The following is a 1153433-nucleotide window of genomic DNA, read 5'->3' on the forward strand; positions in this document are numbered from 1 at the left end:
AACTTCATTTATGGACACAAAAAACTTGAATTTCTTATAATTTTCTTGCATCACAAAATATTATTCTTATTTATATTTCTTTCAAACACTCAAAAATGTAGAAACCATTCTTAGCCCACTAGCCATAAAAAACAAGTGGCAGGTAGAATTGCCAGCAATGCCATAGTTGCCCTGCCTTGATTTAGACTATCTAATGTGTTTTCAGACTCTTATTATATAATGATATTTTTAGATTTATGACTTGATTTAAACATAATTAAAGTTGGTTCAAGTTGTGTGCAACGGGTACCAGATCGACATTACTGAATTTCAAGCGAAATTTACCTTTTCTAATATGCTGTAATTCTCTGTATTTGGTACATCAGAACTTCTTGCCCACCAAAAAAAATAATAATACAATGCAGACGAATCTGAAAGTCTCAAATAATTTGACTACCCATCAACTGCAATTTTTTGATGCTGAAATACTATGTACTGTCATGAAACCCTGAGATTTGTTTTCTAGCAGACAGAAACTATTTCAGAATTATTTGGTGATTTTATTGTGTGCAATAACACAATTACATTTGACCTGTATGAAATACCTACCCTGCCCTTGGTCCTCTGATATCCGTGATGGTATTAAATGAATAAATCCAAAGAGTTGAGGTTGACTGTAATTGCCGTTCCTGGGAATTGCTCTAGTGGGAGTTTTAATGTAGCTATTGCTATTATCCACACAGTATGCTTTACAGTTCATGGTAATACTAACCATGATTGGAACAGCACTATTTGCATGCGTGTAAGTTGTACAAGGGATATGATTGCATATTCTTCATGTTAACACAAATCAAGGCGATTACCATAGAGCTGTCTAACCCAGTTCAACCCTATCAATTAATTAATCAACATGTATTTGCCAACTATGTGATTTATCTGAAGCTTCATAAAATTCTCTTTATGTCTGCTTTCCCTTACTACACCATTACAAGCTATCTCTTACCAACTGTTTGATCTGGCAATTACTTTTCCCAAAATTGTCAATTTTCACTTACAGCATTATTGATGTAAGTTTTAGGCATCTAATTAGGCTTTAGTATCAATAGGACACGATTCAAGTGTTTCAAAAAGAAGACAAACCCCAGCTCTTTAAAGCCCACCCACTCTCAGTAGGACCATGCACCTTGGCGACAGAGTGCAAGTGCATCGTCTTTTACCTTTTAATTTTTATTTCTGCTTTATTCCTCTCATTCTTGTTCACTCTCATTTCTTTTCATCCCTCCTTTTGTGTTTCCCAGTCTTTCTTTCCCTTCTACTTTCTCAATCTTCCTTCTTCCTACAAACACTGATTGACTACCAGGTCCTGTGCTGAGCACCAGAGACCTTAAGATGAATATGAGGCAGTTATAGGAGGAGATAGATGGTGACAGATGAATGCACATAGAATACAATGAGACATTAAGCTCAAAGTCTACTCCTCTCCACCTGTGCCATATGTCCCATGATGCTTCATTTTCAACAGGCCCATGCTTTAACCCAATACCTCAAGAGTCTTAAAATTATTCCTCTTTCATGGCATCTTACCTCCTAACTTCACATATAAATAAGCCTCTCAAGTTGGGAAAAAAAAAAAAAAACTTACCTTAATTTTCACATTTCACTAAAATATATCCTTTATAAAAATGCAGTAAAATAAAACAAATCACTTACCTATCACTCTAACAAATGTTAATATTTTATTCAGACATTTTTTATAACAAGACAAAAAAAATTGCAAGTACAGCTGTCGTTCTTATAGCTCTCCTCAGTCCCATCCCAGTCTAACATCTCTGCCAACCCTTTTCCTCATCAAGCGACCACTAACCTGAGTCTTTCCCATTCAGTGTTTTGTACCCTTACCACATAGGTATGGGTCTATGTAGTTTTACTCTATGTATATGTGTCTTTAAAATGCAGAGTATTCTTGTAGGTGCTTTTAAAAGCACATAATATCATACTCATATTTCATTCTGAAACTTGACTTTTTAATCTATTTTCTATAGTATTTATATATTTCAGATTTATCCACGTTGGTGCATATAGCTTTAATTCATTCATTTTATCTGCTGAGTACTATTTATCATATGAACCAAACACAACTATCATTTCCTTCCTGGAGGACATAGACTTTGCTTTCAATGTTTCACTCACAAAAATAGTCTAACAAAAATAACATCAAAAAGAACATTTTAATATACGTCTGTTTCTGGACATAGGTAAAGGTTTCTCTAAGGTATATAGCCAGAAGTGGAATTGCTAGGCCATCGGCCATGTGTATTTTCAACCTTACTATATACTATAGGGATTGCCAATTGTTCTCCAAAGTAGTGGTTCCAAAGTGCTCTCCCACTATTGGTGTATGAGGTTTACCCACAGCCTTAAAACCTTGCTACTGTCAGACTTTTACATTTTTGTCCATCTGATTGGTTTAAAACATATCACTGCTTTCCAGTCTGGTTTCCATCCTCATTTAGCTATAAAAACTGTCCACTCCATGTACATATAATAATCACCTTCTTGCCAAATCCCAAAGGCTTTTCTTATACTCATCATTCTGCTTGACCTCAACTGAATTTGGCATGCTGGTAACCACTGAGTCCAAACTCTATTTGCTCTGTGCTTCCATGTAACAACACTCTGGAGCATAGTGGGGAGAAAGCAAGATGCCCCTTTAGAAGATCAGATATGAATCTGGTAGATAAGGCAGGGAAGGCCTCTTCAAGGAATACATATTTAAAAATGGTACTGCACACTTGGAAAATATTTAAAACTACAAATATCTTTTATAGTATAAAATACATAAAGTTAATGTCAAAACAAATACTTCCAGGTTTTAGGGGTATGCAACACAAAAAACAGCATGAGAATACATGCATAATAAGCTCTACATTTATCCCAGCATATGATATGTACCTCTTGTCAATGTCTGATGTCATTTATGTATATGATTCATTTTATGTTGATAAACCTATTGCTTACCATAATAATAAATATTTTCTCTTTTTAAAGAATATATACCATTCGAATTTACTAGAATGTACAGAAAGGGGGCTAGGGGCCTCACAAAAGCTTTTTATAATGCATCTTCCATTCCCTTCACCATGAGCTATAGGTCATTCTGACTATGCAAGCTAAACAAAGATTTAGAAAAATAAGATCATTTGGGCCTGGCTGAGACACCTTTAAATGGATATAAATGGTAGCTGAGTATGGAAAATGATCCAAAATATTGCTTATTGGAGATCGCACATATCTGGAAGAGCCAGGCCTGCCACCCATTGTTCACTGATTATGTCACTAATGACATTAAATAAGTATTTATTTAAGAAATTTACTCAACAGATACTTACTAGAGCATCGACTCTTTATGTGAGAGGACTGATCAATGAATAAGAAAGTCCCTTCCTAGAAACAGCTTAGATCGTAGGGCTCTATAAAAGAAACTTCAGCCTCCAATCAGTACCTCCTGTTTTATAAGTTATTTGGGGAGTGGAGTATTGGGTATCTTTTATTATGGGGGACGAGTAGGGTAACTACCAATATTGGAGAAATCAAAACTATAAAATGTGATGAAGATGGTAACAAATAAAAGGCCACAAACATTGTAAAAAGGGGAGATCTAGATTTTTCAGTGAAGTCTAAATCTAAAAATACAGAATAATGATACCACCGGATCTCCTTTTATTTATTTATATTTATTTTGCTTTAAGTAAAAGTTTACAAATCAAGTCAGTCTCTCATACAAAAACTTATACACACCTTGCTATGTACTCCTAGCTGCTCTTCCCCTAATGAGACAGCAGTCCTCCTCTCCATCTTGTATTGCCTGTGTCCATTCAGCCAGCTCCTGTCCCCCTCTGCCTTCTCATCTCACCTCCAGACAGGAGCTACCCACATAGTCTCATGTGTCTACTTGAGCCAAGAAGCTCACTCCTCACCAGTGTCATTTACTATCTTATAGTCCAGTCCAATCTCTGTCTGAAGAATTGGCTTCGGGAATGGTTCCAGTCTTGGGCCAACAGAGGGTCCGGCGACCATGATCTCCAGGGTCCCTCTAGTCTCAGTCAGACCATTAAGCCTGGTCTTTTTACAAGAATTTGAAGTCTGCATCCCACTGTTCTCCTGCTCCATCAGGGATTTTCTGCTGTGTTCTCTGTCAGGGCAGCCAACTGACCTTTTTGAATGATGTTTTAATTTTTTAAAAAATCACACAAACCTTCTTTTAAAAAGATAATTTCATTCTGTACCCCACACAAGAAGTTGGCATTACTAAAGCCTATTATCCAGAATCCTCAAAGGCTAGCTATGAAAATTTTATGTGGAATAACACTTTACAAACTAAAAATCTTACTTCTTTGGTGACTATCATTAAACCTTGCATTCTGAATGTTTCCAAAATTTTAATAAACACTAAGGCATTTCTTTGTGTAATTTCTGTAGTCCAGCTTCAAACTGGCTGCTCAACAGAGGATATCATAATTCAGGTTTAGCAAAAGATCAAATTATAACCTTTTATTTTCTTTGGTCTGACTTGTGATGGTTCTACCAATGGGTGAGTCTATTCAGCTATTAGTTTATGTTGAATATTTGGCTAAATGTTCTTTGAAACAGATGTGCTGTTTGCTCAAGCCTTAGGGACTACCACAAAGATGATTTATCTTTATGGTTCTGACAAGGTTCTTCTAAACAAAGGAGCAGAACTGAGGGTAAGGAGGATTGTATCATACGCTCTTGCTGTTCTAGATATATTAGGGTGATGATCTGGATTTCCGCGGAAAAAAATGGAGAGAAAGAAAAATCATCAGATTTAAAAGATGCTGTATGCCATGCTCCCAAGTTCTCTAAAGACAAGACCTCAACCTCAGTGTCAAGAGAGCCACTTATGAGAAAAACAGTGCATGAAATACCAGATTTTTTCTTTGCTTTGTGAAGATAGGTATGTGAATCAAAAAATCCTTGTGTTCCGTATTGAGGTTCTTTGATTCTCAAAAGGAAATGTGCTTGGCTAAATTTATGAGCTGAAAGACCAAGTGGCCTATTTTTGGAACACTAGAGAAAAGACCAACTGTGTCAAACTTGAAAAAAATTATAACTGTCAGTGGATCTTGGCTGTTTGGGCAATCTACTTTAAGCACTGAATATACTGTATCTGAAATTTCAAGAGAAAATTTCCAACCTCATTTCTCATTATCATAAATTTCAAGCATCTATCGCCAAAACCCAGATATGGATACAGCATATTAATGCTTAAAAATATCTAATTAGTGTCTCAACTTGGTGAAGATTTCAAGGACAAAGTTCTTGAAAATGCTTTAAAGGGGGAGAAAATCAAGTCTGACCTACCCCTACAACAAGGAACATGTGGATGGTATTCTCTTGATGCTCTGGCTAAAAATCCCTTTTGAAAATTCGCACAAAGTTATTTTCTAGCATCAGGCTCTGCATGAGTAGCGCCAAAAAGAGATTTAAAAAATTGTGCCTAATTTGGCTTCCAAAATTAATTTTTAAGTAATCATAGTGGAGTAAAATATCACCCTGTTTATTCCAGAGCAAGTGAACAGGATCGTGTCTCACTATTCGATTTTCATTAACCTACACACGTGGCACACATTTTCTTCACTTTTGGCCAATATGAAAAAGTTCAATTTCATATTTAAATGTACTATTGTGTCCTTCAATTTTAACACAACCTAATATGGGAGAGTTTGTAGCAACCAAGCATATTCAATTCCCACATAATCAAAGTAAAAAAATAAGATTATCATACAGTATTAAAGAAACATTTTTCTTCTAAAACTACCACTGAACCTTTTCTTTCCAGCTACCATTTTAAAATTATAGAAACTTTATATATCAAAGTTACTATCTTTCTGACTTATCTTCATGTTTTTTAGTGGGCTCTGGCCTTACTTCTCACTGGGGACTTTCCCAAGAGTTGACTCCCAGTAATTTTCTTCTTTACTTGTGACATTTCTACTCAGAAGACTTGGCATTTATCACAATTTGAATTACAATATGTGTGCAGAGGAGTTGCAAGTCTGTTTTTTAAACTTTAACCAAATCTCCATTATTATGCATTTCTTTTAAATCATTCAATTAGTATATATTGGGCATTTATTGTTTACCAGGGATACAACAAAGCACAAAGCTGCCAACCTCTATGTTCTCCTTAAATACCTGTTCATCAAGACACCTCATTGCATTCAACATTCCTTGTTTAAAACACACCATTCTCCATTTTTTCCTACTCTCTTTCTCGATTAATATTATTTTTTGTCAATGCTGCAAACACTCTCCTAGTCATATAGTCATGTAGTTGTGGAGTTAACTTGAATATTGGGGTGAAGGACAAGAGCATACTTTTTGGTCTCCACTCCATATCCTAACTGTTCTTTATTTCATGTCTTTTCTTCCATCATTTTCTAATTGATACCGTAGCATTCAGGGTTTTTTTCCTTGCAGTCCATTCTGTATACAGTTGGCAAGTTAATTTGACAATATTATCTGCATAGCATCACATTCCTGTTCAAAACCTTTAATGGTTCATCACTACCTATGAAATAAAAGCTAAATCTGTTATCTCCATAGCTCGCCAATCTACATTTTCTGCTCCAGCCAGATTACTCCCTTCACTGTCCACAGAACTTTCTGTGTATTTTTCCACCTCTATAGAGTGGCTGTGAGTCGGAATTGACTTGAGAGCAATGGGTTTCTATATCCAGCACAGAAACCCTGGTGGCATAGTGGTTAAGAGCTAGAGCTGCTAACCAAAGTCAGCAGTTCAAATCCACCAGGAGCTCCTTGGAAACCCTGTGGGGCAGTTCTACTCTGTCTTATAGGGTCGCTATGAGTTGGAATCGACTTGATGGCAACAGGTTTGTTTTTTGTGGTTATATTCAGCACATTCTACAATGCCTCCCCCATCTTCTTCACTAGCTGGCCATTTCATCCACTTTAAGATATATTTTTAATCCTAGTACTTAAAATTATTCCTTAATTCCTCTAATCAATATTGAAGTCTCTCAGGATGTATAGACTATTTTGCTTATCTTGGTATCCATCCGATATTGACTTAGCTAAAATAACCAGTACCATCCGCTGTCGAGTTGATTCCAACTTGTTGCAAGCCCATGTGTGTCCAAGTGGAACTGTGCTTCACAAGGTTTTCAATGGTTGACTTTTTGTAAGTAAATTGCCAGTCCTTTCTTCTGAGGTGCCTCTGGGTGGACTCAAATCTCCAACCTATCAATTAGCAGGTGAGCACATTAACTATTTCCACCACCCGGGGACTTAATAAAGATGAATATATGTTATCTCCAAGCCAAATTCCGTTTCCTTAAGGTTGGAGCCTTGATTTTTTTTTACTTACTTTCCTTACCTTAAAACTCCTAATGTTATACTTCTGCTTGTCTAAAGGTTTCCATTATAGAATGGCTTGACCTTTTACAGATTTAGATGCGCCACAATCTAATCACAGCCCCTAAAAGCTGTACACAAGAATCATATCACATGTTTGGCTTTATACAAAGGTCACACTTGTGTCCCCTACAGCAGTATTTTGATGGGACTATGACAATAGTGTTTGTTTTAGTTTTCAAATCAAAGAATCACTCAGTGCCTCCCTACATACTATCCATGATGACCCAATCATTACGGCTTTCTCAGTTATAGAAAGTCTGACACTATTTTCCAACTTTTAGGTCATGGCAGAACCAGTGGCAAGATCTGCATTCTGATTTTATGTTCTCTTTGTGAACTACACTTAGGCATTGGATTCTATTAACTGAGTTAGTATGTGGAAAACTCTGTGAAAGATTGGCTATCCAGACACGTTTATAAACATCATTTGCTCTTTGCACAAGGGGTAATGGTGAGAGTTATAGTTTAAGGAGAAAATATCAGATGCATTTACTGTGACTAATAGGACTAACATGGCCCCGTTCTTGCTCCATTGCTGTTTATTATCTGCTTTTCCACAGTGCTCTGCATTTTCTCCGATTCTGGTTTAGGGATGAGCAGAGTGTTCCTCAAACAAGAACATGCTCAATCTGCAGCTCGTTGAGAACAAAGTGCTGATGGACATTCTTCAAGAATCTCGGTATGTCAGGAACTGAGCCCATGTGGCTCATCACGGGAATGAAGCACAGCGATGTGACTGACTTGCCAAGGCCACACTTCACTTTAGCCTGACAGCGCCAGAAAAGACAGGGGTCCTTGCCGAGTGTCTCCCAATTAGTGTGTTTACAAGTCCTGTCATTCTGCTAAGCAGTTTGTGCCTGAAAGTCACAGATAATTCTGTGGTCTGAGTAGCCTCATCTCCCCCTAAGCCATCTTTCCAAGGAAAATAGATGTCCCGTTGGCCAGCGATGCTTTTGAATGGACTCCAAGGGATTTGTGAAAAGATTCTGGTGTTAAGATCAGCATAATCTAAAAGAAGAGAAATCTAAGCTGGGCCAGAACAAAGGTGATTTCTAGGATATGGGCTTTCATCAGTTTTTCATTAAGAAAGAACAGGAAGCCTTATAAGAGCTTCAATGCTCCTGTAAAACAGCTTTCTAGAGGTCTAATTCACATAGCATAAAATTCACCCACTGTAAGTGTACAATTCAATGAATTTTAGCCAATTTATGGAGTTCTGCATCTATCACAGCAATCTAGTTTTAGAATATTTCCATCACCCTCAAAAGTCCTTTTGTGTCCCCCAGTTGCGGTTTACCTCCATTCCCACTCCAGCCCCTGACAAACATTGATCTTTTTTCTGGGTTTGCCTTTTCTGAATATTTTTAATAAATGACATTACACAATACTTAGTCTTTTTCTTTGGGCTTCTTTCACTAAGAAAATTGTTTTTGAGGTCCAATTATGTTGCAGCATGTATCCAGTATTTCACTCCTGTTGTTGACTAGTATTCCATTAAAGGAGCCCTGGTGGCATGTGGCTAAGCACTGGGCTGCTAACCAAAAGGTCAGTGGTTCAAACCCATCAGCTGCTCTGCAGGAGGAAGATATGGCAGTCTGTTTCCATAAAAATTTACAGCCTTGGAAACTCTATGGGGCAGTTCTACTCTGTCCTATAGGGTCGCTATGAGTCAGAATCGACTGAAAGGCAATGTGTTTGGTTTCATATTCCATTGTATGTATATCCATTCACTAGTTGGTAGTCATTTGAATTATTTCTAGTGTTTTTGGTTCTCATGAACAATGTTGCTACGAACATTCACGTACACGTCTTTGAGTGTACATGTTTTCACCAAAAATCAAAGTAATCTCCTCCCACTCCCAGAATAGTTTTTTTCCTAAATTCCAGCATCTTAAATTCTATTGGAATGGCAAAAAAAACAGAAAATGGAACACCAGCAAGATTTTAAAGGAATTTGCAAAGCCTGACCTAATTCTTTTTAGTCTGCTCTGTTCTTTACCTGACTTTTCCTCAAATTTATTCTATGTCCAGGTAACTGTATACAGAGAAATGACATAGGGTCAAATCGAAAAGCTAGAAAGGTAGCCTTTATCAAAGGTTAGGTACTTTTTCCTCCAGGTATACAATAGTCTAAAGAATATAATAAAAACTGCTTCTGCCTCTACTCACTCAAGGCCACAGATTTTCTTGAGACAAAACAAATCCCCGAGACTTGTTTCTGAGTTTAAATAGTTGATTCTAAGAAAGAATGCTTGATTGGCTTTATACTCTTTATTTCAAGATAGGAAAACCTTGCTTCTGACTTAAAGATGTAGGGAATAGTTTCATGGCAGACAGAACATCCCTTGCAATGGCCTTTACCCCATTTTCAAAGAACCTCTTTCTTTTCTCAAACAAAGCAAAAAAAAAAAAAAACTATGAAAATTAAAATGAATAATTTGTTTTAAATGTAACTTTGTGTCTTGAAATTTTATGAAATAAAAAATGTCCCTGTAAGGTATTTCATTTATTTTTGGTGTCTTGAACAATTTCTCAGAGCCTCTTAAGTATGTTACTGTACAGTTTTTCACATTAGAAAATTATTTTAATTCTCCTTAGACCTAATATTTTTAAGAAGGGGACCAAAACCCATAAACTTGTTGCCACTGAGTTGATTCCAACTCATAGCAACCCTATAGGACAGAGCAGAACTACCCCCACAGGCTTTCCAAGGAGCAGTAGGTGGATTCAAACTTCTGACCTTTTGTTAGCAGCCAACAGCTGAACCATGGCACCACCAGGGCTCCAAGAAGGAGATACAGCCCTAAAATTACAATGTAAAACACTGGGAAATGTCACATTATTTACAAAAATACAGAACGATTTTTGAGACGCATAAAACTTGGTAAATTGCAATGCCCCCCACAATGTGCATAAGCACTCTAGCGTTTGTAGCCTTAGCAGAGGTTTCTGATGTGTCCCTTGTTCAGATGGCAAAAGATGCACTTGGGAGGAATAAAATATCACCATGTGCCTCTCGGGGAACTCTGCCTCATGCCCAAACCGTGGCAAGCATTGATAACATAGTAAGCATGGCAACCACTCAGTGTGTAACAAGCACCACCAAAAATGCATGTAGAATATCATCAAAGGATATGTCTCTGGGCGATCAGTAAACAAGTTGAGACTGTGGAAATACCTCTTATGAAGCAATACAGTCGGAATAAAGGGTATTGCCCAACTTTGGCCAAAGCCAGGATATTTAATTTTCAAAAACAAATAATTATAATTACAAAAGACTAATGTCTGTCTGTATTCAGAAAATATTTTTCTAAGAAATAATAGTAAAAAAAAAAAAAAGAGTTAAATCTTGTTTCCTTTACCATCTCCTTGGTTGTCAGGTGAAAAAAGGCAGTCTTTATGGTCTACTGCTATAGGGCCAACAAGTATTTAGGCCACATTAAGTGTGATGTGGCTCTAGGATAGCAATTAAACATACCCTGTATATGGCACTGGGTATTTGCAAATATCAGTGTGGTGCTCAGAAGAAAGATCTGCATGGAGATATGCAATTCTAGGTGATTGACTTATGGATGTTAGTTGAAGCCCTAACAATGCACAAACCAGTAAAAGGACAATCTGCAGACTGAGAAGAGAGCTAGGAGACAATCCTCATAAGCATCCATATAGAAATAACATGCAGAAGATAAGGAGTCTGCGAAGGCTGGTATGCTGTCTCAAGAGCCAAACGAATGAGTGTATAGATGAGGAGAGGTACACCAGCAGTGCCAAATGCTACAGAGAGGTCATGTCCACTAAATAGCCAAGAGATTGTTGGTAATCTTAACCAGACCACAGTGGACCAAGACGTGAATGTGGGGAGAACAAGGAGAAACAGTTAGTGCAGACTATTCTTTCAAGATGGTTGGCTCTCAGCAGAAGGAAAGGTGTGTGTCAATAGTGGGAACAATAGAGGATACAAGGTTAAACCGTAGTTATTTATTTAGGTATCTCTGTAGGCTAAAAGGAAGCCCTGGTGGCGCAGTGGTTAAGAGGTATGGCTGCTAACCAAAAGGTCAGCAGTTTGAATCCACTAGCTGTCCTTGGAAACCCTACAGAGCAGTTCTACTCTGTCCTACAGGGTTGCTATGAGTCAGAATAGACTCAACAGCAGTGTTCTACTCTTCTCTTCCTAGGCTAAAAGAGGTTAAGGTACCAATGAGAAAAATGTAAAGAGGGAAAGATGGAGGACCCAGGCAGGAGAGGGAGTCTAATTGATGAATTTTAGGCAATGGTTTTAGCCCATTACAATTTTAAGAACTAGTGATCCAGTCAATTATCTCTCCATTTTAGATGCGAGAATCATAGAATTCATAGAGTTTAGTTGATTTGTCCAGTCATGCTGCTAATAAGTGGCAGAAACAAGAGTACATCACAAGTCTACCATTTTGCAGTCCAGAGCTTTTCCCACTGAACCACTTCATGGTTTGTTTTATTCTATGGACCTGTCAGGATATGTTCCATGTGGTGAGTTGCTGGGTTAGGCAATGATAGATCTGAGTAGGACGTATTCTAGAAAGCTAGTTTCTAATTCTTATTACAACCAGAAGATCTAAAAGCTATGCCCTATACAGATTTCCTCTTATTTTCAAGGTCCTCTTAACCCAATCCACTGTGTCTGTTTCTGTTTGCCACTCAATTTGCCTACCTTGGACGCACGACTCTGCCTTAACATCTGACTTGGTCATACTTCCAGGGTACAGTTGCTAGATAAGATACTGGAGGCCCAGTTAAATTGAATTTCAGATATAACAATGAGTTTTATTTAGTATAGATATGTCCCATTCAATATTTGGAATGTATTTACGTTAAAAAAAAAAGTTGTTAGTTGTTTATCTGATACTCAAATTTAATCGGGCATCCTATGTTTTTATTTGCTAAATCTGACAACCCCATCCCAGGATCTGGGTAACCTGGTTTACTTTCTTCTTCCCAGCATTCCTACTCCTTACTTTGCAGTACTTTAGTTTATAACCTGACTTCCCAGTCACCACTACCCGAGGCAGAGATTAAGGAATATTAATATACATAGTTCCCAAATATCTAATAAACCCTAAATCATATATATTTGTCTTTGCAATGTATTCTAGGATTTTTTTTTCTAGAAGATTTGCTTTCTTAATCATGTGTCCTTTGGGTAAGTATCAATCTTTCCTAGTATTCTATGAGCACATACTAACTAATGTCAGATAAAGTCAATAGACACAGGATGCAAGAAAAGAAGCAGCCTCAAATTTCTATTTTTCTGCAGATAATCCACAAAGCCGAGACAGGAGGGGTGACCACACTTAATCCCACTGGCGGCTGATATATAAGGGGCAGTTTAAGCAAGAAATTCTGGGTTTGTGTGCTCATCTCAGAGGACCGATGAGATCAGCAACTTCTGGCTGACCCAACGTGATAGCTACAATAATAAATACAATGAAACAGGACTCAGTTAATTTATGTAATCCTGCTCTGATCTAGTAACCCAAGTCTATACCAAGTGCCTATGGGAAAGAATAGAAGTTCATTTTGTGTAGTCTTTAAAAAAAAAAAAACCAAAAATGTGTTTTGCCCCAAGCCTTTTCCCCTCCATTTAAAAGTTAAATTGTGTATTTCAGAGATAAATCTAAGCCATGTGTCTCACTTCTTCCCTCTCACAGCAAACTCTTCTGAAAGAGCGCACTGTTGCATCAAGGACTTCCAGAATGTCATTTTTATTCCAAATGAGACAACTATTACTTTTCCGAAGGACACAACAGTCAAAAAGATGTACATATGGTTTGAACTCACACCTCATGGAACATAATCATCTATTTCCAGTTGATTAATTGATACCATTTCTGGTTATACTCAGCATCCTGATCAACACCATCAGCGGCTTTGACATTTCCTGAAACCCTATTATGTGCCAGGCATTAGGCTATGGACTTGACGTTAGTTCTCATCTTCTCAATCACCCCGCTAGTAGAGATTATTAACCCAACTAATAGATAAAGATATTAAAGTTCCCAAAAGTTTAGTAACGTGTGAAACAAATAAAAGGCTAACACAAGCCTGCCTAAACGGAAGCTCACCCTCTGTTTTCCCAGATGCTATCAAGTTTCCTTTTGCTAGGGAAAAGAAAGCTAAGCCATCCCTATTTCTTAGGAATTTATAGTCATAATAAAACACATAGACAAAAGCACATTAAAACAGTGACGCATTTATATTTAACTCAGTGGAGAACTACGTACTAAGATGGTACATTCATGAATCTAAAAGGTCAGTCTTTTACAAGAAATTAGATCCTAAAATTAAAAAATAATCCTAAATTACCCAGGTCTTCTTCATCAAGATGATATATAACAAATCCAACCTCCAGCACCTACAGCATTTTTGGAGGGGTAGAGATTATATAGGGATCACATTTTATTGTATCATAAGTGAATATGAAAGGGAAAAGGACATTTTTAAAGTGTATGCATTGCAAGGTGCAAACTGGAAGGAATGGATAAGAACACATGTTCTAGATTTAGGGACTACTTGGTTCTAAACCAGGTTCTGCCATTTACTCGACAATTGCTCAATAACAGGCTCATTACATAACAACTTTGCACCTTGGTCTCTTCATTTGCAAAATAGACATAATAATACCTGTCTTATAGAAATGTCATGCCAATTAAGTGAGGTTATACTTAGAAAGTAGTTAGTTTAGTGTTGTGCTTATAGCTGAATCAAGTAGAAAATCTGACAGTCATAGTAGAATTGCAGAGGCCAGTGAGGAGACATTTTCAAATGCTTATAGCCCATGGATAGAAAAAGGAGAAACTTAGCTAAATGCTTGGCAACACTGGGAAGAATGGAAGAAAAAAAAAAGGAATGTCAGAATTGACATGCATGAAGATACAAAAGGCTTGGCAACAAATTACTATGTATAACAAAGACAGACCATGAAGGATTGTTGGCCGTGAATGATCTTTTGTCTAAATATTGCATCCAGGAAAAATAAAGCATCAAGAATATATTTTCTTTTGATTGTGGGAAATACAAAAGAGATTTAGAATTTATGTATCTTAGCCATGGAAGTACACATTAGCCCTTGTACCTCTGGCCTAAAAACCAAAAAAAAAGCCAAACCCACTGCTGTCAAGTTGATTCCGGCTCATAGAGACCCTATAGGACAGAGTAGAACTGCCCCACAGAGTTTCCAGGAAGCACCTGGTGGATTTGAACTGCCAACCTTTTGGTTAGCAGCTGTAACTCTTAACAACTACACCACCAGGGTTTCCCTGGCCTAAAAGTAACCATAATATTATAAAGAGAATCACATATAGGAACTTTAAAAAAATGGAAAAGACAATTGTCTTTTTTTTTTTTTAATTTGTTTAGTAATAATGGAAATCTGCCCTTGAGAAGAAACCCTGAGGATATTTCTTTAAGTTATTTTTGGGTTCTCTTACAGGAGATACCAGTAAACTATGACCTGTGTCCAAATATGACCCGCTTTCTGTTTTGGCAAATAAAGTTTTATTGGAACACATCTTTGTTCATTCATTTAGGTATTGTCTGTAGCTGCTTTCCTGTTACAATGGCAGAGTTAAGTACAGGCAGTCTCTGGGTCCAAAGGTCTGACTTACAGACTGCCCTTTAATGCTATGTAAATTTGCCCTCCCTTTGAAACAACTGAACCAACCCTGCTCAGCAACAAATTCTGCATCACGTTTGCCTTCACTTCCTGCATGTGCACTTTTTAAATCACTGAGAAGTCTTCCAGCCCTTCTTGTACTACAGTTAAGGCTGAATAAGAACCGTATGCACCTGCTCGGACTTACCTACAGATTCAACTTAAAGACACAGTTAGGAATGGCTCTTGTTCTTAACACGGGGACTCCCTATGGTTGCAACAGAGACTGTGTGGCCCACAAAGCCTAAAATATTTACTAGAGGATCTTTTACAATTAAAGTTTGCCAACCTCTTTCTTAAAGCTATGAGATAATGATTTCAAACCTACAAGGTCTGATTTGGTCTGAAATAGCCACGATCTGTCATTCTCAATGTATCTTCCAGTGTGCCTTTCTAAACATATCTGGAAAAAAAGTTGAAAACGAAGTATAGTGGAAACCTTCCTTCCTTTCTGTGAATAAAGAAAATATCCAGAATCCTTACCCCAAATGTTACCCAGAACAAAGCATTTGAGCTTGGAGAAAAATAAAGATGAAATGATTTCTGGAGGGCAGGATAAATTCCTCCATTGTGAGACTGAAGGGCACCCATTAATCCACCCCAATGGTAGTTTCCATCACGTGCATACCCTTTTATCTTACTGACGAAAATAGCGGTGGAAGCACTTGGAGACAATCTGTAATCAAGTAGGGTTAAAAAACTCAAGTAAGCATTGAAGGGTCAGAGTCAAGTTGTGGGCCTCATCATTCTTGCGCTATTTGCAAAGAGGATATAACTCTATTTCTCCAACAACCACAGAGTATTTTAAGAGACAGTACCTCATTCATCTTCTGATGCTTTTGGAAGTAAAGTGTCCCACATTTTATTTCTATGTTATAAATGGAAAAACTAGGCCAGAGAGCAGTTTTGTGCCTCTCCCAAGAGTGAATCAATCACAAGGAGAACTAAAGATGGAATGATTTTAAGTCCCTTGTTATCTATGCATTCGACCATGAATTAATGTATTAAATAAAGTCCTTTCCATAAATTAAAAGAAAAAAAGTTCTTTGCTCATTGAATGAATCATTACTCACGCTATTATATGTTTACTGCCATGCCAACATGATGGACGACTCCTTCACTTCGGTGCTTGTAAGGACTCCTTTCTCAGTTATAAGTAGGGAAACATGAGTAACAATGGGAAAGAAATTTTAAACCGAAATAGTTTATGATCAAAACACCAGAAGTAGAACCGGATTGATAGCCCATTACCTTGTTGCCTCATGACACAGAAATAGGCTTTAGCGCCATCTAGTGGAAGAAAAGAGTAACTCATGAGTTATTAAGACAGTTGCCATCCTTAGCGGTTCTTTTGTCAAGAGATTTAGAGTTATTTCCAGACTGAAGCTTCCTTGGATTTCATTCTACTCCCAAATATGCAAGTATATATTTTATTGAAGTCATCATAGAAGTACGTCAAAGATTGGGTAGGAGTTACCTGTTGTAGCTTCTTTTCCATTGACACAAGGGCAAGGACTAGAAGTTGAAGACATGTAAGTTCAAATCTATTCCACCACTCACTCTTTGGTTTTAGATAAGTTATCCAATCTCTCCAAGTGTTCATTTCTTCATCAAAATACTGAAGTTAATACCTATTTCCTGGGTAGCTATAATGGCTAAAGGAGGTCTTTGGTATATATTTAATTTCATTACCATTGGCATAGACGGTATGCCAGCCACTTTTTTATGCCTCTAGACCTCAGGGATAAGGTGTTATTTTTGTCCTAAGGCATTTGGTGTCAAGGTGGGTCCATTTCGAAAGGTGTGAAGCTCAGCAGACAGGACTTGGAGCCTTATTGCTGTGTAGGTTGAGCATTCCATTAGGAGATGCTTCCTGGATATTACTTTTGAAAACTTTTGCTTTTTTTTAAATTCCTTTATTACTGCCACATAAGGCTTGCAAAGCATAATTATGACTTTTCTGTGTGATAGTTAGTTTCCTGTGTGATGGGTTTATTTTGGCTTTTCTCTGCCATATTTGGAAAACCAGAGGTTCCCCCATGTAATCTAACACAAAGGCACCAGCAATACATTATCTACCTAGTTCTCTGTGGCATACTGTCACGCTACAGATCGGTGGCACCAAAGTGCCACTCGCTTCATTGACGGACTGTATTGCCAGGGTACATTTCTCAAAATTCGTATTACCAACCAAAAATTTAAACACAATTAGTAAGCATGTGTTCCAACAGTGAAAACACATTCCATCAAAATAAATAAGAAAAAAATGTAGTAACAAAAGAGTTAAATTTCTTGATACAGTGGCTCTTAATAAATAGTGTGGTTTTTCCCTTTCCCCCAAAAAAATCCTGTATTTCCATATAGCACAACGAGCAGAAAGCCATACAGCACATAAATAGTAGAGGCAGGATAAGCCCAGCCCTAGCCTAGCTATGATGCCTCCAGAGAGAGGTCAGTGGGAAAATAAAGTTTTATACGTCAAATGGAAAATCCCATTTACTTTTATTTAAGCCAAAATATGAGATAGTTTTCCTCTAGGATCTTGGGTTTCGGAGATGAAAGGGAACCCATAAGTACAACAATGTATTGTTAACTTCAGCAGGCCTTCGGATACCCTGGGCAAATAGGAGGCTGGAATCAAAACATTTGTTCTATTCCCAAAACTGCACCAACTATTTCTGAGTTATTACGTGACCCACTAGTGCTAAACCAACTTTGGGAAACCTCATTTCACTATTTAGCTGACTCAGGAAGGGCTCTTTTTTACTTCTAGCTGATCTATAGCACAACTCAAAATCTTCAGCTGATAAAAAAAACTGAATTCTCTAGTTTTTATTATAAAAAAAAAATGTATCTGCCAGCACTTTCAAAAATGTATATTGTGAGGTACACATATGTTAATATAAGTATAGCAAAGATTGTCGCTCTCCTATTAAGCAGATTTCCCTTTACAATCTCCCACATAGCCAGCCTCTGCATTTCAAGTTTAGAGAGAACAGAATTGCAATGCTTTTCCTGCCTGCTGTACCATGACTTTAACACTGTTCTCTGCTTCCCATCTCTCCACCACAGCTATTCACATGCCTGGTATCCAGTCTTTCTCTACCTGGGACCAAATAAAAGAAGCATAATAATAAAACATAAACAGGAGCTTCAAGATGTCAAGCAATTGTACTCTGTAGTTATTATTACGTCCATTTATATTTTAAGTGTCTATTTGATTTTATTTCATAAAAGGACAGAAAACCGAGTTCAAAGAGATAGTATTCAGTTTTGAAAATCCAAATGAAGGTGGATCTGAAAGGTCAGGTGTAAGTTTTTTTTTTTTTTTTTAGTAGAAATACATATTATATTCAGTTTCAAAGGGAGTTTCTTATACATTTACCTTAGCATATTATCATCAATTTTAAATGCAGTGTTGAGTTGCCATGGACATTTATGTACAGTGTTTCATATAGGTAACAGTAGACACGTATGTTTTATCTTCAGCTTGTACATATCACTCAATCCTCAGCTATGATCTAACTCAACTCCTTTTCTACTCCTAGACAGCTGATCCTTTCCTTTCCTTCAAGTTGATACATCCTCGCTATACAAAAATTGCTGCTTTAACACCCACCCAGTGCCCAGATCTTAGTTTCTAAAACTATTCTCCACTAAATACAACTGGGACTCCTTGGGAAACCCTGGTGGCACAGTGATTGAGAGCGACGGCTGCTAACCAACAGGTCAGCAGTTCGAATCCACCAAGCGCTCCTTGGAAACCCTATGGGGCAGTTCTACTCTGTCCCATAGGGTGAGTCAGAATCGACTTGCTGGCAAAGGGTTTGGTTTTTGGGTTTGGGGCTCCTTGGAGAAATGGCTGATTCTAGAGTTGAGGCAGGCAATATAAGAGATAAGCCTGGAAAAGCTTGTAATGCCAAGAGTAAAGAAGTGCTTTAAAAAAATTTAAAAAAAGAATGTGTGTGTGTCAGAAGGAGCCAACTTGGAAGAGTTCCCAATGGCCAAGGCTGGAATAATTTGAGCAACAAAATAAATAATATAGAACTGGATTACAATCCAAAGCATAAAATAAATATACGTGAGTCCACGCTGATATAAATTAATGACTTAATATATAAGTAGAGAAGATATAAGATATGAATATTCCATAGAGAAGAATCTAAACAATTCCTGTAGACACTCCCCCCTCCAGAAGGTAGAGCCTAACCTCCTCCCTCATGCTTTGAGTATAAGCTGAGTATAAGCTCGCTTCCAAAGAATAGAGTATGGAAAGGGAAAAACAGTAACCTTACAGTGGAGAAACTTGGAAAACACCAATTTAACCAAATGGTCAGTGCTGACATCACCAGTGATAAGTCATTTGGATAGCATGTCCTCCCTAACGTAATGTGATAAGAAGGGCATATCGCCTCTAGGTCTTCCACAAAAAACATTAACTACAGTCTAATCATGAGAAAAACATCAGACAACCCAAAATGAGGGATATTCTACAAAATAGCTGGACAATTTTCTTCAGCGACCTCTTGTTTAGCAGCCATAGCACTTAACCACTATGCTACAAGGGTTTCCTCAAAACTATCAAGTTCAGGAAAAATAAGAAAAGACTAAAAAACAGTCATAGAACAAGGAAGACAAAGGAGACAGGATGACTAAATGCAAAGTGGTATACTGGATTGGATAGTGGCACAGAAAAGGGACATCAGTGGAAAACTGGTAAATCTGAGTAAATTCTGGAGTCTATTTAACAGCCATGTATCAATGTTAATTTCTTAGTTTTGACAAATGGGCGATGGTTCTGGAAGATGCTGACATTAGGAAAAGCTTGATGAAGGACATATAGGAACTCTGTACTATTTTTGCAACATTTCTATAAATCTAAAATTACTTCAAAATGAAAAGGTTAGTAAAAAAAATTAGACAGCAAAAATGATGATTGCTTTTAGAATTTGAAGCCATTTTGTTTATCTAAGACTTTAGTTTGCCACTTTAGAACTTCCTTTTTCAAAAAGGGGATGGGGTAAAAAGGTAGAAACAGAAAGAAAATAACTAAAATGAAAATAGTGGGTGGAGTACAGGATATCTTTAGGACTGTAAATGTATTCTCTCTGATATTGTAATGGTAGACACATGAGGTTATGCATTTGTTAAAATCCGTACAACTGAACAACATAAACAGTGAACCCTAATGTAAACTATGGACATTAATTGATAATAATGACCCATACTGGTACATTAATTGTAACAAATTATGTACGTATTTTTCTATGGAAACATAATTCACATACCACAAAAATGACATTTTTTAAATGTACAATTCATCGGTTTTTTAGTATCTTCACAAAGTTGTACAACCATCAGCGCTATCCAATTACAGAACATTTTCATGTCTGTTCCATCATTTACTAGTGGTAAGGTGTTTCTCCTTTCTGGCTTTCCATTTTTCTTTTCTCTGAAGCCTGTTTCAATTCTACTTTGGATTTCACACTGCAAAAGTTTCAAAATAAAATTAAGAGAATGAATCCTTACTTTTTAGAGCTAAAGGATGAAATATTTAAGGATACAATTATATGATTGGTTTGCTAAAATAATAATAATAATCCAGGGGAATACACAGATGATTTAGGATTGGTTATGAGTTGCTAATTTAGCTAAATACATATGGGCTCATTATCATACTCTCTGCTTTTTCAAAATGCTTGAAAGTTTTAAAGAAAGTAGAAGAAATTTTCCAAGTAAAAGCATTTTTAAACCTACCATTTATAAAGCCAGAGACTGTATCAGCCTGAGACCAGAAGAGCTACATGGTGCATGGCTACAACCGATGACTACCCTGACAGGAACACAACAGAGAACCCCTGAGGGAGCAGGAGAACAGTGGGATGCAGACCCCAAATTCTCATAAGAACACCAGGCTTAATGGTCTGACTGAGACTAGAAGGACCTCAGTAGTCATGGCCCCCAGACCTTCTGTTGGCCCAGGACAGGAACCGTTCCCGAAGCCAACTCTTCAGACATGGATTGGACTGGACAATGGGTTGGAGAGAGATGCTGGTGAGAGTGAGCTTCTTGGATCAGGTGGACACTTAAGACTATGTTGGCATCTCCTCCCTGGAGGGGAGATGAGAGGGTAGGGGGGTTAGAAGCTGGCGAAATGGACACAAAAAGAGAGAGTGGAGGGAGGGAGCGGGCTATCTCATCAGGGGGAGAGCAATTGGGAGTATGTAGCAAGATGTATATAAGTTTTTGTGTGAGATACTGACTTGATCTGTAAACTTTCACTTAAAGCACAATAACAAAATTTTTTTAAAAAACTACCTTTTAGTATCATTTCATAAAACAATCATCTACACCTAATAATAGAAGAAATACCATCTTTAAATCAAGGAAATTTTTTCCATTTGAAACAAAAAAAAGCTTCATGAAAACATCATTGCCTGATTCTTATATTTTTCCCTTGGCCATGGACCAGGACTGATCCTTATCTTGGTATTTGGGAAGCATTGAATCAGATTACATTCTGAGGAACTAGACCATATAGGCTCAGGTGTATGATTCAGTCTACTTTAAGATAAACACAAAGAACAATAGCAAGAGCAGGTGAAACTAGTCGTCAGATGGAATCCTGTTGATGCCAGGCACTAAGGAAAGCTCTGGCCGTATTCAAAAACAGTAAAATGAAAACATAAAGTACCTATGGAAAAAAAAAAAAAAAAAAACCTATGATTACAGACTAAATCAAGTGAACTATGAGGCATGAGAGGAACAAGAAGGAGAAATTCATGTCCTTTTTTTAAGTTTATGTTAGTTTTTATTTTCCACTGAAATTATGTATGGGCTCAGATGAATTATAATAAGTTTCAATCCCATGTCTTTATTTAGAAATTGATTTTTTAAATTCTAGTAATATACAAAAGATAAACTCTATCAGTAGAGGTCATTTATTTATAAGATCCAATGTACTGGAACAATTTGCTAGAAACCTGCAAGGTGTGATAGGGTTGATTTCATAAATGTTTTTAGGAAAACAAACAACTATAATTACCAAAGCAAAGAAGAAAAACACTGTATTATCCTTCTCTTTTCTTTGGCCTCTTAATGATCTCTGGAGTGAAGATGAAAGTTTCCTGCTATAGATCATTTTGTGTTCAAGATTTAAATGAGCATTAATCCAGTACAATTTTTAACTTATCCTAATTTTTTCTTTTCATATCACTTGTGTTTAGGGTCACTTAAACATTTTCTGGATGGTCCTCTGAGCTTTCCTAACATGTCCTCCAATATTATCTTTTTTGGAACATCAAGGCTAATGATCTTTACTCAGGAATTTTGAGTTTACAAGGTACTTAATTTTGCATGAGTGATTCTCAACATAATGGTACAAAATAGATCAGTCCTAATGTACGTATTTTACAGCTGAGAACTTTGAGTTACCGAGAATTTAAATGTTCCGCTCTCCTCAAATTCCTGCCCCTTTTTCTACTCCTACCTGTCACCACCAGCCACTTTTTCTCTACTGGAGTTTGGGGCTCTTTCTATCAATCACTAACAGATATTTATTGGGTACCCACCAAATGCTAGGCATTGTTTATGTTACATGGATAGAGCAATGAACAACAGCAAACAAAACAACAAAGGCATCTCCACTCATGGAGATTATATCAAAAGAAGACAGACAGTAAACAAAGAAATAAGATAAATGCAGATATGTGCTATGAAATGTATGAGAAGTGATATGTGCTATTTGGAAAATAAGAGCAGTATGATATGATGGAGACTAACTGGGAGAGAGATATAACGTTAGAATGGGAAGTCAAAGAGGGCCTCTTTGAGAAAAAGGCATTTGAGATAAGACTTGAACGTCATGAAAGGGAGAGTCAAGGAAGATCTGGAAAAGCAGAAAGACCAGCAAGTGGAAAGGCCTTTAGAGTGGAAAGAGCATGCTATATTCAAGAAAAAGGGAAAAAGCCAGCGTAGCTGAGGAAAATGGAAGAGGATGAGGTCAGAGGGGAGTTAGAGCCAGATCATGAAAAGCCTAGTCTGCCATGGTAAAGAATTTGCGGTGGGAAGCAACTGGAGAGCTTTGAGTCTAGAGAAGAGGACCGATGTATTCTTAGAGAAATATAAGGAATTTTAATTCAGCAACTCACATGACTCATCACTGATTTAGTGAGCCCTATTCTGACCTTATGTCCCATGTTGGGTTCATTGGCTTTTCTCTTGACATATTTTATACCTGGTAACTAGTTTGTCTTTACTTGACACAGTACTACTTTCATATCTGATAGTCAATACTTTCAAGTTTGGGATAGAGAAAGATAGATGCCATGAAGTTTACTCCTTCCGTATAACAGAACTAAATGTTGCCTGATCCTGCATCTTTTTCACATCACTGGCATGTTCAATCATCACTGCAGCTTCTATGTTAATCCTTCTTACCAAGATTCCCCCTTAACCTCCTTGGCCATGTACATCACTAAATGCGATGTCCTCCTCCAGTGATTAATCCCTCCTGATGATGTGTCCAAAGAAAGTTGAGTTGGACGATGTTCTGTCGTGATCCTTAGAATTTTCAATGGCTAATTTTCAGAAGTAGATCACCAAACCCCAGGATCCTCAAGATCAGCTTAGTTCCTAATTCACTTGCCTTTCTATAATACTCTGCCTTGTAAATTTAGCATTATATAAGTAAACAGTTACATAGATTTGCTGCACCAAAAAGAATTGGTCAACGTTCAACCATTCCAGGAGGTAGCAAGTGATCAAGAACTGATGGTACAGAAGGAAGAGGTCCAAGCTACACTGAAACGCATTGACGAAAAACAAGACTCCAGGAATTGATGGAATACCAATTTAGACGTTCCAACAAATGGCTGCAACACTGGAAGCACTCACTTGTCTATTCCAAGAAAAAGCTATCTGGTCAACCAACTTGAGGAGCTTGATATAGCAGAATGCAGAAATTATTTAACAATATCATTAAAATCACATACAAGTAAAATTTTGCTGAAGATCATCCAAAAGTGGTTGTAGCAGTATATCGACAGGGAACTGCCAGAAATTTAAGCCAGATTCAGAAAAGGACATGGAACAACGGATATCATTGCTGATGTCAGATGGCTCATGGCTGAAAGCAGAGAATACCAAAAATGTGTATACTTGTGTTTTATTGATTATGTTATGGCATTTGACTATGTGGAACATACAAATTATAGATAACATCGTAAAGAAAGGGAATTCCAGAACACTTAATTGTGTTCTTGAGGAACCTGTACATAGATCAAGAGGCAGTCATTCAAACAGGAAAAGTGGATACTTTGTGGTTTAAAATCAAGAAAGGTGTACATCAGGATTGTCTCCTTTCACCATATTAATTCAATCTGTATGCTGAGTAAATAATCTGAGAAGCTGGACTATATGAAGAATAAGAAGCATCAGGATTGGAGGAAGACTCATTAATGATCTACAATATGCAAATGACACAAATTTATTGCTTAAAGTGAAGAGGACTTGAAGCACTTACTGATGAAGATAAAAGACTATAGCCTTCAGTATGGATTACACCTCAACATAAAGAAAACAAAAATCCTTACAACTGCACTAATAAGCAACACCATGATAAATAGGGAAAAGATTGAAGTTGTCAAGGATTTCATTTTACTTGGATCCACAATCAATGCTCATGGAAGCAGCAGTCAAGAAGTCAAATGACACATTGCATTCAGCATGTGTCTTTAAAGTGTTAAAAACCAAAGATGTCACTTTAAGGACTAAAGTTTGCCTGACCCAAGCCATGGTCTTTTCAGTCGCCTCATATGCATGTGAAAGCTGGAGAATGAATAAAGAAGATCAAAAAAAGAATTGACGCCTTTGAATTATGGTGCTGGCGAAGAATATTGAACATACCATGGACTGCCAAAAGAATGAACAAATCTGTCTTGGAAGTACAGCCAGAGTATTCATTAGAAGCAAGGATGCCGAGACTTTGTCTCACATCTTTTGAACATGCCATCAGGAGGAACTAGTCCCTGGAGAAGGATATCATGCTTGGTAGAGGGTCACCAAAATAGAGAAAGGCCCTCAACGAGATGGATTGACACCGTAGCTGCAGCAATGGGCTCAAGCATAACAACATAGGGTCACTATGAGACAGAACCTACTCAATGGCACCTAGCAACAAGCCAACAGGAGAATCGTTGGGTGGTACAAATGGTTAACATACTCATCTGCTAACCGAAAGGCTAGAGGTTTGAGTTTACCTAGAGACATCTTGGAAGAAAGCCGAAGATCTACTTCTGAAAAATCAGCCGTTGAAAACCCTGTGGAGCACAGCTCTACTCTGACACTCATGGGTCACCATGAGTCAGAATTGACTCAGTGGCAACTGTCTTCTTAAACAGCTATTAGAGCTGTCCACCATTGTAATGAAGAAGAAATTGCTATATTTGTATTATTTCATAGGATTAAATTTGACAATTAAACATTCAAAATAACACTCAATAAATTTTACAGAATTCAAAAGAGAAGTTATTTCTAAAATCAGGAGGCTAAGGACAAAAATTCAGCAGCAGTGTCCTCATCAATCAGGAACAGGGGTCTCTGAGGTCAGGTTTGAGGGTTTTGGCAGTGAATGACATGCACATGGGTTCACAGATCACAACCTCCCTGACCACACTAGAGTCATCTGGAAAAGCTATTAAGGGGATGTGGGGGTGGGGACAGGTATCTAATCATGACTCTAAAATAAGCTAATCGGCTCCAACTTATCAGCATTGTGTCTTTTTAATAAGAATGAACAGTTCACATGTAACCGGTAAGGTGGGAAACTCTTCCAGAATCCAAAGGTGTGTTATAAAATAAAAGTATTTTTCTTTTGGTTACCCTACCATATCTACCCTCACCTTCATCTTCATGGTTTTGCTGAAGCTGCGACAAAAAGTGTCCCTTGACCCATACCAAGGTAACAAATGAGGCATCGCCACAGAGAGATGCAAACAGAAACCAGCAGAGTAACTGGACCGGTGTTTGTTAAAATGTTACCATGTGCTTCATAATCACGTTTGTGAAATGATTCCCAAATGCCATTTGAGACCAAATGAGTCAATCAGAATTTCTGGGGACAACATCGGAAAGCTATGGTGGCGGGGGAGAGGTGGGGGTTGGTTCACAAAGCCAATCTTGCTGATTCTAACCATAAACCATAAAGTTTAAGTATTAAAATTTTTTTTTTTTCAGCAAAAATTGAAAGCAGCCCCAGAGGTACAGCTTGTATTGGTAGAAGGTAACTCTTTTTGGCAGAGAAAAAGGATTCAGGAGAAAATTGATGTTTGAACTGAGACAAAAAAGAATAATAGGCATATATCATGTCTTTTCAATTGTCTTATATGCGTGTGAAAGCCAGATAGTGAAAAAGGAAGACAAAAGAAGAATTGAAGCATTTGAATTTGGTGTTGACAAATAATATTGAATATACCATAGACTTTCAGAAGAATGAGCACATCAGCTTTAGAAGAAATACAGTTACAATGCTCTCTAGAAGCAAGGATGGTGAGATTTCAGCTTGCTTACTTTGGGTACTTCATCAGAAAAGACCAATCACTAGAAAAGAACACATTTGGTAAAGTAGAGGTTGAGCGAAATGAGGGGGACTGTCAATGAGATAGACTGACACAACAGACACAGCAAGGGACTCAAACATTCCAGCGATCATGGAGGACCAAGCACAGGATCAGGCACCATCTTGTTCTCTTACATGTAAGGTCACTATGAGTCTGAGCCAACTCAACACCAACTAACAACAACAACATCTTCTTCAGTCATTATAAGGATTTTTTCCACACGTTTCAGGACCTGAAGGAGTAATATGTGAGTTGCTAGAGACATTGCCCTTGACTCAGCAAGGCTCCTCAAAGTCAAAATAGCTGGAAGAGGCAGAGGCTGAGATGGGCATGAGTGGTCACAAGGGAAGAAGTAAGGGAAAGTGGAATAGTCTAATAGCAAATGAAATGCATTTCCTTTGTAACCATAGTCAATAGCTAAGGATTTGACATGATTGAGGTTAAGTCATACCCACACAAAAAGTTACACTAAAGAATTCTGCGATAGGGACAGCAAGCGCAGAAAAGATACTCTACTCTCTTTTTATTATTAGGTGCCTTGAAGTCAGTTCCAACTCATAGTGAACCTACACCCAACAGAATAAAACACTGCCCAGTTCTGTACCACCTTTCATAATCATTGCTATGTTTGAGCCCATCGTTGCAGCCAGAATGCTCCTTAGAAGGGAGGATAGTGAGACTTTGTTTTACGTACTTTGGGTATGTTATCAGGAGGGACCTGTCCCTGGAGAAGGACATCACACTTGGTAAGGCAGAGGGCCGGCAAAAAAGAGGAAGACCCACAACAACATGTATTGACACAGTGGCTGCAACTGTATTCTAGGTGAGGCAAAACCAGATAGAGTGACTGTATTCCAAGTAGTCCCAGGTAAAATTAAGGACCACCTGCTTTTTTCAGAAGTAGAAATTATTAAAAAAAAAAAAAAAAAGCACATGTTCCACAACACTGATAGTGCCTATCACATAGAGAAGGCAAAGGAATATGAGGCATTTAATTTTTCAATGTGTGTTAAAAATTCACCTGCTTGTTAGGATTATTAGACAGGATTAGCCCCTAATTGGAGCAGAGAAACCTCAAGGCAAATTATTAAAATAACCAATAGAACTTTCTTCCTTGACATTAATAGATGAAATTTGGCAGCTCCAGATATTTAAATGTCTAGTATGGGAAAAGAATGAAGCCTTTTGGTCTTGAAGAACTAGAAAGTGTGACTGCTTTGATGTATTCCAGCAAAGACTGGATTCTTTGAGCTCCAAAAACAAAAAAAAACCAAACCCACTGCCGTTGAGTCGATTCCGATTCTTAGTGACACTATGGGACAGAGTAGAACTGCCCCATAGAGTTTCCAAGGAGTGCTGACCTTTTGGTTAGCAGCCGTAGCACTTAACCACTATGCCACCAGGGTTTCCTTGAGAAGCAATAAAAAAAAAAAAAAAAAAAGAACCAAAGTAGGGTTTAATTCAGACACTGTGAAGAAAGAATATTTTAAAAAATAGATCTGGTATTATGTATTGACATAACAAGTCCTCTACTTGGCACTTGAGGTTGCCACATTGCTGGTCACTACTGTTCATGCCACATTTGGTAAGAAATTCACATCAGTGCATGTGTGTTGGTATATATCTATGCAAATTACCTTTTTGAAACTTATGCGTGACAGGGCTTTGGTCTCGAGGTCTTACAGATTTAGTAAATAAATGATGCTCTCTTTCAAAAATCCATACTTAATTTTTCATAGTAGAAAGTCCAGGAAAAATAAAATTTACAAATGTAAAAATAAGTGATATTAAAGGTGACTGTATTTAATATTTTATCTTCTTCTTTCTACCCCCACCTTACACATTACCAAATACTTTGGGAGCAGTATGAACTATGGCCCAGCTCCTTTCAGATTCTGACATATCTTTGCTGATTTATGCCCTGGAATATTACAAATAATAAAAATAAATAAATAAGCAAAATAACTCTTTGAAAAACGCCTAGCTCCATTGATTTTGTGGAGAAGCTCTTGCTTGGCTGAATTTAATTTAAATGTAGTTCTTTGTTATTGCTTCAAGAAGACGACAGTCATTTCTAACAAGCACAAATTATTCAGAGCATGACCCCAAATGCTGTATTTCAAACAGCAAAAGAAAACAAGCTATTCTCTAACCTACTTCACATCGCAGGAAGAGAAACTGTGTGAAAAGAGAGCTGCGAAAGGACAACCTGACCCAGAGAGATTCGCCCTCACCGGGGCCCTCCTCCCAGCTTTCGTGGGTCTCTGGATGGGCCAGTTGCACAAATACAAGAAGATCAGGCCAGCATCCTGGAAGGGGGGAGGGGGCTTGGTATCACCCTCCTTGGACGGTTGTTTGCCAAGTTCTAGTTAACCCAGTTACAGTAAAGCCATTGTGGGCTCTTTAGTGGAGCAAGCCTCAAATCTACATGGCATTCACGATTTTTTGATGGCCATGGCCACAGCCAGTAGCTGCAATTTAGTGGCTCACACATTACCATGAAAGGGGGCGGGCAGAAGCTCAAGAGCAATGGGTTTTATGGCAATAGGAAATAGAGCACATTTTGTGCAGTTGCCAACTCCTTTGCATTTCTGAGGATGAAATGCCCCCTAGATCAAAGTGACAAAGTGGTTAGGATATTCACGGGACAGAAGACAAAAGGAGTTCATTCACTGCCAAAAAACAAGCTTTCTGTTAAGTATTTAGAAGTTTAATAACAGTACTTACATGAGAAGCAGAATGTAGGAGGGTAACTTGAAAGTGCGCAGTTTAGCAGGAACTGATCATTCTCTATGTGGGCAGCCAGTCGGGCTGGGATGTGAGGCTTACCCTCATTCATTCATTCACTCTTCACACATATATTGAGCACCTACCACAGGGGACACTGTGCTAGGTATTTAAGGAATAGAAAATGCATGATAAAAACCTCTACTCTTAAGGAGCTTTTAGGCTTTCAGAGAAGATAATACATACGTACAAAGAGGGAGATGTCAGACCACTTACACAGCATTAACAACGGAAGTGGACAAAAGCTGATTTTAAAATCCTTAGCCTAACACTCTCCCCAGGGGAGAAAAGGACTGAGGCTAGAGAGGCCTGGAGAGAGACAATTTGTTGGAATTCTATGTATTTCCGTCTCCACTCACCTCCAACCTCCCAATGGAGAAGATGAGGGAATACTCTCTCCTTTATGTTAAGTGAAAGGCATTTCAGGAGAACCACTTGGAGAGCTAAACATGTGTCCCCTTAACAGTATGTGAGAGTACAAAGTCTAATGCCAGACTCATCCTCAAAAAAAATCTTTAAGCGAGAAGTTGGTGGAAGCTGCCCGTAGCACCCAACTAAAGGGCTGTATGCAAAGCAAACTGTGCCTCCACTGATGACAGAGACAAAGATAGAGAATTGTTACCCAGGTGCTATGTGTGGTCCACAGATAACGAGAAACAGCTGTCCCAGAGCCGTTTAAAGGGTACTTTTCCAAGAGAGCTGCCTAGTGAGACAGTAGGTTTAAAAGGAAGGGAGAAGGATTAAAAAAAAAAAAAAAATCCGTTGCCATAGAGTTGATTCCAACTCACAGCAATCCTACAGGACAGAGTAGAACTGCCCCACAGAGTTTCCAAGGAGCACCTGGTGGATTCAAACTGCCGACCTTTTGGTTAGCTGCTGTAGCAGTTAACCACTACACCACCAGGGTTTCCAGGGGAGGATTAGGAAGTCGAAAATAAAGATGCCTCCTGCTTGCATCCTATAGCGATCAGCTGCTTCACTTCTGAGTTATAGTATATTAAGATAGAATGAGCTAAATCTCATCAAGACACTTGAAGATAAAGCGTTATAGGGAAAATACATTTTTAAAGTCACTTAAGATGTTATACACTACTACTGTGGCAAGGTCTAATAGTGTATAAATAAAGGCTAGGTCTAAAAAGGTAGGTCCATAAACCCAAATCATTGAAGAAAAAGTGATCATCCAGATATTTGGCTTGTAGGACTCCAAAGTTTTCGATATTCAGAAATTTACAGATTTTGGAAGTTTGGCAACCTACAATATTTCTATACATGTCTCACATATTAAGACATTGCCTGAACAAAAAAAAAAATGCATGCTCAGGCTCAGTTCAAATGCATTTGATCCATTAGCTATAAACTATCCTTAAAGTGATGCCCTTTAACAGTGAGTCATATAGGGAATTACAGAAGTTCCATGTAGATGCTGATATGGGGAAGAGGTGATGAGAATAAGCCAGCTTCTCCAGCCTCATCCCTACTTCTTACAGTTAGGAGATGAGGACATTCAGAGAGCAAAGGACAAACCCTGCCTCCATACTCCAGAGTACCCCTTCTTCTTTGATGTTGTTAGGTGCAATCAAGTCAGTTCCAACTCATAGCGACCCTGTGTACAACAGAATGAAACACTGTCCTGACCTGAGCCATCATCACAATCGTTGTTATTTATGCTCCATTGTTGCCTTTGAATTATGGTGTTGGTGAAGAGTACTAAATATACCATGGACTGCCAAAAGAATGAACAAATCTGTCTTAGAAGAAGTACATCCAGAATGCTCCTGAGAAGCAAGTATGGCCAAGAGTTCTCCTCACATACTTCGGACCTGTTACCAGGAGGGTCCAGTCCCTGGAGAAAGGACATCACGCTTGATGAATTAGAGGGTCAGTGAAAAGAGGAAGACCTTCAGTGAGATAGACTGACTCCTTCTTCTTTAAACCCTTCTTCTTTAGACCTTTAGAAATCCTCTCCCACCACCACCTTGCTTCTCTACTCCCCTTGACTGCTTAGGCAACCAGGCAATGGTGCTAGTAGTCCTCTCAATGCTGAGATCAGGTTTGTTGCAGGCCACAGATAACTAAAGTGTAAGCCAAATGTCACATAGTCCATGCTTCTCAGTTCTGAGGCCCAGAGAAATTATGTAGCTCACCCACCATAGCATATTAAATATTAATTATATTAATATAAAAAATATAGCTAGTAATAATGACCAAAGGACAATCTCGATCTGCTTCTCCAGCGGAGTTCTTTTGAGTACATTAAATGGAAGGTGTACAGGAAGGAGTGTGGGGTCCTGTAAACACACACATGAACACAGAAGAGGCAAATATTGCCCTGCCCCATTCTACATAGTATTTGGGGGTACCTGTTTCAAGCAATTTTATTTGGTATTAGGCAGCATCCAACATAAAAGAGATCCATTTGGAATCTTCAAAGAAAACTATGGAACCATTTCATGATCTTCCCAATTTATTCAATAAATTATGTTATGAATCAAACAATTTATGAAATAAATGGGGAATGTCATGAAATTCCCATTAATGTTCATGCCATCTATTCCTAGAAAAATTCTTGAATCAAGTGAATTCTGGTAACAGCATTTCTATAATCACCAATCACCTGCAATTCTTACCTTACAAACATAAATCCTACAGGGATGTTACCCAGTTCACACAGACGTGTGAGAGCAATGGACAAACCTGCTTCCATATCCCAGCATATCCCTTCTTTACCTCACTAGAAAAATCCCTTCACAAATGCCTAGCATCTCTATCTCCCTTGACTATTCAGCCAAACAGGCATTGGTGCTAGTAGCCCTTTCAGGGATGGCTGTAGAGATAAATTAAATCTTCATCAGAGTTAATTTTGTTTTTGTGGGGCTCTTATTACATGATGGCATATGGGTCCAGGTCTTTCTAGGAATCATTCCTGATAAGAGTTGTGATTGGCAAAGTCCTCACTCTGCAATGTCCCAGCCTCGCATCAATACCAACAGGACTTCAAAGATGGCCCTTGCTCTACAAGCAAAGGGCTGAACAGAGCAGGCTGCTGAGGCAATCTCTTACACTTGTGGGTGCCTTCCTTAAGTTAATCACAGAGATTAAACCAAATCGCTCAAACAATGCACCTGGGTCTCCCTCACCAACTTCTTTTTCAATGGCAAAAAATCGACTTTTTCCATAACATGAATAGTTAAAAAATATATACTAACGAGATTTATGCAACACTGGAAAGAAGGATTATGAATAGGTAACTACGCTTTTAGGAGATTTACAGATTTCAACCAATTAAGCCCCAGGGGACAATTATCTCCTTAGTCCTGTGCACTCAATAAATATAGAATAAGATGGGTGTGACCGTGAACACCACGTTTTGCCAAAAACATATAAAGAACAAGCTGTGGATTCAAAAGAGTATGTACCAAATGTTGCCTAAGTGGATTTCATGCTTATGAGAAATAAGCAGCACCTGGCAGAGCAACCTCCCAAGTTCAGAGCCCTCCCTATGTCTACCACATTGCCAGGCTCCCCATACCAGATCTCCACTTCGTGTTCTTTCTAAACCACCGTGAAACTACTGACCAACCTCTTCCTTAGGCCTGCTCTGTGACTTGTTTCTCCAGGAGACCCTAGTAAAAGGATGTATACTCATTGACTCTTACCCCTGGAAGCCACAGGAGGAAGTGAGTCTAAGTGGACCCTGCAGGATTAAACCCAATGTCTTGGCTTCAGTTGGGACCCACTCCAGTAGCATTCTAGAGAAGAAAGAGAGAGAGCTAGGAAGGGCACAGGAGTTCTGCTTAAGAGACACATTTGTTGAGCAAGAAGAGAGAAAAAAAGAAGTAGGAACTGATCAGAAAAAAACTCCTTCATGATAACTGACATTGAATGCATCTCTGCTATGTGCCAGGCACTACTCTAAGAAATTTTTTTGCAGCAACTCACCTAATTCTCTCAGCAACTCCATGAGATAGGTACTACTAAAACCAACCAGTTCCCATAAAGTTGATTCTGACACATGGTGACCCCATGTGTTTCAGAATATAACTGTGTTCCGTAGGGTTTTCAGTGGCTGTGATCTTTCAGAGTTAGATTGCCAGGCTTTCTCCAAGAAGCCTCTGAGTGAATTCAAACCAACAGTTTTACAGAGGGGAGGCAATGGAAGGACAGAGAAATAAAGTCAATCGTTTAAGTTTAGAATATTGGAGCCAGGATTGAAATACAGATAGTCTTGCCTAATAACAAACTAATTTTTTTTTTATTTGAACACTTGCTTCAAAAAGCAAGTGTTCCATGTTGTTGTTGTTGTTGTTGTTAGATGCCGTCGAGTTGGTTCTGACTCATAGCGACCCTATGCACAACAGAATGAAACACTGCCCAGTCCTGCACCATCTTTACAATCATTGTTATGCTTGAGCTCGTTGTTGCAGCCACCATGTCAGTCCACCTCGTTGAGGGTCTTCCTCTTTTCCACTGACCCTGTACTCTGCCAACCATCATGTCCTTCTCCAGGGACTCATCCCTCCTGACAACATGTCCAAAGTATGTAAGATACAGTTTCGCCATCCTTGCCTCTAAGGAGCATTCTGGCCGCACTTCTTCCAAGACAGATTTGTTCGTTCTTTTGGCAGTCCATGGTATATTCAATATTCTTCGCCAACACCACAATTCAAAAGTGTCAACTCTTTTTCGGTCTTCCTTATTCATTGTCCAGCTTTCACATGCATATGATGTGATTGAAAATACCATGGCTTGGGTCAGGCACACCTTAGTCTTCAGGGTGACATCTTTGCTCTTCAACACCTTGAAGAGGTCCTTTGTAGCAGATTTGCCCAATGCAATGTGTCTTTTGATTTCTTGACTGCTGCTTCCATGGCTGTTGATTGTGGATCCAAGTAAAATGAAATCCTTGACAACTTCAATCTTTTCTCCATTTATCATGATGTTGCTCACTGCTCCAGGTGTGAGGATTTTTGTTTTCTTTATGTTGAGGTGTAATCCATACTGAAGGCTGTGGTCTTTGATCTTCATTAGGAAGTGCTTCAGGTCCTCTTCACTTTCAGCAACCAAGGTTGTGTCATCTGCATAACGCAGGTTGTTAATGAGTCTTCCTCCAATCCTGATGACCTGTTCTTCTTCATATAGTCCAGCTTCTTGGATTATTTGTTCAGCATAAAGATTAAATAGGTATGGTGAAAGAATACAACCCTGACACACAGCATTCCTGACTTTAAACCAATCAGTATCCCCTTGTTCTGTCTGAACAACTGCCTCTTGATCTATGTAAAGGTTCCTCATGAGCACAATTAAGTGTTCTGGAATTCCCATTCTTCTCAGTGTTATCCATAGTTTGTTATGATCCACACAGTCGAATGCCTTTGCATAGTCAATAAAACACAGGTAAACAGCCTTCTGGTATTCTCTGCTTTCAGCCAGGATCCATCTGACATCAGCAATGATATCCCTGGTTCCACGTCCTCTTCTGAAACTGGCTTGAATTTCTGGCAGTTCCCTGTCGATATACTGCTGCAGCCATTTTTGAATGATCTTCAGCAGAATTTTGCTCGAGTGTAATATTAATGATATTGTTCTATAATTTCCACGTTCGGTTGGATCACCTTTCTTGGGAATAGGGATAAATATGGATCTCTTCCAGTCAGTTGGCCAGGAAGCTGTCTTCCATATTTCTTGGCATAGACAAGTGAGCACCTCCAGCACTGCATCTGTTTGTTGAAACATCTCGATTGATATTCCATCAATTCCTGGAGCCTTGTTTTTTGCCAATGCCTTCAGAGCAGGTTGGACTTCTTCCTTCAGTACCATTGGTTCCTGATCATATGCCACCTCTTGAAATGGTTGCTGTGATGCTGGAAGCTATGCCACCGGTATTCAGATACCAGCAGGGTCACCCATGGAGGACAGGTTTCAGCTGAGCTTCCAGACTAAGACAGAGTAGGAAGAAGGACCCAGCAGTCTACTTCTGAAAAGCATTAGCCAGTGAAAACCTTATGAATAGCAGCGGAACATTGTCTGATATAGTGCTGGAAGATGAGCCCCCCAGGTTGGAAGGCACTCAAAAGATGACTGGGGAAGACCTGCCTCCTCAAAGTACAGTTGACCTTAATGACGTGGATGAAGTAAAGCTTTCAGGACCTTCATCTGTTGATGTGGCATGACTCAAAATGAGAAGAAACAGCCACAAACATCCATTAATAATTGGAACCTGGAATGTATGAAGTATGAATCTAGGAAAATTGGATATTGTCAAAAATGAAATGGAACACATAAACATTGATATCCTAGGCATTAGTGAGCTGAAATGGACTGGTATTGGCCATGTTGAATCAGACAATCATATAGTCTACTATGCTGGGAATGACAGCTTGAAGAGGAATGGTGTTACATTCATCGTCAAAAAGAAAGTTTCGAGATCTATCCTGAAGTACAACACTGTCAGTGATAGGATAATATCCATACACCTACAAGGAAGACCAGTTAATACCACTATTATTCAAATTTACACACCAACCACTAGGGCCAAAGATGAAGAAATAGAAGATTTTTATCAGCTGCTACAGTCTGAAATTGATCGAACATGCAATCAAGATGCATTGATAATTACTGGTCATTGGAATGCGAAAGTTGGAAACAAAGAAGAAGGATCAGCAGTTGGAAAACATGGCCTTAGTGATAGAAACAATGCCAGAGAGCGAATGATAGAATTTTGGAAGACCAACGACTTCTTCTTCATTGCAAATACCTTCTTTCACCAACGTAAACGGCGACTATACACATGGACCTCGCCAGATGGAACACACAGAAATCAAATTGACTACATCTGTGGAAAGAGACAATGGAAAAGCTGAATATCATCAGTCAGAACAAGGCCAGGGGTCGACTGTGGAACAGACCATCAATTGCTCATATGCAAGTTCAAGCTGAAACTGAAGAAAATCAGAGCAAGTCCATGAAAGCCAAAATATGACCATTAGTATATCCCACCTGAATTTAGAGACCATCTGAAGAACAGATTTGACGCATTGAACACTAGTGACCGAAGACCAGACAAGTTGTGGAATGACATCAAGGACATCATCCATGAAGAAAGCAAGAGGTCACTGAAAAGACAGGAAAGAAAGAAAAGGCCAAGATGGATGTCAGAGGAGATTCTGAAACTTGCTTTCAAGCGTTGAGCAGCTAAAGCAAAAGGAAGAATTGATGAAGTAAAAGAACTGAACAGATTTCAAAGGGCCTCTCAAGAAGACAAATTAACATATTATAATGACATGTGCAAAGAGCTGGAGATGGAAAACCAAAAGGGAAGAACACCCTCGGTGTTTCTCAAGCTGAAAGAACTGAAGAAAAAATTCAAGCCTCGAGTTGCCATAGTGAAGGATTCCATGGGGAAAATATTAAACGACACAGGAAACATCAAAAGAAGATGGAAGGAATACACAGAGTCATTATACCAAAAAAGAATTAGTCAATATTCAACCATTTCAAGAGGTGGCATATGATCAGGAACCGATGGTACTGAAGAAAGAAGTCCAAGCTGCTCTGAAGGCATTGGCGAAAAACAAGGCTCCAGGAGTTGATGGAATATCAATTGAGATGTTAAGTGTTCCATACTTGTTAGTTATATGCCAGGCATTCTGTTATATGGGCGATTATAAAAAAAAAACAGGATTTTTTGTGTTTGTCTGCTGCTGTTGTTGTTGGTAACTGACATCAAGTTCACTTCAACCCATAGCCACCTTATATACATAACAGAGAAAAACACTGCCGAGTCCTGCATCATCCTCACTATCATTGCTATGTTTGAGCCGATTGTTGTAGCCACTGTGTCAGTCCATCTCATTGAGGGTGTCCCTCTTTTCTTCTGACCATCTGTCAGTTTGTCACATTGTGGTGGCTTGCATATTGCTACGATCCTAGAAGCTATGCCACCAGTATCTCAAATACCGTCAGGGTCACCCATGGTGGACAGGTTTCAGCAGAGCTTCCAGACTAAGACAGACCAGGAAAAGGGCCTGGTAATCTGCTTCCAAAAATTTGCCAGTGAAAACCTTATGGATATGATATATATATATAAACAATTATTATTATTGTTAGGTACCACTGAGTCAGCTCTGACTCACAGCAGCCCTATGTACAACAGAATGGCCCTACACCACTCTCACAACCATTGTTATGTTTGAGCCCATCATTGCAGCCACTGTGTCAATCTGTCTTGAGGGTCTTCCTCTTTTTTTTCCTGATGCTCTACTTTACCAAGCATGGTATCCTTCTCCAAGGAGTGGTCCTCCTGATAAAATGTCCAAAGTACGTGAGACGAAGTCTCATCCTCCATTCTAAGAAACATTTTGGCTGTACTTCTTCCAAGACAGATTTGTTTGTTCTTCTGGCAGTTCATAATACATTCAATATTCTTTGGCAACACTATAATTCAAATGCATCAATTCTTCTTCAGTCTTTCTTATTCATTGTCTAGCTTTCACATGCATACGAGGCAGTTGAAAATATCATGGCTTGGGTCAGGTGCACCTTAGTCCTCAAAGTGATATCTTTGCTTTCTAAACCTTTAAGAGGCCTTTTGCAGCAGATTTGTCCAATGCAATACATCATTTGATTTCTTGACTGCTGCTTCCATGGGCTACTGCAGCAACTCCAAGAGGTAGGTATTATGATGATGTCCACTTATTTTACATCTGAAGTTCAGAAATACGAAGTCATAGAGCTAGGATTTAAGCCAAGGTTACAATAAAGATCTTTTTTTTTTTTTTTCTCTTCACTATTGCCTCTATGAAGCTATGTCTGGCTAGTCCCTAGAGTGGGTGGGCTGCTTCAGAAGACATGGACTGTTGAAGGTGGTCAAGGAACGCCAACATGTTCTCGAAAGTCATTTTTGTCCTCAAAATCTAGGGATATATGCTTGTATTTATTCACATTTTGTTTTTATATCTTTGGTGTGTCTTTTTCCTACCAGGCTTTTATTTTCTGTCTCCCCGAGGTTGCAAACCACCTTTCCTTTTTTATTTTCTCACAATATCTAGGTACCATGTTCAATAACTATTGTTGCTGCTGCTGCAGCTGAGAAGCCTGGGATTATGGAATATCCTGAAAAACAAGCCTGAATTGTCTTCTTACAAAACAGAAACTTCCTTGCTTAGTGTTTTCTGCCCAGGGCAAGGATCACATTGTTCAGACTTGAAATGAACTGGGTGCTCCCAAGACAACAGGGCTACCACACCCATGCGTTACATCAGGGATATTTTCTTTCTCCTCAGTTCTGGTCTATAGGGTAATGTGAGGTTCTGGTATATTTGGAACTCTGTGATCATCCACAGATTAATTGTGTTCCACGTTGATGGAAAAGTCATCAGATTCTGATTTCTTTATTACTGTGGAGTCAGTTTCTCCAGAAGGGAGGGCATTATAGCAAGAATAATAACAATTATTACCTACTCTTTTATTGAGTATTTATTATGTGCCACTCTGCTAAGCGCTTAACATTTATCATCTCATTTAATACACACACCCACACACATTGAAATATGTACACAGATCCATCGCCAGTTTACAAGTCAGGAAACTGAGACATAGAAAGGTTAAATAACTTGTCCAAGGTCACACAGTTGTGAGAGGCAAAACCAGTATTTCAAAACAGCCATTGGGGAGCCTGCCCTCTTAACCACTGTCCAACTTAGTCTCCTACCATTCTAATATAATCTATCAGCACAGCATCACAAAGTATTTATGGACACTGCCTGCTAGAGCTTTTATGAGGGTCTTCCGAGTGGAGGTAAGTTCTCACCTGAGAACTTATCAACTGCTAATTCAATATGACATCCACTCAACTAGCCGCTTACTGAGTGGGCTCCTACCGTACCTCCAAATGTCATTAGGAACTTGAATCCACAGTATATGGTTTGAGGCCCATCTTGCATAGGAACTTCCTCTCTTCTAATATGCTTAAATATTTATATCTAATTATTCTTAGAATTATGCTTTGAAGGGCTGGAGGTAGGATCTTTGTGTGTGTGTATTTGTGTGTGTATATATTTAGAACACACTGATCTATTTGTTGTTGGTTATTTTGTATGCTTGTCTAATCATTTGAAGGTTATGTTGTTTTGTGCCATTGAGACTTATCTTTTTAAGGTTTTTAGCTTCGAAAACAGGACAAATAAATCATTTTAAAAGTTTTGGCTACTTGCTCTTTGTATAAAACAGTTTCAGGTATATTTTATGGCACTGACATTTAAAATTTTATATGTAAAATGACAAAAATCAATTAGATGGAAGCTTAAATACAGAAAAATTAAGACTCTGGAGACAGATCCAGCTAACTAAAGATTTAGGGAATCCTGACTCTAGATTGGCTTGAAATGAAAATATTATGGAAATTTTATCCTAAAACTTTCTTAGAAACAAGTTATCCCATTACCCTCATTTCCACATAAGAAAAATAAGGCCCAAGGTGCTGAAGCAACTCATTTGGGATTATGTATGTAGTGAAGAACGGAAATAGGGCCATGTTTTGTAATCCATCCACAGGCTTTACCTATTCTCACCACTTGCATTTTGTTTCCATTAGTTTTGTCCCCAACCCACTTTCTTCACCAAATTAAAGTTTTCATTAAAGAGAGCTCTGGCCCATTCAGCAAGAGAGCCACATTCAAGTTCCCCTCCGCTCCTAACTCACTGTAGGAAAAAGCATTTCCCCTGATGCTGGCCTATATCCTTGATGTGACTTTGCTCAATTGCCCCACTCTTGTTGATCCCAAAACAAGGGCAAGGACTGCACTGCTGATGGATGTACCCTGGAGATAGGTCGCATGAACAAGGAACAACTTACTCAGAAATTTACACTTTGGGGAGACCTTTTATCTCAGCCAGTTACCTTATTAAGCACCTGGAAGCTGTAAGCAAGTGATGTAACATGTTTTCTTGATAAGAAGCCAGAGATAAAATTAAATATTGGTCTTTCTCAAGGGCATTCAGCCAGAAGTCAAACATCACTTTCCCCCTTTACTGTGATAAAGTAAAATGTTTGTGTCGGGTGGCTCCATTTTATTTCATTGTCCTAGTTTCATCTTTGCATAGGAGCTCCTCTATCGAGATAGTTCAGTGGTGTTCATCAACTGATGTCAAGGTTCTGAATAGCCAATGGCATATACTATCCTAGAAGCTTCTCTTGCCTTCTTAATACGTTGGGGAGCAAGGGGACTGCTTTGCAAGTACCAGTAGAGATTTGTACTTTGCCCAAACATATTGTTTCAGGCAGTGCCTGTACATCATGTCCCTAACTGCCACTTGGGATGGTACAGATAGGCGTGGCAGCTGGCAACTCACCTGCTGGACTCCTGTGTGAAACAGGTTCAACTAGCAAAATCAGAGTTAATTTCCAAGCCCAGATTATGCTGACCCCACTGCTTCCAGCAGAAAAAGGTAGAAGCTCTGCCCCTGTAAAAATGTGGCAGGAGGGCAAAGAGGCACTTCTGGGCGTAGAAATTCTGGCAGGTGAGTCTTTTGTTCAATATTATATGTTATTGGCCCATACTTTCAAAGCTTTGAGAGACTTAATAGAAAGCTCTAGTAATCTGTATATTTCAGTAATAAGTCGATGGAATAGAAGAAGGTTTTGTAGACTTCATAATCATTAATATTTCTCCTTATTTGGTGATATGTTGTTGTTCCCCACCGCCCCCCCCCCCCCACCACCAGACAAATACCATCAGCTGAATGCCTCAAAATAAACTAAGACAAAAAACTCATAAATAAAACTTAGGTCTTTCTGTACAACCTTTCCCAAAACAGAGTATCATTTCCAAAGTTCAGTAAAGACCAACTAAGGACTTCCCAAGATTCAATTGGTACACGTGAGATGCATATTCTTTCCTTCCCACAACAAGTATTATTGTGTATCTAGTGTATACCAGGTACTCTGATGGGCATTAGGGACACAATAACTGGCAAAATAGCCATTGTCTTCACAGGGCCTTATGTTCAGTGAGACAGACAACTATTGATCAATCACTTAAAGATATACTACTATCAGCTCTGACAAGTGCAGCAAAAGGAAAGTATCACTGCACAAAAAGAGACAGCGACTTTCCCAACGGACCTGTTGGCAGGGAGCTAGGCTCACTCAGTATTCTATGTGAAGGCTGCAATGCTATGAGCTTTTTCCTATCAAAAGAAAACACTGAATGTTATATTCAGGTATCCAAATCACCTGCCAAAAATAATCATATTAATAAAACATAAGCCCCAAAAGAAAGAGAGGGTAGGAGCTAAAAAGGGCTGAAGAAGAGAGGCAAAGAGATTAATGTAACATGGAGAGAGTCAAAGAAATAGGAAACACAGGACAAGATGCTGGCATCAAGTTCCATTGCTCTGGAGTCAGAGAATAAGAGAATGAGGACATATGCCCAGGTGCTGTGAGCATGGCAGTGGTGAATGGCATGTGGTCAAGCACGAAGTTTTGTGCAGTCAAAAGAATCTTGCCCAAAATAAAAGCCTCCCTTTGTTTGCAGTTCTGTCCTTTGAAAACTGGAACATCACTATTCAGCACGCTCTTTGCTCTACGCAATTGCGAGCACTTTAGCCTGTTGCCAAGTGACGTAGCTGGTCTCCAAAGAAGCTGCCGAATGCTGCTAAAGAGGGTGAAGAATATCCATTGAATTAGTCCTAAACATTGTGAAAAAGGCTGCCTCTCTCAATTACTTTGTCAAGTCAGATTATAAGTGTATCTCTAGTCATATGCAAGATTTTCCCACAGATGAGGCTAGAGCCAGGATCTTTAAAGTACAGACAAGTACTTCCCAGGACACTATGGACAGGTTGGCAGCTACTGAGTAGCCTGCCCTCAATGAAATTTAGCAGGACAAACTGCTGCTTTGGCCTTTATTTTTATATTTAGCATGGGTTGTATTTACACTTCTTTTCTGTTGGTGGTGACCAACTTGGATGATCTACTTAGGCATACTGATTTGAAAATGACAAATGCATCACTGTATGAAAACAATAACACCTTCATTTTCCAAAACAAGTACTCAAGGAACATCCCTAATGATAGCTGGAGGTTGGGTTGATGAGTAAATAACATCATTTGGAGGAATTGCTCCATTATGAAATAGAGATAAGCTTACACCTCAGCACAGAACTCTACTATGACCTTTGATTCAGCCTTTTCTGTTTGAGTTCACATGATTAGGGAGCTTGGGTCTGACAGTTGGAGCTGTCAAGCCATCCTCGGGTAACTAGTTACATAAGTACAATATCCCGATAAATAATCTGAGAAGACAGCTGTTTATTTTTAATGCTATTATGTTAGATGGTATACTGGGCTAGAAAGTTGTTATTGGTGTCTTCTAGTCAGTTCTGACTCATAGCAACCCTATGTGTAACAGAATAAAACATTGCCCAGTCTGGCATCATCCTCACAGTCATTGCTATGTTTGAGCCTATTGTGGCCACTGTGCCAATCCATCTCATTGACAGTCTTTCTCTTTCTCATTCACCCTCTACTTTACCAAGCATAATATCCTTCTCCAGGGATTGGTCCCTCCTGATAATATGTCCAAAGTAAATGAGATGAAGTCTCACAATCTTGCTTCTAGCTGGCTGTGCTTCCTCCAAGACAGATTTGTTCATTCTTCCGGCAGGCCACGGTATATTCAATGTTCTTCAGCAACAATGTAATTCAAACGAATCAATTCTTTTTCCATCTTCCTTATTCATTGTTCAGCTTTCACATGCTTATGAGGTGATTGAAAACACCACGGCTTGAGTCAGGTGCACTTTAGTCCTCAAGTGACATCTTTGCTTCCTCACACTTAAAAGAGATCTTTTGCAATAGACTTGCCCAACGTTATACATCATTTGATTTATTGATTGCTGCTTCTATAGACACTGATTGTAGATCCACATAAAATGAAATCTTTGACAACTTCAATATTTTCTCCTTTTATAATGATGTTGCTTATTGGTTCAGTTGTAAGGATTTTTGTTTCCTTTACGTTGAGGTATAATCCATACTTAAGTCTGTAGTTTTAATCTTCATCAATGAGTGCTTCAAGCCCTCTTCACTTTCAGCAACCAAGGTTGTGTCATCTGCGTAACATAGTTTGTTACTGAGTCTTCCTCCAATCCTGATGCCAAATTCTTCCACGTATAGTTCAGCTTCTCGAATTATTTGCTCGGCATAAAGTTTAAGTATGGTGAAAGATTACAACTCTGACACACACTCTTCTGATTTTAAATGACGTGGCATCACCTTCTTCTGGTCGAAAAACTGCCTCTTGGTCTATGTATAGGTTCTGCCTAAGCACAATTAAGTTTTCTGGAATTCCCATTCTTCACACTGTTATCAATAATTTTTTATGATCCACACAGTCAGATGGCTTTGCATAGTCAATAAAACACAGGCAAACATCTTTCTGGTATCCTCTGCTTTCAGCCAAGATCCATCTGACATCAGCAGTGATATCTCTTGTTCCATGTTCTCTTCTGAATCTGGCTTGAATTTCTGGCAGTTCCCGGTCTGTGTACTGCTGCAACTGTTTTTGAATTATCTTCAGCAAAATTTTACTTGTGTGTGATATTAATTATAATTTTCAATAATTTTCACATTCCATTGGATAACTTTCTTTGGAATGGGCACAAATATTGATCTCTTAGCCAGGTAGATGTCTTCCATATTTTTTGACATAGTCGAGTGAGCACTTCCAGTGTTGCATCCATTTGTTGAAGCGCCTCAATTGTTTCTTCTCATTTTGAGTCATGCCACATCAGCAAATGAAGGTCCTGAAAGACTTACTCCATCCATGTCATTAAAGTTAACTCTATTTCTAGTAGGCAGTTCTTCCCCAACAGTATTTTTAGTGCCTTCCAACCTGTGGGACTCATCTGCTAGCTCTATATCAGACAATGTTTTGCTGTTATCTATAAGATTTTCACTGGCTAATTTTTTTTTTTCAGAAGTAAATTGCCAGGGCCTTATTCCTAGTCTGTTTTAGTCTGGAAGCTCCTCTGAAACCTGTCCACCATGGGTGAACCTGCTGGTATTTGAAATACTGGTAGCAAAGTTTCCAGCAACACATCAACACGCAAATCACCACAGTAAGACAAACTAACAGACAAGTGTTGGAGGTTAGAAAGTATCTCCTCAAACTCTGAGAGTATGGCCCCCAGACACTCTTTCAGCTCAGTAACGAAGTCATTCGGGAGTTTCCCTTTTAGCCTAAGATTAGACAGACCCATAGGACAAAATGAGACTAAAGGGGTGCACCAACACAGGGGCAAGGACTAGAAGGTAAGAGGGGACAGGAAAGCTGGTAATAGGGAACTCAAGTTCGAGAAGGGAGACTACTGACATGTCATGGGGTTATTAACCAATGTCATAAAACAATATATTTAATAACTGTTTAATAAGAAGATAGTTTGTTCTGTAAACCTTCATCTAAAGTACAATAAAAAAGAAAGAATCTCCTCAAAATTTGTGTTCTTAATAAAACCTCAGAATGAGACCTTATTTGGAAATAGGGTCATTCCAGATATAATAAAGTTAATATGAGGTCATATTGGAGGAGGGTGGGCCCTAAATTTAACATGACTGATGTCTTTACAAGAAGAGACACAGATATAGGGTAATGCTATTCAGCTATATGCATCCCCTCCTAATGGAAGCAGCTTTGCTCTTCCCCAAAGCACACTGGGAACGAGCCCGGGATAGACTTGGGCTAAGGTACAAGGCCAGGAGTGGTGTGACTGGGTCAGTGGCCAAGGCCAAGGAATGACTTAGCAACAAAAAGAAAAACATTTGGGCCTGGACATGAAGTCCCTGGGAACACTGGCTGCCCAAGGACTTGGGAGAAAAAAAACAATAAGCTTTAGCCCCAGCTGGAACGGTATATGAGCTTGTGTCCCCTTCTAGGCATTGTGGAGCACTGAACAGGTCTAGCCACCACCCTGGGCCATCCCTTAAGTAGAAAAACCAAACCAAACCCATTGCCATTGAGTCAACTCCGACTCATAGCACTCCTACAGGACAGAGTAGAACTGCCCTATAGAGATTCCAAGGAGTGCCTGGTGGATTTGAACCGCCAAAGAAAGCTCCCCTAATAAACCATATGTCATGATTGCTGGTTCTAGAGTCTTTCTTTGATCTCTTGGAGATGTGGCTGACCTTGGGTCCAGATGCTGCTGGGTCGTTACTCAACAACAGAGACATACAGAGAGAATGCCACTTGATTTTGGAGACGGAGATTGGAGTGATACGTTTACAAGCCAAGTACTACCAAGGATTGCTGACAACATCAGAAGGTAAGAAAAAGGCATGGAACATATTCTTCTTTAGAGCCTTCAGAGGGACCAGGGCTCTGCCAATACCTTAATTTCAGACTTCTAGCCTCCAGAACATTGAGAAACTAAACCTCTGTTGCTTTAGCCACCCAGTTTGTGATATTTCGTTGCAGCACGCCTAGGAACTAATACAGATAGTAAGGCTCAAGTATTTTTAGCATATTTAGCATCATGTTAAAAAAATGAATAAAAAAAATGATCGCAAAAGAGAAAAAGGGGAGGCAGAGCCAAGATAGCGGAATAGACAAACGCTTCCGTCGAGCCCTCTTTACAACAAAGACCCGAAAAAACAAGTGAAACAAGTATATTTGTGACAAGCTGGGAACCCTAAGCATCAAAGGCAAGCTTAGACAACGAACTGAGAGGTAGGGGAAGGAAGAGACCTTTCAGAAGTGGTGAGGAGTTACCGGACCTGAATCACGGGGAGCCCTCAGGCACCATTCCTGTAGTGGCGGTGGCAGCAGCAGCAGCGGTGGTGGCAGGCTGGTCCTAGCGTTTGATGGCAGTTTCCTCAGGAAGAAGCAGCCAGCCACACTGCCCACTCACACCTCAGGAACCTGAGGAGAAGGGTGCTCTCAGCAAAAGCTAAGTACTTGCGAATATTTTACCTCGCCCCCCCAACCCCCAAGCCAGCTTCAGCAGCTGAATCCCCAGGCCTGAGATAGACCCTTGTGAGCTCCTGGAGCCATCCTCCCAATCTTGGGGAAGGAAAAAGTTTGCAACTGGGGGAAAAGATAATTTGCTAGCTCCATTAACTGGGGGAGCTCAGGACAGAAGCGGCTCCTGTCCAGGCATAAACCATCCATGGACCTTGAGCACCTTTCCCTGCTGCATGGACCTGTGGGGGTCTATTTCAGGAGAATGGGCTCTTGTTGGCAAACTCTGACCGTTTCAGCTGTGCGGTGGAGAGGTGGGTGTTTGACATTTGACATTGCTTTGCCTATTAGACAAGGTCCTTACCTACCCACAATAGGGACCTAAGGACTGGTGGCTCCACTTGAGTGGCCCAGCCACCCGCGGCAGGGGTCCAAGGATAACTGGTACCTCCCAGTCCTTACAACAAAAACTTTGGGTGCCCATGGTCCCTCTTCAGAACCCACCCACCAGCATGCTTTAGGGAATAGAGATGCATTTTCCTCAGAGACACTTGGGGGTCGGTTCTCAGCCCCCTGCCTTGTTCAGAGCATGACCCTCTGCTGTAATCAGATACGGGTATATAGCCAATCACCCCTGCCCCTCTAAGACTGTAGGGCAGAGCCTGTACCACACACTTGATATCAGCTACCTGAAAACCTGAGCTGAATTCATACAAGAAAACTGAATGGACTCCTAGACCCATACACCTGACAACAGCTCTAGCCAGCTGGGAACAGGACACCAGAGCTCCAAAGGCAAAAATAATCAAGCTAGCTCACTCAAGCAACCCATAGGGGTATACCAAAACAAAACAAAGCAAGCAGCTATGACACAGTAAGCAAGCATAAACTAATACAATAACTTATAGATGGCTCGGAGACAACAGTCAATATCAGGTCATATAAAGAAACAGGCCATGCTCAACTCAACAGGCTCTCAAAACAAAGAATCCAGGGATCTTTTAGATGAAAGTGCATTCCTGGAATTACCAGATGCAGAATACAAAAGTTTAATATACAGAACCCTTCAAGACATCAGGAAGGAAATGAGGCAATATGCAGAACAAGTCAAGGAATACACAGATAAAGCAAATGAAGAAATCAGAAAGATTATCCAGGAACATAATGAAAAGTTTAATAACCTGGAAAAATCCATAGACAGACAGCAGTCAGAAATTCAGAAGATTAACAATAAAATTACAGAATTAGATAACTCAGTAGAAAGTCAGAGGAGCAGAATTGAGCAAGTAGAAGCTAGAATTTCTGAACTCGAAGATAAGTCACTTGGCACTAATATATTTTGAAGAAAAATCGGATAAAAGAATTTTAAAAAATGAAGAAACCTCAAGAATCATGTGGGACTCTATCACGAGAAATAACCTATGACTGATTGGAGTACCAGAACAGGGAAGGATAACAGAAAATGCAGAGAAAATTGTTGAGGATTTGTTGGCAGAAAACTTCCCTGATATTGTGAAAGATGACAAGATATCTCTCCAAGATGCTCATCAAACTCCACATAAGGTAGATCTTAAAAGAAAGTCACCAAGACATATTATAATCAAGCTTGCCAAGACCAAAGATAAAAAGAGACAATTATAACAGCAGCGAGAGATAAAAGAAAAGTCACCTGCAAGGGAGAGCCAATAAGAATAAGCTCAGACTACTCGGCAGAAACCATGCAAGAAGGCAATGGGATGACATATTTAAAAAATTGAAGGAAAAAAATTGCCTACCAAGAATCATATATCTATCAAAACTGTCTCTTAAATATGAAGGTGAAATTGAGACATTTCCAGATAAACACAAGTTGAGGGAATTCATAAAAACCAAATCAAAAGTACAAGAAATACTAAAGGGAGTTCTTTGGTTAGAAAATCAATAATATCAGGTATCGACCCAAGACTACAACACTGGGCAGAGCAACCAGAAGTCAACCCACACAGGGAAATCCAAAAAAAAAAAAAAAAAAGGCAAGATTAAAAAAAAAAAAGCCCAACACAGGGTAATAGCGATGTTATTATATAAAAGAAGACAACATTAAAATAATAAACAGGGACTAAGAAATGTAATCATACACCTTCCATATGGAGAGGAAGAAACAGCAATACAAAGAAATAAAAGTTAGTTATAAATTTAGAAAAATAGGGTTAAGTAATAAGGTAACCACAAAGGAGACAAGCGATCCTACTCATCAAAATAAAATACAAAGGAAAAATACCGACACAGCAGAAACAAAATCAACAACAACAAATATGAGGAAAGGACAATATATAAAGAAAATCTACTCAGCACATAAAATCAAGTGGGAAAAAGAAGCTGTCAACACCCGAAAAAAGACATCAGAATGATAGCACTAAATTCATACCTATCCATAATTACCCTAAACGTAAATGGACTAAATGCACCAAAAAAGAGAGAGTGGCAGAATGGATTAAAAAACAAGATCTGTCTATATGCTGCCTAGAAGAGACACACCTTAGACTTAGAGACACAAACAAACTAAAACTCAAAGGATGGAAAAAAATATATTAAGCAAACAACAATCAAAAAAGAACAGGAATGGCAGTATTAATTTCTGACAAAATAGACTTTAAAGTTAAATCCATCAGAAAGGATAAGAAAGGACACTATATAATGATTAAAGGGACAATACACCAAAAAGATATAACCATATTAAATATTTATGCACCCAATGACAGGGCTGCAAGATGCATAAAACAAACTCTAGCAGCATTGAAAAGTGAGATAGACAGCTCCACAATAATAGTAGGAAACTTCAACACACCACTTTTGGTGAAGGAGAGGACATCCAGAAAGAAGCTCAATAAAGACACGGAAGATCTAAATGCCACAATCAACCAACTTGACCTCATAGACATATACAGAACACTCCACCCAACAGCAACCAACTGTAACTTCCTTTCTAGTGCACATGGAACATTCTATAGAATAGACCACATATTAGGTCATAAAGCAAGCCTTAGCAGAATCCAAAACATTGAAATATTACAAAGCATCTTCTCTGACCATAAGGCCATAAAAGTGGAAATCAATAACAGGAAAAGCAGGGAAAAGAAATCAAACACTTGGAACCTGAACAATACCCTGCTCAAAAAAGACTGGGTTATAGAAGACATTAAGGATGGAATAAAGAAATTCAGAGAATCCAATGAGAATGAAAACACTTGCTATCAGAACCTGTGGGATACAGCAAAAGCAGTGCTCAGAGGCCAATTTATATCAATAAATGCACACATTCAAAAAGAAGGGCCAAAATCAAAGAACTATCCCTATAACTTGGACAAATACCAAGAGAGCAACAAAAGAAACCCACAGGCACCAGAATAAAACAAATAATAAAAATTAGAGCTGAACTAAATGAAATCGAAAACAGAAAAACAATTGAAAGAATTAACAAGACCAAAAGCTCGTTTTTTGAAAAACTCAACAAAATTAATAAACCATTGGCCAAACTGACAAAAGAAAAATAGGAGAGCAAGCAAATAACCCAAATAAGAGATGAGATGGGCGATATTACAACAGATCCAACTGAAATTAAAAGAATCATATCAGATTACTATGAAAAACTATACTCAAACAAATTTGAAAACCTAGAAGAAATGGATGAATTTCTAGAAACACACTACCTACCTAAACTAACACAAACAGAGGTAGAACAACTAAATAGATGCATAACAAAAGAAGAGATCGAAAAGGTAATCAAAAAACTCCCCCCCAAAAAAAAAAAAACCCTGGTCCGGACGGCTTCACTGCAGAGTTCTACCAAACGTTCAGAGAAGAGTTAACACCACTACTACTAAAGGTATTTCAGAGCATAGAAAAGGATGGAATACTACCAAACTCATTCTCTGAAGCCACCATATCCCTGATACCAAAACCAGGTAAAGACACCACAAGAAAGAAAATTATAGACCTATATCCCTCATGAACATAGATGCAAAAATCCTCAACAAAATTCTAGCCAATAGAATCCAACAACATATCAAAAAAATAATTCACCATGACCAAGTGGGATTTGTACCAGGTATACAGGGATGGTTCAACATTAGAAAAACAATTAATGTAATACACCACACAAATAAAACAAGACAAGAATCACATGATTTTATCAATTGACGCAGAAAAGGCATTTGACAAAGTTCAACACTCATTCATCATAAAAACTCTCAGCAAAATAGGAATAGAAGGAAAACTTCCAACATAATAAAGGGCATTTATCCAAAGCCAACAACCAACATCACCCTAAATGAAGAGAGCCTGAAAACATTCCTGTTGAGATCGGGAACCAGACAAGGATGCCCTTTATTACCACTCTTATTCAACATTGTGCTGGAAGTCCCAGCCAGAGCAATTAGGCTAGATAAAGAAATAAAGGGTATCCAGACTGGGAAGGAAGAAGTCAAATTATCTCTGTTTGCAGATGACATGATCTTATACACAGAAAACCCTAAGGAATCCTCCAGAACACTACTGAAACTAATAGAAGAGTTCAGCAGAGTATCGATATACAAGATAATCATACAAAAATCAGTTGGCTTCCTCTACACCAACAAAAAGAACATCAAAGAAGAAATCACCAAATCAATGCCATTTACAGTAGCCCCCAAGAAGATAAAATACTTAGGAATAAATCTTACCAGAGATGTAAAAGACTTATACAAAGGAAACTACAGTACACTTCTGCAAGAAACCAAAAGAGACTTACATAAGTAGAAGAACATACCTTGCTCATGGATAGGAAGACTTGTAAAAATGTCTATTCTACCAAAAGTGATCTATACATTTAATGCAATTCCAATCCAAATCCCAAGGACATTCTTTAATGAGATGGAGAAACAAATCACCAATTTCATATGGAAGGGAAAGAGGCCCCGGATAAATAAGGTATTACTGAAAAAGAAGAACAAAATGCGAGGCCTTACTTTACCTGATTTTGGAACCTATTATACCGCCACAGTAGTCAAAACAGCCTGGTACTGGTACAACAACAGATACATGGACCAATGGAACAGAATTGAGAATCCAGACATAAATCCATCCACATACGAGCAGTTGATATTTGACAAAGGCCCCAAAACAGTTAAATGGGGAAAAGACAGTCTTTTTAACAAATGGTACTGGCATAGCTGGATATCTATCTGCAAAAAAATGAAACAAGACCCATACCTCGCTCCATGCACAAAAACTAGCTCAAAATGGATCAAAGACCTAAATATAAAATCTAAAACGATAAAGATCATGGAAGAAAAAATAGGGACAACATTACCCAAAAAACCCAAACATTAGGAGCCCTAATACACGGCATAAACAGTATAGAAAATATTATACAGAACATAGAAGAAAACCTAGGTAACTGGGAGCTCCTAAAAATCAAATACTTATGCTCATCCAAAGACTTCACCAAAAGAGTAAAAAGACTTCCTACAGACTGGGAATAAGTTTTTAGCTATGACATTTCTGAGCAGCGCCTGATCTCTAAAATCTACATGATACTGCAAAAAGACAAATAACCCAATTAAAAAATGGGCAAAAGATATGAATAGACACTTCACTAAAGAAGACATTCAGGTAGCTAATAGATATATGTTCACGATCATTAGCCATTAGAGAAATGCAGATCAAAACTACAATGAGATTTCATCTCACTCCAACAAGGCTGGCATTAATCCAAAAAACACAAAATAATAAATGTCGGAGAGGCTGAGGAGAGATTGGAACACTTCTGCACTGCTGGTGGGAATGTCAAATGTTACAACCACTTGGGAAATCAATTTGGTGCTTCCTTAAAAAGTTAGAAATAGAACTACCATGTGATCCAGCAATCCCAGTCCTTGGAATATATCCTAGAAAAATAAGAGCCTTTACATGAATAGACATACGTACAGCCATGTTTATTGCAGCACTGTTTACAATAGCAAAAAGATGGGAGCAACCAAGGTGCCCATCAACAGATAAATGGATAAATAAATTATGCTATATTCACACGATGGAATACTACACATTGATAAAGAACAGTGAGGAATCTGTGAAACATTTCATAACGTGGAGGAACCTGGAAGGCATTGTGCTGAGTGAAATTAGTCAGTTGCAAAAGGACAAATATTGTATAACACCACTATCATAAGAACTTGAGAAATAGTTTAAACTGAGAAGAAAACATTCTTTTGTGGTTACAAGAGGGGGGAGGGAGGGAAGGTGCGAGAGGAGTATTCACTAATTAGATAGTAGATAAGAACTACTTTAGGTGAAGGGAAAGACAGCACACAATACAGGGGAGGTCAGCACAACTGGACTAAACCAAAAGCAAAGAAGTTTCCTGAATAAACTGAATGCTTCGAAGGCCAGCATAGCAGGTGCAGGGGTCTGGGAACCATGGTTTCAGGGGACATCTAAGTCAATTGGCATAATAAAATCTATTAAGAAAACATTCTGCATCCCACTTTGAAGAGTGGCATCTGGGGTCTTAAATGCTAGCAAGCAGCCATCTAAGATGCATCAATTGGTCTCAACCCACCTGGATCAAAGGAGAATGAAGAACACCAAGGACACAAGGTGATTGCGAGCCCAAGAGACAGAAAGGGCCACAGGAACCAGTGACTACCTCATCCTGAGACCAGAAGAACTAGATGGTGCCCGGCTGCAACCGATGACTGCCCTGACAGGGAACACAACAGAGAACCCCTGAGCGAGCAGGAAAGCAGTGGGATGCAGACCCCAGATTCTCATAAGACCAGACTTAATGGTCTGACTGAGACTGGAAGGACCCTGGTGGTCATGGCCCTCAGACCTTCTGCTGGCCCAGGACAGCAACCATTCCGAAAGCCAACTCTTCAGACATGGTTGGGACTGGACAATGGGTTGGAGAGGGATGCTGGTGAGGAGTGAGCTTCTTGGATCAGGTGGACACTTGAGACTATGTTGGCATCTCCTGCCTGGAGGGGAGATGAGAGGGTGGAGGGGGTTAGAAGCTGGTGAAAATGGACACAAAAAGAGAGAGTGTAGGGAGACAGCGGGCTAGGGGGAGAGTAATTGGGAGTGTGTAGCAAGGTGTATATGGGTTTTTGCGTGAGAAACTGACTTGATTTGTAAACTTTCACTTAAAGCACAATAAAAAATATTAAAAAGAAAAAGGGTAATTACCTGTGAACAAAAGAAAATGGAATGTTCTGGGCATGATGGTTGGTGGTTGGTAGTAAGTTAAAGCAATAATACTCAAGGTGTGGGCCCAGGACAAGTAGCATTAGACACACTTGGGAACTAATTAGAATACAAATTCTCAAGCTCCAACCAAGACCTACTGAATCAGAAATGCTGTAGAGGGGAGCCCAGCTGTGACCTAACAAGCTTTCCAGGTGATTTTGATGCACTAAAATTTGGGAGCCACTGAGCTAAATCATGAAAACGCAAGCACAGGGGAAAAAAAAAACAAGACAGATCAAACCATATTTCCCTAAGCAGGGCAGATCAATTTCTCCAGCAAAACGAACTCTGATCCTTGAGTCTGTAAATCGTGAGAAGACCTAACAATCTAGTCAATATTGTTGTTGTGGTTAGTTGCCATTGAGTTGCCTCTGATTCATGTACAACAGAACGAAACCTTACCTGGTTCTGCACCATCTTCACGGTCATTAGTATGCTCATGTCCATTGTTGCAGCCTCTGTGTAATTTGAGTGTCTTCCAACATAGGGGGCGCATCTTTCTTCACTTTATCAGACAGTATTCTGTGCTGATCCGCAGGGTTTTCATTGGCTAATTTTTGAAAGTAGATCTCCAGGCCTTTCCTCCTAGTCTGTCTTAGACTGGAAAACAGACTGGAAGGTCCATTGAAATCTGTCCACTATGGGTGACCCTACTGGGGTTTGAAATACCAGTGGCATAGTTTCTACCATCATAGCAACACATAAGCCACCACAGTATGGCAAACAGACAGATGGGTGGTAGAAACAATGATAACAAAGAAATGAAAAGGGTCACTAAGTTAGACTGTTAAATGGTTCTTCAATTGCGTCTACCCTAAATGTAGTCAACAAATGTATGCAACAGATATTTACCTAGCACTTTCTATGTTCCGGGCACAGACCCTAGAAATACAACTGTAAACAAGACAGCCATGATCCCTATCCTTATGACATTTACAGGGTTTCTAAAGTTCTCTATAAGCAGTGTTTTCATCCCTAAATTCTTAAGTGACTGAAATCAACCTTAAACCCAGGCAGTTGGAGTATTTGCGGTCTGGCAAGTATTTGGTATGACTCCCTTCACCTGAATCTGAGCATTTTCCTCCTGAATCATTCACTGACTGTGAAGAATTTGAAAAGAAATTAATACAACACATTCTTTGAGGTTGGAAAAATACAATCGCCCTTGATCATAGACTGGCTAGGCACAAGCAAACAAGAACCAGATAAGACATCCAGCAATATTCTACATTGTACAGTCTTCTTAAATATTGTATAGACCTAGAGAAATTTTTAGCAGAGGTTCCTGGTCAAATGGAATGTTGAAGTGTTGAAAATTCAGGAAAGGAAAAATGTACTATAATAAAGGTGTATAGTTAATGTGGTTTGTCCAACTGAAAGCCAAATGCCAGAGCTATTGCCCCAAGCTTCTTGCCTCCCCAAACGTTACAAGCAACTTTTAGCTCTCGGATATTAACAAGATAGAATTTTATGCGGATGGAAGATTCTTTTTCTCCTAAGCTTTTTCTTCTAGCATAGACCAAAAAGGCACTTGTGCATTTATAAAAATGGCATCCATTTGCTAGTTCAGTTCCTCCAGGAAAGAAATGCAAACCGATATTCTGGCAAAAAGTCCTGACTAACTCTCAGCTTTGGGTATATCAGCCATGCTTGAGGAACATTTGATTTATTTAGTAATAAAAGATGAAGCAAGATTAAATTTTGAGAACACCAAAAATATTGTAATTAAATTTCTCATTTTGATATGCCTAACTTGTTTTCAAATAGCATCGTGAACCTCATATCTAGACCACAAATAGACATTTCAAAAGACCCTTAAAAAAGGACAACCAAAGGTGTTATCTTCAGAGCCATCAAATCAATTTAATTCTACCTGTACAAATTATTTCACTGAAAAACTAACATTTGCTCAGCCAGCCCAGATTCTAAGGGTCCAGCTTCTGAATTCAATTTTCTCTCCTAAATGGTTTTTTTTTTTTTTTTATTACAGCAAGAATGGCAGTCTATAGTCACACCTATGTCAGCACTTTTGAGGTCATTAGAAAAAAAAGTGCAAAACAGTAATTTAATGTTTTCCTCCTGTAGCTCTAGCACTCTTGTAGTACAGGATTCATCTTGGCAAGGTACATAAAATACATTTGACATGCCTGAATTTTGTAACTTTTCCTACCAATCTTTTACTCACCACCAAAAATAGACTAAGTTATTAGTCTTGTTTTAAGACAGTGAAATTTTAGTGTGAGATGCCACACATATTCTACAGATAATCAGCCCAAGCTCTAGTTAAGCTCATTCCTCAATGGCCTTCAAAGCTAAGATGGAAAGACACTCCAGATCTCATGACTGTTACCAATGGGAAGAATCAGTCTAAGAAGCACCAGCCCAGAGTATCATTCAAAGAAACTCAAAAGGTTTGGCTAAGGCTAGATTTCCCTTGGGACTTAAAAATTGACCGGTTATTTGAGCCAATATATAGCCAGCTTCACTGTGATAAAGGAGCCCTCGTGGCACAGTGGTTAAGTGCTCTGCTGCTAGCCAAAAGGTCAGCAGGTTGAACCCACCAGCCCCTCTGTGAGAGAAAGATGTGGCAATCTGCTTTCCTAAAAATTTACAGCCATGGGAACCCTTTGGGGCAGTCACTGTGAGTCAACAGCAATGGGTTTGGTGTGTTGTTTTGTTTTTGGTCGTGATGATCTGTTTCCTAGGCTCCCTAAGTAAATAGCTTTGCATAAGGTTAAAGAAGACAAATATTTCCAACAGAAAGAACTCAGGATTCCAATGAACCAATAGTACATCTCTCTCTCTCACACACACACACACAGACACACAGACACACACACACACTTGTGTGCACACAAAGCCTAGGAATCCCAAATAATGTAGTGGGGTGTTTATCAACCTCAGAGGCACAGTGACCTTTTTGCCTTGTTTCCCTTCCTGCCATCATCAATTACATGGGGTTTGTCAGTGATTGGAGTCATTTGGGTGGTTGTGCTTCAGGTTTTACCGTTTGTATAAAACCAACTCTCCAGTCTTCACTTCCCTCTAAATTTCATTTTTCACCATTATGCATGGTATCTGTCAAGCCTCAGTATAATGGAAACCTTTGAAAGACAGATGATTCCAAACTCTCGACCATGATTACCCTTTTTTTCAGGCAACACACAGTGCAACTTTATAGCAAAGTTATCTGGACAGTCCTTTGGAGTTATTAGTTTGAAAGAAAATGATAATAAAAAGTAAACACAAATTATTTAAGAAGAAACCAAGCTTTTTCACTGACAAAACTCTCATTTTCTCAATCTCATTCCATAAATTCTTCTTATCATTTACGTATTGACTTGGAGATACAATACACAGGGAATGTTTCATGTGTACTGATTTTGTCCTCTATACCCTCTCTTGGTTCCACTGCGAATTTAAACCATTATTCAGTCTCCTTGGTGTAAAATGAGGTAGTTGGCCTACATGGTCTCTAACTTTCTTTCTCAATCCTGAAAGTCTCTGATTCTTCTCTAAAAGACTCAAATATTCACATTCTTGAGGGTATTTCATGGATTTTTCCCTACCAGGCTCAAACTACTCCACTTAATTAAACTCAAGTCAATTTGTTCATTCAACTAATTCAACACGTATAATGTGAGCATCTACTATGTTCCAGGCATTCTGCTAGGCAATGTCATTAAGAAGGTCATAGTCTAGAATTTTATATATTTTATACCTGAATATCTACTTATTTTAAATATTTTAGATATTTAAGTAGGTATTCAAGTATATCTACATATACTCCTATGTAGCATGTCATCTATTTTGTTTCTGTGAGTCAGTGTAGACATGTCCAGCTCGTTCTAACACTCTTGAGATATCTTCAAGTGCAGAGGAATGTTTTATAAGTTTTGGCCCCATTAGACAAAGAGGTTAAGAGATTATTTATTTAGTATAACAAAACAATAATAAGAAACAGCTTATTCAAGTAAGTAAAGGGGGTACTATAAATTTTTTTCTTTCATTTTCCAGGAAAGGTAATGCTCAAGAACTCAAATCTCTGATTGTGAAGGTGATTGGAATGAAGTTCAGCTGACATTTGAAGAGTATATTTGCCTGCAAGTACTTTCTCACTATCCTTAACTATATTTGCTTACAAGTATGTTCTCACTAATTCTTAACCATTGCCAATTTAAGAATTACTTAAATCTATACACAAATCCAGTATAAGTTTAGACTGACTAGGTAAATACATTCAGATTTCATTTCTGATAACATTTCAATTCAATTCTAGTAGGCCTGCAAGTAAATTAGGTAGATTTAGAATTTCACTCCAAGTTCTGTGAAACCCTATAAAGTGAGCCTATGAGTTAATGTCCCAGGATTTCTAAGTACGTCAGAATATTGCATTTTCATGGTTTTCCAGGATATATTTTAAGAAAACATACAGCTGTTTATAGGTATAGGCATTTTAACCACACCAGATTTAAGAAACCCTAGACAAATCACCACATCCCTGTGTATTTCCCCAATTGCCAGAATCATCTGAATTTCCTCCAATAAAGTTGCCTTATTTTGGGTTCAGACACTGAGTCATCAAGAATGCCCTGATTATAATAACAATGACGATTCATCAAGTGTCTAGTCTGTTCTAGACACTGTGATAAGTGTTTTTACATACTTGTCTCCCAAAACATATCTGTGAAGTAAACATCATCTCCTCTCTTCCATGAAGAAAGTGAAGTTTGGATAGTTACCCAGGTAATAAGCAATGTAGCCAGCATCCAGACCCTTTGCTCTTCCAGTAGGTCACTAAGACTTACTATATGTGCATCTTTTGTCCTAAGTGTGCACATATCTCAACTAATTTGTACCCCGAAGATCAGAGAAGTATCTTGAATTTGGAAAAATCTCAGAGAAACCTGGTGGCAAGAAAAATAGAAACCTGCCAAAGGAGCTCTGCCTACTTCAGGGACATCCCTTTGTATAGGCAGACACTTTGAAAACCTGCTATAAATTAAATACATGGTATCTGGACTTGTCGCCGTTTTCTAATCTAGGACCTTACAACCTTAAATAATGTACTTATATAAAGAGCAGGGACAAATCCAGTCTTGTAGAGCCTGAAGGTTATGCAGTTTGGAAGTCACTGTTTAGGAAAAAGAATATGAAATCATGAATACAGATTTTGTTATGAAGGTACACAATAGTTGTAATCGATAGTTGCTGGATCATCTGATATTTGCAAATTTCACAAAAGCTTGGATCGTATGAATGCATCGTAGGAGCTCTTGCCAGAGCCTTCGAAGGAGACCACGGAAACAAGGGCTCTAACACTTGGGTTTCATTTGCTTTATGGTATATTTGCCTCTGACAATGAGCAAGAGTGAAGACATTTTGTAGGATGTTGACAAAGAAGTAGTCGATGAAGTTGTAAGTGGAGGATATCTTCCAAATTAACCACCAACAGCCCAACTATTTAACTAAAGAAACTTTATAACTGCTGGATCTCAGGAATGGAGACACATGTTGCAACTATCACCAAAATGGAGACCAGGGCTCACGTAATCAGATTCAAAAGAGAGACCAAAAGTACTTGCTCGGCAGAATGACAGAGTGGCATATTGTTTCACTCCTTAAACCCCTTCTGGAAAGCAACAACCACCTCTTCCTCCTAAATGTGTCAAAACACATCGGAGCATTAGACAAACAACTCAGACATCTACCACATTTCCGTTCTTGTATATTGACCCAAGGGATAGAGCAGGGCAAGGCACTGTGAGGCAGACAGCATCCTGTTACACATAATCTGCCCAAAAGTATAGGATTCCTTTCCTGAATTGCTATCACACCCTGGGCCCCTTTGTTTCTTAACAATAGATGGAATCATTTTCCCTTCCATCTTATAAAAACCCACTTAGAAGGATTTTAATGCAGTCAGGGAACGTTAAAAAATTCTCTAACGGGGCCACCAATTAACAACTTTACCCCCGTAGAGATAAAGAAAAAGGAGGTACAGATACAAAAATCAAAGGGATCAGGTGAGCAAGATGCTAACAGCTTTCCTAGAGAACGATCTATTGAAACGAACTGGTGTGGTTTTTCTTTGAAAAGATCTCGTGAGATGAAAGAAAAAGTCTTTTGCAGGATAAAACGTACATTTTTTGATGATGGGCACAGACAGACTTCCTCATTTGCACCCACAGATTTTTCTGAAGGCCAGAAAGATTGAACCCTTCCCCACTGTTTGGTCTGAGTTGAAGCCAAGAGATGTGGTGACGGAAGTTTGGAAAAACAATTAGAAAGAAATGTGTTCGGTGGTTTTTCTGGGATCCTAATTAACTGACCCATTTCTAGGTAACATTAGGGAAGTTGTGGGCAGTGATTATTATCTCTTTAAAGTCCTAATTAAAATGTCAAACTGTAAGGTAGAACGTCTTCAAAGCTGCATATAATTTGATTGTGTTGGCTTATTGCAAAAATGGCCTTGGAAATACAAATAAACCAGCCACTAAAAAGATCCCAGAAGTCCAGGCTTTTTTCCAGAAGTATAATCTGTCGAACCAATAGCATTTCAAAACTAACCACTCACCAAGTGGTAGACATCCAATGTCAAAGCCAGTTTCATAACATGGTAACACATAACATGCTGCACGGCAATGCCTCGCCATGGTATATTCAGGTTAAAGGGGTGTTTGGGGTGAGTCCACCTACAAATACTTATCACCCCAACTCAAATGTTCTTCTTTGATAAGCTTCAGAAATGGCCAGCACCCTACCCTCTCTCTCAATTAGTCTGCTAAAGTTTTGGAGCTTTAAAAGAATTCCTGTGTGCTGTGGCAGGTTCCTTTTACTCTCATATATCAAGATTTCAGGAAGAATGAAATTCCTATCACATGTGTGCAGGGTATTAGTAAAGCTGTCCTTTATTTATGAAGGTGATGCACTTACCACACTTTGGATTACAAGTAACCTAAAAACCAATCAAAATTTGCCTTGAACAATAAAGACTTTTTTTATTGTATAAGAAGAATCAGTAACCAGTCACCATTAAGCCGGTTCTGACTCATGGTAATCCCACGTGTGTCAGAGTAGAACTGTGCTCCATAAGAGTTTTCAAGACTGTGACCTTTTGGAAACAGACTGCCAGGCCTTTCTTCCAAGCTGGGTGGGTTCAAACTGCCAACCTTTATGGTTGGTAGTCAAGAACTTAGCCACGTGCACCACCCATACCTGTTGCCATCAAGTTGATTCTGACTCATAACGATCCTATAGGACAGAGTAGAACTGCCCCCATAGAGTTTCCAAGGAGAGGCTGGTAGATTCAAACTGCTAACCTTTTGGTTAGCAGCCGAGCTCTTAACCACTGAGCCACCAGGGCTCACAAGTATAGCAATTGATTAATACAGCATCTCAATGACACAACAATGCAATTTTCTTCCACATTACCACTCTCTGTGTGCCAGCTGCTTCCCTTATTATCACACCAATGTTACATGGGCTCTAGGAATTACCTCCTCATATAACCACATTCAAAAGAGGAAAAACAGAAATGTTGCTTTCAATGAGTTGTCCTTTATCCTTTCCTAGAATCCCCTCACCAGACTTGCCATCACATTTTATTGCCCATAATTGCATCACATGCCCATGTCTACACCAACTACTGTCAAAGGGAATTACTATGACTAGTATAGCTTATTCAAGACTGACCTCCCACCTCTATAGCTGAGGAGAGACCCAGTCTTCCCTGATATACATGGCATCCTGGTAATATAAAGCAAATCATGATTTTATTTGTAAGGCAAGAAATAGGGCAATGGTTGCTGGGTAGGCAACCAACAGTATCTAATCCAAAAGGTGACATGTCTACTGCAGTAGGGTCTGAACACTAAATGGCCTTCCCAATGGTTGGCAGATTTGTACTGATACGTTCATTAACATTCTCGCTTCTATCTCCACTCATGGCGACATTTTTATGAAGTACCTAGCCAAGGCCTGTGGCCATGAATAAGAGAAAAGCCATTTTCACCTTGGAAAGCATTTATTCATTCATTTGTTTATTCACAAGTAGAGATCGAGCAGCTACTACCTGGCAGACTCTGTGCCAGAGATATAATAACAAGTCAGACATGGTACCTGATCTCAGGGAGCTTACAGTCTAGTGGGGAGAATATATAAAGATGAATAGGCAACATAGCATCATAGTGCTTTCATAAGGAAAGAGTTATTACTTTAATAGCACAGCATGATGACCGCTTTGATAGGGAAGTCCTGGGCACTACATAATAGCACATAGAAGATGGACCTCACCCAGTCTCCTGGAGGAAGAGACTCCTGAAATAAGAAATCAAGGGTGAAACAAGGATAGGTTGTAAGTAGAAAGAGAAGAAAGAAGGCTAGGTGAACCCTACAACCACATTCTTTAATTAATTTTGACTATCTCAGATAACTTCTTAAGGATACGTATACCACTAAAACAGAGTTCTTAATTTGCGATACGTAGATGGATCAGAAGTTGGTAAACTCGGAGTGGAAAAAAAAAATTACATCTTTTTATTTTCACTTACTCCTAACTGAAATGGAGCATTTCCTTCAACTATAAATGTAGGCAACAAATCACAGCTGTATTATCATTACCCATGACTTTGTCACCAGTAGAAATCACAGGCATTTCACATTACATTACAGTTCATGCAGATATTGCAAAAAGCCGTTCAAAATTACTGTACTCAGAAGGTCTGCTGCTAGATTTTGTTCTTTAAAGTATTAATTTTAAAAAACATTTTTAACAGATTATTTTGTTGTTGTTGTTAGGTGCCCTGGAGTTGGTCCCAACTCACAGTGACCCAATGTACAACAGAACAAAACACTGCCCGGTCCTGCACCATCCTCCCGATCATTACTATGTTTGAGCTCATTGTTTGCACACACCGTGTCATTCTATCTCATTGTGTGCCTTCTTCTTTTCTACGGACCTTCTACTTCACCAAGCATGATATCTTTCATCAGGGATTGGCTCCTTCTGATAACATGTCCAAATTAAGTGAGACAAAGCCTCACCATCCTTTCTTCTAAGGAGTATTCTGGCCGTACTTCCTCCAAGACAGATTTGTTCATTCTTCTGGCAGTCCGTGGTATATTCAATATTCTTTGCCAAAACCATAATTCAAGGGCATCAATTTTTCTTTGGTCTTCCTTATTCCTTGTCCAGATTTGGCATGAGGTAATCGAAAATACCATGGCTTGGGCCAGGTACACCTTAGTCCTCAAGGTGGTGTCTTTGCTCTCAAATACCAGCAGAGTTTCAGCAGAGCTTCCACATGGGCTGGGAAGAAGGACCTGGTGATCTACTGAAAAAATTGGCCAGTGAAAGCCTTATGGATAGCAGCAGAACACTGATTACTTTATCTCCATACAATTGGTTTCCTTTTTTGAGTCTATATGCCTTATTTTATGCATCTAAAAAGCAACATTCTGAGACACTGCCATGGATTTCAGCAGACTAATAGGAATGCATTTCTTCCGAGGCTGGACTCAGCACTTGCACGTGTGAGGTTTGACGAAGCTATGCATTTAACTTATGTTGTAATTTTTCATCTGCCCAATTACATTTTATATTTTATTTTAGTAGTGTTAGCCCTGTGGCTACAAAAAAAAAAAAAACATTCTTTTAGAGCTGCTTTAGAAGCTCTCTGGGTCTCTGAGTAAGATATTTTCTTTCTATACAAGTTCCAATATAATCAGAAAATCCACCCCATACTATACAGTCTTTGTAGTCATCAATATTGTCATAATGGTCTAGTTCAGCAGCTTGTTAGGCACTTGCTTTAGTAAGTACCTGGTCACAATCAGTAATAGGTAGTAATTTGATTAAACAAGATGTTACTGTGTGCCATAGATTACCAGTATCTAATTTCAGGATAATGTTCAAGAACATGACTAAACCCCACCTTGGGTATCTGTTTCCTGGGACCGCTTTTGGTACCAATTTCTGTATCAGTCAGGGTCAAAGCAAGAGACAAAATCACACCAGTTATTTGAGTAGAGTGATTTTAATATTAAAAAATATTAGTTTGGTATAAAGTTAATAACTATAAAGGCAAGAATAAAACACTGAGGCAGGGTTCAGTAAGTTTTTTGTACAAGATGCCAGACAGCAAATGTTTCCGGGTTGCAGGTCATACAGCTATAGACAATATGTACCTGAATTTGCCCACCACTGCATTAAGATCTCATGGAGGTAGCAATTTCACAAGGCAGCCACACACTTTGGCGTGGGGGAACAAAACGAAGAGGTTGGAAGTTTTAGAACTTAGAGTTCTAGAGGAGGGAGCCTATGGAGCTAGAACTCAGGCTTCTGAGGAAGGAACACCAACTAGACCTGATGTGGCTGAGGTGGTGCCATATACCAACTCCGCAAGTGCTAAAAAACCTGCCAAATGAATTCATCTGTTGCTATGAAAAGGCAATTCTGGTTGTAAGGTGAAGAAGTATAACATGGGTGAAATAGGCATGCTAGAAGAAGAAGAAAGCCCCTTTCCCCCATTCCAGTCTTGCTTATTCTCTCTAGTGCCTCCTATAGGCAGATCCTAACAGGGGTCCAATTGGCCTGCCAAAACGTGGTTTACAAAGTCCCAGCCCCAGCATTACAAAGTGGAGTACAGAAGGGTGGACTTGGAGATGAGATATAATAGCTTAATAATTAGTACAGAAGTGGTTTATAAGCCTCACCAAAGAATGCACAGTACATAAAAAACAAATTAAGGATGAACCAGCTCAACTTTTTCATGAACTCTGATTAGCCTATTAAGTAGTCTGGATGAACTGTTTACTACAGTATAGTTCATTGTTGACACACCTATGTTCTAAAACAGTATTGAGAAGTATTTTATCTCTTATTACCAGTTTGAAAGAAGATATGGGAGACTTATTTCATAAAGATAGTAAAGGCAATAACCCCATTCAGGTCAGTTTTAAAAGAGAAAGGGCCAGCAAGGCTGCGGCAGGTTGTCCTGCTATTATTATTACCACTTCTGGGCATACACAGATGGTTCCATAATCTCTTAGAAGTCTACTGGGAAATTAAAAAGAATGGCAAATCAATTTGGCATTTTAAATAAAATAGTCATGTTTTTTAATGGAGTCCTTCATTGCTGTGGGTAGAAGAAGTAGACTGGAGAGAGAAGAAATGATAATTACTAAGCTATTTTATTTATGGAACACAGTCTCTGGTCAAAGGACCACACATTCTTTGCCCTTGGATGATCTCCACTATTAATAATCACAGGGATTCTGAGCAATAAAAGAAAATACAGCACACTCCAGGTTGACGTGCCATATTTGCCATAAAATATTCCAGGTTCCAGTTTCCCTAGGATGTTTGCACCAAACAACACAGTGAACCATATAATATTTGGAATTTTTTCTTTCCTGTCCCTACCAATTCTAAGCCTTTGAAGAAAGAAGAAACAAAAACCCTTGCAAAATTCTATCACCTTCTTTGGAAACTGTCTCTGACTAGTGTCATTCAACTCTTGATCACTTCACCAAACTTTGCATCCTCGTAACATTTTATCTTATCCAATATGGCTTCCTCAGTCAACTGGCATGTACTGTGTGTTAACTGCTCGGCATCCAGCACTGTCTGCTTTACTATGGAATTCTTGAAATGGCTTCCATTTTCACAATGTTTATGATCTGGTTAGAAAGCAGAACGGAAATATATGAAACTATCGGATTTGACGGAATGTTAAATGCGGTCCTTTCTTTTCCAGCATCTTAGTTAAAATATTCATCTTAAGCAAAGAGAAAAGAAAATGCACATTTGTGAGCTGAAGTACATAACCTTAAGTTTCAAGTTAAAAATGGGATTTAGACTGAGCCTTAAGGGATGAGTACCATCTCTACTGAGAAAACAGGGTAGTGGAGATAGCTGAATAAACCCACAGAAGCAAAAATTAAAAGTCTGACTTGAGTGAGGCAAGGCCTAAAGATTTGAGGAAAGAACTGTGAAGTAAGATCCATAACAATTTGTGGAGGAGCTTAAAAAAATTAGTAGAGAAGTATGGAAGTGAAGCAGGAACTACTGCCAGTTCTTCGGCAAAGTCAGACATGCTTAAGTGGAGTTTTGGAAAGATGGGTCATCTATATGAAGAGTGGTTTGGCAAGAGGGGGGCAGACCTTGTAAGGAACGGCCCAGGTATAGGTGAGTAATAGTCCTACTAGAGAAATGGCTGCAAGAACAAAGAAAAATGTTCTAAAAACCCAGAAATAGAGATCACAGTGGAAGCTACACACTAGAGGCAGTGACTTTGATGGGATCTTTCTCAGAACCCTGGCTCCCTATCTAATTCTTCCACATTTGATGTGTCCCTTCCCAACCCCTTTTATGTGGATTGCTCCAGGATCCAAACAAAGACAGTAGCATATCCCTGGGGGATATTGCTGATCTTTTTAAGTGTCATAATGACATGCTGATCCACGGTACTTTCTTCCATTACTTCCTATTATCCACCACCTCCTGGAGCCCTAGTGGCACATTGGTTAAGAGCTCAGTGACTCACCAAAAGGTCAGCAGTTTGAATCCACCAGCTGCTCCTTGGAGGCCCTATGGGGCAGTTTTACTGTCCTATAGGATTGCTGTGAGTCGGAAGTGACTTGACAGCGATAGGTTTGTTTTTGGTTTTACTATCTCCTAGAAGTAGCCCTGGTGGTGCAGTAGTTAGGCACTCAGCTGCTAACTGAAAAGTGAGCAGTTTGAACCCACCAGAGGCTCCACAGGAGAATAATATGGCAGTCTGCTTCCATAAAGATTACAACCTTGGAAACCCATTGGGGCAGTTGTACTCTGTCCTATAGAGTCGCTATGAATCAGAGTAGAATCGACAGCAATGGTTTTGGTTTGGGGGTTTTACTATCTCCTAAAGCCCTCCTTTCTTTCCTCTAAACTGAGAGAATGATGTGTTTCATGCTTTATGGTTTGATGATGAAAATGAGAAGCATCTGAGATCATATCTGGCTACTTCATACTTCCTTCTCAAGCTTCCATCTCATCCAGAACATATAGCTCTTTGCACAGTAGAATTTCTTCTTATTTAATTTGACTTCTCTAGCCACTATCCTCGTAACACCAGTTGCCATAGAGTTGATTCTGACTCATGGTGACCCCATGGGTTTCAGAGTAAGCTGTGTTCCATCAAGTTTTCAGTGACTGTGATATTTTGGAAGTAGATTGTCAGGCCTTTCTTCCAAGGTGAACCTGGGTGGATTCAAATCGCCAACCTTTTGGTTAGTAGTCAAGTGCTCAATCATTTACATCACCCAGGGACTCCAGTAACCCCACAGCTGCTCTAAAACATCTTCACATATTACATATAGATATTCGATAATATGATTTGGTCTTAGTCTTAAACAGTTCAGATATATAGAGCTACACAATCAAATTTTATACTACATCATTACGAATTTGCTTTGTTATAGGCTTACCTCACTACCTGGAATCTAAGCTCACCAATCACAAGGACCTCATGCTGCTTAGATTCAAGACAGAACTGTGATGGTTAAGGTTGTGTGTCAACTTGGCTGGGCCATGATTCTCAGTGGTTTGGCAGTTGAATGATGCTGTGATAGCCTCCATGATTAGATCTGTTGTGAGTAGCCAATAGGTTGAAAGGGAGTTTCCTTGGGCATGTGGCCTGCATTGAATATAAGTGGACATTCTGGCAAGGCTCGTGGGCTTTTCTTCATGCTGGATCCTGCAGCTTGCTCCCATTCATCCGACCTCTGGTTCCTGGGACTTGAGCTAGCAGCTTACCTGCAGTTTTGCCTCCCAATCTTGGGACTCATCGATCTTTGCAGCCTGTGAGCAAGAGCCCTGCTCTCTGACCTGCCAAATCTGGGTTTACCAGCCCCTGCGACTACATGAATCAGGAGAAGCCTCCATCTTGACCCACAGGCTTGGGATGTTCCAGTGTCTACAACCACATGAGCCATTTCCTTGATATAAATCTCTCTTTATATTGGCTGGATATATATTTTCACACTTTACTGGTTTTACTTCTCTAGAGAACCCAGCCTAAGAGAAGGACTACCATCATATTCAATAAATATTAAAAAAAAAAAAAAAAATGGGCCAATCTTTGGTATGTTTATATTCCTTGCTAAAGAGCTAGGAATACAGATATAGATATCTTGATAAGAAACTCTAGAATTCCTAAACATTAAACAAATGGACTTTACTATCAGGTGAGTGAAATTCATAAAAGAGGTTTTCTCAGTAATATATAAAAAATGGATAAATTAAATATAAGCATGAAAACCCAGGCTTTGAAGTGTCACATATTAAAAAAGGCCTTTATGAGTTTCCTTGGAAAACTAAACTTTAAAGTCAAACAGGGCCCCGTATGGGGAGCATCTCTTTCTCTTTTTAAGCAAAATGTCATTTGTTGCAAAGCACTGGAATCCCAAAACAGCAATTTATAACATAGTAAACTCTAACAGAGAAGCCCTGGTGGCACAATGGTTAAGAGCTTGGCTGCTAACCAAAAGGTCAGTGGTTCAAATCTACCAGCCACTCCACAGAAGAAAGATGTGGCAGTCTGCCTCCATAAAGATTACAGCCTTGGAAACCCTATGGGACAGTTCTACTGTGTCCCACAGGGTCACTATGAGTTGGAATCCACTCGATGGCAGCAGGTAAACTCTAATAGGACAAAAGCTCTGACTGTTTACAGTTGATAACCACCCTGGTGGCATAGTGGTTAAGTGCTACAGCTACTAACCAAAAGGTTGGCAGTTTGAATCCACCAGGCACTCCTTGGAAACTATATGGGGCAGTTCTACTCTGTGTTATAGGGTCGCTATGCGTCGAAATAGACTCAACAGCAATGGGTTAACTTTTCCTGTTGGTTTCACCAGGCACAGATTTTCATTAATTTTCTTTGGGCTCCTTTCTTGTTCTTTCAGATGGCTCCTCCCCTCCCATTCTTTAATTCATTTGTTCCTGTTTGTCTCCTCCCTCTGCAAACTGTCTTCTAAACACACCTAGCTTCTCAGTCAACTCTGGTTATCTAGTTGCAAGCCTTTATTGTTATTACCTGTGATGATTGTTTAGACAAGTTAAAAATATTCATTCAATCCAGCTATTAAAAGAAACTAAGATTATTACTACATTTACTGACCAAAATCCTGCACTATTTAGACAATGCATTCTTAAGGGCCAAGTTCCTGATACTCCCTTCTCTGTTTGGAATAAGAAAAAAATAAAAAGGTTTTGAAACATTTTGGTAACCATACACCGGAGAAGTTGAAAGTTTAAAACAAAGCTGGATAAAAAGAATGTACAAAAAACCCAAAAGAAATACCATTGAGTGTATATGTAGTATTTTTTTGCTATAAAAACTTAAAAAAAAAAAAACCTAATTCAAACATCTTAGATACATTGATGAAGCTTAAGAATAAATAAGCAGCCATTTAAATATTTTTCCTAAATACCTCCTATGTAAACGACCCTATGGTGGGTACCAAGGAATAAAAGTCAGGCTCTGCCCTCAGGAAGCTGAATATCCAGCTGGAGTGAAAATACAAAGAGAACAAATATGTCTAAAACATACTTTAAAAAAACATATCACATAGTATATGACTTTTGACTCAGATGTGCTGCTTCTCAGATTTTAGCCTAAGTAAATAATCATGGATATAACTACATGGATTTACTAGAATAATTAACTTTAGGGTGCAACAGTTAATTTTAGAAGATGACTACATACAACCAAAAAAAAAAAAAAAAAAAACCCAGTGCCATCGAGTGGATTCCAACTCATAGCGACCCTATAGGACAGAGTAGAACTGCTCCATAGAGCTTCCAAGGAGCTCCTGACGGATTCGAGCTGCCAACCTTTTGGTTAGCAGCCGTAGCACTTAACCACTACGCGACCACGGTTTCCCTACATACAACAGATGCCATAAACCATTAAAATGATTTTGTAAAAGACTTTAATGACATGGAGAAATGTTTGGTATATTGGGGGGAAATAAGGCTAAAAATTATTAAGTCTGGTATAACCCTCTTGGTGTAAAAAGATAAATACAAAAGGATATCTACATAAGAACAACAGCTAATGATACTTAACAGTGAAACTCAGGAACAAGACAAATATGTCTACTTTGCCACTTCTATTCAACATAGTCTCGGAGGTTCTAGCCCAGCCAGTTAGGCTAAATAAATAAAAGGAAACTGGACTGTAGAGGAAGTAAAACTATCACTGTTTACAGATGATATAATCATGTATCTAGAAGATCCTCCAGGAATCCATTAAAAAACTACTAGAACTAATGAATAAGTTCATCTGGGTTACAGAATGCAACACCAACATACAAATATCAATTGTATTTCTATACAGTAAAAATGAAAAAAATCAAAAATAAAATGAGGAAAATAATTTACTTAAAATAGCATCAAAAAGAATAAAATACTTACGAATCAGTTAAACAAAAGAAGTACAAAACTTATTCTCTGAAAACTACAAAACATGGTTGAAAGAAATGAAATACCTAAACCAATGGAAAGACATTCCATATTTATGTATCAGAAGGTTCGATATTGTTAAGATGGTGTGGCGTGATCGATTACATTTGTGTGGCCTTTCTAGCCATGGTCTTGTAACTCCCACCCAGGTGATTGGGCGGGACTGTGTGATAGAGTAATTGTGGTCCACCAAGGGGATTGGTCAGTTTTGCCTTTAAAAAGGCCAATTCCAGAGCGGAGGGAAAGAGCCCACCACCACCAAGGGAGGAGAGACCCATCAGCAGGAGATGGTGAAGTGGCTTTCCCAGCCCACAGAGAGAAAAAGCTGAGTGCCTTTGGGCAGAGACCGAGGGCCAGGAAGAGATATATCTGCCAGCATGGCTGGAAACAGGCTATCCTGATGGAAAAACTGTATCTTGTGTGTTCCTGAGCCTGAATTTTAACTGTAACTTCCCTAGTAAACCCCATAATTGTGAGTATGATCTGTGAGTTCTGTGTGGCCAATGCAATGAATTATTAAATCTAGTAGGCAATGCTGTGCGAGGGATGGTTGGTGTCAGAATTAGTAAGGATGGCAGAGAGAGGAGGCTTGTCTGGCCTCCACCTCATTGGAGTCAGCCTTGTGCTGTTGATCTTGGTTCTCCTTCCCCCTTGTGCAGCTGCCCTCAAGCCATTTTTACAGAGAGCAATACTCTCCAAACTGATCTACAGATTCAATGTAATCACTACCAAATACTAGCTGACTTCTTTGCAGAAATGGACAAGCTGATGCTAAAATTCACATGGAAAAGTAAAGAATGCCAAATAACCTAAACAATCTTGAAAAAGAACAAAATTGGAGAACTCAGGCTGCCTGATTTCAAGACTTAGTACAAAGCTACGGTAATCGAGAGAGCATGATACTGATTTAAGAATAAAGACATCTAGAAAAAAGGAATAGAATTAAGAATCCTAAAATAAATCCTTACACTTGTGGTCAATTGATTTTCAACAAGATTTCCAAGGGTTAGACTTCTAGCTCACACCATATATAAGGTCCTAGTTGGTCTGCCATCTTCTCTCCATCTTCTAGAATCTTCTTCCATTTTTTTTTAATATAGAATGTTCAGGGTGTTTGGTTATACTTAGTGGTAGGAATAGAGAAAATTTCAGCTACTCCATAGTCCCAGAAACAGAGGTCCTGTGTACAAGTTTTATTGGGAAACATGTCATCTCTAAAAACTGCCTGACAGGGTTCTTCCTAAGTTTTCTGAGGCTCTACTGGAAACGAGAAATCCTTCCTTGCCTTTAGCTGTCACTGCATATTTTTTGTGCTTCCTTTTGGGAAGAGGGACACTTCTCACTTAGAATGGTTCAGTAGGGACCCTCATGTTCCCCTATAGGTCTTAGAGCTCTGGTTCTTCTTCACATCTGAAGAATGTGACAGACTCCTAAAAGTAACAGGATCTTGTTACCAATGACTCTCAAAGGTGGAGAGAGGTATACTACAAATAGTGCTTTTTCTAGCAAGTGCCTCTATAGTTGGATAAAGCCCCCTGTGTGGTTGTAATACTTTCTGCAAGCTTAGTATGGCACCTGGTTGGGGTGAACTACGACGTTTCCACTCCCTGGAGAACCTGGTGGTTCATGTCTATTACCATGAACTCATTCCCACCCACTCCTTTGGGCATTGCCTTGGGCCAGGTTATATCACAGTACTTAAAGCAGACATTTGAATTTGGTGTGTGGAGGATGGGAAGCTGGGAATGGCTTCATGAAGGATAACTTGAAGCTAGTCTTGGCTCAAAGACATCCAACCGCATTAAACCTAGGCTTTGAGAGTTGCATAGGAAAGAGAAAACACCACCTCTAGATTTAAAGGATCATGGACTTCTCAGCAGTAACCAGAATGATGACCACATCTCTGAAATCCTGCTCAATTTGAGCTCCTGAAACCCCTTGCCTGACACTTGAAAAAAGGGAAGGAGCCACAATAATGATAACTTAGAGTGAATTAACCATCATTCCTAGGGTATTGGAGCTTGGGGTTAAGTTTAATTTAAAAGAACAAAACAATAGCATATATCTTATACACGTAGATTTATAAAATACGGTTTAAATCCCTTATTATAGTTAAAAAAAATTTTTTTTTCTAATTCTGGTAGGGAAACGTGAACTCCTATTCCCAGAATAATTATATATATACACTTCTTCCTTGTTTTTTTTTTTATTTCTTCAATTTCTAATTTTAGTTTGTAGATCACTGTAGCACGCTATGAGAGCATGCTCTTAGTTTTACAAATTTAAGAAAGCTAAAATAACTGTCAGCTTTTCTTCAGAGGTAGCATTACGCATTGTGGGACTACTTTAGCCTAGGCCTCCATTGTTCAAAGAAAATTTATCAAAGGGCCATGAGTTGCAAGCGTGATATCTCTCTCACTTTGCGCTAGAATGTCATCTATGACTTTAGAGGTAAAAATCCCTTCTTTTATATCTCTGTTCTCTCTGTGGTCTGGGAAATGCAGACATCACCTAGACAACAGAAATCTACTTTCGTAGTTTTACAGAAATGGTGGGTCTTCTTGCTTCTACCTAAGGTTTCTGGTGTATCGTGTACTCTTCATAAGGCTATATTTTCCATTGTTTTTGCCAGGGCCTCCTGAGAGCTCCTTCCTATACCTTGGCTTAAAACCCTTTTATGAGCTATTTTTTTAATCTCAGTTTTTCCAATTATTTTCTCAATTACTAGTTTAAAAAAATGCTGTAAATAGATGCTAAGTTGTAAATACACTCTTGACTGTTGAATCTTTATCCCCTGGCTAAATCTGTCTCCTTGATATCGGAGCTGTATAGACTCTCCTATGACATACAGTACATCTCCCCTGGATGCAGCAAATATATCTCAAACTCAATATATACAAAACCAAACTCCTTCCACTTTTTTCACTAATAGCAGCCCTTGTTTTGAGATCTCTACCTCAGGAAGTGGTACCATAGCCAGTCTATCTAGTCAGGTGCCCTAACCCGCATCTCTTCATCCCCTTCTAAATCAAACTGTTACTAAGACTGCCACCTAACTATCGGTCTCAGTTTCTGTAAAAAATGGTGTGGGGGCAGTGTCTGACCTCCTCAAGCCCCACAAAGGGGAAGGAGAACTAAGATAGACAGTGCAAGGCTGACTCCTGTGAGGCGGAGGCCAGGCAAGAGGCTTCTCTCCACCATCTCTACTAATTCTGACACCATCTGTCCCTCACAGAGCACTCTACTCATCTCTTGGGTTCAATACTTCATTGCAATGGCCACACAGAACTCAGACCATACTCACGATTATAGGGTTTATTACAAGGGAAGTAACGGTTACAATTCAGGCTCAGGAGCACTCAGAATACTGTTCTTCCATCAGGACGGGCTTTCCCCAGCTGTGCTCGCAGGCACACCTCTCCCTGGCCCTCAGCCTCCACCCAAACACAGTCAGCTTTCTCTCTCCGTGGGCTGGGAAGCCCACCACACCATCTCCTGCTGCTGGGCCACTCCCGCTTGTCTCTCCTTCCTTGGTGGTAGGCTCCTGCCCTCTGCTCTGGAATTGGCTGTCTTTTAAGGCAAAACTGGCAATCCCCTTGGTGAGCCACAATTACCTTATCTCACAGTCCCCCCTAGTCACCTGGGTGGGAGTTACAAGACCATGGCTAGAAAGGCCACGCACAAAAGTAATTGCACTGCAGTTTCTTAGTGCTGCTGTTACAGAAATGCCACAAGTGGGTGGTTTTAAAGAACAGAAATTTATTTTCTCACAGTTTAGGAACCTAGGGGAAATTTCTCTCTCTATGCACTCTGCGGGACATCCTTATCTCAGCTTCTCTAGCCCCAGAGTCCTCAGCTCCTTGGCAATCTCCAGCTGGCACCTATCTTTCCCCCATTTGTCCCTCCTTGCTTCTGTGCCTAATCTGCTCTTTGTATATCTCAAAAGTGATTATATTTAAGACACACCCTACATCAATATGACCTAACTAACGTAACAAAAAAACCCTATTCCCAAATGTGATTACATTCACGGGTATGGGGGTTAGGATCGCAACAGATATTTTGGGGGGACATAATTCAATCTATAACACTATCATACAAAAATGTTCCCCTACTCTATCCCCTTAACTTATCCTTCAAATATTTGTCACCTAAACATTGCTACCATTATTCTTCCTCTACTGCTATTACTACTAATGACAAAAACAATAATAATAGTAGCCAACATTTACTAAGTACTTTCTATCGCCAGGCACTGTTCTAAACACTTAACATGAATTGATTCATTTAATCCTTCTTTCACAACCCTAAGGAATAAATCCCATTTTTTTTTTCTTATTGTACAGAGAAGGAAACTGAGGGTACATAGAAATTATATAATTTACCCAATGTACTACAACTAGCAAGAGGAAGATCAGGAATAATTCAGACCCAGGAAATCAAGCTCCAGAGCCAGAGCAGTTAGCCACGAACTCCTTGCCGCCAAACTTGCCTTTATTCTCACAGTCCTATCTTCCCGCAGGCCACTGCCACAGTAATGATTGTGAAATGCAAATCTGGTCACATCACTACCCATTTAAAATCTGTGGAGCTTGACACTCAATAAATACTGCTGGACTAAATGAAATAATCTGCGTGGACTGAATTCCTGAAATCAAGAGTTGATTAAGATTATTTAAAATGAAATTCTACTAGCTAGTATATATCAAATCTGTCTTGGAAGAAGTACAGCCAGAATGTTCCTTAAAAGTGAGGATGGAGCAATTTTGTCTCACATACTTTGGACATGTTATCAGGAGGGACCAATCCCTTGAGAAGGATATCCTGCTTGGTAAAGGAGATGGCCATTGAAAAAGAGGAAGACCCTCAATGAGATGGATTGACACAGTGGCTGCAACAATGGGCTTAAATGTAACAATGATTGTGAAGATGGTATAGGACCAGGCAATGTATTGTTCCATTGTACATGGGGTCACTATGAGTCAGAACCAACTCAAGGGCACCTAACAATAACAGTATATATCAGAAGTCAACAAATTTTAAAACAGTAGTTCTCAAGGTGAAGTAGGTCCCTGGGCCAGCAGGGTAAGCACCACTTGGGAACTTGTTAGAAATGCAAATTCTCTCATGCCACCCCAGATCTAAAGAGTCAGAAATCCTGAGCTGTGCCCATCAATCTGTTTTTTAACAAATTTTCCAGGTAAAATTCTGTTGCATATTAAACCTTGAGAACAACTGTTCTGAAACAATGGTTAAACCCAGCTACACACTGGAATCACCTGAAACACTTAAAATATGTGTGTGTGTGTCTATATACACCTGCACACACAGAGATACACAGACACATATAGACACACATGTATGTATACACATATATGTACGTGCGTATGTATATAAATATATACATGTACATGTGTGTATGTGTGTGTGTATCAGTCCTCAGGGAGTATGATTTGATTTCTAGTGCACAAATACTGGCTGTTCCTGGTACTCAGAAGGCTTGGGGCTAAGTTTTAGAACGCCTAGGTTTTCTCAGGAGCCCCTGAGCAGCATGATGGTTAAGTGCTCTACTACTAGTGATTGGAACCCACCCAGAGGCACCTTGGAAGACAGACCTGCCTGTGTCCAATGGCAACTGACAGGTGCAAAGGTTTTTCTTAGGTTGAGCAGCAGGTCTGTGCCTGACTCACGGATTTGTAGCGTCCCCCAGAGCAGTACATCACCGTTGATCTCTCCTCCGCACCCTTTACTTATTTTAGAACCACTACGTCCTGGGATATAAAGAACAGGGACTTCAAAGCCAGAGGTCCAGCTCCTGTTTATATTCTAGTTCTACCACTTACTGGCTTTTCTGGCTTTGTGAGCTTCAGTCAGCCACTTGGCCTTTCTTAGCCTCAGTTTCTCATTTAAAAAAATGGGATAATCTCTGCTCCCTGGTTAGTGGGAGGAGTAAATTAAGAAGATGTGTACAAAATTCTAGTGTGGCAAATGAAGTTAAGCAAATGCCAGCTATAATTTAAAATAAATAAAGATGATGTTGTAAAGGTAAAAACCCATTGCCATCAAGTAGATTCTGACTCATAGGAACCCTATAGGACAGAGTAGAACTGCCCCCATAGGGTTTCTAAGGCTGTAAAACTTTTTGGAAGCAGACTGCCACATCTTTCTTCCATGGAGCATTCGGTGGGTTTAAATTGTCAGTCTTTTGGTTAGCAGCTGAGTGCTTTAACCACTGTACCACCAGGGATCCCTTGTAAATATAAAGACTTTCTCAAACTTCATAATCAGGACAGCAAATTAAAACAAGGTCAATTTTGTTGCTGGTCTGACAGAGACTGGAGAAACCCAGAAAGTATGGCCCCTGGACACCCTTTTAACCCAGTACTGAAGTCACTCCTGAGATTCACCCTTCAGCCAAAGATTAGACAGGTCCATAAAACAAAACAAACCCAAATGGGCACACCAGACCAGGGGCAAGGACAAGAAGCCAGGAAGGGACAGGAAAGTTGGTAATGGGGACCAAGGTCAAGAAGGGGAGAGTGTTGACATGTTATGGGATTGGCAACCAATGTCACAAAACATTATGTGTGTTAATTGTTTAAAGAGAAACTAATTTGCTCTGTAAACCTTCATCTAAAGAACAATAAAAAATAAGGTGTATTTTGGTCATTTCTGACATGTACATATTAAAGCAATAAATTAGAGCGTTTATTCTTTTGGAGACTATGCTCTCTACAGTTGCACAACAGACAAAATACAGGTAGTGCCCGATTTACAAAGTATTTGAGTTACAATGAACCGCACTTAAGACTGTCTTTTTTTTAAAAAAATATCTTATTAGTAGTAATATATACTACATACAATGTTGCAGCATGTAATTTGTTGGTGTTATTATTCTCAGATGTTCACTTGTAAATGTTCAAAGATCAAATTTATAAAGGTATAGATAATAAAAGGCAGTAATAAGAAAAAATAGTCAACTTGTATCAGAACTTAAGTCAGAGTTGTAGGAACAGGTTGTAAATCAGGAACTACCTGTATATGCATATTCATTAATGAATAATATTAAGCTTGACACTCCAATCAGAAAATATCAAGTAAAAACCAAGCCTAAAATTATATTTTTAATAAAGTGTTTTAATAAAGACCTGAGACATGTTCCAAAAGCACTTTAAAATCACGCTGTAAGGTAGACTTGCTCCCTTGGTGAATGATAACAAAAAAAAGAAAAAATTACATATTATGGTTATGTTCCCTGGAGCTAAGGAGCTAAGGGAAACTTAGAGTTTCATTCTCTTTCATTTTGTCTTTTTGCTTCCTCAGAAAGTGGCCAGAGGCATTCAATTGTATTTTTGGTGAAAGTGTACTCTCACTTTTATGAAAGAACATTTCATTTTCTTTCATAAATTTTTAAAATCAGTTTTTTTAAGATATAATTTATATACAGTAACATTCACCAATTTTAAATGAGCAATTTGATAAGTTTGGAGAAATGTACATAGTTGTATAAACACCATACAATGATGATTTAGAATATTTCCATCACCTCGAAAAGCTCTCTTTTCTTTTTTAAAGTTAATCATCTATGTAAACTCCAGGTCCAAAATCCCATGGATCACCTTTCTATCACTTTCGTTTTGCCTTTTCTAGATTATCACGTAAATGGAACTATGCAGACTTTTCCATTTGGCTTCCTTCCTTTAGCATAATGTTTCGGAGGATTTTCCACCTTGTTGGTAAATTGTAGGCTCCTTTTTATTGCTGAATAGTATTCCATCTTACGGATATACCACTATTTGTTTATTCATTAATCGACTGATAGGTATTTGGTTTATTTCAGTTTTGGGCTATTATGGACAAAGTTGTTATGAATATTCTTTATTATTTATTGTGTGGACGACTGTTTTCATTTCTTTGGGTACTTAGGAGTGGAAACTGTGGAGCGTGTGGTGGATATATGTTTGACTTTATAAATTATAACTTATAAGAAACTGTTTGCCAAAGTGGCTGTACCATTTTGCACTCCCACCAGCAATGATAAGAGCTCTGGTTACTTTATATCCTCACCACCACTTGGTATTTTCAGCATTTTTATTTTGGCCCTTTTACTAGGTGTGAAATTGTATCTAGTTGTGGTTTTATTTTACAACCCTTTGATGACTAGTAATTTTTTTCATGAGATATGCTAACTCTCCCTTTATTTCCAAACAAAACCAAGCCCACTGCCATTGAGTTGATTCCAATTCATAGTGACCCTATAGGACAGATTAGAATTGTCCCACAGGGCTTCCAAGGAACAGCTGGTGGATTCAATCTGCCAAACTCTTGGTTGGCAGCCAAATGCTTAACCACTGCGCCACCAGCTCCCGCCCCACCCCCACTTTATTTAAGAGCTCTTTAATATCTTTCAGCAATGTTTAACAGGTTAAAGTATACAGATTTTGTACATAATTTTGTAAACTAATTCCTGAGTATTTCATACTTTTATTGCTATTATAAATGATAAATATTTTACGCTTCAATTTCCAAATATTTGTTGCTTATATATAGAAATACAATTGATTTTTGTTAATTGACCTGAAACTTTGCTAAGTCCATAATTGTCAGCAATTTTATAGGATTTTATTTAAGAATTTCTACATAAACAACTATGTGGTCTGCAAATAAAGGCAGTATTACTTCTTCCTTTCCAAGAGCCACATGAATCTCAATAAAGGCTCCCCTCATGTCTTAAATACCCATTTTGCAACTCTTCCCCAAAATGGCCCTCTGAAAAGTTGTACCACATTCTAGACAACTCCTTTTTTGTTCAGAATAACATATTTTTCACCTAAAAACACACTAAATATATGAACAATAAAAGTGATATTTTGACATTATATATCACTAATTTCCTTGACACTTAGTCAAGGAATATCATATGGAAACAAATTTAAAATTGTGTGCTCTCATGGATAAACTCAAAATGTTTGGCTTTTCATACATGTGCATACATACAGATGTTTTTCTTTTACATATTACACGAAGTGAGAGGGATGAAGACATACCATCTTCTACTCTTCAGACCATAATTTACATGTGTTATTTTCATTTGTCTTTAAATATTTGGTCTTTATTTTGCCCTAACAATGATTTGGCTTGTTATGACCTTTTAAGATGTAGTTTGAGTGCAAGATGAGTATTAGACCCAAAATAATGCAAGTCATTTGCTATAGGGTTCCTTTTTGCTTCCTACCTGTTTCCTATTCCTGTGAGCATCACTCTAGTAATGCTTTTTTTCGTTTGGTATGAGTAGTTCCTTCCTGTAATAGCAAGTGAACCCAGTTTTTAGCTTTTCTAATACTGTTAGTACCCACTTCATCACCCTCTCCCCACCACCACCACCAAAGATATCAGCATGAGCTAAGAAGTGTCCTCTTGTCAGAAGGCTGAGTTTCAGCATCATAGGACCACTCCTCCTCCCAGCTTCTAAGTTTTTAAATTTCCAATCTCTTCCCCTTGCTTCCCCAATCCTAAGGGTGTTGGCTGTTTCCTGCAATTGCTGCCTCCATAACATTTAATGTTCTGTCTCTCTTTTTTCTTTTTCCCTTACATAGATAAATTCAGACATCATTAATAATTCTTTAAATTGAATCATTTCAGTTCAAGAGATTCAATCATTCTGACTTGGTTTCTGTTTTTTGATTGACCTGGGCTGATGAAGACATTGGCGCTAGATGTGGTCCTAGAAACAGAACATCAAGCATAGTACTTGAGGGTTAATTTGGTCATTCTGGGGTTTGCATGAGTGTCAAGCTACTTGCCGACGGGGAATGGATTCCCATGACATACAGTGGCATATGCTTAATCAGTGTATCATTTGTGATTGATTGTGGTGAAATGCCAACTGAAGCAGGTACCTTGGCAGACCAAGTTGCTGCTGCCCTTCAGCATTGTGGCAGTAAAAATTATGACAAGGACTGTGGTGTGGGACAATTTCTCTGAGGGCATTGGAACACTTACAGAAAAAAGATGAAGAATGCTGGGGGACTGGAATCTATAGTTATTCAACCAAGGAGAAGGAAACAGAACTTTGTAAAGGGCCAAATTTACTGATGTCAATGCACTTAACGTGTTAACTTGATGTGATTCTGACAGTTTACTTTGGTAAATGATACTTGGTCTCTGGTAGCCTATGTTTGATTAGGTTGAGATGACAGAACATCCCTGGCAAAATTTAGAAGAGAGAATCCAAAGGCTTAAGGACATAAGAATGTTAGAGGACATTTATCATATGTGACCTGCATACACACCCCACTTCCAAACCATCAATCCACACTACATTTACTGAAAGAGCTCAAAGGACACTCTCTTTACATTGATGAGGAGAGAACCAGAATCTTGGTAAAACTCTCTAGTTGTCAATCTTTCTACACTAGGTACGCTGCAGTTTAGATGAGATTTCTTCAATGTTCAATGGGACCCTACAGTTGCAGAGACAATGTGGACATATTTATCATAATAGACAATACATAAATAAATAAATAATAGCAGGAATAAATTGGTAATCAGAATGTTCTGACCTACAGGAATCTTTGGCAGTGTACTATGAGAACAACTGGGGGATTGCTTTGAACCGATTCTGACTTCTGTGAGTCTTAAATGCCACTTGGTCCACCAGTCCTACAGGGGGTATACAGTTATGTAATAAATGCAGTTTACTGTGTGCTGGGGAAAGATGTAAGAGGGAGGTATAATTTTGGAGTCATCAGAATATAGGTGGTATTTAGACTATGAGACTGGATGAGATCACCAAAGAAGTGGTATAAATAGACAAGAGTGACTCAAAGAGTCTGTTGCTAAATATCTTTTTCCCTTTTCACAGTCTTTGACTATTTAGCTGAATAGAGTATGCTATTACAAAATTGTAGTTACAAATGTTCTTTCCCAATGGGTCATTCAACCAATTGCCATTGAGTTGATTCTGACTCACGGAGACCCCATGTGTGTCAGAGTAAATCTGTGCTCCACAGCTTTTTCAATGGCTAGTTTTTCGGAAATAGAACTCTAGGCCTTTCTTCTGAGGTACCTCCAAGTGGGCTCGAATCTCTGGCCTTTTGGTGAGTAGTCAAGTGCATTAACTGTTTGCACCAGCCAGTGACTCCTATGGGCTATTTAGGCTTTAATTTATTCAATTTTTATATACTGTACCCCTGTGTACCAGCTAGCTGATATGAGCTTTTGATCACAAGAAAGAATTTGTGGATAAGTCAGCCCTTGTTCAAGCTACTGCAAGAAAAACAGTTCAAAGAGCAACTCAAATGATTATCAAGAGAGAGAACTCAAGCAGCAAAACTTCTCATATACACATAATTCATGTTAGTGAACTAAGAAATAATGATAGCAACTAACATTCACTTGAGTGTTTTTTATGTACCAGGCATTGTTCTCAATGTTTTATACATACTGTCTCAAATAATCCTTACATCCTAATGAAATTGATGCTATTAGTTATTCTCATTTTATACAGAGGAAATTGCGGCACAGAGACAATGAGTTTGCAGAATTGATGGCAGAAAAGGGGCAGAGCATTTATGAAGATAGATACATCCTGGTGTGAATTTTAGCTCTGCCACTTACTAATGCCCAGTTTCCTTGTTGGTAAAATATCGTAAGCTGCCAACAAGTTGACCTCTGACTCATGGCGACCCCATGCACAATGGAACAAAACACTGCCTAGTTCTATACCATCTCCATGATCAGTTGCAGAGCAGACTGTTGTGATTCATAGGATTTTCAATGGCCGATTTTTGGGAGTAGATGGCCTGGCCTTTCTTCCAAGGTGCCTCTGGGTGGGTTTTCTTCCTAGTCCATCTTAGTCTGGATTGTCCACTGAAATCCTTTCAGCATCCATGTAAACCTCCACTGACAGACAGGTGGTAGCCGTGCATGAGCTGCATTGGTTGGAATTGAACCCAGGTCTCCTACATGGAAGGCAGGAATTCTACCACTGAACCGCCACTGCCCCTCTGCTGGTGAAATAGGCACCTGTAAAATAATAGTCCCTGCTCATGAGGTCATTGTATGTCTTAGATGATACAATGTATGCAAAATGTTTAGCACAGTGACTGGCATCAACTAAATGGACAATAAATTATAGCTATAATAATTATAATACTTGTAATACTTTCAAGCCATTATTACCCTGAGTCAATTACTTGCAAGTAAAATGTTTCCAAACCTCATAAGCAAAACGGTTTACATCACTTCTAAATATTGGACATTTAAGAATCATGGGAACTTAATATTTATTAAAATGCATTCTGATTTTCCACCAAAAGTGTTGATTTATACCCTGTCACTAAGTGTATTTCCTTACAACATATTAAGACAACTCCTAATTTTCCTTAAAACACATACAGAGAGAAACATGCCTAATATTTTAATCCAGTGACAAATGTGTTCACCACATGGGTATTATTTGAGTGTTGGCATTTGAGTCCTTGGTCAACAGCTCCTGCTTTACTTTGCTCAGTTCAGCCAACTCCAATTTCTTTTACTTCTCTCAGTACATAATGTGATAAATGTCCCCACTGCAATGTACTTCACAGGGTAACTGTGAGGTTGCCAAGGCACACACATATAAAGTCTCACCAGGCAGAGATGAGGAGGAGGGTCGTACAGCAAGGCTGCCTATGACGTTCTGGAATTCTTTATTACTAAGGAAAGCTTAAAGGCTTGCTCTTGAATACACAGTTAACCCAATGGCAACTTTTAGTGTAAGTGGTTCCCTCCTCAGACACCTCATCACAACCAAAGATTATAGGCTATGAGTTTAGATAAGGTGGGGTCCATTGGCTTGCCACATGCCCTTGCATGCCACATGACAAAATTAGCCTTGCTGTCTGCCAATTGCATCTCTGCCCACCTCCATCCCAGCTAAGGATTAGTGCGGTGACCTTCTCTAATTAAATGGTACAAATTCCTGTCTGGAGGCTTATTCTGAATTGTAGACACCAATCATATGACTGTAAGAAGATACTCCAAGCTGTTAGCACCAGGCAGCTGGAGAAGGAAACCAAGATAGGAATCCTTGTTCTATAAAGTCATCCTTGGCTCTATCTTTGTAGCAGTACAGAACTGGAAACACTGTCTAGACTTGTGGGAAAATAGTGTGTGGCTATTGCCACTTGTCTTAGGCTGGGTTCTCCAAGACAATTTGGTGCCGAGAAGTAAGGATGCTGCTTTAACAAGTACCTAAAGTGTGGAAGTGGTTTTGGAAACGGGTAATGGGTGGAGGTTGGAAGAGTTTTGAAGCCTCTAATAGTAAAAGCTTATATTGCCTTAAAGAGACTGTTGATAGAATTATGTACCTCAAAGGCAATTCTGGTGAAGGTTCATAAGGAAGTGAGAAGAGCTGAAGAGAAAGTCTCTATGGTCTTAGAGAATACACACAGCACAAGCAACACAATGTTGCTGGAAATTAAATGTGCCTCTGGGGAGGCTTTAAAAGAAAATGATGAACTTGTGATTGGACAATGGAGGAAGGGTGATCCTTTTTATGCAGAGGCAAAGAACTTATCTGAATTATGTTCAAATGCTTGATGGAAGGTAGAACTTGTAAGTGATGAACTTGGATAGCTGGCTGAGGAGATTTCTAAGTTTAAAGGGGCCGCACAGTTTCTCCTTGCTGCTTATAGTAAAATGCGAGAGGAAAAATGGACTTAAAAATGAGCTGTACAAAATGAAAACAAAACTTAAAGATCTGGAGAATTCTGTTGTGCAAACTAAGGGCGTGTGTCCTAGAATATTCACCAAGGACATGGCTATACAATATTTTGTTAAAGAAATTAAGCCTGTAACTGGTGGACCTAACCAACTACCACAGCAGAAAACCCACCAGCTCAGACTGAAGGGGACAGAGAAATGACAAAAGGAAAGAGCACTGTCTGCCTCTTGGAATTCTACAGGCAGGGAACAGACCAAAGGAGCTGCATCTGTTGTCCTCCAAGAAATGAAAAGGGCCATCCCTGGAGCAACTCTCAGATCAGCAGAACTGTTGGAGGGAGCACAGGAAGCAGGGTTGCATTGGTTTCAAAGGGTAAAGTCACAGCCTCGTAGGTTTAAGAATTAGATCCTCGCTAACTTGGTTCCAAAGTGTGGGGCTACCATTCGTAAGTGCCAAGGGGATGGGGCTGCTGCCTAAAGCTGAGGGGACAGGGTTGACATGCCCAAGGGGCAGAAGAACTGGGCCTGCCAGGGCCAAAGTGGTGGGGTCACCACTCAGAGGGACTAGGAAAATGGGGTCACCCAAAGCAGAGGCAGCAGAGTTGCCATCCCAGTGGACCTGAAAGGCGGAGCTGAAGCACAGGGCAAGGGTCCTCTATTCAAAATTTAGAGAGTATGGCCAACACCCAGAGTCTGGAGGGCAGGGCCATTGCCCACATGGTCCCAAAGAAAGGATTATTTTCAAGTCTTAAGAGCTAACGTAAATTGTTCTGCTGGGTTTTGGACTTCTTTTCCTCCACTTTCTCCCATTTGTAATGAAGATGTCTACTTTGCACCTCTTCTACCATTGTACTCTGGAGACAGATAACTTGTATTCTAGGTTTCACAGGTTCACAGATGAAAAGAAATTTTGCCCCAAAGTGGAATATGCCTAAAGTCTCACCCATATTTGATCTAGATGATTCAGAAGATAAGATTTTTAACTTGGAGTTGATTTAAGATTTTTGAGATGTTGTGATGGGGTGAATGTGTTTTCCACGTGGAAAGGACATGAATTTCATGGGTTCAAACAATGGCATGTTATAAATTGAATTGTGTCCCCCCCAAAATATGTGTTGAAAATCCTAACCTCTATCCAACCCCATTTGGGAATGAGTCATCTTTATTATGTTAATTAGACAGGATTAGTATAAAGGCATGTTTTGAGTCAATCTCTTTTGAGATAGAAAAGATATTAAGCAAGTGAGAGAAAGCAGAGATGGAGGAATAGAGATACCAAGCCACATGAAGATTGCCCAGGAGCAGAAGCTCAAAAGAGACAAGGACCTTCCCCTAGAGCCAACACCCAGGATTCAGTCTTCTCGTCTCCTAAACTGTGAGAAAATAAATTTCTGTTCCTTAAAGCCACCTACTTGTTGTATTTCTGTTATAGCAGCACTAGATAACTAAGATGCCACCCATACGCATCAATAAATTCTTAAGTACCTACATGGAACATAATTTTACCAAATTTAATCTCTTCTTGGAAACAACTTAGAATCAGAGTTGGAAAGGCACTTAGTGACCTTCTATTCTAGAACCAACTCAATGACACCTAACAACGACATTCTAGAACCACCACCTTTTTGCACTAAGTTTATTGCACGATCATCTGCATTTAGGATCAACCCTTCACTTGCCTGTTTCTCCAATAATGCCCCCTCCCACTCACACAAGCATAGAGCCCTCCATACCAGCCAGCAATACTGTTATGCCTCTCTTATTGACTCTTCCATTCATCATAAGGAGTACGTACAACTCTCTGCACTCCTTAAATCTCCTTCCTCTCTCACTTGCTTACTCCTTTTTAGTTGGTGACCTCATCCCCTACATCACAGAGAAAATTGAAGCCATCTGTTTCACGCTACCTCACCTTCCCAAGAGCAAACCTACGAAAGTATGGAATTGGCACATATTGCATCCTTCTACATAAGGGATGGCTGGTCTCTCTATTTGTCTCCCCAAAATATGTGCTGGATCCTAACCCATATATCTGTGGATGTAATCCTGTTTGGAAATAGATTTTTCTTTGTTATGTTAATTGGATCATAACCAATTAGGGTGGGTTCTAAACCTAATCACTTCTGAGTTATAAATAGAGAAGATTATACATGGAGATACACACAAAGGAAGACAGATGACATGTGAAGATCATTCACCCTATGAATTTCATCATCTGATTTCCTATTCAAATTTTTCATCTCTGTGGCCTCCTTGCCATCAACATTTAAGTATTCTCAAGTTTCTCTTCTCTTGAAAAAAAAAAAAATTCCTTCAACTCTATTTTCAACTTAAGCTATCTCTCTTTAATTATTTATTTTTTGTTCATAGTCAAACTCTCATAAGGTCCATATGCAGTCTCTGTCTCCAATTTATTAGCTCCTCATAACCTTGTCCTCCAGTCCAACACCAAATCCCCTGAAACAGCTCTTGCCAAGGTCACCAATGACCTCTATGTCACCCAATTTAATTGGTTTATCTCCACTTACTTGACTTCTCTGTGGTACTCAGGACATCCCTTCCTGATTGGGCCATTCAATGACCGATCATATTTGTTCCTCCTGATATTCTAGTGGCATGAAGAGAAACAGTCCATTATTTTCTTAATGATTAAAATAATAGAGTTGGAAAAGTTTTCATTAATTTTTTAAAATTAATTTATAAGAAAATATATAAAGAGGCAGTGCAGATAGTGAAAAAGTCTTTAAATTCTGAGTCATTCACTATGCCAGTTACTAGCTGTGTCACCGCAGGTAAATTATTCAACCTCTCTTAGCCTCCATTTCTTACTCTGTAAAAAAGAGATGATAATACCTAACTCACATGGTTGTGAAGAGTAAAGTAAATGATAGCATTTATAAAGCAACTGCATAGTAATCAGCAAATATTGGTAACCGTCTAGCACAGTAATTCCTGTTACTGTTACTGTTAGGTGCCATCAAGTCAGTTTCTACTCACAGTGACCTTCCGTATCATGGAACAAAACATTACCTGGCCCTATGCCATCCTCAGAATCATTGCTATGTTGGAGCCCATTGTTGCAGCCACTGTGCCGATCCATGTCATTGAGGGTCTTCCTCTTTTTGGTTGACCCTCTGCTTTACCAAGCATGATGTCCTTCTTCACGGACTGGACCTTCCTCATAATATGTCCGAAGTATATGAGACAAAGTCTCACCATCCTCACTTCTAAGGAGCATCCTGGCTGTACTTCTTCCAAGACAGATTTGTTCATTCTTCTGGTAAAAAAAAAAAAAAACCCAGTGCCGTCGACCATGGTATACTCAATATTCTTCACCAACAACATAATTCAAATGCTTCAATTCTTCTTAGGTCTTTCTTATTCATTGTCCAGCTTTCCCATGCATATGAGGCGATTAAAAATACCATGGCTTGGGCCAGGCACACCTTAGTGTGCAAGGTGACATCTTTGCTTTTTAACACTTTAAAGAGGTCTTTCGCAGTAGATTTTCCCAGTGCAATACATCATTTGATTTCTTAACTGCTGCTTCCATGGGCTTTGATTGTGGATTGTTAATTCAAGTAAAATTAAACCCTTGACAACTTTAATATTTTCTCCGTTTATCATGATTTTGCTTATTGGTCATTATGAGGATGCTTTCTTTATGTTGAAGTATAATCCATACTTAAGGCAGTAGTCTTTGACCTTCATCAGCACATACTTCAAGTCCTCTTCATTTTCAGCAAGCAAGGATATCTTCATACCACAGGTTGTTAATGAGTTTTCCTCCAATCTTGATGCCCCATTCTTCCTCATATAGCCCGGTTTCTCAGATTCTTTGTTCATCGTACAGATTGTGTAAGTATGGTGAAAGGATACAATCCTGATGCATACCTTTCCTGATTTTAATCCCCTTATTCTGTTTGAACAGTGGCCTCTTGATCTATGTACAGGTTCCACATGAGCACAATGAATTGTTCTGGAATTTCGATTCTTTGCAACATTATCCATAATTTGTTATGATCCACACAGTCAAATGCATTTGCATTGCCAATAAAACAGAGGTAAACATCTTTCTGGTATTCTCTGCTTTCACCCAAGGTCCCCCTGACATCAGCAAGGATATCCCTGGTTCCACGTGCTTTTCTGAAACCAGCTTGAATTTCTGGCAGTTCCCTGTCGATGTGCTGCTGCATGATCTTCAGCATAATTTTACTTGCATGTGATATTAACAATATTGTTTGATAATTTCCACATTTGCTTGGATCACCTTTCTTTGGAATGGGCATAAATATGGATCTATTCTAGTCTGTTGGCCAGATAGCTGTCTTCCAAATTTCTAGGTATAGATAAGGGAGAGCTTTCAACGTTGTATCTGTTTGTTGAAACACCTCAATTGGTATTCCATCAATTCTGTTGCCCTATTTTTCGCCAATCCCTTTAGTGCACCTTGGACTTCTTCCTTCAGTACCATTGGTTCTTGATCACATGCTATCTCCTGAAATGTTTGATTGTCGATCAATTCTTTTTGGTACCAAACCAAAAACCAAACCCATTGCCGGTTGGGTTGCTTCCAACTCATATGTGTATTTCCTCCATCTTCTTTTGATGCTTCCTGTGTCAATCAATTTTTTGCCCACAGAATCTGTCACCATTGCAACTTGAGGCTTCAATTTTTTTCTTCAGTTCTTTTAGCTAGAGAAACGTCAAGCATTGTCTTCTCTTTTGGGTTTCTAACTCCAGGTCTTTATTTTCATTATAATATTTTACTTTGTCTTCTCAAGCCATCCTCTGAAATCTTCTGTTCAGCTCTTTTACTTCATCATTACTTCCTTTCACTTTAGCTGCTGTACATACAAAAGCAAGTTTCAGAATCTCTTCTGATATCCATTTTGGTCTTTATTTTCGTACCCTTATGGATTTCATGAAAGTTTTATATAGTACATATATGCATAAATACATATGTATAAACACATATACACTTGAATATTGTCTTAGTTATCTAGTGATGCTATAACAGAAATACTGGAAATGGGTGGCTTTAACAAAGAGAAATTTATTTTCCTCACAGTGAAGTAGGCTGGAAGTCCAAATTCAGGGCGTTGGCTCCAGGGGCAGGTTTTCTCTGTCAGCTCTGGAGGAAGGTCCTTCTCATCAATCTTCCCCTGGAGTAGGAGCTTCTCTGCACAGAAACCCTGGGTCCAAAGGATGTGCTCTGCTCCTAGCACTGCTTTCTTGGTGGTATGAGATCCCCCATCTCTCCGCTTACTTCTTTCCTTTATATCCCAAAAGAAACTGGCTCAAGACATAATCCAACCATATAGATTAAGTCTGCCCTCATTAACGTAACTGTAGCCTATCCTCCCTCATTAACACCCTAGAGGCAGGATTTACAACATGTAGGAAAATCACATCAGATGACAAGATGGTAGACAATCACACAATACTGGGAATAATGGCCTAGCCAAATTGATACACATATTTTTGGAGGACATAATTCAACCCATGACATTCCACCCTTTGGCCCTCCAAAATTCATGACCTTGCCTCATGTAAAACGTATTCACCCCATCGTAACATAACAAAAGCCTTAACTCCAAGTCCAAAATCCAAAAATTTCTCTTCATCTGTGAAATCTAGAACACAGGTTATCTGCTTCCAAAGACACAGTGGCAGAATGGGCACAAGCTAGACATTTCCATTACAAATGGGAGAAACTGGAGGGAAAGAAGAGATAATAGGCACCAAGAATGTCAGCAGAGCACATTACATTAGCCCTCAAGGCTTTAAAAATAATCCTTTGTTCTCTGAGGTAATTTACACAATGGCCCTGTTCTCCAGACTCTAGGCATTGGCCACACTCTCTGGATTCTGAGTGGAGGCCCCTCAGCCCTGGACTTCAGCTCTGCCTTCCAGGCCCACCTGGACAGCAACTCTGCTCTTTGGCTTTAGGCGCACCATTCTGCTAGTCCGTCTGAGTGGCGACTCTACCCTTAGAAATACCAGAGGCCATGGCTTCACCCTTTGGAACCCCATGAGGTCATGGCCATACCCTTTGAGACTGATGCAGCTCAGCTTCCTATGTTTCTTGTCTCTTCAGCTTCTGCTTCCTGGTTTCTTGGCCTCTTGGCCCTTGGGCCTCATTGCCCAAATCTGCCCTGATAGGGCATATGTTCCAAAGTTCTGTAGCTCTACTAATAAGTGCCTGGAGGCACCCCACTTAACCAGTAAACTTCAGCCAGAAGGCTTTCAGCTCCCTCCCTCTGTGGATTGGCAAGCTTAGCTCCACTGATAAGTGCCTGTAGGCACCCTAGTCTGCCACGAAGCCTCCTGCACACAGGCACCCAGTTCTCTTACTCCATGGGACGGCTCCAGCACTGAGTAGCACTTAGTCTCCTGGTTCTGCTGCTGCTGGTGCTCTGCTGCTGTTTCTCACCATGTGCACTGTCTCCAGTGTTAACAATTCTCCTCACTTCATTCTGAGTCTTCTAGCCATACACAGTTTTGAAACTGCTTCCACATTTTAGGTATCTGTTAGAGTAGCACCCCACTCTCAGTATCAAATTCTTAGTTATCTAGGGCTGCTATAGCAGAAATACCAAAAGTGGATGGCTTTAACAAAGAGAAATGTATTTTCCTCACAATAAAGTAAGGGTCAGCTCTAGGGAAAGGCCTTCCCTGTCAGCTCTGGAGAAAAAATCCTCATCAATCTTGCCCTGGACTAGGAGCTTCTCTTCACAGGAACCTTGGGTCCAAAGGATGAGCTTTGCTCCCAGCTCTGCTTTCTTGGTGGTATGATATCCCCCTGTCTCTCTGCTCATTTCTCTCTTTTATATTCTAAAAAAAATGGCTCAAGACACCATCCAACCATGTAGATTGACTCCTGCCTTATTAACGTAACTGTTGCTTATCCCACCTCATTAATATCATAGAGGCAGGATGAACAACACATAAGAAAATCACATCAGATGGCAAAATGGTTGACAATCATACAATACTGGGAATCATGGCCTAGCTAAATTGATATACATATTTTTGGGGGGTATAATTCAATCCATGACAAATATATATATTCATATATATATATAAACATATTATATGTATGTGTGTATATATTTTAATAGATAAGATCCATAGTGTTGTTACTTGCCAAATATCATGAAAAAAATTATCTATAAAGCACAATATTTTATAAAATATACTTTAACAACAAAAGAGCAAATCTTTTAATTTAAATTGAGCATACTTATCTTTATGTTATGTACTTCTCCAAAGTAGTACTAGTTTACAGACTGAATATGGGGACCTACGGTTACAGTAGATATAAGATAAATATTATTTGAACCTAAACTCAGGCCCTGATCTCAAGGAAACTGAATGTCTAAACCATTCAAGACCAATTTTTATCTGAGCTCTTCTTTAAGTTCTTGAGACACTCCTCTGACTCATGGCATATATATATGTCAAAAAATTTCAACCTTTCAATGCATTTTCAAGTAAAATCATTTTTTTCTAGTAAAATCTTATTTTTTTTTTCCTCCGGTGGCAGAAAGATATTATTCCTAGCAGGAGTTTTATAGTTTAATAAATAATATTTGCCCACTTTTCAGTTGTTCGGAAAGTTCCAGGTAGGATATTTTATTCTACCTGTCTTTAAAAGTTAGTGTGAAGGACTTTTTTGAATATGGGATTAAGATCCTTAGTAATGAAGAAGCAGAGCAACTTACATAGATGAATTCCAAGAAACTTGAAAAAGACTACCTAGTGCTGTTGTAGAATATAGCTTGCACAATGTTTTGGAAAGCAAACTAGCAATAATGTATCAATAGTCTTAAAATATTTACACCTTCCAACCTGCATAATAATCCATAATAAAGGAAAAGCCTTTATGAATAAAGATACTCATTTTAATTTTTAATGACTAAAACATGGAGAAATTGTAAAAATCTAAAAATAAGGAAAACCATCATACACACAATACACACACTCACAAATGATAGAATATTATAGAATTACTAAATTATTCATTAAGTTTTTAGCTGCATTATAAGCATTTTCTCATTTCCTATGTGCTAGTCAAAAAATCCAAAACCAAAACCATTGCCGCCAAGTCAATTCCAACTTATAGCGAGCCTATAGAACATAGTAAAACTGTCTCTTAGGGTTTCCAAGGCTGTAATCTTTATGGAAGCAGACTGTCACATCTTTGTCCCTCAGAGCAGCTGGTGGGTTGAAAGATCTTTCTGTTTGCAGTCGAGCACTTTAACCACTGTGCCACCAGGGCTGTACAGCTCATTGGCCAAAAACATTTCTCCCTTCATTTTTTTTTTTTACAGCCTACAAGCTAAGAATAGGTTTTCCATTTTTTAATGACTGAAAAAATACCAAAGAATATTTTGTGATATATGAAAATTATACGAAATTCATATTTTAGTATCCATAAAGTTTTATGGGAACACAGCCATACCCATTCATTTACATATTGTCTCTGGCTGCTTTGTTGTTACAGCTACAGAGCTGACTTGTTGTGACACAGAACATGTGGGCGATAAAGTCTAAAATATTTTTTATATGGCTGTAGTGGTTAATTTTATGTGTCAACTTGGCTAGACTATGGTGCTCAGCAGTTTGGTCAAACACTTGTCTAGTTGTTGGTATGAAGGTAATTACATGTGATTAACATTTAAATCAGCTGACCTTAAATAAAGCAGATTACCCTCCATATCGTGAACAGGCCTCATCTAATCAATTTATCAGTTGAAGTCCTTAAGAAAAACTCAGGCTTTTGGAGGGAGAAGGATTCAGCCTCAAGACTATAAATAGACACCTGGCTAGAATTTCTGGCCTGCCACCTGAACTACGGATTTTGGGCTTGCCAGCCCTCACAATTAAATTGAGTAAACCAATTCACTTTAAATAATTCTCTCTCTCTCGCTCTCTATGTTTGTGTGTGTGTGTGTCTACATATGTGTATGTATGTATGCTGTTGGTTAAGGACCCCTGGTGGTGCCACAGTCGAGCACTCAACTGTTAACTAAAAGATTTGAAGTTCGAACCCACCAGCTGCTCCATGGAAGAAAGATGTGGCAGTCGGCTTCAGTAAAGATTACAGCCTTGGAAATCCTATGGGACATTTTGACTCTGTCCTATAGGCTGGCTGTCGGTTGGAATCAACTCAGCAGCAATGGGTTTATGTTGCTGTCAAGTCTATTCCGACTTATGGTGAAACCGTGTGTGCAGAGTAGAGCTGCTTCACTGGGTTTTCAAGGCTGTGACATTTCAGAAGCAAATCTCCAGGCCTTACTTCTGAGGCACCCTCAACCTTTCCACTAGTAGTCCAGTGCTTAACCGTTTGCACAACCCAGTCTCTCTACACATATACATATATATATATACACATATACTATATGCACACACATATATATAGATATATTTGTTATTGTCAGGTGCCATCAAGTAGGCTCTGACTCATAGCGACTGTATGTACAACAGAACAAAACACTGCCCAGTACTGTGCCATCCTCACAATCGTTGTTATACTTGAGCCCATTGTTGCAACTACTGTGTCAATCCATCTTGTTGAGGGCCTTCCTCTTTTTCCAAGACCCACTACTTTACCAAGCATGATGTCCTTCTCCAGGGACTGGTCCTTCCTGATAATATGTCCAAAGTATGGGAGACAAAGTCTTGCCATCCTTGCTTCTAAGGAACATTCTGGCTGTACTTCTTTCAAGACAGATTTGGTCATTCTTCTGGCTGTCCATGGTATGTATATTCAATATTCTTCACCAACACTATAATTCAAAGGTATCAGTTCTTCAGTCTTCCTTACTCATTGTCCAGCTTTTGCGTGCATATAAGGCAACCGAAAATACCACGGCTCGGGTCAGGCACGTGTTAGTCTTCAAGGTAACATCTTTGCTTTCTAACACTTTAAAAAGGCCTTTTGCAGTTGATTTATCCAATGCAATGAGTCTGATTTCTTGACTGCTGCTTCCATAGGTGTTGATTTTGGATCCAAGTAAAACAAAATCTTTGACAGCTTCAATCTTTCCATTTATCATGATGTTGCTTATTGGTCCAGTTGTGAGGATTTTTGTTTTCTTTATTTCGAGATGTAATCCATACTGAAGGCTGTGGCTTTTGATCTTCATCAGTAAGTGCTTCAAGTTCTCTTCACTTTCAGCAAGCAGGATTGTTTCATCTGCACAACACAGTTTGCCAATGAGCCTTTCTCTAATCCTGATGCCCCATTCTTCTTCATATAGTCCAGCTTCTTGGATTATTTGCTCAGCATACAGGTTGAATACTAAAACCAAATTCACTGCCATTGAGTTGATTCTGACTCATAGCGACCCTATAGGACAGAGTAGAACTGCCCTATAGAGTTTCCAAGCAGCGCATGCAGATTCGAACTGCCCACCTTTTGCTTAGCAGCCATAGCACTTAACCTCTACGCCACCAGGGTTTCCACAGATTGAATAGGTATGGTAAAATGATATACTTTTCCTGACTTTAAACCAGGCAGTATCTTCCTGTTCTATTTGAATGACTACCTCTTGATCTACGTACATGTTCCTCACGAGCACAATTAAGTGTTCTGGAATTTCCATTCATAATTTGTTATGATCCACACAGTCGAATGCTTTTGCATTGTCCATAAAACACAGGTAAATATCTTTCTGATAGTCTCTGCTCTCAGTCAGGATATATCTGACATCAATGATGATGTCCCTGGTTCCACATCCTTTTCTGAATCCAGCTTGAATTTCTGTCAGTTTCCTGTCAATGTACTGCTGAAGCCGCTTTTCAATGATCTTCAGCAAAATTTTACTTGCATGTGATATTAATGATACTGTTGAATAATTTCCATATTCTGTTGGATCATTTTTCTTTAGAATAGGCATAAATATGGATCTCTTCCTGTAGGTTGGCCAGGTAGCCACCTTCCAAATTTCTTGGCATAGATGACTGAGCACTTCCAGTGCTGCATCCATTTGTTGAAACATCTCAATCGGTATTCCATCAATTCCTGGAGCCTTGTTTTTCACTAATGACTTCAGTGCAGCTTGAACTTCTTCCTTCAGTACTATCAGTTCCTGATCATATGCTACCTCCTAAAATGGTTGAATGTTGACCAATTATTTTTGGTATAGTGACTTTGTATATTCCTTCCATCGGTTTTTGACGGTGCTCCCTGAGTAATTTAATATTTTTTCCATAGAATCCTTCAATATTGCAACTCTGGGTTTGAATATTTTCTTCAATTCTTTCAGCTCGAGAAATGCCAAGCATGTTCTTCTCTTTTGGTTTTCTAACTTCAGGTCTTTGCACATATCATTATAATACTTTGTCTTCTTGAGCCACCCTTTGAAATCTTCTGTTCAGCTCTTTTACTTCATCATTTCTTCCTTTTGCTTCAGCTATTCAACGTTCAAGAGTAAGTTTCAGAGTCTCTTCTGAGATCTGTTTTGATCTTTTCTTTCATTCTTTTTAATGACCTCTGGCTTTCTTCACGTATTATGTCCTTGATTTCATTCCACAACTAGTCTGGTATTTGGTCATTATTGTTCAAAGTGTCAAATCTATTCTCGAGATGGTCTCTAAATTCAGGTGGGATGGACTTAAGGTTATATGTTGGCTCTCTTGGACTTGTTCTAATTTTCTTCAGTTTCAACTTGAACTTGCATATGAACAATTAATGGTCTTTTCCACAGTCGGACCCTGGCCTTGTTCTGACCGATGATTATTGACCTTTTCCATCATCTCTTTCCACAGATGTAGTCGATTTGATTCTTGTGTACTCCATCTGGCAATGTCCATGTGTATATATACATAGAGAGAGAGAGTCTCTAGGTGAAACAAACAGTTTGCACTAGAGTACTAACTTAAAGGCTGGCAATTCAGTTTGAACCTACCTAGAAGTAGAACAGAAGAAAAGGCCTGGCAATCTGCTGCCAGATTACAGCCAATAAAACCATATGGAGCAGTTTTACTCTTAACATATGATGTTGCCATAAGCAGAATCAACTCGATGGCGACTAATAACGATATATATGTATACCCATATGTATCTCCTGTTACCACTGCCATGCAGTCAATTTCAAGTCATGACAACTCCATGTGTTTCAGAGTAGAACTACGCTCCATAGGGTTTTCAATGGCTGTGATCTTTCAGAAGTAGCTCACCAGGCTTTTATTTCAAGGCACATCTGGGTGCCAACCTTTTGGTTAGTAGCTGAGCATTTAACCATTTGCACCAACCAGAGATATATAAATACACACACACACACATATATGTATCTTATTCATTCTGTTTCTTGGGAAAACGTTAAGACAAAAGTTTGCCAAGACTTGTTCTAGAAAACAGCAACATGTCAGGTTGATATGACTCCAAAGCTCCATGCCATGTGGCTCTGGTGCAGATGGGGTGAGGGTGAAAGGCAATACATCAACATGTTAATAGTGGGAAATTATCTTTGAGAGGACAGTGCCTGGTCCATGGCAAATACTCAATATTTCCTCAGTAAATAAATGCATAAAGAAATATTTATAGACAAAGAGGGACTCTTTGAAACCAGTGTTCTTAAAAGGTAGTATGCTAGGGGAACTTCATACCACCAAGAAAGCAGTACCAGGAGCAAAGTGCATCCTTTGGATTTGGGATTCCTGAACCAAGAAGCTCCTAGTCCAAGGGAAGATTGATGAGAAGGCTGACAGAGAGACAAAGTGTTCCCCTGGAGCTGACATCCTGAATTTGGACTTTAACCCTACTTTACTGTGAAGAAATAAATTTCTCTTTTTTAAAGCCATCCACTTGTGGTATTTCCATTATAGCAGCACTAGATGACTAGAACAGAATTTGGTACCAGGAGTATGGTGCTGCTTTAACCCAAAGCTGCTCTAACAGATACCTAAAATGTGGAAGCAGTTTTGAAACTGTGAATGGATAGAGGAGCCACAGGGGCAGAGGACTGGTGCAGCAGAGAAACTACAGTGGCAGAGAAGTGGCAGCAGCAGAGAACCAACAGGAGCAGAACCAGGAGACCAGTGGGAGAAGGTGCTGGAGTCAACCCACAGAGCAAAAGAGCTGAGTGCCTGTGCACAGGAGGCTTCCTGGAGAGTGGGGTGCCTCCAGGCACTTATCGGAGGAGCTAGGCTTGCGGACCCAAGGAGTCAGAGAGCTGAGTGCCTGTGTGCAGGAAGCTTCCTGGAGTTGTGGGGTGCCTCCAAGCACTTATCGGTGGAGTAAAGGTCTTTGGAACACTTGCCCCAGCAGAGCAGATGCGGGTGTGAGTCCCGAGGAGCCGAGAGGCCAAGAAACCAGGAAACCGAAGCTGAAGAGACAAGGAACACAAGAAGCTGAGCTGCCTCAGTCTCAAAAGATATGGCCATGACATCAGGGATTTCCAAGGGTGGAGCCATGGTCTCTGGTGTTTCTAAGGGTGGAGTTGCCACTCAGATGGACTAGGAGAATTGTGAGCCTAAGCCGAGGAAACAGAGTAGCTGTCCCAGTGGGCCTAGAAGGTGAAGCTGAAGCCCAGGGCCAAGGGGCCTCCACTCAGAATCCAGAGAGTGTGGCCAATGCCTAGAAGCTGGAGGGCAGGGTTATTGTGTAAATTGTCTCAGAGGACAGATTATTTTCAAAGCTTTGAGGGCTAATGTAATGTGTACTGCTGATTTGCTTGGTACCTGTTATCCCTTCTTTTCCTCCAGTTTCTCCCATTTTTAATGGACATGTCTAGCTTGTGCCTGTTCTGCCTTTGTACCTTTGGAAGCAGATAACTTGTATTCTAGATTTTACAGACGAAGAGGAATTTTTGGATTTTGGACTTGGAGTTAAGACTTTAGCTTTGATATGATGGGGTAAATATGTTTTGCATGTTGCAAGGATGTAATTTTGGGGGTGCCGAAGGGTGGAATGTCATAGATTGAATTATGCTCCTGAAAAAACGTGTTTATCAACTTCGTTAGGCCATGATTCCAGTATTCTGTGGTTTTCCTCCATTTTATGATTGTACTTTTATGTTAAGAAGATTAGGGTGGGATTGGATCATCTCCCTGATCCTATGTAAAGGGAGTTTCCCTGGGTTGTGGCCTGCACCACCTCCTATCTCTCAAGAGATAAAAGGAAAGGGAAGCAAGCAGAGAGTTGGGAATCTCATACCACCAAGAAAGCAGTGCCAGGAGCAGAGTGCATCCTTTGGATCTGGGGTTCCTGCGCAAAGAAGCTCCTAGTCCAAGGTAAGATTGATGAGAAGGCCAACAGAGAGAGAAAGCATTCCCCTGGAGCTGACACCCTGAATTTGGACTTTTAGCCTACTTTACTGTGAAACAATAAATTTCTCTTTGTTAAAGCTGAAAAAAAAAAGTAATATGCCAATCTGTGTCTTGGCATTATCTACAGATAAACAGCCACTCAGTGAGGGAGCCAACGAAGCCTGAAGGGGGCCTTTGATTTCCTAATTGCACAAGAATTCTCTCGCTTACCAACTCCTGAAGTCATGGAACGTTGGGAAAAGAGAATCTTCATCCAATGAAGTCTAGTTTCTGAGAGAGCTCTCCTGACCCTGCTAAGTTTGACAAGCCAGCACAGCTGCTGAAATTAACCATGCTCAGGCCAGGGGCAATGCATTTATAATTTTTGGTGTGTTAACCTACCTCTAGTCCTGTGCTATTCAATATGGAAATCATTTGTTGTTGTTGTTGTTAGGTGCCATCGAGTCGGTTCCAACTCATAGCAACCCTATGCACAACAGGACGAAACACTGCCCGGTCCTGCTCCATCCTTACAATCGTTGTTATGCTTGAGCCCCTTGTTGCAGCCACTGTGTCAATCCACCTCGTTGAGGGTCTTACTCTTTTCCGCTGACCCTGTATTCTGCCAAGCATGAAGTCCTTCTCCAGGGACTGATCCTTCCTGACAACATGTCCAAAGTATGTAAGACACAGTCTCATCATCCTTGCTTCTAAGGAGCATTCTGGTTGTACTTCTGCCAAGACAGATTTGTTCATTCTTTTGGCAGTCCATGGTATATTCAATATTCTTCACCAACCCACAATTCAAAGGCGTCAACTCTTCTTCAGTCTTCCTTATTCATTGTCCAGCTTTCAGATGCATATGATGTGATTGAAAATACAATGGCTTGGGTCAGGCACATCTTAGTCTTCAGGGTGACAGTCACTAGCCATGTGTAACTATTTAAATTTAAATTTAAACTAATTAAAATTAATTTTTTAGCTCCTCAGTCACACTATCCACATTTCAAGTACTCTATAGCCATTTAAAAAAATTTTTTTTTATAGCCATATTGGGAGAAAAATGTGGCAGCCTGCTTTCGTTAAGAATTTACAGCCTTGGAGACCCTATAGGGTCGCTATGAGTCGAAATCAACTTGACAGCAGTGGGTTTGGTTTGGTTTTTATTATAGCCGTATGTAAGGAGCCCTTGTGGCACAGCGGTTAAGCGCTCAGCTGCTACCCAAAAGTCAGTGGTTCGGTTCCAACCCATCGCCTGTTTCACAGAAAAAAGATAGGACAATCTGCTTCAGTAAAGATTACAGCCTTGGAAACCCTATGGGGTAGTTCTACTCTGTCCTCTAGGGTCACTACGAGTCAGAATCAACTTGATGACAGTAGGTAGATAGCCATATGTGGCGAGTGGCTTCTGTTTTGGATAGCACAGAGTAGAACATTTCCGTCATGAAAGAAGGTTCTATTCAACACAGCTGCTCTAGACAGAAGGACAGCTCTAATGAAATCAACAGCATGGCACAGGGGTTGTGTTTTTGCCCTAAACCATATGTAAGATTTGTCAAACTATGTTTCTGGCCCCAGTATTTTCCATGAAAACACATTTCTGAAATTAGAAATCTTTGAGAAAGTACATTTGCTTTCCAAAAAATTTTTTTTTCCCAAAATTCAAGAACCTATGTGTACCTCTCTTACCTTATATCTGAGACCCAAAGATTGGATGTGGCTGTCTCTCTCACATTAAAAAAGCACGGACTAGTTTTTTGCAAAGTAAAATTCTGATCGTGCAATTACAATATATCAAGATCTGGATGCACACTGGCAGTTATTCATTCTCTGCTTCTTGTGGGCTATAAATCAAGTAATTGTTAAATGTGTCCTGGCTCGTATGTAACTTACAACACTTTACTCCCAGGCCCTTTTATCCAAGGCTCTGAGAGTACTTTACATCTCTTTACTCATTAGAACATCTCATTCTTCTGGTTGGGTGACAGGGATTAAATCTGCTCACAGATGGTGAGACATAGGGAAAGAGAATTACAAGGTCACTGTGTGACATTGACCATTCTAAGAACCAAATTCACTACACCAACAAGAGTTGATCTAGTGCTAATAGCAATGATTTGGCATTTGAAGAACATTCTTCATCCAAAGCTTCTTTACAGACTTTTTTGTTTGTTTCTGGAAACATTGTCAGCATCTGTGGAAAAGAGCTATCCTTTTTTTTTTTCCTTTCTCCTCCTTTTAGTAATTACTGTGTTTATATGCACATAACGCATGCCTTCTATGTTTGTTTGCTAACCCCGCCCTTCCCACCCCAAGGGACTTTCATAAGTGTTGCTATGCTGATTTTTTTTTTTTTTTTACATGTTGCTATAAAAAAAATCAGCATAGCATGCTTACAAAAACACCTCATGGGGGTAGGGCACAGTTGGCAAACAAATGTAGAAATCATGTGTTATTTGCATAAAAACATGGTACAAAGTAGTGAATGCTCATTGTAGAAAACTTAAAAAGTAAAGAATAAAGGATTAAAAAAAAATCCAGAAACCAGTTGCTTATTATTTCATTTTTTTTATTCAGGAAAGTTTATTAAATGCTTACTATATGCCAGCATTGTTCTTCTTAAAGACAACTTTCTACTCTTTACCTCTTGGTACTTACTTTTTTTACCTTTATGTAAATCTGGGAGGCAGCATATTATAACGGAAAGAACATAATCTTCTGCACAAGACCCAACCTGGGTTCAAAGCCTGGTTCTAACATTTATCTCCTGTGTGACCTCATATAAATCATTTAAACTGTGAGTTCCATATCCTTATATGTACAATCAGTGTATTAACAACAGCTCTGAAGGTTTTCTAAGGATTAGAATACTCTAATCTGTCGGGAAGTATCTAGACTATTTAGGACACAAGGTCATGGGTCCTAGGTCTTTGCCCTACACCAATCTGGAACAACACAAATGAACAGGAATTTTTTTTATTATTATTATTATGCTTTAAGTAAAAGTTTACAAATCAAGTCAGTCTCTCATACAAAAATTTATATACACCTTGCTATGTACTCCTAGTTGCTCTCCCCCAAAGAGACAGCACACTCCTTCTCCCCACCCTGTACTCCCCGTGTCCATTCCACCAGCTCCTGTCCCCCTGTGCCTTCTCATCTCTCCTCCAGACAGGAGCTGCCCACATAGTCTTATGTGTCTACTTGATCTAAGATGCTCACTCCTCACCAGTATCGTTTTCTATCTTATAGTCCAGTCTAGCCCTGTCTGAAGAGTTGGCTTTAGGAATGGTGTGCAGGAATGTTTTTATTATTTAAAAAAAAAAAAAAAAAGGAGGAGCGACTCAAAGGATATGGGCCAGTAGACTAGGAGCCAAGTTTTTCTGAGATCGAGAGACGGCAGATAGATTTTTTTTCCCCTGGGCCAAGCTTACAAATTCCCAAGTATGTCACCAACTATAAAGCATTCCACGTTAACACACCATTCAGAGCAATTATTGTTAGGTTCTCAAGCAAAGTTGTAGACTCAACACAGAAGAGGATGTATGCAGAGCAAGTAGAGCTGTGTAATCTTAAATTATAGTGAGTTAAATGGGAGCCTTTGAGAAATGATTATGTTTATCCATAGTATTTGCAGGTTCCTCTTGCCAGCTCACATACTGCTGCCACAATGGGAATGAAGGAATCATGGAACCTTCCATACAGCCTTGCCAATTCTCTTTTCTAGTAGGAAGCTGATTATTCAGTTTGGAAATTAACCCAGATTCCTTGTTTCTCTTTCTGCCTACTTTCCTTCACTATTTTCTGATCACTTCACTTATTAGAAGCTTTGCCAGAGGGTAGAAAAGAACATGTTCAGGAAGTATTGAGTCAATGTTTCATTGTTTTCTGCTAACACAGATAAAAGTTATTTGGAAGAATAACTCTAAGACTACCCTTTACTCCTGATTACGCAAATGCAGATCAATCAATGCCCTGGTGGAATTATCTTGTTTTCTACACCAACACTCCATTCTTTGGAAGTAGACATGCAATGGCTAACCATCCCCTTTTTTCCTCATTACCGTGGATAAATTAAAATCTGGATGTACCAAAATGCTCCCAGAGTTTTTATATTTATTTTTAGCTCCACACATTGATTCAAAACTAGTTTGGGGCGGAGGGGAAACTGAAAGTGAACTTATTCTTTGAACTGGTGAGAACAATTTACACGCAGCATAGCTTTGAGATTTTCCATTGCATAATAAGTCAACAGTTGATATAATTTAGCTCCCCTCCTATGACCAGATTTTATAAAAATCATAGTTGTTTGGAAAAATATTTAAGTACCTTATTCTCTAATCACCTTGCAACTATGCAATATTTATTGTTACTGCTGAGATTTTCTTCCCCTTTAGCTCTAGCTTGAGCTCATTTTATGCCCCAAAGCTTATCACAGGATATGCCCTGGAGCATATCTTGGAAATCAGAAGTAATCTTTAAATCACCTAATTTCACATCTCAGCAGCTATGGTTTGGTCCGTATCAGTGCAAAGTGCACACTGAGGCAGAGGCTAAAAACACAAAGACAAAACTCCAAACGTAGTGGAATAAATAACTTACCTCTAGGAGGAACCCAAACTCATTGCCGTTGAGTCGATTCCAATTCATAGGAGAGAGTAGAACTACCCTACAGGGGTTCCGAGGCTGTATATATTCACAGAAGCAGACGGTCACATCTTTTTCCCAAGGAGGGGCTGGTGGATTCGAACCAACTACCTTTCAGTTAGCAGCTGAGCGCTTAACCACTATGCCACCAGGGCTCCTTTCTGGGAGGAAAGGTTCTGTATTTACCTGGATTTTTTCTTTCATCATACCTTTGTCAAGAGAGATTAACACTTACACATCAGCAAAACAGCACCCTCCTCCAACCAAAGGATTTTTTTTTAATAATTAGGCATTGTCTTTATTATATGTGAGTTGTCAAATAGAAGAGACATTCTCTCAGGAGCCTGCTTCTCGGTTATGCATCCCTTCTCATCTTTATTTGTTCAATTTGAAGATTATTGCTTTTCATATTGCCTGTGTTCCCCTGGAAGCTGAAAATGCGATCCAGTTATCAAGATCTAGGAAAGCTATCCATCCGTACAGATTCTTAAAAAAAAAAAAAAAAAAAAGGCTCAAGTATGCAGGTCAAACTATGGCCAGAAAGAGATTTTAATTTTATTCTTAAAATTCTAGAAGCATATTCATGGACTTTGGATAATAGGAAAAATTGCTGTGTGTCCTTCATCAGTTTAATTAGGCCTAGTTTTCTGTTCCAAAAAATGGACTTAGAAATGCTTATTTCAGAGGAAGTCTAAATCAGTTCTCATTTGTAAACTGCCCAGCACATTGCCTGTCATATAAAAGACACTCAAATATTCACTGTCTTTATAAGTGACCTTGGAAAGTTTAATATTTCTACATTACATTACTGGGATACAACCCTGTTTGTAATGCCACAGGAAAAATAGTTTGTTGTGGCTTTGGTTTTTTTTTTTTTTTTTTAAGCCCCAGAAAGGAGGTTGTTTTGCTTGTTTTTATTTTGGTTTGCTTTGGTTTGAGACTCTGCCACACATCACACATTAGGCTAGGTATTAGGTATTTATCTCTCTCTATTAAAAAAAAAATTTTTTTTTTTAATACTATGGCAGTAGGGGCTGACTCCCCATTATCCACTCCATCTCCAAATCATTGTTCCAAGCAAATCATAACAATTCTATAGCTTCTGCCGGTGATGGGTTCAGGAGTGACCAGTCTAGTCACTGAGCTCTGAGGAAAATTTAGAAGAAAGGACAGGTTCTAAAAGATTGCCATGTAATGCAATGATTTTTCTCCTACCTTTGGACTGGATGTTAGGCTTAGAGCTACAGCAGCTAACTTGCTACCAGCACAAGGATGAAACAAAACCTACAACTGGTCCCTTGGTGGTCTGTTCTCAAAAGAGTGGCCAAAATGACTGTCATGGATTGAATTATGTCCCCCCAAAAATGTGTGTATCAACTTGGTTAGGCCATGATTCCCACTATTGTGTGGTTGTCCTCCATTTTGTGATTGTAATTTTATGTTAAGAGGATTAGGGTGGGACTGTAACACCACCCTCACTCAGGTCACCTCCCGAACCAAGGTAAAGAGAGTTTCCCTGGGGTATGGCCTGCACCAACTTTTATCTCTCAAGAGATAAAAGGCAAGGGAAGCAAGCAGAGAGAGGGGGACCTCATACCACTAAGAAAGAAGCATGAGGAGTAGAGCATGTCCTTTGGACCCAGGGCCACTGCATCTGAGAAGCTCCTCAACCAGGGGAAGATTGAGGACAAGGACCTTCCTCCAGAACTGACAGAGAGAGAAAGCCTTCTCTGGAGCTGATGCCCTGAATTTAGACTTGTAACCTACTAGACTGTGAGAGACTAAATTTCTCTTTGTTAAAGCCATCCACTTGTATTTCTGTTATAGCAGCACTAGGTAACTATAGGTAACCTTTCAAAATCATACCTTATTCCTGAACTCAGAACCATCTGGTGGCCTCCTATCACCCTTAGAACAAAATTCAAAATTATTACCAATTCTTACAATGTTCTATATGACATTGCCCCGTGCACTTCTCCAATGTCACCTCCTACCAATCCCACCCTCTCCAGCTCTGCTTCAGCTACAAAGCCTTCTGCTCCTCATGGAGCTATTTTCCATCTCAAGGTCATTAACATTATTGCTCCCTCTGTCTGGAAGGCTCTTCTCTCAATTCTTATTCCATTCTGTTTTTAGCTCAAAGTCACCTTATCAGAGTGGCCTTTATTGTATCAGAATAATTGTTTGCATGCTAACCCCAACCCAGTTTTTCATCCCATTATACTGTTTTATTTTTTTTCATAGCATATATCATTATCTGTAATTGTACTATTCATTTATTTGTCTACTTGGTTTTGTCTCTTTTATATTAAAAGAAAAACTCCATGAGAGCAGAGACCCTGCCTGCCTTGTTCTCTATTGCATCTTCATGTCCCTGTACCAAAAAAAAAAAATAGGCATAAAGTTGATTCTGACTCATGCAGCCGCATGTGCGCCAAAGTAGAATTGTGCTCCATAGGGTTTTCAATGGCTGATTTCCCAGAAGTAGCAGATTGTAAGAACTTTCTTCCGTGGTCCCTCTGGGTGGACTTGAACCAACAACCTTTCAGTTAGCAGCCAAGTGCGTTAACTATTTGCACCATCCAGGGAATCCAGTGCCTGGCATATAGTGGCACTCAATAAATAAATATTTGTTGGATGAATGGAAGATAGAACTACAGAATGGATGGGAATAACTCAAAGCCTGGAGTAAATAGATGAGGCAGAAAGAGGCATCAAAGGAGATGGGAAAAGAAAACATTCAAAAGAAGCCATAACAGAGTAATTAAAATGGGAAAAGTACAAATAGGAACATATAATGCAAAAAAAAAGACTGTGCCAATTTTTAGAGGTCTAACTCAGAGGAGAAAAACAAATGGATATTGCCTTAGTACAACAAATCTGAATACAAAGATGAAGACAAGGCAACTAGGAAGCTACTCTTCATGTTGATCCAGATGGAAGGTCATCCCACTGGCCCAGGAAGACTGAACAGAAATATAGCCTAGTTTTAAAAGACCAGACTTAACTGGTTTGACAAGGCTGGAGAAACTCCAAGAGTATGACCCCTGGACACCCTTTTAACTCAGTACTGAAATCACTCCTGAGGTTCACCTTTCAGCCAAAGATTAGACAGGCCCATAAAACAAACCATACTACACATAGCTCAACCATGTACAGAGACAAAATTGGCATACCAGCCCAGGGGCAAGGATGAGAAGGCAGGAGGGGACAGGAAAGTTGGATGAATGGAAATGGGGAACACGAGGTCTAGAGGGGGAAAGTGCTGACACATTGTGAGGTTGGCAACTAACGTAACAAAACAATATACATATTAATTGTTTAATGAGAAACTAATTTGCTCTGTAAACCTTCACCTAAAGCACAATAATAATAATAAGAAAGAAAGAAATACAGCCTAGTTTGTGCATGCTTATTGCAGAAGAAATGTCATCATTCTTAGCTAGGACTTTGCTCTAATGAAGCAACTCTTCACAGCTGAGGACAGTGTTTAGAGAAAAATAATCCATTTCGTATGTTTAAGCCAAGTTAGTTGAAACCGTCCAATAAACCAATTTTCAAATCCTGGTTCCTCCACTTCTAGCTATTGACCTTAGGCAAGTTACTTAACCTCCTTGTACCTTACCTGTGAAATGAGGATTTGTGAGTTAAGATGTGTAAAGCACTTGGAGCAGTGCTGGAGCTTGTAATAAGTGTTCAATTCATACCATCTATTATCATCATTATAATTTACACACCTCATATTTACCTTTAAATCGACAAGTGTTAGTTTGAGTTTATATCAGGGAACGTAAACTCAAATGCATTCAATGATATGGAGGATAAAGAAGGAGAGGTAAAGAAAATAGAGAACTAGAAAGTATATGACCTACCTAATGTACTGAAATTGAATTAAAAAAAATTTTAAATACAAAACGCTGTACTAGCCAAACAAAACTATTGTGCAGGCTAATTCCATCTTGGAGATTGCAATCACAAGAGGACTCCAAGATCTCGTTCAGCTTTAATGTTCCATGGTTATTAAACCAGTCCTATCTTGACTTCAATATTACAGCCAATGGTACCAGCATTCAACCTGGAGTTGACCACTCAGTCAGCTTTTGTCCCTTCTTCCTTATTGCTTCTTTATCCAATTCATGCCACCACTGAATGAATCTTTAGCCTCCTGTCCAACATGACTTCTGAATGGTCTCTGCCTTTGCCCATTTCCACACCTATATTAGTCATCATTTGGCAGAATTGACTCAAGGGCAACTAGTTTACTAGTAAGCTATTGCTACAAACTTAGGGTCTTACAACTTTAAGGGTAAAATTTTCTTGATCGTTGGTTTGAGGGTCAGCAGGGTGGCTCTGTTTTAGCTGTAGTTAGCAGGGCTCCAAACTTTGGATTAGGATTAATTTTATGTCACATGTCTCTCATCCTTCTTGAATTAGGACCTATTTAGGCCATGTTCTTCTTGTGAAAAAGGATAAGAACACCAGAGCATGGAAAAAAAAAAAAAAAAAACGCAATGCCTCTTGAGGCCTCAGTCCCAAACTGGAAAAGCGTGACTTCTGCCCACTTTCCATTGACCAACGCAAACTAAATGGCCAATCCCAACATCAGTGAGGCTGGGAATATGCACCACTCTCATTCCAGTGGGAGATATTATGGATCATATGGCAAAGGGTGTGAATAAAGGGAGGTCATGGAAAATAATAAGCAATGAATGAGTCAGTATACCACCATTTATCTCTTGGTCACAATTATTCACTTACCTCCCCCACCCAAAATGCCCTTAACGTCTCCTAAGACACCCTAAGAAAGAAGGCTAGTGGAGCAGACCTGAGCCCAACCAAAATCAAGAGCCAACCCCAACTCAGATGACCTGCAACATGAAACAGATCTACTCGGCTAAATCAGCCTAAATCAGCAGACCTCCAAATGTGGCAATAAATATCTGCTGTTTTAAAACTCTTAGTTTTTGAGTGGTTAATTACACAGCTTTTATGTGGTACTAGCTAATAAAATGCATTTTCTCATATTTGTTTCTACATCTACATCCTTGCTGTGCTTTCCTCACATTCTTAATCTTCTTAAATCTTTCCTGTGCCTTAGATTAAGACCCAAAACATCTTTCAGTCTGTGTCTTCATCTTGTCTCTAATAGTATCTATAGAGGCTTCCCGTTTTAAATATAATCACTCTGTGTGTTTTTGAAAACTTGTTATTCAATCACCTTTTAACAAAGATTTTTGAACATCTACTATTTTTACTATGTGCCAGGAAGGATGATAGGAGCTGAGAATACAGTGATAAAAACATAATTAATCTTCAAAAAGTTTAAAACAGTCTAATAGGAACAAAACAGCAACAATTAAAAAGGGACATGAAAAAAAAAAAAAGAAGGGACATGGATGCAGCCTTAGCTGTTTAATTAAATTTAAAGCTAGGGCAATGTAATGGTTAATTTTATGTGTTAACTTGGCTAGGCTATGATTCTCAGTGGTTTGGCAGACACTGGACTGGTTGCTGTTCCATAATGTAAATTGATGTATGTAATGTAATGTAATCACCTTTCATGATGTGATCTGATGTGATCAACCAATTAGTTTAAAGAGGAGTTTACTTGGGATGTGGTCTGCCACCAGAATATAAATGGATGTTCTGACAGAGCTCTCTCTCTCAACCCTGCACACTTCTAGTTTCCTGACCCCTGTATCCTGGGATATAAATCTGCAGATGTCTCTGGCCTGCCGCCTGACCTATATATTTTGAATTTGCCAGGCCCTATGATCCCATGAGCCAGCAGAGGTCTCCAGCATGTCATCTGACCTACAGATTCGGGCCTGCCAGCTGCCACAATTGCACGAGCTATTTCCTTGAAGTAAATCTCTCTATATATATTTACTTTATATATATATTATCAATTTTTCTCCTGTAGAGCACCCAATGAAGATAGGCAAGGAGTTAAGGTCAAAGATTATCTTATCCTTTATTGATCCCCTATAGTATAAGCACAGTGGCTTGTCTATAGTAACTGTTCAATAAACAGTTGTTCTCCATGTAAACCCTTAATCATGATAGTAATAATACACCAGTTGCCTTCAAGGCAATTCCGAGTCATGGCGACCCCATGTGTGTCAGATTACAACCCTATTTGTGTCAGGGTTTTCAGTGGCTGATTTTCTGAAAGTAGATTGCCAGGCCCTTCTTCCAAGGAGCTTCTAGGCGGACTGGAAACTCCAGCCTGTTGGTTAACAGCTGAGCACGTTAACTGTTAAGCATCACCCAGAGATGATTACAATAGTACATACTACAATATATTAAGATACATGAGAGTACTATGGGAGCAAAGAAGAGTGACTTATTTCATTTGGAGAAACAACTTTATAATTTTATAATTATAATTGAATCTTTAAAATATATATGTTTTCCAGGCAGAAAAAGAAAGGGTGGCAGGCTATTCCAGGTCACAAGAACATTATATACAAAAGTACAGAGACATGAAAAAGCTGAGGGATTTGGATATTAGCAAAGCATTAAGTTTGGATAGAATTTAAGTTGGGTGGGAACTGTGTGATGAGAGATGAGGCTGGAGCTGAATTGAGAAGATCCTTGTATACCAAAGTAATGAACTGAGATGTTACTCTGTGGAGACCTAAGAAAAAACATGAGGTTTTAAACATAAGAAACCTGTAATTGGATGTTTTTATTTATTTTTCAGTGATCATCTCTTAACACCGTAAAGGTTGGAATAAGGAAGGGTAATTTGATTATAGAAAGACCTGTTAGAAAACTGTTGCAGTGGTCCAGGCCCAAAATGATAAAGGCCTGAGTTGACTGGAGGTAGGGACGGACAGGAAGGGTGAATTAGAAAGATTCTTCTGCAAGAGAGTTGACAGTATGTGGAAGTCAGAACATGGGAAATGTAGAAGAGAGGGAGGTTAACCAAATCTGCATTGTGTCTAAGTTGGGAGCACAATGGAAGTGGTAACTTCATAAAATAGGAGGAAAGGTAGGCTCCAAGTGGAAAGAGCACTGTTCTGCACTTGAATTCTATCTGTTCAACTCACTGCTCTGCAATCTTGTGTGAGTTGCTTCACCATTTCAAATCACAGTTGAACTGTATAAAATGTAGAAATGATACCTACTTCATCAGATTGCTGTGCATATAAATAGGGGTAAAATATATAAAAACATTTAGCTTACTGCTTGACCTATAGAAGTTGTTTGATGAATATGCATTGAATGAAAAAAACAGAAGCAGAATGAATAGCAGAGACTGGTATTTAAATCTAGGTTGGTTACCTAAACTCCTGGACACCCAAGTTTCCCCTTCTGTGAAAATGGGAAAAGTTGACCTTCTCCACTGGGTTGTTAGGAAGATTAAATGTGAGACCATAAACAAATAGTTTAATATAGTCACTGGCACATAATAGAAGCTTAATAAGGAAAACTACCCACATATCTGTCAGTTTGTCATACTGTGGGGGCTTACGTGTTGCTGCGATGCTGAAAGCTATGCCACCAGTACTCAGACACCAGCAGGGTCACCCATGGAGGATAGATTTCAGCTGAGCTTCCAGACTAACGCAGACTAGGAAGAAGGACCTGGCAGCCTACTTCTGAAAAGAATTAGCCAGTGAAAGAATTAGCAGCAGAGCATTGTCTGATATAGTGCCAGAAGATGAGCCCCAAGGTTGGAAGGCACTCAAAAGATGACTGGGGGAGAACTGCCCCCTCAGAGTAGAGTCGACCTTAATGGTGTGGATAAAGTCAAGCTTTCGGGACCTTCATTTACTGATGTGGCATGACTCAAAATGAGAAGAAATAGCTGCAAACATCCTTTAATAATCGGGATGTGGAATGTACAAAGCACGAGTTTAGGAAAATTGGAAATCATCAGAAATGAAATGGAACACATAAACATTGATATCCTAGGCATTAGACTGCTGAAATGGACTGCTATTGGCCATTTTGAATCAGCTAATCATATGGTCTACTATGCCGGGGACGACAACTTGAAGAGGAATGGCGTTGCGTTCATCATCAAAAAGAACATTTCAAGATCCATCCTGTCAGTGACAGGATAATATCTATACGCCTACAAGGAAGACTAGCTAATATGACTATTATTCAAATTTACGCACCAACCACTAAGGCGAAAGACAAATTGAAGATTTTTACCAACTTCAGCAGTCTGAAATTGATCAAACATGCAATCGTGATTCATTGGTAATTACTAGTGACTGGAATGCGAAAGTTGGAAAATACTGCCTTGGTGATATAAGTGATGCTAGAGATTGCATGATAGAATTTTGCAAGACCAACAACTTCATTGCAAATACCTTTTTTCACCAACATAAACAGTGAGTATACACATGGGCCTTGCCAGATAAAATATACAGGGATCAAACTGACTACATCTGTGGAAAGAGACAATGGAAAAGCTCAGTCAGAACAAGGCCAGGGGCTGACTGCAGCACAGACCATCAATTGCTCATATGAAAGTTCAAGTTGAAACTGAAGAAAATTAGAACAAGTCCACAAGAGCCGAAGTATGACCTTTAGCATATCCCATCTGAATTTAGAGACCATCTCAAGAATAGATTTGACAAGTTGAACATTACTGACCAAAGACCAGACAAGTTGTGGAATGACATCAAGGACATCATATGTGAAGAAAGCAAGAGGTCATTAAAAAGACAGGAAAGAAAGACCAAAATGGATGTCAGAAGAGACTCTGTAACTTGCTCTTGAATATCTAGTAGCTAAAATAAAAGGAAGAAATGATGACCAATTCAACAGGAGATTTCAAAGGGCGGCTCAAGACAACAAAGTGAAGTATTATAATGACATGTGCAAAGAGCTGGAGATAGAAAACCAAAAAGGAAGAACACACTCAGCATTTCTCAAGCTGAAAGAACTGAAGAAAAAAATTCAAGCCTTGAGTTGCAATCACGAAGGATTTTATGGGGAAAATATTAAACGATGAAGGAAGCATCAAAAGAAGATGGAAGGAATACACAGAGTCACTGTACCAAAAAGAGTTGGTCGATGTTCAGCCATTTCAAGAGGTAGCACATGATCAGGAATTGATGATACTGAAGGAAGAAATTCAAGCTGCATTGAAGGCATTGGTGAAAAGCAAGGCTCCAGGAATTGATGGGATATCAGTTGAGATGTTTCAACAAACGGATGCAGTGCTGGAAGTGCTCACTTGTCTATGCCAAGAAATTTGGGAGACAGCTACCTGGCCAAGCAACTGGAAGAGATCCATATTTATGCCTATTCCCAAGAAGGTAATCCAACTGAATGTGGAAATTATCGAACAATATCGTTAATATCACATGCAAGTAAAATTTTGCTGAAGATCATTCAAAAGCGGCTGTCTCAGTATATCAACAGGGAACTTCCAGAAATTCAGGCCAGATTCAGAAGAGGACGTGCAACCAGGGCTATCACTGTTGATGTCAGATGGATCTTGGCTGACAGCAGACAATACCAGAAAGATGTTTACCTGTGTTTTAATGACTATGCAAAGGCGTTCAACTGTGTGGATCACAGCAAATTATGGATAACGTTGCGAAGAATAGGAATTTCAGAACTCTTAATTGTGCTCATGAGGAACCTGTACATAGATCAAGAGACAGTTGTTTGGATAGAACAAGGGGACACTGTGTGGCTTAAAGTCAGGAAAGGTGTGAATCAGGGTTGTATCCTTCACCATACCTATTCAATCTGTATGCTTAGCAAATAATCCAAGAAGTTGGACTGTATGAAGGAGAATGAGGCATCAGGATTGGTGAAAGACTAATTAACAACCTGCCTTATGCAGATGACACAACCTTGCTTGCTGCAAGTGACGAAGACTTGAAGCACTTTCTGATGAAGATCAAAGACCACAGCCTTCAGTATGGATTGCACCTCAACATAAACAAATAAAAAGCCTCACAAGTGGACCAACAAGCAATATGATGATAAACAGAACAGAGCTTGAAGCTGTCAAGGATTTCAATTTCTTTGGATCCACAATCAACACCCATGGAAGCAGCAGTCAGGAAATCAAAAGACTCATTGCATTGGGCAAATCTGCTTCAAAAGACCTCTTTAAAATGTTGAAAAGCAAAGATTTTACCTTGAAGACTAAGGTGCACCTGACCCAAGCCCAAGCCATGGTATTTTCAATCGCATCATATGCACGCAAAAGCTAGACAATGAATAAGGAAGACAGCAGAATTGACACCTTTGAATTGTGGTGTTGGCAAAGAATATGAATATACTGTGGACTGCCAAAAGGATGAACAAATCTGTCTTGGAAGAACTACAACCAGAATGTTCCTTAGAGGCAATGATGGTGAGACTAAGTCTTACATATTTTGGTCATATTATCAGGAGAGATCAGTCCCTGGAGAAGGACATGATGCATGGTAAAGTACAGGGTCAACAAAAAAGAGGAAGACCCTCAACCAGATGGATTGGCACAGTGGCTGCAACAATGGGTTCAAGCATAACAATTGTGGGCATAGCACAGGACCAGGCAGTGTTTCATTCTGTTGTACATAGGGTCGCTATGAGTCAGAACTGACTTGATGGCACCTAACAAACAACAACAATAAATAAAGCCACTGATTATACAGCATGCCATGGTATCATAGAAAAATACAATATGTGAAGTTCATCATGATTTGAGTCACCAATGAAAGGCCCTACTCTAGAGGCAAGTTCCATGATTATGTGATTTTTAGTCCATCTTGTTTACCATCTCTAGTATTTACCACAGTGGTGGCACATAGTAGGCACTCAAGAAATGTACATTAAATGAAAGTATGAATTAATACAACTGTGCTCATTATATCCTATTTAAGGAGACAGAAAACTATGTAACTCAGCTTAGAAAATCTTACATCCACACAAAAGGTGATACAAAATCTGTTTTGGACTGGAATTTAAAGCGGTCAGCTTCTATTATTTGAAAAGTTAACGTACTTAGATTCATTCTTTAATACGTCAAATAAATGGCATGCTGCTCTAATCCACATGTATTGCATAAAAACCAGATACTACCTTCATATCTTCTCAGTGAAAACAAAGTCAGATGCATACCTAAATCTTTGTGCAGCATGTAAGTAACCTGTATCAATTTTACCCCCAAAGTGGTACATAGACTAAGAAGACTTGAAAACCATGATTTTTAAATAACCCAGATGCTACCAGCATTAATATTGTAGGATTATTTGAAAGTCTTTGAATGACTCATTGTTGATATCATTCCTGCTTGAATAAATGCATTTTACTTTGTATATTGTAGCGGTTGTAGATACTGCTAGCTGTCCCTCAGTATTCATTTTCTTCTACTTGCTTTTAATCATTGAACCTATCCCTTCCACCCTCAAGTCTTCTCCCTTCACCACCAGCCCCCCACCATTTTTAGGAATATGGCCTCCCATCTGCAGACTACATTCCCCAGCATTCTTTGAAGCTAGGAATGTTCACGTGATGAAGTTCTAGGCAATGGGAGAGAAGTGGAATTGACACCTGTATTTCTGGGTCATCTCCTTAAAGACACTTGCCCTGGACTCTCTCCTATCCGTTTTTTATAGGCTGTAACACAGACGTGGTAGTGACCCAGCTTCGGCAATGCTGACAAGCACAACACCCAGGGAATGGCAATGTGGAAATAAGGAAGCAACCTGTGTCATTTAATGACCTAGAGGAGTCCAGTCACTCTGCTACCTGGACCTGCCGGACTGCAATGTGAGAGAGAAATAAATTTCCATATTATGTAAGCCACTACAAATGGGGGTTTCTTTGTTATAGCATCTCAGCCTGTACCCCACGAAATACAAGGTTTTCCTTGTTTTCAAGATTAAAAATGTTTCAATTGTGAGAACTGCCTTTAGGATTTATAGGACAAAGAGATTTTAAATACAAAAGTCTGGTGTGTCAACCTAAACTTTCTGAATACTCATTATCAGACTGAGGTTACTATGGAAGGCCTTTGAGTTGTTACTTATCTGGTAACAGTATTTTGATTCTGCACGAAGAACTCTTAATTGTCAACTTGGTTGGTTTTGACTGCGATTATACTATTATTTGTAATCAAGTAGAAGTTTTTCCATTTCTTTTACTAACCGTGCCAGTAAATGCTGGTTGAGTAATCCAAAGACAGGCCTTTCACATTGCCCTATCTCTGTTATTGGAACTAATTATGAATTAGATAAAGAAATGAGGGTCAAAATAAAGAAATGGCCCACCAAGCTTTAACCTTGAAATAACAGTGTCAATTTTGTAGACCGTAATTATCAAAATCCATCTAAAAATCTGTTGACTGAAAGGTGGTCTTGGAAACAGAATTTTATTATATTGCTTTGCCACTCTTTTGGTGATAAACAAAAAATATTATTCAAAATTCTAGTTCTGCATGCCTTCAGTGATAGACTAACTTGCATCTGTATTTTTACTTCCAGTGTAATGAATAGCTCTGAAATTGTTTATATGTCAAAAGTAAACAGTCAATAGAAAAAGATAGAATATAAAAGAACTAGAGTATTTTTTTTTTTTAGGTGATCTTGGAAAATAGTCTAATATAGATAAAACATATCAAAGTTATCATATGTGGCCACTTATACAATTTATCTCAGTCACAGATAGGACCGCCCTGAATCAACTGACCTGGAAAATAACTGCATTGCTGATACTTCAGTCACTCTCTATAATTCTCAACTTCAGAGAAGCCAAATCAGTTTCATCCTTCTTGCCTCCCCAATAGCTACTGACAGCTGTTGCAGTGGAAAGAACTTTTGGCTAGGAATCAGGAAACTTCATTGCTAGTCCTGGCTTTACCATTTACTATGTGTGAATTTGGGCAGGTCATTTAATCTCTCTGCAGAGTGATTATGAAGTTCAGAGTAAGATATTCTATGTGGAAGTATCTTGGAAATTAAAGCTTTATACAAATATACAATATTGTTTATGTGTGTGTGTGTAAGAAAAACTAACATTATGACCCTGTAGGACAGAGTGGAACTGCCTCAAAGGATTTCCAAGGAGTGGCTGGTGGATTTGAACTGCCGACCTTTTGGTTAGCAGCCGATCTCTTAACCACTGCACCACCAGGGCTCCATTATTAATATAAACTCACCTATATTTGTATTTGTTTATACATATGAATGCAGGTGTGTACTTCTCTGTGTGTGTACGTGAGCGTGTCTGCCTGTCTATCTTAACAGATACACATTACTTAAATTAAAATTTTTTACTATTTGAGATTTATACCCTGGCTAGTTAATCACATAAATTACTCAAAGCAGTTAAAGATTAACACACAAATGCAAAGGTGCAATGGGAAGTTTTAAAACAAAACTGAGTCCTTGTAGAAGGCATTTAAAGAGTAAGTACTTTTTAGTGGAGCCCTGCTGCTCTTCACTGATGGCCGAAAGCAAAGCAGGGACAAGGACATTGTACTAATAATAACAGGTTACTGCTAATAATATATTGAACACCTGTGAACTCCCTTCCGAGACCCCAAATAAAAGCCAGAGCCTTGACAATGACCTGCATCTATCCATATAGCTTCACCCATACCCCATTCCTCTGTGATAAGGTTAATTTCTCAAGAAGTAACATCTGGGAGGCATCAAATTCCCATAGTGGAATACAAGACCCACATTCTGCTTGCACTCTGAAGTCAACAGGACTGTTATAAGCAACAGTCTTTTTGTACTTCTTTCTTAACGGTCATCTTTAATCACGAGATTAAGGAACAAGATGACAATAATAACTATTCTTTACTTAGTCCCATACCACTTTATGGGAGCCCTGGTGGCCCAGTGGTTAAGAGCTATGGCTACTAGCCAAAAGGTCGGCAGTTCAAATCCACCCAGACACTCCTTGGAAATCCTATGGGGGCAGTTCTACTCTGTCCTATTGTCCTGTAGGGTCGCAATGAGTTGGAATTGATTTGACAGCAAGGGGTTTGGTATACCACTTCATAGTTATTGAAGTTCCAATTATCTTCCCTCCTAAAATAATTTTAAGTTATATTTAATATATATAGACACACACATACACACACACACACACACACACATATTCATTAGAAATTAATTCCTAATTTTTATATATATGAGCCCTAGTGGTACGTTGGTTAAAGCACCCAGCTGCTAACCAAAAGTTTTGCAGTTCGAACCTACCAGCTACTCCACAGGAGAAAGATGTGGCAGTCTGCTTCTATAAAGATTTATAGCCTTGGAAACCCTATGGGGCAATTTTACTCTGTCCTATAGGGTCACTATGAGTCGAAATTGACTCCACGGCAGTGGGTTCGTTTTGGTATATAAATATATACATGTATATATCTGTAAGTAAATTAGGAATTTCATTGTGGTGTGGAGGGTAACACATACACACCTTTGACTCATCAACTCAGACAATACCACACTATTCTGAAGCATCTATCAATCCCCTTCGATATTTATTTTAAAACAACCAAAAGCAAGGCATTGCATTTTATTACCTCAGCCCTCAACCTGAGCACCAAATATAGCAAATTGTATTTTTACTGGACAGTTTAGTAGTGTGACCCTCCAAACTAAAATTCCCAGAGTAATCGTTAGATTAACATTGACACTAGCAAAGAATGGCATTTAAAGAGATTTGCCACCCTCCCTGCAGCCTTTATTTACAAAGCAATACCATGTGAAATGGGTTAGAAATCTCCGTGCAAATGGCCTGAAGACCTCAAGAGAGCCAATCATTGAACACCGTTTCCATTCTATGTTCTAACGTTCTGGTTGGACTTATCACTCAGCCAAAAAATCACTCCAGTAGCCAAGGTGTTTCCAGGTATTAGAAAGCTTCAAAACTGAGACATAGGTTTTTCAGAAGGTGGGATTTCTTCTTCTCCAGACTAACATTTCTATTGTATTATCCTCACAAGAAAACAGTTCCTAGAGAAGAATACTACAACAGTGTGTTCAAAATATGCCACCTTTGAGCCATAATGTGCTTTTCTTCCAAAGGAAACTTCAGAAAGCAGTGTTTCCTTTATTATCACAGTGTACTTGCCAAATAGGCTGCAGAGAGCGCAAGCCCTATTTTACAAATGGAGGCCTGAGTGTCAGAGTCCCACCCTCTCCCCAAGCAGAGAAGAGAGGAGGCAGTGGGCACGTATTGGCTGTCCACATTCCACTCAGTTTTTAAATGTGCATTGTGAGCTCACATGTCAGTGGCCAACTCCTTCAGCAAGTGCAGAGTAAACAAGCAGAATATGTTGGGAACGCTGGTTACTGTAATTAGAATTTAACCTGTCTCACAGAGCAACTGCAAAGGGACAAAATGTATACAAGTAAATACCATCTAATTGACCCCGGGCTTACCTGATCCCTTTTATCCTCTTGGAGTTGCAAATACCTACCCAGTAGTCCACCAGCAGAAAGAGTGGAGAGAATCCCCAAACCTTTAATCTTTATATGCCCCCTCTCCTTCAGTTCAAACATCCCCCTTCACTCTGATTGGCTTCTGGTTCTCTCACTGCCCTTTGCCTTTGAAGTATTCTCCACTCAGCAGCACTCAGGGTTAACAACTCCAACGTCCCCAAAGCATCTACGCACGTCCTAGGCAACGTATGCGTATTTCCAATGACCCAAAGTAAGAGTCAGTGAGTGGTAGATTCTTCCAACTCCTTTTCCTGGAGACTTTTTTTCTCACTTTCACAGCTCTTAGCTCTTCAAAAAGGCTGAGGGAGGCTACCTATTTTCTTCACCTGTGGGATTTAGATCATGATGTGGTTCGGTTTTAGAGGGGTGGTCTGAGTGATTGGTATATCACCACCAGAACAAATCTCAGGTTCCATATTTGAATCTCTGGCTTGTCTTCCAAATCAAGCACCTCCAAAATTTTATAAATTTCATTATTACCTTATTTCTTTGTCACCTTCCTACCAGGATTAACAATATTTTCCTTTGTTAATTTGATTTTTTTTTTCCTTTTGTGTGTCTGATGGGAAGTTTCTTATGATACAGTTCAACTATTGGTTGTTTTTCTGAAAAAAGAAAAAAAATACTTTATTCTTAGCTTCCCTCACCATATTATAGAATGAACCCATATGATTTACAAGGAGTAATAACTAGAATAATTTTGCTTGTCATTTCATCTTCACTTCTTGACTGCTCAAATGAATGTTCAGTTCAGATTCTGTCATAATAGAACAAGGGAGTTTCTAACTTCCTTTCTCGGGGGTAAAATTTTATTACACTCACTACTGAGTGAAAGGAAAAGTGAAACTTAAGAATCATTTAGCTAAACATAGACTTCACTATTATAATGATAATTGCTGAAATGGCAGATAGCCAACACACCATATTTTAATTACGCCATGACCGCTCCTGATAACCAGGGTGTGATACCATTATTGTTGTTATTAGGTGCCATCCAGTTGGTTCTAAATCACAGTGGCCCTATGTACACAAGAATGAAGCACTGCCTAGTCCTGTGCCATCTTCACAATCATTTCTATGTTTGAGCCCATTGTTGCTGCCACTGTGCCAATCCATCTCGTTGAGGGTCTTCCTCTTTTTCCATGACTGTCTACTTTACTAAGCATGATGCCCTTCTCCAGGGACAGGTCTCTCCTTATAACATGTCAAAAGAATGTGAGACAAAGTCTCGCCATTCTTGTTTCTGAGGAGCATTCTGGCTGTACTTCTTCCAAGGTAGATTTGTTGATCCTTTTGGCAGTCCATGGTATATTCAACATTATTCGCCAACATGATAATTGAAAGGCAGCAGTTCTTCTGTCTTATCTAGCTTTCACATGCATGTGAGGTGATTGAAAACACCATGGCTTGGGTCAGGTGCACCTTGGTCTTCAAGGTGACATCTTTGCTTTTTAACACTTTAAAGAGGTCTTTTGCAGAAACCCTGGCAGAGTAGTGGTTAAGAGCTATGGCTGCTAACCAAAAGGACAGCAGTTAAATCCACCAGGCACTCCTTGGAAACTCTATGGGGCAGTTCTACTCTGTCCTATAGGGTCACTATGAGTCGGAATTGACTCGACCACAACATGGGTTTGTTTTTGGTGTTTTTTGCAGCAGATTTGCCCAAGGCAGTACGTGGTTTGATATCTTGACTGATGCTTCTATGAACATTGATTGTGGACCCAAGTAAATGAAATCCTTGATAATTTCAATTATTTTTTCCATTTATCATGATGTTGCTTATTGCTCCAGTTGTGAGGATTTTTCCTTTCTTTATGTTGAAGTATAATTTATACCGAAGGCTATAGCTGGTCTTCATCAGTAAGTGCTTCAATTCCTCTTCACTTTCAGCAAGCAAGGTTGTGTCATCTGCATATTGCAGGTTGTTAATGAGTCTCCCTCCTATCCTGATACCCTATTCTCCTTTATATAGTCCAGCTTCTCAGATTATTTGCTCAACACAGATTGAATACGTGTGGTGAAAGGATACAACCCTAACACACACCTTTCCTGATTTTAAACCATGAAGTATACACTTATTCTGTTTGAAGGACTGCCTCTTGGTCTATGTACAGGTTCCACGTGAACACAATTAAGTGTTCTGGAATTCCCATTCATCTCAATGTTATCAATAATTTTGTTATGATACACACAGTCAAATGCCTTTGCATAGTTAATAAAACACAGGTAAATATCTTTCTGGTGTTCTATGCTTTCAGCCAAGATCCATCTGACATCAGCAAGGATATCCCTCCTTCTGTGTCCTCATCTGAATCTGGCTTGAATTTCTGGCAGCTCCCTGTTGATGTAGTGTTGCAATCATTTTTTATTTTCAGCAAAATTTTACCTGCATATGATACTAATGATATTGTTTGATAATTTCTGCATTTTACTGGATCACCTTTTTTTTGGAATGAGTAGTAATACGCATCTCTTTCTGTCAGTTGGTCAGGTAGCTATCTTTCAAAATTCTTGGCATAGATGAGTGAGTTCTTCCAGCTTTGTATCCATTTGTTCAAACATCCCAATTGGTATTCCATCAATTCCTGGAACCTTGTTTTTAGCCACTGCCTTCAGTGCAGCTTGGACTTCTTCCTTCAATACCAGTGGTTTTTGATCATATACTACCTCCTGAAATGGTTGAACGTTGACCAATTCTTTTTGGTACAGTGACTTTATGTGTTCTTTCCATCTTCTTTTGATGTTTCCTAAGTCATTCAAAATTTGCCCATAGAATCCTTCGCTATTGCAACTCAAGGCTTGAATTTTTTCTTCCATTCTTTCAGCTGAAGAAATGGCAGGCACATTCTTTCTTTTTGGTTTTCTAACTACAGGTCTTTGAACATTTCATTATAATATTTTGTTTTCTTGAGCTGCCGTTTGAAATTTTCTGTTCAGCTCTTTTACTTCATCATTTCTTCCATTCACTTTAGCTACTCTACATTCAAAAGCAAGTTTCAGAATCTTTTCTGACATCCCTTTTGGTCTTTTTTAATTTTCTGTCTTTTTAATGACCTTTAGCTTTCTTTATGACTGATGTCCTTGATGTCATCCCACAACTCACCTGGTCTTCAGTCATCAGTGTTCAATGCATCAAATCTATTCTTGAGATGGTCTCTAAATTCAGGTGGGATATACTCTAGGTCATACTTTGGCTCTCATGGACTTGTTTTAACTTTCTTCAGCTTCAACTTGAACTCCCATCTCAGCAATTGATGGTCTGTTCTGCAATATTCCCTTGGCCTTGGTCTGACTGATAATGAACTTCTCCATCGTCTTTTTCCACAGATGTAGTCGATTTGATTTCTGTCTATTCCATCTGATGAAGTCCACGTGTATAGTCACCATTTATGTTGTTGAAAAACAGTATTTCCTATGAATAGGTCGTTGGTTTTGCAAAGTTCTATCATGTGATCTTCAGTCTCATTTCTATCACTAAGGCCATGTTTTCCAACTACTGATCTTTCCTGTTTGTTTCCAACTTTCACATTCCAACCGCCAGTAATTATCAATGCGTCTTGCTTGCATGTTTGATCAATTCCAGACTGCAGAAATTGGTAAAAATCTTCAATTTCTTCATCTTTGGTGAAATTCCACTAGTAATGATATTTAGTCTTTTCAACAATAAATTCATAACACTAAATTTAATTTCTTGAAATCTTAAAACTGACTAACTCATTCTTCCTTCCCAATTTCTCTGGATGGATATGTACTGAATGTCCTCTCACGATTCTCAAACATTGAGTTATTTTTGATTCAGAACATTTCTACTGGTTGCCCTTGAGTAGACATGTGGTATTATCACATTACCATTGGAATCTCTTTAGACTGTGACCCACATTCTCAGCAAAGCAGCTAGATATGAACACCTTCTTCTCTATCCTCTTTTCTTTCTTTCTCCCTTTTTTTTTAAAAATGTTGTTTCCCTTGAGAAACTGGTCACCTTATAAAGTCTCAATTCATTGACTTGAGTACATATGATACATGTTCCTATGAATGGATGGAAATTTTTTATTCAATTTAGAAGACCTTTATTAATATCTCCATATATATTTGAGCTGTGAAGTTTACAATACTGTCCTACAGAATTATATTCCTCAATCTTTCTTGTATTTTCACTTCTTCTACCCTGCACCCTTATTATCTACATACACATATGCACATACATACATAACTCCTGGTTGATGCAAACAGTTAATGTGTTTGGCTGTTAATAGAAAGGTTGGAAGTTCAAGTCCACCCAGATATACCTTGGAAGAAAGCCCTGGTGATCTACTTAGAAAAAATCAGCCATTGAAAACCCTACGGAGCACACTTCTATTCTGACATACATGAGGTCACCATGAGTTGGAATTAAGTTGACACTAATTGGTGGTATATATGAATTCAAAGCCCACCAATCTAATTTTAATTTGGTCTTTGATAAAAGGAATTTTTCTTTTGAAAACAAGTTGTTAGTGTTAAATTTTTCTCTTTGTGGATACATTACAGGCTACGCTAGCTTTCAAAATAAGCCTTTTCATGTGGGCTGTTTGAACAAAATTGTTTGGAGTCATTGTCTCTTTGTCTTCACCTCCCCTCTCCAGGTATCCATGCCAGTCTCCAGAAGGGCATTTAGCTAAAGGAGACTTCAAATATTCTGTCTATCCTGAAGGTATCTTCATTTTAATTAAGAATGTAACTTAATGAATTTCTAATGGCAAGTTTCGAGATACTCTTAATTGGACTAGGGGGCATGGAGTAGAAACATTGCTGGTGCTTTGAAAGGAAGGGGACTAGAAGAAATGTGGCAAAATACTTGTTATACAAAATTGGAAAATATTTAGCTTACAATTTTAATAACTATAATTTCCACTAGTTAATAATAGTAATAAGACGCCAGGCACTTTCATACATTATTTCTAATATTTACCCTCCATGGTGTATATTATTAACCCTGTATTTACAAAAAAAGTAAGCTGAAGTTCCCAGTTGTTATGTGACTTGCACAGGGTCAGACAACAACTTTCACCATAACTATAAGGAATAAATATGTGAGATGAGCCCCAGCATCCTTAAAGTGCTCTGTGGCCACTCTTCTTTGTGCTGTAACTCAGAAATTACAGAGAGAACTACTCTCACTGAACTAAGATTCTTAAATGCAAACCTTTGGTCCTACTTTCACACCTTAGCACTCAGTGGTTTGTGCTTGTCCTTCTTCAATCCTTGGCAGGGAGTTACTGTTCAAACACAGAAAGTATGAGTGTTCAAGTTAACAGAAGACATATGAAGAGATATGACTTTTTTCTCCAGCTTGCAGGCGAGATTCACCAAAGATGTTCATATATGCAGCATTGTTAGTTGTTAGGTGCCATCAAGCTGGTTCTGGCTCATAGCAACCCTATGTGCAACAGAACAAAACACTGCCCAGTCCTGCACCATCTTCACAGTCTTTGCTACGTTTGAGACCATTGTTGCAGCCACTGTGTCAATCTATCTCATTGAAGGTCTTCCTCTTTTTTGCTGACTTGCTACTTCGCCAAGCATGATGTCCTTCTCCAGGGACTGGTCTCCTGATAACATGTCCAAAGTATGTGAGGTAAGTCTAGCCATCCTGAATTTTAAGGAGCACTATATGGCTGTACTTCTTCCAAGACAGATTTGTTCATTCTTCTGGCACTCCATGGTATATTCAATATTCTTTGCCAATTTAAAGACATCAATTCTTCTTCAGTCTTCCTTATTCATTGTCCAGCTTTTGCATGCATATGAGGCGAATGAAAGTAGTATGACATGGATCAGGCGCACTTTAGTCCTCAAAGTGACATTTTTGCTTTTTAATGCTTTAAAGAGGTCTTTTGCAACGGATTTTCCCAAGGCAGAACGCCATTTGATGTACTGACTGCTGCTTCCATGGGGATTGATTATGGACCCAAGTAAAATGAAATCCTTGACAACTTCCATATTTTCTCCATTTATCGTGGTGTTGCCTATTGGTCCAGTTGTGAGGATTTTCCGTTTCTTCATGTTGAGGTGCAACTCTTACTGAAGGCTATATATAATCTTTGATCTTCATCAGTAAGTGCTTCATCATTAAGTGCATAGGATGTGATTAATGCTGTCTGCCCTAGGTCAAAGGAGGACCATCACACTACTTATACCAATCTGTGGTGGGCCGAATAAAGGCCCCCAAAGAGATCGTTATCTCTGGAACCTATAAACACTGCCTTATTTGTAGAAAGCATTTTTGGGGATGTGATTGAGGTAAAAATCTTGAGATGGATAGATTATCTTGGATTATCTGGGAAGGCCCTAAATGCAATCACAAGTGTCATTATAAGAGAGGGGGAGGGGGAGATTTGACAGAGACAGGAGAGGAGAAGGTAATGTGATCATGGAGGCAGAGATTGGAGTGATGCAGCCACAAGCTAAAATATACATATATGTATGCCAGCAGCCACCAGAAGCTGAAGAGGTAAGGAATGGATTTTCCCCTTGAACCTCTGGAGGGAGCACAGCCTTTTAACATCTTGATTTTGGTCCAGTAAAACTGATTTCAGACATCTGGCCTAGAGAACTGTGAGAGAATAAATTTCTTTTGTTTTAAGCCACACAGTTTGTGGTAATTTCTTACAGCAGCCAAAGAAAACATATCCTGATCAGGAATGTGGATTCTCTTCTCAAAGGCCTACATTAGTGTTAGAAATGGATTACGCAATAAGCAAGGTACACACGGGCTTACTTACTAATATCTGATGTGGTGAAACCCATGTGAAATTGTGCACTACAGATTAGTAAGTAAACACAAGTAAGCTGGTGCATACCTTGCTTACTGGTTAATCTGCCCCTAATCAGTCTAACCCAAGAGTGAGAGATGGAATGGAAGAAGAAATGGAGGAAGAAGAAGAGAATAAAGAAACAGAAAGCAAGTAAGAGATAAAAAATAGAAAAAGACAAGAAGGAAGAGAAAGCAGGAAAAAATGGAGGAGATTCATTGAATGACGGGTCATGTGTACTGACCTACAGAATTGTATTGAGCAAAAAGTGCACGTAACCCCTAAATTCTACCTACATGATGGACTCTAAGGCTATGCCTAGGCCTGAGTTATAAGTGGAATTTGTCTTTAAAACATCTTCCTAATTTACCTAGTGGTTTTAATGTAACCTACTGAAATCATTCTCCTCAAAGTTACCAGTGATCTCCTTTTGGTCAAATATAGTGAACCCCTAGTCATCAAGCTCTTTAGCTTGTTTGACTTGCCAACCCTAAACATCCTTCAAGATCCTGTCCAAACCCACTTCCTCTAAGAAGTTTCCTTTAACCCCTGTTGTTTCCATTTTCTGAATCCCTATTACATTTACAGGAAGTATGTTATTTCTGCACTACCGAAAAAAGCCAGGGATGCTACTATATATCTTAAAATACATAGTAGAGCCCCTTGCAACAAAGAATTATCATATTTTTATATCACCTCCAGTAATTTGTACAGGGCTGGCCTGTAATAGACCCTCACAGTAACTGATTGACTAACTGTCCACCATTCTGGTACCAAAAATACAGATGGTCTCATCTGCTTCACCTTCTACCTCTTTATTATATTGTACAATGATGACTGATATTGAGAATGATGTCCCTGAGGCATGCCAGATCTAAATCGTTAAAAAAAAAAAAAAAAATTGATAAAATTCATTGTGTTGCTAGTTAAGAAAACCTACTCATACATTTTAGAAAGATTGCAACTGGAAAAATTGAGGCCGGAATGCATTTCTCATTCATCAAAATTTGACCCCCAAATGTAATTAACTATAACCCCTCAAGTCCCAAATACTCAAAGCATTTGAAGACAAACTTTATTACCAGGAAAGTTATAGGCTTCTCCTATGAATTTACCTGAAGTTACCTGTTTTCTGGTACTTATTTCCCAATATATGGCAAGTCTTAGTATAAAAGTAAGCTTGTTTTTTTAATTGATTATATGCTACTGGCTTAAAACTGCCCAAAAGGAATTCTGCATTCTTGGACCCAGGGACGAATTACCCAATAAGCAAGGTACTCACAGGCTTACTTGTGCTTATTTACTAATCTGTAGTGCACAATTTCACACGGGTTTCACCACGTCAGAGAGTAAACACAAGGAAGCCCATGTGTACCTTGCTTACTGGTTAATCTACCTCTGCTTGGACCGGTTAACATTTTTATCATATTGCTCATTTATCTACAAGGTAAGTGAACTTGAAGTCCAGCTCAGTAAACTATCCCACAGTAAGTTATCACATAACTTCCCACATGCAAGCTATTATGTACCCACATGGCTAAAGAATCTAGTCAAGGGCATGCAACTCTTTGTGAGCATCCCTCATAGCTTCACCTTTTAATGTTTATTTTTTTAAGCATAAAAAGACCAAAGGAACATTGTTGGCATTCGCATCATGAAAAAACAGTGAATATGAACCACATCATACAATTAAGAATCACAAAAACCCAGAGACTGGAAATAAATTAAGTAAAACAAGTGAACAAATCAATACAATTCCAAAACAGAACACTGGGACTTAAAATATTGTAAACCATAGTGAAATAACAGCCGATCTTCTTCAAAATCATACATTACAATAGTACGAGATTTTGTAATTTATTGCCTCTTCCACCTTGGAAAAATTATGTTGCAGTTATATGCCCCATATTAACTTTTTCCTGGCCTTTTATAAGTAATAGCTTTTGAAACTGGACATTTAGCTATCCATTAAGTGAAGTTGCTTGAGAAGAGCTTTCATTTTTTTTCTCCCTCTTTTAGGATGCTCCAAAAGGATGATTCAAAGAAATCATAAAAGGATTGATTTATAATGATGAAATGGTGAAATGCATAAAATGTAAATACTGCCTCCATGTAGTGTGTTATCTATGTATCTAATGCACGATACAGTCACTGCAGCCACATATATTATAGATTTTTCTTTTGATGGTTTTAACTAGACCAGAAGACTGACTAGGACCAAAAGGCCCCCACACCGTGGACAGCTTGGAGGGTAAAAAGCCTTTGACCGGGCTGATTTTACCAGTTCCTTTTTTCCACTTTCCAAAAGGAATGCTGTAGATTGTAGCCTATTTTCCTGTTTGTGTATGTTAAAATGTTTAATATTCTACTACCACTTTCTGCAACTCTTTAACTTCACTATTGTCCTGACAGAACTCTGCCCCTAAAAAGAAAAATAATTTTTCTTCACCCAGGGCCATTTTCCTTGTATTAATATTAATATCCCATGAGAATATTAGCTCTGGAGGAAAGAATTTGGTGGCAAAATTCCTTATTTACTCATAAAATCCACCCCAAATTCCACTCACACATTTTAATAGGACAGTCTAAAGAAAAGCTACCTCTTCCCCTGGCTTTTCTCTACACTTCCCCTCAGCTTCTTCTGACACACACACACATACATATATTTTTCCTTCTCAAATCAAAAGCCACTTTTACTAGGCTTCTTTAGGTCATGCATGCTTTATATTTGTTATGGCAGAAAAGTGTTTAAATTAAAAAGCAAAAACAAAACTGCTTGGCACTGGCTGGACTATGAAGAGAGGGAATAGAGTCCGTGCTCAATCCCCTGGGCTCTAAACCCACCCGGCTGCTTTTTTTCCCCTCTCCCTTGGTTTTCAGGAAGAGTAGGAATATCAAAACCTAATGCACCATCAAGCCTCAACAACCTTTAATCAGCGCAGTGGGGTTAACAGCAGCTGCCTCTTTCCTTTCTTAGATGGGTTGCCCTTCTGAAAAAAAAAAGAAAAAACTTCATAGTGCCATTAATGCTTGCAAATGATTTTTAAGTGGCTGTTTGCATATGTGGCCTAATGACAAAGCCCTTGGACTCTGAACCCATACTCTCTGCTTTCAAATTTAGGCTCCAAACTTACTAAGATACCATCTTGGATAAGTTACCCAACCCCTCTGTACTTTAGTTTTCTCATCCTCTCATATATCTTTGAGATATAGTCTCATATGAAATAATAATACCAACCTCAGGGGTTGTTGTGAGAATTAAATTAGTGAATATATGCAAAACATTTCAGAAGAGTGTTGGCACATAGCATACAATATGCGGATGTTAGGTATAAAGTATCTACATCTCTTCTCCAGACGGATATGAATATTTGAAGACAAGTTTAAAGTGTTTTATATTATATATATAAGTACTTTAAACATGTATTCAAATGTATATGAATGCATTAAGGAATTGACACTCAGTTTTTTTTTTTTAAATATTTGGTAAAAGAAGGCAATTAATAGAATAAATAGGCTACTTCTAGATTCCAATTAGCTTTGCCATTGACTGCTCTATAGTTTGGTGATCCATTACTCTTTAGTAAGTGGAGACAAGAATCTCAGAGCCAAGTGCAGGTTTTTATAGATAAAGTGGATCAGGCCTAGATGGTAAAGAAAAATAAGAAACATGTATAGAGAACCACCATGTGCCAGATTCTAAGCTTGACACTTTTCACGAGCCATGACATACAAGTCTCCTACCAGTTCTTTTGATGTAGATACTATTAGCTCCATTTTACTGATGAATAAAATGAGGCTCAAATATGTTAAGCAATTTACCCTGTATCATATACCTGGTCAATTAGGGGTGGTAATAGGATTCTAATCCTGTACCATTGTAAGCAAAAAATAACATAGAAAAAGCAGGAGGAGGGTGGGTTATACAAGTGAGTTTTTTTTAAAAAAAAAAGGTCTTTTTTTTAATAGATCATTGACAGGTGAAATTTATAAACATGGTTTGGTCTCTCTTAGAATTAGCTTTGAGGTAGAGATTCAGACTACACACCATTAAGTTTTAATCCAGTGAAGAATTCTATTGTCTTACACTTCAACAGCGGTAGTCTTGAAGAGCACGGAAGATAGAAAGTGACCCGGAACCGTCTGGTCCAACTTCCTCAGTTAACTCCATCAGTTAAGAGACACTAGACGCAGAGTGGTGAGATGGCAGGCTAAAGAACATGCAGGCCACTAGTGGCAGAATCAGCCAGGATTCCTCCAGACCCAACATTCTTCCGCTTAGGATATGAAGGATAGGCTATGGCCAACTGGGACACCTGGGTTTTAAATCCAGTCATTTAGGTGCATGTAGATTCTATTTCATTTAACATATCCCAATTCTTACTTTAGTATCTAAACTAAAAAAAAAAAATTAGGATGATTCTTAAAGTCCTCTTGTAAGATATAATATTCTCTAGTAGTGAAAGTATGTACAGTTTATATCTAGGAGCTTCTATTTTTAAAACCTGACCAAAACCTTCTTTTGCTATTGCTGTATTCTGACAAACAAGAAAAAAACAAAACAAAAACAAGAGCAAGAGTTAAATATAGTCTGGGTGGGAGAACAGCTTTAAAGGAAAAGTACTGTTGTTCTCTATGCAGCGAGGAGGATTTCAAAGGATCTTTAATATTAAAATTTTTTTTTTCTGGTACATTGCATTCACTCAGCAAATCTTTATTAAGTTCCTGGTTTGTATTGAATTGTGTCTCCAAATAATATGTGCTGAAATTCTAACTCTAAGTGTAAATATGGAATTTTCTTTTTTAATGATAATGAGGTCATACCAGTACAGGGTGGAACCTAAACCTAATCACTTCTGAGTTATAAAAACATCAGATTGGATATACAGACAGATGGAGGACAGAAGCTCTCTGATGATGGAGGAAGCCAAGGAACTCCAAGAATTACTGCTACCCGGAGCTGAAATAGATGAAGGACCTTCCTACCCACCTACAGCCACGCCATGAATTCACACTTGTAGCCTCCTGAGCTGTGATAAAATAAATTTCTATTTTTTAAACCTACACACTTGCATTTATTTCTGTTAACAGCAGCACTAGGTGCCATTGATTGTAACTAAAATAGTACCAAGCAACTATTACTAGCAACAGTCACTCCTACTTTCCTTGCATATTTCATAGCACTTATTACTCCGGGTGGTAATGATGGGGTCTTGGTAGATGCTCCATATTAGTCATTGACTGGTTGGGTTGCCTTTTCCAATATTCAATATAAGAGAAACTTTAGGATAGAAGTCACTGAGGTTATGTTGGCTACTATTAATGACCTGTCACATAGGCAGGGGCAGATGGCTCTTGGCTATCCCAATGCCTGTATTGTCCGGAAGCATGCAGTACGGGATGCAATTTCTTGTTCTAATATTATCAGTAATGTAGAGTCAAAAGGCTGTGACTGCTTTCATTGTGCATGTACCAAAGCTTGCAATCAATACCACTATCTCTTATTGGGGGATAAACATCAGGTTGTGTGATCGTACTCATACTAAAAAAAATTGCACATTCTATCTATATCATAGTTTAAAGCTATATCGTAGGGCTTAGGAAACTTTGCTAACTTGAGTCCTAAAAAGCACCATGAAAAAAGCGCATTATCCACTGCATCAGCCAGGCTGCACCATTACAAACCTAACAAAGCAGTTGAAAAAGCGGGACTCTGGGAAGCTCAAATTTTAAGGCCTAAATTTCAAAATGTGCCAGATATCACTTTGGTAGGAAGGATGGGAGGTTGCAACAGCAATGTGGAGAAAGAAAGTCCTAAAGGTAGATACAAAGAGGGATGGAATCACACAATTCAAAATGATTTTTACAGTAGACATCCTAGGTCCACAAATAAATAGCTAAATGACAAGAAATTGGCATAAGAGTTAAGTGAGTTTCTCAAGCCAAACATCCTGGAATGAAGAAACACTGGCAACCAAACCACAATCAATTGCAGATTAAGTGGACACTGACAATTCTATAAGACACACTGGCAAGTATCCACCTGCCACATTGGTGTGTTGGGGGGCGGGGGAGGGGAGTACAAATTCCTGAAGATGATATCGAAAAGTCAATAATCATGGAGCGATTGATGTTAACTCGTCATGATGTTTGGGTCTCTTGCTCTCCCTAAAAGCCCCTATTACAAAATAAATTGGGACTTCAGGGACCATAGTCACAATCTCAAGAATTTTTTTTTTTTTTAATGAACAGTCCTGTGGACTACCTGTGAATGATGGAATCTCTAAAACAAAATCCACAAATATGATAGCCAACACAAACTTAAGGCCTTCACCTGTATGGTTTTAAAAATACAAAGCAGATGGTGCATGCGGTGATAACAGCCATTTTACTGATATTCATTATGAGAATATTAGCACATTTTGTTCAGTAACTTGTCACTTATGTTTGTTTTCTGATGGGTGTGGTTTTCATGTCATTCATGGCACTGAAAGCATAGTTTTTATATTTAGGCAGAGCTTCCAAGAACAACAATATGACCTAAATTTTCATGGATATAATCAGGCAACTTGCAAAAGACTTTGCAAATTTGGCTAGCAAGACCAGTTAATAAACACCCTTTTCTCTCTGTTAATAAAAGATGGTTGAGAGTGTAGGTATAGTTCAGTTAGCAACCGTATTTTGAACACTAACAATATGCCAGCCACTGTGCAAGACAAAATACAACGCTTTTCTTCAGAGCTTATTGTCTAGTGAAGCATCTTGCAATTTAGAAATACAATAATTGTATTTATATCATCACCAAATAAAGTTGATTTGTAGATATCATTGGTTGTATGCAATAATTTTCCATGTAGCTTTCAAGGATGCTGATTTTGGATACAATATTAATTGAATGAGTTAAGATGTTTAATCTTTGATGCTATCAAAACAACTATAAAAAAATTTCAAGTCTTTGTTTCTATTACACAATTTTTTCTATATGCTAGACCTTTGGCTAACAATTACAAAAATGCACCACAGATATTAAATTGGTAATGACTTACTTTGGAGTGATCTCCCTAAATCCTGCCTAGATTACAAATCTTACCAAATGGCTCCTCACACAAGTTGTATGGGTAACTTGTTAAGTAATTACTCCATTGGTAAAAGACAGTGTTGGTTCTTGTAAAATTGATCAAACATTTGTGTGAAGTCATGTTGTTGGGATCAGCACCAAAGGACACATGAGTCTCACTCCAGTGCTCACCACTTGGAAAGGCAGGTTATCACATTAGGAAACTCGACAGGTTTCAAGTCAAATCTATTGTCTGCACATGTGGAAGGCCAAAAAAGAAAAGATTCCTTATACAACCATGCTTTTGAAATGTAACATCAGGATTACAGACCCTATACGATTTCAGCTTATTCTGCTTTAGATGCCTACTCTGTTTTCAGTTCAGTTGTAATCACTGAGAAGAGCAATAAACACCAAGTATTTGGGGGTAACGAAAGTTTAGCTACTTGCAAGAACACTGCATGGGAAACTTCTCTGTAGCTGCTCTTTGGTACCGGTGTCTGTGAATGTACATCCCACTGAGAGATACAAAGAGTCCCTAAGGGCAAAACTAAGGGTAGAGAACATCTGATCTCAATCATGGACATCAACATAAGAAATGCATAACACATGGTCCACAGTTCACAAGCAGTGATCTTGAGGTAAACGGCAGATGGAAGATGGCAGCTGTTCAGTTGGACATCTGGATTTCAGTGGCTCCAGAAGCAGATTATTCTCACATGAGATCTGTATATGAGAAGCTCCCGTGTTCAGTAATGGTTCTGAGGATTTGAATCTAATCTTTATTTAGAACCCAACGAATGATAAATTCTCACATATAAAAGATTCCTGTTTCTGGGCCCAAAAGTAAACATTAAAACAGGAAGCATCATTTTTGGGTTGCATGGCTGTGACCTTATTATTTACCCTCAAAAGGGGTCAGGGATAATGGGAGTAAGGGTCTAGGTTGTCTTTCAGTATTTGATATCATCTAAATACATACAGTATTTGATATCATCTAAATATATACAGTATTTGATATCATCTAAATATATACAGATTTTTTTTTCAAAGTTCGGTTTCATTCTCTGAAGAGCAAAATGTTGATGGGTAATGAAAGCTTAGCATATGCAAGTATAGTTGTGTCAATTTCAAATTGTGGCTCATCTAACTATTATAAATGGTAACTAGGAATGATGACATAGATGCATAGATTACTGGCTAATCAACTTTATTAGTGCACCAAGTGAAGGAATTATATTTAAATTCTTAAAATCACAAGATTAAGATTGGTATTATACACAGAAGGCTTTCTTTCTGACTTTTGTTTTTAGTCAGTTAAATAAAGTTGGGCACATAATAGGTGCTTAATAACTGATTATTGAATGAATAGATAAACCACTGAATTAGTGGAATAATCCTTTCTTGGGAAGAAGGCTGCTATTGCTGAGGAAACATGAATGTAAGTACAGAATGGTTGGTATAAATCCTTATTCAACAGTGGGAAGATTTTTCAAAACAGATAGCAGTAGTAAAATGCATTTGTACATTCATATAGGCTGCTTTTTTTTTTTATCTACATAGCAACTTGGTACAAATTGCAAACCTTAAAATAATTGTCTTAGGCTGAGTTCTCTGGAGAAGCAAAATCAGTGAAGCATCTCTCTCTTTATATAGAGAGAGAAATTTATATCAAGGAAATGGCTCGCACTGTGTGGGATACCATGACAGTGGATAAGGCATTCTGTAAGTCCACGGATGGTAGTTTTGGCAGAAGTATTGCATTCAGGGAAGGCAAATCCATATCCAGAGTAAGTGTTTATTCCAGTAAGAACAAAACGCTATCCTTTTCATAATGGAAGTGGTCCAGTGTAATCAACCTACCACCAGGTTGCTGGCTGATCACTTCAAGGAATGGTGCCATACTGGGGATTTAGTATTGGTCTCTGCTGCTGGCAGATTGGGCACTCAGCAGAGGCTGTAGCCAAGTCAGCATTGGTGAGTGGAAGTACATGTTGCTGAGCCCACGCATAACCTCCATCCCTGCCAGCATGGCCACTGTCTTCATGAGACCATTGGGCAATGATGGGAGGGGCTGGGGAAAGAGGGTGACTGGTTTCCACAGAACATGTTATCCTATTGACTTGATTATTAAAATCATCCTCTGCTGAGGTCAAACTTTGGTAAGCATTCACAAATATCTTCACTTCTTTGGCCCATTCAGAGAGATATATCCATATACCTCTTCCCCATAGCCCCTTGACTCCAATTTTCCAATCATGTTCCTTCCATGTTCCTGATCATTCAGCCAAACCATTGGCCACAGCCCATGAATCAGTATACAATTGCACATGCTGCCACTTCTCCTTCCAAGCAAAGTAAACAATCAGGTGCACTGCTCTAAGTTCTGTCCATTGGGAGGATTTCCCTTCACTACTGTCCTTCAGGGAGGTCCCAGAAAGGGGCTGTAGTGCTGCCGGTGTCCACTTTTGAGTGGTGCCTGTGTATTGCACAGAATCATCTGTAAACCAGGCATGAGTTTTCTCTTCCTCAGTCAACTGATCATAAGGAACTCCCCATGAGGCCATAGGTGCAGACTGGGAGATAGAAGGTAATGTGACAGGAGTGGGGACCATGGGCATTTTGCCACTTCCTCATGCAACTTGCTCTTGCCTTCAGGTTCTGCTCAGGCCTGATCTCATATATATCATTTTCGTTTAATGATGGAATGTCCAACTTTATGACTCTGTGGGTCAGACAACACCCAGTTTATGATAGGCAGCTCAGGCTGCATGGTGACTTGGTGGTCCATGGTTAAGTGTTCAGTCTCTACTAAGGCCCAGTAACAAGACAAAAGCTATTTCTCAAAAGGAAAGTAGTTATCTGGAGAGGATGCTAGGGCTTTCTTCCAAAATCCTAAGGGTCTGTGCTGTGATTCACAAATAGGGCCTGCCAAAGACTCCAAACATCATCTCTATCAGCCACTGACACTTCAAGCACCATTGGACCAGTCAGATCATATGGCCCAAGTGGCAGAGCCACTTGCACGGCAGCCTGAACCTGTTGCAGAGGCTTCTCTTGGTCTGAGCCACACTCAAAATTAGCAGCTTTTTGAATCACCTGATAAATAAGCCTGAGAAGCACACCCAAATGAGGGATATGTTGCCTCTGAAAATCCAAAGAGGCCCACTAGGTGCTGTCCCTCCTCTTTTTTGTGGGAGGGGCTAGATGCAATAACTTCTCCTTCACCATTGTGGTAAAAGTTATGTGCTCTGGGCATTCCATGTGTGGGTCTGTGGGTCTAACCTGATAAATCCACTCTAACATGTCAATTCCCCTAAGCCTTTGGATAACTTCTTCTACAGTATACCAAAGCAGGTCTGATACTTCAACTTGATTTAGGGTGGACCACTGCATGATCCTTGCTTCAGCAACCCAACCAAATAAACTATGAAATCCTTTCCTAACCTTTTGAGCTGAAACATTGAATGAAAAATCCATGCTTAGCGGGCTCATATCAATAAACTCACACTGATCTATCTTCATGTGCCTTGTACCATTATCCTAATAGCCATTCCCATACATATTCCCCGGGTTTCTGCTTGTACATATTAGAAAAGTCAAGCAGTTCTTTTGGAGTGTAGCATATCTCCTTCTGTGTCACACTTTGTATTTCACATTTTGGGGCTCCCCGGGACTTAAGACAATTTATAGGTCTAGAAGCCAAAATGGGTGATAGGGGTGTTTTTAGAACATTCAGCATTGTCTTGTAAGACATCTGCCTCAGGCAATTCCCCAGGCAATGACTCAGACAAAAGCTCTTCAAACACAGCTGGGTTAATCTCATCAGATGGGGGTGGAGGGGCTGACGGTTTTACTGGGGAGGCTGGCGTAGCAGACAAAGATAGAGTCATCTCTTCAGATGGGAGTGAGAGGGCTGGTTCTCTTGGCAGGAGTGATTCAAAGGAATTTAGGAGCTCAATGTTCCCAGCTTCCTGATTATTTGCTCGTATGTCCCCATCCCAAGTTTCAGGATCCCTTTTCTTCCCAGTTAATACCCTCGCTTTAACTTCGGACACCATTCAAGGGTGGGAATTCAGTTGGTGTTGTAATTCAGCCACTCTTATGAAAAGATTCTGGGTTTGGTTTTCAGCAACATCAGCTCTGTTACTACAAGAAATAAGGCTTTCTTTCCAGGCACAAGTGGAAACTTTAAGTTCATTTATATGGCACTTAAGCTTTGACTCTGAAGCCATGAGCTCATCTCTTTATTTCACCACTTTGTCTGGCAAAAGTAGGACCGACCAACCAACCTGCTTCCTAGTACTTCACATTACGAAAAAATTGTAGAAAGGTATCAAACATGTGATCATCCAGAGCCTCGCCTCTCACCAATACCTGATCTATTGGTCGGGCTATTTTGTGTATTTGTATCGCCACCTCACGCCATGGATTAGCAGTGCCCTCTTTACTACTGGAAGCAGAGTCATCAACATCTTTAAGACTAACCAGGATTTAGAATCAATTTAGAAAATTCATCCTTACAATTCGGTTTCTCTAGAGCCACTCCTGGCACCAAATGTCTTAGGCTGGGTTCTTTAGAGAAGCAAAACCAGTGAAGTGTATGGAGAGAGAGAGATCAAGGAAATGGCTCATGTGGTTGTAGAGGCTGGGAAGTTCCAAGTCAGGCTGGAGGCTTCTCCTGACTCATGTAGCTGCAGGGCCTGGTGAACCCAAGATTTGCAGGTCAGACAATAGGCCTCTGACTCAGAAGCCACAGAGGTCAACAAATTCCAAGATTGGTAGATAAGCTGGCAGGCTGCTGGCTCACAGACTGTGGAGGCTGACAAATCCCAAGATGAGCAGGTAAGGTGCTAGCTCAAGTCTCAAGAACTGCAGGTCAGATGAACAGAAGCCAGCTGTAGGATCCAGAGTGAGCAAAAGCTCACCAGAGAAGTTCACCTATGTTGGATGCAGGCCACAGCCCCAAGAGAAACTCCCTTTCAACTGATTGGCTACTCACAGTAGATCCCATTGTGAAGGTGATCACATTATGTCAGATCTCATAATGGAAGTGATTACATCGTTGTAAGACTGCCAAACTATATCATAATCAAACCACTGAGACTCATGGCCCAGCCAAGTTGACATAGAACCTCAATGGTCACGATAATTAGAGATGTTTTAAACACACGTTGGGGTTATGCTGTTTGCTCAGTTTTACTTGGTTTTGTTATTTATGCAAAAGATCTGTAACATTTCAGTATTTTTATTGCTTTAATTTGTTACTTAGCAAAGATTTTGAATGGGGCCTATCACATTGTAGTTACTCAGAAAATAAATACTCTTTGGGGAAAAATACATTCTATGACACCTAATATAGTGTAATACTTAAATTGATTGTCAGAAATTTAAAGAAGTGCTTGAGTAGATTTAGTAAAGATATTTTAGAATTGGAGAACTTGCATAGATTTGTATTTAGTCCATTCTTAAGCAAATAAGGGAGTGGGAGGAGACAACTTAATTTGAAATTAATATTTCATGTTGTCAATTATGTTTAAAGGGGATCTAAAACGTAAAATAAAAGGCCAAGACAAATTATATATGGCTATTAATTATCAGTTTTCAGGTACAAAGAGACAGCAAGATATAATAAGTTATCATCTCAGTTGTAGAGGGTGAGGAAAAGCTGGATTGGACTTAAATATTTATGAGTCATCTAATCAAAATCTTTCTGAAGATGACAATGTCGAAGCCTGGAAATATTACTCTGAAACACAGTGGATACCTTGAACCACTAGTATAAAAAAAAGAATATTATAGAAAGAGAAAAATGAAATTGAGTGTAAGCTGATAACGCAGAACCAATGCCCCAAATCAGGTTGTATTCTAGTTCCTGGGAGGGTGGGATAAACAAGATCAGAATGTGGCCTTAAAGAAGTCCAGACCCTTTAGATAATCAAATACTAGTCTTGCCTTTCAAACCCAAGAAGAGCTATACCCGAAAGTCCTGATTTAATTAGGTTGCCCAATGAGTGGGTAGAGAGTTCTAGTTAATAGAAGTCTGTTAGGAGGAGCAGGTGTGGAAGTGACCTTTAGTAGTAAATCAAGCATCTTTGGAATCTGCTTAAAGGCCTTTGCTTGAGTAAGCCTCAGAATTGGAGTCACTTAGGAAACCAAATTTTAAAAGGGTACCCTTGCACACCTGGAAAAGAAACCATTCTCTTGTTTCTGCTTTGGAATGGAGACTAAAACTCAGAGAATGCTGTAATCAAACAAACCTTTAAGGCAGCGGTGCTTGAACATAAGCATGCATTTGGGATCCCATAGAAGGCCCATTACAACATAGATTGCTGGCCTCACCCCCACAGCTCCTGCATCAGTAGGTCTTTGAACAGCCAGAGAATTTGTAGTTTAACAAGGTTCCAGGTGCTGCTGCTGCTGCTGCTGGTGGTCTACAGACCACATTTTGACAATCAGTCCTTTAAGGAATACTGAACAAAAGGATATGCATCTTCCTCACAAAAACTATGATTCGTCTTCAATGGAATCTAATCAGTTGGTTTACATGCAGTTAAAATTAAAAAATGAGCAATGACAACCAGTTAATTTGGAACATTCAAACTAACCTCACAAAAGACGTCTCCAATGGGGGAAAAAAAAAAAAAGGGAAACTCATTCCACAGTACACACTGGCTTTATTGGCTGTGGTCTTAGTCAAAGCACAGAATGAACCTTGGCCAGCCAGCAGCATGAGGTCTCTCAAGCCTGCAGCTGTTGGGAGGAGGCTGCTCTGCCAGTGACTCTGGGCAGGAAGTGCCTCGTTAGAACTGATGCATCTATTTTACTTAGCCCAGAAAAGAAAAAAAAAAAAAAAGGAAGGCAAAAATGCCTAGTTTTCTCCAATCTAGTTTTCTCCAATCTTCTCTTAACCAACTGCACCTCCATCCTGCTCCCAAGCCACCGTCTTAGATGGCTTTGCTACCAGGGCTCTTTGACTTCTGGTAACTGACAGCTTGAGGCTCCTGGTGATGGGAAGTTTTTAAAATGCTACATCATAAATCAAACCTGTATCTTCACTCAGGGTGGACTTGATCATAGTGTGAATAAAATAAAAATTCAAAGCAACAGGTAAGCACAGGGTACCCAGACTGAAGAATATATGAAAGGTGGCAGCTCTGCGTGCAGATCTGAACTGCCAGCAAGCACCCCATAAGGTGCATTTAGGATTAGTGCAACTCTCACCAGAAACACGACTTTACAGTGCACGTCGAGTTCAGCAAGCCTTCTCACTACGCTCCTTTCCAGGGCCCTGCATCAGATAAAGGATTGAGTGCTACCGCAGTTTTTTTCTTTCAAGTAAACAATTGAAAATGTGTGTTGTTGAAGGCAACCCGGTTTCCTCTGTGTTCGTATCATTTTACAGAACTCCTGCCATCCTTCATTTCCTTATCCAGCTATGTGCTCAGCAACAATGGACAAACAAAATCTAAACTAGCATTACCTCTACTCTAGGGATAACATTGAATAAGAGTTACACAGTATAATCTAATAATAGTTGGCTTCAGAAGCTGAAAAAAGAAAAAAAAGAACTTCTAAAAAGGATATTAGACATTTAGATTTTAAGTCCTAATGTGCAAGTGGACACACATTTTGGGAATTGCTTTTATGGCTTTACGATAAGAAGGTGATATAAATAGGCTCTCCTGATATATGAAGTACATATAAACACTATATTAAAAAATAGCTGTGTATCCTCAGGATTCCCTGATAAAGAATAATGATGTTTTACCAAGTGAAATCTTTTACACCTGATTAACAACCAGCCCACATCATAAGAAAAATAACATAAACATCTCATGTATTAATCTCACTAACTCTGCAGGGTTGCCACTGCCCTGATGCAAAGGACAGATAAGCCTGACTCCAGTCCACCAAACCAAAAAACCAAGCCTGGTGCCGTAAAGTCGATTCCGACTCATAGAGTCCACAGGCTCGCTCAAATAAAGGACTTGGAGCTGCCTTCAAAACTGCTTGATGACTGCAGGCCCCAGAGAAGGGAATGAAAGAGAGATGCTGGTTCTAAGGAAATGCTTCCAACATAATATTTCCAAGACAAAGAGAGATGCACTTTGCAGACCAAGTGTTTGGGGCTTTCAAAAGCCATCTGAGCCCTTGGTGGCTTCATATGACTCACAAGTACACCTGACTCTTCACTGAAAAATTTTAAGAGGGGGGCAAAAAAAAAAAAAAAAAACTAGTTTGATGGAAAATCTGATGCTATAAAACTCAGATTTGCCTTTTTTTTTTTTTTAAACAAGCATGATTTTACAAAAATATCAAATCAGAACTTAGAGACTGTCAATTAGTGAAAAGGAGCCCTAGTGGTGCAGTGGGTAACCACTTGGCTGCTGAGAAGGCTCAAACCCACCAGTTGCTCCACGGGAGAAGGATGTGGCAGTCTACTTCCGTAAAATTTACAGCCTTGGAAACACTATGGGGCAGTTCTTCTCCATGCTATAGGGTTGCTATGAGTTGGAATTGACTCGAAGGCAACAGGTTTGGTTTATTTTTTTTGGTTAATTAGTGTAATTAACCCACACCAAACGCAAGGAGTGGCAGGTGATGGACCCGTAGATTATAGCCTTGGAAACTCTATGGGGCAGTTCTACTGTGTCCTATAGGGTCACTAGAAGTTGGAATGGACCCGACGGCAACGGGTTTTTTTTTTTTTTTTCCTGTATATAACGAAAACGACAGAGTTCCAACATTTGAGGATACATTTTCACTTTTGTTTTTATTTAAATAATGCTAGTCAAAATGCTTTACTGACAGAATGAAATATGAGAGGGTGTCAGGCCATGGAGCTCTGTGGAGATGATGGGCATGCCTTCGCTTCTCAATAACCTCTTGCTACTTCTGACAGTCCAGTATCTGCCAGATTGAGGAAAACAGAGCATTCGTTCTAGGGAATGAATAAGGGATGGCAATTCTGCAACTTCAACTTTTTAAACCATAGCAAGTTATTGTTAGATGCATAGGTGATAAATGTTGGGTGCCTCTATCTGGGCTACAGTAGCAGTTTCATTTCTCATTTTCACTACTATATGCTCAAAGGCATAAAGTTCCACATTTTGAAAGGCAGAAGTCATCTGATTACATGTAGTTTTGACTACCTTCCTGAAAGGGTACTAACATGTTGCTATGTTTAGAATTCCGTTTATTCTTGCAGAGAACAAGGCGGCAAGTCCACATCCACAACTGTCACCTGACTTGGCAACCAAATGGGAGTCAAGCTGTGCCAGGGAAGGAAAGAAACCCAGCCACAAAAGTATTCCCAGGGTTTTAATAATGAGAGTACGCAAACACATGACACTGAAATTCTGCAAGAAATGCAGGTGTGACAGACCCTAGAGAGTTTGGTTCCTCAGTGTGGGTTGTATAGGTAGTGGACTTCAGGGGTCAACAGTAGGGGCTGACCTATTAGAATCCTGAGTGACTTGGGTTGGCCTTGGCGTCAGATAGGACATAAGCATAGGTGTAGGTATGGCAGGAGAGCCTAAAGTAGGGGCAGATGAGGTTAGAACTTAACGGTCAGGCTGGTTGTCCCTGAGCAGATTGGTGTATTTTGTTACTAATCAAAAGCAAGGGAGACGTCTCTGAAATTTGTTTGGAATCTAAAACTCTGTTTCTAGATGAAAGCATCTCTTCTAGCCTTCAATTAGATGTGTCGTTTTGTGCAGAAATGAAACTAAATGGAATCTTTTCTTGGTTTAAATTTCTGTTTCTCAAATAGGGATATGTTTTTATTGCTAAACATTAGAGAATTTAAAAGTTAAAATATGTAACTATTTTTATATCATATGTTGGTGCGTGAAATGCCTTTATATACAAACTTTCCCAACTTTATTTTCATGGTTTAGGTTTGATCCAAGAAAACCAGATGCCTTTGTGAGGACAGCTTCCTCGGTTGAAGGTCATGAATATCACAGATTTTCTGTTTTGTGTTGTTTTAAATTGAAGAAAAATACTAGGACAGTTTGTTTGGGGAGGGGGTGTAAGAATCTTGGAAAAGGAATCACTTATTCAATGACCATTCAACATTCTTGCTGCTGAATCATGTGCAGTTGGGTTTATAGCACAAATTTTAAGTAGACGAATCGGAGGTATTTACTCTTTCCTTAAAAAAAAAAAAAGGTTTTCTAAGTAAATTTACCATTTCATTATATGTAAGAATTTGATCCCATTTAAAACAATAAATGTTATTTAACTCTAAGAGCCAATACAGATAAAAACCTCTGAGTCCATTCTGACTCTGAGTGACCGTACACGGTAGAGCAGAACTGTCCGTCGGGTTTCACAGGCTATAATCTTCACGGGAGCAGACTGCCACATCTTTCTCCGGCAGTGGGTTGATGGGTTCAAACTGCTGACCTTTCGGTTAGCAGCCAAGCCCTTAACCACTATACCACCAGGGCTCCTTCAGTACAGATTAGATAGGGAAAATGTACCAAGATTATTGAGAATCTTTGGATAACACTGAACTGAGGCTCAAAATAAAAAATGCATTTACCATAGTTTAAAGGAGAGAAAAGAAAAACAGACCTAATTGTTTTCTTAGGTAGGTAGGTAGGCAATTTTATCCACGTGACCTTTAAATCAAAATGTCATAAGAACACTGTTTTATTATGCTATTGATTTGATATATTTTTTTTTTTTTTTGGTAAAGATACATAGTTAAACTGTAACAATAAAATGAGAAGTTGGTGGTTCTGGGAGACTGATTCGTAAGATTATATACTGTTTCAACTATCTTCCCTGAAAGGGTACTAACATGTTGCTAGGTTCAGAATCCAGTTATATAACCAACTGGTTTCCAACTTTCAAGTCAGACACCAGTCAAGGGAATAATATGACTTTCGCTAATGGGAAAAACATCCAGCCAGATTTCTCCCAGCTGTTTCTCCCCTCTGTGGCCTTCAATAATTTCAATGGAAGTTTGGTGTGTGTAGGGAGAAAGATGGCCAGAAAATCAAAACTACTAAACCAAAAAGGTCAATCTTCAAATTAAGTCTTGGAGCAGACTCAGTGCAGAATAATGTTTCTTCCTTATAATGTCCCAGTGCTACAAGCAATATGGCTGACCAGCCACAGCTCAAATGGGGCCGATAACACACATAACTGAGGTTTTTCTGCCAAAGGGGTGAAGCAAAGGAAAAACAGTTTCTAGCTTTGAAACATGTAAATCAAGCTATTAGTGTTTCCTTAACATTCCCTTGGATTTCCAATTCAAGTGTATGGTGACTGCAAGAGATAGGAAAAATCCTCAGAGGAGACAGGTCCTTGGATTTAATTCCATATAAACAGAGGTCCAAGGGATTTGGACAAAATTGTTACTCAGAAAAGTCTGACTTTGCCTTTGAAGTTCTTGTGTGTTCTATATTTAAAGTCAAACACCTTCATTCATCCAACAGTAGCATAGGACATTGAATAGCATGATTTAATGGTTTTATTTATTTATTTCAGATTTAAAATGATCTTTCATAAGATTCCTCCCTATTCAGTCATAAAATCATCAGCTGCTATGTTTTCAAGGATTTTCCAAGTACATCCTTTGAGTTACTTTAAACTTTCAGGTCTAACTGGCCTTGATGTACTTTTTTTTTTTTTTAAATGACCACAGATGCTGTAATAGCGGCTTAGACCAGTTCCTGCTAAACAGAATGGACTGTATGACATTCCTACTAATACATAAAGGAAAATCTATTTAACTAGCTTGTATCCTTAGGATTTAAGTAAAACTGGTTATCTTTCTCCCTTATTTTCTTCTCCATTAGTCATTTATTCAAGGAGATAAAATGCTATGCTGTTGGTCAACATATCAGTGGAAATGCTGAAGTAATTTCTCAATGTCCCAGATATTTCTCTAGAGCATTACAGATCATGTGAAACACTGGGACTGTGAGCCGCTCCTTCAAAAGGTGCTCCACTTGCTAAAACCCAATACTGCTAGAACACTCACAGCCCTGGGACAGCCTAAGTGTCATATACTACCTAACAGCAAACAAGCTTTGGGATACTGCTCCTGTTCTTGTGCCTCCCCCTACCCCCTGCCAGCCCTAGCACAATGTCTGGCATATAGTAGGAATGAATAAATGAGAACACGCACAACTATACTCTAGAAGTCAAGCAGATTGTGCACAAACTCACTACACTTGTGATTTTTTGATACAAAACATCTCCATCTTTGGTAGTAACCATTGTATTCAAGTTCATGGAAAGACAGTCATTTTCTGTTCTGCAATTAAATATGCTAAGTCAGAAAAAAAAACATATCTTGAGTGGGAATAGAAGCATCTTTACGAAACGTGAGAAATCTAACAAGCAATTATACTTTAGCAAACACAAAATGTAGTGCACAGTTACAAAGGTATTGCTTTATTGTCCTTGTCTCTGTGCAGAATCTTGCCACTGTGACCCAGTGGGATTCAATTCCTGGATGCTTATTTTCTTCTTATCATTATTTAGCATTTAATATAAAGCTTTCTCCACTGGTAGATCAATAAGTAAATGGTATAAGTTCTGAAAAACACTTTGATATTGAGAACAACTGGGATGCTGAAAGCAGAGAGTATCAAATTATAGAAGAATTTCTGCAGAGTGAATCTTGAGGATACAGGAGTTTGGGACTGATTTTCGGCAGAGTAAACCAAAGATGGTCCAGGATATGAATGAAATAACCACAGTAGGGTGGTTGGTCACAAAAAGACAAATAAATTGTGCTATGAGTTCTTTATAGTCCATTACAATTCAGGGGACATTGATAAATTCTTTATTGATATTAAAAATGAATGACTGGAAATAATTTTAAGATACTGTACTTAGTAACAGACTTCTGAGATGATGGATGTAACAATCCTGAGCATTTGTAGACTGTCTAATATTATATATGCATATCTCCATGACATGTTATAACACATGATAAGTTATTAGATACAAGGCATTTTTTTTTTTTAATCAAGTTTATGTAAATGCTCCCTGAATCTAAAGCACTGGCAACTTTTGCCTCAAGGGAAACTCATTTTCCTTCTCTTTACCCAGTAATTTTTGAAAGACCTCAATTATAAATTTAAATTTTGGTCAGGGAAAATGTGATCTGACCACACCTTAAAAAGGGAAATGCACAGTGAAACATATTATTCTTTCTCTGCTGGCGTAAGTTGCCAACAAGTCATTCAGCCAATAGTATTTGGATTGGTTTAACATATAGCATTCACAAAGACCAACTTTTTGGTCATTCTAGTCAATGTTTGGCAACTCTGAAGCTGCAGGTATGTTTCCTAGATAATCTGGGCCACGCTGTAGCAAGGAAAGATATGCTATTTTTAAAACCTCATGTAAGGCAACTGATTACATTTTGCTTTTTTTGTTCTCAGATTCCTCCTTTTTGGATTGTAGGCTTTTCCCATTCATTGTTAAACTCGTGGGATCTTCCTTGATTGAAGCTGAATCCACGGAAGCCGCTCTTTTTGTAAATGCTAGCGAGGTAAGAGGAAAGACAAAAGCAAACATATGTAACTATACACCCTGGGCTGAAAAAAACTAATTCTGCATAAGATAATTAGTTAATTATGGCATTTGATCTAGTTTTCTGTAATTAAACTTTACTTGGACTGGCAGACCTTCAGCGTAGGAATAAACATAACCAGTGTATTATATTGTCAAAAACACATATTCATGTGATTAAAAGAATTTTTGTGAAGCGTCTCGAGAGTTGAAGATGTGTGGTTGGTCAGTACAAAATGATAGAAACTACACACATGCACGCATGCAGGATTTTGGAGGGAGAGATCTTACAGGCTTCGTGTCTACAGAATGATCTCTGTTATACAAAAGGAAACTAGGACTAGATCTGGAATTTAGGTCTACTGTTTTTTCTACTACCTTTTACCTCTCTTCTATGAGTCGGAATCCACTCGATGGCAGTGAGTTACGGGTCTGGGTCCAGATGCCTATATTCAACTGCCTACGTGAAATCTTCCCTCCTGATTTTTACTCTTTGAAGTTTGCCCATCCCTTAGGCTTCTCCAACTGCCCAGTTTCTCAAACCTTGCTTCTTCTCTTCTTTTACCCTGCCTGCTCCACCCATCCAATTTAAGAGTAAGTTCTGATGATTCCACCTCCCAAACTCACCCGAGGCCTCTGCTACTCACCATGTCCATTACCCTCATCCCAGCCCAAGCCACCATTTTTCTCTTCCTGTTTTCGTTCTTGCTCCCTTATGATCCCTTCTCCACATTACTGCCAGAATTCTCTTTCTAAAGGTAAATTAGATTATGTCACACTTTACCCCTAGAATTATGCCTACCCCTGTCCCCCATTGCTTCCCAGTGAACTTAGAATAACTCTAAGCATGTTCTGTGGCTGAAAAGGCTCCACTCAGATCTCACCTCCCACCACTCACCCCTCACTCACTCACTAGGTGTTTGTGCAGCAGATCAAGCTCTTTTCCTCTCTGGGGCCTATGTACTTACTGCTCCCTCTAACTTAACAGGGAGACTCTTCCCACCCAGTTTTAACTTGGCAGGTTCTCCTTGCCATTCAGGTTTCAGCTCAACTGTAACCTCTCCTGATGACCAATTTAACGTAGCAGTCCTGTTCCAGGCAAACCTCTATCATTTCACCTTTACAGCACCTATCACCAATTTATTTTATTTAGTGGTTTACTTTTTTACTACCCATTTCCTCCATGAGTCGAGGTGATGTTGTTTGTCTTGTTCACTACTGCAACCCCAGAACTGAAACCAGAGCCTTGTATACAGACTCTTAATAAATATTGGTTGAACAAATGAATATATTTAAGAGACTTTTAAGAGGCAGCAACTGGGATTTTTCTAGCTGCTTTCTAGAGAGTATCTAGAAAGAGTTATCTCGTCAAATTGCAATAACTAGAACTCGATTATTTTTTTTTTTAGCACTTAACTGGCTAGTTAAAAATTCCTAAAACATTGTAACATAAAATGAGCCTATAAAATGAGAGAGACAGAAGGACTGTGCTTTCACGGAATAAATAAATCCTTTAATGGACAAGAAGTAAGTTTCTTGCCGTATCGATACTGCAATGTTTTAAATGCCATAAATCTTTTGCATTTTACTCTACAAGTTTGACGATAGACTACATATGAGTGTCTATTCACAGTTAGCTGGGTGGACCTTGAAGTATGACAGAGAACTGAAAATACTGTGCTATTCTTGCTACGGACAAATTATTTTTCATCTGAGGGACTTAAACTCTCACTAAACTCACCTCGAAAAGCAAATTGAGAATACTAACTTTTCCTTTCATAGCAATGTAAACTGAGGTAAGGAAGTGAAATCAAATTGTTTAGCAACTTTACATTGATTTGTTTTTCTGAAACAATTGAGTTACATTAATATGTAAGATTCACTCGCCAAACTCCTATAGCAATCCTCATATAACATTTTTCTCACATGAAAAACCACAGTCCCTTCTTTTCAGGATAACTAAAAAAAAAAAAAATTTTTTTTTTTTTAAATTAACTTCAGTTTTTAGAACAGTTTTAAATTTTCAGAAAAAACTGTAATTTGTGTTTATTTCAAAATTCAGAGATACTGACTTCACAAGCATTAAGCATTCTAGTCTCAAAGGACTCAAGCTTTCGAGGAGTCACCAGATTACACAGCTTTCACTCAAGTCCAGGGTGGTAGAGGCCCATGAGTGAAGGCCCTGTCCCGGAGTCGTGTTCCTTTAGCCTAAAAGAAGCTATACAGGGAGACCAGTGGTCAGTCACTACTTATAAAAAGTAAAAATGACAGTTTCAAAAGCTGACATTATGAGTCTCTCTTACTAAGCCCCCACTGTCTACAGGCCGAGGGTAATGGAATCCAAGTGTTCTAAAAGAGTGTCCTGAATCGCGGCCATCATTTCCAGCCAGCCAGGATAAATTTGGTACTGATCATGGCTCTAAATAATGGATTTTTGTGTTCCTATTTCCAATGGTAATATAAACTTACAATTTATACATTTCTTCCCTCCTTCCTGGCAGAAGGAATCTACCTTTTCTTGAATTGACCTGAACTACACAAACCTGACATAAATTACTACTTAAAACAAACTTTCATTAATGCTGGATCATTTCAGAGACCACAAATTATGCAGTATTTTCCCATTTCCTTTGTTTTTTCCATGGTCAGTGATTCTACATTTTAGTTTGGTCACAGTTTAACAGGGCATCTAAGTCAGCAGAATGAAGGCCTTAGCGTCTACAGCTTGGACAAAAGGGCCTCGTACAGTTCATATCAAGACTTGAGTAGGAAGTTGCTTGTTCTGTGGGCTCAGAAACTTATGTCTGACTAAGGACCTATGGATTCTCTCCTCTCTAAGTCACATGAACCATATAGGTCTAAACCTCTCTAAACTCTAAACCCCAACTTTCCTGTCCCAGTAACATGCTAACAAGAAAACTGAAAATTTGCTTGTCAGACATAAAAGCTGGGTTTTATTAGTAGAACTTATCTTTTAAAAGAATAATTTTTAGCCAAAGTATACCAAAAGTCAGAAAAACAGGGGTTTCTTGCCCCATCCCTTCCAATCCCACAGTCTTACTCCCCTGAGTCAATAATGATCAACTCCTTTAGCTATGTGTTCTGTATTTACTCCAATGTTTCTTAAAAAAAAAAAAAAAGCTTATATTGCTATTTCTCTGATTTATCATTTTTAGACATTATATACATCCATTCATTTTTCTTCAGCCCATACTCTCAGTATATATAGTTACATCTGACATTTTTGTTATGTCAACAGAGTGTTTATATTATTACCCAGTGCCATCAAGTCGATTCCAACTCACAGCGACCCTATAGGACAGGGTAGAACTGCCCCATAGAGTTTCCAAGGAGCACCTGGTGGATTCGAACTGCTGACCCTTTGGTTAGCAGCCATAGCACTTAACCACTACACCACCGGGGTAGTGGTTTATATTACTAGGACTATGTAAATAAATAAATATTATTATATTATATTATATTAGATTAGATTAGATTAGATTAGATTACATTACATTACATTACATTATTATATGGCTCACATAAACCTAATAAGTATACTACGGCAATGCTTCCTCTCTTATTTTTCATTCTCCCCTTGGGTTTTTAATCAATCCTTTTTTTTTTTTTTTTCTGTGACCATCCTTAATTGTTTCTTATTGCTCAATCAGATCTGCCATATATCTATGGTAGTTTTTTTCTGAGTACTCAAATGTATTAGATAATCTATCAGTGTTCTGTCCTCCTCTCTCCCCCAAAAGATTGACTGGAAAATTTAGCCGAATTTCCTGATGGAATCTTTCCTTTCTACCTTCAATATGGGAGAACTGAAGCATAAGTGTGTACAGATTAAAAGGGTTCAACCAACATGCAGCAAGAAAAATCATCTAAAGCTGATCATTACAAAAATCACTGGGGTTAAAGAAAAGATCCTAAAAGTTTCCAGAGAGAAGGGAAGGGGCCAGAATCACTTTAAAGGAGTCGAAACCAAAAATGACATAAAGCTTTTCAACAGCAACAATGCATTTTGGAAGACAACTCTAAAGTAGCCTCAGAAGGAAAACCATTTTTAGCCTAAACTTTTGTAGCCAACCTCTCAATCACACGTGGGTAGAAGAAATCCGTTTCCAGAAATACAAAAGCTGAAAACATTTACCTCCCTTTCTTTGATTTGTTCTCACAAAAGAAAGGAATAAAACAGGAAAGAGGAAGCTTGAAATCTGGGAAACAAGGAAACCAACTGTTCTGTATTCTTTGTTCTCTCATGCCAAGGCTCTAGTTAATCAGGTACTGTCCCTTATGAATTGATCTTCTAAATATCTTATTTTTTCTCTTACTGTTCAATTGTTGTTTTTTTTTTTTTTTCTACTGCTTTCATGGTGATTCCCTCAACTTTGTTTCCCATCTATTTTTTCTTATGACGATTATATTTTAAATTTCTGAAACCTTTTATTCTGTTCCTTTTTCACAGCACCTTGCCCTTATTTAATGAAGGTAATATTTTCTCTTATCTCTCTAAGGGCATTAATGGCAGTTTTTTTTGTTTTCTTTTGTTCCTTGTATTTAGGGCACATTTAATATAATTCCATTTTTCTTTTGCTGGTCTTGTCATCTCTCTTTTTTTTCAATCTTGAAGGTTTAAAGAAAAAACTAAAAAGAAATTATAGAACAATTTCTACAACTAAGCTGAAATTCCTTGTACTGAAAAAATGGAGACGTATTTATGGTGATCCTAACTTTTCCTACTTCTGATATAACACATTATGAAAAAGGTACAGAAAATTCAAGGTTTGCCAGAAAAGAACATCGGAATAAATATGATTTCAAGAAAGAGTTTAATTAAATCACTTAAAAATGATTAGTGATAAGGTGCCTATGAGAATAAATTTAAAAAATTATCCTTGTAAACGGGAGTACAGGTGAGAGGAAAATCATAAAGCAAATTTGTAAAAGAAGAATAGTAAGTCATAAGGCTTTGAATAAGACTGCTTCCTTGAATTAATAAAGCATTATAAATTTATGTTAAATTTTCCAGTCAGATTTTACAATATAAACTGTAATAAGTATTTTCTTACCTAAATTGTGTTCTCACATATTTTTTCCTATTCTTATTTAACTTTATTTCCTTTTGAACAGTGAATTTACATAGGAAACTTAGAGAAATGACCACAGCTGGTCAAAAAGTGCTACTGAATGAAAAGCTGGATACAGTTTCTTTCACTGCCTACCACAATATTAAATAAAATTTTAAAAAATCTTAACATTTTCTTCCTCATGTCTTCTAAGCACTTCCTTCTAGGTGCCTTTCTAGGGAGCCATATGAAAGTCATATTGGCAACATTAAATGGTCATAGACCTCCATGCTCAGATCCTGGTGCAATTTGTCTCCAGGGTCTCCAAACACTCTGATGTTTGGTAGTTCTAAGTTCTCTCCTGCCCAACCCTCATGTTTAAATGGATCCTCGTGTGTACACAGACCTGGGGATATTTTTTCATTGCTTAATATGAAAGATAAAAATGTGGCCTGTGTATATATCAGATTCTAAGGTCCCATAAGCAACTTGAGATACGATTCATATTGAAGAGCAGCTGCCAGATGAGAATAGCAGAGGGTTTATGCAAATGCAAAATCACCAGGAAAATGATTAGGACAGGAAAGAGAAAATGCTTAGCTTTTGGAATAAAATAATCATGATAAAATAAAAATCAAATCATTTATCAAAAAGTGATAAATATTTATTGAATGAATCCATGAATATAAATCAGCAAAAGTGAAAGTTATCATTTTTGGATTTGACCTACTTCTTGTGGCTTATTTTAGTATTTTATTTAATAGCAATTTAGCTATTTCAAATGGCAAAATTATCAAATTTAATGTACAACCCTCCAGGCCCATGAAAAATGGAAGAGATGATAATCTAAATAAGAATTCATTTGAGCCTTACAGGTTTGGATAAAACTAGACTTTGAAAGAAAGAAAGGAAAAAAAAAAATTCATACGTACATTCATCTAATATTAACTGAGTAATTACTACGTGCCAAGCAGTGTCAGCATACTGAAGAAGCACTGGTGAACAACCTAAACATTGTTCCTATCATCATAGAGTTTGGTCTTCGGTGGAGAAAAGAATCAAAATCATTCCGATATCAAATAACTCCATAATTATAATAAGAAGCTCACAACAGAGGCTCCACGTAAAACAGGAAGTTCAGAAGGTTTCCTAGAGAATGCTACGGATGAGCTGGAACTTGAAGACCGAGTACGACAAGAGAGCAGAAGGGGTGCTGGGGGAGGGCGTGACGGTAGGAGATGGCATCCTGCAGCAGTGGACTCATGCCTTGTGGATGATTCTGAAGATGTTTTATCAACATTCACTGAGTGCTCATGGAGTGAAATCTAGCAAATAATAGTATCAGTATCCTTATTCTTTGCACAAGATTCCTGAAGAGTTCTGTGCAAATATTTTCCACTTTTTGATGATTTGGATTTTGTCATAATACCTAACTTTTTTTTATCCACTCATCCAGAGTTATCAGTGATTGTCAAAAGAAACAAACAAAAAATGCTTAATTAAGATTTTTGTTTGGGGTGATTTATTTTAAGCTCTCCTGAGAAGTTAAGGTCTGCAAAGAAAGAGTTCCATGCATTTTTTAGTAAACTGTACATTATTATAAAGGCATGTGGAGTTATTATTTGTATGATACATTTTCACAAACTCACAATGTGAATATTACTATCATGTATTGACCTTATATATAATTGTTTCCATGAGTTGTTTTTTCTTAAATTCAATTAAAAAAAAAAAAACTGGTATAGGGCTTTATTACTTACAGTTCAAGTGTGAAAATCGTGGACTTGACAGGAAGCTACTGTGGTCCTGCCAAGAGGATGAGTGATCTAGCCCATGAACATGGGAACCGTCATCCTAAGCGAGAGAACGCAGCATTTCAGTTCAATAGTTATAAAATGTAAGGACTAGGATTCATTTAAATGTACTGAAACTGAAAGTTAACATACAAGCTATGCTGTACATGAACAACTTAATACAAATATAACTCTTGTAAAAATAAAATATGTGCATGTTAAAGAAAACATGCAAAAAGAAAGAAAAAGGAAATCACTCATGGCCATAGCAGCATGACATGTTTCTTTCCAGCCTTTCTTTTCTATGACTAGGATATTAAAACACAGTTACAAAACGTTGTGTTCTTTATTTATTTATTTATATTAACAATATAAGTATTTTAAACGTCATTTTATTATCCTAACCTTTAGCTTCAGCATTACACATATAATATCTAGCAGATATACTATGTTTACTCAGTTACCACCTTACCAGACATAGAGGTGGTTTCTGGTATTTTATTGCTGTAAATAACACAGAAAGAAATATCTTTAAAAATAAAACCTTTTCCATATTTAGGACTACTCCTTATGACAAATCTCTATAAGTGGATACACTGGGTCAGTAAAAACAATATGATGTCTTATAACACTTTTAGCTAGACTGCTTTCCGTAATGATTATGCTAATCCTCTTACTCATTCAACAAATATTTAATGCATAAACAAAAATGAACGTGGAAAAAGTCCTTCTCCTCACAGACTGTATGAACTGTCCTTTTCTCCAAGTCTTAGCTGAAAATGAGAACTAAAACTTTAAATACTAATTAGATTAAAAATAGGTACTTTAATAAACAGTAAAATTGTGATTTTTTTCCCTAATGATTATTTTCTAATTATGTGCTGTATGTCTTTCTTCTTTCTTTCACTCATTAAATCATTCATTCAACAATAATTTGTTGGGCATCTATTATGTGCCAGGCAAAGAACAAACAAGATACTCGGGTAATGGTGGTGAACACAGCCCTGCCTTCATGAAACCTTCAGGACTGTGGGAGAGAAAGGCAATAAATAAACTACACAAAACACAATTAAAAACTATGATAAGTGCTATAAAAGAGAACAGGATATAATAGGAAAAATCAAATTTAGATTTGGGGTCCAAAGAAGACCTCTCTGTTAGGTGATATTTAAGCCAAGCTTTGGATGCTGAGTGTGAGTCAGTAAATTAGTCAGCCAAAAACTTATGAAGGGTGGAGTTTTAAGGAGAAGGGTAGGGTCAGCGAATGATGTTCCAAACTCATACGAAGGTACCGAGGTGAGAGAGAATTTGCTGTGTTTGAAGAACTGAAGGAAGGTTCCAGGACTTAGGCACACTAACGCTGGGGGAAGCGGGTACAATGAGGTCAACAGGTGGGCAGACACCATGTTTAGAAGTAAACCAGAAAGTAACCAAGAGTTTTAAGAGGAATGACATGCTTTAATTTATATTTTTGAAAGATCACTTTGGAAAACAGATTGGAATGGAACAAGTGTCGAGGTGGATATAACAGTTAAAAGACTACAATTGACGCTAAATTTTGGGGTTGCTGTCTTGGGAGAGGAAGAGATCAAGAATGTCCAAAGATTCTAGATGAAATAACTGTAAGTGAGGTGGCCCAAAACAGATTCCTCAAAACACAGCGCCACATACAATACAACCTCATATAACATGGCTATCTGATGAATTAGTTGTTATTCTCTGTAAGCACCAAGTTTATATTTTATTTCTTTGTCATGTATCAGTGTATACAAATGCAAAAGAAAGGCCAAAAATAGTTTTTTATATTTCTAGAAGGCTGATTTATTGAGCTAAACATGTGAACATAACCTTCAGATGATTCAAGATAATTAGCCTTTATGTACCAAAAGGGAGTTATGGTCTATATAAACGACAGCCCTGAAGTTTTTAACCAAGTGATTTTTAGTTCTCACTATCAAGATTTCATAAGAAACTAGAAGTCATTTACTGTAGGATTGCTGGAAAGGACAGGATATACATTGTGTCCTAGGTATACTTAAGGACCAGTCTTAGATGAGTTGACATGGAGCAGCTAGAGGCAAGAGAGCCAGCTATTGTAGTTCAGAAGTGAAATACTGAAAGTCTGGGTGGAGTGAGATGTACAGATGCAAAGGGAGGCTAAGATCTAAACCAATGCTAGTAACCTCCATTTAATCACGGTTTTAATGCGAAGCATGAAAGAAAAAAAAGTGTAAGGAGAGGTTTTGATCCGAATGATGCTTTGATGATCGTGAAAAAGAAAAAAAATAGGGGAAAGCAAACATACTCAGATTTTGTTCACTGATTCCTAGACAGAGAGAGACGATGAGAGGACAGGTGTAGGGATATAGGTTTGGACATCTTGCTGGAACAGATGTGTAATGACAGCCACAAAATGTGCCTAACTAGAAGGATGAAAGATATTCAAATCCTACTCATTCTTCCTAAAAGGCATGGTTTTAAATTCCTAAAACAAAATTGATTCTTTCATTCCAAGTATTGGCCAGCTGTATCTTCTTCTTTTTTTTTTCCTGATCGGTCTAGCTATAAGTTTTTAATTTTCATTGTTCATTTCAAAGTACCCAGTTTGGGTTTCATTGGTTTTCTCTATTTTTCTGCTTTCTCTTTCATTGATTTCTACTCTTTATTATTTCCTTCTTTTTGCTTAATGTGGTTTTAATGTGCTCTTCATTTTCTAGTTTCTTAAAGGTGGAAGCTTGGCTTATCAATTTGAGAACTTCCTTTTGTAAAATAAGCATTTATTATAAATTTTCCTCCAAGTACTGTTTTAGCTGAATCCAACAAATTTTGATAAGTATGCTTTCATTTTCATGTAGTTAAAAAATACTTTCTAATTTTCCTTTTGATTTCTTCTTTGACCCATGGGTTATTTAAAAATGTTGTTTAATTTCCAAATACTTGGGAATTTTCCAGCTGTCTTTCTATTAATGATTTCTAGTTTAATTTCGTTGTGGTTAGACAACAGGCTTTGTGTAATTTCAACCCTTCTAAATTTATTGATATCTGTTTTATGGCCCAGAATATGGTCTATTTTGGTGAATGTTAATGTGTACTAGAAAAAGTAGTTTAATCTAATGTTGTTGGTTAGAAAAAGCCAAAACCAAACACCCACTGCCATCTAGTCAATTCTGACTCATAGCAACTCTATAGGAGAGAGAAATGCCCCCATAGGGTTTCCAAGGAGTGGCCTGTGGATTTGAACTGCTAACATTTTAGTTAGCAGCTGAGCTAGTTAGTTGATTGTGTTGTTCAAGTCTTCTATATCCCTACTGATTTTAAGCCCACTATTTATCTATTACTGAGAAATGAACGAAGTATCAAACCATAATTAAGGATTTGCCTATTCTTAAACTTACATCACTTTTTGCTTCATGCATTTTGATACTCTATTAATAGGTGTTCCTTCCATCTCCTTGAGGCAATCTCTTGAGATATAAAACAGAGAAGTGAGCAGAGAGACAGGACCTCATATCACCAGGAATAATATGGAAGAAGAGGGAAGGAATACAGAATCACTATTCCAAAAAGAATTGGTCGACATTGAACCATTTCAGGAGGTAACATACGATGAAGAACTGATGGTGCTGAAGGAAGAAGTCCAAGTTGCACTGAAGGCATTGGCAAAAACAAGTCTCCGGGAATTGACAGAACACCAATTGAGATGTTTCAAAAAATGGATGAAGCACTGAAAGTGTGCACTTATCTATACTGAGAAATTTGGAAGATAGCTACCTGCTCAACTGACTGGAAGAGATTCATATTTATGCCTATTCCAAAGAAAGGTGATCCAACAGAATGCAGAAACCAACAATATCATTAATACCACATGCAAGCAAAATTTTGCTGAAGATCATTCAAAAGTAGCTGCAGCAGTATATTAACGGTAAACTGCCAGAAATTCAAGCTTGATTTAGAAAAAGACATGGAAACCAGGGATATCATTGCTGATGTCAGATGGATCCTGGCTGAAAGCAGAGAATACCAGAAAGATGTTTACCTGTGTTTTATTGACTATGCTAAGGCATTCGACCGTGTGGATCATAACAAATTATGAATAACATTGCTGAGAATGGGAATTCCAGAACACTTAATTGTGCTCATGAGGAATCTGTACATGGATCAAGAGGCAGTCATTCCAACAGAATAAGGGGATACTGCATGGTTTAAAGTCAGGAAAGGTGTGTGTCAGGGTTATATCTTTTCACCATACCTATTCAATCTGTACGCTGAGAAAATAATCTGCGAAGCTGGACTATATGAAGAAGAATGGGGCATCAGGATTGGAGGAAGACTCATTAACAACCTGTGTTATGCAGATGACACAACCTTGCTTGCTGAAAGTGAAGAGGACTTGAAGCACTAACTGATGAAGATCAAAGACCACAGCCTTCAGTATGGATTACACCTCAACATAAACAAAACAAAAATCCACACAACTAGACCAATAATCAACATCATGATAAATGGAGAAAAGATTGAGGTTGTCAAAGATTTCATTTTACATGGATCCACAATCGACATCCATGGAAGCAGCAGTCAAGAAATCAAATGATGCATTGCATTGGGCAAATCTGCTGCAAAAGATCTCTTTAAAGTGTTGAAAACCAAAGATGTTGCTTTGAGGACTAAGGTGCGCCTGGCCCAAGCCATGGAGTTTTCAATCGCCTCATACACATGCGAAAGCTGGACAATGAGTAAGGAAGACAGAAGAAGAATTGATGCCTGTGAATTGTGGTACTGGCGAAGAATACCGAATATACAATGGACTGCCAAAAGAACAAACAAATCTGTGTTGGAAGCAGTACCACCAGAATACTCCTTGGAAGGATGGTGAGACTGTGTCTCACATACTTTGGATGTGTTGTTAAGAGGGATCATTCCCTGGAGGATATCATACTTGGTAGAGGGTCAGCGAAAAAGAGTAAGACCCTCAACCAGATGGATTGACACAGTGGTTGTAACTATGTGCTCAAGCACAGCAACAATTGTGAGGATGGTGCAGGACTGGGCAGTGTTTCGTCCTGTTGTGCTCAGGGTCGCCATGAGTCAGAACCCACTCGATGGCACCTAACAACAACAACAACATTAACAGGTACATACACATTCAGGGGGGTTACTCCTTTACAATTGTTGATTTATTCATCATTAAACCACTCACATTTCTTTTTTTCATTATGGAAAATGAACAGGTTTAACTCTAATACGTCATGGAGTTCTAACATCTTGTCTTCAAAAGACTTATAATCTACCACATTTAAGTTGAAGTGTAACTAGTGAAATGAGCCCAGAAAGAACACCCTGAAAGAAAATTATTTTACATTCCCTTTGAATATTCAACATACTTAGCAGAATATGAAAAAAAAATACCTTCATGTCCTCCAATTAAATATTGATATTTAATTTGTGGACTTTTTATATAAGTAAATTCACAAGTTGACTATAAGATGAATGTTTCTGCCTAAGTTCTACCTTCCTTTTAATAAAATACGTAAGTTTTAAAAAGGAAGTGCTTGTTAAAAACCAAGATTCTTTGCAATTTTAATAATCCCAACTCCTGCTTTTTACCAATTCTTATATCCTTAGCACAAGGAACTATTTTTATTGCTGTCATAAGTTTCAATAAGCTAACCCAGTCCAAAAAAAAAAAAACAGTGTCGTCTAGTTAGCCAGAATTCCCTGCAAAAATTCCACTGGGTGAAGGGACTTGCATTTTCTAATATTTTCCCTGGGCTTCTTCCACTTCTCTTTCATAACCCATATTGTAATTGGTTTCTTAAAAGCTGTTCCAACCTGACTAAATCTTTTTGCTAAACTGATCTCTAATGATTAATATTTAAAGACGCCCACCAAGTATTTTTCTCTCAGGAATATTATAAGTTCAAAGTTTATATGACAAATGATACATTTGATTTTTTTTTTTTTTAATTCATCCAACGCTTCCCCTGGAGAGAAGGAAAAAACACATGTATTTCTGAATCTGTGGCAGAAAGGTTTTCTTGAATTTGTCTCTAGCCTAACAATTCTAACAATTCACCGTCCCTCCATCTTTGTCTTCTTAATTCTCAGTCCTCCACTAGTGCTCAAGAAAGCTGAACCTCTTCCTTAGGTAACTTTATTCCTATTTAAAAGATCAATCTGGGCAGACAGAGTACTTAACCTCTGCCCTCCACATTTCAATCTGTAGGATGCTATTTTAGATTTTAACATCCATGTGGGTGGGGGTTTGATCATCTCTGTCTCTCTATCCTTCCATTTAGCCATCCAAATATTCTACTATTTAGCACAGTGCCACCTGGAGTAAGGAACTCAATAATGGTCATGCATGATTATTTCTTGACCGAAATACAGATAGTCCTCTATGGTGGAAGTCAGGAGATAGGAGAATGCCACTCTCACATTCTCAATTTTTTCATGTAAAAAAAATGAGAGCCGAACCAGATCACATCTTAGCCCTTTCAGTACCAACATTTTATGATTCTGATCTACCTCAACGGAATCATTGAGCAAATAGTATGTGTAAATATGCAAAGTATCTTTACCACAGGAAATCCAAATTTACACAATAATATAAACCCAAAACAACACTCATCTGCCAGATGGGTCAAACTCGTGAAAATACTCTGCTAGATCAGGCTGTTTGAGTCTCTTTGAGTAGTTTTTCTAATAGTACTGATAGATTCACCCTTATCCAATTGATATTTTATTGTATAAAGTTTTATAGTCCAAGAAAATCCCTGATGAAAAACATTTTACTCAGCATTTTTTTTTTTTTTTTACCAAACTCAGTCTTGGCCTGACACAACTTTCATCCATTTTCAGAAACTAAACCTACTCATACTGGATAAAAAAACTGCCATCCATAGGGATATTCAAAAGAATGTACTACTGACAAATAAAGAACCAAAGACAGAGTGCAAAGATGTTTTAATGATGGTAGCCTCATTGAAATCAGTACTTATTCTCTTAAAGTGACTATTTTAAAGAAAACAATAAGTATTTGGATGAATATGCTATGACATGTATATTAAGAATTAATAACAAATTTAATTCGGTTTTCTTATGGTTTTAGTACCTAGAATTTTGAATCTTAGATGATTATTCATGGTATGTTCATAGGCAAAATTCTTTATAATCTTGCCATTAAGGCTTGTCTTGATTATATTATCTGGAGAGGTGAAAGCATGTAGCTTGTGAAGGGCTTAGGTTTGGTAGAGTGGGGCCCTGTCGTTGTTGTTAAGTGCTGTCTAGTCAGTTCCAACTCACAGTGACCCTATGGACAACAGAAAAAACACTACCTGGCCCTGTGCCATCCTCACAATTGTTATACTTGCACCAACTGTTGCTGCCACTGCGTCAATCCATCTCATTGAGGGTCTTTACCTTTTTTACTGACCCTTTACTAAGCATGATGTTCTTCTCCAGCAACAGGTCCTTTCTAGTAACACGTCCAAAGTATGGGAGACAAAGTCTTGCCATCTTTGCTTCTAATGAGCATTCTGGTTGTACTTCTTCCAAGACAGATTTGTTCATTCTCCTGGCAATCCATGGTATATACAATATTCTTCATGAACACCATAATTCAAAGACGTCAATTCTTCTTCAGTCTTCCCTATTCATTGTCCAGCTTTCCCGTGCTATGAGGTGACTGAAAACACCCTGGCTTGGATCAGGCACACCTTAGTCCGTAAAGTGATACCTTTGCTTTTTAACACTTTAAAGAGATCTTTTGCAGCAGATTTGCCCGATGCACTGCGTCGTTTGATTTCTTCACCACTGCTTCCATGGGTGTTGATTGTGAATCCAAGTAAAATAAAATCCTTTATAACTTCAATATTTTCTCCATTCATCATGATGTTGTTTACTGGTCCAGTTGTGAGGATTTTTGTTTTCTTTAACTTGAGGTGTAATTCATACTGAAGGCTGGGGTCTTTGATCTTCATCAGTAAGTGCTTCAAGTCCTCTTCACTTTCAGCAAGCAAGGTTGTGTTGTCTGCATATCGCAAGCTGTTAATGAGTCTTCCTTCAATCCTGATGCCATGCTCTTGTTCATATACTCCAGCGCCTCAGATTATTTAGTCAGCATATGGACTGAATAAGTATGGTCAAAGGATGCAACCTTGACATACACCTTTCCTGATTTTAAACCATGAAGTTCTCATTGTTCTGTTTGAATGACTGCCTCTTGGTCTATGTACAGGTTTCTCAAGAGCACAGTTAAGTGTTCTGGAATTCTCATTCTTTGCAATGTTACCATAATTTGTTGTTATCCACACAGTTGAATGCCTTTTTGTAGACAATAAAAATACAGGTAATCCTCTTCCAGGTATTCTCCACTTTCAGGCAAGATACATCTGATATCAGCAATGATATCCTTCATTCTATGTACTCTTCTGAATCTGGGTTGAATTTCTGGCAGTTCCTTGTCTATGCGCTCTTGCAACCACTTTTGAATGATCTTCAGCAAAATTTTACTTGCATGTGATACTGATATTGTTCGATAATTTCTGCATTCCTTTGGATCACCTTTGGAATGGGCACAAATATGGATCTCTTCCAGTTGGTTGGTCAGGTAGCTGTCTTCCAAATTTCTTGGCATACAAAAGCGAACACTTTCAGTGCCCCATCCGTTTGTTGAAACATCTCAATTGGTATTCCATCAATGCCTGGAGCCTTATTTTTTCCAATGCCTTCAGGGCAGCTTGGACTTCTTCCTTCAATACCATCATTGCTACTACTGAAATGGTTGAACATCGACCAATTCTTTTTGGTACAGTGCTCTGTGTATTCCTTCCATCTTCTTTTGATGCTTCCTGCATCATTTAATATTTTGCCCATAGAATCCTTCAAAATTGCAACTCAAGGCTTGAATTTTTTCTTCAGTTCTTTCAGCTGGAGAAATGGTGAGTGTGTTCTTCCCTTTTGGTTTTCTACCTGCATGACTTTGTACATTTCATTATAATATTTTACTTTGTCTTCTTGACACATCCTTTGAAATCTTCTGTTTATCTCTTTTATTTCATAATTTCTTCCCTTTGCTTTAGCTACTTTATGTTCAAGAGCAAATTTCAGAGTCTCTTCTGATATCCATTTTAGTCTTTTCTTTCTTTCCTGTCTTTTTAATGACTGTCATGGATTGAATTCTGTCCCCCCAAAATGTGTTCTGCAACTTGGCTAGGTCATGATTGCCAATATTGTATGATTGTCTACCATTTTGTCGTCTGATGTGATTTCCCTATGTGTTGTGAATCCTGTCACTATAATGAGGTGGATTAGTGGCAGTTATATTGATGAGATTCACATGATCAGAGAGTTTCTTAAGCCAACCTCTTTTGAGATATAAAAGAGAGAAGTGAGCAGAGAGACACAGAGACCTCATACCACCAAGAAAACAGTGCTGGGAGCAGTACATGTCCTTTGGACCTGAAGTTCCTGTGCTGAAATACTCCCAGACCAATGTAAGACTGATGACAATGACCTTCCTCCAGAGCTGACAGACAGAGAAAGCCTTCCCCTGGAGCCGGTGCCCTGAATTCAGACTTCTAGCCTACTGGACTGTGAAAGAATAAACTTCTCTTTGTTAAAGCCATCCACTTGTGGTATTTCTGTTATAGCAGTACTAGATGACTAAGACAATGACCTCTTGCTTTCTTCATGTATGATGTCCTTGGTGTTATTCCCCAACTTGTCTGGTCTTCGGTCATTGGTGTCAACGCAGCACGTCTATTCTTGGGATGGTCTCTAAATTCAGGTGGGATATACTCAAGGTTGTACTTTGGCTCTCATGGATTTAGGCCTCAAGCATGGCTAAAAAATTAATGTGCTATCTATCTACGGATCCATACTGTTTGCTACATAAGCACTTTCGATCCATTGTCACTTTCAGATTTTGTAACAAACGAAAATCCCAACTCAATTGGCAATATTTATTCAATTTTTAATCAGCAAGATAAAATTAGTCAAATGTCATGGCTGGCAGATTAGTCTTGATCATTTCAAAAGAATCTCAAATGAATCTCCATATTTCAGCATGACTTGATTGCCTACAAAATTTTGGATGTGTCATGTAAGCATTTCTGGGAAAACAGTAAGTAAATTATTGTTAGAATTCCAGAAAAGGCTTAACCTAGGAAAAAAATTATTTTAATTATTTTAAATCACTAGTTTAACATATATTGTTACACTCATTGTGTATGCTGGAGTACAAAAAAATGAGGCAGAGTGTCTGCCCTCAAAGGTCATGCAATCCAGTAGTACAATTCTCAAACTTCTTTTTTTTTTTATACTTTTACTATTTGATTTTACATTAACTTAAAAAAAAAACCTTGCCCCCTAAAATTAATTTTCCTTCCTTCCTCCCTCCCCCCCACTTCCCTTCCTTCCTCTCTCTCTGTCTATCTATCGAAAAACAAAAAAACAAAGGAAATAAAACAAACTCATTGCCATCGAGTTGATTCTGATTCAGGGTGACCCCAGGCGTTACAGAGTAGAACTGCTCTATGGGGTTTTCTTGGCTAGGAAGCAGATTTCTAGACCTTTCTTTCATGGCACTACTGGGTGTGCCTGAATTGCCAACCTCTAAGTTGGAAGCCAATTGCAAACTGCTTATGTTCCCTCAGGGGTTGCACAGTACATGCAGCTGTGTTTGCATGGTAGTTTACATACAATTTCTTATCAAAGCATGGAGGGGGTGGTTATAAATGAGATAATGGGGGTATTTTGGAGTCAAAGCTTCCCCAAATGTCCCTATGGCTGCCACCATTGGTCCGAAGCAGCATCTGTAAAATTACATGAATAATGCACTAGTGATATATTTTAATAGTCATTAAAATAAAAATGCTTATGTATCAACTAAAATCTTGAGTTGTACCAGGATTTATACATAGCATGTTTTAGAAACTACTGCTGTAGGAGATTTAAGATATATACAGAAAAAGCTGAGTTAAGGAGAAAGGGCTAACGGCCATTAATTGCTATGAGCCAGGTAGAAACAAAGCACAGACAGGTTCAGTGAGGGAGAAACGGTTTCCACGACCAAAGCATGTACTTATACCACACACATGCTTACACAGAACAAATATGACAAAGGGCTTTAGCAAACTCTCCCTTCATAAACTCTGTTGAAAGCCATTATCAACATTTGCTCACTTATTTCATCTTATTCTGTTAAACATCTCTTTCTTTAAAAAGAAGCTGCATACTAACTCTCCAAAGAGAAAATGAATTTCTTTTCAGGTAGAGGAAGGGTAGGAGAAAAACGTGTCTTCTGTGATTTTACTAAAAAAAAAAAAAAAGAAAAATCCAGTGCTAATTAAAACCACATATTTAGTATGGGTAGGGAGCAAAAAGGGCAGGTAACAAATGGAGATTTCTTGGACAAAACCACGCTCTTCCGTGAATTCAGGTGAGCAATGCTGTGTTACTGGCTGACTCTTTAACGTTCTGTTCTATTGGAAACAGCTGGGACAGCAAGGAGGCCTGTCGGTCCTACAGAAACCCAATTAAGCCTGATGAAAACAGAGGCCATGAAATGCTCCTGTTGTCTACAGAGAGACAGGGACAATGTTGTGTTAGATTCAGTTTTGAATTGAATTCTAAACATAAACTTTCAGATCAGCCTTTGTCCTGTTTCTCAGTCAGCTTAGTACAACTTTACATTACGCTCTCAGCGATTGCAGACCTTGGTCCTACTCAAAATCTAAACAAGTTTCTAGAAATTTGATCACTTTTGTCTTGGTGATTGCCATGGGAGTAAACAGCAGGAGGTCAGCTCTAGCCTTGGACTGAAAAAGAAGAGCTTGACGTGCACTCTTCCTGCTAACCCTTCCCTCTACCAGCAGTCTGGACCTGCTGGATGTTTCGCCGCCTTCCTAAAACAGCAACAATATGAGAGAAGCCAATTGCCAAGATGGTTCTGTTATTCTAACAGTTATTTCTCTGTCAACAACAATACAGTCAGGGTACTACAGCTATAATGCTAACAGAGGTTTACTTTCAAATTGAGCTGCAGATAAAACACTTCCCCATAACCTGTCATCAAAAACATCTTTTCAAAAGATTCGTCAGCATCTTCCATTCTTTAAACTTTCACAGCATTTCACTGAGGTCTCTTTTATAGCATTTATCCCTTTTTCCTTTGCAGTACAGTTGTTTTGGGGAAGGCTTTGAATTCCTAAGGGTTGGTAACTGTTTTTCTTTTCATGTCATTCTCTTGAGCCCTTGTACACCACAGAAATTCAATAAGTGCTTGCTGAATGTTGAGGTAAAAACAACAACAAACATGAATATCTGTCTACTAGAACAGAAGCTCAAAAAAGGAAGGGATTTCTGTTTTGTTTACTGATGTGAATCTCATGTGCCTAGAACATTCCTGGCACATAGCTCGTCCTTGATAAAAATGAATGGATAAGTACTGATTTTCCAAAGAGCTTGGGCAGTATTTATTTGGTCAACGAAGGAGAGAAAATGTTTTACATAATATGTGATGGAAGAAAGAGTAGATTGGTGATTTATTTTTCTATATCAGGGATCAGCACATTTTTTTTCTATAAATGGGCAGGCAGTAAATATTTCAGCCTCTGTGAGCCGTACGGTCTCTGTTACAACTACTCAACTCTGACATCTAGTGTGAAAGCAGCCATAGATGATGTGAATGAATAAGTGTGGCTGTGTTCCAACAAACTATATTTGCAAAAAAAAAAAAAAAAGTCGCAGGCAGGAGTTGGCCCATTGGGCTGTAGTTTGCTGACACCTGCTCTAGAACAACCATGTGAGGATTATCTATTAGGATTAAGACAGCCAGATAACAATTCTTTCTTTGAAGATCATGTGTTTTAGATCTTTATATGCACCCCCCCACCTCCCACCGACCCAACAGGCAGTACAGCGCTTTGTAGTATTGTAGTTGCTCAGTATGTGTTTGCTGAATTAAACTGAGTTCTATACTAGCTGATATCCCAGAACAGCAGTTTTCGGAAGAGCCAGTGAACTCAAGTCCTTGCAGTGTGCTTTTCTTTAATTTCTTGTCCTAGCAAAATGTGGGAGAAGTTAGTAGCTGCTGAGATGATGCCTTCCATAACTAATTGAGCTAATGGGGTGCTCTCTCTCTTTGATAGAAATAGTTCTAATGCCTCTTATTTGAAGCATTTTCTTCAGGAAGTGAATGATCAACTGAGCTAGCTCTTCCAATTATCCAAGAAGCCACGCAATTATTAACATAAGTTTCTCACTACCAATCCGGACTCATTCTTCTTTTGAAGATGCATCTCTTTCAGTCTTCTTAACAACTTGTTTTCATAAAAGTCATAGGAGCCTAAGACCATTGGTATCTATATTTGCCAAAATGTGCTCTCATATTTTCCTCTCCAATGACTTTAAAAAAATGTGATTACATCCATCAGTTTTGTGTAGATTACTGTATTATTTCATGTCAGATGTCTTCTACACATGATGGTAAGTCTATATATTCACCACTAAAGTGCTTAGGTAGTATTAATATGTAACAATGTCGTCATAAAATATGCTTGTGGCCCCTTCCTCTACTTGCACTACCTATTTTCAAAAACTTCAAACTTATATCTCATATTGCCAAGGCTTGGTGTTCCTTTCAAACCAGACCTGATTTCCTCTTCAGCTGCAAATGAAATTTGTAAGAGAATTCTGTTGAGATTACTTACTAAACATGTTGCTAAACACTCATAGCTTTGCCATATGCTATTATGGAAATTCCATTGATTTACACCAATTTGGTATCACCAGATAGCACTGATTCACCTGATGCCCAATCTAACTTTATGGAAAAATAATGTTTTAAATATTTCATTTGCATCTAGTTGTTGTTGTTGTTAGGTGCCATCCAGTTGATTTTGACTCACAGCAACACTATGTATAACAGAACTAAACATCGCCCCATCCTGCGCCATCCTCACAATAATTGCTATGCTTGAGTCCATCGTTGTAGTCATTGTGTCAATCCATCTCACTGAGGGTCTTCCTCTTTTTCACTGACCCTTTACTTTACCAAGCATGATGTCTTTCTTCGGGGACTGATCCCTTCTGATATCATGTCCAAAGCAAATGAGATGAAGTCTGGCCATGCTCACATCTAAGGGATATTCTGGCTATCCTTCTGGTAATTCATGGTATGGGCAATATTGTTTGCCAATGCCATAATTCAAATGTATCAATTCTTCTTTGATTTTCCTTATTCATTGTCCAGCTTTCTCATGCATATGAGGCGAATGAAAATACCACAGATTGGGTCAGGCGTGCCTTAGTCCTCAAGGTGACATCTTTGCTTTAAGGAGGTGTTTTGCAGCCAATTTGCCCAATGCAATACATCCGTTTGATTTGCATCTAGACTCCTGCTGAAGTAAGAGGCAAGTGTTGTCTTTATGTATTTTTAGAGAAAACTGACTTTTACATGTTAAAAATATAGTCCTACATTTGGCAATTTCTAGAAAAATTAAAGTATATGAGGTCATAACTCACACTACAATGACATTGTTAAGGACATGGATTACTGAATACAGGCAGATAGAGGTCTTAATCCTGATCCAACCATTTCATTGCTCTATAACCTTAGTTTCTTCACTAGTAAAAGAGGAAAAATAATGTGCCAGTTTCAGGTAGTTCATTTTAATATATGCTCAATAACTGGTAGTTATTATTATTATCTATTGTTGCCCAAGCCTTACACTTCTGTTTAAGGTTAGTGGCACTCCTTTAAATGATGGAGAAATAAGGCTAGAGTATACGAGACCTGATGGGAATGTTAGAACACTATTGTTTGTCAGCTGCCATCAAGTCAGCACCGACTCGTGGCGGCCCCATGCACAAGAGAACAAAACACTGTCCAGTCCTGTGCCATCTGCTGTGGATTAGACTGTTGTGATCCATAAGATTTACAGGGGCTAATTTTTTAATTTAGTAAATCTCCAAACTTTCTTCCTGTTCATCTTAGTCAGGAAAATAAACTGAAACCCATCCAGCAACACAGCAACATGCAAGCCTCGACTGACAAATGGGTGGTTGTTGCGCATGGGTTTTAGAACATTCTTAGGGAACTTAAACAGCCATGTGAGATAATGAACTCACTACTATAACCAATAATGCCAATCTATAAACAACAAAGATGACAAGGTACAAAGTCACAGGGTGCTCTCTTCACAGTAAGGGTATTGATAACTTGGCCTAATTGTGCTAAGTTTTTGTTTGGGCTGGCGACGTGGAGTGCTCAATTTAAGCATGCTACGAAGCACTTTTGGAAATGAGCACTGACTTTATATCCAATGAGCATTCTATCCAATTACATTCAGAGGAGCAAAGATGCTTCTTAGAAATAATTATATTTGGATGTAATAAGTGAATATATACAGTGTATGCAATATTCATGCATATTGAAGTTTATAAGAATATAAAAAAGCCAGAAGCTTATGTTTTTAAATTAACTTGGGGTATACATTCAAATATAGATGGATTCTCTCTAGGCCAGTGTTCTCAACCAGGGGTGATTTCTGCCTTTCAGAGAACATTTCGAAATGTCTAGAGACATTTTTGAATGTTATAATACAGGGGTAGGGAGGCTACTGGCATCCAGTGTTTAGATAATACAGACACTGCTAAACATCCTACTATGCACAGGACAGCCCCCACAACAAAGAATATCTGGCTCAAAATGACAATAATGCCAAGATTGAGAAACTTTGCTCTAGGCTAAGCACTATTCAGGGTCAAATGGGTTTAAAATCAACTACGCCATAGGTGGATATTGGGTAGCCTCTAGGAGAAGGTAGGCTTTTTGTCAATATGGTTCAATCTTCCCAGTCTCCTGTGTTAGTTCAGTGTTAATGGGCCATAACTGCCGTGTTAGCATGGAGTTCATATCCTGAAAAAAAGAATGACCAAAGATGCCAGGGCTAAAGTTTACCAAAGACTATAAGTGGTTCGGAGTCCCTGGGTGGTGCAAACGGCTAGCATGGTCGGCTGCTAAACAAAAGGCAAAAGGTTCAAGTTCACCCACAGGTGCTCTGGAAGAAAGGTCTGGTGATGTACTTGCAAAAAAATTGCCATTGAAAACCCTACGGAGCACAGTTCTATACTGACACACAAGGGGTCTCCATGAGTCAGAACTGACTCAATGGCAACAGTTTTTTTTTTTTTTTCTTTTTTATGTTGCTGTTTATTTTTTAATATGTGGCTTGATCTATTGGGGACTTCATTGTATAGCACCTCGACTTGTGCATAGAGAAAGGCAAATATTCACACTACAGTTTTTACCAACCAAGTGACCTGGGATTTCCTTGCTCAGGATTTCTTAAGCAATATCAATGCCAATAGACAAACATACTAAGCAACAATGCATAAACTTAAAGCTCAGTTCCCAAGAAAAAAGTTATAAACACAGTCGTCAGAGTTTCCTTCTCCACTCCCACAAAATGGAAAATCTATTTCATACATTACGAAAAAACTTATCTTTTACATGTGCCCTTGCATGAACACCAAAGAAGCTGCTTAGGAGGAGGCTGTAGCTGTAAATGTAGATAATATTCCGAGACTAAAAAGGCATATAAAGGACATTACTTGGAAGCTTTTGATTCTGTACTTGGCATCATCTCGGTGCAGCCGAGGAGAATCTCTCTGCATTTTGTATTTAGAATAGCTCCCGTCAGGTCTCTCGGATAAGCCACAGGACTCCTGCAAAAACAACAAAAGGTCTGAACTGGTGGGTGAAAGAAAAATCAGGGCTTGAAGTTAGACTGAAAAAAGTATCGATATGCAGATAATTATTATAGACATTTAGAGAGATATATGGGGGAATCGCAGTACCCCAAGAAAAAGAAAATGGTCTTTTTAGATGCTACTATAAAAATAAAAATGAGGTCCCACATATCTGCATTCTTTTCAAGCCTAGTCCCCAGCCAGGCTGAAATGAATGACACCTTTAGTTAAAGGGAATAAGGTTCCCATAACAATGAGCTGTCCAAAGGCATTATGCCATGATTGGATGCTGTGCATGGTCCCTTGGAGAATACAAAATATTCTCCTTGTTGCCTCTAAAATGGGAGTCCTTTTTGCTTCACTAACCACCAAGTAACATTCTAACTTTTAACTACTACATCACATACATTTTTAAGCTTAAGAAAATCTCATCTTCCCTCATAAGCATAAAACGATTTGATTCAGATAGTCAAATTGATGTAATAGCTTTAAGAAGGCAAAACTTTGAAGAGCGTTTCTTTTTTTTTTTCTTGCCTTTTTTTTGGTGAAGGTGGAACACAGAAATCAGTCACTACGGCCAATTTTGACATTTCTTTATAATGAACTAGGGAAAAGTTAGAATAAAATCAGGATGACTGACTTTCGTATATGAGAAGAATGACCCACGGGATTTAGCACCGCCCCCCCACCCCCCACCCAAATAATCCCAAGAAAGTTTAAACTTAAGTTCAAGCTGGAAGGGGTACTAGAATTCCAAAGTGCTCATTTTCAATAAGAAAACTGAAGCCCATGGACGTTGAAAATGATTTGCCCAAGACTAGGCAATTTGTGGCAGTTTGGGCTTGGAACTCAGTACCATTTCCTTTCTATCTTACCAAATATGTAAATTTATATGTGGGATTGTAGAGCTGAATCAGTCCTAATAAAACGAGGCAGAAAAAACCATAAAAACCAGAATATGGCCACATTTAACCAAGAAAAAAATCAAGCCTATCTAATTAGGATGAGGTTTGCACTCACATATAGAGGCTATAGTCCTATCAAAAAATCTGTGAAATATATTTTTAATATGTATGCTATTGATCCCAGTAAGAAAGAACCAGAGAAATAATACTGTTCAAATCACTCATTTTATGCATGAGGAAATAGCCCCTGAGATATTAAGTGATTTGTTTGGTACACGAGCTTGGACTAGAACTTAGGACTTTGGACTGTCACTATTTCTTTTACTATAGCACACTGAGTTTTAGAAACTTTCAGGGGTTTGAAAAAGATAGCCTACATCTACTAATCTAAAGGCTTTATGTATTTTCATTTAAGGCTATGTGTGGTTGTTTTCACTAACTTGATTTAAGTGAGCTCTTTTTAATCATATAGATAACTTTAGACAGCAGGTAGAGAGGATTCAAGCTAGAGGCAGCAGGGAAGAGCACATGGGATTTGTTGTTAGGCCTATAATTAGATCAGTTTTAACTGTTTCCTCGTGTACAAAATGGGGGAAATACTCATCTATAGATAGGTCTTACTCTGAAGATTAATAAAGTACTTAGCTACAGCCTGCCACACACTACGTACATGTTGTTAGGTGCTATCGAGTCGATTCTGACTCATAGTGACCCTGTGTACCAAAGAACGAAACACTGCCCGGTCCTATGCCATCCTCACAATTGTGACTACGTTTGAGCCCATTGTTGCAGCTACTGTGTCAATCCATCTCACCAAGGGTCCTCCTCTTTTTCGGTGACCCTCTACTCTACCAAGGACTGGTCCCTCCTGATGACATGTTCAAAGTATGTGAGGCGAAGTCTCACCATCTTGGCTATACTTTTAAGACAGATCTGTTCACTCTTCTGGCAGTCCCTGGTATGTATATTCAGTATTCTTCACCAACACCATAATTCAAATGTATCAATTCTTCTTCCATCTTCCTTATTCATTGCCCAGCTTTTGCATGCATAGGAGGCAACCGAAAATACCGTGGCTTGGATCAGGCGCACCTTACTCCTCAAAGTGACACCTTTGATTTTTTAACACTTTAAGGAGGTCTTTTGCATCAGATTTGCCCAATGCAATGTGTCGTTTTATCTCTTGACTGCTGCTTCTATGGGCATTGATTGTAGATCCAAGTAAAATGAAATCCTAGACAACTTCAATATTTACTCCATTTATCATTATGTTGCTTATTAGTCCAATTGTGAAGATTTTTGTTTTGTTTATGTTGAAGTGTAATCCATACTGAAGGCTGTGGTCTTTGATCTTCATCAGTAAGTGCTTCAAGTCCTCTTCGCTTTCAGCAAGCATACTGCAGGTTGTTAATGAGCCTTCCTCTTATTGATGCCACATTCTTCTTTATATAGTCCAGCTTCTCTGATTATTTGCTCAGCATACAGATTGAATAAGTATGGTGAAAGGATACACTTCTAAAGCACACCTTTCCTGATTTTAAACCACACAGTATCCTCCTGTTCTCTTTAAATGGCTGCTCTTGTACTATGTACAGGTTCCTCATGAGCACAATTAAGTGTTCTGGAATTCCCATTCTTCTCTACGTTATCCATAATTTGTTATGATCCACACAGTCAAATGTCTTTGCAAGTCAATAAAGCAAAAGTAAACATCTTTCTGGTATTCTCTACTTTCAGCCAAGATCCATCTGACATCAGCAGTGAGACCCCTTGTTCCACATCCTCTTCTGAATCCAGCCTGAATTTCTGGCAGTTCCCTGTCGATGTACTGCTGCAGCCGCTTTTGAATGATATTCAGCAAAATTTTACTTGTGTACTATATTAATGATACGATTGGATAATCGCTTCATTCTGTTAGATCACCTTTCTTTGGAATGGGCATCAAATGGATCTCTTCCAGTTGGCTCCCCAGCTGTATTCCAAATTTCTTGGCATAGACAAGCATGTGTTTCCGGCATTGCATCTGTTCGTTGAAACATCTCAATTGGCATTATCTCAATTCCTGGAGCCTTGTTTTTCACTGATGCCTTCAATGCAGCTTGTAAGTCTTCATTCAATACCATCATTTCTTGGTATTGCTACCTCCTGAAATGGTTGAATGTCAACCAATTCTTCTTGGTGTAGCCACTGCCATCAAGTCAACTCTGACTCATAAAACTCATTTCTTCCATCTTCTTTCTTTTTTTATTTTATTGAGTATGAGATAAAAGTTTACAGTGCAAAAATTTTTTTTTAATGATATTGCTTTTGAGTACTGAAGATTCAAAATAACAATAACTGGACCTATCATACAATCAATTCCAATCAGCTACGTAGATTAATGGTTTCTAAGCTACCAACCGATTTGAAGAGCTGATGAAAGCTTTACCAACTTTATTGAAAAATGCACATATGTACAATTTTTTTTTAACTTTACCAAGTTACTTTTTTCTTTAGATTTTATTTTGCTTTAGGTGAAAGTTTATAGCATAAATTACCCACCCAGTGCCGTCGAGTCGATTCTGACTCATAGCGACTCTATAGGACAGAGTAGAACTGCCCCATAGAATTTCCAAAATTAGTTTCTTATTAAAAAACTTATACAAAATTGTTTTCTGACACTGGTTGCGATCCCCGCAATGTGTCAGCACTCTCCCCCTTTCCCTTTACACTCCGGGTTCCCCATGTCCATTAGTCCAGTTTTCCTGTCCCTCCTTGCCTTCCTGTCTTTGCTTTTGGGCAGGAGTTGCCAATTTGGTCTCATGTATTTGTTCAAACTAAGAATAAAAAGCACGCACCTCACATGTTATCGTTTGTTTTATAGGCCTGTCTAGTCTTTGGCTGAAAGGTGGATTTCAGGAGCGGCTTCAGTTGTGAGTTAGCAGGGTGTCCAGGGGCCATAGTTTCAGGTGTTTATCCAATCTCTGTTAGACCAGCAAGTCTGGTCTTTTTTTGTGAATTTGAATTTTTTTCAACATTTTTCTCCTGCTCTGTCCTGAACCCTCTATTGTAATTTCTGTCAGAGTGGTCACTTGTTGAAGTCAGGCACCATCTAGTTCTTCTGGGTGCAGGGTGGTAGGGGCTGTGGTTGGTGTGGTCCATTAGTCCTTTGAACTAGTATTTTCTTTGTGTCTTTGGTTTTCTTCATTCTCCTTTGCTCTGAATGTAATGAGACCAATAGGTGTATCTTAGATGGCCACTTGCAAGCTTTTAAGACCCCAGATGCTCTTCACCAAAGTCGTATGTAGAGCATTTTCTTTATGAACTATGTTATGCCAGTTGACCTAGATGTTCCTCTAAGACCATGGTCCCCAGTACTCAGCCCCAGTAACTCAGTCCCTCAAGATGTTTGGATGTGTCTAGGAAGCTTCTACGACTTTGTCTTGGTCAAGTTGTGCTGCTTTCCCATATATTGTGTGTCTTTCCCTTCACCAAAATTACTATTTAGTTAGTATTTCCCCTTTCTACCCATTCCCTCCTTTGTAAACACCAAAGACTCTTCTTCCTGGGTGTAAACTTTTTCTTGAGTTTTTTATAACAGCGGTCTCATATGATATTTGTCCTTTTGTGATTGACTTATGTCATTCAGTATAGTGCCCTCCATATTCATCCATGTTGTAAGATTCATCATTATTCCTTATTGTTGCATAGTATTCTACTGTGTGTACGTACTATAATTTGTTTATCCAATCATCTGTTAATGGGCACTTAGGTTGTTCCATCTTTTGCTACTGTGAATAATGCTGCAATGAACATGGGTGCCCATATGTTTATTCATGTGACAGCTCTTATTTCTCTAGGATATATTCCTAGCAGTGGAACTGCTGGATCATATGGTATCTCTATTCTAGCTTTTTAAGGAGGTGTCGTATCATTTTCCACAGTGGTTGTAACAGTTTACACTCCCACAATCAGCGCATAAGAGTTTTGATCTCCCTGCAACCTCTCTAACATTTGTTATTGTCTGTTTTTTTGATCAGTGCCAGTAATGTCAGGGTGATAGCTCACTGTAGTTTTGAGTTGCATTTTTTTAATGACTAACAATCGCGAGCATTTCCTCAAGTGTCTGTTAGCACCCTGAATGTCTTCTTCGGTGAAGTGTCTGTTCATATCCTTTCGTCTATTTTTAAATTGGATTATTTGCCTTTTTGTTGTTCAAGTATTGAAGTATTCTATAGATTTTTAGAGTTTATACCCTTGTCAGATATGTCATAGCCAAAATTTTTTTTCCCAGTCTATAGGTACTCTTTTTACTCTTTTGGTGAAGTCTTTTGATGAACTTAAGTGTTTAACTTTGAGGAGATCCCAGTTTTCTAGTTTATCTTCTGGTATTTGTGCATTGTTAGTTAGGGTTTGTATATAACTTATGCCACGTATTAGTGCCCCTAGCATTGTCTGTATTTTTTCTTCCTTGATTTTTATCATTTTAGGTTTTTGATCCATTTTGAGTTAGGGTTTGTGTATGGTGTAAGGTATGGGTCCTGTTTCATTTTTCTACAGATGGACGTTCATTTTTGCCAGCACCATTTGTTAAAAAGACTGTCTTTTCCAAAATTAATGGACTTTGGGCCTTCGTCAATGATAAGCTGATCATAGGTGGATGGATTAACATTTGGGTTCTCGATTCTGTTCTGTTGGCCTATGTGTCTGTCATTGTACCAGTAGCAGGCTGTTTTGACCAGTGTAGCTCTATAGTAGGTTCTGAGATCAGGTAGCATGAGGCCTCCTACTTTGTTCTTTTTTTTCAGTATCGCTTTGCTTATCTGGAGCCTCTTTCCTTTCCATATAAAGTTGGTGATCAGTTTCTCCATCTTGTTAAAGAATGCTATTGGTATTTAGATCGGGATTGCATTATATATGAAGATCGCTTTGGGTAGGATTGAAATTTTCACAATGTTGAGTCTTCCTATCCATGAGCATAGTGTGTTTTTCCATTTATGTAGGTCTCTTATAGTTTATTGCAATAGTGTTTTGTAGTTTTCTTTGTATTTATTCTTAAGGATTTTATCTTTTTAGGGCCTATTATAAATGGTATTTTTTTTTTTGAAGTTCTCTTTGTTGGTGTATAGGAATCCAACTGATTTTTGTATGTAGATCTTGTATCCTGCTACTCCGCTGAGTCTTCCTATTAGTTCCCAGTAGTTTTCTTGTGGAATCTTTGATGTTCTCTCTATATAGGATCATATCATCTGCAAATAGGAATAGTTTTACTTCTTGCCTTCTAATTTGGGTCCCCTTGATTTCTTTTTCTTGGCTCACTGCTCTAGCTAGAACTTCCAGTACAATGTTAAATAGGAGCTTCCATCTTCTTTTGAGGTTTCCTGAGTCATTCAATATTTTGCCCGTAGAACCTTCAATACTGCAACTCAAGGCCTGAGTTTTTTCCTCAGTTCTTTTGGCTTGAGAAATGTGAGCATGTTCTTCCTTTTTGGTTTTCTAACTCCAGGTCTTTGTATATTTCATCATAATACCTTGTCTTCTCGAGCCACCATTTGAAATCTTCTGCTCAGCTCTTTTTACTTCATCGTTTTTTCCATTCACTTTAGCTACTCTATGTTCAAGAGGGAAACCCTGGTGGCCTAGTGGTTAAGTGCTATGGCTGCTAACCAAGAGGTCAGCAGTTCAAATCTGCCAGGTGCTCCTTGGAAACTCTACCGGGCAGTTCTACTTTGTCCTATAGGGTTGCTATGAGTCGGAATCGACTCGATGGCAGTGGGTTTGGTATGATCAAGAGCAAGTTTCAGAGTCTCTTCTGACATCCATTCTGGTCTTTTCTTTCTTTCCTGTCTTTTTTTGACCTTTTGCTTTCTTCATGTATGGTGTCCTTGATGTCATCCCACAACTCGTCTGGTCTTAGGTCATTAACGTTCAATGCGTCAAATCTATTCTTGAGATGGTTTCCAAATTCAGGTGGAATATGCTCAGGGTTGTTCTTCGGCTCTTGTTGACTTTTAATTTTCTTCAGTTTCAACTTCAACTTGCATATGAGCAATTGATGGTCTGTTCTACTGTTGGCCTATGGCCAATGATATTGAGCTTCTCCATCACCTCTTTCCACAGATGTAGTCAATTTGATTCCTGTGCATTCTGTCTGATGAGGTCTATGTATATAGACACTGTTTATGTTGTTGAAAGAAAGATATTTGCAATGGATAAGTCCCTGGACTTGCAAAACTCTATCATGCGATCGCTGGTGTCATTTCTATTACCAAGGTCATATTTTCCAACTACCAATCCTTCTTTGTTTCCAACTTTCACATTCCAATCACCAGTAATTATCAATGCAACTTGACTGCATGTTTGATCAATTTCAGACTGCAGAAGTTGGTAAAAATCTTGAATTTTTTCATCTTTGGCATTAGTGAGTGGTGCGTAAATTTCAATAACAGTCATGTTAACTGGTCTTCCTTGTTGGTGTATGAATATTATCCTATCACTAATAGCGTTGTACTTTAGATAGATTTTGAAATGTTCTTCTTGATGACGATTGTGACATCATTCCTCTTCAATTTGTCTTTCCTGGGATAGCAGACCATATGATTATCTGACTCAGAATGACCAAAGCAGTCCATTTCAGCCACTAATGCCTAAGATATTGATCTTTATGCCTTCCATTTCATTTTGGACAACTTCCAATTTTCCGAGATTCATACTTTGTATATTCCACATCCCAATTATTAATGAATGTTTGCAGCCGTTTCTTCTCGTTTTGAGTCATGCCACATCAGTAAATCAAGGTTCTGAAAGCTTTACCCCACCCACGTCAGTAAGGTCGACTCTACTGTGAGAAGGTAGCTCTCCCCCAGTCGTATTTTGAGTGTCTTCCAACTGGAGGGGCTCGTCGTCTGCCACTATATCAGACAATATTCTGTTGCTATTCCTAAGGTTTTCACTGGCCAATATTGTTAGAAGTAGCTCGCCAGCTCCTTCTTCCTAGTCTGCCTTAGTCTGGAATCTCTGTTGAAACCTATCCACCATAGTATCTGAAATACTGGTAGCATAGCTTCCAGCATGATAGCAAACAGTATGTACATAAACCAAAAAAAGAAACCATTGCCATTGAGTTGATTCCAACTCATACTGACCCTACAGAAGAGAACAGAACTTCCCCCTAGAGTTTCCAAGGAGCACCTGGTGGATTCAAACTGCTGACCTTTTGGTTAGCAGCTGTAGCACTTAACCACTACACCACCAGGGTTTCCACAGTATGTACATAATACTTGCTAATTGCCTTCTTTCCCTTTTCAAGATAAATAAAGCTTTCCATTTTAATGACTAATATTGAAAACACAATTCTGAAGCTGGAAAAATACTCTCCCTAGAAATTTCATTATGTAGGGCATCTCTGTGTATGAATGTGTGTATATATAAACCAGGGTTGTAGATAATCACTTGTCCACAGAATGAAAAAATAAACAAAAATAATTTCATAGCAGGAGAGAAAACAACTTTTAAATTGCACATATGAATATTTTGCTCCATGTAAAACACTAGTAAAAAGTGAGCTGTCACTGAAAGTTAAACTTTATATTTTTCTGCTGGTACGACAGGCATCTGTTCGTCAGTGCCAAGTGCCACCTGTTTCCAGTACCTTCTCTCGCCTGCCCTTCATTCACTTATATGACTTCTATTAGCTACAGAGAAAAAAGGGGAAGAATATGTGCACAACATATTGCCTCTGTGCACATCGGGTCAAATAAGTATCAGTGGAAATTACATCTACTCAGACTCTGGTTTCGTAATCTCTTGGTAAGGATTTAGACTGCAAATATATAATCAAATCATGATAAATAATTAAAAGTTTAGTAAAATATACTAGGAACACGTGGTTTTGTTCTATTTGTGCTAGTCTAGATTTCTAGAAGTGTCTACTTATGCTTGGATTTCACTCAAATATGTTCAGTAACCAAACTAACGAAACATGCTTAGTGAAAGGTAATTTTAAGATAGTGTAGACCTTTAGGGCCACATCATGTCAGTGCTTTAAATAAATCAATATAACATGATCTAGCTATAGTTCTTCTCTATTATATCTTTAAGTAACATGTTAGATTTAAATAGAACTTAAATATAATCTAATTATATTTCAAAGCCAATGTGAAATAAGAGATTAAATGGTTTCCAAAAAGAAAACTTCACCATTGTTAGCTTCAGCTATACAGGGTCAATACATTATAAATCACAAAAACTATACATTACAAATGCAGCCCTAAGGGGATAGATCTGTGGCGACATCCTTGGAGGAAGGTCTTGTCTGGCAGGACTGGACAGCAGGGTTATTTGCTTTGCATCTTTCCTCTATGAGGAACTTTAAAAATTACATGGGTACATAAAAAATACACACGTAATTAATTGCCTTGATAATGAAATGCTTTGTGGTTAGAGTTCTATCGATAAATGGCATGGGGTCTGATAACTCATGCCCTATGTGGATTTGAATTCACATATCATACTATAGCGACAGCCTGTGAACTATCATATCTCTAAAACAAATAGTATCCTGGCAATTTGTCATTAAAATAAGATAGGTCATAAATTAAAATCGCTTCGCTAATCAAAAAAGTTATTGTCAATAGAATGTACAACTCTCTTTAATTCCTAGGTCTTTCTGAATTATAGTTAAGACTTTAGGTGGCCAAATGAGCTTCTAGTAGTAAGCATAAAAGTCTCTATTTACCTATACTGTGCTGATACATTAATTCCATTGATTCCAATCCTGACTTCACAAATGTAGTAAACTCTGATAAGATGGAGTGTAAAAGTCCCCCATGTTTTTTGGTCCTTCCTCCCTCCCCACAATTTTCTTTGTGCATCAGGAAGGTGTCAAGAGTTTTCACTCAGAAAACAATACTGAAAGAGACAAGCCAATTCCTTCTCACTCTAAAGTCTTTGAAATCTTCCAGTAGGCTCAGTTTCTCAGGCACAGACTCCAGATGGTCCAAGGCCACTCGGGTACTCTGAAAACAAAAACATAAGGAAACTAAACATCATAAAAAATTGATTAATACTCTCAGAATCCAAATACTAAAAATCAGGTGTACCGCTAGCATTAGCACTTCAAGCTGTAGATTTAGAGTAAATAAGAACAGATATAATAGCGTCTCTAAGATAAATGTACCTTTTTAAATCGAAGAATTATTTCCTTTCCAGAAGTGTATGTGATTTATTTGCAAGACTTACTCAGATAAAAAAAAGCTCCCTGGATAATTGCTTTTATCCGATATGGTATGAAACATTTTATAGAGCCTTTCATATTTAATATTAATTTACAAACCTGCTTCAGTGAACATGAGAAATAAACCACAAGTAGTACTGAGGAAAAGATGAATTTGCAATTACTTATCTATAAGGGATATTTTTTAAGAAAAGAGTTCTTAACATTTATTTTAGTTAAAAAGAAAAAGAACAGTTCTCAAAAGACTTGGGAAAAATACCTGAAGTTAAACATTTGCGACGTGGATACAAGATCCTGTTGATTATAAATCAGTACGTTAGAGTCTTTTATTAGCCTGGTCATTGTCAATAAAAACATTAAAAGGGAATGATCTGAAAATTATTTCATAGGCAATGTGAAATAAAAAGTCAAATGGTAGAATAAACTTGAGACCAGAGACTGTATTACATATATCTCTGTAATACAGACTGCCACTATGTCAGAGTGCCAGCACATAGTAGGCAGGCAATGTTGCTGTTGTTAGTTGCCATTGAATCAGTTCCGACTCATAGCGACTCTGACTCTATGTACAACAGAACAAAACATTTCCTGGTCCTGCACCATCCTCACGATTGTTGCTATGTTCGAGCCCATTATTGCAGCCGCTGTGTCAATCCGTCTCATCAAGGGTCTTCCTCTTTTCACTACACTCTAGTTTACCAATCATGATGTCCTTCTCTAGGGACTGATCCCTCCTGATAACATGTCCAAAGTACGTGAGATAAAGTCTCACCATCCTTGCTTCTAAGGAGCATTCCTTAGAAGATTTGTTCGTTTTTCGGGCAGATTTGTTCATTTTTCTGGCAGTCCGTGGTATATTCCGCAGGGTGAAATGTATTTGTTTCTATTGCTGTCTCCTTTGGCGGGCACTTGGGTTTCACTTTCCTCTGTTTTGAGTCATTTTTAACATTTTTCTTTCATTGCTCTGTGATTTGGAGTCATAGATGCTCTTCTTTTTCTCATCCCATGTAAATCAGTGTTTCTGTTTCTTCATATTCTTATTTTTTTTTATGTCATTTTTGAGAGACGACATAAATACTCTTTGTCTTAGTTATCTAGTGCTGCTATAACAGAAATACCACTAGTGGATTGCTTTAATAAACGGAAATCTATTTTCTCACAGTTTAGGACAGTAGAAGTCTGAATTCAGGGTCCTGGCTCTGGGGGAAGGCTTTTTCTGACAGCTCTGGAAGAAGGTCCTAATCTCTTCTGAGCTTCTGGTCCTGGGCAACCTTCATGTGGTTTGGCATCTCTCTTCCCCTGTCTCTCCTTGATAGTTTGTGTTTAATCTCTTTTACCTCTTAAAAGAGACTGACCTATAGGGTCGCTATGAGTCAGAATTGACATGACGGCAATGGGTTTGTTTTCTCAATGGAAACCCTGGTGGCGTGGTGGTTAAGTTTGCTACAGCTGCTAACCAAAAGGTCGGCAGTTCAAATCCACCAAGTGTTCCTTGGAAACTCTGGGGCAGTTCAACTCTGTCCTATAGGGTAAGTATGAGTTCAAATCTGCCCAACAGCACTGGGTTTGGAATCCTGCCTCATTAACATAACAAAGACAACCCATTCCCAAATGGAAATATAACCACAGGCATACAGGTAAGGATCTGCCACACATATTTTGGGGGGACACAACTCAATCCATAATATTTGAATCTTTGGTCTCCAAAATTTGATGTCCTTGGCACATGCAAAATATATTCAACCCATCACAACATCTCAAAAGTCTTAAATCAACTCCAAGTCAAAAATCTCATCTTCTGGAGGCGGGGCCAAGATGACGGACTAGGTAGACGCTACCTCGGATCCCTCTTGCAACAAAGACTCGGAAAAACAAGTGAATCGATCACATACATAACAATCTACGAACTCTGAACAACAAACACAGATTTAGAGACGGAAAATGAACAAACACGGGGAAGCAGCGACTGTTTTCGGAGCCTGGAGCCAGCGTCCCAGTCAGCGGAATTTCTGGAAAAACAAGTTTCCCAGTGATGGCTCGGAGACAGCAGTCGATATCAAACCACATAAAGAAGCAGACCATGACAGCTTCTACAACCCCCCAAACAAAAGAATCAAAATCTTTCCCAAATGAAGATACAATCCTGGACTTATCAGATACAGAATATAAAAAACTAATTTACAGAATGCTTCAAGACATCAGAAACAAAATAAGGCAAACTGCAGAAAAAGGCCAAGGAACACAGTGATAAAACAGTTGAAGAACTCAAAAAGATTATTCAAGAACATAGTGGAAAAATTAATAAGTTGCAAGAATCCATAGAGAGACAGCATGTAGAAATCCAAAAGATTAACAATAAAATTACAGAATTAGACAACGCAATAGGAAGTCAGAGGAGCAGACTTGAGCAATTAGAATGCAGACTGGGAAATCTGGAGGACCAGGGAATTAACACCAACATAGTTGAAAAAAAAAAAAAAACAGATAAAAGAATTAAAAAAAATGAAGAAACCCTAAGAATCATGTGGGACTCTATCAAGAAGGATAACTTGCGAGTGATTGGAGTCCCAGAACGGGGAGGGAGGACAGAAAACACAGAGGAAATAGTTGAAGATCTCCTGACAGAAAACTTCCCTGATATCATGAAAGACGAAAGGATATCTATCCAAGATGCTCATTGAACCCCATTTAAGATTGATCCAAAAAGAAAAACACCAAGACATATTATCATCAAACTTGCCAAAACCAAAGATAAAGAGAAAATTTTAAAAGCAGCCAGGGAGAAAAGAAAGGTCACCTTCAAGGGAGACTCAATAAGAATAAGTTCAGACTACTCAGCAGAAACCATGCAGGCAAGAAGGGAATGGGACGACATATACAGAGCACTGAAGGAGAAAAACTGCCAGCCAAGGATCATATATCCAGCAAAACTCTCTCTGAAATATGAAGGCAAAATTAAGATATTTACAGATAAACACAAGTTTAGAGAATTTGCAAAAACCAAACCAAAGCTATAAGAAATACTAAAGGATATTGTTTGGTCAGAAAACCAATAATATCAAATACCAGCACAACACGAAGTCACAAAACAGAACATCCTGATATCAACTCAAATAGGGAAATCACAAAAACAAATTAAGATTAATTAAAAAAAAAATGCTCATAAACAGGGAATCACTGAAGTCAAAATGTAAAAGATCACAATAATCAAAAAGAGGGACTAAATACAGATGGCATAGAACTGCCTTATGGAGAGTGATACAAGGTGATATAGAACATTACAAGTTAGGCTTTTACTTAGAAAAATAGGGGTAAATATTAAGGTAACCACAAAGAAGTATAACAACTCCATAACTCAAGATAAAAGCCAAGAAAAATGTTACAACTCCACAAACATAAAGTCAAACACTACGAAAATGAGGATCTCACAATTTACTAAGAAAAACATCTCAGCACAAAAAAGTATGTGGAAAAGTGAAATTGTCAACAACACACATAAAAAGGCATCAAAATGACAACACTAAACACTTATTTATCTATAATTACGCTGAATGTAAATGGACTAAATGCACCAATAAAGAGACAGAGAGTCTCGGACTGGATAAAGAAACACGATACATCTATATGCTGCCTACAAGAGACACACCTTAGACGTAGAGACACAAACAAACTAAAACTCAAAGGATGAAAAAAAATATATCAAGCAAACAACAATCAAAAAAGAGCAGGAGTGGCAATATTAATTTCTGACAAAATAGACTTTAGACTTAAATCCACCACAAAGGATAAAGAAGGACACTACATAATGATAAAAGGGAAAATTGATCAGGAAGACATAACCATATTAAATATTTATGCACCCAATGACAGGGCTGCAAGATACATAAATCAAATTTTAATAGAACTGAAAAGCGAGACAGACACCTCCACAATTATAGTAGGAGACTTCAACACACCACTTTCGGAGAAGGACAGGACATCCAGTAAGAAGCTCAATAGAGACACGGAAGACCTAATTACAACAATCAACCAACTTGACCTCATTGACTTATACAGAACTCTCCACCCAACTGCTGCAAAGTATACTTTTTTTTCTAGCGCACATGGAACATTCTCTAGAATACACCACATATTAGGTCATAAAACAAACCTTTGCAGAATCCAAAACATCGAAATATTACAAAGCATCTTCTCAGACCACAAGGCAATAAAACTAGAAATCAATAAGAGAAAAACTAGGGAAAAGAAATCAAATACTTGGAAACTGAACAATACCCTCCTGAAAAAAGACTGGGTTATAGAAGACATCAAGGAGGGAATAAGGAAATTCATAGAATGCAACGAGAATGAAAATACTTCCTATCAAAACCTCTGGGACACAGCAAAAGCAGTGCTCAGAGGCCAATTTATATCGATAAATGCACACATCCAAAAAGAAGAAAGAGCCAAAATCAGAGAACTGTCCCGACAACTTGAACAAATAGAAACTGAGCAACGAAAGAATCCATCAGACACCAGAAGAAAACAAATAATAAAAATTAGAGCTGAACTAAATGAATTAGAGAACAGAAAAACAATTGAAAGAATTAACAAAGCCAAAAGCTGGTTCTTTGAAAAAATTAACAAAATTGATAAACCATTGGCTAGACTGACTAAAGAAATACAGGAAAGGAAACAAATAACCCGAATAAGAAACGAGAAGGACCACATCACAACAGGCCAAACTGAAATTAAAAGAATCATATCAGATTATTATGAAAAATTGTACTCTAACAAATTTGCAAACCTAGAAGAAATGGATGAATTCCTGGAAAAACACTACCTACCTGAACTAACACATTCACAAGTAGAACAACTAAATAGACCCATAACAAAAAAAGAGATTGAAACGGTAATCAAAAAACTCCCCCCCCAAAAAAGGCCTGGCCCGGACGGCTTCACTGCAGAGTTCTATCGAACTTTCAAAGAAGAGTTAACACCACGACTACTAAAGGTATTTCAAAGCATAGAAAATGACGGAATACTACCCAACTCATTCTATGAAGCCACCATCTCCCTGATACCAAAACCAGGTAAAGACATTAGAAAAAAAGAAAATTACAGACCTATATCCCTCATGAACATAGATGCAAAAATCCTCAACAAAATTCTAGCCAATAGAATTCAACAACACATCAAAAAAATAATTCACCAAAATCAAGTGGGATTTATACCAGGTATGCAAAGATGGTTTAATATCAGAAAAACCATTAATGTAATCCATATAAATAAAACAAAAGACAAAAACCACATGACCTTATCGATTGATGCAGAAAAGGCATTTGACAAAGTCCAACACCCTTTTATGATAAAAACTCTCACCAAAATAGGAATTGAAGGAAAATTCCTCAACATAATAAAGGGCATCTATGCAAAGCCAACAGCCAACATCATTCTAAATGGAGAGAACCTGAAAGCATTTCCCTTGAGAACGGGAACCAGACAAGGATGCCCTTTATCACCGCTCTTATTCAACATTGTGCTAGAAGTCCTAGCCAGGGCAATTAGGCTAGACAAAGAAATAAAGGGCATCCGGATTGGCAAGGAGGAAGTAAAATTATCTCTATTTGCAGATGACATGATCTTATACACAGAAAACCCTAAGGAATCCTCCAGAAAACTACTGAAACTAATAGAAGAGTTTGGCAGAGTCTCAGGTTATAAGATAAACATACAAAAATCACTTGGATTCCTATACATCAACAAAAAGAACATCGAAGAGGAAATAACCAAATCAATACCATTCACAGTAGCCCCCAAGAAGATAAGATACTTAGGAATAAATCTTACGAAGGATGTAAAAGACCTATACAAAGAAAACTACAAAGCTCTACTACAAGAAATTCAAAAGGACCTATTTAAGTGGAAAAACATACCTTGCTCATGGATAGGAAGACTTAACATAGTAAAAATGTCTTCTACCAAAAGCCATCTATACATACAATGCACTTCTGCTCCAAATTCCAATGTCATTTTTTAAGGTGATAGAGAAACAAATCACCAACTTCATATGGAAGGGAAAGAAGCCTCGGATAAGCAAAGCATTACTGAAAAAGAAGAAGAAAGTGGGAGGCCTCACTCTACCTGATTTCAGAACCTATTATACAGCCACAGTAGTCAAAACAGCCTGGTATTGGTACAACAACAGGCACATAGACCAGTGGAACAGAATTGAGAACCCAGATATGAATCCAACCACATATGAGCACCTGATATTTGACAAAGGCCCAGTGTCAGTTAATTGGGGAAAAGATAGTCTTTTTAACAAATGGTGCTGGCATAACTGGATATCCATTTGCAAAAAAATGAAACAGGACCCATACCTCACACCATTCACAAAAACTAACTCCAAGTGGATCAAAGACCTAAAGATAAAGACTAAAACGATAAAGATCATGGAAGAAAAAATAGGGACAACCCTAGGAGCCCTAATACAAGGCATAAACAGAATACAAAACATTACCAAAAATGACGAAGAGAAACCAGATAACTGGGAGCTCCTAAAAATCAAACACCTATGCTCATCTAAAGACTTCACCAAAAGAGTAAAAAGACCACCTACAGACTGGGAAAAAATTTTCAGCTATGACATCTCCGACCAGCACCTGATCTCTAAAATCTATATGATTCTGTCGAAACTCAACCACAAAAAGACAAACAACCCAATCAAGAAGTGGGCAAAGGAAATGAACACACACTTCACTAAAGAAGATATTCAGGCAGCTAACAGACACATGAGAAAATGTTTCGATCATTAGCCATTAGAGAAATGCAAATTAAAACTACGATGAGATTCCATCTCACTCCAACAAGGCTGGCATTAATCCAAAAAACACAAAATAATAAATGTTGGAGAGGCTGTGGAGAGATTGGAACTCTCATACACTGCTGGTGGGAATGTAAAATGGTACAACCACTTTGGAAAGCTATCTGGCGTTATCTTAAACAGTTAGAAATAGAACTACCATACAACCCAGAAATCCCACGCCTCGGAATATACCCTAGAGATACAAGAGCCTTCACACAAACAGATATATGTATACCCATGCTTATCGCAGCACTGTTTACAATAGCAAAAAGCTGGAAGCAACCAAGGTGTCCATCAATGGATGAATGGGTAAATAAATTGTGGTATATTCACACAATGGAATACTACGCATCGATAAAGAATAGTGACGAATCTGTGAAACATTTCATAACATGGAGGAACCTGGAAGGCATTATGCTGAGCGAAATCAGTCAGAGGCAAAAGGACAAATATTGTATAAGACCGCTATTATAAGATCTTGAGAAATAGTATAAACTGAGAAGAACACATACTTTTGTGGTTACGAGGGGGGGAGGGAGGGAGGGAGGGAGAGGGTTTTTTACTGATTAATTAGTAGATAAGAACTGCTTTAGGTGAAGGGAAGGACAACACTCAATACACGGAAGGTCAGCCCAATTGGACTGGACCAAAAGCAAAGAAGTTTCTGGGATAAAATGAATGCTTCGAAGGTCAGCGGAGCAAGGGCGGGGGTTTGGGAACCATGGTTTAAGGGGACTTCTACGTCAATTGGCAAAATAATTCTGTTATGAAAACATTGTGCATCCCACTTTGAAATGTGGCGTCTGGGGTCTTAAATGCTAACAAGCGGCCATCTAAGATGCATCAATTGGTCTCAACCCACCTGGAGCAAAGGAGAATGAAGAACACCAAGGTCACATGACAACTAAGAGCCCAAGAGACAGAAAGGGCCACATGAACCAGAGACCTACAGTATCCTGAGAACAGAAGAACTAGTTGGTGCCCGGCCACAATCGATGACTGCCCTGACAGGGAGCACAATAGAAAACCCCTGAGGGAGCAGGAGATCAGTGGGATGCAGACCCCAAATTCTCATAAAAAGACCATACTTAATGGTCTGGATGTGACTAGAGGAATCCCGGCGGGCATGGTCTCCAAACCTTCTGTTGGCACAGGACAGGAACCATTCCCGAAGACAAATCATCAGACATGAAAGGGACTGGACAGTGGGTAGGAGAGAGATGCTGAAGAAGAGGGAGCTAATTATATCAGGTGGACACTTGAGACTGTGTTGGCATCTCCTGTCTGGAAAGGGGATGGGAGGATAGAGAGAGTTGGAAGCTGGCAAGAAAGGAGAGACTGGAAGGGCTGACTCATTAGGGGGAGAACAAGTGGGAGTAAGGAGTCAGATGTATATAAACTTATATGTGACAGACTGACTTGATTTGTAAACGTTCACTTGAAGCTCAATAAAAGTTAATAAAAAAAAAAAAATTTCATCTTCTGCATCATCTAAATCAAATATGGGAGACCAAACTCTCCAGATTCTGAGTGGAGGCCCCTTGGCCCTGGGTTTCAGCTCTGCTTTCCAGGTCCACTGGAGAGGCAACTTTGCTCCCTCGAATTTGGGTAACCCCATTCTCTTAGTCCATCTGAGTGGTGACCCCAACCCCTTGGCACTGCCAGGCACCATTCTTCTGCCCCTTGAGCATATCAGCCCTGCCCCTTCAGCTTTGGGCAGCAGACCCATCCCCCTGGCACATCTTAACTGCAGCACACGCTCCGGAACCGCTGGTAAAGATCTGACCTTTTTAAACCTAGGAGGCTGTGGCCCCACCCTTTGACACTGAGAAAGCACTGCTTCCTGTGTTCCTCCCAGCAGTTCTGCTGATCTTGGAGCTGCTTCAGAGATGGTTCTTTCCTTTTCTTGGAGGACAACAGATGTAGCTCCTTTGGCCAGTTTCCTGCCTGTAGAGTTCCAAGAGGGAGACAGCATTCTTTCCTTTCTTCCTTTCTCTGTTCCCTTCAGTCTAAGCTGATGGGTTTTCTGTTTTGGTAGTTGGTTAGATTCTCAGTCACGTCCTTAATCTCTTTATCAAAAGCCTGTGTAGCCACGTTCTCGGTGAACATCCTAGGACACGTGTCCTTTGTTTGTAGAACAGAATTTTTCAAATCTTTAAATTTTGTTTTCATTTTGCACAGCTTATTGTTAAGTCCTTCTCTTTCCTCTTGCATTTTACTATAAGTGACAAAGAGAAACCATGTGGACCCTTTAAGATCTTGCTTAGAAATCTCCTTAGCCAGATATCCAAGTTCGTCATGTACAAATTCTACCTTCCACCAAACACTGGAATATAATTCAAACAGGTTCTTTGCCGCTGCATAACCAGCATCACCGTCCCTCCACTGTCCAATCACATGTGCACCATTTTCTTTTATGACCTCACCGGAAGCACATTGAACACCCCCATTTCTAGCGATATTCTGTTGCCAGCATCATATATGTTCTCTAAGATGATAACAGAGACTTTCTCTATAGCTCTCCTCACTTCCTCCTGAGCCCTCACCAGAGTTGCCTTTGATGTATATAACTCTACCAACAGTCTCTTCAAGGCAATCTAGGCTTTTACTATTAGGCACCTTAAAGATCTTCCAGCCTCTACCCATTACCCAATTCCCAAACCATCCCACATTTTAGGTATCTGTTAGAGCAGCACTCCCACTTCTCGGTACCAAATTCTGTCTTAGTTATCTAGTGCTGCTACAATAGAAATACCACAAGTGGGTGGCTTTAACCAACAAGTTTATTTTCTCACAGCTTAGGAGGCTAGAAGCCCAAATTCAGAGTGTTGGCTCTAAAGGAAACCTTTCTTTCTTTGTCAGCTCTGGAGGAAGGTCCTTGTCTTTTCTTAGCTTCCACAACTGGGCAGTCTTCATGTGGCTTGGCATCTCTCTTACACTGTCTCTCCATGTTATCTTGCATTTAATCTCTTTTATATCTCAAAAGAGATTAACTCAAGATAAACACTATACTAATCCTGCCTCATTAACATAACAAAGTCAACTCATTCGCAAATGGGATTATAACCACAGGTTTAGAGGTTAGGATTTACAACACAAATTTTTGAGGGACACAATTCAATCCGTAATACCCTTATTTTGCTAATTTGAAATTAGAAGTTATATGTACTGTCTTCAAGTTCATAAACTCTTATTTTTTCAAGGTCCATTTAAAGGAGCTAGTATTTTGTTCCTTCTGCTTTACATTTATATTATTGTTAGTCTTCTTTCCACATGTGCTCCTATGCTAACTTCAACTGCCATATATTTTAAATGGCTACATTTAAATTTCTTTCATATGTAGGAAAGATGCATCAAAATAAATGTTTCTTAACATAGGCCACAACCTGTAGGTTTAGGAGAAAACAAACAAAAAAAAAACCATGCCTTCAAGTCGATTCTGACTCATAGCGACCCCATAGGACAAAGTAGAACGCCCCATAGGGTTTCCAAGATGTGGCTGGTGGATTCAAACTGCCAACCTTTTCGATTCGCGGCCAAGCTCTTAACCACTTCACCACCAGGGCTCCGGGTTTAGGAGAACAGATGGATTTATCAACCATATACGCTATAATCATTTAAATAATAAAAGTATAGATTTTCTCAAGAATCGTATTGGCCCTTGAACAATAAAATACATAGCAACGCCCCAATAATTTTAAACCAAAATTTTATGCATTGAATACAACCCTCTTCAAAAATACAGGTGCTAATAGGCTTATAGTTTTAAAACTTTATTTCTCTTTTTTCATCCCATTAATTTTTCTCATTCAGCAGTGGTCCTCTGAACCTAGGTTAAGCATGTTAAATTAATTTTATTCTTAGAATAAGCAAACGATCTTTCCCTACTCTAAAACTGGCATGCTATGCAAATATTTTTGCTTAAAATTTTCGATCAGCCAGGTGACTGCATGAAAACATTTTTTTCTTGAATGTTCTCAAATACCAGTTTATTTTGCCTCTTTTATTATGTTTGGGGATACATATTCAAGCAGCTACTTTTTTGTGTGAGTAAACCTTGAAAAATTCCTTGGCTTCTTCTTTTATGACCTTTGGGATATACAGTTGTCTATCCACTTTTTCCACCTTTCGGGTTCACCGGGAAGCTGCTTTCCCACTGATAGCGCATGCTGCCGCAAGGCAGGGGTCTTTATGACTGTTTGGAACTGAAAAACCGACCGTGTGCCACAAGCTACAGCTTCTACAGGGTGTTGTATGAGGTGTGTGGATTTTTGGTAGGAAATAAAGAAATTTTGAAAAATTTTCTTTGGGAGACTATATGGTCCCTCTGAACTCTAGGGGATGCCTGCAGGGTAGAATTAGGGGAACCACCTATGTCCCTTCGAACTTGGAGAGTAGGATTGTTGGTGGGGGGAAAATCCATACTACATACCAAATATTCAACAACACTCAATGATTCAGCATGCTTCTGTTAATGAAAACATGTAGTATCAACAAAAACTTCAAAGCAGAAAATAATTGGTTCTCGAAAGGGTTAAGTGCAGTGATTAACAGATCTTCACACTTTCTCATTACCTATCTCATTTCTGACTTATTTTATATTCCATTTATGTGTTACCTCTAAATATATTCCTATCAGAAATACTTTCTAGTACACATGATTTTCCTCTTCATCCTTATATTCTAGTCAATCAATTAACAACAAATGTGTATCTAGATGTCATAGAGAGATCCACAGGACAGAGAACACACATTTTCTGTTTTTGAGGAGTCTTTAACTTACTGGTGGGAGAAAAATGCATCTGCAAAAGATGTAAGAAATATACAAGGAAAAAAAATTATTGCTACTTATTTTAAGGAAATAACATATAGAAATGTTAAGATTTCTAGGGAATCTGCAATAACAGTGAAGGTAATGAGTCCAGGCTTGTCGGCATCTCAGATCTCGTAAAAATGATCCCGTGATATTTTTTGGAGTATACTTATTTTCTGACTCTTCTCTCCTTATTTCTTTCTCCTTCTCTTCCTCCTTCTTTTCTCTCTCATTCTCTCTCAGTGTTAAGTTTGCTTGCTTAAAACCACCACTTTGGCCTATAGACTTGAGAATATGTACATGTATGTTTAAACTCCAGTTTTTGTTTTTCTTAATGTGAGATTGGCTGGGGTTCTGTGATTACAGCCTTGTCACATTATATGTGATTTCAAATTCGCTGTTCCCCAAAAGCTAACAGTGCTAGAGAGACAAGATCAGTTTGCAGATAAATAGCCTAAAATAGCTTGTTGGACATCCGAGATGCCAAGAGGACTTATACATGTTAGTTCCTGGGGGCACGATTCCTAGTACAGAATTAGGGAAACTGTTAATTTTTTAAGTTGGTTAAATTTTCCTGCCTTACGTTATTTAATGTTTTAAATGGGAAAATAAGTCCCTGCTGTTAGAAGTACGAGAGCAAGTTTTCAAGTTTAATTCAATAATGGCACCAGCAAATGACAGTTAATTACTTAACTTGTCTTTAATTTTCTTAATTCAATTTTCTAGAAGAATTAAGTAACAAAACAAAACAAAAACCCACTGCCGTCGAGTCAGTTCTGACTCATAGCAACCATTTCTCCCTCAGAGCCACTGGTGGTTTCCAATCACCAATATTTCGGTTAGCAGTTGATTGCTTTAACCATTGTACCACCAGGACTCCTTAATTAAAATGCTCTTAAAAAGTTTAAAGATGGCTTCTCTTCGGAAAATGTTACAAGATACTAAGTTTCATAGAGGGAAATTTGAAAACAAAGGAAATTTATTATCAAGATTTTATCTCACAAAGCACCAATATGTCTGCGTGCAATACTGTGCTATCTCAGAGCATTGAAGAGCTGGACTTCCTTTCACTGTTAAAGCAAATGATCAGTTAATTCAAATCCTGTTTAGTAGCACAACAAAAGTCTAAACCATAAAAATGTAATTCAATTTTGAATACACATACTAATTCTCACACTACTGTCTGAGGTAGATACTATTGGTATCTCCATTACACAGATGAGGCAACTGAGAACCGGAGCATAAGTAACCTTCTTAAAGTCATGTGCTGGCAAATCTGAGATGCAAAACCAGGCGGTCTGAATGCAGAAACGGTAATGTTCTTATTAATTTTTTTTTTCATGGCAAATCACCATCTAAGAAGGACTAGATATCAACCAGAAGCTGTAACAGCTTTTGTAAAATCTGAAATTCTTAACCCCTCTCTAGCTATCAACTTTTAGCAACTAGAGTTTTAAAGATATGCCTTTGACAGATTTATTTCTGGAAAAGTGTTAGGATGAACCTAGAAAGAATTCCACCTTCTGTGCTGAAGAGTCCTTGCTCAGGACCACCAATTTAAGCGTGAATATGCAGAAAAGGGGTTTGGATAGTCTTTCTGTTACTAGAGGACATTAAGTATGAGTTTTATGATCCTCAGTAACACTTTTTTAAAAAATATGCTCATAACTTTCGTAACTAGTGTAGCACACTATCTGGCCCATGTGAAGGGCTTCAATAAATATTAGCTGAATGACGACAAAGCCGAACTACCATGTTCTAACCAACCCATTGAATCAATATCGACTTCTTTATTAAAAACCCGGAATTAAAAATTCGCTATTTCATTTACGTATTTTCTCTAGGGTAAAGGCAAGATCAAGTGGTAGAAACAACAATGAAATTCAGAAGTCCTGTCTATCAGGCCCTGTGTTGCACCTACAGGTATGTTCAGATCTCTGTGGACAATGCAAAGAACAACTGCCAATTTTACCATTCCAAAATCCTCATCACAAACCTAACCACTGTAGGGTTGAGCAGTTTGTAATGCTCCATAGTACATTTTTTGCTCAGTCATTCCTGTGTTTCAGACTACAGGGCAGCTGAATAACACAGAATGACAATATAATTAGCAGTAATTAAGAATTAGAAAGAGGCATGGGTTGCAATTTTTAGATTCTTGTCTTCGGTACAGAAAGCTTAAAGAATAGATTTAACCATGGGTATATTTTTAATATACTTTTCTTTGACTGTAAAAATGCATAATTTATTTCCTTATCAACATATTACAATTACCACATTCTTATAGTACTATGAAATCATATGTGTTTTGGGGTTGAAATGGCACATAAATTAAAAGGGATGCTATCTTCTTATTTAAAAAAAAAATGTGTATTTTTGGCACCACACAGACTTTAAATAAACAAGGTTATGAAGCACTTTATTTGGGTTCAAAAATGCATTTCTATTTCATTTGGAAAGAGATCCGCTGCAAACCTTTCCTGACAAATGGCTGAAAGTTGGTAAAAGGACTTAAGTAAACACATTTTCAGGAGGCGAAGGGTGAGATCATAAAAGGGTAGACTGTGTGCCTTTTCACTTGTGCTGACTCTCTCCAGCACAGCTGTATCAGCTTCATAGGACCTGTTTTCATCCAGACTGTATAAGGCACTCACCAGAACCAAACTAGTAGCAGAGAATAAGCAGGCAAAGTAATGTTGTTGATGTACATTCTTGAAAGAGCCCCGGTGCTCAAAGTTGTGTGGCTTTCTTGGAGTAGCAAAAGAATGCTCTATTTCCAGACTGTGTACTTTAAGAGATGTCTGAAACTCAGAGACCCACTTAGAAGAGTTCATGTATGTCTTGGGTAAGAGAGTACATAAGCCTTGTTAAATACAAACACCTAACTACATTTGGACTGCTTTTAGAATTTTTGTCAACAACGAATTCTATTTGCCTTCATATAACACCATTTTCATACAAAATAGTAGAAGATCTTCTTTAAGAAGTGCGAATTTATAAAATATGAGAATAAGTGGCATATCTTCTCTGGAAAACCTGGAGAGAGGAGACTTTCTGATTCTCATTCAGTTACTCTTTTAAGGGAAGCATTAAATAAAACAGACAGAATCTGCCATTCCAGGTTGTTGCTTTCTTATCTCTAGACATTACCAAATTATGTTATGGTTGACCTATGATCTTATTATTAGCTTAAACAGACGCAGTATTTTCTCCAAATGAGTTTAACTAATTTCGGGATTTTTTTTTTTATATAAGAAAATACCAAGAATGTGTTGAAGAAGAAAGGAAGACAGAAGAAATAAAAGTCTTTCCCTACTGATTCTTTGTTGTTGGGTGCCGTCAAGTTGGTTTCGACTCACAGCAACCTCACATGACAAAGTAGATCTGCCCCATAGGGTTTCCTAGGCTGTAATCTTTATGGGGGCAGATGTCCAGGTCTTTGTTCCATGGAGCCACAGGGTGGGTTTGAACAGCCAACCTTTCTGCTAGGAGCCAAGCACTTAACCATTTGTGCCATCAGTGCTCTTTAAAGATTCTTTACTCTCATTAAATATCATTTTTGTCACTTCCTGATATAACAAAACAACAATATACAAAGACACATAAGGACTACCTTAGTGTTCTGTGTGCTGACTACTGAATTAAGCCCTGGGATTGCTCTACAAGAAGGGTCTCCAGTTCCACAACCTATTTAATCTCTGTGAAATCACTTATTTCTCAAAATTAAATGTATAATAAAAATTAAAAAAAAATTAAATGTAAATAAACTTAAAAAAATGTACTCACAAAGGAAAGAAATTTAAGAGCATTTGCCAATATACATACCTACATACATATATATATAATCCAAAAAAACTCATTGTCATCAAGTTGATTAAAAAAAAGTGACCCTATATATATGTGTATATATATATGTATACATATACACGTATATATATGTACATATGTATATATATGATTACATATTAATATTAGGGAACCAGTATAAGCAAGGCCTTCCTGGAAAAGATTGAGTCTAACAGTTTCTTCCAATGTGACAGGTAAAGAAGCTATGCTTCTAGATGTGCTGGTCCCAGATAGGTGTTTCAACCTGGCTCATGAAGAACAATGGTGAGCAGTGGAAGGTACGCTGAACTGGAGATTATAAGGTCTGGCTTCTAGTTCTTGTAATGTTACTTACTAGTATTTTTTGTTTTGAGGAATGTCATGTTGCCTTGCTCTTCTAAACTGAAGACTTTTACTTGCAAAATGAGGATAAATTATGCTGGGTTTTATTATCCTACACTCACAGGGTAGCTGTGATTATCAAGAAAGATAAGCCAAAAAAAACCCCAAACCTGTTGCTGTCCAGTCGATTCTGACTCATAGCGACCCTACAGGACAGAGCAGAACTGCCCCACAGGGTTTAAAAGGAGCGGCTGGTGGATTCAAACTGCCAGACTTTTGGTTAGCAGCCAAGCTCTTAACCACTGGGCCACCAGGGCTCTTACCAAGTAAGATACTGAATGTGAAAGTACATTGAAAATTGTCAAGTACTTTCCAAATATCAGGTGTTAAAAAAATACTGAAGCTGCGAGGCACTCCCAACTCTGGTAATTCTCAAATAGGGAATAGGTCAGTGACAATCTAAATTACTGCTAAAAAAAACTAGTCAAGAGTACGAAGCAGATGCAAAGCAAACTTAATTAAAACAATGTCCACTATTTAGAAATGCATTTACTATTCTCTAGCTATCATCCAAAACATAAATGTTAATAGAAACACAATGACACATAAATTATTTCTGCACATGCTGTGCCCTCGGTGGAAATGTTTCCTCTCCAATCTCCTCATCTGGTTAACGCTTCTCCCACCCCCACACATTCTGAACATTTTCGAGCATACATACAATTTAATCACAGATGCACCCACCACCTACATTCTACTAGTAACGTTTTGCTGTATTTGTTTATCCATCTATCTACCCCTCAGTATATCCATTAATCTAATTACTGATGGGATAACTTTTATTATTCACCATATCCTTAGCACCCAGCCCAGGCCTGCCATAGAAGAAGTATTCATTAAATGTTTCTTTAACAAATGAATACCATTCAATAAAGTAAAAGGTTTTCATTCATTTATTCAATCTGCAAATATTCACTGAATGCCTACTATATATCCAGCACTGTTCTAGGGGTGAACAAAAAGGCAGACATAATCTTTGCCCTCACAGAGCTTACATTTTAATTGGAAGAAACAAATACATAATATTTCAAGTTGTCATACATGCTTTGAAGAAGGGGGCAGGGAATGACAGGTTGTTAATTTGAATAGCATGGTCAGTGACAGCTGCTCCTGATAACACGGCCTTGGAGCAGAAGAAGGTGAGGGAGTATGTCACGAGAATCCCTGGCACAAAGCATTTGGAACAGAATAAACTAAGGACAAAGGCCCGAAGGAGGGGTCTGTGCGAGCCAGGTGTGGTTGGGTAGGAGTGAACTGAGGGAGAGCACTACAAGACGAGGTCAAAGATGCCCTTTACCCACAGTAAGGTGCTCGGATTATATCTGAATCAGATGGAAGGTCTTCAGAAGGTTCTCACAGTGACACGTTCTCATTTACACTCAAAAGGATCATTCTGGAAGTAGTGAAAGAACAGACTGTCAGCCCCTCATCCCTAACGCTGTCAGAGGACTCCCAAGAGAAGAACTTAGGAAGCTTGGGAGGCTGTGAGAAGGTCTTGCTAAGAAGCAGAAACTCCGAGATCCACCTCAGGGAGGCCGTTTGGATGAGACATTTATTGGGAGAAGGAGCTGAATCCCCAAAAAGCCAAGGGTGGACCCCAAAAGTTTCTGGCTTTACTCTACAACACAAGAACATACATTTGACCATAAACTTCTGAAAATGCCCTAAAGACCACAAAATGGTCTCTCTAATCACATAAAAAAAAATTTTTTTTGGTAGCCTATGTTTTTTTTATTGCTAGAGGATAGGCAAGGTGATATTGTGGAAAAGATCAGTGACTAGAAATTAAGAGATCAAAGTTATGGCTTTGCCACAACCAGTTGTATGAACTTGGAGAAATCATTTAACCCATTGGCCTTAGTTTCCAAATCAGGAAAATGGGAAAGTGGTATTTGAAAATCTCTATGAGCCCTTTTGGCTCTAGCTTTAGTTCACTATAACTTTAATTTCTTCCCATAGTAGGTTGAGATCTGACTTTAGGCTTGAAAGTTTGAGAAGAGTATGAAAAATGTTTTTATAAAGAGAAAGTAAAACCAGAAAATCTGATATAGGATTCTAGGGATTAGTATTTACCCAAAAGCACCTGTTGGGTAGAAAAACCTTCACTCTTCTATGGCAGAAAGCAAAGCTAGTGATTGTGTAAGAAAAACAGGAAGGAAAGACATTTTTGACTTTTTGGGTGTTTGCCTCATCAAATGCCCAACTCTAAATATCATTTTGTATTTTCAGGACAGAAACTTCCAAAAGCAGGAAAAGAACTTGCTTTTTCATTTTGCACTTTATAGCTGGCCTAACAAAATGACTTTGCAAGTTCCCGTCTTCAAAATACTGCCATCTCCAGGTGGCGCAAATGGTTAGTGCTCGACTACTAACCTAAAGGATGGTGGCTCAAAACCACCCAGAGGTACTATGCAAGAAAAGGCCTGATATTCTGCTTCTGTTAAGATTACAGTCCAGAAAACCCTACAGAGCAGTTCTATGCTGTAACACATGGGGCTGTCATGAGTTGGAGTCCACTTAGTGGCAACTAAGATCAACAACAACAACAAATACTGCTAACTAGCTTCTGGTTCTATTGCCACAAAGGTTATTCCAGACTTTTGTTGCTCTCCTTAAAGCTTCATGCCATATGCACATGAAGGTCCATCTGTCTAGAATGTTCTCTACATACTTTTTAAAAAAATTTTATCATGCTTTAAGTGAAAGTTTACAAATCAAGTCAGTCTCTCATACAAAAATTTATATACACCTTGCTATATACTCCTAGTTGCTCTCCCCTTAATGAGACAGCACACTCCTTCTTTCCACTGTCTGTATTTTCATGTCCATTTTGCCAGCTTCTGACCCCTCTGCCCTCTCCTCTCCCATCCAGACAGGAGCTGCCCACATCGTCTCATGTGTCTACTTGATCCAAGAAGCTCACTCCTCACCAGTATCATCTTCTATCCTATAGTCCAGTCCAATCCCCGTCTGAAAAGTTGGCTTTGGGAATGGTTCCTGTCTTGGGCCAACAGAAACTCTGGGGATCATGACCTCTGGGCTCATTCCAGTCTCAGTCAGACCATTAAGTCTGGTGTTTTTATGAGAATTTGAGGTCTGCATCCCACTGCTCTCCTGCTCCTTCAGGGATGTTCTGTTGTGTTCCCTGTCAGTGCCGTTATCGGTTGTAGCTGGGCACCATCTAGCTCTTCTGGTCTCAGGCTGATGTAGTCTCTAGTTTATGTGGCCCTTTCTGTTTCTTGGGCTCATAATTACCTTGTGTCTTTTGTGTTCTTCATTCTCCTTTTCTCAAGGTAGGTTGAGACCAATTGATGCATCTTAGATGGCCACGTGCTAGCATTTAAGACCCCAGGTGCCACTCTCCAAAGTGGGATGCACAATGTTTTCTTAATAGATTTTATTATGCCAATTGATCTAGATGTCCCCTGAAACCATGGTCCCCAAACCCCCACCCCTGCTATGCTGGCCTTCAAAGCATTCAGTTTATTCAGGAAATTTCTTTGCTTTTGGTTTAGTCCAGTTGTGCTGACCTCTCCTGTATTGTGTCTTGTCTTTCCCTTCACCTAAAATAGTCCTTATCTACTATCCAATTAGTGAATACCCATCTCCCTCCCTCCCTCCCCACTCTCACAGGCATCAAATAATATATTCTTCTCTGTTTAAACTATTTCTTGAGTTCTTATAATAGTGGTCTCATACAATATCTCTATACACTTCTTAACCTAGCTCACCAATTCTGCAAAATTTAGTTTAGCCACCATCTTCTCTAAGTTGGTTAAAATCATGGGTTCTTAAGGCAATCTGTCTGAGTTCAAATCCTGGATTAGTCATCTACTGGCTGCTTGCCCTTAGGAAAATTCCTGGATCCCTCTGCACTGGGACTAAGTTTCCTCATCTATAAATAGATACGATAATAATACCCATCACATAGAGACAGCATGAGGATCAAACATATTAACATGTGTAAAGGACTTAGAGCAGGGCCTGGCAGCAAGTAAGCACTCAAACACTAGCTATTATTAAGATGATAATAATAGTTATTATTCAATAAACCTCTTCCCTAAAGCCTGGGCTAAATGCCTATCCTTAGCACTTCCTGTCTCCTATCAAGTATCTAATCATCTCATAACTGTGTTTACTTGTCTCTCAGTAGACTGCAACTTCCTTAAAGGCAGGATTATCTTTGATTCATATATTTCCAGCACTGAGCACATGGTATCGCACACAATGAATTTTAGCTTTATGAAAAAATCTTCTCATCACAAAGATAAAGACACATTTATTGAACACGATGAACATAGCTAATATCATTGAATTGTACATGTAAAAAAATGCTGAAATGACAATGGTTTTGCTACATATTTACCACAGTTAAAAAAAAAAAAAGACAAGTTTAGAGCTTAGGAATATTGTAGAAAGGAAAATAAGGCAAAAATTATTTTTTAAAGATAGAGTTTTAAAACCGAGCATTTTTGAGGGACAAAATACTTCTAATTAGCCTCAAATTTAAGGAATTAATTAAATAAAACATAACTGGAAGAAAAACGAGGAGACAGTAAAGCTGAATTAAACAGTCTAGACCGAGTTAGAGCAGCGATGAGAACAAAATTGTTTTGTGAGCCTGATGAGGTGGGGCAGGAAGTGAATGACCTGAAGAGCAAGCTGCTTCCCGTGGATCAGTTGACAGGGGCTTAGTCAAGCTACGTAATGATGGGGACAGATGACACAGGCAGTTACTGAGGAATGCTAATCATTTTCTCAAATCCTGCAATCCTCCTGCCAAAACGCCTCAAGACATGCTAGAAGAGGCCATCACATCAGTCTGTTCCATATTTAACACTGAACACAGGGTCCTGATACAGAACACTGAGAAGGTATGATAATTGTTCTGGGTGAGGCAGGGTCCGGGCTAATTTAGCTAAAGTACCTTAGTGTGGTAAACACAATTAATCTTCTATTTTCTCAGAATAAAGGGCTATTTTCTTTTTAAGAGATGTCCTGTGTTCTCAAAGAGGATGACAGAACAAATGAATCATTTTCCATTACTCCACACATAGCACTTGGATGTTGAAAGAGCATGTGAACAGTTAATCCCCCTATATGGATGAGCTTCTGGTGACAGGAAGATCAGATCTAAATAGAAATCAAGCAAGGTATTTTATTTTTATCATTGTGGCTTTGAGACTTCATTTAAAAATAACTGAGATCAACTCTGTCTATACTTTTAAAGTCTGCTTTCATTATTAATCCTTTTTTGAATATTTAGAAATACTCTTTTGGCTCTTGTACAAAACACTTTCCTGACTAACTGCTGCTAAAACAGACAGAGCCTGAGACCTTCAGGTGTATTTTAAAATCATGGAAAATTCAACTCAACTATCTCTTAAGGAATCCCTGTGGACAGGCCATTCTTAGTTAAATGTACTAATAATTTGAAGTTATAGCAGTACATTTTGCCAGGCACCTCATCTAAAGAAGTAATGCTAAAGGTGAACTATGTTTGAGGTGCTCTGTTAAACTATGTCCTGAATGACCAAACAGGAAGGGCAAGAGGGGACATATGGGGCCTATGTGAGGGCAAATATGTATTTTTAAATAAAGTCAGCCAGTTTCTGCACTGTCAGCCATTGGCTGAGAAAGATGGACCCTGAAAGCTAGTGAGTATGATACACTGACAATGTTATTTGGTGAGCAAAGATCATCTGACATTAGCCACAACCAATTGTTTTCCTGAAACTTCACTTGCTAGAAAGTTTTTTGTTTGTTTGTTTTGCCCTTTCCTCCAAATGAAAGCCATGCATTCATGCAACTGGACATCAGTGAAGCTTTGTAGCCTGGCAGTTAGAATGATAATGGCCTGGTCTTGCCAAAAAGTTGAAATTTTGAAGCTAGGCCCCTCTTCCTCCACTTCATTTTAATATATTTAACTAAAACGAACAAGTTCTGCAGCCTTTACTAGACACATTAAAAACAAAACAATAAAAAAACACCAAGAAATAGCCAAAACACACGATACCCTAAAAATTAAGCAGGATTTCACAGAATTTTATCTCACAGACACTGGATAGGACATTCTGTCTTTCCTTCAGTCAACAAGCAATTATTAAGCACCCGTGACTCCACAGCAACGGGTTATGTGTAAATTCGAGTCCCTGGGTGGTGCAAATGGCTAATGTGTTCAGCTGCTACGGTTCACCTGAAAGGTTGGAGATTTGAATCCACTTAGAGGCGCCTCGGAAGAAAGCCTGGTGATCTCTATTTCCAAAAAAAACGAGCCCTTGAGAATGCCATGGAGCACAGTTCTTCTACTCAGACATACACGGGGTCGCCATGAATGAGAATCAACTCAACGGCACTGGTCTTATGTGTAAACTGCATCTATAACATCACTCCATCAGACTTCATTGTGCTGAAGCTGATCAGATTTAGTTCAAGGCTAGTCTTTGAGTTTCTTAGTGAAATTAAATTATTAGGGCAATAGAGAGAACTCTGTACATTATAATGTAATTCTAATTTAACCAGCTTTTTCCCCATTAAATTGAGAACTCGTAAGTTTAGGAACTATGTCTCACTTACATTCTCCATATCTGCAGTGTTAACACACAATAGCTACTAAATAAATATTTATTGAATTTGGTGCTACCACTACTGCTCAGCTATCCGGTAACTTGGTGCAATATTTTATATATATATATACACACACACATGCACACATCTACACGTATATATATACATAGATACATATACACATGCATATATACAGTGTGACAAAGCAGATGATTTATATTTGATCAAGAATGATCCTATGTGCTGTCAAGTGAATATGGGTATGTAAAGAGTTCTAGGAGTAAACTCCAAATGAAATAGTAAATTTATAACAAAAAGATCATATTAAGTTAGAATGGTATTCTACTTTTTCCTTGAGGACTCCCACTCTCCATGTTTTCTTGGGGTACATTCTAAGACAGCACTCATGGAACATATTAGGTAGAAAGACCAAATTTGGAATATTTTATGTTGCTTCATCTGCTTTACCCACTCCCTCTGACATCAGTTGTAAGCCAATGGTGAGAACTTTGCTCTATATTATTTCAAAGAAGGTGGAGACACAGGTACATCTCTTAAAGTCATGCAGAGCGGTGCTTTAAATACATGTGCTCTCTCCCTCTTAAAATTATAAGAAATGGAAGTTCCTAGAAATACCAAGTAACTACTGATCAGTGAGAACTGAATCTATCAGATGTACCGTTATATCATTTGAGAAAGTTAGATGCAATTTGCACACTCTGGGAACCACAGGAAATTCATTTATAAAAACCAACCAAACAAAGCTAATGATGGGAATACAGAATGGCAGTTTGCTCCCAGAACCTGGAACACAACAATGTACTTTTGCTTAACCTGTGGTCTGTCAGTAAAATATGTCATCACCACCCATTTACTACGTGGAACCAGTGGGCATTTAAAAAAATATTAGTTATTTTATGAATAATTTAGAGAAAAATAAATGTATAGCAAAGAAGAGCTTCATTCAAAAAGTTAATAATAATTTAAACATATTCCCATATTGAAGATATATGGTTTTGAAGATATAAATGCAACAAACTGCTAACCTGGTATTCCCCAATTTGAAAAATACCCATCTTGTAAATACTGATTCTAGATTTCAAATATATTTCTAATGAATTCTAGCTTATTATTACTTTTGTTTTTCTTGCACTTGCATCTTTAAAACACAACACTTTTGAAAACCTTAACAGCTCCTAATTTAGTTTGAGAAGACCTTCTTCTTTACTTCTTTGCAAGATTTTTCATTTTTAGATTTATAAACGTGAATTAGAATAATGAATCCAATGAAAAATTTTCATTTCTGTATCATCTTTTTTCTTCTAATCCCTTTTGTATACACACTTGTTTTCAACATTTGCCCACTTATGAACCACATGAAGTAAATTTTAAAAGAATACTATGACACATCTCTTAGCAAAATGGGCTGGTCCAGGTTCTTGTTGCAAAATATTGGCTGTTGAAGTCCTGTTGAATGACTAACTGCATGAGAGTACCTTATTTCCTTTGTCGTCCTCAGAAATAATTCTTGAGTTCGTGAAAATTCATCTAGGATATCACCATGTGAAGGCTCATAATCTGATATTTTACTTATACAATCAATTTCACCATCATCATTAGAGCTGAGAGTGCCACTGTCTCTTTATAATCAACTTCTGATAACTGTGAAATGCCTTCCTCTGACAGTCTCCTTTCTTTGTTATTATGGGAAAAAATTTTTAAAAATTCTGAATTCTCAATAAAAGTTAAAAAAAAAAAAAAAAGACTATACCTTCTTGAAAGATGATTCACTACATTGTTGGAAGACACTTCTCCATGGCATTGCTCACATCTTGTGATAGCTTTGGTCCTGACTACCTCCTCAATGATGCTTGTACAGCAAACAGCCTTGGAAGATGAGAGATAGTATCTCCTTCTGGGTTAAAGGTTGGGTAGGTTTGCTTGTTGCTCTCTTTATAAAATCAGGAGTTTCCTCAGCCGTCACACAGTTTCACTATGTGTGCAACATTCACCTGGGCCTGCCTTCGCATTGCCTCTATGAGAGTAGAGGGGGTGGGGAGGGAGGAGACACAGAGAACCAATGCAGATATGAAGCTCATGTTGCCTGCTGCGCTGTGTCTTGTGCCTTCTGCCAGCAGCATCGAAACTGTGGCAGGCTAACTTGCTAGCTGGCATATAGGGTCAGATCCCAGATCCCACACTGTTCCTGATATACTTGAAATACTTTAACACAGTAAGAAAACTGAAGGATTATGTAATATGGTGATTTAGGTTTATTTTACTATTATAACATCTTCTTATGTGATTCCATTATTCTATCATCATATAATTTTAATCTTTTCACAATTGTTGGGAACAATTGATAAGTAATGATAAAATAATTCCTAGGATGATGAAAAAGCAACATGTTTCAATAAAATTAGATCACCAACAACTCCTTATGGATCTTAGGTTTATAACAGGGTGCAATATACCCATACGGTATTTTACAAGACAGAATGAATTTTGGTCTGCTTAAAAAATAAGGAAACCTTTTTTCTTTGGAAAACCTTGAAAAAAGAGTAAAAGTAAACAAAACAAAAGAAAATCAATCTTACTAAAAGAAATCGACAAACCCACATTGGATCCAATGAACCTGATGGTAAACTAAGGGTTAAACTACCCCTGGAAAGCTCTCTACCTTTTACATCACCTCTCAGAATCCATTCATCCTTTTAGTTGCAAATTTCTCCTCCCTGTGAGCCTCCCCAAACCACTTTTGTAGAGTCCCATATGAAGTTTGATAGGGCTTCATGAGGTATCTGGCTTTTGCTGCCTTGAACGGACCATGCTTCATACTGTCCTTTGCACAGAGTAGTTGGCTGTCACACGTTAGATGGAGAAATAAAAGGTAATGGAACAGAAGGGATTAATGCAAAAGTCGTAAGTGGAAAAATGAGAAAGAGGTATAAGAGAGGCAGTTTACATAATTTTAGTCAATATGTCAAAAGCTAATTGACTAAATGGCCAATTTGCCCAATATACTAATTTACAAAAAAAGAAAAAAAGGTATTTTTTAAAGTTATACATATAGTTTGCAAAGATACTATATTCGTGAATTGGCCAATTTGTTAGAATTTGTTAAAATCAGGTTGGTCATTTGGTGGACTCATGACTGGCCAAACTGGCCCTTGAAGTCAGGTCTGACAAATTAAAATTTTAGGAAGAGACTAAAATTAAGCTGTTCAAGATTCTCGGAAAATTAAGGAAAACAAAACTTGAGAAAGAATCTTACCGTTTTGTTGGGTAGATTAGAAATAGGAAATATTGGTGAAAGAAGACATGATGGCATCAGTAGAAAAGACATGAAATTAAATCAGTGGAAATGAATAGGACTGAATCTAATAGACATGAAGGCAGAGCAATGCAAGCTCTGGAGATGGACTGTAAAGGCACATTCTCTAAGGGCACATCAAAAACGACCTAAATCAGTGACTCAAAACCATGGCTACACATCAGTATCATCTAGAGAACTTTAAGAAATACTGGGTCCTAACTCTAGCCTGAACAAATCTGGGGTAGGCTTGTTGAACTGAAATGATTAAGACTATCAAATAAGGGCTCTATATCTAAATTTCTCAGAACTTAAACTTAAAACAATTTAAATTACTCTTGGATGTAAAATTTATATAACATAGAGTGCCAAGGCACACAACAGTATGGCAAAACTAGGGCTAGAATTTAAATATCCTGATTAAAGAGTCAAACCTTTCCATTCCATATACTGCTTTTGTGGCTGGCCAGACATAAGGGAGGAACATTTTTAAAACTTAGTAAAGGGCTTTCCCATCGATTATCCCATTTGATCTTCTCAGCTACTTGTGACGAAATTAGGCCCGTTACATAGGTAATAAAAATTAGGCTCAGAGAGGCTAAGTGAAAGAGCCAAGACTCATAACTAGATCTTCTAATTCCCAGTCCAACAAACCCTAATCCTTCTCTAATACATTTGGAGATTCCCTGGCTTTTGCCTTGCCTTATCACTCAGCTCCTACACTTCTAGAACAAACAGAGCCTTCTTCATGAAAAAAACTAATGTCAATTAGGAGCTTTAAGGAATTACAGAGCAAAACAAAGTCTTAGTTAGAAATAATAGTAAAAAAAGATAAAAGCAGGAATTCCTCTGAAAAGAAGATATAAAAGAAGTTCTTCATAGAATCCAAGTGTTCCAAGCTGGTGAGTTTATCTACGATTAATGTGCTTTAGACTATAAGGTTAATGCCTGATGGCAATGAAATAAACAAGCCACTGGCCTTTGCAGTGGATATAGACAGACAGTAAGGTGCTAGTAGAAAACACACACACACATACACACACACTGAAGGGGCTCCAGGAAATCATTTATGGAAGACCAGCTATGCAAAATAATTAAGAACAGAGCCTAAAGAGAATAATGAGGGAACAGCTATTTTGCTGGTTTGGCCTTTCACTGTTTGATGTTCAAATATAATGTAACTGGGGGCAATGATAGGTTGAAATCATTCACTAATATTAAATAATTAACATGAGACTACTTTGGGTATTTATCGTAATAGTGCTAGTAGTGACAATTTTATACTCTCTCCAAGTCTTTCATCTAAGATCAAAGTTTATTAAAAGCCCTAAACAAACTTTATTAACACTGTATGTGAGTGGTATTAGAGCTGTTATGCAGATATATAAAATGTAAAAGATCAACTGAGGTGTTTAATATTACTGAGCAAGCTCAAGATAGAACTAGTATTACAACCTAAGGGCATGCCAACTCTTCTTCAGCATTCAAGAGGAAGAAAATAAGATCAAAGTTGCTTTATAAAACTCCATTTATCAATAAGTTTAGGGCATATTTTACCAATTCTAAATATGGTACAAAAAAATCAGTGCTGTATTTCTGAGTCTTCTAATTGTTCTAAAAACCAAAAACCAAACTCCTTGCCATCTAGTTGATTCCGACTCACAGAAACCCTGTAGGACAGAGTAAAACTGCCCCATGAAGTTTCCAAGGAGTGGCTGGTGGATTTGAACTGCCGACCTTTTGGTTAGCAGCCAAACTTTTAACCACGGTGCCACCAGTGCCCTAGTCAAAGTAAATATGGGATCTAGTTGTTAATTGTCTTCCTTTTCCCTTTGTATCATTTACTAGATACTTGGGATGTGTTCCTTATTCCTGTCCTCATTACCCTCACCAGTCACAAGTAGAGGTTGTGGAATGGAAAGAACACTATGTTACTAATCAGGAGGTTTGAATTCCAGCCCTATTTTGCCACACTTGGCAATTGATAAACTACTCTGGGCTCCAGACTTACCATCTATAGAGCGAGAGTTTTTTTGTTACAAAGATCTTTAAGACTCCTTCCACCTCTAACATTATCCAAAACATGAGATCCATGGCAGTAGGGACGTAGTCTGGTGCATGTTTCAGAACAGTGTTGAAACATGGCAAAATCTCAATAAATATCTGTTACATATTCTATGATTCTATGAACGTAAATTGTTTGATGACAACTATTAACCAAAAAAAAAAAAAAAATGTTGCCAGGGAGTCAGTTCCGACTCATGGCGACCGTATAGGACGGAGTAGAATTGCCCCAAAGGGTTTCCAAGGAGTGGCTGATGGATTCAAACCACTGACCATTTGGCTAGCATCGGATTCCTTAACCACTGTACCACCAGGGGTCCAAGAACTACTGGCAAGGTGGAAATTCTGTAATGATCATATTTTTAATTCCTCCTGGATTAGGCTAGAGCCTGTTAGAGGAGCTTTGAAATATCATCTAGTCTACTTCGCTCATAGGAAAACAAGAAAACTGAAATACAGACAGACTATACAACTTGCCCAAGATGCCTGGCCATGGTGAAGAACCTAGCTTTTCTGACTCTTAATCAGATACTATTTTTCTTTTTTTTTAACCATCTCACCTTCCATCATTTTAACTAGGTATATAATTATTTTCAGCTGAGCTTTATATATATTTTTAATTAGACCCACAAAATGAAAATTCTCCAGATCAGCTTTTTATTTAAAGTCTACTTCAGAAATACGTATACATATACTACTCTCACCTATGGTATGTTAAGGGTGTAAGACCATTGGTCTATAGATCTATAGAAAACTAATACACCATCATTCTGAAATTTCATTCAGATATGCTCTCTTAAGATAGTAGAAAGCATTTGTTACATGTATTATATTTTGCAGAAAGGTAAGTTCACTATGTTTTGTAATATACACTCATGTTATCTTCACGATATAAAGCATGGGCTTTTCACCCAGAGAATGCACTATTTTACTGATAGCATTTAGAACTAAAAAAAAGAACAAGCCTACAAAACACATTATCAAGCCAGGCAGTTTAGGCCAGGAAGTATGACTACTTATGAGCATCAAAAATGAAGCTGTCAGTCTGACGTCCAAACGCTAAGCAATTCAATAATATGAATTTCATCCCCTGGTGAAGCTCCATTCATTATGTAATTTCTCAATGATACTTTCCTGATGTCACCACTTTGATGAAAAATTTGACAGTGCTATTTTTTTTTTTTATAAGGAACCATTTCTGCAGGCTGAAAGGAAGTCTTATATTTTTAAAATGGTCATCACCTTCTGCAACAAGGTTGCAACCCCACATAAACAGCCCACTTGCTGTAGCAGTATATTCTCCATTTGACTATAAACACACAGTCATGTTTCAAAAGCTTAACCCTTTGAAGATAACCCCAATATTGAAAATCATACATATTTTAATACTAACACAGAATACAGGCTCTGTGTTTTAGGACAAGGTGGCAAAAGGAGAATGTCTAGATTGTTTCAACCAAGATCCCTCATGAGAGATTCATGAGGATATTTCCGTTTGCCCTCGATGCAAATACACAGAAGGTAGACTAACCTTAGAGCAGTGGGAAACTTGGCAGAACTGGCGCGGACTGGGTTTGTGCAAAACCTTTTTCCGCTTTCAGTTTGAATGGGTTCCCAGGAAGTGTCAAGTTTGAACAAATCCAAAATTTTACAGTGTAGCTCAGCCAAAACTGCTGAGATTCACCTGATTCTGGGTCAAAACCGTACAGAGCACACTGCGTTTCATTTGGTGGAAAGCCAGTCTGACTGAACCTTTCAGGCAACTTCAATGAGAGGCTCATAGCCTTGGCAAAACCAAAAATGAATCTAGCCCAATCTCTGGTTTTGAAACAGCAAGCTCTGGCTTTATAAAGAAATAAACACAAGTTTTACTTAGCTCCAAGATTATTACAAACACTTAAAAGAGGTATCACAAATAATTAAGCTATTTGGCCAGATTTATATACTGAAGTCAGTTATTTCCTGAACTTAACAAAGGCACTTTAGCAGATACATTAACTCATTTAGGGCCACATAGTCCTAAGTGTACTACAGCCCAATTCAGCGTCATAACGAAGAATAATGGTGCTTCCCCAACAACTTACGCACCTATACACTGCTTTGAATACACAGAAGGGTGACATATAATTAGTGTAAGATCCAGGATAAAAAGAAAATTAAAAATAAAAACAGCAATTGTCCACTTTGACACAGACGAGTGAAGTAAGTGCACACAGCGTTACTTAGCCTGTAATTTCTGTAGAGATATATTGGCATACTCCTGTACTCTTGGACACCAAGATCTTGTAGCTAAACCAATGTGCATAGTTCAAATCTGGTACTGTTAATGTGAGGTGAAGGGACCCTAAACAGATGGGCTGAAAGCTATAGCAGTTTCTTTAAAAATAAAAATCGTATTCCTAAATTTCCAATGTTTTGTCTTTTTTCCCACATAGGCAAATGTGCACGGATTTTTCTCCATGTAGCTACAGGTTGGGATTTAGTCTAGAAATTATATTAGCACTATAAATTTACATTGAAAATAAGGGAAATTAGGTTGTTTGGTAATTTTGATCTGAGAAGCTGATTAAATGCTGACAAATTGCAACAACATAATTGCACATCTGCTCTTAAAAGGGGTTTTCAAAATTTTGATTAGATACTAAGATTTTTTTTTTAACTATGTAACTCTTCCTACAACACACACACACACTTTTTAAGTTGTCTAAACTTTTTCATCATAAGGTAGTTACAAAGCATAAAGATTCTAGAATATTGTAAATATTGACTTCTTCAAATAAAACTTATATTACTTACTTACATTTACATTGTGAAATTGAAACTTAATAATTTGGTCTCACCATTTATCTTTTTACAAAATGACTAAGAAAAACCCTCTTTAAAAGACAGACGTTCTCTATTGTTCCTTTTCTCTTTGCATTTATATCTGTTTTTCTCACAGACTTTTATCCTAATATAAAATATATTTGTGCTTGCAATATTTTTCATTGGTTACTCAATTATACTTCATACTTTTCTGTAAGACAAATGTGTGTGTGTGTGTATATATATACGGTGTGTGTGTCTATATATATCTACCTATGTAAGTATATAAGTTGATTTAAAAGTTTTTTCTGTGACCGTAATAATCAACTTTTACATTTTTTAATGGGTTATCATTAGAACTAATATTAAGTAGATTATACATTTTCAGAAAAAATATTAAACGTGAAATATTAAGAAAAAAAAAAAACTTCCAAAATACATCTCTTAATGGGATAGACATGGCTTCCCCTCCTCCCAACACTCAATTAGTTCATGCGTCCATGGGTAAACACTAACTTTTGTGTGAATAAGACAGGGCTCTGTATTATTTTTATTCCTGTTTATGTTTCCATAGATTTAATCACTGAGAAATCTTGTTCACATAAAAAAGTACATGAGAATGAAAAAGTTTTGTTGTAACAATGTCACTCAACTTCTTGAATGCTTTCCTAGCTGTATAACAAATATTACATAGTGCTATGTCATCAAAAAATAATTTTAATGATCTATCAGCTCAACTAGGTCCTCTTGCAACTTTGTTGAAGGCAAAATTGGAAACCACCTGACTTGCCAAAGGATTGTAATGTAGTTATTAGAGTCATTCACCTTCTGTGTTTCTCGAAGGTATACCAAAAAGGTATTTACCAGAAAAACAAACAAACCCAAACCCGTTGCCGTCGAGTCAATTCCGACTCAAGACTTACCAAATTACTGTATTTGCTCTTCTTTTACTTAGAGACATGCTTTGTTTAACCCAAAATATGCAGAAAGAGTTGAGGAAAAAAGAAATCTTAATTTCAATATTGTTCTAACAGTCTATTTTGATACATTTATTGTAGAATTAAATATATTTTCATTAAAACCAAAGAGCTACAGATTGGCAAAGCCAGTCCTCAATGCCAAACCAATCAGCCAAATCAGGCTTCCTCTCAGGCAGGAAAAAAGTCTGACCTCATTTTTCGGTTCAATGAAGCATGCTAATATGTGCCCCTTTGACAACTGTCTCACTTTTAAGTTATAAATCTAAAGCAAATAAATAAAGCATGAAGTCGGGCCAAAGTTTGTCACCTGAAATAAGACACTGCTGCCTTCAATTATTTTTTTATGAACATTCTCTGCTTTATTCTCTAGACTTACAAATTCTTTGATTATAGTAGAGTGGTGGAAGAGATGAAGTCATTACATACAATTATCATCACTCCCCCCATCCCAATCAATATATCTCTAATTCAGAACACCCCTATCTGGCTAAAATACCACAAATATCTGATACAACTGTTTGTCCTTAAGAAGACTACACATGCTCCAAGAATGACAAGAAGCCTTACTTCGGTGTCTTGATTAAAGGAGGCTTTGTTGTTGTTAGTTGCCGTCAAGTCAAATCCAACTCGTGGTGACTCCCGTGTGTGCAGAGTAGAACTGAAGGCTGTGAACTTTTCAAAGCAAATCAGCAAGCCTGTCTTTTGAGGTGCCTCTGGGTGGGTTAGAACCACCAACCTTTCAGCTAGTAGTCAAGTGCTTAACCATTTGTGCCACCCAAGGAGGCTTTGCAGGCACCAAAATCTTAAATGATCCCTTTGTTTGTACAATGAAATACCTGGGGGAAGTTCTGGCCGTGGGATTGTGGATGGGTGAAATAGGCCTTACTTTTGAAAAGTGAGAGGACATGGACTTTGAAAGGCAAGATGGCCTCTTGAAGCAGAACCATTTTAGGAAAAAAAGTACATGTAAAGTTGAGGATATAAAAATTGATTCCCTAAAACTACCGTTTGCCTGAATATCCGTTGGGAGACTTTTGCAGAGTCTCAGGGGTGTGTTACCCCAGTGTGAAGACCATGCTCTAATTCATCAGTTATAGAATACTGATAATAATTATCACCGACTACTTATCAGCATTAATCATTTCACAGTAAAATAACATGTTTCAATTCCATTTCATTTTATTTTTTTCTGGTAAAACATGTCATAGATATAAAAGAGTACATAAAATATATAATACATTTTAAATAATTCTTTGTGGTTATAATGAGCATTTCTCTGATTACTAATGAAGCTGACCATCTTTTCACAGGTGTTTCTTTTTCAGTTGAAAGGCTTGCTCATGTCCCTTCCCCCCTTTTTTTGTAAATCTGTATTGTCTTTTTCTTATTGCCTGTAGGCAATATATTTGGATACAAATCAGTGGTCAATTACATGTTTTACAAATATATGCTAGTTGTAGATTTTCTTTCAGCTGTCTTTATGTTGTCAACTTAAGAAGTTCTCATTTTTGTTTCAATAGGCTATTTTTTTTAGAGCACAGTTTCTCCTATTATTAACATCTTGTATTCCTGTGGTATATTTGTTACAATTGATAAATCAACACTGATACACTATTGTTAACTAAAGTGGATGTTTTACATTGGGTTCACTCTATGTTGTATAGTCCCACCGGTTCTGACAAATGTAATGCCACGTGTCCACCATTACAGTACTGTAAAGAATAGTTTCAACCATCCTAAGAATTCACTTTACCTATTCATCCCTCTCCCGTTTCCCCCCAAACTCTGGCAACCACTCATCTTTTTACTATCTCTACAGTTTTGCCTTTTCCATAATGTCCTATATTTGGAATCATAGGGTTTATAGCTTTTTCAGCTTGGCTTCTTTCACTCGTTGTTGTTAGCTGCCTTCAAGTCAGCCACTGACTCACGGTGACCCCATGTGTTACAGAGCAGAACTGCTCCACAGGGTTTTCTTGGCTGTAATCTTTATGGAAACAGTTCACCAGGCCTTTCTTCTGTGCAGCTGGTGGATGTGTTTGAATAACCAGCCTTTAGCTTAGCAGACAATTGCAAACCACTTGCGCCACCAAGTCTGCTTTTCTTAACTTAGCAGTATGCATTTAATGTTCTTCCATTATGTTTTTTCTTAGCTTAATAGATCATTTCTTTTTATCACTGAGTAATACGCCATTGCTTAGATGTACCACAGTGTGTGTGTCCATTCATCTATTGATGGGCTGGGCATCTCTGTTGCTTCTAATTATTGACAATTATGAATAAAGCTGCTATAAACATTCGTGCACAGGTTTTTGTGTAGACATATATTTTCAACTCATTCGAGTAAATAACTAGGAGCGTGACTGCTGGATCATATGGTAAACCTATGCTTAGCTTTTTAAGAAACTCCCACACTGTCTTCCAAATTGGCTGTAGCATTTTGCATTCCTATCAGTAATCAATAAATGTTACCATTATTCCATAGCCTCACCAGCAGCTGGTTGTGTCAGTGTTTTGGATTTTAGCCATTCTAATAGGTGTGCAATGGTATCTTGTTGTTTGGACTTTTAATTCCCTAATGGCATGTGGGAGCCTTGGTGGCGCAGTGGTTAAGAACTATGGCTGCTAAGCAAAAGGTCGGCAGTTCCAATCTACCAGCTGCTCCTTGGAAACCCTGTGGGGCCGTTCTATTCTGTCCTATAGGGTAGCTATGAGTCAGAATCCATTCGATGGCAACGGGTTTGGGTTGTTTTTGGAATAACGTATGATGTTGAGTATCTTTTCATATGCTTATCTTCTTCGGTAAGGTGACTTCAGGCTTTTTGCCCATTTTGTAACCGGTTGTTCGTTTTCTTATTGTTGAGTTTTAATAGTTCTTTGTATATTTTGGAGCTGCAGTGGCGCAGTGGTTAAGAGCTCTGCTGCTAACCAAAAGGTCAGCAGTTTGAATCCACCAGCTGCTCCTTGGAAACCCTATAGAGCAGTTCTGCCCTGTCCTGTAGGGTTGCTGTGAGTCAGAATCAACTTGGCAGCAATGCATTGCATATTTTGGATATAAGTCATTTATTAGATATGTGTTTTGCAAATATTTTCTCCCAGTCTGTGGCTTACTTCATTCTCTTCACAGTGTGTTTTGCAGAGCAGAGATTTTTAATTTTAATGAAGTTCAGTTTATAACAAATGAAATAGGTGTAACTATAAAAATATATGTACAAGATCCACATGAAGAAAGCTACTAAATTCTGATGAAATAAGTCAAAGAAGATGTAAAAAAAGGATATCCAACAATTACAGATAGGAATACTTATATTATTATTACAATGTCAATTCCTTCCAAATTGATCTATAAAGAAAAAAGTTTTTTTTTATAGATTCAACATAATCTGGATCAAAATTCCAGCAGTTATTTTGTGGGTATCAACAAGCTCATTCTGAAAATTATGTGGAAAGGTAAAATATTCAGAACAGCCAACAAAATACTAAAGAATAGAGTTGGAGGACTGACACTACCCAACTTTAGGACTTTCTAGAAAGCTACAGTGACCCAGACAGTGTGGTATTGATGAAGCAATAGAGAAAGAGATCACTCACGCAAATATGGTCAACTGACCTTTGACAGAGGAGCAAAGGCAATTCAAATGGAGGGATAGTTTTTTCAACAAATGATGCTGGACAACCACATACAAAAAAAGAATCTAGACACAGAGCTTACATGTTTCAAAAACATTAACTCAAAATGGATCATAGACCTAAATGTAAGACACAAAACTAAACAACTTCTAGAAGATAACACAGAAGAAAATCTAAGTGACCTTCTGCTTAGAAGAACCACCAATTAAAAACAGAAGTTCTCAATTTTAATGTTACTTTTATCAGTCATTTCCTTTATGACCTGTTTTCAATGCCTTTTTTATTTTTTCAAAATCCTCCCAAATCCCAAGGTTATAAAGATGCTCTATTATACTGCATTCTAAAAGCTTTTAGTTCATTTTTTGCATCTGATATGAGATAGGTATCCAATTTCATCTTTTTTTCCATACCAGTTTTTCCAATGCTATCTATTCAAAAGTCCATCTTTGCGTCCCTGATGATGTGTTGCAGTTCTGTTTCTGGGCTCTCTAATTGGTTCTATTTACCTATTGATATATTCCTGTGCTGAGTAAACACCGTCATAATTTTCATAGCTTTAATAAACTTTTATATATGTTAGGACAACTCCCTCTACCTTGTTTTTCTTCAGAAGAGTCTTGGCTCTTCCAGCATATTTTCTCTATGAAGGACTTGCACTTTTTGTTGCTGTTGTTAGAGTCATTCCTAGGTACTTTGTATTTTTTGTTAATAAAAAAAAAAAAAAAACAATGCTTTTAATTATGTTTTCTCAGTGATGCTGGTGTTAGAAAAATTAAATTGTCTTTCATATACTGTTTTTTATGAAGTCAACCTGCTAAACTCTTTTTTTGTCTCATAATTTAGCTATGAATACACCTTGTTGCTTTTTAATATAAACAATCACATTATTAGTAGATAATGACAATTTACAGCACTGGAGGAATCTTGGTTGTGCAGTGGTTAAGAACTTGACTGCTAACCAAAAGGTCTGCAGTTCTAATCCACCTGCTGCTCCTTGGAAACTGTATGAGGCAGTTCTACTCTGTCCTGTGGGGTCGCTATGAGTTGGAATTGACTGGACAGCAACAGGTTTAGTTTGGTTTGGTTTACAGCACTGGATAGGCCTGCCTGCCTGCCTGCCTGCACAGTGTCTAATACGAACTGTGGAATGGGACATCCTGTGCTTGTTTCTGGTCTTAAAGAAGGACTTCCAACAGCTCAACATTAAAGGTGATGTTCACTATAGATATTTTCATATGACCTTTATCAGATTAAGGATTCCCTTCTATTCTTAGTTTGCTAAAAAAAGGTTGTTGATGATGAGAATGGTGAGAATAAATGCTCTTTATTGATCTATTGTGATAATTTTTTTCTCCTTTATTTGCCTTTATGGTAAGTCACTTCAATTCTTTTCTAATATTTAACCAGTCCTGAATTCCGAGGATAAGTTCAATTTGTTTATGATGAGTTATCTCTTTTGCACAATCTTGAATTTATTTTGCTAATATTTGTGTATAATATTTTTTGCATCTATGTTCATGAGTGAGAAGTGTCTGTAATTGCCCTTGTTTACACTTTCTGTATCTAAGTTTTACACAAAGGTTATGCCAACTCATAAAATGAGTTGGGCAGGTTTCCTTTTTCTCTAGTCCCTAGGGAAAAAAAAGTATAAACTTGAAATGATATGTTCTTAGAACACTGGGTAGAACTTATCTATTAAATTATTTGGGCTTGGTGGCTCTTTCTGGAAAAATTTTTAATTGTTAATTTTATTATTATTATTGAATTATAGGGTTATTCATGCTATTTCTTCTCAGTTTTGGCAATTCATATCTTTCTAGGCATTTCGTTATTTCTCCTAATTTTTCAACTTAAAAATGCATAATCATTCACAACGCGATTACACACTTAATACCATTCTATATATATACCAGTTACCATCAAGTTGATTCCAACTTACAGGGACCCCATGAGTTGTAGAGTAGGCCCATAGGATTTTCAAGGCTGTGACCTTTTGAAAGCAGATCTCCAGGCCTTTTTTCTGAGACACCTCTGGGTAAGTTCAAAGCACCAATCGTTTGTTTAGTAGTTGGGCATTTAACAGAGTCCTCCAAGACCTTCTTACTAGCTGTAGTTATAACCTCTTTTTAAATTGGTAATATTGTTCTTTTTTTTTTTTTTTTCTTAATCAGTCATGCTAGACATTGGTCTTTTTTATTATTCTTTTCAAACAACCAGCTTTGCTATGTTGGTTTTGTCTATTTTATTATACTTGTTTTCTATTTCATTAATTTCTAATCTTTTTTCTATTTTCTGTTTGTTTTGTATTCTTTTGGATTATTCTGCCATCTTTTCAATTTCTTACATTGGTTGATAAGATCATTAATTTTTTATCCCTTCTGTTCTATGTAATCATTTAAGCCTTTAAATTTCCTTGTAAGTGCTACTTTCATTATATCCCAAGCAATTTAATATTATCATTCAGTTCTATATATTATACAGCTTCTTCATTGACCTATGAATTGTTCAGAATTTTGCTTTGAAAGTTCCAAACGTCTATGGCTTAGCTGGCTCTCCTTTTGAAACTCAGAACTAGATATGACCACATAACTATGTTCTGGCCGATGGCATGTGAACATAAATGATGTGTGCAACTTCTAGTTTCCCTTGAAGACAAACTGCATGCCTTTTCTTTCTTTTTCTTCTGGTTACAGTGCAAATATAAGGCTTGAAGTGGAACAGGTATCTTGAATCACGAGGAGAAAGCAGTGTATTGAGGATGGTGGAATAAAAAGACAAAAGGATCCTAGGTTTCTGACACTGTAGTACCACCATATCTGCCCTGGACAGCTTATGTTTATTTAGATGGCTACATGACAGTTAATTTCTATCTTATTTAACCCATTACTATTTTTGGGTTTCTCTGAACTACCATACTTAACTCTAACTAATACAAAGGTATGAGAATCTAAAATATCATGGTATTAATGGAAATGAAAATAAGGCAGATTTGAGAGGGGAAATGGAAAATTTATATTTCCAAGCTCAATCACCTTCTATTCCCTTCGCTTCCTAAAACAGCTCTTACTGTGCTGCCTATATACACTCTTCTCCCTTAACCTCTCACTTACTGACTGCACTAGTTCTCTTCTCTAATCAAGGGCATCCACTCTAACCTTGCTTTTTCTGTCACCAAATTGCCCCAGCCCTTAAGTTGCCAAGCAAATTCTTCTGGTTCAATTACCTCAAAGGTGCACTTTCTTACCACTTCAATCTATTATGCATATTGCTACTGCATTTGTATTCCTATACACCAGACGTATCATGTTGCAACTAAACCCTGATTAAAAACTATTGGTGGTTCCCTGTTAGCTAAATAGTTGTGCTACCACCTCATACCTCCTGAACTTGCAATGATCATGACAGAGAATGCACCGTGATCACAGCACTGTTTCTAAAAAGGCAGCCAAAGGATCCTCAAAAGAACGTTTCAGTGGCCAGAACCAACCATTAGGAACTGGCACTCAGGAAGAAATCCATCTTTATTCCTGAATCTAAAAGATCAAGTAAACCCCTTGGTTTGTATTTTAAGACCCCAGACTGTCTACCATTTCTTTCCCAAACTGTAATGCTTATTATCTCCTATGAACGTATAGAGAAAAAACATGAAAGACTTTGAAATAAAACAAAAGCTTGCTGGGTGTCATCAATGGAAAACTCATTTTTGGTGTAGCACACTGTTCTCGATTTTCTGATTCTATAGAATCTCTGTAGCTGTCACTGTCTTTCAGTTCTTTATAACTCTGTGAGTTGTAGGCAACTGAGAGCAATGCAAATGATTCTTGTCCATAGACAAGCAAATAAATTTTATCTGGTGGAGGTTCAATCAATTTCTCACAGATGTGGAAGAAGCCAGTTTTACATCTATTTTAAATTCATTTCAGTACTTGTTAGTACCTAAATATGTATGATTTTTGAATGCTCCTTTAAGTTAGTTGTAACATCTTGTTCGTTTGCTAATTAATGAGTTAAATAAAATCTTTGACATGAGTCATTTTGTATTTGTAGGAGTCATAATTTTATCTTTTTAAAATATATACATATCCTTTTAAAAGACCACAATGTTCATTACTATCTTCATTTTTGTTATATCCCCAGTATGGAATGCCTTCTCTGCCTCTATCTACTTGACACTACTAATTCTTCACATTTCAGAGACAAATTTCACCTCCTCCATTATTCCTGCAAACTACAAAATCCATGGCTTTCCATGATAAAACTAGAACATAGTGAGGTCTTAAATTGTTTTTGCAGTTATCTTTTCTTCATAATATCTCCTACCAAATGCACTGACTATGCCATTCATGTGTGGTAGACGATATATTTCTATCTTACATAATTACTTATACATAAGTATTTTCTCTCCTCAGAGTACAAATTCCTTGCAGGCACAGGTCATAACTCATTTTTCCTTTTTTCCTCTTCAGTGTCAACATAGTGCCCAATAAATACCCACTGGCTGAGTCTCATCAGGGGCCAAAACTGGGGCTCCCAATCAAGACTCTTTTTTAGGTAATCACTTAGCTTTATTTGGAGAATCCACTTGCTACGTTTTGGCTGCAAGTAGCTCCTTCCCAGGAGAATTCACACTGACCTTTGGTGAAGACAGAACTTCTGCAGAACATCAAATACATTATTGACCAGAAAAACCAGAGAATAAAGAATAAATTGATGTGATTCTGGGGGAATTTTGTTCCCTTAACTATTGTACTGGTACTGTTTATATCTATATTCCTAAGTACAGTGCTATGCGAGGGTCAGATACATTCATTCTACAAATGATTACTGATTGTCCACTTGTCTCAGTCATTTTTCAGGGCCTTGGAGATGCACTTGCAAATAAATGAAATTTCTGAACCAAGGTACTTACTTGCTAGTGAAGGAGAGAGAAAAGTTGAGGAAAAGAGGGGAAAATGGACACGTGATTATGACCTAAACACACAGACAATTGCTGACAAGCCAAACCAAGCTTCTCATTATTATAAGAAGACTATCTTATTTTTTCAACTATTACAGCTACTGGAACTTTAAAATCAGTCTACTATAAATACTTCTAATGGAATGATAACATTTCAAATATTTGCAGATTTGTCTCACCATAATGTATACTCTAGGAGCCCTGGTGGAGCAGTGGTTAAACTGCTTGACTGCTAAACAAAAGGTTGGTGGTTTGAAACCACCAGCAGCTCTGTGGGACAAAGACGTGGCAGTCTGCTTCCATAGAGATTTACAGCCTTGAAAACCCTATGGGACTGCTATGAGTTGGAACTGACTCCACAGCAGTAGGGTTGGTTTGGTTTAATACATACTCTAAGTGTAATACCTTATGGATCCTAAATACCAACCCAACCAAATGCAGACCATCACTTTTCTATGGTTTAAGTGATGAGTTGTGAGATAATAACAAATGATCTTGAGATCACTTTCGGCATATTTGATTTTATGAGCTATAAAATACTTCACCAGCTGAAGAGTCTACTAAGTGTATTAAATCAACTCCTTATAATGCCATCCAAAACCAAAAGACTTCATAATATTTGAGCACTAATATTATTACTGAACATTTTAATTTTTATGGTTTTACTTAGGATAATTACTTCAAATTAAAGCCATCTTGAGAAAACTGCCACTGTAAAAAATCTAGTCCATTTAATCAATTTTATTTTTCTTATGATGACTTTTTCATCTTTGTTCCTAGAGGGACCCTTAGAATAAGGCACTTAAGATTCTATTTCAAAGTAGTTTGTTAGTAAAGAGATTCAGTTTTTAATAAGGACTAATAAATAGAAATAACAGTTATACACTTTTTTTTGTTTGTTGGTATGATTTTCAATTTCATGTGGCATATTATTAAAATTCAGATTAAATAAGAAATAACAAGAAACCACGTAATGGTAATGATAACCTAACATTTGTGTGGTCCTAAATATTTTTACATGTATTTTCTCTATTTTTACGACAAACTGATAAACTAGATAACTACAGCCGTTTTGGGACCCCTGGTGGTACAGTAGTAAAGAGCTTGGCTGCTAACCAAAGGTCAGCAGTTCGAATCTATTGGCCACTCCTTGGAAACCCTATGGGACAGTCCTACTCTGTCCTATAGGGTTGCTATGAGTCAGAATCGACTCATGGCAATAGGTTTTTTTGTTGTTCTTGTTTTTTATAGCCATTTTAAAGAGCTCTTGTGGCACAGGAGCCCTGGTAGTTTAGTGGTTAAGAGCTTGGCCGCTAACCAGAAGATTGGCCGTTTGAATCCACCAGATGCTCCTTGGAAACTCTATGAGGCAGTTCTACTCTGTTCTATAGGGTCACTATGAGTCAGAATCAACTCAGTGGCAACGGGTTTTGGGTTCTGGTGGTGCAGTGCTTAAGCACTTGGCTGCTAACCAAAAGGTCAGCAGTTCGAACCCACCAGTTCTGCAGGAGAAATATGTGACAGTCTGCTTCATTTAAGATTTACAGCCTTGGAAACCCTACAGGACAGTTCTACCCTGTCCTATAGGGTCGCTGTGAGTTGGAATCAACTTGATGGCAATACAGTTGGATAGCCATTTTTACTGAAGAAGGAAACAAATTAATGATCTGCTAAATGTTGTCAAAGTGGCATTTTGTACACTGAACCCTGATCCTTGAAGTCAAAAATTTAGTTTTTAGGCATAATTTTAGAAAGACCATTCAATTTATGTGCCAAATCCCGTATACAAGATACTTCTTAAGGGCAAGTAAAATATATGTGAAGGAAACTAAACATTTCATTCACCTACAATCTCATCATACTTTCACTGAGACAGTCAGAGTACTCTCCAAATGACCCAGTTAAATTTAAGAGCTTATTTACTTGCTAGGGACTAGACGCTATCAATCAAAACCACTTGCTTACATAGCACTAAATATACTCTGTTAAGGTATTTTTCCTCATAGTCACAAAATAAAGACTTTATTCTTTATTAACCCTATTGTTTAAAGGTTTCTTATTTTGTTCTTAACAATAAAACAATAAAAAGAGAAAATAAAAACACTAATACTCCAAAATAGCCATTCTCACTATTTTATGTATTTTCTTAGTCTTTTTCCTGTGTAAAAATATGCATATTCAAAACTTGCATTATAGTCTCTATATATTTCTAAATAATACTTTTTTTCTTTTTACATAACAGCATGGAAATTTTTTTTTGAAAACATGACTTTTTGTGGCCGAATAATACTCTATCATATGGTGGTACCATGGTTTATTTTACTATTCCTCCAGTTTACATCATTTTTATTATTTAAAAATGATTATTTATAAAAGTTATATGACAGAGTGAGGAATAAAGCAGAGTAAGCAACAAAAACAGAGAAAAGAATAAAATCGCAACCCATAATTCTTGCCTAACAAGCTACTATTATTAGTTTTCCCATTCTGTCCTATTCTTTTTTCATCTGCCTATGATTACATTATAATTAAAGTACACATAATTTTCTATCTTGAGTTTGTTTCTATTTAACATTATGTTGTAAGCATTTTGCATCCACTGTGGCATGTTGGGTGGAAACTCCATACTTTACCTAACCATTACTTAATCCCAAACAATAAGTTGCCCCTCCCTTCTGCTTTTCTTTTAAAAATAAGCACTTTTCAATAAAATCGCAGTCATCTAGTTTTTACACCCGTACATTAAAAATATTATGTTCATGAGAGCAGATTCTGCAAGGAAGATTACTGAAAAAAGATTAGATGGCTTTTATCATTTTTCTGGACATTAGTAAAAAGTATCTAAAAAATATGGATGTTGAAAACTTGTACCTCAAAGTATAAATAGCATCCTGTGTCAGTTTCTTATGAGCCTGTCATTTTAGTAACTATGAAATATAAAAAATATATACAAGGTATTGATTACAGCTTCCCATAAATAAGTACATCTTGGCATCAGCAGTTCTGGGATAGCAGTGACCACTTAAATATGTCCACATTTTTGTTATTTTGTGTGTGTGGTTTTTTTTTTGGGGGGGGGAGGTTATCAAAGATTGTATCCACATACCTTTTTGGTATAGGTTAGCTGATTTTCCCCTTTCAATCCTAGGTGCAGTTATAGAAATGCTTTCTGGAACTGCTTCCTTTGTGGAGTGCTCTGAAATCCACAACAGGAGACAGAAATAATTCTGATACAAGGATAAAGAAAATGCCCCAACTTACCGTTTCTAATGCAATGACACGGTCCTGCAAAGAAAGCATAATATATAGTTATAAAACCAAAACTATTAAAACCACATTTCCAGTTTATTTAATTTTCAAGTTTTCTATTTATCCGGTTTAATAATAATTTATTAAAAATGTGAAAAATGAAAATTCCAACTCAGAGTTATCTCTATAATAAAAATATCACGAAAGGATCACTGTACCTTATCTCAGCTAGTGTTAGGACCACAAGATTTAATTTTGAGGTTTTATATATGGTTACTGAAAGGACCAGATCTTACCACTTCTGCACTGGGAAAATTATTTATCTACATAAGGACATATAAATATTAGATTTAAATATATGAACCACAATAAGACAATAGTACTAACATACAAAAGGAAGTTTCCAAAATCTAAGTTTAACCAGGGGAAAAGAACATGTGGCTAAGATTAGAGCCTCAAAAGCCAATCGTCAGAATTCAGCACATGTACCAGCTCTCAGTTTGGTCTGCAGCGCAAAATGTGGTCTCACAGGGAGCTAAAAGTTCAGACATAAGAATAACTTCATCTAAAAAAAATTACTAAGTAAACCATTATTGAAAACAAGGCAAGGAAAAAAAAGAAAAAGAAAAGGCTAGGCCACATGCAGCCAATCCTGAACCCAGATGGGCCCTCACTACCTACAACACCTGAGAAGGTTTTACAGAAATGCTGGTTTTAAAAGGGGTCATTAATAATATTGCTTAATTTTTTTTTTAAAGGTAAGAAAATGCATTCTAAATAGTTATATTCTCAACTCTTTCCAGAGGTGGTGGTTACAACAGGAAGCCGTAACTAAATAAGAAAGGCTGTATTGGGGAGAGAAGAGAGTGAAGTTTCAAGAAAATGGAAAGCTATCATATTTCAGAGAGCCAAGGCCACATTTCTCCTCTATTCTTGTTTTAAGAAGCTGGAGAAGTCTGAAATCGCAATTTCTTTTTTCCTCATTCAAATTTGTTAATCACTTGTCCTAACAGGGATGATGAGAAAAATGGTGCAGAGAGCTACCCAGCTCAGATCTCTTGTGGCCCTGCAGGGACTCCCAAAGACTCAAGACACTTAGGGGCAGAATGAAATCAGCCCTCACCTACATTCTCTCAGCCTTATCTACATCACTGAGGGTTCACATCTGCCTCTGGGGCTTCTGAAACCGGACCTCCAGCCCTTAGACCTGGTGACTGAGTCGAGCATTTCTACCTTTTAAACATTTGGCTATGTGGGCACGAATTAAAATGAGTATGTTAATGAAAAATCAGCCCAAAGCAGACTGCTTTTAGCAATATAATCTGTTCAACTGCATTCTGTTGGCATACTTGAGAGGACTTTGTCCTCGCCCCCATGATTTTCATAAAGTAACTGCTATTTTTTTGGCGACTTATGTATTATCTCATTTGAGCACTTCATAATAAATGCACATGGTGCCTCAAGGGGGCTTTGAGCTGTGGCTACTCAGCATTTTATTCACCATTCAGTTGTGCTTTATCATTCTTTGCAGACTGAACAGAACCACTCATTAGATGCCTTGTACAAGCAGAGACAGCCCTTGGGCAGTCTCACATTTATAGGAACCAGATTAGAAGGTTGAAAATATTTATAGCCCCTATTTGCACACAAAGTCTTCCCCATACTATTGGTTTATGTGCTGGTATTATTTAAGATAAAAAAGAAACAAAACAAAAAAACAAACAAACCCAATGCCATCCAGTTTATCCTGACTCATACTGACCTACAGGACAGGGTGGAACTGCCCTCTAGGGTTTCCTAAACTGTAATCTTGTAGGGAAGCAGACTGCCACAAATTTCTCCCATGAAGAAGCTGGTGGATACGAATCACTAACCTTTTGGTTAGCAGCCAAGTGCTTAACCACTGTACCACCAGGGTGCCTTTTATTTAAGATTAGCATATTTTAAGAACACACACAGAGCTGGTTCAAAATAAGTGGCTGCATTAAATTCTGTTTGCCTTAATTCGTATCTTTGTGTTTGGCAATGATAAAATAATTTAACTATATGTTTTAGTGTTTTCAGTTTATTTAAATATGTGTTCCATGGTTTTTTGAGCCCTGGTGGTGCAGCAGTTAAGAGCTGGGCTTCTAACCAAAAGGTTTGGCAGTCTGAATCTACCAGCTGTTCCTTAGAAACCTTATGGGGCAGTTTTACTGTCCTATAGGGTCACTATGGAAACCCTGGTGGCATCGTAGTTAAGAGTTCAGCTGCTAACCAAAAGGTAGGCAGTTCAAATCCACCAGGCGCTCCTTCAAATTCTATAGGGCAGTTCTACTCTGTCCTGTAGGGTCGCTATGAGTCAGAATCGACTGGCGGCAACTGGTTTGGTTTATTTATTTTTCCATGATTTTATAAGATCCTAGACTATAAAATTATGGACCCAAATGATCAAAACAACTCCATTTTGTTCAAATAAAAAAAAAAAAATTTTTTTTTTTAGATGTCAATAAACAATGCACTTGGATGCAATTTAAGTTTTTATTTATGTATAATCTACTTCATTCCAAAACAGTACTGAGGCTTTCAATGTAAAAAAAAAATTTTAAGGAAATTAGGGGAATAAGAAATTCAGTTTACTAACCTGAATTTCAGTAACTGAATCTGCCTATCTACAATACCTGATAACAGATACCAGGAATTATTGCCAATTAGTGAGCTTTCTCGAAACTATAGAGGTTTTTTTTTTTTTTCCTCCAAATCTTAATTGTAGGCTATAAATAAAAATAAACTACTCTCAATCCTTCTGAACTTTTTACTTGCTTTTAAAACTTAAAAAGTTTACTTTGAAAAATTTAAATGGTTGCAGTTTTTGCTTTTGGCACACAATATTGTAATACTGTATAAAAAAGAATTAAGCTAGTGTAACTTTTTTTTTTCTCAAACAAATATTTACATACTTCCTATCATGCTCTTGTCATTAAAACAGAGCTAAGTTAAGCTAGTATTGTGGCACAGATGCAGTCCATGGGAAAAAGGCCAGTATATGTTCCACAATGCACATAAAATTACAGCGAAATAAACTGCATTTTTCTTCAGCTCTCCCATTCTCCCTAGGGCTGCAGTTGTTTTTTTTTTTTTTTTCTTTTTAATCTCCAATTTTCATTTCAACAGTTCATCTTCAAGCTCAGCCTGAAGGCTCAACACCTCCCCACCCCCAACTCCGGTACCTGAAAAGAAAAGCAATGTTAGGAAATTGAAGGGGTGAAGGGGGTCAGGAGGTGGGAAGAGTGGAGAGGGAAGATAGCCATCAGAAGTAATGAAGAAACGGTCCCTACAATCATGCTACTTCAGGTGGTTGTAATAAATCAGTGGTTTGTATTTTTTATTTATGGACTTTGAAAGTATGATGATGAAAACTTGATCTTCTCCCTAGGAAAATGTACACTGCACACGACGCACACACACATACATACATAATTTTGCATATACTAGCAAATTAAGAGGATCACAGACTCTCAAAAACCCACCCATGGGCCTCTAAGTCTTTTTACTCCAAATAAGAACACCTGGAATAAGATGTAAAGAATATTATACAACCAAATTAGTCTATGAAACTAAATCTATTTCTTTTATGAAATATTTCTAGATAATTTACACCAATTACAAAGAAAGAAACAATTATGAATATAAGGGCCCAAGGCGCAGGTAAAAAATATAAAACTCTAAGCAGGCATGGAGGGTAAAATATAAATCTAAGGAGGAATTTTCTTCAAGTATTTTGTAAAGAGAAAGCTTACAGGGAAAAAATATTTTTGGTTGCTTTTTTTTTTTTGTAATCGAATAGTCCCTCTTCCACTGTACTTTCATTCTATCTAAGGTGGAGGGGAGGAGTCCAAGAAACAACTAAAATGTCAACAAATAATCATTTTGATGTTTACTCTTAAAGGTTATACATGTAGTCCACTGCATAGTAATTGAGTTACAATGGAGAGTACTGGTGCCCGTTCCTATCAATAACTAAATATTACACAAATTTCCATGTGAAAATTATGCTGCTTTAATTTATTCTGAACTTGACGGGTCAAGTTGGGAGAGACATATTTTGGAGAAGGTCTCTAGTGTATACACTATAAAAAGATGTATTTTAGCTTTTATGATAAAGTTAGTAACCTGCCTTCAGTTGTATACATTCATTTGCTACTTGGTCACAGTGGGATCTACATTAGAATTCATGAATGGACCAAGGCATATTCATTAGCATCACTAAAGACGGGCAAATATTTGAAGGCCAAGTAAGGATATGAGTGCTAAATGGATTGTTGGTATCTGAATCCCTGATCACTAACAGTTTATTTGATTCAACTGAGCCAATCAATTAGCTACATTGATCCATCCATCCTATCTAATAGATGAACTGAAAGGCTTATAGGTCTAAATAATCAGGCTCTTTTGCCTCTGGTAAGTACAGTTGAATAGTTCTAGTGATTTAATTCATCACAATAATGTGGCATTTTCCAAGAATGCTTTAAATATGTCCATCAGCATATGATAAAGAACAGTGCTGGCATAAAAATATAACAAGAGTCTCTATCCCTTCCAAGTCTAAGAAGCTTGAAGAGTATAGAACAATTCTGGTAACTTGTCTGGGACTGAAGGGCTATGATGGACATGTATTTTTCAAAAAGACAAATCAACACTGAGGACTCCTATCAGTGTTGGAAAAGCACAAAACCTCTCTTCTGGAGAAAAATCCACTTTGCTTCACCCAAAGAGAATACTGCCTGCCATTCTTCCTGTCAGCATTAACTGTTTAATCAGAACCCATTTCACTTGTTACCTCCTATATGAAGGCTGTAGAAGGAAATGCAAATATGTACTATTTTTTCTCTAGTCATTTTCCACATGCCAATCCGTTGCATTTAACAAATTGTCAATTGTTAAATAATTAAATGATATAGCAATAATATCAAGTGTATTATTTTCCAAGCTTCAAGATATTAAAAAGAAAAAGAAATGGCCTTTATTAACCATGACACATACACACACAAAAATCGGCATTACATATCATGATTTAAAATAAGTTAAAACAATATAAAGAGAAATGAAATTGCAAACAACCTCAACATTGCAATGCCCTCTCCCCCTCCAAAAAAACCTTTAAAATATAGTATAAATTGGCTTTGAAGGTATCAAATACATCAATGGTCTATACATAAAATTGCACGTTATCTCCTAAAAGTCAAAGTTTTTCTGTATTTCAGAAAAAACTTTTGGATTGATGGTATAAAAGCAGCTTGCAGTGGTTTCCAAATCATCAGTGTTTAATTTAGCCATCATTTAGAGGCCTGTATTCAAGCTTCAGGAGACTGGTGGCACAGTGGTTAAGCACTCGGCTGCTAACTAAAAGGTCAGTGGTTTGAAGTCACCAACCACTCCAGGGGAGGAAGATATGGCAGTCTACCTCCGTAAAGATTTACAGCCTTGGAAACCTTATGGGGCACTTCTACTGTCCTATAGGGTTGCTATGAGTCAGAATAGACTCAATGGCAATGAGTTTGCTTTTCAATTATTCAACTTTGTTAACTCATCTCATAGCTGCTTACATGACCTTTTCAAATCATCTACTTCAGCGTCCAAATAACACAATGGGAACATTGAAAAGAAAACCATGGCAAGCTATCATGATTTTGCCTAAAAAGCTACCAGTTAAAAAAAAATTTTTTTTACTTATTAAGAAAAACCAGTTTAAAGGGATGTATCGTGTCCTAGAAAAAGACACCATTTTTGTAAAGTACAGGGTCATCAAAAGCAGAGAAACCTTCAATGAGCTGGATTAACATAACAGCCACAACAATGGACTCAAACATACCAACCATCATGAAGATGGGCACAATGTTGAAGAACTGGGCAACGTTTTTTTCTGTTACACATAAGGTCACCATGGGTCAGAACTTACTCAATGGCAACTAACAACAACAAAAACATCATGTCCCAGCCTAGGGGGAGTACTCAGTAATGTTCTATGTTACCAGCTTTTCACTCCGGGTGGAGCACATTTCTAATAGAACCAGAAGCAGAAATGATCACAGGATTTACGAACAATGTAAGAGTATGTGCTCTTCATTTCTGATCTCTTCTCTCATCCACGGCCATTGTCACAATAGAGACTCAAGGCAGCCAGCTATTCTTCTGTAACTTTGGTCTGTTATAGTCTCATGTTGGTGTTTTTGTTTGTTATGAGGCCATTACTGATCACTACACTTCACAGTCTGACACTGTGCGGGAAAGGCTGAGGTTGCACTTACACTGAAGTGGGATCTGCATGGGTTTGTGGGGTGGGGAGTGCATGTGGCTTGGAGGAGGAAGATGAAGTGAAAGAAACGGAAGTGGACCTCTGTTGGTTTGTTTCAACAGATTTCACAGTGGAAAATGCAGCCTGAGAAGTGAGATAGGGGTTTTCCTTAAAGTTCCCATGAACACTTCCAGACAGCTGAATGAATCTACTAACAAAAAATCTCAGATTTACCCTTTATATATCAGATCATAAAGCAAAGCAGCGGGGTTTCTTTTTCCCCCTCTTTAAAATGAAGAGTCACTTTAACGTTCCTTCTTCAAAGCACAAATGTAATTTGGTGTGTAGGTGTGTGCCTACAGGATACAACTACAAACAAGCAGAATGGTCTTTGTCCTGGAACTACTCAGTTCCAATGACACTGCTGGTAACAGGTAACAAAGGTGCTTGTTTGGTGAATGACATCTGAACTGGGGGACAACTAAAAATTATTTGCAGATACAATAAAAGAAATGGCGGTGGTTGGGGCAACGCAAATGACAACCCGTATAATTTCCAAGATTGACTGTCCCCAAAAAGAGATGCTTAGAGAACAGCAGGAAGAAAAGTTGAGCAGTAGGGGGAAAAACCAACAACCCAGAAACCAACACACCATATTTTTTCCCCCGAGGATTTACATTTAAAAAAATAAAGTACATGTCTCCAGTTGTGAGGTTAGTCATGTATCAGCTGAATATGCTCTGAACTCGTAGGCAAATCATGGTGCAACGGTGACTATGGCATAACTCATGAGCAGGTTTGTGTCATACAGAGTTTGTGGAAAACAACAGGGTATGTTTTCACTTTCAGGCATACAAAGGGGTGTGTATCTGTCACCAAACTTAGCTAGTCTAATGAAGCTCCCTAAGGCTGACATCTCCATGGTTTCCCTGAAGGGCGCATGTCTCCTGGGCTTCCAGGTGAAGAATGTTCAAAAGTAAACGCATATAATCATTGAACCCATCTTCCCAAGTTCCTTCCTCCTGAATATTTGAATTACAGAACTTGATTGTGACTATCATGCATGTCATATGGTTGAGTCATGAACTGGCACAAGCGAATTGTCCACCTTGGGAATTAACCTGCTTACCTTTGAGCAGTTCCAGTCATCCACGTCCTAATTTACATGTAGAGTATTTTACTCAATATTCCTCAGGACCTAAAGCACAGGCACGCTACCTTGGAGTCTCTCTCAGCCTTCATTCCCACATGCCTTCTCTGTACAGTTACCTCTTACCACTTTATATTGAAGAGAGAGGCTGCTGATAAGGATAATCAAAACATGAGCTGATAGTTTTAAAATAAAATATTTGACTGAAATGAGTTAGGTTTTTCCTACTTCTTAATTTGGTTTGACTTAATTTAAAACTATTATTAATCTCTATTTTCCAATACAGACGCGCAGGAAAGAAGGGAAAGGTGGCTGAAGGATTTAAAACTAACCTCAGATAATCTGCATGCTATTAATCAATGGTGCACTGTTATTACACTCTAAGATAATTTAAGATAAAAACCCAACGACTTAGTTTTAACTCCTGGGATGCATAGCTGAAGGCTGACTTATCTTGAATGCCCTAAAATAAAGCCGATGTATTTTGCCTATTAAGTTCAATATCCTAAATATTCCTACCTATGAAATACTTAACTGCTTTTTCTTCAAATTGAGCTTCACTCTGATTTTTCACTGCAGTATGACTAGCATCCTCCCAAGGTGGAATTTTAAACAGTAGCTTCGGCTGTTCAAGAGAGATGTGAGTAAAGAAAAAAAAAGTTGGAAAGCTCTTTTTTATCTTAAAGAAATGGGAAAGCACTATAATACTAATAGCTCTACAAAATAACACCAATAGGGCTATAATTTCAAACAAAATTTTAAATTTCTATATATAGAGAAAATAGTATCATCATAGTACTTTTAAAATGTTCTCCTAACCCCCCCGCAAATAATTTCAGACCCAATTTAAAGTCACAATTTCAGGGAAATGATTACTTGAAAGTTAAAACATTTATTTTACTCTGCAGGACCGTGAAGAGTAGTGATTTAATTCACTGTATCTTCAATTGTGTTTCTTTCAAAATCATCACTGAAAGTCACTAATCCTAAATTCCACAATAAGTGGTTGTTGACAGACACACCTGGCAATTTTAGTTGTTAACGAAAGTTACTCTTCCTACTCACATCCTTACCTGCGGGTAACAAAAAGCTGATACTGTGTGATTTTTTAGGAGCGCAGGAAGCCTGACTGCTCAAAACTATACTTTCATTTGCCAAAGTATTTAAAATTCTACCAACAGTGACTTATTCTTTGAGGGAGAACTCAGAAATTTATTCTTTGACTCATACCACGCAGTTCACCTTTCAAAATGCAAATATTCCTGAGATAGACATTCATTAAACTAATTCATTCTTAGATAAGGGTCAGCAAAATAGGGCAGTGGTACATATCGGCCTCCTGCCTGTTTTTACATACCACAAGCTAAGAATGGCTTTTACATTTTTAATTGGTTGAAAAAAAATCAAAGTAAGAATAATATTTCATGGTATGTAAAAATGATTCAAATTTCAGTGTTTATAAAGTTTTATTGGAATGCAGCTTCACTCATCAGTTTATGTATTGTCTATGCTGTCCTAAAATAGCAGAATTGAGTAATTGCAAGATAGCATGTGGCCTGCAAAACCAAAGTATTTAGAATCTAGCCCTTTACAGGAAGTTTGGCAATCCTTGGTCTAAGGTGTTGGTATCATATAATAATTGCTTCCTGCCTCACAGAGGTGACCCTGTAGCAAACCCTGTAAGTTTCTGGAAGGAGAGGTTAAGGTGAAACACACAGACCAAAGACACAAAAAACAGAATAGAAATTGTACAATATTTACCCAACTTTAAAGCAAAATTTTACAGTTGTATACATATACATAGAAATACTCAGAATATAAACTATTCCTCAGGCCATGTAAGTTTCTTCTTTTGTCTATTTCTTTTATCCATCCTTTCTTCTTTCTTTCAATGTTTTTCCTTGCTTCTTTATTTCTCCTGCCTTCCTCATTCCTACTCATTTACTCATTTAATTAAATCATCAATTTATTTATTCACATTTATTGGGCCAGGCACTGGCCCAAGATGTTGGATATTGGGCACACAGCATTTTTTCTGCCTTCATGGAGCTTACATTCCAAAGGAGAAGATAAAGGGGGAAATGAAGAAGATACTCAAGGACTGTGATTGGGGTGAAGGTGGGGGTTTACTTTAGACAGACGGGTCAGTTTAAGTCCCTACGAAGAGGTGATATTTGAGCTGAAACTTGAGTGTAAAGGATCTAGCAATTGAAAGAGCCATAGGAAAAACATTACAGAGGGAGGGAGTAGCAACTGCAAAGGCCCTGGGGCAGGAAAGGGTTTGCTGAATATCAGGAACAAGGGGGACAATGGTATGGCTATAAATTTAAACATTACTTTAAATTACCAGTATCAATAATAACAAACATTATTTACTGAAAGCTTATTAGCACCAAAACTGTACTGAGTACTTTTCACATATGTTCTCATTTTATGTTCAGAAAAATTCCCAAAAGGTGGATATTATTAATTTCATTCAGGTAAAGTCAAAGGAACAGCCCCAAAGAAATGATGTGTATTGAAGTCCACACTGATTAAATGGTGGGACTTGAACTGTTTTTGAAGGTCAGGTCTACCCTGACCTTCAAAAATAAATTAAAGGTTACATTAAAAAAAAATGTATATATATATATATATATATATATATATCTCCTTTAATAGCTCTGCAAAATGGAACTAATGGAAACACCTAGCCTGACATTGCAGCTTTATGAGCAAATAATAAATGCCTTTTCATTACGATCATGGCTATTTTGTGTATGTGCATGGTGGGGGCTGGTGGAATCCACTGGAAGATTGTTCTGGAGCCTCTTCCTCAAAATTACACATGCTAGGACAGCATTCTCATTTTTAACAGCTGTCAGGTACAGGTGTAACAAAACTGTAGCCCAATAAAATTTAATATTCAAACAAAAGTTGTTATTTGTACACATTTTCACATTTATTTCACTAGATGATAAAAATGATTATCATTTTGCCATACGCTTTTCTTAAGTTGCAACTCCTTTCTACTTCTTCTGGGCCTGACATCAGGCCAGCTGAAGCACACACAATCAATACCACTGGGGAAATATCAGAGGAGAGGATAATAGAAAGAAAAACCTAAACTTTAATTAGTTTGTGATATTGTGCAGCTCAATGGCAACTCTTTTGTGCTGGTCCCCCAATTCTTTTGGCTCTGGGCTGCAGGGGTTTAGATCCATTCCTGTGTCTGTAAATGGTCTTTCTCTCCCATTCTGTTTCATCGGTGACATATTTATTAGCTCTTTTTTTAAACAATGAGATGAGAACTAGAGACATCAATTATAACCAGAATATAGTAAAGGCCCAAAGTCTCTTACAGGTAGTTAATACTTCTCTACTTCATTTTAAGAGGAAATACAGAAATAGTGGTAAGAAACTAACAGACATTCCAAAAAAAAAAAAAAAAAATCTGTTGCTGTCTAGTCAATTCTGACTCATAATGACCCTACAGGACAGAGTAGAACTGCCGCATAAGGGTTTCCAAGGAGCAGATGGTGGATTTGAACTGCTGACCTTTTGGTTAAGAGCACAGCTCTTAACCACTGTGCCACTAGGGCTCCTTAATACACATTAAATGTTATTTATTAACAAGGTAATACGCCTTCACACTTTAAAAAATAAACATTAACAAATTAAATTTATAATAGTGAGTGTAATGCAGAGATACTCTGGAAAAGGACTGAACTTTAGAACCAATGTTTTAAAATAATCACTGATTATGATGAAAAGACAAAGATACACGAATAGATGCTTATTAGCCATTTTCCCAGCTCATTTTAGTTTTATCACTTTTTATACAATTTAAAATTTATGGAAACTTTTTCAATGTTGTCTTTAGTTTTGCCAGAATATTTTGAACTTGGTTTAAAACTGAAATGGAAGAAGCCCGGGGAGGGCTTTAATAACAACTTTCTTCAGTCTGTTTATTTAAAACATGATGAATAAGCAAAACGAAAAGGTGCAGAATGGAAAAAGAAAAATGATACCTTTGCCTTCCTAGAAATTTTTGAGATTTCTGGATTGCACATCATCTTCCACTAAGAATTAAAATATTCCTTACATGTGTGTAGCCAAATATATACACATAAACTCACTGTCCCAGCTGCCATGTGTATGTAAGCTTAATGTTTATGGGTTCATGAGTAGTTCTAGTTATTGAAAGGGAGTAAGAAGCTTAACTATTATTAAGTCCCCACTGTTGCCTGGCTGAAAATCCTGGTGGCGTAGTGGCTAAGAGCTACAGCTGCTAATCAAAAGGTCAGCAGTTTGAATCCACCAGGTGCTCCCTGGAAACTCAACGAGGCAGTTCTGTTCTGTCCTATAAGGTCACTATGAGTCAGAATAGACTCGATGGTAACAGGTTTGGTTTTTGGTTATTTATTCCCTGGTTTATTTAATGTATTCTCTAAAAATCACATAGTTTCCTATAGTCTTTTTTTTTTTTTTTTAAGGAGATAGGGGTTAGTATTTTACCACACTTAAGAGCAATAAGGGTTAGGGTTGTTAAGAGTAATAGGGAGCCTTGATGACGCGGAGGTTAAAAGCTCAGCTGGTATCAAAAGGTTGGCAGTTTGAATCCACCAGTCCCTCTTTGGAAACCCTATGCAGCAGTTCTACTCTGTCCTAAAGGGTTGCTATGGGTCGGAATTGACTCGATGGCAACAAGTTTGAGTAATATGTTTGCTAATGCATCATTTTCATAGAAAAAAAATGGAAGAAATTAAAGAAAAAATATATTAAGGACAAGAACCCCCCCACCCCCCAACAAAGTGTATGAATTCCATTCTCGGTAGGCTCATGAAGTATTTAAGTACAGTGGTAAGGAAACTAGGCAGATGTGAATTCAAGTACTAGCCCTGCCACTTACTGACTGAACAAACCATGAGCCTTAGCTCCTTTATATGTAAAATAAGATTTGCAGTATCTGCCTTCAGAGGGTTGTTGTAACGCATAAACCCCAAAACCCATTACCATCCAGTGGATTCCAACTCATAGTAACCCTGTAGGACAGAGCAGAACTGCCCCATATGGTTTCCAAGGACTGCCTGGTGGATTCGAACTACCGACCTTTTGGTTAGCAGCTGTAGCTCTTAATCACCACACCACCCAGGTTTCCATTGTAAGGAATAAATGTGGTTATATATTTGGAGATCTTAGCACAGTGTGTGACACAAAAAAATTAGTAGATATCAGTATCATCATCAGGTCACAGTGTAATTTCTTTTTCCCTTTTTGATGCATAGGTCGTCGTTACCCACTGGTGCTGATTTAGCACAATCATGACAGGAGTTAACAAGTGCTAAATATGTATTTGTTAATATCTTCAAAGACAGTATTAGTGAGTTTTCAAGATCCCAGGTTGGGGAAATCGTCTGTAGTGTTTCTGTATATTGTGGGAAAAAAACATCCAGATCCAGAGACTGGGGAGAGATAGCCCTAGAAGGAGAACTACAGTTTCTTCATTACCATCCTATTAATATTTAGAACCTCAGAGATTTGCTTTATGAGTCAATGGAAATTTGTTTCAGCCAAAAATGTATTAATGCTGAGAACTGGTTTCCAAATCTGTTGCACACTTTAATCATTACTTAGAATACTGCTTTTCACAGCTGTCATTATTATCAGGAGATGGAGGAGAAAATGGAGAAATAAGATTATTTGCCCAAAGTTTGGGACATATCTAGGGCTGTGGCCTGAGAATAAGCAGACACACATTTTGGACAATGGTCTTGAAGTGATCACTTAAACTCTGCAACTCATATGAAATGTCCCCAAATTCTAAGCTGACAGCTGACTCAAGACATGGCAAAAAAGTCCAGACAGTCTCCACACTGTGAAACATCATATTGTGCTATGATAGTTTTTCATTTTTCACAAGAAAACATAAGCTGTTATTTCTATCAGACCCAATGCCCGTGGGGCAAGAGCTTGGGCTTCCACATGGGCGCCACAGGATGTTTTCTGGAAGAGTTGCTTGTCAACTGAAAAGGAAATGTGGGGTATGAAGATACATAAAATAGTCCTTCCCCTCCTCCCTTCCCAATTTGCAAAATCTGTAAAACAACCTGGTTCTTTTCCACGACCAAGTTTTTGGTAAATTTTCTGCAACAGGATAAAATTTGGGCTTTTGAAAGCTCACGTTAGAAAGGCTGCATTTTTTTAAACATTTCCAAACAATAAATGGCGTTTCTGTTTCTTAGAAGCATGTCAGGACTCAAGGAAATTGCTGAGTCCTGAAGACTTGTGCTTTTCATCCTGCTGGATAAACAGAAACAGTCATGATTTTATATTTCTTTTATTCTCAAAAGAAAATGACCTAGTCAATCAACTACCATACTTTCAGACACAAGAATATTTCACTCTCATGGTGTTCTATTTTCAAGTTTTATTCTGTCATAAATTTGGAACTAAAATTAAGTTGCAAACTTTAGGTAAAGCAGGGTGGTAAAATTTAACGGTCACTAAAATTTCAAGTGGAATCCATTTTACTAAGCTTGGTTCCTTGCTCTCCTGAGGCCTTTTGACATAGTAAATTGAACTGTGCAAATCTAATTGGCTGAGACCCTGTTTGACCCTAATACAGACTGCTAGTGTTTCATCTCTGTTGAGACGTCACACTAAATTTAAGGTTTGATAAGCCTCTTCACCTTTTGAGAAAATAGAGATTTTAATGAGTCATTACCAGTAAGTCACCCAGTCCTGAAGTGCCAAAGTGTTGCCTTTGCCCAACTCCTACCTGTCTCCCATACTTACCTATGTTTTGTTTTATTTATGTCATTGGTTAGAATATCTCTATCATGTATCAGAAGAAGAGATGGAGGTACATAGTGATTTGCCTAAGATCTGAGGAATACAACCAGGGAAGAACAAGTAGGTGTACAATATATTTTGGTTTCCAAAATTAAAGAAGCTCCATTATCACTCACATGAGTCATTCTAGGCATGAAGAAGATACTGCATTACTTTCTAGTTAAATAAAGCCTTAAATAGTCAATCCTAATTTATCACTTTATTAAAATTGAGACTGCCAAAAACGTACCTTAGTATCTTCAAAGGCAAATTAGAATTTGTGGGAAGATTTAAGAATTGCTTTAACCAACCCTTCAGTTCATTTGGAAAGCCAGGGTTGGAGAAGAGCATCCCATTTCACCCTAATGCCCCCTACTATGTAACCTGGGACTCTTAGCTGCCCTACCCCTGCATTTTTACCTACAATCTCTAAGATCGCCAAAATATTCTGTGGTTTGAAAGGACAGATTATGGGCATTCTACAGTATGGCAGACATGATTGACCGCAAAACCAATGACATTGACTGTTCAATTCGTCTGTCACTAGCTCAATTTCCTGGTTGTTTATCAGGAGAGCTGGTCATTGACTGGGATCAAGGAGATGTTAACTTACTATCTTGTCAGCCTCTGCCAGCACAATTTATTTGGCCATGTCATTCAAATTTTTGCCCAGTTAATCTTCAACAATGTGTCTACCCACTCTAACACTGGGATTTTTCTCTAAATTGTGATACCCCTATCGTAGTATTTAAGGAGCCTTGGTAGTGCAATGGTTCAGTGCTCAGCTGCTAACCAAAAGGATGGTGGATTGAATCCACCAAGTGGCTCCAAGGGAAAAAAGGCCTGGCGATCTGCTCCCATAAAGATTATGGCCTAGGAAACGCTATGGGGCGGTTCTACTCTGTCCTCCAGGGTCACTATGAGTTGGAATAGACTCAGTAGAACAGAACAGCAACAACACATTAATATTTACTAGGATTGTTCCAAAAGAACCTCCAAATTCAATAGTTCTGCCTTTTTTTTTTTCCTCCATAACACTTTGCTGCTATAGGGACTTTATTCCATAAATAGCTCAAATAAAACAATGGTTGGGGAAAAATATTTTCTTCTCCTTTACCTAAACAGTATTCAGATGACTAAACAAAATCACACACTTTTCTTGCCCAAAACATTTCTTAAAAAATAAATATCAAACTTTTCAAATGAAATGTTCCAGAGCATTTTTAAAAGCCAATATTGGAGAAATTAAATGTAGTATGGGTTTTCTGAAAAACAGCATGACAATAATGCCACCAAATATTAATGCTTGGAAAGTGGAATGTTTGAAGTATAAATCAAGGAAACTTGGAAGTTGTTAAAAATGAAACTCAAAGCTTGCAGACTGATATCCTAGGAATTAGTGAGCTGAAACGGACTGGCATTGGCCATTCTGAATCTGACAATCATACAGTCTACTATGCCAGGAATGACAAATTGAAGAACAGCATCACAGTCATTGTCAAAATTAACATTTCAAGATCTATTCCAAAATACAACGTTGTCAGTGACAGGATAATATACATACCCCTCAAGGAAGACCAGTTAATACTACTGTTATTCAAATTTACACCAAAACCAGAAACCAAACCCATTGCCATCTAGTCAATTCCGACTCATAGCAACTCTATAGGACAGAGTAGAACTGCCCCACAGGGTTTCCAAGGAGCGCCTGGCGGATTTGAACTGCTGACCTTTGGGTTAGCAACCAAAGCACTTAACTACTATGCCACCAGGGTTTCCCAACATCAACCAATAAAACCAAAGATTAAGAAACTGAAGATTCTATGAACTTCTGCAGCCTAAAACTGATCAAACATGCATTCAAGATGCACTGATAATTACTGGTGACTGGAAATGAAAGTTGGAAACAAAGAGGAAGGATCCATAGTCAAAAGATATGGCCTTGGTGATAGAAATGTTGGTGGAGATAGCATGACAGAATTTTGCAAGACCAATGACTTATTCATTGGAAATATCTTTCTTCAACAACATAAATGGTAACATACATGTTGACCTCACAAGATGAAATACACAGGAATCAAATGGACTACATCTGTCAAAAGAGACGATGGAAAAGCACAGTATTATCAGTCAGAACAAGGCCTGGGGTCAACTACGGAACAAACCATCAATTGCTTATGTGCAAGTTCGTGTTGAAGCTGAAGAAAATTAAAACAAGTCCACAAGAGTCAAAATACGATCTTGAGTACGTCCCACCTGAATTTTTAGCGATCATCTCTAGATTTGATGCGTTGAACACTAGTGACCAAAGACCAGATGAGTTGTAGGATGACATTGAGGACGTGATAATGAGGAAAGCAAAAACTCATTAAAAAGACAGGTAAGAAATAAAAGATCAAAATGGATGTCAGAAGAGATTCTGAAACTTGCTTTTGAATGTAGAATAGCTAAAGTGAATGGAAGAAATGACCATGTTTAGCTAATCAGAAAATTTCAAGGGGCAGCTCGAGAAGACAAAGTAAAATATTACAATGACACATGCAAAGACCTGGAATTAGAAAACCAAAAAGGAAGAACACATTTCTCAAGTTGAAAGAACCAAAGAAGAAATTCAATCCTTAAGTTGCAATACTGAAGGATCCTCTGGGCAAAATATTGAACAATACAGGAAATATCAAAAGAAGATGAAAGGAATACATAAAGTCACTCTAACAAAAAGAATTGGTCGACATTCAGCCATTTCAGGAGGTAGCATATGATCAAGAATCAATGGTACCGAAGGAAGAGGTTCAAGCTGCACTGAAGGCATTGGCAAAAAACAAGGCTCCAGGAATTGATGGAAAACCAACTGAAATGTTTCAACAAATGGATGCAGTGTTGGAAGTGCTCACTCATCTGCCAAGAAATTTGGAACACATCTACCTGGCCAGCTGAATGGAAGAGATAGATATTTCTGCCTATTCCAAAGAAAGGTGATCCAGCAGAATGTGGAAATTATAGAACAATATCATTAATATTGCACATAAGTAAAATTTTGCTGAAAAGTATTTAAAAGCGGATACAGCAGTACATCAACAGGGAACTGCCAGAAATTCAAGCTGGATTCACAAGAGGATGGGGAAATAGGGATATCCTTGCTGATGCTGGATGGATCTTGGCTGAAAGCAGAGAATACCATAAAAATGTTAACTGTGTTTCATTGACTATGCAAAGGCATTCAACTGTGTGGATCATAACAAACTATGGATAACATTGGGAAGAACGGGAATCCCAGAACACTTAATTGTGCTCATGAGAAACTTGTACATAGATCAAGAGGCAGTTGTTTAAACAGAACAAGGGAATATTGAGTGGTTTAAAATCAGGAAAGGTGTGGGGCAGGATTGAATCCTTGCACCATACTTACTCAATCTGTTTGCTGAGCAAATAATCCCAGAAGCTGTACTATATGAAGAACACCATATCAGGATTGGAGGAAGACTCATAACCTGTGATACGCAGATGACATAACCTTACTTGCTGAAAGTGAAGAGGACTTGAAGCACTTACTGATGAAGATCAAAGCCTAACGTCTTCAGTATGGATTACATTTTATCATAAAGAAAACAGAAATCCTCACAACTGGACCAATAAGCAACATCATGATAAACAGAGAAAATACTGAAGTTGTCAAGGATTTTATTTTACTTGGATCCTCAATCAACAGCCATTGAAGCAGCAGTCAAGAAATCAGAAGACAGTTTTTACACTGGGAACATCTGCTGCAAAAGACCCTCTTTAAAGTGGTAAAAACAAAGGTGTCACTTTGAGGACTAAGGTGTGCCTGGCCCAAGCCCTGGTGTTTTCAATTGCCTCATATGCATGTGAAAGCTGGACAATGAATAAGGAAGACTAAAGAATTGATGCATTTGAATTATGGTGTTGGTGAAGAATATTGAGTGTACCATTGACTGCCAGAAGAACAAACAGGTCTGTCTTGGAAGCAGTACAGCCAGAATACTCCTTACCAGTGAGCATGAGGAGACTTCATCTCACAGACTTCAGGACATCATGCTTGGTAAGGAAGAAGGCTAGCAAAAAAGAGGAAGACCCTCAACAAGATAGATTGACACAGTGGCTGCAACAATGGGCTCAAGCATAGCAATGATTGTGAGGATGGCGCACGACAGGGTAGTGTTTTGTTCTGTTGTACACAGGGTCGCTATGAATCAGAACCGATTTGATGATACCTAACAACAACAACAATATCTTTTAATGATATCTTTTAGAGCATAGTCTCTGGAATGTCTCTGGAAAAATATATTACTCTTTTTAAAAACATAAACCTATTTTTACTCAAATAAGTGAAGGACTCAGTTCATCTCTAATCAAAGAACGTATTTGGAAATGCTTATGAAAACTTTTAAATTATCAGCCCGGCACCTAAAATGTTCTCTTTTCCCTCATGAAAATGAGATTGATATTTATATGGATCCATGTAATCAGTTTCATTACTGCTACATTGTGCATTTTTTCACTTCTTTATTATATTTCATACTTATCCAAAAACCTTTCCACATAATCTGACCAAAATCTGAATTTAAGTTTCACCGTTACCCGAGAAAGTGAGGACGGAAGGAGAGATGAGCTCCGTGAGGGCAGGGATATTGTTTGGTTTACTGCTTTATCCCCAGCATGCAGCATAGTGCCTGGCACACAGTAGGTACAAATAAATGTTCTGTGTGTGTAGAATTACTATTTATTGAGTACCTGCCAAACACCAAGATTTTCATATTTCTTATCTTAGTGAATCCTCCCAACAGTCCTATGAAGTATTATTCTGTTCCCCAATAGCTGTGTTTGCTCCTTCAAAATGACCTACAGATGGCCTACGAGAAGAAGAAATAGGAATAGGAAAAATCATGTTCAAAATCATCTAGTTTTTATCTCATTTCAAATAATAACAAAAAGAGAGAGACATAAAAAAAAAAAAAAAAAAAACACATAAGAGGCGGGGCAAATGACTTTTCCAGAAACTCTCTTTGGTAATTTCCAGAGTTTTCATAACTAAGCATGATAGTGATCCTTTTGGTGTAGTTTGTACTCTGGGGCTCACAGAGCACCAGGCGGAAGGCAGATAGCCAATAAAAGGTGGATCAGGTAGTTTGGTATTTAAAGAAATGAAAACAAACTCCAGCAGCAGCAACTGCCACCATCAGCTATCAGAAGCAAGCTGTCAGAGGCACTGAATGCTTTTCAGCTAAATTGAGGAAAAATGGATTTCCTTTTGTGTCTATTTTAAATGTTTCAGCTGATCTTGAGGGGATTAAAGCAAGGATTTTCTTGTTTCAATGTACATCAGCCCCATATACAAACAGAACTCTGATACTGCATCATACATTTATAGTCAAAGACAATACTTGGTTTTTAAGAAGAGCAGCACAATGTAACTGCAAATGGATGTCAGGAAAAATAAGCCAGACAATGGTAAGCTCCAGTGAAGAATTTAGGTAATTACAAGCTGCACTGTAAAAATCACTGTCAAACAAGTTTGTCTCTATTGTTTGTGATTCCTCAGAAGATTGAAAACACTCTTCTCCCTGCTGCCCCCTTGCTATTTTATCCTTTTCCTTTCCCGCCAATTCCTACCATTCAGGTCCTGCTCACTAACCTTCTGTTTCACTACCACATTTAAAGAAGGGAGAGCAGAGCAGGAGGGAGAGGCAGGGTGTGTGTGTGCGCGCGTGCGTGTGTGTGTGCACGCGCACACACGCATGCACGCACGTACAGGAATGATAGAATTTGGAAGCTCCCTACCTCCCACCACTGGGGGGAAAAATTAGGGCTGCTTGTTATTTTTTAATTGGTGAGTCTTGGGAAGATCCAGGTACAGGTGCTATACGAGCAAGAGACAAAGTAGGATGGCATTCATTTGTTAATTTAGTCAATATTTATTTATTGAGTAGCTATTATGGTAAGGCACTGTACTAAATACTGGATATTTGGGAAGGTAAATGAGAGGAGAGTTGATTCAAACAGGTATAATAGGAAATTATAAGTCATTGAACAGTAAATTTTATTTTGAAACCTAAGCCCCACAGCCCTGGTGACGCAGTGGTTAAGTGCTTGGCTGCTAACTGAAAGGTTGGTAGTTCGAACCCACCAGCACTTCCGCAGGAGACAGATGTGGCAGTCTGGTTCCATAAAGATTACAGCCTTGGAAATGGGGCAGTTCTACCCTGTCCTATAGGGTCACTATGAGGGGGAATCGACTTGACAGCAACGAGTTTGGTGTTTTTGTTTTGTTTTGGTTGAAACCCTACTGCTAAATGGGTCCAAAAATTTAACAAATATTTTTTTCAATTCTGTTATTTTCCCCTTGGAGTACTCTCTGCTAAGCTTCATGCCACTATGCTAGCTCTTTTTTTTTTTTTTTTTACATCTTAGACCCCCTTTGCAGTATTTTCATCATTAGCCTGTTATTTAAGTGTTAGTGTCCCTGAGGATTCTACCCTTGACTTTCATCTCTTCTCATTCTACACACTTCCTTGGGAGTCCTCATTTACTCTCATAACTTTCAGTATCATGGCATATGATATAGATACCAGATGTGATAATACCAAATTCTACATGTTCAGTTCAAAGCCCTTCCAAGCTCTGGACTCATATACGAAACTCCCTCTTGTCATCACCACATGGATGTTTCAAAGCACCCACACTGAAAATATAAAAAATTGAGCTAACATCTTCCTTACTCTCAATGATGAAGTTCCCAATCAAGAAACCCAGGAGTCATTTTTGACTTCTTCCTTTTTACTCCCTAACAACCAATCTCAAAATTCTATGGATTTTTATATCATAAAAATACATACTAAACTACCCACTCCTCATGCTCTCCGCTACCACCTAATCTGGTCTCTATCACCTCTTGCCAAGATTATTACAAATAATTGCTGCTTAAATGGTCCCCCTGGTTTCAATCTTGCTTACCCCCAGCTACTTTAAACTTTGCAGCTAGTTACCTATTAAAAGTACAAATTTGATCATGTTACTTTCTCTGAAAACCCTTAACTGGTTTCCTAAATACTGAAGGTAAAATCCAAACTCCTTTATGAGGTTATTTAGACCTCTGCTTGCCTTACAAACGCCTATCTTGCATCTTTCTCCTTTCTCAGATGTTACACTCCATTTTACTCTCTTAAACATGGACTAAAAGGCTTCTTTCAGTTCCTTAAATATGTAATTGTTGCTCTCTTTACTTCAGTCTGTCCTATGGCCTTTCTTCTTCCCAAAACTTTTATCTTCATCCCAAAGTTGCCTGGCTAACTCCTGTTATTTAAATATCAGCTTCCTTTCGGAGGCCTTCTGGGATCATCACCCCATCCCAGCTGACCCTAAAAAAAAAAAAACCCACCTTTAATTCCACTCAACCTCAACCTACCCTTCCCCCCAACAAACAGGGACAAGTGCTCTTGCTATATGTTTCCACAGTAACTTATACATTCCCTCTAATATCACTTAAAAGATATTTTATTACAAATACTCATTAAAAGTCTAGATTCTGTCTAGAAGGCAAGAAGGTGTCCAGCATACGCAGGTTGCCTTTCTAGCTCTAGCACCTAAATGAGTGCTGCTATAACAGAAATACCATAAATGGTGGCTTTAACAAACAGAAATTAATTTTCTCACAGTTTAGGAGGTGGGAAGTCCAAATTCAGGGTGCTGGCTCTGGGGGAAGGCTTTCTTTCTCTTTTGGCTCTAGAAGAAAGTCCTTGTCTCTTTGAGATTCTGCTTCTGGGAGATTTTCATGTGGCTTGGCATCTCTCTTCCCCCATCTCTGCTTGCTGGCTTGCTTATTTTTAATCTCTTTTATACGTCAAAAGAGATTGACTCAAAATAAACCCTACACTAATCCTGCATCATTAGCATAACAAAAATAACGCATTCCCAAATGGGATTATAACCACAGGCATAGGGGTTAAAAATTACAACACATATTTTGGAGGGACACAATTCAACCCATAACAAGTGCCTTGCACAGAATGGCGCTCATAAATATTTGTTCAATGAGGAAATATGGGAGGCTGAGAAGGGCTTAGAGATAAATAAAACGGGACCCTTAAGGATAACATTAAATGCAGAATGACTGTTATACATAGTTACATGATGATAATGAGAAAATAAAATTGACTCCAATTTGGATACACAGGGATTTGCTAACAGTGTAAATTGGAATTAAATATTTAGCTCTCTCTTCTGGGATAATCTAATCCACACTAAACACTTCTGGAAGACAGTTATGATTTTATATTACAGATGAGACAACAGGCACAGCAAAGTTAATTGAGTTGCCCAAGGTTACCCAGTAAATCAGAGTCAGAGCCAACCTTCAATCTTTAGTGCTATTGTTATTATTTTACAAATGACTATGTCTTTTCCCCCAAAGTTTTATTGTGTGACTGTCAGACTTCCACATATATATTTTAATACTCTTCTCCAAACTATCACTTCTCCAAAATTTATATTTGAATATAATACAGGAATTTTTTTCCATGGATTTTCCTCTAGTCTCTGTAATTAAAGGCTTTCTGTAGCATGTCTCTGCACTAGGCACTTCTCTCGTGCTTAATTCATCTTCAACTATTGTCCTCTGGGAAGTGTCAGCTCCCTCTTTGTTCTTCATAGAGTATTAGCATCAGACACTAATTGTCACTACAAAGTGCCAACAATTAACTCTTCTGCCGTTGGATATCATATTGGGTACTCTACATCTATAAATGTCCACAGCTAGTCGGCTGGCACATTCTATTGCGTTGGATGGGTGTTTTGGTAAAAAATGCTGCCAGTACTTAATAGGCATTTGAGAAGCAACAGAGACTATTAAATTTAATGGGATTACTAGTCCCAACATTTATATATCGAGAAAAATAAACTCAAAAAGATCCGTGCTGCCATTTCAAAAGGCTAGCTATGTACTCAATAAATGTTTATACGTGGTATCCTGTGGCCAATGACAAACACAAAACATAACCAAAATGCCTGAAAAAGCATTTATTACCGCCTTGATAAACACATTTAACATACATTGAGCTTTGCTTTGTATAAGAACAGGTACTGCTGATATTAATTTCTCAGAGTTAGGTCTTTCCTAGCCCCAGACTGGAGTAACCGGAGCTTTTTTTTTTTTTAATGCCTAAATATGGCTCAAGATGTTATAAGAATTTAATCTGCATAAAACTGTGGCTAACAAGTCCCAGTTTTATTAGGTATATAAAACTATATGCTTTCTCAGCATTTTTTTTTTTTTCTGCTTTTAACGGATACATCATCAAAAGAATTCCTAGCCATAGAACATTCCTCTTGCTCTTTGGGCTTTACCAGGCCCATCCTTTATTTGCAACATCTTTACCAGAAGCAATCATCTTTACCATTTACAGCACTCAAGCCAGCTCATTATATCACTCTCTAGTTCTGCAGCTCCAAGCCTACGAAGAACTCTAAATGTCCAAAGTATTTACTGTTCTTAATCCCCAATGTGACATTAAGTGAATTGGTTCTATCATGGGAGTATAACTGATTATGTTTCTCCTAATAAAAATGGACACTAGAATTATCCATTTATAAGATAGCTCAATGTAAAAGGAAGAGTGAACTTCTGCCAGATGCCAGCTTAACATCAAGAGCTCACACCATGGACATGTCAATTAAAATTCCAGTAGAATCTTTCAAACACAATTTTTCAGTTCAAGAAATGCGCATAAACCCATGGTGAATTGAGAGGCTATAGAAGGTAATTCTTATGTTCCACGTATGTGCTCAGATTCTTGATTGGTCACTGGTAGACAACATTCATGGTATCAGAATAATTTTGATTTTCACTTGAAAATGTAAATTTCAGGAATTCACCCTCATTCATCACTTCTGTTTTTTAGGAAATGACTTTCAGGGGATGTTGCTGTCATTTCCTAATGCTGTAGTTCCTATTAAGCTACACCAAGGGATAGAGGTTCATTTCAAAACTCAGCATAAAGTCTGAGCTGGCTTCCTTCTTTAGGGAGACTACAAGTGCTCTCAAAGACTATAAAAGATAGAAGATTCCAATTTGAGTTCTGACATTGTAATTTTCACCCCATTTGCTACCGTGGTTTGAATGTGAGAATAATAAAATAAAGGATAGCAAAGTAAAAACACAAATGTTTTTATCCTAAAGATACTTGTCCTATTTAAGAATTTACCTGCAGAGATTCCACTTCTGCATCTTTTCTGTGGTTTTCATCCAGCAGATCTACAAGAAAGTAAAATACCCATCTAAGTACAATGTTAAAATGAGTTGCTTCTTATTATCAAACCCAATTCAGTCAGTAGCTTGATAAACTGTTGCCTGGAAAGAGAATTTTATGTGTAAGTGAGAGAAAACCAAAAACCCAAACCTGTTGCCATCGAGTCGATCCTGACTCACAGTGACCCTACAGGACAGAGTAGAACTGCCCCATAGGGTTTCCAAGGAACAGCTCATGGATTCAAACTGTCAGCCTTTTAGTTAGCAGCCGAACTCTGAACCACTGTGCCACCATGGCTCCAAGCTATGCAAACTAAATGCTTGATGATCCCAGTTGCTTAAGATATGGCAGAGCTCTAGACCTTGGCAAACCAAAACTAGCTGAGAAGCCCTGGGAGGTCCCAGCTTTACCCGAGATACCAGAAAATGAACACAACTCAATTACAAATACCAAATCATACCTATATTTTAGGAATTGGTCCAATATTTATATAACTGAAAAGGAACACAATTTTTTTCTTTAAATTTGTTTTGAAAGAAAAATTAGAAACAAACCACTTGCTCTTAAAATAAGCTCACAAGCCAAGTTCCACCCCCAGAGTCAATTTTTATAACCAAATTAAAACACCTTGGAATAATGAATGTTGTTAATGGAAGTAGAAAATCACCTTAACTGTAAAGGCATATTAATTATCGTTTCACACTGAGAGGGTGGGGAACCATTGAAGCTACACCTGACCAAGAATTTGGCACCATCTCAGAGAAATTAGGGGTTGAAGGGAAGGCAGTCAAGTGAAGAGAGTTCTGAATTAATGCATGTGTACAGCCTTGGTGTCTCAGTGCCCTACGTTAATTTATAACTTGCTATAAAGCAAAATATATTTGGCAAGCAGAATTTTCTGCCTGCAGTTATACCACCTTCTGCTATGATCTTATTAGATCTCACAAACCTAAAAAGGGCTGGGCTGAGTCAGAACTTGGATGAAAACTGGCAAGGAACACCTACAGCAGCACATGTTAATATTAGTATTTGCTATACTTTGTGATTGATGCTGCTTCCTAAGATGCTGTGCTGCATAAAAGGGAAATATAACTTACAGAAATTCAATACATATCCCAGAAAGGCAAATGCAAACATTTTTAGCAAGTGTTCACTAGATACAGCAGGAAGTGGTAAGACAGTGGGTAGCCATGGCATGCTGATATATGTCATAATTGGGCAGGCAATACAGTGAAACTTTAGGAGACCAGGCAGATGATATAATTGTCTGGTGATGGCCCTTCAAGACTGCATGGCTAAGAGGGCTACCAAGGAATGGCAAGCAATTCCCTCAAGATACAATTTAGTAGGATTAAGAGTAAGAGGTAGCTCTTACTCTGTATCCTGTAGAGGAGCAGACTTTGGCTTCCTAAACCTCCTATAATCAGTGTTATATCAATTAAAGTTAAGGTGTATGCCACTGTTTTAGGTTATGCTTTTAAAGGGGTTTTTGGTTGGTGTATCCCGTTCTTATAAAAGAGAAACTAACTTGGGGTATGACAATTAGTTTAAGTATCCTCAGTTATTCTTCTTCCTGTATCCTTACTCCTTTGCAATGTGACTTTGCAGCTACTTCCATCAAGAGGTCTTGTCTATTTTTCCACCTCCTGCATCTGGCCTGGCCTCCGTACTCAATTTGACGAATAGAATACAACAGAAACAATGCTGTGTCAGTGCTGAGCTGAGACTTCAAGAGGTCTTGCAGACTTTTACTTTTGCCCTTGGAACCACCATGTGAACAAGCCCAGGCTAGCCTACTAGATGACAAGAGACACATGGTCCAGGACACTTCCTGTCCCCTCTACCCTGTAAGTTCCCACGGCTAGCAGTCAGCAAGTCCCTAGAAACAGAGCTACCCAGGTATCCTAAAGATGAATACAGATGCATGGGGAGTCCAGTTGCGACTAGATAAACTGTCTAGCTCAAGTGCAAGCTTCAACTCACAAAATCGTATAGTAAATAAATGAGATTTTGGGATGGTTTGCTAACTGATACCAGCTATTTAGAAATACCAGTGTTCAGAAATTATTAGAAGGATACAGAAGTAACTAACAGACACAATGGAAAAGAGAATCCAGATTCTGAAGAGCTAGGGTAGGTCTGGGTGGTAGCCCTAACTAATGGGCATTTTATTCTGGGTGTTCCAATCTTGGTTTTACTCCACTCAAGTTGAAATTACATAAAGAGAATAGCTAATGGGCCCAACTTAGATCTCTTGCCTACTACTTGGCTAGAGAAAAGTATGGGGCACTTTCATTGATAATCCTAAAAGGACTAGACTAACACCAAAAAGGATAGTTTCCAAATGCAAAACCAGGGTATTGTTTATAGAAGAAGGAGGGATGGATAACAGAAAGCCAAAACAATAGTTGTCCACCCTAGTTGGTTTTAGTAAATTGTTTTCAACCCAACTTTCAGGAGATAAAAGATCACTGTTGAGTCCCAATGTGATCTTTCAGTACTGGGAGTGGCCATTTTCCTCCACTACTTCTAATAGTGTGCCCCTTGCAATGAATTACATTGTTTACAGTGCAGTGAAGCTGGTGTAATGGATAGTGGGGTCAATCAGCCATAAAGGAAAATCAGTATCATACGTCTAGAGTCACCTTGGTACGGCAAACACCCTAGGTAAAGTTCACTAGATCACGTGTATTGGATCTCTTATTTATCCAAACTCAACCCACTCATCTGATAAAATGTAGGTGTAAAAATTTCAATCTGTCCCCAGAACTTCATAGTAGAATTACTGTAATAAAAATTATGTTCTGTCTGTTCCAAATACATAAAGGTAATGAGTCACACTGCTCTGCCAAAAAGCTGACACCAACGACAATGCTTGATTTGGGATAATTGAATTAAAAAAAAACTATAAAAGAGCTCCTACAACTGGCATTTAAAACACAGAAATCCTCTTCTGTTCTCCCCCGTCGACCCTCTGCTCAGCCTACATCAGAGTATAAGTGGACACCTGGTTTTGTTTTTGTTTTTGTCTGTGTACATCCCTTCTCTTTGAGAACTTCCTGTTCCCCCTCTCCAGGTGATTTCCATGACACTTTCAGCCAAGGAGTCTAATCTCTTGTGCCACAAAAGTGGGTTATGACCTAGGCTGGCAAGTCAGAGTACCTTACTCCCTGAGCATATGAGCTGAGCTAAGAAGTATCAGCAGGAATCCTTTTTTTTTAAGGAACAATAAGGATACCAGGAGAGATTCAATCTCCTTCTGAGGCTGCAAGCTTATATTAGCCTGGTGCTTCAAGGCTATATTTTCCACTATATAGAAGGAATCTGCCTAAGAATGAAGCCAGCAAAGAAGAAAGAGCTAAGGGACAGAGAGAGAGACAGCTGGTTGAGGACTGGACACACCCTTGCCCGAAGTCCACATAAGTCCTGATCCCAATACCTCCCTTTTTTTTATTTTTGCTTAAATTATCTTTAGTTAGATTTCTGTTTTTTTCAAAAGTTTCCAGGGACATAGATGCATTGAACCTTCCTATCTCTGTTCAGAAACCTGAAGAACTTAGAGTCGGAAAGAACTTTCCAGTCCACATTAGAACATTTCATGCTACAATAAATAGTTGAAGACACAAGGCTTAAAAAGAATGGTTTGCATGGGATTACCTAGTTAGTGCTAGAGCCGCAGCTGGAGCTTTGTTCTCCTATCTTCCTGCCCTCTCTACATACCATGCTCTCACTTGTACCTCAGTACTTAATTGTCAAAAAAAAAAAAAGAACAAGTATGCATGTTTTATCCTCCTAACTTGCTCTGGGAGTTCTCTGATGTCAACAACCAAGCTACAATGTTTTATATCCATATTCTCCCTAGCTATGTACTTAACTTAGACCTCAAAAATTGTCTTCTCTATTTATATCACGGTTCTAAGCAATTGCTCTTTTGTTAGGTGCATTGTCCAGGTACATGCATTTGGAATGATTAAGGGTGTCATTGACTTATGCTGATGAAATATGGCTACTGAGTATCTCTGAAAAGCACCTCTCTACTGCAAACAGACAAGAGGAGAGAATGTAGGTATGACCCCTGAAAAGTTGAAGTGATACAATGCTGTGACAACAGAGTGTGATTAGTGTTCCGTGTCATAATGAGCAACCTTGTTATTTGTTCTCACCAGCTTTAGATCAAATGATAAGCGTGGAACAAGGTGAAGGGCCGCTATGCTCCCTTACTCACCACTGGCACGTTCTTGTTCTCCTTTATTATTCTCTGGTTTGCTATTCAATACAAACGGCAATTCAACTGCCATGCAAATTGCTGTAGCTAAATGGGCTTCCATCAACATTAGTTAATGAAGGATTTTTTGGTGAAAAGGGCAGTAGCCTTGTATATTTTCCTTGGATTGGCTCCAGCTTTTTAAATGAGCTGGTACTAACTCATTGTGACATACAGTCATTAGAGGGGAAAATAATCCCATGTAAAAAAGCAAGGCATCAGGGATGAGAAGCAGAGAATCTAGTTTTTTTTTTTTTCTTTTTTTTCTCTCTTCCAATGTGCATTTCTTTGGCACACCCAGGGCAATATATCATGGCTATGCTTTTGGCTAAGACAGTCTTGTGCCACTTTCTTTACAGCTTTTGCAGCCAGTAGTTTAGCCTGGCTGTTAGAGGAAGTTTGACACTTTTTATGTTGATTATGTTTCCTAGCAGCCAAGGAAGCAGGTAGGTTGATTGTTAATTTGTTTTTAAAAGGAGAATCACATCCAGGAGTGCCTATGCAACATAACCATCTAATACCTTGACCCTTCATAGGAAGGCTGAAGATCAAGTTTAGAAATCAGTAGTTTTTTTCTTTCCTTTAACTAATATAAAGTCTCTCATCCATTATAGCACCATCCAGCTGTGTTGGAGAAACAGTTATGGAAACAGGGGCTTCAGACCCAGCAACATTTATGACAATAGCACTGAACCAAGTAGCACTGGCAGGAGAATACAGGAATTAATGGCTGCAGTTTAGGAAAATCACTTAGTTTCTGGCTTGTGTACCTCACTTAGTAATTCAGTGGTAAGAGCTATGGCGAGCTATGGCTGCTACACAAAAGGTTGGCAGTTTGAATCTACCAGCCACTCCTTGGAAACCCTATGGGGCAGTTCTACTCTGTCCTATAGGGTCGCTATGACTGGGAATCAACTCAACAGCAACTGGTTTGTTTTTTATTTAACAGGTTCAGTGTTACCCTGTGTATCATGACATCTAAAAAAATATATATAATGTATATAACGTAAATTCTCTAAATAATCCAATATTTAAGAAAGTAAATATGTGCCATTCCTCTATTGTTGGCAGGTGATATAATGAAATTAATCAAATAAAACGATGCACTACAACCCTGAAAAGGCCATAAATAGCAAACCAAAATTGCCACCGCCACACACTAGATATTGAAGACACTAGCTCCACACTGAAGACGACAGTCTATTCCTCTTTTTCCTCCTTGGCTACCCAGTTACCACAATCACTGACTTTGGGCTGAAAGACACCATAGAAACAATCTAATCCCAAGGTTTCCATATTTTGTTTCTTAAAAAGTGGAATTCTGTCTTATAAAGGAAACCCTGGTGGTGTAGTGGTTAGGTGCTATGGCTGCTAACCCAAGGGTCGGCAGTTTGAATCCACCAGGCTCTCCTTGGAAACTATGGGGCAGTTCTACCCTGTCCTATATGGTCATTATGAGTCGGAATCGACTTGACGGCACTGGGTTTGGTTTTTGGTTTTTGTCTCATAAATGAAACTATATACTCTTCTAAAGGACCTTAGAAATAAAGCACTGTTACGCTGAAGTGGGCATTGCTTTGGTGGAAGCAGAAGTGGAGGGCCTGGAGGTCAGCCTCCTGGGCTTCCATCCTATCCTGGGGTAGACCCCGCTGCATCCAGGGTAAAGTTGTAAGGCTCCAAACTATACGGATTGAAAATCGCTGATCTAATTCAACATCCTCACATTGTACAAATGAGGACCGAGTTCCAAGAGATCAAGTGCCTCTGCCAATGTTGCACAGCTAGGAAGTGCATGAACTTAAACACAAGGCTTCTCAACTGGGTCAGGGTCCAGTACTTTTTTCCATGAAACAGTTACCACCCTCCTTTTGCCTTTAAGATTTATATTGAAATGACATCATACTCCAAGCAGTACCATAAATGCCTACACATTCTAATGCCTCCCTAAACAAAAAGAAAACTTTGTTAAAGCACTTGTGTCAACATCAAAATAAAAAAAAGAGGGGAGGGGATAGACCGACAGTTACTGACTGTCTTCATAAAATTCCCCCAAATATGAGAGAGAACATCAAAAGAAGTGGTTTCTGGTGGAATGCAAATGCCTAGACACTTGAGAAGGCAGTTGTTTTCAGCAAAGTATGTGTGTTCAAGATACAAAATTCAGAGCTTGTCATAAAATAAAACAAACCAAAAGGTATGTAAATGATTGGATGACAGTTGAATAGTTTCTCAGCTTCATATTTAACACTTGTCAGGTATGTTTTTCCTATTTTATTACACCAGTAAAAGTATAACAATATGACTCTATATTAGCCCAAATATCTCAAAAGTGTTTGGCTTCAAATTAATATAGGTACAACACTTAAAATAGTGTCTAGCACATAGTAAGAATTATACATGTGTTAGCTCTTATTATTTTTAAAACTTACCCTTCAATACCACTGTTAAAATCAAGAAAATGTGTCAAAAAATAATCAGGTGTATTTTAAAAGAAGCAAAAAAGGCCTTCCGGTATATTGCTTTTAGCCTCCATTTATTGTTAGTAGCTCAGCGATTTAGAACTTTGCCATATCTACTGCCACCCACTGGTAAATATCTGGATATACCACAATGAATTAAGAGTTTTCACATAGGTTAAAATAAAGAACAACCTTCAAAAGTATGGCTATTCTTTGTGGCTTGTCTCAGACATTGAACCAACATACTGGTCTGCAGATGGAGCCCAGATGGTCCAATAAATGAAAGGTTTATAGTCCACTGTCTGTCTTGGGTATGTGGTAAAACATCCAAAGGCAGATACTCATGTTTTTATTTTATATTAATTCATTTCTGGTGAAATCTTTCATTTTGACAACCTTACAGATTTAAAACCTCTTACCCACAAAACCCTGGTGGTGTAGTGATTAAGTACTACAGCTGCTAACCAAAGGGTCGGCAGTTCGAATCCACCAGGCGCTCCTTGGAAACTCTATGGGGGCAGTTCTTCTCTGTCTTATGGGGTCGCTATGAGTCGGAATCGACTCAACGGCACTGGGTTTGGCTTTTTTGGTTTACCCACAAAACTGTTACATTACAGAAAACAGCCATAACCCACCTCATTCTTGGCTATGGCATGGAGAAACACCAATACGTAGGATAAGAAAGTTCTGGTCAGTCAAGTATTAAGGTTTTTTTTGTTGTTGTTATTTCTGTTGCCCACGAAAGCAAAGAAAGTAAGAAAACATTCATTAAAAAACAAGTATCTGTCTTAAATTGGTCTAAGGGATGTCCTGGTCAAAAAGATCTCAAGTGGGAATTAGCAAAATGAGCAAGAGAAGTTTATAAACTATTGTAAATACTATTTCAATTCCTGGGGACCTGTTTTTTGTCAATGAGTTCAGAGCAGCTTGGAATGCTTCCTTCAGTACCATCGGTTCCTGATCATGTACCACCTCTTGAAATAGTAGAATATCGACTAATGCTTTTTGGTATAATGACTCTGTGTATTCCTTCCATCTTCTTTTGATGCTTCCTGTGTCATTTAATATTTTCCCCATAGAATCCTTCATTATCGCAACTTGAGGCTTGAATTTTTTCTTCAGTTTTTTCAGCTTGAGAAACACCGAGCGTGTTCTTCCCTTTTGGTTTTCCATCTTCAGCTCTTTGCACACGTCATTATAATACTTTACCTTGTCTTCTCGAGACACCTTTCGAAATCTTCTGTTCAGTTCTTTGACTTCATCAATTCTTCCTTTTGCTTTAGCTGCTGGACATTCGAGAGCAAGTTTCAGAGTCTCCTCTGACATTCATCATGGTCTTTTCTTTCTTTCCTGTCTTTTCAATGACCTCTTGCTTTCTTCATGGGTGATGTTCTTGCTGTCATTCCACAACCCGTCTGGTCTTTGGTCACTAGTGTTCAATGCGTCGAATCTATTCTTCAGATGGTCTCGAAATTCAGGTGGGATATACTCAAGGTCATATTTTGGCTCTCATGGACTTGCTCTGATTTTCTTCATTTTCAGCTTGAATTTGCATATGAGCAATTGATGCTCTATTCCACAGTCGGACCCTGGCCTTGTTCTGACTGATGATATTGAGCTTTTCCTTCATTTCTTTCCACAGATGTAGTCAATTTGATTTCTATGTGTTCCATCTGGCAAGGTCCATGTGTATAGTCACTGTTTATGTTTGGTGAAAGAAGGTATTTGCAATGAAGAAGTCGTTGTACTTGCCAAATTCTAGCATTCCATCTCTGGCACTGTTTCTGTCACCAAGGCCTATTTTCCAACTACTGATCCTTCTTTATTTCCAAGTCTTGCATTCCAATCGCCAGTAATTATCAGTGCATCTTGATTGCATGCTTGATCAATATTAGACTGCAGCAGCTGATAAAAATCTTCTATTTCTTCGTCCTTGACACTGATGGTTGGTGCATAAATTTGAATAACAGTCGTATTAACTGGTCTTCCTTGTAGGCGTATGGATATTATCTTATCATCGACAGCATTGTACTTCAGGATAGATCTTGAAATGTTCTTTTTGATGATGAATGCAACACCATTCCTCTTCGAGTTGTCATTCCCAGCGTAGTTGACTACATGATTGTCTGATTCAAAATGGCCAATACCAGTCCATTTCAGCTCACTAATGCCTAGGATATTGATGTTTATGTGTTCCATTCCATTTTTGATGATTTCCAATTTTCCTAGATTCATACTTTGTACATTCCAGGTTCTGATTATTAATGGAAGTTCGCTGCTGTGTCTTCTCATTTTGAGTTGTGCCACATCAGAAAATGAAGGTCCCAAAAGCTTTACTCCATCCATGTCATTAAGGCCTACTCTACTTTGAGGAGGCAGCTCTTCCCCAGTCATCCTTTGAGTGCCTTCTAACCTGGGGGGCTCATCTTCCAGCACTATATCAGACAATGTTCTGCCGGTATTCATAAGGTCTTCACTCGCTAATGCTTTTCAGAAGTAGACTGCCGGGTCCTTCTTCCTAATCTGTCTTAGTCTGGAAGCTCAGCTGAAACCTGTCCTCCACGGGTGACCCTGCTGGTACCTGAATACCAGTGGCATTGCTTCCAGCTCCACAGCAACACACAAGCCCCCACAGTACAACAAACTGACAGATGCAGCGCTGGAGGTGCTCACTCGTCTATGCCAAGAAATATGGATGACAGCTTCCTGGCCAACTGACTGGAAGAGATCCATATTTATGCCTATTCCCAAGAAAGGTGATCCAACCGAATGTTGAAATTATAGAACAATATCATTAATTTCACATGCAAGTAAAATTTTGCTGAAGATCATTCAAAAACGGCTGCAGTATATCGACAGGGAACTGCCAGAAATTCAGGCCGGTTTCAGAAGAGGACGTGGAACCAGGGATATCATTGCTGATATCAGATGGATCCTGGCTAAAAGCAGAGAATACCAGAAGGATGTTTACCTGTGTTTTATTGAGTATGCAAAGGCATTCGACTGTGTGGGTCATAACAAATTATGGGTAACATTGCAAAGAATGGGAATTCCAGAACACTTAATTGTGCTCATGAGGAACCTTTAGATAGATCAAAAGGCAGTTATTCGGACAGAACAAGGGGATACTGAGTGGTTTAAAGTCAGGAAAAGTGTGTGTCAGGGTTGTATTCTCTCACCATACCTGTTCAATCTGTATTCTAACCAAATAATACGAGAAGCTGGACTATATGAAGAACGGGGCATCAGGATTGGAGGAAGACTCATTAACAACCTGCGTTACGCAGATGACATAACCTTGCTTGCTGAAAATGAAGAGGACTTGAAGCACTTACTAATGAAGATCAAAGACCATAGCCTTCAGTATGGATTGCACCTCAACATAAAGAAAACAAAAATCCTCACAACTGGACCAATGAGCAACATCACGATAAACAGAGAAAAGATTGAAGTTGTCATGGATTTCATTTTACTTGGATCCACAATCAACAGCCATGGAAGCAGCAGTCAAGAAATCAAAAGACGCATTGCATTGGATAAATCTGCGGCAAAGGACCTCTTTAAAGTGTTGAAGAGCAAAGATGTCACCTTGAAGACTAAGGTGCGCCTGACCAAAGCCATGGTATTTTCAGTCACATCATATGCATGTGAAAGCTGGACAATGAACAAGGAAGACTGAAGAAGAATTGACGCCTTTGAATTGTGGTGTTGGTGAAGAATATCGAATATACCATGGACTGCCAAAGAACGAACAAATCTGTCTTTGAAGAAGTACAACCAGAATGCTACTTAGAAGGAAGGATGGCAAGACAGTGTCTTACGTACTTTGGACATGTTGTCAGGAGAGATCAGTCCCTGGAGAAGGACATCATGCTTGGCAGGGTACAGGGTCAGTGGAAAGAGGAAGACACTCAACAAGGTGGACTGACACGGCGGCTGCAACGATGAGCTCAAGCATAACGATTGTAAGATTGGCTCAGGACTGGACAGTGTTTCATTCTGTTGTGCATAGGGTCACTATGAATTGGAACCAACTCGACGGCACCTAACAACAACAACAACAAACAGTATTTCAAGAACAAGTTTCTTATGTTCAAATCCAGGCATAAAATCATGTTTCTTCCAACATGTACTCTGTGTAAACTATGCTTCCCTCATGGAAAGTTGACTTTTATTTATGCTTTTTAGGTCAGAAGGCAGTTTATCCTATATTCTCCTCTGATTCTAGACTCATAAGGTCCAGCTGGGCAGTGGTGGTTCAGTGGTAGAATTCTCACCTTCCTTATTCAGGAGACTTAGGTTCAATTCCTGGCCAATGGGCCTCAAGTGCAGCCACCACTTATCTGTCACTGGAGGCTTGTGTGTTGCTGTGATACTGAACAGGTTTCCATGGAGCTTTCAGATGCAGACAAACTAAGAAGAAAGACCTGGCACTCTACTTCCAAAAAAAAAATTGGTCAATGAAAACTCTATGGATCACAATGGTCCAATCCATACGAGTTGGGGCCAACTTGATGGCAGCGAACCAAAACAAGAAGTCTTGGATATTTGACTTGTTCTTTGGTCATCCGCTTATAAAAGCTACAAGAGTCTGCACTGGGTCTTGACGTACCAATAGTATTGAACCATATCTAAGCTTCTGAGACCTTCCAGACCCCTGGGTCTACTCTAGATCAAAAAATCTGAATGTTTTCAGAATGTCTACTCTAGATCAGATTCCTGGGTGGCACAAACTGTTAAGTGCTAGTTACTAACTGAAAGACTGGCAGTTCAAACCTACCCAAAGGTACCTCAGAAGAAAGGCCAGACAATCTGCTTCTGAAAGGTCACAGCCATGAAAACTCTACGGAAAACAGTTCTACTCTGACACACAGAGGGCTGCCATGAGTTGGAATCAACTTGATGGGAACTTGTTTTTTTTTTTGGCTTACTCTAGATTAAAACTAAAAGCTAATTTTTAGACAAATTTCTTTCCAGTTTTTACAATTTTTATGATCTGAGGGTAATACAAACCATAGAAATAGAATAACAGCATGATGTACAGTGTGCTTGTTTCCAGAGTAGAGCTCAATGTCAAATACCAGCTGTGTCTCCTCTGACAATTCACACAGAGACAGTACGTACTCATGTGTTCATATTTGGTACATCACACTGTTAATACTTCCCATGCTGAAGTAGAGGCAATTTCTTTCAAGGTCATCATAAATACCAGTGCTTCTTACCCCCTTTGTCGTAGTATATTGATAAATTATACTAGAGACATAAATGCTTCGAGATATTTTTAGTGTATGTATGATGTATTAGATAGCAACGGAGATGCAACAGAAAATTCAGAAAATTTTTGAAGTCAAAGTCTTCAGTTTTAAAATCTGATTGATCACTCCAAGTTCAGGCATATTTTGTTCAATTGTTTACCCAGCCCTCCCCACAATTTGAGGCCATCTTAGAGATCAACTATCATAGCTCTGTTCAACTTAAAGTTTCTTTAAAGATTTAATGAAAAAAATCTTTAAATAAAACAAGATTATCTTTTCATCCAGTGGACTGTCCAAAAAACATGAAATTTGTATTGAATTTTAGAAATGTCATGACCATCTACCCCATGTCGGAAAATCTTCGATCCTCTTTGTCTTGTTTCCTATTCCATAAAGCATTGAACCACATTACGTCTTAATTCACAAAGTAGCTATGAGGAATAAAATGGGATAAAGAAGAAAGGGCGATGACAGAATTAAGTTTCATATAAATCAAGGCACATAGATGCATGCATTTATATATTTTCCTCTATACATATTCAATTAGGTGCATGGAGTCTATGGTGTAGGTAGACTAATGTTTCCATTACATTTGTTTGTCCTCAGCTCCACCTAAGGCTTAAGGTAGCCCAAGAACATATCACATAAATTCATACCGCTCCTACAGTTTAAATTTAAAAGTGTTCTCCATTCCTTAAATTTTATGGGAGACTACACAAAAGGCAGAAACAAAAATAATCAGTATAAAAAATTTGACCTCATTAGTAATAAAAGACATTCAAGTTTTAAAAGCAAATAAGATTTTTAATCTATCAAATTGGCAGTTGTACTGTATGTCATTTGTTCCATATATATTCTTTTAGGGGAGTAAACAATTAGAAACTTTTAAAAGTGTTTTTATGATATATGCACCCAAATAAAACATTTGAAAGGCATGGAGATGCAATAGAGCACTCTGGAACATAGTGAAATATTTATAAGAATACAACGAAATACACAATGAAACACCCTAAATTGGTAAGAATCTAACTTGGGAAGACTCTAAATTGATGCAACTGGAGGGCAATTTAGCTATAAATATAAAAAACCTTAAAAAACAAACAAAAAAATAAAAACAATATTATACTGCTTCACTCAGTCATTCCACACACAGGAGTAAGAAAATCAGAGATAGGTACAAAGATTTAGCCACAGGGATGGCCACAAAAACACTACTTATCGTGAGCAAGAAAAAAAAGAAATTAGGTATATGTTCAATAAACAGCATAGACTAAATACATTTGCAATATTTATGTTAGGAAACACAATGAATGCCTTAAAGTGGTTTTATAAAAAACATTGACAAAATAGATGAACAGGTTTATAAAGAAGTGTAAGGGGGTGTGTGTGTGCGCACCTGTGCACGTGCAAAGGCTGTACAAATCAACACTCCAGAATGTTCACAGTAGTCATCTCTAAGTGATGGGATTATAGGTGATTTTTAATTAATTCCTAAGATTCTCATTATTTTCTAAAATAACACATTATTTTTAGGAAAATTCAAAATACTATTTAAATACTAATTCTACGTTACTCTTCTCCTATTTATAACAGTGTTGTTGTCGTTAGGTGCCATCAAGTCAGTTCCGACTCATAACAATGCTGTGCACAAAAGAACAAAACACTGCCTGGTCCTGCACCATCCTCACAATCGTTGCTATTTTTTAGCCCATTATTGCAGCCACTGTGTCAAACTGTCTCATTGAGGGTATTCCTCTTTTTCACTAAGACACTCTTCTTTACCAAGCATGATACCCCTCTCCAGGGACTGGTCCCTTCTGATGACATGTCCAAAGGACGCAAAATGAAGTATCACCATTCTTGCTTCTAAGGGGCATTCTTGCTGTATTTCTAAGATGGATGTGTTCATTCTTCTGGCAGTCATGGTATATTCAATATTCTTCACCAACACCATTATTCAAAGGTATCACTTCTTCTTTGGTCTTCCTTATTCCTTGTCCAGGTTGTGCATACATATGAGACAACTGAAAATATCACAGCTTGGGTCAGGCGTACCTTAGTCCTCAAAGTGACATCTTTACTTTTTCACACTTTAAAGAGGTTCTTTGTATCAGATTTGCCCAATGTAGTACATCATTTGATTTCTTGACTGCTGCTTCCAGAGGCATTGATTGTGGATCCAAGTAAAATGAAATTCTTGACAACTTCCATTATTTTCTCCATTTACCATGATGTTGCTTATTGATCCAATTATGAGGATTTTTGTTTTCTTTGTGTTAGGTGTAATCCATATTGAAGCCTGTGGTCTTTGATCTTCATTGGTAACTTTTTAAAGTCCTCTTCACTTTCAGCAAGCAAGACTGTGTCATCTGCATATCGCAGGTCGTTAATGAGTTTTCCTCCAATCCTGATGCCATGTTCTTTTCCATATAGTCCAGTTTCTCAGATTATTTGCTCAGCATACAGATGGAATAGATATGGTGAAACGAAACCCCTGACCAACACTTTTCCTGATTTTAAATTCCACAGCATCCCTTTATTCTGTCTGAACCATTGTCTTTTGGTCTATGTACAAGTTCCCCATGAGTACAATATTACATATAATTCATTATGAGCCACACAGTCGAATGCCTTTGTATAGTCAATAAAAACACAGGTAAATATCTTTCTGGTACTCCTTGCTTTCAGCCAAGATCCATCTGACATCAGCAAAGATATCCCTAGGTCCGTGTTCTCTTCTAAATCTGACTTGAATTTCTGGCAGTTCCCTGTTGATGTACTGCTGCAACTGCTTTTGAATTGTCTTCAGAATATTACTTTCGTGTGATATTAATAATATTGTTCAATAATTTCTGCATTCTGTTGGATCACTTATCTTCGGAACAGGCACGAACATGGGTCTCTTCCAGTTGGTTGGCCAGGTAGCTGTCTTCCAAATTTCCTGGCACAGGTGAATGAGCCCTTCCAGCACAGCATCTGTTTGTTGAAACATCTCAGTTGATATTCCGTCAATTCCTGGAGCCTTGTTTTTCCGCAGTGCCTTCAGTGTAGCTTGAACGTCTTCCTTCAGAATCATTGGTTCTTGATCATACTCTACTTCGTGAAATGGTTGCGCATCAACCAATTCTTTCTGGTACAGTGTCTCTGTGTGTTTTTGTGTAGGTTCAAGAAAAACAAAACTATTTATGCAGAGGAATTCCACGGATGTTAAATTCTACAGAAATCAGGAAACAAAGGAATATGATTTGTTGTTGTTGTTAGGTACCATCGACTCAGTTCCAAATCATAGCGACCCTATGTACAACAAAACAAAACACTGCCCAATCCTGCAACATCCTCAAAATTGTTATGCTTCAGCACATTGTTGCACCAAAGTGTTAATCCATCTTATTGAGTGTCTTCCATTTTTTTGCTGACCCTCTACTTTACCAAGCATGATGTCCTTCTCAAGGGACTGATGACATGTCCAATGTATGTGAGACACTGTCTCGTCATCCTTGCTTCTAAGGAGAATTCTGGCTGTATTTCTTCTATGACGGATTTGTTCATTCTTTTCACAGTCTGTGGTATATTCAGTATTCTTTGCCAACACCATAATTCAAAAGCATCAATTCTTCTTTGGTGTTCCTTATTCATTGTCCAGCTTTCCCATGCATATGAAAAAAAAGGGGATTGAAAAGACCATGGCTTGGGTCAGGCACACCTTAGTCTTCAAGGTGACATCTTTGCTTTTCAACACTTTAAAGGGGGCTTTTGCAGCAGACTTGCCCAATGCAATGCGTCATTTGATTTCTTGACTGCTGCTTCCATGGGTATTGATTTTGAATCCAAGTAAAATGAAATCCTAGACAATTTCAATCTTTTCTCCACTTATCGTGATGCTGCCTATTGGTCCAGTTGTGAGGATTTTTGTTTTCTTTTGTTGAGGTGTAATCCATACTGAAGGCTGTGGTCTTTGATCTTCATTAGTAAGTGCTTCAAGTCCTCTTCACCTTCAGCAAGCAAGGTTGAGACATCTGCACCACACAGGCTATTAATGAGTCTTCCTCCAGTCTTGATGCTGTGTTCTTCTTCACATAGTACAGCTTCTTGGATTATTTGTTTAGCACACAGAATGAATAGGTATGGTGAAAGGAGACATTTCTGATGCACAGCTCTCTTAACTTTAAACCACTCAGTATCCCCTGTTCTATTCGAATGACTGCCTCTTGATCCACATACAGGTTCCTCATGAGCACAATTAAGTGTTCTGGAATTCCCATTCTTCCCAATGTTATCCATAATTTGCTGTGATCCACACAGTTGAATGTCTTTGCATAATCAATAAAACACAGGTAAACATCTTTCTCATATTCTCTGCTTTCAGCCAGGATCCATCTGACATTAGCAATGATATCCCTGGTTCTACATCCATTTCTGAATTGGCTTGAATTTCTGGCAGTTCCCAGTCAATATACTGTTGAAGCTGTTTTTGAATGAAAATCAACAAAATTTTACTTGCATGTGACATTAATGATATTGTTTGAGAATTTCCACATTTGACTGAATCACCTTTCTTGGGAATACCCACAAACACGAATCTCTTCCAGTCAGTTTGCCAGGAAGCTGTCTTCAAAATTTGTTGACACAAATGAATGAGCACTTCCCGTGCTGTATCTGTTTGTTGAAACATCTCAGTTGGTATTCCATCAATTCCTGGAGTCCTGTTCTTTTCCAGTGCCTTCAGTACAGCTTGGACTTCTTCCTTCAGTATCATCAATTCCTGATCATATGCTATTTCCTGAAATCGGGAATATGATACCAAAAAAAAAAAAAAATTTAAACCAGTTGCCATTGAGTCAATTCTGAGTCATAGAGACCCACCAGGACAGAATAGAACTGCCGAACACAGTTTCCAAGAAGTGCCTGGTAGATTCAAACTGCTGACCTTTTGGTTAGCAGCTGTATCTTTTAACCACTATGCCACCAGGGTTTCCCAGGAATATGATAAGGCAAATTGGCCCAATCTTCCTTACACAGTCTGTCTGATTTGCATTAATCAATATTCATTTCTATAAATCCTGGAAACACAGACATATGCTTATTTTGATTTATTGGTGATTTTAGAAATAAATTGCCTCTTATGACCCAACTTAAATTTAAGTCTAATCATTTGGTGTATAAGAAGAAAATCTAAGTGGCATATTATTATAGGAAAGCATTAGAAAAATATAATGGCATAAACCAAATAGGAAATAGACTGAAAGCAAGACTGAGTCACTTCTGGCAAAAACATTCTAGTTAAGAAAAGAACTAATAGCAGTAATTTGGGGAGATTCTGAAATTATCTAGTATATGTAGTATATTTATGTCTGTGCTTTATGTGAGAGGCAGAATAATGACCCTTTAAAAATGCTCCTGTTCTGAGCGATAACAGAAAATACAAAGAGAATAGTTGAAGATCTGTTGGCAGAAAACTTCCCTGGCATCATGAAAGACGAAAGGATATCTATCCAATATGGTCATCGAACCCCATTCAAGACTGATCCAAAAAGAAAATCACCAAGGCATATTATCATCAAACTTGCCAAAACCAAAGATAAAGAGAAAATTTTAACACCAGCCAGGGATAAAAGAAAAGTCTCCTGCATAGGAGAATCAATAAGTTCAGACTACTCAGCAGAAACCATGCGGGCAAGAAGGCAATGGGATGACATATATCGAACACTGAAGGAGAAAAACTGCCAGCTAAGAATCATATATCCAGCAAAACTCTCTCTCAAATATGAAGGTTGAAATTAAAACATTTACGGATAAACACAAGCTTAGAGAATTTGCAAAAACCAAACCAAAGCTACAAGAATTACTAAAGGAAATTGGTCAGAAAATCAATAATATCAGATACCAACACAACAAAAGGTCACTCACAGAACTGAAAGAACATCCTGATATCAACTCAAATAGGGAAATCAAAAAAACAAAATAAGATTAATTTTAAAAAGAAAAAAATGCTCAAAACAGGGAATCATTGAAGTCATTATGTAAAAGATCACAGTAATCAAAAAGAGGGGCTAAATACAGGAGGCACAGATCTTCCATATGGAGACGAAAACAACGCTATCGATATAGGATGATACAAGTTAGGTTTTTACTTAGAAAAATAGGAGTAAATATTAAGGTAACCACAAAAAGGTCTAACAATTCCACAGTACAAAAAAAAAGAAAAACATGATGACTCAGCAAACATAAATTCAACTATTATGAAAATGAGGAAGACACAATTTACAAAGAAAAACTTCTCAGCACAAAAAGTAAGTGGAAAAATGAAATTGTGAAAAACACACACAAAAAGGCATCAAAATGACAGCACTAAAAATATACTTATCTATAATTACACTGAACATAAATGGACTAAATGCACCAATAAAGAGACAGAGAGTCACGGACTGGATAAAGAAACACGATCCGCCTATATGCTGCCTATAAGAGACACAACTTAGAGACACAAACAAACTAAAACTCAAAGGATGAAAAAAAATATATCAAGCAAACAACAATCAAAAAAGAGCAGAAGTGGCAATATTAATTTCTGACAAAATAGACTTTAAAGTTAAATCTACCACAAAGGATAAAGAAGGACACTACATAATGATTAAAGGGACAATTGACCAGGAAAATATAACCATATTAAATATTTTTGCACTCAATGACAGAGCTGCAAGATACATAAAACAAACTTTAACGGAATTGAAAAGTGAGACAGACACCTCCACAATTATAGTAGGAGACTTCAACACACCACTTTCGGAGAGGGATAGGACTTCCAGTAAGAAGCTCAATAGAGACACGGAAGATCTAATTGCTATAATCAACCAACGTGACCTCACAGACTTATACAGAACACTCCACCCAACAGCTGCAAAGTATACTTTTTTTTCTAGCGCACATGGAACATTCCCTAGAATAGAACACTTATTAGGTCATAAAACAAACCTTTGCAGAATCCAAAACATCGAAATATTACAAAGCATCTTCTCAGACCATAAGGCCATAAAAGTAGAAATCAATAACAGAAAAAACAGGCAAAAGAAATCAAATACTTGGAAACTGAACAATACCCTGCTCAAAAAGACTGGGTTATAGAAGACATTTAGGGGGAATAAAGAAATTCATACAATGCAACAAGAATGAAAACACTACCTATCAAAACCTCTGGGACACAACAAAAGCAGTGCTCAGAGGTCAATTTATATCGATAAATGCACACATACAAAAAGAAGAAAGAGCCAAAAGCAGAGAACTGTCCCTACAACTTGAACAAATAGAAAGCGAGCAACAAAAGAATCCATCAGTCACCAGAAGAAAACAAATAACAAAAATTAGAGCTGAACTAAATGAATTAGAGAACAGAAAAACAACTGAAAGAATTAACAAAGCCAAAAGCTGGTTCTTTGAAAAAATTAACAAAATTGATAAACCATTGGCCAGACTGACTGAAGAAATACAGGAAAGGAAACAAATAACCTGAATAAGAAATGAGATGGGCCATACCACTACAGACCCAACTGAAATTAAAAGAATCATACCAGATTATTACAAAAAATTGCACTCTAACAAATTTGAAAACCCAGAAGAAATGGATGAATTCCTAGAAAAACACTACCTACCTAAACTAACACAATCAGAAGCAGAACAACTAAATAGACCCATAACAAAAAAAAAAGATTGGAAAGGTAATCAAAAAACTCCCCAAAAGAAAAAGCCCTGGCCCGGACAGCTTCACTGCAGAGTTCTACCAAACTTTCAGAGAAGAGTTAACACCACTACTACTAAAGGTATTTCAAAGCATAGAAAAGGATGGAATACTACCTAACTCATTCTATGAAGCCAGCATATCCCTGATACCAAAACCAGGTAAAGATACCACAAAAAAAGAAAATTATAGACCTATATCCCTCATGAACATAGATGCAAAAATACTCAACAAAATTCCAGGCAATAGAATTGAACAACATATCAAAAATATAATCCACCACAACCAACTGGGATTTATACCAGATATGCAAGGTTGGTTCAATATTAGAAAAATCATTAGTGTAATCCACCATATAAATAAAACAAAAGACAAAAACCACATGATCTTATCAATTGATGAAGAAAAGGCATTTGACAAAGTCCAACACCCATTCATGATAAAAACTCTCAGCAAAATAGGAATTGAAGGAAAATTCCTCAACAAAATAAAGGGCTATTATACAAAGCCAACAGCCAACATCATTCTAAATGGAGAGAACTTAAGAGCATTTCCCTTGAGAACGGGAACCAAACAAGGATGCCCTTTATCACCACTCTTATTCAACATTGTGCTGGAGGTCCTAGCCAGAGCAATTAGGCTAGAGAAAGAAATAAAGGGCATCCGGATTGGGAAGGAAGAAGTCAAATTATCTCTATTTGGAGATGACATGATCTTATACACAAAAAACCCTAAGGAATCCTCCAGAAAACTACTGAAACTAAGAGTTTGGCAGAGTTTCAGGTTACAAGATAAACATACAAAAATCATTTGGATTCCTCTACATCAACAAAAAGAACATCGAAGAGGAAATCACCAAATCAATGCTATTTACAGTAGACCCCAAGAAGATAAAATACTTAGGAATAAATCTTACCGAAGATGTAAAAGACCTATACAAAGAAAACTACAAAGTACTAGTGTAAGAAACTAAAAGGGACGTACATAAGTGGAAAAACATACCTTGTTCATGGAGAAGAAGACTTAACATAGTAAAAATGTCTATTCTACCAAAAGCCATCTATATATATACACACACTTCCGATCCAAATTCCAAAGACATTTTTTATTGTGATGGAGAAACAAATCACCAACTTCATATGGAAGGGAAAGAAGCCCCAGATAAGTAAAGCATTACTGAAAAAGAAGAAGAAAGTGGGAGGCCTCACTCTACCTGGTTTTAGAACATATTATACACCCACAGTAGTCAAAACAGCCTGGTACTGGTACAACAACAGGCACCCAGACCAATGGAGCAGAATTGAGAACCCAGATATAAATCCATCCACATATGAGCAGCTGATATTTGACAAAGGCCCAGTGTCAGTTAATTGGGAAAAAGAGAGTCTTTTTAACAAATGGTGCTGGCATAACTGGATATCCATTTGCAAAAAACTGAAACAGGACCCATACCTCACACCATGCACAAAAACTAACTCCAAATGGATCAAAGACCTAAACATAAAGACTAAAACGATAAAGATCATGGAAGAAAAAATAGGGACAACATTAGGAGCCCTAATACAACTCATAAACAGAATATAAAACATTATTAAAAATGACGGAGAGAAACCAGATAACTGGGAGCTCCTAAAAATCAAACACCTATGCTCATCTAAAGACTTCACCAAAAGAGCAAAAAGACCTCCTACACATTGGGAAAAAATTTTCAGCTATGACATCTCCGACCAGCGCCTGATCTCTAAAATCTATACGATTCTGTTAAAGCTCAACCACAATAAGACAAACAACCCAATTAAAAAGTGGGCAAAGGATATGAACACCCACTTCACTAAAGAAGATATTCAGGCAGCTAACAGATACATGAGAAAATGCTCTCGATCGTTAGCCATTAGAGAAATGCAAATTAAAACTACGATGAGATTCCATCTCACTCCAACAAAAAAAAAAGAACAAGGCTGGCATTAATCCAAAAAACACAAAATAATAAATGTTGGAGAGGCTTTGGAGAGATTGGAACTCTTATACACTGCTGGTGGGAATGTCAAATGGTACAACCACTTTGGAAATCGATCTGGCGTTTCCTTAAAAAGTTAGAAATACAACTACCATACAACCCAGAAATCCCACTCCTCGGAATATATCCTAGAGAAATAAGAGCCTTTACACAAACAGACATATGCATACCCACATTTATTGTAACACTGTTTACAACACCGAAAAGATGCAAGCAACCAAGGTGTCCATCAACGGATGAATGGATAAATAAATTAGGTATATTCACACAATGGAATACTAAGCATCGATAAAGAACAATGATAAATCTGTGAAACATTTCATAACATGGAGGAACCTGGAAGGCATTATGCTGAGCGAAATGAGTCAGAGGCAAAAGGACAAATATTGTATAAGACCACTATTATAAGATCTTGAGAAATAGTATAAACTGAGAAGAACACATACTTTTGTGGTTACGAGGGGGGGAGGGAGAGACGGTGGGTGGGAGAGGGTTTTTTACTGATTAATTGATAGATAAGAACTGCTTTAGGTGAAGGGAAGGACAATACTCAATACATGGAAGGTCAGCTCAACTGGACTGGACCAAAAGCAAAGAAGTTTCCAGGATAAACTGAATGCTTCAAAGGTCAGTGGAGCAAGGGCGGGGGTTTGGGAACCATGGGTTAAGGGGACTTCTACGTCAATTGGCAAAATAATTCTGTTATGAAAACATTCTGCATCCCAGTTTGAAATGTGGCGTCTGGGGTCTTAAATGCTAACAAGCGGCCATCTAAGATGCATCAATTGGTCTCAACCCACCTGGAGCAAAGGAGAATGAACAACACCAAGGTCACACGACAACTAGGAGCTTAAGAGACAGAAAGGGCCACATGAACCAGAGACCTACATCATCCCGAGACCAGAAGAACTAGTTGGTGCCCGGCCACAATCGATGACTGCCCTGACAGGGAGCACAACAGAGAACCCCTGAGGGAGCAGGAGATCAGTGGGATGCAGACCCCAAATTCACACAAAAAGACCATACTTAATGGTCTGCCTGAGACTAGAGGAATCCTGGCGGTCATGGTCCCCAAACCTTCTGTTGGCCCAGGACAGGAACCATTCCCGAAGACAACTCATCAGACATGAAAGGGACTGGACAGTGGGTAGGAGAGAGATGCTGATGAAGAGTGAGCTAATTATATCAGGTGGACACTTGAGACTGTGTTGGCATCTCCTGTCTGGAGGGGGGATGGGAGGATAGAGAGAGTTGGAAGCTGGCAAAATTGTCACGAAAGGAGAGACTGGAAGGGCTGACTCATTAGGGGGAGAGCAAGTGGGAGTACGGAGTAAGGTGTATATAAACTTATATGTGACAAAAAAAAAAAAAAGCTAGCAGCCTGGCAAACATCAGAGGGAGTAGAATTGGGCTAGAGCTCATTCAATACCTCATTCCCAGATAATTATCATTATTTGATCTGTTTGGTGGTTCCCTGGAAGACCATACTTATGCATTTAACCTGACTCAGAGCTCACCCAGTACAAAAGCCTTTTCCTCAGGGATATTGCTGAATTCAAATAAAGTCAATTGTGTAATTCTGCAGTTGCCTGAGGTGGTGGGAAGTAGGTGAGGGATACAATACACTGACTAAATGCTTCAAAGAAAAAGCTGGGGGGAAAGATATCTATAGGGGCTTTGAAAACTGTGACACAACCCCGACAATATAGAAAGCTATGTACATGTGTAGGACAGTATGCTTGCTCAGGACTACACACATGCTCAGGAAAGTCCTGAGAAGACCTAAGCTTTTACCTCTGACTGAACTTAAGACTCTGAAAAACTGATGGCTAAGGCAGAGCTGTCAAGTGCCTGGCTTAGTATTAAAGTTGTACCCTAACATGCACACAGATCTCTTTGGCAAACACTAGAAGATTTACTGGTTCCAGGTAGTTAAGAAAAATCTCTATCCAATCATTAGCTTACCAGTAAACTAAACAAGTACAGGTTTCAGGTGCCACACATTTAAAAGAAAAAAAAAAAAAAAACAGTCTTTACAGATTTAGTTTAAAAAAGTAAACAAACAACTACTACAGTAAACAGCAACAAAAACAAACCTCTGGGGAGCAGAAGAATATGATTTCCAGAGTTCCATATTATATTATTTAAAATGTTCAGTTTTCAACAAAAAATTGCAAGGCTTGTAAAGAAGTAGAAAAGTATGGTTCATACACATGCACACACCTAAACATACACCCAATCAACAGAAAGTCTCTGAGGAAGTTCAGATATTGGACTTACGATCTAAAGATGTTAAATAATTTATTTAAAAGGTATCCAAAGAACGAAGGGAAATCATGAGTAAAGAATTAAATGCAAGCATTAAAAAGATGTCTCGTCAAATACAGTAAAACCTGTGAAAGTCAGAAACTGTGTAGGGTGGAAACCTGTCAGAGAAGGAAAATTAAAATATTTTTCACTAAAATTAGCAAAGAGAAGAAAAGTGGCAAGACTATACCCTGTCAGAGGTGGAAAACTTGTCAGACCTGGAAAAACAAGAGAGTCCCGTCAGGTTCTGACTCTCACAGATTTCAATACAATGTCAATAAAAAGATACACACACATATAAGTATATATTAATATTTCAGCCTGAAGACTTTAGCGTTCCTTTTAGGGCAGGTGTCCTAGAAATGAATTTTCTACTTTTGTTTTTTTTGGAATATCTTAATATCTGCTTCACTTTTGAAAGATAGCTTTGCTGAATATAAAATTCTTGATTAATTTTTTTTTTCTTTTTGATAATTATATGTTATCCCACTGCCTTCTGGCTCTATTGTTTTTAATGAGAATCAGCTATTAATCTCATTCAGGACTCCTCGTATGTCATGAGTTGCTTTACATGGAGTTGAAGAATACAATAAATGAAATGAAAAAAAGTCACTAGAGGGGCTCAACAGCAGATTTGAGTAGGTAGAAGAAGCAATCAGTGAACTTGAAGGCAAGACAACTGAGATTATACAGTCAGAGGAATGAAAAGAGAATAAGGAGAAATGAACAGAGACTTGGAGGCCACTGAACACCTTAAATCATACCAAGATACACATAATGGGAATGCCAGAAGGAAAGGAGAAATGGGGCAAAAAAAATAGCTGGAGAATTAATGCCTCAAAACTTCTCACATCTAATTAAAAAACAATCTACACAACTATGAAGATCAGCAAACTATGGAAGGATTAACTCAAGAAAATTCACACCAAGAAACATCAAAATTAAACTCTTAAAGAACAAAGAGAAAATCCTGAAGGCAGCAAGAGAGAAGTAACTCCTCACATGCAAGGGATCTTCAATGAGATGAATGGGTGATATCTCATCAGAAACAATAGAGCCAGAAGGCAGTGGGATAACGTATTCAAAGTGTAAAAAGGAAGAAAAAAAAAAGTTAGCCAGGAATTCTATATTCAGCAAATCTGTCTTTCAAAACTAAAGCAGATATTAAGATACTAAGATATTTCCCCCCAAAATAAAAACAGAAAATTCATCACAAGGACCCTGTCCTAGAAGAAATGCTAAATGTTTCAGGCTGAAATACTAAATTCCTTCAAGCTGAAATGATAGGACTCTAGGCAGTAACCTAAATCCACAGGAAGAAATAAAGAGTATTGGTCAAAGTAACTCATTGGTGTTAGTTGCCACTGAGTTCGCTCCAACTCAAGGTGACCTCATGTACAAGAGAACAAAACACTGCCTGGTCCTACACCATCTTCATGATTGTTGGTATGCTCAAGTCCACTGTTGTAGCCACTACGTATTATGAGTGTCTTCCAACCTAGGGTGTTCATTTTCTAGCACTACATCAGACAATATTCTGTTTTGATACACAGGGTTTTCACTGGCTAATTTTTTAAATGTATTTCACCAGGATTTTCTTCCTTAGTCGGTCTTAGTCTGCAAACTCCACTGAAACCTGTACGCTATGGGTGACCCTGCTGAAGTTTGAAATACCAGTGGCATAGATTCCAACATCATAGCAATATGCAAGTTACCACAATACAATAGATAGATAGGTGGTAGTGGTAACTACATTAAGTAAACATAAAAGACGGTATTTTTTGTTTTTTTGCCCCTTCTCCTCTCTTATTTAAAATACAATTGCATACAGCAATAATTATAAATTGTGTTGAAGGGCACACAGGTATAAAGATTTAATTTGTATGCCAACAACAGCACAAGGGGATGGGGAATATAGGTTATATATATTACTATTTATATATCAAAGAAAGCAGGAATCATCAAAAGGAGATGGAAGGAACACACACAGTTACTGTACCAAAAAGAATTGGTTGACGTTCTACCATTTCAGGAGGTACCATATGATCAAGAACTGATGGTACTCAAGGAAGGAGTCCAACTTGCATGGAAGGCAATGGCAAATAACAAGTCTCTAGGAATTGATGGAAAATTAATTGAGATGTTTCAACAAATAGATGCAGTGCTGAAGTGCTCACTTATCTACGATAAGAAATTTAGAAGACATCTACCTGGCCAAACAACTGGAAGAGATTCTTGTTTTTGCCCATTCCAAAGAAAGATGATCGAACAGAATACAGAAATTATCAAACAATATCATTAATATTTCACACAAGCAAAATTTTTCTGAAGATCTTTCAAAAGCAGTTGCAGCAATACAATGACAGGCAACTGCCAGAAATTCAAGTTGGATGCAGAAGAGGACATGGAATGAGGGATATCATTACTGATGTCAGATGGATATTGGGCTGAAAGCAGAAAATACCAGAAAGATACTTACCTGTGTTTTATTGACAATGCAAAGGCATTCGACTATGTAGATCACAGAAAATTATGGATAACATTGGGAAAAATGGGAATTCCAGAATACTTAATTGTGCTCATGTGGAACCTGTACAAAGACCAGGAGGCAGTTGTTTGAACAGAACGAGGAAATACTGCGTTTAAAGTCAGGAAAAGTATGTGTCAAGGTTGTCTCCTTTCACCACACTTATTTAATCTGTATATTGAGCAAATAATCCATGTAGGTAGACTATATGAAGAAGAACTCAGCACCAAAACTGAAGGAACTCTCATCAACAACCTGTGAAATGCAGATAACACAATCTTGTTTGCTGAAAGTGAAGAGGATTTGAAGCACTTACTGATGAAGATCAAAGACTACAGCCTTCAGTATGGATTACACCTCAACATAAAGAAAACAAAAATCCTCACAACTAGACCAATAAGCAACATCATGATAAGTGGAGAAAATATGAAATTTGTCAAGGATTTCATTTTACTTAGATCTACACTCAATGCCCATGAAAGAAGCAGTCAAGAAATCAATTGCTTTGGGGACATCTGCTGCAAAAGACCTCTTTCAAGTGTTAAAAAGCAAAGGTGTCACTTTGAGGACTAAAGTGCACCTGACCCAAGCCATGGTATTTTCAATTGCCTCATATGCATATGAAAGCTGGACAATGAGCATGGAAGACTAAAAAAGAATTGATGCTTTTCAATTATGATGTTGGTGAAGAATATTGAATATACCATGGACTGCAAAAGAATGAACAAATCTGTCTTGGAAGTACAGCCAGAATGCTCCTTAGAAACAAGGATGGTGAGACTTTGTCTCGCATACTTTGGACATATTATCAGGAGGACCAGTCCTGAAGAACATCACGCTTGGTAAAGTAGAACGTCAGTGAAAATGACCCTCAGCGAGATGGACTGACACAGTGGCTGCAACAATGGACTCAAGCATAACAACAATTGTGAAGATGGTGTAAGACTGGGCATCATTTTTTCTGTTATACATAGGGTCACTATGAGTCAGAATCAACTCAATGGCACCTAACAACAACATATTACTAAAATTAATTTGGCATTAATCCAAATTAGATTGTTATGAATTAAGATGGTAATTGCAATCCCCAGGGCAACCACTAAAAAAAACTAAAAAATACATAGTAAAAGGAACAAGACAATTAAAATGGCACACTACAAAATACCTACTTAACACAAAAGAAGGCAGTAATAGGGAAATAGCATAAAATCCCATTGCTGTCGTGTCAGTTCCATAGCGACCCTATAAGACAGAGTAGAACTGCCCCATAGAGTTTCCAAGGAGCATCTGGTGGATTTGAACTGCTGGCCTTTTGGTTAGCAGTCGTGGCACTTAACCACTAGAACACCAAAAAAAAGACATATAAAAAACAATGTCAAAATGGCAGAAATAATTTTTTCCTTATCAGTAATTACACTAGATGTAAATGGATTAAACGCCACAATTAAAATATATGTATATAGGTTGGCACAATGGATAACTGTTATCCCTATTATCATGATTCAGCTATATGCTTTCTACATAAGACACACTGCAGATTCAAAGACACAAGTATATTAAAAGAAAAAGGATGGAAATGATATACCATGCAAAGAGTAACCAAAAGATAGTGAGGATGGCTTAATAATATTAAACAAAACAGACTTTAAGATAAAAGTTGCTACAAGAGACAAAAAGGAAAGTATATACTGATAAAAGGATCATAAAAGGGTCACTGTATCAAGAATGTATAATAATTAAAAACATATACGCACCAAACAATAGAGCCCCAAGATCCATCAAACAAAAACTGACAAACTTGAGGGTAAAACAAACAATTCAACAATAACTGTTGGAGATTTCAATAACGTCTCATTTTAAAAAATGATGGCAAATTAGACAGAAAAGCAACAAGGAAATAAAAGACTTAGACAACACTATAAATTAAGTAGACCTAAGTTTGTTTTTTTTTTAAGAGACACGTACACAAAGCGTCATCCAGCAACAGTAGAATACATACTTTTTGCAAATGTACACAGAATAGTCACCAGGATAAGCCATAAAACATGTCTCAATAAACTTAGTAAATTATACAAAGCATATTCTCTAACCACAATGGAATGGAATCCGTAACAGGAGTAAATTTTGAAAATTCACAAATATGTGGAAATTAAACAGTACTTTCCTAAAATAGCCAATGAATCAAAGAAGAAATCGAAAAGGACTAGAAAATACTTTGAGAAGCAAGAAAACACCAAAACATATGGGATGCTGTGTTTAGCAAGGAGGCTCAGAAAGCTTACTTTCCAAAGCGTTCTTAACCTTACAGGGAGGTAGTGGTTCCACCCTTCCCGAATAAGGCATTCTGTGTGTGTCCTGACTCAGGAGCATAGTTTTGGCAAAAGAGACTGTCATGGATTGAATTGTGCCCCCCCTCCCCCCAAAAATGTGTGTATCAACTTGATTAGGCCATGATTCCCAGTATTGTGTGGTTGTCCTCCATTTTGTGATTGTAATTTTACGTTCAGAGGATGAGGGTAGGAATGTAACACCACCCTTACTCAGGTTACTTCCCTGATCCAAGGTAGAGGGAGTTTCCCTGGGGTTTGGCCTGCTCCACCTTTTATCTCTCAAGAGATAAATGGAAAGGGAAGCAAGCAGAGAATGGGGGACCTCATATCATCAAGTAAGATGCACCGGGAGTAGAGCGTGTCCCTTAGACCAGGGGTTCCCACACAGAGAAGCTCCTACTTTAGGGGAAGATTGACGAGAAAGGATTTCCTCCAGAGCTGACAGAGAAAGAAGGCCGTCCGCTGGAGCTGACGACCTGAATTTGGACTTTTAGCCTACATTACCGTGAGAAAACAAACTTCTCTTTGTTAAAGCCATCCACTTGTGGTATTTCTGTTATGCAGCACTAGATTACTAAGGCAGACTGGGAAGTAGTGATTCCACCTTTCCTGAATAAAGCCTTCTGTGTGTGTCCTGACTCAGGAGCACAGTTTTGGCATAAGAGACAATGGTCTTTTGGGCTAAAAGCATTATTCACAATAGCCAAAAGGTGCGGAGAAAAAAAAAAAAACTGTCCATCAACTGATGAAGGAATAAACAAAATGTTGTACATATATACAATAAATTATTATTCAATCAAAAAAATGTTGCACTGATACATGCTACGACATGGGTGAGCCTTGGAAACATTATACTAAGTGAAAGAAGTCATATGTAAAAGGTCACATGCTATACGATTTCTCTTAATGTGACAAGGACAGAACAGGCAAATCAATAAAGTAGACTGGTGGTTGCCAAGGGTGGCAGGAAGAGAAAGTGGAGTGATTACTGATAATTATGGAATTCCTTCGAAGATGAAAATGTTATGGAATTAGTGGTGATGGTTGCGCAATCTTTCGAATATATGAAAATGTACACTTAAAGAGATTAAATTTTATTTTATGTGAATCATAACCCAATTAAAAAAAAGACACATGGAAAGTACTACTACTCCTTTTCTGAAAGGAATATAGAGCATGAGCTGTGGAGCCAGTCACCTGGATATACAATCTTATCCATTTACTCTTTCCGCCACTCTAAAATGGGGACAAAAATACCAACATTATAGGATTGTTATAACGATAAAATGAGATAATGTACTTGTTTCTCAATAGTAATTATCATCATCATTATTATTCCACCACACCTGTCCAAAGATATCAGGATAATCATGGTTGTTATCGATTATGAATATAAATTGTGTTTATTACTAGAGAGCCCTGCTTTGGCAGCAAAGAAAATAATTGGGTAAAATCCCATTGTACCAAGATAAGGACCATCAATACTGTCTTGGATATTAAATTCTGCTCTGAAAAGTGAGACTGTACAATATTATTGCCTTCCCTTCCCCGTATCTTGTAAACTAGAAATTAAGTCCTTTCTTTCGGATTTGAACCAGTAGGAATCAATAGAGTATAGTTTTTATTACATCCAAAAGAGATGTTTTGGATTAATTAAAAAAAAATAGTATTTAATGAAACTTTTAGAAGTGCAATGATATCTTCTAAAACATCTCCTGGAATTCTCACTCAAATCACAATAGTGTCCTTCCCGTTTTCCATGCCCCTTGTTTCTTAACACTCCAATCTTTTCCCCATGCTGCTGAGTTATGAATTGAAAACAGGTCTACTTACTTCACTCTTTGTTCAAAGACATTCTCTGGCTTTGAGCTGCTTCTAGTATTAGATTCTATCTACGCTGCCATAGGACATTGAATGATTATGGCTTCCTGGAACATACACAGTCAAAGATTCTAGGTTTATGCCTAAGCACACTGGAAAGAAATTCAATTTTGATTCTCGGCTTGATATGGGGGCAGGGCACAATAGTGCAATGTGGCTAGTATTTCCTATCCCTGGAGACAAAGTCCAAACTCCTTAGTATATCATTTATAAAGTATCTATCCACAAATTAGAGCTCTGGCGGCACAGTGGTTAATCACTTGGCTGCTAACCAAAAGGTTGGTGGTACAAACCTACTAGTGGTTCTGCAGAAGAAAGATGTGGCGGTCTGTTTCTGTAAAGATTACAGCCTTGGTACCCTGTGGGGCAGTTCTACTCTGTCCTATAGGGTTGCTATGATTCTGAATCTACTTGATGGCAAAAGGTTTAGATTTTTCTTGGTTTTATCCACAAATTTACTTCTAAGAACATCATATTCTGTCATTACTGCAACATCTCACGTTATCTGTAATGCACTTCCTGGTCTTCACTACAGTGAAAATGTCTAATCATTTTTCAAATCCCAGCTCAAAACAAATATTCTTTATTAGCTTTCACAAAACACTCCATGTCTAAACCCTATTCATCTCCTGGAGACATTGCTTCTTCGCCTGTGTTCCAAAGCACTTTGTTGCTACCATTCTATTACAGTTAATTGTAATGCATTTAGATCTGTCACTAGATTCAAATCCTTTGATCATATACAGAGGATTTGGCTCAGAAATATTTTTTTAATTGAATAAATGAATTTAAGAAAACATGAAAAGCCAAATTTCACAAAATGGCTAGAGAGTTAAGGGAGAAGAAAGTGAAGGAGAAATCTTCACTCCTGTTTTGCTTATCTTTTTATCTTCACCATGATGTCTAGAAAGTTGGGAAGGTCAAGAGCTTGTCAGCCTGGCTAATATAGAAACTTCACAGGCTTAGTGTCTCCCCCTCAAGGTAGGACAATTAAATAATTAGCCAGATGACACAAAAATACCAACATTTCAAAGTACTAATTATTCTGAAGCTATAACCACAATTCACTTCATGGCACTTTATCTTCCTCTCTCTGTTTTTTCTCTCCCTCGTCTTCCTAAAATGGTTGGGACTTCCTGCTCCAAAAGTAGTTAACCACTGGCAAAAATCAGAAAAATCTAGCCAGATCTGAAATCAGGATAACTTGACAATTACGATAATAACGGCAAATCTTACTTGGCCAGAACGATCGTATCAACAAAATAGTGGAAGAAGACTAGATTATTGCAAAGTCTCCACCAGCGGTTACATTTTAAGCGCTGTATTTTGGTATGTTGCTCCCTGGTCTCTGTTAGCTGTTGTCTCTTAGTTCAGTGGTTTAATCAGTACGAATAATAATTATTCAGAATTAATACGAATAACAATCATTCCCCAAAAACTTTTTAAAAACCTTAACAGATTCTTCACTGAGTTTAAGTAATTGTTCTCTTTGTTAAGATTGCTTATAGACAATAAAGACGTGACAAATTCAGTCCCATTCACCTCTAATATCTGTTTTCTTTTACACCCAGAGTAAACACACTTCAGATAATTACAAATCTTCCCTTTTTGTTCCTCAGATCCTAACAATTACAGTAATTCTTCTATATCTTACCCAGAGATCTTTCAAATTCCAATAAACAAATTAAATCAACTGTTTCCTCTGGAAGTAGAAAAAGATCACGAAATGGAGTTTTACACAGATGGATTACATAACAGGCCTATTTTTATTTGTCAGATCAGTTTATTTTTGTGTCAACGTCAAGGCAAAAAAGAATGTCTTCAAACAAGAACTTTCGTCCAAACCAGCATCAGACAGGCTTTCTAAGGAGCAGTCAAGCATATCAAACCCAGCTCATGAATAGGGAAGATTGGGATTTTAGTGGTTTTAGAACTTTACTATTAACAAGAATTAAGAATGTGAGTCTCATTTACACAGAGAGAATAAAAATAAACCACTGGTAATAGAAAAAGAAAAGTAAACCGAAACCAGTCTCCAATGTAAGATTACAGCATAAAAAGAAAAGTTGAAAATGACTGTTTTCTTTGGTGTTATGTTCAGATGGCAAATGGTTTTCATGGATAATCTCACAGGTTGTTGCTTTCTTTAATTAGTAGCTTTTGCTACACAAAAAAAAGCCTAAAGTAGTTTTCAATACTGATTACAATTGCCTAGTCCATTAACAAACTGTCATATTAACACTGGCCACATTGTACGGCCTGTTTTCAAAGGTTACTCATTTCATTTTCATAGATTTTAATCAACTTTTCCTTTCCCACTAAGGCTGATCACTAAACAGCAACAGACGCAGTTTGCTTCTTTTGCTTCTGAATCTGCATCATTTTGACAGGAGGAAAGAGAAAAAAAAAGGTCCAGAAAACACACACAAAAAAAATTAGACACCAAATTGGATGGTGGTGATGACTTGTAGATACATTCAAAGACACCAGGCTCTGCGAACTCCACCAACACGCTGACTGAAATCAATTTTATGTTGCCACAATAATTCTGGTAATCTCTTTAAAATTCCCCTTTCCATCAGCAGCTTCTCTGATTTGCACTAGCTGGAAACAGTACACATAATCATAACTGACAGGCTAGAAAGAGTTTCAGGCTTATAAAACAGGAAAGGAAAATGCACATTGTTTAGATTCCCTAAAGTAGAAACTGTTATCTTTGGGAAACTGAATGTACTGTACTTGCAACATAATCCCTAAGGTTTAGTTTAGGTAGGTTGACTAGTTTATAACAGACCTCAAAGGTTCTATTCTCAAATAATGATCTTTTTCCCGCATTTTCATATATAAACATATGTAAAGAGCAAGAGCGCCTGGCTCCATGAGCACTCTGCAATTTTTATATACATACATATATACATACATGGGTGTGTGTATAATGCATTTGCCATCCCAGTGGCACAGTGGTTAAGCATTTGGCTGCTAACCAAAAGATCGGCAGTTCAAATCCACCAGCTGTTACTTGGAAACCCTCTGGGGCAGTTCTACTCTGTCCTACAGGGTTACTATGAGTCAGAATCGACTCGACAACAATGGATGTAACGAATTTGTCAACAATATCAAAGGCTAAAGCTAAGACATTTAACTCATTTTCAAAATAAACATGTATTCTAAAGAAAATAAGCATATACTAAGAAAAGATTGAAGTTGCATAATAAATATCAATAGTTAGGTAACTATGATAACTCAGGAAACCCTGGTGGCATAGCAGTTAAGAGCTATGGCTGCTAATCAAAAACTAGGCAGTTTGAATCTATCAGGTGCTCCTTGGGAACCCTATGGGGCAGTTCTACTCCATCCTATAGGGTCATTATAAGTCAGAAGCGACGGGACGGCAACGGGTTTGGGTTTTTTTGTTGTTGCTGTTATGATAACCCAAATTTAGAGAAAGAGGGGGAGAAATGATATAGATTGAGACAAAAACGAATGAGGAATTATTATGATGAATTCCAAAGGAAATGTAGGCTGAATTTCAGTGAAATATCTCCTTTGGACACAATTTATAAGACCACCCCAATCTTTCAATGAAAGAGTTCAAAGTATCCACATGCACAAAACTGGACTAACCATCTACCACAGGTGTGTTACAATGAATCCAAAGTCCTAAAAAGTTCTTTACCAAATTCTGCTTGGAAAAAATATTGTTGATGTTTCAAAGAGCCATTTTGCAATTTAATCATCGTAGGCATAATTTCAAAAAGCTTTCAGGAGTTTACGATCAAGAGCACACACATCCAGCATCGCAGGTACAGACAAGCTGCAGCAAAGGGAAGACGCCTCTACAATTCTCTTCAACTCTACTGGAAGGAAGGGCTCTGTAAAATCAACTAATTCCTTTAACAAATGGAATTTCAACACCATTACTTTTTACAGATTACAAAATAGCTTTCTTCCTTTCTCCACAGATCTCGTTTTTAAGTTCTACATTCACATATCCGATAGTTCTTTCAACACCTCCACTAGTTCTGTGTTCTTATTTACTACACTCCCCTTGCAGTCTCTGCTCCAGAGCCATGCTGACCTCCTTGCTCTTCCTGAACATGCCATTAACACTGCCTCTGAGTGTTTGTCATGACTGGTCATTCTGCCTGAAACACACTTTTCATTTGCTCTTTAGCTTCACTCCATCAACTGTCACCTTATTAGAAAGGACTCACCTGATCCAAAAGAGTACACACACCCTCCCTCTCCACCATTACTCTCTATATACACTTATCCTGTATTGATTTACTTCATAGCACTTTTTTATACCTGGATTAGTATCCATATATTTATTTAACTATCTGCTGTCTTTTCCTCTCCTCTAGAATATAGTGCTTACTGATGAAGATCAAAGACTAGAGCCTGCAATATGAATTACAGGTCAACGTAAAGAAAACAAAAACCCTCACAACTGGACCAATAAGCAACATCATAATAAATGGAGAAAATATTGAAGTTGTCAAGGATTTCATTCTACTTGGATCCACAATCTACACCCAGGCAAGCAACAGCCAAGAAATCAGACGACGCCTTGCATTGGGCAAATCTACTGCAAAAGACCTCTTTAAAGTGTTAAAAAGCAAAGATGTCACTTCGAGAACGAAGGTGTGCCTGACCCAAGCCATGGTATATGAAATTGCCTAATACACATGCGAAAGCGAGACAATGAGTAAGGAAGTCTGAAGAAGAATTGATGCCTTTGAATTATGGTGTTGGTGAAGAATAGTGAATATACCATGGACTGTCAGAAGAATGAACAAATCTGTCTTGGAGGAAGTACGGCCAGAATGCTCCTTAGAAGCAAGGATGGTGAGACTTTGTCTCACATATTTTGGACGAGTTATCAGGAGGGACTAGTCCCTGGAGAAGAACATCATGCTTGGTAAACCAGAGGATTAGCAAAAAAAAGGAGAAGACCCTTAATGAGATGGATTGACACAGTGGCTCCAACAATGGGCTCAAGCATAATGACTGTGAGGATTGCACAGGACTGGGCAGTGTTTCGTTCTATTGTACATAGGATCACTACGAGTCAAAATCAACTCGAAGGCACCTACAGTAACAACAATAACAAAACGTAAGAGCCACGAGGACGCTGATTTTGTTTGTTTTTTGTTACTAATATACCTCAGGCACCTAGAACAGTGCCTGGCACATTATCGATGCTCAGTAAATATTTGTTGAATAAATGACTCCAATCTATTCTTTCATCTATGATAAATAAAATTTAACTTTATATAATCTAAACCACATCTCATTTCACATCATTACTTTTCTACAACACCAATCTAACCATGCTTAAAATACCTTAATCGCTTCTAACTACTATCAGAATGTGATCCGCATTTCCTGGCAGGATTTCAAAAGTTCTTTATGGATTGGATTAAGTTTAATTTTCCAGTCTTATCTTTCACCATCTCTTTCCATATCCTAAATTCTAGTCATACTAAATTATCTGCACTTCCTAAATAGATAATGTTATCTGTAATCTCTAAATCCAAGTCTGTTTCTTCTACCTGGAGTGCTCTACCGACACCATTAACCCCGGCTGAATCTTACTGTCCTTCAGGATCCAGCAAAGTTTTCCCATTTGGGGTTAGATACACTTAGTAATTGCTCACATAGTAGTACCCTGTGCTTTAACACAGCACTTCCACACTATTTTTAAAAATAATGGTCTGTTTATTTATCTGTCCTCTTCCCACCCTATTACATTGGGACTCTTGGGAGCTACAAGAGGTCCTACCTGCATTTTTTCAACATAGTTCCTGGAAACCAGTAAACAATGTATATTGACTATATGGATGTATGTTACACATTTATATTAAAATGAAAGCATTCTCATTTTAAAGATTTCTGAAACCATCACCACTGGAGATTACTGGAGCTACTCTATACTTTAAGACTTAACTCATAAATTTCTACATTAGAATGTTCATTTTCAATAAAATACATAATCAAATATTTGTTACATGTAATTTCAAACATAAGGTTGAGATATTTTAAACTCGGTAAGGCACTGGGATAAGTAAATATTATGTAATTGGGATGGGCTATGCATGACTCATTATTTTTTCAAAAAGTAACCTTGGTTAATATTTCAAGATTTGCCTATAACCTGAACCTTCTTGCCTGTAACTAACTTTGAACTTCTTAAAACCAAGACATTAAATCACATGTTTTGAACTTTATAAAATAAATAGTAGGAATTTTATATATATTAACGTGTGAATTTAGGGTCTACATGATGGCCCTCCTCTGTTCTTTCCCACCATCAGCTGGGTGAGCATTTGGGGTCCATTCTCCCACATAGTGATGGATTTGCACTTTGCTTCATCAGGTCTCCCTTGGGCCAACACCACATTTTAGACATAATTATGCAAGCAGTCTGTGGCACTGGAAAACCAAAGTTACTGAACCACATGGAAATAAAACCCATGTCATTGGTGTCATTACCAGTACACTCTAACCAACAGAGTTAACCTCAATGTAAACAGCAGGCAAAAATAGCAGAACACTCCATCTTTTGAAGAAATCAACCTCACTGGAAAGAATGTAGTAAGAAGGAAGCACCTGGTCTCATATTTTTTGGACCAAAAGAGGACACAAGTATTGATTTTTTTTTTTTTTTTAATTATACACACATGTGGTTTAAAAAATTCGAACAGTTAAAAAAAAAAAAAAAAGATTTACAATGAAAATTAAGCCTCATTCTCAAATACTGGTTCTCCATCCTCGAGGTCCCCTCAAGAGTCAGCCTCTATTTCTACTTTCTAAATTTTATTTCCAGCTCAGTGTATTTGTACAGGCATATGTGGTATGTATGTGTGTATCTGCATGCATAGGTATGCATGTGTACAGCTCTATCCTTTTCCTTTAACAAATGGTTTTTTAATGTGTAAATCTTTGACCCATCTGGAGTTTATTTTGTTGAAAGCTACCAGATATGGATCACACTTAATCTTTTCTCTCAAGATAGATGGCTAGTTGCCTCAAAACCATTACAGTATTACTAATCTTAATTCCACTGATTTGAAATGATACCTTATTAGAAATGAACTCTACGTATTTACCTACGGATACTACTACTTGTCTTGTCATTGCTACCATCACTGACGTAACATTGTTTTATAATATGTTTTGATAATTCAGGAGAGCTATACAAATTTAAATATGGTATTATCTGATAATGCTGGAAACTATAAATCATGAGATGCTCTCCTCAATCTTGAATCTTAATTTTTCACACAAAAAATAGGGAGAAAACCTTTCATTTCACAGCTCAGGAAGTATGAACACCGTATCAGTGTACACATGAGGAAACAGATTTTAATTCATTACCAGTGGGAGTGTAAATCAGGAAGACCTTATGGAACGAAATTATGCAAACGCTACCAAAATTTTCAACCCATATACTCTTTGATTTACCAATTCTACCTCTAGGAATTTATTCTACAGCAAATCTTGTACTTGGGCAAAATGATACATGTATATCGTCATTCAATGCAATGTTACAGTAAAAGCTGAGAGCATCTTAAATTCATATCAGTAGGGAAACTTGTTAAATAAATTATAGTATATTCACACCACGGAATTTTTACACAGTTGCATGAAGGAAGTTCATTATGCAGTAATATGGAATGATCTCCAAGATGTTGAAAAGTGTATAGTGTGCTATCATCTGGTAAAAATTAACAGAAAAAGAATGTGTATTTTCATTTGCTTGTATACGCATAAGTTATTTCAGGCAGGATACATGAGAAAATAAAAGTGCGCAACTGTGCAGCAGAAGAACAGGGCTGAGAGACAGAGTTTTCAACAAATCCTCTAATGTATCATTTTAGTTTTAAACCTTAGAATCAACGGTAAAACAAAGTATTTATTAAGAACCTATTATGGTCCAAGAATTATAGATTAGTAATTTTCACTTTTGTTGCCAAATTATTCGATTCATGTTTAGTAAACATTAAAAGGCAAAAGAGAAAAAAGTTGAGAATCTTATAGTACTATGAACTAAAAAAAAACAAACCAAACCCACTGCCGTCGAGTTGATTCTGACTCGGGGCAGCCCTATGAAACAGGGTAGAACTGTCCCATAGAGTTTCCAAGGAGCACCTGGTGGATTCAAACTGCTGACCTTTTGGTTAGCAGCTGTAGCACTTAACCACTATGCCATGAGGGTTTCCAATCCCATGAATTACTGAGCAATAAAAAAACAAACTAGATACCAGCATCAAATAACCAAAAACAGTGTCTCCCCCCCCCCCTTTTTTTTAATCTAAGGAAAATTTTAACTTGGAATGAGAAAGAAAATTAATTACACATTATGGATCACGGCCAAGTAAATCTGCAGTGAAATCTAGTGAAAAGGACCACAATGAAACATAGGGATAATTCAATTTAATGCTAACTTCATAGCATTTTAGATAATGGTTCTTTTAAAATAAAAACATCTTGAAAAAATTATAGCTTCATTTCAAGTACCCTTCAAAGTTAAATGATAAAAGAATATTAAATATTTTAAATATCAAAGAAAGGAGTAAACATCATTCTTAAAAGCTCAGAAATGAAAGTGTCTGCTAGAGTAATAATGGCTATGATCTTGCCGTTACATGTAGTACAAACTGTAAAAGTGTAGTCTGCCTTTTAACTGATCTGAAACAATTGCAAGTATTTTTTGTCAAATATTCTTGATAGATTTCAGAATTCTTTTATCGTCTCTGACAAAATTATACTAAACACATCTCAGAAATCTCAAAATGATTTGGTAAAATGGTAGGAGAAGGAAAATCTAGATAGATGATGCTATGGATTGAATTGTGTCCCACCGAAAGAAGAAAAAAAAAAAAAAAAAGGATATGCTGAAGTCCCAGTCTCTGCTACCTGTCCATACTAACTTTTTTGGAAATAGGGTCTTCGAAGATGTTATCAATTAAAATCAGGTCATACCAGAATAGGATGTGTCCTAATCCCATTTGAGTGGTGTCTATATGAAAGAGGAGAAGAGTCACAGAGAGACAATGATGAAGTATGACCTGGGATTCTGCACTGCACCTGCAAGCCAAGGACCACCTAGAACTACTAGAAACTAGGAAAGAGGCATGGAACAGATTTTCCCTCAAAGCTTCAGAAGAAATTAGTATAGCTGACACCATGATCTCCAATTCTCAGCCTCCAGAACAGTGAGACAATAAACTTCTGTTGTTTAAAGCCACACATTTTGTGGCATTTTGGTAAGGCAGTGCTGGGAAACTTCATATATATATATATATATATATATGAAAAAACCAAACCCTTTGCCATCGAATCAAGTCCAAATCAGAGGGACCCTATAGGACAGAGTAGAACTGTCCCATAGGGCTCCCAATGAGTGCCTGGTGGATTTGAACTGCTGACATTTTTGGTTAGTAGTCAAGCTCTTAGCCACTGTGCCACCAGGGCTCCTATATATACGCAAGTATATGCATACATATATACACGTATATACATGTGTGTGTATATATATATATATACACACACACACACACACACACGCAACCCTGGTGGCATAGTGGTTAACAGTTCGGCTGCTTACCAAAAGGTCTGCAGTTCAAATCCACCAGGTGCTCCTTGGAAACCCTATGGGGCATTTCTACTCTGTTGTATAGGGTCGCTATGAGTCAGAACTGACTCGACGGCAATGGGCTTGGTTTTTGGTTTTATATTTACATAAATATACATATATATATGAGAGCAAGAGAGTAAACACAAACAAAATCAAAGAATAAAAATAATATTATAGTCTAAAATTAGAAAAATAATTGACAAATACAATTATCATATTAAACTGATTAACATATTTCTCGTCTTATGTATAGGGCCCTTGGTCATTACCACCTTAGGTCTTACTAGATCAGGACATTATGATTTTTATTCACTTAATAAGAAAGTACCAATGCTTTTCATTTGAGACTTAACCAGAGTTTCAATTCAAAGAAATCAAAGGATAATCATATTCTTGGAAAGTCCATGAATTACTTAATAATACTACATTTTGGTAATTGAAAGCAAAATAATCTAATCAAAACTAACCTGAACAGAAAAAAGGGATCCAGTAAAATTTAGATACCTTAGTAATATCAGTGAAAATCAAAACAGTGCATTCCAAGTTATAGTTGGCGATATTGAATTCAATTAAGTCCTCCAGGAAGGCTCCAATTTGATTCATTTACATTTGGAAAGTAATTTACAAAATCATTAAAGATCGGAGAAACCCAGAAACATTCCTCTGAAAAGATCAGAAATAAAAGTATCTGGTAGCGTAATGATGGCTATGATCTGTTATGTATGGCACAAACTATAGCTGCAGTCTGTCTCAAAACTATTCTGAAAAAATGGGAATCATTTTTAAAAAAGTTTTTTTCCTGTATCGTTTGGATAAACGATCTTTTACGAGAGATGGTACATACGTGTGTGTATGGGTGGGTGGGTGTGTATGTGTACACTATGTTTGAAAATACTAATTATAAGTGGCTTCATTACAGTCTTAAAAAAAGTCCTTATAAATTATGGTAGCAAGCTACCAAGCAACAGGACTAGACTGGAACACAGAGCAGACGATAGTAAAAAGTGCTTTTCAGGAAATAAATTTCTAGATGATTGGCAAGTTGAGATATGCACATATACAAATATGCCTATTTATTACCATCAAAAGGAAACTTCAAGGAAAGCCACTTAATTGTTTATATAAAAGCTAGTCCCACTGAATAAAGATGTTTACAGATAATATTTTACACATCATTATTCATAATAAAATTATCTATTTCACATTTGACAAGACTAGATTTTTTAAATAATAGGGAAGAAAATGTGGATAAAGGCTAAGAGAGCTATAAGAATTAAAGAGAAAGACACAAAATACAAATGGTAAGGAAAAAAAATTGAGGTAGCTAAAAAAGAAATGATGAAAAGGAAGACAATGACTCCCAAATGAAAAAATGACATTCAGAAATAATGAAGTTCATTTTGTTTTATAGAATTAAATAATCATTACCATTAATAACCTCTATATTGTTGAAGCCAATGGATACTTTTTGTTCCTATCTTATTTGGAATGTCTAAAATATTTGACACTGCTGGCAACATTTATATACTGAAAACACCCTTTCCTTGGTTCTGTGACAGCATTTTCACTAGGTCCCTCTTACTCTTCTGTCATTTCTCCTCTGTATCTCCCAAGAATTTCCCTTCCCATAGCTAAACCTTATACATACTATTTCCTGGGTTCTGCCTTAATCCTCTCCTCTATTCATTCTGTACACTTTTCCTGGGTGATCTCTCATCCACATAATCACAGTTTTAATTACCCCTATTATGGTGAACACTTCAAGATCCACCCTTAAGTACAACACTGATGACTTCTTCATTAAAAATACCTTTTTTCAACAATATAAACGGCAACTATACATGTAGACATTATTGGACAGAAAACACAGGAATCAAATTGACTACATCTGTGGAAAGAGACGATGGAAAAGTTCAGTGCTATCAGTCCGAACAAGGCCAGGGGCCAAATGTGGAACAGACTATCAACTGCTCATATGCAAGTTCAAGTTGAAGCTGAAGAAAATTAAACAAGTAACAGGAGCCAAAATATGACCTGGAATATATCCCACTAGAATTTGGAGACCATCTCAAGAATAGATTTGACACACTGAATGGTAATGACCGAAGACCAGACAAGTTATGGGAAGACATCAAGGACATCACACATGCAGAAAGCAAAAAAGAAAGGAAAGAAAGAAAAGACCAAAATAGATGTCAGAAAAGACCCTGAAACTTGCTCTTGAAAGTAGAGTAGCTAAAGCAAAGGGAAGAAATGATGAAATAAAAGAGTTGAACAGATTCAAAGGGTAACTCGAAAAGACAAAATAAAGTACTATAATGAAATGTGCAAAGATCTGGAGTTAGAAAGCCAAAAAGGAAATACACGCTCAGCATTTCTCAAGCTAAAAGAACTGAAGAAAACATTCAAGCCTCGAGTTGCAACAGTGAAGGATCCTATGGTCAAAATATTGAATGACACAGGAAGCAGCAAAAGCAGATGTAAGGAATATAGAGAGTCACTGTACCAAAAAGAATTGGTTGACATTCAATCATTTCAGGAGGTAGCATGTGATCAAGAACCAATGGTATTAAAGGAAGAAGTCCAAGCTGCGCTGAAGGCATTGGGGAAAAACAAGACTCCAGGAATTCACAGAATACCAATTGAGATGTTTCAACAAATGGATGCATTGCTGGAAGCATTAACTCATCTATGCCAAGAAATTTGGAAGACAGCTACCTGACCAACTGACAGAGAGAGATCCATAATTATGCCCATTCCAAAGAAAGGTGATCCAACAGAATATGGAAATTATCAAACATTATTAACATCACACGCAAGTATAATTTTGAGAAGATCATTCAAAAGCAGCTATAGCAGTACATTGATAGGAAACTGCCAGAAATTCAAGCCAGATTCAGAAGAGGACATGAAACAAGGGATTTATCACTGATGATGTCGGATGAATCTTGGCTGAAAGCAGAGAATACCAGAAAGATGTTCCCCTGTGTTTTATTGGTTGTGCAAAGGCATTTGACTGTTTGGACCACAACAAATTATGGAATAACATTGCGAAGAATGTGAATTCCAAAACACTTAATTATGTTCACTTGGAACCTGCACATAGACCAAGAGGCAGTCGTTCAAACAGAGCAAGGAGATACTGTGCGGTTTACAATCGAGAAGGGTATGTCAGGGTTGCATTCTTTCAGCATACTTATTCAATCTGTATGCTGAGCAAATAATCCAAGCAGCTATATGAACTATATCAGGAAGCATGTGGCATCAGGATTGGTGGAAGACTCATTAACAACCTGCTATATACCGATGAAGCACTTACTGATAAAGATCAATGACTACGGCCTTCAACATAAAGAAAACAAAAATCCTCAAAAATGGACCAATAGGCAACACCATGATAAATGGAGAAAAGACTGACATTTCTAGGATTTCATTTTACTTGGATCCACAATCAACAGCCACAGAAGCAGCAGTCAAGAAATCAAGGCTAATTGCATTGGGCAAATCTGCTGCAAAAGACCTCTTTAAGGTGTTAAAAAGCAAACATGTCACTTTGAGGACTAAAGTATACCTGACTCAAACCATCATATTCTCACAGCCTCATATGCATGCAAAAGCTGGACAATGAATAAGGAAGACTGAAGAGGAATTGATGCCTTTGAGTTATGGTGTTGGCGAAGAATATTGAATATATCATGGACCACCAGAACAAGTCTGTCTTGGAAGAAATACAGCCAGAGTGCTCCTTTGAAGGGAGGATGGTAAGCCTTTGTTTCACATACTTTAGACATATTATCAGTAGGGACCAGGCCCTGGAGGAGGCCATCATGCTTGGTAAAGTAGAGGGTCAATGAAAAAGAGGAAGACCCTAGACGAGATGGATTGACACAGTGGTTGCAACAATGGGCTCAAACATAACAACGATTGTAAGGATGGTGCAGGATCGGGCAGTGTTTCATTCTGTTGTACACAGGGTTGCTGTGAGTTGAAACTGCCTCCACGGAACCTAACAACATTATGCTGATGACTGTCTGCCATTAGGCCCAAATGTTGTTCCAAGCTCCTGAAACATTTATTTGTCCACAGTCCTTTCTAATACAACCAATCTTTTATCTCCCTCACCAGTCGATTCTACTTCTCTTATATTTCTGATGATAGCAAATAAGTTATTTTTATCTATTATGAAGTCTCCAGTGCCTAGTACAGTACATGGGACATAGTAAGTGCTCAAAAATATTTGCTGAATATTGGAATCCCACCTTTTTGTTCAAGTCAAAAATTAAGAGTGATCCCAGAAAACTCCATTTCATTTACTCTCAACATACAGTTAATCCCTCATTTATGTTGATTCTACTCCCTTTCTTATCTTTCCATTTGTTTTGATTCCTATTTGAAGCCCTGGTGGTGCAGTGGTTAAACTGATCAACTGCTGACCAGCTCCGCAGGAGAAAGATGTAGCAGTCTGGTTCCATAGGGATTTACAGCCTTGAAAACCCTGTGGGGTCGCTATGAGTTGGAATCAACTTGATGGCAATGGGTTTGTTTGTTTGTTTGTTTGTTTTAGGGGGCTTTGATTCCTACTCCCATGACACTAGTTCGGCTTGCACTTCCTGCATCCTCCTACACTAATCTTAATACTCGTCAGCTTAACATCCTGGGCCTTTGCAAATCTGGTTCCAGAATACCACCTGCCTAAAAAAAATAAAAAAAAAAAAGTCTTTGTTTTTTAAATTTCAGTCCCAAGCTCCCACCTCCAATAATATAGAACCCTTGTTCCATCCACGTAGGCTACTTCTTGTGACCTTGTGTTCCTAATGCTGCTCCTTCTCTTCTAAATGCCCTTCTTTGTCTGGATAACTTCTACTCAATCTTTTAAACTCAGGTACAGTTTTATCTCCTCTAAGAATTTTCTTAAGTCTCTACTATAAGATGTCTTTACTGTGTGCTTACATAAAATCTGCTCAGGTGATCGTATTCATCACCCTGCTGTGAAATAACCAATTTGCATGTTTGCTTCCATACTTAGATTATAAACAACTTGAGGGCAGACCGCAACTTTTTTAAAAACTTTTTTTACTAAGAAGTATAAAATGCATATATAAAAGGTTATCAAATGTACAGCTCAATGAAATATCACCAATTGCTCACCTGTGTAACCACTCCCAGGAAGATCCTATCTTATTTGTACTTGCATCCTCAGTGTCTAGTATATAATAAGTAGTTAATAAATATATGATAAATGCATAGTAACGAATGACATTTATCAGGTTTGGAGAATATTAATCATTACAAGAAATCAGTTCAGTCTAAGATCCAAGAAATCAGATTTTAGATGCCAATATCAAATATCATTTATAATGGGGAAATTCTATTGTCAAGTAAACTATCAACAGCAAAGAATTGAAATTTGCAATTCAACAAATATGATGTTAAACAACAATCTTGCCAGGGAACAAAAGATACGGAGAGCTTGGCATCAAAACCCATGGAAAGATCAGGGTTCATCAAATGATATTCCTTTTGTCAACACATGATCTTCTGGGCTAGCCAGTTACAAAAAATAGCCATAGAAGATCTCTAACAGCAAAACCCAGAGATAAACAATTGAGTAGCAGCTAAGTAACTCTGCTTCTCAGCAGTGAATAAAAATCCAGTGTCAAAAGGATTGATGAAAATGTAACAGCTACCCATCAGCCCCACGGTGAGTGGAAGTGGGAGACCATAAACCAGGTGGATGGGGAAACGCTACAGGGACATGGAGAACGCAGCTCCAAGAGTCAATTGCTAAAACGTGGCAGCAGTAAACAGGCCCACTGGTGTACAGGAATGAGAGACAGATTGTTTCAATTTATGTATCAACAGTAGGTGGCCTGGAGGCTAAAAAGTAAAATCCTGAATACAGAAAGGCTATATAAGCATTAGCAGCAGCTGTTAACCAACGGAACAAACTACTTATGTACTTCACTTGGAAAGTGTAAAAGTCTCCTGTGGCCTGCTCAGTTTCACTCTTGTCAGTGGGGAACAGCATCCCAATGGGACTCAAATAATTATTTAACAAAACTTGAAAATCTGCATTCAGTTTCAGGATTACATTTTTACAGCCCTGGTAGTTCATTCAGTGAGAGCTATAATACAAAGGAAAGATACTTAAAAGATATCATCATAGGGACAATGACAGTCATAATAGCTAAAATTTATGAGGGTTTACTCCGCTCCAGACACTGTGCTAAGGGTATTCATGCATTTTCTCATTTAATCCTCACCCAGTTATGTAGGAACTATTATTTTCCCCACTTCACAGGGGAAGAAGCAGTCTGAGAGAGAAGCCAGGAATTGGCAAAGCTGGACATCTAATCCTGGTCAGACTTCCGAACCTGCACTTTTCTATGTTATGCTAAATTACTCAAATCCATATGTTTTTTTTTTCCATGATACAAGTGTTTTAAAAACCAAGTGCTCATATTTCTAGTCATGTTGAAGGATGATAATGGGATTCTTAAGAAGAAAACAGTAGGAGGATCATGTAAGATGTCAAAATTTACCTTGGTTCTGCCATCATCCATTATGAAGGTTTTAAATTCACACTGCCATACATCACAGAGTACTACATGGAGTCTCACTGAGGGAAAAGTGGCAAATTTGGATTGAATCAGGAAGACCCAGCTGTTTATATTTAAAAAAAAAAAAAAAAACTAAACTATTAAATGACTACCATCGTTGACTTAGTAATGTCAGAGGTACAAGCACATTTAGAAGTGATATAGTCTTAAAACAAACAAAAAAAAAGAAAAAGAAAAAAGAGAGAGAGGAGAAAAAACTGAAACCCAGAGAGAATAAGTGACAAAGAATAGCCCCATCAGCCAGTCAGTCACAGAACAAAGCCTACAGACTTCTTAGACCATAATCCAGTAACTCTTTCTGTGATATCAGATGGCTCCAGTGGAAATTACTCAGTCCTCTAATCAAAAAACTCCAATAATTGGGATGGCAATTTTACAATCATTAAACTACATTATAACCACAGAGGAACACGTTTCACACTAAGTAAACCAACCCATTTGCCACACGGAGAGTGCTTTGGCAGCAAACAGACCTAGGTTCAAATTCAACTCTCTGATTTACTAAGGCAAATCATTTAATCTATGTGAGCATCATCTCAAAAAAAAAAAAATTAAATAAAAGGGTAGGGCAGACTGGTAATAACTACTCACTGGATTGTTTTAAGGATTAAACAGAAAATACGTGAAAGCACCTAGAATGACACACAGAACCTGTTTGTTCAAAACACTTGTTTTCCTTTCCCAAAAGGAAGTATGGTGTATCTGTTAAAGCACCAGCTCTGTGGTCAGACTCGTTGTCGTTGTTGTTAGCTGCTATCAAGCTAGCCCCCGTGTCAGGGAGACCCCATGCACAATGGAATTGTACCATTGCGATTAATAGGGTTTTCATTGGCTGATTTTTTCAGACATAGATTACCAGGCCTTTCTTCTCAGTCTAAGTTTGGAAAATACACTGAAACCTATTCAGTATCACAACAATGCACAAGCCTCCGCTGACAGGTGGGTGGTAGCTGCACTTTGAGGTGTACTGGCTGGGAATCAAACCCATTCTCTCATATGGAAGGTGAGAATTCTATCACTGAACCACCACTGCCCCTGACAGTCAGGCTATACGTGTTCAAATAACACTTCACTTACTAGCCATATGACTTGGGCAACTTGCTTACCCTCTTTGTGCTTTAGCTTTATCATCTGGAAAGTGGGAATGGGCTGTTTCTAAGGATTTAATTAGATAATGCAATGGGAAGCACTTAGCTTAGATCCTAAAAAAAAAAAGATCCTGAGACATGGTAAATATTCAATAACTAAGAGGAATTGTCTTGCTCCCATTCTGTAACATGCAAGAACAATAAGTATTCAATATTTTCATTATTTTTATTCTATATAAGTACCGTCTCAATATCTTTGCTTCAATTTTTATTTCTATATCATTTTTAATGAAGATTTAAAGAACCTGCTGCCATCAAATAATTAGAGTAGATATTACAAAAAATCTATCATAATATAAAGAAAATTGAAGCTCACATATCTATTATTCATATCCCATTTTCAAATTTAAAACAAATCACGATTTGCATTCATTATTCAAGATGATGTCAACATACAGTATGGACAACTTAGCTAAGGCCTTCTGGCAATGAGGTGGCACTAGCTAAGCTAGGAGCTCTCCTATTGTATATCTAAAAATGCTGAATAAAACAAACATATAGGCGAATTCATAAGGAAGAAAGGAAAGTCTCCAGATGCATGAAGAGTCAAGTGAAAACCCAAGTGGTACAAACAAGTTGTTCCTGCAGCAGGCCCTGAGGTGGGGGAGGATGGGAGGGGTCACATCCATCAAACCTTTAATGGGCCCTAATGGGCTAGAGTTTTAATTTTAATGCTCATTAAGTGACAGGAGATAAGGACCATTCTGAATGTGGAAGGAAGCTAGAACTGAGGCTCCTTCGTAAAGCTGAGATTTCTCTCCAAGGCAGTGCTTCTCAAACATCAGCATCCATTAGAATCACCTAGAGGCCTTGTTAAACCCCCACATTCCTGGCCCCACCCTCAGAGATGTAGAATCAGCATTTCTGGGAATTTGCTTCTCTATAGAGGGGCTATGAGTCAGAACCCACTTGATGGCAGTGGGTTTGGTTTTGGGGTTTTAACAAGCATTATGGCGTTAGTGAAGAATGTTGAATACACTATGGATTGCCAAAAGAACAAACATCTGTCTTGGAAGAAGTACAGCCAGAATGCTCCTTAGAAGCAAGAATGGTTAGACGTCATCTCATACACTTTGGCCATGTTATCATGAGTGACTAGTCCCTGGAGAAGGATATCTTGCTTGGTAAAACAGAGGATCAGTGAAAAAGAGGAAGACTGGCAAGGAGATGGATTGACACTGTGGCTGCAACAATGGGCCACTGAGCTGATTCGAACTCATGGTGACCCTATGTGTGTGTCAGAGTAGAACTGATTTTATTTTATTAAGCTGATTTTTCAGAAACAGTTCAACAGGCCTTTCTTTTGAGGTGCCACTGCGTGGACTCAAACTGCCATCCTGTCAGTTAGCAGCAAATGCTTAACTGTTTGCATCACCCAGGGACTCCAAACTTTAAATCTCATGATACTAAAAAAAATGCATCATTAGTGGGGCCCTAAAAAATTATCTTACCTGGCCCAGGGAAATGATAAGAAAGCGTATTTCTGACTGGGGCTCCTGTGCTGTATAACGGTTTGGAGTAAAAACGTGCACTGCCTGCATGGCCTGTGAGCGCCGTACCTGAGAATTACCACTGAACATTTCATTCTGGGTTTGAGATTCCCCTGCGGCAAATGAAAGAAGTAAACAACACTACTCTGTAGGGAAACTTTCACAACCCAGATCATGTGAAACTTCCATTTAGCTTAATTCACAGCCAGTAATTACAAAACATGCAAAGAAAGGCTTACTATGAGCAAGAGTCTACAAAAATAATACACAGGAAGATTGGCATTCCCAAAACTTCAGGTAGGAGAATAATCTGAAAGAGCCTATAAAATACATTTTAAATTATTTAAGGACACACACATGAAGTAATAGAAAACATAAGAAAAGAACTTCAAGAAATAAAAAGTATTGTCATTCCTACCAGAGTTTAATAGACAGGATTTAGGTTAGACACAGGCGAAGAAAGAACTAGTGAACTGGAAGAGCAGTCTAAGTAAGTTACACAGAATGCAGCATAGGAGGACAAAAAGATAAATGATACTAAAGAGCAACAAAGGCATACTAAGGACACGATGAGAACTTCCAACATGTGACTATGGGAGTTCCAGTAGAGAACAGAGAAGAAGCAATTTTAGATTATATAATGGCTAAGAATCTTCTAGAACAGAATGGAACCCTTGGACTGAAAAATTACAAAGAGAACCAAGCAGAAAACAAATAAAATTCTAAACCTAGACACATTAAAAAAAAAATTGCAGAATACCACTGGCAAAAGATCTTAAGAGGATAAAGATAATTTACCTGTAAAGAAATCACAGTTTTGCTGACAGAAGATAACAGTGACAAAAATAGAGGCCAGATGATAATAAAGCATCTTTCAAAAGTCGAGAAAACATAACTGTCAACCTAGAATTCTTTACCCAGGTAAAAAAACTATTTAATAATAAAGGCAAAATAAAGACACTTCTAGGAAAAAAAAAAGAGATTTTACAATTCAGTGAGAGAAATACTAAACGATGCTTTTCAGTAAGAAGGATACTGAGCCCCGAAGGAAGGACTGAGACACAAATACAATGATGAACAACAACAAAAAAAAAGGTAAATATATGGATAAACCTAAATAAGGAGCGGCTGGTGGATTCAAACTACCTACCTTTTGATAGTAGTCGAGCGCTTAATCCCTGAGCCACCAGGGGTCCAGGAAACTGTCACCATCTGCTAAATCTGGGTGTGAATACACGAACTTCTATCATACTGATTTCTGCATATTACTATAGTTGGAAATATTTCATTATTAACTTATTTTTAAAAGTTAAGAAGGCAAATGAGTTTAACTAAGCCAACATAGTAAGAAAGACTTAGTACTGCTGGAAAATAAACAACCATCCGTGCATTTATTAAAAAAAAAAATCAGAATGGGCTAATCAGATAGCAGTCCTAGCGAAAACAAGTTAAAACATGTCTAATATCTAATCTCTATCCTCTTGGACCCCTTTTTATATGGTTTGTCTAAGATTCTTCATGAAAGTACATTAGTGGTCAGAAATGGAGATGAATGAATAAGAAATAATATTAGGTGGGATTTAAAGCAAATACTACAAATCAAACACAGTCTGGTACAGCTCTCTGCGAGGCTATGGTGATACATAAAACAGTTCAAAACATACACATAAGAAAATCAGAAAGACTGAAAAGGGATTGCAGTCTATATTAGTCTTTAAAATTCACTCACTTTCTTATTTCTCAAATGTCAAGCTCTAGATCTGCTGTGACGTATTTTTGCTTTGGCTTCAAAGAATTTCTAACCTCGGCATTTTTCACTGTTAACTCAAGCCCGTTGCTATTTGTAAGGAGTTTCTTTTTCCACTCAACATCATATGAAAATCATGCTTCTTATTTTTTTTTATGACTCATACCTTACAATATGTTGTTTGTTAATTCCAAAACCATTCCTGTTAGTGACTGTTATGATATCCCCAGGAGAATGAAGGCTAAAATTAGACCTTTTGGCTTTCAGCTCCTTCCTGGGCAGGTATGTGCGTGCTGTGACCTCTCCCCTCTCCAGCCGCTCATTGCTTATAAGGCAGCAACATGAGGGCGGAAGTCAGAGCAATGGAGTTGCCTGCCTAACTTTTAAAATTGCAGCAGACAGGTACAATAAGGCAAAACAAAAACATGCGCCCACAGATGTGGTGACAGGCTTGAGAAATCTACTTGGGGCATTATTTGTGCAGCTAAGAATAGGTAGGTGTATGGGAGTGGATTTTTGTTTGGTTGTTTTGTTGTTTGTTTCTGCCTCTACAAATGATCTATGTTTCACTGAAATGGACCTCCAAGTTGACCTATCCTGGAGAACCTCGTTGATTTAGGGTTTAAAACATCGTCTGGTTCAAGTTCATCTGTTCCAGTCAGAAATATAAAATGTTATAACTTATATTAATATTTTATATAACAAAAATAAATAAATTCTTGATGATTTGCCAGTGCCACGAAGCAGACGAACAGGAACCGGAATCTTACATGACTTATCACAAGGGAAGGCCTCAATACACATTTGGTGAATTGAATGATGAACTAGAGCAGAGGTCAGCACACGTTTTCTGTAAATTGCCAGATACATATTTTATGTTTTGTGGGCCATATACCCGTTGCCATCTAGTTGATCTTGACTCTTAGTGACCCTATAGGACAGAGTGGAACTGCTCAGTAGGGTTTTCAAGGCTGTTATCATCTGTATGAAACCAGGCTGCCACAACTTGCTCCTGCTGAGCAGCTGGTGGGTTCGAACTGCCAACGTTTTGGTTAGCAGCAGAGCGCTTACAGTCTGTTCCAACTATTCAAATCTGTTGTAATACTGGGAAAGCAGCTTTAGATAATACATAGACAAATGAGTGTGGCTATGGCCCAACAAAATTTTATTTATAGACACTGAAATTTAAGGTTCATATAATTTCAGATGCCACAAAGAATTATTCTTCTTTTGACTTTTTTCAACCTTCCAATATAAAACTCTTCTTAGCTCATGGGCCACACAAAAACAGGCAGCAAGCCAGAATCGTTCGCCGACCCCAAATAGAGTTTTGTGATTTTGTAAGGCATCTGGACTTTATTTTTCAAAATTACATATGGAATAAAAAGGATAAAATCAAAGAACATAGTAAGAAATATGGATAACAATCCAAAGCATGAGCAAAGTAGTTAGGTTGTTAATCAATTTAAAAAATTGTATACAGAATTATACGTGTATAATGTAGGTCAAAGACTAGCATTCTGAACTCACCCAGAGGCACCTTGGAAGACAGGCCTGGTGATCTGCTTCCAAAAGGTCAGAACTTTGAAAACGCTATAGAGTACAGTTCTCTGCAACACATGGGGCTGCCATGAGTCAGAAATGACTCAATGGCAACTGTTTCTTGTTTGTTTGTTTTTATGCAGATCACGTATTTTTTCTTTCAGAGTAGATTCACAAAAGATTAGTAATCTGTAGCTCCATGCATCCACTGACTGAAAGCAACACACATCTTGCAAATACAGATACACTGATTTGAGTTTAATGTTATAATAATCTAAGTAAATATCTAAAGCAGGGATTCTTCATACGGGGCCATATACCTATACTTAGAATCAATGGTTACTCTTCAGGAATTTCTTCAATTCTTGGTTTTTTAAATAACAAATATTTGGATATATATGCATTTTTCTGTAGAGTTGGTAAAGCTTTCATCAGACCTTCAAAGGGGTTGATAGCTCAGAAACCATTAATCTAGGTAGCTGATTGGAACTGACTGTATAATAGGTCAAATTGCTATTCTTTCGAATCTTCGATACACAAAAGCAGTATCATTAAAAAGAAAAAAGGAACAGCAAATAACATAAAAACTGGAACTCTATTAGTATTAAATGAAACACATATTAAAAAACAAAAATTTCCCTCCAGAAGTGATTTTTAAGGTATCAGATTAGGTCTCTTATTCACTCCAATACCAAGTGGGCCTATGTTACTCTTAAAAGCCACAAAATACTAAATAGGAACAATGGAAGGCTGAATAATGGCCCCCAAAGATAACCAGGTCCTGATCCCAGGACCTTATCAAAGTGTTACTTTACATGACAAAAGGGATTTTGCAAGAGTGATTGAATTAAGGATTTTGAGAAGAGGAGAATATTCTGGACTATCTGGGTCAGCCCTGTATGTAACCATAATTAGCTTTATGAAAGAAAGGCTGAGGGAGATTTGACAACAGAAGAGGAAAACGGCATGTGGTGATGGAAGCAGGTACCGGAGTGATGCACTCTGAAGATGGAGGAAGAGGGCACAAGCCAAGGAATAGAGACAGCAACTAGAAGCTGAAAAAGCACTGAAAAGGATTCCCTCCTCAGAGCTCCCAGAAGGAATTAACTCTGCCAACCCCTTAGCTTCAGCCCAGTGAAGCTGATTTCAGACTTGTGGCCTCTAGAACTGTAAGAGAATGCATCTGTGATGTTTTAAGCCACCAAGTTGTGGTAGTTTATTACAGTGGCAACAGAACACACATACAGGTAGTTCCCACTTCCATCAGGAGGTACTAATTGGTCCTTGACCTTTGCACCCCAGTTTTGCTTGCGTTTAGTCCCTGGTCCCTAGGAATCAAGATCTGTCAAGGAATTTGATTTTGAATTTTATGTTTATGTGTTTCAAAGGAGAGAAATACACAAATACAACCAAAACAACAGGATAGTCAGGGTACAAGTCCCACCAACTTCTCTCTCCCTAATGTGATTCCTATAGATGCATTTGTCGAATCTTATTTAAATCATGTCCTCAAATTTCATATTGAGAATTCCCATTTAAAAAACAAAATTAAAAAAAAAGAAGAAGAAATACTACATATCCAGTGTGAGTCCAGCAGTCTCAATTTTGTGAAGTGTGGTAATGCAATCTCCTCCTTCCAAAGACACTCACTTTCCCTTTCCCCCATCCCACATATGTACGAATGTTTGAGGGACGGGGGGAACGACATAAGTAAGTATTCAAAACAAATGCTCCAAAGTCTATGTATCCTAAAAACTGTACATTTTATTCATAGGTGAAATCCTCAGGAATTTCTTGGTATTTAATGACTTTTATATTCTATACAATCCTCACAAGGTATTTGCTAAAAAACAAAGCAAAACAAAAAACAAACCCATTGCTGTCGAGCAGATTTCGAGTCATAGTGACACCATGTGACAGAGTAGAACTGTCCCACAGGGTTTCCAAGGCTGTAATCGTTAAGAAAGCGGACTGTCACATCTTTCTCACCTGGAGCACCTGGTTGGTTCAGGGCAGTTGGTGGGTTCAGAGTAGCTAGTGAGTTCGGAGCAGATGGTAGGTTCGAACTGCCAACCTTTCGGATAACAGCCAAGCACTTAACCACTGCACTGCCAGGGCTTCTTAGACCACAGCATATAATTGAAAGAAGCAAATCAGACTTGATTACATGGAGATTCTGGGAAACTTCTAATAGAAAACACCGTGATTGCTGAAAGAAGCAATGCCTCACAATCAAGAAGGGAAGTGACATAGGAAACCTTAGAGCATGGTAGTCTAAGTGGTAAAAAGGAAATAATGCTATATTCTCATTTGATATATTCCCAGTTGATTCTGAGGCAAATTATTGGGCTAAAACACAATCATCAGTTCTGAGAACAACTGCCCAAAGTCATTAAATCTTAAGGGAAATCTTAATCTCAGCATATTCTGCTTAATAAGAATATAAGGAAATAGAAGGAAAAGTTATTTTTAGCTGCTGTCAAGTCAAACCTATCTCGTGTGCAGAACAGAACTGCTTCATAGTGTTTTCAAGGTTGTGACCTTTTGAAAGCATATCACCAGGCCTGTCATCCAAGGTCCCTCTGGGTGGGTTTGAATCGACAACCTTTTGTCTAGTAGTCAAGCGCTTAATCATTTGCACCACCTAGGGATGAGTCTGAATCGACTCAATTGCAGTGGGTACAACTGGTAGGGACTCCTAAGGAAAAGTAGAGAACTTATTAAAAGACCTTCTGATGTGGTTAAAACAAATATCCTTGCTTAAGGAAGAAAACACCAATCACCCGAAACATTAACTTATATACAGCACCTCACTGGTAATACTGCTGGCAGGACACTGCACAGCCCATTGCTGGTGTTCGACTGACATTCGATCAGCTAACTCATGAATGAATAGTACATCTGCTCACTCAGATTTTTGGTGTTAGACGTAGTAGAACTAGAGCAAGAATCCCACTAGGCTGTAAAATGAAAGTCCCATACCAGAGATTCCATTCGATTTCCCTTGAGAGTTTTTCAAGTAACCTAATGCATTTACCTCGCTCATCTGTTTGTGTGTTTAAACCATGTTCAAAGTCTCCTCAGCACAGCTCTACTGAGGGCAGTTTAGTTCTCAGGAGTAAGCATACTAGCAAAAAAAGCTAAAAATGCCAGGGCAGGAAATCCAGGGAACTTTACAATGTAAAAGACTCCTATGGTGGTTTGACAGTTCAAGCTAAGCTCCAAAGGGGAAATTTCTATTTGAATAGTAAGTAAATGATTTTGGACATCTGTTTGAGGTTTTATTTAGAAACACTGATGGAGCTGTTATCCTAAATAGTGAATACCTGTAATAAATATTTTCCTTTCCAATACTTGGAAGCATTATAGATATCTATGTGTTTGTTGGTATCCTCTTGTATTTTCAACATAATGTACATTTTATTCAGCATCATTATCATGTTATTTAGAAATTGCATCAAGTATCAAATGAGGAAAAGCACTTTGCAAAAGTGGTTACACGCAGTAAAAGCTAAAAAGAACAAAATGTCTTCTACCATATTGCAACAAGTGTTACCATTTGAACTAGCATGGCTTTGTTTAAGAGGCTCAATTGCCAACATAAATTACAGCTATAATGGACATCTTTTTTTTTTTTTTTGTCTGTCCAGCATCCATTTTCCCCTTTTCTTTAAAGAGAATGACCAGATTTTCCCTGGGTAAACACCCTTCTTCCACTGAGCCTGTGAAGTTCTTGTGGCAACACAACTCTGAATTTAGCTTTGGGTGAGTGACTGAAACCTGGTCAACGAGAAGACCGCATCTTTCTGGGAACAGGAAATGGTTTAAGGGCAAGCATTCAAGATCGGATATATCAAAGTCAAGGAGTATCAGCCCCAGGACTTTTACCGGAACTACCTGGAAGTAAGCACTTGCTTATAACACGGCAGGATGTGAGTCTACTGCTACTGGGGCCATTTTGCCACTACTTAGAGAAAGACTGGCTGAGAAGGAAGTGGACATAAAAGAAAGCTTTAAATATAAAAGGGCTGATAGATGCAGGGAGTAAGATTTTGGATGCCAGAAACGAACCTACTTGTGCCATACTTTAGCTATTTTTACCTTTAGTATGTAAGTAAATACATAGCCCCTCCTATTTCTTTCTCTATCACTTCATTCGTTCTTTTTTTCCCCTTAAGCCAGTTTTTACTAGGTTTAGTGTCTCTTCAACTGAGATTCCCGACTAAATAGAATTGCTCCTAAAATTCATTATTTTCCAAATGACTTTGACATTTTATTATTTTGTAACAATTGAAAGCATTGCATTTTGACTTCTTGAAAAGACCTGAGTTCTAATTCTGACTCAGCAATGCAAACTGTGTGGCCTTTGACAAGCTATCTAAGTCTTCTGAGGCTGGTTTCTTTATCCATAAAAATACACTTAAAAATATGTATCTTTCAGGGTAGTGGAGAAAAGTAAATGCATAGTATATCAAATGCCTATGCAGTGGACACATTGGTATATTGCATTTCCTTTGCCTTCTTAGAGACAGAAAGAGTTTTACGTTTTTGCATATATTTGATGGGTAGAATGGGAAAAAAGTTCCTCTCAGAAGGGGTTCTCAAATACAAACAACAAAGGAACTCCTTCATACACCAATAAGAAACTTTTTATTTTTAAAAGACATAGGGGCACCTTGTCTTTGAGAACTGGAAAAAAGAATTTTAGAAATGGGTCACTAGTAAAGGGTCTGAGTAAAATTCTTTCAAACTAGCAAAGGCCTTATTACTGTACATCTACATGAGTACAGTCTAGGTTGGCCCGAGGTTTATGCAGAAGTTTTTCTATGTGGTTTTTCTTGTTTATTGATTTTAATTGGCTTAAGGTTTTCTAGCTTATTTTTCTCTTCTTTCCCATCAGTGACTTATTCAACATGAGTGTCTGAAACTTTGAGTCACATATTTCTGGGGTACTATAATTCTAGGAAAAAACATGACAATTAGGTATCTGAGTAAATATCATGAGTTCATTTTAGTCAGAAAAATCTACTTAAGACTGAATTTAGTATATTTTAATCATGTGGTTTGGTATTCATTAACCCATTCAAGACACTCTAGGATGAATTTGGCAAAATTGTAAATTCCTAAACACACGTCAACAAGCATAAAAAACTTATGAAATTTCATTTTTCATTTTCCCTTTGAAATTCAATCTACATGATATTTCATATAATTATTGCCTACCCTACAAAGGAAAAATGATCTGTACTATGTGGGGTAGAACAATCCCTTCTGCTTTGTTTAATTTTGCAATAGCAGTGGCTAATATAGATATATTAGTTACACAGGTGGTTTAAAAGCTGAAAAAATTATTAAATATACTATGAAATATTCACCTATTTTTAAAAACTAAGATGGACACCTTTCTTACATGGCATTGGATTACAAATAAGATTGTTATGTTAGTTGTTAGGTGCTGTCAAGTCAGTTCCTACCCATAGAAACCCCTATGTACAATAGAACGAAACAATGCCCAGTCCTGCCCATTCTCACAATTATTGTTATGTTTGAGTCCACTGATGCAGCCACTGTGTCAATCTATCTCATTGAGGGTCTTCCTCTTTTTCACTGACCCTCTGCTTTATCAAGCATGATGCCCTTCTCCAGAGACTAGTCCCTCCTAATAACGTGTCCAAGGTATGTAAGATGAAGTCTTGCCATCCTTGTTTCTAAGGAGCATTCTGGCTGTACTTCTTCCAAGACAGATTTAGATTTGTTCATTCTTCTGGCAGTCCATGGTATATTCAATATTCTTTGCAAACATCATAATTCAAAGGCATCAATTCTTCTTTGGTCTTCTTTATTCATTGTCCAGCTTGTGCAGGCATATAAGGCGATTGAAAAGACCATGGCTTGGGTCAGACCCACCTTAGTCCTTAAAGTGACATCTTTGCTTTTTAACACTTCAAAAAGGTATTTTGCTGCAGATTTTCCCAATACAATATGTCATTTAATTTCTCGACTGCTGCTTCCATGATTGTGGATTCAAGTAAAATAAATGCTTGACAACTTCAGTCTTTTTTCCATTTATCATGTTCATGCTTATTGGGTCAGTTGTGAGGATTTTTGTTTTCTTTATGTTTAGGTGTAAACCATATTGAAGGTTAGAGTTTTTGATCTTCATCGATAAGGGCTTCAAGTCCTCTTTACTTTCAGCTTGTATCATCTGCATATTGAAGGTTGTTAATGAGGCTTCCTCCAATCCTGATGATACATTCTTCTTCATATAGTACATCTTCTCAGATTATTTGCTCAGCTTTCAGATCGAATAAGTATGGTGAAAGGATACAAACCTGACACACACCTTTCCTGATTTTAAACCACACAGCATGTCTTTGTTCTATTTGAACGACTGCCTCTTAGTCTATGTACAGGTTCCTCATGAGTACAATTAAGTGTTCTGGAATTCCCATTCTTTGTAATGTCATCCATAATTTGTTATGATCCACACAGTCAGACGCTTTTGCATAGTCAATAAAACACAGGTAAAAATCTTTCTGGTATTCTCTGCTTTCAGCCATGATCCATCTGACATCAGCCATGATATCCCTTGTTCCACATCCTCTCCTGAACCCGGCTTGAATTTCTGGCAGTTCCCTGTCAATGTACTTTTGCAACCACTTTAGAATAATCTTCAGCAAAATTTTACTTGTGTGTGATACTAATGACAGTGTTTGATAATTTTTGCATTTGCCCTTTTTGGAACGGGCACAAATATAGATCTCTTCCAATGGGTTGGCCATGTAGCTGTCTTCCAAACTTCTCGGCATAGACGAGTGAGCGCTTCCAGTACTGCATCAGTTTGTTGAAGCATCTCAATTGATATTCGGCTAATTCCTGGAACCTTGTTTTTCACCAGTGCCTTCAATGCAGCTTGGACTTCTTCCTTCAGTACCATCGGTTCTTGATCATATGCTACCTCCTGAAATTGTTGAATGTCAACCAATTCTTTTTGGTACAGTGACTCTGTATATTCTTTTCATCTTCTTTTGATTATTCCCACATAGTTTAATATTCTCCCCCCTCAAAAAAAAAATTCCCACATAGTTTAATATTCTCCCCATAGAATCCTTAAATATTGCAACTTGAGGCTTGAATTTTCTTTTCAATTCTTTCAGCTTGAGAAATGCTGAACATGTTCTGCCCTTTTGGTTTTCTAATTCTAGGTCTTTGCACATTTCATTATAATGCTTTACTTTGTTTTCTTGAACTGCCCTTTGAAATGTTCTGTTCAGTTTTTTTACTTCAAACAAAATTAGATTCTATAAACTTGAAGCAATTCCTTATAAATTATATAACAGATGATTTTGGAAAAATCATAGAATTTGGCAAGTAGCTAGAATCGAATACTTATTGTTATGAAGATTAAAGTGACATAATATTTAAAATTTATATAGTCTTTAAGCTTTATACTTAGATATGAGGCAAATTCACTAGCATAGTATTTTATGGGTAGTTAATGTAATGTTTTAAGATACTAAAAAGAAACTCTTAAGAAACAGCCTAAAACCTGTGTCAGTTAGAAATTGAGTCAGAGGGCAAAAATCACAAGTTACAATAGTTGCTGACCTGTTTCCATGATATATACATTACTGCTGAATTATACAATTAAAAACTCCAGTTCCCTGAGTCAATAAATAATTATTTCTGATAAAATCCCATAATTTGTTCTCATGGCAGAATCTATGCAAATTTTTATGGTGTAAGGAATAATCAATATAGTGCAAATAAGTTATCCCATCTAGATGCAATGAGAAAAACAAGAAAATAACTCCAGTAATCTAGAATTACAAAGAGTCACTATCAGGGCAGGATCTAACTTGATACTAACAGAAGGCAATATAAGATTACAAGAGTCATAATCCCACAAACGTTGTCAAACAATTTCCCATTAGATGTTTTAATTGGATTTCTATTTGTTACTTATGGGCAAATGTAAAAGGACATCTGCAGTGTCATCTTTCTGGAGGATAATTTTTATCTTTCTGTCAAGAAACTTAAAAATATTCTTACTTTTTTAAACAATTCCACTGCCAAGAATGTAATCAGAAATGTGCAGAATTATGTGTGCAAATGGTTACATGTTCTTGGCAGCTAACTTAAAGGCTGGAAGTTTGAGTCCACCTAGAGGCAACTCAGAAGAAAAGTCTGGTGATTTACTTCTGAAAAATCAGCTACAGATGCCCTATGGAGCACAGTTCTACTCTGACACACATGGGACCACCATGAATCGGTGTCGACTCAATGGCAACTCAAGGATTGTCATTTTATTGTTACTTATAATAGCCCCATATTTTAAAGAACCTAATGACCAACAATAGAGGATTAATTATCAACTCCCTTTAAGAATCTAATGAACACTAAGGATTCTGCACCCCAGGAAAATCCATGTATGCTTTACTTCTGTAATGCACACATGTGTGTACGTGCACACACCCTCCGACACACACACAATGAACATGTTGGAAAACTACATTGCCATCTAACTTTGAAAACTATTAGTCAATATCATTTCATAATACATAGGAATAATTTTTAGGATAATGGGAAGAAAACAATGCAAAGGTTTCAGCAAAATGCAAAATGTAGTATACTTATTGCTGAAATGAAAATGATTGACCTAAACAACTTAAAAAAAATTTTTTTTAGAGAGATATAATTCAAAAATTAAAACCTACCGTCCATGTATTGTTAACAATGTTTATTCACTTCGAGTCTTCACATTCAAAGACAACATTATTAATATCAGTGTCTATATATGATTCTGTTGCTGCTCAGATCAATGAGTAAAGTTCAGTTGAGGCTGTAACAGTGATTGACGAAGCCTAGGGCAATTTGTATAGACTTTTTTCCAAAAAAGTACAGCATTCGCTAATTAATAAAACTCAATTCCATTCCATAAACAGTCTCATTAACTCAATTCCATAAACATACCTACTAAAACCCAGACCAATCCCACTGCCGTTGAGTGGATTCCGACTCATATCGACTCTATAGGGTTTTCAAGGCTGTAAATCTCTATGGAAGCAGACTACCACATCTTTCTTCCGCAGAGTTGCTGGTTGTTTTGAATGGCCGACTTTTTGTTTAGCAGTCATTTGCTTTAGCCACTGCGCCACCATGGCTATGTGCCAGATTTAGGTGCCTGGTATACAAAGATGCACACAGATCCTATGTTCCAGGGAGCCTATCATGTTAAGGAAAATTCATAACCTGAATGAGAATAGGGATTTTTGCCAATTTTTCTCAGTGCTGTATCACAAGGGCCTAGAAAAATCTCACAATTACTAACAGAGAGAGACAAATTGGAACCCAGGTTTGTCTAACTCTAACGTCCAGATTCTTACTCAGTATGCTATTCTGCTTTCCTGTATCCTGACTCCTCACGAAATGATCTTCTGATTAAAAACTGGCTTCCTTTATTACTTTTCTCCTGAGGGATAGTGCTTAATGACATGAGAGGGCTGCTATGTTAATAGCAATACTTTTCACTATAAAATTTTCTTTGTAAAATTTTCGATTAGCATTAAGATACAAATCTAATCATATCACTGTTCTGCTTAAAGTATAAAAAGTACCGTAACGGCCTTATGATTCAAGTCAACACCTCCTTGAGTGGCTACCTTCTCCTGGGTCTGTTACTAGCCCCTGACTGCTTCTTCAGCTTCTTCTCAAACCATTTTCTACCGCTTTTATATGCTGGCCAAACTGAATTTCTTTCAGTTCCATAAATGAAACTTCCAAGCTTAACTAAGCTTGATTATCAGTCAGTCCTCTGCCCTTTGCACCTCTACTCCCACACCTAGGATAAGCAGGACTTCCCAGTACATGCTCCCATCGACCGGTTGGGCTGTAGGTTTCGTGAAGCTGGGAATCAGTTCTGTTGCATTCAACCTAAGATCTATTAATGAATCTTCTTTGCCCAGCTCATTGCCTGGTTCAAATGAAAATTTCAGTATATATTTATTTAAACATCTGCATGTTTCTAATTAAAGTAAATCTGCTCCTTATAAAAATCAAAACCTAACCCACTGCCGTCAAGTTGATTCCAACTCATAACAACCCCACAGGCCAGAGTAGAACTGCCCCATAGGATTTCCAAGGTGGATTCAAACTGCCAATCTTTTGGTCAGCAGCTGAACACTTAACCACTGTGCACCAGGGCTCCAAATCTGCTCCTTATGGACGGTACCAATTCGTGGTGTGGGGGAAAAAAAAAAAAAACGAATCTGTAAGTTTAAGTATGAGACCTTGGACCATGATGAATTTGCCAAGGTAAAGGACTACCTACAGAGCCCTCCTGACCAAGTAATCTTTTCTTGTCTCAGATAGGAAATGCCTATGCTACTTGTATTTCTTAATATCTGAAGTAACAATTTCCTGTGCTGAAGAACTGGAGATGAAAGGGACAGGAGACGAGGTAGAATTTTGGGGATGTTTATCAGATCACTAAAGACCCTGCATAGTGCATTACTGAGATTATTTATCCTACAGGACCTGGGGAGCTGTGGAAAGGTTTAAATGCAGGCAGGTCATAACTAATAATGATGTTTCAGATGAACTTCTTAGGTTGCTTCATGGAAGACAAACTGTTGAGGAATAAGGCTTCCTCACAGAAACCCAACTTTTGCTCTACATTGACTGTATTCTCATGTATCAGTGAGTCTTTAAGGTTTTCCTCCTGTGAATACTTCTTGGATTTTGATACCAGAGATTCCTAAAGGGCATTTCTGAATAGAAATTTTTAAAATAATGAAAACATTCTGCAAGGACATATATGACTGTTTCTAAAGATTTGAAAGTAGCAATAATATCAATATAGAAAAAAAGGCAAAATAGTGTTTTGATTATGTACCTATTTCAATATTTTAAATTTTCACAATGGGCAGGTTAAAATTGGTAGGTATTTTTTTCCAGAGGTATAACTGAGAAAATGAACCTAAGGTTGTTATTCTCTCTTTACCCTGGCAATCACTTCTTTCTACTTTCTGGTTCAGACAAGCTAGCCTCACAATCTTGATTATCGTTTATTTCTCTCTCTTTGACTCCTACCTTTCCACCTTCTCTTAGGAAGTCACTTACGTGTCTTTTTTCTATTTCCACAGCTACCATCTTGGTCCATTCTTCTCATTCTTGGATTACAGCAAAAGCCTTCAAACAGACAAACTCCCTTATCTGCATTTTCTCTCCACTCCTGTCTTCCCAAAGCAGATACCATAATAATCTCCCTTATTCAATTTTCATAATATTTTTCCTCATAAATAAGAACCACCAGTGGCTTCCCACTGCCTGCTTTATCAGTCTGCCCTCACCATAATATTTTTGCTATGCCATTAAACTATGACGCTGCTCCCAAGCCACCAGTCCTCCTAATTCCTAACTTAGTATTTTCTAAAATATCTCTTTTCATAATTGCTAGTTCCCTCTGATCAATCCCTTTATTTGGTTTGCTCATTCTAGTTAGCTTTAATGCCTATATTCCAAGAGACTTAAAGAAATATTCCTGGCTTTATCTCATACATCTCTGATCACTCCCTCAGTCTGTCAATGAAAATTCATTACAGTGTTCTCCTTGGAGCACATACTCAATTATAAATGAGACACCTGTTAATTGAATTTCCCTTTGATTTGAATCTAGAATAGACATGAAACATTGAATCCAATGCAGAGTGTATTACAGGGGACTTGACATAATCACTGTTTCTATGTATCCCATCTTCCCCAGAATTCCAAGACCACTGATTAAAGTAAAAAAAAAAAAAAAAGGCTCTTCACTGTCATCCCACAACACCTAAACATGACTTTGTTACTTTACTTATTAAATTACCATATAGTCTCTAAGACTAAAATTTAAGTTTTTGAAGCTAGAAGAGTGCCTGAGCATTGTATTTAGAGAATACAATGCAACACAGGTTTTCTATAATTAGGTTTTCTATAAACCCCCATATGTCTGTCAGTTTGTTGTACTGTGGAGGTTTCTGTGTTGCTGTGATGCTGGAAGCTATGTTACCAGTATTCAGATACAAAGAGGGTCACCCATGGAAAACAGCTTTCAGCTGAGCTTCCAGGCTAAGACAGACTAGGAAGAAGGACCTGGCAGTCTACTACAGAAAAGCATTAGCCAATGAAAACCTTATGAATAGCAGCAGAACATTGCCTGATATAGTGCTGGAAGACGGGCCCCCTAGGTTAGAAGGCACTCAAAAGAGTGACTGGGAAAGAGCTGCCTCCTCAAAGTAGAGTTGGCCTTAATGATGTGGATGGAGTAAAGCTTTCAGGACCTTCATTTTCTGATGTGGCATGACTCAAAATGAGAAGATACAGCTGCAAACTTCCATTAATAATTGGAACCTGGAATGTACGAAGTATGAATCCAGAAAAATTGGAAATCGTCAAAAATGAAATGAAGCACATAAACATCAAAATCCTAGGCATTAGTAAGCTGAAATGGACTGTAATTGGCCATTTTGAATCAAAAAATTACATAGTCTACTATGCTGGGAATGACAACTTGAAGAGGAATGCTGTTGCATTCATCATCAAAAAGAACATTTCAAGATCTATCCTGAAGTACAACGCTGTCAGTGATAGGATAATATCCGTATGCCTACAAGGAAGATCAGTTAATACAACTATTATTCAAATTTACACACCAACCACTAGGGCCAAAGATGAAGAAATAGAAGATTTTTATCAGCTGATGCAGTCTGAAATTGATTGAACATGCAATCAGGATGCATTGATAGTTACTGGTGATTGGAATGTGAAAGTTGGAAACAAAGAAGGATCGGTAGTTGGAAAATATGGCCTTGGTGACAGAAAAAATGCCAAAGATTGAATGATAGAATTTTTGCAAGGCCAACAACTTCTTCATTGCAAATACCTTCTTTCACCAACATAAACAGCAACTATACACATGGACCTCACCAGATGCAACACACAGGAATCAAAATGACTACATCCGTGGACAGAGACGATGGAAAAGCTTAATATCATCAGTCAGAACAAGGCCAGGGGCTGACCGTGGAACAGATCATCAATTGCTCATATGCAAGTTCAAGCTGAAACTGAAGAAAATCAGAGCAAGTCCACAAGAGCCAAAATATGACCTTGAGTATATCCCACCTGAATTTAGAGACCATTTCAAGAACAGATTTGACGCACTGAACACTAGTGACTGAAGACCAGACAAGTTGTGGAATGACATCAAGGACATCATAGATGAAGGAAGCAAGAAGTCATTGAAAAGACAGGAAAGAAAGAAAAGACCAAGAAGAATGTCAGAGGAGACTCTGAAACTTGCTTACGAACATCAAACAGCTAAAGCAAAAGGAAGAAATGAAGTAAAAGAACTGAACAGAAGATTTCAAACAGTGACTTGAGAAGACAAAGTAAAATATCATAATGACGTGCAATTGGCTGGAGATAGAAAACCAAAAGGGAAGAACATGCTTGCCATTTCTCAAGCTGAAAGAACTGAGGAAAAAACTCAAGCCTCAAGTTGCAGTAGTGAAGGATTCTGTGGGGGAAAATATTAAATGACGCAGGAAGCATTAAAAGAAGATGGAAGAAATACACAGAGTCATTATACCAAAAAGAATTAGTCGATGTTCAACCATTTCAAGAGGTAGCATATGATCAGGAACCGATGGTACTGAAGGAAGGACTCCAAGTTGCACTGAAGGCATTGGCAAAAAACAAGGCTCCAGGAACTGATGGAATATCAGTTGAGATATTTCAACAAATGGATGCAGCACTGGAGGTGGTCACTCATCTATACCAAGAAATATGGAACATAGGTTTCTGGCCAACTGACTGGGAGAGATCCATATTTATGCCTATTCCCAAGAAAGGTGATCCAATGGAATGAGGAAACTATAGAACTATATCATTAATATCACATGCAAGCAAAATTTTGCTGAAGATCATTCAAAAATGGCTGCACCAATATATCGACAGGGAACTGCCAGAAATGCAGGGTGCTTCTGGAAGAGGATGTGGAACCAGGGATATCACTGCTGATGTCAGATGGATCCTGGCTGAAAGCAGAGAATACCAGAAGGATGTTTACCTGTGTTTTATTGACTATGCAAAAGCATTCGACTGTGTGGATCATAACAAATTATGGATAACTGTGAAGAATGGTAATTCCAGAACACTTAATTGTGCTCATGAGGAACCTTTACATAGATCAAGAGGCAGTTGTTCAGACAGAACAAAGGGATACTGAGTGGTTTAAAGTCAGGAAAGGTGTGCGTTAAGGTTGTAACCTTTCACTATACCTATTCAATCTGTATGCTGAGCAAATAATCCAAGAAGCTGGACTATGTGAAGAAGAACGGGGCATCAGGATTGGAGGAAGACTCATTAACAACCTGCATTATGCAGATGACACAACCTTGCTTGCTGAAAGTGAAAAGGCCCTGAAGCATTTACTAATGAAGATCAGAGACCACAGCCTTCAGTGTGGATTGCAACTCAAAGAAAACAAAAATCCTTACAACTGGACCAATAAGCAACATCATGATAAATGGAGAAAAGATTGAAGTTGTCAAGGATTTCATTTTACTTGGATCTACAATCAACAGCTATGGAAGCAGCACTCAAGCAATCAAAAGACACACTGCACTGAGTAAACCTGCTGCAAAAGACCTCTTTAAAGCGTTGAAAAGCAAAGATGTCACCTTGAAGACTAAGGTGTGCCTGACCCAAGCCATAGTATTTTCAATTGCATCATATGTACGTGAAAGCTGGACAATGAATAAGGAAGAATGAAGAAGAACTGATGCCTTTGAATTGTAGTGTTGGCGAAGAATATTGAATATACCATGGACTGCCAAAAGAACGAACAAATCTGTCTTGCAAGAAGTGCAGCTATAATGCTCCTTAGAAGTAAGGATGGCAAGACTGCATCTTACATACTTTGGACATGTTGTCAGGAGGGATCAGTCCCTGGAGAAGGACATCATGCTTGGCAAAGTACAGGGTCAGCGGAAAAGAGGAAGACTCTCAACGAGGTGGATTGACACAGTGGCTGCAACAATGGGCTCAAGCCTAACAACGATTGCAGAACCGGGCAGTGTTTCGTTCTGTTGTGCATAGGGTCGCTATGAGTTGGAACCGACTCGACAGCACCTAACAACAACAATAATAAGTAGGTTTTCTGTAATTAATCCATCATCAATCATTGTTTTAAGTAACACAGATTTATCAGTGAGCAAGGGAATTTTAATTCTAGGGCTTCCTGAAAAATTAAAAGTGCATTATCGGGTTCCTGCTATTTATTGCTTTATAATATGTCCTTTTGTTTCCTGAAATAATCTCTGGCTGTAACTATATTGTATACCTCTTTGATGTTACTCCACAGAATGGGAGCCACAGTGTATGGTAGTCAATGACTGCTTGCTAGATGGTTGCATGGAACCTGAAAAATAATGGCTCGTTAATATTTCATAAATACTTAAGAACGCTACGGCCAAGCCTAGCATCCACCCCATCCCATGCCACATGTACACTTCCCAACATCACAGTTCTCTAGGATCAGAGGTTATATTTTGTAAGCATAAAGATACAGAGCCCTCCTTCCTCCATTTCTCATATGCAGTCAGTTACCGACTCTTGTCAATCCTTCCTCCAAAATGTCTCTTATTTTCAGGTTTTTTTTTTTTTTTTCTTCCTGCTATCAATGTCTCTCGGAGCCCTGGTGGTACAGTGGTTAAGAGCTCGGCTGTTAACCAAAACATTGGCAGTTCGAATCCACCAGTTGCTCCTTGGAAACTCTATAGGGCAATTCTAGTCTGTCCTATAGGTTCGCTCTGAGTTGGAAATGACTAGACGGCCAATGGGTTTGGTTTTGGTTTGGTATCAGTGTCTCTAGGCTCTGCACAAACACAACATGACACTCTCCCCCAGAAGCAGTTTTTCTTCTAGTGTTCTCTCCCAGTAAATAGCACCACAGTGTCTTAATTTTATATGTTGTTATGGGTTAAACTGTGCCCCCCCCCAAAAAATATGTTGAAATCTTAACCCCAATACCAGAGAACATGACCTTTTAAGGTCATCACAGGAGTAATTAGTTAAGATAAGGTCATTAGAGTGGACCCTAATCTCTTTACGACTGGTATCCTTACGAGAAGAGGAGACATAAAGTAAAGATAACCACGTGAAAACTGAGGTAGAGATTGGAGTTACACTACCACAAGCCAAGTGTTATAGATTCAATTGTGTCCCCAAAATGTATGTCAACTTGGCTAGGCCATGATTTCCAGTGTTGTGTGATAGTCCACAACTTTGTGATCTAATGTGATTATACTGTGCGTTGTAAATCCTTACCTCTGTTATGTTAATAAGGCAGGATTAGAGGCAGTTATATTAATAAGGCAGGACTCAATCTTCAGGATTAGAGTCAATCTCTTTTGAGATATGAAAGAGAGAAGCGAGCAGACAGGAGAAGCACTGCTTACCACCAAGAAAGAAGAGCCAAGAGTGAAGTGGGTCCTTTGGACCTGTGGTCCCTGCACTGAGAAACTCCTATACCCAGGAGAAGACTAATGACAAGGACCTTCCCCTAGAGCAGAGAGAGAAAGCCCTCCCCTGGAGCTGGTGCCTTGAATTTGGACTTCTAGCCTCCCAAATTGTGAGAGGATAAATGTCTGTTTGTTAAAGCTATCTACTTGGGATATTTCTGTTACAGCTGCACTAGATAACTAAGACACCAAGAACACCTGGGGCTACCAGAAGCTGGGAGAGACAGGAAAGTATGTTCTCCTAGAGCCTTTGGAGAGAGCTTGGCCCTGCCAACACCCTGAATTCTGACTTCTAGTATCCAGTACTATTGTGTAAAGTATACTGTCTGTGGTAATTTGCTACAGTAGTCCTAGGAAACTAATAAGCATACCAAAAATGAACCTCTCATCAATGACCAATCACCAGGTCCCTCGGATTTAAACTCTCAAATCCATCTGTGTCTCACCATTTCCATTAACACTACTCTATTTTTTCATAAGACTAAAATAATTTCCAATGTGGCCTCCCCAAATTCATTTTTGCCCCCAACTCTTCATGACAGCGGAGTCAGAATCATTTTTTCAAAATGCAAATCTGACCATATACCATCAGTCTGCTTAAAACCCTGCAATGGAATAACAGTCCTCTTAGAATAAATAAAAATTCTTAACATGGCCTATCATAGCAATGGTAGACAGAATAATAGCCCCCCAAAGATGTCCATATCCTAAACTCAGGAACCTGTGAATATGTAGGTTACATTACGAGCAGGAATTAACGTTGCAGATGGATTTAAGGCTGTTACTCAGTCGATTTTAAAATAGGGAGATAATCCTGGATTTTCTGGGTAGGCCCGATATAATCAGTAAAAAGAATAATAAAGTTGTCAGCAAGTTGACTCTGACTCCCGGCTACTCCACATGTGTCAAAGTAGAACTGTGCTCCATATGGTTTTCAGTGGTTGATTCTTTGGAGGCAGATCACCCGGCCTTTATTCTGAGTTTTCCCAGGTGCCTCTGGGTGAGCTTGAACCTCCAACCCTTCAGTTAACAGCCAAGCACATTAACTGGGTGCACCACCCAGGGACTCCTAATTCTTTTAGAAGACCTTATTTTCTAATATTAATTCTTTTAGGAAATGAGAGTAACCTCACTGAAACAATTAGGACACATTTTAAGTCTACAAATTTGAGACACAGACTACTGCTGTAATCAGAAAAGTCTTCAAAAGCGGAAGAGGGAGTCAGAAGGGTCAAGAGTTAGAGAAGGAAATGTGAGGATGGAAGCAGACACAGACCCAAGCCATGGTCTTTCCGGTCATCTTATATGCATGTGAGAGGTGGATAATAAAAAAGAAAGAAGAAAAAGTGATGCATTCAAACTATGGCGTGGCAAAGAATAAACCATAGACTACGAAAAGAGTGAATAAGTCAGTTTAAGAAGAAATGCAGCAGAATGTGCCTTAGAAGTGAGAATGGCAAGACTTTGGCTCGCTTACTTTGGACATATCATCAGGAATGACAATGACTAGAAAAGAGCATCATGTTTGGTAGAGGATCAGTGAAAATAAATCAGTGATATGGATTGACTCAAACACAGCAATAGATTCAAACTTAACAATAATCATGAAGATGGCATAGGATCAGATAACATTTCCTTCTGTTATACATACGGTCCCTATGAGTCAGAGCCAAGTCAATGGCAACAACGACAACAATTTGCATAATCTTTGGATTAATATCACATCCCCAACCAGATGGCAAACTCCACGAATGTAGAGACAGTGTCTCATTTTTGCTTAGTATTCTGTTACAAGCTCTCAACCCAGAGCCTGACAGAGAGTAGGCGAAATAAATATTTGTTGAATGAATGCAGGTACTGTCAAATCCTTGACTACTGTCCTCTAGGGTATGATTGTTCCAGTATTTCTCTCCTCTAATACATTCTGCATACCAATTCTAGATGCATTTTCCTAAACTACCAAACACATGCCTCTTCAACTTAAGAGTTCACCGCACCTCAGTAGATGTTCATTTGGTGAAGCAGATTGCAGTTCCCCTTTTCTCCACTTCTTTCCTGAGTTAAGTGGCTTTAGATAATTCAGTTATCCCCTCTGGCCTTCACTCTTAAGTGTCAATAATCTCACTTAGGATAGGAATCTGGAACTTTTATACCCATTGATTTATTTCTCTAAATATCCCACAGAAGTAATTTGGTGTTTAATATTTCTTGGTGTCCCTCAAACTGTGCACCAAGCTCAAGGTTGGCACAAAAGACCTGGAACACTCTCCATCCAGCTGTCCACAGGGCTGTGCCCTTTCCTCCTGATGTTTGCTCCACTGTCACATTATCACAGAGGCCTTACTTGACCACCCAATCTAAAATTTGCACCCTCCTAGATAACCTCTACTTCTCTACACTGCTTTTTCTCCATATCACTTATCATACCATCTGAAATTTTTATGATGTCTCTTGCCCCTTCCACAGTGAGATAGTAAGCCCCAAGAGGGCAGAGACAATAACTAGCATCATAATAGGAACTTAATAAATAATTGATGAATGAATTATTGAATGTAAGTAAATAAGTACCTAATATTATCTTGCTTACTAGCTTTATGAGATTAAGTAGTCTGAACATAGGTGAATGAAAACGGTGGTTCCCAACATTTGAAATACTATCTTTGAATTCATCCAAGACTCAGTATTTCAACTCCAATAGTCCCTTTATTTCAGCATCTTCTGAAGTCAATGCCTATTTCAAATCTACTTACAGGGTGAAAAACAAAGTCTTACTTTTCATTTCATTTCATTATAGGGTAGCTCTGAACATTGAGATGAGAGGGAAAATTATGGGATGTAGCCCTCTAACTCTAATCCATGTATGGCTATGCTCCCTGTGGTGTTCTGCAGCTCAATTTGTCAGTGGAGTGGACTTAGTAAGACTATGGTATCCAACCAAAGAATCAAATCTATGTTAAAATTATCCTTTTTTATCTACTTCTGTGAATGATATTTGAACTCATTTTACCTTCAGATAACTGAATTTTTTTTGATTATGAAGTTACTGTACAGAAATAATTCAAATAGTCCTCATTCTGGCAGACACATACAAGATATGGTTCAGGAGCTGAGTTCAGACAAAACAATTTTATGCAAAGGCTAACAAACATATGGGATAAGTTACCAAAAGAGAACTGCTGAAGCAAGAAACACCAATATGTTCCACTGACAGCAAAATGGGTATTTACATACAATTCAAATAAAGAATGGGGGAGAAGAGAGTAAAATACATGTTTAAGACAACTGGCATTCTCCCCAGCAATGCGTGTTTGAAGGAAACTCATTGTCTCTATTATAATTAAAAGATAATACGGTATTCTATGTTCTTCTCAAATATACTTATTGTTGAAATTTGCTAGATCCTTATAATAAAATCTAGAGACCACCCAAGTTCTTTTATTCTAATACAATTTGTCTAAAATTAACACACTACTGGAAATCATATTCTTAGTTTGAATGTCTTAGAAAAAACTGAGTACCATCTTTCTATAGTGACTAATCTTTAACTTGTAGGGTAAAGAAGGCAAGCTGGGGACAGAATGCAAATTTTCTCATTCCTTTGACTAGGATTATAATTTTATAAGGAGCAATAGTGTGTTTTGATGGAGGGTTATGCTCTAAAATTGGAATAGGTGAGAAGAGCTGACCCGTGATTATTAGGCACTGTTAGGACTAAAGAACAAAGAACTAAGTGTAACTCAGTCTCTCCAACTACAAAAGCAAACAACACATAATCAAGTTCTTTCTTATAGAAAGTGACTTTTCCATGGACTGAGACCAAAGAAAGCACTCACTGCATGAAATTTATAGCAACCTCAATAACAAAGCATTGTTTCTAACCATGGTCTTTTGGAATATGGAAACACTGCTGTTTTTACTTTGAAAGGATATTTACAGTAACAGAATTTATTCCAAATGTGATCTCTCTGTGATTAGTTAGTTCAACTGGCTAGATCACAGAGCAAATAAGGCCAAATTTACTTCAGTTATATAAGAAGTACCCTTCTCTTTCTTCTCTAAGATATAAAGTACGTCATTTTTTAAATCCATCATCATTATTGGTTAAAAGAAATTCATAGACTATTACTAGTGGGTGAAGACTATTACATTCACATATGGAGGGCAGTATATTCATTATTTTCACTACTTCATCTTCTATTAATTCTTCAAGCTACTGTACAGGGGCTCCCCCTTCTTCTTAAAAGCACTACCAATTCTCTTCCAACTTATGAGTCCAATGGACATTTTAAATGACTTACCTAACCTAATGTGACTTTTCAGTTGTGAAATAATTTTCACAGTATTCCCCCTTCTTTTATCTTTCTGACCTTTCACTTCTCTGCATACTTTCCTGGTTCTGCTTTTTTATTTAATTTACATTGTTTTGAAATATATGTATTTAAATGTTTTGAAATATATATTACAAAACACTTGCCATTTCAGTGATTTTTATGTGTAAAATACAGTGATACTAATTCACCATGTTGTGCATCAGTCGCCACTATCCATTTCCAAATTTTTTCATCACCCTTAACAAAAACTTTGTATCCCTTAAGCAATACTCCCCCCGCCCTTCATGTCTTCCTTCCACCTTCCCCTAAAACTACTAATAAACTGATTTCTATGCATTTGCCTACTCTGGATATTTCATATAAGTAGAACTATACAATAATTGTCCTTAAGTGTTTGAAATTTCATTCACCATGTTTTCAAGGCATAGCATCAGGACTTCATTTCTCTTTCATTTCTCTGTTATGTATCTATACATATATAACATTTTGTACATTTCGTTTATCCAAATGGCTACTTTGGCTATTGTGAATAACGCGACAATGAACATTGGTATACAAATATCTGTTTTAAGTCCTAGCTTTCATGCTTCTACTTCTTTTTCCATCCCCTTAAATGTTGATGGGAACCCTGGTGGCGTAGTGGTTAAGAGCTACGGCTGCTAACCAAAAGGTCAGCAGTTTGAATCTACCAGGCGCTCCCTGGAAACCTTATGGGGCAGTTATACTCTCTCCTATAGGCTTGCTGAGTCAGAATCAACTTGACAGCAATGGGTTTGGGTTTTTGGTAAATGTTGATGCTCCCCAGGGTTCCATCTAAGGCCCTCTTCTTTTCTCACTCCATACTCAGCCTCTGGAGAATTACAAATATGAATCTGGTTTTAACAAGTGCCCATATGTAAACAACTCTCAAATTGGCCCTAACAAAAGAGCCCATCCCTTTTCTGAGCTTAAATTACAAATTCCAATTGCCAATTATAAGTCTTGACCTAGATATCATAAGTTAACCTCAAACAAAACATCTAAAGTCTGAATTTGGTATCTCTCTTCCCCTCCCGTCCCCCTCCCCCCAAAAAATATCTAAAAGCATGAGTTTTGGTGCTAGAGAAAATACCTAGCTCTGTCACTGACTAGTTAGAGAACCTCAATTATTTACGTTCTTTGAGAACTGATTCCTAGCTATTATGAAGGGCTGTTATTATAAAAATTAAACTGCATTATACAATGGCTCTCCATAAACATAAATTTGAAAGTTCAGTTCTCTTTTTTTTGTAGTCTGTATCTAAGTTAATGGTACCATCACCCACCCAGAGAGCCAAGGTAGCAACCTGTGAGTCATTCTGCACGTTTCCCCCACTCCCTGCACCCAGAACCAATTATTAACAGTCCCCGGGCCATCTACCATCTGCATAACTCCAGCGTTTGCCCCTTTTGTATAACTACCCTAATTTTACCTTAGCTCCTCATCATTTCTCTTCTCTATTGTGGCTGTGCATTTAGATTTGTGCTTTTAATTGAATTTTTATATGACTCCCCTAAATGTAAAAAAATACCCGTAGTTTCCTGTTGCTCAAAGGCTAATGTTATATGTTCTTACCATGGGGCCCAAGTGCTTTTTCTACTTGGCCCATACCTGTTTTTTCAGCTTTATCAAATGCCATCTTCCGCAGTACCCCATGCTTCAGGCAGAAACCGTTGATGGTATATTGTCATTATTTGATTCTATTTCTCTGCTTTAGACTGTGTGCCCTGTCAAGGGTAGAAAGCCTGTCTTTCCACCTTCTTCCTCAAGTCTGGTACAATACTTGGTGCTAAGTATGCATAGAATAAGTATCTGTTGAGTTAAAATTCTTTATAATTTAAAACAAATATTTAAAGTATTTACGGCTGCTAAAAAGAGTACTTTCTGGGTCTAATACAAATATACTATTAAAAGGTCAAAAAATGATATTTTCTTCCTACTCAACAGGAAACCCTGATGGCATAGTGGTTAAGTGCTACAGCTGCTAACAAAAAGTTCAGCAGTTTGAATCCATCAGGTGCTCCTTGGAAATTCTATGGGGGGCAGTTCTACTCTGTCCTATAGGATCGCTATCAGAATCGACTCAATGACAATGGGTTTGGGTTTGGTTTTCAACAGCATTTATCTCAACAGTGAAAGAAAGCTCTACTGTAAATATTTAACACAGCCACATAGCAACATAATTTAATTCTATTTACATGTTTCTGGTGGTAGAAATATAAAGAGATAGAAAGCTGACCCCAACTTGAAATTAAGCTGCAAACTGCTAGGATTCATATCAGCCCATGGATTTGGGCAGTAGGTAGAGAGGAGCCTGCCTAGAACCAGCTTGCTGGAAAGAAGGAGGTGCTTCCTAGAAAAAAACCCATCCTATGAAAAGAGGGGTCAAACTTTGCCCAGCAGTAAGACCTTAGCATTAAAGAAAATGAGTAATTCTTAGTACAATGCGGAATATGTAACTAGGATTTATTGCCAGTACAAAAATCAAGCAGAGAGATCAATTTCCTTAGGACATAGAGAGATTGATTGATTGATTTAAATAAAACTTAAAAGAAACAGTTCACTAAAATCATTAAAATCTCTTAAAGTCAAATGGAATAGGGCAAGCGGTCAAGCGATACTGCTTTAGATCCTATTTAAGCGGATAAACTAAAAACGAATGTTGTTTAATACCACGCATTTCCAGTGCATCCACAGTGGTGCCATTAGGGAAGACAGGGCCCTGTGGGAGATGGCAGCTGTACCATCAGTAACAGCAGCTGGCAGGCACTATAGTAGTCATCAGAAAAGTTGGGAGGCTTCAGTAAATGTGGGGCACACCCCAGTTTAGCAATTGGGGTTAACAATTTGTGGCAGTATGTGAAAGGCAACAATATGCAGCCAAAGGGGCAATGGCCTTCAACAGAGGCAGCAAAGCCTGGTAGGAGCAGCAACACATCGCAAAAATTAACACAGTTCCAGTAAAGGAGCACAGTGTCTGGCTCACACTATACGCAGTGGGTCAAACCGTATCCCTCAAAAATTCATGTCCATCCAGAACCTCAGAATGTGACCTTATTTAGAAATAGGGTTAGGTAAGGATCTATAGGTAAAATGTATGGTGAGTCCTAAATCCAAGGACTGGTGATTTTATAAAAGAAAGGACAGAGAGATTTGGACACACACACAAAGACACACAGGGAGAAGACCATGTGAAGACAGTGGCAGAGAACGGAGTGATGCAGTTACAAGCCAAGGTAACACCAAGCACTGCTGGCAACCGACAGAAGTTGAAGACAGGCTAGGAATGGATTATTTCTCAGAGCCTCTGGAAGGAACCAATTCTCTTGATACCTTGATTTCAGACTTTTGACCTCCAGAACTCTGAGAAAATAAATTTCTGTTGTTTTAAGCCATTCAGTTTATGGTACTTTGTGACACCAGCTCTAGGAAACTAATATACCAAGTGTTATTGATTAAAAAAAAAAAAAAAAACCAAACGCATTGCCACTGAGTCAATCCCAACTGATAGCAACCCTATAGGACAGAGTAGAACTGCCCCATAGAGTTTCCAAGGAGCGCCTGATGGATTCAAACTGCTGACCTTTTGGTTGGCAGCAGTAGCACTTAACCACTACGCCACCAGGATTTACATGTTACTGCCTAGACAGGGGTATATGCAGAGAAGCAGTGGGGACTCCACAAAATACTTATGGTGAAAGGAAAAAGAGTTTTAATGACAGGGTGGGACCTACAAAAGCAAGTTATGGCAAAAGAAGTAAAACAAACAGGTGTGTCATACTGTGAAGGAAGATATATGTAGTCCACTTTGTTTTGTCTGCATATTTCCTGCATTATTTGTTCCTGATGTTCAAAAAAAAAAAAAAGATACTGTTGAATTTCTTAGAAATCTCACTGATACAAAATAGTGAGAAAGCAAAGTTCAAATATCAAGGAAGTGATTAGTGATAATCACTATTAATATTATACTCTTTTGTTAGTATTTAAATTCAGTGCAACAGTACAAATATAAAACCCTGCTTTAAGGTAATTAACTGTTATATGTTTCTATAAAATTAAAGTCATTGGAAAGGAAAAGGATTTGAGTCATAACAACTGCCCTTTAGTTAAAGTTTCATGTGAATTAATTAGATAATAAAGATTTTTTAAAAAAGGCACAATAGCATATATATAGCTCCCACTGTAGGACTTGATGGCAATGGGTTATAGGGGTTATTTTAACAAAATGGAACATTTTCAATAATATATTCTTAAAATATCAATTTTCATTTTCTAAGCAATAATTCATTTTCTGGGAGAAAATCAAATCCTATTCCACTCAGTAAAAGTGCGAGAGCAATAATATAGTGTTGAAGAAAGAATACAAAAGCTGAAAAATAAGACATACTACAACTCTACCTTTGTGATGTGGCCCAGATGATGGAAACACTCCACATTTCTGATTCCTCAACAATAAATTAAAAAATTAACTAAGTTCCTGGGGGGCGGGGCCAAGATGGCAGACTAGGTGGACGCTACTGCGGATCCCTCTTGCAACAAAGACTCGGAAAAACAAGTGAATCTATCACATACATAACAATCTACGAACTCTGAACAACAAACACAGATTTAGAGACGGAGAACAAACAAATACGGGGAGACAGCGATTGTCTTCAGAGCCAGGAGCCAGCGTACCAGCGGATTTTCTGGAAAAACTAGTTTCCCAGTGATGGCTCGGAGACAGCAGTCCATATCAAACCACATAAAGAAGAATACCATGACAGATTCTCCAACCCCCCAAACAAAAGAATCAAAATCTTTCCCAAATGAAGATACAATCCTGGAATTATCAGATACAGAATATAAAAAACTAATTTACAGAATGCTTAAAGACATCACAAATGAAATTAGGCTAACTGCAGAAAAAGCCAAGGAACACACTGATAAAACTGTTGAAGAACTCAAAAAGATTATTCAAGAACGTAGTGGAAAAATTAATAAGTTGCAAGAATCCCTAGAGAGACAGCATGTAGAAATCCAAAAGATTAACAATAAAATTACAGAATTAGACAACGCAATAGGAAGTCAGAGGAGCAGACTCGAGCAATTAGAATGTAGACTGGGACATCTGGAGGACCAGGGAATTAACATCAACATAGCTGAAAAAAAATCAGATAAAAGAATTAAAAAAAATAAAGAAACCCTAAGAATCATGTGGGAATCTATCAAGAAGGATAACTTGCGAGTGATTGGAGTCCCAGAACAGGGAAGGGGGACAGAAAACACAGAGAAAATAGTTGAAGAACTCCTGACACAAAACTTCCCTGACATCATGAAAGACGAAAGGATATCTATCCAAGATGCTCATCGAACCCCATTTAAGATTGATCCAAAAAGAAAAACACCAAGACATATTATCATCAAACTTGCCAAAACCAAAGACAAACAGAAAATTTTAAAAGCAGCCAGGGAGAAAAGAAAGGTTTCCTTCAAGGAAGAATCAATAAGAATAAGTTCAGACTACTCAGCAGAAACCATGCAGGCAAGAAGGGAATGGGACGACGTATACAGAGCACTGAAGGAGAAAAACTGCCAACCAAGGATCATATATCCAGCAAAACTCTCTCTGAAATATGAAGGAGAAATTAAGATATTTACAGATAAACACAAGTTTAGAGAATTTGCAAAAACTAAACCAAGACTACAAGAAATGCTAAAGGAGATTGTTTGGCCTGATGACCATTAATATCAGGTACCAGCACAATACAGGGTCACAAAACAGAACGTCCTGATATCAACGCAACTAAAATAGGGAAAGCACAAAAACAAACAAATTAAGATTCATTCTAAAAAATAAATAAATAAACAAAATAATACACATAACAGGAAATCATGGAAATCAATAGATAAATGAGCATAATAATCAAAAAGAGGGACTAAATATAGCAGGCATTGAACTGCCAGATGGAGAGTGATACAAGGCGATATAGAACGATACAAGTTAGGTTTTTACTTAGAAAAATAGGGGTAAATAATAAGGTAACCACAAAAAGGAATATCAATTCCATAACTCAAGAAAAAAGCCAAGAAAAACGTAACGACTCAACAAACATAAAGTTAAACATTATGAAAATGAGGATCTCACAATCTACTAAGAAAAACGTCTCAGCACAAAAAAGTATGTGGAAAAATGAAATGGCCAACAACACACATGAAAAGGCATCAAAATGACAGCACTAAAAACTTATTTATCTATAATTATGCTGAATGTAAATGGACTAAATGCACCAATAAAGAGACAGAGAGTCATGGACTGGATAAAGAAACACGATCCATCTATATGCTGCCTACAAGAGACACACCTTAGACTTAGAGACACAAACAAACTAAAACTCAAAGGATGGAAAAAAATATATCAAGCAAATAATAAGCAAAAAAGAAGAGGAGTAGCAATATTAATTTCTGACAAAATAGACTTTAGACTTAAATCCGCAGCAAAGGATAAAGAAGGACACTATATAATGATAAAAGGGACAATTGATGAGGAAGACATAACCATATTAAATATTTATGCACCCAATGACAGGGCTCCAAGATACATAAATCAAATTTTAACAGAACTGACAACTGAGATAGACACCTCCACATTTATACTAGGAGACTTCAACACACCACTTTCGGAGAAGGACAGGACATCCAGTAAGAAGCTCAATAGAGACATGGAACACCTACTTACTACTTCCAACAATCAACCAACTTGACCTCATTGACTTATACAGAACTCTCCACCCAACTGCTACAAAATATACTTTTTTTTCTAGTGCACATGGAACATTCTCTAGAATAGACCACATATTAGGTCATAAAACAAATCTTTGCAGGGTCCAAAACATCGAAATATTACAAAGCATCTTCTCAGACCACAACGCAATGAAACTAGAAATCAATAAGAGAAAAACTAGGGAAAAGAAATCAAATACTTGGAAAATGAACAATACCCTTCTGAAAAAAGACTGGGTTATAGAAGACATCAAGGAGGGAATAAGGAAATTCTTAGAAAGCAACGAGAATGAAAATACTTCCTATCAAAACCTCTGGGACACAGCAAAAGCAGTGCTCAGAGGCCAATTTATATCGATAAATGCACACATACAAAAAGAAGAAAGAGCCAAAATCAGAGAACTGTCCCGAAAACTTGAACAAATAGAAAGTGAGCAACAAAAGAACCCATCAGGCACCAGAAGAAAACAAATAATAAAAATTAGAGCTGAACTAAATGAATTAGAGAACAGAAAAACAATTGAAAGAATTAACAAAAGCTGGTTCTTTGAAAAAATTAACAAAATTGATAAACCATTGGCTAGACTGACTAAAGAAAAACAGGAAAGGAAACAAATAACCCGAATAAGAAACGAGAAGGACCACATCACAACAGAGCCAAATGAAATTAAAAGAATCATTTCAGATTACTATGAAAAATTGTACTCTAACCAATTTGAAAACCTAGAAGAAATGGATAAATTCTTGGAAAAACACTACCTACCTAAACTAACACATTCAGAAGTAGAACAACTAAATAGACCCATAACAAAAAAAGAGATTGAAACGGTAATCAAAAAACTTCCAACAAAAAAAAGTCCTAGCCCGGACGGCTTCACTGCAGAGTTCTACCAAACCTTCAGAGAAGACTTAACACCACTACTACTGAAGGTATTTCAAAGCATAGAAAAAGACGGAATACTACCCAACTCATTCTATGAAGCCACCATCTCCCTGATACCAAAACCAGGTAAAGACATTACAAAAAAAGAAAATTATAGACCTATATCCCTCATGAACATAGATGCAAAAATCCTCAACAAAATTCTAGCCAATAGAATCCAACAACACATCAAAAAAATAATTCACCCTGATCAAGTGGGATTTATACCAGGTATGCAAGGCTGGTTTAATATCAGAAAAACCATTAATGTAATCCATCACATAAATAAAACAAAAGATAAAAACCACATGACCTTATCAATAGATGCAGAAAAGGCATTTGACAAAGTTCAACACCCATTTATGATAAAAACTCTTACCAAAATAGGAATTGAAGGAAAATTCCTCAACATAATAAAGGGCATCTATGCAAAGCCAACAGCCAATATCACTCTAAATGGAGAGAACCTGAAAGCATTTCCCTTGAGAACGGGAACCAGACAAGGATGCCCTTTATCACCACTCTTATTCAACATCGTACTTGAAGTCCTAGCCAGGGCAATTAGGCTAGACAAAGAAATAAAGGGTATCCGGATTGGCAAGGAAGAAGTAAAGCTATCACTATTTGCAGATGACATGATCGTATACACAGAAAACCCTAAGGAATCCTCCAGAAAACTACTGAAACTAATAGAAGAGTTTGGCAGAGTCTCAGGTTATAAAATAAACATACAAAAGTCACTTGGATTCCTCTACATCAAAAAAAGAACACCGAAGAGGAAATAACCAAATCAATACCATTCACAGCAGCCCCCAAGAAGATAAAATACTTAGGAATAAATCTTACCAAGGATGTAAAAGACCTATACAAAGAAAACTACAAAGCTCTACTACAAGAAATTCAAAAGGACATACTTAAGTGGAAAAACATACCCTGCTCATGGATAGGAAGACTTAACATAGTAAAAATGTCAATTCCAAAAGCCATCTATACATTTAACGCACTTCCGATCCAAATTCCAATGTCATATTTTAAGGGGAGAGAGAAACAAATCACCAATTTCATATGGAAGGGAAAGAACCCCCGGATAAGCAAAGCATTACTGAAAAAGAAGAAGAAAGTGGGAGGCCTCACTCTACCTGATTTCAGAAGCTATTATACAGCTACAGTGGTCAAAACAGCCTGGTACTGGTACAACAACAGGCACATAGACCAATGGAACAGAATTGAGAACCTAGATATAAATCCATCCATGTATGAGCAGCTGATATTTGACAAAGGACCAGTGTCAGTTAATTGGGAAAAAGAGAGTCTTTTTAACAAATGGTGCTGGCATAACTGGATATCCATTTGCAAAAGAATGAAACAGGACCCATACCTCACACCATGCACAAAAACTAACTCCAAGTGGATCAAAGACCTAAACATAAAGACTAAAACCATAAAGATCATGGAAGAAAAAATAGGGACAACCCTAGGAGCCCTAATACAGGGCATAAACAGAATACAAAACATTACCAAAAATGATGAAGAGAAACCAGATAACTGGGAGCTCCTAAAAATCAAACACCTATGCTCATCTAAAGACTTCACCAAAAGAGTAAAAAGACCACCTACAGACTGGGAAAGAATATTCAGCTATGACATCTCAGACCAGCACCTGATCTCTAAAATCTACATGATTCTGTCAAAACTCAACCACAAAAAGACAAACAACCCAATCAAGAAGTGGGCAAAGGATACGAACACACACTTCACTAAAGAAGATATTCAGGCAGCCAACAGATACATGAGAAAATGCTCCCGATCATTAGCCATTAGAGAAATGCAAATTAAAACTACGATGAGATTCCATCTCACACCAACTAGACTGGCATTAATCCAAAAAACACAAAATAATAAATGTTGGAGAGGCTGCGGAGAGATTGGAACTCTCATACACTGCTGGTGGGAATGTAAAATGGTACAACCACTTTGGAAATCCATCTGGCGTTATCTTAAACAGTTAGAAATAGAACTACCATACAACCCAGAAATCCCACTCCTCGGAATATACCCTAGAGATACAAGAGCCTTCACACAAACAGATATATGCACACCCATGTTTATTGCAGCTCTGTTTACAATAGCAAAAAGCTGGAAGCAACCAAGGCGTCCGTCAACAGATGAATGGGTAAATAAATTGTGGTATATTCACACAATGGAATACTACGCATCGATAAAGAACAGTGACGAATCTCTGAAACATTTCATAACATGGAGGAATCTGGAAGGCATTATGCTGAGCGAAATGAGTCAGAGGCAAAAGGACAAATATTGTATAAGACCACTATTATAAGATCTTGAGAAATAGTAAAAACTGAGAAGAACACACACTTTTGTGGTTACAAAGGGGGGAGGGAGGGAGGGAGGGAGAGGGTTTTTTATTGATCAATCAGTAGATAAGAACTGCTTTGGGTGAAGGGAAAGACAACACTCAATACAAGGAAGGTCAGCCCAATTGGACTGGACTAAAAGCAAAGAGGTTTCCGGGATAAAATGAATGCTTCAAAGGTCAGCAGAGCAGGGGCTGAGGTCTGGGGAACATGGTTTGAGGGAACTTCTAAGTCAATTGGCAAAATAATTCTATTATGAAAACATTCTGCATCCCACTTTGAAAGGTGGCGTCTGGGGTCCTAAATGCTAACAAGCGGCCATCTAAGATGCATCAATTGGTCTCAACCCACCTGGAGCAAAGGAAAATGAAGAACACCAAGGTCACACAACAACTAAGAACCCAAGAGACAGAAAGGGCCACTTGAACCAGAGACTTACATCATCCTGAGACCAGAAGAACTAGTTGGTGCCCGGCCACAATCGATGACTGTCCTGTCAGGGAGCACAACAGAGAACTCCTGAGGGAGCAGATCAGTGGGATACAGACCCCAAATTCTCATAAAAAGACCATACTTAATGGTCTGACTGTGACTAGAGGAATCCCGGCGGCAATGCTCCCCAGACCTTCTGTTGGCACAGGACAGGAACCATTCCCGAAGACAACTCATCAGACATGAAAGGAAGGGACTGGTCAGCTGGGGGGGGGGGGGGGAGATGCTGATGAAGAGTGAGCTAATTAAATCAGGTAGACACTGGAGAGTGTGTTGGCAACTCTTGACTGGAGGGGGGATGGGAAGATAGAGAGAGAGGGAAGATGGCAAAATTGGCACGAAACGAGAGACTGAAAGGACTGACTCAATAGGGGGAGAGCAAGTGGGAGAAGGGAGTAAGATGTATGTAAACTTACATGTGACAGACTGATTGGAATTGTAAATGTTCACTTGAAGCTTAATAAAAGTTAATTAAAAAAAAAATTAACTAAGTTCCTTTTGACTCTAATGAGCTATGACTTCATGAACTAAATATATATAAATATAAAACTGCTTTACCCAGTTTACAATAAATATGGAAGTGGCGGAGATAGGATATGGGTACATTTCCAAATGGATTTACTTTTAAAAATGGGTTTCATCCCCAAACTAAAACCCCAATACTTCAATAAATGTTAACTAGTATTTATATTTTACAGAAACATATTCAAGTATCGTAGATTGTTTAAAAATGACTTTTGCCATCAAGGAACTAATAATCTAATAGAAGAAATGAGACAAGAAATTGGCAGCATACAGTAATTCTAAATGAGTAGTAAAAATGGCAATAATTACAGTATTTAGGAGGTATTATTATTTCATGGGTTGATTAAGGCAATATTATATAGAAGGAAGCCTTTGAATTGGGCACTTAATGTAGAAAGAAATTAAAATAGCAATGACTGGGGAAATGAGTTGAGAGAAAATGTATTCCAGGAAAACATAAAAATGTAAACAAAAGCATGGAATTAGCAGTGCACAGTGGCTATTAAAGATTCAGGTGATGTCCAGACTGATCAAAACACACAAGTCTTTTAAATCAGCAGTGGAATCTATTTTTAATTAATAGTATGATGTATATTTTTCCTCAATCTCTTATGTATATATATATTATAGTTTTACCAAAATGGGATTATACTATACTTCCAGTGTAACCTGCTGTTTTCAAATGTGAATATTCACTTTTATCATTAAATAGTCCTCAGCATTATCACTGGAAATTGATGCATATTATTCCATTAAATTCATTCATAAATGTATTCGCCAAGTATTACCGAGTGCCTACTACTTCCAGGCATGACTTACATGGACCATAATTTATTCGACATTCTCTATTCTGGCCATTTATATTGATTTCACTTTTTTATTATCATAAATAGCACTGAGATTAATGCCAATTTATATAAATCTTTGCACACATTTTAAATTTTTTCTATGAGCAATTTCTTAGAAGTAGAATGCTGAGCCAAAGGGTGCTTTCATTTATAAAGCTTTTCATGTATACAGGAAATTTGTATTATAGAAAGATTATATGGTAGGTTTAAGAATGCATGTGTTAATACCCCTACCCCTAACCAACACTATGTGTCATCAGCTTCAAAAAAATATGCAAAACTTTCCTTAAAATATGCTTCTTTCTGACGTTTTCATTCCAATTTGCTATTGTGATTCTCAGCCAGTTCTTTCTGTATAATTTACTAATCCTGTTCTTCCTCCCACTCTCAATTCCCCTCTCCTCATTTGAGGGCCTTGCATTCTGTTGAGTACATCAAATAGCCTAATTTTTTTTTTTTCCTAGAACTTGAAGTACATCATTTTCAAAGATGTGCTTTTCCTCTGAGTCTTCAGGTAGTACTTCCTTTCCTTTGAGCTACAGTATTTTAAAGATAGGCCCTATATTGATTTTCTTCCCCTTTACCAATCCTTAAATAAGGCAATAGCTATCAAGACTCAAATACTCCCCTTTTGAGACCTAGCATTGCGATGGTTCTCAACTGGGGGCAGTTTTATCCCTGGGAGTGGGGGGACATTTGGCAATATCTAAAGACATTTTTGAATGTCACAACTAGGGGTGGTGGTGATATAGGGAGTGTGTTATTGGCACCTACTGGGTAGAGGCCAAGATGCATAAGACATCCTCCCCAAACAAAGAATTATACAGTCCAAAATTTCAGTGATGCTGAGAAACCCTGTGTTAAAGGATCAGTTGATGTTCTCTGCTCCAGGGCTAACTGATAACGTTTTGCAGGCATTCAATAACATAATGTAGTTTGTCTGAGGTGGATATTGCTCCTAATCCCACTGCTTGGTTCTCAGATCCACTAAACAGACAGAGTATACAGAAAATGATAATTTCCAACTTTAATTAATTCCAGTATTCTTCCAGGCTGTGCTGTTGAGAAAAGGTCAGAATATGCAAATTGTCACAACCAATTCACCCCTATGCCCTGATGAATTATTTTCTGGAACCCACTGCTTCCAAATGGATACAGAAATACAGTCACCTCAAAACTTAGCGGCAACTTTGCGGAGTAAGAGATGGCCAGTTTAGAGGTTGCTGAAGAACTTGGGTCTCTTGAGCCTGGAGCAAAGCTGGGGGGTAAGCACAAGAGTCTATCTACCTCTTTCAGGGGATCTCTGTTTATGAAATGAAGCCTGATTAGATTTTCCCCAATCCAGTTTCCAAACCAAAAAACCAAACCCATTGCCATCGAGTTGATTCCAACTCATAGTGACCCTAAAGGACATAGAAGAACTGCCCCATAGGGTTTCCAAGGCTGTAATATTTACAGAAGCAGACTGCTACATCTTTCTCCTGAAAGGAGCTGGTAGGTTCAAACTGTCAACCTTTCAGTTAGCAGCCAAGTGCTTTAACCATGGTGCCACCACGGCTCCTTTAAAAACCCGAAAACCAAACCTGTTACCACTGAGTCAATTCCAACTCATAGTGAGCCTATAGGATAGAGCAGAAGTGCCACATAGCATTTCCAAGGAGTGCCTGGTATATTTGAACTGTCGATCTTTTGGTTAGTAGCCAAGCTTTAAACATTAAGCCACCAGGGCTCCTTTAACCAAACGAAACTCAAACCCACTGCCATTGAATCAATTCTGACTCATAGCAACCCTATAGGACAGGGGAGAACTGCCCCATAGGTTTCCAAAGAGCAGCTGGTGGATTCAAACTGCTGACCTTTTGGTTAGCCGCCAAACGCTTAACCATTGCGCCACCAGGGCTCCATTAGTGGAGTATAATTGTAGATTCTGGCATTAGATTGCCTTTTCGTCTTGGTTTTTAACACTTGTGCTAATTATTTTTGTTTTGGTAAGTGGCTTGATAGAAATTTTGGTGGAATGTTGAAAGAGACTTCATTATAGGTTGCAACTAATATACCATTATAAGTCAAAGTCTAAATTATGATTTTAAGTTATCAACAATAATGGATGCACTAAACTAATATTCCTAATCCTCCTTTGCCTCAGTTCACTTACTTTATTAAACTTCTATTTCAACTTTTTCCTAAGAGATCATAAGATATATAGACAAAAATAAAAAGTATGCTGATATATTAATTAATAAAATCTGTAGAATATCTACAGATGTGTACACTTTTAAAAAAGTGAATGACATCACAGTGATAGAAGTTCATCTGTTCATTTATTAAATATTAGTTTATGTGTGAAATTATATGAAGTATTAATGGTTTAAAGAGAAATAGACAACAGACTACTTGTTTTTAGGACCTTATGATTTTTGTGGGGATGAAAGGGAAAATCTAATTTCAGCTAGTAGGGAACAAAAATATAAGCAAGTTTACTGTAAATAGTGCCATGTGGGTTTCCATCATGGCTTAGAATTTCCAGGAAAGAGTTTTAAAGGAGTTTGGATCAATGGAGCATGGGTGAATCCAACAGATATAAGGAAGTAGAAAATACTGACATTAAACACCTTAGCAGCAAAAGTAAGGAGAAGAAAAGCTTTAATTATAAAGTTTCTAAGTACTTGTGGAAGAAGAGGCCTGGCAAGCAGGAAGAATGTTGTAGTTGCTTCCTGAAAATGTATGGAAACTGGGGAGAAAAATAAGGCGGACGAGTGAGGCAAGTGGACTCCAAAGGCAAACATAAAGGACTGTGGGTCTCACTTTCCCCAACCTACAGATACAGAAAGAGCCAGCAGGCATTACATTTGTCTCGGAGGTCATCTAAAATCTCTCGTTTTACCTGATATCTGATCTCTCTGGTAGAGGTAAATCCATTGCCATCGGGTCCATTCTGACTCATAGCTACCCTACAGGACAGAGTAGAACTGTCCCATAGGGTTTCCAAAGAGCAGCTGGTGAATTTGAACTGTTGACCTTTCAGTTAGCAGCGAGCTCTTCACCACTACGCGACCAGAGCGAGGGTTGGCTGCTAACCAAAAGGTCAGCAGTTCAAATTCACCAGCCACTCCTTGGAAACCCTGTGGGGCAGTCCTACTTTGCCCTGTAGGGTCGCTATTAGCAGGAATTGACTAGACAGCAACAGGTGATAAAGGTAAAAAGTGGAGGGGAAAAAATATTAAGTCCCTAATTTCTGGCTTATAACAAAGGACACCATATCCAGAGAGCATGAAAGATTAAATCAGCTGAAAAATTAAGCCTGAAAGAAATAAAGATGTTACTACAATATGAGAAAACTCAAGCCTGGTGAAAAAAACGAGAAGTAAATGAATGAGACAAAGCGATAAAGAAGGAGAAGAAGCAGGAGCTCTGAATCTCTGCAGCATAAAGAAAATGCAACCCCTTCCTTAAGTATGGTCCCCAGGCCAAGTCCACTGGGAATGCCTGGGTGGCTTCAACAGTGGACTCCAGAGTTCCATCCTGGAACAACACAATGGGCATCTATTAGGGATGAGGTTAAAAATATGCATTTTAAAAGAACTGCTTTAGGTGAAGGGAAGGACAACACTCAATACATGGAAGGTCAGCTCAAATGGACTGGACTGGACCAAAAGCAAAGAAGTTTCCGGGATAAACTGAATACTTCAAAGGTCAGCGGAGCACGGGCGGGGGTTTGGGAACCATGGTTTAAGGGGACTTCTAAGTCAATTGACAAAATAATTCTATTATGAAAACATTGTGCATCCCACTTTGAAATGTGGCATCTGGGGTCTTAAAAGCTAACAAGCGGCCATCTAAGATGCATGAATTGGTCTCAACCCACCTGGAGCAAAGGAGAATGAAGAACACCAAGGTCACATGACAACTAAGAGCCCAAGAGACAGAAAGGGCCACAGGAACCAGAGACCTACATTATCCTGAGACCAGAAGAACTAGCTGGTGCCCGGCCACAATCGATGACTGCCCTCACAGGGAGCACAATAGAGAAGCCCTGAGGGAACAGGAGATCAGTGGGATGCAGACCCCAAATTCTCATAAAAAGACCATACTTAATGGTCTGGATGTGACTAGAGGAATCCCGGCGGTCATGGTCCCCAAACCTTCTGTTGTCACAGGACGGGAACCATCCCTGAAGACAATTCATCAGACATGAAAGGGACTGGACAGTGGGTGGGAGAGAGATGCTGATGAAGAGTGAGCTAATTATATCAGGTGGACACTTGAGACTGTGTTGGCATCTCCTGTCTGGAGGGGGGATGGGAGGATAGAGAGAGTTGGAGGCTGCCAAAGTTTTCACGAAAGGAGAGACTGGAAGGGCTGACTCATTAGGGGGAGAGCAAGTGAGAGTAAGGAGTAAGATGTATATTAACTTATATGTGACAGACTGACTTGATTTGTAAACATTCACTTGAAGCTCAATAAAAGTTTAAAAAAAAATATGCACTTTAAAAGCCCCCATTATTTATGCACATTGAATTTTGTGAACTACTAGAATAAAGGGCAAATCTAGTTCTTTTGCTTAAAAGGCAATTTTCTAAACCTCTGAAGTGTTTTTCAAATTGTAAGGATGTGACCCGCTAGTGGATTTATATTAATTTAGTGTGCTTGGTAGGCTTCTTCATTTTTGTAATGACACAGCATAGCAAAGCAAAGAATTAAAAAAAAAAAATCACATTCTGATATAAGGAAAGTATTGTTTTATGAAATTTTTGTTTCAGTCATAAATATGTGTTGGTTGCATGTGTGATGTGTATGTTTGTGTTTGTGTTCACTGCTATACGTGAATGACTGGTAGCGACAAAAAGCATTTCTTATGGAGGGTTATGGTCAAAAAAGTGTGATAACCATGCCTTACAGAATAGCAGAAGCAGGTTTGAGGAATTCAGTTCTTGATCTAAAGAGGATGAGATGGGCATTTGTCATTGGTAATGTCCTGCTGTGTGCTATATAGGCGTGGCATGACAAATCAGAAAGTGTGCAATTTTCCTGTAGCAAATATCAGATATGTGACCTGACAAGGCTTATAAAATCTACTGGCTGACATTTATTATTTCAGATTCACTTGGGCATGAATAACACAGTCAGGAAAAAAGTGGAACACATTCATAGTGACTCTTAAGTCCAAGATAGGAAGCTGAAGGGCTTGGGAGATACAGATTTCCTTTCTTCTTTTAGTTGCTCAGGGCATTTAAACAGAAAGGGGGATATAGGGAGTGAAGAACTAGTTAACGTATGATATAGAACAAAAAGGATTTGGTTTTCTGAACCAAAGATATGAAACCAAAATGGGCTCCTGGCAGGGAAAGGAATTTTATTAACAGGAAGAAAAAATCTGGTGGGATTTCTATTGCCAAAGAGGTTTTGATCTGAAGTGTAGATAAGTGGAAGAAAAGTTGAAAATCAGGTATTATATAAAAGACTATTCAAAGCAAGCCAAATATTTGTCAGGATAAAATAACCCAAGCAAGGGTAAAGAACTATACAAATGGTTGTGGACATCTGGATAGCATGCTGGAGAGTATGGATGATACTCATTGTGAACTTTAGAGTTTGAACATAAAGAGGTAAGTACAATGTCATAAGTTTCATCAATGGGGCTCACTTTCTCAACAGATACTCACTGAGTCTCTTACTGAGATACGAAAAAAAAACAAACCAACTAGAACTGGCTCTACCCCAAGGAAATTCTACTTTGGAAAAAGAGGTAGGACATATAGCACGTCATTACACTAATCGAACGTGATTGGTATTAAAATACAGGCAGATGAACTGCAGTGGGAGTTAGAGCAAGGAGAAATGACTTAAAAAGGAAATTAAGTAAAGCTTCATGTAAGAGACAGCTTTTGAAATAAGTCCTGTTAGGAGGAGTTAGACTCAAAACTCATGTCTGGAACAGCATAACGGAAGCATATAACTTGTTATAAACACCCAATCCCATGAAGTGGTCAGGGATTAGCAATACCCTCCAATACATTTATATGCTCATTTGTATATTTGTGCATTATAAATCCATATATAAATACGTGAATCAAAATTAGAAAGAGTGAATAGTTATTACATGAATAAAGAAAAAACACAGTGACATTTCTGAGGAGGATGCTATATCCTGCCCTGTTAAACAGATAATATGGTAGATGCCTTAAGCCTTCTCAATATTTATTGTAAAATTGGATCAGAGAGCAAGAGCTAGTATTCAAGGAAGAATGGAAATAGTAATAAAAGTTCTCATCTTGTCAGTGATTGTGTCTTCTTTATTTTTACATTTCCTATACATCACCCAAACACTTACTCCTTTTCCCTTACGTGAATAAAACCCAAACCCACTGTCTTCAAGTTGATTCTGACTCATAGTGACTCTATACCTTGAATAGTAAACAGTAAACAAGTATTTGCTGAGTGAATGACTGAAAGAATAAAAAAAGAATGAATACAGGTTGCCAAACACAGAGCACTTGATACGTTCCAGACTAGACGGAGTGGAGAGCATAGGACAGGATCAGGGCACAGCATGAAGCTCAATTTGGCTGTAATACAGGCAGCATGTAGAAGAATATAATGTTCATCCCAGGGATTGGTGAGAGGTTAACCCTCAAAAGTTAGGCTGGCTCTGAATGGATGATTTGAATCCAGGCCTTCCAGCTTAGCCTTCAAACATTTAGTAATGGGAAGCCACTGGGAATTCCAGAGAAAGAAATGACAAGAACTAAAAGAACTCTAGGAAAATTAACTTGGCGGTAGGTAATAGGCCAGATTTGGGGAGACTTCTGGGCTAGAGAAAAGATTTGGAAGTCATCATAGTAGTTGAAACCATGAGGGTGGATAAGGCTCCTCAGGAGAGTGATTAAAGTAAGTAAAGCAGCAGCTCCAAGACAGAGCCTTGGAGAATTTATCTTCCTTTCACAAGAAAACTTCCTGATATCTCCACTTTCCTAACACCTATTCAACTCCTGCAATTTAGCTTGAAATGGTCTCTCAAATATCAATAGTGACCTCACTGCCAAATGCCATGGCTTTTCCTTTTCTCAATCTTCACCTCTAACTTTTTTGAGGTACTTTATACATTCACCCTTTCTTTAATTTTTTTTGAGGTATCTTATACAATCACCCTCTCATTCTTAAAACTCTTTCTTTGGATTTTTTACTCTCCTGGTTCACCTACCTCTCTATCTTTTTCTATCTTGTTTTCTTCTTACTCTCTATTCTCTAAATGTTGGTACTTCTTAAATTCTTATTCTTGACGCTTTTCTTTTTGTAGCCAATTTTTAATAATTTTTCTTTCAACAACTCCCACTAAGTAAACTAAATTTCTATGGACAATCTAAATCTCTGAAGGCTTTAACACACTCTTTATAGGCTGCAGCTCTTCCAAACTTCAGTTTCAGAGTTTTAGCAATTGTCCTGTCTGAGAACACAATTTATATAAATAATCATTTAACTGTCAGCAAAATCATTTTTTCTCTAAACGTCACCAACATTCTCGCAGTTATACAGGCAAAATATTCCTTCTCTCTCACTTTCTTAAGCCGGCAATTCCTGTTGATTCTTTGTTCATATTTGCTCGTAATCAATCCTTTAATTTATTTGTACTGTTTCTACCCCTGCTGAAGTCCTTATTCTTTTATATCTAAAAAAAAAAAAAATCTAGACACTGCCAAACTCAGGCAGAGGAGTAGGGGTAAAAGGGTACAAGATTATATACTGGAATTCAGGAATAAAATATTAAACTTCTACCGTCTATCTATCTGTCTATCTATCATCTGTCTGTCTATCATCTATCTATCTATCATCTATCATCTGTCTTTCTATCATCTATCTATCAATCAATTATCTATCATCTGTCTGCCATCTAACTATGTACCTATATGTCTGTGTCTATCAATCTACCAGTCTATCTACCTCTCTCTCTATATATATCTATCCTCTTCATGCTGCTATGAGAGTGATCTTACTAAATTATTAATCTGGTAATATTATTATACCCCTTATAAATCTATCCCTGGTGGCATAGTGGTTAAGTGCTTTGGCCGCTAACCAAAAAGGTCAACAGTTCGAGTCCAACAGGTGCTGCTTGGAAACTCTATGAGGCAGTGCTATTCTGTCCCATAGGGTCACTATAAGTTGGAATTGACTCAACGGCAATGGGTTTGGTTTTATAAATCTATTATATCACTTAAAACCTGTTATAATAATGTGCAAAATCACTAGATAACATGAAAGACTGTTCATAATCTGGGTACTATTTCCACTTCTACTCTAGCCACTTACCACATGCCCTTCCCTATGATCAAAGTATTTCTTTGTGATTCTCCTATTGTCTTCTCCCACCCGCAATTTTGGTCTGTCTGACATTCTCCTTAAAGGCTCCAGGGTCCAGTACATGACCCTGGCCTGACCAAATAAAGAATAACCTCCTCCTGGCCAAGGTATGCTATGTCCAGTGTCTTCGCAGAAGCTGATTGAACCTGAGTTAATGAAGAGTCTCCAGGGAACTTTTGTTATAACTGTCAGGAAAGAAGCACCTTACCATCAGGGTTGTTTGGCCAGTAGAAAGAAAGATTGTTGGTGGTTATTTTTGTCACCACTTGGGAGGTGTTTGCCTGAGAAACAGAAAAGATATGAAGACAGATTCCTGACAAAAACTTATTGTGGTCTTTTGAGTTTCATGAGCCAATGAAAGTCCATTTTTTGTTTAAGCCAATTTGAGTTTGTCTTATTTCTGTTGCAACTTAAAGAGTTCTACTGATAAGACCTACTCTAGGAAGGCTTTGCTGATCTTCCAAGCTTGATTTACTTATCCTTTTCTGGGTTCCATATAGCTGTTTCTCTACTCCAAATATCAGCATCTGGTCACACAGAGCTAGATAGAAACTGGTCTCTATCAATAAGGCCAGGAGAAATCTTTGGCAAAGTCCAACGTTAGTTTTCCATAATAAAGCTCTTCATTGAGACTTAATGAGTGAGGAAAACAGATCAATATGAATGTGAAGGAGCCATAGCACTTCTTGGTTAAGTTCAAGTTTATGAAAGAAAACTCATTCAACCCACAGATCTTCTGCTTTCAACATTCTTCTTCCTACAGCTTGAATTATAGGCTACATCTACTCAACTTCACTGAAAGTAAGGACATGGCACTACAATGGAATATTAAAGCCCTGGGTGAAACAAATAGGCCTCAAAAGATGGGACTCTTTGTCTTTCCTCCAGCTGAAAAGTTCTTACTCTACTGAACCATTTAATTATTCAGAAACTAAAAGCAGCAAGTCCTAAATTGCCTCTGGAGAATATTAAATTTAGCTATATTCTACCTGAATTTAACGGGAAAATTTTGAATAAGCATTCTTAAAACCAAATCCAAATTTAACTTTTTCTGACCAAGAGAGAAACCAGAATTAATATTTATAGTACATTACTAAATTTTCCTCAATTCTCCTCATCTGGCCATCACCTAAGTCTAGGTTCCCACTTCTTTTTTACTGGCCCTTGGTCCACCAAAGCTCACTCATACAGGCCTTTCCTGTTCCGAGCTGTCCTTGCCTAACCCTAAAAAAAAATACAGTGTAAATAAAAATTAACCAGATATGCTAATAGAACATTCAGCCAGGTATGACTAGTTAGAAAACTATGTGTTTTCTAAGAATAAACTGACCTATTAAAAAAGGGAGGGTGGGCGTGAGTGGCATCTGTCTTCACAATCGGCAGAAATCTATTTGGCCTTAGATTGAGTGGTCCTTGAAAATGGAGATTAAGATTCTTTCAGGGAATGACATAAAGAAGTAGCTACACTTAGTGTGTGATTTATACATGTAATTCTCATTAATATTAGAAAACAAACATTTAAAAAGCTTTAAGGAAGGAACGGAGGGGGAAAAGGGAAATTTGAAACTCTTTTCAGTAAGGCAGCCAAGGGTCAGTTTTGAACAAGAACAAGAAGTCTTTGTAATCAAAAACTAGCAGGTGACATGCATGATGTTCAGCAGGACAATAAAAGGTACCTTTAAAGCTTTTTTTAAAGACAAGGCCTCTGAGTAACCCAAATGTAATTTGAAAGTCCCACTGAACATCCTGTATCCTGTTACTGCTCGTACTTGAAATTTTTGAAAGCTACCACCAAACCACAGTACTTTAGATTGATAATTTAGATCATCCAAGAACATGAAGAAAAAATTAAAAGTTAATTGGTTTTTAATTCTCCTAGTACAAGTTTAAAAAAGGTAATTTGTCATTTTTGATCTGACATTGCTTAGGGGCATGGCAACTCTAGAAGAATTATGGCAGGGGATATAGAAAACGATAGAGTCAGGAAATTGGTTTTGAGTCTTCTTAGGTTTTGCCTCAACACTCTTTTGTTGTTGTTTGCAAGCTTTATTGCCCTACTCATATTTATGCCTGTCAGCAAATTTCCCTTGGCTACATTCAAAAGACAGCTGTTCATCCACACTCCTCAATGAATAAAGAATATATCAAAGCCAGTTCTTGGCCCAGTGACATTATCTGATTTCTAGAAGAGTTGCCAGCTTCCTCCTTTTAAGAGACTCACAGCATGTCACTTGGGCCCAGGCAGTTTACATATTTATTTATTTTTTAATTAATTATTACTATATTCCAGTCACCACAGTACAAAAGCAAGATAATCTCTATTGAGATTTAAAAGCAACTAGTAATGCTACTGTAGCATTACTGTGGATATAGTGTCTATATCTTTCCAAACCAAGAAGATGGAAATTCTTGCTTAAAAGTTTATTATAAGTACAATAAATGTGATACCCGTGTGAGTAGAACGTACTTCTGGTGTCTCAGTGGTTAAGAGCTCCATTGTATCAAAAGGTCGGCAGTTTGAATCCACCAGCTGCTCCTGGAAACCCTACGGGACAGTTCTATTCTGTCTTTTAGGGTCGTTATGAGTCAGAATTGACTCGATGGCAACGTGTTTGGTTTTTGGTTTGGTGTGAGTAGAAGAGGTAAGGTTAATCAAGAATTTGAAAAAGGAACAGGCAACCAACAGAACCTGGCTCTCGTGGTCTATGAAGAGTTATTTTGATATGATTGGACCATGGGCAAAGTCATATGCTCTACAAAGGTTTTCTACTTATCTTTTACTTTTTTTTTTTTCTTATCTAGATGAGGATTCCACTCCCAAAGGAGTACTTAAAGTCACAAATTAGGCTGCTGACAGGAGAAAAGGACAACCAGACTATACAACAAAACTTTTGTTTCAATGTTAAACTGGCCCACATGAACAGAAGCTGCAAACATGGCCTGTGAATAATTGAGAGAATAAATTTAGAAGCATATTTAGAAAAACACTAGAAAGAGTACTGTGACAAGTTAATAAATAATTTCAAAGGACAAAGTTATTGAAGAATTTAATTCCCTGGACATGCTCACTTGTCTATGCCAAGAAAATTGGACAACAGCTACTTGGCTAACCAACTAGATGAGATTCATATTTGTGCCCATTACAAAGAAAGGTGATCCAACAGAATGTAGAAATTATCGAACAATATCATTAATATCATACACAAGTAAAATTTTGCTGAGGATGACTCAAAAGTGGTTGCTGCAGTACATCAACAGGAAACTGCCAGAAGTTCCACCTGGATTCAAAAGAGGATGTGGAATGAGAGAATCATTGCTGAAGTCAGATGGATCTTGACTGAAAGAAGAGAATACTAGGAAGATGTTTACCTGTGTTTTACTGACTATGCAAAGGCATTCAACTGTGCAGATCGTAAGAAATTATGGATAACGTTTTGAAGAATAGGAATTCCAGAACACTTAATTGTGCTCATGAGGAACCTGTACATAAACCAAGAGGCAGTCATTCAAACAGAACGAAGGGACGCTGTGTGGTTTAAAGTCAGGAAAGGTGTGCGTCAGGGGTGTATCCTTTCACCATACTTACTCAGTCTGTAAACTGAGCAAATATTATCCGAGAAGCTGGACTATATGAAGAAGACTGCAGTATCAGGATCAGAGAAAGACCCATTAACAACCTGTGCTATGCAAATGATACAACCTTACTTGTTGAAATTGAAGAGGACATGAAGCACTTACTGATGAAGATCCTAAACTACAGCCTTCAGCATGGATTACACCTTAGCACAAAGAAAACAATTATCTTCACAACTGGACCAATAAGCGACATCATCAAAAATGGAGAAAAGATCAAAGTTTTCAAGGATTTGATTGTACTTGGATCCATAATCAACACCCATGGAAGCAACAGTCAAAGAATCAAACGATGTACTACCTTGGGCAACTCTACTGCAAAAGATCTCTTTAAACTGTTAAAGAGCAACGACGTCACCTTGAGGACAAATGTGCACCTGACTCAAGCCTGGGTATTTTCAACCGCCTCATATGCATGTGAAAGCTGGACAATGAATAAGGAAAACTGAAGAAGAATTGACACCTTTGAATTATGGTGTTGCAAGGAATATTGAATATACCATGGATTGCCAGAAGAAAGACCAAATCCATCTTGGAAGAAGTACAGCTAGAATACTCCTTAGAAGGGAGTATGGTGAGACTTCATTTCATACACTTTGGACATGTTATCGGGAGAGACCAGTCCCTGGAGAAGGACATCATGCTTGGTATAATAGAGGGTCAGCGAAAGAGAGGAAGACCCTCAATGAGACTGACTAACACAGGGCTCAAACATAGCAACAATCGCGAATATGAAAGAGGACCTGGCAGTGTTTTGTTCTGTTTTATATTGCTGTATATTGGGTCGCTATTGAGTCTGAACCGACCCAACAGCACCTGACAACAACAATCTTGAGTGGGTTCTGTGCCATTTTTTACATAAGACATACTTGCCAAGTATAGAGAATGTAAAACTAGTTCTACCAAATCTTATGATTACTGTGGTAAATGTAGAAGAGTCTGTAGCTAACACAAGTTTAGCCTACATCAAGCTTAGGCATACACAGATACAAGGTAAAACGCAACTTAGAAACATTAACGGATCATTGTCATGTTAACTAGAATGCTTCAATAACCACATTTAGTGAATGTGCAATTTTTAGTTTTTTTTATGCTAAATACGGAAACCCTGGTGGCGTAGTGGTTAAGTGCTATGGCTGCTAACCAAAAGGTCGGCAGTTGGAATCCGCCAGGCGCTCCTTGGAAACTCTATGGAGCGGTTCTACTCTGTCCTATAGGGTCGCTATGAATCGGAATTGACTCGACGGCAGTGAGTTTGGTTTTGCTTTATGCTAAATACAGTTAATCCTCATCAGAACCTTATGATGTATATAGTATTACTATTATCCCCGTTTTATGTATGTGAAGTAACTGGGCCCCAGTATACGTATGTTATGTAACATCCCCAAAGTCACATATGAAATAGTTAAGTTGGGTCTGTCAGCCTTCAGAGCTGTTTTCTTAGTCCTTTGGCTGTTCTGTGTCCCTAGCACATTTTCCTTTAACATGTACCCTTGTCACATATACCAGGTGCCATCAAGTTGATTCTGACTCTTGGTGACTCCATGCGTTACAGAGTAGAACTGAGCTCCACATGTTTTATTGGCTGTAATCTTTACAGAAGCATATTGCCAGGACTTTACTCTGCAGCGCTGGCGAGTGGGTTCAAACAGTCAACTTTTAGGTAAGCAGTCAAGCGCAAACCATTTGTGTCACCCAGGGACCTTTGTGACATATAGAAATATCTTTTATTTAAATTATCAACTTAAGCCCTGGGGGGAGGGTTCTACCAAATATCTTTAGCTTAGTTATTTCTCAGCTTCAGAAAAAAAAAAAAAAAAAAAAACTCTAGATTCTTATCCATTAATTCACTCATTATGCCTTTCTACAGAGACTTTAACACATGTACCAGAAGAACCCATGAAAACCAGGACAATACTAACTAAACATTAATCAAAGTTCAATGAAGACTTGATTGATGAATGAAAGTTCATTTGCCTGAACTTGGGCTTGGCCACCCAATGAAACAGAAATATGAGGTTAAGAAATGGAACTAGTAAGTATTATAAAAGGAGTATTAAATGAAAAGTGCTCCCCTGCCAGAAAAAGCAATAGCTACAGTTTTTCTTCCTCTGCTGCTCAACGTTTAACAGCGCTATAGTGTTATTTCCATCTGTTTAAAAATAAAGATTCTGCTGGTTTGTTGTGCTATTAATGTCATTGCTAGGGCCACCTCTAGATCTGAGAGCCATCATCAATACACTTCAAGCACTCTTCAAAGCTCAGGGAGGCCCTGGGAAACCACAGTAGAAGCAGATAGTGGTTTTGCCTAGTGGTTCAAAGTCATGAACCTTTTTAATTGGAGATATTTTTCTGCTTGTGACAGACGCTAAAGTTTAACAAGATTAGCAACAACAAAAATAGTGCAAACGTTTTCAAAGAGAATGTTTAAAAAAACTGAGAGACCACTGTTTGCAAGCACGTTAGAAGCACCTGTAACCGAGATACAATATAAATAAACTATGCCTATAAGCCAACATTGTCCTTTAACTTCAGTGACCCAATTATTTTCTGTTTTGAGATTTTTGTTGATACCACATATTTTGATCAATGGAAGCACACTGAATCATTGAATGTGTCTGAATTTTGGTAGGTAGTATGGATTTTTTTTTTTTCCTTGCCCTCTCCCACAGGCCTACCCTAAGTGTTTAGTGGTGCATATGAAGTACCACTAATTATGCCCCAGAGTCCCCACCAGTGTCTATTGGTACACATGTGTAACAAATAAAATTTTTTTTAATTTCTATTTTTCCTACCAAATATTCAGACATCTCATACAATACCTTGTAAAAACTGTAATTTGTGGCACATGTTCATTTCTCTGGTTTCAAACAGTCATAAAGGCCCCTGCCTTGTGGCAGCACATCCTCTCACTGGTACAGTAGCTTCCCTGTAAACTCCAGAGGCTGAAAAAGTTCATGGTTGCTATATGTACTGCGGGCATGAAAGGGTTAAAAAGATAATGTGAAATTATAATTCTTTTCATTAAAACAGGTTTTTGCTGAGTGGTTTGACTTCAAATAACTGCATGCATTAAGCAAAATAAGTGCTTTATCTCTGGAATGCCTTATGCTTTACAATTCCAACTTTTCAGTAATGTTGCCTCTCAACTCCAATTAATGAGATTTTTAAAAATGATCAGAATAACCAACAAAATATGAATGCAAAGCAGTGTTTGGGAGGGTAGATAAAATTGCTTAATGGACCAAAGAACATCAATTGCTTAATTATACACTGGGCTGAAACAATATCACTCAGTTTCTATCAAATCTTCCATTCACAGAGATAGACGCTTTTGGCCGCTTAGACAAACGCTCTCCCCAGATCCGGTAACACTACAAGATTTTAGATATGAGCAACTGAGCTGAATGCATGAGAAACATAGCAGAGACATTTCAAATGACCGAGGGCATTATCAGAGGAAATTTGTTGAAACTTTCAATAGCTAACTGAGGAAAAATGGTGGTGTGTATTGGTTTATCATTTGAGGGCACTAAAATATTTAGGAAAATTAGTCTAAAGAGTTTTATGCTATAAAAGGGACCCAACTATATGTTTCACAGTAGTAAATGTGATTGTTTCTGTGTCAAAATATTAAGCATACTTTCAAACATTAAGCTTTAAAGTCTAAAATTATAGTCTCTAGATATGGGCATTTTACTACTTATTTAATTAATGGATAGTTATCAGAATTTTAAAAAAATCAACTATCTCTGAAGAATTATTACTCATTGTCACCTTAACCTTGACAAGAATCCAAATGGACATGAAGGCCAATATCTATCTTGTCTACTCAAAAATATAAAGACATGCTTCCAGGCTTTAGTCTGACAGTTTAGATTTAAACAGAGACTTTGCAACAATGCAAAATAAATAATTAAAATAAAAGGATAAGGTATGTAATTATATTCTGTAACAAGAGTATACCTATTATGACTCCAAAAATCAAACCCGTTGCCATCGAGTCAATTCCTACTCCTAGCAACCCTACAGGACAGAGTAGAACTCCCCCTATGGTTTGCTAGGAGTGCTGGTGTATACAAACTTTAGGTTAGCAGCTGAGCTCTTAACCACTGCATCACCAGGGCTCCATTATTTCTCTACATATATTAGTTATATGATAGGTGATGGGATAATAACAAAACGTTAGACATGTCCTTTGAGCTAAAATTAATCTTAGGTAGGTCTTAGAGAACACACTGATATTTTATACCAGCATTGTCCAATAGAACTTTCTGTGATGATGGAAATGTTCTATATCTGAGTTGTTCAGTTTGGAAGCCACCAACTACATGTGCCTATTGGGCAGTTGAAATGTGGCCAGTGTTACTGAGGTACTGAATTTTTAATTTTATATAATTTCATAAGGAGCACGGTGGCACCGTGGTTAAGTGCTTGGTTGCTAACCAACAAATCGGTGGTTTGAACCCACCAGCCGCTCCACAGGAGAAAGATGTGGTAGTTTGCTTCCATAAAGATTAAAAAAAAAAAAATTTTTTTTTTGTTTCAGGCTTGGAAAACCTATGGGGCAGTTCCATCTGTCCTATAGGGTTGCTATATTCTTACTGTGAGTCAAAAGCGACTTGACCAGCACACAACAACAACAATTTCATTTCATATAGCTATATGTAAGTGGCTTCTGTATTAGACAGTACAGTTCTATACTTTTCTACCATTTTGACACTGGTACTCTTAAGTGCCTGAAATACAAAAATATGAGAATTCCATCAAAATGCTAGACTGTGTTGTACTATTAAACCACCCCAAACAATAAGTGACTAAAGATTATTTTGACCATGCTCCATCCCCAAATGGCTCTGCTCCATGCCCCAGGCTGGGGATGGGGGTGGTGGTGGAAGGACTATGGACTGCCATCTGGCTTTTAAAATTTCTGTTGGAAAGTAATCCAGGCTACTTTCACATACAATTTATTATTCAAAACCAGCATGGCCACTCTTGAGTTCAACAGGATGGAGTCTGATGTTACATGCTCAAGCTGATGTCAATGGGGCCAGGCTGTAGAATCCTCTCCAGAGAGGAGTCGCAAAAATTTTCACCAGCAATACCCTCTACCACAAGAATGACATTTTGCCTTCAGTCAGTGAACATATATAAGCTGTAGAATTCGGCTCTTAACCAAAAGGTCTGCAGTTTGAACCCACCAGCTACTCCATGGAAGAAAGATGTGGCAGTTTGCTTTCATAAATATTATGGCCCAGGAAACCCCATGAGGAAGTTCTATTCTGTCCTACAGTGTTGCTATGAATCAGAATCTACTTGATGCAAAGGGTTTGGTTTTTGGTTTAGCACACTTTACATAAAACCAACTGTTAGCCAGACAGGGTATAAAATGCCCCCAGATCTGATAAACAGTTCTTTCTCAGACACCTTCCAATATATGATAGTAAAAATAACAACAATATCAACAGTAGCAACAATGATAAGAACAGCAACACCACCTACTAAGCCCTTCTTTTGTGCTAGGCACTGTCAGTGGTGTTTTACACACATGATTATACCGAATTCTCACAGTGACCCCAGGAGGTTGGTACTATTTTCCTTGGCCCCATCACAAATGACGAAGCTTAGGCTCAGCTTTCACAGAATTATGAAACCGCAGAAACTGCAGTGCTCGTTTACAACGGCAGATGTCTCAGACAGGACCGACCTCAAATCTTGTTCTTGTTCCACAACACAGCACCGCTACCCCAGTGCCTGGTGTCAGGTTTGTTCTTCCCTAACTGTAATGTTAGTACTTAGAGGCAGCTCCAGTGCCAACTTTATCGGGTGCCACCCTTCTCCATGCTCTCTGACACTCGCCCCCACCCTTCCACACTTCCAATATTCTTAGTAAAAAAGTAGCCCCTACAAAGTAACCATCATCCATTTCTGCCCCTGGCAGGAAGGTACTAAATCATTATTCTTTCCATCTTTCTTGGAAAATGTACACTTCTGGCCTTATTTACCACTTTTCAGACAGCTTGGAAGGAGCACTGGTGGCACAATGGTTAAGTACTCAGCTGCTAACTGAAAGGTCGAGGTTCAAACATACTGGCAGCTCCATGGGAGAAAAGACCTGGTGATCTGCCTTTATAAAGATTACATCTCAGAAAACCCTATGGAGCAGTTTTACTCTGTCCTATGAGTCAGAATCAACTTGAGGGCACACAATAACAAACAATAACAAAGTCAGTCTGGAATATGGGCTGATTTCAAATATGAACAGGGATCTAGGTAGTACTTAACTATGAGAAAGAGGAGATGGCCAACAGTCTAGGTGCTCTCAAAGATGGCGAGGGGATGATCCCAGGCCTTCTGGCAGGAGGCATCAGCAAGGACACAAAAGAGTTCAAGTCGAAACTGACTTTTAGTAGGCCTTGAAAATAACTGAACTATCAGAAGGAAATAAGAGTGTCAGGAGTTTTCCAACTGTCTTAGTTATCTAGATAAATTTATTTTCTCACAGTTCAGGAGGCTGGAAGTCAAAACTCAAGGTACCAGCTCTAGGGGAATGCTTTCTCTCTCTCTCTCTCTCTCTTTCTCTATCTCTCTCTCTCTTAGCTCTGGAAGGAAGGTCCTTGTCTGTCCTGTTTCTGTTTCACAGCACTTTGATGATCTCCATGGGGCCTGACATCTCTCTTTCCCCATCTCTGCTTCTCTTACCTGCTTGTTTAATCTCTTTCATATCTCAAAAGAGATTGATTTAAGACACTCACTGGATTAATCCTGTCTCATTAGCATAACAAAGACAACTCATTCTCAAATGGGATTATAACCACAGATATAGGGGTTAGGGTTTACAACACGTATTCTGAGACCATTTTAAGAATAGATTTGACACATTGAACACTAATGACTGAAGATCAGATGAGTTGTGGAATGACATCAAGGACATCACAATGAACAAAGCAAGAGGTCATTTAAAAAGCAGGAAAAAAAAAGAAAAGACCAAAACGGATGTCAGAAGAGACTCTGAAACTTGCTCTTGACGCAGAGTAGCTAAAGTAAAAGGAAGAAATAATGAAGTAGAAGAGCTGAACACAAGTTTCAAAAGGCGGCTCAAGAAGACAAAATACAGAAAACCAAAAGGAAACACACTTAGAGTTTCTCAAGCTGAAAGAAATGAAGAAAAAATTCAAGCCTCAAGTTGCAATAGTGAAGAATTCTATGGGGAAAACATTAAATGACACAGGACGCATCAAAAGAAGATGGAAGGAATACACAGGTCACCATACCAAAAAGAATTGGTCGGCATTCAACCATTTCAGGAGGTAGCATATGATTAAGGTATTGAAGGAAGAAGTCCAAGCTGTAATGAAGGCACTGGCAACAATCAAGGATCCAGGTATTGACAGAATACCAATTCAGATATTTCAACAAATGAATGCAGCACTGGAAGTACTCACTTGTCTATTCCAAGAAATTTGGAAGACAGCTACCTGGCCAACCAACTGGAAGAGATCCATATTTCGGCCCATTCCAAAGAAAAGTGATCTAACAGAATGTAGAAATTATCAAACAATCTCATTAATAATATACAAGTAAAATTTTGCTGAAGATAATTCAAAAGTGGTTGCAGCAGTACATGGACAGGGAACTACTAGAAGTTCAAATCAGATTCAGGAGAAAACATGGAACAAGGGATAGCACTGCTCAATGTCAGATGGACCATGACTAAAAGCAGAGAACACCAGAGAGATGTTTACCTGTGTTTTATTGACTACGCAAAGGCATTCAACTATGTGGATCATAACAAATTATGGATAACACTGCAAAGAATGGGAATTCCAGAACACTTAATTGTGCTCATCAGGAACCTGTACATAGATGAAGAGGCAGTTGTTTGAACAGAACAAGGGGACACTGCATGGCTTAAAGTCAGAAAAGGTGTGTGTCAGGATAGTATCCTTTCACCATACTTCCTCAATCTGTATGCTGAGCAAATAATCTGAGAAGCTAGACTATATGAAGAACAACGTGGCATCAGGATCTGAGGAAGACTCATTAACCACCAAAGATATACAGATGACAAACCTGGTTTGCTGAAAATGAAGAGGCTTGAAGCACTTACTGATGGAGATCAAAGACCACAGCCTTCAGTATGGATTACATCTCAACATAAAGAAAACAAAAATCCTCACAACTGGGCCAATAATCAACATCATGATAAATGGAGAAAATACTGAAGTTTAAAGGATTTCATTTTACTTGGGTCCATAATCAATGCCCATGGAAGCAGTAGCCAAGAAATCAAATGATGCATTGCATTGGGCAAATCTGCTGCAAAAGATCTCTTTAAAGTATTAAAAAGCAAAGATGTCACTTTAAGGACTAAGGTGTGCCTGACCCAAGCCACGGTCTTTTCAATTGCCTCATGTGCATGTGAAAGCTGGACAATGAATAAAGAAGAGCAAAGAAGAATTGATGCCTTTTAATTATGGTGTTGGTGAGGAATACTGAATACACCACGGACTGCGAGAAGAACAAACAAATCCGTCCTGGAAGAAGTACAGCCAGAATGCTCATTAGAAGCAAGAATAGGTGAGACTTTGTCTCACATACTTTGGACATGTTACGAGGAGGAACATGTCCCTGGAGAGAGACATCATGCTCGGTAAAGTAGAGGGTCAGCAAAAAAGAGGAAGATCCCCAATGAGATACATAGAGACAGTGGCTACAACAATAGGCTCAAGCATAACAATTGTGAGGGTGACACAGGACCAGGCAGTGTTTTGTTCTGTTGTACACAGGGTCGCTATGAGTAGCAACTGACTTGAGGACACCTAACAACAAAAACATTTTGGGGTGACACAATTAAATCTACAACACCAACTTAGCTAATTAACTAGTAAACGAGTTGAGAAAGAGCTATCAGAGGGGTGTAGCCAGCAAGCTGAGGTTCTCACAAAATTAAGTCACAAAACAGAGAGAGGAAATAGGGTTAATGGAGATAATATTACATTAATTATTGACCATTTTAGACCTTGTGCTAAACAGCTACTTAGGACAGCTCTAGGAGGTAGACATTGTGTGTCTTCCTTGAGGAAAATGAGGCCATGAGAGAATCAGTTCATTGTCCAAGTCACAAAGTAGAAGACACAGGATTCAAACCTAGGTCTACCTGGCTTCAGGGATGGATTGTTAACCTTTACTGTTCAGAACAAATTTTTTAAAAAGAGAGGAAAAAAAAAAAGTTTTGCCAGCTGAGATGAAAAAAAAAAAAAAAAAAGAAGGCATGTCTAAAATCAGGACCATACAGCTTATCACGTGATTTGGTGCTAAGAAACTTTTCTATAGCAGATTTTGCATCCAAGATTTTGGGACTGATTCTGCAAAGATAAACACATGATTCTGCATTCTCAACCTTCCCTCTGTGAGCATGGGTGATGGAGACTTGACTCCACCTTGATTTCAGTGTATTTCATTAATGTAATCAGTGACTTGTCATGACAGTAGGCTTACTAAAAACCAATGAGCAAACACCTCTGCCAGCAATAAAAGTTTTAAACCATAAAACTTAGTGTCTACAATCCTAAAATGAATCTGCTGTAATAGCACACACACAAAGTCAACTCAAAGTAAACTTTAAGTCAATTTAGAGACACAGTCTGCCTCAACTGGATTTTCCACTGTGCTTTGCGAGTGTTTGTGTTGAAGTATTTAGTTTTATTGATTAAAAGCTCCATGTGGAAACACAGGAACTTTGAATTCCTGAATCCAAACGTTCACTCCAAGAATTTTTTAGGTCCCAAGTGCTTGAAGAAGTCTTCCCCCCTTTTAAGTGTCACATGAAATATACTATACTGTATAGGTAGATCTGGGGGCAGGATGGCTTTACTGAGCTGGAGGTCAGCTTTGAAGTAACTTCTGGCACGTGGTACAACACTGAAATCTGAGCATATTTTAAAACAAATAAGAGAGCTTTTCCTGAAAGCAACAACAGCCAAAACCAATACAAGACCCCTTAGGCTAAAGAAAAAGAAGATTCAATCAACTGGTTACAGCCAGGAGATACGGAAGTTGATTAACTTGGGAGAAGAGGCAGAAGGCAGGCTGAAAGGGGACTCCAGATTTAATTGACTCACCTGGCTTCAGCCCTCACTCCTTTATTGTCAGGTATTGTGGCCTGCGATAGAAGTACAATCAAACTCATGCTACCACATATATATTTTGAGCCTTATATAGCACATGGCAAAAGTAAAAGCTTCAAACTCTATAATAATAAAAAAGGGATAACTCATAGTGTAAGCATGAAGAAAATATGCTAAAATATAAACAATTCCCATCTTCTAAATGACCAGAATCACTATATCGATGATTGTTCTTTGTCCCCTAACCTTTCCCAGAGATACCTTACATTATGTGGATGTAGAAAGATCCTTTTTCAAACAAATGGAAAAAAAATTATATGGAAGAACTGAATCAAGATGGGTAACCGGGCAAAAGCACCTCCCTCCCACCTGGGTTCAAACTCAATAAAATGACAGCTATGAAAATAAAGTAAAGAAAGAAGATACACCTACACCAGCTCTGGAAACCAGGAAGTATGCCAGAGCACGGTCAATTCTTCCAGCATTTAAAGCACATGGAACCAGAATAATGGAGAAAGAAAAGAGAAGCAACTGTTATACAAAAGAAGGACAGAAGACAATTACCGTGGAGGTATGAACAGTTCCAGGGCTCTTCAAACAGCAGAGTAAAGCAATTATAAAAAAATCAGGAGAGGACAACTCCCTGGATAGTTCATTTTACAACTATTAGGCGAACTCAATCAAGTTTGCTTTTAATGAGCAGCAGAGAGGAGGGATGTGTGTCCCCAGGACAAGCCTTTAATCCTTTCAAATAAAACAATAGTATGACAAGGGAGAAGAAGGACAAGCACAGATTAAATCTCCAAGTTCTGCTGACACTAGTGGAAGAAACAAAGTAATGGAAGTACCCAGTTCCAGTATCTGGGCCCCAAACTAAGCCTTGTGTTCTCTCTGAACTGGAGTTCTGATACCAGAGGCATACAGACATGGTTCTGGGACAGGAAAAATACAGCAAGTCTTGGTCATTTATGAACCCCCCCCCCCCCCGCCGAGGCACCTTGCAAGGCAGGCCTGGCAATCTGCTTTCAAAAGATCACAGCCCTGAAAACCCTACGGAGCAGTTCTACTCTGCACACATGGTGTTGCCATGAGTCAGAGCTGATAGCAACCACCACCAACAGGAAGTAGGAAAATACTTCATTTCCTGAAAAAACAGCTAAGCTCACAACTATCTGGTCACGTGGCCTGTCTTGAACATACATTATACAGAAAGCCAGTAATTATGAAATGTTTGAGGACAAAAACACCACACTATTCATTCACTGATACTACAAATGTTTATAGAGTACCTTTTCGAAAGTAACAGAAGCTTTTTAAGACGTTAGGAATATAACCAAAACCAAACCCGCTGCTGTCAAGTCAATTCTGACCCATGGCAACCCCATGTGTTACAGAGTAGAACTGCTCCATAGGGTTTCTTGGCTGTAATCTTTATGGAAGCAGACTACCAGGCCTTTCTTCCACAGTGCCACTGGGTGAGTTCAAACCGCAAACCTTCAGGTTAGTAAAAAAAAACCACGTGCAAATGGCTTGCACCACCCAGGGATGTGCTGTTAGGGATACAGCAGTAGATAAAACAAAGTACCGTCCCCAACAAATGTATACTCTAGTGAAAAGGGAGAGACAAAAAATATCTCAATAAATATGTAAATATAATATGCCATGAGTCCAAGGACAAAACTAAGCAGGGTAAGAGGGATAGGGAGTAAGTGACTAAGAACAAAACCAACCACACAAAAAAGTAGAAGGGAAGAGAGAATAAAGATAAAAGTAGGCACTAAGAAATTTCCAGTCAAGATGACACAGAACACCCAGGCTTTGATTGACTCCTTTTACTTCAAAATTACAGCAATGATAAGTAATTCATAAAAATAGGAAACCAAAAGCCATTTTCAGGACCCAAAAGAAGGCAAACACCTCCAGGAACACGCAGTTTCACAGCCCTCCAAGGATGGCCATAGCTGAAGCCAAAGGCCTAGTTGGTTCTGGATCACGAAGCAGACAGTGGACAGGAAGTTTAGCTCCTATGGGATAATGGGGATCGAAAGTCTTCACCCTAGATAAGCAAATGGGCCCGGGATGGATCGCTCCTTGAATCCAGGAGCTTAGAGTAGTGTTACAGACTTTCAAAAGGAATGTGATGAAAAACGTTGCCTAATTCTGCCTGAGACTCTGAAGCTTACTGAGGTTGAAGGAAACAGGTGTGTGTGTACCTTACAAACGGAAATAACAGAGTGGCCAAGTGATTCAATAACTGGCTCTGGAGCTACACAATATCTTCCCGTGGCAGGAACCCGGAACCAATTATAAGACATGGTTCAGGAATGTGGGCTAATATCAAACTCATAGTGGTTACTTCTGAAGAGGAACAGAAATAATAGAATTGAGAATTGGTAAAAACAGGGGCTTCAACAGACTTCTTTAGGAATACTCATACAGTTGATCAATAAAACGCAATGTTGTTTTCTTTAAAGATCATCAAAATGGAAAATTATTTGGCAAACGTTTATTTCGCAAAGCACACACGCAAGAGAAATACACATCAAAATGTGAGACGCAAAACTCAAAACTTTTATTAGGAGAAACTTTACCCCAGAACAAAACAAACAAAAACAGTCTGTTAAATAACTGAGACAATATACAAAATTAAAAGGCAAGTCATAGAATAACAGATTTGCAAAGCATAAAACAAAAATAAAGTTAATAGTGTGTGTGTATTCCAACATGTCAAACAGAAAAAGCCAAATGATCTGATTTTAAAAATAGACAGCAGATATTGTCAGTCAATTCACAGATTCACAGAGGTGAAAAGAAAAATGGCCAATAAATATGAAAATGCTGCTTGACTAATAATCAGTAAAATATAAATTAAAGAACAATGAGATACCATTACCCAGCCAACTGATTTTCTCAAAGTAAAAATTCTGAAAAAGCCAAGTATGAGAGGAAAATGTAAACAAAGAGAACAATGGAAGTGCAAATCAAACAACCACTTTGGAGACAGCAATTTGGCAATAAGTTGGCTTGTGTGTAAGGCTAGGCTATGACCCAAGGATTTCACTCCTGGGTATCTAGAAGAAATTATCTCACAAGATACCGTAGTGCAGAAAGTCTTTTAAAAACAAAAACTGGAAATAACCCAAATGTTCATTAACCAAAAATGGAAAAATAAATTGTAGTACAGTTGCAATTAAAGTGAATGCAATAGAACTACACTATACGGTCAACAAATAAGTCTTAAGAATAATGGAAATGGGAAAGAATAGCAAGTAATAGAGGTTTGAATTTAATTCTTTAAAAATACCCAAAATTAACTTTTTTAAAAGGCCAATACAACGAAAAATCAGTTGTCAAGTCTGATTAAGAGAAAAAAATAATAAAGGTGATGAATTTAAAGTTGGGAGATAGGTACCTAAATGCTTGCCTAAGCCTCATACCTTTTATACATTCATCTACTTTTATTTCAATGAGACAAAACAATGATGACGGATCTGAGTTTCTTTTAAAAATTATGTTCACTTTAAGCTAACTAAATTAGCAAGTTATACAACATAACTAGGAAAATTCCCATTCAAAGTAAGTTCTACTTCTAAAGTCTTAGGCTCCAACTATTTTAAGTATTAGACTCAAAGGACTAAACACAATTATCGAGAAAATTCACCTATTCTACTCACATAGGTAATTTTCTTAGGATGCAAAATAAATGGATATTAAATAGTCTTGCATAAAATAAAATTTTGTGAAAGTAAAACTGCTTTATGATTGTCTTGAGCTTTTCTGCTGACCCTATTGCCACATTACAGATATAGCTCTATAAATATACAACAGACTTACGTGCAGAATATATACCCAGTGTTATTGTAAGAATTCTTTTTTTCTTTTAGCAAAATTAATTTTTTTTTTTTTTTAATGAAACTAATCACCTCCACAGAGGTTGGTTCAGGCGTGGATTTGTGACCTAAGCCACTCCAAGCAAAGCCTATCTCAGGACTTTGCTGGAAATGCTGGTTCTCCAATTTTCCCCTGGTGTAGTCTGGGAAGGGCATCAGGATGGCAAGAGCAAGGGCCTTGTGTAACTATGAGGAAAGTAGTGAGCTGTGGACACCAAAGAATGGAGTCCAAGGAGGAAGTTACCACCACAAAGGCAGAAGAGAAAGAGAATACAGTGACTTTATTGTGTCATTCTCTAGACTTCATACCTTTAGATTTCTCAGTCACATAGGCAAAGGAAGTCCTCTTATTGATGAAGCCAATTTGAGTTATCTTTTCTGTGGCTTTGTAACACTCATGCATCCTAACAGGTTCGGTCATTTTATTTTGGCCGGCCTTTCTTTTAATGTCCTTAAAGGGCATTTGCACATTTAATTTACCATAAACACATTTTAAATTATTTTCAAAATAAATAATACATGAGAAAGGTGCTAAAATAACTTTCTTAGAGGCTCAAGTATTTCATATTTGAATAAAATGCAAGAGGTGCAGATAAGCTAATTTCAAACATCTCCTTCCCTAAAACATTCCAACACTGGTTGGACTGACATCTTTGGTGGGATGACATTTATTGATAATTTAAATATTTAATTTGTTTGGAATTTACTTGATGGAGTCAGAGATGATCAATTCAATTTAATAACTGTTATTGATTTTTCCCAATTTTCTTATAATACTAACATAGAAATTAAAAAGCTTTACCAACTTAGCACATAATTCATTAATTCCAGAAAAAGAAAACTATTTGGCTCCTCACTGTACTGTAAGCATAATAAAAACAAATTTTCACAACAAATTGGTACCATTTCTAAGAATCCCAAACTGCAAACAATTTAACCAAAACCAAACTTGTTGCCGTAGAGTCTATTTCGACTCATAGTGACCCTATAGGCCAGAGTAGAACTGCTCCACAGGGTTCCCAAGAAGCAGCTGGTGGATTCAAACTGCCAACGTTTTGGTTAGCAGCCAAGCTCACAGACACTCTGCCACCAGAGCTCCACAAGCAATTTAGAAGGGGGAAAAACCTATCTGCAAAATGGCAACTAGATCACAGTTAAAACTAGAGGGACTCAGAAATACTAAAAAGACAAGATTTTGGAAAGAAATCAACTGAAAATAAACATTTACCTAGTGAATGTAGCCAATGCTATTATATTTGTATTACTTCAGCAAAATTGGAAACTGCTACATTGTTTTTTGTTGTGTTGCTTGGGAAGCATTGTTTTTGAGGAGAAAAAAATCACCTTGATGCAGCTCTTAAAGATAAAGAACATAACTCTTTCCTCTCCCAAGGTTCTTCCTGCCGATTGCTTCCTGGTACTCAGGTTTCTACCAACAAAAAGTACTTTAAAATAGACAGAAAATTTGAAAGAACACGGCTACGGAACACGATTATCCAATTTCACTGTGAGGTTAATAAAACGGCACAGGACTAAATGCTTCACGGTGTGTCCAACCTAGAAACATGAAAATGAACCACAATTCCAGGTACTCAGTGGTATTTTAATAGATCAATATTTCTGATATCGAAAGTACTCACACTTCATTTATTAGCTACTGATGCATATACTCACCACCGTCTTTTGGTTTACTTTTATAAAGATCCATTACCATTTAAAGCTATAATATAAACCTTAAAATTATTATTTAAAAATATTTTTATCAGTAAGATCCTATACTTTGTAATCTTTATATAAATTTGACTCAATGATAGTTATCTTTTTTTATTTTTATTGTGCTTTAAGTGAAAGTTCACAAATCAAGTCAGTCTGTCATACAAAAACTTATATACACCTTGCTATATACTCCTAAGTGCTCTCCCCCAATGAGACAGCACACTCCTTCCCTCCGCTCTGTATTTTCGTGTCCATTCGGCCAGCTTCTTTCTGACCCTCTCTGCTCTCTCATCTGCCCTCCAGACAGGAGATGCCAACATAGTCTCATGTGTCTACTTGATCCAAGAAGCTCGTTCTTCACCAATGTCATTGTCTATCCCATAGTCCAGTCCAATCTCTGTCTGAAGAGTTGGCGCCAGGAATGGTTCCTGTCTTGGGCTAACAGAAGGTCTGGGGACCATGACCTCCCAGGTAATTCTAGTCTCAGTCAAACCATTAAGTCTGGTCTTTTTATGAGAATTTGGGGTCTGCATCCCACTGCTCTCTTGCTCCCTCAGGGGTTCTCTGTTGTGTTGTTCCCTGTTAGGGCAGTCATCGGTTATAGCCAGGCACCATCTAGTTTTTTGGTCTCAGGCTGATGTAGTCTCTGGTTTATGTGGTCCTTTCTGTCTCTTGGGCTCATAATTGCCTTGTGTCTTTGGTGTTCTTCATTCTCCTTTACTCCAGGTGGGTTGAGACCCACTGATTCATCTTAGATGGCTGCTTGCTAGCATTTAAGACCCCAGATGCCACTCTCCAAAGTGGGATGCAGAATGTTTTCTTAATATATTTTATTATGCCAATTGACTTAGATGTCCCCTGAAACCATGGTCCCCAAACCCCCACCCCTGCTAAACTGGCCTGCAAAGTGTTCAGTTTATTCAGGAAACTTCTTTGCTTTTAGTTTAGTTCAGTTGTGCTGACCTCTCCTGTATTGTGTGTTGTCTTTCCTTCACCTAAAATAATTCTTATCTACTATCTAATTTTTTTTTTATCTACTTAGTGGAAACCCCTCTCCTTCCCTCCCTCCCCACCCATAACCATCAAAGAATATTTTCTTCTCTGTTTAAACTATTTCTTGAGTTCTTATAATAGTGGTTTTATACGATATTTGTCCTTTTGCAACTGACTAATTTCACTCAGCATAATGCCTTCCAGATTCCTCCATGTTATATGTTTCACAGATTCATCATTGCTCTTTATCGATGCATAGTATTCTATTGTGTGAATATACCATAGTTTATTTATCCATTCATCTGTTGATGGGCACCTTGGTTGCTTCCATCTTTTTGCTATTGTAAACAGTGCTGCAATGAACATGGGTGTGCATATATCTGTTCACGTAAAGGCTCTGAATTCTCTAGGATATATTCCAAGGAGTGGGATTGCTGGATCGTATGGTAGTTCTATTTCTAGTTTTTTAAGGAAGCGCCAAATCAATTTCCAAAGTGGTTGTACCATTTCACATTCCCACCAGCAGCGTATACGTGTTCCAGTCTCTCCACAACCTCTCCAACATTTATTATTTTGTGTTTTTTGGATTAATTCCAGCCTTGTTGGAGTGAGATGGAATCTCATTGTAGTTTTGATCTGCATTTCTCTAATGGCTAATGATCGTGAACATTTCCTCATGTATCTGTTAGCTACCTGAATGTCCTCTTTAGTGAAGTGTCTGTTCATATCCTTTACCCATTTTTTAACTGCGCTGTCTTTTTGTAGTTGAGTTTTTGCAGTATCATGTAGGTTTTAGAGATCAGGTGCTGATCTAAAATGTCATAGCTAAAAACTTTTTCCCAGTCTGTAGGTAATCTTTTTACTCTTTTGGTGAAGTCTTTGGATGAGCATAGGTGTTTGACTTTTAGGAGCTCCCAGTTACCTAGTTTCTCTTTTGCATTGTTAATGATAGTTACCTTGAGCTGTAAGAGAAGTATCACTTCTGTTGCTTTTTTCTTTCTTTTAAATTCTATGAAACCAGAGAATCTTTACTTAAACCTATAGGTTACCAGGGTTGAGTACCATCATTTGGTGGTTCTCTAGGAAGTGGAAATTCAGATCAAAGATAGATCCAGAAAGCATGAAGGGGTTTGTTACAGACAAACATCAGAGCGTAAGCTATCAAACATAATTCATTGAAAAGTTAGAAGACTAAGTATTTCTATAAGGGAGGTAAAAGTATATAGAATTATGAAAGTTTATTAAACTGATTAAATATTTTTGAAGTTAAAATAAGGACTGAGGACCCTCAATCACTTCTCATTTAACTTAAATGGATTTGAGTTGCAGGTGAGGCACCAGAAGTGTCAAACAATCCTTAACAAATGCTGAGCTCTCCCCATCAGTTTTACACGGCTCGTCATTAATAAAAATATTGCAGGGAGGCACCTGGGGAAGAGTATCAAACCTAAGATCGATTCAGTCATTCTCAAATCTTGTGTAATGTCAAACCCGCCATGACAAAACCACCATTCCCCTCTACGATTAATGTGAAACCCAGAGACCCCCTACAGACATTATACATAATTCAAAGATAAAATTCCCATTCTGTGCTAAAGTCAAGATGTGACGAATGAATAGAACTAAGCAGACAATATACTGATAACAGACCAAAGAGTCTGGATGTGTGAACAGTTTGAACTGAAATTCACCACTTTTTTTTTTTTTTGCAGGCTGGGCAAATTGGATGCTTGATTTAATGAGCCATGAAGAAGGGCTGATTGATTGTAGGGGGATGTTGCTTTACGGTTTACTGTTCACAAATCACTGATCTCCTTATTGTATTGTCTATATGTAGTAATCTGCTTTCTCCTTCTTGTTTTTTGGGGAAAGAGCAGAGCGGATAGGTTGGGGAGAATTTTACATCTTCAAAATTATCCTCACTTATCAAAACTGACAGGCCCTTGAAGTTTAAAGCACTTTTCACAATTCCAATTTGGTAAAAATAAAAACAAAGATTTATGCTGAAGAGATGACTCATAAATTCTGACCTTGAAGCCTAGTGGCCTGCCCATTATAAACTATAGATTTCTAGGCCTATTTTTCTGGCAATGTCAATAGGGCACATAAGCTAGTTACCAGATTTAAAAAAAAAAAAAATCTATTGAATTTATGTAAATAAAGAAATTCAAACTAAGAAGAAATAGTGTCCAAAATAATCTACACAAGAAACACAAAAGTCTTCTCTTGTTCTCTGAAATTAACTTTACATTATCCTTAAAAAAAAATGTTGAGGCATATACTCAGCAACAATAACAAAAAAAATGTGTGGCAAGTGAAAAGAAAAATATTAAAAAAAAAAAAAAAATACCACAGAGTTGCTAATACTATACTCAGTATACTAAATACTCATTGAAGTTTAGTTTCTATAAAAGGAGCTGTCATGGATTGAATTGTGTACCCAAAAAATGTTTGTCAACTTGGCTAGTCCATGATTCCCAGTACTGTGTGACTGTCCATCATTTTGTCATCGGATGTGATTTTCCTATGTGTTGTAAATTCTACCTTATGATGTTAACAAGGCAGGATTAGAGGCAGTTATGTTAATGAGGGAGGACTCAATCTACAAGATTAGGTTGTGTTTTAAATCAATCTCTTTTGAGATATAAAAGAGATATGCAAGCAGAGAGACAGGGGACCTCATACCACCAAGAAACAAAAGCCCTTTGGACCTGGGGTTCCTGTGCTGAGAAGCTCCTTGACCAGGAAAGATTGATAACAAGGACCTTCTGCCAGACCCACCAGAGAAAGAAAGCCTTCCCCTGGAATTGGCACCCTGAATTCAGACTTCTAGATCCTAGACTGTGAGAGAATAAATTTCTCTTTGTTAAAGCCATGCACTTTATGGTATTTCTGTTATAGTTGCGCCAGATAACTAAGACACAAACCATAAAGATAACCAACAAACAAATAAACCAACTTGTCATAGCTACGTCTTTTTAGGTAAGGTATTCAGTTACAATACCTAGAGGAAGTCATAATGATTATAAAAAAAAAAATCACACTTTATGTAAATTTAATAATTTCCTAATACAAAGCTTGACAATTTCTTTTCTGAGTGAATAAACAATAAAAAAGCAACACTAATTCGATTTAGTAAACTATATGCGGTATGTATGGAACATTAAAAATTAGAACTTGAAAAAAGGAATAATATTGAATAGGGAAATACTGTACTGTTTCTTCCATAAGGATAAATTCATATAAATAAATTTTTTTGATTTTGATTGCTTTTCCTTCAACAATTCTGTAACCAACTAGGGTAAACAGTTTGATATTTAATATATTTTAAATTATTTTCGTTTCAATATGTTGAAAGTAACTTGATTTAATCTGAATCAAGTTTCCAAATATAAGATCTACATTGGAATTCCCACATTTAGGGGTATTATATCCCCAACTCTATAAGCAAAAAAAAACAAATCCATTGCCACTGAGTTGATTCTGACTCATAACTCAACCCTGTACGGAGACTTGAGTATTCTCAAATCAGGAAATTAAGGGAATGTAAATTATTCCTGCAATTCCAATATTTCACATCAACTCAAAATAAAAATTTTGAAAATGTTAATATATTCAGTTACTCTTTAATGAACATATAATGATTATTTAATGAATACCCATCATATGCCAGACACTTTTTTTTTTAGTTTAAAGTGTCATCTTTAATCTTCCCTACAATCCTGCAATATACGCATTTTGTGTATGTGTGTGTGCGTGCTTAAGGTGAAAGTTTACAGCTTAAGTTAGTTTCTCATTCAAAAATTTATATGCATATTGATTTGTAACAATGGTTTCAATTCCTACAATATGACAACACTCTTCCCCTTTCCACCCTGGGAAGCCATAATAATTTTGAATCAAATATATCTCTGAAGTTCTGACGCTTTTAATATTTTTCTCAGTCCCTTGTTTTCCACTGCCAATTACAGACATGTATTTTTTATTCATGCCCGCTAAAGGAAAATCTGTAGTATGGTTTATCATCTCATTTCTTCTAAAACTCCTTTCACCTCTAAGTCATTTGATTAGTTTCATTTTATAAGAACAGCCTATGCTTTCTCATTCAAAAATGTTTATTTTATCACTCAAAAGTACTATAGCACCAGGGGGAAGTAGTATATTTACATGAAAACTAAGCAAAAGTAAAAAAGATAATAGTTTTCTGCATAATCATTCTATTGAAGTGCAATTAAGTGAAAATTATCAGTGAGAATTTAATTCTTATCTTTTTATCCTCCAAAAATAATTTGTTCTCAAACCTCAAGTTACAAACTTTTTATCCCTAAGATTTTAGAGGTTAAAAAAAAAAAGGGTGATGATTAGAAATCTTAGAAAGAAGTAAACACTTATGTATTGTAAGACCTAAACAACAGCGATTCTCATATTCAGAAAAAGAAACTCCCGGGAGTTTTTCCTTCTGAAATCTATTTTTAGGACCCTGATTAACAACAACACGGAAATATACAGTCAGAAAAAATTAAAAATTACCATATTACTAGAAGATTGACATGTTATGAGTAATTTTAAAACAACACTTTGAAATCATAAAAGAACCATTTGTGGTACTTGTTTGCATAACTAAAGTCAGACTATTCATTAAAATAAATATATTATCATTTCTTGCCTCACTAAAACCATTGTTGCATTAATGAGTTGATAAGCATTTTTAAAAATGCACTGAAGCAAAGGAATATCACACTCAGAAATGTAAAACTACTTACAACCTATAATACTGGCCTACCTTCAGTTCTCCTCAAGGAGATGTGTACGCTTTCCTTTCCTTCTGTTTTTTTTTAAGCTTCAGAAAGCTAGAAAAGATAAGCTTCCACAAAGTCCCAGAAATTAATTAAAAAATCCAAGAGCATGCTATCTTCACTGCAAAAAACAATAAATAAAGGATTTTGAATCACTAGTCCTTTTTAGGCAATAGACAATTGCCTAAATTTTGAACCAAATGAGCAGAGAAAAGAAAATAAATACAAGTAAACAGGCTTAGGAAGAAGAAGCCCATTTACCTTCCTTTTCCTAGACAGAAGACTTTAGAACAAAAAACCAAAGCAAACCCGTTCCTCTCAAGTCAATTCTGACTCACAGTGGCCCTACAGCACAGAGTAGAACTGCCTCTATAGGGTTTTCAAGGAGCATCTGATGGATTAGAACTGCTGACCTTTTGGAGACAGCAGCAGAGCTCTTATACTTTCTTGAATACTCTCTCCTTTTTTTTGCTTTTCACTTTGAAAAATGTACACATTTTTGGTATAGAGAACTGATAAAGAGTAAAAGTCTTAATCAGAATCCCTAGGTTCCAATCCTGGATTTGACACCTATCAGTCCTGTGATCGCTGAACCTAACGGGTTCTCACTCAAAGGAAAATTGAAAGGATTGCTGAAAGCAATTACCACTATGCTTAAAAAAAAAAAAAATTTTAGTGTACAATAAACAGGCCAGGAATAGTAGTATTCTAATAATAATTATTCCTACAATTAGATACTATCATCCCTTATTATCTTTATCATAGAAATTTTAGAGACCACATTTGCACGACGGTTTTCTACTTCTGGTCAACAACAAGTGATGCCACAGTGCTCAATATCTGTGCATTTCCCAAGATCTCGACAAACATATTCCGAGGTTCTAAAATATTCAATGGCAAGCACAAAATATATCATGAAGTAGGCTAAGAGAAAAAGCTTAAGGGCTGAATTTTCTTCTCCTTATACAAAAATTTATTTATTGAATTTTATAAAAACTCTACGGTTTTAAATGAAGAAAAAACTGAAGTCTAAAAACGTGTATGTGTATACCGTTATATGTGTGAATGCGTATGTATACATATATAAAGCAAGAAACAGGAGAAAAAGACTACATTTCATAGGATCTAACTTGCTTTATTTCCAACATAGACACTGCCACTGAACTACATCTGTTTTTGATAAGACACTAAGGTAAAAAAAAATCACAAATGACTTAACAGAGACTTTATTTCATATTTTCCTTATAAAGTGACCCAAATACTTCACTCTATGCAGGAATAAAAGACACAGATTTAATTTCCCATTAACCTCTCTGTAGCTCTCTGTAGCATATTACTTACATCTTGGTTAAAACACAGACCAGTTGTAAGGCTCAAATGAAAATCCCATTCCACCCTATCTAAACCATTTTTATTACAGATTACTAAGAATTTTTTGTAGTATGAATTTGTCTTGAATTTAATCAAATTACTGACATGATTATGTGGTTTTAATACTTTAATAGTTCATTTAACATTTTAATGTAGTAAATAACATTTACATATTTTCTAATATTAAACTATCTTTATATTTCTGGGACAAAGCCAACGTGATCATGATACATTATCTTTTTAAACAATATTATATATGCGCAAGTAAATTAGCCTAAAGTCATCTCTCTTGAACTCTTACACTATCTTCGTTATCAAGATCATACTGGCCTCATGTTTTATAAAATAACACTTTTAAATAAATGAAGTGCTTCTGTTCTTAAGTTGGAGCCCTGATGGTGAAATGGTTAAGAGCTCAGGCTCCTAACCAAAAGATCTGCAGTTCAAATCCACATGCCTCTCCTTGGAAACCCCCTGGGAGAGCCGTGCTCTGTCCTATCAGGTCGCTATGAAAATGTTGGGAGTCAAACTGGTACTCATCGAAAATAATGCTTTTAAATAAATGAAGTCTTTCTATTGTTAAATTACATAACCGAAAAAACCCTACTGCCATCAAGTTGATTCCGACTCATAGCAACTCTACAGCTAAATTACATATAAAAAAAATTCCTCAAACTTGGAATGTGTAATGTGTATGTATGGTTATTCCTATTTTTTTTTTTTTGTCTTCATAATCTTTTCCTTGTCTTAAAAAGAGATAAAAAGCAATTTGCCCACCCAGGAGGTTTTGGTCCAGATGTAAGTAAGTTTAATTGAAAACAGGCAACAAAGATTGAAAGGAAAGTAATGATATGTAAGTCAAAAAAGCTAAAATATCAATTTTAGGAGGTTGCTTTACTTATATAAGCAACTTATTATTAACTTATTTAAGTTAACTTGTATTTAAAGGAAAGACCATTCTTCTTCAAGTAACAATCTACAGCTGATGAAATGCATAATTTGTCGAAGTATGGTTATTTTGATAAAAATCTAAAGTGAGAGATTTAGATATTTATGAATATAAAAATATTATTTATCTTAGAATATATTATAGCCCAAAAAGTTCATTATAATGGCAGTTGAGATAAGCATTAAAACAAGTATTTATGAGTTTCAGTAAGAAAAAACTCTGGATGCTCATAAACATGTTCACTCCCACACGTCTGTCAGTTTGTCATACTGTGGGGGCCTGCATGTTGCTGTGATGCTGGAAGCTATGCCACCTGTATTCAAATACAAGAAGGAACACCCAAAATGGAAAGATTTCAGCTGAACTTCCAGACTAAGGCAGACTAGGAAGAAGGACCCGACGGCTTACTTCTGAAAAGAATTAGCCAGTGAAAACCTTATGAATAGTAGCAGATCATGGTCTGATATAGTGGCAGAAGATGACCCCCTCAGGTTGGAAGGCACTCAAAAGACAACTGGGGAAGGGCTGCCTCTTCATGGTAGAGTTGACCTTAATGACATGGATGGAGTCAAACTTCCGCGACTTTCATTTGCTGATGTGGCACAACTCAAAATGAGAAGAAACAGCTGCAGACATCCATTAATGTTCAGAACTTGGAGCGTATGAAGTGTGAAACTAGGAAAATTGGAAATCATCAAAAATGAAATGGAATGCATAAATGTTGATATCCTAGGCATTAGTGAGCTGAAATGGATAGGTATTGGCGATTTTGAATTGCACAGTCATATGGAAACCCTGGTGACATAGTGGTTAAGTGCTACGGCCGCTAACCAAAAGGTCAGCAGTTAGAATTTGACAGGCGCTCCATGGGAACTCTACGGGGCAGTTCCACTCAGTCCTATAGGGTCGCTATAAGTCGGAATTGACTTGACGGCACTGAGTTATGGTCTACTATGCCGGGATGACAACTTGAAAAGAAATGGCACTGCATGCATCCTCAAAAAAAAAAAAAAACACTGCAAGATGTACCCTGAAGCGCATTGCTGTCAGTGACAGGATAATATCCAAATGCCTACAAGGAACACCAGTTAATACAACTATTACCCAAATTTACACACTAACCACGAAGGCCAAAGACGAAGAAATTGAAGACTTTTACCAATTTCTGTAGTCTGAAATTGACTGAACATGCAACCAGGATGCACTGATAATTACTGGTGATGGGAATGCAAAAGTTAGAAACAAATAAAGATCAGTAGTTGGAAAACATGGCCTTGGTGACAGAAACAATGCCAGAGATAGCACGATAGAATTTTGTGAGACCAACGATTTCTTTATCGCAAGCACCTTTTTTCAGCAACATAAATGGCAACTATACACATGGACCTTGTCAGATGAAATACACAGGAATGAAATTGATTAAATCTGTGGAAAGAGACAATGGGAAAGCTCCTTATCATCAGTCAGAACAAGGCCATGGACCAAACGCAGAACAGACCATCAATTGCTCGTGTTCAAGTTCAAGCTGAAACTGAAGAAACTTACAACTCCATGAGAGCCAAAGTATAACCCTGAGTACATTCCACCTGAATTTAGCGATCATCTCAAAAAGAGATTTGACGCATTAAATACTAAGGACTGAAGACCGCATGAGTTGTAAAATGACATCAAGGACATCATATATGAAGAAAGAAACAGGTCATTAAAAAGACAGGAAAGAAAGAAAATGATGTTAGAAGAGACTCTGAAACTTGCTCTTGAACACCGAGTAGCTAAAACAAAAAGAAGAAATGATAAAGTGAAAGACCTGAAGGGAAGATTTCAAAGGGTGGCTCGAGAAGACAAAGTGAAATATTGTAATGACATGTGCAAAGACCTGGAGATAGAAAATCAAAAGGGAAGAACACGCTCAGCATCTCTCAAGCTGAAAGAACTGAAGAAAAAATTCAAGCCTCAAGTTGCATCATGGAAGGATTCTTCAGTAAACTGTTAACGCAGGAAGCATCAAAAGAAGATGGAAGGAACACCCAGAGTCACTGTACCAAAAAGAAGTGGTCAGCATTCAACCATTTCAGGAGGTGGTATATGATGAAGAACTGATGGTACTGAAGGAAGAAGTCCAAGCTGCTGTGAAGGCATTGTTGAAAAACAAGGGTCTAGGAATTAACAGAATAACAACTGAGATGTTTCAACAAACGGATGCAGTGCTAGAAGTGCTAACTTGTCTATGCCAAGAAATCTAGAAGACAGCTACCTGGCCAACCGACTGGAAAAGATGTATATTTATGCCTATTCCCAAAAAAGGTGATCCAACAAAATGCGAAAATTATTGAACAGTATCACGTGCAAGCAAAATTTTGCTGACGATCATTCGAAAGTGGCCGCAGAAGTATATTGACAGGAAACTGCCAGATTTTCAAGCTGAATTCAGAAGAGGACTGGATCCAGGGATATCACTGCTAATGTCAGATGGATCATGGCTGAAAGCAGAGAATACAAGAAAGAAGTTTACCAGTGTTTAACTGATTATGCAAAGGCATTCAACTGTGTGGATCATAACAAATTATGGATAACACTGTGAAGAATGCGAATTCCAGAACATTTAATTGTGCTCTTGAGAAACCTGTACATAGATCAAGAGCCATTCGTTCAAACAGAACAAGGGGATACTACGTGGTTTAAAGTCAGGGAAGGTATGTCTCAGGGTTGTATCCTTTCACCATACCTATTCAATCTGTATGCTGAGCAAATAATCTGAGAAGCTAGACTATACAAAGAAGAACAAGGCATCAGGATTGGAGGAAGACTCTTTAACAACCTGCATTATGCAGACGACAAAACCTTGCTTGCTGAATGTGAAGAGGATTTGTAGCACTTATGGTTGGTGGTGGGTACTGACGAAGATCAAAGACCACAGCCTTCAGTATGGATTACACTTCAACATAAAGAAAACAAAAATACTCTCAACTAGACCAATAAGCAACATCATAATAAACAGAGAAAAGACTGATGTTGTCAAGGACTTCACTTTACTTGGGTCTATAATCAACACCCATGGAAGCAGCAGCCAAGAAATCAAATGATGCATTTCATTGGGCAAATCTGCTGCAAAAGACCCTTTTGTTGTTGTGGCTAGCTGCCATCGCGTCGGTTCTGACTCATAGCGACCCTATGAACAAGAGAACAAAACACTGCCCAGTCCTGAGCCATCCTTACAATCGTTGTTATGCTTGAGCTCATTGTTGCAGCCACTGTGTCAATCCACCTCATTGAGGGTCTTACTCTTTTCCAATGACCCTGTACTCTGCCAAGCATGAAGTCCTTCTCCAGGGACTGATCCCTCCTGACAACATGTCCAAAGTATGTAAAATCCAGTATCGCCATCCTTGCTTCCAAGGAGCATTCTGGATGTACTTCGTCCAAGACAGCTTTGTTCGTTCTTTTGGCAGTCCATGGTCTATTCAATATTCTTCACCAACACCACAATTCAAAGGCGTCAGTTCTTCTTCGGTCTTCCTTATTCATTGTCCAGCTTTCACATGCATATGATGCAATTGAAAATACCATGGCTTGGGTCAGGCACACCTTAGTCTTCAGGGTGACATCTTTGCTCTTCAACACTTTAAAGAAGTCCTTTGCAGCGGATTTAACCAATGCAGTAAGTCTTTTGATTTCTTGACTGCTGCTTCCATGGCTGTTGATTGTGGATCCAAGTAAAATGAAATCCTTGACAACTTCAATCTTTTCTCTGTTTATCATGATGTTGCTCATTGGTCCAGTAGTGAGGATTTTTGTTTTCTTTATGTTGAGATGCAATCCATACTGAAGGCTGTGGTCTTTGATCTTCATTAGCAAGTGCTTCAAGTCCCCTTCACTTTCAGCAAGCAAGATTGTGTCATCTGCATAATGCAGGTTGTTAATGAGTCTTCCTCCAATCCTGATGCCCCATTCTTCTTCATATAGTCCAGCTTCTCGGATTATTTGCTCAGCATACAGATTGAATAGGTAGAGTGAAAGAATACGACCCCAACACACACCTTTCCTGACTTAAAACCAATCAGTATTCCCTTGTTCTGGCCAATCATCTGCCTCTCGATCTATGTAAAGGTTCCTCATGAGCACAATTAAGTGCTCTGGAATTCCTATTCTTCATATAGTTACCCATAATTTGTTATGATCCACAGAGTCGAATGCCTTTGCATAGTCAATAAAACATAGGTAAACACCCTTCTGGTATCCTCCGCTTTCAGCCAGGATCCATCTGACATCAGCAATGGTATCCCTGGTTCCACATCCTCTTCTGAAACCGGCCTGAATTTCTGGCAGTTCCCTGTCGATATACTGCTGCAGCCGTTTTTGAATGATCTTCAGCAAAATTTTGCTTGCATGTGATATTAATGATATTGTTCTATAATTTCCACATTCGGTTGGATCACCTTTCTTGGGAATAGGCATAAATATGGATCTTTTCCTGTCAGTTGGCCAGGAAGCTGTCTTCCATATTTCTTGGTATAGATGAGCAAGCACCTCCAGCACTCCATCTGTTTATTGAAACATCTCAATTGATATTCCATCAATTCCTGGAGCCTTGTTTTTTGCCAATGCCTTCAGAGCAGCTTGGGGGTCTTCCTTCAGTACCATCGGTTCCTGATCATATGCCACCTCTTGAAATGGTTGAACATCGACTAATTTTTTTTCATGTAATGACTCTGTTTATTCTTCCATCTTCTTTTGATGCTTCCTGCGTGGTTTAATATTTTCCCTATAGAGTCCTTCAGTATTGCAACTGAAGGCTTGAATTTTTTCTTCAGTTCTTTCAGCTTGAGAAACACCGAGCGTGTTCTTCCCCTTTGGTTTTCCATCTCCAGCTCTTTGCACATGTCATTATAATATTTTACTTTTTCTTCTCAAGCCGCTCTTTGAAATCTTCTGTTCAGTTCTTTTACTTCATCTATTCTTCCTTTTGCTTTAGCTGCTCAACGTTTGAGAGCAAGTTTCAGAGTCTCCTCTGACATCCATCTTGGTCTTTTCTTTCTTTCCTGTCTTTTCTTTAAAGTGTTGAAAAACAAAGATATCACCTTGAAGACTAAGGTACACCTGACTGAAGCCATAGTGTTTTCAATCACCTCATGTGCATGGGAAAGCTGGACAATGAATAAGGAAGACCAAGGAAGAATTGACACCTCTCTATTACGGTTTTGGCAAAGAATAATGAATATACCATGGGCTGCCAGAAAAACTAACAAATCTGTCTAGGAAGAAGTACAGCCAGAATGCTTCTCAGAAGCAAGGATGGCAAGACTTCTTCTCACATACTTTGGACATGTTATCAGGTGAGACCAGTCTTTCCAGAAGTATATTATGTTGGTAAAGTAGAGGGTCAGCAAAAAAGAGGAAGACTCTCAATGAGATGGACTGACCCAGTGGCTGCAACAATGGGCTCAAGGATAACAAAGATTGTAAGGATGGTGCAGGACCGGCAGTGTTTTGTTCTGTTGTGCACAGGGTCACTATGAGTGGGAACCAACTTGATGGCATGTAACAACAGCAACGTTGTTCTAGAGACATTTTTTAGATGTCTTAGAATTACATAATGAAGTTCCTAACATAAAAATCTAGGATAAACAAATCTATATGTTTCAGATTTTCTGGGCTTTACAAAAGGCATTTTGTCAATGCTATCTACCTTCTGTCTATTTTCAGCATAGACAGTTACTCCTTAAGGCATATAATACGGTCGGGGAAAACTACATGGCAGCTCAAGTCATGGAGACCTACCCATCAGCTAAGCGTGGATTCCCACAGGTTACCTGAAAGCTTCCTTCCAATTAAAATGAAATGGAACAGCATGTATACAGGAGATCCAGACTTCCTGTCACTTTTTTCTTGGATGTGATCCTTTGTCATGACGTGGAATCCTACTGTGAAGGGAAATGCACCCAATACTGCCTTCACATAAAAAATCATTTCTCCAAAAATATCAAAAATACCTTTACATTACAGTTGACTTAGCTTAATCCAAAATGTTCTAAAATCCACTCCTAAAAAAAAAAAAAAGAGAACTCTGAGCGGGATTCTATTCACACTTAAAAATCTGACTACCTGAACACATGGCTACTTGATAACACACCTAATTCTTTAAAAAACCTAAATACACTTTAGAATTTTTTTCCAGGTGCCAGATAGAAACTGAAATTTATAGTCTAGAAATTAATAAGAATTTTTTTTTGTTCCTATATGAAAGCCTTAAATTATTTAGTCACTTTCTTTCTCTCTTTCTGATAGTTGCTCTACTTTATTCTGGCTTGATTTTAATGGCCTAAGTCTTTATCTGATTATCTACTTCTACTTTTCCCTCCACTCTTTCAGAAAATACAGCTTTGCCAGTATATCAATTTAACCTCATCACTTAATATTTACACTGCATCAAAATGCATGCTTCTGTCAACTATAGACTGGTTAGAGCAAGTATTATATATTATATTCATTTCACTTAAAACAACAAACCCATTCTTCATCCAGAAAAAATGTTTCCAGATGATTAATAACTGCTTCATGAGGTTTTTGTAAATTCTTCCAATCCTTTGCTTATTGTTTTCACTTTTCCGGCCCTGAATCCATGCTGGCCTTAATGCTCTGCACCCTGTGACTCTGTGCTCATTATAAAATAGCCTTGCCAACAAATACAACTAATGCATAAATTCAGTTATCCACTAGCCTATTCTATATCCATGTAATAAACAAAAATAAATGAAATTGGCCTTCTTTAGTCTGACTTAAAAATAGTATTACTCTTAGCAAGAAGCTTTTTGCAACAGTACTCAAACCCAGATAACAAATGTTTTTGTAATGAACCAACTTTCACGATATACAATCCTCTAAGCTCCGTTCTCCCAACAGTTAGATCACAGTAAGAGAAGATGTAAGGAAGCTCATGGAAGCCCCCCATTCACCTCTCCATTACTTTATGACAACAAATCAAAGGCTATTAAAATATGGAAACATTCCCCAGAAGTGACTTCTTAATAACAAAATTACCATTCTGTTTCTCAGGAGGAAAATAAGAGAGAGGAGTCCTAGCTTGTTTTATAAAGGTTTTGAAAAACTAAATAGCTTAAGTAAATTTATGAGAACTCTTTGAAAGTACAGTTGTTGTTGTCACTATCATTGTCAGGTGCTCTCGAGTCAGCACCAACTCACATCAACCAACCGTATGTATAACAGAACAAAACAGGGCCTGTTCCTGTGCCATCTTCGTGATCATTGCTGTATGTGAGTCTATTGTTTTGGCTATTGTGTCAATCCATTTCCTGAGGGCTTCCTTCATTTTCGTTGCTCCTCTACCAATCATGATGCCCTTTTCTAGGTATTAGTCTTTCCTGATGATAGGTCCAAAGTAAGTAAGCTAAAGTCTCACCACTCTTGCGTCTAAGGAGCTACTTTGCTGTAATTTCGCCTATATAATTCCTTATCCTCAAGTCTCTAAATTACTCCAAATCCTTTTGAAGAAAGACATTAGACGGAGTACAAGTCAAAAACACTAAAAGTTAAAGATGAAAGAATCACAAGGTAGATTTTTCCTGAGCAAACGTAATTATTCCACAACATTCAGCGAGAGACTATATGGTGCTTCACAATACATCACTTGCTAGAGACCCAAAATGGATAAGAAACATATATTATGTTCAAGGAACACACAGTCTAAGTAGGAGGAGATCAAGGACTGTTTGAGCTATCAGTGTAATGAAATGGGGAAGGAAATCAAAAGGGGCCATCAGTAGGAGGGGACAGACATTGGAGCTAGAGAAGGCAGAAGAACAGGGGCAAATATTCTAGGTTACTTAAACTGTTACATATTTTTAAATCTCTTCCAAATTCTTGTGAGTTGTATAGGAAATGCAGCTGAATTTAAATAACATCATTACTCAAAAATATACTATAGGTATATGTCAGATTCTTATGATACATATATTAAAAAGACATTACGTTTCAAGAAACTTACATAACATTAGAGTGTTGTTGTTAGTTGCCCTTGGATCAGTTCCAATTCATAGCAACCCTATGTACAACAGGATGAAACACTGCCCAGTCCTATGCTACCCTCAAAATCATTGCTTTGTTTGAGCCCATTGTTACAGCCATTGTGTCAGTCCATCCTGTTGAAGGTCTTGCTCTCTATGCTGATGCTTCACTTTACCAAGAATGATGTCATTCTCCAGGGACTGGGCCCTCCTGATAACATGTCCAAAGTATGTGAGGCAAAGTCAACTTCAGGGAAGGCTTTCTTGACATAGTCCTCTACCAGGCAAGACGGATGACATGGACCGTCCCCCAGAGACGACAGAAAGAGAAAACCTTCCTTTGGCGCTGGTGGTACCCTGAATTTGGACTTCTAGCCTTCTAAACTGTGAGAGAATAAATTTCTCTTTGTTAAAGCCATCCACACGTGGTATTTCTGTTATAGCAGCACTAGATAACTAAGACAATGACCTTTTGCTTTCTTCATCTATGATGTCTATGACATCATCTCACAACTCGTCTGGTCTTCCGTCATTAGTGCTCAGTGCATCAAACCTATTCTTGAGATGGTCTCTAATTTCAGGTGGAATATGTTCAAGTTCGTACTTTGGCTCTCATGGACTTGTTTTAAAATTCTTCAGCTTCAACTTGAATTTGCATATGAGCAGTTGATGATCTGTTCTGCAGTGGCCTCCTAGCCTTGTTCTGACTGATGACATTGAGCGTCTCTATCATCTCTTTCCAATAAATAAGGAAGACCGAAGAAGAACTGATGCATTTAGACTATGGTGTTGGCGAAGAATATTGAATATACTGCCAGAAGAACAAAAAAATCTGTCTTAGAAGCCAGAAAGCTCCTTAGAAGTAAGGATGTATTTGAACTATGGTGTTGGCGAAGAATACTGAATATACTGCCAGAAGAACAAAGATTGCAAGACTTCTCACAAACTTGGGACATGTTATCGGGAGGGACCAGTCCCTGGAGAAGGACATCATGTTTCGTACTCTAAAGGGTCAGGAAAAAAGAGGAAGACTTTCAACAAGATAGACTGATTGATTCAGCAGTTGCAACAACGGGCTCAAACACAGCAATGATTGTGTGGATGGGGCAGGATCGGGCTGTGTTTTGCTCATAATGACATGGGGTCGTTATGAATCGGCAGCAACTAGACAGCACCTAAAAACCACAACAATATCAATGAACTGAATGTAATGGCTGTTGTCTCTATACAATAAAAAGAATTTAGAGGTACTAAAGAGTAAGTAATGGATTTTCTGTTTTCAAATGCATTTAATATTCATTCAATTGAATGTCCTCAAACTCATCTTTTGAAATATCTGAGATCAGGGATTCTTAATGAAATACTTTCTAAGTAGTCCATTTTTCCCTCTCTGAACTTATTAGTATTAAAATCACATTGGGAAATCCCCACTTAATTGATTTTATTCTTAAAGTAAGAAGGCACACCTATTTTCTTTTTGTCTGTGTTTGCATTTTGTTTTAATAACTCAGGCTAACTTGGAAAATGCTGAACAGAAAACAGGCTAACATTTTAAAATAGAAATATAGAAGAAGTTATACTGTAACATCTATTCTATTTGCTTACCTGAAAATATGAAGAGATATTAAATCAGATTTCCTATGTGCTTTGTTTTATTAAAACTTAGGGAAGATTACAGAAAGATTCATTGAACAAAGTGTTGATAAGCAAAAGCAGAAAATCGGACATACTACATTTTGGAAAATGTCATTACGGTGTTGAACATGAATTTGTGTCCCACAAGAATTCTGGGATCAAAAAATCTTCTAGGAATTTTTCTTTGTCTCTTTTATTCTAATCTGGCTGTAAAACTATAAAACATTCAATGAGCCTGGTTTTTTTTATAATGAGCCTTAGTTAATGTTAATGAATCCCCATCTTTGGAACTGGGACTTGCTATCACCATAAATTTACTGTGCAACTTCTATTAAACTAGTGAAAGTGTTTCCTGAAAAGCTTATTTTTTTCTGTTTTTTAAATTATTTCATTCATTTTTTGCTGTGGAACATTTATCTCTTAAATAAATTTTTGGTGTTGATCGTTCTGTGATATTCCTTATTAGGAATTAAATATGTCCATATTAAGAAACAGTGGTCTAAATATTCAAATGTCATCAGGAAGAGACCTTAAGAAAACAATATGAAAAAGTCCATTGCATGTTCTTACATAGGGAAGATGCCTATTACATACAAAACATTTTGAAATGCATATTCAATTATTTAAATAATTACTGATCACATAACCCTGTGAGGTGGGTACCATGTTCATTTTAGAGGTGAGGAAACAGATGCTCAATAGGTTAATTTACACTTTTAGTATATAGCAGAGCCAAATGTCTACCTCTGACTAATGAACTTTAAAATCTATTAAAAACTGCCAATGCATAGATACTAATTAATCAATACTTTATCAACATGCACTTTTCAAAAATTAAGAGTCATCTGAATGCAGCCTAGGTTTCCTAACATGTATCTGTTTTCTGTGGAGGGTATGACAGATTTATTATAAAGGTGGCATCCACGATTAGTAGTGATAAACCTAAATCTTAATCAAATCCCATCATGGAAAAAAAACTAAGCATATTAAAGCACTGATGACAATTAAGATAAGCCTTTTGTAACTCTTCATTTTCTATTTTGCAAAAATGAGAAATAAAGCTAAAATCAAAATGCCATTTCATTCCCAGTCTGGATCCCCAGTATGGCAGTAAACATGAATATCCTATAAGCAATGCCTAAATTACTCTTAGAAAATGGTTATAATTGCCATGTTCTGAATTTTAGATGTGGAATGTTAGAAAAGAATGAGAGGAAGAGAGATAATGCTAGCAGTCTTTTTGTGAACTAGAAATCTGACAGCTCTGATAATCAAAAACCAAAATGGGATTACTTTTACCTGTTGGAGCGAACAGTACACATTCAGTACGTAGCCTCTGTGGCACAATCTAATCCACATTACCTGAGACTCTGACCATTTCCGAGGAAACCACGCTAATAGGACTGCAGAGGATGAAACAGCAAGTACGCTAATCTCACCTCCAAATCCTCCCATTCCTATCCAAATAAACAGCAGCATCTTCCATCACCATCCATGGGCTGTAGAGCATGGTCATCTTTGGTGAAGGGAGTGTCTTTCTGATAGTACTATGGGACACAGTTAGGGCCATTGTTGGTTCAGTGGTAGAATTCTCACCTTCCATGTGAAATCCCAGGTTCAATTCTAGCCAATATACCTCATGAACAGCCACCACCTCTCTGCCAGTGATGAACTGTGTGTTACAATGATGTTGAGCCACTTTCAGTGGAGCTTCCAGACTTGGACTGACTAGGAAGAAAGGCCTAGTGATCTATTTCCAAAAAATCAGCCAGTGAAATCCCTATGGCTTGCAACGGTCCAATCCCCAACCAATCACTGAGATGACACAAGAGTGGGCAGCATTTCATTCTGCTGTACATGGGGTCACCATGAGTCTAGGGCTGACTAGATAGCAGCTAACAAGAACAACAAGAGCAAGCAGCAAAAAACAAAAACAACAAGATACCAATTTACCCTTATCGGATTGGTAAAACACAGAAATCTGACAATCCCAAATGTCATTGTGAGCATAGGGAAACAGGAGCCTTCCTGCACCACTGGTCTGGCAGTCCTCAGTGCAATTAAGACATGTTTATTCTATGACTCGGCAACCCCCCTCTTGGATATATACCCGCACAGAAGCAAGCCCAGACAAGCAAGACGACATGTACAAAGATGCTCATCCAGCATTGATTGTACGTCCAGGAAATTAAGGGCAAACCAAGTGTCCATCACTAAAGAAATGCATGAGTAAATGTGATAAGTGCGGGCTGTGGAATACTATATAGGAATTAGAACTACAAGCTGGAGGTGCTTACAGGAACATGAATAGATCTTCAAAATACTGAGTTTAAGATGTAAGAAACAAATGAGATCTACAGCAAAAACCACTTACATAAATTAAAAACATGTCCACACAAATAAACTATATAGTGAGGGAAAGGAGGGGAGGGAATGGCATGGGGAGCAGGAATGAAGGGAAAAGTAAACAATAATTAAAAAAAAAAAAAAAGAGAGGGACATTGCTTAGACCAATGCTGATGGTGACCCTCAAATGAAGGAGTATGCTTAACTCACCTCTATGCACGTGAGGTCCAATATGAACAAAACAGACACAATAACAGCATAAATGATCTGAACTGAGGGATGTGACATCACCTAAAAGAATGGCTTCAGTTATAATTTAATAGAATATATCAACCTATCTGTCTTAGTTTCTTAGTGCTGTTGTAACAAAAATACCACAAGTGGGTGGTTTTAAAGAACAGAAATTTCTTTTCTCACAGTTGAGAAGACTAGAAGTCTGAATTCAGGGCACACGCTTTAACAGAAAACTCTCTTGGTCTGCTCTAGGGGAGGAACTTCACCTCAGCTTTTGGAGCCCCTGTTCTTCTTGGTTCTTTGGAGATCTTCACATGGCATCTATCCCTTCGCTATCTGTGCTCTCCAGTCTCTGCCTATGCTGCTCCTTATAACTCAGAAGTGATTAGTTTAGGACACACCCTATACTGCTATGGCCTCATTAAGGTAACAAGGAATACCCTATCCCCAAACAGGATTACATCCACAGATAAGGGGTTTAGGATTCCAACACCCACTTTGGTGGGGACACAATTCAATCCATAACACTAAAGAAACTTTGTCTTAGGATCTTATATAGTGCAATCAATAACCCAAATGTTCATAAACAGAAAAATGGATAAACAAAATGTGATATGAGATACAATGGAATACTCCCAGCTACTCTGCCATAAAGAGAAATGAATGCCTGATACAGGCTACACCATAGATGAACCGTGAAAAATATTATGCAGAGTGAAATTAATCAATCATAATACGAAATGTCTAGAATAGCAAATGTACAGAGATGAGAGTTTAATAGTGGTCAACAGGGATGGGAGGGCTGGGAAAAGGGAGGAATCATTGTCCAGGTAGCACTGCGTTTTTGTTTCTGGGAATGGAAAACTGGGCAATTGATATTGGTAATGGTTGCATAACATGATTGATACAACTGGTTTTACTGAATGGCGTGTGAAAAACGTCAAATTGGCAAATGTTGTGTTCTCTATATTATTACAACAACAACAAAAATTCTGTACATTAAAAAAAAAAAAAAAGCAAACAGCAAACAAGTAGATGAAGAACTTAACTGCAACAGAGAAGCCAGAGGAGCCAGAGGGGCCAATTCTCTTCTGCCCGTAAGATGCATAACCCCTTCCCTCCCTGGAATCATGTTAGCAAGAGAAGCAGAGGTAAAGGGAAGTTATCCCATTTGTTACTATTGGTATAAATGTTTTACCAGCCACTTTTTTTGCCTAGGAACCTCACCAGCAAGGCGTTATTCCAGTTCGAATGCCTTTAGCATCAAGCTGGGTCCATTTTGAAATGCGTTAAGTTCGGCAGACCTGAGTTGGAGCCTCATTGTTGTGTAGGTTGACCATTCTATTAGGTGATGCTTCCTGGATGTGTTTTGTAAACTTCTGCCTTTTTTTCCCCTTCATTTCTGTGAGATACGCCTTGCAACCATATTCTTGACTTTCCTATGTGATAGCGAACCTTGATGGGTTTGTTTTAGAAAGGTGCCCACAATAAATTATACCTCTAGTTCCCACTGGCATACTGTCATGCCACAGATCGGTGGTGTCATAGTGCCACTAGTCTTATTGGCAGATTGTACTGCCAGATCATATTTCTCAAAATCTACACTAAACCAAAAATTTAAACACAATCAATTAGTAAGCATTTATTCCAGTACTGAAAACACATGCCATTAAAAAAAAATTTCTTTAATAAAACTTTAATAATGAAAGGGTTATCTGAGATACTAAGATTTTTTGACCCAAGACAAATGAGAGGGACTGTTTTAAATTTTAAACTAGTTCAGACATTTTGTTTACTTTTGCCTGCTAATTCTCTTTCCTATCCTACCATCAGACATAAGAATTCCATTTTTTTAGCTGTTCAGGCCAAAAACTTGGTCTCCATCCTTGACCCATCTTTCTCTCTCCCTCACAATGATGTTCCCTCTTGCTCACTCATCTCTGACTACAAAGGCTTCCTCGTGGTTTCTCAAATGTGCCTGGCTCACCGCTGCCTCAGTGGCTTTGCACTGCTGCTTCTCTGCCTGGAACACTCTTCCCCCAGATATGCACATGAATTGTTCCTTTCATCCTGTGCTCCAATGGCACCGTCTAGATGAGGCCTACTATGGTGATCTTACTCAAAGTTACAGTTTGCCTTCATTGTCACTCCTCAGACCCCTAACCTCCCTTTCCTGTTTTTCCCCATGGCAATTATCACCTCATACCATGGTCTATACTTCCTCATTTTTTGTTGTTGTTAGCTGTCTATCTTCTGTCTATATATTGTAAGCATCAAAGAGGCAGATATTTCTGCATATTTTATTCACTGCTATATCCCTGATTCTAAGAATACAGCCCAACACATTATAAAACCCCCGTTGCCTTCAAGTTGAATCTGACTTATAGCAACCCTACAGCTACCCTATAGGACAGAGGAGAACTGCCCCATAAGTTATAAATCCTTACAGAAGCAGACTGTTATATTTTTCTCCTGCAGAGTGACTGGTGCGTTTAACCTGCCAAACTACAGGTTAGCAGCCAAGCACTTAATCAATGAGCCAGCAGGGCTCCTAACACATTATAGGTGCTCAATAAATACCTGTTGAATGAATAAATAACCAAGGGTTCAGGACTCAGAAGGAAAATTAAATTAGTTATAGGCCAAATTATGAAAATCACATTTTTACTACCTCCATTTGCTCTTGTGCTCGCACTTGGTCAAAAATGATTAACTGAGAGGCGGGGCCAAGATGGCGGACTAGGTGGACGCTCCCGTGGATTCCTCTTGCAACAAAGACTCGGAAAAACAAGTGAATCGATCACATACATAACAATCTACGAACTCTGAACAACAAATACAGACTTAGAGACGGAGAACAAACAAATACTGGCAGACAGCGATCGTTTTCAGAACGAGGAGCCAGCGTACCAGGCAGGTGACCTTCGGAGCCCGAGCTGGGGCAGAGCCCAGGGGGGCAGACGGCACAGACAAGGGGCCCAGCCCTACCCCCCGGAACCCATCTCGGGAGGGAGTCTAGCTGGTTGGCACGGGCGGAGTAGCGGCGCAGCCGGTGGGAGAAGCACCGGGAGGCAGTGACTGATCTTGGAGCGGGGAGAGCAGCGGCCCAGCCGGGAAGCCATCCCGCCGGGAGTTTGGCAGGAAGCGGGCGTGGCACGAGCATGGGGATCAACTATATTTCCCTAAAGCGACCCGGGGCGGGGGGGCTCAGACGTTCATGCGGGGGACGCCCACCGAGTTCGCGCGAGCGGTGCAGAGCACCGGAGAGAGAAGTCCCTGGGAGGAAGTGACTGGTCTCGGAGTGGGGAAAGCAGCGTCCCAGCAGGGGAGTCGTCCCGCTGGGATTCTGGCACGCGCGGGCGGGGCGTGAGCGCGGGGTCCAGTTATATTCCCCTGAATAGACCCCGGGGGCGGGCCCAGCCGTTCGTGCGGGAGACGCCCACCCAGTTCCCGTGAGCGGTGCGGTGCACCAGAGGGAGAAGTCCCCAGGAGGAAGTGACAGCTCTCAGAGCAGGGAGAGTAGCGTCGCAGCCGGGGAGCCGTCCCGCCAGGATTTTGGCAGACAGGGGTGGAGCATGAACGCGGGGATCAGCTCTATATTCTGTGGTGCTACACTCCTAGCTCTCTGATCCCTCCCCCACCCTCCCCAGGCAGCTCCATTAACATCCAAATACCCTGAGCCAGAGGGAGAATTCAGATAGGGATCTGACTGCATTTTTTTTTAGCTCATTACCTGGAAAATCTAGTTTCCCAGTGATGGCTCGGAGACAGCAGTCCATATCAAACCACATAAAGAAACAGACCATGACAGCTTGTCCAACCCCCCAAACAAAAGAATCAAAATCCTTCCCAAATGAAGATACAATCCTGGAATTATCAGATACAGAATATAAAAAACTAATTTACACAATGCTTAAAGATATCACAAATGAAATTAGGCTAACTGCAGAAAAAGCCAAGGAACACACTGATAAAACTGTTGAAGAACTCAAAAAGATTATTCACGAACATAGTGGAAAAATTAATAAGTTGCAAGAATCCATAGAGAGACAGCATGTAGAAATCCAAAAGATTAACAATAAAATAACAGAATTAGACAACACACTAGGAAGTCAGAGGAGCAGACTCGAGCAATTAGAATGTAGACTGGGACTTCTGGAGGACGAGGGAATCAACACCAACATAGCTGAAAAAAAATCAGATAAAAGAATTTAAAAAAATGAAGAAACCCTAAGAATCATGTGGGACTCTATCAAGAAGGATAACTTGCGAGTGATTGGAGTCCCAGAACAGGGAGGGGGGACAGAAAACACAGAGAAAATAGTTGAAGAACTCCTGACACAAAACTTCCCTGACATCATGAAAGACGAAAGGATATCTATCCAAGATGCTCATCGAACCCCATTTAAGATTGATCCAAAAAGAAAAACACCAAGACATATTATCATCAAACTTGCCAAAACCAAAGACAAACAGAAAATTTTAAAAGCAGCCAGGGAGAAAAGAAAGGTTTCCTTCAAGGGAGAATCAATAAGAATAAGTTCAGACTACTCAGCAGAAACCATGCAGGCAAGAAGGCAATGGGACGACGTATACAGAGCACTGAAGGAGAAAAACTGCCAATCAAGGATCATATATCCAGCAAAACTCTCTCTGAAATATGAAGGAGAAATTAAGATATTTACAGATAAACACAAGTTTAGAGAATTTGCAAAAACTAAACCAAGACTGCAGGAAATGCTAAAGGAGATTGTTTGGCCTGATGACCATTAATATCGGGTACCAGCACAATACAGGGTCACAAAACAGAACGTCCTGATATCAACGCAACTAAAATAGGGAAAGCACAAAAACAAACAAATTAAGATTCATTCTAAAAAATAAATAAATAAACAAAATAATACACATAACAGGAAATCATGGAAATCAATAGATAAATGATCATAATAATCAAAAAGAGGGACTAAATATAGCAGGCATTGAACTGCCAGATGGAGAGTGATACAAGGCAATATAGAACGATACAAGTTAGGTTTTTACTTAGAAAAATAGGGGTAAATAATAAGGTAACCACAAAAAGGAATATCAATTCCATAACTCAAGAAAAAAGCCAAGAAAAACGTAACGACTCAACAAACATAAAGTTAAACATTATGAAAATGAGGATCTCACAATCTACTAAGAAAAACGTCTCAGCACAAAAAAGTATGTGGAAAAATGAAATGGCCAACAACACACATGAAAAGGCATCAAAATGACAGCACTAAAAACTTATTTATCTATAATTACGCTGAATGTAAATGGACTAAATGCACCAATAAAGAGACAGAGAGTCACGGACTGGATAAAGAAACATGATCCATCTCTATGCTGCCTACAAGAGACACACCTTAGACTTAGAGACACAAACAAACTAAAACTCAAAGGATGGAAAAAAATATATCAAGCAAACAATAAGCAAAAAAGAAGAGGAGTAGCAATATTAATTTCTGACAAAATAGACTTTAGACTTAAATCCGCAGCAAAGGATAAAGAAGGACACTATATAATGATAAAAGGGACAATTGATCAGGAAGACATAACCATATTAAATATTTACGCACCCAATGACAGGGCTGCAAGATACATAAATCGAATTTTAACAGAATTGAAAACCGAGATAGACACCTCCACATTTATAGTAGGAGACTTCAACACACCACTTTCGGAGAAGGACAGGACATCCAGTAAGAAGCTCAATAGAGACACGGAAGACCTACTTACAACAATCAACCAACTTGACCTCATAGACTTATACAGAACTCTCCACCCAACTGCTACAAAATATACTTTTTTTTCTAGTGCACATGGAACATTCTCTAGAAGAGACCACATATTAGGTCACAAAACAAATCTTTGCAGAATCCAAAACATCGAAATATTACAAAGCATCTTCTCAGACCACAAGGCAATGAAGCTAGAAATCAATAACAGAAAAACTAGGGAAAAGAAATCAAATACTTGGAAAATGAACAATACCCTTCTGAAAAAAGACTGGGTTATAGAAGACATCAAGGAGGGAATAAGGAAATTCTTAGAAAGCAACGAGAATGAAAATACTTCCTATCAAAACCTCTGGGACACAGCAAAAGCAGTGCTCAGAGGCCAATTTATATCGATAAATGCACACATACAAAAAGAAGAAAGAGCCAAAATCAGAGAACTGTCCCGACAACTTGAACAAATAGAAAGTGAGCAACAAAAGAACCCATCAGGCACCAGAAGAAAACAAATAATAAAAATTAGAGCTGAACTAAATGAATTAGAGAACAGAAAAACAATAGAAAGAATTAACAAAGCCAAAAGCTGGTTCTTTGAAAAAATTAACAAAATTGATAAACCATTGGCTAGACTGACTAAAGAAAAACAGGAAAGGAAACAAATAACCCGAATAAGAAACAAGAAGGACCACATCACAACAGAGCCAAATGAAATTAAAAGAATCATTTCAGATTACTACGTAATATTGTACTCTAACAAATTTGAAAACCTAGAAGAAATGGATAAATTCTTGGAAAAATACTACCTACCTAAACTAACGCATTCAGAAGTAGAACAACTAAATAGACCCATAACAAAAAAAGAGATTGAAACGGTAATCAAAAAATTTCCAACAAAAAAAAGTCCTGGCCCAGACGGCTTCACTGCAGAGTTCTACCAAACCTTCAGAGAAGACTTAACACCACTACTACTGAAGGTATTTCAAAGCATAGAAAAAGACGGAATACTACCCAACTCATTCTATGAAGCTACCATCTCCCTGATACCAAAACCAGGTAAAGACATTACAAAAAAAGAAAATTACAGACCTATATCCCTCATGAACATAGATGCAAAAATCCTCAACAAAATTCTAGCCAATAGAATCCAACAACACATCAAAAAAATAATTCACCCTGATCAAGTGGGATTTATACCAGGTAAGGCTTGTTTAATACCAGAAAAACCATTAATGTAATCCATCACATAAATAAAACAAAAGATAAAAACCCCATGATCTTATCAATAGATGCAGAAAAGGCATTTGACAAAGTTCAACACCCATTTATGATAAAAACTCTTACCAAAATAGGAATTGAAGGAAAATTCCTCAACATAATAAAGGGCACCTATGCAAATTTTTTTATGCAAAGCCAACAGCCAATATCACTCTAAATGAAGAGAACCTGAAAGCATTTCCCTTGAGAACGGGAACCAGACAAGGATGCCCTTTATCACCACTCTTATTCAACATCGTACTTGAAGTCCTAGCCAGGGCAATTAGGCTAGACAAAGAAATAAAGGGTATCCAGATTGGCAAGGAGGAAGTAAAGTTATCACTATTTGCAGATGACATGATCGTATACATGGAAAACCCTAAGGAATCCTCCAGAAAACTACTGAAACTAATAGAAGAGTTTGGCAGAGTCTCAGGTTATAAAATAAACATACAAAAATCACTTGGATTCCTCTACATAAACAAAAAGAACACTGAAGAGGAAATAACCAAATCAATACCATTCACAGTAGCCCCCAAGAAGATAAAATACTTAGGAACAAATCTTACCAAGGATGTAAAAGACCTATACAAAGAAAACTACAAACCTCTACTACAAGAAATTCAAAAGGACATACTTAAGTGGAAAAACATACCCCGCTCATGGATAGGAAGACTTAACATAGTAAAAACGTCAATTCTACCAAAAGCCATCTATACATATAACGCACTTCCGATCCAAATTCCAATGTCATATTTGAAGGGGATAGAGAAACAAATCACCAATTTCATATGGAAGGGAAAGAACCCCCCGATAAGCAAAGCATTACTGAAAAAGAAGAAGAAAGTGGGAGGCCTCACTCTACCTGATTTCAGAAACTATTATACAGCTACAGTGGTCAAAACAGCCTGGTACTGGTATAACAACAGGCACATAGACCAATGGAACAGATTGAGAACCCAGATATAAATCCATCCATGTATGAGCAGCTGATATTTGACAAAGGACCATTGTCAGTTAATTGGGGAAAAGATAGTCTTTTTAACAAATGGTGCTGGCATAACTGGATATCCATTTGCAAAAGAATGAAACAGGACCCATACCTCACACCATGCACAAAAACTAACTCCAAGTGGATCAAAGACCTAAACATAAAGACTAAAACCATAAAGATCATGGAAGAAAAAATAGGGACAACCCTAGGAGCCCTAATACAGGGCATAAACAGAATACAAAACATTACCAGAAATGATGAAGAGAAACCAGGTAACTGGGAGCTCCTAAAAATCAAACACCTATGCTCATCTAAAGTCTTCACCAAAAGAGTAAAAAGACCACCTACAGACTGGGAAAGAATATTCAGCTATGACATCTCAGACCAGCACCTGATCTCTAAAATCTACATGATGCTGTCAAAACTCAACCACAAAAAGACAAACAACCCAATCAAGAAGTGGGCAAAGGATATGAACACACACTTCACTAAAGAAGATATTCAGGCAGCCAACAGATACATGAGAAAATGCTCCCGATCATTAGCCATTAGAGAAATGCAAATTAAAACTACGATGAGATTCCATCTCACACCAACTAGACTGGCATTAATCCAAAAAACACAAAATAATAAATGTTGGAGAGGCTGCGGAGAGATTGGAACTCTCATACACTGCTGGTGGGAATGTAAAATGGTACAACCACTTTGGAAATCCATCTGGCGTTATCTTAAACAGTTAGAAATAGAACTACCATACAACCCAGAAATCCCACTCCTCGGAATATACCCTAGAGATACAAGAGCCTTCACACAAACAGATATATGCACACCCATGTTTATTGCAGCTCTGTTTACAATAGCAAAAAGCTGGAAGCAACCAAGGTGTCCGTCAACGGATGAATGGGTAAATAAATTGTGGTATATTCACACAACGGAATACTACGCATTGATAAAGAACAGTGACGAATCTCTGAAACATTTCATAACATGGAGGAATCTGGAAGGCATTATGCTGATCGAAATGAGTCAGAGACAAAAGGACAAATATTGTATAAGACCACTATTATAAGATCTTGAGAAACAGAAAAAACGGAGAAGAACACATACTTTTGTGGTTACAAAGGGGGGAGGGACGGAGGGAGGGAGAGGGTTTCTTATTGATCAATCAGTAGATAAGAACTGCTTTGGGTGAGGGGAAAGACAACACTCAATACAAGGAAGGTCAGCCTAATTGGACTGGACTAGAAGCAAAGAGGTTTCCGGGATAAAATGAAAGCTTCAACGGTCAGAGGAGCAGGGGCTGGGGTCTGGGGAACTTGGTTTGAGGGGACTTCTAAGTCAATGGGCAAAATAATTCTATTATGAAAACATTCTGCATCCCACTTTGAATTGTGGCGCCTGGGGTCCTAAATGCCAACAAGCGGCGATCTAAGATACATCAGTTGGTCTCAACCCACCTGGTGCAAAGGCAAAGGAAGAACACCAAGGTCACACGACAACTAAGAACCCAAGAGACAGAAAAGGCCACATGAACCAGAGATCTACGTTATCCTGAGACCAGAAGAACTAGTTGGTGCCCGGCCACAATCGATGTCTGCCCTGTTAGGGAGCACAATAGACAACTCCTGAGGGAGCAGGAGACCAATGGGATACAGACCCCAAATGCTCATAAAAAGACCATACCTAATGGTATGACTGTGACTAGAGGAATCCCGGAGACAATGCTCCCCAGAACTTCTGATGGCACAGGACAGGAACCATCCCCGAAGACAACTCATCAGGCATGAAGAGGACTGGTCAGCGGGGGGGAGAGAGACGCTGATGAAGAGTGAGCTAATTAAATTAGGTGGACACTGGAGAGTGTGTTGGCAACTCTTGACTGGAGGGGGGATGGGAAAATAGAGAGAGAGGGAAGATGGCAAAATTGGCACGGAACGAGAGACTGAAAGGGCTGACTCAATAGGGGGAGAGCAAGCGGGAGAAGGGAGTAAGATGTATGTAAACCTACATGTGACAGACTGATTGGAATGGTAAATGTTCACTTGAAGCTTAATAAAAATTAATTTAAAAAAATGATTAACTGAATATATTCACATAATGGAATACTACCCAATGATAAAGAACAGTGATGAATCTGTGAAACACCTCACAACATGGATAAATCTGGAAGGCATTACACTGAGTGAAATTAGTTAGTCACAAAAAGACAAATATTTTATGAGACCACTATTATAAGAACTCAAGAAAAGATTTAAACACTGAGGAAAACATTCTTTGATGGGTATGAGCATGGGGAGGGAGAGAGAGGAGAATTCACTTACTAGACAGTAGACAAGAATTATCTTAGGTGAAGCAAAGGACAACACACAATACAGGGGAAGTCAGCACAACTAGAGTAAACCAAAAGCTAATAAGTTTCCTAAACACAGCCAGACACTTTGAAGGACAGAGTAGTTGGGGCTAGAGTCTGAGACCATTCCCGAAGCCAACTCTTCAGACAAAGATTAGAGTGGACTATAAAACATAATACTGGTACTTCTTAGTTCAAGCAGATAGATGAGACTAAACACGTGGCTCCTGTCCAGAGGCAGAATGGGAGGTCAGAAAGTGATAGGGGCTGGTTGAATGGATATGGGAGAACCAGGATGGAAAGAGTGAGTGCACTATCACATTGTGGGGATTGCAGCTAGGGTCCCATAACAATGTGTGTATAAATTTTTGTGTGAGAAATTAACTTGAGCTGTAAACTTTCACCTAAAGCACAAAAAAAAGATTAACTAATTCCTTGTGTACACACCACGACCACATTCTTATTGTCAACTTTTCCCATTCCCCAGTACAGTCCCAAGACTAAGTGATGTGTAATGAGAAGAAAACCACAACTATGAAGAATGTGTGAAAACAATAGTGAGCATTTGTGGAATACTTACTAGCTATGGTTCCAATCACTCTACATATCACAATACATTTGATACAACAATCCTACAAGGTAAACAATATTCCTAACCTCACTTAACAAGTGAGGAAACTATGGCACAAAGAGGTTAAGAGAATTTCCCACCATTCATCTGTCAGTTTGGTTGCACTATGTGGCTTGTATTTTGCTATGATGCTGGAAGCCATGTCACTGGTATTTCAAACACCAGCAGATCACTCATGGTGGACAGGCTTCAGCAGAGCTTCCAGACTAAGACAGAGTAGGAAGAAAGCTCTAGAGAACTACATCCAAAAATTAGCCAATGAAAACCCTATAGATCACAGAATACTGTTTGAGACTTTGACTCACTCACTTTATACCAATCATCAGGAGAGACTGATCACTGGAGGACATCAAGTTTGGTCAAGTGGAGGGTCAGCAAAGGCAAGTGAAACCTTCAATGAGATGGATGACACGGTGGCCACAACAATAGATTCAAACATACCAGCGATCATGAAGATGGCACAGAACTGGGCAATATTTCGTTCTGTCATACATGGAATCACCATGAGTCCGAGCCAACTCGATGGCAACAACAAGTTTCCCAAGGTTACAGTGTGGTAGAACCAGCATTCAAGCATAGGCAGCTGGACTTCAGAGCCCATGCTCTTACCTTCACCCTACTGCTAGTGCATTTTCATAATTTTTTTAGATACTTCACAGTAACTGAGTACTTATTTTGTACACTACACTAAACTAAGAGCTCTTTCTTTAAAATCAAGCAAAAACAATCAAAGCTAGGTAAAAAAAAAAAAAAAAAACTCATTAAAAAAAAAATTGCCATCCAGTCAGTTCCAACTCATAGAGACCCTGTAGGACAAAATAGAACTGTCCCACAGGGTTCCAAGGAACAGCTGGTGGATTCAAACTGCCAGCCTTTTGGTTAGCAGCCGTAGTGCTTACCCACTGTGCCACCACTGCCCCTTAAGATACATATAGGGATACAAATACATAAAGCAAACCACTAAACAAAATACAAAAACAAAACGAAATATATAGCAGAAAATTCTTGTCATATGGATGATATCACCTTAAAAATGTATGCTATAGAAAGATTGTTTTATTACTACTATACAATGCTTATGGTAACTTTAGAAAGAATGAAATTAAATGAAAAAGTCTTAATATAGACAGTGAAAATACACTCTGGGTAAATGACATGAAAAATAAGGCAAAAGAAAGGTAAGCAAAATCAATAACTGCTGTGCTAAAACTTCCTTAGGTTCTTTGTAGAACCTTCGAAAACAATCACTTCATCTTTCTCCATCAGTTCCTTCAACTGTCATAGAGATATTTAAGAACAGAAACTTTATAAAAGGACCCTCCTCATCCTAAAAACTATGATTGTCTGTATGTCCAAATTGAGTTTTTATACATAAATTCTATAGTATCCTCCGTAAGACCTGCATTCGGTTTAATATTCTATCCACTTAACAAGGCTTTAGTTATTTAAGATGCTCAGCAGGCCTTATTTAAAAAATCCTTTGTTGAACAGTATCAGTTTTTAAAAATTCGTTAAAGTCCTATTCTATTTTAAATTTTTAAAAACTCAAAAGTTAAAAAATAAGAAATTAGAAAAAGGTTTACTATTTTTAACTAGGTTTGATATCTGATATTGTTATGTCGGAAATTCAAAAATAGTAAAATCAATGTCATCAATATTTTTCGGTCTTTTACTTTGAGATAATTATAGATTCACACACATTTTCTTCACCCAGTTTCTCCCAGTGGCAACATCTTATGTAACCACAGAGTACAATATCACAACCAGAAAACTGACACATATAATCCATCAATCTTATTCTAATTTTACCATTTTCTTTTACATGCATTCATTTGTGTGTGTGTGTGTGCGCGCACGCTTAGTTCTATACAATTTTATCACAGGTATAGATTTGTGTGACCATCAGGGCAGCCAAGACACAGAGCTGTTCAATCACAAGGATCTCTCATGGTATGCATCCACAGCCACAGCCACCCCTCCCTTCCTATTTTCTTTCAGAATGAGAAAATTATCAGGAAAATAGCATCTTGATTTAGATTCAAGCCACAGAATGCTTACCGATTAAACTGCTAGAATTAAGAAACTATTTAGATTACTGAGACAGATGCTTACGTAATGGGAAAAACACACTAAAGATAACACATCTATTTGTTTCTTACCATACAATTAAATTTAGAATGTCAGTATCTCTGGGAAATAATTTTAATATGTAGACCTAATCATTATAAGATTTTACTAAGATTAAGTTGGGATTTTAGCAGCCAGTATTCATTTGGAGAAATGAAAAGAAAACCATAGAGTAAACGCAGACCAAAAGTTGACATTCTAGCCGAAAGAATGTTTAAACTAATTTTTCTAAGAGGAAAAAAAGAGGTAGCAGATTCTACATAAAATGTTACATAATAAAATTTGAGTATTTGAAAAATAATTATTTATAGACCTAAAATAAATGCAATGTCATATAGAGAGATGCATACGTTTCTATATTTTATGTATATGAACGTATATGTATGAAGATTAAATACACATTAGAATTCTGAGGCTCTAGAGCAAGTGTGTGTGTGTGTGTGTGTGTATGCCCCCCCAACACATTTGTACTTTCATAAATGCAAAAAACTCATTCTCTTATTCTGTTAGTGGCTGTACTTGTGGTATATAGGCTAAGAATCGAACCCAGGTCTCCTGCATGAAAAGTAAGAATTCTACCACTAAACCACCACTGCCCCTTGTGCAGATATAGGCCTTCATAACTTCAGAAAAGAAATCTGCTGTCTTCAAATTGGTGTTACCCTACAAGCAAAATGTCATTTCTCTTTCGCTGCTTTCAAGACTTTTTCTATACCTTTAGTTTACAAAAGTTTAATTATGATGTGTCTAGGCATGGTTTTTTTGGGTTTATATTATTTGGAGTTTGCTCAGCTTCTTGGATCTGTAGATTTATGTCTTTCACCAAATTTGGGAAGTATCCAGTCATTATTTCTTCAAATACTCTTTCAGCCCCCCTTTCTCCTCTATCCTCTGCCATCTCCATTTTACTACTGAACTCATTTAGCAAGTTTTTTTTCTTTTGGTTACTGTATTTTTCAGTTCCATAATTTCCAGTTCTTTTTTATAACCTCTATTTCTTTGTTGAGATTTTCTTTTCTTTTTTTTCATTTCTTTCAAGAAATTTGTAATTGACTACTGTGGGATTTTTGCAATGGCTGCTTTAACATCACTTGATGGTATCTCCAACCTCTGATCCATTGAGATGTTGGCATCAGTCGGTCATCTTCTCTCATTAACGTTGTGATGTTCTTGGTTCTCGCTATGACAAGAAGTTCATTTTTATATTCTGGGCATTTTGTCTATTAAGTTAGGAGACTCTGGGTTCTACTTACATTTTTCATATAAACAGGCCACCATCCAGTTTAGGTTTAGCATGCAGATCTGGCCTACTTTTATGGGTTGTGGTTCTAATGTCGGTTTAATTTTCATCATGTTGGTGGTGTTATTTTGGTCTGCTTGGTTTATACGGTGCTGCATGGGGGGAGGTGAATGTAGTTTTTGATAGCTTCCTTAGTTTCTGAAATAATAAGATATTTCAGACTTACCTTATAAATGTTTACCCCAGATGGGAATCAGCTAATTCTCCAAGATTTGCCAGTTTCTTTTAGTGGGAAATAGTATTTAAATACCATAATCTGGGTGCCATGGGTACTCGTTGTTACTTGCATTGGTCTCAGTTTCTCAGGCTATTTTGGCTAACAGTGCCACATCTAAGGTAAAACTAAGAAATGAGGTCATACTTATATCTCAATTCAAATTTAGTACTATAGGGTTTTTACTTAATAGATCAATTAAATTCTTAGTCATGGGATAGATTCATTTTTCAATAATGCCTACATAATTACTGATTTGACATATCCCTCAGTACACACAATAGTCTCAAAATAATTTCAACACTGCATTTAATAATATGATTTTTAAAATCCATTTAAGTTTTTTGCAGTTCTTTTTATTATTAAGGTATAATTCATTACCACCACCTATCTGCCACTTTTTCATATGATGGTGGCTTGCATCTTGCTATGATGCTGGAAGCTACGTCACCGGTATTTCAAATATCAGCAGGGTCATCCATGCTGGACAGGTTGCAGTACAGCTTCGGTACTAAGACACACTAGGAAGAAAGGCCGGAGGATGTACTTCAAAAGTCAATGAAAACCTCATAGATGATAACAGAATATTGTCCAAATTGTTTGCTTTGGACATGGCATGAGGAGGGATCAATCGCTAAAGGAGGTACTGTGAGGGCATGGGAGACCCTCAGTGAAATGGATTGGTAAAATAGCCACAATGGCGGATTTGAACATGTTGGCATTTGTGAGGATGACAGAGGACCAGACAGCATTTCATTTTGTTGTACATAAGGTCGTCACGTGTAGGAGTCAACTCAATGGCAGCTAACAACAACATAATTTATTAAGGATCTGTGTTAAAGACATTTGGAAATTCCTCTTATTATGTTGGTACCATTAAGTGGGTACACACTTTTGACTATTTAAAATTTCTTTTGGTTTAAAATTAATTTTATTTTTAAATTATATTAAATGCACGGTTCTATAGTCAGATCTCCAAAAACAGCTATTTTTATATCCCTTCCTCTAAGTAAGTAACCATTTAAAAAAGTGTTATGGGTGATCTCATTTTTTTTTTTTTTTAGATAAAAATAAATAGCTACTAAGTAAAATAAATTAAATGAATTGTATCTAGTCATATTCCCCTATTTCTTAGGTAAATGGTAGTATATGACATATATTTTCTCCACTATTTTTTTTCTTACTTTACAGTATATCCTGCAGATTCCTCTGCAATTCTATGTAGAGATATTTGCATTCTTTTCATTGCTATATATTACTTTATTGTAGACATGCTGTTCTTTCTTCAAGCAGTACCCTATGGATGAATATTTGGCTTTATTCTAGTCTTTTGCTATTACAAATAGTGATGCAATAAGTAGCTTTATGCATTGGACTTTTTTTTATTATTATTGTTACATTATATCTTTGACCTAGATTCCTATAAGTAGAATTGAGGAGTCAAAATGTAAATATTTATGTAAATTAACTAGATTCAAAGTCACCTTCAAAGGAGTTGCACCACTTTGCATTTTCACCAGTGATATATGAAAATGCTTGTTTCTTCCCACAGTCCCCAGTCCCAAAGACATTGTCAAACGTGAATTTCTTAATAAGCTGTTCGTATCTTAGGGATATCACCTCTTATCTGTGATGAAATTTGCAGATATTTTTCCCAGTTTATAATTTGTCTTTTACTTTCCTTATAGCACTTATTCTTTCTTTCTTCTGACATTAAATTAAAAAGCCTATGCAATGAAACTTATCATTTTTTTCCTCCCTTACTGCTTCCAACAAAGTTTTGGCCACTCCCAGGTTACAGAGGCATTCATCGAATTTTGTTGTTGTTGTTGTAATTCCATTTTCTACATTTTTTCCTGACTATTTAAATTTTTTCCCAGTGGATGGTAGCAAGAATAGATCTAATTTTATCTTTTCCATATGGATATCCAGTTATCCCAGCACACTTATGAAGAAGGCTATCTATCTGCACTGATGTAAAATTCCAACTTTTGTAAACTAAATTTTTTTATGTCATTGTATCTGTCTTCATCATCTAGCGCTACTATGACAGAAATACAAGTGGATGGCTTTAACAAAGAGAAATTTACTTCTTCACAGTAAAGTAGGCTAAAAGTCCAAATTCAGGGTGTCACCTCCAGGGGAAGGCTTTCTCTCTCTGTTGGCCTTCTCATCAGTCTTCCCCCAACCTAGGAACTTGTCCAAGGGACGCACTGGGTGCTGCTTTCTTCGTGGTATGAGGTCCCCATGTGTCCCTGCTTGCTTCTATCTTTTATATATCAAAAGATTGCCTGAAGACACAATCCAATCCTGTAGGTTAAGTCCTGCCTCACTGACACAACTGCTGCCCATCCTCCCTCATCAACATCATGGAGGCAGGATTTATAACATATAGGAAAATCACACAATACCGGGAATCACGGCCCAGCCCAACTGATACACACATTTTTGGGGGACATAATTCAATCCACGAGTGTCTATGCCTAGATTTTCTATTCTGTTATATTGATCTGTTATGGATTGAACTGTGTCCTCCAAAAATATGTGCTGTAAATCCTAACCCCTATGCCTATGGTTATAATCCCACTTGGGAATGGATTGCCTTGTTATGTTAATGAAACAGGATTAGTGCAGGATGTGTCTTGAGTCAGTCTCTTACATGATACAACAGCAGGTTAGGACAAGCAAGCAAGTAGACATGGAGGAAGAGAGATGTCAAGCCATGTAAAGATTGCCCAGGAGCAGAAGCTCAGAAGAGACACAGACCTTCCTTCAGGGCCGATGGAGAAAGCCTTCCCCTAGAGCCAGTACCATGAATTCAGACTTCTAGCCTCCTAAACTATGAGAAAATAAATTCCTGTTTCTTAACACTTGTGGTATTTCTGTTACAGCAACACTAGATAACTTAGACAGCCTCCTTATTCATTTTTATTTATTTATTTTTTAAGTCTAGAGGCTTTATATTATGTTTCAATGTCTGGCAGAGCTAGCCTTTTCCCTTGTTATTCTTTTTCAGAATTTTGCTGGATAGTCTCGCTCTTTTTGTTCTTCCAAATGAATTTTATAATCAGCTTTCCAAGCTCCAGTTTAAAAAAGAAATAAAGAAAACACCTGATTGTATTTGCATTGAGATTGCATTAAATTTATAAATAAAACCTAGGAAGAAATGACATACTTATAATTTTTGAGTCTTCACACTCAAGAAGAAGGTATGTCTTTCATTTATTCCATTTTTGTGTATTTCTGATGTGTTTTATAGTTTTCTTCATATGGGTTTTGACATTTCTTCTGAAGGCTAGTAATACCCTGGTATGTTATTTTCTTTTTTGCTAAAATGAATGGGATCCTATCTTTTATTTTATCGGCTGGCTTTTTTTTCTAAATGATTCAGTACCTTATTGTCAATACATTTGGTAGTTTGTAAATAGAATGGTAAATGAAATGTTTGTCTTGCTTAAAGATGATATTTGATCAATGCAGAGTTCTCAATGTTCATAAGTAGCTACATTAGGAAGTAAAGCATAATTCAGAGTTGGAAAAAACACATCTATCACATTTGCCTCTATAACCAATGCACAAATACCACGAGTAGATTGTCATGTTCCCATTTCATATTCCAGAGCAACGTGGCAAATTTAAACACTGGGGAAATAACAAAAAAAGAACCAAACGATTGAAAGAGGAATTCTTTTGAAAAAAATATCCAGCACAAGGAACATTTTCTCTTAACTGATTCTGTTCTAATAATTACTTTTGAACTTGGGGACTTTGGGAGGCAAAAACAGGTATTCAATACCTATAGCTATTTGTCAAAAAAAAATAGCTATTTGTTAAGGACAAGTATGGACAATCTCAGAATGATGAAATCATGCCATAAATTGGTACAAACATAATTTCATTGCCAAAGGCTTTTAAACACAGCTGAACAGTTTTTGTCTTGTTTTCATCTGCCTTACTTGATCCTTTCCTACTTGATACCAGATCTTATTGATTTTGCTTTCTCACATGACATCCCACAATCATAGTACAAAATCAGTATATCACATTAAGTACAGGTTATAAGAAAACTGAAGAAATTCTGATTAAGCACATAGAAAAGAAAGAAGGTATATATATTCTCATCTACTTCAGAGCTGAGTGGAGTCTTACATATCTCTGCACCCCCTACTGACATAATGTTTAAAAAAAAATTGTTGTAAAAAAGTAAACAGTAGCTTGTCCATATCATAAGAACCAATTTCTTGTGGTATTATTTTTAGAATATTAAAGGTATTAAAACAGATATTATTTACACACTTTAAATACCATACAACTGGATATAAAATAAAGCAAGTCATAATTTAAAATTCTCCTAAAAAAGTCTATCTAATTAACCCCTTGTTGACTGATCCATATATATCAACCTGTCCAAATGGTATATAACTAGTCAGGAATTTTACAGCATATACATTCTATTGACTTTTTTACTGGATATTTTCTTGAACACAATAAAAAAAAATCAAAAGTGATTTAGAATAACCAGAACTGACAAAGAGCAGACTTCAACAAAACATTTACATGAAACAATTTCAAGACCATAATATGACTTTGGAAATAAACTATCTGATTTCCAAATTGTCCAAGAGTTTTCTTTAAAGTGATACAAAAATTATATGCTGAAATCACTAACTTACACACTCTGGAACATCAAAGTAAATCTTGATAATGCCCCATATATAATAAGCACACATTCTCTTCAGAGAATTAAAATATGGTGGCTAAAAACAAAACAGCTCTTTTGACTTCCATGAGAAGCTACCTAATTTGTTTGTTTTTCTGCTCTCAAGAAATGGTAAATTGTTTCCATAGATTGAGTTCAATGTGGGACTGAGGTAATATAAAACCAATGAATCCACTTAGGAGACCTTTCCTGTAACTTCTCTAAATCAGCACTTTATTACTTGCCTTTTTCTTCCTAATCAAGAAAAAACAACACCCTCTAAAGTACTGTTTGAAGACTGACATACGAGACTACACCACATTTATGAATGTGTCTGTACATATACATATGCATATAGTTGTAAACATATACACTTATAATATTAATGTACTGTAGTCTTGCACATAGTTTATTTTTTGTATGCATTTAAAGCATATAATTTTTAAAAATAGGGTAACTTCTGTCTAGCATCACTTACAAGTACTGGATAAAAGGGGAGGCTTGAAACAATGACAGTAATTTCATTTTTAATTTTATGTAGATTATATTTATCACCCTACAACTGGCCTAGTTCCATAAGAATCAAGGGTCAGCTACATGCAAAATCTTGGTTATTACAAACTATGTAAAAGCAACTAGAGCCGTTCCCCCATTTTATTTTTTTCAGCATCTAGCATTTATCCCTCTCGCTCTACTGAGCAGTGAAAAGTTAGAGAATTCAATGCTGTGCATATTATTTATGCACTTGGGAACCAATCTTAACACTCTAAAAAAAAAAAAAATGAAGCTACTTGTAAAAATATACTATTGTATTTTTTCTCAATATAGCAGAGGAGAGAAAAATGCCAAAATGTAAACCTCTGACATTTAATTGGACAATACACTTCTCCCTAAAGAAGCTCATGCTTTCTTTAAGGTGTATATACAACTAGAATTTAAAATGCCCTCATGAGTCTACATTGGTGGCATCACCCGTTCAAGGAGCAACACACAAGTACACGCACACATCCCAACTCAAGGCCATTTCTCTTACTGGGAATATAAATAACACCATTCTCAGATTCTGAGCTTGGTAGGGCAGTAGAAAAATAATAGAAAGGAAGCTGTTGCTGAGACACTGTTGTGTAAGTGGAACATTGGGGTATCTTTGTGCGCACAGTGTGTGGCCACATGCACGCACTCGTGTGTTTGTCCAACTAAGGGAAGAAAGGCATGATTCATATAGTAAAGTTTCTCAATCCTAATTTAGAATCAATAAATATCAGAAAAGAACACATCTAGAAAATTATCTAACCTCTTACCTACGTAAACCTTAAACTTCCCACATTTCCCCATGTTGACTGTAGCTACATCATTTCAACTTCCCCCATGAAACTAATAGCCAAAAATTGCTCTTCCCACCTTTCACACTTTCTACCCATACCCCTTATAAACACACATGAGAATCGTAACACCACATTGTAGAAACAGCAGTGTAAGACTTTTTAAAATGGCATTTTTTTTTAAGAATAGCAATATTGTCCAATCACTCAAACACAGAAAATACATCATCTTATCAAAAGGCCATGTCCCACCTTAAACTAACTGAAACCAAAAATGATACTTGGAAATTTATCAATTACATAGGATTATTTTATTAAAAAACAATATTATGCTAACGTCTGAGAAATATGCTTTCAATGACCCTCTAGTCTAGATATGGAAATAGTCTTCCCATATACAATTTATCCACTAGAAACCGGGCTCAACCATAAAATATTGCTGAGCTCCAACTATTTGCCAAGTACTGTTCAAATGGACAGCAAAGAATATAAAATTAAAATACATGAGCAAACTTCAAACACTAATAAATACAATAAAGAAATGAAAATATGACAAGAAGTTGGAGTTACTGAAGAAGGCTTCTCTGAAGAGGTGATATTAAAGCCATAAATAATGGAAAAAAGAAAAACTCTGGGGAAAGAGCATTCCAGATTTGAAGGAATCAGTGCAAATGGCCCAAGGAAAGAACGAGCTTGGGTTGTGGGCATGACAGGGTGGTGGCCAGGCTGACTGGAGATTAAGAAACAGAAGGGCAAAGGAGAGTAAGTAGTCTTAAGTAAGGGGATGCCTTGATCAATTTGTAAAACAGTCATTTATATGTTGTATGATCTTGAACAAACTGCTTAAACTCTTTGTACATAAGTTTCCTCATCAATAAAATGGGGACAGTAATAGTACACACCTCGCAGAGTTGTGGTGAGGATTTAATGAGTTAATACTTAAGTACTTAAAACAGTGCTTGGCACAGTAAATTGTGAAATAACTGTTAATTTTGTTAGCATTAATTATCATCATCAACAAAAAATACTCTGGCCGCTGGATGAAGAAAAAAAATAACTGTATAAGTATGGAGATAGGAAGACCAGGTAGCAGGCACCACAATCTGTCCACACAAAAGATCATTTTGAACTGAGATTGTAAAATGGGGCAAATTTGGAATATAGCTAAGAAGTAGATCCATTAAGTCTGCTTAGTAAAATTATTTCCTTAAGTAGGATACTACTTCCAGTTAATTTTTCTTAATCGGTTCAGAACCAGTTTATTAACCAACCTTAAAAACTTACTATTGGAAAGTGTTATGATGTGTTAGGTAACATCTGCACATGTTTAGAGTAACTAAACTGTTACTGTTGTTGTTGTATGCCACTGAGTTGATTCTGACTCACAGGGACCCCAAGTGACAGAGAAGAACTGCCCCTTAGAGTTTCCTAGGCTGCAATCTTCCCCCCCCCGCCCAGTTAATTTCTTAAAACAGGTTGAGATATAATTCCTATACCATACAATTCACCCATTTAAAGTGTACAATTCAATAGCTTTTAGTATATTTACAGAGCTGTGCAACCACCAGCAGAATCAATTTTACAACATCTTAATAACTCCAAAAAGAAACCCCACACCTCTTAGCCAACATCCCCCAATGTCCTTGCCCTCACCCTACCCCTAGGCAACAACTAATATACTTTGTGTCTCTATGGATTTGCCTATTTTGGATTTCATATTAGTGGAATCACACAACATGCAGTCCTTTATGACTGGTTTCTTTAACTTAGCATAATATTTTCAAGATTCATCCGTGTTGTGGCATGTATCAGTACTACATTTCTTTTTATTGACAAATAATATTCTACTGTATGGATTTACTGGAGCCCTCATGGCTCAGTAGTCAAACACCTTGATTGCTAGCCAAACGTTCAACAATTTGAATCCACCAGCCACTCCTTGGAAACTCTATGGGGCAGTTCTACGCTGTCCTATACGGTCGCTATGAGTCGGAATCTACTCAGAAGCAATGGGTTTGGTTTGGTTTGGTGGGTGTGTAGTAGTGTCTCATTGTGGTTTTGATTTACATTTCCACGATGCCTAATGATGTTGAGCATCTTCACATGTGCTTAATAGCCATTTGTATATCTTTTTGGAGAACTGTCTACTCAGACATGTTGTTCATTTTTTACTTGGCGTGCCTTTTTATTATTGAGTTGCAGGAGCAAAGCAAAATCCCTTCAACAAAGCAAAGGTTAACTGAGAAAGAAACAATGATCAAGTCTACTATGTCATGTTGGTTCACAAAATTTGTAAGCTCTTAAGTGCAGGGACTTCACTATCACTCACTCTGAATGACCCTTGCTCCTAGCATAGTGACTAGCGGAATTGGAAGTTAATTATTTCAAAGCAAGAAGGAAGTGCCATTATCTTCAGTTCAGATAGAAGGCTGTAACATTTAGAAATCATTTCCTACAGGGATTAACAAGTAAGTCTCATTTCATGGGCCAATTTAGATCAGCTGGCCATGGTTACCTAGAATACTCTCAAAGGGACACTGAAGTTATGACAAGGCTTGGGGGAAAGTAAGTTTAGTATTCTCTGCCAGAAGCATCAGAAGGGGAGAATGGTGGTATGGTGCCATCCCTGAGATGGCCCACATAAATTGAAAATGTAAAAGTAATTCAAGAACAGTGAATACACAAAGGCTCATTCTTTTTTAAATGACAGCTGTTTACAGTATAGTCTTAACATTTGAAAACAATCAAAAGAAAAGGACTATGTTCCTACAAAAACTTTCTTGGTGCTACAATGAGAATCAGAATATTGGGTGAAATGGATCACTGATCTAACCTAGCATGTCATTTCAAATGCTACTTTTCAGTGCCTTTATCACCTAATTCTCATTTCCATGTAATTTAATGAAGCCAAAATCATTGTTGTTGTTAGGTGCCATTGAGTTGGTTCCCATTCATAGGGACCCTACATACAACAGAACAAAACACTGCCCATCCTACACCACCTTCACGATCATTGTTATGTTGGAGCTCACTGCTATAGCCACTGTGTCAATCCATCTCGTTGAGAGTCTTCCTCTTTTTCACTGATTCTCTACTTTACCAAGCATAATGTCCTTCTCCAGGGACTAGCTACTCCTGATAACACCTCCAAAGTACAGGAGACAAAGTCTCGCTGTCCTTGCTTCCAAGGAGCACTGTGGCCGAATTTCTTCTAAGACAGACTTGTTCATTCTTCTGGCAGTCCATGGTATACTCTTCAACACCACCATAATTCAAAGCATCAATTCTTCTTCAGTCTTCCTTATTCATCGTCCAGCTTTCTCATGCATATGAGGCAGTTCAAAATTTTATGGCTTGGGTCAGGCCCACCTTAGTTCTCAAAACAACATCTTTTGCTCTTTAACACTTTAAAGAGGTCTTTTGCAGCAGATTTACCCAATGCAATAGGTCGTTTTATTTTCTGACTGCTGCTTCCATGGGCATTGATTGTGGGTGCAAGTAAAATGAAATCCTTGACAATGTCAATCTTTTCTCCATTTATCATGATGTTGCTTATTGGTCCAATTGTGAGGATTTTTGTTTTCTTCATGCTGAGGTGTAATCCATACTGAAGGCTGTAGTCTTTATTTTCCATCAGTAAGTATTTCAAGTCCTCTTTGCTCTCAGCAAGCAAGGTTGTGTCATATGCATATCACAGGTTGTTAATGAGTCTTCCACCAATTGTGATGCCACATTCTTCTTCATATAATCCAGCTTCTCAGATTTGCTTAGCATAAAGAGTGAATAAATATGGTAAGGCTCTTATTTTCCAGTTGAAGGTGTGAATCAGACTAGAGTGATATCATCAAGAATTACACAATTCAGTTGCAATGACTTTACTGGCAAAAAGGAAAGTGTATATAAATTATCAATGTCCGTTACTTCCAGTATAGGGATTTCACAATAGTAGCTACTTCCCAATCTTTTCAATAAAAATAGAGTTTCACAGCATTTACTTCTACATACTAGTAAAAAAAAAATGCTGATTCAAAATTAAACTATTAGTTTTAATGACGAACCTAAAATTTACATGGTGTAAAAAAGACTATAGTTTAAGCAATAAAATCATATAGTCTATAAGCATACAACCATTTTGTTTTATATGTATATGTATATCACACATAGTCATTTCAGCTATCTAGGTTTTTAGACACTGAAAGAATAGTGAGAATTCTGGACACAAGATACACAGTAACAGAAAAAGTGGAACCACCATATCCAAACTAAATAAAATTAGCGTAACAATTTTATAGTGATACTCAGAAGTATTTTTTTTAATTTGTAATGCTGAAAAACAAAATTGATTCTGACAGCCCGTACTGGATATAGTTGGGACCATAAATCTGTCAGGACTCTGTAAAGGAGGGAAAGCCAAATCTAACTAGTTCAAGCTAAAAAGGAAGGAGTGTAAAAATGCAACTTATCACAGAGGGTGCAAGCATGACTGGGCAAACGGGTACAAAGGCTTGACACCAGCAAGACTATCTCTTGCCCCACACTTTTGTTTCTTTCTCACTGTTGGCGTATTTTTCTGCCATTATTTATAACTTTCTCCTCTTGACAGGGAATTTGTTCATGACCTTTCAGTGAAATGACCAAAGTGTAAAGAGAAGTTCTCTCTCCTATTTTGCATTTGAAATTTTCCAATCAAGGAAGAATGCAAAATAGCCTGGATTGAATCATATCTCTTGAAACAATCACTGTGGTGAGGGGTGTGAGGTACTAGGCCAGGCCGGGCCTGGTTATATTTCCATCCATATGGGCCAAGAAATAGTGTCCACTAGAAAAAAGAAGGATATAGGGGGCTAGGAAGCCACCCTAAATTGTATATATTACAATGTGGAAGCATTAGCAGATAAAACATAAAAGTGACAAAATGAAGTGAGGAAGAACAGTTTACGATGCAATTATGGCAATCCAGATAATGGGGAGCAGATACTTAAACTTCCAAAAAATATTTATCGAGCAGCTACAGAGAAAAGGCAACAGACATGGTCACGGGCCTCATGGAGTTTACAGATTAGTGAAGATAGGCAATATATAAATGAACATATATGCATATAAAAGCACGGTTTAAAGTATTCTGATGTAAATTAACAAGCTGCAATGATAGAAATAAGGAAAGGAATCTACTCAAATCAAGTGATCAAACAAGGCCACTCTAAGGAGGTGACATTTAAGCTGAGACCTAAAGTGTGAGGAGGCCAATGCCATGTGCATGCAGGGGTTGGGAAACAGGGGCAGGTGGATAGGAAGGTGCTAGAAAAAGGAACAACAGGTGCAAAAGTTGTGAGGCAGAAATGGGCTTGACATGTAAGCAGAACAGAAATAGGGTCAGTATAAAATATATCTAGAACATAATCCTCAAGGTTGAGAGGAGAAATAGATGAAGTTAGAGACTAGGCAGCTGCCAAATAGGGAATGATGTTATAAACTACGGTAAAAAAAAAAAAAATTGTAGGGTTGAGGCAGGGTAGTAAGATGTTATTTATGTTACAAAATGACAACCTCAAGATGCTGAGGGATGGTTTGCATTCGCTTAAAGTAAACATAGGGTTGTTCCCCCATGCTCCCCAGATAAGCCACACGTTTTGCAAGTGAATCTCTTCTACATTAAGTATGGATCTACAGGCTTCTTAATGTCTATGAACATAGGTTTCCTCATTGATACATCAGGAGTAAATGGAAGATTAGCTGAGAAATTACATGTCTACCACAATGCTTAGCATGTGGTAGGTACTCAGTAAGTGTGAGAACTCTTCTCATTTACTTTCCTTGTGCTTAAAAACTCTTTCAAATTCATTGCTGTTGTTTGCCATCAAGTCAGCCCCGATATATGGCAACCACATGCACAACAGAATGAGATGCCGTCCATTTCTTTGCTGCCTTCATGATCGGTTGAGGATCAGACTGCTGTGATCATAGGGTTTTAGCTGGCTGATTTTTGGAAGTAGATCACCAAGAGTTTCTTCCTAGTCTCTCTTAGTCTGGCAGATCCACTCAAGCCCATTCAATATCATAGCAGCACACAGGCCTCCACTGATAGATGGATGGTGGGTGTGCATGAGGCGCACTGGCTGGGGATCAAACTCAAGTCTCTCACATGAAAAGCAAGAATTCTACCACTGAACCACCAATGCCTTACTCCAAATTAACTAATGGGTGCCAAAACTGTGGGAGAAGGGGGGCAAAAAAAAAAAAAAGCTAGAGCCATACAATTTTTTTAATATAATTTAGTCTAAGCAGTTGAAGCCAAGTACCTAACCAATTCAAACTCTATAGTCTGAATGGAAAACAACCATGACCTGAAAAAAATATTAACTAGGCTCTACATTACAAACCAAAGACAATACAGCTATGTACTCCAAAGAATAAACTCTGTATTTAATAGCCACTCAAATCCTCAAACTCAATCTATACAACAACAGAAAAATCTAGGTAAAAAAGGTAAATAAATATTCTTGAAATGTTCTTCCTTCTAATTTGCTCCAGTTATCTTTACCTACTAGCCAGCTTTATAAATAATTATTACATTCAACCTTTTTTAAAAAAAAGTAGAAAATTCAAATGAACTATACCTATGCAAATAATTTTAACAGTCCTTTAACTTCCCTTCTTGTATTTTGATATTGTGGCTATAGTCTTTATTGTAAGATGCCATAAATCATTTTTTAGATGTATAATAGATATTTTTCATAAATAAAATTAATATTACAATATATAAGCTTCAGTTTACATTCATCATCCTAAATCTCCCAAAGAGTTCCCAAGAATCCTGGCAACCATCTACAGATGATTCTCGCATCAAGGGAATGATGAGACAAAATACCGGCCAATATAGAAGACTTTCTAAATATGTCCAATATGGTAGCCATGAGCTACATGTGGCAATTGAGCACACGAAATATGGCTAATTTGAATTGATATATGCTGTAAAGATAAAGTACATGCCACATTTCGAAGACTTAGTATGAAATTTTAAGAACTGTAAAATATCTCAATAATTTTTATATTGATTACATGTTGAAGGTCTTATTTAGGATATAATGGATTACATAAAATGTATTATTAAAATTAACGTCATACTTTCTTTTTACCTTTTTAATGTGGATTTGAAATTACTTCCGTAGCCCACTATATTTCGATTGAACAGCACAACTCTATAATATTGTACATTTTTAATTAAATCACCATTGTGTAAATCTGTTATAGAACAAGTTAGGAAATAACAATAATTGAGAATAAAAGTAAAAATGAATGAATGAATGAATGCATAAGTGGAAAAATTAATAAATAAAGCTCACGATAGACTATCTTTGGTTAAATCATTTCATAAAATTACTTAATAATTGTTTAAGGGAAATCCTACACTTAAATAATTTAGTAAACGCCAAAGTTAGTATTACATTTTGTTTGATGAACGGACATGTATTAAATTAAATGCCTATCAGTCACACCTGTGCTAGGTCATGATACACCAATATACGTGGTTTATAGTTTCATGGAAGGATATAAACAAGAAAACAAGTGCAATAAAATGTTTTTGGTTTTGTGAGAAAAGCATCCAGTAGTTCTCTACAGGAAATGCATGGGTCATTTGTCTTGTTCCACAGCATGAGTAGTGCTATTGGCATTTAGTGTCTGGAACCCAGGATAACCAAATGTCCTTAATGCACTGGAGTGCCCTACACTATGAAGAACTGTCCAGTTCAAAATATTAATAGTATTCCCACTGACAGCCACCTAGTGTCACGGCACATGAGAGACAGAGTCACCACTGCAAAGTACAACACAGATTTAGTGATTGTTTTCTGATATTGGTTCCTGAACAGTGAAGTAATTCTACAGCCAAATAGAGAGCTCTTCCCAAGAGTACAATCAACATAAGATTACACAAAACCATCTCTATTCTTTGGTGTCTTAAATACATACACATACACAAAAATGTATCACACGTTCACATACATGTGTATGTGAGGGCGTGTGTGTTGGTATAATATATGTGACATTCTCAGTAAAAAGTAATAAGTTACTTGAAGTATTTAACAGTATAAACAGAATTTCCATATATATAGAAAAAACTTTTTTAAAATGTTCGAGTTTATAAATATGTTTGCAATAATATTATTTTTGTTATTGAAACAGGAATACCAATATTGTCTTTCTTATCTGATTCTCAAATGACAAACAAGCAAAGAGGAAACAACAACAACCTTCTGTCATTTGACAGCCAGAGAGGTCACTCTTTACTTCTTTTAACCATTACAAATGATCTTGCCAATCTAGAACTGTAGGGTAAACAAAAGATAGTCATTACTCAACAAAAAATGGCAGAATCCTTAAGGAAGAAACAAGTCAAACTAATCTAAATAAGAATTAAGGTATTCACTTTTGGTAACATTTAAGTACGTATGAAATCCCTAAAAATGTCATACCTCAAATGTCAAATCTGCTTACCTCTCCCACCCGAACCAAAAAAAGATCCTTTGACGAACTTACATTCTAGAATCTTACAGCACCTTGAGGCAAGAGAAATGTTTTAATCCATACTGAAATCTAGCCTTAAAAATAAGGCTAATGCCCTTTTCTAAATGTCTTACTATATGACTTAATTACATCTATAAGAAGCAAAAAACTTTGAACCATAAATTATGGAATGAAATCTAGCAAAATGGTAGAATAGTGTCCAAAAATTGATACCCTTTTTGCATTAAAATATTCAGGGCTAATTATGATTTTAGCACTTGCTTTTATCCTTGCTTTGTTCATTGGCCAAAGTTAAACACTTCTCATCTCCTTCAATGAAAAGTGGAGCCATTATGTTCCTGGAAGCATAAGCAGTGTTCCTTAAAGCCTAATTTTAAGGTCTTAATTGGCTGAGGCAATGTGAGACCATACAAAGCCCACTTCATAGAGAAGGGCAAGATTGCCAGGTCACTTGAGAACAGATGAAGAGCTAGCTGGAAGCTATTGCCTCAATTTTACACAGTGTTCTGGAAAGTTTTACCAAGCAGTAACTTGCACAGAATGGAATATAATCATCTGTCATCACAATACAGAACCCAGAACAGTTGAAGTTAGCTTAAAAACAAAAGAAATAAAACACAGAAACAATTATGAACACTTAATAATTGAATATCATAACAAACCAGGCAAGCTTGATAGAAATTGGGCACTGTGATTTGTCCACTGGTGTACTCTTGATTTCAACTACTTGGTTACATCTTCAATAATGTCTATGTCCCGGCGACCATGTGTTCACAGTTCAAGAGGGTTGCTACTTAGTAACACTTTTGTTCATTTGGTAGCAAAGGACCTACAGTCAAGCCTGACATTTGCAGAGCTGAGTAACCATCCATCCATCCACTCATTCACTCACCCAACATTATGTGTTATGTGATAAAAGACACTTAAGACATCGAACAGAATTATCCTGTCACTGGAGCAGTCCATTTCTTAATAATAATATTATAATTATTAATAATTCATCAACATACACATTAAACAAGCAGTCAATTTAGAACACATTTTAAGTAAATTAATTTCTTTATCATCAACTTTAACTACTGACGACAGGTTCCAAAAACAAACAAAAAGCCCAGAGCAAATTTTTATTTGTGAAATTTAACACTCCATGGAAAAAGGTAAGTTAAATATCAGAATTAACCTATTAGATACTTTTTCAAAGATTTTATACCTGCATTAACAATTTAAAAAAAAAAAAAAACCAAACCTAGTTCCGTCGAGTTGATTCCGACTCATAGCGACCCTATAGGACAGAGTAGAACTGCCCCATACAGCTTCCAAGGAGCGCCTGGCAGACTCGAACTGCCGACCCTTTGGTTGGTAGCCGTAGCACTTAACCCCTACGCCACCAGGGTTTCCTAACAATAAAAACATACTAAAAAAAAAGATATCAAATGGCATTTCACACATTTTGCATTGATAACAATGACTTATTAGTATGTAGTATGATTCTACGTACTAGACAGTGCTCACTAGAAAATTCAGACACTTCTTCCTTGGAAATTTCAGTAAGTTGCTTATAAATTTGTTTTACTTTGCTGCTATAAAACAATACAATGAGAGGCTTAATGTTTTCTTTCAGTTGGTTCTCCATGCAAAGGTTCAATGCTTTAATTATTTACTCTTTAGCTTCCGTAGTGTTTGCTCTTTTGTTCTTTCACTCATTACTCAAAAACTATTTATTGAGCACGTAATATGTGTCAGTTGCTGGGAAGAACAAGAAAAATCAAGGTGCCTATACTCCTGCAGTTCCACCTCCATCTACCTCTATTAACTCATCTAAGATGTTTGTTTCTTTATCAACCACTTGAATTCAATTCTTAAGTCCAGATTTACTCTATTTCATTCTTATTTCCCAAGGCTCTTTACTGCGGAAAAGTTTACTTCTCATTTATCTTGATTATCGATTCCAGAACACATGTTGTTCCCTCTTTTTCAAATTATCCCTGCCAGGTATGACCCACAATTCATGAAAATTGAATATACAAGCAGGAAAAGTTTTATAATTCCAAGAATTATGAGAGAATTTTATACAAGAGGAAATTCACATGGATCAGAGGATATGTAATTCATAATCAAAATTCAAGTATGAAACTGAACTAAATATGTGAACTGAAAAAAACCACTGCCTCTCCAAAAATAACTCTTTCCCAATTAATGCTCTAACCATTCATTTATTCTTTTCCTTAACCTCGATAAAAGAAGAGGGGAAAACAAGAAGGAGGTACTATCCATAAAAATAATTATGAAAATTCTATAAGAACCTTTCTGTAAGCATTCAGCACACATCTCCCCCTTTTCTTCCTAACCTCCATTCCTCAAAGTACAGGTGCTTCCTTCCCTTCTAGAAGTTTAGAAACCCAACAGACATCTTCCACTTCATATTACCATACAGCTGTGATGTGCCCGTGTTCGCCAAGGCAAGAGATGCTTGTAACATCTGACTAGTTTGCGAACATCCTATTACCAAAAGTCACAAAGTTTTTTTTTTTTATGAGTGCTACCATAATCGACCCAACGGCAACGGGTTTACCATAAGCTACAATTGTAATCCCTCAGGGTGCTTATAGCATGCCATAGTCATAGAAGAAGGAGTGATCCCTTCAGAGGCTGATTCTTTGGAAGCATCAAACCTACATGAAAAAAAAAAATTCTACGGCCAACCACAGGCACTCCATCAATAACTCCTCCATTCTGTAAAACACGCATTTCTATCTATATAATCCTTCTTATAGCTTTGTACATAATTTGTTGGCTAAATCCTTATCTGAATTAGAACTTTAAATTCTCTTAATGTAAAGTATGTTTCTTTCCCATATGGCATCCAGTGGAACATGCACACTCCTAACACTAATAAGTAATCATTGAAAATGAGTTGCTTTTGGCCTACGAATCTTGAGAAAAACAAATATTGCATTAGCACAAGCTGAACTTTGGGAGAAAAATGTAAACTATACAGCCAACTCTGTGCTATCCAGGCATGGAGCTCACTTACTACTTTTGCCAAGGTAATAATATGAATAAATGGATATTTCAAAGTGAAGGGGGAGAAAGAAAGTGAACATAGTTTAGTAATCATATATAGCTAATTTTTTATCAAATGGACTTCGGGACTGAGATGCTGAAATGTGAATAAAATATCCGAGAACTAGGAATTCAAAAGCAGGGGAAGGAGGTTTCAAGGTGCTCATGGAAGAAGAATGAACCCAATAAGTAGTATATAAAAATTGCAAAGGAAACAAGAAATTGAGATAGAACTAGAGTTGTGGACAAGTAAAGATGCTTAGTCATCTGGACATGGTTATGGAGGTGTAGAGACGGAAAGACCAACACAATACCACCATGAGGGAGCTCCGATTAGTTTACATGGAGACATGCACCAGAGGCCAAGCAACATTTACTTCTTGTCTAAAACTGACCTTACAACACGAATTACAAAGACATAAGGTTGCAATCTAACTTGAAGAAAAAATCCTGAAGAAGTAGCATGGCCCATTAGTTTAACTTGGAATAAAGGTCAATTTACAGGAAAGTTTTAAAAGTTTTCTAAAAAGCTCTTCGTGCAGAAGCCTGAGGATGAAGTATAGATATCAATCACAGCCCACTCCACATATCAGAAGCAGCAACACAGAGGCAAAAAGAACAAATCCTAAAGCCACCCTTTGCCAGAAAATACAACCTTTCAAATGTCTGCTCCACATATTCCAAAAAGAGTGGGAAAGGAGGTATAGGCCAACATTTCAAACGCAAGGGGCAGAAAGATACTACAAATTCTTATTCACGCTTATTCATAGTGCATTTAAATCAAAGCCCTTTCTTATTCTCTCCTAATAGTTGACTATATTATCCTCAGTCTAGGTTAAGACAAAGCCAGAAAAAAGTGATAATTTTCTGATTTAGGTAGAAAATTAGTATAAACATATATGCAGACATCAATACTGAAGAACAGTATAAATACACTAGACCAGAGTTCGATTTGCTTTGATTTCTAACTGGAATGTAAATACATATCTGTTCTCCTTTAACAGTTTATTTTTCAAGAACAATTTTTACAAGAAGAACTTTTATTGGGAAACAGGATATCTCGGTGAATCTCCATTTGCCTCTCCTTTCCTTCCTTAATGAAACAAATTTAAAGAGTAACCAACCTGGGCCTCACTGATGTGAAGGAACGAGGGATCCTGTTACTGAGATATAGAAGGCTTTGGCGTGTACACACCAAATAGCCATAGCCATAGCCATGAAGTACCTGGGGAGCAAGACGAGTCCCTTATTTAAATACCGGCAACTTGAGATTAAGGCAAAATAAGAAAATGACCTTCCCTACTTTTCATAATTATTAGCATTTCGTTGCAACTAAATCCGATGACAGACACAGATGCCTCTCCTTCTGGAGATCTTTAAAGAAAGAAATCCTTCTAACTGCCAAAGAGGTTCCAGTTTCTAGTAAATTCATAGTTTCAAAGTATTCTCACATCTTAGCTAAATCCTTCCAGCTGCAGTTTACATCCCGTTTATCAAGATGAAAATTGCTTCTCTGTTAAGGTTGGTTGGGTCATCCTGTAGTCAGAACAGAAGCAGGTAGGGGGAGATCTTAACCGGAGCACAGCAGCTATCACAGAGCCAGTGCCAGCTGAGGTGCTAGTTAGTGGGAGATTTGAGTGTTTTAAGGTAAATAAGGAAAGAGAAACTGGATCATCTGCTACATGTACAGTTGTAATGACCCCAATGAACTTTGAAAGATCTGAGGAGAACCAAATTCCTATGACAACAAAAACAAGAGAAGTTAGTCGGAAGGAATAGTGTAGAAATAGTTGTCCCATGGGATTTATGTGAGTGGCTGTGAAAATTAATTGGGTGTCCTGAAAACTATGCTATCCTTTAAAACCACTCTGCATTTTAAATACTCTTCAGAAAGATGTGCTCTTGGCTGATTGATTACGTAGTAGCATCAGTTTTGAGGTGGAGGCATACATAAGAAAAGCTTTGATCTTAGTTTCCTGTTCATGGGAGGGAGAGGTTATATTTTAAGGTACCATAACCTTAAAATTACTTGGGTCTTGAGGTTAGATGCTCCTGTAAGCTATTCAGAAATTACAGGCTATCACATAACAAAATGATGCAAAAAAAAATCTTAGAAATGCCAAAGCTCTCACAACCAAGGAGTTAGTATCTGAATACCAATGCTGCTCATTTTTTTTTATAGTTAAGCATTTCTAGCAGTTTAGTTATTATAATAGCCAAAAGGACTTTAAGATTTTTGAAACAGCAATTTTCATTCTAACATCCCTAATAAAAACATGCTGTCTTTACAATTTCAAGACAATAGAGATCCCAATAAAATGAAGACAAACAGGTTGGTTCAAATTTGCAACGCTTATGGAGGTTGACAGTATTGCTGATTCACTTTGATATGTGATCTGGTGGTAGGTACAAAGGCTTAGATTTCACAAAGTTCTCTCTCATCTGTAATTCAATTCACTATCCAATCTTGGAGAAATACCCTACCCACACTTGCCTCCCAGCTTCTGCTGCCTCAACTGTAGAAAAGTTTAATGATCCCACTAGGATGTTTAAGGATTAAATGAGGTGATACATTAAAAAAAAAAAAAAAAAACCCTGCATATTAGCACGCATTCATTCCCCCAACAGCCAACTCAGAAAATGAGGGTAAACAGCTGAATGGAAAGACCTAACATCACCTGTATGGGCCTATGGCTAGGCAACTTTTCAGAGTGTGACATGATTAAGAAATTGCTTTTAGGGCAAATATTGTATAAGACCACTATTATAAGAACTCGAGAAATAGTTTAAACAGAGAAGAAAATATTCTTTGATGGTTACGAGGAGGAGGAGGGAGGGAGGGTGGGAGAGGGGTATTCACTAATTAGATAGTAGATAAGAACTACTTTAGGTAACAGGAAAGACAACACACAATACAGGCGAGGTCAGCACAACTTGACTAAACCAAAAGCAAAGAAGTTTCCAGAATAAACTGGACGCTTTGAAGGCCAGCATAGCAGGGGCGGGGGTTTGGAGGCCATGGTTTCAGGGTACATCTAAGTCAACTGGCATAATAAAATCTATTAAGAAAACATTCTGCATCCCACTTTGGACAGTGGCATCTGGGGTCTTAAACACTAGCTAGCGGCCATCTAAGATGCATCAATTGGTCTCAACCCACCCGGACCAAAGGAGAATGAAGAACACCAAGGACACAAGGTAATTAAGAGCCCAAGAGACAAAAAGGGCCACAGAAACCAGAGACTACATCAGCATGAGACCAGAAGAACTAGATGGTGCCCGGCTACAACCGACGACTGCCCTGACAGGGAACACAACAGAGAGCCCCTGAGGAAGCAGGAGAGCAGTGGGATGCAGACACCAAATTCTTGTAAAAAGGCCAGGCTTAATGGTCTGACTGAGACTAGAAGGACCCCAGTGGTCATGGCCCCCAGACCTTCTGTTGGCCCAGGACAGGAACCATTCCCAAAGCCAACTCTTCAGACAGGGATTGGACTGGACAATGGGATGGAGAGGGATGCAAGTGGGGAGCGAGCTTCTTGGATCGGGGGACACATGAGACTATGTTGGCATCTCCTGTCCAGAGGGAGATGAGAGGGTGGAGGGGGTTAGAAGCTGGCGAAATGGACACGAAAACAGAGAGTAGAGGGAGGAAGAGGGCTGTCTCATTACGGGGAGAGCAACTGGGAGTATGTAGCAAGGTATATATATATAAGTTTTTGTGTGAGAGACTGACTTTATTTATAAACTTTCACTTAAAGCACAACAAAAATTTAAAAAAAAAATTGCTTTTAAATACCTAAAGTCCAAGCTCATTAGCCTCAATAGAAAAAAAAAAAAAGCAAATCTGTACTCTTTCATGACTGACATGATGAAGTAGTTACCTGATCTAGAAAAGAGAATTAATAAAGTCTCTACAAATTGTATTAGGGAGAACTTGAAGGCCTTTACTCTGGAAAGATATATAAGGGGAACAGTTTCTTATTGCCAAGTATCCTAGCTTCAAAAGATGCAATAGATAACAAGTCAATAAAGGGCACACTAGAAATAATTTGATAAGGTAATTTTAGTTGTTGTCCAATGCTTCATATTTTTCCACTGCCTTAAAGATGCAGAAATAAAAATAAATATTGATATGCGTTTTCTTTTTGATTGGTAGAAGAAACCTAAATGTGTAGTGTGGATATTATAAGGAGGTGTGGCATTTATTGAAGATACCATAATAAATGGATAAAGAGGTAGGAGCCTAAATTTGTGCTACCCATTTATCCATTCTTCCATCCCACCATTCACTATCCATCCACCTACCCACCACCTAAACATTAAAGAAATATGTTTATTCCTTGTTAAACACCAAACATTGTGCCAGACGGAATGGGAAAACAAGGGTCTATAAAACAGGAGACTGCAATTTAATATAGATTAAAAAACATATATGCTGATACTCTGAGGAAAAGGCAGTCAGTTGTCAAATGTCATGTAGTTACATCCAAAGGTTTTAACAGTACAGAGGTGGTAAAATGACCAATTATCTCTGGTAACCGGTGATAAGAAGAGTAGAGTAAATTCATGAAAAGGGGGGGAAAAATGGTGGGGCTTCTGTTAACACTTTGAACTTTATTTGCTCCACAGTAGGAAAGGCACTGGAGGTTTCTGAGCTGGGGGGTGATCGGATCAAAGCTGTGTTTAATGAAGATTCATTCATATGGCAGAACTGGTTAGAACAGCAGGTTGCGTGTATGCGTGTGTGTGTTCTCTGAAGAAACTGCTGGGTGGAGGTCAATTGTGGGGTGTGTTGCAAGTAATTTATTATAAAAAATGCAAAACCAAAGTTTGTGAATGATTTACGTTTCTCTACTAATTAGAGCATATTCAAGGTTATCCCGCTGAGATGTGACCTTAGACGTACCCACTGGAGTGTGCCCGCCCAGGAAAGTCATCTGTCATGGAGCCGTGGCAGGCACATAGGTGAAGACCAGTCAAGGAAGGCAAGGCCTACAGATTAGGAAGATCCTGCAGTGAAGGAGCTTTTGCAAACCTTGGAGGTTGAGGTACTGAAGAATGAAGTAAGACGGGGTGGGATGGAGGTGCAAGGAAGGACAGCGGAAAACTTTGTAACGTCACTGGTCGCCAGGACAAGGAAGTTGGGGAATGTAATCCTTCTTCCAAATGGCAAGTGTAAGGATAGGCTTTAAATGCTCTTAGGAAAAATTTCAAATTAATAAAATAAGAAAAATTTCCCTACAGTTTCAAACTGAAATTTCACAGCTATGAAACAACATAACTTTATATACAATATATTGCCACCACCCATTTTAGATTATTTCCATATTAAATTTCACAACATGCATATATTTATTCCCAGTAGCCACATCTGGTATCTAAAGCATTCTGGATCCCACCTTAATCTACAACAAAGAACACTTGAACTTCATATGCTTAAGAATTCAGTCATATATTGAAAGTATCTCTTAAAGGCACACCAGTCATCTGAAAATTGGGTGCATTTTAGGACAGAGATAACTTTATTACATTACTAAATGCACACAGCATCAGGTCAATCGGAACCTGTTTGCTTCAGCTCCAATTTCCTTATCTTATTATGCTCCAGCCAAGGTCTTTCCTACCTCAGTCCTTCACAAACATTGTTCCCTCTACCCAGAAAGCTGTGCCTGCCACCCCTCATGTGGCTAACACCTATCCAGGCTAAGGTTCCATATCCACGTCACTTTCTCAGGAAACCCTAACTTCAACCTCTCCTTCACCCATGATCCCACAAATTTAGACAACACAGCCTATACTGGTACGCCCAGTGTAGACACAGTAAGCATTACAGTCCTCCATTGGACACAGTAAGCACAGTGCGTAGGTCCTATGAAAACACTTAAACTAATTTTAAGATCGGAAGAGAAAAATGCATATAACAATAATAAATATGTAATAATAAATCCAATCTGGATTATATTCATCTTCATATTAAAAAAAAAATTTGTTGCCATCGAGTCATTCCAACTCATGGTTATCCCATGTGTTACTAAGTAGAACTGTTCTATAGGGCTCTCTTGGCTATAATCTTCATGGGAGCAGATCGTTAGGCATTTCTTTGTGGCACCACCAGGTGGGTTCCAACCACCAACATTTAGGTTAGTAGCAGAACACAAACAGTTTGCACCACCCAGGGATCTTCGTATCAATATAGTCAAACAAAAAAAAAAAAATTTTTTTTTTTTTTAATGGAGGAAGAGACTCACAAAGGCAGAAGTATCTAGAGTCTACACAAGTCATAATGGTTAACTGCCTTTCCAATTATTGTAATTAATTACTATGTAAATATTTTTAAATACTTCTCTCTACCACCTGAGTATAACTTCAGGAAAAGCAGCAAGGACTGTGTCTATTAAGTTTACTACTCTGTCTCCAATGCCTGACACATAGTACTGGACACATGGTTAAAAACAAAAAAAAAACCACTGCCATCGAGTCAATTCCAACTCATAGCAACCCTATGGAACAGAGTAGAACTGGCCGACAGGGTTTCCAAGGAGCAGCTGCTCAATAAATACTGAATAAATGAACACAATAATGATGGTCCTTTCTTACCTACCTCACAGAACAGTTTTGAGACTAAAAAAAAAAATTGGGGGGGGCGGGGGGAGGGATTCAAGCCCTGTTCAACTCTTTTGTTAAGTGGGCTGGTTATTTTAACATCTCTGTGCTTGTTACCTCATCTGTAAGACCTGAGTGAGACTAATCCCTACTTTACAAAGCTGTTGTGAGGATTTAAGGGGAGAACCCACACAGAGCTCTTAGCCAAGTGCATGGCACATCGCAAGTGCTCAGTGAATGCTAGCTACTAATAGTATCTTTAAGGTGCTTCCTTGTTGTTGTTCTTAGGTGTGGTCGAGATGATTCTGACTCATAGTGACCCTATGTACAAAAGAACAAAACAAGGGCCAGTCCTGTGCCATCATCACAATTATTGTTATGTTTAAGCCCACTGTTGCAGCCACTGTGTCAATCCATCTCGATGAGGGTCTTCCTTTTATTCAATGACCCGATATTTACCAAGCATGATGTCCTTCTCCAGGGACTGATGCCTGCTGATAACATGTCCAAAGTATGTGAGACGCAGTCTCGCCATCCTTGCTTCTAAGGAGAATTCTGGCTGTACTTCTTCCAAGACAGATTTGTTCATTCTTTTGGCAGTCCATGGTATATTCAATGTACCTCGCCAACACCATAATACAAAAGCATCAGTTCTTTGGTCTTCCTTATTCATTGTCCAGCTTTCGCATGCATATGAGGCATCTGAAAACACCATGGCTTGGGTAAGTGGCACCTTAGTCCTCAAAGTGGCATATTTGCTTTTTAACACTTTAAAGAGGTCTCTTGCAGCAGATCTGCCCAATGCAATGATTTGTTGACTGCTGCTTTCATGGGTGTTGATTATGGATCAAAAGTAAAATGAAATTTTTGACAATGTCCACCTTTTCTCCGTTTATCATGATGTTGCTTATGGGGCCAGTTGTGAGGATTTTTGTTTTCTTTATGTTCAGGTGTAATCCATACTGAAGGCTGTAGTCTTTGATCTTCATCAGTAAGTGCTTCAAGTCCTCTTCACTTTCAAAGAGCAAAATTGTGTCATCTACATAACGCTGGTTGTTAATGAGTCTTCCTCCAATCCTGAAGCTGTGGTATTCTTCATATAGTCCAGCTTCTCAGATTATTTGCTCAGCATACAGATTGAGGAAGTATGGTGAAAGGATACAACCCTGACGCACACCTTTCCTGACTTTAAACCATGCAGTATCCCCTTGTTCTGTTCAAACGACTGCCTTTTTATCTATGTACAAGTTCCTCATGAGCACAGTTAAGTGTTCTGGAATTCCCATTCTTTGCAACGTTATCCAAAATTTGTCATGATCCGCACAGTTGAATGCCTTTGCATAATGAATACAACACATGTAAACATCTTTCTGGTATTCTCTGCTTTCAACCAAGATCCATCTAACATCAGCAATAATATTCCTGCTTCCAGGTGCTCTTCTGAACCTGGCTTGAATTTCTGGCAGTTCCCTGTTGGTGTATTGCTGCAGCCGCTTTTACAATTACCTTTATTGTCTTAGAGGTAGGTAGTCCCTGGAATCCAGGGATCCCAACTTCCCACTGCACCCACTGGTGTTGGTCATTTGTATATCCCCTGAAGCGCTGACTTCTGGCTTTGTGTCTACTAAGTACTTAGTGTATATATGTGGAATTTATTTGAATTGGGGAAAGAGAAAAAGGGATTTCAAGGTGGTTTAGGAGCTAGGAAAACTCCATCTTGCATCAACTGAGCCATATAGCCTTTCAAAGCCTCAGTTTTCAGACCTGTAAAATGGGAAAAGATCTTTGTGATCTCTGAGGACACTTGAGCTGTAACACTGATTACCATAGGGAGGTCTTTACGCTGAAACTACTAAATACAGATGGTGCTTAGTTGGGATTTCTTTACAAAGAAGCGTTAGGCAGACCCAATTCCCTCCCTTCCGCCCTCACAGCCCAGAGGATTCCAGGAAGGCTATGGGTGGGGCTAGAACAGGGCTGCCAGGTACTTTGCAGAGCCCATGGGGTATGTGGGCAGCAGTAAACACAGGTTGACAGGAGACACCCCAGATGAGATAATGGGATAATGCAAAAAAAAACAACCAATTATTAATGGCACTGTTCATTTCTCAAAAAGATCAAAGTTCACATTGAAAAGCAAAATACCTGGTCTATGTTTTCATTTCTCACCAATATAGGAAGGATTCTCATTCCTATAAAATATGTTCTCACTGACTTTAGATTTAATTGCATGCTTCTACTTGTTTACAGAGAAAAAAATGAAACCTTGATTTTTTTCCTCAAAAGCTGTATAAGAGTACCTACTTCAGAATTAAACGAAATAATATATTGCTTAAGGCACTTAAACTGTGTCTGGAATATACCAATAAATGTTAACTCTTATTTCCTAAAACCATTACTAGAAACACTGTCTGTTATATTGCTTGTAGAAAAATCTATATAATACATTCCTTTTGAATTTAGTTTCCAGAATAAGTTTGTTTCTCTTCAGGAGTTTGCCTGCTTCCTTAAATAAGATAATAAGAACAATGTAACCCAACATTTTTCCCTCTTAGATGTCAGGAAAGTCAGAGCTAAGTTAAGTGATGTAACATAATGACTGCTTCCAGATGCCTGGAATACTATTTCTCTGTTCCCCCAATTTTTAAATTTCCTTCTGTGTGCCCTTTAACACTGTTACAATGCAAAGTGGGGTGTGAATACAATTTAAAGTATGTCTATATATGAACAAAGCACTTACAAATGTCTACGACAATATGAGTTATGTACATTTCAGGTTCATTGATGATGCACATAACTTTAAATTTTCTTGCTATATTTAAATAAACAGAAACAAATATGTATACATAGATTTAAGGAACTTATATTCCCTTTAAAAATACCATATTCAGGGACTCAGATTATTTCTTTACCTGAGTAGCCCGCTTGACACTTCCTAGTCAAGTGTACTTTTGCTACTAACCCTCTGCTTGCTAATAAACCTCTGCTGGCTTGGCAAAAAATAAATAAATAAAATATTCCACACCTTTTTAAGACCTACTTCAGCTCTTCAAGGTAAAATTAAGTTGCCTGAAAGTCATATATGTATATCCCTAACTTTCTGATAGTAGGAAATATCTAAAGATGGGTTTACGTTCCCAAAGAGTCTCAAAGAGGCTGGAGAATTACTTAATATATAGGGAATAAGTGGCAAAGAAACCACTGCAAATCTCTAATTTCATGATTTTATTGGTGTATTAGTTTACTATGGATGCTGTAACAAATTACCACAAACCGAGTGCCTTAAACCAACACAAATATATTACATTGCAGTTCTGTAGGTTAGAAGTCCCTCTCAGATCTCAATGGTCTAAAATTAAGATGTTGGCAGAGCTGTGCTCCTTTTTAGAGGTTCTGGGGGAGAATCTGTTTCCTTGACTTTTTCTTCTAGAGGCTTCCCATATGCCTTAGCTCATGGTCCACTTTCTCTGTCTTCAAATCCAACAAAAGTAGGTTGAGCCCTTCTCATATCACATCACTCTGACATTCTCATCTACTTTTTCTTTCACTTTAAAGAATACTTTTGATTACATTAGGTCCACTTAGATATACAGGATGATCTCTCCATCTCAAGGTCCTTAACTTATATCTGCAAAATCCCTTTTATCATGTAAAGTAACATAGTCACAGGGGCTGGAGATTAGGATGTGGACATCTTTGGGAGGTTACTATTCTGCCTACAACAATTGGTAACTGTTATGCAAGCAACAAAATAGTAAAGATGAACTGTGTTCATTATGATAAACCAATAAGAAGACATTCTTTGCCAAGAATTATTTTCTCAATGAATAGTCAAAATGTACAGATTTTCCTTCTACAGTTGTTTTAAGGTAGCACTGATATAAAGCTTAAAAGAGCCCAAACACAGCAAAAATATGCTTTGAATTCAATGAAAGCTACCTACTAGCCTAAAAACTCACATCAGATCTATTTTAACATACGCACTTTGCCTATCTTTCTCCCTGAGAGTACACATGGTTTGAATTCAAGTAGACCAGCTTTGCTGAACTATGAAACAGATATAGATTACACAGATAATCTATGACAGAACAAGAAAAATCTAAGAATTGATTCACATAATATATTCAACACTTCTGAATTTTCCATCAGAATATAGATGCATGCCCATGCAACACACATTCTGAAGAGGAAAAAATGTAAACTTCAAACATATGAGCTGTTCATTCAATCAGTACTAGCCTATTGCCAACTGAGTATATTATTGGAAATACTGAAAACATTTGTTTCTAATAAGTTCAGCCAAAAGAAGTAGCACAAGCATTAGGCTCATTAAACAGTGGGGTGGGAGACAGAAAGGAAAGGATGGAGAATAATTAGCCATGACTTTTCATTGCCATTTACTCACTAACAACATAAATGTCAATTATACATTCAATCAAAGTTGACACTCGCAGAGATCTGTGTATCAAGAGCCCTGGACATAGCATTAATTTATTTACCCATAATTCTGATTCTAAAAACACCCAACCAATGGAGTTTAATTTCAATCCCTATTAACCTAGGCTAGATTTCAAGTTATAACATAAAACACATGAGAAACTAAATTATTATAATGAAACACACATGAGCAAAACCATAGACTAAGATTAAAATATAAGACAAAATTCTGATTTTACTTTAATTTTTTTTAACCGGTTGCCACTGAGTTGATTCTGACTCACAGCAACCCCCTGTGTATCAAAGTAGGACTGTGCTCTGTAGGGTTTCAACGGCGATTTTTCAGAAGTAGTTTGCCAAGACTTTCTTCCAAGGCATCTCTGGGTGGACTCAATTCTCCAACCTTTCAGTTAGCAGCCCAGTGCATTAACAGCTGCACCAGCCAGGGACTCTAACAGTGGGCATAATTGTAAAATCAATTGTTGCTTGATAGTTTTTTAAAATGAATCATACCAAAAGCCTGAAAATTAAATAAGAGATCATTTCTTATTAAACAAAATAACTGTTTATTGAGTTTAAGTAATTTTAAAAAATATTTCATTATCTCTACTGATCAGCATCACCAAACTTCTGAACAGCTGGTGACAATGAAAAAGCGCTAAATAGATGTTTAAAAATTAACTTAGAGATCATCCCTTCAATGACTTCATAATATTTAAATACTATGTTTCAATATGCAACAGAAAAAAATGGCTTATCCTTGTTATTGGACTAAATGACAACGACTAGTACTTCCATAAGTAATATGGTCGTCAGTAAATCTTTCAACGAGACAAACCTGAAAACCTGCTTGAAATGATATGGGGAATAAATAATAGGAGAATGGGTGGGTGGCTAGGGAAATAAATTAATAAGTAAATAATTGGTAGAAACAAAAAAGAAATGATGCAATTCCATGTCTAATGGACAAAAAAAAAAAAAATGGACAGGTCAGGAAAAAATGCCTGTAATTCACGAGTCCCTCCCTTGATTCTGTCCTACAATGAATTCTAAGAAATTATCCTCTGCTCAGCCATCCACTACCAACTGCAGAAGTGCTACAGGGAGTTTGAGGAAGAGTAAGGAAAAAAACAGAAATCAGCTGAAAGGAGTTTCTCAGAACACTACAAACAATGAAATTAAAGGATGGAAAACAAAAAAACTGAGATCACCATTGGTAGATGCAGACAAACTGGGTAGACATGAACCTTTGGAAATGCAGTGCATTTTTTTTGAGTCAATGACATGAACAGCACAGCAATTTAAAAACATTGAAAAAAGCCTAAGTCATGTTTCTATGAATGAAAGAACATTAGAGGGGCACAGTTATAATAAAATTACTCATCTTTGGAGACTTTTTTAAGGCTACAACATTGAGTTTGTAGTATGCCAGATTCATCGCTAAGCTGACCCTCATGCCTTGGGTGACAGGTATTATCCCTTGGAAGCAGCTTGCAAAGAATATAGTCATGAAAACAATTCTACAACCCAGCATAAAACACCCAAAGCCTCTACTAAAACAACCCTCTAAAAAGTCTTAGATGGTAAATCCAATGGCTACACATTGTTCTTTCCATCCTTTTCCAAACAGGTATTAAGCAAACATATAAGACAAAAATCAACTGGACCCAATCATAGATGTTGAAAAGCTAGCGGCAAAAATAAAGAAAAAAAAAAAAAAAACCCATTGCCATCGAGTCAATTCTGACTCACAAAAAAAAAAAAAAAGAAAGTACTATGCAAATTATTGTGATAAGAAAAACTGCCAAAAGTAGTAGTATATGCAAAGTGCTAAAAGGGTTACGAAAACCCTGGTGGTGTAGTGGTTAAGTGCTACGGCTGCTAACCAAAGGGTCGGCAGTTCGAATCCACCAGGCACTCCTCGGAAACTCTACGGGGCAGTTCTACTCTGTCCCACAGGGTCGCTGTGAGTCGGAATCAACTCAATGGCACTGGGTTTTCTGGGTTAAAAGGGTTACAGAAGAAGAAATGCCTAACTCTTCTGCCTTTGTTCTTTTCAAGATTCATTTCTCCACCTTTACTTTGACCTCATTCATACTCGTATCTTCTGGGATCTTCCTATACCAATTAAATTTTCTTTCACCTGTTCAATCTCTCCCATCCCTGAATCCTTCTACTAGCACATATAATCATGTTCAAGTTTTTCTATAATCAGTTATCAAAAATAATATTCTAGAAGTTATATTCATGCTTCTCTTAAGGATAAATCTCAGACTTAGAGAACTGTAGCTTTCCACGTAGTTGTAATATTTTTGTTTACTTTTTTGGTATTCAAGTATTTTGAATTTTTTTTCCCATGTTATACTCAAGAGCTAACTCAAATCATATTAGGAAATGAGGGTGGAATAACTGCTAACAATGTTATAGTGTCCCTAAATCAATCAGGGAGCTCATGGAGAATATTATTGTGAAATGAATAAAAATGTAAATGGTTTAAATACTGCTACTATAAAATGCAATACGTAACTGAAATATTAGGAAAGACAAATACAGTTGCCTAATCCCAGTGAGTCTTAAACAAAATGTAAATCACTCCAATAAGATTACTTAACTTCTGCCAAACATTTGCTGATTTGTCTTTTGGTTATACAGCATTCGTAAGTATCCAAGTAAGTTTCAAACAGGGGGAAGAAAAAAGTTTGAGCCAAAAGTGTGCAAAGGACATCATCTTTGTCATTCAAAATCTAAAATTTTGGGAGAAGTTATGCTTCTGTTTTTAAGCTGATTTTTTTCATTAAATATTAATACTATGGCTTCTCTTTAACTCTACCCTTTTAATATTCTTATGTTCATCCTCTCATTCATTCACTTCAACAAATATTTGATTTGTCTTGTGCTACCACCCAACTATCAGTTTGTCATACTGTGGTGGCTTGCATGTTGTTATGATGCTGGAAGCTATGCCACTGGTGTTCTAAATAAGAACAGGGTCAGCCATGGTGGGCAGGTTCCAGCAGAGCCTCCAGAGTAAGGGAGAGTAGGAGCAAAGGCCTGGCAAACTACTTCCAAAAATTAGCCAATGAATCCCTCACAGTACCTACTTCTTACATACATAAGGCATGAGATTATTATTTCTCTGTTACAAAAGTTTGGGGCTTTACAACACATTTTTGTCTTCTATAATTTTTTTAAAAATGGGGCCTCTCTTTCTTCCACCAAATGGGACCCTATTCACTGACTTTCCCATTTCCCCCAATGGCATAACCATCGAGACCTTAAATTCTCCTGTCACGTCTATCCCTCTTTCACTTATACAACCCAACCCTTTGCTAAGTCCTCCACAAGACCTTTCATATTTGTTGCCTCTTTTCCAATTCCTTACCAATACTCTTCTTTTCCTTTTATGGGGAGTATTATGATCAGCTTTTAACTAGACTCATTCCCACATTCAATTTTAAGATTAAAAAAATCAGTTGCCATAGAGTAGACTCTGATGTAAAAGTTTCAAAATACATGAAGCAAAAAAAAAAAAGACAGAAAACCAAAAAAACTCACAGTGGTAGTTGGATATTTTAACAATCTTCTCCAGTTACTGATATACCTAAACCAAACCCACTGCCGTTGAGTTAATTCCTACTCACAGCAACCATACAGGACAGAGTTGAACTGCCCCACACGGTTTCCAAGGCTGTAAATCTTTACAGAAGCAGACTGCCACGTCTTCTCCCAAAGAGCGACTGATAGGTTGAAATTACCTACTTTTTGATTAGCAACTGAGTACTTTAACCACTGTGCAACCAGGGTTCTGAGTTATTGACATAAGGAGGCAAAATAATTAGTAGAGATGTTGAAGAGTATTAAACAATTTGACATGAGTGACCTTATAGAATGCTGCAATAAATAAAGAACATGTATTATTTTTAAGTGAACATGAAAATTAACCAAAATATATCATATTTAGTGCCATAAAAAAGTCTGAATAAATTTCAAATGAACAAAATCATATACACTATGTTCTATGACCACAACTGTACCAAGTTAGAAAACAATGATAATAAGATAGCTATAAAAATCTCCACATAACTGGAAATTAGGTAGTACGTTTAAAAAAAAAAAAAAAACCCCACTGGCCAAAAAAGAAATCACAAGGTAGATAATTTTCTAATTCAAACTAAATGGTAATGAAATCACAACACAGAAACATTTGCGGGATGCACCTAAAGTATTCTTAAGAAGGACATTTATTGCTTTAAATGCCTATATTAAAAAAGAATGGTATTAAAATAAATCATCCATCATAAGAAGCCAGAAAAAGAGCAAATGATACACAAGGTAAGTAGAAGGAAGGAAATAAAAATAAGACCAGAGGTGAATAAAATACATTAAAAAAAATAGAAAAATATTAAAATCTATTGTTTTAAAAAAAGAAAATAATAAAGCCCTTAGTAAGACTTAAAAAGAAAAAAAGGGAAAATACAAATTACCAATATCAGAAATATAAGAAGAGGCATCATTTTAGATACTACAGACATTAAAATAATTTAAAAGGGGGATATTATGAAAAATTTTATGCCAATGAATTAGACAGCTTAGGTGTAACAGACAAATTTCTTGAAAGACATATATTAATAAAACTGACTCAAGAAGAAACAGAAATTCTGAATAGCCCTATATCTATTAAAGAATTTGAACTAGAAATTAAAACTTTCTCACAAAGAATACTACAGGTCCAGGTGACTTCATTGGTGAATTCTATCAAACACTTAGAAAAGAAATAATACCAACCTTACACAAATGATACCAAAAAAAAAAAAGGAGAAAACACAATGGCCTCATAAATAATAGAAGTTACAAATACTACAGCTTACCTTCCAAAGCTTTTATAAGAGAGCTGACCATTCGAATATAAATATCTAAGTGTACAAATATTTGTGATTTTTTAACTACTTCCCACTGATAGTTTCATGCATTTATAATACACTACAGCATTAATTCCTTAGATAAAGAAATTATCTACAGGGTGACAATATGGATAATTTACTGAAAATAAAACTGGGTTGCAATTAACTGTTAATTAGACAGTAGTCTATAACATGTATAGGAACTATACAGTATTTATCTACCAAGTCCATAAAAAGATGCTATTGTACTGCCAAAAAAAAATACACGAGTAGCCTCTGACTTTCATTACTGTCGCAGTTTATATTTTTCAATAGCACTAGAGCAGAAAGTCTCCAAGTGCACCCTGGGGACCCTCCAAGACCCCTTAATAATAATTGTTCTCGTTGTTAGGTCCCATCGAGTTGGTTCTGACTCATAGTGATCCCATGTACAACAGATCAAACACTAACCATGTTTTTCACCTGTAATCACACATGAATATTTGCATTTTTCACCTGTAATCACTCACTAATGTACAGGTTTTCTAGCAGTTACATGACACGTAGTATCACAGAAAAAAAAATGAGACTCCAGCTGACTTCTTTCAAGCCAACAACTAAATTTAAAATGCAAAGCACCACTCTTTTTCAGTTCATTTGTTTGTTTTGGAGAACTGTTAATTTTCATTAAAATGTTTTTTATGTTAACATATAAACATGGGTTCATAATTGTTAAAGTGTATAAATAAATATTTTTAAAAGTCTGTTTTAAGTTTTAATATGCTAAATATTGGTAAACAGAACTCACATCAACAAAAACCCTTTGGTCCCACAAACACTTTAAAATTAAAGTGGTCCCATTATCAAACATATTGAGAATTACTGTGGTACAGTAATAAATAATTTCTAAGTGGTATATACGGGGAGAATAACACTGACTACTAAAATGAAAAACATACCATTTATTTTAAAAAAGGATTATCATATGTTAACATTTTTTTTAATAGAACACTACTTTATGCCTCTTTATGATTCTTACATTAATAAAGTTCCCCAATAAAGCAGTGCTCTAAGGCTAATAGAGCACAAGATACACAGATGATTCCCATACATAAATGCTGTTTTTCTTCTTCCTGTCATAATGCACCTCTAATATTACTAAACAATAGTTTTTCATGTCTCTTGTTAATCATTTAAAGTTAGGTACTGCCTACATACTAAATATATTTATCTCTGTCCCTCCTCTCCCAAATGCCCCTTCCCTTACTCTATTGTTTTCCCCATTGTGCTTATAACCTTCTGATAATTAACTAATCTATTACATTTATTTTCTGTCCCCCTACCCCAACATCGTGGGAGCTAAACAAGGGTAGGAATATCTCTTCTGTTTTATTCACTGATGTATCCCCAGCACCTAGAACAGTGCCTAATTCAACACAGGCACAAAATAAACATTTGCTAAGTGAATTAATGGATGTATTACTGAAGTAAAATATAAATTCTGGCATTTCACTGCAGGAATCCAAGCAATTCTTACCAAATGAACACCTGCAAACAGCCAGTAGACACAAGTGCTATATACACAGTGGGGACACAGTACCTGAAGGAAAATCCCCAAATAACTGCATGATAATGAAGGCCTCTCAGGCTACACAGTTTTCTCTTCTAGATCCAAAAATGAAGACAGACAAGGAGATAAGAAACAACAGACAAGGAAAGGACACTGGTTTCAAAACAGACAAAACAGGAACAGAAGCAGACGAAGACACCTTTATGTTTTCTTTTGTTTTGTTTTTCAACTCTAGGATTCAGTGAGCATGAACACAGAAAAATAAGAGTAAGAGTAGCCAACACACCTCTCTTCTCCCGATGTATTTCTTCTAGAAGTTGCTCCTGCCTTTCTATCTGTTCAAAAAGATATTGGAGCTCGCACTCCTTATTTTCAGTCATATCCTTGAGCTGTTGTCTGCACAGCATCAGCTGGTGCCGCAGACTTTTCTCTCTGCTTTCTCTCTCTTTCAGTTCCTCACAGAGCCACTGAAGTTTGGTCTAAAAAGCAAAATTTATACCTAATTAAATTTTTAAAGAGAAAAAAACAGCAATTAACATTATAAAACATAAGGAAGGAAATGAAGTAATGTCATGGTAACCTCAACAAATAAAGACAATAACTACCAAACTGAGGAAAACAAAACAAAAAATACTAACGATATCAATAATGTTTTCATTTACATATTGATATACATCAGTTAAAAGTTGGTAGAGAAATCAAGCCATGATTTCTTGGATTTTGAAAAAACATGAGTTATAGTCTGTCATCTTTGGCAAGGCACTAGTAAAGAAGAGCTTGGTTACTAAATTTCCAATTCTGCACTCTTCTGTGTTGTTAGGATCTTTAAAATGAGAATGTATTCAATGCATTACGTCGTAAAAATTACTCTAGACAACTTCACTACTGAATTTAGATACAGGTCAATTGGAAAATGATTCTAAAGCGCTACTCCTTAAGTCATTAATTTAACTGATATAAACTTGTCAAAACAAGAGGAAGCCTACACTGTCACTGCCTGCTTCTATATTAAAACTACGATCTAAATCAAAAGACTGTATCTTTTGTTCACCTCATCAAATCTTGCCATTTCCTCAGGAAAATTAAATAATAAGCTGGAAAGCCCCAGTGAAGTATATTATTATTGGCATTATGCAAAGGAAAAAGGAAACAGTTAGACCTATACCTTCTGGAAAAGATGTATTTTCAGCTAAGTTGTTTTGCTGTTTATATGGTACCTCAAACATACATATCTTTACCCTGTATATTGAAGAATTTAGTATACTAGAGCCTCAAGATATTCAAGGAAAACAGAATCAGTAACATTGTTAAATTTAAAGCTCCTTGGGACTGGGTAGAGAGTCTGGTAGAGCACTCTTCACATAGTAAGATCCTACATATGTAATAAATGAAAAATGAGATGCAGTTATTGTAAAAAGGTAGCCCCTTGTGTTTAAAATAAAACAAATATAAGAAAGTAATACCCTGAAAATAAAAAATACAAAATGTTTTGTTTTTAGTGTTACTATACTAAGAACCACCACCCATCTGTCAGTTTGTCATATTGTGGTGGCTGATGTATTGCTATGATGCTGGAAGTTATATCACCAGTATTTCAAATACCACCAGAGTGATCCATGGTGGACAGGTTTCAAGAGAGCTTCCAGACTAAGACAGACCGGGAAGAAAGGCCTGGTGATTTACTTCCAAAAATTAGCCAATGAAAGCCTTATGGGTCGCAACACAACATTGTCTGACTTGCTTGCTTTGAACACATCGAGAGATCGATCACTAGAGGAGGACATCATGTTTGGTTAAGTAGAGAGCCAACTAGGATGAGGGAGACCCTTGGTAAGAAGGATTGGCACAATAGCCACAATGACAGACTCAAACATGCTGGTGACTCTGAGGATGACACGGGACCAGGTAAGGTTTTGTTCTGTTATACATAAGGTCACCATAAGTCAGAGTCAACTCAAAGACAGCTATCTATCTATCCATACTAAGAAAGCCTAATGAGTATTCAGAAGTAACACGTATAGAACCTGAACAGTATCGATTCTGATTATAAAAATGCAACCACAAAGAAGGACTGGAAGGATATACACATGCACGCCCTAATACCTCCATGCCATTTAGGCATCGTCCTAAACTACAGTTCTTGGATTGCATTTTGAAAATCTCCAGGCTCTGATTTTGTTCAGTCAAATTTGTACTTATAAATGAGCTTCAAGGATCTAGATATTAACCATTGTATTTCACAATTTGGGAAGTTTGGCTAAAAACAAATCTATAATCCCCATATTCATATTTCAAAATTGAAGTACGTAGAAACTAAAGTACATTTACAAAATAATTTTAAACACTGTCTGCCAAAGGAAATCTGCTAGCATTCCCCCAGCTGGTCTAAGATCTGTATTGTTTACTATTATAACAAATAATTAGATATTAGAATATTAAATTATTTGTTTGATAGAGACAGTTATCACCTTCTAACAGAGAATAAAATGAAATAATTTTGAAAAAACAGAAGAAATATATATGAAAAGGGAGAAATTTGCATTTTAAAAAGGAATATATTTTAAAGCAATAACAGATTGAACACAGACCGATAAAAGTATGAGGTTCACAGGTGACCACAGTGAAAAGAGTAAAAGGAGTCAGTCAACTTCCTATTAATAGAGACCACCTGTTCTAGGGACAAGTCACTATTAGGTGATATGACAGGATTTAATCTGGTTGGTTTGCACCAGAGATGGCAAATGTAAATAGCTACAATGCCAGGTGCATAACATCAGTGAAAGGTAGGATGCTCTCTTTTCATTTTTCTTTCAGGGTACTTTCGTTTTACCATTTTGAATCACAACATGGAAACAAGAAATATTTTTCTTAGAGTAGATTTAAGAGAAATGGATACAACAGTGCAAGCGTAATGATAAAAAGCAAGTGATTCTTCCTCCATGTTGAGAAAATATGATGCTGATGACCCTTCTTATGGTCAGTTCCAGGGTTGTTCTTCTCAGCTCAAACTGTTTTCTACCACGTGATAACAAAGCACCCATGTTAACAGCTCTTCTGATACAGCAAAAGGAAATAAAAATGCCTGTTGTAACTACGCAATTGTCTTATTTTTCAAAAGTCCAGTATCAATTCAGTGTTTCAAAACCCACGTGGGCCAAAGGAGATGGGTCCTGGGGTCAACAATTTTAATCTCCAATTTAATCTGTGCTTACTTAGAAAATTAACAGCAAATTTAGAAAATTACTTCCCATTCCCCTTCTCTCAATGCTTTCTTACCTACTCCCTCCTAATCTGTTACCTTTGTTCACTACGTATGGTCATTACAATTACTGCTAAAATGTGGTAATAAGGAAATGACAAATCTATTTACTCCTTCCAATAATTCTACTGGTTCTGGTAAAAACAAAGCAAAACAAAACAATACAAAAAAAAAAAAATAAAAATCCCTAAATAAAGCATTAATCAGGTTTGACATGACCTATGGCTTTCATTTATTCCTATGAAGCCTTTATCCCATTACCATACAAAATTAAAAACAGGTTATAGTTAGATGCTTGTTATAGAGAATATATTATTAATCCTACATAACAAGATACCAATTTATGGAAATTTAATCAACCAATAATGTATTATGAGAATCAATGTCTGTTAGATAAACACCAAGCATCTGCATTAAATATCTTGAGAAGTAGCTTGGAATATAGTAAAACTTTAACAATTCCAAATAAAAATTAGCTCACAAGGCTGTTAATCACAGCACAAACACCATTTTATTAACCGCTCACAAGTGCTTTTTATAGATTACATAATGGGCTCATTTATTTAACTCCATCGATGAGTATTGCTGAACAACTCAAAACAGAGAAAGAATTTCTAAATAAGGCAGTATTTATGTTTTTAAACTTCATGGTTGATAGCTCACAAATAGGTGGAGATATTCACAAGTATCTTTGTTTTTGGTATCTAGTAAAACTATCAGAGTGATCTTTTAATATGTTAAAATCCTCTACTGAGATTCACCATAATAATATACTAAACTCACTAAGGAGTGACTCAAAGCTAAAAACCAGGAAAACAGAAAGTCTGAACAAAAAGATTATAGCTGATAGAGTTAGCAGTAATATTGAAACCCATAATTTTGCTGTTTTAACTACTACGCTGCCTTTGCCAAAGTCAAAAAACAATTTCAAGAGGAAATGTTTATATAAGAAGTAAAGTTAAAGAAAGATGATAGTAATTTTTTTTTAGATTGTGCTAGGTCACCAAAACAATAATTTAACTAGAATTGCAAAATTTGAATTCAAGTCAACTTAAAAATATTATTACTAAAAGGATACTTCCAGTAATACCTTTTCCACATTTCATGTTATCAAGAAAAAAAGCAAAAATATCTCCATAAGAGTAAATTTTTGTAAATATGAAATATATTCTCCAGTTAAACTGAATCTGTTCCATGCACAAAATCTAAAGCATATTTACAACAAATGAATCTAAATACTTGAGCATTTGTACAGTATTTCATTTCTACGTCAGAAAGAAGAGATACCAGGTGATTACTTACATCCTTCAACAAGAATGACACTGGGTCTAATACTTCTCACACCAAGACAGTTCGTTAAAAATCCACATTACTACAACATTGGCATTCCTTTATAACTGTACATCATGCAGCCAATGGAGAGAAGCTATGACACAGAATATGGAGACCCAAGTTCTAAACCCTTCTCTGTAATTAGCTTTAAGTCCTTAGGTAAAACTCAAATCTCCTGGTTTTCTCATGTATAAAAATGAGGTCAAATGGCATGGTCTCAAAACTGCTTCAGTTCTAACATTCTAAAAAAGGTAAGAAAATGCTTATCAATACCTAGAGCTTGTTACACTATAAAAATGTTATTCTTTTGCCATGATACCAAAGAATAAAATAGGAAAATCCCCTGAATAATTCAGAAGTGTATTTCTCATTCATAAAATTTTTATATTTACATCTCTGATCGAATAAAACCAATACTTAGTGTTATGGACTGAATTGTGTCCCCCAAAAATATCTGTCAACTTGGTTAGGCCATGACTCCCAGTATTGTGTGGCTGTCCTCCATTTCGTGATTAATGTAATTTTCCTACGTGTTGTAAAGCTTAATCTCTGCCTGTGGTTAATGAGGCAGGATTGGGTTATGTTAAGGAGGATTAGGGTGGGATATAACACCCTTACTCAGGTCACATCCATGATCCAATGTGAAGGGAGTTTCCCTGGGGCGTGGCCTGCATCACCTTTTATCTTACAAGAGATAAAAGGAAAGAGAAGTGAGCAGAGAGTTGGGAACCTCCTACCACCAAGGAAGCAGTGCAGGGAGCAGACCGCGTCCTTTGGACCTGGGGTTCCTGCGCAGAGAAGCTCCTAGGCCAGGGAAAGAACGATGAAAAGACCTTCCTCCAGAGCTGACAGAGCCTTCCTCTAGAGCTGACGCCCTGAATTTGGACGTCTAGCCTACTAGACTGTGAGAAAAAAATTTCTCTTTGTTAAAGCCATCCACTTCTCATATTTTTGTTCTAGCAGCACTAAGGGACTGGGTGGGTTAGCAGCACTAGATAACTAAGACACTTGGGAATTAATATATTTACTAAAATCTAATCTGCCTGTTTTGGGAGCCCCTGGGTGGTGCAAACAGTTAATCCACTCAGTTGTTAACTGAAACACTGGCAGTTGGAATCTACCCAGAAGTGCCTCAGAAGAAAGGCCTGGTGACCTATGTCTGGAAAATCAGCCACTGAAAACCCTGTGTTCTACGCCGACACACATGGGGTTGCCGTGAGTCAGGCCTGACTTGATGGAAACTGGTTTCTAACCTGCTAGTTATTTACTACGCTATGATACTTAAGCTGAGGAAGTGAGGAAGTACCTTAAGCGAGGAAAATGCAGCAAGCCCAATATAACTACTCTTTTAAAAAATGTTTATTGAGCATTCTATGGGTGTTGTGCTTAATGCTACAGATGCAATGAGGAACAGGAAAGACCCAAGTCCTGCCCTCAGAAAGTTTACAGATTAAAGAAAGAGAAGTGTGAATGGAGACTTTCAATACAGTGGGACAAAGGCTAGGAAGGAAAAGTACAGGTTTCTACAGGCAAAGAAGCTGATCAATTTACTTTAAGGGGGTAATCAGTAGTGGACTCCCAGACTTAAACGTACACTGTAAATAACAGGACTCAGGGCCCTGCCTTGCTCTGAGGAGCAAATGAGAGACACCAGCTTTCCTTTATTTGCTATCACCAAGATGACAGCTTAAAACCCAGGATCAACCGTAAAGCTTGCTGGTATTGTTGCTCCATCCTGAGAGGGCCTACTAGCTCTAGATTTGATAAGTTGTCGCTATTTTCCCAATGTGAACTTCTTTGCTACTTCCCATTTCTTGTCACATGATTCAAACCTAAACTCTAACCTGTGCCTGTGTCCTCTGCTTCTCCTTGGATCTTCTTGGCCAACTAAGACTTTTGGATATCAAATCCCTGGGGTGGAAACTCTTTCAGTACTCCTGCTAGCTTGCCTTTATAAGATACTGAATGCCTACCTATTCGGGTACCAAGCCTTGACTGCGAGTTCCTACTTTGGCTTGAAAACCATGGAAACTTCCTCTATCATCCTCTAACATAACATCAATTATCACTTGCATGTTATCACCAAAACATTACTCCAGTCTGCCCCTTCCTCTGAATCCCTGTACGGGCAGTCCCCAATTTACGACATATCTGAGTTACAATGAACCACACTTACGATCATCTTTATTGTTTGTTTTGTTTTTGATACATCTTAAATCGTCAGTAATATGTACTACATACAATGTTGCAGTGCGTTAACTTGATGTTATCATTCTCAGATGTTCACTTACAGATGTTTATATGTAATGTTTCCAACTCCCCCAAAGAGAAACACAGATCGGATTTATAAACATACTGATAATAAAAGGAAATAATAATGAAAACTCAAAAAAAAAGAGGTATTCAACTTACGACAAAAGTGACTTCTGATGCAGCTCCAAGAGCGGAACCCTGTTGTACACTGGAGCCTGTAATTTCCTTAGTTCAGACCCACCCTCTCATCCTATCCCACCCAGGCAGTGGGAAAAGTCTCTGACCGTTTTCCCTGTCTTTGGTCTCACCGTCTCTCATGCACCTTTCATATCACTGTCAGAACAACGTTTCTAAAACATGAACAGGTCACTCCCCTGTCCAAAGCGCTTCTGTGATTCTCCACTAAACGCAGATCTGATGCAAGCTGTTGAAATGGCACACAATACTCTTCTTGGTGGCTCTAATTCCTGCCCTCACTCCCATCATTCCCTGTCTCATACTTCCATACTCTAGTATTTCCAAAACTTTGGGTTTTTCTGCATTTATCATGCATGTTTCTCTTCTGTGCCATTCCTAGAATTGTTTTCTCTGTATGCATGCTCCTTCCTCTTTACCTGGCTAGCTTCACGATGCACCTGAGGCATCAATTCTCCCAGAAGCCCTTGGTTACACCTCCTGTCCTCATACATGGCTACCTGCTCCTTCTTCAGAATCTCTACCTCCAAGGCAGCTTCTGCATACCTCTGTCACAGTTCTTAAATATAATACTGAAATTATGTGCATATGTCTCTGCCTTTTCTTCAGAAAATATGTTCTCCAAGAGCAAGGCTCATGGCTTACTCATTTTATGTTCATGCATATAATATAGCATCTAGGACCCAGCAGTTACTCAGTAAATTCTCTATTAAACTGAACTGAAATTAGTCTTCTACGTGCCTTGTCAGAATTTATGACAAAAACAAATGCCTCATCTATGGGAACTCCTTGCCTGGAATTCCTTAATTACCAAATCAACCCTCTTCCTTCCTGGTAATGTCTTATTCTCACCCTTCATTGGTTATTTTCTCTGTGAATATGGCCAAACTCTTAGTTGAACTTCATGTTTACATTACCCCACTACTGCCAACAAAACAACAGTGACACTAATTCTTCCCCAATCCTCTAGTTCTTCTAGGATTAACACTAAGAGAAGAAATTCAGCTGGCAGATTTATTAAAACAATTACCAAATCCCTCACAGGTCCTTCTAATACTGCAAGATGTCAGCATGGGCTAGCTGAACAGCAATTCTACTTTTCATATAGTTTTTGTCCTCTGATTTCAGATCTTATCGTCAATACTTATAGAGCTGCCCAGTCATAGTTCATGGGAATTACAGGACTGTAGCCCATCAATAACCTAAACCATCTTTCTAGTAAATAGATTCGATTGCTCCTTAGTCAGTTGGTCAGTGTGGTGTTGCTTATCATGACCCTTTTACACTATAAAGGAACAGTTGTCTTGTGGAGTATTAAAACTGTCTGATCAGAAGTTCAATCCCATTAAATGATAAGGGAAAAGTGCCCACCAGCTGCCAAATTAAAGAGCTATGATTAAGAGCCAACTCTGGTTCTCAAAATTTAACTGAACCACAGTAGTGAAAGCTTTCTGTTCAGAAATGATAAAGATTTTAACTTGAAAGAAAATTCCAAGTACACTGCTCTTGTCTGAATTGTAAAATCGGGAAATAGAAAAATGTTTTATTTATGCACAATAGAAGTTACTGGCCAAAAGAAACTGAGAGAGCAAAACATGTATATTCTACATTTCCTAGGCAGGTGGCATAAATACAAATTTGCATTTTGTTCTACCAAAAATGCTCAGGAATGCACAGATCGCTGTATATAACATGGGAGAGGAAAAACTACGAAGTCACATAAATTTCAGCGCTGAATTATAATATTATTAGTTTCTTGTTAAAAATGTTGTGTGTGACTGCATGTGTTTTAAGAGGCTTCTCTAACACAGAGCTGAACGCTATTCACCTTACTTATGGATCTCAATAAATTATCTGTGGTTACTCAAATATTTTCATCTTCTTGCCATTTCTCTACCTATAATCGGTGAACTGCAGAACTTCGACATGTTTTTTGTAAGAGTGACATATCACTTCTGTGATATGTTGGTATTATCATGTGCTCCCATCCTCCCAGCACAGACAGTTCTTCCTTCTTCTGTGTTCCTCTGACAATGTTTACATAATTCTAACTCAATATAACACACTTTAAGGGATTTATTTTTACTTGTTACACCTCCATTTTCACTATCAGACTTTAAACTGTATGAGAGCAAAGTCCATGGCTCATCAACCCTTATACCTCAGTGTATACCTCACAATTAATAAATCTTGGCTACATGAACAAAGACTTTGGATGGCAATATGCACAATGATAAGAGCATTTATTGCAAGTTAGATGTGACATGTAATCTGCTTTCTCACTTTTTACATAGCACTAGGTAAGTCATTTGCTTTCTTTGAACCCCGCTTTTCTCATATTTTTAAGTAAGGATACTTGACAAAATCTTAAAGGTCCTTCTTGCAATAAAATCCTAAATTGGACTACAGTTGGTCAGGTTTTAATGCAGGTGGTTGTCCTACAGAATTTAAATGGGATGGACGATTTTTCATTTTAGCATCTTAGAAGTTGAAAACCTAGGCTAAAATGGAATGCAAGTATTTTAGAAGTGTTGTTGCTTAAATAAACAGCTATCTATATCACATCTGGTACCCTAGTGGTGCAGTGGTTAAGTGTTTGGCTGCTAACCAAAAGGTCAGCAGTTCAAATCCACCAGCAGGGTGGATTGCTGTGAGGTTGGTTGCTATGAGTTGGAATCGGCTCAAAGGCAATGGATTTTTTTTTTGGTTTATATCACATCTGGTCAAAATTTTTCATGTATTTCAATTAATAAACTTCTAAATTGATCTGACAGTTGATAACTATCCCAAAGTGTAGAAGAATCTCTTTGCTAAATCCAGCAAATTATTCCATTTTACTTATTTTTACTTACCTTCCACTAAATTTAAGTCAGAATGGTAAAAAACCAGGAAATGGAAAGTATCTTTCAAATGTAAAGTTTAGGCCTCTTATCTTGTAAATAAATGAGTACACAAGGCACCTAGTGAGATAAAGGGATATGCCTGAGCCACACAGAGAGTTGACAGGCTTTGCGCTTACCTTCAGGAATCATTATGAAACAAATACATATAACATTACTACTGACAGCATATATACACATAATTCAGGATAGTTCCAGCACCCCTGACCTTTGTATACTTCCAAAGTTACCTATCCCAAGTAAAACACAGAAAAATTTGTCTCTCTGACAATCTGGCTCTAATTACTTCAATAGTTTTGCCTTTCTTTATTCTGTAATTCCATGCCTATATTTTTAATTAATTTATAAATGTTAAACTGAAGAAACTCCCAGAGGCTTCTTAAATGCACTGCAAAGATATCACCACCGAAAATGAAATAGTGTAGTTTCATATGCTCAGTTATATGACAAAATATTTAACTAAACCAAATAGGATAACTTGAAGGTCATAAATATTATGATAACTTTAGAATCTAAAAAGTACTTACCTTGCTTTCTGCTAACCAGCGATGTGGGTCAAAATGTATATCAGGAACAGATGAAAAAACCTACCAAAAGATAAATAAAGTCTATTAGATGTAAATTTTTCTCAAAAATTAAATTCTCACCATTAGCATCCAAAAATTTAATTACTAAACTTAAAGGTTTAAAAAGAAGACAGTCTATAACAAGTACTCAACCAATTCCAAACCACCATTTATGTACCTGTGGCTGTTACGTATGTAGCTCAAATATGTTCTTGTTAGGTGCCATTGAGTCAATTCCAACTCATAGTGACCCTATGTACAACAGAATGAACAACTGAGCTCAAATATAGAAACTTGGAAAAATCAACTCAAAAGTGCTATCATCACTGGAATCTCTGGAGGCCAATCCCATAGAGATCTGTACGGATAACAGCCTCAATTAAAGCACGTTGATTTCATTTTTGTTTCTTTTCTTCTGTCTGTTCACATAATGTACTTCACAGTGGGTTAGATATGATTACCTGAACATGTTTGTCTCATATATCGTTTAGTTTTGTACTACAACAGCCATTTTGTCTCATCAATGGTTGGGTAGGACTGACAGAAACTAAAGACGATTTCATGCAAGCTTTGCTTTATATTTCAAGGTGGTAACAAAATCTGACAGTAAGTTTTCTATACTAGCTTCCCTGATTTCCTTCATATCATCCTGTTTATAAAACCCTTGCCTTATTTAATTTTGCCATATTACTTAAGTACTGTACTATCCTAAAAGATTATCTATGATTTTATAATTATAAGCACAAAGTCACTCACAATCTTTTTTTTCTCAATTTCTTCTTTCCTTACACCTTGCGCTTATTGCTGTTAGGTGCCATCAAGTCAGTTTCAACTCATAGCAACCCCATGTACAACAGAACAAAACACTGCCCGGTCCTGCACCATCCTCACAGTCGTTTCTATGTTTGAGCCCATTGTTGGAGCCACTGTGTCAATCTTGTCAAGGGTCTTCTTCTTTTTTACTACACATATTTTTGCAGGCTCTCTTTCTAGAAATGTTCTGTTTAAAAATATTCTATCCCTTAGAAAAGATACTTCCATACCTCCTAAGGTGTGTATGCATAACTCACCTATCAGGGATATTATTAAATAATTCATTTAGACATATAATAAACACATATCGAGTACCTACCAGGTGCCCTATACAAGAGTGTCACTCACCTTTCTATCTAAAGCCCACTCAACATTAATTTCCTGGATTTTCGGTGAAATTTTCCGTAACTACCCTAGTTCACCATGTTTTCTTCCTCTTCTGACTCTCTACTGTGCTAAATGTTTGTAAAAATCCATTTGCCATTGATCATAATATACTTTTATTATTATTTTTCATATACTTACGTAATACCTCTCAATGAAATCTTCAGTGACCTAAGATATAGTCCTTAAGATTGAGATCTAAAATGATTTGAGATAATAAGTAAAAATAATGTTCAGTATTTTCTGATTTGTATTACAGATTCATACATAGTTCAGTGCTTAAGAGAACAGCCTTGAACACTTCCAAGTAGTGTGGCTTAATTTCTATAAGCCACATGTCTATAAGTGGGCCAACTACCTCATAAGGCCAAGATATAGATTAAATAAAATTAGCTTTAGCACAGTATCTGGCACACAGAATGCATTCAATACTACCATTATTACTACTGACAGCATATCAAGATACCATGATCAATAAATAAGTTTCAAGGTCTATTATGGCCATAGCAGCCACTTGTCATAGAAAAGATGAAGACAGAGAAGCCATACATATATGTAAATATGTTACAAAATGGGCAGTCCATAATAATGATAGCTAACATTAGCTGAACACCTATTAAGTGCAAGATACTTCACACTATATAGTGTACTTTCTATATCTTATTTTACTTTACCTTCATAGTGAACCAGCTTACAAATGGGGAAATAAATTCTTAGAGGGGATAGAGATTACATAACTTATCCAAGGTCTTCCATTACCATTTGGAAAGCTGCAGTTTGAACCTAGATCTGTCTTAATTCAAAGTCCATCTACAACTGAGTGTTAATGAATATTCAGACCAAGCACTATGGGAAGACAAAGACGAAAATAAAGACATGTACAGAGCTAACCTATTTAGTTGAAATCTGGAATTATCAAAGACTGGTATACAAGAATTACAAATCTTTAATTCAGACACTTTCCTAATTGTTTTAGAAAGGCAGTGGTTTATTGTAGGATATTGACATTGAGGTTTAGAAATAATATTTGCATTTACTGAAGTGAAAAAAATGACAAATATGGTGGCTGGAAGAAGAAAAATATAATTGGAAAGAAGATCAACTTTCCCCAGGATTTTTCTCAAGTTCATTTGTTACACATCTATTATCAAATCCATTCCTAGCATGACCACTCTCAACATAAAATGGTGGAAAATTTCAATAACAGCATTAAAAAAATCAACATATGACATAAAATACTTGGAATTATTCCTTTTTTGAAAAGACTACGTGATTCCTGCATTACCCTCTCAAGTACTCTAAACTACAAAGCAACAGCTACATCTTCAACAAACTTTGTGGTAATTCTTTTCAGGTGAGAGTAAATATCCTGTGGGTATTCACTTTTTTTTAAGATTATGGGGGCTAAACAATGGAAGTTACTAATGGAAAGGGATTCTAAACAAAAAGTTATATGCTTTAAAAAAATTAGTCTTTCTCTAGGAGAAGGGATACAAAGCCACATTACCAAAATTACTCCATTCCTCAGACCCTATTAAAGAATAGGGTGCTTCCTTGGGAAGATGTGGGAATGAAAACCTGCACCTTATAAAGAAATAAAATATTTAAGTAATCTGCTGTCTACACACACTTTAGCCCAGAATTGCCTGTGACAAGGTTTATATATCTTATAGCATGATCTAAAAGTTTCCATATTTACAGTACTATTTGATTAAAACAAATATGTAAACACAGAATAAATAATACATTGACAATATGTGCTCCTTCTAAATGAAATTAGAGTTGTCAATGCCACATATCCTCTGAATATATGTAACAAGGCAACCTTATATGCAAAAGCTGCATTATATAGGAAAAAGAAAAAGCCAGCATTATAATGAGATGGAACACTTGAACATCGATATTCCAGGCAATAGTGAACTGAAATGGACGAGTACTGGCCATTTTGAATCCGACAATCATATGGACTACTATGCCAGCAATAGAAAATTAAAGAGGAACAGTGTAGCATTCATTGTCAAAAGGAACATTTCAAAATCTATTCTGAAGTATGACACTATCGCTGATAAGATAATATCTAAACACCTGCATGGCAGATCAGTTAATAAGACTATTATTCAAATTCCACCAACCACTAATGCCAAAGATGAGGAAACGAGATTTTTACCAACTTCTGCAGTCTGAAATTAATCAAACACGCAATTCAGATGCATTGGTAATTACTGGTGATTGAAATGTGAAAGTTGGAAACAAAGAAGAAGAATCAGTCGCTGGGAAATATAGCCTTGGTGACAGAAGTGACGCTGGAGATTGCATGATAGAATTTTTTAAGACTAACCACCTAATCTTTGGAGATGCCACTTTTGAACAACATAAACAGTGCTATACACATGGACCTTGCTAGATGAAATACACAGGAATCAGATCAACTACATCTGTGGAAGGAGACAACGGAGAAGCTCAATATCATCGATCAGAACAAGGCCAAAGGCCCACTGTGGAACAAACCATCAACTGCTCAAACGCAAGTTCAAGATAAAGTTGAAGAAAATTAAAACAAGTCCATGAAAGCCAACGTATGACCTTGAGTATATCCCACTTGAATTTAAAGGCCATCTCAAGACTAGATTTGATGCACTGAGCACAAATGACTGAGGACCAGACAAGCTGAGGGATGACAGGAAGGACATTATACATGAAAAAAGCAAAAAGTCACTAAAAAGACTGGAAAGAATGAAAATACCAAAACAGATATCAGAAGATACCCTGATGCTTGCTCTTGAACGCAAAGAAGCTAAAGTGAATGGAAGAAATGAAGTAAAAGAGTTGAACAGAAGATTTCAAAGGGTAGCTGGAGAGGACAAAGTATTACAACAAAATGTGCAAATACCTGTAGTTAGAAAACCAGAAGGAAAGAACACGCTCAGCTTTCTCAACCTGAAAGAACCAAAGAAAAAATTCAAGCCTCTAATTGCAATAATGAAGGAGTCCATGGGCAAAATACTGAATGATGCAGGATACATTAAAAGAAGATAGAAGAAATACTCAGAGTCATTGCACCAAAAAGAATTGGTCAATACTCAACCATTTCAGGAGGCAGCACATGATCAAGAACCAATGGTATTGAAGAAGTTCAAGCTGCACTGAAAACACTGGCAAAAAACAAGGCTTTAGGAGTTGATGAATACCAATTGACATGTTTCAACAAATGGATGCAGTGCTGGAAGCACTCACTCATCTATGTCAAGAAATTTGGGGGGACGACAGCTATCTAGCCAACCGACTGGAAGAGATCTATATTTGTGCCATTTCAGAGAAAGGTGATACAACAGAATATGGATATTCTCCAACAATATCATTAGTATCACACGCAAGTAAAATTTTGCTGAAGATAATTCAAAAATGGTTGCAGCAGTACATCGACAGGCAGCTGCCAGAAATTAAAGCCGGGTTCAGAAGCGGACATGGAAAGAGGGATATCATTGCTGATGTCAGATGAATCTTGGCTGAAAGTAGAGAATAGCAGGAAGATGTTTACCTGTGTTTTATTGACTATATAAGAGCATTAGACTGTATGGATCATAACAAATTATGGATAACATTGCAAAGAAAGGGAATTTCAGAACACTTAACTGTGCTCATGTGTAACTGTACATAGACCAAGAAGCAGTTGTTGGAATGCAACAAGGGGACACTGTGTGTTTAAAAATCAGGAAACATGGGCATCAGGGTTCTATCCTTTTACCATATTTATTCAACCTGTACGTCGAGCATATAATCCAAGAAGCTGGACTATGAAGAATGCAGCATCAGGATTGGAGGAAGACTCATTAACAATCTGTGATATGCAGACAACACAACTTTGCTTGTTGAAATTGAAGAGGACCTGAAGCACTTACTGATGAAGATGAAAGACTACAGTCTTCAGTATGGATTACACCTCAACACAAGGAAAACAAAAATCCTGACAACTGGACCAGTAAGCAACATCATGATAAACAAAGAAAATACTGAAGCTGTCAAGGACTTCATTTTACTTAGATCTACAATCAACGTCCATGGAAGTAGCAGTGAAGAAATCAAACGATGCATTGCACTGGACAAATTTGCTGCTAAAAGACTTCTTTAAAGTATTAAAAAGCAAAGATGCCACTTTGAGGACTAAGGTGTACCTGACCAAAGTCATGGTATTTTCAATGGTCTCGTATGCATGCAAAAGCTGGACGATGAATAAGGAAGGCTGAAGAAGAACTGATGCCTTTGAATTATGGTGTTGGCGAAGAATATCGAATATACCATGGACCACCAGAAGAACAAACAAATCTGTCTTGGAAGAAGTACAGCCAGAATGATCTTTAGAAGTGAGGATGATGAGACTTCGTCTCAAGTACTTTGTACATGTCATCAGGAGGGAGCAGCACCTGGAGAAGGAATCATGCTTGGTAAAGAAGAGGGGCAACAGAAAACAAGAAGATCCTCAAGGAGATGGACTGACGCAGTGGCTGCAACAATGGCCTCAAAAAATAGCAACGATTATGAGAATGGCATAGAATCAAACAGTGTTTTGTTTCATTTTACACTGGGTCTTAAGTCAGAACCGACTTCATAGCACCTAACAACAACAACAGCCTGAAAGAGTTAGCTTTTCTCCTAAAGCCAATTACTTCTCTGATTAGGCTCACAGCTTCCCAAACTGACATCTGAAGTTTAAAAAAATGTATATAAAAATACATAGTGTAGAAACTCCATCAATTCAATCAAATTCTATCCATTGAAATATTTCTATTATAGTCATATCCTAAGATACCTTCAACTGCAAGAGTAGAATTATAGCTTTAGTTTCTGTTTTTGAAACACTACTTTAGAGAAAGAGTTAAACAAGCAAACACAGATGAGGAGGAATGCAAAAAAAGTAAAGAGGGGAAAGTAACAGTATGAGAGAGGAATATCACTCTGGAGGAGGAAAAAGACAAATGAATTACAGAGTTAAAAAAGAAGCACCTGGAACATAAAAAGTATGTGTGCTAACACTACACTCTAAGTGCTGCTATACCGTCATATGAAGTAAACAGAGAGGTGAATGAGGACTGAACTATAACGTGTCATGGTTATAGCACATCAAAGCACCTAGAGTTGACAGAGGCACTGTCCTTAAAGGAATGCAAACATCCACGAACACTTCTGTTTTTATTTATCGTCTCACTAGAACTACACACTGAGTAGCACTACTCCATTTAAAAGACACAAAAACTAAATTAAACATAATTTATTTTTAAAAAGCAGATAGCAAAGTAACTGTTTAGGTACCAGTTAGACCCTAAAGGATCAGAGTCCTGGTTCTGTCATTTAACTAGAAGCATGACTACAGCAAGTTACTTCATCCTGTTGAGTTTTTGTTTCCTATTCTCTAAAATAAATTGAATCAGGGCATCTGCGAGAGTCACTTTAGGGACACAGGGAGAGATGCATATACAACACTCACCGAAGCATCTGGAGTGATGCTAGTGCTCAGTAAATGTTAGCCAATAATATAATAAAAACAATAAAAATAATCTGTGGGGATGAAAGTTCAAAATCCAGGACTCTTAACTCCAAGGACACTTTCCTTAGCCAGAACTGCTACCCTTCTTATAAGACATTTTCTTTTACACAGTGAGACATGGGCAATTCAGTGGAATAACAGTACAATTTCTCTCACTATGATTGCACAATAGATACAGTGGTACATTCTAGAAATACAAGTTCTTTATTTTGATTCATAAAACTGTTTGAAATAAAAATGTGACAACCATGTAGCCGTTCATTAAAATCTCATTATAATCATATATTAGGAAACTAGCCAAGATTCTAAGGTACAATAAGAACTTGTAATTACTTTCAATTTCTCCACTGAGTCCCTCCAGAAGGTTTTACAAGCTGTATCAATTTCCTTTCCTATCATGCCAAAAATGGATTCCTGTTCAGTCTCCAGACAAAGAAGTTGATCCTTGAGCTGCAATCTGGCTTCTTCCATCCTTCTTAAGTTCTCTTCTTCATTGCTTATATGTTTTTCCTAAGGCATTGATAAGAAGTAAAAATAAAAATTGATTACTAAATGGAAGAAACACCTGTAATATCCATACAACCAACTCAAAGAAGTGGATTAGAAAACAGATCTCACACCATCAGTGACTTTACTAATTTAAAACACACTTTCAGTACTCGTTAGCTGAGGGTAACTCATAGAGTTCAGAAGTGGAGCAGTTAGGGAGCTGGTGAGCACGATGGTTAAGAAAGAAAACTATAGTAATTCCCTAACCAAAGGAAGTAAAGAAAAAAGAAATTGAAAAAAAAAATCCTTTACCATTTTAATAATATATTGCCATTAATGCATCCAAGAGTAAGAGCTGCTGCCACAAAAGTAACTACAAGCTTTCAGTAAGCATTAGTAGAGCCTCAGAAAACTCAAACTGTCACATAAGATGGTGTTGTTTCCTCATTTCCAGAAAAAAATCAACATTACCACCTTTATCTCATCAGAACATAGTTTAAAAACAGGCTCAGTTTTGAAATGCACACATATCATATACATGTTTTTGACATGAAAGTTTGATGGAGCCAAAATGAGCAAATATGCTTAATGAAAAAGGATTTTTCTAAGAAGTCATTTAAGAGATTAGAAGGATTTCGGGCCCCCTCTAGGCAAACAATTCTCAATCATTAAGATATACTATTTCTTTACTGAAGAGATTCAAGTGATATTGCACCAGGCTTGGAAGAAAGTAACAAAATCACTAGAACTGTATGTATAAATGGTGGACTAAAGTCATGACAGCCAGCTATTAAGCCTTCAGTCGTTACATAGGAGCCTAACAGTCTTTAATTAGCATAGTAAATACAACATAACCAGGAAGATTATGTGGTCAACAAACTCAGCCTGAATTTGAAAAAATAACATGGAGATGTGCTCACTGAAAATTAAGCATGAAAGGCAGAATGATGTTTTACCAAAAGAAACACACATGCCATTTCCTTTCAATTTCACTTACTTTTTAAAAATGAATGAAATACCCACTGCCCTAAAAGACAGAGTCACTTCACTACCTGTCTTCTACTCTTCTCTCCAGCCTCCTCTCCCTCCTTTTACTTTCTCATGCATGCAATCTCTCGAATACGCCTACATACGTCTCCCCCAACCACATCTGTCTTGTATAACTCTCCTTGAAGTAGTACTTCTTCAAAGTGAGGCTGGTGGCCAAGAGACACAGCATTTATCTTGACAAAAAAAAAAAAAGAACCCAATGCCGTCGAGTTATCTTGACACATGCACCTTAATCCATCATCTGAGTCTGGCTCTCAGCTTTGTAAACTTAGGAACTCAATTTTCTTTTCTTTTTGGTGTTCAGAGTGGAGCCATCTTTCAGCAGGAGAGTAACATTAAGCTCACAAGAGACTAATGTACTAACTAGAAAAAAAAATGTACAAACTAGACTACCACTCAATTAACTACATTAATTTACAACGAGAACCATAACTGCTATATGGATCAGAGTGCTCATGTCAGCATACCCAGGACATGTTCTCCCCATAGGCCAATCTAGATGGGAAGGCAAATTATAATCAGAATGTTGCTTAATGAGCAGGAAATAGGAACAAAGGGAGTTCATTTTATCAGACAGTGCTTAAATGGCATCAGACTAATGGCAGCCTGCGCGTCCATCTACACAGTAGGAATTTACCAACCACAATAATAGGACCATTCTGTTCTTTTGCAGTGTTTGGACAGAAACTTCCAAAGTACATATCCTTAACTTTCTCTTTTGTCCACATTTAGCCTCTGTCCAATCCCCTCTCTCTTGATTTATACTACATTTTATTAGCTTTATTTATCATCTTGACCACATCTGGCTCTCAACTAAAAGCCTTTCTGAAACATCAACTTCCTGGCTCTGAACAGTACTTCATGATTTTAGAGTTTACTATATTTTTATGCAAATAACATGTGTCTTCTACGTTTGTTTGCCAACTGTCCTCCCCCTCCAGGTATTTTCATAAGTGCTGCTATGCCAATTTTTTTTCACATGTTGCTGTAAAAAAAAAAAAAATTATCATAACGTGCTTACAAAAATACCTCGCAGGGAAAGGGCGCATCTGCAAGAGTAAAAGGCACACATTATTTGCACAAAAATACAATACTTACTAGAGAGAAACCTTACTGCCAAGTCCCTAGGTGATGATACTTGTCTCACTGGTGTTCCTACGTACTTATCACCTATACTACTTATCCTTCAAAGTCTATCCTTTAAGACCCAGTCTTCTCTCTTTTCCTGACTTCTCGAAGAAGAATGTCCCCACAGCAGGTTATTTGTATCACGCTGTTGTTGTTGTTAGTTGCCCTTGAGTAAATTTGAGCTCATGGTTATCCCAAGTGTGCAGAGTAGAACTGCTCCATAGGGTTTTCAAGGCTGTGACCTTTCAAAAACAGATCTCCAGGCCTGTCTTCTGAGTTACCTCTGGTTGGGCTCAGCCCCGGACCTCTTGGCTAGGGGTCGAGTGCATAACTATTTGCACCACCCAGGAGAAAATTTTAGAAACTTATATATAAAAAATAATTATCAAGCTGTAATATAATTATTTACTCATGCATCTATCAGTACTAAGTCCAGGAGACCACAAAATATATTTATACTCATCTTTAAACTCTATCACTTGGATGAATGATTTAAACATTTTTTTAAAACTCAAACAACACTGTAAAAATCATGTCATCAATTACTGTGCAGGGTCTATACCCTGCAGGGGCTATTGAAGTGTGCTAGGAGGTTTCCTCCTACACATGCATAAGGCCTCCAGACTGTTGCAGTCCTCACGCTGGTATGATGTCATTAAAGAAAGTACTCTATCAGGGGTTACTGATATATTTAGAAGACAGCCCACAATCTAAATCCAGGCAACTCACAATGATGTTCTAAATAATCTTTCTTTTCTCTCTCCCCTCATAGCTATCTCTCTTTTATCCACTATCATTTTCAACAATCTCTGTTACTTCTCCCTTATTAATGAGATTAAAACTATTTCTATCTTTTGATGTCCTTAAGAATATTGCTATTAACAGAAACGTTCAATCTCTTTAGCAAAGACAGAACAATTCATTATCTACTTCACTGTTCTCTGTTGAAATAGTAGCAGTTAGTATGCCATGTCCAACCACCCTTTGAAGAAAAAACTCACAGAATCAGACTCACATGGACTTTAGGGATCAGTGGGTTTAACAATCTGCCCCTTCATGAATACCTTCTTTGACATTTCTGAGAGATGGTCATCCAACCTCCACATGAACACCTAAAATTTCAAGGAACAGAGTTCCTGGCAAGACTGTAAAATCTTTCCATTAGTCTAAGTGCTATACTTGAGAATTAGAGCAAATAAATGACTCCTCCAGGCCCTCTAAATCTTCTCAACCTCCAGGTAAACAACACTGTTCTTTCCCCACTACTTCTAAAATAGATTTCAGACACTGTACCACACTGGCTACCAAACTCTGCATGTGCTTCAAGGCAGGCCCTAAACCTAGAAGTTAAGTAAGCTCTTCCATTCTATACTTAAGCAGATATAACATCATTCATTGGTTCATTCAACAAATATTTCTAGAAGGCCTACTATAAATAAAATACCCTTCTGGACACTAGGGATAGAGTGAACAAGATTTTAAAAAAGGCCCCTGCCCTAACAAACTCAACAAATACATCCATGAAATTTTACCACTTTTGTTTTATCCCATTCTTCTGGGTTGGGAGTATCTACGTGAATACTCACTAAGACACCTAATGAATTAGCTCTTTTTCCTAGCTTTATGTTTCAGAAACAGCTTTATCAACTGAGTAAGCAGAGCTAATTCTCACAGAGGGAAGACTCAGGAGATTGGCTAAAGTTAATCCAATCACCCTCTCACGTGTAAGGTTTGGGGACAGAGGTATTCATAAGGGTAGATGAAAATATTCAGGCACTATATTAGGGTCAGGCTGAAGAGCCCCTATGGTCCTGGGTTCCAGTTCCCTAGCTGCAGCTTTCCTGCTGGACAATCAGGCAAATCATTGCCTCCCTCTGAGCCTCAATGGCCTCACCCATAAAAGAGGCACAGCCCTTGCACCTACACTGGAGGGGCCTGGAGGCTCAGTGAATGTGCACCTCCAGGTCAGGGCTTGGCATACCCTGGTCTTCGGTAAATGGGAACAGCAGCTGATGATGGTGGTGCAAGGACTTCCTAGGGTATGTGTTACCCTGTGGAGTCTGCAAGGCTTTGTAGGGGCCATAGGACACTCTCTGTCTACCCTGACCTCCGTCATACCACAAACACACACCAAGAGCTCACACTGGGGCCCAGAGATGCCTCTCACACAGTCCTGTTTGGGAATCCAAAGCATAGCCCAAGAGGAGGGACGGGGAGCCAGTTGACTCTGCCTGAGCACAAAGCAGGTAAGCGTTTCCAGACAGAGAGCTCCCAGAGCTGACTCCTAAGGGTGAGCAGAGCTCCCCTGGCAGTGGGATGAGACGGTGCTCCAGGCCCGGGAGTAGGCTCCACCAAGTGGCCCTGCAGAAGACCACCCTCAACTCAGGACCACACCCTGCAGAATGCCAAGAGGGAAGGGACTTCATTTCTGGAAGGAATTTATTAGGGCTAGTTTGTAGTCTAGGGAATTTAGAGGGAGCAATTTCCCATGATTCTATAATACGATTCACCAAAAGCTAAAATATTTCTAGAAAACCAGATGTTGTTGTTGTTAGGTGCCGTCGAGTCGGTTCCAACTCATAGCGACCCTATGCACAACAGAACGAAACACTGCCCGGTACTGAGCCATCCTTACAATTGTTGTTATCCTTGAGCTCACTGTTGCAGCCACTGTGTCAACCCCCCTCGTTGAGGGTCTTCCTCTTTTCCGCTGACCCTGTGCTCTGCCAAGCATGATGTCCTTCTCCAGGGACTGATCCCTCCTGACAACATGTCCAAAGTATGTAAGACGCAATCTCACCATCGTTACTTCTAAGGAGCATTATGGGTGCACTTCTTGCAAGACAGGTTTGTTCATTCTTTTGGCAGCCCATGGTATATTCAATATTCTTCACTAACACCACAATTCAAAGGCGTCAATTCTTTGGTCGTCCTTATTCATTGTCCAGCTTTCACATACGTATGTGTCTGTCAGTTTGTCGTACTGTGGGGGCTTGCATGTTGCTGTGATGCTGGAAGCGATGCCACCAATATTCAGATACCTGCAAGGTCACCCACGGAAGACAGGTTTCAGCTGAGCTTCCAGACTAAGACAGACTAGGACGGACCCGGCAGTCTACTTCTTAAAAGCATTAGCAAGTGAAAACCTTATGAATAGCAGTGGAACATCATCTGATATAGTGCTGGAAGATGAGTCCCCCCAGGTAGGAAGGCACTCAAAAGATGACTGACTGGGGAAGAGCTGCCTCCACAAAGTAGAGTCGACCTTAATGACGTGGATGGAGTAAAGCTTTTGGGACCTTAATTCACTGATGTGGCATGACTCAAAATGAAAAGAAACAGCTGCAAAAATCCATTAATTATCGGAACCTGGAATGTACAAAGTATGAATCTAGGAAAATTTGAAATCATCAAAAATGAAATGGAACGCATAAACATCGATATCCTAGGCATTAACTGAAATGGACTGGTACTGGCCATTTTGAATCAGACAATCATATAGTCTACTATGCTGGGAATGACAACTTGAGGAGGAATGGTGTTGCATTCATCGTCAAAAAGAACGTTTCAAAATCTATCCTGAAGTACAACACTGTCAGTGATAGGATAATATCCATACACCTACAAGGAAGACCAGTTAATACCACTATTATTCAAATTTACGCACCGACCACTAAGGCCAAAGATGAAGAAATAGAAGATTTTTATCAGCTGCTGTAGTCTGAAATTGATCAAACATGCAATCAAGATGCACTGATAATTACTGGCAATTGGAATGCAAAAGTTGGAAACAAAGAAGAAGGATCAGCAGTTGGAAAACATGGCCTTAGTGATAGAAACAATGCCAGAGAGCGAATGATAGAATTTTGCAAGACCAACGACTTCTTCACTGCAAATAACTTCTTTCACCAACATAAACGGTGACTATATACACATGGACCTCGCCAGATGGAACACACAGAAATCAAACTGACTACATCTGTGGAAAGAGATGATGGAAAAACTCAATATCATGAGTCAGAACAAGGCCAGAGGCCGACTGTGGAACAGACCATCAATTGCTCATATGCAAGTTCAAGCTGAAACTGAAGAAAATCAGAGCAAGTCCACGAGAGCCAAAATATGACCTTGAGTATATCCCACCTGAATTTAGAGACCATCTCAAGAATAGATTTGACGCACTGAACACTAGTGACAACAGACCAGAGGAGTTGTGGAAAGACATCAAGGACATCATCCATGAAGAAAGCAAGAGGTCACTGAAAAGACAGGAAAGAAAGAAAAGACCAAGATCGATGTCCGAGGAGACTCTGAAACTTGCTCTCGAATGTCGAGCAGCTAAAGCAAAAGGAAGAATTGATAAAGTGAAAGAACTAAACAGAAGATTTCAAACAGTGACTTGAGAAGACAAAGTAAAGTCTTATAATGACATGTGCAAAGAACTGGAGATGGAAAACCAAAAGGGAAGAACATGCTCCACGTTTCTCAAGCTGAAACAACTGAATTCAAGCCTCAAGTTGCAATAGTGAAGGATTCTATGGGAAAAATATTAAACGATGCAGGAAGCATCAAAAGAAAATGGAAGGAATACAGAGTCATTATACCAAAAAGAATTAGTCGATGTTCAACCATTTCAACAGGTGGCATATGATCAGGAACCAATGGTACTGAAGAAAGAAGTCCAAACTGCTCTGAAGGCACTGGTGAAAAACAAGGCTCCAAGAATTGATCGAATATCAATTGAGATGTTTCAACAAACGGATGCAGAGCTGGAGGTGCTCACTTGTCTATGCCAAGAAATATGGAAGATAGCTTCCTGTCCAACTGACTGGAAAAGATCCATATTTATGCCTATTCCCAAGAAAGGTGATCCAACCGAATGTGGAAATTATAGAACAATATCATTAATATCACATGCAGGCAAAATTTTGCTGAAGATCATTCAAAAACGGCTGCAGCAGTATAGCCACAGGGAACTGACAGAAATTCAAGCCGGTTTCAGAAGAGGACATGGAACCAGGGATATCATTGCTGATGTCAGATGGATCCTGGCTGAAAGCAGAGAATACCAGAAGGATGTTTACCTGTGTTTTATTGCCTATGCAAAGGCATTCGACTGTGTGGATCATAACAAATTATGGATAACACTGCATAAATGGGAATTCCAGAACCCTTAATTGTGCTCATGAGGAACCTTTACACAGATCAAGAGGCAGTTGTTCGGACAGAATAAGGGGATGCTGATGGGTTTAAAGCTAAGAAAGGTGTGCATCAGGGTTGTATTCTTTCACCACACCTATTCAGTCTGTATGCTGAGCAAATAATATGAGAAGCTGGACTATATGAAGAAGAAAGGAGCATCAAGATTGGAGGAAGACTCATTAACAACCTGCATTATGCAGATGGCACAACCTTGCTTGCTGAAAGTGAAGAGGACTTGAAGTACTTACTAATGAAGATCAAAGACCATAGCCTTCAGTACGGATTACACCTCAACATAAAGAAAACAAAAATTCTCACAACTAAACCAATGAACAATATCATGATAAACAGAGAAAAGCCTCAAGTTGTCAAGGATTTCATTTTACTTGGATCCACAATCAACAGCCATGGAAGCAGCAGTCAAGAAATCAAGACTCATTGCATTCGGTAAATCTGCTGCAAAGGACCTCTTTGAAGTGTTGAAGAGCAATGATGTCACCTTGAAAACCAAGGTGCACCTGAACCAAGCCATGGTATTTTCAATCGCATCATATGCATGTGAAAGCTGGACAATGAATAAGGAAGACCAAAGAACAAAACCAGATGTTAGACACAGTATTCTAGAGACTATTTTGAAATATGGAATACTTACATGGGCTAGCTTCAGTGTTGCAGGGTAAAACACAGATGACTGAGGCTCAAGGAGATAAGTGGCTTTTTTGGGGGGGAGTTGGAAGAATCAAACATAGCACTCTATGTGGTCTAAGAGGAACGATATCCTAGCCCACGGCTGAATTTGAGAAAGAATATTAGAGATCAAGCCCAATCCTTAATTTTAAAAATGAAGGAACCAAAGCCCAGAAAGGCTGATTCACTTGACTATAGCCGCAGAGGTTACAACTCTAACCTGAGTGCCCTGACTCCCTGACTAGCGTTCTTTCTGTTAAAATGCCAGAAAGGCCAAGTTCAAAACTGGAAATCAGAAAGCCAAGGCGAAAAATTCAAAAAGTTACCAGCAGGTTATGTGGGGGCTAGTGCAGTATCCAAAAGAAAGAATAACTCAAAAGAAAAATTCTAAATGAGCTTTATCATTTTAAATGAAAATGTAGGATGTATTGGTATATTCAGAATAGACCACAATAGAACTAAAAAGCCCATCACACATAGAATACCTTAAACTTTTACAGGCCAGCTACCTACACTAGAGATTTACCCTATGTATACACAAAGTCTGCTCCTGGCAAATTTTAGTTAAGTATATTAATAACACACTGAACAGAGTACGGTTCCACTGTTGAAACAGAAAATGTTTTAGGAAGTTCCATTTTAGGACAAAAAAGGTTTATTTTGTTGACATTTGTTCCTGAAGGAAATAATAAATAAGGTACTCAAAATGACAGGACCAAAAAACAAAACGCTGTTTACCGGATTGACTGATTGGCCTGTAATTCAAAGGGTAAGAAATTCTACTCTAATTATATATCTACTTTTCACAACTCAGAACATTCACTTTCCCAGGGACTCTAAACATTTATAAGGAGACACGATCTTATTGAAAACATAGCAAATGTCAGTAAAACTCGAGCATGTCCAAAGATCTCCCTGGCAAAAGCTTGTGCAATTCCTGCAATGTCTGAAGAGTTCCAGAAAAGCCACTTTATTTCCAAGACAATCATTACATGAAATGAAAACAGTTTTTCACACCCCTTAACAGAAACATTACATTATATAAAGTACACACATGACTAAAGAGGTCATTAATTTACAACTTTAATGTTTTTACTTTACTGAAAACTAACCTGAAAAGGCAAGTACAACAATATCTCAGGCCCAATGCCACCTTCAGTACATTAGCAGGGGATGGGAAAAGAGTACAAGAAATAAAAAGAGAGAGAGGTAAATAATATTAAAGGCTGAAATTAAAACTAAAGCAATTTAATTCAAAGGGTATTGAAAGCATGACATGTTGAGACTACAGAAGACTTCCACACATCACCTAAAAAGTTCTGAGAAAGAAATTTCCTGTAACTCAAGATAGCTAACACCGAAGCTTTAAACCCAGGACACTAACATTACAAGGCAAATTATGAAACAATTCTGAACAAAAATTGGATCTGTCTGGAAACCATCTATCTGACTCTCTAGAAGTCTTCTATTACATATGCCAACAAAGCAGACTCTGCCAGGAAGGCTAGATACAATATGAAATGCCAACCAGGGCAGAATCTGCAGCGCGAGGTGTCTTCGGACTAAGAGAGAAGTGGCATACAATGGAGCTTATGGGAGATTTGAAAAGAGTTTAATCTGGAAAGTGACCACAAAGCAGTTCAAAACGTCCTAGAAAATGGCAAAAAAAGAAAAATCATACTACATCAACTGCTGCTCATATCAAAACTACTTTTTTGAACTTATGGCTTGAAAATAGATCTTATATCATGGTAGAATTCTTAAATTCAAAGTATGGCTATATAAACATGTATTTAAAAAAACAGCAATCCTAAACAGCTCGGTAAATTTGGAAAAAAAAAAAAAATCCATGGATTTAATCTATCCCTAACCCTCTGTGAAGGAACCCTGGTAGCGCAGTGGTTAAAGAGCTTGGCTGCTAACTGAAAAGTCAGCAGTTCGAACCCACCAGCAGCTCCACAGGAGAAACATGTGGCAATCTGCTTGCATAAAGATTTACAGCCTTAGAAACCCTAAGAGGGAGTTCCACTCTGTCCTATACGGTCGCTGTAAGTCAGAATCAACTAGATGGCAATGGGTTTGGTTTGTTTTTAACCTTCTGTGAAGGAGCCCTGGTGGCTCAGTGGTTAATCACTCAGCTGCTAACCAGAAGGTCAGCAGTTCGAACTCACCAGGTGCTCCTCAGGAAATAGATGTGGCAGTCAGCTTCCATAAAGATTATAGCCTTGGAAACCCTATGGGGCAGCTCTCCTCTGTCCTATAGATTGCTATGAGTTGGAATTGACTCTACTGCAATGGGTAACACTGTGAATCCAACACAATTAAGGAATAAAGAGGACAAGAAAAGGTCGTTAACTGACTTTCCTCATCTAGTATAAAAGTCCAATAACACAAATCTTCTTCAACCACATCAATATCATAACAATGACAGATAAGCTGAGCACTTAGAGAGGGAGACCAGGTACCCCTCTTCGTGTTCATATCGTACTTTATACAAGCTTCTGCCATAGCACTCACTACTATGTGTGTCACTTATGTCTGTCTCCTCATCACACTGTGAGTTCTTCTAAAGTAAGGATGTTACTGTTCTTCCTTTAAATATCCTAACCCCTACTACAGTGCCTCGCACAGAAGTAAATCAATAATTCGTTCTGGAACATAAATATCCTTTTATGTTTCATTCATCCCACAAGCATTTTTTGAGCAAATTCCTTATGAGCTCAACTACACAGCAATGAAAACAACAGAATTTCTGATCAAATAACTTCTTGTCTCAGTAAGTTTGTTTTTGCCACAAATTAATTAGCAAGCTTATCAGGGCAGTCATCTTGTTAGAATCAAGCTACTGTAATCTTCAAGGCAAGATGAAGGCACAAAAGTGAGTGTGGTAGTGGAACTAGTAGAAGTAATCAGATTCAAGGTAAATTTTTAAGAGACAACAAGGTTTGCAATGAGTTGAATATGGGGTGGGTTGCGTGTGAGAGAATGAGATGTTTATATATATTTAATGAACAAAAAAGCATTGTAATTCCTACTACACAATTGGTTTCCCAAAATAAAAATGCTACTATTCTGTGAAGTTAAGTATACGCTCTTCCTTCTCCTCTAGAAGTAAGTGCTTTGCGCTATTTCCTTCAAAGGTGGGGAAGAAGTTATGATTAATAGTGTGTTGAGATGAAGAACCGGGAGCATTAGTAAAACAGTGGAGCTAATAGAAAAAAATAGTGGTATAATAAGAACACTGACTATATTATTTCATACATGTTAAATACAAAGCTTGGGTGTGAAAGATTTGACTTTCCATAAGTTAGTCTTAGGCAGGCTTACAAAAGTTATCCACAAAACAGAAACAAAAAACTGGAAATTCAAAATTAAACTTTTATCCCTATTTAAGGAAATTATTCTGGCTTCAGCCTTTTTAGTATCTTTTTCTGGAAGAATATTGAGCAATACAAAGATCATTAGCAACATAATAAAAAGGTGTTAGACTAGGTATTGGATGAATTCCTAGAAATTAATATTCAAAGTTGGAAACAAAAATACCTTCCAAAGGATATTTTATGCATTCATTAAATTTTAGGACCAATCTGTAATTATTATGTATTTCTCTTAAGTCAAATGCCAGGAAACAGAAATAACATTATTTAAAATCAGCCACTTTTGAGGCATTTCTAGTTCTGAAACAAAACATGGGCAAAGAAACTAACTAGAGTTTCACACTATGTATTTGGAAAGAATGTTGTTTAATTTTCAAAAGACAAAAATTTATCATTCATCTCAAGAGAAATAATTTTACAGTATCTTTAAAAATCATCAGAGTTTCTTTCCCTCTTCTTTTTTTTAAAGGATGCCTAAGCATGCACTCATTCTAACGAAAAAATATAAAACAAAAAGTTTAAAAATTAATCTCTACATACTAATGTGTAATAGTCTTGTATACGATAAGCCCTTCCCAGCTGTTCCATTTTTTTCCTAAAACTTACAGAGTATTGCTCATTCAATATTAAACAGTACTACAGATTCAGTCAATATGCACCATATCAACTATAAATGTTGATGGAAGAAGAACTCATTAAAACAAATTTGGACATCTTATATTCCCTTTGACACTCTACTAAAGCCAGCTAAGACCACTTAACTTCCATCAAATCATTGAAACAGAATGTGATATAGAACTTTTCATACGGTCTACCACCCTTGGCTTTAAACCCTATCATTATTTAGCCTACTACCTATACTAGAGATTACTCACAATTGGAGAAGAAAATAAATAAACTAATAGCACAGGACTGCAAAGGAACGTGCCCGACAGGTCTGCTTTCCTCTCCAAACCCTTGTAGTTCTCATTCAGTGAGTTAAGGATTAAAACGGCAGGTTTCTCAATCAAATCCAAGTCAGGGGCCATTGACACTGGCCATCTTTGGCTTCACCCCTGGAACTCATTTAAAAACAACCTCTTAGACTGAAAATGTTGGTAAAGAAGTCATTGCCAATGGGACAGAGTTTGAAATGGCTTCTCCACACCAATGTTCCAATTTGGAACACAGAGATCAAATGTATTTCTAAGCTATTATTTCTTGTCCTTCCCTCAACCACAGTCACTTGTATGCCCACCCCATTCCCCAGGAGTATAGTTATATCCACCTTTGCATTCTAAACTTGTATCTTCATGTCTGACATAGTGTTTCATACATGATAAGCACTCTGATGTTTCAGTCAATTCTCTAAAAGTCAAGAATTACTCTGGACTGAAAAACCACAAATGACTCAATTAAAATAATTTTGAACATGACCAAAAAAAGTATAAAATTACCTTCAATTTGAACTTTTTATCATAATTTTATTGTTGTTTTTTTTTTTTTAAGATGACAGGAATCCGACAGGAGATTACTCATAATATTCTAGTTAGTGTTCAGAGTGTCTGGTTTAAAATTGCTTCCAAATTAACATGTGGTAGCCACAGCTTTAATCTACTCACACAACTTAAAATAGATAAACCACCAAAGAAGAGCACAGTCTGACTAAAAGTAGACTAAACTATAGTTGTAAACATTAAAGTACATGCTGGAAGTCAACAGGTCACTTGTGTCTATTTCTTTCCCATTCTTCTGGAGAAATCCAAAATCAGAGAATTTTGCTGGCTACTATCAAATAGCTTTCAGCTAAAAACATGAAACCATTATTTTGCAAAGTAGGGAACACTTTATAGAACAGACATCTGACAATCATATATATTTTTCCACATCATCAAAAAACAGCAATCTTAAGCAGATGGTCAAATTCAAACCAAAACAGGAAATTAAAACATACTGATTCATTTTTTCCTCTCACAGATATCTTTTATGGAAATATCAGGTTTTAATTATCTTTTTCTAACAAAATCATTGGTGATTCCTATTCCAAAATGTGTGTTAGAATAAAAAATAAAAGAGTATGTGGTACTAACTCTGAATTTCAATTCAGTGTTAACAACCCAAGGAAAAACAAAAACGTGAGTCATTTTACTGGCAGAATGACAGCAAAGGGGAAAAATACAAGGAAATTATGCTGCTATCCTGTTTTCCTACCAGTCATCTGTCAGCTTGTTGTACTGTGATGACATGCTTGTTGCTGTGACGCTGGAAGCTATGACACTAATATTTCGAATAACAGCAGGGTCAACAATGGTGAAGAAAGCCGAGGAAAATTAAAACAAGTCCACGAGAACCAAGGTACGACCTTGAGTATATCCCACCTGAATTTAGAACCATCTAATTTTTTAAGAATAGATATGACACATGCAACACTAATGACTGAAGACCAGATAAATTGTGGAAGGACATCATATATGAAGAACGCAAAAGGTCATTAAAAAGACAGGAAGGAAAGAAAATGGATGACAGAAGAGACTCTGAAAGTTGCTCTTGAATGTAGAGGAGCTAAAGGGAATGGAAGCAAGGATGAAGTAAAAGAACTGAACATGAGATTTCAAAGAGCAGCTTGAAATGACAAAGTAAAGCATTATAATGAAACGTGCAAAGACCTGGAGTTAGAAAACCAAAGAGGAAGAACACTCTTAGCATTTCTCAAGCTGAAAGAACTGAAGAAAAAATTCAAGCCTCAAGTTGCAATGCTGAAGGATTCTATGGGCAAAGTATTGAATGATGCAGGAAGCATCAAAAGAAGATGGAAGGAATACACAGTCACTGTACCAAAACAAATTGGTCAAGGTTAAACCATTTCAGGAGGTAGCATGTGATGAAGAACTGATGGTACTGAAAGAAGTCCTAGTTGCACTGCAGGCATTGGCTAAAACCAAGGCTCCAGGAATTAAAGAAATACCAACTGTGCTGTTTCAACAAATGGATGTAACACTGGAAGTGCCACTTGTCTGTTCCAAGAAATCTGGAAGACAATTGCCTGGCCAACCAACTGGAAGAGATCCCTATTTGTGCTCATTCAAAAGAAAGGTGACCCAACAGAAAGTGGAAATTTTCAAACAGTATCATCAACATCACACACAAATAAAATTTTGCTGAAGATAATTCAAAAGTGGTTGCAACAGTACATTGACAGGGAACTGCCAAAAATTCAAGCCAGATTAAAAAGAGGACCTGGAACGAGAGATATCATTGCTGATGTCAGACGGATCATGACTGAAAGCAGAGAATACCAGAAAGATGTTTACCTGTGTTTTACTATGAAAAGGCATTTGGCCATGTGGATTGTACTAAATTACAGACAACATTGTGAAGGATGAGAATTCCAAAATGCTTAATAGTGCTCACAACAAACTTGTACACAGACCATGAGGCAGCTGTTCCAACAGAACAAGAGGATACTGCATGCTATAAAATCAAGAAAGCTGTGTATCAGGGCTGTATCTTTTCAACATACTTATTCAACCTGTATGCTGAGCAAATAATCTGAGAAACTGGACTATATGAAGGACAACAGGGCATCAGGATTGGAAGAAGACTCATTAACAACCTGCAATATGCAGATGGCACAACCTTGCTTGCTGAAAGTGAAGAGGACTTGAACCACTTACAGATCAAGATGAAAGACTATACACAGTCTTTGGTATGGATTACAACTCAACATAAAGAAAATAAAAGTCCTCACAACTGGACCAATAAGCAATACCTTGATAAACCAAGAAAATACTGACGTTGTCAAGGATTTCATTTTACATGGATCCACAATCAACATCCACGGAAGCAGCAGTCAAGAAATCAAACAACATATCACATTGGGCAAATCTGCTCCAAAAGACCTCTTTAAAGTGTTAAAAAGCAAAGATGTCACTTTGAGGACTAAGGTATACCTGACCCAAGCCATGATATTTTCAATCACCTTATATGCATGTGAAAGCTGGACAATGAATAAGGAAGACCAAAGAAGAACTGACGCCTTTGAATTATGGTGTTGGCGAAGAATATAGAATATACTATGGAGTGCCAGAAGAACAAACAAATCTGTCTTGGAATAAGTACAGCCAGAATGCTCCTTAGAAGCAAGGATGGTGAGACTTCGTCTCACATACTGCGCACAGTTATCAGGAAGGACCAGTGTCTGGAGGACATCATGCTTGGTAAAGCACAGGTGCACTGAAAAAGAGGAAGACCCTCAATGAAGAGATGGATTGGTACAGTGGCTGAAACAACAGACTCACACATAGCAATGATCGGGAGAATGGCACAGAACAGGGCAGTGTTTTGTTCTGTTGTACGTGGGGTCTCTATGAGTTGGAACCAACTCAAAGACACTTAACAACAACAACCTGTTTCTACCACTTTGATCTACGCAATGTTAGGCACGTCACTATATTCTCTCAACATCAGTTTTCACCACATCTAAAGATGATTATCGTAAACATACTTTGAAAATATGAATTATAATTACAATTTTTGAAAGGTCCGCATTTTTGTTGAAGAAAACTACTCCTAAAATGTTTCACCCAACATAGCTACAGCTTTACAATATGTTGCTAGGCATCACTTCACAGATGTTTCAAATGAAAACTTTTATGGGAAGAAAGAAAATACATATCTATGAATCCTGATCTATTCAACTTATTGATGTTTTAAGTTCCCATGAATATAAACTAGAGACAACTTGCAGTTTTCAGATGTCTCCTAGTTGTTCGTCACAGTTATTCTCACCTCTTCAAGGAGCTTATAGTAGAAAATAAGGTCCCCTAAAAGGAACTCAGTGTACCTACTCAAACAAATCAAAACCCAAACCCACTGCCATCAAGTTGATTCTGCCTCATAGCGACCCTGTAGGACAGAGGAGAACTGCTCCATAGGATTTCTAAGGCTGTTAATCTTTACGGAAGCAGAATGCCACATCTTTCTCCTGCAGAGCGGCTGGTGGGTTCAAACTGCTGACCTTTCGGTTAGCAGCCAAGTGCTCGTAAGACTGCACCACCAGGGCTCCTGTTATTGAAACAAGCACATATTATATGAGAAAAGTAAATGACTCATACAAGCTATAGTCTTGGCTGTAAATGATTCTTATCAAATCTGATACAATGGTAATATAGGATCGGTAAACTCAACTCCTATTTTGATTTCTACCAACATACAGCTGGGATCCCTTGGACAAGTCAGCTAACACTTTGGGCCAGAATTATCTATAATATGAGGCATTGGGAGTTGATGATGTTTCAGGTCCTTTTTCACTTTAGAACACTGATGACAAGTGTTTTGAGAAATACATTTGCCGTAATAGTCCAATGCTGCATTGTAAACTCTGTGACTATGCTTGTTAAAATCCAAAGCTACCACATAGATTTTTGTAAGGGAGAAAAACGGAAAAACCACTGAAGACTCTTCAAACCTTGATAAGGCTAGTTAGCTAAAGGGCACGTGTATCTACAGGACAGCAGGTCCTGTAGCAGAGGACGTTCCTCATATGGATGTACTTATGGGTAACTGAGAGGGAAAAGTGAAAGACGGGGAGGAGCTACCTCTGACTTTGGGTGCCAATAAGCAAGAAGCACATTTTAGTAAATCTGCTTAGAATTGGAATAGTAACAAGAGCATACGACAGCTCCAAATGTTGAAAGTACTGGATCATACAGGAAAAAAATTAATTGATCAATAATTTTAAAATGGAAAAGTAACAAATAATGTAATTAACAGCAAAAGAGAGCAACATTCACCAGGCTGGGTGGCAAATAAATGATTTTGAAACATATTCAATGATCTGTGTAAATTCAGAATATAAAGTTGTGCACAGTACATGATACCAATTGGGATCTGAGTCTATGTGCATAGAAAAAACTTCTGGATAAATTTTACCAAAATTTGAATGAAGAAAAAATTAGGTGATAAGATTACAGGCGAGTTTTTATATCTTCCTAATGGCACCTAGGAAACCCTAGTGGTGCAATGGTTAAGAGCTATGGCTGCTAACCACAAGGTCGGTAGTTCGAATCTACCAGGCATTCCTTGGAAACGCTATGGGGCAAGCTCTGCTTTGTCCTATAGGGTCGCTATGAGTCAGAATCAACTCGATAGCAACAGGCTTTTTTAATGGTATCTAGGAGTCACTGGGTGATACAAATGGTTAATGTGCTCAGCTACTAACCAAAAGTCTGGTAGTTCAAATCTACCCAGAGGTGCTTCAGAAGAAAGGCCTGGCATCTACTTCTAAAAGTTCAGTCACTGAAAACCCTAGAGAGCACAGCTCTACTCTGACACACATGGGATTGCCATGAGTCAGAAGCAACTGGGTGGCTGCTGGTTTAACTACTGTCCTACATCTTCCACAGTGAATATCTACTGTTTTATAATTTTTAAATGCTCCCTTTTAAAGAGACATGTACTACCTATACTTATAATTTCTCCTTTTCTTGCATATTTAAATAAACACAATCAGTAAAATTAAATCATTCTTCCACTAACATTTAAAAGAAATGTCTTTGTTATGTTTTGCTTTAGGTTAAACGTAAGGATCAAGACAATATATATGGTATAAACAGAATAACCTAGAAAATAACATTTTCTAAATTTTCAAAAAACCAAACCCACTGCCATCCAGTCAATTCTGACTCCTAGTGGCTCTACAGGACAGAGTAGAACTGCCCCAGAGAGTTTCCAAGGAGTGGCTGGTGGATTCGAACTGCCAGCCTTTAGATTAGCAGCCAAATGATTAACCACTGAGCCACCAGGACTCCTTAATTTTAGGAACCAACTATTTTTAAATATTATGCAAATATGTCCAAAATTAAAATCATTTTTTTCTTTATATTACAAAACTATTTGGAAATTTCTACAAAGAAGGCTAGTATCATTAATAAACTTAAACCTATTTTAATAAAAAATATTTTAAAAATTGGATCCAGAGACGTTTAAAAATTTCGCTATGTAAACTTGGATGTTGCCTTGCTGAACAAAAATGATCTAATTATTCACAAGCTCTCACTGATTCACAGATTCTAGTAAACCAATAAAAAGATATTTCTGATAGAATAAACAGTATTATGAGTTTCCAGGTAAACGCCAGTTGAATTAAAGGTTAATAAGATCCATCTGGAACGAAAGAAGAATCAAATATTTTCCTTTAAAATTTTAAGCAAAAGGAATAAAAACTTTTAATGATACTTCCATTGATAAAAAATTCTTCCTGTAATCTTTCATGAGAGTTTTCCCTGGTAATATGTTCGTAATTAAGTCTTCAATACATATGTAAAAATTCTGGGGATTGCACAATACTTGTTGTTTTTGTCATCTAAAATTGAAAAATGACATTTGACAAAGCAACATAAGGTGTTGGGAAAAATGTATTTTATTATCACATATCACTACCGAATACATGAGAAAAATATGCTAGAATTAGTTTTTCTGTACATATATACACCTCACAACAATCTTCTGCCACTGATTGTCTGCGGTGTTAAACTTTATGAATTTTGACGCAGTTTTAACATTTCTTCATTTATCAAGTCATAAGGCTGTTCAAGACAAGAAACAAAGGCTTAAAGAATGAAATCAAAATAATAGAGCAGGGTGTTTAAAAAAAAAAAAAACCGGGGTGTGTTTATTAGTGGTGTTTAAGTAGTATCCCATATTTATGTTGTGGGTGGGGGTAATGCAAGAATACCTACCGTGTCAAGTCAACACAAAAGCGTTCCATTTTGATTACAGCAGTGCTGCATTGTAAACCTCCTTTGTACATGGCATTGCTTAAAAAATAATATTTGGACTACAGGTCATTGAAATTTCCTTCAATAAAAGCATACTTTTTGTCTTATTGGCTAGTTTTCATTTCCTCCCTTCTGTCCAACGTTTATATATATATATATGTATATATATCTTCATATAGAGAGAGGTAGATATAGAGATATATCCATATTTGTATGTGTATATCCACATCTGTGTATGTGCACACACACACATACTCCTCTTTCTCTTTTTCCACAATTTACCTGTAAATTATCTACTATGTGTTAGGCTCTGTGTCTGGTCTTGTGGATGGAAAAAGGAACAAGATATGGTTCCTGTCCTTAAATTAAAAAAAAATTACAATTATAAATTTGCCCACCTGTTTTGATTGCTTAGCACACACACAAATACGTGCTTATTTTTTTTTTAGAATCACCTGCTGATAGAACCGTTAGCTGTTTTCACAAGAGTACCTCTAATCTTCTGATGAAAATCAAAGACTACAGCCTTCAGTACAGATTACACCTCAACATAAAAAAAAAAAAAAATCCTCATAACTGGACTGATATGCAATATCATGATAAACAGAAAATACTGAAGTTGTCAAGCCATTTTACTTGGCTCCACAATCAACACCAATGGAAGCAGCGGTCAAGAAATCAAATGATGTATTGCATTAGGTAAATCTGTGGCAAAAGACCTCTTTAAAGTGTTAAAAAGCAAAGATGCCACTTTGAGGACTAGGGTGTGCCTGATTCAAGCCATGGTATTTTCAATCATCTCATATGCATGGGAAAGCTGGACAATGATTAAGGAAGACTGAAGAAGAAATGATACCTTTGAATTATGGTGTTGGCAAAGAATGTTGAATACACTATGGACTGCCAGAAGAACAAACAAATCTGTCTTGGAAGAAGTACAGCCAGAATGTTCCTTAGAAGCAAGGATGGCAAGACTTCATCTCACGCACTTTGGACATGTTGTCAGGGAGAGGCCAATCTCTAGAGAAGGACATCATGCTTAATAGAGGGTCAGCAAAAAAGAGGAAGACCCTCAATAAAATGGAGTGACATAGTAGCTTCAATAATGGGCTCAAACATAGCAATGATTGTGAGGATAGCAGAGGACCAAGCAATTGTTTCACACTGTTATACATAAGGTCACTATGAGTCAGAGCCAACTCGACAGTGCCTAACAACAACACCGCCTTTGAAGACCATCTGTCTCAAATGATTCAACAAAGTCTGGCTCTGAACTTCCAGTCAGCATATTTCTGGGGTAATCCCTGACTCCGAGTTTCCTGGCCCTTAACTACTTAACACATTTTTAGGCACACCATAGGCAGTAAATCAATACTTACTGATTGGTTGATGGCTTGACTGAACCATTATCAGCATATACTTGGAAACACAATAAAATTATGGCAGCTACCATTAACTGATAGTTTATTAGATACCTGATACAGTGCCAAGAACTTTACATACATTTTCACAGTTAAGCCTATAACAAATTATTATAGCTGTTTGATATATTAGATGATAAAACCGGGGCTTTAGGTCTTAAACAACTTCCCCAGTCACACAGCTAGGAAAGTATTCAAAGTCCTGCTCTAAACAACTAATGCTATACTACCTCCCAAATATAAAGGCTCTTACTGATGAAGGTCAAGAACTACAGCCTTCAGTATGAATTACATCTGAACGTGAAAAAAAAATTCCTCATAACTGGACCATTAAGCAAAATCATGATATATAGGAAAAAAGTTGAAGTTGTCAATGATTTCATCCTACTTGGATCAACAGTCAATGTCCATGGAAGCAGCAGTAAGGAAATCAAATGACATACAGGGAAAATTTGATACAAAAGACCTCTTTAAAGTTGTAAAAAGCAAAGATGTCACACTGATCACTAAGATGTGAATCAACCAAGCCCATGGTATTTTCAATCGCTTCATATGCATGTGAAAAATGGACAATGAAAAAGGAAGACTGAGGAAGAATTGACTCATTAAAAGTGAAGTGTTGGTAAAGAATACTGAATACATACTGTGGACTGCCAGAAACATGAACAAATCAGTCTGAGAGGAAACACAGCCAGAGTGCTGTTTAGAAGCAAGGATGGTGACACTTCAGCTCACTTACTTTAGACGCCTCAAAAGGAAAGACCAATCGCTAGAAAAGGACATCATGTTTGGTAGAGGGTCAGCAAAGATGAGGAAACCCTCCATTAGATGGACTGACACAATAGCCACAGCAATGTACTCAAACTTAACATTGATCATGAAAATGGCACAGTAAAAAAAAAAGGCACAGTACCAGGCGACATTTCATTCTGTTATACATAAGGTCACTGTGAGCTGGAGCTGACACAATAGTAGCTGACATCTATAGATCGCTCGACCCAATAACTTTTTGATTAATAGCTAAATGTACTAACAAATTGGGCAACAGAAAGAACTAAGTAAAACCACAGTACGTAACAATTATGCATACACTACATAAATATTAAAGAAAAGCAAGCATGTAAGTTGTATATATTGATGTGTGTACATACCTTTGTGTATTTTTAAGATTATTCACCATTTTAGACTTCAGGTACCACCTTTTCTCTGCATCAGTACACAGTGTCAAGACTGACTAAATAATTTTAATAACTGAAAGGGGTTCTCATAACCACTATGTGCTCAACAATTGCAGACTTGTGTCTTATCAGTACACTAAACCTCGGGATTCAGCACTAGGTCTGACACATAGTAGGTGCTCAATGCACAGCAATGAATAAAATCACTGACTTTTGAAACTCTATTCCAAGGTGAAGGTCTCGCTTATATAAATGTACAATAATGCACAGGTATCTGCAACATCACACATGAATCCGTGAAGAAATATTGATTTTAAGCCAAGCACAAATGATTTTGACAAATCAAAATTTTTATTTACATTATTCCTTAAATATAAATAAAAAATATATGAATGTTAATATAATCTTCTGGTTAAAAAAAAAAAAAAACCCAAAGAGCCATGAAAATTAAATGAGTAGACATATGCAAATCAGTTGGCATAATAGGTCCTCAATAAACTGTAATTCTTTTCTTTTCCACTTTTCATCTAGATTATTTTAAGACACAAAACAGATACAGCTCAGGATGGCGGCTTAGTCATACACACCATGCCATCCTCATACAGCAAAGAACCAAGAAACCAAGTGAAACAGATACAGATGGCAATCTGGAAAACCAGAACAGCAAATGGAAGGATGAAGAATTAGATGCAACACTGAAAGGAAGAAGAAATTAAATGAAAACAGGGAACAAGAAGACTTACAAACTACAGGCACCCTGCCAGCCCGCCTGGCGCAGCATGGCCATCTTGAGACAAAGCAAGCAGCGTTCCTGGGTGTGGAGCACAAGAAGGCAACTTCATGGAATCCCCAGTAGGAGACAGAGATACTGTGTAGACAAACTCGGAGCAAAGCAAGGTGAGCACAACAAGAACGAGATCTAAGGAGGGAAAGTGCAGGAAAGCAGGCGAGAGTCCGAGGGATCCAGATAACCACAGAACAGGCAGGGAGCTGTAAAACAGGGACAGAACTACTCACCAGAAGCAGTCCCTGATTATTTGGGTGGGTGCTGCTGGCAGGGTGGAGGATCCTTGGAGCGACGGATAGAGATCCCCAACCTGTCCCAACTCTAGACGGACCCCGTCCTCGCATTTCGTTGGAGTTAAGCCCTGATCACTGGCTGCAGTCTGTGGGGAGTGACCCGCTGCCCACGCCAGAAACATGCTTGCCCCTTCCAAACCCCTGCCTCCCAGCAACCAGCAGTGTGATCTCCCTCCCTCCACAGCCCAGTGATCTGTGGTGCACACTCCCATGCTGTCAGACCTGTGACCAGAGGCTCATGCCCACTCCGCCCATCCTTGCACCATCCCACTCGCCTGGCAATTGGCAGTGTACATGCCTGCCAACAGACCAGTGAACAGAGGCATGAGATCCCCCCTCCCCACACCTGCCACCTTGCCTGCCTGGCAACTGATGGTGCAAGTTACCATCCCACCCACCCGGTAACCAGTGACCCATGCACCCTGGTCCTGACTACCCAGCAACAGGCAGTGCAAACACACAGCGCCCAACCCAGCGTGAGTGAGAACACTCCCTGCACCCACACCCCACTGACCAGCAGGACAGACACATCACCTCATCAGTAACATTAGTCACATCCTGACAGGCGCCATCTGTGTCTCTGACAAATGATGAGTTGGAGATCCTAGCGCCCTCATCCAATATCTACCTGGTTGCAACATCACACATCCCACATCCAAACAGTTCCTGCAGGCCATCTGCACTTGGACTAAAACCTCTTGATACCACACCATCTGCTCGATGCCATTTTGTGAACAAACAGCAAGCCTACCCCATCCATTGGGTAGCACCCCTTCAAAGCAGATACAGAGATGACCTGCCCTGACCACCAGAGAATGCACTAACTGCCAGCACCAAAGCGGAAGGATCCCACAAAGGCCATGGAGGGACACAGATCACACAATACTTGTCACCCAATACCAGGGAAAAAAACTGATCTTCCACCTCCTTCCAATCTTCTAAGGGCAGACATACGAGCCTAATCACAGAGGACTCACACATGGGTGTGACCCACCATTCCCACTAGTGAAAGAAAATCACACCCACCCAACAGACACAACCAAAGTCACACACAGACCAGAACCACAAACAACAGCAAATAATAATACAGAGGAAGAAAGATTCTAAAGAGAACAAAGCTCCAGATACATCAAAACAAATTTTAAAAAATCACAAAAGAAACATACATACAATAAATAAATAAACACCTTAATGCCTCGAAGGCAGCAAAAATGACAAATTCTATGAAGAAACAGGATAAGATGGCTCAAACAAGTCAGCAAAATAAAAGGGCAGAAAATCTTCCTGAAAAAGAAATGGTAATAGAAATACCTGATAAGGAATCCAAAAGACATATACAGGATCCTCAAACAAATCAAGGAAAACACACATAAAACTCATTACTGAACTGAAAGGATTTCATTTTACTTGAATCCACAATCAACACCCATGGAAGCAGCAGTCAAGAAATCAAAAGACTCATTGCATTGAGCAAATCTGCTGCAAAAGACCTCTTTGAAGTGTTGAAAACCAAAGATGTCACCTTGAAGACTAAGGTGCGCCTGATCCAGGCCATGGTATTTTCAATTGCATCCTGTGAAAGCTGGACAATGAATAAGGAAGACCGAAGAAGAATTGACGCCTTTGAATTATGGTGTTGGTGGAGAAAATCGAATATACCATGGGCCGCCAAAAGAATGAACAAATCTGTCTTGGAAGAAGTACAGCCAGGATGCTCCTTAGAAGCAAGGATGGCGAGACTGTGTCTTACATGCTCTGGACATACTGTCAGGAGAGATCAGTCCCTAGAGAAGGACATCATGCTCGGTAAGGTACAGAGTCAGCAGAAAAGAGGAAGACCCTCAACGAGATGGATTGACACAGTGGCTGCAACAATGAGCTCAAGCATAGCAACGATCCTAAGGATGGGGCAGGACCGGGCAGTGTTTTTTTCTGTTGTGCATGGGGTCGCTATGAGTCAGAACTGACTCGACGGCACCTAATAGCAGCATGGTCACCTGATCTTCGAGAAGGTCCCAAAGCCCATCAAATAGGGAAAAGACAGTGTTTTTAACAAATTGTGCTGGCAAAACGGGATGCCCATCTGCAAAAAAATTAAACAGGACCCATACCTCACACTATATACAAAAACTAACTCAAAATGAATCAAAGGCTTAAATATAATGAGGTCACTCCTGAGGTTCACCCTTCAGTCAAAGACTGAAACAGGCCCACGGAACAAAACAAGACTAAAGGGGCACACCAGCCCTGGGAAAGGGACTGGAAGGTAGGGGGGAACAGGAAAGCTGGTAACAGGGAACCTAGGGTTAAGAGGGGAGAGTACTGACATGTCACAGGGTTGTTAACCAACGTCATACAAGAATGTGTGTAATGTTTGATGAGAAACTAGTTTGTTCCTAGAAACCTTCATCTAAAGTACAATAAAAAGAAAAAAAAAAGTGCAGCATTCTAATAAACTGTAATTTTTCCCATTGTCACAAGTTTCCTACAAAGGACTACAGTTATCATTTATTAACACATCAAGTATGTTCTAGGAGAAATAGAAGAAATTCAATTAAGTCTTTTAAATTAGAATCCATTCATATATTTACCTTTTCTTCTAGTTGTTCCTTCAAACACTGATACTTTAGCTTCAGTTTTTTGTTCTCCTCCTCATTCTGGGCTAATTCTTGTGTCAGCCTGTCACACTGTGATTTCAACTTCTCCAGCTGCCAGAGATGGACTTTAGCTGTATTCTTATCTTCTAAGCTTTCTGCCTGAAAAAAGAGAGAAAGAGAACAAAAAAAGTCCACTGGCCACAGCCAAATTATATACCAAACAAATTACACATTGTATCAATGGGAAAAATACTTAAAGATTTTGCTTTTTCTAAACATTTATAGGAAACCCTGGTGGGGTAGTAGTTAAGTGCTATGGCTGCTAACCAAAAGGTCAACAGTTCAAATCTACCAGGCGCTCCTTGGAAGCCCTATGGGGCAGTTCTACTCTGTCCTATAGGGTTGCTATGAGTCAGAATCGACTAGACGGCAACGGGTTTGGTTTTTGGTTTAAACATTCGTATACAAACATTAAAATACACCCAAAGGAAATGTTTTTTGCATTTATTCAATCATTCAACAGCATTTATTGAGCATTTACTGATAGGTACTGTACTAGGTGCTGAAGATGCAACAACGAATTTCTACAACATGTGAAAAAGTGAAAAGTGCTTAATAAAGGTGAAAGCTGGGTATTTTGCCAACCCACAAAGGGACACCAATTTGGCTTGAGAATGGAAGGAGTTATTAGGGAAGCATCCCAAGAAGGAAATACTATGAGATGATAGTGCTGACTGATCAATTTTCTCATCTATAAAATGAGCTTAACATTTTACCTATCTCCTGGTCATTGTGAAAGAACTGTGTACTTTCTGGTTAACATAATTAATTATACCATCTTTGTGGGGCTAAAAGGATTATAACCTGTAGCAGTCAAAACATTACAAATAACCTAATATGAAAAAGAGCTTAAGTGTGATTATTTCAACACCAACTGCATAATAAAGTACCTGTTCTTTTTTATCTTTATTTGCAATATAGCCAGAATCAGCTTAAAAAAAAAAATTAGGAATAATCTATTTGGTATATGGGATTCAAGAAAGATTTCCTAGGTATGTGAAGTTACAGAATTTCAAAATATCATTAACAACATAAACTTTCAGTATGCCAGGTCAGGCACTATTTTAAGACCTTTTTGAACACTGTTTTTTCCTAATTTCATCCTCACAACAACCTGACAAGGTAGGTACTATTACCGTTTCCCGCTTTGAAACTGAAGCACAGAGAAGTTAGTAATTTACCCAAGGGTATATAGTGGGTAGGTGGGGAATTGCTCCCATTTGAAAGTTTGTACATAAAGTATTCCATGACATTGGTTTCATTCCCTGTAATGCGTCAGCACTCCCATTTCCGTCCTAGGTTCCCAGTTTCCTTTCATTCTGATATTCTACCCCTTCCTGCCTTCTCAACTTTGCTTTTGGTCCAAAGTTGCCCTTTTGATCTCATGTGATTGATTGTTCTAAGGAGTATGTTCCTCTCATACATGGAGCAATTCCACTCCGTCCTATTAGGTTGCTATCAGTCCGAATTTGACTCGACTGTGATGGGTTTTATGTAGTAGCTGAATGCAGAGACAGGATTTGAGCCCAAGAAATCTGGCTCACAGGTCCATGCTTTCAACAACTCCACTCCACTGATCCTCAAAAGGTACATATACCATATGGTTTTAAAAACCATATGGGTGTAACCTGCAATGTTAATTGCAATTACGTATATAATCTGTCTAAAATACATGTTTTAATGCCTAAAATATATCTGTACATATATTTCTTTGTTATAAATTTATTTATACCAATGTTATAAATTTATTATGTACATTTAATCAGTTAAGTAGGAATACAATCACCGGAAGCAATCTCCTGAGAGAAAGAAGTTTTGTGAGTTTTAGACAAAAATCTATATTTTATTCACTGCACAAAAGTCATCTAAGACTTGATGCCACTTCGAATTAACAAAGGAATTGATTTTTTAATGAGCAATCCTGTATTTACAACCCAAACATAAATTCACAAGATAAAGTCTCTCATTAGGAACATTGCCCAATTACAATTTTAAGTTTCAGTAGAATGTGTTTTCTTTATGTCTTGTAAAAAGCCTAGGTCTCCTCCTAAGGTCAATAGCGTGCTCAGGCTGGCTCAGGAGACTGGCATGAGCCAATTGTGCTCATCTCCTCCCAACTCCTCCCCAGTGCAATGATGTCTCATTGACAGCTTGAAATCAGTCATGATGTGATTATTTACACCCTGAAAATGGCAGATGCTACCAAGCAGGGTTTTTCCCCTAAAGAGCTGGTTGTTAAATGTTTACCAGCATTTGTATGCCTGCTTGAGTTTAAGAACTTACAAATTGTTGTAGTTTTTATTATTATGTTTTCATATCACTTGAGAATTCAAAAGCTATGTCATTTTCACAACAACCCTGACAGAGAAAAACATTACTACTGCCATTTTATTGATAAGGTCCAAAAAAGGTTAAGTAACTTGTCTAAGATCACATGGTCAGTAGGTGGCAAAAGGACAGAACTCCATTCCGGGGTCTTTTCATGCCAAACAAATGATGCTACAAAATGATTTTGTTGAAAATATGAAGAGATGATCAATAACCAAATATTCTGCAAATATTAATAGCTAGAGTATTTCATAAAAATACTTTACAGTTAATTTTAAAAATAAGTATTAAATGGGTACTTCTAGATAGGGTAAAAATATAGCTGATCTTTCCAGAGGAAAAAAAATATGGCAACATACCAGAGCTTATTAGACTCAGAAAAAGTAATAAACTAAGACAAGGCTAAAAAAACCACAGAAATACTTATAGAGCTATACAGCTACTTGTTCAAAGCCCTATTGTGCATAATTCAGCATTCTAATCTCCCGTCTTGGAAGAAATAAAGCCAGAGTGCTCCTTGGAAGTGAGGATGGCTAGACTTCATCTCATGTACTTGGGACATGTTATCAGGAGGGACCAGTCCCTGCAGAAGGACAACATACTTGGTAAAGCAGAGTGTCAGTGAAAAAGAGGAAGACCCTTGATGAGATGGATTGACACAGAGGCTGCAACAATGGGCTCAAGCATAGCAATGATTGTGAACATGGTGTAGAATGAGGCAGTGTTTCGTTCTGCTGTACGTAGAATCGCTATGAGTTGGAACCAACTAGACAGCACCTAACAACAATAACAATCTCCTGTGATGACCACTGTTGTCAAATCCTTTTAATAAATATAAATAAAAAGTATAGAATAGCATGAGGTTGGGGTTGTTCCTTATGAGTAACTCATTCGGTTTAAGCTCACTTGCAAGGAAACTGCTGGACTCTCACAATCTCTGGTTCTCTTTTTAGCTCCCCTGCTGCTTCTGTGTCGTATTAAAGAGTATCTGCAACATCCCTCATGGACACCGGTTTTCCGAATTAGGGGAAAAAATCTAAACCTTTCAGAATATTTATAGAATATTTATAATTCTTTACACGCAGGTAATTTCATGAAGCTCTTTTATCTCATTATACTGAATAGTAATTCCTTTAAAAAACGGATGGGGACAATCAATTTTCCCATATTACATGGAGAGATCCAAACCAGAGAGATCACAGAAAAAGTGAAAAAACAAATCCTCTGATTTCTGGCTTTTTAAACATTTCAACCCAACATTCATTGGATATCTTCTGTAAATACAGGAAATTATTCTATACACCATAAGAGGACTAAAAGACGGCTAAGACCTGACACCTGCCATTCTGGAGACATGAACACACACCAAACCATAATACAAAAATAAATAAAAATTTAAAAAACGTAGTTGCTGTCAAGTCAGTTCCAACTTATGGTAACTCCATGTGTGTCAGAGTAGAACTGCACTCCATAGTTTTCGATGGTTAATATTTTGGAAGTAGATCCCCAGGCCTTTCTTCCAAGGTGATTCTGGATGGACTCCAACCTCCAAACTTACAGTTAGCAGCCAAGCACATTAACCATTTACACTGCCCAGGGACTCCTAACCATAATACAAGGCAGCCTAAATGTGCTATACTAGAAATACTAACCAAGGTCAATGAAAATACAGAGGATGGAAGGATTTATAACAACCTCAGTTAAGATGTATTCCAACCTCAGGATTCGTAAAAGATGTAAAAAATTAATTGAGCTTTGATGGGCTAGGCAGAATGTTTCTTCCTGCAGACTGGAGGAAAGGGTCATATACAGATGGAAAACACGTAGTGAAAAATTCGGGGAGTGGTTGTACACGTGTATGAGGAATGTTGGGAAGCATAAAAGGCAGTAAATAAGGCCATCTCGAGAAGGGCTGGGTTAGAGTGGAGACCTCATTCCAGAGGCGGTAAACAATCAATCCAGATTTCTGAGCAGGAAGTGGCACATTCAGATGCGTTTGAGAAAGGGAAATATGGTCCTATCTGAAGGTTAAAGGAGAGAAGTCGGGGGTGGAAAGAGGCACCAGGAGGAAGTGGGGTGGGGCGGGGAGGCTCTCCTCCTGCCTCTTGTATGGTTCTATATTCTTATTTGCTGGAACCGCTGGTGTCCTGGCGTTTTATCCTCTGCCCTCTCTTTCTTCCTGGATGATCTCATCTAAATCCTGTGATTTCAACTATCACCTATAGGTAACTAGCTTCCAAATATTTCACTCTAATTTCAGTTTCTCCCTCAACTCCTGACCCATTATGTACCAAACGGTTCTACTTAGATTTTTCATCCTTAAGCTTACTGTTGTTCGCACATACTCAACATGAAAAGGTTGGATTTGGCATTGTTCTCTCCAAATCTGTTCTCCTGCCTATATTCTTTATCTTGGCACATAGTCTCATTATCCACGTACTTACCCAAGTCATTACCTAGTAATCCTTGATTCTACACTCTGTCCAGCACAGCAAAGTAATTAAGAACACAGGCACTTGACTACCTGGATTCAAATCCTACCTCTACTACTCCCCAGCTATTAAGACCTTGGCCAAGTTACTTAATCTCCTGAGTCTCGGTTTCACCATCAGGAAAAAAAAATAATATTATACAATCTGCGCTAATGATGTGAATGCTAAATGAGTAACACATGTAAAGTCCTGATCAGTGACCAACACAAAGGGCTAAAAACATGTTTCCTAGTATTATTATTATTGCCACACCAATCAGTCAAAAAGTAATATATATTTTATTTTATATAAGATCAACTTCTCCATAACCCTGATTTTATTTTTGATTACATCCTCATCAACTCTCAAGGACTATTATGTCATATTTCATCAATATTAAGATGCATATTTTTCCTATTTTACCATTCCTGACTTGGGATGTTACCTTACAATTGATAGCATGTCATGGTTTCATAGGAATATTTTTTCTCTTAGTAATACACTGATGTGTGAATTAGGTTCAAGGAAATATAGTAAAGGTCTCTTACTTATTCTTCTGGCCTCCATTCTGCCCTGCCCTACCCACCCCAACTGGTGATCCCAAAACTACTATGAACTGAAGATTATATGGGACTGGGGAAGGATTCATGATATAGTTGAAAGCACTCTACAAATGTCAGCTATTTCAACATAATTTGACTTCAACTTCTATCACAAACATTTTTAAGGTAGTTGCTGATTTTCAAGGAATTAAAAAAATTTTAAAACAATTATGATTAACCTTTGAAGATCAATCCATTCATCTGTCTATTCAACAGATATTTACAGTGTTCCAGAAACTGTTGTAGGTACTGGGGATGCACCTGTAAATAAAACCGATTCAAATCCCAGTCCTCGTGGAACTTTCATTTTAATGTAGGGAGATAAAAAATAAATAATATGGAATCTATACCATGTGATGAAAAGGGCTATGGAGAAAAAATAAAGCAGAAAAAGGGACAGATGTATCACGCTCCTGAGATTCATGTTATGAAATGATTCTCCTGCATGGTAATAATGCCAATACCATTTGTGGTAAATACCATTAGACCTTAGAAAAAAAGACCTTAGAAACACTTCCCCAAATGGAAAATCTCAATTAGGCATTTACTCAAGCAACTTTGATTTGGAAAAGAAGGGTTAAAACCTCAAAAACCTTGTGTTTACACAGCCCATAAGCTGATCCACCTTAGTTACCATACTGATAAGGACCGTGGTTAGGCTTCTGTGGCCTTGACAAGTCTTTGCCTTTAGGAGGTCATAAATGTTGAATGCGGGCACGTTTCAGGTCCACAACTTACTGCCACCTCTGCCTTTCCTGAACTCCCAAAATTGCTAAATGTTCTTTTTAAAGGGCTTCAGTGCTCTGAAATAGGTGCTCCCAGGTGGCTGCTATAACTCATTTCGACCTGGCCGAACAGGCATGAATAAGCCTCTTTACTGTTAGTTTTATCTTCCCTTCAGTGCTTGGGAATACAGAAAGATCTCTAAACGTTTATGCTTTATTAACTTCATGAGCCACCAGAAAAATTCCTCCAGTATCATCAGGATAATTCAACGTGGGTACCTTCAGGGTCCTAATATGATTCTCAGCCTCACTCTTTTCTTTCTTAAAGTGCTTCATCAGCTCCTGGATATTTTGTTCGTGTTTCATTTTCACGCTCTGCAATGACGATGTAAGATCTTTCAGCTCCCTCTGGTGAACGTCTCGCTCTAGCTTTAACTGCTTGATGATTGTAGCTGTTTCGTCCTCCCTGGATTTCTCATGGGTCTTGAGGTCAGAAAGGTCCTTCAGCACCTCTTTCTTGGCTCTCTCTTCCTCGGCCAATTTGTTAGCAAGATCTGCCCGGATGGCACTCAAGTCCTTGACAGACTCTTGCATCTCTAGAAGTTTAGCTTTATCCTCAGCCTGGCTCTTCTTTAGAGCTGCATTTTCTTCCTCCAGGTGAGTTTTCTCAGCTTTCAGCTGGCTCTGAAGCTTACTCTGCTTTTTCAATTCACTTTCTAGCCTATGTATGGTATCCAGGGAATCCCTGACTTCTTGTTCAAGGTCTGCTTGATGAGACTTAACATCATTTAGCTTCTTCTCCTTACAGTCAAGCTCCTCTTCCTGAAGGGCACGCTTGCTTAAGACATCGTTCAATTCCTTTCGAAGACTGTCTATTTGCTGTAATGCCGCAAAAAGCTGGCTTTTCGATTCATCCCTTTCTTTCAGAATCTATCAGGGTAAGAACAAAAAGAAGAAAAGAAATTACTGTGAAATACACCATAGACTCTCCTAGGTAAGAAAAAAGGCTTAATCCATAAGGAGAAGAAAAATGTATCAAATAATGCTTTATACTTTTCATATTTTTTAATGAAGAATTTTCCTTAGGTTTGAAAATGAGGAAAAATATACAATTACCTTGAAACTACAAGGCCCAAAGGAGCACACTGGTTTTGGATTTTTTCTTCACCGAAATTTATTTTATATCGACACATAATCTTAAATAATTTTTTAAATATAAGATAAAATTGAACAAAAGGAAGGGCCAAAAAAATGACTCCTATTATGAAGATAACAAGGTTGAAATAAAAAATAAAAATAAAAAATTTTTTTAAACCAAAAAAAAAAAAAACAAGCCCATTGCCATTGAGTTGATTCCAACTCACAGGGACTATATAGGACAGAGTAGAACTGCCCCATAGGGTTTCCAAGGAGTGGCTGGTGGATTTGAACTGCTGACTTTTTGGCCAGCAGCCGAGCTCTTAATCACTGTGCCACCAGGGCTCCTGAAAAAATACAGTGTTACCTAAAATAAAAACAATTTATGCTCTAATGATACACTTTTAAAAAGAAGAAACTTCAAAACAGAGATGAAAAATAATATAGAGAAGCATATAAGCACAATCCAAGAAAGGTTACAGTACAATCAGTCATTATTAATAAAATAATATCCGTAGTGATAAGGTACACATCGGTACGTAACTTGGAGTCTTGAAGTTCCCAGAAAAGTAGAAATGATATTAATTTAAAATTAGAAGAGGTTTGGAAGGAACTCAAGGAAAAATTCAAGGCACCAGACCTCCATCACCCTCTGGCCACCTCTACAGAGGGTTAAGATATATACTGAGGGACAGAAGCCAAGAACTAACTCTCTGGTCGCTAATGCTCACCACCCAACCAATGCAAATGAAAAAACCAGGCAGCCAAGGGAATTAAGGTTGCTCTTTTTTTTGGTTCACAACAACACTGGTACCAAGGTCAATCTTACCAATGCCCATCATGGCTTGAACTGGAGGAAAAACAAATTTCTCATTTCGGAATTAGAAATAATGAGTTAAAATGGAAATAATTGTGAGCTTTGCAGTTCAATATATACTTCAGTGTAAAATAATTTGCCACAACTCAGTATCTCAAAATGAATTTAATACATAAAGAGTTTATTCAAATCGATCTCAGTTCTGATAGGGTGAAAGAACATAATGGGGCCACAAAAATAAAAAATATAAAATGAAGTGATTAAGCAGTTGGCTCTGAAAACAGAAAGAACTTAATTTGATTCTCAGTCCAGCCATTTAGTATTTCTATGGCCTTAAGGAAATTATCTTTGCTATGCTTCAGTTTCTTCATCTGTAAAACAGAGACAATAATAATGTCTATTTCACAGGATTGTGATAAAGATTAGTGGGAAAAGGGAAACAAAGAATAGGAGTGAGATTTAAGTTCAAGGTGGAACCAGGTCTCAGGGAGGTATTAATGCAAGGCAGTGACTGAAACTATGAAAGAGATAGTAACTGGTGAAGCAAGTTCCTGGAGTGGAATGACTGGAACGTAGATGAATGAGTTAACTTTGAAAAGAAATAAAGCTATTTGTATATCTAAACAAGTAAGAAAGGCAAGAAAATTAGCTAGAAATATAGACAAGCCTCAGGTTCATGTATTCTTTTTCTATTGATGTGTATTACCACAAACTTAGTGGTTTAAAACAACATCCATTTATTATCTCATTTTTTCATAGGTCAGAAGTACAGTTGAGGTACTCAGCTTAGGGTCTTGTAAGGCTGTAATCAAGGTGTTGGCTGGCCTGGGCTCTTCTCTGGAGGCTTCGGTACAGAATACACTTCTAAGCTCAAACTCAGGTTTGGCAGAATTCAGTTTCATGTACTTGTAGGACTCTCGTCCTCATTTTCTTGCTGGCTGTTGGCCAGGGGTCGTTCTCAGCTTCTAGAGGCCACCTTTGCCTCACAGATCCTTCCATCTATAAAGCCAGCAACAACATGTCCTTTGAATCTCTCTGACTTACCCTCCTCCCATCGGCCAGAAAAAAGTCTCTATTTCTTAAGAGCTATGATTAAGTCTAATTGGATAATCTCTGTACCTTCAGGTCAACTGTGCTATATAACAATGTAATCATGGGAGTGATATCTCATCATATGCACAGGTTTCTGGAATTGGGGTAAGATATCTTTGGTGGACCATTCTGCCTGCCACAATAGAGAAGAAACTGAAAGAACTCAAGTTTTATGGATTCTCAATTGTAAAGATATCATGGGAAGGGCCTCAGAGTGAGGGGAGGTAGTTTACATATAGTGATTAATGTTTGGAACAGATAACATGGCTCCCCAGCCATGAGCTAAGAAATTGGCAGGTCACCCTGAAGATAAAAAATCATGTTTTCATGACAAAGCTCTATCTGGTAAATGCCTGTAACTATAAAAAGATTATAATGTCTCCTTGAAATTGGCTTAAAAAGCAAGGATATTTATTTTTCTCCCATAAAGATGGGGTGGCTCAAGAAGATCCTTTGAAGCTTAGGCTCTTGCAACTCTGCAATTCTCCATGCTTTGCTCCCCCTTCGGTGTCCCAGGTATCACATCAATTCACAACAAAGCCACAGCCTTAGGAGTAGCCAGTCACAAACTATGTTGGTCAAGTTTGGAACTTCTTTGGCAATACACTCTCCCTGTTTATTGACATGGTTAGGTTCCCAAGACCAAGTCCTTATGCAAAATCAGCATTGTGTAAAAATGGAGGGTGACCACATCTGATCACAAAGTGGAAGATGACTACTTCACTGCATTAACTGCCTAATACATCATTAGATAACTGCTGAACTATTGAGAAGCATGGCCTAGCCAAGTTGACATATCACCTTAACCATCACAGCCAGCGTCACTCTCGCCTTGCACTTTGGCATTTGTTATTGCCAAATATACATTGTTAATGTGCAAAATAGTAGATTTTTGTTACTATTGTAAATGTGGAATGTTAATTAACGAGATAATCGGTAAGTGAGGAGAAGGTGGATAGTTTTGAAAACTATTTGTTTCTGATTAGTTATTTAGCTAGTAGCCACAGCCCAAGACTTTGTCTAGACATTGTCTCTGAGTTTCACAATGTCAGTCTCTAACCACCCCTAAGCAACTTGGCCATTCCCAGGGGCCCTCGCGCAGTGGTCAGGTGTTCAGCTGCTAACCAAAAGGTCACCAGTTCGAATCCCCCAGCCACTCTGCTGAAGAAAGATGTGGCAATCTATGTCCATAAAGATGACAGCCTTGGAAACTCTATGGGGCAGTTCTTCTCTGTCTATGTGCTCAGAATTGACTCTACAGCAACTGGTTTGGTTTTTGGTTTTTTTTGTTGTTTTGCCTTGTTTTGTTTTTACTTCAGTTCAATAGCTTCTTTCTTGAGGCTTTTCGCAACAGTGGAATTGGGTTCCCTTTATCTGCCCAGGTAAACCCTGGTGGCATAGTGGCTAAGTGCTACAGCTGCTAACCAAAGGGTCAGCAGTTAGAATCCACCAGGCACTCCTTGGAAACTCTATGGGCCAGTTCTACTCTGTCCTATAGGTTTGCTATGAGTCAGAACAAACTCAACGGCAAAGGGTTTGGTTTTTTGGTATCTGACCAGGAATGCTTAACTAGAACTAATGGAAAGGGGACTGAAAAATCTTGCTTCTATTTGACCTCATTTTTATTTCCACTAAGTGTCCCACCTCCCCCTCCTGCTTGAACTAACTTCAGTTTAAGATAGATAATTTTGCTTTTCCAATCCTAAAATACTCCAAATTATTGGACACAGACTCAGTTAACTTGGATTGCAGATGGAAGACCTCAGACCCCCTCATACAAAATAATTCTTCCTCTCTGCTTTTAGACAGAGGAGCTTCAATCTAAACTTCTTTTGTAGGATTTTTCTGAAGGCTAAAATAAGGAGACAGCAGCATACTCCAACAACCTTAAGTTTTTCTACCAGTTACTTAATACCATACTCTGAGATACAGCATCAATTACCCAAGGTACAACTTCTGATGGTTTAACCAAATACTTCCAAGTACACATGAAGATTGAACAACTATCCCATTTGAATAGTATTATCCTCCTTGACCCATTCCCACCCCACCGTCCCCCACCCCCTGCCACCACTAAGTCAATCCTACAGTTTAGGATTTTTTTATTTATAGCTCCTCACTCCTAAAATTTAAATTTCATATCAATGTCTTCAAGCTGAGAGTAAGAGAAAATGTAGATGCAAATGGTCTTAAACCACAAGGACACTTATCACTCTAAGCAGAATGGCTCCAGATGTAGTATGTCAAGGCTCTAGCTCCACTTCTCTGCAACTCTCTCAGCAATACCTCCTCTGTGTATAGCTTCATCCTCAAGGTGGAAGTAAGAAAGCTTCAGCTACTCCAGGCATAAAAGCCAAAAACAACCATATCCAGAAGAAAATCTCTCTTCTTATGTATCATTTTTGAGTAAGCTAAACGTTTACCAGAAGCTCCCCAACAGACTTCATACTTCATTCCTCATTCAGGACTGGGTCGTGTGCCTAGGAACAATTGGTTTATATTAGTTATTGAAAGGGGGGTAGAAGCAGGTAACCATGATACCTACAAGAGCTAGTTGATACATCTATAAAAATTTGCTGGTATCATTCAGTAGCAAGAGTGAAAAAAGCAGAGATTTAGGTTGATTCTAGATTGAAGATGACTAAAATGTGTGAGGCAGGAGGAAGAAATTGAAGATGTTGGTGAGCATATCATCAAAAAAGCTTCTTATGAAGTCCAATCTAAACTGGAGGAAAAAAAACCTAAGTTCAGGAAATGGCAGATCAACCAGAGGAATGCAGAAAAATCAAAACCAGGTGTTAATGGTTAAAAAAAAAAAAAAGCAAGGAAATAAAAGAACTGTGAAAAAGCAGAGACTGGGATTTTGGAACTGAAGATCTGAACATAGAACAATTACAGATGACAACAAATATTAACCACACAAATCAGTTGCTGAAATACAGTGACTTGGAGGTCACTGTGAAATAGGAAATTACTGAAGTATAAGGATAATGGAGTTCAATATCTTGCTGACTTGAACAATGAGGTCAACAAGGATGATGGCAAGATACATGATACATGTCAAGGGGGAGTCAGGTGCCAAAACCCTGAAGAAATGCAGAGGCATAATGGAAAAATAAGTAGTGATCAGGAACAAGATTAAGAAGAAAATTTATGATTAGGTAAACCCAGCTTCCAAAGAAGAAGGGCTGCAAGGGAAGACTACAGAAAGCAGGACTGAAATGGCTGTAGGAAGCCAGAAGAATAAAAACTATCTAAAACCATGGCACTTATAGGAATAGGAACCAACTCCTCAAAAGCCTGATTGCAAAGAATACACAGTTTTTTTAATTAGAAAAAAGTTAAATAGGGAAATTTTAAAAACACCATTTTTCTACATGGAAAGGAAAACACAGAAAGATTGGTGGATTATACTAATACATCAGCCCTCTGTTGTTGTTGTTAGGTGCCGTGAAGTTGGTCCCAACTCATTGTGACCCTATGTACAACAGAACAAAACACCCCCCAGTCCTGTGTCATCCACACAATTGTTGCTATGTTTGAGCCCACTGCTGCAGCCACTGTATCATTCCATCTCGTTAAGGGTTTTCCTCTTTTTTGCTGACCCTCTACTTCACCAAGCATGAAAGCGAAAGACAGCAAGGAAAAAAAGAAAAAAAACCTAGAAAGCTTTCCCATTATCCATGCTAAAAAAGAATATGAAAAAAATTAGAAACACTCAGAAAAGCATACACTATGATGAGAGTCCAAGTTCATATATTTTCCTTTGTCACTTTGAAAGCACATATAAATCCAATGACTTCAAGATCCTACATTAAAAGAAAAAGAAGAAAGGGCTACATGAACTAGGGACTACATCATCCTGAGACCAGAAGAACTAGATGGTGCCTGGCCACAACCGATGACTGCCCTGACAGGGAACACAACAGAGAACCCCTGAGGGAGCAGGAGAACAGTGGGATGCAGACACCAAATTTTCATAAAAAGACCAGACTTAATGGTCTGACTGAGACTAGAAGAACCCCGGCAGTCAGGGTCCCCAAATCTTCTGTTGGCCCAGGACAGGATCCATTCCCGAAACCAACTTGTCAGACATGGATTGGACTGGACAGTGGGTTGGAGAGAGATGCTGATGAGGAGTGAGCTACTTGCATCAGGGGGACACTTGAGACTATGTTGGCATCGCCTGTCTGCAGGGGAGATGGGAGGGTAGAGGGGGTTAGAAACTGCAAAATGGTCACGAAAGGAGACACTGGAATGAGGGAGCGGGCTGACTCATCAGGGGGAGAGTAAATGGGAGTATGTAGTAAGGTGTATATAAGTTTATATGTGAGAGACTGACTTGATTTGTAAACTTTCACTTAAAGCACAATAAAAATTATTTTAAAAAAGAAAACAATAGACAAAAATATCATAATTTATGACTAAATTATTTGTATGAACAGTATTTTAGGTCTCCCAATATGTATTCCTTTATTCCCTGATGAAAACATCTATGCCACTGCCTTTTAAGGAAAGTTAGCAATTCAATCTTGTTTTTTTCTGCAATGATATGCTATTTATTTGATATTACATCTCCTTCAGTAATGATGTAGTTTTGAAACATTATATACAGTCATCCCTTGGTATCCATGGGGGACTGGTTCTAGGATCCCCTCAGATACCAAAATACTTAGATCCTCAAGTCCTTTATATAAAATGGCATAGTGTTTCCATATAACCTACACATATCCTCTGTATACTTTATACTGAGTTTACTTATAATATCCAATACAATGTAAATACTATGTAAACAGTTGTTAAGCTTACACTTAACGCTTTCTTAGTCTTTGCAAGCAGTTTGTCATGAACCAGAGATACCACCTCTGCCAGTGTAGAGGCAGCACTAACACTTCCATGAATTTCAGCTTCTTTCTGCTTGAATGTGGGAATGTTCCATTCATTCTCACCTATCTTATGTGGCCCACTTCGGCAAGCGACAGGGCACTTTTCAAAAGGTCTAAAATTTTTATTTTCTCATTGACAGATGGCACTTCATGCTTCCTCTTAGGCTTTGAGGGACTGCTCTGACCACTTCACTGCCGTTTTTTCATAGAAACAAAGTGTACACACAACACAAGTAGTGAACGAACGAGATGCAAGGCCCACGATGCTCAAAGCCAGAGTGCTAGAGAGAGACAGATCCTCTGTGGGAGCCTGCCCCAGGGGGATGCCCACACATTGCTGCATTCGCATGCACCCAGCAGTGCTCAAGGCGACAAATTCAAGTTTTGAATTTAGGAACTTTTTGTTTTTGTTTTTTTTTTCCTGAATATTTTCAATCTGCAGCTGGTTAAATCCATGGATGCAGAACCCATAGATAATGAGGGCCAACTGTATATACAATAATCTTACCAAGATTCCAAAATGTATAAGGCAGAAAAAAGAATCAGAGCAATTTTAAAGGGAATAAATGTCTTTTGCCTTCTAATGTATTTTTTTAAGTGGCAAATCTTAAAGAAGAAAATAAATTATGCTTAAAAAAGAGAAATGGCATTAGGAACAGAATCGTTTTGCAAATACAAAGATTGTATCATTTGAGCATATAAAATGGCTCAACAAGGCTACTTATTAAACAATTAATTTATTCCACAAACCACAATGTTATATTTGTGGATCGGTATCATTTTTCTTTTAATATATATTTCCAAATACAAGCTGCAGTTACTATTTGAAAATAATTACTCCTAAAAACAAAAAGGGGGTAGACTGTATTCCTAATGCCTTAAGGTGGTAATGTGAATATTTAAGAATTAAATACTCCTTAAAGGTGTATTCAAGGAGCCCTGGTGGCACAGTGGTTAAAGCACTCAGCCGCTAACCAAAAGCTCAGCAGTTCGAACCCACCAGGCACCTAAACGAGAAAGATGTGGTAGTCACCTTCCATAAAGATTTATAGCCTTAGAAACCCGATGGGGCACTTGTACTCTGCCCTGCAGGGTCACTATGAGTCAGAATCAACTCAACAACAACGGGTTTGGTTTTCTTTTTAGTTTAAAGGTATATTCAGTAAGATATAAAAACATACTTTTTTTCAAAATTATTTACAATATATTTCTACATCATTAGATTTGTAATGAAATGTTTCCCACCCTTTCTTCCTTGATTAACCGTTGCTCTGAGACATGCCCCATTAATTTTTAAGGGTTTTAAAGGAGAAACTACAATGCCTGCTGTGATAATTGTGATACTATCCTAACTGTGGCAATCACTTTAAAACCACTTCTTTGCTTATCATTCATTAGCAGTGCTAAGTGATAAAAATAATTATACCGGGAGTATTCTGGGAAATGATTGTTTAATAATTTTTAATATTCCAAAAAGCTCAATCCAGCAAACTCTCAGCACCATAGAGTGGAATACTGTCTGATGACATGGGCCCTTCTAAATTTCCTTTAATTTAGTAAAATCCCCAGATGGTTCTCAATCAATCAACCTCCTCAACCACTCCTCTCTCTAGCTACTTCCCTTACAGTTAGGGTTCATCGAACTAGTAACCAAACCAGGCTGAAAACAGAATAATACAGGTAGGGCAATTTCCTGAGAACAAATAAGTCAGATTAAAATCAGAAAGCTTTAGAACGGCTTTACCTCAGTGCAACCAAGCACCCAGCACGAGTCAGATGAGTTAAAATGAAAAGCACTCCACAGTAAATGCAAAGTGATCACTTTCTTCATCTTCTCTATGTCTGAGAAATTCATATAAACCACTGCCATTGAGTTGGTTTTGACTCAGCGACCCTATAGGACAGAGGATAACTACCCCATAGGAATTCCAAGGCTGTAATCTTTACAGAAGCAGACTGCACATCTTTCTCTCTCAGAGCATCTGGTGGGTTCGAACCGCCAACCTTTTGGTTAGTAGCCCAGTGCTTTAACCACTGTGTCACCAGGGCTCCTAGAAATTCATATGGAAGAGGTAAAACATCTTTTCCATGACAGCTCATCTGTCACTCTTAAGTGCTGACAAGTGATTTTATAAATACAATTGCCTTGTATTTCGTTTTCTTTTGACAGAAAGTCAACTCATCCAAATGACTGTTCTTCTGAAACATTCAGAGTTCTTGGCAAGTGACAAATAACAAAGTATCAATGATAAACCAAGACTAAACACGGATAAAATCCATCATGACTTCCCTGCTTATTATCTTATAAACATCTGGGTTTAATTCAACCCCAGGATATAGTTGAGAATCAGCATAGGAGCATAAAATCCATTTAGAGAAACTGATTATACAAGAGAATAGATAACATGGAATGCATACATGAATAAGTAAAATGCTTTGAGTTGCTATCAAAAGGGCACAGAAGCAGAGTCTTAAAGAGGACTATGATCCAATAACACTATTCAGTCATTTAAATTGTCGGTATCACTCATTTAACTAAATCTACTGTTGCTGCTGCCAGATAATGGACCCGCAGTAATTACTGCATTTTTAAATGCTTCTTTCTAACCAATACTTAAGTAAAATTGTACAAATAAACAGTATTTTAAAATACACACGTTAGGGATGTTAAACGGCTAAGCTCTCAACTACTAGTCGAAAGGTTGGCAGCTCAAACTCACCTACAGGTACCTCAGGAGACAGTCTGGCAATCTGTTTCTGAAAGGTCACAGCCTTAAAAACTCTATGGAGCAATTCTATTCCAGACACATGGGGCCACCACAAGTCAGGACAGACTCTATGGCAACTAACCACTATAAGAGCAAGGGATGTCAAGGAACATTTGGTGATTTTTTTATTTAATATTATAGAACAATTTGAATTAGGGAACTTAAAGCTAAATGGTGTTGGTGGTGATCTATTTTAAGGGCCAACTCTGAAAAGCCATGGAACGTTAAGCTATTAAGAAAGTTAAAAAAAATAAATAGTTTTATCTTGAAATAGCCAAGACAAACAGACCCTTTATCAAGGACATATTAATAGATCATATACACAGACCGGCACTCAAGGATGGATGAGTGAATGGTTGGTCACAGCAAAGACCATGCCTTAGGAATTTCACTTTTATACCTGATTATTCTTGTCTGTCAGTTCATCAAGAGTTTCAGACTGTTTCGCCAACTCCCGCTCTAATTTCTTATACTTAAGCTTCCACTGCTTAATGGATTCCTGAGCTTTCAATTTCAGCTCTTCTCTCCTCTTCTCTGCCTCCTCTCTCAGGGCCTCTGACTGCTGGAACTCACTGAGGTACCGCTCCGCCTGCTTGGTCGCATCCTCCGCGTGGTGAGTCAGCTCGGAGATCTGGAGGTCAGCACGCTTACGCTCGGTCTCACATGTCTCGAAGTGATTCTGGATCTCCTTAAGTCGATCCAACATCTGCAGTTGCTGCTTTTCCCTGTTCTCCAATTCCCGTGTTAAGTTCTAGAAATAAAGTGTGTGAAATATTAGGAGCATATTCTTGCCAAAGTTGAATAACATGTTATCAGACAATAATCTTTAACATCATGGGAATGGGAATAATCCATATTAAATCTCATTAGCAATTAATATAGAAAACGTGAGCCTTTTTCTGTGTATTTTATAACCCCATTAGTGGCGAATAATTTTTTGTAGAAATGTTATCTTTTTTTAGGCTACTTTATTATCCAAAAAGAGAAAATATCTATGTTTGCAATTGACTGTTACTAAAGTAGAAGTCATTGTTGATGAGAAAAACAATGTGCATTACTTTGGTAAGAACCTAGTTTTTGTCCAACTGAAGAAATGTCAATGTTTTAAAATGTGTCTTAGAACAATTACCAGCAATCACATTTAACATTTCACTTTCCAGAAGCACGTAAAATTCTGTTATATTAAAATAAAAATCAGTAACAATAAAATAAGTGTAAAGGACAGAAGCATCAGTATAGATAACACTATATTGGAAGTCCATTTAAAAAGCTCCCAATAAAGTGTTTACAGATTAGGTTATTTCCAACTAAAACAACATAATAAGCTGATGTACTTAGCTCTAGCTTACATGAATCATAGTAATATAGATTTTTAAATAAACTTAATTTTAAATTATTTGTAATATTTTTCTAACCAAGAAAAAACCTGAACTCTCTTTAAAATGAATAATACCTTTGGAAATTACACTAAATCCATTCTGAATAATATATACTTTAACTTGAGAAGAATGAAAAAAATGTCTATTTTTAACCCTTTCGTGCCTGGTGGTACATAGAGTGGCCATGAGCTTTTTCAGCCTCTGGGGTTTATTGGGGAGCTGCTGTACCATTGACAGTGGCTACTGCCACAAAGCAGGGGCCTTTATGACTGTTTGAAACTGAAGAAATGGACATGTGCCATAAATTAATGTTTTTACAAGGTATTGCATGAGGTATTTGAATTTTGGGTAGGAAGAATAGAGATTCTGAAAATCTTTCTTTGTTACACATATGTACCAATAGACCCTGGTGGGGACTCTGGGGTATAATTAGTGGTACTTCATATGTACCACTTGATACTTAGGGTAGGCTTGTGGGAGGGAGCAAAAAAAAAAGCCATATTATCTACCAAAACTTCAGACACACTCAATGATTCAGCATGCTTCCATTAATGAAAACACATGGTATCAACAAAAAATTCAAAGCTGAAAATAACTAGGTCACCAAATGGTTAAATTAAAAATGAGAGGACATTGCTTTTATAATAAAACACATAAAAGAATGTTATAACATTAACATTAAGCCACTCTTGTAAAGCTGTGGAAGGGAATGACAAATAAATTAAGTGCTTACATAACATACCCATAACCTGTCCCTCTGAGCCTTAGTTTCCAAATACCTGGGTAACAAAGGTGAAATGAAAAGGATGTGTGTTCAAGTAAGAATGACCTCATGCTAGCATGATGCTGTGAGCTGGATAAACAATAATTATCATCTACATTGTACTAAGACACTGAGAACTGAAGACACTGGAAACATTTACCAAGTTGCTCTGGCCCTGACCGTAGAATTTTCAGTTCCAGATTCCATTAGATCTGATCTGTGGCTCAAGTAAGGTTCAATTTAATTTTCCTCCATGATTAAAGTCATGCTTTGATATTATGGCAAAAGAAAAAAAAAATCATAATAATGCTTCAAAAATAAGCTTCATTTTCAGAGCAACAAGTTTGTATTTGTTCAGTTTGCTAAATTCAATGCAGCCTGGAAGAGCTGAGTCACTCCTTTATCCACCCAAACAAAATAGTAAATTGAGAACTGTGCACTTGTTTGTGTGGAAAATTCTAAAATGAGATCAGAAAACCCTAGTGATCGTGGTTTATCCTTTTGCCCTTATTCTAAAAGTTTTACCACTATGCTAGAAATCAATTTTATTAACAACCAGTATTCGAATGATTTCTACAACAAACGAGAGGAGGAGCTGATTTTTTTTTTCCAATAAATACTCAGGGAGGGTGGTTACACCTACTATGTGCCAGGCGGATGGTTTATAGAAAGATTTTTGAGACATGGTTCAACACCAAAGGAGCTACCAACCTAACTGAGGAGCTATTCATGCCAACAGCTAAATTACAACAGTAGATAGTGTTAGGTGCTAAAATGTGATGAAGAGTTAGTTACCTGAAGGAGTCTATTTTCTACAGTGTGGCCAGGGAGGGTCTCTCTTTGAAGGTGCCACTCTTTTTGCTGGCTTTAAATCCTTGGCTGTCTAACCTAACTTCCAAAATCTTTCACTTTAACCACTCTCTTGGCACAGCTCGAACTCCTTTTTCAAATTGCTCATCCACTGAACTTGAATAGCAAAACCACCAACTCTGGGTAAACTCAAAAATTTCCCATTTCCTACACCAGGTTACTGAGTGCTGTAAAGAACATCACACACGGGCATCAGTTAATGTGATTGGACGTTGTGTGCCAGCTCCTCGGTGCCCAGAAATTCTTCTGTATGCCTCTAACCAGCTCACACAATGGTCATCCCAAAATGTCTCATCTGTGACCCTAACATCTTTTCCCTCACTTTTAGTGTGTAATAAGAGTTCTTCCTTAAGAAATAAAATTGAGGTCATGAAGCGAGACATCCCAAACTTCTCCTACTCTTGCCATCCGGAAACTTACCAATGTCTAGTCTTATGTCCTCCCCTCTAACCTCTGAGGAAAAGAAATTTTTCTTCCTTAGACAAATAAGCCTACCTTTGCTATTCCCTTTCATGACCATCAAGGGCTTCACTATAACAACCAACTCTTCCATGTCTTGATCATCTCTTTTCCTAGCGGCTCATTCTGCTCTACTTCTCCCATCTTAAAAAATAATGATTTAAAAAACAAAACAAAGCCTTACTCAACCCTACATTATCTTCTAACCGACACCCTGTATTCTTCTGCCTTCTAAGCCACACTCCTGAAAAGTGTAATCAATGCTTGGTGCACCACAATCTTATTTCCAATTCACTTCTCAGTTCACTGGATCTGGTTTCTATTCCTAACACACAATAGAAATAGCGTCCCTAAAGGTCCCCATAACCAAATGCAGGGAAGTCTTTAAAAATTTTTCCTCACCTAGTTTCCTTATAGCATGTAACGTTGTTAATTAATTCTTCTTATTGTTAAGCCTCTTTTCTTCTTTGGCTTTCATAATGCCATTCTTCTCTAGTCCTCCTTTTTCTCGCTGTTCCTTCATGATCTCCTTTGGGGTCTCTTCTTCTACCACTTAACTCTAAAATATAGATAACTCTCCAGGGTTCCAAAATTAGGCATCCTCCCATTATACAATATCCTTGGTAGTAAGTATATGTGTAGGTCAATAGAGATATAAGTGATTTCTAATTCAGAGGCCAGACCAATCTCCTCAACTCCATGCCTTTAAATATCTAATTGCATTATGACTTCCTACACTTGGAATGCCAAAACTCATTGCCATTAAGTCGATTCTGACAAATAGCGACCCTATAAGACAGAGCAGAACTGCCCCATAGAGTTTCCAAGGAGTGCCTTGTGAAGTCGAACTGCCAACCTTTTGGTTAGCAGCCGTACCACTTAACCACTATGCTACCAGGGTTTCCTGGAATCCCACAGGCATCTTAAATTTAGCATGTCAAATAAGTGAACTTATCTGATGCCCAGCTGATCACTAAAAGATACTTCCATTAAAAAGGCAGTAAAGGCTCTCTCTGCTAAGCAAGGACAGAAATGGAGGTGGAATTGTGCATTTAATTAGTAAGAAGTTCTAAAATAATCACTGCAGGGAAAAAGGAAACGAAAAAGAGATAAATGCTTACAAGCTGACAAACAGAATTAAGGAACTAGTCAGACAGTCTCAAATTTATAATGGACCCAAGAGTGTACAAAATTCCTCCGATTTCTCCAGTAACTCTTTTGAACACAAAAAGCAACAGAAATTGAGCATTATTTATCCTTCTGTAATTACAGCGAAACTAGAATAAGCATAGGATTAATATATACAAGCCCAGAGCTTAGGCACATAAACTCTTTTGTTCTCACATCTAAAAATGACAGACCTTCCTATTAACATGTTACACACAATAATTCACTTAAAAGAATATTTGAAAACACGCCATTGACTGGATATAGGAGCATAAATTAACAGAAAAGGGTATAGTTCTTATTGTAAATAATTGTGGTTCTGTCTACTGATGGGAAGGCAGGTTTGAATTTGAACTGGATAAACACCATCTCTGAATGCCCTGAGTTGGAAACTGTTGCTACTGCTTTGCCAGTCTGTATTGTTTTTGTTGTTGCTGCCCTGGAGTCCAGAACCCACCAGCTGCTCTGTGGGAGAAAATGTCTGGTGATCTGCTCTGGTAGAGACCACAGCATAGGGAACCATATCAGACATTTTCACTCTGTCATATAGGGTTGCTGAGTCTGTATTGTGCTTCAGCTAAAATTCATCAAAGAATTACTTCTTATATTCTTCCCTCAGCAGATCCTATTCAGCCACTGTTCTGATATTTTCTTTAGATTTACCTTCCTCAAATAACCAATCATGAAGACTGAGTTTTAATAAACATTTCTTCCCCTTCGGTCAAAGGATTATACTATAGAACTCTCATCAATGAATCCTTTCATACACACACACACCCACACACACACACGCATTCATAATATACACATTTACATAGAAAGAACAAACACGTCATTAACCCATGGATAAATGCTTTCAGGGTAGGTACATACAGGAAATATCAGCATTTTCCAGATATACTATACGAATTGCTAAATAAAAAGCAATTTTCTTATTTATTCCATTATAATGATTTTCATTTCTGTTATTACTATTATACATTCCTGAAGGCACCTTCTACTCTGAAGAACTTGTTGCATTTAAATTGTGTGAAATTATCTCAGCCACTAGAGCAGATTGGTTAAATTTCATATCACTTAATTAAGCTCATAATTTGTTTCCCATTATATAAACACTGTAAAAGAAATGAACAATCCAAAACCATAAAAACCTCCTTTATACCAAGAATTCTTTCTGGAAAAAAAAAAAAAAACTCCAACTAAACCTAAAACTTAACACAATTAAATTTCATTTGTTTTCTCTTTCCTTTTGCATGTAGGGAAAAAATATTGATGGATAGTTGTGTGAGGTTCCCTAAGGCAACCCCCAAGCTTGGCGGTTCACTAAAAAGGACTCATAGGACTCAGCATACAGTCACACTCCTGGCTCAGATTTATTACAGTGAAAAGATACAAAGCAAAACAGAAAGAAAGAAAGAAAAAATCAGAAAAGGGAAAAAAACACATGGAGCAAAGTCAAAGGAAATCAGGTGCAAGCTTTTAAGAGTCCTCTCCTATGGCTATAACCGATGACTGCCAAGACAGGGAACACAACAAAGAATCCCTGAAGGAGCAGGAGAACAGTGGGATGCAGACCTCAAATTCTCGTAAAAAGACCAGACTTAATGATCTGACTGAGACTAGAAGGACTCCAGAGGTCATGGTCCCCACACCTTCTGTTAGCCCAAAACAGGAACCATTTCCAAAGCCAACTTTTCAGACATGGATTGGACTGGAAAATGGGATAGAAAATGATACTGGTGAAGAATGAGCTTCTTGGATCAAGTAGACACTTGAGACTATGTTGGCATTTCCTGTCTGAAGGGGAGATGAGAAGGTAGAGAGGGTCAGAAGCTGATCGAATGGACATGAAAAGAGACAGTGGAGGGAAGGAATGTGCTGTCTCATAAGGGGGAGAGCAATTAGGAGTATATAGCAAGATGTTTATAAATTTTTGTATGAGAGTTTTTGACTTGATTTGCAAACTTTCACTTAAAGCACAATAAAAATTTTAAAAAATTGATTGGCTTTGGCTGCCATTATCTCCCTTTGTAACTGCTGCAATGGTAGTATTCAAATTCCAAGAAAATTACACAAAGCCTATTCATAACAATAAGGCATTAAAATAAAGATAAAAAAAATAAAAAAGATATCCTACAAAAGAAATCAGTAGTATGGATAGGGCCCTTCATAAAGTCTAACTTTCACTTATCACGCATCTAAGATTATAATTTTATGAATGTTGACTACAAAAGGATATTTATCATTAGAGAAGTGGAAAATTTGGACAAGGTAGAAGAATAATAGTGAAAATTTACAGAATAAAGAAATCTGCTCTGCCTAACATGCAAAATCTTTCTACCCACCTTCCTTCTTATTTCTGATATTCGTGAAGAATTCCTAAGCCTGCATTTAAAGCATTTTCCATGAGGTGTTCACAGATATAAAGTAGACTACAGTGTAGGTGGCAACAATGACTATTTGTTCACTGATGTAACTAAAATTTCATAATACAATTTCTCCTATACTCATACTTGAGAGTCATCCAACACAGAAGATTGGGCAATTCGGTGAAAACACATATCAAAAACTGAAAATCAATCTCAAAGAAGCCAAGGTACTCTGAAGAATATATTTTTTAAATAAGATTTTCATCTATGGCACTTGTGTACTTTTTGCGGAAACTTATAAGAGTAAATGAGACTTTAATGACTCTAGGAAACAATGACATATCATAGAAAGAGCATAAATTGCACAGACTTGAGTTCAATTCCAGCTCTGCCACTCTGTGAACTTAGAGCAACTGTTTACTGTCTGTGAACCAAGGCAGCTTCATTAGTAAAACAGACTCTGTAACACCTACCTCTCAGAAGAATGAGGATCTACATACCATTATCTAGTAAAGTAAGAATGACTAGCACACAGTAGGCACACAACAAAGAGAAGTTTGTATTACTGGCTAGAGACAATGTTATAAAGTTGATTCAACGCTCACACTTTAGAGATGAAGAAATAGAGGCAGAGGAAGATATGGTAATTACTCCAAAGAAAGGTAGGTAGATTTTGGTAGAGAAAGGGCTAGCCCCAGGTCTCTGATGTTCATTCTCATATTGATTCCACTTAAATATACTATGGACTTAGATACTAGCCAAACAAACCCTTTAATAAATAAATAACTTAGTATGTTCCTTCCAGAGCCAAGAAGAAATCCTGAATAAGAATTACACATTCTCTGATGCATAGATGTTCCTGGAAAGTTTCTGAATCTGAAACAGGGAAATCTCAAATATGGTTGACTCAAGCTAAAACAAAACCAGTCATAGCTAACTTAACTCCTTCTGTGTGCAAGACACTGAACTGGACACTGAGGAAAATACTGCATGAGAAATACAGATATGCAGAAATATGATTGGCCAGGAGAAAAGTGAGATCAAAGTTAGCTGATGAAACAGATGAATTTAAGTTAGTAAATTCAAGAGAAACTACTCTGATCAGCAATATCACAGACAGGGAGAAAGATTAAAATAGGCAGATAACAGGCAAACCAAAGTGTGAAGAAAAAAAAAATATTTGGTCACTGACAGAAAACAGACAATCATTTATGACCAACAATAGCGTGAGCAAGAGTTGCAGAGTTGGCTATGGATGGTTGTTTATGAACAGTGATAGTCCAAGTGGGCTAAAAAGATATTGGAAAGGAAGGTGAGAAATATGGTTGAGAGAGTACCAAGCTTTCAAAGGTTTTTCAGCAAATGGATAACATGATCAGATATGTGCTTGAGGAAGATTCATCACCAAGTGGCATTACGCTAACACTATCACATTAAAATTCTATGACAACATTAAAAATAAATGATGACCATCCTTCTAAAGCAGGAACTGACTTTTAGAACCAATTCTTTTCTCATTTGAATTCAGTTTTAGCAATCAAATTCAACACAGCAAGCTTATAATAGATTAAGAACCAGCTACATTTACCCACCACTCATCTGTCGGTTTGCCCCACTTAGGTGGCCTGCATGCTGCTGTAATGCTGGAAGCTATGTCACCCACGGTGGGCAGGTTTCAGAGAATCTTCCAGACTAAGAAAGACTAGGAAGAAGGACCTAGTGATCTACTTCTGAAAAAACTGACCAGTGAAAACCTTATGAATAGCAACAAAACACTATCTGATACAGTACCAAAAGATAAGCCCCTCACAACTAGGGAAGAGCTGCCTCCTCAAAATAGAGTCAACCTTAATGGCATGGATGGAGTCAAGCTTTCAGGGCCTTCATCTGCTGATGTGGCATGACTCAAAATGAGAAGAAACAGCTGGAAACATCCATTAAGAATAAGAATGCAGAATTTACAAAGTATGAAACTAGAAAAATTGGAAATTGTCAAAAATGAAATGGAACACATAAAGATTGATATCCTAGGCATTAGTGAGCTGAAATGGACTGGTATTGGCCATTTTGAATTGGACAATACAGTATACTATACTGGGAATGACAAACGGAAGAATAATGGCATCACATTCACTGTCAAAAAGAACATTTCAAGATCTATCCTAAGGTACAATGCTGTTGGTGATAGGATACTATCCACATGCTTACAAGGAAGCCCAGTTAATATAACTATTATTCAAATTTATGCACCAATCACTAATGCCAAAGATGAAGAAATTGAAGATTTTTACCAACTTCTATAATCTGAAATTGATCAAACATGCAATCAAGATGCACTTGGTAATTACTGGTGATTGGAATGTGAAAGTTGGAAACAAAGAAAGATCAGTAGTTGGAAAATACGGTCTTCGTGATAGAAATGATGCCAGAGATCGCATGACAGAATTTTACAAGACCAAAGACTTATTCATTGCAAATACCTTTTTTCAACAATATAGATGGCGATGATACACATGGACCTCATTGGATGGAATACATGGGAATCAAATTGTGGAATTCTACATATGCAGAAAGAGATGATAGAGAAACTCAGTATCATCAGCTAGACCAAGGCCAGGGGCCAACTGCAGAACAGACCATCAATTGCTTACCTGCAAGTTCAAGGTGAAGGTGCTGAAAATTGAAACAAGTCCATGAGAGTCAAAGTACGAACTTAAGTATATCCCACCATCCCATAAAAGGTTTGATGGATTGAACAGTAATGACTGAAGACCAGACTAGTTGTGGGATGACTTCAAGGGCATCATACGTGAAGAAAGTAAAAGGTCATTTAAAAGACAGAAAAGACCAAAATGGGTATCAAAAGAGACTCTGAAACTTGCTCTTGAACATAGACTAGCTAAGGCAAATGGAAGAAATGATGAAGGAAAAGAGCGGCACAGAAGATTTCAAAGTGTGACTTGAGAAGACAAAGTACTATAATGAAACGTGCAAAGACCTAAACCCAGTGCCATCAAGTCGATTCCGACTCATAGGAACCCTATAGAACACAGTAGAACTGCCCCACAGAGTTTCCAAGGAGCGCCTGGCAGATTCGAACTGTCGACCCTTTGGTTAGCAAAGACCTAGGGTTATAAAATCAAAACATAGGAACACTCTCAGCATTTCTCAAGCTGAAAGAACTGAAGAAAAAATTCAAGCCTCAAGCTGTAACACTGAAGGACTCCGTGGGCAAAATACTGAAGGATGCAGGAAGCATCAAAAGAAAATAGAAGGAATACAAAGAGTCACTATACCAAAAAAAAGCTGGTCAACATTCAACCATTTCAGGAGATAGCATATGATAAAAAACCAATGGTATGAAGGAAGAAGTTCAAGCTGCACTGAAGGCACTGGAGAAATACAAGGCTCCAGGAACTAAGAGAACACTGAGATGTTTCAACAAAGGACGAAAGGCTGGAAACGCTCACTCATCTATGCCAAGAAATCTGGAAGACAGCTACCTGACCAACCAACTGGAAGAGATCCCTATTTGTGCCTATTCCAAAGAAAGGTAATCCAACAGAATGCGAAAATTATCTAACAACATCATTAATGTCAGACCCAAGTAAACTTTTGCTGAAGATCATTCAAAAATGGTTGCAGCAGTATATCCACAGGGAACTGCCAGATTCAGACTGTATTCAGAAGATGATGTGAAATGACGGATATCATTGCCAATGTCAGATGGATCTTGGCTAAAAGCAGAGAATACCAGAAAGATGTTTACCCGTGTTTTTGAAAGACTACAGCCTTCAGTATGGATTACACCTCAACACAAAGAAAACAAAAATCCTCACGACTGGACCAATAAGCAACATCATAATAAACAAAGAAAAGACTGACGTTGTCGAGGATTTTGTTTTACTTGGATCCACATTCAAAGCCTGTCTTAGTTATCTAGTGCTTCTATAACAGAAATACCACATGAAGATGGCTTTAAAAAGAGAAATTTATTTCTTCACAGTTAAGTAGGCTAAAAGTCCAAATTCAGGGTGTCAGCTCCAGGGGAAGGCTTTCTCTCTCTGTTGGCCTTCTCATCCATCTTCCCCTGGACTAGGAGCTTCTCCGCGCAGAGATCCCAGGTCCAACAGACACGCTCTGCTCCCTGCACTGCTTTCGGGGTGGTATGAGGTCCCTCCTCTATACTCGCTTCCCTTTCCTTTTTATCTCTTAAGAGATAAAAGGTGGTGCAGGCCACACCCCAGGGAAACTTCCTTTACATTGGATCAGGGATGCGACCTGGGTAAGGGTGTTAGGATCCCACCCTAATTCTCTTTAACATAGAATTACAATCACAAAAATGGAGGACAACCACACAATACTGAGAATCATGTCCTAACAAAATTGACACACATTTTGGGGGGACACAATTCAATCCATGAGAACACCAATAAAGCATCAGTCAAGAAACCAAACAGCATACTACGTTGGACAAATCTGCTGCAGAAGACCTCTTTAAAATGTTAAAAAGTAAAAATGTCACTTTGAGGACTAAGGTGTGCCTGACCCAAGCCATGGTATTTTCAATTACTTCACATGCATGTGAAAGCTGGACAATGAATAAGGAAGATCAAAGAAAAATTGATACCTTTGAATTATGGTGTTGGTGAAGATTACTGAATATACCATGGAGTGCCAGAAGAACAAACAAATCTGTCCTGGAAAAAGAACAGCTAGAATGCTCCCCAGAAGCAAGGATAGTGAGACTTCATCTCACGTACTTTGGACATGTTATGAGGAGTGACCAATCCCTCGAGAAAGACATCATGTTTGGTAAAGCAGAAAACCAAAAAACCAACTGCCATCGAGTCAATTCCGACTCATAGTGACCCTCAGCAAAAAAGAGGAAGACTCATTGATTTGGGGTGACACAGTAGCTGTAACGACGGCCTCAAACATATCAATGATTTTGAGGATGATGCAAGACTACTGGGCACTGTTTCATTCTGTTGCACATAGGGTCACTATATGTCAGAACTGAGCCGATGGCACCTAATAACAACAAATGGCATTTGAGAAACTGGAAAAAAAAAAACACTTGTTAGTCTATCTCAAGAAAATACCAGTATGTTTCTATTCAGTCCAATAAACATTTAATGTACTTAGCAATACCTTAGCTGCTGAGACACAGACATCAATAAGATGGCATGGTTCTACGTTCTACTGCTCCAGAGAACCATGTACCCTAGTTGGGAACAAGATACTTAACAGTTATATTTAATAAATGTGATATATATGAACAATTCTTTCTTTTCTATTTTAAATTCTGCCTGTCTTCCCAATTTATGCTGCCTAAAAAAAATTCTTTTTTTTTAATATATACTTATATTTCACTCCTCGCTACATTTGAAAAACAACATTATATGATGTTTTTCAACAATGGTGCTAACTCCAAAAGAAGAAGAGTTCTGATCTAACAACATTAGGTGGTCACTAAGAGAACCAACAGGTAATTCACCAGTTGCTGCTGAAAGAAGTAAAGATAATGAGGGGGCAGGATGAGAGAAAGACAGAAAAAATTAATACCCGTAACAACCAGACTGAGAACTCATAAGCAATTCCCAACACCACTAAGGTAAGAATGTGCCTAGCACTTCTGTCCTTTGCTTTCCTTTAATACCTTCTTCTCTCAACCCCCTTTGCCCCACTAACACCAATGTTAAGGGCACTTTGATCATGAAAGAGGGCATTGTTGTTGTGGTTAGTTGTCAGAGAGTAGATTCTGAGTCATGGCAACTCCATGTTCATCAACAGATGAATGAATAAACAAAATGTATAAATGCAATACAAGATTATTCAGTCATAAAGAAAAATAAAGTTCTGATATATGTTATAACATGGTTGAACCTTGAAAATAACCTTGAACCTGAGTGAAATAAGTCAGACACAAAAGGACAAATATCGTAAGATCCAACTTATATAAAATAACTAGAATAGATAAATGGATAGAAACAAAAGTTTATTAGTGGTTGCCGGGGGCTGGGTGGAGAAGGGAATGCGGAAGTATTGCTTAAGGGGAGCTGAGTTTCTATTTGGGATGACGAAAAATTTTTGAAATAGATACTGGTAATGGTTGCACAGCATGGTGAATATCATGATTAAATGACATGGTAAATGTCATGGATTTGGACATATGCAGTGGCAATGGTTACACAACATGGTAAATGTCATTAATGTCACAGAATTATACACTTGAAAATGGTTGAAAGGGCAAAATTTTGGTTATATATATTTCTCCACAATAAAATTTTTTAAAAATGCACAAACCAAAATAGAACGATCTGTTTTATAATACAGTTTCTAAGAACCCAGTTGTGGTGTAATGAATTACTTAACATGGCCCTTCTAGCCATGGTCTTTGGGACTCACACACAATGATTGAGTAGGACTATGCAAATAAGAAACCTAGAAACTGTGATGGTTGGAGTTAGGCTAGGCTATGATTCCCAGTATTGTGTGGTTGTCCTGCATTTTATGTGTTATAGATCCTGACCTCTACATGTTGATGAGGCAGGGTTGGTGTAAGGTGGCAGTCTTGCAAGAGGGTGTGACTTAAGCCCCACCCTTTTAAAGTTATGCCCTTCCCTGCAGTGTGGCCTGCATATTAGATATATGTGTGTGTCCTGGCAAGCCTCTTTCTCTCTCTGTATCTGGATCCCAAGAACAGTTCGTTGATCAATTGGCCTCCCCAGAGGTCTGCTGTTTGGCCTGTCTATTCCGGGATTGGGCCGCCTCCACAGCCCCCTGGGCCAGAGGCCTATCGTGTGACTCAATTCGCCAGCTTCCACAGCCTTGTGAGCCAGCAGCCTGTGGTCTAAACTGCCAGTTTGGGTTCATCAGCTCCTGCAGCCACGTGAGTTGGAAGAAGCCTACGCCTGACCCACGAATTTGGGAACTGCCAGCCTTCACAACCTCATGAGCCATTTCCTTTATATGGTTCCTAAGTACTGTGAGTTCTGTGAGACGTTGCAGCTAATTACGGAACCCAAAGACAGGATGGAGAGTACTGAGGGGAGAGGGAGTAGTTAATGTTAGAGATGATGGAATGGTACAGCAGCTTGCTAAATTTGGACGTTTAGGACATCTTTAACCTCCGCCTCATAGGAACCAGCTTTGTGCTGACTCTTATAAAAGAAATTGTTTACCAGTACAGTGAAAAGTAGCAACTGTCTGAACGTATCAAAACGACACACTAAAGCAAAATGATTTTTAAAGCACAGACATATACAGCTGGGCACTTTACAAGGATAAAAACAGTGAAGCTAAAGCAAATAAACAGTAGACAAGCCTCAAGCAGAATATCATTTGAAATATAATTCAATTAATCATTTTTAATACTGACCCTATGATTTCCTTAAAGGAGGGCCAAGCTAAAACACACTGAAGAGAATAGAGCAGTTGTATCCAAAATGGCACACAAATGTCCCAGAAAGTGAGAAAGATGACCGAGTAAAGAACAGGAAAAAATACTGAAATGTTACTTATTTAATTAAAATTATACTTTCTTCCAGAATGTTGATATTTTACAGCTTCCAAGTGACCAGTTCATTGTATTTACAGATGATTTCATTTTAACTAAACTAAAATGAACAGAGAAAAAGTTTAAAAAAAAAAAAAAAAAAAGCTCTCCAAAGAAACCACAGTTTGAGTATAACATTAATAATGCATAGATATGTATTTGAAAATGTGGTACTAGGATTAAATGAATTCAGTCAGCATTCACTGAGCATCAACTAGGACACAAGGCCAGACTCAAGGGCTATGAAAAATCCAAGGCCTAGGTCCTGTTTCCCAACTGAAAGAAAACCTGATTACTAGTCCTGATGTACATGACTCCGTAGCAGTCAGCCCCCTTCACCACCTCCTAATGTGCCCTATTACCCTGCAGAGGCTGCAGAGCTGAATTCTCAGGGCTCCCTTGAGCTAGGGTTTGCGATGTAAATCAGATGCAATATAAAGAGATTCAGAAAGTGGAAGTGAGGTAGAGACCACATTCTTGCAAATTTTGGCTTTTTCTTGCTGGCCAGCAAGGTCAAGGAGACAATTTATTTTGTTCTGTAGTGAATCTCCCCTTGGTGGTGGTCAAGAGGCCTTTGCAGAGGCAACTTCCCAATCCTTGGAGACCTACCCAGGGCCAGCTCTGCCAATTATCTTATAAACAAGGATTGCATAAAGTGCCTAGAGCAGTTTCTGTCCTCCCTTCCCCAACCATCCTGCACTAAATCCTCACCCACACTAAGAAGTTTTGCCTTTACTGAGTAAACAAAAGAACTAACAGATTTAATAGGATTTCACCTGCAATTCTTAGATTCTCAATTAAATCATGCCCCTACTCACCTCTATTGGGAAATTAGCCTGATACATTCTTGCATATCTTGATGAACTCATTCATTTCAGTATAATTTAAGAGTTTTATGAACTGATACTGAGAGGACAACTAATCAACTTTCCACAGTCAAAAGAACTAAGGCAAGTCTCTTTGAATAAAAGAGCTCAAATCAATCAAAATATACCTGCATGCTGCTAAATTAGGCCATCACTCCTGGGGATATTATTTAAGCTTTTTTAAAATTTTGATTGGTTGAAAGCAGAATATATAATTAAACCTGTGAGTCTTCTTTTTTTTCTTTTTTTTAATTCAAATTCTTAATGAGTTAGGAAGCAGAAACATAAAATATCAGGGGCTATTGTAATAATTATGTCACAGATATTCTTCCTTTAAAAAGATCACCTCTGTCTCTTCTATCATATTAATTTTGACCATATATATTGTTATTATTTTGTTTTTGCAAAATGTAGTAGAGACACCCAAAGAACATTAATCCCAAATAATTGGCTACTCTCAGTCTTTCGCAGTGATTAAAAATAATTATTTCTCCACAAATCCGAAGAGAACATATCTGCTTCATACAACTAGTTTCCTTGTACTTTTTAATGAAACATGATACTAAGCTTAAGCAAAGTAGAGAAAATAATGTTCAATTAATTAAATACATTCATCTCTTTATAAAGAAATAAAATATTGACTTCTGTTTCATTAGCAGGGATGTTCATGACATTGAACATTTTAAATACACACTTTTCAGAGTATTTAACTTAAAACATAAGGGGGCATATAATTAACATCTAGGCCCCAGCAACACACTAGGGAAATTCTGACTCTGGCACACATATCTCAAAGTACATTTGTGTTTTCTTATTTTTTCTCACACTCTATTAGCCTGATAATTTTAACTCTGCAACTCCGATGTCTAACTAAAGTAAGCACTTTGGAAGAAGAAAATTTGAATGTAAAAGAAGATAAAACTATTCTGCTTGAAGCAGATTAGTATTTGGGACTACTTTCAATTGAGGTGGAACAACCTAGTTATATGATTCCTACGAAATGCAATAAGCCAAAGCAGGTATCAATGAATGACATACACCTGTGTCATTCTAAAACTTCTGTGGCAGCTGAGAGGACTAAGATAAATTATATAGTTTAACTTAAAAAAAATTATTTTCCTTCTAACAACATAATATTGAGAAAGAGAAACTAAATGTAACCTAACACCTCATATTATTGTTATACATCTTTATAGAGCATTATTGTGTTTTCTGAAACAGGTTTCAGACATATTATTTTACATGATATAATAACCTTGTGCATTTAAGGAAAATCCTTTTTTTTTTTAAACAGGAGGAGGAAACAGGCACTAAGAGAGGCTAAATGAAATAAAGAGAATTCTGTGGGTTTTTTTTTTTTAACAAACATAGTTTCAAAATATTTCTATATTTACTGGAGCCAGTATTAGAAATTTTCATTTTCCTACAAATTTTCTTTTTAATCAGAGTTCAATTTACAAGTATAATGACTGGGTATTCAAAGCAGCGGTAAGGTGAAGGCATAGTTTTGGGAAACATTTCTTTAGCCTCTCAATGAAGTCTATCAACTCTGTCCCTATACAGCCTCTTCATATTTAAAAGTCAAAGTAAATCAGTGATCTTTCTATGCCAATGATCTAATTGATCTATGGCCCCTATTCTAATTTTATACCATCCAATCACACTGCCATCTTTAAAGCTCTACTGATGTTTAAATTAAAATTAAGTAAAATTTAAAATTCAGTCATATTGACATTATTTCAAGTAGTCAGCAGGGAAATGTGGCTAGTCTGCATTGGACAGAACAGATATAAAACATTTCCATCACTGCAGAAAGTTCTCCTGGGCAGTACTAATCGAAAGCAACCCTGATGCACATCAATATGACTTCACAGTCTTTATAATTTTTTTATCTCCTCTGTATCTATAACCCCATTGCCATCGAGTCAATTTCAACTCATAGCAACCATATAAGTAACATCATGATAAATGGAGAAAAGACTGAAGTTGTCAAGGATTTCATTTTACTTGGCTCCACAATGGAAGCAACAGCTGAGAAACCAAAAGATGTATTAACCCAAACCCACTGCGGTCGAGTCAATTCTGACTCATAGCGACCCTATAGGACAGAGTAGAACTGCCCCATAGAGTTTCCAAGGAGCGCCTGGTAGACTTGAACTGCTGAATCTTTGGTCAGCTGCTGTAGCACTTAGCCACTACGCCACAAAGATGCATTGCACGGAACAAATCTGTTACAAAAGACCTCTTCAAAGTGTTAAAAAGCAAAGATGTCACCTTGAAGAGTAAGGCACACCTTACCCAAGTCATGGTGTTTTTAATTGCCTCATATGCATGCAAAAGCTGGACAGTGAAAAAGGAAGACCAAAGAAGAACTGACGCCTTTGAACTGTAGGTGTTGGAGAAGAATATTGAATGTACCATGGACTGCCAAAAGAATGAACAAATCTGTCTTGGAAGAAGTACAACCAGAATGGTCCCTACAAGCAAGGATGGCGAGACTATATCTCACATACTTTGGACATGTTATGAGGAGGGATCAGTCCCTGGAGAAGAACACCATGCTTGGTAAAGTAGAGAGTCTGCAAAAAAGAAGACCCTCAACGAGATGGACTGACAGAGTGGCTGCAACAATGGGCTCAAACACAGCAACACTTGTGAGGATGGTACAGGACCATGCAGTATTTCATTCTGTTGCACACAGGATCGCTAGAAGTAGGAACCGACTCAAAGGCACCTAACAACAACTGTATCTATACATACAGCCGCTTTCTTGTTTCTAATGTTGAACATGTGTATTCCTTCTTTTTTTGAAATTTTAAAAATAAATCGCATAAATTTTACATACAAAAGCAAATGCGCAACAAGTATATGAGACTAAATGGGCAATACCTGCCCAAAATCAAAGACTGAAAAGGCAGAAATGGACAGGAAACCTGAACGAATGGATACGGGGAACCCAAGGTGTAAAGAGAAAGGCAGAGAGTGCTGACACATTGTGAGGACTGCAACCAATGTCACAAAACAATTTGTGTGTAAGTTTTTGAATGAGAAACTAATTTGTGTTGTAAATGTTCACCTGAGACACAATAAAATTTTAAAAAATAAATTGTAAAAATTTTAAGAGTACAAAAAAACTATTTTTTTCTCAAAAAAAGTACTTATGACAGTATGTTTGGGGAAGCAATGTAACTGAACATATTTCATTATTTTTTTTTTAATCTAGCTTTAACCCTTTCAAGACCCAATTATTTTCTCCTTTGAATTTTTTGTTGACACTATGTGTTTTCACTAATGAAGGCATGCTGATTAAAGATCTGATCAAAGGTCTGGTCAAAGTTCACTTTACTTTGACATTTAGTTTTAATATCTGTCTTAGCTGAAACACATACCATGCTTATTAATTCTAATAATTTATGTGTAGATTGTTTTAGATTTTTAAAATGCCAATTGGGAATTACTTAGGACTGGGAAGGCAGCCTCTACGATTCCCATCTGGGCTTCCTAAGCTGAGGTGTTGGGCTCAGAGCTTCTCTGATAAAAAAAACAAAACCAAATCCAGTGCCGTCAAGTCGATTCCGACTCATAGTGACCCTATAGGACAGAATAGAACTGCCCCATAGAGTTTCCAAGGAGTGCCTGGCAGATTCGAACTGCCAACCCTTTGGTTAGCAGCCATAGCACTTAACCACTACGCCACCAGGGTTTCCTCTCCGAGAAAGGTGGCTGGGAATTGAGTCTCGCTGTCTCTCTCCCAGTTTCTTTTCCTTGTTAAAGGCTTCCCTGTTCTGAGCTCACAGTAACTTTGTCTCCATGATTACCTCTAACAACTTAATTGTACAGAATTAATCTTGTATCTAGAAGCAAAGAAATTTGCATTTTGATCACAGGATGACCACGCTGTTTGCACAAGAACAAAGGTACCCTCCTGGTCACCAAATGGTATTCTGTTTGCACCTAAAAACTAAGGTACCCTCTTCTTACCTCCTCCTTCCTCTTACTTCCATGCAGTCTAGTACATACGCCCATCCAATTTACTATAAAAACCAAAGGTCCCAAAACAAACCAAACTCATTGCTGTTGAGTCAATTTCAACTCATAGCAGCCCTACAGGACAGAGTAGAACTGCCCCATAGGGTTTCCAAGGAGTGGCTGGTAGATTTGAACTGCCAAACTTTTGGTAAGTAGCCAAGCTCTTAATCACTACGCCACCAGGGCTCCAAATGTCCCCAATCTCCCCTTTGTTCTCTCACCCATGGTGCATTGAGGGGCACTTACGGAAGTGATAAAAAATAATAATAATAATCCTACTTGGATGGTAGCCTTTTGGGAGAACCTAGCTCTTGATACACCCCTACTCCATTTATCACTGCCCTGATTACTGTAAGTAATAAAAGCCAGTGACAACGCCAGTGAGTAGTATAATTATTCGTTCTGATCCAAAGAACCCTGCACTGACTGTTCCATCTGATTTATTTCACTTGGCACTCTGTACTTAGAAAAACCTCAAGTCCCACTTCTCTGACACCAAATGTGTTAATCGATCCAAATCAACTCACCATTAATTCTGTTTTCCTTCTGTTCTGACACCAGGTGCACATGGGTCACTTCCTTCTCTGACCCTAACCCCCTGGAGCTAGGTCAGATCTCACAAGTTAAGGAGCACAGTCCTCCAGACTGCCAAGTCTGCCCAAGACGTCAAATGCCAGCTGCAAGCTTGGGAGTTCCCACAACAGGTATCCTCACTTCTGACCTGCTAGATAACAAATTTAGGGTTTTCCCACTACTCTTTCTTAAGAAGCCATCCATAAGCTCAGGATTCGTAGGCTCCCCCCCCCCCCGCCCCCACTTCTGACCTGCTGGCTCCCACTACTCCCTTGGGTTCAATAATTCACTAAAATGACTCACAGAACTCACTGAAAGCACTATACTTACAATTCCAGTTTTATTATGAAAAAAAAGATACAAATGAAGAGAGGTATATGGCGAGGTCTGGGAGACCTCCCAAGGCAAAGCTTCCATATTTCAAAAAGGGACACACTACCCTCCCACATGTATCGATGTCTGTCACCAAGCTGATGAAAGAGAATAGCTGTGTCAGCCTGGAATTCTATACCCCATGAAAATATTTTTCAAAAGTGTCATTAAATTAGTTGGCCTTAAGGAAAACATACTAAACTCCATTTGTGAGTGTGCCTAATCCAATCAGTTGATGGCCTTAACAGCAAAAAAGGATACCAGCCGAAAGTCCAATTTGATACTATGCCATGTCTAATTGTGATTTTCATTCTACTTGTCCTGCACAGTATTCTTAGAGCTTCATAAATATTGGTTTTCCCCCACTCTGTTCTACTTTTGGGACTCTTAACAACGTATCCATTAGAACTTTAAACCTGTTCACAATGTCCCATATATCTATTATGAAGGTTCTGTAATTTCTATCTTTTTGTCAAAGTGGATATTTTCTTCTGACTAGTTCACCATTTCTCCCTTAAACTGTGTTTACTTGAGGTGGGACTTCCAGGACATTGTTGAAAACAATAGAGCAATCAGCTACCAATTACCACTATGCATGTCTATGTCAATTTCTTTTAACATGTTGCTGTAAAATAAAATTAGCATAGTACACTAATAAAAATACTTCACAGGAGGAGGGCACAGTTGGCAAGCAAATACACAAGGTGTACATCATCTGTGTAAAAATACAGTAGTAGAGGCTAACAGGTTAAGTGGGATACCAAAAGAGGCAGATCAGCCAGAAGCTTAATGGGGAGATCAGAAAAAGACACAGTTAAAGAGAACACAGACAAAACCAGGTATCCCTGGTGATCAGGGAGACTGGGCACATGGCCATGAGAAGTGACAACAGATGTTGCAAACTAAATTACTCCAGTCAAGTCATTACACTAACAAAAATAATTACTCCAGTCAAGTCATTACACTAATAGACAACAACAACTAAACAAACTCCAGGGGAAGAAGGAGGGAATCATTATCCAGAGCTGATACAATATATTATATAAAATTTCCAGATTTTAACCAAAACAATTGCAAGACAGGAATAGGAAAAGGAAAATCTGACCTATACAAAGGAACAAAAGAAGGCAGTGGAAATTGTCTTTGAGGGGAACCAGATGTTGGACTTAGCAGACAAAGACTTCAAAGAAGATATTATAAAAATATGTTTGAAAGAACTAAAGGAAACCTTTTTTTTTTTTTAATTAAAGTATGATGATGATGGCTTACCAAATAGAGAATATCTACAAAAAGAATTAAAAAAAGAAAAAAAAGGAAATCCTGGAGTTAAAAAGTATAATAACTGAAATGAAAAATTCACTACACAAAACAGGACAGGAGCTAGATGAATGGACACGGGAAATCCAGGGTGGAAAGGAGGAGTGTGCTGTCACATTATAGGGAGAGCAACCAGGGTCACATAACAATGTGTGTATAAATTATTGTATGAGAAACTAACTTGAACTGTAAACTTTCACTTAATGTACAATTTAAAAAAAAAAAATTCACTATTAAGGCTCAATAGAAGAAAAAAATCCACATACTTGAAGATGGATTGATAGAAATTATGCAATCTGAAGAACAGAGGAAAAAAATAATAAATAAAAATGAAACACAGCCTTGGAGCCTCAGAGATATGTGGGATACTATTAAGCATACCAATAAACAATGAGAGAAAGAAGAAGAAAAATATTCTAAGAAATACAACTAAAAATGTTCCAAATTTAAGAAAAACATTAATCTACACATTCACCAAGCTCAATGAATTCCAAACAGGATAAAGACAAAGAGATTCACAGTCAGATATATGATAGTCAAAATGTTGAAAGCCAAAGACAACAAGAAAATCTTGAAAGCAGCAAGAGTAAAATGACTCATTCTGTAAGAGGGAACCCAATAAGATTAACAGCTAACTTCTCATGAGAAACAATGGAGGCCAGAAGGCAGTGGGATGACATATTCAAAGTGTTGAAAGAGTCAACTACAATCCTACGTCCAGGAAACCCATCTTTCAAAAACAAACGTGAAATAAAGACGTTCTCAGATAAACCAAAAAAAAAAAAAAGAGAGAGAGACAGAGAGAGAAAACTTGTTGCTAGCAGACTGGCATACAGAAAATACGGAAAAAAGTTCTTCAACCTAAAAGTAATTGACACCAGACAGTAAGTCAAATCCACACACAAAAACAAAGAATGCCAGTAGATCCCTGTGATCCCACTGTATTGGCCATAGATGATTGGTCCAATTGATTGATGACTGACCCAAAGCAAGCCATCCACAGGTAGCTTAAGGTTTCAGTCTTTGCATAAAGATTCTCAATGAAAAGAGCACACCAGTGTGACACTAAAGGTGCAGGGTGGGCTAATCCCACCCTTATTGCTAACTGCATAAGGATCAGCATGAATCCAATTCCCACTTGGAAATGGATCTAAGCTTCACCTTCCAACATCTCCAATCTTTGTCACCAGCCACCCCCATGGCACTTCCTCATCCCTGACCACTTGAGGCCAGGTCAAAATACAAATTAGAAGGACTCTGTTCTCCTGATTGACTGCTAGTGTAGCCCTCCTTTGAATCCAGCCACTCTCATGGCACTTTAGTCCTCTCTGAACCTAATCACCCAGTGTTAGGTCAGCCCTCACAAGTTAAAGTCAGAAGGACTCTGACCACCAGCTACCCTAAGCTGGGTCTTCACGCAAGTTAGAAGGTCTCTGTCCCTCAGATTGCCAAACAGGCAGATGCCAGCCTCTGCTGGCTCACTGACCCTTGTAGGTTCATTAATTCTCTAGAATGGCTCACAAACTTCACAGGCTACTTATACTTACAGTTACTCATTTATTACAACCAAAAGGATAAATAAAGAGATGTATCAGGTGAAGTCTGGGAGAATTTCCAGCATGAGGCCCCACTGCCCCCAGGGACATGCCACCCTCTCCCATGCATGGATGTTCTTGCATATCCAGGAAGCCCAGCTGCTTCTGTGTTCAGGATCTTTCATAACATTGCATATGCACAGTTGGGGCCTTAATGCATACACATGATTGGGACCTCAATGCATAATCAATTAATAGATTAATGAATATGCATGATTGACTACATTATGAAGTCCCCTTTCCCAAGGTTTGTTGCCAGCTGTGGTATGTTGCCCCACCCATTTACCCAAGTTTAAGTGTTGCCTGACTGTTCTCAAAAAACAAAGGTACCTTGATTGCTCAAGAAATTCCACAGGCTATCTTTCAGGACCAGAGACAAAGGCAAAATCAAGTATTTTAATCCCATGGTCACTATGGCAACATGTATGAAATTTGTGTCCATCATGGAGCCCAGCAGGCAGCAGTCAAGATAGTTTCTTGCTTTCCCTACAATAAACTACCATCTGAGTGTGTCTCAGCTTCTTGCAACCTAGATGGGATAAACAAATATACCCAGAGTATGTGACATAATAAAGAAATTACACCTGTGAAACTATGAAACCACTGCTTTATATTTTCAATCACCAAACATCAATTTCTATTTGAGGACATTTCTGCTGTTTTATGTTCCACTTACCTTTTGCTTTTATATATGTCTGTCTGTCTGGAGGACAGAGGCCAACTTGGTGCTGTAAAAATGGAGGAACCCATGCCTACTTCCCAAGATTCCGAATTCCCCAACCCCAATTCAAGTCTCCCTATGATTCTGCACCTCCATTCTAAAGGGATCTGGCTTCTCTAGTGAATCAATTCTTCTGTGGTAAATGTGAGTTCAATGACTGTGACTTTATCAAAGGTAATGACTGTCTTACTTTTCTTTGTGTACCTCTGGATCTTATAACCAGACCCAAAAATAATAGGCTTTTCAACAAAATTTATCAAAAAGACTGAATAAATTGTTTCTCTCACTACCAGTTGTTGTTGTTAGGTGCCGTTGAGTCAGTTCTGACTCATAGTGACCCTAGGTGCAACAGAATAAAACACTGCCTAGTCCTGTGCCAGTCTCACAATCACTGTTATGCTTGACCCAATTGTTACAGCCACTGTGTCAATCCATCCTTTTGAGGGTTTTCCTCTTTTTCAAGAACCCTCTACTTTACCAAGCATAATGTCCTTCTCCAGGGAATGATCCATCTTCATAACATGAGCAAAGTACGTGAGATGTAGTCTTGCCATTGTTGCTTCTAAGGACGATTCTGGTTGTACTTCTTCTAAGACAGATTTGTTCATTCTTTCGGCAGTCCATGCTATATTCAATATTCTTCACCAACACCATAATTCAAAGGCATCAATTCTTCTTCGGTCTTCCTTTTTCATCATTCAGCTTTGGCATGCATATGAGGCGACTGAAAACACCATGGCTTGGGTCAGGTACACCTTAGTCTTCAAGATGACATCTTTGCATTTCAACACTTTAAAGAGGTCTTTTGCAGCAGATTTGCTCAATGCAATGTCTTTTGGTTTCTTGACTGCTGCTTCCATGGGCATTGATTGTGAATACATGGAAAATGAAATTCTTGACAACTTCAATCCTTTCTCCAATTATTATGATGTTGCTTATTGGTTCGGTTGTAAGGATTTTTGTTTTCTCTTTGTTCAGGTGTAATCCATACTGAAGACTGTAGTCTTTGATCTTCATCAGTAAGTGCTTCAAGTTCTCTTCACTTTCAGCAAGCAAGGTTGTATCATCTGCATAACACAGGTTGTTAATGAGTCTTCCTCCAATCTTGATGCCCTGTTCCTCTTCATATAGTCCAGCTTCTTGGATTACTTGCTCAGGATACAGATTGAATAGGTACGGTGAAAGGATATGACCCTGATGCACACCTTTCCTAACTTTAAACCATGCAGTATCCCCTTGCTCTGTCTGAATGACTGCCTCTTGATCTATGTACAGGCTCCTCATAAGCACAATTAAACGTTCTGGAATTTCCATTATTCGAAATGTTATTCACAATTTGTTATGATCCACACAGTCGAACACCAATTAGAAGGTACAAAAGGAAGAGTATAAAAGCTGAAACCAAACCACATACTAAATTGTATAATCTAAGCATACACATGGATGGATGCCTAATAAAAGCTTTTAAGTAATAGAAAATAATGTGTTTACTTTTCTCTTAAACCCAACCTATGTATCCAGCTCTAATTTCAGTTATTTTATATTTAAGTTCTAGTGTTTCTGCTTGATTCTTTTTGTAATTCCATGTTCTCTGTTAGAATTAATCACCATATGGTCTAATTTGTGAACATATTAATTTCCATTATTTTAAAGTCCACATCTGATAACTCCAATATCTGAATATGCCTGTTTCTATCCCTTATTTTTTTTCTCTTGCTTTTTGGACATTTGATTTTGCTTCCTCAAATGCCTGCTAAGTTTTGATCAAATGCCAGGCACTGTACGACAAATAATAGAACTAATACAAGTTCTGGATGATGATATCTTCTTCCCTGAAAGATTTACTTTTATTCTGATGTCAGTTAGGGTATGGACTTATCACTCTAAGCCAGATTCAAAGCTATGCTACAGTTTTGTAAGTGTTAGTATATTTTCAGTTGACCTCAACTTCTAGGGTTTAGCCCTTTGGGTAACCCAGGTAACCCAACTGGATGTATGGGATGTTTATTCATGCTCCTCCACTTCAGTGGGCCTATAATACGGTCATAAGCTCTGCTCAGGTTTTGAATCAGAAAACACTTCAAGGGAAAAGTGGTGCCAAGTGTCAGGTCTACCAATCTGCACTCATCTTCTCACCAAGATATTAGGCCCCTCTTGTCCTCACTACCTAGATAGCTCTCCGATGCCTTTAAACAGATTTTTTTTTAATATATATTTTGCCCAATTTTCTAGTTTTTCTTGGTAGGTTTGTTCTGCCACAAGTTAGTTTAGCATTACCAAACACAGAAATCACTCTACTTTTAAAATCTGAACAGCCAAAAATTTGCCTAATTTGTTGATCTTCTCTAAGAAAGAGCAAGCAATATAGTCCAATATCTTACAATTATACACTTCTCAAAAATAAAACATTGTATGAAACAAACACATACTTCACCCAAGCGAAGTATGGAAATTAATGCATTTAATACATTTGAAAAACCTTGTTCACACTGACCTTTGAACATGTTTTGATTATTAAAAACTAAAAGAATGTTTTCTCAGTGCATATGAAATGATTTAGTTTTATTTTTTACAGAGATAATTTGTATTATTTTAATACTTTAAAGACCATAATGGACTTGTTGACTTTTTTGTTATTGCTATATAAGGTTAAGGACAGTCTCATTTCTTCTTATATCCTTTTAGAAGGCTGCCAGAAAACAAACACCTAAAAAACTTTAATTTGCCATTTAAAATGATATACTACCAAATTATAATCATTCTAAAGATAAGGAAAGTATAAAGACTACAGGAACAATGCATGAATAGTTAAAATTTGTTTATTATAAAATCCTAACCCCCTTTTAATGGTATTGGTGGTAGTCAAGTAATGAATAACTATCAATTACTTAGATATTGCAAGAACATTACCTTATTTGCTTCCTATCACCCATTTCCCCGTTGTAAGCCCTTCAATAATTATTCCTGAAGCTATTTTATCTTTATAATTACTTTAAATATTAAGACTATAGCTCATATAAAGTTATCAATGTTTCATTATTTTGTGAAGCGTGTAAGTCTTTCTCTCTCTCTGTTTCACATACACCCACAACAATCTCAAAGGCCTGTATTTAATTTACATGTAAAAAACATGAGACAGAAATTACCATGATTTCAGAAAATAATGTTGAAGGGCAAATACAGTAATTTGAAAATAGACATTTTTACTCCTAAATTGTTTCTTTACTGGTCAAAGTAAAATGATAACTTTAGTAAATATCTGTGATACTGTCATGGATTGAATTATGTCCCCCCAAAATTTGTGTATCAGTTTGGCTGGGCCATGATTCCTGGTATTGAGATTTTCCTACATGTTGTAAATCCTGCTTCTACAACGTTAATGAGGGAGGAGGGGCTGCAGTTGTGCTAGTGAGGCAGGACTCAATCTACAAGACTGGATTGTGCCTTAAGGCAATGTCTTGAGATATAAAAGAGAGACAAGAAGACCTCATGCCACCAAGAAAGCAGTGGTGGGAGCAGTGTGCGTCCTTTGGATCTGGGGATCCTGGCCTGAGAAGCTCCTCGACCAGGGGAAGATTGATGACAAGGAATCTTCCTCCAGAGCCAACACAGAGAGAAAGCCGTCCCCTGGAGCTGACACCCTGAATTTGAACTTGTAACCTACTAGACTGTGAGAGAATAAATTTCTCTTTGTTAAAGCCATCCACTTGTATTTCTGTTACAGCAGCACTAGATAACTAAGACCCACAGATACCTTAAAGACAAAATATTTGGTCCATTTTGTGCTTCTGGCTTTCTGAAAATTTTCTTTTAACTCATAGAGTTACAGAAAATTTTAAAAATTACCTTTCTTCAGAATTCGTAGAACTATTTCTTATAAATGAAGGATTTGAGAATCAAATTAAATCTTTCGGGAAGTGCAAAAGTTTACTTAGTTGTAGAGTTTTCACTTACAGAACATACCCGCTATTCATCATGTTTATGAAGAACTTGGAGTATAGAACATTTATAGACTCAGCAATTTATCCCAATCTCAGAGAAATTTGTTTAAAAACAGAGTTAAGACTTCATCTCCACTAAGCTATGCTACATAATGTCGGCCTCTGTCTATAAGACTGTATCCCCAATATTTGTTTTCTTGACAGTCTAACCTGGGTATTAAAAATTACTTAACACTCAGGTAATACCTGATTTTACAACATGTACCTAGATTAGGAAGACATTATTAAGATTAAACATTAAGTACAAAAGGAAATTACAGCCAGAGTAATTAAGGTGTCTAAGACCTTAGATCTCTAAAAAAAAACAAAAAAACCCAGAGCCGTCGAGTCGATTCCGACTCACTGTAGGGCTTAATCTTTCACTACTAAAAGCAGTATTGAAGGGGGGCATTCCTGCATAGCAATGGGGCCAGTTTTACAGAAGAAATACAAAAATCAAGAGTTTCTGCTAGAATCATGGTAAAAGGAATAATCTTCCCCTGGTTTCTACTGTACTAATTTTTAAAAAAGTTATTACTGATTATCATTTCTTTTTTCCACTACCCTTTATGTGTTTTTAAAAGCAAATTTCAGCATTACAGTACCAAGTCTTTGCTAATAAATAATCATGTCAGTTGTCACTCAATTATCACTTTCAACATTTAATCTAAATTATGTGCAGTACCTTATTTTTTTTTTTTCCTTTGAAGCTCTTCATTGAATTTAAAAGTCATTTTTTTTTCTTCGAAGAGGAGTAAGTTGATGGAAAATTGAGGCAGAGATTAAATCAGGGAGAATCATTGATCAAGGATGCTTGGAGTTCTTATGAATACAAATAGCCTATCAAGGTTAATGAGGTTCAACTTGAGTTTAGAAGAAGGGAAGAATGTGCTTAGTATTTTCTATGCATATACTGATTTAAGGTTTTAGGTACAATTTAAAAGGCATATTATGCAAACTTAACGTAGCTTCGATTTGGGTTTTTTAAAAGCTATTTTCACTGTTTTTCCCCAGTGTAAAATGACCACTTAAAATGTATATTCTGGATCAACAAAAACTAATGCAATTAGTGAGACAGAGCAAACAAAGGTCTCTTTAAATATTGATGACTCTTGCAGAAATTAATGTGCTTTTTAGAAATGATAGAACAACAAATGTTAGCTTTAAAAAAAACTATAACACTTTTCTACAATATATTATCTCAGTCAACAAATATTAATTATCTTATATGGGTAAGCCACTGTATGGGGGTAAAAGGAGACACAGACATAAGACCTGGTTCTTGATTCACACCAGTTTATGATCTACAAAGGCATAAAAGTCCTTAATACGTTAAGTGGCTTCCAGAACAACACGGTACAAATAACATCAATGCATTCTGGAAAATGGACAAGAGCAAAATCTGTGCACAGCAACATATTAAAAGAAAAGGTAAGGAGAAGACTGATCATCAAGATGGAAGCAGAGGAAAGGATTTTTGAGAGACGAGATGTTAGTTCAACACATCCCAGGAATAAAGACAGACAACCTGGCTGAAATAAATAGGATATCTGGTTACATGGACTCCCATTACAAAGGGGAGAGAGGAGGACATTACTTGAGCCATAAGCAAATAAACTTTAACCTGTTGCTATCGAGTCAATTCTGACTCATAGTGACCCTACAGGACAGATCAGAACTGCCTCATGGGGTTTCCAAGGAGCGGCTAAAGGATTAAAACTGCCAACCTTTTGGTTAGCAGCCGAGCTCTTAACCACTGCTTCACCAAGGCTCCAAATAACCTTTAAGCATTATTATTGTCTGATTCTGTGTTCACCAAGCAATGTTCTGGTTACTAAGTCAGCTTTCCAAGTATCTAGGTACAGAAACTTAGGAGGTTGGAGCCCTTCATAGGAGAATAGTGTTTTAATATCTGCACAGGGATCCCAGAGTGTAAATCAGTGAACTGGTGCTCTTTATACACTACCCTCTTGTGGATTTCACTGTTAATCTGAGCCAGTCTCCTGGGTCATATAAATTCTAGGACACAGAAAATTCAAATTTCCAGACGTGAAGAGAAGACCTTGAAGCACGATGACTTCTTCACATTAAGGATATCAAGGTAGGATCTGTTTTGGTGGCAGGGTAGTTGTTCTGCAGTCCCTTTTTACCTTATTTTAAGAAAATACACCTAAAGACTTTAAAACAGTATAAGAAAGGTTCCATAACAGCATTAATGATACGGACAAAAGAATCGTGAGAAGGAAGTATTATTACTTGCAGCTGATACAATCCAAGAAGGCTTCAGGGTGGAAACGGTTTAGTACTTCCACACAAAAAAGACATTACAGGAAGAGTGAACAATTAGAACAAAGGCAAAAAGACAGAAATAAGAAGGGAAATTTATGAAAAAACTAGCTGTTTGACAAGACTGCATATGAGGTTCCTGTAGGAGAGTTGTCAGAAAGTCAAGGTTAAGAAGAAAGACACTAATGATTGAACCATCCACAGGGAGATGTGTTACCACACACACTTCCTTGGGCCATTTCTTGCATCTTTTCCTATTCACATCTGGTCTCTAGAAACCAACTAAGGGATATCAATCATCATTTTTTATAGAATGGATAATGCAACACCACCTAATACTGTCTAAAAATAAAAAAGTTGCCAGCGAGTCGATTCTAACTCACAGCAGCTCCGAGTATTGCAGAATAGAACTGTGTCCTACAGGGTTTCAAGGCTGTGAACCTTCAGAAGCAGAGATCTCCAGGCCTTCCTTCTGAGGTACCTCTGGGTGGGTTCAAATCACCAGTCTTTCAGTTAGTAGTTGAGTGTTTAACCATTTGCACCACCCAGGTTTAAAAATAAAGAGGTTAACTCTATTTAATTAAATTTCCAACTTTTGGCAGTTACAACTGAGAGATCCATAACGTAAATCTCTCACAGTCTGCACTAGGCATCAGTCTGAAAACTGCTTGGGAATTAAGATATTCAAAGGGCCTCCACAAGGGATGAAGAACAAAAGGAGCATAATCAGAAATGACACTAAGTCTAAAACAGCTGATGTAAATTTAATTATTTTGTTGCTAAAAAGAAAACTGATGCAAATAAAACTGATTAATGGTAATTTCTTCCAGGGAAGAACAATGTCATTTTATGACATCTTTTTCAATAGCGACTGGGCAAAAATCTTTAATCCTCCAAAAGGAATTTGTCCTGAGAAGTGTGACAAACTCAAAGCAATAGCACTGCAGAACTTTCTGAATCAATTTTAGAATGTCAGCTGCACAGAACACGGGAGTCGGCCTGTTTTCTGTTCATTGCTAACGTCACCAGCACCCAGAACAGTGCCTGGCACGTAATAGACAATCAATGTGTATTTGATGTATGAGTAAATGTTCAACTTCAATGGGTTTTTACCCCCAAATCCATATGCCCAATTCAAACTAACCCAAGAAAACGCAAACTGTTCCCTTAATCTATGTGAAAACATCAAAGGGCTATTAAGTTAGGGCAAGGGGAAAGTCAAGCTCCTTGAATGAGGCTATTAGAAGCAATTTTAAAATGCTCAAGTATTTGAGATTTGTTTCAATTTATCACACAAGTGGAAAATTGGGGAAAGCAATGAAGGAGGAAGGGAGGGAGAGGAAAGAAGGGAGAGAGAACCAACATATGGTTATGAACAGGTAGCTGAGGGATTTTTCTACCTTTTATAGTTATTAGTTTTTTTAAAAATGTATAACTTCAGAAATATAATCACATTTTAGCACTTTCACCAGCAGAATCAAGGGCTAAAATAAATACCCATGAATCATACTTTAAAAGTTATACAATTACCATTGCACTGAGAATATTTATGATAGGTATTTATTAAACGTGTTGAGGGCTTTGTAGAAAGCATGTGAATATTTCATTATCCTTACAATTTGAATCTTGAACCAAATCCAAAAGGCATTTTCTATTGACACTTTGATAAGATGAAAGAGAAACTCACACTGGAGTAACATTAAATCTTTTCTTCAGGTTATATAAAGTTAGGTACTTTTAATGTCAATTTTCTCTCTTTCAATATAATTTAGAAAACTCTTCAAACATGGCAATCTATTACAACTAGAACATAGTTTCATTAATAAAAACATACACAGAGGAGACTAGATGCATAAACAAAAAACATATCTAGTTCCAAATGTGTCCTCTATATTTGATCTAATTTGCAGAATTGGAATTAAGCTATTTCCTTTTGGTGAAGTTCTTTCCTTTGCTTTTAACATTTTCTGGTAATATCCCATCTATGCCAGATAAGGAGCCCTGGTGGCATACTGGTTAAGAACTCAGCTGCTAACCAAAAGGTCAGCAGTTCAAATCCACCAAGCTGCTCCTTGGAAACCCTATGGGGCAATTCTATTCTGTCCTATAGGTTCTCTATGAGTCAGAACTGACTTGACAGCACCTAACGACAACAACAACACGCTAGATAAAGGACAAGAAGAAAACAATAGCTGCCTAGTTACTCTTTATTCATGATTACCACATCACTGATGATTAGTACACAACTCTAAATTAATGGAGGCATCACCATTCTTCCTCATGCCAAACAGCCAGAGATTTTGAAAACATTTTTGGCTTTAAAGAAGAAATATCAGTAACACCTTTCCGCTGTGTCAGCTTCACTCCCAAAATAAATGATAATCTACTGTTCTCTCAGAGAAGAAGGGTTACTTCTCTTTGGAAAAAGGGCGCAATTGCCGGTAGAACAAGAATATTTTCATGTTTAATAACAGTAAAATATTTCATTACGAAATAATGAAGAAAAAGAATCCAGGTGCCTGACATTGGGGCCCCAATGAAAGAGAAATGAATCCGTAGGAATTTGTATGTATAAAGTAGTCATCAACATAATTTTAAACTGTCTATACCCAAAAGAGCTCATAAAATAACACAATCTTTATGTTAAAATTTCCTGAAGCAAGTCTGTGAAACAAAACTTAAGTCCCAGAAATATGGTTTAAAAAGAGCAGTTACCTCTACTTCCACTGCTAAATGTGCTTTCTCCTTGTCTTTTCGCTCCATGCACCGCTTCACTTCCTCTAACTCAGATGCCATTGCGTTGAAGTTCAGCTCCGCTCTCACATCTGACATCTGCTTCTCCAGACCCTGTTTTTCCCGCTCAATCCCTTAAAAGAGAAAATGTAAAGCTAGAAGGTTGTTCTTATTCACAGTACAATGGCCTCTCAAGTGGTACTGAGCCCTGATGTTTTCATATTCTAGCTAACACCATCCACTTACTGACATTGTCACTCAACAGATTTTTCAGACTTTATAGTTATTATTTCAAGTCTCATACAGTTTTCAAAAATATATACATTACTGTGCCATCCAATATTATTCCATTTTGATACTAATAGCTAAAGTGTTATCTGATTTCTAGTACAACTTATTTCAAGAAAATCCCACATTTTTGTTAACTGTCTTCATATTCCCACATTTCCTCCCAGCTCTAAAGTAACAAAAATATGGTATGAAAATTTCTACTGAGCTACTCCATCTAAATAAAGTCACCGAAGTTCACACAATGAAATGCTTTTCTACAACATAAGGAACAAGTGATGCTGATAAATTTCTAACAGTGTATGACCATCAATTTACTAATTCTTACCAATACTGGAGACTGCTATCTGAAATTGTAACAAAGAACAATAAAAATTGACTTTAGTACTTAATTCAACATGAAACACTTGGATCTGTGATGCCCAAAGCACTACGCATACCACCTTCTTCAAATACAAAAATTAATAAGACAAAAACCCACCCTCAAAGAGCCTGAAGTCCAAGAATAGGGACAAGATACATAAAGCAAATCTTTAAGCCAAAGATATTAACAATTGGAACCAAGAAAAAAAACAAAACCCATTGCCATTGAGTCGATTCCAACACATACCATCAATTTAAAACTGCTATTTTTCTAAAAAAGAAAGAAAAGGAGAGGAGGGAGGGAACAAGGAAACACTACCAAATCAAATTTATAGATCATTCGTAAGATACATCTCAACTTCAGAAATATTAGTGTTCAAAATTGTACTTCTTAAAATGGAAGACATATAGGCATATTAACTACATGATAACAGCACTGACAGATACACATGCATTATACAGACATAGTACAAAGGACAGAGTGATTTACTCTATCTCGGTGAGAAACTGAGGTAGGAAGAATTAGGAACTCAGTCAGATTTAAAGAAGGAATACAAAAGTTTACCAAGCAAAGGAAATGGAGTAGAGCGCTATTTCAGGGAAAGGAAACAGCTAAAGCTCAGGAGTACAAAACTGTATTATACATTCAGGTAACTGCAAACACAGTAGTTCTATGTAATTACATACATAATGAAGAAAATAGGGAGAATCAACAGGGACTTTATACCTTGCTAGGAACTTAGAATTTTTCCTGTAGACCAAGAGCCAGTGAACTTTTTCTGAAAAGAGTCAGATAGTAAATATTTTAGGCCATATGGTCTTTGTTACAACTACTCAACTCTGCCATTGTATCATGAAAGCAGCCAAAGACACAGTGCATAAATGAATAGGAGTAGCTGTGTTCCAATAAAAGTTATTTACAGAAACAGGTGGTGAGCTGGATTTGGCCCATGGTCTATACTTTGCCACCCTTGAGAGGTCTCAAACCTGAAAACATGCATCTTTGCTTATATGTAAATGTATTTATTTATTTCATAAACATGTGTATATTATCTATTTTATATATATGCATATATGTTCATGTATGTGTGCATATAGCATATATGTCTCCATAGTACATACTTCTGATACATTTCATAATATATATAAATATTATAGAAAATATGGATATATAAAATACATACGCATATGTATACATGTACATATACATATGCAAGGGGCACTGGTAACACAATGGTTAAAGCACTTGACCATGAACCGAAAGGTTCAAACCCACCAGCTGCTTTGCAGGAGAAAAGACCTGGCAATCTGCTCCTGCCAAGATTATAGCCTAGGAAACTCTATGGGGCAGTTCTATCTACTTAGCATATAAACACATATTTACACTTCATAAACTATATATACACACATATGGAGATATCTAATATATATACATAAACCCGGTGCCATCGAGTTGATTTTGGCTCATAGCAACCCTATAGGACAGAGTAGAACTACCCCATAGGGTTTCCAAGGAGCACCTGGTGGATTTGAACTGCTGACCTTTTGGTTAGCAGCCGAACTCTTAATCACTATGCCACCAGGGTTTCCTATGTATATACATATGTATACATACATACACTTATATGTTGTTGTTGTTGTGTGCCATTGAGTTGAGTTGATTCCGACTCACAACTACCCTATGTATGACAGAGCAAAACACTGCCCAGTCCTGCTCCATTGTCATGATCACTGGTATGCTGGAGTCCATCATTTCCACTGCTGTGTCAATCCATCTCATTGAGGGGTTCTCTGGATTCACTGACCCTCTACTTTACCAACTATGATGCTCTTTTCTAGCGATCGATCTTTCCTGATGATGTATCCAAAGTAAGTGAGCCGAAGTCTTACCATTATTACTTCCAAAGAGCATTCTGGTTGTTTATACATATGTACATTATATCATATATAATGAATCAGGTACCAAAATTGTAATATTTAAAACATAAAATATAAATAGCTTTACAAATACTCTCTTCCCACACCCAGAAGATTGTCTCCTATACTCCATTTTGGTAAACACTGGCTATAAACAGTGATGGGTCAGCATAGGCAGCTAATAAAATTCAGGCTTTGGGGAGGAAAAGATCTGGGTTTGCTACTTCCCACATACATGATCTTGGACAAGTTACTCAATCTCTTCGTTCATTAGTCTTTTTTTAATCACTAAAATGGAAATAAAAATAGTAGCCTTCTCACAGAGTAGTTGTAAGAATTAAAGGACATAATGGAAAAGGATTAACATAATGCCTGGTAAGTAGTAAGAACTCAATAAATCGTAATGAGAGGTTTTAACCAAGTGAATAATATGACTAGTTTGAATTTTAGAAAAGTCCCTTTAGAAGTTGCATGGAAGACAGATTACAGAGGAGCCAGAAAAAGGCATAGTAAGGTAAGAGAAACACACAGATGAGATAAAGCATACCTAGCTGAGATAGTGGGAATGAGAAGAAAGAAAATGGGGCAAATTCAAGAAATATCAGGATCTATAAATAGAAGGATTGACACAGTGGCTGCAACAATGGTCTGAAGCATAACAGTTATGAGGATGGTGCAGGACAGGGCAGTGTTTCATTCTGTTGTACATACGGTCACTATGAGTTAGAACCGACTCAACAGCACCAACAGCATAAGTGGACAGTGACTAACTAGATGGAGGGATGAAGGAAAATTTTTGGATGTTTTTTAGGTTTGGGTATTTCAGTGGAGGATGATACCATCAATTGAAACAAGACAGAAAAGCAGGTTTTGAGGGGAGGATGGATTCACTTTTATATGTGTTGACTGAGCACTGTGTGGAACCACATATGGAGATGTCTAGTGAGCAACAGCATCTGAGGAGCTGAAGATTAGAAGAGAGAGGAGAACTAGGTTTAGGGATCAGCATTTATAGATGATAGCTAAAGCATAAGACTAAATGACAAGCCCTAGGGAGACGTACTAAGTGAGATAATCCATGAAAAGGATACTAGGCAATACCAGCATTTAAAGGACAAACTGTGAACAAAGGAGAAAGATTCCAATAAAGAGAATGAAAACAATTACAGCAACCCATCCAAACCAAACCCACTGCTGTTGAGTCAATTCCGCCTCATAGCAACCCTGAAGAACAGAGTAGAACTGCCCCGTAGGGGTTTGCAGGGCTGTAATCTTTACGGAATCAGACCGCCACGTCTTTCTCCTGTGGAGTGGCTGGTGAGTTCAAACCACAGGTTGGCAGCTGAGCATTTAATTTCTGCACCACCAGGGTTCCTAACTACGGCAAAGGAACCAAGAAACAGTGATGGCACTGAAATCAGTGAAAGCCTTTCAAGAAGGAAGAGGATATAAACAAGGGTCAAGTAAGATAAGTAATGGAAAGGTTCCTTTGGATGTGACTGAGGAGACCACAAGTAACCTAAGTGAGGTCAATTTAGTAGCAAAGGTAGAAGCCCTTTCTCAGCGGGTGGAAGAATAAAGAGCACCTGGAATGTGACAATGAGTGTGACTTCTCACAGAGAATTGTTTTTAGATAATACAAGTATTTTATAAAGATGGGGAAAAAAATTAGAATTGTTAAAAGAGGTGCAGAAGTCCATTATCACATTGAAAAAAGAAATTTCAAAGACATTTTTTTAAGACCCGGTTAAGTAGTAAATAAAAGTGAGATTCTTCTAGTCTTCAAAGGCTTATGCCAAAAATTATTAGATTTTATGAGGCACCAAAACATATAAGAAATGTGTCACAGATGTGTTTTTCAAACAAAATGAGAGTTCCCATGTATATCTTAATGAAAATTTGATGAATAATCTAAAAGTTTAGGATTTTACTTTTTTAAAAATAAATGAAAATAGATACCAAATGGTATTTAATCCAACATCATGATCCATATTAGATGGCTATGTCAAAATTTGACATCTTTTAAAGATTTTCTGGCAATGTGGAAATTCTAGATTAGACAACATACTGAATTACATGTGAGGATCCTGGGGAAATATTTACCTTTCCTAAAGGTAACAGTACATCATAACGCTTACAAGAGTTTCTCCGATAATTTGGGCATTCGAGTAAGAAGTCTCATTACCGAAATAATCTACAACCTGAGCAATCTGGACAAGCACATTAGAAACCATCATACAATCTGGATATCACCATTTTTGATAAACCTGAACTTTCAAAAAGAAATACATATACAGTCATTAAATTTCACAACCTAAATCAAGACCTCTGCTGGACAGGTATTCTAACGTTTGCAAACAAAAAGCCTTCCCAATCCATATAAGAAAAAGCTAGTCATATGGCTCAAAGATTCATGACTACATCTGGGAGGTGAATAATTTTTGTATCTAATCTCCAGAGGAAACCCTGGTGGCACAGTGGTTAAGTGCTACAGCTGCTAACCAAGAGATCGGCAGTTCAAATCCACCAGGCACTCCTTGGAAACTCTATGGGGCAGTTCTACTCTGTCTTATAGGGTCGCAATAAGTCAGAATCGACTCAACGGCAGTGGGTTAATCTCCAGATAACAAAAAAGACAGGTGCTTAATTTTAATTGCTCATATATATTGAAAACTGGAATAAGAGAAAGTAAAAAATTGCGGATATTCACAACTGAAATACAAAGACAAACATGGACACACACGTTGAGGTATAGGAGTTGGAATTTGGGGTAAAAAAAATCCACTACTAGCTTTGCTGGTTCTTTCTAAAGAAAAGTCCCACAAGATAAGCAGGTCTGACAACTGAAATGGGTTTAGAAATCAGACAGAGAAGATATCAAGGCTAGATACCAGATTACGTTTAACCTGTTCGAAAACCTTGCAGTAGATCAAGAAATTGATATGCTGACGATAGCCTAACAGAATGAATGCACTCTAAGACCAGTTGCAATCAAGTCGATCCTCACTTATGTGTGCCAGGCCCCACGCATGCCAGAGTAGAACTGTGCTCCACAGAGTTTTCAATAGTTGGCTTTTCTGAAGTAAATCACCAGGCCGTTTTTCTGAGGACTCACGTTGACAACTTTTTGGTTAGCAGCCAAACATGTTAACAGTTTGCAGCACCCAAGGACTCCATTTTCTAAGAAACCTAAAAAAACCCACACATTTACAAATCAGAATTTTACCTCTCCTAAACCTCCAGTCATCTGCTTGTTCATCCTGATGGTTTGACTGTTGCTTGGAAATCTGAGATACTTGATGTTGTAAACCCTTTCGATCGCCTTCTGCTTTCATTAGCTGTGTCCGCAGTTCTTCTATCTAAATATAATATGTTAAAAACGAAACTGTTACCGGTTTTCGAAAGCAGGAAAAAAATTAATTCGACTTACAATTATAACCAATTATGTCCCTTGGGAAAAAAAATTACTTCTAATGAGCTACTGTAAATACAAGGTGTCCCTGCTATACCAAGCACAACGGAATTATCTCGTTCCATTTCTTCATTCCTCCCATCCCTTCCACAAGGAATAAATGTCTTTTCCTTCCCTGTGTCCATGTCAAAAAGAATGTGACCACATTAAAAAAAAAAAAAACTTATTTTGATCCAGTCCATTCCACCATTAATCCAAACCACTTCCAATTATGTACTTTGTATTCTCATGTTCTTATAATTTTCACCTATTTTCTTCCATGTGAACATAATCTACTCCAGGCATTCACCGACTTATAACGTATACAAGTTACGATGAACTGCACTTACTACCGTCCATGTTTCTTTTTTTTATACATCTTATCATTAGTGATATGTACTACAGACAGTGTTGCAGTACGTAACCTGCTGATGTTATCATTCTCAGATGTTTACTTGCAGTTGCTCAAGGATTGAATTTATAAAGATATTGTTTTTTAAAAAAGGCGATAATAATGAAAACTAAAAACAAAAAAGAGGTATTCAGCTTATGTCAGAACTGACTTACAACAGAATCATTTGCATGGAACCCTATTGTAAGTTGGGAACTAACTATAGTTGGCAAATTAAAGTAAAAGGATCATGATTGGGCATATTTTTATATTCAAAAAGTAAGCAAAATAAATAAGCAATAAAATGCTGTCGAATAAATTATGAGCTCCTTGAGGTAGGGGACTGTCTACTCATCTTTGTATTTCTAGAGACGAGCATACAGCCTAGCACATGGCAAGAACTTTCCCAACGACTGTTAAACAAAGTCAGCAGTGGCAAAAAGGCTCAGCTAAAGTCACAATGACAACCTAAACACAGAAATATGTTGCTTCGAAAACTGAAATTAGAGATTATGAATCAGTGTTCCAAAAAAATCAGAATAGATTTGAATACAAACATAAATCTTCAAAACAGTAAGTCTGAATTCTGCCAACATTAATTCCATGTGGTCACTGACTACAGAACAAAGTCAATGAACATTTTTTAAAGTTTTGTTAAAACAGGTGCTGTATTTTCAGCACCAACTGTCAAAAAGTAATACTCCGTCTGAACATCTATGATGCCTGACACCTTTGCTTACCAAGCACATTATGTAACTGAGTTATATAACGCACACCTCAAAATGGAGGAAGGTACATTTGCAGTTTATATTAAACACAGGCATAGAGGCAGTTAGAAATCCATGTGCCTTTATCCAATGTATTATAAAAGATGGCTATTTAAAGTTATTGAACTTTAAATATCAGAAGCGCCAAACTCCCATTACGGGCTAATGGACTGCAAAATGTTATGCTTAAAAATTAAGCTTTATCTTTGGTTAAAAGGGGGTAGGTGACATCTTGAAAACCTGAATATAAGACAATGATGCAATCAAAGTAACCTGAACATGTAAAGGTCTGCTTTATGCATTTTGCTCCTTCCTTCACTCTTCAATGCCTTCTGGAATAAAATTAAGCTCCTGGGGAAATTTATCTCACACATCCAGTCTACTTCTACACTGCTCACGCTAAGAGAGTTGTAGCAGCAATCAGCAAGATACACTGTCACAGTGGGAACCTGGACCTGTGTTTTGTACTAGCTTTCTCTGAATCTTTCTGAAAAGATTTCCATCTTTTGCTTACGTATGCTAATATACATTCATTAGGGAAAAAATTTTCTAGACCTGTTTTTTTTTTTTCTCTCCTCTTTCATAAGACATTTAACAGAGGAGAATCAATCCTGATTTAATATAAAAGCATATCTTCATAGCGTGTATAGACTTACCTGATACATAAGTGTTTCTCTGCTGCCTTCTGATTGATTCAATAACCTTCGGGATAGCTCCAGCTCCTGTTCAAGCTAGAGGATAAAGAAAAATGCTTTAAGATCCAGTGGGGTGGAAGATAATTAATTTATTATAGGAAAAGTTTAAGAGGAAAAAAGTGGGAAAGTTTCCAGAAGCTATTTACAGCTAATATGCAAGGGTAAATATCTTGCTATAAACATATATCAATACTTTCATTAAAATAATGTGAATTGCCAGCCAAAGATTAGACAGGCCCATAAAACAAAATAAGACTAAAGGGGCACACCAGCCCAGGAGCACAGACTAGAAGTCAGGAGGGGACAGGAAAGCTGGTAATAGGGAACCCAAGGTCGAGAAGGGAGAGTGTTGACATGTCATGGGGTTGTAAACCAATGTCATAAAACAGTATGTGTACTAAGTGTTTAATGAGAAACTAGTTTGTTTAAACCTTCATCTACAGTATAATAAAATAAAAATAATAATAATGTGAATTATATAATATAAAATGAACTAGACCAGACCTCGGGATCCTGATTAAGACTTTACTCCTCATGTCTCTATTCTGTCATCTCTAAAATAAGAATTTTGTATTTGACAATCTCTAAGGTCCATTCCAGAGCTCTGGTGGCACAGTGGTTAAGAGCTCGGCTGCTAACCAGAAGGTCAGCAGTTCAAATGTACCAGCTGCTCCTTGGAAACCCTATGGGGCAGTTCTACTTTGGGTTGCCATGAGTTGGAACAGACTAAACAGCAACGGGTTTTTGGTTTTTTTAAGATCCCTTCCAAGGAGCCCTGGTCATGCAATGGTTAAACGCCTGGCTACTAACCCTAAGGTCAGTAGTTCAAACCCATCAGCTGCTCCATGAGAGAAAGATGTGGCAGTCTGCTTCTGTAAAGATTACAGCCTTGGAAATCCCAGGACAATTCTACTCTGTCTTATAGGATTGCCATGCATCGGAATCAACTCCACGGTAACAGGTTTGGTTATTTTGGTTATAAGATCCCTTCAGCAATAAAACATTGTAACCTAAATTCTAAAACAATTTTTTCTTTTAATTGTCACATATGCTGTCAAATGAACTGAGCTAGGATAAACACTGCAAGGACCCAATAACTCAAAGTGTATTTCTTTTAACTGGTGATCTTTTAAATTCCTAATCTTTCATTTCAGTGGAAATTTTAAAATATCAGAGCAAGAAATTGAAAATTTTCTTAATAATATTGCAACTAGATAAATATCAATGGAATGAGGGGCCAGTTAGATAACTAAATACCCAACAAAGTCTGAACATGCCTAGCCTACGTCAAGTTGAAAAATGTAACAGGAGAGATACCAGTTGTTAAAAACTCAGAGCTTACATATAGTTAAAGAACTTGGCTGCTAAACAAAAGGTCAGCATTTTGAACTCACCAGTGGCTCTGCAGGGGAAGAGGCCTGGTAATCTGCTCCCATAAAAATTACAGCGAAGGAAACTCTATGGGGCTGTTTTATTCTATCCTACAGGGTCAGTATGAGTTGGAATTGACTCGATGATACACAACAACAGTAACAGACTTACTTGGACTTTATAACAGTAAAGTAGCTTTTTTTTATCACATATTTATATTAAGATGTTTTTACCTAGATGGGTAATAACCCCCCACACCAAAACTCCCTGCTGTTGAGTCAATTCAACTCATAGCAACCCTATAGGAAAGAGGAGAACTGCCCCATAGGGTTTCTGAGGCTGAAAATCTTTACAGAAGTAGCCTGTCACATCTTTCTCCCAAGGAGCGACCAGTAGGTTCGAACCACCAACCTGTGAGTTAGCAGCCAAGCGCATTAACCACTGTACTACCAGGGATCCTAAATTAGTAACAAACCTATTGCCGTTGAGTCAATGCCGACTCACAGCAACCCTGTAGGACAGAGTACAACTGCCCCACAGGGTTTCCAAGGAGCAGCTGGTGAGTTTGAACTGCGGACCTTTTGGTTAGCAGCCGAGCTCTTAACCACTGAGCCACCAGGGCTCCATATTAGTAATAGTAACTATGAATTATCATGTCATTTGAACAAACTAAACCAAAAAAAAAACCTACTTTCTATATATTAATCCTTTAAAACAGTACATGTTGTGGGTATGGCTATCAAGGAGCAACACAAGGGAGCCTAGTGGTCATAAAACAATTCTATAAGTTGATTGTGGTGGTGGTATCATGAATCCACACAAGAAATAAAATTGCATAGAACTACAAATACACATACACACACAGGTAAGTGTATGTAAAACTGATGATATCTGAATAAACTCTATGGGATTGTATCAATGTCAATCGTCCTGGTCTAATAATGGACCACAGTTATGCAAAATGTTACTACTGGAGGAAGCTGAGTGAAGAGTACATAGGATCTCTCCATACTTTTGTTCTCTGCAACATCACATAGTTATTTCAAAATTAAAAAAAAAAATTAAATCCAGCCATGTAATTTTTTTAATTATACATTTGGGTCATAAAATAAATGGTATATTAAGAAACAGGAGTAAAGTACATGTGGCATCACAGAATTCACACACACACACACAGAGACTATATATACAGTCTGATTTGTTCTCCTGTTTCTATGAAGAAATAAAGAGAAAAGAAATTACACTTCCATCCAAGATGCTATTGAAATTGACCAAGGCCCATATTGGTCATGATCCCTATGCAACCGCATCTTCCAAAGGGCAAAATCCACAACCTAACATAGCTTGCCTTCTAAGAAGCCAATATGGAAGCCTTACTTAATTTTACATAGGTTAGTAAAATAAAATAAAGTAAAAAAAAAAAGGGGTAGATTAAAAAGAAGTGATACAGAGACCATTAAATAAAGTCAAATTTTTATGTTATCATGCATCACATTGGCCTCACCCTTAATTCTATTCACCTGCTCTGAATGCCTTTCTAACTCTAAACTGCCAGGCTCTGTGTGCTCACAGACATGAATTTACGTCAAAGGTCCTTAATATTTATGAGACTAGAGAACGTTTTCAGAACTAGGCTATTAAACTATATTTATATTCTACAATGAATTTAAATATACCCAAAATATCCAGCTTTCAAATAACAGGTCTTTCCGAAAGCTGCAGCAAAGTCAGGCTCTTTAAATGTTCCCCAGACAGGGAAGGTAAAGTTTAAGTCTCCTCTAGGAGAACAGAGCAACCATAGACAACAAGGTGGCAAAAAACCTGGGTATGTTTCCAAGGGCAATTAGCAGAGAGTGACACAGCCATCAAACCAAGGGACTCCACATCCAAACAGACTTCACTGCGTTATAATGAATGACTTCAGAGACACTTTTCAAGGCACTCAGCGAATATCACTGGATCCGAAAAGCATCATTCTTTTTTTTTTTTAATGAAATTAAATTTAAATTTAATTTATAATTAAGAAACACAAATTGGTTCACATGAAAAAATTCTTAAACTGCTGAAAATCCTTTTTAAATTTTATTCATATATTATTTTTCAAAAACAGTCCTATGTCATAAGTTAAGGTTATTGTACTTCCAAACCTTTTTTTTTTTTTTTTAATTTTTACTGTGCTTTAAGTGAAAGTTTATAAATCAAGTCAGTCTCTCATACAAAAATTTATATATACCTTGCTATTCTCTCCTAATTGCTCTCCCCCTCATGAGACAGCACAGTCCTTCCCTCCACTTTCTCTCCTCATGTCCGTTCGGGCAGCTTCTGGCCCCCTCTGCCCTCTCATCTCCCCTCCAGACAGGAGATGCCAACACAGTCTCAAAAAAGCATTAATCTTTGAAAAGTAACTTTCAATATCTTACTTGACTCTTCTCAGCTTCCGTTTGTCTTAGCTTATTTTTCATTACATCTTCATTCTCATCTGCTTTAGCTTCTTGTTTCTTCAGTGCCTAGAATGAAAATCATTGCAAAAAATGTATTCAAAAAAATTTATAAAACTGAAAGCCACTAGTAGTATTTATTAATAAAAAGGTGGGGAAGGAGAGGGTTATGAGCTAGACAAAATCTATAAATGAGTACAGCCTGCTCAAGCACTGAATTCCTAAGGACATTTTAGTGGGGATCAAATATAAACAACTTCCTGATCTTCATAAAAATTTTCATCTAGTTTCATTTTTTTTTTTTTTTTTCTCATTTGTGGGAATTTTGTTACATACTTAGAGAGCCTAGATAGTTAACAGTTGTCTCGGAAACAAGCTTACCACTGAAATAATAGTATTTAAAAGTTATATTATCTGTTCAACTATTTAGACATAATATCAAAAACTAGCTCCCTAAAAATTCTGAAAAATATGCTCAACATTACATCATTTTTTACATCATTATTACATATACAATATTTTATTACATCTAACTAGCTCTTCAAACCATACCTCACATAGAGAAGAGAAAGCATTCTTTTCTATATTTTCCTCCCTTTAATAAAATCAAAAAAATAACTTTAAGAGAATATAAATTTTAATAGTTAGACATAAAAGTGTTTGTTTTTGTTTCTCCTGTGCTAAAAAAAAAAAATTAAACTTAAGGGAAAAAAAGTTATACTTGGAGCAGTCTTTCAAAAACATCTAAAAGGTATTCCACTTATTAAAAAAAAAAAAACTTCTGACAATTTTAGCATTTAGACTTAGCAAGCTGTATGTGCAGAAGACATACAAATTGAGAAAGGCCAAAATGCCAGAAGTCTTTTCCACCAAGACATATGGGCTCAATGGAAAAACTATTCATAGGGAAAGGGCAGAACATGTTGAAAGTGGCTTTGACGCAAACATACTCAATCATAATCAATTTCATTAACTTATGAATTCAACAAATATCTACTAAGTGTGCTTTCTATGTGTCAGGCATTGTGGTAGGCATTACTTCTAAGCATGTATATGAAATAATCATGGCCCCTTTACCCATAAGATTACTGTCTGCTCTGCCATGGCCCCCACTGTCATGGGTTAAGCAGCAATTGGGTAAAAAAGAAGAGACACATCATCAAAATGAAAAGTTATATTTTGTAATATAATAATATTACAATAACATTATACCATTTTTATAGAGTTTACTATTACCACTCTCATTAATTACTTTATATATACTCATATATAATTTTTATCCTTGTAATAATTCCATGAGTTATCATTAAGGCCATTTTATTTGGGGGAAAATCGGGGCACAGAGAGTTAAATAACTTGCCCAAGGTCACTCAGTAACAGAAACAGAGCATAGATTCAGGCTGCCTGGTTCTTAACCATTGAACAGCATGGCCTCACCACACTGAAATAATACCAACCTTATATAGTTGGGGTGAAAACTAAGTAATTTGCTACTTGTAAAGCACACAGGACAATACCTGGCACACAGTAACTGCTCAATAAAAGACAACCATTAAAATTACTGAATTATTAAAATTGATCAAGTATTAAAAAGCACAATGCCTTTCAAGTAGTTATCAGATAATTTTGATTTTTGATCCTAGAAAATTACCGCTGCCTTCTTTATTTTCTTCATGCTTCCTTGGTCTTCCCAATCAATGTATGTGTGAGAAAGAGAGAGAGGGCATGTGTTTATGTGTGCGTGTGAGAGAGAGAAAGATGTTGCTACTTTTTTATCAATTCATTTTTTAATTTTTTACTATCTTATTCATCATCATCATTCTAACCTAATCCTACTTTTTTATGAGTTAAACTTAATCAATTACCTTTTCCATATTTTTCATTGGACTAAAAACCAGCCTACACTTTTCCATACAGGAGTGATTCTAAGGAAGACTTCTTTAGGCAGTTGATAAGATCCATCAAACTACAGGAACAGCCAGCTGCCACTTCCAGATTCAAACTCCTGAAAAGAATCCATTCCAAATGAGCTGACAGTGAAGACTCACCCAAGCTGGGTGACATTACTTGAGGCTGAACATGAGGAAGAGAGAAGGACTAAATAACTTCAGAGAAGAAGAGTTTGCCTCAAACACAAGAGTCCTTCCAAAGCTGTAAAGAAGTTGAAGTGCCAAATAAAGGAAACAACATCACAGCTTTCCAAAAATTGGTATGAGGGTGAGGGCAGGGGTAGGGGGAGAGTTCAAATTCTAACTTGGGAGACATGGCAGCTATGAACCAGGAGTAGCTAAAATAAAATGATCCTTGCAATGTGACTTTGTGTACCTCGCCATGTTTCGGATGCTGTTTCCTCCTCTGCCCCTGCTCACTGGGGCAAGAGAAACAGTAGAAGCCGCCTCTGGGCCATTAAAACTCAACCTCATGCTGCAACACAAAGAGCTTAACTTAAGAATTTAAACCCCAAAAATTCTCCAGTGAAGAAGCTTTTCCAACTTATTAACTAAAATTAATTCATTCTTGCCCCTTTTCTAGGATTTCCAAAAATTAAATTTTAAAACTCCTGTAACATTTCACGTTAAAAAACAAGATTTGTTAACATTTCGCTAGAGTTTGCTTATTATTTTTATTAAACACATTAACAATAACTACTTTTACTTAATTAGGCATTCAAAATAGTCTTTCAAAACATGGTTCAAAAAAATCCTCATTTATCAAGAGGCTGACATTTCCGAAGTGTAACACAAAAGCTTTTGTGTCACTAAGGCATAAGTTTCAGAAGGCCAAGACCTCATCTGTCATGATCATATTGTATTTCTAACACAGTACTTGGCACACAGTAGGCGGTAAACACCGGTTGGAGGGATAAATACCCCTTTATAAACTCTGAATAACTTTATTTTGCAATGTTCTTCACACAGATGTAGGCTTTCCCGATATCTCCATTTTTTCTTAATCGCCATATTTCTCAAGCACTAAGTTGTCTTTCACTGTTAAAAATCATTATCTCAGTGGAGCTGTGTTGAAAAATAATATTTATTTTGGGGTTTACATCAAAGAGGTACTGATCTTTTCCTTTCTTTACAATTCATCATTTTAATCTTTTCTTTAGAAAGAAATTTCCTGGATGGTTTTTTTTAAAGCCTTTTATTTCAAAATTATTTCAGAATTTTAAAAATAGTTCAGAGTTCCCAAACGTCCTTTACTCAATTTTCCTTAATATTAACATCTTACAGAACTATGATATGTTTATCAAAACTAATACATTAACATTACTACAAAACCATTAACTAAACTACAGACTTTATTAGAATATCGTTAGTTTTTCTACTAACGTGCCTTCTTCCAAGATCCAATACGGGACACTACGTTACATTTAGTTGTCTTGTCTCAGCCTCTGTCAGCCTGTGAAAGCTTATCAATCTTTTCTTGTTTTTCATGATCTCAACATTTTTTAAAATTACTGGTCTAGTACTTTGTAGAATGTTCAATTTGGGTGTTTCTGGTGTTTTCTCATGATTAACTGGGCTTATAAATTTGGGGGAAGGATACCACAGAATTAAAGTGCCCTTCTCATCACATCACATCATAGGATACATAATACTAACCTGATTAATGACTGGTGATGTTAACCTTGATCACTTGCTTAAGGTAAGGTTATACACGGTCTGGTCTGCCAAGTTTCTCCACCATAAAATTAGTATTCTTCCGTTTACATACTCAATTTGTTAGAAGAGAGTCATGAAGTCCAACCCAAAGTCTAAGGGTAAACAATTAAGCTCAACGTCCCAAAGGGAGAGTGCCCAATAATCTGTTGAATTATGTTAAAACTACCACAGTAATTAATGCATTGAGGGAGTTACAGCTATGCAATAAACTTAAAGTTTCACCCACCAGTTTTAACTCAGAGTCAAATTCATAGTTCATTGTAACAGATTCTAGTTTCTTTCCCATTCCTCCTCCCCTCCCCCACCCTGCCACTCATCGGACCTTAGGCTGAACATGGACTGGGACTACCCATTTGGAATCAGACAATCATATGATCTACTGTGCCAGGAATAACAAATTTAAGAGAATTGCATCACAGTCATCATCAAGATCAATCCTGAAGTACAACGTTGTCAGTGATAGGATAATATACATATGTCTACATGGAAGACATTAATATGACTATTATTCAAATTTTTGCATCAACCACTGATGCCAAAGATGAAGAAATGGAAGATTTTTACCAACTTCTGCAGTATGAAATTGACTACACATGCAATCGTGATGCAATGATAATTACTGGTGATTAGAATGCGAAACTTAGAAAAAAAAAAGAAGGAATTGTAGTTGGAAAATATGGCCTTGGTGATAGAAATGATGCTGGAGATCGCATGATAGAATTTTCCAAGACCAACGATGTATTCACTGCAAATAACTTTTTTCAACAACATAAACAGTGACTACACACATGGACCTCACCAGATGCAAAACACAGAAATCAAATCAACTACATCTGTGGAAAGAGACAATGGAAAAGTTTAACATCATCAGTCAGAACAAGGCCAGGGGCCAACTGAAGAACAGATCATCAATTGCTTGTATGCGAGTTCAGGCTGAAGATGAAGAATATTAAAATATGTCCACAGAAGGAAAATACGACCTTGAGTATATCACACCTAAATTTGGGGACCATCACAAGAAGATCAAAATGGGTATCAAAAGAAACTCTAAAACTTGCTCTTGAACACAGAGTAGCTAAACCGAATGGAAGAAATGATGACAAAAAAGAGCTGCACACAAAATTTCAAAGGGCAGCTCAAGAAAACAAAGTATTATAATGAAATGTGCAAAACCTGGGAGTTAGAAAGCCAATAAGGAAGTGCACGCTCGGCATTTCTCAAGCTGAAACAACTGCAAAAGAACTAAAGCCTTGAGTTGCAATTTTGAAGGATTCTATGTGCAAAATATTGAATGACGCAGGAAGTATCAAAAGGAGATGAAAGGAATACAGAGTCACTGTACCAAAAAGAATTGGTTGATGTTCAACCATTTCAAGAGGTAACATATGATCAAGAACTAAGGGTACAGAAGGAAGAACTCCAAGCTGCACTGAAGGCATTGGTGAAAAGCAAGGCTCCAGGAATCGACAGAATACCAGCTGAGATGATTCAACAACCAGATGAAACGGTGGATATGCTAACTGGTCTATACCCAGAAATTTGGAAGACAGCTACCTGGCCAACCGACTTGAAGAGATCCATACTTATGCCCATTGCAAAGAAAAGCGACCCAAACAAACACAGAAATTATCAAACAGTATCACTAGTATCATACCCACTGCCGTGGAGTCAATTCCAACTCACAGCGACCCTATAAGACAGAGTAGAACTGCCCCATAGAGTTTCCAAGGAGTGCCTGGTGGATTTGAACTGCCGACCTTTTGGTTAGCAGCTGTAGCTCTTAACCACTACACCACCAGGGTTTCCCAATAATATCATACGCAAGTAAAATTCTGCTGAAGATAATTCAAGAATAGTTGCAGTAGTACATCGACAGAACTGCCAGAAATACAAGCCAGGTTCAGATGAGGATATGGACTGAGGGATATCATTGCTGATGTTATATAGATCCTGTCTGAAAGCAGAGAATATTAGAAAGATGTTTACCTGTGTTTTATGACTATGCGAAGGCGTTTGACTGTGTGTGTGGATCACAACAACTTATGGATAACACTGCGAAAAATGGGAATTCCATGAACACTTGATTGTGCTCATGAGGAACCTGAGAGACCAACAGTCAAACTTTCAAGCAGAACAAATGGATACGGTGTGGTTTAAAATTAGGAAAGGTGTGTGTCAGGGCTGTATCCTTTTACCATACTTACTCAACCTGTATGTTGAGCAGATAATCCAAGAACCTGGTATATGAATAAGCATGTGGCATCAGGATTGGTGGAAGACTCATTAACATCCTGCGATATGGAGATGACACAACCTTGCTTCCTGAAAGCAAAGAGAACTTGCAGCACTTACTGGTGAGAATCAAAGACTACAGCCCTCAGTATGGATTACACCTCAACATAAAGAAAACAAAAATCCTCACAACTGGACCAATAAGCAATATCATGATCAACGGAGAAAAGACTGACATTGCCAAGGATTTCATTTTAATTGGATCCACAATTAACACTCATGGAAGCAGCAGTCAAGAAATCAAATGACATATTGCATTTGGCAAATTGGCTACAAAGGCCGATTTGAAAGTATTTAAAGTATTGAAAAGCAAAGATGTCACCTTGGGGACTAAGGTGTGCCCGACCCAAGCCACAGTATTATTTTTATTGTAGCTTTGATGAAGGTTTACAGAACACACTAGCTTCTCATTAAACAATTAATACAAATATTGTTTTGAGGCATTGGTTACCAACCTCACGACATATCAACATTCTCCCCTTCTTGACCTTGAGTTCCTCACTACTGGATTTCCTGACCCCTCCTGCCTTCTCATCTTTGCCCCTGGGCTAGTGTACCCATTTAGTCTCATTTTGTTTTATGGGCCTGTCTAATCTAATGGTATAACTGAATATACCATGGACTGCCAAAATAACAAATCTGTCTTGGGAGAAGTACAACCAGAATGCTCCTTAGAAGCAAGGAAAGTGAGACTACATCTCACATACTTTGGACATGTTCTCAAGAGGGATCAGTCCCTGGAAAAGGACATCATGCTTGGTAAACTAGAGGGTCAGTGAAAAAGAGGAAGACCCTCAACGAGATGGATTGACACAGTGGCTACAACAATGGGCTCAAGCATAGCAACATTTGTGAGGATGGCACAGGACCGGGCAGTGTTTCATTCTGTTATATGTAGAGCTGCTCTGAGTCAGAACCGATTCTATGGCACCTATCAGCAATAACAATCTTTGGCTGAAGGGTGAACCTCAGGAGTGACTTCACTACTGAGCTATAAGGGTGTCAGGGACCATACTCTCTGGGTTTCTCCAGTCTCTGACAGACTGTTAAGTCTGGATTTTTTTTTTTTTTTTTTTTTAGTTAGAATTTTGTTCCACATTTTTCTCCAGCTCTGTCCGGGACCCTGTATTGTGATCCCTGTCAAAGCAGTTGATGGTGGTAGCTAGGTGCCATCTAGTTGTGCTGGACTCAGTATGGTGAAGGCTGTGGTGCTTATTTGGACTAATCTTTCCCTTGTGTCTTCTGTCTTCTTCATTCTCCCTTGCTCCAGACCAGGTGAGACCAGTGGCTGCTCATAAGCTTTTAAGGCCCCAGACACTACTCACCGAAGTAGAATGTAGAACATTTTCTTTATAAACTATGTTATGCCAATTGAGCCAGATGGTCCTCGAGACCATGGTCCCCACATCCCTTAGACCAGTAATTCAGTCTCTCAGAGAGTTTGGATGTGTCTATGGAGCTCCAGAAACCCTGGTGGTATAGTGGTTAAGAGCTACGGCTGCTAAGAGGTCAGCAGTTCGAACCCTCCAGGCTCCTTGGAAACTCTATGGTGCAGTTCTACTCTGTCCTATAGGGTCACTATGAGTCAGAATCAACTCGACAGCAGTGGGTTTGGTTTTTTGGTATGGAGCTTCCATGACCTTGCCTTATACAAGTTGTGCTGACTTTCCCAGTATTGTGTACTGTTTTACATTTCACCAAGGTTACCACTTATCTATTGTCTATTTAATGCTTTTCCATTCTCACCCCTCCCTTCCCTCATAACCATCAAAGATTGCTTCTTTTTGTGTGTAAATCTTTTCATGAGTTTTTATAGTAGTGGCCTCATACAATATCTGTCCGTTTGTGATTGACTTACTTCACTCAGCATAATGCCTTCCAGGTTCACCCACGTTGTGAGATGCTTTGCAGATTCATCATTTTTCTTTATTGTTGCGTGGTATTCCACTGTGTGTATGTATCATAGTTTACCCATTCATCTGTTGGTAGGTATCTAGGCTGTTTCCATCTTTTTGCTTTTGTGAACAGAGCAGCAACGAACATGGGTGTGCATATGTCTATTATGTGACTGCTCTTATTTCTCTAGGATACATTCCTAGAAGTAGAATTGCTGGATCATATGGTATTTCTATTTCTAGCTTTCTAAGGAAACGCCATATTGTTTTCCAAAATGGTTGTACCGTTTTCCACTCCCGCCAGCATTGCATAAGAGTTCCAACCTCCCTGAAGCCACTCCAACATTCGTTATTGTCTGTTTTTTTGATTCGTGCCAGTAATGTCGAGGTGAGATGGTATCTCATTGTGGTTTTGATTTGGATTTCTCTAATGGCTACTAATCACAAGTGTTTCCTCATGTATCTGTTAGCCACTTGAATGTCTCCTTTGGTGAAGCGTCTGTTCATATCCTTTGCCCAATTTTTAATTGGATTATCTGCCTTTTTGTTGTTGAGGTACTGGATTTTCCTGTAGATTTTAGAGATCAGAATTTTGTCAGATTTGTCATAGCCAAAAATTTTTTCCCAGTCTTTATGTTCTCTTTTCACTCTTTTGGTGAAGTCTTTTGATGAGCATAAGTGTTTAATTTTCAGAAGATCTCAGTTATCTAGCTTACCTTCTGGTGTTTGTGCATTGTTAGTTATGGTTTGTATCCTGTTAATGTCATGTATTAGGGCCTCTAGCATTGACTCTATTTTTTCTTCTATGATGTTTATAGATTTTGGTTTTATACTTAGATCTTTGATCCATTTTGAATTAGTTTTTGTGTATAATGCGAGGTGTGGGTCTTATTTCTTTTTTTACAGATGGACATCCAGTTTTGTCAGCGCCATTTGTTAAAAATGTCTTTTCCCCATTTGATGGACTTTGGGCCCTTGTCAAAGATCAGATAACCGTAGGTGAATGGATTTACATCTGGGTTCTCAACTCTGTCCCATTGGTCAATGTGTCTGTCGTTGTACCAGTATCAGGATGTTTCGACTATTATAGCTGTATAGTAGGTTCTGAGGTCAGGTAGCACAAGTCCTCCTACTTTATTCTTCTTCTTCAATACTTATCTGGGGCCTCTGTCCTTTCCATATAAAGTTAACAATTAGTTTTTCCATCTTTTTAAAGAATGTTGATGGTATCTGGATCAGGATTGTGTAGTATTTTATTTGTAGATCGCTTTGGGTAGAATTGACATTTTCACAATGTTGAGTCTACCTATCCATGAGCATTGTATGTTTTTCCACTTCTGTAGATCTCTTTTGATTTCCTGCAGTAGTGTTTTGCAGTTTTCTTTGTATAGGTCTTTTACATCTGTCTTAGTCATCTAGTGCTGCTATAACAGAAACACCAAAAGTGGATGGCTTTAACAAAGAGAAATTTATTTCTTAAAAAGTAGGCTAAAAGTCCAAATTCAGGGCTTCAGCTCCAGGGAAAGGCTTTCTCTGTCTGTTGGCTTTCTCATTAATCTTCCCCTAGATTAGGAGCCTCTCCATGCAGGGGCCCTGGGTCCAAAGGTGCTTTGCTCCCTGCACTGCTTTCTTGGTGGTATGAGGTCCCCCTGTCTCTCTGCTTGCTTCTCTCTTTTGTATCTCAAAAGACAATCCAATCCTGTAGGTTGAGTCCTGCCTCACTAACACAACTGCCACCCCTCCTCCCTCATTAACATCATAGAGGCAGGATTTACAACATATAGGAAATCACACAATACCAGGAATCATGACCCAGCCCAACTAACACATACATTTTTGGGGGGACACTCCAATCCATAACAACATCCCTGGTTAGATTTATTCCTAAGTATTTTATCTTTTTAGGGGGTATTATAAATGGTATTGTTTTCCTGATTTCCTTTTCCTAGTTCTCTTTATTGGTATATAGGAATCCAACCGATTTTTCTATGTTTATCTTGTTTCCTGCTATTGTGCTGAATCTACTAGTTCCAGTAGTTTTCTCATGGAACCTTTTGGGTTTTCTATGTACAGTATCATATCGTCTACAAAAAGGAACAGTTTTACTTCTTTATTACCAATTTGGACACCCTTTATTTCTTTTTCTTGCCTTATTGCTCTAGCTAGGACTTCCAGCACAATGTTAAATAGGAGTGATGATAAAGAGCATCATTGCCTTGTTCCTGTTCTCAAGGGGAATGTTTCCAGACTCTCTCCATTTAGGATCATGCTGTCTGTTAGTTTTGCATAGATGCTTTATTATGTTGAGAAATTTCCCTTCTATGCCTATTTTATTGAGAGTTTTCCAAGCCATGATATTTTAAGTCACCTCATATATATGCGATAGCTGGACAGAGAATAAGGAAAACTGAAGAACTGATGCATTTGAATTGTGGTGTTAGCAGAGAATACTGAATATACCATGGACTGCTAGAACGAGTAAGTCTGTCTTGGAAGAAGTATAGCCAGAGTGCTCCTTAGAAGTGAGGACGGCAAGACTTCATCTCACGTACTTTGGACATGCTTTTTTTTTTTTTTTATCAGGAAGGACCAGTCCTCTCAAACCACTGCTTATGAGTAAGCAGAGCTCTGAACCAATTTGTATCCAACCCAAGATCACCTCCCCACACCAAAAACATAATGAAGGATCTAGAATTTATATGACTATGTAGGTGGATGGAATACACTCATTAAATTTCTATCAAATATTTCTGTTCTCTTAATTCTCACAGACTATTCAAAAACCAGGCATTCTCCTTCTTCCCTGTTCACCTACACCTTGCTCAGCCTATATTTGGTTTCTTTGTAGCTCCTGGACCATCCTCACCAGCTTCTAAATCTCCCTCTTCAAGTCATACAAAGCAATTTACTTCTATTCCAATTCATCTGAAATTTTGAATATCCATACTCATAACCATGCTCCCCACTCCACCCACCCCTAAAAAAATGATCCCTCAATTATCAGGATCCATTCCCTTTTAAAGAGCAGTGTGGAAAACAGTATTTTCAATCTAACACAAATAGATAGTTGCTGTGATCGTCATTTGCTACAATTAATATAAATTTTAACAGTTTTACTCAGTGTTTAAGAAATAAAAATCAATGAACCGAACTTTAATAAATCAAATTGTGTTTTCTACTTTATGGAATTATACTCTACAAAAACATAATTCATCTGAAAGTCAATTGTCTATTTTTTTGAAAATCCAAATTTCCCTATATGAGGTATATGAATAAAAGAATCTCTAATTCTCTTGGATACCCAGGAATTTGTATAAAAAGAAAAATATCTGTATCACTCTTTTTCTCTTGACTTTCAATACTGACCAGTTATTTATAATACTGCTTTTCCAAAATAATATATTTTCCTTTTATAGCTCTACTTGCAGCCTGAAATATTATTTAAGACCCCTTTTTTTTATTTCTTCTTTTCCTCTAAGGATATGTAAGTCTTAGAAAACTTAGTCAATGACAACTTAAATTCTATTGCATTCAGCTAATGAACAAAAGTGAAGTATTGAGGAGCAACCCAAAGCCAATTACTACATTTCCAATAAACCATCTAAGAATGTCATTAAGTTTGAACATTATTCCTGCTTCCCATATACCACGAGTCAGTAAATAAGTAAATACATATGCAATATTCTAGCTCAGAGTACTGAATCAATTTTTTACATTATCTAGTTTAAAATGAAAGATAAATGTTATTTACAAGTAATATTATTTTTCATCTTATTAGCTTTAAATGAAAGATAAATCTAACTCTTAAGACCTACTACATATATATGCACTTTAAACTTCTAAAAACACAGCTACTACTCAAAGAGAAACACCACAAAAATTAACTAAACCAAAACTACAAGCCTTTTTTTTAAAACCTTAATAATAAACTTTAACTCATTTACTACGTTTAAGTGCATAAGGGTACGCTGGATTTCTTTTCCATTTGAGTTAGATCAAGCAACTTAAAATTATATATTAAAACTGACCCAGTAAAAGCAGTTAAAAAAGGAAGGAAAAAATCACATGCCAATAAATTTGGATTACTACATTATTTTGCCCTTTAAAGCTTTTTTTTTTTTTTCCTTAAAAGCAGTTTAGTTATAAAGCTATCATGTGCCTGGCTCCAGGATTCAGCTTGTCTCCTACACATTTAAGGTCACAGCAACAACAAAGAGCATTAATAGAGGGTCTCTGGGGCATATTTAAATCTTTAATAACAACATTTTTTCTTCTTTTCTTTAAATGTGCCTATTTCCACTAAAAAGACGAAGATATTGAGTATTGTACTACTGCAGTTTTTTTAGAAGTAGATGATTCTGAACTCTCACAGTTGTATATAATCAAAAAAACGTAGGTTTTCCTTTAAGAGAGTAGGGGAAAGGGGAAAAGGAAAATGTCTGTAGACATCTCAAGTAAAGGTGAAAACTCCTACAATTGATAACAGGCGTGTTTATCAAGAGGCTCTAACAGATAACATATTCAAAGATGTAGAAAAATTAGGGAATTAAAGGGCCTTTGTCTGCTTTAAATGGACTATCAAGCTAGGTTAAGAATGATGGAGTTGTAATGAAAAAAAGTCACGTTAACTCTCAAACATGTCATGAAATTTCCCGAGAAAAACTATAAATATAAACTATCCCCTCTCATCCTAATTACTCAGCAGTACCACAATTGCAGCCTCTGGTCACAAGGGCAAGATCATGTAGATGATTCACTGGTAAACCAAAACTATAACAAAACAAGCCTATGCTCATATCACACAACAGTATCGTTATACTTGAAGATATGAACATTCAAGTCAGAGTTGTTTGTTGGTTTGTTTCCAGGAACAATAAAGAATAAAAAAGCAATGTTACTGAGAATTTGAAAATGGTTGCTCTTATATTTTTGTAATTAAATTCTTCCTGTAGGCGCAAAATAAAAATCAGCCAGCAAATATTTTAAGTTTCACCTTATAATGAAATTCTGACCCAAGTTAAATGGCATAGGCTATAAATTGAAACCACATTTTTTTATATTTATGTTTATCAGCAATTTTAAATAGCTTTAAAGACATTTGTCATATTTAAAACAGTATGTACAAAACACTATGGCGGAACCTTTATTTTTTTTTTAAGATGGAAATCTGAGTGTCTATCTCCAAATTCCCTTTTGGAAGCTACGATCATACCTACAAATCCACTGAACATTAGTAGCATAATAGGTATTTTGGACAGCAATATATATGTACAACACAGCAGGATTTTATTGATCAGAACGAGTACACTCATTTAAATTAACACAGGCTTTATTCCTGTCAAGGTCTTTGAATTTCCAAATTCTGTTTTTTCCTAAATCAAGTTAGCGATTCCTCCCACATGAGAGAAAACTAGCTAGAGTCATGGAAAATTTTAGCCTTTAAAGTTCATCCAGTCGGGGATTATCTGTGCCAACAAAAACCAAAACAAAACCAAAAAAAATTAAATTTCTTTTTGAGACAGAAAACAACGCATTCGCATTCTAAATCCCTGAAGCAATATCTAACTCTAAAATAGCTAGGTGGATTTTAGTTGAATTGTTCAAAGAAATTTATTTTTCAGCATGACCAAGGAAAGAAAAGTTTATACTAATAACTACAATAAAATAAAAATATTAAAAGTAAAAACAGAACTGTGTAAAGGAAGTCCAAATGGGACCCAATACAGATTATTACTATTAAGACATCATGCAAATTTTGGGACTATCAAAGTAAGGAAGAAACTCAAAAAAGTTGCTGCCAATCAGTGGATATTTTCCAGATGGAAGTGGTAAGTACATAAGTGGAGTAATAAGCTGCAACCAGTATCATGTATTAAAGTCAGATTTATCAGAAATTAACCACCATGGTATTATTCTGATGGTAATTCTTAATAAATATCTTTAAAGATTACCTGAGGTTTTGAAATCTAAAGTTCAAAGCCTCTCTTTGACAATAACCTAGATATCTATTTCCTCCTCTCCTTTAAAAAAAAAAAAAATTATTATTTCAGGAGTCTACAAGAGCTCCTACTGGCATTACTGTGTTAAGATTGATGAGCACTTATTACTGACCCATTTTCCCCAGTGAATGAGCAAGAATCTTGGTTTCACTAAGTCCACGTTTGTGGAGTCTGTGACTGGTTAGGGCAACCAGTGCTAATGAAGCCAACCAAGGTCATAAGTTCAATCTCCATGAGAGCAAATTCCTTATGCTCTGTTCCATGGCCCTAGCTTTTACCTTAAACCTTAGCCAAAGGCCACATGGAAGACTAACTAGGCCAGAGACCATGGATGAATCAGCAAAAATCCACTACCATGACTAGAAAAATAACTCAAAAGCAAAATCACTATTGACTAGTGTCAGAATTTCATTCTTCAAATGTTATTAAATTTGCCAATCTACAAAACAAAACCTTAATTTCTGCGAACAAAGTTGGTAGGCTGAAAAGGCATTCAAGTCTTTTGGCTGCTTTAAATCAAAAGCAAAAATGGTAATGAGTATTATTCCCTCAAATGATATTGTTTTTACTGGAACAGGCTATATTTTTACACAATCTTAATAAAAATCTTGCAAGTAAAGTTAAACATGAGCCCAACAAGTATACTTTCCAGGATTTCCTTCAAAATTAAAAAGCAAATGCTCTTAGTGGAGGGTATGTTTTTATCTGAATAGCTTTCTCTCAAAAAAGGGGCACATAGTTTTATTAGAAATACCAGAGCAATAGGATATCTCATTTGACTTTCTAAATGCAAGACAACTTCAGTTAGAATTATTGACAAACAGATCATAGATAATTATGTAAATTTAATTTAGAATTTCTGAAATTTTACATGTCTTTAAGCAGAAAGCCCTGTAATATACAACATCTTTCATTGTTCAAAGTTGGATGTTATTTTATGCTTTGGGGTTTTGTTTTTGTTGTTTTACTATTTTCTAATAAAAATAATACAGTATTAAGTCAATGAATAAGCCTATCGGTAGCAGAGTGGTCTTTGTTTGCACAATATTACTATGCACTCAGTAGTTGTCCAATAAATATTAATTGATAATGATGGAAAAGGGCTTTATAAGCAGATGGTCTAGCATAAATTCACTGAAAATATAGATAAAAACATTTTGCTCTTCAAGAAAAGCATAACAGAAATCAAGCAAGTACTGCACTCAGAAAATCTTAGTCTATTGTCAGACAGCTGTTCAGTCGACAAGAGTAGCAGGCATTTTTCATCATCATCATAGCATTAACTGCATTAACTGTCTATTTGCATATGGCACTGCACAAAGGGACTCACATGAATCCATGCTAGCCTTATTTATTATAATTTACAATGACAATATTGGCAAAAACAAATAAGTACCCATAGCAAAACAAATGCAATTAAACAATACTTCGAGATTTAGTAATACACGGTACAAACATAAAAATATCTGTCAGGCTTAAATGCAAATCACAATAGCAATCAGAGTATTTATTTAAAATGTAAACTCTATTTCTAAACAGAATTTGAGGTGCTTTACATGAACGCCTAACATATACGATTAAATAATAAGTAAATTAAAGAAGGGTGCCATTGAGCTGATTCTGGCTCATAGCAACCCCATGTAACAGAGTAGAACTGCCTCATGGAGTTTTCTAGGCTGTTATCTTTACAAGAGCAGATCACCAGGTCTTTTCTTCCATGGAGCTGCCACTGAGTTCAAACCAACAATCTTTTGGTTAGCACTCGAGTTCTTAGCTATTGCGCCACCAGGGCTCTTTGATAGACAGTAAGTAATAACTCTTTAAGAACCTAGAGAACAAACATAATTAGTGATGAGAAAAAAACAAAAAGAGGAAAGAGAAATTATGCGAGGACTAACTTTAATCAGGATAGGGCCAAGAAAGGTACAAGCAAACTGACCAGCCTAGGAAGAAATCCTGGAAAATACCAATTCTTCAAAAACACTTGAATAATAAGAAAGTACCTTAGCATGAATGGGAGAATTTTAGAGATAGATAGTTGACATAAGGAAAGAAGAACAGAAGTGAAATGAGGAAGAAAGTGCATTGCAAGCACTTAATAATTAATAGCCTTAAGTAATATTTCCTCAATAAGGTACAAAGCCTAAGAAGAAATGATGTGTTAATTATACAGAAATGAGACCACAAGAATTTCAAGATAACTTATATTTATACATCATCTCATAAAACTGCACCATTCAAAAGAATCCAAAGCCTTAGCAGGCAGGCTGTCAGTATGCTACTTCTTCTGTGATATAAAATACATTTGTAAACTTTCAGTTTTATCAGTAATAAAGTCTAAGCCTTCAAAATATTTTATCAAAATGGCATATCCTTGGCATGATCCTAGACAAAGAAAATCCGAGAGACTCCACAAGAAAGTTACTGGAACTAATAGAAGGATTCAGCAAAGTGGCAGGGAATAAGATCAACACACAAAAATCAGTTGGGTTGCTCTACACTGACAAGGAGGATTCTGAAAAGGAAATCAAGAGATCAATACCATTTACAACAGCCCCCAAAAGGATAAAATACCTATGGCTAAATCTAACCAGAGACATAAAAGACTTACAAGGAAAACTATAAAATACTACTGCAAGAAACTAAAAGAGAACTATATAAATGTAAAAACATCACATGCTGATGGATTGGAAGACTTAATACTGTGAAAATGTCAATACTACCAAAAGCAATCCTTAGATATAATACAATCCCAATCCAAATCCTAAAGACATTCTTTAATGAAATGGAAAAACTAATCTCCAATTTTATATGGAAAGGAAGGAGGCCCTGAATAGCTAAAGCAATATTGAAGAAGAAGAACAAAGTAGGAGGCCTCGCACTTCATGATCTCCAAACTTACTATATAGCCATGGTAATCAAAACAGCCTGGTACTGACTCAATGACAGACACATGGACCAACAGAATAGAATTGAAAACTCAGAAATAAATCTATCCATCTACAAGCAGCTAATCTTCAACAAAGGGTCAAAGTCCATTCGACGGGGGAAGAAACGGTCTCTTTAACAAATGGTGCTAGCAAAACTGGATAGCCATATGCAAAAAAAAAATGAATCAAGATCCATACCTCACACCATGTACAAAATTAACTCAAAACGGATCAAAGACCTAAATGTTAAAACTAAAACTATAAAGTTCCTGGATAATAACATGAGTCAAAACTAAGGGACCTAATTTTCAGTATAGACTATCAAACAAAAGTAAAAATGCACAAATGATAAAAGATAAATTAGATAACTGGGATCTACTAAAAATTAAATACTTACACTCATCCAAGGACTTTACCAAGAAAAAAAAAGAAAACCTACAGACTGGGAAAGCAATCTTTGGCAATGACATATCTGATAAGGGTCTAATCTCTAAAATATACAGAAGACTTCAACAACTGAACAACAGACTAACAATCCAATAAAAAATAAGCAAAGAAAACGAACAGACACTTCACCAAAGAGGACATTCAGGCAGCCAACAAACATGAAAAGATGCTCATGATCATCAGCCATTAAAAAAAAAAAACAAACCCATTGTCGTCAAGTGGATTCTGACTCATAGCAACTCTATAGGACAGAACAGAGCTGCCCCATAGTGTTTTCAAGGAGCACTTGGTAGATTTAAACTGCCAACCTTTTGGTTAGCAGCCATTGCACTTAAACACTACACCACCAAGGTTTCCCGTTAGCCATTAGAGAGATGCAAATCAAAACTACAATGAGATACAATCTCATCCCTGCAAAAATGGCAATGGTCAAAAAAAAAAAACAGAAAACAACAAATGCTGGTGAGGTTGTAAGGGGATTGAAACTGTTATACTTTGCTGGCTGGATTGTAAAATGGTACAACCACTATAGAAAACAGTACAGCACTTCCTCAAAAAGCTAGAAACAGAAATACCTTATGATCCAGCAATCCAGCTCCTAGTTATATATCCTAGAGATATAAGAGCAGTAACACAAACAGACATATGCACACCTATGTTCACTGCAGCATTATTCACAACAGAAAAAAGACAGAAACAACCTAAGTGCCCATGAAGAGATGAATGGATAAACAAATTGTAGTACATACATACAATGGGATACTACACAACTACTAAAAAGAATAATGTGGAGTCCGTGAAACATAACACAGGTAAATCTGGAGGACATCATACTGACTGAAATAAGTCAAAGACAAGTATTGTACGGTTCCACTATTATAAAAAGTCAAGAATAGATATACATACAGAAAGCAAAGTTCTTTGATGGTTACCAAGGATGGGAGTGAGAGGGAGGGGTAATCACTTTCCAGATGGTAGGCACTTGTTACTTCTGGTGATAAGAAAGGCAATCCCAAATATGGGCGAAGTCAGCACAACTTGACCAAGGTAAATAAAGACACTGAGAAGTACACAAGAAAAAGGGACAACTTCAGTAAATGTTATATACAATTTTGCAACAACAGTAAAAACAACCAGAAAATACACGTGTGGTTACATAGGTAGATATGAATACACATATGCACATAGGAAGGCACATGTGAGTAAATGTACATGCATGTATTAGTGTATCTGTAGGCATACATATATATACACTTTGTGTGTGCTGCATATATATCTACATATATAACAAACTGTATAGGGGGCTTCCTAGACATCCTAACAACTCACAGGATTAATTGACTGGGTCAAAAGGCTTGGGACCGTAGTCTCAGGGGATAACTTTGCCATTGGCATAACATAGTTCACAAAGATAAAGTTGGTTTGGTGAGTAGTGTCTGGGGTCTTAAAGGCTTGCAAGCAGCCATCTAAGATACAACTATTGGTCTCTACTCATACAGAGCAAAAGAGAATGAAGGAAATCAAAAGCTCAAAGAAGAAACTAGTCAAGGGGACTAAAAGCCCACATGGACCACAACATCTTCCAACCTGAGACCAGAAGAACTGGATGGTGCCTGGCTACCACTACTAACCATCCTGAGCAGGGATACAATAGAAGGTCCTGGAGAGAATAGGAGAAAAATGTAGAAAAAACTCAAATTCCTAAGAAAGGCTAGACCTACTGGACCAACAGAGACTATAGGAACCCCCGAGACTATCACGCTAAGATACCTTTTGAACTTGAAATTAAAGGTATTTCAGCAGGTCAACCTTCAGCCAAATAATAGACTGGCTTATAAAATTAACGATATCACCCGTGAGTAACGTGCTCCCTTAAACAATTAACTATATGAGACCAAATGGTCAACAGTTATCCAAAATAAACATGAGAAGGCAAGGAGGGGAAGGGAAGCTAGATCAATGGAAACAGAACAAACAGAAATACAGAATGCTGACACATTGTAAAAATTTTAACCAATGGCACAGAACAATTTATATAAAATTTGTTAAAGGAGAACTAATTTGCTGTGTAAACTTTCACCTAAAATACAATAAATCTTTTTTAAATGGACTATCTCTTAATCCAGCCAGCCACTCTCTCAGTATTTCCCAATACTAGAAAGATAATATAGCTTGTGAAGACTCTGCTTCTACAATATCCACAACCCGCATAAGAAGTTTGCTCTATGAATAAAAATTCAAGTATCAAGGATGAGAATGAAACAAACTTCAAAATCTCTTCTAAATTCTCTTCCGTAAGAAGTTTTTGGGGAAAAATTATGTTCCACTGAAAGTATTAAAAGTGCTTTAGTGTCGTCAGAAATTACCAAAACCTAAGAAAACAGACCATCCGTTGAAAAAAAGGGAGGATGGGGACGAGTGAAGAAAGAAAGCCAAGAAAAAGGACTAAAGAAGGCTAAGAGCATGACATGGCTTGGGCCTGGACCTGATAGTTTCAAGCTGTGCCAATAGTGTTCAACCAGCTTTGAAAGACAAATCCCGTAATAGCCAGTCATTCTTTTCTATCCATTTCCTTTGTATCATCATGTTGACATTAATGGGTCTTTCACAACCTTACAGAGAACAGTGTTTACTTTGTCCTTGCAAAGGAAAAAAATAATTTACAGGAAACCAACACAAGAGAGGAGAAAACAATTAGCATGGCATAAAATGATAAGGAAAGAGCAATGATGTGAATCAAAACTACAGCAAATCAGGATTTTAATAAGTGTCTTAGCCATAGATCAGTGAAGTGCTTAACAGGTAGCAACAAACAATGAGGAAGAATCATAGTCACCAAAGAATTTCCTAAAATGACATATTTTGGGGAAAAGCAAAGTCTCAACAAAAATGCCCAAACTTTCCAAACAGGCCAGGAAGAGGTAACGGTTTTCCCCTCTGGGTTGCTCTGGGGTCTTATGCAAAGCTGGAATAAAGCATGTGCTCAACTGCAAGGATTGCTGATATTTCTATATCCCCAACGAAACTGGGAGTTCCTAGAGGGCACGAAAGAGTTTTAGACATCTTTCAATCCCTAGTCTCCAGCACAATACCTGGCACACAGCAGGTACGTGACATAACTTTGTCTGCTCTGGCCATACAGTAAGCAACATTCATTCATTCATTCAAGAAACATTTACTAGTCACCTGCTCTGTGCTGGCTGCTAGTCTAGGTGCAGAGATGCAGCAGTGAGCAAAACAGACTAAGTCCCTGCCTTCATAAAGCCTACGTTCTAGTGAAGGGGAAAGACAAGACAGAGCTATACAATGACAGGTACTGAAAAGTGTTACGAAGGAAAAAACATGGTGGTGTAAGAAGCTTACAGGTGAAAAAAAAAATATCTAGGGCAGTTAGTAAGGCCTGTCTGAGGTAGAGTCCTGAATGACATGACAGCACAAGCCACACAACAGTTCCAGAGGTGAAAATTCCAGATTCTGGGAACAGAAAGTGCAAAGGTGCAAGAAGCAGGAGGATGCATGGCATGTGGAAGACAGATGAGAGTCCAGGACAGCTGCCTAGACTGGGCAAGAGGAAGAATGACAGGGAAGTAGGGTAAGAGGAAGTCAGGGACCAGGTCAGGGGGCCTGGTTGGCTAAGAAATTTAGCACTTATTCTATGTGCGTGAAGAGAAACCATTGAAAGGTTTTGAAGAGGGCTGTGACACATGTAATACTCAAAAGTGTAGCATCTTATTTTTCAACGATGGAGGAGCATATTGTCTCAAATTTAATTTTTCATATAAAAATAGTTAAATAATTAATTTTTTTCCAATGACAACATTTGTACCAAGTACAAATTCAGGAGGCTAAGGGTATATATTTCACAAAGAATCAGTTTTCACAAAGTCTGGCAACTCTAATAAATGATCCCTGCTGGGTCACAATTGATGGTTCAATACTGACGACTAGTGGTCAAAGAAATGCAGCAATTCTCTATCAAGCATTTGATTTTTTTTTTCAATGATCTAAGTTTAAAGCATTTAATGTCAATATCTTTATGTGAAAAGTCTAAATTAAAAGATCTAGCCCTTAGAATTATTTAGAAAAATACAAAAGAAAAAAATACTACCTGCAAAGTCTCTTAAAAAGTCTTCTCTATTATTCATGATGTCCCAAAATAAAAGTTAATCAGCATGAGCTGATGATCCTTAATGGGAACAGTTCCCTGAAGTGCCAGTCTATTCACATTTACAGTTGAATTAGCACTCTTTCAGATATACATAATTAATATTCCAAAGAGGCCTTACTTTTAGTATTTATGTACCTGGGCATCTCTGTTCTAAATTTTATTTAACTGTCTTTCAGACACCAAGATACTAGAAATCCACTTGTCTTTGTTTATGCTTTCAGTAGAATATGAAAAACAACCACCTACTATATCGACATATTCTCTTTATAAAGTTGGAATTTTTTATTAAATTATGATTACTTGAACTCTTGGAGAATATGGGGTTTTGGTTACATCATTTAAACTACTAAATATTAAATTTCAAAGAAGTTAAAATGTGGCTAATCTTCACTTTCTTCTCTGCAAGGAAAAGAGCAGCAGGATAATACAACGATGTATATAAATCTTTGAGAAAAAAAAGTTTTGTTTTCTTTTTTACCAGAAATGTTATAAGCAGCCAAACAGTCATTTACATTTAATAACAGCATTCATTCCTTCAACAACTAATCACTGAGTGTCCCCAGAGGGGGAGAGTGATGATTTAGTGGTAGAATTCTCACCTTTCACATGGGAAACCCAGGTTCAATTCCTAACCAAGGCACCTCACACGCAGCCACCACTTCTCTGTCAGTGGAGGTTTGTGTTTTGCTATAATGCTGAAGAGCTTTTAGCGGAGCTTCCAAACTAACACGGACTAGCAAGAAAGGCCTGGTGAACTGCTTTAAAAAAACAGCCAATAAAAACGGTATTACAACAGTCTGATCCCCAACTGGTCATGGGGATGATGCAGAACTGAGCAGCGTTTTGTTTTATCGTACATGGGGTCACCATGAGTTGGGGGCTGACTTGACAGCAGCCAACAACAACGACATACCCAGAAACAGGGGTGAACAGGTTGGACAAAGTCCCATGGACCTTACATTCTAGAGAAGACATACAATAATATAAGTAAACAAGTAAATGACAATTTAAGTTAACTGCTCTTCAAAAAAGTAAACTGGTATGATACAATAGGGAGCAATGGGACAGAAGAGGGTTAGTTTAGAAATAAAAGTTCCCTCTGCAGAAATAAGGGATGACAAGGGATAAATTATGCTGAGAGACAGGAAAAAAAAAGTCTCAACAAGACACGGAGAAGAGACCACTGTGACTAGAGCACAAATTCCATAGAATAATTTATAGCTTGGCATGTATGTTTAAAATTTTAGAATGTCCATCAAAAGAATAAAATCTACAGGTTCAAAGCCAGCAGAAAGTATGAAATGAAATATGGAACACATTATTAATCCAATAGAAGGCAGAAAAGAAAGGAGGGGGGACAAAGAGGAGAGGTTTTTAAAAAACACAAATAAGATGATAAAAATACCTCTAAGTGTATCAATAATCATAAGTATAAACAGACTGACCCAGTTATTAAAAGACATAATTTATAAGATCAGATTTTTTTTAAGTCCAGGTATATGGTGTTTAGGCACCCTAGTGACACAACGGCTAAGTGCGCAGCTACCAATCAAAAGGTTGGCGGTTAGAATCCACCCAGCAGTTCCACACAAAAAGGCCTGGCAACCTGCTCCCATTAAAAATTATGGCCTAGAAAACTCTATGTAGCAGTTCTACTCTGTCACATGGGGTCACTATAAGTCGAAAACGACTTGATGGCATCTAATAAAAACATATAATGTTCACAAGGAACATATAAAAATACAATTACAGAGAATTAAAGGGGAAAAAAAAGCCACGAAAATAGTAACCCAAAGAATGTCAATGTCGAGAACACTAAATAATTTAAAAAATAATTAACCAAGCAATAGTGAACTTATATCCATGAAAACATGGTCACGAAATAGATATAAAGCAAAGCTCCCAAAAATTATAGACAGCAACTGACAATTCACTATCATAATAGGAGGCTTTAAACCAATATATTTAATAAGAATATAGAAGAATAAAAAAAAAAAAAAAACTTACGAACTTGATCTACTGAATTTATTTTCGTGTGTGACACACAAATACATAAAACACTACATCCAAAAAACAGAAAATATATTGTATTTTTATACTCACGGAATACTTGTAAACGAACAACAAAAAAAAAACTCACGACAGTGGCTCAAAAAGGAAGTACAAATTTCCAAGGAATTAAAATCAACAATAAATTTTTAAAAAATAAACTTCAAAACCTAGATGAAATGGGTAACTTCTAAAATTATGATTTATCAAGCTGACTAAAAAAATAGAAAGGCTATATAAATCAATAAACATTAAAGAAGCTAAATCACTAATTGAAGGTCTCATTCACCAAAAAAACATAACAGGCCCAAATGGTTTTTTGAGTGAGTTTTAGCAAACATTCAAAGAGACAATTACTGTCTCATACAAAATGAGGGAAGGACTAATAAAAGACGGAAGCTACCTAATTGATTTTATGAGATTAGTAAAATCTAGCTTCTAAAAGCAAAAAGGGTGGTACAAGTAAAGAAAGTAATAAAAGGGCCTCAAACAACAACATGAACATAAAAATCCTAATTCATTATTGTTAGATGCCATCAAGTCTGTTTCGACTCATAGTGACCCTACATACAAAAGAATGTAACACTGCCAGGTCCTGCAACATCCTCACAACTGTTGCTATGTTTGAGTCCATTGTTACAGCCATTGAGTAAGATCCATCTCACTGAGAGTCATCCTCTTTTTCACTTTACCATGCATGATGTCCTTCTCCAGGAACTGGTCCCTCCTGGTAACATGTTCAAAGTATGGGAGACTAATTCTCATCCTTATTTCCAAAGAGCAGTCTGACCGTACTTCTTCCAAGACATATTTGTTGGTTCTTCTAGCAGTCCATGGTATATTCAATATTCTTAGACAATGCCATAATTCAAATGCATCAATTCTTCTTTGCCTTCCTCATTCATTGTCCAGCTTTCAAATACATATGAGGCAATTGAAAATATCATAGCTTGGGTCAGGTGCACCTTAGTCCTCAAAGTGACATCTTTGCTTTTCAATACTTTAAAGAGATCTTTTGCAGCAGATTTGCCCAATGCAATCTGTTGTTTGATTTTGTGACTGCTGCTTCTATGAGCGTTGATTGTGAATCCTAGTAAAACCAAATCCTTGACAACTTCAATATTTGCCCCATTTACCATGATGTTGCTCCTCGGTCCTGTTGTAAGGATTTTTGTTTTCTTTATGTGGAGGTATAATCCATACTGAAGGATGCTTCATCAGTAAATACTTCAAGTCCTCTTCACTTTCTGCAAACGAGGTTGTGTCATCTGCATATCACAGGTTGTTAATGAGTCTTCCTCAACTCCTGATGCCGCATTCTTAATCGTATCATCCAGCTTCAAGGATTATTTGTTCAACATATAAAATGAATAAGTATGGTGAAAGGACACTACCCTATCCACACCATTCCTGATTTTAAATGACGCAGTATCCTGTTGCTCTTTTCAAACTACTTCTCGGTCCATGTGCAAGTTCATCATGAGCACAATTAAGTGTTCTGGAATCCCCATTCTCCCCAATGGTATCCATAATTTGTTATGATTCACATAGCTAAATGCCTTCGCATAGTCGATAAAACACAAGTAAACATCTTCCTGGTATTCTCTGCTTTCAGTCAAGATTCACCTGACATCAGCAATGATATCTCTCATTTCATGTCCTCTTATGAATCTGGCTTGAATGTCTGGCAGTTCCCTATTGATGTACTGCTGCAACTGTTTTTGAGTTACATTTAGCAAAATTTCACTTGTGTGTGATATTAATGGTATTGTTTGATAATTTCCACATTCTGTTGGATCACCTTTTTTTGGAATGGGCACAAATATGAATCTCTTCCTGTCAGTTGGCCAGGTAGCTGTCTTCCAAATTTCTTGGCATAGACAAGTGAGCACCTCCAGTGCTGCATCTGTTTGCTGAAACATCTTAACTGGTATTCCGTCAATTCCTAGAGCCTTGTTTTTCACCAATGCCTTCAGTGCAGCTTGGACTTCTACCTTCAATACCATCGGTTCTTGATCATATGCTACGTCCTGAAATGGCTGAACATCAACCACTTCTTTTTGGCACAGTGACTGTGTATTCCTTCTATCTTCCTTTGATGCTTCCTGCATCATTCAATATTTTTCCCATGGAATCCTTCAATATGGCAAACTGAGTCTTGAGTTTTTGCTCCAGTTCTATCAGATTGAGAAATGCCAAGCGTGTTCTACCCTTTTTGGTTTTCTAACTTCAGGTCTTTGTGCATTTCATTACTATATTTTACTTTGTCTTCTCAAGCCCCCCGTTGACATCTTCTGTTCAGCTCTTTTACTTCACCATTTCTTCCATTCACCTTAGCTACTCTCCATACAACAGCAAGTTTGAGAGTCTCTTCTGACATCCATTTTGGTCTTTTCTTTCTTCCCTGTTTCTTTAATGATTCTTTGCTTTCTTCATTTATGATGGCCTTGAGGTCAACACACAAATCCTGCAATCTTTGGTTATTAGTGTTCAATGAGTCACATCTATTCTTGAAATGGTCTCCAAATTCAGGTGGGATATACTCAATGTTTTACTTTGGTTCTCGTGGACTGGTTTTAATTTTCTTCAGCTTCAATTTAAGCCTGCATATTAGCAATTCATCAATTTTCACAGTCGGCCCCTGGCCTTGATCTGACTGATGGTGTTGAGCTTTTCCATCATCTCTTTCCACAGAGGTACTTGATTTGATTCCTATGTTTTCCATCCAGTGGGGTCCACATGTACAGTCACCATTTGCATTGTTGAAAAAAGTACCTACAATGAATTAAGTTGTTGGTCTTGCAAAATTCTATCATGTGATCTCCAGCATCGTTTCTATCACCTAGCCATATTTTCCAACTACCAATTCTTCTTCTTTCTCTCCAACTTTTGCATTCCAAACACCAATAATTATCAATGCATCCTGATTGCATGTTTGATCAATTTCAAACTGCAGGAGTCAGTAAAAATCTTCAATGTCTTCATCTTTGGCCTTAGTGCTTGGCACAAAAATGGGAATGATAGTCGAATGCACTGGTATTTCTTGTATATTATCCTATCACTGACAGTGCTGTGCTTCAAAACAGATTTTGAAATGTTCTTTTTGATGATGAACGTGACACCATTCCTCTTGAATTTCTCCTTCCACGCACGGTAGACCATATGAATGTCTGATTCAAAATGGCCAATACCTGTCCATTTTAGCTAACTAATGCCTAACCAAAAAACTAATGCCTAGGATATCAATATTTATGCACTCCATTTCATTTTTATTATTTTTATAATTTTTATTGTGCTTTAAGTGAAAGTTTACAAATCATGTCAGCCTCTCACACAAAAACTTATATACACCTTGCTAAAACACTCCCAATTACTCTCCCCCTAATGAGACAGCCCGCTCTCTCTCTCTCCACTCTCTCTTTTCGTGTCCATTTCACCACCTTCTAGCCCCCTCCACCCTATCATCTCCTCTCCAAGAAGGAAATGACAACATAGTCTCAAGCGTCCACCTGATCCAAGAAGCTCAATCCTCACCAGCATCCCTCTCCAACCCATTGTCCAGTCCAATCCATGTCTGAAGAGTTGGCTTTGGGAACGGTTCATATCCTGGGCCAACAGAAGGTCTGGAGGCCATGACCACCGGGATCCCTCTAGTCTCAGTCAGACCATTAAGTGTGGTCTTTTTATGAGAATTTGGGGTCTCCATCCCACTGCTCTCCTGCTCCCCCAGGCGTTCTCTGTTGTGTTCCCTGTCAGGGCAGTCATCAGTTGTAGCCGGGCATTATCTAGTTCTCAGGATGATGTAGTCTCTGGTTCATGTGCCCATTCTGTCTCTTGGCCTCGTAATTACCTTGTGTCCTTGGTGTTCTTCATTTATCCTTTGATCCAGGTGGGTTCAGACCAATTGATGCATCTTAGATGGCTGCTTGCTAGCATTTAACACCCCACATGCCTCTCTCCGAAGTGGGATGCAGAATGTTTTCTTGATAGATTTTATTATGCCAATTCACTTAGATGTCCCCTGAAACCATAGTCCCCAGACCCCTGCCCCTGCTACACTGGCCTTTGAAGCATTCAGTTTATTCAGGAAACTTCTTTGCTTTTGGTTTAGTCCAATTCTGCTGACCTCCCCTGTATTGTGTGCTGTCTTTCCCTTCACCTAAAGTAGCTCTTATCTACTATCTAATTAGTGAATACCCCTGTCCCTCTCTCCCTTCCTCCCCCCTCTCCTAACCACAAAAGAATGTCTTCTTCTCAGTTTAAACTATTTCTCAAGTTCTTATAATAGGGGTATTATACAATATTTGTCCTTTTGCAACTGACTAATTTCAGTCAGCATAATGCCTTCCAGGTTCCTCCATGTTATGAAATGTTTCACAGATTCCTCACTGTTCTTTACCGATGCGTACTATTCCATTGTGTGAATATACCATAATTTATTTATCCATTCATCCATTGATGGGCACCTTGGTTGCTTCCATCTTTTTGCTATTGTAAACAGTGCTGCAGTAAACATGGGTATACATATGTCTGTTCGTGTGAAGGTTTTTAATTCTCTAGGATATATTCTGAGGAGTGGGATTGCTGGATCTTATGGTACTTCTCTTTCTAGCCTTTTAAGGAAGCACCAAATCCATATCCAAAGTGGTTGTACCGTTTGACACTCCCACCAGCAGTGTATAAGTGTTCCAATCTCTCCACAGCCTCTCCAACATTTATTCTTTTGTGTTTTTTGGATGCCAGCCTTGTAGGAGTGTGATGAAATCTCATTGTAGTTTTGATCTGCATTTTTCTAATAGCTAATGATCCTGACCATTTCCTCAAGTATCTGTTAGCTACCAGAATGCCTTCTTTAGTGAAGTGTCTATTCATATCTATTGCCCACTTTTTAATTGGGTTATTTGTCTTTTTACAGTTGAGTTTTTGCAGTGTCATGTAGATTTTAGAGATCAGGTGCTCATGGGAAATATCATAGCTAAAAACTTTTTCCCAGTCTATAAGTAGTCTTTTTACTCTTTTGGTGAGGTCTTTGGATGAGCATAGATGTTTGATTTTTAGGAGCTCCCAGTTATCTAGTTTTTCTTCTGCGTCCCAATAATGTTTTGTATACTATATATGCCATGTATTAGGGCTCCTAACGTTGTCCCTATTTTTTCTTCCATGATCTTTATCATTTTAGATTTCATATTTGCTCTTTGCTCCATTTTGAGCTTGGTTTTGTGCATGGAGTGAGCTATGGGTCTTGTTTCATTTTTTACAGATGGGTATCCAGTTATGCCAGCACCATTTGTTAAAAAGACTGTCTTTTCCCCATTTAACTGTTTTGGGGCCTTTGTCAAATATCAACTGCTCATACGTGGATGGATTTATGTCTGGATTCTCAATTCTGTTCCATTGGTCTATGTATCTGTTGTTGTACCAGTACCAGGCTGTTTGGACTATAGCGGAGGTATAATAGATCCTAAAATCAGGTAAAGTAAGGTCTCCCACTTTGTTCTTTTTCAGTAATGCCTTATTTATCCAGGGCCTCTTTCCCTTCCACATGAAGTTGGTGATTTGTTTCTCCATCACATTAAAGAATGTTCTTGGGATTTGGATCAAAATTGCATTAAATGTATAGTTCACTTTTGGTAGACTAAGCATTTGTATAATGTTAAGTCTTCCTATCCATGAGCAAGGTATGTTCTTCCACTTATGTAAGTCTCTTGGTTTCCTGCAGAAGTGTACTGTAGTTTTCTTTGTATAAGTCTTTTACATCTCTGGTAAGATTTATTCCTTAGTATTTTATTTTCTTGGGGGCTACCATAAATGGCGTTGATTTGGTGATTTCTTCTTCAATGTTTTTTGTTGGTGTAGAGGAATCCAACTGATTTTTGATTGTTTATCTTGTATCCTGATACTCTGCTGAACTCTTCTATTAGTTTCAGTAGTTTTCCTGAGGATTTCTTAGGGTTTTCTATTTGCAGATGACATGGTCTTATACACAGAAAAAAAAAAAAAATTTTTTTCTGTGTATAAGACCATGTCATCTGCAAATAGAGATACTTTGACTTCTTCCTTACCAATCTGGATGCCCTTTATTTCTTTGTCTAGCCTAATTGCTCTGGCTAGGACCCCCAACACAATGTTGATAAGAGCGGTGACAAAGGGCATCCTTGTCTGGTTCCCGATCTCAACGGGAATGCTTTCAGGCTTTCTCCATTTAGGGTGATGTTGGCTGTTGGCTTTGTATAAATGCCCTCTAATATGTTGAGGAATTTTCCTTCTATTCGTATTTTCCTGAGAGTTTTTATAAAGAATGGGTGTTGAACTTTGTGAAATGCCTTTTCTGCATCAATTGATAAAATCATGTGATTCTTGTCTTTTGTTTTTTTTTTTTTTTTATGTGGTAGATTACATTAATTGTTTTTCTAATATTGAACCATCCCTGCATACCTGGTATGAATCCCACTTGATCATGGTGAATTATTTTCTTGATATGTTGTTGAATTCTATTGGCTTTAGAATTTTGTTCAGGATTTTTGCATCTAAGTTCATGAGGGATATAGGTCTATAATATTCTTTTCCTGTGGTGTCTTTACATGGTTTTGGTATCAGGGATATGGTGGCTTCATAGAATGAGGTTGGTAGTATTCCGTCCTTTTCTATGCTCTGAAATACCTTTAGTAGTAGCGGTGTTAACTTCTCTCTGAAAGTTTGGTAGAACTCTGCAGTGAAGCCCTCTAGACCATGGCTTTTTTTTCTTGAGAGTTTTTTGATTACCTTCCCAATCTCTTCTTTTGTTATGAGTCTATTTAGTTGTTCTTCCTCTGTTTGTGTTAGTTTAGGTAGGTAGTATATTTCTAGGAATTCACCCATTTCTTCTAGGTTTTCAAATTTGTTAGAGTACAATTTTTTGTAGTAATCTGATATGATTCTTTTAATTTCAGTTGAGTCTGTTGTAATATTACCCATCTCATTTCTTATTCAGGTTATTTTTTTCCTCTCTTGTTTTTCTTTTGTCAGTTTGGCCAGTGGTTTATCAATTTTATTGATTTTTTCAAAAAATCTTGTTAATTCTTTCAATTGTTTTTCTATTTTCTACTTCATTTAGTTCTGCTCTAATTTCTATTATTTGTTTTCTTCTGGTACCTGTACGCTTCTTTTGTTGCTCTCTATTTGTTCAAGTTGTAGGGATAATTCTTTGCTTTTGATCCTTTTCTTCTTTTTGGATGTGTGCATTTTTTGATATAAATTGCCCTCTGAGCACCGCTTTTGCTGTGTCCCAAAGGTTCTGATAGGAAGTGGTTTCATTCTCATGAATTTCTATAAATTTTTTTATTCCATCCTTAAAGTCTTCTATAATCCAGTCTTTTTTGAGCAGGATATTGTTCACTTTCGAAGTGTCTGATTTCTTTTCCCTGCTTTTCCTGTTATTGATTTCCACTTTTATGGCCTTATGGTCAGAGAAGATGCTTTGTAATATTTTAATGTTTTGGATTCTGCTAAGGCTTGATTTATGACCTAATATGTGGTCTATTCTAGAGAATGTTCCATGTGCACTAGAAAGGAAAGTACACTTGGCGGCTGTTGGGTGGAGTGTTCTGTATATGTCTATGAGGTCAAGTTGGTTGATTGTGGCTTTTAGATCTTCCGTGTCTCTATTGAGCTTCTTTCTGGACGTCCTGTCCTTCACTGAAAGTGGTGTGTTGAAGTCTCCTACTATTATTGTGGAGCTGTTTATCTCACTTTTCAATGCTGATAGAGTTTGTTTTATGTATCTTGCAGCCCTGTCATTGGGTGCATAAATATTTAATAGGGTTATATCCTCTTGGTGTATTGTCCCCTTAATCATTATATAGTGTCCTTCCTTATTCTTTTTGATGGATTCAATTTTAAAGTCTATTTTGCCAGAAATTAATATTGCCACTCCTGCTCTTTTTTGATTGTTGTTTGCTTAATATATTTTTTTCCATCCTTTGAGTTTCAGTTTCTTTGTGTCTCTAAGTCTAAGGTGTGTCTCTTGTAGGCAGCATATAGATGGATCCTTTTTTTTTAATCCATTCTGCCATTCTCTGTCTCCTTATTGGTGCATTTAGTCCATTTACATTCAGGGTAATTATGGATAGGTATGAATTTAGTGCTATCATTTTGATGTCTTTTTTTGTGTACTGTTGACAGTTTCTTTCACCCCTTAATTCTATATGCCGAGTAGATAATCTTTATATATTGTCCTTTCCTCATATTTGTTGCTGTTGATTTTGTTTCTGCTGAGTCTCTATTTTTTTCTTGTATTTTATTTTATTTTTATAAGTAGGACAGTTTGTCTCCTTTGTAGTTACTTTATTATTTATCCCAATTTTTCTAAATTTAAAAATAACTTTTATTTCTTTGTATCACCATATCTTCCTCTCCATATGGAAGGTGTATGATTACATCTCTTAATCCCTCTTTATTATTTTAATGTTGTCTTCTTTTATATAATAACATCCCTGTTTCCGTGTTTTGAGGTTTTTTTTTTTTTCTTTTTTAATAATCTTGCTTTGTTTTTTTGGATTTCCCTGTCTGGGTTGACTTCTGCTTGCTCTGCCCAGTGTTCTGGTCTTGGGTTGATACCTGATATTATTGATTTTCTAACCAAAGAACTCCCTTTAGTATTTCTTGTACTTTTGATTTGGTTTTTATGAATTCCCTCAACTTGTGTTTATCTGGAAATGTCTTCATTTCACCTTCATATTTAAGAGACAGTTTTGATGGATATATGATTCTTGGCAGGGAATTTTTTTCCTTCAATTTTTTAAATATGTCATCCCATTGCCTTCTTGCCTGCATGGTTTCTGCCGAGTAGTCTGAGCTTATTCTTATTGGCTCTCCTTTGTAGGTGACTTTTCTTTATCCCTCGCTGCTCTTATAATTGTCTCTTTATCTTTGGTTTTGGCAAGTTTCATTATAATATGTCTTGGTGACTTTCTTTTAACATCTACTTTATGTGGAGTTCGATAAGCATCTTGGAGAGATACCTTCTCATCTTTCATAATATCAGAGAAGTTTTCTGCCACCAATCTTCAACAATTCTCTCTGTATTTTCTGTTACCCCTCCCTGTTCTGGTACTCCAATCACTCATAGGTTATTTCTCTTGATAGAGTCCCACATGATTCTTAAGGTTTCTTCATTTTTTTTTTTAATTCTTTTATCTGATTTTTTCTTCAAATATATTAGTGCCAAGTGATTTATCTTCGAGTTCAGAAATTCTAGCTTCTACTTGCTCAATTCTGCTCCTCTGACTTTCTATTGAGTTGTCTGCTTCTGTAATTTTACTGTTAATCTTCTGAATTTCTGACTGCTGTCTGTCTATGGATTTTTCCAGCTTACTAAACTTTTCATTATGTTCCTGAATAATCTTTCTGATTTCTTCAATTGCTTTATCTGTGTGTTCCTTGGCTTGTTCTGCGTATTGCCTCATTACCTTCCTGATGTCTTGAAGGGTTCTGTATAATAAACTTTTGTATTCTGCATCTGGAAATTCTGGGAATGCACTTTCATCTAGAAGATCCCTGGACTCTTTGTTTTGAGAGCCTGTTGAAGTGATCATGGTCTGTTTCTTTATGTGACTTGATATTGACTGTTGTCTCCAAGCCACCTGTAAGTTATCGTATTAGTTTATGCTTGCTTACTGTGTCATAGCTTCTTTCTTTTTTTTTGGTTTTGGTATACCCCTATGGGTTGCTTGAGTGAGCTAGCTTGATTATTTTCACCTTTGGAGCTCTGACATCCTGTCCCCAGATGGCTAGAGCTGTTATCCTGTATATCAGTCTAGGAGTACGTTCAATTTTCTTGTATGAATTCAGCTCAGGTTTCCAGGTAGCTGATCATCAAGTGTGTGGTACAGGCTCTGTCCTACAGTCTTAGAGGGGCAGGAGTAATTGCCGTATATACCGGTATCTGATTGCAGCAGGGGTCATGCTCTGAACAAGGCAGGGGGCTGAAAACTGACTCCCAAGTGTCTCTGAGGAAAGCGTGTCCCTGTTTCCTAGAGTGTGCAGGTGGGTGGGTTCTGCAGATGGACCATGGGCACCCAAAGTTTTTGGTTGTAAGGACTGGGGGGTACCAGTTATCTTTGGACTTCTGTCATGGGTGGCTGGGTGACCTGAATGGAGCTACCAGTCCTTAGGTACCTGATGTGGGTAGGTGAGAACCTTCTTTAATAGGCAAAGCAATGACAAACATCAAACACCCACCTCTCCACTGCACAGCTAAAACAGTTGGAGTCTGCCGACAAGGGCCTATTCTCCCAAAATAGGCCCACACAGGTCCATGCAGAAGGGAAAGGTGCTCAAAGTCCATGGATGGTTTATGCCTGGACAGGGGCCTCTTCTGTTCTAAGCTCTCGGCTTAGTGGAACTAGCAAATTATCTTTTCCCCCAATTGCAAATTTTTTCCTTCCCCAAGGCCGGGGGGATAGCTCTAGGTGCTCAACAGTGCCTATCTCAGGCCCAGGCAATTCAGCCACTGAAGCCAGCTTGGGGGTGGAGGGGCATGGTAAAATATACCCAAGTACTTAGTTTTTGCCAAAAGTGCCACTCTTCTCAGGTTCCGGAGGTTTGAGTAGGCTGAGGAAACTGCGGCCGAACGCCCGTACCAGCCCACCACTGCCGCTCCGGGAATGCTGCCCGAGGGTTCCCCATGATTCAAGTCCAGTAACTCCTCCCCACTTCTGAAAGGTCTCTTCCTCCCCCTGCCCCTCAGTTCATTTCCTAAGCTTACCTTTGAAGCTCAGAGCTCCCAGCTTGTCACAAATATACTCATTTCACTTGTTTTTTCAGGTCTTTGTTGTAAAGAGGGCTTGCCAGAAGCGTCTATCTATTCCGCCATCTTGGCTCTGCCCCCCATTCCATTTCATTTTTGATGACTTCCAATTATCCTAAATTCCTACTTCATACATTTCACATCCCAGTTATTAATGGATGTTTGCAGCTGTTTCTTCCCATTTTGAGTCATGCCACATCAGCAGATGAAGGTCCCAAAAGCTTGACTTCATCTATGTCATTAAGGACAACTGTACTTTGAGGAGGCAGCTCTTCTCCAGTCATATTTTGAGTGTCTTCCCATCTGAAGGGCTCATCTTCCAGCCCTTTATCATACAATACACTGTTGCTATTCATAAGATTTTCACTGGCCAATTTTTTCAGAAGTAGACTGCCTGGTTCTTCTTGCTAGTCTTTCTTAGTCTAGAATCTCCACTGAAACCTGTCCACTATAGGTGACCCTGCTAGCATTTGAAATACTGGTGCCATAACTTCTAGCATCACAGCGACATGCAAGCCACCACAGTATGACAAAATGAAATATAAAACTACATATAATATCAGCAAATTATTTCAGCAGTGTATTAAAAAAATATATACTTTGACCAAATAAATTCTTCTCAGCAATACAAGGAGGGCTCACCATCTATTCATAAAGGCAACCATATTTAAGGAGCAAAAGAGAAGTACTGCAGCAAGAGCATTTGATCAATTTCATGCCTATTCATTATTAAAAAAAAAAAAAAAAAACTCTCTTGGCAACCTGTTGCTGTTAGGTACTGTCAAGTCGATTCCAATTCATAGTGAACCTATAGGACAGAGCAGAGATGTCCCACAGGGCTTCCAAGGCTGTAACATTACAGAAGCAGGTTGCCAGATCTTTCTCCCATAGAGAGGCTGGTGCATTCCAACTGCTGACCTTCTGGTTAGCAGCCAAGCGCTTAACCACTTCACTGCTGGGGTGCCCTATTGGCAACCTGGGATACTGATAAAAGGTAGCATTGGAAACCAGAAGGAACCACCATAAATAAGAGTTAACTCTTTAGAAGAAATCCCTATAAATACAGGAATTAGGCAAAGATTCTTGCTGTCACTGCTTCTTTTCAGTACTGCATATTAAGTTCTAGGCAGTGCAATCAGAGTTCCCCCAAAAAGTAAGGGAATTATAAAGAAAGATTAAATTGCCTTCAATTCAAATGATATGTTCATCTACAGAAAACATCCAAGTAAAAACCAAAAAAAAACCAAACCCACTACCATCCAGTCGGTTCCGATTCATAGTGACCCTCTTGACAGAGTAAAACTGCTCAGTAGAGTTTCCAAGGAGCACCTGGCAGATTTGAACTGCCGACCTCTTGTTTATCAGTAGCTTTACTTGAGCAGATCCAAGTAAAGCTACAGATAAATTATAAGGACTCATGAGAGTATTCAGCAAGGTTGCTGGACACAAAAGCCATATATAAAATCAAAAGCACTCATATACTATAAATAACCACTTAGATATATAATAAAGAAAAACTGCCGTTCACAATAGCAAGAAAAACCATAGGTACCTAGAAATAAGTCCAACGAAAGATGTACAGGACTTCCTTTATAGAGAAAATTACAAAACATTATTAAGGAACAGTAGAAAGGATATCCTTTGAAAATTAATCAATTATTTAAAAGAATTACAATCTAAATGCCAGCAAGATTTTTCATGGAACTTGACAAGGAATTTTCATTATCATTATCATTGAGTAATTAAGACAGAATTATATCAGTATAGGGATAGAAAAACAGATCAATAGCAAAGAATACAGAAACCATAGAGATATCTAGGAAAAGTAGAAATAAAACAAAAGCAGCATTAAATGAGAGGCAAAGACCAATTATTCAAAAATGATGTTGAGTCAATTGATCAGTCATATGGAAAATAACTTAGATACCTTCCCGCCTACATTAAAAAAAAAAAAAAAAAACCCTGGGGGAAAATACAAACAACCAATTTTTTTTTTCTAACTGAGCAAAGGTTCTGAACAGTCAATCTACACACGCACAACTATAAACTGCCAACAACTGTGTGAAAAGACGCTCATATTCACTAACAGAGAAATGCAAATAAACATAAAAATGAGGTAAAACTTTATACCCATCAGCTTGGCAAAAATTAAAAAGAATTATAACCACGACTGTCAGTAGGGATATGGGGAAAAGGCCACTCTCAACCACTGCCGATGGAATATGAAGTATTAAGACCTTTTGGAAAAGTAATCTGGAGATATCTACTATAATAAAAGATCCTTTCCACAAGCTCTTATTTTTACAGCTAATTGGAGAAATTTCCAGAAAGTATTGATGAACAGAAAAAGATGCAGAAATGTGTATGTAATATGATCCTATTTTCTTAAAATAAGAACAGAAAAAAATTCTACATATGAAAAGGTGTATTATATATCTACATACATGTACATACATACGTACACATATATATATTTGTTGCCGTTAGTTAGTATCAAGTTGGCTCTGACTTATGGTGAACCTTATATATAACAGTGAAACACTGTCCAATCCTGTGCCATCTTCATGTTCATTAGAGTTATAGATATAGAGGTAGAGAGATATTATCTAGAGATACAGATATATCTTTCTATAACAATTGAGAGCTGTAAAAATGGCATGGCGGAGGCATCTGATCTCCTCTAACTTCCCAAGGGGAAAGAAGAATCAAGATCAACAGCCCAAGCTTGATTCCTATGAGGCGGAGGTCAGACATACCTCCTCTCTCCAATGTTTTTATCAATTCTGATACCAGCTGTCCCTCCCATGGCACTCTTTACTTCTCTGCTGGGTTCAATACTTTGTTGCAATGGCCACACAGAACTCACAGACCATACTCACAGTTATGGGATTTATTATGTAAGTAACAATTTACAATTCAGGCTCAGGAACTACTCAAGACACTGTTCTTCGATCAGGTCAGCCCCTTCTTAGCCGTGCCCACAGGCAGGCCTCTTTCTGATCCTTGGCCCCTCAGCCTTGCCTCTGCCCTGCTAGGGCAAGTGTTATAAAGCTCTTTAGCTCTACCAATAAGTGCCCAGAGGCATCCCACTCCACCAGGAAGCCTCCTGGTTCTGCTGCCGCAGTTTCTCTGCCACCATTTCTTTCTGTCTTGCATTGTCTCTGGTATTACAGATCTCTTTCTGTCTCCTGGGTACAGGAGGTTCTCAGTGCAGGGACTCAGGGTCCAAAGGACACAGTCCACTCCTAGCTCTTCTTTCTTGGTGGTAGTGAGGTCCTCCTCTCCCTGTCTCTGGGATAGCTTAGTGTTATGGCAAAACTGACCAACCCTCTCATTAGGGTTTCATACACCTTATTTGCATGGTTTTTTTACCCCCTCAAGGGTGCTTTATTTGCATTATCAGTAAGCTGTCCAACCCCCTTGGTAGGCCACAAACACCTTATTTTCATAGTCCCACCCAATCATTGTGTGGGAGTCACAAAGACTATGGCTAGAAGGACCATATTAAGAAATGCACTGCACCACAAAAGCACAGACAAAAATATAAAGGGATACATACTAGATTGCAAACAATGGTTACCCCTTTTTTAGGAAGCAAGCAGAGTGGCTGATGATGAGAAAACAGAGAGGAAGATAGGAAAATAAATGAGCCAAATGATAGATTAGATAAATAGAGTGAGCTACATTAAAAAACAGAATGCTTGTATAAGCGTTTATATTATGACCATACTTATATATTTATTTAAATTATATATTAATAAATACTTTTATACTAAATATTTAAAAATCGAAATGTTAAAAGAACTTCATGAAAAATAAAACTAGTTAAACACAGGATCAAAACAACATATTAATAGAGCCACTAACACATTCAACAAATATTTAATTGCATACTATGTTCAAGTGCTAGGAATGCAAAACGTTCAAAGATAAGTACAGTTAAAAAAGACAGCATATCAAGAAACAGTAATTAGCAATAATAACGCAAGACCAAAAATGGAAAAAAAAAAAAAAAACTTCAGATAATACACATCATTATAAAGTGGACAGTGAGGACAAAAAACTTATCTTCACAAAAAAAAAAAAAGAATGAATACTGTGGCCGAAAACAAGTCCTAGTTATAAAGTGAACACGCAGCTTCACCCTGTGAAGAATATAAACACTAGAGCAGACGTTTCAGAATGTTCATTCACTTGCTACACATATTTTCCTACAGAGCAGTACGTGCATGGCTATCCTGTTGTGCTACGCAGTGCTCTGGAGTGCTTGGTGGTTTGAGGAGGTCACCTCCCCTGTCTATCACCCTACCTGCCTTACACTCTGCTTATACGCTGCCTCTACAAGGGGTCACTTAGGCCTAACAAAGAAGTGAATTCTAGTGTTCATTTCCCAAGGATTAGGAAAATAAAACGCATGCTCTGAGCATTCCTCCTACTTCCATAGAGCTTAAGTTTTATTTATAAACTCTTATTTATTTATAAACTCTATTGGTCCTTCTCAAAGCCCAGGGAGGTTATTGGGATGGTCAATGTGAAGGTTACTTAGTGGACATTTATATAAGGCACCTTTATAATATCAATGGGGAAAGGGAAGTTTATACAATGAAATAAATATACGTGAAAACGTTGGAATCACTATCACCGGTTGGTTACCTAAAAAAGAGGGCAGTAGCTCTGGGAACAAGAGGGAGAGGCTAAAGTGAACAGCCAATCAAAAGTTTTGCAATTCAGCCTTGGAAAGGTAAGTAAAGACGAGTTTAAAATCTACCAGAGCCTTAGAAATGCATTTCTGTCTTTAAAGAAAATTGAGAGAGTCAAAGGAAGTACAGGAGAGGGGGCTAATGGAGCCAGGTTAGAACATATGCCTGACTAGGTTCACCTCTGCTTTGACACGCAACTCTCAAGGGAGATGCTAAAGCTATTGAGAAAACATTAGAAAAGCATTCTTGGCTTCCATGGAAGCTTCTCCCTTAATGAGTCCAAATTAAATACATTTGTACAAAGGCTTTCCTTATTAAATATCCTATTACTTGGCATCTCTGGAACCATAATCACATTGCCAGCCAGGAATGAGTATCTATTTCTTTATTAAGTTTTTCAAAATTGGTAGAAACGATAAACCAAAAAAAACCAAACCTGCTGTCGTCAAGTCGATTCCAACTCACAGTGACCCTACAGGACAGAGTAGAACTGCCCCATAGAGTTTCCAAGGAGCGCCTGGTGGATTCAAACTGCCGACCTCTTGGTTAGCAGCTGTAGCACTTAACCGTTATGCCACCAGGGTTTCCAGAAATGATAAAAGAAGAGAAAAAAACGTAATCTATCAATCATCTTTAATTTTTCGATAAATTAGAAAAAGACTTTCGTGGTTTTATTTTACTGATGAGGCTCACATAACCTGGTTTTCCATGGGAGCATAGGCTGAAAACCACTAAGCTGAATTCCCACCTTAAACATTTAATTCCTCACTTAATCTTCATCACTTTCTATTCATAGTCCATTCCTTGCTTGCCTCATATACTTCCCCATGAAACACACTGAAACCTTAAGATACTTGAATCACCCTAGGTAATATGCAGGCGTGGAATATTCTCAATGGGGTGGGAGAAGACTAGCATTTTACTATGTTACGGAATGTCTGAAAATCGTATGCAAATATACACAGAGCATTTATGTTTCTCCTGTCAAGTAATTCAACTGAAGGTGAGGAAATAACAGTCAATTTAAATGAAACAGCTAGTAAAAGGCAAATCAGGAATTCCCAAAATACAACAGATAAGAGTTAGAAGTGTTATGTAGGATTTTATGTGATTTTTGGAACTGATCCCAGAGCCTACTATGCCTACCCCCATTCCACTAAATTTAACTAATTATAATTAGGTTATTATCAAGCTTCTGATCAAAAGGAGTTTATAATATCATAAGGTAAAATGTACCCTAATGATAAACAAACACTTTGATATTTGTGCAATGGTTCAATAAGGTAAGGCTGATAGATGGCTACAGGCTTAACAAGACTTGACCTTGATTAGTACAAGCTGAGTACCAGAATAACCACCCGCCTCTCCTAAAGAAGAGATACCCAAACAAGGTTGTTTAAAATATGACAAACAAGGCCTAAAAGCCAGTTAAGGTCCTTACCAAGTTTTAGAAAATCTGGCATTCATGTGACTCATGAGCAGCTGAGGCTCAAAAAATGAAGTGGATTCCAGAGCATGCATGGCCCATTTGTTCAGTCCAAGGGAAAAGGAAAAGAGTGAACAATTCCTTAAAAACTGTAAACAAGACAAAAAGAGTCTCTTTTCCTTCAACAATTTCCAGTGACTAATGCTGTGTTTTTCATTACATGGTAACAGAACTCAAAGAACCTTAGGGCCTCATTATGTCACTAAAAAGAAGCAGGGTTAGTCAAAACCACAGTTTTCCTCTCTATAACAGGAAAATAGCTAGAAATCTCTGACATCTTGGAATTTTTAATGAGTACCCTTAATCTCTTCACAACTTTTAAATGCCACAATTTTCACTAGCACTGAACTGTACATGTAGGAAGACAGAAGAGCATAGTGGATAAAAGTCTAGGCTCTGGGATCAGACATAAATAAAATCCAGAATCTACTTATACTTTTTCACCTATGTTGTTGTTGTTAGGTGCCGTCAAGTTGCTTCCGACTCATAGCAACCCTATGCACAACAGAACAAAACACTGCCCAGTCCTGCACCATCCTTACAATCATTATGCTTGAGCTCATTGTTGCAGCCACTGTGCCAATCCACTTCGTTGAGGGGCTTCCTCTTTTCCGCTGACCCTGTACTCTGCCAAACATGATGTCCTTCTCCAGGGACTCATCCCTCCTGGCAACATGTCCAAAGTATGTAAGAAGCAGTCTCGCCATTCTTGCCTCTAAGGAGCATTCTGGCCGCACTGCTTCCATGACAGATTTGTTCTTTCTTTTGGCAGTCCATGGTATATTCAATATTCTTCGCCAACATCACAATTCAAAGGCGTCAACTCTTCTTTGGTCTTCTTTATTCATTGTCCAGCTTTCACATGCACATGATGTGATTGAAAATACCATGGCCTGGGCCAGGTGCACCTTAGTCTTCAGGGTGACATCTTTGCTCTTCAACGCTTTGAAGAGGTCCTTTGTAGCAGATTTGCCCAATGCAATGCGTCTTTTCATTTCTTGACTGCTGCTTCCATGGCTGTTGATTGCGGATCCAAGTAAAATGAAATCCTTGACAACTTCAATCTTTTCTCCGTTTATCATGATGTTGCTCATTGGTCCAGTTGTGAGGATTTTTCTTTTCTTTATGTTGAGGTGTAATCCATAGATTCAGTTTATCATCATAACCAGAAATAAAAACATCAACTACTATTATGTTGTTGTTGTTGTTGTTGTTGTTGTTGTTGGCGTCGTCGTCGTCGTTGTTAGGTGCAGTTATGTTGGTTCTGACTCATAACGACCCTATGTACAACAAAATAGGGTCATCCTCACAATCATTGCTATGTTTGAGCCCACTGTTGCAGCCATTGTATTAATCCATCTCATTGAGGGTCGTCTTCTTTCACTGACTCTCCGCTTTACCAAGTATGATATTTTTCTGCAAGGACTGGTCCCTCCTGACAACAAGTCCAAAGTACGTGAGGGGAAGTCTCTCCATCCTCATTCCAAGGAGCATTCTGGCTATACTTCTTCCAAGACAGATTTGTTCATTCTTCTGGCAGTCCATGGTATGTTCAATATTCTCTGCCAACACTACAATTCAAATACATCAATTCTTCTTCAGACCTCCTTAAATTCACTGTTCAATTTTCGCACGCATGTGAGGCGAATGAAAATATCACGGCTTGAGTCAGGCGCACCTTAGTCCTCAAGAGACATGTTTGCTTTTCAGCACTTTAAAGAGGTCTTTTGCAGCAGATATTTTCTTAAGTATTTTTAATATCAAAAAGAAAGCAAAGTGTTTTCTCTCCTTAAACATGACCTTTCCAGAACAGTCTAAGCCACTTAAGAGTAGGAAAATGTATCAGGCTAAATTAATCCTTTCGTTTCCACTGCACTGTTTAATCCAAAACCACCTTTAAAAAGCATACAGGTCACCACTTAAAGTGACAAAATATGAAATTAAACATTTTTTATCAACAGTGATACTCTATTGTATTGTCAGAGATGAAATTCCAAATCATAGCTCAAGCTTTTAGTTAAACTGACAATTACAATGCAAATACTCAGGCTCTGGTTTCTCAAGAATAGGGGTGGGAAGCAATCTTCCTCTCCCTCTTTCTTTGTAATTTTGTGCATTCTGCAAAGAGAGAAGAAAAGAAGTACAGAAAATTTCTCTAATTTTCTCTTGCAAAAAAGAACAATTGTCTTTTCAGTACTATTCTTATGCTCACCAGATGCAATTTGCTTTGAGAACAAATGTATAAAAATCAAGGTTTAAAAAAAGGGCTATCCACATGCTGTATCTAATTATTCGACAAAGTATCCTCTTCAAAGTAATTACCAACTAACAAGGGTATGCCTCCTTTTGTGAAATAGAAGAAAATGGAATTTTAGAAAACAAAAGCTGGTTTTTCTATCCGTTTTCATTGTAATTTCAATGTTATAATTTTTGTACTTAATATTCAATTGGCAGTATCTCTTAATAAAATTTCTTTGTCAATTCATAAAGATTAATGATTTTCAAACATATATAAGTACATGAGTATAATTTAAGTTTTATAGAAAACCAATTCATAAAAGAAAAAAATATTTTTTTTGTTTTTAACCCTTTGGTTTTCTTGTTTCATAATTTTTAAATTTATATAAAATAAGAGTCCATATCAATATCCCATTGCCATAGTCCATTCCAACTCACAGCAACCCTATAGGACAGAGTAGAACTGCTCCATAGGGTTTCCAAGGCTATAAACCCTTACGGAAGCAGACTGCCACATCTTCTTTCAGAGAAACACTGGTGGATTCAAACCACTGACCTTTCAGTTAACAGCTCAGCACTTAGCCACTGGCTTAACCACCCAGGCTCCCATATCAATATAGATAAGAGATTAAATAATAGAGGAAAAGAAAAAGTTCTTTCTTACAGGAGAATTCCAAATAATAAAAGTTCCAAATTAGAAGGAATGATGGAATTAGAAAAATAACCATTTGGCTCCACTTATAGTAGGAATTGTTTCAGTAAGAATCAACAATAGATACTAAAATTAGTAGGTAAAAGTACAATAAGAAATAGGGTATTTCCAAATCACAAAGAATCTCCCCATAAAACACTTATTAGTTAAAAGGAGAAAATAGCAACTCTACGGTGGGCAAACCTGGCAGGCCCTACCTCCACCAATTGTTCAACATTTTCAGCAGTAATGCGACAAATCGATATCATATGCCTCCTGGGAAGAACACAACACCAGTTCTCTGGGTTTCCGGCCAAATGTCCACAGACTGATTCTAGTTGTGAAGACTCAACAAACTCAAAATGAAGGCATTGTACAAAGTACTTGACGGGTACTCTTTGAAGTTGTCAAGGTCATGAATAACAAAGAAAGACTGACAGACAATTCCAAATTAAAGGAGGCTCAAGAGCATGACAAATAAATACTAAGCACGATCCTATACTGTATTCTGTACCACAAACGAACATTAACGGCAAAAGTGGAATAAAATCCATAGTTTAAATCACATTATTATACTGATATTAATCTCCTGATTTTAATAATTATACAGCGATCATGGAAGAGAATGCATGGTTTTAGGAAATATATACCATATTATTTAGAAGTAGAAGTATTTAAAGACATCAGGTCTTCGACTTACTCATAGTCAGAAAACAAAATTACATATATATGGATAAATATAGAAAAGTGATAAAGCAAGTATTGTAAAAAGTGAATATTGTGAAAATCTAATTGCTAAGAAAGAAGTAAAAGTAACCCTATTTGCAGATGATACGACTTTATATACAGAAAACCCCCAAAGAATCCAAAAGAAAACTACTGAAACTAATAGAAGATTTCAGCAAAGTTTCAGGATACAAGATAAACATACAAAAATCAGTTGAATTCCTCTACACCAACAAAGAGAACTTCAAAAAGGAAATCACCGGATCAGTACCATTTACAATAGCCCCTAAGAAGATAAAATATTTAGGAATAAATCTAACCAGAAACATAAAAGACCTATACAAAGAAAACTATAAGACACTACTGCAAGAAACCAAAAGAGACCTACAAAAGTGGAAAAACATAACTTGCTCATGGATAGGAAGACTCAACACTGTGAAAATGTCGATTCTACCTGAAGCAATCTACACATACGATGCAGTCTCTACCCAAATTCCAACGTTATTTTTTAATGAGATGGAGAAACAAATCACCAACTTCCTATAGAAAGGGAAGAGGCCCCGAAGAAGTAAAGCATTACTAAAGAAGAAGAACAAAGAGAAGGCCTCATGCTACTTATTTTAGAACCTATTATACCACCACGGTAGTCAAAACAGCCTGGTACTGATACAACAGATACATAGACCGATGGAACAGAATTGAGAATCCAGACGTAAATTCATCCACCTATGAGCAGCTGATATTTATTTTGACAAAGGCCCAAAGACAGTTAAATGGGGTACAGGAAGTCTTTAACAAATGTTGCTGGCATAACTGGATAACCATCTGCAAAAAAAAGAAACAAGACCCATATTTCACACCATGTATAAAAACTAACACAAAATGGATCAAAGACCTAAATATAAAATCTGAAACAATAAAGATCATGGAAGAAAAAATAGGGACAACCTAGAAGTCCTAATACATGGTATAAACAGAATATAAACCAAAACTAACAATGCACAAACACTAGAAGAGAAACTAGATAACTGGAAGCTCCTAAAAATCAAACACTTACGCTCATCCAAAGACTTGACCAAGAGAGTAAAAAGACTACCTACACACTGGGAAAAAATTTTTCACTATGACATACCCAATAAGAGTCTAATCTCTGAAATCTACAAGATAGTGCCAAACCTCAAAAACAAAAAGACAAATAACCCAGTTAAAAAAGGGACAAAGCATATGAACAGGCACGTCACTAAAGAAGACATTCAGGTAGCTAACAGATGCATGAGGAAATGCTCACGATTATTAGCCATGAGAGAAATGCAAATCAAAACTACAATGAGATACCATCTCACCCCAACAAAATCAAAAAAAACACAAAATAATAAATATTAGAGAGGTTGCAGAGAGATGAAACATTTATACACTGCTAGTGGGAATGTAAACCCTGGTAGCGTAGTACTTAAGTGCTATGGCTGCTAACCAAATGGTCGGCAGTTCGAATCCACCAGGTGCTCCTTGGAAACTCTATGGGGGCAGTTCTACTCTGTCCTATAGGGTTGCTGAGTTGGAATCACCTCAATGGCAACAGGTTTGGTTCTGGTTTATCGGTTAGTAGGAATGTAAAACGGTACAACCACTTCGGAAATCAATTTGGTGCTTCCTTAAAAAGCTAGAAATACAAGTACCGTACAATCCAGCAATCCCACTCCTTGGAATATATCCTAGAGAAATAAGAGCTGTCACACAAATAGACATATGCACATCCATATCACTGCAGTACTGTTCACAATAGCAAAAAAGATGGAAACAACTTAGGTGCCAATCAACATATGAATAGATAAACAAATTATGGTACATACACACAATGGAATACTATGCAATGATAATGAACAACGATGAATCCACAAAACATCTCACAACATGGATGAATCTAGAAGGCATTATGCTGAGTGAAATTGGTCACAAAAGGACAAATACTGTACAAGACCGCTATTATAAGAACTCAAGAAAAGATTTAAACACAGAAGAAAACCATTCTTTGATGATTACGAGGGTAGAGAGGGAGGGAGAGGGGAATTCACTAACTAGGTAGTAGAGAAGAATCATCTTAGGTGAAGGGAAGGACAGCACACAATACAGGGAAAGTCAGCACAATTGGACTAAACCAAAAGTTAAGAAGTTTCCTGAACACAACCAAACACTTCATGGGACAGAGTAGCAGGGGCACAGGTCTGGGGACCATGGTTTCAGGTCAACTGACATAACAAAGTTTATTAAGAAAATGTTCTGCATCTCACTTTGGTGAGTGGTGTCTGGGGTCTTGAAAGCTTGCAAGCAGACATCTAACATGCATGAATTGGTCCCAACCCACTTCAAGCAAAGGAGAATGAAGAACACCAAAGGCACAAGGAAAATATTAGCCCAAGAGATAAAAGGGCCACGTAAACCAGAGGCTCCACCTGCCTGAGACCAGAAGAACTATATGGTGCCCGGCTGCCACCAATGATCGCCCTGACAGGGAACACAACAGAGAGTTCCTGACAGAGCAGGAGAGAATTGTGGAGAACTCAAATTCACATAAGACCAGACTTAATGGTCTGAGACTAGAGGGACCCTCAAAGCCATGGCTCCTGGACACTCTGTTAGTCCAGAACTAAAACCATTCCCAAAGCCCACTCTTCAAACAGAGATTAGACTGGACTATAAAACATAAAGCAATACTGGTGAAGAGTGTACTTCTTAGTTCAAGCAGATACACGAAACCAAAAGGGCAGCTCCTGTCCAGAGACAGGATGAGAAGGCAGAAAGGAACAGGAGGAGTTGGTTGGATAGACATGGGAAACCTGGGGTGGAAAGGGGGAGTGTGCTGTCACATTATAGGGATTGCAACTAGTGTCACATAACAATATGTGTATAAATTTTTGCATGAAAATTAACTTGAGCTGTAACCTTTCACCTAAAGCACAATAAAAAAATAAAAGTTAGCTAAAGGGTAACTACCCACCATTTCAAATCGGCTTGATGATAGTCTAGTAGAGAGGCTGATGAACTCTTTCAACAAAGGGCCAGAGTTGATAATTTAGGCTTTGTGGGCCATACAGCCTCTTTCACAATTATTCAACTGCTGTTATAGCATGAGAGTGGCCACAGACAATGTATAAATGATTGGGTATGGCTATGTTCCAATAGAGCTTTATTTACCAAAATAGGTAGTGGCCAGCTTTGGCCCATGGGCCATAGTTTGTTGACCCCTGTATTCGTGTCAAGGAAAATTAATCAGATTAATTACACTTTCAGTCAACATGTTTTGAGCACATGCCAGACACTGTGCTTAGTGCTTTACCAGCATTAACTCATTTATCCTCACATAATGTAGATATTACTATTCTTTCTATTTTCCAGATGAGGAAACCAGAGCTTAGAGTAGTTAAGGAATTTGCCCAAGGGTCATACACTCACCAAGCAGTAGACTCTGGGTTTGAAGCCACAGAAGTCTGATTCCACACGCTGAATTATATAACCAATATGCTATAGTTCTCGTTTGTCAAATTATACAGTTCTGTGCAACAACTAAGGAACTACAGCCATTTCTAACCATGGCTAAATGACTTACAAATTCAAGACTTACATTCCGAAAAATTATTTTTCACAAACCTCCTGTAGCTGCAAGGACATAAGCCCCAGTTGATCCTGACGTTTTTCCACCAACTCTCTTTCTGTGCGCATCTCTCTTTCTATTTCCTGAAGCCGCCGCTCTACCCGATCTGAAATCTTAATATGAATAACAGAAATAATGACATTATAAAGCTGTTAAGCGAAAACAGATGAAACTGAGGTGGTATTTTACACCAGATATGCTACTGCCTAAGCATTTAAGAATGGCTTGCTAGTGGAGCCCTTTTTAATGACACTATTTTAAAGAAGCTGACAAAAAAAAAAAAAAAAATTAGCTCAGTTACAAAAGAAAGCAATAGTCTTCGAATAATCCAAATCTAGATTCCAATAACAGCCTCAAATTTTTCAAATAATTCACTAGGTCATAGATAAAAGAATACAGTAGAAAAGAGCGCCCTCTGGTGCGTTAGACGGAAAATACCAATGTTGCCAACTACAATTGTTATCAGATTAATGATAAACTGTCAATCGATTTAGTTATTTTTCATTTTAATTACCCACGAGCATGACCTGCCTAGAAAGGTCTTGATGTTTACATGCAGTGAATAATTAAAAGGGATTTTCTTTAGCTTGTCAACCTTTTCTACTGTGAGCTGCTAAAAATAAACCAGCTGTAAAAGATCAAAACACTAATGTCAAACTAAAAAACGTTTAATTGGGACTCTAAAATACACATGAAAGAATTTTTCTCTGTGATGCAAATTTTCCCTACTACAAGCTGTGCAAATTCAAACATATTTCATGCTCATCATTATTCCAAACCCGTTGCAGTCAAGGTGATTTGGACTCATAGTTCCCTCCAGGACACAAGAGAACTGTCCCATAGGTTTCCATGGAGCAGCTGGCAGATTCAAACTGCTTATCTTTTGATTAGCAGCCTGAGCTCTTTCTACTGCACCAAACAGTCTTCTAAATAAAAACTACACTATTTGATATGTGCATATTGGGTGCAGAAGAATATGGAAGATAGAAGACATTTTATATTCATTTTAGAGAAACAATAAATATATCCCTGTTATAATAAATCTTTTATCACCAATTCTATCTTTGATATAGAATCAAGAAAGGTCTTGGTTACAAAGGATCTTACTGAGGTAACAGAATTGTTCTAAAACTGGATTATGGTGATGGCTGCAGAACTCAGTAAATCGCTGTACACTTAAAGCAGGGGAATTTTATGGTCAAGTGTACCTCAAAAATATTTGTCTTTTTAAAAAACACACTGGTAAAAATGTTTAATTAGTCAATAAAGTCTGAATAAAAATATTCAACTAAAAAATAGTCTATATTTACTCAGGCCGATCAGTCCTGGATATCCAATGTCTAGTCCTTATAAACAATTGTTGTTGTTCTTAGGTGCTATCAAGCTGGTTCAGACTCATAGTGATCTTATGCACAATGGAACGAAACACTGCCTGGTCCTGAGCCACCCTCAAAATCATTGTTGTGCTTGAGCCCACTGCTGCAGCCACTGTGTCAATCCATCTTATTGAGGGTCTCCTTTTTTGCTGGCACTCTACTTTACCAAGCATGGTGTCCTTCTCCAGAAACTGGTCCCTCCTGATAACATGTCCAAAGTATGTGAGATGTAGTCTCACCATTCTTGCTTCTAAGAAGCATTCTGGCTATACTTCTTCCAAGACAGATTTGTTCATTCTTTTGGCAGTCCATGGTATGTTTAATATTCTTCACCAACACCACAATTCAAAGGCATTAATTCTTCGGTCTTCCTTAGTCATCATCCAGCTTTCACATGTATATGAGGTGATTGGAAACACCATGGCTTAGGTCAGGCACACCTTAGTCTTCAAGGTGACATCTTTGCTTTTTAAGACTTTAAAGAGGACTTTCGCAGCATATCTGCCCAATGCAATGCCCTGTTTAATTTCTTGACTGCTGCTTCCATGGGTGTTGATGGTAGATGCAAGTAAAATGAAATCCTTGAACACTTCAATTTTTTCTCCATTTATCATGATGCTGCTTATTGGTCCAGTTGTGAGGATTTTTGTTTAAAAGATATTATGATATTCACATTGCTTTACTAAAAACTCTATCCTTCATCATCATGCCCTAATTTATCCTAAAATCAATCCTAATATCCTCTTCCATCTGAAATATAGTACCTGCCATAATATAAAACAAAATGTTGAAGAAATACAAAAAAAAAAAAATTACTTCAATCAATGTTTTGCAAAATGAAAATACCTTTATTGTTCACTCTGAATATCTTTAGATTTTGGGTGTCCTCATTTGGTGTGCTACTCTGGCCTATTTGTTAAGTAACTCAAAAAAGCTATTAGTTTTGAGTGGGGCCCAGAACAAGAGAAAGCTCTTCAACAGGTTCAGGCTGCCATGCAAGCTGCTATGTCTCTTGGGCCATATGATCTGGCTGATCCAATGGTGCTTGTAGTGTCTGTGGCAGATAGAGATACTGTTTGGAGTCTTTGGCAGGCCCCTATTGGTGAATCACAATGCAGACCCTTAGGATTTTGGAGTAAAGCCCTGCCATCCTCTGATTCATGGGCTATGGCCAATGGTTTGGCTGGATAATCAGGGACTTGGAAGGTACATTACTGGAAATAGGAGACAAGGAGATATAGGGAAGAGGTATGTGGACACACCTCTCTGAAAGGGCCAAAGAAGTGATGATATTTGTGTCTTATGTGAATGCTCACCCAAAGGTGACCTCAGCAGGGGAGGATTTTAACAATCAAGTGGATAGGGTGACTCATTCTGTAGAAAGTAGTCATCCTCTTTCCTTAGCTACTCCCGTCACTGCTCAATGGGCTCATGAACAAAGTAGCCATGATGGCAGGGATGGAGGTTATGCTATGCATGGGCTTCACTCACCAAGGCTGACTTGGCTACAACCACTGCTGAGTGCCCAATCTGCTAGCAGCAGAGACCAACACTGAGTCCCCAATACAGCATCATCCCTTGAGGTGATCACCCAGCAAATTGGTGGCAAGTTGATTACATTGGACCACTTCTATCACAGAAAAGGCAGCGTTTTGCTCTTACTTCAATAAACACTCTGGATATGGATTCACCTTCCCTGCATGCAATGCTTCTGCCAAAACTACCATCCGTGGACTTACAGAATGCCTTATCCACCGTCTGGTATCCCATACACCATCGCCTCAGATCAAGGAACTCGCTTCACAGAAAATGAAGTGTGGCAATGCAATCTTGCTCATAGAATTCACTGGTCTTACCATGTTCCTCACTATCCTGAAGCAACTGGCCTGATAGAATGATAGAATGGCCTTCTAAAGACACAATTATGGTGCCACCTAGGTGGTCATACATTGCAGGGTTGGAGCAATGTTCTCCAGAAGGCTGCATATGCTCTAAGCCAGTGTCCAATATATGGTGTTATTTCTCACATAGCCAGGATTCATTGGTCCAGGAATTAAGGGGTGGAAATGGTACTCGTGAGATTTTTGCTTCTTATCCCCATGGCTTCATGCACTACAGGTCCAGAGGTCTTAGTTCCAAAGGGAGGAATGCTCCCACATGGAGACACATCACTGATTCCATCGAACTGGAAGCTAAGAATGTCACCTAGCCACTTTGGGCTCGTTATGCCTCTGGATCAACAGGCAAAGAAGGCAGGTACCATACTGGCTGATGTGATTGATCTTGATTACAATGAGGGAGTCGGATTGATATTACGTAATGAAAGTAAAGAAGAGTATGTCTGGAATGCAGGAGATCTCTTAGGGCATCACTTAGTACTACCATGTCCTGTGATTAATGTCAATGGAGAAATACAGCAATCCAATTCTGACATGAGTAATAATGGCCCAGAGCCTTCAGGAATGAAGGTTTGGGTCACCCGACCAGGCAAAGAACCACTACCAGCAGAAATGCTTGCTGAGGGCAAAGAGAATATGGAATGAGTAGTGGAAGAAGGTAGTTCTAAATACCAATTATGACCATGTGACCAGTTACACATACGAGGACTGTAATTGATATGAATATTTCTGCTTTGTATATGTGCAACAAATATTTTTGTTTTCTTCACTTATAAAACATAAGATTTAAACAGGGCTGGTATATTTTCAGTTGTATGTGTGTTCACTGTATCATGTTAGGCATAAGTATGACTTTATAATTGTCTTTATTCAGAGAGGAAACCCTGGTAGCGTGGTGGTTAATAGCTACAGTTTCTAACCAAAAGGTCGACAGTTCAAATCCACCATGCGTTCCTTGGAAACTCTAAGGGGCAGTTCTACTCTGTTCTATAGGGTCGCTATGAGTCAGAATCGACTCAACGGCAACAGGTTTTTATTCAGAGATTATGTACGGTTTAAGGAGATGTGTACAGGTGCCAAGATGACAAGTGGTGAACTGTGACGGTTAAGGCTGTGTGTCAACTTGATTCTAAGCAATTTGGCAGTTGTATGATGTTGTGATCACTTCCCTAATGATATATGATATAATGTGATCACCTCCATGATGACATCTGCTGTGAGTAGCCAATCAATTGAAAGGGCATTTCCTTGGGCATGTGGTCTGCATCAAATATAACTGTACATTCTGGCAAGGCTCATGGGTTTTTGCACATTCTCGATCCTGCACCTGGCTCCTGTTAGTCAGACCTCTGGTTCTTGGGAGTTGAGCTAGCAACTTACCCACGGTCTTGCCTACACGTCTTGGGATTCGTCAGTCTTCGCAGCCTGTGAGCAAGAGTGCTGCTCTCTGACCTACCCATCTTGGGTTCACCAGCCCCTGCAGCTACATCAGTCAGGAGAAGCCACTATCCTGACCCACAGACTTGGGACATTCTACCTTCTACAACTGCGTGAGTCATTTCCTTGATATAAATCTCTATGTATATACTTAGATACTTTACTGGTTTTGCTTCTCTAGAGAACCCAGCCTAAGACAACAGCAGTGTTTGTCAAAAAATAAATAATAATGATAAAAAATAAAAAGAATCTGTCAATACCAACCATCAAGAGAAAAATACTAAGTACTTTGTTGTACACTTCCAGATTTTTTTCTATGCATATGCGCACGACTATGCAAACACACATGCATTTCATTTCTTAACAAAATCATATATTATACAGTGTTTTATAATTTTCTGCAGTTCACATATCATGAACAACCTTCCATGACAACAAACAGATCTATATCATCATTCTTAACAACTGCACAGTTCTATGTAGTTGATTAAATTCCCTATTGATAGATAACTGGGATAACAATTATTTTTTATTATTATCATAAGCTGTGACAAACACTCCTATATAAAATCATATTTGAGACTCAAGATAAAATCCTTAAAGTGGAATTACTGAATCAATAAAAAAAAAAAACAATAGGTATCATTAATTTTGGATTTTTATCCAAATCATCTAAAAAGAAGAGTTAGGAGACGAATTAAGTAATTCAGAAATCACACAACTCATTAGTGAGAAAAATGGGCCCAACAGAGGTCTGCATTTTCAGAGTACCTTGTAAATTCCAGGCCAATTTTCATACATGCAAGAAGCATGCAAGGAACACGAATTTGTGTTAGTTACTATGCTCAGTAAAGGTTAGGAATACAGAAATAAACATGCGATATTCATGAACTCTGTCCTCAAAGAACTTACTATTGAAGACTAACATTGAACAAGCAGTTAGAACTTCTCTAATTAAATTCAGTATGTTAAATGACTTCATATTTCAGGAAAGGGGGCTGATTATTAGCATCCTATCAAAATTAAAGCAGTTTAAGTAGCCAAATACTGAAACTAAACCCAAATTATTTAGACATTAGCTACTCTACCACCAAAGCTAGTAAACGTCATGATAGTACTGCCTTCAGACAGATATCATCCAAAGTTACCGTCTTTTTCACTTTTGATAGAAATATTTCGTGTTACGCAACCTCTAGCATGGTTCTCAATGATCCCTGCTTCCTGGTATGCACATACTTGTACAGCCCCTCTCCTTGAATATCGGTTAGATCTAATGACTTGCTTCTAATGAGTAGAACGCAGTAAAAATGATGAGATGTCACTTCCATGATTGGGTTACAAAAAAACTGACTTCTGTGTTGGTAGAACTGACTCTCTTGCTGGATCTGATGAAGCAAGCTGCCACACTGTGAAATACTCTAGGAGAAGCACACGTGACGAGGAAATGAAGGAGGCCTCTGGCCAACAGGTCGTGAAGAACTGATGCCTCAGTCCAGTAACCCATGAGGAACTGAGTCCTGCCAACCACCAGCAGAGTGAGCTATGAATCTGATTTATCCCAAGCAAGCCTTGAGATGACTATAGCCTTTGAGGGACTCAAAGCCAGAGGACAGAGTTAAGCCATAACCAGGTTCCTGACCCACAGAAACAATCAGATAATAAATGTTGTTTTAAGCCAGTAAATTTGGGGAAATTTGTTACACAGTAATAGAAAACGAATGCAGTATTTTTGCTTTCAAATAAACCCTCACCAGGAAATAGGCTACAGTGTGCTGAAGAAAAAAAAAAATTGTTTTCCACTCCACCCACAAAATTCCCATCTACACCACAGAATTTTGTTCTCCATTTCTAAATATTAGAGTTTGCAGCACTGGTATTAGGCTTTTCTGTAATCCAATGATAGATGACCGTCTCTGTACTCCCAGTTCTGAAGCACACTGGCCCTATCATTAGCCTTCTAAGTGAAACATATACAATTTGACTTGTCCAACTCATTTAATCTCTCAGTAAATCAATTTCATCATCTATAAAATTGGGATAATAAAACCTGCCCTGCTTGCCATACAGAGAGGTGTGGATTAAAAAGTACAGTAGTAAGATAAAAAATACAGATGATGGGGCAGAAACTGATATTCTTCAATATCTCACACACTCATACACACACACACACTTCTTCAATATCTCACACACTCATACACACACACCCACTTCTTCCATAGCAATGGAATTTTTAGGTAGACAAAAGCCAAAAACCAAACCTGTTGCTGTCAAGTTGATTCTGACCCATAGGGGACCCTATCAGACACAGCAGAACTGCCCCATAGGGTTTCCAAGGAATGGCTGGAGTATTCAAACTGCCAACCTTTTGGTTAGCAGTTGTATCACTTAACCACTGCACCACCAGTGAGTTTTTTAGGTAGACACGTAGCTGCCAAACATAAACAATACATGTTCTGGCCTCCCCTGCTGCTAGGTGGCCATGTGGCTGAGTTCTGACAAATGGAACATAAACATAAGTGTCAAGTGATAACTTCAAAAAAAACATGTGTAAGAGATAGCACATAGGCACCTTTTGCCCTCTTACTCATCTCTTCCTTCACCCTATTAACTAGTACAAAGATGCTTCCATCTTAGCTCATGAAGCTGAGGCCATAACAACAGGAAGACAAGAAGGGCATGATGGAAAAAGCTTGAGTCTATGGCATGTTGCAGATCACTACATGGAGAACCACATGGAACCCTGGACTCTCTACTTAATAGTTTTCCATAAAAGAGAAATAACTTTCAACTCTTATATGGAATTTTCTGTGATTCACAGCTGAAACTGATCTTAATCGATAGCTACAGGGACTTAGAAGGAAATGGATAAATGCATACTAGAGGCCAGGAAGAAATATGTCAGTAACTTCAATACATATTGTAATGTTAAAGCAGAAAAAAAAAAGTAAAGTAAGCCACCTTTAATACTTTTTGGGAAAGGGTGAGACAAATGTTAATTGCCAGACAAAAATTTTAACAGAGGACATTAAAATACTAGTAATTATAAAATTGAACAACATCTAACACATTACAAATGCACATATACTTTGACCCTGAAAGTCCACTTCTAGAAATTTATACTGCCAATTTACTTTCATATGAACTAAATGGAACATATACAAGATCATTAATTGCAGCAATCTGTATAAATGCAAAAGAATGCAACAATCTAAATGTCCATCAATATGAAACTGGTTAAATAAATTATGGGACATCCATCAATGGAATACTTTAAATACAAAAAGAAAATGAGATATTCATTGAATACTGACATGAAATAATCTCAAATCTCAAAAATAATATTAAGTGGAAAAGTCAATATGGAGAATAGTGTTTAGCATGCTCCCACCCACTGCCGTGGAGTAGATTCCGACTCATAGCGACCCTATAGGACAGGGTAGAACTGCCTGATAGAGTTTCCAAGGAGCGCCTGGCGGATTCAAGCTGCAGGCCTCTTGGTTAGCAGCGGTAGCATTAGTATACTACCTGCTACCAATTGCTTAACAAAAAAAGGAGGTGGGAGAAAGGCTTCTCTTGAAAGTAGTGACATTTAAGCAGAAACCTGAATGATAAGAAGAAGCCATCCATGAAAATTTGGGGGGAAAAAACAAAAAAAGCAGTGCAAAGACCCTGAGGTAAGAATGAGGTAGGTAAATTCAAGATACATAGAGAAGGCCAGATAATATAGGCACTACAGGCCATCATAAAGAATCTGGACAAAAGCCCATGTAGGGTTTTTAAAAGGAGAGGAATAATTTTTTTTTTAAATTGTACTTTAGATGAAGGTTTACAGAACAAACTAGTTTCTCATCAAACAGTACACACATTTTTCTATGACACTGGTTAACAACCCCACAACATGTCAACACTCTTCCTTCCCATCCCTGTGTTCCCTATTACCAGCTTTCCTGTTCCCTCCTGCCTTCCAGTCCCTGTCCTGGAGCTGGGGAGCCCCTTTAAAATTGTATTATTCCATGGGCCTGTTCAATCTTTGGCTGAAGGGTGAACCTCAGGAGTGATCTCATTACTGAGCTGAAAGGGTGTCCAGAGGCCATACTCTCAGGGTTTCTCCAGTCTTGTCAGGCCAGCAAGCTTGGTCTTTCTTTTTGAGTTAGAATTTTGTTCTACATTTTCCTCCAGTTCTGTAAGGGACCTTCTATTGTGATCCCTGTCAGAGCAGTCAGTGGTGGTAGCCGGGCACCATCTAGTTGTACTGGACTCAGTCTGGTGGAGGCCATGGTAGATGTGGTCCATTAGTCCTTTGGACTAATCTTTTCCTTGTATCTTTAGTTTTCTTCATTCTTCCTTGCTCTCGAAGGGGTAAGACCAGTGGAGTATTCTAGATGGCCACTCACAGGCTTTTAAGACACCAGATGCTACTCACCAAAGTAGAATGTAGAACATATTCTTTATAAACTATGCTATGCCAACTGAGCTGGGTGTTCCCTGAAATCATGGTCCCCACAGCCCTCAGCCCAGCAATTTGGTACCTCAGGGAGTTTGGATGTGTCCATGAAGCTACCAAGACCTTGCCTTGTACAGGTTGTGCTGGCTTCCCCAGTATTGTGTACTGTCTTACCCTTCACCAAAGTTCCCACTTACCTATTGTCTATTAAGTACTTTTCCATCCCCATCCCTCCCCTCCCTTGTAACCATCAGATTGTTTCTTTTTGTATATAAACCTTTTCATGAGTTTTTATAGTAGTCTCAGACAATATTTGTCCTTTTGTGATTGGCTTATTTCACTCAGCATAATGCCCTCCAGATTCATCCATGTTAGGAGATGCTTTACAGATTTATCATTGTTCTTTTTCACTGAGTAATTATCCATTGTGTGTATATACCACAATTTGTTTATCCATTCATCTATTGAAGGGCATCTAGGTTGTTTCAGCTTTTTGCTATCGTGAACAATGCTGCAATGAACATGGGTGTGCATATGTCTATTTGTGTGATGACTCTAAGTCTCTGGAATATATTCCTAGGAGTGGGACTGCTGGGTCATATGGTATTTCTATTTCTAGCTTTCTAAGGAAGCACCATATCGTTTTCCAAAATGGCTGAATCATTTTGCATTCCCACAAGCAGTGCATAAGAGTTCCGATCTCCCCACAGCCTCTCCAGCATTTGTTATTTCCTGTTTTATTGATTTGTACCAATAATGCCAGGGTGTGATGGTACCTCATGGTGTTTGTGATTTGCATTAAAGGAGAGGAATAATTTAATGTGATAACCATTTCTGAAAATTACTCTGGCTACTGTAAGAAGCCCAGATAGAGGTAGGTGAGGGAGCAGAGAGATCAAGTCCAATGGAAGTCACTGCAGGGACCCCAAGGAGAGGTGATGGCTTGGTCGAAAGTATTAAACAGAAGCCGATGGAACCAAGCAAGATTTCGGCAACAAAAAGGGAAGAATTTTGTAATGAATTAGAAGTGTAGTGTGTGGGAAAGAAAACAATCTAGCATGAATCCTAGATGAACAACGAGCCACTGGATGGATTGTAATGTCACTTCTGGAGGTGGGGAAGACCGAAGGAAGAACAAGTGAAAACTACAAGGGCTTGGAGTCTGATACTTAATGATACAATATATATGCATCACTTTTGAATGATGACATTAGTCCAGAATAAGGATTATTTCAAAGAATGCATCCATTTAATGCTTCCTTACTTTTTTTTTTCAATTTCTGAGACCTAAGGAAAAAATATTAACAATGTCATCAAATACTATACAATTCACTTTTATCACAGTCTCACATTAATCAACTAAATTTACTGCTGAGATATAAGATAGTTCTAAATCTCCATATGTCAGTTATAAAAATACAAAATAATAAGAATGAAATTTAGAATGGTTTTGCCATTGAAATGGCTCCAACTCATAGTGACCCTATGTACAACACAATGAAACACTGCTCAATCCCGCACCATCCTCACAATCATTGCTATGTTTGAGCCCATTGTTGCAGCCACTGCATCAATCCATTTCATTGAGGGTCTTTCAGCTGATCTTCTACCTTACCAAGTATGATGTCCTTCTCCAGAGACTGATCCCTCCTGATAACGTGTCCAAAGCATGTAAGACAAAACCTCGCCATTCTCGCTGCATGGAGCATTCTGGCTGTACTTCTTACAAAACAGATTTATTTGTTCTTCTGGCAGTCCGTGGTATATTCAATATTCTTCTCCAACACCATAATTCAAATGCATCAATTCTTCTCTTTTCCTTATTCACTGTCCAATTTCCATGTGCATGTGAGGCGAATGAAAATGCCATGGCTTGGATCAGGTACACCTTAGTCCTCAAGGTAACATCTTTGCTTTTTAACACTTGAAAGAAGTCTTTTGCAGCAGATTTGCCCAATGCATTAGGTTGTTTGATTTCTTGACTACCGCTTCCAAGGGGGTTGATTGTGGATCCAGGTAAAATGAAATCCTTGACCATGTCTATCTTATCTCAGTTTATCACGATGTTGTTTATTGTCCAGTTGTGAGCATTTTTGTTTTCTTTATGTTGAGGTGTAATCCGTACTGAAGGCTGTAGTCTGTGATCTTCATCAGTAAGTACTTCAAGTCCTCTTTGCTTTCAGCCAGCAAGATTGTTTCATCTACCTGTCGCAGGTTGTTAATGTGTCTTCTTCCAGTCCTGATGCTGTGTTCTTCTTCATGTAGTCCAGTTTCTCAGATTACTTGCTCAAAATACAGAATCCTTCAAAATTGCAACTCAAGGCTTGAATTTTTTCTTCAGTTCTTGCAGCTTAAGAAAACTCTTTTGGTTTTCTAACCCCAGGTTTTTGTACATTTCATTATAATACTTTACTTTGTCTTTTTGAGCCACACTTTGAAATCTTCTGTTCAGCTTTTTTACTTCATTTCTTCCATTCACTTTAGATACTCTATGTTCAAGAGCAAGTTCCAAAGTCTCTTCTGACTTCATTTTGGTCTTTTTTTCCTTTTCTGTCTTTCTAATGACCTTTTCCTTTCTTCATGTATGCTATCACTGATGTCATCCCACAACCGGTTTGGTCTTCAGTAATGCATCAAACCTATTCCTGAAATAGTCTCTAAATTCAGGTTGGATATACTCAAGGTCCTTTTTTGGCTCTTTTGGGCTTGTTTTGATTTTCTTCAGCTTCAACTTGAATTTGTATATGAGCAATTAAAATTTTTTTTTTCTTTTTTAATTAATTGATGGTCTATTCCACAGTCAGGCCCTGGCCTTGTTCTGACTGATCATATTGAGCTTTTCTATCATTTCTTTCCACAGATGTAGTTGATTTGATTCCTGCGTATTCCATCCAGTGGCGTCCACGTGTAGAGTACCTGTCTATGTTGTGGAAAGAAGGTATTTCCAGGGAATAAGTCATTGGTCTTGCAGAATTCTATCATGTGATCTCCAGCGTCATTTCTATCACCAAGGCTATATTTTCCAACTACCAATCCTTCTTATTTGTTTCCAACTTCTGCATTTCAATCACCAGTAATTATCAGTGCATCTTGATTGCACATCTGATCAATTTCAGACTGCAGAAGTTGATAAAAATCTTCAGTTTCTTCATCTTTGGCACTAGTGATTGGTGTGTAAATTTGTATAATAGTCATTAACTGGTCTTCCTTATAGGCATATGGATATTATCCTATCACTGACAGTGTTGTACTTCAGGATCGATCTTGAAATGTTCTTTTTGATGATGGATGCGATGCCATTCCTCTTCATTTTGTCATTTCTGACATAGTAGACCATACGACTGTCTGATTCCAAATGGCCAATACCAGTCAATTTCACCTTGCTAATGCCTTTTTTTTTAATGCCTAGGATATTGATGTTTCTGCATTCCATTCAATTTTTACTTCTAATTTTCCTAGATTCATATTTCATACATTCTACATTCTGATTATTAATGGATGCTTGAAGCTGTTTCTTCTCATTTTGAGTTGTGCCACATCAGTAAATGAAGGTCCCAAAAGCTTTACTTCATATGTCATTAAGGTCAACTCTACTTGGAGACCTGGTAGGACAGTGCTTAAGAGCTTGGCTGCCAACCAAAAGGGTCAGCAGTTCAAATCCACCAGCCACTCTTTGGAAACCCTATAGGGCAGTTCTACTATGTCCTATAGGGTTGATATAGCTGGAATCAACTCAACAGCAATGAGTTTTTTCCTACTACAAGGAAAGTCTTCCCCAGTCATATTTTGAGTGTCTTCCAACCTGAGAGGCTCATTTTCTGGCACCGTATCAGACAATGTTCAACTGCTATTCATAAGATTTTCACTGGCCAGTTTTTTAGAAGTAGATGGCCGCCAGGTCTTCTTCATAGTCTGTCTTAGTCTGAAAGCTCTGCTGAAACCTATCAATCGTGGGTAACCCTACTGGTATTTAAAATACCAGTGGCATAGCTTCCAGCATCGCATTAACGCACAAGCCCCCCAGTAGGACACAATGATGGACAAGTGGTACATAACAGCTTTAACATTAGCATTTAATGAAATAAGCTTAAACAAAAGCAAAAGCATTCTGTCTATGGGATTGTATTCTGGTTTTTCAATATGTTGATTCTTCAACACTTTAACAATACCTGCTGGTTTAAATCCATTTAAATACATGTTGATTATATACTCTATTGCTGTAATCTATGCAATAACCATGATACCCCAAACGCAGTATTGACAAAATTCTTAGGGTATTATTAATGACCAACCTATTTGGAAACAGCTGGATCCATTTTCACATTTTTAATTTAAACAGTGGCCCTCCTACAGAAAAATAAAATTGACTTTTTCTTCCATGAATAATCAAACTTCATACACACTCCTGTCAAACTCAACTACGTAAAATCTAGACAACTAATGAACTGAAATTTCCCCTGTGGTGTGAAGCCCATGCAATAGTGATTGTTTATTACCACAGTTAAGTGTTAATAAAATATGTTTTTAACATCATTGCTATACATGCTAACTATTCTCTTCCAATGGGCAGTTTGAAACAAACAAGCAAGCAAATAAACCTATGAGCCCAAAAGGATTAACAAATCAGATTTTGGTATACGTGATAGCAACCAACACTTCTAACCTATCAAAGAAAAATGGGTTCTATAAACCCTCAAGATATATTTTAGTTACTGAGAAAAAGCATGGTAAACCTCAGAATAATACACAATAAATGTGATTAACAGTGGGTATCAGTGGAAAGTGAAATTGGTGGGAGAAAAGGGCAGTTGTTCATTTTTACTTTATATATTTGTATAATATTTAAAAGTTTCTGCAGTGAACGTGTATCACTTTGGTAATTTTATTTTAAACTTAAATCTGGAGGGGGGAAACAGCTGCAAGCTCTAAGAAGTTTAACACTCAAAACTGCATCTTCTCTGACAGCATGCTATCATGAATTCACAAATACAACACAATATGTCAAACAGTTATAAAATGTAAATGTTGACTTCAGTTGGAATAAGTGAGTCACAAAATCTATATTAAGCCTTGTACAAATTGGAAGCAAACATCATGTGGCCTTCAGAAGACTTTCTAAAATTCAACAATATTATTTTTAAGTTTTGCATTAGATGATTGTTTCTTAATCAGAAGTACACATACACCCACATGAGATTCAAGATGTCCTCTGTATAGTTATGAGACAACCTTACTGTGAAGGCAAATTATAGAAAGCACAATGTTGTACACAAATGCACAACTCAACGGAGCACACATTTAGGCTGTGGACAATTTCCTGGGTTTACACAATATACAAGGCTTTTTCCTGATGAAACGGGCACCCTGGACATTTAAGTAAAGTAGTAAGTTGCATAAACCAATGAGCATCAGTGAAGTGTGATGTCCAGTTATGCAATCATAGCTTTACCTGTTATGGCGTATTTCCTTATGCATGGCAATGATAATATGAAAGACCTTAGGCTTTTTTTGAATTCAGCTGTTAACTTTAGATCGGTGGCTAAACTTTAGACCCACAGTAAAAGTCTAGAATATATGTAGATAATACTTGCTAATTTTATTTGCTATGTGAGAGGCACAAATGAATTGACAGCTCTGTTCATTATGAGTTCTCTTGCCACATGATAAAAGGTGAAACTTAAAATGTAACATGTACTATATACAACTTAGTATTTCCAAACGCCAAACTTAACCATCCCAACTATCTAAAAATTTCAACAAACAGCATGATAGTACGATAGATATCAGTATCTACGAAATACGTAGACATTTAGCATTCACACTCCATAATACTTACCAATACAAATGCAGAAATGTGTGCACTAAAATACTGAACAAGAATGTTCAGAGCAGCATTATTCACAACTGCCCAGTATTTGAAATAATTCAAATAGCCATCATAAAATGTTATAATATATTGCAGTATATCCATACGATGGAATACTCAACAGCAATAAAAATGAACAAACTGCAGGAACACAATGCAACACCCATAAATATCACAATGATAATGATCAGCAAAAGTCAAACACAAGAAGAACACTTGCTGTACATAAAATGGTCAAAACAGGCAGAATTAATCTACAGGGTTAAAAGCCAAAAAATGGTTCCCTTTAGAAAGGAGGGAGGAGTTAGTGATTAAATGAGGTTTCTTAGATGCTGGTAGTGTTCCGTTTCTAGACCTGGGTGACAGTTTACATAGGTATGTTCACCTGAGCTATATGCTGATTCATGTACTTTTCTGTACACATATTATAACTCAAAGTTTTAAAAATTAAAAAAAAATAGTTTCAGCAGGCCCCTTTGTCAAATGACAGGTTCCACTCTAAAATTTATGAGAAGAACTAGACTATCACATAGTACATTAAAGAGGACCTCGGAGCTACACTTCTTAAAGTGTGCATTCACCTCCTGTTTAGTTATGTAAATCAGACAACAGCATAGGTTTCTTGTTGTGTGAGCCACAGCATTTAACTAAGAACAGTACCAATCTGTTATTCCAGCAGAGAGTTTTTTTTAAGTATAGAAATTTTATAGATTCATATAATGTACATTGATGGTGCCCTTGGTATGCCTGGAAAAATCCAGAACATTATGTAAATATATATACACATACACAAATGTATACATGAGAGTGTATCCCATATCCTGATCACACATTAAATGTCACACCATCAGGCGCTAACTGCAAAGATGTTATCTACTTCATCAGAAGACAAGCATTATACTACCTTCACCTCTCTGGGGTTCTTCACAAAGAAATTAATACCAAAACAGAGGAGAGAGGTGATTTTATATAATCAGTTGCTTATTCATATTTTTGAAATGAGCAAATTTTACTGCAAAAAGCTGACCACTTCGAAAATAGAGTATATCTAAATTCAACCTCCAAAATGATCTTGATATATCTACAAATGTAAATACAACAACTGGAGAAAATTCACCTACTTTCACTAGGAAATTTTCAATCTGAATAAAATATGTTAAAAAAATTCTGCTAACTTTCCTTTCCTTGAAAAAACAAAAGGTGTTATAGAAAATGAGTGAATGCTCATTGCTCCTGAAGTTGACAAATTTCCAACAGTTTAGTGACAATTTCTATTGGTAATTTCCTTCTAAAAAAATCCGAGATGCAAAGAAAGCGACCGTAACCACTTTATTTTTTTACCTCACTTCCATCCATTTTTACCTCACTTCCATCCATTTTTACCTCACTTCCATCAAGGATAAATTTTTTTTTTAATTTTTTTTTCAAAGATAGTGATATGATAAAAATAGATCACTGAAAAATGAGTCAATGACCTGAGTTTGAAAAAATTAAACATGAGAATTAGGGGTATTTTCAACTGGCACCATATTAAAAAAGGGCCAAAACAGCATGGAGATCCTTGTAGCAATTGTGAGTTCACACTTGTGTGAGATGACCTGAAAATACTCAACGGAGAGTGAAATGGAGCCACTACAAAAAAATTCTGTTTTCAAATATCATTTAACAAAAACTCTAGCAGAAGAATCACTGAAGAAATAACATTTAAAATATCTTTCAAATAGTCATAATAAAGCTTTAAAAATTAAAACAAATGACAATTCTATCTCGAACATACCACAGATGTAATATTTCAAACTTTCAAATATTTGATAAGAGGTGTAAGAACATATTTTTAGACAAAGTGACATATACCACTCAAAAAGTTAAATGCACCAAACTCCACTGTGATTATGACCAGCCCAGCCACCCTCCCTACTATCCACATATCAAATAAAACTTTTTATAAACAGAGAGTTCTTACCACTTCTTGTCTCTGGACATTAAGTTTTTCAGTCAATTCTTCCAAAGCCCTTTTTGTTTCAGCATCCGACCTACACAAACAAAGACTAATATTTTAAATTGCATATTTGGGAAAATACAATTAGTGAAATTCACAACATATTATGTTTTACGTAATTCTCTACTGCATAAATACTCTTGCAAACATCAGAAACACCTGGATGGCTTGTAAAAACACAGATGGCCTGAGCCCCACGTCCAAAATTTCTGAATCAGTAGATATTGGATGGGGCCCAACAATGTGCACTCCTACAAATTCCTAGGTATTGCTGCTGCTGCTCTAGGGACTACACTTTGAGAACCACTGCTGTACTGTACATCACCTTCAATATACCAACATGCTACAATAGCTCCATCGTAAAAGAAGGAAAGAAGGAAGAGAAAAAACCCTTGATCTTACACCCTCTCTCTCTAAGCAATTCATAATCAAATCACATCAGAGTGTGCTCTACAAATTCGGTCCCAACTAACATCTCCCATGACTTTTTTCCATCAAATTATTCGATAAATAATCAAATACTTCAAAAAGACTTATTTAAAAAACAAAAAAAAAGCCTTCCTCCCTCACACTTCCTTACCTTTGGTTACACTCCCCACAGCCAACTATGTTCAACCATTTCCATTCTTATTCTTTTGGTGACTACCTCAGCTGTACTCTACACAACTTCTGTTGACTTAAAATATTTAGCTCTCTCTCACTCCTAATTTTAGATAAATTTATCACTATTTTTAGTTCTTCTATTGCTTACCTGTGTAATTTTATATATTTATACCTCTTATGAATTATTCCATCGTAGTCAAATTGATCCTTGGCTTACATTCTTTCACCCTCACATTTTAGTCACCTTAATACTTAGATCATAACTTTCTCGTGCTTTTGTTTTTTTTTAGAGTTTCTTATGATCTTTTAGCCTTACATGGGCCTGACTTATCACATCATTGATATCTTCCTTCTGCTTCTTACTGAATCATCTATTAAAAAGAATCTACTCCACTCTAATTAACTATGCTTTTCTCAGAAGACACTTCCTGCTCTAATTTAGAGTGAATACTTCCTGGCCCAGCTACATGGCTATCATTCTGGGGATTATTTTTACTGAATTCCTGGCACAGTTTTACTATTTCTTGAAACTTACATTTTCCTCTTCCTTGGTTATGATTTTATTTTACTTAAATGTCCTTTGGCCATTTTCTCAGAAAAAAGTTATCCTAAGAGATAAATTTTCTAAGTCTTTAAATATCTGAAAATGACTTTATTTTTACCTCTTTTCTGGCTTTTGTGGTCCCATGCTTTCCTGGATTTCTCACATCTCACTAGGTACTTCTTCTTAGGCCAGATCCTCCATATGTTTAACCAAAACTAAACCAGAGCCATCCAGTCGATTCCCCTCTGTATGTCAGGGTACAACTGTGCTCCATAGGGTTTTCAACGACTGACTCCTCAGCAGCAGATCACCAGGCCTTTCTTCTGAGGTACCTCTAGGTGGACTCCAACCACCAACCTTTGGATAGCAGCTGACCGCATTAGCAGCAATTTGTGCCACCAGAGATTCTTCCTTTTGGATGTTGTTGATATGGGCACTCGAGTCAATTCCAACTCATAGCAACCTTATAGGACAGAGTGGAACTGCCCCATAGGGTTTCCTAGGCTGAAATCTTTCCTGGAGCAGATTGCCAGGTCTTTTATAGAACTCCTAAATATAAGAACTGCTGGCACCCAGCCCTGACCTTGATTCTCTCCCTACAGTTTCTCTCTAGATAATCTCACCCATTCCCATGCTTCCAAACTCCACTTCTATATGCTGACCACTCTTGAATTTATATCTGTCTGAGACTTCTCCTTCGAGCTCCAGGGTAAATATCCAGCTATGTACCTTACATTTCCATTTGGATGTTTCACAGCATCTCAAACTTAACATGTCTGCAGCCAAACTTAATTACTACACCTCACCTACTCCCAACTAATCTTATATACCTCAGGAAGTGGAATTATCATTTGCCTGTTACTCAAGTCGTAAATCTGGGTTTCATCCTTGATTAATTCTCCCTGATCCTACATATCCAGTCCATTACCAAATCCTGCCTCTTCAATCTCCAAAAAAAATCATAAAATCAACTTCTCTCCATCTCTCCCTTGCCATAATCCTGGTCAAGACATCACCATCTCTCATATGAACTCAAATCTATTGCTGTTGAGTCAATTCTCATTCATAGTGCCCCTATAGGACAGAGAACTGCCACATAGGGTTTCTGAGGCTAAAATATTTATGGAAGCAGGCTGTCACATCTTTTTTCCTGCACAGCAGATGGTGGGTTCGAACCACCAACCTTTCGATTAGCAGCCGAGTGTTTAGTCACTGTGCCACCCAGGCTCCTTCATCTCTCATACAGTAATGGAAAAGATTTCTCACTTGCCCACCTCAAACCAATTTTCCCCATGGCAACCAATATAATTTTCCTAAAATGTCAGTCAGTTCACATAACTTCTCTAATTTAGTTTTCAATGTCTTCCTATTGCCCTCAAAATCACATTCAGAGTCCTTGGCATGGCACAGAGGCCTGTCATGACCTGGTTCCTGACAATCTCTCTAACTTCATCTTATGCCACTCTCCCTCATTCACCAGACTTTCTTTTGATTCCCTAAACAAGCCAAGTTCTGTTCACATTGCGCTGTTTCGTCTGTCTGTATGCTCCTCTTCCGGGTGGTTCGTTCTCATCCTTATAAGCTTAAATACTCTTCTCAGAAGTGCCTTCCTTGAGTATCCAACCTAAACTAGAACTCCATTTTTCTCTGTATCAGTACTGGTTCAGTTACTGTTTGTCACCCATGCCACCATGTAAAAGCAGAAACTATACCTGCGTCCCCACCCCAAGAAAATGTTCTGTGATTAGATTTTAAAACTATATATACCCAAAACCAAAACCAAACCCATTGCCCTCGAGTCAATTCCGACTCATAGCGACCCCACAGGACCGAGTGGAACTGCCCCATAGAGCTTCCAAGGAGCGCCTGGTAGATTCGAACTGCCAACCACTATGCCACCACGTTTTGCAAAACTGTATACAGAAAAGTGTAATTAAATACAGATTAAACACTCATATTTCCCCTATCTAGAATTAACCACTATTAACATCTTAGAATATGGCAATTCCCACTAGAATGTAAGCTTCATGAGAGCTGTTGCTGTTTCTTTAAACTTGAAGTTCTACAGCTTAAGTAAAATATGTCTCCGCAATTAGTATTCAATATCAAATTCCCTGGAACACTGAATGTATTTGCATATCTCAGATTCCAGTCTTTTTTCATTTAATTCAGTATATCTTTAAAGGTATCTTCATTTGTGTTTGCTGGGTTCCGGACTCCTGAAATATCAATTATACTTTTTGTTGATGTGTCTTTGACTTCCATATCTATTACTTTCTCTCTAATTGCTTAATCTTTTTGTATTTTTAATCTGAATACTATAATTTTTATCAAACCTATTTTATAAAACCTATTTCTGTAACCCATTTTCACTGTTATCAATTCTGTTGCTTGTTGTTTCTAATTCATTTATTCATTCTGTAATGATAATGATTTCGTTCTCAATTTGTCTTCTTAAGTGTAGAGTCAAAAACTTCATATGATTCTGTTTTATCATATCTTTGATATCTTGTCTTAATGAATTCATAGTTTCTTTGTGCTGTTCTGTGGAATGAAGCAATTATGAGAAACTTTCCTCTTTTTTAACTTAATATCTATTTTTTAATGAATGAATAAATTGATATGCCTTTATCATGTGGTTTTATTTTTACAATATGTTTTTTTTAAGAACAAGATAGTGAATTCTGTAAAGACATGCTGAATTAAACTTCACTTAATCCTTTCTAAAAGCCTGCATTTCAATGTGCTTTTCTTATTCAACATACCTTTGGTAATAAATGCTAATAAAAAATTACTAACTAAATGAAAATACCAACCTTTCTGAGCCAATCAAAAAGTTAAACCTAGTAATTTATTCAGTAATCATTAAAAACCAAACCCATTGCCATCAAGTCGACTCCCGACTCATAGCAACCTTATAGGACAGAGTAGGACTGCCCCACAGGGCTTCCAAGGAGCAGCTGATGGATTCGAATTGCCAACCTTTTCGTTAGTGGCCGAGCTCTTAACCACGGTGCCACTAGGGCTCCTCCCTAATCATTACTATACATAATTGTAACTCTTGAGAAGGGATATGAATCTTTGCTTCTTGGAAAATAGAGCCTCCAAAAAGCCACTGCTGATGAGGAAATGAAAATAAAAGTGAAGAAGCTAATTAAAATGATAGTTCTTGGAGACGATATAGAATTGACAAAATTGTCAAGACTGTATAGATGTAAACCACTGGCATTCAAATATTTCAACTAAAAGCTAAAATATCAGATTCTATAGTTGCTCATAGCCATTGAAATATTCCACAATTATGTTTTTTTCCTAACTCTGCAGTGCCATGGGTTGGTTGCACACATATGCATGCACAGGTTCGCACTCTCATTCTTGCACTCTTTCAATATATTTGCAAATATACCTCCTTGCTAAAGTTTTATAATGTATTTCTCAGTGATATCAAGGTTCCATTGTACTAAGTTAAAGTGTTTTTAGAAATATGAAATTAATTTGTCTAACGTTGAGTCACAAGTAAAAAAAGAAAAAATTTTCTTTTTTTTTTTTCTTTTTTTTTTTTTTTTTACGTTGAGTCACAGAACACTCTAAATCCAAAGGGCTTTGAACTACTCTATTAATAAATTTTAAAACAGTGAAAGAAAAACACTTTTTTTTATTAATCTACATAAACATGTCGATTACAGAACTTATTTCATTCTTCTAATAATTCATGCCTCTATTTTTTTTTTTTTTTTTTTTAGTAAAAACCATATTCTGCTTTTACCGGCTTCTTCTTGAAAATTCCCTGTTGAGGTCATCTCCAAGGCGAACTTGTTCACTGCTGAGGTCTCGAAGGGACTGATGCAAAATATGAAGCTAATAAAGGCAAAACACAGTTACTCATTTAGGAGTCTATTGAATTGATCATGAAGATTCACCGAAGGTAAGAATAAGTTCTTATTTCTTGCAATATGCCTGAATTCTACAATGGCTGTTATTTTAAAAATAAAACAAATGTCTACTCTGAAAGAAATATTTTTTTCAAAGAAAAGCCATTTTTTTAAGAACTATACCTAATATTAACTAATAGGTCCTCTATAGTACAGCATTTCCACTCCTAGAGAAGGTGTCAGCAAGCTTTTTCTGTGAAGGATCAGATGGCAAATATTTCAGGCTCGCTGGCTACAGTGTCTCTGTCGCAACTACTCAACTCTACTACTGTAGCACAAAAGCAGCCATAAAAAAATGAGCATGGCTATGTTCCAATAAAACTTTATTCTACCAGCCCACAGTGTACAGTCCCAACCCCTGCCCTAGAAAAACTCCTGCCCACATGCACCTGGAATCATGTACACAGATGTTGGAGTAGCATTGTTCATAGGGAACACTGGAAATAAACTAAAAGTTCATCAAGAGTAGGATGGAGATAAATAAACTGCAGTATATTCTGCCAACAGAATATCACACCTCAGTGAAAATGAAACTATTAAAGCTACTCACCCATTAGTAAGGATGAATCTCAAAAACATAATGCTGAATAATAAAAGCAAGTTACAAAAGAAGACATATGGTATCTTCCATTAATACAGAGTTTTAAGGTAAGCTACACTAAATAAGATATAAGTAGTAAAAGTGATTTTTTTTTTTAAAAGTAAGAGAATAATTAATTTAAAAGTCAAGATAGTGAATACCCCCTGGGGACAGAAGGAGCATAAAAGAGGCTTTGGGAATATGATAATCCTCTGTTTCCTGGCGTGGTCAATAGTTACATAATGTTCTTATTATTATACTTTCAACCATAGATATATATGTTATGTGTCTGTGTCTGTGTCTGTGTGTGTGTGTGTGCTATATTTCACAATAATTTTTTGGGAGGGAGACATAAGTAAACAGCTAACCACAATTTCTAAACTAGGGGCAGAAAGAAAGTAAGTACACAGTCATGTGAAGTTAAAGGTCATCTTAAGACAACGGACTTAAAATAAGGAAGGATAATTTAAAAGAAAGGAGTAGAGGCAGTATATAAATGAAGAGGCCATCCACTTAGGTTTTACCATTATGGATTTCCAATTTTACAAACCAGAACATTAGGATTCATTCTTGACACAACGTTTTCACTCATTCCTACCCTCCCCACATGGCCAACTGAATTTCAAGACCTTTCAATTTTATCCACTATAGCTCTTGCATCCACTCCCTTCTTTCCAACTCCATTTCACCATTCTAATCCAAGTGACCACCATCTCACACCCAGAACACAGTAATATCCTCCCAATCAGTTTGCATACATTAACTCTACCTTGCACACGAGAGCCAGAGTGATCTTTTCTAAATAATTTTGTCACCAATTACAATGCTTTACATGGCCTCGGCCCTTCATGCTTCTTTAGCCACATGGCCTTCTTTAAATTACTCTTAGTTGCTATCTTCCTTCCTGCCAACCTATTTGCTCTACCTGGAATGAGTCTTTCTTAACTCTTGGATCTCAACACAACTAGCCTGTCTTCAACAAAGAATTCCCTGACTGGGGCAGGTACCTCTTCTATACACTCCCATTGCACTATGTTCATTCCACTATAACATACACTTCAGTTCACAGTTATGAGTATTAATACACTTATCTGATTAATATCTAGCTCCTCCTATAAATTATAAGCTCCACGAAAAGGCAAAGGCCATGTCTACTTTTGCTCATCACTCTTTCCAAGCACAAACATTGTTCCTGGCATAGAGGCACTAAATAAATACAATGAAAGATTAAACAGATAGTTTTAAGAAATTATTTTTTGCTCTAGACGTAATCATATAGTCCATACAGCATAGTTGCACCTATCCAAAAAATAACACATTCAAAGAAAGTTTCTATAAGCCATTTTGTAATGCATTTGGCTCTGTTATCTCTTTATCTTAAGCTGTAACGTGCAATAGCTACAGATGAGTATCCTAAGACAAAGTTTGAGCTCCCAATCCTAAAACTTCCAAAGCAAAGGTGTCAAAGTTAAAAACTTCCCCTAGCCCTTTCCTAATTAATTTAGCTACCCAAGGCAAGAAAGAGAAAATTTCAGCTCTTGCAGAGAAGTTTAAAAAGGCAGGAAAGGGGCGGAGCCAAGATGGCGGACTAGGCAGACGTTACCTCGGATCCCTCTTACAACAAAGACACGGAAAAACAAGTGAATCGATCACATACATAACAATCTACGAACCCTGAACAACAAACACAGATTTAGAGACGGAGAACGAACTAATACGGGGAAGCAGCGATTGTTTCCAGAGCCTGGAGCCAGCGTACCAGTCAGGTACGGCACAAGCACAGAGACCTGCTCCACCCCCCTGAACTAACCCCGGGAGGGGGACCAGCCGGTTCCACGGGCGGCATGGGACGCAGCCGGTAGGAGAAGTCCCCGGGAGGCAGTGACTGATCTTGGAGCAGAAAGAGCAGCATCCGAGCCGGGGAACCGTCCCGCAGGGATTTGGACTGCACGCAGGTACGCCATAAACACGGAGAGTTGCTCCACCCCCTGAACTAACCCCGGGAAGGGGACCAGCCGGGTCGCGTGGGCGGCGTGGGACGCAGCCGGTAGGAGAAGTCCCTGGGAGGCAGCGACTGGTATTGGAGTGGGGAGAACAGCGTTCCAGCCAGGACACTCGGTCGCGGCACAAGCACAGGGAGCTACTCCACCCATCTGAACTAACCCCGGGAGGGGGCCCACCTAGTTCACGGGGGCGGCACGGCCACGCGGCTGGAGAGACGAGAAGTCCCCGGGAGGCAGCGACTGATTTTGGAGTCGAGAGTGCACCGTCCCAGTAGGGGAGCCTTGACCCTGGGCGTGGGGCTGGAAGCGGAGGATCTGACCGTGACTCCAGCGGGCCAGACCCCCTGGGGGCAATCTCCACACAGCCAGCACACATAGGCGACGCGCCCGCGGGAATCTCAGATATAACAATCATTCCAAGCAAGACAAGCAACTCTGGCTATATTCTGAGGTGCTACTCTCCTATCTCTCTGTTCCCTCCCCCACCCTTCCCAGGCGGCTTCATTAACATCTGAATAGCCTGAGCCAAAGGGAGAACTCTGATAGGGATCTGACTGCAGTTTTTTTTTAGCGGATTTTCTGGAAAAACTAGTTTCCCAGTGATGGCTCGGAGACAACAATCCATATCAAACCACTTAAAGAAGCAGACCAGGACAGCTTCTCCAACCCCCCAAACAAAAGAATCAAAATCTTTCCCAAATGAAGATACAATTTTGGAATTATCAGATACAGAATATAAAAAACTAATTTACAGAATGCTTAATGATATCACAAATGAAATTAGGATATCTGCAGAAAAAGCCAAGGAACACACTGATAAAACTGTTGAAGAACTCAAAAAGATTATTCAAGAACATACTGGAAAAATTAATAAGTTGCAAGAATCCATAGAAAGACAACATGTAGAAATCCAAAAGATTAACAATAAAATAACAGAATTAGACAACGCAATAGGAAGTCAGAGGAGCAGACTCGAGCAATTAGAATGCAGACTGGGACATCTGGAGGACCAGGGAATCAACACCAACATAGCTGAAAAAAAATCAGATAAAAGAATTAAAAAAAATGAAGAAACCCTAAGAATTATGTGGGACTCTATCAAGAAGGATAACCTGCGGGTGATTGGAGTCCCAGAACAGGGAGGGGGGACAGAAAACACAGAGAAAATAGTTGAAGAACTTCTGACAGAAAACTTCCCTGACATCATGAAAGACGAAAGGATATCTATCCAAGATGCTCATCGAACCCCATTTAAGATTGATCCAAAAAGAAAAACACCAAGACATATTATCATCAAACTCACCAAAACCAAAGATAAACAGAAAATTTTAAAAGCAGCCAGGGAGAAAAGAAAGGTTTCCTTCAAGGGAGAATCAATAAGAATATGTTCTGACTACTCAGCAGAAACCATGCAGGCAAGAAGGGAATGGGATGACATATACAGAACACTGAAGGAGAAAAACTGCCAGCCAAGGATCATATATCCAGCAAAACTCTCTCTGAAATATGAAGGCGAAATTAAGATATTTACAGACAAACACAAGTTTAGAGAATTTGCAAAAACCAAACCAAAGCTACAAGAAATACTAAAGGATATTGTTTGGTCAGAGAACCAATAATATCAGATATCAGCACAACACAAGGTCACAAAACAGAACGTCCTGATATCAACTCAAATAGGGAAATCACAAAAACAAACAAATTAAGGTTAATTAAAAAAAAAAAATACACATAACAGGGAATCATGGAAGTCAATAGGTAAAAGATCACAATAATCAAAAAGAGGGACTAAATACAGGAGGCATTGAACTGCCATATGGACAGTGATACAAGGCGATATAGAACAATACAAATTAGGTTTTTACTTAGAAAAATAGGGGTATATAATGAGGTAACCACAAAAAGGTATAACAACTCTATAACTCAAGACAAAAACCAAGAAAAACGTAACGACTCAACTAACATAAAGTCAAACACTATGAAAATGAGGATCTCACAATTTACTAAGAAAAACGCCTCAGCACAAAAAAGTATGTGGAAAAATGAAATTGTCAACAACACACATAAAAAGGCATCAAAATGACAGCACTAAAAACTTATTTATCTATAATTACCCTGAATGTAAATGGACTAAATGCACCAATAAAGAGACAGAGAGTCACAGACTGGATAAAGAAACACGATCCATCTATATGCTGCCTACAAGAGACACACCTTAGACTTAGAGACTCAAACAAACTAAAACTCAAAGGATGGAAAAAAGTATATCAAGCAAACAATAAGCAAAAAAGAAGTGGAGTAGCAATATTAATTTCTGACAAAATAGACTTTAGACTTAAATCCACCACAAAGGATAAAGAAGGACACTACATAATGATAAAAGGGACAATTGATCAGGAAGACATAACCATATTAAATATTTACGCACCCAATGACAGGGCTGCAAGATACATAAATCAAATTTTAACAGAACTGAAAAGCGAGATAGATACCTCCACAATTATAGTAGGAGACTTCAACACACCACTTTCGGAGAAGGACAGGACATCCAGTAAGAAGCTCAACAGAGACACGGAAGATCTAATTACAACAATCAACCAACTTGACCTCATTGACTTATACAGAACTCTCCACCCAACTGCTGCAAAATATACTTTTTTTTCTAGCGCACATGGAACATTCTCTAGAATAGACCACATATTAGGTCATAAAACAAACCTTTGCAGAGTCCAAAACATCGAAATATTACAAAGCATCTTCTCAGATCACAAGGCAATAAAACTAGAGATCAATAACAGAAAAACGAGGGAAAAGAAATCAAATACTTGGAAAATGAACAATACCCTCCTGAAAAAAGACTGGGTTATAGAAGACATCAAGGAGGGAATAAGGAAATTCATAGAAAGCAACGAGAATGAAAATACTTCCTATCAAAACCTCTGGGACACAGCAAAAGCAGTGCTCAGAGGCCAATTTATATCAATAAATGCACACATACAAAAAGAAGAAAGAGCCAAAATCAGAGAACTGTCCCTACAACTTGAACAAATAGAAAGTGAGCAACAAAAGAATCCATCAGGCACCAGAAGAAAACAAATAATAAAAATTAGAGCTGAACTAAATGAATTAGAGAACAGAAAAACAATTGAAAGAATTAACAAAGCCAAAAGCTGGTTCTTTGAAAAAAGTAACAAAATTGATAAACCATTGGCTAGACTGACTAAAGAAATACAGGAAAGGAAACAAATAACCCGAATAAGAAATGAGAAGGACCACATCACAACAGAACCAAATGAAATTAAAAGAATCATTTCAGATTATTATGAAAAATTGTACTCTAACAAATTTGAAAACCTAGAAGAAATGGATGAATTCCTGGAAAAACACTACCTACCTAAACTAACACATTCAGAAGTAGAACAACTAAATAGACCCATAACAAAAAAAGAGATTGAAACGGTAATCAAAAAACTCCCAACAAAAAAAAGTCCTGGCCCGGACGGCTTCACTGCAGAGTTCTACCAAATTTTCAGAGAAGAGTTAACACCACTACTACTAAAGGTATTCCAAAGCATAGAAAATGACGGAATACTACCCAACTCATTCTATGAAGCCACCATCTCCCTGATACCAAAACCAGGTAAAGACATTACAAAAAAAGAAAATTATAGACCTATATCCCTCATGAACATTGATGCAAAAATCCTCAACAAAATTCTAGCCAATAGAATCCAACAACACATCAAAAAAATAATTCACCCTGATCAAGTGGGATTTATACCAGGTATGCAAGGCTGGTTTAATATCAGAAAAACCATTAATGTAATCCATCACATAAATAAAACAAAAGACAAAAACCACATGATCTTATCAATTGATGCAGAAAAGGCATTTGACAAAGTCCAACACCCATTCATGATAAAAACTCTTACCAAAATAGGAATTGAAGGAAAATTCCTCAACATAATAAAGGGCATCTATGCAAAGCCAACAGCCAATGTCACTCTAAATGGAGAGAACCTGAAAGCATTTCCCTTGAGAACGGGAACCAGACAAAGATGCCCTTTATCACCGCTCTTATTCAACATCGTGTTGGAAGTCTTAGCCAGGGCAATCAGGCTAGAAAAAGAAATAAAAGGTATCCGGATTGGCAAGGAAGAAGTAAAGTTATCACTATTTGCAGATGACATGATTATATACACAGAAAACCCTAAGGAATCCTCCAGAAAACTACTGAAACTAATAGAAGAGTTTGGCAGAGTCTCAGGTTATAAAATAAACATACAAAAATCACTTGGATTCCTCTACATCAACAAAAAGAACACCGAAGAGGAAATAACCAAATCAATACCATTCACAATAGCCCCCAAGAAGATAAGATACTTAGGAATAAATCTTACCAAGGATGTAAAAGACCTATACAAAGAAAACTACAAAGCTCTACTACAAGAAATTCAAAAGGACATACTTAAGTGGAAAAACATACCTTGCTCATGGATAGGAAGACTTAACATAGTAAAAATGTCTATTCTACCAAAAGCCATCTATACATTTAACGCACTTCCGATCCAAATTCCAATGTCATATTTTAAGGGGATAGAGAAACAAATCACCAATTTCATATGGAACGGAAAGAAGCCCCGGAGAAGCAAAGCACTACTGAAAAAGAAGAAGAAAGTGGGAGGCCTCACCTTACCTGACTTCAGAAACTATTATACAGCCACAGTAGTCAAAACAGCCTGGTATTGGTACAACAACAGACACATAGACCAATGGAACAGAATTGAGAACCCAGACATAGATCCATCCACGTATGAGCAGCTGATATTTGACAAAGGACCAGTGTCAATTAACTGGGGAAAAGATAGCCTTTTTAACAAATGGTGCTGGCATAACTGGATATCCATTTGCAAAAAAATGAAACAGGACCCATACCTCACACCATGCACAAAAACTAACTCCAAGTGGATCAAAGACCTAAACATAAAGACTAAAACGATAAAGATCATGGAAGAAAAAATTGGGACAACCCTAGGAGCCCTAATACAAGGTATAAACAGAATACAAAACATTACCAAAAATGATGAAGAGAAACCCGATAACTGGGAGCTCCTAAAAATCAAACACCTATGCTCATCTAAAGACTTCACCAAAAGAGTAAAAAGACCACCTACAGATTGGGAAAGAATTTTCAGCTATGACATCTCCGACCAGCGCCTGATCTCTAAAATCTACATGATTCTGTCAAAATTCAACCACAAAAAGACAAACAACCCAATCAAGAAGTGGGCAAAGGATATGAACACACATTTCTCTAAAGAAGATATTCAGGCAGCCAACAGATACATGAGAAAATGCTCTCGATCATTAGCCATTAGAGAAATGCAAATTAAAACTACGATGAGATTCCATCTCACACCAGCAAGGCTGGCATTAATCCAAAAAACACAAAATAATAAATGTTGGAGAGGCTGCGGAGAGATTGGAACTCTCATACACTGCTGGTGGGAATGTAAAATGGTACAACCACTTTGGAAATCTATCTGGCGTTATCTTAAACAGTTAGAAATAGAACTACCATACAACCCAGAAATCCCACTCCTAGGAATATACCCTAGAGATACAAGAGCCTTCATACAAACAGATATATGCACACCCATGTTTATTGCAGCTCTGTTTACAATAGCAAAAAGTTGGAAGCAACCAAGGTGTCCATCAACGGATGAATGGGTAAATAAATTGTGGTATATTCACACAATGGAATACTACGCATCGATAAAGAACAGTGACGAATCTCTGAAACATTTCATAACATGGAGGAACCTGGAAGGCATTATGCTGAGCGAAATTAGTCAGAGGCAAAAGGACAAATATTGTATAAGACCACTATTATAAGATCTTGAGAAATAGTAAACCTGAGAAGAACACATACTTTTGTGGTTACGAGGGGGGGAGGGAGGGAGGGTGGGAGAAGGTTTTTTATTGATTAATCAGTAGATAAGAACTGCTTTAGGTGAAGGGAAAGACAACACTCAATACATGGAAGGTCAGCTCAATTGGACTGGACCAAAAGCAAAGAAGTTTCCGGGATAAAATGAATGCTTCAAAGGTCAGCGGAGCAAGCGCGGGGGTCTGGGGAACATGGTTTGCGGGGACTTCTAAGTCAATTGGCAAAATAATTCTATTATGAAATCATTCTGCATCCCACTTTGAAATGTGGCGTCTGGGGTCTTAAATGCTAACAAGCAGCCATCTAAGATGCAGCAATTGGTCTCAACCCACCTGGAGCAAAGGAAAATGAAGAACACCAAGCCCACATGACAACTAAGAGCCCAAGAGACAGAAAGGGCCACATGAACCAGAGACCTACATCATCCTGAGACCAGAAGAACTAGTTGGTGCCCGGCCACAATCGATGACTGCCCTGACAGGGAGCTCAGCAGAGGACCCCTGAGGGAGCAGGAGATCAGTGGGATGCAGACCCCAAATTCTCATAACAAGACCAAACTTAATGGTCTGACTGAGACTAGAGGAATCCCGGCGGCCATGCTCCCCAGACCTTCAGTTGACACAGGACAGGAACCATCCCCGAAGACAACTCATCAGAAATGAAAGGGACTGGTCAGCGGGTGGGAGAGAGATGCTGATGAAGAGTGAGCTAATTATATCAGGTGGACACTTGAGATTGTGTTGGCAACTCTTGCCTGGAGGGGGGATGGGAGGATAGAGAGAGAGGGAAGCCGGCAAAATTGTCAAGAAAGGAGAGACTGAAAGGGCTGACTCAAGACGGGGAGAGTAAGTGGGAGTAGGGAGTGAGATGTATGTAAACTTATATGTGACAGACTGATTGGATTTGTAAACGTTCACTTGAAGCTTAATAAAAGTTATTATAAAAAAAAAAAAAGGCAGGAAAATAAATATATCCATAGAACTAACAAATCTTTAGTGAATACATAGAGGAAGTATGGAAGTTCTTACTTAATAGAGAGTGGCTCCATCAATGATTCAACAATCAGAAAAACACTAATGCTGCAAAAATCGGACTAATTTCTTCATACTAAACAAAGTTTAGTAAAATAAAAAGTAGCTGGCTTACCAGGGCTTAAAGGAGAGCTAGCCAACTAAACAAAGAAACATATAATGTCTAACTAAGGTCACTTTTAAATGTTCTACAAAACGCAAGCCTCCATAACAATATTCAAAATAAACACTTGATGAAGATTAGTACATCAAGAAAATAGTTTACTTGGTTAAAAAAAAAAAAAAACAAGCAAAATGTTACCGATGTTCAAACTCTTGGCCAAAATATAGGCCATTAAGTTCAAGTGTTAGTCATTTATACAGAAATGTAAAGAAATGCTTCTATACAGAGTACAGAATAGTCCTAAGTACCTGGCCCAAATCATCATTCTCCCGAACAAACCGGACACCAGCTGGTCTGGACTTCATTGGTTTACTACCTTGTGGATCCCCGTAGTCCTTGAGAGGTGAGGTAGGTGGAAAACGGTGGCTCTCTTCACAATTAGGAAAAAAAAAGAGAGAGAGAAAGGATTAAAAAAAACTGTATGAGAAAAAACAATCTAAAATTTTACTCAGTACCTGCACCCCATTAATGGATATACACATGTGCCCTTAACCCATTTATTTCAAATACCTTCCCACTTATTTCCAAGTATCTTCCCATTTATTTCCAAGTATCATACTGTGGGAACCCTGGTAGTACAGTGGTTAAGAGCTTAGCTGCTAATCAAAAGGTCAGCAGGTCAAATCCACCAGTCGCTCCTTGGAAACTCTACAGGGCACTTCTACTCTGTCCTATAGGGTCTCTACAAGTTGGAACCAATTCGATGGCAGTGGGTTAATCCTGCTATAGCCATAAAAGGAGCCCTGGTGGCACAGTGGTTAAGCGCTTACTTGCTAACCCAAAGGCCAGGAGTTTCAAACAACCAGCCGCTCCACGGGAGAAGGCTGTGTGAGTCTGCTTCTTTAAAGATTTACAGCCTTAGAAACCCTATGGGGTAGTTTTACAGTGTCCTACAGGTTCACTATGAGTCAGAATTGACTCCACAACAGTGGGTTTGGTTTGGTTTGTTGCTGTGAACATAAATAAAGCTCCATAAAATTGGCACTAATTTTGCTTTTAAAGCAGATAAAATGGAAAACAGAAATAATTTGGAAACAAAACAAAAAGTTTCAATTTGCTATACTTTCCAAAGAAGCAAGATGAATAATTTTCCTTATATAAAAAGAAATTGCTAACTAAAATTAACTTTCATAACTCCCTAAGATGTAACTGGTAGCACAGTGGTTAAGAGCTCAGGCTGCTAACCAAAAAGGTACACAGTTGGAATCCACCAGCCGCTCCTTGGCAACCCTGTGGGGCAGTTTTACTCTGTCCCATAGTGGAATATGAGTTGGAATAGACTTGACGCAACGGGTTTGGTTTGGTTTTTTTTTTTTAAGATGTAACTAAATACCAGTAAAACAGACTTTTCAAATAAAAAAACTAATTAAGATCTGAATGGCATTTAAAAATCAATAAAAACCAACCAATTACATAAAAAAAAAAGATTAGGTCTAATTTTTAATCATTATTGTAATGCTTAATAGAAATGTTAACAATATGAGGTACTGATGTTCACTCTAAATCACCTCTCTTCACTGCAGACTTAAAAATCTTTTCTATTGAAATATGAATCTTAGTACAATAAGAAAGTAGATTAGCTACAAACTAAGAGCTGCCACTTTTAATCTAGCTATTACAATCTAGCTGGACATCAAGGTTAAATTCACCTCTTCTTAACGAGTGTCATAGGATACTTCATAACGAGACATTTGAAAACCATTAATCTAGGACAAGGCTCCATACCCAGAAATTACACCATACAGTAAATTTTATTTGTATGTTTGTTTTGATTCTTTGGTAGCAGATTATTAAATCCAAGCTTTGGCAGGTAAAGCTCTATGCGGTCTGTGGAGTCTCAGAAAAGCAAAGATTATAGACTCAAAATAATAAAGTCTCACTTAACATATTTCAAAACGTACTATAAAATGCTTCATATCCTTGACAACTGCATCTGCAGACGTCTAGTCTATACAATTTTATGTATGGGTTGCATTTTTCTAAAGATCAATGGTATTCAATACATACTTCAGAAATAGGTTTAAAACAAAAAGGAGTTTTCAGAACAGCTGACGAGTTTACCTGCTGCAGCACCACCATCGAGGTCACTTGGACTCAGACTTGTAACAGAAATACTCCTCCCTCCTGAGTTTCTCAGTAAACGTCGATTTCGGAGTTGGCCTATTGATTGTTCCAAGCTTTCTTTTAACTAAATTAAAGAATATAATGAAGAGAATTTTATTCTTTTTAAACAGCTTCCAAATACAAATAGACTAGAGATTTTATAAGCTATTCTAAATATCCTGATCTTAAGGAGTCAAAGAATTTGTATTAGAGAAAATTTTGAACTATGTTATGTCAGGAAATATAAATGTAGCCAGTATTTTAAGAGCCGGTGCTAACATCTGGTTTTAAATGGCATCTGTCACTACCTATTCCATCTTTCTAATACCAGAATGCATAAGAGATGTCTACTATTTAAGGACTTACACAACCAGACTGAAATGTGTAATTGGTGTCCACCCATGCTTAGAAACATAACAAGGTCAACACATCCAAAAGAAGGAAGAAAGCCTTTCTCCTCTCTAAATATTCGTTCAGAAATGCCAAATCTGTATCAAACAGGAAAATGAACTGCTATCCCAGCAACTGCTGCTATTGAAACAATGTGTACTGTCCAACTCTTCATCAGAACATCTCTTTCATTTATTCAAAAACTCAAATCCCAGAAAACCATGGGGTCAGATGCTGAACTGTCAATACAACTAGGCATTACAGTTGTCCAAATACTCTCTCCAGAATATGAGGGTGTCTGCCAGTGGGGGATATAAGAATACACCTTTCTAGACTAAAGAGGTACATTAAATTAGAACATGCTAAATGTTGAGAATAATGTCCAGAGCTGTTCATAGCTATAGACCTGAGAAGACAAGCCAACTGGGACCCAAGGAAACAAAGAGGAAAGCTGAGGAAAATCCACATACTCTGAATTGCTGGGAAAATTCAGGTCTCGATCTTTCATCCAAGGATGAATAAAAACCAGTAATAATAAAAATACATGGATCCATAGAACAAGTCACATATAATCTTTAAAGAGAATGACAAAACAAAAGAATTGATTGAGGAAACAGGGTTTCTTAAATTCAGCCAGGGTTAAGAGGTAGAATACAATCAATGAAAAGGCCAAGTTGGTTTCCTTGGGGAAATGTGTGGAAAGAAAGTCGTTTCAGAGGAAAAGAAAGCACAGATCAAACAGAATATGTCACAAATGAAGCAAGTCTTTTTTTTTTTTAAATTTTGGCTGTTTAGTTTAGCTCTTCTAGAGAATCAAGGTTAAAACAGTCTGGATTAAAAGAAAAAAAGTTAGAATTTCAGGACTCTACCTCTACTGGCTCCCTCATTTCAGAGAAGAGACTCCCTCTGTCCACAGCCTCTCTAAGTTGGGATTTGTGTGATACCATCTTATGTGAGTGTCCACCAGTCATAGGACACAGCCTGTCGATCAAGGGAAACATACAGGTGAGGCCCTGGAGAGCCAAGGTCAACCTTGAGAGCAATTTTTATATAAGAGAAATAAAACTATATCTAACATACAAGTAGATTAGAGGTTTATGGAGAATACAAAGTAGTATATCAGTAACCTATGACAAAAGACTCAGAATAAAATTAAAGTTTTATTTTAACATTTATTTATAAATTTAATATTTATTTATAAATGTTAAAGTTAAAAGGCCCAATCTAAGTTATGACATGAGAAAAGGACTAGAAATGTAAAGTAACCTTAGATCACATGAGTTAGTAACAGAATCAAATGTAAAACCAGCTCCTTTAACTTTTACTGTGTTTATCTTTATCATTCACATCTTTCAAGCTAGGCCTAATGTCAACACCCTTTTGAAAGCAAAGTCAGCTATCATTTCTTATTATTATTTCTTTTTTAACGTAATCTCCTTTTTTAACTCTGGTTATTTTTTAAATTTTCTTTTTGACTTAGATTGTCAACAGTTTTACTAGGACATGTCTATGCGCAACTTTACTTATATTTATCCCACTGTTGGCCCATACCAGGATCTTGGCCCATGGAATCTGTGCTTGATATCTTTCATGTATTGTAAATTCTCAGCCGCCGTCTATTCAAACATTGTTCTGCCCTATTCTCTCTCCCCTCTCCTTCTGGAACTCCAATTAGATATAAGCTATACCTTTTACCAAATCTCATTGTCTTCTGTACTCTTTTCTGTATTTTTTATACTTAGACTTCCACGTTCTCTTTTTAGATAGTTTACGCTGGCCTATTTTTCAACTCATTAATTCTCTCTTGTATTTGTTGTTTCACCCATCTATTAAGGTTTACTGTTTTTTGTTTGTTTGTTTTAGTTACTGGAATTTTCATTTGGTTCTAAAGTTTCCTTTTTTTTTTTTTTTTGGCCAATATTCTTGATCTTGTCCTTTAATTTTTGTACTTCTTAATCATAGCTATTTTACCATTCCATGTATGTTTCTATTATCTATTTTTTCCCTTGGTTTTCAGTCAGCTCTGGTGTTCTCTTAAAAATCTGTTGCCATCAAGTCATTTCCAACTTACTCCTGAGTATTTTTCATCATGTGCTAGATATTGTACATGAAAAACTGTAGAGATAATTTACAAGTCCAGATGATATCTTCTTTCAGAGGGGTTTGGTTTTGCTCCTAGAGGAAACTGGGCTAGGGTCACTAGCAATCCCAAATCACCTTAATCCAGTTAGGAATTGAGATGATTCAAAGTTGGGTTTCTGTCCTCAGGAGGGCTGGTCTATTTCTACTTTATCACTTCTATTTTCTGTTCACCTTGTATCCTAGTTATAGCCTTTGGGGCCTCAATCGAAAGCTGAAGGATAACTAAACTCCAGTTTTGGTCTCCCTAACCCCTAGAGTCAATCAACACCTCTGATCTTAGCCTCTGAACCTCAAAGACACCTCTTTTGGACTGGCTTTTTTTTTTATCACCTGGAGAAGAGGACCTGAAGCACTTACTGATGACGATCAAAGACCACAGCCTTCAGTATGAATTATACCTCAACATAAAAAAAACAAAAATCCTCACAACTGGACCAGTAAGCAACATCATGATAAACAGAGAAAAGACCGAGGTTGTCAAGGATTTCATTTTCCTTGGATCCACCATCAACACCCATGGAAGAGGTAGTCAAGAAGTCAGAAGACGCATTGCACTGGGCAAATCTGCTGCAAAAGACCTCTTTAAAGTATTAAAAAGCAAAGACGCCACCTTGAGGGCTAAGGTGCACCTGACGCAAGCCATGGTGTTTTCAATCACCTTATATGCATGCAAAAGCTGGACAATGAATAAGGAAGACCGAAGAAGAATTGACACCTTTGAACTGTTGCATTGGTGAAGAATATTGAATATACCATGGACTGCCAAAAGAATGAACAGATCTATCTTGGAAGAAGTACAACCAGAATGCTCCTTAGAGGCAAGGATGGAGAGACTATATCTCACATACTTTGGACATGTCAGGATGGATTAGTCCCTGAAGAAAGACATCATGCTTGGTAAAGTAGAGGGTCAACGAAAAAGAGGAAGACTCTCAATGAGATGGATTGACACAGTGGCTGCAACAATGGGCTCAATAACTGTGAGAATGGCACAGGACCACGCAGGGTTTCGTTCTGTTGTTCACAGGGTCCCTATGAGTCAGAACCGGCTTGACAGCACCTAACGACAACATCATCTGGAGGGGAAAATAATCCCAAATGCAGGACTCATCCTTCTGAACTTCCTTCTTTGCCAGATCCTGACTACCCAATTTCTAACTGCCTTGGTAGTTCTCTGACAAGCACACAATTTTTTTGTTGTTGTTGTTGTACATTTTTCACCATTCCAGTTGTTCTCAGTAGGAGAGTTGATTCAAAATAATACTGTCCATGAATGCCAGAAGCAGAACATCTCAGTATCCTTTTTATGTGAGCTCATTTGCTAACAAATTTCAAGCAGTAAATAAAAGCTGATGAATAAAATGAATTTGGACACACACATATTTCCTGCCGCCAAAAAAAAAAAAGTCACCATGGAACATATGGAAAAATACTGCAGAGCAAGAGAAATGAAACGTCATCCCAAAATCTAAGAGGAATGACAGATGTTGAAAAATTAATTATTTCAAAAATATGATAGAAAATTATTTGGCAACTTTATTTAAAACCTAAGAAGATCTGTCCTAAGCCACTGAAGATTAACAGCTGATACACAAAGATCAAAAAATGGAATGTAAAAAAGTAGATAAATAAGAAATTTTTTACTACCCCTACAACAGGTATCATAGCAAAAACAGGTCCTCCCCCTAAGACACAAAACTATGTAATAGGTGAAATTAAAATCTATACTTATAAAGTATTAACAACACAATACACATTGCACAAAATCTAATCAGGATACACAAAACCAAACTGAGAACTAAAACACAAAAAGCAAAGAGATAAAAGAAAAAGATGTAAAATCATTAAAATCACTTTAAATACTTTAGGATTATAACTCCTAAGTAACTGTAAAACCAAACCCATCTTGAAATAAAGACACTAATAAAATTTAACATTAATTTACTATGATGTATGAAGTTATTTCACTGAAACTCTACCTATGCTCCAATAAGACTACTGCAGATCCTTTTGCATTTGACATGATGACCTCACCATTTACCAAGTTATGATTGGCTTTTCTATCGCTTTTCCTACCCGAAATACCACAAAACTGGCATCATAAAACATGCTATGACATATTTCACCTCAATTTGGTATAAATGCATTATTTACATATTAGGTCTATTCTTTTTCCTCTTTTTTTTTTTTTAATTAGACTAAAACAATCGAAGCATTACTACTATGCACCAATATGAATACAAGTAAAACCTGGGAACTGTAATTAAATGGCAATACTTGTTTATAACTTATTTTATCCAAATCATCAAGATTTGTTTTTAGACTTAGGAGTCAAGTTATACAGGCGCCCTCTAGCCAAAGACCAAACAATCTGGACATCAATAAAAAACAATAACTTCAAAGGGTTAAAACACTTCAAAATACACATACACCTGTGAGTTCATAATGATATTCAAGAAAAAAAAAAAAAAACCATTGGTCACTACTGACAGATGCTAAAGAACCAACTCATTATTTTGGAAACTGATAAAATAAGTGAGATGAAAAAAATGATATATGCCTTTAGATTGAAGGAGCCCCGCAAGTGCAGTGGTTAAGGCACTTTGCTGCTAACTGACATGTCAGCAGTTCAAACCCACCAGCTGCTCTGCAGGAGATGTGGCAGTCAGTTTCCATAAAGATTTATAGCCTTGAAAACCCTACGGGGTGGTTCTACTCTGTCCTGTAGGGTCACTATGAGTAAGAATGGACTCATTGACAAGCTTAATGAACTGGAAAAAAAAGCATATAACTCAAAAGCATCTACCACAATGCAAACCCGATCTATGAAAACTGATCATCCAGACAACAACGGGTATTCCCCATAACAGATGTGATCATTAAAATCATGATTCAGGACCAAAAGGAAGCTTGACAGAACTTTCCTCAGCTATACTTTTGTTTTTGCTCCTGCTTTCATCTACCCCATCAGATAATAACCTTCTCATAGGTTTTATTTTGAGGATGAAATAAGACAATGTATGTAAAATAATTAGAACAATGCTTAGGACAGATTGTTTGTTCAGTAAGTGGTAGTTTTATTATTATTACTAATGACAATGAGTGTAACTGCTAAAAAAAAAAAAATGGAATAAAGAAATGGGATGCTTTAATCTGGAGAAGCTCTTTAGAACAGTTTGTCACACCCTAAAAGTCACTTCACTAAGTTCCTCTGACTGCACATGCCGAGATGCTCAGATAGCAACAGTGTCACTATTCCCACAGTCTCAGTTATTTCTTCTATAATTCCATTTACATGTGATTCAATTTTTAATTCCAGCATTATCACTTTTTGTTCTTTGCTGCAATTTCATCTGTTGGCCAATTCTCTTTTTCAGTTATCCATTTTTGTAAAATAGCATGTGGGTTTATCACTGGGAGACAAAAACTACACACTTTGCTGCCTGTGACCAATAACTGACAGACTTTGAAAGAAATTACGTAATTGATCACTGATCATGGTATGCATCTGCTATTTACATAGTGATGAGTAGACGGAAGAGTAAGTGGCAAAGTTCCTCCTGTAAACCACTATTCACAATTAATACACCATGAAAACTAAAATTAAAACCATGTAGTCTAAGGACTGACATTATTTGACTGAACTGTGGTAACTGAAATTCATGCAACAAAGACTGCCTGTATTTGCTTTCAGAGTCCCCAAGTAGCTTCTCCATGCATTCAGTAGAGGTCTTACAGCTGAATTCAGTGAGACTGCACTTACTCCCTCTCACCTAGAACTAAAAAGGAAACTAGGAACTAACTCCACAAAAAGGAATGCCTGAGAAATAAATCATTTGATAAAATCTGTCTTGCATAAGACAAGAAGGTTAATGGCAAAGAGCCCCATGCATAAGCTTCAATGGTCAATATACGGCATCAGTAATTGCTTCATTCCAACTTTTAGCAACCCTACAGAACAGAGGAGAACTGCCTCATAGGGTTTCCAAGGCTGTCAGTCTTTGCAGAAGCAGCCTGTCACATCTTTCTCCCATGGAAAGGCTGGTGGGTTCTAACCGCTGACCTTTTGGTTAGCAGCCTAGCTTTTAATCACTGCGCCATCAGGGCTCCTTTAAAAAAAAAAAAACCCAAATCAGTTGCCATCCAGTTGATTCTGCCTCATAGCGACACTGTAGGACAGAGTAGAACTGCCCCATAGGGTTTCCAATGAGTGGCTAGTGGATTCGAACTGCCAACCTTTTGGTTACCAGCCAAGCTCTTAACCACTGCACTACAAGGGCTCCAGGACTTCTTTAAGGAGGGAAAAAATAACACTGAAAATAGTTATGAGGAAATTCTTAAAAGGTGTCTACCATTACTTTCACTGAGACCTTAAGAGAAATAAACTAGGAGCAGTGATTACTTGCACACAAATATACCAGTTGCCATCAAGTTGATTCTAACTTATGTCCACTCCATGTGTTTCAGAGTAGAACTGTCCTCCACAGGATTTTCACAGCTGTGACCTTTCGGAAGCAGATCACCACACAATTAAAACCCATTGCCGCAAAGTCGATTCCGACTCACAGCAACCCAAAGGGACACAGTAAAACTGCCCCACAGAGTTTCTAAGGAGCACCTGGTGGATTCGAACTGCTGAGCTTTTGGTTAGCAGCCATAGCTCTTAACCACTACACCACCAGGGTTTCCACACAAATACAGTAATTATCAAAGTCATGAAATAATGAGCTTCTATACATATGAAGATGCAATTTAAAAATGAAAATAAATAAAAACAACAACCTTAGTAAAAAAATTCAAAATGTTGCAACTTAAAGTAGATTAAAATTTTGGAAACCATTTAGAGATCCCATTTAGGTTCCTCAAACACTTTCTTATTTCAAATTGTCCTTTATCTTCATACTAAGAAAATGCCTCTCACCTTTACACGAACAGATATATGCACACCCATATTTACTGCAGCACTGTTTACAATACCAAAAAGATGGAAGCTACCAAGGTACCCATCAGCGGATTAATGGATAAATAAAATGGAATACTACGCATCAATAAAGAACAGTGAGGGATCTGTGAAACATTTTATAACATGGAGGAACCTGGAAGGCATTATGCTGAGTGAAATTAGTCAGAGGCAAAAGGACAAATATTGTATAAGACCACTATTATAAGAACTTGAGAAATAGTTTAAACTGAGAAGAAAACATTTTTTTGTGGTTACGAGATGGGGGAGGGAGAGGGGCATTCACTAATTAGATAATAGATAAGATCTACTTTAGGTGAAGGGAAAGACAGCACACAATACAGGGGAAGTCAGCACAACTGGACTAAACCAAAAGCAAAGAAGTTTCCTGAATAAATGGAATGCTTCGAAGGCCAGTGTAGCAGGGGCAGGGGTCTGGGGACCATGGTTTCAGGGGACATATAAGTCAACTGGCATAATAAAATCTATTAAGAAAACATTCTGCCTCCCACTTTGAAGAGTGGCATCTGGGGTCTTAAACGCTAGCAAGCAGCCATCTAAGATGAATCAATTGGTTTCAACCCACCTGGATCAAAGGAGAATGAAGAACACTAAGGACACAAGGTGATTACGAGCCCAAGAGACAGAAAGGGCCCCATAAACCAGAGACTACATCAGCCTGAGACCAGAAGAACTAGATGGTGCCTGGCTACAACCGATGACTGTACTGACAAAAACACAACAGAGAACCCCTGAGGGAGCAGGAGAGCAGTGGGATAAAAAAGATGCAGACCCCAAATTCTCATAGGACCAAACTTTATGGTCTGACTGAGGCTAGAGGGACCCTGGTGGTCATGGCCCCCAGACCTTCTGTTGGCCTAGGACAGGAACCATTCCCTAAGCCAACTCTTCAGACATGGATTGGACTGGACAACGGGTTGGAGAGGGATGCTGGTGAGGAGTGAGCTTCTTGGATCAGGTGGACACTTGAGACTATGTTGGCATCTCCTGCCTGGAGGGGAGATGAGAGGGTGGAGGGGGTTAGAAGCTGGCGAAATGGACACGAAAAGAGAGAGTGGAGGGAGAGAGCGGGCTGTCTCATTAGGCGGAGAGTAATTGGGAGTGTGTAGCAAGGTGTATATGGGTTTTTGTGTGAGAGACTGACTTGATTTGTAAACTTGCACTTAAAGCACAATAAAAATTATTTAAAAAAGGAAAATGCCTCTCTTAACACAACAAAGATTATACAGAAATGCATGCAAATTTGGTCATGTATCGATTACTGTATCTACTTAGCTGCACAGCCCAGTAGAAACTGGAAACATTTAAATATTTTCTGTCTAACCAGTCAGCTGTATTTCTACCTGACACTAAACAGTTAGTATTTAGCAAACATTCACAGTGTCTACAGCACTCCTGACTGTGGACATGGTTTGTGTTGCAAGTGTAGACATACATATAATGTTGATATAAAAAAATGTAATTACTTCCATTTACAAATGTTAAGAGTCAATTTGACAGAATCCAAGACAAAACTGGAACCAGAAAAGAGGTCATTCAAAAAAATTTGCCCAGGATAATAATATCTCTAGGCCCTTTGATTAAGTATTTTATGCTTGGCTTTCTTCTATTTCCTGTTTCTCTATAGAATGCCAAGGTTGATGTGGCAACAGACTGCAAACGACCTTGGTATAAAATTAATTTTATGAGCACTATTTTGGTTCCACACGGTTTTTGTGTATCTTCTATGATTAAAACAAGAGGAAGAAAGCGGAGGAGGAAGGAAAAGAGAACAAGGAAGAAGAGAAAAAGAAGAAAAATATGTAAAATTAAACATGAGTACGAGTTAATGATTTGCTTATCTTTCTGGTTCCACCATCTGTTGTTGAAATGTATTTTTAAGATGGTTGCTGCTATTTTATTTTTTATTTACTGAAAGATCATTAGCTCCTGCTGCTGTGCCTAAACCTCTGTCCATATGCTGGTTTAGGTAAATATAAGTCCATAATAATTTTCCCAAAATTCAGAATAATCCTTTCAAATTATGCACTGTTCTTATTTGTGTAACTATTTTCTTTTTAAATGAAATACCAATATTGAAAATCCCATACATCACATGTTCTAATCACAATTTTAAAATAATTTTTTAAATATTTCCATGTAAGATTTTGAATGTCAGTAAATAAGAATTCATCGAAAATGGAAGGTGCTCTTAATAGCAATATATTACTTATTTTGGGCGGACAGAATTCACTCACAAGCATAAGGGGGAGAAAAATCAATATATCAGCTACTGAATTTAGCAGATACATTGAAGTGAAAATATTAGGCCCACAAATCACTTTCAATGTTGCAATAATACATTGTTTTTTAGAGTCACAGTGATACACACAGCAAATGAAGTCAGACCCAGTGAATTCAAGGAAAGGTAAGTAACATGTACTGAGTGTCTATAACATGCCAGGTATTACATTAAGAATTTGTGGTGGTGATTACCGGAGGAAATAAAGAAATAACAAGAAAATAAATGGTTAGCAAGCACCTAAAACAGTATGAGCACTTAAATAAATGTTAGCTATAATGAAGGAGACATGATTATGTTCATTTTTCAAGTGATGAAATTCAGGCTTAAAAAAAGTTAAGTAACTTGCCCAAAGTCAATGATTTAGTTTCTAGTGGAAAAATCAGTTTTCAATTTCAAGTCTGACTCCAAAGTCTACATTTTTTCCATTCATTTCAAAGTAAAATTCTGTAAAAATTATTTTCCAGTCCAGTACTTCTGTGAGAGACTTGAGAATAAATTTTTAAACAACAGACTCTCAGAACCTAATTCCTAAGATCTGAAATATGTGTACAAAAAGAAGCTCTTAGGAGAATTTAATTGTTTAATGAAACTTTCTTTCCTACAGATTCTTACTGCTAACATTAAAGTTTTTTAAAAGATGGTGAACAAGTATTACCTTCAGGAAAATTAGTGAAGCTCAGCCACAGAGAAAGGAGTGGATAGTTTCAGTTTCAGGATATTACAAGTGGTCAGTGTCTGGTTTGAACCCATTAACATTATCCTCCTGGGTGCCACTAAGGATATTTGACAACTGAAACCCATTAAAATAGAAGGTGAAACATGGACTTTATAGTTTAATATTGAAATTCTTCCAAAGTTTACACAGCAGATGGCCAACATCCTATTATTCCTGGAGGGAAAATTTAATGAGACTGCTTAATTAGAAAAAAAGTGACTTATTAATGCAAGTCTCTAAACTCTATTTTGATATTACTAGACTTTAGTCAATCTTCACCTTAAAAATGAACTTAATCAATCTGCAACTTGAAACAAGAGAACTATATTTTTCTTTTATACCCAATACTAACTATTTTGGTTTCATCAGCTGTAGCCCAAATATCCACTGTAGAAGGTATTAACTTTTTATGCTGAATATTCTTTCTTGAAGACATTCCATTTTGATATCATGGATAGACACACACAGCTCTAGAATTATTCTAAAAAACTAAGCTAATGTATTACACTGTATAGCACAGGAGTATAATGTGTTCCAAATCTCCATAATAAGCTTTAAAATAAAACCTTTCCCGCATGTCCTCTTTGGCCCACATGTTCTCAGACCACCCAAGAAATTTATAACATGAGAGACAATGCAGGATGACATTTCTTTAAGATCATGAATGTCATGGAGCCCAAAGACCCTAAATCACACAATCGACCTAAATATGGGTCATTGGCTGGAGCAGTTCCAAGAAAGGCTAGTGAAAACACAATGGCTGTTGCATAGGAAGAAGAGAAAAACTGATGCTCTCAGAAGCTGCCACGCTGCCTACATGGCAGCTAGAACTGTCAACGATGACAATGGCCCAAGGCCAATTCTAGCTCAGACCAGGTTTCTCTCCAATTTTGTTTCCGTATGCTTCCATATAACTCTCATTCTAAACATTCTACCAGCTTTAATATTAACTACGTGGGTGACAGTGGGCCTCTGTCTTTTAATCACTAAGATAACTTCCAAAATCTAATTTATTGATGTACAATTATGTAACCTTTAAAACTTTGATTCCAAAGTCCCAATTTTCAGAAATACAAATTCAAAGTTTCATGAAAATGTGAGCAGCCATGGTTCAGTGAGGTAAACGAACCCTGACACTGTGTTTGGGAATAACATTCTATCTTTGGCTCTGTCACAGACTAACTATGAAACCATGCGGAAGTTAGTTAACTATCCAGTGTCTCAGTTTCCTTATCTTAAAAATGATGACAATAACAGTATCTACCTTATAAAAAAAAAACCTTATAGGACTGCTAAAAGGATTAAATGAGTTAATACAGATAAAGGCTCCTGGGGCACACTAAGCTTTTGGAGAGTTCTCAAAGAGACTATACAAAGACAGGTGTCGTTTATCTCTTTATGAAACACCATGGACCCCATCAATGAGCCTGTAACACTGCTCAACTCCTCACCGAGAGGCCTTCACATACTACAGGCAAAGCACAGACTTCTAGGTTGGAGGTTGTAAAGATTCAAGGGAAAAACAGTGAAACCTTATACATTCCAAGGAAAAGTAGTCAAAGAAGAGACTCCACGTGACTTATGACCCTTAGTCCTTTAATATCGACAGGAACAATTCCCAGAGTTCCCTTTTTGGGAGTAGATCCTCTCAGAAAGAAAACATCATGCTGAATATTTATATGTCTAAACTCTTCCCTTCATCCATTGGTAAACTATGTTCACAAAGTTAAACCCCAAGAAAATAAATATTTAAATATATACATATCATTTATATCCATTTACTGAGGCTTAGCAATAAATTAACTTATGAAATCTGAGTTAATAATAAATGTTCCTGTTTTCCCTCAGGCAAAAGAACTGATCTAATTTTCTTGGAAATCTCTTCATATTTTAAATGAGAAATGCTAATTTCAACTAAGCAAAAGCTATTTATAAAAAGAATATTTTTCACATTGGGACACTGGTTAAAATGAATTAACCTGTTAAAGGACGTTTGGAATAAAAAAATAACAGGCTCCACGGCAAGAGGATTTGTGGAAATTGCAGCATAATCTCAAAAAAAAAAAAAAAAAACTACCCTCCAGGGTCCCTCTCTAAACAGAATACACATCGAATTATCATTAAATAAAACTTAAAAAAAGAAAGAAAAAAAGTCAAATGAATAATCCTAGAATCATTTTAAAGACTTGAAGAGTAAAGATAGAAAGATTCAGGTAAATCCCTTGAGGCTTGACATATTACATATACTCATTTTTTAGGTATGACATATTTCATAGCAATAAAGATTTTAATACTAAGAAAGCAATTTTCAGGGAGGGGTGCATCACAATCACTTCTCATGAGAAACACTCTTTCTGACTTGCAAGTCTTCCCATAGATTTTGGCAGGTGCTCCCCAGCTAGCTTCTAGATGGCAGGGTGAAAATCACTGCTTTGTCAGGACAACGTAACATAAGTCAATGAGTCACATAATTCCCTTGTACGCTGGAGGAAAAGAACACTGAAGACCAACTGTTTGAAACTAAGAAGTAGACTTGAAACCAGAATAAGGAACAGCCTGAAGCAAAAGGGAAGACTCTTGCTCTCCTTTGTCTCATTTTTTAAATGAGTGGCTTTGCATTAAACGTACTTACAACTCAGGTGGAAATAAAATAACTGTTAAGTTTATTTGCCTCCCATGAAAAAAGCATTCCCCCAGAAAGTTCAACATTATTCAACGTTAGGCCTACCACTGAGGCTTAACGCCACAGTAGAGCACATTTCATGCTTCCGATGCTCATCCGTACAGAAGTTTCTCTAACACATAATTTCATTTTCTGAAATTTGCTCGCAAAAATAAGCATCTAATAGTTAACATGAAAAAGTAGGATTGTTCTCTGCTACCAGTTAACAAAAATGTTTTAATTTTTCACTAATTAGAAAGCAAAGAATTAACTCCTATTATTAAAAAGGTAATTAAACCTAAAACATTTCATGAGCTATCCAAATATGCAAAGTCTACATGTGGCTTCATCTGTCAAAAACATCATAAGTCATAAAAATCCTGTAAGTGTAAAAATGCCCAAATTTATTTTCTAAATGAAAATAGTAGAAAACCTTATGAGAAAAGATATGTTCCCCTGTGGTAAAGCAATTAGCTTACAATTACAAATACTGATTACTATACTTTTGTTTTGTACGAATAAAACAACTCACGAATTACAACTTGGGAGTTATATGACAATCCAGTACAGCACGGATAAGTATAAAAATAATCATTATAGCATAAGTGTAATATTAATCTTCTTTTTAAAGGATAATATACGTATCATTGGGAACATGAAGGAATAAATTTAATTGGTTTTCCAAGAGTTTATAAAAGATGAGTTAACAAAATCTAAGAAAAAATAGAATTTGCAAAACATTAATAAAAAATATTAATTTTGTCCCAGAATTCTGGGGTATCTTTCCTTCTTATACTCGCATGTGAAGTGAATATAAGCTGGTACATTCTTTAAAGGGCAATTTTGAAATATATAGCAGATTTTCAAAATGCATACCCCTTAACTCAGCAGTTTTACTTCCAGGAATCCTATATAATCCCACAAAAATTTGCGTACAATACTGGTAGCTGCTGTATTGTTCATAATAGCAAAAAATAAAAATAAAAAAAAAACCCAGTGGAAACACTCATAATATGGAATACTGTATAATTTTTCAAAAGAACGAGGAACAGCTACAAAAAGTCACATAGAAAGTGATATAAAATACATTATTCAACGAGGAAAGTTCCAAAACATTATTTTTATATGGTTCCTATGCTTACACATGCTTGAACATGCATAAAGGATGTTGGAAATACATGCATATGCTTATACATGCATAGAGGACGCTGGAAAGATATATAAGAAATTATCAAAATTGTTCCCTCTGTGGAGCAGAACTGAAAGAGACTCTGAGAGAGGAGTTCTATTTTTGGAACATGCACATGTATTATTACCTTATAATAAGCTACATTTAAAATTCTTAACTCCCCATGAGGAGTACTTTTGGCCCAAATTTAGCCCGTCTCAGTTTAATTCATACTCAGTATTCTTTCCCTATTGCTATAAAGCTTGTAAATTCAAAAGAATCCTATCTATTTTAAGCTAGTTGGCAGTTCATCTAACAAGCTAACTTAAATTTAAAATACAAAATAATAAAGCATTCTCCAAAGACTGCTCTTTCAGAAAGGTAGGTAAGAGAAAATGTAAACATATATAAATGTTCTTACTTGTTCTATAGCACCCGCCTGTTCATTACTATATTCTCGATAGTGTCCAAGCATCTGGTCCACTTGTCGCAGGTTCCGACTAGTGTCCTTAAGAAAGAAAATGGACTTTATTAATTGTTCCAAACATTTTTCTTCTTAATGGACCTTAATAGTATGTCAAACAGCTAAGTCAACAGTTTATAAAAGGTATAATTTATATCATAGTTAACTTGGATATCAAGGTCCTTCATAAATATCAAATAAATCTTATCAACGCCACTGAAAATCTGAAATCCATCTCCTACTTACTTGTGTGAAATGTGAAGAACGTAATTTAAATCCTTATCCAAGGTTCCCTAATCAGTACACGACAAAATTATAAATTGAAAAGAATCCTCATTATAAATTTACGCACCTCAACAAATTTACACCCTCTTGACAGAGGAGGAATCCTAAAAGAGTAAATTAGTAAATTGTGTATAAGAAGTAAATTATTAGGATCGATATTATTTCAATTATTACTCCACTCCAGAATTTGATTAAAGTATCCTTTAACCTGTAGCTATCAATAATAAATTTAGTTGTAACTGAAACAAAAATGGTTTTGATTACATTTTGTTTATGCTAGGTTTACACTGAAAGATTAATGGAGACTTTTTTTTCCGAAAAAATATATACTTACTAATGTGACTCACTGATGGAAAAGTGCAAGGATCTATACCCTCAAAATCCATCATTATGTTGTTTAAATAAGTTTAAAAAAAAGAAAAAGCCTTCTGATTTTTTAAGTAGATTATGGCTTCTCCCTCAGAAATAAGCCTCTTCTTGTCTAAGCACACTAAGTGAAAGCAATTAAAAGTCAAAACCTATGTGTATCCTAGCTAAGACAAAAAAAAAAAAGACAAAAGCAAGGGATTAATGAGAAGAAAAAATCTTCTAATTTTTTTTTTCTTAGTGTGACCCTGCCACCCTTTCCCTGACCTGTTTTCCCATGCCCTTCTATGTGAAGGCTATAATCTGCCATCATTCAAATGTCCAAATACTGTCAAAGGTTAGCCTCTAAATCAAAATGGCATTTCCATATTACTAATCCATAAATAATCTGCCTACCGAAACCATAAGCAACTTCTCTAAAGGCCCACTAGCTGCCTCTTCTTCACTAGGAGCTAAACTGTGGTAATTTCCTACTGGTTTCATTTCCATAATACTTTCTTTGAAAATATCACTTTCTCCCAAACACTCTCCACCTACCATATATTTTAAATATCTTTACTGACTGCGACAGGCAGGACACTGTCATTGCTAGCTGCCGTCCCATCAACTCTGACTCACAGCAACCTTATGTATAAAAGAACAAAACATTGCCAAGTCCTGTACCATCTTTACCATCACTGGTATGTTTGAGTCTATCGTAGGCAGAATAATGGCCCCAAAAGAGGTCCCTGTCTTAATCCCCAGAACCTATGAATATGTTACCTTACAAGGCAGAAAGGACTTTCTATAGGTCATTAAATTAAGGACCATGAAATGGGGAGATTATCCTGGCTTATCCAAGTGGTCCCAATGAAATCACAAACCCACTGCCGTCAAGTCAATTCCGGCTCATAGAGACCCTATAGGACAGAGTAGTGGATTCACACTGCTAACCTTTTGGTTAATAGCCATAGCTCTTAACCACTGCACTACCAGAGTCCTTAAAAGAGGAAGACAAAAGTGGAAGTCAGAGTGATGTGATGTGACAAGGACTCTACCCGCCTTTGCTGGCTTTGAAAATAAAGGAAGAGGGTCATGAGACAAAGAACGTGGACGGCCTCTAGAAACTGGAAAAAGCAGTGAGACCGATTTCCCTCTAGAGTCTCCAGAAAGAAATTCAGTCCCGCCAACACCTTGATTTTAGCCCAGTGAGACTGCTGTCAGACTTCTAACCCAAAGAACTGTAAGATAATAAATTTTTGTTGTTTTAAGATATTTAGTTTGTGGTAACTTGTTATGGTAACAATAGAAAATTAATGCACCAATAAAATCATGAAATTTTAGATCTTTAATGGTTTGTCTGCCACTTGATCCCCTGTATATCAAGTAATTCTTCAGCAACTGAATCTCTTTGAGTACGTAAGCCATCTTCAGGTATTTCCTACTATGAGAAAGTTAGAAATATATACATGACTTTCAAACTACTGAAATTAACCTAGAAATGCACCAAGTTCTTAAAATGTGTGGAATATGGTATTTCAAAATGAATATAATTTCCCTATACCTCTCTATACATCTTCAGTGCTGTTCATTTAAATACAGCAAGAAAATTTAAAGAACTTGCATAGATCATGAATGAACCTGAAATACATATCCCCCTGATTGTCTTAAACAGTTGTAAGCACTTTGTTCATGTATAATCACTTTTAAATTTTATTCTTACTTCACTTTGAGTTATAGCATAGTGATAAAAGATGCACAGAAGGAAATTAAAAAATAAAATTAGGGAAAAAAAAAATTAGAGGAACAAAGAAGTAGTGTCCCAGGTACCCAAAAGGAGCTATTGTGGTTTAACATTTAATTTAGTTCTGAGTTTTCTGACATCTAAGAGGGAAATATGCTGGTTTATATTGTTCTTATTACCTTATTTAAAGAAAACTGTGAATATGTTACCTTACAAGGTAGAAGGAAGTTTGCAGATATGATTAAAGGAGATTATCTTGGATTATCCTAGATTATTTAAACGGGCAATGTACTCACAGGTGTCCTTCGAAGTGGAAGAGAGATGCAGATGAAGTTAGAGTGATGTGATGTGAGAAGGATTCAATCCACCATTATTGCTTTAAAGATGGAGGAAGAAGACCACAAGACAAGGAATGTGGGTAGCCTGTAGAAGCCGAAAAAGGCAAGGGAACAGAATTTCCCCTAGAGCCTTCAGAAAAGAATGCAGCCTGACAGCACCTTAATTTTAGCCCAGTGAAACTTTTATTGGATTCCTGACCTACAGAACTGTAATATAATAAAACTGTGCTGCTTTAAACCACTAGATTTGTTGTAATTTGTCATGGCAGCAATAGAAAACTAATAAATTGTCTGATATTATTACTCAGATCAAACTATTTAAAATCCATTAAATTCAACCATTGTTGAACTAACCTGTAAAGTACTTGTTATAGTGTTGACCTTCTTGGTGACATCTACTGTAGGGTGATTTTGAGTTCCCCTGTGAGTTGACCTTGTGGCCCATCGACTCAACTGGTCTTGATGGCGGAAGCAGTCTGAATCACTGGAAGATTCTGCCATTGACGTACACAATTCCTTAAAAATAAATTCAAGTCAAGGTCAATTAAATAGTAAAAAATTAAAAATTTAGTAAGGAGCCTGGAAATAAGAGATTAGTTATTTACCTTTTGATCCTTTGGCATATTGTAAATTCTACACACACACACATATATATGTGTGTGTGTATATATATATATATGTATACATATAGCTTGAAAACACAACAAAAACAAGTCACTTTCCCACATAATTCTCCCTTTTTTGTTTTTTCTGCCTTGAAAGCAATTCCTCAGATATAATTTTAGTTGTTTGTAACTACAAATAATAATAATCCCTTAGCTTTCTTCAATGCTTCCAAATTCTAAGTGCCCTTTCACATATGATATCTCACTTAAGTCTCCCAACAACACTGTAAGGTAAATGGGACAGATATGTTATCTTTACAGTTGAGAAAAACAGATATTCCCTGAAGCTTGGACCTACAGGTCTCTTAGTTAATATTAGTCTGATGTCCATTCTAATATTACAGAACATACGTACCTTTCGACATAAAATACAAAACACACACAGAGCAGCCTGAAATGAGAATTCCTATTCAGAATACAGTGAATACTCCCACAGACCTCAATTTAAAATACAGCAGAATTAATCAAGGCTGTACCAGAGGTACAAATTCTACTGGAAGGAATAAATGAGGAAATGGCATCTTCAACCTCACTACCAAAATAGAAAACAACATCCTGAGTATAATCTAATCAGTAAAAATTCTCTAAACATGCTTTCTTCCAATCTTCTTCTCAATTTTCTATTTAATACAGAAAAATATATTTCATCAAGAATCAAGACAACCTCAAAAGTTTCAGAAAACTTTTTATAAAAGTTGAAGAAACTAAACATATTTAGAACAAAGAAACATCAGAGAAAACTCAACTGATCAAAACTAAAAGTTTATTGAGTATTTCCATAATTTCTCATTTTCTGCTTAACAGAGGGTTAACCTGACTTTTAACACTAATTGTTATAATCTTCCTAAAATTTATAACGGTATTTTTTTTTTCTGACTTAAGTACAGTGTGAAGAAACTTTTCCTTGATGACAGAGAATATTCTGGGCTTTTTGAATCTTTATTTCAAATGCATCTGGAAAGTACATGACTGTAGATCTAAGGAGGTGATAAAGTGGATTTGCTAAATGTGTATAGATCCTAGAACATTTAATGAAAGTGAGACAGATAGGGTTAACTGTGCTGGTGGAACAAAAGAGCTGTTAAAAGATTACCATGTAGAAGTTGGGTAAACAGGAACCACACCCTGTCAACATGAGATAAGGCTGAAACAACCCATGAATTACTATCTCCTTCTTTTTTTTTTTTTATTCTTAGTGTTTTTCTAGTCCCTTCCCCCTTTACAGGTTCCCGCATGCTCAGAAGAACAAAGTGTGACTGCTGTCTAACCTTCCTTAGCCCTCCAAAGATGAAGATGGTGATGTAGTGCCAAAGATCAGTACGCTTGCACTATATCCCATAATAAGTGATGCCAAGGGCTGCCGAGAGGACTTCATCTTGAATAACAGCAGGTTCCACCTCGGATTCCATATGCACGCGCAACTTATTTAACATGCACTGTCATTCTGAGAAGAACCTGCCCCTTGAAAGAAGCCCACTAAATATTCATTACTATATTGTCTCCACCGAACCCCTATAAGCCCTAGCCTTGCTTCCCTTTTCTAGTCAGCCTTTTGGAGAGGCTTAGTCACCCACTGACTCCTTTTGTTTGACTCAAGCAAAACAAAGCTTGCCGAAGATAGTTTGCCTTTTGCGTGCATTCTTACTCGGGAAAAGACAAGGACTCTTTGTGTCAGATTGGCAATTGGTAACAACACAATCATTTTTCTTAAATATGGATCAAATAAAACTAAATAAGTAGGCAGGAAAGGACTGCTGCTGTGAACTTATGTTTTACAAACAAATAGAATCTGTCCTTGTCGTGTCAAAAAAAAAAAAACCAATGGACATCTGACTTCTTCATACTAGCTGAGACAAGGCTAGACAACGTCTTATCAAATACTCATGTCTCTCCCCTGTCCATGACTCTCAACTTCCTTCCTCACTTATCTTGTCTGATTCTTGCTTCCATTACTATGTCTAAAAGTACAAAGGTACTTATTGGTAGAAATGCAGAACTTTGGAACACTTGCCCCAGAAGGGCAGTTGCAGGAGTGAGGCCTGCAGGCTGAGAGGCCAAGGAACAAGGAAGCAGGAGCTGAAGAGACAATGAACACAAGAAGCAGAGCTACCTCAGGGGTTTCAAAGGGCAGAGCCATGGCCTCTGGAGTTTCTAAGGGTGGAGTTGCCACTCAGATGGACTAGAAGAATGGTGCACCTAACACCCAGGGAACAGAGTTGCCCTCCCAGTGGGCCTAGAAGGCAGAGCTGAAGCCCAGGGCCAAGGGGCCTCCACTCAGAATCCAGACTGTGCGGTCAATACCTAGAGTCTGAAGGGCAGGGCTATTGTGTAAATGGTCTCAGAGAACAAAGGATTATTTTCAAAGCCTTGAGGGCTAATGTAATGTGTTCTGCTGACTGGCTTGGTGCCTGTAATGCCTTCTTTCCCTCCAATTTCTCCCATTTGTTATGGAAATGTCTAGCTTGTGCCTGCCCGTTCCACCACTGTACTTTGGAAGCAGATAATTTATATTCTAGATTTCACAGATGAAGAAGAATTTTTGGATTTTGGACTTGGAGCTGATTTAAGACTTTTGTTATAACGGGGTCAATGTGTTTTACATGTGGCAAGGACATGAATTGGGGGGGGCCAAAGGGTGGAATGTCACGGATTGAATTATGCCCCCCAAAAATATATGTCAACTTGGTTAGGCCACGATTCCCAGTATTTGCATGCTTGTCCTCCATTTTATGACTGTAATTTTATGTTAAAGAGAATTAGGGTGAGATTGTAATACCTTTCCTAAGGTCACATCCCTGATCCAAAGTAAAGGCAGTTTCCCTGGAGTGTGGCCTGTGCCACCTTTTTTCTTACAAGAGATAAAAGGAAAGGGAAACAAGCAGAGCGTGGGGATCTCATACTACCAAGAAAGCAGCACCAGGAGCAGAGCGGGTCCTTTGGGCCTGGGGTTCCTGTGCAGAGAAGCTCCTAGTCCAGGAGAAGATTGATGCCAAGGACCTTCCTCCAGAGATGACAGAGGGAGAAAGCCTTCCCCTGGAACTGATGCCCTGAATTTGGACTTCTAACCTAACAGACTGTGAGAAAATAAATTTCTCTTTGTTAAAGCCATCCACTTGTGGTACTTCTGTTATAGTAGCACTAAATGACTAAGACATTGACTATGCAAAGGCATTCAACTGTGTGGATCATAACAAATTATGGATAACATTGCAAAGAATGGGGACTCCAGAACACTTAGTTGTCCTCAGGAGGAACCTATACTTAGACCAAGTGGCCGTTGGAACAGAACAAGGGGACACTGTGTGGTTTAAAATCAGGAAAGGTATGTGTCAGGGTTATATCCTTTCACCATACTTATTCCATCCCTTTGCAGAGCAAATAATCTGAGAAGCTGGATGATATGAAGAAGAACAGGGTATCAGGACTGGCGGAAGATTCACGAACAACCTGCTATATGCACGTTATACGATATTGCTTGCTGCAAAACGAAGGGGACTTGAAGAACTTACTGATAAACATCAAAGACTACAGCCTTCAGTATGGATTACATCCCAACATAAAGAAAACAAAAATCCTCACAACTGGACCAGTGAGCCCTGATGCAGTGGTTAAAGCAATCAACTGCAAACCACAAGATCAGCGATTCAAAACCACCAGCAGCTCCACGGAAGAAAGACATGGCAGTCTGCTTCTGTAGAGATTTACAGCCTTGGAAACCCAATAGGGTCACTATGAGTCGGAAGTGACTTGATGGCACTAGGTTTGGGTTTGAGCCAATAAGCAACCTGATGATAAATGGAGAAAAGATTGAAGTTGTCAAGGATTTCATTTTACTTGGATTCACAATCAACACCCAGGGAAGCGGCAGTCAAGAAATCAAACAACATATTGCATTAGGCATATATGCTGCAAAAGATCCCTTTTTAAAGTATTAAAAAGCAAAGATGTCACTCTGAGGACTAAGGTGCACCTGACCCAAGCCACAGTATTTTCAACTGCCTCATATGCATGCAAAAGCTGGACAATGAACAAGTAAGACCAAAGAAGAATTGATGCATTTGAATTATTGTGCTGGCTAAGAACACTGAACATACCATGGACTGCCAGAAGAACTAATAACTGTCTTCGAAGAAATACCAGGGTGCTTCTTGGAAGTGAATATGGCGACACTTCATCTCACATATTTTGGACATGTTATCAGAGGGACCAGTTCCTGGAGAAGAATATCATGCTTGGTAAGGCAGAGGGTCAGCTAAAAAGAGGAAGACCCTCAACTGACAGAATGGCTGCAACAACGGGCTCAAACATAGCAACAATTGAGAGATTGGTGCAGGACCTGGCTTTTTTTGTGTGCTGTTCTACACAGGGTCACTACGAATCAGAAGCAACTCAATGGCACCTAACAACAACATTTCTTCTATCTCTTCTATAACTGAAAAAGTAATTATGCCTTGCATCTATCTCTTTCATAGCAAAATCCTATAGCTAAAAGCATGATAATTATCATTTTAACAAGTTATATTTCCAGAAACTAAACTGAATTCAAGAAATCATGAGGCAAAATAAAAAGATGATATTGAAAAAGTCAAGGTGTTTATTATAACAGTTGTTGGTGAGAACAAAGAACAATATAACCATCCTTAGAACAACCTGATTTTCTAAGAGCACCAAATATTTTATAATAATTGTTTATATGCAGATAACTTAAATGGATATAAGTTGTGTGTCAGGCACCTCCAACCAGCAGGCAGTTTGAGTTTTAACTTGAATAAAAATAGTAATTCATGAAAATGTTGAGTTGTTTTTAATAATATGGGAAAGTGTTTCAAATATAGAATAGTACAGAGGCTAATACGCATGTATTACTACCTCAAACTAATAAATATTACCATTCTGATGTGTGCTTCTAATATTTTTTAATAAAAGATTTAAAACATTATAAAGTCTTAGTACTTCCCTACCCTGTACCATTACTGCCCTAGCTCCCCAGGATAACCACTAGCATGATTCTTGGGTAACCTTCCAGTTCAGCTTTTAACACTTTTACCATGGGCACATGTACCTGACAGTTTTTTGTTTTTTTAATGGAACACATTATTATCAAGTGTTCATTATTAGTCAGTGAAGATATGGGGTATCTGAATCTAATGGTAAAATAGAAAACCTTAACAGCATTAAATAAAAGAAAAACATTATGTTCAATTGTCACATAATACAGGAAAAAAATTGACTTACCTCTACTAAGGATTATATACTTTTAATAAAATAGAATCACACTTTCCACCATGAGTGTCACTAGTCCCCACACACAAAGTCGTGGCTATTAATTTCAATTACTTTGAGCAATAAAAGATGCTCAAACTCCTGCATCTGACGGAACTCCTGCAGAGATATCAACACTTAAGGTGAGATATATCTGAGAATTTAGCCTGGCTTTTTGTTCATTCGTTTTAAGCATATGAAATACTAAGCAACTACTACAAACTTTAATTACGTATGTTTCATAAATACTGTACTAACAAAAATTAATCTAATTACAGTAAAAAGTAGAAATTAATTATTTTCATTGGTGATAAAATCATGGGCACTTTATTCAATTATTACTGTACATGATTCACACGGCTAGCTGAGGGAACCACCTAAACCTGAGTGCCACAATGCAGAAGGCAGCTGTGGTGGCAGAGGTCCTCCCTCACCAAAAGATGCCAGTCTATCATCAGCCAACACCACAGCTCCCCAGACAGAATTGACGAGGAAGAGAGAAATGAATAAGAGTAGAGCAGCCACTGACATCAACAAAAAGCTCATACCACATAACCAGCATCTAGGGTAGGATGTATGGAGAGCCATAAAAATAGTTCCTGAGAGCCCCTCAATATAACTGACTCAAGAAGAAATGCAGAAAGCACTCCCAGTAACCCAGTGCCGTCAAGTCGATTCCGACTCATAAGTGCTAAGTGCCAATTATACACTCTTTAATCACCATTAAGAATGTATTATACAATTAAAAAATTAATTTAAAAAACAAAGTATTATTTATCCTAGTATTATTGACATTTCTAAAAATAGTGTGGTGTCGTCATCTGACCTCCTCTAACTTTCCAGAAGGGGGAAGGAGAATCAAGATCAGCAACCCAATGCCAATTCCTACGAGGGGGAGGTAAGACATACCTCCTCTTCCTGCCATCTTTACTGATTCTGACACCAACTGTCCCTCCCATGGCATTCTCTGTTTCTCTGCTGGGTCTGATAATTCACTGAATGGACGCACGGAACTCACAGATAATACTCAAGATCATGGGGTTTATTAGGGAAGTAACAGGTTGCAACTCAGGCTCAGGAACACTCAGGATACAGCTCTTCCATCAAGACAGCCTCTTCCCAGGTGTTTTGCAGGCGCACCTCTCTCTGGCCCTTCAGCCTCTATCCTGCTCAGGCAAGTATTACAAAGCTCTTTTAGCTCTGCTAATAAAAGCCCAGAGGCACCATACTCCACCAGCAAGTCTCCCTCCCAAAAGCACTCAGTTTTGTCACTCTGTGGGCTGGGAAGCCCACGGTACCATCCCCTGCCAGTCTCTCCTGCTGCTGTTTCTCTGCCACCACTTCTTGCTATCTTCAGGGTTACAGCTTTCTCTATCTCCTGGTTCCAGGAACTTCTTAGGACAGGGATCCTGGGTCCAAAGGAAACGCTCTGCTCCTGGCTGTTCTTCCTTGGTGGTGGTGGGATCTTCTCTTTGCCCTGGAATTGGCTCTCTTTTTAAGCCTAGCGGGATGGCAAAACTGACCAATCCCCATGGTGGGCCACAATTACCCTATCTGCATAGTCCCACCAAATCACTTCGGTAGGAGTTACAAGACCATGGCAAAAGAGGCCACACAAAAGCAATCTATCACACCACAACATTAATGATTGATGAAATTAATGAAAAATGACCAGGTCTCTAAAAATTTTCTCCCCAGTGAACCTGTACCTAAAATACTGATTTATTGCCTGCTGATAAAAGCATACTAACAGTGGTCACATAGGAAGAAAAAAAAAGTACATGGTCATGACAAGTATTCTACCCAATAATCTAAGAAATGTAAATGAAACAATGAGACATCTTTCTAGCCTGTCAAATGGTTTCCTTTTAAATAATAACATCTAAGATCAGCATGGTTGTACAGAAAACAGCACTCCTATACTCTGCTAACGGGAATGTATAAATTGACACAACTTGTCTAGATGTCAGCAGGTAACATGTATTAACAGCAGTTTGTACCTTTGACCTATGGAGCCCTGGTGGCACAGTGGTTAAGAGTTACAGCTGCTACCCAAAAAGGTTGGCAATTCAGATCCACCAGCCATTCCTTGGAAATCCTATGGGACAGTTCTACCCTGTCCTATAGGGTCACTATGAGCCAGAATAGACTCAACAGCAATCGAGGCAAGATTAGAGGCTGCTATGTTAATCAAGCAGGACTCAATCTACAGGATTAGGCTGTATCTTGAGTCAATTTCTTTTGAGATATAAAAAAGAGAAACGAGCAGAGAGACAGAGGACCTCACACCATCAAGAAAGTAGTGCCAGGAGCAGAGCACTTCCTTTGGACCTGGGATCCCTGCACTGAGAAGCTCCTAGACCAGGGGAAGATTGAAGACAAGGACCTTCCTACAGAGCCTACAGAGCCTAGAGAGAGAGAAACCTTTCCCCTGAAGCTGGCACCCTGAATTCAGACTTCTACACTATTAGACTGTGATAGAATAAATTTCTGTTTCTGAAAGCCATTCACTTGTGGTATTTGTGTTAAAGCAGCACTAGATAACTAAGACACTAAGTAAATTTTACACTCAGAATTCTTTTTTTCTTGGTAGCTGTTTCCTTTTCCTCCCTTGAAACTTCATTACCATACTTCCTTGTTCCCTGACATCTATTTGTTGTTGTTGTTGTTGCCATTGTCACTAGGTGCCCGTGAGTTGGTTCTGATTCATGGTAACACTATACACAACAGAACAAAACTCTGTCCAGTCCTACACAACTGTTGTTATGTTTGAGCCCATTATTGTAGGCACTATGTCAACCCACCTAGTCTTCCTCTTTTTCAGACCTTTGGTTACCTTACCAAGCATGATGGCCTTCTCCAGGGACTGGTTCTTCCTAATAACACACCCCAAGTACGTGAGACAAAGTCTCGCCATCCTCACTTCCGAGGAGCACTCTGGCTGTATTTCTTCCAAAACAGGCTTATTAGTTCTTCTGGCAGTCCATGATATAGTCAATATTCTTCACCAATACCATAATTCCAAGGCAACAATTCTTCTTCAGTCTTCCTTATTTGTTGTCCAGCTTTTGCATGTATATGAAAAATTGAAAATATCATGGCTTGGGTCAGGCCACCTCTGTGCTCAAAGTAGCATCATTGCTTTTCAACACTTTCAAGAGGTCTTCTGCAGCAGATCTGCCCAACGCAATACATCATTTGATTTCTTCACTGCTGCTTTAATGGGTGTTGATCATGGATCCAAGAAAAATGAAATCCTTGATAACTTCAATATTATCTCCATTTATTGTTATGATGCTTATTTGTCCAAGTGTGATGGTTACGGTTCCTTTATGTTGAGTTGTAAACCATACTGAAAGCTGTAGTTTTTGATCTTCATCAGTAAGTTCTTTAAGTCCTCTTCACTTCCAGCAAGCAAGGTTGCATTATCTGTATATCCCATCTGACATCAGCACTGATAACTCTCCTTCCATGCCCTCTTCTGAATCTTGCTTGCATTTCTGGAAGTTCCCTGTCAATGTACTACTGAAACCATTTTTGAATTATCTTCAGCATAATTTTACTTGCATGTGACATTAATGACATTGTTTGATAATTTCCACATCCTATTGGATCACCTTTCTTTGAAATGGGCACAAATATGGATCTCGTGCAGTCAGTTGGCCAGGTAGATGTCTTCCAAATTTCTTGGCACAGACAAGTGAGCACTTCCAGCGATGCGTCCCATTGTGAAAACATCTCAACTGGTATTCGGTCAATTCCTGAAGCCTTGTTTTGCACTAATACCTTCAGGGCAGCTTGGACTTCTTTCTTCAATGCCATCGGTTCTTGATCATATGCTACCTCCTGAAATGGTTGAACATCGACCAATTCTGTTTGCTACAGTAGCTTTGTCTATTCCTTCCATCTTCTTTTGATGCTTCCTGCGTCATTCAGTATTTTGCCCATACCCAATCCAGTGCCATCGAGTCGATTCCGACTCATAGCAACCCTATAGGACAGAGTAGAACTGCCCCATAGAGTTTCCAAAGAGCGCCTGGTGGATTTGAACTGCCGACCCTTTGGTTAGCAGCCGTAGCTCTTAACCACTACACCACCAGGGTTTCCCTTAGAACCCTTCAAAATTGCAATTAGAGGCTTGAATTTTTCTTCAATTCTTTCAGCTTAGGAAACATTGAGCATGGTTCTTCCTTTTAGTTTTCTAACTCCAGATCTTTACATTATAATATTTACTTTGTATTCTCCAGCCTCCCTTTGAAATCTACTGTTCAGCTCTTTTACCTTATCTCTCCCATTCACTTTATCTACTCTAGGTTCGAGAGCAAGTTTCAGAATTTAGGATATACACAAAGTTGTATTTTGGCTCTCATGACTTAATTTAATTTTCTTCAGCTTCAACTTGTAATTGTATAGGAGCATTTTATGGTCTGTTCTGCATTCGGCCCCTGGCCTTGTTCGGACAAACAATATCAAGCCTTTCTATCAGCTCTGTCATGGATTGAATTATGTCCCCCAAAAAGTGTGTGTATCACTTGGGCTGGACCATGATTCCCAGTATTGTGATTTTCCTACAAGTTGTAAATCCTGCCTCCATGATATTAATGAGGAAAGCTGGGCGGCAGTTGTGTTAGTGAGGCAGGACTCTACCTACAGGATTGGATTGTGTCTTCAGGCAATCTCTTGAGATCTAAAAGGTAGAAGCAAACAGAGAGACAGGGGGACTTCATACCACCAAGAAAGCAGTACCAAGAGCAGAGCATGTCCTTTGGACCCAGGGTTCCTGCACCTGAGAAACTCCTCGACCATAGGAAGATTGAGGACAAGGACCTTCTTCCAGAGCCGACAGAGAAAGAAACCCTTCTCCTGGAGCTGACGCCTTGAATTTGAACTTTCAGCCTATTTTATTGCGAGGAACTAAATTTTTCTTTGTTAAAGCCATCCACTTATGGTATTTCTGTTATGGCGGCACTAGATGTCTATGACAGGCTCTTTCCACAGATGTAATCGATTTGATTCCTGTGTTTTCCATCCGGGGGGCCCACGAACTTAGCTGCTGTTTATGTTGCTGAAAAAGGTATTTGCAACAAAGAAGTCATTAGTCTTGCAAAATTCGATCATGGGATCTCTGGTGTTGTTTCTGTTACCAAGGTCGTATTTTCCAACTACAGATCCTTCTTCTTTGTTTCTAACTTTTGCATTCCAATCACCAGTAATTATCAAGGCATCTTGACTGTATGTTTGATCAATTTCAGACTATAGAAGTTGGTAAAAATCTTCAATTCCCTTATCTTGAGTATTAGTGGTTGGTGCATTAATTTGAATAATAGTCTTATTAACTGGTCTTAATAGACATATGGATATTATCCTATCACTGACTGTGCTGTACTTCAGGATAGATTTTGAAATGTTCTTTTTGACAAGGAGTACAACGCCATTCCTCCTCAATTGGTCATTCCCAGCATAGTAGGCCATATGATTGTCTGATTCAAAATGGCCAATACCAGTTCATTTCAGCTCACTGATGCCTAGGATATCTATGTTTATGTGTTCCACTTCATTTTTGACAACTTCCAATTTTCCTAGTTTCATACTTTGTACATTATGACTATTAATAGATGTTTACAACCGTTTATTCTCATTTTGAGTCACGCCACAACAGCAAATGAAGGTCTTGAAAGCTTTACTCCATACATGTCATTAAGGTCGACTCTAAGGAAGCAGGTGTTCCCCAGTTGTATTTTGAATGTCTTCCACTGTGAGTCGGATTCGACTCGATGGCACTGGGTTTGGTTCTTTCGGGTTTCCAACTTGAGGGGCCCATCTTCTGGGACTATCAGACAGTGTTCCGCTGCTCTTCATAAGGCTTTCCCTGGCCAATTTTCTCAGAAGTAGACTGCCAGGTCCTTCTTCCTAGTCTGTGTTAGTCTGGACGCTCCGCTGAAATGTGTCTACCATGGGTGGCTCTCCAGGTACTTGACACACCGGTAGCATACCTTTCAGTATCACAGCAATACACAAGCCTCGTCAGGAAAAACTGACGAGCGGATGAGCTGATATTTGTCACCTCTGAGCTACAGAGATAGGATTGCAATATCGGCCTCTACTGTTTCATGCTGAAAAGCACTGGCTCACCAGAGGAACCATTTATCATGAGTTTCAGAGCTAAAGGAAGAATTTTTAAAAATCGTGAATGATTCTCTTTGCAAATTTACTGAAAGACAATTGTTAGAGTCAAAATTAACCTCTTAAACAAATATTTTAAATACTAAATGAACTTAAAAATTTAAGGACTATGCAAAAAAAAATGTGTACTGACATAGCTTATGCAATCAAAGCAAAAAATTCTACTTCGGAAAACAAATTCAAAATGGTTCACATACGATATTTAATCACTATTATAATCTGAATCCCCAAAAAAGAATTCTTAAGACTAGTAGAAAAACATCTATACATACTCAAGGAAAATTTTCATCATTATTTTTTTTATGCTATTAAAATTTTTTAATAACTTTTTTTTAAATTTTTATTGAGCTTCAAGTGAATGTTTACAAATCAAGTCAGTCTGTCCCATATAAGTTTATATACACCTTACTCCATACTCCCACTTGCTCTCTCCCTAATGAGTCACCCCTTCCAGTCTCTCCTTTCGTGACAATTTTGCCAGCTTCCAACCCTCTCTACCCTCCCATCCCCCCTCCAGACAGGAGATGCCAACACAGTCTCAAGTGTCCACCTGATACAAGTAGCTCACTCTTCATCAGCATCTCTCTCCTACCCCCTGTCCAGTCCCTTCCATGTCTGATGAGTTGTCTTCGGGAATGGTTCCTGTCCTGGGCCAACAGAAGGTTTGGGGACCATGACCGCCGGGATTCCTCTAGTCTCAGTCAGACCATTAAGTATGGTCTTTTTGTGAGAATTTGGGGTCTGCATCCCACTGATCTCCTGCTCCCTCAGGGGTTCTCTGCATTATTTTTAAAGATTTAAAAGAAAAAAAGTTCAATTGAATTAGAAATTCCTTCTGATTATCATGAAATTTCAACATGACATTTCCTGATGAAAGAAAGGGAATAGCTGCTAAATTTGAAAACCGATTGTACTCTTGAAGAACAATTTAGAGAATCTAAATTACCTAAATTCTAGTTAAAGGTGAGAAAGGAGCTTGCTTCAATCAGAAAAAAAAGCAATAAATACTTTTCTGCAGTTTACTACCACCTACTAGTGCACCAAAATTTATCTTGATGAAAAAGCAACAATGTTTGTGCTGTCTGCTTTTCAGACCTGGAGCCTTCTCCAAGACTCTAGAGAGAACTAACATGGGTGACCTTGGGTGAAAGTCCCTAGAGTTTTAGAGAAAACTGGGTCTGAAAAGCAAATGGCACAACCCCTAGAATTGCTTATTTAGCTGCTCCCAACACATCAGTATTTAAAGGCATAAATATTGTTGCTTCTGCCTTAATGAATATTCTAAAGAAGACATATAGCCACCAGAGCAAGTAATGAACCCTCATCAATTTGCTCTCACTGCGGATCTATCCAGCTAAAACAAATGCCCATATGCAAAGCTGAATATAGTGACCACAGAGAGTAAAACTGCATTCACACCCTGTAATAAGAAGACTGGCACTAAGTCTTTACAAACTCAAGTCCACCTCTTGTTATTTGACCTAAATAATTAGATTGTCTTCATTCTAATTATGCATATTCGTATGTATGAGAGCTGTAATTTATTGATTCTCAAATCTCTTTTCCTCAGAAGCCAGTGTAAAACAATTAGGATTTGCAAGCTGTTCTATAAATGATAAGAACCTAGCATGGAGTGATATTTCACAAAGGCTGAGTAGTGCATGTTAAGTAGGTGATTGCTTCTGTGGCCTCCAAGTGCTTCAGCCCTCCCTGTCTGAGGTAACCATCCCCAAAGGACATGTTCAAGGAAATGATGTTAATACTTAGGGGGGTGGTATATTTTGAGCTTCATCACTACCCAAAACCCACTGCCATCAATTCCAACTCATAGCGGCCCTACAGGACAGAGTAGAACTGCCCCACAGGGTTTCCAAGGCTATAATCTTTACGGAAGCAGACTGCTACATCTTTCTCCCTCAGAGCGGCTGCTGGTTTCTAACTACAGACCTTTTAGCTAGAAGTCGAGCACTTAACCACTGTGCCACAACTACCCAACTTCAAATTTTAGAATGTATTTCTCATTGTTTCAATAACCGTGAGGCTTGAGAGCTATGCTGCACCCTTCAAGTAAAAGGTTAGCAAGCCAGCAGTGTTATCATATACAAAAAATTATCAATTTTATCTTTCTTCTTTACATCACTACTCCTCCGTACCTTTATCTCCTCAAACCCTTTTGGCAAATTCATATAAGATAAAAATCAGCTGTCCAGTTCATCAGCCAGTTCTTTGTTAAGTCAGTAGACAATGTAACATATATAAAACAGAATCAAAGAGATACTTAGAATTGATTGATTCATTCAATAGTTACTAAACTATCATTATATCAGAAACTAAAAAGTAAATAAATAAGGCACAGCCCTTGATGGGAGAAAAAGGCTTATAAATGTATTAGTTATAATACAGTGAGCAAAGTAATATGACAAAATACCAAAGGAGGTCAGGACCCTTCCACTTATCCTGAAGGATAAGTAGAAGTTTGACAAATGGATGAGACAAAGAAATAGAAACCAGTTTGAAGCCTCTGAGGACCTAAAGATAGCCCAAATAGGCGGAGTTCCTGCATCCTTCCACCAGCACAGTGCTGCCTTCATCTCATTTCTACGCTTCAGTTTCATACAGTACAGATTGTTTTTTAAAAGGATGCTGTTGTCCTCAAAGGAACAGAAAAATACTATAACTAAAGGGAAAAAACAAAGTCTTATATGGGGATTGACATGGTAATAACCACGTCAATAGGGAGATTAAGTGGGAGGCTATTAAAAGGTAATGAATGATGAGGGAATGAATGAGACTACCAAGGAAAAACAGCATGGTGAGAAAAGAAGTAGGGTAAGAGGAGAACTCTGAAGAACTCCAACATAAAAAAGGCAGACAAGAGAAACTGGCCAATAAGACTGAGAAGAAACAAGAGATGTAGGGGGAAAACTAGGGGAAACGGTAAAACAAAAGCTATGGAAAAGAGGGTTTCAAGAAAATGAGGAAAGAACTGTTACAAATTATGTCAGTTATCAATCTACTGCCCTTCAGCTCCAAATCACCCTTCATTGCCTACTCAGTAAAAATAGAGATGGACCTTTCAAATATTTCTCCTTCGCAGCTGACACAACAATAAGCTTTATCAGTAGAGGGCTCTGGAAAAAAAAAAAGAAAACTACAGAAGGAAGGGGCTTTTCTTCCCAGCTCCAGTGTTTTCCATTTACTGCATTTACATTTTAGCATCTTGTGTGGTGGACATCCAGAGGCAGGTTCCTCATGAGCACTGCAATTTCCATTCTTTGTAGTGCTATCCATAATTTGTTAGGATCCACATAGTCGAATGCCTTAGCATCGTCACTAAAGCACAGATAAACACCTTCTGGTATCCTCTGCTTTCAGCCAAGATCCATCTGACATGAGCAAATGATATCACTTGTTCTACATCCTCTTCTGAATTCAGCTTAAATTTCTGATAGTTCCCTGTCTATGTACTGCTGCACCAGGTTTTGAATGATCTTCAGCAAAATTTTACTTGCGTGTGATATTAATGATATTGTTCAATAATTTCCACATTCTGTGGTATCACCCTTCTTTGAAGTGGGCACAAATATGGATCTCTTCCAGTCAGTTGGCTAGGCAGCTGTCTTCCAAATTTCTTGGCATAGACGAGTGAGCACCTCCAGCACTGCATCCGTTTGTTAAAACATCTCAATTGGTATTCCACAAATTTCTGAAGCCTTGTTTTTTCACCAATGCCTTCACTGCAGCTTGGAATTCTTCCTTCAGTACCATTAGTTCTTGATCGTATGCTACCTCCTGAAATGGCTGAACATCGACTGATTCATTTTTGTACAGTGACTCTGTGTACTCCGTCTTCTTTTGATGTTTCCTGTGTCATTCAATATTTTGCCCATAAACAACAAATCAAAAACTAAACCCTTTGCTGTCAAGTCAATTCCAACTCACAGCAACCCTACAGGACAGAGTAGAACTGCCCCATGTGGTTTCCAAGGAGTACCTGGTGGGTTTGAACTGCCAACCTTTTGGTGAGCAGCTGTAACTCTTAACCACTATGCCATCAGGGTTTCCGATTTTGCCCACAGAACCTTCAAAACTGCAACTACAGGCTTTAATTTTTTCTTCAGTTCTTTCTGCTTTAAAAATGACAAGTGTGTTCCCTTCTGGTTTTCTAACTCCAGGTCTTTACACATTTCATTATACTTTACTTTGTCTTCTCCAGCCGCCCTTTGAAATCTTCTGTTTAGCTCTTTTACTTCATCATTTCTTCCACTCACTTTAGCTACTCTATGTTCAAAAGCAAGTTTCAGAGTCTCTTCTGACATCCATTTTGGTCTTTCTTTCCTGTCTTTTTAATGACTTTTTGCTTTCTTCGTGTATGATGTCCTTGATGTCACAATTTGTCTGGTCTTCAGTCATTAGTGTTCAATGCATCAAATCTATTCTTGAGATGATCTCTAAGTTCAGGTTGGATATACTCAAGGTCCTACTTTGGCTCTAGCAGGCCTGTTTTAATTTTCTTCAGCTTCAACTTGAACTTGCATATGAGCACTCGGTGGTCTGTTCTGCAGTCGGTCCCTCACCTTGTTCTGACTGATGATATTGAGCTTCTCCATCACCTCTTTCCACAGATGTAGTCGATTTGTTTCCTGCATATTCCATCTATCAAGGTCCACATGTATAGTCACCATTTATTTTGTTGAAAAAAGGTATATGCAATGAATAAGTCACTGGTCTCGCAAAATTTTATCATGCAATCTCCAGCACCATTTCTATCCCCAAGGCCATATTTTCCAACTATAGATTCTTCTTTGTTTCCAATTTTCACATTCCAATCACCAGTAATTATCAGTGCATCTTGATTGCACGTTTGATCAATTTCAGACTGTAGAAGTTGGTGAATATCTTCTATTTCATCATCTTTGGCACTAGTGGTTGGTGTGTAAATTTGAATAATAATCATATTAACTGGTCTTCCTTGTAGGCACGTGGATATTATCCTATCACTGAAAGTGCTGTACTTCAGGATAGATCTGTGACACCATTTCTCTTCAATTTTGTCATTCCCAGCATAGCAGACCATATGATTATCTGATTCAAAATGGCCAATACCAGTCTATTTCAGCTCACTAATGCCTAGGACATCGATCTTTATGGATTCCATTTCATTGTTGATGACTTCCAATTTTCCTAGATTCATACTTCGTACATTCCACGTTCTGATTATTAATGGATATTTGCAGCTGTTTCTTCTCATTTTGAGTTGTGTCACATCAGCAAATGAAGGTCCTGAAAGCTTGACTCCATCCACATCATTGAGGCTGACTCTAATTTGAGGAGGCAGCTCTTCCCTAGTCATATTCTGAGTGCCTTCAGATCTGAGGGAGTTCATCTTCCAGCACTATATCAAGTAATTTTCCACTCTTATTCATAAGGCTTTCACTAGCCAATTTTTTCAGTAGCAGACCACCAAGTCCTTCTTTTTAGTTGTCTTAGTCTGGAAGCTCTGCTGAAACCTACCCACCATGGGTGACCCTGCTAGTATTTTAAATACCTGTGGCACGGCTTCTAGCATCACAGCAACACACAAGCCACCACAGTACGACAAACTGACAGACTAGTGTTGGCTTACGTCTATACAAAGGCATGATAATGTACAACTTTGTAAGAATTATAACAATTGCCATTGATTCAGTTTTCTATTTACTAATTTCTGTACTAAGTGTTTTATGTGCAGTATCTCATTTAATCATCATAACATTATCATCATTACCATCATTTTATAGAAAAGAAAACTAAAGCTTATAAAGGTAAAGTAACTTACTAAGTGGCAGAGCCAGGATTCAAATCCAGTCAAGGAGTTATCTCTAAAATCCAAGTTTTTAATCACTATGCTGTTACATGCCAATGTCAGTACAGAGAAGACAAAAAAGGGAAGAGGGATGGTGATAATATTGGGTGAATGTACTCTTCTCTGAAAGTAAAATGAACTGGTAAGAAAGGAATAGTGTTGTTCTAATCAAGACTCTGTGACCCAAAAGTCAGAAACACACACAACCTAGCTTTAAGTGAAAAAGGGTATATTACCTTTTTTTAAAAAGGGAGTGGGGAACATGATGATAATAACAGTGATGGTGGTAATCATCATGGTATAAGCCTAAGTAAGCAATAATATGGATAACTAACACTTATATGGCTCTCACTCTGTGCCAATGGAGCCCTGATGGCACAGTGGTTAAGTGCTCAATTGCTAAATTGCTAAGCGAAAGGTCAGCAGTTAGAACCCACCATCCGCTCTGTGGGAGAAAGATGTGGCAGTCTACTTCTGTGAAGATTATAGCCTTGGAAACCCTATGGGGCAGTTCTACTCTGTCCTATAGGGCCGGGTTTACTTTATGCCAGGCCCTATTCTAGGGACTTTACATATATTAACTCATTAAAGCCTAACAACCCTATAGAATAATACTGCTAGAGCCCATTTTACAGGTGATTAAAATGGGCTTCAGACAGTTAACTTGCCCAAATTCATACAGCTAGGATGAAGAAGAGCCAGGATTCAAACCAAGGCAGTCTGGCTCCAGAATCTATGCTCAAAAGCCCTACAGGGACCTCGTAGAGCCCATATATAAAATGGCTGAACTCTTCACAACACATAAAACTCACGCATTCACACTCTCTTTGTCCCACTGTCTTTCTCACGTACGCACATCCCTACACCTCTAGTCCCTGATAGAACACCTGGCAGGCTCAGCCTCCAGCCTGCGTTTTTGCTTCCCTCGCATCAGGAGTCCCTCCTGGTCAAGCACCTCAGAGCTGAAGAACTGTGCCATGTGGACCACTGCCCACTGAGCGCACTTCTGGGAAAGGCCACTGGCCACGGTGTAAAAAAGGACTGCTTATGCACACATGGAGAAACAACTATTAGCTCTCAGATGATTATATATGTATAAGTTGTCAAAAATCAGTGCAGTTTCAAAAGAAAATAGTTACTAAGTAACCCCTCTCCCTGTCTCGCAAGCAGAATGGCACAGATATTTTAGACTTACACACCCACACACACTTCAAAAATAAATGAAGCAGTATGCAAAGTTAAATAAAAAGTAAAACATGTCAAGACAGAAAACAACAAACAAAAACTTAAGTGGGGGGGAGAAATTTACAGACAAAAAGATGTTAACAAAACCCTGAGATAAATTTATTACTTGTAGTTTAGCACTGAAATTACACTTTCTTGCATTTGCTGTCAGCTAAAAATAGATAGATAATGATAAGGGATAAAATCAAAACAAAGGCATCTGACCTATTTGTAAAATGACTGAGCTAACTCTAAGAGCTTAATGTAACCTTTCCTCCAGACTCTACCTTTGTTGCCTAGGAACCAACCCCAGTTATTATTAAGGAAATAAGTTTCTTTGTGGTCAAGCTAAAGAACTTGAATAAAAAAAAAAAAAAGAACTTGAATAGCTCATGGTAATTCATTTGTTCCTTATGAAAAAATCTTTGTTCCCAGTCTCCTTTAGAGATTGACACTTTGAGCAAGGTACCTGTCTTAGTTATCTAGTGCTGCTATAACAGAAATACCACAAGTGGATGACTTTAACAAAGAGAAATTCATTCTCTCACAGTTCAGCAGGCTAAAAGTCCAGTTGGCTAAAAAGCCGGTTCCAGTGGAAGGCTTCCTCTCTCTGTCGGCTCTAAAAGAAGGTCCTTAGGATGCATTAGTCTTCCTTTGGTCTGGGAGCATCTCATCACAGGAACCTCAGGGCCAAAGGACGCACTCTGCTCCTAGAACCGCTTTCTTGGTGGTATGAGGTCCCCAACTCTCTGCCTACTCTCCTTACCTTTTATCCGTTGAGAGATAAAAGGTGGTGCAGGCCACACCCCAGGGAAACTCCCTTTATATTGGATCAGGGATGAGACCTGGTAAGGGTGTTACAATCCCACCCTAATCCTCTTTAACATAAAATTACAATCACAAAATGCAGGACAACCACACAATACTGGGAATCGTGGCTTAACCAAGTTAATACACACATTTTTGGGGGGACATAACTCAATCCATGACAGCAACTTTTAACAAACCACTCTTGAAAATTTCTGTCATGTCATTGCTTTGTAACCAACATGAAGCCCCCCCCTTGACCCCACGTCTTTCAACTACATCTTCTAGCCAATCAATATATTCATGTAACCAATAGTTTCAAAGATTATGCTTTACTTTGTCTTGCCTTTGACCACCCTCAATCTCTATTAACAAATCAGAATATTGTGTTTTGTACTTCCTCCTCCAGCCCTATAACCACATGCTGCCAATTCCTCCCACTTGGATTCCTGTTTTCCATTTTCTAAGACTTCACGTTTCCCCATTTGTCATAGATTGAATTGTGTCCCCCCCCCCAAAAAATGTGTGTCAACTTGGTTAGGCCATGATTCCCAGTATTGTGTGGTTGTCCTCTATTTTGTGATTGATACAATCTTCCTATATGTTGTAAACCCTAATCTCTTCCTGTGATTAATGAGGCAAGACTGGATTATGTCAAAGAGGATTAGGGTGGGATGTAACACCCTTGCTCAGGTCACATCCCTGATTCAATGCAAAGGGAGTTTCCTTGGGGTGTTGCCTATACCACCTTTTATCTTACAAGAGATAAAAGGAAAGGGAAACAAGCAGAGAAGGGGGACTTCATACCACCAAGAAAGAAGCACTGGGAGCATAGCATGTCCTTTGGACCCAGGGTCCGTAAAATGAGAAGCTCCTCAACTGGGGAAGATTGATGACAAGGACCTTCCTCCAGAGATGACAGACAAGAGAAAGGCTTCCCCTGGAGATGATGCCCTGAATTTGGACTTGAAGCATACTAGGCAGTAAGAGAATAAATTTTTCTTTGTTAAAGCCATTCATTTGTAGTATTTCTGTTATAGAAGCATTAGATGACTAAGACACCACTGCAATGTTCTTTTGTGCTTCAACTGTCTCTGTTCCCTCAATAAACTATTTTCAATTTTAACCAGACTTTGTGATTTTCCTGTACAACACTACTTGGTGTCAGATACATGAAATTTCAAAGACATCTTGGCTTCTATAACCCTGGGGACCTTGACGACATGGGCCTCACCAGCAGAGCCTTTTGGCTTACCACATTCCCAGATGCCCAGAAGTAGTCTAAAGTCTTTGAAACCCAAGCTCCATCTTCATTGTATAGAGCTCTTTGACTTTCATTGAGGATCTGACTTTACTTTTATCTTTGGTTCACTCTCTGAACGTTCTGATGAGTTCACTGCCAAATTCAGCTTGATGAGGTTGTTCCTACGATATCCCCAGGTCTACAGTCTACTCTAGGGAGATCAAGGTTCCAGCCTATTAAGTTTGAGCTCACTTTCTATTTTCTAGTGCACTTTCAAGTTACAGCAAGCATTCAAGTTCCAGCGCACATTCAGTTTTTCGTTTTTGTCTTTGCTCTTTTCCCACTTACAAGTTCAGGTTAAAGTTTGTTTGACCTAGGTCTGGTGCACCTTAGAGATCATTCCTTGCATTCTGGCACTGTGGAGTTTGCTTTAAGGGGTGAGAGACCTAAAGTAACGCTCCTCACACCTGGGTGCAAAATTTGGCATTGTGGAGGTTACCTTAAGGGGTTAGAGAGACTGAAAGTAAGGCTTCTCACAATTGCTTTTTGTTTTTCTGTGCACACATTTGTTATTTTACAAATGTTTCAGTTAGTTTTCAGGTTAGCTGACTTCACGGACAGATAAACTATGTAGTTTTTCTGTTTCGTTTTAACTTGCTTCTAGTCTAAAAAATTGTGTCTGAATTTCTGTCTTGTATCAAAAGCTACAGCTAACAATTACTATATTTTTCATAAAACTGTTTTCACCTGCCTTATAATCTTTTTTTTTTTTTTTTGGCAGCTACTCTAAGAAACATTAAGATAAATTAGTCTGCTTGAAAAGTGCACTGACCACTTCTGTATTACACCAGGCAACTGGGCTGAACTCGTACTACTTGCATTTGAAAAGGTGGAGGTGTAGCTCCACAAATGACTGAGGACTTTGCCAGCTTTACCTAAATCTTCTAACCTTCAGAAATGAAAAAATTATACATCTCAGGATGCAGCACTGGAGGTATTCACTCATCTATGTCAAAAAATTTGAAAAACAGCTTCCTGGCCAACAGGCTGGAAAAGATCCATATTAGTGCCCATTCCAAAGAAAGGTGATCCAACAGAATGTGAGAATTATCGAACAATACCATTAACATCACATACAAGTAAAATTTTGCTGAAGATCATGCAAAAGTGGCTGCAGCAGTACAACAGGGAACTGCCGGAAGTTCAAACAGAAATCAGAAGAGGATACGCAATGAGGGATATCATTGCTGATGTCAGTCAGGAGGATCTTGGCTGAAAGCAGAGATTACCAGAAAGATGTTCATCTGTGTCTTATTGACTATGCAAAGGTATTCGACCGTGTGGATCACAACAAATTAGGGATAACACTGTGAAGAATGGGAATTCCAGTGCTCATGTGGAACCTCTACAGACCAAGAGGCAGTCATTCGAATAGACAAAGGAGATACTGCATGGTTTAAAGTCAGGAATGGTGTGCGTCAGGGTTGTATCCTCTCTCCATACTTATTCAATCTGTATGCTGCGCAAATAATCCAAGAAGCTGGACTATACGAAGAACGCAGCATCAGGATTGGAAGAAGACTCATTAACAACCTGCAATATGCACATGACACAACCTTGCTTGCTGAAAGTGAAGAGGACTTGTAGCACTTACTGATGAAGATCAAAGACTACAGCCTTCAGTATGGATTGCACCTCAACATAAAGAAAACAAAAATCCTCACAACTGGACCAGTAAGCAATATCATGATAAACAGAGAAAAGACTGAAGTTATAAAGGATTTCATTTTACTTGGATCCACAAACATCACCCACGGAAGCTGCAGTAAAAAAATCAAATGACGTATTTCATTGGGCCAGACTGCTGCAGAAGACCTTTTTAAAGTGCTAAACAGCAACGATGTCACTTTGAGGACTAAGGTGCACCTGACCCAAGCCATGGTATTTTCAATCACCTCATAAGCATGCAAAATCTAGACAATGAATAAGGAAAACCAAAGAAGAATTGATGCCTTTGAATTATGTCACTGGCAAAGAATACTGAATATACTATGGACTGCCAGAAGAATGAACAAGTGTGTCCTGAAAGAAATTCAGCCAGAGTGCTCCTTGAAGTGAGGATGATGAGACTTTGTCTCACATTCTTTGGACATGTTATCAGGAGGGACAGTCCCTAGGGAAGGATATCATGCTTGGTAAAGTAGAAGGGTCAGCAAAAAAGAGGAAGACCCTCAATAAGATGAACTGAAACAGTGGCTACAACAATGGGCCCAAGCATAACAACAATTGTGGGATGGCACAAAGCCAGGTAGTGTTTCATTCTGTTATATAGGGTTGCTATGAGTCAGAACTGACTCGATATAGCACCTAACAACACCACCTAAATCTTCTAACTTTCAGAAATGAAAAAATTACATGTCTCAGACTTTAGATACCATTACACAAGTGACTATAATTTTTATAACACCTGACATCAAGACAAAGAAAACTTTTGAGTCTGAAGTAACCATTATTGAGACCCTTGCCCAGGTCTGACCACAGATAAGTCCCTTCAAAAACCCAATAAGCTCCTTTTAAACTCATGATGTAATATATTAATGTACACCTTTGTAAACTTTTGCCTCCAAGCACTGACAAAAATTGCTGCAATCAAGGTCACTGTTTTTAGCAGCACATAGAAACTATAACATAGGCTATAGGAAAAAGCCTGGCCATTCAATCTGGCCACTAATGACCCTCAAACTAACATACAAAGCAGGCCTCTATGAGGATAAGACATCCAGCTAAAAATCAGTTCTGCTCCTGATAAGTTTTTGTTATTCATGTAGTCACCAAAAGACCCCAAAAGGCCCCTTCCTAACCAAATAAAAACCTTTTTTTAACAAAAGAAATAAAAATTTACATAGCGATACCGAATGTTTAGATAAGCTTTATCTCAACAGTAACTTACTGTAACTTACTGATATTAAATTGGGTTGGTGGATGTTTGTTACAATTTCAATTAAAGTTTATAGGATCTTTTTATGCCACAGGGGAAAAAAAAATATTCATTTTCATAAGAAATTTAAAAGGTTTATAAACAGAAATTTTATTTGGTATGGTTAAAGTTCTTACTCACGGTATTTAAAAATTTAATAAGTTGATTTGTAAGAATTTTTAAGAACTTTAATATTAAATAACATATAAGCTAAGAATTGGGTTTCTCACTGATAACAAAATTTTCTTTAAAACTAAAGAATTTTTTTTTTAATATGCTCTGCCTCAAAATCAAAGGTTCAATAGAATAAATTCCTAAATCAAAAACCAAGCCACATGGCTGTGGAAAAACTACAATTTTTACCTGTAAGATCTTTAAATAACTCAAATGTTGTTTCTCGATACCCTGTATTAAACTCCTGACAACTTTTGAAACTTCAAAAAAAGCCACAAAAGATTTGTTTCATAAAGAAAAAAGTGCTAAAGAGGTTTATTTAATAACATGTCAAATCAAGAGAAATGCCAAATTTTCTTTAGGTTAAAGTTTTATGCACTAACGTTTCCCTTATATTTTTTGCCTGATATTAGAAAGTAAGCTCATTCTATTATACTTTTATTATCCTTTCAAATTACTAACTTGGTCACAACTTTATTTCTGTTAAAAGCTAGCCTCATCGTGGAACAGAACTCAAATTCATGTAAAAAGACCAGACTTAATGATCCGAGACTGGAGGAACCCTAAGCCATGGCCCCCAGATGCTCTTTTAACCCAGAACTAAAACCACGCCCAAAGACAACTCTTAAGACAAAAATTAGACTAGAATATAAAACATAAAATAATACGCATGAACAGTGTGCTTCTTAGTCCAAGAAAATACACAAGACCAAAAGGGGGACTCCTGTCCAGAGGCAGGATGGGAAGGCAGGAGCTGGTTGGATGGACATCCAACCCGAGGTGTGGGGGGGGGTGTGCTGTCATATTGTGGGGACTGCAACTAGTGTCACATGACAGTATATATATAAAATTTTGTATGAGAGATTAACTTGAGCTGTAAACTTTCACTGAAAGTGCAATTTAAAAAAAATTATTGAGCAAAAAAAAAAATCTAGCATCATCAAAGACAATTGTTTCACCTAAGGAGTTTTTATGATTCTTCATATACTCTGATTCTCTTTTAAAATGAGGTTAATCATTAGGTTTAGAGGTATTTTCATCTAAAGTTTTTATTTTACGTTATTTAACTTTGCAGTACTTTTGTAGTTAGTTACCATCAAGTCTCTTCATTTTAAAAATTATTATTATAAGCTACCATCCAAAACTTGTTGCAGCCATGTTGATTCCAACTCATAGTGACCCTATAGGACAAAGTAGAACTGCTACATAGGGTTTCCAAGGAGCGGCTTGTGGATTCGAACTGCCAACCTTTCGGTTAGCAGCCAAGCTCTTAACCACTGCGCCACCAGGGCTCCACATAGCCATTTTTAAATTTGCCATTCACAGATAAGTTTTACCTTCCTGATTCACTGAAAACAACAAAAATGGACTATATCAGACTCATAAAAAGGACTATAGTATTTTGAATATAAATACAATTGGACTGAATCAAGTTTTTTAGAACTCTTTTGTAGAAATTGAGGGAGTTTTTCAAGTTGATGCTGATCCAGAGTAACATGACACCAAAATTGGCTACCTAAAACTAAGTAAACTAAAAAGATTACTATAAGATTTATATAAGAGCATCACTAATATACAATGTTCTATTCTCTAGATATGAAAAATCATTTTTCCTCTCTTCCTTCTTCCCTTTTTTATGTATGAATAAGCTATTTCAGGAACTAATAACACTGCACTAGTTATGGAATATCCTATGAATTAAAAAATGTTATGGCTCATGTCAAAGTTCTAACTAAAATATATTCAGAAATGCCACAGATTCCAAGAAATACATACTAGAAATAACTATGGCGAGAGAAGCAGTTCTTCAAAATCAAATAGCCCTCCCTTATATTACTTATACCAACTCTAATATTGTTAAATATTGTCAATTTTTAATTCAATACTCTAAGGAACATTTTCACAGGTGGAAAGAATCTCTGATGACCAAAAACCAAAATTCCAAAATCTGCCTGATATAATTCCAGGGGACCATATATATTAGAAAAAAAATTCAGCTAAAAGAGTCAGTGGGGCCTTGTTGGACAGGACAGTATGCAGTTCTCCTTATTCATCCTTATACCACTAAATTACAGAGAGTTAAGACGTAAATACGCCTCTCTATATTAAAGAAGACTGCGGCCCCTACTTAAACTGTCCAGCCAACTAAAGGATTCCCACTAAAATTCATCCATCCCAGTAGACTGAAGGAAACAACTGCAACTGAAGCAAAAGGTTCCACCCAAGATCATGGAACAAGACTTCATACAAGCAGCTAAGATTTTTGGACTATTCTTTATAAGCTTTACTTCCCTATTTATCTAATTATCCTTTACCAACTTAGTATTCTCTCCTAGTAAAATATGCTGAATAAAGATCCCTGAAATAGTTATTCATTATTTAATGCTTAAAACTTTTAAAGTGGCACTGTTCCATCAGCTGGGATTTACAGACTGGTAATTTGCCAACTGTTACCTTCTGATTTACATCCACTACTTTCTTTCCCATGTATATACAGGTTATTAAAGTCCTTGAGCTTCTATTCCTATTGGCTTAGGTGATCCTTACAGAATTACATTTAGATTGCCTTATCCCTATATCAGGAAATTACCTTCCATGGTGTTAATTATTTATGTTCCCACTAGATGTCTGGTGGTGTAGTCGTTAAGAGTTCAGCTGCTAACCGAAAGGTCAGCAGTTCAAATCCACCAGGCACTCCTCGGAAACCCTATGGGACAGTTCTACTCTGTCCTATAGGGTCGCTATGAGTCAGAATCGACTCAACAGCAACAAGTTTTTTTTACGAGATGTTGTTATCCCTGCCTAACACTTAGAGCCTTTAAAGCTGCCTCATTGTATAAGTTAACATTTATAGATTAGTAATTTTTAACTAATTGTTTTCATGCTAGAATTATGAGCAGGATAAAAAGGAGGGAATAATAGGCAGAATAAAATTAGGGTCTTCTTCCCATTTTTCTTCAAATTTTTCAAAGTCCAATTTCTTAAGAAAGATAAATCAAGTGAAGTTGAGCCTAGCAAAACTTAGTCCAACCCTTCTTGATCTTTCCTGTTTTCTATCAACTTTTGGAAGTTCAAGGACTTGTTCTAATAGTAGTTGGAGTATTTATATTGCATAAATGTTTATGGTATTACTTGCTTTTTATATTTTATAATGATCCTTGTTATTTTGTTTATCCCATATGGTTGTGCTGAAGCTAAAGAGGTGAATCCTGAAATCATATGCAGAAACCAAGATTATAGTGGGCAATACCACTTTGTTAAACAATACCCTGAAGAAGCCCAATTATATTGTAGTTGGTGTAAAAATTAATTTAAGACACTGAATAGAACTGTTAAACATTACGATAACCCATGTTCACAAAACTACACCTGTCAGGAATTAAACTTGGAAACGCTATGAACTTATAATAGTATCTACGTAGAAACCTAGCTGGTAAATGCAAATTTATCTAACCCTCGTTTCTCTGATTTTAAACAGGCCCTGTGTGCCCCCTGTGGTTATTATTCCTTTGTGGAGGTTCATTATAGATGACCCCTAACCTAAAGATTTTCCTTATGCATAGGCCACAACATGCTTAGATAGTTTGGAGAATAAAAGGTCAATGTATGATAAGAACCTTGGGAGTTCCTCTAGATATTTACACCCGTAATAAAAGTCTACATTGGACCAGTTACTTAAAATTTCATTTCTTTAGCCCAACATAGCCCAACACTTACCAGCAATCCTATTGCTGACTGCCCCAGATAGGACTGGTCCATTTTGTAATCAACCATTCCTTGGTTTGGTACAATACAATTAAAACTGTCTTTTCGTAACCTGTCAGCTCAAAGAGCTGTCGATATTACAGATGGAATGGCAGCACAAAAATACCTTAATTCACTGGCTAACATGGTACTTAATAATCAAACAGCTTTAGATCTTTTACTAGCCCAGCAAAAAGGGGCTTGCACCATTGCTAACATCTTCTATTGCTCTTGGATTAGCACCACTGGAAAAGTTAAAAAAGATATTGCTAAGATTCACCAAAACACTGTTTGGTTACATTCTATGCCCCCTATAACTTTACCATCCTTCTTTAGTATCTTCAGTTGTCTACCTAATAGTGCAAGTTCCTGGTTACAATCTCTGTTGCGAACCAGGTTGATTATATTAACAACAACAACAAAAAAAACCTGTTGCCATCAAGTTGATTCCAACTCATAGTGACCCTATAGGACAGAGTAGAACTGGTCCATAGGGTTTCCAAGGAGCAGCTGGTAGATTTGAACTGCCAACATTTTGGCTAGCAGCCATAGCACACCATAGCTCTTAACCACTGCACCACCAGGGCCCCATATAATAATCCTTATTTCTGGAGTTATAAAATATGCTATAAGATATGCATCTACTATGAAAACCAAGAAACCAAACCCACTCCATTGAGTCGATTCCGACTCATAGTGACCCTATAGGATCAAGTAGAACTGCCCTGTAGAGTTTCCAAGGAGTGCCTGGCAGATTCAAACTGCCGACCTTTTGGTTAGCAGCCATAGCACTTAACCACTGTGCCACCAGGGCTTCCAACCACTACTATAGGAACTGAAAATTCCACTTCATCTCATGGTCAGAGAATTATGTATATCAACAATGTATTTGAGAACCCAAACTAAAGAAGCTTCATGACTTAGTCATTTGAAAGTAGGTGAGGCTGTTTCTCCAATCTGGCTACATCCTATCCATTCCCCACACCAAAGTCACTGAAGATGGCTGCTCAGCAATAGCATGGTGAAGAAAACTGAAGCTGTCCTACTGCCAGAAAAGGCTTGCAGAAGATGAGTTACTCCTTTGTGGGCAACATAAGACCAGCTCAGCCTTAAGATGAGAACTCCCCCATAAAAAAAAAACCCGTAACAAGGTAAAAATACATAGTGGTGTCTCGCCACTTCTATCATGTAATGTCAAGCAGCCGTTAAGGACAATTTAAAGTCAAGCCCATGCAGAAGAGAGTATGCCCGCAACCGTGATCAACAGATGTTCTTCAAAATCTTTTATCAAAAGGAGAGAATGATAAGAATCAAAACAAAGACATTTGACCTTTTTGTAAAATGACTGGACTAACACTAAGAGCTCAATGTAATCTTTCCCCCAAACTCTACCTTTGTTGTGTAGGAACTAACTCCTACTATTTTAAGGAAATAAGTTTATTTGCAGCCAGGCTAAAGAATGTGAATACATCATGGAAACTTATTTGTTCCCTTATGAAAACTATTTGTTCCCAATAGCCTTTGCGACTGACACTCTGAGCAAGGTAACTTTTAACAGACCACTCTTGAAAATTTCGTATCACTGCTTTGTAACCAACATGAAGCTCCCCCCACCCCATGTCTTTCAATTATGTCTTTTAGCCAATCAATATGTTCATGTAACTAATAATGTCAAAGATTATGCTTTACTTTGTCTCACCTTTAACTGACCTAAACCCCTGTAAAGCAATCAGAATATTGTGTTTTGTACTTCCTCTTCCAGCCCTATAACCATGTGCCCCCAATTGTTCCCCTATGGATTCATCTGTTCTTTTTGCTGGGACTCCACGTTTCCGCATTGCAATGTTCTTTTGTGCTGCGGCTGACTCTATTCCCTCAATAAAACTCTTTACTTTCAATTTTAACCAGACTTCGTGATTTTGTGCTACGACAATAATAAACAAACAGTATAACAGCCCCAAAATAGCAGAGAAGAATTAAATTCTCTGCAAGTTCAGGCAATCTCTAATTATTCAAACTGCCCTAGACTAGACAGGAGATCAGCCTGGATAAGATGAAGCTATAATCCCCACGCTTCTAATATTGCTTTTTTTAAATCAGAGGGTGAAAAGTGGAGGACTATCGACTAAACTCAGCCCAACAATGTGTTCCATTTAAAATAACACTCACTGTGCTATTTTAGGGAAACCCTGGTGGCGTAGAGGTTAAGAGCTATAGCTGCTAACCAAAAGGTTGGCAGTTTGAATCCACCAGGTGCTCCTCGGAAACCCTATGGGGCAGTTCTACTCTGTTCTACAGAACCACTATTAGTCAGAATCGACTCGATGGCAACAGGTTTGTTTGTTTGTTTTGGTTTGTGCTGTTTTAATTTTTTTATTTGAAAAGAAGGAAGACTTCACATGAAAATTCTGATTTCCAGCTTCTCTTGAAAATACTGAGGACAAATATTCCCATAACAACCCAGATGTAAAGAGTAGCTACGCTATAGTCAGGCAGGTAGTCTCCTATTTGCTTCAGTCTCCACAGAGTCTGCTTCACTCACTGTGTTACCTGACTGACCCCACTTGGCAGTTGAATTTGAAGCCCTATTTTGGACAAAGAATCAAAACAAAGGAAGTTTATCAGTCCCACTGTTCAGCTGAAAAAGAACAGTTCAGTTGGAGAGAATTAATTAATTAGGGTTAAATGACCAAGAGATATGCTTTCCTACACAGGCCAAAAGAAAAATCAGGTAAAACAGAATAGGAATAATAATGATCTCGATACAGCTTTAGTATTAGTTCTGCCTATAGACTATAAAACCAGAACGAGATACTGTTACTGAGCAAGACAGCTTGATTTTAAGCAAACTACTTTGAATGTTTTCCGGTTATTGTGTATATAAGAAACTAAATTCAGAATAATAGTGTAGTACACTCAATAAATTGACCCCAATTCTTCATTCCTCCCTATATGCACTATCCTCCCACCATAGGTGGTGTAACCGTAACTCTGGGCTTAGCTATATGACTTGCTCTTGGTCAATAGGATTTTAGCTGACATGGCACAAGCAGAGGCTTGAGATGGGACTTACACTGGAACTTGGTCCTCTGCAGCTCTTCTATCACCAAAAGGATATGTCCAGGTTAGACTACTAGAAGGTGAGGGACACGTTATTACCCCAGTGACTTCCAGCTTAGATCAGCAGATCAACCCTCTGATCCTAGACAAGTGATTCTAGCCATAAACAGCTTAGCTAACCCATTTTGCAAACAGTAAGCATTTATTGCTGTCTACCTCCAAAATTTAAGGTTGTCTGTTATACAGAAAAAGCTAACTGATACATATAATTTACTAATAAATCATTTGACTTGGTTCAAAAAGCAGTTCATTTCCTGAACTTTTCTCCCAAACCTACTATCCTTGAGAGAACAACCGGGTTTCAGACTGCAAAGACATATGGGAGTCTTTCAATGGTGAAAGGAAAAAAAAAATCCTTCTCTTTAACAAAAGAACCATAGAACACACCAGCTATTCTACCGCTTCCATCGTTCACTAATATCATTAGTGCTCTCTGGTATGCCTTCCCCTGTGTACTATTGCCACCTATTTAAATTCTACTTAATCTTCAAGGCAGAGTTCAAATAATACATTCTCATCTCAGTGAGGCCTTCCATCTCCAGCAAGAAGTGTATTTCCTCCCTCTGCATTCTTATATCTATATAACAAGGCTTTTATTAAGCACATTCATGAAATGTTTATTTGTGCCACTGAATTTTATTTTTAAGTTCCTCAAATATGTCATGCTCATCTCACCTTCAGGCCTATGCTGGACTCACTGCCTGGAATACTCTTTTCAATCCTTTTACCTTGGCTAACTTCTACTTTTGCTTCAAGTCTTGTTCCAGAGGAAATTTCCCTAGAAAGCCTGCCTTCACTGCTCTACCCCAATTCTGGGCCAAGTGCCCTTTAGCTGTATGTCCACGGTGAATAGCACCTCATCACAGCCCATAGATTGGTAACTGGCTATTTACTTGTCTGTCTCCCACTAGACTCTAAAATCCCATCAGAGATTAGTTTTTTGTTTGTTTGTTCATGGTTGTATCTCAGCACCTAGCATACTGCCTGGCATGTATTTTAAATGAATTTACAATTAAATTTTCCTTATTACCCCTTATGATTAATCCAGAGACAAATTTCAAAGGACAGGGTTTTGCAAATAGCAAGCAAGTACAAATTAAATAATTGTTGGATGAAGTAATTCTTGTGGCAAATGGCCTACGTTAATTATCTTAAGTCTTCAAACAATATGGATTAGGCTTCAAAATAGCATAAATATGAATACTCAATAATGTCTATTATAGAGGGAACAAAGATAAACATTTCAAATTCATTTGAATAAATGTGTTAAAACGTTATTATAACTGAAACATCCTAGGAGGTTGACTTGAGTTATTGGGAACCATTTTAATTTATCATAGTCATTTGCAGTTACTCGCATTCCTCAATTACTATTTATCTGCAATATAAAGCTCTAAACTCCGAATTAGCTAGGCTCTTTATCATCTGGGTCCAGACACTACTGTTTCATTGTACCAATCACTGCTCCTAGGCAAACTCATTTCTGCCATTTTAAAGCCTTCACTCTCCACCATCAAAATTTTTCCTTCTTCCTACTATCTATAAAATTACTGTCTTCATCTTTTAAAATAAAATTCATAGTTCACTTTTCCACAACACCTCTGTTCATTCAGACAAGCCTGGTTCACGTTTAGCTTTAATTCACTCATCTATGAGCTCATTCATTCATGAGAACCCATCCATTCATTCATGAGCACCTGCTCCATGGCAAACCCTATGCTAGTTATCTGCCAGCACAGAGATTTAACATGTTTGTCAGCTAAATGGATTCACGTACCCACAAATACTCCCATCTCCCAAACACGCCAAGCACCAGCATTATACAGATCTATAAAAAAAAAAAAATTTTTTTTTTTTTGAGGTTTATATGAATTTCAGAGAGGTGTGCATATCTGAGCAAGGTGTGATAACCATTTTCAGGCCATTCATAGTTATTGACAATAGGACATCAGAAACTAGGCTAACAGACTAAAGGACAACTCAGGAAAATACGTGCACTGTATGGGAATCGGGATTAATTAGCTCTTTAAAAAACATAAGAAAAAGAACCGTAGTGGAAACAATAGAACATGAGGAGAAAAAGGTGCGAAGACTATTTAAACAGGCAATTCAAAGAATACAAATAGCCCTAAAACATGTATAAACTTACTTTGTTTCACTAATCTAGAAACTGCAAATTAAAATAATAAAATGGAATTCTTCTCTATCTGTTTTGATAAGCCAGAAAGAAGAAAGAAAAAAAAAAGTTATCATGCCCAGTGTTGGCAAGGGAACAAGTAGTATTAACTAGAATAGCTTTTCTGGAAAACCACCTGGCAATGCAAGAAAAAGTAAGTAATATGCATATGCTTTTTTTTTTTTGACCCAGAAATTCTATTACTAAGAATATTACCTCAGGAAAACAGAAGGACAAGTTTGTAAAAGGTATGTGTGAGAACATTCAATTGAGAATTATTCCTAGTAGCTTAAAAAAAAAGAAGAAACAACACATCCACTGATAAAGGATTCATTACATGACTCTTAGTTCATCCACTCACTACAATACTATGTAGCAGTTAAAGGGCCAAGGTAGAATTTTATGTACTAACATATAACAAAACATTTTTACAAGAAGAAAGTACGTTATATAATAATGTGAATACAGTAAAACCATTTCACATTAGAATCAACCCAGTGACATTATTACATGGATAACTGTGAATCTACTGAATCTACTCTAGATTATTTTTATATTATTCCCAAATGTGTCCAGACACTGCAGTTGAGAACTTTTGGACTAGAGCATCCTATCAGCTCTCTGTCACCCTCTTTTGCTCAAAAAAGTCTTTAATCCTAAGGATTTTGTAAAGCATAGATCTTGAACATCGTGTTACTGCAAGGCTCCGATGCAAGATGTTTAAGTGCCTTTTTTCAAATTGCAACATTAAAATGCTAAAAAGTTCCTATAATTTTAAATAAATGTTGCAAAATTTGGTATTTAACACTGCACCCCTGATTCCAAAGATGATTCACATTGAATATGTTCATTATAAAGTATGGACCATTGTATTTTTTTTAAAAGTAACTAATATAATAGAACCTTTGAACATATAAAGAAATGAATTACGGTGTTATAGATTGAACTGTATCCCCCCAAAAGTTATACTGAAGTCCTAACCCCTGTACTTATCTATATGACCCACTGGAAATAGGGGATTTCTTTTGTCATGTTAATGAGGTCATATAGTAGCTGGCTGAGTCTTAAACCTAAACCCCTCTGAGTGTTATAAAAAGAGCTGAATAGTCACAGGTACACACAAGGAAAAGAAGACATAGGCCATGTGAGCAAATTTTGTACAAGAAGATATTCACACTGATCAGAGGATATGTAATTCACAATCAAAATTAAAGTCTGAGAGAAAAATCTTCTTTTGGAGAAAACTTGAAACAAAATATTTTGAAATTCTTTCTACTCTGTACACATGGGATAGTCATGAATCAGAATTGACTCGGTGGCAACTAAAAACAACCACCAACAACAAGGAAGGACCCTCCCCTTGAGCCGATGACTTGATGTCGACTCTAGCTTTCAACACTGTGAGACAATAAATTCTTGTTCTTTGAAGCCACCCACTTGTGGTATTTGTGTTACGGCAATACTAGCAAGCTAGTACAAAAAATAAGCTTTTCATTATATAGTATACAGAATCTAAAAATGCTGATTGTAAATCAAATTCTATTTAGACAGCAATCTTAAACAGTGGAGTCTCTTTGTAGTGGAAAGCACTGGGGTTTGAAGTCAGAAAACTTGAGGGTAAAGACTTCTCTTTGGGTTCCAGGGTCCTGAGCAAATAGAACAACCTATCTGAGACTCAAATCCCTTATCTTTAAAATAAAAATGATCATAATAACAAGATTATATAGAATACATGTAAAAGGTGCTTAATACAGTGGCTGTGACAAAACAGGTCCTCAAATACCTGTCTAATATAACAGTTGCTTCACTGTTGCTTCTGTTAAGGTTTTCAATGTCTCTCAATCTACCTATTTTGTTCATCTAAGTTTTTGTAACATTGCATGCACGATCATCCTGTTTTTATTTTACCTATTAGAAAAGGGTTTCTTGCCCCCAAAAGTCTATCTGTTGATGCTTTTTCACTATAAATATGAAGAAGTCTGTTATCTCAGAAACTCAGAGAAGGCATACTTACAAAGCACACGCCCCCAAAACTCTGAGTCGCTCTTCTCTTAGCTCAGTGCTTTTCTCCTTAGGCACATATATCTGCCTCCTATCATTTCCTTCTGAGGTTCAGGGCAAAAGGCCTAATCCGTAGATGTGATGATCTTTGATTGCTTCTACACTTGCCCCAAACCACCTACAGATAAATGAAATAAGGGAATAAACCACACCTGCAACTTTAAATCTTAAAAAATAATCAAATTAGCTTTTACCCTCACTATGCACAGTTGATGGCTATCAGAGAACACAGAAAACACCTCTGGGGTCATCCAAAAGCTCAACTGACCTCATAGGAATCCTTCACATCCAAGTGCCCCACTCAACATACCCCTCACTGGTGAATTTCTGCTCACATCTCATGCTATGGATTGAATTGTGTCAGAGAAGCGAGCAAAGAGCCATGGGGGACATCATACTACCAAGAAAGAAGAGCCAGGAGAATAAAGCATCCTTTGGACCCAGGGTCCCCGTGGTGAGAAGCTCCTCGACCTGGGAAGATTGGTGACAAGGACCCTTCCCCAATGCCAACAGAGAGAGAGAGAGAGAGCCTTCCCCTGGAGCTGGTACCCTGAATTTGGACTTCTAGCCTCCTAGACTATGAGAGAAAGATTTTCCCTTTGTTAACACCATCCACTTGTGGTATTTCTGTTACAGTAGCACTAGATATTCACCTCGGGCTTACCAGGTCACTCTGTGGTGTGAACTGTTGCCCAAATCTGGCCAAAAGTACTGTCTCTGAGTATGTCTATCAATTGGTAAATTAAATAAAATTAATATGCCACTTCTGACTTTGAATTTTTAATGGCCCAGTTGTATTTCTAAGCCAATAATGAACTACACGCTAGCAACTCTAAAAGAAACATTTTATCAGACACCCAGTTCTTGCCACACTTAGTATTACAATCAAACAAATAAAAATAAGATGCCTTTCATTTCAGGAAAGAGCTGTGGAGAGAAATATGTTTAATTCTAGGTGACTTTTTTCAAAGCAATCTGTAAGAATCCACGTAAAGCCATCCAGAGAACTACTAGTTGCCCACATAAAAAGTAAATCTTGGGATAAGTCAATAAACCATTTCAAGAAAAGAGGTAACCTGAGAAAGTTAATCCAAATAAACAAAATAAACCATTGAGAGACAATTCAAAGTGATCCAAGTTACACAATGGCAGAGAGGTAAAATGGCAGAGTCATGCCGAGGGGACACAGTTATGGCACATATTTCACTCTTCTAACAAAGCAGCAACCTTCACCCCATGAATTCACCCAATGATAGGAGCCATCAAAAACTAAACCCATTGCCATCGCATTGATTAAGACTCGTAGTGACTCTACAGGGTTTCCAGGAGCCGCTGGTGAATTCAGACTGTCAACCTCTCGGACATCAGCCAAGCCCTCAATCACTGTGCAACCGGGGCTCCAAAAGAGCCATAGGCAAAACCAAATTTCTCTGTGCCAATGTAAAAGTGTCAAAGTTTTAAACTTCTGTCTGCACTGTCCAATATGGCGGTCACTAGTTTCTTTTACGGCATATGGCTATCAAGCCCTTGAAATCTGGCTGGTCCAAATAGAGATGTGCTGTAGTGTAAAACACCAGATTTTGAAGATTTAGTACCACTTTGAAAAAAAAAAAAGGGCAAAATGTCCAATTAATAAGTTTAAACTGATTACATGTTGAGATGAAAATATTCTTATATATTGGGCTAAATAAACTATTAAACATTATTTTCACCTGTTTTGATTTTTTTTTAATGTGGCTACTAGAAATTTTAAAATTTTGTGCGTGGCTCACATTATATTTCTATTCAACGACACTGTTCTGCTTAATTAATAAAAATAAATATCAAGTACTGAGCACCTCCAATGTGCCAGGCACTGTACTAGACACATTATATACTCCTTGGAATAATGCTGCGAGGTATAACCGTCCCATTTTACAGATGAAAGGCGGAAGTGACTAGCTCCACCAAACCAATAAAGGATGCGGCTGGGATTCAATGGCAAATATCCCTGCAATATTATCTAAATAAGGGACGACTAATACCTAACGTGGGGGCAACTCTAGTACCGGCATAGGAAAGATAGGTCACTGATATAAAGTCTCCGAGGGCAGCAAACTTCTGGGACTACGAGACAGGTACAAAAACATCAAGTTATACCCCGGGCCAGCCGAGCAAACATCACATCGTTCTCTGAAGGACAAACAGTCCGAGACCAATCTCCTTGACAGCTCAAGCTTCACAGATGCTAGCGGCAGGGCAAGCTGCTCCCAAAGGAAGACCACGTAGCCCAAATTCCCTGCATAACTTGGTTGGGACCTGACTGCCACACTCGTGGCAAGACACAACGGCTTGGGGATACCAAGCACGTTGTCTCTCCCTAACTTCGGCACACAGCCTACTCACTCACGCCCCACCCCAGATCTCCGCGAAGCTTTGGTATCCCACTTCCAGGAGGAAGGGAAGTGGGGCCCGAAACGTCGGTAGTAAGATAGGGAAGTGAAGAGAAAGGGCAAAGGGGCAGTAGGGACAGGTACCTGAGACAAAACAGGACTCCAAGTCCTTAATGCCGGATCATCGCCGAGACCCCACTCGGCTCCCACGGCTACCAGTGACCCAGAAGGTGCAACTGACCAGACGCTGCGGCGCAACTGATTCTGCTCTCCCCAGACTCGCAGCTATGGCAACTTGAACTAGCCGCCCAGCAGCCGCGACTGGACAGGACCCCGCCGATGCCGCTTGGCCCTGTGGGAGTTGTAGTCCATCCCGCCTTCAAAAGCAAGAAGTAACCAAGAGGAAGAGGCTGTAAAGAAAACTGCAATTCCCAGAAAACAACGTGCCTGCCCTTCGGGTGACTTTCCCGGAAGGAGCGGCAGTAGCTGGCATCTGAGTCCCTGGGCCGCGCCCTCTTCGTCCGGTCTTTATTTTTCTTAAAGGGCCAGTACATTCATGTGTAAGACAAACTCAGTGTCCGGACACAAAGTGAGTAAGAGAGCTGCCTTGGCCCTGACCGTAATTTAATCAGAAAAATCTAAAATATTCACTTTAAAAAAATAAGGAAATCCAAAGTAGTTGTAATGCTAACATATTGGGAACCAGCCCAAACCAAACCTGTTGCCATCGAGTCAATTCCGACTCATAGCAATCCTATAGGACAGAGTAGAACAGCCCCATAGGACTTCCAACGAGCGGTTGGTGGATTCGAACTGCCAACCTTTTAGTTCGAGGCCGAGTTCTTCACCACTATGCCGCCAGGGACCCATATCGGGAACAGGGAGGAGTAATTGCCAGCAGTGAAATGTTAAAATCTACTTAATACCAGGGCCTAAGGCCTTGTTCCAAAGGCTCACAAATTCTTAGAATTAAAAGGGAACAGAGAAAGATTATCTAGTCAAAATGGATAGAGGTAAGCAAAACTGGACAGCCCCAGAGGGAATAAGTCTGAGAGAATGGGTTCTGACGACTTCAAATTCCTGGTCCCAACTTCTGTTATTCCCACAGAAACTTCCTATTTGTGTGTTACGTGGTACACTGGAGGCAGTTATCCGTAGTTAAATGCACGCAGTCTGAACCCAGACCACTTGGTTCAGATCTGAGCTGTAATACCCATCAGTTATGAGACTTTCGGAGCACTGATGGCGCAGTGGTCAAGAGCTCGGCTGCTAACCAAAGGTTGGCAGTTTGAATCTACCAGCCACTCATTGGAAACTCTGTGGGGCAGTTCTACTCTGTCCTGTAGGGTGTTATGAGTCAGAATAGACTCTATGGCCACAGGACGGGGTTTATAAGACCTTCAGCAAGTTACATAACCACTCTGTGCCTTCAGTTCTTCCTCCACCAAATGTGGATGATAAGAATAATACCTAACATGTAGGAGATAAAATAAATTAATGTGTGTGAAGCACTTAGCGCTGTGCCTACCCAGTAGTAAGAACTTCATATATGTGAACTGCTATATTCTGTGATATTCTAAAATGTTTGGTGCATTAACATTGAGACTTCATTCTTTGGTTCTAGAGCAAAGAATATACCTTGCTGCTTTGTAATGATTTCCCTTTCAAAGCTTAAGATAAATTTTGTTAATTAAAATCCAAAGAGCCTTGACTAAGATTATGTTGGCGAAGCTGTGGCCTTGGTCGTGACTGACCAGCTTGTGAGACCCGAGGTACTAAATTCACATCTAGTGTCTTGAACAAGTTTCATCAGACACCGTAGCTAACATTAAACACCTACATGAGATAATCCATAATGAGTTTCTGGAATGGGGTAGTCGAAAATAATTGACATAATCATCATAACCCAACTCATCTAGAGTGGCTAAGGGGAGGGAAAACAGTATGTAAGATGTTGTTGGGTGGTAAAGCGAGGCAGTGCTATTTGAAATAGAAGAGGCAGAAGCTGTATTTCAGTGATACCTTGCAAAATCATCCTACTATGAAACAATGTCAGGTGACTGATTATTTCCATGTAACAGGAAGACATATTTGAAATACTAATCAGAATTTTCCTCTCCCCTTGGCTCTCTTTTGTGGCCTCAGAGAAGGCTACTGCAGAAAGCAGGGAGAGGAGGCAAAGTAGAAGAAGTAGTCATTTCCTGGTTTTTGAGCATTGAACATACAGATTCTCAGAGAGTACTGGCTCTAGAATTTGTGGAGTTCAGTACAAAATGAAAATGTGAGGCCCTTGTTCAAAACTGATTAAGAATTTCAAAATGGGAACAGGAGGGTATTAAATTAAATATGGTGTCCCTCTGACTGTAGGCCATTTCACAGGTTGAGAACTCATGAAGCCACCCTGCTCTCAGAAAGGAGTCATGCTATAAGCAAAGGATTTGGCAAAAAATATCATAAGCCAGAGCAGTACTTCAGAAGAAAAGGGCTTCCTGACCAGCAATATGGTAAGAAACACATAAGAAAGAGGGACTAGGATGGGGGGCAGGGACAGACTTGAAGGAGTTAAATCCTAAAGTAGGTAAGTCCACGTCCACCAAGTGCCTAACCTCCACTTAAGCAATCACTACTCATGACCTGAGCCCAGTTGCCCTACCCATTCACATCAGGGGAGAATATCCCTTCAAAAGCAGCCAATATTTAGCCTGGTGACTGCCAAGCGCCAGTAACAACCACCTGTACCATTACTTTGCTTGGTTCCATCTAGCCATCGAAGATGATCAAGCTTCTCTGTAATATCCCAGGACACTCATAAGTCCTTAGAAGTAAGATTGAGCACCAAGGAACCAAGTGAGGTGCTAGGGGGACAGTAAAAGGGAAATTCCCCACATCTTGATTTTTTGAGGCCGAATGGAACCACTCAAAATTCCCTCTGACACAAGATATGGTAAAAGCCACTCTCCTATACCATTGTGAAACAATCAGAAATGGTGTGACTCTTTGTGCATCAATTTTCAAGCTAACTGAAAGCCTAAGAAGAGTCAAAACAAAAGACAAGATGTTACAAAGATGGTATTGCCCACTGCAAATTCAGGAAGGGAGGATTACCCAGCAAGCAAGGTAAGTATGGACTTACTTGTGCTTACCTGTTAATCTGTAGTAAACAATTTTACACAAAACCTATGTGAAATTATTCACTACAGAAGAGTAAGTAAGCACAAGTATTGTTCTTGTTAGGTGCCATCTAGTTGGTTCCGACTGATAGCAACCCTATGTACAAAAGAACAAAACAATACCCAGTCCTTTGCCATCCTCGCAATCATTGTTATGCTTGAGCACATTGTTGCAACTACTGTGTCAGTCCATCTAGCAGAGAATCTTCCTCTTTTTCAGTGACCCTCTGCTTTACCAAGCATGATGTCCTTCCGCACGGACTGGTCCCTCCTAATAACACGTCCAAAGTACATGAGACAAAGTCTTGCCATCCTTGCTTCTAATAAGCATTCCAGCTGTACTTGTTCCATGACAAACTTCTTTGTTCTCCTGGCAGTTCATGATATATTTAATATTCATCACCAACACCATAATTCAAAGGCATCAATTCATCTTCAGTCTTCCTTATTGTTCAGCTTTCACATGCATATGAGGCAATTGAAAACACCAGGGCTTGGGTCAGTCCTTAAAGTGACATCTTTGTTTTTAACAGGTCAAAGAGGTCTTTTGCAGCAGACTTGCCCAACGCAATGCATCTTTTGATCTCTTCACTGCTGCTTCCATGGGCATTGATCGTGGATCCAGGTAAAATGAAATCCTTGATAACTTTAATCTTTTCTATGTTTATCGTGATGTTGCTTATTGGTCCTTTGTGAGGATTTTTGTTTTCTTTAGGTTGAGGTGCAATCCATACTGAAGGCTGTGGTCTTTGATCTTCGTCAGTAAGTGCTTGAAGTCCTCTTCACTTTCAGCAAGAAAGGTTGTGTCATCTGCATATCACAGGTTGTTAATGAGTCATTCTCCAGTCCTAATGCCCCATTCTTCTTCATATAGTCCAGCTTCTCAGATTATTTGCTCAGCATACAGATTGAATAGATAAGGTAAAAGGATACAACCCTGACACACACCTTTCCTGCCTTTGAACTATGCAGTATCTCCTTGTTCTCTTTGAATGACTGCCTCTTGGTCTAAGTACAAGACACAAGCACAAGTAAGTGTTCTGGAATTTCCATTCTTCACAATGTTATCCGTAATTTGTTATGATCCACATAGTCGAATGCCTTTGCATAGTCAATAAAACACAGGTAAACATCTTTCTGGTATTCTCTACTTTCAGCCAGGACTCATCTGATACCACCAGTGATATTCCTTGTTCCACACCCTCTTCTAAATCTGGCTTAAATTTCTGGCAATTCCCTTTTGATATACTGCTGCAGCCGCTTTTGAATGATATTCAGCAAAATTTTACTTGTGTGTGATATTAATGATATCATTTGATAATTTCAGCATTCTATTGGATCACCTTTCTTTGGAATGGGTACAAAAATGGATCTCCTCCAGTTGGTTGGCCAGGTAGCTGTCTTCCAAATTTCTTGGCATAGACAAGTGAGCACTTCCAGTGCTGCATACCTTTGTTGAAACATCTCAGCTGGTATTCCGTCAGTTTCTGGAGCCTTGTTTTTTGCTAGTGCTTTCAGTGTAGTTTGAACCTCTTCCTTCAGTACCATCGGTTCTGGATCATATGCTACCTCCTGAAATGGTTGAAAGTCGATTAATTCTTTTTTGTACAGTGATTCTGTGTATTCCTTCCATCTTCTTTTGATAGTTCCTGCATCATTTAGTATTTTTCCTGTTGAATTGCAACTCAGGACTTGAATTTTTTCTTCAGTTCTTTAAGCTTGAGAAATCCTGAGCTTGTTCTCTTCCCTTTTGGTTTTCTAGCTCCAGTTCTTTGTACATGTCATTATGATACTTTGTCTTCTGTAGCTGCCCTTTGAAATCTTCTATTCAGCTCTTTCACTTCATCGTTTCTTCTTTTTGCATTAGTACTCAGCGTTCAAGAAAAAGTTTCAGAGTCTCTTCTGACATCCATAATGGTCTTTTCTTTCTTTCCTGTCTTTTTAATTACCTCTTGCTTTCTTCATGTATGATGTCCTTGATGCCATTCTACAACTAGTCTGGTCTTTAGTCATTAGCGTTCAGTGTGTCAAATCTATTCTTAAGATGCTTTCTAAATTTAGGTGGGATATACTCAAGGTCATAGACTCATAGCGACCCTATAGGACAGAGTAGAACTGCCCCATAGAGTTTCCAAGGAGTGCCTGGCAGATTCAAACTGCCAACCCTTTGGTTAGCAGCCATAGTACTTAACCACTACGCCACCAGGGTTTCCATAGGGTCGCTATGAGTCAGAATCGACTCAATGGCACTGGGTTTGGTTTTTTTGAGGGGGGTATACTCAAGGTGGAAACCCTGGTGGTGTACTGGTTAAGTGCTATGGCTGTTAACCAAGAGTTCAGCAGTTCTAATCCACCAGGCGATCCTTGAAAACTCTATAGTGCAGTTCTTCTCTGTCCTATAGTGTCACTATGAGTCGGAATCGACTCGACGGCAGTGGGCTTTGTTTGGGTTTTTTGGTATACTCAAGGTCATACTTTCGCTCTCATGGACTTGTTCTACTTTTCCTCAACTTGAACTTGCATATGTGGAATTGGTGGTCTGTTCCACAGTTGGCCCCTGGCCTTGTTCTGACTGATAACATTGAGCTTTTTCATCATCTCTTTCCACAAATGTAGTTGATTTGATTCTTATGTATTCCATCTGGGAAGGTCCACGTGTATAGTCACCATTTATGTTGTTGAAAAAAGGTATTTGTAATGAATAGTTTGTTGGTCTTGCAAAATTCTATCATACAACCTCTGGCAGTGTTTCTATCACCAACTCCATATTTTCCTATTACCAATCCTTTCCTTTCCAATCATCAGTAATTATCAATGCATCCTGATTGCATGCTTGATCAATTTCAGACTGCAGAAGTTGGTAAAATCTTCGATTTTCTCATCTTATGCCTACTGCTTGGTGGGTAAATTTGAATAATAATTGTCTTAACTGGTCTTCCTTTCAGGTGTATGGATATTATCCTTTCACTAACAGCTTCGGAATAGATCTTGAAGTGTTCTTTTAGACACCATTCCTCTTCAATTTGTCATTCCTGGCATAGTAGACCATATGATTACCTGATTCAAAATGGTCAATACCAGTCCATTTCAGATCACTATGGCCTAGGATATCAATCTTCAAGCATTCCATTTCATTTTAACAACTTCCAATTTTCCTTGATTCATACTTTATATGTTCCACATTCTGATTATTAATGGATGTTTGCAGCTATTTCTTCTCATTTTGAGTCATGCCACATCAGCAAATGAAGGTTCCTAAAGCTTGACTCCATCTACATCATTAAGTTCAACTCTACTTTGAAGAGGCAGCTCTTCCCCAGTCGTATTTTGAGTGCCTTCCAACCTGACAATCAGACAATGTTCCAGTGCTACTCATAGGGTTTTTACTGCCTAATTTTTTTCAGAAATAGACTGCCAGGCCCTTCTTACTAGTCTGTCTTAGTCTGGAAGCTCAGCTGAAACCTGTCCACCAAGGGTGATCCTGCTGGTATTTGAGTACTACTGGTGGCATATCTTTTAGCATCACAGCGACACTCAAGCCCCCACAGTACGACAAAATGACAGAAGTGTGGACGGAGCACAAGCAAACACATGCTTACCTTACTTACTGGGTAAACTGTCTCTGTTAGGGATTGTAACTTTGAATAAAACCAAAACCAAATCCACTGCCGTCGAGTCAATTCTGACTCATAGCGACCCTATAGAACAGAGTAGAACTGCTCCACAGAGTTTCCAAGGAGCACCTGGTGGATTCAAACTGCTGAAATCTTGGTTAGCAGTGGTAGCTCTTAACCACTACACCACCAGGGTTTCCGTAACTTTGAATAGAGGCTTTGATTTTGTAAGAAGGAGCTGTGGGCTTGGGAGAGAGACAAAGTGCCAGCCATACCTAGAAGCAGAATATTTGATGTGGTGAAAAAAGTGAAATTGTTCACTACAGATAATTTGGTCAGCATGCTAAACACCGTGCCTACCTTGCCTATTGAATAATCTGCCCCTGCCTTCAGGCATTCATTGTGTAGAAGCTCTGTTGATCACATACTGTTCTTTTCAGCAACACACCTACTATTTATAGGTAGTTAGCACTCAATTGACTTGATAGCACCTAAGAACAACATCACTGTCAAGTGCATAACAAAGATAAAATGCAGTAATTCATATGCATTTATGTCAGAATAAGCAACTACTAGTGCACAAAAGCAAAATTATAGAACATTTTATTGTAGCTAAGTAATATAGCCAATATCCACTTTAATGGATACCATATGAAAAAGAGATGAAAGAAACAGGAGAATTCATACAAGAATTCATACCTAAACACCACTTTCTGATATTTGGATCATGCTAACGGTTATTCTACGTGAATGAAAATGTAATAGTCTAGAGCCATTATCATTTATTTGTTACATTTAAATGGATTTTTTTTGGGTGTGTTTAATGGATCTGAGTGCAAACACTTTCAGCTTTACTTAAACTGATTCATCTTCACATCTCATGAGTTTTTTTTGTTTTTTTTTTTTTGCCCCAGTTTAAAAGTTATGCTAAGGGGGAAAAAGTTGTTATATTGATTATCATAGCAATTTGTGGAGCGGGCTATTAGAATATGGTTATACTAAAGTCTGGAGCCCTGGTGGCACAGTGGTTAAGAGCTCAGCTGCTAACCAAAAGGTCGGCAGTTCAAATCCACTAGCTGCTCCCTGGAAATGCTATGGTACATTTCTACTCTGTCCTATAATGTTGCTATGAGTTGGAATCAACTTGACAGCAATGGCATTTTTTATCCTAAAGTTAGGTTTTAATTTACTAAACTGAAACCTGTAGGCATAGGAGAGTTTACCTACATTATTCAGACTCAACAGCAACGGGTTTTGGTTTTTTTTTTTTTTTAATGATTTCCATTAAGCCAATTTCATGCTCTCTAAATCTAGATTAAAATGTTAAATATTTCAACATAGCACTTCTGCTTTCAGCCAAGGTGCAGTAACATCTTGAGCCTGAATTTACCCTCCCAGTAGAATCAAACAAACAAACAAAAATCTAAAAAACAATTTTTTCAAGACTGTGGACATCTGCCCCTTCCTGACAGCAAGAGAGACATCGGCTTGCTACTGCTCCAATTCTGCCCCACTCCCAACGGCCAGTGTACCCACCACCATATTCTTTTGTTGTTGTTGTTTTTATTTTTGTTTGATTGTTGGTTTCTTCTATCTCCCCTCTTTCCTTTCTCCTGCCCACCTAGCCCTGGGTGCCACCCAAGCTGCTTCTCAACAGGCTGAGCCACATCACTTAGCTAGAAAGCTAAGCACCAACACATGGTCTCACTGGGTCTGCCCCACCCTTACCTGCTGAATCCTACTGCACTGCCATTTTATTTACTTTCTTTCTTTTTATTATTCTTCTACTTCATTTTTTTGCCTTTTTTTTTCTTTTTGCCTTTGTTCCTCTTTCTGGTTTTACCCATCCACTTAGATGTGCACGTCACAGCCTCTCCTTTCCCTCCTGCTTATCTGCACCATGCACCAAGTGCCATGCCCCTGAGCAGTAGTGACACGGTCCCCAGACCCTGCCTGCAGTGCCCCACAGCCCTGCCCCATAGCCTCCAGTTCATACTGCAAACTACCCATCCCCACTTCTCCACCCCCGATGGACCTGCCCTGCTGCACTATAGCTGAGCAACCGGCCCTATCCACTTGGACAAGGTGGTGAGAAGAATCATGCCCACAGGTGAGTAAGCAACAAAACACACCAATCTCACCTGCCCAGAAATAACCAAATAAAACAAAGAAGCAGGACAAAACAATCAAATTTGCAATCCATAAATGAAGAAAAAAATTCCTGAATGTCCCAGAGACAGCAGTCAATATCAAAATATATAAAAAACAGGACAGGATGGCGCCAGAAACCAACCAAAATAAAACACCAGATGAATTTCTGCTAGAAGAAGAGGCACCGTAACTAGCTGACAGGGAATTCAGAACTCTAACATTCAGGGCTCTGCAACAGATGAAGGAAAATGCAGACAAAGATAAGGGAAAACATAGACAAAACAAAGGAAGAATTCAGGAAAATAATACAGGAATAAAATGTCAAAATAAATAAACAAGTAGAAATCATACAAAAACAGCAGTTAGAAATCCAAGAGATAAACAACAACGATTTCAGAAATGGACACTGTAAAAGAAGGTTTTAGCAGCAAATTTGAAACAATGGAAGACAGAATAGCAAAATTGAAGACAAATCCTTGGATAACACTTTGAGGAAAAATCAGAGAAAAGAACAAAGAAAAATTAAGAAACCCTGAGAACAACGTGGGATACAATCAAAAGCAAAATTTGCATGTGATCAGAGGTCCAGAACAGGGGGAGAAAATGGAAAACACAGAGAGGATCATTGAAGAACTGCTGACAGAAAAAGTCCGTAACATCGTGAAAGATGAAAAGCTGACTATCCAAGAAGCCCAACGAGCGCCATATAGGGTAGATCCCAAAAGAAAAACACCAAGACATATCATAATCACACTCCCTAAAACCAAAGACGAAGAAAGAATTCTGAAAGCAGCTTGAGAAAAGTGAAAAGCCACATACAGAGGGAAAACAATAATACTAAGCTCTGATTACTCAGCAGAAACCACGCAGGCAAGGGTGCAATGGAATGACATACATAAAATCTTGAAAGAAAATAACTACCAATCAAGAATAATATCCCAAAACCAAACCAAACCCACTGCCATCGAGTCAATTCTGACTCATAGCAACCCTATAGGACAGAGTAGAACTGCCCCATAGAGTTTCCAAGGAGCACCTGGAGGATATGAACTGCTGACCTTTTGGTTAGCAGCCATAGCACTTAACCACTAGGCCACCAGGTTTTCCCAAGAATAATATCCTGCAAAATTCTCACTCAAGTATGATGGCAAAATTAGGACATTTCCAGATAAACAGAAATTAAGCGAACACTTAAAAACCAAGCCAAACTTATGAGAATTATTAAAGGGAGTCCTTCATTTAGTGAACCAACAACATCAGACAACAACCTCAATCTAGCATATAAGACAGCATCAGCCAGATACCAACCTAGATAATGAACTCCCAAGGATAAAGCAAAACTAAAAAAGAAAAAAAAATGGAACCAGAGACATCAATCTGTAAATGACAACAATGTCACAACAATAAAAGAGGGAATAAATGGCATAGACATAGAATTTGCAAATAAGGAGCAAGTCAAGGCATTATCAAATAATGAAAGGCTGGTTTAAATTTAGGAAGATAGGAGAAAATGTCAAGGTAACCATGAAGAAAGTTAACAAACCCACTCATCAAAATAAAGAAGAAAAACATAAAAGTCTCAGTAAACACAAAATCTACAAAAAGAAATGAAAAAAATACACAAACAAAAAGGAATTCAGCACAGAAGGGTAAGAGGGACAAAGAAAACATCAGCACCACAAAAAAGCACTACAAAATGATAGCAATAAACTCATGCCTGTCAATAATCACACCGAATGTAAATGGCTTAAATGCACCCACAAAGGGACAGAGAGTGACAGAATGGATTTAAAAAAAAAAAAAAAGGACCCATAAACATGTTTTCTACAACAGATATGCTTTAGAAACAAAAACAAATTTATTAAAACTCAAAGGATGGAAAAAATATATATCAAGCAAACAGCTACCAAAAAAGAGCAAGAGTGGCAATACTAATCACAGACAAAATAGACTTTAAAACAAAATCCACCATGAAAAACAAAGAAGGGCATTATAAAATGATTAAAGGGACAATCCACCATGAGGACATAACCACGATAAATATCCGTGCACCCAATGACAGGGCTCCAAAATACATAAACTCTAACAGTACTGAAAAGAGAAACTGATAGTTCCACAATAATAGTATGAGACTTCAACACACCACTCTCACTAAAAGACAGAACATCTAGAAAGAAACTCAAGATACAGAAGATCTAAAGGCCACGATCAACCAATGTGACCTCATAGACATATAAAAACTGTGGACAGCATGCACAGGAGGACAGCAATCCCTGAGAGGCAGGAGAAAAATTAAGTAGAACTTATAATAGCCATAACTGCCTTAAGAAAATTTTCAGGCCAAGATACCAAGAAGGGGAACCAAGACAGAAGCTCTTAGATTGCCCTGAATTGAGGAGACAGACCTGAGGATCTGGGGAGACCAAAGCAGCTAGAGTTTGCAAGACAAACTGTAAGAGAGGAGAGAACTGTACAGAGAGCAAACCAGAGAGCGAGTTCCAGAGAACTGTGAAGGTTCCCCACGGAATATTCAGCAGAGTACTGATTTGAAAACGCATGTGAACAAACGACCTAAGTCCAGAGAGCAAGAATCATCTGACAGGATTGAGGAGAAAAGTCCCTGGCACTCATACCAAGCAAAGAATAGTGACTATTCTCATCACATTGAAATGCCTCATAATTAATGGAGTTTTAGCTAAAAGTCAACAGAGGAGATAAAATGGAATCATGAAAATTTCTGAATTAACCCAAAAGGAGGAAGAAAAACAAAAGGGAGGAAGATAAAAGAATAGGTAGAACAAAGAGAAGCCTAACAGAAAAATTATGGATTTAAACCTACATAAATAATGATATCAAATGTAAAGGGACTGAACAACCCAATTAAAAGCAGAGATTGTAAGGCTGATTGAAAGCAAGACCCACTATATGCTGTTTATAACAAATGCACTTTAAATATAAAGGCACAGAGAGATTAAAACCAAAAGAATGAAAGAAGAATGCCAAGGTAAGACTAATCAAAATAAAGCTGGATTGGCTCTATCAATATCAGACAAAGTAGATTAAAGATCAAAGGGTATCTATCACAAGGAATAAAAAAGGTCATTTAATAATGACAAAGAAGCCAACTCACCAAGAAAACAAAATAATCCTAAACATTTATGCACTTACTAACAGAGCTTCAAAATACATGAATCAAACACTGATAGACATGCGAGGGGGAAAAAGGAGAAAAATCCTCAATTACAGTCAAAAGTTTCAGTACTCAATAACAAGATAATTGAGAGAACAAGTAGACTGAAAAATCAGAAATACATAGAAGACTCAAACAACACTGTTAGCAACTTAACCTAATTCACACTTATAGAACATGCCATCCAAGAGAAGAATATACATTTTTTCAAGTGTACATAGAACATTGATCAAGATAGATCATATTCTGAGCCATAAAACAAGTCTCGGTAAATTTAAAAGGTTTTAAATCATACAATCTATGTTCTGTCTCCATAATTAAATTGAGAAATCAGTAACAGAAAGACATCAGGAAAATGCCCAAATACTTGGAAACTAAATTAAAAAAAAAAAGGCTTTTGAGTCAATTCCAATATATGGCTAAATAACACACTTCTAAACAACCTATGAATCAAATGAGAAACCAAAAAAATAAGAACATATTTTGAACACAAGGAAAATGAAATCATATATACCAAAATCTTTGGGATAACTCTAGGGTAGTACTTGTAGCTACGTCTACAGCACTCTAAACCTGTATTATCAAAGAAAAAAAGATCTCAATGACCTCAGCCTTCACCTTAAGAATCTAGGAAAAGAAGAGCAAATTAAACCGAAAGTATGCAGAAGAAAGGAAATAATAAAGATCAGAACATAAATCAGTGAAATAGAAAAGAGAAAAATAATAGGAAAATCAATAAGACAAAAAGTTGTTTCCTTGAAAATAATAAAATGGATAAACCTGCAGCCACTGTGTCAATCCATCTCGTTGGGGGTCTTCCTCTTTTTCAATGACCCTCCAATTTACCAGGCATGATGTACTTCTCCAGGGACTGATCCCTCCTGATAACATGTCTGTCTTAGTTACGGAGTGCTGCTGTAACAGAAATACCACAAGTGGATGGCTTTAACAAAGAGGAATTCATTTCCTCACAGTAAAAAGTAGGCTAAAAGTCCATATTCAGGATGTCAGCTCCAGGGGAAGAATTTTTCTCTCTGTCAGCTCTGGAGGAAGGTCCTTGTCCCCAGTCTTTCCCTGGTCGAAGAGCTTCTCATGTGCAGGGACCCCAGGTCCAAAGGACATGTTCTGCTCCTGGTCCTACTTTCTTGGCATTTGAAATCCCCAACTCTCTGCTTGCTTCCCTTTCCTTTCATCTCCTTAGAAATAAAAGGTGGAAATTCCCTTTACATTGGATCAGGGAGGTGACCTGAGTAAGGGTGCTGTTACAATCCCACCCTAATCCTCTTAATATAAAATTACAATCACAAAATGGAGGACAACCACACAATACTGAGAATCATGGCCTAACCAAGTTGGCATATTTTTGGGGGGGGGGGACACAATTCAATCCATGACAATGTCCAAAGTATATGAGACTAAGTCTCACCATCCTCGCTTCCAAGGAGCATTCCAGCTGTACTTCTTCCAAGACAGATTTATTCATTCTTCTGTCAATTTATGATATATTCAATATTCTTTGCCAATACCATAATTCAAAGGCATCAATTCTTCTTCAGTCTTCCTTATTCCTTGTCTGGCTTTTACATACATATGAGGCAATTGAAAATACCATGTCTTGGGTCAGGCACACCTTAGTCCTTAAAGTGATGTCTTTGCCTTTTAACACTTTAAAAGAGGTCTTTACAGCAGATTGGCCCAATTCAACACATGGTTTGATTTCTCGACTGCTGCTTCCATGGGCGTTGACTGTGGATCCAAGTAAAATGAAGGCCTTGGCAACTTCGATCTTTTCTCCATTTATCATGATGTTGCTTATTGGTCCATTTGTGAGGTTTTTTTTGTTGTCTTTTGTTGAGGTGCAACCTACACTGAAGGCTATAGTCTGATCTTCATCAGCAAGTACTCCAAGTCCTCTTCACTTTCAACAAGCAAGGTTGTGTCGTCTGCATATTGTAAATTGTTAAAGAGTAATCCTCTAATCCTGATGCCACGTTCTCCTTCATATATTTGAGCTTCCCAGTTTATTTGCTCAGCATGCAGACTGAATAAGTATGGCGAAAGGATACAACCCTGAAGCCCACCTTTCCTGACTTAAACCACACGGTATCCCCTTGTTCTGTATGAATGACTGCCTCTTGGTCTAAGTACAGGGCATAAGCACAATTAAGTGCTCTGGAATTTCCATTCTTCGCAATGCTATCCATAATTTGTTACGATGCACACATCTGAATGCCTTTGCATAGTCAATAAAACACAGGTAAACATCTTTCTGGTATTCTCTGCTTTCAGCTATGATCCATCAGTCATCAGCAATGATATTCCTTGTTCCACATTCTTTTCTCAATCTGGCTTAAATTTCTGGCAGTTCCCTGTTGATGTACTGCTGCAACTGCTTTTGAATGATTTTCAGCATAATTTTACTTGTGTGTGATATTGTTCAATAATTTACACATTCTGTTGGATTACCTTTCTTTGGAATGGGCACAAATATGGATTTCTTCCAGTCATTTGTCCAGGCGGCTGTCTTCCAAATTTCTTGGCATAGACAATTGAGCATCTCCAGTGCCACATCCATTTGTTGAAACATCTCAGTTGGTATTCCATCAATTCCTGGAGCCTTGTTTTTCTTCAATACCTTCACTGCAGCTTGGACTTCTTCCTTCAGTATCACCAGTTCTTGATCATATGCTGCCTCCCGAAATGGTTGAACATTGACCAATTCTTTTTGGTACACTGACTCCATGTATTCCCTTCATCTTCTTTTGGTGAAGATGTGTTGTTCAATATTTTCCCTGTAAAATCCTTCAGTGTTGCAACTCGAGGCTTGAATTTTTTCTTCAGTTCTTTCAGCTAGAAAAACACTGAGTCTGTTATTCCCCTTTGGTTTTCTAACTCCAGATCTGTACACATTTCATTATAGTACTTTACTTTGTCTTCTTAAGCCCCCCTTTGAAATCTTCTATTCAGCTCTTTTACTTCATCAATTCTTCCTTTCGCTTTAGCTACTCAACGTTCAAGAGCAAGATTCAGAGTCTCTTCTGACATCCATTTTGGTCTTTCTTTCCTGTCTTTTTAATGATCTTTTCTTTCTTCATTTATGATGTCCTTGATGTCATGTCACAACTTGTCTGGTCTTCAGTCATTAGTGTTCAGTGCATCAAATCTATTCTTGAGATGGTCTCTAAATTCAGTTGGATATACTCAAGGTCCTAATTTGGCTCTAGCGGACATGTTTTAATTTTCTTCAGCTTTTATGATCAATAGAACATGGGTAAACATTTTTCTGGTATTCTCTGCTTTCAGCCAGGATCCATCTGACACCAGCATTGATATCCCTGGTTCCACATCCTCTTCTGAATCAGGCCTGAATTTCTGGCAGTTCTCTGTCGATATACTACTGTAGCTGCTTTTAAGTGATCTTCAGCAAAATTTTATTTGTGTATGATATTAGCGTTGTTCAATAATTTCTGCATTCAATTGGAAGAGGCATAAAGATGGATCTCTTCCGGCAAATTGGCCAGGTAGCTGTCTTCCAAATTCCTTGGCATAGATGAGCGAGCACTTCCAGTGATGCATTCCTTTGTTGAAACATCTCAATTGATATTCTGCCAATTCCTGGAGCCTTGTTTTTCGCCAATGCCTTTAGTGCAGCTTGGTCCTATTCCTTCAGTACCATTGGTTCCTGATCATATGCTACCTCCTGAAATGGTTTAACATCTACCAATTCTTTTTGGTATAGGTACTCTGTGTAACCCTTCCATCTTTTGATGCTTCCTGCATCGTTTGATTTTTCCCTGTAGCATCCTTCACTATTGCAACTTAAGGCTTCAATTTTTTCTTCAGTTCTTTCAGCTTGTGAAATGCCAAGTGTATTTTTCCCTTTTGGTTTTCTATCTCCAGGTCTTTGCATATGTCATTATAATACTTTGTCTTCTCAAGCCACCCTTCGACATCTTCTGTTCAGTTCTTTTACTTCATCATTTCTTCCTTTTACTTTAGCTACTCAGCATTCAAGAGCCAGTTTCAGAGTGTCTTCTGACATCCATTTTGGTCTTTTCTTTCTTTCCTGTCTTTTTAACGAGCTCTTGCTTTCTTCATGTATGATGTCCTTGATGTCATTCCACAACTCGTTTGGTTTTCAGTCATTAGTGTTCAACGCATCAAATCTGTTCTTGAGATGGTCTCTAAATCCAGATGGGCTATATTCAAGGTCATACTTTGGCTCTTATGGACTTGTTCTAATTTTCTTCAGTTTCAACTTGAACTTGGATATGAGCAATTGGTGGTCTGTTCTGCAGTCGGCCCCTGACCTTGTTCTGACTGACGATATTGAGCTTTTCCATCCTCTGTTCCCAAATGTGTAGTCAATTTGATTCCTGTGTATTCTTTCTGGCAAGGTCCACATGTATAGTTGCCATTTATGTTGGTGAAAAAAGGTATTTGCAATGAAGAAATCGTTGGTCTTGCAAAATTCTATCATGTGATCTCTGGCTTCATTTCTACCACCAAGGCCTTATTTTCCAACTACCAGTCCTTCTTCTTTATTTCCACCTTTGGCATTCCAAAGTCCAGTAATTATGGATACATCTTGATTGCATGTTTGATCAATTTCAGACTGCAGAAGTTGATAAAAATCTTCTATTTCTTCATCTTTGGCCCTAGTGATTGGTGCATAAATATGAATAATAGTCATATTGACTGGTCTTCCTTGTAGGTGTATGGATATTATCCTATCACTGACAGTGTTGTACTTCCGGATAGATCTTAAAATGTTCTTTTTGACAATACATGTAACACCCATTCCTCTTTAATTTGTCATTCCTGGCATAGTAAACCATATAATTGTCTGATTAAAAATGGCCATTTCAGCTCACTAATGCCTAAGATATTGATCTTTATGTGTTCTATTTCATTTTTTACAGTCTCCAATTTTCCCAGATTCATGCTTCATACATTTTACGTTCCAATTATTAATGGATGTTTGCAGCTGTTTCTTCTCATTTTGAGTTGTGTCACATCAGTGACGAAGGTTCTCAAAAGCTTTACTCCATCCATGTCATTACAGTCTACTCTACTTTGAGGAGGTAGCTCTTTACCAGTTGTGTTTTGAGTGACTTCCAACTTCAGGGGCTCATTTTCTGGCACTATATCAGATAATGCTCCACTGCTACTTATAAGATTTTCACTGGCTAATTTTTTTCAGAAGTAGATCGCCAGGTCCTTCTTTCTAGTCTGTCTTAGTCTGGAAGCTCTGCTGAAACCTGTCCACCAAGGGTGGCCCTGCTGGTATTTGAAATACTGGTGGCATAGCTTCCAGTGTCCCTGTAACACTAATACTAATCAGGAGACTAATGCTAGCCAGGAAAAAAAAGAGAGAAGCCACAAATTACCAATGTCAGGTATGGTCTCTACATCACTACATCGTTAAAGATTATATAAATATCAAAGTGTTGATAAGAGAATATTATGAAATTTGTACCAATAAATACAACTTTGGTGAAATGGACACAATCCTTATAAGACACAAACTACCATAGCTGCCTCAAGAAGAATTAGTTTGAACAGCCCCGTATCTATTTTTAAGTAGACTTTATGTTTTAGAGCAGTTTTAGGTTTACAGAAAAATTGTGCAGAAAGCACAGATTCACCATACACCCTCCCTACTCCCTGCGCTCTCTCATAGTTTCTCTTATTATTAACATTTTGCCTCAGTCTGGTACATTTGTTACAACTGATGAACCAATATTGATACATTATTTTTAACTATAGTCCATAGTTTACATTAGGGTTCACACCTTGTGTACAGTTTTATGGGGTTTGACAAGTGCATGTCATGTATTCACCAACACAGTATCATGCAGAATAATTTCATCTACTCTGCTCTGTACTCCACCTAGTCACATCCTTAGCTGCTCCCTGAACCCTTGGCCACCACTGATCTTTTCAATGTCTCTATAATTTTGTCTTTTCTGGAATGTTATATATTTGGAATCATACAGTATATAGTTTTCCAGACTTTTCTTTCACTTAACAATATACATTTAAGGTTCCTTCAAGTTTTATAGTATCTTGATAGCTCATTTCTTTTTATCACTGAATAATACTCCATCGTATGGATGTATCACAGTGTGTTTATCCATTCCCCTATTGAAGGACATCTTGGTTGCTTCCAATTTTTGGCAATTATGAATAAAGCTGCTATAAACATTTATGTTTTTGTGTAGATATACATTTTCAACTCATTTGGGTAAATACTTGGGAGTGCAATTGCTAGATCATATGGTAAGTCCATGTTTAGCACTGGAAGAATCTGCCAGACTTTCTTCCAAAATGGCTGTACCATTTTGCATTCCTACCAGCAGTGACTGAGTGTTCCTGTCATTTCACATTCTCGATAGCATTTGGTATTGCCAGTTTTTTTGTATTTTAGATATTCTAGTAGGTGTGTAGTGGTAACTCATTGTTGTTTTAATTTGTAATTCTCTAATGACATATGATGTTGAGTATCATTTTAGCTTATTATTTGCCATCACTATATATTCTTTGGAGCCCTGGTGGCAAGGTGGTTAAGAACTACGGCAAGCTACGACTACTAACCAAAAGTCAGCACTTTAAATCCATCAGCCACTCCTTGGAAACCCTATGAGGCAGTTCTGTTCTATCCTATAGGATCACTATTAGTTGGAATTGACTGAATGGCAACTGGTTGTTGTTACAGGTTGTTACACAGTCTTTGGTGAAGTCTGTTCTGATCTTCCGCCCATTTTGTAAATGGAGTATTTGTTTTTTTATTGTTCCATTTTAATAGTTCATTGCATATTTTGGTTACAAGTCATTATCAGATTGTGTTATGCAAATATCAGGTATGTATTTCTCCCAGTCTGTGGCTTGACTTTTCTTTAACAGTGCCTTTCATAGACCAGAAGTTTTTTTTTATTTTAATGCAGTCCAACTTATCAATTTTTTCTTTCATAAATTTTGTCTTGGTATTGTGTCCGTATATCTATTTTCAAAAGCTGAATTTGTATTCTAACTCACAAATAAAGACCAGACTTACTGGCCTGACAGACTGGAGAAACCTTAAGAGTATGGCCCCTGGACACCCTTTTAGCTCAGTAATGAAGTGACTCCTGAGGTTCACCCTTTAGCCAAAGATTCCAAGCAGGCCCTTAAAACAAAATGAGACTAAAGGGGCACAACCAGCTCAGGGGCAAGGACTAGAAGGCAGGAAAGGACAGGAAAACTGGTGATAGGGAAACCAAGGTCTAGAAGGGAGAGTGTTGACATGTTTTGGGGTTGGTAACCAATGTCACAAAACAATATGTGTACTAGCGGTTTAATGAGAAGCTAGTTCGTTCTGTAAAACTTCATCTAAAGTAAAAAAAAAAAAAAAAAACACCCTCCGGAGGGGAAAGAAAAGAATTTTAAAATGCTTAAACAAGAGTGAATAGGTAACACCAGCCCAGGCACAGGGACAAGAAGGCAGGAAGGAACAGGAAAGTTGGTAATAGGGAACCCAGGGTCCAGAAGATGAGAGTGTTGACATGTTGTGGGGTTGGCAACAAATGTCACAAAACAATATGTGTATTAATTGTTTAATGAGAAACTTGTTTGCCCTGTAAACCTTCATCTAAAGTAAAAAAAAAAAAAGGAATTTTAAAACAATGAAATCAATATTTATATTGAAGAAGTATTCTTATCAGAGGGTAGGGAAAGGAAGGCAGACTGTGACACCAACAATCCTCTGACCGTTTTAACTCTAATAAATAACTCAAACAAAAATTAGAAGTTGGAAAGGGAGGAGCAATAAAGCTAAGAGATTTCATATATATTAAAAAAGCATAAATTTCAAAAATGTTTATGAAACAATTATATAAAAAGAGGATACGAACAGATAACAAAAGAAATACAACTGCTTTTAAAACAAAAATCGTCAATTTCACTTATAAGTAAAGAAATGCAAACAAAAATAATGGAGTTTTTTGTTTTAAAGTTGTTAATAAATAAAATTCTAATGAAAATACCCAATGCTAATGATGATATGACATTCTCATACTTGGTCATTGACTATACATTTTTACAACCCTTTTTAAAACAATTTGGCAACATGAACCGAGAAAAATAAAAGTATTCATATCCTTTACAAAAAAAAAAAAAAAATTGAATTTGTAGTTTTTAACCTTCCAAAAAAGAAAGCTCAAGTTCTAGATGGCTTCACTGGTGAATTCTACCACTCATTTCTACATCTTAAAAAAGTGAATAAATATATCCACCTACTATATAAGGAAGGAGCCCAGATGGCACAAATGTTAGGCACTGGGCTGTTAGCCGAAAGGCTAGCGATTTGAACACACCCAGGAGCTCCGCAGGAAAAAGACCTGGTAATCTGTTTCCATACAGATTATATATAGCCAAGAAAACCTTATGGGGCAGTTCTACTCTGTCACATGGGGTATCTATGAATCAGAGCTGACTCAATGGCACACAACAAGAACAACAACAACTATACAAGGATATTATATTAGAAGTAGCTTGTCAAGATAGCTGTGAAGGGTGATCTGGTAGCCAGCCTCCAAGATGGCCCTCAATAAACCTTTAGGAAATTTATCAATCACTATTTTTTTTTTTTTTTATGGCACTGGGTTTTTTGGGTATGGGACAAATAGCAGACAAAGTAGCTAATGGGATGGAAACACAACTGCGATCTCTGACCTCATTAGCTAAGATGGCATTAGATAACAGAATAGCCTTAGGGTTTTTATTAGCCCAAGAAGGTGGAGTCTGTGCTGTAGCAAATATCTCTTGTTGCATTTGGATAAATAACACAGAAGAAATAGAACAGGATATACATAGAATTAGACAGCAAGCTACTCGGTTACATACTATAACACCCCTACGAACACCGGATTTATTAGGTTGATTACCATCAGAACTAAGTACATGGGTAGAACACTATTGCAAGGAATAATAATAGTCTGCATCCTGGTAGTATTAAGCATAATAAAACTTATCTTCTATTGTCTTACACACTTGAAAGGGTTGGGCTAAAACGTTGATGTACACTGACTTTGCTCATTTCTGCAGTGCAACTGGTGAGAACGTCACTCTTACTTAAGATCCTTCTAAAGAATCAGATGGTATCCCGTGGAAAACCGGTAACGTGTGTTTAAAGATGCCATGGCCACCATCTAAGGAGGCCAACTGAGTCCAGGTTTTGATCATCAATGTGTTACCTCCAATCTCAGAAGAACTCACAAGGACACATCAACTGGGCCCTGAGGTATAAGAACAATGACTGGGACAATCTTGGAAAACATCTTTTAGGGATCCTTTATCATAAACAAATACTTAGAACACAAAAGACCCACGTATTTTCCACTCTTATCTTTTTCTATGAGCATTTAGTACATAGTAAGATTGTTTTTTTTTAAGATTGTTGGACCAATGAAGACCCTCCTGACTGTCATTACTGAAGCTTGTACCACTGATTATTAAGAAAGACTATTCAGAACGTAGAATCACAGTGATTTAGTAGCTATTAGCCAATCTGTGAGAAGGTGAAACTTTTAATAATTTTACCCATTTTTAAGGTCGATACATACTGATGATTCTGCAACATTCCCCAGACCCAGACAGACATAGCTCTGGTAGCGTGCTTATCTGTTTCCTACTTTTGCCTGTTTTGTCACATTCCTTGGACTCGGGCAGCCAATGGCCCTGGCAGCATACTTGTCCATTTCTCACTTTTGCTTCTTGGAACATATGCTGAATAAAATCTTTCTTCTTATTTTACTATAACTTTGTGGTGATTTTACCATAGGATGCAAGACAAAATAAAGCATACTCTGACATTATTGGTTACATGAACACACTGACTGGCTAAAAGACACAATTGAAAGACATGGGGTCAAAGGGGGTGCTTCATGTTGGTCACAAAGCAAATGACAGGATGGAAATTCTTAGGAGTGGTCTGTTAAAAGTTATCTTGCTCAGAGTGTCAGCCCCTGAAGGAGATTGGGAACAAATAGTTTCCATCAGGGAACAAATGTATTTCCATGAGGTATTCACATTCTTCAGCCTGACTGCAAAGAAACTTACTTCCTTAACAGTAATAGGGGTTGGTTCCTAGGCAGCAAAGGTAGGGCCTGGAGGAAAGGTTACATTGAGCTCTTATAGTTAGCTCAGTCATTTTACAAATAGGTCAGTGTCTCTGTTTTGATTTTATCCCTTATCAACCCCAAGGGGAACAGGAAGAAATTGAAGGCTCTTAAGAGGGAAATCGGCAAGATCTGATTTATATTTTTGATCATCGTTTTGGCTACTGTGTGAAAAATAATGAATAGATGATGGCGTGCCATTTAAGTATTCCTCTTCTTCCCATCTTCTGGGAAAATGGGCTCAAACAATTGCTGGACAAACCAGAGTTCAGGAAGACTTCAAACCCGTGTCACAAAGCTGGATTCAGGGTTCCACTCAAGGCACCCGGAACTTCTGTCGTTCCCGTTTCTCCACAGCAGATGGCCCCACAGCCCAATTCCTGACCTGCCTCTGATAATCCACCCCGTTGCAGTGGGCGCCGGGCGCCACCAGGCGACTTCTGGCGACCATCTCTGCGCGAGATAGGCTGCTCGCGGCCAAGCGGTCCTCTGTTAGCGCTGAAGTTGGGGAGCTGCGGAGAGCTGCTGGGCCATCGCGCCCCGGCTTCGGCTGAACCCCGGGCTGGCCAGTGTTCCCTCCGACTCTCAGCAGAGGTGTCTTAGGGCAGGAGGAGCTATAGTTCTGCAGGACACCAGTTCGCCTGGGAACTGTCCGCTCTGGGACTGCTCTGGGTTAGGTCCAGCGGAGACTTTCTGGAGAGAAAGTCCGCGCGGGTGGGTCCCAGGCAGGCAGCGCTTTTAGGGGCTACCCACCCAAAAAGGTGGGCCTTTGGGTTTCGTGAGGAGGAAAGGAAGGGCAGTCTAAACTAGGCTTTGGAGGGAACTGAGGGGAGGAGCACGTGGGGCAAGAAGGGGTAGCGATTGGAAAGTAGGTAACGTTGCAAAGCAGTAGGCGACAGCCTAGACCGGTGTCAGGGGTCAGGGAACACACGGAGCGGGCGCGGGCTGCGTGGCTCAAGGCAAGGGAAGTGAAGCAAGTAGCTTGTTTGGATGGAGAGTTGCCTAGGGAAGCAGAGCACTTAAGAGCCTCTTCTTCCCCCTCTCCAGCCTCCTCTTTTGTGGTGAGGTCACAGCCCCTACAAGAGCCCTCCCTTCTTTTGCCCCTCCCGTTTCCCATCTCCTTCAGCCGAGGGGGAACCGGAGGCGCTCTAGGCTGGGAATGAGGCAGTAGTGGAGGATGAAGAAGTAGCCTGGGGGTCCGGGGAAAATGAGGCAGAAGTCCCTGCTGCAGCTGGTGCTGCTGCTCGCCCTGCCCAGGAACCTGGGGGGAAAGGAGTGTTCCCCTCCGCCCTGTGAGTGCCGCCAGGACGACGACTTCAGAGTCACCTGCAAGGATATTCACCGCATCCCCAGCCTTCCGGCCAGTACGGAGACTCTGTGAGTACCTGGGAGAGGAGAGGGTAGGACCCAGAGGCCAAGGGCTGCTGGAAAGGTGGACAGAGTGTGCAAAAACAGCTTGGGAGAAGGTGAAGAGGGCCCTGTATGTTTAGTGGGTAAAAAACTCAGTCGCTCATACTTAAAAAAAAAAAAAATTAGGAGGGTATAATAGCTGACACTTTAGTTATTCGTAAGGCAGGAAAAGGTAACAAAACTTTGGTACAAGATGAAAGTAAGAGTTATTCTAAGGAGCTGCTATTCTTCATTTTCCTTTTCTCTTAGCCCTGGCTGAATCTTAATTAAACTTCACATATTAATAAGATTAATAGCAACACAAAGCTGATCTTTTGAAACTTGAAATTTACTGAGTAGTGAAAGATTGCAGAAATGCATTTCTCCTTTTAGCCTTTCTAGGGTAGGTGAGAAATTATCTTAGCAATTCTGCTGATTGATCAAATAGTTGACAAAGATTTAATGAGGGGCTCCTTTTTAAATAAACCCTTTATATGATGTGTAGAGTTCCTTACTCAAATGAGAACTGTCCTCCCACTAATATGGTGCCTCCAGACCTCCCCTTTGGGATGTAGGCCTGGTATAGATGCAAAGGGATAACATTTCATAAAATACATTTTCATCTGAGTGTTAAATGGTACCAAATCAGAAACCTGATTTTCAATAAGTTTTGTATGTCTGTTCTTTAACAGAAATCTAAATCAATGACTATTTAAAGGGCAATTGTGGTCAAGATTAAGGGAGGAAAAAAAAAGCACTTTTGAGTGGTTGAAATGAAACAGTAAAACAACCTGTTGTTGTTGTTAGGTGCCTTCCGGTCTGTTTCAACTCACAGCCACCTTCACAATCATTGTTATACTTGAGGTCACCGTTGCAGTCTCTGTGTCACTCCATCTCATTGAGGGTCTTCCTCTTTTTTGCTGATCCTCTAATTTACTAAGCATGATGTCCTTCTCCAGGGACTGGTCCCTCCTTATAACATGTCCAAAGTACATGAGATGAAGTCTTGCCATCATCGCTTCTAAAGGGCATTCCGGCTGTGGTCGGTCCTTCCAAGAGAGATTTGCTCATCCTTCTAGCAGTCCCGTGATATATTCAATATTCTTCGCCAACACCATAGTATAAATGCATCAGTTCTTCTTTGGTCTTCCTTATTCATTGTCCAGCTTTCTCATGCGTATGAGGCAATTGAAAATACAATGGCTTGGGTCAAGTACACCTTAGTCCTCGAAGTGACATCTTTGCTTTTTAAAAGCAGTCTTTTCCGGCAGATTTGCCCAGTGCAATATGGTATTTGATTTCTTGACTGCTACTTCCATGGGTGTTGATTGTGGATCCAAGTAAAATGATACCCTTTACAACTTCAATCTCTTCTCCATTTATCATAATTTTACTTATTGGTCCAGTTGTGAGGATTTTTTTTTTTCCCTTTATGCTGAGGTGTATTCCATACTGAAGGCTGTGGTCTTTGATCTTCATCAGTAAGTGCTTCAAGACCTCTTCACTTTCAGTAAGCAAGGTTGTGTCATCTGCATATTGCAGATTGTTAATAAGTCTTCCTCCAAGCCTGATGCCACATTCTTCTTCACATAGTCCGGTTTCCTGGACTATTTGCTCAGCATACAGATTGAATAAATATGGTGAAAAGATACAACCCTGATGCTACCTTTCATGATTTTAAACCATGCAGTATCCTCTTGTTCTGATCAAACAACTGCCTCTTGGTCTATGTGTAAGTTCCTCATGAGTACAAATAAGTGTTCTGGAATTTCCATTCATAATTTATTATGATCACACAACTGAATCCCTTTGCATAGTCAATAAAACACAGATAAACATCTTTCTGGTATTCTCTGCTTTCAGCCAGGATCCATCTGACATCAGCAATGATATCCCTGGTTCCATGTCCTCCTCTGAATCCAGCTTAAATTTCTGGCAGTTTCCTGTGGATGCACTGCTGCAGTCATTTTTTAATTATCTTCAGCATAATTTTACTCGCATGCAGTGGCATCGCTAGGGTTGGTATCACTTAGTGTGGTAACTCATGGTATCACTCGCCCTTGGGCCTCCTCCCATACCATACAGAATTTGACAAAATCAGTGACTGTAAAAACACCAGGAGCAACGAAAACAACAGCACGTACTTGTAGCACATGATTCAAAGCGTCATTGTAATTAGGTAATAATGACACCTCTGACCGGAGGGCATTAGAAGGCTCAAAAAGTAAATAAGCATAGAGATTTAGCCTTGTAGGTATACTGATACATGTAAAATGTGTCAGTACTTATGAAAAAATGTTTTTGTTGCTATAACTGACAGGGATATTTTTATAAAAAAATAAATTTCTGCTGGAACACTGAACAAAAACTTTATAGACAGTCATTTTGGTGACACCCCCTCTGATAGTGTCACCCAGTGCAGTCTACACACCCCACACACTCATAGGGACACCACTGCTCGCATGTGATATTAATCATGATATTGTTTGATAATTTCTGCATTCTGTTGGATCACCTTTCTTTGGAATAGGCGTGTATATGGATCTCTTTCAGTTGGTTGGCCAGGTAGCCAAATTTCATGGCATAGACCAGTAAGCGCTTCCAGCCTTGGATCCATTTGTTGAAACAGCTCAATTGGTATTACATCGTTCCTGGAGTCTTGTTTGTTACCAGTGCCTTCAGTGCAGCGTAGACTTCTTCCTTCAGTACCATCAGCTCTTGATCGTATGCTACCTTCTGAAATGGTTGAATATTGATCAGTTCTTTTTGGTACAGTGACTCTGCGTATTCCTTCTATCTTCTTTTGATGCTTCCTGCGTTGTTCAATATTTTGCCCATAGAATCCTTTAATAGTGCGACTTGAGGCTTTAGTTTTTTCTTCAGTTCTTTCAGCTTCAGAAATACCGAGCATGTTCTTCTCTTTTGGTTTTCTACTCCAGGTCTTTGCACATTTCGTTATAAATCCTTTACTTTGTCTTCTCAGGCCACCCTTTGAAATCTTCTGTCCAGCTCTTTTACGTCATCATTTCTTCCTTTAGCTACTCTATGTTTAAAAGCAAGTTTCAGGGTCTCTTCTGACATTTATTTTGGTCTTTTTTTTCTTTCCTGTCTTTTTAATGACCTTTAGCTTTCTTCATGTATGATGTCCTTGATGTCATTCCACGACTCGTCTGGCCTTCAGTCAGTGTTCAATGCATCAAATCTATCCTTGAGAAGGTCTCTAAATTCAGGTGGGATATACTCAAGTTCATATTTTGGCTCTCACGAACTTGTTTTAATTTCCTTCTGCTTCAACTTGAACTTGCATATAAGCAATTGACAGTCTGTTCTGCAGTCAGCCCCTGATCTTATTCTTCTGACTGAGGGTATTGGGCTTTTCTATTATCTCTTTCCATAGATGCAGTCAGTTTGATTCCTGTGTATTCCATCTGTAGCCCTGGTGGTACAGTGGTTAAGAGCTTGGCTGCTAACCAAAAGTCCAGCATTTCAAATCCACCAGCCCCTCCTTGGAAACCCTACCAGCCAGTTCTAGTCTGTCCTATAGGGTCACTATGAGTCAGGATGGACTTGACAGCAATTTAATTATTCCATCTGGTGAGGTCCACGTGTATAGCCATCATTTATGTTGTTGAAAAAAGGTGTTTCCAATGAATAAGTGGTTGATCTTGCAAAATTCTATCATGCGACCTCCCTCGTCATTTCTATCACCAAGGCCATGTTTTCCATCTATTGATCCTTCCTCTTTGTTTCCAACTTTCATGCTCCAATCACCAGTAATTATCAATACATCATGATTACATTTTTGATCAGTTTCAGACTGCAGAAGTTGGTTAAAATCTTCAGTTTATTCATCTTTGGCCTTAATGGTTGATGCGTAAATTTGAGTAATAGTCATATTAACTGGTCTTCCTTGTAAGTGTATGGATATTATCCTATCACTGACAGCCTTGTATTTCAGTATAGATCTTGAAATGTTCTTTATGACAGTGAATGCAATACTGTTCCTCTTCAATTTGTCATTTCCAGCATAGTAGAGTATGTGATTATCCAATTCAGAATGGCCAATGTCAGTCCATTTCAGCTCACTCATGCCTAGAATATCAATCTTCAAGTGTTCCATTTCATTTTTTGACAACTTCCAACTTTCCTGGATTCGTACATTCCATATTCAAATTATTAATGAATGTTTACAGCTGTTTCTTTTATTTTGAGTTGTGCCACATCAGCAAATGAAGGTTCATACTAATTAATACTGTAAAGAGTGCTCCATTCTCTGTGCTACTACCACAGAATAGAATATGTTCTTATCATCCTCTTTATTAAATTCCTAAATTGGCTGCTCACGGCCTCCAGGAAAAAATTCTAAATTCTTTTGTATGGCTTATCAGATCCTTCAAGACCTAATACCATCTTTCTCTCAAACCTCATCTACCTCACCTCCTAATGGCACTGAATAGAACGTCTGACATTTTCCCCAAAGTGATCTGCTCCTTCTTGCCCGTGCCTTCCCACGTTTTGTCCCCTCTGCCTAAAGCACCTTTTCTCCTTTCTTCGTGTGGCTTATGCCTACTTCTAGATCCAGATTAGGTGTCAATTCTTTCAGGAAGCCTCTCCTAACTCATGACCCCTAGGCTGGGTGAGCCGTAACATTCTGTGCATGACCCGATCTCACACACTGTGCTTTTTCTGTGTCTTGTTATTTCCATGTGTGCCTAGCCAAGCTGGATATGAGCTCTTTTAGGGCAGGGGCCCTGTCATTCAACCCTGAATTCATGGCACCCAGCACAGAACCTGGAACTATGTAAGTGCTCAAAAAAAAAAAAAAAAAGCATGTTAAATGAATGAAAGAATGAATGTTAGTCTCAGATTTCCATGATGGGGCAGGGTGGAAAAGGGCCAGTGACATCCTTCTTCCGGGACTTTTTTAAAGTGACAGAATTTCAAGAGTCCTCGAAGAGAGATGTACCTCTGACAATGGAAAGGAACTTGGAGTCATCATGCTTATAATCCTACCAAGTGTTGAGGAGAAAAGGCAATGGAGAAAGAGCACTGGGATAGGAGTCAGGAAGTCTGCATTCTTTTCATCCCTCTCACTATGAAGCTGGGTGTGATAATTCATTTAGAAGGACCCAAGTTTCCTTCTGGGTAAAAGAGAGGGTTGAACTAAGTCCTTTCTGATGTCTGTAGTGCTGATGACACTAGTCTAAGGGAAGCCACTGAATCACAAAGAGTAATAACTGAATAAACACAGCAGCAAGGGGAATCTGACTTTGAGAGAAATGGGGGTGTGGGGCTATGATCTAGAGAATAAAGTTATTCTGAGATAAAGAAGAGGAAATTGATGAAAAGTGTGAATAAAATGGTATGTTAATTTGAAAAATAACTGCAACCATATGCAATAGTAGCAAAGTGATTTTCAAAATTTTGGGGGCAGTAAAACTCTTTCGTCAAAGGAAAGCTTATGAGAGAAGTCAGTACAGAAAGCTAACAATTACATTGTGCTTATTTTGCGTGAGGCCCTGTTCTCAGCACTTTACATGCACTAACCCTTTGGATCTTCGCAAAGTCCCATGAAGTTGGCACTTTGTATTACCCTCATTTTATAGATGAGGAAACTGAGGAACAAAAAAGTGAAGCAACTTTCTCCACATCAAACAGGATGTAAGTGGTGGAACCAGGATTTGAAAGACCACAAAGTCAGCTACGGAGCCCACAATCTTAAACCACTGCTCTCAGATGAAAGTGGGTCTCACCCTGCCACCTTCCTCCTGTGTGGTCATGAGGTTTCAGGGAAAGAAGTTTGAAAACCAGTGATGTCCAATAAACCTCAAATAACCTTGGGTACTATGGGCCTGAGAAGTATGTAAAAACTCAGAAACGAGGAGGTTGGGGGAAGAGGAAGGAAAGAAGGAAGAGACAAGGTAGAAGGGAGGAGGAAAAGAAAGAATATGTGGAAGTTATAGAAGGCATTCCCTACTGAAACAAACCAGATCTTTGTCATTTAAAATCTATTCTACTAACTAACCCTTGTTCCAAAGCAACTTTAAAAGTACAGGAACCATTGTTGAGACATGTTGGCTCAAAGGTTTTATATTATTATATAAGTTGTTGTTGTTGTTGTTAGGTGCCGTTGAGTTGCTTCTGACTACAGAACGAGACATTGCCCAACCCTGCTCCATGCTCACAATGGTTGCAGCCACTGTGTCAGTCCACCCCGTTGAGGGTCTTCCTCTTTTTCACTGACCCTCTACTTTACTAAGCATGTTGTCCTTCTCCAGGGACCAATCCCTTATGACAACATGTCCAAAGTATGTAAGACGTAGTCTTGCCATCCTTGCTTCGAGGGAGCATTCTGTTTGTAATTCTTCCATGGCAGTCCATGGTATGTTCAATATTCTTTGCCAACACCACAATTCAAAGGCATCAATTCTTCTTCAGTCTTCCTTATTCATTGTTCAGCTTTCCCATGAATATGTGGCATTTGAAAATACCATGGCTTGGGTCAGGCTCACCTTAGTCTTCAAGGTGACATCTTTGCTTTTCAACATTTTAAAGAGGTCTTTTGTAGCAGATTTGCCCAATGCAATGTGTCTTTTGATTTCTTGACTGCTGCTTCCATGGGTGTTGATTGTGGATACAAGTAAAATGAAATCCTTGACAACTTCAATCTTTTCCCCGTTTATTATGATGTTGCTTATTTGTCCAGTTGTAAGGATTTTTGTTTTCTTTATGTTAACATGTAATCCATACTGAAGGCTGTGGTCTTTGATCTTCTTCAGTAAGTGCTTCAAGTCCTCTTCACTTTCAGCAAGCAAGGTTGTGTCATTAGTATAACACAGGTTGTTAATGAGTCTTCCTTCAATCCTGATGCCCCGTTCTTCTTCATATAATGCAGCTTCTCGGATTATTTGCTCAGCATTCAGATTGAATAGGTACAGTGAAAGGATACAATCCTGACACACAGTTTTCCTGACTTTAAACCACGCGTTATCCCCTTGTTCTGTTCTAATGACTACCCCTCGATCTATGTACAGGTTCCTCATGAGTGCAAGTAAGTATTCTGGAATTCCCAGCCTTTGCAATGTTATCCATAATTTGTTATGATCCACACAGTAGAATGCCTTTGTATAGTCAATAAAACACAGGTAAACATCTTTCTGGTATTCTCTGCTTTTAGCCAAGATCCATCTGACATCAGCTATAATATCCCTGGTTCCACGTCCTCTTCTGAATCTGGCCTGAATTTCGGGCAGTTCCCTCTCAATATACTGCTGCAGCCACTTTGGAATGATCTTCAGCAAAATTTTATTTGTGTGTGGCATTAATGATATTGTTCAATAATTTTCTCATTTGGCTGGATCACCTTTCTTGGGAACAGGCATAAATATTGGATCTCTTCCAGTCAGTTGGCCAGGTAGTTGTCTTCCGAATTTCTTAGCATAGACGCATGAGCACTTCCAGTGCTGCATCCATTTGCTGAAACATCTCAATTGATATTCTGTCAATTCCTGGAGCCTTGTTTTTTGCCAATGCCTTCAGTGCAGCTTGGACTTCTTCCTTCAGTACCATTGGTTCCTGATCATATGCGACCTCTTGAATTGATTGAGTGTTGACCAGTTCTTTTTGGTATAATGACTTAATGTATTCCTTTCATCTTTTGATGCTTCCTGCATCATTTAATATTTTCCCCATAGAATCCTTCACTATTGCAACTCAAGGCTTGAATTTTTTCTTCAGTTCTTTCAGCAGCTTGAGAAATGCCGAGTGTGTTCTTCCGTTTTGGTTTTCTATCTCCAGCTCTTTGCACATGTCATTATAATACTTTACTTTGTCTTCTCCAGCCACCCTTTGAAATCCTCTGTTCAGCTCTTTTCCTTCATCATTTCTCCCATTCACTTTAGCTACTCTGTGTTCAAGAGCAAGTTTCAGAGTCTCTTCTGACATCCATTTTGGTCTTTTCTTTCTTTTCTGTCTTTTTAATGACCTCTTGCATTCTTCGTGTATGATGTCCTTGATGTCATTCCACAACTCGTCTGGCCTTGGGTCATTAATGTTCCATGTGTCTAATCTGCTCTTGAGATGGTCTCTAAATTCAGGTGGAATATACTCAAGGTTGTACTTTAGCTTTCATGGACTTGTTCTAATTTTCTTCAGTTTCCATTTGAACTTGCATAAGAGCAATTGATGGTCTGTTCCACAGTTGGCCCCTGGCCTTGTTCTGGCTGATGATATTGAGATTTTCCATCGTCTCATTCCACAGATGTAGTCAGTTTGATTTCCTGTGTATTCCATCTGGTGAGGCCCATGTGTATAGCTGCCATTTATGTTGGTGAAGTAGTTGGTCTTGCAAAATTCTAGCCTGCGATCTCTAGCATCATTTCTGTCACCAATGCCATATTTTTCAACTAGTAATCCTTTTTCTTTGTTTCCAATTTAGCATTCCAATCACCAGTAATTATCAATGCATCCTGATTGCATGTTTGATCAATTTTAGACTGCAGACGGTCATAAAAATCTTCAATTTCTTCATGGTTTAATTTCTTCATCTTTGGCTTTAGTGGTTGGTTTGTAAATTTGAATAGTAGTCGTATTAACTGGTCTTCCTTATAGGTGTATAGATATTATGCTATCACTGACAGCATTGTACTTCAGGATAGATCTTGAAATATTCTTTTTGACAATGAATGTGATGCCATTCCTCTTCAAGTTGTCATTCCTGGAATAGTAGACCATATGATTGTCTGATTCAAAATGGCAATACCACTCCATTTCAGCTCGCTAATGCCTAGGATATTGATGTTTATGCATTCTATTTCATTTTGACAATTTCCAATTTTCCTAGATTCATACTTCATACATTCCACATTCCCATTATTAGTGGATGCTTGCAGCTGTTTGTTCTCATTTTGAGTCGTGCCACATCAGCAAAAAAAAAGGTCTTGAAAGCTTTACTCCATCCACATCATTAAGGTAGACTCTACTCTGAGGAGGCAGCTCTCCCTCAGTTGTATTGTGAGTGCCTTCCAACCTGGGGGGTTCATCTTCTGGCACTATGTCAGACAATATTCTGCTGCTATTCATAAGGTTTTCACTGATTGATTCTTTTTAGAAGTAGACAGCTGAGTCCTTCTTCCTAGTCTTCCTTAGTCTGGAAGCTCAGCTAAAACTTGTCTGCCATGGGTGACCCTCCTGGTATCTGAATACTGGTGTCATAGTTTCCAGCATCACAGCAACAGCAAGGCCCATAGTATGACAAACTGACAGACATATGGGGGACATATATATATATATATATATATGTATATATATATATATATATTATCCAGTCTGTCCTCTTTTCAGAAGTATTTGAAGAGCTCTCCATGGTTTAAAATGCATAGATTTTGCTGTTTGCATCGGTGTTTATTTTATTTCTGCGAAGTTCAGCAGGGTGCTGTGTAATCACTGCCTAGTCATTTTTACAAATTATTATGGTGCTAAGAGCAAGCTTTCCTAAAACTTATCTTCTATCTTATTTTCTACGTTACAATGCAAAAAGTAAGCAGAGCTCCTCTTTCTGCACTACCCATAAGCCTGCCATGTGCTGTGGTGGTTGGATAGGAGAGAATCACACTGTTTGTAGCTCTAACTGAATCAGTGGTTCTGAATCTTTTTCTCATTTCCACCCCCCAAAAGGCGCGAGTCTCTCCATCCCCTAGTGGATCCTAGAATCTTTGATATGCAGGTAGTTTGAAAAATTGCTCCCACTAATTGAGAATTAGTGATTTACAGGAACTGAAATAAAGAAAGTATATAATTATAAATCATATCTCAAAATCAAGAATAGTAAGACCAGCACATCGTTCTCACTCAGAACGTTGTTGTTTGCTGCCTCCATGCATGAGAAGACCATCCCTTCTCGCAATGATGAGAGGGATGAAGTTTGCCAACTGTTCTGGATTTGTGCGGACTTTTCCTCAAGGAAGTACTGCCTTACCTGGCCTTGTCTTTTTTACCTACCTGGTTTTAGTTTCTTGATGGTGAGAATCACCACTCCCAACCTCGGAGGCTTCAATGAAGTAACGATGTCCACCACACACTTTTGTCCCCCAGAAGTGCTTCTGAGGGAGTTGTTGATGTTGTTGTTTTTTGGGGTTCTGGCTTTTGCTTCAGTTTTCAGTAATTTGCCTTCTGCATCTGTGGCTCTAATGAATGGACTATCCTAGTGTTTTTTTTTTTTTTTCCTAGTGTTTTTTTAAACTTTAGATGATCACTCACCATCTTCAGGATTTTCACCCTGTATTCTACCTGTACTATGATTTACTTAATATTTTTAAGTTGACATAGTAAAGAAGTATATTTAGGAAAGTTTGACTATAATGGAAAATCATGACTATAATAGAAAATCAGCATCACTTGTCATAATAGGAGGTAAGCAGAAAGCTAAATATAGTGAAAGCAAAAATTCAATTAAATTCTAGCTAGAGACCACTGCCTGTGACTGCTCTGAGCCCAGGGTACCTTTCTCTTTGTGAAAAAGGGAGATTAGCAAATGTTGTTGTTATCTGCCGTCCAATCACCCCCGACTCATGGTGACCCCATGCACAATGGAATGAAACACTTCCTAGTCATGTGCCATTTCCACGATCAGTTGGGAATAGGACTGTTGTGTTCCACAGGGTTTTCACTGGCTGATCTTCAGAGCTAGATCACTAGGCCTATCTTCCTAATCTGTCTTAGTCTGGAAGCTCTGCTGACACTTGTTCATCATCATAGCTGAACACACTAGTCTCAAGTCACAATCAGTGACTGCACATGAGGTGCATTGCCTGGGACTTGAACCCAGGTCTCTTGCATGGAAGGTGAAAATTATACCACTGAACCAACAGTACCCCCTAGTAAGTGTTAGAAAATTATTAAAGACATACTGATCCAACACTGGGCATCCTTGGTGGCATCAGAAGAAACGAAAGACAATGGAAAAGGAAATCACTTTCTCACTGCGTAATTCAGTATTATTTAAGGCCATACTGGCACTCCACCTAGGATGATCTCCTTTATCTCAAGTCATTTCTGTGCCACACTTAGGGAAATGTGGGTTTATTCCATATTTCACAATTTTTTATAGCCACAATCAGTGGGTGTGACCTGAATAATATTTGGTTCCCAATCTAAAGTGAAGCCCTCTATTTCAGCACCCACACTCTGTCCACACACAGGCCAATACTTTGTCTTTTCTTTGCTTCATGCTTCCTGGCTCCACAACTCTCTTTCTCCTAACTTTTCTCTGGTCTCTCCCTTCACCTCCCCTCCCCCCACCCCATTCCCTTCTCTCTGCTCCTCTCTTTATCTCTCTCTATGTATACATTTTTTAAATCAGTCAAAATTCTTCATGGTAAGTAATAGAAAACCCATCCTGGTTAGCTTAAGGAGAAAAGAAGTATTTTGAAAGAATAACATACAATTTACAGAATCATTGCAGAAGCAGGCTTTGAAGATAGGCCAGGGCCCAGGGCGGGCAGTTTGTTGGAACCACAGTCAGCTATCTGGTTAGGACCACTCCACAGACAATACCACAGCCACAGCCAATGGACACCTGCGGTACTGGGCACCCAGTCCTATAGCTGCTGAACTGCCTGTATTGTATTACTGCCATAAGTGATTTCTAAACTGTCCCTTCCTCTTCAAACCACCAGCTAGAGAGTTAATGTCCTGTATTATTAGGGAGCTTCTGATTGGCAGGCATATATTATCTGTGATTCCCTTAAGGAGAGGGAAGAGACCTGCCACACACACACTCCCTATGCTTTTGATGTCTGTAGAGGGAGATGGGTCCTTCTAATGTTGTAACATCTAATATCATTCTAATCCTAATATTTGGTATCCTTTAAATATTCTAATATCTATCATTCTAATATTTAGTGGGAGACTGGATCCTTCTAGCATTACATATGATGGGCAATTCCCCTCAAAGGGATGCCATATGTCCCCAGCATTGCTCATCATTGCATTTATTTTGCACATGTTTATTAAACACTGGCTGTATCTTACAGTCTTGTGTGGAAGCTGAATATTAATCAAATAGTGACATAATATGCATCATTATGATTATGATAAGTTGGCAAGGGAGTATTTGATGGGACTGGAGGGGAGACTGACTTAAACTAGGGGTTCAGGAAAGGCTTTGAGCTTTTTCCTGAAGAACCAGTAGGAGTTGGGTATTAGGGGCTGCAGGGGTGAATGAGTGGGGAATCGATGTTCTGGAAGATGACACTGCACATTTCACGGCCCTGAGGCATAGCCTAAGAGCGAAAAGAAGCCCCTTGTGGCTCTAGAAAGAGATCAAATGAGACAGTGGCGGGAGAAGTAGGGAGGGGTCAGACCATGCAGGGCGCTGTAGGACAGGAATAGGATTTAGATTTTATCATAAAAGCAATGAGATCTTAGAAGAATTCTGATCTGAGGGATGAAGAGGGGTTGACTTATCTACTTGAGATGAAGACATTTATGGGCAAAAAAATGTTTTACTACTTTCTTCATAACAAAATACAGGCCAAGGTGAATTTTAATGTCCTTGGGGGCATGCAGTGCAATGGGTTTCTCTTAAATGTCACATTTCTCACCTTGGGTTTATAATTCTGCCAAAAATAATTGGTTGGGCCACAGCCAGCCCTGTGATTGGCATATTTTACACACCTTATAGAGATTGGTCAGTGTTCTATGCCAATAAAAAAAAAATAGGGTGCATAAAATCACCTAATAAGATTAAGTGACCTTGTGGAACTGGTTGATTACTGTGAAAATTAAGTGACTATGGTCTACCAAGGGAATTACTCAGTTGATTTCTCAATACAGATTCAAAGTCTACAACCTCCACTTAGATGGTAGTGAACTGCCATCACTGCTTCAGTTGAATTTTGCATTTCTTTGACTCTTTTAAGATCCTGAAGATGTCTTTCCTTCCAGCTTATTGCAAGAGCCTCCTCACTGGTGCCCCGCCCCCCCAAGCCGTAAGCATCTGTTCTTCACACAAGAGCCAGAGTGGATTTGTTAAATTTAGGTCAAGTCATGTCATTTCTCTAGTCAGAACTCTTTCCTGGCTTCCTGTTGTTGTTAGGTGCCGTCAAGTCTGTTCCAACTCCTAGCAACCCTATGTACAACAAAACGAAACGCTGCCCAGTCTTGCACCATCCTCACAGTCATTGCTATCTTTGAGCCCATTATTGCAGACACTCTGTCAATCCATCTCATTGAGGGTCTTCCACTTTTTCACTGACCCTCTACTTTACCAAGCGTGATGTCATCTTCCAGGGACTGTTCCCTTCTGATAGCATGTCCAAAGTATGTGAGACGAAGTCTCACCATTCTTGCTTCCAAGGAACACTCTGGTTGTGCTTCTTCCAAGACAGACTTATTCATTTTTCTGGCAGTCCATGGCATATTCAATGTTCTTCACCAACACCACAGTTCAAAGGCATCAATTCTTCTTCAGTCTTCCTTACTCATTGTCCAGCTTTCTCATGTATATGAGGCAATTGAAAATACCATGCCTTGTGTCAGGCTCACCTTAGTCCTTAAAGTGACATCTTTACTTATTTTAACATTTTAAAGTGGTCTTTTGCAGCAAACTTGCCCAGTGCAATGCATCGTTTGATTTCTTGACCATTGCTTTCATGGGCATTGATTGTGGATCCAAGTAAAATGAAATCCTTAGCAATGTCAGCCTCTTCTGTCTTTATCATGATGTTGCTTATTGGTCCAGTTGTGATGATTTTGTTTTCTTTGTTGAGGTGTAATCCATACTTAAGGCTATAATCTTTGATCTTCATCATTTAGTGCTTCAAGTCCTCTTCACTTTCAGTAAACAAGGTTATGTCGTCTGTATATTGCAGGTTGTTAATGAGCCTTCCTTTAATCCTGATGCCACATTCTTCTTCATGTAGTCCAGCTTCTCAGATTATTTGCTCAGTATACAGATTGAGTAAGTATGGTGAAAGGATACAACGCTGACACATTTTAAACCATACAATATCCTCTGTTATGTTCAAATGACCGCCTCTAGCTCTATGCACAGGTTTGGCGTGAGAACAAGTAAGTGTTCTGGAATTCCCATTCGTTGAAACGTTATCCATAATTTGTTATGATCCACACAGTCGAATGCCTTTGCATAGTCAATAAAACACAAGTAAACATCTTTCTGGTAGTCTCTGCATTCAGCCAGGGTCCGTCTGACATCAGCAATGATACCCTTCGTTCCATGTCCCCTCCTGAATCTGACTGGAACTTCTGGCAATTCCCTGTTGATGTACTGCTCCAACAGCTTTTGAATGATCTTCAACAAAAATTTACTTGCATGTGATAGTAACGATATTGTTAGATAATTTCCACATTTGGTTGGACCCCCTTTCTTTGGAATGGATATAAATATGGGTCTCTTCCAGTTGGTTGGCCAGGCAGCTGTCTCTCAAATTTCTTGGCATAGATGAGTGCGCATCTCCAGCACTCCGTCTGTTTGTCGAAACATCTCAATTGGTATTTCGTCAATTCCTGGGGACTTGTTTTTTGCCAACACCTTCAGTGCAGCTTGGACTTCTTTCTTCAATACCATCGATTCTTGATCATATGCTATCTCCTGAAATGGTTGAACATGTATATACATACTGGCTTCCTAGTTAAAAACCAAAGTTCTTGTAGGGGCCAAAAGTTCCTACATGATCTGGACCTTCTTTATCTTTCGCATTCTATTTCTTATTACTCTCGCTAACTAATTCAGCTCTCATCCCATTTGTGTCCTGGCTGATCCTCTCACATTAGGTTCTTCCCTCGGCCTGGAATGTTATTTTTCCAGACATCACCCTCGCCCCCTGCAAGCTTTTCTTTGCTCAAATGTTACCTTCTCAATAAGGCACTCCTGTTCACTCTAAAATTTAACGCTCCTGCTGTTTTTTTATGATTCCATAACAGTCATCACCTTCTGACATCCTATATAATTTACTTATTTTTATGTTTCTTATTTATGTCTTTTCCCACTCGAATATAATTTCTGTAAAGGCAAGGGTTGTTTTGTTGTTGTTGTTGGGTTTTGTTTTGATTTGTCTGTTTTGTTTAGTTTTAAATCCCAAGTGCCCAAAAAGAACCTGGTATATACTATTTTTGTTGTGTGCCATCGAATAAATTCTCCTGAATACATTATTATGGTGGTTGCTTTCTTTATACCTCACTTTTAGCCTGTCCGTTGAATAGGCTCTTCACACAGAACCTCACAAAGTATGGCTATTCCTCAAGTCATTAGTTGGAAAACAGACTTTTAAAGGGTGTAATGCCTCATATCTGACATTAAATCATTCAGTGCTGACCCGATTTCCATTTTCACTGAACCTGGCCTATATGCTTAATTATTGTTTTGCTGCTGACCACTGCAATTAAAAAAACAACAGGAACAAAAATTAAATATGGGCAAAATAGTCTCATTTTTTCAAAACTAAGAAGTATTGCATTTAAATGTCAACTTCATTTCTGTATGAATCTTAAGAGCGTTTTGCGTATTCTGGATGATTTTCAAAACACAAATTTGTTTCCTTAAAATTACAAAGCAGATATTTATGATTTTTAAGACATCTTATAAATAGTGTACTCTTACATGTGGTGAGTATCTATGCCCTGGATTTTTCTGCTATAGTCCTATTGAAAATATTTTGCCGTCAGAATATTCAAGAAATTCTAATATTTCATTATTACCTTAAAGTCTGGGTTGGGTCTTAAACTAAGCTTCCCATGCCATCTTTGCACCTGGAAAGAGCTCTCTTGTGTCTCAGTTTTTCTTTCAGAAAACACAATCTCTATATTTATATGATACACGAAGCTTTTGGCTCACATTTTGCAGGCATTAGCTTAATTTTACCCATACTCCAGTGTCATCATTATTACTCAGTTTCAGAGAGGGGATTCAAATTGTCTCTTTTTTTCTGCCAGGTACTGTCACTTTATATTTTGTTTTTTCAATCTTTCTGTGAACTGGAAGCTAGAAGGCTATTTTTGAGAAAAGGGTCTGCATATGAGAATACATAAGATCTAATGGACGGCATAATGAGGATCTGTCCTGTCAGAAGGTCTGTAGTGGGCTTTGCGACTGTAGTGTTTCCATCTCAGCAACTTTTTCATTTATTTCTGGGCCCATAACCCTGGTCCAAGATGTGAGGTTACCAGAAATCTCTAGACAAGTGACATTTTATGTACGTAGTTTTTTTCTTTCTTTCTCTCTTCTTCTTTCTTTTCTTCCTCCCTCCCCTTCCCCTCCTTTTTACTCCTTTCTTCTTTCCTTCTTTTTTTTAAAATAAATATTTATCAACCACTTATCATTTTTTTTAATATGCAAGTTCTATTCAAATCATTGGAGATATAAAATTTCCTGACCTCATTGATCTTACATTCAGCAGGGCAAAATAAACAATAAGCAAAATAAATAAGTAAGATACAAAATGTCAGATGATGATAAATATAATTGAAAAAATGAAGGGAGAGAGAGGGGTTGTTAGAAGATGGCATTTTAAATGGCCCAGAAGGCCTCATTGAGAAGATGATATTTGAATAAAGACCTAAAGGAGGTGGGAAAAAAAAAAAGTAAGCCAGGCAGATATTTGGGGGAAGAAAATTCTGAGTAAATAAATGCAAAGGCCCAGGAGCAGGGGTGGCACAAGAGGAACACATGTATTATGTTTAAGAAGTAGACAGGAGAGAAATGTGGCTGAGCTGAGGGGGTAGTAGTAAACAAGTTCAGAGCAGATATAGATAGTGGGACCGAGCATGCTGTACTTTGTAGATCCTTACAAGGGCATTTTAAGTTTTTGTAAACATTTTTTCTGAACCAGATAATAATCTATTGATGCTTTTGAGCTCCCCTCCCCCCACCAAAAAGTAGCATATCTGGCTCAGCCACCATGATTCAAGTCACTTACTGGTTAAGTTAATGTAGCCCATTGTCATCCACTATAATCCATCTGTTTGGGGTTTTTTTCTTTAGTTCATTTTTGTTTTCTTTTGTTTTGCAGTGGTAATGAACAGGTGAATTGAATGAGAATAGGAAAGGACCACCATTCTGCATCCTTTAAGTCACTGAAGATGACATTAATATCTGTAATTCCTCTTGGGCATGTGGTATTATCAGTGCCAGCTCAAACTCTGTATCTAATCCACCTCATAGAGTCAAGAATTTCCCTTTAACAGTTTACAGTTACTCTGACAAGTGGCCAAAGGTCCCTAGGGAGAAAGGATCGGGGGAATATTCACCATGTATGCTTGTACTGGCATTGTAGATACTTCCTCACAGTAATCCAGCATCCCTTCCAATCAATGGACTCATGGTTTTACCAATGTTAAAGATTTTTTTTTCTTTTTTAAGATCATCTTAAATTGATGAAATATGGTAGCTCTTGATGTAGCTATACTACAGTGCTAGACTAAAGAACTTAACTGTAGCATTAACTTTTAGGTCTAAATTTCAGCCTCAGTGCCAGATGAATGAAGTATAAACTAAAACTACAAAAACATCTAGTTCTTCAGAGTGATTGGCTTTCCAAAAATGGTCATATTCTTTACCTCTCATGAATTTATTAGTCCAAGTTACTTTTACTACGTTATAATGCTTTCAGCTATAATATGAATTAAATAAACTTTGTGGATCTAATGATTTTGTGACCCTACTGGGATTTATTTTTTGTTGGGTACTGGGATTTAAAGACCTAATTATCACTGTTGTGTTGTTCCTTTTGTTCAATGCATAATGTGTGTCAACTGTGTGCCCAGCTCCACGCTAGGTATTTTCACATACAATATTTCAGCACCCATGACGGCTCCATGAAGTGGGTGTTTGGCTCTGCTTTAGATGAGGAAACAGGTCCAGAAATGTCGGTTTTCTTATCTATTGTGTCACAGGCAGTAAGTGAAAGATCAGAATTTGAACTCAGATCTCCTAACTCTAAATCCAAGGCTCTCTCTACTATTCTATACCTATCTTCCTAAATCTGGTCTATTCTGTCTTGCTTCTGGGGTAATTTTTCTAAAATATATATTTGACTATACTACTCTCATGTTAAACCTCTCAGTGCCTTCCCATATTCTTGAGAATAAACTCTAAACTTTATAGTTCTTAGTATGGCCCTGGCAGCAACTAGATGGTATAGTAGGGTGATTTTTTTTTAAAGGAAAACTTACATAAATTTGAGAAGAATTTGCAAAGCCAACAAGGAATAGTGTAGGTGGAAGCCTTTATCAAAAACAGGCCTGAAACTGCTTTAGGTGAAGGGAAGGACAACACTCAATACATGGAAGGTCAGCTCAGTTGGACTGGACCAAAAGCAAAGAAGTTTCCGGGATAAAATGAATGCTTCAAAGGTCAGCAGAGCAAGGGTGGGGGCTTGGGGACCATGGTTTAAGGGGACTTCTAAGTCAATTGGCAAAATAATTCTATTATGAAAACATTCTGCATCCCACTTTGAAATGTGGCGTCTGGGGTCTTAAATGCTAACAAGCTGCCATCTAAGATGCATCAATTGGTCTCAACCCACCTGGAGCAAAGGAGAATGAAGAACACCAAGGTCACATGACAACTAAGAGCCCAAGAGACAGAAAGGGCTGCATGAACCAGAGACCTACATCATCCTGAGACCAGAAGAACTAGTTGGTGCCCGGCCACAATCGATGACTGCCCGGACAGGGAGCACAATAGAGAACCCCTGAGGGAGCAGGAGATCAGTGGGATGCAGACCCCAAATTCTCATAAAAAGACCATACTTAATGGTCTGACTGAGACTAGAGGAATCCCGGCAGTCATGGTCCCCAAACCTTCTGTTGGCACAGGACGGGAACCATCCCCGAAGACAATTCATCAGACATGAAAGGGACTGGACAGTGGGTGGGAGAGAGATGCTGATGAAGAGTGAGCTAATGATATCAGGTGGATACTTGAGACTGTGTTGGCATCTCCTGTCTGGAGGGGGGATGGGAGGATAGAGAGAGTTGGAAGCTGGCAAAATTGTCACGAAAGGAGAGACTGGAAGGGCTGACTCATTAAGGGGAGAGCAAGTGGGAGTACGGAGTAAGATGTATGTAAACTTATATGTGACAGACTGACTTGATTTGTAAACGTTCACTTGAAGCTCAATAAAAGTTAATAAAAAAAAAAAAACAGGACTGAAGGGACAGGAAAGAAAGGAGGTACTAGCACCTGCCTGATAGGGGCAGTAGCTTTTGTAGAGAAGAACACAACCAACTGATGACAACTGGGCAGACAGGGAACCAGCAGGATGTACATCCCAGCCTTATTCTCTTCCTACCCTTCAGTCTCCTACCAGTGCCTTTCATTGGCTGAACCTGACCAGAAAGCTGAGGATAAAGTTGCCTATTAGTGGAGTTCATACGGGTCAGCCTTTTGGGGCACAGAGCTGGGTGGTGAAGGGTGAAGAGTGAACCTGGAGGGGCAAAAGGAGGATCAGCCTGGAAGGGGGTGGCAGTAGAAAGACCTAGTTTATCAGCAATTAATCTTAAAGAAATTCCTAAAAAAAAATTCCTAGTGACCTGCAAATTCAATTTAAGTCAAGAATATATCATGACTATTCACAGAGCTAATATGTTCAACAGAGCTAATATGTTCAACCTACATTAATAGACATCCAGGGAGCCCTGCAGGTCACATTGGTCTGTCCACACCTGAATGAAGGGCTGAGTTCAATTTTGGGTACCACATTTTAAAAATGACATTAGTAAGTTGAATGTATTCAGAGGCAGGTGACCAGTGAAGTGTTTTATTTTATAAGGAACAGGGGACTAGTTCCTCTGAAGAACAGAGGGTAGAGCTGAGAAGGAAGGGTGGAAAAGGAGGGAATACTATGCTTTCAAAGCTCCCAACTCCAAAACTACCCTACCTCTCTTTTTCTGAACTGTCTACTTGGCCATGGTTTCAATAACTGTGTTTTTCTCATGAACTGACCTTCCAATAAATAGCTCCTGTGTCACTCCATCCATACCCTTGAGCTCCTTCTCAGACTGTGTTTGTAGGACACAAAATCTTATAGCACACAGATAGTACCTATCTTGTATTTGGGCATGGAGAGAACCAATGTGAATAATAATGAAGGTCTTTTGCCATACCCAGCCCTGTCTGTCTTCATTTATTTACATCTCCCAGAGTGGGTTGCATGGATCTAAATCATTTGAAGGGTGGGTCAGCTTAACTGCTCTCTATCAAGCCAAGGGTCAGGTGTAGAAAAATATCCTCTACTTTCTTTTCTGACATGCTGTTGTATATGCCAATCAGATAACTAAAGTCTTTAGGAGGCTCGTATAGCAGAATCATGCCCTGTTTTATGTCAGGCCCCATAACTGGAAACTCAGATCTAGGCTTAGAAAGAGACTAGCTCAAAGGGAACACAGATGTAAGCAGGCTGAGCTTGATGTACTTGCAGGACTTTTCAGGCAGGTTCATTTCTAACACATCGTTTTTAGAGAGCAGTCCCATTCCAGGTCTCAGAACCTTCCTCATACCTTGGATCTGGTAACCTGAACACCAGAAATTTACGAACTTAATCCCAAAGGCGCAGAGCTACAAAATTACTTTCCCAAGTCTTTTGGTTTAAGAGTACCCACTTTGTGAAGGAGAGTGTTTCTAGCCAATATGTTTATCCCTTCTGGATCCCACGACAACCTTAAGCAACACTTCTAGCAAGAGGTGACCTAATAACAATGCATGAGCCATTATCCGTAACTCTTTTACCCTCCTAAGAGCCAACAGTCATGCAGAGGGCTTTTCCCTTTCCTAGAGGGAAGCAGAAGAACAATTGAGACAATATCCCTTTTATAGTGGTGTTTCTTATAATATTGGCTTTTATATCTTATTTATCATCTCCATTTAAGAATTCAACAATATGCCAAGAAAGAAAATGGGCTAAGAATAAAAGTATTAAGCAAGAGGAGTAGATTATTCTTCCCCTTATGTTGGCCAGAATTTACGTCTCACCGACTTCTCCCCAAATTGCTCTGGACTTGGAGGCAGAAGACGTGTAGTTAAATCCTAGCTTTCTCACAACTCACTATGTGGGAGACTATATTTGCTCAACTCACAGGATGAACAAAGAGGTAACATCCACTCTACCCACATCATTGAGTGATTATGAGGATCCTGTGAGTTCCTGCTGGTAGCATGTATATGAAATACCTGGTAAACTAGAAAAAAAAGTCATGATCCCAGATTACCAATGCAGTAACAGATCTGTGAGCCTGTGAGATCTGGCCTGATTTAAGTCTCAATGTGAGGATTACATCGATTTGTAGAGGTCAAGCTTCCATGCAGGGACTGTTCAGCAGCTGTTTGGCTCAAGGGTTATGCAGTTTTATTAGGAAGAGCAAGTGCTTGTCCACTTTGCAAAAGGGACATTTAAAAAAGACTTACACGATTTCCTATCTTCTTCCAGAGATATTCATCCCTAGAGAGTTGCTGTTAGTAGGGTAAAGTGAAGAAAATTCTAATGAGGGGGGGTCTCTGTCCCAATACGGCCTGTAAATCTGTATGAAGAATTTATCTGTTCTGTGTCAGGGTTTGGCTAAAAAGTCTGTTAGTATTTCCAGCTCTCCAGATGCCAGTATTTAATGCTTGGCTGGCCTTCTTATGTAGCATGCCATTTCACAACCAACTCAATTCCTGAAATCTAAATCAACAAAGCCAGAGCTCTGAAATGTGCTCCACGAAGCATGAAAGAATCCATTACGGCCCTGTCTGATTCAGTTCTAGGTGACAATAGAAGGTCTGATGTACTTACAACAGTTTCCTTTTACTCGGAGGAAACTCGGCATTTTATAGAAAGTATGTATCTCATGACCAAAAAATAGAGTGACTTGGAAGGCTATGCTTTCTTTTTATATTGTGTCCAATACCTTCATTTTCAACAGCAACCAAGTAGGAAGGAAAAATATCCTGTAAGAAGTTATGCAGCTAAAAATCATGATGAAGAAGACAGAGGACTGGCGGTTTCTGCCTAATAGGGAAATCATTGTATGACTATGTGAAAGAACTAGTTCTCCAGTAAGAATGGGAAATAGAAATGGAGATTGTAAGTCAGAAGACCTTCAATAAGTCATGAACCTTTTAACAAGGCACTAAATCTTTCTGTGTCTCACCTTTTTTATGTGTTAAATGAAAACCGTAGTATAACTCTGTCCTACTTCAGAGAGCTGTTGGGAAGACCAAGGAAGTAATTGCTCAAGTACACAAGGAGCTCTTCCTTATACAGGGACAGTCTTTCTTATCCAACATTGTAAGAAAATAGGATGTTATGATTTATCAAATATTTTGATAATGAACCAAATTGAACACAGATTTATCATAAAGGGATTTTGAGAGAAGTGGACTATAAAAACAAGTAATTAAATACTTAATTTAAAAGCATCTACACCCATCATTTCCTCCTCCACTCTGGCGACAATGCAATAGGAGTGCCTCCCCCTAAATTCCTGCTCCCTGGTCTCTGCAGTCATCTTACTTTGACTTTTTTCCTCCCTCTCTCCTTTTTTTGGTCTTTCCTTCCCCAGATCCTTTCTGTTGGTATCTAAATACACTTAAGTCACTTTAATCTAGAAAAACTCCCTTCATACTCTCATATCGTAATACAATGTGCTCCTACTTCCCTGCCTCTCTCCTTCCCTTCACAGCTAAACATTTACGAAGAGTTTCTTCATTTGCTCTCTTCACATTTTCGAGTCCCATTCACTCCTTAGCTTAATGCAATCTAGCTTCTGCCCCCATTACTCAACTGGAAAAGCTTTTGTCAAAGTCACTTACAACTTTTGTTGCAAAATCCAATGAATGTTTTTAGATTCTTTCCTTGGTTGAACCTTTAGCAGCTTTTGTCACTGCCGACTGCTTCCTTTGGTTTCTTCCACATCACATTCCTTGGTTGCCAGATGCCTCGATGTGGGTCTTCTGGTCAGCCAAAATAACCCATTGCTGTTGAGTTGATTCTGACTCATAGCGACCCTATAGGACAGAATAGAACTGCCCCCACAGAGTTTCCAAGGAGTGCCTGCTGGATTTGAACTGCCGACCTTTCGGTTAGCAGCCGTAGGTCTTAACCACTATGCCACCAGGGTCTGATCAGCAGGTGGAGGTAAAATGCTCAGATAATGAGATATTCAATTGGAGTTAGCAGTGCCAACCACACTTCTTGCGGCTTAACAGCAAGTTCATTTTTGAATGGTACACTTGCCTGCATGGCTGCCACAGTCCACCCCTTGCACTGGGTAGATGTACCTCTCCTTACACATTTAAAGAACAGATCTTGCAAGAGTCCAGTGGGCCTGTCTTCTGGAGGGGAAACTTAGAGGAGGAAAGTTAGGGGGATGAACTCCATCCTCTGTTGCTGTAGTTGGTATTAGAGCCACTATTACTAATTCTTGTCTCTCTCATTCACTGTTCATTCCATATTTCTCTCATTCTCAACTTTCACCTCGGCTAGTCTTGATGACTTAGCTGGTGGTACGATCCAAGCTCTCATTTCTGAGGGCTCTGAGCCCCTAGTAACCATACTCTTTTCTGGCTAGGATTGCAGCTCTTGTCCACTTATAGTCATAATTGAGCAAGTATCAAGAAATGGCCAAGTAGATCACCTGAATTCCACACATATTACTCCCTCCCTCCTTGTGTAACAGCAGCCCTACCACCTCTTCACGGTCAGGGTCAATTACCCCTACCAAGGTAGTCACTCTTCTTTTAGTCTGAGGTCCAAAATGCTCAGGCAGCAGTCATAGCTTGTAGTTCCCTTCAGAGCCTAGAATTGTAGGAATGGGAATCATAAAGTCTCCCAGTAAGTCACTGGATATAATGGCAAGTGGGGCCACTCTTGCTTCCACCACTTGGTTCCCAGACCCATATATTCTTCCTTGTCACAACAACCTGATAGGGGTTTGTGATTCAGTGTGTACCTTGGATAATAGAACCTCATCATGTCAGAGTATTACCTCTAAGCTTGCACTTTAGTTACACATTCAACAGGCCATTCCATTGCTCTATAAGGCCAACTGCTTCTGAATTGTGTGTTACTTGATACAACAAATGAATCCCATGATCATGGGCCCATTCCCCTACCTCCTTCTCTGTGAAGTGGGTCTCATGACCAGGTGCAATATCATGCAAAATTTTACATTTGTGGATCAGGCACTTTGAAATCCCCTGGATAGCAGTGCTTGCTGAGGCTGTGAAGGCAGGAAAGGTGATACTTACCCAGAATAAGTTTCTACTGCTATGACAACATGGGTCACCATGAGTTGGTATTGACTCTGTAGCAACTAACAACAACAAACCATGATAACAAACCACTGACTCCCCTTTGAAAGAAGGATCTCAATGTAGTCAACTTGCCACTAAGTGGCCACTTAATCTCTTTGAGGAATAGTGCCACATTGATCTTTGTTGCTAACAGGTTAGAGTCTTAAGAGGTGGTAGTAGCTAGATTCCACAACTCGTCTATTTGTCATACTGTGGTGGCTTGTGTGTTGCTGTCATGCTGGAAGCTATGCCACTGGTATTTCAAATACTAGCAGGGTCACCCATGGTGGACACGCTTCAGTGAAGCTTCCAGACTAAGACAGACTAGGAAGAAGGACCTGGCAATCTAGTTCTGAAAAAATTATCCAGTGAAAACATGATGAATAGCAGCAGAACATTGTCTCATATATTGCGAGAAGATAAACCCCTCAGGTTGTAAAGCACTAAAAATATGACTAGGGAAGAGCTGCCTCCTCAAGTTAGAGTCAGCCTTAATGATGTGGATAGATTAAAGCTGTCAGGACTTTCATTTGCTGATGTGGCACATCTCAAAATGAGAAGGATCAGCTGCAAACATCCATTAGTAATCAGAATGTGGTATGTACAAAATATGAATCCAGGAATATTGGAAGTTGTCAAAAATGAAATAGAATGCTTAAAGATTGATATCCAAGGCAACAATGAGCTGAAATGGACTGGTATTAGCCATGTTGCATTGCACAATCATATGGACTACCATGCTGGGAACAACGACAAGTTGAAGAAGCAGTGACATGGCATTCATTGTCAAAAAGAACATTTTAAGATCTATCCTGAAATGCAATACTGCCAGTGATAGGATAATATCCACATGCCTACAGGAAGGCCAGTTAATACAATTATTATTCAAATTTACCCACCAACCACTAATGCCAAAGATGAAGAAATTGAAGATTTTTACCAACTTCTGCAATCTGAAATTGATCAAACATGCAATTACAATGCATTGATAATCACTGATAATTAGAATGCAAAAATTGGAAACAAAGAAGAAGGATCAGTAATTGGAAAATATCACCTTGGTTATAGAAATGATGCTGGAGATTGCATGACAGAATTTTGTAAGACCAATGACCTATTCACTGGAAATACCTTTTTTCAACAACATCAACAGTGATGGACCTCACCATATAGAATACACAGGAATCAAATCAACTACATCTGTGGAAAGAGACAATGGAGAAGCTCAATATCATCAGTCAGAACAAGGCCGGGGCTGACTGCGAAACAGACTATCAATTGCTCATATGCAGGTTCAAGTTGAAGCTGAAGAAAATTAAAACAAGTCCATGAGAGCCAAAGTACAACCTTGGGTATATCCCACCTGAATTTAGAGACCATCTCAAGAATAGATTTGACATATAGAACGCTAATGACCAAAGACCAGAAGAGTTGTGCAATGACAATAAGGACATCATACATGAAGAAAGCAAAAGGTCATTAAAAAGAAGATATGTTAAAAGATAGGAAAGCAAAGACCAAAATGAATGTGAGAAGAGACTCTGAAACTTGCTCTTAAACATAGAGTGGCTGAAGTGAATGGAAAAAATGATGAAGTAAAAGAGCTGAACAGAAGATTTCAAAGGGCCGCTTGAGAAGACAAAGTATTATAGTGAAATGTGCAAAGACCTGACGTTAGAAACCCAAAAGGGAGGAACATGCTCGGCATTTCTTAAGCTGAAAGAAATAAAGAAAAAAATTCAAACCTGGAGTTGCAGTATTGAAGAGTTCTATGGGCACACGAAGCATCAAAAGAAGATGCAAGAAATACACAGAGTCATTAAACCAAAAAAAATTGATCAATGTTCAGCCATTTCAGGAGGTAGCACATGATCAAGAACCAATGATGTCAAACAAAGAAGTCCAAGCTGCACTAAAGGCACTGGCAAAAAACAAGGCTCCAGGAACTGATGGAATACCAACTGAGATGTTTCAAAGAACAGATGCAATGCTGGAAGCACTTACTTGTCTATGCCAAGAAATTTGGAAGATAGCTACCTGGCCAGCCAACTGATAGAGAGCCATATATGTGCCTATTTCAAAGAAAAGTGATCGTACAGAATGCAGAAATTATTGAATAATATTATTAATATTACATGCAAATTAAATTATGATGAAGATAATTAAAAAATGGTTGCAGCAGTACATCAACAGGGAACTGCCAGAAATTCAAGATGGATTCAGAAGAGTCCCATAGTGAGCTGAAATGGACTATTATTGGCCATTTTGAATCTGGCAATCATATGGTAGAAAGAAGGATATCACTGGTGATGTCAGGTGGATCTTAGCTGAAAGTAGCGAATACCACAAAGATGTTTACCTGTGTTTTATTGACTATACAAAGGCATTCAACTGTGTGGATCATAACAAATTATCGATAACATTGCAAAGAATGGGAATTCCAGAATAGTTAATTGTGATCATGCATAGACCTAGAGGCAGTCATTCAAACAAAACAAGGGGATGCTGTGTGGTTTAAAGTCAGGAAAGGAGTGCATCAGGATTGTATCCTTTCACCATATTTATTCAATCTGTATGCTAAGCAAATAATCTAGAAGCTGAACTGTATGAAGAAGAATGCAGCATGATGACTGGAGAAAAACTCATTAACAATGTGCAATATGCAGATGACACAACTTTGCTTACTGAAGTGAAGAGGACTTGAAGCATTGATGAAGAGCAATGACAACAGCTTCAGTATGGATTACACCTCGACTTAAAGAAAACAAAAATCCTCACAACTGGACCAATAAGCAACATGATAAACAGAAAAAATATTGAAGTTGTCAAGGACTTCATTTTACTTGGATCCACAATCAACACCTATGGAAGCAGCAATCGAGAAATTGAACGAAGTATTGCATTGGGCAAATCTGCAAAAAAGACCTCTTTGACGTGTTAAAAAGCAAAGATGTCACTTTGAGGACTAAGGTGCACCTGACCCAAGTCATGATATTTTCAATTGCTTCATATGCATGTGAAAGCTGGACAATGAATAAGGAAGATTGAAGAAGAATTGACGTGTTTGAATTATAGTTTTGACAAGAATATCGAATATACCACAGACTACCAGAAGAACAAACAAGTCTGTCTTGGAAGAAATACAGCCAAAGTGCTCCTTAGAAGCGAGGATGGTAAGACTTCATCTTTCATACTCTGGACAAATTATCAGGAGGGACCAGTCCCTGGAGAAGGACATCATGCTTGTTAAAGTAGAGGATCAATGGAAAAGAGAAAGACCCTCAAGGAGATTCACATAGTAGCTGCAGAGATGGGCTGAAACAAAGCAGCAGTTGTGAGGATGGTGCAGGACCAGGCAGTATCCAATGGATGAATGAATTGCTGTTTACTCAAATGCTTAAAACAGACACCATAGAATTATCCTTAATACTTTCTTCTCACTCATTCCTAGTATCAAATCCACAATCATTATCAATCTGTCTTGAATCTGTCTCTATTTCATTCATATCACTGCCATCCTAGTTCACACCGTCATCGTTTTCCACCAGAACCAGTACAAATGGAATCCCTCCCTTCATATATTATTCTTCTGTCCTTGCTAAACATAGAATTCAGGGCAATCAGTCTAAAATGTACTACTGATGGGTTCTTGGCTCCTGATTTAAAATATGTTACTGGCTTTCAGTGTTCTCAGGAGAAATTTCAATCTTGTTCACGTTGCTGATGAGACCCTCATGGTCTGACCTTCATCCCTTTTCAGGTTTCCAGTTTCCCTGCACTTCAGTCACTCTATTATTCAGCCACTTTGAACTATTTTTATAGTCTAGCATGTGCTATGTACTCTGCTGCTATTACACATTTGAACAAGCTATTTGTTCTTATTGGTACATTCTTTATCACCACTCGTTTTCATCTGGTTAACTCTTGCTCATCCTTTACTGTTTATAATACAATTTGCAATATAAAAAGCACAGAAAATATCAATACAGATAGCTATGTAGTATCATCAAGATTAACTAGGAGTCAACATTTTGCCCTACTTGTGTCCACACTCACTTTCATTTTTTAAAGAAATGTTACAGAAACAGCCAAAGACCTACCACTATCTCATCCTTTCCTTACTCCTCACTCAGAGGTCAAGATATAATTCTAGCCCTAGTCGTGCAGTTGTTAAGGAGCTCGGCTGTTAACCAAAAGATCAGTATTTGGAATCCAGCAGCCGCTCCTTGGAAGCCCTATAGGGGCAGTTCTGCTCTGTCCTATGGAGTTGCTGTGGGTTGGAATTGACTTGACAAGTTTTTTGTTTTTTTAATTCCGTTTAAGAAATCTAATATTCTTTGACCTCCATTTGTCTCTAAGATCTCTTTATCTTTGATGTCCAAGTTTTACTATAAATGTATGTAGGTATTAATTTTTATGTATCCTGATATGACATCATTGTTTTTCTTAAATGAGAAGTTCTCAGTCATTATCTTTTTAATATTTTCTCTATTTTCCTCTATAAGTTCTGTTAGATGTATGTTGGACCTTTCCATTCCTCACTTGTCTTTTAATTTCTCTTTTATATTTTCCAGTATATCTCTCTGTGCTACATTTTATCTAATTTCTGTAGCTCTATCTTTCAGTTCATTATTTCCCCACTGGCTATTCTGTTTAATGCATCACTGACTGTATTTCTCATTTCTATTGTATTTCATTTGCCTGTTCTTTTTCATATTGTTCTGTTCTTTTCTCATGGTTTTGGTTAAGTCTTTTATGTCTTGAATTATTTTAAACAAACCTGTTTTATAGTTTCTGTGAAATTGTTCTATTATCTGATAATTCTTGGGAGTCTCATTTTGCCAGTTTTGGTGTCTACTGGCTCTTTTGTGATAAATCATTAACTATTTATTTTATAATTTTGAATTATAAGCTCATCTCCATTAGGGCTATATTGTTGAGCATCTTGTGCAGCCTGGGCTAAGAACATGTCCCATCAGATTTATGCATTTGTTTCTACCAGCAAACTCAACAATTTCACTACTCAAGGTCAAATTTTATGTTACTCTCTCAGCTTGGAGGATTCTTGGAGCATGCAGTATTTTAGATGCCAACCCCAAGCATCCAAGTCCATGGGCAGATCCATGATTCTAGATTATCAAGGATATATATATATGTATGTATATATGTTTATATATGTATATAATAGAATATATACAAGATATATACAAACTTTAGCCAGTGGGCAGATCTTTCCTGACTCACATTTTCGCTAAATGTGAAGCCCTTTGAAGTTTCTAATTTTATAGCAGTATCATAGTTCCAAATCTCTCCTTCACATGTGCTAAGGTCTCCTCTTCTGACACAGTATCAGCATTAAAAGCAAACTCCTCACCTACTGGCAACCGATCCCCTACTATCACCTTGCTACTACCTAGAGCACTCACAGGATTTAACACTCTGATTTTCAGTTCCCTCTTGTCACATGAGGCATTTTTCCTAGGGAGCTCAGCTATTCATTTGAAAGAATTGTTATATTGTATCCAGCATTTCCAGGTAGTCATAGTAAGAAGTGCTGTCAGAGGATCTAGGTTTCCAGGAAGCCTCCATATTCTAGTTCCTAGATCATTCATTCTACATGTATTTATTATCTTAGCAACTGCTTTGGTGTTGAAGACATTGCAGTAAACAAAACATATACAGATTCTTTACACTATAAATTGGATAGTTACTCTAGAAGATTACCTTAACTTTCCTCAAATCTAGATATAGACCCAATCCAGCTCTCTATATTTCCCCATTGTATCACACTGTTTTAATTGCATGCTTGCTTGTATCATCTTCTAGACCAGACTATAGGCTCTGAGATGATAACAAATATCCTCTCAATTGCTGAATCCACAACACTTTGAAAAAGCCCAGACATTGTAGGAACTATAATATAATTGTTGAACGCATTAACACAGTTAAGTCTATTAAATTGTTTCAGGAAGTACTTGAAGATTTTCAATGTCTTTATAAAAATTCAATTATCAGTCTATTATTTTCCCCATCATTCTTGCACTATCAACCTTTCCTTTTTCTCAACTTCTTTCTTCTCTGCCTATAAATTTGCTCAAGCCTCCTCTATCCTTAAAAGCAAAGCAAAACAAAACAATAATACCTGTCCTAGTATTGTTACCCTCTCAAGATAACATTCTTTTCTTCTTCTGTCACATATTATTCAATTCACCATTCCTGCATCTCTAAATTCTCTTAAAAACCAGGCAACATAACCTGGGTGCTTCCTAGATGTCATTTCCAAAATAATAGCAGTTTACCATGGGGCAACTTGCTGTTGCACTCTAGCTGTTACCTGGTGTCTGTATTTAAGACTCCAGGCTAATTTACCTACCCCCTGATGACTCACTTAATCTCTTGCTTGAATTATTTCTGTGTGGGTACTTCAACCCTGATTCAATATTTTTATATGTGATTATGTTTAAATCCTGATCCAAGTCTTATGCTGCATTCACACTTAAAAAAATTTTTTTTGTTTTTAATTTTCTATTGCATTTCACTTCTGACAGTGAAGTTCTCCTAAGATTCCTTGTGAGGTCTCTCAGTTCTGGAAGCTCTCTATTGCCCTCTCCTGGTAAATGCCAGATTAGTACCTCAAGTTGCTTACATTGCCAATGTTAACTTTTTTACTTAATGTCATTATCCCCCAGAGCTCTGGTGTTGTAGTGGTTAACAGCTATGGCTGCTAACCAAAGGTCAGAAGTTTGAATCCACCAGCTGCTCCTTGGAAACCCTATGGGGCAGCTCTACTCTGTCCTATGTGGTCTCTATGAGATTCAACAGCAATGGGTTTGGTTTTAGTTATCCCACAGGTTCTAGTATCTTCTTTAATTTTCATATTCCTCACAGCCACCCTTTCATCGTGTTCTATTCATCCCTCGCCAATTTGCAGACTGACTTCTTCTGCCCCCATCTTTCTACCAAAACTTGCTATCACATGTGTACAAGGGCCTTTTTTCCTAAGAATTGAAAATCCTACTAAAAGTTTTCTACTTTGGGGATATTAAAATTTAGCTGCAGGTTAGGATTACCTGGAAAACTTATTTAAAATATTGATTCCTGGGTCCTGTTCCTGAAAATTCTCACCCTGTAGTTCTGGAGTAGAGGCTGGAACTCTGCATTTCAATTTACTTATTCAGTTAGGTAAAAGATTCATATGGTAAAATCTTTAATACCAAAATGGGTAAATGATAAAAAGCCATTCATTCTCCAGCTTCCCCCTTAGGTTCCTTAAATTTCTTCCCCTAAGGAAACCACCAAGGAGCCCTGATGGCACAGTGGGAAAGTGCTCAGCTGCTAACTGAGAGGTCAGTGGTTTGAACTCACCAGCCTCTCTGCAGGAGAAAAGACTTGGTGATCTGCTCCCATAAATATCACAGCATAGGAAACCCTATGGGCAGTTCTACTGTGTCATATAGGACACCATGAGTCAGAATTGACCCAACAGCACACAGTAATAAAGGAAACCACCAGACATGAAATCAATAATTTTAATACATGTTTCAGCTGAATTAGATATAGTTAAGTCCACTAAGTTTTGGGAGTCTCTGATCTGGTTCATCTCCCCCACCGTCCTTGAGATTCCTTCTTCTTTTGGCATCTTTTATGCTGGTTGTTCAATGTTTCTGACTGTCTTGACTCTGTCTATATTTTCTTCCTTGACAGTCTTGTCCAGATCCATGAGTTACTCAGGTAGTAAACTTATATCTCAATCTCATGCTCCAATGTCTCAATCTAGGCCTAGACCAACATTTTTCCACTTGTTAAACACTTCTGTCTGGAAGCACCTCAAATCACCAAGCATGATGCCCCTTTCCAGGGACTAATCCCTTCTGATAACATGTCTGAAGTATGTGAGAGGTAGTCTCACCATCCTTGCTTCTAAGGAACATTCTGGTCATACTTCTTCCAAGACAGATTTGTTCATTCTTTTGGCAGCCCATTGTATATTCAATATTCTTTGCCAACACCACAATTCAAAGGTGTCAATTCTTCTTCAGCCTTTCTTATTCATTGTTCAGCTTTCCCATGCATATGAGGCAATTGAAAACACCATGACTCAGGTCAGGCACACTTTAGTCTTCAGTGTGACATCTTTGCTTTTCAACACTTTGAAGAAGTCTTGTGCAGCAGATTTGCCTAACGCCTATAGGGTCATTATGAGTCTGAATCAACTTGACAGCAATGGGTTTACATGTCTTTTGATTTCTTGACTGCTTCTTTGCCTTGGGTACCCTCATTTACCCCTTGCTTCAACCAAACTGAACTGTTTATTGCTATTCCTGAATGTACTTTATGCTCTTCCTTTTGCATTTTTTGTATACGCTTTTCTTTCTGCTTGGAATGCCCATTTGCCCCATTCATCCATTGAACCAAAACTGTTGCTGTCAAGCCCATTCCAATTCCTTGTGACCATACAGGATGGAGTAGAACTACCCCATAGGGTTGCCAAGACTGTGATCTTTACAGAAGCAGGCTGCATCTTTCTCCAGCAGAGCGGCTGATGGGTTTGAACCAGCAATCTTTCAGTTAGCTAGCCAGTGTTTAACTACTGCGCCACCAGGGCTCCTTATCTGCCCCCTTGCTGCCTATTAAAATCCTACAAATCCCTCAAGATTCAGCTCAAATGATTCATTCTTCACAAAAGCTTCCTAAATCCCTGTAGCTCTGGGTCCCCACAGGATTAAACCTCTCTATTTTTTTTTTTTTTATAGAACTAGTTACAGTTTTCCTTCTGTTAGACTAAAGTTATAAAATCATAGGATTTTAGATGAGGATGGGGCACATCTAAAGGTTATGTAAGATGACCCTGTATTTTACAACTAGGAAGCTGAGGGAACTGAGGCCCAGAGAGATTAAATGTCTTGCTCAAGATTAAATGTCAGCCAGTGACCATTGTCAACGGAGGCTTGTGTGTTGCTGAACAGGTTTCAGCAGAGCTTCCAGACAAAGTCAGACTAAGAAGAAAGGCCTAGTGATCTACTTCTGAAAATCGGACAGTGAAAACTCTCTGAATCACTATGGTCTCATTCCCAGTCGATCATAGGGATGACATAGGACTGGGCAGCATTTTGTTTTGTTGTGCATGGGGTCACCATGAGTCGGGACCAACTCCACCGTGGCAGCTAACAACAACAAAAACAGTGACCAGCAGAGCCAAACTTAGAACCCACTCCTCTGATCCCTATTCCAGAACTATGTGTTTGTTTTATCTTCTCTTCTAGACCACTAGTGCCTAAGGTCAAGAACTGAATCTTATTTGTCTTTAGTTCCCACATAATACCCAGTATACACATTGCCGTCAAGTCGATTCAGACTCAGAGTGACCCTATAGGACAGGGTAGAACTGCCCCATAGGGTTTCAAAGGGGCACCTCATGGTTTCAAACTGCTGACCTCTTGGTTAGCAGCTATAGCTCTTAACCACTATTCTACCAGGGTTTCCAGTACCCTGTATAGTGCCTTGTGTATAGTAGGTTCACAAAATTATACTGGACTGAGATGAACCTTTTTTTTATTTTTATTTTTATTGCGCATTAAGTGAAAGTTTACAAATCAAGTCAGCCTGTCACACAAAAACTTATATACACCTTGTTACATACTCCCATGAAACCCTGGTGGCGTAGTGGTCAAGTGCCACAGCTGTTAACCAAGAGATTGGCAGTTCAAATCTGTTAGGCACTCCTTGGAAACTCTACGGGGCAGTTCTGCTCCTTCCTACAGGGTCGCTATGCGTCAGAATCAACTCAACAGCAGTGGGTTTGGTTTTGGTTTTACATACTCCCAACTGCTCTCCCCCTGGTGAGACAGCCCACACCCTCCCTCCACTCTCTTTTTCGTGTCCATTTCGCCAGCTTCTAACCCCCTCTACCCTCTCATCTCTCCTCCAGGGAGGAGATGCCAACATAGTCTCAAGTGTCCACCTGATCCAAGAAGCTCACTCCTCACCAGCATCCCTCTCCAACCCATTGTCCAGTCCAATCCATGTCTGAAGAGTTGGCTTAGGGAATGGTTCCTGTCCTGGGCCAACAGAAGGTCTGGGGACCATGACCACTGGGGTCCTTCTAGTCTCAGTCAGACTATTAAGTCTGGTCTTATGAGAATTTGGGCTCTGCATCCCACTGCTCTTCTGCTCCCTCAGGGGTTCTCTGTTGTGTTCGCTGTCAGTACAGTCATCAGTTGTGGCCAGGCACCATCTAGTTCTTCTGGTTTCAGGCTGATGTAACCTGGGTTATGGGGCTCTTTCTGTCTCTTGGGCTTTTAATCACCTTGTGTCCTTGGTGTTCTTCATTCTCCTTTGATCCAGGTAGGTTGAGACCTATTGATGCATCATAGATAGCCACTTGCTAGCTTTTAAGACCCCAGATGCCACTGTCCAAAGTGGGATGCAGAATGTTTTCTTAATAGATTTTATTATGCCAATTGACTTAGATGTTCCCTGAAACCATGGTCCCCAAACCCCCACTCCTGCTACGCTGGCCTTCGAAGCATTCAGTTTATTCAGGAAACTTCTTTGCTTTTGGTTTAGTCCAGTCATGCTGACCTTGCCTGTATTGTGTGTTGTCTTTCTCGTCACCTAAAGTAGTTCTTATCTACTATCTAATTAGTGAGTACCCCTCTCCCACCCTTCCTCACTCCCTGCTCTCTTAACCGTCAAAGAATATTTTCTTCTTTGTTTAAACTATTTCTTGAGTTCTTGTTCGTTCTCTGTCTCTAAATCTGTGTTTTTTGTTCAGGGTTCGTAGATTGTCACGTATGTGATCGATTCACTTGTTTTTCCGAGTCTTTGTTGCAAGAGGGATCCGAGGTAGCGTCTACCTAGTCCGCCATCTTGGTCCCACCTCTTGTTTAAACTATTTCTTGAGTTCTTATAATAGTGGTCTTATACAATATTTGTCCTTTTGCAGCTGACTAATTTCACTCAGCATAATGCCTTCCAGATTCCTCCATGTTATGAAATGTTTCACAGATTCATCACTGTTCTTTATCGATGTGTAGTATTCCATCGTGTGAATATACCATAATTTATTTATCCATCCATCTGTTGATGGGCATCTTGGTTGCTTCCATCTTTTTGCTATTGTAAACAGTGCTGCAATGAACATGGGTGTTCATATATCTGTTCGGGTAAAGGCTCTTATTTCTCTAGGATATATTCCAAGGAGTGGGATTGCTGGATCGTATGGTAGTTCTATTTCTAGCTTTGTCAGGAAGTGCCAAATTGATTTCCAAAGTGGTTGTACCATTTTACATTCCCACCAGTAGTGCAGAAGTGTTCCAATCTCTCCACACCCTCTCCAACATTTGTGTTTTTTAGACTAATGCCAGCCTTGTTGGAGTGAGATGAAATCTCATTGCAGTTTTGATTTGCCTTTCTCTAATGGCTAATGATCGTGAGCATTTCCTCATGTATCTGTTAGCTACCTGAATGTCTTCTTTAGTGAAGTGTCTGTTCATATCTTTTGCCCATTTTTTAATAGGGTTATTTGTCGTTTTGTAGTTGAGTTTTTGCAGTATCATGTAGATTTTAGAGATCAGGCACTGATCGGAAATGTCATAGCTAAAAACTTCTTCCCAGTCTGTAGGTAGTCTTTTTACTCTTTTGGTGAAGTCTTTAGATGAGCATAGATATTTGATTTTTAGGAGCTCCCAGTTATCTAGTTTTTCTTCTGCATTCTTAATAATGTTTTGTATAGTGTTTATGCCATGTATTAGGGCTCCTCACATTGTCCTTACTTTTTCTTTCATGATCTGTATTGTTTTAGATTTTGTATTTAGGTCTTTGATCCATTTTGAGCTCATTTTTGTGCGTGGTGTGAGGTATGGGTCTTATTTCATTTTTTTGCAGATGGATATCCAGTTATGCCAGCACCATTTGTTAAAAAGACTGTCTTTTCCCTATTTAACTGTTTTGGAGCCTTTGTCAAATATCAACTGCTCATATACGCATGGATTTATGTCTGGATTCTCAATTCTGTTCCATTGGTCTATGTATCTGTTGTTGTACCAGTACCAGGCTGTTTTGACTACTGTGGTGGTATAATAAAAACCAAAACCAAACCCAGTGCCGTCAAGTCGATGCCCACTCATAGCGACCCTATAGGACAGAGTAGGACTGCCCCATAGAGTTTCCAAGGAGCACCTGGCAGATTCGAACTGCCGACCCTTTGGTTAGCAGCTCTAGCACTTAACCACTATACCACCAGGGATTCCTGGTTGTATAAAAAAAAAAAAACCCACTGCCGTCGAGTCGATTCCGACTCGTAGCGACCCCATAGGACAGACGAGAACTGCCCTATAGAGTTCCTGGCGGTACAATAGGTTCTAAAATCAGGTAGAGTGAGGCCTCCCACTTTGTTCTTCTTTTTCAGTAATGCTTTACTTATCCGGGGCTCTTTCCCTTGCATATGAAGTTGGTGATTTGTTTCTCCATCTCATTGGAATTTGGATCGGAATTGCATTAAATGTATAGATCGCTTTTGGTAGAATAGACATTTTTATAATGTTAAGTCTTCCTATCCATGAGCAAAGTATATTTTTCCACTTATGTAGGTCTTTTTTGGTTTCTTGCAGAAGTGTTTTGTAGTTTTCTTTGTATAAGTCTTTTATATCTCTGGTAAGATTTATTCCTAAGTATTTTATCTTCTTGGTGGCCACTTTAAATGTTGTTGATTTGGTGATTTCCTCTTCGATGTTCTTTTTGTTGGTGTAGAGGAATCCAACTGATTTTTGTATATTTATCTTGTATCCCGATACTCTGCTGAACTCTTCTATTAGTTTCAGTAGTTTTCTGGAGGATTCCATAGGGTTTTCTATGTATAAGATCATGTCATCTGCAAATAGATACTTTTACTTCTTCCTTGTCAATCTGGATGCCTTTATTTCTTTACCTAGCTTAATGGCTCTGGCGAGGACCTCTAGCACAATGTTGAATAAGAGCGGTGATAAAGGGCATCCTTATCTGGTTCCCGATCTCAAGAGGAAAGCTTTCAAGCTCTCTCCATTTAGGATGATGTTGGCTATTGGCTTTGTATAAATGCCCTTTATTATGTTGAGGAATTTTCCTTCTATTTCTATTTTGCTGAGAGTTTTTATCATGAATTGGTGTTGAACTTTGTTGAATGCCTTTTCTGTATCAATTGATAAAATCATGTGATTCTTGTCTTTTGTTTTATTTATATGATGGGTTACATTAATTGTTTTTCTAATGTTGAACCATCCCTGCATACTGAGATGAACTTTTAATGTGCTGGTTAACATAAATTTCCAATCAACAGCTGTTTCAGCCTGGGTTCCCTGAAAATATAGCCTGAAGCAGGGGTTACTTGCTGATGTGAGAGTGAGGAGAAAGAGAAGTAAAGCAGGGATGGCTGGGAAGCAAGGCACTGGCTGCTGTTTCCCAATGAGCTAGGAGAGACTCACCAGGTCACGTGACAAGCGCACCTGCACAGCTGGTCATGGTATCTGTGAACCCACACTAGGGAAAAACCATACCTTAAAGCAGTTCATAAGGAGGAGCTTGCCTTCCCTGCTCCCTCCCACCTCCTATTTCCCACTGATAAAAGTTAATTCTCTTGTCCTTCCAGCTGTGTCATCTGGCCCCCTCCATCTCTACCTGGGAAACCAGATCCCATCCCCTGTTGGGAGGCTTCTCACTGGAGTCAAGAGTGGAAGAGGAATGTGTCCAATAAAATATCCCTAAAACTAGGCCTGTTACAGTTGTTAGTGCATGAGTTTTTGAAATATATTGATGTTGGAAACACAAAATTGATGACAGCTTTTTTCAGGAGAGAGGCTTAAATCAGGGATAATTTAAAAATATTTTATACACGTGAAGAGTGATGTTCATGAATAGGAAGATTAAAATACAGATAGAAAAAGTACCAATTTTTCTTTCCCTTAACTGAGAATAATTTGCGAATTCAGGAATTTAAAAATCAGTATTTTCCCATATGATGTTATAATTCTAAATTCAAAGACTTATAAACTTCTCTTCCCATTAGAGGACTCAATGTAGTGCAGAACAGTCCAGCCTCTCAACCTGTCACTCTCTGTCCTTATATGCAACTCATAATCTTAACGAAAGTTGCTCACCAGTGCACATGACAAGAAACACTTAAGTGTGGGGAAGAATTTTTTTTTTTTTTTCAAACAAGTGGTTTTACCTACTTACAAAAAGGCTTGAGAACTTGGACACAATTCAAGGACCTCTGAATATTTTTCTTCAGCAGAAATTCCAGCCCAGATGTTCAATAACCCCAGTTTGTTTTCAAAGAGGAAATAAAGAAACAAATTTTGTAAAGAAAATCCAAACTTTGAAAGCAATTAATGGTGACAGGTCCAAGGATTTGGCTTCATTTTATTATTAACACTACCACTGTTTCCAGATTTTATTGAATCTTTTTCAGATATTGGTGAGAGGGGGGAGGAAAGTCTGGGAACTGAAGATACAACACAAAGGGGACTTTTAAAGCCATGTTCAAAGTTGAGAACGAATAATTAAAGGATAAGCTGACTATTGCAGACCAGGATCAGATGACCCAGTGGTGGAAGAGTTGCCTGAAGTGAATTCACACCAACAAGCCTGCAGGGATTATATCCCTGGTGCTAATGTGGCCCAATCGTAACTCTGGGGATACCATATGCGATTTCTGGCAGGTCTTGGAAAATAAGAGTTGAACCAGAAAAATAGGATTATTTTGTCCCAATTTTCCAAAAGGGGGAAAAGGTGGATGCCAGAAATGAAAACAGATAATCTTCATCTTGTCCATTAGAAAATTCTTGTAAAAAATTAAGTAGATGCTTTGGAAACCTTTAGCAAAGGTAGGCACATACACCAGTTTATTCATACGTCTTGTCAACCAAGTGAACTTCATGCCCTGTTTAATGAATCACTAGTTTGGAAGATAAGGAGAATGAATAGCCAAAAAAAAAAAAACCCCAAACTCGCTGTCATCCAGTCGATTCCGACTCATAGTGACTCTACAGGACAGAGTAGAACTGCCCCATAGGATTTCCAAGGAGGGGCTGGTGGATTCAAACTGCTGACCTTTTGGTTAGCAGCCAAGTTCTTAACCACTGCGCCACTAGGGCTCCAAAGGAAATGAATAGTATATTTTAATTGCAATAAATTTTTTGACAGAACCTCCCGTTATACCCCCTGTGGACTGAGTGAAAAGGGACTTGGGAAAATTTTCAAAGGTAATGGAAATATTCTCTATGTTGGTAGGGGTATGGGTTACATGGGTGTGTGCATTTGTTAATATTTATAGAATTATGCATTTCGGATTTATGCATTTTACTCTGTAAATTTTTTCTCAAAGATGAGACATGCTGCAAACAAAAAATATATAAAATTAAAAATCTGTCCAAAATATTAGGTCTAACTTAAATTTGAGAATCAGCTCACTACTGTCTTCCTAGAATCATCCACACTCTACGAATTAATTTCACTACTAAAACATAATACTAAAAAACATGAAGCAAGTCACATATTGGATTTCTAATGAGAATTAAGCCAAATATAATTGAATAGACACTAAAAACTTTCTTTATGGAAAAAAGGTTTTGAATGTTTTTTGTTTGATCCATATTTTTCAGCATTCAGTGTAGGAAAAAAAATCTTTCACCACAATTAGCAATTATGTAAGTGAAAGCTGATGATATAGTATTTGTTTTCCTTTTTAGGCTGTGTAGAAGCCTCCTCATTTGCTGCTCTTAAAATGGTTAGATAGGAGAACAAGAGAAAATGGGATACTTTAACCTCTACTTAGAATGTGAAAGAGTAACAGCATGGCAGAAGGAAGCAGGCTGGATCTGAACTTGGAACATGTAGGTTTAATGCCTTCCAGGGTTCTTATTTGTTGGGTCACTTAAATGCTCTGAGCCTCAAGTCCTTCTTCTATACATAGGGGACTCCTTGTTGTTGTTGTTAGTTGCCATCGAGTCAGCATCAACTTGTGCCAACCCGACGTACAACAGAACAAAATGTTGCCTGGTCCTGTACCATCTTCACAATTATTGGTATGCTCAAGTCCTTTATGGTGGCCATTGTGTATTTTGAGTGCCTTCCAACCTAGGGAACTCATCTTTTAGCACTATATCGGGCAATATTCTGTTGTGATCCATAGGGTTGTCATTGCCTAATTTTTGGAAGTAGATCACCAGCCTTTCTTTCTAGTCTTTCTTAGCCTGGAAGGTGAAACCAAACCCGTTGCTATCCAGTGGATCCCGACTCATAGCAACCCTATAGGACAGAGTAGAACTGTCCCATAATGTTTCCAAGGAGTGGGTGGTGGATTCAAACTACCAACCTTTTGGTTAGCAGTCAAGCTCTTAACCACAGTGCCACCAGGACTCCACCACAGGCACAGAGCCTAGGATTTATAACACATCACAAAATGAAGAGTAATCAGATCACAAAATGGAAGACAGCCACACAATATTGAAAATCATGGCCTAGCCAATTTGACACATATTTTTGGGAGACATAGTTCAATCCATGACACCATTCAAAAGAGTAGACAGTACTCCATGCTACATTAGAAACAGTTAAAGATCCTAAGGAGGGCCCTGGGGAATAGAAGAATAAAAGATAGATTTGAGCTGCCTTCAGTTATTTAAAGCTATCTGTTGTTGCTCCTATAGGCGAAACTTAGACCAATAAAATTTGTATTTCCAAAGTGGACTATCACATGTCACGTGTAGATTCAATATAAGAAGGGATGTTCCAAAGGTAACAGCTGTTCAACAATGGTAGAGAGATTATGTCACAAAAGGCTTTCAAACTCAGCCTAGCATAGCACTGGCACACAATCCATATTCACTAAATATTTTTCACAGGTTGATGCCAGGGCAAATAATCATATTCAACTATGAATGTATGTCTACTCTGGAGTCCCTGGTGGTGTAAATGGTTAATGCGCTTGGCTGCTAACTGAAAGGTTGGAGGTTAGAGTCCACCCAGAGTTTCCTCAGAAGAAAGGCTTGGCAATCTACTTCCAAAAACTTAGCCACCAAAAACCCTATGGAGCACGGTTCTACTCGCTAACACAAATGAGGTCACCATGAGTTGAAGCCAACTCAATGGCAACTGGATTTTGGTTTTTTTAAACCTACTCTGCCCTGTTAAGTGTAGCATTGAGCCAATCTCTAGATCAGTGATCTCCAAATTTCGTTGTGCACTCCCGATAGTAAAGTTTTTGACCATGCAGTCCAAATATATGTTTGTTTATAAATGTCATACTATACTACTGTACTAATCAGCACATTTTATAGAAAACACTAAATCTGAAAGGCAAAAGGTGTGAGGTAAAAAAAAAAAAAGTTAATGTATTTTTATTCCACACTCTAATGGATCATCACGACCACCCCACCTTGGAGAGCACTGGTTGGCAATTCAAGAGCTTCTGTCTCAAATACTGGAGTCGCTGGGTGGTGCAAGTGGGTTAACATACTCGGCTGCTAATCAAAAAGTTGAAGGTTCAAGTCCACCCAAAGGTACCACACAGAGGCACCTTGGAAGAAAGGCCTGGAGATCTACTTCCAAAAAACAATCGGCTATTGAAAACCCTATGGTGCCCAATTCTACTGTGACACACAGGGAGCCGCCACGAGTTGGAATGGACTGCACAGCAACTTGTGGTTGGTCGGAAATATCTGAATATTTCAGACCCTCTTTCGTCTGAAGTATCTACACATCTGTCTCGATTTTTCCATTTCCCTTTCCCCATGCAGACAAAACCAGTCAGGATTTTTTTTTTAAAAGAAGTTTAAGTGATTACCTGAAGTTTCCATATATGTGTTTTCTAAGCCTAAAAAAATTTAAAAAAAACTTTAAAAAGTAAGTTTCCTATTGACCTGCATGATTTTGATCCAATTTTTCCTACCTCTGTCTCAAAAATAGATGGTGTATCCTTATAAAGATAATAAATTTCACAAAATTGCAATTTTACAAAATTGTAACAGGTATTCATTCAAATGAGAAACTCAAAGAAATGCATTAGCACAATCCAGATTGATAATTCTTACTCCTTTCTGTCAAACTTTAATTAAATCCCAACGTCCCAGCATAAACCCAGCAACCTGGTTTGGAAGTGTAGATGCTCTTTGCTTTACCAGTATTTTCTCTCTCTCCTCCCAAACACCCTGTTTCAGATTCGTCTACCTTTAAGTGAATTATTATATGATACTATGCCACATGTTCCCATAACCTTCATTATTCTTGAGAACTTTTCCTCTGTGACCTAGTAAGGTAACAATGGCTCGTTTATTATAAAATTTTCTGAGTCACTTTGCTCTGTTGCATTAAGCTGTCAGCCAACCAGCAGAGGGAGCACCAAGAGACAAACTAGTTTCACCTCAGAAGCTTGCTTCCTTTGACCTGGGTTGGCCAGAAAAAAAAAAACTGGCACAAATTCAGATCTTGTCCTCAATAGGAAGAAGCTTTGTTCTAGTAATATGGAGACCTGGGCTGTTAGTAATGTTCCCACTAGTAATCCAACTTTTTGCTTAGGATTTCTTGGCACTCCTGTAGCTAGATAGAAGTTTCTTTATGTACTAGTTCCTCTCTGGGCATCTGCTGGCTCCTGTTTTCCCAAATCCTACAGGAACAGAGCCTGTGGACTAGGCTGGGTAGGAGTGGTAGGATGGTGAGAAAAAGAAAAGTTTCTTCTCATTCCCAGTTTCTACCACCAAATCTGCTTCCCCCAGAGTAAACACCAGACAAACTTGTATATGAAGTCTTTTGCTGCTCTGCTGTCTGAGTACCCTGAGACCAAATCAATAAGCTACTGAATCTCAGTTTCTTTAACTGTAAAAAAAAAAGACGTAACTACTGTCATCATCATTATTATTACTAAAAAAAACAAAACCAATTGCCACCTAGTCAGTTCCAACTCACGGCAACCCCATGCATGCAGAGTAGAACTGAGCTCCATGGCGTGTTCATGGCTTTGACCTTACCCGTTTGGTTCAAATCACCAATCTTTTGGTTATTAGCCCAGCACTTAACCATCTGTCCTTACTACTACCATCCGTTTTTTACTACCATCCGTTTAGTGCCTTTGGTTTTATACACTTAGTCCCACTTAATCTTCACATCAGCCATATAAGGCGGGTTTTGTTAGTCCCATTTAACAGCTGAGGAAAATGAAGCTTAGAGAGGTTAAGGAATTGACCAAGGTCGCACAACTAGAAAGAGTGGCACTGAGACTTGAACAAAGCCTCTCTGATTCCAAAGCCCCATGGTTGCACCTGTGCTGGAAATAAGAAGGGTAATTCCATCTCACGGTTACACCTTACAAAGCATTTTAACCTACAAACAGGCCAATTATCAACAGCCATCCCTCCTTATCCTTCCTTATCTCCTTAGTCCCCATTTTTTAAATTGTTAAGGAAACTAAAGCTCAGAAAATGCAAAGTATTTGTTCAAATGTCACATAGATAATAAATAAAAGAGTTGGAATTAAAGGGCTTTAGTTTTTTTTAGTCCTATGCAAAAAAATGGCACTGGGTTTTTTTTTGAGGTGGGGTAGTCCTATGCTTGCTGAACCACATTGCATTGTCACTTAGAGGTTAAGAGACCCAGCTTTGCCTCTAACTAGCACTTTGACCCAAAAAGGGTCATGTAAACCCTGGTGTTTTTGCATATGCAAAATGGATGAAAATAACAACAGCAATAATCCTCACAGTGTTATTACAGAGATTAAATGAAATAATACACATGAGTGTTTATGGAACAAGTAAACGATATAGATAGCTGCCTTCACATTAACTCAGATTCCTGGTAGCCTAATGTACAACAGAATGAAATGTTGCCTTGTCCTGTGGCATCCTTAAACTTGCCGCCATACTCGAGGCCACCATTGTGGCTATTGTGCCAGTCCCTCTCACCGAGGGTCTCCCTCACCGTTGCTGACCCCCTGCTTCAGTGAACATGATGTCCTCCTCCAGCAGTTGCTCCCTCCGGATGATGTGTCCGAAGCCAGTGACGCAGACAGTGTTCTGTGGTGATTAGTAGGGTTGTTATCAGCTGATTTTTGGAAGTAGATCACCAGGCCTTTCTTCCTAAGTCTTAGTTTAGAAGTTCCACTGAAACCTTTCCACCATGGGTGACCCTGCCGATATTTGAAATATCAGCGGCAGAACTTCCAGCCTCACAGTAACAAGCAAGCCACCATAGTAGACAAACTGACAGGTGGTGGAGTAAACAATGTACAAACCAAGATACTTCTATTATTAGGATTTTCATGGGTTTAAAACTAGATTACAACCTGCTTCTGGCAAAATTTCAGAAAAGGGCAAGTTAGTGTTTTAATACTACTTATCTCTCCACTTCCCAATACCCAGGGAGCAAGTGCTGCCTTTGTCCCACTTGCCAGGGAGGAATGTTGCCTGGAAGGGCATTAGAAGGTATTTAAGGGGCTGGTAGTCTTTCCATATTTACTTAAACTTTATGGTGGGACTGCTTGTCCCATGAGGTGATATTTACTTAGGTAAGGAAGCTCTCCTGGTGGGGACTTGCAAGCTAGAGCTTGAAAGCCAGATGTACTGTCATTACGCCACTATGAACTGTCCATTTGATATGGTTAAAACTAGGATTAATGAAGTAGGTTAAAAGAAATAGGGTCTTTGCACTGATCCAAGACAAGGGGGCACGAAAGTAAAGTAGGGTCTCAGAATTGATTGCAGCTCTCATGTGGCTGTGATCTCTGCCTGCATCAAGAACCGAAAACTCCTGAACCTCTAGGCTCTGAGGATGTAACCAAAAGTGCTTTTTGTTTTGGTTTATACTCACTACTTCCTGGGTAATGGCTTAAGGCACGACTCCTTTCTTTATGCAATTGCTAAACAAAAAAGAAGGCTGCTTCTGTTCTTTCAAGACACTGCCCTGCATAAGTAAGTGTGGGAGGTGAGGGGGTGGTGTGGGATAGATGAGGAGCATTGGAGGGGGTAGGCAGTCATTCCCTTGCTAGATTTATTCATTCAATTCAGTATTTATTGAGTGCTAACACTGTGCTAGGTGACACAGTTTGCTCTGGACTACAAACCTAAAGGTTGGTGGTTTGAACCTACCCAGCAGTACCACAAAAGATAGGCCTGCCAATCTACTTTCATTAAGATTGCTGTTTGTCATCAAGTCTATTTTGACTCATAGTGACAGTATCAGACAGAGTAAAACCCCTCTATAGGTTTTCCTACGCTGTAATCTTTATGGGAGCAGGTTGCCAAGTCTTTTCTCCTACAGAGCAGCTGGTGGGTTCAAACCACTGGCTTTTGGTTAGCAAATAAGTACTTAACCATTGTACCACTAAGGCTCCTTTAAAATTGTTTCCAAGAAAACACTATGCAGCAGGTCCACTCTGTAACAGATGTAGTCCCCATGAGTGGAATTGACTGGCAACTATTAATAACAGCAACAATACTCTGCTAGGTGCTGGAAATAGAATGCTAAATAAACCAGATAAGTTATCTATACTCACGAAATTTGCATTCAAGATGGAAAACCAACATCAACCAAATAATCCCAAATTTGGTGGATGTTAGAGAAAAACGGACTTCTATATGAGCACGCTGTAATGCCATGATGTTACACACATAAAGATCAGGCAGAATCTGCTACTGCAGACTGGAGAACTCCAAAAGATTACCAACAATGAAAACCTGGAACTCCGTAAATAGTAACTATTCTAAAAAGAAACGAGAATTGCTAATCTTGGCTCAGTCTCTCTAAAGCCAATATAAAGGAAACCAGAGATAAACAACATTATCTTGACCTCACCGACCACTAGATAGGCCAAGAAACAGTGCATGCAATAGAGTAGAAGGCAGGATCAAAGGATGTGTTTTAAAAGGATAATGAATTCTGCTGACTTTTCCCCTTCTGAGCTATCATAATTTCTGCCTCTTTTGTAATCATACACTGATGGAAAGCCACATGGCTTGGACTGAGTTTTGCCTACTACAGATTTTGGTTCCCAAAAGTGTATCTCCATGACTAATGAAATGGGCAGTCTCAGGTTGTTTGGCTCCATCAGAACACTTAAAACTTAATTACACAATTCTATGACCAACTGGGGTCTTAGCATCAACTTGAATTTTCTCCTTGGCATCTAATTTTGAGGCTATCGTATTGCTGGGGGAGGAAAGAGGAAGTAGTTATTATGATTTTCATGGATTATAGAGTTTTAGAATTGGAAGAGGGACTTGGAGATCATCTACTTTATCCTTCTGCCCAATGTAAGAATCTCCTATGCCCAATTCATAATGTTTATCCTTTGAATGCATATGGGAAGAGGAAGCTTGCTATCTCTTTTTGAAGAATTTTGTTATCTTTTCCTAGAGTCAGTTCTGACTCATAGAGATCCTAGGTACAATGGAACGAAACCCTGCCCAGTCCTATGTCAGCCTCACAATTGTTGTTATGCTTGAGCCCATTGTTGCAGCCACTGTGTCAATCCATCTCGTTGAGGGTCTTCCTCTTTTTCACTGACCATCTACTTTACCAAACTTAATGTTCTTCTCCAGGGACTAGTCCCTCCTGCTAACATGTACAAAATATGTAAGACAAAGTCTTGCCATCCTTGCTTCTAAGGAACATCCTGGCTGTACTTCTCCCAAGAGAGATTTGGTCATTCTTCTGGCCCAAAAAAACCAAACCCACCACCGTCGAGTCGATTCCGACTCATAGCAACCCTATAGGACAGAGTAGAACTGCCACATAGAATTTCCAAGGAGCGCCTGGCAGATTCGAACTGCTGACCTCTTGGTTAGCAGCCATAGCACTTAACCACTACACCACCAGAGTTTCTGTTCTTCTGGAAGCCCATGGTATAGTCAATATTTTTTGCCAACACCATAATTCGAAGGCATCAATTCTTCAGTCTTCGTTATTCATTGTCCAGCTTTCCCATGCATATAAAGCAATTGAAAACACCATGGCTTGAGTCAGGAGCACCTTATTCTTCAAGGTAACATCTTTGCTTTTCAACACTTTAAAGAGGTCTTTTGCAGCAGATTTGCCCAGTGCAATGCGACTTTTGATTTCTTGACTGCTGCTTCCATGGCTGTTGATGGTGGATCCAAGTAAAATGAAATCCTTGACAATCTTAATCTTTTTTCCATTTATCATGATGTTGCTTATTGGTGCAGTTGTGAGGATTTTTATTCTCTTTATGTTGAGGTGTAATCCATAATGAAGGCTGTAGTCTTTGATCTTTATCAGTAAGTACTCCAAGTCCTCTTCGCTTTCAGCAAGCAAGGTCGTGTCATCTGCATAACACAGGTTGTTAATGAGTCTTCCTCCAATCCTGATGCCCGTTCTTCTTTACATAGTCCAGCTCCTCGGATTATTTGCTCAGCATACAGATTGAATCAGTATAGTGAAAGGATACAATTCTGACGCACACCTTTCTTGACTTTAAGCCACGCAGTATCCCCTTGTTCTGTTGGTCTAAATACAGGTTCTTCATGAGCACAATTAAGTGTTCTAGAATTCTCATTCTTCTCAGTGTTATCCACAATTTGTTATGATCCACACAGTCGAATGCCTTTGCATAATCAAAAAAACACAGATAGACATCTTTCTGTATTCTCTGCTTTCAGCCAAGACCCATCTGATATCAGCAATGATATCCTTTTTTCCACATCATCTTCTGAATCTGGCTTGAATTTCTGGCAGTTCCCTGTCAATGTATTGCTGCAACTGCTTTTGAATGATCTTCAGCAAAATTATACTTGTATGAGATGTTTATCTTTTCCTATACTGAAGAAAATCTATCTTCCATTGTTCTTAGATGTGTCCATTAGAGCCTCATGGATCAAATCGGATGAAATCTCACTTCTATTTAACTCCTCTCCAACTCCCTGCCACTGACAAGTCTTTTCTCTCTTAGGCTAAACATCCCAGTTCCTTTCTCCATTCTATACACAACATGATCCTCTAAATGGCTGCCATTTTGGATGATGGAAACTGAGATGGGAGAGGATAATGTTTGTGTCTGTTACCTATCCTATTTGCTATTCCTTTAAGTTTTGTAACATCAATGGATTTGATCAGTGTACTACTTACACCCCATTCACACTGATAATTAAACCGCATGGAGATACTTTAATTGTTAAGACAAAAGGAGAATTTCTCCTTTAACCATGGCCATACAGAGTGGTTTGGCAGCTTATTCTTTTTGGGTCTACAAAATGCCCACTAAAATAATATTGACTCTAAGATTAAGCTTTGGTTTTGAAGATGGTGCCTTCCTGTTGAGTCACGGGAATATATTATGTTTTTATTTCTATTTTGCCACTAATTTTAGTAACTTCAGCAAAAGGAATATAAAAACAGGCAGTCCCCAACTTATGTGGTTGTATTCTAAAGTCGGTTCTTTGGAATATATTTTCCATAAATCTTAAATTTTCAGGCCAGCCTAATAAAGACTTTTTAACCCATAAGAAACCTGACATTTATAATACCATTTCAGAAATCAGCTGTGGATCAGAATGGAGCCTCTTAATTTTTTTGTTCAACATGTTCCTTAAGCACTGCAAGTGTTCTAGCACTCAACACTATGTTTAACAATGTTCGATTGGATTAATATAACCAGAGTCACTCCTGGGAACACCAGGAACACTCTTATATTTCCCCTCTATTATCTAATTTTTATTACCTAATTGCACTAAGAACCCCTTGCCCCAAGTCTCTTGAACAAAGATACCTGGAGTTCCTTGTGGCCTGAGCCTGGTTGTGGCTGGGAAGGCGAAGTACAGTGATAGATGCTACAGACCTAATGGAAAAAGGAAGCAGAGCCATCTATGCTCACTGGCTTTACCATACCTTTCAGGGTATGTTTCTCAGTCTTCATTGGTTCTGCTGAGGCCCAATTTTTTTTTCTTCTCTTGCATGTTGGATTGATTAATAATCTCGTATATTCTTTCTGTCTCTGTCTCTTTTCCAGGGATCACAATGAACTCTCTCTTTTCCTGGTATCACAAAACTTTCAGTTTTGCTTCACTTATCCCTTAAGCACCACTCACAGTTTGAACAGATTTCTAAGGTATTCCCCCCTCCCCACTCCTGCTGGTAGCAAAAACGGGGCTGTTATTAGTTGTAAAAGGCAAATGGGAAACATCCATCCCCTCGATCTCTCTCCTCATTCTCTGTCTTACTTATATCTGTCAGGAAAAGGCAAAATCACCCTTGACTTTTCAGAGGAAAAGCAAAGACAGGGCATTCTAGACCCTTAGGAAAATGAGGTGAGGTAGGCCTGACATCTGACCTTTGGTAAGAGCAGAGTTAGGAATAAAGAGTTGGAGCCTAACTTTATTGATCTTCCTTTTGCCCCCCTTCTCTCTCCACAAAGGAGCAGGTTTTCCCAGCCTTTCTCCAGGTTAACCGCCCACCATCACCTGCTTCCCTTTCTACCCTCCTGAGACGCACTCCACCACTCCAGGGCCCTCATCCACAAATCCAAAATCCAAAAAGCTCCGAACATCGGCAGTTTTGTGGTAATACACACGGCGGCACAGTTTGGCTGGAACTGATGTGAAGTTACTTATAGTCTTTGCTCACACATTTACTACAAAAATATCAACCATCAGTGCGATTGTTTTTGAGGTTTAGCCCCAGGTCCTGCTTGAGTGTAATAAAACATATATATATATATATATTTTGTATTGCCTCTCTAAAATTTGAAAGTTTCTGAATCCTGAAATACATCTGACCTCAAAAATTTCTGGGTGAAAGATCATGGCACTTTATTCTCTATTTTCCTACATCTTCCTCTTCCGAACAAACTGTCAAGTTTAAGAGCGCGGACTCTGGTGCCCTGGCCTGGATTCAAATCCTGTCATGGACACAAGTTCTGTGACCTTGGTTAAGTTACTTAACCTCTCTCTGTCTCAGTTTCCTCATTTGTAAAATAAGAATAATAATAGCACATCAGGGTTGTTGTGAAGATTTAATTAAGTTAATGTGTATGAGGAGTCCTTGGGTGGTGCAAAGGGCTTATGTGCTCAACTGCTAACCAAAAGGTTGGAAGTTTAAGTCCACCCAGAGGTGTCTCAGAAGAAAGGTTTGACAACCTACTTCCAAAAAAATCAGCCATTGAAAACCCCAGGGAGCACATTTCTACTCCAACACACGTGGGGTCACCACGAATAGGAATTGATTCTATGGCAACTGGTATACATAAGGCATACATACGACAGTGGGCCAAATAAGCATGGTTCTTGCCATGATAGCATTTACCGTTGACAGAGTCCTCACACCTCCATGCATTTTCATACTTCCATGGGTTTGCACATATTGTTCCCCTTGCTTGGGATGCCTTGCATATTCCCTTTCATCAGGTGAATATTAACACTGTATATAAAAATCTATTTTTTTATAAAAGACAAATCAATAATGGTGGTACTGAGCCCAGTTCATATGCATCTCCTATCGCTCTGTTTCCTGGCTAGAATGGTTGGCAAAGGCTCATGCCGTTCCTCCCAGCTCATTCCATAAATCTCTAGTTGCAGTAGCCTGCACCTCATTTTTCTCTCATTTGCTCTGTCTCAGAGGTACTAGAAGCCTGATCAAAGTTTGTCGACCAACAAGTGGAAAGACACATCTGAGCAGGGTGGCCTGCAGGTTTTATACCACTTAGCCTTCTGATTAAGAAAGTTTCCATCATGGGGAAATAAGAACTTCCTTCTCCTTCCCCTTCTACCTGGGAAAACACCACCAGGAGGTAGGCACTGTTATTATCCCCACTTTAAGGATTAGAGAGATTAAGTAATTTGTGCAAGGCACAGAAGCCAGTAAGTGGCAGAGCCTACAATTTGAAACATTCCTAGGTAAAAATATGCTACTTATCTCTGCTATTGTTTTAAGGGGGGATAAAAAGACTAAGAATCAAGTTAGTACTTATCCATCCAATGATCCCATTTCTCCTGCCCCCAGTAAAGTGGTCTCCAAATCTTTTTGTACATGCTCCCAATCAGCACTCTAAAATACAAGTGTGTATGTTTTGTAGATGCGTACTACTGAATCCACCAGGTGTTCCTTGGAAACTCTGTGGGGCAGTTCTACTCTGTCCTATAGGGTCGCTATGAGTCGGAATAGACTTGACGGCACTGGGTATATTAATATACCACGTAAATTATAAACATGCAAAAATAGAAATTCCAAGAGTATGCATTTTAAAAATTATAAGAGTTCTAATATATTTTTTTTCTGGACCACAGAGTATTGCCCTTGGACGCTGCACTTTGGATACCTGCTATAAAGTATTGTACTTAATAGAAAACACATTTTCTTTCATATACAGAAATGATATTGATCCACAATAAATATTGTTTAGAGTTACTTTTCAAGATGTGGTGTTTGTCTGCACATTACATACTCTGGGCCCTGTTATGGGCAACTGTGCGCTCTTTTGAGATGCTAACCCTAATAGAAAAATAAACTGCAGCCACAGATTATAATATGAGTAATTTGCCCTTGAAACCACTGGGCTACAAGTTTTTGAGTGCAGATCAGTAAGGAATGATTGGGGAAAAGACTGGATTAACCGCAGATAAGAATTCTAACTAATTTGACCTTTTCCTAAAAGAACTGTGGAGCTTTGGGTGAAATATTTAGTAATAATTAGTCCTTTGATTAAATTGCTTTTGCACGTATTAATTCCACTGATGTCACAATAGCCCTGTGAGATAATTAGGGCAGACCATACCGTCTTCATTCTCCAAACCAGCAAAGGCTTATGGTAAGTAACTTGCCCACAGAGTAAACAGCATACCCAGGCTTCACCTTGGGTCTTTGGACTACCTCTTTGGGCTTCACTTTTTAAAATAAACTTCCTATTTTAGAATAATTTTAGATTTAACAGAAAAATTGTGGAGAGAGTCCTGGGAGTTCCCATTATACCTCACACCCATTTCCCTATATTATTAACATATAATATTTGTATGGTACAGTTGTCACAATCAGTGAACCAATAATGATATGTTATTAACAAAAGTTCACACTTTATTCAGATTTCCTTAGTTTTTACCTAATGTCTTTCTCTGTTCCAGGATCCCATCCAATATACCACATTACATTTAGTCACCACATTTCTTTAGGCTTCTCTTGGTTTTGCCATTTTCTCAAACTTTCCTGTCTTTGATGACCTCTTGACGGTTTTGAGCAGTACTAGTCAGGTATTCCAAAGGTCGGCAGTTCAAATCCGCGAGGCGATCCTTGGAAACTCTATGGGGCATTTCTACTCTATCCTATAGGGTCTCTATGAGTCGGAATCGACTCAATGGCACTGGGTTTTAAACAGGTATTTTGTAGACTGTCCCTCAATTGTGATTTGTCTGATGTTTTTCTTATAGTTAGGCTGGGGTATGTGTTTTTGGGAAGAAGTCTGTGGAGGTGAAGTGCCATTCTCATCACATTACATCAAAGGTGAACAATATCCACATGTCCTGTCACTGCCGATGTTTACCTTGATCACCTGGCTGAGATAGTGTTTGTCAGGTTTCTCCACTGTAAAGTCACTCTTTTTCCCCCATTCATACTGTCCTCTTTGGAAGGAACTCGCTGTGCACAGCCCACACTTAAGGATTGGGGAGTTATGGAATATGATGTTTCTTATCTGTAAAATATCAGGGCTAAACTAATTGATTTCTAAATCACCTCTAGTTTTTTCCTCTTTGCCTTAGTCATCTGGTGCTGCTATAACAGAAATACCACATGTAAATGCCTTCAACAAAGAGTAATTTTATTGTCTCACAGTCTAGTAGGCTAGGAGTCCAAATTCAGGGTGTCAGTTCCAGGGGAAGGCCTTCTCCCCTTTCGGCTCTGGAAGAAGGTCCTTCTCATCAACCTTCCCCTGAACTAGGAGCTTCTCTGCACAGGAACCCCAGGTCCAAAGGACACACTCTGCTCCCAGCACTGCTTTGTTGGTGGTATGAGGAAGCAAACTCTCTGTTTGCTTCCTTCTCCTTTTATCTCTTGTAAGATAAAAGATGGTGCAGGCTACACTCCAGTGAAACTTCCTTTACATTGGATCAGGGATGTGACCTTAGTAAGGGTATTACAATTCCACTCTAGTGCTCTTTAACAAAATTACAATCACAAAATGGAGGACAACCACACAATACTGGGAATCATGGCCTAACCAAGTTGAGACTTATTTTTGAGGGACACAATTCAATCCATGACAATCATAATCAATGAGAAATACTGTTCTGATTAAAAATGTAGCCTGTATTCACAGAACAGGGTAAGAGAACAGGATCACTTAGGATCAAGCCTATAATTTTAACCTTCTTAGCACTCTGAACTGATGGACTACAAAAAACATGGTGACTGCAGTGACGTCATACAAGTTGGCCCCAGTAATATTGATCAGCCTTTGGCAGATCACTTAACCCCTGTGTTTAGACTCACTTCGAGAAGCTTGTAGGGGTCTATTTTTTCACAACTAATGACAGAAAGAGCTCAGCTACTAACCAAAAGGTCAGCAGTTCGTATCTACCAGCCACTCCTTGGGAACCCTGTGGGGCAGTTCTACTCTGTCGTATAGGGTCACTACAAGTCAAAATCGACTGGATGGCAATAAGTTTGAATGACATAAAATTAGATGCCATTTACTGATTATCAGTATCGGTACTCAATGATTATGTTGATTGCTGAGTCGTTACATCTGACAAAACACAAGACAACCTTAGGACCCTTTTCTATAACTAAAAGGTGAAATGAAATGTACCAGAAATTTCATCTTGAATATAAACTCTATGTCGTTTTTTTAATTCCTGTGTATGACACATGATTGAAATTCTAGCAACCTGAGTATGTAAAACAAGGCTACAAGAAATGAATGTTGAATGGCAATTAAGGTCCTTAATCTTCATCATAAATGAATTATTCTTAAAATGTGAAGAATTGCTAGTTGTTTCATATCTAACTTCTTATTTCCTACATTAGTTCTAAGTGTGCCCCTCATTAAAAGCATGAAAGCTCCAGTTGCTCTAGAAATAATGGATAGTTTTCTCTTGAAGTTATCGGAACACTAGTTGTTCTTTAAATGAGTTTCCTTTTTTAAATGATTATAAAGGCACATTTGTCCATGGTATACAGCAGTGTACTCATACAATACAGAATTATATTTTACCCAAAAAGCATCCTCAAACAATGGACACACAATTTTATTGCTAACAGGCTAATTAAAATCAAGTTGAAAAGAATATAGTTCTCAAGCCCACATTAACTATGCTTAAAAAAAAAAACCAAAACCCATTGTCATCAAGTCAGTTCTGACTCATAGCAACCCTATAGGACAGAGTAGAACTGCCCCACAGGGTTCCAAGGAGTGGCTGGTGGATTCAAACTGCTGACCTTTTGGTTACCGACCAAGCTCTTAACCACTGCGCCACCAGGGCTCCTAACTATGATGATGTAGGCAAAATACCTGTATTTTTTGAGAGCTCTATGATGTCAGTTCAGAGCATTTGCTTCCCCAGTCTCAGATTTTTTTTAAATAACAATGTCAATATGATCATGCTGTAATCTCATAATTTACAGGGTAGGAATAAGTGATCTTGTCCTGGATATAGGAAATGATGTAGTTCTGGGGTTTTCACGTTAGCGAAATTGTTTTTCAACAACACCATTCGATCTGTAGGTCACATTGATTCACATACTGGCTACGCTCTATGTATTAATTGTAAGTTCTCTTATTATGGAATATTTTGAATGCCTAAAAATACACAGTGTACTGTAATAAGTATCCCAGATACCGACCTCCGAGAAAATTATTAGCAATTGTGTTATAAAAAAATAAAAATATAATAGTTGAGTTCCTCTTTGTTCCAATTCCATTACCTTCCTTCCTTCTCCAGAAGTTATCACTTTGCTGCAGTTGATGTGCTTCTTCCTCTATGGGTTTTATAGTTTTACCATATATGCCCACATCCATAAAGACTGTAGGATTGTGTTTTGTATTTTAACATTTTGTTTAAATGGTATTATAGTTTCTGTATCATTCTATAACTTATTTTGTTGACTCCATATATGCGTTCTGAGGGAAATGAATGTTGATACATGTAATCTAATTTATTCTAATGGCTGCGTAGTATTTCATCATGTAAATAAATCAGAATTTATTAATCCATTTCCTTATTGATGGGCTTTGTCTCTAAAAGTTGATGCTTTCAAAGAATAGTGTAGTGAAATCCTTGTACATTTTGTATATGTCACTATGTGACAGTTTTCTTGGAGTTTTCTATATACCTAGAAAAGGAGCCCTGGTGGTGCAGTAGTTAGGTTCTCAGCTACTAACCAAAAGGTCAGTGGTTTGAACCCACCATCTGTCCTTGGGAGAAAGATGTAGCAGTCTGCCTCTGTAAAGATTACAGCCTTGGAAACACTACAGGGTCTCCACGAGCTGGAATCAACTTGACGGAAATGGGTGTTGCTATAGGTTGAATTATGTCCCCCCAAAATGTGTGTCAACTTGGTTAGGCCATAATTTCCAATAGTGTGCGATTGTCTACCATTTTGTCATCTGAAGTGATTTTCCTATGTGTTGTAAATCCTACCTCTATGATGTTAATGAGGTGGGATTAGTGGCAGTTGTGTTAATGAGGAAGGACTCAATCTACAGGATTAGGTTGTGTTTTAAGTCAATCTCTTTAGAGATATAAAACAGAGAAGTGAGCAGAGAGACAGGGGGACCTCATACCACCAAGAAATAAGACCCAGGGTCCCTGCACTGAGAAGCACCTTGACCAGGAAGATTGATGACAAGAACCTTCCTTGAGAGCTTACAGAGAGAGAAAGACTTCCCCTGGAATTGGCACCCTGAATTTGGACTTTTAGCCTCCTAGACTGTGAGAGTATAAATTTTGTTAACACGATCCACTTGTGGTATTTCTGTTATATAAAAAAAAAAAAAGTATTTCTATTATAGCAGTTCTAAATAGCCAAGACAGGTATATACCTAAAAGAGAACTTTTGGGTTGTAAGATATAAAAAAAAAAAAAAAAATTTTTTTTTTTTTTTTTTTAGTTAACTTCAATTTAACAACCACTGCCAAGTTTTTCATTGGAGTGATCGTATCAGAATTTACTCTTAAGAGTTATTGTTGTTAGGGGCCGTCGAGTCGGTTCTGACTCATAGCAACCCTATACACAACAGAACGAAACACTGCCCAGTCCTGAGCCATCCTTACAATCGTTGTTATGCTTGAGCTCATTGTTGCAGCCACTGTGTCAATCCACCTCGTTGAGGGTCTTCCTCTTTTCCACTGACCCTGTACTCTGCCAAGCATGATGACCTTCTCCAGGGACTGATCCCTCCTGACAACATGTCCAAAGTATGTCAGATGCAGTATCGCCATCCTTGCTTTTAAGAAGCATTCTGGTTGTACTTCTTCCAGTCCACGGTATATTCAATATTCTTTGCCAACATCACAATTCAAAGGCGTCAATTCTTCTTCGGTCTTCCTTATTCATTGTCCAGCTTTCACATACATATGATGTGATTGAAAATACCATGGCTTGGGTCAGGTGCATCTTAGCCTTCAAGGTGACATCTTTGCTCTTCAACACTTTAAAGAGGTCCTTTGGAGCAGATTTACCCAACGCAATGCATCTTTTGATTTCTTGACTGCTGCTTCCATAGCTGTTGAGTGTGGATCCAAGTAAAACGAAATCCTTGACAACTTCAATCTTTTCTCTGTTTATCATGATATTGCTCATTGGTCCAGTTGTGAGGATTTTTGTTTTCTTTATGTTAAGGTGAAATCCATACTGAAGGCTGTGGTCTTTGATCTTCATTAGGAAGTGCTTCAAGTCCTCTTCACTTTCAGCAAGCAAGGTTGTGTCATCTGCATAACACAGGTTGTTAATGAGTCTTCCTCCAATCCTGATGCCCCGTTCTTCTTCATATAGTCCAGCTTCTTGTATTATTTGCTCAGCATACAGATTGAATATCATATACTACTCTTAAGAATAAGAATAATTCCTATTTCCCAACATTCTCAGACATTTTTAATATTTACCAATCTGATGAATCTCCTTGCTCTCCTTGTCTACTGAGGTTGAATATTTTTCATGTTTATTAGCCATTTTAACTTATTTGTCTGTAAATTATTACCTTGTCCTTTTATTACTTGTTAGGAGTTCTTTGTATATCCTGATATTAGTATTTTGTTTGTTATACAATTTTATTCTTTTCCCTACTGAGTTTAGTGACCCTGTTGTCACAAACCACAAATGCTGGTTGTGTTGAACTTTCTAGTTTATTCTTATGAGTCTATTATCTATGCCTACGTGAAAATCATACTTGTTTAATTTACTGTGGCTTTATAATAAATCTTGATATCTTTTGGGAGAACTACCCCATTCTTCTTCAAGATCATCTTGACTATTCTTGGTCCCGTAATAATTCATGTGAATTTTAAGAATCAGCTTATCAATTTCCATTTAAAATTGTTGCAATTTTAATTTAAATAGTTTTGAATTTTCAACTTAATTTGATGAGATGTGGCCAAATTGGAGAATTTATATTCATTAATATATTGTTTTATTTATTTGGATTTTAGTTTATACCTTTTAATCAAATCTAATGTTTTGCCCACTGAAATATTGTGCTTTTATTTTTAAGTACCTCTTAGTTTTTGTTTTTATGAGTTTTTTTAAATTACATTTTCTAAATGATTATTGCTAGAATATATATGAATGCTGTTGATGTTTACATGTTAGCCTTGCATCCAATAACTTTGCTGAACTCTCTTGCTGTTCTCTACAGAAAAATATATAAAAATAACAATTTTGGTTCTTCTTTTCTGATATTAATTTCTCATTTTTTATGTCTTGTTACATTGATGGGGAACTCTTGAACAATGTCGGATAGTGACACCCTTGTCTTCTTAACCTTAAAGACAATACTCCTAAAGTTTTCCTGTTAAAAATCAAAACCAAACCTGTTGCTGTCGAGTCGATTCTGACTCATAGCGACCCTATAGGACAGAGTAGAACTGCCACATAGAGTTTCCAGGAAGCGTCTGGTGGATTTGAACTGCCGACCTTTTGGTTGGCAGCCGTAGCACCTAACCACTACACCACCATAGTTTCCCTATTAAAAAAAAAAAAAATTTGCTATATGTTTTTTTGGCTATGAGTCAGAATCAACTCAACAGCACAGGGTTATACGTTTTGGTAGATGATTTCTATATGGTATATCAATCAGGGTTTGGGGTTGGAAGCAACAGCAACTCACCAAGGTTAAGCTGCAATTGAATGAATCCATTTCATTAGAATGCTGCTGAGGGTGATACCATTACAGGCATCACTGCCACTTGGCACTCAGCACTGACTCTGCGACATTCTCACTGATACAGCTTCCAGAAATATTTCTGAGCTGTCCTTCCATCTTTTTGTCACTCTCTCAAAATTTAAAGTGAGAGCATCCAACTAACAGAAGCTAGGAACTAAGTGTGATTATGTTGGGCTTTTCCTTTCTTATAGTATCCAGGTCCAGTTTTGGTGTGAAGATTTTATCAGTTTCATAAAATGAGTTGGAATACTTTTCTTTCTTTCTTCTTTTGTGTCTCTTTGATTTTCTGAAATGGTTTTTATTAGAGAGGAATTATCAATTTCTTGAAGGTTTGGAAAATTATAGATCCATTTTGGCCTGGTGCCATTTTGGGGGCTAGGGAAGGATAGATGGCTGGATGAATGGATGGACAAATGAGAGATAGACAGAAGATAGATATGATTCATTTAATTATTTGTCTTTTCAAGTTTTTTCTATGTCTATTCTTGATCATTTTTTCAGAGACATCAATTTCACTTAATTTTCAAAATTTATGAGGATAATGCTACTCATAGTATTCTTTTAAGTTATTTTTCTAAATTTTTACTTTTTTTGTAATTGTGGCCTCTTTTTCATTCCTAGTACAATTATATATTGTGCTTTCTCCCTTCTTTTCCTGACCAATCTTGCCAGATGTTTGCCTATTTTATTAATTCTTGCAAAGGACCAGTTTTTTTTACTAGTTTTTAAAATTATAGTACAATACTTATGGCTTAAAGAAATGCAATTAGAATTTTTAGCCATATGTAATAACTTCTAGGAGGAAGTTTATTTCTGTATTTCAATGACACAAAAAAGCCTCCTGGAAATCTTATTAGATTTACATGACTGCAGACATATTTAGGTGTTTCTTTTCTGATGAACCTATGTTTATATAGAACTTATTAGATAAGAGCCATTTGATAAACATTGCTGCTACAAAGGTGAGCAAACACACCCTGTCCTATAGGAATTTTTAAGCCAATGAAAATTTATTGCCAGTCTTTATTGTCCACATATTCTGAGTCAAGGGCTTTATTACTCAAGTTCTCACAACTCTGGGCACTGGCTCCCTGGAAGAGCAAGTGACTTGCCTGGGCCCCACAGCCAGTGAGCACTTGCGCCTGTGCCCCACCCTCCAAAACTCACACTTTATACTAGGCCACATATGTGGCTCAAGGACTGATATTTACTCTGCCCTTAGAGGCCAAGAAAACACTGTTTAGTGGTCTGGCACCATCTATATTTACTTGGCTTGATTTGGGATAGAGCAGAATCCTAGTTCTTGATGAAAGGATTTTGATAAATTAGCCTTATGGGTGATAATTGTGATTACAGTAATTTGGGGGAAAAAATGTACTAATCCAATTTAGGATTAAAATGGATATACCCCTGAGAGATGGGTCTCTAAAATTCATCTTAATTTGAGAAATGCAACAAGTAAACACTTCTAAAATATCTTGTTGGTTTAGTTATTCCAGTTCAAAAGCCAGCTGGAGATCTGTTATGTATCAAAGTCTCCCAGCCCTCTTGTGAGAAGGAGCTGTTTTTCATTTGCTTACAGCCTTGAGGATGAAAATAATGTCACAGTGATTTTCTGCAGGTCCCAAAGGGGTCTGTCTTTAAGGAAGTTTTATTTCACCAGGAGATCATCAGAAGAGCTGAGCTTAAGTACAAACCAGGGAGAGTAGCTTGACATCAGCAGCAGATCCATAGGTTTAGAGGTCTTCTGACTGATTCATACATACCCAGTGAAGGCCTTTCTCTATTACATGATGTGTCAGGGTTGTATCCTTTCACCACACTTATTCAATCTGTATGCTGAGCAAATAATCCAAGAAGGTGGACTGTAGGAAGAAGAAAGTAGCATCAGGATTGAAGGAAGACTCATTAACAACCTATTATGCAGATGACATACAACCTGGCTTGCTGAAAGTGAAGAGGACTTGAAGTGCTCACTGATGAAGATCAAAGACTGCAGCCTTCAGTAAGGTTTACACCTCAACATAAAGAAAACAGAAATCCTCACAACTGAGCAAATAAGCAACATCATGATAAACGGAGAAAAGATTGAAGTTTTCAAGGATTTCATTTTACTTGGATCCACAATCAACACCCATGGAAGCAGCAGTCAAGAACTCGAATGACATATTGCATTGGGCAAATTTGCTGCAAAAGACCTCTTTAAAGTGTTAAAAAGCAAAGATGTCACTTTTGAGGACGAAGATGCCCCTGACCCAAGCCATGGTATTTTCAGTAGCCTTGTATGTATGCCAAAACTGGACAAAGAAAAAGGAAGACCAAAGAAGAAATGATGCTTTTGAATTATGGTGCTGGCGAAGAATATTGAATATACACTGTGGATGGCCAGAAGAACAAATAGATCTGTCTTGGAAGAAGTACTGTTAGAATGCTCCTTAGAAGTGAGGATGGCAAGACTTCCTCTTTCATACTCTGGACAAGTCATTAGGAGGGACCAGTCCCTGGAGAAGAACATTATGCTTGGTAAAGTAGAATGTCAGGAGAAAAGCTGAAGACGCTCAGTGAGATGGATTGATACAGTGGCTGCAACTAGGGGTTCAAGCATAACCCATTGTGAAGATGGCACAGGACCGGGCAGTGTTTGTTCTGTTGTACATAGGGTCGCTCTGAGTCAGAACTGAATTGATGGCAGCTAACAACAACAAAGACAACAAATAATAAATCTCTTTCTGTTGGGTGTCAGAATCCAGGATGGTGGGGAGTTTGTATCTAGGGGGATATAAAGGAGTATAAATGTGATAATGTATGTGAAAATACCAGGGAGAGTGCCAGAAAAGTCTTCAATGAATTCTTTCTCCTTCTCTTTAGCTTATTCTTTAGCAACTCCTCTGGACTTGTCTGTACAAGTCCTAAGGGTTTGATCTAACAATGGCACGTACAGTTAATGCTACTAGACTCTTCAACATGTCCTGGTCCCCAGTTTCATTGGGTGGGAGCATGGTTGGCAACCAAACTGAGTGTAACGGACTTTGTACTAGAATTCCCATACCAAGAGGAGGCATAAAATGACTTGGACACTTATCATAATTCCTTTAGTCATTAGTCATGGTATGTTAGTGGAACACAAACTCAAAAGGTAATTTCCTAAATGCTTTCCAAAGACCTGGTTCTTCACACAGTTGGTTTTGGCCAACTTTAATGACAGCAAGAAACTGAAGAGTTGCTGGAAGAACAGAATTTATGCTTTAAGGTTAACAGTGTTTTGGATCAAATCTTCCTTATAAATAAACCTTCACCTGATCCTAATTTTCATTTCAATTCCATAGACTGGTGATTTGAGTGTTGAAGATAGAGTTCTTAAAATCTGTTTATGTGGTATAAGTAAAGAAATGGTCTGATTCTAAGTATTAGGATCACAATGTATCTTTTCATATAAGCTAAAAAAACCTTTCTAAATCACATGCTTTTTTTTTTTTTAAGCATAGGAATTGGACTTTGCAAATAACCTAAATGCATTTGTTTGAGAAATTTTAAATAAACATTGAATTTTCTTGCCATGAAGTTCTACACTTTATCTAGGAAGCTTCTTTTAAAAAATAGCTCTGAAAACCTGAGGCTGGCAAAGAAGTTGGAAAGTTGGAGGGAAAAATGATGGAGAATTTTCTGTTTTTTTTGGCAATAGGGAACAAAAGGAGAGGGAAAAGTAATTATTATCAATTTAAAATTCATATTAAATTTCAAGTGTACAGTTCTCAAGACTGGCAACAGTTTGAGATTGTTTTATCCAAACATAGTTACAATGTTTCATGTGTGTTGGAAATCAACATGTGAATGTCACCTCAAAATTTAATAGCAGAGGAGATGGGAACAGCAAGGAGATAAGGAAGTGGCGCATAGGCTTCAACACACAGTAAATGGGATGGGCAATTGCACTTCAGGGTTACAGAAGTAAGCTGAAATAGTGTATTAATTTTCTAGGGTTGCTATAACAAAACACCAGAAACTGGATGGTTTATAAGAACAGAAATGTATTGTCTCACAGCTCTGGAGTCTGGGAGTCTGAGACCAGGGTGTTGGCCATGTTGATTCCTTATGAGGCTTTGAGGAAGAATCTGTTGCATGCCTCTCTCCTAGCTTCTGGTAGCTCAAGGCATTCCTTGGCTTGCAGCTGCAGTGTCATATGGTGACCTTCCTCTGTCTCTCTGTGTCTCTTCTTCTCTTTAATAAGGAGTCACTCCAATTGCATTAAGATTGATTCTACTTCTGTACAGAATTCCTGGATGGTGCAAATGGTTACTGTACTTGGCTGCTAACTGAAAGGTTGACTATTTGAGTCTACCCTGAGGCACCTTAGAAGAAAGGCCTGTGTCTTGGTTATCTAGTGCTGCTATAACAGAAATACCACAAAAGAATGGCTTCAAGAAACAGAAGTTTATTCTGTTAAGTAAGCTAGAAGTCCAAATTCAGGGTGTCGGCTCTCTCTGTCTGCTGTGGAGGAAGGTCTTTGTCATCAATCTTCCCCTGGACTAGGAGCTTCTCGGCACAGGGACCCTGGGTCCAAAGGACACACTATTCTCCTAGCTCTTGTTTCTTGGTGGTATGAGGTTCCTGGCTGTCTCTCTCCTCACTTCTCTTATATCTCAAAAGAGATTAATTTAAAACACAATCTAATCTTGTAGATTGAGTTCTGCCTTGTTAACATAACTGCCTCTAATCCTGCCTCGTTAACATCATAGAGGTAGGATTTACAACTCATAGGAAAATCGCATCAGATAACAAAATGGTGAACAATCACACAATACCGGGAATCATGACTTAGCCAAGTTGATACATGTTTTGGGGGGACACAATTCAATGCATAACAGCCTGGAAGTCTACTTTAGAAAAATCAACCATTGAAAACCTGTTCTACTCTGACACATATGGGGCAGCCACGAGTTGGAATCAATGCAATGGCAACTGATGGTGGTGGCTACTCCTGTAAGACCTCATGTTAGCTGATAACATCTTCAAAGACCCTATTTCCAAAAAAGGTCACTTTCACAGTGTACTGGGATTTAGGACTTCAACATATGTTTTTGGCACACACAATTCTGTCCATAACAGAGGGAAGTGAATTTGGACAATGCCTCACTTTTACCCATATTACAAGTTTTACCGATTTCTAATGTTCTACAAGCATTCTGTGATTTTTACAGGATGGTACATTTGGATGATAGAGGAAAGGGACTGAGCACTTAGGTCAGAGGAGCCCCATTAAAGCTTCAAGTAACCCCAAGGCAGCTTGCAGATACCAGGAATGTGGGAGGAGGGTAGGGAGTACACAAAAAAACCTGACTCACTTTACAATTTAAGCTAAAGTCAGCCCTGCCTGGGATGCCAGAATGTTATTTCTCAAAGTGTGGCCCCAGGACCAACTATGTCCACATTACCTGTGGGCCTGTTAAAAGTCTAAATTTCCAGATGTTACTCCAAATCAGTGGAATCTGAACACTGAGAATGGAGCCTGAGAATATGCATTTCAAACAAGTAGCCTTGGTAATTCTTAGGGGCGCTCAAGTTTGAACCTCTGCACAGAAAAGTCAAGAGTAAGTAAGAAAGACTAAGTTAAAATGGAACTTAGAAACATCACACATAAAAATGCCCACGGCTTAGGGCTCCACAATCCTTCAGTAAAGATCCCTTCTGCAATTGCTTTAGGAGTTATTGGGAAATTTTCAAACAGAATTTTTTGAGAATGTCTTGTTTAGAGGAAACCCTGGTGGCATAGTGGTTAAGCCCTACAGCTGCTAACCAAAAGGTCGGCAGTTGGAATCCACCAGGTGCTCCTTGGAAACCCTATGGGGCAGTTCTATTCTGTCCTATAGGGTGGCTATGAGTTGGAATCGACTCAACGGCAACGGTTTTGGTTCGGTCTGGTTTAGAAATGAAGGAAGGAAATGTAACAACCAGAATAGAAATAATGAGAATGTTCACATATTGTGAAGAGTATATCCAATGTCACTGAAAATTTGTGTAGAAATTGTTGAATGAGAACCTAAACTGCTGTGTAAACCTTCACCAAAAACACAATCAAATAGTATTTTAAAAAAAGAGAGAAGAAGATGATTATGATGAAATGAAGGAAGGGAGGGAAGAATTACAACATGCTGAATAAGTAGACAACATGCCACTTATTGGGACAGACTTGTGGCCGGGACCCGTTTCATCTCTCTTCACTTTCCTTCTTGAACTCTGCCCTCTAGCCTGTGCTCAACTGACTGCAGTTCCCCAAACATACCATGCTTTCCCTTGACTCCATTCCTTTGCACTAGCTGTTCCTGCTGCCTAAAATGTCCTTTTTCTGTGAACAGATAATTTCTGTCGTTTAAGTCTCAGTTTTAGTGTCATTTTCTCTGGAAAGCTTGAACAGCCCAAATCTCATATTGTGCAACTCTGTAATAGTACTTAACCACGCTCTGTATGATCTTCTTCACTAACCTGTGTATCTTTCATTCATTTATTTACCTTACCTACTTAACACCCTTCTCCTGTGATGACTGTGGCCTCCTCATAGTTTTTGAACACAAAACTCAAGCTGGTCCTAGTTCCACTATCTTGAGGGTGAGGCAGGCTTTTGGGGGCCAGCCTGAGAATTTGACCACCCTATGGAAAAATGTATCTAAAATCCCAGGAAACAGATTTACAAACAAACTTTAGAATCCAACCAACCCAGAAATTGAGCAAGGCCTATATTATATTTCTCTTGAAAATCAACTCAGTAATGAAAGCAGATTATATTTGTGAAGACAAAAGTCAGGACCCTAGAGACACAAAAAAAAGACATTTTAGGCGAGGGAAAGCAGATGCCGTGTGAGGGGTAGAAGAAATTGAAAGAAAAAAGTACTCAAATATCCTTAAGCAAATAAATAGAACAAAATGGCCCAATTTTCTGAACCTTAAAGCAGACATGTGTAGCAAATGCCGTTTAGGAACTGCTGTCTAGAAAACAAAGGGCAAAGTCAAGCAGAATGAGGCTGGAAAAAGTGTGCCGAGGCCTGCTCAGGAGGGTGGTTCAGGCCAGGTTAAAAAGTTGGGGCTTTATTCTAAGGTTTTGAGATGTGTGCTTTGAAAATGTCTTCTTGGTTGCGGGATGAAGAATGTTTTGGTGAGTGACAAGAGTGGATGCTAGGGGGCATGTGCAGGGGTCTGAATACTTCAGCCTGGACCACAGTGATGGGAGAGATGGTATAGCACACAAGGTACGATCAGCAAGATGGGCCCATCGGTTGGGCTTGGGGATTAAGAAGAAGAGTCAAGGATAAGTAGTGGGTATAAAACATTTTTAAAACCGAAGTCTGTAAGAAATTCTTCCTTTTCTTTAAAATAATTTAAATTGCTCTCTGAGCCTCTTTCCTGCTGTTTCATGGCTTCCTTTCCCCACCCAAGAACATATAAAGGAGCCCAGTAATTTATCCAGAGCTCTTGACTAGTGCAAATGATTAACACAGTCAGCTGCTAACCAAAAGTTTGGAGGCTCAAGTCCACCAGGGGCACCTTACAAAAAAAGGCTTAGTGATCTACTTCTGAAAAACCATCCCCTGAAAACCCTATAGAGCACAGCTCTACTCTGACACACATGGAGTCACTATGAGTCAGAATTGACTCAAAAAGCAACTGGTAACTGGTACTTTATTCAGATCAAAACACTGATTTATACCCCCTACACTCCAGTCCATACCACTAAAATACCTGCTGTCCAGGCCCATAAAACAAAACGAGACTAAAGGAGCACATCAGCCCTGGGGCAAAGACTCGAAGGTAGGAGAGGACAGAAAAGCTGGTAATAGGGAACCCAGGGTTGAGAAGGGAAAGTGTTGACATGTCATGGGGTTGGTAACCAATGTCATAAAACAATATGTGTGCTGTTTAATGAGAAACTATTTTGTTCTGTAAACCTTCATCTGAAGTACAGTAACAAACAAAAATAAAAAATACCTGCTGCCCAAAAAAAAACCAAGCCATGGCAAATGGACCACGGAAGTTCTTTACTACAGCTGGGAGCCCTAGTCCCTAAGATCCATCCTCCTAGACATTCTTTCCGAGGTCTTTGTCCTCTTGTTCTGCTCTAGGGACCAATCAACTTTCAGATTTTTCCTTGCACGAGAAATCATCCCTCCCTCCTTGGGCTCAAAACCACCCACTCTATCCCCACCCCTTTTAGGTTGCCTGGTGTGCTGATCTCTTTAATTAGTTTTCTAAGGTTTCATAATGAGTCTCCATGAACCCAGATGGAAAAAAAAAAAATTACATTTTTATTTTCACGAACTTCTAAAATTCAGCACTTCCTTCTATTATGAACACAGGCAGGAAACCACAGTTGCATTAGAGTCCTTGCAACTTTGTCATCAATGGGAATCACAGATCTTTCATGTCCTGTTATTGTTGAAGGAGATATCTTAAAATATGGTTTACCACACCATATCTTAGATATTGTTGTTAACTGTGTTAATAAAGAAAACTCATATACTACTAATCATAAATTTGTTTTAATATTTTGATAACTATATTTCAGTATATTTGTTCCTTTTATAATCCTGTGCATTTAATTTTATGCCTTCAAATACACTGCCATTCTCCCAGAGATATTTTCCAAGTGTCCTGCTTGAGCAACTGGTGGGGATCTTTACTGAGATGAGGAAACCAAAGAAAAGGCAGGTTTGGGGTGGGCTGGGTGAAACAGAAATGATATCAGAAGTTTAGAGTATGTTGTACAAACTCAGTTCATGTGTAGACCCAAAGAGTTATATTAAATCACCAAAAACTTGCACCAGAGGTAATACATAATGTTAATCCAAGCTAGGGTCTGTTAAAAAGATACATAAAATATGCATCATTGGGCCACATAAACCAGAGACTCCATCAGCCTGAGACTGAAGAACTAGATGGTACCTGGCTACCACCGATGACTGCCCTGACAGGGAACACAACAGAGAATCCCTGATGGAGCAGAACAGCGGGGTGCAGACCTCAAATTCTCATAAAAAGACTTAATGGTCTGACTGAGACTAAAGGGACCCTGGAGGTCATGGTCCCCAGACCCTCTGTTAGCCCAAGACTGGAACCATTCCCAAAGCCAACTCTTCAAACAGGGATTAGACTGGACTACAGGACAGAAAATGATACTGATGAGGAGTGAGCTTGTTGGCTCAAGTAGACACGTAAGACTGTGTGGGCAGCTCCCGTCTGGAAGCAAGATGAGAAGGCAGAGGGGGACAGGAGCTGACTGAATGGACACAGGCAATACAGGGTGGAAAGGAGGAGTGTGCTGTCTCATTAGGGAAAGGGCAGCTAGGAGTACATAGCAAGGAGTGTGTAAGTTTTTGTATGAGAGACTGACTTGATTTGTAAACTTTCACTTAAAATGCAATAAATAACTTAAAAATTTCCAGCATTAACACTGAATGTCTTCATATTTAAGGAATGCTTATTTTAAAAGTCATTTTTGAAATAAAAGTAAAGCTAGTCCCTGAAACAGAATTGCCTAACAGAGCTGTTTTTCTTCCTGCCAGCTTTATGCCAACTAAAACAACTGAAGAATAAGGATATTACTTAAAATAACTTTAAATATAAGTTGGTATATTTCAAAGGAAGCCTCTGCGATAATATAGCTGAATGCGCTTACCTGGCAATTTTAAGTATGTAAGTCTTTAGAAAATCTACTGGAGACCTTTCTGATAAAATAAAAGGAAATCTCTGTTTTTCATGTCATGAAAGCAACTCAAAACCGATTCAGGATAGGTAGGTACATAGATAGATTAGATGGGTGGATGGATGGATCGATGGGTAGGTGAGTGGACGGACGGATGGATAGGTAGATAGATAGATGGGTAGGTAGATAGGTAGGTAGGTAGGAAGATAGAAATGAAAAAGCAAGTAAGCAAGAAAGAAATTTTGCTTTCATTTAATTTCACCATAAGATACATGTTGAATCTAAGGGGTATATGTATTTATTTCTATCATTAATTATTTCAAATTTCTTAGAAACTAGACTGTTAGGCCTGGAAACAACCACAGATCCCTATTCAGTGAGTTTGGATAGTTGGTTAAGCCAACAAATGTTTCAGTTTATTGACAGTATTAAGAGCATAGACTTTGAAGTCAATGATACCTTGATTTATCCATTTATTTGACAGATAGATACCTTTGAGAGCTCACCATTAAGCCAGACATGAGTAGAAGCCAAACTTAAATTGATGAACAAAATTCTTTGTTACTCACTTAGGCAGATCTGTCTTCTGGAACTCTGTTTCCTTATTTATGGGGGTAAAGGGAAAATAAAAACATATACCTCACAAAGTTGTTATGAAGATTAAATAAAACCGATATGTGGAAAGCATTTAGCACAGTACCTAGCATATATTACTTTTAAGCATGTCTTGAGCTGGGACAGCTACTTCATCGAACATGACAAGGTTACCAATCATCAATGAGTCAATTCTAACTCATGGCGACTCCCTGTGTATCACAGTAAAACTGCTCCATAGGGTTTTCAATGGCTGACTTTTGGGAAGCAAATGGCCAGGCCTTTCTTCTGAGGCACCTCTGAATGGACTCAAGCCTCCAACCTTTTGGTTAGCAACCGAGCATGTTAACCATTTACACTACCCAGGAACTGCTATCATCTTATAGGTTAGATGTTTTACCTGTTTTCCTCCTCACTAGGCTGAAGTCAAAAAGACTCTGTGTGTTTTCCATCCTTGTTTTCCCCAAGTTTACTGCTAGTAGTAGGGGAAAGGAAAAAGAAAGAAGAGCAGTAAAAGTAAGGGGGAGAGGCAAGAAAGTAAAATAAATCCTATCCTCCTGCCTCTAGGGAAATTATGGTGGATTAAAGGGCTGGTAGCTTTGTTGTCAGATAACCGAGACCTCAGTTCTACCTCATATGCAATAAACATTGTTGAATTGCATTAACAGCTCTACTACTTTGGGAAAAATTTGTAACTTTAAAGCATTTTGGATCAATTCTTTCTTTTCTACTACCTTCCTTACAGCTTTTTGAAATCACCTAGAACACTTAAATATGTGAAATGTACAACATAACTCACGATAAAGAAGAAATTTTCTAGGTAACAACAGTAAATATAGGGCTATAATTTTAACGATGACCTGCTTTTATTCTTTTCTAAGTTTACAGCCTCAATTCACTGATGCTACTCAGTCGCTGGTACAATGCATTCATTGACCTGAAAGCAGGCTTGGAAATTGCAGTAATTAATAGAGGGAAATCAGGATAAATAAGAGCACATGTTTTTAATGTAAGAAGAGGGAGAAAGATGTTTTTCTAAATAAATCCCTAACACTTACACTTGATACTTATATCTTATACTCGATACTTATATCTCTTTCACAGAAAAATATAATATAATGGGAAGGACATCAAGCTGAGAGTCCAGAAACTTGGGTTCTAGGATTGGATTTTTATAACAAATTATGTATGAGACCTCAAGAAAAGCACTGAACCTCTCTAGGCTCAAGTTCCTTCATTTTAAAAGGGAGAGGTTGGGGTATTCAGTTTCAGGATCCTAAAGACATCTCAATCCCTGCACTGCTCTCTGGAACTCTACCAAAAGCAACATGGAAAATTAGCAATAGACATTCCCATTTATGATGATGATTAAAAAAAAAAAACCTCATTAACCTGAATCATAATATACATGAAGAAGTATTGTCAAATACAGTGACTATTGCATGAGACAGAGGGAAGATGCTGAGAGAAGATCACAGGCTGAGAAGGCAGAGCTCTCCAAAGCCGGTGGCAAAACATGCAGAGAACAAGGATTTCCTGGAGCCCCACCCCATAAGAGACCCTGTAGTGGCAGGAGTCATAGTGATACATGAGGACATGTATGGACAAGCCACCTCTCCTTAGACTAGAGGAGAAACGGTGAATACTAAGCAGCCTGAAGCTGTCAATCTTTATTCTTTACAGAGCAAACACCATGAAGACGGATATTTTTCTGTTTTATTTATCGCTGTATTCCTGAAACCTAGAACAGTGCCTACACAAAATAGGTGCACAAGAATATCTGTGGTATGGATGGGTGAAGATGTCGTGGATCGACTACCCGATTAACATATTTATATGTGTGTGTGCACACGTACGCACACACAATCTTGTGTGATTTGGGACCCTGCTATGAACTGAAAAGTCTTCCTACCATCCCAGATCACTTCTCTGGTCCCTCCTATATTCTTATATATTATCTTGCCACATCTAGAGAAAATCCCTTCATTATAAAAAAGGAATTAGCATGGTGTTTTTTTTCAATTGTACTTTAGATGAATGTTTACAAAGCAAACAAGGTTCTCATTAAACAATTAATACATACATTGTTTTGTGACATTGGTTGCCAACCCCATGACATGTCAACACTCTTCCCTTCTCGACCTTGGGTTCCCCATTACCAGCTTTCCTCCTTCTCATCCTTGCCCCTGGACTGGTGTGCCCATTTGGTCTCATTTTGTTTTATGGGCCTAATCTTTGGCTGAAAGGTGAACCTCAGGAGTGACTTCATTACTGAGTTATAAAGGTGTCCGGGGTCCATACTTTCAAGGTTTCTCTTGTCTCTGTCAGACCAGTAAGTCTGGTCTTCTTGTGTGTGTGTGAGAGAGAGATAGAATTTTGTTCTACATTTTTCTCCAGCTCTGTTCAGGACCATCTATTGTGATCTCTGTCAGAGCAGTCAGTGGTAACCAGGCACCATCTGGTTGTGCTGGACTCAGTCTAGTGAAGGCTGTGGCAGTTGTGGTCCATTAGTCCTCCGGACTAATCTTTCCCTTCTGTCTTTGGTTTTCTTCATTCTCCCTTGCTCCCAGCAGGGTGAAACCAGTAGAGTATCTTAGATGGCCACTCACAAGCTTTTACGACCCCAGATGCTACTCACCAAAGTAGAACATAGAACATTTTCTTTATGAACTATGTTATGCCAATTCAGCTAGATGTTCCCCAGACCATGGTCCCCACAGCCCTCAGCCTAGTAATTTGGTCGCTCAGGGAGTTTGGATGTGTCTAATGACCTTCCATTACCTTGCCTTGGACAAGATGTGCCGGCTTCCCCAGTATTATGTACTGTCTTACCCTTCACCAAAGTTACCACTTCCCTGTTGTCTATTTAGTGTTTTTCCAGCCCTACTCCTCCCCTCCCTCATAACCATCAGATTGTTTCTTTTTGTGTGTAAACCTTTTCATGCGTTTATACAGTAGTGGCCTCATACAATATTTGTCTTTGTGTGATTGACTTATTTCACTCAGCATAATGCCCTCCAGGTTCATCGATGTTGTGAGATGTTTTGCATTTTCACCGTTTTTCTTTATTGTTGTGTAGTACTCAATTGTGTATATATACCATAGTTTGTTTATCCATTCATCTGTTGATGGGCATCTAGGTTGTTTCCATCTTTTTGCTATTGTGAACAATGCTGCAGTGAATATGGGTGTGCATATGTCTATTCACTTGACAGCTCTTATTTCTCTAGGATATATTCCTAGGAGTGGGATTGGTGGATCATATGGTATTTCTATTTCTAGCTTTCTAAGGAAGTGCCATATTTTTTTCCAAAGTGGTTTACCATTTTGCATTCCCACCAGCAATGAATAAGAGTTCCAATCTCCCTGCAGCCTAACATCTGTCATTTTCTGTTTTTTTGATTTGTTTCAGTGATGTCAGGGTGAGATGGTAGCTCATTGTGGTTTGATTTGCATTTCTCTAATGGCTAGTGATCTGAATCATAGCCATTTGTTCATTTCCTTTGCCATTTTTTAATTGGATTATTTGTCCCTTTGTTGTAGAGGTGTTGGAGTTTCCTGTAGATTTTAGAGATTAGACCTTTGTTGTATTTGTCATAGCTAAATTTTTTTCCCAGTCTGTAGGTTCTCTTTTTACTCTTTTGGTGAAGTCTTTTCACGAGCATAATTAGCATAATATTTACACAAAAAAAGTGCTACACAAATAAGGAACAAAATGTACAGAGCAAATAAAAATTGCAAAAATATCACCCACCAAAAATATTTTTATTGCCATAGAGCACATAAAAATTTGACCAAAGAATAGCCTGTGAGTTCACAAAACTTAATGAATAAAATACCCTCTATGAATCAAGAGCCTAAACTTAGAAAGTCTTGAAAAAAGGTTAAGACAACATAAAATTTAAAAAATTTTAGCTGGAAGATCTTGGGATAGAAGTAAAAGCAAAAATACAATTATCACAGAAATAAAGGCTTACGGAAACAGCAATGCTGCCAATCCTGCACATAGAGTCAAGACATCTTGAGAAAATGAGCAAAATGAAGTAGAAAAGAATAAACCAAAGAGAAGATTGTAAATGCAGAACACAGAAGGAAATCCAACAGGTGTAACATGTGTTTCTAAAACTTAGAACAGAACAAATGGAACAGAAAAAAATTCAAAGATATGTCCAAAAAACTCCTGAAATAAAAGAAGAGTTGAATCTATAGAATTGAAGGATACACAGTATTCCAATAAACATAAGCAAAAACAAAAACAGTTGCCGTCATTTCTGACTCATGTCTATTGCACGTGTGTCAGAGTAGAACTGTGCTCCATAGGGTTTTCAGTAGCTGAGTTTTCAGATCTCTAGACCTTTCTTCTGAGGTGCCTCTGGGCAGCCTCACACCTCCAAACTTTCAGTTAGCAGCCTAACACATGAACCGTTTGCATCACTCAGGGACTCCCCAGCACAAATACATATTCGTTCATGTGCAGGCATAATCTAATAAATTTAATGGACTTCAAAGAAAAAGAAAGAGTCTTATGAATATCTAGAGAGCTACCCCACAGGGTTTTCCTGGGTGTAATCTTTGAGGAAGCAAATAGCTAGCTAGGTCTTTCTCCCTTGGAGCCGCTGAGCAGGATCAAACCACCAACCTTTCGGTTAGCAACTCCGTGCTTAACTGTTGTGCCACCAGGCTTCCTTCGATGTATCACAGACCGATGGTAAAAGATTTTTTTTTTTAATACAGAAAATATTAAAAACAAATTGTAAAGAATTCCCACTTTCTAGAATGGTGGTCTACATATATGGAAACCCTGGTAGCACAGTGGTTAAGAGCTGCGGCCGCTAATCAAAAGGTCGGCAGTCCGAATCCCCCAGGCACGCCTTAAAACCCTATGGGCAGTTCTGTTCTGTCCTATAAGGTCGCTATGAGTAGGAATCGACGCCATGGTGGTGGGTTTGTTTGTTTATTTGTTCGTTTAGGGGTGTATATATACCCCCAGGAATTCCTCATTCTTGCCAGTTGTCTGTACGTAGTTTGTTGAGGCTGTGCGACATTGTCTGGAATTTCCAAGCCTCCACTCTATAAAAATAATTCACTAGAACTGCCTACAAGCGATTTTATAATGTACAAATACTTAACACTGCACTTTGGACCACAGTATGAGGTGAGGGTGCTGGTAGTTATGTAGGTTCAGTGCAAAACCTACATTAAGCCTATGTTGTCAAAAAGAGCAGCCTCTGGATGTTTAAGGAATGATGCTTATTAGTCCTAGAAACTTAGTACCTATAATTTCTGGAGCATTTTTATTGCAACACAGAGGACAGTTAAGGGTGGCTCATACAAACTCAGTAAAAACAAGGTTACTGATGTTCCAATGTGAACCCTCAAGAGCCCTTGAAAAAAAAGAAATCACTTTCACAAGGAACTTTCAATTGCCTGCTCTCTGATGCCTTAAACAGAATAGACCGAGTCCTTTTTTTCTTCCTTGTATCTAGCCTAAAAGATCACAGAAAGCCTACCTTTCACTTAATTTCATGAAAAAAAAAAAAAAGTGTTCCTTTTGTTAAATCCATTTTTTTATGTCAAGGATCGAGCCCAAGCTTATTATATCACAATATATTTTCTTTAAAAACCTGAAATTTTTGCTCTGAATTTTGTCGAAAGTAAATTTCAATTTAATTATGATAACAATTTAATTATGATAGGAGACACTATATTTTGGTATTAATCCTTCTCTCACACACACACAATGAATTAAAATACGTAAAAGCACCATTTAAAAATCAAGCAGCAAATGATTTTTACCAGCGATGTTTTCATTTTGTGAAATGAACTTTTCTAATTCAATGTTATCGCTCAAAAGGAGACTTAACCGAATAGAGTTCCTGATCCTTCTGAACGAAACTATCGAAATGTGATCTCCTGATACAGGTGCATTTGGACTTCCCAACCACTCAGGCTCATTCAAAATGGAAAATCACTTGGCTTTGTTTTTATCACTTTTAATTCAGAAGACTACCAGTGGGAAACGTGTTTGTGGTTTTACTGCTATCTGTTTTGCTTTAATCGAGAGCATTGTCAGTAGGAAGTGTCAGTTCTGTGTACCGTACATATGGAGCAAACATGTCTTTTTGGTCATAACATTTGCCCATTTTATGACAGTGGAGGCTGTTCAGGGACACACGCACCAAGTTTTGCTGCCTTTTTTGTATAAAATCATAGCATTATAAAACTTTAGACCTGACTGTGAGGTGTATTCGGAACCAGGGTGCTCTGACTGGTTGCCTTGATGATTAAAACAATCAGGAAATCTCTACAGTTTCCTTCCATAGATTTGGGTAACCAGGTATACCCTGTATAAACCTTCAATCTTATAAAATTCCACATTCTGGCCCTGGGGTTAGAGAGGACAGAAAGCTGATTTCTTAGGGATATACGAAGTGTTATGCTTGGAAGATCATGGGTATTCTCCATATTGCCATCCCTCTCTTGGCATCCGATCACTGTCCAGTTTGTGTCCCTACACTCTTCATTTTGGAGGCACTGCGTAATTCAGAGGCAAAATGGGCAAAGCTCTGACTCTAGGTATCTTCATTTCTATTTTGATAAATAAGCTTATCAAAAACGTATTTTTAATTGAATTTCTCAAGTGATGAGTCATGGGGAAAATATTAAGTGCATTGTTTTTGAAAACATTAGGCTTCCAACTTGGAAAACAAAATATATTTTAAGAGCAGTTCTAGTCACATTGTTCCTTATTTATTTATACTTTGCTACTATAGGACATCATTAAGTGTCTTGTTTCAGGTTTTAAAAGTAGGCATTATTTCTTTAAACCTGAAATTGATTCACATTATTTCAATTCTATATTAACATCTCAAGTACTTAGCACAACTTCCTAAAAATCCTTCATGGTTCACAAAGAGTCGTAGAATATTAAAGCTGAGTTTCCTCTTTAGCTCCAGCACTGTCCAATAGAAACATAATACAAGCTACATATGTAATTTTTAAAAATCTCATAGCCACATTAAACAAAGTAAAAAGAAACAGGTGAAATAAACCTTAATAATATATTTTATTTAACCGGTATATATAAATATTATAATTTTGATACATAAACAATAGAAAATATGATATTTTACTCTTTTTTTATTATTAAATCTTTGAAATCCAGTGTGTATTTATAGCCACAGTACAACTCAGTTCAGACTAGCTGCATTTCAAGGGCTCGGTAGCCACAGTGGCCATGGCTACCATGTTGAACAGCATAGCTCTGTTCTGTGAAAGAAGCTTGTGACCTGCCCTACTGGGTTGAAATAACCAATACTTCCTCTTTACACTACCCCAAGCACCTACCTAGGCTTTTAGCCTTTTAGTGGAAAATGACTATCCTAGAACTGTAGAGCTTGCTCATAGTTATGAATGATATTGATCTGACCCTGTTCCACCCACCCACACTTTTTAAAATGATTAATAACTTTTCCTGTCATTTTAAATGAAATACATGTTTTGTAGACAAATTAGGAAGTAGAGATTAGCAAAAAAAAATTTTAATATCTAGAATTCCATTCCCTGAGAGCTTCTACTAATATTTTGTTGTTCATCTATTAGACGTTTTCTTGTACAGTTTGCACATATTTCAGTAAAAGCAGATTTACAATGCATGTACTCTGTTGAACTGGTTCTTTTTAACTAATATTATATTATAAACGTTTTTTCATATTCTTTTCACACATCTCCAATGTAAATTTTAATAGCAGAATAAGATTTCATTTCATGGATGTATCACAGTTTATTTGGCCAATTTCCAGTTTCTCGTCATTAGACATTTCGATTACCCATATTCCTTTGCCATCAGGAAAGAGCCTATACTTTAGATTTGTTTCGTTCACGTTTGAAGTGAAAAAGCAGGAGATAATTTTACAGGTAATCCAACAAATAGGGAGTTTGTTTGCAAATCGAAGCCCACTAAATAATAGTTTTTGTTTGTCTAGGTACTTTAAAGTGTTCAACTTAGCCTGCTTAAAGTATCCACATAGAAATTTCAGAAAAACCATGCACATGTCTAAAGATTGAGTACATTTCAAATGCTTTTTCAGCTTATGAGAGGAAACAGTATTAATTACAGTCCCCTCCTTTTTTCAAAGTACGTATTATGAAAGAAAATAAAACAGGTGAGCACCATCTCTTCTATCTTGTAATTTTTGTTTCTCTTCACAATCACTGTATGTTTCAGTGAAAACAAATCCAAGCCAATTTCACATTTTCTGGATAGTTAGGGAAGCAAGACTTCTAAAAGGTAATTTCACAAATGCAAAACATCTGCCTTAGTGTCTAATTTTCAGGGGACATTAGTAAAAGGGAAAGATATCCAGTTTGCTTAAGCCTCTCTCCATCTCACCCACAAATTATTGAAAATCCCCAGAGTTGGGTTCCTTTCATATAGTCAATTCCACTTCCCAAGGGCAGGTAGAAACAGCCCACTGCTGCAATATAGCCACTATTGGTCCAGGTCCCTGCATGGAACAAAGTGAATCTTCAAGGAAAGAAGAGCTCACACTCAACCTTCCAAGGTCCGTGTTTGGGTGCCTCAAATTATAATTACTTAGTTTAAGTTCTCATGACAAGTTTTTCCATGATGACCAAACCAGAGGGATGACTGAGCCACAGCCCAGTCTATAGAGTTTAGTTCAGCAGCCCTGATAACCTCACTAATTGCAGAGTGAGTTGCATGGGAAGGGGTGGGGAGAAGCTGGGTCCCTGGGTGGTGCAAACAGTTAAGTGCTAACAGAAAGGTTGGAGGCTTGAGTCCACCCAGAGTCACCTCAGAAGAAAGGCCTGCAATCTACTTCTGAAAAATCAGCCATCGAAACCCCTGTGGAAAACAGTTCTACCCTGACACACATATAGTTGCTATGAGTCATAATCAACTCCATGGTGACTGGCTTAATTTTTGGTTTTTAGTGACATCACAACTCAGGAATGAAGGGGTCAAGCTTTCGTTCTCAGGAGGCCTGATCCTTATACAAATGTGCTCACCCTTTCAATCAAAAAGTAATGGGATAGAGAGCTTCATCAAGCCATAAAAACGTCTCTTACTTCTTTTTGCTGAGACAGCTTGAGCCCTCACTTCAGAGGGTTCAAATCCCTGACAATTCACTTACTGTGTGACCTTCAGCAAGCCAATTAACCTCTCTGACTCTCACTTTATGAATTATATTGTACCATTTGACTGACTTGTCTCACAAGACTGGACAATGAATAAGGAAGACCAAAGAAGAAGACCAAACAGGACTTGAAGCACTTACTGATGAAGATCAAAGACCACAGCCTTCAGTATGGATTACACTGCAACATAAAAGTCCTCGCAACTCGACCAATGAGCAACATCATAATAAAGGGAGAAAAGACTGAAGTTGTCAAGGATTTCATGTTACTTGGATCTACAATCAATACCCATGCAAGCAGTAGTCAAGAAATCAAAAGACGCATTGCATTGGGCAAATCTGCTGCAAAGGACCTCTTTAAAGTGTTGAAAAGCAAAGATTTTGAAGACTAAAGTGAGCCCGACTCAAGCCACAGTATTTTCAATCGCATTTTATGCATGTGAAAGCTGGACAATGAATAAGGAAGGCTGAAGAAGAATTGATGCTTTGAATTGTGGTGTTGGCAAAGAATATTGAATACACTATGGATGGCCAAAAGAGCAAACAAATCTGTCTTGGAAGAAGTACAACCAGAATGCTCCTTAGAAGCAAGGATGGCGAGACTGCATCTTACATACTTTGGACATGTAGTCAGGAGGGATCAGTCTCTGGAGAAGGACATCATGCTTGGTAACGTACAGGGTCAGCAGAAAAGAAGAAGACCCTCAATGAGGTGGATTGACACAGTGGCTGCAACAATGGGCTCAAGCATAACAATGATTGTGAGCATGGCGCAGGACCAGGCAGAACATAAATATATATAATAGGTACAACAATGGGCTCAAATATACAATTGTGAGGATAGCACAGGACTCAGCAATGTTTCATTCTGTTACACATAAGAATGTTATGAGTTGGAGCTGACTTGATCTAGCCTCAAAAGTCTTGGAATGTTCGTCCTGCAGCATTATTTTAGTCAAGAAAATTACCAAGGTCAACCTAAATTCAATGAGAGAGAAATTTGTGTCCATATTTTTACTACCACAGTGGAACCCAGTAAATCTTTTTCCCTTCAGTGGTATTTTACACATCATCTTATCCCTCTCAGCATCAGAAAAAACGAAAGAAAAATAAGACCCATCACAAAGAGAAAAATCAGTCAATAGAAACAGACCCAAATATGTCTCACCTTAACAATGACAGGATAAACAGACAGGGATCTTAAAACACTTATTAAAAATCTTCTAAACATGCCCAAGAACGTAAAAGAAAATGTGAACATAGGGAAAAGAGAAATGTAAAATATAAAGAAGACCTAAACGGAACTTCTACAGTTAAAAATACAACATATAAAATGAAATTTAGCTGTATGGTAGACTGAGTCCAGTACAACAAGATGGTGCCCGGCTACCACCACCAACTCATCTGACAGGCATCAAAATAAAGGGCCCCCGATAGAGCTGGAGAAAAATGTAGAACAAAATTCTAACTCAAAAAGAAAGACCAGGCTTGCTGGCCTGACAGAGGCTGGAGAAACCCTGAGAGTATGCCCCCTGGATACCCTTTCAGATCGGTAATGAGGTCACTCCTGAGGCTCACCCTTCAGCCAAAGATTGAACAGACCCATGGAATGAAACAAGACTAAAGGGGCACACCAGCCCTGGGGCAGGGACTGGAAGGCAGGAGGGAACAGGAAAGCTGGTAATATGGAACCCAGGGTTGAGAAGGGAGAGTGTTGACATATTGTGGGGTTGTTAACCAATGTCCTAGAACAATGTGTGTACCATTTGATGAGAAATTAGTTTATTCTGTAAACCTTCACCTAAAGTACAATTTAAAAAAAAGAATAAATTTAACTGGATGGTATTAACAACACTACATACTACAGAAGAAAAACATTCAGTGCACTTGAACACATAACAACAGAAACTATCCAAAATGAAGCATAAAGAGAAAAAAAATGAAGAGCACATCAATGACCTGTGTGACAAAGTCAAGTGACCTTACACACATGGAATTGGTGTTTCAGGAGACAAGAGAGAAAAGAAACAGAAAAAAAAATAATTTGAATCAATAAAATTTTTCTAAATTTGATAAAAACTCTAAACCTAGAGATCCAAGAAGCTTTCAGCAAATCCCAAACAAAATAAACATAAAGAAAACTACACCAGGGCAAATCATAATCAAATTACTGAAAAACAGTGATAAGTATCTTACAAGCAATCAGAGAAAAAGACACATTACACGCAGAGGAACAAAGATAAGAACCAGGAAGGCCTCTTGTCAGAAACTTCTCAGTCTTGAAGGCAATAGAATGACCTCTTTAAAGTACTGAAAAAAAAAAAACTGTCGACCTATTTTTGGCCAGCCAGACTATCTTTCCACATTGAAGGCAAAATAAAGACTTTTTCAGATAAACAAAAGCTGAGAATATTCAACAGACCTGCACTTAAAAAAAGAAGGAAAAAAAGGTTCCAGAAGTCCTGCAGGCAATAAATGATACCAAATGGAAATTTGGATTCACGTAAATGAATGAAGAGCAGCAGAAATGATGGGAATGTATGTTTATACATGTATATATACATATAGTTGTAGCTGTATTTATATGTATAGACATGTATGTGTTTGCATACATATATATTCATATAAATAATAAAGCACATAGGGGGCACAGTTACAGATACTTCTTAGACGTAACAAAACACCTCAAGGGACTGGTTTTCTGGGTTTGAAGGATTAAGGCTATAGCCTAGTGGGACAACTCAGTCAATTGGCACAATATAGTTCATAAAGTGTGTGTTCTACACCCTAGTTTGGTAAGTAGTCTCTGGCATCTTAAAAACTTGCAAGCATCCATCTAAGACACAGCTATCCGTCTCTACTCGTTCGGAGCAAAAGATAAAGAAGGAAACAAAAGACTCAGAGAAGAAAGTAGTCTACAAGATTAATAGTCTACACGACCCACAGCCTTATCTACCCTGAGACCAGAAGAACTAGATGGTGCTTGGCTACCGCCACAATAGATGGATCCTGATAGAATGGGAGAAAAATGTGGAACAGAACTCAAATTCTTAAAAAGTTCAGACATACTAGACCAGTTGAGACTAGAGGACTCCCTGAGACTCTCTCCCTGAGGCCACCTTGTAGCTAAAAAACAAATCAGCTCATAAAATAAAGAATATCACCCATGAGTACTGTGCTCCTTTAAAAAATCGTCAATATGATACCAAATTGTCAACAATTACTCTAAAGCAAAGACGGAAAGGTAAGGGGGCAGGGAAACTAAATTACTGGAAACAGAATGGAAGTAATAGAATGTTGACACATTGTGAAAAATGTAACCAACGTCACTGAACAATTTGTGTAGAAATTGCTAAATGAGAACCTAATCTGCTGCGTAAACTTTCACCAGAAAGACAGTAAGATATTATTAGAAAAAAAAAGAAATGGTGGGCAGGAAGCATGTCGTTTTGTGATGCAGTTACTTAATGACTGAGTGTGACTATGTAAATGACGTGTTTGTGGCACCCCGGGGGGACTGGATAGCTTGCTAACAATGTAAATTAGGTACATGACACCCTCGTGAGATGATACTATCCAAATAAATTATATGGAACTCTAACGAAGGTATTGGTCAGTTTTGCCATCCTGCTAGGCTTAAAATCCCAAAGGCAAGAAGGGAGGATTTCACCACCACCAAGAAAGAAGAGCCAGAAGTGGAGTGCATCCTTTGGACCTGAGATCACTGTGCCAAGAACCTCCTAGATCTGAGAGACAGAGAGAGAGAGCTTTAATACCAGAGACAGTGAAACACAGCGAGAAGCAGCAGCAAAGAAATGGTGGCAGCAGAGGTAGCAGAACCAGAAGACTGGCAGGAGACAAAGTGGTGGGATTCCTGGATCACAGTTGAGTACCTTCAGGCAGGAGGCCTGCTGATGGAGTGGGGCACCTCTAGGCACTTGTGGGTGGAGTTAAAAGAGCTTTGTAATACTTGTGTGAGTAGGGCAGAGGCGAAGGAACCAGAGAGACGCTTGCCTGCAGGCAGGGCTGAGGAGATCAAATAACTGTATCCTGAGTATCTCCTGATCCTGAATTGTAAACTATTACTTCCTCAATACACCCCATAATCATGAGTAGGGTTTGTGAGTTCTGTGTGGCTATTGTAATGAATTATCAAACCCAGCAGAGAAGTAGAGAGTGCCATGAGAGAAACAGATGGTGTTAGAATTGGTAAAAAGGTTGAAGGGTGGAGCCATGTCTCACCTTCACCTCATAGGAATCAGCTTGGGCTATTGCTGCTGATGCTGATTCTTCCCCCTTGTGAAGTTAGAGAGGTCAGATGATGGCCCCGCCCTGCCATTTTTAGAGATTTGAAATCAACATGTAACAGTTGAAATGGAAGCACAGAAAGGAGAATTAGCTCATGCAAAAGTGTTATCACCTGAAATGCAAATTGAGAATGACCCTTTTTCATTGACCCTCTACTTTACCGAGCATGATATCCTTCTCCAGGGACTGGTCCCTCCTGACAACATGCCCAAAGTATGATGCAGATTTGCCATCCTTGCTTCTAAGAAGCATTCTGGTTGTACTTCTTCCAAGACAGATTTATTTGTACTTTTGGCAGTCCATGGTATATTCAATATTCTTCACCAATGCCACAATTCAAAAGCACCAATTCTTCTTTGGTCTTTCTTATTTATCGTCCAGCTTTTGCCTGCGTATGAGGCAACTGAAAACACCATGGCTTGGGTCAGGCACACCTTAGACTTCAAGGTGACATCTTAGCTTTTCAACACTTTAAAGAGGTCCCGTGCACCAGATTTGCCCAGTGCAATGTGTCTTTTGATTTCTTGATTGCTGCTTCCATGGGTATTGATTGTGGGTCCAAGTAAAATGAAATACTTGACAACTTCAATCCTTCCTCCATTTATCATGATGTTGCTTATTGGCCCGGTTGTGAGGATTTTCGTTTTCTTTACATTGAGTTGTAATCCATACTGAAGGCTGTGGTCTTCGATCTTCATCAGTAAATGCTTCAAGTTCTCTTCACTTTCAGCAAGCAAGATTGTGTCATGAGCATAACACAGGCTGTTAATGAGTCTTCCTCCAATCTTGGTGCCACTTTCTTCATAGAATCCAGCTTCTCAGATTATTTGCTTAACATACAGATTGAATAGGTATGGTGAAAGGATACAACCCTAATACACACATTTCCTGACTTTAAACCACGCAGTAACTCCTTGTTCCATTGAAACAACTGCTTCTTGATCGATATGCAGGTTCCTTATGAGCACAATTAAGTGTTCTGGAATTCCCATTCTTTCCAATATTATCCATAATTTGTTATGATCCACACAGTCAAATGCCTTTGCATAGTCAATAAAACACATGTAAACACCCTTCTGGTATTCTCTGCTTTCACCCAGGATCCATCTGACATCAGCAATGATATCCCCAGTTCTGTGTCCTCTCCTGAATTCGGTTTGAAATTCTGGGAGTTCCCTATCAATATACAGCTGCAGCCGCTTTTGAATGAGCTTCAGGAAAATTTTACTTGCGTGTGATATTAATGATATTGTTCAATAGTTTCCACATTCAGTTGCATCACCTTTCTTGGGAATAGATATAAATATGGATCACTTACAGTCAGTTTGGCCAGGTAGCTGTCTTCCAAATGTTTTGGGATAGATGAGTGAACATGTCCAGTGCTGCATCCATTTATTGAAACATCTCAATTGATATTCCACCAATTCCTGGAGCTTTGCTTTTTGCCAATGCCTTCAGTGTAGCTTGGACTTCTTTGTTCAGTACCATCCATTCCTGATCATATGCTACCTCCTGAAATGGTTGAATGTTGACCAGTTCTTTTTGGTATAGTGGCTCTGTGTATTCCTTCCATCTTCCTTTGATGCTTCCTGCATCGTTTATTAGTTACACCATAGAATCCTTCAGTATTACAATTTGAGGCTTGAGTTTTTTCTTTAGTTCTTTCAGCTTGTGTGAAATGCCAAGTGTGTTTTTCCCTTTTCCCTTCTCGAGCCACCCTTTGAAATCTTCTATTCGGCTCTTTTACTTCATCATTTCTTCCTTTTGCTTCAGCTACTCAATGTTCAAGAGCAAGTTTCAGAGTGTCTTCTGACATCTATTTGGTCTTTTCTTTCTTTCCTGTCTTTTTAATGACCTCTTCCTTTCTTCATGTATGAAGATGTCATTCCACAACTCATCTGGTCTCCGCTCATTAGCATTCAGCACGTCAAATCTATTCTTGATATGGTCTCTAAATTCAGGTGGGATATACTCAAGGTCGTATTTTGGCTCTTGTGGACTTCTTCTAATTTTCTTCAGTGTCAACTTGAACTTGGATATGAACAATTGATGGTCTGTTCTGCAGTCGGCCACTGGCCTTGTTCTGACTGATGACATTGAGCTTTTCCATCATCTCTTTCCACAGATGTAGTGAATTTGGTTCCTATGTATTCCATCTGGCGAGGTCCATGTGTAGAGCTGCCATTTATGTTAGTGAAAAAAGGTATTTGCAGTAAAGAAGTAAATTCTGTCACACAATCTCCAGCATCATTTCTATCACTAAGGCCATATTTTCCAACTACTGATCCTTCTTTCTTCCAACTTTCACGTTCCAGGCACCAGTAATTATCAATGTATCCTGATTGCATGTTTGATCAATTTTAGATTGGAGAATTTGGTAAAAATCTTCAATTTCTTCGTCTCAGGCCTTAATGGTTGGTGTGTAAATTTGAATAATAGCTGTATTAACTGGTCTTCCTTGTAGGCATATAAATATTATCCTATCACTGAGAGCATTGTACTTCCGGATGGATCTTGAAATGTTCTTTTTGATGGTGAATGCAATGCCATTCCTCTTCAAGTTGTCATTCCTAGTATAGTAGACCATGTGATTGATTCAAAATGGCAATACCAGTCCATTTCAGCTCACTAATGCCTAGGATATCGATGTTTATGCGTTCCATTTCGTTTTTGACGATTTCTAATGTTCCTAGATTCATACTTAATACATTCCACATTCCAATTATTAATGGATGTTTGCAGCTGTTTGTTCTCATTTTGAGTTGTGCCACATCAGCAAATGAAGGGCCCAAAAGCTTGACTCCATCCACTTCATTAAAGTCAGCTCTACTTTGGGGAGGCAGCTCTTTCCCAGTCTTCTTTTGAGTGCCTTTCAAACTGGGGGGCACATTTTCCAGCACAATATCAGACAATGTTTCGCTGCTATTCATAAGGTTTTCACTGGCTAATTCTTTTCAGAAGTAGACCACTGGGTTCTTCTTCCTAGTCTGGAAGCTCAGCTGAAACCTGTCCACTATGGGTGATCCTGCTGGTATTTGAATACCAGAGGCATAGTTTCTGGCATCACAGCAACATGCAAGCCCCTACAGTACAACAAACTGACAGACACATGGGGGTTCAGGATACTGGACAGATGATAAGTGTTCAACCAGCCTTTTTTATCTAGAGGTATGAACTGAATGCCATCGATCTTTATGGGCTTCATTTTAGGTAACATCCCATGCCTTTTAATCCCTGTCTTTCATTTACTGCTTTGCCAGATATGATTCACTTTCATATCTACCTCACCTTCTCCTCATGACAACTAAGTAATGGTATTACCATGCTTTTTGAGTTGAGAAAGCGAGGCTCAGAAAGCCCTGACTCGACCCATCACCCTGCTTCTTTTGCTGACACTTTTAGATCCTTCAGAGCTTGTTAAAAACCTTCAGGTCTTAGCTTAAACCAATTTCTCAGAGAGGCCTTCTCATACATTCTCATAGACCCTGTACTTTTCGTTTATAATGTTATTACAATGATGACAATATGGTTATTATAGTATTTGACTCCTTTCCTGCTCTCAGCTTTGTGAAGGCAGGAATTACGGCTGCCTCACTTACCATTGCATCCCCAGCACCTTACATGAGGCCTAGCTGTGACAGGCACTCAATGTACTGTAGTACTAAATACATCTTGATTTCTGAATCACAGCCGGATACTGGTCACATGAGTGTATATACATACAAAGTCATCAAGCATACATTTAAGACTTGTACATTTTAATGGATATAAACTATACCTCAATAAAGAACTGTGAAAGAAGTATCAATATAAAAATTTACCCCAAATAATGAAATAAAACCAAATTAAATATTTTCAATCTCCTGGAGACTTAAAGTAAGCATTGTGAATGGACAACTCTTTCCCAAACAGTCTAAGCTGGACAATTTCCATAAATCAAAACTGTCAGGCTATTGCTTGGGTTTCTAAGGCTCAGATCACAAAAAATAACTAAAGCCCAAACTGAAATTCTGTCCCAAAATGACGATTCACAGAGGCATTTGGCATTTGAGTAGTATGTTACTGTATTTCAGCTGTAGTTTCACACCTTTCATGTAGACATCCCCCAGTATTTTTGTAAATAATTCAGCAGAAACAGTGATTAAAATCTCAGACTCTTACCCTATCCACTCCACCAGCAAAAACAAAAACACAGCATGGTACAGATCTTTAAATTTTTTCATTTTAAAAAGATGTCCCACTGCTGTCTATATGCAAATAATCCCAAATGCTTGACTGAATGATGCTTCGGGGTCTGTATCCCTAATTTTAAGACCTGTGGTTGACTGCACTCTCTCATGATTTGCTGCAGAACATAAAAATAATTTCAATAGCAAAGCAAATTCACCTGTGAGATTTTCTTCTCACTAAAGTAAAAACACAAGACAAATGTGTCAGGTTATAATTACGCATATGTAGGCACACATACACACCAACTATATATTTATGACTTCAGAAACCTTGTAAGAAAACAAAATGCTGGAATGTGATAACTGGGAATACATGATGACATTTCAGTGAAGTGAGCCTATTATCATGCAGAATTACTGTAAAAATTTATAGACCACAACTTCATAATATATAAATGTCTGAATTATTTGTACAAATTCCCTCTTTTTATTCTACCTATGGGGAAGTTCTGGAGCCCTGGGGGCACAATAGTTAAGAGTATGGCTACTAACCAAGATGTTGGCAGTTTGAATTGACCAGCCACTCCTTCGAAATTCTGCGGGGTAGTTCTACTATGTCCCATAGGGTCACTATGAGTAGGAATTGACTTGGTGGACAATTGGTTTGGTTTTGGTTTTTATGAGGAAGTCCTACTCTGTCATATGGTGGTCGCTATGAGTCGGAATCGACTTGATGGTACCCGACAACAACATACTACCAATACTTTCTATCTTCATGGTAATTAGTTCAGCACCATACACTTGGCACATCTCAATGAAATACCCATCGATTGATTGGCTTAGGTATTAAATACAAAAAGAGGCCCTTAAAATGCAGATGACACCAACACTAAACATACAAGCTTGAGGCAGAATCACAAAATATTCTCCGCCTGATTGCCAGATCAAAAAGATGGCACACAAATGGGAAGTTTGGTGTTTCTGGACCACAGGCTTAGCCATGGCAAATCAGATAAGCCGAGCTTCTCTGCCCAGTACAATTCAGTCATGCTCATCCATTCATACTTTACAGTTGTTTGTCAAATAGGAGCTGGTGGAAAACCTGCAACATTGACTATTTTAAAACCGACGCACACGTAGGCACACGTACACACAAACTGTATATTTATGACTTCAGAAAGCTTGTAAGAAAACAAAATGCTGGAATGTGATAACTGGGAATACGTGATGACATTTCAGTGAAGTGAGCCTATTATCATGCAAGATTACTGTGAGAATTTTAATTGCACAGTCTGTTCTTGTTGGAAAATAAGAGAACTGTTTGCTCCCTTCTCTGGCATTAACCATTTGGCATTTTCCTCCCCCATTGTTACTGCCAGTCCGAAAAGATTTACTTCAAGCTGAATCCTTTTCTGCAAAATCTACAAGCCAATCAGTGATATTTCACATGCAACATTTTTATTTCTGCATTATGTCTTCCAAATGCAGACATTTAAGAAATACAAATCTTGCCACGCTAAAGCCCAAAGGAAACATTTGATTTGAAGTCAAATCTTCACTGATCACTCTTGATTAAAATAAATCATTAAAAAAGAAGAAAAAAACCATTGCCATCGAGCTGATTCGATTCCAACTCATAGAGACCTGATAGGACAGAGTAGAACTGCCCCATAGAGTTTCCAAGCAGCACCTGGTAGATTTGAAATGCCGACCTTTTGGTTAGCAGCCCTAGCACTTAGCCACTATGCCATCAGGGTTTCCAAAATAAATCACAGAGAAAAAAAAAAAACTTTAAATTGCATCACCAGGTGAAATATGTATTCTCTTATGTAATTTCCATATCAAAGTTTCCCATTAGAACTTAAAGTTAACTTATTAACTAGTAAATGTGTATACCCCACCTAGGTTGTGAAACTATACTTATGTACCTTTTTCCTGATGAATTATATGTACTCTTAATTACTTTTTTTTTATTAATTACTAATAGTAAATACTTGTACTATTTGTATAAGGTACTGTCTTAATCATCTAGTGCTACTATAACAGAAATACCATAAGTGGATGGCTTTAACAAAGAGAAATTTATTCCCTCACAGTCTAGTAGGTTACAAGTCCAAATTCAGGGTGTCAGCTCCAGGGGAAGGCTTTCTCTCTCTGTTGGCTCTGGAGGAAGATTCCTTGTCATCAATCTTCCCCTGGTGGAGATGATTCTCAGGCTCAGGGACCCCAGGTCCAAAGGACACTCTCAGCTCCCAGTGCTGCTTTCTTGGTGGTATGAGGTCCCCAACTCTCTGGTTACTTCCCTTTCCTTTTTATCTCTTGAGAGATAAAAAGTGGTGCAGGTCACACCCCAGGGAAACTCCCTTTACATTAGATCAGGAATATGACCTGGGTAAGGGTGGTTTAAAGGGTGGTGCTACAATCCCACCCTATCCTCTTTAACATAAAATTACAATCACAAAATGGAGGGCAACCACACAATACTGGAAATCCTGGCCCAGCCAAATTGACACACACATTTTTGGAGGGATATAATTCAATCCAGGACAGGTACATTTTCTAATTTTTTTCATTATATTTTAAACAGAATAATCATTGATTTCTTATTTTGAGCAATTAAAGGCCAATAGAAAACAGAGTCCCTTCAGTTCCTAGTGTACTTTTATATGAAACAAATACTACTTGGATGCTAATTCCTTGGTTAATAGTATAACACCTTGAAGCTTTTCTAATATTTTTGTCAGAAGAATATATACTTATATACTTAAGCATGTATTTTTCCTTTTCTACAATTCTTCAAAAAAGGAGGGGGACAACTCAGCAAAGGAGGGTGAGAATGGTGCACAACTCAAGGAACGTAACCAACGTCACTGAATTGTACATGTAAACACAGTTGAACTTGTGTATGTTTTGCTGTGTATATCCTCAACAATGACAAATTTTTTTTTTTTAAATCCTGAAACTAAAATAAAATATTAGGGCCAAATAATCTGATTCTCTTGTTTCCCCATCTGTTTTTCTGATTCTCTTGTTTTCTCCAACTGTCTTTAAAGCAATCATTACAATACCATAAAAGATTTTTTTGAATATAAGTTTTACTCTTGAAAATGTGGGCAATGGAAGGGACATCCAGCTGCTTCCCACTAGAAGGAAGGGTGGGTGGAGACAAACAGGTTGATTGTAAACACTCTGTACCACCAAACTGCTCCTTAACATCCAACCACAAAAGCTCCATAAGCGTTATTGCTCATGCAGGGTTATTGACATCCAGGGTCAGCTGGGGACCAGTAAGATATCTGCATAATATGATAATTTATTCTCTACCACCCCCATCTTAGAATAAAACTATTGGGGAAAATGGAACCAAGACTCTGCAAATAAGTATGGCATCTTCCTTATTTAATTAGCGAGGTCCCATATCCTAGTTGATGATTTTTGTTTTTTATTTGAAGAGCTATAGATGCCTTAGAAGGAAAATCCTCCTGAATGTTTTCATAATGTTGATCAGGTTAATAGCATTTTAAAAACCAGGAAAGAAAGTAAAGTTTAAGCCATCGTGTGGTGAATTTTAGAGAGGCAACCAAGACGAGCTGTACCAAATGTAATAATCATAATTAATTCAGTAATGAGTTTATTTTTCTAGATTATGTGTACATTATTATTGGGCATATCCAGGCAAAATAGGAGCTGCTAAATTGAGATTGAGTGTGTTGATTTATATGATAAGCTGTCATTCTTTTAGTTTATTCATTTAACATTATTGAAATCCATCTTCAGTCTCAAACTGCATTATGATTAAAACCCATTGCCATTCAGTCAATACTGACTCACAGCGTGACCCTATAGGACACAGTAGGACTGCCCCACAGTGTTTCCAAGGAGCAGCTGGTGGATTCGAACTGCTGACCTTTTGGTTAGTAGCCATAGCTCTTAACCACTAAGCCACCAGGACATTATGATTATCATGATTCTAATTAATTTCATTCAACAAATAGATAATTCATTTTCATTTCAGGCTAGAATTTCTAGCATTCTTTCCTTCTTTTTTGTTTCAGATTTATTGTGCACATTATATTATTATTACTAAGATGGCTGCTCTGAAAGACATAATCCTTATTGGCCTATGTGTTTCAGTGGGGTTTCTTTGGTGAGAAATTTGGCTAGGTAGAATATCTTGTTTGTGGATAATACCCAACGAGTGTGTATCTTATCCTTTGTTTCCCTTTGGCATGGCCCCATTTTACATAAAAATTTTAGTAGAACAACTTGTTCTGCTCACATCTTTTAAACTTCAGAATCCTGTATCTGGGCCAACAAGGCTTTTAATCAACCCAATAAGGGAAATATAAGTAGGAGATCTATGAGGGAGGTCAGGTAATCTATGGAACCTAAATTTCCGAAATCATATTAAGGCAACATTGGACTTCATAGTGAAACAACAACAACAAAAAAAAGCCTGTTGACTTAGAGTAGATTCCGACGCATACTGAACTTAAAGGACAGAGTAGAGCTACCCCATGGGGTTTCCAGGGAGCGCCTGGTGGATTCAAACTACTGACCTTTTGGTCAGTAGCTGTAGCTCTTAACCACTATGCCGCCAGGGTTTCCAGTAGTGAAACCCTAGGTTACACAAAGAGTTGACAAGATGCCTTTTTGTCATTTACTTCACCTCTCCCTCCCCAAAGTTGACAGGTCCCTTTATAAACTAACATAGCCCTGCTGATGCATCGATTAGGTAAGTTACAGGTGCATTTTAATCACTCCAAAAATGGTAGCCCAAAGCAGCATTTGTTGTTGTTAGGTGCCACTGGGTCCACTTCGACTCATAGGGGTTTTCTTGGCTATAATGAGAAAGAAAGCAGCATAGACCAAGAAAATAGATTGTTGAGAAATAACCCCTAGACTAGAAGGAGCGACACTAAATTTTAATCTAACATCTATAAATAAGATATTAAATGGAAGATATGGGATTATAGATATTTGAACGGCAAAAACAGACTCAGGAGAAAGATGGTAGTATGGGAGGAAGATGGTAGTATGGTGAGGAGTCACTGTATTTGAAAAGTGAGTTAGGACACCAGGCAGATCTTTTATCATACAAGATTCTATTCAAGCAGTGGCTGTAGTAAAGGGGAACTCCTAAACAATAAAGCAGTTAGGTAGGTGGAGAGACATACTGGAATTCATGAAGATGTCTCTTTGTTTATGAGGAAAATAATCTTAGCCTTCTGAATCATATCAGGAAAAAAAAAAACAGACTGAAGGGGAAACCGCAACCTTTATCTTGCATATCTAACAATGATGTCTTGAGATCCTGAGGATGCTCCTTGTCACTTATGAAGGGCAGCAAGTAGATAATGAGATCAAGGTGATGGATGAAGAGGTCTTTGCTTGGGCAAAAGGATTGTAACTATACCACTGGTTTTAATCTAAGATAAAATCAAATGCATTTATTTCTTCTTAATTGTGCTTAATATACATTTTGATGAAATTCTAGGACATGTTCATTGACAAGTGTATAATGTGAATTCAGTAGTCCTGCTATATTTAGGAATATCTTATGCTGCCCTTCAGTTAACAAGTGGAATGGAATGGAATCTTAGAAACAATAGCAAGGCATGCTAGTTTACAGCTAACTCAAAGATGAGATTTGAAGGTTTGTTTTCTGCATCTGGATCTTACTTTGAACTCTCGTTATTGAGAAAAAAAAAACCTGTATGTTTTCATTGACTGTTATTTTTTTTTATTACATATGATGAAATACATGTTTTAAGGACTGACATGTTTCTAGTAATGTTTCCTTTTTAATTAAGGTGAGTTGTTAGAAGGAAACCCTGGTGGCGTAGTGGTTAAGAGCTATGGCTGCTAACCAAAAGGTTGGCAGTTGGAATCCACCAGGTGTTCCTTGGAAACTCTATAGGGCAGCTCTACCCTGTCTGATAGGGTCACTGTGAGTTAGAATTGACTCAACGGCAACGGGTTAAATAGGTTGTTAGAAAAGTCCAGTGGTTAAAACTCTAATTGTGTAACTGTTATTTTCATAGGAAGTTTACAGAGACTCATCTGGAAACCATTCCCAGTCATGCATTTTCAAATCTGCCCAATATTTCCAGGATGTAAGTAATTCTTTTGAATACCAAAATAGTTTGCAATTCTGACATGTTATTTTTGAACTGTGACATGTGCTCTATTAAAAATGTTTTATTATATATTGTACTTGCTGTAAGTCAATGTACACTTTGTACACTTTTAAAGTATGTGAAAGTACGAGATGTTTATTTGACTTTGCTACACTTCTGCTTATTAGTCCCCAAATTTTTTTTTTTTTTAACTAAAGCAAATTTAAATTTAGTTGGTCTTGTGAATTTTACAATTCTTGATGTATTTTAATATATCTTGGGATGAAAACTTTAGCTGGGAATCTCTTCCGTAAACAAATTTATATCTCTATCTTTGATCTATCTATTCCAGTAATCAATTCTTGATTTACCTCCCACACTAATACAAAAGTTTAAATTTGTCGTAATTGCAGTCAATGATTTCTGACATCTCTTATAAAAGAGAAAGGCAATAAGAGAAAATAATTAGGAATAATTCTAAACCTTAGAAAACTGAATTGCTATCCACTCAGAATGAAGGGGGAAAGGATTTCTCTGTTGGGTTGACAAGGAGTGCATCTATATATGAAGTGAATCGGGTCTCTATTTCATTTAATTTATTGTGACAGGCAATCCAGATCATTCAGGCACACCAAATCACAGTACAACCAGGAGCAGCCTGTGCAGTGTCTGGGTAAATTTACTCATTTTGTGACCATTTATTGAGTTTCTACTGTGTCATTTCAGTGTTTTCTCAATCAGGCATGATTTTGCCCCCCAGAGGCATTTGGCAATGTCTGGAGATACTTCCGGTTGTCACAACTGGCGGGGGCACTACTGGCACCTAGTGATAGAGGCTAGGGATGCTGTTAAATTTCCCATGATGCGCAGGACAACATCCTCCATAACAAAGAATTTTCCAGCCCAAAATCTCAATAGCGCAAGGTTGAGAAATCATTCTAACTGAACCTCTGCAGTTTTTTATGTTGCCTTCCGTTTTTAAGTTCTTGCCTCCTTTGGTTTCCTTCTCATTGCTCTCTCATCCCTCTTCTTAACATCTTACACTGAGTATTCTTCCTCAGTTTCCTTCTTCATTTCCCATTTTATTTTTAGTTTATTTTTGCCAATTGCTTAAATACCAACACTTCCTTTGTTGATTTTGTCTTAATTCCTATATACCCTACTCTCCTTTAATGAACACTTTTGGCTTCACTCTTACCTAATGCAGTTAATTCATAAACTAACATCTGCAGCCCTGACTCGTTCCTACAATGCAGGCCTGCATTATAAACTTCCTTCTGAAAATCACCACTTTGATATTCCACCAAACCAAAAAATCTGTTGCCATTGAGTTGACTCCAACTCATAGCAACCCTATGGGACAGAGTAGCATTTCCAAGAAACAGCTGGTGGATTCAAACTGCCTACCTTTGGGGTAGCGGCCAAGCTCTTGGCCACTACACCACCAGGGCTCCTTGATGTTCCATAGGCACTTCAAACTCAACAAATCCAAAATGAACACATCATCTTCCTCCCAAACTTCTTCTCCTTTTAACAACACCACCATTTAGTGCCCTATAAACTAAAGACCTCGATCACCTTGAGCCCCTCCCTTTTCCTCATCTCTTATACAACTGCCTATTTGGTGTCTCCACTTGGATGTTCCAGTAGCTTGGCTATTACTTCAATCATTCAACATATATTTATTGAGCCTGACTTTATGCCTAGCACTATGCTAGATGTTCCATAGACAACACTCATGGAGACTTCGGTGTGTGAGTGATGAGTGTCATGACGGGAGAAGTTATAGGAAGCTGTGGAAACTCATATGAAGGACACATGACCTGGATGGTATGGTCAGGGAAGACTTCCTGGGGGAAATAACGCCTAGCTTGAGATCTGCGTTATCAAGGGGAAAAGTCGCTGGGAAAAATAGTTCCAAGCACGAGAGAGAAGTCTAGGCTATTTGAGGAACTGAAGTAAGTTTGTTAACACTGGAGCTTAGGATGGGAAGGGAGGTGGTAGCAAAGAATAATACTAGCAGTAAGCAAGGTTCAGGGTCGTTTAAGTCGTGTAAAGGAATCTGAAGACTTCCCTAAGGAGAATGTGGAGCCGCTGTATTGTTTTAAGCAGCCAAGTAACATGATCAGATTATTATTTTAGAAGCATTCCCTTGACTGTCCTGTGGAGAGTGGGTTAAAGAGGATCATGGCTGGAGATTTTAAACTAGTGAGGAGGCTGAATAATGGTGGTCAAGTGGGGAGAAAAGAAAAAGTGGTGAGATTTGAAAAATAAATAAGGGAGAATTGAAAAACGTGATATTTGATCGATTTGCAGGTTAAAGGAGATGGAAAAGAATTGCATCCAAGACTCTGACTAGGACAACTGTGTGGTGATGAGGGCATTTGCTGAGATAGAGAAGTATTTTTTGTGGGTCTGCTTTGGAGGAGTGGAGGGTAAATTAGGAGTTCATTTGTGGCTTTGGAGATGCCTGTTAAGCTTCAAGCAGATATGCCCAATAGACATCAGTTAGTACATATGCATAATTTCTCACTCATTCATTCAACAAATATTTACCCAGTCCCTACTATGTGTCAATCACTGTCCTCGGAGTTAAGGATACATCAGGGAGCAAAGTGGACAAAGATCCCTGCCCCTGTGGGACTTCCATCTGAATGGAAGAGATAGACAGTGAACCAAAAACATAATATGTAAATTATATGCTAATTTAGAAGGTAATAGTGGGTATGGGAAAAGTAAAACAAAGCAAGGAAGACTGAAAATGCTGGGTGTGTAGAGAGCATTCAAGGGAGAGATTTGGGTGAAGATTGAGACTTAAGAGTCATAGGTAGATGTAACTAGGACCATTGGAATATGTCAATAAAGAGGGGGAAGTTGGCAACAGAGTGAAGAAAGAACAATTTTGAAAGCATGAAGGCCCTGAGGAGGCAGGAAGGGATAGAGTCCAAAAAGAAGGGATTGGCCTTCTATAGGCAGATGATCACCTTCTGCATTGTAACAAGAAAGTAGCAAGAGATGGGGTAGATGCAGGTCAGTTAGTTAACTTGTTGGTAGGAAATTTTAGGAGTTCTCATCTAAAAAGTTATCTGTATATGATTACAGGCAAAAGTGGCAGGGTTAGAAATATGAGGAGAAGGTTTGCACTAAATGTGGAGGGCAATAAGAGAAAGAGGGTTGACTGAGATACACAAGATGCCCAGGCAAGTTGAGCCTTCCTCCAGGGAGCCTGTGCTAGATGCTCTAGTCTGGGTTAAGTGTTTCCTGAATCTCCTCAGAGCACTTATCAACCCAGTTCATTGATTCTGCTTACCTGTCTGTATCTCCCACTACACTGTGAGTTCCTTAAAACTAGGGAATGGGTCAGTTTTGTCATGTCCAGAAGGACGTCTGACATAGAGTAAATGTTCAATAGATATTTATTCAATGGAAACACATAAGCATGAATGAATAATAGTTAAAGAGCTGGTATATCTAGGGGGAAGGGAGAAATCACCAGGATGACCTTAGATGGAATTGTCTGGCACAGTTCAAATTCCCACTTGTTATTCTGGCATAATTATTAATAGCATCCCATTTTCACTTGCAAAAATATCCTATTTTGAATGATAAATGATATGGTCAGCCTAGTGGTCATACAAGATTTACATGCTAAGAAGAAATTTGAGGAAGACATGGAATCTGATTTTTCTTGGTTATAAAAAAGGAGTAAGTAATCAGAGAATCAATACTTCCACCCCTCTGAATAAATGATTCCTACATATTGTCTTTACAACCAAGTTATAGCACCCCTCTAAGAACGTGTCATTAGATGGAGAAACCAGAACTCCAGTCCTTATAATATGAGCAAAATGACCATTCCACTAAAACCTTGAGAAAGGCTCATACTTCTAAACTAAGAAATTTAGGAGATAGTTTGAAATAACGGATATGCAAAGTTAGGGAAACAAGTTGGCCGCCTCAAAATAAATCTTGTTCTTCAGATGGTTCAGCTTCATCCATTATAAATACCTGCCATCTCTACACAATAAGGAGCCCTGGTGGCTCAATGATTAAGAGATCAGCTGCTAACCAAAAGGTTGGCAGTTCAAATCCACCAGCTGCTCCTTGGTAATCCTATGGAGCAGTTCTTCTCTGTCCTATAGAGTCACTATGAGTCCAGAATCAATACAGCAATAGGTTTTCTATACAATAAATTAATTCTTTTCCATGTCTTCCATTGTTTCCGATATTTGGATTGAAATAATTTATTACCGTTGTTATCCACAAGAGACCGTGGGTTTAGGAGACCTGGTAAATCATAGGATAGTTGTTCAGAGACTAGGTAATTCAAACCAGAAAGCGCAGGGCCAATAGAATTCTCACAATAACCTTGAAAGAAACTCAGAATGGAGCAGTCAGTGCTTTCTTATAAACATTGCATCAATGAAAATATTCTGCTGGAAGATTCAATTCAAACTATAGGCCAGTGGTGCACAACCCTGCCTGCATATAGAATCACCTGGGAAGCTTTTTAAAAATAAAAATGCTTCTCCCATCCCTCATGAATTCTAATTATCCTGGACTGAGTCTTTGATATCAGTATTTTTAAAAGCCCCACAGGTGTTTCAATTGTGTGGCCAAGGTTGAGAATCTCTGGTAAGACTACGGGTGGACACCATCTGTTAATCATTAGTTTTCCCAAATATCATAGAAATGTCTCTCAATGGGAAACCCTGGTGGCGTAGTGGTTAAGTGCTATGGCTGCTAACCAAAGGGTCAGCAGTTCGAATCTGCCAGGTGCTCCTTGGAAACTCTATGGGGCAGTTCTACTCTGTCCTATAGGGTTGCTATGAGTCAAAATTGACTCGACGGCACTGGGTTTGATTTTTGTTTTTTTTTTTTTGTTTGGTCTTTCATTGGAAAATGGTTGTTGAATTTGATGGCATTAGTCATTCTGACTATAAGATGGAATTTGAGGAAACTATTTGAAACATCATTCCTGACGTTTTCTTGACAAATTGTACTTCGGAGTTTTTCTTTTCTCCTTTTAAGTACTGAAAACTTTTGTTTGCATTATCTTTTGCTCACAAAGTTCAAGATGAATCTTGAATTTTTAGCTTCGTTTAAAATCAAGAAAAGTCTTGAAGAAATATGCAATGACTGCTTCTTGGAATGTTCCATCAGGGGATTGTGGATTTTTCTTCACCCTCTCTGAACCTGTATTTCTAATTCCATGCTATTGGGGTACTCTATTAAAGATGCCCTCTTATTAATTTTTATGCTTTTTTTCTAAGGCTTTGCATTTTCTGCTTTGAATAACTCATCTATTCATTCATTTATTTATTCATTCACTTAACCCATATTTATTGAGATTCTACTACATGCCAAGCACTATGAAAGGCACTCAAGATCCAATGGTCAGCAAAAGCAGAAACAGTTTTCTACCTCAGAGAACTTAGTCTAGTGAGTGAGAGAACATAAATCAAATATTATACAAACAATTAAAATATCACACTGTTATAATTAGTGAAAGGAGAGGTTTATGATGCTAAGAGGGTATATTATGGGGAACCTGACCTAGGGGAGCTTCTGAAGGAAGTGACATTTGAATGAGATCTGAAGAATGAATAGGAATTACTGTTTTGGGAAACTTCAGGCATTATGGGATGCAAAAAAAAGTAGTAACTAATTTCAACATAAGGAGAAATCATGAGGATTATGGATGTTGTGTGGTCTGGAACACCCCTGACAAAGAAGTTACTTCAAAATTAACACTATGTTTGAGGTTCACAACCCTACTAACTTCCTACTTTGTCTTATATTTTTGTGATATTCAGCTACTTATCAATAGACGCAACTCTGCAGCGACTGGAATCACATTCCTTCTACAATATGAGTAAAATGACTCACATGTAAGTACAACAGAAAATGCAACAGGGCTCCCATCTTTAGCCACTGGGATTGATGATTTGGGGGCTCCAGATGACAATGAGAACTGGTTTCTAGATCATGGGTCAAAAATTCTATTTATGATCAAATTCTGGACTTTTTATCACTCTGAGTTTATGTTAATCCTTCCTAATTACTTCTCAGTTCCATGACTGGAAGCTGAAAGACATTAGAAGTCCTCGACTTAAGCTATTATTTTATTCTATTACTATGGCGTCTGTAGATTTTACTGGTGTATATGTCAGCGAGTCAGTAGATATATACTGAGTGCCTACTTGATGCCAGGGACTGTACAAGATTCTGAGGTATATAAAACAAAAATTTTTCCTTAATTAGGAAAGATAAGAATAGCTTAGTGAGATTAGAATTGAAAGGGTCGTTAAGAACTCTGGCTCTGGAGTTGGTCATAGTTGGGTTCAAACCCTGTCTTCCCTGTCTACTCACTGTTTAATCTTGGACAAATCATGTAATTTTTCCTCTCTTCAGTTTCCTCCTTTGTAAAATAAAGGTAGCAAGTATTCCAACTCGATATGGTAATTATGAATACTGAATAAGATAATGCATGTAAGCATTTAGCACAATGACTAGCATGTAAGAAACAGTCCATACACTTTAGAAATAATTATTTGTTTTTATTTCTCTAGTGCTTTATAGCTTATAAAGAATTTTACATGTAAAGTCACATTTCATTCTTTTAAGAAGCCATATGTTATGGAATATTAACTTTATTTGGTTAATGAAGAAAAAGAAATAGCTATCATCAATAAATACTCAGTATGTTTTAGACACTATGCTAAGCATTTTTATGTACTTTATCCGATTAGCCCTCATTTGACCCCCCAAAAATAACACTGTGAAGTAGAGGTTATTATGTTCTTTATTTACATAAGAAAAACATAAACAAAAAGAGGCTAAATATGTTTTCCTAGGTCACACAGTCACTAAGGGATAAGGCTAGAATTTTTAAACCATAAGTGTCTCACTCAAAAATGTATGCCCTAAGCACTACATTATGCTGCCTTCAACAATACTGAGGTCTCAAATGTTACATCAAATCAATGATTATCTGAGAACAACTAGAAGAGCTGGACCAAAAAAAAAAAAAGTCTACTTAAAGAGTAAACCCAACACTTTAGTTATCTTACCCTTGAGCATTTGCTGAATTTTAAGTGACAGCTGAGAGAATGAGGCTGACTAGAGGTTTAGACGGCCTCACAGGGCTAAGGAAATAAAAATTTAAGTTCAGAGCTCAACTAAGAAGGATGGTTCCTAGTAAACACCTCAAGATTTTAGCTAAGATCTCTAAAGAGTCTCATTCTAGGTATATGGGATAACTAGAAATAGAGCATTCCTCATAAACGCTGAAGCCTCATGAAGACTAAATTTTTTTTTAATTTGAATAAGAAAATAATAACCAGGCATACAAAAAAAAAAAAAAAAAAGGAATTAATGGGGAAAAATGAAGAGGAAAAAAACAAAATTATCCACAGGAATTGCAGATACTGGAAACCCTTCAGATTTCTATCATACACAGACTTTCAAACAGCTATAATATGTTCAAGAATTTAAATGACAAGATAATTTCAGAAGATAACAGATTATAAAAAATGAAATTGTAATTCTAGAACTTATAAATTCAATAACTAAAATAAAAATTAAATACAAGAGTTTAACAACAGATTAGACACAGCTGAAGAGACAATTAGTAACCTGGAAGACAGATCAGGAGACTATATCCAACCTGAAGCATAGAGAAAATAAATATCAGTACAGTATAAAGTATAATATACCTATTGTTGGATCACCAAAAAAAGAAAAAGGAGAGAGAAAGAATGAGAGAAAAGCAATATTTGAAGAGAATTTTAAGACTTATATAGAGACATCAGGTCAAAGATGTAAGAATTACTGCAAACCCAAAAAAGATAGATACAAAGAAAACCACCATATCATGGCACATCATAGTAAAAGTGATAAAAATCAAAGACAAAGGAAAAATACTAAAAAAGCAGCCAGAGGGAGCAAAACACATAATACTTTTAAAGAAGTAGCAGGACTGATAGTTAACTTTTCAACAGAAGTGGTGGAACCCATAAAGCAGTAGGATGCTATCTACAAACAGCAAAACAAAAATAAATAAAAACAGCAATTACCTGACAACCCCACAAAAAGATCCTACAATACTGAAGGCAAAAGGAAGACATATTCAACCAAATGAAAATTGAGAAACTTCATCTCCATTAGACTCATGTTAAAGGAATTGTTAAAGGAAATCCTTAAGGCAAAAGAGAAATGATCCCAAATAGTAGCACAGAGGTACAGGAGGAAATAAAAAGCAGCAGAAAAAAAAATATATATATATATGTCTGTGTGTGTGCATGTAAATAAAAATGATCCTTGACTGTACAGTATCTTATGGGGTTTAAAAAATAGATAATCCTTGTTCTACATGGTAGTATGGGATCATAAAACTGACTATGCAGGCTGAAAATGTGTAAAAAAATTTTAATAATCAATGGGGAAAATTATGATTACTTCGTGATCTTTAAAATTTTGTCAAAGCATTAAAATCTCCCTGTGAGTTAAAAATGTATGTATGAAATACTTAGGAATAAATCTTACCAAGGATGTAAAAGAGCTATACAAAGAAAACTACAAAGCTTTACTACAAGAAATTAAAAAGGACATACACAAGTGGAAAAACATACCTTGCTCATGGATAGGAAGACTTAACATAGTAAAAATGCCTATTCTACCAAAAGCCATCTATACATACAATGCACTTCCGATCCAAATTCCAATGTCATTTTTTAAGGTGATAGAGAAACAAATCACCAACTTCATATGGAAGGGAAAGAAGCCTTGGATAAGCAAAGCATTACTGAAAATGAAGAAGAAAGTGGGAGGCCTCACTCTACCTGATTTCAGAACCTATTATACAGCCACAGTAGTCAAAACAGCCTGGTACTGGTACAACAACAGGCACATAGACCCGTGGAACAGAATTGAGAACCCAGATATAAATCCAACCACATATGAGCACCTGATATTTGACAAAGGCCCAGTGTCAGTTAATTGGGGAAAAGATAGTCTTTTTAACAAATGGTGCTGGCATAACTGGATATCCATTTGCAAAAAAATGAAACAGGACCCATACCTCACACCAAGCACAAAAACTAACTCCAAGTGGATCAAAGACCTAAACATAAAGACTAAAACGATAAAGATCATGGAAGAAAAAATAGGGACGACCTTAGGAGCCCTAATACAAGGCATAAACAGAATACAAAACATTACCAAAAATGACGAAGAGAAACCAGATAACTGGGAACTCCTAAAAATCAAACACCTATGCTCATCTAAAGACTTCACCAAAAGAGTAAAAAGACCACCTACAGATAGGGAAAGAATTTTCAGCTATGACATCTCCGACCAGCACCTGATCTCTAAAATCTATATGATTCTGTCAAAACTCAACCACAAAAAGACAAACAACCCAATCAAGAAGTGGGCAAAGGATATGAACACACACTTCACTAAAGAAGATATTCAGGCAGCTAACAGATACATGAGAAATTGCTCTCGATCATTAGCCATTAGAGAAATGCAAATTAAAACCACGATGAGATTCCATCTCACTCCAACAAGGCTGGCATTAATCCAAAAAACACAAAATAATAAATGTCGGAGAGGCTGCAGAGAGATTAGAACTCCTATACACTGCTGGTGAGAATGTAAAATGGTACAACCACTTTGGAAAGCTATCTGGCGTTATCTTAAACAGTTAGAAATAGAACTACCATACAACCCAGAAATCCCACTCCTCGGAATATACCCTAGAGAAACAAGAGCCTTCACACAAACAGATATATGCACACCCATGTTTATTGCAGCTCTGTTTACAATAGCAAAAAGCTGGAAGCAACCAAGGTGTCCATCAACAGATGAATGGGTAAATAAATTGTGGTATATTCACACAATGGAATACTACTCATCGATAAAGAACAGTGACGAATGTGTGAAATGTTTCATAACATGGAGGAACCTGGAAGGCATTATGCTGAGCGAAATTAGTCAGAGGCAAAAGGACAAATATTGTATAAGACCACTATTATAAGATCTTGAGAAATAGTATAAACTGAGAAGAACACATACTTTTGTGGTTACGAGGGAGGGAGGGAGGGTGGGAGAGGGTTTTTTACTGATTAATTAGTAGATAAGAACTGCTTTAGGTGAAGGGAAGGACAACACTCAATACATGGAAGGTCAGCTCAATTGGACTGGACCAAAAGCAAAGAAGTTTCCGGGATAAAACGAATGCTTCAAAGGTCAGCGGAGCAAGGTCGGGGGTTTGAAGACCATGGTTTAAGGGGACTTCTCAGTCAATTGGCAAAATAATTCTATTATGAAAACTCTGCATCCCACTTTGAAATGTGGCGTCTGGGGTCTTAAATGCTAACAAGCGGCCATCTAAGATGCATCAATTGGTCTCAACCCACCTGGATCAAAGGAGAATGAAGAACACCAAGGTCACACGATAACTAAGAACCCAAGAGACAGAAAGGGCCACATGAACCAGAGACCTACATCATCCTGAGACCAGAAGAACTAGTTGGTGCCCAGCCACAATCGATGACTGCCCTGACAGGGAGCACAACAGAGAACCCCTGAGGGAGCAGGAGATCAGTGGGATGCAGACCCCAAATTCTCATAAAAAGACCAGACTTAATGGTCTGACTGTGACTAGAGGAATCCCGGCGGTCATGGTCCCCAAACCTTCTGTTGGCACAGGACAGGAACCATCCCCGAAGACAACTCATCAGACATGAAAGGGACTGGACAGTGGGTGGGAGAGAGATGCTGATGAAGAGTGAGCTAATAATATCAGGTGGACACTTGAGACTGTGTTGGCATCTCCTGTCTGGAGGGGGGATGGAAGGATAGAGAGAGTTGGAAGCTGGCAAAATTGTTACGAAAGGAGAGACTGGAAGGGCTGACTCATTAGGGGGAGAGCAAGTGGGAGTACGGAGTAAGATGTATATAAACTTATATGTGACAGTCTGACTTGATTTGTAAACGTTCACTTGAAGCTCAATAAAAGTTAATAAAAAAAAGATTACCATGTAGAAGTTGGGTAAACAGGAACCCACCCTGTCAACATGAGAGAAGATTGAAACAACCCATGAATTACTATCTCCTTCTTAGAGTTTTTCTAGTCCCCTCCTCCTTTACAGGCTCCACATGGGCAGAAAAACAAAGTGTGACCCCTGTTTAACCTTCCTTAGCCCTGCGAAGATGGCGATGTAGTGCCGAAGATCAAGTGCTCTTGCGCTATATCCCATAACAAGGGATGCCAAGGGCTACCAAGAGGACTCCATCTTGAATATCAGAGGGTTCCGTCTTAGATTCCAGATGTGTGCTCAACCTAGTTAAAATACACTGCCATTCTGAGAAGTATCCAACCCTTGAAAGAATTTCCCTAAATATTCATTACTCTTGTCTCCACCGAACCCATATAACCCATATGAGTCAGTCTTTTGGAGAGGCTTAGATCCTTGCTGACTCCTTTTGCTTGACTCAAGCAAAATAAAGCTTGCTGAAGATAAAAAAAAAAAAAAAAAATGTATGTATGTTGTTTTTGTTATGTGCCGTTGAGTCAGTTCTGACTCATAGCAACCCTATAGGAGCAGAGTAGAACTGCCCCATAGGGTTTCCAAGGAGCAGCTTGTGAATTCAAACTGCCCACTGTTTGATTAGCAGCCAAACCCTTAACCATTGCGCCACCACGGCTCCTTTAGGGAAGTGAAAAAAAAGTAAAACTAATATTTATTTAGGTACACTCTGATTTGAAACATTGAGAATTTAAACATGAGGGTTTTTTTTTTTTGTAAAAAACTTATCAAGAGCAGTTTGAATGGTCCTTGCCTTCTTCCCTTCACCATATAAGTCATAATATTAAGGGGGTATCTTTTTTTTTTTATCTTTTCTATGCCTTAGCAAATTATCATACTTCTTTCTAGGTTTGAATAAGCTGCCAACATTTTATCCTTTGCTTTTTCAATGTCATGAACTATCTATGACAGTAACTTTAATGTGTTTTTTGTTTTGTTTTGTTTTTGCTAGTATCACTTCTTTGGGGTCATCTTCAGCTTTTTCTTCACAACCACTTTTCCCATTTATGTCAATAATTTACGTTCACTACATTCTTCAGATTGCATTATCTAAACCAAACCCACTGCTGTCAGGTTGATTCTGACTCATAGCAATACCATAGGGTTTCCAAGGCTGTAAATCTTTACAAAAGCAGACTGCTACATCTCTCCTGTGGAGCCGCTGGTGGTTTCTAATGCTGACCTTTCAGTTAGCAGTCGATCACTTTACCTGCTGTGACACCAGGCCTCCTGATTGAATATCTAGAGTCTTACAAATGGTGACAGTGTACATTCTCACTCAGCTATTTCTTCTAAAACCTCATTTACATTTGATTCAAATTTCGCTTCCAGCATTATCACATTTCATTTCTTTGCTGCATTTTCATCTTTGTTGACCAATTCCCTCTTTCAATTATCCAGTTTTATAAAATGTCACATGGGCTTATCACTGGGAGACAAAGAAGCAACACAACTACATGCTTTACTGTCTGTGCATGAACCAAACAACAGATGCATAGTGACCAATCACTGATGACTATGGAAGAAGTGGTGTGATTATTTACCTATCATGATGTGCATCTGCTATTTACACAGTGGCTTGCGGACTGAAGAGCTGCCAGCAAAGTCTGTACTTTATGGAGTTATTCAGTTAATTTACTGTAGTAACTGAAAAAATTGAACATATTGCCGGGAGACTGTTATTCTTTAACTAAGTTGTGGTAACTGAAGTTCATGTGTATTGAAACTATGCAAAGCAAGGACTTCCTGTATAAACCCACTGTCATCCAGTCAATCTTGACTCATAGCAACACTATAGGACAGAGTAGAACTGCCTATAGGGTTTCTGAAGTTTTAATCTGTATGGAAGCCGACTGCCACATCTTTCACCCATGGTGCAGCTGGTGGTTTCAAATTGCTGACCTTCTGGTTAGCAGCCAAGCACTTACCACTGCACCACCAGGGCTCCTTACAGATAGAAGTAAAATATATAATACCAAAATACAAAGGGCTGGGGGTGGGAAGGGTGTCCTAAGGTCCTTGAATTGTCTGAGGAGTGGCAAAAGCACTAATTTCTTTAGACTTTATAAGTCATGAATAAATGTTTTAATCCACAGGTAACAACTAAAATAATTTTAAAAGAGTGGATAACTACCAAGCTAATGTATGTGGGGGGCGGGGAGGTAATGGAATAATACAAATTAACTAATCTAAAAAGACAAGAAAGGAGAAGAAATAAAGAAATGCTGGCACAAATAGTTGATTTAATCCCAAATTATCAATATTTGCATCAACTGCATTAAATGTAAAAGGACTAAACACTCTAATCAAAATACAAAGATTGTCAGATTGGTTAATTTAAAAAATCCACTGAATGCTGCTTACAAGATTCGCACTTCAAATGTAATTATGTAGAAAGGTTGAAAGTGAAAGGATAAAAATATATAGCATTCAAGCCAAGAGAAAGCTGATGTGACTAGACCAATGCACATCAAAACATGAAGTTTTACCATCTATAAAAACAGAGAATTTGTAATGATAAAAGGATTACTTCACCAAAAAGATATACCAAACCCACTGCCATCAAGTCAATTCCAACTCATAATGACCCTACAGGACAGAGTAGAACTGCCACATACAGTTTCCAAAGCTGTAAATTATTATGGAAGCAGACAGCCATATCTTTCTCCTGCAGAGCAGCTGGTGGGTTTGAACTGCTGACCTCTCAGTTAGCAGCCAAATGTTTTAAACCACTGCACCACCAGTGAGGATATAATGATTCTAAATTTGAATAATTGTAAGAACATAGCTTCAAATGATATAAAGCAGAAATTGATAGAACCGAAAAGAGAAATGGACAAACCCACATAGTGAGTTTGTTTTAATATGCCCTTATCAATACTGATAGAACAAACAAAAAAGTAAATAATAATACTGACAAGAAATTAATAAGGATAGAAGATTTGAACAACATAGTTGACCAACTTGACTTTATTGGCTCATATAAAACACTGTACCCGACAGTTACAAAATACACATTCTTTTCAAAGGTACATGGACTATTTACTAAAATTGACCATATACTGGGCCATAAAAGCAAATCTCAATAGCTTACAAAAAATTAAAGCATGTTGTCTGACCAGCAAACAATACACTTCTAAATAACCATGAATCAAAGAAGAAATCACAATAGATATTTAAACTAAATAATAATAAAAATATGATGTTCCAAAACCTGTAGGATGTAGTTAAAGGCATGCTCAGAGAGAAATGTATAGTCTTAAAAAGATATTTAGACAAGAAAGCTGAAAAACAAATCATTTAAATATCCTTCACAAGAAATTTATAAAAGAACAGTAAATTAAAATCAAAGAAAGTAGAAAAATACTGAAGCCCAAGAAAACTAAGTCCCAGATCAATATGGAGTTACCAAAATTCAAAACCCATCTCCTTACTCCAAAGGCAATGTTCATTTATCACACCATTTTGCTTCTCTGCCCCACTCACCAAAAACTAAAAGCTACTAATTTGTAATAAAAAAAAAATTAATAAAGCCCTACATAAACCCTGTTGCTCTTCAAAGCAACTGTTTTGTTTACATTATAGTCATTTTTCTCTTAAAGATTCCAGTTGCTAACAGCTCCCTTATAAATATCAATTTTTCCTCTGAACAAAAGTATTAATTTACTAAAGCAAAGGAACTTATTCAATATGATGACTAAAAAAAGGAGAAGCTTAAAATGAATCTTTAAAAGTATATTTGTACCTCCGAACACCCTTTTAGCTCAGGAATGAAGTCACTCCTGAGGTTCACCCTTCAGCCAAAGATTAGACTGGCCTTCCAAACAAAAGGAGACTAAAGGGGCACACCAGCCCAGGAGCAAGGACTAGAAGACGGGAGCAGGGGGGACAGGAAAGCTGGTAATAGGGAACCCAAGGTCGAGAAGAGAGAGTATTGACATGTCATGGGGTTGTTAACCAACGTTATAAAACAATATGTGCACCGTTTAATGAGAAACTAGTTTGTTCTGCAAACTTTCATCTAAAGTTCGATTAAAAAAAAAATTTGCTTTATATTTGAGATATTGAGCATCTAGTGTCTTAGAAAATAAAAGAATATTGCATCTTCCATTTGTCAAATTTTCCTAATATATATCTGATGTCATTATCTACAAATGGTTTCTGTCAGTGTAAAGTACAAATGAGACCTTTGAAGTGTGTGCCACTTAAATGTTTAATGCATTTATTTAGTAATCACTTATTAAGCAACAGCTATAAACAATGAGGAAACCCTGGTGGTGTAGTGGTTAATTGCTACAGCTGCTAACCAAAAGGTCAGCAGTTTGAACCCACCAGGCACTCCTTGGAAACTATGGGGCAGTTCTACTCTGTCCTGTAGAGTTGTTACCAGTCGGAATTGACTTGACAGCAACTGGTATAAACAATGGATTATGTTACTTGCATGAGAGAGACAGCTGAAAAATCATTCTCCTGTCCTCAAGGAATTGATAATCATTTTGTGGATATAAGATATGAAACCAAATATCAATAGAGAATGATTTGTTTAATCTACATACCACATAATACTATCAACCAAACTTTCCTGGGATTCCCAAGTATAGAATTAAAGCCCTCTGGTTTATTCAGGGTGGCACAGTTTGCCCTCGACTAACTAAAGGTTGACAGTTTGAACCCATTCTGCAGTGCTGTGGAAGAAAAACCTGGTGGTCTGCTTCCATAGAGATTATTGTTGTTTTTGTATGCCTTCAAGTCGATTCCAACTCATAGCCACCCCATGTGACAGAGTAGAGCTGCCTCATAGGGTTTCCTAGGCTGTAATCTTTACAGGAGCAGATGGCCAAATCTTTTCTTCCATGGAGCCACTGGTGAGTTTGAACTGCCGACCTTTAGGTTATTAGCAGCTGAGCTCTCAACTATTGCACTACCGGGACTGCTTTCCGTTAAGATTACAGCCAAGGAAACCCTGTGGAGCAGTGTTTCTGTAACATACGGGGTTGCCATGAGTGGAAATGGATTTGATGACAATGGGTTTTTTGTTGTTTATTCAGGAAAGAGAGCTCTTCACCATGTTAGATTTGCTGCCAGGGGTAGATACTAAAGAGCATTTACTTCAAATGTCAGAGCATGGAGATTACTATTGAAAAGCCTCAGTGAGGAGAACAGTAAAAGAACAGTTGTTTCACAACTGTCTTTCCTTCCTCCTCAGCTCCCCTCCCTCTGCCTTCCCTTTTTTTTTTTTTTTTTTGGCCATGTGATTTAATAAATAGGAAGCTGAGGTAGGGTTTTTGAGGAACTTGCTGTTCATGGTTCCACTCATCCCTGTCAATCATCCCTGCCAATGCCTTTTCAACTTTCTCCTGATAAATCACTTACTTTTATCTTCTGAGATGGCTTCCCTATTCATGTTTTGTGTTTTTCTGTGCCAAGAATTGGGGTGATAGAAAATAGGCACTACGATTGTTTCTGTTAGTGATCTAGAGCTGGCATTCCAAAGATAAAAGGCTACCCATTCATCCAAGAAACACACGTTCTTTGAGAGCTCACAGTATGTGTAATGCTGTGTATCTTACAAGCCTGTATGGAGAATTCAATAGAGTGGATCGCTCCATTCTTACCCATATCTCTTCCCCTGCTCTGTGACAGTACACTTCTGGTTGTCTTTCTACCATGCTGGTCAGTCTTTCTCAGTCTCTTTTGCTGGTTTATTAACCATCCTTGCTTCTAAATGTTGGGATTCCACATAGCCCAGTCCAGTGGCCCCTTATCCTCTCATTCTATATTCTCCCCCTGTGTGGTCTCATTCAGCAATTTTCACATTAATATGTCTAGGCCTGTGTTCTTAGCAGTAGACCATATACCTATCTGTCTACTTGACATCTCCTCTCAGATGTTCACATATATCCCACATTTAAAATATTCAAAATGGAAATCTTGATTCTTCTCCTGAAATATACTACTCCTTCAATGTTTCCCAAGCCAGTTAATGGAACCTCCATTCACCTTGTTGGAAAATCCAGACACCTGAGAGGTGATATTGACACCGTCTTTCCTCCTCACCAACTTCCAGTCCTTCACCAAGTCCTGTTGATTTGACTATCCTAACACATGTAAAGTCCACCCTCTTCCCTTCACTGCCACCAACCTTGTCCAAGCCACCATCATCTATTAACAACAGCTACCAATTGCCTTTTATGGGCCATCGGTCTGCTAAAAGTGCTTCATATTCATTGTCTCACTTATATTCCTAAGCCTCAGTTTTCACTATATAAATGAAGACGATAACACATACCTCACAAGGCTCTTGGCCAAATTTATTCAAGTGAAAAATTTCAGAGTCAGAATTTGAACCCAGGTGTGTCGTTCTTCAAAGCCAATGTAGCACCCTAATGACTCTGTAATTAAAAGCTAAAATAAAGAAAAAGCCCTCAGAAGGATGCTTTTACTCTTATGTGGATTTTTTTTTTAATCAGAAATAAATTAAAATTCTACAACTGGGTAGGTAAAATGTTTGACTTATAAGAGCGTGTGAAGATTAATTTCACTGATACACTAAATTGAGTCAAGTAGATTCAATGGCAGTTTTAACAGCACCAGCCTTAGTTCCAATAATTAATCATTAAATTATTGTTGTTGTTAGATGCCATCCAGTCAATTCCAACTCATAGCCACCCTATGTACAACAGAAGGAAACACTGCCCGGTCCTGCACCACCCTCACAATCATTGCTGTGTTTGAGCCCACTGTTGCAGCTACTGTGTCAGTCCATCTCCTCAAGGGTCTTCCTCTTTTTCCCTGAGCCTCTAGTTTACTAGGAAGCTCTGGTGGCGTAGTGGCTAAATGCTATAGCCGTTAACCAAAAGGTCGGCAGTTTGAATCGCCAGGCGCTCCTTGGAAACTCTATGGTCCAGACAGTTCTACTCTGTCCTATATTAAGTGGCTATGAGTCGGAATCGACTCGACCGCAGTGGTCTTTTCTACTTTACTAAGCCTGACGTCCTTCACCAGGGACCGTCCCATCTGATAACATGTCCAAACTATGTGAGACGAAGTCTCACCATCTTTGTTTCTAAGGAGCATTCTGACTGTAATTCTTCCAAAATCATTAAATCATTAAAGTACCCGCATGTATCTGCCAGGTAATTTAGAGAATTCCTTGTATAATGTTCTATTTCTGGTAGAGAATCTTGGAAAAATTTAAATTTTCTTCAGTCTACTTCAAAAATATGAACATCTATGACCTCTCTTTAAATTAACATCTTTTTTGTTTTTGCATTTATTATTTTTTAATTTCATTACTTAGAAGATGCACCAAAAACTGAATATAATCTTTTGGTTATAGATTATTTTATTTTTCTCCCATTATATAATAGAATGTTGGTGGTAAATATAATTCATTGATAATCAGCAAGTAGAATAATTAAGTCTCCTCTCATTGAAAAGCCTGGATGATGTTAGAAAATTATTTATTCTTTGAAGCTGTAGAATACTGCTGATAAGCAAGTGATAGTCTCTACATCAGGATTTAAAGAGCTAAGGATTTAATATGTACCAACAGATTTGACAAACTTTATCGTTTTTGACCCAGTAATTCTACTTCTATAGATTTTCCCTAACACAATAAAAAGAGGAGTGAGAAGAGTTTACATAAAAAGCCATTCACCAAAAACCTAACAATAAAAAAAAAAAAATTTTTTTTTTTTTTTTTTAACAATAGTTTAGCTTAATTAGTAAAGAATATCTGTCTTGAGCGTTGTGCTCTTTCAAGATTTATCTATACGGGATCAAATTGACAACAGCAACTTGAAAGATTAGGTAAGAAACTTAGGGGGCAGTGAGTTTATGTTAGTGGGGAGGAACAACTCAGAAAAGGAGGGCGAGATGGTTGCACAACTCAAAGAATGTAATCAATGTCAATGAATTATATATGTAGAAACTGTCAAAATAGTGTATGTTTTGCTGTATATATTCTCAAGAACAACAGAAGAAATAAAATTTTTTTAAAAAAGGCCATTTCCCTCAGAGTTAATTTATAAGAGTAGAAATTTGGAAACTATTCAAATGTTTAGCTAGAAAAAATGGTTAAGTATGAAATACTGTATAACCATTAGAAATCTGTTTCCATAAACCAGTAACACAGGAGATACTTTTGACATGTTGTCTGAAAAACAAAAAAAGACATATGGAGAGAAAAAACTGATTTTTTTCTCAGTCATGGAAAGATGGTAAATTTCATTTCTTTTTTATGTGAATATATTTAATTTTTTAATGAATTTCCATTACCTTTATCGTTAGATAAAATGAACTTAAAAAAATGAATAATTCTAGATATAATGAACTTTAAAAAAAATTAAGGATTCTTTCAATATGCATTAAGCTTGAAATTAATACTTGCTGTTTTTTTAGTTACAATACTTGGGTGATTTGTTATGTGGTGAAAATCTATTATAAAATGTCATTTAAAATTAATTCACCCAATTATCACCTCGGTCCTATACAGTACTTAAAGCACTTAGAGTAATGAAATTATGGCTTTGCCAATATACATATATATGTCTTGTTTTTAAAATAGTTAAATAATTAGGAACTACTTCTTTATACCTCCTCATATGCTCGGTAAAGTTGTGCATAACAGATGTCCAATAGTTATTCATTCAACTGGAATTAATCTCTTTCTGCTCATTAGAGCAAGCTGACCCAGTCAAAGTCAGATTGGCCTGCCTGCTCCTGCCCCCTGCCCCACTTTTTTTAACTGTAGGCCCTTAAAAACAGACAAGAAAAACAATTTAAAAGCAAATTGATGCATGAGTTGAAAAGAAACCGGAGGCTGCTTGAGAGCTAACACTCTTGCCCAGGTTTATTCAGCTGAGGAATTTCAAATTTCGAACCCAAATGTGCCCCTCTCCAAAGTGGATGTAACACCACAATTAAAAGCTAAATAATATGTACACCATATGTCTGCAATAGGAAACTCTGGTGGTGTTGTGGTTAAGAGTTGCACTGCTAACCAAAAAGTCAGCAGTTCAAATCCACCAGGTGCTCCTCAGAAACCAATGGGGCAGTTCTACTGTGTCCTACAGGGTCACTATGAGTTGGAATCGACTCCACAGCAGTGGGGTTTTTTTGTTTGTTTATTTGTTTGTTTTTGGTATGTCTGTAATTAAAAGCTAAAATAATAAAAGAAAAAGCTGTCAGAAGGATATTTTTACTTTTATTTTTTAAAAATCACAAATAAATAAAAATCCTACAACTGGGTAGGTAAAATGTGTAATGTGTGACAGATAAAGTGTGAAGACTTACTCTCTGTAATTAAAAGCTAAAATGACCAAAGAAAAAGCTGCCCTCAGAAGGATGCTTTTACTTTTATGTGAATTTTCAGTTTCTTGCTTTAAACAGTTTACTGGTACAGACTATTGAATTTGTGTTTCTTAAAAGACCAGCTGTGCTGGCTGAGGCAACTTCTCTCCAGATTCCTTAGCACATGTTGGTCTGAAGCTTTCTCACCTCCCTTGGTCTCATCTATCTTTGCAGGGGAAATACCACATCTGCTCCATGATTGCCCTCCATTAGTTTCCCATCTCGTGTGCCTTTCACTCATGAACTGTGGGATGTTTGAGGTGTGGGCATATATGTCTAAGGTTGAGGATTGCAGTCAAATGCCATGATCTAATACCTGAATAACTGAGGTGGGAAGGGAGGTACATTCGACATTGGGAGGAAACCAGTAAGTTCCTTAATAATGAGAAGATTTAAGCCTCCATTTCTTTTCCTTTGGTTCCTCCCAACCCACCTGAGCGTCTCATGCTGCTGATTTCCCATATTGTTTGGAGTTTAGGCTCCAGTCCTAAGTGGCTGCCTCCATGCTGATAGTATTGGGCAAGTCAGTTTCTCTGAGGATGCTTGTTCTTGACTCTTATTGAGAACTAACAAATGTTTCCCAAAAGAAGAAAAAAACTCAGAGCCTAGGCATACAATTAAACGGGCCTAATTTATGCCACATTATTCATCTGCTGGCTTGTGAAATCAACACCACACACTGGGCATCAATTTTACACTTTCATCTAAATTTCCATGCTATTTGAAATCCAATGAAGGAGGATCAAGCAATAATAGCAGGGACGGATTACCCAATATGCAAGGTAAGCGCATGCTTAGGACGTCAACAAAACAAGGGCACCGGTTGTCCAAAGCAAAGACCCATAAATAACAAGCAGACAGAGCACAAGGAAAAGTGAGCACCACAGTGGAAGGGAACTGGCAGGGCACTAAATGAAAATGAATACCAGCTCCAGTGTGTGAGAATGTACCAGCCAGAAATAAAGCTCACACAGGGTCACGAGGGTGCTCATGTCCAAGGTTATTTAAGCTATGAGGCCCCTACCACTTCAACACCTTGTTGACATCTTTCTCCTATAGTCCCCTCCCATGTAATTGAAACTTCTTATCTCGGCAAGTCTCTTGGGAATGTGCCATTTCTTTCTAATAAACAAGAGGTGGCGTGGGCTGTCGAATCTAACTCTTGGTACATTCCCCAATATACCACTGAATCCAACATGAGTGGTTACTGGACAAGGACAGGTTGTATTAAACAGTGTGTATACACCTGATGAATAACGCATGAAGCCATCCAAGAAATTAGTGTAGGCTTATCCCAATGACTTAAACACCAACCTTTATGGAGAAGTGTGACAATTGCATTCTTACTTGAGAACTAAGTTTACAGATTCAAGAAAGACAAATTTTACTCATGTAGTCATGTATGATTCCATAATAGAAGATAAAAACCAATGCATATTTCCCAATGTTGGAATTGTTTTACCCGTATTCCTAACCTTAATGATCACTAACTGTACAACAGAATGCTCATTTTCATCCCTAAAGAAACTCAGAAACTCTTCAGGATATGATAATGATCCAAGAAATTATCTATTCATTATTCTTATTGCGTATGAAGGTAGATATTTTTTGGCAGCTTAATTGTGATGAAATCATTGAAGAATTTGTAAGAGCAAAGAACAAAAAGAAATGTTTTTAATTATAACATGTTAGAGATGGAAGATCTATCTAAAAATAAAATATAGTAACTTGTAATATTTGTTTTCTGATCATTAAATTTTCTTTTATGACATCTTTTCATTTGTTCATTTATAGTTATAATATTTATTACAAAACAAGCATCAAAATTGAAGTATGAGCTGTTGAAAACAAAATTGGTGAAAGTCAGTTTTTTGCTGTGGGAGATCAACAGAATTTTACATTGATTGCTGAAACAACCAAGCTCACTGACTTCATTTCCTCTGTTGTAGAATATATGGAATTTTTTTTTGTAGAAATTGTGGTATATAGTAAAAATCTTAGTGCCCCACATCCAATTTTATAATCATCTCATTCTGCTAAAATACACCCCACTTTTGTGTTCAATTGCTAATATTATAGTTGCATTTAAAAAGTAGTTACATCATGGATAGCTAAGACACAAACACATATACATATGTATATATACACATATGTGTGTGTGTATATATGTATAACCCAGTGCCATCGAGTCGATAAAACTCGCATATCCCATTTGAATGCATGAGTAAGCAGAGGAGAGCGCTCCACAGATTCTCAGTATTTAGAGCCCTCACATGCCATAATCTGGCCCTGTATAATAGGTACTTAAGTTTCTTTTTAGTTCTGGGCGGAGCCCTGGTTGCACAGTGGTTAAGCACAGCTGCTAACCCACCAGCTGCTCCATGGGAGAAAGATGTGACAGTCTGCTTCCGTAAAGATTAGAGCCTTGGAAATCCTGTGGAGCAGTTCTGCTCTGTCCTATAGGGTTGCCATGAGTCGGAATTGACTCAACAGCAATGGGTTTGGTTGGTTTTGGCTCTGGTGGATGATCTCCTATAAACAGTACTAGGAAAAAAACAAACAGAGAATCTGTATTTGGAGTCAGAAGTCCTAGGTGGAGGCCCATTGTTGCCTCTAACTGGGTGAATTAAGCATTTATTTTTGGTCCAAGGCGGCTGCCAAGAAGCTGGAGATACCTACAGAAAGAAGACCAGTATGTTATTGGACGGTTTTGCAAGAACATTGCAGCACCTCCAGTACCAGGTCGCTGATGTGTGCTCTGGAGCCCTGGTGGCGTAGTGGTTAAGCACTCATCTGCTAACTAAAATGTCGGCAGTTCAAATCCAGCAGCTGCTTCTTGGAAACCCTAGGAAGCAGTTCTACTCTGTCATATAGGGTCACTATGAACTTTTTTTAGGTCTGATGTCTTCTCTAGCTTTCATTCTACTTGAATAGAATGAAACAATATAATAATAATAATAGTCATTGTATATAGAGCCCTCACTCTGTGTCATACCCCTTACAGGCATAATTTAATCCTCACACGAGCCCTATGAAAATGGTACTGTTATTGTCCCTAATTTACAGTCAAGGAAACCGTGGTTCAAAGAGGTCAAGGAAGTTGCCCAAGGTTATGTAACCAGAACGTGGCTGAGCCAAGATTTGATCTCAAGTCCTTTTGACTATTTAGCAATAAAAAGAAACTAACTACTGATACATGCTACAACATAGATGAACCTCACAGACATGCTAAATGAAAGAAGCCAGGCACAAAAGACTACATGTTATATTATTCTACTTATATGAAATGTCTAGATAAGGCAAATTTATAGAGATAAAAAGCAGATTAGTGGCTCCTAGGCATATGGAGGAGCCCTGGTGGTACAGTGGTTAAGAGTTCAGCAGCTAACCAAAAGCTTGGCAGTTTGTATCCACCAGCCGCTCTTTGGAAACACTATGGGGCAGTTCTACTCTGTCCTATAGGGTCAATGTGAGTCGGAATCCACCCCACAGCAACAGGTTTGTTCCTCCACCCACAGGCATAGACAGGGAGTGTAGATTAACTACAAATGGGTATAAGGTTACCTTTCAGGGTGATGGAAATTTTCTAAAACTGGATTGCGATGATGGTTGTGCAATTCCATAAGTTTCCTAAAAATCATCAAATTGTGTACCTGCAATGGGTGAATTTTATGGAATGTAAATTATCTTTCAATAAAACTTTTTGTTTTAATTCCAGAGGCTGGATTCTAAGCCTCTGCCTCTTTAGGAATCCAGCCTCTGCTGGTAGTCCTAAGAAAAAGGCTATAGGTCTTGCTGGGTTCTTTTATCCTCTTCGTAAAAGCATGGACAGTACATTTAAACTCTTTCAGCCAATGTACATATGTTGAATATATTTAATTTTACCAGTAAGACCCCAGTTCTCACAGTCATTGTGCTAATTAGCAAACCACTAATTTCACTAAGGAGTCCTTGGACGGTGCAAATGGTTAACGCACTCAGCTGCTAACCAAAAGATTGGAGGTTCGAGTCCACTTAGAGGTGCCTCAGAAGAAAGACCTGACAATCGACTTCCAAAAAGGCAGCCACTGAAAACCCTGTGGAGCAGTTCTACTGTGACGTACGTGGAGTCTCCATGAGTCTGAATCGACTCAACAGCAACTAGTTAATTTCACTAATGCCGACTGTGCATTCTTGATTAGCATGTGTGCAAACCTAAGTATTCAAGGCACATACGCACATGATATCACACTGCATATGCTGAAGTGTTTTAAATTAAATGACTGACATTGCAAAATAAATCCAAGTGAACAGTTAAGACTGACAGCCCCCAAACCCAATTGCCAACAAGTGGATTCCAACTCATATCACCCCCCATAGGGTTTTCAAGGAGTGGCTGGTGGATTCGAACTGCTGACCTCTTGGTTAGCAGCCAAGCTCTTAACCCCTGGGCCACTGGGGAGAAATAGTTATGCAAAAAGAAAATCACTGCTGTGATTGCTCTGTTTTTATCTATCATGGAATCACTGGACCTTCCCCTCCAGAGCTGCTTGTCTTGGCCAGGATACTTGCTATTGTCCTCAGCAAACCACTGGGTGGATCCTTCTTTTCTATCTACATCTAAAAGAGGGGAAAAAAGGCTCTGAGACTACAGTTAAGACAAAGTGATGGCTGGGTGGCTGGACAGCCTTTGTGTCCCTGTGAGGAGTTGGAGCCATTGTTGATGGGATTGACTCTTGGCACCTGCAGTCCCTGGGGCACCATGCAAACGCATATTCTTCTCAGGAGTGTTTTGATGTGGTTTTATCTTTGATAAAAACAGAAATGAATGTATCATGGCAAATGTGTTCCTTGTAACATTTACAGAGAGATCCGGAATACCAGAAGCTTAACTTACATAGACCCTGGTGCCCTAAAAGAGCTCCCCCTCCTGAAGTTCCTGTAAGTATTAGCTCCTTCCCCATTTCTTTTTTTTTATATAATTGCAATACTGTTGTCTGGCAGGAGGGTCTCTGGTTGGCTCAAACAGCTTGTGCTCGGCTACTAATCTGAAAGTTGACAATTTGAACACACTCAGGGTACCACGGAAGAAAGATCTGGCAATCTACTTCTGTAAAGATTACAGCCTAGAAAACTCTATGGAGCAGTTTGACTCTGTAACATATGAGGTAGCCATTAGTCGGAATCAACTTGACAGCAACGGGTTTGGTTTGGTTTTTACCTGCCTGGGTTAAATCACACTGTGACTACTTTCTCTATCAGTCAAAGAAAAGGTGTTAGGTGACAAGGTCCAAGTTTTTATAAATCTTTTTAAAAGTCAGCAACGTGCTGGGAAGGAGCTCTGATGGTGCAGTGGTTAAGTGCTCGGCTGCTAACCAAAAACTCAGCAGTTCAGACCCATTTGCCCCTTCTCAGGAAAAAGATGTGGCAGCCTAATTCCATGAAGATTTATAGCTTTGGAAACCCTATGGGGCAGTTCTACCCTGTCCTATAGAGTTGCTGTAAGCTGGAATCAACTCAGTGGCAACGGGTTTGGCTTAACATGCTGGGACCAGCGACATGCTCCAAGAGACATAAAAGAGCAAATGTAATCCCGCTTATGTAGTCTTTAAATGGAGTATACCAGAACAACAAATATACAACCCTGAGAGACAATGTTTCAATTTTATTAGGGAAATGAGTATCAGAGCAATATTACAATAACTTAAATAGCTCCCCCTCCAAAAAGCCACAAAGGGTAAATCCAAACACATATGTGTGTATGTATGTATGTGTGTGTGAGAGAGAGAGATGGGGGGACGAGGGGAAAAATGCAAGGGATAACACCCACTGTTTTGCTTTGGTGACACCTATGAGCTGATTATAACTCCCTGAGGGCAGGGACCACGACATTCTAGTTCTCTTGTCCATCTTCGCTCCCTATAGTAGGTGCCAATATAAATATATTAGATGGATGTGTGTTTATGACCTCACGTCCTCGAGGCACACAGATAGAAGAAACTTTTCCTTATTTCCTATTGCATGGATTTTTTTTTTTTTAATGGAGAACAAAAAAGTATAAGGAAGAAAATAAAGACCAAACTTAACCCCAATGCCCAGAAATAATCACCATTAATGTTTTAGTTCATCTCCAGCAAGACGTTTTATCCATATATATTTTTTATGAGATAAGTCTTTAAGAATGAATAGAAGTTATCCAGGAAAAGAAGGGGAGAGGGTAGAAGGGAAATCTAGTTGGATAGAACAGCATGAACAAAGACACAGTGGTAGGGAACCACATGGCTTATTTGTGGAGCTAACAATTGTTCAGTATTGTGAAGAGGTGCGGATGGGAGATATGGGTAGACTATAAGAGGCTTCTGATGGGAGATGCAGCTGAAGGGATATCCAAAGAGGAACTTTTGGAGGACAATAAAAATTGGTTGTGGGACAAGGCGATCACTCCTATGGAATTGGGACTTCAATAAACCAATAACTCTTTGATATCCTGATACCCTACTATATGCGAGGCTCTGTGGGGAACACACAGGATTACAAGACATTTTCCCTGTCTTCAAGAAATTTTACAGTCTAATTGGGAAGATATTGAATACAAAATGAAAAGGTCCTCTCCTACAGGAGGATGATGGTAAGCAACAAGTAAGAGGTACCTACAGTGTCTGGCGGTCAGGAAATTAGTTGCTCTTATTGCTGTTGTGTGCCATAGAGTTGAATCCAACTCATAGGGACCCTATAGAACAGAACAGAACTGCCCCATGGAGTTCCCAAGGCTGTAATCTTTACTAGATGAGATTGCTAGCTCTTTTCTCTGGTGGAATGGCTGGTGAGTTTGAACCACCAACCTTTTGGTTAGCAGCCGAGTGCCTAACCATTGTTCCACCAGGCCTCCTCAGGTAATTAGAGGAAACATTAAAAAGCAGACAGGCTTGCTTGGGCCTTTGAAGAATAGAGAGGTCCTGGTCCAAGCCCAGTCTGGCATTTCCAGCCCTTGACTATCTGGCCTTCACTTAACTATTGGGCATTTTCCTCCCTACTCTTCCACATGAACTCATTTGTTTACTGTTCCTCAAATATATCATATGGAATCTCACGCCTCCCTTTCTTTATCTGGAATGTTCCATTTGTCATTTTTGAGGCTCTGTCTCCTACTTCCTCTTCAAACTCTATGCCTTCCCCTCTGCAAAGAGTCAAGTCTATATTTGCCTTAGAAGATGTATCAATGGAACTAGAAGTATCTACTGAGAGGTTTTTTTCTAAAGCTTACTGGATGCCTAGGTCTCACCCCATAGCATGTCATCCCTCTCAAAATTGTCACTGGTTCTACTACCACCATTCTAGTAGCTGCAACAAATGTTAAATCAACTAAATGCAAGAGACATCAAGAACCTGAGAGTTTTTGTATTTATGTTGTTTTGTGCACATTTTTTAGCCAATATCTTGCCCTGGATGATAGAAACTTCGGAAGTTAAGGCATTGTCTTTAACTGATGTCCCCCTGCCCCATCCCCCCCATTCCACCTCCCCACATAGCACCATCCTATTAAACAACATACCCCAAAACTCTCTCTCCCTCTCTCTCTCCTACACAGAAAGAAACTTAAATGCCTGTTTCTACCTTCTAGTCTCATTTGGTTTAAAGAACCCCTAGATTCCTCTAAGCACTGGTGAACTGAATTGGACTCTTGTGCCTTGAGGGAACACTATGTCATCAAAGGGTTAGAATTTACTCACTGCCACTCCAGTCTGGCTTCAGAATCCATGCTTTCAGCTCTTACATTATTCTACTTTTTACGTATTGATTTCCTAACCTAAATTTTGTCCTTTTTGCTTCTTTTTAATGTAATTTAGTGGAATTTTCAACACTGGACTTAAAGTATTTCCTGACTTGACCAAAATTTATTCCACTGATGTATTCTTTATACTGTAAGTATTCACACATGCAGTGTTTGACAATGTTCTTTACCAACAAGTACTAGGGTGCGGCTCTGGGGGTTGGTTGAAGCCAAGAGAGAATAGTATTTCAAAGAGGAAGAAGTGATCAGTCATGACAAATGCACTGATGGATGAAGTAAGGCAAGGACTAAGAAACGAGCATGAGATTTAGGCATGTGGGGCCTTGGCGATTCTGTCAAGAAAAGTTCCAGTGGAGTGCTAGGGGTGGAGAAGATTGATTGGAGTGGGCTCAAGAGATAATTGCAGGGATAAAATTATAGAGTGACCAGAACAACCAACCACTTTATCAAGCATAAAAGGAAGTTATTTTTTCCATTTGACAAATGAGATAACAGCAAAATCCCGAGGAGCACTCAGTAGTGATGCTCAGTCTATCTCCTGTGGCTTCTGATTGATGGCCCCACACTCTTTTCCAAATCCAATAACACAGGTGAGTTGTCTTACTCTAATTGTACAGAAGAGAAAGGACATACTCAGAGAGAATCACAGGTTGAGTTAGCACTACAGAATCAGCAAAATGTAGAGTGATAAGATCCAAACTCTGGGGCTTTTGCCAGCGTAAAAAATGATCACACTCCTTTGCTGCAGAAAAGCCCAACTCAAAATATAGGCCATCTTCCAGGAACTAGGCTGGCGCAGAAACATTTCACAGGAGCATCTGCCTGGCAGAGTGGTGCAGGTGGAGGACATTTCAGTAACACACTTGAAATGAAATTCTTCCATCCCTTTCTCCTGACCATTCTTAGAGATCCCATACACATAGAAAACTCTAGTTGCTATAGACAAATTATGTGTCACAGATTCAGAAGCCTCTGAGGCCTACCTGCTCCTCTGTAGATGAGGATTAAGTCAGGAACCTTAGCTCGCACTCAAATCTCACTCGCTTACATTTGGGGCTCTGAGTGTATGCCCACCTAGGGCAGCTCTCACCACCTCACTGGGCTGGTGAGCCAACAGGGCTAAGGAGGTTCACTAAATATTGAAAAGAGATAAGGTTTTAAAATATTGTGTAAGGTTAGTCATTTGAGTGCATATTTGCAGCAAGAGCCCTGAGCTGGATCATGTCCAAGAGCAAAGTATTTTTTTCTCCTCAAGTGTTTCTGTCCCACTCTCTTGCAGTGAAATTACAGACAACCCTTACATGACTTCAATTCCTGTGAATGCTTTTCAGGGGCTGTGCAATGAAACCTTGACACTGTGAGTATTGCCAGTTGTATTCTGGCCAACAATTGCACTTTTATTTGCGTCATTGCCATGGTTTCACAAGCTATCCAAGAACCATACTAACTTATTCTATGTACCCTATACTCTACAAAGGGTTTCACATAACTGAATAAGAGTATTGCCTTATGGTATGGTACTCTATAGACTACAAAAGGGTTTCGGGTAATATGACAAGCGTAATCCCTGGGTAGCGCAAACAGTTAAGCACTTGGATGCTAACCAAAATTTGGTGGTTTGAATCACCCTGAGATGTCTTGGAAGAAAGACCTGGCTATCTACTCCTGAAAAATCAGCCACTGAAAACCCTATGGAGTACATTTCTCTTTGACATACGTGGGATCATCATAAATCAGAATCAACTCAATGACAATCGGTGGTTGTGGTGGATTCTCTTACGACAGTGGGGACATTTTTTCTGTAAAGGGCCAGTTAGGCTTTACAGACCACATGGCCTCTGTAACAACTGCTCACCTCTGCCATTGTAGGGTGAAAGCAGCCATAAAGGATATGTACAAGAATGAGCATGGCTGTATTCCAATAAAGCTTTATTTACAATCACAGGCAGTGGGCCAGATTTGGCCTGCAGGTCTTTTGGTATAATTTTCTATAGTCTAGTATTCCATTTGACAGAGGAAGAACCTGGGATTTAAGTAACTTTCCCAAGGTCACTAAGTTTGAAAATGATGCCTGCAAGGGTTTTGTACATGCTTTGCACTCAGATCTTAACTTAGTAATCACAAACTCTTATAAGCTCCTGTGAGGGAACATTGAATCAAAAACATAGCATTACTACCCATCATTGTGATTCCACAGCCTGGATGAGATCTGCTGTTTAGATGTTAAAAAATAGATGCTTTTTTTTTTTTTTCAGGGAAAATTCACAAAATGTTCTAATAGAAGTGTAAAAGATAAGTTACCTCTCCATGTTGGTAGAGAATTCCTTTCATCAAATTAGCCACCAAGTAGAGTCAGGGATACCTCCAAAGGACTTTCTCTCTTCATTCCCTGGGCACTACCTAAATTCAGGCCTTATGGACTATGGACTATCACCCCAATTTTTCTTTCAGCACACTGCAGTCAAAGGATTCCTTCTTAGATACAAATCTGATAGAAATACTGCCTAGCAAAACTGACCCAACCCTCCACACAGCCCTTCTAAGGGGCTATTTTCCAAACTATGCCAGATCTATCAATCTAGGTCCTATGAAGCCATCTCAATCACTGGGACTCTATCGAGACTGGAGCATTCCAGCTAATCTTTCTTCTCACAATATGGGGAGAGCTCTCTTAAAAAGATAGGAGTCGCCTTCTCAGACAATATTTCTTTTCTGACAGCAAAGCAAAGACCTGGAATTTTAGCTTGCTCAGTCCCAACCTCAAGGCCTTTTACTTCCTCCGTATAAGTTTCATTTTATCATCTAGCACCCATCATAAATAAACTTCTACATTTTAGATCTCTGTACAGAATGTTACTTCATCTTTTGGCTTTTTTTTTTTTTTCCTGAGGATCCCATATCCCATGTATTCCTCTCAACTGAAAGCTTCTCATTGTCCCACACCTGGCACAGTGCCTAGTAGGCAGTTGATAAACGTCTAAGAGAGAGAGCCTAAGATCTCCTAAAACTAGAGATAGGGATACCAGGGGTTCTCAGTTCTCATTTCCAGAAGATTATTTCCACATTCCTAAAAAAAAAAATCCTCACTTCTTTGAAGTTCATGTTCTGTAACTTTGCTACATTGTCCGTTTTTCATTTTCGTCATTCATAGCCTCTTCATAGCTAGGCCATTATCAAATGCAGCTTCAGTGTCCATGACGCCTCAAAAGCTCCTGACATCTCTGAACTCCAAAAGCCTTCATCTATAGTCCACATTATCAAACAATAACCACTGCCATGCCCTAGTACCACATATTTCCTAGATAGTTGTCTTAGTCATCTAGTGCTGCTATAACAGAAATACCACAAGTAGATGGCTTTAACAAAGGGAATTTTATTCTCTCACAGTCTAGTAGGCTACAAGTCCAAAATTCAGGGCGTTAGCTCCAGGGGAAGGCTTTCTCTCTCTGTCGTCTCTGGAGGAAGGTCTTTGTCATCAATCTTCTCTTACTCTGGGAGCATCTTAGCACAGGAACCTCAGGTCCAAAGGACGTACTGTGCTCCCAGCACTGCTTTCTTAGTGATATGAGGTCCCCATGCCTCTCTGCTCGCTTTTGTCTTTTATATCTTGAAAGAGATTGGCTTAAGACACTATCTAATCTTGTAGACCCCCACATGTCTGTCAGTTTGTCATACTGTGGGGGCTTGTGTGTTGCTGTGATGCTGGAAGTTATGCCACCGGTATTCAGATACCAGCAGGGTCACCCATGGAGGACAGATTTCAGCTGAGCTTCCAGGCTAAGACAGACTAGGAAGAAGGACCCGGCAGTCTACTTCTGAAAAGCATTAGCCAGTGAAAACGTTATGAATAACAGCAGAACATTGTCTGATATAGTGCTGGAAGATAAGTCCCCCAGGGTGGAAGGCACTCAAAAGGTGACGGGGGAAGAGCTGCCTCCTCAAAGTAGAGTTGACCTTAATGACGTGGATGGAGTAAAGCTTTTGAGACCTTAATTCACTGATGTGGCACGACTCAAAATGAGAAGAAACAGCTACAAACATCCATTAACAGTCGGAACCTGGAACGTACGAAGTATGAATCTAGGAAAATTAGAAGTCATCAAAAATGAAATGGAATGCATAAACATCGATATCCTAGGCATTAATGAGCTGAAATGGACTGGTATTGACCATTTTAAATGGGATAATCATATAGTCTACTATGCAGGGAATGACAACTTGAAGAGGAATGGTGTTGCATTCGTCATCAAAAAGAACATTTCAAGATCTATCCTGAAGTACAACACTGTCAGTGATAGGATAATATCCATAAACCTACAAGGAAGACCAGTTAATACCACTATTATTCAAATTTACGCACCAACCACTAGGGCCAAAGATGAAGAAATAGAAGATTTTTATCAACTTCTGCAGTCTGAAATTGATCGAACATGCAATCAAGATGCATTGACAATCACTGCCAACTGGAATGTGAAAACTGGAAACAAAGAAGAAGGATCAGTAGTTGGAAAATATGGCCTTGGTGATAGAAACAATGCTGGAGATCAAATGATAGAATTTTGCAAGACCAACAACTTCTTCATTGCAAATATCTTCTTTCACCAACATAAACAGCGACTATACACATGGACCTCACCAGGTGGAACACACAGAAATCAAGTTGACTACATCTGTGGAAAGAGACGATGGAAAAGCTCAATATCATCAGTCAGAACAAGGCCAAGGGCCGACTGTGGAACAGACCATCAATTGCTCATATGCAAGTTCAAGCTGAAACTGAAGAAAATCAGAGCAAGTCCACGAGAGCCAAAATATGAGCTTGAGTATATCCCACCTGAATTTAGAGACCATCTCAAGAATAGATTTGACACATTGAACACTAGTGACCGAAGACCAGACGAGTTGTGGAATGACATCAAGGACATCATACGTGAAGAAAGCAAGAGGTCACTAAAAAGACAGGAAAGAAAGAAAAGACCAAGATGGATGTCAGAGGAGACTCTGAAACTTGCTCTTGAGCATCGAGCAGCTAAAGCAAAAGGAAGAACTGATGAAGTAAAAGAACTGAACAGAAGATTTCAAAGGGCCTCCCAAGAAGACAAAGTAAAGTATTATAATGACATGTGCAAAGAGCTGGAGATGGAAAACCAAAAGGGAAGAACAAGCTCAGTGTTTCTCAAGCTGAAAGAACTGAAGAAAAAATTCAAGCCTCGAGTTGCAATAGTGAAGGATTCCATGGGGAAAATATTAAACGGCGCAGGAAGCATCAAAAGAAGATGGAAGAAATAAACAGAGTCATTATACCAAAAAGAATTAGTCGATGTTCTACTATTTCAAGAGGTGGCATATGATCAGGAACCCACGGTACTGAAGGAAGAAGTCCAAGCTGCTCTGAAGGCATTGGCAAAAAACAAGGCTCCAGGAATTGATAGAATATCAATTGAGATGCTTCAACAAACAGATGCAGTGCTGGAGGTGCTCACTCATCTATCCCAAGAAATATGGAAGACAGCTTCCTAGCCAACTGACTGGAAAAGATCCATATTTATGCTTATTCCCAAGAAAGGTGATCCAACCGAATGTGGAAATTATAGAACAATATCATTAATATCATAAAAAAATTAATATCATACACAAGCAAAATTTTGCTGAAGATCATTCAAAAACGGCTGCAGCAGTATATCAACTGGGAACTGCCAAAAATTCAGGCCGGTTTCAGAAGAGGATGTGGAACCAGGGATATCATTGCTGATGTCAGATGGATCCTGGCTGAAAGCAGAGAATACCAGAAGGATGTTTACCTGTGTTTTATTGACTATGCAAAGGTATTCGACTGTGTGGATCATAACAAACTATGGATAACATTGCAAAGAATGGGAATTCCAGAACACTTAATTGTGCTCATGAGGAACCTTTACATAGATTAAGAGGTGGTTGTTCAGAACAAGGGGATACTGATTGGTTTAAAGTCAGGAAAGGTGTGTGTCAGGGTTGTATTCTTTCACCATACCTATTCAATCTGTATGCTGAGCAAATAATACAAGAAGCTGAACTATAAGAAGAAGAAAAGGGCATCAGGATTGGAGGAAGACTCATTAACAACCTGCATTATGCAGATGACACAACCTTGCTTGCTAAAGGTGAAGAGGACTTGAAGCACTTACTAATGAAGATCAAAGACCACAGCCTTCAGTAAGGATTGCACCTCAACATAAAGAAAACAAAAATCCTCACAACTGGACCAATAAGCAACATCATGATAAAGACTGAAGTTGTCAAGGATTTCATTTTACTTGGATTCACAATCAACAGCCATGGAAGCAGCAGTCAAGAAATCAAAAGATGCATTGCACTGGGTAAGTCTGCTGCAAAGGACCTCTTCAAAGTGTTGAAGAGCAAAGATGTCACCTTGAAGACTAAGGTGCGCCTGACCCAAGCCATGGTATTTTCAATCGCATCATATGGATGTGAAAGCTGGATAATGAATAAGGAAGACCAAAGAAGAATTGACGCCTTAGAATTGTGGTGTTGGCGAAGAATATTGAATACACCATGGACTGCGAAAAGAATGAACAAATCTGTATTAGAAGTACAACCAGAATGCTCCTTAGAGGCGAGGATGGCGAAACTGCATCTTACGTACTTTGGACATGTTGTCAGGAGGGATCAGTCCCTGGAGAAGGACATCATGCTTGGCAGAGTACAGCAGAAAAGAGGAAGACCCTCAATGAGGTGGATGGACACAGTGGCTGCAACAATGAGCTCAAGCATAACAACGATTGTAAGGATGGCTCAGGACAGGGCACTGTTTCGTTCTGTTGTGCATGGGGTCGCTATGGGTTGGAACCAGCTTGATGGCACCTAACAGCAACAACAACAACAATCTTGTAGATCTCATCAATATAACTATCAGTAATCCATCTCATTGTATCATAGTGATAGGATTTACAACACATAGGGAAATCACATCAGATAACAAAATGATAGACATTCATACAATACTGGGAATCATGACCTAGCCAAGTTGACAGATATTTTAGGGGGACACAATTCAATCCATGACAATAGTTCTCTAGCTACAGAATATATAACTCTAATATCCTACTCTCTTACTACAGTTTACAATCTCCCATCTCCCTGAAACCCTTACTGTCCAATATCTACCTTTAAATCTTATATAAACCTTCAATTCCTCATACTATTTGTCTTCTCCTAGTGTATTATAGTCTTATTGATTTCACTTCCTGCTTAATGTCATCCAGATATCCTCCTCAATGGCCATGATTCCTATCTTGATACCACATGCAGCCTACATACACCCAGACTTAGGTCAATTCAATCATTGATCCTTTTCATTCTTGTCCCAGATTATTAAGTGACGCTGGAGAAAACAAATGGACTGGAAATTTATAATCAACAGACTCAGCTGGGACTTCAGCATCTTGCAGCAACTTATCCAAATCAGGCCTGAACTTACATCACATCACTAAAACTCTAGCAAAAATGGTGACTTTTTGATTCTCCATCCTCAACTTATTTTACCTGTCTGAAATTACTGTTATTACTGTTGACTTCCTTTGAATTCTGATACAGTTCTCTCTCCTGGCTTTTCTTCTCTCTCTCTCCCGAAGTCAATTCTTCTCAGATTCCTTTTACAATTGGGAGATTCCTCAGAAACATCTGAAGCATGGCTCCCCTTGAAATATCAGATGATGTGCAAAGATGGATCACATTCCTATTTGGCACTGACCAGCAGAGGCCGAGTTGGGCCTCTGCCTCTAGACAGAGCATTACACCCTCCAGTTTGCCACAGTTCATATCATTTCTTGTTGCCTCTTACAAACAGCCTGCCTACCCATTTATGTGACCTCCTGGTGCCTGTGGCATTTAAAGATGTGAGCTCTGTCTTTTGTCACCTTCCTTTCTCACCACCGGTGAACTCACTTACTCACATGGCTTCAATTTTGAGCAAGAGTTATTATCTAGCCAGACTTCTCCTCTGAGATCAAATCTTGAAACACCTATGAACACTTCTACCATTACCATTAGGCAGGACTTCAAACCAGTTCATACCTGTTCCAACCCTGCTGAGAATTTGCATTTCCATCTCAGATATACTGAATCAGAATCTGCAATTAACAAGGTCCTCAGGTGATTCTTATTATAATAAATTTTGAGAACCATTGCTCTACTAGTGATTTTCAGAACTGGTCCCTAACCAGCAGCATTAGCATCACCTGTTAGAAATGCAGATTCTCAGCAGGGGTTGAAACGTGAATGAACCAGTTCAAAGTCCTGCCATTGGGTTAACTCTTGCGTGAAACCCCTTTTTCCAAATATATGTGGAATTTTTTTTTTAATTTTTAATGGTAGTAAATTTTTGTTCCTCTAAGTGAATCTGGTTCTGAGAAACAGCTAAATGTTACCAGGAGGTAGTTCTGAAGAATGGGCATAAAATGCTATTTTATGTCCCAAACAAGGCACAAAGTTTTCTTGTAGAGTTCATACGTGGAACCTGAGAGCCTTCACACACATTTCTGACACTGAAGAAATGAAGTCCAACCCTCCAGAAAAGGGCCAACACCACCCTTCTCAGGTCACTGATTTCTCCTTTTTCTGTTGATTGTAGGAAACTATACAACAATGGCTTTACTTCTGTCCAAGGACATGCTTTCAATGGGACAAAGCTGGATGCTGTGTAAGTCATGGGTAGCCATGGAAACTGCCACCTCCCCTCCCTCCAAGAAGGAGGGTCAGAATTCCCAGTCTTTTTTTTTTTTTTAACTTTGCTTGGTAGTGCTTTTCTGAAATACCTTAAATATGAGGAAACTAAACTTAAATAGCTAAAGAGTAGAACATTCCAAAAAAAGTCAGAATGTCTAAAACATTCACAGTTTTAGGCACTGAAAGGGAAATTACAGCACATTAGAAAAGCAGAAACTGGAAGGACCGCTTTATGATTGGTTTTGGGGTCCCTACCAGGGAAAAAGAAAATATTTCAGCCCTATCTCCATCCATTCCTAAGATGATGCCATGATTGCTTACCTACATCAATTCAGGAAATCTGCTGATGATCTCCAGGACAGGCTGATCTTCACACTACATACTGGGCCCTTAGTACATAAGCAGATCTCCTGTGACTGGAAGCTGAGGGATAGGGTCCCCAGAGCATGTCTCAACACCAGAATTAGTGTGACCGAGACTCGGAAATGATGTTAAGGAACATGACAAGGGCCAGCTTTAGTAGGTGCTTAAATTGTCTGTAATTCTAAATCCCAAAGCTTTATCCTCAATTCAGTGGAGAACCATGGATTCGTTTTCAATTATCTTGTAGGAATGTGCAAGGGTGGGTGGGAGGGGTGTGTATGTGTGTGTAAATGTTCACCTACTATGTACAAGAAGTAAAAGGGTATTTTCAATTAAGCCCAAAGCTGTTCAAAATGCCAGGTTTCTCTCTTAGTCCTTTATGACACATTCTCAAGAAGGGTCTCAATTTATATTTGACTGACTCAGAAATAGCTGAAAAGCCAACTTTTGCCCTTTCGAAAAATAAATAATGCCCAGAACAGGAAGTTGGCAAAAAGACAGCCACTGGCATAGGTTTCTGGGCTTGTTGTACTTTTACTTCAGGTCTTTGTGGTCCTAAGTGTCAGTGCCAGGTTACACTTTGTGTCTGAGAGTTGTAGCCTGGTTAAGTCATACTGGTTTATCTTTTAATCTAATACCCCAACTAATGAAAAATAGCATTTTTTAGTATCTTCGTCTCATATATGATAGACTAGTTAATTTGTAGAGCTCTCCCACTACAAAACAACTAAATCATACATAAAACATCCTTGTTATTGCATAGCTCCAAGAGAGGGAAATAAAACAAATTAATAACAAACCAGGATCTAAAACGAAAGCGGTTAGTGCTCATAAAGGGTGGAGTTCCCGTATGGGCCAGTACCAGCATCAGTAGTGCCAGGAAACTGGAACTTAGGGCAGTAAGAAGCAACTGGGGGTGGTGTGAAACTGAGATACCTGCAGTGAGCCAGGAAAGCTGGACAAAAACTGGAGTGGTCTCTCACTAATAGTACCTCCTGACTCCTGGCAGAAATAAATACAAATCCTCTACCAAAAAAAAAAAAAAAAATCCCAATGCAAGTGGCTGGTTTTATGAAAATTAAAATCGCAGCCAAAGATCATATATAGAAGGAAAAAAAAAATCACCATGAGTAAAAGTCAGCTGAAATAACAAACAACCGACTTGTGTGTTTGATTTTTCTTACAACCATTCATTTAGGTTTAAAATTTTTTTTTTTAACAATTATATTTCTTTACTTCCAGAAGTTCTATTTGTTGTTGTTGTTTGTTTGTTTAAATTTACCTGGTTCCTTTTGATAGTGTCATTTGTTTGCTCATTTTTTATGATTCCATCTTTTTTCCTTTAAATATTTCATACATAATTATTTTTTACTCTGGAACTGGTCATTGCAAAATCTGAAGACCTGAGGATTCTAAATTTGTTTGTAGCACAGCATTTCTCCAACTTGGGCATACAAGCTGCCAGAAGGACCTTGTTAAAATGCAGATTCTGATCCGGTAGGTCTGCAGTAAGCCCTGGGATTCTGCATTTCTAGCAAGCTCCCAGGGGATACTGATGTTACTGCTCTAGTCACCTGTCTTACACAGCAGGGGTGAGGTACACTGGATGCACAACCATATGCCGTGAACCTGGATGGAAAAGAACACATATGTAGACTCAGTGGTTTTGGTGGTGGTCTAGTTTTAGGGTTAGGTGGTAGGTTCTGGTATGATTCCATTTTTACAGGATAAATATTAGCAAGTTTTGAAGTCATTATACTTAGGCATAGATTTCTGAGTTCTCATAAACAAGGCCTCACTTTTTTTTTTTATTGTACTTTAGATGAAGGTTTACAGAACAAACTAGCTTCTCATTAAACAGTACACATATTGCTTTATGACATTGGTTAACAAGCCCATGACATGCCAACATTCTCCCTTCTCAACCTTGGGTTCCCTATTACCAGCTTTCCTATCCCCTCCTGCCTTCTAATCCTGGCCCCTGAGCTGGTGTGCCCCTTTAGTCTCATTTTGTTTTACGGTCCTTGTCTAATCTTTGGCTAAAGGGTGAACCTCAGGAGTGACTTCATTACTGAGCTAAAAGGGTGTCCAGGAACCATACTTTCAGCGTTTCTTTAGTCTCTGTCAGACCAGTAAGTCTGGTCTTTTTATGTGAGTTAGAATTTTGTTCTACATTTTTCTCCAGCTCTGTCCAGGACCCTCTATTATGATCCCTGTCAGAGCAGTCAGTGGTGGTAGCCAGGCACCACCTTGTTTTACTGGGCTTAGTCTGGTGGAGCCCGTGGTAGTTGTGGTCTATTAGTCCTTTGGACTAATCTTTCCCTTGTGTGTTTGGTTTTCTTCATTCTCAAAAAGGTCTCACCACTCTCACCCTTGCCCCTCCTGCTAATGTGGTTCTCTGTTGCTGAAATGCTAATCCCTTGGTATCCCCAGTGGTCTAGAAGAGTGTGACAATCTCCTGAAATCTTTATACCCTAAACATCTACAAACTATCTTCAAAAATTTAAGAAGTCCCAATACTTCATCCACAGAAAATTTGAATTAGAAAGATCATTTCCTTAAGGGTCACTGTTTTACTTAAATCAAGGAGGAAAATATTTAGTCAGATTCATGTATTATTACAACTGAGAGCTAATAACTAAAAAAAACTACAGGATAAATCTAGGGAAAATCATAACATCAAACAAAGCAGCCAATGTTATTTCCAATCTGAGATGTATATTTTTGGACTGGATTGAAACTAATTGTTCTCCCTAAATGTAATGCAACCCTTGATATTGTTGATCTTGAGTTAACGCCACCAGAGTGTATCCAATGTAGAACAAAACACAAGAACCACTGCTGTGGAGTACTTACCAACCTTCTTGTCCAAGCTCCACGTTTTACATATGAAGGAAATGAAGCCCAAAGAGGTTACATGTTTGTTTTTTTTTTCTGTTTTTGTCTTTAAGTGGCTTTTAAATTTTGTCCTTCAACCAGGGAGACCAGAGCTGATACTGTGGTGCCCTGAACTGGGTGTTTCCACCTAACTCTTGCCTAAACCAAAACTGCCTTTCCAGAAAGCTGATAAGAAAAAAGACCAGAAATCTTGGATATGGGGTAATTCGTTTCTAAAACTTTAACTTTTCCACAAGCAAATGGTCTTAAAGCCCAAGATCAGAATCTGTACTTGCAATTTTCTGCTTCTTTATCTTGCCATATTTTGCCATCAGAAGGTATGGCCCTCAAACAATCTCAGCTGTCATTTCTTAAGGATTGAGATTTGAGGTTTACAATTCAGACTTTAGGTTTGTAGAATAACAGTTCTCAATTTGGGCTAAAAATGTGAATCACCCAAGGAGTTTTGAAAACACTGATGCCCGGGTTTGACCACCAGACATTCTGGTCTAATTGGACTGTGTGTGGGCAGGGCATGGGGATTTTAAAAACTCCACAGGTGAGTCCAATGTAGAACAAAACACAAGAACCACTGCTGTGGAGTACTTACCAATCTTCTTGTCCAAGCTCCACGTTTTACATATGAAGGAAATGAAGCCCAAAGAGGTTACGTGTTTTTTTTTTTTTTTTTTCTGTTTTTGTCTTTAAGTGGCTTTTAAATTTTGTAGTGTTATGTAGTGTCCTGGTGGCGGTGTGGTTAAGAGTTCGGCTGCTAAACAAAAGGTCAGCAGTTCAAATCCACCAGCCACTCCTTGGAAACCCTATGGAGCAGTTCTACTGTGTCTTATAGGAACACTGTGAGTCAGAATCGGCTCAATAACAGTGGGTTTTGGTTTGGGTCTAGTGCCTAAGCCAAGGCCAGGACCAGCATCACCTCATGCAGGACTCTTCCCTACACCCTGCTGGGGTTCATCATCGCTGACTTCCAGCCACTACCAAGCTTGGACACCCAATTCCTCTGGCCAGTTCTGCTTTGTTTCTTAACCCAGGAGAACGTTTAGGCTTCTTTGCTTAGTCCATCAAAAGCAGCAAATGCAGAAACTAAATATCTTGCAGCTGGAAAGACTGGGATCATGTGAGTGAAGGGAGACAACTGAAGATTCAGGGCATGACCAGGAGAAGGTGCAGAGGAAAATCACACCAAGGGGCTGCACCACTAGCCAGGGAGAACCTGGCTGTACAAATGGAACAAGCCAAATCAGTGAGCTTCCAAATGAGGTGTGAGTGGGGGCATCTGGATGAAAAAGCTGGCATGGTAAAAATGATGTTAAATTTTAAAAATTAAGGTTGACATTAGGTCACAAGTTTTGGCCACTTTGCTTCAAAACGAGTCACACCTGCTCATGATTGGACTTTTGGTCATGATTAGAGAAGACCACAGAGATTTCAAGAGATTTCTGGAAGAGCTTTTTGTAATCAGGAGACTTCTCTGTGCTCAGTGGATCGCAGTGTAAGTCCACAGCCTCCTATGTTATGGCTCTGGCCATAAACTCGAGTACGAGATATCAACAGAGTTTATAGACATTTTCTACCAAAAAGATATGAAAATTGACAAGGGAACATAATCTCTGTCCCAGGTTTCCCCCAGCTTTTTTGATAAGAGAAGAGATGGGGAGGGGGGGATGGTGACATCTCCCAAACTACATTCCCTTGAATTCTCTATCAAGAATAAGTTATTTTCATTACTATGTCTTTTCTCCTTAGTTTTTTTTTTTTTTTTTTTTTTTTTTTGATGACGTGTGTTTTCAGTATTGGAATGCCTGCTTACTAATTGAGTGTTGGGTCATTATGAGTTGGAATTGACAGCGATAGGTTTGATTTTACGGGTTTAATAAGGATTTTGAGAAATACAATCTGGTAATACAAGCTACCAATGAGGTGAGTGGCACTGTAGCACCACCGATCTGTGGTATGACAATATTCCAATGGAGCTATATAGATAATTTATTATGGGCACCTTTCCACTAGGTTATATGGGGAACCTCTGGTTTTTCAAATATGACGTAGAAAAACCAAAACAAACCCATCAGGTCTCCCTAACTATCACACAGGAAAGCCATAATTATGTTTGCAAGTCTTATCTCACAGAAATAAAGGGAAAAAAGGCAAACATTTACAAAACTAACACATCCAGGAAGCATCACCTAATAGAATGTTCAACCTACACAACTGTTAGGCTCCAACTCCTGTCTGCTGAGCTTCACACATTTCAAGAGACCCACCTTGATGCTAAATGCATTAGAACCAGAAGAATGCCTTATGTCTGAGTTCCAAGAGACATAAAAAGTGGCTGATACACCATTAATCCAACAGTAATGAAAGAGTTAATGGAAGTTACTTTTAAAAAGAGGTTCATCATCTTAAAACATAAAACAAAGTATCCAGATGTGTTTACTGAAGGACTTCTCAGGACTTTTCATAGATCAGCCTGATTTAGTAGTATCCAAGAGGGCGATATAATATACAGAGCTTCCCGGGGAGCCATTGGTTCCAGGAGCATCTCTTTGGGTGGACATTTCATAGAACGTATTTTGAGAAATACTAGTCAAGAAGAATCTTTTGATATTCCATCTTGTTGGAAGCAGATAAATTTAACATAGGTTTTTCTAGAGTAGCGTCCCTGGGTGGTACAAACAGTTAGTCAACATACTCAACTGCTAACCTAAAGGTTAGAGGTTTAAGTCCATCCAGATGTACCTCAGAAAAAAGTCCTGGCAATCCGTTTTCAAAAGATCAACCACTGGAAACTCTATGGAACACAGTTCTACTCTGACACACATGGGGATGCCATGAGTTGGAATTGACTCAATGGCAACTGGTTTTTTTTATTATTATTATTCCAGAGTCAGCCTGTGGAGATTCTAAGAACTAGTAAAGGATTCAGATTACCTGGTGGTCATCTGAAATTAAAACTATGACGAGATTATGTGGGGAGGCTCTCCTGATTTTCCCCCTCACCTTTTACCTCAGACCGTATCATGGGCTCTGTGAGAGGCTTGGCTGAAGGCAGGAAGTTATTCTGTTAGAAACCCAAACCAAGAAAACCAAACCCACTGCTGTCGAGTTGGTTCCAACTCACAGTGACCCTAAAGTACAAAGTAAAACTGCCCCATAGGGTTTCCAAGGCTGAAATCTTTATGGAAACAGACTGACACACCTTTCTCCCACAGAGCCGCTGGTGGTTTTGAATCACCAACCTTTCGGTTAGCAGGCGAGCACTTTAAACTACTGCACCACCAGGGCTCGTGAACTGGTGTCCTGATCAACAGTCTGTTCTAGTCACTGTAACCATTCTTTCAAACACAGGAAAGAAATCAGTGTGCCATGTCCACCATACTTTCCTGACATTTTTATGTTAAATATTAAAGTTATTTGGAAGAGTTTAACAAATGTGAGCAATATTGCTTAGTTAAGAATCATTTGCGTCCTGATTTTTAAAAGTCTACATCAGAGGTCAGCAAACTTTTTCTATAAAGGGCCAGATAGCGAATATTTTAGGCTTTCCCGACCATATGGTCTCAGTCACAAGTACTCAACTCTGCAATCCTAATACAAAGGTAGCCGTAGCCAACATATAAACAAATGCGTGACTGTTCCAATAAAATTTTCTTTACAAAGACAGACAGCAAGCAAGAGTTAGCCCAAGAGCCATAGCTTGCTGAACTCTGGTCTTAGATGAAGATATTCAGTGAGGACAATTGTGTGATGAATATGTAGTCTATTGCTCCCAATTCCTGGTAAATGTTAAAGGGTAAGCATGAGGTAAAGAAAAAAAGTATTTGAAGAAGAATATTTCAAGGTTAGAAAGTTCAGATCAATCACAATAGAAAACAAAAATTGTTTTTTTTAATCAATATTTTGAATCCAAAGTTGAAACTCTGTTCTTGTTAATAAAACAATGCTCCATCTATTCATCAATCTACCTTAAGATTCTGGTTTGTAGTGGATGGAAACCTAATTTTTCCTAGATTTAAGCCTTCAGTAAAAGCTATTATGTAAGTCCAAAGTAAAATCAAGATGATGATCACAGTAAGGAGTTATGGCGCTGGAGGAGAACAAGGATTGAGCTCTAGATGAAGAAAACAGAGGTTAAGATTTGATAGTAATCATGAAATAGTATTCATTTTATGTTTTTTAACCTAAGGCTGCTGTTTCTGTAAATATAGACCAAAATAAGCATATCAATCTTTTATCATTATCCTAATAGCGGTCAAAGGAGTGCACATGGCATTTTAACAATTTGGTAAATTCTCCACAAGTATGTTCAGATATCTTTAGGTTCTAATTTAATATAACGTTTAAACAATGTGTCATCCGAAAGAACAATTATTCCCCCATCATCAGCCTCATGCCAATTTGCTGAAATTAGCTGATTTGACCTCATTTACACTCATTTTTTTAGCATTGCTGGAGAATACAACTGCAGCCAAATTGGATGAATTCCACATTGAGAACAAACGCTGATGCCTCAGCAGCATTTGAGTAATTAGACAGTGGTGAAAATTATGGCAGATGTGTAAAAGCACAGCTGTCATTTCATATGGAACCAGGCACCCTGTCATCACTCAGATGTGAAATTAATAATAATACAAGCATCTCTTGCTCAACAGAAGTTGAACTGTACTCAGTCACAAGTTCGGTCACACGTTCATTCTTTGGAACTTCTTTTCAGTCCTCTTTCCACACAATCTGGCATGGGGATGTGTTGCTTCTCGTAGGATATCTGATTCTCTGTACTGTGGTTTCTATTGTCAAACTCTTGTAACTAGCTACTATTTGACAGTGAACATTTGGGCAGGAAAAAAAAAAATAGCATTTTAATATGCTAAGAACCTACCATGATGCTAATCATCATGAATAGAGAAGTCAACACAATTAATGTGCTAATTAGCATCACACATTAGTTCATCAGAAGTAGAACACCACAGCTTGGAGCACCAGAAAAGAATGACGATAGAGAAGATTATAGGATTAAGCGGGCCATTATTTCTCATGGGATAAGTGTTTGAACAGTTTGTAGGATATGCTCCAAGGTGGATTTTTACCTCTGCCTATTGAAACCTTGAGCATCGTCTCACCTGTGACTGTTTACAAACAGGCATCCTGATTTCTCCTACCAAAAGGATTTCCCTACAGCAAGCTAGCTTCCCTTAGGCTAACGTGAGAGCTAGGCAGGGCTCCCCTTTAATTTTGTGAATAGCCAAAACTATGGGAAGGAAATACAGCTTCCCACAGAAGGTTCCCACATGAGTCTCACGACATAAACAGATGTCAACCTAAATTTCCCGTAAAGGAACTGTGGAGTTGTTTGCACCTAATAACAGCAAAAACAATGCTGAAATTGGAGTCCTGGTGGCACAGTGGTTAAAAGCTCAGCTGCTAATCAAAAGGTTGGCGATTCAAATCCACCAGCCCCTCCTTGGACATGCTATAGGGCAATTCTACTCTGTCCTCTAGAGCTGCTATAAGTCAGAATCTCTAGACGTTACTAGTAACTGGGCTTTCGTCTATTCAACCAGCAAGTCTTTATGGAATGGCTGCTATGTTCCAAGAGTGAGTCCAGTGGGAAAGGATGTGAGCTGTAATATTGTAAACATATACTACAGAGTTTGCTGATGGGATATTCTTTCACAGCTCACTTATGACCACCTTTATATTTTTGACTGCACTGTTCTCCCTTAATTACGAGATATACCAAAACGCCAAGCCAAGCCTGTTGCTGTCAAGTTGATTTTGACTCATAATGACCCTATAGGACAGAGTAGAACTGCCCCACAGGGTTTCCAAGACTGTAAATCTTTATGGAAGCAGACTGTAACATCTTTTCTCCTACAGAGTGTCTCATGGGTTCAAACCACCAACCTTTCAGTTAGCAGCCAAGCTCTTAACCACTGCACCACCAAGGCTTACTATGAGATATATAGCACTTAAAATCAAGGCAGAGCTCCTTAACCCCTCCCATCCACCATGAAAAATCTGACATTTTTTTCTAGAAAGACTTCTAAAAAGACCTGCTTCCAACAGGTTCTCAAAGAGGCGTATGCCCCAGAAAAGCTGTTGAACACACACAAATGTAGGAGTGTCTATCTTATTTTTTTAGATGATGCCTGTTCTTGTCTCATAGCTCTTCCCAGTATTTTTATTTAGGAATCCTGACCTACAAGAAGGTCTTTCTTTCATTTCTGATTCCAAGCCTTTCTACTCTAAGTGCAATTATGTTTAACTTGTCCTTGCAAGAGATAAATTATCACCCTCTGTAAAATAATCTACTCCCTGGATGGTGCAAATGGTTAACAAACTCAGCTGCTAACTGAAAGGATGGCAGCTCAAGTCCACCCAGAAGCACCTTGGAAGAAAAGCCTGGCAATGTATTTCCCAAAAACTAGCCACCGAAAACCCTATGGAGCACAGTTCTACTCTGATACACCTGGGGTCATTATGAGTTGGAATTGACTTGGCCACAACTGGTTTTTATAAAATAATCATCATCTGGAGTAGGCTTATCATAGGGCTTATCATGACTTGTGATTTAGCCAAACTGATTTACGACATGGGAATTGCAGAGGAATTAGAACAAAGTCATGGTCAAGGAATAAATTTAGGTAGATTGACATTCCCAGAATTGCTGTGATAAATGGGGCTGATGGAAGCACTTTCTTCCTGGATAATAAGGCTTCTGGAGCCCTGTGTGGTACAAACAGTTCACTTGGCTACTAACCAAAAGGGTGCTGGTTTGAACCCATCCAGTCAGATGATCATGAACTGGATGCGGGATCCAGTGTGAGAGAGAGAACTTTCCCAGAGCATTCACACACATTTGATGCAGACTACACCCTAAAGGAGACTTCCCCTACTTGAGAAGGTGGTGACTTGAGTCACACCCTTTAGTAAGGTGGTGACTCAAGATACATCCCTAATCCAGCCTCGTTAACAATCATGGACATAGAGGCTAAGATTCACAACACATCACAAAATGGAGGATAATTACATCAGATTACAAAAGACAACCATACGATACTGGGAATTGTGGCCTAGGCGAATTGACACATAACCCCAACCATCACCTGTTCCATACACTTTATTTGCATAGTCCAATGCAGTCATTGTGTTTGAGTCACAAAAACTATGGCTAGAAGAACCATATTAAATAATTCATTGCACAGTGCTCATCCCACCTTTTTAGATTTAGATAGTTAGGAGTAGCAATCTAAACCCAAAGTTAAAAAGCTAAACAAGGCAGCCTTCAAAACTGCTAAAAGCAGAGTGACAGTTTAATTTTAAGCACCTAATTATCTCTAAGGAGCCCTGGTGACACACTGGTTAAAGCAGTTGGCTGCTAACAGAAGGGTCAGCAGTTGGAACCCACCAGCCGCTCCATGGGAGAAAGTTGTGGCAGTCTGCTTCCATAAAGATTTACAGCCTTGGAAACCCTATAGGGTCACTATGAGTCAGAATCAACTCAATAGCAGTGGGTTTGGTTTTTTAAAATTATCTCTAAGAGGTAAAGTCCCCAACATCCATATTGGTTTTAGAAACTGCGCCTCCCCAAGGACGCAGTTCACCTCTGTTCGAGCTGGCTGTACCTCTCTGCATCCTCCTCCTCTCCTCCTGGACCCTGGCTGGCTTTCCCAGCTTGAGGTCTCCGGCAGCGTTTCTGGTAAACCGCAATGCTTATCAACTAGCCTCATTATCCTCAGGGGCATATTAAATATCAGATGAAAACACTGCAGAATTGGACAAGCAATTATTTAGCTTTACAATAATTTCTAATGATTAGACCTAGCCGATTTTTCACTTGCAGCAGTCAGAGACGAAGAAGAAAAACTGAGATGAGCTCACGGCTCTTGCTTGATTTTCAACAGTCTGGGAACAGGATGTGATCTGCAAGCTGCACAATCCAAAGAATACAAAAAGAGATGCAAGCCAGGGCAGCCGTTATGCTGGAGCTTAGCTTAGCTATCTTTTTACAAAATCATTCTGTTCAAATCTTCTCTCCAGTTGTTGTTTTCTCAAAGGTGGCTTTTACCCGCTGAAGCTGTCATTGGATAAAGAATTCCATGGACAGAGTGGGTTGAAAGAGAGTCAAACAGTAATCGAGTAGGGTCTGTGATGGAGAACCTTACATGCCAGTGACCCACTGGGGAGAAATGGATTGGCTACATTAGCACCTTAGAAAAACCATTTGCCATCCAGTCAATTCCAACTCATGGTAACCGCATGCATGCAAAATACACTGGAAGCTTTATAACACAAACAGCAGGCCTCTGTCTAGCCCCTGCCCACAGTCTGGTTTCTGATGGCCCAGAGTCTACCACTTTCAACTTCCAGAATTTCCTTGCTAGCTCACAGGGCTTTCAATGGCTGATTTTTTTGGAAATAGATCACCAGGCCTTTCTTCTGAGGTGCCTCTGGGTGAACTCCAATCTCCAAAGTTTCTGTTAGCAGCTGAGCACATTAACCGTTTGCACCACCCAGTGACTTGCGTCTTTATACATAGATAAGCTTACTAGACCTTCTCCACGTCAGACTTACCAATGCCCTGAAAGCCGGACGGCCAGCCACTACCTAAACAGATCGTGTCTGGGCCATACCCTTGTGGCATTTGTAAGCCAGCTGCCTCATCACTGCCAAGAAGGCCAAATGGCCAAATGCCACTACATCATATGCTAAGTCTTCTATCTTTTCTTTCTTCATTATTTTTTCTTTAAAGCAATCACACGTGTCAACATAGAGCTTGACATTGCTCCTCTCTATCTTGGAGGAAAGGTGTATTGATTTATTTATTCACTCATTCAACAAATAGTTGTGGAGGCACTGAATTCAGGCACTGAAATTACGGCAATGAATAAGACATAGAGCTCTTCTTCTAGCTGGGAGCCAAACAATAAACAAGTAAACAAATAAAGTAATTACAGATTGTGATAAGCAGCATGAAGGAAATAGTGTGTTAAGTGATGAAAACCAGCGGAAGCCACTTTAGATTCAGGAGTTTTCAACTTCTATTTGAGAAAAAATTGAAAGACTAGCAAAAGGTAGATCAGTTTATGAGCCCCATTACTTACGTGTCATTTGATGAATCCCTCGTCCTGCCCAGAAGAGGGAGACTTCTCCAGCATCAGTGGCTGGTAAAACTCTTCTTCCCTCAACTACACCAGTCAAAATCCATCTTGGCTCTGAGGATACCCTCTCTTATTCTAAGTTCCATCCTCTACAGAGGACTTGAGAGGAGCGGAGGAGCTGGACCAGGAGGCTGAGGAAGGGACCTCCACAGAAGCGCTGTGCCCACCTTTGCCTTCTATAGGCAACAGAGGCTGCCTCCCCTTTGGTCAGCCACAGCAAATCCTCACTCCCTCTCCCCAACTCTGATTCAGGAAAAGAGAGGGGCTAGCCAATTAACTAGGGGTAGTTTCTCTGTGAGGGCTCTGGAAAAGGAATACTTCTGGCCATAGGTCTTCATACCACGCTCTTGTTAACACTCATCCTTAAGAATGTTTCCATCATGAAGAGCAAATACCATAACTAGAATAATGGAATCATTATCCATATACCTAAGGGTCTCCATAGGAGCTGTGGTAGCACAGTGTTTACAGCACTTGGCTGCTAACTGAAAGGCTGGTAGTTCCAACCCACCAGCCTCGCCAAGGGAGAATTATGTGGCAGTCTGCTTTCATAAAGATTACAGAGCCTTAGAAACCCTGTGGGGCAGTTCTACTCTGTCCTATAGTGTTGTTATGAGTCGGAATCAACTCGACGGCCACAGGTTTTGTTTTAGGAAACTCTGGTGGCATAGTAGTTAAGAGCTACGGCTGCTAACCAAAAGATCAGCTGTTTGAATCCACCAGGGACTCCTTGGAAACCGTATGGGACAGTTCTACTCTGTCCTATAGGGTTGATATGAATTGGAATCGACTCAAGGGCAACGGGTTTAAGGACCTCCACTGTATTCATTTTCATCAACTGGTGGCCACTCATTAACCCTTAAGTTGAGCAGGCTAAACATGTGTAAGGAGTTTCTGGGTGGTACAAATGGTTAAGTACCAGACTACTAACCAAAATATTGGCAGTTCAAACTCACACAGTGGTGCCTCAGAAGACAGGCCTAGCAATCTGCTTCTGAAAGATTGCAACCTTGAAAACCCTATGGAGCAGTTCTACTCTGCACGCATGGGGTCACTATGATTTGGAATCCATTCAACTGGCAACTAACAACAGCAAAACTTGTTGTCTTTGTTATCTATGCTGCTGTAACGGAAATACCACAAGTGGATGGCTGTAACAAACAGAAGTTTATTCTCTCACAGTCTAGTAGGCTAGAAGTCTGAACTCAGGGCACCATATCCAGGGGAAGGTTTTCCCTCTGTTGACCCTCAGGGGAGGTCCTTGTCATCAATCTTCGCCTGGTTGAGTAGCTTCTCAGTGCAGGGACCCCGGGTCCAAAAGATGCGCTATTCTCCTGGGTCTTGTTTCTTGGTAGTATGAGGTCTCCCTGTCTCTCTGCTCGCTTCTCTCTTTTATATCTCAAAAGAGACTGATTCAAGACACAACCTAATCTTGTAGATTGAGTACTGCCTTATTAACATAACTTCAGCTAATCCCACCTTGTTAACATCATATAGGTAGGATTTACAATACATAGGAAAATCACATCAGATCACAAAATGGTGAACAATCACACAATACTGGAAATCATGGACTAACCAAGTTGACACATTTTTTTTTTTTGCTGGGGGAACACAATTCAATCCATAACACGTATAAACTGTGATCATTTATAACAGTGATATTTGTGTACTTTGTTTCTTTTTAGATAATTTTGTTCTCTAAAGAAGCTAGGAGTGAAAAAACAAAGAAGTTTCAAAATCCTTGGAAGCTTTTATCCATTTGGAGGAAATTTTATATCTTAAAATCACTGTGTGACTTAAATTGCTTCCAAAATATTTGCCCCCAAATGCCCAGTATCTTCAAAATAGAAAGATCCATGGGCCCATCAGACCCCTTTTATGAACGGTATAGTCTATAATCTCATCTACCTACATCGCTGCAAAATAAGTTTGCCAAATAAAACACAGGACACCAAATCAAATTTTAATTTCAGATGAACAACAAAACAGTTTTTAATATAAAAATTCTGAACTATAATATAAATTTGAGTATAGGAATGTCTCATAAGTATGTACAAGGTATACTTACACTAAAATATCATTCATTGTTTATCTGAAATTCAAATATAACTGAGCATCTTGTACTTTCATTTGTTAAATCTGCCAACCCCACCCCAAGAGAAAACATCTGAACCTCTCACAGTCCCCATCACCACTCACCATCGTGACCACCTTTATTCTATTCCTGATTCAAGCCTGGTCTTCAAGAATAAATGGGAATATTGTTTGACAGTGAGAAACAAAATTTAAGTCATTTGATGCTGATAAGGACTGAAAAATACCATCCCTATGGACCTGGTGAATAGGGAACTAGGCAAATTTTATGAAAACTAGATCATAAACATGCTCATTTTCAAAAGCCTCTACCATAATTTATGTATGTACACCTTGTACAATTGAAATCCAGACAGTTTGAATGCTGAAGCCAAGAGAAATAAGGCATTTTACAAATTCTTAAAACCAGTTAAGAGCTAGTGAGGCCGGGTTACATTTTATTTTGGTGTTTGTATTAATTTGGTGGGATTGCTTAACCTCAGCTCGTTCCTTGTCTTTCTCTCTCTCGGTGTCTCTCTCTTTCTGTCTGACTCTGTGTCTCCCCCTTTTTCTCCTCCCTCCTTGTCTTTCTCTCTTTCTTCCTGTAGTTACCTGAACAAGAATAAACACCTGACGGTTATTGACAAGGATGCATTTGGAGGAGTATACAGTGGACCGACCTTGCTGTGAGTAAGACATGAAGAGAATATTTGTCTGTTATTTATTTATTTATTTTGGAAGGGCGAGGAAGATTAAAAGGAGCAGCTGGTGTTCATGGCAGGCGATGTTGCTGTCTTAGATAAGGGCTCCTTCTGATGCTTTCCTGCCCAGCTGTACAGGCTACTCCTTGGAAGAAAGTCCATGTTCTTTGAGACTCAGAAGACCCTAGGCTCAAACATGTCATCCTGATGTCTTATCAGGCAGCCACCTCTGCATGGACATTCATAGAGGCTCTCTCACGGAAAAATAAGACACTTCACGTGCAGCCACTACCCCTCCGTCAGTAGAGGCTTGTGTGTGGCTGTGATGCTGAACAGGTTTCAGCAGAGCTTCCAGACTAAAGCTGCATGAGGAAGAAAGACCTGGCAATCTGATTCCAAAATTCAGCCAGTGAAAACCCTCTGGATCACAATAGCGCAACTGATCATGGGGATGGTGCAGAATTGGTCAGTGTTTCGTTCAATTGTGCATGGGGTCGCCATGAGTCAGGGGCCAATTAGATCAGAGCAGGATGGAAGGCTCCAAGAGGAAGGTCTTCTAGGAAGAAAATACCATTGATAGATTATCTGACGGGCTTGACCTTGTGAAAAACGGGTTTGAGATGTGTTTTACAGAACTTCTGGTGTAGGTAGGAAGACTTAGCAAGAGATACATTCAAATCAAATTATGCCAATAAAAAAGAGAGACAGACATCTCACGAAGAAACAAAAAAGCTTATACAAGAAAAAAGTGAAATCACAACACACTGTTTGGCCTAGCAGTGAACAGCAGAGTTGTAATAACCAAAATCCTGAATGTAGATTTAACAAATGTGTGTGTCCTAAAACTATTTCAAGAGTGTAAAAGGGTGTCTGGAGGGGAAATGTATGCATATGTGGAGTGACAGAAGAGAGCTAGGGCCTCACCTTCCGTAGTAGAGAGTCAATGGGTGAAATCTAAAACTGACAAATCAAGAAATATTTACAATTACGCAAAGCAATTCCAGAAGTTGAAATAGACTTTGGGCCATCAGAAACCAGGCTGTGGGGAGGGGTTAGACAGAGGCCTGCTGTTTGTATTATAAAGCTTCCAGTGTACTTTACATTTTGAAATAAGTCCATGTATTATTCTAATAAAAAATTTAATTTAATTTAAAAAGAAAGTAAGTGAGGAAAATAGAGACGTCAGCACCTGGGAGGCCAGTGGAAGGAAAGGAGGAAATGAAGAGAGGAGTCCAGCCTCATTCCTGAAATTCCAAGCACAGCTGTTGATTTAACATGCATTTGTTAACTAGTCATGCCTAGCCTTGTGACATCTCTTTAATTCTCATCCTGAGCTGCCCTCAGATTCTTCATTGCTTTACTTCCCACATATCTTCTCCCCATAACTAGATTTTAAGATCCTTGAGAATATGGACTGTGTCTCCCACTTTTTTTAATCCCCACACCTTAAAAGAGAAGATAGCAAGTATTCGATAAATATTTCATGAATTGTAACTGAATATCAAATAGCAGTAATGGGCATTTGGTGTAAAAGCCAAACTTAGAAAATCTTAAGTCCATTTAAAGTGCAGAGAGCTGTATTTGTACTTCTACCTCATAAAGGTTTTTGCAAAAGAGCGCAATCATTTCTAACAGTTAACAAAAACAATGCAACTCGCCCACTTAGTTTACTACCTTTTTTTCAAGGTCATTTCTCAAAACAGAATCTAATTTAAAACAAATGCAACATCTAGAGTAAGAAAATCGATTCTCTAATCTTTGCTATTAAAAAAAAGAAAAAGCATTTGTAATTTAATAACATTTTTTACTTAGCGATTTTTTTAATCAAGGTATGCGATCTCATTTTCTATATTTATACTTTCTGTTTTTGATTACCTTGTTTTCTTTTAATCACATTTTGAAAGAAGCTCTTGGTGTTTATAATCCCAAAGGAAAAAACAGACTGAAATGCAATGCCTTTCACAACAGCAGGAGTTCTCTAATGTCTAAATTATGTAACCCATTTTTATAAGCTTTAGTGTACCACTGAAAATTACTTTGATAGTCTCACTTAATATTATATCTCCTAAGAAATCTCTATGATAATATCCTTGAGTTTTCCTTACACGTATCAACAAAAACAAAGTTCAAAAATAAACTTTTGTTGCTATTAGCTAATCAAATTAATCATTTGAAAATCCAAGGGTGGTGGCACTGCCATTTTGGTTTAGAGAAAGTAAGCCTTTTATTAATGATTCTCACAAGACCGCACTTTTACGTGGTTGAAAAATTACTACAGGATTCTTTTTAGCATGCCTGGAGTCCACAGACGTGTTGAATACATGATTTTTTAGGTTGCTCCTAGGCAAAATAATTTTTTCTTGAGGTATAATCTATAAACAATAATATGCACATATTTTAAGGATTCAGTTTGATAAAGTTTGACAAAACTATGTTACACCACCCCAATCAAAGCTTAGAACATTTCCGTCATCCCAGAAAGTTCTGTCATGCTGCTCCACCCTTCCATAGACAACCACACTCTTTATTTTTCTTGGGTAAATATATAGGAGCCTGGGTCCTAGGCTAGGCATGTGTTTAAGTTTATAGCTGCCAAACTATTTTCCGAAATGGTTGTTTCATTTTCTTTTCCCACCAGCAAGATAGGAGAGATTCACACTAGGCAACACCTTGTATTCTCAATCTTTTGGATTTTAGTTATTCTGGTAGATGTAAAGTGGTATCTCTTAATGGTTTTAATTTGTATTCCTGTCGATTCATGATGTTGAAGATTTTTTCATATGTCTACTGGCTACTTGTATACTTTTTATGAAATGCTTGTTCAAATCTTAACCCATTTTTTTTATTGGGTTGTTCGTCTTTTTATTATTGACGATATTCTGGGTAATTTTTTGGCCTAGACCAAAATCAGTTTTAGTCCTAACTAACACCCTTCCTGAGTCCCTAGGTAGTTCAAATGGTTAACACGCTTAACTGCTAACCAAAAGATTGGAGGTTCAAGTCTATCCAGAGGCACCTGAGAAGAAAGTCTTTGCAACCTGCTTCCAAAAAATCAGCCATTGAAATCCGTATGGAGCAAAGCTCTACTCTGACACACATGATGTCACCATGACTTGGAGTCGACTTGACAGCAACTGGTTACCACACCTGTGCCATGCAAATTTCATCCTGTCTTGCCCTTTTCCCTTGCCTTGCTAAGGAGAAATGACTAATCCAAAACAAAATAGTGCAAGGTGTTCATTGACTCACTTATTTGATGAGCATTTTATTGAGCACCTACTGAGTTCCATAAAGGTTATAAGACTGAAAAAAACACAGCCACTGCTTTTAAAGACTTTACAATCAAATTCAGGAGAAACGTGAATAAGTAACTATAAGTTTAAATGTAAAAAGAGCCGTAAGAGATATTTAGAGAATCAAGTTAACATTTCTGAGTAAGGGGGTGTCATGGGTGTGGTTGTGCGTCAACTTGGCTAGGCCATGATTCTCAGTGGATTGATAGTCGTATGATGGTGTGATCACCTCCATGATGGGATCTGCTATGAGTGGCCAATCAGTTGAAGGGGAGTTTCCTTGGGCGTGTGGCCTGCACTGAATATAAGCGGTTATTCCGGCAAGGTTCATGGGCTTTTCCTCGCTCTGTATCCTGTAGCTGGCTCCTATTCTTCTGACCTCCGGTTCTTGGGACTTGAGCTAGTGGCTTACCTGCTGTCTTCCCTGATGATCTTTGGGATTCATCGACCTTCATAGCCTGTGAGCAACAGCTCTGTTCTCCCACCTACCAATCTTGGGTTCACCAGCCCCTGTGGCTGCATGCATCAGGAGAAGCCTCTATCCTGACCCACAGACTTGGGACGTTCCAGCCTCTCCCACAGCGTGGGGCATTTCCTTGATATAAATCTCTCTCTATATATATTTATATGCTTCACTAGAGAACCCAGCATAAGACAGGGGATCAGCAAAGGCCTCATTAAAGATGGTAGTATTTGAGAAGTGCTTTGAATAAAGCACAGAATTGCAGCAGACAGAGATAGAGTTATGAGAGAAAGAACAAAGGCAAGTCTAAGGAACACACAGGAGATGTTCAGAGAACTAAAAATATAATTTAGTCTGGTTTTTGGTTTAGTCCAACTCATAGCAATCCTATAGGACAGAGTAGAACTGCTTCATAGGGTTTCCAAGGCTGTAAATCTTTACGGAAGCAGACTGCCACATCTTTCTCCCATGGAGTGGCTGGTGGGCTCGAACTGCTAACCTTTCAGTTAGCAGCCAAGTGTTTAACCACTGTGTCACCAGGGCTCCTGTCCAAGGGATAAAGGGAGTTATATGAAAGATGTGGTCAAATCATATTGTGGAGAACCTTTGGACCTGACTCAGCGGGTAAAGGTGATCCACTGAAGGGTTACCATGGAAATATAATAATAGTTGTATAATCCATCATAGTTTACGGTTTTGTTCAACTCACTCCCATGGTGTCATGCCTTCTTTCCTTTGCCTCTGTCCACCCTTAACCCTAACCAACATTAATCCTGGGTACCTCTGTCCAAGTGGCTTGGCCAGAATTGCCCATCTGTACTTCCTTGCTTTTTGGCAGGCACTAGACCTTGTCATGAAGTGGTTAAGAGCTCGGCTGATAACCAAAAGGTCAGCAGTCTGAATTTACCAGCCACTCCTTGGAAACACTATGGGGCAGTTCTACTCTGTCTTATAGGGTCGCTATGAGTCAGAATCAACTCGAGGACAATTAAAAAAAAAAATAGTGCTATTGAATAGGTTTGGTTTTTCTGGTTTAGACCTCCCTTAAAGGTGAGGAAAACCAAGCCCCAAAGACCTAATTAGCCCAAAGCTCCTTGTCTCCTTTTCTGTGCTTGCCAAGTGGATCCCGAGAAATAGCAATCTTGGAGAGAAAAGGAACCTGCTGGAGGGCAAAGCCAAGGGAGGTTTGTCCACTACACTGCTTTGCTCACTGACTGTGAAATGAGTTTCAAATAGACTCTCAGGCAGCAAGCCAGACCTATGTCAAGAGAGCCAAGTTGGGGAAGCAACCAAAGTGGTTCATCCCTTCTAAGTCACACACACACACACACACCACACATCTCAGAGGCACAGCAAAGGAGAGGGTCTGCAACACCTTTGTGGAGTAGGTGAGAGCTTCAAGAAAGGTCATACATCTAGGTCAATTGGCATAACAAAGTTTATTAAGAAAGTGTTCTGCATCCCACTTTGGTAAGTGCAATCTGAGTTCTTAGAAGCTAGTGAGTAGCCATGTAAGATGCATCAATTTATGCCAGCCCACCTGGAGCAAAGAAGAATGAAGAACACCAAAGACACAAGGAAAATATAAGCCTAAGAGACAAAAGGAGCCAAATAAACCAGAGACTACATCAGCCTGAGACCAGAAAAACTAGATGGTACCCGGCTACCACCAATGACCACTCTGACAGGGAACACAACAGACAGTCCTTAACGGAGCAGGAGAAAAGTGGGGTGCAGAACTGAAATTCTACTAAAAAGACCAGACTTAAATGGTCTGACTGAGACTGGAGAAACCCTAGAAGACATGGTCCCCAGACTCTGTTAACCCAGAACTAAAACTATTCCCAAAGCCAACTCTTCAGACAAAGAATAGACTGGACTATAAGACATAAAATGATACTCATGAAGAGTGAGCTTCTTAGTTCAAGTAGATACAGGAGACTAAATGGGCAGCTTCTGTCCAGAGGCGAGATGAGATGGCAGCAAGTGATAGGAGCTGGTTGACTGGACATGGGAAATCCGAGGTGGAAAGGAGAAATGTGTGGTCACATTATAGGGATAGCAACTAGGGTCACATAACAATGTGCGTATAAATTTTTGTATGAGAAACTAACTTGAGCTGTAAACTTTCACCTAAATCACAAGAAAAGAAAAAGAAAGGTCACAGGAGAATTTGAAGAGGAAGAATTGACAATTACCCTTTCAGAATTGTGTACATGCTGGCATCTTGCCAAGAACAAGCAGGTGGTCTACACTAGCCCTAGGAATCTTCAAACCAGAGGAGTTTTGTGGACAACTCAGGATACTTGGTTCTCAAAATATTCTAATTTATCAATTGGTAGCATTTCTTATTACCATATCCTCTGATAAAAGAAATCTATAATGATAGAGTTTACTTCTTAGAACTACAGGTAGTGTCTGAATTACAGTGGGGTTCCATTCCAGCAACTCTGTCATAAGTCAATTTTGACATAAGTTGAATACTTCCTTTTTTTTTTTTTGGTTTTCGTTATTATTGTCCTCACAACTGGACCAATAAGCAACATCATGATAAATGGAGAAAAGATTGAAGTTGTCAAGGGTTTCATTTTACTTGGATCCACAATCAACAGCCATGGAAGCAGCAGTCAAGAAATCAAAAGACGCATTGCATTGGGCATATCTGCTGCAAAGGACCTCTTTAAAGTGTTGAAGAGCAAAGATGTCACCTTGAAGACTAAGGTGCACCTGACCCAAGCCATGGTATTTTCAGTCACATCATATGCATGCGAAAGCTGGACAATGAATAAGGAAGACCAAAGAAGAATTGATGCCTTTGAATTGTGGTGTTGGTGAAGAATATTGAATATACCATGGACTGCCAAAAGAACAAACAAATCTGTCTTGGAGGAAGTACAACCAGAATGCTCCTTAGAAGCAAGGATGGCAAGACTGTGTCTTACATAATTTGGACATGTTGTCAGGAGGGATCAGTCCCTGGAGAAGGACATCATGCTTGGCAGAGTACAGGGTCAGCGGAAGAGGAAGACCTTCAATGAGGTGGATGGACACAGTGGCTGCAACAATGAGCTCAAGCATAACAACGACTGTAAGCATGGCTCAGGACCGGGCAGTGTTTCATTCTGTTGTGCCTAGGGTCACTATGAGGTGGAACCGACTCAACAGCACCTAACAACAACAACATCTTTATAAATGCAATCTTTGAACATCTGTGAGCAAACATATGAAAATGATAACATTAGCAAATTACATACTCAACACTGTATGTAGCATATATTACTAATGATAAGATATTAAAAAAAAAAGTCATAAGTGGGCTTGTTGTAACTCAAGTGTGTCGTAAGTTGGGAACTGCTTGTATTGAGAAATCATTTGTAGTACCCAACTAGGTAGCTGACTCTTGGTGGAAAAGAGGTGATGGAGTTATTGTAAAGACCCTCAAAGCCATGCAAAGCAAACCTTTGTGTTTCTTCAATCAAATAAACTACAACTACTATCATCCTCAAAAGCTTTGAATTAAAAATAATAATAAGTTCTCCAAAGCGCTGGGAGCCACCATCCTCAACGACAGTGCATTTTATATCAAGGGATTTAGTCTGAAGAGATGTTTTCATATCTATGCCAGGCCAAAGAATAAACTAGGATGATATTTTATCCTAAGAAAGAATAACTCACAAATCCATAAACTGTTTCTTTTAATATGGCTTTGCTGAAGTTAATTGTTTAAACAGGGGCTTTTACCTAGATCAAAGCTGATAGAACATAAAAGAATAGTTGTTGAATATGAATCTAATGGTTAACAAGCTTGTAAGATTTTCTAAACCATGAAAATTCTGAACAATTTTATTAGCTAATTATCACTATTTAGCCAGGAGACCCCAACAGTGATGAATCTTAAGAATAAAAATCAAATAGGAGGACAATTTTTTTTTTTTTACTGTTCCTCCTTTGCAAACCCAAAACTCATTCTGTCAAGTCAATTCTGACTCCTATAGGACAAAATAGAACTGCCCCACAGGGTTTCCGAGGAGTGGCTGGAGGATTCGAACTCACAGCCTTTTGGTTAGCAGCCGAAAGCTTAACCGCTGTGCCACCAGGGCTTCCCTTTGCAAACGAAGTATAAATAAATCCACCATTTAGTGAGTGTTTACCAAGCTCCAGATTCTGTGTTAAACATTATCATATAAATTTTATCTCATTCTTTCAACCCTAAATGATTCTGACTTTTCTAATTCTAAACCAGTAAAACCAGTTGCGTTGCATCTACTCTGACTCATGGCAACCCATGTGTGTCAGAGTGGGACTGTGCTCCTGTCTACACGGGGTTTTCAATGGCTGACTTCTCAGAAGTACGTCACCAGGGCTTTCGTCCAAGGTACTCTGTATAGACTTGAACCACCAAACTTTCAGTCAGCAGCCAAGCTCATTAACTGTTTGCACCTCCCACGGACCCCTTTCCAACACTATTCCTCTCATAATCGTTGGAGATTTTATGCATTTTAAGTCCCAAATATTTGTGTGATGTTATTGGAAAAGAGATTTCATGCAACAAAATAAATGAGGCAAAAGTCATTTGTACTCTCTTTTGCAGCAAGATTTACTCATGCATTTACAAATAATTAGATGATATTGGGAACAACCTAACAGGTGGGAGGGATAAATCAACCTCGGGTTAAATTTTTCAGTAAACAATCCACAAACGCGAACAGAGCAGTTTTTGATGTGCGCAATTCTTAGGCACAGGATTCTTCCCAAGTAAATATGCATGGGTACTAAATTCTTTGACACTTCTAGGAGTTTTACTCCTTCATTCTGACACACTCTCTCTGCCAAGTCACTGAAATCCATTTTGTTATGTTCTGCCTCTGAGTCTAAAAGAAATGATACATCTTAAAGTGGGCTTTTTATTTCTCACAGGTAACAGCAAGCCCTATCCTTTTTCTGCTGGTGATGGTCAGTTTGTGTGTGTTTGGGGTGGAGAGAGGATGGAATCCAACATTGAGAAGGAAATGTTGTGTGTTTGTGTTTCATGTATGACAATTGGCAGTGACTTGCCAGCGTTTCCTCTTGTCACTCTAGTAGAGCGCTATTAAACTTACTGAATTACGGTGTACGGGCAGTTTTTCACTGCAGGATCCATTAGGCCGAAACAATGAATTCCATGAGATTACATAGGTCGTGAAAGCCATAGGTGTAAACGAAATGTAATTATACAAACTCGGGGGGAGGGCGGAAGGAGGATAACAGTGATATCTCAGCAAAACAAAAGCAATTTTATTTGTCCATCATAGACTTTGAGAAAAACTTAATAATTTATGATCATTGAAATCTTTAGAAAAGCTTTTTTTTACTAATAATAACGGCCGTTGTTAAGCTTCAGCTATGTGCTAGGTCCTTACAGATAGCAGCATCTCCTTGAGCCTTGTTAACTTTCCAGTTGTTGTTAGTTGCCCTCAAGTTAGCTCCAACTCATGGTGGCCTTATGGATAATAGAACCAAACGTTGCGTGGTCTGGCACCATCTTCATGATTGTTGTATCCAGTAGTAGGTATTATTATCCCTATTGTTATCCCTATTTTACAAATGAGAAAACTGTGGTGCAGAGATTATCAGGTAAGCTACCCAAGGTTACCTGGTCATAGTGGTGGTGCACAGATATAAATCCAGTACTAACTAACTCAGAAATACAATATCTTTCTAGCACGCCAGGTCAGCCCTTTTCATGGACGCTTTTTCTCATACCTGCTGCAATTCTTTAACTTTTCTTGATCATTTTCTTAAATTTATGCTTAAAATCATCCAGTGGCTTATCATCTCAAGCAAAAAAAAAAAGCCATAGTCATCACAAATAGCCTACACGGTCCTATGCTGTTGGTCCCCCAGAAGCCTCCCATTATCTCTGGTCCCATCTCCTATTTCTTTCCTCCTCCATCACTCTACTCCAGCCACACGGAACAGGTCACCCCAGGCATGTTCACACCTTGCAGTAGCTGTCCCTCTACCAAGAAAGTTCTTTCCCAGGTATCCATGGGGCTTGCTTCTTCATCTCCTTCAAGTCTTTGCTTAAATGTAAGCTTCTCATTAAGGTCTTCCCCGAATACCTTGTTTAAATTTCCAGTATACCCACCCACTCCTTGTCCCACCTCCCTGCTTCATTTTTCTCCATGATGTTTATCTAGATATTTACTTACTTGTGTTCTCACTGTCTCCCTCCATTAGTACATAAATGCAATGCGAGAAGGAATTTTTGTCTATTTTTTCCACTGTTGTAACCCCAGTCCCTTGAACAATGTTGACACGTAGCAGAAACTCATTAATATTTGTTGAGTGATGAAGAACTTCAAGCCAAAGCAATGGGTGGAGCAAGAATAGTCTCATTTTTCTGTTCATCAATTGTTTGTCTTGGCATTAAAGTTAGAATAAGAATATCTCTCTCCTTATGGGTTCTCTGAAAATCAGCACACAGTAGCTAACAATTGAAGGAGGTGAAGAAACAAGCCCCATGGATATCTGGGAAAGAACTTTCTTGGTAGAGGGACAGCTACTGCAAGGTGTGAACATGCCTGGGGTGACCGGTTCCATGTGGCTGGAGCAGAGTGATGGAGGAGGAAAGAAATAGGAGATGGGATCAGAGATAATGGGAGGCTTCTGGGGGACCAACAGCATAGGACCGTGTAGGCTATTTATGATGACTGTGGCTTTTTTTGCATAAGATGATAGGGCACTGGATGATTTTAAGCATAAAGATAATGCAAATTCATGTTACAATTCCATCTTCATTTGAGAAAAGTAGTAAAGGCATTTCCTTTTACTGGTGTACATTGACACCTTGGGAATCTTAAAGCAGAATATCCAATTTTAAAACATGCTAGTTATTGGCTAACACTGTAGAAGCATGAACAGTTTATATAAAAAGGAGTTTAGGTGAATGTCCTCCTTCCTCAGTGCTGCTTTTGGGCCACTCTCCCCTCCTTCTTCCTAAAAGCCCTCTCCAACTTTGACTCCCAGGTCATCAGACATACCACCTAATGTCAGTTTTATTGTTATCCATGAGCCCAAAGTCATTTTATTTAATTTATTGAAGGTCTGAGCTCCTGACTCATTTTTACTGGCCTCCCCAATACTATTCCTCTCATAATATTTGGTTATTTCACTGCCCACATAGGTCATTTTTCCTATACTCTAGCCTCTGACCTTCTCTCCTCCAATAAGCTTACCCTCTGCTCTCCCTCCAACCTTCACGTCCACGACCATACCCTCTTGTCATTACCAATGACTACAAACCCTCTATAATCTCAACTTCAAACATCCTACTGTCTTTCTATCTCTTTCCTGTCAATATGTTTATTCCTTCAAGTCTTTGATCCTATGAGGAGCTATAGTCCGTTACTAATGTTTCACTGTCCCTCACCTTTCTTATGTCTTCACTCCTTCCTTATGCAGCTTAAATTCCATGACCCATCATCATAATCACTGACTTGTACACACAACCAACTAACTACCTTGCCCTCTCCCTCATCATTCTTGCCTGGCAAAACTCAGCCCTGGTTAAATTCAACTCCTGCCTCCTGTGGGCCTGGACCCTTGCAGCTGAGCATGGCATGTGGTTTCACCTCAAATCATTCACCATAAATCAGCCCTAAATACTACCCAGCAATCACACCCCATTTCCCTATTCAGTCTCCCACTCACCTAGATGATCATGTCATACCTCCTCACCTTTCTTCAACCCTCTATTTCTTCCCACCCATTCTCATGCCCAATTGACCACCTTGATTTCCTTTTCATTGAGAATAAAATCAATCAGAAGAGAATTCCTCATGCTCCCACCACCACATCTTCCCATTTTCCTGCACCTGTGTCCACATCCTCTGTCTCACCTCCTATATTTTAAATCACTTTTTAAGACCAGCCCCTTCGCTAGGGTCCTGGGTCCCATCCCTTCCAACAACTCAAGTGTATTGCTATAGCAGTCCTCTCCCTTCAGTTATATATCATCCATGTGTTACTCTCTACTGGATTATTCCCACCAACATTTAAATATGCTGCAGTTTCTTCCATCTTACAACAGTTTTTCTTGAACCTATAGATTAAAAGACATCTACTGCTCCTTAGAAGCAAGGATGCTGAGACTTTGCCTCATTTACTTTGGACACATCATCAGGAAAGACCAATCGCAGTAGAAAAGTACATCATGGTTGGTAGAGGGTCAGCGAAAACAAGGGAAACCCTCAATGAGATAGATTGACACAATAGCCAAAAGTGAGCTCAAACATAACAATGATCATGAAGATGGTGAAGGACCAGGCAACATTTCATTCCCTTATACATAAAGTCACCATAAGTCAGAGCCCACTCAATGGCCACTAACGATAAGAGATGTATCACCCACATGCAATACCTAGGTCTGCCTGGATCCTGAATCTAATGAGACAACTACCTCACCCCTCTTGAAACATCGATTAAATATTTTATGACCTTAAAAATTTATTTTTTAAGACTTTTTTTTGTCTTTTAGGGATACATATTAAAATATAATTTTGAAATATCCATTCAACTCCATACCCACTTCTCTCACCTCCTTCAGATCTTTCCTCAGCTATCTCCTCAGTGAGGCCTCCAGTCTCTAATGGTGACTCTACTTCTCGGTTCTTCTTTTCCCTCTTCCCTGCTTTACTTTTTCCCACAGTACTAATATATTACACAGTTATTTTTTGTTTAATTGTCCCTCCTCTCTCCACTAGAATGTAAGCACTAGGAGAGCAGAAATTTCTGTCTGTGTAGTGTACTACTCTAGCCCCAATATTTAAAACCGTACCTGAGACATAGGCAATCGAAAAATATTTGTTGAATGAACGAATATCATATTTTTAAATTCTTATAAACAATTTATTAGACAAGCTGACTCTCTTGAACTTATAGTTTTTAAGCCTTTAGGTTATTTTTTAATTCAGTATTGTAGGGGTGCTATGAGTCAGAATTGACTCGACAGCAATGGGTGGTTTTTTGGGTATTGATAAATTAATCAAATTGCTTTTTAAGCAGTAAACAAATCTTTCTATTCTTAGATGCATTTTACCTACCAATTTACAGACGTGACTGCACATTTATAATGGAGCAGCTTCTGCATGTTGACCTTTAGAAAAACCCACACATATTACAGGCAAACCGAAAAGAGATATTGAACTACTTTACTGTGGGAACATTAGCTAGCCAACTATTGCTTTTTTAATTTGCAATTGGATTTTAAATAAGGATCAATCATGATGTCAAAATATCTCACAAAAATGAAAATTGTTCCAATGTTTGGGGGTACTAGAGTTCATAACTGCTTCTGAGGAGCAATTTGTCCTTCCTGTGACTTTAAATATTAGTGGGCTCTTTTCTTCTGGCATCATTAAAAGTCAATTGATGTATATTGACCTGTGTATGACATTGCAGGACTTAGTCTCTCCAAATACAGGTCCTTTTACTTTCATTAGATACATAACTGGAGATGGTTCCCATAACCTAGGCAATTAAACTGCAAATTGTCGGCCAGGACTCAGGTCAGCTGCATTTTATTTTGTGAGTAAATACTTGCTAGGGACAAATTCTCATGGAGTTCAGTGCCTACTGCTTGATGAGCTCTTTGAGGAGACTATCAAGGTCAACGAGAGAGTTCCTCCCACCAGTGACATCATTAAGGGTGATGTCACCCAGTGTGGTAACTCATGGTGTCAGACCCCCCAGTGGACTTCCTCCCCTACCGGGCCATACAGAATCGTTAGTAATGTTTTTTGTACTAATGTTACTCATAAATTGTAATTCCCATATATCACTCCTTCTTTTTCTTTAGTTACTACTACATTTTCAAAAAAGTTATTGACATAGGATCACAAATACTAATTACTAATTAAAGCTGGATCCAAAAGATTCTTTTAGAATTCAGATCCACATGTTTTCTGCTAGATCAAATATTGATCGGGCAATGGTGGCAAGGAGGCTTAACATGTTTTAGTAATTCCCAGACTTCTAATTTGGGCAGCTGAGTGGATGGAAGTGCCAGTTACTACAATGGGGAAAACAGAGGAGGAGCAGGTTGGAATGGGGGATCAAAAGCTCAGTTTTGAATGTACTTGTTAAGTTGGAGATGCCTGTGAGGCATCCAAGTAGAGATGTCGAAAAAGTAGTTGGATGTACAAGTCAAAATCTGGATTGTGGCAGTATTTCCCAGGTTCTTTGCTTTTGGCTTAAGGTCAGATAAACTCCAAATTGGGGCAAGGAGGAAATTAGCCTTCTTTGAGCACCCACTATATGCCAAGCACCCATTATGTTGCAGGCGTTTCTGTCATAGTTTTACCCACATTTCAAACACCTGATTTCTACATGCCAACCCAAGCACCCTCCCGGTTCAGCCCCACTGCGATCCAACTAGAGGCCACCTGGGATACTCTGTGCAAACACTGAAACCATGGAATCAATTCCTCTCTCCCAGGTTCCTAATGAGTCTCTGGAGGGTTTCTGCACCCGAATCTGTGCTAAAAGATTCCATGAGGTCTGAAGTTAGAGGTAGAGAAAAACCTGAGAGCCCAAGACCTGAAAGGAGAAAGTGCCATCCTTGGTTTGCTGAGTCTCTTTGGATGCAACATGCCTTGTCTCTTTGTCTTAATTACAGCATCTGCCTGCTTCATAAAAATGCTCTGAGAATTAAAATGAGCTTCTGAATCACCTGGAGAGTTTCTTAAACAATGCATATTCCCAGGCTCCACCATCAGAGATTATAATTCAGTTGGTCTGGTATATGGTTCAGAGTGCGAATGGTTAACACGCTGACTGCTAACTGAAAGGTTGGTGGTTTGTGTCCACCCAGAGGTGCCTCAGAAGAAAGGCCCGGTGATCTACTTCCAAAAAATCAGCCATTGAACACACATGAGGTCTCCGTGAGTCAGAGTCACCTCGACGGCACGTAGTTTTGGTTGGTTTGGTATGTGGCTTAGGAGTCTGCATTGCAAGGGAAACTCAGGGCGATCCCCAGGCCAGAAACACGGATTTACAGAGTATTGTGTTGTCAGTTTTCACCACCTACTTGACTCACTGATATTCCCACCATTTAGATTACTGTGGCAGTTTTAAAATATGTCACTGAATTCTTTGACACTCCTTCCATGGAGTGGTGGATCCTATATCCCCCATCTTTGAATCTGGGCAGGCTTGTTACTGCTGTAGTCAAAAAAATATGGAAGAAGTGACACCATGCGACTTCTGAAAACCAAAAACCTGTTGTCACTGAGTCAGTTCTGACTCATGGTGACCCCATGTGTCACTGAGTATTCTGCTCCATACGGTTTTCTTGGCTCTAATTTTCACAGAAGCAGATCGCCAGGCCTTTTTTCTGTAGTGCTGCTGGGTGGGTTCAAAGTGCCAAACTTGAGGTTCATAGATGATCACGAACTGCAAGTGCCACCCTGAGACCCTGTGTGACTTCTGAAGCTAGGTTTAAAAAGGCTGTGCACCTTCTGCTTGGTTCTTTTAGGGTATTTGCTCTCTGGGTGCTTCCTCTCAGGGCATTCCTTATCAGAACCTGCGAGCCATGATGTGAGAGGCCCACGTCACTTGGAAGGGCCACACCAACAGTCCCAGCTGAGCTCAGACTTTGAGCCATCTCAGCCCTGGCACTTTATGTGTAAGCGAGGGATACTTCAGATGATTCCAGCCCCGAGCCATGGGGTCGCCCCAACTTTCAAGTCTTCCCAGCTGAATCCCAGACATCACAGAGCAAGGGCAATGCATCCGCACCACGCCCTGTGTGAATTCCTGACCCACAAAACCTATACTCATAATAAAAAGATTGTTGTTTTATGCCACTTAGTTTTGGGATGTTGTATTATGCAGCAGTAGTAACTAGAATAGTTACTATTTTCTCCAAAAAATCTATTAAAAGGCAAACACTTTCCTTAGAAGAATAAACTCTTTCAGATGAAGACGATGAGTGTATCCAGCAGAGAGCAAATCAGGGCAAAAGAGTTAAGAGATGCTCTCCTGTTTAGCCTACATGAAAACAGCACTGAAGAACAAGACACATAAGTTGCTTCCAGACTAATGGAGACAGAAAGATGGGCACATCTTGAAGGCAATGTAGCCAAAGGGGAAAGAGATGCTTTCTGGGGGAGTTGGCAAAATCCAGCTTCGTTTACTTCAGTTGTGCTGAAGACTGGCTCTAAAAATCCCTCAATCACCTCACTAACTGCAAAGTTTTCCCCAGACATGCCTGCTTAATACTAACAATTGCCTCGGGATCCTATGCTAACAAGGACCAAGGATAATTCTTACCAGCAGGCAAGTTTGGGATATTCACAACAAAATAGCAAACAGCACACTTACCCCAACAGTCCCAGTTCTGCCAGAAGAAGGGTTGAGTACAGGTGCTTCGTGTTGAGTTACAAGCTCTAGCAGACTTGAACCCTGAGACTGTAAATCTCAGCTAAGTCCAATTATAGTGATGGGGAGGAAGGAGTTATAAATACTGGAATTCACTTGCTAATTAGATGTAAAAGAAAACATAACTGCCTTCCCTAAGGAATACAGCAACAGGTTTGATGTTTTTTCCTTTTGGTTTAAGGAACATTTAGTGAATATTTTAAGTGATAAAATATAAAATAAGAGGACTGTAAGGTTAAATATCTGTCATCTTATTCAAGCTATCGTGTAGTGCCAGTAAAAGAACGACAGAGCAAGACGGGTAACCTGGACTCTCTGGGATTGAAAAAAAACAGGGAATGTCACCCTAATAAAGCATGAATTTAATTCTACTTTAGAAACAGCTAATGTCTACGTTGTTCTCAGCCTCACCTCCCACATTCCCAAACTCCTTGCTTTCAGAAGTGACTTGAATCTCATTTCAGATTTGTAAATGTAAATACATGAGTTTTCTTGCCAGGAATACAACTGCAGCGTTCTAAAGACCCTGTGGGAGGTTGTCCTCAGTCACGAATTCACAGTGGGACTAGTTATCACTCCCAAGCTCTGCATTATTAGGGGGAGATTTTCCCGATATTGGTGATGATCCATGTCAGCAGTTTATCAATCCAAAACCCTAGTCCCATGGGGGCTGAGAGCAATTCAGGCCCCTCTGAGCCTGTTCAGTTTTATTCCTCTTACCCTTTCAGACTCTTTAATGGTTATATAGTATAGCTTTCCGGAGTAAAACTGACATTTGCCTCAATTCCAAGAGTTTGCAGGTATTGCAGCAGATGAAATGGCTGTGGAAATCTTATTTGTATTGCTACATACTGCGGTTCCAAGCAAGAAAAAAGGGAGTCCCTTCTAAAATATTAGCTTAAAACTCATTGTCATAGAGTCTATTCCAACTCATAGCGACCCTACAGGAAAAAGTAGAACTGCTCCATAGGATTCCAAAGGCTGTAATCTTTATGGGAGCAGACTGTCACATCTTTCTCCCAAGGAGAGGCTGGTGAGTTCAAATCACCAATCTTTCCATTAGCAGCCAAGCACTTTAAGCACGGCACCATCAGGGCTCCAAAATACTGGCTTAGAAGCTCAATACCACTCCTTAAAACAAACAAACCCATTGTCATCAAGTCAATTTCAACTCATAGCAACCCTATAAGGCAGAGTAGAACTGCCCCATAGGGTTTCCAAGGAGCAGCTGGTGGATTCAAACTGTTGACCTTTCGGTTAGCAGTGGGACATTTAACCACTGCGCCACCAAGGCTCCTATCACTCCTTAGACCAGAAAAAAAAAAAAAAATATATATATATATATATATCAGTTCTAGTGAAGCCTTACTTATGGCAACCCCGTGTGTTTCAGAGTAGGACAGCACTCTATAGGGTCTTCAAAAACCAAAACCAAACCCACTGCCATCAAGTAGATTCCAACTCATAGCAACCCTATAGGACAGAGTAGAACTGCCCCACAAAGTTTCCAAGGAGTGCCTGGTAGATTCAAATTGCCTACATTTTGGTAGCAGCCGAACTCTTAACCACTGTACCACCAGGGTCTCCATTGGGCCTTCAGTGCCTGTGATCTTTTCAAATGTAGATTGCCAGGCCTTTCTTCTAAGGAGCCTTTGGGTAACCTCAACTGCCAACCTTTTTGGTTAGTAGTCCAGCCCTTGACCATTTGCTCCACCCAGGGACTCCTCCTGAAACCAGAGGCTGTATATAAAGAACTCAGAGTGCACATTTAATAGTAAAAAAAAAAAAATGTTATCTCCCCATTAAGCTCAGTATTGTTGGATTTCCTGGACAAGGACTAGAAGCCCCTGGCTACTCACCACCTCTCTGGTTTCTTCTGCTCTCTCCCTTACAGGGACATCTCCTATACCAGTGTTACAGACCTGCCATCCAAAGGCCTAGAGAACTTGAAGGAACTGATAGCAAGGAACACTTGGACGCTGAAGAAACTCCCACTTTCCTTGAGTTTCATTCATCTCACACGAGCTGACCTTTCTTATCCAAGCCATTGCTGTGCTTTTAAGAATCAGAAGAAAATCAGAGGGTAAGTGGCACAGGTCTTGAATAAGTGACAACAGGCCTTGGTGGAAGTTGAATTAATTCTGGGTTTGGGGAAGAAGCTTTGTGGTTTGAAAACAAGGTGGAGAAGAATTAGAGGCATCCACAAAAACAGAAAATCTACGGGGCAATGGCAAGTTACACAGACATGATTTCTGGCCTCCATCTGCAACAAATATTAAACACCACAATGCATATTAGATGCCACAGCCATAGGACAAGCTCACGAAGGACACAAACACTTCAAAAACTGTATTATCTGGTCCATTCAGGCCTTGCAAATGTCATGGTTTACTGGTTTCATGTATACGGGCTTTGGAGTCAGCTGGGTTTCGACTCTAGCTCTGCTACTTCCTAGCTGTACTATCCCAACCAAGTTACATAACCTCCCTTATCTTCTGAGACTGGAGATCATAATGCTGTCATCATAGGGATTTTCAGAAGAGTCAATAAGAAAATGAATAGAAAATATCTATCATACTGCTGGAGTCCCTGGATGGTGGAAACAGTTAACACACTTGGCTACTAACCAAAATGGTGGTGGTGGTGGAGGGGGTGCAAGAATGGTGGCTTACAATACAGGAGCAGTCAGGACAACTGTACTAAACCAAAAGCAAAGAAGTTTCCCAAATAAACTGAACACTTTGAAGGCCAGAGTAGAAGGGGCAGGGGTTTGGGGACCATGGTTTCAGGGGACATCTAGGTCAAGTGGCATAATAAAATCTATTAAGAAAACACTCTGCATCCCACATTGGTGACTGGGATCTGGGGTCTTAAACTAGCAAACGGCCATATAAGATGCATCAATTGGTCTCAACCCACCTAGAGCAAAGGGGAATGAAGAACACCAAAGACACAAGGCAATTATGAGCCCAAGAGACAGACAGAGCCACATAAACCAGAGACTACATCAGCCTGATACCAGAAGAACTAGGTGGTGCCCAGTTACAACCAATGACTGCCCTGACAGGGAACACAACAGAGAACCCCTGAGGGAGCAGGAGACCAATGAGACACAGACCTCAAATTCTCATAAAAAGACCAGACTTAATGGTCTGACTGAGACGAGAAGGACCCCGGAGGTCATGGTCTCCAGACCTTTGTTAGCCCAAGACAGGAACCATTCCCAAAGCCAACTCTCCAGACAGGGATTGGACTGGACTATAAGACAGAAAATGATACCGGTGAGGAGTGAGCTTCTTGGATCAAGTAGACGCATCAGACTAAGTGGGAAGCTCCTGTCTGGAGGGGAGTGAGAACGCAGAGGGGTACTGAAGCTGGCTGAATGGACACAGGAATACAGGGTGGAGAAAAGGAACGTGCTTTCTCATTAGGGGGAGAGCAACTAGGAGTATATAGCAAGGCGTATATAAATTTTTGTATGAGAGACAGACTTGACTTGTAAACTTTCACTTAAAGCACAAAAAAAGTTAAAAAAAAAAAAAAAAGGAATGGTGGGTTAGTCAGACACACCACATTGTCTCTGTACAGCAAAGACCTGAGAAATCAAGGAAACAAATACAGATGACTATCCTTGGAACCCTGAGCATCAAATGAAAGGATAAAGAATTAGATTAGATGGCAGTGGGAAGAAGAAACCAATCAAAAACAGCAAAGAAGGAGAGATATGGAGCAGAGGTGCCCTGCCAGCCAGCTTGGCACAGTGTAGCCATCTTGAGAAAAAGCCAGCAGCGATCTTGGGTGAGGAGCACAAGAAGGCAAGTTCACAGAACTCCCAACAGGAGACAGAGAACCTGTGTAGTCATACCCAGAGCAAAGCAAGGTGAGCAGGACATGAATCAGATCTAAGGAGGAAAAGTACAGGAAGGAAGATGAAAGCACAAGGGATCCCAGCATCTGCAGAGCAGGAAAGGAGACAGGACTCAGATACAGGCTACTCTCCAGCAGAAGTCCCTGGCCATTGGGATGGGTGGCACACATGGAGTAATAGATTTGTAGAGCATCAACGGGAGGTTCCCACCCAACTAGACTTGGTAATTGGTCAAGGCTAGGTCCTGATTGCTGGCTGCAGACAACAGGAAGTGCCCAGGTGAACAGAGGGGTACACTCTCCCATCTGCCACCCTTCTGGTGATTACTAGCAAGAATCCCGCCTCCATCTCAGGAGCCCTGGCTGCCAAGGACCGCAATATGACCTCCTCCTTCTCCCCCACCTAGCCCATCCTCCACCCCCCACACGCCCCTGTCTGCCAACACTGCCAATCCTCCTACCCGCCTACTCCACCAAGAAGTGGCAAAGTGCTCTGGAGCTCCCCCAGATGCCTGCCCTGCTCTTCCTGCCTATGGACCCCTCTGAGGGGAGGCAGAGTGCTCCAGTGTTCCCCCAGCTGCCCATCCTGCCCACTGACCCACTCAGCCACCAAGCACTGGAAAACAAGCCCAGCCCACCTCTCAGCTGCCCAATTCACCCAACCAGCAAGTGACTATAAACATTCTCATACCACTGAACCAATGACAGCAGACAGCCAGCACCCACCCAGCCCAGCCTCAGCTGTCTTGCAAGTCTAGTGAACAGTGACTTGGGCTTACCTTGCCTGCCACTGCCCTACCCAGCCAGAGAAAGACGGTGAACATTCCTGTGCTGCCAGGTGAGTTAACAGCAGAGCACACTCAATCCATTGCCCTGATATATCAAAACAACACAAAACAAAAAATCAGGATGAAACAAACAAACATATAATCAATCAATCAATAAAATAACCTTAATGCCTTGGAGACAGCAGACAATATCAAATCATATAAAGAAGCAGGACAAGATGGCTCAAGCAAGTGACCAAAATAAAGGGCAGAAAACCTTCCAGAGGAAGAAATGGTAATGAAACTACCTGATGAGGAATTCAAAAGACTTATATATATGATCCTCAAAGAGATCAAGGAAAACACAGACAAAACTCTAGAAGAATTCAATAAAAAATTACAAGAACAAAATGGCAAAATAAATAGACAATTAGAAGCCATACAAAAACAGCAACTAGAAATCCATAAGATTAACAATACATAGATTACTCAATGGAAGGACATAAAAGTAGAATTGAATCAATGAAAGAAAGAATCTGTGAAATAGATGACAAATTCCTTCATACTAATTTGTTTGTGGAACAATAAGAAAAAAGAACGAAGAAAGCCTAAGAGTTATGTGGGACATTATCAAGAAGAATAATTTACATGTGATTGAAATTCCAGAATAGGAAGAGATTTAAAAAAAAAAAAAAAATCAGAGAGAATTTTTGAAGATTTACTGGCAGAAAACTTCCCTAATATCCTAAAAGATGAAAAGGTTTCAATCCAAGAAGCCCCATGAATCTCATATAGGATAGATCCCAAAAGAAAGTCACCAAGACAAATCATAATCAAACTTTCCAACACTAAAGACAAAGAAAGAATTCTGAGAGCACTTTGTGAAAAAAGAAATATCACTTGCAAAGGGCCACCAATAAGACTAAACTCTGATTTCTAAGCAGAGAACATGCTGGCAAGAATGCAATGGGATGTCATAAATAAAACCTTAAAAGAAAAGAATGCCAACCAAGAATCATATATCCACCGAAATTGTCTAACAACAGGCAAAACTAAGATATTCCCAGATAAACAGAAATTAAGAGAATTTGTAAAAATCCAAATAGCCTTACAAGAAATATTCAAGTGAGTCCTTCTGACAGTGAACCAATGACATCAGGCAATAACCTGAGATTAAGACACTTGACAGCCTCACCAAGATACCAACCCAAATAAAGAATTCTCAAAAGGAAAATAAAGCTACAAAACTGAGAACAGGGAACCAGAGATATCAATTTGTGACTATAACTTTAAAACAAAAAGTGGGAATTAATGATTTAGTTACAGAGGTTCCATATGGTGAGGAAGTCAAGGTGATATCAAGAAATAACAGACTGTTTTAAACTTTGGAGATAAAGATAAATTTCAGAATAACCACAAAGAGAATAAAAGAAAATTATAAAGATCCATTAAACACAAAATTAACAACAACAAAGGAAATGAAAAGAAAATCCAGAAACAAAAAGAACTCAGCACAGAAAATTAAGTAAAACAAAGAAACTGTCAACACCACCAGAAAAAAAAAATGACAACAGGTAAATTCATACCTACTGATAATCACACTCAATTTAAATGGTTTAAATGCGCCAGTCAAGAGACAGAGTGGCAGAATGGATAAGAAAACATAACCCATCAATATGTTGTCTACAAGACACACATCATAGATATAAAGGCATAAATAGGTTAAAAATAAAAGGATATATAGAAAAAAATGTATCAAGCAAACAGTAACCAAAAAAGAGCAGGAGTGGCAATATCAATCTCTGATAAAATAGACTTTAAATCAAAATCCATCATAAGAGATAAGGAAGGGCATATATAATGATTAAAGGGTCAATCCACCAAGAGGATATAACCATAACAAATATTTACATACTCAATGACAGAGCTCCAAAATATATAAAACAAACTCTAACGGTATAGAAAAGTAAAATAGGCAGTTCCACAATAATAGTAGAAGACTTTAACACACCTCTTTTGATAAGGGACAGAACAACTAGAAAGAAACTCAACAAAGATACAGAAGATCTGAATGACACAATCAACCAACTTGACTTCATAGACGTATACGAAACACTCCACCCCAAAACAACATATTACACATTCCTCTCCAACTCACAGGAGTCATTCTCCAGAGTAGATCATATTTTAGGCCACAAAGCAGCGTCAACAAATTCAAAAACATTGAAATATTACAAAACATCTTCTCTAATCACAATGACATAAAAGTAGAAATCAATAATAGGAAAAAAAATCAAATACATAAAAATGGAATAACACCATGCTTAAGATCCACTGGATAACAGAAGAAATTAAAAAAGGAAATTAAAAAATTCCTAGAATCAAGAACTAGATGGTGCCCAGCCACAACCGATGACTGCCCTGACAGGGAGCAAAACAGAGAACCCCTGAGGGAGCAGGAGAACAGTGGGTTGCAGACCCCAAATTCTCATAAGAAGACCAGACTTAATGGTTTGACTGAGACTAGAAGAATCCCGGCAGTCATGGTCCCCAAACCTTCTGTTGGCCCAGGACAGGAACCATTCCCGAAGACAACTCATCAGACATGGAAGGGACTGGACAATGGGTTGGAGAGAGATACTGATGAAGAGTGAGCTACTTGTATCAGGTGGACACTTGAGACTATGTTGGCATCTCCTGCCTGGAGGGGAGATGGGAGGGTAGAGAGGGTTTAGAAACTGGCAAAACAGTCACGAAAGGAGAGAATGGAAGGAGGGAGCGGGTTGACTCATTAGGGGGAGGGTAAATGGGAGTATGTAGTAAGGTGTATATAAGTTTATATGTGAGAGACTGACTTGATTTGTAAACTTTCACTTAAGGCACAATAAAAATTATTAAAAAAAAAAATTCTTAGAATCAAATTAGAATGAAACACAACATACCAAAACCTTTGGGATACAGCAAAATCAGTGCTCAGAGGAGAATTTATAGCAATAAATGCACATAATCAAAAAGGAAGGGCCAAAATCAATGGTTTGACCCTACAACTTGAACAAATAGAAAAAGAGCAGCAAAAGAAGCCCATTGGTGCCAGAATAAAGGACATAACAAAGATTAGAGCAGAAATAAATGGAACAGAAATCAGAAAAAGAAAATAAAAATGGAAAGAATCAACAAGCCTGCAAGTTGGTTTTTTGAGATCAATAAAATTGACAAACCACTGGGCAGACTCACAAAGGAAAAGAATGAAAATATGTAAATAACCAAAATAAGAAATGAGATGGTGACATTACAACGCGGCCAACTGAGATAAAAAAGATCGTAACAGAATATTATGAAAATTGTTCTCCAACAAATTTGAAAACCTAAGAAATGGACAAATTTCTAGAAAAACACTACCTACCTAAGCTAACATAAACTGAGGTGGAAAATCTGAACAGATTCATAACAAAAGAAGAAATTGAAGAAATCATAAAAAAAAAAAAAAAAAATACTCCCAACAAAAAAAAGCCCTGGCCCAGATGGATTCACTGGAGAATTCTACCAAACATTTAGAGAAGAGTTGATACCAATTCTACTCAAACTATTCAAGAACATAGAAAAGGGAGGAATAATCCCCAATTCATTCTGTGAAGCCAGCATAATCCTGATACAAAAGCCAGACAAAGACATCAAAAAAAGAAAATTTGGGTTAATATCCCTCATGAATGTAGGTGTAAAAATTCTCAACAAAATTCCAGCCCATGGAATTAAACAGTATATCCAAAAATAATACCTCATGATCAAGTGGGATTCCTACCAGGGTTGCAAGGATGATTCAACATTAGAAAATCAATGTAATTCACCACATAAATAAAACAAAGGAAAAGAATCACATGATCATCTCAATCTATGCAGAAAAGGCATTTGATAAAATCCAACACCCTTTCCTGATAAAAACTCTCAGCAAAATAGAAATGAAAGGGAAATTCTTCAACATAATTAAAGGCATGTATACAAAACCAACAGCCAAGATCATTCTCAATGGAGAGAGACTGAAAGCATTCCCCTTGAGAATGGGAACCAGACACGGATGCCCTACATCACTACTTTTATTCAATATTGCACTGGAAGTCCTAGCTAGTGCAATAAGGCAAGAAAGGGAAATGAAGGGCATCCAAATTGATAAGGAAGAAGTAAAGCTATCGCTACTCGCAAATGACATGATCCTATATGTAGAAAATACCAGAGACTCCACAAGTTACTGGAACTAACAGAAGGGTACGGTAAAGTGGTAGGGTACAAGATCAACATACAAAAATTACTCAGGTTCCTCTACACTAACAAAGAGAACTCCAAAGAAAAAATTGGGAAAACAATACCATTTACAGTAGCCCCCAAAAGGATAAAATAATTAGGAACAAATATAACTAGGGACTTTTACAAAGAAAACTACAAAACACTACTTCAAGAGACCTATGTAAATGGAAAAAACGTACCATGTTCATCGATAGGAAGACTTAACACTGTGAAAATGTCAGTATTACTGTCATGGATTGAATTGTGTCCCCCAAAAATACCTGTCAACTTAGCTGGGCCATGAGTCTCAGTATTGTGTGATTGTCCACCATTTTGTGATTTCCCTGTGTGTTGTAAATCCTATCATTATGATGAAATGAGATGGATTAGTGGCAGTTATATTGTTGAGATATACAAGATTAGATAGTGTCTTAAGCCAATCTCTTTGAAATATAAAGAGAGAAGCAAGCAGAGAGACAGGGGGACCTCATACCACCAGGAAAGCAGCACCAGGAGCAGAGCACATCCTTTGGACCTGAGGTTCCTGTGCTGAGATGCTCCCAGACCAAGGGAAGACTGATGACAAGGACCTTCCTCCAGAGCCAACACAGACAGAAAGTCTTCCCCTGGAGCCAGTGCCCTGAATTTGGACTTCTAGCCTACTGGACTGTGAGAGAATAAACTTCTGTTCATTAAAGCCATCCACTTGTGGTATTTCTGTTATAGCAGCGTTAGATGACTAAGAAAATTACCCAAAGTGATCTATAGGTATAATGCAATTCCAATCCAAATTCCTTATCAAAATGGAAAAACTAATCTCCAACTTCATATGGAAAGGAAAGAGACCTTGGATATCTAAAGCATTATTGAAGAAAAACAGAATAGGAGGCCTCACACTTCCCAGCCTCAGAACCGACTCTACAGCCACGGTAGTCAAAACAGGCTGGTACTTGTGCAATGACAGACACACAGACCAATGGAACAGTATTGAAAACCCAGAAGTGAATCCACCCACCTCGATAGTTGATCTTTGACAAAGGGTTGAAGTCCATTAAATGAGGAGGAGATAGTCTCTTTAACAAATGGTGCTGGTAAAACTGGATATCAATTTGCATAAAAATGAAACAGGATCCATACCTCACACCGTACACAAAAACTAACTCAAAATCGATCAAAGGCCTAAATTGGAACTGAAGCCACTCCCTTTCAGCCAAATAATAGATTGGCCCATAAAACAACACACATAAGGAATGTGCTCCTTGGAACAATCAACTATACGAGTCCAACAGGGCAACATTGCCCAAAAATAAAAAAACGAGAAGGCAGGGAGGGGCAGGAAAACCAGACAAATGGAAAAGGGGAATCCAGTGTGGAAATGGGGAGAGTGCTGACACATTGGAACCAATGTTACAGAACAATTTGTGTATGAATTATTGAATGGGAAACTAATTCACTGTGTAAACTTTCACCTAAAGCACAATAAAAGTTTCAAAGGTAAAGAAATAAAATACACTGTGCATTGCATGCAAAAACAAAAACAAAAGGTTTGTGGTTCAAGTCTACCCAGCGCTGCCTTGGAAGAAAGGCCTATTAATCTACTTCTGAAAAAATCAACCATTAAGAACCCTCTGACACACATGGGGTCGCCATGAGTCTGAATCAACTCAACAGCAACTGGAAAATCATAATACCCAGAATATTATAGGTTCTCAGTAAATACTAACTACAATACGTATTATTTTATATCAGGCCGCTTGTGAGGCTGTGAAGGACAAATGGCCTTCTTTTTCTCTCCATGCCTTCTCTGACTTTTGCCTGCATTATTTGCCCCTTCATGTCTCATGCACTCCTCCCCAATTCTCCTAACTCCACCTCCATTTATCTCTTATTCATTCCCTCTTAGGGTCTATCTAAATGTTGACTGATAACTTTCTGTACTCATATTTCCAGTGGGCCATGAATTGGGATCCAGCTGTGAAGGCAGAAGCAAAGAGGATAGTTGAACAGTTGCGGAAAGGAGGTCAATATAGGCAAAACTACCTCAAAAAAACTAGGAGTCTGGTGACAGCAGACTTTATGCTGATGCCTTGTAGCACTGAATAAGAGAGGACCAGAGGCTGGGTGGAAGGCTAAGGTGGGCATCAGGGCCAGGGTCCTTTCTGCTTAACTTCCAAATAGGTTGAAATAGCCAGCTCACTGGGCATTGTAACCAGAGCCTCCATTGACCATTGCAACCAGGGCCTAGAAAGTGAATCAAAATCTGCTCAGTAGCTGAAGCAGGTTAAAGAATCCCATTTGTTTAACTGGTGGGCTAGGGAAAAACTGTCTTACTTCCATGAGCGTGACTGTATGAGAGTGCCCATTTATCCACTTGTTCAACAAATATTTACTGAGCGCCTACTGTGTGCCTGTCATTATCCTGGCACTGGGGCTACCACAGTGAATAGGACAACTCCTCTCTCATGGAGTTTACATTCTAGTGGAGGAAATCAGAAAATAAACTGGCAAACAAATGAGAAAATATCCCATAGTCCTGTAAAGGAGATAAAGGGAAGGACGGGACAGTTTCATTAAGGAGACTATGAAGGCGTGTCTAAGGATGAGAATTTGAGTTTACAACTAAATAATGAACACAAATGGTCATGAGTTTTCCAGGCAAGGGGGTCATGGCACGCCAAAGCCCTGAATAGGAATGATAATAATAGCCAACATTTATATGATGCTAACATGTGCCAGGTGCTATAGAAAGACCTTTAAAATATAAACCCATCTAGTTCTTTAACGCTTCTGTGTGAAATAGATACTATCATTATTCTTGGACCTGCCCAAGGTGTTTGTTGTTGTTAGTAGCCATCTAATCAATTCCAACTCATGGCAACCCCATGTGTGCAGAGTAGAACTGCTCTATAAGGTTTTTAAGGCTATGACCTTTTGGAAGCAGATCACCAGGCCTGTGTTCCAACATTTCGGCAAGTAGTTGAGCACTTAACTGTTTGTACCACCCAGGGACCCCTGCCCAAGATGAAATAGCTAGTAAATTGTAGAACCAGCTTCTAACCTAAGTGGGCTAACTCCACCATCCATACTTTTTTTTATCACTGATGTTCTCAAAGTTGTTGCAAATGAGAAATAAGGCTAATGTCACTGGCTCGCTGTAGAGGAGTGGAGAGCAACAGGAGATGACATAGGAGAGGCAGGCATGACCAGGTCATGTAGACTCCTATAGACCATAGTAAGGAGTTTACATATTTTTCTAAATGCAGACAGAACCATTAGCAGACTTTAAGCAGGAAATGACTTGTTTCTGTTGCCTTGCAGAATCCTTGAGTCCTTAATGTGCAATGAGAGCAGTATTCGGAGCCTACGTCAGAGGAAATCTGCGAATGCCTTGAATGGCCCCTTTTACCAGGAATATGAGGAGGATCCAGATGACAGCAGTGCTGGGTATAATGTAAACTCCAAGTTCCAGGATACCCCCAGCAACTCTCATTATTATGTGTTCTTTGAAGAACAAGAGGATGAGATCATTGGTTTTGGGCAGGAGCTCAAAAACCCCCAGGAAGAGGCCCTACTGGCCTTTGACAGCCACTACGACTACACTGTGTGTGGGGACAATGAGGAGATAATGTGCACCCCCAAGTCAGATGAGTTCAACCCCTGTGAGGACATAATGGGCTACAAGTTCCTGAGAATTGTGGTGTGGTTTGTGAGTCTACTGGCTCTTTTGGGCAATGTCTTTGTCCTGTTTGTCCTCCTCACTAGCCACTACAAACTGACTGTTCCACGGTTTCTGATGTGCAACTTGGCCTTTGCAGACTTCTGTATGGGGATGTACCTGCTCCTTATTGCCTCTGTAGACCTCTACACTCACTCTGAGTACTACAACCATGCCATCGACTGGCAGACAGGCCCTGGGTGCAACACAGCTGGTTTTTTTACTGTCTTTGCCAGTGAGTTGTCAGTGTACACACTGACGGTCATCACCTTGGAACGCTGGTATGCCATCACCTTCGCCATGCGCCTGGACCGGAAGATTCGCCTCAGGCACGCATGCGCCGTCATGGTTGCAGGCTGGGTTTGCTGCTTCCTGCTCGCCCTGCTCCCTTTGGTGGGAATAAGTAGTTATGCCAAGGTCAGTATCTGCCTGCCCATGGACACCGACACCCCTCTTGCTCTGGCCTACATTGTCCTTGTTCTGGTGCTCAACATAGTCGCCTTCATCATCGTATGCTCCTGTTACGTGAAGATCTACATTACAGTCCGAAACCCCCAGTACAACCCAGGGGACAAAGACACCAAGATTGCCAAGAGGATGGCTGTGTTGATCTTCACTGACTTCATGTGCATGGCCCCGATCTCATTCTATGCTTTGTCAGCACTTATGAACAAGCCTCTCATCACCGTTACCAACTCCAAAATCTTACTGGTTCTCTTCTATCCTCTTAACTCCTGTGCCAATCCATTCCTCTATGCTATTTTCACCAAGGCCTTCCAGAGGGATGTTTTCATCCTGCTCAACAAGTTTGGCATCTGTAAACACCAGGCTCAAGCATACAGGAGCCAGGGAGTTTCTCTAAAGAACAGCACTGGCATTCAGATCCACAGGGTTACCCGAGACATGAGACAAAGTCTTCCCAACATGCCAGGTGACTATGAACTGATTGAAAACTCCTATCTAGCCCCAAATAAGCAGGGCCAAATCCCAGAAGAGTATAAGCAAACAGTTTTGTAGGCTGGCTCTACACTATTTGCAGTGGTAGGGGGACTTAACAAAAGGCTGGTTCCTGAAAGGTACATTCCAACCCCATGACACATACAATGCAGAGCCAAACTAATCTAACCCTGTGCAGGTGATATTTCAGGGGGCAAGAGTTCATCTCTGGAGAGTGACTTGTGTTAACCAAATCATCACCTTGGAGAAGGAAGAGATTCTACCAACATGTCTGAAACCCAGGTGATATCAAAATTATCAATCCTCTGGAACCAAGGCTTTGAACCACTTTGTTCTGGTTTGAACCCCGGCTGAGAATTTGCATTTTTAACAAGTTCTCAGATGACACTGGCTAGGGGTCAGTTCTGAGAACCACTAGTAAACCAGTAGTTCTCAAAGTTTATTATACATAAGAGTCACCTGGGGATCTTGTTAAAATGTAGATTCTTATTCAGTTTATCTGGGGAGGAAATACAAATTCTCAGGAGGGGTTCAAATGAGAATGAATTGATTCAAGGCCCTGTCTGGAAGGTTTCCTTGATGACTAATCTAGATATGACATTGCATAAGATGCTCAGTAAGTATCAGCTGAGTGATATCAACAACGAGCTGCTCAGTTTCATATAGCATTTAGCCAATGGCAAATGCTATTAATTTGGTTCCTGACCACAAGATAAAATAGGCCCCATATAGGCTCAGTTCAACTTCATGATCCCTGGAACAACCAAAGAGAGTTTGAATTGGCTTGAAACTGAAAAACCAAACAATACAACTAGACTCCATACAAGGATTAGTAATTATGAAGGAGACGAAAGCCTTAGTTTTAAGTTGTTGCTTTGGTCTAATTCTTTGAAACTTGTAATCATCTTTTCACAAGGATCTACCCGATGTGTCCCAGCTGTTAGGTGTTGCCTGGAAAAACAGGCAGGATTTCAGCTTATGTGGCCTAGCAGGGTATTGCTCTTTTTTGATAGACATGAACTCTAGAAAGTATTTCTAAGTAGCAACAAGTATGAGTTGTGGGCGGAGGACACTAAATCATCAATTGATTAGTAAAGCAGGCTGGACACCAGTTAAGTGTGGAACCTTGGGCAAACCAATCTATATCTGGGATCCAGAATTCTGTAGAAGTGAAGGGGTTCAATGGCCTCTTCCAGTTTTAATACTCTATGCCTATTCCTTTCCCTCAAAACACACACTTCCATAACAATGAGAAAGCAAAGCATTAAGGGAACAGAATGTGTTTTCCATCCTGTAGGGCTGCTGTCTTCTTCTCTTTGGAGCCTAGACATAGGATCCAGGAAAGTTTCCCTTTGTTTCATTTTAGGTTATAATACCTGAGCCAAAAACCCTATTGAGCGACCAGGTTGGGCGAGATCTGAATCACTCATCTAATACTCGATCTACACAGCTCTAATTATCAGGCCAAAAACAGAAATAAAAAGTAGTTGTTACTCATATAATGGAGTAAAAGGTAGCTTTGCAAATTTTTGGTTAGAGTTACTACGCCACTGTCCAGAGTCACTTCAAAACATTTAACTTATCTTTAAGGACTGGTTTCTTTACTTAGCCACTTCCAGCCCATACTACTATGCTAAAGCAGTTAAGAGTACTTTCTTCTCTGCTGCAACTTCCAGCCTTTTCAAGCCCTACTGATCACTGGACATGGAGCCTCTATTCTCCAAATTCTCCTTTACATAAAACAGTCAAGGTCTGTATCTATAGATGTACTCTCCAGGTTATCTATAAAGACAGCCCCTTAATTTCCTGCTAGAAAAGAATTCCCATGTACTGCTTCTCAGTGAACCACACCATGGAAAAGAAAGCCCTTTGTTGTCGTTTGAGTTGTGCAGCAGGGTTAGTGGGCCTGCCTCCCCTGGAATCTCTCCAGAGCTGTACCCATTCCCGGTTACCACCGGAACTTGTACATGTTAATAGAAATATTATAAACACCTAAAATCATGACTTAGCCAATGGTTCACCTGTGCCTAATGAATTTAAACAAACCTGTTACCTTGTGGCATGTGTTTCTCACCTGTGACATTTTCAAATGTCTCATCTTGATAAATAATGTGCTTTTATCTTGAGTAGCTGAACTAATACTTTGGAAAACTGTCCTAGAAATGTGACTTCAACAGAATTGCTATTAAAATTGAATATTGCAAATGCAGCATGAAATACATTTTTCTTCCTATGAAATAATTGTGCTGACTCTCAGAGTCTTGCTTCTTGTAATTTGTGAATTTCTTTTGGGGTTAACATTGTATGTTTTAAAACTAAATATAGGAAAAAATAATTAGCACATTTGCTAATAAATCCGTATTAATAAATAAATTGTGGACTATCAATAACTTATAAGCATAACACAATATCTTGATTATAAATGGTCTTTATGTGAAAAACTTACTGAAGGTGAATTGAATTACAATTCCTTGACAGGCAGTGATGGACAAGAGAAAGAAATAGTAAGAGACTATGTCAAACAAATGATTAGTATTGACAATAAGAATTTAAATAGTGCTCCAATGGAGATAATAAATCTCTCAGGTCTTTCCACAGTTCATTTTATCTGGTAGCTTTCAACTTTCTGAAGAGAGACCCAAATTAGTGAGGACTAAAGCAAAGCAAACTCTGGTGGAAAACCTGGTGGCGTAGTAGTAGTTAAGTGCTACAGCTGCTACCCAAAAGATTGGCAATTTGAATCCACCAGGTGCTCCTTGGAAACTCTACAGGGCAGTTCTACTCTGTCCTGTAGGGTTGCTATAAGTCAGAATCAACTCGATGGCAACAAGTTTTTTTTTTTTTCTGGTAAAGCAAAAATGTCACCTTGAGGATAACGTGTGCCTGACCCAAGCCATGGTGTTTTCGATCACCTCATACGCAAGCAAAAGCTGGACAATTAATAAGGAAGACCGAAGAATTGATGCCTTTGAATTATGGTGCTGGTGAAGAATATTGAATATACCATGGATTGCCAAAAGAATGAACAAACCTGTCTTGGAAGAAGTACAACCAGAATGTTCCTTAGAAGCAAGGATGGCGAGACTATGTCTCACATACTTTGGGCATGTTATCAGGAGGGAGCAATCCCTGGAGAAGGACATCATGCTTGGTAAAGTAGAAAGTTAGTGAAAAGAGGAAGAACCTCAAGGAGACGGATTTTCACTGTGACTTAACAATGAGCTCAAGCATAACAACGACGGTGAGGAAGGTGCAGGACGGGGCAGTGTTTCATTCTGTCGTACATAGGGTCACTATGAGTCGGAACTGACTGACAGAGTCTAACGACAACAAAAGCCTCAGGCTAATCACAATATATGTCATGAAATGCATACCCTAAAGCTTATAAATGTTACTCAACTCTCAAAATACCCTCAAAGTTTATTAATTCTTGGTTCATGGATAATCCGTTACACAACAAGAGCAGCCAATTAGGAGTGTCTACTACAGGGCAGCACAATGACAGCATTAATAAAAAAATAAACAAACCAAACCCATTGCCATCAAGTCAATTCCGACTCATAGCGACCCTATAGGACAGAGTAGAACTGCCCCATAGAGTTTCCAAGGAGTGTCTGGCGGATTCCAAATGCCGACCTTTTGCTTAGCAACCGTAGCACTTAACCACTATGCCACTGGGGTTTCCAGCATCAATAAAGCAAAGGCAAAAAGAAGAAAAGTGTAATTGAAAGAGTTAAAAATAATAACAATTAGAGAATAGTCCTAATTGCTTGACGTTTTGGCAAAAAGGGTATTATAACACAGTAGAGTGATTTTCATTCAATCTGAATACCTAAAGGGACAAGATAAATTTATTGGCAGCAATGCATTCTGTTTTAAAAGATATAAAAATTTCAGCTCAATGTAGTGAACTGAGAACCAGGATTTACTACCATTCTTTTTCAAACTCCACTAAGATGACCATGAAAAAGTATAAAATGAGAGAAAGCCAAAACTGCACTGTGAACGAGAGGAATGGCACCACCAGCAGACAGAGGACTTCGATGGCTTTCCAGAATATGGGAAGTATGTGCCTTGAGTTGATGAATAACTCAAGAGTGGAGAAGGTGCAGCTTAGAACACACTCAATAGTTTGGAAACCATGTAATGATGTATTAATAATTCACCATAATGGAATTCTAGTCATTAAGAAATTTACAATCAAAAGCAACACTTCATATCTGTCCATTAGAAAATATTTTGACAAAAACTCATAACTTACTCCTGTGACTCAATTTTCTCTTTCAACACAGGCACTGTGATTTAAGGACCAACCTGAAAGGAACTTGCAAAAAGTCCAAAAACACTTCAGTTCTCTAGAAGGATTTTCAAGTTTCTCAGCAAGAGCCATATTAAAATGATGAGGTAAAAGTTTGAGAAAAATAAGACTAGTGTTATTCCTGTTTCTTTTTTTAGCAAATCTTAGGTTTAAATTTTATTACATTCTACCTCAGTTTCCCTGACCTCAAATAAAGTAGTGAACAAATTTGGACATTGTTAAATTATTGATGGGACTCCTAGGATTTATTATTAATAACAAATATAACACTCTGTTTGCTCCCAGATATTTCTCTGATGTCTCAAAGTGTTCCTTAAGCACTCTGACAGAAGAGGTCCTAGGGGAAGTACTAATAGCTTCAACAAATGTTGGAGAAATGAGATACCCTGACCAACTGATGTCATGGTCCAAATGAAAGAGGAGATGCCTGACATCACACATGTTTTCACCATCTGTAAGGCAACTCGGGCAAGAGGGCAAAAATGAGCACACACCACTGGCACCCAAGCTACTGCTCAATTTCATTTTAATTGCTCCAGTTGAACTACCAATTGGAGCACTACTTGAAGGAAGTTAAAGTATTTTTTTCTAAATCTTTAACCGTTTGCACATCTGGCCTATATGGTGCCCATGACTTCTCTCCAAACCCACTCACCCTGCAGCCACACCCTGTCTTCCAGCTAGAAGATCCTCAACCTGCACCAAACTCTCCATGCTACCCCAGTTCCACATGCCTCCTCCAGCCTATCCTATTATCCTTGTCCAAGCCCTAGAAAATAGACTTCTATGTCCCTCATGCCACCCTCACAAGGGGGAAAGGGTCAAGTAGTGGATGATACTGCATCTGGAATATATTCAGACACTTTTCAAGAATGATCATCGTAAACGGGCAATGGAAACAGCGAGAAGATGCAGAGTGCAATAGTAAGAATCGCTGACTGGTTCAGGATTGTTGTCTTAGATGCCCTCGAGTCAGTTCCTACTCATAGCAACCCTATGTACTACAGAACAAAACACTGCCCAGTCCTGCGCCATGCTCACAATTGTTATGCTTGACCTCATTTTTGTAGCCACTGTGTCAATCCATCTCATCAAGGGTCTTCTTCGTTTTTGCTGACCCTCTATCAAGCATGATGTCCATCTTTCAGGGACTAATCCCTCCTGATAACTTGTCCAAAGTATGTGAGACATAGTCTCACCATCCTTGCTTCAAAGAAGCATTCTGGTTGTACTTCTTGCAAGACAGATTTGTTTGTTCTTTTAGCAGTCAATGGTATATTCAATATTCTTTGACAACACCACAATGCAAAGCTGTCATTTCTTCAGCCTTCCTTATTCATCGTCCATCTTTCACATGCATATTAGGCGATTGAAAATACCATGGCTTGAGTGAGGCACACCTTAGTCTTCAAGGTGACACCTTGCTTTTCAACACTTTAAAGAGATCTTTTGCAGCAGATTTGCCCAATACAATGCATCTTTTGATTTCTTGATTTTTTTTGTTGTTGTTGTTGTTCAGGATTAGATAGGGTAATAATACATAATGAGAAAGAAATCTGTGCCTGGTGTCCCAGTCATCTGAAAAGGAAATGCAGGGGCTAATAATTTCACATTTACATGGCTGCGCCTTAGAAGAATTGCTTAGTATTGTCCACCATTTCCAGGGAAAGGTTCTTTAACTTTTTTTTTTTTATTAACTTTTATTGAGCTTCAAGTGAACGTTTACAAATCAAGTCAGTCTGTCACATATAAGTTAATATACATCTTACTCCTTACTCCCACTTGTTCTCCCCCTAATGAGTCAGCCCTTCCAGTCTCTCCTTTCGTGAAAACTTTGGCAGCCTCCAACTCTCTCTATCCTCCCATGCCCCCTCCAGGCAGGAGATGCCAACACAGTCTCAAGTGTCCACCTGATATTATTAGCTCACTCTTCATCAGCATCTCTCTCCCACCCACTGTCCAGTCCCTTTCATGTCTGATGAATTGTCTTCGGGGATGGTTCCCGTCCTGTGCCAACAGAAGGTTTGGGGACTATGACCGCCGGGATTCCTCTAGTCACATCCAGACCGTTAAGTATGAGAATTTGGGGTCTGCAACCCACTTATCTCCTGTTCCCTCAGGGGTTCTCTATTGTGCTCCCTGTCAGGGCAGTCATCGATTGTGGCCGGGCACCAACTAGTTCTTCTGTTCTCAGGATAATGTAGGTCTCTGGTTCATGTGGCCCTCTCTGTCTCTTGGGCTCTTAGTTGTCGTGTGACTTTGGTGTTCTTCATTCTCCTTTGCTCCGGGTGGGTTGAGACCAGTTGATGCATCTTAGATGGCCACTTGTTAGCTTTTAAGACCCCAGACGCCACATTTCAAAGTGGGATGCAGAATGCTTTCATAATAGAATTATTTTGCCAATTGACTTAGAAGTCCCCTTAACCCATGGTTCCCAAACCCCCGCCCTTGCTCCTCTGACCTTTGAAGTATTCAGTTTATCCCAGAAGCTTCTTTGCTTTTGGTCCAGTCCAGTCCATTTGAGCTGACCTTCCATGTATTGAGTGTTGTCCTTCCCTTCACCTAAAGCAGTTCTTTCCAGCTAATTAATCAGTAAAAAAAAAAAACCCTCTCCCTCCCTCCCTCCCTCCCCCCCTCGTAACCACAAAAGTATGTGTTCTTCTCAGTTTATACTATTTCTCAAGATCTTATAATAGTGGTCTTATACAATATTTGTCCTTTTGCCTCTGACTGATTTCGCTCAGCATAATGCCTTCCAGGTTCCTCCATGTTATGAAATATTTGACAGATTCGTCACTGTTCTTTATCGATGCGTAGTATTCCATTGTGTGAATATACCACAATTTATTTACCCATTCATCCATTCATGGACACCTTGGTTGCTTCCAGCTTTTTGCTATTGTAAACAGAGCTGCAATAAAAATGGGTGTGCATATATCTGTTTGTATGAAGGCTCTTATTTCTCTAGGGTATATTCCGAGGAGTGGGATTTCTGGGTTGTATGGAAGTTCTATTTCTAACTGTTTAAGATAACGCCAGATAGCTTTCCAAAGTGGTTGTACCATTTTACTTTCCCACCAGCAGTGTATAGGAGTTCCAATCTCTCTGCAGCCTCTCCAACATTTATTATTTTATGTTTTTTGGATTAATGCCAGCCTTGTTGGAGTGAGATGGAATCTCATCGTAGTTTTAATCTGCATTTCTCTAATGGCTAATGATCAAGAGCATTTTCTCATGTATCTGTTAGCTGCCTGAATATCTTCTTTAGTGAAGTGCGTGTTCATATCCTTTGCCCACTTCTTGATTGGGTTGTTTGTCTTTTTGTGGTTGAGTTTTGACAGAATCATGTAGATTTTAGAGATCAGGCGCTGGTCGGAGATGTCATAGCTGAAAATTCTTTCCCTATCTGTAGGTGGTCTTTTTACTCTTTTGGTGAAGTCTTTAGATGAGCATAGGTGTTTGATTTTTAGGAGTTCCCAGTTATCTGGTTTCTCTTTGTCATTTTTTAGTAATGTTTTGTATTCTGTTTATGCCTTGTATTAGGGCATCTAGGGTCGTCCCTATTTTTTCTTCCATGATCTTTATCGTTTTAGTCTTTATGTTTAGGTCTTTGATCCTCTTGGAGTTAGTTTTTGTGCATGGTGTGAGGTATTGGTCCTGTTTCACTTTTTTGCAAATGGATATCCAGTTATGCCAGCACCATTTGTTAAAAAGACTATGTTTTCCCCAATTAACTGACACTGGGCCTTTGTCAAATATCAGCTGCTCATACGTGGATGGATTTATATCTGGGTTCTCAATTCTGTTCCATTGGTCTATGTGCCTGTTGTTGTACCAGTACCAGGCTGTTTTGACTACTGTGGCTGTATAATAGGTTCTGAAATCAGGTAGAGTGAGGCCTCCCACTTTCTTCTTCGTTTTCAGTAATGCTTTGCTTATCCAAGGCTTCTTTCCCTTCCATATGAAGTTGGTGATTTGTTTCTCTATCACATTAAAAAATGACATTGGAATTTGGATCGGAAGTGCATTGTATGTATAGATGGCTTTTGGTAGAATAGACATTTTTACTATGTTAAGTCTTCCTATCCATGAGCAGGGTATGTTTCTCCACTTAAGTAAGTCCTTTTGAATTTCTTGTAGTAGAGCTTTGTAGTTTTCTTTGTATAGGTCTTTTACATCCTTGGTAAGATTTATTCCTAAGTATTTGATCTTCTTGGGTACTACTGTGAATGGTATTGATTTGGTTATTTCCTCTTCGATGTTCTTTTTGTTGATGTAGAGGAATCCAAGTGATTTTTGTATGTTTATTTTATAACCTGAGACTCTGCCAAACTCTTCTATTAGTTTCAGTAGTTTTCTGGAGGATTCCTTAGGGTTTTCTGTGTATAAGATCATGTCATCTGCAAATAGAGATAATTTTACTTCCTCCTTGCCAATCCGGATGCCTTTTATTTCTTTGTCTAGCCTAATTGCCCTGGCTAGGACTTCTAGCATGATGTTGAATAAGAGCGGCAATAAAGGGCATCCTTGTGTGGTTCCCGTTCTCAAGGGAAATCCTTTCAGGTTCTCTCCATTTAGAGTGATGTTGGCTGTTGGCTTTGCATAGATGCCCTTTATTATGTTGAGGAATTTTCCTTCAATTCCTATTTTGGTGAGAGTTTTTATCATAAATGGGTGTTGGACTTTGTTGAATGTCTTTTCTGCATCAATTGATAAGATCACGTGGTTTTTGTCTTTTGTTTTATTTATGTGGTGGATTACATTAATGGTTTTTCTGATATTGCATAAAAAAAATTTTTTTTTTTTATACCTGGTATAAATCCCACTTGATCGTGGTGAATTATTTTTTTGATAGGTTGTTGAATTCTATTGGCTAGAATTTTGTTGAGGATTTTTGCATCTATGTTCATGAGGGATATAGGTCTATAATTTTCTTTTTTTGTAATGTCTTTACCTGGTTTTGGTATCAGGGAGATGATGCCTTCATAGAATGAGCTGGGTAGTATTCCGTCATCTTCTATGCTTTGAAATACCTTCAGTAGTAGTGGTGTTAACTCTTCTCTGAAAGTTTGGTAGAACTCTGCAGTGAAGCTGTCCGCGCCAGGGCTTTTTTTTGTTGGGAGTTTTTTGATTACCATTTCAATCTCTTTTTTTGTTATGGGTCTATTTAGTTGTTCTACTTCTGAATGTGTTAGTTTAGGTAGGTAGCGTTTTTCCAGGAATTCACCCATTTCTTCTAGGTTTGCAAATTTGTTAGAGTACAATTTTTCGTAATAATCTGATATGATTCTTTTAATTTCAGTTGGTTCTGTTGTGATGTGGTCCTTCTCATTTCTTATTCAGGTTATTTGTTTCCTTTCCTGTAGTTCTTTAGTCAGTCTAGCCAATGGTTTATCAATTTTGTTAATTTTTTCAAAGAACCAGCTTTTGGCTTTGTTAATTCTTTCAATTGTTTTTCTGTTCTCTAATTCATTTAGTTCAGCTCTAATTTTTATTATTTGTTTTCTTCTGGTGCCTGATCGATTCTTTTTTTGCTCACTTTCTATTTGTTCAAGTTGTCGGGACAGTTCTCTGATTTTGGCTCTTTCTTCTTTTTGTATGTGTGCATTTATCGATATAAATTGGCCTCTGAGCACTGCTTTTGCTGTGTCCCAGAGGTTTTGATAGGAAGTATTTTCATTCTCGTTGCATTCTATGAATTTCCTTATTCCCTCCTTGATGTCTTCTATAACCCAGTCTTTTTTCAGGAGAGTATTGTTCAGTTTCCAAGTATTTGATTTCTTTTCCCTAGTTTTTGTGTTATTGATTTCTAGTTTTATTGCCTTGTGGTCTGAGAAGATGCTTTGTAATATTTCAATGTTTTGGATTCTGCAAAGGTTTGTTTTATGACCTAATATGTGGTCTATTCTAGAGAATGTTCCATGTGCGCTAGAAAAAAAAGTATACTTTGCAGCGGTTGGGTGGAGAGTTCTGTATAAGTCGATGAGGTCAAGTTGGTTGTTGTAATTAGGTCTTCCGTGTCTCTATTGAGCTTCTTACTGGATGTCCTGTCCTTCTCCGAAAGTGGTGTGTTGAAGTCTTCTACTATAATTGTGGAGGTGTCTATCTCACTTTTCAGTTCTGTTAAAATTTGATTTATGTATCTTGGAGCCCTGTCATTGGGTGCATAAATATTTAATATAGTTATGTCTTCCTGATCAATTGTCCCTTTTATCATTATGTAGTGTCCTTCTTTATCCTTTGTGGTGGATTTAAGTCTAAAGTCTATTTTGTCAGAAATTAATATTGCTACTCCTTTTTTGCTTATTGTTTGCTTGATATATTTTTTTCCATCCTTTAAGTTTTAGTTTGTTTGTGTCTCTAAGTCTAAGGTGTGTCTCTTGTAGGCAGCATATAGACGGATCGTGTTTCTTTATCCAGTCCGAGACTCTCTGTGTCTTTATTGGTGCATTTAGGCCATATACATTCAGCATAATTATAGATAGATAAGTGTTTAGTGTTGTCATTTTGATGCCTTTTTATGTGTGTTGTTGACAATTTCATTTTTCCACTTACGTTTTTGTGCTGAGACGTTTTTCTTAGTAAATTGTGAGATCCTCATTTTCGTAGTGTTTGACTTTATGTTTGTCGAGTCATTACGTTTTTCTTGGCTTTTATCTTGAGTTATGGAGTTGTTATACCTCTTTGTGGTTACCTTATTATTTACCCCTATTTTTCTAAGTAAAAACCTAACTTGTATTGTTCTATATCGCCTTGTATCACTCTCCATATGGCAGTTCTATACCTCCTGTATTTAGTCCCTCTTTTTGATTATTGTGATCTTTTACATATTGACTTCAGTGATTCCCTGTTATGAGCATTTTTTTTTAATTAATCTTAATTTGTTTTTGTGATTTCCCTATTTGAGTTGATATCAGGATGTTCTGTTTTGTGACCTTGTGTTGTGCTGGTATCTGATGTTATTGGTTTTCTGACCAAACAATATCCTTTAGTATTTCTTGTAGCTTTGGTTTGGTTTTTGCAAATTCTCTAAACTTGTGTTTATCTGTGAATATCTTAATTTCGCCTTCATATTTCAGAGAGAGTTTTGCTGGATATATGATCCTTGGCTGGCAGTTTTTCTCCTTCAGTGCTCTGTATATGTCATCCCATTCCCTTCTTGCCTGCATGGTTTCTGCTGAGTAGTCTGAACTTATTCTTATTGATTCTCCCTTGAAGGAAACCTTTCTTTTCTCCCTGGCTGCTTTTAAAATTTTCTCTTTATCTTTGGTTTTGGCGAGTTTGATGATGTGTTGGTGTTTTTCTTTTTGGATCAATCTTAAATGGGGTTCGATGAGCATCTTGGATATCCTTTCGTCTTTCATGATGTCAGGGAAGTTTTCTGTCAGGAGATCTTCAACTATTTTCTCTGTGTTTTCTGTCCTCCCTCCCTGTTCTGGGACTCCAATCACACACAAGTTATCCTTCTTGATAGAGTCCCACATGATTCTTAGGGTTTCTTCATTTTTTTTAATTCTTTTATCTGATTTTTTTTCCAGCTATGCTGGTGTTAATTCCCTGGTCCTCCAGATGTCCCAGTCTGCATTCTAATTGCTCGAGTCTGCTCCTCTGACTTCCTATTGTGTTGTCTAATTCTGTAATTTTATTGTTAATCTTTTGGATTTCCACATGCTGTCTCTCTATGGATTCTTGCAACTTATTAATTTTTCCACTATGTTCTTGAATAATCTTTTTGAGTTCTTCAACTGTTTTGTCAGTGTGTTCCTTGGCTTTTTCTGCAGTTTGCCTTATTTCGTTTCTGATGTCTTGAAGCATTCTGTAAATTAGTTTTTTTATATTCTGTATCTGATAATTCCAGAATTGTATCTTCATTCGGTAAAGATTTTGATTCTTTTGTTTGGGGGGTTGTAGAAGCTGTCATGGTCTGCTTCTTTATGTGGTTTGATATGGACTGCTGTCTCTGAGCCATCACTGGGAAACTAGTTTTTCCAGAAAATCTGCTTAAAAAAAAATGCAGTCAGATCCCTATCAGAACTGCCTTTGGATTATAACCACCACCTTGTTCCCTGTAAGGATGAAAGTCTGAGATTTGGATCATATATGCTTGGCTGTAGCTGGTTCTGTGTTTTTAGTCCAATTAAGGGTGGATTTTTGGTCCCTGGGTTTTTTGTGTTTCCTCCTCTCAGGCCGGAAGAGTGGGTTAGGAAAAGACCAAAAGAAAAAAAAAAGGGGGGGGGAAGCAAAGCCGCCACGGAGCCAGAGCCATTCTCCATCTGGCTCAGGAAATTCCAATGTTAATGAAGCCGCCTGGGGCGGGTGGAGGAGGGATCAGAGAGATAGGAGAGTAGCACCTCAGAATATAGCCAGAGTTGCTTGTCTTGCTTGGAATGACTATTTTATCTGAGATTCCCGAGGGGCGTGTCACCTATGTGTGCTGGCTGTGTGGAGATTGCCCCCAGGGATCTGGCCCACTGAAGCCACGGTCAGATCCTCCGCTGCCAGTCCCACGCCCAGCATCAAGGATCCCCTGCGTGGACGGTGCACTCCCGATTCCAAAATCAGTCGCTGCCTCCCAGGGACTTCTCGTCCCGCCAGCCGCGTCGCTGCACCGCCTCCACAAACCGGCTGGGCCCCCTCCCAGGGTTAGTTCAGGGGAGTGGAGCAGCTCTCCATGCTTGCGCCTTGACAGCGCCCAGTCAAATGCCCGGCAGCAAGATTCCCCGGCTGGGACGCTGCCGTCCCTGCCTCCCGGGGATTTCTCGTCCCGCCCGCCGCATCGTCGCGCCACTCCCGCGGACCAGCTGGGCTCCCTCCCGGGGTTAGTTCAGGGGAGTGGAGCAGCTCCCCGTGCTTGTGCCATGACAGCGCCCAGTCAAATGCCCGGAGGCCCGATTCCCTGGCTGGGACGCTGCTCTCCCAGCTCCAAGACCAGTTACTGCCTCCCAGGGACTTCTCCCACTGGCCGCGTCGCCACGCCACCCGCGCGGACCGGCTGGGCCCCCTCCCTGGGTGAGTTCAGTGGGGTAGGGCTGTGGCCCTTGTTTGAGCCGTCAGCTCCCCTGGGCCCTGCCCTAAATTGGGCGCCAAAGGTTACCTGACTGGGATGCTGGCTCCTGGCTCCGAAAACAATCGCTGCTTCCCCGTATTTGTTCGTTTTCCATCTCTAAATCTGTGTTTGTTGTTCAGGGTTCGTAGATTGTTATGTATGTGATCGATTCACTTGTTTTTCCAAGTCTTTGTTGCAAGAGGGATCCGAGGTAGCATCTACCTAGTCCGCCATCTTGGCCCCACCTCTTCTTTAACTTTTTGATGAATTAACAAACACCACCTTCTCAGAGATGCCTTAAGTTATCCTCAGCTTTGTCTGATGCAAAGTATTTTTACATATTAATCAACAACAGTTGTAATTGAGTCAATTCCGGCTCATACTCATGGCAACACCGTGCTTGTCAGAGTAGAACTGTGCTCTGTAGGTTTTTCAACTGCTGATTTTTCAGAAGTAGATTACCAGGCCTTTCTTCTCAGGCACCTCTAGATATACTCAAACCTCCAATCTTTCAGTTAGCAGCCAAGTCTGTTAATGGTTTGCACCACTCAGGGACTTTATGTACTAATAGATGTCCTAATTTAAATGATAATTGAGAGACAAAGCTCAAAGTGTGTTTACTCAAAGTCTGAGCACACCAAGATATTAACACGTACGCAAATCAGCAGAGTATCTAAAGTTGTTCTTAAATTCACTACAGGTGTTTGGAATTTTGTTTTAAAAAACTCTGCTCAGAACCTGATAATTGTTTCCATGACTTTGGCTTTCAATTTCAAAGTCCTCTGAGAGCTGTCAACCAGGTGTTGGGTGGGGACTTGGAGGCTGAATGCCTTGATATGAATGATTTGGTTCCTAGAAGCCTCTATTTCTTCTGATTATGCTTGCTCTGAATAAATTAACAAGGAGGGAAGGACAAAGTGAACAAACTGACCTTAGCCTGAGCATATAGAAATATTTTTCAAGGAAATAATCATCTTTGACTTCGTTGATAATAAAATTACTGGCAGATAAGGCTAATGACAGTAGCTCTATGGTAAATGGACTGATATTGAATACCTCTGTTTGTTATTGTGAAATTTAATAAACAGAAATATCAAAGCACCAACTTAGTTTCTTGAACAGAATTGGGGCTTACCATTTATCAAAAAATAAGAGTCCTTCTAAGTTAGAAGGTGGCCAGCAAAACCATTAATTAAATATTAAAAACATTTTAGCTGAATTACAGTATTTTTATGTTTACTATATAAAAAAAAAACTTTGTATAATTACTGTAGGCATGGGTGCTCATCGTAAATGGAGTATAGGTTGTTCCTCCTTGAGTTATTGTAACAGAATGAAATTACTATCTCCTTTTCTACTGGTACTCCATCAGCATACTAATATGCTGTTGTTTTTCCCATGTTAAAAAATCTCTTTTTGACTCAATTGCTGCCGCCCTTCCCTATTAGCAGTCTGTAGAATAATTGTCTTTATTCTTTGTTGCAAATTACTTCCCTCTTACTGTTTCCCTCTCATTCTCTGTTGGCCTCTGGTGGGGCAGTGGTTAAGCATTTGGCTACTAACAAAAAGGTCGGCAGTTAAATCCACCAGCTGCTCCTTGGAAACCCTGTGGGGCAGTTCTACTCTGTTCTATAGGGTCTTGAGAGATAAAAGGTGGTACAGGCCACACCCCAGGGAAACTCCCTTTTGGATCAGGGAGGTGACCTGAGTAATTCTTTTAACCACAAGCAGAGATTATTATTTATAACACACAGGAAAATCACAAAACGGAGGACAACTACACATGGCCTAACCAAGTTGACACATATTTTGGGGGGACACGATTCAATCCATTACAGGTTCCTAGGGCTGCCATAACAAAATACCACAAAGTGGGTGGCTTTAAACAAGAGAAAATTATTGTCTCACACTTCCTGAGACTGAGACTCTGAGACCAGTGTGTCAGCCATGTTGATTCCTTCTGATGCTTTGAGGGAGAATCTATTTCATGCCCCTCTTCTAGCTTCTGGTAAAAAAAATAGCTCCAGGTATTCCTTGGCTTGTAATTGCAGCAGCACGTGGCATCCTTCCTCTGTCTCTCTGTCTCTGTATATTTTCTGCTTTACTAGGACATCAGTCATATAGGATTAAGACTCATCCTACTCCATTATGACCTCATGTTAACTGGTAACATCTTCAAAGACCCTATTTCCAAATAGGGTTGCATTCAGAGATGGTAACAGCATCTCTGTGGCTAAATCCTGGGCGTTGCACCACCTCTGATTGGTTCCCTCAACCCTACTCACCGTTCTGTAAATAGTATGTTTATTAAATTCTCCTCAATTAAATCCTTTGAGGGGGCCATCTGTTTCCCACCAGTGTCTTGGACTGATATAGGTAGATTGAAGCCAGATCATGGAGGGCCTTTGCATGCCAGACTGAAAATTTGACCTTTATTCCATAGACAATGGAGAAAATCAAGGCTCTTAGCACACAGTTGTGTAGGATGTGCATGGTGCAACTTTATGTGAAGGCCCTAGCTCTTAAGGAAGGGAGTGATATAATTAAAAAGAATACGAAGGAAAGGGCTACATGTGAAACATTTCAAGGAGAGAATCTACGTGATGTTAACAGGGGCTCAGAGTATTTTAGGAACACTCTACTAACACTGTGAAGAGTAAGAGTGGTCTCAGTTTTAAACAGACTGTCATAGCTACTTAGCTCTTAGTAGCCCACATTCTCTCCAGAGCTTCAGAGTTTATCTTTTGCAACAACCTGTGTCTATTCACTTCAGGATCCTCTATCACTCTGGCTTAGAAACCAGCTTTAGCTCGAGGTACTTTAGCATCCATTTTCCCACTTTATCATTTTCTGATGTTAATTTGCCTTGGTCCTAGAAGTCAGATAGCCAAGTATAAGGAAGACGACATGTTTCCTTAAAGAAATTGAATCCAGGTCCCTCAAAGTCTGCAGTAGACAAGTAATACCTTACAGCAGTGCTGCCCAAACTAGTTCACATCATGGTACACTGAGAAAATAATCATATTTTCATGCAAACTAGGGTAAATAGGGAAGTTCCTGGGTGGCACAAAAGTTTTGTGCTCAACTACTAACCCAAAGGTATGTAGTTTGAACCCACCCAGGGACAATGTGAAAGAAAGGACTGACAATCTGCTTCCATAAAGCTTATAGCCAAGAAAACCCTATGGAGCAGTTCTACTCTGTAACACATGAGGCCATCAGAAGTCTAAATCGACTTGATGGCTAAGGGTTTTTGAGGGGGGCAAATGGACAAGGCTGATCTTGGCCAGAGATGACTGCTATAGAGGCTCTGGCTGCCCCAAACCTTATTCAGCTTCTCTAAGGGTTAAGGGCTAACTAGGCACACTAGTTGTGAAGTTCTACCTCAGAGCTTCAACTCTATCAGCACAAGAACCCCTTCCCCTTGGGGATCTCTCAAATGGTGCTTGCTTCTTCTTTAACATTCCAATCCAAACACAGACATGTAACTCTTTCCTTGATTCCCTGAAGTACAGCCAGGGTCATAGCTAATCCATATTATTAGAAAAAGGCATCCTTGCTCTGGATGGTGTGCCACCAGAGTGCAACAGCAGCTAGTCCAGATCAGGAATATTTAAACAAGGTTACTAAAAACTTATGGGATTAGAGAAATAAAGAGGAAGTAACAGCACTCAATAATCTGCCTTACAAAATGCTGCTTACTCATATTACCTGTTTGGGGCCTATAAGAAGGTTGTCTCTTTACCTTGTTGGGCACCTTTGTAGCTCTCCTGGCACACCCTCTCTTCTCTGACTCTTTTACCAGGGAAGTTGACTGTCAGGCCTTTAAGGGATCTTTCCTGCCTGTTGGCTGGCTCTTCTCTAGGTGGCTTAATCTTTCACAATAGCCATGTTCGCATATCAAATACTGAGATACACTTTGAACCTCCAATGTATTGAGCCTTAGGATACAGCTTGATGACACCTAAGGTCTCATGGAAGTTTGGCCAGTTCTGTGATCTCTCTTGAAGCTTCTACCCTGACTTCTACAACTGGGCCACATACCATCTAAGCTGATTCCATTAATCCAACAGCATTAACCATAAGGTATAACACCAAACCCTTAGCAAAATTAATCCCCTGCCTTCCAAGTTTGGAAATAAAAACTAGGAGTGGAAGAATAGAAGTTGAAGCTTTGAAGTTCAGGTATCTCTCTATATGGAGGACTTACTCCATGATCACCTTGAATATATACTTGATTTTATTAGGAAGCTGTTTTTATTATGCATAAAGTAAGCATAAGAGGGTTTCTCACAAGTCAGATTCACATACTTTCACATTGGGATTGAAGGTCCCTTTGACTAGTTAGTTATATTGTCTATTTGTATATACCTTATTTCTCACCTGTGTCCCAGGTAAATCTAGCTTCTGGGCAGATGATTTCTACAATAGAAACACAAAATGGATCCAGCAGCCTCAGGCTCAGAGTCAAAATGTGGCAAGGGATGAACTTTTTTCCAAATGTGGAAAAGGTTAACATGACCTATATCCAAAGCTCCTCTGTTTTTTGCCAGACATGAACGACCTTTTTGTGAGGAATAAAAAAGAAAAACTTAATGAAATATACCTGTGTCACTAGGTCCTTATTACAGACATTTACTCAGCAAGCCTGTCAGATCAGTGAATGAGGTCAAGAGCTTGCCAAACCGAAGGATCATTGTCAACCAATGGAACAAAAAGAGGAGAAGAAGGAAAAAAGTTAAATAATTTACTGGACATGCAGCACAGCCCCAACCTAGAATTGCTTAAAAACACACCTTTCTCCTCCTTCCCTCTTGCCAGAGAATTAGGGGCCTCACAACATGTTCACAGTTCACACACTAAATCTTCACCGGGAGAACGTCCCTCCTTCTAAAGGCTACACACCTGAAGCATAAGGAAGGCTCATCTCCACAGCTATCTCCTAGTATAACTGGCATGTTTCCTGTGTCCTTCACTTTTGGACATCATTTTCTCAGCCAACATAGTAGGATAACATCTAAATGCTCTATAGTGGATTCATAGACCAAGGAACACAAAATCACTGCTGAACAATGTGTGGGCCTGAAACTTGGTTATGCTTCTTTACCTTCTTTCCTTGGTCCATAACATAAAGTTAGGCATACCAGTATTAGCATGTCCCCAGCAGTACTAGAAAACATCACACATAGGTGTAGCTTTTCCACATTCTATGAGACATTTCAACATCTTCTTGTTTTAGTTAAAAATCTCCAAGATTGCTTGTTCCATTTGATGATGGTTGAGTTGGGAAATGGTAGATAGCACTCCCTCACCCTCATTGCAAACTACTCGGGTGATTTGAAAATAAGTTGCCTCTCTCAAAAAGGATAGAGCCCTGGAATCCAGCCAATCTGCCACCAAGTCTCCTTGTGACCAGTCAAGGGGCAGAAATTACTGTAAGGAAAGAATCACATAAGACGGGAGTGCTTCCCGTAGCCTAGTAACTTATACTTTACGTGTTGAGCATTAGACTTTCACAGGACTGTCTCTCCCTGAATTTCCCATATACCATCTTACCACAAGAATCAGACTGTACCCTCAGGTGAAGCTACATCTAATGATTTAGCCCATGTCTTAGCCATCTAGTGCTGCTGTAACAGAAATACCACAAGTGGATGGCTTTAACAAAGAGAAATTTATTTCTGCACAGTACAGTAGGCTAAAAGTCCAAATTCAGGGTGTTGGCTCCAGGGGAAGGCTTTCTCTCTCTATCGGCTCTGGAAGAAGGTCCTTGTCCTCAATCTTCCCGTGATCAAGGAGCTTCTCAGGCACAGGGACCCTTAGTCCAAAAGATGCGCTCTGCTCCTGGTGCTGCCTTCTTGGTGGTATGAGATCCCCATCTCTCTGCTTGCTTCCCTTTCCTTTTATCTCTTGAGAGATAAAAAGTGGTCCAGGCCACACCCCAGGGAAACTCCCTTTTCATTGGATCAGGGATGAGACCTGGGTAAGGGTGGTGTTACAATCCTACCCTAATCCTCTTTAACAAAAAATTAGTCACAAAATGGAGGGCAACCACAGAATACTGGAAATCATGGCCTAACCAAGTTGATACACACATTTTGGGGGGGACATAATTCAATCCATGACAGCCCCCTTTGATACCGTGCCTCTGTTTCTGTCATCTGTATCCTGAACTCCTTTGCCCAATTAAGTCCAAAGCAATGCTGTTCAAGGAAGTACAATCACCATTTATGGGTGTAGGTAGAGTTGAAGAGTTGCTCTACTTCTTCTTTGCCATATAGCTTTATTCTTTTATGAAAGTTCACTGATGCATACTTCTATTAAATTTATAAAGCAAAATGTTGACAAAGGTCTTCACTTAAAGTAATGCAGCATTTACACTCTACCTAAAACAAAATAACCAGCAATTCATATTAATGAATTATTCAAACACACAAATAAATGAAATAGTGTTTAGGCAGTAGAGCTCATGCTAAGGGCTATCAGAAAACAACAGAATGTGATTAACTTGGGTAAGTGATCAATGATAAATTGTAAATGTAATTACTGTATGATTAAATCACCCGTTTTTCCATACCTGGAAAACAAAGTCATAATTAGCTATCTTGTGGCAAACACAAGGATATATGCGCACTAAGCTCATTTTCCTGGCACATCAGGCACACAGCCACATGTACGTTGCCCAGCCTTCCTCTAAGTGATTGAGATCTGGCCAGTGGAATACAGGCAGCACAGTTTAGTGGTAGAAGTCTCACCATGAGGGTACCTGGGTTGGATTCCTGGCCCATGCACCTCATGCATAGTCACCACTTGTCTGTCAGTCGAGGCTTGTGTGTTGTTATGATGCTGAACAGGTTTCAGTGGAGCTTCCAGACTAAGACAGGCTAGGAAGAAAGGTCCATCTACTTCCGAAAATCAGCCAGTGAAAATCCTATGACTCACAATGGTCCAATTCAATGGTCATGGGGATGGTGCAGAATGAAGCCATATTCAGTTGTTCTGTGAAAGTTTAGCTCCATTTGTGAATGGAGTCACCATGAATATGGCTGACTCACGGCGGCTAACGAGTGTCTAATCCAGGTCCATCAAACTTCCCACATAATTCTTCCTGCTTTCTATCTTCCTTCTCTGCCAGAAAAATGTAAAGGACCCTGGGGAAAGACGGTGGGTGCCCAAAGTTCCAGGGAAAGAATCCAGTAGACATGGAGGAAGACTTTATCCCTGACTTACTGCATGGAGCAGAGCCATCCCCACCAACCTGTATTGTATTGTGATTGAAGAAGAAACATAACTTTATTGAGCTAAGCCCTGAAATCTTGGAATTAAGTTTACCTTCTCTGATTAACTCACATTCTTATACAGTAATCTTTATTTTACTTCAGAAACTGAACAACTGTAGGCAACATATTTTCTCTATAATTATAACATATTATATAAGTCTTTGTCAATGTTACATGAATTCTTTCCATTATCAAAACAACTTGACGGCAGATAAATAATACAGAATTGTGCAGTCATCTTTCATATGGATAGTCATGCCAATTAGTGATGCTAAGCTTGGAATAAAAATGCATAGAACCCAAATAAAAATTGTTAGGAGAAAATATTCTAAATGTTAGACTCCTTCCTTAGTAATAAATTCCATAATGGCCATTTCATGAGAAAGTAAAATTTTTCTTCATGTCATGTATATTACTGTCAATAAAGATCTCAAAATCACACAGGAAATCGTTGCTATTGTCCAATATATGAGAAAAGGAATTTTCAAAAAGTTTCTTTTTTTTCTTAAAAGGAATAATGTTGAAATTTTTTGACACCGGCATTAATGCTGTACTACTGAGAATTTTTTTTTTTTTTTTTTTTTTACTAAGAATACCACCGGATTACCTAGACTAATAAGGATCATGATGTGTCCAGAATGAACAAAAGTCAAATAAAGTAAGAGGGAGAAAAGTAGTGTTCATTTCTTACGGATCTCCATGGTTGTTTTTGTTTCATGCTGTCAATAGATTCTGACTCATTGTCACCCTATAGGGAGGCTTTCCTGGGCTGTGATCTTTATATAAGCGGATTGCCAGATCTTTTCTCCTACAGAGCGTCGGGTGGATTTGAACCACTGACCAATTAGCAGCCTAGAGTTTAACCGTTGTACCACCAGGGCTCCTTAGATCTCCATTAAAACTCATTGCCATCAAGTCGATTCCGACTCATAGCTATCCTACAGGACAGAGTAGAACTGCCCCGTAGGGCTCATTAGTCCAGGGTAAAATATAAAAAATGGAGTGGCATGAACAAAAATATTTTTGACATGCCATTTTGTTATCTTTGAATATTTCTTACATATTTATACATAAAGAAGTGCTTATTGGGCTATTGCTTCTGAGAAGAGACAACTAAACTTAAATAAAGGCTAAAAAGAATTTCCTCATTTATATAAAAGACAATACACCCACATTGTCTCCAACTAACTCAGCAATTGAATTTTGTTATATATTTATCCCACTTTCTTTTAAAATTTCCAAAACTAATTTTTTTCTTACAGTCAATATTTAGATTTATCTACATTTACCAATTTCTTTGTTCTCCATTTCTTCTTCCATCCGCCTTCTGATTTCTGGTTTTCATAATCTTCTTCCTAAAATTCATCATTTAGTTGTTCTTTCAACCTGAACCTTGTAATTGGTAAACACTCCGAGTTTTTTATAAAAACATCTTTATTTCATCCTCACTCAAATAATATTTTTAGTTGGGTATAGATTTTTGGGTCAAATTATCTTCCCTTGGTACCTTGACTATACTAGGCCATACTCTTTTTTATGAAATATCTGCTGCCATTGGTTAAGTAGTAAGTCTCTAGAATCGAACTGGGCCCAATGTTGGCTCCACTAAGGAGCACAATCTTTCTGTGACCTATTTTCCATTCTGTAAAATGGGGATTGTGGCAATGAGGGTAAGTGTAATGCCTGTCATCACAGAATCATACCCTCGTATGCCTTAAATATGAACACTAGATGTTATTGTTCTCAAAATCCTTCAGCCATCCTCAATCATGGAAACTTCTTCTTGACTCTTCTTCTCCCCGGGTATCTCCACACTCCTGCCCTGTAGCTCAAGGATCAGACTTCTTTACTTTTCTTACTTCTTGTCCAACCTACCTTCATGTTCCCACAATCTCTTTTCATTTCTCATACAGAGCAGTTCTTCTCTCTGTTCCTTACCCTAAACTATCAGAGGCCTACTTTTGCACATCCAAAACTAATCAAGATGCTTTGAAAATAAAGACTATCTATTTTTTCTCTATTTCCTAGCCCCAAGCCCAAACACAGCAGAAGCAGTGACATCTTTGTATGGTCTTTATATACTCATGTCCCTTGGAATGGCTCCCTCTGTCATCTATGTCTTCAAGGAGAAGAGAGTAGTATAAAGGCGCATCCTTCCCATTACGTGAATTATGCCACTGGCCCCTGCTATCTCCTTTGGAGGACCAAAGACAGCTCTTTTTTACTTGTTTTTTCATTTTAAATAGCAGTTCTTCCTTTCTCACAGCAGGGAATAAGACCATTCTCTGACAGAACTGCCTGGCCTGCACTAAGTGTAGGGGGAATAATAATTGCTATCATTTTATTTGACTAGTACTATTTCATATCTCTTCCTTCTGGAAATAATGATTTTCCTTTAAATGGAAATAAATCATGTTATCCCCTGCTTCAAAGTCCAATAGATCTCCCATTGCCCTCAGAATAAAATCCTATGTCTTTATCACCAAGGCTTATGGGCCCTACTTTCTAGCCCTTTCCTACTTCTTCAATCTCATTCCTATCACTCTCCCTCTTATTTACAACACTTCAGCCTTACTGGCCTTCCTTTAATTCTTGCATTCCCTAAATATGTATTGAGCATCTACGAGGTGCAATGGATTGCTTTTGTGTGGTCTTTCTCACCATGGTCTTATAACTCCCACCCAAGTGGCTGGGTGGGACTATGCAAAAAAGGTAATTGTAGCCCATCAAGGGGATTGGTCAGTTTTGCCATCCTGCTAGCCTTAAAACGAGCCATCCTAGAGGTGGGAAGAGAGGATCTCACCACCACCAAGGAAAAACAGCCAGGAATGGAGCACATATTTTGGACCCAGGATCCCTGTGCTAAGAAGCTCCTGGATCTAGGAGACTGAGAGGGAGAGCTGTAACACTAAAAATGACAAAAAGCAGCGGCAGAGAAATGGCAGCAGGAGAGACTGGCAGGAGACAATTCCCAGCCCATGGAGTGAGAAAGCTGAATGCCATCGGGCAGGAGTCTTGCTGGCAGAGTAGGGTACCTCCAGGCACTTGGTGGAGCTGGGTTTGCTGACCCATGGAGCTAGAGCCGAGTGCCTACAGGCCAAGGCTTATTGGCTCAATGGGGTGCCTCTGGACACTTATCAGCAGAGCTAAAAGGGCTTCATAACACTTGCCGGAGCAGGGCAGGGGCCAAGGGGCCAGAGAGAGCTGTGGCTAAGGGCACAGCTAAGAAGAGGCTATCCTGATCAGAAGAACTGTATCCTAATTGTTCCTGAACTTGAATTGTAACCTGTTATTTCCCTAATAAACCCATAACTGTGAGTTCTGTGTGGCCACTGAAATGAATTATCAAACTCAGCAGAGAAGTAGAGAGTGGCGTAGGAGGGATGGTTAGATCACAGAGAAGAGGCATGTCTGACCTCCACCTCATAGCAGTCAGCCTTGAGTTGTTGATCTTGAGTCTACTTCCGCCTTGTGAACTTAGAGGAGGTCAGACACCACCCCCACATCACTTTTACAATCTACTATGTGTCAGGTAATGTTTAGGCATCTGAAGTACATCAGTGAACAAAAAAGAAAAATTCTTTCCTACCCAAAGGAATTTGTAGCTGCTGTCCCCTCATTCTGGAACACTTTTCCCCCAGAGTTTAGCAAGATCTGATTCTTCCTTGTCCCTTTAGGTCACAGCTGAAAACTTACCTCCTAGAGAAGACTTCTTCCAACTGCCTTTTCTAAAGTAGTACCAACTCCCCTGGTCACTATGTATTTCATCATCTTTCTTTGGTTTCAATTGCACTTATTACTTTCAAATATTATTTGTTTATTTATCTAACTTGTGAATTATCTGCCTTTCAAACTAGAATGAAAGCTCCACGAGAATAGAGGCATGGTTCGTTATGCTCCCCCACTGTATCCCTAATACCTATAACAGTTCCTGTCACATTGTAGACACTCAATAAATTGGATTAACTGAATGGATGAACAAATACATGAAGAAATAAAATTGTGTCTACTCTTGCTTGAGGACATTTTCCCCACTCCATGACTGAGTTGTAAATCATAATGTCTCCCCTGCCATCCCCGGGTACAGAGTTGGGCATGTGATCCCGCTTGCGTCAATTATGGTCCTATATTCTTTTGGATACAGCGATTGGCCCAAGGATTGGGCACTTGGTCCAAGCCAGGTCAATTGACTCTTCTCCAATTTTTTGTAAAGTATGAAGCTACGAGGGGTATCTCTCTCTTCTTGGCTCACAAGCATTAAGGATATAGATGTACGGCCATTGGTGGCCACCATCTTCCTTTGACATAGAAGGAATCCATCAGGAGTAATAAGAATGAGAACAAACTTAAAAGTGAAACTCGGCCAAGAGAAGAAGCTAATCAGAGTGCCTTGATAACATCAGCTGAGCTTTTGCTTCCAGTCTTGCTTGAAACCCAGCATCCCACTTCTGTGAGCCACTAAATTTCCATTTTTGCTAAGCCACTTTGAGTTGGGTTTCTGTACCACACAACTTAAACAGTCCTGACTGTGAATAAATGCTTAATACAGGTAACTCCCAAGCCCTCTGTTCCTCTTTGCCAAATGAAAGAATAAAGCACAGCCATACCAAACAATATCCTGGGCATTTGGACCTGCCATCCTGGATTCTGGAATGCTGTTTAAAAACTAAGCTTGACTGTCAGATATCACAATACAGGGTACTGGACAGAGCTGGAGAAAAATGTAGAACAAAACTCTAACTCACAAAAAAAAAAACCAGACTTAGTGATCTGACAGAGACTGGAGAAACGCCTAGAGTATGGAGCCCAGCAACCTTTGAACTCAGTACTGAAGTCACTTCTGAGGTTCATCCTTCAGCCAAAACAAATGAAAATACATGTAGCTCAACCATGTGTAAGAGGCTAAACGGGCACACGAGCCCAGGGGCAGGGACGAGAAGGCAGGAAGGGACAAGAAACCTGGATGGATGAAAACAGGAAACCCAAAGTTGAGAAGAGAATGATGACATGTCACAGGGTTGGCAACCAATGTCACGAAATGATATGTGTATTAATTGTTTAATGAGAAACTAATTTGCTCTGTGAACCTTCATCTAAAGCACAATAGCAAAATAAATAAAATGAAAACTGAGCTTGAGAGAAGGCAGCTATAAGTCCACTCCCCCACTTCAGAGCAGCTTCATGCTACCTGAGAGGTCTCTGCCAATTTCTCCTTCCTCTCGCAATTCTATAAGTGACAAGGGGGGGGGGGTGGCTTTTTCTTCCACCCAGGACCCAACCTGAAGAGTATCCTTTTGCTCCAGATCTGGTCGTCTACAGCACCAGCAATGGCTATGATCTTTCCTCCATTTCCCTGTACCCCCACAACTCTTTCCCAATGGCCACAGTCCAGATGAGAAGCAAACAAAAATCTTATGCCTAAACACAGAGCTGCGGCTGGCTTTAGTCTCCTCCTGTATGAAAGGAGAAAAGCAATGACATCAGTCAGGTTGACCGTGTCCAGTTGGTTGCAAAACAATACATTTCCTGCCAAAGCCAGAGCCTGAAAAATTCACACCGGGTGCTTTAAAGCTCATCAGAAAACTCAGGGTGAAAGACAGAAAAATGCTCTGCCAAAGCCAGGCTGTAGATGTGAGGCCATGACTCCTCTATGCATAGCACTTGATTGTGCCGACTTGCTTCTCAATTGAATTTCCCCTTCTTGAATACGTTTATAACCTCGCAGGGATCTATTACTTTCCTTTAAACCTCCAGCTTGAGAACACAAGCATGGAGGAGAAGGCCCTGTGAAAGCAGAGTGATGCAGCCAAAAGCCAAGCCACTAGAATCTGGAAGAGGTAAGGATTCTCTCCAAGAGTCTTCTTTGGGACTACAGACCTACCAACACCTTGGTTTTGGACTTATGCCCTTGGGAACTGTTAGAGAAAAAATTTCTGTTGTTTGAAGCCACCTGGTTTGTAGTAATTTGCTGTGACATCCCTAGGAAATTAATACACTAGCTCAGATCTTGCTTAATCTGTACTTAAGACTCCACAGCCACAAACAGCAACAACATACCTAAGCTAGGTACATTGTATTCATATTCTCCTTCATTTGTTGTAAAACATCCTTGCAAAGGGAGGTGTTAGTGACCCTTTTAAAAAATGAGAGGATTTAAATGCCTTACCCTACGTCTGCCACAGAAAGGATGGAACCTGAATTCAAAATCTGATCTACCCAGCTCTTTCCTTTGGGTCACTATCTCCGTATTTTATTTAAGTGTTTGTTTCCACATCATGTAAGAATAGGGTCTGATCCTGATACCCAGTCTATACATATCTGACACCCAGAGCACATCATCCTTTAACACCCCCTCCTCTCTTAAGCAACACAAATATTTCAGTAACAATCATGAAATGAAATGGATGCATTTCTGGTATGGACAAAAATTTGCACTTACTAAACAAAATGATTGCACTTCACAGTTTGCACTGTTTCATATTTAAGCACAAATGAAAACTCCAAGTGGTCACATATTGTTGTCATTGTTAGCAGCAGTCCAACACCCCAACTCATGGTGACCCCATGCACAATGGAACAAAACGCTGCCCAGTCCTGCACCATCCCCACAATCAGTTGCAAATTGGACCATTGTAAACCATAGGATTTTCATTGGCTGATTTTTGGAAGTAGCTCACCAGGCTTTTCTTCCTAGTTCATCTTAGTCTGGAAGCTCTGCTAAGGCCTGCTTAGCATCATAGCAACATGCAAACCACCACTGACAGATGGGTGGTGGCTGTGCATGAGGTATATTGGCCAGGAATCAAACCCGGGTCACTCGCATGGAGGTGAGAATTCTACCAGTGAACCACCAATGTCTCTGAAGTGGTCACATAAAATCGCGTAATTGAATAACCCAAGTTCTATTTCTTTCCTTACAATCATGCTCCAACTGTTTCTTTCTAATGTACTGTTTTAACATAGATATAGATGCTATCCCAGGAGTTAGAGACATGAGTGGAGTCCAGAGGGAGTAAGAACAATTCTGAACCATTTCCAAGGAATAAACTGATGCTAGCGGGAGTCATTTCCAGTTAAACATTTTTTCCTGGTTTTGTTATTTTCAATTCTGTTATAATTACTTACAGAAAATGCCTGGGTTTTAAGTGTTCATTTCAAGGACTTTTGACAAACATATATACTTACGTACCACCACCTGTCAAGACACAGAACATTTCCATCACCTTAGAAATTCCCTTTCTTGCCTTTTCTAGTTAATCCTCCTCTAAAGAAGCAAGCACTGTTCTGATTTCTATTCCTATAGATTGTGTTAGTTTTTTAAATTGCAAATTATAGCACAACCATGCTGATCACAACTCTGCCATAAATCTTTGGGTACTAATAATATATTTTCATTGTTCAAACTTCACCACTTCTCTGGGTTCTGGATTCTTGATTTCTTTAAGGTGAAGCTGACTTGTTAATCTACTGGTCTAGCTTCTAGAATGAATACAAGCTGTATTAATACAAATGGTCACACATGATAGTTAGGTAATCAAGTAACCTGGTCTCTGGGAGTAGTCTTGAACTATACTAAACTACTTAAAAATTAATTCATAGAATTCCAACTGTTATATTTAAATAAATGTACGTGTCTGATACCCACATGTAGGGGTCTAACTGTGTAACTGATAGTTCTTGAAATTAACTCCATACAGAATACATTTATTAAAAGATTTGTAATATAAATGTCCACCACTTGTCTGTCAGTTTGTCATTTGACCTTCATTTGCTGATGTAGCATGACTCAAAGTGAGAAGAAACACCTGCAAACATCCATTAATAATCAGAGCATGGAACGTACAAAGCATGAATCTAGGAAGACTGGAAGTCTGCAAAAATGAAATGGAACACATAAAGATTAATATCCTAAGCACTAGTGAGATGAAATGGATTGGTATTGGCCATTTTGAATCAGACAACCATATGGTCTACTATGCCAGGAATGACAAATTAAAGAGGAATAGCACCATATTCATCATCAAAAAGAACATTTTAAGATTCATCCTGAAGTACAACGCAGTCAGTGATAGGATAATAGCCATATGCCTACAAGGAAGACCAGTTAATATGACTATTATATATATTGTGTTACTTAACCATTATGCATGACTGTTTGTATCAATATAGCATCTATTCTTTCTAGAGGCTAGACCAGTAGATTAAAAGTCAACTCGATTTTAAAAATCAAGAATCTGGGATCCAGAGAAGTGGTGAAATTTGAACAATAAAAATATATTAATATCATCCAAAGACTTATGGCAGTGGTGTGATCAGGATGGTTGTGTTGTAATTTGCAATTTAAAAAACAAATACAATGTATAGGAATAGAAATCAGAACAGCATTTGCCTCTATGGAGGGGGATTAAATGGAAAAGGTAAGAAAAAAAATTTCTAAGGTGATGGAAATGTTCTACCTCTTGACTGAAGTCTTGGTACATAGATACATATGTTTGTCAAAAGTTCTTGAAGTGAACACTTAAAATCTATGCAATTTCTATATGTAATTATACCTGATGTCAGATGAATCTTCGCTGAAACCAGAGAATACCAGAAAGTTGCTTACCTGTGTTTTATTGACTATGTTAAGGCATTCAACTGTGTGGATCATAACAGATTATGGATAATATTGAATGAGAATTCCAGAACATTTAATTGCGCTCATGAGGAACCTGTACTTAGACCAAGAGGCAGTTGTTTGAATAGAACAAGGGGATGCTTCATGGTTTAAAATCAGGAAAGGTGTGTGTCAGGGTTATACCATTTCACCATACGTATTCAATCTGTATACTGAGCAAATAATCCGAGAAGCTGGACCATATGAGGAAGAATGGGGCATTAGGATTGGAGGAAGACTCATCAACAACCTGTGATGTGCGGATGACACAACCTTGCTTGCTGAAAGTAAAGAGGACTTGAAGCACTTACTGATGAAGATTAAAAACTATAGCCTTCAGTATGCATTATACTTCAACACAAAGAAAACAAAAATCTTCAGAACTGGATCAATAAGCAACATCATGATAACTGGAGAAACTACTGAAGTTGTCAAGGATTTCATTTTACTTGGATCCATAATCAATGCGCATTGAAGGGGCAATCAAGAAATCAAGGGATCTCACCACCACCAAGAAAGAAGAGTCAGGAATGTAGCATGTCCTTTGGATCCCTGTGCTGAGAAGGTCCTGGAACCCGGAGACCAGCAGAGACAGCTATAACATCAAAGATGGCGGCAGACAAACGGCGGCAGCAGAGGCAGGCAGGAAACTGGCAGGAGATGGCGCAGGGGGCTTCCTGAACCACGGAGCAAAAAAACTGAGCATCTTTGAGCAGAAGGCTTGCTGGCAGAGTAGGGTGCCTCCAAGCACTTGGTGGAGCTGGGTTTGCAGACCCATGGAGCTGGAACTGAGCGGCTTTGGGTCAAGGTTTACTGGCAGAGTTGGGTGCCTCTAGGCACTTACTGGCAGAGCTAAAAAGAACTTTGTAATTACTTACCTGATCAGGGCAGAGGCCAGGCTGAGAGGCCAGGGGGCCAGAGAGAGGCATGCCTGCAGACACAGCTGAGAAAAGGCCATCCTGATCCAAGAAATATCCTGAGCATTCCTCAACCTGAATCGTAACCTATTACTTCCCTAATAAACCCCATAATTGTGAAAAGAAACAAATCAAAAGAGTCATTGCATTGGGCAAATCTGCTGCAAAAGACTCCTTTAAAGTGTTAAAAAGCAAAGATGTCACTTTGGGGACTAAGGTGTGCCTGATCCAAGCCACGGTATTTTCAATCACCTCATAAGCATGTGAAAGCTGGACAATGAAGAAATGATGCATTTGAATTATGGTGTTGGTGAAGAACATTGAATATACCGTGGACTGCCAGAAGAACGGACAAATCTGTCTTGGAAGAAGTACAGCCAGAACGTTCCTTAGAAGCAAGGATGGTGAGACTTCACCTCCCGTACTTTGGACAGTCCCTGGAGAAGGACATCATGCTTGGTAAAGTAAAGGGTCAATGAAAAACAGAAAGACCCTCAATGAGATGGATTGACACAGTGGCTGCAACAATGAGCTCAGACGTAGCAATGATTGTGAGTCTGGCGCAGGACAGGGGAGTGTTGCGTTCTGTTGTACAGAGGATTGCTATGAGTCAGCTCCTACTTGATGGCACCTAACAACAACAAAAAATTGCTGGATCGTGGTAATAATAAAAAGCACACTGAAAGTAGTCAGTATTACTGCTGTGCTTAAATTCCCTGCCAATTTCACCCCCTTATTGCTGCTCCAGGGCAGACTGCTCCCATCACCCTGCCCTTGGCGCCACTCCTGCAAAGTTAGCCTCAGAGAGCAGCCTGCAACAGCTTTACCTGGAGGCAGTCCCAGTGACAAGGGCTACCATGCTCACGCCCTTAAATTAATAAATAAAAATCGGGTGTTTCAATGACCATTGGCCTCTGGCTTTTTATATTCCTGCTGCACCCTCAGAAGCTGGGGCCACTTTGACTGCATTAGGGAGCTCTCTTGGAAATAAACTTCCATGGCTTTCAGACTCACCAGAAGATAAGTGATGCAAGCTGAGTGTGGACAACCCTCCTTCAGGCAAACAAAAAAATTGATTTTCTTTTTCTGGAAATACACACTTTTGCTTCAGCTCATTTAACCTGACAGTATTAGAGGGCGGAAAAGCCATTAACAGAGCACTTTGCTGATCCCAAGTTAGCATGAAGTAGCTCTCTAGAGTGACTTTACTATTGTGGCCACAGGTGATGTTTTTATTTGTTCCCCTGTCTTTTCAGAATGGTGAGTATAATAAGTGAAGAGATACGAAGTGTTCCAGAACACCTCCTCTGAACATGAACAGGAGGCCAGGCTACTGCGAGGGTCACAGCCTCTTGTTGCCAGGTTTAGCTTAAAGTGGAAAGCATTTGTTCCCTGCACACTGGGGAGACGGAGGGACCTATCTTATCCTGGCTATGCTAGGGATGGGACATCTGGACCTGACTCTGCCAAACCTGCCAAGCTTTACTATCATTTCACTATGTGATCTTAGGCAAATTCCTTCGCTCGTCTAAAACTCAGTCAACTCATCTGTAAAATGGGGATAAAAATAACCCCTCTTAGAGCTATTGTGAGAATTAAATGAGCAGGCAAAGTACTTGGCACTCAAAAAATAGTCTTTCTTGCCCCTTCCCTTCCTCTTTGTCCCCCATGGAAAAGAGCTGTGTCTATAAAATCTTTCTGTGACCTCCTTCATTTTTAATGCCCTCTCTATTTGAGAAAAAGAACCTCACACACAAGGCTCAGGTGTTCCTGGGTGGTGCAAATGGTTAAGAGCTCGACTACTAACTGAAAGGTTGGCATTCAAACCCACCTAGAGGCACCTCAGAAGAAGGGCCTGGCAATTTGCTTCCAAGAGTTCACAGCCTTAAAAGCTCAATGGAGCACGGTTTACTCTGACACACATGGGATTGTCCTGAGTCACAAGCAACTCGACAGCAACTGGTTTGGTTTTTTGGTTTACATGAGGTTCCTTGGTGGTGGGAAGTGGGCTTTGGAGGCTCCCTAATTTATGGAGCATATAAAAAAAAAGACGGCTTCAAGAAAATGAAAATAACCTTAAGTTAGGGCTTGAGGCCCTAATATGTGTTCACACCAAGAAAGGAGAGGAAATTTTAGAAAGAGGAGCCGAAGGTAGGCCAACTTGTGCTAGGACAGGTTCAGGAGATGCTAATAGACTATGAAACCTCCATGCTCCTTTATCTCCTACAAAGGGGCCTCCAGTGGCCTCATCCAGGCAAGCCCCAGCAGGGCTTTCACAAAGCAGGTCTGCTAGGAATGAGGCATCTTGTTCTGGTTCCATCACCCCTGCGAGTCAGTTGCTCCATCAAAACTATACAGGCTTGATTTTGGGTCTAGTTGTCAAGGAGCCCTGGTGGAGGAGTTGTTAAAGAGTTCAGCTGCAAACCAAAAGGTCAACAGTTCAAATCCACTGGCTGTTCCTTGGAAACCCTATGGGGCCATTCTACTCTGCCCTATAGAGTCACTTCGAGTTGGGATCAACTCAACAGGCAAAGGGTTTTGTTTTGTTTTGCTTGTCATGGTGCAAAGACTAGGCATTCCATAAATATTTGTTAAATAAATGATTGACAGAACAATATATGTAGGGCTTAAAATGTAGTTGAAAATTTTTCATGCTCAAGGATTACCGGTCAGCCAGCGACAAGTGTAACTGACGCTGAGATGCATTGCTGTTTTGCTCATCTGGCGAAGATTATAGGCTAGGAAGATATTGAGTGTCTAATGGGAAGAAGGGGTAAATACAAAGGTGAAAAGGAAGATACCCTGCAAGGGAAGGAAGGTGATTCTTAATGCATGCCTCATCATCTTTAGAGGTTTATTGAAAACCAACCTTGTTTACTCAACAGATACATGAGTTTTTTTGCATACTATATAGACGTGTAACTGAGCATGAACCTTGTTGCTGAGCTATGCAACAGACACTGCTTTGCATGATTAATAAACCTTTTCGTGCCAACTCACTGCTAAATATGGGTTCATCCCCAGATGAATTGAGCTATAATGCTCAGGGTTCTTGGTTACAAACAACAGTAACTTACTCCAGTTAATTGAAGCAGAAAAGGAATAGATTGGAAAGGTGCTAAGTAGTTTGCGGAATCAAATAGAAGGCTGGAGAACCAGGATCAGGCAGGAATCAAGCAAGGTGAGACATAGCAAGGTCCCACCCTACCAAAGGTCAGCTTTGGAGATTGCCACTGGTACTGTTGCCCCAGTCACTGTCACACCAGTAGGCCTGAACCCATATACCCAGTGCCGTTGAGTCGATTCCGACTCATAGAGACCCTATAGGACAGAGTAGAACTGCCCCATAGAGTTTCCAAGGAGTGCCTGGCAGATTCGAACTGCCGGCCCTTTGGTTAGCAGCTGTAGCACCTAACCACTACGCCACCAGGGTTTCCTGAACCTATATAGAACCTCTGAATGACCCCGCAACTTGGTCTCATAAGCTCAAGATTCAAAGTCCTGAGTACAAGCATCTGACTGGCTACCTCTCAGGTTTTTGTCCCTCTTTCTAGATGCAGAGGCAGTGTTATGGGTTGAATTGTGTCCCCTCAAAATGTGTATCAACTTGGCTAGGCTATGATTCCCAGTATTGTTTGGTTGTTCTCCATTTTGTGGTCTGATGTAATTTTCCTGTGTGTTGTAAATCTAATTTCTGCCTGCGGTTAATGAGGCAAGATTAAGTTATGTTAAAGAGGGTTAGGGTGGGATCCAACACCCTTACTCAGGTCACAGCCCTGAACATATATAAGGGGAGTTTCCCTGGGGTGTGGTCTGCATCACCTTTTATCTTACAAGAGATGAAACAATAGAGAAACAAGCAGAGAAAGGAGACCTCACGCTACCAAAAATGAAGAACCAGGAGGGGAAGTCAGTTCTTTGGACCCCAGTCCCTGCACTGAGAACCTCCTAGACCAGGGAAGATTGACGGCAAGGACCTTCACCCAGTGCCAACAGAGAGAAAAAGCCTTCTCCTGGAGCTGGCACCCTGAATTTGGACTTCTAGCCTCCTAGACCATGAGAGAATAAATTTCTGTTTGTTAAAGCCATCCACTTAACGGCATTTCTGTTACTGCAGCACTAGATAACTAAAACGGGCAGGGAGAGAAATCACTTCCTCTACCCGACTTCTATTAAGGGAGGCATAGCCCTGTCTTCCATCTTGCTTGGTACAAAGCAAAATAAGGTCTAACAGAAGGTAATTACTTGACTTCGAACTGAAAGGGGATATTTTTATAAATCATTTTGGGAAGCCAAAGTGGGAAATGTCCCTGATGCATCCCATTGAAATTACAAAAAACCAAGCCAAACCCATTGCCACTGAGTTGATGCTGACTCCTAGCGAACCTATAGGACAGAGTAGGGCTGCTCCATAGGGTTTCCAAGGCTGTAATCTTTACAGAAGTCAACTGCCACATCTTTCTCCCATGAAGCAGCTGGTGGGTTTGAACTGCTAACATTTCAGTTAGCAGCCAAACGCTTAACCACTGTGCCACCAGGGCTCCTTCCTGTTGCAATTAAACAGTTATAAAAAGCCTTAACTCTAATTGTCTCTTGAAAACAACCTAGGTGGAATTATTGGTTTTTCCAGCCTCACTTGCCCTGCCCAGCATTGCCACCCATCTTATAAGCATCCTTAGTATGAAAGCTCTGTCAACTCTGCAGAAAAGTCAGTAGTATTTTTCAAAATGAAGAAGACAGATCTTTGACTCTCTTAAAATTAATCAGCACCACACTTTTATTTGCTCACTCAGTCCTTCATTGATTCTTCAACAAATATGCACGTCTATGTGCCCGGCATAGAATATGCCTGGCACAGAACTCAGTTCTGGAACCATAGTTGTGAATATGAAAGACAGTCTCGGTTCTAATGGAATTTATAGTTCAGTGACCAATCTTCACCCCGAAGGAACCCTATAGAATATTTCTCTCTTGAGGTGTTCAGTAATTGCCTGAAACCTGATCAATTTGATGACTTTCAACTGGCTATTCCTAAAAAAATAATGATCCATGTGGCTCCTCAAGATTCCCTCACTCCATGGGTTGTATAAAGTTTTCATGTTTGGGTTTTTTTTTTTTTTTTTTTGCATTTTAGAGCTGGTAGTGTAAACAGTTAACAGGCTCGGCTGCTAACTGAAAAGGTTGGAGGTTCGAGTCCACCCAGAGGTACCTCAGAAGATAGGTCTGGTGATCTACTCCCGAAAAATCAGCCATGGAAAACCCTATGGAGCACAGTTCTACCCTCTCTTTCTCACACACATACTCGCACACACACACAGGTTGCCATGATTCAGAGTCAACTCGAAGGCAACTGGATAAACAGATGATTATGAAGGAATGGAAGTTACTCCTTTAAAACAAGCTGAGATTTAAAACAGCAAAGCAGCCAGCTGTGCCATTTCTCTAATTACAATCAGGAGCCCCTCACACAAGGGGACTGCAGGACCAAGCAAACACAGACACTCCAATAACAGCCCTAGGTCTCCCCTCCCATTCCCATAGCCTGCCCTGTTGCAGAACACAATTGACGGTTATTTTGAAAAGGCAGCAAGGCTTTCTGCAGTTTCTTACTGGCAAGCCCCAGAGAAAGAAAATGTCTAACAGAAGGTAGCTCCTTGACTTCGAACTGAATAGGGATACTTTTATAAATCGTTTTGCATCTGTTCTTATAACAAACACGAGGGGTTGACAGGCAGTCACGTTGGCCACAGTTTCAGTGGGTGAAGAAGACATGTAGTTGGTATGAATGCATGAAGTAGACTGGGTGTAGGAGGCTGTGTTGCAAATAAGCATAAAAAAGCCATTGTATATAAGCTGTTAAAAAGCAGGCTTACATCTAAGATGCATCAATTGGTCTCAGCCCACCTGGATCAAAGGAGAATGAAGAATACCAAGGACACAAGGCAATGACGAGCCCAAGAGACAGAAAGGGCCACATGAACCAGAGACTACATCATCCTGAGACCAGAAGAACTAGATGGTGCCCGGCTACAACCCATGACTGCCCTGACAGGGAACACAACAGAGAACCCCTGAGGGAGCAGGAGAGCAGTGGGATGCAGACCCCAAATTCTCATAAAACCAGACTTAATGGCCTGACTGAGACTGGAAGGACCCCAGTGGTCATGGCCCCCAGACCTTCTGTTGCCCCAGGACAGGAACCATTCCTGAAGCCAACTCTTCAGACATGGATTGGATTGGACAATGGGTTGGAGAGGGATGCTGGTGAGGAGTGAGCTTCTTGGATCAGGTGGACACTTGAGACTATGTTGGCATCTCCTGCCTGGAGGGGAGATGAGAGGGTGGAGGGGGTTAGAAGCTGGCGAAAAGGACACGAAAAGAGAGACTGGAAGGAGAGAGCAGGCTGTCTCATTAGGGGGAGAGTAATTGGGAGTGTGTAGCAAGGTGTACATGGGTTTTTGTGTGAGAGACTGACTTGATTTGTAAACTTTCACTTAAAGCACAATAAAAATTATTTTTAAAAAAAAAGGGAAGGAAAAAACAGGCTTACAAAACGTGACCATAGAGCACCACTGCCTGCACACTGCCTGCCTCTAGCTAGTGGAAAGGGAACTAGGTATCAGAAGGTGTGGTATCAGGTTCTGGCTATAGCTTTTATTAGTTGCATAGCCTAGGTCAATTTGCATCACTTCTTTGGGTTTTTAAGTTCTCACCTGTAACATAAGATCAAACCAAAAGAACCCTAAGGTCATTGATGTTAACATAAAATACTTTCAGCATCTAATATGCACCTGGAGTTCTCGGGTGAAGCAAATGGTTAAGCACTCAGCTACTAACAGAAAGGCTGGCAGTTCGAACTCATCTAGAGACACCTCAAAAGAAAGGCCTGGCAATATGCTTCTGAAAGGTCACAGCCATGAAAACCATAGGGAACACAGTTCCACTCTGCAACATGAGGTCACCATGAGTCGGAATTGACTTGACAAAACTGATTTTTTTTTTTTTTTTTTAATAAGTGCCCAACACTTTACATGAACTAAATCTAACAGGAAGGATGTGAGATAACCATTATTATGTCCATCTTATAAGTGAGGGATATGGGACTCAGAGGAGCCATGGTGGCGTAATGGTTAAGAGCTCAGCTGCTGGCCAAAAGGTCAGCAGTTCAAATCCACCAGCCACTCCTTGGAAACCCTATGGGGCAGTTCTGCTCTGTCCTAAAGGGCTGCTGTGAGTCAGAATCAACTCTACGGCAACGAGTTTATGGAACTCAGAGAGAGTAGAGACACCCGATACTTGACGCTAGATAAATCTTGTTCCAAAGCCTGGGCTCTTTTCACTCTATTTTCCACTATGAATCTAGAAGCTATGCTTATAGATCTTTGAGATTCTAGGGAAGCAGGAGACACGGTCTCACAACATAGGCCTAAACCAAGCCATCGAATCAACAGAAAAAAATGCAGGAAGTTGTATCCAATTAAAAGGCAGAGAAGGGGGAAGAAATAAAGAAAAAGAATGGTAAACAGAAAATGCAAAACCAGTATCCGTGATGACTGTAACTGGACTAAATCACCCACTAAAAGGCATGAGCCATAAGGTGTCATCAAGGCCCCTTTATCATCCATCTTCTGCTCTGCCTCCCCTTCATCATCTTTATCTTAAGCTTTGTTCTCCTCAAGGTCGCAGACAGCTTCCAGTGGCACTGGAGCCACATGCTTCCTCATTCGAATCTGACAGGAGATATTTTGTCCTAGTGCTTGAACCGACTCAATAGCACTGTTTTGTTTTGTTTTGTTTTGTTTTGTTTTGTTTTGTTTACTTCAAGCCAGAGTCCTGAGATTAGCCAAAGACATGTCCATCCTTGAATCAATGGCCATGGCCAGGGAAGTAGAATGGCTTAAGCCAACCAGGACTTAATCTTTTTTCAAAACACTGTCCTCTTTGGCTTCAAAGTGCCAGCCTCTCCTTCCTTCCTTCCTACATCACTGGCCTTGCTTTCTCATTCTCCCTTTCTTACTCCCAGGGCTAGCTTCATAGGTGTATGACAAGTATAGTCGCACCGGGCTTCATGCTTGGTTTAATACTCTGTTGCCAGATGCCTTGAAATTCTTGATAATTCTTTAATAATGGGCTCCGCATATTCATTTTGGACTAGGCCCTGCAAATTACATAGCCAGTCCTGCTAACTCCTGTTCCCAATCTATCCTGGGAGTGCTTTTGGGGTTGGTCCTAGGTCCTATTCCTTTCTCTATTGTCCTCTTTATCATTCTTGCTCAGATGAATCATTTCCATGGCTTTAAATGCTCTCCATATGATAGTGAATCCCAAAGACATTACTCAGCCCAAAACATTCCCCGAGCTCCATCTGCTTATATTCACCTTGCTATCTTGATACCTCAGCTTGGATGCTTAATGGGCACTGAAAACTTAATATAGCAAATATGAATCTTTTCATTTTTTTCCCCAAAATACCTGTCCTCGCTCATACTCACTACACACCAGCCTCTTGGGTAAATGTTTGTACTGCTAAAAATAATCAAAACTCAATGAAATTGAAACATAAGGTTTATTCTGAGCAGTTATTCTGTATGCATCTAAGGAGACCATTTTGATTGCAGAAAAAGCAAATGGCTTGGAGTAAGCTAGAAAAAAATAAGGTTTATAAAGAAAGAGAAATATAGAAGATCAAAAACCAAAAAAAAAAAAAAATCCCAAACCCATTGTCACTGAGCCAACTCTGACTCATTATGATCCTATAGGGCAGAGTAGAACTGCCCCACAGTTTCCAAGGGTGTAAATCTTCACAGAAGCAGACTGCCACATTTTTCTCCCATGGAGAGGCTCTAGCCGCCAACCTTTCAGTTAGCAGCTTAACCACTGTACCACCAGGGTTCCTTATAGATCAACCATTGGCTGATCTTAACATGATTGATTGAGCCCTGCCCTTCCTCTTTCACTGAGATCAACTGATATCAGGTCACAAGATTGTCTCAGGCCCCCCACCCAGCCATATCTTTTGTTAGTATCCTAGCTTTGAACAGGAGAAAAGATTAGCCACTTCGGATGAAAGAAAAGGCACTGGCAGGATTAATTTTGGTTAGGAATTTCCTTACAGTGAATATTTGGTTTCGTTGGTAAGAAAACCTTAAAATCAAAGGAAATTGTATGTTATTTTCTCTTTGACAGTACCTTGTACACACCCTCCTCTTTCCTAACTCAGAGCATTTGTGCCTTGTTTCCTCTGTCGGCCAAAAAAGTTGTACCAATTAACACTTCCACCAGCAATATATCAGAAGGTTCATTTACCCATGCTCTTATCATGACAGGATATTATCAATCTTTGTTGTAAAAAAAAAAAAAAAGGCAGTGTTTTATTTTACATTCCTTTAATTACTAAGGGGCCCTGGTGGCACAGTGGTTAAAAGCTACAGTGAGCTATGGCTGCTAACCAAAAGGTCAGCTGTTTGATTCCACCAGCCGCACCTTGGAAACCATATGGGGCAGTTCTACTCTGTCCTGTAGGTTTGCTAGGAGTTGGAACCGACTCAATGGCAGTGGGGTTTTTTTTTTTTTTTTTTTTAATTACTAAAAGGGTCAATTTATTTTCCTTTTATATTTCTTTTTTCATAAACTGACTCCCTGTTTTGTGTGTCAGAATCAAGACATACATTGATGGTAGAACCAGCAAAATTCACAGACATATTCACTGCATGTGGTAAAATGAGGGAAAGAAAGGAATCAGGGATGACTCCTGGATTTTGGCTTGAGCTTCTGGTAGACAGTGGAGTTGTTTACTAAATTTAGGGAAGAAACAGGATTAGATGACACTAAACTTCAAATCCCAGTGATGGGCATAATAGTACTAGTCACTGAGACATGAGGTTAGGGATAAGAAAATAGAAACAGGAACGAATTTCATTTTCATCACATTGTGTTTGAGATGGTGGGATATTCCAGAAGTGGTCAGTAGGAAACTAACTGATATATCAACAAGCTTCAGAAAGGTGAAGTTTGAAGGTAAGTGAGGATTCAAGGCATTCTTTTTGCTTATTATGCTTTAGGTGGCAGTTTACAGCTCAAGTTAATTTCTCATACAAAAATTTACACACGTACTGTTTTGTGACATTAGTTGCAATCCTCACAATGTGACAGCACACTCCCCCTTTCTATCCCGGGTTCGCAGTGTCCATTCAACCAGCTCCTGTCCCTTCCTGCCTTCTCATCCTGCCTCCAGACAGGAGCGGCCCATTTGGTCTCGTGTATCTGACTGAACTAAGAACCATACTCCTCACTAGTATTATTTTCTGTTTTATAGTTCTGTCTAATCTTTGTCCAAAGAGTGGGCTTTGGGAATGGTTTTCGTTCTGGGTTGAGCATCCGGGGGCCATAGTTTCAGGGATTCCTTCGGTCTCTGTCAGACCATTAAGTCTGGTCTTTTTACATGAATTTGGGTTCTGTTTCCCACTTCTCTCCCGCTCCATCTGGGGCTCTATTGTGTTCCCTGTCAGGGTGGTCACTGGTGGTAGCTGGGCACCATCTAGTTCTGGTCTCAGGCTGGTGGAGGCTCTGTTTATGTGGACATTTTGTCTCTTGTGCTAATATTTTCCTGTGTCTTTGGTGTTCTTCATTCTCTTTTACTTCAAGTGAGTTGGGACCAATTGATGCATCTTGGATGGCTGCTCACATGCTTTTAAGACCCCAGATGCCACTCGCCAAAGTGGGACGCAGAACATTTTCTTAATAAACTGTTTATGCCAATTGACCTAGATGTCTCTGGAAACTATGGTCCCTAGACCCCAGCCCCAGCCACTCTGTCCCTCAAAGTGTTTGGATGTGTTCAGGGAACTGTAGCTTTTGCTTCGGTCCAGTTCTGCTGACTTCCCCCGTATTGTGTGTTGCCCTTTCCTTCACCAAAGAAGATCCTTGTCTACTACCTAGTTAGTAAATTTCACTCCCCCTCCCTCCCTACCCTCATAAATACCAAAGAATGTTTTCTTCTGTGTTTAAATCTTTTGAGTTCTTATAATAGTGGTCTCATACAATATTTGTCCATTTTTGACGAAATTCACTCAGCAAAATGCTCTCCAGATTCTTCCATGTTGTGAAATGTTTCACGGATTCATAATTGTTCTTTATCATTGCATAGTATTCCATTGTATGTACCATAATTTGCTTATCCATTTGTTGATGGGCACCTAGGTTGTTTCCATCTTTTTGCTATTGTGAACAATGCTGCAATGAATATGGGTGTGCACATATCCGTGTGACAGCTCTTATCTCTCTTGGATATATTCCAAGGAGTAGGATTGCTGGATGGTATGATAGTTTTATTTCCAGCTTAACAAAGTGCCAAATTGATTTCCAAAGTGGTTGTACCATTTTGCCTTCCCACCAGCAGCACGTAAGCGTTCCAGTCTGTCCACACCATCTCCAACATTTATTAGTGTTTTTTGGATTAGTGCCATCCTTGTTAGGGTGAGATAGCATCTCATTGTAGCTTTGATTTGCATTTTCCTAATGGCTAATGATCATGAGCATTTCATGTATCTGTTAGCCGCCTGAATGCCTTCTTTGTCTGTCTGTTCATACCCTTTGCCCATTTTTTTATTGTCTTTTTGTTGTTGAAGTTTTGCAGTATCTTGTATAGATCCTTATGGATGTGTTGTAGCCAAAAATTTTTCCCATCTGTAGGTTCTTTTTACTCTTTTGGTGAAGTCTTTTGATGAGCATGTTTGATTTTTAAGAGCTCCCAGTTATCTAGTTTCTCTTAGGGTATTTGTGTATTATTAGTTATGGTTTGTATATTATTTATGCCATGTACTAGAGCTCCTAACATTGTCCCTATTTTTTCCTTCCATAATCTTTTAGATTTTATATTTAGGTCTTTGATCCATTTTGAGTTAGTGTTTGTACATGGTGTGAGGTATGGGTCTTGCTTCATTTTTTGCAGATGGATATCCAGTTATACCAGCACCAGTTGTTGGAGACTTTGGGCCTTTGTTGAATTATCAGCTTCTCATGGGTGGATGAATTTACGTCTGGGTTCTTAATTCTGTTCCACTGGTCTATGTATCTGTTGTTGTACATTACCAGGCTGTTTTGACTACTGTGGCAGTATAATAGATTCTAAAATCAGGTAGTGTGAGGCCTCCCACCTTGTTCTTCTTCAGTAATGCTTTACGTATCTGGGGCCTCTTCTCATGACATTCTTGATTCAAGAGAACAAAAATTCATTTCCAATGTGGAGTCTACAATTAAGCTTCTAGGACTGTATTTTCACTGACAAACTCAGTGCTCTGTAATTACTATCATTAAGTCCCTATCCTTCACTCCAATCTGTAGAGGCACTGAAGGCCATGAACCTGTTTCTATGAAGACAGAAGATGAGGAAGACTCACATAATCAATCTAGAAGGCAACATAAGATCTTTTCTGTGACCATTATTCCCCACTAAAAAATATATATATATTTATTGAACAGTTACCATGTTCCAGAGACTGTGTTAAAGGCAATGTATCCATTATCTCATTTACTCTTCACCACAACCCTATGAGGTAATCAGGTTTGTTAATATGCCCCAAATCAGGCTGCTAGTAATCCAGTCCGTGCCAAGGATGGAAGGCAGGCAGCAACTGTCTTAGTCATCTCTGGGGACCACCAACAGTACTGATCGTAATTCCTGGAACATAGATCACTAAATGAGTGAGTTTAATAAGTGAGTTAATATATGCCTGTGCTCAAATTCCCTCTCAAATTAAGAAAAACTGTTATTTCAAAATAGAATTAAAAGTAAGGATTTGCCTCTTCCTCCTGAGCTGGAAGGTAGGAGAGTTGACAAAAAAGCCATTTGCCTCCAGAAATAAGGCTGCCAAGAAGCAACAGAAGAGGGAGTCATAGCTTCACCTCTTACCATCGCTCAATGTTTTTTCTCTCCATAAATAAACTGAGCAGAATCCACTAAAATTTGGGAAAAGCATTTAATCTAAAAACCATTATAGTTTACTATAGTTTGTGCTTTGGGAAAATTCAGCCTAATTTAGATCAACAGGTCAGGAAGTCTTCTTAGCCTTCCCATTGTGTTTTATTATTCCTCTTCTATAACCACCATTCACTATTCTTTCCTCCAGCACATTCTGCTATAAACTCCTTGCCGTTGAGTCGATTCCAACTCACAGCAGCCCTACAGCCAGATTTACTGCCTCACTAACTCAATCTCCTGGGTTTAATTTGGTTGTAACCAAACCTTTCACGCCTTCTCAATTAAGACCACAAGCTCTTTCACCATTTTGACAATTTAAAAAAAATGTTCAGCTCCACTAAGTCATTTTGAATTGTGTAAATAATTTAATTATGACATCTGAGTGCTTACCATATACCAAGCACCATTTTAAGAGCTTTACATGTGTTACTTCTTGAAACCCTTTTGTCATCATTTTACAGATGGAAAAACAGCCCCAAAAGGTTAAGATCATCAGCAACGTAGAAGGCTTGAATTAAAACTACAAAAATACAAGAGTGTCTGGCAATAAGTAAAATAGCTTTATTGTGATTGTTTTAATAGTTAAAATTTGCATGTTTCCTAGATAAAGTAGTTTGTAATAGGATAAAAAATTACAAAAAAGGCAAGCTTTCTCTTAATGATTCATTTGAATTAACTATAAAATTAAAATACCTGCTACTTATTTAGTACCTTCTAAAATAACACAAAATATATTCAATATGTAATACAAATCTCAATAATCCAATTATCCTAATACGCAATTATTTACAAACTCGGAACTAAGAAGAGGGAAAGATTTAGCTAAACAGTAAAATAAGAAAACAATAATGTCAAATAATCTCATCCTAAGTAATCTATCCTTTGGAGTAGAAATATTCATTTAATACAATATGCTAATTACATCAATTAATAGTTACACTTTGTTGGTGTAAATTTAGCCCAATTTAAATTACTGTGTGCCTTGGAAAATACTGTTCTTTTTAAAAAGCTAGTAAGACTGTAACAGTTTAATAATTCTGACAGGCATCCCACCCTACTTAAATGTATAGAATTTAACGATCCTCTTCAACTTTGATAAGTGAAATTACTATCATTAACAATGTAGATCATTTCCTTTCTAAACCATATACCATTCAATTATCTATGTAACAATGTGATATACACTAGTAAGCAAAGCAAGCAAGATTACTTTTTTTTTAAATAACATCTTTAATTAAAGTTTTTGCAAAGGTAAAATATTAAACTTAAAATAGGTCTTAGTACATCAAAATACTAAGTTCTCTAATTGTATTCCAAGGATGGTCTTTAAAACATAATATCCTGTATATCACAGAAGAGCAACTTTGATCTGCAATTGTGCAGAATGAATTTTACAAACATAATAAATATATTTACGCCCGTACACATAACAGTATGTACAACAGCAGTTGACAATAGTAGCTCAGAACGGCAAAAGGTAAGATTAGCCCCTCCCCAAAAACTATAGCCCTGACGCATACTGGACTGATTTAAGGGAAGGTGATTACAAGAGTAGCTACCAACTTCATGTAGTTCCTCCCTTAAGAGAAGAAAAAAATACTTTTGTTCCTCAAAACAAACAAAATTTAAGTTTGGTGTGTTCTTCCTTAAACCACAGAAAACGACAAAAGAGAGACTAAGGCAGGCTTACACAGGGAAGAATATAAACTTCCAAATAATTTCCATTGCATAATAGTGGATTAAAATGTAAAACTATTTAACATAAACCCATGAGGGAAATATATAAAACAACTATTTTTTTAACCAATGAGTTTAAAATCTGAAATAACTGATTCAGCAAGGGAGACAGACATATGAAATAAAATGAAAATATACAACGATCAATACATCACAACATTGCACGAAAGCTCAAAAAAGTTAAAGATGAAAGAATCTGAAAATACAGGAATTTTCTCAACTGGAAGAAAATGCTAAATTATAAAGGGAAGTCCCAAGAGAAAATTATGTCTGTTTTCCTGTAGGAGGTGTATTTCCCCTCTGAAAAGAATGGTGCCATTATTGCTATGAGATAATCAAAAATTACTCTTAGAGGGAGACAACCCTTTTCATTCCTCCATGAAGTGTCAGGGAAAAAAGAAAACCAAATCCTTGATTTTCGCTAGCAAAAGAAAATCTTTATACAAAAGCTATTATATTTTTATGATCTTGTTTTCTAAAACCAGAATCTATTAGAAATATGCTCTTCAAGAACACAGTTTAATCACTATACACACTGCTCAAATCTTGATGTAGTCCTAGAGGAATAACATCAAGGTGGCTTTGATTTTAAAGAGGCAACAATGTAAATGTGTATTATGATGGCATTTAATTAACAGAAAGAAATGTGAACATTTAAAAAATACAAAAGCCCAATATAAAGACCCCCTCATATAACAGACCTTTTACTCTAGAAACTAATTGCACATTAAAGAGTTGTTTTTAGCCATATGTGGCACTCCACAGAAATTAAATGTGGTCGCAGGCATTCAAGTGGTCTGTTCATCCAAATGACCGCCAAGCAAGAGTATGTATAGTGAAAGGCACACATTTCCACTTTAACAATTTCTGTAAAATTTCCTTCACACTGTTGGTTAATGTTAATCTGTTTTTGTTTTAAGATTCCATCACCATTTGTGCAAATCTAAATATATCCTTTCCTGAAAACTTTGCTAATTTCCATAATACCAAGTCTGAATTATCCCCCACCACCACCCTCTGCATAAACACATTACTTTCATTTTAAAACTCTGAAAGTGGGAATCCCTTGCCTTTTCAAAGGAATGGCATTTTTACGGAGCCCAATGAAATTATTTAAATACACTGTTAAAAGCATGATTAAGAATTCAAGTACAATAAAAGCAAGTGACATTCTTACAGCAAGCCACAATAATAAAACAAAAACATGCTATTTGATTAAAAAGAAATACAATGCAGTAAGATATAAGAACACAATTTGGTATGCAGTGTTGTTTGGACTGGCTTTCAGAATTTTCACAGGTAAAAGAAATAATTTTGCCAAGCATGCCATACAGGTGCAAATACAAATGATTATTTCCTGCTTCAAAATAACCACAGTGAGTCATTCTGAAAGCAGTGGCTGTTCATGTTTGGGGGGGGGGGGGAGTTATAAAAACAGGCCAGTATACAACGCTACTATGAATACAAACGTTTGTCTACGTGGAGGCCCGAGACACGAGCTAAATATCATACAGTAAGTAATCCAAGTTTCAGTAGCATAAGAGCCACTGGACAGCCAAAAGATTTCACTTATTCAACACTGCAGCACTGCTAAACTTTTATAGGTAGTTCAGGTCGCTGACTTCTTCATTGGGTAAATATAAACCTACTAGCAACTTTACTAAAGGACAACTGAACAACAAGACTTCTATGATTTCACCCCTCTTTTCTCCTCTTCCTCCTCCTCCCAGGCTCATTATTTAAAAATGGTGTGTGCTTTGAGAGTAGTGGGGGGGGGGGGGTGAGGGGGTGGGAGGTAAACAAATCTCCAAAAACACAAAGTTAATACAGCAAAATAACCGTATTCCCAGTCGTGACATCTAAACAAAATCAAACTACTAGCATGCTAGAACCCACCATTTATACCAAAATTCAGAACATTAAGTTAAAGGGACAAAGTTGGTAAGTGGGTGGGAAGTAGGCAAAAAGTTGATTCGGCTTTTTGAGAAGTTTAAACATCTGTGTTAAAAAAAAGAAAATAAACTATATAATAGCTCACAGTTTTCTTTGCAATGTACTTTAAAAGTATTTATGTGCTACTTCTGGTAACACACAAAGGAAAGTAAATGGAAGACTAAAAAAATATATATATACAAGCAACTTAAAATATGAATTTTGTCCAGATAAACCATAAAAAGTTGAATCAGTTATAAGAACACAAAGGTGAACACAAGTGTTCTGCAGTTCTCCTAGGCAGCTAGTCCACAACGGACACAGCAGTGCCACATTGTTCTTTAGAGCGCCTCACAGAATACAGAGCTATGCTATTCTTAATATACATATTAAATTTCTATTTTTCATATACAAATCAAATTTCTTTGCGTTCTTCCCGATGTGCAAACTGGAGCCCATGTCTATATTATCAATGGCCTGGAAGGGCCACCAAATGAAATAGAGGTAAATTTGTATTTAGTGGCCCACTCCCTTCTATCCCCCCAAATTTTCCCTCAAATTACAAAGTTATTTTAAAAATTTGTTCAGCTAGAATAGGTTTTCCATTCTTTACTAGTAAACACAAGAAACTATTATAATTGCTGAACTGTGGAATAAAAATCCAGGTCCTTACCACCTGCCCTATACTTCAGTCAGTGCACTGAATTTTGTTTCACTTAAAGACGAAACACATACACAAGCACAGACTTCAGCCCAACAGAAAAAAACCTACATATACTTATGTGTTTACAATTTCAGTTAGATGGTAACTTTGTGACATAAAACTGTATTCCTGAGGAGCCAATTTGGGGCTGCTTTTAAAGATGTGGGACTATAAGAAACAGTTTTTCAGTGAGGAAACTAAAGCTGTTATTTTAATTCCACTGAACGCAGGCAAGACCCAAGTCTTTAAATTACATTTAATATGTATGAAAACCTATTAAAATAAATATCCATTTCTGGGTCAAATGTTGTCTCCCAACTAAATGTGATTACTGATGTTTCATAAAGCAGGGAAGGAAGAGGGACATATTACTGAGGGAGAACAGCAAGTAAAAATATTTAAGACCTATTACGAGAGCTTTAAATTGTCTCCTTATACAAGTGAATTAAAATTCAACACCATAATTCTTACCCTTCTGTAAAAAGTTCACACGAAATTTTTACCAAATATAACCACACACAATAAGCAGTTTCAACTCAATCTATCAAAAGGGAAGTTTCTTCAGTTCCTTCTAACAAGTATCTTCTGATTTAACCCAAGCTGGAGGAAGGAATATAGACAAAGCTTTACATGCTAATTACTGGTGGCAGGTACCTGTATTTAAAATCGACATTTATGGTTTTCCTACACAAAACCCTAGCCCGTTTCCCCCCAACAATCCCAGGTGCTACAGTTCCATGGCTTGCCAGTTAGAAGTAGTGTCTATGTTGTCAAAGTCTATCTTTGTTCCAGTAGCTTTGCTCCTACTGTACTTTTCTGACATGCAGAAGTTAAGTTTTGGTTGGTATATGTCCCAAGTCGCAAATTGTCCACTTTTATTTTTTTTTTTTTTAAGTTTGTTCTGTTTTATTTATAAAAGGAAAAAAGGAACTCTTCACCATTCTGCATCTCCAATGGCTTTGGAAAATATATAATCTCTTCCATTAAGATTCATAATGCCATCCTTTAGATGAAATTTCCATTTGTTTTTACTTCTGTGTATCTAAATAAACAAAAACCCAATTAAAAAGAATATAAAAGATACAAGCAGGACAGAGAAACCATAATAACAACAAAAACCAACTGATACACTTAAAAAAAGACAAAATAAATTATCTACAGTTAATATTATTTGATAGCTTAGTACTTCTGTTCACTGAATAACCTAATAACCAAAACCAATCCCGTTGCTGCTGAATCAATTTTGACTCTTAGGGACCGTACAGTTAACGACAATTCTCTGAAAAATATCTTATCTCTAACAAGTTTACATATACATATGGCCCTTTGTCACAGGAAATTTTATGCTGGCAAACATTTAAAACAGAAGTACTTTTTTTTTCCTCCTGATGCTTCTAGATCACTGCTTTGCCTGTACTCAGTAACTCCTTTTATGTCTGTATCATTTAATTATCCTTAGGTCTTTCTTCATTCCTTTTATTTACCGACCACCAGGACACTGCTAGCTTTCCTCAACAATGGCATCATATTAACAACCATTATCTTCCTCTTCTCCACTGTCAGCATTACAACTTCCACATTACTGATCCTTCTAATATAGTGGCCTCGGAGTGTAAGTATTTGTATTATTATTAGTACTTCTCATCTCTAATTATTTTATCTCTATTCTACTTTGGTTGCCTTTAGGATGACCTCTGATTTCTCAAAGGCCACCAATAATCTTCTAGTTACCACATCAATGGCCTGTTCCCATCTGATTTACTGCAACAACCTTCTACCTAATTTCCAGGCTTTTAGTCTCTCCTTCCTACCATTCATCTTATAAGCATCACTGTTTTAAGAACACAATTCTAACCAATCACTTCTGTTTGATAATGACCTGGTAATAACAACTCACCTTTCCAACCCAATTTTCCACCTCCATTGCCCTTGAGAACTAGAATTCAATGAAAAGAAGTAAGAGCTCTTGTTCCCATTTTTCCAAATTGAAGCCCTATTTTCAAGGCCTACGTCAAAAATACTGCCTCTTCCACAAAGCTTTCCCAGCTTAAACTACTCTTGCCCATTGCTAAATTCCTAACAGCATTCTCAGTGACATCTCTTGTATTACTTGAAAGTATATACAATTATGGACTGATTTCTTCTACCAAAATAACTTACAGTGCTTACCAACCAAACATGGAACCTTATGCATGGCAAGCCATTTAACAAACACTTCTTCAGGAATGCTGATCATCCTGATACTTGCAGCAGTCGATTTCTAAAACTACGTACATCCACAGTTTAAACACAAGGAGGAGGGCAGAGTCCAAACAGGGCCAGGTTTAGGCATTCCCACCCTTGCCTTCAACTGTAGTCTTTAGTTGTTTTTAACTCTATGAATCTGACAGGAAGAGGGGGTATAAATTTCAATCAACTGAAATGACCTTTTTCCCTTTCCTAGTAACTCACTCATTATTCAATTGTACAGTTCAAGCTCCACTTCTTCTGCAAAGGCTCCATGGTTCTCCCTCTTCTATGGTCTAAAGGAACCTCAAAATGAAAGCTAGTTCAGGCTTTTTCTTTAGAAAAGGAAATTATACCCCAGAAAGGTTCAATGACTTGATCAAGGTCAGTAAGTGAACAAAGATGAGTTTTCAAGCTCCAGTTCAACACACTTTCTACTAAATTGGTTCATTTCATATAATGATACAGAAATTGCCCACTGAGTACAAATAAATCCTGAGATCCCATTCCTAAAAATCCATCGTCTAACTTCCCAGTTGTGATTCGTAAGGTTTTTCAACAACATAACCAATGATCATACACATGCGTCTCACTGGATGGACTACACAAAAATCAATCGACTGTTATTTGTGGAAACAGACAATGGAGAAGCTCAGTATCGTCAGTCAAGACAAAGCCAGGGCCGACACAGAACAGAGATCATCAGCTGCTCACATGCAAGTTCAAGCTGAAGCTGAAGCAAATCAAAGCAAGTCCACGAGGACCAAAGTATGGCTGTCTTAGTCATCTAGTGCTGCTGTAACAGAAATGCCACAAGTGGATGGCTTTAAACAAAGGGAAATTTATTTTCTCACAGTCTACTAGGCTAGAAGTCCAAATTCAGGGTGTCAGTTCCTGGGGAAGATTTTCTGTGTCGGCTCTGGAGGAAAGTTCTTGTCATCAATCTTCCCCTGGACTAGGAGTTTCTCCGTGCAGGAACCCCGGATACAAGGGATGCACTCTGCTCCCACTGCTTTTTTCTTGGTGGTATAAGGTCACTCACTCTCTGCTTGCTTCCTTTTCTCCTTTTATCTCTTCTAAGATAAAAGGCGGTACAGGCCACATCCCAAGGAAAATCCCTTTACACTGAATTAGCGATGTGACTTTAGTAAGGATGTTACAAACTCACTTTAATTCTCTTTAACATAAAATTACAATCACAAAATGGAGAAGAACCACACAATACTGGGAATCATGGCCCAGAGTATCATTATAAGGAGTGGCAGTTTCCGGGGAGGGAACGTAAAGAATTTCAAATTAAGTTATTCCTTTTCTTAGAAGTCTTTCCTATTTTATCCCTTACTGAAACCTAACTCCACGAACTACCCTTTATTGATCCTAACTTTGCCTTTTAGGACTTAAAAAAAAAAACCTTCACATATTTAAAACCCACTCTCGTGTCGTTCCTCTAAAACCATTGTCTTAAGCTATATATACACACTTATCATTCATCAAATTTTCCTTACTTCTGAAAACAATATAGAGCACCAAAACTAAACCAAATCTGTTGCTATCAAGTCGATTTTGACACACAGCAATCATACAGGACTGAGTAGAACTGTCCTGTAAGGTTTCCAAGGAGTTGCTGGTATATTCAAACTGCCAACCTTTTGGTTCGCCGTAAAAAGTACAGAAACTCTTAAGTGGTCTTATAGCGCTGGTCCTGGAAACCCTGGTTGTGGCGTAGTGGTTAAGTGCTACGACTGTTAACCAAAGGGTTGGCAGTTCGAATCCACCAGGTGCTCCTTGGCAACTCTGTGGGGCAGCTCTACTCTGTCCTACAGGGTTGCTATGAGTCGGAATCGACTTGACAGCACTGGGTTTGGTTTTTCTTTTTTTTTTGGTTATAGCGCTGGTCTATACAGGTAACAAACATTAAATTTAACATCTTAAGATGAATGACTTGAATGTCTGATAGACATACCAAAGTCAACATGTTCCAAATTAAACTGAACTCTCATGCCTATTCCACAGGCCTTTCTTCCTAGACACCTCTAGGTAGACTCGAACCTCCAACCATTTGGTTAGCAGCTGACTGCATTAACAGTCTGCACCACCCAGGGACTCCTAGCTTTAAGATGGCCAAGGCTAAATGAAAAACAGGGCTCTCCCAATAAATTAGCTATTATTGTCCACTGACAAGCCCCAAATGGCTTTGTTTACAATAATCCAATTTGACAAGTTGAACACCACAGTGTAAATTAAAAAAACCTGTCTCAATTTCACTCATAACTTTTTTCAAATGCACAGCTACACAAATTAATTTTTTCTTCCTTTTAAAATACTAAACTATTAACAATGGTTTCATTCACACTGTTTACAGTGAACCAAAGAGGCATCAATTAACTGCCCAAAAGTTTGAACAAAGCAGCAGGGACGGTTTAGGGTAGAAATTACAACAGAAACAATGCTAGTAATCTAATGATGACTCTTACCTTATCATACTGGCAAACAACAACGTTTTCTGTATCAAAGAGTTCCTGTCCTTCCTCATCACTCACATCATCTTCACTATTCAGAGGCTCCTACAAATAAAAAAAAAAGAGCTTATTTATTCATACCTCATGTATTACTACCAAAAGTCCCTAGTCCCTGATACTCAATAAAAAACCGTGATGACCTTGATGTTCTTTGAGAACAACCAAGTGACAAATACATATATGTATCATGAACATAATACTGTTAATTAGCTATATAATTTAAGAGTTAGGCAATGCCATTAAAATCCCAGCAAGAAATTAAATGTAATTATTAAAATGACTACACCATGTAACTTTTAAGTCTGAAAAGATATTCTACTTTATCTCCTTCATTTTTTAAGAATAGCACAAGAATTCTCTGTAGTAACTACTTCGGATGTCTAGAAGCAGACCTAAGGACATACAGTGGTGTGATGCGATATGGTAGGGGAGGCATTGTAGAAAATGGGAAGAAAAGGCTGTATGTAAGATAGGCTAGCAGTCTGGCTTGTGTGTTTAATTAAAGACCAGGATTCTGAATACAAATCAGCACGTCTATCATTGTGAAGGTAATGGCGGATGCCATTTACTAAAGCCATTAAGATTAAAAATAAAAAGACAAGACAGAAAAACAATCTCAGTACCTATGAGAATTAAGCATCAAGATAAAACCTAACCAGAGCATAAAATGACCGACTATGTTAATATAACGTCAACTGTGGCAGAAAAACAAAAGATATAACTCAGATTTCTAACAAATAGAGAAAAATCTAAAAAACGTTACTCCACAAAATAAAAGTTGAAAGGAAAATAAGGTGATATTAAGTCTAGGCTTATTATACCTATTCACATACATATGTGTATGCATACATATTCTTTTAATTTAAAACATATCACTCATGTAAAATGTAAAAATTTTCAGAGGTAAAATTCACATAACATTAAATTCAGCATTTTAATCAATTTAAAATATACAATTGAGTTGCACGCAGTATATTCATAATGTCGTGTAACCACCACCATCTTGTTCCAGAACAATTTCATCACCTCAAAAACAAACCACATCAGACAGGGATTGGACTGGACAATGGGATAGAAAAGGATGCTGGTGAGGAATGAGCTTCTTGGATCAAGTAGACACTTGAGGCTATGTTGGCATCTCCTACCTGGAGCGAAGATGAGAGAGCAGAGGGGGTCAGAAGCTGGCAGAATGGATACGAAGAGAGAGTGTGAAGGGGAGCAGCAAGCTGTCTCATTAGACGGAGAGCAATTCGGACTATATAGCAAGGTGTACGTAAATTTCTCATGAGAGACTGACTAGATTTGTAAACTAATTTGTAAAAATTAAAAGAAAAGAAAAGAAACCCATATCCATTAAGCAGTCACTACCCTTTTCTCTGTCCCCAGCCCCTGGTACCACTAACCTGCTTTCTGTCTCTGGATTTACTTATGCTGGATATTTCGTATAAATGGAATCATACAATATGTGGTCTTTTGTGTCTGGCTTCTTTTACTTAACATGTTTTTTGTTTGTTTTAAATATAGTGTTTTCAAGGTTCATCCATGCTGTAGTATCAGTACTTCATTCTTTTTTATGGCTGAATAGTAACTCATTGTATGAATATACCACATTTTATCTGCCCATTCATCATATGACATTCGTTTTCACCATTGTTAGTAAGGCTGCACGAACATTCACATACACCTTTTTGCTTGAATACCCGTTTTTGAATTCTCTTTTGTATATACCTAGCAGTACAACTGCTGAGTCATATGGTAATTCTATGCTTAATTTTTAGAGGAACCACCAAACTGTTCTCCACAGCAGTTCCACTAGCAGTATGAAAGTTCCAATTTCTCTGCATCCTCGGCAATACTTGTTATTTTTGTTTTTGTGGTCATAGTCATCATACTGGGTATGAAATGCTATCTCACTGTGGTTTTGATTTGCATTTCCATATCTTTTCATGTGCTTGATGGACACTTGCTATCTTCTTTGGCAAAATGTCTATACAAGTCCTTCAGCCATTTTTTACTTTGGCTGTTTGTCTTTTTGTTGTTGAGTTGTCAGAGTTCTTTACATATTCTGAATACTATACTCTTTAACAGATATACAATTTACAAATATTTTCTTCCATTCTATGGGCTGTTCACTTTCTTGATGGTGTCCTCTAAACACAAGTGTCCAATTCTTACCATACGATTAAGCAATCCCACTCCTTCGATACATCCTAGAGAATTAAGAGCCTTTACACAAACAGATATATACACACCCATGTTCACTGCAGCACTGTCTACAACAGCAAAAACATGGGAGCAACCAAGGTGCCCATCAATGGAGGAATGGATAAATAAATTATGGTATATTCACACAATGGAATACTACGGATCCATAAAGAACAATGACGAATCCGTGCAACACTTCATAACATGGAGGCATCTGGAAGGCATTATACTGAGTGAAATTAGCTGCAAAAAGACAAATATTGCATAAGACCACTTTTATAAAAACTTGAGAAATAGTTTAAACAGAGAGGAAAATATTCTTTGACGGTTACAAAAGCGGGGAGGGAGGGAGAGAGAGGGGTTTTTACTACCTAGATACCAAAAAAAACAAACCAAACCCAGTGCCATCGAGTCGACTCCAACTCATAGCAACCCTATAGGACAGAGCAGAACTGCCCCACAGAGTTTCCAAGGAGCACCTGGCAGATTCGAACTGCCGACTCTTTGGTTAGCAGCCATAGCACTTAACCACTACACCACCAGGGTTTCCTCTAACTAGATAGTAGATAAGAATTCTTTTAGGTGAAGGGAAAGACAACACACAATACAGGAGAGGTCAGCACAACTGGAATAAACGAAAAGCAAAGAAGTTTTCTGAATAAACTGAACATTTTGAAGGCCAGCGTAGCAGAGGCAGGGGTTTGGGGCCCATGGTTTCAGGGGACATCTAAGTCAACTGGCATAATAAAATCTATTAAGAAAACATTCTACACCCCACTTTGTAGAGTGGCTTCTGGGGTCTTAAATGCTAGCAAGCAGCCATCTAAGATCCATCAATGGGTCTCAACCCACCTGGAGCAAAGCAGAACGAAGAACACCAAAGATACAAGGTAATTTTGAGCCCAAGAGACAAAAAGGACCACATAAACCAGTGATGACATCAGTGTTGAGACCAGAGTAACTAGATGGTGCCTGGCTACAGCTGATGACTGCGCTGACAGGGAACACAAAAGAGAACCCCTGACAGAGCAGGAGAACAGTGGGATGCAGACCTCAAATTCTCATAAAAAGACCAGGCTTAATGGTCTGACTGAGACTAGAAGGATCCTGGAGGTCATGGTCCCCATACCTTCTCTGTTAGCCCAAGACAGGAGTCACTCCCAAACCCACCTCTTCAGACAGGGATCGGACTGGACTGTGGGATGGAAGATGATGCTGGTGAAGAGTGGGCTTCTTGGATCAAGTGGATGAATGAGACTAAGTTGGCATTTCCTGTCTGGAGGGGAGATGTGAGAACCGAGGGGGTCAGAAGCTGGCCGAATGGACACGAAAATATGGAATGGAGGGAGGGTGTGTGCTGTCTTGTTAAGGGGAGAGCAGTCAGGAGTGTATAGAGCGGTGTATATAAGTTTTTGTATGAAAGACTGACTTGATTTGTGAACTTTCACTTAAAGCACAATAAAAACTAAAAAAAAAAAGTGTTCAATTCTGATGTAGTCCAATTTATCTTTTTTTTTTTTTTTTACTTCTTTGTGCTTTCAGTGTCATGTGAAAGAAATCACTGCCAAATCCAAGATCATGAAGGTTAACCCCTATGTTTTCTTCTAAGGGTTTTTTTTTTTTTTAATCATTTTAGCTCTTACATTTTGGTCTTTAATCCATTTTGAGTTAATTTTTGTATACAGTGTAAGGTAAGGGTCCAACGTCATTCTTTCCCACATGCATATTCAGTTGTCCAAGCACTATTTGTTAAAAAGATGATGCTTTCCCCCAGTGAATATCTCGCCCTGCATAAGAAATTCTGGAACAACATACATAGCAGTCTTCATTTACAAAAGACACACCTAAAGGTCAAGGATCCAAAATGTCTGAAAGAATAAAGAACGCTATACCAGGCAAGGAGTCCCCTCGTGGCAAAAAATGGCTAAGTGCTCTATTATTAGCTGAAAGGTTGGTGGTTCAAACCCAGCTACAGGCACCTCAGAAGACAGGCCTGATGATCTGCAAAAGGTAATAGCCTTGAAAAGCCTATGGAGCAGTTCTACTCTGCACAGGTGGGGTTGCTATGAGTCACAATCACAGCAACCAACAACATACCAGGGCAAACTATGGCTGAAATAAAGTTTATATGGCTCTATCAGTATCACACAAAACAGACTCCATTGCAAAACAGAAGAAAAAAATTACTAAAGATAAAGCAAGATACTACGTAACCATAAATGGTTCAATTCACCAAAAAAAAAAACTACCGTCCACAGTATGTTCTGTGAAATTAGGACGTTACATGATTTGGAGGCCGTGTGGACACTATATTACATACTTAGCAAAGCTATAAGGGATTCCTTTCGTTTTACTTCCAGATCTTTAACATCTCCTCTGCCTCTCGCTGCTGCTGTCACTACCACTGGTTTTGCTGCATTTAGAAGCCATACTACACCTCATGGTAATATTTTCAAAAGAAAACTAAACAGAGAAATGACACAACAACACTAAAGAGATGTGTGATACATGAGATAGGATGCTGCTGCTGCCTACGAGTTGAAGAATACAATGTTATACAGTAAACTTTTTACTTGTAAGTAGGAAAAGTTCACATTAAAATGACGATAGAAAGTACAGTACAGTACGTACATAAGCCAGTAACCTAGGCATTTACTATGACTATCCAGGCATATGTGTCATAGGTTATACATGCACTGTACTGTATCATTATACACGTGGCAGTGCAGGACAGACAAAAAATATACATGTTGCATGCCGGAAGCTGTTCCATTCATTACATCTGGTTACGTGTGCTACTTCCCATTCTCTGATTGGTTATGAACTCTATTATAACCTATGGGACCAGAGACATATACCTGTTCTGACGTTGTAAATGGATGTTATGTGGCACATGACTACTTTAAGCTTACATGATCAGTTTTTTGGGCTCAAAATATAAAAAGCAAAAGTGACAAAAAAACAGGAGAAACAAATTCACCATCATAGTAGATGTGAATATATCCCACTCAGTAATATATGATGGATCAAGCACACTAAGTATGCAGGATATCCAAACAAACCTATGGGCAATCTAAATCTAACAGACATCTACAGGAGACGGTACCAAAAAACTGCAGAATATACATTCGTTTCAAATACAGAGCATATACAAAAAGTGACCACATAAAACAAGTCTCAATCAATTTCAGAGGATAGACACATCATATAGGTTATATTCTCTACAACAAAGCAGTTTAATCAGAATTAAAACTAATAAAATGGAAAAAACAGGTAAAAGTTTATTCTTTGAGAACATTAATGAAATTAACATGACCTTAGCAATACTGAAAAGAAAAAAAAGAGCAAGGAGGCACAAACAGAGTATTAGGAATGAAAAAAAAAAAGGAATAACTATCAAACGATACCACTATCAAACGATACCACTATCAAAAAGGTAATATTATGATTAGCTTTACGCTAATCAATTTGAAAATTTACAAAAATATAGAGTCCAAGAAAAATGCAACTTAAAAAAATGTCTTAAAAATGAACAGGGTACTTAAATAGACATATATTCATTAGAGGAATCAATTATTTCTCTAAGGAAATTAGGCCCTGACATTTTGGCTACATGTTTTACCGAACACAGAAGAATTAAGAACAAATTAAAATACATAAATATTATATCTTCAAAGTAGAGAGAACACTCTCCACTTCACTTTATAAGGCTTTCATAAGCCTGACACCAAAACCTAGTAAGAAAATATGAAAATGGAAAATCACAGGCAGTATCATTCATGAATACACATGCTAACATCCTGAACAAAGTGAATTCAGCAATTCATAAGAAGGCTAACGCATAACGATCAAGTTGTGCTATCCTAGAATACAAGATTGGTTTGCAATTAGAAAATCAATTAATGTAATTTTCATCACTAATAACAGCTTATGAGTGAAAAATCATATGATTATCTAACAGTTGCAGGAAAAGTTTAATAAAATTCAACATCCATTTATACTTTTAAAACAAAACAATGCCACTTAACTGTACACTTAAAAATAGTTAAAATGGCAAATTTTATGTTATATTTTGTTGTTGTTAGCTACATTAAGTTGGTCACTGATTCAGGGTGACCCCAAGCACAAAAGAACAAAACACTGCCAGGTCTTGTGTTATCCCCATGATCAGTCACAGATCAGACTAGCTGTAATCCACAGTCTTCACTGCCTGATTATTAGAAGTAGATTGTCTGGCCTTTCTTCCAAGTCCATGTTGGTCTGGAAGCTCCACTGAAACCTGTTCTGCATCACAGCAAAACACAAGCATCCACTGACAATTAGGTGGTGGCTGCACACGGCTGGGAATCAAATTCAGTACTCCCGCATGTTGTTGTTAGGTGCCATCAAGTAGGCTCTGACTCACAGCAACCCTATGTACAACAGAACGAAACACTGCCCAGTCCTGTGCCATCCTCACATCATTGTTATACCTGAGCCAACTGCTGCAGCCACTGGGTGAATCCATCTTGAGGGTCTTCCTTTTTTTTGCTGATCCTCTACTTTACTAAGCATGATGTCCTTCTCCAGGGACTGATTCCTCCTGGTAACAGATCAAAAGTATTTGAGACATAGTCTCGCCATCCTCGCTTCTAAAGAGCATTCTGGCTGTGCTTTTTCCAAGACAGACTTGTTTGTTCTTTTGGCAGTCCACGGTATATTCGATAGTCAACACAATCCAAAGGTGCCAATTCTTCTTCAGTCTTCCTTATTCACTGCCCAGCTTTCACATGCATATGAGGCAACTGAAATTACCATGGCTTGGGTCAGGCACACCTTAGTCTTTAAAGTGATATTTTTGCTTTTTAACACTTTAAAGAGATCTTTTGCAACAGATTTGCCCAATGCAATGCATCGTTTGATTTCTTGACTGCTTATTCTATGGGCATTAATTGCGGACCCAAGTAGGATGAAATCCTTGACAACACTACCCTTTTCTCTTTATCATGATGTTGCTTATTGGTCCAGTTCTAAGACTTTTTAGTTTATATTGAGGTATAATCCATACTGAATACCGAACTCTTTGATCCTCATCAGTAAGTGCTTCAAGTCCTCTTCAATTTCAGCAAGCAACGTTGTGTCATCTGCGTAACACAGGTTGTTAATGAGTCTTCCTCCAATCGTGATGCCCCCTTCTTCATCATACAGTCCAGTTTCTCAGATTATTTGCTCAGCATACAGACTAAGTATGGTGAAAGATACAACCCTGACACACACCTTTCCTGACTTTAAACCATGCAGTACCCCTTGTTCTGTTCGAATGGCTGCCTCTCGATCTATGTATGGGTTCCTCACAGCACAATTGAATGTTAGAAGGCGAGAATTCTATCATTTAACCACCACTGTCCTACTATATATATTTTACCAAAGCAAAAAAAAAAAAAAAAAAAAAAAAAAGACAGTTCTATCTATATGTACTGGTTTTGAAAGATGTCTATAATTAATACACATGAAAAATTTTGTGGTATGTGTGTAGTATATGTATACACATTTGCACAAGCAAAAACATGTCAGGAAGAATATTCTTGCCTAGGGTTACCGGAGACTCTTTTATTTTTATGTTATATACTTCCACATTGTTTGAATTTTTTTACACTGAGCTCATACTACCTTGTTAGTCTCTAATAAAAACATTTAAAAAGGCAGAAATTAAAAAAAAAAAATTCAGCAAAGCAAAGCTCTTAGTTAACAATGAATAGAAGAAAAAATTTTTCCTTAAATCCTTTCTGACAAAAGGTATCCATAAGAAAACCTACAGCAAGCATTACACTTAATGGTCAACCGTACAAAGAATTTAAGATTAACAACAAGACAAAGATGCTTGCTCTCATCATTACTAGCAGTATGAGGCTGGAAGGCTTAGCCGGCAAAGCAAAAAAAATTGTCTTTTTTCATATATGATTGTCTATACAGAAAACACAAGAGCATCTATAGACACATTATTAGCATTAACAAGAGACTTTAGGAAGACAGCTGACTCAAGGGTGAATATTAAAAATTCCATTACATTTGGGGACCATGGTTTCAGGGGACATCTAGGTCAACTGGCATAATAAAATCTATTAAGAAAACATTCTGTATCCCACTTTGGAGATCTTAAATGCTAGCATGTGGCCATTTAAGATGCATCAATTGGTCTCAACCCACCTGGAGCAAAAGAGAATGAAGAACACCAAAGATACCAGATAGTGCCCAGCTACAACTGATGATTGCCCTGACAGGGAACACAAAAGAGAACCCCTAAGGGAGCAGAACAGTGGGATGCAGACCTCAAATTCTCGTAAAAAGACCAGACTTAATGGTCTAACTGAGAGTAGAAGGACTAGATAGTGCCCAGCTACAACTGATGACTGCCCTGACAGGGAACACAAAAGAGAACCCCTAAGGAGCAGAACAGTGGGATGCAGACCTCAAATTCTCGTAAAAAGACCAGACTTAATGGTCTGACTGAGACTAGAAGGACCCTAGTGGTCATGGTCCCCAGACCTCCTGTTAGTCCAAGACAGGGACCATTCCCAAAGCTAACTCTTCAGACAGGGATTGGACTGGACTATGAGATAGAAAATGGTACTGGTAAGGAATGAGCTTCTTGGATCAAGTAGACACGTGAGACTATGTGGGCAGCTCCTGTCTGGATGGGAGATGAGAGGGCAGAGGGGGTCAGAAGCTGGTCGAATGGACACGAAAATAGAAAGTGGAAAGAAGGAGTGTGCTGTCTCATTAGGGGGAGAGCAACTAGGAGTATATAAACCAAAAACCAAACCCAGTGCCGTCAAGTCGATTCCAACTCATAGCAACCCTATAGGACAGAGTAGAACTGCCCCATAAAGTTTCCAAGGAGCACCTGGTGGATTCAAACTTCCAACCCTTTGGTTAGCAGCCACAGCATTTAACTACTACACCACAGGGTTTCCAGGAGTATACAGCAAGGTATATATAAATTTTTGTATGAGAGACTGACTTGATTTGTAAACTTTCACTTAAAGCACATTAAAAAAAACTACTACATTTCTATGTTACAAACAAACAACTGGAAAGTTGTTTTTAAAAAATCACTTAAAGTAACATCAAAACTATAAAGAATCTGGGAATGAAAATGGGCAGGAGACCTGAATAAGCACTTTCACATGATAAAACACAGATGGCAAATAAATGATGAGGCTGAATCTCATCAGACCGTAGGGAAAACAAAACCAAAAGGAGACATCATTTTCTACCTACCAGACTGGTAAAAGTTAAGAAGTCTGAAAGGATCAAGCACTGGTGAGGATGTGTAGCTACCTACACAATTGTACAGTGGGTGGCAGCAGTATAAAGTTGTGAATACCTTAGGATCAAGCAATCCAATCTCTAGGTATACCCCTTAGAAAAGCTCAAACATTTGTGTCCCAAAAGACCTAAAACTAAAACCAAAACCAAACCTGTTGTCATCAAGTCAATTTCAACTCACAGCGACCCTACAGACACAGTACAACTGCCCCATAGGGTTTCTACAGAAAAGGACTGCCGCATTTTTCTCCCAGAGTGGCTGGTGTGTTCAAACCACACATCTTTCAGTTAGCAGCTAAGCATTTAACCAATATGCCACCAGGGCTCCCTCCCCAGAAGACACATAATAGAATGTTCTCTAATTGCCTATAACAGCAAACTAGAAACAACTCATCTTATCAAAAAAAAAAAGGATGGATAAATAAATCATGATATATTCAACAGTGATCATAACTACAGCTATATGCAATAACTTGGATAAACTTCAGGAATACTATCTTGAGAAAAAAAATCAACTTGCATAATAATACACATAAAATCATTCCATTTATGTTAAACAATACACTGTTAATAGAAACATGGCAAAATAAAAAGAAAAGCAAGCTAATGATAAACAAATTCAAGAGCATGGTTACTCTCATGGAATTGGACGAGGATGGGATTGGGAAGAGGCACTCAGGGGACTTTAATAAGTAACAATACTTCTTTTTTTTAACTAAGTGATGGGCACCTAGTAGGTAAATCTTAAAATATATTTTATTTATTTTTATCAATATTTAATAAAAACAATGCTTTTTTGGTTAAAGATTATTTAGGTAATTTAAAAGAACCTTAAACTAAGGTAAACAAGAAGACTGAAATCTTAGACTGAAGAAGACAATTAACAGTGGAAACTGTGGCAGGATAAATACCTTGGATGTAAGTAACGAAGTTGGAAGAGTTAGGAAAAAAAAGACACGTTTGTATATTTCTAGAATATACTACACAGAAATAAGAAGGGATAGTTGTTAAACTACGGACAGACACTAACAGATAAGGTTATCTGAGGAACTGTTACCGAATATGGACCAAAGGGTATCTCAAATAAATTTGCTGTATTTAGCTTTTTTTTCTGGAGTTTCCTCTCTTTTCATAGGTTATCATATCTTTTTAACTATTAAAGCAAAATATTAACTACATCTGTCTGTTCTACCAATACCAACTATTGGTAGCCACACCATGAATGCACTGAAGGCATTACCCAAAGAACTATAATTACTTGTACTGGCTCCACCTTTATAAATACAATTTAAATTATGTTTCAATGGTTTATGAAGATAAATACAGCCAGAACAATCTAATAATCTTGCTAAAGTTAGGGCAATCTAATTTCATCTTTACAATCATACATTGTGTAGCACTGCCAAAAGCCCCCCAAAATACGATATAATTCATCAGTTAGCCACCAACTACAATAGGAAACAACTGAGTAGATTCTCAAGTCAAATCTTTTACTAGAAACTTACTTCTTCCACCTGCCCATCTTCGGCTCCATCTTTCTCTTTGTCTTCCTCTTCATCATCATCATAATCTTCTTCTTCATCTTCATCTTCTTCAGATGATGTATCCCCCGTTCCATCAACCTGTAAGACCAGTGGGGCTTGTGGTTGAGCAGGCTGGGCCTGCGGCTGCTGTTGCCCAGTTGCTGTTATCTGTGCTTGTGCTGATGTAGGTGCCGCCACTGTTGTAGGTATAACTTGAGTCTTATTTCCTGTAAATAAGATCTGCTGAGGCTGGATGATGACACCTGTCTGTGGTGAAATCCCTCCAGGAAGAGGAGCCAGGACCTAAGGCAAAAGAAAACCACGTATTAGGGACTAGCAGATCAAGCAACTCCGTTTCACTACTTGGTACACAGAAATAGGCCCAAACGCTGAACAATCACCAGAAGCAGCCATTTCTCATACACATTTAAAACTAGCAAAATACAAAAGCAACGTTTAACTAGTGTACTGACCAACTACGGTCTTTAGGTGGCACTACTTGACTACTAACCTAGAGGTTGGCAGTTCAAACCCACCTAGCTGTACTGTGAAAGAAAGGCCCGACAATCTGCTTCTGTAAACATTACAGCCAAGAAAAACCCTATGGCTATGGGTTTTTGGCACTGACCCACTAAATTTCCTTTCTGCCATTCAAATTTCTGAACAAAAAAGATTTTCTAAAGACAGTGCTAATAACATTTAACACTATGTGTACGAGAGACACAGAGCCTAGAGTTACACAAACTTCGTTTATTTGCTTGGGATACAGAGAGGTTTAGTAATTTGCCAAGCTTAAACACTCACTAACAGGCAAAATGGGAACCTGGGCTTTCTGGTTCCAGAGCCCATGCTCTTACTATTATGCTACACTGCATCCACTTGAACACTGAACTGGTTCTAGTTTTGTCTAAGATCACAGATATAGATGTTAACAGGAGCAAATCCTTTAACCTCCCTGGCTTTAGTCACTTCACTGTTAGACAGTATCAGTGGTTCTCAACCCTGCTATAAATTAAAAACACCTGGTAACTTAAAAAAAAACATGATGCCTAGCCTCCACCTCTAATATTCTGATTTAACTGATGTGAGATGAAACCTATTCATTTCGCTTAAGGGTCTCCAGCTGATTCTTTCATGTACCTACAGCTGAGAATACCCAGATCAAAGATTTTTAAAGTTCCTTCCAGATTCTATATTCTAAGATTCTAAAGTAAACCACAACTCAAAAAGAATTAATTCCATCCATGCCGTTATACGTTAATGTATTAACAAGTATTAATTACATGCACTGTAATAAAAAATACATGTACTATAATTAATATACATAACTGTTAATAAATAAAAAGCACTGAACGCCTATTGTTTGCCTTTAGGATCAAAAAAACCCAACAAAATCCACTGCCATCAAGTTGATTCTGATTTATAGCGACCCTGTATTTTTTTTTCTATAGGACAGAATAGAACTGCCCCATAGAGTTTCCAAGGAGCGCCTGGCGGATTCGAACTGCCGACCTCTTGGTTAGCAGCCGTAGCACTTAACCCCTACGCCACCAGGGTTTCCTGGTTTAGGACCAAATAATGCAAAAATAGTAAGATACACTGTTTTCCTTAAGAAGTTTATGGATTAATGGTGTCAACAAAGAATTCCAACTCAAAAAGACAGATGTTTAGAATGTAATGTAATGTAAAGATACAATGATGTTTAGATGTAACAGAAGTATGATACGATGTTATGAGAACACAGGAGAGAGTGCCAAATTCAGGTTGTGGAACAAGGCGTGGTCACAGAAGCCTTCTATCTTAGGCTGGGTTCTCTAGAGAAGCAAAACCAGTAAAGCATTTAAATACAGATAGAGAGAGAAATTTATATCAAAGAAACGGCTCACGCGGTTATAGAGGCTGGAACGTTCCAAGTCCTTGGATTAGGATGGACTTCTCCCAATTCACGCAGCTACAGGGGCTGGGGAACCCAAGATTGGTCGTCAGGTTGGGAAGCAGGTTTCCTGCTCACAGGCTGTAAATATCAATGAATCCCACGATTGGCAGGCAAGATGGCAAGGCATGTCCTGATTTGCACAGCTGCAGGGGCTGGCAAGCCCAAGATCAGCGGGTAAGCTGATAGCTCAAGTCCCAAGAACCAGAGGTCAGACGAAGAGGCAGCAGCCACAGGCACCACACTGAGCAAAAAGCCAGAACATGTGCTCATATTCAAAGGCCACACTTCCAAGGAAACTCTCTTTAAACCGATGGGCTACTCACAGTAGATTCCAGCACGGGAGTGATCACATATAAACACTGAGAATCGTGGCCCAGTCAAGCCGACACACCAGTTTAACCATCACAATCCACCCCTTGTCAACTTGGCACATGTACACACCTCCTTAAACCATATACAATCTCCAAATAAAGACAATTATAAAGTCATACTTGCACCTAACATGATACAACTAACATACCAACAACCCAAAATGCACTAGCCCCATTTACATCTTATATTTAGTAAGTGAAGAAAACAAAAATATCTGATGCACACATAAAAAAAAAAGCAGAAGTACTCAGAACAATTGTAGTCCTCATTCCTGCAACTGGTCATGTAGCCGTAACTGGTATTTAGAACTACCTTCTTCCACCACCCAATCCATATACCCTTTGCCCTCAGCTGATTGTGGTTCTCTGCCTTGTAGGTGACCCAAGCCTTCACTCCTAAACGGTCTGGCTCATTAGTAGTCATTTTAGAATTAGGTTGCTGTAGTTTTCCATTGACTTTAATCATAGGGCATGGTAGTATGAAAAGATGCCCTAAGGGATCATCTGCATTCCAGACATACTTTTCTTTACCTCCATTATGTAATATCAATCCAATTTCCTCTTGGTAATCAGGATGAATCACACCAGCCAGTATGATAACTCCTTCTTTGCCTGTTGATCCAGAGGCATAAGGAGCCCAAAGTGGCCAGGTGGCATTCTTAGCTTCCAGTTCAATGGAATCAGTTATGTGTCTCTAGGTGGGAGCATTCCTCCCTTTGGAACTAAGACCTCTAGAACTGCAGAGCATAAAATCACAGGGACAGGAAGCAAAAATCTTGCAAGTGGGTCACTAGGGGTAATAGTGAGTGGTACCACTCCCATTTCCACCTCTTGATTCCTGGACCCATAAATCCTGGCTATGGAAGAAATAGCACCATATATTGGATGCTGGTTCAGAACATATACAGCCTCCTGGGGAACACTGCCCCAACCCTGCAAGGTATTGCCACTTATATGACACTATAATTGTGTCTTTAGAAGGCCATTCCATCGTTCTGTCAAGCCAGCTGCTTCAGGATGGTGGGGAATATGGTAAGACCAGTGAATTCCATGAGTGTGGGCCCAATGCCGTACTTCATTTGCTGTGGAGTCCCTTGATCTGAGGCTATGCTGTGTGGGATACCATGATGGTGGATAAGGCATTCTGTAAGTCCACGGATGGCAGTTCTGGCAGAAGCATTGCATGTAGGGAAGACAAAGCCATATCCAGAGTCAGCGTCTATTCCAGTAAGGACAAAACACTGCCCTTTCCATGACGGAAGTAGTCCAATGTAATCAACTTGCCACCAGGCTGCTGGCTGATCACCTCAAAGAATGGTGCCATACTGGGGACTTGGTGTGGGTCTCTGGCTGCTGGCAAATTGGGTGCTCAGCAGTGGCTGTAGCCAAGTCAGCCTTGGGGAGCTGAAGTCCACGTTGCTGCGCCCATGCATAACCTCCATCCCTGCCACCATGGCCACTTTGTTTATGAGCCCATTGAGTAAAGGGAGTAGCTGGGGAAAGAGGATGACTGGTTTCCACAGAACGTGTATCATCCTACCCATTTGATTGTTAAAATCATCCTCTGCTGAGGTCACCCTTTGGTGAGCATTCAGATGAGACACAAATATCTTCATTTCTTTGGTCCATTCAAGAGAGGTCTATCCACATACCTTTTCCCCATAAATTCTTGTCTCTCATTTTCCCATCACATTCAAGACCCTGACTATCCAGCGAAACCATGGGCCACAGCCCATACATGAATCAGTATATAATCACACATCTGGGTCATTTCCCCTTCCAAACAAAGTGAACAACCAGGTACACTGCTCAAAGTTCTCCCCATTGGGAAAATTTCCTTTCACCATTGTCTTTCACGGAGTTCCCAGAAAATGGCTATAGTGCTGCCACTGTCCACTTTTAAGTGATGCCTGTGTGTCACACAGAACCATCTATAAACTAGGCACGAGTTTTCTCTTCTTCAGTCAACTGATCCTAAGGAACTCCCCATGGGGCCATAGGTGTAGACTGGGAAATGGAAGGTAATGTGACAGGAATGGAGACCATGGGCATTTGTGCCACTTCCTCATGCAACTTACTTGTGCCTTCAGATCTCATATATACCACTTACGTTTAACGTGGGAGTGCTGCTGTGCATGTCCAACTTCATGACTTCGTGGGTCAGACAACACCCAGTCCATGATGGGCAGCTCAGGCTGCATGGTGACTAGGTGGTCCATGGTTAAGCATTCAGTCTCTAGTAAGATCCAGTAACAAGCCAAAAGCTGTTTCTCAAAAGGAGAGTAGTTATCTGCAGAGGATGGCAGGGCTTTGCTCCAAAATCCTAAGGGTCTGTGCTGTGATTCACCAATGGGGGCCTGCCAAAGACTCCAAACAGCATCTCTATGGGCCACTGACACTTCAAACACCATTGGATCAGCTGCATAACAGGGCCCAAGCAGCAAAGCAGCTTGCACAGCAGCCTGACCCTGTCATGGAGCCTTCTCTTGGTCTGGGCCCCATTCAAAACTAGCAGCTTTTCGAGTCACTTGATAAATAGGCTGGGGTAGCACACCCAAGTGAGGAATATGTTGCCTCCAAAATCCAAAGAGGCCCACTAGGCATTGTGCCTCCTTTTTAGTTGTGGGGGGGAGCCAGATGCAATAACTTATCCTTCACTGTAGAACGAGTATCTTGACATGCCCCATACCACTGGACCCCTAAAAATTTCACTGACATGGCATGTGCCTGAATTTTTATGGGATTAATTTCCCACCCTCTAGCACGCAAACGTTTTACCAGTAAGTCCAAAGTCATTGACACTTCTTCCTTACTAGGTTCGATCAGCCTAATGCCATCAATGTAATGGACCAATGTGATGTCTTGTGGAAGGGAAAGGCTATCAAGGTCCCTGCAGACTAAATTATGACATAGGGCTGGAAAACTGATATAGCCCTGAGGTAGGCAGGTAAAGGTGTACTGCTGCCTTGCCAGCAGAAGGCAAACTGCTTCTGATGGTCCTTTGAAACAGGTATGGAGAAAAGGCATCAGCCAGATTGATAGCTGCATACCAGGTGCCAGGAGATGTATTAGTTTGCTCAAGCAATGAAGCTACATCTGGAACAGGAACCACAATTGAAGTCACCACCTGGTTTAAGTTTTCAATAATCTACTGTCATTCTCCAAGATCCATGGGTTTTTTGCACAGGCCAAATAGGCACGCTGAATGGGAATGTGCTGAGAATCACTACCCCTGCATCCTTCAAGTCCTTGATGGTGGCAGTAATCTCTGCAATTCCTCCAGGAATGCGGTATTGCTTTTGGTTTACTATTTTTCTAGGTAGGGGCAGTTCTAACAGCTTCCACTTGGCTTTTCCTACATAACAGCCCTTACTCTATTTGTCAGGGATCCAATGAAGGTGTACTGCCAGTTGATGAGTGTATCTATTCCCATTATGCATTCTGGAACTGGGGAAATCACTACAGGATGGATTCAGGGATCCAATGGACCTACTGTGAGACAGACATGAGCCAAGACTCCATTAATAACCTGACCTCCATACGCCCCCACTCTGACTGGTGGGCCACAGTGACATTTTGGGTCTCCTGGAATTAGTGTCGATTCAGAGCCAGTATCCAGTAATTCTCAAAAAGCCAAAGATCCCTCTGGGGAAGGCTGGGAAAAAGATTAACAGTAAAAATTTTTGGCAGTGTACTGGAGTCCTTCCTCAAGCCTGGCCTCCCCTTCATTCAAGCGGTTGTGGGTCTTTAAACTCGCTCAAATCTGGAAATTGATTGCAGGACCATGACTCTCTATTCTGGTGATTCAAGCTAGACTGCTCTTCACCTGACCTAGAATTCATCTGTTTGTATAGATCAAGTAAATATTTAGCAGATTTCCTATCTATTTCACTCCTGGGGCCACCACGACTAAGCACCCAACACTGTAAGTCCATACAAGTCAGACTATTCTGATTACCGCTTTGACTCCATTGTCCATTACTGTAACCAGGCCCATCTTGTCTTTTGTCAATTGAGTGCAGTCACTTGGCCCCTACTACCAGAGGGTCTAATCAACCCCATTGTAGTTAGGTGTGTTAATTTAGTTAGGGCAGTTCCAACTGTCAAATCTGATTTACACAAAACAGCAATCACAGTCATCTTCAAGGACGCTGGAGCTCCCTTCCAAATCTGTTCTTCACAGTTGTGGTAAAAGATGTGTCCTCTGGGCACTCCACTTGTGTGGGTCTGTGGGTCTAACCTGATAAATCCACTCCAGCATGCCAATTTGGATACCTTCTTCTACACTATACCAAGGTAGGTCTGATACATCAATTTGACTTAGTGTAGACCACTGTGTAATCTATGCTTCAGCAACCCAACCAAATAAACTATTAGATCCTTTCCTAACTTCCTGAGCTGAAACAATAAATGAAGAATCTGTGTTTAGTGGACCTATATCAATAAACTCAGACTGATCCATCTTAATAGCCATTCCCACACATATACCCCAGGTTTCTATTTGTACATATTAGAAAAGTCAAGCAGTTCTTTTGGAGTGTAGTGTACCTCCTCCTGGATCACACTTTGACTTCACCTTTTGGGGCTCGCTCGGGCTTAAGTCTAGTTACAGGTCTGGAAGCCAGAACTGGTAGTGTGGAACTGTCTTGAGAACATTCAGCATGTCTTGTGAAGCATCTGCCTCAGGTGATGCTCCAGGCAATAACTCACACAAGGGCTCTTTAGAGGCAGCTGGGCTAGGGCTAATCTCATTAGATGGGAACAGAGGAGCTAACAGTGTTTTTGGGCAGGGTGGTTTAGCCAACAAACATGAAGTAATCTCTTCAGATGGGAGTAATTCTGCTGGCAGGAATGATTCAATGGAATTTAGGGGCTCAGTACTCCCAGCTTGCTGATCATCTGCCCGTATGTCCCCATCCCAAGTTTCAGGACCCCATTTCTTCCCAATCAATGCCCTTACTTTCAAGCACCTCTCGAGGTTGGCAAACTGGCATCGTAATTCAGCCACTCTTACAATAAGGCTCTGGGTTTAGTTTTCGGCAGTTTCAGCTCTGTTACAAGAAATAAGGCTTCCTTTCAAAGCACAAGTAACAGCCTTGAGGTCATTTATGCTGCACTTGAGCTTTCATTCTAAAGCCCTGAGAACATCTCTGTTTCACCAGTTCATCTAGCTCAAGTAGGACCAACCAACCAGCTTCCTCATACTTCTCATTCCGACAGAACTGCAGAAAGATACCACACATGTGTTCACCCAGAGCCTTGCCTTTCATCAATACCTCATCTACTGGTGCTGATATTTTGTATATTGTGTCTCCACCATCACCATGGATTAGCCGTGCCCTCTCTACTGCTGGAAGCAAAGTCAACATCTGTAAGACTAGCTTGACTTGAGAACCAATTTAGGAAACATCCTTACAATTTTGTTTCTCTGGAACCACTCTCAGTACCAAATGTCTTAGGCTGGGTTCTCTAGAGAAACAAAACCAGTAATGTGTACACATACAGACAGAGGTTTCTATCAAAGAAACAGCTCACACGATTGCCAAGTCCACGGATTAGGACAGAGGCTCCTCCCAACTCACGTAGCTGTAGGGGCTGGGGAACCCAAGATCAGCAGCAGCAGGTTGGAAAGCAGGACTCTTGTTCACAGGCTGTGAAAATCACAACTGGCAGGCAAGACCACCAGGCTTCTCCTGATTCATGTAGCTGCAGGGGCTGGCGAGGCCAAGATCAGCAGGTAAGCTGATAGCTCAAGTCCCAAGAACTGGAGGTCAGGCAAACTGGATGCAGCCACAGGATGCAGAGTGAGCAAAAATCCAGAATGTATGCTTATATTCGAATGCAGGCCACATCTCCAAGGAAACTCCCTTTAAACTGACTGGCTACTCACAGCAGATTCCACCAAAAGAGTGACCACATATAAACATTGAGATTCATGGCCCAGCCAAGCTGACACACAATCTTAACCATCACACCTTCCTAGTAATATCTGAATCTGTGTTTGTGCTTTAAGAAAATGCAGGCTTTTTTGTTTGGTTTGCTTACTTGTTTAGAGAGAGTAGAGAGGGGCACTAGAAAGAAGGCCGAAGGCAGCATTCAAAAAAAAAGAATGACATCAGCTGAAACCCAGAAGTGAGAGCAACTTATAATTTTGGAAAGCTGTAAGTAGGCTGGATTACTGTTCTTCCTCTAATCTTACCTCTATCACTGTATTGTCATACTGACATTGTTGTACTCTGTGAAGTACCAAAATTCCCCAAGAAAATAACGATTCCTCTTTCATCATTGTCCTCACAGTGCAACAGTATAACACCTGGCCCATAAGTAGGTGCAAATATTAACCTTGATTTTAAACAAAACCTGCAGCACGTAACAACTTCAGAAACATGGCAAGAATTAACCCTGGGACATTCAAAGAAACAAGATCCTAAAGATCTTATAAACCATGCTGACAAGTTTAGACATTTTCCAATAGGAATTTATTAAAAGATGTTAACATTTTTAGAAAAATGACTCTATAAAAAGAGTGGCACTCAGGTTAGGAGGGGTACCTGACTAGAAGCTTGGAAATCAGTTAGAAAGATAAAACAGTACTTTAGTGAGAAATTATGAGAGCATAAACAAGAGGGGGAAAAAAACTAGTTGCAAACATGTCAAGTAAAACAAAGAACTATTAAGAACTGGTTGGACTTCATGATACCTTGGATACCGGCGGTAAAGGAGAGGGAGGTCTATAATCGCCCTATTCCAGGAAATAGGAAACTATCGGGATATGCCTGCCTCATGCACTCCTAAATCCCCAGCCCCCTGCAAAGACCATGATTCACAGCCAGTTAGTTAACGCTTGTCGAGTGACTGCTGAATGAGGAGGCTGGATGGAGAGTGGTTCGGGAAAAGATGAAAAATGAGAAGGGGTAACAATTTAAGTTTAAACATGTTGAATTTGAGTTAAGCTGTGAGGTGTGTATGAGGAATTTAGGACAGTGGGATATGGAGCACTGGAGAAGAATTTAAGATGAAGCCACTGGAAAAGCCGAACCACTCAGGGAGTTTGTACGGAAGGAAGAAAAAAGAACCCCGTGGTGATCGTAGATCCTTTTACCTGCTGTATAACAGGAGCTTGTACTCCGCCGGGCTGCATCTGTGGTATAACCTGCTGCTGCAGAACCACTGACTGCTGAGGCTGAAAAATATACTGGGCACCATTGGCTGCTCTGACCACCTGAAGAAGCTGGCCTGAAGAGGAAAGGATGTATTTCCAGTCACTATTTCAGCGCTAACAATTTCAAAATAATTCAAAATAACTGAATTCATATATCAAACCACCAAAAGGCCCTAGAAATAATCAAGTAAGAAGCTGAACAACTTTATTAAGGGCTATCTGCCACACCAACTATAATCCTCACCTTCCCTGACTACCCTCCAGGTTCAAATACATTGCTTAAAATGTTTTCTTTTCCATATGTGTTATACTTACTTCGCTGTTTTCCAATATGGTTTAACAACGGATTATGAAATTTGATTAAAAGTTTAAGTTATCTTTGCTAGCACATTAGAAGTCATGAGAGAAGTAAGGCCAGACGTTTCAGGCACTCTTCATTTTTAAAGCTTTAAAGAAATGAAAACGTAACAGTTCATTTAATATCTTGAACCAAGATATTACCTTCAAAATTGCTTAAAAGCAGTAAAAGTTTGTTGAACCAATTATCACTGCCACATAACACTATATGACTGGCTTATAGGTGTAAAACCAAATTTCTCTAAAAAAATATTGCTTTAGATAACCCAGAATCATGAATTAATTAAAAAGTAAACAATTATATCTCAGTAAATTATGTAGCATGACAAGTCACTAATTTGTTCTTCACAAAATGAGAAATTAACAAACATAGGGCTTGGTTTGGTAAGCTTTGCTTGACACATAAACTATAAAATCGAGATTATAGGGAGAATGCTTGACATCTACGTAAATAAATTCTTTAAACATAAACACGCAAAAAAATCAAAGGGTAAATAAACATTGGTCTCTTGTCAATCTACGCTGAGCTACTACATGTAACAGAATAATATAAATTTGCTCTTAGCAGTCTGTAGAATTTAGTTTGATATCACCAATTAGTTCAAGTGAGGATCCTTTAACTCATTTTTCATATTAAACATGTTTAGCAAAAACCTAAGTAAATGCATGTTTCTATATAATCATAAATCATACTTCTTTCAATAAATAAAATCCTCATTCAAGGATCAAAAGCTGAAGTACTAAGTCTCACCTTCTCTACTGCATCCTCAGCAATGATTTACAGTTGAATGTGCTACAGCCCTCAAATAATGTTATTTTAATAACCTATACCAAATGGTAAAACAATATTAAGATTTTCTATTTTTTAATAAAGACAAACGATGAAGACCAGATGGTTCAATTCACTGTTCTGTTATTCCCAATTACCTGAATTTGTTAATATCTGTTGAACAGGAGTTACACCTGCAGGGAGTGCCAAGGTGGCAGCTGTAGCAGCAGCACTCTAAAAATCAAGAAGAAAAAAAAAACTCAAAATCACCCATGTGCCTAATAGCAGCTCAGTTTATCTTCAGCCTATTTTAATAGCATTTGAAGTTTATTGTTTTAGTACATACTACAATGAATAGCTCTAATAAGGCTAAATCCTATTTTTAAAAATGGTACAACGAAGACTGCAAAGCCTAAATAAGGTACTTAATTATGCCAATCAATTCAATAAAACGATGTAATTGTTTTGGTCCTCCTCCACCCCAGGAGGTGCTCTAAGGAAATCTCACCCACGTTAGCAACAACGCTGCACAACATTTTGAAATAACTATTTCATTACTTCCTTTCCCATTCTTTGCTTCCCTACCCACAATTCCTTGTTTTCCAATAATGCAATGAGACAAAGATATGTATTCGTTTTAGAATTCTTCATTTTTTAAATTTATACTAGAATCCATATGTCTTTTAAGAAAACCCTGTATCAGAAGCTAGAGCTTGGGAGTAGGGCTGACAATTCTTCTAAGATTCCATATTAAAAGAGATTAAAAAACTATAATATTGATATTATATTCTAAGTGGAATGTATTAAAAACATTTGTATTAGTACCAAAAAACCTTCAAAATCTTAAGAGAAGTTGCAAACTTTTATTTCTATATTTTAAAATGGAGCTTGCATCTGACCATTTACTTATGAAGATGTGAGTGGGATTCTACTCTGAATTTCTTTATATTTAGGATACATTCTTGATTTACTATTTCTGAAGAATTCTCTTCTCCCCTTACCCTCCTCCAAAAGAATTACACCTCTTTTATACACTAATTTTTATCCTGTGCTCTACATATTTCCATGTATCTCATTATATTATATAACTATATTTAGTTTTCCCCCCTCCCTTTTAATCCCCCCCCCTTTAACTATCCAATCAACTGTTCATATACTCAAATCTAATCTATAAATTTTTGGAAAAACACGTTTGTGTAAGAGTATAGAAAGGAAAATTGTGCTTTGCAGATGCTAATGCCAGAGAAGTCAACAAAACTTGGAAAATTACACTAAAGTGGGTTAATGACACAACTACTATCTGGTGTAGGGGCTAGGTACAGCTTTCCAAGAATATATTTAAGTAATTCCTACATCTTGAGCTTGAAATTCCCACTATGCTGCCAGAATTCAGTTAGTCTACCAGATCCATCCATCTTTACACTGGAAACAATTATCCAATTTAAAATAAATATTGTCTATATAGGCAAATGAAAGGAAATTTAAGTTTAAGAAACACAGTGACAATCACTTACTACTGAGAAATATTATTTAGGAATATTAAGTGCCTACCTTGAATCAGGAAACCCTGGTAGCACAGTGGTTAAGAGCTACGGCTGCTAACCAAAACATCAGCAGTTCGAATCCACCAGGCGCTCCTTGGAAACCATAGGGGGGAGTTCTACTCTGTCCTATAGGGGTTGCTGTGAGTCGGAAATCGACTCGACGGCAACAGGTTTGGTTTAGTTTTTTTGATCTTGTATCATAAGGTAATAGATCTTCCTCTGCTGGCAAAATGACATAGTAGTGTCTATAGTGCATTGCTGTTGTTGTCATTAGGTGTGGTCGAGTCAGCTTCAACTCATAGTGACTCCATGTGATAGAGCAGAACTGCCTCATAAGGTTTTCTTGGATCCCTGAGGCAAACTGTCCAATCTTTCCCCCATGGATCTACACGGCATAGATGTCACAATAATCACATGCATACCTTCTGCATATCCAAGGTGCTCAATAAGCATTTGTTGAGTGATGTATCATAACTCAACACACTTTAAAGACTACTGAAATTTTTTCTGTTTTTTAAGAAATAACCCAAACATAAATAATAAATTAGACCAATCATTTCATAAAGAGAAACTGTAAAACTGCTTTGATAAGGTCCTGTTTTATACCCATTGCCATCAATTCCAACTCACAGCAACCCCGCAGGACACACGAGAACTGCCCATAAGGTTTCCAAACGTGTAATCTTTACAGAAGCTGACTGCTGCCACATCTTTCTCCCATGAAGCGGCTGGTGGGTTCAAACTGCCTACATTCCAGTTAGCAGCCTAGTGCTTAACCACTGTGCCACCAGTGCTCCTTTCCTGTATTATACAAAAAAAAAAAACACTGCCATCAAGTCAATTCCAACTCCTAGTGACTCTACAAGACACAGGAGAACTGCCCCACAGGGTTTCCAAGGAGCACCTGGCAGATTCCAACTGCCAACCTTTTGGTCAGCAGCTGTAGCTCTTAACCACTACGCCATCAGGGTTTCCCTCCTGTATTATAAGTTCCTTGAAAGAGCTTTCCATCTAACATTATCACTATCTCACATTTGGCTCAGTCCTTAAGCACTCCACTGCTAACTGAAAGGTTGGCAGTTCAGACCCACCAGCAGCTCCGTGGGAGCAAGGATGTGGCCTTCTGCATCTATAAAGATTAGAGTCTTGGAAACCCTAGGAGGCAGCTGTACTCTATCCTATAGGATTGTTATTGCTTGGAATTGACACAAAGGCAATGGGGATCTCACGTTTTCATAAAATCACTAAGTTTTCAATATGTTCATTTCCAAAGCGTACAGAACCACCAGCAAAATCAAAACTATGTTTAACAGATTTCTTTGAATCAAGAATAATGCAAACAAAAAAGTTTTCTTGGTAAAGAGCCTATCTTGACTATGTTTCACAACATGTAAAATAACATGGAGCAAACAATGAAAATATCACAATGCTGAAATATACATAAATGTTAATCCATTTTATTGAAGTCTCTGGCCTATGATCTGTTTAAATATGTTGTTCTTTAGAATCAATGGGAGTTCTTGGGTGGTGCAAACTGTTAATATGCTCGGCTGCTAACCGAAAGGTTGGCGGTCTGAGTCTACCCAGAAAAAGGCACCTCAGAAAAAAGCCTAGGCAATCTACTTTGAAAACTCAGCTACTAAAAAGCCTATGAAGCACAGTTCTGCTCTGACGTATGGAGTCACCATGAATCATAGTCTACTCAACAGCAACTTAGAATCAATGAGACCTAATCGATCAGAGATATGCCACTGATTCTGCCCAGTCTCTTTCATCACAATTTCAGTTCAAAAGGTTCTCCCTCAATATTTAAAATTGTCTGAAATTAGATGGGCCCACTGCTGGTGATTCTACCAAATTTGATTTTAAATGATGTGGGTTCCTTCTTGGGAAACAGTTTTAGTAACACCAGCTGAAGTAGGGATCCTAAGGCGAGGCTTAAAGGAGAGGGATTAGAAAGAAATTTTAGGCCTCAGACTTGAAATGGAAATGTTTCAGATAACAAACTATTCTGAGAAATGACAGGCAGGGGAGTTTGTGATTTTCATGCAAAAGAACTGATTCTCATAACTTGAACTATAAGTACAAACAGAAATCTTTGATACTTGTCAATTTAAAAACTTCAATTTTTGTAATTCCCTAGCAGTTCGGAAAATCATAAAGAAATCTGGAATTCCGCCAAGGTATGAATTTGTATGGCTGATACGTGTAGAAGGAAGTCACTTATGTAGTTGGTGAACCCTGTTTTATCTGTTATAGAAATTACAGATGAGCTTTGTGGTTCACAACTCATTACTCACACAGAAATGATTTTTTTTAATAAAAAAATCTGGAACTGGAGGAAAACAAAAAACTCATTGTTAGCATTATTTACATAAACTATGAGATATTTCTAAAAATAAGGATTCTTAGCTTTAAGTTCTGGCTAAATTTAAGAATGAAATGTCAGAGATTTTAGAGACATTAACCAAAAAACCAAACTCACTGCTGTCGAGTCGATTCCAACTCATAGCGACCCTATAGGACAGAGTAGAACTGCCCCATAGAGTTTCCAAGGAGTGTCTGGTGGATTCGAACTGCCCATCCTTTGGTTAGCAGCCGTAGCACTTAACCACTATGCCACCAGGGTTTCCTTAGAGACTTTAATAGTCTCTATATTTTAAACAGAATAAGGAAGAGCCACTTGTTAGAATTTGCTGGAACAGCTACTCTAATCAGACTTTGTTTTACTGCCTTATTTAAAAAAAAAAAAAAAAAAACTTTAAGCATACAAGAAAAGATGGCTTTCTTTCAATTTTAGTTATACTTCAGTACGTTTGATGGGGCATATATACTCTAAGTGATATTTGAAAATCGAAGGACCTGTGAAATCTCTCAGAAATATCAAAAGCCTAATGTATACCTTTTACATATTTTAATAAAACTTATTAGGCTATACTACAGTGAGATCACAGCAAAAGTTTTTTCAAGTTTGAATCTTAAAAATAGTCATCTTCATCTATCCAGTTTGTTTCATTTTCAAAAAGCTTTTAATTCTTAGCTTTACTGAGCCTCTGGAAATTAATGGATCTTCTAAAAAAAGAACTATACATGGCATAACTACTCTGGTGGGTCCCCCTACCAAACACAGCAGAGGATGAAATTGCTCCCACAAAGCATCAAATTCTTTTCATATTTTTAATAGGAACACTGCTTATTTTTACTGACTTCAATGTTTAAGTATCAAGCTAAACTTTAGATCTGCTGCAAAATCTAGTACTTAGGAAACTAAGAAAAAATGCTGTTTTTGCTCACATCCTGAATAAACTTCATGTTGTTAATAAACATACCTAGGCATAGTCACAATGTGAGTTAAAACAAGTATAGCCAAAATGCTCAGCTCTGAATCTTACCATGTTTGATGCATTCATATGTTGTATTAGCTTAGAATCAGGAACAATAACTTGTGGTGCTGTGGCTACAAAAAAACACAGGCACACATGCAAATAAGGAAACAGGAGGCTATTTCATAATCACAGAAAAGCTACACAATGCTTCTTTTTCCATGTTTTCCACATTTTCTGCATTCAAATGTAATCAATCATTTGGTATCTCAGAACATTTTAAGTTTTTATGGCAAATAACTGCTGTGATATACTCACCGTATACTGGAAAACATGAATAGAAAAGATACTAAGGATGCCAGGGAACTTAGAAATATGACAGTTAGATTCATTCTCTACACTGCAGGACTGTAACACCTAAACATACACATTTCTGTGCTTTCTGAATCATGTTTTCAAACATAATTTAACCTTGTCTTGCTGACTCAGCAGTAACTGTTTTACTGATAGAATTATGCCATTATTGGAAGGAGTTGCTAACCCATTAAGAATGAGCTAAAAAAAAAAAATTTTTTTAAGTTGAATTGGCAAAAATTATATTATAGATCTATCTGCAACAATGACCAAAAAAAAAAAGACCAGCTGCTGAGGCTACTTATGTACAACCAGACACCTCATGGGATTTGGTTCCTTGGTTTGAAGGTTTAGGGTAATGACTTTATGGGACACCCCAGTTACATGGCCTAATAATGTGTTCAGTGCTTCTGTTCTACCTCCTGGTTTGCTGTGTAGTGCCTGGGGTCTTAAAGGCTTACAAGCAGCCACCCAAGGCACAACATTTGGTCTCTATTCACCTGGAGCAAAAGAGGAAGGAGACTCAGGAATAGAAGAAGGCTATGGAATATGTGGCTAATTGCCTCGATGAACAAATGCCTCCTTTGCCGTGAGACCAGAAGTGGATGGTACTCTACCATTACTAAACATTTTCATCAAAGATTCCATAGGATAATTCTGATCAGAAGAGGGAAAATGTAGAACAGAACTTGAAATTCTCATGGGCTCTAGACTTTCTGGTGCCATGAAGGGTAAACAAACCCCTGAAACTACTGCCCTGAGATAATCTTTAAACCTTAAACCAAAAATATCCCCTGAAGTCATCTTGAAACCAAACAACAATTTAGCTTAACTAGTGAAAAAGGTCTGCCTTGAGCATTATGCTCTTTTAAGAACCACCTACACAAAATCAAACTGACAGGAGCAACTCGAAAGATTAGATAGGAACCTTAGGCGACAGTGATTTTGTTAGTGAGGGAGGAACAACTCAGAAAAGGAGGGTGAGAATGGTTACACAACTCAAAGAATGTAATCAATGTCATTAAATCGTACATACAGAAACTGCTGCATTGATAAATGTTTTGTTGTATATATTCTCAACAACAGTAAATAAAATTTAGGTGAAAAAAATCTACTTTTTGAAAATCTACAGTTTTTTTCTCCTGATTTGATAGTTCTCATAATCACAAGTTACTTCCATCAACTTTAAAAAATGCAAATCAATCCAAATCCCAAGGACATTCTTTAATGAGATGGAGAAACAAATCACCAACTTCATATGGAAGGGAAAGAGGCCCTGGATAAATAAGGCATTACTGAAAAAGAACAAAATGGGAGGCCTTACTTTACCTGATTTTAGAACCTATTATACTGTCACAGTAGTCAAAACAGCCTGGTACTGGTACAACAACAGATACATGGACCAATGGAACAGAATTGAGAACCCAGACATAAATCTATCCACATATGAGCAGCTGATATTTGACAAAGGCCCCAAAACAGTTAAATGGGGAAAAGACAGTCTTTTGAACAAATGGTGCTGGCAGAACTGGATATCCATCTGCAAAAAAATGAAACAAGACCCATACCTCACTCCATGCATAAAAACTAACTCAAAATGGATCAAAGACCTAAATATAAAATCTAAAATGATAAATATCATGGAAGAAAAAATAGGGACAATATTAGGAGTCCTAATACGTGGCATAAACAGTATACAAAATATTATAAAGAATGCAGAAGAAAAACTAGATAACTGGGAGCTCCTAAAAATCAAACATCTATGCTCATCCAAAGACTTCACCAAAAGAGTAAAAAGATTACCTACAGACTGGGAAAGAGTTTTTAGCTATGAGATTTCTGATCAGCGCCTGATCTCTAAAATCTACACAGTACTGCAAAAACTCAACTGCGAATAGACAAATAACCCATGGGCAAAAGATATGAACAGACACTTCAGGAAAGAAGACATTCAGGCAGCTAGCAGATACATGAGGAAAAGCACATTAGAGAAATGCAAATCAAAACTACAATGAGATTTCATCTCACTCCAACAAGGCTGGCATTAATCCAAAAAACACAGAACAATAAATGTTGGAGAGGCTGTGGAGAGATTTGAACAGTTACACACTGCCGGTGGGAATGTAAAATGGTACAACCACTTTGGAAATCGATTTGGCTAGAAATAGAACTACCATACGATCCAGCAATCCCACTCTTTGGGATATATCCTAGAGAAGTAACAGTCTTTACACGAACAGATACATGCACACCCACATTCACTGCAGCACTGTTTACAATAGCAAAAAGATGGGAGCAACTGAGGTGCCCATCAACAGATGAATGGATAAATAAATTATGGTATATTCACACAATGGAGTACTAAGCATCAGTAAAGTACAGTGATGAATCTGTGAAACATTTCATAACACGGAGGAATCTGGAAGGCATTATGCTGAGTGAAATTAGTTGCAAAAGGACAAATACTGCATAAGACCACTATTAAAAGAACTCAGGAAATAGTCTAAAGAGAGAAGAAAATATTCTTTGATGGTTACAAGATGGGGGAGGGAGGGAGTGTGGGAGAGGAGTACTCAGTAATTAGGTAGTAAGTAAGAACTACTTTAGGTGACGGGAAAGACAACACACAATACAGGCAAGGTCAGTACAACTGGATTAAACCAAAAGCAAAGAAGTTTCCAGAATAAACCGAATGCTTCGAAGGCCAGTGTAGCAGGGGCAGGGGTCTGGAGACCATGGTTTCAGGGGACATCTAAGTCAATTGGCATAATAAAATCTATTAAGAAAACATTCTGCATCCCACCTTAGAGAGAGGCATCTGGGGTCTTAAATGCTAGCAAGCAGCCATCTAAGATGCATCAATTGTCTCAACCCACCTGGATCAAAGGAGAATGAAGAACACCAAGGACATAAGGTAATTATGAGCCCAAGAGACAGAAAGGGCCACATAAACCAGAGACTACATCAGCCTGAAACCAGAAGAGCTAGGTGGTGCCCAGCAACAACTGATGACTGCCCTGACAGGGAACACAACGGAGAACCCCTGAGGAAGCAGGAGACCAGTGGGATGTAGATCCCAAATTCTCGAAAAAGACCAGACTTAATGGTCTGATTGAGACTAGAAAGGCCCCGGAGGTCATGGCTCCCAGACCTTCTACTGCCCCAGGACAGAAACCATTCCCAAAGCCAACTCTTCAGACAGGGATCGGACTGGTCAATGGGTTGGAGAGGGATGCTGGTGGGGAGTGAGCTTCTTGGATTAGGTGGACACTTGAGACTATGTTGTTGGCTTCTCCTCCCTGGAGGGTAGATAAGAGGGTAGAGAGGGTTAGAAGTTGGCAAAATGGACATGAAAAGAGAGAGTGGAGGGAGGGAGCGGGCTGTCTCATTTGGGGGAGAGCAATTGGGAATATCTATCAAGGTGTACTTAAGTTTTTGTGTGAGAGACTGACTTGATTTGTAAACTTTCACTTAAAGCACAACAAAAGTTTTTTTTTTTAAATGCAAATCAGAAATAATGGCAATCTTACGTAAGTGTAAAAGGAGCTGTTTGATTCCACAAATTTCAGAGAATAGACAGATAATCCCATTATCCTAATATTCTCTGAGTGAAGAAAATCACATTTTGATCTATGATGACCTAAAATCCTAGTGCCAGGTCTGAAGGCAATAGGAGGAACAGTCATCAAAATAAACTAAAAGGGTATTACTGAATGCAAGGAACAGATTAAAATCAAATATTAAAAGTCTTACCTGATATAAACAGTAAAATAACCTAACAAGGTGTACTGTCTATCGTTACCAATTTTAAGTCTTACATGTATTCTCAGATGACACAGGTAACTAAATGGATGCTTTAAAGTAAATTTCTCAGTTACCTTCAATAAACATTCAAAAGATTTACTGAATTAGAATGTCCAGTAGTTTTATAACTGAATGTCTGTCGCCAAAGAAAATACTTGTTATAAATAATGGATCAAGTTTCTTAGCCTTTTCATGTCCCAGATTTTTCTTAGCTGTAAAATGGAGTTAAGAGCTACTTCACAAAGCCTTTGCAAGGCCTCAATGAAACATTTATAAAATGTTTTCCATAGTAGAAAGCACTATGGACACAGTCAATCAACTAGTCTTTTCTTATCTATAAATCAAATTCACATAAATATTAAAATATGAATATACTCCCTCTTCACATAAATAAATATAATTCGGTCAATTTAGACTTACATAAATTACTATGAGATTGAGTGTTCACATTGCCAAAGTATATCTTCCAGTGTTTAAGACATATTTACAAAACTCAAACATACTGAATGACTATACCAGTTTCATAAAGCAGGTAGAGATCACTATTTTACAGTATACAATACTGAAACTTTACAAATTAAACCTTTGCCGGTCTGATTTTACAAAATCCACTACACAGTCTTCTCAAAAGAAAACGTTAATACAACGTATCTGAGTATTACCTTAGGGTTTCAACTCATGAATTACTTCTCTGACATTACTATATAAAAAACTAAAAATTCATCAATAGGAGCCACATTTTATAGATCTACCTACCTACACACACACATTCTGCCAGTCAAAAGAGGAACAAAATCAGCATTTTTTGTTTGTTTACAAAGTGCCTCTTAAAAACAAGATTCAAGAAACCCAGAATAGTTCCCTTCTTTCCAAAGTACGAATTTCATTTCCAAGTTGCAAGCAGGAAAACAAATCCAGTCTCACCTTGCTGTGAAGCAGGAATAAGGACCTGCTGGGTCTGTGTCGGCTGGGGCACCGCCTGCTGCGGCTGAGACTGCTGATGGTGGTGGTGGTGGTGGTGCTGCTGCTGCTGCGGTTGATGCTGCTGCTGAACTTGCAATAAAAGCTGCTGCTCTTCGGAATGAAATCCATCTACTGCCCTAGACTGCATTAGCTTATTCTCCCATAACTAAAGGAAAGGACAACACACATTTCTAAGCGGAAGTCACAGAAGATGACTCTGGACATAATGACATAGAACAAAACACATTTTGCTTACTATTAGTCTTTATGTTTACAAAATTCTTCCATTTTCAAAACTAGTCCAGCCACAAAATCAGTCAATCTCTTCTAATTCTTATTTAAGTGTAAACAATAATGAAAAGGAATTTTTAAAATACCAAACCACATTTTGTTACTTTAGAGTTCTGAAGAAAATTTTTATTTGCTTGCTTTTATATCTTCCACAAATTATCTACAGTAATTTCTTTAATTATAAGGCATTATTTAGAAGTTTCATATAAGCATTTTTTTTTCAGTAGTGTAAAATTATCTTTTTAACATAAAAACGTTTATTCAACTACTTTCACGGAAATCTTTACTTAATACAAAATTTTTTGCCTTCTAAGTAACATACATGGAAGAAACTCATCTTTTCTTGATTAGAACAAGGAGGAACATTATACAGGCAGTCGTCCAGTTAGATAAGCCTAACTTTTCACGTGCTCGATCCTACACAGGAATAAGAAACAATGTCTGAAGGTCTCTAAGAGGTTTTTGCCAGTCTTCCAGACTTCTTGAAATTTTCCTCCCTCTTCCATTATGCCAAGGACTGGCAATCCTCCATTTACCGCTTAACCACCTCCATTTTCTCACGTCACCCTGGTTCTACGATGGGAAAAAAATCAGCAGACAAAGGGAAGAAGGATAAGAAAATATCTGCAACTAGTCTATCCCTCTCCCTAACACATTTCCTCTCTACTAGGTTTAGTACTTAATCTAGAGCCTCAACCCTGTAAGAAAATTGCCTAAGAATGTCACAAAGTGTTCCTTGAAAATGCAAATGAAACAACATTTTGTTCACAAGGATCTACCAGCAAGGGCTGCGTGTGCATGCCTGTATGTACACACATGCACACGCATACATGCAAACCCACACATACTTTGTATTCTCCTCCAGGATCTGCTCTTAGATATTGCCTAACTCATCTCAGGTGTTGATCGGATACTTCAAGATGCTCTCTGCCATACTCCCGGGGGTTTTTATCAATTCTTGACCCCTACAGCCATTCTAGAAATTCGAGATTCATGTCTACACACTGGTAACAATTCCAGCACATTCGTGACAGCTTACTGGAAGAGTAAACTAAAGGTTTATTTCCCAGGGCAATCATTCCTCTAGCAGGCCAAGTACTTACACCTGCCTGAAGTCTACTCCTACAGAGATAATAGCAACGAAGACAGTCGTGTAGAACATTTATCACTGAGGCTAGCATAAAGTCAGTGATCACTAAATGTTAGTTATTATCAGTGGTGGTGGTATTAATTGTGTAACAGCATTATACCAGAAGTCAGTAAACCAGTTTGTCCTGGTTTGACTAACTGGCCTTTAAGATACATCATTTATCCTTCTTTGACATTTTTCTCACCTAAAAAAGGGGACACGTTGAATTAGATTACCTCTAAACTCAACTACAGATGGTAACTCTAAGTTTCTGCAAATACCAGACTAAAAACAGCTAGTTTCTTCCAATGGAAGCAAAGCCCTACTTTTTCAGAACCCAAGTTTTATGTGATTTCATCTATGTAAACTGGGCACCTAGCACAGCACACAGTACAAAATAGGCACTTCAACGATGAACAAAACACATTACGACGAATGTAATATATAGTAAGGCTGCAAAAAAAAAAAAAAACCACTTCGCTATCACCTAAATCTTCTGTATCTCTTTCCCCCTTCCAAAACAAACTTATCTTGTTATGAGCCAAAAATAAAAGGCGAAAAGTAATTAATGCTTTAGGAAATAGTTTTTAAAACCATAATTTTCTAAATTTAATGCTTCACTTTATCACCCTCAATCGGAAATCCACCACTTCAATTTAATGACCTCCATGATGATAGCAAATGTTAAAAACACATACTATGTGCTGCTAAGTGCTTGCTATCACTACTCCCCTAGCCACCCAAATGAACCACAGAGGAGTCAGAATCCACCTCCAACGCCCTATCATTACTGTCAACTTCCCTTCCGAAGCATTTTTTGAATCTATCTCTACTACTGCCTCAGTTCAAGTCCTCTCCTCCGACCAGTATTACTGCAGAGTGTAGGGACTAAGCTCCTGTACTCCCTGAAGTAAGCTATATACTCTACAAGTAATCACTGAGTATGTCCTATGTGCCAGATACTGTTAGAGGGACTGAGAACAGACAGTGAACAAACCTGACAAAAATCCTTGTCTTCACAGAACCTCATTCCCGTGGAAATTTCCTTCCAATTGATCCTCTACAAATCAGTGGTCCTCAAAACTTGGTCTAGAGCCAACAGCATCAGGATCACCTGGGAACTTGTCAGAAACACTACTTCTCAGACCCCTCTCCACACCTACTAAATGAGCAACACCTGGGGTGGATCCCCAAAATCTGCTTTAGTAAGTGTCCAAGTGATGCTGATGCATGCTAAAGCTTGAGAACCACTGCAATCCATTAGTGGATTATAAAAAATCAGTTTAGAATTTGTAAATGTAATCAAATTAAAAAGCAAATGTCAAGACTATACACTGTTCTGAATTTTTATTTCTAAAATTTACAAATATGATGTCATCTTCTGCTTAAAAGCTGGACCCATAGCAAAGTGTAATCTGTAGACTACATACATGCATCTAATAACCTAGAATGCTCATTTACAAAAGAAAACTCCTGGGCTCCACCCTGCCCCTACCAAGTCAGACTCTCTAGACTGTAACCAGCATTACAGGTAATTTTTGTCACACTATAAAGACCAAATTTCTTAGTATAGCATATGTTACCTCTCCAACTGTCACTATAACTTGCACCCTTTTTTTAAGCTATACCAAACTATTTGCAGCTCCCTGAATATAGCAAACATGTATCATGTCTGTACCTTATGACTGGCAATCTTGCAGTCACAACTTACAAAACAATGCAACTGTCAAAGTCACAAGTAAAAGCAATGAATCCCTCTACTCTACTGCCCCTATACTTCAGAGACATTTCTATTCTTGGGCTTATCAAACAAAGCCTACCTTCTCTACAAAAGTATGAACTCCTTCAGGACAGAGACTATGTCTTATTCAGGAGATAAAAAAACAACTAAGAACTTAACTAAGAACTTACCAGGCATTTAATATTCATTTCAAAGAAGAAACACAAAACAAAACAAAAATCCCCTATCACAGTGCAATGGATCATTTTTATATGGCCCTTCTTGCCATGGTCTTATAACTCCCAGCCAAGTGACTGGGTGGAACTATACAAATAAAGTTAACTGTGGCCCACCAAGGGGATTAGATGGCTTGCTAACAACCCAAATAAAGTTCATGGCACCTGTGTTGCGGCAGGTCCCTGCAAATAAGGTCTATGGAACCTAACACAGGGATGGGTCAATTTTGCTATCCACTAGGCTTAAAATGAAGTATCCCACAGGAGAGGATTTCACCAACACACAAGGAAGAAAAGCCAAGAGTGGAGCACATCTAGAGGACCCAGAATCCCTGTGCTGAAAAGCTCCTGGAACCAGGAGACAGAGAGAGTGCGAGTGAGCAGGCCATAACACCAAAGATGGCGAGAAGGAGTGACAGAGAAACAGTGGTGACAGAATCAGGAGACCAGCAGGAGATGGCCCAGCCCACGGGGGAAGAAAGCTGAGTGCTTGCTGGCAGGAAGCTTGCTGGTAGAGTAGGGTGTCTCTATGCACTTGGTGGAGCTAGGTTTGCCAACTCATGTAAGTAGAGGTGAGTGCCTCTGGGCCGAGGCTTACTGGTTGAGTGGGGTGTGCCTCTGGGCACTTATTATCCACTGCCGTCGAGTCGATTCCCACTCATAGCGACCCTATAGGACAGAGTAGAACTCCCCCATAGAGTTTCCAAGGGCACTTATTAGCAGAGCTAAAACAGCTTTTTAACAATTGCCCAAGCGGGGCAGAGGCCAAGGGACAAAGAAGAGACTGTCCTGGTGGAATAACTGTATCCTGAGCATTACGGAACCTGAACTATAACCTGTTACTTCCCTAGTAAACCCCATCATCTTGCGTACTGTCTGAGAGTTCTGTGTCACCGTTGCAATGGATTATCGAACTCGGCAGAGAAATAGTGTGTGCTATGGGAGGGACAGTTGGTGTCAGAATTGGTAAAAAGGTTGGAGAGAGGAGGTAAGTCTTACCTCCACCTCAGAGGAATCAGCCTTAGGCTGCTGATCTTGATTCTCCTTCCTCCTTGTAAAGTTAGAGGAGGTCATGCACCTGCGCCACACCATTTTTACACCTATTATTTTTCTACGATAGTGTTTCTCTGTAAGGAAGCTACTGATATTTTGGGCAGAACAACTCTACTGCACAGCACAGTCCTGCAGGAAATGTAACATGCAGAAAATACAATATCCCTGGCTACAGACACATCCACTAGACATTATGCCAGACAAATATGGCCCCACACACTTCCAGCTCTGGGGTGGGGTGGGAACTGGGAGATGGTAGCCCACCGATAACCTGCGTTTACGAAGTGCCATAATACTGTTCTAGCTACTGTGAGGAATATAAAAATAACACCACACAAGTACTTACTATTAACCTTATTATATCAAATGATATAAAAGTTCAACTTAATTGAATGTTTATAGTTTCTCTTCAACTTCATCTTTAATATAGTTTTATTTATTGACGTATTCTATTTTATAAGTATCAGTTGTTTACAGTAAACAATTAACACTGTTTTAGTGGCAGTAATCATACTATTTAAAGACAACCAAGAATATTAAAATTGTTATTTATTTTCCTTAGAAAATTAGAATTCTTCCTCCGGATTTCTACAGTACTCCCTTCTCCCCAACACAGTAGAGCTATTTAATCTGGCAGCCTTACTTCAGCATCTTTGCCAGGTCCCTGAAATTACATATAGCGAAAGTTTATCATTTGTTCCCAAAATGATTCAGAGATGTATATCATGTCAGACTAATAACAGTTAACATTTATTGAGCTCTCACTGTGTACTTTCTATGCATATCACATGCTCATTTTTCACAATAACCTTATGAGACAAACATTATTATTATCTCATTATTTTTAAAGAAAAGGAAGCTGGGGCACAGAGGAGCTAGGTAACTTACCCACAATCACCAACTAAAAGCAGACAGAACAAAGATACAACCCAGGCAGTCTGACTCCGATGTTCCAGCCATGACCACGACCCTGAGAGTGCATGTCTCTTTAAATTTTGTACCCTATGGGCCTTGCCTGCCTCATCGTAATCCCAGTTCTAGTCCACACTCCTTATCTCTAAACTGTACTGCTACTCTCAGGGCAGGTAAGTGCCCCTCAAAATCAGCTCAGGTACCACCCATCAGCAACCCAAGATCAGGTCATAGCTCTGGTAACTTCTCTTTTCCAGGTAAGTATTGTATATAGCATAGAGAGACAAAAGGCCTAGGTTCATGCCTCTACCACTTATTAACTGGCCTTGTCAACGTATATTCGGAGTCTACTCCCTGAGGTAAATAATTAGACTACCTCACTGATGGCTTCCTGGGAGTATACTCAGCTAGAAATGAACTCTGAGGAGTTACCTTTGCCCTAGTTTTCTACCCCAGAGGATTTATGTTTGTCCACGTTGACTGACATTTCCTAGGCAAGCTGTAAATAACTTGACTTTTTATCTGGCCCTAGGCTGCAGCCTGCCCTGTGATTGATATGCATCTTGCAGGGATTGGTTGATATATCCATGCAAATGAAGTGATTATAGACTATGCAAGCTAGGTGACTACTGCCTACTATACAAATGAAGTATCTGTGGCCTACCAAGAGGTGATTGGTCAGTTGGTGGCCCCCCACTGGGAGGGGCCATGCCTTGAATTAACTCTGTGTGTGTGTGTGTGTGTGTGTGCACGCGCGCGCGCAGCCACCCCTACAGAGGTTTTTCAGACAGAAAGAGGCAGAAGGAAGAGAGAAGCAGCAGAGGAGGCAAGGAACCTCCTAAAAGAACTATAACATGGGTTAAGGGCTGTAACATTGAAGACAGCCAAGAGGGGCAGAGGGGCCCACTAGCAGAGCGCCAACGGTGACAGGCTGGGGGGCGGGGGGAAGCAGGTGCAGCAGAGTAGGGGTAGGGGCGTGGGGATAGACGTCAGGTCAAGAGTTGCATTTTCTGAGGGGGCCAAGAGGAGCTTACCTAGAGGGGGCTGAGAGGAGGCCTGCATGGCCGAGAGGAGCTGAAAGAGCTGTCCTACACTGAAGAAAGGAGACTCTGTCTACATGCTTCTTGATCCTGACTTGTACCCAGTTACTTCCTTAATAAACCACTTAACTAAGTATGGTCTGTCAGTTCTGTGTGTGGCCATTGCAACAGGTTATCAAATCCAGTAGAGAAGCAGAGAATGCAGTGGGAGGGACAGCTGGTGTCAGAATTGGTAAAAAGGTTGAAAAGTGGAGGTAAGTCTGACCTCTACCTCGTGGGAATCAGCTTTGAGCTGATCCTGGTCATTATTCCCCCTGATGTCAGACTCATTCTGATGCTACTACTACCTATTCCCCCCATGTTACAGCTCCCAAGAAATAATGTTGGGGAAAAGGGCTTCCCCCAAGGCAATGCTGATAACAGCACTGTCACTTGGATAACAAACCTTGGGGCAGCAGCAACATTCCAGAGCTGAACTTCTGCATCCTACAACAAAACTAAGAAGGGGCATAGATGGTCCCAGGTTGGCAGCGCCCCCTGGATCTCAGTATCAGCAAAGCAAGTCCTCTTAGGAAGATGTTAACAGATGAAGGTCAAGAAATTATACACCCAGATTCTAAGACCAGCAAACACAGTAGGCAATCCAACGTTATGGTTTTAGAGCCTCCTCCCATCCCCTAGGACTTCAGCTACTGAAAATGTCAGAGACAACATACGATGACTATTACTGAAATGTTTTAAAGAAATAAAGGATAAAATCAGAGAGATAAATAAGCAGTGGGCAACTATTAGGAACGATTTATAAGATTTTAAAAGTTAACCAAATGGAACTTCTGAAAATAAAAAACTTGATTTTGAAAACACACAAAAAATTCAATGGACAGCTTTAACAGATTAGGAATTGGTAAAGAGAAAATCAAAGAGCCCTGGTGGCACAGTGGTTAAAGTGCTCAGCTGCTAAACGAAAGGTCGGCAGTTTGAACCCACCAGCCACTCCACGGGAGAAAGATGCATACTTCCGTAAAGATTTACAGCCTTGGAAACCCAATGGGGCAGTTCTACTTTGTCCTACAGGATCACCAGGAATCAGACTCAACTCAACGGCAATGAGTAAAAGAGAAAACTAGTTCACTGAAAGCTACAAAGAAATTACACAGAATGGTAGTAGAGGAACTAAGAACTAAAAAATGTAAGAGGATAAAATGAACACGTAGCTTATGTCTAACTGGAGGTCCACAAGGAAAGGATAAAAGGAATGAAAGAAAGGCAGTATTTGAAGAGATAATGGTTGACAGTTTTCTAGGAATGCTAATGAAGGATAAATCACATGCTCCTCTATACCCCTATTCTCTACTACCAGGTGAAGGTCCCTAGGTGGTGCAAATGATTTGCACTCAACTGGTAACCTAAAGGTTGGCAGTTCAAACCCACCCAGCAGTACTGGGGAAGAAAAGCCCTGGTGATATGCTTCCATAATGATGACAGCCAAGAAAGCCCTATGGAGCAGTTCTACTCCATAGCACACGGAGTCACCATGAGTTGGAATCAACTTGATAGCAACTAACAACAACATTACAAGATAAAGACAACAAGGGAAAAGGAACTGAACAAAATCTCAAAGGAAATATTACTTATTCCTGAAAATGCAGCGCAATGCAGTCTCTATTACAGCTGTAAGAGGGCTCTCCAGTGTAATGAATTATTTTTCTAAGATATTTTGCTCTCTATTTGCAATCATCAGTCTCTTGGTTTCTATTAATTTGTCTCTACAGGACAGCCACGTGCCAATCAAACCCTCTGTAATAAGATGCTCCCAATGGATCCCATCATCTATGCCGTAACAATCTCTTATAATTACACAAAGTGTAATTTTATCACTTTTCATCAGAAAAATTACTAAGTACCTTCAGAGAAGACTAAAGTAGAACTGCAGATTATTCGACATATGGTCCAAGTATTTATATTCAACTAGAATATAGCTAGAGCAATGGATCTCAATCAGGGGCGATTCTGTTCCCCTAGGGACATTTGGCAATGTCTAGAGACATTTTTGGTTGTCACAACTCAGGGGTGCTACTGTTGTCTAATGGGTAGAGCCCAGGGATGCTGCTAATACCCTACAATGAACAGGACGTTCCCCTGCAACAAAGAATTATCTGGTCTAAAATGTCAATAGTGCTAAGGTTAGGAAACCTGATCTAGAGGTAAACTAACTAAATTTCAGATTTATTTCCAATTGAGGAAACTCTTCTCACCTTGTCTGCTTTACTGAAAACACGGACCATGTTTTATATCTCCCATAATATTTGCTACATTGGGTAGGTCTAACAATCTAGAAATCAGGATGATTTTATCATTTACTTTGAAGAGAAATCCTAGACTGTCATTCCCACCCACTGTCACACACCAAAACTGCAATGCAATGAATTGCTTTTATACGGCCTTTCTAGCTATGGTCTTGTAACTTCCACCAAAAGATTGGCTGGGACTATGCAAACAAGGTGCTGTGGCCCACCAAGGAGACTGGACAGCTTGCTCATAATACAAATAAGGTACATGGCACCCTTGTGGGGATGGGACCACACAAATAAGGTGTATGGAACCCTAACGAGGGGATTGGTTGGTTTTGCCATTGTGCTAGGCTTAGAAGAGAGCCAATCCCAGAGCAGAGGGCGACCTGACCACCACCAAGAAGAGATGGGAGCAGGGCACGTCCTTTGGACCTGGGATCCCTGTGCTGACACCCTCCTAGGTCAGAAGACAGAGAAAGAGTCGCAACACTGAAGACATCAAGACGGCAAGAAGCAGCAGCAGAGGCAGCAGAACCAGACCGGCTTAAGATAGTGCACTGAGTTTCCCAGGCCAAGGAGCAAGAAAGCTGAGCACCTTTCGGCAGGAGACTTGCTGGTGGACTGGGGTGCCTCTGGGGACTTGTTGGGAGAGCTAGGCTTGCCAACCCACAGAGCTAGAGAGCTGAGCGCCTCCGGGCTAGGGCTTACTGGCAAAGTGGGGTACCTCCTGGCACTTACTGGCAGAGCTAAAGAGCTTCGTTAACACTTCCTCAAGCAAGGCAGAGGCCAGGTCAAGGGCCAGAGAGAGGCCTGCCTTTGGGCGCAACTGAAAAGTGCCTGTCCTGATCAAAGATCTATATCTTTAGTTGTTTCTGAACCTGAATTGTAACTTGCTACTTCCCTAATAAACCCCATAATGAGTACTGTCTTCGAGTTCTGTGTGGGCAATGGAATGAATCAAACCCAGCAGAGAAGTAGAGATTGCCGTGGGAGGGATGGTTGGTGTCAGATTGCCAAAAAAGTTGGAATATGGCAGCTCGCCTGACCCCTGCCTCACAGCAATCAGCCTTGAGCTGTTGATAAAGACAATGATTCTTCCCCCTTGTGAAGTCAGAGGGGGTCTGATAGCCCTGCCACAAAAAACATTTCACAAACAAACAGATTTCTTAAAAACATGGACTGTGTGTGTTTTATACATCTTTTCCAGGTACCACAGTTCACATACTGAAGTACATGCATAGCAGTTCAAAGAAATAACCTCTAGAATTAGGCTGAATTTTTTTTTTTAAATCACCTCCCTTCCTACATTATCTATACTTACCCTTTCAATAACATATACTCATCCCTTCATCTTAATTCATAATCCACCAGTGTATTCTTCACAGCCTCACACAAACAAAGAGGGGAGGGGAGCTAATAACAAAGCCCTTCATAAACTACACAATATAAAATTAGTTTTTATTAGTAGGAATGTCTAAACCTGTGTGGTTCGATATGCTATCTACTAGCCACACATGGCAATTTAAATTACAGTAATGCACTACATAACATCAGTTAGGGCAAAATCCAACTGCATATATATCTGTAGTCTGGCGTGTACCCTCTGGGAAATGCCTACTGCCCCACCACCCTCTCACTTACTGGAACAGGCACCTGAGCCACTGGGAGGAGTGGGCGTCCGATCCTGCTCCCAAGCACCCAAGGTTGGAGCCTACTCACTGTGACCTTAACATGCCACGCACCAGGCAGGACCTGGCCGGGTGCTCACCTGGGGTGACCCCTGCGGGAGCTGCTTGGGATGCTTGCTACACAGCAGCCCCCAGGCCTACGTGCGTGGGAGACCCATGTCCCAAAGACCCAGGTATTTGCACAACGTCCAAAACACATTACATCCTATTTCACAGAACCTACTGTGGGCGTTAAGTGACGTCTTACTAAGTTAAATATAAAATTCAGTTTCTCAATTCTACTAAGCATGCTTCAGGTGTTTAATAGTCTAGTGTCTGCCATAGTTAACAGCACAAACACAGAACACTTCCATCATCATGTACAGTTCTACTGGACAGTTCTGGCTGTTCAACTGTTAAAAACTAGGGCACATTCTGCAAGTTCTAATAACAGTCTGAAGAAATTTAGCACACAGAATCAAAATAACAAACTCATTTTGGTCTAACAGTTTTATTTTTAACTCTAGTTATAACCCAGGATAGAAGACTATGCCCCACTTAAAAACAACAAAAATATTATATACTTTGTTCTGATTCTGGGACCATACTTGTTATCAGACAATTCAATTAAGTATTTACTGAATTAAAAAAAAAAAAAAAACCCACTGCTATCAAGTCAATCTCGACTCAGAGTGACCCTATAGGACAAAGTAGAACTGCCCCACAGGGTTTCTAAGGAGCAGCTGGTGGATTCAAACTGGAGGCTTTATGGTTAGCAGCTGAGCTCTTAACCACCGTGCCACCAGGGCTCTTATCTACTGAATACCAACCATATATGCCAAGCACTGTGGTAGAAACTGGAAATTCAAGGCTGAGTAAGTCAGAGTTTTTGTCCTTAAAAAAACCATTAAAAAATTATTGTACGACCTATAAAATATATAGGAATTAAAAAAGCTCAACGTAATAAAAATGCAGGTCTCTGGAGACAATGCCAATTCCACTGGGACAAGTAGTAAAAACAAATTTCCTAAAATTTTCACTGAGATATGCAAGCACAGATAATGAACAACCTGAACTGACCACTAGTTTGACCTAAAATAAATTATTTAAATTCTTTGAGCATGATTTTCTACACCTAAAAATATTATACCTCCTATATAAGATCACAAAACTACAAGGACAATCATAAGAGTGTAACATAAAATGCAAAATATTCACTCCACGTAAGGAATCAAAATAAGCTTATTCTTTTGCTACTCATATCCCTGAGGTACTTTATGCTATTGAAGCAGTTTATATTGCTGTTTCTCCCCAATTCATGTCTGAGTTCATATTCTCTCACCTGAATTTTTAGACACTTAATCTTCCCTTTTAGTAACCATTACACGTCTCTCAAATAAATAAATATTTCCTCATTGCTTAAATCTATTTAGTATTCCTTCAGAAGGGCAGATTTTTACTGAAAACTCTAGAGAAGTTCCTTATGACTCTAAGACATATTTTATAACCACAGTAAAGGTGAGATTTCTTGGATTTATAATGAGTCGCTAAGTTATACATTTTATACCTTGGTTGAATGGATAAGTAAGACCACAACAAATACTCCTTAGCATTTATTAACTGGGATTACTTACTTGTACACAGCAGTAAAAGAACATCCAAGGTCTAAGCCAGCCGTTCTAAAACTTTTTGGTCTCAGAACAATTTATCACTTTCAGTGACAAATGGCTTAAAGGAAAGCAGCACTTATACATTTGAGTTGTGAGTTGAACTGGCCACTTTTTTTCATAGAACCTAACTTTTACTTGAAAAGTTGATGAATAAACTATGGTTATTCAAACTTGGCATTTGAATGACCTCATGAGCCCCCTGAAAGGGTCTCAGAGGAACCTCCAGGAACACAGGGACCATACTTGAAAGCCACTATTCTAAGCAATAGTGCTAAAATACTCCATTTAATTTCATGAGTCATTGTAACACCAGAAAACACAAATGCTAAATAAAAATATCTAAATATTTCTGCTTAAATTCCAGATACAGAAAACCAGCTCCCCAAATAAAATACATTATAAACCTAACATTTGGTCCACATAAAGGATCTGACTCAGAACCTAAAATTCTTTTATCAAGCATTTATTCAATCCCCACAACTTAAAACACACTTTAGAATGCAAATGCATTAACACTATTAAAAAAAAAAAAAAAAAACCGTTACAGGCACATCAAGTAACCTGACCATAAAGCAGAATGTTAATCACCCAATAATAGCTCATGTTTTTGCCAAACACTGCACTAAGCATTTTTCTACGGCTATTGCATTTAATCATCTAAACAACCCTATAAGGTAAATACTACTAGTTCTCATCTTACAGATAAGAAAATTGAAAAATGGAAATAGCTTTCCCAAGGTGAGAGAAATAGATGATAGAGTCAGAATTTGAAACCAATTATTTGTGCACCAAAGCCAGCATCCTTCACTAAACAATGCTGTCTCTTGCATCAAAGTCAGACACTCATGCTATGGAAAAAGTATGGATTAGTCTCTAGAAAAAAGAATGTTTTGATAAAAATGCATGAATTTTTTTTTTAAAAAAAGCCAACTCACAGTTTTCAATTCCATCAGGACTTGTTCATCTACTCCATCATCCAGAAATATGTCTCTCACATCATTAATAACGTCTTCAATCACAGATCTGTATAACTTAGGCTTCGAAAGAAAAATGAAAGACTGCTGAAAAAGACTATTTTTTATATATTAAAATGCATAGTAGGTTTTCACAAACTCAAGACAAATTAGTCATTTTAAAAATGACCTAAAATTTATAAATGTTTAAATTATTTAGTGCAATTCATAAGCCGAATGCCCTTATACATACGAGGTCCACACAATTTCCAGTTATAATTTCCTCTCCTGTAGTCAAAACACCTAATGTGATGCTCGATAATAGCTTTATGGGTTGCTTATGTCTAGCTTCTATTATTCCCTGCTTGGTGTGAACCCTATTTTATCTCACAACCTTGTCACTAAGTCTTAGATTTTTAAAGAACCTTAGGAAACCCTAGTGGTGTAGTAGTTAAGAACTACGGCTACTAACTAAAAGATCAGCAGTTTGAATCTACCAGGTGCTCCCTGGAAACCCTATGGGGCAGTTCTACCGTCCTTTAGGGTCACTATGAGTCGGCATCAACTTGACGACAACAGGTGTGTGTGTGTATATCCTGTAGTCATTTCCCTGGTAATAAATCTGGAACCTAATGAGGATTGAAGTTCAAAAATCACCTAATTTCTGTTCCTGTGACCCACTCTGTATCTTAAAGTTCTATCATTAAATTGTTCCCATATCCACAACGATAGGTCTCAATGTCCGAGACGAACCGGTTATACTGATCTCTTTCCCAGGACCTCCCAAAATTTATTATTACTATTATTGCTAGTATTATTTGGTGGATATTATTGTTGGTACTACATTGCTTGGTATTATTATTACTATTATTGTTGGTACTTGGCAGCTGGCTTCTAGAAGATTGCCAGGATGAAATGCGAGTGTCTATGAAAACCACTTTCAAACATATTTTTTAAAAACTAAAAGGTGAGACGTAGAACAATTAGCCCAACCCACATCCTATTTTTAACATGTTAGACAAAAGGAAGTTTGCAGCCAGACTGGTAAAACTAGAGGTGCCTTGTTATTATCACATACACATATGGTTAACATTTCTTTCTTAAAATTATTTGTCATTATTTTTATTTTATACCTCGTTTAAGGTGAAAGTTATTGGCTGCCCAATAAAGCCAAGGATTTGCTCTCATAAGCAAACTTCAAAGAGAAATAAATGTTTCAGTAGCATTTCTACCTGCAATATTGTTATCACAGGGGAACCCTCAAAGAAAAATGTACTCTTGTCTGACAAAAAACATGTACTGAGTTTGTTAGCACAACTCGCATCTGCCATTAAAAACCATTCATTTCCTCTCATGACAACCAGAAAAACCATTTATTTCTCTAAGTTCTCACCCTTGCTATGCCAATCACTAACTGGCTTTGTCATTTTGCCAAATTTGCCTTTGTGAACTTAAAAATGATTTATCCGTAAAATGTACATCTCAACAATGCCTCCTTATTTTAGCATTCCGATTCTACTTACAAGGGAAGTGTATCTGATTACGGGTATCATCTATACCTACAGTGATTTATCTACTGAATTACAAAACTACATGGATAAAGTGGGGTTTTTTTTTTTAACCAATAATGACCCCCTCGAGGCGCTATAAAGGAAGCAGGTATTCTTAAATTTGTAGCATAAATCTCAAATTGACAATACAAATTATTTTGCCAGCAAATGAGATGTTTTGGTGTTCCTGAAGTCCGTTAACCCTAAAAATCTTTTGCTTAAAGATACAGACATTTACAGACAGAAATACACTATCTTCTGGTACTCCCAATTTAATTAATCAATCTTGTCTTAAGGCTTTCCTTTTCTACATTAAATGAACCTATGACTTGAACACTTAAAATAGGAAGGGAAATATGTATTCTTCATGAAGTATATACACAAATAACAACTTAGGAAAATTGCTCGTGAGTTGAAAAGTCCTCAAAATATTGATGCTTTATTTTAAAGTACATGGGCGCACAGGCACTATGTGATATAAAACCAAAATCAAACCAAACCCATTGCCTTCGATTCAATTCCAACTCATAGAGACCCTATGGAGCAATATCCAGGCCATTACTTAAAATTCTAAACTTTACTTGAGCCAAAGTGTTTCTTGCACTTAATGCAAGGCAATTTAGGAGATATTCCAAACTTAAAAACTGGTAAATTAGAGGGCAATTAGTGACACTACCAAGTGATTAATTAGAAGGTTCCTTTCAAAAGTCTTAGAAGGTTCCTTGGGCATACAAAATGATTCAAGTTATATACTTCTGACAAAAACATCCATATTATAGCAATTAAAAGAATTTTAAACCCAGAATGCACAGCAACATTGGAAAATAAACTGGATTAATTTTATACTGGATACCATGTTATCATCCAATGCAATACAGGGAATCTACTTAGATTTTTAATTTTAAAATCCAGTTTGCACTAAATCTCCTCATTCGTGACTCACAATTCCCCTACACATAAATTTACCGTGGAGAAAAAATCCTAAGGTAAAGCTTTAGCCACTTATCTATGACCTCTGAAAAGCTTTCTGTCTTCAGATATTAGCAGAAAACATATTGAAACAATAAAAAAATATGAAATATCAGGAGCTAGATTTCTAAGTTTCCTGAATACTTGATAAAATTATCCCTTCCCAAATCAAGTCCTCTGCAGCTGACACTTAATATAGACAGCATTTTTAAATTCCCGACAATAAGGTACACACCTTCCAGTACAAGAAATAGGATTAAACCCTGTTACTTAAAATTTCTCTTTAAAAAAAATAAATAAAAATAGAAGGGATAGTAATTCGGAATGTTTTCCCCTGGCAAACAAAAGAAAGCAAACCCTAGCTGCAGCATCAAAACATCTGAGGCTCTGAAAGCAGCCCCCCTGAGGGGCGAGATTACAGCGTTAAGAAAAGGACCCAGGAATAAATTGAGCTCTACACACGCCAGCCTCTCGCCTCGGGAGCACGAACCTCCCAGCCCTGCTCGCAGCAGCTCTCACTATTTAAAGCCGGATCTGGTGTTTAAATGGAGAGGCGGTGACGTAGGCCTGAAAAGCACCTTCCCATCCTGGCAGAGTCTATATTAGAGAGCGGCAATGGCTCTATATAAACAGGGCAGCCAAAGGGAGGAGGACCACAAGGCTCAGGGACTGAAAAGCAGGCTAAGCGGCCGCAGCCATGATGGATCGACCCGAGTCGCCAACGGTACGGTGTCGGGCGGCCGCTGGCTGGTCTGCGGCATTCGGGACCGGGCAAAGACGTGTTTTATTGGCACAATAAAAACAAGAGAGTCGGGGGGACTAGTGATCACATTGCGTTGGGGACTGAAAAGGTTTTTTATGTGACTGCTTTTTGCAAACCTACGTGATCGCAAGTAACCACAAAATGGGCAAACGGGGGAGAAGGAGGCAAATTTTAAGGCGAAAGCAGGGGCACTTTGACCACTGTAGGCTTTTTTTTGTTTGTTTTGGTGCTTTTGCTAGTCGGAGATCCGATGGGGGTTTTGCTTCCCCTTCGCCATTTTACCGATTCGGAAGGAACCGAGATAAGTACTTTTCAACCTTCGTCCGTTTTCCTTAGACATAAAATGGCCCCAATGAAGGGTCCCAAAGCCTAAGCCAGGAAAACCCAGACTAGCCCCCGAAGTGGCATCAGCCTTCCACTGCATTCAAGTGGACGGCGGCGGGGCTTGGGACTGGCCCAATTCCCCAGACACGGTTTTTGTTTTGAGGTGCTCGGGGAGCCCTCGTCGAGCTCGGACGGGCCCACTTCGGGGGAGGCGGCGGCTCCCCTCCTCCCTCCCGGCGCCGGGGTCTGGGGCCGGGCCGCGCGCTCGCCCCGGCCAACCGCCTCCGCGGCCCGGCCCGCCCCAGGCCCCGCCGCCGCCCCCTCCCGCCGCCGCCGCCGCCGCGCGAGCCCTCGGCGCCCCCCCGCGCCCGCGCCCGGCGCCCGGCCCGGTCCGCCCGAGGCGGGAAGCGGCGGCGGCCGCGCGGGCGGCTGAGGAGAGTCGAGGCCGGGTGTCGCCGCCGTCCCCGCCCCCGCCCGGTCCGGCCGTTGCTGCCGCCTGCATGAAGCCCCCGCCGGCCACCGAACCACGTCCTTACCACGGTGTTTGTGTTTGCCGAGTTCGCCATTTCCACACACAACACAAATAAGAGGGGGGTGAACCCCGAGAAAACAAGGTAAAAACAAAATCAAAAAAGAAAAAGCAAAACCAAAACACCCGGAGGTGACCCGAGCCACCGCACGACTGGGAAAAATTGTAAAATCGGATCCCGAAGGTGTAGAGGGGAGCGGAGAGAGGAGCGGGGGGGCACTCCTCCCGGGGCTAAAAACCTCGAGAACCGCCTTCCCCCAGAAAAAAAAAAAAAAAACCAAGACCCTCCGGGGGTCCGGGGGGCGTTGCCCGCTCCCCACCCCGCGCGAAGGAGGGAAACCACCACCGGTCGCCGCTCCCCGCGCCGCCGCTGCTGCCACCGGCTGCAGCTCCAGCCGTCCGGTCCGCCCGCTTCTCCCCTTTATATAGCGAGCCAACGCGCTGCGCGAGCCGCCGCCGCCGCCGCTCCGCCGAGAGACAGGGCGGAGGGGGAGGGAGGGACGGAAAGGGCGGGGGCAGGGGTGGGCGGGGCCGAGCGCGAGACACCGCGAGAGCCGCGTGCGCAGGCGCGCCGGGGCGGAGGCCGCCGCGGGCCGCGTCGTCACGCGCCGTGGAGAGTGCTGGGCGGGCGGAGCCCGGGGACAGGAGTAGTGAAGTGGGGCTGTGGCTTCTCCAAGTATCGCGTGATCACGTGGTTGGCACTCAGGCGGAAGTCTTCGGCAGCCCGTTTGGGTTGAGAAACTTGCAAAACACTTGTGGGAAAGGCGCGAATTCTAGTAACACGGGTATCTAAAGCTGGCTTGTTCTGCCTCGTGGCAGACGTTTCCGCGCCGCCCCGTGCTGGAGGAGCTCCGAATGTGACAGGGGCGGTGGCAGCAGCCTACACAGGCATGGCCGCGGAGGAGGGCCGGTCACGTGTTCTGTACTGGCCCGTGTCGAGGTCCGACCTGGGGCAGTTTTAAGTGCGGAGTCATCTCTCCCGGAGTGAACTGAGATCACACTGCAAGCTGCGCCGTGTTAGCGCTTCTCACTGAGTGTGGACCTTCTCTCGGTTGTTTCTGAAGGGGCTGAAGGCTGATTTGGGCCTATGTTTTCGTGTTCCAGAAGCAGTAATCTGAAACCGCCGAGCCGTTTGTCACCGTATTGAGGCCGGTGACGGAGTTCCCAAAGCTTCGGCCATTATTAGTTGACGTACTTTAACTTCTCACGCTCGTGGAAATGCCAAAAACGAAACGGAACATCATCACTGGAATAAGGAAGTACAATAACTTTTCCTGATTTTTTAAATATTGCGGCTCCATATGGCCAGCACGTAGTGACTAATCATATCTGAAATGCATGCCCTTGACCCACCAACTCTCGTGGCCTCTCGCTGTGAGAGCGGGCAGAAAATGCCCATGTCTTGGGAGTGCAATTCAACAGGTTTTTCCCACATTTGCCCAAGCAAATTCTGCTTTTATATCAACATTTCACGCGGGACAGAGAATGTCCTGTTTAGAGAGCAGACCTCGCAGTACTTAATTTTCTTGTCTCTAGGTGTATTGATGGAAACCCTGGTGGCGTAGTAGATTGGCTAACCAAACGGTCGGCAGTGGGAATCCACCAGGCGCTCCTTGGAAACGTTATGGGGCAGTTCTACTTTGTTCTTTAGGGTCGCTGTGAGTCCGAATCCACTGGACGGCGGTGGGTTTGGGTTTTTTTTTTTCTCAAGGCATTTTGACAAACGTGTAATCTGAAGCAATGAGGGAGTTTATCCTCAAAGTGCAAACAAAAAAAATGCCAGAAGTTATATGCTGGTGCAACCAGATTTAAATGACTACCAAAGGCACCCTACCAAGAGGGAGGAAAAAATGCAGCCTCCCCGGATCCGAAGGGAGGGATTAGAGAAAACTAAGGCCATTAAGACTCAGAAATGGGAGATTATGGAATGAGTTTGTGACTAGGCAAAAACCTTGAGATTTCTTCTAATACCATCTGATTACCCACTTTGCTCTTACCACTCCGTCGCTTCACAGTTGACTGCCCAGCTGCCTGATTTGGGACCTTAAAAATACACAGAAAACCATACTATTTTTGGAATATTGTATAAATTATGATCCCATCAACACTCATAATTCACTTAATGTTCAGGTGACAACCAGAAAGATTATACAAAACAATTTCCAGTAAGTTTCACTGCATATTATTTTAAGAGAACGTGTTACCTCCATATATGCACACCCCCAACTCTGCACGTGCCATCTCTCATCTTTCATCTTCTTTTCCTCCCTACGACTTGGTATTGTTAATGAACAAATGTTTTGCAATCGGTTTAGATTAAGACTACTTGTATACAGGAGATGGGGATAATCCATGAGATTTGCTCTCCACAGCAGTGCAAATGGTTAACGTGCTCGGCTGCTAATCTAAAGGTTGGCTGTTGGAGTCCTCGCAGGAATGCTTGGGAAGAAAGACTTGGTGATCTACATCGAAAAATCAACCATCGAAAATGCTAAGGAGTACGGTTCTACTCTGACACACGGGGGGTTGCCATGAGTTGGAGTCAGAGACAACTTGATCACAATTGGGGAGGATTGATCGGGGACACAGGTGACGTTAGTAGTTCTGTGGTAGAATTCTTGTCTTCCATGTGGGAGACCCGGATTCAATTCCTGGCTGATGCACTTGATGACCAGCCACCACTCATCTGTGGTGGTTTGCGTGTTGCTAGGATGCTGAACAGATTTCAGCAGAGCTTCCTGAAAAAAGGCCTCGAGATGTACTTCTGAAGATCAGCCACTGAAAACCCTGTGGATCATAAATAACAGTCTTATCCACAACTGATCGTGGGGATGGCAGGGACCTGGCAGCATTTCGTTCCATTGTGCATGGGGTCGCTGTGAGTGAAAGGCTACTAACAACAGCAAAGAGACCTATCAGTCAGTCACAATGAGTGGACCTTATTTGGATCCTGCTTCAAATAAACTGTAAAAGAAAATGATGACAATTATGAAACTATTGGAAACTGAACAGCTCCTGGATATTTAGTGAAATTAAAGTTACTGATAAATTTTTAAGTTTGATAATAGTTCTACTTTAAAATACCCTCTCTTTCAAAAATGTGTACTGAAAAACAAAATAATGAGACTTGAATTTGCTTCAAAATAACACAAAAGCAGAGACATAGATGGAGTATTAATGAGGCAAGTTTGGCCATGAGTGTGTAACGGTTGAAGCTGAGGAAGAGTACTATCTGAGTTACCTGGTGCTGCCATAACAAAAACTTTAAAGAACAGAAATTTATTTTCTCACAGTTCAGGTGGCTACAAGTCCAAATTCAGAGTGTGGCTCTAGGGGCAGTCCTTCCTTGTCTTTCAGCTTCTAGTAGCTGCCAGAAGTCCTTGTGGCTGCATGTGTCTCCTCTGTCTTTCTCTTCTCCTTTTATGTGTCTTCTTCCGCTCTGCTTTTTTTCCTACCTCAGAAATGAGTAAATTTAGAGCCCAACCTACTGGGTATGACCTAATTAGCATAACAAAAACCCTATTTCAAGGGCCCTGGGTGGCAGTTGTTAAGAGCTTGGTTGCCAGACGAAAGGTGGCTTGAACCTCCCAGCAGATGTGGCAGTTGGCTTCCGGTTTCCGTAAAGATTACAGCCTTGGAAACCCTGTGAGGCATTTCTACTCTGTCCTATGGGGTCGCTATGCATCAGAATGTACGCCAGGGCAAAACAGAACAGATTTTGGTTTTTTGTTGTTGTTTGCGTGGCACAACAAACAGTTAACACTTGGCTGCTAACCTAAAGGTTAGCAGGCGCTACAGAAGAAAAGCCTCGTGCTCTGTCAAAGGTTACAGTCAAGAGAACACTATGGAGCAGTTCTAGTCTGTAACACATGGGGCCACTTGAGCTGAAATTGACACCAACGGGTTTGTTTGTTTTCAGTTTAGGGGCCTGGACTTCAATACATGTTTGGGGGAGACAATTCAACCCATAACGGGTACCCATAACCAAACCCATCAATTCCAACTCATAGCGACGCTGTAGGACAGAGCAGAACTTCCCCACAGGGTTTCCAGGGCTATAAATCTTTACAGAAGCAGACTGCCACATCTTTCTCCGGTGGAGTGGCTGGTGGGTTCAAACCACTAAACTTTCAGCTGGCAGCCAAGCGTTTAAGCACTGTGCCACCAGAGCTCCTATAACAGGTACATTGGGGTTTATTAGACTATTCAACCTGTTTTTACATACGTTTGAAATTCTGTATTTAAAAAAATGCTAAAGGGAGCCCAGTGACGCATTATTTTACAATCAGTGATGGTTCTTTATTCACACAGCTTGTCATCAGTATTCCCAAGAAGGCCTGGTGTTGTGTTATAAATGTAATTAATATTAAACATTGTGTTTAATTACATGGGTTTCCTCTTTCTCTGATTTTTATATCTCAGCTATTTTTGCCTCATCTTGAATCACAAGTTAAACAACTGTGATTTGGGACAGTTAAAAATGGTTAAATTTACAGGATGCTTGTTCAGATAGTTTTATAAAAAATATTCTTCTAGTGGCCAAATGATCTTTGATTTATTTGCTGCCTTTATCTTCTCGCTTGTATGCCTTCAACTTGATAGAGGCTTCTGATATGACAGACAATTCTGCATAGACAACTTTCTAATAAAATACATCATAGCAGGTAAATCTGTAGTTAATCAACTACACTTTAGTAGAGAATTATTACTGAAACTGAAACTAAATAGGCTGGTTTGCATTCTTTTCCAGAACCTACTGTTCTCTGGTAGTACGGGTTATAAGTAGAGGTAACAGAGATTATAAAACAAAATGTGGCAGGAAGATTATTAGAGATTTCAGGCCACAATGGAAGTATGGAATCTGCTTAAATACTGTGGGGTGGACTTCCCTTTCACAAGGGTAACTGTGAGAAAATCGGGTGTGATCCAAATACTTTCTTGAGAACCAAGACTCTGGGCTAATGTTTTTGGCTTGCTCTTCAAAAAAAAAAAAAAAAAGTGGCATAGCCAGAAGCAAAAAGAATGAACATTTAAATAAACCAAAAAAAAAAAAAAAATTGCTTTTAAAAGCCCGAGAAATTTGCCATTTTGTGTTCCCTGCCTAACTGAGAAGCGGTAATAATGATGATGGACGTATTTGGCAGCCTTTGGTTTTTAAAAAACTTTAATCCCAAGTTATCTCCTTTAGAGCTTGTAACAGTCCTTTGAGATAAGTAATATTATCCCTTTTTTATGAATAGGAAACTGAGACTCAGGTTAAGTAGTGACTTAATCCAAGCTCATATTGCTATTTACTGGTGAAATCGTAGTGATACAAATTTAAGGTTCTTTCTACCTGTCTTATAGAGGAAAAGCTCTTGGTCCAAGAGAATGTGAAGGGTTTGAATCAGATAATATTGTTCTTGAGTTTTTCCAATACGTGTTAATGATATCATGGGTTAAACTTCATTTGGCAGAAGAGCAACCCTACAGTATGCACATTTGAGACTTGAAGAAGAGAAACTTTACCCCAATTAAATATAATCGCCCTCATAAAAATATCATCAAAAAGCATTTACTAAATCATCTCAGATAACTGATTTCAGTGTTGCTACATCAGTATAAAATCATCATTTTCCTTTTCCAAATAGCATGTACTCAATTATTGAATTTGGCAAGAACAGTTATTTTCTAGCCATATTCTGTATAATCAAAACATTTTGGCCTAGCTTTATAATTACATATTAAATATTTTCATAAAACAAGAAAATGTAGGATGGCCATTTATAGTAGTAGAAAATTGGGAAGGGGAATTCTTTCTCTTTTACCTGTTGGACTAGTGGTATAACTCCCGCTATGTAGACAGAAAAATCAGTTGTGCCTGTGGCAATGTCATTGCACAATAAATTAGAAGAAACAGCATACAGTAAAAAGAAGGGGATAGTAGGATAGCAAGTACTCAAGAGTATGAACTCTCTAGGTCTAAGAGACCTAGGTGCTAGTCCTGGCTCTGACCATGGGCAAGTCACTTCCTCTTATCTGCAAAACAGCGTCTGTGATATTACTTACTTGAGAGAGTTGTGCGACAATTAAGAGATAACCTACGTAAAGCTATTTAGCACAGTGCTTAGCACAAAGTAGGTCTCCTGTAAATGTTTGCTAAAACAACAGTAATAATATCAATTAATTGTATAGAAAAGTAAACAATGACTCTTATCATATATTCATCTGGATCATGTTGAGCTGTGAAAGAAAGATTAGGAATCAAAACACAATTCTGAACTGAGTCCACCAATTAAGCAAACACCTATCTTTTGAATGTTTTTTTTCAACTGTAAAATTTAGAATCAAAGAAGAAAGTAGTTCCAAGTTTTAAATAAAATATGTACCACACTCTAAATTATATTTTTCACCAGTTTTTGTGTGTGTGTGTGGTTAGTATAATGGAATGATTCACTGTTTAAAATGAAAGGCTTTATGTAAACCCCTACTCAAGGTATGTGATTGTTCATTTGTCAAGTCTAGAATGCATTACCACTTATCAATAAAACTTAAAATGATAGATTTTCAGCCTCCTGGTATGTTATATTGCAGAGTGCGTGAGATGAAAGACAATTAATACTATTATCTGGATGCAGAATGGCAAAATACACCTGAGCTAAGATGGAACATAGGACAAGGAAACCACTGTCCCTGGAGTGGTGTTTCATTTCTTGTCTATTCATTTTGTAACTTCCTTAGCGAAGTTTATCATTAACAATGGTTTTGTTTTCAAAGGGTAAAATTTATCACCTATTTGCCTCCTAATTCACATGTGCAAACGTTTCTCTCTAATCTTAGCTAGTAATATCAAACCCAAATCCTGTTCTTCTAAACTCTGTGCTTTACCTCTTCACTTACTCTCCTCTCTCCTTCCCTCTCTCCCTTCTCCTTCTTCTTTCTCTCTGTTTTTATTTTCCTTTTAAATGCAAAAACTATTGAATGTCAAACATAGCGTATTTTCAATGATCATAATGTATTTTTATCCTTTCAATGTTGCTGTCTTGGGCTGGGTTCTCTAGAGAAGCAAAACGAGTGAAGTGTATGTATACATAAATATATAGAGAGAGATTTACCTCAGAGAAATGGCTCATGCAGTTGTGGAGGTGGGCAAGTCCCAAATCCATGGGTCAGATGTCAGGTTGGAGGCTTCTGCTGACTTACATGGTTGCAGGAGCTGACAAACCCAAAATAGGCAGGTCTGGTTGACGGCTGCTGGCTCACAGGGTTTTGAGAGTTAGCAAATCCCAAGATCTGCAGGTCAGGCAGCAGGCTGCTGGCTCATGTCCCAAGAACCAGAGGTCAGAGGATGAAGAGTTGGATGCAGGATCCAGCTTGAGTTTTGCCAGAACATCCATATATATTGGATGTAGGCCACATCCCCAAGGAAATTCCCTTTTCAATTGATTGTCTGCTCACATCAGATCACAAAATAGAGAATAAGTACATCATTACATAACTGCCAAACCATTGAGAATCATGGCCCAGCCAAGTTGACACATGGCCTTAACCATCATACTTGGCCAAAAAATCAAATCAGAATTTCTGTTCTGTTCTTTTTTTTAGTGTGATCGGATAAAACCCATTGCCGTCAAGTCAATTTCTACTAATAGTGGCCCTGTGTGATTGGATCGTGTGATTGGATAGTGATCAACAAATACAGAGTATTCTTAAAACCTCAATACGTGTTTAGTGTACAATATTCAGCCAATTTAACTTTACCCTCAACCAATCATGGCATGTTAAAATCAATTTATTTGAGGATAAAAAAAGAAAAATTACAAAGCTATCACATGAAAATTATACTAAATAAAACATGAAAGTCCTGTATTCTCATCTTTCCAGTAACACCTATGTGTTTCTTACTCTTGTAAGAGATCTCTAGATACACATATATGTTGTTGTTGTGTGCCATTGAGTTGAGTCCAACTCACAGTGACCCTCTAGGACAGCGTAGAACTGCCCCATTGGTTTTCCAAGGCACTGGGTTTTAATCTTGAATTGGCTTGAGGGCAACGGGTTTGGGATTTTTTGTTTCTTAATCTTTATGGAATCTGACTGCCACATCTTTCTCCCACAGAAGATCTGGTGGGTTTGGACCGCTGACATTTCAGTTAGTAGCCAAGCACTTTAACTACTGTGCTACTAGAGCTCCTTTTTATACATATATGTTGTTGTTTGGTGCCGTCGAGTCAGTTCCGACTCATAGTAACCCTATGTACAACAGAACAAAACACTGCCTGGTCCTGCACCATCCTCACAATCATTGAGCTTGAGTCCATTGTTGCAGCCACTGTGTCAATCTATCTCGGTAACGGTCCTTCTCTTTTTCGCTGGCCCTCCACTTCTCCAGGGACTGATCCCTCCTAATAACATGTCCAAAGTTTGTGAGACATAGTCTCGCCATCCTTGCTTCTAAGGAGGATTTTGGTTGTACTTCCAAGACAGAGTTTGTTCATTCTTTTGGCAGTCCGTGGTATATTCAATATTCTTCTCCCACACCACAATTCCCAGGTGTCAGTTCTTCTTCAGTCTTTCTTATTCATCGTCCAGCTTTAGCATGCATATGAGGAGATTGAAAACACTATGGCTTGGGTCAGGCACATCTTAGTGTTCAAGGTGACATCTTTCCTTTTCAACACTTTAAAGAGGTCTTTTCTTGCAGATTTGCCCAATGTAATGCATCTTTTTATTTCTTGACTGCTGCTTCTATGGGTGTTGATTGTGGATTCAGGTAAAATGAAATTCTTTACAACTTCAGTCTTTTCTCTGGTTATCATTATGTTGCTTATTGGTCGAGTCATGAGAATTTTTGTTTTCTTTATGTTGAGGTGTAATCCATATTGAAGGCTGTGGTCTTCGATCGTCATCAGTAAGTTCTTCAAGTCCTCTTCACTTTCAGGAAGCAAGGTGGTGTCATCTGCGTATCGCGAATTATTAATGAGACTTCCTCCCATCCTGATTGCTCATTCTCTTTCTCATAGTCCAGCTTCTTGGATTATTTGCTCAGCATACAGATTGAATAAGTATGGTGAAAGGATACGACCCTGATGCATGCTTTTCCTGACATTAAACCACAGGTATCCCTTTGTTCTGGTCGAATGGCTGCCTGTTGATCTGTGTATAGGTTTCTCATGAGCACAATTAAGTGTTCTGTAATTCACAATCTTCAAAATGTTTTTCAAATTTTATTGTGATCCACACAGTTGAATGCCTTTGTATAGTCAGTAAAGCAAAGGTAAACATCTTTCCGGTATTCTCTGCTTTCAGCCAGAATCCATCTGACATCAGCAATGATATACATACATAAAAAAAATACAATTACACTTTTGCTTTTTAAAAAATGAAATCATGCCTTAAATTTTGTATGCAACTTACTTTTTTCATAGACCTGCTGTATGACAAACTACTTTCTAGGCCAGTAAATTTTAAAATGTCTCAGATGGTTTTAGTGGTTGTATGGAATTTCATTGTATGACTGTACCATAATTTATTCAACTATTCCCAGTTACGCTCTTACCTTTTTTGGTATTATAAACATTGGTGCAACAATATCCTTGTTCTTGCACCTTTATGTACTTTTGATATTATTTTTATAGGATGAAAACCAGTTACCAGTGTAGGTGATTCCAACTTAGAGTAGAACTGCACTCCATAGGATTTTCAAGGCTGCAACCTTTTGAAAGCATGTCGCCAGGCCTTTCTTCCGATGTGCTTGTGGGTGGGTTCAAACTACCAACTTTTCAGTTAGTAGTTGAGCACTTAACCATCTGTGCCATATCTCTAGAAATGGACTTGATATGTCTTAGGATCTTCACATATTAAATACTAATAAATAGTCTCAACTTATCTACCCAATAGGTTGTTCCCTCCACCTCTTTGAATTTATAAAGGTCCCACATATCTGTCTATAAAATTAAGAGCAACCTTTTTTCTCATTTCTTCAGAAAAAGGAGTTCTTGGTCTTTTTAGGTTTGCTTCTGTGTCTTTCTTTACACTACACATTTATAATGCCTTACGCCCCTTGGGTTCACCCCTTCTTCCTTTCTGAAGAAATCCAGCTCTTGAAAGCTTTAATTTCTTTCTACTGTTTACCCCATCATGGTTTCTCCATGTTCATTTTAAAAAATCATTTGAAAAATGAAATATTCACTATAATTACCTGTGGGTTTTCTTTAAACATACATTTTAAAAAGAAAATTAAAGCAAACATTTTTACAATGTTCTCCATTACTGCATTTATTTTTCTGTCATAGAAAGAAAGACTAAAGCTGTCCCTAATTCCCAAGGCCGGGAAATATTCCCTTTTCTAAATTTTGCACAGATTCCCATTTTTTAAAAAATCATAATTCTTTTCTTTGCATGCCTGATGCCCACTATACTTTTCTTACATTCATTCAACAAATACTTATTAAGCATCAGGCCCTATTCTAGGCTCTGAGGGTTCAGCACAAGACAAAACAGGCCAAACTCCCCGAATTTATGAAGCTTGTGAGTCTGGTGAGACAGACAATAACAAGGCAAATAAGTAAAATATGTGATATATCAGGCCATTGTAGAGATGTGAGTGAGATGAGTAGAGACAGAAGTAGACAGAACCAGGATATGTTTTGAAAGGAGACACAACAAGGCTTGCTTTTAGATAGGATGTGGTGTTTTAGAAAAATGAAGTATCAAAGATTCATCATAGGTTTTCCTTAAGTGGCTGGGAGGATGTTAGTGCCCATTATACAAAGGTTGGGGAAAATTGAGAGAGGAACACGTTTGGGTGAGAAAAGGTCTGGTTGGTTTAGATATCTGTTGGACACTCAAATGGAGATGTCAAATATGAGTTTACATCTCAACCAGTTGACCTGGAGATAAAGTCTTGGGAATTGTCAAGTATATACAGCTATTTACTAGCCTAAGAATGAATGAGATCCTATAAGAAGAGTAGGTAAAGTAGAGGTATTCCGATAGTTAGAGAATGGACCAACGTGGAAGGACAAGAAAAGGAGATTGAGAAGGAGCGGTAATGATATAGCATGCCAACCAGGAGAATGGGGACTGAGGGCATGGACATCACAGAAAGAATGTTCCAAGAAGAGAGTGGTTTATGATATGAAATGCTGCTGAGAAGTACGTAAGATAATGATAGAAAAGTGATCTTGGGTTTGTCAAGGTGGAGAACATTGACAAAAGGCATTATAGTGTAGTGGTGGAGATGGAAGATAAATTGGAGTGAAGTGAGAGGAAATCAAGAAGTGAGAAAATGGTGACACAAAACAGAGACAACATTTTTGAGAAGCTTTGTTGTGAAAGAGAGGCCAGAAACAGGGTAATCTTTGATTGCGGGTATGCTGTCAGATGATTTTTGAAGGTGGGTTTTATTGGAGACTATTTATAAGCTGATGAGAATAATCTAACAGAAAAGGAAAATATCATGGTACATGAAAAATTATAAAAATATTTTTACAGGCATCAGTCTTTGAGAAAAGCCAGAGAGGATAGGCTCCAGAGTACAAGAGGAGGGATTGGTCTTTGCCGGAAATAGGGAGTTCCATTTAGTGTAAAAGGAGAGGCGAATGATAGCAAAGTTAGAATTGATGGTGGAAATATGCAGTTAGATTGGTAGATTTGGTGATGAGAAGAAAAGGGAGATCCTGTGGTTGCTTTCACTTTTTCTACAGAAAACAAGGTAAGGTTATCAGCTGATAGTGAGGGGCAATGGATAGTAAGGGGTTGTCTTGATTATCTAGTGCTGCTGTAACTGAAATACCGCAAGTGGATGGCTTTAACAAAGAAATTTATTTTCGCACAGTCTAGTATGTTACAAGTCCAAATTTAGGATGTCGGCTCCAGGGGAAGTCTTTCTCTCTCTGTCAGCTCTGGAGGAAGGTCTTTCTCCTCAACCTTCCCCTGGTTGAGGAGCTTCTCAGTCGCAGGGACCCCACCCAGGTCCAAAGGACTCGCTGTACTCCTGGTGCTGCTTTCTTGGTGGTATGAGGTCCCCCACTCTCTGCTTGCTTTCCTTTCATCTCTTGAGAGTTAAAAGGTAGTGCAGGCCACACCCCAGGGAAACTCCTTTTACTTTGGATCAGGGATGTGACCTGGGTAAGGCTGGTGTTACAATCCCACCCCAATCCTCTTTAACATAAAATTACAATCACAAAATGGAGGACAACCACAGAATACTGGGAATTATGGCCTAACCAAGTTGACACATATTTTTTGGGGGACACAATTCAATCCATGACAGGGGTTATTGGGGGTTTAATGGAAGAAGAGAAGGTACAAAATAGTTATTCTTTGAGGGCAGAAGATCAAACAAAGAAGTGTATATGACTGTTACGCTGCATGAAGTTTTTATTTGAGATTTAGAGTGAGAATCATCATGGCTGTGTGTTTTTCTCTGATTTAGGTGCAAGCATAGAATAGGTGGGTAGTTGGGCTTACTTAATGTGGCAAAGATCACTAATTGTTCCCAAATATCCATGTTTCCTTCTTCCTTTTGGTAAGGAATGCCCAGAGTTTTAGCTGGTCTTGCCCAGCAAGAAACTAAGCTTGTGAGTCTCCTTTGCAGCTAGGTGTCACCATGTGTGAATTACATTTGACCCTAAAGGGTGTGCAATGTGATGTGTGCAATTCCTGGGTCATCTTCTTAAGGAGTAAATCACTTGCCCTGGATCTCAAACCCACTGCCATCAAGTCGATTCTGACTCATAGTGACTTTATAAGGTTTCCAAGGCTGTAAATCTCTATGGAAGCAGACTGCCACATCTTTCTCCCACAGAGTGGCTGGTGGTTTCAAATTGCCAACCTTTCAGTTACCAGTTGATTGCTTTTACCACTGCACCACCAGGGCTCCTTCTGGATCTCAAATGAATGGCTATAATGATGGACCATGGACCCTAAGGGGATAAAATGGAAAGTATGTCTCTGCAGAAGAGATGGATAATGAAAAAATGATAAGCTCAGTGAATAGAAAGTCTTCATACAGTATCACAAAATTTTGGAGTGAGGTATTATATAAAGAGAACACTTGAAAGATAGGGATGAAAGGCAGAGAGTGGAGTGCTTCTAATCAAAGACTGTAATTATTGGGCAAGCAGATGACCATAGGAGCGGGCAGTTGAAGTGAGATAAGGAACGAAAATTCATCAGAAGGTGAAGAGGTCAAGGAACTAAGAGGCCTCAGCACTGGTTTCATCATAGGTCAAGAATGACGATAGGGTTAGGAATGGAGAGGAAGATAAGAGAGCCATGTACTAAATCTTCAGTGAATGAGGGGCAGCTCAGAGGTCAGTGGGATCACAACATCTGGGACCTAGAGTCTGGTAGTATGATCTTCAAAGTATTTAAGTTTTTGAAGAGTAAGGAGGAGAATGATTCATGAAGACATAATAGGAAGCAAGAAGAACACTGACCTCATCTTCAAGCTCAGTAGGACCTGGCATAAGAGGAAAACAGCACCCCTTTGAGAGCCCTGTATGGGAAGCAGTGCCCTTTAAGTGTAACTGGGTTTCAGGCAGGGCCTGGAAGTGAAGGGAATGTTCAGAGAAGATGTTACAAAAAAAGAGTGTTGATAACAGACTGTGAGTCTGAGGGCACTGTAAGGATTCAGGAAGGCAGAGAGGAGTGGGTAGTGGGTTACATTCATGGACAAATTGGACTAGTAGGGTGAAAGGGTGTTTGGACTTCTAGTGGTAAATAAAAAGAAAAAAAAATTTTTTTTTTTTTTGGTACCTGAGATAAATGGAGATGTGGGCCATGTTGGTATACTGGTCCTGTCTGCCAATTAGAGGAAAGTCAGAAATCAGTTCTAGATGGGAAGACTCAATGACCCAGCATATTTGCAGTTGGTTGTGATTTGGTAGCTAAAGACATGAGCAGAAACATCCGTGGGATGTTGGTCTTTTAGGTTGTTTGCAGTGATAAGACACCAAAGGAAGCAGCCATCTCACCAGGAGCCCTGGGTACTCTGTAAACTCACATTATTTAGTCTCTAAGTCTCAGTTTATCTATCAATTAAATGAGGGTTGATAGTGGTACTTATTTAATAATTAGGAAGATTAAATATGTGATAGATTGCATTAATGTCTCTAATTCTTCACCCCTCCCTATAGGCACGCCCATTGGATGTGACTTCACAGTGAACTAAATAGGTGGGGTCTATTTTTCCGTCCCATTAATTTGAGCTTGCCCATGTGACTTGATTTGGCCTATAGAATGTGGCAGAAGTGATGGTGAGTCATTTCTAAGCCTGTGCCTCAAAAAGCCTTGCATACTTCCACTCTCGTTCTTATGTTGCTGCCTCACCATGAAGATGACATATCCAGGCAAGCATGCTGTTCCAAGAGGCATATGGAGCAAAGCTGTCCTATCTAAGTTACCCCAGCCAAATCAAGCATAGAGTAGAGCTCCCAGGCAAGACTTTGACACATGAGTGAGGCTGGCCTAGGTTGGCCAAGCCCCAACTGAGTCATAGATGTATAAATTCTGATAATAAATGACTATTGCTTTCAGCCACTGAGGTTTTGGGTGGTTTGTTACATGGAAATAGCTAACTGATACAAAATATAAAGCACTGAACACACTGTATGGCATTCAGTAATCATTCAATTAATGTCAGTTAATATGGCTGTGAAACAAAGCTTATTGGCCTAAAACAATCATTTATTATGCTCACAGGTTATGTGGGTTAGAAATTTAAATAGGGCATGACATGTTGGCTTGTCTCTGCTGTGTGACATCTGAGTCCTCAAATGGAAGGTTTTAATGCTAAGGGCTGGAATCCTCTGAAGGTTCATTCAGGCATATGTCTGGTGGTTGATGCTGATGAATGCTGAAACCTTAGCTGGTGCTCTCAACTGGAATACCACAACATGGTGACTGGGCTCCAAGGGTAAGTGCCTGAAGAGACCCAGGAAGAAGCTGTATCTTTTATGACCTAGCTCTGGAAGTCACGTGGCATCACTTCCACTGCGGTCTGTTGGTTGGAGTCGACACAAGTCCACCCAGATTTGAGAGGTAGTGGGCAGAAGGTGCTGAAAGAAAAAAAACGAGGGAATAGAAATATTGTTGTGCCTTTGGAGAAAAATATAGTCTTGAATAAAAACCAAAATCCATTGCCATGGAGTAGATTGTGACTCATAGGTTTCAAGGGAGCAGCTGGTGAATTCAATGGTTTGTAATTTTTATTATTTCTACTATTCTCATCAAATAGATATACTGATTTTCTCTAAATCTACTGTTTACACTTAATTCAGTCTCCTTTACTTAGATCATACTGTTCTCCCTACTTGGAATGTCAACTATGTGAAATTTCTTTGGTAAGAGGTTTTATAGTGGAGAATATGTATTTTATGCCTTATGTTTAGTTAGCAGAAGTAAAATGTGTTAAGCGGAAAGATTAGGTAGGAGGGTCAACAAATTACTGTGACGATGTGTATTATTGTTCCTAGGGGGCCAATTTTTCAAGATACTGTCATTACATCTCTTAAGGCACTTAAGACTTGTAATTGGAAAAGAGTAATTGAAAACTTTACTGCCAAGATCTAGAGGGTTTTAGATACAACAGTTATTGCTATGTCTCTCTAGTTCTTTCTTCTCTAAGGTGAGACACCAAAGGCAGCAACCTGGAGGGAAGGTGAATTAGCTTTGCCACTTTTGAAGCATCAAATGCTTTATAAAGAGAAAGTCTCAGAGTGCAAAGAATTTGATTCTGGGTTTTAGAGGTGAGGAGCACATTGGCTTCAAAGCTCTAACCCCCCCGCCTGACCATGCTGCCTTACCTCAGAGAACATTCAACAGAATCATCGCCCACCTGCAAGCAGGAATCCCTTCACTGGAATTTTTGTGAAAAGATGTCAAAGACCTTGAGTAGAAATGAGTGGGCAAATCGGAAGCAGACATGACTGGATTCCCTGACAGCAATAACCTCTGAGTTGCAAAGAGAAAGAAGAGCAATGGTAGAGGGAAGACTTTCCAGACTGCAGAGACTGAAGTGGAAGGGGAAATTGGCTTCAAGGGACTTCAAGGAGTTTTACTAAAATGCAGGGTGAATTTTAGTCAATTTTCAATTGCATGTTGATTTATGCTTACTGATCCATTTTATTTCTGGTGCATTTTTGCCATGCACACAGAAAGCCAATTCTTTTCATCAACTAGAGATTGAGTTGGACAATTTCCATGAGAAGGGCAAACCTAATAAATATAAAACATTAAAAGGCAGTATACACGTGTTAAATAAAGACAGCAGGTGAGATGTGCAATAGGCATTTGGACAAAGAAGAGATCAAAGTGGGCAGAAATAATGGAGGATTGTTTCAATCTCTGAGATATGTCCCTTTCTATGCCACTGACACCAGATTAGTCTAAACTAGTGCGTATGCCTAAATAGTTAAAGGAAGAAAGAGGAGGGGAGAGAGAGAAAAGGAGAAGACAGGAGAGGAAAAATGCCATGAACTCTGGGGTTTGTTCTCAGCAGATGGAGAATAGATTTTATCCTGTTCCATTCTGTTGAACTAGACTGTGGTAGGGTATGGCAGTTCAGGTATTTTGTCCTTAATCCTCTTAAAAGGCAATATACAACTTTCAGAGAGACTTCATGTACTTTGGACATGTTATCAAGAAGGACCAGTTTCTGGAGAAGATCATGCACGGTAAAGTAGAAGGTCAGTGAAAAAGAAGACCCTGAATGAGATGGATTGACACTGTGGCTTCAGCCATGGGCTGAAACACAGCAACCATTGTGAGAATGGTGCAGGACCAGGCAGTGTTTTGTTTTGTACATATGGTCGCTCTGAGTTGGAATTGACTCAGTGGCACCTAACAGGCTTCCAAGACTTCATGGTAGTTATTACACTTGGGCATTAAAAGAAAGGAGGAGTCTAGAAGTTTACAAACTTGTGACAATGTGGAACCTAGATAATTAGGTCTCAAAAGCTTGTTCAAGTAGCCTTTGGGCATACAGTGGTTGAAGACTAATGGGAAGTAGAATAATCTCCAGAGTCTACAATTTAAGAAAATTATATGCTCTTGTCTTCTTTTGTGTATCTGAGATTTGCAACCAGCCCAGGTGTCACACTGGGTAGGCTATAAAATTCTGTTTTCTGTCAGGGCAGAGTTCTCTTCATGGCATGGGGCCACTGAACTGGTCTGAGTTGTCCCCTAGCAGTTGCTTGTATTTTGCAATAACACGTCCCTGATCAATTTGAACTAAATGAAACACGAAGCTGTTTCTTTTTAGCTTTGTGTAGTGGGTTGAATGATGCCACCCCTCCCCCTCAAAGAACTCTCAAAGTCCTAAGCCCTGGAACCCGTGACTGTGATCTTTATTTGGAAAAAATTTCTTTGCAGAAGATTTAAGGATCTTGAGATGAGATAGTCCTGAATTACCTGGGTGGATCCTAAATCCAATGACAAATGTCATTTTAAGAGACAGAAGAGACAACAGACACAGAAGAGGTGATGTGGAGATGGAGGCAGAGATTGGAGTGATACAGCCACAAGTCAGTGAATACCAGGAGCCAACAGAAGCTGGAAGAGACAAGAAGTGGAATCTCCTCTGGAGCTTCTGGAGAGAGCTTGGCCTTGCTGACACCTTGATTACAGACTTCTGGCCTTCAGAACTGTGAGAGATAAATTTCCATTGCTTTAAGCCACCAAGTTTGTGGAAATCTGTCACAGCAGCCCTAGGAAACTCATAGACCTTGCTTACTCCAAAAATATTTATTTTCCTTGCCTTTCATCTTCCCCCTAGTCCAAAATACCGAGTATATTGTAGCTGGACTACTCTTTCTGGAATAATATTTTGTCGGCAAGAATTCTACAGCAGTTGCATAGTATTTACTGGATTGGGTCCAGCCACAGCTTCATCTAACCATCCGATCTTATCTCTTGATATGCAAGAAATCTTTCTTCCAGATTGGGCTGATTTCCTGGGAAGTCAAGAGGCCACTTGTTCTCCTGCCTCTTTCCAGCCCTAAATTTCTCTTCTCTTGTCACTGAGCCAACTTTTATTACCCCCACTTCCAGGTCTCTCCTAAAAACCATCTTTTCTATAAAAACTTTCCAGCTATTCTAGTCCATATTGATTTTTCCCATTCACGTTTATGTTGACATTAATCATTTGGATTCATCGATTGGCTAAGCAAATATTTGTTGAGTGCTGACAATATGCCAGGAATACAAATTTATTTGATTATAATGCTATATTTCTCACTTACTATATATGTACCTTAGCTCCAAGAAAATCTTAAGCACTACAAAGGATTTAACCATTTTTATTTACCACAAAACTGGGTACGAAATAGGAATGCAATAAATATGTATTGAATCGACTAAATTATATACCTGATAATTTTAACTATGATGATTAAGCAGGCCCCTTGTTAACTTGTTAGCTTATGACCACTAACCATATTAATTGGGTGATGGGCTTTTTAATAAACATTACCCTCTATGTCTGACCTCATTAAATCTGGCATAATGACACTTTATAAATTTTTATTAATAGTTCATTTTCAAAGCTCAAAAAAGGCATTACACAGATGATAACCAGCAGAACTAAAAACAAAACTTCACTTCTACAAAGTTAGCCAGTGTGTAGACTTTATTACATAGGCACATATAATTTTTTTTTAAACTGGTTTTACATAAAATTAATCACAATCTGCAACATCATGATAAACAGAGAAAAGATTGAAATTGTCAAGGATTTCATTTTACTTGGATCCACAATCGATGCCCATGGAAGCAGCAGTCTAGGAATCAAATGACATATTGCATTGGGCAAATCTGCTGCAAAAGACCTCTTTAAAGTGTTAAAAAGCAAAGATGTCCCTTTGAGGACTAAGGTGCACCTGACCCAAGCCATGGTATTTTAAATCACCTCATATGCATATGAAAGCTGGACAATGAATAAAGAACACTGAAAAAGAACTGATGCCTTTGAATTATGGTGGTGAAGAATACTGAATATACCATGGACTACCAGAAGAATGAACAAATCTGTTTTGGAACAAGTACAGCCAGAATGCTCTTTAGAGGCAAGGATGGCAAGACTATGTCTCGTGTACTTTGGATATGTTATCAGGAGGGACCAATCCTTGGTGAAGAACATTATGCCTGGTAAAGGGTCAGCAAAAAAGAGGAAGACCCTCAAGGAGGTGGATTGACACAGCGGCAGCGACAATGGGCTTAAGCACAGCCAACGATTGCGAGGATGGCACAGGACCAGCAGTGTTTTGTTCTGTTGTCCACAGGGTCATTATGAGTTGGAATCGGCTCGAGGGCACCTAACAACAACAAATCACGATAGTGCAAGAAGTTACATCAAATGAGGATAGATGACGAATGATGGAAAATGCAAGCCTTGGATCAGATGAACCATTCACTGGATCTTGGGTCCATCCATCCTGACACTTTGCAATTTACCATGGACATTACAAAAAGGGAGGGTGAAGAGGGGTGCTCCTATGTCACCCCTGGGCTGAAACACTGCTTCTGATAAATCTCTTGAATATGGTAAAACTTTCTGCAGGTTCTGTTGGTGAGTGGACACAAGGTTAAATGACTGCTTGGCTCAGGTTTGGAGGCTCTCATATATTCCCCTCCCTTTACCCCCGTATTTCAAAGCCCTCAGCCCTCTGAGCCAACAGGCTGCCGCCGTATCTGGCTGCACCTCTGCTTTCCTTAGGACAGCTCCCACAGGACGCCACGTGTGGCTGCCGATCCTAACACACATGGAGGTAAGGTGGTACTGCTTAAGGCTTTGGTCACAGTGGTGCTAGGCAGTGTCCACTGCTAGAACAGAGGTCTGATCTAAGAACATGGGAGTGAACTAGGAAGAGTGTGGTAGAACTCCTTGCTCTGTTCAGTTGGAATTGATCCATTTGACCAACTAGACCCACAACCAGAAATGAACCTAAAATACTAAAACTCACCACAAAAAGATACTATTTTGTAACTTCTACATTGTTTAAAAAATTTTTTTAAACTACATTTTTGCGTTGTTAAGAGACAGTGAGGATAGAGAGCATTGTCCCTTTCTTTCATCTGGTTTTTCTAAAACCTACAAACAGTCCCAGGATATTTACTATTTTTTCCTTCCTTGATTTCTGCAAAGTCTTTTGTATAAAAGGGCATAGCTATAAATCATTGGTTATCCTATGTGGCTCCTCAATCCCTTGGGTGGTCAGGCCTATTTCTATTTTAAGTAGTGCCCAAATCCTAACATCCATTTCCGGGATCCGTCCGTTCCCCTTCACACTCACATCGCTGTTTTGCTGGGTGATACCACTGAACTTCCAATGCTGGGTGACAGCTGATCTTCACTGTTCTCTTTGAGCTTCAATTTTTGTGTTCTGCAAAATACAGGATTGCAGTGGTTTCTGTGTTTCTGTTGTTTTGGCAGAAGATCAAGGGTAGAGGCACGAAAAGGAAAAAGATGGGCCAACTGATTTTCCCAATTTCAAATTTCTTGGTTCTTAAGAATATACAAAGAGCTATATTCACATGAAGTATCACTGACAATGGCACCAAAGGATATTCTGTAAAAGAATCACAAAACTGGAACTGACAGGGCCTTAAGGAAACAATTAGTCTGACTTCTTTTATTTTTTGCTGAGGAAACTGAAGCCCAGTTGGGAAAATGGCAACTCTAATTTGCCCTTAATGAAGCCATTATGGCTTCCCCACCCATGACTTTATATAAAAATCCTCAGTGTTCTTATGTTAGCCTTTGCTCCCATTAGGAATGCTGGCTGCTAGCACAGCACCTTCCCCAGGGTAGACATTCGATAAATACTTGAATTGAACTGACTCTATCGTTTATCCCTGCAATATTGTCTAGAGCTTATTACTCTTAACCTTAAAGGGTGGCCTCTAGTTCAAGTATTTTGAGGTTTGGTGGCCAATTCTGTATTTGTTGTTTCTCTACATATTCTCTTTCCATACTGACGTTCTAGTCTTTTGAGTCTGTTCTTTTTATTACATACAGTTATCATGTACCACTCTCTGGGCACTGCCAAATGCATTACTGTGGATAGTTACTGCCTTTGCAGGCTTGAAATCGCAGGTTCAGAAATACATTTTTTTTTTCATTTATTAAATAAAAACAAAGGGCTAAACAAACAAAAAAACACCAAACCCATTGATGTCGAGTCGGTTCGAACTAATAGCAACCCTACAGGACAGAGTAGAACTGCCCATAGAATTTCCAAGGAGCACCTGGTAGATTAAAACTGCTGACCTTTTAGTTAGCAGCTGTAGCACTTAACCACTATGCCACCAGGGTTTCCAAACAAAGGGCTAGGTGTTCTCAATCATAAGTGCTAAGGCACACTAAAAGAAATGTAAAAATTCCTTATTCCTGCTTAGTTAATACAGAGAAAAATATTAATGTACACATTTGTTTTCTACATTTGACTGCCTATACATCTCTTTCACTTTTAACTCCTTATTCATCTTACATAAATACAAGTCACCATATCCACAGCAAGTCTCGTTTACAAAGAGCACAGTTGAGAAATGGTGAAAGCTGTGATTTGCAGGGAATTGGCACTCAGAGACAGGTAATGTTTAGAAAACATTGTTAGAAACTTGGTGAGGATGCCATGGCTAATTTTTATAAAGAGCTGTCATGGTTGAGATGGGACTTGGCAATGAATCTTGTTAGAGATTATTCATTTAAATCGATAATATTTTTGTGGATTTAATATTTTTTGGCAGTTTTGTTTCAATTTCCTGTTAAATTCCATTCTTAAACTTGAAATCAGACTGACCTAAACTCTATCCTGGAATTAACTTATATGCATCAGTCTTAGAAGAGTTAAAATTATCATTCTTGACTGGGCAAATTTCTAAAAGTAGGTTAGATGGTAGTGCTTCCTACTCAAATCCATTTAATATCCCCAAGGCTTTTTTTAAGTGTCACGTTATCCTGTGCTTTCCCATCACTGAACTATGAGACATAAATCAGCTCTGAAATTATGATTTCATCTCATGAATTTCGATTTTACTATCTCAGGTCTTCATCTTGCTATGGTGACAAAATAAATACACAGTAACGCTGGCCAGTGGCTAATGTTGAGGAAAACAAAGACCGAACCCATCAAGACTGGCTGTGCACCATCTCCAGTGTTCTATTCTCTGGCTCACAGATCTGTTTGACTTACTGGTACAAAACTGAATCAATAATCTTAATTACAGACTGCATCTGTCCTTGTATCTCTGGGCACCAACGTGAGTTTCAACGTGAATAGGATACATTGTCATTTAAATTAATCAACACATTAAATGCTTAAGTGCTGATGGTTGGCAGCGGAGGCAGGAATAAAAGGGTAGGAAAGTTACTTAAGTCCCCTGGGAAATAAGACATACTTGCTTGCTTTTAGTGTAAGTATTTGATAAGTAAGAGTTAAGTACTCTTAGTCTCAAACCCAGTATTCTTTCAGCAATTACTTATTGAGTACCTTATGTTTTTCCTTTTATTTTATTAATATATGTTTGCCTGGTCAGCAAAGATTTAGGTAGCTGAAACCTATTATATTCCAAGCTTTGTGGCAGGTATTAGAAACACAAAGAATAAGCTGGCCTTCATGGATCACAGATTTTCTAGGGAAATGAACTACTGCCTCCATCCACTGGATTTGAATAGAAATTACTCTCACTTCAAAGAAATGTTCTAAATAAAAAATGTTCACAAGGATTATGAAGCCTGCCAACAATATAGGAAAGTAGAGAGGGGAGAAGAATCAAACGGGGGGAAAAAAAAACTGTCCAGATAATATTTAATGTAAAGGAAATGCAAAATTTTGACAAAAAATAACTAGTACTATGGAATTGACTCGACTGCACTGGGTTATGTTTACAAGATGGGCAAAGAAGGTTTAATGGCCCCCACAAAGTGCCTCATATTTTCTTGTTTGAAATATTATCATGAATACATTTCTTACTCTCTTTTACTATAAAGTCAGAAAGCAAACCACTACACTTGAAAGAAAGCACAGCTCTTGATATCATGTAACATCTTATCCCATTTATGTCTCAATAGTAATATTATATATTAGTAAAGCAAATTTGCTTTTAATATTTTCACATTATTGGTAACACAGACAAATGACCACAAAAAAAAGCCAAGTCCAAGCTGGCAAACTTAGGATGTGCATATCAAAAAGAATTTGCCCAACTGTGTTTTTTAATGTAGGTTATTAGGAAAACACTAGGTTCTAAGAATATATAGTATTATATTCCCCAACCCCCTGCTACCTATAATCAGTTTCCTTAAAAAAAAAAAAAAAAAAAGAGGAAAACAAAATTGATGAATCAGGGTGGTTTCTTTTTTTTTTTTTTTTTTAAATAACAATAATTTGGTTGCTGAATGTAGATAGCATGAAGGGATTTTTCTGCCCCTTGGTCTTAAAAAAAAAAAAGGTCCAGGTGGAAGTTAAGGCAATGGAACTAACCAAGGAAAAAATTAAGATCCAACAAGCAATGTATATGTAATGCTAGCAGGTGAGGCACCGACCTAAGAGGGTCCAAGCTTGGTGGGGTCAGGAAGGTGATGAAATCTTCAAAATCTTGCTAACTCTTCAACTGCACTCAGAGGACCAAAGAGGGAGGGGTATGCCTTGAAGTCCTCACTTGACAAAAACCTCTAGGGGACCCCACTGTACTTCAGAGAGAATGAAAAACCACTTACTGAGAAAAAGGCAACTAGAGTTATAGAATCCTATTACTTTTCAGACTAAATCTATATTTAGAAGGGGTCTTGGTAGTCATTTAGCCCAAATCCAATGTAAAAGTCCCTCTCATAGCATCTAGGATAGATGGGCACTGTAACTTTTTTTTTCTTCTTCTGTATTTGCGCAAACAGGACATTGAGTTTATTCCTCTTTAGAACTCTTATCGTTAGAACGTTCTTATATTGAAAAAATATCTGTCATCTGTAAATGCTCTCTCTTTATTCTATGTTTGTCCTTTGAAGCTACAAAGAATTAGTTCCTCTTCTATCTAGCTCAATAGAAATTTAGAGGCAGCTATCATATTCCCTCCTTGTCCCTTCCCACTATACTTTCTGCTCTTCAGGAGAATTATTCATGTTCCCTGTATAGTCAGACTCTTCACAACCTACTCACCTGCCTCTGGACACATTCAATTTACTGATGTCTCTCTTAAAATGTAGTTCCCAGAAGTGAACTCAACCCTCCACCCAGCTGTGGACAGACCAATGCAGAGTCCAGGGCTCCCTGGATTTCTATTAGCGCTGGTTGAATGCATTAGCTTTTTGAATACCATAATATACTCCAGACTCAAAATTGAACTCACATTTCCATAAAAAAAATTTCTACATGAACAGCTGTTAAATCAAATCTTCCCAATACTCTTCCCATCCACACACACACATACACCATAAAACACAGACACACACTCCACTGTGTACTTATAGGTTTGTGTTTAAAAAACCCAGAACATAGGGTTTCTCATTCATAGCTATTCTATTTCATCCTTTTAGTTTCAGTCCTATGTTCAGATATTTCAAAAAAGTATAGTGATCTGTATATCCTAGTGCCAGTGCATAGTTAGAATTCAATAGATGCTCACTGAATAAATGAATTCCGAATTCATAAGCCAACAAACTGGGTATCTTGTCCAGTTGTGTCATCTACAAATTTAGTAAGCATGCTTTCTCTCCCCTCGCTCTATACTTCATGGGCAGATAGAAGGTGCCTCTAAGTTGTTAGGTGAACATCTCCTTTGAGATGGCCTATGTAGTTCCCGTGTGTGTGTGTGTGTGCGTGCGCGCGTGCGTGTGTGGTGAGAAAACACCCAGGTACAAAGAAGAAGCAGGGTACAGAATGTGAGCAGGAACAGATGAACGGGAAAAAGATTGTGTCTCAGACTCTTGCAATCCGGGTTTAATGTTCCCTAGAAAAATTGGGCTTTTCCCCATTTCTAGCCAAGAGACCTCTTTCCGCACTACAATTATCGAACTCTGAATTTGGGAGAAAGCTCATTCAAACTTACTTTTAAAACAGCTTTTGAAATGAACATTTCTGCCTAAACGTCCCATAAAGTTTGAGTTAAAGAGACATGTAGCTGTCCGTTGGCTAAGAGGTATAAAATGATCTCCCAAAACCCCTGCAAATGCCTGAGGTATAATATGTAAATATCCATTTATTTCAGGAATCAAAAATGGCCTGTATTTTTCAGTGTGAATTTGGGAATTCACTGAATTTGAAGCTGTCTCCTGAACTGAATATAATCTGATAATTACTGTCCCTTTTCCCCAGAATGAAGAAAAATAAGCTCAATGTTGCTTTCCCTTTAACAGCTGCCCTTCTCCAGAAGTACCCTATTTGTACCTTTGTTTCTATTGTCTATTGTGACTCAGGGTGGCAAGCCCTGGATCTGAACCTTAGAAAAATGGCAAACGTGTTTCAATCTAGACAATCTAGAACCGAAAGAGATGTCTGGAAAACTTCAGTTGCATAGTGTTTACATTTAGAAAATGAGGACATCTACAAAAGGACTAGATGACCTTTTCAGAACCTTTTCTACAGGGAGTGACAGAGATGGATTCTTAGTGAATCAACTTCTGAAGACTGTGTTTTCCAGAAACTCATGTAAGTGACAATGAACATCAGAAGGAAATCATGCCAAACACTGATGTGGGCGGTTCTTCTCCTGACTCTAATAGTCACAACGAGACCCATACCAGTGCTGTGAGATAAGCAGGGATAAGACAAGGAGGCTTAAATATACAATAAGCTCCAAAAGTCAGGTGAGTCATGAGCTTCAGGCTTGATCAGAGCCAACCAGCCTTTCCAAGGCAACCACCTCAGGGTTTCCTGTGAAGATACAGGGAACTGCAAACAGGGAGGTCTGGTACACTGTTCCCAACATGGAGTAGCCATGTAGGTGCTGACTTGAACTTCAGCTATTCAGGAAGAGATCCTGTCATTATTCTTGTGTCAGGGTCCCCTGCAGTAGGGCTCTGTCACTGGACTGCACACTCCCTCGGATTTTCAATCTCGTCTCCTTCAAAGTCCAGCTTCAAACTCTTTTTTTGCTCAATTTCCACCTGTCAAGAATAGAAGTTAGAGAAGAATATTAGAAAGAAGAGAAAAGCATGCAAGCAAATAAATGAGCCAAAAGAGAATACCTTATTAGCTTCTTTGAAATTCCTTGTAACTCTGTTAATGTTTTGGGCTTTAGCTGCATTGGAGCTAATGGCCCTGACTGTATCATGACTCTTGGTCTGAAATTCTCTCTCCCTCATGATCCACCTGGAAAAATCTCATTCCTTGCCTTACGTGGTCCCTCAAGGTCACCTCTTTGGTGAAGCTGTTCTTGGCTTACTAGGTGCTTCTCCCTGTGAATATACCCATTGGACCTTGGAGCTTGTCTGGCTCCAGTCTAACATAGGCTTTGCAAGGACAGGGGCAGAATGTGTTCACGACTGTATCCCAGTATTGTAGGCCTGCAGTAGGCAATCTTGAGAAAAGTTATCAGATGAATGAATTCCTTTGTCACTGACGGTTTACAGTTCTCCAGCACATTACCTATCTCCTTAGAAAGTCTTCAAATTGAGACGTATTTGGAGTGTTTACAATTTTACCTATATCTTCTACAAAGTGCTGAAGCTGTAATATGAAGGGATTAATAGATTAATCTTGCCTTGAAAGTAGCACTTACTTAGGATAAATCAGGCAGGAAATCCTTGAGCTAAGAGACTTCATAACTAAGGCTGCTACTCTTTACACCACTTTGGATATTTCTGATGTTTGATTAGACCAGCTGCCATTGAGTCAGTTCTGGCCCGCGGACACCGCATGTGTGTCGGAGTTGAACTGTGTCCCTAAGGTTTTCAATGGCTGGTTTTTCGGCAGCAGATCACCAGGGCTTTCTTCCGACATGCCAGTGGGTGGACTTGAACCTCCAACCTTCCAGTTAGCAGCTGAGCACGTTAACCATTTACACTACCCTGGGACTCTGCAGGCTTGGATTTTTTTTTTTTTCTTTGTTTCGGGACTCCACAATGCTTGACTTAGCAACAATTCAGGACATGGAACAGTGGACTAGGGTCACATTTGAAGGAACTGCTGTTTTCTTCCTGACCACAAGATGGAGTATTTGTTCTTTTTGGTAGTTAAATGTTTTAGCTCACAAAACTATGGAAGCATTTAGAGGAAAAATGAATCAACATATAAATCTAAGAGTGTTATTATGAATATAAAATTATTAAACCACTTAAAAAATTTCTTCTTTAATAACCTCCTTTCCCTCTTAGCATTTAATCTCCTCTTATTGAATTTCTAACTTCTCAGGATATAATCACTTTCTATCAGAAAACTCCAAGTTTGTTTACACGCCCCACAGCCTTGATCCCCTTACTATTACAGAAACCAGCTTGGCTTTTGCGTTTTGTCCTGTTATAGCCCAGTGACCAGGTTATATGTGTCATAACTGTATTTAAATCACCTCCATCTGCTCCTATAGCTGAAATGTATGTTTTTGGGTCAGTTAGCCTTTTCCTGACATTCCCCTCCATTTCCAAGTTCTCTACTCTGTATTATATTACAAGTGAATAATACTAATATGAATCCCTTTACTCTCCTGTTCTTTTGTTCACAAGGACAGAAAGACTTTTCGTTGCAGGCTCATGCACAGCTATGCATGGTGAACTTCCTCTAGGGCAGTAAGAGAATATTTTGCACCCACAGTAAGCATTCTCAAGAGGGATAAAAGGGGGAGAGTAGTGAGGCAAACAAATGGATTTGGAAACATTAGCCAGAAACCTCTCAAGGCTACCTTGTAGCTGTAGTGTGCGGAATAATTGACCCACTTCCTGACGTCAGTCTTGTCTTCCACGGAGATAGATCTCACAGCGGCTTTGGAGGCAGAGGTTGTGGGCATGCTGAACTCCACATTCACATGACTGGCAAATCTGGAAGGCACTTCCCGGTCAGAGCCAAGTTCAAGGTGGCAGAAGAAACAGTGTGGGTGACCAGAAGCTACGAAAGAAAAACAAAGAATCAAGAGATGAGGTTCTTTAGGGAGGAACTAGAAGAAAGGGACTAAAGGGGCACCTCAAGGAAAACCAAGCAACCAGCCAGCTGTCGTCGAGTCAATTCTGACTCCTGGAGACTGCATGTGTGTCAGAGTAGAACTGTGCTCTGGAGAGTTTTCAATGGCTGATTTTTCTGAAGTAGGTCATCCGACCTTTCTTCTGAGGTGCCTGTAGATGGACTTGAGCCTCTAACCTTTTGGTTAGCAGCCAAGCACATTAACCATTTCACCACCTAGGGCCTCCTCAAAAGAAAGGAAGCCTGACAACTGCCTGCAGGCTGGGTAGCTGCCCGTCTTTCAGAGTGTCCAATGCCAAGTAGAGGGTTTGCTTCAGGCAGAAGTTCGGCTCTGTGTGCCTTCCACCCTTTGATGTAATACTATCTGATTATAGTAGCCTGGTATCTTAGCAATAAAACCCATAGCCTGGGAAACTGAGGTCATTTGTCTGCTAAGGTCAGAGTGATAACTGAGCACAACATAAATACTAAGCAATAGGGGCTGTGGACTGGGAAAAAGGAATAAGAAAGGTTGGCACTTAGCACCCCATAAAACATTAATGACATCTGTCATCAAAGCATGAAGGACAAAACAATTATGAGTTCTCAAACACAAATACCTTATTATTACCAGCCCTTATACTTGTCCATGCAATCACCCTTACTAGAGATTTTTCTTTTTATGTATGGCTTTGAATTACTTTCTAGTGTCTTTCCCCTTCCATCTGCTGAACTTGAGATAATCTTTAAACTTTAAACCAAAAATATGCCCTGAAGTCTTCTTAAAACCAAACAATAGTTTAACTAGTAAAGAATGTCTGCCTTATGTTAATAGGGGAGGAATAATTTGGAAAAGGAGGGTGAGAATGGTCGCACAACTTGAAGAATTTAATAAATGTCACTGAATTTGTACATGGAGAAATTGCTGAATTGGTATGTGTCCTGCTGTGCATAGTTTCAACAACAACAAAATAAAATAAATGATAAAAACATCGATGACAGCCTCCTGGAACAAAACCACTAATTTCCTTCGAAGAATTTTCTTAATAGCATGTCATATTTTAACAACTATTTTTGGCATGTTTGTGTGGGTAAGTGGTATATGTAAATAACAAAAACCTTATAAACAGCACATATGTGTTAGCGAAGCATGTGGTACACTGGACAGAACAGTGGTCTAGCAGTCGGAACAGCTGGGCTCCACGTCCAGCTCTCCTGCTATGTAGCAGAGATCCCACAGCCAGATCCCCTATTCTCCCCAGGCCTCAATTCCTCAAGGTAAAATGGGGAGATGGAGGCGGGGTAGGAAAGGGCGGGCTAGACAATGAGAAGCACAGTCCTTTGTGGCTCTATAGTTCTATAAATCTACGGCTAATTCTACTGTTTTTGGACTGCAAACTTAAAGGTTTGATTTTCATTTGAGGGTTGTAGAATAGGTTTTTGAGGAGGTTAGAGTTATTTCCGTGACTATAATCATGGCGGCATCATCAGGCCACCTAGCAGAAAATGTCTGTTATGCTTCCTGTGCCAGCTGTGCTAAATGTTTTATACAGATTCCCTCACTGAATCTTTCTAACAATCCTTTGAGGTTACAGTCCTATTTTTTCATCCTGCAGATAACGGAACTAAAGCTTCGGGAGGGAACATGAACTGCCCAAGGCCACAGCTAGAAAGCGGCAGAGCAAGCTGACTTCAGAGTGTTCTAAATCACTTCGTCTGAATCATAACCTTCACGGTCCCCAAGACCAGGTCTGCAGGGTGATCGGGGTGGGGAGGGAGTAAGCGGTAGAAGCCCCTACTAGCAACTAGCTGCGGATAAACAACAGGAAATGGCCATGAAATGGCTTTGACTTAATTACATACATGTAATAGCCTCTTAGTTTTCCAAGCTTCCCCAAATAAACAATTCCTGTTCTCTTTACTGGTCTGGGCGGGACTTTTTCATCTCAAAAAATGAAGACATACATACCCACTCTCCAGGAAAAACATCACAGAACGAAGTATGTTCTGTGCTACTTCATAGATTTAACATACTTCAATAGTTATTTCTAACAGTAATACTTGAGAAATGAATTGTTTCCACTGGTTTTTAGGAAAGGAACTTAGATAAGATACATATAATAGTAAAAATTACATTATTTAAAAATGAATCCATTCAATATTTTACAAAGCAATTATTATGTATCAAAAAACCAAACCAAACTCGTTGCCATGGAGTCGATTCTGACTCATAGCGACCCTATAGGACAGAGTAGAACTGTCCCACAGAGTTTCTAAGGAGTGGCTGGTGGATTCAAACTGCTGACCCTTTGGCTGGCAGCCTGAGTTCTTAACCACTGCGCCACCAGGGCTCCATTGTGTATCACAGATGTTACTTATATAATTATCATTTATTGAGCACTTATTACATGCCAAGGAGCCCTCATGGCACAGTGGTTAAAGTGATCTGTTAACAGAAAGTTGGGCTGTTTGAAACCTCCAGTGGCTCCGCGGGAGAAAGATGTGGCAGCCTGCTTCCGTACAGATTTACAGCCTGGGAAACCCTATGGTGCTGCTATGAGTTGACCGGATGACAGTGGGTTATTACATGCCAGGTGCTAAGAATGAAACACTAATTTTGTTCTTAATAAACTAGGTATTAATAACCCTATATTACAGAAAAAGAAAAATCGGTTCTCTAAAAGGTTTTAGGTAAACTGCCTGATGACACATGGCCATTAAGTGATAGAGTTGGGAATAAAACTCGGATGGGGCGCTGACTCCTATTCTGTTCTAAACTCTTCTCACTATAAAAACAAAAAACCAAACCCACTGCCATCAAATCAATTTGGACTCATAGCGACCCTACAGATCAGAGCAGAATTGTCCCATAGAGTTTCCAAGGAGCGCCTGGTGGATTTGAACTGCTGACTTTTTGTTAGGAGCCTTAGCACTTAATCACTATGCCACCTTCTCTTCTCACTATAGTGTAAGAGAATTAGATTACTTCCAAGTACACAGAAGAAAAAGTCTCTTAATTCAAGGGCAACTTAAACAATAGTTTTATCTAATTACTTTGAATTGTACCATTGCTGGAAAATGTTAGGAAATTACTTTCTATAAAACTCACCACCTCTTCTCATCCCACTAATGTGCCTTCACAGCAAACTGTATGAAAGCAACATTCTTTTCCAGATTCTAGTTCGACCACCAAATGTGGAGGGCTGCTGGAGAGATGCAAAAAAACAAACAAAGCTCTTGCCATCTAGTCGATTCTGACTCATAGCGACGCTATAGGACAGAGTAGAACTGTCCCACAGGGGTTCCAAGGAGTGGCTGGTGGATTCAAACTGCTGATCTCTTGGTTTAGCAGCCTGAGCTCTTAACCACTGTGCTACCAGGGCTCTGGCGGACAGATCTCTCTGTTCTCCATTGCAGTCGAGTCATTTCCAACTCATAGAGACCCTATAGGGCAGGGTAGAACTGCCCCAGAGTTTCCAAGGAGTGCCTGGTGGATTCAAACTGCCGACCTTTTGTTTAGCAGCCATAGCACTCAACCACTATGCCACCAAGGATTCTGGTGGACAGATAGGGAGGTTCAATTTTGAGAGTTGGTATAGTTTAATTCCTGGTAATAAACTAAACAAGTCCACAAATTATGTCATCTTCCTTGATGAAACTGAGAAAATTCAACATCAAAGTTCAGACTTCCATCTTCCATAAAAGGCAAAACATATTGAGATGGTTTTATCCACACCTGGTCTAATGAAGACTGGAATTGTAGCAAAGAAAGCTATCTATGCAGGTCAGAATGCTTCATTTCCTGGTGGAGGAGTCGGGAAGAGCTGAACATACTGGGGTACCATCTCAGATTTAGAAAAGCTGTGAGTGGAAGGCGGGAAAGGCCCTTGGACAACACAGAGAAGAGAGGTGCACATGTGTACCACTGGACTGGGCCCTGCCAGAGGGAGCCATGTTGGAATTCAAGATGGCTGCTTGATGTCTTGGCTGGGGTTAGGAAAACCCCGCTGCGGATGCAGGTTTGGGATGCCGGTAAAGCCAGGGGTACCGACCTATTGGTCTGTGCTGCTTGTGGTATAAGTGCACTGCCTCTGGGGATTGGGTTTGTAGGGAACTCTGGGCAGAAGTAGGTGTGGAGAAGTTCAGGCCAGCTTCCTTCACTGTCAATGGGGTGTGAGGATTACCAAGGATAACCTGTAAAGGTACCTTCTCATGGCTGTCTGAAGACAAAGAGTAAAGAGCTCAGAAAAGGGACTTGCGCTAATGAATAAATTATCATCAATCTCTGGTTTCAAGAGTGGATTACTGGATGGGGAGGGCAGAAGCTGGGTACAGTGAACATCAGCAATAGGTAAGGGCTGGCAATCTGACTGCAATTCAGATCCTGTACACCTCAAGAGTTTCCAGAAAAGCGTGTTATCGATTTCCTGAATACAGAAATATGCCATTAGCCAAAAGTAGTACAAGGGCATCCCTAACCCCCCCTTTTTTTGTTTCACTACTTAAAATATTATATAACTATGACAGCAAAAGCAGTAATGGGGGTATGGGTTTAAATGAAATCTTTCACAAATAAGTTTCCAGTAATCTGGAAATATATATGAAATATAAACTGCATTTACTTGGCCTTGAAACTACCGAAGTCATTGGAAAGCATTAAAGACGGGGTTTGCTAAGGAGTTGTTACTTTTTTCCCTGTCCCACATTCACTCCACTTCTCTTCTGGTAACAACCTCTTCTTCACTCCACTTTTCTTCTGGTAACAACCTCTTCTTTTTCCTTTGGGAACTAAACTTCCCCAGCACTGCATGTCATCTTGGTGCTCAACATCAGAGTGCTTTGCCCTGCCCTCCCCTCCCCTCAAGTCTTTAGCCAAGTGGCCCAAGAAAAGAAAATGGCTCGTGATGATTTATCTCAGTGGCTGCCCCCTAAGGCGACATCCATTACTTCCTGCTACCTACTTTCTCAGAACTATTCTTGTGCTATCCTTTCTTAAGCCTTGTTCAACCTTTCCTTAAGTTCTGTGAGCTACCCAAGTCCTTCCAATAATTCCCATCCTCACCCCCTTTTCTGCTACGGTAGCCAGTCGGTTTTTGTTGCTTATAAGGAAAAATCCCTCATATAGTACTTTTTCATATTTAACAGAAAACACTTGGAAGCAATTGAGATAATGTGTGTGTGTACTTGTTGGGAAAACTGCAAATCTCTATGCTCATCACAAAAACAAAACAAAACACCCAAACCCATTGCTGTTGAGCCTAATCTGACTCATAGCAACCCTACAGGACAGAGTTAGAACTGACCCATTGGGTTTCCAACACTGTACTGTTTACGGAAGCGGACTACCACATCCTTCTCCTGTGGAGCGGCTGGTGGGTTTGAATTGCTGACCTTTCAGTTAGCAGCCAGGTGCTTTAGCCACTGTGCCATAGTGGAAATTACTTCAAGTTGTGTCTATTTGGTGTCATCTAATAGGAAGCAGCTGTGGCATAGTGAAAAGCCCTTTGAATGTAGGTGCATGACTTCAGATGAGTCACATCACCTCCTAGGCCTTATTTTTCTCATCTGGAAAGTGAAGAAGTTTCACTAAGTTACCCCCAAGGTCCCTTCCACCTTGAAAATCCAATGATTCCATAATTAAGTAATCTGAATCCACGCTAAGTAAACTGAAGAGCTAAAAATTCCAATAAACATAAACCTGAGGCCAACTTGCCTTTTCCCATGTCACACTTCTAAAACATCAAACAGTAATTTTCTCTGTATCACCTCTGTTCTCTCTTCCCAAGGGCTCCTATGCCAAAGGGGAATTCAGAGTTTCTCCTTTTCCTATGCCCAGGTAGCCCTGTGGCTGTGGGCTGTCACCAGGAGAAAACACTATGAACTTCAGGGGCAAAGAATAAGCGAGCCTAGAAAGGAAGACATGGTCTTAAAAAATTCTGTCAGTATAGAAACAGGGGCTGGCAAAATCAGCCTCCAACTCAGAGGTTCAATTGTTTTTTTCAGTTTGCCCCACTATGGGCGTGTCTGACACACAATGGCCTAGTGTATGAATCCACTGCCTGGAAAGGTGATCAGATCAGACTGCCTCCCACCATCACATCGTATCTGTCTAGGGCACGATAATATGGCCACTGCACACTCAGAACCAGAAAGGAAGACCCTAAGCATACTGTGATGATTTAATAGTGAGAGTGGGGAGAAGGATATCTGCCTAAGTGTAAGACATGCCAAACAAGAGTTCTTCTAAACCTTATTGTTTTCACTTGGTTAGGATAGCCACTTTTGTTCACATATGGGCAACACTTATTGTAACAAGAAGGGGAGTGGTTTAAAGGTCCACAGGATCACAGGCATTGTTGCCACTGGAGTCACCCAAATGTCCTCTAAGAAATAAGGCTGTTAGAGCTAGTTAGATTCCTCTCAAGTTTTGCCATTTCCCTAAATCTTACTGGACCCACAAGGAAAGTCACTGCCTTTCATGCTCACTCAAGTACAAAAATACGCCCAGCCCTTCTTCATGGTAGCTGGGAGCCGTCCAGCTGGGGCTGGTAAGGTTTTTTTGGGGGGTCGGGGGAAGGAAAGGAGGGCTGTTGTTTCAATTAAATGTCCCTTCCTTCACTTATTGCCTGATAGAACTTAGGCCCTTTTGGCCCTTCATGTTCTGGCTGAATCTTCAATCTGATCAGAGGTTATTTCTCTTCCTCATCCCCAAGTCCCAGAGCCAAACTCGGAGCTTGATGTGTTATGATTGACAGACCTTCCACAGAGTAGCTGGAATCATAAATCTAACTTCTCACATGTACTGTGCAGATGACTGGCCATACACTGGCCCTTTTACCTACACCTAGGCACAGTTAGAAAGATACCTCTTCAGAACCCAGAAGTCTCCAGGATTTGGAAATGGATCGTTTCCAGTACCACAGCTAATAATTTAGCGAAGCAGAAAAGGATAAGTGTTCATGAGCTGCCCAGGAAAGCTGCTTAGCAGTTCAGCAGAGAAGAAAAATACATAGTTTTATGGAAGTATGAGAACAAGGTGGTAAAGAGTATGAGCTTTTCTGGTCCCGCTATCCCTCCATCACTACTCATGACACACAAAAAGAATGAATATTTTGTACAGGAATAAGATTTAGAATTTTGGTCCCAGTTCTTTCATAACCATGAAGTAGTTTTCACAAAGAGAAATCTTTACCTGAGTTTTTGTCAGGCAGTCGGTTTATCCTCCACACAATGGCGTTGAAGGCATGCTCATACTTGGCAGTTCCCAGAGTTACTCTCATGACAGGCTCAGAGCCAGACACACTAGTTGAGCCAAAACTCGCCCCCCGGTTCACTTTGGCTTTCAAAGACTTTTCGCCCAGGACACTCTCCCTGCGGAAATTTTTCACCCACTCACTGGGCACAGGGTAACGAATCATCACATTCTCGCAGGGAACCTGAGTGAGAGGGTCACGGTTAGAGGAGAAGCCAGCTGACATCCTAAGCCAGCTCTGCACCTCCACCTCTGCCCCATTGATGCTTGCTGCTGTCCTGAGTGTGAAAGGCAAGGTCTTCTCAGCAAATACTGTCCTGAACCGCATTAGCTCAAATCGGCATGCATCCAAAGGGTTGAACAGAATAATCCGTGAGTTGCTGAATACACCCTCATCCACACATCCGTGGAAACGGCACTCATGGAGCTTGATCCACTTTGTGGTGGTGGTAGGCATGATGTCCTGCCGGGAAACTATTTCGTTCCCCTTCACAAGGACGTCATTAAGGCCCAAGCGGCACTCTGCAAGCCCCGAGAGGAAAGTCAGAATGTGGATCCGTGTCAAGACATGGTGCTGGAGAATCTGGTTGTCTCCTTTGCTCACAATGCCAGAGAATTCGTCTCTGACATCTACTGTAATCTCCTCTTCAAGATAGTTCAAGCCAACTGTGCTCAAGTCCATTGATAACACCGGCAGATCCATGAGACAGTCCTGAACCGCATGGATGAAGCTCAGGAAGTCATCGTAACTGGTGGTGCCCAGCTTAATCACCTGTTCCCTCTCTGCTGTGTGGGCCACAGCAGGTTTGGGCTGGTATTTCTTCTTCTCCTTATAGGTGACACGGTCAATTCGCAAGCTGTGGATCCTGCCATTCTCATCATAGTTCTGGAGCCGAGGTTCTGAAATCTCATGGCAAATCTCCAGCTTGAACTCACGGAATGGTTTTTCTAGGCCCTGCTCATAATATAGCTGCAGATAACCACATTCTGTAAGTTTGACGTAGATAGGTCCCCAGTGCCTGGAGGACATGATGTTTTTTTTCTCAGGGATCCGTAGCATCATTGGCCATCCATCCCTGGGCTGGGACAGTGCTGACGCAGGCGGGTGATCGTCTAGTTCAATCCAGGCTATTGGGTCATCGTCAGGTAGCATGGCACTGCCCAAGCGATCAGGATCATCAATGTGGAGTTGCTTGAGTTTTTCAACAGCATCGGAGTGTGATTGGTTTTTGCTTGAGTCATTAAAACTGATGGCATCCTGGTAGATAACAATGAGGGAATCTCTTTGGCTTTTGCCTGTGGTGCTAGAAATGGAATTGTTTTGGGAGCGCCTCTCCTGCTCCTCAAAGAAAGCACTGAAAGGGTTGATAGGGGAGGGCTGCACATCCTGCAGAGCCTCATTCAAGAAAGGATTGGTCGCCCTCCAAGGTGGTGCCTCAGTTATGGAGGGTGGACGGTTCAAGGAGGAAATGTCTAGCTTCTGAACTTTAGAGAAGTTCATCAAAGTGCTCTTGGGACGTTCCCTCTTCTTAAACGACCCAGCTGAGTTATTATGTACATCTGGGATCACAGATGCAATAGGTGGTAAGTTTGACTTCAGAGGAGAGGTGACTGGTGGCAAAGGGCAGCTGACTTCATTATCTTCAAAAGTGACCCAGCTGGGAAAACGAGCAGAGGTCATTGGAGTAGCAGGATGCCCGTTCATGGCTGGGCTGCTTGCCTGCCAGCTGATGGCCTCCATCTCTACTTCTTCATCTTCCTGGAGTGAGGAGGAATTGTCTGGGAAAAAAAAAAGAATATAGGAGGGGCTGTCATTCTAACAGTGCGTATGTGAATGAGGGGTTACTAGAATTTTACTTGGAATCCAGTAAATTTCAAAGCAGCTTATTATGTCTCTCAAGTGCTTAATCTAGGCATGGATCACATACTTTTATAATTACACAAGGGCTATCGCAATAAATCTAGTATATACAAATGGCTATATCAATACTGAAGCACTAATAGGACCAAGGTCACTTGTAATTTAACTTTTATACACCCTTCCTTTATTTTTGGTTTGGGTTCCTTTATTTTCTGTTTCCAAAACAGATGTTTTCTTTACTCTGCCTAAGGTATGTATTTGTAATTTTCAAATACTGAATACCATCGCCTATACAAAATGATATAAAGCTGATCTCATTGAATGAACAAGTTCTGCTGTAAGTGATAACAGGACTGCCACAGTGTAACTGGAGGGTTTTTAGTCCAAATGTGATCAATAAATACTAAAGAAAAAATGTTAACACGCATAATATGTAGTAAACCAACAAACAAAAAAAACCCACTGCCGTCGAGTCTATTCCGACTCATAGCAACCCTATAGGACAGGGTAGAACTGCCCTGTAGAGTTTTCAAGGAGCGCCTGGCGGATTCAAACTGCCGACCTCTTGGTTAACAGCCAGGGTTTCCATAATATGTAGTAAGTTCATACAAATCAATAAGAAAAATATAAAAATCAAATAGAAATATGGGCAAAGGACATAGACACCTCAAGAAAGAGAAACTACAGATTTCTAATAAGCATATGAAAAACAACCTCACTAGTAATCAAAAAAATGCAGAATATACTAAAGAATTTTTAAAAATCAATGAAGATTTAAAAAGTTTACCCTTAATGAGGGTAAAGGTGCTATGATATGGACACTAAATAGACCCTTAATGAGACTGTAAGTTGTTAGAGCTTAGTGATTCTAAGTTATCACTTGCTTAATGAAATGAATCAAAACTGTGAACAAAATTTGAACAGAGAGGTCTTCTAAGCATTATTTATAATATCAAAAAAATTGAAAGTTTTTAAACACTGAACAGTTGGATAGAACAGTTGGATGAATGTTTAAGAAATTAAGGAACACAATGAATAATACTCAGTCATTAAAATATTTACAAAGTATGCAGTGACATGAAAAAATGCTTATGATATAATCTCTTCTCCCCTCCCCCCCCTTTAAAAGGCTTTTCATTTTATGGTAAAAAGTTATTACATATAAAACTTCACCCTAGCAGAGCCTTCAAGGATAAGATACAGACAGGGTATGAGTTTTAATGAAGGAAAAATGCAAACCTGTTAAGTAGCATAGGATCCTGAGTGTCTGCTGGGGGTATAAGACCACCAGTAACTAGTTACCAGTGACTTGATTCTAACTCATGGTGACCCCATGTGTGTCAGAGTACAGCTATGCTCCACCAGATTTCAGTGGCCGAGTTTTTGGAAATAGATCACTAGGGCTTTCCTCCCAGGGATCTCTTGGGTGGACTCAAACCTCCAGCCTTTTGGTTAGCAGCCAAGTGTGTTAAGAGTTTGCACCACCCAGGTACTCTGGGGTTGTGGGAAAGGAAGGGAAAATGAAGTCTTAGCAAGAAGTGGATTCTGATAAAGAAATGGCACAGAAAACAAGTATCTTGTGTACAGTAGATACTCAGTAAAGGTTTCCTGATTGAATGAGGAAAAGAGGGCGTATCTCTGACATTACTCCACCCACTGTTCCTATTGCTAGTCATTTGGAATCAAACAGAAAAGTGTACTCAAATGGCTGAGTTTTCTCACTACCTCGCTAAATCATCATGCATGTGAATATCCAATCATGCCCAATCGGTAATGCCAAACATAACTGCACACGTGTGGATGGAATGGGTGGCTTGTCATCCACATTTACAAGTACAGTAAAACCTGAGAAAGCCAGAGCTTGTGTAAGGTGAACAGCTGTCAGAGAAGGAAAACTCAAATATTTTCCACTAATGGAGAGCGACAGAGAACTGGTAAAACTGCCCCCTGACAAAGGCGGAAAGCTTGGGAGACCCAGAAAAACAAGGCAGTCAAGACCCAGAAAAACAAGGCAGTCCCGTTGAGTTCTGCTCTCACAGGTTTCACTGCATATTTATTCAAACAGCATTGCCCTCAACTGAAAAGGTCAGTTTGAAAATGTAAGCTAAACACGTGAGCAAGTATACATACATATCCACACCTGCCCTAGAAACATAATGAGCAAGAAGTATTTTCTATGTGTATAGATAGCATCACAGAAGGATTTCAGAACACTTTAAAATTAAAGAGGAGAATCTCCTTCAATGAAATCATTAAAAAAGTTTTGGAGCTGTGTAAGTGATTTATTTTCTGGTTACAATCAAGGGAAAGGGGTCAGGAAACAAGCCAGGCTTGTAGGGTTTTTATTATTTTATTTATTGTTTTTTTCTGTTTTTGTTAAGGAATGCTAAACAGAGCTGCTGTGGCACCGAGTAAAATAATAATCACTTCTTTGGAGCAGTGACATCCTCCCTAGAGAACTGGGCAAGAAGCGTATCTCAAAGTCTATCAATTTTTAATGAGGCATCTCTATGGAGCTCTTGTAATATAATGTTTCCACCCAGCCAGTCCCTTACTGTCCCACCCCTTGTACCAGGGATATCCTTTTTGCCTTGGAGCTCATCACTACTCCCTACTTTAAAACAAGGCAAACTCCTTTTCCTTTAGAGGGTGGTTTCCTGCCAAGGCTGTTCATACTTGCTGCCAAAGGATTCCCTTCTGTTGGGAATCTTGTCCCCAAAATAGCATTTCTCATCTTCCTCTCCCAAACCAAAAAAGAAACAAGACTTTTGTCTCCTCTGAAAATAACTTTCTCACAATTTCAAATCAAGTTATTTAAAATCACACTAAGTCCTGGACAGTGTTGAAACATTAGACTCATAATACAATTTAAATGAAGTGTCTTTAAGTTTAGAGGGAGAACTTTGGAATTAAATTCATTTCTAGAGATTCTATATTCTCTTTGGCAGCCTTTAAAAAGATTTTGGTACAAAATTCTCTCTCCTTTGGAAGTTAAATCTCCCAAGTTTTAAAAATCCACCATTGGGGATAGCGATGGGGTACAGGCCAGATTTCTGAAAATGAGAATCTATTTTTCCGTGGAATCATTTTTAAAGGCAAAAAAACCTTTTGCAGATGAAATGCAGAAGTTGGCCCATCCCATTGCTGTCGAGTCGATTTTGACTCATAGTGACCCACAGGACAGAGCAGAACTGCCCCATAGATTTTCTAAGGAGCGCCTGGCGGATTCGAACTACCGACCTTTAGGTTGGCAGCCTTAGCACTTAACCACTATGCACCAGGGTTTCCAAGTTGGCCCATAGTTCACATGAAATAAACCGTTTCTTGAAGTGAACCCAAATATCGCCAAATGCTACTTAAAAAAAATTATCCCTTATTAATACTGACTTGCCTATTTGTGAGCTCTTAATTTTGCTTCATTTCTTATTTGACTGAAAGATAACCTTCAATTGTTTTTATGAAGTGTACATCATATACTCTCTGAGCCTTTTTATACTAAGGGATCCCCTTTGAGACTTTCACATATAAAAAAAAATTTATCTGTATGGAAAATTTCTGGGGAAAATATTTGTATTATATATGACAAAAGATTAATGTCCTTAATGTATAAGAGGGGTGTGTATATCCTTAATAAAAATCAGACACCCTCACAAATAAAGAGGATAAAAAGAACAGACAATTCACTAATGAAGAAATATAAATGTCTGATAACTATCTGGGAAAAAGTTTAACATTACAGAATAACAAAATACAATTCTCCAAGTATCAGATAATATGTACACATATATAATACACATATTCTTTGTAATATATTATTTTATAACATTTTGATGTGAAAATTAATATCTCATGTGGAGTATGAAGTAATTTAAAAAGCTGTAAATCTATATTCTTTCTCAAAAATATAATACTATATTGCTTACAAAATAAAGAAATAATAAAAATTCTAAATATATTCTCTTAGTTACTACAGGAGCCCTGGTGGAGCAGTAGTTAAATTTTTGGTTGTGTTATACAGTAAAAAAAAAAAGCAAAGTTTAGTAAAAGCAAAAAGAAAGTTTTATTCAGCATACATTCAAAAAGGCAAAAGTAGGAAAATGGACAAGCTTGCTGCCAAAGCCATGTCTTCCCGAGTCCAAGGAAATATTATAGAATAAGCAAAAGCAGGAAAAGCAACAAGCATGCTGCCACAGCCATGTCTGCCCAAGTCCAAGGAACGTTACAGAGCCATCAGTATATATTAACATCGCAAAATGGGTAAAACCATTAAAAGCTTCACCTTTTCACAGATTAGCTAGAAACTGCGATCCTACATTTTGAATTGTCTTTCTTAACAATCATTAGTGCAGGTTCAGTAACAATGGTCAGGAGAGTCCTCGTTGGTCCATGTCTTGGTCATCTAGTGTTGCAACAACAAAAATACCGCAAGTGGATAGCTTTAACAAAGAGAAGTTTATTTCCTCACTGTAAAGTAAGCTAAAAGTACAAATTCAGGGTGTCAGCTCCAGGGGAAGGCCTTCTCTGTCAGCCTTCTCATCAATCTTCCCCCAGACTAGCAATGTCTCTGCACAGGAACCCCGGGTCCAAAGTGAGACAGATAGGGTTAACTGTGCTGGCAGAACAAAAGAGCTGTTAAAAGATTACCATCTACAAGTTGGGTAAACAGGAACTACACCCTGTCAACATGAGATAAGGTTGAAACAACCTGTGAATTACTATCTCCTTCTCAGTATTTTTCTGGTCCTTTTCCCCTTTACAGGCTCCCACATGCGCAGAACACAGCATGAACACTGTTTAACCTTCCTTAGCCCTCTGAAGATGGCGATGTAGTGCCAAAGATCAGTGTGCTTGCGCTATATCCCATAAGTGATGCCAAGGGCTGCTGAGAGGACTCCATCTTGAATAATCAGCAGGTTCCATCTTGGATTCTAGATGCGCAGGCAACCTAATTAACATGCACCTCCATTCTGAGAAGTACCCGCCTCTTGAAAGAAGTCACTAAATATTCATTAGGTATTGTCTCCATGGAACCCATATAAGCCGTAGTCTTGCTTCCCTTTTTGAGTCAGCCTTTTGGAGAGGCTTAGTCCCCCAGTGACTCCTTTTGCTTGACTCAAGCAAAATAAAGCTTTTTGAAGATAGTTCGTCTTTCGCTTGTATTCTTACTCAGGAAAAGACAAGGACCCTTTGTGTCAGATTGGTGATTGGTAACAAAAGGGGTTCCTGACACTACTTACTTGCTTTTCTTTCCTTTTATCTCTTGTAAGATAAAAGGTGGTGCAGGCCACACCCCAGGGAAACTGCCTTTCAGTTGGCTCAGGGATTTAAGGGTGTTACATTCCTACCCTAATCCTCTTTAACATAAAATTACAATCACTAAATGAAGGACAACCATACAATACTGGGAATCATGGCCCAGCCAAATTGATATACACATAATTCAATCCACGACAGTCCAACAAATTTCCTATTCACTAAACGCAAACAGAAAACGATTAAGAATGGGAAGTCTTTTGTGTTCTCTTTGATGATTTATGTGAAAGTTGCCCTGAAAGATATTTTCCAAGATTGTCTTACCTATTGTCTTTATATCTCAGGGCCCTGTTGATGTGTCCGTGTGAGTCCTGCTTCAGCTAGGTCACATTCTCTAAGCTCAAGGACAGGGAATGATGATTCCAATATTATTTCCCAAATGAGTCGCTAACCAAAAGGGTGGCAGTTTGAATCTACCAACCACTCCTTGGAAGCCTGATGGGGCAGTTCTACTCTGTCCTATAGAGTCTCTATGAGCTTGAATTGACTCCACGGGCAAAGGGTTTGGTTTGGGTTTTTTGTTATTCCTACTACCATTTAACCTTACAGATAGGAAACAAATAGCTATAGTCTCCCTTGACAAAATGGTAATTAGATCATTCCTAAGACAATTATGACTGATATTGGAAATTAAAAAAAAAAAAAAAAGCCAGTAAATTTGTCCAGTAAGAAATAGGCAAAGATTAACTATCTTTATGACAAAGTTAAGTCATCCCCAATTCCATTTCACTGATTTATGAAAATAAAACTGAAACAAAAAATCCAGCATTATTTTAATTGCTATCTCTTCTACTTAAGCAAACCTATTGCTGTCAAGGCGATTCTGACTCACAGTGACCGTCTAGGACAGAACTGAACTGCCCCATAGGGTTTCCAAGGAGCGGATATGAACTGCTGACCTTTTTGATTAGCAGGCGAACTCTTAACCATTGTGCCATCAGGGCTCCTCTCTTCTACTTACTACCTCCAAATTGCTTTATTATGAGTTGGGTTGCTGCCAAATAAAAGCCACATATGAAGATTACATTCTTATCCTATACCACATTAAAAATTTCCTGCACCCAACTATTTCCTAGTGTCTTTACAGACGCAAACTGAAGAAAAATGGTGGATTCTTTTAACATCAGACTACAGTCTATTTTAAGGTTAAGTTCCCAAAAGATTTATTTAAATCAAGTGTTTCATTGTAATCAACACCATCAAAACTGAAGAAAAAGTAAGAACTATGGAAAAAAATTAACCGTTTCCATGATGTTTTGAACAGAGCACATACTCTGCTGTCTCCTATCCCACATTTGTTAAAGTAATTTGTTAACACAATGGCAAATGCGAAAAGCTTGTTGAGAGCTGATAAATGGAGCTTATTAACAGTGGCAGAGCAAACCAGTTTATATTATTAGGGTTTTCTCAGCAGGAAACAGCAGTCACTGTTACATATCAGCACATACTTAAAACTGTGTAACCAGCCCCAGATACACAGTTGGCACTGGAATGCTTGTGGAGTGATCTGTAAAGTGACAGGAGAGATGCCGAATTTTAGGACTTGAAGAGATTTTAGAAATAATAAAACCCGACCCCTTCATATTGCTAAGATTACAGAGGCTCAGTGGCTTTAAGTAAACTGCCTAAGATGAGATTAGATGTCAAGTCCTCCTTTTAATTTTTATTAACTCTGGTATTTCCTTAATGCTTGTTAATTATGCTAAAATCTGTTTTGTTTTTTCCCACTACTTTTTTTTAAATAATTTTTATTGTGCTTTAAGTGAAAGTTTACAAATCAAGTCAGTGTCTCACATATAAACTTATATACACCTTACTACGTACTCCCAATTACTTTCCCCGCAATGAGACAGCCCGCTCCCTCCTTCCAGTCTCTCTTTTCATGACCATTTTGCCACCTCCTAACCCCTCTACCCTCTCATCTCCCCTTCAGACAGGACATGCCAACATAGTTTCAAGTGTCCACCTGATGCAAGAAGCTCACTCCTCATCATCATCTCTCTCCAACCCATTGTCCAGTCCAATTCATGTCTGACGAGTTGGCTCCAGGAATGGTTCCTGTCCTCGCCATCAGAAGGTTTGGAAACCATGACTGCTGGGGTACTTCTAGTCTCAGTCAGACCATTAAGTCCGGTCTTTTTATGAGAATTTGGGGTCTGCACTCCAGTGTTCTCCTGCTCCCTCAGGGGTTCTCAGTTGTGTTCCTTGTCAGGGCAGTCATTGGTTGTGGTCGGGCACCATCTACTTCTTCTGGTCTCAGGGTGATATAGTCTCTGGTTCATGTAGCCCTTTCTGCCTCTTGGGCTTGTAATTACCTTGTGTCCTTGGTGTTCTTCATTCTCCTTTGATCCAGGTGGGTTGAGACCAATTGATGCATCTTAGATGGCCGCTTGCTAGCATTTTAGACCCCAGATGCCACACTTCAAAGTGGGATGCAGAATGTTTTCTTAATAGATTTTATTTTGCCAATTGACTTAGATATCCTCTGAAACCATGGTTCCCAAGCCCCTGCCCCTGCTTTGCTGACTTTCGAAGCATTCAGTTTATACAGGAAGCTTCTTTGCTTTTGGTTTAGTCCAGTTGTGCTGACCTCCCCTGTACTGAGTGCTGCCCTTCCCTTCACCTAAAGTAGTTCTTATCTACTATCTAATTAGTAAATACTCCTCTCCCACCCTCCCTCCCTCCCCACTCTCGTAACCAGAAAAGAATGTGTTCTTCTCAGTTTAAACTATTTCTCAAGATCTTATAATAGTGGTCTTATACAATATTTGTCCTTTTGCAACAAATTTCATTTGGCATAATGCTTTCCAGGTTCCTTCATGTTATGAAATGTTTCACAGATTCATCATTGTTCTTTATTGATGCATAGTATTCCATTGTGTGAAAATACTGTAATTTATTTATCCATTCATCCATTGATGGGCACCTTGGTTGCTTCCATCTTTCTGCTATTGTAAACTGTGCTGCAATAAACATGGGTGTGCACGTATCTTCCCACTACTTTTGAGATTGGCAAAATTTATCTCCACATACAACTTCTTAGGAACATTGTTGAATGGGGAGAAGTTAATTAAACAAGGATTATTATCCATTTACACAGAGCCTTCTTTGGGTGTTAGGTCAGGAAATGTCATTTCCTGATGTATAAATGTGTTTGGGTCAGAGGTGTAGCAAGGCAGGGTGGCAGGGGTCGGGGGACACTTGCCCCTGGGCACAAGTCCAAAGGGGCTCCAGACAAGGTGTAGAATCACATTCCGAGGCACCACAAATATGAAAGGCACCTAAGGCAGCCAGACAAGAGGGGGGAGATGTTTCTGCCGACACCTGCCACTATCAATGTCTATTCATCTTGAAATGGGAGGTGGTAGGGGGTAGGGTGCAACTTAGAGATTGCCCCTAGGCACTCCTTACCCTCTCTACATCCCTGGCTTAGGTGAGAGAAGGGAGGCAGTCATCTGGACTTTATTAAGACCTTATCAAGGGAGTTTCTAACTTGTATAAAATAAGCAGAGACTGACCTAGCCACCTCACCACACATCTGTCAGTTTGTCAAACTGTGGTGGCTTGCGTGTTGCTGTGATGCTGGAAGCTATGCTACTAGTATTTCAAATACTAGCATGGTCACCCACGGTGGACAGGTTTCAGCAGATCTTCCAGACCAAGACAGAGTAGACGAAAGGCCTGGCAATCTACTTCTAATAATTAGCCAATGAAAACTTTATGGATCACAAAAGAACACTGTCCAAGTTGCTTTATCAAGAGGAATCAATCACTGGAGGACATTATATTTGGTGACGGAGAGGACAGGTGAAGATGAAGGAGACTCGCTGTGAGATGGATTGAAACAATAGCCGCAATGATGCCAAGCTCAAATATGCCAGCAATCACGAGGATGATGCAGGACTGGCAACGTTTCCTTCTATTGTACATAAGAACAGCATGAGTTGGAGTCAACTTGATGGCAGCAGCTAGCTGTGTGTCTATCTAATCATTAAAATATACTGTGATTTAAAAAGAAGAGCCAGAGGGCATGAGTCTATTCATTTGTCTTCATCGTTGTCTGGAAAGATGATGCTTTGATGCTGGTAAAGTTATCTGAACACAAACAGCCCCAAAGTGAAGAAGAAGTGAATTTCATTAAACTACCACTTACCACTACTTGACAAAAATCCCCATCAGGAACATATGACTGTACATTCTTGGTTTACACCTTTGAATTGTGATGTTGGCAAAGAATATTGAACATACCATGGACTGCCAAAAGTACAAACAAATCTGTCTTGGAAGAAGTACAGCCAGAATGCTTCTTAGAAGCAAGGCTGGCGAGACTACATCTCACATACTTTAGACATGTTATCAGGAGGGAATCAGTCCCTGGAGAAGGACATCATGCTTGGTAAAGTAGAGGGTCAGCGAAAAAGAGGAAGACCCTCAACGAGATGGACTGACACAGTGGCTGCAACAACGGGCTCAAGCATAACAACGATTGTGAGGATGGTGCAGGACCAGGCAGTGTTTCATCCTGTTGTACACTGGGTAGCTATGAGTCAGAACCGACTCGATGGTACCTAATAAGAGGGCCGATGAAGCAGCATTAAGCCCCCTTTTCAAATGACTAGTCCAGCTTGCCTTGCCAGTTTCCTCCCTCTGTACTGATCAAGGTAGGCTGAATCAACACATTTCATCTCTGATTTTTGCTCAGAAAAGTAAGCATCAGACTTTAAGTTTGTTGAATGGCCCAGGAATATCTTCAACTTCTGTTTGTCCCTAATCAATCTTGTCGCTCTGGTTCTAAACTTGTGCCTGTTTTACCATTGGCCACTTCCCCATGCCTTCCCCAATATTCAACCCATGGATCCCTGCCTTTGGTCTCTTCCTCTAACAATTAAACTTTGACTCAACTCTCACTGGTTTCCTGGCTTAATCTGCCTTTCTGACGTAAGCTTCTCATGTTGTCTTAGATGAGGGCTCCATTCTCCAACTCTAAGCCTGGGCTAAGGCCCCAGTCTAGCACCTTGCTGTTGCCTGACAGGGCCAACTCCAGGTCCCCAGCAGAGGTGGCAGGCAGGGGGTGGGGCTGGGTCCTGACATCTGTGGTAAATTGAAAAACCAGCATTCCGCTTTATAAATTAATCTCTCAACATTTTAATATCAGGGTATCTCAAGAGGACTTAACTAGAGATGAGCCCTGCTAAGTATTTAACCTGTGTTATTTACTTTCTATTTTCAGAGCAAATAGTCCCCCTGTATTTTCCTCCAATCCTTAACTACTTACCAGCCCAGCCAAGGGGAAGGACCAGTGGCATTTCCAGGATCTGAACCCTTCTGGATGGGCTGTGAAGGCTTGTTACGGTAGGAGCGAGGGAAGAAAGGGTCTTCATCCTGACTCTAAGGACACTTTAGGTGGTACAACAGTTAAGCGCTCAGTCACCAAATGAAAGGTTGGCAGTTTGAAACCCATCCAGTGGTTCCATGTGAGAAAGACCAGGCAATCTGCTCCCATGAAGTCTACAGCCTAGGAAACTATGGGGGCAGTTCTGATCTCTCACATGAGGTCGCTATGAGTAGAAACTGACTCAATGGTACCTAACAACAAGAATCTTGACTCTGATTTGAGCATAGTTCTTATGCCCAGGAAATACCCAGGCTAAAGCCCAGGAAAAGGACAGCTTGGAGGGGCACTGGTTAAGTCATGGGAAGCACTGGCAGGACTACAGTGCCCACACCCTTACTGCAGCCAGGACAGGTGACTCACCAGGACCGTCTGCTTCACTGTCATAGTAGAAGTCTCACTCTATGCCTCCAAATCCTCACTCACTATTCACCTGGAGATACAAAACCAAAAGTGAAAGAACATGTTCGGTGTTTCTCAAGCTGAAAGAAATGAGGAAAAAATTCAAGCCTTAAGTTGCAATAGTGAAGGATTCTATGGGGAAAATATTAAACGACGCAGCAAGTATCAATACAAGATAGAAGGAATACACAGAGTCATTATACCGAAAAGAATTAGTCGATGTTCAACCATTTTAAGAGGTGGCATATGATCAGGAACTGATGGTACTAAAGGAAGAAGTCCAAGCTGCTCTGAAGGCACTGGTGAAAAACAAGGCTCCAGGAATTGATGGAATATCAATTGCGATGTTTCAACAAACAGATGCAGCACTGGAGGTGCTCACTCGTCTATGCCAAGAAATATGGAAGACAGCTTCCTGGCCAACTGACTGGAAGAGATCCATATTTATGCCTATTCCCAAGAAAGGTGATCCAACTGAATGTGGAAATTATAGAACAACATCGTTAATATCACATGCAAGCAAAGTTTTGCAGAAGATCATTCAAAAACGGCTGCAGCAGTATATTGGCAGGGAACTGCCAGAAATTCAGGCCGGTTTCAGAAGAGGATGTGGAGCCAGGGATATAATCGCTGATGTCAGATTCTAGCTGAAAGCCAAGAACACCAAAAGGATGTTTACCTGTGTTTTACTGACTACACAAAGGCATTCGACTGTGCGGATCGTAACAAATTATGGATAACATTGCGAAGAATGGGAATTCCAGAACACTTAATTGTGCTCATGAGGAACCTTTACATAGCTCAAGAGGAAGTTGCTCAGACAGAACAGGGGATATTGACTGGTTTAAAGTCAGGGAAGGTGTGCATCAGGGTTGTATTCTTTCACCATACCTATTCAATCTGTATGCTGAGCCAAGAATACGAGAAGCTGGACTATATGAAGAAGAACAGGGCATCAGGATCAGAGGAAGACTCATTAACAACCTGCATTATGCAGATGATACAACCTTGTTTGCTGAAAGTGAAAAGGACTTGAAGCACTTACTAATGAAAATCAGAGACCACGGCCTTCAGTGTGGATTGCACCTCAACATAAAGAAAACAAAAATCCTCACAACTAGACCAATAAGCAACATCATGGTAAACGGAGGAAAGGCTGAAGTTGTCAAGGATTTCATTTTACTTGGATCCACAATCAACAGCCATGGAAGCAGCAGTCAAGAAATCAAACAATGCATTGCATTGGGTAAATCTGCTGCAAAGGACCTCTTTAAAGTGTTAAAAACCAAAGATGTCACCTTGAAGACTAAGGTGCACCTGACCCAAGCCATGGTATTTTCGGTCACATCATATCCATGTGAAAGCTGGACAATGAATAAGGAAGACCAAAGAAGAACTGACACCTTTGAATCATGGTGTTGGCAAAGAATATTGAATATACCATGGACTGCCAAAAGAACGAACAAATCTGTCTGGGAAGAAGCACAACCAGAATGCTCCTTAGAGGCAAGGATGGCGAGACTGCGTCTTACATACTTTGGACATGTTGTCAGGAGGGATCAGTCCCTGGAGAAGGACACCATGCTTGGCAGAGTACAGGGTCAGCGGAAAAGAGGTAGACCCTCAACGAGGTGGACTGACACAGTGGCTGCAACAATGAGCTCAAGGATAACAACGATTGTAAGGATGGCGCAGGACCAGGCAGTGTTTCGTTCTGTTGTGCACAGGGTCACTATGAGTCAGAACCGACTTGATGGCACCTAACAACAACAACATTCACCTGGTCACCATGTGAGGGTACACATCAGCAACAACCCAGGATGCTTGTAAGCTCCAAGGAACTCCTGGATACCTAAGCGGCTGGGGAAAATCTCAAGTTCCTGGACTTCAGTGAATCAGTACCTCCTAAAGTGGGGTTAGAAGGGCCTGAACCTTACTGTTACATTTGGTTGGGGATACTGATTTCTCAGAGCCTCATCACTGTTCAGTGAGCAGGTTTGAGGCTTTGTAAGATGATCCCCAGATCCTGGAACTATCAAGGAAGGTACAGAATGCTTTTACTCATCTCACTCTAACAAGGCTGGCATTAATCCAAAAAACACAAGACAATAAATGTTGGAGAGGCTGTGGAGAGACTGGAACACTTCTACACTGCTGGTGGGAATGTAAAATGGTATAACCACTTTGGAAATTGATTTGGCGCTTCCTTAAAATGCTAGAAATAGAACTACCATACGATCTAGCAATCCCACTCCTTGGAATATATCCTAGAGAAATAAAAGCCTTTACACGAACAGAAATATGCACATCCATGTTCAGTGCAGCATTGTTTACAACAGCAAAAAGATGGAAGCAACCAAAGTGTCCATCAGCGGATGAATGGATGAATAAATTATGGTATATTTACACAATGGAATACTATGCATCGATAAAGAACAGTGAGGAATCTGTGAAACATTTCATAACATGGAGGAATCTGGAAGGCATTATGCTGAGTGAAATTAGTTGCAAAAGGACAAATATTGTGTAAGACCACTAGTATAAGAACTCGAGAAATAGTTTAAACAGAAACCAAAAAAACCAAACCCACTGCCGTCGAGTCAATTCTGACTCATAGCGACCTTATAGGACAGAGTAGAACTGCCCCATAGAGTTTCCAAGGAGCGCCTGGTGGATTCGAACTGCTGACCTCTTGGTTAGCATCTGTAGCACTTAACCACTATACCACCAGGGTTTCCATAGTTTAAACTGAGAAGAAAATATTCTCTGATGGTTATGAGAGGGGGTAGGAAGAAAGGGTAGGAGAGAGGTGCTCACTAATTAGATAGTAGATACAAACTACTTTAGGTGAAGGGAAAGACAACACACAACACAGGGGAGGTCAGCACAACTGTACTAAACCAAAAGCAAAGAAGCTTCCTGAATAAACTGAATGCTTTGAAGGCCAGTGTAGCAGGGACGTGGGCTTGGGGGCCATGGTTTCAGAGGAAATCTAAGTCAATTGACATAATAAAATGTATTAAGAAAACATTCTGCATCCCACTTTGGAGAGTGGTGTTTGGGGTCTAAAATGCTAGCAAGCGGCCATCTAAGATGCATCAATTGGTCTCAACCCACCTGGATCAAAGGAGAATGAAGAACACCAACGACACAAGGTCATTATGAGCCCAAGAGACAGAAAGGGTCACATAAACCAGAGACTACATCAGCAGAGACCAGAATAACTAGATGGTGCCCAGCTACAACCGATGACTGCCCTGACAGGGAATACAACAGAGAACCCCTGAGGGAGCAGGAGTGCAGTGGGATGCAGACCTCAAATTCTCATAAAAAGAGCAGACTTAATGGTCTGAGTCTAGAAGGACCCCGGTGGTCATGGCCCCCAGACCTTCTGTTGGCCCAGGACAGGAAGCATTCCCAAAGCCAACTCTTCAGACAGGGATGTGACTGGACAATGGGATGGAGAGGGATGTTGGTGAGGAATGAGCTTCTTGGATCAGGTGGACAGTTGAGACTGATGGCATCTTCTGCTTGGAGGGGAGATGAGAGGGTAGAGGGGGTGAGAAGCTGGCGAAATGGGCAGGAAAAGAGAGAGTGGAGGGGTAGAGCAACTGGGATTATGTAGCAAGGTGTACATAAGTTTTTGAGTGAGAGGTCGATTTGATTTGTAAACTTTCACTTAAAGCACAATTAAAAAAAAAAAAAAAGACTGCTTTTACCATCTCTTAACTTCAATAGTTAGGAGACAGAGAAAAGAACCCAATTTACAAGGAATCAGAGAACGTGCAAGGATTAAGAGCTTGATTATCCTCTTGAATATGTTGATGAGTAGTAGAAAACAAAGCTACTCTTAGAGTGATGGCAAAGTGGCCAAATGAAATAGATCTCAAAGTTTCAGTCTCATCGGTGATTCCACCTGACACTTTCTCTCTGCTACCTTTAATCACTAGTCTACTTTTAACCACCACTAACTCAAGTCTTACTAATAGGTATATGCCCCAGCAGACCTGGTACTCATCATCTTTGTATGTATTATTTATTTCTATGTCTTATTTCCATTGTTTGGGCCATGGACCACCTGCATCAGAATCATCCCATTCCTACTTAATCTGGCAGTGGAGTGGAGCTTCAACCTAAGTATTCAAGACTAGTCTGTCCTCTACAGTTTCGACTTCACTCCCTTCCTCCACCTCAGTCTTTATGCTTTAGTAATATTGTGCTGTTTGTGGTCCCGTTCCCCTCTCCTCCAAGTACACACAGGTGCTGTGGTGGTTGATTGTGTGTCAACTTGGCTGGGCCATGATTCTCAGTGTTTATATGTGATCTGTCTCATGATGGATCTGCTGTGAAGAGCCAATCAGCTGAAAGGGAGTTTCCTTGGGGATGTGGCCTGCTGCATCAGAATACAAGTGGACGTTCTGGCTTTTTGCCTGCTCTGGATCCTGAGGTTGCCTCCTGTTTGTCTGTCCTCTGGTTCTTGGGGCTTGAGCTATCAGTTTATTTACCAGTCTTGGGATTCATCACAACCTGTGAGCAAAGCCCTGGTCTCCGACTTCCTTGTCTTGGGGTTTGCCAGCCTCTCTGGCTACATGAATCGGCAAATCCTCTATCCTAATCCACAGACGGGATGTTTCAGCCTCTACAACTGCATGAGCCATTTCTTTGATATAAATCTTCCTACATACATATTTATACGCTTTACTGGTTTTGCTTCTCTAGAGAACCCAGCCTAAGACAGGAGCTCTACTGTGGCCAAGCCTCAACGGCTTGCAAGTATCTTAGCCTGACAAGCACACTTAAGAGCACACAGCAAGATCTTTTCCTTCATGCATAGTCCTCAACCAGTTATATAGTATAGCAACAATTCCTGCAAGCTTAAAAGATCTCTACAGATGGTTTTCTTTCACCTCTATTACCCAAAGCATATTGCTTTTTGTGGACTTTCCAGTGACAACAACAATATAACCTGACAGCTCATTCATGTATGCAGTAAGCCACTTTCTTTTCAACTGAATTTGGAGTTGGTAATTTGATTTTATTTTAGTGCTTGTCCAGCTCCGTTTTTGTTACCAAGATCAAAGGAGACATCCTTAGAGACTGACAGTAGATGCAATTTATAAAACTGTAACCATATCAAGTTAAAATACTCTTTTAGAAAAATGGGAAACCAACTAATATCCAGCGGGACAGGAAACTCATCTTAGCAGGTGGAGATCCATATGCACTCCTGAACCTCTTACATTTTCCAGAAGACTTCATGAGGTAATCTGCATGCAAACAGAGTGAAAGCTGTTTCCAAATAATTCATTCACTCAATACTTTTCCTGACTTGCTATGACAAGCACATAGTTCAGCATATATATGTACTCAAGTGTCTTCCAGATGGCCACAAGGCCCACAGAGGAAAGGCTAGCTTTAAAGTGGCTTGTAAGAATGCTGGATTGATTTCCTGGCTCCATTTTGGTCTCCACTGCTTGTTTTGTGCCACTGCAGGCAGCAGAAGGTAATGGATGAAAGCTTTGGCTCTGAAGTCAGGGTCACCTGCCCTGTCACTTGAAAGTCACAGGATCTTGGACGAGTTATGTAATTCTCTGTAAGCCTCAGTATTTTTCAATGTTTAAAGGTAATAATAACAGTGCCTACTTCATAGGCTCGTTGGGAGGTTAAATGAGATACTTACTGGACATTGAATTTAGCAGTGCCTGGCCCATAGTACAATAAATGTTAGGTATCACGGTAAGAATATGTACGTATGTGCACACACATACACATAAATATATAAAATATCATCTCTAAATTCCTAAGGAAGCAAAAAACAGGAGAGAGAAGAAGTGGGGAGGGAAAATGCCTTGGCGGTTGTATTATTATCAACCTGATGAAGGAAGGAGGAGGAAGGATGAAAGGAAGGAAGAGGGAGAAAGAGAGAACAATGTTTGTCTCACGTTATAATTTCATCAGTCTGGACTTTTTTTTTTTCTTTCCTGGAAACCTTGGTGGCGTAGTGGTTAAGTGCTACAGCTGCGAACCAAAGGGCAAGCAGTTCGAATCCACCAGGCGCTCCTTGGAAACTCTATGGGGTAGTTCTACTCTGTCCCATGGGGTCGCTATGAGTCAGGATCGACTTGACGGCACTGGGTTTTGGACTTTTCCATAATGATTGCACAGTTAAATTCTCAAAGGCTCAGGAATGAATAGGTCCCGTCTGCAAGGCCTATGAGCCTGGATATCAGGTGTATACACACGTACACTCACAAAGCCAATGGTGGATATGACAAAGAAACACTAGAATCCACTGCATAAAGGAAGTGCGAGTTATGAGTACATTTTGGTCAAGATGGAACAACCAATTTTCTGTTATCCCTCTGGTACTAAAAACTGCCTTTGTAATTGCTGGGCAGGTAGAAGATCAGTTTCAGTAGTCAGACAAGTAGCCCCCGAGGTGAGGGAGTACACCCAAAGAGATCTACAGGATGATCCACTGAGGTGTAGGGAAAAAAGAGGACTTCTATTTTTGTTCTCTTTTTAACTCGTCCTTTAAATATTTTTATTTTTTGCTTATTATATGTTATAAAACATTAACTAAAACACATAGTGTGTTTATAATTTATAAAGAAATGTATAATATATCATATTTATAAAAAAGTATATATATATTAGAGGATCATGATCAAACCTTTGGAGAAACATGACCAAACCTTTGGAAAAAACTGGTTTAGTCCACTAGGTATGTTTCAAATGCTTAGCAAGGTATATACACACACACACACACACACACCCCCTATAAACTCCTTCCCTGTCCTTTGAAAGAGTAACAGTTACCAGAAAAATGGCCCTAGTCAGGAGTCCAAAGGGTAAGGTATTCTGGCAAGTAAGGAAGATCTATTATTCTCTTAAGCCCTTTTATTATTCGGGCAATAATTCAGTCTTAAATCTCCCAGCTCCCTGGTGGCAACGTTAACAGCCTATCTCTCTCAGGCTTTTCCCATCGCCTGAAATCTAGCCAAACACTGACTTCAGCACCATCCCTCCTTGCTTTCTACCAGGTTTTAAAACCAGACTTTCAATTCTGTAGAAATTACGAAACTGACCTAAACAAGTAACTGTTGAAGTTGTTCCCAGGGTCAAGGATTATGTAACCTCACTATCAGAGCACCAGTTTTTGCATGTGCCTTTCTTGGCAATACTCCTGGTGCCTAACGAATACACATCAATGACAAAAAGAGTGCATGTCCATGAGATCCTAACCTATGCCAAGGCCATCACTAGCTTTATAGCAAGCGTATCTTGAGTTAACCCACTGCCATCAAGCCAATTCCAAAGCCACAGCAACCTTATAGGACCGAGTAGCAATAATCTTTACGGAAGCAGACTGCCACATCTTTTTCCTGCAGAGCTGCTGGTGGGTTCAAACTGCTGACCTTTTGGTTAGCAGGCAAGCAATTAACACTGCATCACCAGGGCTCATCTTTTGAGTTAAAAAATTTAAAATTTCATGTTGTTCAAGTATAGGTTCTGATTGTTACTTTTACTTTCAATAAAGTCTTAGAAGAAAAGTCAGCCCATGTGGTTCAAAGGGGGAAATACAATGTCAATATAGTGAACATCATACTGTATTGCCTGCCCTGCATCCTTCTCCCCTTCCTTGGGTAACAATTTCAAAATTATCCTTTGAGAGAACTTTCTATCCTCTCATTCAAGTCTTCATTCCTAAAACCTTCCCAACTAGTCTGGCTATGTTGCAAAAATCTTTCAGTTTTATTGCTCCTCTCTACTTTTTCTTGCACTTTCCATAAGAAGATAGAACACTATTCTTAGTGCTTAAATAATACAAGATAAACAATTAGAACTCTGTATGTTTGCAGGGAAGAAATTTTAGAATTTCTATCTGTTGTGGACTGAACTGTATCCTCCCAAATTATATACTGAAGTCCTGAACCCTGTACCTATGGATATAATCCTGTTTGAAAACAGGATTTTTCCTTTGTTTTGTTAATATGGTCATACAGAGTACGGTGGTTCCTAAACCTAATCACTTTTGAGTTAAAAAAAGAACAGCACAGACACAGACACATGCACAGGGGGAAGATAATGCTGTGTGAGGACCCTTCTACAAACAAGGGCACACCAAGGATTGTCGGCAGACACCAGAAATTAGGAGAGAGGTCCACAGAAAGAATCAACACTACTCAGACCCTCAATTTTGACTTTCAGCCGCTAGAAGTGTGAGAAAATAAATTTGTTTTTAAAGACACTCACTTATGGTATTTTTTGTTACAGCAGCAGTAGGTAACTAAGACACTATCAGAAGAATTGCCACTTTTGGCCTGAGTCACCCTAAGCCATGAACAGGTGGGAAGCAGAGAGACCCTGGCAGCCCCTAAGTAGCACTGTCAAGTGGTCAAGAGCGTGGATTACAGCTGGTTCATATCCTGGCTACTCCACCTATTAGCTCTTAAGTGTCCTCAGCCTCAGTTTCCTCAACGGCAAAATCAGGACAAGAATAGCATTCACAGGTTATTGTGAGGATTAAGTGAGTTGATATATACAAAGTGCAAACAGTAAACATTATATAAGTATTTGATATTATCATTATTATCATGACTATTCCTTAGAGTTCAGGTACAGTCTGAAAATCTAAGAAAGAGGCATTTGGTGTTGTGAGGCTGTAAAACTGGCATTGTGGAAGCATCTGACTTCCTCTAACTTCACAAGGGGAAGGAGAATCAAGATCAACAGCCCAAGGCTGACTACTATGAGGCAGAGGTCAGACATGCCTCCTATCTCCAACCTTTTTATTAATTCTGACACCAACCATCCCTCCCACGTCACTCTTTACTTCACTGCAATGGCCACACAGAACTCACAGACAATATTCACAATTACGAGGTTTATTAGGGAAGTAACAGGTTACATTTCAGGTTCAGGAATGCTCAGGATACAGTTTTTCCATTAGGACAGCCTCTTCTAAGCTGTGCCCTCAGGCACTCCTCTCTGGGGCCCCTCAGCCTCTGCTCTGTTTGGGCAAGTGTTACAAAGCTCTTTTGTTGTTGTTGTTAGATGCCGCTGAGTTGGTTCCAACTCATAGCGACCCCATGCACAACATAACGAAACACTACCTGGTCCTGTGCCATAGTTACAATTGTTGTTATGCTTGAACCCGTTGTTGCAGCCACTGTGTCAATCCATCTCGTTGAGGGTCTTCCTCTTTTCCACTGACCCTGTACTTTACCACGCTCTTTTAGCTCTATTGATAAGTGCCCCGGGGCACCCCACCCCAATCCACCAGTAAGCTTCAGTTTGAAATTGCTCAACTCTAGCTCCATCAAGTGTCGGGGCAACCCTACTCCCTACTCCACCAGCAAGCCTCCTGCCTGAAGGTACTCAGCTTTCTAGCTCCTGTCAGTCTCTTGCAGATCTCTTGCTTCCACTGCTGCTGTTTCTCTGCCACTACTTCTCGCCGTCTTCAGTGTTACAGCTCTCTCTCGGTGTCCTGGTTCTAGGAGCTTCTGAGTGCAGGGATTCTGGGTCCAAAGGACGTGCTCCACTCCTGGCTCTTCTTCCGTGGTGGTGGTGAGATCCTCTCTTTCCTCCCTCTGGGATGGCTCATTTTAAGCCTAATGGGATGGCAAACCCGACCAATCCCTTTGTTAGAATTCCACGGACCTTATTCGCATGATCCTACCCCCACACAGGTGCCATGAATTTTATTTGCATTATTAGCAAGCTATCCAATCCCCTTGGTGGGCCACAACTACCTTATTTACATAGTCCCATCCAAGTGATTATAACCCAAGAGTTACAAGGCCACGGCAGGATAGGCCATATAAAATTGATCCATAGCACTGCAGAGGCCTTTGATAAAGCTGTAGAACAGAAGGTTTTATTTCTAGTCCTGGCTCTGCCACAAACTTGCTGTGGTCTGAGGCAAACCTCTTTGTGCCATCTCCTCGCTGTAACACAGAGTGATCATAATCCCTATTCTAGCTCCACATAGCTATTTGGAAGCAAAAATGAAATAGTGGATATGAACAAGCTTCTAAACTTTCAAAAGTGGTCAAGTGCTATAATTATTATGCAGGTATTGAGGTAGTTTTAGGTTCCAAATGAGTCCTACAATTTCTCATTCTGTTTGACTGAGTCCCACCCAGATGGGCAGTTGCTGCATTTTAGAGACAGAAGACCATAAAAATGCAGAAAGCGGTCTTGGAATAAGAATTCATTTTGAGATATATTACACCAAATTTGTCTATACCAACTATGGATCTGTGGTGAGAGGCTTGGTTACATATCAGGTCAAAGAGGTCAGGGCCTTTTCAACAGTCTTCCAGAGACTATAAGGGTTTCTGAGAAAGAAAATGAATCAAGTAACCAGAGAATAGGGTAAAGTGAAAGGCAAGCAACACTCTCACACCTTCATACATCCTGCGCTGACAGATGTAGCCTGTTGAACTGTCCCCAGGACTGTAGGGTTGAGGTTCTTTGCCTCAGATGGGGACAGTTCAGGATTTAAGACACACTGATGCTAATGTACTCACATGTGAATTCATTTCAAAGTACATGGGTTTTATAAATGTCCCGATCACCGACTTCTAAAATACATACCAAGAAGATAAAACCTGAACTACAATTTTAGGAAAGAAGGCATGTTTTAGAAAATCTGGAAGGTGCAGAAAAGTATAAAGGAGACTGAAATCACCTAAATCCTGCTGCCACCAGAAATGACTGACATCACCATCATAGTGTGTTTCCTTCCAGCTGGCTCACCCTATACATGCATGTTCACAAACACACCCGCGTTTACAAAGTAGGGATTATTCTGCACATATAGTTTTAGTGCCAACTTTTTTTTTTTTTTGCTTAATATTCTGGATGAGGGTTGTCATGGGATATTCAAAATAGGCAGTGGGGAAGAAGAAAGTGCAAGTAACTGTCGGCAGCGTCTCAGCTGTTAGTATGAGCCTTATATATGTCAAAGGAGTTGGAAGAACATTGTAATGTGTTAATTTCAGTACGTACTTATAATATCTGGACACCATGGTGGAGTACAAGACAGTGAAAAGTAATAAGAGAGGTGATACTAGATTAAGAATGATCAGTGCTCAATATCTGAAGCACCAACTTGTACACAAAATGAATGTGATTCCTGTTAACATTTAAAGTCTTCAGTAGACAGACATGAGGTAATGGGATCAGGGCTTCTATTTTCAAATCTAAAGCTTATGGCCTGGCTGTGATACACCATGATAGGCTGACAAACATGCTCCTTCTTTAAAAATATTAACCTTTGTGTCCTCCATTGAGGGCATTTTCTGGGGACCAGACTGAATCCCTTCTGCAGCCAGAAACACAGTAGAGTGATATGTGTGGTTACTAATTGCCTCCTCTTCTCTGCATATATGGCACAGTCAAGAGAAGGACGTACAGGGCACAGTCAAGAGAAGGACGTAAACGTGCACTTTTTTGCCTTTAAGCCAGAACCTTCATTGCAACACACAAAACACAGAGGTTTGTCTCTTCAAAGACTTTGTGAGCGTATACACTGCAGAGCATGCGGACTTCTATCCTACCTACAAGAGCATACTGTGGCAAATGCACTGGCCAGCATGAATTTCCTAAAGCAAATAAAGAATAAACTGTCTCTAAAATATGTGAAGAGGAAGAATGCAACTGCTCTAACACACTCTTTAAGATTACTGATTAAGAGTGGCAAGGTGGTGTGAAAGAGGAGATAACCACAAATGTCTTCGGCATCGGTGCAAAACTGACCTGAGGAAAGAGATCTTTATGGTAGAAGTCTTCAAAGTATTTAGAATTTGGGATTGGATTTTCTAACCTCTCTAACCCCTCAGAGCCCTTGGTGACTTCTGGAGTGAGTCTGGAGTACTCTGGTGATGTCTGCAGTAGCCTGCCGGTTTCCGGACAGGAGAGGTGGCTGGAAGGTGACGGATCATAAGTAAGTAATCCACCACCACCGCCACCGCTGCTGCCACAGCCAACATAACAGCGGTAGCACAGCTGAGGCTCACCAACCATTTAGTTATCGTACGCAAGAGCTCTGTTTTGAGTCGATCCTCATTATTGCTAGATTCTGTTTGTGAATTCGCCTACTCATCAAAAGTTATTTGTAACCCCAAAATCAATGCTAGAGGCACTTTTGTGGTCACGCGCGGAATGTGCAGAGCAGCCAAAAATCTGAGTCACCCAAATGTTCCCAGCTGAGGCAAATAAGGCAACGCTCTGCCTTCTTGTTTCAGTTCTCTACTGTAAATAAGTGTCCTTTTTGCAATCTCTCCAGTGCCACATTTTTTGCATTTTTGTGCTTTTAGTTGGTGATTTTGCTTTTTAAAATGGTCCCCAAATGAAGTGCTGAAGTGCTGGTGTCTAGTGATCCTAAGCGCAAGAAAGCTATGATGTGCCTTACAGAGAAAATATGTGTGTTAGATCGGCTTCATTCAGGCACTAGTAATAGTGCTGCGGGCTGTTTGAGTTCAATGTTAATGAATCAACAATACACAGTATAGGGTGTCTTTAAACAGAAACACTCATGAAACAAGGTTATGTACTGATTGGTTGATGAAAATGTTGTGACCAAAGGCTTGCTGGAACCTAACCCTGTATTTCTTCTAGGATTAATGGTTCAGTATTCATTAATTCAGTGTTCCTGGTGACTTTACAGAACACAACCACTGTGAATAACAAGAACTGACCATATCTTATTTAACGCTGGTGACACCTACGTGAATTAGGTTCTATCGTTATTCCCATTTTAGGGTTGGGGACGTTAAGACACAGAGAAGGAAAATGACTTGGCCAATGTCAAAGAGCTAGTAAGAGATGGAGTTAGGATCTGAACCCAGAAGGTCTCAGTTCACAACCCTCACTGCTGTAATATACTACATTGAGATTGCAGCTCAATGTCTTTAAAATTATCTAATCTTTAGGGTCTACTCTCATAGGGTCACTATGAGTCAGAACTGACCGGACAGCACTTAACAACAATCTTTAACAAATTACTCAATTTCTGATTCTTATCTCCTCACTGTTTAAAAGGATTACAATAACCTGGCCTATCCTCCACAGTGTGGTTGTGAGGACCAAATATGACACGTGAATGCCATTTGTAAAACATAATGTGCTAAACAATTTAATCTGTTTTCATTATTATGAATGAATGAGAAAGGGGGTGTTTATTTTTTATTTTGAGGTGGTCGTTTTGTCCAATATAAAAAATTTTAAGTTTAACAATCAATCAGCATAAAACCAAAACCAAACCCACTGCCGTTGAGTCAATTTCCACTCAAAGCAAACAGAGCAGAACTGCCCCACAGGGTTTCCAAGGAGTGACTGGTGGATTTGAACTGCTAACCTTTTGGTTAGCAGCCAAGCTCTTAACCACTATGCCACCAGGGTTCCTCAAGCAATACAGGGCAATGAAAATAACTGATGTTTTCTGCTTTTTCTTAATACTTAATGTGCCTGCCAGTCAATATCAGTTATTCAATTAAGAGAGCTGATACTGACTGGCAGGCACATTAAATATTAAGAGCTAGCAGAAAACATTCCCTGTATCAGGAACCTGTGATTAGAAAGAAAAGAAGATAGTGATTGTTTTAATGAGATAGCGACTTAGCATGGCTCCTTGGGGGGGTTCTATAACTCCAGTGATGAAGTGCTGCTCTGTTGGCAGGTGAGTGGTATTTCCCTTTCCGGAAAGGGGAAATGAACTTTCTTCCAAGGATTTATGGCTCTCCAGATAATGACTTCCGTCCTGTTCCACAAAAACAAAGCACAGCAGCTGGAAGTAACAGCGTATTTCTGATCCCTATTCCACATCCCCGGGCTGCCATCCACAGGCCAGTTTGAAGGAGCTACTTCTAGCTTCAGATCCCTAATGCCTCAACTGCTTTCAGTGGTCAAAAACGCCAGAATTCAAAAGCCAAGGTTAGAAAAGAGTTACCTCTGAGCAAAGCCACCCTGGACTCAAACTTATGTGCTGGTTGTCATATAACTCCCCCGTAGACTGAAGTCCCTCACCTGTACGTCTATCATGACACATATAGGCATGATCTATTTGAATTCATTTCCCCACTCTGACCAACAAGTCCCTAAGGCAGAGAAGCCATTAAAAAGCCTACTGAACTGCACTGCACTGTGAGCTTCATACAGGCATCTGAAGTTGAGACAGAGGAAAATGAGCACGGTCTGAAATTAAATGATGTAAGGATTAACAGAGAAGCGAGAATGGGCACACAACTTGAAGAATGTCATCAGTGTCACCGAATGGTACATGTAGAAATTGTTGAACTGGTTTATGTTCTGCTGTGCATATTTTCAACAACAATAAAAAAAAAAGTAGGGGTGGAGAAGAGGAACTTAGCCATCTACCATTAAGTAGTCTGTGAATGTGCTGCCAACAAAGATTTAGGAAATACACAAATTCAGCCAAGGTGACTGGGATATAATTTCAGAAATACTTGATAAGAATGGGCCTAAAGTCTGTTAATCTGTAATCTAATTGATTATTTAGAATTAAAAACTTTTTTTTTTTTTTTAACACACAAGTAATCCATGCTCAAGGAGCCCTGGTGGTGCAGAGGTTAAAGCATTAGGCTGCTAAATGAAAGGTTGGTTGTTCAAACTCACCTGCCGCTCTGCAGAAGAAGGATGTGGCAGTCTGCTTCTGTAAAGATTTACAGCCTTGGAAACCCTATGGGGCAGTTCTACTCTGTCCTATAGGAACACTATGAGTTAAAATTGACTCACCGGTAATGGGTTTTTGTTTTTAATCCATGCTCACTGAAGAAAATACATATATATAAAAGAAATAAGAGAAGAAGTACCCAAAGTCCCACCATTCATTGGTTTGGGGGTACATCCTTACAGATTTTTATTCTAAGTATATGTAGATAAGAAGAGCTTGGTGTGATTCCAACATAACCCAGGGGACAGGTTATACTGATGCTAATAGAAAACTGTCATATGCCAATGTTTGGGTAATGACGTTAATAATTTTAATAAAAAAAATAGAGACTCTGAAGGATGAGTAAAGTAACAAACATCTGTGCTGTTAAGAAGGTCGATGATGGAGAAACTGAAAATAACAACAGCTCAAAGTATCCGTAAGTTAACTGTAGGACTGAAATGGGGGCTTGGGAAATTGTCGAAAAATATTTTGTCAGTCTCTAATAAATTTAAACATTCATTTACTTTATGACCCAGCAATTTCACTTGTATGTGTATGCCCAAGGGAAATGAAAAATATGTTCACAAAAAGACTTGTACAAGAATGTTCACAGCACCTTTGTTCTAACAGTAAGAAAATGGAATATCCATCAATAGGAGAATGGATAAACAAATTGTATCATATTTATATGACAGAATACTACTGTAGCAATAAAAATAAATGAACTATTTATACACATTACGTATTATAACATTATGAATCTCAAAACCATGTTGAACAAAAGAAGCCACTATCACGCACCCTGGTTTGATTAGTTCCTTTAACCTCACACCAACCCTGAAAGTTAGATATTATTGTCCCTCGTTTTAATACTGAAAAAGATGCAACTTCATAATGATGAATCTTAGGTCCCTGGGTGGTGCAAACAGTTTGCACTCAGTTACTAACCAAAAGTTAGGCAGTTCAAACTGACCCAGTGGTATCACAGATGAAAGTCCTGGCAATCTGCTTTTGTATAGATTATAGCCAAGAAAACCCAGTGGAGCTCAGTTCTGCCCTGTAGCATATACAGTCATCGTGAGTTGGAATCGACCCAACAGCAATGGGTTTGGTTTTTTTGGTTTTATGATGAGTCTTGGAAGAATAACATTCAAGATTATATTCATTCATTCATTAAATGTTAACTGAGCATATACTATATCCCAGCAGGCAGTGTGCCATGTGCTGAGGATATAATGTTAGTAAAAATGAAGATTTTAACTCGGTCTGACTCCAAAGCTTAAAGTCTTCCACTATACAACATACTGCTAAGTACCGTGACAGGCCTAAAGTGAAAAAATGAATGAGACATTATCCCTGCCTTAAGAAGTTCAGAGTCCAGCGGAGGAAACAGACTAACAACTAATTACAATATAATAAAAGCAATTACAATAGAAAGTACTTCAGCAGGTATATATACGATGTACTGTGTGAACCCAAAAAAGGAAATGACTGGTAATTCTTCCTGGGTTGGCTGAAGCCAAACTGGCAAAGAAGCTGACATTTCAGATGGGTAATCTAACTGCAGACAATGCCTTCAGGCATTGAGAAAGAGTGGAAAGAGCTCAAGATTTGGAACTAGCTACACCTGGCTTGGATGCCAGCTCAGTATTCACACTTCTGAAAAGTGGATAATTAGCCAACAATTTGAAGGGTTGTTTTGAGAACTGGAAATAATACCTGTGAAGATCCAAGCACATTTCCTGTCCTGCAGAAGAAACTCAATTTATAGTAACTTAGTTTTTGAGCAACAAACTGGTGTTAATTATACTGCCAACATGTATCTCCTATTGTAAATTTGTGTCAATCTCCAAAAAGCCTCGCCTCTCGATATAATGAAGTTCTCAGGCTGAAAAGCTTGAGACTAGATCCTTAAACCCGTAGTGATTTACTGGCATTTGGTGTCCCTTCTCACTTGGACATGACTTTAGCCCCAGTACATACCATGACACTGTGGTTAAGTTGAGTTGGCTGTCTCAGTCTGAGTGGTTTATGTGAACGCTAGCAGCTGGGGCCCAAAAACATTAGAACTAGAGGGAGTAGCAGTTACTTTGGGCTGTGCCTCCTTGTAAAAAACCACTGAGAAGCATTCACCCTTATCAGCTGCCTCCTCTGTGCCCAACTCATACCAATCCTCACTTTAATCAGTATCAGATACCCCTATCTGCCTTCAAATTTCTAAAGCAGAGGCTAGCAATAAGTATTAAATTCATCTGAGAGACAGTCCAGTAAGATAGGACCCCAAATGGCAGAACTCTCTCAATACACATAGGAGCAACTGTAAGGCTTGCCTGCATCCAAGATTTTAATATAGATCACAAAATAGGCTCAGCATCCCTTTGGATGGCACAGCAGGCTAGTGCTGCTGAATATAAGGGCATTTACTAAACAAGAGCTCAGAATTTGCTTGCAAGGCTGACTCGGCTCTTGATTGGCATTTCCAGTTAAACTAGAATCATTAAAGTGAGAGTGCCCACGGTGTCAGAGATCACGGTGTCAACCTCTGCTAACCACATGGGTTTACATGTGCACAGCTGACTGGCGGACTCAGTCAGAAGGGTGTTTACACCATTGAACTATCAGAGCAAACACAGCAAACAGCTCTTTAAGGAGCACGACGTGTGAAGAGTCTTAGAGCAGGGTTGCAAGGGAGACAGACATCACTTTGAATTCCAGCTGTGCCGCAAATAGGCTGTGCGATGTTGGACAAATTATCTAAATCCCCCTCCAATAAAATGGGGATAATGAGGCATTGCAGGATGTCGTACGGGTCATGAATAATGTAGGCAAGTGCCTGGCGTCACGCCTTATAATATGTAACAAACACTTAATAGACGGTGGTTTCTTCTACTATAATTAATGTAAGGTACTGCCATCTACAGTTTTGGGAACAAGGAAAAAATATATGCTGTGAGCTGATTGCTTTTATTTGGATAGAGGCCATGCCCAATAGTTTTTGGCCTGCTGATATGGAGCGGGGTTCAATGTGGTGTGTAATGTGTGGCTGGGGTATGTGTGTGTATAAAAGAGCAAGCGAGAGAATGAGTTAGAGAATTAAAATGAGAAAATGAATGTGTACTGGGTGAGTGGGGGTTACAGAGAAGGACGGGAGAAGGGAATAAAAACAGCTTTCAGAAGAAACCTGGATACCTTATTACGAGACAGTAAGCTCTTTGAAGGCAAGATTTCATTTTACTTTTTATCTTTTTTATTCATCATTACACATTCCACAGAGTCTAGCGTAATACCTGGCAACCTGCAGGTGCTCAGTAAATATTTATGGAGTACAGGTGTGGCTGTGACTAAACAAGGAAAAGAAAGTCCACAGTGGCAGTGGCTCTGATAAGCAGAGGTGCCTTTTGCCCCGGTGGCTGAGTCATTGTGCCACCACACTGACACACTGTGACAGGTTCCATTCACAACACAAGTAATGCCATGAGGTCATTCCCCCAGTGAAAAACCAAACCCTAAAGAGGCTCCAGATCGTAACACACAAAAGGTCTTGCCTCAGTTTTTTACCCGACCTGGTGATCCACTTCCTTAAAGATTACAGCCAAGAAAACTCTATGGGGCAGTTCTACTGTCACATGGGGTCGCTCTGAGTCGGAATCGTCTCGACAGCACACAACAACCCCAATTAGCAGACCAGGTGCATGACACCTTTTACTGACCTACCCGGGACCAGGATTGCCTTAATCTTCATGACAACCCTACGGGAGGTAATATTTATAGATAGGTGAAGAAAAATAAAATTCATAGAGATTAAGTAATTTACTTGCCTGTGGTCAAATATCAATCAGGTTTCCGTGCCCTTTTCATCTACTTGAAGTATAACACACATACGGAAAAGGAAAAAAAAAAAATCATACCTTTAAAGCGCAATGAATTTTCTCAAAGTGAAGACATCTGGGTAATCCATGCCCAGATCAAGACACAGAACATGACCTACACCCTAGAAGGCCCCTTTGTGCTCTCTCCCAGTCACTACCTGCCCCTTCCCCTGAAGATAACCACTACCTTGACTCTTACCACCATACATTAGCTTAGTTGTTTTTAAAGTTTATATAAATGGAATGACACAATATGTTCTCTTTATGTTTGTGAAATTCATTATTTTGTTGCATGTGGTGTGTTAATTTCTATATTATATTCCATTGTGTGAAAATGACACAATGTATCCATTCCAGTGCTGACGGAAATCTGGTGGTTTCCAGGTTTGGACTATTACAACCAGTGCTAAGGTGAACATTCTTGTACACGTCTTTTGGTGTATATATGTATATATATGCATGCATTTTTCTTGGGTACATACTCAGGAGTGAAATTGATCTGTTACTGGGTTTGCAAACTGACTGTACTAATTACACTCCCACCTGCAGGGTATGAGTTCTGCTTGCTCTATATCCTGGACAACACTCACTATTGCCTGTCATTTTAATTTTAGCAATTACAGTGGGTATGTAGGTTTTAACTGATGATTCATAAAGTTGTACACACAGTTTCATATGTTTACTGGCCATTTGGATATCCTCTTTTCGAGGCTTTGCCACTGGGTAATCCACCCCTTTCTTGTTGACTTGTAGAAGTTCTTTATACATTCTAGATATGAGTTCTTTGTCAGATATGTATATTGCAAATATCTCTTCCCATACTGTGGCTTGCCTTTAACTCTCTTCATGGTGGCTTCTAATTAACAGATATTCTCAATTTTAATGTAGACTAATTTATCAAGTTTTTCCTTCTATGGTTAGTAATTTGTGGATCTTAAGATGCATTTTTAGGGACTTGCTTCATTAGAGACTGACCGGTGGAACCATCAGCCATGGTTTCCTGCACTCTGTAGCCACATGTACTGGCTTAAACCACTGCAAAGCTCCTTCCCTGAAACCTGACTCTTGAGGAAAATGAAAACGGAAGTGAAAATGGTTGTTGTCCACTGATCAAGATGGTGGCACTCTGAAGAAAACCATATGGAAGTCCCTGCCAGAGACCCAAGAGCTGCCTGCCATTTCTGAGTCTAGTTGCTAAGTCTAATTCTTCAGCTGGAATTCAATTCTGTGAGCACCTCCCCCTCCTCCTCACCCCACATTCTTCCAATAAACTTGCCTACAACCAAACCCTTATTCGCTTTCTCTGTACTGACATTATCTGTCTGTTTATATACAGCACTAAGCACAAAAGTGCAATGTGATCAGTCACACTGTGCAGATAAGAATACCCCCTTCTTGAGAACTCAGTCCTCATTCTTTCATGATTTCAGCATGATTTTAAAAAGCTTCCTGGAACCCCAGAGCTGGGTCTGCCTTGCCACTCACGGCACTAGGAGAAACTGGCATTTTCATCTCATTAGCTCTTAGGGAAATGAAGAAGGGAAATGCAGCAGAAGCCAAGCATTCTCCAATAAAGCAGACAAGGAAGAGGTACAATAGGCCATTAACCCCTTAATTATCAAGCAAAGGCAGCTCTGCAGCTGTGCCTAAGCATAATAATTACTATCTTCTTAGCTGGCAGCTAAAATAATGAGCACTGATTATTTAAATGGAGAGCAAACAATACTTTGGGTGGAATATTATTTAAACAAGGAGCACTTCTAAAAATCAAATTTATCCTGACTAGTGAGCATGGAGCCGCTGCACAGCTACAGAAACACTGACTATTGTAACTGGAAGGGTGTTTGGCGAGTCATCTTGGCAATCACTCTCTCGGCCCTTCACATTTCACGATCTATGAGAACAGGCCAACATTAACAAGAGATACTAAAAAAACAAAACAATCAGGAATTATACCTCCAAATGAGTCTAAGCTGGGAAGCCATACATATACTGCACGGATGCTATTCTAATGTTCGGCATTTCTGGCTTGCACCTGTTGGAAGCGCTCTCAACCTGCAGCAGCACGTCTTTAACATGGTCTAAGTGGTACATAGTGCCACTATGAGTTGGAACTGACTTGACGGTACCTAACAATAAAAACTTTCTATATATCTTCTCACCTATCTACATACAACTTATATTTTTACTTTGCCAAGGGAATTTAAAAAATCAATTATCCTTGAGAAAACTTATTCATAAATATCGAGGTCTTGTGCTCTGCAGATTTGGCCTTCCCGTGGAATTTGGAATTGCAGAGTTAGAGGACAAGGTTCCACTGGGGAATATTCTTTCAGTCAATCCCTGGACCATGTGTGGAGCTCAGGCATCTGGTTCTGTTTGGACCATGACTTTGTGTCTAAGGGCACAGGGTTTGTGGGGGAGTTATCCTTTGGAGAGGAAAAACAGGAACTGTTCATTCTGTTATCACTGCCTCTTTCACATAACAGACAGACTCACATTTCCTATGAAGAGAAAAATTAGGGATAATGTGCCAAGGACGGAAAGAGACTGGGTCAAAGGCGTCATTATCTTATTTGAGGATCCTCCACACGATGACCATTCTTACATTTCAAAACAATGGCTCTCAAATTGTTTTATGTCTACTGGTCACTTTGGAAGACCAGGAGACCATGTACCTAAGACCCTTAACTGGGGGTGGAAGACCTGTTACTCTGCCACTGGGAGAGTTCATTTAATGTCCTTGGGCCTCAAGTTCCACATCTATAACGTGAGGGGGTTGGGTTAGATGGTCCTCAATTTGTCCTGTCTTTAAAACCCTGTGTCATGGATTGAATTATGTCCCCCCAAAAATGTGACAATTTGGTTAGGCCATGATTCCCAGTATTGTGTGACTGTCCACCATTTTGTCATCTGACGTATTTTCCTATGTGTTGTAAATCCTAATCTCTGCCTGTGGTTAATGAGGCAAGATTAGATATGTTAAAGAGAATTAAAGTGGAATTGTAACGCCCTTACTAAGGTCACATCCCTGATCCAATGTAAAGGGAGTTTCCCTGGGGTGTGGCCTGCACCTCAGTTTCTCTCTCAAGAGAAAAAAAGGGGAAGGGAAGGGAGCAGAGTGGGAGGACCTCATATCACCAAGAAAGAAGCACCAGGAGCAGAGTGAGTCCTTTGGACCCAGGGATCCTGTGCAGAGAAGCTCCTCGTCCAGGAGAAGATTGATGACAAAGACCTTCCTCTAGAGCTGACAGAGAAAGCCTTCCCCTGGAGCTGATACCCTGAATTTGGCCTTCTAGCCTACTAGACTGTGACAGAATAAACTTGTTTGTTGAAGCCATCCACTTGTGGTATTTCTGTTAGAGCAGTACTAGATGACCATGACACCCTGTACAGTCATAGCCATTCTTCTTCTACTTCTTAGTGTGAAAGGCAACAGAATAAGCCACCTTGGCATGATTCACCGGAATGAATTAAGTACATGACACTGCTACTGATGAGACACCAATGGAAGAAACAATGAATTCATGTTAAAAACATACGTAATGCCATCAGACATGAAAGGGACTGGTCAGCGGGGGGGAGAGAGATGCTGATGAAGAGTGAGCTAATTAAATCAGGTGCGCACTGGAGAGTGTGTTGGCAACTCTTGACTGGAGGGGGGATGGGAAGATAGAGAGAGAGGGAAGATGGCAAAATTGGCACGAAATGAGAGACTGAAACGGCTGACTCAATGGGGGAGAGCAAGTGGGAGAAGGGAGTAAGATGTATGTAAACTTACATGTGACAGACTGACTGGAATTGTAAATGTTCACTTGAAGCTTAATAAAAGTTAATTAAAAAAAAAAAAAACATACGTAATGCCATCTTGCAGTCATTACCAGGAGGGCTGCATGCTCTTCGTGTGGTGTAATCTGGTTGTCACATGCTATTTCTCTCTTACCCATCTCTGTTAATGACAGACCAGTATCTGTGGACCCTCAAAATGGGTCGTTTAATTCCAACTATGAACTGTCAAGACTAATCACAGCTGCAGACAGATGGGCCAGCGTGAGTGGCATCTCCTCTTGGTTCATTTTGGTCACCATGTGATCTTGTGCAGGGCCAGGAGCAAGAGGTACGGTGTAAATCATATAGGACTGAGAATTTGAAATGGGTTCCAAATATCTAAGTAAACCATACCTGTTGCCATCAAGTTGATTCCAACTCATGGCAACCATACAGGACAGAGGAGAACTGCCCCACAGGGTTTCCAAGGCTATTATTTTTGTAGAAGCAGACTGCCACATCTTTCTCCCATGGAGCAGCTAGTGGGTTTGAGGCACCAACCTTTTGGTTAGCAGCTGAGCACTTAACCACTGCACCATCAGGGCTCCAAATAGCTAAATATATAGGTATAATTCATGAGCTAATTATGGCTCATGTCTATCGAGTACTTACTAGATGCCAGGCCCTAAGCTATACGTGGAAAGCCTGGTGGCATAGTGGTTAAGTACTACGGCTGCTAGTCAAAAGGTCAGCAGTTCAAATCCACCAGGCACTCCTTGGAAACTCTATGGGGCAGTCTACTCTGCCCTACAGGGTCCCTATGAGTCAGACCTGACTCGACGACAAACGGTTCAGTTTTTGGAAGTTATATACAGGAGTCCCTGCGTAGTGCAAACAGTTAAGTGCTCAGCTGCTAATTAAAAGGTTAGCGGTTTGAGTCCACAACAGAAGTACCTCCAAAGAAAGGTCTGGCAATCTACGCCTGAAAAATCAACCACTGAAAACCCTATGGGGCAAAGTTCTACTCTGACACACATGGGGTCGCCATGAGTTGGAACTGACTCCATGGCAACTTTTATTAATTTTTTAATGTTATATGTGTTATACACATTATCTCATTTAATACTCAATTATCACTCCTATTCTGTGATCAGGAAACTAAGCTCAGGGTCCTGGCCATGCTACTCGCTGTACTGTGCTGGCAGCTCTTCCACAGCAGGAGATGGACAGGAAATCTCCTGTTTATCCTCTCCCCATGCCTTCTTTCCAGGTTCAGTGATTCACAGCCCTTCCTCGCAAGCCTGAAAGTTCTGGGAGACTGGATCACTCATGAAGTTTGACACTTGACCTGCTCTTTGACTTTTATTTAAAAGTGTTTTTCTCTAAGTGCCAAATGGTTCCATAACTGCTACCGTCTCCCACGATCAAGTCAACTGGGTACCATTTACATCCCTTGAGTGTTTGTTCTGTCTTATGCATTAGTTCCTGTGGTAGTTTGTGCTGCGATTTGAGCTGAACAGCAAGTACATGTAAAGGGCTTGGAGAACAGGGGCAAGTGAGCCTCAAAGAAAGAGTTGAATGTGCATTCCTCTTTGTAACACACCTGGTATTGTACCTAGCCATCAACAGGTAAAGAAGTAGTATGGTATAACGGAAAAAGAAGTGGTATAGGAGGGAGTAGAGGAATGCGGGACACAGGTCTCCATCACCCCTATTCCTGCCCAACAATCTCTCCTCTCTCCTCCCCTTCCCTCCTCTCATCTGCTCTTCACCCTTTCCCACACCCCAACAGAACCCATGATATTTTGAGAAGTACCAAACGTCAACGGGTGTTTCTAATTCAGGAGGGGCAAAGGAGAAAAGAAAGAGCCAAGCATCTCTCAGAGGTGCGTATTAAAATCAATAACAATTAAAAATCTATTTTATGGGCCAGATACTGTAAAAAAAGTCTTAGATTATCTTATTTGCTTCTCATACGAAGTCTGTGAGAAAGATATTATTTTTAACTCCATATAAGGACGGAGAAAATGAGGCACAGAGAGGTTAAATATTGTGTCCAACTTGTAGAGTTAGGAGGTAGCAGAGCTGAGATTTAAGATGGGTGTTGACACTGAAAAGAAAAGGATTTGCTTTGTAAACAATTTTGTTAAAATGTTATTTATTTCCAACAGGTCCAGAAAGAGCCAAATGCTCTTGGAAAACAAAAGGCTGCTTATGGCTGACCCTCACTGAACTAACTGGAGGACATGGGATGAGGAAAGCATCATATTCCCATATATTATCTGTTATGCATATTTTTATAAATGAAGGAGTGGCTAATATTGTTGAGTGAGACCTATGGCTTGGCTACTTGTCAGCTAAGCTCAGCTATTTCCTGGTTTTTGGCCAATATGGTATACCATAGTGTCTCCATTTAAGTAGGTGAATAAGCAGAATGGACATATATGTGTGTGTGTATGTGTGTATGTTTAGCATTTGTGCACCACAGGTGCAAAGCCCACAGGCACACCTTGTATTCTTGGCAAAAATTTCCTCCTCTCCATAAAGAAGAGAGATTATGTGATTGTTTTAGTCACTCCTGTCTTTCTGAAATGGTACTGGACCGATACTGTCTGGCTGCGGTTCAGGTTCCCAATTGGGATGAGAAAAAAGCATTGTATTGACACGGTCTAGGTCTGTGGATGTTGGTGAGAAAGGGGATCCGTGCCAACTATGCAGAGAAAGGCTGTCTTTCGCCATTACAGCAGAGCTTTCTAGGGAGAAGAGTCCGAAGAGAAACTTCACACACCTCACCTTCCCCTATTCTCTGTCTACACCAGTGTTCAAGATAAATTGTGACTGCTGTGGCTTTCTAGAGCTGGAGATTTCATGAATTTCACGCAAGCGCAATTTACTTAGTAAAACTCCCTCAAGCAACTTCTGCTGCAAACCGCAAACTCAGTGGGACCAAAAGTAGTTGCATCTTCTAATTCACTCAGCACCCCACGCCTCCTGCAGCTGGCCAGTGAACATCGATCTCATCCTCCAACCTAAGGAATCCTTGCTTTTCCCTCCTGGAGTCCTGACTGGTCTTGCTCTCTGAAATCAAATTGTTCCGCACTATTTAAATGTACCCAGTATAATGACTAGCTTTGATTTCATAATCACTGGCCTGTATTGCTCAGAACCGTCCTGGTTTACTTGAACCTGCCAGTCCTTTTCAAAACTGGCATCTTTCCGGCTTTTAAAGCAAAATGACTTCCACAGTCCAGTTCAGTGAATATCTCTGTGTGCATATAATCACCTTTTGGTAGCAAACTCTTTCCACCTTGACTCAACACTGCAGGTAAGAATTCTGTTTAAAAACATGTCCTTGCTTGCAAAGCCTGGCACTCAAGTAAGAAGGACCCTTAGAGGCAAATTCATTAAAAAGGAAAAATTCCACAAGCCCTGATAAAGGCATAGCACGGTATCTAACCTCTCTGGGCCTCATTTTCTGCATCTTTTTATGGAGTTAATAATAATACCTCCCTCATAGGCTTCTTAGGAGAAGCAAATATGATAATCCAGGAAAAATTTTTTTCAGTGTCTGGCACATAATAGGAATTTTTTCAAACTGCCATTGATTTTAATAGGCACCCCTCAGAGATATTTGACCTTTTCTTTTCTCCTTTGCCCCTCCCGAATTAGAAACATCCATTGACTTTTTTCATTGATTTTCTAGTTCTTGTCCTTCTTCCTCCCTTCCTTCCCTTCTCTCTCTTTTGTTTTTCCACCATTTCATCCTATTAACCATCTTCTAATAATTTCCTTCCAGGGCATCATAGTTCATGGATTCTGTCACAAAAGATTAATCAGCCCAATCAAAGATAATCAAAACCCAACTGAATAATCCAATCAATTACGAGAACCCATGTTTTTTTGTTCTGTTCTAATTTCCTATAGCTTGTAGTCAGTAAAATTTGGCATAGTTTGGGTCTGGGGTTGTGGATGATAAAGAAACCTGCCCAAACCTATTGCTGTCAAGCCAATTCCGACTCATAGTGACCCTACAGGACAGAGTGGAACTGCCCCGTAGGGTTTCCAAGGAGTGGCTGGTGGATTTGAACTGCTGACCTTTTTGGTTACGGTGGATTTGAACTGCTGACCTTTTTGGTTACCAGCTGTAGCACTTAACCACTATGCCGCCAGGGTTTCCAAAGGAAGAGAAGAGGAAAGTAAATCTTCATATCCTTGAGGGCAGAGACTGCGATATAATCATCTTTGTACCCCACATAAAGCCTAATGTGGCACCCTAGCCATTCAACAGGTATTTATGGAGTGGCTTCTACAGGCAAATACAATGGTGAACAAAACAGGCTGAGCACTGGCTTCGGAGTACTCAGTTTCATGACTAAAAAGAAAATTGATTAAAAAAAAAAAAAAAAACAGGAAATATAGAATTACAAACTGTGATAGGTGTGACGAAAGAAAACAATTATCAGGGATTATATACCTGGAGTCCTGATCTAGTCTGCCAGTTGGGGAAGGCTTCCCAGAGGAAGTGACACTGAAGCGGAGATCTGAAGGGTGAGTAGGAGTTAAAGCTGTCAAGGAAAGGCGCTGGGGGAGAGCACCCTAGTGCTTTGCAAAGCAAAGCCTCTTCTTTTAAAACAGCCAGGTGCCAGTTTGGGGGAAAGGTGTGGAAGAAATTCTAAAATCTTGTCCAAGTCTTTCTTTTTACCTATAATGGCAATGCAATCCCATGTGAGCTACAGTGCCACTCCGGGCTAGGCCTAGACCCCCAGACTCTGGCTCTGCAACAAGAACAAGGGTTTCAGTGGCCACAGGGGACATAAGGCAGAAACTTATAAAAGCTGAAGGGCTTATCCCATACTCAAATGGCATACAGTAGATTGGGGAGAAAAAGCTTTTAAAATTGAACTTGTAACAAAAGAACTCAGTGCTGCTCCTGAAAAAAGGCTCAATGTTCAGGTAATTTTGACCGAACTGTATTCGTAAGATGAGGAACAAAAGAGTGAACCATGCCGATTTCCCCATCTGCGTGCAAAGTGAAAACATGATGTAAAAGTTATAATAGTACTGTGGCAATGTGATAAACCAATCCAAAGTGATTTTAAATTCTACTGACTCCATCCATTAGCCAGCAAGAACTACAGGTGGCCCTAAGAACTGATCATCACCACACCTGAGCCTTCCTTGCTCTTCTCTGAAGTGACAAGAATAATCTCTGAGAAAAATGCTGGCCGTTTTTAAAGTGCCTGGGAAGCCTTCTGGGAATTTAATAATGCCCAGGCAACTTTCCTTAGCTTCTCTTCTCTCTTTACAACACTGCTACACTAAATGGAAATTAACACCTCCATTTCTCATTCTGGGCTAGCTTTTCCTTCCCTGTAAACAACGCACGTAGAGTTGATTAGAAGGATTGGTAAATGCAGAGGAAAAACCTACATTCTGGCCCATTCTGGCATCTCCAAACTTGGAAGTGAACATGGGCAAAAATCCAAGAACATTATTTAAGCAATGATAGTAAGAGAAAGTTTTCCAAATGTTGCCAGCGTGTATCTCCCAAGAGAGAGGCCTCATGAAGAAATGAGAAAAAGATGCTATCGACTACAGATTAAACCTCAATTCCTTCTCTACCTCACACCTCTTCAGGGGATAAAAGATTGGAAATGTCCTTCCAATCACAACTCTCTCTGCCTTTCCACATTCTTAACCCCTGCTTTGTGTTGGCCTCTTTGTCTCTACAAAGAGGCTGCTTCATTGAAACCTCATAGAAAAAAAAAAACAAACAGTTGTTCCCCCGAGACAATGAAGTTCTCTGCACACAGGCTTTTCCAAAGGAGGTAGGCGACAGGGCCAGTAGAATTCTCAACCTGTTGCTATAGTAGCAGAAGGATTGTGATTCAGCTCGGCAAAGATCCCTACCCAAACACCTCCTAACTAAGCACAGCAAACAGAGTACATTAACCCTTCAACGTCCCTTCTCAGGAACCAAAACACCTGGGAAGGACTCCAATTTTTCCTTAGGAGCTGGATGCTGTGATCTTAGTATTCATTCATTCAATTAACTTTTCAGATTCTGTAACGTGGTTTCTGGGTTTTCAGTGGTAAACAAGGCAGATGTGGCCCTTGGCATTAAGCAAGAGGAGGAAAAGAATATTAAATCAGTGCTCAAATAACAATATATTATGGAGCAACAGTGTTACATGGAAGCCATGTGAGGTTTTCAGCAAAGAAATCGTCAGAAAGAACCTATCATAACTTATATGTCAATTGTAGCAGGCCCTATATATTCTTGGACATTGCAATTATTTGATTGCTTGCATGTGTTAATTTGACAAAAGTACCACTAGAAATGTCTGCTCCAATCATACCACGCCTCTTACAAAACATTAGTTTAAATGAGTTATTTAATCAAGGCCATTTTCACATAAGATAGAAACAGCACTGCCTGTCAGAGAACCACTGCAAGCAATTGCTGAAGGTGAGGCTAAGATGCCTCATTTACGGTCACCAGGCAACAGAGAGGGCAGTTGAGGACTCGGAAAGTCACAAAAGCAGCACAGTCACAGGGACCCTGGGAGGCTTTCCAAGCCGACCCTACCTACCTGAATTTATTTCTGTTGTCAAGACAATAATGAAGAAACCTCAAGAAATACAATTTAGAAATTTCCTATAATCCAGTTTACTTTCTCTAACACTGTGCTATGGAAATCTCATATTGTTGAACACCTTCTTGCTAGACTTCCTTGTTTCCCATGCCGCACAAACACTTGGTGGATGGGGATTCCTAGGAGGATAAACTAAATAGGTAATGATATCCCAAAAAGCATTTTGTGAAACTAGGCAGCATCAATTAGATTGTCATGCAAAGGCTGAAAAACCAAGGGGGCAGGGTGCTAATAATCTCAGTTGGCCAATAGATGTAATTTGAAGTTACATAATCCATTATGCCTCAGTTTGCTCAGAGGTAAATTTGATACGCCACCTGGATCCAACGACACACAACAACCAAAGGCAATGCCTATAAACCAGGCATCTAGAACAAAGTGCTCCACTATTCCTCCTAGTTGGTTAGACCATAAGACACAGTTTCTGCCCTGGAGAACATCTGAGAACCTCGATCATATTAAAGAACACTGGTTTCCTATCTTAGCCCATCATAGGATACAAGCCTGTCACAAAACACATCAGGGAAAGATGGATCACCAAGGACGGATGTTTGCCCAAATCTCTTTTAACCACTGCAACATGAGACTAGGGTTTGAGGAAAAGGTCCAAAAAATGTTCTGACTGCACGGAAACTGCTTCCTCTTTGCTTGAGAAAGAGGTGAAGACAGCAAAGGAGTGTTGTATGAGCTGAAGTAATGACTCCCTCTCCCAAAAAAACAATGCCCCTTCTGAAACTGGGCAGCGGACAACCAAGTCCAGCCACCTATACCCTTCACATTTGGTGGATTGGGTGGCATTCTATGTGGATTCTAACCGCATCCCTGCTCCAAAAAGTCTGAGGCAGGAACTTTCCCTTCAAATTTCCATTGGATAAATCACAGTAGTGAAGAGTCCAATGTTCACTTCCATGTTAAAAGGAACAGCCTGGCTCCAGAAAATGGATACTTCCTTGCCTCTTGGCTAACCTGGGATTCAGCTATGATTTCATGAGCCTTCCTAAGCAGAAAAATGTACAACTCCCTCACGTGCCCCTCCCTCACAATGGTATTTTACTTAAAACCAAAAAACCAAACCCAGTGCCGTCAAGTCGATTCCGACTCATAGCAACCCTATAGGACAGAGTAGAACTGCCCCATAGAGTTTCCAAGGAGTGCCTGGTGGATTCGAACTGCCGACCCTTTGGTTAGCAGCCGTAGCACTTAACCACTACGCCACCGGGGTTTCCATATTTTACTTAAATGACCCAAATTCTTAACGCCTCCCTATATCCTGCCCTTTGCCACATGACTTTGTAGTTGCTCCCACTAAAAGGTGGAATATATTTCCCCGCCCTTTGACACTGGGCTTGACCATGTGACTTGCTTTGGTCAACGATATGCTGGCACATTAACAACACAAGCAGAATGAGCCCGGGCTAGCAGGTGGTCCCAGGAGGAGGAGGAGGGACATGTGCATTAAAGCCACCCTCACCTGAGCCCACCTAGATCAGCTAACCCTTGCCCCGCAACCTGCAGACACAGCAGTCAATAAATGCATATTGCTGTGTCCCACTGAAATTTTGTGGCTCTTTATTATACAGCATTATTGTAAAGCAACTAAGTGAAACGCTAACCATAGTAATAGTTCAAGTGTGGGACCTGGAGTTTAACGGTTAAATCACTGGTCACTCTGTCTTCTTAACACATAACAAACGATGGATCTCCGACTTTTCCCCCACCGCTCCATTAGCCTATAATAAATAGCCTCAAAGCAGGGTGTATTACATTCCCAATGCCTAGCATTTATTCACGGAGTGGAAACTATGCTCTAAACCCCGGGAGACACAGTATACAATCGCAGCCATCAAACTGCACCTGTGAATTTTTTCCCATCTAGAATCAGAGTCAATGTGTTTTTGCCCAAATGTGATTATCAAGTTCACTTCTGCAGCTGGAAGGACACCAAGTTAGCAATGAAGCCTGAACCACCTGAGTCTTACTTGCCTGAGATCAGCAGGAATCATAGCATCTTTCAGTGTAGGGAGGGGCTAACAAGACAAGTGGATAATTGGATTTCAATACTGGCCAATCACCAGAGCTTTTTAAATAGCAGACTCCTAGGTCCCCGGATGGCACAAATCATTAAGTGCTTCACTACTAGCTTAAGGTTGGCAGTTTGAACCCACCCAGAGTTGCCTTGGGAGACAAGTGTGGCAATCTGCTTCCGAAAGGTGAAAACTTCATGAGCAGTTCTACGCTGTACACAGGAGGCTGTCATGAGTCAGAACTGACCAAGGGCAATTAATAACAATAACAGTGCCATCATATTTTGATTGAATACTCTGGTACAAGGCCGAGGAATCTGTATTGTTAAAAAGATCTCCAAGTAATGCTGATGATCACCAGAATTGCGACCTGCCCCCACCATATATAAAACAACCTCTCCATTCAATGGTTTAATCTTTTCTGCTGAGTTGCGCTAAACATTTCTGATGACGTTGTTGTTAGTTGCCATCGAGTTAGCTTTGACTTACAGTGACTCCATGTATAATAAAACAAAGTATTGCCCAGTTCTGTACCATCTTTACAATCATTGGTATGCTTGAGTCCACTGTGTATTTTGAGTGTCTTCTAACCTAGGGGGTTCATCTTCTAGCACTATATCAAACAATATTCTGTTGTGATCCATAGGGTTTTCATCAGCTAATTTTCAGATGTAGATCACTAGGCCTTTCTTCCTAGTCTGTCTTAGTGTGGAAGTTTCTTGATACCGGTTCACCATGGGTGACCCTGCGGCATTTGAAATACTGGTGGCATAGCTTCTGGTATCATAGCAACATGCAAGCCACCACAGGATGACACACTGACAGAGGGGTGGTGGAGTATCAGTTACTGTTAGCATAACAAACCGCTTCAAAACTCAGTAGCTTAAAACAATAAGCACTAATTATAGGTCACAAGTCTATGGATCTGGATCAGTTTGTCTGGTCTCTGCCAGGCATGCTCATGCATCTGCAGTCACTGGCTGGTCTAGGATTGCCTCATATGTCTGGTGGTACAGTGGCTGTCAGCTGGGATGACAAGGGTCTCTGGGCCACGGTAGGTGAGCCCAGGAGTGCCCACATGGTGCCTGTCTGGATTCCAAGAGAGCAAGCAGATGTGTGCAAGGTCTCTTAAGACCTAAGCACAGGACTGACACATCATCACCTCCAAACATTCTATTGGCCAAAGTGACTTACAAGCAAGGGCTGGGGAAAGACTGATGGGAGGAGCTGCAAAGTTTTATTGCAATGGTATAGACTCAAAAAAGGAGAAACTGAGGCCATTTTTGCAATCAATCCAACATAATGGGAGAAGACCACCACCTCCAGCCAAATGTGATTTCTAAGAGAGGTCAACGTGATTTCTAAGTGAGATTTCTTTACAGTGTTAAAGTTTTAAAAATCAACAATGTAATGTCACTTTGAGGACTAAGGTTCGCTTGACCCAAGCCATGGTATTTTCTATCACCTGAAATACATGCTAAAGCTGGACAATGAATAAGGAAGACCAAAGAAGAACTGATGCCTTTGAATTATGGTGTTAGCGAAGAATATGGAATATACCATGGGCTGCCAGAAGAATGAACAAATCTGTCTTAGAAGAAATACAACTCAAATGCTCCTTAGAAGAAAGAATGGCAAGGCTACATCTCACATACTTTGGACGTGTTATCAGCAGGGATCAGTCCCTGGAGAAGGACATCATGCTTGGTAAAGTAGAGGGTCAGCAAAAAAGAGGAAGCCCCTCAATGAGATGGATTGACACAGTGGCTGCAGCAATGGGCTCAAGTGTAACAACGATTGTGAGGATGGCACATGATCGGGCAGTGTTTCATTCCGCTGTACACAGGGTCGCTATGAGTCAGACAGTAGCTATCAACAATAACAAGGGAGGGTCAGAGCTTCCACCTTAATCTTAAAAAGTTCTACAGTCCTCATGTTAATCCTTCATCTGATCGTCCTTCACTTCTATTCCTGCTTGCACATGTACATCTTACTGAATCCTCAAGATCTCAGTCTCAAATTGGAGTAAAAGTAATTATTTACTCAACATTATTTTGATCTGATGACAAGCTATCCTTATGTAGATATGTTCAGGGCAAACCTCCCTGTGAAAGGAGACCTCTCTTCCTGGTTTAAGATATGCCCAGATAACTAAAAGGCTGGCAATTCAAACCCATGCAGTGGCTCCACAGGAGAAAGACCTGGTGATCTGTTTCCATAGAGACTGCAGCCAAGAGCATCCTACGGGCAGTTCTACTCTGTCACATGGGATCACTATGAGTCAGACTCAACTCGAGGGCACCTAACAACAACGTGATGGTCAAGGTTTGTCTTAGTTATCTCGTGCTGCTATAGCGGAAATACTACCAGTGGATGGCTTTAATAAAAAAAAATTTATTCTCTCACAGTTTAGGATGCCAGAAGTTCAAACTCAGGGTACCAGCTCCAGGTGGACGCTTTCTCTCTCTGTCAGCTCTGGGGGAAGGTCTTTGTTATTAATCCTCCCCTGGTCTAAGAGCTTCTCAGTGCAGGAGCCCTGAGTCCAAAGGATGTGCTCCGTTCCTGGCTCTTCTTGCTTGGTGGTAACGAAGTCCTTCTCCTCTCTGCTCGATTCTCTCTTTTATATCTCAAAACAGATTGACTTGATATACAACCTAATCCTGTAGATTGAGTCATGCCTCCTTAACTACCTCATTAACATCATAGAGGTTAGGATTTACAACATATAGGATAACCACATCAGATCACAAAATAGTAGACAACCATATAATACTAGGAATCACGCCTAGCAAAGCTGACATATATTTTAGGGCGACACAATTCAATCAATGACAAGGTTGTATGTCAACTTGGCTACTTCTCAGTAGTTTGACAGTGATGATACAGTTTGACGGTTATGTAATCATGTAGTCATCCTCCACGACGTGATCTGATGTGATCAACCAATCAGTTGTAAGGTGAGTTTCCTCAGGGTGTTGCCTACATCTAATATTTGGCAATATATATATAGACGGTCTGGCAAATATCGATTGCTTGTTCTGGATCCTATGTCCTGATTGTCATCATCTGACCTCTGGTTAATGGGACTTCAGCCAGTGGCCTGCCATATTGCCTACCGACCTTGGGATTCATCAGCCTCCACAGCCTGTGAGCCAGCAATCTACCATCTGACCTGTGGATCTTGGGTTCATCAGCCCCTGCAGCTATGTGAGTCAGGAGAAGCCTCCAGCCTGATGCCTGACCCATGGACTTAGGACTTGCCAGCTTCCACAACCATGTGAGACATTTCCTTGAGATAAATTATCTTTCTCACTCCCTTTCGATGTATATATAGTATATACACAGTGGCTACAACAATGGGCTTGAGGAGAGCAACAATTATGAGGATGGTGCAGGACTGGGCAGTGTTTTGTTCTATTGAACATAGGTTCGTTATGAGTTGGAACTGACTCGGAAGGCACCTAACAACAACGTGTGTGTGTGTATATATATATATACACACACACACACATATACACACACGTATATGTATGTATGTATGGAAACCCTAGCGTTGTACTGGTTAAGTGCTATGGCTGCTAATCGAAAGGTTGGCAGTTCGAATCTGGCTGGTGCTCCTTGGAAACTCTATGGGGCAGTTCTACTTTGTCCTATAGGGCCACTATGAGTCAGGATCCACTGGACGGCAACGGGTCTGGGTTTTTTTTTTTTCTAAATGAATGTATATGCTTCACTGGTTTTGCTTCTCTAGAGAACCCGGGCTAAGACATTTGATACTGAGAGCAGTTCTAAAGAAACAAAATCCTAAGGTTGAGTTTTCTAAATTGGTTCTCAAGTCAAAATAGTCTTAAAGGCGTTGATGATTCTGCCTCCAGTAGTAAAGAGGGTGCTGCTCATCCATGGCATGAGGTGGCAATATTAACATGCAAAATTTCACCACCAATAGATCAAATATTGGTGAGAAGTGAGGCTCTGAGTGATTGCATGTTTGATATTCTTCTAAAATTTTGTCAGAATGAGAAGTATAGGGAAGCTGGTTGGTTGGTCCTACTTTTGGTAGCGATGGAAGAAAGAGTTGAGCTCAGGGTTTCAGAGTCACAGCTCAAATGGCACATAAAAGACCTCAAAGTGGCCACCTGTACCTGGAAAGAAAGCCTTATTTTTTATAGTAACAAAGCTGATACTGCTGAAAACCAAGACCAGAGTCTTATCGTAAGAGTGGCCGAATTACGCTGTCAAGTGAATCCCTAACCTAAAATGGTGTGTGAAGTTAAAGTGAGGTAACTAATTGGGAAGAAATGGGATCTTGAAACTTGGGATGGGGACATATGGACAGATAATCAGGAAGCTAAATTCCACTGAATCACTCTTGCCAATAGAACCAGCCTTCTTACTCCCATCTGAAGGGATTACTCTATCTTTGCTAAGTCACCCTCCCCAGTAAAACCATTATCCCTTCCACCCCCATCTGATGACATTAACCCAGCTGTGCCTAAAATATCGCCTGGGACATTGCCTCAGACTTTGCCTGAGGTAGATGCCTTACAAAACATTGCTGAATGTTTCTAGCACCCACCCCCACCATCCATTTTTGCTTCTAGACCTATAACTAGGCTCAAGTCCCAGTGAGCCCCAAAAAGTGAAATTCAAATTGTGACCCAGGAAGAGGTAGGATACTTTCCAGAAGAACTGCCTGACTTTTCTAATATGTACAAACTGAAATCTGGGAATATCTGTGGGAATGGCTGTTAAGGGTGTGGGATAATGGTACAAGGAACATAAAGTTGAACCAGTCTGAGTTTACTGATATGGGCCCACTAAGCACTGATTCTTCATTCAGTGTTTCAGCTCAAGAGGTTAGGAAAGAATCTGATAGTTCATTTGGTTGGTTTGCTGATGCATGGATTACACAGCTGCCTACACTAAATCAAGTTGAAGTAGCAGACCTGCCTTGGTATAGTGTAGAAGAAGGTATCAAAACGATCAGGGAAAATGGCGTGTTAGAGTGGATTTATCAGGTTAGACCCAGGGGCCCACACATTGAGTGCCCAGAGGACACACCTTTTACTGCAACGGTGAAGAATACATTTATGAAGGGAGCCCCAGCATCCTTGAAGACTGCTGATTGCTATTTTATGTAAGTCAGATTTGACAATGGGAACTGCCCTAACTGAATTAAGACACCTAAAATGGGGCTGACTGGACCCCATGGTGGTAGGGGCCAAGTGGCAGCACTCAATCAACAAAGACAAGGTGGGTGTGGTTACTGTAATGGACAGCTGAATCAAAGCAGTAATCAGAATATTCTGACTCAAATGGACTTGTGGCGTTGGCTACTTAGTCACAGTGTCCCTAGTAGTGAAATAGATGAGAAATCTACTAAATATTTACTTGGCCTATACAATTGGAAGAGTTCTAGGTCAAGTGGATGGCAGTCTAACTTGTATTGCCAGAATTGAAGAATCAATTCCCAGACTAGAGGGAGTTTACAGACTTACAACCCCTTGAATGAAGGGGAAGCCAGGTCCCCTTGAGGAAGGACCCCATTACACTACCAAAAATTTATACTGCTAATCTTTCTCCAAGCCTTCCCCAAAGGCATCTATGGCCTTTTAGGAAAATAACTGTTCATTTTTGAAAAGGAAATAATCAGACTTTTCCAGGATTACTGGATACTGGTTCTGAACTGATACTAATTCCAGGATACCTAAAACATCCTGTGGCCTACCAGTAAGAGTTGGGTGTATGGAGGTCAGATAATTAATGGTGTCTTAGCGCAGGTTCAACTTACGGTGGGTCCTGTGGGTCCCCGAAGCCATCCTATAGTAATTTCCCCAATTCCAGAATGCATAATTGGAATAGATATACTCAGTAACTGGCAGAACCTCTACATTGGATCTCTGTTAAGTGGAGTAATGGCTATAATGGTAAGAAAAACCAAATAGAAGCCATTAGAACTGCCCCTACTAGGAAAACATAAAACGAAAAGCGATACCATATTCCTGGAGGAAATGCAGAGATTAGGGCCACCATCAAGGACTTGAAGGATACCGGGGTGGTGATTCCCACCATATCGCCACTCAACTCGCTTATTTGGCCTTTGCAAAAAAAGACAGACAGATTCTGGAGAATGACAGTGGATTACTGTAAACTTAACCAGGTGGTGACTGCAATTATACCTGCAGTTCCAGATGTGGTTTCATTGCATGAGCAAATTAATAAATCTCCTGGTACATGGTATGCAGCTACTGATCTGACCAACACCTTTTTCTCAATTCTGATTTCAAAGGACCACCAGAGCAGTCTGCCTTTAGCTGGCAAGGCCTGCATACACTTTCACTGTCCTACCCCAGAGGTGTATCAACTTTCCAGCCCTATGTCATAATTTAGTCTGCAGGGAACTTGATACCTTTCCCTTCCACAAGATGTCACACTGGTCCATTACACTGATGACATTATGCTGACTGGATCTAGTAAGGACGAAGTGTCAACGACTCTGGACTTATCGGTAAAACGTTCATGAGCTAGAGGGTAGGAAATTAATCTCACAAAAACCCAGGTGCCTTCCACCTCAGTGAAATTTCTAGGGGTCCAGTGGCATGTCGAGATATTCCTTTCAAGTGAAGGATAAGTTGTTATCCTACAAGTAAAATGGAGACACAATGCGTGGTGGGCCTCTTTGGATGCTGGAGGCAACATATTCCTCATTTGGGTGTGCTACTCTGGCCTATTTATCAAGTGACTTGAAAAGCTGCTGCTTTTGAGTGGGGCCCAGAAAAAGAGAAGGGTCTGCAACAGTTTCAGGCTGCTGTGCAAGCTGCCCTGCCACTTGGGCCATATGATCCACCTGATTCAATGGTACTTGAAATATCAATGGCAGACGGAGATGCTGTCTGCAGTCTTTGGAAGGCCCCTACTGGTGAATTACAGTACAGACCCTTAGGATTTTGGAGCAAAGCCTTGCCATCCTTTGCAGATAACTACTTTCCTTTTGAGAAACAGCTTCTGGCTTGTTACTGGGCCTTAGTAGAGACTGAACACTTAACCATGGGCCACCATGTCACCTTGTGGCCTGAGCTACCCCTCATGAACTGATTGTTGAGTGACCCACAGAGTCATAAAGTTGGATATGCCCAGCAGCCTTCCATTATTAAATGGAAGTGGTATATACGAGATCAAGCCTGAGCAGGACCTTAAGAAACAAGTAAGCTGTATGAGAAAGTGGCCCAAATGACCATGGTCTCCACTCCTATCACATTACCTGCCCTCTCCCAGTCTGTACCTATGGCTTCCTGGGGAGTTCTTTATAGTTAGCTGACTGAGGAAGAGAAAACTCGTGCCTGGTTCACAGACGATTCTGCACGATATGCAGGCACCACTAAAAAGTGGACAGCGGCAGCACTACAGCTCCAATCTGGGACCTCCCTGGACAGTGGTGAAGGAAAATCCTCCCAATGGGGAGAACTTCAAGTAGTGCAACTGGTTTTTCACTTTTCTTGAAAGGAGAAATGGCCTGATGTGCGACTGTACACTGATTCACGGGCTGTGGCCAATGGTTTAGCTGGATGGTCAGAGACTTGGAATGAGCATGATTGGAAAATTGGTAACAAAGAGGTATGGGAAAGAGGTATGTGGACAGACCTCTCTTAATAGGCCAAAGAAGTGAAGATATTTATGCCTCATGTGAGTGCTCACCAAAGGGTGACCTCGGCAGAGTAGGATTTTAGCAATCAAGTAGATAGGATGACGCATTCTGTGGAAACCACTCATCCTCTTTCCCAGACACTCCCATCATTGCCAATTCAGCTCATGAAAAAAGTGGCCACGGTGGCAGGGAGGGACGTTATGCATGGGCTCGGTAACATAGACTTCCACTCACCAAGGCCGACTTGGCCACAGCCACTGCTGAGTTCCCAATCTGCGTGCAGCAGAGACCAACACTGAGTCCCTGATATGGCACCACTCCTTGAGGTGATCAGCCAGCAACCTGGTGGCAGGTTGGTTACATTGGACTGGTTCCTTCATGGGAAGGGCAGCATTTTGTTCTTAGTGGGATAGACACTTACTCTGGACACAGGTTTGCCTTCCTTGCACTCAATACTTCTGCCAAAACTACCATCTGTGGACTTACAAGGACTTACAGGATGCTTTATTCACCATCATGGTATCCTACACAGACAGCATTGCCTCAGATCAAGGGACTCACCTGACAATAAATGAAGCACTGCAATGTGCCCATCTTTCCTCATGGAATTCACTGGTCTTACCATGTTCCCTGTCATCCTGAAGCAGCTGTATTGACAAAATAATAATAAAAAAAAAAAACAGTTGCCACTGAGTCGATTTGAACTCATAGCAACCCCATAGGACAGAGTAGAACTGCTCCATAGAGTTTCAAAGGAGCACCTAGTGGATTTGAACTGCTGACCTTTTGGTTAGCAGCGGTAGGTCTTAACCACTACGCCACCAGGGTTTCTGCTGGCTTGAAAGAACGATGGACTGGCCTTCTAAAGACACAATTATGGTGTCAGCTAGGTGGTAATACCTTGCAGGGTTAGTGCAATGTTCTCCAAGAGACTGTATTTGCTCTAAATCAGCACCCAATATATGGTGCTGTTTCTCCCATAGTTAGGATTCATGGTTCCAGGAATGAAGGGCTGGAGATGGGATTGGCACCATTCACTATCACTCCTAATGACCCACTTGCAAAATTTTTGCTTCCTGTCCCATGATCCTATGCTCTGCGGGTCTAGAGGTCTCCAGGAGGAATGCTCCTACCTGGAGACACAACACAGATTTCATTGAACTGGAAGTTAAGAATGCTTAGGCCTCTATCAACAGGCAAAGAAGGAAGTTATCATATTGGATGGTGCGACTGACCCTAAGTGGAAATCAGACTGATGTTGCATAATAGGGGTAAAAAAGAGTATGTCTGGAATATAGGAGATCCCTTAAAGCATCTCTTAGTACTACACACTCTGTGATTAAAGTCAGTGGAAAACTATAGCAACCCAATTCCAACATGATTACTACTAATGGCCCAGATCCTTCAGAAATGAAGACCTGGGTCAATCCATGAGGCAAAGAACCATGGCTAGCTGAGGTGCTTGCTGGGGATAAAGGGAATACAGAATGGGTGGTGGAAGAAGGTAGTTCTAAACACTAGTTACGACCACACAATCAGTTGCTGAAACAAGGACTGTAATTGTCATGAGTATTTGTTTCTTGAATGTGTGCATCAAATACTGTTGTTTGCTTCACTTATAAAATATAGGATGTAAATGGGGCTAATGCATTTCCAGTTGTACATATGTTAGTTGTATAATGTTAGATGCAGGTATGACTTTAACTGTCTTTATTTAGAGACTGTGTATAGCTTAAGGAGATGTGTATAGGTGTCAAGTTGACAAGGGGTGCATTGTGATGGTTAAGGCTGTGTGTCAATTTGGCTAGGACATGATTCTCAGTGGTTTGGTAGTTATGTAATGATATAGTCACACTCCATGATGTGATCTGATGTGATCAATCCATCAGTTGTAAGGGGAGTTTCCTCAGGGGTGTGGCCTGTATCCAATACATACATGGACATTCTGACAAAGCTCGCTTGCTTGCTCTTGATCCTGCATCTGACTCGTCATCATCTGACTTCTGGTTCTCGGCGGGGGCCTGAGCCAGGATCTGCCGTCTGACTTGCTGATCTTGGGTTTGTCAGCCCCTGCAGCTACATGAGTCAGGAGAAGCCTCCTGTCTGATGCCTGACGCACAGATTTGGGACCTGTCAGACTACAACCATGTGAGCCATTGCCTTTAGATAAATCTCTCTCTCTCTCTCCACAACAACACAGATAAAAGTGTGGCCGAATAATCATCAGGGCTACATTCACAAAAGGAAACCACAGCAGGAACATGAGGAGCACCAATGGGTGAGAAGAAACATCGCATGAGACCAGCAAATAGCCATGAGGAGCAGGAAACTGGAGTTCAGTGAAGTCTACAGAGTGATGCTAATTGTATTTTAGCCACCTGCTGCTGGCTAAACCCTCTTCACTCCATCTTCGTCCTTCATTTATCCTGGCCCTGACTCTGACCATTTAGGAAATGAACTGTGAACCTTTTAGTTAGCAGCCAAGCACTTGAATACTGTGCCACCAGGGCTTCTTACACTAAAACTATGGGGGCTGAATCCACAACTATTTTCCCTGATCAGGACTTAAGTTTTATGCAGCCTGCCTGGGATAGACCACAGTTATTACAGTATCTCTACAACTAAGGTGCTCTCTTCTGCTTTTAGAAATATCACCAGGACCTTTTGGTTAGTTCCACCCAAATTTTCTAAACACCTACTTGCGAAGTCCCACGACACCAAGTGGCGGAAGAGAAAAGAATCCCAGAAACCAAAAAACACAAGGGCTGGAAGAGAGGTGGCCAAGGTTAGGTTGGTTCTTGGGAGGGGATGTGAAAATTGAGGAAGGAGAAAGAATATTCTACTCATTGGAAGGTTGTCTTAAGTGCATAGTTCAGTTCCCATCTATGGGGTCAGTTTTTGATTTGCTTGGTAGGGTCACTGATTAAAAGACTAAGCTATAGAAGTACATGAACAATGAAATAAAAATAAATGGCAAATTGATCACAATGCCTAAGAAAAGCCTAATTCAAGAAGATATGCATTCAATTTGGTTTATGAGGAAATCCTAGGGCATCCTAAACACGTGCAGAGCAGGCTGCCAATGGGAGGAAACATTCCCCACACTGTATTCCATTCCTGAGCATTCCATCTGAGGGAGAAGTAAGTTTGGTAGAAATAGTGATGTTATACTGCAATGTGCACACACTTACAATGATCACAATGGTTGTAAGTGCTGTTAACTCTGCGGGTGGCTTCAATAGGCATACATTTGTTTTTTAATCATTACTGAAAAGAGTCAAATTTAAACCTCACACTTCCAGGCACAATAATCATAACAGTTCCCACCCCAACCTCTTGCTCTCTCAGCAACACCATGAGTGGCATTCTTGGATCATCTTCTAATGAGCTGGCTGACTAGGCTGCTATCAACTTATGTTTTGGATTAATTAGCCAAGGGGAACCAAAGCCAAAAGAAAGCAAACCACTGGCATCATCACCACAGGAACACTGACATTGGCAATGAGGAAATACTCATTTCTTTCCAGTGAAAGACAAACTGTATTCTCCTGAAACTAAGAAGAGGGGTATGCATTCTAAGAAGGGGGTTTTTACCCTGCTGATGCCTCGTTCTGTTCTAACACACACGTGCACACACACACATGCACACACACACAGAGTAGATTTCATACCCTTCTTAAATGCCAGAAAGTTCAGACTGCCATCTTGGTACACTATTTTGTGGGGGTCCTGTTTGCTGCTGATCTAAAAATCTGGAGATGTTAAGTACAGGCTTCTCTTTACAGAGAATCCTTAAGTTGCCTGCACAGTAGTGCCAAGAGAGAACCTATGGTTGCTCATGGGTATGGAACAACTTTAACATGTGTCAAGGGAGTGTCTCTGGTTTGGGCAATAGTGGTACTTCAGTGGTAGAATTCTCACCTTCCACGAGGGAGACCCAGTTCGATTTCTTGCCAATGCACCTCATGTGCAGCCACTAGCCATTTGTCAGTGGGGGCTTCCGTGTTGCTATGATGTTGAACAGGTTTCAGCGGAGCTTCTAGACTAAGACAGACTAGGAAGAAAGGCCTGGTGATCTCCTTCTGAGAGTCAGCCAATGATCTGCCACCCTATGGATCACGATGGTCCGATCTGTAACCAATCATGGGGATAGTGCAGGCCTGGGCAGTGTTTAGTTCTGATGTGCATGAGGTCATCGAGAGTCAGGGGAGACTCTACAGCAGCTAACAACAACAACATGCCATTCTATAAAACCCCTTGGGTCAGCACTGTCACACTCTAATGTAATCACCATGTAATTTCCCATGGCAGTTTAAAAATAATAGGGCTGTCTCAAATACGCTATTGTAGGGTGGTATATCAAATTAATTTTAGACATAACCTTACCTTTCCTATACCACTTTCCTTGATATCGTTCCAGGTATTAACATCTGGGCTAGGCCAAGAACCAGGGGCAGCAATTTTATTCTTTTATATGCCAGTGTCATCAACAACCTTGTGTTGGAATAAGTATTTGAAACACAGATGCCTGTTAACAACACAGCACTTGATTGCTCTGAAATACTCTCACCCACAGTAATTGAAGGGAGAAGCCGTTGGCACCAGCCCCACGCCAAAAAAAAAAAAAAGAACCTGCTCCCCAGCCTCCTCCTTCTGCTTTCTGACCCTTCCCTCAAGGAATTCTCGATGCACTATACAATGATCTCAGTTTTCTCCCTCAAATACCACATGAATCCCACACAGAACATGTGATTTTTTTGTTCCCAGATCACCACACATTTAATTCAACACTTCCATGTTTATTATGTATATTTAACAAGACTGACTTATTTTTTTACTCTTTTCCTCAAAAAAAAAAAAAAAAATTTTCCTCAAGCGCCTTCAATATAGAAACCTTTCAAATTGGGTTTTGTGTTTGCTTGCTTGTTTTGTTTTGAGACAAAATATTATCTTGGTTTATTTTAAAGCTGCGGGAACAACTGAGCAACACTTCAGTTAGTCCAAGGTACCCATGCATTGAAATGCTCAAACCAAAGCACTTTCTTCCTCAAAACCTATTTGGTAAACAATATAATTTTCTTCTACAGGGCCAAAGGGTGAGTTGTAATAACCAAAGGTAATTAGTCTGTTAAGTTTTGTTCCAAGTCCAAGCTATCAGGTTACAAGTTCTAATAAACCCTATAGGGAAAAGATACTTCTTTGTCCCGGGACCACCGAGAATGAGCCAATCAGCCAACCAATCAACCAAACAAAACACCTTTAATTTGCTCAGAAACTTTTCCATCCAAACACAATCAAAAAGAACAGCCAACACCAAAGCAAATAAAATGAATGAAGTGGCCCTCCGGCTGGCAGTCCTTACCACTAGGAGTGGGAAGGCCCCCTTCTGGACCCTCGCTGGGGCTCTGGCTCCTCCTGGGGTGGGGTGAGGGTGGCAAGGGGTCCACGGTGCGGGTGGAGGTATGCTCCTTGCATGCTTGAACAGGACTCACGGCTGTCTGCCTGCCTGTCTGCCACTCAGTCCTCTTGTCTGGGTGGGAAGGGCCAAGATGAAATAAAAAAAAAAAAATGAGCAGGTTACTCACTGGCCTTCCCAGGTGGGTGGGTAGGCACACCCAGGAGAAGGGAGAGGCAAGGCGCGGACAGGGAGATTCTTCGGAGGCTGTGCCCTGAGATCTCGCTTCTGACTGTTTTTGAACTTTAAGCTCTGTTTGCACAGGCATGGATTCTTGGGGGAAGCAAATAGCGCTTGGATAATTAGATTCCAAGAACTCAGTGTTACTTTGAAAAGACAATGCTTTGGTGCAAATACCTTTACATTTAACATAGAAATGTGTCTCCACTGCATGAGAGCATTAACACTGGAATAGGAAATGCAGTGAGGGGCTACCCTGGTGCAGGGGCTTGGAATAGCCTGGAGCAAACAAATCTGGATGTGATGTAGACTCTGAATTTCTCTAACTTTTAGACTCTAAATTTTAGAGAAACAGGATTCTAAACAGTCTTGCAGGGCCTCTGAACTTTGCCTTGTACAAGAGGCACATTCTCGAAATGGTATCTGGAAATCAGGATTTTAGAAACAGATTCACAGTGTAAATGCAGGAACTTGTTACTTGATAGCCTGGCCTTGAACACATCCTGAAATGAAGCCTTTCGTAAGTGGAGGACTCCTTCAGGAATCCGTCTGTAAGTATAGGTGTTCATACACAAAGGCACGGCAGTAACCCACTAGAAGGAGACAGAGCCAAGGGTAGGGAGAAGGGAACTACCACTTACTAGAACCCGACTATGGACCTGGCCATTATATCTCATTTAATCCTCAAAATGCTCTTATGACGGAGGTGCCATTATTTTTCTTTCACATGTGAGCAAATTGAGACCTAGAGGTTGGGTAACATGGCTGGCACACGGCCACCTATGGCCAGGAATGTCTCCTACCGCTCCTGAAGAAATACTCATTTGACCTATAGCCAGATCACCTTTTCCTGAATTTTTATAGTATTTCCAAAACTGACGTACCATGGAATATAATTCTGGGGTGCAATACCAGTAAAAAAAAAAAAAAAAAAGGCTCTGTACAGGTTTCTTTATTGTAGCTTCTTGTAGCCTTTGATGTGCTAATGTACACCATGACCCTCCAGGTTGGGGACTTACAGTGTGCCATGTTTCCTAAAGCTTTTTGGTTAGACAGAAAACATTTCTTTGTGTCTGCTGTTGGGGAGGGGACAACCTGAGTTTGCGTTTGGGGAATATTGTTATAAGAAAAAAAAATTTTTTTTTTTTTTTTAGAGAGGGGTTATTATTGGACTTTCTTCTCCTTTCCACTAACTTAAAAAATTTTTTAATTCAACTTATGAAAAAATTCCTAACAATTTGAAACAATATATAAGACTCATTTCCCAGAAGTAGACACTGTAACTTTTTTATCTATCTGTTCAGAAGTTTTTATGCATATAAAATACACATGAATACCATTTTAAAAACAATACAACTGGGTTTAAATATACCCACAATGTACTATTTTTTTTCTTTTCCACTTAATGATATATTTCAGATTTTCCATACCAGCATATAAAATTGCTACTGGCAAATCAGAGTTAAAAAAAAGTGAAAAGGTAGGTCTATATTATGGGAGGAAACCCTGATGGCACAACGGTTAAGAGCTCTGCTGCTAAGCAAAAGGTCGGTGGTTTGGATCCACCAGGTGTCCTTGGAAACCCTGTGGGGCAGTTCTACTCTGTCCTATAGGGTCACTATGAGTTGGAATCAACTCATCGGCAATGAGTTTGGTTTTTTTAAGTTTATAATATGAGATTATTGCTTTATAAAAGGGTCCCTTACATGGGTCACAGTATGCTTCCTGGGTAGGAACAGACTCAATGTTTGGTTGACTGGGTTTCCTTTCAGCTCCAGCTGTGTGACCTCAGTACCTGATGTTCTGGTATAGACTGGGGAGGACAGTAAAACCTACCTTAAGGATTGTTGTGAGGATTAATAACAATGAAGATAATAACGATGCCAAAACCTTGGCAAACACTTATGGAGCACTTGCCAGGCATTCCCCGTAATGCTTTATATGTATTAATTTAACTAAGCCTTAGCCTCAACAACTCTATGAAGTAGGTGCTATTATTATCCTCATGTAACAGCTTGAGGAGGAGCCCTGGTGACACAATGGCTAAGGAGTTGGCTGCTAACTGGAGGGTCAGCTGTTCAAACCCACCAGCGGCTCTTCGGGAGAAAAGACCTGGCGATCTGCTCCCATAAATACTACAGCCTAGAAAACCCTATGGGGCAGTCCTACTCTGTCACATGGACTCACTATGAGTCAGAATTGACTTGACGGCACACAGCAACGACAGATTGAGAGAGTCATTTTAGGGTGTGTACCCAGCACACAAGAAGCACACAGTAATGCTTAAAGTTTTTGTATCAAGAAAACAGGATATTGGCAACCCCAATCTTTGCCACAAGGCTTTCCAAAAAAAACAGTTTTATAAAGTAGATTCTATTTTCCCTTAGTAATAATGTTGTAATTGGGGGTCCCGTTCTAAGACCTCACCTTGCCTTCCACTAAATTCCAGACATAATCAAGAAGATCCTGTAAAAACAGAAATACACACTAAATCTCCATAAGGATTTAAACAGTAAAACAATGTTCTAGAACTCAGAGATTCTGACAGATTACCTAGTACAGCGCCCTCCTTTTAACTGATGAAGGAAATAAAATCCAGAAACTGTGTGGGTCTTCTCTGAGGATATATACCTTATTATACTGCATCAGTAATAAATTGATTTAAAAATATGCATACACTTAAGCCCCATATCCACTACACAAGGAACTCCAACATACAAAACATACAGAATGCTCTGTATTAAAAATCTGACATAATGTTAATTCACAAGCTAGGATAAGCATTAAACATTTAATTAGAAATCGTTTTCCCTACCACCTTAGAATTGAAAAGGTTACTTCAGGAATTATTTGAATGAACTTATTTCCTTTAGAAAAGCTGTCTAGGGATAATGTGAATCCATAACTTCTTAGTCTCTGAATACATTTTCCTGTAAAACAGAGGCATTCAAAATTAGTTCATGGTGGGTTTGTCCCCCCAAAACAGTTGCTGGAAAAAAAAAAAAGTTGAAGTTATCAATTCTACTTGGATCAACAAAGAACACCCATGGAACCATCATTAGAGAAATCAAATGACATATCGCATAGGGCAAATCTACTGCAAAAGACCTCTTTAAAGTTCTAAAAAGCAGAGATGTCACTTTGATGACTGTAGTGTACCTGAACCAAGCCACTGTCTTTTTAATTGCCTTATATGCATGCAAAAGCTGGACAATGAAAAAGGAAGACGGAAGATTTGCTGCATTCTATTTTTTTTTAATTGCGGTGCTGGCGAAGAACACTGCATATACCACAGACTTCCTGAAGAACAAACAAATCAGTCTTAGAAGAAATACAGCCAGAATGCTCAGAAGTAAGGATGGTGAGGCTCTGTCTCGCTTGCTTTAGACACATTATCAGGAAAGATGAATCCCTATAAAAGGACATCATGTTCGGTAAAGCAGAAGGTCCTCGAAAACAAGGGAAACCCTCAGTAAGATGAAGTGACACAATGGCAGAAACAACAGGTTCAAACATATCAAAGATCATGAAAATGGGTCATTGACTGGGCAACGTGTTGTTCTGTTATATATAGCGTCACCAAAAGTCAGTGCCAACTAACAACAACATCTACATATTTTGAGACCTCACTCAGGACCTTAGTTCAGTTGGGATTATCAATGCCTTGAACCTGATCCTTCTGCCAGTTTCTTATTTGTTCTCCACCCACCTTCCCAAGTAAGCAATGCCTTGAAGGTGAAGTAAGTCATGGAGGGACAGGATGAGAGAAGGTAGGAAGAAGAGTGAGTCATCCTCCTTTATCGTGGATAGTTATGAGTGGATGCTATACATTTTACCAAAAGGACTTTTTTTTAAATTACAAAGGAACTAATTCCTTCTCTCTTCCAACTGTAACTCTCATTCCAATATTACCTTATAACTTTCAGCACAGTGCCTAGAATATGAAAGGAGCTTATTCATTATTTGAGTATTTGTCTCCCTCCTGCCCTCTAACTGGAAACTCTGGTAGATAGTGGTTAAGAGATACACTGCTAACCAAAAGGTCAGCAGTTCAAATCCACCAGGCGCTTCTTGGAAACCGTACGGGGCAGTTCTACCCTGTCCTATAGGGTCTCTATGAGCCAGAATTTACTTGATGGCAATGGGTTTTTTTTTTGTTCTCTAATTCAGCATAATCTTCCTGTTCACTGGGATTACAACTAATAAGCATTTTTCATATTCTCGGTGACATTCAACAATGACTGTCCATCTAGAAGGAAGTCTACACCTGGTATAGATGCCACAGTCCTCCTTGGAAGTATGCACGCGTCTAAGACATACTTGCTGCGGCCACTCCTCAAGTCAGTAGTACAGAAGAGAGAGAACTGCATAATGGCATCAGAAGACAGGGCTTACGTTCCAGTACTGCTATTTCTACGCTGGTCAAGTCAAAGGTCTGAGTCTCAGATTCCCGGTCTCTCAAGTGATGATAATAATATCTACTTCACAAGACCAAGATTGAAGATTAACTGCAACAAGGTATTTGAAACGTTTTGTAAAGCTGCAAAGTAGCACACAAATGTCAGGTATTGACCATGACTGCTTCCGGCTCTCTGAACGTGACAGCAGTGGAGCGCAATAATTGCCTTATGAGAGGAGCCGGATCCCCCAGCACATGGTCTACTCAGCTGTGTTCCAAAGTAGGTCCATCAGAATACCAACTAGCAGGTGAGTACAACTCAAGTAGAAATGGAACCAGGTTATTTTCATGAGAACAGAGACCTTTTCCTCCATGCCTCTTGCTTTATCACACCTCTGAACTACTTCCTTTTAGCATATTTATGAACTTAAAAAAATTGTTATGGAAAATTTCAAAAGTATCTGTAAGTGAAAAGTGTAACAAACCCCCACACACCCATCACCTCGCTTCAGCAATTATCAATTCATTCAAATCTTGTTAAATCTATATTCCTACCCACTTCTGGATTATTTTGTAGCAAATTTCAAACATTATATAATTTCATCTATAAACATTTCCACATGTATCTCTAAAAGATAAGGATACTATTTTTAAACAATTAAAATACTATTATACCAAAAAATGAAGTATAACTACTTAATATGATCTAATATCTAGCTGTATTCAAATTTCCCCAAATGTCTCAGTTTTTTTTTTTTTTCCAGTTTGTTTAAACCAACCCTATATTTGGTTGATACGTTATATCTTTTTTAATCTTTTATTTAAAAAAAATTTTTTTTTCCTTGCAATTTATTTGTTGCAGTAACCAGGTTCTTCTGTCATGTAAATTGTCCCACAATTCATATTTTGGTGATTGAATTCCCACAATGTCATTTAATATGTTCCTCTGTCCTCTGTAAAAAAAAAAAAAAAAAGTCCTCTGTATTTCCCGTAAATTGATGGTTAGATTTAGAGGATTTGATTTTTTTTTTTTTTTTTTTGGATAGGTGGTCATGAGTACTTTTCATTTTGTGCACTTAGCAGCCACTAAAAATCAGTGCTAGGTCTATTCATAGAGATTGGAAAATAGTGATTTTCTTCCATTTCTTCGTTTACTAGCTGAGATGCTATTATTAGTAAAGGTTTAAATTTGCCTAAAATGAAAGCATATATTGTCCACTTCTGTTTTTGGCCATGGCTTGTTGTTTTAAGATGACATATTATTAAAATCTATTATACTGAAATATGATTTGGTTTAATAAAAGGATTACTTAATGAGATTTTTGGGGAAAACACAACTGGGAAATATTATTCAGAAACCTTCAGTCAAAGGGTAGAGAAAGACTGGTCCACAGAACATCATAAAGATTCAAAATTGATTCTACCACTTGTGAGATCTATGGTTTTTGTTGAGGCATTTAACCTTCTTTGTCTCAGTTTTCTTATTTATAAAACAGGGCTAATGCCTGCCTGACGGTTTTTGGAGGATTCATGACAAAGTATACAAAGAGCCTGCCTGTGGGGTTTAGAATTTAACCTTACCCAAAGAATCTGATCTTTGTCCTCAGTTCCTGAGAGATAATCTTTAAAAAAAAAAAAAAAACCCTTGGAATTGAAGTATCTTCAATAAGACACTTATTGTGTTAGGTGAGATGATGAGGTGACTCTGGGGTGGCGGGTGGTCAGGCCATAAAGACCCACTGTGTAATACCTTGTGATCACCTCATGATATTGACCAACCTCAGGTGGGAGGGACTGGAATTTGCACCATGTAATGACATCCCCCAATAAAAGCTCTGGACGCTGGATCTCTATGAGCTTCCTGGTTGGTGAATGACATCGATGCACGTGAGAGGGTAGTGCACCCTTTGGGACATGAAAGCTCTGCAGCGGGAACCCTCTTAGACCTCACCCTACATACCTCTTCATTTGTATCCTTTTTTCCTACAATAAAACAATAATTTGTAAATACAGCACTTTGCATGAGTTCTGTGAGTCATTTCAGCAAATTATTGAATCTGAGGGAGTTGAGTAGTCAGAGACAGCAGGTCAGAAGGGACAGAAGCTGGGAACCCCTAAGCTTATGGCTGCTATCCTGAGGAGGTAGAGGGAAACCCCAAATTTGCAGCCAGTAGGTCAGGAGTGAGGGAGTCCAAGGACGCCCCCGGGCTTGGAGCGAACATCCCGAAAGGGTAGTGGTAAACCCCCCAAATCTGTAGCCAGCATTTCAGAAGTTAGGGGTATCATGGACTCCCAAATCTGCAGCTGGCATCCAAAGTCTTAGGCCTACTTGGCAGTCTGGATGACTGTGTCCTTTAACTGGTGAAGGCTGACCTAACTCCAGCTAGTTAGGGTCAGAGGAAGAAGTGCTGCATGGGCAGCTGGTGTCAGAACAGAACAAAGTTAAAAAGTGGGGATTTCTTATATGCTAATGGTTGGTGTCAGAAAAAGTGGGTGTTTGATTTTATATATTCACTCACTGGAACAGAATCCAATGAATAGTAGATGTGCAATAAATTATAGTTAGTACAAGTTTCACTGTCTCCTTCCATGCCTAGCATAGTGCCTGGCAAACAATAGTTGCTCAATAAATACTGGATGAATAAATGAAAGACCAAGCGGCTTTAATTTATCCCAAGCGGATAACTGTTTTATCTGCTCGTGAACTCACATTTAACAGGATGTAGGAAATAGAAGAGAGTATCATTTGCTCCCAGGTTCAATTTATCCCAGGCTACTATTTTGAAAATAAGTACTGTTGGTTACCCATAGGTCAGGGCAAGAGAGAGGAGCAGGATCATCACAACTTCAACACCAGAGACATGAGAAGGTGTTAACTTTCTCCAAAACAATGATGTATCAGCGCTGCTACGACCTCTGGCTTGGCCTGGGGAGCACTGAGTGAACCAGAGGTACGAACCATCGGTTTACTTGTCACAGCTTAAATCATAGTCATGTGTCACATAATGTCTGCTGTTCGGGCAACAGACAATCACATATACATCTGTGGTCCGGCTCACCTGCCCCTTCTGGTGCTCAACGGCTTCAGCCCTCATGACATGCAAGTGAAGCTCATGGCCACTATGTTCCAGAACCTGTTCCCCTCCATCAATGTGCACAAGGTAAACCTGAGTGCCGTCAAGGCTGCCTCAACATTTGACTCCCAGGAGCTGTACTTCCACCATTATACCATCAAAGTTGTTCCTGTGGGTGCAAGTGGAGGGATGAAGAAGCTTCTCCAAGAGAAGTTCCCCAACATGAGCCATCTGTAGGACATCAGCAAGCTGTCAGAGTACGCTGGAGCCCCACAACAAACACAAGATTACAGAGCTTCCCCAGACCATCAGTGGGTGCTGCACCACGTGGGCTCAGTAGAGCACCCTGCGGCTCACTGGAGATGGACCTTGGATGATGCTGTAGCTCATCAATATCCCAGAGGGTCTGGGAGGTCAGGGGGTGGGGGTAGGACATACTGTTCTACAATTAAGTGCACAAAGTGGAGGAGGAGCTATAGGCCATCCTGGTGGCCAAGGAGAGGAGGCTGCAATTGAAAGCCCAGAGGCAGGACCAACATGCCCACAATGTGCAGCAAGTGGGAATAACGAAAGGCCCATAAGAGGAAGAGCCTGGTGGCCATGAAGAGGGTACGGGCAAAGGCCGACGGGGACAGTGATGCCAGGGACCCAGCTGCCCCACTGGAGACCGAGGGGGCCAGCTGACCTGAGGGGGAGGAAGATGAAGCTGAGTACCTCCGTCAGGTGGTAGTCGAGTAGCTTGACTGGGACTTGTTCCCTGGGCTGAACCAAGTAGAGAGAGCCCGCTGGGCCTCCACACAAGAAGCAGAGAGTAAAGCATCAGAGGCCTCCAAAGCCCAAGGGCAGGTTCCATGGAGCCCAGGCCAAGCTGTGGCCCAGAAGGGCTGGCCTAGACCATGTACAGGGCTGGGCACGGCCACCTAAGAAAGCTGCAGAGCCTCAGCCCCAGTAAGGCCAACAGAATGGCCCAGGTGCAAGCCGAGAGACGCTGCCCTGGGGCTCCTGCTGAGTTCCACATACAGGCTTCAGTTTCCTTTTATAAACAAGCTGCTTCCCTAATTCCACCTCCACCCCAACAATAAATGAGTGACATTTCCAAAAAAGGAAAAAAAAAAAAAACAACTCTCCCTTCCCTTCTTCGGGCAGATGCACACAGCCTGACTCAGGCCTGCTCTGCAACCCCCCACCCTTGGGAACAGGTGCCCCTGCTGCTGGGAGGAGTGGAGCCTGATCCTACTCCCTAGCATGCAAGGTCTGCAGGCATCATGGGGCCAGTGAGCAGGGGCACTTGGTCGCTGAGACCACTCCCCTGCTGCGCAGACCAGCACCTGAAGCCTAGTCCCCACTGTGACTTTCACGAGACCGCTAGGCACACAGGAGCTTGTGGGCCTGTGTGCAGGGAGTCCAGGGCTCAGGTGTTTGCACAACATCCAAGTCACATAACATCTTATTACACAGAACTTATTGTGTATGTTAAGTGACACATACCTATATTTAGAGAGAAAGAGAGAGAGAAGCAGGGCCTTGGGAAGAGGAGCATACACAGGAGAGCCTGAATCAGCTTTAATTTATCTTACATCAACAGCGCCTACAGCCAACTCTTCAAACCTGCACAAGTACCAACAGGTAAGCCTGCCTTACCAGAAAAGTAGGTGGGCAGAAGCCACAAAACTTGTTGGCACTGATGCTGTGGGGATGATAATGGTCCCTGTGGAGCTTGGCAGATTCCATCCTCTCCGTTAGTGGAGAAAAGGAGAAACGTTATCCCTGTGTAGGATGAAGGACTCTATCTTAGGCACCACCTCTTTATCCTTACTATATCTCCAGCTCTATGGTCAAATGGAAGCATCTTCACACTCTGAAGTGACATCCTCCCGAGCACTCGCCAGCTGGTGTCCAGCAGCTAGTTACCTAACCTGGCTGTGCCTCACCTTACCCCCACCCTCTCTCTGCCCTGTGAGAAGATTTCAATGCTAGAAAAGAGAAACCTGCCCAGCAAGAGGTGCTAGTCTGGCACTCTTTACAAAGCCATTGTCTGGACGTTCACAACCATTGGCTGGGCCCAGTGTGTGTACCAGGCACTGGAGTGAATGAGCTACAGGCTTTGATAAACAGTGTTCAGGCTGTGGGATTTGGGATGGTTCCTTCTCCTTTTTAAAATATCTTTTAATGTTATAATGATATTTTATAATGAAATGGCTTAAAATTAAAACTCTGATCTAGTTTCTTAAAAAGAAGGGGCAAAACCTGCCCCATGCACTTATTATTGTATTTTTACAACATCGTTCAATCATTCAGCAAGGCACAGTGCTAGGGAAGAGGGGAGACAGGCCTGCACTGGCATTTACCCTCCCCACACTGAACTCTAGCACTGGGTCAGTAGCACATGGTTGAGCACTTAATTGGTGGCTAATTCTTTCAGGCGTTTAATTCTTTCAGGTGTGGTAGTTTTATTTGCCCATTTTAGCTCCTGCAGGGCAAAAATTACCTCCTTGCATACCATCTGTTAGCACCTACTCAAAAGCCCACCATGCCCTAGGATTAGCTGGCCTTACAGATACCACCACTGTGCAATAGACTTCTATCTTTCTGGAAAACAAGCCGTAACAGGCTGCCTAGTGATTATCTGAGGCCAAGGAAGGAAGGAGAAGAGACCATGATTAAGAGCTCTGCTCACATTTAGGGTCTGCTTAATCACTGCCTATTGGTTCACCCTGAAATGGCACTGCCAAGTCCGTAGGGCAAAACAAGCAGGTGGGACTGAGAGATCCAGTTATGACCCACCTAACACCTGGGAAACAGGTGTGTGTGCATGCGTGCACTTGCAGACTGGTGTGCGTACAACACCTCAAGGCTAAAGCAGCTAAAAGCCTTTCTTAGGAAGAGATATAAAAAACATAGTCTTTCTCAGTGACCTCTAGAATTTACTGTTCTTCATGGCTGCCACAGGTGCTTTGTGAGCTTGCTGGGAGCAACAAGGAGAATCAGCCCCATACATCTTTGGAAATGTGGATTATGTGCCAGATACTATGCTAAATTCCCTACATTCACTCTTTTATTTAATCCACTTGGAGATTACTAGGTAGTACCAGCCCTGTTTCCCAGGCTGAGAAACTGCCTAGAAAGTCAGAGCCAGAATTTGACCTCATGCCTGGGTGACTCCAGTGTAGACTTTCTGCATACCCACACTACACTACTACTGGGAGGGAGAGGAGGGAGCAACAGAACTAGTATCAAGCAAAGCTGACAGTCCCCAATCATTTTTCTCCCATATACTCATCCATTATCCACCAATAGAAGCAATGAACTTAGACCAAGACCCTCAAATCACTCCCTAATGATGGCCCCTACACATAAATCCAGCCTTAGACAGAGAAGAAAATGAGAACCACGTTGAAGCTGAGCTAGGGTTAAAAGCTGCAATTTTCCCTACTCCATGCTGAGTGGATAACTGAGCTTAGAACCATAGAAACCAAACAAAAGGCTGGAGCAGCCCACACAACCTAGCCTAACTGCTGCCAGCCACTGTGGGAAGGCAAAAAGGGAGCCCTCACCCTCCCTTATTCCTCAACTGCCTAATGACATGGCCTGTCATCTTCCCTGGTAATAAACTCCACAAGTCAGTGAGAGATTTGTTTCTCAAACAAAACAGCAGATCCTATTTAAAGCCAAAAGTCAGCAATAAAATGAGTCATAAACACATATAGGGGGTGATGTCCCCCTTTGAGCAGGTGATCCAATTTCTCCCAGCCCCATGCCTGCCAAAACCTAACCCCTGAGGAAGTGTCTCTGTTGTCACCAGTGAGGGGTGGGAAAGGTCTGTGAAGGTCATGGCTCTCACTTTGTAGCTGCCCCAGACTAGGCACTCTCTTTAAGCCAGGTCCTCTCTGTCCTATGGAACTTACTGATGCATTCGCCTGATGCAACCTATTAGCAAAAGAGGATAAGCAGTTTGCTTTGCAGGTTTGGGAAAATTTGAAAAAAGTCACATTCATGCTCTGAATGTCCAAGATTCTATTGCACAAATGACAAAAAATTAAAAAAGATATGTAAGTACTTTACATGTACCATAAGCAAGTACTATCTTAGGAAAAAAACCAACGAATTCCCTGTTAGGTTTATTTTATTTATGCTCTTTAGAATCCATCTTTTGGGGATAGAAATTCCTAGGAAGAAGTCATCATCACTCAGTTATTAAAAAATATTTTACCAGTGAGTTCTGCAAATGGGCTTGAGTGTATTAAACCTATCTCAGTGCCTTGAACTTCCTTTGTCATCTTTGTGGAATTAGTTGACAAGTGGGCTGTTTCTGTGGCTGAGGGTGTTTAGCTCTTTTCAAACAGGGAAGACATCATGTGGAAAAAAGATCAGATTTCTTCTTTGGATCCAAGAAATGTTAATAATAATAATAACAACCATAATAATAGTTTTCTTTTTTTTTAAGAGCTGACATCTATTAAGCACGTCTATTATACCCAGTATTTATTCTAAGAGCTTTAATTGCATTTTCTCAACCAATCTTCACAGCAACCCTCTGAAATTGTTACCACCGTTGTTCTAATTTTACAGATGAAGAAACTGAGGCTTAGAGAAATTAAGCGTCTTGCCTAAGGTCAAATAGCTAGTAAGTAGAGAAGACAGAATTCAAACCAGGCAGTTAGTTTCCAAAGGACTAGCAGGAAAAGGGAAAAGTGGTACCTAGTTCACTGTCATGAACACAGAATGGGCTGTCTCTCCCAAGAGCAAGTCCTTCAAATCTAAAGGTGTTCAGGCAGTGGCTGCTGTAGCAAAAACTCAAGCTTCATCTGGGACACCGGCAAATTACCCCCTTGGGTCCCTAGTGATGCCGAATTCTTCATATTCCATTACACTGAACTACTTGTTATCCACATGACTTTACTTTCTACGTTTGAACAGATTCTAGAGCTGCATTTTTCATCTTTGTTGGGAGGTTAGTATATCATTCAGAAAGCAGCAGGGAGATCGATTCCTCATCACTGGCGATATTCAGATTTCTGTCTAAAGAAAGGATTTAGGTTTGTACCCCTGATCCCAAATCATTTCCCTTCTTCTTCTTGGAAGCAGATGGTTAACTCTGCCAACGTTTCTGTTCTAAAGCTCGTAAAAGTCCCATAAACTTTGCCAAGATCACCAGTGAGTCAGACGCCACATAGCACCTGCAGCTCGTACTCCTCCTAAGCAGGCCCCAGTGAGAATAAATGTCAAGGTTCAAATGTGGCAATGAGGTCAGGGGTGACCCCGACACTACAAGGCCAGGTAAGATCCCATTTAACCAACCTCTGTAAGTCACTGCCCCACCAACAATGACCAAATCATTGGCCAAATCCAATACCCACTTCCTCGTTGCTGGAAGTGCTGAGTCCAGGAAGCATCTATAAGGGAAAAGTGAAATAACAGATTTGTTGAAAGATTGCTCATTGTGCCTCCCTTGACTACTTTTCCCTCCTCTTCATCTACTTTAAATATTAAGACATAATTCAAGTCCTACCACACACTATGGACCTTTCAAAACAGGGGAACTGCGTGGTGTGCTAAGTTGATCATCAGCTTTGGGTAACTAATAGATGAGAGTCTTGAGGAAACCCTGGTGCGTAGTGGTTAAGTGCTATGGCTGCTAACCAAAGGGTCAGCAGTTCGAATCTGCCAGGTGCTCCTTGGAAACTCTATGGGGCAGTTCTACTCTGTCCTATAGGGTCGCTATGAGTCGGAATTGACTCGATGGCACTGGGCTTGGGCTTGGAGAGTCTTGACCAAGCTTCCTGTGCCTCTAAAACAGTGACAGCAACCCCATTTTATTATTCTGAGGGCCATCAACTAGAATTACAGGCCTCAAGCAAAGGTCTTCATATTTTCCTCTTTTTCTACTTGTAGTTTTTTTTTTTTTAAATGGCCTTCTTGGGCACCTGGACAGAAAGATCTCTTATAGGGACCTAAAGTACGTCAGCTGCTTGCCAAAGTGTAGCTGCTCAAGGAACGATCAGCCAGGTTGAAGCAGAAACAGGGCAGGAGGAAGACTGGGGAAGAGCAAGACAGGTGGAAGGTGTGCCATCGCAGGGAGGACTGCTCTTTTGAGCAAAAGGCTTGATGGAAATTGAAATGACAAGAGTCAATACTAAAAATGGTGACCCATTCTCTGTATCAAGACTAACCAGAGAAATTCCCCAAGATGCTATCTGAGAACCAACCCTGTGCGGTAATGGGAAGGAAAGAAAAAGGAAGTGAGAACTAGAAAAAAGAAAACGCAACGTAGATAGAAGTCACTGTACAAGCCCTAATCATGACTCTCTTAAAATTGGCCATGTATATCCCTCCCATACTCAAACTCTTCCTGTGTTTCCACCTAATCAGATGCGCTGAGGTGGTCTGGAGAGATGGACACACCTGGACAGGAAGCTGCTGGGCAGGGAATACACCACTGCTTCGTCTCTTTCTCAAGAGCTGTTTTTTCTTTTGGTTCTGTGGACACTGCTGGGCTGTCAGTCACAGTGCCAGTCAATGAAAGAGACAAAGGAGAGACCTGAAGGGAGAGATAAACATCCAAGTTGGAGGAGAATCAGAATTTCAAACCACGGCTATGGGTTCCACAAGTTTCATAATAATATTCTTGGATTTACTGTGAAGACAATCCTGCCAAAATCTACGCTAGGACTTTAAACCTAAGTGAGAAAAGTCATTCAAAAATATCAAAATGAGGGAAAGGAGTTCCAAAAACAATGATTTTGTTAAGCATAAGGAGGAATGCAGCATATTTAGAGACTTTAGAAATGGGGAGAAAGACAGATACACACGTACAATATACAATGGAGGGTGTTTGAAGGGGCAAGGTTCTTGAAGAGGCAGTACGATTAATTCAAGGCTTTCTGGTTTTTAGTAGATCTCAGCAGCATAAGCATTATGAGTACCTGGTAGGATTGAGAACTGGCCAGTGGGGTATGGCAGTAGGTCAAGAAATCAAAGAATTCTAAGGCTGGTGGTTCAGTACTTAAGGAAAAAACTACCCTTGAGGTCTAGGTTCTATGGAAGGAGAGTAAAGCCAGAAGATTACTGAGAGAGAAGTTTTAAGTGAAACTGAGATCTGAAAATTGGGTTACCACAGAACAGCTGACAGAGAGTTAAAATAATTTCTAATAATACCTGATACAGATATATACCACCTCTGACACCAGTCGGCATTGAGTTGGTTCCGGTTTATGATGACCCCATGTGTTGCAGAGTAGAACTGTACTCCACAGGGTTTTCTTGGCTGTAACCTTTTAGATGCAAATCACCAGGCCTTTCCTCCAACATGCCTCTAGGTGAGTTTGAACCATCAAACTTTGGGTTGGTAGTCAAGCGCTTAACTGTTTGCATTACTCAGGGAAGGACTGATTAACTAAGTATACGTGTGTGTGTATCCCCACACATCTGTCAGTTTGTCGTACTGTGGTGGCTTATGTGTCTGAAATCGATCAAACAAGCAATCAAGATGCATTGATAATTACTGGTGATTGGAATACAAAAGTTGGAAACAAAAAAAAAGGACTATATCCATTGTTGTCCAGTCAATTCTGACTCATAGCGACCCTACAGGACAGAGTAGAACTGCCCCATAGGGTTTCCAAGGAGTTCCTGGTGGATTCAAACTGCTTGGCCTTTTGGTTAGCAGCTATAGTACGCCATACCTCTTAACCACCACACCACCAGGGTTTCCAAGAAAAAGGACTGGTGGTTGGAAAATTTGACTTTGGTGATACAAACGATGCCAGAGATTGCATGACAGAATTTTGCAAGGCTGATGACTTATTCACTGCAAATACTTTTTTAAACAACATAAATGCCAACTATATATATGGACCTCCCCAGACAGAATATGCAGGAAATCAAATCAACTACATCCATGGAAAGAGACGATGGAAAACCTCACTATTATCAGTTAGAACAAGGCCAGGGGCTGACTGCAAAACAGACCATCAATTGCTCATACACAAGCTCAAGCTCACGCTGAAGAAAATTAAAACAAGTCCACAAGAGGCAAAGAATGACCGCTTCGGTCATGGTACACTAACGACCGAAGACCAGATGAATTGTGGGATGACATCAAAGACATCATACATGAAGAAAGCTAAAGGTCATTAAAAAGACAAGAAAGAAAGAAAAGGCCAAAATGGATGTCAGAAGAGACTCTGAAACTTGCTCTTGAGCAAGTAGCCAAAGTAAACGGAAGAAACGATGAAGTAAAAGAGCTGAACGAAAGATTTCAAAGGGCAGCTCCAGAAGACGAAATATTATAATGAAATGTGCAAAGACCTGGAGTTAGAAAACCAAAAAGGAAGAACACACTCAGCATTTTTAAAGCTGAAATAAATGAAGAACAAATTCAGGCTTCAAGTTGCAATATAGAAGGATTCTATGGGCAAAATATCACTGCTGATATTACATGGCTCTTGACTGAAAGCAGAGAATACCAGAAAGATGCTTACCTATGTTACATAGACAATGCAAAGTCATTCGACTGTGTGCATCATAACAAATTATGGATAACACTGAAAGGAATGGAAATTCAAGAACACTTAATTGCGCTCTTGAGGAACCTGTACGCAGACCAATAGGTAGTCTCTTGAAGAGAACAAGGGGATACTGCATGGGTTAAAGTCAGGGGAGGTATGTGTCAGGGTTGTACCCTTTTACCATATTTATTCAATCTGCATGCTGAGCAAATAATCCAAGAAGCTGGACTATATGAAGCACTTACTGATGAAGATCAAAGACTACAGCCTTAAGTATAGATTACATCTCGACATAAAGAAAACAAAAAGTCTAACAACTGGACTGATAAGCAACATCATGAAAAATGGAGAAATGATTGAAGTTGTCAAGGATTTCATTTTATTTAGATCCACAACCAAGGGCCACGGAAGCAGCAGTCAAGAAATCAAAAGACATACTGCATTGTGCAAATGTGCTGCAGAAGACCTCTTTAAAGCGTTAAAAAGCAAAGATGTCACTTTGAGGACTAAGGTGCACCTGACCCAAGCCATGGTCTTTTCAATCGTCTCATATATATGCAAAAGTTGGATAATGGATAAGGAAGACTGAAGAAGAACTAATGCATCTGAATTATGGTGTTGGTGAAGAATACTGAACACACCATGGACTGCTAAAAGAATGAGCAAATCTGTATCAGAAGAAGTACAGCTAGAAAGTTTCTAAGAAGCGAGGATGGTAAGACTTCTTCTCACCTATTTTGGACATGTTGTCAGGAGGACCAGTCCCTGGAAAAGGACATCATGCTTAGTAAACTAGACAGCAAAAAAGAGGAAGACCCTCAATGAGATGGACTGACACAGTGGCTGCAACGATGGACTCAAACATAGCAATCGATTGTGAAGATGGTGCAGGACCAGGCAGTGTTTCGTTCTGTTGTACATAGGGTCACTATGAAGCAGAACTGACTCAATGGCACCTAACAACAAATTAAGCTGCAGTAACAGATAACTCCAAAACCTCAGTGGCTTACAACTGCAAAGATTTATCCTCCCGTTATATCCACCGAGAGTCTGCTGCAGCTCTGTTCCACTTTATCCTCATTCCAAGGCCCAGGCTGAAGTTAAGAGCAGCCCCTATTTAAAACATCAGACCCATCTGTAACATTCACAGGCACTGGCGTTAAGAGCTCAGATGGAGGTGCATATAACATATGTCTAAAACAGCCTGGACAATGTTCTGCTGCTATTCATAAGGTTTTCACTGGCTAATGCTTTTCAGAAGTAGACTGCCAGGTCCTTCCTCCTGTGTTAGTCTGGAAGCTCAGCTGAAACCTGTCCTCCATGGGTGACCCTGCTGGTATCTGAATACCAGTGACATAGCTTCCAGCATCACAGCAACACGCAAGCCTCCTCAGTACGACAAACTGACAGGCGTGGGGGACAGAACACTGAAGAGGAATGATGTTGCATTCATCGTCAAACAGAACGTTTCAAGATCTATGCTGAAGTACAACGCTGTCAGTGATAGGATAATATCCATACACCTACAAGGAAGACGAGTTAATACGACTATTATTCAAATTTACGCACCAACCACCAGGGCCAAAGATGAAGAAATAGAAGATTTTTATCAGCTGCTACAGTCTGAAATCGATCGAACATGCAATCAAGACGCATTGATAATTACTGGCGATTGGAATGCGAAAGTTGGAAACAAAGAAGAAGGATCAGTAGTTGGAAAACATGGCCTTGGTGATAGAAACAATGTCAGAGATCGAATGATAGAATTTTGCAAGACCAACAACTTCTCCATTGTAAATACCTTCTTTCACCAATGTAAACGGCGACTATACACATGGATCTCACCACATGGAACACACAGAAATCAAGCTGATACATCTGTGGAAAGAGATGATGGAAAAACTCAACATTATCAGTCACAACAAGGCCAGGAGCCGACTGTGGAACAGACTGTTAATTGCTCATATGCTGAAACTGAAGAAAATCAGAGCAAGTTCACAAGAGCCAAAATATGACCTTGAATATATCCCACCTGAATTTAGAGACCATCTGAAGAATAGATTTGATGCATTGAACACTAGTGACTGAAGACCAGATGAGTTGTGGAATGACATCATACAGGAAGAAACCAAGAGGTCATTGAAAAGACAGGAAAGAAAGAAAAGACCAAGATGGATGTCAGAGGAGACTCTGAAACTTGTTCGTGAACGTCAAGCAGCTAAAGCAAAAGGAAGAATTGATGCAGTAAAAGAACTGAACAGAAGATTTCAAAGGGTGGCTTGAGAAGACACATGCAAAGAGCTGGAGATGGAAAACCAAAAGGGAAGAACACGGTCGGCGTTTCTCAAGCTGAAAGAACTGAAGAAAAAATTCAAGCCTCGAGTTGCAATAGTGAAGGATTCTATGGGGAAAATATTAAACAAGGCAGGAAGCATCAAAAGAAGATGGAAGGTCAATTGGTCTCAACCCACCTGGAGCAAAGGAAAATGAAGAACACCAAGGCCACACGACAACTAAGAGCCCAAGAGACAGAAAGGGCCACATGAACCAGAGACCTACATCATCCTGAGACCAGAAGAACTAGTTGGTGCCCGGCCACAATCAATGACTGCCCTGACAGGGAGCACAGCAGAGGACCCCTGAGGGAGCAGGAGATCAATGGGATACAGACCCCAAATTCTCATAAAAAGACCAAACTTAATGGTCTGACTGAGACTAGAGGAATCCCGGCGGCCATGCTTCCCAGACCTTCTGTTGGCACAGGACAGGAACCATCCCCGAAGACAACTCATCAGACGTGAAAGGGACTGGTCAGCGGGTGGGAGAGAGACGCTGATGAAGAGTGAGCTAATTATATCAGGTGGACACTTAAGATTGTGTTGGCAACTCTTGTCTGGAGGGGGGATAGGAGGATAGAGAGAGAGGGAAGCCAGCAAAATTGTCAAGAAAGGAGAGACTGAAAGGGCTGACTCAAGAGGGGGAGAGCAAGTGGGAGTAGGGAGTGAGATGTATGTAAACTTATATGTGACAGACTGATTGGATTTGTAAACGTTCACTTGAAGCTTCATAAAAGTTATAAAAAAAAAAAAAAAAAAAGAAGATGGAAGGAATACACAGAGTCATTATACCAAAAAGAATTAGTTGATTTCAAGAGGTGGCATATGATCAGGAACCGATGGTACTGAAGGAAGAAGTCCAAGCTGCTCTGAAGGCATTGGTGAAAAACAAGGCTCCAGGGATTGATGGAATATCAATTGAGATGTTTCAACAAGCAGATGCAGCACTGGAGGTGCTCACTCATCTATGCCAAGAAATATGGAAGACAGCTTCCTGGCCAACTGACTGGAAGAGATCCATATTTATGCCTATTCCCAAGAAAGGTGATCCAACCGAATGTGGAAATTATAGAACAATATCATTAATATCACACGCAAGCAAAATTTTGCTGAAGATCATTCAAAAACGGCTGCAGCAGTATATCGACAGGGAACTGCCAGAAATTCAGGCTGGTTTCAGAAGAGGATGTGGAACCAGGGATATCATTGCTGATGTCAGATGGATCCTGGCTGAAAGCAGAGAATACCAGAAGGATGTTTACCTGTGTTTTATTGACTATGTAAAGGCATTCGACTCTGTGGATCATAACAAATTATGGATAACATTGAGAAGAATGGGAATTCCAGAACACTTAATTGTGTTCATGAGGAACCTTTACATAGAATAAGAGGAAGTTGTTCGGATGGAACAAGGGGATACTGATTGGTTTAAAGTCAGGAAAAGTGTGTGGCAGGGTTGTATTCTTTCACCATACCTATTCAATCTGTATGCTAGGCAAATAATATGAGAAACTGGACTATATGAAGAAGAACGGGGCATCAGGATTGGAGGAAGACTCATTAACAACCTGCATTATGCAGGCGACACAACCTTGCTTGCTGAAAGTGAAGAGGACTTGAAGCACTTACTAATGAGGATCAAACACCACAGCCTTCAGTATGGATTGCACCTCAATATAAAGAAAACAAAAATCCTTACAACTGGACCAATGAGCAACATCATGATAAACGGAGGAAAGGCTGAAGTTGTCAAGGATTTCATTTTACTTGGATCCACAATCAACAGCCATGGAAGCAGCAGTCGAGAAATCATACAATGCATTGCATTGGGTAAATCTGCTGCAAAGGACCTCTTTAAAGTGTTGAAGAGCAAAGACGTCACCTTGAAGACTAAGGTGCACCTGACCCAACCCATGGTACTGTCAGTCACATCCCATGTATGTGAAAGCTGGACAATGAATAAGGAAGACTGAAGAAGAACGGACGCCTTTGAATTGTGGTATTGGCGAAGAATATTGAATATACCATGGATTGCCAAATGAACGAACAAATCTGTCTTAGAAGAAGTACAGCCAGGATGTTCCTTAGAGGCAAGGATGGCGAGACTGTGTCTTGTACACTTTGGACATGTTGTCAGGAGGGATCAGTCCCTGGAGAAGGTCATCATGCTTGGCAGAGTACAGGGTCAGTGGAAAAGAGGAAGACCCTCAACGAGGTGGATTAACACAGTGGCTGCAACAGTGAGCTCAACCATAACAACGATTGTAAGGATGGCACAGGACCGGGCAGTGTCTCGTTCTGTTTTGCATAGGGTCGCTATGAGTCGGAACTGACTCGACGGCACCTAACAATAACAACAACATCCTGGAAGGCCAAGATTGCATTTTGATTTCTTGGACTCCTTGGCTTTGCACACAGAAAGATGGCAGTGTAAGGACAGGCAACCCCTGAGGCCTGCTCCCCTCCCCTTTCCTCACTCCTTCCTGCACTGTGAGGGCCCTATGTGTACATGTGTGGCCAGCCCATCCATGTGTCCAAGCTCTATTCACAGTCCCTATAGGCCTAGGGGTGCACACACCAGCAGCACAGTCCACACTTGGGTACACAGATCCCCAAGAGTGCCTGGAAGAGGGTCTTGGACTCTCTAGGCAAGGGATTCTGGAGTCCTGGGTTTGGGGACTACAGCACATTCTAGAAGGTAGGGCAGGAGGATGAGTGAAACCAGAGGAGCTCTGCAACAGATTCCAAGTCAGGGTCTGAGGGTAGCATGTGGGAGTATGAGTGTCGTTGGCAGAGGAAAAAAAAGAATAATGCAGAAGCACATGGAAGTCTATGCTGGAAAAGTCATTTCTACTGGCATTTCACCGGCCAAAGCAAGTCAAATGGCAAAGACTGACATCAATGAGGCAGGGGTAACATCCTGTTGTCAGGGGATGGACATTGTAGACAGTGTCAGCAAATATTCTAAGCAATAACGTAATCTTTCCTTAGACACTAGTGCCGGTGTCTCCCATCCACCAGGAGAGGACAAAAGTTCAGGAGTGCAAAATAAAGATTAAAAAGCTCACACAACTGGTTGCTTTCTAAGCACAGTAAAACGACAAAGTGCCTTGCACATAGCTGGCACTCAGTAAAATGTGGGGGAACTGGGTTGAAAGAAACTAAAGGGAAAGAATGCCCCCACAATCCCAGAAGGCTCTGCAGGAAAAGAACAATTGCTTGGCAAAGGAAAAGCAGTAAGTCTCCAGGGATACATTCCGCTCAAACTAATAATGTGTTGCTTGAGGCAACCAATTTGTACAAACAAACCAATCCTGATGACGAGGAGGAGAGGGGAGGCGACACATGAAAGCAAACCTGGCAGTTGCTCCCCTACCTCCAGCCCTCCCTCCCACACTCTCCTCCCTTCTCACATCTATTCTCATGAAAGCAGTCCTACCTCATTCCAATTCTGCAGAAAAATGCCAGATATACAAGCAGTTTCACAAAGTATGTTGGGTGAGGCCGCTCTTTAGCCAATGAGAACTGAGAGAATAAAAGAAAACTGCCTTTCTGTAAAGGCAGTCTACGAAAAACTAGCTAATGCTATAAAACAGAAACTCTTAGCACATCAATATTGCTGTTTTTCCACAACTTTCTTTAATTTTCTTCCCAGTGTCTAAGACCTAACTTTAAAATAAGAGAAATTCTAAAATGTTCATATCGCCATCATCATAATGGCTACTTTTTATTATGTTCCAGGAACTTAATGTACCTGGTATCAGTCAACCCTCTGAACAAATATTCAAGCTCAGGGTAATCACCATCACTTTCGTTATCATCATTATTTCCATTGCATAGTTGAGGAAACTACAGATCACTGAGGTTATATAATCTGACCCAAATCATAGAGCTGGGAAGTGGTAGAGCTGGTATTTGACCCTGGTCTTGCAGACTCAGAAGACGATGTCTTTCCTTACACTGTGTATCTACTTTCTGCAAAGAATAAGGAATTGCATTATACCAGTGAAAAGATAAACATGAGCACAGGAAAAAATATTTTAAAAATTAAATTCTAGTTCACTCCCCAAGCAAACAGGCTAGCCCCAAACAACTACAACTATCATAAAATAAATTTTAAAATAGCTCCAGTAATACATTAAATTTTCTTTCTAAATGGAATTCTTTTTTTTTTAGAATGATCTATGATTATTATAAATAATTCACATCCTAAAGAAATAACCACCACTCATCTTTCAGTTTGTCATACAGTGGTAGCTTGTGTGGTGCTGTGATACTGGAAGTCATGCCACTGATATTTCAAATACCAGCAGGGTCATCCATGGTGGACAGACAGGTTTCAGTGGAACTACAGACTAAGACAGGCTAGGAAGAAGGACCTGGAGATCTACTAAAAAAATTGGCCAGTGAAAACCTTATGAAAAGCGGCAGAACGCTGGCTGATAAGAGTGTCGAAAGATGAGTCAATCAGGTCGAAAGATGAGTCCCTCAGGTAGAAAGATACTCAAAATACAACTGCGGAAGAGCTGCCTCCTCCAAGTAGAACTGATCTTAATAACACGGCTGGAGTCAAGCTTTCGGGACCTTTATTTACTGATTGTGGCACGACTCAAAATGAGAAGAAACAGTTACAAACATCCATTAATAATCAGATTGTGTAAAGTATGAAGTATGAATCTAAGAAAATTGGAAGTCGTCAAAAATGAAATGCATAAAGATTGATATTATAGGCACTAGTTAGCTGAATAGGCTGGTATTGGTCTCACATACACACAAATATATCAAAGCTATATACAGGACAATATAGTGAAACTATTATACATTCTGCTCTACAACCTGTCTTTTTTAATTAACAATATAATTGGGATACTTTTCATGGCTGTGTAGCATTCCACTATATGAATGTATCATAATTTACTTGATATCAGGGTTTTGTTTGCTTTGGCTAATAAAAACAGTGCTGTGTTGCAAACCCAGGCACATGTCTAATTATTTCCTTGAGATAAATTAATAGTTAGAGAGTACAACATTTCAACTGTCAGCCACTGCTGTATGTACAAGCCCATCTTCTCCCTACCCCTGACACTGGCTATTTTCAATCATTTAAACTTCACCAAGCCAACAGACATTGTTTAAGCTGTACATGTGATTACTGGAATTAATCACCTTTTCATTTCTTCTTTTGTGAACTAGCATATTTACATTTGAATGAGCATGTAAGCCAATGAGTACAGCAGGATAACCTAGCCTCTTCATGAACCACCAAGCCATTCTGTAGATACGCAGGTAAAAGGCTGATCGAGTTATTTATACTTAACTCTTTTCTCCTTACTATAGCTGTGGGGAAACCCTGGTGGCGCAGTGGTTAAGTGCTATGCTGCTAACCAAAAAGTCAGCAGTTCAAACACACCAGGCATTCCTTGCAAACTCTATAGGGCAGTTTTGCTCTGACCTGTGGGGTTGCTATGAGTTGGAATCAACTCGATGGCAACGGGTTTGGTTTGGTTTACAGCTGTGGGAAGGAGGTTATAAATGGAGTGTCAGATCCAAAATCCAGTTTCTATAGCTAGTGGCATTGCTAATGTTGGCTCCTGAAATACTACATAGGATGGGCTTACAGGTGGCTATCTGGCTATCTTGGGTGGGGATAAGAGAGGTCTTTAAGTTGTGCTGTATAGCACTCCACATAAGATCGAGGAAAAGTCAATTGTCCATGTCACAGGAAAAGAGCCTATGGTACCCCTAAGGTGCCCTGGTGGCACAGCAGTTAAGCACTTGGTTGCTAACCAAGAGGTTGGTAGTTCGAACCCACCAGCCACTCCACGGAAGAAAGATGTGGCAGTTTGCTTCCAGAAAGATTACAGCCCTGGAAACCCTATGGGGCAAGTCTACTCTGTCCTATAGGATCACTATGAGTTAGAATGAACTCTATGGCAATGGGTTTTAAGCCAATATTTTAGAAAGGATGTCCCTTTTTTATTGTTTGGAACTCTAATATGCAGCAATACAAACATTTTATCCACTGCGATACATGCACACTCTTGGAATCAGAGCTGGATGTCAGTTTTACTCCGGAAAGCTATAACTACATAAATATTAAAGAGTCTCAAGGGGTAAGAGGAATAAAATTGAACAGACTTAGAAGGGCCTGAATTGCTCTCAGCCCCCATGGGACTAGGGTTTTGGGATTGATAAACTGCTGACATGGATCATCACCGATATCAGGAAAATCTCCCCCTAATAATGCAGAGCTTGGGAGTGATAACTAGTTCCACTGTGAATTCATGACTGAGGACAACCTCCCACAGGGTCCTTAGAAGGCTGCAGTTGTATTCCTGGAAAGAAAACTCATGTATTTACATTTACAAATCTGAAATGAGATTCAAGTCACTTCTGCAGACATTGTGAAACTGCTCACTACAGATCAGTAAGTAAGCACAAGTCAGCCCATGTTTACCCGGCTAAGTAGGTAATCTGTCCCTGTCAGGGACTGTAAATCTGAAAAGAGGCTTTGATTCTGTAGGAAGGTGCTATGGGGCTGGGAGACAGATAGATGCCAGCCATACCTAGAAGAAAAATCTTTGATGTGGTGAAAAAATGTGGTATTGTTCACTACAGATAATCTGATAAGCAAGGTAAGCACTGTGAAAAATTAATTCTCATTTTGGGGAAAAACCTATATTCATGACATTAACAAGGAGTTTTTTTAAGATCTGAGTAATGTGAGAGCAGAAGGAATAGCCCCTGAGGTAAGGTCAGGGGTGAAAACGGATCTCTACTGTACAGAAGAACAACTCAGGCACAGCTGCAATCAGAAGGCTCACTGCCACTCACTGCGAAAGAGCCCCAGAGAGAATTACGTTGACCCTGACCATGTCCCACAGGACTTCATGACCAGAGAAAGGCTGGACCGTGTCCCACAGGACTTTGTGACCAGAGAAAGGGATGCATGATTTAAAACACTTTAGCCTGGAAGTCAAGTGACCTTCCAACAAGCCATATTTCATTACAGCATCAAGCTTGCTATTAAGAAAAAATGTGTTCTTGGATTGAGCAATTCTGTTTCCGTTAGTTCTGCGGCTTTTAACTCTTTGCATGAATGAACTGAACCCTCAAGAAAGGTGGCCAATTGTTTAATTAAAAAAAAAAAAAAATGAAATTTTCAGAAAGGAATGAAATGAAAAATAATCAGCTGTGCCTGGCCAATGCCTTAAATTTTTAAATGGTTCACAAAACGTGTAAAGGACAAGGAATTACATATGAGGACTAGTTCTGCTATGAATACTTTCTAGGCCTTGGCTTTCTCATCCACACAATGTGGAAATTCTACTAAATAATCTCTTAAATTCCTTCTAACTCTTAAAGTCTGTGATTCTTTAAGAAGCCAAACCAATTCCTACGATCCTAAACCAAATAAGAAGACATCTATTTCCAGAGGCTCCAGGACTAGTCAAGTAATAATAAACACTTGAGAAGGTACTTACATATCAGCCATTGTGGTTTGAGCACTTTACATCCATTGATATTTTGTTGAGTTCGAGTTAACATCTTTTTCTTCTCTAAAAAGAGGATAGCTCATAATTCTCTTTGAAGCCTGACTTTTCTGGGCATTGAATGGTTTGCACAAGAGCTTCAGTGAGCAATTTTTAATCTCATTTAAATGAGTGGCAAAAACCATTCACCTGGGACGCTACTTAAACCTGGAGACGTCATCCTTCACAGGATGAATTTAACAACTATCCCAACTCTACCTACGCTTGAAGTATTCAGCAAAAAATAATTCAAAATTATGACCAAAGAACTAATTTCTATTTTTCTCAATTTTCTTCCTCTGGACTTGATTACTTGGTACCAAGTATTTTGAGGCAAGTTTTTTGGAAGTAGAAAGCAAGGGAATAATGCCGACGCCATGTGGCAAAAACAGGAAAACATCTATATAAACACATCCATCAGACATCTCCAGGCATTATGCTGCAGACCAGACTGTGGAGACAATCAAAGATGAAAACACCATTGCTGCCCTGGGTGGAGCTAATCGTTTGGTAAGGGAGATAGTTTCCATGCAAAGAACTCTCCAACCAAAGGCAGAATAGGTGCTACAGGGTCTGTGACCTACACTAAAACTCAGGAGGGAGCCTGCTCTGGACAGCTTACCAAAAAAAAAAAAACCTAACACTGTCAGGTCGATTCTGACTCACCATCACATTTAGCACAAAGGAGTTTCAGTGAGAAAGCATCATTTAAATTTTATCTTAAACAATCAATAAGACTTTGACAGGCAGAAAAAAGGAGTGAAAGCTAGAGGCATAAAGATGAAATATTTTGAAGCAGTTTGATGGGGATTCTGTCCATTTTAAAGACTAAATGCCTTCTGAATCTGTTCACTGTGCTCCAAACTACTCCTGGTCTCATTTAAATCAGTGGTGCTATGCAATTCACCTGGGAAACTGTGACAGCTGGAGACAGGCTAGTCCAGGCTGCCATCTGCCTTGCTTGGATGACTGCCCTGAGCCTCGAACTGACTGTGCCTGTCTCACCTTGCCCCATCCACACTATTTTCCGCATCTGATCACATCATTCATTTCCTGGTTTATACCCCTTTAATGGTCCTCCCCTGCTCTTAGGAGTAATTTCAAACTCCTTAGTATGAGTTTGGGGTAGTAGTGGTTCGGCGCTAGAATTCTCGCCTTCCATGCGAGAGATCCAGATTTAATTCCTGGCCAATGCACCTCAATTGCAGGCACCCCTCGCCTGTCAGTGGAGGCTTTCGTGTTGCTATGATGCTGAACAGGTTGCAGCAGCACATCCAGACTAAGATGGAGTAGAAAGAAAGGCTTGGCAATCTACCTCTGAAAAATCGGCCAGTGAAAACCCCGTGAGTCACACCAGTCCAACCTGTTGTACATGGGGTTGCCATGAGTCAGGGGCTGAGTCAACAGCAGCTGACAACAACACAGTAGTGTGAATATGCCTACAAGGCACTGTATGATATGCCTCTACGTAGACTCTACAGTCTTGCACTGTCTAATACATAGTTACTAGCCTCGTGTGGCTATTTAATTTTAAATGCAAATTATTTAAAGTTAAATTTCTGGGTCACACTAGCCATGTTTCAAGTGCTCATTAGCCACACGTAGTTAATGGCACCCATGTAGGCAGCACAAATATAGAATATTCCTATCATCACAGAAAGTTCTATTGGACAATACTGGTTTGATTACTCTCTCATCACTCCTTGGGTAAACAATTCATTTTAGTCTAAAGAAGTACTTTCAGTCCTGTGAACTCACCATGCTTGGCTTTTGGGCCTTTGCAGAAGTTCCTTCTGAAATAACCTGGCCTCAGCCAGCAGGCCTGCTTCTAAATCAATTCTCTCAAGAACCCTTCCTGACCTACAGGTTTGGGTCTCCTACCTCCTGCAATCTCCTTGTAACTCTGTAAAGCTGCCCTATCAAAGCACTGCTCTCACTAGACTCTACTGCCCTTTGTTTACTCTCAAGTATATCCACAGCCCCCACCAAGATGGTAAGCTACTTGAAGGCCGGTCCCATGCGTTTCTTGTTCACCATTACATACTCAGGTCCTAGTACGGAGGCTGGCATATGGTAGGTCCTCATTTGATGAATGTACAAATCAAATGGAGTGAAACCAAAGTTTGAGTTTCGTTGTGCAAGTACCAGGGAATCACCAAAGTAAGGATTCTTAACCCATGTTTTGTGCCATAGACCTGTCACAGGCTACAAAAGCCTAGGGACTCCTTCTCAGGATAATGTGCTAAGTATGTAAAATAAAAAATGTGTATAGAACTTAAAAAGAACCATTTGTATTAAATACTTATGAAATATTAAAAACCAAATTCATGAATTTGCAATAGTAATATCTGTATTTCTTTATTCATACATTAAATAACAAGATCTAATGGTACTCTAACAGCTACCAAGATTTCAAAGTAGCAACGAGCTAAATGATATTTTGAGATATCTGCTGCCACAGTAACATGCTATGGAGATACCTGTGATTTCTGCTGGCAACTGGGTGGGAGGTACTGCTAATACTGACATCCAATAAGGACGTAAATCATCAGAGTTCATGCACCCCCTCAATTCTGTTCACAAGTCCCTGCCTGATTGAACTGGGAGCAGAGGAATAGTCTTTCCAGAGAGCCCAGTCACAGGAGAGGTAGAGCTGCATAGCCTGGCTGTCAACCCTAATTTTGTCAGTCAACTAATGCATGACACTGGGTATTAGTTAATTCATCTGTAAAAGCAGGATTTTAACAGTAAACAGAACACCACAGAAGGTAATCAATGAAGGCTTTATACTGTCACCTCTTCTTCAGGATTAGTCTATTTGTAATTCCAAAAAGAGACTTGCAAAATCTCTGGTTGCAAGCCACAGGTATTTTAATAAGGGGTTCCAAAATAACTATTTTAGATCACGTGTTAGAACTGAAAAGAACACAGCATCTTAAACTCGACTCTTCTTTCTCAGATTTTGCCCCACCCAGTTGGTTCAATAACCACAAAAACTTATTCCAGTATTACAGAAAGCTTTCCCCAACTCACCTTCTCCATACGCTGAGGTGAACAAAATTGGAAGAAAAATACGGATGCTTTGGTTAAAAAATATATAGGACAAACTAGATTCTGAGATACCCAAATTTAGAGAATATCCCTCTACTATACACTCCCTCCACCCCACATACATTAAAAAAAATATTTAAAGCATTATAGTAAAAAATAAATAAGAACAGGAAAAACAAAATGGACATTACTGGATAGCAGTTTAACATATGAAGTCACAGGGAATAAGTCATACTAGTTGAACTTAAACCCTGGTGGCACAGTGGTTGAGTGTTCAGCTGCTAACCGAAAAGTCTGTAGTTCAAACCACCAGAAGTTTCGTGGGAGAAAAGACCTTGCAACTGGCTCCTGTAAAGATTTCAGCCTAGGAAACCCTATGGGGCAGGTCTACCCTGTCCTATACGGTCACTATGAGTCAGATTTTGACTAGATGGCACCTAACGACAACAGTTGTGCCTACTTGTTCTCTTTTAATTCTTCTCTATCATGAATTTCCATTTCAATTAGCATGCACACTTAAATCTAGGTAATAGGAGAAGGTTTAGGAACAAAGATCTTCCAGCCCTATAGCCCTACAGCAGGATAATTAATTTTTCCACAAAGATCCACTGTGAAATTTCAAGGTGCCAGGCCGTGTGCTAGGGATATAAAATGAGTTAAACTGTGGTTCCTGCATCCAGAAAGGCTTCAATCTAGTAGGAGACTCCTAAACAAACCACCATCCAAGGAGATAAGCCTTAAGGAAGACTTGTACATGGCCTCCAGAGAATGCAGAGGAAGGAACATGGGTCTACAAAAGGCTCTCTATAGCCACTCTTTCTCACAAATCACTGTATTCACAAACACAGACCTCTCACATTACCAGGCAGGAGGCAGGGTGAGCCCAGGAGACATGGACTGAATCCCAGCTCCACCCTTTCTAGCCATGTGGCTTTAGCCAAATCATTTAACCTCTTTAGCCATTGCTTCTGCATCTATAAAATGGGATAATAATACCTACCTTTAAGATTGTGAAGATGCAATGAGATAATATACACACATATAAAGGGTACACAGCACATTCCTGGCATATGTCCAATGTTCAATAAATAGAAACTATTTTTAGAATTATGTATTAAAATCCTCTTATGGCAAGAAATTTATTTGCAAACCCAGTCCTTCATGGGCAGATACTGTATAACTTATTCTTCTTTGTATTCACAGTGACTGGGGACTGGTATGAACGCAACAGATGTTTGTGTTTCTGGGAAACTTTTGAGCCTCTCTGGAGAAATATCAAAGAAAACAATCATCACTTAACCAACCCGTTGCTGTGGAGTCAATTCCGACTCATAGTCTGACAGGACACAGTAGAACTGCCCCATAGGGTTTCCAAGGAGCGGCTGGTGGATTCGAACTCCCAACCTTCTGGTTAGCAGCCAAGCTCTTAACCACTGAACCACCAGGGTCCCAATCATTGCTTAGAGGTGTTTTTTTTTTTTTTTTTTTAATACTGACTAAAGTTCAAAATGTACAACTAATAGAGACAAGTACAATATAAGAACAGAAATGAGGGAAAATTTATATTTCTTAAAGGAAGAGAGAAAAGAGGTAATTAATTAAAAAAAAAAAAACTCCACTGTTCTACCAGTTTGAGGGAAAAGACTATGGTTTTGGAAGAATATGAAGATTTCTGACATTTGTAATTAGTGGACAGAATTTCAAAAATAAGCTAATTTGTTGTTTTCCAGGCAAAATATATATTAAAAATATATCACAAAATACAAATGTGCCACGAGAACAACAAAAATCCCATGTAATCCCACCATGCACAAATGACAGTCACTGTTTACGGTGAATCAGGGACTCCCAGCTGGGGCAGGATTATGACAGAGCAGAGGATGACAAGCAGCAGAGAATCGTGTTACATCTTGTAAAAAGACACTCAGCCTGGGTGCTGCTCATGGTACCCTTAACCAATAATGACTAGAGAACCCTTCAGGGAATCTAAAAAGTTCTTGTCATGAAAATTGAGGACTTGAGTGAATGGCTCTCTAGCTAGCAATAAACATTTGTTTCTGAGAAAAAATTGAGCCTGAAATCTCTGGGGACACCCTGCCCTTCTGGCAGAATTCCACCGTGATCAGTTAAATGTAAATGAATCAAGAACATCTGGCCATAAATTTGTTTTAAAGCTGAAGAGGGTTTAAGTACAAAGAAAGTGTGGCAACATGTAGTCTTGGGTTTGTTGATTCTGGAATTAAAAAAAAAAAACAAATAAAAGGCCAAGAGCTTTATCAGAACATGAGAGAAACCAGGGCTAACTTTATAAAGCTAACAAATCATCAAAATATTTCTTTCTGGTTTCCCAGAACTTCAGGAATGACATATACTTCCAAACCAATTTGGCAATTTATATATGCCTGGGTTTCCATACACTGAGATCTGACCAGGTATCTGACCAGGTAGGCAGGTTAATGTAGGCTAATGGAAAGATAAATTTTATAAATATACACACACATAATACATATTCACATACATATGTGTATATATATATTTATATATGTATTCAGGAGCCCTGGTGGTACAGTGGTTAAGCGCTCAGCTGCTAACCAAAAGGACGTTGGTTTGAACCCACCAGCTGCTCTTCGGGACAAAGATGTGGCAGTCGGCTTCGGTAAAGATTACAGCCTTGGAAAACCTATGGGGCAGTTCTACTCTCTTCTGTAGGCTCACTATGAGTTGGAATCGACTCGAAAGCAATGGGTATATATGTGTTCACCACTCGTCTCAGTCTGTTGTACTTTAGTGGCTTCTCTGTTGCTATAATGCTGGAAGCTATGCCACCAGTATTTCAAACGCCAGCAGGGTCAGCCATGGTGGACAGGTTTCAGCAGAGCTTCCTGTCTAAGACAAACTGGGAAGAAAGGCCTAGTGATTTACTTCCAAAATCTAGCTAATGAAAACCTTATAGACCACAACTGAATATTGCCCAATATAGTGCTGGAAGATGAGCCCTCTCAAAACACAATATTTTGGTGACAACAATGGACTCAAGTATACCAAGGACCAAGAATATGACCTAAGACTGGGCAGCATTTTACTCTGTTGTGCATGGGATTGCCAGGAGTCGAACAGACTCCACGGCAACTAACAACATGTGTTTCATCCAGTCCTGACGCCCCTCGGTTTATACACGTGCCTGAAGCATTCTCATCTCACACTGAAATCTGTACTTTTCTTGTACAGAAAAGAAAATCAAAACTGAAGCCCATCAGTTAATAGCAGCTTGTGCTACTGCAAACATTTCTGTTTTCTCTTCTCGGCATAGAATCAACTTCAAAGGCAGAAGGCTTGTTTTTCACTCCCTGAGTTCTCTTACCTTTACCAACCCATGTAAAACAAGTGGCATTACAGAGCTACTCTCCCTGGTGAAGCCAGCCCAGCAGGAGCTGCCTATGTCTCAAGCTGGGGGAAGGAGAAGAGGGATGAGAGAGGAAACACTACTGTTAGGGGTCCTGCCTACTCCCAGTTCTCCTGCCACTGGCTCTGGAGAGCTGAAAACATGAACACTGCACCCCAGCCTCAGCCCCAGCCTATCATTTAACTGAGGCGAGGGGATCTGTTTGCCTTCCTCCTCCTAATGATCCCCTTGATGAGAAAATGAGAAGAAAGGGTAGGTTGATCACAGTCTTTCCCTCCACAGTTATGCTAGGAATGGGGACTGCCCTCTGAGGCTTCACATCCCTGCCGAGCTCCTGCCACAGACGACAGGGAGGAGGCTGCTCTCACTGCACCCATTACAGAGCAGTGGCGGCCAATGTACACAGGCTAGGCCCGGGGCACCCTCATCCCCCCTTACACAAGAGATGACACACAGACCATCTTCCCGCAACCAGTGTCCTCACACAGGTGCTGCCAGGGAGAGCTCAGGTCAGCTGAGGGAGTCCATGAATGAGGCTGCAACCCCACGCTCTCCTTCACTACATCCCTCTGCAATGCTAAGGGAGCACTGGTAGGAAAGGCTCCCCCAGGCAGCCTGAGGCCCTCAGCACCAAAAACACCAAACCCGTTGCTGTCAAGTTGATTCCGACTCATAGCGACCCTATAGGACAGAGCAGAACTGCCCCATAGGGTTTCCAAGGTGCACCTGGTAGATTCAAACTGCCAACCTTTTGGTTAGCAGCTTTAGCTCTTAAGCACTACGCTATCAGGGTTTCCATATTTACCTACTGCTTCTGAGAAATGCAAATCCCTTCTAGAATCTCACCCCACCATGCACATAGTTTACAGTCCTTTTTGGTACAACAGGACTCCCTGGGTAGTGCAACTGGTTAACATACTTGGCTGCTAACCAAAAGGTTGGAAGTTCCAGTCCACCCAGAGGCTTCTCAGATGAAAGGACTGGCGATCTACTTCCAAAAAATCAGCTACTGAAGACCCTATGGTGCACAGTTTTACTTTGACACACATGGGGTCTCTATGAGTGAGAATCAACTCAATGGCAACTGCCTTAATTTTTGTATAAAAAGGGAGTAGGCAGTTAATTATCCTTATTTCACATACATATGGAAATGAGGCATAGATATATTAAATTTGGATTTTTTTTTTTTTAATCCCAACAGTACTCTGAGTGGCATAGTGGTTAAGAGCTACGGCTGCTAACTAAAAGGTCTGCAGTTCGAATCCACCAGGCACTCCCTGGAAACCCTGTGGGGCAGTTCTACTTTGTCCTAAAGGGTGGCTACGTGTTAGAATGGACTTGACAGCAACAGGTTTGATTTTGGTTTTTATGATACTCTGCATGGTGCAAAGCACCCTCACACACACCTTCTCGTCAGATACACGTGGACTCTCAGCCCCATTTCAGATGAGGAAGCTGAGCTCTGGGCAGGTGACTTGCACAAAGGAGGTAGAAATGGACGAGACCTGCCCCATAGCCCAGGGGGATTCGGTTAATCTAGAATGAACCGCTCCAGCCTCCATGTAGGGCTCTCTCAGGGATGGCCACGCCACAGGCCCGTACCGGGAAGAGGACAGCCAGTCACCTGGCTGGGGGTCTTTCCACATAGATAGATTTCTTTGAAGCTCTCAATCTGAAAGCACTTTTAAATTCCCCACTGCTGGGGGTAGTGTCTTAGTTTCCTCATGCTGCTCTAACAGAAATAACACAAGTGGGTGGATTTAAAGAACAGGAATTTATTTTGTCACAGTTTAGGAGGCTACAAGTCTGAATTCAGGGCACTGGCTCTAGGGAAGGCTCTTTCTCAGTCATCTCTAGGGGAAGGTCCTTGTCCCTCTCACCTTCTGTAGCCCTAGTGTCCCTTGGTTCCTTGGGATCTTCATGTGGCATCTACCTTCCCCTATTTGTGCTTGCTCCTGTACCTAATCTACTCTTTCTGTATCTCAGAAATGATTAGGGTTAGGACACACCATACACTGATACGGCCTCATTAACATAACAAAGAAAACCTTATTCCTAAAGGAGGTTACATCCACAGGTATAGGGGGTAGGGTTCCAACACATATTGTGTGGAGGACACAATTTAATCCATAATAGAAGTGTCATAAACTTAGAAATATTGGTCCTATTTCTAAAACCTATTTTCCCTTGCTCTCTTTCTTCCCTAAGGTCTAAGATGAGTAAAAGACTTTTCAAAGCCCGAACTGCACTCTCATTGCACGGGCCAGTTTGTTCACGAAGAGCCTCATGGGATTCTCACAGCCTGGGCTGCATTCAGACACTGTTCACATGGGGTGGGGGGCTGCTCACTGGCCCCTCACCTCCCTGCCTCTCCTTCTTCCAGGACCCCGGAGGCGCACATCGATGGCCACCTCTGGGCCTGGAAGAATGGAGGAGGTAGGTGTGAAGGAAGACCATGCCATTATGATGCATATGGACGCATTCCCAATACCTTGGCCAATCTGGGCCCTTGGCTCATTACTAAAGAACCAGGAGGTGTGGAGTATCCAGAAAGTTGATTACATAACACAGTACTGTAAGAACACAGCAGTTATCTGTAAGCATTCATGTCTGTTAAGGAAACTTGAGGTTTATCCTCAAGCTTTGCCTGCTACATAACTTATTTAAAATCCCTTTGATCCTATTTATGTTAAAAAATAAATCCCAAGATAATGTATTTATATACATCTTCTATGTTTAACTATAAGGAAACCTGGTGGTGCAATGGTTAAACACTCAGCTGCTAACTGAAAGGCTGGCAGTTAAGCCCACCAGGAGAAAGGTGTAACAGTCTGCTTTCTTAAAGATTACAGCCTTAGAAATCCTATGGGGCAGTTCTACTCTGTCCTTCAGGGTCGCTATGAGTTGAAACTGACTTGATGGCAATAAGTTTGGTTTGGTTTTGGTTTATCCACTTCCAAAAATCAGCCAATGAAAACCCTATGATCACAATGGTCTGATCCATAACCAATCATGGGGATGGCGGAGGACCAAGCAGCATTTTGTCCCATTGTGCGTGGGGTCACTATGGGTCAAGGGCGACTCGATGGCAGCTCACAACAATAAACAACATAAGTAGCTGTACAATAAAAAGGTCTGGAAGGTAACAGAGTAAACTGATAACGGTGGTGATCTCCGGGCGGTACAGAGAAGACAGAGTAAGAGAAACTTTGGATTTTATTCAGTATACTTCTGTGTTGCTTGTATTTTAAAAATCATTGCATGGGTGTTCGTCTAATACACATTTCTTTCTGTGTTAGGTCTCACAGAACACGCAAAGCCATATGAAACGGACCATGTGGTCTAACATGACTGAGCTTCCTTACTACAAGGCAGGCACTGCTTTTCCTGGGTCATCACATTTGAACCACAAGACCAAGAAATAGAGACTACCTGCATTTTACAGAGGAGAAGCTCTGGCTTACAGAAGTCAGCAACTTTCCCAAGGGTTAAGAGTGCCTCAGTTAGCATGTGAACCCAGATGGCTCAGCTGCCATCGCTGAGCTCTTGTTGACTATGTATACTGCCTCCTCTAGGACTCAGTTCTTTCTGACCGCAAAGCTCATGCTCTCGGCTAACACCCTATATATCTCTTGGCATTAAGGCATCTGAACCCCAAATCGCCAGACAAACCTTCCGGTGGAAAACAGTACTCTCAGCAGATTTCTCAGATCATGCAACTCAAATCTTGCGATGCAGTGCACACCTGAGTGCCCTCACATAGTTGGATGGGGTTTCACTGCGCATGGTGAGGCAGAAGAGCCTTGTGGCTGGGGCTCCTGCTATGCGAGCCTGGGGAGTTTACTTAACCTCTCCGTGCCTTAGTTTCCTCATCTGTAACATGGGGGCTATTGTGAGGATTTAATTAGATAATTCACCTAAAGAATTTAGAGCTGTACCTGGCAAATTTCAAATAGCTAATTTATATATGAATGCTATTTTTATTAATATTTTTATATTCAAGGTAAATTTTACATTATTGACTCAGTCCTTTGCTAGCCATGTATTTGTCCACAATTCTACTGAAAGAAAATGTCACTCTTCTCTATAGACTTCTGGGAACTCAAGATAATCACCACTGTGGTCCTCCCTGTACCCTGCTTTTCTCCAAAGGTCCCAGATGATCTCCGAAAAGCCAAACGATATTACACAGTAATTCCTAAATGCTGTTCCTTGGACCAACATCAGAATCATACAAATGGACTGCTTCATAAAAATGTGAATTCTCGGGCCATACCCCCAGAGACTCTTGACTCGGTAAGTCTGGGGTGGGCTGGGAATTTTTATTTCTCCAAAGCACCCAGGTGACTCTGGGGTGCCACTAGATTTGGGATCCACTGGAAACTGTGCTGGCTTTTAACTCTGTAGAACTTAGGTTGAAAATCATGGTTCATCTGTTTTTTTAGTGGTGTTCCCTTGAACAAGTTTCTCAACTTCTCTCAGACTCAGTGTCATCGAGAAAATGGGAATAACAATGCCTTCCTTGCAGGGGAAGTGCAAACGGTTAACATGCTCAGTGGCTTACCAAAAGGCTGGAGGTTCGAGTCCCAGAGGCACCTCTGAAAAAAGGCCTAGTGATCTGTTTCCAAAAAATCAGCCATTGAAAACCTTATGGAGCAGCTCTACCCTGACACACATTGAGCCAGAACTGACTCAAAGGCAGTGGGTCTGGTTACTGGTAACCAACACATACTCAGGAAGTGATGGCTGTGATTATTACTCCTTCTGCAAGAGCAGGTAGCTGCCAAAAGACACCACACATTTCAATCCTCTCTGTAGCTGTAAAAACCACCTCCTGCTGAAGCAGCTAAGAGCCTCCCTTATCATTCTCCAGTCCTGGTGTTTGCATCTGAATCTCTGTCTTCCAGCTGGGATCTGACAATGGGAAGGAACTGGGTATTCCCCACCCCCCATCTTACCAAATCTCTGGCAGTAGCTCTATCCTTTCTACAGCCATACCACCTGTTCAGAAGTCCCTTTACATGGTTCCAGCTCTTGATGCCTTCAAAGTTATTGCCCATCGGGTCTGCTAATGGTCCCCACTGTTCCCAGGCCCTGGGTGCTTCTCCACCCTTTGTGGTTCTTTTAATCCTACCCACACCCCTGTAAGCAGCCCCTTCATTAAACTCCCTTAAGATGAACCCTTTAGAGGGCACCATCAGCTTCCTGCCAGGGCCCTGACCAAAACAGGGGAGGAGGTTTTCTCATCGAAAACTGTGACACTGTTAGAAAAGCTTTAGGAAAGAGAGATGTGAAAAATAATTATGAGCTTTGGAGAAAGAAGAATAATGTCCTCTTCAGGCTAAGACTCTGGTTTTCGTCATTTGAGCCTCCAGAAATTAAAGCAATTCTCACCTAATAACAAGGTATGGAGGCCACTGAAAAACCAGCCTGAGAGTTTATATTCCTACTTTTCCTTCAGCAAGAGGCTTCCCTTTCACCTCTCCAAGGCAGTAAGAACTCTGGTCCAGGAAAGGGAAAAAGCTGCATCCTTGATGGTCATTTATTCTGTGCCAGGCATCATGTAAGCCGTTCTACACAAATCATCTCACTTGTGACTGACAACAGCCTGGTAAGGCAAGCACTATTAAACATCCCAATTTTTCAGATGAGGAAACTGAGGTGTAAATATATTAAGGATCTTGCCCAATTTCATATAGCTGGTATTATGGATTGAATTCTCCCCTCACCCCCAAATATGTGTTGTGAATCCTACTATACCTGTAGTTATAATCCCATTAGGGAATTGTTTTCTTTGTTATGTTAATGAGGCAGTATTAGCATAGGGTATACCTTATATCAATCTCTATTTGGATATAAAAGAGCAGATTAAGCAAGCAGCAAAAAAGCACAAACGGGGGATGACAGATGCCATGCCACATGAAAATTACTAAGAGGCCAAGGAAAGAAGCTGAGAAGAGACAAGGACCTTCTCCCAAAGCCGAGAGAGAAAGAAAGCCTTTCCCTAGACGAGGCACCCTGATTCAGACTTCTAGCCTCCTAAACTGTGAGAAAATAAATTTCTGTTTTTTAGAGCTACCCACTTGTGGTTTTCTGCTATAACAGCACCAGATAACTAAGACAGGTAGTAAGTGCCAGAACCAGGATTTGAACCTGAGCAGTCTGACTCCAGAGTCTGGGAGCTCTTCCCCACTATACTACAGGCTCCTCCACAGGAACGCTTGGGAGGGAGGCTGAGAGCAAGGAGAGGTAAAGGGGAAGAGGAATGCAAGGCCACTCTTTCTAAACACCTCAGTCCATTGATTGTGGCGCCATCTGCAGCTTCTGACAGTGCCTTCCCATATGTGACACGCTCCCCAAAAAGGGTTTGTGGAGATTTTTAGCCACTGACAGGTACCATCAGCCACAGGGATCAACCAGAATTGGGACAGTGTTTGTAAAAACAGAATGTTATAAAGAACTGCAGCTTGTGATGAGATAGAGTCTGTGATAAACTAGGATTCTCTGCAATATTATCAAATGCCAATCTAAATCCTGTCTAAACCCTTTAGAAGGATTCCTCTCTTTACTTGTAGAACCCAACAGCACATATCATGAGAATAAATACTACCCAAATCTGAAAAATGAGCCAAGACAAACTCCTAAGTAACATTCTTGAGAAGGAAAAACAAACACTGTTCACACGCTGGGTAATTTTATCCACAGAGAAACTGTCGGTAATTCTATCGCTTTCAGCCATCACTCTTCTGTCAGTCTCATACTGTGGTGTCTTGCGCGTTGCTATGAATCTGCAAGCCATGCCTCTGGCCTTTCAAATTCCAGCAAGGTCACATGGTGGACAGGTTTCAGTGGAGCATCCAGACTAAGACTAGAAAGAAAAGGCCAGGCAAGCCAATACAAACCTTATGGATCACAACAGAATACTGTCCAATATAGCGCTGGAAGGTGAGTCCCTAGGTTGGAAGGCACTACATAATAGCGGCAACAATGGATACAAACATACCAATGATCATGGGGGTGGCACAGGACAAGGCAATGTTTCATTCCATTACACTTAAGATTGCTATGAGTTGGAACCGACGTGACGGCAACTAACAACATCACTTTTAGAGGAAAACAATCCTTTGGCCAAATAACCAAAACACCAAGAACACAAATACTTTCCAAATGGCTTCCCAAACGTAGCCCCTAATACTGCGCTTGTTGACAGGCCCATACTCCACCTCAGAGCAAGCCAGCATTCCATGCTACGCCTACTGGAAAGTTGGACAAAAGTGATCATGGGACTTTACAAGCTGACATGTAGACCAATTAAGTACAACAGAATAAACATTTTAACTGCAAAATGATATGTAGGCTGGACACAGTAGCTGAGTCCTGATTCGCAGTCCCCTTCATAACATTCACTTTGTTTCTGCTTTAATCTACCTCCCTCTCTCTGATGAGGGAAGATGCGTGGGTGGGCAGCAGACAGGATGAAAGATTCAGCTTTGTGCATATTACACATAATTCAGTTATCCAAGGAGAAAATAAACTGACAGGGAATGGTACTTGTACTGAACTGTCAGAATATAACACATTAGATATGCTGTCAAATGGTTTCCCAATATTAATGATTTGCCAGGCAATCTGTCTATACGTTTTTCCTAATACAATTTTAAACCACTCTGGACTCCAGCTTTTGACTAGATGGCTACCTTTGAGCTCATTCTGCAAAAAGGACTGGCTGTAGGTATTTTAAAACTGGGGACAGGTCACCAAAGTGATCTGCAAAGCCTTCTGGCTTGGTGGTCCACCTTACCAGTTGAGTCTGCCCCTGAAGCCCGACCACTCGTCTGCTCCTCAGCATTGATGAACTGCAGGTCTGTGTATGAAGGGCCAACACTAGGACTGCTGGTGTCTTCGGAATGGGTGGTCCAGCTGCTCTCAGAAGCCAGAGGGCACCTCCCCAGGGAGGTGAAGGAAGGGCATGTCCAGCAGGGCATGGTCAATGGTACGGCTAGGGACAAAAACCGAAAATGTATAATGTAAATAATTGTACTTGGTTACCTTTAATGCTTGTCTTACTTTGACATCCTACGCGATCTCAACAGCCATGCAAAGCAAGGAAATATAGGAAGTATCACTCATGACCCTCAAATCAAAGAAAATCTCATTAAAGGGCTAAGAGTGATTTTAAGGTCTAATTTTATTTCTAAATTTAGATTTGAGCTTCATTCAAACCCAAAACACATGTCTCGCAGTTTCACCCTTGTTGTTATTTGCTGTTGAGTACGTGTGTGCAGAGCAGAACTGCTCCACAGGGTTTTGAAGACTGTGAGCATTTGGAAGCAGATCATCAGGCTTATCTTCTGAGGCATCTCTGGGTAGCTTCGAACCACTGACCTTCCAGCTAGTAGTTGATTGCTTAACCGTACGCACCACCCAAGGACTCCCAGTTTCACCTTACCCTTCTATTTCCTCTATATTTAGTGGCATACCAGCCATCTCAAGAAAACACACTCATTTATACTGCAAAATTAGAGCCAGATTGGGTTAAGGGATAAGAGTAGATGAATATATGTGTATATCCATGTGATATACCTCTGCTTAGTTTGAATGCAACAGTAACTGAATAGTCTACCCCCCGCCCAAAAAAAACAAACCCAAACCAAAAACTCATGGCAACCCCATGTGTGTCACGGTAGAACTGTGCTCCACCGGGTTTTCAATGGCTGATTTTTCGGAAGTAGATCGCCAGCGCTTTCTTCTGCAGAGCCTTTAGGTGGATTCAAACCACCAAAAGGTTGGCTCACATCAGAGCACATTAACTGTTCGTGCCACCCAGGAACTACAGAAATTCCATAGACCTTATACATATAAATGGATATAAATGGAAGTTTACTGGTACTCGTGGTCATAATTTTGGACAAACTAGGAACAGAAGAGGCTCCCTTAACCTAACAGAAGTAACCCCAAAAAACCTACAGCAAACATCACACAAGGTTAGAAAGTTCTCTCTTTGAGATGCAGATCAAAATGACCACATCCATGATCCTACTTCTATTCAACATCATACTTCTGATCAGAGACTGCACAGGAAGGCAGGGTTGCAGTGAAAGAAACAAACTCTCATTATTCTCAGATGATGTTTTTGTGTACATAAAATAACAAAAAGACGCTACTGATAAATTACCAAATGAGTCATTTTAACAAGGTACTTGTGATTAAAAAAATTTAAAAAATTGGCATTTCTAAAAACTAATAAGAAGTACTTAGAAAATGAAAATTAAAACAAGATGTTTATAATACCATCAAAAACATGAAGCATATATAGTAATAAATCTAACAAAAGTTGGGCAAGGCTTGGAGGAAATTATTATAAAGCTTTACTAACAAACATTAAAGAAGATCTAAATAAATGGAGAGCTATACTGTATTTAGGAATTGAACAATTTAATACTGTAAAGGTTTAATTCTCCCCAAATCATAGATTTACTGCAATCTCAATCAAAATCCTAGCATGGTTTTACCCCCATATGAACAAGCTGATTCTAACATTTATATGAAAGCTCAGAGGTCCAAAAACAACCAAGATACATTTTTAAGGGAGAAGAGCGAGGTGCGAGTCCTTATTATTAAGCTAAAGAAATCCAGACTTACTATTAAGCTAAGTACTTAATAATGGGGGGTATTGGCTCATTGATAGAAAAACACCATTGTAATAGCCCCAAAATAAACTCATACATATTTAGATATGAATGAAGTAGACTTTCGAATAAAATATAATTAGGAAAATTGAGTATCTACATAGAAAAATGTGAAATTATACTCCTACTTCACACCATACATAAAAATCAATTCCAGGTGAATCGAATGTCAAAGTATGAAAGACTGAACAAGAAATATTTAGAAGACGATATAGCTAAATATGGTCATAGCCTGGGGACAGAGAAGGATTTTCTTAATCAAGACACATAAAGCACTGAACATAAAAAACAAATCTCACATCGTTAAAATTAACTATTGTTCACTAAAGGCACCAAAAAAGAGTGTGAAAAGGCCATTTACAGGGTAGGAGATATTTGCCACACATGGTACCCAGAAAAACTCCTATAAATCAGCAAGAAAAAAGCAGAGACCCCAACAGAATCTACTTGAATAGGCATTTGAGGAGAGAAGAAATCCAAACGGCTAATAGCAAAAGACAAACCTCATTAGTCATCTAAAAAAAAAAAAACATTTAGGTAATGCAAATTAAAGCTACAAGCAATACTGTTACTCCCCCAACACCCAATTGACAAAACTAGAAAACTGTGACAATCCTAAGAGTAGGTGACGATGTGGGACCACAGGATCTTTTGTATATGACTGGTGGGAGTGTTACAAAAGATACAAAAGATGAACACACCCTAACAGGTTGCCACCGAGGAGAACTGCCTCACAAGGTTTCCAAGGCTGTTATCTTTAAGGAAGCAGACTACCACATCTTTCTCCTCTGGAAGCGGCTGGTGGGTTAGAACTGCAGGCCTTTTGGTCAGCAGCTGAGTGCTTAACCACTGGGCCATCAGGGCTCCTCTGAACACCCCTATAGCACAGCAATTCCCTCCCTGCTTTTTTTTTTTTTTTTTTGTACTTTATATGATGATTTTGACTTAGGAAACAATATTGGAATCATTATTCCCTATCCTTAAGCACAGAGAATGTGACCCAGCTGGAGCTGGACTCACAAGGACTTAAAAGGACACATCAACTGGGCCATGAGGTATAAAGACAATAGCTAGGAAAACCAGCATTCTTAAATGCCAAAAAGTAGAATCAACTCAAATAGCCAACAATAATAAGTGAATATGATGGAATACATAGCAATAAAAATAAAGGAACTATGTTTTTTTTTATAGCTATAGGTGGAGCCCTGGTGCCACAGGGGTTAAGAGCTCAGCTGCTAACCAAAAGCTCAGCAGTTCAAATCCACCAGCTGTTCCCTATGGGGGAGTTCTACTCTTTCCTACAGGGTCAGTACGAAGCTGAACTGACTCGATGGCAACAGGTTTAGTTTTGGTTTTTATAGCTATAGGTAACCACATGGAAAAATCTCACAAGCATAACATTGTGTTAAAAGAACAAGGCACAAAATAATAAATACAGAATTATTCCACCTATATAAAGTTCAAAACCAGGCATATGTAGGTAAAGCTACAGTGAAGCTGTTGAGGAAAGCAAGGCAGTTATCACAAAGCTCAGGAAGGTGGTGATATGGGGGGAGGGAGGAGTTGTGATAAAGGAGGAGGGCATGATTAGTAGCAAAATGGGGGAGCTTCTGGAGAGAAGACAACATTCTATCTATTAAACTGGGTGATGGGTCATACTGTTGTTCTTTATAATTTAATACACATTTTAAATATGTTCCTATTTTTATTCAACAGTTAAAACTTATTAAAACCATATTTCAAAAAAGATCCCTATGGCTCAGAAAGGAAGCTATTTTAATTATTTGTATTTTCACATTGGCCCTTGAAGAAGAAACTAAGAACAATGCTGCAGGAAGAGGCAAATAAATCTCTGTATCTCACAAACTGTTCTTGTCCAGTTTAAAACACTCTATTTTTATGCAGCAGCTTAGAAATCTTGGCTGTGTCGCTTTATTTAGGTTCCTAATTAAATGTCCTTAGGCCACAAGATTAGCTGAATGGTGAGAGAAGTACTGAGCCTGGAGCCAACTCTTCTCCCAGGGGACAGACTTTTGATACCTGGGCCAGAAAGCAGCAGGTTGCTGTCATCCCTAAGCTTCACAGCCACATGCATCCAGCAAGAAGCAAAGCAAAACAAAGATGGTAAGACCCTATGAGGGTAAGAGCAAGGGTCGTAGGACCAGGCTGTCTGGTTCACATTCTGGATCCAGACTTATCTTATATCCTGAGGCAAGTTACTTAATGTTTGTGCTTCCATTTTCTCATCTGTAAAATGGGACTAACAACAGTACCCGCCTTCATAAGGGGAATAATATTGGTGCTGGCAAAACACTTTAGAAAAGTGTCTGGTACCTAGAAAGTACACAGAGGGTTAATGTTGGCTGTTATTATTTCCAGACATCTCCTAATATCCAAATCTACTTGAAATCTCCACTTATATCCCGAAGTTTACACATCTATTCCCTCCAAACGAGCTCCTCCATCCTTTCAGCAGCTCAGAATGAAATCCTGGTGTCATCCTAGATTCTTCTCTCTCTCTCTCTCTCTCATTGGTCCATCACAACTTCAAAATCCATCTCAAATCCAATCACTTCTCATCACCTCCAAGTTACCACCCTGGTCCAAGCCACCATCCTCTCTTGCCTGGATCATTGCAGTGGCATCCTACCTGGTGTCCCTGCTTCTACATTTGCCCTTCTCCTCTTCAGTCAATACAGGAGCCACACAGTTTCGATAAAATTATCTGTTATAACTTAAAGTCTGATCATACCATGCCTCTGCTCAAAATCTTTCAATGGTTTTCCATCTTACTCATAATAAAATTCAATGTCCTTCCCATAACCTCCAAGGACCTATGGGACCTGAGTGCCTCAACCTCCACCCTTCACCTGACATTCACTCCACTCCACTCATGTACCAGGAGTCCCCGGGTGCTGCAAATGGTTAATGCTTTCGGCTGTTAACTGAAAGGTTGGAGTCCACCCAGAGCCTCATGAGAAGAAATGCCTGGCAATCTACTTATGAAAAATCAGCCACTGAAAACCCTATGGCTCACAGTTTTACTCCGACACACATGGGAATGCTATGAATCACAATCAACTCAAGACTAACCGCTTTTGTTTTACTTTGTCTTTTAACCAGGCATTCGGCTGTGCCTCAGAGGCTTTTTACTTGCTGTTCCTTCTGCCTGAAGTCTCCTTCCCCACCTTCCGCTGGCTCACTCCTTGGGCTTCTCTCAGGTCTTCATTCAGAAGTTACTCTCAGAGAGTCACCCCCTGACCTTATGTATAATTTCACACCATATTCCCTTCCTTGCTTCAGTTTTCTCTCCTTCGCACCTATCACATCCTCTAACACACTTGTACTCTGAATATATTTCTTTATCCTGTTGCTGGTATGGCTCCCCCACATAATGCATGCTCCATGGGGCATGAATATTCATTCGGCGTATCCCCAGCGCCCCGAACAGCACCCTGCCAGTGACTGGCAGGTAGTGGGAGCGCAAAACAACACTGGTTGGATGAATAATAAATTTACAAGTTGTCAGCTAATAAATAAACACAGCTAAGGCAGTACTTTTCCCTCTTTTTATAACTTTTGGGCCCTGGGTAGATTAATATTTTAAATACACACTTGTAGTGATTAGATTACGTCTAATCACTACAGGGTTATGTGATTTTCCAACAACGTAAACCTGCTCATCCGTGACTTTAGAACAAAGCTAATTCCATTCTTCATTCATGGCTCCCTTCCTATTTTGTGGTCAGAAATATGAAGCGGCTGTCCCAGAACCGGTTCTGAGGAGCTCTTGTTTGCCACCAGAAGGCTCCATCTGTAACAGATTGTCCAATTGTGAAGTAACTTCAACTTGGGGAGAGCAGGGGCTGTGTCCAACTTTCTCATAATTATATTTCCAACACCTAAATTTTTTTTGCATGAGTAAACCAGTTAATTGATGCATGCTTGGGTAGTTCATTGTGTTTCCCCTCCTACACTGAGGGTGAGACATGCCAAAAGGACCCCCTGGTGAGCCGAAGAATTCACTGAGGAAAGCACTGGAGTTTTAATAAGGTATTTTAAGGCCCCTTTTAGGTAAATGGAAAAAATCATCTTTAAGAGCTCTTTACCCTTCATTACATGATGGTAGCTGCAAATAAAACAGAAATATAATGGACAGTTTTAAGTGTGCTTTTTAAGGCAGCCCCAAGAAAAAATGTATGTGTCTGCATGTGTGTACATGTGTGTGCCAGAGTGGAATGTATGTATATATATTTGTATGTATACACGTGTGTATACATGTATGCAGGTTTATGAATATGTTTGTGTGCATGTGTGTGTGTGTGTATAAAAATGGGAAATCATAAACTGATGATAATAATCAACTGATTAGAAAAAGGCATGACGGATAAGATGCCAGCCTAGTTTCCTTGCCTATTTCGTTAAAAATAATCTACTTCACTGAGAAGCATCCTTCAAGTACTACCTAACACCTCATTAGCCCTATAAATGCGAGTCATTCATTCTACGGTAGGTATTTATCTTTTTATTCATTAATCTAAGTTTCAGGCACGGTATCCTGGGATAGAGGGTCTCTGGGTAGTATAAATGATTAACAAGCTCAGCTGCTGACCAAGAGGTTGGAGGCTCAAGTACACCCAGAGGCACCTCAGAAGTAAGGCCTGGAGATCTACTTCCAAAGAATTCGCCACTGAAAGCCTATGGAGCACAGTTCTACTGTGACACACACGGCGTCACTATGAGTCGGAACTGATTCAATGGCAATTTTTTTTGTGGGGTTTTTTGGATCACGGGATAGACAAAGTCCCTTCTCTCTAGGGGGGAAGACAATCGACCATAAATTAAAAAGTATATAAGCTAATTTCAGATAAAGACATGAGCTACGAAGAAAAATAAATACACAAAGGCTGGAGTGGAGGCTCTCTTGGATTGAGAGGTTAGGACTAGACTAACACTTGAGTAGAGATTTGAGGGGAAAGCCTGGGGGAGGAGTTCTTAGGTGAAGGGGAGCAAGAGCACAGGGCCTGAGCTGGAAGTGAACTTGTCCAGAACAGCAGGAGAAGTGGTGCAGCTAGGGAGGTGGAGAAGGATTTAGGAGAGGACATGAGGCCCTGAGTTAAAATTCATTCCTCTGTATATCACCATCTCAGACAGATCCTGAGAACATCATCAAGTACACTGAGAAGCAGAAAACAATTCAAGGTATTAAAAGAAAAAAGACCTCCTCCTCTGAGGAGGGAAATACACATGCATGCAAAGAGCAGTGGTCACTGCCTACATATTCAACAAAAGATTAGGATCTTATTCCACCCCACTCACCACCCACCACCAATAACCAGAATGAAAACATAATAGAAATTAACCACTGGGCTAGTCTTCAAGATTCAGGCTCTCAGCTCTCACCCCTGCCTCCTCCTTAAATGGCTTAAGTCATCTCTGGCCTTCCCTCCAAACAAGTGGCTCTTTCTCCAGCCCTTGATAATTAGCTTCTCCAGACACAATGAGAAGGCCTTAACCCAAGCTTTTAGGGAAGACATTTGAAGCACAAGGGAATATTAGTGTTGCACTTGGGCTGTGGGACAAATGCTCCGGAAAGAAAAGGTTGGCTTTTTTTTTTTTAATGTATGCAATTATGCACATCCTGCAATATCTGCATAATGGGTCCAATTCAGCCCTGGCCTTGCCACAAAACTGCCATCCTGTGGAGGAGGAGCAATGCCTAACTTGAGGAGTGAATAGGAAGCCTCATGCTGATAACAGTGCCTAGTTTTTTAACTTTGAGAATGAACTTTGCTCTTTCAGTCAATTTGCATGTATTTGCAAATAAATTCTAAACACACACTTGTAAAATGCGCATACTTGAAATCGGCCTTCGCTCTGGGAGAATCTTTATAAAGAGTTTAGGTGATGGGTTAGCTGACTGCTCCATTCTTCCTGCTGCATAGTGGAATTTTAAAGCCAGAGAGGGTCTCAGATGAGTTGAACTTTTTGTCGCTAGGGAAACTCAGAAATACTACAGGAAAAGGATCAAATGTGAATAAAATATCAGCTGGGTTTAGGTTTCAGTTTGGAAGATATTTCTTTAGAGAACAGTATAAAGATTCAATTCTGAATTGAGCAGATTCATCGAAGCTTTTTGTTTTTTTTTTAATTTTAATTATTTTGATTCTGTTCATGGTTTCACCGAATACCTATGCATTTAGTTCAGGGCTCGGCAAATTAGTTTCCTGTTAAATTTCTTGACGTTTTTTACCATGTAACCTTAGATCTTTCTTGTATAATCTTCGAACTAGATATGTGAATGATGTTCTCCTGGCTAACTTAAGCCTTAATTTAAGTACTTGACATTTAAGGGTCTAATTAAACTCCTTCTAAAGAGAATATTTATCAACATGGCCAGACCCAAAGTGGTCTTACTAAGTCAAAGAGACATGAATTCCACATTTGACCTCTACCAAATTTCAGGGCTTTTTTTTTTTTTTAAAATAAACAATTTTACCAAAGATTCAAGGGGCATAATCTTATATGCAATCTCATCCCTAATATCCTTAGGCCCCAAGGGTACACACCAGCTCTTTCCCATATACATGGTTATAAAAAGGCCTTTGTTGCTCTCATTTGATTTTGTTTGTATTTTTCTACGTAAGATCATGCATCTGCTTTTCCCCAGGCCAACCACGATGGCATTTATTCACTTCCAATCCTGCCCTAGTTGAAGTCCAAAAGAAAGTTGTTCCCTTGATGGATGTAAGCATTTCTAGAGTTGTTTTCCCTACCACATTGTTGCTCTTTGTTTTCCAGTCAACCTTGGTATGCTTCAGTGCACATTAAAATAAGTAGTCAGGTCACCAGGCTGGGGACTAATAACGCCAGCTTCACTAAGATTTTCAGTCCAGCTCTGGCCATGTAAATGCCACAGAAAATACGAGATTTACCATTTACGGCAGTCTCTTTGTCCCTAGCTCCACTGCGCCTACAGCCTCCTTGCATTTTAATTAGGACAAATAGTACATTCCTCTTCCAGGCTGAAATCCAATGCCCCTTTGGCTTTATTCTTAGGTGAGCACAGCTTAAAAGATACGTTCTTTTGTCTTTTGTTCTCCATCTGCCAGGAAAGATGGAGGAATGGGAAGGGGGGAGGGAAAAGGAGTATCCTAGATAACATTTCTCCGCCTAGCTACTTCCTCTGCATGTGGGTATCCTCTCTTTCCTAATTTCTGTTTGCCAGCTTGGATGTTAAGATATATTGTTTTTGTTAGCTAATTCTGAGTCAGCCCTCGATTCATGGCGATCCCAGCCACAAGAGAAGAAAACATTGCCTAGTCCTGTGTCATTCCCATGAACGGTTGCTGTGAATTGAACCATTGTGATCCATAAGGTTTTCATTGGCTGATTTTCAGAAGTAGATGGCCAGGCTTTTCTTCCTAGGCTGTCTTGGGCTAGAAGCTCCACTGAAACCTGTTCAGCATCACAGCAACAGGCAGGCCTCCATTGACAAATGGGTAGTGGCTGCACACAAGGTGCACTGGCTGGGAATCAAACCCTGGTCTCCAACACGGAAGGTGAAAACTATACCACTGAACCAACACTGCCTGTGTGTGTGTGTGTGTGTGTGTGTCTCTGTGTGTGTTTTCTTTTTCAACTTCTCTTTGCAAACCAGGATGTTAAGGTATGAAACAGCTGGCTATGTAAGGCTCTATTTGTTGCTTCCAGAAATCCAGACTAGGAACAGCGCTAAATATGTTCTTTCTTGTACTCCCACCTATTTCTCTTAGACCACGAGCATGATCTTCTCATAAAAAAAATATTTGTACAGAGGTTACATGGGATAGGTCCAAGGTATATATTTTTCCCTTTCTCCTGACATGAAGTAATACGATCAGAAAGCTCTGGGCATTCAGTAGAAGCAAATAGGGTGTGCGGAATAAAATGGGAAGAAACTGAGAAATGGCAAATACGTTACAGGAACGAACCAATTTTCTCTGGTGATACTGACATGACTTAGGAAGATGGCTAAAGCCAAAACTGCGTTCCCACAGATACTGAACTTCACCACCTGCACCCACATATATACACCTATACACTCTACACTGAACCAAAGGGTTCCAAATTTTTGCATGTCTAAATAAACCAAGAAAAAAAAAAAAACCCCGCTGCCATCGAGTTGATTCTGACTCATACAGACCTTATAGGACAGAGTAAAACTGCCCCACAGAGTTTTCCAGGAGCGCATGGTGGATTCAAACTGCCGACCTTTTGGTTAGCAGCCGTAGCTCTTAACCACTATGCCACCAGGGTCTAAACACAGCATATCAAATATCAGATATCTCTCTTGCCCCAATTCCATGACATTCATGTGTTATCCGTACAAACACAAAATAAATAGTTTACTTGACATACATGGGTGAAGCTACAGTCCAAAGTAGACCTAGGATCTGTCTGGTGTAAATAAGTAAATAAGAGAAGCACATTTTTTTAGGGTAGATAAATGCAAAATAAATGCACAAATCATTTTTCTGTTGTTAGATTAGACTAAAAAGCACCAGATGGCCATTCATTTTTATGTAAGTTGGCCACCCCAGTGAAGGGACTCCCCCAGTTTCCTCCACATGGGTACCACTGGCCTGGAGAAAAACTGAGTAGAGGTTTGTGGAATCTCCGCAAGCAAATGATAACTGACAAGGGAAGTCTCTTTAAATTCTCACTTAGTCCCTCACAGGAAGACAAGCTAAATTGGCCTGGATATGAAATAAAATCTTTAGGCAAGCAGTTCTCCCCACATCCACTTCTTCCTTTGATTCCTCAGAGCTAGTCCCCTATTTTTTAGCTACCATGAAACAGAAAGTTTTTTTTTTTTTTTTAAGACACACAGTAGTTTTCAGACACACTTATCTGGAAGTAGATGTGGGAAATCACAGGAGTACGGTTGGCTCTGGTTTCTTACTAGAGGACCCAGGGAGAAGCTCAATGGATTTATGTTAAATAATAAGCACTGTTACCACACAATTCTGCCTTTGAATATCCACAACTGGCAGAACTACAGAGAGGAGGTACTTCATAAATACTTGGTGGTGACTCACTGAATAAATTATACAGGGCTGTAAGGTCTGGAGATAAGCGTGTGGCCAGCACACAGTATGTGCTTAATAAACAGCCTATACTCTTAGACACTCTGTAGCCTACCAAAATAAAAGCCAGACCAGCTGCTGCTGAGCCAATTTCAACTCATGCCAATCCCATGTATTTCAGAGTAGAACTGTGCTCCATAGGGTTTCAATGGCTGTTATCTTTCAGAAGATCACCAGGTTTTTTTCAAGATGCCTCTGGGTGGACTCAAACCTCCAGCCTTTCGGTTAGTAGCTGAGTGCTTAACCACCAGGGCCACCCAGGGACTCCTCCCCTAGTCTAGATCTACTCATCCTCAGCCTTACGTAAATGGTTCTTTTAAGATTTTAGAGACGTGGAAACCATAGTATTACCAAAAGAACACAGCAGGCAGTAATGACTGCAAAAAGTCAAGACAGTATCTCTGCAACTGTGAGGGTGCTTGCTGCACAGATCTGTGTTATTTTGGTGTAACTTCTGCAGTTCTGTGTGTGATATTATTGACATTACATATGTATCCAAACATTCAGGATTCAACTTAAAATCTGAGCTGTCCAAGAACCTCCAGAATGGAATGACTGCCTAACCTGGGGAATGTCTGCATTATCTATTCTGTCCTGCTTATCATCTGTCCTTACCTCAACCAACCACTCTTCCTTATTCCTGAATAGCCTACACTAGGAAATTCTTGAGGGAATAAGCCTGTGTGATGGAGGTTAGTTTTGGTAACAGGACTGTCCCTGCAGCCCTTTATTCAGTAGGTTCAGCAATGGGTCATGGGTTGGGGTGGAATACTGGCAGGGGAGTTGGGATTGGACACTTGCCCTTGGATTTATTACCAATTTCTTTACCACCCTGATGCTCTGCATAGTTCTCCCTGGTTCTTGAGTCCCTAGATTAGAATACTGCTTGAAGCAGAGCTGGCCTTATACATGGTTTATTCCTGCTTCTTGATTATACACCAAGCATCAATCTGCTGAGAAACCATCTTACAGGCTCCTCCTCTGGCAGAAAGCCCCATCTTCACACAGTGGCGTCACTAGTTGGCATCACTCAGTGTGGTAACTCATGGTGTCACCCCCATGCTAATTACCACAATATTGTAGCTAAAACACTGGAAAATTTGATAAAGTCACTGACTATAAAAACACTGGCAGCAATGAAAACAGTGCGTGCTTGTAGTATGCGCACATGAAACCAAGTGATCCGAAGTATCACTGTAATTTGGTAATAACGACAGCTCTGACTGGAGCGCATCAGAAAGTGCAAAAAGAAAATTTGCATAGGGTTTTAAGTCTTGCAGGTACACTGATACGTGTAAGCTGGGTTTAGAAAAATATTTCTGTTGTTACAGCTAACTACAAGGATGTTTTTATTAAAAAATATTTCTGCTGGAACACTGCACAGAAGTTTTATAGAGTCATCTTGGTGTCACCCTCCTCTGACAGTGTCACCTGGTGCAGTCCACACTGCTCATGCCCCCTTAGTGATTTAGCCACTATCTCCAGAGGGTTTAAATTTTCATCCATGGAAACAGATGGGATTATTCATTTTCCATGTCCAAATTTTGCTTTCACATATTTCAAAGTTGTCATTTCTTGATTTCTTTTCTAACAACATCAATCAAATTCATAACCTTAGTACGATGCAGGGCTGGGATTATCATGAGGTGAGTGAGGTACTCGCCTTGTCTGAAAAACTTGAGGAGATGCCAAAAAAACTCAGTACTCAAGATAAGTAATACTTTAGTGCAATATTTTAAAAAGTCTAATTATGGTGAAATGAATGGCTGCTGGGGGGTAGAAGGAGGGAGAGATGAAGAGCTGGAGAGTAGGGCATTTTTAGGACAGTGACACTATTCTATCATTGCCACTATTCGGTGACACTATTCTGGTAAGGGGTAAATGGAGCTCTGTACTTGCTGCAAACTTTTCTGTAAACCTGAAATTGCTCTAAAACATAAAGCCTATTTAAAAAAAAAAAAAATCTTAGAAAAAACATCAGCAAACTGTGGCCCACGGGTTGGCCACCTATTTTGTAAATAAAGTTTTATCGGAACCAGGGCCAGGATTAGGGTAAGGGTAAGTGAGTTAGAATTAAGCAAATAGTGGACTGAATCCTATCTTTAAATTTTGGTATTTTTTTATCATGATTTTTGTATTTTAAAAAAAATTTGTTTTTAATTAAAACAATTTTTTAAACCCAAGCTGGGATTTCTGGAGACTAAGGAAGTTGGAACAGTACAATCAGTCAGTAAGCGTAAGTGGAAGAATAACATCAAAAAGTCTGAAAGCAGCTGTTTTCAAACATTTGGTCTCAGGAGCCTTTACACTCTTAAAAATTATCAGGGCCCTCATCTAAGATGCATCAATTGGTCTCAACCCACCTGGAGCAAAGGAGAATGAAGAACACCAAGGTCACACGATAACTAAGAGCCCAAGAGACAGAAAGGGCCACATGAACCAGAGACCTACATCATCCTGAGACCAGAAGAACTAGTTGGTGCCCAGCCACAACCGATGACTGCCCTGACAGGGAGCACAACAGAGAACCCCCGAGGGAGCAGAAGATCAGTGGGATGCAGACCCCAAACTCCCATAAAAAGACCATACTTAGTGGTCTGACTGAGACTAGAGGAATCCCGGCGGTCATGGTCCCCAGACCTTCTGTTGGCACAGGACAGGAAACATTCCCGAAGACAACTCATCAGACATGGAAGGGAATGGACAGAGGGTAGGAGAGAGATGCTGATGAAGAGTGAGCTAATTATATCAGGTGGACACTTGAGACTGTGTTGGCATCTCCTGTCTGGAGGGGGGATGGGAGGATAGAGAGAGTTGGAAGCTGGCAAAATTGTCACGAAAGGAGAGACTGGAAGGGCTGACTCATTAGGGGGAGAGCAAGTGGGAGTACGGAGTAAGGTGTATATAAACTTATATGTGACAGTCTGACTTGATTTGTAAACATTCACTTGAACCTCAATAAAAGTTAATAAAAAAAAAGATAAGAGATAAAGAAAACACCACACGTGTAATAATTTTGTAACATACGGGGTCTTGGTGATGCAAACGGTTAATGTGCTCAGCTGCTGACTGAAAAGAAGGAGGTTTGAGTCCACCCAGAGGTGCCTTGGAAGAAAGTCCTGGTGATCTACCTCCATTGAAAACCCTACGGAGCGCAGCTCTACTTTGACACCTGTGGGGTTGCCACGAGTCAGAGCAGGACAACAACCGATTTGGGGTTTTTCTGTTTGTTTGTTTTTAGACTATGTTACTCAGCAAGAAAATGTTTTCCCAGAATCTTGAATAAAGTTATGCCTTACTTTGGCTAAAAAAAAAAAAAAATTATCAGGGCCCTCAAACAGCTTTTATTTCTATGGGTTATAGTTATTAATATTTATGAATTAGAAATTAAAACTGAGGAAAATTTTAAAAATCAATTTTTACTAATTCAATACATAATGTTTTCCTCGAAGTTATAGGCTCACTTTCAACAAAATATTTCTCAAATATCCTAATCTTGGTTTGTCTGTTAATCATTCCTTCAAGTAAAAACGGTGTCCATGAAAAAGTGCTAGTTCAGCTGGTGACTCAAACACGTAGCTGCACAGTATTCTGCCCTGTGACAACCGTTATACTTGAGCACGCAACAGAAGTGCTTTAAGCATATTTCCTATTTTGTCACAGGAATATTAAAGGCACGTACTCAAGAATCAAGAAGTAATCAAATTAATAATTTTTACTGCTTCATCGAGGATATTGTTAAATAAAACTTTTCTTTTTTTTTCAATTCTGAGTACATGGTGGCCAAAAGCTTTACCTACCATTACTTTTGTGCTATAATGCAAATTTCAATGCAGTAAAAAAAAAGGCAAATAATGTCTTAATATCATTATGAAAATAGCTTGACCCCACAGACCTCCTGAAAGGGCCTTAGGGAACCCTAGGAGTCTACCTACCAACACTTTCAGAACCACTGCCTTAAAGGATAAAGTTTTAACAATACGTCAAAAATCATCGTCAATAACATAGATTCAGTCAGACAGGGACAATATAGTTACAACTAACTCCAAAATTAGTTTTGTGAAAAAAAAAAATGTTTTGAACAATCAGGAAGTCTTGGAGGCTAAGGTAAGGCATGAACAAGGTATGAACGAATCTGAATGCCAAAGAATATAACCAATGACCTGAAAGCATTGCCATTCTTGGGCAGCGGAGTGGAGAAACAGCACCTCGCTCATCCCTCCTCTCCCCTCCCCACCTTCCAGGTAATGAGGGAGCTCAGGGTACAGCAGCAACAGCAGCAGGAAGAGTAAGAAAAACTAACACAGAACATCCTAGGCTGTTCCAAGAACCCTGGATCCAGTCGATCCAACGTTCAAGCCCTCTCCCCTACCGCTAACTAAAATATGTCCTTGGGCAAGTCCTCAAATCTCAGGACTGTCTGCCTCATTCTCCTCATGGATAATATGAATATTAGTACCTTCCTCATATGCTTGTTGTAAGGATTAGATTAAATGATGTCGTTACAGCAATGAGCACAGTGCCTGACAGTATCTAGTAAAAGTATCTTATTAATACTAAGACACATGATTTGTGCTGATGCACTGCCCAGTCTTCAGTAACCCTTCCCTACACGTATACATGCTTAGCCTAGCCTCTTGCCAGCGTTAGCTGTAACTGCTGCTTTTCCTCTCCAGCTAGACCAAGAAGCCTGCCTGGACCTGTCACTTCATCCATGCTGCTTTGAGTATCATGACTCTCTCACCAGCAATTCACTGGAAGTCTGATGATTAACGATGCAAAGTATATATAAATGTGTAAATTACCATGTGGAGATGGAAATGTTTGTTTTAGTGGTAAAATTACACTTTTGTTTCCATGAAACTGTTTTTCTTGGCATTGAAACATGTTTGAAAAAGAAAGGGATTACTTTTAAAAAGAAAAACTAGCCAAACATTTATCCCACCAACAGAAAAAAACAAAACAACACAAGAATCCTACTCTTTCGCTGGTAGGTCTCTGTGTAGGTAGAATAATCGTCCCCCAGAGATGTCCACATCCTAACCGCCCCTATCCCCCCACCCCCCGAGCCTATGATGTGATTAAGGTAAGGACCTCGAGACTGGGAGATTATCCTGGATTATCCAGGTGGGTCCAATGTTATCACAGGCATCCTTAAAAATGGAAGAGGGAGGCAGAGAAATTCAATCAGAGGAAAATGTGACTACAGAAGAAAGGCACAGACAGAGGCAACTCTGCTGGCTTTGAAGATGGAGGAAGGGGACCATGAGCCAAGTCATGTGGGTGGCTTCTAGAAGCTGGAAAGGACAAGGAAAAGGATTCTCCCCCAAAGCCTCCAGAAAGGAATGCAGCCCTGCTGACACACTGATTTTAGCCCAGTGAGACCCATGTTAGAATTATGAACTAAGGAACTATAAGACAATAAATCTGTTATAGTAGCAAATGGAGAACTAATACAGTCTCAAAGGTCATCCCGTCAAGCTTGGTATGCTTCAATGCACAATGATATAAGCAGCCGCATCACCAGGGTGGGCACTAACAATTTCCCTGCTTCACTCAATTCCTCAGTCCAGCTTTTGGCCGTTTACACTCTCTCTCTCTTTTTTTAAGTGTTGTAAATATATATATAACATAACATTTGACAATTCTACATTTTTCACGTGTACAATTCAGTGATATCAGTTACATCCCTCATGTTGTACAACTATCACCAATATCCACTGTCAACAGCTTTTGGTCATTTAAATGCGATGAATTAAAGAGATTTAACAGAGGTCTAGGGACCTAGAATCTCCATGTTTAACAAATCACATTGAACTCTATTAAACTAGGAGCCCTGGTGGCGCAGTGGTTAAATCACCCAGCGCTAACTGAAAGGTCAGCGATTCGAACCCACCGTTCTGTGGGAGAAAGATGTGACAGTCTGCTTCTGTAAAGATTTACAGGCTTAGAAACCCTACGGGGCAGTTCTACACTGCCCTTGGGGTTGCTATGAGTCAGAACTGACTGTTGGCAATAGGTTTACGGTGGGTGGTCCACACTTTGAGAGACATTCATTTCTACTTCTAAGAAGCTTGCAATTTAGGTGCTGATTAAATATAATTGCAATTCCTAATAGATAAATATATATGCATAGTTCCAAAGGCAGGTCGGAAACTAGGGCAAGGGTAACAGGTTGGAAATGGCCCAGAAGATATAAATTCTTCCATGTTTACCTCAACAAACTAGTTATAGAATTAAACCAGATGAGCGCTCTTCTGCTCTCTCCCACGTGGTCAATGCTTCAGGGCTCTGGAATAGGGGAAACAGAATCCTGGCACCCTACAGTCCTCTTGTGGAAAACCTGCCATGGTGAGCACATTCCTAAGCCAGAGCCCTTTTTATCCTCCTCACCTGTCTCACCTGTTTCTTTACGAGGTGGTGACGTGGTGGTCCAGGGTGTGTCATCTTCAAATTGAACCCAGTTGCTGATGGCTGAGGCCAGGTCAGGAATGGGCTTCTCAGGGCTCCCAGGAGGTGAGGCCGCTTCAGAGATGAGGCCTATCTTTTCTGAGGAGTCATCCTGCTCCGAGGGAGAAAGGTCCTGGGAGCCTCCATCTACAACGTGGTTCTCCCCAGAGGAGCTCTCAGACTGGTCTGAGGAAGACGACAGTCTTGGGAGGTGCTCTTCGGTGCCTCCTGAAACACACACCAGAAACCACCATCGTGGTGAGGAAGGCCACTCTTCAGAACAGTCTTGTGGGAGGCACAAGTAAAGGACAGAGAAAGGGTGACCACAGGGCTTACCATTTCAGCGGGAAGAGAAGAGGAAAAAGCCATGGCCATCTCACCTCTATGCTAAAGGACTGTTTTCCTAATAATGTGTAAAACTCATAACCTTAGCATATCCCTAAGTCAATATCTAGGCAGGCTGAGACTGGGAGTATTGTTCACTATTTTTATCCCAGCATCTACTCTAGTGCCTCAGGGCTGCAAATGAAAATGCCTACAGAGGCCAAGCAAGAAATGTGAGTTAAGCGGAATAAGTGAAAGGCAATAGGGACTGCTGGAGACTGCAGCTTAACAGGTGAGCCTCTATCTGGACTGAAGACACTCAAATTCAAACTTCGAACTCCATACAGTCCAAACTACATAGGTCTGTAGGCCACTAGATGCAACCTCTGCACTAACGACTGGCTGAATGTGAGATGCAAGGTCTTCATGTAGCTTTACTGTCACTCTCCTGTTCTGAAACAGACAGAACGTTTAACAGTTTTCAAAAAACTTCAAAATAAATAAATAAATAAAAGAGCTGTATCCTGATTACGGTGGCGGTTACATGTATCTATACAGGTGTTAAAATTCATCAACTGTACACCAAAAAAAGTCGAATTTACTGTAAGAAATGTTTTAAAAATCAAAGAACTAATATGAAACTCTTCTCTCCCAACAGTAGCCAAACAAATTGGTCCATCTGCTTGTAATCAAAGCCTTTGGACAGAAAAAGGGAGCCAAACAGGTAATTTTAAATTTTCTAGTAGCCACATCAAAAAGTAAAAAGAGGCAAAATAATTTTTAACGATACACATTTTAACAAAAAAGAATACATATTTTAATTAAAAAAACATAATTCTAACATATATTCAATATAAAAATTATTAGTGAGGCATTTAACTATTTTTTTTTTAACTAAGTCTTTGAGATTCAGTGTGTATTTTACACTTACAGCTCATCTCAATTTGAATTAGCCACATTTCAAGGACTCACTAGCTACATGGCTACCATATTGGATAGGACACCCGTAGGGTCACACTTCCCAGGTGCTATAAATGGAGCAGAAATCATTTCAGTCAGTAGTGAGTCAGGATCAACCTGAGGACACACAATAACAACAACAGTTGCAGGTGCAGTGGAAAAGAATCAGCTGACATGGCTCTGAAAATACCTTTGGACACTGCCTTGACCTTTAGCCCTGAGCACCAATTCCCTCGGTGTCAATACAGTCATCTTCATCTTGATCATGTATGGTTCTGAGCACTTATAACATATATCAATTCATTTAATCCTCACACCAACCCATGAGGCAGGTACTATCATTACTCCTTTTGTACGTATAAGAAAACCACCACATAAAAAGCTTAAATAAATAATCTACCCAAGAGCACCTGATTCACGTGTGATGGAGCCAGGATTAGAAGTCAAGCAATATGGCTCTAGGGCCTGGCACACCTAAGAACTAGGCTTAAAAATTGAGAAAATCCAAATTGCTATTGGGAATAACAACCAAAAAGGCTGAGAGTAAAGTACTCTGTAAACATGAAACTTAGGTTTCTTGGGAGGAAGAAGTCAATACTTCTAGAGTTTCTAGGCCTTTGCTGGGGTTTCTAAAGTTTCTAAGACATGTCCTCCAGGCTTCTAAGTGGAAGAATTCATGCATTGCAGGAAAATGACAAAATGACTTTTTTTTTTTTTGGAATAAGATCCCACACAAAGACTGATCAACTAGAAGCCATAACAAATAGCTGTGGTGTTCTGTCAATCTTTCTACCTTAGGAAATGAAAGCACTTACCCTCAGAAGAGATGGGATGGAGTGACTCCTCATTGAAGGAGACCCACTCCGATTGGTGGGTAGCAATCACATGGTCCAAGGTCATCATGCTAGGAAGGTGCTGGTCATCTTCACACTGCTAGCCTCAGGTGGACCCCAGAGTAATGTCTGGGGTGGAGACAGAGTGGACTTGGGCCTAGGGTCTGTCACAGAGGCCTTGCAGAGGACGGCACTCTGAACGTAGATATATTAGCCCATTTTGCCTTCGATTAATCAATCAGCTAAGCAGAAATCTGTTTAGAAAAATAAATAAAAATTTAAAAAGATAACTATCACATTATACTCAGTCCACAAAGGTCTAGGGCTTTCAGTGCTGCCCATGATAGGGCTTGAGATGGTTTTCAACTTGGCTTACTTCTCTCTGTGTATCTTGCCCCCAGTTCTCATACTCAAATATTTGCCTTGAGCATCAAGATCTCTGGATAAGTTCTATATCAGACTTGTAAGTAATCACACAAATTTTATCAATTAGATTTCCTCATCTGCCCAACTCTTGTTTTTTAGAAATACTTTTATTTATAATACAATGCTACCATTGTATAACAAATACTATATTGAAACTTTTCAAAGCACTTTCACTTTCTTTTGCCAGATGGTGAAATAAAAGCTTGTTCTTTTCCATCAAATCTGTGTAGTTTCTTGCCTTAGGCAGGTAGCTCTTTCCAAGCCTGATTTAAATCTTTGGCAGAAACCCAACAATCTCCAGATGGTATGTCCAAGCATGGTTTACCAATCAAAAAAATAGAAAGGAGTCACCTTATTAATTTGGAATAAGGAGATACGGAATATTTGCTTCAGTGAAAGTCTGAATTAAGGAAACATGTTTTCAATCTGGGCATATTTGAATTAGTATACAAAATCTAGCCTTTACTCACACTGCAATTATGCTATATATACTACTGCAGGATACTTGACTTATATTTTGTTTAATGCCTTTTTACAACTTGAAAAAAACTTCTCAAGCCAAAACACTTTAACCTTTAAGTCACAACCACAAGAAAAGTATTAGAGAACTACAACACTTTTAAAAACATAAATACAATGGAACTATAATTACCTAATTTAATGTCTTGGGAAACTCCCCATGTGGAAATGTGCCAGGATACCCAAGCTGTACAGAGGAGGGAAAGCCCAGAATCTCCTCTCCCACTCACTCTTCTGAAATCCTTGCCACCGTGGGACAAGACCTGCACAAATAGCCTGGAGAGTACAGTGCCCATAAACCAGGTCTTCCCAGGGCACAATGTGGAGCCCACAAACCCAAAGAATGACTCCCACTGGCTTCTGTCCATGAAGCCTTTCTCAAGCCCCATCAAATGTGTCACTCAATGAGGTAAAGGCTGTAGGCCAAGGTAATGGCAGTAAAGCTGAAAAGTTAGATTCCTCCTCTCACCACAACAGCAACACACAAACCAGGCAAAGAAAAGCCACAATACAATTGCATGTGCTGACACACGCAGTGTCATAACTCAAGGAGGGAAACTGCCTGCTGATCCCATGATGATGAACCCAGGGAAACTTAGGGATGAGTGGGGGAAGGGTGCAGGGGGAAGGGAGGGAGAGGAGGAAAGCAGTGTGGGTAATGGGTAAAGCACCTAGAAATTTTGGAGCTGGACGGTCTGAAAAACCAATAGTCCAGCTCCCAAGTTTTATAAATGGTAAAATTGAAGTCCAAGGAAATCAAGTGTAGCAACCAGGATTGAGAGCATGGGCCCATGTTTAGACTGTCTGGATTGGGGCTCATTATTTAACCTCTTTAAGCCTCAGTTTGCTCTGTACAGCAAGGATTATAACAAAACTCACTTCATAAATCTATGAATAAGTGAGATAATGTAATGTACATCAAGTGCTTAGTACTTGGTATAACAATGACAATGATAATAATAGCAGGACAACATACCGAGGGCTTACTAAGGGACACGCCCCATTTCGAACCCTTGATAAATGTCAGCTACAGCCATCACTGCTGTTGTTAAGTGACTTGGCCAGGTTACATAGCTAGTTAGTGGATGTCCTAAAACTACGGTGCAGGTTTCATGAAACCACCCATTTCTGTCATTTACACATTCTGGTTTTAGAGATTTTTCCTTTTCAGTAGTTTTTAGAGCAGTTCCCCTAGACGCTAAGTGGAGTCATGGGCCAGAAGGCCAATTTGGCAACCTCCTCTTTACAGATGCAGGCACAGTCTGGCTAAGAAACCAAGACCATTACTCAGAAAGTATGAATGGAAGAAGAGCCCCAAAGCTCTATTTACTCTTGCTTAGCTTGGCCCTCTCAGATGTGGACATAGCCTAGTTACAGATAATGACAGCCTCCAGAAAGACTGGCGGAAAAATTTATTACAGGGAACCACCTACCATAATCCTGTGAAATGGCTTTAAGGTGTATGTTCAAGAAAAAGCCACATCCAGTAAGTCATAAGATGCTACATCTTGAGAAGTGCTGTGCTAGCAGCTGGAAAGCTACAGAGGAACTCATTAACCGAGGCTAAGCTCATATTGGAATTGGTTTCTGGGTAAAAATCTCACCCCATTTTTAGAATTGTGAATCATAAAGTGATGTTCAAAAACACTACAAAGTAGTAGTGACTCAATATTATCAGCGGGATTGACCAAGAGATGTGAAAAAATTAATTGAAGTTTCTGGCTTACCACTTCAGAGGAATAACTTTCTCAGCATCCCTTATACACTAAAATTTGGGGGTGGAGAATATAGCTGGCTGATAAGATGAGAGTCATAGAAATAGATTTTTCTTATGTCAATCCTCTAATACGTATTTATGAACCCAATGTGTCTTAAAAAGCACCAGGCATCCTTTGAGGTGGTGACCCTCAAGCAGCTTGCAATTTTGTTGGGGAGATCAGGATGCATGAAACAATAGCAAACAAAACATGTTCAAGAATAACCGGCTGCTGAAGGACACACCAGAAATGCTATGACAGTTTAGCCACAGGGAGACTTGCAAGAGCTGGAGCCATAAAGGACCAGGCACATTTCTTGGATTTGAGGGATATCCTTGGGATCTGAAGGACTCCTGAGCAATGACCACTGGTGTGGAAGCATGAGAATGTCCTAAGACAGAGAACAAGCATGAGTGAAGATTAAGAAGCAGGCCTCCATGAAGCTTGTTTCTGTATCAGTGAAAAGGCCAGTCTGACAACAGCAGAGGTATCTACTGTGAAAATGTAGAGGGAGAGGATTGATGGACCTTAAAAGCTAAGGAGAAGAGTTCAGTGGGAAATGGGGAGCCACTGAAGGTTTAGAAGTACAGAGAGATCCAAGAAATGTGGAGATTAAGGTTCCTCAGACTTTGCTGAGCAAAGCTTGGTGATGAAAGTTATCAAGCACAATCGTACCTCATTGCATTCCACAAAGTCAGGGGCCCACATCAGAACATGTACTGATCACTCTGTGCTGGGTTCACCCTAGGGCCTGAGGGTGCAAGGAAGAACAAGACAGAATCACTGGGTTCAAGGAGCTTATAGTTGACTGTGGGGAAGTACGACAGTGACAGAAAACAATATCCTCTGCTCTCTTGCCTATTCTGACCAGCTATCCACCAATGATAGCATTCAATAGCAGCCATGATAGTAGAGAGTAAGGGCATTGGGAAATCACTGAGGGCTTGTGCACTGGGCTGTCTTGAGCTGCATCTTAAATCAGAAGGAAGGGCTCTGAGCAGTTATATGGAGGAGGAAAGGCATTCTAGGAATGGGGAGCACAAATGAAGTGTCTAGCAGACAGTGAATCACATTCTGTTTATCTGAAGAGGATAAGAAGTGGTGCTGAGTGCGTGGGGTTGGAATGGTGACAACTCTAAACTTCGGAATGAATTTGAACTCTTGAAACTACTCTCCATTTCCATTGCAAATGCCTTGGTTCAGTCCCTCAATGAATCTCCCCCAGACAATTAATACTCTTCCCTGTCTCCCTGCCTTCAGCACCACCCCTCCAACCCATTATTCAACTGTTGCCAAAGTAGCCATCTTCCTTTTATATCTTTTTTTGTCATATGTATTCAACCACACAGCTTCTTTAAAAACCTCTGTATCCCCTACTTGGGTTTTAAGGCTACTGGCAAAAGTTACCCAGTCATCTGTTTGGGGTTTATGCAGAAATATCTTAACCTAGAGCCTAGTGCCAATTTCAAACCCCCAATTCCAGCTTCAGCTGTTTCCTGACCAGGGACAAGCATGTAAAGGTCAAAAGGAAAACTAGGAAGAAAAGAAGGATGGGAAGAGACCTCATGGATCCTAGGCATTTCTTTTGGGCTTTCTCTAAAAAAATCATATTAAGACAATCGAACAACTTATGAGCATCTATTATGTAGAATCTGAATTGAACCCAGTACAATGGTACAATGTAATATCAAGCACGGTTTTACGTTTTGAGATTCTGTCACAGTGGACTACTGAAATCACAAAAGTTTAATCAGGAACTTGAAATAACCATGCTACTTTGTCATAAGTTCTTAGAATAAAGAGCCTAGAGGCCCTATTACCATATGACAAAGACCAGGTTTACAGGTGAAGAACTTGCAACACTGCTGCTCTTCACTTTCATTTTTCCAAATTTTTTTTCCTTTATGGGAGAACAGAGTTCACAATAATAGAAGCTGAAGAGAGTTCAGTGAAGCGCGTGCACAGACACACACACACACACTCTTTTTTAATTAACGGCTGCCTTGATGCCCTGGTGGCACAGTGGTTAAGAGCTCAGCTGCTAACCAAAAGGTCAGCAGTTCGAATTCACCAGCCACTCTTTGGAGTCAGAATCGACTCGACGGCAACAGGGCTCCTGCAAGAGTAAAGGAGGTAAGTGATCCTGGTTGTTTGTCCTTCCTATCTTTTCACCACTTTTTTAATTCTTTTAAATATTCCGTTTTTGAAAAACAAAAGGTGACTAAGCAATCCTCTTCCAATTCCCGATGAAAACTAAGTAACTGAATGACTGTCTCAACCTCAAGTCAAATACAGATAAAGAAGAACTCCAAAGGAACACGTGTTATACTCTACTAGAGTCAGCGACTATGCACACATCCGCATACACTAAGCCCCTCTTTCTTTCAGTCACGTATACCACAATCCCTTACCCCTAAATGTCTACCTTTCCTGCCTCTAAAGTCATATTGTTTCTGTGACCATATACACATATATTCACACATATATATAGATAGAAACACACACACAAATGTATATCACTATATATACACATACACATACATACATTTTTATAGATATTTATGTAAATAAGTAAAACCAGTTGTTGTCTGTCACCTCCAACTCATGGCAACCCCATGTGTCAGAGTAGAACTTACTCCATGGGCTTTTCAATGGCTGATTTTCCTGAAGTACATCACCGGACCTTTCTTCTGAGGTGCTTCTGGGTGGACTCAAACTTATAAGCTTTCAGTTAGCAGCCAAGCACGTTAACCATTTCTGTGTCCCAGGGACTCCTATGTATATCCATAAACCAAAAACCAATTGCCATTGAGTCAATTCTGACTCGTGGTGACCCCATGTATTTCAGGGTAGCACTGCCCTCCATAGGGTTTTCATGGCTGTGACCTTTTGGAAGTAGACTGCTGGGCCTTTCTTCCAAGGTGCCTCTGGGTGGACTCAAACTGCCAACATTTTGATTAGTAGCCCAAGGTTATAATTGTAAGATATTCTATTGTGTGGTTTTTCTTCAAAATAATCAATCCTGATGGCTGAGCTACCCAACAACTCCATGGCCCCACATTCAGAGTCAAGGATCTAAGGAACACCTGGTTTGAAAAATGGGTTAGACATTGCCTCTGATCTTTGGTGCACTCCTGAGGCAGTGACCCTGAATGCATCCCCAGGCACCTGAACAGTGTGTCACATTTGGTGAATGGCCCCGTAGGACATCAAGCTTTAAGGTTTGCAGAATGCATTCCATGACCATGAACTCTTAGAAGGTCCTGGTTTACTTCATCTTGGTAAACTCATACCGGCTTACCTCACTCAGTTTCATATTTTCAGAACGGGGATGCTGATATTTTGCCTGTATAATGGTAGGTGCTCTGTGTGGATAATTTTTTTTCATCCGTATTTTAGATCTATGAGTCTACTGCTTTGGATGCTCCAACATGAGACTGTCAGTTTCTGGAGATTCTACAGGAGTCTCCTGGGTTCCAATGGTGGCCATATTCCCTGGGCATAACCCTATGGCTTTCCAAGAAACTTTGCAGAATATTACTACTACATTTCATTGAAGCTTAGAGGCCATATTCAGAGATGTTAAAATACAAATACATACATTTCTTCAAATAAATGAAATAGCCTTATTTTTATACCAGATAATTACCCAAAATTACAATTATTATATGCTCCCAGGATGCAAAGAACTTCTTAGATCGTCTCAGCCCATTTTCACAATAACCCTGAGATAAGTAAGGCAGATATCCCCTCATTTGATAAAGAAACTGGCTCAGAGAGGTTGTGTAGCTAGTGCTAGTCCACACAGCTAACCAGTGGAAGAGTTGGGATAAGATCCTAACTTTCCTGACTCTAAATTCTTTACTCTTTCCACTACATCATACTCTGCTTTTCAGAAAATATGTACAGCTGATAGTGTTCGCTGTTTCCTCTCACCATCCAGTACCAGAGGATGGATCATCATAGGTTTCGGCCAATCACAACAATCCTATTCCCTGCTTTCCCAGTACCTACCCAGGTACCTAGAGAGGACCATTTGACTAACTTCTGACCAATGAGATATAAATGGAGGGATGGTGAGAAACACAGTTCTGAGAAAGTGTTTTATTTTTAATTTTGTTTTGCTTTCCCAATAAAGGGGGCAGATGCAACTCATACAGGCCTAATCTTTCTTAGTTTCTCTTTTTTCCTGTCTTGAACATGGTTGTGATGGCTCCAGCTACAGTGACCACACTGCAGCCGTGAAGGACAGGCTAAGAGAATCACACTAAGTCACTGAATCAGTATTAATGATCATTCATCTCTATATTTCTTGTTATGAGGGGAAAAAAATTCTAACCCTTACCCACTGCTGGGGGGAATGTAAAATGGTGTAGCCACTGTGGAAAATAGTTGGGTGATTCCTCTAAAAGTTGAAGATAGAAATGTCATGTTGTTACGGTTGTTAGGTGCTATCAAGTCAGTTCCAACTCATAGCGACCCTATGTACAACAGAACAAAACACTGCCCAGTTCTGTGTTATCTTCACAACTGTTATTATGATTGAGCTCATTGTTGCAGCCACTGTGTCAATTATCTCACTGAGGGTCTTCCTCTTTTTCGCTAACCCTCTACTCTACCAAGCATGATGTCCTTCTCCAGGGACTGGTCCCTCCTGATAACATGTCCAAAATACATGAGACGAAGTCTCACCATCCTCTCTTCTAATGAGTATTTTGACTGTACTTCTTGAAAGACAGATTTGTTCCAGCTCATTCTTCTGGAAGTCCATGGTATAGTCGATATCCTTTGCCAACACCGTAATTGAAAGGCATCGATTCTTCTTTGGAATTGCCATATGACACAGCGATTCCATTCCTAGGTATACACCCAAAAGAAGTGAAAGCAGGAACTCAAACAGATATTTGTACACCAGTGTTGACTTCAGCATTATTCACAATAGTCAAAGGTGGAAACAACCCAAATGTTCAGCAACAGATGAATGGATAAACCGAATGTGGTATATACATATAACTGCTTGGTTCTTGGATTTTTTTTCTTTTCCTCTCTCCCTCCTTCTCCTCCTCTCTCTCTATTTCAACTATTCATTGACTCAGGCATTTAACCAACCAACAACGACTAAGAGCCTACAACATGCCAAGCCCTGGCCCTATGCTAGATGTTGGGGATAGCAAAATGAATAATACAGAATCCAGCAAGGCCAAGCGCAAATGCATGAAAAATACCATGTTTTTTTTTTCTAATCTTGTCTTGGCACTTCTTCAGTTTTGAATACATAGGGAATCTCAAAAGAAAAAAAAAAAAAGGAAGGAATGTACATAGGTTCCTCTCCACCACTTCTGAGAGGTCCTGAACTTGAATAACAGAGAAATACGTAGGTTACTACGGAGGACGACCAAAGGTCACAAGGGTGAGGTTTGGGAGCATACAGGGGCTTCCTGGAAGAGACTACATCTAACCTGGGTCTTGGGACAAGGCATAGCATACCGATCCGGAGCACCAGTTCTGGGAATTAGGCTGATTCTTCCCACTTACTAACTATGATCATGAGAAAGTCTCTTAAACTCCGTAAGCCTGAGTTTCATCTAATAGTATCTATTTCGGAGATTCCTATACGGATGAAAAAAGATGCTGATTATAAAACTTTTAGCACAAACAATAATAACTGCTCAATAAATGTTATCTCTTAGCACTGTTATTTCTACTGACAAAGGATGAGTAGGAGTCAGCCTGATAAAGGAAGAGGGCAAGAACTTGCTGAGTTTAGTTCCTGTGGTCATGATATTCAGGAAGTGAAAGTAGAAGAAAGGGAGAGACCGTAGAAATTTGGGGACAAAAAGAAGTAGTGGTGTGACTTTCAGGCTGAGGCAGGAAATGGTCTGGCCAGCTGAATGTGTGGCACTGCTTGATTTGGAACAAAGGACGAGAGAAGGTACCAGGGGCAGGAGCACCACACTGTACAATGTGGAGGCCCCATTCACAGGGTCATCTGCCAACTCCACTCAACTCTTTCACTGCCACTCAAGTCTTTGGTATCCCTTCCTTCCAGAAGCCCTCACCAACAGTCTATCCCTCACATCCTAACACTCATAAAACCGGTATGTTACACAGCTCCAGGAGGCACCATTCACACAGAAAGCAATGTGAATAGAGTCCCCTTACCTGAATGCTGCCCCCGGAACTGTACCACCCAGCAGCCCTGCTACACTGCATGCACTCACACACCAGCGTCCACACTCTAGAAGAAGCAGGGTAATGCTGAATGTTCATGAGAAAACCTTGATTGTTTGGGAAAGAAGATGAAAGCCAGAGAAAATGTCTATAGCTATGGGAAACCTTGGGCTTGCCCTTCATTCGAGAATGAATAAAAGAAACAACAGTGATAGGAAATACCAATTAAACTTGGGTGATTAGAAGACTACCACTGCCATTAGTAGCCGAACTGAGGGCAGAGAAGTTCACAGAAAATATCCTAGGGAAATTAGGAGTGGCAGGTTAAAGCATGGAGTTGGTTGGGTGTGGGAGTGGGATATGTTGAGGCTCAAGGACTGTGAAACAAAAAGGTAGATGTAGAAAATGCAGACCTGAGGCATACAGAAAAATTCAGGTTAAAAAGTTAGATTGTAGAGTCATCCAGGAAGATGATATACGAAGCCAAGAAAACAACTAGGTTATCAACAATCAGTTGCTGTCAGGTTGATTCTGACTCATGGTGACCCCGTGTGTGTCAGGGTAGAACTTTAATCCATAGGGTTTTTAATGGCTAGTTTTTTGGAAGTAGATCCCCAGGCTTTTCTTCCAAGGCACCTCTGAGTGAACTTAAACCTCCAACCTGTAGGTTAGGGGTCAAGCACATTAATCATTTGTACCACCTAGCAACTCCAGGTTATCAACAGAGGAAGTAAAAAGATAAAGAAGATAATGCATGCCTACACACAGAAGAGGAGGAGGCATGGGGAGGAATAAAGAAGGACCCCAAAGCAACAGAAGCAGCCCTGGTGGCACAAGGGTTAAGTGCTTGGGTGCTAACCAAAAGGCTGACGGTTCAAATCCACCCAGTGGCTCTGTGAGAGAAAGATCTGGCAATCTGTTTTGGTAAAGATTACAGCGAAGAAAACCCCATGGGGCAGTTCTACTCTGTGACATGGGGTCTCTACAAGCTCGAATCAACCCAGCAGCACACAACACAACAACAAAGTGAAAGAGCTGCGAGGCAGAAAATAGAGAAAAACCAGAGGCCTCTGAGGTCATAAAAGCCAAGCGAATTTTTTCAATGAGAGGTTTCCATATGGTCAAATGCTATAGAGAGAGATAAACCATGGATGGTCACTGGTGCCTCTTGAGAAAGTTCACTAGAGTGTTAGCTCCTTAAGGGTGGACCACGTCCTTTGTTGCAGTATCCCACACGTATCACAGGCTACACAGAAGGAAAGCAACAAGCATTTGGGGAATAAAGTAGAGCAGCTGGACTGGAAGTCCAATTGTAAGGAGTTAATAATAAACCATGACAACAGTTTTAAAGTTTAATGGCTCTTAATATAGCTTTGTAAAAGAGGCAAAAAATTACCAGTATACACACTGTTCACTCTGATTGCACGCTTCTATGCAGGACACACTTTTCTATTTACCTGGTACAAACTGAAACTCAACGTCAGGTGAAGGGCAAGAGGCTATTTCCTGGGATCCTCTCTGCTACAAATTCTCTGAATGACCATAGCACAATGGCAAAGTCTTTCCACGTTTGTTTCCACACTTGTAATTTGGGATTGATATTAACTTATTTACAAAGACCTTGAAAATACCTGGATGATGGGAAATAGATGTAAGTAGCTTCAAATCACACGGGGTTCTCACCAGCTCTCCTACGGCAGTGAGAAAATGAAATGCCCAGCCAGTAAATGATACTTTCACAGAAATTTTGCATCATGTCTTCCCACCTATTCTGGGAAAATTAAAATTAGGCATGAAATTTTCATTTCCTACAAAAAATTTCCAAACTAAGAAAGTATCTCTTTAAAGTCCAACAAAACCTCTAAGGACTATACAATCTCAACTAAAATTATACTTTAAAACAAGAATAATAATAGCTACAGAAACACTTTTGGAATGTTTATTCTGTCAGGTGCCAGGCTGACTGCTTTACATGTATTACCTCATCTAACCTACGACACCTCCACAATATAAGGTGCTATTACTAATGTCTGTATTCCAGGTGAGGAAACTGAGGCTTGATTAGCTAACTCTCTCAAGGTCACATAAGGAGTAAAGTGTGGAATTTGGATTTAAACCCAGTTGCTATAACATATCCTTGTAAGGATTAATTTTTGTGGCTGTATAATACGGACTCAACATACCAACAATCATGAAGATGGCGCTGGATCGGCAAAATTTCATTCTGTTATACATAAGGTCACCATGAGTCAGAACTGACTTGATGGCAACTACCAACAACAACTTAATATTCCTTTGCATCACTGACATTTAAAGTTACAGACGTGTGTGTGTGCGTCTGTGCACATATGTACATACGTGTAAACAAACAAAAAAAAACAAACCCATTGCCGTAGAGTCAATTCTGACTCACAGCAACTCTATAGAAGAGAGCAGAACTGTTCCATAGGGTTTCCAAAGAGCGGCTGATGGATTTGAGCTGCTGACCTTCTGGTTAGCAGTCGAAAGTTTAACCACTGAGCCACCAAGGCTCCATATATGTGTATGTATAATTTTTTTAATTAGAATTTTTTTTTTTTTTAATAAGACATCATGGCCTGGATGAACAGCCTGCAAAGGGACCAGTTAGTAGATCCTGTGTGATAGATCTTTTTCTACTAATGAGCTTGTCTGCCCAGTGTCACTAAATGAAGTTGGCCAGTGCCACTCAGGAAACCCTGGTGGTACAGTGGTTAAAAGTTATGGCTGCTAACCAAAAGGTTGGCAGTTCAAATCCACCAGACGCTCCTTGGGAACACTACGGAGCAGTTCTACCCTGTCCTGTAGGGTCACTATGAGATGGAATTGACTTGACGGCAACGAGTTTAGTGCCACTCTGCCAAGGAGAAAGCAGCACAGGACCTACATGGTCGATGCCAAGACTCCAACTACACCCCGTCAGATCTACACACTGGAGACAGCCACAGCTGGGACATTCCTCCCCTCTTCTATACTCATGGACCCATGTTCCTCTAGGGAAGTGGCAGCAGGGTGAAAGGCCAAGTTCCTTAGAAACCAGAACCAGTGGCCAAGCTTTTATGCTAGTGATTTATAGCAATCCCAGGGGAACAAGAGTGACAGAAGAAGACAAGTGATGCAGAGAGGGAAAGCAAATATAAGATGGAGTGGGACTGAGCTGGCCATGATTCACAAGAAATGTAGCTTGTTGCCCAGTCATATGTGACATCTCCAAAGAGTCCGTAAGGAACTACTGAGTCTTAAAAGCATCCATCAGAGAGGGGTGATACCAGAAGAGGGAACATATCTGTCATCTCCCTACCACTTCTTGTTCCCCACTTGCCACAGTTCACTCCATGGGGGCACAACTTTCTTACACTTTTGAGGTACCTTATCTGGCCCCTTCAGGAGCAGAAGGGAAGCCAGCTCCCATATCTAAATGTAGAAGTGGTGGAGGAACACCAGCAGTGGCCTCAGATGGCAGAATGGTACAGCCCAGTAGAGCTGTCACTACAGCAGCCCAGAAACAGGTAGGCTAAGAGGATCTGAGGTGGTGCCTCAGGGATAGCCAATACATGACATTTAAACTTAGAAAAGGATCAATACTGGTATGTAATCCCACATAAGCCAGAAATTGAAGAGCTGATTTAATAGGTCTTTTTGGACTCTGAGTTATTCATGCTCACTGAGCTTCTGCAGGTTATTAGAATATTGACTGTCACAGAACATCACTCATTTATTCATTTATTTATTCATTCAATAAGCATTTATTGAGCTTATCGTTAGGCATATGTGAGATTATAGCGACAGAGAAGGTGAAGACCCAGCCCCTGCCTTGGAGAGGGAGACAGGCAGATAAACAATCACAATAGAGTGTGATCAACACTACCCAGGAGAATCCCCCAATGTCATGAGAGCACAGAGGGTGGCATCTAGACCAATCTTGATCAGTAAAGAATAACTGAGGAAAGGTGGCCCCTGGACAGGGGCTTGAAAGATGGACAGAAATTAGTTGACGGTAGAGGTCACAGGTGGAGAGAAAGGACATCCCAAGCTGGAACTATGACGTCTATAAGAACAAAGCAGGACATTCTGATACAGTTGATTAAACGGTGCCATTTTACCTGGCAATGTTTAAACAGTTGTGTTACCACGCAAAACCACTGTTGGTTACCAAAAAGTCTGTGCAACAAATATACCTGATTTTTACATCCATCCCCAGAATTCCCCCTACTGAACATAATTCCATTCCTGAACATCACCCACCTCTGACCCTCCTCTGGAGCATGGATCAGAGATGGGATAGAAGTGCAGAGGAGGAGTAAGAGTACAGCACAGTGTGAGGGAGGATGAGGCCCACAAATGAGGCGAGTTCAGGGGTGACATGAGATTTAGGGTTAGTGTCAGAGACAGGACCAGGTAGGGGTAGGGTGATGCACAGAGATGGAGTAGGGATGTCTCTTCTGTGTGTGACATAAGTTTTAAGTGTAATAGTTTATTTTGTAAGGCCCTCACTCAAAACAGCTGCAATAAAACATTAATACGCTCGTGCAAAGACTAGGAGATGAATGAAAGCATGTTGTGTTTCCTCAGCAGGAGGTAATTCAGTTTGACTGAAGCAGTGAGCCAGAAGGAGGGTAGTGAGACAGGAGGCTAAAAGGGTTAGAAGGAGTTAGGTCGGTCAGGGCCTTGTAAGCCATGCCAAGAAGGTTGAGTTTTGTCACTAAGGCAACAGAGATCAATTAAACTATTTAAGTGGAGGAAGTAACAGGACTCAGTTTGTATTTCAGAAACACCATTCTGGAGCAATAAGAAAGACGGACTGGGGAGTGGGAAAACCAGCTAATAATTATAGTAATCAGATATAAGATGAGGGATAGAGTAGGAATCCTTTTATGAGCCATTTAGGATGTAAGATCAATAGGACACTGGAATGAAGTCTCTTTGGGGCTCATACAAACTGAGGAAGTAAATGAAAAAGACACTTGGAAAAGTGAACAGATTTTTGTGCCATTCAGCAAGATAACGACTTCAGAAGGAAGAATGGTTGAGGGGTGGTAGGGATATGATGAGTTCGGACACAGTGAGTTTGACTGGTCTATGGGACAACCACACTGAGATGGCTGCAGGACCTGTTAAAGAGGTCCAGAGTTTGGAAGATGAGAGATGGAGGCTGATAATACAGACTGAGAGGTCACTGGAAGCTGTGGGTTTGGACTAAGTTACTCAGAATGTATAATATGAGGAGAAATAACAATCAAGTTTGGGACCCTGGGGAAGGTCAGCCACAGAATAGCCACTTGGTAGTCTACTATAAACGTCTTCTCTTGTCACCATCATGAAGGCCTAAGTTAAAGTCAATCTTCCATTACAAGGAAAAATCAACCTGGTTCTCTTAGAACCCATAAGCCCACCCATTGCCTTTGAGTCGATTTCAACTCATAGCGAACCTACAGGACAAAGTAGAACTGTCCCACAGGGTTTCCAAGGAGTGGCTGGTGGATTCGAACTGCCAACCTTTTGGTTAGCAACCAAGTTCTTAAACAGTGTGCCATCAGGGCTCCAGAACCCACAGGGGGGCTCCAGAACTCACAGGAGGACCAGGTAAAAGAGATGTCTGTATTCACCCCAAATGGTGAACTCTTCAAATAATACAGAGATAAGGGACCTCTGCGCAGGCTCAATACCAGTGGAGATGGGGGAGAAGAGGAGGCATTAAAACAGAAATGCAGGGGCTGTAGATTTTCACTTGCAGAAGTAAAATTTCCTTCACTTTTCTGCAGCGTGGACTTCTGCGGGTGCGCCAAGGTCATACTGACACTTCTACATCCACATGTCATCCATCAGGAATAATTCTCTAGTTAGAACCAAGACCAAGATGTACAACTCAAACTTGAAGGCCTCGCCTTAGAACCGGTTCTTAAACTTTGTTGAAATTATGGACCTCTGGATTACTTTGAGATATAACTTAAGCCACACACCCTCATCTCCAGAAAAAAAACACACAGATGCAACATTATTTATAAGTTTAGGAGCTTCACAGACACTTTTCCCAAAGTCCACCATGAATGTCCCAAGGATTTCTGAACTCCCTGTTCAAAGCTTCACCCAGAACAATTTATCTCTAGTTGCTTTCAGGCCTTTCAAAACAAAACAAAGTCATTCCAGGGGAGCACAGCAGAAGGAAGCCAGGCACTGTGGCTTCTACTGACCCTGAACTGATAATTCTTTATTTCCGTTTTCAGTAATGCAGAGGATACCTCCTTCCCTTTTCTAAGAATTCCTTCCCTCCCTCTTCCCCCAACAAAGCAGATACACAGGCATAAAACCAAAATAACCCAGCCAAATACTAAAACTCAGGCCGCCACAGTTGGCCTCATTGGCTGCAGCTGCAGCTGGGGCCCTGGGCTGGGTACAAGACTTTATTTACCCAGGCCCCTGCCAGGGCAAGAAAGCTCCCAAGTCTACATCTGCTGACTGAAGGCAGGGGAACATAAGTGTCTCCAACTCCCAGGGACAGCAGTCAGAAGCCAGGACACACTGGGTGAGCTTGGCCCAGTGGGAGTCAAATGACCACTGAGGACTGGCTTTGCTTTGGTAGTGCAGGGTCTTGGATTTGGATAGGTAAGATGTACTACTGACACCCCACACTTTTTTTTTCTTTTATAAATTGTAAATTTAGACAGCAGATGCATTAGGAAGGATTACAACTTGTAAAACAAAAGAATTCTCACTTTATACAATTTCTTACAACAGAGCACCTTTATATGGTGACAATGCACCCGCCCCACAAAAAAATAGTTGCCGTCAAGTCGACCCAAACTCATGGTGTCCCCATGTGTGTCAGACTAGACCTGTGCTCCATGGAGTTTTCAATGGCTTATTTTTCAGAAGTAGATCACCAGCCCTTTCTTCCAAGGTACCGCTGCATGCACTTGACCTTCCAACCCTTTGGTTAGTGATCAAGGATGTTAACCCGTTAGCGGTTTGCACTATCCAGGGACTCTTCCTACCCCACACTCCTAGCACATTTCCTACTTTTAAATTTATTTTTCTAACTGATATTTTTTTATTATAAAAGGAGTATACTCTCACTACAGAAAATTTTAGAAAACAGAGAAAAGTTTAACCCATGGTGTATTTCTAAAATGATTGGATATATAAAAATCCCGTTTGCATATACCTTTTCAGCTTCCCAAGGACACTTCTATTGTTTAAAGGTGAAGCAGTCCTTTGAGGGGGAGACGAGGCTGTCACCACTGACAAATGGGACAAGATCCTTTGACCTTGTAACTCCCTGGGCTCTTTCTTTGGGTGGCTAGGAATTACTCATTCTATTCTTTTTTCCAAGTTGATGGAAATTTCCCACAGTTTATGCCTATTCTCTTTACTTCCTCAATCTGAAAAGACCAAAAAGGAAAACTTAATCATTGGAAGCTCACTCCTATTAAATTTTCTGCTTTGGCATGTCTAATGTTTTCTTCTTCAGTCTCCACCTTCATCGGAGGTTTCTCCTCAAAAATGCTAGTAGTGATTTAGAAACGAACCCCGCTGTCACATATATTAGTGGCCACGCCACCACTGATAGCAGTATTGCTTTCAGGAGACGTCTCACTGATAGTAACTCTTGCAAAACAGAAAAAGCCATAAATTCAAAACATATAAAGCATAAACGCAAACACAGCAGACACACTAATTCGAGAATTGAGGACTTCAGGATTTGATTCTCTGAATCTCTGAATTTTATTTAGCTTTGAGAGTGAGACTTTTAAAAAAAAATATGTTCAGAATAATATTATTTGCTGTGTGAAATAAAGTGTCTTAGATGCATTTTTCCATCCAAGTATAAAACTTGGATGCAAAACTTAGATCAATCAGTTCATTAGAAATGGGAAAGTACCTTCTTAATTGGCTCACAAGAGGTCAACAGCAAGTACGGGGTGGTGGTGGTGGTAGTCATTAAACCAAAAAAACCAAACCCATTGCCATCCAGTCGATTCTGACTCATTGCGGCCCTATAGGACAAGGCAGAACTGCCCCATAGAGTTTCCAAGAAGCGCCCAGTGGATTTAAATTGTGTATCTGGTGGTTGTTAGATGTGGTCAAGTCAGCTCCGGCTCATGGTGAGCTCGTGTGTGCAGAGTAGAACTGCTCCATAAGGTTTTCAAGGTTACGTATGGCCTTATGGAAACAAATCACCAATCTTTTCTTCTAAGAGGATTTGAACCACCAATCTTTTGGCTAGTAGTCAAGCGCTTAACCTTCTGTGACACCCAGGGACTCTAGCATGATGTTAGTGCATATAACACTTAAACACTGTCATTGCAGAGATATCAATATTTTCTGTGTCTCCGTTTTCAGGCCTCTGAATGCTACTGCATCTATGATTTGTGTAGCAATTGCCACAAACACGGGCCAGACTGAAAGGAGTGCTTCAACTGCAGAGGAAACATAAGTGGCTGACATATGTGTGTGGAATTTATTGCAGTATCTCCCTGACCTCCCTCTTTTTAATGGAAAGAAGGAAAACAGTAGCAGTATGAGTTAAATTACAACGTGGTTTTGGTTCGCAGAAAATCCAAAAGGCTTTTAAAATGTGTGAGCCGTCCCCACTCCTCACTGCCAACACACTGGCATCGACAGTGAGATTTACAGTGAGGAAGAGATGAAGAGCTTCCTAACATTAATGCAGCTGCATTTACTGAGCACTCAACTCTACAAGATGGGCATTTTTATCACTGGTTTCCACCTCATAGATTAAGAAACTGAGTCTCAGGGGTTAAGTAATTTGCCCAAAAGCACAAAGCTATTAAGAGGTCAAGCGGTACCTGACCCTAGTCCATGCACTTAACCATGGCATTATACTTCTAGGACTAGTACAAGACTTGAACCAAAAGGAGGGACTTGGTAGAGCTCAAATGATAAACTAGTCAAAGAAAATCCCATTGGACAGGTCCACCCTTCATTTTACACTGGTAAAGTGAAGAAATGAACAAAGGCAAGCAAATATCTTGGAAATTAGTGCTAGCTTGACTTTTCCACTGGAGCTGGGATGCCTGCAGGGTCAGTCCCCCTAGGGTCCCCTCCCTTCTTGGTCCACATTCATTTCCTCACAGCACTAACATCTCATCTATAAGCTGGTGACCCCCACATAGCTGTTTCCAGCCCTGACTTCTCACCTGCCTCCACAGGTGTAGCATCTCTACCAGGCCTGGCAAAACTTATGTATTCAGAATGGAATGACTACTCTTCCTCCCACAAAAGGACTCCACCAGAAGTCTACTCCGCCCAAGCTGACGGCAGCTCTACCTTCCTAGGAGTCCTAGCCAAAATGATCAAGTCACCCTTGACTTCCCTCTTTCTCTTACACCCTTTCTCTCACTCATTTTACAAAAAGGCAGCATACAAACATGTTTCTCCTATGTGCTCCTAGTACACTTCATTAAATTTCAATTTCATCTTAAGTACCGCTACTGAAGCAGTTAGACAAGCTCCTTCTGCTTTCATAGCAATGTCTAATCTGCAGATGACAGTGTTCACCTACCACCTTATTTTTTATGTGCTATTTGATAAACACTTATGTAGCTTTTTTATGTAGCACTTCCTATTTCCCAGACATTGGCCTGAAAGTGTTTTACAAATAACATAACAACTCTGTGATGTAGGATTATTATTATCCTTTTTATTTTTTTTTTGTATAGATACGAGTTGGAATCAACTCAACAGCAATGGGTTTGATTTTGGGTTTTTTATACAGATAAGGAAACTGAGGCACCAGGTGATTAAATAACTTCTCCGAGGCCACAGTCTGGATCCAGATACCACACCCTTAACCGTTTTGCCATGTTCCATTCATGATGCATACCTCTAAGTAGGGTTTGTTTTTTTTTTCCTTTAAGTAATGACACATAGGAGCCCTGGTGGCACAATCGTTAAGAGCTGGGCTGCTAACCAAAAGGTTGGCAGTTCAAATTCACCAACCGCTCCTTGGAAACCCTATGGGGTAGTTCTACTCTGTCCTATGAGGTCGCCATGGGTTGGAATCGATTAGATGGCAATGGGTTTTGGTTTTAGTGACACATATGCAAAAATTAACCTACACTCTCATCTAGCTTTATTATGACTGGACCCACTTCTGTGAAGTACCCAGGCAGGCCAGGGGGCACGCTCTGCCCTCGCCACGGGAAAGAGGTAACCAAATGATGGGGGATCAAAGCCCCTGGACCCATAAGCACTGTGCTCTGACCAGCCAAGTCAGAGTCTGATACATGAAAGCAAACTTCTGATTCCCTGGAACTGCCTCCCCAAGGCCTACTCAGGGGCCAGGAACTTTAAAACCAACCAACTTCCAAGCACGTGAGCTCCAGGGCCTCAAGAGTGCAATGGACGGTGCAGCTAGAGGCGTTGCCAGCTGGAGGTGTTGTCGACAAACAGAAGGCCAAGCTGCTGCAGATGCATGGTCCGCCTGTGCCGACAGGCTGATGGGTGAGTGACTTACAGACAGGCTGTATTTATTCACACAGGTCCCACTCTCCAATGATGTTGCTTTAGTAAGAAAGCATTAAGGAGGGAGAGAGAGGGAAAGAAGAGAGTGTGGTCCAGTTGCCATGCCAACAGCATAACAGCCAAGGACAAGGACAGCTGTCCTTCTACTAGGATCCTTGTGGGCATGGCCAGCATAGAAGGACAGCCACTGTTAACTCCTCTTTAGAGCACCTTTCCTTCGGTTTTCTAGTGACTACAGCTTCTAGAGCTAAGAGACTAAGAGAGGTGAATACTTCACCCTGGCCTCTGTTTGTCTCACCTGTAGAATGGAGGTAACGCTATTCCCAACTTTACAGAGTTAAAGTGGACATTAAATGAGATAATGTGCTGTAAATAGCTTAGCACAGTACATAGTAAAATCCCATAAATGATAGCTCTTGCTAATGATTTTGATAATCTTAATAATGATTTTTCACACCCTTCAACTGTTCAGAGTCCAAAATGAAGGGAATGTAAGGACAAGAGGTGATACAGGAAACAAACACTGTCTACGTTATGAATTTTTTTCTTTTATGAATTTTCATATTTTATGAAAACTATTTTTGGCAACTTTGGGTTCACACACTAGACAGCATTTAAAAAATCTATTAGTGAATAAAATGCACCATCTACGGATCACTGTGGCTTTATCCACTTACCTACAGTGTTATAATTCTTCTCTTTTAAAAGCTTAAGTCAGGAAAGCCAGGCAAATATACTAAGTTTCTAAAGCAAATAGAGAAATGAAACCTGTTTTCATTTAAAGCATCTCACTTTTTTTTTTTTTTTAAAGCAATTAGCTAACTTCAAAAGGCAGCCAATGTGGTGATTCTATCAAGCTGGTAAGGGTCTGGTGTCTCACTTCAAAGTTCAGGCAGATTGAAAGCCACCGATAATCCTTTTATGCTGGCTGGCATTGGCACAAAAAATGCTGAGAATGTCGTTTCATTCAGATGGCTTGTTTGCACAGACCCGCAGTACTAAAATGGTACCTTCTGTTAATGAGAGCCAGGGTAAAGCCTGAAAGAGAAGGGTGTATGTAATTATCTCATCCCCAAATTAAAATTAACGAGGATTTTTGGGGTTACAGTTCAGGGCCTCCATGTGGTATAATACTAGCTGGGGAAATTCTACTGATGACAGGGGCCCTGTGTTCTTAGTGCCACCATCCCTATAGAGATCTGTGAGGCAACTTAAGCTGGATACCACCAAATGTCAGGAGACTTGGGGTCAGTTAACACAGAGGTGCCAGGGAATTGCTGCATGACTTCAAACAAGTCACTTGACCTTTCTGGGTCATGTTGGAAATGGAGAGCGACCCACTGCCTGCCAATCTGACAGATTTTATGATAGGATTAGATTTTATTTATAAAGAGGTTTGACATCCTGTCCTAGAGTGTCGCTATGAGTCGGAATCGACTCAATGGCACTGGGTTTGACATCCTTAGCTTCAAAATGCTTTCCTATTAATAATAAAGCGAACATGTTAAGGTCAGATCAGAGTCCAGTGTTATTCATCTACTAATGAGTCACTGAATGGCTTCATGGTCAGGAGGTGATACAAGCTGTCAGGACACTGGGATTAGATGGCCAGTGGCAGTCAAGAAGACTTTAAGTCATCTGACTCGGACTTCCTTCCCCTCACCTGCTTGACCCCTGAAACAGGCCTGTGCTGACTGTCACAGCCACAGAGTTGGGTTGACTTACATCCCTGAAAACTGGTGCTCCCAACTCCCTAAATCCTACTTCTCCCTCCAACCTAGTATCACTGCAACTCCACAAGCCACCCAGCCCAGCACAGCCTCAGAAAGACCCCCTTCTCTGAATTCACGGCATTCAGCACCCCCTTTGATTACTTGCCTACTGCTGTTGTTTAAGTATTACTTATTTCCACATAAACATTATCTTAGAGGCTGTGTGAGCAAAGAGACTGAGCACTAACTACACTTGCCTTAATTCCTCATAACGCCTTTCTCAGAGCCTTGTACCCAAGAGATGTTCAATGCCATTCGCATGAAGCCACGTTCCAGAGGTCTTACTGGGCCACGCGCAGTCTGCAAAGTAGCTTCACACTCATTGTAACTAAATCTCAAAAAGAACATTCACCATCCCTGGCCAGTTAGTGAGGCCACCACAAGGCACAGGTCCAGGCTAGCATGTGGCCAGCTGGTTTAGTACACATGAACGAAAAATTCACGGGGCCCTTGAATTTTCAATCCTGCTAGTCCGTTATTTGACAATGTTATTTTGGCCAATTGTTTCTTAGTTATGGCATTTCAGGAAGACAGCAGTAGCCTTAGAAACCTACCTCCTGAGATTGCAAAAAAATATATATATATATATATAATATAGATATATTTATATACCCGTTGCCATTAAGTCAATTCTGACTCATAGCAACCCTACAGGACCAAGCAGAACTGACCCATAGGGTTTCCAGGGAGCAACTGGTAGGTTCCAACTGCTGACCTTTTGGTGAAAAGCCAAGCTCTTAACCACTGTACCACCAGGGCTCTACACATATATATATGTATATAAATAAAATAAATATGATAGCACTTATCCAATATGAACATATAGAGAGGACAGCATTCATCTAGCAATTTGAGTCTTGTATTTCTTAAATACCAAATTCCTAGCTAAACGCAATCCAAGGGGGATAGTAACACTTCCCAGTCAATGTGTTAAGGGTTTCAAATCCCTCCCGGCAAGTTTAAGTGTCCTTTCTGTTAAAAGCTCTTACTCTCAGTCTAGGGTTTTGCTTGCTGCATCCTTTGAAAATTGAGGCCAAGTTTCCTAGAAACCTGAGATTGAAGGAACTGCTGAAGTTGACGATGGAATTGACCAAGGGGAGGCAGCACTGAGGCCAAGTCTGCAGGAGAAAGGAAAATGGGTGCCTTTCCAAAAGCACCTGGAATGGGAGACAGACAACCCTTAGTTAGCCTCAGGCCTCCTGGAGAGAGGTTACGGTTTCCAGCTTTCTTATCCACCTCTGCAGGTGCACAGAATCCTGGGGAAATTCTCCTCTCTCAAAAAGCACACCCTAACAGTAGGCATTTGTTTGTCAAGTCTTCATTAGGCGAAGAGTCTTTTCAAAGCTCACTCATTTCATCTTATAGTGAGGGTCCACTTGATATTTCTTATTTTAAACAAATTTAATATGCATAAAAATTCTAGTATTTTCCACCCATACCCCAATGGATCATTTTACACTCATCCCTCTGAAACAAATATTCTAAACTGCTAGCCAGCACTCAAAATATGACCCTGCAAATATTTCATGCATTCAAATGCTGTCTGTTGGCCAGGTATACCATGGATTATCTAGACCCCCTGTAGGGTTCAAACTTTGGCCATACCCAGGATTGAGAAAAATAAAGTAAAAAGAAAATAAACCTTCACTGTGTTTTATATCTTGTGTTATGTTGTACCAAACCAACATTTTTTTTCTTAACGTCCATTTTTAGCATGCTCTATCATTACTGGGGTGGTGAGTCACAGTTAAGGGAATTGCTATGACTTGTTCCACCCATTAGTATAAGCCAAACCCTGGATGATTTTGGGTTCTCAGGGGATTATTTATCTCGAAGGAGGTCAATCACAATTAGCATGACCACATGGCACAGATGCTTTTTCATGAAGGTGACCTCAAGTGAAATGAGCAATTTCTTGGTCTGGCTATATTAAAATTCATCCAAATGTCCACCCAGTGGGCAAACCCAGCTCCAAAAGAAACTGAAGCGGGAACAACAAGAAATGTGATGGCTCGGGACTGAAATACACTGACAAGCTTGAGTGAGAGGTCCTGAGCCAGACAAAAGGGCGTGTGCTCAAAGACAGGATGGGAAGTCTGTGCAGAACTACAAAGGGAGGAGACAAGGCTGTACTTGTATGCTTCTTCTCTGAATCGAGCTTTTTTATTTCCTCACTAATGTGAAGTACATCTGCAATTAAATATAAATCTAGAGTCCCAGTCACTCTCAGAGACCCCACTGCTCATGGTCAGCCTTCAGCAAAACTGCCACTTGGAGAATGCTTCCCTGGGACCTCCCAGGCTCTCTCCTCCTTCCATTGAGCTTTTAACCACATCTTGATTTCTCCCTTTAGTTTACTGGTTCTCAAAGTGCAGTCCTCAGACCAGCAGCATCAGGATCACCTGAGAACAGGTCAGAAATGCTAATTCTCAGGCCCCACCCCAGACTTACCGATTCAGAAATTCTGGGGGTGGGGCCAGAAATCTGTTTTCACAAGTCTTCCAGGTAATGTTTGAGAACCATTGCTTTATACAGTATTATAGAACAATGACTTTAAGAAAAGAGAGTATATACGCATTTTAGGAGAGGGCTTGGGAAGAAGACAAGCTGCTTGTGTGCCAAACAAATCCATTTCTAACAGTGGAATTTCCAGTTACATGACTTGAGAGTACTGTTCTAGTGCAGGCCCTCATCCTCTCTTGCCTTCTGCCTTACCCATTTCATTCTTTTCTCCACATTGCTACGAGAGATGTGTACCAGCCCTCAAAATCTCCCCCTTCTGGATCCTTGCCTAAGATCCTTCAGCGGCTGCTCCCTGCCTGTGGGATAAGGTCCCAGATCCCTGGCACACAAACCTAGGGCTCTTCTTCATTCTCCTCTGGGTCACTTTTCTGGCCTTGACTCCTGCACTTTTCCTCCTATTTGGCCACGACCTCTGGCTGCGGGGGCTTATACTTCCCCATACTCTGGACATCACGCTTGGCCATATCACTTACCTTGGGCAACAGCATAATTTGATTTGAAGGATTTGCAACCGGAAGTGGGCTTCCTACTACCTGAGAAAACAATCATTTTTTTCCCTATGTGGATGTATTTATGTTATGGCCCCTGGAAAAGGCACTGGAGACCCTAAGAGAACTGGGGCATTTTATCTTTGCTCTTGCTCCAAGTCTCTGGCTATGGGGGCATTATGGTATAAGACAAGCAGATTCTTGCTGACACTTCTCTAAAGGACAGACCTTTGGGAAGGTCCCTTTGGGGTCGTGTTCGGTAAGAGGTTAAGTAACAAAGGGTTCAAAATTCCAAGCAAGTGTGATATACGTTGACATTTTAGGGTTCAAAAAGAAAACGAATGGGGTGGGGATGCTTATTTGACACTTCAGATTAGAAAAAAGGAAAGCGACAGTGGCAGAGAAGTGAATCAGATCACCCAGTGTTCAACATGGGAACAAACGCCTGAGGTGGCAACTGCAATTTCAGGTTTCTATGAGCTGCCAGCATTTTGTTGTTGTGGTTGGGTTTTTTGTTTGTTTTTCTTTCTCTCTCTCATTTCCTAAAAGCTTTTATTTGTTTGCTGAAGGGAGGAGTAGAAAGTATAAAGAAGAAGCCCTGGTGGCACAGTAGTTAAGCGCTGGGCTGCTAACCAAAAGGTCGGTGGTGTTAACCCATCAGCCCCTCAGCGGAAGAAATGTGGCAGTCTGCTTCCATAAAGATTACAGCCTTGGAAACCTTACAGGGCAGTTCTACTCTGCCCTGTGGGGTTGCTATGAGTCCGAATTGACTCAATGGCCATGGGTTTGGTTTCTGGTTTTTTAGAAAGTATAAGAACCTTCAAATATCCACCCCCTCTCAAAGTGGCCATGCTAATGAAAGACCAGTACTCAACAAAGTACTAAGATACTCTTCTCATAAAACATTCATACCAATTTTTTCAAGGGTTACAAAGCTTTTCTCAGTTACTAGTTGGAATCCACTTCTCTCTCTCACCATTCCAATGGTGCAGTTTTTTCCCCAAAGGCTGTATTACTTTTAAACATTATCAGTAACAATAATGGCATTTTTTCCCTTCAAGCACAGAAAGCTGTTCCGGGCTCCAAATGGTCACTGGACCAGTTTAGAAACATGTGATTTACTCTTTAAAAGACTATGCGCACGGAGTGAAGCTTCACCCAGAGTAAAGCTTTGCTGTATAGTGCATAACAAGAGCCAACATTTATTGAGCACTTAGCGTTGTATTCTGTGTTTTTCAGGCACTGGCTCATTTAATCTGCAAAACAATGCTATCAGGCAGAAGCAATTACTACCATCTTACAAATAAGGAGAATGAGGCACAGAGAGGATGAAAGAGCTGCCTAAGGTTATAAAGCTGCGAGCAGGCAGGGCTGGGGTTTGAATCCCGGCCACTTGCTTTCCAAAGTCGAAGCTCACAACCCTAACCCACAGACAGATCCCAAGGGAAACACCATCGCTTCAACAGAAATCCACACACTCAGAATGGGGGGAAGGGGTCATGCAACTGACTTTAAAGCAGGCAGGGGGTGGAGGGTTATGAAGAGCTAAAAAGATATTATTGCTTGTTTTATTTTTTCATCTGATTGTTACAGAACAGTAAAACAGAACGCTTTTTAAACTCTTCCCTTCCCTGGTATGAGAAAGCACTTCCTCTACAACGTAGAGTCTGAAAGAAAGGGGTAGCCCCTGTTTTTTCCTGGCAGAAGAGTGGAGAATAGGACACAGAACATTGCGCAGGGAGTGTGTGGGAGGAGGAGAAGCAGAGGGAGAGGCACGCAGGCACACACCAGTAGCTGCACAAGACCACAGTTAATGATTTACTCACAGCCCTCCGGCAGCTCCCTTCGGCAGGGGCTGCACCAACATACACGCACACACTACACACACACACACACACAGAGTCTCATCTTCAACTCTCTTCATCCCTGCGAGAAGCCGGTGTCCAGCAAATTGCCTGGCAACGCTCGGAGGACACTCCATCCAAAGCCCCGGGTCCAGCCGCCTCTGAGCGCTGTCCAGCGGGCAGAGCGCCTGGGAGGCCGGGCTGGGGTCCCGTCTCCGGACACCCCTGACGCAGGGCAGAGCGCCAAGGCCGGGATTTCATGGGTAGAGGGGAAAAGACACCGACCGTCCCCAGGGACACCTGTTGTCGCTTTCCCACTCGGGCCAACGAAGACATCCTGGCACCCCGGACCTCGGGGGAACACATCGATTGCCAAAAAGTGTCTTGAGGGGGGCGTCGCAGGCGTTTCGACCCCTCCCCCCCGCCTCTGGCAGACCCCCTCATCCCTCCTCCCCAACTCCGGGGCGCTCCAGGCTTGTGGAAATGTCGCGCTGAACCGCGGCTCTAGCCCAGGCAGGCGTGGGGCGCCGGGGCCGCACGATGCCCTCCGGGGTCGAGGCAGAGCAGCGGCGCTAGGACCTCGCAGCCAGCCGCCCCCCGCCCACTTCACCTGCGGAGCCGTGGGCTCCGGCCCCTCCCGAGGCGCGCGCTCGCCGCCCGCTGCGGGGCGCGGTTACCTGCGACACCTCCTGTAGGGTCCCACGTGTCGGCCAAAAGGTCGCCGCGGTGGGGCCGGCTCGGTGGCCCTGGGGCTCCGCGCTCGCGTGCGCTATTCTCCCCGCGCTCCCTCCCGGCCGCAGCGCCGCCGCGGGATCAGACTACGGAGCTCACTCGGCGCCCGCCGGCTCCCGGCGCCGCTCCCGCCGCTCCTGATTGGCCGCAGCGAGAGCCCGAGCCGCGCCCTGATTGGGCGGCAGGAAAGCCGGGGCGGTGGGATGGGCGGGGCGCCGCCGGGACCTGTTCCCCTCCCCTCCCGCCCTTCAACCTTGGTCCCCGCCACCCCTGGGGGCTGTGATCCGACCCGGATGCTGACATAGGGATTCTGCCCTCACTGGGCGCGGCGGAGATCGTCGCTGAGAGTAAGACAGGGATGGCGGGGAGGAGGGACCGCCTCGAAGTTCCATCCACAAATCCCGCCGGGACTGGTCTGTGGGGCCTCCGAGACGCGGGAATTCTTGTTCCCCCGGCCTCACTCCAACATGGGATTCTGACTTTATGTTCACTGTGATACTTTCCTTTTATATAAAGGGCGTAGGGCTCAGAGCAGTGGTTGTAAAACAGTGGGCGCCCAATAATGTTTGTGGATTGAGATTGTACTACACACATAATCTCTATGTGAGCCAGCAAAGGGGAAGAAACTTGTCCAGTTCACATTAACGGATTTTTAGGGAGGGGGGTGGAGAAACAAGGAGAGATGTTCATTTACAGAGAAGAATAAGCTTTTTCTTCTAAAATATCTAGCTAGGCAGATGAGGCTGAATAATAATAATAATCCTAACATTTGAATAGTGCATATTACTTACCAGGCACTGTGGCAAAAGCTTTACCTATATTAACTCAGAAATACAGGAAAGGGCTATCAGAAAGATGTCCATAATGTCTCATGAAATGTATGGACAAGTGGCATCAGTTTTGCATCTGAAAGACATGCATACCAGCAGTCACACTGTGGTGGGGAGGCACCAGGTGGGACAGAGAGGGAGAGTCAGAAATTCAAATAGTTCCCATCTTCCATTTCTTAACCCATAGTCCTTTAGGCCTCCACCTACACAGAGCGTTTCTAAAGAATAATAACAATTACTATATATCAGGGTGCCATCAGACATTTGTTCCACCACTCATGAGGGAGACGAGGGTCACCCTTATCCTTCAGAGTCTTCAACAGAACATCCTCCAGTTCCAGGCTGACTGGACCTTGGTACGGGTCAAAGTGACCATCCACCCAATCCAACAATGAAAGGTAGTTTCTATTCATTGTATTCAAGTAAAAAGAAGAATAAACTTTTTCTTAAATGTATGTAAGGTGAAATGGTGTAGCCATTTTGGAAAATAGTTTGGCAACACCCCAAAAAGTTAGACCCTTACCGAGTGATCCAGTAGTTCCACACAACTCAAGAGAATTGAAAACACATATCCACATAAAAACGTGTACATCATGTTCACAGCAGCTTTATTTGTAAAAGCCAAAGAGGAAGCAATCCAAATGTCCATCTGCTGATGAATGAATACACGAAATGTGGTAAAGCCATACGATGGAACATTATTCAACTATAAAAAGGAAGAAAGTACTGATACATGCTACAACAAAAAAGGATTAACCTTGGAAACATTATGCTAAGTAAAAAAAGCCAGACACAGAAGGCCACATATTATGTGATTCCATTTATATGAAATGTCCAGAATAGGTACATCCATAAAGACAGAAAGTAAACTACTGGTTGCCAGAAGCTGGGAGGAGGACCCCTCATGGCCCAGTGGTTAAGTGTTCGGCTGCTAACCAAAAGGTCAGTGGTTGAAACCAACCAGCCGCCCTGCGGGAGAAAGATGTGGTAATCTGCTTCTGTAAAGATAACAGCCTTGGAAACCCTGAGGGGCAGTTCTACTCTGTCCTCTAGGCTATCAACTCCTCTATGACAGGTTTGGGTTTTTTTGGTGGAGCTAGGGGGAGGGAAGAGGAGGAATGACTGCTAATAAGTATATGTTTTTTTGGAGGAATATGAAAATGTTCTAGAATTAGAGAGTGGTGATGGTTACACAACTTTATGAACATACTAAAACCCACCGAATTATAAAAACAAACAAAATTGTACCCAGAATGTATTCTGAGAGCATGGAGACTGTCAGGGAGGGAAATGTTAGTCAAATTCTGAAAGGTAGGAGCTAAAGGGTAGAGAAATAGAAAAGTCCTTTAAAGGCAGTTAAGAGTCTTTTTCCCCTCCTGCTCCTGCCCTTAGTAACCCAGAAAGCATTTACTCCTTAGATCTTCCCTGTCCAATTGAACTTTCTGTGATGATGGAAATGTTCTTTATCTGAACTGTTTAATATAGAAGCCACTAACAACATGTGGCCACTGGACAC

General features: G+C 39.0%; 4 protein-coding genes, 1 long non-coding RNA gene and 1 other non-coding gene across 38 annotated transcripts; 1 reads left to right on the forward strand and 5 right to left on the reverse strand.

Annotated features, from left to right (window-relative positions):
- Positions 1-118869: 118869 nt before the first annotated feature.
- On the reverse strand, positions 118870-673180 carry CEP128 (centrosomal protein 128). 24 transcript variants are annotated; one of them, XM_023546438.2, is made up of 27 exons: positions 672968-673167; positions 670405-670569; positions 635325-635486; positions 632217-632303; positions 617412-617538; positions 615599-615720; positions 605458-605549; positions 600509-600578; positions 583521-583637; positions 535786-535872; positions 531956-532030; positions 529917-530049; positions 524105-524256; positions 491483-491833; positions 480662-481312; positions 474191-474355; positions 448564-448740; positions 441453-441512; positions 431273-431465; positions 247337-247386; positions 230845-230934; positions 222898-222921; positions 179138-179215; positions 169177-169290; positions 152527-152620; positions 145543-145666; positions 118870-118903 (listed from the first exon to the last, which is right to left on the reverse strand). In XM_023546438.2, exons 3-27 carry the CDS (start codon positions 635469-635471, stop codon positions 118885-118887), a joined length of 3399 nt encoding a protein of 1132 aa, XP_023402206.1. In that variant the 5' UTR covers positions 635472-635486; positions 670405-670569; positions 672968-673167; the 3' UTR covers positions 118870-118884. The 24 variants fall into 24 exon arrangements, 22 of the variants coding, with proteins under 22 accessions (XP_023402206.1, XP_023402207.1, XP_023402205.1 ...); XM_023546439.2 differs by lacking the exon at positions 670405-670569 and having other exon boundaries at positions 673065-673180; XM_023546437.2 differs by lacking the exon at positions 670405-670569.
- A 21682-nt stretch (positions 673181-694862) lies between these two features.
- On the forward strand, positions 694863-873230 carry TSHR (thyroid stimulating hormone receptor). Of its 2 annotated transcripts, XM_003408804.4 has the most exons (10): positions 694863-696482; positions 789092-789163; positions 794983-795057; positions 814462-814536; positions 817443-817517; positions 818667-818744; positions 826017-826085; positions 841215-841292; positions 859378-859566; positions 869714-873230. In XM_003408804.4, the coding sequence occupies exons 1-10, from the start codon at positions 696313-696315 to the stop codon at positions 871125-871127; spliced, it is 2295 nt and encodes a 764-aa protein (XP_003408852.1). In that variant the 5' UTR covers positions 694863-696312; the 3' UTR covers positions 871128-873230. The 2 variants fall into 2 exon arrangements, with proteins under 2 accessions (XP_003408852.1, XP_010587092.1); XM_010588790.3 differs by lacking the exons at positions 859378-859566; positions 869714-873230 and adding an exon at positions 841446-841680.
- A 46278-nt stretch (positions 873231-919508) lies between these two features.
- On the reverse strand, positions 919509-972489 carry GTF2A1 (general transcription factor IIA subunit 1). 4 transcript variants are annotated; one of them, XM_064292827.1, is made up of 9 exons: positions 972104-972486; positions 967944-968045; positions 954961-955165; positions 949948-950012; positions 945170-945245; positions 943826-943959; positions 934399-934719; positions 923336-923425; positions 919509-919677 (listed from the first exon to the last, which is right to left on the reverse strand). In XM_064292827.1, the coding sequence occupies exons 1-9, from the start codon at positions 972131-972133 to the stop codon at positions 919570-919572; spliced, it is 1131 nt and encodes a 376-aa protein (XP_064148897.1). In that variant the 5' UTR covers positions 972134-972486; the 3' UTR covers positions 919509-919569. The 4 variants fall into 4 exon arrangements, with proteins under 4 accessions (XP_064148897.1, XP_064148900.1, XP_064148898.1 ...); XM_064292828.1 differs by lacking the exon at positions 919509-919677 and adding an exon at positions 919704-920571 and having other exon boundaries at positions 972104-972487; XM_064292829.1 differs by lacking the exon at positions 919509-919677 and adding an exon at positions 920601-921157 and having other exon boundaries at positions 972104-972487.
- LOC135232620 (uncharacterized) lies at positions 927085-934392 on the reverse strand. Its single transcript, XR_010323200.1, has 2 exons — positions 930633-934392; positions 927085-930167 (listed from the first exon to the last, which is right to left on the reverse strand). It is a non-coding gene; the product is annotated as an uncharacterized LOC135232620 (long non-coding RNA).
- LOC111750227 (small nucleolar RNA SNORA79) lies at positions 953777-953920 on the reverse strand. Its single transcript, XR_002785380.1, has one exon. It is a non-coding gene; the product is annotated as a small nucleolar RNA SNORA79 (small nucleolar RNA).
- A 22987-nt stretch (positions 972490-995476) lies between the features above and the next one.
- On the reverse strand, positions 995477-1151151 carry STON2 (stonin 2). 6 transcript variants are annotated; one of them, XM_064292833.1, is made up of 8 exons: positions 1151033-1151151; positions 1124335-1124606; positions 1122188-1122463; positions 1104770-1104967; positions 1064394-1064561; positions 1007359-1009197; positions 999913-1000115; positions 995477-998182 (listed from the first exon to the last, which is right to left on the reverse strand). In XM_064292833.1, the coding sequence occupies exons 2-8, from the start codon at positions 1124420-1124422 to the stop codon at positions 998099-998101; spliced, it is 2856 nt and encodes a 951-aa protein (XP_064148903.1). In that variant the 5' UTR covers positions 1124423-1124606; positions 1151033-1151151; the 3' UTR covers positions 995477-998098. The 6 variants fall into 6 exon arrangements, with proteins under 6 accessions (XP_064148903.1, XP_064148901.1, XP_064148905.1 ...); XM_064292831.1 differs by having other exon boundaries at positions 1122179-1122463; XM_064292835.1 differs by lacking the exon at positions 1064394-1064561.
- Between the last annotated feature and the right edge of the window lie 2282 nt (positions 1151152-1153433).

Source organism: Loxodonta africana, chromosome 10 (genome assembly GCF_030014295.1).
Source record: "Loxodonta africana isolate mLoxAfr1 chromosome 10, mLoxAfr1.hap2, whole genome shotgun sequence".
In the NCBI taxonomy this organism is placed as follows: Eukaryota; Metazoa; Chordata; class Mammalia; order Proboscidea; family Elephantidae; genus Loxodonta; species Loxodonta africana.

Excerpts from the sequence above, each read along its gene's own strand:
- STON2 (XM_064292831.1), bottom strand. The coding sequence starts at position 1,124,422 with ATGATGACCTTGGACCATGTGATTGCTACCCACCAATCGGAGTGGGTC. Across the intron at positions 1,122,464-1,124,334 it reads CCATCCCATCTCTTCTGAGG|GAGGCACCGAAGAGCACCTC; the intron begins GTAAGTGCTTTC and ends TGTGTGTTTCAG. Across the intron at positions 1,009,198-1,064,393 it reads GGGCCTTCCCACTCCTAGTG|ACAATTCCTCCTCACTCCAG; the intron begins GTAAGGACTGCC and ends TTTTTTTCCCAG.
- GTF2A1 (XM_064292827.1), bottom strand. The coding sequence starts at position 972,133 with ATGGCGAACTCGGCAAACACAAACACCGTG. Across the intron at positions 955,166-967,943 it reads TCCTGATGGAATTGAAAACT|TTATGGGAGAATAAGCTAAT; the intron begins GTGAGTTGGCTT and ends CCTTTCCTTTAG. Across the intron at positions 934,720-943,825 it reads AAGCTCCTGTTATACAGCAG|GTCCTGGCTCCTCTTCCTGG; the intron begins GTAAAAGGATCT and ends CTTTTGCCTTAG.
- TSHR (XM_003408804.4), top strand. The coding sequence starts at position 696,313 with ATGAGGCAGAAGTCCCTGCTGCAGCTGGTGCTGCTGCTCGCCCTGCCC. Across the intron at positions 817,518-818,666 it reads ACTGATGTATTCTTTATACT|TGAAATTACAGACAACCCTT; the intron begins GTAAGTATTCAC and ends ACTCTCTTGCAG. Across the intron at positions 841,293-859,377 it reads TACAGTGGACCGACCTTGCT|GGACATCTCCTATACCAGTG; the intron begins GTGAGTAAGACA and ends TCTCCCTTACAG.
- CEP128 (XM_023546439.2), bottom strand. The coding sequence starts at position 635,471 with ATGGCAGAATCTTCCAGTGATTCAGACTGCTTCCGCCATCAAGACCAG. Across the intron at positions 615,721-617,411 it reads CGATGGTGGTGCTGCAGCAG|AGAGCCACCGTTTTCCACCT; the intron begins GTAAACTCGTCA and ends CTAATTGTGAAG. Across the intron at positions 145,667-152,526 it reads ACGATTTTCACACTTGAACT|CATTTACAAAAAGAGCGGCT; the intron begins GTAAGTAATAAA and ends TTACCTCGCTAG.